Source organism: Myotis myotis, unplaced genomic scaffold (assembly GCF_014108235.1).
Source record: "Myotis myotis isolate mMyoMyo1 unplaced genomic scaffold, mMyoMyo1.p scaffold_m19_p_3, whole genome shotgun sequence".
Lineage (NCBI taxonomy): Eukaryota > Metazoa > Chordata > Mammalia > Chiroptera > Vespertilionidae > Myotis > Myotis myotis.
Genome location: NW_023416335.1, coordinates 30,438,037 through 31,591,469, shown reverse-complemented (window position 1 = coordinate 31,591,469; position 1,153,433 = coordinate 30,438,037). Strand labels below are relative to the sequence as shown.

The 1,153,433-nt window shown below is 38.5% G+C and overlaps 5 protein-coding genes and 2 pseudogenes across 6 annotated transcripts; 5 read left to right on the top strand and 2 right to left on the bottom strand.

The window, feature by feature from the left end:
• Positions 1–293,288: 293,288 nt before the first annotated feature.
• On the bottom strand, positions 293,289–898,649 carry FAM155A (family with sequence similarity 155 member A). Of its 2 annotated transcripts, XM_036301037.1 has the most exons (4): positions 897,055–898,649; positions 332,564–332,735; positions 298,035–298,080; positions 295,475–295,584 (listed from the first exon to the last, which is right to left on the bottom strand). In XM_036301037.1, exons 1-3 carry the CDS (start codon positions 897,976–897,978, stop codon positions 298,058–298,060), a joined length of 1,119 nt encoding a protein of 372 aa, XP_036156930.1. In that variant the 5' UTR covers positions 897,979–898,649; the 3' UTR covers positions 295,475–295,584; positions 298,035–298,057. The 2 variants fall into 2 exon arrangements, with proteins under 2 accessions (XP_036156929.1, XP_036156930.1); XM_036301036.1 differs by lacking the exon at positions 298,035–298,080 and having other exon boundaries at positions 293,289–295,584.
• Positions 898,650–969,107: 70,458 nt separating this feature from the next.
• On the top strand, positions 969,108–970,068 carry LOC118650836 (methylosome subunit pICln-like). The gene has a single exon (XM_036299269.1). The coding sequence runs from the start codon at positions 969,154–969,156 to the stop codon at positions 969,865–969,867; it is 714 nt and encodes a 237-aa protein (XP_036155162.1). The 5' UTR covers positions 969,108–969,153; the 3' UTR covers positions 969,868–970,068.
• A 26,751-nt stretch (positions 970,069–996,819) lies between these two features.
• LOC118651649 (60S ribosomal protein L12) lies at positions 996,820–997,464 on the top strand. Its single transcript, XM_036301040.1, has one exon. The coding sequence runs from the start codon at positions 996,912–996,914 to the stop codon at positions 997,407–997,409; it is 498 nt and encodes a 165-aa protein (XP_036156933.1). The 5' UTR covers positions 996,820–996,911; the 3' UTR covers positions 997,410–997,464.
• Positions 997,465–998,618: 1,154 nt separating this feature from the next.
• LOC118652365 lies at positions 998,619–998,763 on the top strand (annotated as a pseudogene).
• A 104,637-nt stretch (positions 998,764–1,103,400) lies between these two features.
• On the bottom strand, positions 1,103,401–1,110,931 carry LIG4 (DNA ligase 4). The gene is made up of 2 exons (XM_036299962.1): positions 1,110,697–1,110,931; positions 1,103,401–1,107,248 (listed from the first exon to the last, which is right to left on the bottom strand). The coding sequence occupies exon 2, from the start codon at positions 1,107,217–1,107,219 to the stop codon at positions 1,104,484–1,104,486; it is 2,736 nt and encodes a 911-aa protein (XP_036155855.1). The 5' UTR covers positions 1,107,220–1,107,248; positions 1,110,697–1,110,931; the 3' UTR covers positions 1,103,401–1,104,483.
• Positions 1,110,932–1,115,367: 4,436 nt separating this feature from the next.
• On the top strand, positions 1,115,368–1,142,002 carry ABHD13 (abhydrolase domain containing 13). Its single transcript, XM_036298302.1, has 2 exons — positions 1,115,368–1,115,632; positions 1,138,719–1,142,002. Exon 2 carries the CDS (start codon positions 1,138,739–1,138,741, stop codon positions 1,139,750–1,139,752), a length of 1,014 nt encoding a protein of 337 aa, XP_036154195.1. The 5' UTR covers positions 1,115,368–1,115,632; positions 1,138,719–1,138,738; the 3' UTR covers positions 1,139,753–1,142,002.
• On the top strand, positions 1,125,067–1,129,283 carry LOC118650195 (annotated as a pseudogene).
• Positions 1,142,003–1,153,433: the final 11,431 nt, after the last annotated feature.

Here is a 1,153,433-nt window from a genome sequence, read left to right as displayed (position 1 = left end):
GCAAAGAGATGTGAGTGCCCATGGATCCTGTGTGTCTGTCCTCTGAAGCTGCCCTGTCCTGTCCCAGCTTGCCTTGGGACCATTCATTCCTCTAACAACACTTGTCTGTCACCTATAGTTGTTTTCTATTCTGCAAGTAAACGCTTTTATATTTTAGGGCAGGTTTTCATAGTGTGTAAGAGTCAGGTAACTTCCCCATTCACCACCTGTGACGTGGATTCCCTAAGCTTCAGTTTCCTCATCTGCAAAATGAGGGCAATACTAGATAACATTTGTTTATCATCTATTATGTGCCTCCTACTATTCCAAGTGCCTTTGTAGTAAGTTATTTAGTACTCATAACAACTCTGTGAGGTCCGCACAATTTTTATCCTCATTTTACAATCAGGAAATGGAGGCATACAGAGGTAAGTGACTTGCCTATGTCTCAACAGCTAATAATGGCGGAGTCAGGATTAAAACTTGGCACTGATGGCTTCAAAGTCCAAAATCTTAACCACGGTGCTGCTGTGTCTCTTTGGCAGGACAAACAGCAGCCACCTTAGAGAACTGATGTGAAGATCACATGAAATGCTACATGCAAAATACTGTACTCAGTGAGCATTCAATAAACCTTAGCTTCCTAACAGGAAAGCACAGTCCCTTTGCTCATGAGTCTTCTTTCCATAAGGAATACAGATGCTCAGCGTCACTCCCTACACGGGGCACAAGTGACAGGAGAGAAAGAGGTACAGGAGGCTGGGACCATGTAACAGGCTCCCCAGGCGGATCTGGGGGTTAGCAAAGGCTTCCTAGGGGACCCGGGACTTGATTTGTATCTGCTATTATTAGAGAAAATGAAGCCAAAATTAAAAGGCCAGTTGTTGAAGGTCTTATTTATATTCTAAGCAAGTTATGCTAAGTATGCTAACTAAGGATTCATTTTTATATTTTAATCTATTTTGTTTAGTTTGACATTGTTGTTACCTAGAAACTTTTGAGTAATCTTGAGAAACTTGAGTGTATGACATTACAAATTATCTTTAAAAAAAGAGTTAAACAATAACGACTCAGAATTAAACAAAACGTACACACCAGAAATGCACTGCTTTATAAGTTGTGTTCATTTCAACTTAATTAATGTAAAGATGATACCCTAGAAAATGAAAATAGTTTAAATAAAATCAAATATGACCTCACTAATGGAATTCAAAGAAATCTTTTACAAACATATTTACGTTTCTAATGCACTTATATGTAAAAAATGATGTTCCTTTGAAAAAAACGGTGTCCTATCTGCTTTCAAACTCATTTTATTAAACCATAGAAATAAAAAAAATAGTAAATACATTTTCAAATAGCATTTACACTTTATCATAATTTTTATATTACCTCTTTAGGTGAACATATCATTTTTAAAGTTGTATGTAAGTTTATTACTCTTTTGTAAGAAGGTAGTTTTCATATTCCATAATATGTCCCCATATTTACATTTCAAATTTGGAAAGGGAAATGAAAATTGCCATTAAGATAAATCTTTCTCTTAGGAGCAGGAGAGATAACATGAAAATACTTTGTTGGGTTCAGGACAATCCTGAGTTAACGTTCTGGCAGTAACACTCTCCCCTTCACCACCTGCCATTCTCTGAAAGGCTGTGATGTTACTTTTTTGGGGGTCTACTTTGTTTTCAGATTTTCCCATTCATTCAAACGTGAAGCACAGTGTAATTGCTGACAGTTTATACAATGGAACCTCAGATCTAATCCTTGGGGATTTACATATAAACTTAATGATGTGTTTTAAAATATGCTATTGAATTCAAAGAATATAGTTAGTTCTCAAAAATATTAATTTGATTTTAATATCTCCCTCCCCCAGGTTATGGTGGGTTTCTTACCTTGGGAATATCCTATGTGAATTTAATTCACTCATATCTTGAAAAGTTTGCACATTCAGCTTTGTGAGGCAAAAATTTTGCAAATATATGCAAATCAGAACCATACTCTTAAATTAAACCCTTTGGACGCAATCTCATTTATCTGACTTTGTATGTCAGATAAAATAATGCACATTATGCAATTTTTAAATAAATGATTGTTTAAAAGCACTTTATTTAAGCAATCAATCAAATGTGCTTTATCTTTTAACCTTTGGAACAGTAAAATGAAATGGCATTTCTTCTCTGCCTTGCAAAATAATATTATGGTAGCATCTGTTGAAGATACCGTTTGGCTCTCAGAGACTTTTTGGTCTTGGGTCAAAACCTGTGTCTTCTTAAATAGGTGTATTGTTCTACTTCTTTTACTTTGTTGTTTGAGAAGAAAAAGAAGATCTTGACATCATTTATTCTGGAAACAAGTACCCAAGTGTATTTAACAAGAAAAATCAAGGATGTAGCTTCTGCCCCACTGGTTTGAAAAATCCAATAGCTTCTTTGCAAACAGAGGCATTCATTGGGTACAACTGGATCAAAAAGTAACAAGTTTTGTCTCAGTCTTTAGGCTAAAACCTCCCCCAGGCTCTTCCAGATTAACTCTGTTGTGCCTGGATTAACCTCTCAGAGCCCTAGTATTGTTTCTCTTCATTACATTTATCCCCGTGTCTGCCATTGTCTTTGCTTTTCATTAGAGGGAATAAACAGAACAAGGTTTAGGCCATGATAAGCTCCTCCAGCTTGGAGTACCTCTTTGAGCTTCATATTTGACACTTGTTTCCCCTTTCAATGTAAACATTCATTTTGAATCCAATAACCTTGCCATAGAAATCGTTAACGTGAAGTGCTGAGCAGAATGTGTGAGCAAATACCAGTGAAGTCTCATTAGTTTTACAGAACCTAAAGCCAGGGATGACAGTTTTGCAACTGAATTAATGGTCCGTTGACCCATTTTGTTGTAAACAAATTGGAACGTGTATTAGCATATGAGAACCATATCCGTTTTAATACGATGAATTTAAAAGAAGTACAGTATGTCCCTGGAGCCTGTCAACAGACAGTTATTCATAATACACTCTCTTTCTTTATTTTATACCAAATCTTTTAAACAGATTGGAATATTACATGCATTTAACATAAATTTGTTGGCAGGGCACTGGATTGAAAGAAACAAAGTAAGCATAACTTTTTGCTGGCTGTGGATAGAAATAATTTTATTCTGACCTCCAGTTATTGTTTCAGTTAAGACAGCTATTCCTGACCTTGTCCCAAAGGAAATTTGACATTGATTAGAAAGGCCAGGAGCATAAGCTTCCGAACTAAATCCTGGGGAGGGACGAGAGCGATGTTATTTTTTTTTACAAATGGCATTACAAAGAATGAATACTGGGATCATTCGATGATGTCATAATTTGATTTACTAGCTGACCAGCCCACCAATCAATGACTGGTTAAGATCCAAGAGAGCCTCATTGGGCTCATCATGTAAGCCTTGCTCTTACATAAGTTTAGAACACCACTCCCCAAGATTAGTCACCCTGTCATGTGCAAGTAAAAATATTTACAAAACTGGAATCTTGAGATCATGGATTATCTCTGGTTTTCCATTATTTATAAGTTTTCTATTCCATCCTTCTGATAACAATGCAGAGAACCCAGGGTTCTTACCTCATCTCTGAAAACGATTTTAAAATGCAAATCTATAGTTACTGCCAAAGGTAAATGGTCAGGAGGCTTTGGGAGAAAGGAAGACAGTTCTTACTATTATTTATATTAATGGACAATCCAAAAGGAAAGAGATACTCTATGTTCTTTTCCCCAATATTCAGAATAAATCTATATGTGATTTTGACTCTGCTACTTTTTCCTTTTTTATTTTCTTTTCAGAAAAGACATTCAGTGGTTGGGGCTACATAATTTGGGGGAGGGGAGGAGCAGTGCTTTTGGTTCAAAAATTATTAAAGTTTTCAGGACGACCACAGCAGAACAGTGACCAAGCTCAGGGCCATTCTAGGTGTGGGGCCTGTGGTGCAACCCAATCAGGGGCTCATCATGCCAGTCCGAGTTGGGGCAACATCTTCACGTTTTCCAAAGGCATTTGCATTAGGGACTGAGGAATGCCTGGATCTTACCTCAAATCCCAGGGACCCCTACGTAGGAGGCTCCCGAGGGAGTTGCAGGCAGAAGTGACTGGGAGAAAAATAAAAATCAACATACCATTATTGGTTGGGCTTGTGCACAAAGTCTGCAGAGCACTTTGGTAAACAGGACTGGTGAATGTTGTCTAATTCAAAGTCATAATCTCCTCTTTACTGCACTAAACCCAAACCCAGTTTTGGAATCTCAGTATACTCAGTATACTCCCCCAAGGCTAATTTATTTAGAGAGCAGAGGCAATGAAAGAATCCAAGCCCAATCAATAGAACAGGGGGATAGACAAAGCATGGCTTTCAGCATGGGAGGAAACCATAGTTCAGTGAATCATTTTGGCCAAAAAAAAAAAAAAAGTAAGAGAAAGTAAAAAAAAAATGGACACCGCATTTATGAGCATGTTTGGATGTATAGCAATCCCACTCATGATGCAGTTGGTTATGGAGCATGACCAAATGGATTTGCTAATCCTTCTATACAGGGATGGATGGGGTAGGATGGGGCAGAGCATAGAAAAGGACATGGTCCCTCCTTCTCTGTTGAATGTAGCAAGAAAAAAAATGGAGAAAAATAGTAATTTCTATTAAGCATTTTTCCAATTAAAGACAACTACTATGAAAATTGCAGATGTTCTCTGAAGAAAATATAAAAAATAATTAAAAGCAAAAGGCAATGATAGTACAGAAGAAAAACCAAATTAAATCTCCCATTGCCTCATAAATCCAATAAGTGATGCTAATGTTTTGAGGTGTATCTATTCTTACATTTTCCATGTATTTCTGACAATACATGTACATTAATAAAAATTGGCATTATGCCATATGTAGCCTGCCCCTTTTGCTTAATTTATCACATCTTTCTATGCCAACGAGTATTTCTCTACATGGGTGTTTAAAATAAATACCTAGTGTTCTTTCATAGGTATTTCCTTATATTATTTCTTTTCTGAATATTTATGCTGTTGATCAACTTCAGCTTTTACAAAGGACTTGATATGAATGTCCTTGTCTGTACAACTTTCTAACATTTCTGGTTATTGACACAGATTATATTGCCAAAAATAAAATTACTTCATCAGAGAGTGTGCATATTTTAAAGACTTTTCCTACATAGTGAATGGCATGGTAATTTGCGATTCCACCAGCAGAGTTAGCAAACTCTGTTTGGGCCGGAGCTAGGCATGGTCACTTTTTTTCAATTTTTGCCAGTCTATTAGTTGACAATCTTATCTTTTCATTATAATTGCATTTTTTAAAATTCTTAGTGAGATTGTTCTCCTCCCCCAATTCTTAATTAGACAGTATGCACAAAATATAAATCACTCTTTTATTTAAAAAATTAACTTGATTATCATGATGCCTACATTTAAAATAAACATTTAATTCACCGAGTTTCTGAAATAAGTTAACAAAATATTTTTATTTCAGGATGTTCAGCTGTGTATGTCAATTTAATTTTTTAAAGAATACATCAGAACTTTGATTATAAAAACATATATTTTAAAAACTATAAAAGATAAATAAAGGTATGGTAGCAGACTGAATTGAAATTGAGAGTTTACTTTGGGTGAAAGAATAACATGAAAATCTGGAAAGTAAGTCAAGCCTAATCAATGTCAAAAATATATATTGAGTACATATGCAAGTAAGTAGGTTAGGCGATATAAAAAAAAGTTAATCAAATTAGGAATCTCTGCATATCTACAAAAAGTCAATTAAATCTAAATTACAGATAGTAAACTAAAGTGAATCTATAGTCTACCAATAATTACACTTAATGCCAATTTCTCTGTCACAACATTATTTAAGCTCAAGGGCAGAGTGATTCAATAGCCATGCAGTAGAACTATACCACGGCTCTTCTCATCAGTCTTGTTCTATCATGACCTTGAAGAGGAATTCTTTCTTTCCTCTTGAAGTGGTATTGCATTACTACATGTCACTTTTTTAAAATTTCTCATCTAATTTTTAGAATCTTTCGAAAGGTTGATGCATGGAAATTATCGGTGCATGTTCAAGTTAAGACCGACCCTTCCTTTTATGAAGCAAAACGCTTTGAGGAGATAGAATCAGATGGCAGAGGTGTGTCTTTGCCTTTCATGAAGCTTTGCTGAGATACCACCTTCAGCACACACGACCTCTTAAACAAGATCCAGTAATACATGTTTCCTCTGAGCATGAGCTTTTACAGTCTGGAAGATGTAAGGGCTCAAGATTTCCTGCTCTCATTATTATAGATCGGATATTTACAAAGACACTGTCATGTGAACCCTGAATCCAAAACAGAAGAAACAAAGTAAGAGAGGACGTCCCTAGGTGAGGCATGTGGACAAACGTTCATGGAAAGTCAGGCTCTACCTCTGAAACAAAGGTCGGCTGCTATCACTATTTGTATTTATTACTGAGCATGTGCACTATTCAATAAATGTTGCTTTCATGAGCATAGTCATTGGCTAACTAAGATCCAAACAGGAAGGAAATTATTTTTTGGTACTGTGGGACAAAAATATTTTAAGCAACATGTCCTGGAAATATGCTCTTTTTTAAATCCTCACCTGAGGATATTATTCCATTGATTTTTAGAGAACAGAAGAGAGAGGGAAAGACAGAGAGAAATATCGATGTGAGAGAAACACATCTATTGGTCGCCTCCTGCACAAGCCCCAACCAGGGCCTGGGCCACAGAGGAGTCTGCAGCCAAGGTACGCACGCGCCCTTGACTGGAATCAAACCCAGGACCCTCCGGTCAGTAGGCCGACACGACACTCTGTCCACTGATCCAAACTGGCTAGGGCATGGGCATATGCTTTTTAACAGGCGTGTGTGTGTGTGTGTGTGTGTGTGTGTGTGTGTGTGGTATTAGGGCTATTTGGGGCATTACATTACATTGATAGACATAAAATATGTTGAATGATTGAAAAATTAGGACATGCTTTTCTCAGCAGGACACTTAGAGAAGCAGGAAGGATGTAGGTGTGCAAAGAAGAGTCTGAACAGTTTGGTTTCCTTGTGATCCACAGAAGGATTTAGAGTAAAACTCTGTGGTTTATGCAGAGAATAAGTTCGGAAGTCATGTTGCAAAGAGTGTGGGGTGTGAGAAGAAAACACACTGAAACAGCATTCCTGAGAACGTTTTGCCATTGGCTACCCTGTCATCTCTTTCTTCAGTATGATATGCAGACTAAATTTTAAAAAAGTTTGTGAGTATATATTGTTTTCCTTTCCCTCAGCTCAGCATTGCTTCATAGGAGAAAATCTTAAAGGAATGAAGGGAGGAGAGACAACATAATCTTTGTGTGATTTTAGGTTGATTACCCCTAGTCTTACAAACCCTGGAACATTTTCCATTTCTCTTTGGAAATGTTAATATCTCTGGCTGGCATGTCAAAACGTGGTAGAAAGAACAGTTTGACCTAATCAGTCTCATTTTGCACAATAAAGAAATCTCAAAGGAGAATGTTTAATTTATTACCTTTGTGAAGAACAAAGTTCTGAATTATAGATTATAATTATTTTTATGTGATTTCTTTCTGAAGGTTTTCAAGGTCAATTTGGTTGGTGACTCTTTATCCAGAAAAAATGTGAAAGTAAATCTAAGGCATTTCTACTAAATTACTGAATATAGAGCATTGTAGCTTAGACAGTTATACAGAGAATGTTACAGTATAGAGATTTCAAATATATATTATTTTTTGATTATAGATACATGCATAAACAGCACATATGCTTCTGAGTTGTGATTATGAGGAATTACAGCCCAGTGTTCATAATGCAAGGGTGATGCTCAGAAAGACCCTTGAGTGGTGGGTCTAAAGGTCAAGGTTGAAATTGGACTACACCAGTCTGGCTGCACAAAGTAATCACATAGCTTGTGACGATCAAATATATATATCCAGTCCCCCAAGTTTGAAACTACCTAAGCTAAACAAGTAACGAACACATTTCTACACTAGTTATGGCTAAAATAAAAATAACTTAATCTGGAAGTGAGCATTAAATGTCCCTTAAAAATATATGTAGCTCTGTCATCCTCTCTCTCTCTCTGTCTCTCTCTGTCTCTCTCTCTCCCCCCGTCTCTCTCTATCTCTATCTCTATCTATCTATGCCAAGACCTATCACCTAGCACATATATGTGTAGAAAGGAACATTAACATACATCTCTGTCCTTTCTATGAATGTGTATATAAGATATCTACATGCATAGGCACATACCTATATGTTTATGTAAATCCATATCTAGAAAGGGATATCTAGGAGATTTTAATTGTTGTCAAGGATGACATGACCACTGTATACATTGTTCCAGCTCAAACATCTGTTGCTTTTGGATGTCTACAACTAAGGACAACCTCTCTACAACAACCTCCCATATAGGAAAAGAGAAAATCTATGAATGGGAATATATAGATATAAATATGGATACGTATACTTCTTTCTCCCATTTCATCCTGAAACCTGAAGAAGAGAGGGAAATAATTACATCAGAAAAACATATCTGGGAGAGTCCTTCCTAAGAGATTTAAGAATAAAAAATGAAGTCAGTATTCGTTAGTAAGTATATCATGTCCTATTAAAAAAAAATCCTCCACACACAGAAGAATTGGAAAGGTCAAAAAGTGCACGCTGTACATTTGGGGATGAGGCGGTACATTTGAGTTGACCTAAGTGTGACCTCAGAAATAGATTGTATCTGGGTGTGAACTCAGCTCCACCAACTTACTGACCTTGGGCAATTCCCCTATTCTGTCTATGACTCAGTTCCCCCTCTATAAAATGTGAAGTATTAAATGGTTCATAGAATGGGCTGAAAGAGTGTCTGGTATACAGTAAGTACTCAATAAAAGTTAGCTTCTATTGATATGGAGGAGAGAGAACTGAACGGTGCTTGGTGATACCATTGCTCCTTCCCCAAGTTCTGTATTGAATGGGGGAAAGTTTGCCTGAGAAAGTTTAGTTTACATTTTTTGGAATTCCCCAAATTCTTTTTCTCCCAGTTTTTCTCATGACAACATGAGATCTAAAATTCTTTGACTGTAGGCCAGATCACTTATTTTAGAAAGCATAAAAATACCTGGAAACATATTATATACATTCTTTATTTAACCCAACCCTGACCTTCAGTCTTGTTTCTGTGGCTAGTACTGCTGTTCTGGCTTAGTAAAAAGGCTGGCTATGGGCGGGCTCACCTTATGGGCCATGAAATCATTCACTCACCAATTCTAATCTCTCTCCCTTATTAGTCAGACAGATTTGGGCAAGTAACTTAATCCTTACATCTCAATTTTATCATTACCATAGGGGAACATAGTATTTACCTCATAAAATTATTAGGAGAATTCTTCTACTGCTAGTAGAAAACTATTTAACAGAGTGCCTAAAAAGTGTTTCATAAAAGTTAGTCATTATTGAATGTAAGATTAGAAAATATTTATTTTCATTTCTCTACATTCAATATTAAACCATGATACTGATATTATTGACCTATGGAGTATTCATTAATAACCAGAAATCATAGTTGTCACTTACACTTGGCATCCTAAAGGAGAGGTACTTTACAATTTGTTATCTTTAAGTGTTTTGTATTTTCTTGTGACACCATATTCAGCTTATTTTTTCATTGTATCTTTGCAGTTAGTTTCACACTGCAACGGTAACTCTCTTTGAAAGAAACACCCTTCAAGGTTAAGGACTATGTCTATATCTTCTGTAATCCTAGAGAATCTATCTGGGGCCTGAGACTGCAGACGATTGCTTTATTTTATTTACTAAAGGAATTAGATAATTAGGTTGTATATTTGAATGGACCGTACCCAATGGTTTACTATCACAGCTGTGCAGAGGTTATGTTAAATTCCAAAGAAACATATATTTTTAGGGTTTAGTTAACTGCAACATATAATGACCTTCACCAGAACAGCTTTGATTATCTAAAGAACTCTTAGGAGATATATAACATTGTATAGGTAGATTATTCCTATCTTCTATATTTCTGTTGCTTTTACCTGCAGATCATTAAGCAGAAATAGCTCTTGTTTCAGACCTATGTAAATCTTTCAGTGGGAAGCTAAGGCAGTCTGGTATAAAATGTTACACTACTATATTTAATGCTTTTACCTTCTAGGGTATAAGTGAGAAATAAATTATTTGGGGAAATCTAATCAATGATTCTATAAAAATTAATTGCAAAACACTGGGCTCATTTAACTTTTGTTCCATAAAAATGGTCAATGAAGAAATATATAGTTAGTGCTAGTGCAGGATAAAACTGTCAATAATTGTCAGGCAGTATATAATACTATTTCAAAGAACAAAAGGAAACTTGCTTCAGTTTACTGTTATAAAAAACATACAAGTGTGAAATTATTTTGCATAATGATAACTTGAATATTAATTTTTGCTATACATCTTTTGTACATTTCCCCCCAATACTTTATTGTGAAAATATTCATATACATCCATATACTCACCCACCTGGATTCTAGCATTAACATGTAACTAAAGTTTCTTTATCACATGTCTACTCATATATTCACCAATTAATAATACCTGGTTTTGATACATTTCAAGTAAATTGCAGATATTACAATTAAGCATACATGTCACGAATTAGAACTTAATGTTTATTTATATTATCTTGATGCAAAATTCACATAAGATAGAATGCACAAATTATAAGTGTACGTTCTCTGAATTTTGGCAAATACTTTACACCTGTATCACTCAATGTCCTATCAAGGTATAGAACATCACCATCACCTCAAAACTTTCCCTCATGCCTCTTCCTGGTCAGTCCTCATTCTACTTTCCTGAGGCAAGCGCTCTTATTATTTTCTTCCACCACAGATAATATTTTTCCTCATCTAGAATTTCATATCAATCCAGTACATACTATTGTTTCATAAATTGTATAATGCATTTGGCATACATGAATGTGGTTGCCTATGTCAGTAGTTTATTCCTTTTTATTGTTCAGTAGCATTCCATCGTGTGGATACACCACAGGTTGCTCACCTGCTCTCTTGCTGATGGTTAATCTATCTGGGCTGTTTCCAGTTTGGTGCTACCATGAATAAAGCTGTTATAAACATTTGGTACCAGTCTTTTAGTGAACATATATATTTTGGTAAATCCCTAAGAATAAGCTTGCAGGATCACACTGTAGGTGAATATCTAGTTTTTCTTTTTCTCCATAAGCACTCTACATACAATAAAATATTTATTTCTCAAAATACAATTTATGAGGGGGGTACCATCATTATATAAAGTAATATGCAACCACAGACACGTTATGGACACACAGATAATATGTGATAAAACCAAAGTTTGAACTCAGTAATTTAGTTCCAAAATTCATGCTTCCAGCATGAATGGAAAATAAATTTGGAGATATATTCAGGAGGCAGATCATTAAAAGCCTTGTAGTCAGGGGTAGGGGGTTGGGGGCGAGAATGAAAACAGAGAAGGGATTAGGAGGTACAAATTATCACTGATAAAAACAGTCATGGGGATGTAAAGTACAGCATAGGCAGTATATCAATAATATTGTAATAATTAACTGTGGTGTTAGATGGGTGCTAGACTAATTGTTGTGATCACTTCTTAAGTTATATAAGTGTCTAACCACTATGTTGTACACCTGAAACTAAAATAATATTGCATATCAACTGTAATGGAAAAATAAAAAATAATGTAATAAATAAATCCTAATATATAAAAACCCTGGATCCGTCACATCCACAATGAGCAGAGTCTCGACCTAACGCCCAGGCTGTGTGCGCAGCAGGCTCTGGTGGGTGGGGACTTGTGGCAGTGGAGATGGGGACGGGGGGAGGTGGGGCCGGCACTCACACTCACTCACAGCCGCACACACCCACAGACACACACAGTGCCCACCAGCTCACAGCCTTTTCTCCCTTTCTTTCCCTCCCTCCCAGCTCACTCTTGGAGCCTCTCTCAGAATGAGGAAACAAACAGACTGGGTCTGACGAGGCCTAGATGGAAGGGAGGGCCTGCAGAGGGTGGAGCAGCCCCCACTGGCTCAGCCCCTTCCCAGCTTGGAAAGAGGAAGAGGGACTCAGGGAGGCAGGGAGGCTTGGAGGACTGCTGAGAAAAACAAAGAGAGACAGAGACTGGGTGAGATCAGGCCGGCAGGGGAGGGCAGTTAGGGGTGATCAGACAGGCAGAGGCAGTTGGGGGTGAGATCAGGCCAGCAGGAGAGAGCAGTTAGGGGTGATCAGGCAGGCAGAGAGGTTAGGGGCAATCAGGCAGGCAGGCAGGCGAGTGGTTAGGAGCTAGCAGTCCCAGATTATGAGAGGGATGTCTGACTGCCAGTTTAGACCCAATCCCCTGCAGCATCGGGCCTAAACTGGCAGTCGGACATCCCCCAAGGGGTCCCTGATTGGAGAGGGTGCAGGCTGGGCTGAGGGAACCCTCCCACCCCCATACACAAATTTCGTGTACCGGGCCACCAGTAAATAAATAAAAGCCTTGTGAACTAGTTTAAGTGATTTAGGTTTTATCTTAGGTGAAGAGCCTCCTAAGTTATTTGTTTCTCTGTTTGCTATTAATGGTTTTAAAACAATGGAGTGATATACTCATGTCTGTGCTTCAGAAAGATGGCCACATTCCCAGTTGTGCAGGGAGGTGCAGAAAACATGAAGTTTAGTCGAGTTTTAATTATGATATCTTCATTCATAAAGTATTTTTTGAGCACCTACTCTGTGCAAGAATGTACTTCAAGAACTGGGAATCCGGCCCTGAACAGCAACACAATCCCTCATAGAGCTTACATTTTAGTGGATAGAGAAAAATGATAAGCAAACAAAAAATATAGTCGGCCAGGTGGTAGCGAATACTGGAGAAAATAGCACAGGCTAAGAGAGAAAGGAGGTCTTCAGGGAGCAGGAGCAGTTATGATGTATTGAGTGACTCAGGAAAGCCTCTAATCAGACAGATGAATGCAAGACCTGAGGTGTGAGGGAGCCAGTTATGTAGATGTGCAGAGAGACTGTTTCATTCAAAGGAAAGAGCATGTGCAAAGGTCCAGAGTGGGAGAATGTGCTTGGGATATTGAAGGAACAGACAGGAAGAGAGGGTAGGAGATGAAGTCCCTCCCAAATGTGACCATTAAAACACAAACATATTCATTCTAGAATAGCTGCTGCGAACATCAGTGGATGCTGTTTACAGTTTTATTCTATTTCATGGCTACCGACGGGGAGACTAAGAAAAGATGCCTGGATATTTATATTTGTTTGAACTTGGCTTTTTTCTCTCTTGGTGTTGTTGAGCTTAAATGAGGGTAGGAGTAAGAGAAAGTTTATCACTTGTGAAATATTTGTGTAAAATGACTTTTCTATCATTTTAAGTACATCCTCAGTCCTTTGCTTTTTTTCTGAGAACATCTTGCATGTCTAGTGGTCTTTTCGGGTCCTCTGCTGCTGTCTCTAACAAGAAGCTCTTCAGTATTTGCATGGACTTTGTCTGCGGTAACCCTGGAAAGGACTTTCTGGGAGAAATGATCTGGACGGTATTTATGAAGTCTGAATTTCAACAATTCACTCAAAGACATTGCAGTTCATCCTGTAATCTACCTTCAAGAACATTTCTCAGAAGATGATAGGGTCCCGAATAGGACTGTCATGGCCAATGAAACATACCTGCGATGTCTCTGGAAGGCACGGAAAGGAGGTGTCGGTGCTTCCCCTGATGGTGCCAGACACCCGAATAGCATTAATCGTGTCCTCAAGGTAAGACAACTGCCCTCGCTTTCATTCATATTGTCCTCCAAGGAGAGAGCTTGATTTTTTTCTTAGTGTCTATTTCTCTGTTATAATCAAATTATTTTTTCCTAAGTACCCACATACATACATTCCTCTATTTCAAAGCTGATATTTGATTTTATCATATGACATTGCCATTTTTGCATTAATATATTCAGTTTTGCAATAATATGTTCAAATTACTTCATTCTCCACCCCTCACCCCCTTCTCTACATTCTGCCTTTTCTATTGAAGTAAACATTAGGCACTATCTCTCTTTTGTGAGCTGCTTTCACAATCTAGTAAAATCTAAAATGACTCTGTAGCTGATCTCCGTAGCCCAGGCATGGAGGATGCCTTCTAAAATTTGGTTTACCAATGTAAGTATCAAATATATATTTTAAAATATATTTTATTGATTTTTTTTTTACAGAGAGGAAGGGAGAGGGATAGAGAGTTAGAAACATCAATGAAAGAGAAACATCGATCCGCTGCCTTGTGCACACTCCCTACTGGGGATGTGCCTGCAACCAAAGTACATGCTCTTGACTGGAATCAAACCTGGGACCCTTCAAGCCACAGGCCAATGCTCTATCCACTGAGCCAAACCGGTTAGGTTAGGGCACCAACTATATTTTTAATAAGTCATGTATCTTACACTGTGCCACCCAGAAGTAGAAAGACCTTTCTGGGAGAAATTCTAGAGTCCAGATTTGATAGGCTAATCTCACTTGTCTCTGGTTTGATCAAGATGACCCAACTATCGAGTGGATTTAAAAAGGGACACATTCAGAGAGCAAACAGTGCTATTGCTCTTCTTTTGGACTGAAAATATGTGCAACACATCTTCTATAATAACTGTTTTCTCCGATTAGTGGATCTACAGAAAATTTCCAGCGTCAACCTGTTTTCACTCATTTTATTTTGCGTTTTCCCTGGGCTCCCTCCCTCCCTTACTCTCACAGCCACCTTTCCTCTGGAAGTGATCGCTTGAAACGCCACCGTCTGTGTTTGTCAGTGAGAGAACCCATGTGAGGCGTGCAGAGGCCAAGTCCGGGAAGCTCAGATGCTAGCTGCCTGGACACATTCCAGATTGTAGGACGCAGGAAAGAGAGAATGAAGTGACAGGTTACAGGTGGTGTAGAGACAGAGCTCAGTGGCTGGTTGGTGTTTTTCTTCCTCTCTCTTCTGGAAGGCAGTGGATCGCCCCCAAGAAATTAGCCAAATGCCTTGCAGAAGACAGTCTAAAAAGGTTGACGTAATCCCCATAGAGACAGCTCTATCAAAGGTAAGGAAAGGGTCCCCTAAGATGGATCAGAGGAAGCAGCCAGAGGCTCCTACAGCACAGGTGTGTCTCCTTTTGTTCTTTTAGGAAATCCTCTCTAGGAGGAAGAAAGATCCTATATTTTTAAAGGTTCCTTTTGTTCCACTAATCAACATAGAGTGGAAGCCAGAAAAAAATGTATGCTTTAATATTCCTTCATGCTCTTGGCCTATTTTCTCCCTGTTTGTCGGCTCATTTTTCAACAGACACGATTTTCCTGCCATAGAACTCTTAACTCACACTTATGTGCCAGAGCACAAAAATGCAGGCTTATGAAGTGGCAAAGGGATTGATTTAAAAAATCTAAATTTTTATCTTTCTGGAGACGTAATAGTTTAAATGTAACCCATGGTAATATCTATTCTAAAAACTCTTTTGCTACCAACACAGTTGACTAGAACTTGCTGTAGTGAATGCAGAGAGGAATTTTTTTTATTACCTTTTAAACACTACATGAACAATCTGTATATAAATTCAATTAAAAAAAACCAATGGCCATGTTTAAAAATAAGGATGATTTATTATTATGATTTCCCTGTTTTATTTCTAGATTTTGCATTTTATTTCCCAATCTACATTCTGACCACTGTGTATTAAAACAGTAATTAAAAAAAATAAATGAGTAGTGCTCCAATTTCACATCTTTTTAGTAATCAATAGAGGCTATGTGTCATAGCCTGTGTTTGGCTACATTCTTTAAACTGGTCTTTTCTTTTTCTTTTTCTTTTTCTAAGGTGGTAGCCTGCTTTCCAGACTGATCTGCTGCTGTTCCCTTCATTCATCTGCTCATTTGAGCTGCATTGCCTGTCACCTCAGAGCCCTTCATATCTCCTCCCACATCCCAGCCATTAATCATTCAGCAACAAATACCCTGGGAACACTGGTTGAAAAATGAGTTAGAGTCTGGAGTTTCCTGCTTCATGTTTTAATTGAACTTCAGTAAAACTACTTATGGACCACTTTCTGATCATTTTATTTTTTTGGGGAAAAGTAAACCTATCATAAAAATAAATACGAAAGGGCAACGTTCAAAGGAGGAGGTTATTTGTCTACCTTTCATGGGCTGTCAGAATCTGAGACAGCACTGCTGCAAGGAGGATGGTCCAGGTCTTTGCTCTACCCCACGCTGGGTGTGAGAGGGCTGGCCCTTCTGGAAGACTGGGAGAACTTTCTCTGCCCAGGTCCTGATCCTGGAGAAAAATGAGAATCAAAGGAGAAAATGAGGAAACCTGTTTTTGTTTTTCTGAGATATTTTGTTGTTGTTGTTAATCCTCCACCCCCAGGATATTTTTCCATTGATTTTTTTTTTTTTTTTTTAGAGAGAGAGAGAGAGAATGGAAGGGAGGGGGAGAGACAGAGAGAAAGAAACATCCATGTGAGAGAGTCACATTGATTGGTAGGCTCCCGGGGAACTAGCCTGCAACCCAACCGAAGTATGTGCCTTGACCAGAACCTGTGACCCTTCAGTCCATGGGCTGACCTTCTATCTACGGAGCCAAATCAGCGAGGGCTTTTCTGACATATTTTTGTCTAATAGGGTATGTTAACCATCTTTCAATCTTTTGGAAGGGCAATGACTCTAAAGGGATTCTCTGCTCTTGTTTTGGAATGTGAAGCCATGATTACTTTCTTCTTTACTTTCTATGTGTGGATTTAAAGAATGAGCCACGATTCTTTGTCATTGTTATAATTTAATGGGAGGATTTAAAGAGTTCTCATACTTGCATTTCCAAATATCTTTCTTCATTTTGTTTTAATCAAATCTATTCTACCTTTTGTTTATATTTTATTCTCAGATATTAATATACTAACTTCTCACAGCTAGTCTGGGAGATATTAATTTGCTTCTAAGATCACTAAATGTTCACATATAATAAAATGTTCACATATATTAAAATGGGGGGAAAAACAGTCAATAATAGTTCATGAAACATGGACCTGATTGTGTCATTTCTGTTCTCAAAAATCTGCCACTGTTGCCCTTTGCCTTCAACAGAGCCCAGGTTGGTTAGTCAAGGGTTCGGACCTTCTCCTAAGACCACCCAAATGTAGTCTCAACCTAACGCAGACCTCATCCTCTCTACCTGCATCATCCACTTTACATCCTGGTCCCATGGGTCCTTGGGCTCTTCTGGACACACCTTGTGCTTGCAGCTACATCCAATGCTTTTGCTCATTTGTTTCCTTCACCAAGATTGTCTTTCTTCTTTGAAGCAGCATTTTATTTATCATCCAACATTGAGGTTTCTGAGAAGTGTTCTGATGCTATTGGTTAGAATAAATATTTCCCCACTTCAGGCCTTCACAGCACTTTATTAGTTTCTCTGTTTTGAATATGATGATAATTAGCTTTGTATTACAGACAGCTGCACATACTTCTGCTTCCTCCATGAGATTTTAAACTCCTTGAAGACCACACTCAATGTTTACAGAATTAAAATAGCTATTACTTATTAAACGTGTTTGCATATTGCCCTATGAGTAGATGTTTGCCAATATTTGTATTTATTGTAAATATTATATAAAATATTTATGAGCTCTAACTTTTTTTCTACATCATACAAAAAGAAAGAACCTATCAAATTACCCAGTAACACACCATGACTGTATCAAAAAGAAATACTGCATATTAACAAGAATATGTATGAAGACACATTGCAAATTAAACACAATAGTTAAACTAATTGGTTTTGCATAGAGAACTTAAGTATTAACCCCCCAAAAACATATCTACATCTCCTTCTTCTCCAAACATGGGAATAATTTTATTTCATGAGCTTTCACGAACCATTTTCTTGGCTTCACAGGTCAGAATTCTTTCTTTTCCACAACATCCTCTTGGTTACACAGGTGGGTCTTGTTCAGTGTAGGAGTGGATTACACAAGGACATGGAAACCGGGCGGTGGGGATCTCTGTGGGCCATCTTGGAAGCTGGCTACCACATACCACAGTGAGGTAACAAGTGGTTGTTATTAATTCCACTAAGTTCTGGGGTAATTTATTATACAACAATACATAACTAGCATACAAACAGTCCAAAGTGGAATATTTCAGTTATTCCTCATGGTTCCAAATGAAGGGTGTTAGTGCTGCCTGCCCTGAAGTACAGGAGCTATCATGGCCCAGAAAGGCACCCACTTGCTCCTGTAGTTGGAGAGGTGTCCTAGCATCCGGGAATCTCTGGAATCAGCTGATATCCTCACAGCTGGTGCCAGAACATACATCTTGGCAATTTATTAGCCAGATTAAATTATCCATTTTCTAATTTTAAGTCAGATTTTACAGTTTTAATTCAGTTTCTATCTTAGGTGCTAAAACCTTTGTATTCCTTCTACATATGCCTTTAGAACAAGCTTTTTACTCTATGCTTTTTCAGATATAAAAGATACTGGGTTTGTTTCTTATCCAGGCTTTTTTTTTTTTTTCTTTCTTTTCTTTTTTTTTTTTTCAGAACACAATAATGTAAATCAGTCTCCCCAGACTGAAGCATAGAAATAGAGAAGATCAGGGAAGTACAGCATGCTGTTTCCAACCAGGTGAAAAATTCATCTAAAATGACAGAAATCCTGGGTAATTATGAATCTCTGAGGACTCATGTGTCACAGCAAACTAGCTGATTGGTGTGTGCAATTGAGCTATAGCTTAATATCAATACTTACACTCCCCTTTGAATTGAAAATGAGGCAATTAAAAGTTACTAAATTCCTGTTTTGAATTGCTTCTTGTCCCTTTGGGTGTGCCATAGCCCAGTTTTGTGGCTCTTATTTTGAGAAGCCCTGTCTTGCAAATCTGAAAGTTCGTAGACTCTATTTTGAATGGCCTTCATTCCACAAATAGGCTTTACTTTATTATTTTCTACTCCCTCTGGGGATGTCTTGACAAAAATAGCAAGACCCAAAGACTTCCTGAAGGCTAATCTTTTTCTGGGTCATATGATTTTCAGTTTTCATCGGGAGAAGGTTTTCTGATAACAACAGGTTTGCCTGGCAGTGAACTGGAGAAAATCCTGTTGCTTTAGCATTAACAATGAGTGGAATTTCAGTGCAGCATGGTTATTTGCTTAACACAATAGAAATTGGTACAGACTGGACTTGCAAGTGTCAAATAGATTGTGTGGGAAAATCTATATTTGTGCAACTGAGTCTACAAACACTTCTGAATGCAAAAACGCTGACAAAACTGTAGCAAATAATTTGGCCAACTTCAATTCATATCCACAGATTATACTGGATTAAAAATATACCTCCGAAGAAATGTTTAAATATTGAAAACAGCAAGGATCTGCAAACTTGGGGGTGGTGGGGAAGAAGAATCAGTGAAATGAAACATTAGAAACACAAAACAGTATGCAATTAATACCTGTCTCAGAGGCAGGTTGGTATAGGGCAGTGGTTCTCAAACTTCCTAATGTCGTGACCCTTTAATACAGTTCCTCATGTTGTGGTCTCCCCCAACCATAACATTATTTTTGTTGCTACTTATAACTGTAATTTTGCTACTGTAAACAATATGCAATTATATATGTGTTTTCCAATGGTCTTAGGCGACCCCTGTGAAAGGGTCGTTCAACCCCCAGAGGGGTCGCAACCCACAGGTTGAGAACCATTGGTATAGGGCAGTGGTCGGCAAACCGCGGCTCGCGAGCCACATGCGGCTCTTTGGCCCCTTGAGTGTAGCTCTTCCACAAAATACCACGTGCGGGCGTGCACGTACAGCGCGATTGAAACTTCGTGCCCATGCGCAGAAGTCGGTTTTCAGAAAGGAGATAGACGAAACAAGTATACAAGATGAGTGTGGATGGGAGAGTTAGAAGGGGTCGACCTCAGCGAATGTACCTCAATCAGATTGAGGACGTTTTTAGCAAAGGCCAGTTTAGGAGTACCCTAATTAAGTTAATAACAATGTACCTACCTATATAGTTTAAGTTTAAAAAATTTGGCTCTCAAAAGAAATTTCAATCGTTGTACTGTTGATATTTGGCTCTGTTGGCTAATGAGTTTGCCGACCACTGGTATAGGGGGAAATCACAAAAGAACAAATTATCATAGAAGATACTGAAGTCATCAAGTCCACTACTCACCCACATCATGAAGTGTAAAACAAACAGCAATCATATTACAGGGAGATGCTCTATCTTCTGATATGTTTTGGCTCTTATTGGGTAAACAGTTTTCAAGTGGATATGAATTTACTTGAACTTGGTGTGTCTGAGTTTATGGGCCAGGCACAGCTTTTTAGATGTGACTTGAATAAGTCACTGCCTTACATCATGCAGGTTTCTGGTCCAGAAAGCCTTATGAGGTTACCGGGTCAAGAGCAAGTCCTGGACTAGGAGTCAGGAAGCAGAAGTTCTGAGCTGTATGAAGAATTTGAAACAGGTCAGTTTAATACTACAAGTCTCGATTTCCTATTGACAAAATCCAAGTTTCAGTTCTTCAGCGGTCTGCTCCACAACATTGTTGAGAAACTATCAAATGTATTTATAAATACGCACACTCACACACACGTGTGCACACTCAGTCTCACATACACTCACATGTGCACGTGCACACACAAAAGCACTTTGGAGTCATTTTCTTTTTACTACTTCAATCAATGAAGGGAAACTTTATGGGGTCCCAAAGCCATGGGGCTTGGGCAGGTGGCCACCCTGCAAAGGAAGGAGTCAGTGAGGGGACTACACACTGTAGATGATCAAAAGAAAAACAAACATAATAAATTCTAATACTTAATAAATTTAATAGGTTAAGTACTATTATTGTCCTCATTATTCAAAAGACCTCACTGATGTCATTATGTTCAATGATGTAACTTTCCCTCAGGCAAGCAGAAAGAAAGGATTGGATCCTAGGTTTTGGGATTCTAAATCACAGGCTAAATTCTAAAACATGGGGAAAGGAGAAAGAGAGGGGTAGTAGATTCCACAATCTGAGGTGTGATGATCTCTTTAACTCCTAAGCATATATATAATTTTTTTACTAGAATTCCTGGGAGACACTTGGTAATGAGCAACGCAAAGATGAGTCTACTGTGCACACTAAATATTCTCATTATTTAAAACCATAATCCACATGCATTCTGTGTACTTGAGTTCTTGTCTTGAATAAAAACCAGTCAGTGAAAATGAAGCTTAAGATTTAGGTGCAGTAATTTGGGGGGGGGGCAATTAATATTTTGTTTCATTGCCAGAGATCTCACAAATACATATCACTGGTCATAAAAGGAATAAAAAGAAAGTTGGAACAGCACCAATTCTTCAGTACAGCTTTAAAAAAAAGGGTTTCTCAAACTTGGAACTATTGACATTTTGGGCAGGATGGTTCTTTGTGGTGGGCTGGCCAGTGCATTGCAGGATGTTTAGAGCATCCCTGGTCTCTGCCCATGAGATGCCAGCAATAAACAGCGTTCTTCTCTCAGTTGTGACAACCAAGAAATGTCTTCAGACATTGCTGCATGTTCCCAGGCATACTAAATTGCTTCCATTTGAAAATCATTGCTCTGGAAACTTCTCACAAAATAAAACATGGATTTCTAGTAACTTAGGGAATATTTTGGCAGAGCCCATATTGTGTATGCAGACTCTGTCTACTATTAGTAGACAGCCAATAGGATGTTAAATTATTTTTAAAGCACTTTTCAGAATTTTATATGCTTCAAATAGTAATGTGTTTTTGAAATTGATAAGACTGTTGCTTTCTTATAAATACACTATTTTGTTTTAATCAATAAGCAAGGCTATCTACTAATTCTGTTACTCTCTTTTTAATTCTACCTGTTTTATTCCAAATAAGGTTCTGAAAATAGTGTAATCAAAACATAAAGTAATACTATATAAAGTCAAATTCTATATTAATACTATATTAAAATGCAATAGCTATTTTTTTCTTCAAACTTCATGCATTTGAGATTTTTTAATTACCATGCTACCAAGATGATTAAAAAATAGATTTTGAGTCTCCATACACCTTCAACAACAGAAATATATCTACTGCAGGCATATATATGTGATGGTTGATTTCATATGTCAACTTGACTAGACCAATGGAGGTCCAGATAGCTGGTTAAACATTATTTCTGTGTGTGTCTGTGAGGTTTCCCAGAAAAGATTAGCATTTGAATGGGTGGACTGAGTCCAGCAGAATGCCCTCTCCAATGTGAGTGGGCACCATCCAATCCACTGAGGGACAGGATAGAACACAAAGGTGGAGGAAGATTAGATTCATTCTCTGCCTGTTTATCCAGGCATTAATCTCCTGTCCTCAGCGTTACTGGTTCTCAGACCTTCAGACCTAGGCTGGAATCCTACATCTCAAGGCTCCTAGGGCTTGGAACTATATAGCATTGGTTTTCCTGGGTCTCCAGATTTCAGATGGCAGATGGTGGGCCTTCTCAGCATCCATAATTGCACAAGCCAATACCATATAATAAATCTCTTAACATGTAAATTTTGTGAGCATGTATCTATATCTATATGTATATACTAGAGGCCCAGTGCACAATATTCATGCACTGGGAGGGGGGGGTCCCTCAGCCCAGCCTGCCCCATCTCACAGTCCGGGAAACCTCAAAGGATGTCCTACTGACGGCTTAGGCCCGTTCCACAGTGAGTGGGCTTAAGCTGCAGTCTGGCCTCCCTCTGAGGGAGGCGACCAGGCTGATCAGGGGAAGGCGCCACCTCCATCACCCTGCTGCTGCCACTGCCGGCTGCTGCAGCTGCCACTGTGTTTTCATCAACATGGACTCCAGTCCCTTCACCACAAAAAAATGACAACTTCCTTTAGGCATTTTCAAGATATCTCTTTCATAGGATATGACATTTCTTTCTTTTTTTTCTTATCCTCACCTGTGGATATTTTTCCATTGATTTTTGGAGAGCATGGAAGAGAAAGGGAAATACAGAGAGAAACATCAACGTGAGAGGCACACTTCGATTGGTTGCCTCCTGCATGAGCCCTGACCTGGGCCTTGGTCAGGGAGGAGCCTGCAACCTAGGTACATGCCCTTGATCAGAATCGAACCAGGACTCTGTGGTCTGCAGGCCGAGGCTCTATCCACTGAGCCAAACCGGCTAGGGCAGGATATGACATTTCTTAGCCCCTCCAGCAGCGGACCTTCATTTTTTCCTCCAGGAGTGAGGTGGAAAAATCCTAGATCACCTTCTTGGATTCTTATTACCCAAGCAAGTGGCATACTGCAAGCTTAGTCAATGAGTGGCCAGAAAAGATGTTTCCTCTGCAGCTCCCGAGTAGAGGCAGGACTGCTGGCATTCCGTGGCTGTGGGGCTGCTGGGGGCTGGGACCCTCTGTGGGTTTGTGTCTCCACTCTGGCCTCCAGCAACCCAGCATTGTGGCCACAGGGCTGCTGGGGGCTGGGCCCCTCTGTGAGTCTGTGTCTCTGCTTCGACTCCCCCCCCCCCCCCATGTGTTGTTCTCTCCACCCCGGGCCAGGTATGGGCTACCCTGTCTGCTGTTCTCTCAGGCTCTGGGCCCATGCCTGGCCCCTCCTTCTGAGCTGGTCATGACCTTTACAGGGTCCCAGCCCAATTTGCATATTACCTCTTTTATATATGTATGTAAATGTATAGAGATATGTAAATATATATGCATATATATGTAAAGGTATATGTGAGCTATATGAATGTATGTAATCTCTCTCTCTCTCTCTCTCTCTCTCTCTCTCTCTCTCTATATATATATATATATATATATATCTTATCAATTCTGCTTCTGGGAGAATATAGTATGACTAACACAGTTGAATATTTTTCCCCCAAAATTTATGTCCACTTTGAACTTCAAAATGTGATGTTATTTGAAAGTAGGGTTTTGAAGATGTAATTGAATTAAGAATCTGAAGATGAGATCATCCTGGATTAAGGGTGGATCCTAAATTTACTGACTGGTGTCCTTATAAGAAGAAGAGAAGCTGTCTAGCCGGCATGGCTCAGTGGTTGAGCATCGACCTATGAGCCAGGAGGTCATGGTTTGATTCCTAGTGAGGGCATATGCCTTGTCAGGGCATATGCAGCATGGTTATTTGCTTAACACAATAGAAATTGGTACAGACTGGACTTGCAAGTGTCAAATAGATTGTGTGGGAAAATCTATATTCGTGTAACTGAGTCAACAAACAGGCTTCATCCCCAGTGGGGTGTACAGGAGGCAGCCATCAATGATTCTCTCTCATCATTGATGTTTCTATCTCTCTTTGTCTTTCCCTTACTCTCTGAAATCAATAAAAATATATTTTTGTGAAGAAGAAGAAGAAGAAGAAGAAGAAGAAGAAGAAGAAGAAGAAGAAGAAGGAGAAGGAGAAGGAGAAGGAGAAGGAGAAGGAGAAGGAGAAGGAGAAGGAGAAGGAGAAGGAGAAGGAGAAGGAGAAGGAGAAGGAGAAGGAGAAGGAGAAGGAGAAGGAGAAGAAGAAGAAGAAGAAGAAGAAGGAGAAGAAGGGATACAGACATGGGAACAGAGTCATGTGAGGATGGAAACAAATATTGGAGTGATTTATCTATAGCCAAGGAAGGCAAAGAATTGCCCACAGCCACTAGATGCTAGAGAGACACATGGGCTAAATTCTCTCTCAGAGCCTCCAGAAGGAACCATCCCTGTGGACACCTGATTTCACATTTCTGGCTTCCTAAACTGTGAAGGAATACATTTCTTTTAAGCCACCCACTTTGTGGTAAATTGTTACAGCAGCTCTAGGAAACTAATATAGTATGTACACATTGGTATGAGTCATTGTCTGAGGGCTGTCATAACAGAATACCGTGGACGGGTGGCTTATAAACAACATTGATTTACTTCCCACGGTTCTTGAGGCTGTGTAGTTGAAGACATGCACTTGGAGCCCTGTATTGTAGAGTAGAGGGAAGACTTGCCAAACAAAAGTAGCCAGTGTCTAATAAAGAAGACCTGAAAATGCCGAAACCGGTTTGGCTCAGTGGATAGAGCGTTGGCCTGCGGACTGAAGGGTCCCGGGTTCGATTCCGGTTAAGGGCATGTACCTGGGTTGCAGGCACATCCCCAGTAGGAGATGTGCAGGAGGCAGCTGACCGATGTTTCTCTCTCATCGATGTTTCTAACTCTCTATCTCTCTCCCTTCCTCTCTCTGTAAAAAATCAGTAAAATATATTTTTAAAAAAAAGAAGACCTGAAAATAAAGAAGGAAGGACTGTAAACAGGGCTCAGAGCAGTTGGACTCAGAGTCGATGATGAGACAGCAGAGTCTAGCACAAAACTCAGGGTCTTTGGGGTTCAGTAGAGTTGAATTCAGATCCTCTTTCTGCATCTTCTTTGCTCTGGGCAGCTGATGTCAAATCATTAAGCTTTGGGTTTCACATCTATTGAAAAGTATACTCTCTGGGTTTCTTGTTGGAGTGGCACATAATGGCTACTCACATTGGAAGGGGCAAGGACGTTTGGGATAGTTCCTGCTGGGTTATCCCTCTATTTTGTAAGTGAGGAAATAAACCGGAAAAACAATTGTCATGAAATATGGTGGCAATCTTTTCAACCATCTCTTTAAATCAACTGTTTAAAAGGCCCAGATGCCTGAGGTGTGATAAGCTTTCTTCTAGTAATGCCAAGCTGACTTTGCATGAGAAAGAACATTTCTGAGTGCTGGCCAGTTTGCTAAGTGGGTGGAGCATTGGCCTGCAGACTGTAGGGTCACAGGTTTGATTCCCAGTCAAGGGCATGTACCTCAGTTGCAGGTTCCCCTACCCAGGTAGGGGCATGTACAGGAGCCAACCAATTGATGTGTCTCTCACATCTATGTTTCTCTCTTTCTCTCTCTCTCTCTCTCTCTCTCTCTCTCTCTCTCTCTCTCTCTCCCTTCCTTCATCCATCCTTTCTCCCTTCCACTTTCTCTAGAAATCAATGAGAAAAAAAAAATGCTTGGGTGAGGATTAAAAACTTAAAAAAGAAAGAAGAAGAAAAGAAAAAAATGTCATGAAAAACTCAGCTAGCTGTCTCTCTTATGAAGAAATCAGTTTTGATTAAGAGAATTGAGAGGAAAACATCACAAATTTTTAATTTATAAAGTAATACATTCCCTTTTAAATTATTTGTGATCTTTAGAAAATTTAATGTGTTTATTCCTTTGACAATTGGCAGTAAACGCTAGTTAAAGTGGTATAATTTGAAATGATAATGTATGGCTGTATTCTGCTCTCCAGAAATTAAAGAAACTTCCAAAAGAAAAAAAAAGAAAAGCAAAATAAGTAAATGGTCTTTTATTGCCCGGTTCCCTTTTAATATTGAAAAGAGCTTAGCAGAATCAACGTAATTTTCTGAGGTGTGTATGTATTGATTTTTAAAGCTTAGACTACAATGGATCTACAGAAAACCCAGCAACTTGTATAACATGACACCTATAGCGCAAACATCAAAATAGGTTGGGTCAAATTAGATTAACTTGTATCGCCCAACTCTTTTGTCAATAAAAATACATCCCCAAACCTGTGTTATATAGTAAAAAAAAAAATAAGATCAAGCAATTTTAATGTTGTAGAGATGAAAATGTTTTCAAACAAGAGGCTCTGTGTATCTTTGAAAAGAGCTTTAACCAAAAAGAAAACCCAAACACCCAATTGCTTATTTTCGGTACAAAGTTTATTTTTGAATAGCAAACTTGTCTTGAATACCAAAGCAGGGTCTGTCAGGAATGCTGCTGAAATTCACAAGGGGGAACCTAAGCGTAGTCCTGTCTTCTTTCTCCCTATTGATAAAAAAAAATACCATGCTCTTAATTAGCTTATTTTTGGCACACAAAGAACACTTGCTCGTTTCTTTTCTTTTTCATTCCGTTAGTTAGTTGACAGGACCTCCAGGTAAAAGAAATGATTTTAATAAAAATATATTCCCTCACGCCGTGTGGAGTGGAAGGTAGCTGAGCAGGAATAAAGAGCAGGGAATAAAGATGTTAGTGCTGGCTCCTCTGAGACATATACGACGTTCACGTTAATCTATCTGATCGTTCCTGAATTGCTGAATGCGGCTCTTTTCTCTCCAAGGCACAAAAGGGGAGCTTAATATATTTATATATCTACATACGCAGAATATATAGCCTGTATTTGCTTTCTTTTTTTACCGCTCTCTGTTTCTGCCTTTCTTCTCACTGTGAGCTGAAAAATGGAAGCAATTTGCTGGAGCCCTTCCTAAAGTTCTCCTCCCCGGCATCCAGAGTTTTATAATTGCTGTGATATTTCACCCATGCCAGCTGAGATGACTGAAAACTGTTAGTGGGCTATAGTGGGGGTGCCAGTATGCTGATATGTCACGGGCAGTAACCTACAAATCTCTGTGTCTCATTTCTCCTCTCACACAGGGAAGCTACTCCTGCGGTCATGCAGGGGTTCCTGGGTTTGGTTACATGATTCCCTATTTCTTCTGAGTCGTAAGACATTAGTGGTCATCGTTGAAATCACTCTTGAGACAAAGGGAGTATCTTGGGTAATAACACTTTATCTCCTCTACTGCTCCATGAAGATACCCAGATCTTGTTATAAAAATTAAGGGTCCAAATATCCATCAACTTTTAGGACAACAGGTTGATCTGTGGTTTTTAAAAAATGTTGTAGTTAAAGCGTCATCATTGTGTGAGCAATGTCTGACTTGGGGGTTAGATCTTAATTTCACAGTCTTTCTCAGGCTAGCCTAGATCCATGGTCCTTCAACAGCCTCCCCTACATGCCTTTGCCCAAGACAAATTTATCTTCTGACTTCCAGATGAATGATTCCCTTCACTGCATTTTACTTCATAGATAATTCATTGTCCCATTGTTACTCTACTATATGTCAATATATTTAACCATAAAAGATTGATCGGAATTTACAGTGTTTATCACATAAACACGGGAGTCAAAGGCAACAGAGCAAGGTCATGTGCATTTATCAGCCCCTAACCTCAATCATTCCCCAAATTTCCCTTTTCTGGCTCCTGGGATTTAGTTATACTTTGTGTCTCTAGGACTCAAAACAGTTCTGGATGTATTCGTCCATGATTGCATGTTGCATAGTCTTTGTTCAAATAACGATGAACTGACAGTAACTATAAAAACATGAAGCCCCAGGTTCACCTGCACTTTCAAGTCCTTTGCACTAATTCAGTGACAGATAGTTTCATTCAGTCATCCTGTCCATGACAGGCACCTTATTGGCATAAAAAAGACAAGGCAGAGATGAATAAGATATGGTTCCTGCTTCAAGGAGCCCAGAATCTGAGAGAGGACAAGTAAGTACAATCCCTGGGCGGCTAGCTTGTTGGATAGCAAGTTCCTCTGTTCTGCTAGGAGCTGCTCAGGTCCCGCTGGCTCCAGGGCGCACAGTGCTCCCCTACGGTGTGTGTTGTGTACCCCCAGCTTCGTCCCTTTTTGGTCTCTGATCTGCCGGCTGCATGCTCAGGGCTCATGTGTTAGTGGACATCCTGACAGAATAGACCTTAATGAAATGAGGACATTTCTTCCTGCTTCAATGTGTGGGAGCCTCCATCTGGGGCAATGAAGTGTGGTCATCCATACAACCAGCCAAAAGACCAAGAGGACAGCTTACACAGGCAAGTGCCCTACAGGAAAAACCTATGCATTATTGCACTTCAAACTATGCTTGGATGTGTAATAAATGCATTATAACTCTAATAAGATTTAACAGACCATATACACTTATTTGATCTTTTTAGCATTAAAATGTCAGTTCTTTGATATTTTATTAATCTGATTGGGATTAAAAAGATATGCTCATATTCATAAACAAAGATATGTATATTGTATATCATACATTATTTCATTTACTTAAGTTTTCTCTTTAAATAGATACAAAGTGGTTTTCATTCACATTGGGTTTTTACAATAATATGTTCTATGTATTTGTTTTTAATTTAGTTTTACAGGTGAAGCTTAGCTTTAGGATGAGCTTTTATACCTACCTTTTTATTTCTCACGTTCCAGTTAATAAAGCAGAGAGCATTTCCAAAATGAAGCTCAAAGATTATCCATGACTTATGTAATAAAGTGGGACACATTTACGAGTGTTGATCATGTTGATAGATTTCAGTAGGTAATCAAATGTGCCTTAAAGTAAAACGAATCTAATTCCAAGCTTGCTTTGTACACTTCCTGGCTGTGTGGTCTGAGGTTTTTCACTAACCTGATTTTCAGTTTTGTTATTCCTATGGGAGTATGGCTACTTCATAGATTTATTGGGAGGATTAAATTAGATACAAACAAAACGCATGCAGAAGCAACGTAGTACATGGCATATGTTTTTGGAGACAGGCAACTCAATAGCATATTAAAACCAGCAGAGAGACAGGGCAAACACCATTTGAAAGCTTTTGTCGAGAGCTGTCTGAAGCATTAGATCTTTCTAGGGCGACACCCTAGCAGAGTACTGAGCACACATTGCACAGACTGCAGTTTCTTCAGATCCAGCAATTTCCCAACTTAATTGTTTAAAATTTCTGTAGCACTCCTTTATTGAGAGAAAAGGCTCTACTTAGGAAAGAAGGTAGAAGGAGAAAGAAACAAAGAAGGAACATGGGGAGATAAAGACAGTGATTGATATTATAAGATAAATAACAAACATATAAAGGTAAATCAGATGTTTAAAGAAGATAAAGAAAATATGATAATTCTATGAATTTACTGAGTGCAACATTTGACGTAAAGCCACCTACAGCCACAGGAACAAGAAAAATTAAATATCGTACAGCTTGCCATATCAGAAGAAAAGACACCTTACATAATGAATTATTATAAAGCTAGGACTATATACACACCACCCCAGGGATTTCAGCCTCTGTGCTGGCTGTTTGTCCTCCAGGCAGGTATAAACACTAATCATTCCCAAGGCTCAGTTCAAAACCCCTGTGAGGTCCAGACTTCTGTTCACTAAATTTCTCCTCCCTGACGTCCTATAGTGCTCCTTTAAACTATGTTTGCCTGCACTTGAATGTAACCTTGGACTGTCCCACTATTGTTTTATTTGTGTAAACTCTCTTTTCATCACCTGCATTGAACTAGGGGCTCCATAAAACATTGATGGTTACAGATCATGAATCTGTGGAACTAGTAGATCTGATATTGAACATTGGCTCTGCCAAAAAAAAAACTACCTGTGAGAGTTGGGGAACTTTACTTAAGCTCATTTATAAATTGGTGTTGGGGATGCCTACATAGTAGGGCTACAGTGAGTAGAGATGCTATAGGTGGCGACCAATCCATCTGCCACATAGTAGGCAAAGTTAATTATTGAAAGATAGAATGAAGTAATGAGTGCATGAATAAAAAAAAATAGCAGCAGATAAAAACAAGGACTTAATAAATGGTGACTCTTATTATTGTTGGTTACCGGAAACTTTCTATTCTTTGGCCCAGGAGGAAGAACAGATGATACAGGAAGGACCATCACCCCTAGAATTTTCCTTAGACCTAACTATCAAACATATTTGACCTGAAAACACACATTTATCTGAGGAGTAATGTGTGAATTCATCATATGGAATTCTTTGCAAATCTATAACTAATTCTATACCACAACATACAGGGTGACTTTCACTATGACGCCTAAACAAGGTCAGGGGCAGCATGACAGAGTGCTTTGAAAAGAAGGAGGAAATGGAGAAGAGATTAATTTGATTCAAAATGCAATCTATACTGGGTGATGAACTGAAAGAGATAGACATTAGAAATGGACAATGTTATAATGGAGAGATTCTTTGGCAAATATCACACTATTATAGTTTTAATTTTTATCTCTATTTTTTCCTTCTAGCAACATCTATATTAAGAGAAAATTACTGCCAAACTTATCTGATTGATTAAAAAAATAGAATTGATAATTGAAGTGTATAGCATTTTCAAGGCTTTAATTTATTTCCAGATTTTTCTTCTGAAAGATTACATATCCACAGAATGGTGTCTGGTTTTTCCACATGCGTGTCAACACTGGATACTGTTATATTTACTAAACTACTGGGTTTAAAAGAAGATACTTTATTGTTCTATTTTGTATTCTCTTGACTATTAGTAGGTTGAGCATTAAAACAAAACATATTTATGGTCATTTGAATTCCTTTACAATTTACCATTTTGGTTCTTCAACATTATTCAATTGTGGTGATTATTTATATTTTAATATTTTTAAAAACACTTTTTATACATTAAAACTATCAAGCCTCTATCTGTTTTGCAAAAATATTCCTGTTTGTTGTCATTTTTGTGGTTTGTATTGACAGTTTCTAACAACTTTATTTTTGCCCCACAGGAGTTTTTATTTATTTATTTTTTGTAAAATTATGTATGTAGGCCTTCTATTCATGGCTCCCTCTCATTAAAATGACAAAAGCTCCTGCACCAAAAGATTTTATAGGAGATATTCTGGGTTTTGTTGCCAAAAACATCCAGCTTTCTGTGCCTTGCTTGCCCTGCCTTGTTTTAACTCCTGGGATGCTCCACACTGATTGAGCCCCTTTCTTTTTAATCACGGATGCCCCATATCTGTCAGAAATTCTTCAAAATCTCATGAACCTATACTCTGCTTTCAGGGTGTTGCAATTTTTTTTTTCTTTCTTGTTTTTCTGTGTCTTCAGTCCTTGTCATGGGATTTGGGGAAAGATTTGAACCTTACCACAGGCTCAGCTCATCATTTGACAAACAAAGGCCAGTCCTCTTTAAATGATAGTTGTTAAGATAATGCTTATTGACTAGAAAAATAGACACATAAAGGAACTGTAGATTTTATGTGCTCCAAAAGAATTACATAAATTCTTTTCTTTCCATTTTTAGTTTCAAAATGGCTTAATGAGGCCTTACAAATCTGTACTCCCCTTTAAAAATAAAACACAAACTTAATAAACAAACACTGAGAAGATGAGGTCAATATTACAGGTTTTCAGTTGGCAAACATCAGCTTTCATTTAGTACTTAAAATAATAGTTGCTTTTTCATAAAGTATGCTAGTTCCCTGTCCTATTCTATTCCTAATAAAAGTAGTTAACTGCCTACCAAAATGCTACTGTCATGTGCTTTCAATATTAATGGGCTTAACCACTCTGCAGCTCAAAGTCAGAGGGTTTATAGGCTAAGCTAAGCAATTTCTGCTTTTATTTTCCTTGCAAATATGATTATGTCATACCCTGCTTCACCCTTCAGTGGCCTCCTATTGCTCTTACTTGGCCTGTGAGAGCCGTGATGAGGTGGTAACAACCTACTTTTTCCAGCTTTCAAAGCTCCCAACCCACTGGTCTTCTTTCAGTTCTCCTGACTCCTTCTGCCTCAGAAATTTTTTTAAATATATTTTTTATTGATTTTAGAAAGGAAAGGAGAGGGAGAGAGAGATAGAAACATCAATGATGAGAGCAAGTCACTCATCGGTTGCCTCCTGCATGCCCCACACTGGAGACTAAGCTCACAACCCAAGCATGTGCCCCGACTGGAATCGAACCTATGACAATCTTGTTCATAGGTCGACGCTCAACCACTGAACCACGCCGGCAGGGCCTGCTTCAGAATCTTAAGCATGCGTTTCCCTACATGTGAAATGTTTTTCTCCTCGATGTTGTACTTCATCTAGACAACTCCTATGCTTCCTTTACTTCTTAAAAGATTTTTCTCAGGGACCTCTTTTAGGGAAACCTTGCCCAATGCTCCCAGGCTACGTCAGATAGTTCATTACTCACCATCATGCATTTGCCTTTTTTCCTCCATAGCATTTATCAGAGATGTGAAGGAAGAATGACTTGAATACCAGCATATGAGCTCCAAGACAGGAGAAAACATTTGATACAGTAGTCCCCCCTCTTATCTGCGGCTTTGTTTTCTGTGGTTTTAGTTACCAGAAACTAACCAAAATCCAAAAATAGTAAATGAAAAATTACAGAAATGAACAATTTGTAAGTTTTAAATCACATGCTGCTCTGAGTAGCATGATAAAAATCTTCTGTGGTCCCACACCATCCCCCCAGAACATGAATCATCCCTTAGTTCAGAGTATCTACCCTGTATATGAGCACCCTCCCATCAGTCACGTAGTAGCTATCTAGGTTATCAGGTCAACTGTTGTGTTCAAGTAACCCTTATTTTATGTAATAATGGCCCCAAAGCTTGGCAATTTAAACATATCAAAGAGAAGCCGTAAAGTGTTCCTTTTAAGTGAAAAGGTATGTATGTATAGTAAAAAAATCGTGAATATATAAGGTTAGATACCATCTACAGTTTCAGACATTCACTGGGGTCTTCGAATATATCCTCTATGCTATTGTTTTCTCCATGGAGATACCGTCACTTCAATATGATTATCATATTTAATTTTTTTCAATTTATAACTTCTTTAGAAAACCTCCAAACCTATAGATGGCATGTCTGGGTCCTCCTGCTAGAATTCCTCTTATCTGTGTCCAATGGCATTTCTCTCTGTGTAAATATGAACAGTTCACAATGTAAGTCAGAAAAAAAACACAAGTTTCAATACCATTTTAAGTGGGCCTCTATAAAATATTGACTGGTCATGTGGATCAACTCCACACAAATGAGCTCTCTTCATGCATTATCTTCTTTATGTTTGCAAAAGTATTAAATGTATCAATATAAGGCATGTTATGAAATCTTCCCACCTAGTTTCATTCTCTGTCTCCTTTTTTAAAATATATTTTTATTGATTTCAGAAAAGGGAGAGGGAGAGAGATATAGAAACATCAATGATGATAGAGAATCATTGATCAGCTGCCTCCTACATATCCCCGCTGGGGATTAAGCCCACAACCTGAGCATGTGCCCTGACTGGGAATTGAACCATGACCTCCTGGTTCATAAGTCAATGGTTAACCACTGAGCAACACCAGCTGGACCTCTGTCTCCTTTTTAAGAATAGGATGACATGGTTATTGTAATGGTAATTCAGTGGTGTGCTAGAGTCTGTTCTTACATGCTCAAGAGGCTGTTGGTAGCTCAATATCCACCACGGTAGGAACAGCTCACCATGACAATAGGCAAGTGCTCCAACTCAGGGCTTTGCTAAACTCCCTCTGGAGAGCCAGATATTAAGTTTTACCAGCACTCCATTGAATGATATAGGAAAAGCTTTCCCTCTTCAGATGTTTATATGCTTTTTCATACTATATTCTCAAAAAGCCACATCAGTACCTGCATAGTTTCTTTGCCCCAAATTATGCTGTTTTAGGTAAGTTTGCATCTTAACTGTGTCTTTCCATTTCTGGTGACCTGGGAACCTAAATTATTTTTTGAATATGTATCTTTAATACCTCCAAAGGATCATTATTATCCTGGTCATTATTAAAAGTGAGTAAAGAACTCTGGGGGAAGCTTCAGAAGATCCTTGGAGCTACCTGGTCCTGATATCTCCCAGATGTGTGGAGCAGCTAACCACTTTGTACCCTAGTGTCCCCTTCAGTAAAATGAAGATAACATTCTGTATCTTCTTGGACTTTGCAAGGATGAAAGGCAATTAGGGAAGTCAACTGACTCTGGAAAATTCCACCAAGAGGTTAAATACAAAGTGGAGGAGGGCAGAGGACCTCTCCTGTGTGTGGAAAAGTGGCTATCCTTTGGCCTGAGCACATCAATATATATAAAAGCCCAGCGACCAGAACAATAATAGTGGAACAACCAGAACAACCAGAATGACTGATGGCTATGATGTGTACTGTGGCAGCCAACCAGTCTGATCTGAGCCCTGATTGCCCCCCCTCCCAGAAGCCCCTCCCTGATTGGCCCCCAACACCCCTATTGGGGGTGGGGCCAGCCAACCAACTTCCTACAGCCCCTCCTGGGTTGACCAGACCCCACCCATGCATGAATTCGTGTGTCGGGCCTCTAGTATGTTCATAAAGGTCTAGGTATTAGTGTGGCAAGTGGTTGATCAGAGATAGGGTCAGAAGATGCTGGTGCCTGGAAACCCTAGTTGGCTGCACTGTTCTCCAGAAATAGCTCATAGAAGAGTGATTTGCTGGTCACAGTTGTCGGCAAGAGACACTCCAGTTGAATCCAATGTCAGCATCTTGGTTGGAAGGAAAGTGCTTATACCTTTCTGCCTTGGGGAGTGTGTTTGGTGTATTGCCTTCACTTAGGTTACAGATTGGTTTTCCATAGCTCTACAAACCTGTTTGGTAAGTAAACCCTTTGATTCCTTGGCCACAAATGACAGAAATAAAGTCATCATAAAATTTTTAGTGTGCATTTCATAAAATACATGTGTGATTATCTACCTAGAACAATGACGTGAGCATTTGAGGCAATGGAGTGTGTAACATATTTTTTGAGGAGAAAAATATTATCTATGTATCCATTTTTGTTTATAATTTCTTTTCAGCATAATCTAAATCCATCAGGCTCTACTTTAACTTTCTAGTTCACTTAAAAATAAACTAAGGTGTCATCAACTCAATCAGTGGCCCCAAAATTTGCTATTCCAATGGTTTGGTGATTCCCATTCTCCTCCTCTTGCTATTAGATAAGTAAAGGCCACACTTATTCAAATGCAGGTGGACAGATTTATACATATTAGCTTCTGGACATCACCATAATTAAGACAAGATCTGCATGTCTGTGCAATTTGAGCACAGAAAACCCTGACAGTATCAGTTCTTTTTTTAGTAAAAAGAATGGATTAGACACATTCATACTAAAACTAAATATCAATATATAGCTCTGTCTGGGTAGCTATGAGCATTTTCCCATGCACCAAGGATGGAGTTCAACCTCCGGTTGGGGCACATACAAGAATCAACCAATAAGTGCATGGCTAAGGGCACATACCCAGGTTTTGGGTTTGATCAGGGCATGTGAGCCTGAGGCAACAATCTATGTTTCTCACATCGATATTTATCTCTCTCCCTCTCCCTTCCTCTCTCTCTAGAATCAATGAAAAACATATCCTCGGGTAAAGATTAAAACAAAAAGCAAAGCACATCAATGTACAAATAAACAAAGTGTTTTGGTAAAATATGAGCCATCCAAGCTTCAGTTCCATTTGAACTCATTATACTTTTTCAAGTGAGAGAAAGGGGTCCATTTAATATTGGGGTATTTTTCACTTCAATGCCCGGAAGAAGTGTTTAACAGAAACACAGAAATACCAGGAGAAAAGCTTCTATATCTCATCAATCTTCTAGCCCAGGATCTCCAGCCAACACTGAAGTGTAAGGTTTGCTCTATTTCACAGCAGCAAAGCTTTCAGTACAGAAGGAATTTAAGAAATTATCTTTATCCTCTTTATTACAGATACATACAGACACACATGCACACACATACATACATTGTCACAGAGAAGACCAGAGTGGAGTTTGAACAGGTAAAACAAGAATTCCCTAGCTTTGGTACATTATTATGTACAAGATTTCCTGCCACATTCTGCAGCTCTGGAAGGGTTAGAATGTCTGCAGAAGATTCCAAGAAATGTGTAAACTTGACATCTTTTATTTGTTCTCTGCCTTCAAACTTCCCATCCCTTGTGGGTCTCCCTCCATCACTAATCAGAACAAGGGCTCCTTTTGGCCCTGCAATCTTCCTATTACGAGCTCACCAATTAAAAGTGAAAAATTGTGCTTCAACTGTGAAAAGGTTCCAGCTTCTAAAGAAGGTAAACGGAATAAAAAACCTCCTTTGTTCTTTTTCTTTTCTCTGGGAAAGCTACCTTTAAGGGTCACACGGATACAGCATGCAATTATTCCAGAACGTTTTGCTTTGATATTTTTAATTCATTTTAATCTTCTTTCTATTATGAAAGCTATACTTCTTTTTAAGACTTTCAAACTACCAGCTTAATTTTTATATTGATTCATTCTGGGACAAAACAAAATTTTGTATAAACTGAATGGAAAATGACGCTTTTGTGGTGAAGAATCTGTGCTTGCATATAATTATAATGCATGGAAATGTTCCTTTCTAATTAAACATTGAAATGAGGAGGAAGTATAAATAGAAATTTTAAGAAGCAACTGAGCACGACATAGTTCACCCATCCCAAGATGAAGGTCCTCATCAGTTCTTATTTGTCACTCTACCCAAAGCTGACGTGATTGTCTGTGGTTTCTAAAATGTGTGTGAACATTTTAGGGGGACATTTTTCAGTGCATATGATGATTACTAAATTAGCAATATTCTTCACTTACACAGACTTATCAAGGAGGTGCTTCAAAGTGCTTTATTATCTAATTAAACCTCACAACATGTTGCAATTTTATTAATACATAAATGAGACACAGTGAAGTTGAACATCTGACTTTATTGTGTAAGGCAGAAAAAGGGATGAGAATAGAAATCTGAGTTTGGAAATAGAACACATTTTAGCTCCTGGACCATCCAGACTGCTACAGTTTTAAGGAACGTACATTTATGTTTATCAGAAAATGTAGGCGAAATGTAGAATTCTCTTTACTTAGAGATCCTCAGTTTCCATATTTATAAAATAAAAAATAATAGCCTTATCTTATGGAGTCATTTTGTAGGTTATGTACGATGAGACCTTATTTTTTTTCCTGTCTTTTTCTTCTGCTTTTACTTTTATTTCCAACCACATCTTAATGAGCCAGGGAGATTGCTATTCTGCCTCTGGTTTTTTGGAATAATTTTTGCTTTGTTCTAGAAGAGACTGTAAACTTTTTAAATTTGTCTTTATTTCAAAGGTATTCAGTATGTACAGCGCTGTTAGAAGGTATGTGATCCCAGTATGCATGTCATGCTCATCCTTTGATCTGCTATAGAACTTAATATGCAGTCATGCATGTAGAGAGTGTGGAATAGATATTTACTGAAAGAAACAAAAAGTGTTTCTGGGCTGTGGAAGAATATGTGACACCCCAAACAGGACTATTATTCACTATACCTCACATTGGACATGGCTAAGAATCAGTCAAATGGTAATATCGGAATAGATGCCAAGAACCTACATAACACTTCAAAGTCCAGAAAACTTGTATGTATGTATGTATGTATGTATGTATGTATATGAATTGGGTGTATGTATCAATTATCCACTGTTGTTTAATAAAATCTCAGTGGTTGAAAAAATAATAATCTACAAGCCAGCTAGGCAGTTCTTTTGGGCTGAACTGGGCTCTCTTGCACTGTTGAGGGTTGGCTGGCTGTAGGCTTGTTCACAATCAGTAGGCCAGGGAATGTGGGCTCTTGTTTGCCTGGTCTCTCAGCCTCTAACGGGTTCATCCAGGATTGGTTGAGATAGAGCGCAGAAGCATGCATGGCCTCTCAACACTGGCACATCACTTCGCCAAAGCAACAAGAGGGGCCCAGATGAGAGATAGAGAAATATTTCAATACTGATGGGAGGTGAGGGACCTGGATGCATGGGGATCATTCGTTAATCAATGCAATCACTCTGCCACCAAATGACTGTTCAATTGGCATTTTAACTTTGTGCAGAGAGGACTATGTATCCAATGGGGAAGATGACTAAACATCTAAACCTAAGTAAATAAAACCATAAGGCTAACAGAAAAAAAGAGAATATTATCTTTATAAACTGAGATGAAGAAGGCCTTAAGAAAGAGACAAATATTAGAATTTATACTGGAAGATAGAGTTGTTACAGGGAAAATTCAAGCTTCTATTAAAAATGTATGGTAGGATAAAAAAAGTTATATGATCCATTTAAAATTGGTAAAAACTGGAAATTATATCCACAAATTAACATCTTTTATTTAAAGAATTCCTACAAATCAATTTCTTTGAAAGACTACCGACATTATAGAAAAAAATTTAAGGAATATGCAGAGGACAATATGTTGAAAAGAAACAAATTGCCAGTTAATGCATGAAAAGAGAAATGATATTTAAAACAATAATGAGACTCAAAATTTGTAATCATTGTATTATTGAAATTTCAACATTGCCAAAGGTTGCAGGATAGTCATTCATGGACTATTGGAGGAAGTGTAAATTGAAACAGATTTTTTATCTATAAAGCACATTGGTACAAGACTATTACTTTATTAATAACTGGGATATTATAATTTATTAAATCTTATTCTTGCATTAACCTTTGTTTGTTTGCTTACCCTTTATATCATTTCTAAATGCTACTTTCCAGATGATAAAGTAAAAGAAGATTAAGTTTTTTCCAGAATGGTGATGGTAAGTTGTGCCTTTAGGTTATGCACCTGCTCTTAGAGACTTTTATTGACTTGTGAAAGGTACTTGAACTTTTTAGACTCACTATTTTCATGTGTAAAATGAAAAATTTCACCATCTTTCCCTTTTAAAAGTTTAAGATGAGTTTATTTGCCCAAATCAATGAATTTTTATTATCTTCTGGGCCAGGTTGTTGTTTATTAATAGTGGATGGCCATATAGTGATCCAAAAGTAGATGGAAAAAAATAATACATCCTTTTAATAATGGATTTTTTTTTAGAAATATTTCAGACACAGTATCTGGTAATTAGCAGGTTGACTACTTGTTTTATTGATTGATTACCTCACTTAATTCTCACTAGAGTTAGGTTTCATAGACCCAGTGTTTTATATGAGATAACTGAATCTCAGAAGCTAAACACCTAGAAAATGGTAGGATTCGCACTGGGACCCTCCTTCTCCACGATTGGTGCTTGTAGCCATATTCAAACTGAATTCAAACATTGAGCTCTTGCCTTGCTTTCACCTGCACCTGGTGATATACATAGGAATTCAGAACTATATTTTCAAACAATATCCATATTTTAATGAAATTTAGTTCAATAAAATTTTTGCACTAACCTTTAAAAATCCAGTGACGATGTTGAAATATTTTACAATGCCGTCTTGAATTTAGAAAACCACATACAAGTCTTGGAGAGCATTTTCAAATGGTTAAGCAAAAGAGATTCTAGTATAAGAGTCAGGTAAACTTTCCTTAGTTGCTTAGAGCAAACTATTAAAATAAAAATGCAGAGGAAAAATTATTTTTCCATAATTCATATAAATATCTACACTAATAAAAGACAAAGATGCTAATTGACTGTACCTTTGCTATGCCCCCAAGCCACGCCCACCAGCCAATCAGAGTGACTATAAGCAAATTAACCCAACCAAGATGGCGGCCGGCAGCCACAGAGCTGGAGCAAGCAGGAGGCTTGGTTACCCGGGTGGTGGAGGAAGCCAAGCTTCCCACCTGCCCTGAGCCGGCTCTGGCCTCTGCTCATGGCAACAAAGTTTCAATTATAGAAGATAAATAAATCCCAGATACCTGCTTCCAGCCAGCCTCCACTGGGAGCTTGGGTGCCTGGGGACCGTGGCCATCCTGCAAACAGCCATCAGCCACTCACCCAGGCTGGCCAGGCACCCCAGCAGGACCCCCCCCCACCCTGAAGGGGGTGTGGTCAGCCTGAAAATGGCCCTCAGCCCCTCACCCAGGCTGGCCAGGCACTCCAGGGGGAACCCCTACCCTGAAGGGGCTGTGGCCAGCCTGCAAACAGCCATCAGCCCCTCATCCAGTCTGGCCAGGCACTCCTATATAATAAAAGGGTAATATGCAAATTGACCCTAACAGCAGAATGACTGGGAATGACTGGTCACTATGACACACACTGACCACAAGAGGGCAGATGCTCAATGCAGGAGCTTCCCCCTGGTGGTCAGTGCACTCCCACAGGGGGAGCTCTGCTCAGCCATAAGCCAGGCTGATGGCTGCCAGTACAGCGGTGGTGGTGGGAGCCTCTCCAGCCTCCTCAGCAGCGTTAAGGATGTCCAACTGAAGCTTAGGCCTGCTCCCCGCTGGCAAGTGGACATCCCCCGAGGGATCCTGGGCTGCCAAAGGAATGTCCGACTGCCAGCTTAGGCCCAATCCCCCAGGGAGCTGGCCTAAGCCAGCAGGTGGTCATCCCCTGAGGGGTCCCAGACTGCGAGAGGGCACAGGCCGGTCTGAGGGACCCTCCCAAGTGCACAAATTTTTGTACACTGGGCCTCTATTCAATATATATAAAAGCCTAAGTGACCGTCCAACCATTTACTAGGTAGCTATGACACACAATGACCATCAGGGGGCAGATGCACCAACCAGTAGAGGAGGGAGCCCGAATCCTCATGGAATTGGTAGTGTTAGGTTGCTGCTGCGGCACTGTTGGCCTTGAATCTGCTTCACCCAAACCCCGGACCCATCAGGGGATGTCGGAGGCCCAGTGCCAGTGTACCAGTGGAATCCCTGGCCTGGCCTGTGCCCTCTTGCAATTTGGGACCCCTCAGGGGATGTCGGAGAGCTGGTTTCGGCCGATTCCCACAGACCAGGCTGAGGGACCCCACTGGTGCATGAATCCGTGCACTGGGCCTCATATATTTAAATGATTATTTGAAATGGCATAAAACAACCTAATCCTTAAATGATAATACAACTAATTCTGGCACGTTATCGAATTCAAAACCATATTTCTTGCATGGTTCAGAGTAAGTCAGAATTCATTACAGTTGTTGCTTCTTTGCTGATGTTCTAGGATGTAAGGATTCTCCAGAGGTCTCTGTATCAGGTAGTTCCATCATGTTCCCCACCAAACTGAGGCCAGAAACCTTTAACAGTAAGAGGGATCTCAAGTTGCTATATCCCTTTCTCAAAGCATAAATTATTATAGGACTTCCTTCTGTTAATATTTCAAGTACATGAATGACAAGAGGACAGAAAGTTGCACGGACCTTTGTTTTCCCTTTGAGATATTCTTGCTTCCTTTTCTTTGGAGCTATAGTTGGAAGAAACACTGGGGACTTTTAAGTTTTAAATCCACTGAGTAGTATTAGGTTCACTTAATGATTTTTAAAATACCGGATTACACTTCGCTTCTTTGTTTTGTGATTACTCTGAAGGCTCAGATCTGCTACAGTCACAAATAATATAGTTATTTATTTTCCAAAGCTCAGTGTAGTAGGATATCAAAGTCATTTTAGAATTATCCAAACAAATATGCTTTTGGAGATTTCCAGACTAGGAGGGCTGAAATGTTTTCATTAGGAGGAAGGAATTCATTCATCCCTAAATCTGTTTCTAGGTTGTAAAAAAAAAATTCTGATCATTTGCATAAATAACCACTAAAGAAATGTAAATGACAAAGGGGGATTTCATTATCATAAACCTCTCAACTACCTGAAGGGCTTGGCAGGAAGACAGATCTGGTTTCAAGTATCTTCTTACCTTTACAAGACAATCATCTTAGGCATTTCTGGAGAGAGAAAGAATCCTACCATGTTTCTTGGCAACAGTTCCTCCCATATTAACTACCTGGATCCTCAAATTAAAATGCAATTGAAAGGCTCCTCTTGACTATTTGTGTATTAAATCTCTATCTGAAAAATCCTCCTGTGTTTCATCGGGCATGTGGGAATTAGGTTGCGCTGAGAACATTTCCTGAATTACTTCTGCACAATCAATGATTACAGCAGGACCAGGCTCATCAGAAAGCTCTCTCTGTAGTAGAGTACATTTTGCAAATCACCAGCACACAGATTTTAATTTGCTCACATCATGAAAAAGGAAACTGGTGTGTATTTAAAAGGGAGGATGTCGGATCCATGGTGGCAGCACTGACTGATGCAGAACATCAGCCCCAGAAGGTTGAAAACGAGAAGGCATTCCCTTTCAGCTCCGTGTATACAGGCTCAAGGTGTTTAGCAAATACAGAATTTGCAAAGGGTAAGATTGTGCAGCTGATTAGTGTGCTAGGATTTCACCCTTGGGCTCTGCCACAAGGCCTGCTCAGGTTTCAAGGGCTGGAGGTCTGGGCTTCACAGGCCTGCTTCAGGAGATTAGTTCATGTTAGTTCATTTTAGAAAGGATCCTGGTCATTCTCAACTCAATAGCTTGTGTGTGTGTGTGTGTGTGTGTGTGTGTAGGCATGAGGATGTGAAGACGGTACATATGTTATTGCATTTACCTCCAGAATCAAGTTTCTTTCTCCTATAAATTTCCAAGAATTTCACTCCCTGCCTCCCCCCCACACCACACACATCACACACACACACTACCACCACCACCATGATCCTTCTTCTCCATTGTTTTCATTGGTTTGCTCAATTCCTGCACTAGTTTCCTAAAGGCAGGTTGCTGATTTGATTGCCTTTCATTCCATCTACTTCCTTTTCTCCTGCCTTCGCTTCAATCTAAACAACCGCACCCATAACTTGTAGGAAACAATAAGGCACATTCATTCTGGCTACAGCAGAGAGAGTGTATTGCCCCCCATTAGAAAAGAAGTGAAGAAATACTGAAGTGAACTGCTCCAAAAATCAGATGTTTCTAAGCCAGTGTGCGAGAGGAAGAAGCTTTCCTCTACCTTCTTAGGTTCTTTTGGCTGGTCTAATAATTAAATCACCACCAGGAAGATTTTCAAGGACAAATAAGCTAATTTAATACATATGCATGAGAACCCCATATACATGTGAGACTGAGAAATCTCACACACATGAGAGGTTCAAAGACAGAAGGGGAAATGAAGTGTATATGACATTCTTAACTAAGGATGAGGTAAGCTGCCTCGGGGCTTCAGAGGGAAGGAAGGTCATGGCAGGATGATAAGAAGAGCAGATGTTCAGTAATTAGTAGTTTGCCCTGCTATATAGATAGGTTAAAAAGTTATATCTGCTGATAACTCTTATTATAGGCAAGGCCCCTAATTTAAATTCTTTAAGGGAGAGGTAAAACTTTCTCCTGAGCTTGCAGGGTCTTGATTGTCTTTAGCTCAAAATAATTCACATGCCAAAGTGGCACGTTTTGGGGAGGCCAGTTCTAAACCCCTGCACCAGGAGACTACTCAGCTCTGTTTTTTTTGGAAAAATTCTCATTTAATCGCATTGTTTCTGATATTTCATAAATGTTCATCTTGTTTTCTTCACTGTGTGAGGTGACTAAGGTGGGACAGTTTTATAGTTTTAAATGGAACACTTGGTGCCTTTTATATGAGAAAATGTTAAGGTAGATGGCATTTAATTTTCTATTCCATAAATCTATAAAAATAAGCAGTGATATGTAATACAATTATAGAGAATTACAGAATTCTAACAACATCTATTATTTATCTGACAGAATGGTAATAAAATAATAGATGACATTTCTTGGTTCTCAATATGTGACATTGTGCTAAGCTGTTTACATATGTTATTAAATTCTTCAATCAACACCATGATGTAGGTGTGGTTATTGCCAATATTTTACAAAATAAAAAAAAGGGCCTAAAGAATTTTAACAATTCCCCCAAAATCTCATAGTTAGTAAGTGGTGGAGCTGGTCTGGTCTTTTTGATGTCTATCCATCATTTGATGGTAACATATTGCCTAACAGTGGCAAAAGTAAAGTAATAGTAGAAGCAAAGACTGTGTACCTAGAAAGTAGTCCAGATATTTATAACTCTTAAAAACTGGTGTGGGATAACTTAGGAGGAGGTGAGGTGATATTAAGCAGAGGTATAGAAATGGTTTGAGATCATGTTATTAGGAAACATTCCTAAAAAGCTATGCACTGATGTAAGTCAGTGCGTTTCCTCTCTGATTCTCCACTGTGGTAGTCTAAGGTCCAATTGGGGAGAGAGACACTTAATGATGAACAGACTGCTATGCTGTTAGTGCTTTGACCCTGTGGAAGACAATGGGGCTTGGCATTGACTCAGTGACATCTCTGGACACAGCGTAGGCTGGGACAAGCACTTCTAATATCTTCCTTCAGCAGCCAGGCCTCCATCTTTTACTCTGTTGAGACCAAGTGGCCTAAATCAACCTGGGCAGGTCAGGTTTCTTGGGTGTCTATTTAATTAATTAAATTATTTATCTGCACCCTATGTTTACCTGCATCTACTGCCCTTACTTTTCTTTCAAGGCACATCGGCTGGGTAATTCAGTTTAGTAAAATTAACAAGACTGAGAGTTATACACATGTGAGATTGAACCCTGATTCAACCCATTAATAGTTGTCCAGTAGTGAACAAATTTTTCTAATTTCTTTGAGTCATCAACTAGTAAGTATGGCTAAATTATTAAGAGACCTCATTAGATAATGTATGCAAATTATGAGGACTCAAATTTTTTCATCTCTTTGAGCCTCTGTTTCCTCAACTAATATATGGGGGTAAGCTACTATAAGTGAAAACTCAATTAGATAAGATGCCTGGCAAATAGATGGTACTCAATAAATACCATTCATTATCCCCCTCACATGCCCTGCTCCATATCATTATTGCTGTAGCTTATTTTGTCTTGTCAGGAAAATTTGTCAAAGACTTGGAAATGGGGAAGAAGTATTACTGGGTACCCTTTCAGTTGAGTACTGGTCATTGTGTAGTGCAGTTGAACTGTTCACGGAAATGTTTTGTATCTTCCTGTCCCATATGGTAGCCACATGTGGCTAATGCTATGGTATTAAACAGTGTAGGTCTAGCCAACTCCCTGGGAGCATATTTTATAGGCACTTGAACCTTTTTAAATAATTATTTAGGGGAGAGAATTAAGTTGTAGAAAACTGATATTAAGCCAAATTATTCTTGTCCATAGCAAAACAAATAAATTTTGTCCAATACACATAATTGATTTCTGCCTTACATTAAGATAACCCAAAACATTGCATTTTATTTCCTTACTAGAGGCCCAATGCACAAAATTTGTGCAAGGGGCTTGGCCCTCGCAGCCCTGGCTTCATCCAGAAGGTCGTCCAAACGGTTGTTCTGCTGTTAGGTCTAATTAGCATATTAGCACTTTATTATATGGGATTGAATATTAATCACCTTGGCATCAATTTGTACATTCATATTAGAATTGTCTATATCTATGTCTAATCTTTAAATTATTTTTGAACTTATTTTAACAACTTACTGGTTCCCTTTTTTATTGAGTTAAATAAAATCTTCATTTAAGTTTATTTTATTTTTACATAAAAGAGATGACTTTACCTTGAAAAATTAAGTATCCTCACTCATTTATTTCCCAATAATGCTTATACTACAGAGCAATTAAATGGGAATATGGGGTTTATTTTTCAATGTAACCAGTATTTGTGGTTGCTTATATTACTGTATTTTTTACTTGAGGGTAGGAGTTGTAGGAAATTACTTAATGTGAATAATGCAGGGTTGAGATATAATGTTGGGAGGGGGAAACAAAAATAATGAATTCTGAGCTTGGTGTATGATTTAGCCATTTCTCCCACTTTTAGAAACTTGCCTTCACAGATTAGCGATTGTAGGCCTTTAGCTACCATGTCACTGCTCATTCTGTTGGTTTATATTTCATTGCCATAAGAAAGGAACAACTTGTGTCTTTAGTTTGCTCATATCAGCAGAAACTTGAGAGCATTATTAGATAGCAAGGCACAGCACCTGGAAGCACAGGAAATATCGGCCCATGATGAGAGGAGGAGATAAAATGCTTATCACCAGGCTCAGTTTATTCTTCTTCGGCCTTCTGTTTCTAGGCCAGTTGTACAAATAAATATAAGTGCAGTTGCACTTCACTAAAAAAATTAGAAACATTTCTGCAGATCAAGAGAAAACACGAGTTGAATTATGTCAGGAGAGTTCTGAAAGCAAAGAGAAAGTTTGAGGAGTGCTAAGGGCTTTTAAAAATAACGGACATAACATGTACACTACTCGAGTTTTATGTATCAGGCAAGGCATGAGGAACTATAACCCTTATCACCCTCCACCTGGAATAATTTTGTGAATGAAAAGTAGTAACCCCTGGGCTCTCAAATAGTGATTAAGGTGGAGAAAGTACTGGCTTTATGTTTATCGAAAAAGACTGATACTCCTTAAAATGTCACAAAAAGCTTGTGAATAGAAATAGGTGAATTTCATTCACAGTTAGTTAAAATCTGCTGTAACACACAAGTCCATGAAAAGTTACTCTAGAATTTTCTACCACCTGTTACTATGACCACTGTAATGCTCCTCCATAGCAGAGCTAATTAAAACAGAGCTTCTTGAGTATACAAAAAAACAAAGGAGGCAAGAAAAAATAAAGAGGCATAGGAGCATAACAGAATGTCGCCTAATTATTAAAGAAATCACTATAATAAAATGCTGGGAAAGGGGAAAGATTTCACAAAAGAATGTTGAATGGAAAGGTAGGCTACGGTTTCATTGATTGATATTTTACAGATATCAGGGCAACTAAAGATGCAAAACTGATATATTTCTATGGATTAAAAATCAGAAGAAAACATAAAAAGGGTTATTTCTTTCAACTTACATTTTTTCTTTGATTATCTACTAAACTTGATTGAACAGTGCATTATTTATATTTGCAAACAAAGTGAAAAATGTGAAAAACGAGAGGGGAGGAAAGATGAAAAGAAGCCACTAGGAGAATAAGGGAGACAAAGTGAAAAGATGAAAGCTTAAATTAGAAACCAAAGTCAGAGGATGAACAGAAAGGAGGCCCCAGACTGGAGGAGCTGCCTTCCTTTGAAGGCTGAAGCACTCCGGCTTCTGTGTGACCAGGGTGTGTCCCCCCTATTTCCCTTCACCGCGCACTTTAACCGCCTGCTTGCCTGACCAGAATGCCATGCCTGTCCCTTAGACTTTCTGTGTTTTTGTTTTCTCCCTCCCAGCAGCAGTGGCGACACAAAATCCGTTTGCTTCTTGCAGGGAAAGGGAGTTAGCGTTCCTTAGGCAACCTTTGTCTTAGTAAATTAAACTGTCTAAGCAGACACATGGAGCGGTGGGCCCTGCTGGAGCGCTGTTAAGAGGCCCAGGCATCAAAGGCACGGGAGCAAGGGGAGGAGCTGCAAAGGCCAGGGCTTTCATTCTTTTATGGTGAAGAAGTTTCAGGAAAACGGCCGCATTCTCTCTGCAGTTGGATAGCAAAGATCTCCCTTATGACGTTTTCAAACACAACGAGGGGGAAAAAGTGTTAGACAAAATTAAGTCAAAAGGGAGACGTTTGTTGCATTTTCACTTTAGGAGGCAGAAGCCAGAGATAAACACACCCTGAAGATTTTAGATGACAGTAGAATGTTAGTGATCTACTCCAAGCAGACAGATTCATATTTATGTGGGGGCAACAGATTTTAGCTCCTTCCAGAACACTTGGAAAGAATGACAAATTACTTATACAATAGTTGATAATGTAGTATTTACGGTTCCTCAATACAACTCTCATTTTACTGATTCAGATTCGCCTTAGCAGAGCTAGTTCTTAACTGTTTTATGCTTCTTTAGGGCAGTAGTCAAAACTCTAATCTCCCTAACCCTTGCAGTTTGCATGGAAGTGTTTTGCAAGTTGTAGATGCTGATTGGGACACCATGTAATGCAAAGATGTCTTTGAAGTCAGAAAAACCTCAGCTCCAAGCTCAGCCTCTCACCAGTTTATGACCTTGAGTGAGCTACCCTCTCTAAGCCTCAGTTTCTTCACCTGTAAACAGGACATTTAGTAGGATTCAGCAAGTTGAAGCACAGAGTGGGATGTATAACCCATAGCAGGCGTGTAATAGTTGGGAGTTATCCTGTGCAGGCATTTTAACAGTAGTGTATTCAAAGTGAAACTCTTCCATGACATTTTGTAGATCAGATCTTAATGATCATGTATCAGATACATGTATCTATAATCTGGTATCAATGAGTACAGTGGAATAGAATATGATTAGGCTCTATTAGTAAAAAAATATATAGTTTTCTTGAACCTACATAGGAAAAAAAAGTATTTGACAAAGATATTGAGAGCCCAAACTTAAAGAAGTCAGGGCTAAGTAATTAACATGAGTTATATCATTTAATCCTCATATTAATTTCAGGAGAAAAAGTGCCACTACTTTCTCAGTTTGTCAACAAGAAACTGAGTTAATGAGATAAATTGCCCAAAGTGACACATCACTGAGAAAGTGGAGAGATTCTGGAATTAGGACTTCAACTGTCTGAGTGTAGATTCCAAGATTTCATAAGTAACAGACTTTCTGGAATTGTGCAGGGAAGAGAGATCACATAGGTACATTAATCATGCACAGCTCAAAGCTTACCAGTAGAAATGGAGAAATAATGTTCTATGAGTTTTCATTCATGCAGTACTCTGAATTAGTGGATTACAGCATGTAAGGATGGCACCCTCCAATATGAAGAAAAGGGGTTGGGAAGGAGTGGGAAAGAGGATTAGTCAACATTTAAAGTAGAAAGGGGAGTGACCAGGAGGCCAACTTTGGCAGTGAGTGTAGCAATGCACCAGGATAACAGGTTAGGCAGTATAATAAAGGGGCTTTGTGCCAAGTTGTGGGAAGAGTACAGGAAAACCACAGCGGTAATATAGACCCTCAAGAAATAGAGAAGTGGAGCCCTAGCTGGTTTGGCTTAGTGGATAGTGAGTCAGCCTGCAGACTGAAGGGTCCCATGCTTGATTCCCTGTCAGGGACATGCCCAGGTTGCAGGCTCAATTCCAAGTAGGGGACATGCAGAAGGCAGCCAATCAATGATTCTCTCTCATCATTGATGTTTCTCTCTCTCTCTCTCTCTCCCTCTCTCCTCCTCTCTGAAATCAATTATATATATACCTAGAGGCCCAGTGCACAAAAACTTGTGCACTGGAGGGGGGATCCCTCAGCCTGGCCTGTGCCCTCTCACAGTCTGGGACCCCTCGGGGGATGACTGCCTACTGGCTTAGGCCTGCTCCCCGGGGGATTGGGCCTAAGCTGGCAATCAGACATCCCTCTGGCAGCCCGGGAGCCCTCAGGGGATGTCCACTTGCCAGCAGGGAGCAGGCCTAAGCTGCAGTCTGACATCCTTAGTGCTGCTGGGGTGCCACTGGGGTGCCTGGTTAGCCTGGGTGAGGGGCTGATGGCTGTTTGCAGCTGGTCACACCCCTTCAGGTGAGGGTCCCCACTGGGGTTCCTGGCCAGCCTGGGTGACTGAGGGGCTGATGGCTGTTTGCAGGCTGGTCAAGCCCTCCCCCACAGTGGGGACCCTCACCCCATGGAGGTTTGGCCAGCCTGAGTGAGGGGCTGATGGCTGTTTTCAGGCTGGCCACACTCCCTTTAGGGTGGGTGGGGGTCCCCACTGGGGTGCCTGGAGAGTCTGGGTGAGGGGCTGAGGGCCATTTTCAGGCTGGCTAAGCCTCCCCGGCGATGGAAGCTCCCAGCCTCTCCTTTTTTTCTTTTTTTCTTTTTTCTGGGATTTATTTACTTTCTATAATTGAAACTTTGTAGCCTGGAGTGGAGCTCAGAGCTGGCCAGGGCTTGGCTTCCTCCATTGCCAGGGGCAACCCAAGGCTCCAGCTCCGTGGGCGTGGCTGGCTGAAAGCAGGTATCTGAGGTTTATTTACCTTCTATAATTCAAACTTTGTTGCTTTGAGTGGAGCTGTGGCAGATGAGAAGCTTGGCTTCCTCCATCATTGAGGCAACCAAGCCTCCCGCTTGCTCCAGCTCCATGGCTGCCAGCCGCCATCTTGGTTGGGTTAATTTGCATATAGTCACTCTATTGGCTGGTGGGTGTGGCTTAAGGCATAGCGAAGGTATGGTCAATTTGCATGTTTATCTTTTATTAGTGTAGATTATATATATGTATATATATATATACACAAATATATATATATAATTGTATATATATATAATTGTATATATATATATATATATATATATATATATATATATACACAGAGAGAGAGAGAGAGAGAGAGAGAGAAGTAGAAACAGTGCTCTGTGGAGAGGGCACTTTGACAGGAACAGGGGCCATCATTAAGGAAGGCGAGGTGAGAATGCAGGGAGGGAGCTGGGCAGGAGGTGCTCTGGCATCACTCTCTTCCTTTCCTTTAATCTGCCTGTACTCCATATAGGCAGAACCCAACTAGAAACAAGGAGTCCACTGAGATAATGCACACAGATCAGGCTCCAGATGGAACAAAGGGAAGATACCCAGGCACAAGTCATGGAAGGTTTCATACAGGTTGTCAAGGAGTTGGGAATCTTATTCTAATTTTAGTATATGTGATGCCGAAGCAAGCACAGGGGAATCTTATTCTATAGGTGATTGGCTCATCACCACTGTAGCCTTATGGCAAATCTAGCCGGGATCCTCTGTGATCACACAACTTGCTTCTCTGGCTCCGAATCAGTGGACTGTGATTTTGAAGAAGATGAAATTAAGGAAGGCCAAGCTGGAGGGGTAATGAGGATGTTAATGCAATATTAACAGGCTGAGAGCCTGAACTAGAGAAGTATTGATGGAGAAATAGAGGATGACTTTGACAAATATTTGGTGGTGAAATACAGAGATTGAAGGAGAGAAGTCAAGGATGAGTCTATGTTTATTTCTTCAGAGTATGAGTAGTTGTACCACAAAATGAGATAAAGATTACAGGCTTATAAGGAAATTAAGTGATGAATATAATCAATTTAATAAATTTAAGTTTGTTAAATATGATTATAAGAGTCTTATACCAATTTAAAGTCATCTTGATTTTAATTAACATCAAGACTCATAATTGTTCATTTCCACTTCAAGATTATTCATGATCTGGTTTTTTTCTTTCTCACTAGTATGGCATCTAAAATATAGACTTCGAAGCATATTGAAAGTATCATACATATTTCCATCTCATGCTTTTTTGTCTTTTCCCCCTAACAACCCATATCCCATTTTATTAATGGTTGGAGAGTAACTCAAATTTAATTACAAAGGTTTGGCTATAGGTAATCTTAATTAAATCACAAAATAATATATATTTGAATTTATTATAAATATTATCCAAATAATTTTTAAAGATTAATAGTACTCCTGGATTTTCCTTCTTTCTAGAACTGTTATTATGAGTGGCCTTAGGCAAGCTACTCCTTACACAGTTTCAATAATACATAACCCCTTGCAGTGTTAGAAATGAGTTTTCACAAAACACTCCCTTCCTATAGGCAAAATAGAAATAATAATACTTTGCAAAATTGAGGTCACAGGTATTAATTATTTTATGTTCTGAGCAGGGATGCAGCAGACATTTGTTTCTGGACAGGATGTTAGCTTGTTGCAGTGCTTTGTTCTCCCGTGTAATTATAGATCACTTAAAAAGCATATTTAAAATCTGACTTTATGTTTAAATCTTCCAAATAACATGTTCAAAGGATAACAATTTAATTATGGAAACATGGTTTCCTTTATTATATTCTCTCATATAAGTAGTGGATTCTAAGTACCTTAAATTCGTGTATGAATGCAATGCAACTATGTGCCTTTATTCCTGCTTTGTTCTACTTATCACTTGTGACTTTGTCAGTTAATGTAATAAGATTTTATTTGCAAGTCTTTCTTCTTCTTCTTTTTTTTGGAACTAAGTTGTTCATTTCAGTGCCAACATTAAGGGGCCAGCAAGTTAGGTTAACTGAAAGTACTGGGTTATTTTAATAGATACAAATAACCCAATACTTTCAGTTAACCTAACTTGCTGGTTATAAACAGTTTAGAATATTTATTAGCTGATTTACCTAATGTTACTTTAAAAAGTAATTAAAATCCTTACTAATTTGTACCATTTGTGCACAATCAGTTTCTTAACAGAGCAATGCTTTACTACAGAAAGGGAGATACTTAAAATAAAAAATACCTTGATAGATGCAAGGAGCAGCTTGCTCTAAACTCAGCCACGATTGTCAGAGTGTGGGACCTAGTGGTGGCTTAGCCTTTGGAGGGGCACCGTCCACCTTCTCCTGGGATTGCCTTCTTGACACAAGTATTGCTCTGGGACTTAGAAAAATGTTCTGAAATGTGTTGACTCCCTCACTTCTGGCAAGAAATCCTTTAATTGGATGTTTACTTCAATTACCCCAAATAGAACTTAACATATTCTTGCTGGTTTTAGGGTCCGTAAGCCCTTCTTAGGGCCTGGCAAAATCCTTCCTAAAAGCTCTTACTTCCTGTCCTGTCTTATCTTGTCCCTCAGTAACACAGTGGGGGGAGACAACATGGAGTCACAGCATCCCATGAACTTGCAAAACAGAATTTTCCCCTAACCAGCAACGTTGTACATAGTTACTCCGCTAATATCCCATCCTTTAATTTTGCTGCAGGTAGTTGAGGAGTAAGACTTTTACCTCATGGCTTTTGGGTACGGCCATCAGAAAGGAAAGGCAACCACATCTTGAATGGTTAACATACGATCCAGATATTTTTCTGGCAAACAGTGTTGTACATAAGAAAATCAAGAAGATAATAATAATTTCCTCATCACCGTGATTCAGAGAGTGCAGCCTAGACATCTGAGGCATATTCCTGGCCAGTGGATTTGACTCACAGTTTATAGCTATTTCCTCTGGTTAGGCTACAGTGTGTGATTACAAATGAGTTAGAACATAAGGAGTTCTAAGCTCTAGACAATTCTGTCTGTTGTGTGGGGGCGTGATCTACAAAGATATAATTAAAATTACTTTTAAAGAACTATATGAAGGGGGAAAAAAAAAAACAAACACCAAAAAAAGGATTGAAAGAGCCACAAGCTTTAAACACATTGTTGAGAGGGTTTAGCAGGAAACAGATTTACTAAAATAGCCCTCATGCAATCTTGCCTTCCTGGAAATGGATCGGCTTAACCGTGATTTTTACTAATAGCTAATTTAAAAGGGATTTCAGTAAACTGATTATGATTTCTGTTAGGAACTGTATGTTTGTGTCCCCCCGAAATGCATATGCTGAGGCCCTATCTCCAAATGTGATGGTATTTATAGGTAAGAGCTTTGGGAAGCAATAAGGTTTAGATGAGGTCATGAGGGTGGAGCTTCCATGATGGGATTAGTGCCCTTATAAGAGGAGGAGAGACATCAGAGCATGCTCTTGCTCTCCCTCTCTCTCTCCCCCTCCCTCTCTCCCTTCTCTCTCTACCATAGGAGCACTCTGCCAATTAGGAGGAGCATCCTCACCAAGAACCAAATTTGCTGGCACCTTAATCTTGGACTTCCAGCCTCCAGAACTGTGAGAAATAATTGTTGTTTATGTCACCTGGTCTCTCACTTGTTACAGCAGTCTGAGCTGACTTAAGAAATCCCAAACTTCATGGTTATTAAGCTAGATCTGATGAATGAAGTTGAGGTCAGACCTGTCCTACATAGCCTTCTTGTACTGTGATATAGTTTATTTAAGCATCAAGCAGCAACAATAGCTGAAGATCAAGCATCCCTCCTTTTATAAGTTCACAGTTTGAGCAGCAATGGGAACATATTACTATGGGAGTTCAGCTGATTGCTTTGGCCATGCCTTCATCATCATTTGGGTTTGAAGGAAGTGAAAAAGTAGAGAAAAGGTGAAGTTTGATATGCACAGCTAGCTTCTTAATTACTCAGGTCAATTGAGTTTTGCAGGAATGCGCTGTATATCCTTGCATTTTGATTTTATTGTGAAGTAATTAAGAAGGAAAGGAAAGATCTAAAGCAGCAAAGAGAAGAGGGCTATGAATTAGGGAACCGTGATGAGCCAACCAGACACAACAGTAGACGCTCTGTGTCCAAAGAAAGAAGCCCTAACTGCTGCCTCTGGAATCCTTTCCTCCCCAGCCATCAAACCAGCAGCCTGGGAGAGACAGAGCTAATTGGCTGAACTTTCCACATCCACCCCGGCACTCGCCTCTACCTCCCTCTGGGCTCCCTAATAAGCCTGTGTGAAGTCCTTCCATTTAAGAGATGCCAAAATTCCTTATCAAAGCTTGGTCTGCCCCTCCTTTTTTTTTTTTTTTAGCATTGAAATATTAAGCCTGATTTTGCTGGCGACTCTCTTGAAAGGACCAGAGAACTGTGGAAGAACATTCTGGACTTGGAAAAGCCGTGCTGAGCGTGGTTTATGGGATTCTTGGGACCAAGCAGTTCCTCTTGGTGGAGGAATGGGGTGAGGAAGGAAGCACTTGGCTCTGGTTACAGGATCATCTCTTTACTGTCTCTAAAAGCCAGTTGAAAACAACCAGAGGAGGCTTCCAATCATGCTGCTTTAATTCCAGGCTGTTTTTAATTTTAGGAGAATGAAAATTCTTTATTTGGTCATTTCCTTTCTTGCTCAAGGTTTGTGCTTTTACAAGGTTTTCCTTCTTATCAGCTTGGCCACCACTGCAGCTATTGTAACTCAAATGTCGACAAAGGTTAAAAAAAAATTAAAAAATCCCTGAACCCCTCCAAAACAAAACCAGAAAAACAAATATAAAAAAAAATTTTTTTGGCATGATGCCTTCAAAAGGGTGCAGTTTGCTAACAAAGAGACAAGAAGTCTCAGGAGACTGAAATGGAAGGAGTCCACTTTAATCTTTTTGGAAAATAAATAATTTGAAGATAACCCAACATATTTTCAAAGGAATGACAAAACCTTGAGGTCCTTGAGTTATTTCCTCACAACTCTTTAAACCTTCTGCTTCAAATATTTTAAAATGCATTTCTTAGCCATCTACCAAAATGTCACAAAGTGACATTGGCAAGTGTGGACGTGGATTTACATTGCAGCATATATACAATATCTATGACCATATCTTACAGTCTCTGTTATAGGTCAGGGTGTAACAAGAACTGAAACAAGTTCAAGAAAAAGCTTGGTTGATATCCAGGTTGCCTTTTCTAGGAAAAACAATTTATTTGGGAGACTCATTATCTTTGCCTAATGTTAATTTTTTAATATTTTATCATGAGTCAGAAACTTGGCTGGGCTCTATCAATATAAAAATGAATAGGACAAAGCATCTGCCGTTAGAGTCTGTAGAGGAGAGACCAGTAAACAGGATGACCAGGGATGCCTAAGCTGGAAGATAGGGACCACAAGGTGACCACTGTATCTGAACATGGAGAAATCATTTATACGGCTGGCACATGGAGTAGTAGGTTTGGTCTTGTCTGGTGAGTTGCTCAAAGAAAAGGATATAAAACATATGGAGAGACCTGGCTGGTGTGGCTCAGTGGTTGAGCATCGACCTATGAACCAGGTGATCATGGTTCAATTCCTGGTCAGAGCACATGCCAGGTTTGTGGGCTCCACCCCAAGTGGGGAGTAGGAGATGTGCAGGAAACAGCCAATCAATGATTCTCTCTTCACTGATATTTCCATCTCTCTCTCTCTCTCCCTTCCTTTCTCTGAAATCAATAAAAACTTATTAAAAAAAAAAAAATATATATATACACACACACACACACACACACACTGAGTGTAGGATTATTATGACCACCTGATGTTTGTAGGCAAATTAGCTATAATTTCACGCTGAGGTTGCTAGAGGGCCAGACCATTATAAATAAGGAAGCAGATTGTTTACCACAACAGTAGAAGTGATTTTTTTCTGAAGATATGGCCACTCAGGAGATATATATAAATATATATATATATATATATATATATATATATATATATATATATTAAAAGAGAAACATATAAATTGACCATCCCTCCACTACACTCACCAGTTAATCAGGAGGAGTGGGTATGCCAATTAACCCGACAAAGATGGCAGGTTAATTTGCATACACAGGTGCGGGGCAGAGAGCAGGGTGGGAGAGCCAGTGGCTTGGGGGGATGTGGCTCCCTCAGTTGTTCCTAGCAACATGGGGAGCACCAGGAATTCTGGGAATAGTAGTTCTAGTGGCAACCCCAGGACCTGAAGTGGAAGCTCAGAGCACAGGGAGCACCAGGAATGCTAGTAATCGTGGTTCTGGTGGAAGACAGATCTCCTAGAGCCTAGACACTAGAGCAAAGTGAACCTGGAGCAAGTTACTGTTGTAGTGGGGGATGGAGGGAAAGCAAAGGTGAGAGACGTAAGTAAAATCAGAGTGTCTAGGAAAAATTAAAGGGAAGATATCCTACAACTTCCAGGAAATCTCCACCAATGAAGCAAAGAAAAAAAAATGCCTCTATTGTTCTGTGAGCAACAAACCAAACTGAGTTGGGGTCTCAGACAATTCGCTCATGTGATTGCAAAGACAGACAGAAACTCCTGGATTGGAGAGGGCTCCCCTGAGGGCTCCCATATTGGAGAGGGTGCAGGTCGGGCTGAGGGACCCCCACCCCACCCCACCCCCAGTTCATGAATGGCAGGCACTGGGCCTCTAGTATATATATACACTAAATGCCTGGCACACGAAATTTGTGCGTGGGTACAGTCCCTAGGCCTAGCCTGTGATCAGGGCCATCTTCCCCAGCTGCAGGCAGCTGGCTCCACCCTCCGCCACCCGGGGTTCCCAGTTTGCCATCAGGCGATCAGAGCCTGATGGCCAGGCGGGAGGGACTGAGAGGTTGGCCGGTCCCACCTGCTCGTGGCCCCATCCCCTCTGCAGGTTGCCTTCTTTGTGGGGGGCGACTGGCAGGGTGGGGGCCTTGGCCTGGCACCACCCACATCCCCTGCCACCCACCCCTGGGCCCCAATCACCATCAGGAGATGGGAGCCTGCCAGCCAGGGAAAGGGACCAAGAAGTGGTCAGTGCACCTCATAGTGACTGATCGAGCGGTCATTCTGGTCATAACCGATTTGGCTCAGTGGATAGAGCATTGGCCTGTGAACTGAAAGGTCCCAGGTTCGATTCCAGTCAAGGGCATGTACCTTGGTTGCGGGCACATCCCCAGTAGGAGGTGTGCAGGAGGCGGCTGATCGATGTTTCTCTCTCATCGATGTTTCTAACTCTCTATCCCTCTCCCTTCCTCTCTGTAAAAAATCAATAAAATATATATTAAAAAAAAAAGAAGTGAAAAGCAATAAAAGGTAAGAGACATACAGTATAAGGAGGACAAGAGATATTTGAGGTTTATTTTAAAGGGTTAAAAGCAGCCAAACTTGGTAAATAATTAGTAAGGGAACAAAAGCGGAGGAAAAGTCTGAGACATCATTAGTCGTTGCTTATCTTTACTTAACCCTGACCTATGCATTCCACTTCGGTTGTTTCACTAAACGCACATTGGAAATATCTGTAGTGCTCATTTTCCAAATGAGGAAATTGAGGCTCCCAAAGAGGTGATATTGCTTGTCCAAGGTCACTGAAATTGTAAAGGTTGGTCCAAGAGTGAGATCCAGGTTTATGCTTAAATCCCTGGGCAAATCCTGGTACCATGGATTGAAACAGAGAATAATAATCACAAGAGAATATGGCATTTACTGGGAGGTTCTTATGTGTCAGGCAGTATTGTAGGCCCTTTTCAGAAATTAACTGGCTCCACCCACAGATAACTCTCTGACAGTGCTATTATCTCTCCCATTTTAAAGATGAAAAAACTAAGGCCCAAAGAGGCTAGGTAATGTGACCAAGGTCACACAGCTTGCGAAGTAGAAGAGTCAGGATTTGAACCCGGCAATCTGGCTCTACAACCCATGCTTTTAAAAATTTCATTATGTTAGAAGTTTGCAAATGTGGTTAAAGCAACTGCCCATATCCAAAGAAAAATGTCCTCAGAGACTTAGATTTATTGGTTGGAACTCAGAATAGCCATCAAGTCTAGGGATGTAGATTTGGAAGTGAATGCCTTATAGCTGAAATTTAACATCTTGGAAGCATATGGGATCACCTATAGATGACCATATTATAGTGATGGAATGATCATATTCCTGATTACTGGGCACCTTAATCTCCCCAGCTGGCAGAGCACTATTTAAATACATGTTCCACAGCATGAAACACTGTCCACCACTCTTTTCTCTCAGAGTTGTCACTGTCACCACTGATATATTAATCTCATATACATGAACATTTTTTTTTAACATGTAAAGATGTGTTGTAATTGAGAACCTTGTCAATGCATTTATTTTGTCACAGGTTTTCTATTTTGTCTACCTCTCAGTTTTTCTGTGGATGGAACAGTCATAGTATTTAGCTCTCTCTGAAGCTGTGGTATTTCTCGGTGTTTCAATCAGAGTGAAACGAAGATCTGAGGCAATTACTTACATAATTAAGAGAAAAATATCATTTGATATAGAGCAATAGTGGAGGGAAGAGTAATTATTTTTAATGCTGAATTATCTCCCAAGTTGTCTCAATTCTCCAGTCTGTGTGACTATGCCTATAGAAGCAATATAATTATTATGAACAAAATTTAACTACTTTCTGGCATGCTACAGTGGAAATGGAAGCCATGTACATTCTTTCCAAAAGTCAGTTTCTTTTCAGAAGGGGGAAATTCAAGAATATGTTGAAAATAGCAAAAATACTATCAGAGGATGTTTCTGAAGCTTAAAGGTAAACATTTGCTAGTCGTTGGGTTCTCCATGAGTGTGTCTAAACAATGTCACAATAATGACTTAGGAAGTTATGCATCCAGTAAAGTAGTTATTTAGTTTGTGGGAAATTACATCTGGAAAATCAACTGAATCCCATTCTGTTTTCTTTCTCTTGTGGGAGAATTTACATTGTTTTTAATGTGTAGAAACATTCTAAATAAAAGTGAGAATCTCAAAATTTGATGTAGGTTCCCAGGGTATACTAAAATGGCCCCCATAAGCCCTTATTGTACTTGGTTTACCGCATGTAATGTTTATAGCCACTGGTCAGGATCGATATTATTCTCATTATGAAGAAGAGACACCAGGCTTCTGAATGGTGAGATGACTTTCTCAAGGCCATGCCTCCCTCAGAGGCACAGACAAGATTTTAAGCAAAGTCTTCCATGAGAAAGCCAACTTTCTTACTATATCAGATACTTGTAGGTTTTGGGTTTTTATTTACAAGTTTGATTATATCTTTGTGACCAGAAATATGCCAAACTTAACTCTTGTTTATGTCAATTATCCTATGATAAAATTGGTTTCCATATGCATTGTTTTGCTTAAGATTGCAGTTTCCAAGAACCTACTGACAAAATTAAGTGAGGATTTACTGTACTCAGGTCATGGTGAGATGTCTATAATAAAAAAAGAAAGACCATTTTTTTTGGGGGGGGGGGTTCTGTCATTTAATCAGAAAATTCAGCAATCCCCTTCTGAAGCAGGCTACTGCTACTTAAAGAGAAATAGATTCCTAGTATGGTAGCACACATCAAGTGACACATCTGTGACACACACCTGTGACAGAGGGAGAACCAACCTTCAGGACTTCTGAGGTCATTGGTCAACCTGTATTCAGATGACCTATTTCTTTGAAGTTTGTTTAACCATCATCTGCAACAGGTGTCCATAGGTTTAAACCTATGGTGATACTTCTTGATTTTTTTCTTTCTGCCATTGAAAAGACATTGAACTTGTATCAAATTCAGCTGCTTTGATTCAGTAAGCCATAACAGTTAAAAATAAAGATGTCAGAAGGCTTTGGGATGGTATGTATGTTTCTGAAAAAAGGAACAGTCGGTATAGGTTGATGAATAAGATCTAAGTTGTCCAGCTACAGAAACAGCAAAGTGCTGGTTGATTCCTCAGACATATTTGTGATATTTAAAAAATGCAATAAAAACTGTGTATTGAAAAATAAAAAGAAAGACTCTTAAAGAAACAAAAAAGATGTATCTCAACTAAGCAAACTCAGCCTTAAACCAAGCTCAGTTTAAGCCTAGAATTGGTATCATGAAATGACACCAATGAGAGTAGCACGATTGATAATATACAGTGGGGCCTTGACTTACGAGTGTCCCGACTAACGAGTTTTTTGAGATATGAGCCATCTCTCGGCCGATTTTTTGCTTTGAGTTGTGAGCTAAAATTCGGGTTGCGAGCCAGCTTCAGATACTCCACCGCTAGTTGGCGCAGCGAATGTCACAGTGAACGCCATAACGTCAGCCCAGCATCACGTGTCTCACTCGTTCACTTTATGATTTGACATAGGAGTAATTTGAGTTACAAGCTCCGTCACAGAACGAATTAAACTCGTAAGTCAAGGCCCCACTGTACACAGAAACCTTTCAATCAATGTATTCATGGTTCAGTATGTAGAAATCAAAGTATGGCATATTATGATGATTACTGTTTACTATTTCTTCCACACTCTGCCATGTGTGAAAAAATCACGGAAGGAAAAATATAAACATCTCTGGCAATAATATCCATGTTATTGTTGAAGACTTTGTTCTGATTGAGAAAAACAAATTGTTTTCCAAATTCAATTACCTATTTAAAAGTTGCTTTATTTTCTGCTTAACAAAGTCCTCAGTGCCTGAACTGTGATCCCTTTTGATTCTTACTTTTGAGTTCTTTTCATCATGAGTTCTTGCTTGACTCTAGGATAGCTTAGTCAGCTATTCTCTCACAGATTTGTGCATATACAAGTCACAATTGTGCAGGAGCAGACATTTGTTCATGTCTATTCCTTGATAGGAAAATGTATAATAAATCAGCATTCAGGAAAAAAAATTTAAAGCCTGATTTTTCTGATTTTGTGATAATGACTTTTACGCAGAGCAGATTTGGAATAGACAATGCTGATTTTAGTGCCGGGTCAGGAAAATGAATACAAACAGAAGCCAAGTCTCCTCCAAGACTCTGTAAACCAAAATTAATTTTAGACTGTAATAAAGAATAGGAAAACATTTATTTAAGCAAAAGGAGTTTCAGCCCAGCAGACAGAGATTCAGGTAACAACCTAACTTGTGTTCCACTGAGACAAAGGGATGTGTGCTTTTTATAGCGAAAGTTTCCAATGTTATGCAGATGAGGTTTCCAAATTGTGCCATTCTGATTGGTCGGTACAGATTCAAGAGAGGATACAATTCCTGTAATTCTGATTGAACCCGGCAGGTCGCAGACTTGGGAGAAAAATAAAACCAGGGTTTTCCTGCAGTGGTTGACTCAGATAATGTAGGACAAACAAGTAGGGCACAGTGAGGGAAACTGAGAGCTCAGTCTGAGGTTCTTCCTGGTGTTCAGAATACATAAGGAGCCCCTGTCAGCAAATGGCTACGAAACTCATTATTTGTAAAATTAATCATGGATTAATTAATCATGGATTAATATGGATGGGAGTCCATATTAGCAGACAAATTCATTCTCAGTTCATATCAAGCGAATCTTTCTTCTTTGGGCCCACACTCTCATGCCCTGACTTGTCTGAAGTGCCAGGAGCTCTAGGTTTTCATAATATAAAATGCAATGGGGATGGAAATAGAGCCACAGGTTGACTCCACCTGGGCCACTGCATCCACATTTGCTTGAATGTGTGCACACAAGTAATTTCATACATCCACTGTTGTTTTTCCTGCTGAAACTGTATTATAAAATATGCCAGAAAAAAAATCTCATTATTGTGTTGGTACTCAAATCAAAACTATTTAGGCTTTGCCATATCTGGAGTCTGATGAGTGTATTTTAAGATCATATAAATAATCCCAAGGTTTCCAAGAATAAGTACTGGAAACTACTCAGCAAACCCAGCTATTTTAATTCTCATCCATCTACACTTTCTATTTCTAAAATCATGCTCTCCCCTCTCCCCCCCGCTATTTCTTATTAAAGATGGCATTACTCTTTTGTAGGTTCACATGGATAAAATGCTATGCCTTTTATTTTAAAAAGTTTATTACTTTGTAAATGAAGAAAATAGCATGATTGTTGCTAGCATATACTAATTTAGGCTATATTGAAGTTAAAGCTAAAACCTTGGCCCAAATCCTGAAGACCATTAGCAAACACAAACAAGCGGTGGCTTATGTGTATTTGTATTCAATCCAGTGCTAGTTGTCTGTTTACAAAATATACTTGGTTCCTTAAGACACTTCCTGGAGCCCTTGCATTGGTGTTGGGTTTCTTAACCAGCACATACAATGCCCTGGAATTTAAAAAGTCCTGGATTATCCAGTCAGCCAAGCAAAAGGCTAGGAGTGAAAACAAAGTAGAAAGAAAAAGGATCCTTTTCAACCAGGGTCCTTTGGTTGTCTGTGCCCAAAACTTCCCTGAAGGACTGCTAGATGCATCTCATTATTTGGAGAGGCCAAAGGTCACATTCTTAGTTTTTAAGGCAATACAAATAACAGTTGGTTATTGAAGACATGTCCCTCTGGTTTCAAAACTAACTTCTCCTTTTTTTTTTCAAATGGTGTGCAGTAAACTGGGCTGTGCCCACAGGACAGGCCTGGGATAGGACCTACTTGATGTCTTCAATGGCTTCTCTCAGACTTTTTTCACCAGGTGGAAATCAATTGATAAAGCTGAACTCTTATGGTTCAAGGCAGCAATAGGGTCATATTGTTAATTAGTGATAGGAAGATAATGAGCAGAAAAATTAAGGACACAAAATGTGTAGCAGTGATTATCTTTGGGAAGCAGGACTACTGGGGGGACATAGATCAGAGAAATATATATAAATAAACCTTTAAGTACCTGTTTTTTGTTTGTTCTTATTATTAAAGACATTATATATGTTATTTTAATTAAAACAACACTTGAAGTTAAACAATTTGGTTTGGTTTCTAAAATTTTTTCCGTATAACTCATTCCATTTTTAAATGCAATATAATATTTACCCATAACATAAATGTCCAGATCAAAGTATTTTCCCCATTAATAAATGTTTAGTATCTGGGCCCCAGAGTGGGAATGAAAAGGTCGAAAGTACTTTGTTATAATAGCAAAACGATAGCTGGATGAAGGAGAAAAGGGAGTCTGTGATAAGAAACAAAGAAAAACACTGAGCTTTCTAAGTTTGATTTTTTAAAATTTTACTACTATAGAAAGAATTCAGAACACAGCTTAATAGAGTTATTGGTATATGCTTTCCCCCTACTTTTATTGTCTCTTTTGAGCATTGTAACATTCTTTGGCTGCACCTATGTCATATTATAAACCTGGTTAAGAGTACACACTGGAAGACAAACGAACTTGGGTTTACACACTGACTCTTCCCACTCAAATCTGTAAGCTCATTCCCCTACAGCACATCACACAATAGCACCTATCTGACAATGCTGTCATAAAAATTAAATCGATGATCTATTTAAAGGGCTTAGCACATAATAAGCATGCAATACATGGTTCAATATTGATAAAAGCAAATCATTTAATTTTGATGTTTCACAGGCATAGAACAAGTATAGAAAGCACACGTGGCATTATTATAACGTGAGTCAGGCACATTTTTATATATTGCCCAGTGTCAAGGAGGATAACATTTTATCACTGCTGAACGGACACAGTACTCACAAATTCCATGCCCATATCAATAGTTGAAACCTACTCCTGCAAAATGGTTTAGTGATGGATGTTAGTTTCTCTCCAAGTAACATCATCAAAGAGTTTTCTCCCGCATTCTAGTTTTACAGGGATGATTTTATTTTCTCACAAAATTGAGCATTCTTGGTCATTGTCCAAATAAGTGCCTAGTAAATCATTTAGAAATTATGTCCCTAAGGACGAAAAATTCCAAAAATTAGCACTCAAGGGAAGATCATTTTCTCTCTGACTTACTTTTTATATTCCAGTTTCATAGGAAATAGCCCCATGTTCCCTGTGGCCAGAGAGAAAGCAGGGGAAGAAAAGCCATTTCTCTTGGATCCTCTATTTGAACTGGTTCAAGACTTAGCTGTCCTCTTTTCCACCTCAGGCAAAGCAACATGCAATTTCAAATGTGTTCTCTGCAGAGAAGAGGCCCAGGACGAGGTAGGTCTGCAGCTACAGTGACACACACTGTGACACACACACATACACACACACACACATACATACACACGCTTATAACGATAATAAAGTACATGCATATTGGTACTCAACTTTGAGATGAGAAGTCTAATTTTGGCATTTTCTGACTTTGCCTTTACGCTTTTTCATGATAGAAATTTTATGTATTTATTTATTAGAAGAAGAAAGCAAATAGAAAAATCAGGGGAAAGAACAGTGGGCTATCACTTGAGGAAATGGAGATCAACCACACATTTCTTTTGTTTTGTTTTAAGTGCAGAAACATTTATTCCCAATAAGCCTATAGTGAAAACTCAATTGTATCTTTACCTGTTTACTTGTCAATAGTGCTTTAAGAATCTGAATACCAGTAACAGAAAATAACTTTCACACCTGCAAACAGAAAATATTACTATTCTCCAAACCTGATTATCTGTCAGGATGTGTTCAAGAGCATTCCTGTAGCACTGGTCTCCTAGGCCCTCTTTCTACTGCATCTCCTGTCTTCACCCTTGCATGGTTCCCACTCCCTCAGACTGGCGGGCTCTCCTTAGCTCCCACTACACCAATCCTCACACCTGGATCACTGTCCCCATTCACACCCTGGTTTGTTTTTGTTTTTTGTGCGTGCGTGTGTGTGTGTGTGTGTGTGTGTGTGTGTGTGTGTGTGTGAGGGGCCAGGGGGAGAAGAATAAAGAGTGACCACAATAAGCTTTAATTTCACTCTTAACAGGGGTAGCTACATCATTTGTGGGGATCCAATGTAAACTAAAAATTCAAGGTCCCAGTGGGAGTGTTAGGTTTTCCACTGCAAGATTATATCACATCTACATAGGTACCAGTCACACGGTCAGCTATACCAAGCTACCTGAGAAATGAGGGGCACTTGCAGTCCGGGTGGGCATATGCCACACCTCCTGAGAGCGAGCTCATGCTTCTTTTCCTTTACAAGTGCTTGAGTTGAAAGGCTGAGAGCAATTATAGTGTCTCCTCTGTGTCCCTACCTTGAAACTAAGACTGGTGAGGAGGCATTTGGAGCCCTGGCACAACCAAGATTTATGTTATCACAAGAATTTATTATGAGTATCCAGACTTAAGGGGGCATACGTAGAACAGAACTAAGAGGCAAGGAAAAGGATGTGGCGGGGGGCAGAGAAAACTGATTTGTATGGAGCTAAAGGAGTGAGACTGTGGTGAAATGCCAACCTGGCAGCACACATGGTGGTCAATGATGTTGAGAAGGCGGCCAGCAAACTTAGCCTTCACATATATTTGTATGTGGTTAGATTCTCCTATACATAGACCCTCTGCTTGGGGAGGATTGGTTCCTTAGAGGAAATGGACTGGACTACTGAGGGCCCCAGAGAATGACTTAGTACTCCTCAGTTGTCTTTGACCCAACTGCTCTTCTAGGAGTTTCTGCAGTTTCCCTCTGCCATCCTCAACTGCTTCTCCGCATTTTTTGATAAACCTTTCAGGACAGCTTGTCCCACTTAAGTGTGTAAAGAGCACAGACCCCGTTCTTTCCTCCAAAGCTAACATAGGCAATCATGAGTAATAGATTTAACTGAAAATCTTGAAATAATAGTAGAGGATTAAAACATAAAACAGTTAACTCCTCCTAAGTCCAGTATCACTGTCCTTGAAATATGTAGGTTATAGGCATGTGCGGGGACTCTTATATATGCCAAATGTTTTCTTAGTCATAGATTACTTATCTACTATATTTCTGAGGACACATTTTTTTCTGAGGTTGGTCCCTTATTTCTAAATCCTTTAATATCCCATTTAACTTTTCAAGTGTTAGACTTGAAAACTTCAATCACATGGTGCCTTGTTGTGTGAAGAAGATTCCTCTTCAATCCAGGACAGATAAGCTTTGATGACAGTAGGCTTTACTGCAGGAGGGAAGTCATGGACAGAGGAAGGCAGGACGCCTGCCAACTTCTGCAACCAGGGATTTGTAGGAAAAAGAAGAACCCGAGAGGAGAATGAAGAGATCAGAATTGTGTCTCAAAGCTCTCCTCTTTCAAGATGTCAGCTCAGAGAGGCACATGGGTTCAGTGGTTCTCAACCTTCTGGCCCTTTAAATACAGTTCCTCATGTTGTGACCCAACCATAAAATAATTTTCATTGCTACTTCATAACTGTAATGTTGCTACTGTTATGAATCATAATGTAAATATCTGATATGCAGGATGGTCTTAGGCGACCCCTGTGAAAGGGTCGTTTGACTGCCAAAGGGGTCGTGACCCACAGGTTGAGAATCGCTGGGTTAGCTGATTAAGAAAGAACTAAATAGAAAAGGGCCTTCTGTTTCCTTCCTGTTTGGGACTCAGAAATCATTTGTACATTGTCTTCTTGGCACCAATGTAGAGGGCATCCACATCAGAGTAAACTGATGCTGCAGAAAGTGACTCTATTAGATTACTAGGGCTGCTGTAACAAAGTACCACAAACACATGCCCTAAAACAATAGACATTTATTGTTTCACTGTTCTGAAGTCAAGAAGTCTGAAATAAAGGTATTTGCAGGACCATGTCTTATCTCACACCTATAAGGGTTCATCTTTCCTTGCCTCTTCTAGATTCTGGTGTTTGCCAATAATCTTCAATGTTTGTTGGCTTATAGATATGTCACTCTAATCTCTGCCTTCATTATCACTTAGCCTTCTCTGTGTCTCCTTTTTTTATGAAAACACTAGTCATATTTAACTAAGGGTCCATTGTATGACTTCATTTTAGTTGAATTAGTTATATCTTCAACAACCCTGTTTTCAAGTGAGGCCTCATTCTGAGATACTGGGGATTAGCAATTGAACATATTTCTTTTGAAGGGATCAGTGGGGGCACAATTCAACCCATGGCAGAGGTCTTGAAATTGAGATTTGCTTTGTGGAATAAAAAAACACCAAAAATTCCCTCATGGGGGACTTGGAAGATAGCTGAAATCTGCCAAGGGCCATCTATGATAAGAAATGAGATCCCTCTCCGGCTAAGACTGTGTAAGGACTTCTTGACAAGAGATGATTGAAAAACAGCATCATTGGTGACACCAGTGAGAACCGTGGTAAGATTCTGTGACTCAGGGAAGACAAAGACTCTGGCAGTGAGGGAGACCAGCTATCATGCTAAACCACAGAAGCCTTGAATGCCAGATGCACTTGGACATCACTCTGGAGACCAGAGGACGCCAATCCCAAGGGCCCTGACTCTCAATCCTTTTCCAAAAAGTTGTAAATGTTCAGCCTTCTCTTTTCTATTTACCCAAATGCCACTAAGAAAACTAAGGGGCTTTGAGGTTTGTAAGGGACTGTTTCAATTATTCTTGGCATTGTATTCAAGATTACCTCATAGAGTTTTCCACTGCAAGGTTACACCACATCTACATAGGTACCAGTCACATGGTCAACTGTGCTAACCTACATGAGAGTGTGAGGGGCACTTGCAGTCCAGGTGGGCATATGCCACACCTCCTGAGAGTGAACTCATGCTTCTTTTCCTTTACAAGTGCTTGAGTTGAAAGGCTGAGAGCCGTTATAGTGTCTCCTCTGTGTCCCTACCCTGAAACTCAGACTGGTGAGGAGGCATTTGGAGCCCTGGCACAACCAAGATTTATGTTATCACAAGAATTTATTATGAGTATCCAGACTTAAAGGGGCATAAGTAGAACAGAACTAAGAGGCAAAGAAAAGGATGGAAGCTAGAGAAGAATGATCTGTATGGAACTGAAGGAGTGAGACTGTGGTGAAATGCTAACCAGACAGCAGGCATGGTGGTCAATGATGTTGAGAAGGGGGCCAGCAAACTTAGCCTTCATGTGCATTTGTATGTGGTTAGATGCTCCTATTACATAGACCCTCTGCTTGGGGAGGGTTGGTTCCTTAGAGGAACTGGACTGGACCACACTTCATAATAATACATATTCTGTGCACTGAGAACCAAGAAATTTAAAATGTTCCAAGGAAGTTACAATAGAAGAGCTAATAACTGCTGTTGGCTATCAATGGAGGAAATCTAATCCGATAGATTGAATCACAATTCATTAATGTTCTTCAAGTTTATTATATTCATTTCATTAGAATTATTTTCAAATGCATCATAAATGGACTGAGACTTACTTATAAGCTGAAATTAAAAGGTTTAAATCGCCCTACATTCTTAGGCATAATCTCAGAAATTTTATCCTGGAAAAAAAAACAAACGTAAAAACCTACAAGTGTCTTTAAATTGAGAATTGAAACAGAAAGCATTTTGTATTCTTAAATATAGCATGTTCTGCCACGTGTACTTCCTGGGTAGAGTTCGTCTCTACACACATTGTTATGGAAATACTTCTCTTCCCTCACATCTTATTCTTAGTGATGTTCTTTTTGTTCAAACATTTAAATTTGAGCTAGGTTGGGGAAGAAGAGAATTATTATTTCTGACAAATGTTATCTGGAAACAATATTTTTCCCCAAGTGTATGTAGGGAGTAAATTTATTTTTATAAAAGGGACAAAGGTACAACTAGGCTCTGTGATAAGAATATTTAAATTTTTTTCACATCCATTGTAGTTTGTTATTTAAATTTACTTATTCCTCCTAATATCCTAGAGAGATTAGGAGTATTTCTTTGCACCAGAGGAAATACCCACAGATGATTCACATCTGGATTTTAAACTGTTTGCCATAGAGTAATCCTGGGGCCTTTAGGTTACAGTATTACCCAGGATGCTTATTAAAAATTCAGATTCCTTGTCTCCTAATGGGATCTACATAGTCAGGACCTCTGGAATAGAACCAGAAAACATGTATTAAAAACAAACAAACAAAAAACAACCTCCCCTCTCCTTGCTCCCATGGACAAACACATTCTAATGCTGGGGTTGGCAATCATTTTCTGAACAGGACTAGATAGTAATTATTTTAGGCTGTGTGGACCACACTTTCTCTGCTCCAACTACTCAATTCTATCACTGTAGATGAAAAACAGTTTATAGACACTATATAAATCACTGTGCATGGCTGCAGTCCTATAAAACTTTATTCATGTACATTGAAATTTGAATTCCATCAATATATCACATCACAAATTATTGTTCCTTTTTTGCCTTTAAAAAAACAATTTAAAAATATAATGCTGTTCTTAGCTCTGGTAGTGGTCCAGAATTGTTCCCTAAACTGCAATTTGCTGACCCTTAAAGTTTGAAGACATAATAATAGAAAATGATATTATAATGATAGGCATTTATAAATATTTGTCCAGAGCACAAGATAGTATGGTTTCCATTACTTCAAAGAAAAAGCACACTGGTTCTTGCTATTTAGTCATGCTACAATTTTACTGAAAGGTTTATAATTTCTACTAATAATCTTTACATGTTCAATTCTTACAGCTATAATAAATGAATACTAATATTTCCTCAACTTCTTCATCAGGCAGATTAAAATAAGTGTCTACATCTCACATCTTAAACCTGCTTTAGGCCAAAAATTAACAGAAAATGAGGCACTCTGTGATGATAAAATGATTTCTGGACAGATGATCTGGATTAATACATCCTCTGGATGGTCAGAGGAACATTAGTGAGGAAGCATTATTCCATACCAACAGTGTTTTCCCCTCATTTGCTTGCAAATCCTTTCTGCTCCTACAGCTTCAAAAGGCTATAGCAAACCATCATTTTCATATGGATTCATGTGTAACAGGACGCCAATGAAATATTAATTTGTACTGTTTCCCTGTGTTTTCCCCACCTCCCCTGAAAAAAACCTTCTTATTTCTATTAGAGACTGAAGTAGAAGTCACCTGTGTGCACCTTAATCCTGGTCTAATATTCTAAAACCTCTGTTTTCTGAGAAGAGGATGTTGGTCTGTTCCAGAAGGTAGGAGAAAGGAGAACCTGCCCTTGCACGCAGAAGAAACCAAAGCAAAGGAAGATGAGAGGTTTGCAGGACAGGAAGGGTGAGTTTACCTGGACCAGCATCTCTTCTCCCTTGTAGGATGCAGGAAAAGGGGAAGACCTAGAAGAGAGTGGACATAGTGGGCATCTCAAGAGGATGATTATACCCAAGCCTCGGCCAAAATCCCAGAACCCAAGCTTGGCTCCAAAACAGTAGCCAAGGAATCCTGTTGTGTTGGGCAATGAGCGCATCCTTTGTGACCACGTTGGACAGATGACCAGAGGGCCCTCTTAGAAGGTTTGAACTCTACCAGCCCTTGTAATTTCACATGAATCTGGGAGCAGAGCGGTAATGATAGCGCATCACCACCTTAGTGAATGACATCAGGAATAGATTTAATAAGATAGAAATAAAATTGTTTTTTTCTCAACAAGCATTTGTTTACCAATTGAGTACAATTTAGATTTAGATTACCTATTTTCTTTTAACAATTATTTTTACAGAAGTTATATTGATATCATTAATTTCACATCAGCAATAACAGAAATTTAGCAATTAATATTCAATTGCGATTAGAGTGAATTACTTTAATTATTGAAGAAAAATAGTGTTTAGGCAGCAAGCCTTAGTAATGTGAAAAACTCAGAATAAGAAACAGATTCTTATCAGATTCTTATATTTCAATGACTCTGCATACTACTATGAGGCACAACTGATAAAAGGAAAAATAAGTAGCTGACAGTTTAGTAGGGATGATGATCTCTCTGCAATGAAGCTAGTATATAGATTCCTGTACAGTTCAAGCACCAGTGAAGCTGAATGAATGGTAAATTATTTAAAAAGCAATTAGACCACAGCAATTTTTTTAAAAATTTTGTTTCATTAAATTGGCAATTGCCCTACCACACAGGTGAATGTTTGACTTTGGGGAAATTAAACTTGACTAATAGAGATTGGTAAGGGCCGTGTTGAGTTTGTTCGTAAAATAGATAATGGTGCTAATTGAATTATTCCTGAGTATTCTCTACAGAGCATACCTTGGAAATCTTTACAACTTCTGAATTATAAGGCCATAAGGAATTCAGCAATGTTTCCATATGAATTTATATTTTCTTAATTGTTACATCATGTGAATAGGTTTATGGATATATGGGCAAGGCAGGTGAGTGTTCAGTCGGTAGACAATGGATTAGAGATGTGGGTGACAGGGTCCCTTCAGTAATCCAACAAGCCCCCAAATTCCAGGCTTGGCTCCCCTCTTACTATCGACATGATCATTACCACATAAACAAGTCCTTTAACTTGTTAGGTCTTCAAATTTTTCATCTGTAAAAAAAGGCTAAGGGTTTTAACTGCATCACTGGTTTCCAAGCCTGGCTAATTAGGATTGCCCAAGCAGCTTTTAAAAAACATGGGTTCTTGTCCTGGTTGGTGTGCTTCAGTTGGTTGGGTGTCATCCTGTGCACCAAAGGGTTGCAGGTTCGAGTCCCAGTCAGGACACATGTCCAGGTTGCGGCCTGGCCCCCAGTTGAGGGTGTGCAAGAGGTAGCCAATCGATATTTCACTCTTATATCAATGCTTCTCTCTCCCTTCCTCTCTCTAAAAATCAATACAAAATCTTTTAAAAATAAATAAAATAAAATAAAATAAAATAAAATAAAAGCATGGATTCACTGTCTGACTCCCTAATATTCTTATTGAGCTCTGACCACTATTTTCAGCTGCTGAGAGATGCTCTCTAAGCCTCAAAGTGTCCCACCTGACTGGAGAGTCTTTGTTTGCCTGGGACTTTGGCCACTGGACAATCTAACATTGTGATACATGATGGGGGCTATGGTGGGTACAGTATTAATTTCAACCTTTGTAGAAGCTGGAGACAAAAACTCCAGCCCAAACTTTCAAATGGAGCTGGCGAATGTAAGTCAGCCATGCAGGCAGTATGTGATTGAGCCCTTGAAAAAAACCTTGGACCCCAAAGGTCTGGGTGAGCTTTCCTGGTGGGCAATGATACTCTGCACATCAACCACCCTAGATGCCAGCCAGTAAAGCACCTTGATCCCACCTTACCTGTCTCTTCCTCTGGCTGACCATGTGAATAAGAGCCTTCCACGAAGTCTGTGAATATCTCTAGTGAATTATTAGACCTAAGAGTGGATATAGAGACCCTCAAATTTATAGCCCCCTGGTCTAAAGTGAAGGTGGTCCCTGAACTTGTGAGTGATGTCTGAAATGAGTGCAGTCTAATGGGGACTGTTTTCGTTGACTTTTCAGTTTTGCCTAATTGATTGCATTCAGTTTATTGGAAAGGAGCTGGGAACAGTCAAAAACAAAAATTTGATGGGTACTGCTGGGCTATATTATAGCTAAGAGTTCTTTCAAAATCTAAGCTTTATTGCTTTATATATTTTGTCTATATGGCTTAGGTTTTTGTTTTTTATTTGGACCTCAAATGCAGACAGCTGCATGATTCATGTTCCTTAATTCATGGAACATTATCATTCTTGGTTTTGGTGTAATTCTCTATTTCATTGATTTATTCTCATGTCTATATTATTTCTTTCCATCTTGCTCCTTTGAGTTTATTATCTTGCTCTTTTTTCAACTGCTTAAGTGGAATGCTTAGCTCATTTATTTTCCAACTTTCTTGTTCACCAAATAATTCATCTTAAGCTACATGGTGTTTTAGCTGCACTGCACACTTTTTGACATGCAGTATTTTATTGTTCAGTTAAATATTCCATATTTTGCCATGTAATTTACTCTGGAACTCAAAAGTCCTTTAGTAATAATTTATTTAGTTTCCAGATATATGGAATATTTTGTTCTTCTTTTGTTGTTTATCTCAGATTTTACTAAACTGGAAAGTAAGAGATCTTGGGTCATTGTTGCCTAAATTTATTATTTCATTAGAAAAGGCAAAATGGTAATTTTATAATTCAGTCATTCCTTCTGATTTAATAGCTGAAGTTCCTCCATAAAGAACTATCCCTCAGCAGCCATTTTCTTACCCTGAAAAAGAGTTGGTAAAAGAAATTCAGAGTGAGTGTTTGATTTACTTGCTTTTATCAGTTTTTAGAATCATGGGCTCGTGTCTTAGCAACCTCCAAACGTGACCAATGTGTGTACTTTAGTATCAACAACCCATGAGCTATTATATGCTTAAAGTGTTTCCATTTATTTTCATTTTTTTTTAATGCTCAGATTTCCCCTTCTAAGGCCAACAGAAGTACCTTTAGGTGATTTCCTGTGTGGTTTTAATAGGACCCTGTTAATCTTTGATAACTTCCTTACTTTCTGGCATTCTGGCGTAACAAGAAGTTAATGCCAGAAAGATTTCATTCATAAACTTTTTACCCCAGACCTGGTATCAGCTTTATCGCTATGTGTCCAGGTCCCTATTAATGGGAACTGGTTTTGGAGACCACAGATTAGTGCTAGCAGTGCCAATAAGTTCATTGATTCTAGTCTGCAAAATACGTATAGCTTTTAAAGCAAAATACATCATAAAGTTGTCCTAGCATTTCCAATTAAAATTTAATACTATCAAATTTTAACTTACAAATTTTATTTGCTCAAAAATTTTACTTCTTTCCTTCCCCCATAGGTAACTTTATTATTTATCCTTATAGTGTTTCTTTTGAAAAAAACAATTATATTGCCCTCCCTCATATTTACTCAGGAGTTTGAGTAAATTAACCACTGTCTCCAGTTTGTGTCTTTCATAACCTAGAGATCCATACTATATAGAGTTTCTCTTTAGTGCTTTTAAAAAATATATATTTTTTATTGATTTCAGAGAGGAAGGGAGAGGGAAAGAGAGACAGAAACATCAATGATGAGAGAGAATCATTGGTTGATTTCTTCCTGCATTCCCCGCATTGGGGATTGAGCCCAAAACCTGGGCATGTGCCCTTGACTGGAATCAAACCCAGGACCCTTCAGTCCAAGGCCAATGTTCTATCCACTGAGCCATACTAGCTAGGGCTCTTCAGTGCTTTTTATAGCTAACTGTATATATTCCATCCTGTGGAAGTATCAAAATTTTTCAACCAGTCTCTTGTTGATGGTCATTTGGGTTGTTTCTAATCTTTTGTTATTACATCTGTGTTTTATTAAAATAGAACAATATTTTCTTTTGTTTTAAAAAGTACACATTTTATTTATATGCTTATGGTTAGTATCCTTAATTTTTTAAAGACTTATAATTATTTATATTTTCTTCATTAATTTTTAAACTTATCAATATCTATATTTTCATCCTTAAATAAAATAAAACAGAACCAAACACCCCTAGAAAACAATCAAACACTACACCCTAACCTGTTTTTTTCCTCATTTTATTATTATAAATAAATGCTGAAAGGGTACCCTGTGCAAATTTCTTTTTGCATTTTTGTCAGTGTATCTTTTGAGATAGATTTTACAAAGTAGGACTGCTGGATGTGGAACTTTTCTCTATATAGCCAAATTCCTCCCCACAAGTGTTGAGTGATTTTGTATTCCCACCAGTAAAGTATGAGCATGCATATTTCCCGATGGTCTCACCAACAGAATAACCTGTCAAATATTTGGATTTTTTACTGGGCTTATAAATAATGAACAGAATCTCAAAGAAGTTTAATATACTTTCATTTCCCTATGAGCACGACTAACTTTTTTGAATTATCTCGTTCTCCTTATAATTTTGTTAGTTGTTTCCTTATGCATTGTGAGGCAATATTGTTGTCAATAAATGTTTATAATAATAAAATACTAAGTTCTATTGTTATTTTATTATATAATGTTAGCTATAACATTTTTACCTTGCATTTTTCTTTTGTGCAATCATAAAACCACTATCTTGGCATTCTTTTGGCTTTACATTTGTCTGGTATATCTTTCTCAATCCCTTGATTTACAAACTTCCTGGATCCCCCTTTTTGTTTGTTTGTTTGTTTGTTTGTTTATCTGTTGTTTTTTGATCTTTATTATTGAAAGTATTACAAATGTCCCTCTTTTATTTTTCCTCATTTGTCTCCTCTACCCCTCCCCCCCTTCCCCAAGGCCTTCACCACTCTATTGTCTGTGTCCATGGGTTATGCATATATGTATATATATATATGTTCTTTGGTTAACCTCTTCCCTCACCCCTACCTTCCCTCTGAGACATGTTAGTCTCTTCCATGCTTCTATGTCTCTGGATCTATTTTGTTCATCAGTTTGTTTTGTTCATAAACTGTCTCTTGTAGACAACATATTGCTCAATCTGTTTCATTTGAAAATACAAGTCTGAAAATGTCTTGATCACTGAGAATGTGATAATTTACACATATCCATGAGTCTTAGAGTCAGTTTTATTATGCCATTATTTTATATGTTTTAAACCATATTTTAAAATGTTTCTCCTTTTCTATTTAAAAAACAATAAATTAATATTTTTTGGTTTAAAAATTACAGGTTTTATTTTTATGCATATGGTGAGTACCCCTGATTTTTAAAGGCTTATCATTATTTACATTTTCTTCATTAATTTTAAAACATCAATATCTATGTCTTCATTCCTACACCACACAGAACCAAACACAATTTTTAAAAAAGAAAATACCTAGCCTTTTTCTAATTTTATCCCCAAACTCACCTTTTCCATGAAGTTGGTTTTTGCCTTTTCTCTAAACAACAAACAATAATAAGTTACTAACTCACCTGTAATTATATGAAATCTATTTCATAGAACCTAAATTTATTTTTCTTCATTTCTGAGCTGTTTCCTTTAAGAGGGTTTACCTAATAAAACTTCTGTGGCTGTATGATTGAGAATATAATTAAGTGAAAAAATCTAGTTTCAATGTTATTATCAACACTGAAAATACTGACTCCATCGTCTTCTAGCATATTGCATTGCTGATGAAAAGTTTGATATCTACCAGATCCTTATTCCATGGGACATGATCTATTTTTGTGTTTGTTTTCCTTCTAGAAGCTTTTAACTTGATGGGCAGCAATAATCTGCCCTGAGTTATGACTCAAAGAAAATATTCCAAAGAAAATACTCTCCATCAATGTATCCCCATTCATGCTCCTGGCTCACTTTGGTCCAGGGCCACCATTTTCCCACATACCTTAAGAAATAATCACCTTCTCTCTTCCCAGGACTGTCAAATGCCTCTAATGTCAGTTCCTCATATCCATCAACTTACTCTCACTTCTCTGGATCTCCATAGTTGGGTACTGGGGAGAGAGCAGACAGCCCCCGTTAGTTTGTCATTTTGACAGGAACTGGAACAGCCCCAATTTAAACCTGAAGCAAATAGTGTATTTTGTGTAGTTGGCTTTACATAACTTCCAAGTTATATTTTGTTGTTTTTAATGCTATTATTTAATCTTTCAAAATCCAAAACCCTATATCTATTTCCTAGATACATGATAATTATATATTTATAACATAGATGATCAGGTCTTTGTTGTTGTTATTAAATACATTTTCATCAATTTGGCTGTTTTCTTTATCATTATGCTAGATAACAAGCTACATTCAGTATACTAAACCTGACTTCAAAAAATTATGATTTTGGTCATGTGATCTGGATATATATTTTTGATGTCATCAATAAGCAAAGGAAAACCTTTTAGTGGTTTTGGTGAAAGGAGAATTTATTCCCTCTCCATCCAGATCAGAATGATTCTCCATGGAGCTATGCATGCATTCCCAAATATTTCCTCCAGGCAAGCCTATGGCTGGAACATTATGCTCCATAATTTTTTAAGTGATGACAGAGCTAGATGTTTCATAAACTAAAGGCCCAAAGAGAGAATCTGCTCTGAAATCCAGCATGGAGTGGAAAATGTTTGAAGCCACTGATCTTCTACCTTCTCCGCCATATGTAGGGACTATAGATGTGAGAGAAAAGCAGCAAGTCTATTCTTATACATAAATTATTGGGGGTAATTGCTAGTTTTTGAAATTTTGATTTAGATGCCCTTTATTTTGAACTCTCTTATACTTTCTATCCATCTGGTCAGCTCTAATTGGAAAGATAACTTTGACTACAGAGAACCTAAGATAAGAGAGAGAATGCTATGACAAATGGAACCATGGTACCTGAGAGAGAAAAGTAGTAAATGTCTTGAGAATACTAAAATCAAAACATCCATTTGAGAACAGATGGAAAATTCAGTCATTAGGATAAGGGTGTATATGAAGCAGCCTGGCTGAAATGGGGAGTCCAAACTTGGTCTACAAAAATAAAGCAAAAAATTTAAATCTATTAAATTTCATACCTTTCTATTTGTGTGTGTGTGTGTGTGTGTCTGTGTGCACATGTATTACCAAGACTTTCATATAATCTTGGCTTTTCTTACTAAATCAGGTTGTGTTGATAAAACGAATCATAGGAAGACTGAGGGGCTAGGAAACTAACCCAGAAGCATCCTGCATGGTCAGCACACACAGTCCATAATCAAACACTCTCCAGAACTAATCCACAACAGGAACAATTTGTATGTGGAACCCCAAGAGCTCATTACAGAGTGTATCCAGTTTCCAAAATAAGTGTACGCCCCCAAGAGGAATGTTTCACTACTTTAATATCAAAATATTACCAGTATTTAACAGATAATAAATAATCAAAGCAATTGATTTCATTGTTTATAAATAATTTCAAGTGTAGAAAAATACATACTAGCTGTAGAAATTTAGAAAAATAATTCCCTTTTACCCAGAGATAAATAATTTATGATTTGTGGGCATTTTTCCCAATATTTTTTCCTCTATAGTTTATAAATCAGATTATATGTATGAAAATCTCTATCCTGTTTTTATTAATTATATATAATTTTCCCTTTGCACTAATTGCTTTATAAAATAATTTTCAAAACTACAGAATATTCCACTTTATGAATGTATTATAATTTACTTTTCCTGATCCTTTTTTTTTTTTAAATATATTTTATTGATTTTTTACAGAGAGGAAGGGAGAGAGATAGAGAGTTAGAAACATCGATGAGAGAGAAACATCGATCAGCTGCCTCCTGCCCTTCTCCCACTGGGGATGTGCCCGCAACCCAGGTACATGTCCTTGACCGGAATCGAACCTGGGACCTTTCAGTCCGCAGGCCGACGCTCTATCCACTGAGCCAAACCGGTTTTGGCCTGATGCTTTTTAATTTTGAGACATTATTGTTTGGGGAGTTTCAGCTAGGAATGGAGTTTGAAGGCATAATTAATTTAACTGGTTTTTGATATATCATTTAAAATATTTTGTTTGTCACTTCTTAAAAGGATGTTAACATATGGCATTTACCAAGATATCAAAAGCTGCTCAGGAGAGATGGAGAAGATAATTAATATAACCAGGTGAAATTACTTTAATTATTTATTCGACATTAAACTAAACTATAGTTTCATTTATTTAAAAATTTTTCAGTATTCTTAAGGCTTGTCAGGAGATAAGCCTTATATTTTGCTTTGCTAGGGTGTGTGTGTATGTGTGTCTGTGTGTTCATGAGTGATATTTATGTAATGGATGGAGGGAATAACACCTTAAGAATAGAAGGTGTTGGGAACCCTTTTTTATCCACACCCAATAGGCCAAGCATGTCAAACTTGCAGCCCACAAGGAATATTTTTGTGGCCCAGCCAATATAACAGTATGTAAGAAACATTTTAATAAAAAATTCATAACTTAATTTTTACAATGTCCTATCCTATATATAAAAAGCCTGTGGTCAAGACGCCCTCACACCATAATGACTGATCACCAGGAGGCTGCGTGCGTGGTGAGGCATGCATGGGTTGGCGGGGACTTGATGCTGCATCCCCATGGGTGCCGGGGGAAACTTGATGCTGCATCCCTGTGGGAGGAGGGAGCAGGATACCCGCACCCTGGACCCAGACAGCAGGGCAGCCCCATCCCTCACAGAATCGGCTGTTGGTCAGCTTGCTGTCAGCGGCCTGACAGCCAGGAACCCCATTCACCAGCACCCAGGACCCAGACAGCAGGGCAACAGGAGCCCCATCCCTCGCAGAATTGGCTGTATCAATGTTGTTTTTATATCATGTTTTTGTTGTTTTTATATTATATGTTTGTTGTTGTTATATCATGTTGTTATTGTTTATTTATTAATAAATTTATATATTACTTTCATATACATTTTTCTAATTTTCTTTTATCTCTGACACTTCTATTATAGAGAAAGGGCAAATAGTGATATTAAAATATTTCTTCTAATTAATTCCCTCTCAATGTGCACAAATTCATGAACCGGGCCACTAGTTATACATAATTATTAATAATGAACTACAACGTTCGCTAATGACTGATTACTATAATCATGTTGCATTCATTTCCCTTACTTGCCTTATGCGCAGGTGCACCATTTCTCTCCACTAATACCAGCAGTGAATATTTTAGCAGCTGATTGCCATGTTATTAGTCTTGGACTGACTTGTTTGGTGTGTGCAACAGGAAATATTTCACTTTCATGGAACAAGAAAAATAGGTTTATTTGCATTATGCTTATTAATTTATGCAGATATTCATGTCTGGTAAGTTAATGTTCAAGAAAAAATATTAATTAATTTTTATTAAAATGTTCTATTATTTTATGTTAACAATTATTTATTTCAGCCCTTTGTATTCAGCATGTCTCTATCGAAATAAACCTACATTTCAATGAAAATTGAAGCTTTTGTTTGTTTGCGGCCCACATAAACTTAAACCTTGTTTATTTGGCCTGGGTTAGTCTTTGAGTTTGACATGCTTGCCTTAGGCTGTTTCTAAAACTTTACTTTAAGCCAATGTACTGAAGCCTTTATTTTTAGGACCAATGATTTATTGTGTTTAGAATTTTATTTGAAATCCAATTAAAAAGTCTTTGAAAACTCATCTATCTTGAGTAGTGATATCTTTCAAAATCAATGACAGATTATATTACCTACAATGGTAGCAAAATTAAACAATTGTTTTCCTTAAAGTGTTATGGGTACAAAATAAATCTAAATATTTTAGAATACATTCTTCTACCCATGGAAGTCCAATAACCCATATCATGTTTCCTGAAAAATACAGTATTTCAGTCAGAGTTCAACCAGAGAAGCAGAACCAATAGGAGGGTGAGAGAAAGAAAAAGAGAGAGAAAGAGAGAGTAGGAAAGAGGAGGAGCAGACAGAAATAGAGATAGAGAATAGATAGATATTTCCTTTTATTGCAAGAATTGGCTTACACCATTGTGGGCTGGCTAAGCAAACCTAAAGTCCACAGGGTAAAAGCCAGGAAGGGAAGATGATAGCAGACAGTTACCCCCACAAGTCTGGATTAAATCATGGAGTTTTCAGGCTCAGTGAACCCTTAAACCCTCTTTTAAAGGGATCACCTGGTAAGGTCAAGTCCATCTAGCATAATCTCCCTTTTGATTAATTAAGAGCCAACTGATTAGGGATTCTAATCACATCCACAAAATCCCTAGATTTGAGTTTGATTGAATGACTGAGGACTATAGTTTTGCCTAGCTAAGTAGCCACATCAAAAGAACTTGTATGCATATATGCTAACCCATGGACACAGACAATAGGGTGGTGAAGGCCTGGGGCAGAGGGGGTGGGGGCGGGGGTAGGCTAGAAGAGGTAAATGGGGGGAAAAAGGAGACATATGCAATACTTTCAACAATAAAGATTTATATCACAAAAAGCCATCATGAAGTAAGATGAATTTTTCAAGTCTGGTTTTAATGCTGATTGTAAAAAGTTTAATAACCTTGGTTTTAATTTTTTTTATCATTTTAGCAGAAGGAGTTAATAAAGATGGGCAGCATGATTACTATCAATTCATTAGACCTGTTTGTTAGTTTGTTGGGTTTTTGTGCTATGCATAGTTAGAAAAACACTAATTTTGTATACTTTTGCTCCATTTGCTATTGACTTCCACAGTTCTTCTTTAAGCTCTTAGCCACCATTTGCATTAACATTAATTTTTAATACAATTATGGCTAATATTATCCTCTGAATGCTTTTATATAATAATAGCTTTGCATTTACACAATACTGCTTTTCCAAAGAGCTGTGAGTGCTTTGTCGACAGTGAGCCAGATTTCTTCCCCTGCGTAAGCTGTTCTCCACCTACCCCGAGAGAAATATTAACACTTTACAACAGGACCTCGATTTGTACTTGTAGCAGAAATAGAATAATCGGTGTTCCTATAGCATTAAGATACTTCTCCAATAGGTCTTAGGAGGATTATTGTGTTCTAAGCACTTCACAAAAACCTCATATGGAATAAGTTATTTGTTATAGTTATTAACATAGAACATTGGACATTGAGGAAGTATTTTTGAATGATGGATAAACTGTAGCTAGAACAAAACATTTTTCAAGACAATGAGGTTTTCTACTTCTTTTAAGAAAGAAGCAGATGGAGTTTGATTAAGGTAGCAGTCTTATTATATACACAGGAGAGAATTTTCATAACCAGGAAGAGAAATATTCTTAGCTGTAAAGATTAGAAAAAACTAAATGCTTTCTCTTTGGCTTGAAAAAATAAGAACTATCTATTGTGTTCACATTAAGACTACAATTGATATGTCCCAAGGAACAATATCATCCCATTAAGCAATAAGGCAAGCTGGTGCTATTGTAGACAAAACACTCGGGTGGGTGGTCATGAAATCTCTTGCTGGTTTTGTTCCTAAATAGCTATGTAGTTTGAGCAAATCACTTAACTTCTCTGTTTCTTCACGTATATAGTTAGAGAATTGGTCTAATGACATTTCGCAACCATTTTGGATCTAAAACTCTAGATAAGAGCAAACCTGTTGACTCTAGCCAAAATTACCCAGAAAAAGGGTATGAATATTCCCATTTAGTATTAGAAATGCTTCACATTTTTTATCCTTAAATGCCAAATATTTTCTCTACTTTATGGGGGCAAAGACATAGAGCATAAAACAACACCAATTGACATATTTAATGTTTGTTCTAGAAAACAGGCTTCACATATTTTAATATATTTTAAGACTTGGTAAATTTATTTTTTTAATTTTCATCTTAATTCCAAGTCTAAATCAGCCACTCAATTACATTTAAAAAATTGTAATCTCAAGGTAATCTTTTGGATTATCTAGGATGTTAAATTTTCTTAAACATTACAGGTACTTTAATATCAAATATACTGGTTGTTATTCCCAAACTTAACACAAAAGTCTTCTTACTATAAATCTGATTTATGTCATCAATAAACTGAACTCTAAAACTTTCTAGGTTATTTATAGCCACCTCTTCATTCTTTATGGAAATAATTTTCTATTCCAAGTAAATTGGATTACATCATTAAAAGGCTGAGCTTTGTGTATTCAGAGATTTTGGCTGGAGTATGTGAGATCTAAGAGTGGTAGATATCCAGGGCAATTTTTCTCAAAACTATGGGAGGCAGATTGGGCTTTCTTTTATAGTCTCTTGGTCAAACTGGGATCCCAGTCCAAAACCTACAAGTGGGATGGATATCACTTTGATTTGAATTTGCAACTTCCTTGGTTATCAGCTCTGATTTAAGCCTGAAACCATGACCCAGCTATTTGACCCACAGTTTGGAATCAAGCAATGATTAATAGTGAACAGCATTTACTGTTTAGTATTCTGAATTTTCCTCAAATTCATTTTATAGCTACTTAAAAGTTATTGAATTTGATTCTGCCCAACTCATGTGTATCTAGCTATGGCATAGCCACAATCGCTTAATCCATACTGATGACAGTACAGATTTTGACTTTCAAAAATACTATATCATTTGAGCTTTGCCCTTTTGGGTGTGGAGGGTGGGGAGGACAAGTGTATTAATATTATTACCAATTTTATTATTATTATTATCCTTAACCTATTTTGTTGAGTTTAAAGGCTATCCCTAGAAACTAATATAGTAGCTATTAGGTACATGATGGGTCTTGCTAACCTTTTATTAAATGGATAACTATTAGCTCTGGAATTTAATATTTAATATAATATCAGCATTGCATAATAAATAGTTATACTTCTTTGTTTCTATAACTCAAAAATACCTGCTCCAGGATCCCTCCAACCTGGTAGAAATGTGAATTCTAATCACAATGATTCCAGCAGCAAATGTGAGTCCTGAAGCTCCAGTGAGCAGCTGGGCAAGCCCCTGAGGCTGTATCTGTCAGGGTCACATTCCCTGGCTTCTACCCTACAGGTTGGGCCTCTACTTTGCAGTGCTGAGGTATCGGGCTATGAACACTGTTCCAGACAGGCTTGGGAGGTATTGCTGCACTCTCTGGCCCTCACTTCAAACCTAAACCCATTCTCCCAAAGTGTGGGCACTTGGCAGGTCTGAGGAAGCTGTATTTAAACATCCTACTTCCCTGACCTCCAGCCTTCCCAGGAATCTAGGATCTTCCAAACAGCCTGGGTTGGGGAGGCATTTGAATTCCCGGAAACTTCAGTTTTGTCCCTAAAAATCACACACACATGCACAGGCACACATACACATGTACATACAAAGACCTTGCTAACTTTTTGGGATGGGAAGCTATAATAGTTACAGAATAAAGAATGAGCATGAGTTAGTAAGTCAACAAATTACCTGGAATTATTATTATAAAAATATTTTAAACTCAGTGATGTATATTTTATAAAGTGCTTCCAAGTAGTACAATGTTTAACCTTCATAGTACTTTGTAAAATTAAGTAATAATTACACTTATTTTGCAAACGAAAAACCCTACTCAAAAAAGTGCTTGTCTTCCAAGTCCCACAGATGTGTGTGCGTGTGCATGTGTGTTATGTGTTCTCAATGGTGTTACCCGTTAGAATGATCAGGGAAGCCATTCAGTGATGCCCATGTCCAGGGCTCATCTTAGATGAATTAAATCAAAGTGTCTGGAGGTGGCCTAGCATTATTATTTGTTTTTAGAGTTTCCCAGATGATTCTAATATGCAAGCGGGGATGAGTGTAAGAACCAAACATAAAATACAGGTTTTCTGATTTCAAATGACAGGTGTTGTTTTGTTTTTAATATAGTTTTATTGATTTATGAGAGGGAGAGAGAGGGAGGGAGAGAGAGAGATAGAAACATCAATGATGAAAGAGAATCATTAATCGGCTGTCTGCACACCCCCTACTAGGGATCATGCTTGCAAACCGGCCATGTGCCCTGACCAGGAATCTAACGGTGACTTCCTGGTTCATAAGTCAATGCTCAACCACTGAGCCACATCAGCCCAGTCAAATTACATGTTTTTAATGTTGTGTCACAGTAATCATTTGAATATGGCTAGTGAGGATGTCAATTCTTGCTTTCTTTGTAAAATAGAGGGGATATAGTTTCCTCAGGCATTTCTCAGAGCACTCAGCCATCCAGGGAGAGAATCTGTAAGAAATAGTTTGAAAGGTGGGGAGTGCTCCTCAAAGTCCTTCAGATCTTTTTCAATTGACCAGTTGCATAACGTAAACATTCCAATGGTGTGAAGTCATTAAGTCTAGGAAATTTAGAGTCCTTGGGGCATAAACATTGCTCACTAAATTCCAGCGTTTGGAATAGTTGTGGGGTAAGAAGTAGAAAACCCCAGATGACGACAATTAGAAGCAGTAGCACTTTTGTGGATGGAATTGGCAAGAATGTCCTACGAGGGTGATGAATAATGTTCTGATGACAGTAGGATTTGGGGTTTTCCTCTGCTATGGGGCTTCTTTGTCATTATCAGACATCAGTCCCATCCTTTGTTCCACTAGCATCTATTTTGTATATGGAGAGGGACAAGAAGAAAAAAAAAAGCTATGACTTCTTGCTATGCTCTGGCTGCATCATTTACAATGCAAATGCGTAGGGGAGCCTGAGATCCATTGTCCCCAAGCTGAGCAAGCAGGTAGTGGGGATAGCCTCCACTTTAGGACTCTCAGCTTCTCATTAGGGTGATGCTGATTTCCCTCTGTCAGTCAGCTGGGAAAATATACTTAGAGATGTAGTTGATGGGTGAACTGTTTTTGTTATTGTTGTTTTAGTTCAAATAAATTGAATTAAAAAATAGAAATGCAGTTGAACTCATTTGAAATGTATCTGCTTTAATGAGTAAATGATGGGAATCTTATTTACCCAAGAGGTAGGTCAGATGATTAGGTGAAAAATAGAATAAAGAATAAATTACCTGGAATTTAAATCCTTTTTAGGTTTGGTTTTAGAAACTTATGTTCTGTGTAATATGATATAGTCCTTTTCTCTGAGTAAGTAAAACTTAAAGATTATAAGAGAGTTAATAAGACAAGGCATTGCTTGGAAAATAAAGATTTGATCAGGAAAGAGGGGAAAACATGGAGAGAAATGTCTTAAAAAGAAAAAACAAACAAACAAAAAAGAGGCAGTGAGTACAGAAAATCCCCGGAGGCAGTCAGGTGTGGAGGGGTCTTCTAGATAAAAAGCAGAGTGGTTTCTTGTTACCTTAATTGCTTCCTGCCTGGTTGGGTCCCCAGTAGAGAGTGGAGCCAAGAGATCAGAGGAAAGAGAAAACACATTCTAGAATGATAAGGACAAGTCCACTGAGAGACCTCCCATTTAATTAGCACAGGTGGCCTCAATTGCTGAACGGATCTAGGGTGGGTGATGTGGAAACCTTGACAGATGTAAGGAGCTGCAATGGCCTGAGATAACAAGTTGGGTCTCATGCCCCATGGCTCAGGTTCCGAAAATGCATGTGAGTACGGGAAGGGATAGGACTCTAAAATCCAACTTCACACCTGGTTAGGGGAGACGCTTTCTAAGGAAGGATAGGAAAAACCCCAATGATTACAGGAAGCTAGAGTAGGCAAAGGATGAAAAGTTAACATTTACTTAAGCATTTAGAAGTAGTCTTTCACTGCATTTTGTGCAGTGTTCTTTGATTGTGAGTCTATTTAATGATCATGCTAGGTATGAAAGATTGATGAGTAAAGATCTGTACTAGTTTATTTCTTTATCACTCACTAGTTAAAAGCTTGGTTGTCAGGCCCCTTCCATGAAGGCAGCATCTACTATGATCCTCTAGGGAAAGCTTGTCCTTTGATGAGGGGACATTTACTCTCGAGAGCCAAAACCACTACCTTAGCTATGAATGTGGCTGTTACAAGTGTCCTTTTACAGGGCGAAACAGCCATTTAGAGAAGATGGCCTTATTCATTCAACCAATAATTGAGTCTACTGTGTGCCAGGCACTTGCTGAGAACTGACGATCAAGAGATACAGGACACCCTGCAGGTCGGAACCCCAGGTAGAGGCACAATAAGTTGCTACCATGTGGTGTGGAAAGGGTTTGTGGTCCAGACTGAGACATAAGGTGGAAGTTATGGGAACAGGTATGGCGGCTTTCCTCAGCAAAGAAAATTTATTTACAGACTTTCAGATTAATTTACAGTGTCACAGATTTTCAGGAGAAACATTCTCTCAAGTACATGTGATTTAAAGAGGGTGGGTTTTAGAGCCTCTCTGGGGCTAAGACTGATAGGGGTCTGAGCTTCAGGGAGAATTCCAGGTCTGTAACAGAGACATTAGATTCTAATAAAGAGGGAATGCGAGACTGCAGGTGAAGCAGTTAGCATATAGGGAATAATTAATAGTTTGTAGCTCTTATAACAATATCAGAGAAACGCAGAAACACTTCTTATGTCCAGGCTTCCCCATCCCCAGCTGGTGAGGTAGCTCATGTTAGTCTTGCTTCTGTTCAGTCGGCCAGCGACATTGCCACCAGAATGATCCTTCAAAACACAGCGCTCCCTCTGGTGCGTCCCTTCACTGACTCCATTGCCTGGAGACAGAGTCCTTCTTCCCTGCCTGACACACAAGCTTGCCATGACCTCCTACGGGGACCTGCTTTTTCCATTTTATCTTCTCCTTCCCTCCTGCCTCTTTGAACTTTCTCCTCCACCAAGACACCAAGACAAAACACCATGCAGGGCCCTGATCACAGTGTGTCTGCCACTCCATGGCCCTCTTCCTTTGCCTTTCTCCTGTTAAAATGTCTCATATTCCTGTAAACTGTTTTTAAAATACCAAGCATTTATGGAAATTAAATGGCCATAACCCTTACACGATAACATGTGAATACTCTGCATCTAACACACACAATTGCTTACATATTATAAAATAATTTGATGTTTTCATGGTCCTTTTCCCTGTCTCTACTGCAGACTCAGTGTCTCGTATTTGCCTTTATGTCTCCAATTCCCAGCCCAGTGCCTGGCATTAGTTGGTCTTCACTAATGTTTATTGAAGGGAATTTAATGGTAGGCTGTCTGTCTGTCTGTCTCTCTCTCTCTCTCTCTGCATTTATATTTGATGTCCCCCAAAATTTATACACACTTTAACAGCTGAAAGCTCAGTTTTGAAAATGAAATGTATTTTCATAAACACTGCCTTTATAATTATTTAAAGTGCATGTATAAAGTTTTTGGGAAACCCTAAAGACAGATTTTTTTTTTTGCTGATTTGGTTTAATGTGTATTTACAAATTCTTGTTTCCCTCAAGATCAAAAGATAAGCTTCTAACAATGGCTACAATTTGTTGTTAGCATTGCTGATAACTATAAATCTTGTTTCAGGCCCTTTATCTCCATTATTGCATAACTTAGAATTGATTTGCTATGCATCATAATTTGAGTCTGGCTCTTCTCTGTGTCCTTGCATTGTCTGCGGTGACCTATGCGCATCTCGAACACAGTGTTGTCATTCTTCTCTTTCTCTGGTCCCACTGAACCCCTCTGTGCCCTTTGACACCTCTGACCATTAGCTTTAATTGCACCGCATCTTTCTTATGATTTGCTCTATATTGTTTTGAGTTCCCCTGTCTCCATTGTCATCTGGTGTCCCTTGATGATATATTCTGGAACCAATTTAGCGTGTCTGGAATATGCATCTATTCGTCAGAACAACCTGTGCTCATCCCCTACCCTGTCACACTAATGGCACTTGGGGATATTTATGGGTCTTTGCAAATACCACAATGGCTCCTGCTGCATCTAATGATTGTTTTTCTGGTACTAATGTTTGGGCGTTTGCTAATTTCCTTAAGCATAATGCTGATAAAATAGAGCTATTATAGAAGAGTCCTCTCCACAGAAATACCTTTTAGCTCCTTCATCCTGCATAGTTTCCCGAGCCTTTTTTTTTTCAGACTTGCTAATCTTTGCATCACCTTTGACTTTGAGTTTCCTTGTAATGTATTTGCTACAAATGGTTGTTTTCCTGATTATCTTTCTGTCACTGTCTTAAATTTAAATCACTGATACTCTTTGATTTAATCCCAAATAAAATGAAAACACCATGGGTATACATTATTAAGTATCATATCCACAAATAAAAGGTGGATTGATATACTGATCATTACCTTTGACTTTTCCATTTATTCTCTGCTGCCATTAAAGTCAATAATATACTTTCTGCTCTCAGTTTAATAGTCAGTTCCACACTTCTCTTAAATACCCATATTTTGATGTCATCCCTTTCATTTTACTTGGATAATTTGAATTACTGATTTCTTCAATTGACTTTCTAGGTTTCTAGCTGAGCCTTTTCTTATGTCCCTTTCCTCCATGATTATTTTACTTTGTCTTATATTATTAGAAAACTAGGGGCCCAGTTTTCTGGGGGTGGTTGTCCCTCAGCCCAGCCTGCCCCCTCTCACATACTGGGAGCCCTCAGGGGATGTCCTACTGTCGGCTTAGGCCCCCTCCCTGCTACCCTCCTTGGGGAACAGGCCTAAGCCACAGTCTGGCCTCCCTTTGTGGGAGGTGACTGGGCTGATCAGGGGAAGGCACCAGCCACTGCCAGTCACCGCAGCCACCAAGGTGTTTTCATCAGCACGGACTCCAGTCCCTTTACCATGAAAAAGTGACAACTTTATTTAGGCATTTTCAAGATGTATCTTTATAGGATATGACATTTCTTTATTATTTTTTTTATCTTCACCTGAGGATATGTTTCCATTGATTTTTAGAGAATGTGGAAGAGAAAGGAAAAGACAGAGAGAAACATCAAAGTGAGAGGAACACTTTGATTGGTTGCCTCCTGCATAGGCGCTGACCTGGGCCCCAGCCAGGGAAGAGCCTGCAATCTAGGTACATGCTCTTGGTCGGAATTGAACGCAGACCCTGTGGTAGGCAGGCCGAGGCATTATCTACTAAGCCAAACCGGCTAGGGCAGGATATGATATTTCTTAGCCCCTCCAGCAGCAGACCTTCATTTTTTTTCTCCAGGAGTGAGGTGGAAAAACCCTACATCACCTTCTTGGATTCTTATTACCCAAGTTACTAAGAATATTACCAGTGGCATACAGGAAGCTTAGCCAATGAGCTGTCAGAAAAGGTGTTTCCTCTGTAGTTCACACCGATCCCCACTCGGCCCCTGCCCAGGCCTAAGGCCTTAGGCCGGGCATTAGGCCTGGGCAGGGGACCCCCAGCCCTGTGTGATCGGAGGCTCCGCCCCTGCCCAGGCCTCAGGCTTCTAGCCGGGGTGATCGCCGGCTCTGCCTCCCCAGGTGGCCTCTGGCCCTGCCCACCCCGCCTCCCCAGTCCCTGATCTGTGGCCTGGATCCCACGGGTGGCTTCTGGCTCTGCCCACCCCACCTGCAGTATGCAAATTTAACGGCCATCTTTGTTGGCCGTTTGCATACTCTTCTGATTGGCTGGTGGGTGTAGCGAAGGTATGGTCAATTAGCATCTTTGTCTTTTATTAGTCTAGATATCATAAATTAACATTTCCAAAATTTGGGAGTTGTGCCAATTCAGAGCATTATAGGTGAAAGTATGACTTTCCCCAGCACCCTCATCCCCCCGTGACTTAAAGACATGCCAAGCCCAGGGTCCACCCAAATCAGTCTGTTGCAACCAAAACCCACTGCACTTCTCTTCCTTGTCTTCATTGGTCAGTGCCTTAAGGAAGCTCTAGTCATTTTCTCCCCTTAGTAGTTGCCATGTCCTTTGTGCCCTGGTTTCCAACTTCTCTCCACCTCCCAAAGCTTTCTTTAATGCACCTGCCTTGTGTCCTCAATTGTTTTCTCCTGTTCTCTCCAGCTTTTTGCGTTATTACCTGGTTCTCACCTGGGACCATAACCTCCCCAGTAGTCCACAAATAGTTTTTGTGTATTTTCTCACACATCATGTACTTCAGACACAGAGCAAAGCATTGGTGTTTTCCTGGCTCCCCATTGCTGCTATCATATCACAACTTCTTCACTTCTCCAACTTTAAGAACAAAATCAAGCAACAACAACAAACCCTATTTTAAAGCACAAAACCTTTCACCCAAATCACCATCTCTTCCTCCCTATTGATACAATCTACTTTCTAACCTCAAAATTATCATAGGCTTTGCAAGTGATCTAGAGTCTTTCCCCCAAGGCCTAATCAGTGTGGGTAACTTCTGTATCTGTGGGCACTTATCCATCCTTGACTCTCTCACCTCTGTCAACCTTCACCCTACTTGTCACTTGCAGGTCACACTGGCAAAGCTTGCTATAAAACATAACTGTAAACACCTCTTAAGTCATTAAAATAGTGATTTTGGACCACAAATTTTCTCTCTCTCTTGTGCTAAGTTGTTAAATTATTTCCACCATAACATTTCTCATGCCTGGCTGAAACTTCTATCCATTGACCTTTCTATTTTTTTCGCCATCAGCCTTCTCCCTCACTTCTCTGATAATCCAGCTTACATTTAATGATACATCTTTCTAGAAATCCTTGTCAACACCTAAAGCCCTCTTGCCTTTTTTTTTTCTTTTTAATTCCAACTGCTCTGACAAAAACCAGAGCTTAAAAGGGCCCAATTATCTCTTTCTTCTCCGTAAGCTGTAGAGTGCTTCTAGAGAAAGCCACACATATCAGGGGAGAGTGGGTGTACTTTAAATTCATGATCGGTAACCTGCAATGCTGCTTGGCAATCCTACTAGATTCCTTTAGTCAACTATTACTCCACTTTGCACAAGAGAATGTTTTCAATGTCTTTCCAGTTTCCATAAATATCTGAGCACATTTGGTCTATACTCCTGGCCAATGACCTCATGTAGTACTTCACAAAGGAAAAACTAGCAATCAGATGGAGATGCTATCATCTTCTGGAAAACATACAAACAACCTTACCTTCAGTGCTGTTCACTCTATCTCCCCTTCCTCCTGACATACTAAGGCAATCTGCCCATTTATCCTCTGAACTCTACACTCTTTTTCTCTGGAGAATCTCTTTTTCTCTGGGATGATTTTCACTGACTTTTAAAAATATTCCCACTGTACAGAAATAATCAGTTAAAAATCAGCCCTCACTGGTTTTGCTCCGTGGTTACAGCACCGGCCCATGCACCGAAAGTTCGAAGGTTCAATTACTGGTCAAGGACACCTACCTGGGTTGCAGGTTAGATCCTTGCCCCAATGGGTGAGGCACCCAATCTCTCTCACCTCAATGTCTCTTCTCTCTTTCTCCCCTACCTTCCTCCCCTTCCACTCTCTCTAAAAATCAATGGAAAAGATATCCTCAAGTGAGCATTAACAAAAAAAATCTATGTAGATGTCATCCACTTTAGATGGGCAATAGAACATAGCAGTTAAGGGCATTAAAATCTAGAGTCATATTTCTGGGGCTGATGTCCAGTCTTGCCACACATTAGCTTTGGGACTTTGTCAAGTCAATTAAAGTGTTTATGCTCCAGTTCATCTCTAAACTATGGATGATATTCATTTATTTGTAAGGCATAACTAACCATGTACACAAGATAATTAAGAAGTATTTGACATATAATAAGCTTTATATATAAGTATTTGCTATTATTATTATTTTGTTTTTTAATTGGACCACTATTCACTTTACAAGGTTTTTTTTTCCTGGTCCTGAAGTCTATAATTGCATGCCTTTCCCTCAAGGGTCCAAGCCGGACCATTTCCTTTCTAGATCTGATCTACACTTGTCCTACTCTCATCCTGGGACTTGACTTTAGCTTCTTTTGATTTGGATTCACTGTTTTCTGAACTACAGTTTATCCTTTTGTGTTTCTTTTCCACATCAGCCTTTGCTGGTTTATATTTGCAACCATTTTCAGAACAGGGTCTATGAGAGATAAAGTTTATGGATTTCTGAATGTTTGAAAAAAGTGCTTTTACATTTGGTTTATAATTAGAGTCCCGAATAATTTCCCATTAGGTTTCACAGGCATTTCTCCACTGTCTCCTTTTTCGCCAGTGTTGCTGATAAGGTATTTGATAACAGTTTCACTCTTGTTCTTATGAGCCTTACCGACACATTTAAGACTTTCAACTTTACTGTTGTGAAACCTTTGCATGAGGCTATAGTGCAGTGTAAATTTTTTTTTTGCATCTATTTTGCTTTATACTCATTGGATTCTTTTGATCTGAAGGCAGGTGACTTCTTGTGAATTGGAGAATTCTTTTCCTATTATATCTTTATAAACCCTTGTCCATTATTTTCCTTTCTCAGTTTTTGAGGTATATTATTTCAACACGATGGCACCTGGATTTGTGCTCTATGCTGCATATATTCTTTTATATTTACCGTTTCTGTTATATTGTTCCACATTCCAGAAGATTTCCCAGATTTAATTCTCCCTTTTATTTTTTTTTCAATTTCATCAATGGTATAAAATTTCCCTCCTGTCCTCATTGTAATTTTTTCCCTTAGGATTCACTTTCTACTTTAGAAATAGAATGCTTTCTCAAACCTCTCTAATTTTATCAATGAGAAGTTTTCTTTTATGGTCTCTTTATTCTCTGAATTGTGTCTTTCTTTCTGGGATCAGTTTTTCTGTTTTGTTTTTCCTCCACTGTCTTGTTTAAGGAAGTTTCTCCTTAACAGTTGGCTCCTTCTTAAAACGGAAAGACTGGGGAGCAGGGTGGGATTTTCTGGGCTGCCCACCTCCACATACACACCTTCAGGCTTTGCCTTTTGTGAGGTGGACTAACTGGGATCCCCTTAAAGGTGGCAGTAGCCCCTTTGTTTCCTCTTTAGCATAAATGGGCAGAGAGCCTGCTGAGAGCCCAAGCTTCTCCGGCCACCAGAAAGACAATGTCAGAACAAGTAGAGCTTTCCTCTGGACTGCTGGACCCACATTGTGTTTCTGATAATGCATCCCTATTGTTGTTATGCTGATAATGCATCCCTATTGTTGTTATACTGATAATGCATCCCTATTGTTGTTATACTGATAATGCATCCCTAGTGACCTATGCATGGAAGATCTTCAGTGAAAGAACAACTTACATGGTCCCCTCCCTGTGAGCCGTACTGTTTCTGCTCATTCTTTTCTGTTACTGCCAATTCTCTATTGTTCCACAGCCTCTAGGTGCAGAAGCACGGAATGGCTCTGCCTTCCCCGGGGCCCCTACACAGAGGACTGTATTCTGGGCCGTGTTCCCTCATTTTTGTTTCATATGTCCAGCTTGGCTTTCTGTTTTCTAGTAACTCATTGATAACATATATCTCATCATGATTTCCTCTCTCTTTTTTTCTTTTCATTTCCCCATTTTTTGTTAACTGATGACTACATTTAATTTTTTTAAATTTATTTTTCAATTACAGTTGGTACACAATATTACATTAGTTTCAGGGGGAACAACACAGTGATGAAGCATATAAATACCTTATTAAGTAATCACCCTGGTAGGTCTAGTAACCATCTGACACCATGAGTCTCTTTTTTCCTTCATGGGTATGGGTTTATTTCTTTTTATACTTCTGATGACTTCTGCAACATGGAAAGTGATCCATGAGCTTATTTCTGCCCATTTGAACTTGAGGCTCTCATAACTAGTTATAAATTGACGAATGAATAATTACTTTCTTGAGGAGTTATTAAGCACAAGGCTTGAGACTTTTTTCTGCATCATCATATTAATTTATCATAATGATAGTAAGAATCTCCATCTTACAAATGAGGAAATTGAGATTCAAAGAAGTCTATTAGTTGCCTGCATTTGGACAGCTCATAAAAGGAAGAGCCAGTATTTGAACTCAGACCTTCTGATTTTAAGCTGTGTGTGTTTTTATTTATGCTGTTACTAAAAGCAAACTAGCCATCATGGACTTTGAGGAAGGCTGGAGATAGTGGATGAAAGATGGAAACTTTGAACATAATAATCACTTGTGTAAGATACAGTGCCTGGGTCTTTTCTTACAGTGGGTGAGCAAACATCAACTCTAAGCCTGTCCTTGGGGATTTACATTAATAGGGAATATGACTTGATAGTCAGAAATAAGGACAGTATTTTGAGGATCAAAAATATTTACAGATAATTAGGATCCAAAATGGTTACAGCAGGCAAAACTAGAAAAATCAAACCTAACCACAGTAAAGTTTGATAAGTTTAGGATTATCAGATTTTGTAAATAAAAATAAAGGAGAACAAGTTAAATCTGAATTTCAGGTGGAAAATAAATACTTTTTTAGTATAAGTATGGCCCTAAGAAATTATTTATTGTTTATCTGAAATTCAAATTCAGCTGGGCTTCCTGTGTTTTATTTGGCAACGCTACATAGGGATAAATGCATTTTCATGAATGTCAGCTTTAAAACGTAGTTATACAATAGCAGGATGGGGGACTCTGATAGGGGTTTGTGTGAGAAAACTTATTGTTTAGGTTCATTGTAATAGTAATTTGAGTTGATAGTGTGGTTTAAAAAAAAAAAAAAGAACCAGATTTTTAAAAAAAATATCCCCTAAGGCAATGTTTCTCGATATATAGGCCGAGGAATACCTCTTCATAAAACCTGGGTTTTTACTTGTTACTTTTTAATGCAGCTTTCTGGGACCCTAGAACCTTTAATTCCTCAGGAGGGCTTAGAGGGTTTAGAGTTTTTTAATAAGTTCCCTAGGTAAGTCTTGGACACACAAACATTAAAGAACTACTGAGAAAGAAAGGCGAGACATCCCCCCAGGTGCTGGCCGGGCCACACCCAACAGACAGTGATCATTTTCTAATGACACATTTTCTGGACATACATCCTGAGAAATGAGGCTGGGATGCTGCAGGGTTTGGCTAGGATGCTCTATGCAAAAATGACAGAGAAGCCAGCATTTGTTTGGCTTAGAGAATTTCTAAGAGTACATGAGAACTATATTTGAATACAGTGCAGAGCAATGTTTCGATTTTTTCCACAATGTGTGCTCAGAAGTTGGGGTTAGGATAAATGAATAGAAATTATGAGCAAAGTTGGGTTATATATGAGGAGGAATTGTCTTACGATTAGACTCTTTACAAAAGGAATGAACCTCCCTTCCAGGTAGTGAGTTCTTTGTCACTGGGGTGTTTTGAAAACGAATGAAATCCTGCCAGGGATCCTGTTGATGGGATTCCTCAGAGGCTGGATGTAAGGTCAATTCTCTGACCAGGGCCAGACACGTCCTAAGGCTCCTGCCTGTAAAAAACTCAGACTCAACATTGAGAAGCAGCATAATTCACTGAGATGGATGAAAATAATTATGTTTAAATTTTTGAACATTGAAATAACCAGGCCTATGAACTTTGTTCAGAGTAGAAAATGTTGGTAGTGATATAATGATTTGCAAAATCACGTTGGATACACTTAGATGCAAATTTAGGCTCTTCATTTTGTAGATAAAGAGCAGAAATGTTATATTCTCAACAGAGGACTTTTTTTTTTTTTCCTAAGGTAGGGTCTGTTTATGGAGTAAACTATAGGATTACCCTTTTCAAAGTAAAATGTTTCTGCTAAGACTGAGTCAGGTTCAACTGAGGTGCGGACAGTGGGATGTAGGAGCTGTTAAGATTCTCTGTTACCCTTGGAAATCATGTGATCCTTAATTAGCTTTTAAAACTATTCTTTCCTTTATAATTCAACATGAATAATCCAGATGACAACACATATTTCTTTAACAATATGCATTATTACATTTATTATTTTTTCTAATTTGAAATATTTGAAAATTCTGGGTATATTTCATCTCTCAGTACAAATCAGTGTGCCATCCGGCAAATTCATGTCCAGTATGTAAAGAGAAAAGTTCTACATTCTCTTGGGAGAGGAAGGAAACACCTTTGAGTTAAGCACTCACAGCTCATGCCGATTTCAGTGGGAGATGCTGCTGCTTAGGAACTAATATTTTTCTTTTCTTTTCTTTTCATTATACAATGAATTTTAAAAAGTGAACCCACTCATTACTCAAATTACCAAGGTCTTACTCACCCGAGTGAGGTTGATTGACTGGAGTTCTGGGAGTTACGCAACGGCTGGGCTGACTTTTCGTTCAGACCCTGCATAGTGTGCGTAGATTATTTTAATAACCAGTCTTTGCCTTTGTTCTTTGCTTTTCTAAGGAAAAAACAAAACATAAAAAAAAAGGTGAGCAGTAAATGAGATATGTGAATAGGGGAGTAAGCAGCTAGGGAGGTGCTGGGGTTAGGTCACAGAAGAACTATGAGAAGTCAGTGCCCAGTAGACCACTACGATTATGAATTCAATTCCATACGAATATGAAGGGGAAAGGGGCGTGGTGATGGTGATTGTGATGGGGGTGGAGATAGGTCGAAGGAAGGGTGGGCTGGTGTGGGAGGGGAACCCGGGAAAATGTGGCCTGGGACACACTGGAGGAGGAGAGACAGGAGGGCCAACGCCTGCGTTCCAAAGGAAAGCATTCTATTTTTAAGGTCAATGACTCTATTAAAAGATGGACAAGCCCCAGAGGACCAAATTCGAGATTCCGCCTGGGGATTGGGGTTTTCCTTCGAATCTTTTCCTCCCACTCAGCAGAGTCTAGTGATTTCAGACACGGAATGGAGATGTGAAAGCTAAGACCTGGAAAAGGAAGAAAGCGGAGAGATGAGGGAGAAGGCCGCACCAGGGGGAGAGCAGGTGTTACACCCTCCGGCAGGGGCAGAGATGTCAAGTCAGGCCCGCAGCTCTGCTGGGGAATGCAGCCGGCCTCTGGCAGCGGCCTGGCTCATGCTTGTTAACGTTTACTGAAAGCACCGTGGGTTCTCTTCAGAACATAGGAGTGGACATTTTTGCTGCTCAGTGGGATCGAATCTAAATGAAACAAAAAGCTCAGATGAAGGCAATTACTATTTTTGGCCCATTTAGAGACAAAATGGAGTCAGGAGTGTGAAGGGTAGGGTTCCTGAGGAACATCACCGAAACCCAGCGGATTTTCCAGGAAGCCATGGAGTCCTCCCACTGCATCCTAACAGTTATTGTTTGTGCCAGAATTTTTATTTCTTTGGCCAGAGATTGCTTTATGTAAAACGATAATTTTTCTTTTCTTTCTTGGTCTGGTAGAACTAATGGGATTTGTCTTTCAAATAAACAGACTATTTCTACTGTTATATATTGCCCTCTACTGGCTACTTCACTGGTGTTTAACCAGCTACTGAACTGAATGTTTAAGGACGAGTTTGGATTAGTTTAAACAAATAAATAAATTTGACTTTATTTTCCTGCAGAAGCCTAACACAACTACAACTACAACAACAAAAAAAACACCCAAACAAACAAAAACTAGGTGGCTACTACATTTGAAATAATAAATTGATGAAAGTTATTGCTTAGCCTTTGTATAGCATCCTAAAAATACAGTGGACACTTTATCTTAGAGCAGCGGTTCTCAACCTGTGGGTCACCACCCCTTTAGGGGTCGAACGACCCTTTCACAGGGGTCGCCTACAACCATCGGAAAACACATATATAATTACATATTGTTTTTGTGATTAATCACTATGCTTTAATTATGTTCAATTTGTAACAATGAAAATACATCCTGCATATCAGATATTTATAACAGTAGCAAAATTACAGTTATGAAGTAGCAACGAAAATAATTTTATGGTTGGGGATCACCACAACATGAGGAACTGTATTAAAGGGTCGAGGCATTAGGAAGGTTGAGAACCACTGTGTTAGAGTAAAATGGTTCTCTGGTATTATCTTTCTGCTTTAATGTGCTTAAGAGTGTTCTTAAGAGACTCAAAATTCTTGGGTTAATTCTGCTTATTAGAAATTAAATCATATAACTTTCCAAAAATATTAGACTCTAAGAGCAAACCTTTGTTATATAAAGAAAGCATCTAAGTCCAAAATCAAAGGGACGTATCTTTGAAGCCCGAACAAGACTTGCAAGGCAAAGGAAATATAGCTTCTAAACATTGGCTAATGCAGAATTGCTCACTAACAACACTCACCAGATCATTTCATGCTTTGTAACAACTTAGAACAAATGTTCATGAACTCCGTTGCAGATTTCTGCTTCATTGTCAAAGGAACTGTGATGGAGTGAAAGTTAGTTGCAGAGCCTGGGTAAGAATTAATTGTCTCAAAGTCCTCAGCTATCGCTTTGTCTACTGAATAACACTCTAACTTTAATAGGAATTAGGAGAAAGAATTTGGTGTGTCAAACACTTTATTGCAAAGCCAAGGCTCAGTGGTGAATTCTAATTAAAGTCATTTTATTATTTAGAAAAAAAACCTTCAAATTTTTAAACTGTAAAAAGGGAAGCTACTATGGCATGGCAATGCATCGATCATTGTTTATTTAGCTGAAGTCTATTGTAGAGTTAGTTATGTTCTGTTATTTATAATTATTTGGGGGTTTGGAGGAGTCTCACTTTCCCTTGGGTTCTTGAAATTAAATAGCTGAGCTGCACGCACCTCCATTCCGTTCTGGTTGAGTAAACTTCTTCAGTGTATTGGGGTGTCACACCACTTCCTGGATGAACAGTTGGTTGCTGAGAGCAGGTTTATTTAAAGCAAGAAACTCGCTTAAATTGGTCATGCTGTCGAGGGGGTTATTAATGCACCGTGAGCAACGACTATACATGCATGGGGACGTTTAAAAAAGAACCTCTGGTTCTCTGGTGATGTAGGTCCTAAGGAAGCCTCTTTTGTACACCGAAGACTCTATGTTCATTTTATTATACACAGTCTTAATTTGAGTCTGAAAAAAAGGAGCTCCAGGGCAGACATAAAATTAACTTCTCTTTCAGTGCCCTAACCTCTTGGTTTTAATTTATTCACTTGTCAATCCCGTGAATGCCTCATGAACTCCAGCCATTGATTTCCGTGGCCAATGCTATTTTTCCTGTTTATTATAATATATTGTCCCATTGTTGCCGGCCGTTTGCACTCAGTTAAATTTCCCACACAGCGGACAGGAAGCGGCTCCATGGCATCAGACTTCCTTGGATTGATTTTCACAGAGGCAGGGAGGGACCAGCGGCTTCTGGGCTCTTTGTGCGGAGCCTGCCCCGGGCCCCAGTAAACCTCCCTCCGGACACTTCCTTCCAGGCACCCAACACAGACAGCAGCCGAGGGACCCTCCCAGGCAGTCCCACGCAGCCCCTGGGAAAAGTTCCCCTTATCAGCGCTGAATCTGCATATTATGTCATTTCTTTATACTTACCATGTTTATTGTCTTTCCAGCCGGCTCTGTGGGAATGTTCTTTCCAAGGGCAACAATGGGGAACCACAGAACAAACCTGGTGAAATCCCTCAGCCCTGGAGCGGCAGGCCGTCCAGTGGCTTCGTAATTAAAAAACAAAACACTCGGCTCCAACACAAATGATGTTTTTACACTTTCTGGCTACTGAATGATTTACTAATAAGAAGCTTGATCACCAGTGCATTCTCCACCACCCTGAATGTAGGTTATAAAAAATACTGAGAACTCATTTAAGATGAATCAGAAGGCCTAAAAAGCTCTTTTTAAAAAAAGTCAACGTTTATGTTACTATTTTGAGTTTCACCAAACACTCTCTTAAGCTCTTCTAAGCAAAGTCAGCATATTCCCCAATGAGTTAGGGTTTAAGACACACCTGCCCTACATAAACTCAGCCCGCAGTTCGAAATACTTTTAAGTTCAGCAAGCTGTCTTAGAAAACACATACGGGCGTTGTGTTTTAGAAAAGTATGTCAGCACCAGTGTTGGTTTGCTTCCATGTGTACCGTCTAACTCAAAAGTTTTTTGTTGTTTTTTTTTCCTTTTTGTAAATTTGCCTTTTCAGGATTGCTTTATTGGGACATAGAACGCACAATGTAACAGATAACTTATTAAAAATCAGGTGCTGTCCTTGGAAAAATGATTATTAATTTACACTCTGAAATCATGTTCCCCCAAGGAGCTCATTATCAATTCGAAAGCCTCCCGCAGTAAGTAGTTGACAGATGAAGCCAGTCCCTCAACCACAGCCGCAAGCCCATGGAGGCATTGAGGTGTGAAAGACACTTTGGGCTTTTGGGTTCTTTTCTTTTTCTTCAGCTTAGAAGATTTCAGAGGTCACAGAGAGAAAGATGTAAATTTATGGAGACTTTACCAAGGGAACTCAGTCAGACTTGTCAAAAGAGATGAATCTATGGGGCGAAACTCAATTTCTATTTCAGAGTTGTAACTGCACAGTGTGAGTCATTTCCCCCTGGGAAAATTGATGACTGATTTATAGACCTAATGAGTGAATTAATGATTTTGGTCAGTTAAAAACTAAATTCTGTTCTTTTGCATCAACAATAGGCAGTGCTCATGGTGTTTGAGTTTCATTAAATCATTTCAAATGTTTAAACTTAGTGGAATTAGCCAAAGCACAAATAGGGACTCAGACCAGAAAGTAACAGACATACACATTTCTATTTTACTGGTTTGGAAACTGAAATCCACAGATATCATGTATTCAATTAAACCTTATTTATATATCTGGAACAAGTCATTTGGAACTCATCTTTTTGCTATCCCAAATTGTTCAGTTATACTGTTCTCTCTCTCTCTCTTTTTTTTTTTCTGGTGGGGGTTGGGGTGGGGGAGAATTATTTTATAGTGAATATGAGGAATAAAAAATGAGATACCTTCAAGGATATGAGAGAAAGGAGACCATTGGGTCAAGGAAGACACCACAAGGAGAACCAATTTTAAGTGTATGGAGAGGAGAGATGGGGGGGGGGGGGGGGATGTAGAATCATAAGAGAATAGTGTCATAGAAATTGTTTCAGTGACTCCTTGTATAATCTTGACTCAGGGAGAGAGTACATGGAACAATGTGTCTTTAAGCGAAACTTCATCAGGAATTGATAAACTGGCTAGAGGAATGTGGGGGTATGGGGCCTGATCTATTATATTCTGCACAGACAATTTATATCAATTGAACAGTAAGAAGGAACTCCAAAGGTAGGGATGTTCTTCATTCTGTGTCTGTTGGTCTAGCCTTGAGAATTTTTTGCATGCTTGTTCTTCGTACTGTTTTGTTAAAGTATAGAGGACACCCCCCTGTCAGGGCCTCAGAAAACACAAAAAGGTTGCAATGCCATCACAGCATTGTGAGTAACCTCAAAAATGAAAGAGGGAGGCTGGTGGCCTCATGAAGGGAGAGCATTCATTAGGCCTATGTTACGGAGATTGACTGTGGATAAATTTCTTGAGTTGCTTTTTCCCCCATCTAAATTATGAATTAGTTCAAGGACAGCTATATCATCAGCAAAAGGCAGAGAAAACTGTAAACGTATAAGTATTTCCATGGAATTGGCTAAAAAACAAATGAACACAACTTTTCTGTTTGAGATCTCTCTTTGCAGCTTTAGAGTCCATCCATCACTGCCTTAATTAAAAACAAACAAACTAATACATGTGTACTTTGGAAAGGAGAAGGGGCTCCCCCTTGATATTTGGCCAAGGGAGCTTCTAAAATACTGAGTGATCAGAGAGATCCAGGAAGATAAAGGCTGAAAAGTGTCTTGGAGCTCTGGCGAGAAAGACATCTTTGCTACCCTTTGCCAGAGTCATTTCTGTGGAGTCCTGGAGGCAGAGAGCAGATGGCAGTTGGTAGCAAAATGCACAGGAGGTGAGGACGGGGAAGAAGGGAATGAATGTATCACTTTTATCATTCTCAAGAAACTTGGTTGAGAAGAAAAAGAAAGCTAAAAGGGTGGGAGCTAGTAAACGATGTGGAGTCAAAGAGATCTTATTTTTTATAATTTTGGGAAATAAATGAGGATGCTTAGAAGTTGAGAGGAGAGAGAGAGAGAGAAGCACTTTTCTCACTTTTTGATTTTTAATCAACACAATCACCAACCCTCTGTGCCTGCTCTATTTCCAGGCCAGATATCTCATCCGAGTTCTAAATGGTACAACCACAGGATGTCCCTTCCTGAAGCTATGGGTCCTTGGTCCTCAGTCACTGTACAAAGGAGATAATTGGACTTGATGAATTTTAGGGGATTTTTTTTGGACTTGTGCCCTCTTGACTTCTTCATTGCAATTGCCCTCTAATTTCTCGCCCTCCCAATCTGCATATGTTGCCAGTGCAATTTTTTTAAACACATTTAATTCCCTTCATTTAAAATTATTTAATAGCTCTTCATCAACTGCATTTGGATCAACTCCAAGATCCTTAGCTTGGAAGATGAGACAAGGCATATCATACAAGAGTCTTTATGAAGCTGGTCATCCCCTTTCTTTATAGATATCTAATTTCTGGTCATGCCAACTTATCGCTCATTAAGCACATTGTATGGGCCCCGGAGAGTGTCAACATAGGTCAAATTTCTCATTTGCTACTTATAAGTTTTGTAAACTTAGACAAGTTACTTTATATTTCTTCCAGTTTTCGTATCTGTAAAGTGGGGTAAATAGTGTTTACCTTAATGGATTGTTGAGAGGATTAAATAAAGAAATATTTAAAATCCTTAGAATAGGGTCTATTTCAGAATAAATGTTCAAGTTTTAGTTATAATTATTACATATCTCCACACTTTTTTTCTTGGTGACTGTTTTATGTTTTCCCACATTTCTACCAGGGAAACATTCCTCTCTTTTTAAGATTCAGTCTAAATGCTAACTCTTCGATCAAGCTCTCCCAAATGTCTTCAAGCAGTTAGCCTGGTCCATACTTGCTTTCTATGTTCTCCTTTTCTACCTTGTTTTCTATTTATTTTCCTATGAACATAGAACTCCAGGACAGTCCTTTGCAGCCATAGAATTATCTATTTTCATGCCTGTCTTCTCAGGCATATTATAAAACCTTCACAGGAGCAAAGGTCAAGTTGTACTCACTACTGTATTCTGTAAAAAATGTTATCTTCTCATTACACTTAATATAATACAAGCAAGTGGCCCAGTGCATGAATTCATGCACCTTGTAAGGAACTGTAGGCCAAGGTGGGCACAGGGGTGGGTCTTGGTGCATCCTCCGTGCCTCAACCCAGCCCCTCCTGCCACAGCCCCCATCCCCTGTCTGCAGGCAACCCCGCTCCTGCTGCTGCCACTCCCACATGCTGATGGCACTGGTCCTGCTTGCACCTGCTGACAGCGCAGAGCAATTGGGGCCAGCACCAGCAGCGGGTGCAAGCGGGGTTGGTGCCCTCAGCAGGTGCAAGCAGCAGCTGCTGCCTCAATTGCCCCTCAGGAGCAGGGGGAAGTGGAGAAGCCCTCAGTGGTGATCTGGGCTGGAAACCGCTGCTCTCACCCGCTTATAGTGCTGAGAGATTGGGACTGGTGCCAGGCACCAGCAGTGGGTGCGAGTGGTGGCTCCAGCGTTGGCAGTGGGTGGGAGCAGTGGCTATGGCACCGGCAACAAGTTGCGAGTGGGGCTGTTGCCAGCAGTGGGTACAAGAGGTAGCTGCTGGCCCTGATCGCTCCTCAGGAGCAGGGGCAGTGGAGAAGCTCTGAGGGGCTATCGGGGCTGTCACCAGGCACCGGCAGTGGGTGTGAGCAGCAGCTCTGGTGCCAGCAGTGGGTGCGAGCGGGGCCGGCACTGGCAGCAGGTGCAAGTGCCGGGGGGGACTGTGGCATGTAGGTGCAAAGAATTTTCAGTAACAACCAAAGGCTTGCTCCAATGACAGCGAACGGCACCCCACCTTGGTCTGGTGCCCCCACTCACCTGTTCCACCATCCCACCACAGCCAATGCCTGCCATGTTCCTCACACTCCCCCTGGTGGTCAGCACACGTCATAGCGACTGGTTGTTTGGTTGTTCTGCCATTCGGTCTATTTGCATATTAGGGTTTTATATATACAGATAATATCCTTCCATGGTTAATGTAGCCTTGTTCCAGATAGTGTTATCTAGACAAATAAAATATCAGACCAAATGGTCGAGCCTTAATTTGGGGGGCCTAAAAATACCAATGGCAGAATTGTTATACTATGTGATGAAACCAAAACCAAACTAAAAATGTGGTGAATCCTAAAGACCAATAGCTTAATTGTTAAAAGAAAAATAATTTGGCACTGTGTTGGGTATTTGTTAAAAATTTAAGAATTAAGGTTATAATTAGGAGTTTCTAACTCTGAATGTATAAGGTAGAGAGATTGAAGTAGTCAGCCCTTCATGCTAACTTGCTATAATTTATATGACAGTGATTTCATAAACCTGTCACTTTTTTTAAAATCCTCATCTAAGGATATGTTTTTGTTTTTGTTTTTATTTTAGAGAGAGAGAGGAAGGGAAAGAGAAACACAGAGAAAGAGAGAAACATTGATTGGGTGTCTCCCATAAGCACCCTGACTGGGGAGAGAATGTGCAATCTACTCATGTCTCCTGAGCGGGAATTGAACCCACTGCCTTTTGGTGTATGGGACAATGCTCCAACCACCTGAGCCATTGAACCATAACCTGTCACCTTTCAAACAAGCTGATTTGACTGTCATTTCTATCCAAATATTCAGATGTTGCCATCCTATTTCCTTCACCCTGAATATTAAGATCTCACAGTCACTATTTGGTGTTTAAGAGAGATGTAGAGCAAATGGTTAATAATGCACAGCCAACATGATGAACCCCTAGAGGAGTGTATTAGACACAATCAGGCTATTTGCAGCTTAAGGGTATTTTTCATACTAATTAGACTTTGTGAGGTGACAAATAATCAGCATTAGACTTTAAGAATTTAAACTAAAACTAAAAACTAGAAATCAGATTGCTCTTATTTGAAAACTAGAGGTCCAGTGCATGAAATTCGTGCATGGGGGTGGTTTGTCCCTCAGCCTGGCCTGCACCGTCTCCAATCCGGGACCCCTCCAGGGATGTCCGACTGCCAGTTTAGGCCCGATCCCAGTCGGACATCCCTCTCGCAATCCAGGACCGCTCGCTCCTAACCGCTCATCTGCCTACCTGCTTGATCGTCCCTAACCACTCTGCCTGCCTGATCGTCCCTATCTGCTCTCCCTTGCCGGCCTGATCGCTCCTAACCACCCCTGCCTCAGCTCCCGCCACCATGACTTTGCCTAGAAGGACATCCAGAAGGATGTTCAGAAGACATCTGGTCTAATTAGCATATTACCCTTTATTAGTATAGATACTATCATTATTATTTTACCTAAGTAATGCGTTTTGAAAAACAACATTTAGTCCTAATGGGAAACCTAATTATTTTTATGGTTTATTAGGTTATCTGTCACACTGTTATCCACAATGTATTAGTAATATTTCCTCTCTTAACTATAATATATTTTCTCTCAAATATAATCTTTTCAAGTACTGTAGTAAGTAAAATCTTGGGCTTTGTCACAAACAATACACTAATTTCAAACGTGTGTCCATGGTGCATGACTCTGGGACCCAGCTCTACCTAAGGGCCCAGGGAAATAATCAGTTTCATGGAGCACTTACAGCATGAAAATGAGAAGGCTGTCATTAGCACTGAATTCATCAGACAATGAATGCGCCACCCTAGCATGTCACCTGATCTAAATGATACCTATGGAAACCACTACTCATAGGAATATTCTGTATGGACAAAACTTTTTTTCACCTTAGTTAAGTCCAGTGTGTCTCTGTTCAAAACCCTTTCTCTGCTGTGTCTTCTGTTTGTTGTATGTAAAGGCCAGACAAATTTCCTTTTTGAGAAGCTATGAAATACATTTGTAGCCTCCAGTTACCATGAACAAGTTTCTTCATTCACAGCATATGTTCTATAAATTTGAATTAGAAATTGGACTAGTCATAAATGTAATTGCTTATTTATTAGTGTTTATATACATGTAAGTAAGTGAAAATATGAGTTTATATAAGTGCACATTTTGCCCAGCAAGATTATATATCCATCCATATGTCCCTCCCTCTATCTTCATTTTTAATCCTTATTTGCTCAGGCCATCCATAGTCAAAGTAATAAGAAAAAATGTGAGGCTTACTGTGTCAGGCTCTGAATTCCACCCAGAAAATATTTGGCCCCTTTCCTTACTTAATATTTTACTCTCTTATTTTTCCTACAAGACGTTTTACTGTGGAGATCATACTTTATTCTGCCACCTGGGGTCTCAATGTAACTTGCTTTACTTTCAGATATTTCAAGCCCAGAAAGGAATCTTGCCATTGCATTCCCGCCCTATCTTTTTTTTTTCTTTGTACTCCTTCTCCCTTTTTTCATTGGCAAGAGGGGAAAGCTTTTCTCCCAACATATTTTACATTACAGTATAGATTATCAAATCACTACATGGTTAACATGGTCCTTCTAATGTTTGTCGCAAGTCCTTTTCTTACAATCCACAGATTTCCTAAAGAACTTAGAAAAAATTCTCATGGGATTGAATAAAAAGAGTTAGAGTACAACCAGCATGTGTTTTTATAACACACAGAATCAATATGCAAGGAGGGTCCAGCCATCTCAAATATCTCCTGTCTCATTATCCACGTGGGAGCAGTCCGTATGTCCATATAACCTTCCTTCTCTTGTCTTCTGTAGAGTTTTATGAAAGTTTTGTTCTACTCTCAGTTTATTAGACTAGAGTTTTAAACTTCCATAGTTCTGGGATATGTCACCTTCAGAAAGTCTTCTCTGCTTGTCTCAGGAAGTCATACAAATAAGACTCTGGCAACATTTTCATGGGTAATTCATACCAGCAGCCTTTATACTTGAACTTATCATCATTTCTTTATCATCAGGGTAATTATACTGAGGCAGGTAGAAACTTCCAAATCACATAGTAAATACAATGCTGAATTTTATAAAGGAATAATTTAATAGCACTATAAAAATGTGAAATAATACCTTGGGAGGGATTAACAGGTTTGAGGAAATGGATGTGATGAGATAAAGCATTTTTTCTTCAATGGTCATGTCTATTCCAAATTTCTGACATATAGTCATATAGTTACCTCTTCAAAATGGGCCATTGTATTAGGAAGTGAATCAGGGAGGGGCACCATATTAGAAAACTGAGAGGAATAAGAAAGTGTGCACTCTATGGCCACAACTATAATTACATCTATGAAAACAGGGAGGAAGGAAAAATGGAATAGAAAAGGTCAATGAGGTAGTAGGGACATATTTCTAGCAAAATAAGGGATATCAGTCAATTTTACATTTACGATGGAGCTAGTTTGTCTCATGAGATGGTACTTTGTTCAGTTTTGATTCAAAAAATACTACCCAGCTTCAATCTAGAAGCTTCATTCCCACCAGAAGGGTTAGTCTTCCTATTGAGAAAAATAAGTTTCCACTTCACAGTTGATAAGAGTCTCTGCTTCTTGCTGTGAGACTGAGGGGAGAAAGTGGGAATATCTTGTTGACCCTCTTTCATGCTGCACAGCCAGGAAGGGTTGGGAAAGGAAGTCCTATCACGATGCTATTCTTCAATCTCATCACAAGATCGTTTATTTTCCAGCACACACAGTAAGACACAGGCCTGCACTTAACTATTTAACCAGCCAAGGCTAACGCGATTAGGCTCATCTTTTTTTTGACGTCCTGGAAGAGATGGTTGGATGGATGTCAGCTGCCCTGTGGTGATGGAAATGTAGTTCCAGCTGACTGCAGATGTTTTTACAGTTGTCTCTTCTTAGTTTGAAACTCTCCAAACAAATAAAGATTGGCCTTGCAGCTTTTATTTTTAATTTATCCTCAGATGAGAAAACATGTTAGTTGGTTCTGTTTAATGCACTCTACTGATTAATGTATTTCCTTAATTCGATTTAAGCACTTTAAAAGAACATTATTACAATGCAATACCTATTTCTAAAGATTTCTTCTTTTCCATTACTTTCTGAGTCTTTAAATTTGCTTTTAAATCTCTTCACTGCCTAACTGATTAGTTTCCTTAAAGAATACTCTCTTTTTTACCATAATTTCCTCCTTTTTCCCCTTGGAAGTGACTGAGGGAGTGAAGAGTACTTGAGATAATGTGAAGATATTAGCTACATAAAATGAGAAAATAGGAGCTGAGCTATGAATTTAGAAAAGAATTTGTGACACATGGATATATGCCAAAAAGAGACCATCAGAGGAAGCCAGGTAATTAAAATGCTAAGTTACATTTTCCCCTCTGCTATTGGTTTAAGAGAACTTTTCCTCTCATGAAGGGAAATTGCTGCCAATAGCTATTTATTAGCTGAGAAGTGATTTCTTTCCTGCATCAGGTCTAAGACTGAGCCAACTATTTACTGAATACATGAATAAGTGGGGGAAAGGAACAGGGGGGAGAGAGAGAGAGAGAGAGAGAGAGAGAGAGAGAGAGAGAGAGAGAGAGAGAGACTCTTGCATTGATTTGATCATTAGCAGAAACAATCTATTGAAGTTTGCAAAAATTATTTCTACATCACTTTTTTGCCAGTAGGATTGACTGCAATTCCTTGATGCATTTAAGAGAACCTGTTTTTCCTCCAGTTGAGCAATTCGGAGATAAATGAAGATAAAGATGATGCAGCTATTAATCCCAGACCATCCATGAAAGAAGCCAAAGAATAAATGCAAAGGAAACTGTGACTAACCTTGACTGGATAAATCAAATGATGGAGAAAAACCCTGGGGATCCTGCAAACATGGCTCTAACTATGTGCTGCTCTCCTTGGCAGTACTGGGGCAAATCTATCTCAGGGAAATTATTATTCATGGCCATTCATTTGTTTAATTTCTTTATCTAATGATCATTTGATATTGGTTCCACAATCATCATGGGGTCAGATGTCATGAGTTTTGATGACTTATTTGACTTTTGTGAATCTAGCAAGAAACATTCGGAATCTTAATAATGTACATATAATTCCACTTAAAGGAGGCAAGCTGAATCTATGACACCAATGACAGGACAATCAAGACAGTTTATAAACCCTTAATTCGTTCTTAAATTAAAATTTCATGATTTTGATAGCAATTTCGTGGCATTTTTCCCAATAGATAGATTCTTCACATTCACATTTTTAGCACTGCTTCCCAGAACAATGAAGGGGAGCAATTCAGCTATCAACTCATGTTTTATATATTTTTAAAAGGTCTCTACTTTTATTTTAATCTTTCAGAAACTTTTCCTCCTCCTCAAGGAATCTTGAAAATTATTATATTGAATAAGAAAGATCATTTTCCCCTAAAGTCTCAAGTAGAAATTGGCAGAATGCCCTTTCTCATCAGTTAGAAAAGATGTTACTTAAGTAATTGAGTCAGTCTCATTCTTCATCGGTCTAGCAGTTATCTATATTCATGCAGCCTCTTTTTTCTTAGCCTTTGTGAAAACCTCTTTATACAGTTTCATTTCACTTCCATCTTTCCTGCTAATCTTGAATCAAGGAAAAGTGAAATCTTCTCCTGAGTTTTTTGTTTTTTTTTTTTAAAGCAAATTAAGAACACTGGACTATTGATCTTTCCAAACGTCGAATATTGTCCTAATCACGTTGATAAGCCCTTTATGACTGGAGCTATGGGAAGCAACCTCACTTAACTTCTCATCATAAATAGCTTCCTGTTTCCAATTCCAAAAGACTCCTACCTGGACTACTTTTAGACATCCCATCCTAATAAAGACTCAATCTGCATATAGGAAACTTTCCCACATAAATGATTACTTTCCCAATTTTCTTTTGAAAAAATTCCAAATTGTTCCCTTGATTCTGTGAAAATGTGGGCATTTGGTTCACCTTTCAGTCATCTCCTTGATTCTGGGAAGTTCCTAGGGAATAGGAATTATAAAACTAAGGCCTGAACTGTCCTCCTCTTTGTAGGAACTTGAGTTCTTATGGGTCAGTCAACCTGATGTGAAGAAAGGAAAATGGCTTAAGGTGAATTTTAATGGGAGGAACCTCACCGCCCTGAAGGGTAAGGGCAAAAAGCTTTAGGTACACAGACATCTGACAGGAGGTATTAGTTGAAGTGGAAAGTGAGAGGGGATGAAGTGGAAAATTAAGCGTAAAAATAAAAGGAATGTATGATCAAATTTTTATATTCTGAGAAGCTCTAAATATAGCTTAAAGAGTGTTTTAAAGCCACATGGGCCATGCCAGTATATGACTGGGTACTGGAGCAAGGCCTGGCTGGTTATCATAGCTGAAACCTTCCCATGGAAATTTTAATGATCTGTTAAGATAACAAAAATATTTTATTTTGTATAGACATAAGATAGAAAGAATGCGTGTTCTGAAAAAAACACAACAAAAGTATTTCTCTGTGGAAATACTGTGGAAAGTTAATTTACCAATAGTACATTTCTAGAGCATTCAGAGAGATTCAAGTAGGGAGAAAGTTTACTTTTGCCTCAACCTTCAAGCTAATTTAAAACTTAAAATAACGCTATGCTTTATTGATTTCTTTTAGCATAATGATCATGCTTTATGTGTGTCCTAAGACTTCCAGGCCTCACTCACACTCAGCAATGGGACACAACTTCTACATACTAGATACATGCTACCCTCTTCTATATCCTTAATTTTTATCTTTCCTTTCATGATGGCTAATTTTATGTGTCAAAAATTTTATGTGCCACTATGCCCAGCTATGTGGTTGAACATTATTCTGGATGTTTCCATCAGGGTGTTTTTGAGTGAGATTAAGCATTTAAACCAATGGATATTACTCTCCATAATGTGGGTGGACCTCATCCAATCTGTTGAAGAAGTGAAAAGACTGACCTCCCTCAAGCCAGAGGATAGGGGAAGTCTTTTCAGCAGACATACTCCCCCACTTCTCCCCACCAAAAATAGAAAAGTACAGAGAAACAACAGAGGCCCTTATCCTATATAATAAAAGCCTAATATGCAAATTGACTGAATGGCAAAACAACCAGTTGCTATGATGCACATTGACCATCAGGGGCAGGCGCTTGAAGCAGGAGCTACTCCCTGGTGGTCAGTGCGTTCCCACAGGGGGAGCACAGCTCAGCCAGAAGCCCTGAGCCGGCAGTGCTAAGGATGTCCGACTGATGGCTTAGGCCTGCTCCCCAGCAGTAGGACATCCCCCGAGGACTCCCGAACTGCGAGAGGGTGCATGGCGGGCTGAGAGCCCCCTTCTCCCAAGTGCATGAATTTCATGCACCAGGCATCTAGTTGTATAGAAGATTTAAAAGCCTTTATACTCATTATCTTTTTAAAAGAACTTAAAAGTAGCATTAGAAAATAGATTAAGACATTAGAACCAAAAAGTATTACTAGGAATAGAGAGGTATGGAGCTCTGCCCTTGTATTTTACCTCAAAATATAAGGAAAGCAGGAAGGGAAAAGAGGCTGGGAGTCCTCAGAAGGGACCCCTCTATCATGACCAACAGCAAGAAGGTGAGCAGAATTTCAAGGAGGCAGAAATCTTGAATGAAACTCTTTAAATCTCTCTTACAGACAAGGTTTGGAATAATAACCTTCAAGTTCATTTCAGTGTTTGAATTTCAGGGTAGTTCTCTTTCAGTATCCAAATGCAATCTCAGCTTCCACCTATGTCAAGGCCCATTTAGTATTAGCTTTAAATTATTTTATTGAGTAAAGTAATTTGCTTATGTTTTGAAAAATCTCTTTACTCATTATTGTTAACATAAATAGTATTTGATGTAGAATAAAACTTAAAATTGGTTAAGGTGGAAAACTGCCTTTTTTTGTTAATCCTTACCTGAGGATATTTGTTCCATTGATTTTTAGAGAAAGTAGAAGTAGAAAGAGAGAGAGAGAGGTGAGAGAGACAAATCTGTTGGCTGCATGAATCCCCACTGGAGCAGGGGATCAAACCTGCAACCTAAGCACATACCCTTGACCAGGAATGGAACCCGAGACCACCCTTCAGTGCATGGGCTGACACTCTACCACTGAGTCACATCAGCCAGGATGGAAAACTGCCTTTTTAATTAGTATAACAGTAAACACTTTCTGCATTCTGAGATGTGAGCAGGAACTTGCTTGGGGTGCTCACCCTTTATTCTGTGAGGAGACTCTTAGTGAGCTTTGGAATCCAGAAGATGTGAAACATGGACCTACTCAGAGGTACTGGGGGGATTTGCTTTAGACAAATACTCTAAGTGTTCTCTTTTTAAAAATATAAATTGTCTTGCAGTTCTTACCTCCTGCATTTAGAGGAATGCTATATTTCTTACAAATGGAGATGGGTCCTACTCTTTTAAAAATTGTTGTTTGTCCTAGGGATAAGGTAGGGGTGTGTGTGTGTGTGTGTGTGTGTGTGTATAAGGTAGGTGTGTGTGTGTGGGTGTGTGTGTGTGTATAAGGTTGGTGTGTGTGTGTGTGTGTGTATAAGGTAGGTGTGTGTGTGTGTATATAAGGTAGGTGTGTGTGTGTGTGTGTGTGTGTGTGTGTGTATAAGGTAGGTGTGTGTGTGTGTGTGGATAAGGTAGGTGTGTGTGTGTGTGTGTGTGTGTGTGTGTGTGTGTACTCATGCAGGTGTACGTGTACTTTCTGTGTAGGAGATAATTAGAGAAGTTGAGGAGAGTCACTGAACAACAGCAAGAAAGAGTGAGGAGGCCATTCTTTACCTCTGGCCACAAAGGAGACAAAGTACTAAAAGCTCTCTGGCCACCCTGCTGGATACCTACATGGCCTCTCTGCTGTCCCACCATCCCTCCCGGAAGCCTGCCTCAGGGCCCTTGCATGTGCTGTGCTTTCGTCTTGAAACACTCATCTTCTAATTAGCTTTATGTAAACCCCCTACATGCTCAGAGGCCTTTGCTTAATTATATGTTCTTAGTGAGTCCTTCCCTGAAAGACCCCATTTAAAACTGTAAGCCCTCCTGAATACCTATTCTCTTTTCTTGCTTTATTTTAGTTATTAACTCAATATTTTACTTATATGTTGTTAATACACTATGCTCCAAAAAGTATACATTCTATGAGGGCACACGGTTTTGATCTTTTAAAATGTATTACTATGCCCTAATGTCTAGCTTTTTTGCCTAGCATTACTACGTGTGTAAATAATTTTGAGCCAAAATCATGTTCCCACATTCTTGTTAAGAACTGCACACAGGTAAGAAAAACTTTAAGCTAGAATGCTAGAAGAAATAAAACTTATCTGCATTACAGCGTGTGTGTTATAAAAGAGATTTATAGGGATGTTCTGTATATTCTTGACAAAGAACAGAATGTCATAAGAAAATTGAAATTCTGTAGATTGGAATGTTCCATCCTAGATCAGATCTGGAGAATTTCTTTTATCGAATATGGATATTTGGGAAGGCTAAAGCTGGGTGGGCTGTGTATGCCAATGGTTCCTGCATCCTTAGACTCAGGGATAGGCAATCCTTGTTTTGGTGATGGTATAGAAACACTTAGGGAAGCTTCGGTTACTCTTAAATGGCAATAAATGCCAGAAAAGTGATCAACTATGACCCCCTCAAGCAAAACAATCCACAGAAGTGTCATTTCATACTGTGTATAGTGTATTTCAAAGTAAAAAAAGATATAGTTTGGTTCACTTTTTATACAAATATAAGAAGTACCATTGCACTCTTATGAAATAGCCAATATTAGAAATATGTTATATATTCTGTAATTGGGGGAGGAAAGGATGTGGACAAAGAACAAAATAAATGGGAAGGGAGGGGAGAAATCAAGTAAAAGGCCCTCTAGGGGAGCCCATTCACCCGCTCACTATTCTGACCTCTGTGTCTCTTAACTGCCACCACAGCTTCCTATGGGAGATCGCATATTTATGACCCACTATCAACCTAAATTCCAGACCCTTATGGTGACACATAATCACATTAGAAGATCATTTTGTGCTTTTAAATAAGTCACAAGACAATCGGGTGGAGAAGGCCTGGGAGGGGCGAGTGTTGGGTAGAGGGGGTCAGTGGGGTAAAAACGACAAAGGGGACATCTGTAATTCTTTCAATAATAAAGATAAATTTAAATAATAATAATAATAATAATAATAAACAATAATAATGTCAAAAGAAATTCAGCAGGCCCAAGCAGGACTCACCATCTTCTCCATCTAAAAGTGCTATATTTCTCCTTTCTTATGTCACCTCAAGGTGATGTTTTATACTTCCCTTTACATTAATTTAATTGTCAGATCTTGTTGAACTTGCTATTAAACTCTATTTTTTAAACTTCAATTTTATACTCTCTCTACTACTAGGACTTGATAATTTCATTGGGCCTATTGCAACTATCTCTTTGCTTCCAGTCTCTCTTTCCAACTGGGTTCTACTATAAGAATTACTTTTTCTGCCCAAAGTTCTCAATCTTTCATGTGCTGTGGCTTTCCCATACACAACACACTCACATGGACGTAGCCAGATATTCACCCTCCCGCCCCACAACTGTACGCAGAAATAAAACAAATACAGCACTGCTGCTTTTTGGGGTGTGATAGTCATTAAAATATTTTAAAACCATGAAAGTAATGCAATCAGCTATTTGAAGATTTAAAAAATATCATTTAACTGGAAAAATAAATAAATTAGCAATTTTGATTTTAAACATTTTTATTTTTATATGAAATAATTCAAACATACCAAAAATCAATGAAAATAACATAACAGAAATCCATGTATGGACCACCCAGATTTAACAGCTGTTAACATTTTGCTATGCTGGCTTCAGAGTTCTCTTCTTTGTTTTAAAGAAAAAAAAATAACTGAAGCTGGGCGTCCATCCATACCCCTTCCCTGCCTTTCTAGAGGCTGAAGGTTTGTGTATCATTCTGCATATGTTTGTATCCTATGTGTGTTTATACTGATAAGCAATTTATTTTATTGTTTTTTAAATTGTTATTTAAATTGTATCACAAAATATTTACCCTTTTGCACCTGACATTTTATTGTCAACATATGTGCTGATACATGTTGATATAGTTCATTTAATAAATCTTCGTATGGGATTCCAGTATTTGAACAAACTCATTTATTTATATATTCCCCTCCAGAGGGACAGTGATGTCCCAGTTTTATCGTTATTTCACTGTTAGAAACAAATTCCTTGTGAATATCCTTGTGCACATGTGGCTGACTTCACATCTCGAGCACAGAGACAGGGTTACGTAAAAGTGGAGCTCCTACATTTCAGTAATACCCCTCTTTAGCGTTACTAGGAGCTTTGGAGCTTTGGAGATGGCTCTAACAGGAGGCATGTCAAGACATTTGTGTGAACAGAAATATTACATGATAAGAAAAAGAGACAGAGTATAAGGGTAATATCAGATAAAACATTTACCTCACTGCTTCCTTCTTTGATGGGCTATGAGAGATGCTGTTTCTGGAGATGGCCAGGGAGATGATGCAGGGAATTATTCTAAAGGAGGCAAGAGGAACTCTGGGAAGGGAGAGCATCTGTGAGAGGATAGCAGCAAAGAGAAATCACAGAGAATTGAAGAGTGACAGTTTAAGTGGCTGTCTCAGGAGAGAACTAATGAGTAGTGACAGTTACATTGTGGCAAATAGGAAAGGACGGTAAGAACATGGGACAAGGAATAGTTGGTTGTCCCTCAGGTCCTGAAGGAATTCCTTTATAGAGGTTGATGACTCACAGGCAACTTTATCTGATGTGAACAAGCCCAGAAACCAAGGAGAATGTGGTCAGAGAGAGTGAAGGCACATGCCCTCATCAGCATTTGTGAGTGCCAGTCACTGTGAAGACAAAGACAAGGGACATAGTTCTAGCCCCGCAATTTTCAGCCTTTTGCATCCCATGACACATATAAACTAATTACTAAAATTCTGCTGCACACCAAAATATGTGGGTTGTTTTTTTTTGCCAATCTGACAAAAAATAGGAATAATTTCAATTAATTTACAATGAAAGTAATGATAGTAATTATCTACTCTTTTTGCTCCAAAGTGACTTCTAAAATATCAGGTGCCTGTACTTGTATATAAGAATTTCTGATACCAAGAATTGACCAATCAAACGCAAACTTGTTATGCGATGTGACCAATAAGATGAGACTCTATTATATGGCCTTTATATTTATGGTACAAGACAAAGCATTTTCATTAGACAGCTATTGTTGTGTTGGCTTTTGTATTTTTCTATTTGAAAATCTAAGGGAAAAGAGATTAGTGCCCTGACTAAATAATCAGGTATTGCATGTTTTAAAAATTCTTGAGGCACATGGGTTGAAAATCACTGTTCTAGCTTGTCGAGGAGCTGAGTTTGTTGTGGGGTCTTGGAGGTAAACAGGAAGTGAACAACACTACAGAAATATGTAAGCACAACATTGTGGGCGTGTGTACAAGGGACTTTGACTTCCCCTGGCTTTCACCAGGAATGCTTCATAGAAGACATGAGGTTGGTGAGCCTTGATGGATGGTGAAGGCTGATAATGGTGTTAGAGCCAAAGGCATTCCAGGAGGTTGGACACATCGGTTTTTAGGTATTTGGGTGAACTGAAGGGAGACACCTGAATGCTACGGTTATACAATGGCAAGGCCCTTGAATATCGGGCTGCAGGTATTAGGTAAGTCTTCTGGTCTTGAGCCTTTGAGAGAGAACCAAATGGTCCACTCTGAAGTAGTCAGACAGGAGTTAGAGGTGTATGAGGTCCTGGCTTCTTGATTAGGACAGTGTTCTGTTCTTTAGATAGCGGGACCTACAGGATGGTTCTGTGGGTGGTCACTGAAAAACTCATCAGGACTGATCTTAACAGAGAAGAAGGGTTCCACCTCAACAAAGTCTATAAAACAGTGTTATAAACAGTGTCCTACTGACAAATGCCTGGCCATCCATGTAGTTCATTTAGGTTGGTGTGTGTATATTTCAATTAGCAAAACCAATATAATTTTCATGTTAACTCACTATTATTATGTGTCCCCTTGTCATCCTCTGAGAATGTCAAAGGACAGAGTGTTAGGAAAATGGTGGAAGGAAAAGCTGAGCTGAACTTTTGTCCATCAGGCTATTAACCTTCGTGTGTTTTTTAAATATAGTTATTTCATTATCTCTAACATGCGGAAAACCTTTCATTATGTATTATTGTAAAGTGACATGTAGAAGATGTGAATTTTGATGAAAAGTGCCCCCTTGATAGATAAAAGAGGGTGCCAATCAGACCTAGAGAAATAAGGTGTGAAGGATCACCCCCGTTCCTCTGTCAGTCCATTTTAACTGTGTTCTGTGATGGAGTGATAGGGCTGTAGATAAGGGGAAACAAATAGGCAATCTGTGTGGACTTAAGGCTTTTGATCACAGATAGCACCTAGCAACTGATTCTGCACTGACCTTAGAAGTAAACAATACCGGACCAGAATTGCTTGATAGTTTAATAAATGATCTATTAAAATGAGGAGTTTGAAAAGCCAATGGTCGTATTAACATGACCATTAATACTAAAATAGATATGTTTGCTTTAAGTGTTTTAGAAGGGAAGAGGATACTTGAAAAAGGCCCCTGAAGAATTAGAAAGCTTGTATCACAAAACAAAGACATTTAAAGAGATATTTTTATGGTCATAGATTTACTGGTCTTATATTTCTTATGTATGAACCATATTCATAACTTCGAATCTTTCTATGTGCCCTATATCAAATTTTCTCAGACTATTTGTGGTGAGAAGCCAGATTTGCAAATTTTCAACTCATGGCGAAACCTTGTATTTGTAAAATACGAAAGAAGTAAAGTACTAGAAATATTTTTTTAAAGTATATAAAATACAAGCCTCACTTTTTTATTGCTGGATTTGAAGACATAAAATCACGCTTTCAACGTGTTCTAAACATTTCTAAATGGTTACTTTCAATTTTAGTACCTGTCTAGTCAAAGACAGGTAGTGGTTTTGGACTGGCACCTTAGAACTGACAAGCATGGTTTATATGTACAAACTCTCTGAGCTGGGAGGCCTTCAGTCCAACGCTGTCATGTTCACGGAGGCTCTGCCAGGCAAGAACAACATGCTGTTTCCTGGGGAAGCCGTCACAATGAGTAAAACCCACTTCCCATCCCTGAGGGCTCACAGTCTGATGCTGAATTCCTGCTGAATCAGGTGCAGGTAACTTCAACCCTCCGTAATGTGGTTGGAAGCCTTTTTAGTTCCATAATTACTTTTAAAGTTAAATAACAAATCTGACCACTTAAAAATGCTTTTGTCCCCCAAATCTGTTTCTATAATGATTATTTTATTGAATAATTATCCACATGCATTCCAGTTCAAATCTTAGATCTTTTAAATATATTTGTATTTATACTTAGAAATACCACTGTCGTCCTTTCATTGTAGATTTCTTTTCTTGATATTCAGCAAGCAAAAAAAATATATATCCTGGTACCTTCTCCTTTGCTGCTAAACTTTACTGTGTTTATTATTTCAATGTTATTTTGAATTCTAATACTATTGCTAAAAGTGATAATTATATCTCTTAGATTATTATTGGTTTGTTGAATAAGTGTATACTTTATTATCTATGTTGCAAAGTTAAAAATATTAAATCATACCAGATCACAAGTGGGGTGCTTACAAAATCACATTTTATTAAGTTATAAAATGGAAATGTAATTATTCATTGATTAATATTTCATTGAAACACCACAATTATGTCTGTGCCCATGTGCCTTTGTTATGACCTCCAGTCCTAGTTCATATTGACTCAGATTACATGGAAATGTGATAGGAGACAATAAAACTTTATTAGTGAAGAAAGATGATGCCATATCAGCCCTCTAATTTACCAGGCCATCATCATAGGAAGAAATTATAAAACTTTGACAACATTTTGCTTCACAACGGTATGTGAATTATTATCTAGCTCTATGTGCTTTCCTCAGAGCTTGCAAATTGATTTTTGGATGATTTGTTCTGGTTTTTCCAGGTAAGAAAAATAAGCTGACGCTTGTAGTTCCAGGATCATTGCTCATCCCATTTTTAAATATAGACACTGCATTTGCCCTTTTTAAGTCCTCCAGCGCTTCGCCAGTGTCCTCCTCGAATTCTTAAAATAATATCTGGTTACCTGATGAATATTTCAGCCAAGTCTTCTGACATATTAATCTTCTAGTTGCATGCATTTAAACAAATCTATTCTTTCAAAATGCTTCTTTTTTTAGTAGAATAACACAAGAAGACAACTAATAGGATAAAGATTGAAAAACATTTACTTATAGGAGCCTATTTGGCTCCGATAAGAGAAGAGAACACCAACCAAGTTGTGACAGGCAAGTTCCACTAAGGCTATTTTTATTCTTTCTTACATAAACACTACATCATACTCAAATAGTGGCATCCCAATTTCACGCTCACTCCCATGATGAATGCAAAAAATGAACAGCACTTGTCACTCCTGCCAAAATTTCAACCAGAATTGCAAATACATGTGACCCATAGAGAAGACCAGGCCCTGGGCAAGAATTGGCTCAGCCCACCAGGACTAGAACTGACAAGTAGGGGCTACTGAAAGGGACCATGGGATCTGTAAGGGCAGAGACTGTGTTTCTGCAAGAGCCCCAGAACATTTAATCAGTGGTGAATGAGCAATTGCATGGTATGGGAAGTCAGTTCTGCTTGGGGTTGGCTCAGGTGACCCTCAGGCCTTACCTTACCCTCTGGGAGGTGTAGATTCTTTCCAACTTTTGTTATGAGGCTCTCAGATGTTCTGCCTTGAAATCAACTCTGTGTTCAGACTCACTGTGAAGATGGAATTCAGTATAGAGCTCTTTTTAGATTTTCATGAACCCCTGAACCTCTCCCATTCTTCCTAATGAAGGGCTTGGACCTTCAGTGAGGCCTGGGAATCTACATGAAACTTCAAGGTGATTTGCAACCACAGGGCCTTCAGATTCATATATATCCTATCTAATAAAGAGGGAATATGCAAATTGACCCTCACACCATCGCAAAGATGGTAGCACCCACAGCCAATAAGGAGGGAATATGCTAATTTACTGCCACACCCTCAAAGATGGCGGTGCCCATAACCACAAGATGGCAGTGTCCAGTCCCCTGAGCCCCACCTGGGCAGCAGGCATGCAGCAAGGCCGGGCCCACCCCCAGGTGGGCCCAGCCACCCCAAGTGCCTGCCTCAGGAGACTCCAAGTCCCTTCAGCCCTTCAGCTGCCCAGGGCCAGCCTGAGGTGCAGAGCCACCAAGGCTCAGGAAACCAGGACCAGCCGAGGCTTGCGCTGCTGGCAGTGGCAGCAGCAGAGGAGTGATGGAGCATTGTCTTCCCCTAATTGCTGGCTTGCCTCCCACCCCTGAGGACTCCCAGATTATGAAAGGGGGCAGCCTGGCCTGAGAGACCCCCCTCCAGTGCATGAATTTCCATGCACTGGGCCTCTAATATATATATATATATTTATATATTAGTGTTTTCTGGCACTATTCCTGAAAAATAGATGCTGAACTAGTCATCTGGCAAGCTCAGTTTATAGGTTAATTCACTTATAAAATATTTAAGAAAAGAATATCTGTTTCCTGAAGCATATAGACATCTACATACATAAATCTGGCTACTTGGAGCAGATTTATGTATGCAACTTCCTCCCAACTCTACATTTCTGGGAGAAATAGAATGCATGTTTTCTAGGCTTTCCAAACCATCTGGAGTTGAGGGGATGGGGAAGCAACATTTACTGAATGAAGTTCCAAATCTTTCTGTTGAAGCCAACCTTTTCTACCCCCACACCCCATTTTTGTAGCAAGAGCAATAGGTAGAGGAGAGGTATAACATATGTCATTAAGTTTAAATACCAAACAGTACTTCTATCATGTTCCTTCTGCCCTAATGAGCACATTATTGATAATCTATTTCTATTAAAATATGAAAAGAGCACTTATCACATAGGGATGCATCAATTATACCCAAGTTCCTAGTGATCAATGAGCAGATAGTCACATATTTAGCATACTTGGAGACAGTTCTAAATGGCTTAGTAGTTTGAGAGAGTTAGGTAACTATGGTTAATATGCTTTTGTCTTCATGTATTTACAGGTTTAAAACTCCTTCTATTAGAGGAAATGAGCAAGTATATTTGGCAACACCAAGTATTTTAAATTTCATTTGGCCCTACATGAAAAACAAATGTTTCTGTTTTCTCATTACTGATGGCCATTCCTGTGTTTAATTTGGGGCAATACTGATTAAAATATATAGGCATTTTTGGTTAAACGTATTATATATGAAAATCCTGCAATTACAACTCTGTAGCATTTTTATTAAGAGTTTAGTTGTAGTTTAAGGAATCTACAGGCACTAGTTTTGTACCATCGAGGAAATTTAAATCTTCCACTAAAAAAACACACAAAGAAATGGAAGAGTAGAGATAAAGGTAAAAGAAGGGAGAGAGAGAGAGAGAGAGAGAGAGAGAGAAAGAGAGAGAGGAGGCTTGTTTCATCTTACACGTAATTGCTTTGAAAAGAAATGGGCACTTGGCATGCCCTGAACTGAAGGTGACCTGGCAGGGCCAATAGTAAGCAGCATTCTGTTTTGTAATTGAATGACCCTCACATACTTCTATCAAGGTGTCTGAGGCAGTTTTCCTCTTTCATACAAATCGCATGGTGACCTTTGCTCCCCAGTGGTTTAAATCACATTCTTAAGGGATTAAACTGTTATGACAAAAGAGGAATGTTTAGATACTATGCTTTGCAGCTCAAAATTTGTCAGATTAGAAACTGTGTATTTTATAATCTTCAGATCAAAGCAGTTCTCCATCAAAGCTTTATGTCTACTACAATATTTTCCCAACCTTTGTTGAACCTGAATTGTTTTGGATTATCTCACATCGGGTTCACTGAGTATGCCTAGACTAATGTGGAGGGCAAAGCTTTCTTCCAAATATTTTAAACATTTCACGTGTGCAGGGCTTGGGCACTAAGCACCGGGTTTTCGTTTACGGAGTGGTACAGCCTGCCTTGACAGTCTTTTTAACTCTAGTTTTATATGAGATGCTTTTTGAGATTAGTATGACAGATAAAACCCTATAGGGCAACCATTTATCTTCCATTAAGAACCATGCTCACTTTCTTTAACCGGCTGACCGAAGTGCTCTGTAAAGAGGCCTTTTTATAGAGTTTTTACATCTCGATGGCCTAGGTATCATTACCCTGTTGGAAAAAGAACAGTTCAATTTTCTCAGAAGAATGGTTCGTCAGAGCAGAGCAGTTTGTCTTTATCCATCTCTAAATCCAGCAATCATGTTTCTCAAACAGGCACAAAGCAATGATCATTCAAAGTTCAAATTGCCAATTAATTTAGATTCTGTTCTCTGAATTCCTTTTTTATTGTACTTCCATAATCCAGTATGACATGCATTAGGTCAGCTTGATGGTATTTTTGTATGTTACAGGAGAAAAATCATTGCAATCTTTCCTTAATGGAAGATGTTTTAAAAATCATATCCACTGATGGATAAAATGTTTTTAGAGAAAACCAAAATTAAGATTAAGTGCTTGAAAAAAAACACCTTTTTTTGATATAACGAAAAAGAATGCAAGGATGTAGCATGTGACAATATAATTCAACTGCATTTATTTCTGCACTTACGATATCTTTCACTCATATATCATAAGCTATCATGTACATTGTCGAAGAGGCAAATAACTTATACTAGAAAAGGAGACCATATAGGTACATGAATGCTTGTTTTCCCTCAGACCATTGCCTTTATTGTAACATGCTGGTATATTTTTCAAATGAGTTCATGAGGACCAGTTTTGATAAAACGTCATCCTGTTTAATTCATTGTGTTACTCATAGAATTACCTTCATCACATGAAACCCACAGGAGGACTTGCTTTCTGCTTTTAGTATTTGGAAGAGTTGTGAGATATTTTTAGCACCTGCTTTTTTTATAACTTAAAAACACTGTAGCTCCAAATCTGATCATTTCTTCCTCTCTTTCTGATACTAAAACACTTTAATCCAGGCTTGCTATTTAATTCCAGCAAGGTGCAGAGGAACCTGTGGCCTCATTGTGAATCTAACTTTACTCCAGTTTCGCTTTTATCTTTCAACCTTTCATGCTACCTTTAGATTATTTTTATTACCTATATTAACTTTATTTTGTTATAGTGTATGCATTAACCTACTCTTGGGAACCAGGAAATGATAAATAAAAAATAGAGTTTATATTTGTGTGTGTGTATAATTATGTGAAGGAAAGGAAAAAATTGAAAATGGCTAGACACATGGACATGATTTGAGTGTGCAGTTGTATTGGTCTAGAGTGGAGTCCAAGAGTCTCTTATTTTAGTGGGAGATGTACGTCAACGTTTGCCTGGCCAGACTCTTCCAACATGTCTGGGGACGTTGCCTTCACTCCAAACTAGTCAGTTGGGCAGCAATAAATCTTCTCATGCAAAAGTGTCTACTCTCATGAAAGAAGTTTCATGGAATTAGATATATACACTTCCTGTTTTTGAGGATCCAGTGCTTTGGAGAGAGAGAGAGAGAGAGAGAGAGAGAGAGAGAGAGAGAGAGAGAGAGAGAGACTCAATACATAAGAAAAAGTTTCTATCGATACAAATGCCATTATGTGAATATACAGATAATTATTTGTAGTGTTACATGTGTATCTTTATACCTACATGAAAATGAGCTACTGGGGTGGGGTGGTGGAGGAAAAAGGAACTGGGAAATTCTAGGTAAAACTCTTGGAATCCTAACTTAGGGTTTAAGGAGAATATGGGAAGCACTCAATAGGATAGGATATTTGTCATGCCTGGATGACATAGCTAGATTTAGCATACCTGGATTTTCTCCAAGTTAGGATCATTACAAGTTTAAGTTGATTCAGTTTAGGAAATTTTTTAAAAATAAAAAAAAAATGGAAGAGATGTTTAAAATTATAGAATGCAGGAAATAACCATTTATTAATTTGAAACATAATACCTATAATTACTATTTATTGAGTAGTATTTTGTCTTGCTTTCCATTTTATAGCCATTATTACATATAATCCTATGACTATCCTGAGATGTACACATTCATATTTCCTACTTATAGATTAAACATACACCCAGGCACACTTACGTATGGTCATTCAGCAAATAATGACAAAACAAGACTTGAACAAGTCTATCTGATTACAAAAACTGTCTTCTTAACCACTCAGTGATATAGTCATAGGTTTTTTATGTTGATTTCTATAAATAAACACCACTTTGTTTCATCTTTATTAAAATTTGCCTATTCTGGCTATTTCCATAAATTAATCATATAACATGTGGTCTTTAATGACTTACTTCTTTCATTCAGCATAAGCGTTATCCTATAACACAAAAAATAAATATAAGCATTATTATTATCACTAGTAGTCCTGCGCATGAATCTGTGCGCCAGTAGTTTGCTTATAGCTTGCTGCTGCCCTCCAGTAGCTCTCCACATGCTGCTCCGCCCTCCTATAGCTCCCTCCACCCCTCCTGTCCCCTCCCCCCATAGCTTGCTTCCCTGCCCCCTCCTGTAGCTCCTCACTGCCTGCTTGTAGCGCTTGTAGCTCCCTGCCCCACCCTCCTGCTGATCCATGATCCGGTTGTTATGCAGTCATTACACTTCACAGCGTAACGACAATTTGCATATTACATCTTTATTATATAGGATTACGTTTATGCACATTGCATCTATTTCTGCCCCATTCCCAATCACTTTGCCTGTGATACATAATACAAAAAATAGTATTTTTAAAAGTATTTTAATATTTCAGTGCTCAAGGTGTGCTCTGTGAACCATCAGCATTGTCAATATCTCCTGGGAGCTTTAAACATGCAGAATCTCAGTCCAGACCCCAGATTGAACACATTGTGACAAGATCTCCAGGTGATTCTTATATTTGAGGAGCAAGATTTTGACAGTACAGATGTTAATAATACCTAACATTCCCCCGAATGGCTTTTGTCCTCATCCACACTAAAACCCAAATGACTTTCTCTGGCTTATTTCTCCCCCTTTTCTACAGACAGCCTATGAGAAAGGTCATTGCTCATATTCTTCCTTTTGTTTTAATATAAATTTTCATTTCCATATTCTTACTGTAGAGCTCATCTTACTTGCTACCTTCTCTTCCACTGGACACTATGCCTTCCTCACTTGAATACCCTGGGCATAAAGTCTCATATATTTATGATCGCTAACAGGCTGCAAGATACCAGAGCATTTTCTTCTTCTTTGTAATTTTTGCCATACCGGGGACATTTGCCTGCCCAGAGTGGCGGCTTGAAAGCAGGTTTAGTGAATTGAAGGGAACCAGAGTTTTCAGGAATGTAAATTTGGTTCTAGGAATGCTCAGGCCCACTGTCTTCTAGACTCAGATTTCCTCCTCATAGAAACATTGCTATTCCTCTTGTACATATATCTCTTTCTTGATACACAGGCATATCAACTTTAAGAAGAAAGAAGCTCAGTCCAATTGAACCATTTTCCTTCCAATTTCTTATAAAAGCTGTGATGAGTTGATTTTACATCTTAATTTCATAGCATTTCATGCTACATTTTGCAACTTGAGATTCAATTTTCTGCTCAGTCTTCATATTCAAACTATTTTCTCTTGAACAAAAATAAAATGGCTCACCATTCAAAATGTACTTAGCCATGTAAAATAGAAGAATTAAGGCATGTGAGCATTTTTAGTCAAATTATCACAGTAGCCTGTGAACATTGGTTACAAAAATAGAACTACAAGAAAACCTAAAGAAACCCTATGTCATCAAAGAAATGCAATGTGTGCTTTTCAGTTCAATGTACCAAGAAATAGCAATTTACATAATCTGAACATTTCAACTGAAGAACTTCTTAAACATGAATCAAACATTAGAGTTAATATGGAATGATTTCATTTTTTATGATTCTCTATAAAACTTTTTATATTAGTTTTATTTGTTCAGTGGAAGCATTTTTAGGTCTAACAAATGTTTGCAATACTGAAGCATTTATTTAATAAAATAAATCAAGTTCTTTTGCTTTAATGTTACCTACAAAAGCATGTCTTGACTTGTTGGGCCACAAAAAAAATACTAATAAATTGATTTGTCATATAGATGAAATATTTGGACACGAAGAAACTAGTTGTAAGAAACAAATATAACTTGAGTTTTCTAGAATACTTTCTCCTCCTCTGCTTTAGAAGAGCAATATATTCAGAATGAAGGGAATTTGGGGAACTCTCCTTGAGGTTAGCTGGAATACTGGTAAGTTTTTAAAACAATGTTGAGCTCTTCATACTTGACTAGCACAAAGATAATTATTTGTCACAGCTGTTTCTGCTTTGGGGAATGATAGAATTAGGAAATTGTATTTTCAAACAGATACAGTTTATTACTTTCCTTGTTATTTTAAGCAAAAGTCAGCGTATAACTAAACGGAAGTGTTTGGTTTTCTTTCTTTTTTCTTCTGAGTGAAATTAATAGGTTTATGTACAGTAGCCACCATTCTATGTCGTAAACTTTTCAAGCTTCACAATAAGATTAACCCAAACTCCTCTTAACGCAAATGCATCAGCACCTGGTTAGCTTATTTGAGGCCTTGATAATTGACTCATCTGTCCTATTAACCAAGTTTCATTATGTACTCACATTCTTAAAGGCACTGGGCCAGATAAGATTTGCAACATTTTTATTAGAACTGGGTTTCTGCTGGAGAAATTTACAAATTGTGGGAGAACAATTTTCTAATTCATGCAGGTACCTACTGGTCAAAGTTAAATACCATACCCTTTGGGTTTAGCTCAAGAGTGTGTATTAGTTATAGAGTCAAATAGTGTCTGGATTAATGTTTGTAATACTAGGCTTTAGGAAAAATGTTCATGGTGTGTGAATTACTCATCCTTCAGTATGTTTGTCATCAGGATCTTGTAAGTAAGCTTCCATGACACCATTTTCTTAAAACTTTCTGTATTGGCAGCTAATATTTTTATGGAATAGCTCATATGGACATTGTGTACTTAGGGTAAGGAACTACAACATCATCTAGATGACTATAAACTTATTTAAATGTTGACAGATATGGTATTTATAGAATATATTTAAACATATATATTATAAATATATTATAAATATAGTATATATATATATTATAAATATAAACACATCTGTATTTGTCTTTTTTATATATTACTAGAGGTCCAGTGCACAAAATTCTTGCAAGGGTAGGGTCCCTAGGCCTGGCCGGTGATCAGGGCCAATGGGGCCTTCCCTTTCGGCTGCTGGCCAGGGCCTTCCTTTGTTCCACACCACACCCTGGTGGTCAGCGCACATCATAGTGAGCTATTGAACTCCTGGTCTCCTGGTTGAACTCCTGTGGGGACAATTTGCATATTAGCCTTTTATATGTACAGATGCCTCTTTAAAAATTATAAATATTTAGTTAAACATTTAGTCAACTCTCTTTGAATAAAGATATGTTATATTGGAAAGGATGACAATTACATCATATATGAACTACTTATTGTATCCATTTAGAATCTAAGAGAGAAAACTCAAAAAGGATCAAGATTAATGACATCAAAGCTAACTTATACTCATTGGTTTATTTATAAAAACAAATAAAATATATGCTCATTTAATCAAAAGCCTTAGACCAAGACAAAACTTATAGTAAATAAAATATTTAAAAAATCATTGATACCAGCTAGATGATAGCTTTTTGTTATCAGGTAATATAACTCTAATTTAATTTCATTAGAATACATGAAATATATACATTGAGCCCATGAATGTCTGATTCCCTGTTAGTGTAATTAAGATAACATGGAATCCAACTAAACTCTCCCAAAGTGAAATGTGCTGAAGCGTAGAACTATAGTTCATAGATCATTCAACACTTTAGAAGGACTTTGTTACAACCTCTCTTGGTTTACATCTTGGGTCCAGACTTCTGTGTGAAAAGCAAAAGCATTATATCCCACACTTCACCGGCAGCCTCCAAATGTTCATTACCTGATATTACTTAGGAACCATTACCAAGCATTGTTTAGATAAGGTGGCTCTGTTATCTGCAAAATTGACCTTCCAATGGAGTTGCTTTGATTAAATGGCTTTAGGTTGTACTCAATAAATATCTTGGTGCCAAGGACACTATCTTAGACCAACTCTTCAATGAAGGGCTATACAAAATAAGATGTCAAATCCTTACTTTCTCTTTGCCCCTCCTCCTTCCCCATGTCTATATCCTCATTATTTAATTAAGAGAGGATGCAAGTTCTCTAAATCTATCATAAAAAACAAACAACCAAAACCCAAACCAACACCAATCAAAACCTAGTTTCTTGAGTTTAGAAGTGTTCTCTGGTTGATTTTATATGTGAAGGGAAGTAAAAACAGTCCCCTACACAGTGGATCTCAAATGAGAACCTGCATCAGAATTGGAGGGTGGGGTGGGTGTTGGTGAAACACGGATTGCTGGCCCCACCCCAGAATTTCTGATTCAGTGTTTCCGGGGGACCTGAGAGTATGCATTTCTAACAATGTGCGGGTGACACATGCTGTGATCCCAGGCCACAGGTGGGCACCTCTGCTCTAGATAACGGCTGCTTCTAAGTGCCGCTTGGAAAGAGTTTTGTCATGTTTTAAAAGCAGCAGTGCTTTCTAAAAGGAAGGGTTTTTCCATTTGCTATTCCAGAGAGGAATCACATAAATGCTGTTCATGTATTTTGTTTGTTTTTGTGATGCTGTTCTGGGTTGCCAGAGAAGTGACGGAACACCCAGTGAAATTTGACTTTAAGATAAACAGCAAAAAGCTTTTCAATATAAGCATATCACATGGGTAAATTTGCTAACTTTGGAAACCCTACATTGAGTCATGAAAAGTTAGTTCATAGATTATTTGTTCTGCCCCAAAGTGTAATCTTTTCCTTTAAGCAAATTATCATTTTAACGGAAAAATATGTAGTGTCTATGACTATGTTAAAGCTTCTAAGATTTCTGAAAGTGTAAATAAAATTTGAGGTAATTTTGTATTTTAAATAATGTTGCAAATTTGAGATGATCACTTTTAGTTAATTATGAGGTCAATTTTAATCATAAAATGCCTTTAAAAGTGGTTCATCCTCCCCCCCCCCCCCCCCCCGCAACCTCCCTGCCCAGCTGGCATGCCTCAGTGGTTGAGAGTCAACCTATGAACCACAGGTCACGGTTCGATTCCCAGTCACGGCACATGCCCTTGTTATAGGCTAGATCCCCAGTGTTGGGAGTGCAGGAGGCAGCCAATCAATGATTCTTTCTTATCATTGATGTTTCTATCTCTCTCTCTCTCTTTCCCTTCCTCTCTGAAATCAATAAAAAATATATTTTTTAAAAATGGTCCCCCCCAAATTAAGGCAAGTGCTACAGTATTAAATGAACAAACTGACTTAGCTTTGCTTGAAGGGGTTTGGAACATGATGCAGCTTTATAGAACAAGAAAATCAATGGCAACTGTGGAGACTTGGAGATGTGTTTAGCTGTAATCCCTCGTCACTTCAGGACTTTGAGGAAGCCAATGGTCTCCATTTTCTAACTTGTAAAGAGGATTGCCAGGGATCAAGGCTGAACATTTGGTAAATATTAGACTTCAGAAACTCCATGTTGAATTGGGGCTCCTTGATCACAGTCGAGCTGATGGATGACAATCCAAGTTACAAAGGTGTTGCCCATGTGGATTTCAAATGATGATTGAATAGAGGACCCTGTTTCATACATTGATGCATAACTTCTAATAACATTGGTTGGCATTTCAGGAGTTAACCAGCATCAGATCTATGATTTCTTAAATGTATCAAAATTCTACAGCAAAGCTCATGTTTTCATCTTCCCTCCCATGCAAAAGAACCTTTCTAGCAGTCTGAAATTGATTGCAGTGCAGTTTGGCATGCTCCCATGTGCTTCTTATTCATTGGAAAGGGAATGAGTTATTATCAGAAACCCAGTCGTGGCCATCACTAGTGAGATTGTATTAATATATTTAATGCAATATCACTCCTTTAATTGTATGACAGGGCAAAGATGAGAGTCCCCTTGGCAGATATAGAGCTCAGGGTATGTTATCTTTCTTTTGGCACAAAAGCTAATAATTGAGCTAATATCTATTACTTTAAAAATATGTTTTCTAACTTTCCCCTCTGTAGTGCTTGAGGATTATGTAGCTTTTATTTTTCCAGAGTACAAATTTGAGTTGCTCCAAGGTTGAGAAGTATTTTCCATGAAGGGCTATGTAAACTAGCTAACTAACGAATGATATAAATAAATACAATAACGTTGCCTTTGATATTTTGGTACTTATACACAAGAGAAAGCTTTTAGGAGATTATTCCTTTTAAAAAAATAAGCCAGCTTTCCAGTATTTCTTAGTAATCATACTCTAGACTACAATTTTCAAGAAAAAAAAGCCTCAAGCTTTTTGGATTGAAAGCTAATGTGAGTGTTGTTTTGGAACATCCCGATTGAAGGAACTTTGCCATAGTTTTGATATAAATGAGTCAACATTTGCCAAGCTGCTCAAAGTAACACCTCAGCTAAACAAGTGTCCCTGTGTCTTTAAAAAAATTCTTGCAAGAAAACAACTCATTTATTTCTTTGGTTAAAAAAAAAAAAAAAAAAAAAAAAAAAAAAAAAGAGTTTTTATTGCCAACCCACAATAAAAAAGGCTTGCAGGAAAATGCCTGGTACTTAAGAAGTCAATGTATTTCTTCCCTTTACCCTGAGTTCACTGCAGTTTGGTTTCTTACCACTGCCATCCCCCTCAAGGCATCACTCACTTCCATGTTGCAAATCCAGTGGCCATTTCTGACCCCTTGTGTTACTTTTCCCTCAGTAGCATTTGTTAGAGATGATACCCTGCCTTGAGACATTTTCTTGTCTTGGTTTTCAGGATGCATTATTGCCTCCGTTTCCTCCCGACGTCCCAGCTTCTCCTCCTCAGGCTCCTCTGAAAATTTCTCTTTCTCTCTTACTCTCTCTCTCTCTCTCTCTCTCTCTCTCTCTCTCTCTCTCTCACCACTACAAGGTTCAGACCTTGTGCTCTTCTTCCTGGTCATGCCCTGGGTGATCTTATCCAGACTAAAGACTAACTATCATATAGAGCAGGGGTTCTCAATCTGTGGGTCGTGACCCCTTTGGGGGTCGAACGACCCTTTCACAGGGGTCGCCTAAGACCATCGGAAAACACATATATAATTACATATTGTTTTTGTGATTAATCACTATGTTTAATTATGTTCAATTTGTAACAATGAAAATACATCCTGCATATCAGGTATTTACATTATGATTCATAACAGTAGCAAAATTACAGTTATGAAGTAGCAACAAAAATAATTTTATAGTTGGGGGTCACCACAACATGAGGAACTGTATTAAAGGGTTGCGGCATTAGGAAGGTTGAGAACCACTGATATAGAGGTTGTTTGCCAGACTTATCTCTCTAATCCAGACTTCTCCCTCCAGACTCAAGTGTCCAACTAGATTTTATTTTTCAAATATATTTTTATTGATTTCAGATAGGAAGGGAGAGGGCGAGAGAGATAGAAGCATCAATGATGAGAGAGAATCCTTGATTGGCTGCCTCTTGTACCCCCACCCACTGGGGATTAAGCCTACAACCCAGGTATGTGCCCTGACCAGGAATCAAACCATGACCTCCTGGTTCATAAGTCGCACTCAACCACTGAGCCACACTGGCCAGGCCAACTTTTTGACATTCCTACTTAACTTCCATACTGCAAATAGGTAGTTAAGTCCAAAACCTCCTGATGTATTTTGATATTTGATCCCACTGCCAACCCAACTTTTAGGTAATGAACTCTCTTCTTTTAGTTGCTCAGGCCAAATACCAGTGTCATCCTTGACTACCCATTTTCTCTGTTCTTATTCCTTAGGCCATCCTATCTAAAATGTCATCTCAATCCCCATCATGTTATTTCATATTCACTTTTACTCCTTAGCATTTAGGAGTGGCTAAATATCATTCAATTACTTTCCATCTTATTGCTGCCCTCTCTCCAGTCAAATAAAGTTCTATCAGAGCAGAGATTTTTGTCTGTTTTGAACACTGCCATCTCACTAGACGAGGGGCAGTGCCTGATACAGAGTGGTTGCCAAATAAATGTTTGTTTAAAAAATGAATGAATGAACATAAATGATATTAAAGATAGCCTTTATTAAATTTAGGTGAAATTCGCATAGTTAAATTCATAGACAAATTCCAGTGAAGAAGCAAAATCCTCTCTTTTAACCACAGATATTGTGGTGGAAGAAAAGAATTGTTAGAGCTGGGATGGATGGAGAAAACAGTCATAATAATCATAGTATGAAAGACTTTGATTAGAGAATCTTTTCAATTAATACTCCACCCAGGAATTATTCTGTCTTTGCCCAAGTCAGAGAATTCTATAAAATATCTCTCTCTCTCTCTCTCTCTCTCTCTCTCTCTCTCTCTCTCTCACACACACACACACACACACACACACACACACACACACACATTTTAATCCTTACCCTAAGATATACTTTCTATTGATTTTAGAGAGAGAAGAAGGGAGAGGGAGGGAGAGAGAGAGAGAAACACTGATGTGAGAGAGAAACACTGACCTGCCACTTTCTGTATGTGCCCTGACCAGGTATGGAACCTGAAATTTGGATATGTGCCCAGAAGGAGAATCAAACTTGAGACCCTTTGGGTACACTAGAGGATGCTTCATCCAACTGAGTCACACTGGCCAAGGCTCTCTCACATATTTTTCATCATCTTTTTACAACAAATATTTTTTTTGAAGAGCATTAATATTAGGGAAGGTTGTTTTTTTTTCCCCTCTGGCACGTAAAGAATATGTGAAATAGCAATTAGGAAGCGAAAGTGCTGAAATGACAAAAATCCAGTAGGCGAAATCAATAATTTGAAGACAACTTTGAGATGGAAAACAGACTGAGTGCCATCTGCAATTAACACATCCACCCTGGCTAAGGAATTTGGCCAACTCACAGACTACTGAGAACTAATAGTGAATCAAAATGGGAGGAAAGACATTCTTAAAACTGTGGATTTCATTAGTGGCTGCTCATTTCTTATTTCTTGTTTCACGTATATTTATTCTTTAGTAATACTGCTTAATATGCTTCATCATAGTGTTCCAGTAATCGCAACTTTCTTGTAATATATGATACTCAGTTCAAAGAGCACTTAAGGTATTTTTAAAGAGGGACTCTTGGATTGAGAGATGTTTGCAATGAGTTTGGTAAATAGTGATTAGTTTTAGTAAGCACTAGGAATTTGTTTTTCAAAGTAAGTAAGTTTAAGTTTGGAAAGAAAGCATGTGTGAAAGGCTCTGTCAGCATCTCATAATTCCCTTTTGCCTGGGAGATTATTTGGGTGTCTCTTCTACTTATTTTCCCAAGGTCTCCTACATATAAAGCTTATTTCTATGACCACTATTCTTGAGCAAGAGCATGGCAAGTTATTCCTGGGTCCTGGCAGTAGAGACATAGATGTCACCAAAACACATCTTTAGGGAGGGCGCATTGTGCCTGTGAAGGCAGGGGATTAATTGATGGTCTATGATAATCTTCAAATCCTTCAAGGTCGTAGGAATAATACAATCTGGTCCAATTGCCTATATACATTTGACCATTATATGAGAAACAATATCTTAAGCGAAATAACTCAATTTTTAAAATCTTTCTTTGGGAATATCCATGAGTCTCTTCTTATCACTAAAATAATAAGACAAGCCTATTTCTTCCAATGTTTTAATGAATTTACTTAGCCATGAGGCATAACTAGAATAACTCACTTTAACCCATCTTTCTACCTTCTTTATTCTGCTTCATCTAAGTCTGTCTAGTCTGAAAGACTTAATGGAAGTTTCTCTCCTCACTCATCCCCACCCCGCCACCAAAGCTTTACTTCAATCAATAGGTTCTTTGAGCATTGAAAGCATTTTGCTCTGAAATGATCATAGTAGACTCTGCTCCTTAAAATTGATTTTTCTTTTCCTTCTCTGTCTTATGCCCCACCCTCACCATCCCTACCCTGCCTTATTGCCTTCTACACTACTATACGCACATATGTAGTTAACATATGGGTTTAGTTGAGTATTTGTGAGGTATGTTGTTGCTATTGCTGCTGCCAATAGAAAGGAAGAAATAAAAAGGAAAAAAAATGTGGTGGCTTCACAAAGTTCACAGATAAATTTTCCTGTTGAAATTGTTTTAAATTAATGTCTGACACTACACTGGGTATCATTTTGAACATGGCTATGACTTCTGAAGAAAATAAATCACTGAATCAGACAGTGTTTATTAGCCAATGTGCTGTTATTTCCTAAAGCACTGCTTTCACTTGTGATAAAATTGGCAGCCAGGGGAGATAAAGAGAGTGTCTGAACATGTTTTATCCATGGGTCCTAGATGAATTGCAGAAATACAGTGTGTATTACATGAAAAATTCTGTTCCTTAATTTCACCTTGATGTTTTAGAAAAATATTCTTTAAAAATATTCATTAACTTGCCTCCAACTCTGTTTAATGAAAACTTTCACAGTTAAGATATTAAGAGGGAAATCAGCATTTATTCATTTACTCTTTTTCAACAACTAGCTCCTGATGTTTGCAAATTACCTATTTGTTTCTTATCTGTTTTTCATTTCAGGTTCTATAATAATTATGCCACTGGTAGCACTGCCTTCACCACAGGCATGGGCAGCATATATAACTTTTATGATAGCTTCTTGCTGTACTTGGGGAAAGATAAAGGGGCCTGTCAAATCTCAAGAAACTGAGAGCTAATGAAACACAATATACCATTGGAATCTCGTTGAGTTCTCTAGTAATGGCAGATCTCCCCACATTGCCTTCTGTTTTTCTCAGCGGAACTTGCTCAAGACTCAATGATTTTTGGGTTTTTTTTCCCATGCATGTTGAGTTTGGGAGCTTAAATGGTATATATCTCAGAAAACAATTATAGGGAGCAAAAGAGAGGATTTCTTGTTGGCCTGTGCCTTTCTGGGAAAGGCACTATGTCCATGTAACCCCATGTTTACCTCTTTTCTCCTGCCCAGAAGCCAAGGAGTCAGTTCATCTACCAGCCCTGGCAGCACCCCAGCCCTGTCCCTGAGAATCTTGCAAACATCCCATTTTCTAGTCAACTGTTTTCCTCTCCACCTCATAGAACGGCCAGGGTCAGCAAGGCAGAAGGGCCAGTATTCCATGAGGAATGATTTGGGGCTGCAGTGAGAAAGGGTATGAGGTAAGTTTCTGGGTAGGTTGGGGTGGGGTCCCACGGTAGACCATTTTCTCTTCCGGTGTCACATTCAGAGTTAGATAACAAATCATCCTTCAATAGAAAAATGTGGATTCAAAACATTAAAAAAAAAGTGTACAGACAAGATGCGGTCATCTCCATAGAGAAAATACAAAATGTTGTCTCATATTTTTAAAAAGCGGTGTGACCTGTGCACTTTGGAAGGGAATGGGCTGAGGACTCCCCTGGAAGCCTTTGCCACACACCCTTTCCCTGCATCACGAGCTTTCCAGATAGGATTGACTCTCCTAATACCTCCAGCCTTTCAAAACAGGCAGGTTCCTTTCTGGATTTCATTTCACATTCTGAGCTTTTTTAAAAAACTATTACTGTGAATACTATTTTGTGCTTTTTAAAAATTTTTTTGTTGCCAGAAACAAGCTACCGAGTCAAGTGATCTCCTCATGTTGGGACTTTATGTCTACAAGTGAGGTGAATTTCCTGGCCACCTGTCTACATGGGCTGAGCCGGGTGCTGGTGGTACTCGGGCAGCACTGTGAATGCCCACACGTCCCCCTGCCCTCGACTCAAATTTCTCCTTTCATGCACTACTCGCAGGTTGCTGCAGGGAGTGCTTCTACCATCTCTTAACCTTATTCAAAGGGAATCTCAGGGGCACAACCATGTGTGTGTAACGTGGATGAAGCCTGCTCGTTGTTGTTGTTTAGCTTAAGCTAAAAGGGCTTGGAAGGAAAATTGGTGAACAACAACATTTCCCTGCTTTCTCTTGCATAACAGCTGGGAGGAATCAGTTCATTCCACAAGCCCAGGCTGCTGCTGGCCAGCTGGCAGGGAACACAAGCAGAGCAAGGGTGCCAGATACTTAACAGCTGTATTACTGTGCATCCATCTGTACCACACGCCATATGCCAAACCCCAAAGTAGGTGGGGAGGGGATCCCTTTAAAAAGAGATTTTCAAAGCCACAGAGAAAAAGCATTTTCTCCTTTAGTGTACCTGCTTTGATCTCATATTCTCATGCTTTTTTCCCCCTTCCTCACCCAATCTGGAGGCCCCACCTCCTTTCGAGTTGATGCAAAATAGTAAGGAGCAGTGTACTTGGTCAGCTTCAGGAAGTCATTTTTCAGGTAATTTGTAAAGAAACCTAATACCTGTGTGTATTTAAAAAGAAAGAATCATGTAATCATGTAATTTGGGGGGAAAACAATCTCTCATTGATGTTTAAAAATCATTATTTATGTCTTAACATTTCATCATAATGCCACATATCGAACTTTGAAAAGGACAGAGTTTAATGAAACTCTAGTACCTTTAGGAAAGATTCCAAGATGTTCTCTACCTCAGTCAGTTTAGCAGTTCAAAATGGACAGCCCAGGAACACCATATCCCAACAAGACACTCTGATCCCGTTCTTTCCTTTCCAAGGTCATGGAAGATCATGAGAATTGACCTGTGGGACAGTCTAACCAGATATTCTATTTCATAAAAGGAGATGCCCATCTAAGTAAATGTGAATTCTAGAATGAGGACTGTTTAGAGTAGTCAGTCACTTACCGAAATTATTTCCTGCTGGAAATGGGAAGAAAATATTTTCCCACTCTTCTGTGGACATCTCAAAATGCAGATGGCAAGCAGCCAGTAGACAGGAGAATGTGAAGGGACTCCCAGTGGTCACTCAGGGAGGGCAGAGCCACCCTCTGACTCACAGCTCAGCTGCCCTTGTAGCTGCTGGTGAGTCTTTTATGAACATAGTGGCCTTTCTGTTCACTTTTTTAGTGCAGTTCTCATTGCATTAGGCAACAGGAAGAGCTAAATCTTCATCACTTTTCCTCTTTCATCTACTTTTTAAAAAAATATATTTTATTGATTTTTTACAGAGAGGAAGGAAGAGAGATAGAGAGTTAGAAACATTGATGAGAGAGAAACATCGATCAGCCGCCTCCTGCACACCTCCTACTGGGGATGTGCCCGCAACCATGATACATGCCCTTGACTGGAATTGAACCTGGGACCTTTCAGTCCGCAGGCCGATGCTCTATCCACTGAGCCAAACCGGTTAGGGCTCATCTACTTTTTACTTTGATTTCTGAGTGTTCAATTACTAAGAGCAACATTTCATAATTACATATTTCTTTACTGTTTAAAAAGTGCCTATTCATAAAATACTTTGTTTAAAGAGGAGATCAGTGAGGGGACTGTGATGTCCTTTGGAAAAATGACACATGTTGGATGGAACTGACTGGTCCTGTTTGCTGACATTTTTATATTACCCTAACTATAAGGCAGGGAGCCACATGGCATAGGCTTTGCATGGAATGGCTTTCAAAAAAAGGAGCTCAGCTGCCAAGCAGCAAATAAAAAGTAATTCTAATTTTTACCTTCATTTTTCAAGTAACACTGAAGGGAATTCATTTCCTAACTTTTAGCAACACTTCTCAAGAAATTCTTTTCTCCACTTCCAATTGTTAACTTATCATCCTCCAGATGCGAATCGTAAAGTATGTAGGTTGGCAGGACTACTAGTATTTGTTGGTATCATAGGATTATTGATATAATGTTTTTATAGATGTGTATGTACATATATATATATGCAGATATAAGATCACTCAGAGTGTATACATACAATATGCATACATATTCACTAGATATACTCATATATAATACACATGAATATATAAGGATACATGCATATATGCACATCTGCAAACAATAGAATATATATGCTTCAATTTAAGCATAGATATGGATACAAAAAAAGACTGGAAATAATCTTAGCAACACATATTTATTATTTATCTTAAGATGGTAGACTTATAGATAATTTAATTTCTATTTATTCTCCAAAAAGTCTACAATGGAGATGCTAAAAATATGCCCCAAATAACATTATTGCATATGGCAAAGACAGAGTTTTTGCTAGTCATGAGATGCCAGAACATAGAAAATCCATAAGAATCTATCAATATAGGTATCCATAACCCTAGGAAAGGTTTATGGCATGTACACTGTGTGGCTTAAACAACCAAAATTGATTTTCTCAAATTTCCTGGAGACTGGAAGTAGGAGATTTGAGGTTCCAGCACAGGCAGGTTCTGGTGTGAGCTCTCCTCCTGGCTTATAGACAGCTGTCTTATTGCTGTGTCCTCACAATAGGAGAGAGAGAAGGAGAGAGGGGGAAATGAGAGAGAGAGAGAGAGAGAGAGAGAGAGAGAGAGAGAGAGAGAGAGATCTGGACTCTATCCTCTGACTTCACTGAACCTTAGTTGCCTCTCTAAGACCCCATCTCCAAATACATGGGGGTTAGGTCTTCACATATGAATTTACAGGGGACACAAATGTTCAGTCCATAGCAAAGGGCATCTGTAGTTCAATTTCAGTAAGTGTTCCAGGCTTATAAGTGGCTTGGTGGGAGAGTTTTAGGCACACACAGCTTTGTATCCATCTGTCCTCGACACAGAGGTGGCTGCATTACAATGGCCACATGACCCATGCACAGGTAGCACAAATGCCCTTTTGCAGTTTCCTGAGGCAAAAGATAATATTATTCTAAAATGGCCAAACCCCCTTCAGCCCAACATGCTATTTTCAATTTAGTGCAGATGATAGGAAAAAGAGGCATACACAGAAATTAAAAGAAAAACAAATGCAAAGCAGATGTCAGGAAATACTTTGCTCCCCAGAGGAGGAAAAAAATAGATGAGAAGAATATTTAAACAAGGCAGTTTACCGAGCTAAGAAAACGGGATCATCATTTAAAAATAGAGACTGGGAGCTGGGCTGTGAGTGAGGTAGGTAGATGCTAAATTTAGAGTGAGAAACGTGACCTTCCATGGATGAAAATGAGCCCAGTGTGAGTTAGTCCTGCCGGTGCCACCCCACCCCATTGCCTTTGTCTCTCCTTGGGGGCTTGAAAAGGTGTATTCGAGTTGTGTTTATGAGACAGGAAATAATGTTTTAGCAGGAAATAAATCTGCCCCTGCAGACATAGTTGGCTGTGTATTTCATTAAGTTGGGAGCCTGTTGTGCCCCTTTGCACCTTAGTTCCCACTTTTGATTCCATCACAGTGACAGAGTTTTCCAGACGAAGGTCTCATAGCTGGTTTCCTAAACGACTCCAGGTCAGGTTTACAGACCAAAATTTCCTGAGTGATCATCACCGGGTAAAGTGCTCATTCAGCCCAGTGGTTAACACACTCTCTCGTTTCAAGGCTGAGAGAAGTATGGGTTGAGAAGCGGAGGGGAAGCTTTGGACCCCAACATTTTCAGTTTATTTTATAAATGTGAGGCCCAGAAGCCCAAAATACATTAAGCTCCTCAGACGCGTCATTGTGAGTTCCTTCATCTCTGCATGAAATCACTCCTCAAACTGGCTCAAGAAATAAGGCTGCTTAAAGAATGATGTATACATAGAGTGAAACTTTAGAAATAGAAGGTTTTCATAAATTCTGTGTGAAATTAAAGAAAACACACAACGAAATGTAGTCCCTATTGTCCGAATGTTCACAGCACTGTGGACAGTCAATAGAGTGCTTGTGGTCCTGTAAAGTGGTAAGCCCTGGCATTTCCTACAAAAAGCTGTTTCTTCATTGACATGTTCCCAGTGCTGAGCAGGAGACATGGTATGTAGCAAATGCTCTGTGCTTCATGCCAAAGGAATAAATATAAATATTTCATGCTTTTATTCTATCTATCTATCTATCTATCTATCTATCTATCTATCTATCTATCTATCTCTGTTTCTTTCTTTAAATCCTCACCCAAGGATATGTTTATTGACTTGAGAGAGAGAGAGAGAGAGATCCATTGTCTCCCATACGCGCCCACCAGGGATCAACCCCAAAACCTAGATATGTGCCCTGACCAGGAATTGAACACAGTATACAGGACGATGCTCCAATCCACTGAACTGCACCGGCCAGGGCTATTTTACACGTTTAATCTGTGTTCAGATTACTTCTGCTTTTCCTTTGGTTTTCATGTAGCACACTATTGTTTGATACAACTGACATCAGTTTAAACATCTCTTCTGGAAGCTTCAGGTTCCCTTTCCACCGCTCCCACCCCACAAAGAATTTGTTGTTCCCTCCTCTGAGTTCTCATAAACCTTTGTGCCGGAAGCCGGTCCTTCCTTGCTGCTTGACACAGTCGCTGCAGGGAAGAAATATCTGCACAGCATATGTTTCAAGGGACCTGGCGTATATGGCATACTGTTCTTAATATGTTTGCTCCCCTTCTTGGTGCAATGTGTTTTAACCAAGGTCACCTCTCTGAGAAAGGTTGTTTCCCCAGGTGGGGATTTTTCCCTGAAGTTAGGGAGGGGATAAAACCCCTTAACTAAGTGCCAGGCTGGTAGTTAATCACTTTAACTATGGTCAATCACGATTAAGCTACATAGTCTTTACTCCCTAGAATGGAGATAAGAAATGCCCTAACCTTTGGAATAGAAATTGATAGGATTAAAATCAACTGGTATAAATACAGATGTAACAAGACAATAAAACACAGAACCTGGCTGGAGATCCTGGCTAGAACCTGGCTGGAGAAAGTGGCTAGGCTGCTGATCAACTGTATGCTGCCTCCGTGTCATTCCTTCTTCACCAACTCCATCCACACCTTTGGGAACCCCTGGACCTGCTGGGGTTGGTCCCCAACACCTTTCGGCATGCTATTTTTATAGTAGCTATAATATTCTATTGTGATGGTGTGTCTATTTGTCTTGCTTGCTCAAAAAAGTTTTTAACAGCTATTACTCCTTGAATTCAGGAGAATTTGTAATTGTGTTGCTTATCTTTAAAACCTAGCACATCTCTTAGCATAGAATTATTAGCCAATAAAAGTGTACCGAACTGAAACAATCTGGCAGATTAGCTTAGTTTGAGTTCAGCCACTAAGAGAACCTGGTAAAAGGCCCTGAGTGCAGGTGGTCTCTTTGGAAGATGATTCCAGGAGTAAGGGCATGAGGGAATGAAGTAGGGAAGGAGAAACACCAATAAAGGGTGAATTATTGAACTGGTTTATCACTGAGAGCAATTGGAGTTCAAGTCCTCTTTAGACTCTCTGAGAAACTGGATGGCATGTAGCTCAGAACTCTCCTATGCAGGAAGAAAGGCTGGAATGTCTATCTACTCATCTCTCTACCCATTCATAATGGTTATCCTGAAATAGTACTGTACCACTGCCCAGGCTGGGGCGAGCTTCCATACTTTGGAAAGCCCAAAGACAAAAAAGCTGAGTGTCATACAGGGCCGGCTGGGGTAGGAAGCTGTCAGCAAAGAGCCGTCTGTCCATCCAGATGCAGTTGAAACCAGAGTTGAACAGAGGCGGTGTGGTGGGTACAGTGGTGTCTAATTAATCCTCAGTAAGTACTTGTTGAATGGACTGAAGACTGACTGAAGAATGAATGAGAACCTTGGAGAACGTTGTGAGTGGATGAACGAATCACATTCAGCTAATAGCCTATGAACATTGAGGGACACATTTCCTGGATCTCTTCCTCCCACCAGGTTGATAGTAACCTCTTCAGAGGGTCATAGCTTAAAAAATTGCAGACGTAGGAGCACATTTACAACTGCATATGCAAGCATTCTAGATATAGGAAGAAATAATAAAAAATTTTCCCACCGCCTCAAAGAATTAAAAAGATCATGCTTCTTCGCCCCCTCCCCTCCCCAGGCCTTTATTAGCTCCTGCATCCATAAGCAAATGATTTCTAGGGCTTCATGTTAAGTTGTGAAAGCAATATAATTGTGTCACTATAGTATCTCTGAAAACTCTTAGATGTGTATTTACTGATCTTAATCGTATCCTCTCTTGGACCAGAGAGCTCATTTTACAGGAAGGAAACATCTGAGACAGAAATGAAAGGATTCACAGTTAGTGGTGATAATAGAAACAAATATCTCAATTTACAACTTCAACACTATCTACCAAATTCAGCAGAAGTACTGAGTCAAGCAATCAAATCCTTTTATATAAGACAAACTGAAGGAACTTCTTGAGAAGGATCAATGAAAATTGTCACAATAATGGGACCACCTAAAAAAACCTGATGAGGCCCCTTTGTGGTAGGTTTATCTCAGAAAATTTTATTTATAGAATATTTTTGTCCTCAGATTGTGTTTGGCTTTGGAGTAAGAGGAAACTTGGTATTTTATGTGGTAGAGAAATAACCTGTTTTAGAATGTAAAGGTTGGGATTCTGCAAAAGAGCAAGGGTGGTATTTAAACAAAAGGGAATGCCAAAGATTTAGTAAGTTGTGTGTTTTTGAGAGAAATGTTGACTTGTACTTGTTAGCCATCTCCAGATTGAATCAGAAACAAATAAAAAGTTACATTTTAACATCATACCCTGAAATTATTTCATTCAGTAAGGACCCACTAACTCGATGGCACTGAGCCACTTTGAGATCACAAGGGAATTAAACCTAATGCTTGAGATATAAATGAATAAGAAAGCCCTGTTTATGCAAAAGTTGACTCTAGAAATAAGGCATGCAAGTGCTAGGAGATAATTCTGAAATTTCTTATTGAGGGTTTCTTCACAAGTCACTTGAATTAGAACAGCTTTATTGATGGGAAACTTCAATTCTGTCCAGTCACACTCTCAGTGATGACCTTCTCATGGATAGACCCAAGCTGTACAAATAATGGTGTACTAGTAACAAAGATTAAAGCTATTTAGAAAAGATAAATTCTGTGGTATTAGAGCAGAATAGTTAATAATTTATTTGGTTAGAAACACATTCTTCATATCTACAGAAGCCAAGTTGTGTAAGCCAAGGGGCTTGATATTCATGAGCAGAAGTTTGCAAAGGAGTAGTGAGTCACCCATATGCATATGAAGCCTGAATACAAAGTGCAATTATGGTTCATTTTCCACTGGAGGCTAAGGAGACCCATCCGTCTCAACTTTTACATCCTGATCTTAAATGGGCAAGAGAGAAGAAAAAAGCGTATTATTAGTTTAAGGAATCACAACCCTCAGGATTAGAAGAAGCATCAATATTCAAGTTTAATGTTCATGGAAAATTTAAGGTTTTCTATAATACCCTTATCAATGGTCTTAAGGCATATGCTTGAGTTTCATCATTACTGATTGAAGCATCTCAAACCTCCAAAGACAATTTATTTTGAATTGAAATAAAAGATTTCTCTGATCATTTACAAGTTGGTGAGCCTTTCCCAATACATACCTAGATATTCTTAAAATGTAGTCTCAGGATATTCCAACAATGATCTTAAAATACAGACAATTAAATCCATCATGTAATAAATTATGCAACTCAATTCAGCTGAAGATCACATTGGCTTCGGTTTGGCAGTCAGTATCAAAACACTGTTGATTTATAAAAAGCTTAATCTACCTATGACCTCACCAGGCTCTTTTATGTCTAGTAGCACTGGGACATGAATTCTCAATTGCCTCCTTGTAGGAGTTTTGAAAATAGAAGGCTGTCTAATAATTTTGAATCCCGTGAGTCATTTTTTCAGATTTTAGGCAGAATCTATGGCTTGTGTATATCTCACTGTCCTGGCACACCAAGATTATATGAAATGTGATGTGGGCCTACATCCTTTCCTTGCTGTGGTTGATTTTATAACAAGCAGCATTTATTCAGAGCAGTAGTTCTCAACTGTGGAATGATTTCCCCAACTCCCCCATGGAGACATTTGGCAATGTCCAAAGATATTTTTGGTTGCCAAAACTGGGAGGGGGTGCAACTGGAATCTAGAGGATAGAGGCCAGGGATACTGTAAACAGTCTGCAATGCACAGGACAGCCTCCCACAACAAAGGACTATCCAAAATGTCAATGATGGTGAGTTGAAAACCCCTGTTTTTAACCATTATTATCATCAACAATATCAATTAAGTGCTCTTCTGTGTGCATTGCTGTACATAAGAGTTGGGATTTGGATATTTTTCTCAGGTATTTATGGTCTGAAGCACACTGATCAGTGGAGTGTGGAGTGTATTGAGGAAAAAACACAATAGGAAATACAAACATATTTATCCCTGTATTTCACACTGAAGTGTTTAAAATGAAGAGCTAAGAGACTGTCAGAAGTTCTTTAAGTTAGATTCCCAGTTAAACCCACACAAGCAAATTTATGAACCCAGATGTGACTCTCAAGTGCTGGTTTCCAGGATGTGGACTATAGATACTATGACTGAAATTATTCAAGTTGATTCAAGCCATAATCCTTTTAGTTGGGTAACACTAATTGCAATTTCAGAGAGAGAAAGCTTTGCTTAAAACTCTACTGCATCTTTTTTTAAATATAAATTTACCAATGAATTCTCAAATTTCATATTGTATGACTTTTCTATTGGCCTCAATATGCCTTGGGCCTTAGGTAGCCCCTATAGTAGTGTATGATTTTTATGGAAAAATTTTTTCAACATAGGAATCAATTATCCCAATGAATTTATAAAGTAGCTTGATGTACTTTTATCTTTTCTGGGTGAAATACATTTTGATTGTAATGTTTTTCTTTCAAATTTAAAATTTTGATACATTCACTAATATCTGACCTGACCTTTTCTAAAAGCATTACCTCCCACAGATTTCCATAACAATCTATATCGTTATTTTTATCCTTGGCATTCCTACATTATATTAGAGTGAGTGTATGAAATGTGTTGAGGTCTTGGACATTGTGCTGCTCATCCTCCACCCTCTAATTTGTCTACTAGTAGTTCTCACCTCTCATATAAGTCTACACGATTCAATATTAGTTCAGTTAAAAATACGAATACTCAATATTTATAGGTTTTTTTTCTTACAGGAAATATTGAGCAAAATTGAGTCCCAGAGCAAGAAGTTCCTTTAGTCAGTGCAATTACTTGCTCATACATGAAATCACAACCACTAACATTTATTGAGCATGTATGATGTGCTAGGTGCTATTCCAAGTGCTTTATAGGGAACAGTTTACTCAATTCTCATGACACTGAAGGGGGTAGGTACCAACATTATTCCAATTTCAGAATTCATGGATGTAATAAATAACTTGCCCATATAATAGGGGATAGACACTGAACTCAGCACTAAGACTATAAATGAAACAATGCAATCTTTAGTCCTATCCTTAAGGCATATATAGCTTACAAATAAACAAACAGGGAATATAGTGCACTATGATAGTAAGCATCAATAGAGGTTGTGAAAGATGCTATAAAGAGGCATAACTAACTCAGAATTAATCACAGTTTACTGGGAATCTGAGCCTTGAGGATAAGGAAGAGCTCATGAGGAGGGGCTGTGCATCAGAGGGAATGACCTGGAGTGTCTAGGTATGTAAAGAGGTCAGCATGGCTGCAACACACAAAATAAGGCAAGAATGCTGGGAGATGAGGCTGGAGAGGTGGCAGGAACCAGACTTTACTGGCCTCATTAGACAAGTTAAGTAGTTTGCATTTTACTCTAAGACCAATGGGAGCCATTGTAAGGGTTTTGTTTGTTTTTTCCATTGTAGGGTTTTAAGCAGAAGAATGGCATGATCAGATTTGCATTGAAAAATGATCCTATTGCAACATGGAGAATGTACTAAAAGAAAGAAATACTAGGACCAGAGAGAACAATTTGGAAGAGTTGCAGGAATACTGGTGGGAGGTGATAATGAACATTAGGGCAGATGAACACTTTCAGTGTCCAAGTGGACATGGGGATAAAAGAAAAGCTCAGAAAATTTAGGTGGTATAATTGATGGGGATTTGATTAGAAAAGAAACTTGCTCAAGATCTTCATAGATGGTGGTGCCTGTCATCAAAGTTTGGGATCAAGAGAAAAGAAAGGGGATGAGCTTATTTAGGGACATTGGAGTTAGACTTACTGGCAGATATTCAAGTGACAAGCTCCACTAGTTAGAGGAAATTTAAAGCTGAAGTCATAAGGAGATTCAGCAAAGGAGAATGGTGTTAATGGTGGAAAAGACAATTATGCTGAACCATTGATGGGAAAGGGTCGGTAGAGTTGGAGATGCTGAACAATCAATAAAAGTGCCAGAAATTACACCGACAATTACACCAACTGTTAAGCATATCTTTGTTATATATAAGATAGTGTAAATTTACTTCTATTCAGTTAACTCTTTTAAAATTATCAAATTAAAAATGCAGTATATGTTTTAGATATTTAAAAAAGGAAGGAATGGAATCCAGATCACAGGAGGAGTCCTGGTTCAGAGGAGATTTTAACTTCTAATGTAACAAAATGAAAAACTAAAAATGGGTTCAGAGGCCAATAAGTTTACGGCTTTTTCCTTGGTTGTTGAAAGTATTCATGTCTTCCTTAATAGCATCATTTCCTGTTTGGAAGATTGTAAAGTCATCTGTTGAGAGTTCAAAACTAATTATACTGGAAAATATATTTGAGTAATAGAGAAGAATGTAAGAGATAGCGTTTGAACTTGAAAAGCCTTCCATTTCTATTAAAAATTTAAGTAAAAGCCAAAAGGCATTTGATAAAGTAAAAAAAAAAAAGATAGTATTTTAAAGAATCAGTCTACATGATAATCAAAACTTAAGAATAGTGTGAGGTGATGAGGAAGCAGAGATGTGAATGAATTCAAGAGAATCCGCAGTGTGCATGTGGTGATTGGAAAAGGAGACAGATTGCTGAATTGATTCCTCGGGGTCTGATTTAAGCAAATGCCTCAATGGAAGTGCCATTCACTAGGTTTTAAGGAGGGGGTTGGGAGTTCAGATTTGGACACATCAAGCTTGAGAAACCTGTGACATAAGCAAAATGTTCCAATTATATAGTTGGGTCTAGAACTCAGAAGACAGGTCTGGGTGGAAAGTAGGTCAGGGAGTCTGAATAAGTCATGGGGTTAAACCCGGTCATGCCTTTAAAGTGCACCAACTGAGGAAATTACACCAGCAAAGGATAAAGAAATATGTGAAAATTCAGGAGGATGGGGAAACACAGACACGAAGAGAGCAGGTGGCTCCAAGGGCTAGTCATCAACCATGTTGTATGTGGGGAGTGGTCCACAGGACTGTAACTGTCACATGTCCATGGGACAGGCTTGCATGGATATGCCATCGCAGTTAGGAATAGGGAAACAAATTCAACAGCAGTGACTGAGCTTGGAGCACTGCAAGGAGAGACTAAAGTATGCGCAGTGAGGGTATAGCATCGAAGTCAGCAGTTAACCAGTCTCTCCTTTGTTGGTGTGAGATGTGTGAGTGGACAATGGGAAGGGAAGGCTGACACTGAATGAAAATGGATCCCAACCATGCCATCTACATTTTCTTGACTGTGACCTATATCAGAGGTGTGCAAAACACTGTATAGCTAATGATCATGCTTCAGCTTGTGTAACTTGCATGGCACCCCATTCAAGGCACTGCAAGGGCCCTAGCAATGTGATATTCATCATTTTGTATTTTTTTTATTAAGGAAAGTATAAAAATTTGTTAAGTTTCAGGCTATGCAAACCTGATATATCCCCTTATGTTTATCATTACTTGTGTGAAAGAAATTGATGGATACATTTGTTTACATTTAAAGAAACTGTTACTAGTAAATATACCTTTGTTATATATAATACAGTGTAAATTTAGTTCTATTCAATTAACTCTTTTAAAATGTCAAATTAAAAAAAAAAGCAGCATATGTTTTAGATAATAAGAACTGCCAGATAAATACAACTGTCCTATAATGTCACTCTCATGGTGTCAAGATTGTGTAAATAAAGTAATAACATTCATCCAATTTTCAGGAGAGGAATGTGTCTATTTTTTGCTATTACTGTTATTTAGCCTAACACAATCAATATGTTTGGATTGTGACTACTGCAGTTTTAAATACAAATTTCCAAAATTAAAGCTGCCCTGGGTTGGCAGCAAAACATTGGAGGATAAAGGTGTGAAATACTTCATTTAAGAACGCACTTGGAAGTTAATGCTTAGAGTTGCATGCTCACATATCAGAATTCATGGTGAAAATTAAGAATGAATGTCAAGTTTTGTTTGGTAGAAACAATTAATACACATTCCAAGCAGCAATGCAGAATGTGAAGAATGTTCATTTTATGGTTTATTTCAGGAGAACACTCTAAAGATTGGTAAACTAACCACCTTTTGTTTGACATTTGCAGGAAGGATGTTGGATGAAATCGCTTTCTTTGGCCTTCTTGCTTTGCTTATGAGGCTTTATTTGGGCATACTTTTCTGTCCTATAGGAGCAGATGTACCAGCAAGAGTAAACAAAACTCACTCCTCTCAATGTCTGGACTGCATGCTCTGAGGTCAGAATGCAGCCCTTCTAAACTCCACACACAGCACAGCAAACACTGGGCAGACACAGTGGAGTGGGCCTTTAGATATGATGCTTAGCGGTGAGATAAGAAAAGTATCTTAGTCAATTTAGGCTCTTTGTTGTAACAAAAGGCCATAGATTGGGAGGGGCTTAAACAGCAGACAATTATTTCTCATAATTCCAGCAGCCGGAAGTCTGAGACCATGGTGCCAGCGTGGCTGGGTTCTGATGAGGGTCTTCTTCCAGGTTTGTAGATAGCGACCCCCTCACTGTGTGTTCACCTGGTGGAGAGAAAGATCTTGGGTCTATCTTCCTCTTCTTCCAAGGGCACTACTCCCATCACAGGGGCCCCACCCTCATGACCTCATCTAAACATAATTACTTCACCATCTCTTATTGCTATCATTTTGGGGGTTAGGTCTTCAGTATATGGATTGGGGCAGGGGAAACCAAAAGCAAGAATGGAAGGCACTCCTGAACTTGGGACTATCTGTTCATCCATGGCATCACTCCGTTTTGATTTAAAAATAATTCTATTAGTTTAATTTCCATTTTTCTCTCTCCAGTTTTCTTTCTTTGCTTTCTCCTTCTTTCCCTACTCCCTATCTCCCCCCTTATTCCTTTATTACCTCCCTTTTCCTTTTTTCTTTCTTTCTGAAACAACTTTGTAAAGTTAAACTGCTGCTGGCATCATCAATTTGCAATTAATGGACTAAAAGCTGTTTGGTTTTTGTTTTTCCAGAGGTCAAACCCATTAAAGGCAAATGGGCTTTACGCATCCCTTCATTCAACCTTAGCTTAATTTGTAAGTTTCTATTCTTCATTTAGAAAAGCCCTATATGCAGGACATTGAATCTGAATTAAATAATTATTTCCTATTAAAAGATGAAAGTTTAAGGAATAAAATAATTAAGCATCTTAAATTAAAAAAAGAGTGTATATAATATTTTAAATAGTGTTGCTTTAGATATTTAATAGAACAAACCAGAGGCTACATGAGACGTAGGCGATAATAGTTACTGTAACACTAATAATTTAACTCTCCAAAATTAAAGTTTTAGTTACACTCTTAAAAAAATTGATCATCAAATTCAGAAGCACACATTTTTTCTAGAAGCACACATTTCTTTATGCAAGTTCAATATTGGTTAAAAAGTAGACCATTAATTAAATGCTTGGCCACTTATAGAACAGAAAAAGAGGCATTTAAAATCATTTACTATAGATTAGCACAGAAAGTATGATATGACATCTCACCCTTTAGATTCTCATGTTCTTGGCAGGTATCTTCCATTTTTCTCAGTTGTTGATATTAATGGAACAGCTCTTTATTATAATATGGTATGTCATGAAATTTCAGGGCCACCCTTCCTAACTTATCTACACTAATAAAGGACAAAGATGCAAATTGACTGTACCTTTGCTACACCTTAAGCCACACCCACTAGCCAATCAGAGCGACTGTATGCAAATTAACCCAACCAAGATGGCGGCCGGCAGCCATGGAGATGGAGCAAGCAGGAGGCTTGGTTGCCCCAATGATGGAGGAAGCCAAACTTCCCAGCTGGCTGCTGCCTCCTCTCAAGGCAACAAAGTTTCAAGTATAGAAGGTAAATAAACCCCAGATACCTGCTTCCAGTCACCATGGCCACGGAGCTGGAGCTAATAAGAAAAAAACAAAAAAAGAAAAGGCTGGGAGCTTCAGTTGCCGGGGGACTTGGTCAGTCTGAAAACAGCCATCAGCCCCTCACCCAGGCTGGCCAGGCACCCAGTGAGGACCCCCACCCTGAAGAGGGTGTGGGCAGCCTGAAAACAGCCATTATCCCCTCACCCAGGCTGGCCAGGCACCCCAGTGAGGACCCCCACCCTGAAGAGGGTTTGGGCAGTCTGAAAACGGCCCTCAGCCCCTCACCCAGGCTGGCCAAACCCCATGGCATGAGGGTCCCCACTGGGGGGCTTGGCCAGCCTGCAAACACCCATCAGCCCCTCACCCAGGCTGGCCAGGCACTCCAGAGGGACCCCCACCCTGATCCAGGACACCCTTCAGGGCAAACCAGTCAGCCCCCACCTGTGCACTAGGCCTCTATTCTATATGATAAAAGAGTAATATGCAAATTGACCCTAACAGCAGAATGACTGGGAATGACTGGTCACTATGACACACACTGACCACCAGAGAGCAGATGCTCAATGCAGAAGCTGCCCCCTGGTGGTCAGTGCGCTCCCACAGGGGAAGCTCTGCTCAGCCACAAGCCAGGCTGATGGCTGCCAGTACAGCGGTGGCAGCGGGAGCCTCTCCTGCCTCCTCAGCAGCACTAAGGATGTATGACTGCAGCTTAGGTCTGCTCCCTGCTGGTAAGTGGACATCCCCCAAGGGCTGCCGGGATGCCAGAGGGATGTCTGACTGCAAGCTTGGGCCCAATCCCCCAGGGAGCGGGCCTAAGCCAGCAGGTGGACATCCTCCGAGGAGTCCCAGACTGCAAGAGAGCATAGGCCGGGCTGAGGGACCCCCCTGAGTGCACAAATTTTTGTGCACTGGCCTCTAGTCTTGCCATAATTTGAAATACTGGAATCAGAACTGATACTTAAGATATTCTTAGGTGTGGGTGGAGTGGAATGGATAATTTATTTTTCTCATTTAAAGTCATTCTTCTTTCTCTTTCTTCAGTTTAGGATAACTGGATATATAAGAGTTTGAAGGGGCATTTTGATGAGACTGGTGGGAACTCTTCTAATTTCTTTGGCATCATAGAATTCCCTTAGACTTCTTTGCCTAAATAGCTTACCTTTATGTATCTACCCATCTTTGTTACCCAACTTTTTTAGTCTCTTCTATGCCATGCTAAAAAGAAAACAACCAACATAAAATACAATAGTTAACACTGACAACATTAGGTTCTTTGAAGAAGTAAAGCTCTTAACTGTCAGTTTATAAAGCAGTCTTATTTTATAGGTGTGTGTGAGACTCTCTCCTAATATAAAGGCATAATTATTAAGCGGAATTAACAAATAATTCTGAAAAACTGAATCACTAAATCAAATCAACTAGGCAACAAAACAGTTATATTTCTGACCACCCACCCCCTTTTAAGATCTGCCTCTTCTACAGTCCTCCCATTCCAATTAATGACAACTTATTTTCAATTGCTTCAGTCAAACATCCTGGAGTCATCTTTATGTCTCTATTTGTCTCACACTACATTGGCAGATCCTGTGAACTGTACTTTCAAAGTATGCAGGTACCTGATCACTCTTCATCACCTCCATTCATACTACTCTGGTCCCAGCCACCATGACCACCTGCTGGACATCCTGATAGACTCCTGGCTCTAGGCCTGGCTTTCACCCTTGCCCCCTGGAATGCACACTCTATAGATGAGACAGATGATGATGATAATGTCTATTATCCAGACAGATCAAGTATCCTCAGCACAATCCTCTGAGATTCCCCATACCAATTAAAGTTAAAGCCAGATCCTCAAAAATAGTCTGCCTCTTCAAGCTCTGGTGCCAATTCCTCCACATTCCTGACCCCTCTCCTCCTCATCTGGCTCTTGCTCACTCCTCTCCAGCTATGCCGGCCCCCTTGCTGTTCTCCCAACACTCCCCGCATGTTCCCAGCTCAGGGTCTTTGCACTTGTTCTTTTCACCTAGGATGTTCCTTCCTCATCTACCAGTAGCACTGGCTACCTCACTTCTTGCTGGTTGGTTGTTATTCAAATATCACTTTAGTGATCCCACCCCTGGCACCCTATTTAAAATGTTCAATCCTCATAAAACACACTATATACATATATAATAAATATTATGTATTTATTCTGTTGTCTATGACCCCTCTCCACTATCATAGAATGTAAATTCTATGAAGGCAGAAATTTGTGTGTGTTTTATGTAGGGTTCTACTGTCAGTGCAGAGAACAATGCCTGGCACATATATGGAACCCCCAAATATTGACAAATTGAATGATTTATTACAAATAGCTCTAAATTCCATTCTCAAAGACTTTTATGATGTTATTTTCCATTCCCCACAGCATGGCTCTGTTCATTTGACTTAAGGTCTCCTGCACCTGGCATACCCTCTCACCCATCTTTGCTGGTCCCACTCAGTGCAGCTGCTCCTTCTCCATCAAGCTTTCTAGATGACATCTGCTGGAAGTTCTTTCCCTCTTCCCAAAACTTATTGATACCATGTTGTGCCTTGTGTCTTGCATATTTATGTATCTTAGCTTACACATATATGAAAATCCTCCAAAGCCAAGACATATCTTTCCCAGTCCCTGGTGTATATTGTTATTACTATTTGCTCAATAAATATTTGTTGACTGACTAAACCAAGACATAAATAAAGGGGAAAACAAAATAATGAAAAAATGCTGTGCTCCTTAGCCAATAGGAAGAGTGTGGAAAATCTGGAAAGAATTTACATATGGGTGTATTAGAAATATCCTGAATACACATTGATGGATTAGGCTGCTGATACTTTTTAATCATACACATCTTGGGTTCTTTTTCATCTGATTGAACTTCTTTTGGAAAAGATTATTTATTGAAAACTTATAATATCAAAGCTTAGAGTCACATTTTAAAGATGAAACTTCCTTTTTCCCCCTGCTCCAACAATGATTCTTTTTGGAAGTTAACATTTTTATGACTTTTTATGTTATTATCTCTAATTTAAGTAAATTAAACTTGAAGAAATTTTCAAAACAAAGCTAAAACCATTGTCATATAGTTCTGAAAGGAAATATTTGTTTTTACCTACTAATTCAGATGCTTGTTACAAATTTTAGTTTAAATGTAATTTGATAAAAGTAAGTTATATAACCCGTAATTAGACTACTTCAAAAAATGAAATAATATTTAAGCTATTACAACAGCAAAGTTTTTGTTATTCAGTAAAAATTACTATGCAAATTCCACCTGGGCAAACTCATAGTTCTTTTTTTAAGGTTATGTATATTAGAGATTGTGTAAATGTATAATGTTTTTATTAGGTGTGTGTGTATCTATGTGTGTTTACACAAAAAATATTTGTTTAAATTATAAAATTATATGTAATCAGTCTATGTTTAAAAAAATAAGAATGAGCTCTCACCTAGAAATCAAGACATTGGGTCTTATATAATAACTTCTTTGTATCTGCAACTATTTATTGAATGTCTATTTTGTACTAAGTGTTTTGCATATATACCTCATTAATCTTCCCAACACATGTGTAAAACAAATACTACTATCCTATTTGGAAGATTAGGAAACCAAGGCATAAAGAAAATAAATGATGATAATGATAATAAACATCGGCACCAAGACCACTCAACTGGTAAAAATGCCCATGTGACTCTAATGCCCATGTTCTGAAACGCTGGCAAAAAGATTCAACTGTCATTCACCATCTCTGGGGTCTGCAGGAAGTCACGTGACAACTACAGTAGGAATGGTCCCTCCTGGACTTATGCAGTAGAGCTGCCATGCTCTATGGTTCCTCATACCTTTACTTGTAAGTTGGGACAGTTATAGCTGTTCTGTGTTCTCACAGTTGGGTTGTGGTAGAATTTTCACACAATTCAATAAAGGACACCAGTGCCAAAGGCAGCGATATGGTTGTATTTTTAAAGAAAGACATACATAGAGTATTAAAAACACATGCCAGTATTCCAATTTGAATTATTAACTATCATTTAATATAGTTATTCATTATTAGTAACACAAATACTATTATCCTCAGCTCAAACAAGACTTTTCTGAATACCATCTCCTCTCTATTTATTATATTACTTATGTACCTTAGCATTTTCCTTCTTAGAGTGTTTGCTAATTTGAGGAATGGAACTACCTATTTTTTACCATTCCAAGTGTTCTCAGGATGCTCATTTCTAATTTGCATCTATGCTATTTATTTCCAGGACTGGAATAGATTGATCTCCAACTTTTCCTTGATTTATCTTTTCAGAATTTACTTAATTCCTTCCATTTTCACGTTGACCAACAATAAAAAAAAATAAAGTCATCCAATGGCCTCGTTTCTGATCCACACTGTAGCCCTGGTACTTCGGATTCTTGGCTAAGTGCATACAGGTTAAGAAATAAATCTTTAAGTCATTTACTATTACTGTTCCTGCTTTTACAAAACATAATAAAATTGTTATTTACAATAGAGGATTTAACTCTGCATTTCCACTGACAAAGATAATGAGTAAGATTTCACTTTCATAAATCAATAATTTTTAACTATTTTAAATGCAATATATGGAATTTTTAAACTTTGGAAACAGCCTTACACACGGCTGCTTTGAAGAATTCCTGTTGAAAAATGAATACTTTAGATCTACGTAGGATGGTATCTGCTCTGTAGCCACCTGGTGTGGAGGGAAGAGTTCAACTTCTGAAATTTGTTCCTAGCTTTCCTCTCCAGCTCACCCACGAGGAAGGGTAGGGGGCTCCAGAGTGCTGTGTGGGCTCAGCTCTAGATGGTGGGGAGCCAGGTGCTTTCCCAGCTGTGACACAGCTGCATGAGCTTTCAGCCTCTGCTAATGAGGGAGCTTAAGCCATCTTGAAGTAATCATCATTTTACCTTCTTGGAAGAAGCTCCGCAGCTGAATTTACACTTGACCTTGGACCAAGTCCTTCTTAAAGGCTCTCATGCATGGACAGAGATGGGGTATGCTCAAACAAAATTGCGGTGATGATGCTAATCTTCCTCTGTTACACACAATGTGAAAGGATGTGCCTTGTCAAGGTCTGTACAAAACCAAGAATGGAAAGCAGCAGCCAGTCTGACATTGTAGTCTCTATTTCTTCATAATGAGTTTAGAATTGCCCATGGAGCCTTACATATTTCAATTCATGAATGCTGTAGCCACTTACTGAAATTTTAATTTAGCCATGACATCTTTGTTTTGGGTAGCATCCACCTCTGAGCACCATTCAGCACTTCCGTGACAACTCTGGGTTTATTCAGGATAAAAGTGACCTAACACCTGTTTCCTACGTCACAGGTCTGTGTCAGCTTAATTGGAGAGTAGTTAATAAGTTATGAGAAGGAATCTACCCATTTATAGTTTTAATGGCCTTTTTATCATATCCCCACAAACTATAAAGCAATAAAACATAATAAAGTCATTCTAATCTTTTAAAAATAATTTTAGAAATGGTAGAATTCACCAGCCAACTATGTCTGAAAACTTTGGTAAAGAACAAAATGTAATATCCTTATCTTGACTTCTTTCAATTCATTTTTTCAATGCATACCTCGTCCATGAAAGTATGTAACTTGCCGAAGGAATTCCATTGTCATTAGAACACTGACTTCAGGGGATGTCCCTATAAATCAACTGCAGTGAAGACGGATTTTTGCATTCTGAATCATGGAATGCTCTGTACAGAAGTAACTGTATCAGAACACTAATTCCTGTGGCCAATAAATATTTATTTATGTCTTTTCTACAAAAGAGCAAAAAGTAGATATTAATAAAGTCAAACAAATATAGCCATTCCAGTTAGTTAACTTAAGGCCAAAATTTAAGTCTGTTCTATGTGTTTGATACATGTACATTGGCAAAAATATGTACTGCATCATACCAAAAAGCTAGGGAAATAGATTTCTCAATTCAAATGATAGTACCGAGTAGAATTCTATAATTAGCAACACATGAAGTCAGATATAGAAAGAATCAAACCAGGCATAAGAATTCAAAAGAAGTATTTCGGCTTTAGATTTGACAAAGGACACCAAACGCAATTATATGTATTTTAAAAAGTATATGCTTTCAGCAAACAAGGGCACACATACACTCAAATATTCACAAATGTGCACACATACACCTCTGCACACACATAAACACACATATACACACAGCATAGTTATAGACTAACATATGTTAGTATTAAATTAACTCTTGGTCAATAATAAATTGCAAACTCTATTTGTTCCTCTGAATTGCTGGTATTTTTTTGTTTCACAGAACCAAGCATGTGCTCAACACATATTAGGGGCTCACAATGTTTGTTAACTTAATTGAATTGGATGAGTTCAGGACTATGTGCAGACGCCTTGGTTTATGGAAAACCATTTAAATTGGCGGTAGTAAACTGAACTCAGTCGAAAACTTTCAGTGTCAAATTCTCTCCCATAGTATGTGCAACACTTACATAGACTCGGGGACAGTGAGCAGAATATTCTAAACTTGTTCAAGTGTGCCAACTGGTGGCTCCTAAAGTTACAACTTTAAAAAACAAACATACATGACTATGTTTGAATGCCTTTGTGTGTTCATATTTTCTCAGCTTTTCTGACACAGTATCAGCTTTTCTAATAAGTTTCCAATTCACAAAGGAAACAACGCCGAGCCTTCTGGAAGTGGGTGGAATTGTTAGCGATCCTCACAACTAAAGGAGAGTGCACCGTGTTACTGAACCTGGGGAAAAGTTAGGAGAAAAGGAGACGCTAAAACAATTCTTAGATTTTGTTGTGTGACTTTTCCAAATTTGACTACATTGTCACATAAGGACCTTTATAGGCCCTCTGGTACCCTTTCAATTCTTTTTTTTTTTTTTTTTTTTTTTTTTTTTTTTTGCATTGAGGAATAAACCGACTATGAAGAGGGCTTCTATTTTTTGCTCTTTGGGTTAAACTGGCAGAAGAAAGGGGTCTCTCTTTTCTTGAAGTGTAACACGAGCTGCCTGGAGACACGTATTGTGCAACCTGTGGCATCGAAGCGCTCCTTCTCAGCAGGATGTGGAAGCATGATGTCCCCTTAAGCAAGACCTTCCAAAGTGCCTGCTCTAAGGTAAATAATGTTTTCATATCTTCAGATAGAACACCCACATTCCTGAAAGCTTTCTTGGGCGAGGTTAAGGTCAGCACAAAGAACCAAAATAAAACAGCAAACCAGATAAGATTATCACATAACAGACAAAAGAGCTACTCAGTGGTGATGATCTATCTCTGTGAAAATGTTCGGTCAACAAGTGAGCCATAAAAGGAATAGGGGGAGAGGGGGCGCATAGTTTATTGGTATCATGGAAACAAAATATTGATCAGAGAGGTAATTCCACTTGATAATCTTCAACACTGGCCAACTAACTGCTGACTGATTTAAAGAATATAACAGGTAATTGTTTAATGATTGCTGTGGTGTGAAAAAGATATCACCATTTCGGTATATAGTACCCTGAAGTATATGGAGAATTATGAATTGGTAATTCAAAATGATCTTATGGCTGATGGATAATTCTCTTTTAAGATAGATACCTTTATCAGGAAAATATTTAGGTCTTTCTCTGCCTTATGAAACTGAAAAAAGAGATGGACAGGAAGAGCAAAAGTAAACTATTTACACATATACAAGTGTCATATACAGTTAGGTTAAGCAGATTCATAGGCTTTTTCCTCAAGTTTGTTTTTACCACAAAGTATAAGGAATTGTAACCGGAGAGTAGCTTCCAGGTACTATGTATTTTCTTGCAGGTGGGACATTTTCTGAAAAGGGAGTCTTTTTTAAGTCTAGGGGAAAAGGAAGAGACCATGGTGAAGTAAATGCCTTTTCTCTGGGGACCAATCTTACAGTCTGCCTTCTTGGATAATATGAGCAAGGGAAAGCATGTTAATAAAAATGAATATCATTGTGATTTTCAGTTTGCTCCTTAGAATAAAGAAAATCAGCAATGCTATTTGGATTGTGACCAAGAGGGTCACTTTCCCCACCATTATATGATTCGTCTGGTTTCAGAACCTCTTTGGTATGTACCAGACACCAAAAATACCTAAAGAAAGCCTCCTCCACTCTGCGTGTCTCTAACCCACTGGCGGTTTGTTTTACGTCCGTAATTTCTGCAGAGCTGCCAATTCGATGATAAAAAAAGAAAAAGTGAAAAGAGTTTGTTTTGCTCCTTTGGTTTAAATTAACATCTGCCATCTTCCTGACCTGAATTCTGACAACACAATTGCTATGAAATATTGGTTTAAACTTAAAACCAGAAATCCTGAGTGCAGCTTTCTGCCAAATAGGTGCTAGTTAGAACCAGCTGCCTGAAGCGGAACTGCTGAATGCTTCAAGGTTGCCTATGATCTGAGCGGGTCTCAGGCAGAGCCTTTTCAAAGGAGAAACTGCCAGCTCCGATATTTCTCCAGGATGGATTAAGATTTATCTATAACCCAATCGATGTGTTATTTCTCTTCTTGTTTAATTTATCACTGTGTAAATCCAAAACTTAAGCAGAAATAATAAATTATAGCTATATTTAGTAACTTTAAGCAATTATCTTAGGACTTAGGTGGTGGTGGGAAGGTGTGTGTGTGTGTGTGTGTGTGTGTGTGTGTGTGTGTGTGAAGGGTGTGAAAGGAAAGAGATGGAGTATCAATAAATCTGCAAAGAATAGTCATGGAACATATGTTTTGGAAAGGGGCCTTAATTGTGGGTGTATAATGGAAATTACAAGTGAAAACAGGCTCAGATCACACCTCTACATACCTTTTCTGTGTGCAACAGGTGACCCTGGATTATCAAAAACAATCAAAAGTTTAACTAATAGAAAAAATTCTCTGTGGGTAGAATTGGCCATAGTCATCTCATTAAGCACACAGTTCTATTTTCAATATAATTAGTCATCTAATTACTCATCCAAAATTAAGTTAGTGCATTCATATGCCTAATTAATTATAACTTCATTCCAAGTACCCTGTTAGTAATGCTTTTGTTCTCTGTTCTGACAAATCAAATTACTGAGGGACAGATTTGATTTGGAAATTGGCTTAGGTTGAGTCTCATCATAAACATATTAAAATATTAATGAATAAAACAGTGAGAGTATTAATTTCCATAATAAAGGTAACCCCTGAAATGTTAAGTATTTCCAAGGAACGTTGGTTTAAACATTAAAGCCACAAATCCCCTAGAGTTTCAGATTGAACGCTGAGATTAAAAGGGCAAGATCTGAGTTCAAATACCTCCATTATTGGTGATGAAGTCCTCTGCATACAAGACTGAAATTAGCATGTAGCACACTGGGGGTGTGGAAGGCTGTCTGGTTTCTTATGATCAATGCAGACTGTTCTCTGTTGTTTGTCCATTGCCCCTGGCTCACCAGGTAAAATTACTCTAAAAGGTAATCTAAAGGCCATATGATAATCTACCACTTTAGGGGACTGATTATGCACTAGTCCTACTTTAAGGGTTTTGGATGTTGACTCATTGAATCCTCACAACCAGCCTTTGGAGTAGGCACTATTGTTAGCCTCATTTTATAGAAGGGGAAACTGAGGCACAGAGAGGTAGAGCCCTTGCCTGAAGCCACCAGAGGGAACTAATAAACACTTTTCTTAGAAAATCAACCTTATACAATGGATCATAAGTTTTGTGTGGGAAGCATCACAGAAATAAAACACTTCTGAATACGAAGATTTATTATAAATATATTAATAAGGATTTGCTCTTTTTATTTTGGTGGCCACATTGGTGATTTTCGTTCACATCCAGGCATGGCAATGAAAAAGGAGTTAGACAAATGCCCACTGTCTGCCTCAAAGTCTAAGTGTTACTCCTGGGACAGTGTATGAGAACATAACCTTACCTTTTTCAAAACTATAAAGAGGAATTCTTGAGTCCCTGCTGCTTGGAAATAATCTGAATTCTAAAAGGGAATGAGAAGATTAAATGAAGAAGCAAGTACTGGTTATATTCAGCAATTTCTCTGAGAGAGGCAGGAGTGATGGGACATGCTTTGAGATTTCTTACCTAATATCTCTTGCTGTCCTGACACGTTTTCACAACTCCTGAAATACTGGGGGTGCTTTCAGTTGGCCTAGGGTTGGCCTTGAATTACCACTTCCTCCTTAACTTTATAATCTCATGATGTCTCTGATATTAGCCAAGGCCACCCAAAAGTTTGTATACAAGAGTTCCCTGCTTCCTGACCATGTTGAGAAGAAGGCAAACATCTAAAATATCCTTATTTCCCAGCTGGTGGATCATTGTGGGGTTATTAATAAAAGGTAGCCTGATCCCGTATCCCGAGAACTATAGGAGGCCTGAGTGTTGCTTATAAGTTTGTTCCCAATTAGCAATGTAACTTAAGTGAGGTACTCAGTTTCTCTGCACCTCCATTCCTCTTTTGTTTGATGAAAGAATTGATCATTTCAGGTCTAAATAGAATATGAATGACCCAACAAAAATGCTTTAAGTTGAATGGCTTTATACACTAAATAGTAATAAAAGTAGAAATGATACAAACCATAATATTAATTATAAATAATAATAGTGAATAACAGGAATTGCTGTAGGACACTAAGTGGAACGACTGTTTTGATCACATGAAACGACTTATAAGTGCTGTTTTGATGTGTGATATAACAGTAGAGCACACAGCCGTTCTCCCCCGTGGTGCAAAACTAGGGGGTTACAGGCATTCCCTGGATGCTTCATGCCCAAGAGGAGACCCTGGCACGAATCGGAGCCACTTCACTTCTAGCTATACTGTAAACTATGTTTTTAAAAAATCTACTTTTTCAAAAACGGGGCCACTGGCTCACCTTTGTATTAGAGTTACAAAAGGAACAATTTAAGTTCCGCAAGGGAAAGAGGCGGAGCAAGGGAACCCAATTACCCAGCTGCAGCTGGAGGAATATCGGTCCGCACACGCAGCCTCAGAACAATGGGCATTGTAATGAATTACCTTCTTCATGAAAGCCCTCTGTTCCTATCCCCTGGTTTGCTATTTTCTCCTAAGGTTGCCATCCCGTCTGAGCTATAAAGAAATGATGCATGGTTTCCTTTCCTCACTTCCACCTCTTGAATTCGCTACAAACATTAAACCATTCATTTTCATTTTTCTCAAGGGTTTTCTTGACTTAATGAATGTTTTTCTGAGAAGAAAAGAATGAAGATGAAGTATATACAGGGGCTAGAGAAAAATCTTAAAAGGGGATGAAAATGTGAAACAATCAAGGTGAGGGGAGAGAGCAACAGCCAAGAGGATGAGAAAATTAAAAGGGAGAGAAAGGGGCCCGGCAAGACGCAGGATGGCGTGCTCATCGCTCTTCATTTGCTGGTTTCCGCATCCCTCGCTTCGCCCCTTTCCCTCCCACGCCTCCTCTGCTTCTGAGCGTGCCCTTCGGAACGCCACTGTACTCGAAAGGCTTGCTTTTCCTCCCAGATCCTCTGCGGATGATGAAATAATCTAAGGCTTAGGCATAATTTCTCCGTGCTGTTCAAAAGCATTCTCTTGAAGGGAGCTTTCCACTTTTTTCGTTTCGCCCATTAACGTGTGTATTATGTGCTTTCACTCCTTATTATTTTGTCACCATTTTGTTAAGTGTCCAGGATCTACATTTGAACGAAGAGTCTTTAATTATCAAATTAACACAATTTCAGGGCTGATATGTTCAATTTATCACCACTGGACTTCTAATTTGTTTTTATTAACTGTCTCGTTTCTGCTCCTTTTCTCTAATCATTCAAAGAAGCGAATAATGCCCTTGCTTCAACTCATGAATGCTTCCCATAAATATCCAGAAAGTAAGGGTCGCTAAAGAGTGCCTGTTCTTGCAACAAAGCCTTTCCTTGTGGTTTTTCGTTATTAATTTCTTACCTATGACTGACATGTATTTATTCACAGGTTAAGAGCTTCAGTTCAGCTGGAAATCTAAAAAATTTTCATAGCTTTTTCTACAATTAATTGCTTGAACTTGGTAGTTTCATGTACAAAAAAGAAAGGAACTTTGCGTTAATGAAAAGGGGCATCTTCAATTCTAGCTGACATTAAACTATAAAAAGAAGAAAGATAAGGGGTTATTTTTTTTCAAAGTTGTCAAACAGAAATGATAGAAGTGAAGGGGTAATGGCTGAATAAAAGAAAGTAATTATAAGACCCAGAATAATTGATTTCTTAAATTCTCTGCAGAACTGATTCATTGTGAAGTGCTTTGCACAGTTTCTATCATGGGTTATTGGCCCGAACACATTTGTTCCTCCAACTGGAATGGCAGTGTTCCTCCTGTGAAGTTCAGTGCTGCCTCTGAGCAGATTCAGAAGCAAAGTGACTGTAATAATCCCCAAGCTCAGAAATTCATCTCCATGATGGCACACGGGCTGAGGTGAGCTCCCTGCACAGCCTTGCTGACAAGCATCAGTTTAAAAACCAGCTTTATTGAAGTATAATTTACATACCATAAAAGTCACAATTTTAATTAAGAATTCAATGAATTTTAGTAAATTTACAGTTATGAAAACATTACCAGAACCCAGATTTAGAACAATTTCATCATTCCACAAAGATCCCCTGCACTTTGCACAGTCAAACCTTTTTTTCACCTCGTAGACCCAGGCATCACTGATCTGTCTTATACATACATCTGCATTTAGGGACACTTTATATAAATGGAATTATACAATATGTGGTCTTTTGAATCTGATTCCCCTCAATTAGCATAGTGTTTTTGAGGTTCAGCCACATGTAGCAAGCATCATTTTATTAACCTCCGTTTAATTGTTGCAGCATTCTTCCAATATGTTTTGGTAAAATTTCGGTTCCTCTTATAATCACTTTTGCTGAAGTCTGTTATGTTGTGAGGTAAAGTTCACTGGTTAGAAAGATGAACAAATTTTAAATTATGTTAAGGTGGAAGAATATTTTCTAAATTATCAAAAGAATACTACCCAGAGTGAGATGTGAGAACAAGTACAAGAATGAGTTATATGTACATATACAATATTTAGAAAGAAGAAACAACAGCATTTAGTGACAAAATATTGGCTAAAAACAGCTACTTTAAATAGAGGCATAAGGGAAATGCCTGTGAAAAATACTTGGGCTGAAATACTTGTGTATCTAAATGTGAAAAAAAAAATTAGAAATGGGAATATGGAATTTGGAGAGTGAAAAGGTAATATCCAAAAAAGATTAATTAATAGGAAATAAAATGAATGCAAAGTATTTATTGAGTATCCATCATCCTATATAATAAAAGCCTACTATGCTAAGTGTCTGGTCATCCAGTCGGTCACCTGTTCAACCAATCATGCTAATGATATGCTAAGGACACTCAACTGCTCACTATGACATGCACTGACCACCAGGGGGCAGATGCTCCGACCTGTAGGTTAGCTTGCTGCTGGGTCCGAGGATTGGGACTGAGTGAGATGAGCCGGACATGCCCTGAAGCCCTCCAGCAGTCCCTCGCTGGCTGGCCATCTTCCTACACCCCTCCCCAGCCCTGACTGTGCACCGGTGGGGTCCCTCTGACTGTCCTGCACTCTCTCGCAATCTGGAACCCCTCAGGGGATGTTGGAGAGCTGGTTTTGGCCCGATCCCACAGGCCAGCCCTAGGGACCCCACTGGTGCACTGGGCCTCTAATATTAGATATTAGGTAAATGTACAAAGTTGTGTTTTTTTTTCCTGAAAGTATACACCAAATATACAAAATTTCTATATGAGGAAAATTAGTGCCCTCTCACTAAATGTGATCTTTAGAATGAAGAGTAAATTCAGTAGAAGTCATTTGCAGGAAGGAGAGAAAAAAACCTGTGAAGATATTGTGTTGTTGATGTTTTTCTTAAGACATTTTTTTCAATATAGTATAATTATTTTAATTTTAAAATAAAATTTCCGGCAGCGTATTTTTTAAGTATGTTTTTTTATTGAGTTCAGAGAGAGGCAAGATGAGGGAAAAAGAGATAGAAACATCGGTGATGAGAGAGAATTATTGATCCGCTGCCTCTTGCATACCCCCTACTGGGGACTGAGCCCCAACCCAGGCAGGTGCTCTGACCAGGCATCAAACTGTGACCTCCTGGTTTATGAGTCTACACTCAACCACTGAACCAAGCCAACTGAGCTCAGCAGTGTTTTTTTTAAAAGTATCATTTTATGGTTATTAACTTTGAAAGTGTTTCTTCTTTGTAGATGATGATGATTTTTTAAAACAAAGTATCCATTTACTGAGTGAGGGGTTTGACCACTCAAAATTATAGAATGATGTTATTTTTTTTTTTTTTTTTTTTACAAATTTAGGATTGTTTCTGGGGAGAAATCCTAACACAAATTTAGTAGAAAGACATCTACAATCTTCAAATGTATACACAGGATATTGGGACTTTCCAGTCAAATAAGTTGGGGATTGAGCCAGTGATAGATGAGCCATATGGGAGCCCAAGACAAAAGGGAAAATATGTGCCTTTATTTTATTTTTTAAAATCAACTTTATTTTTTAAATGTTTTAGAATAACAGAAAAACTTAAAAGAAAGTTCCTATGTACCCCCTCATCCAGTTTCCTCTGTTATAAATATATTCATTAGTATGGCATTTTTGTTCCAATAAATGAACCAATATTAATATATTGTTATTAACTGAAGTCCATAGCTTATGTAGATTTGCCTTGGTTTTTACCTAATGTCCTTCTATTCCAGGTTCCCATCCAGAAGGCCACAGTACACTTAACCACCATGTGTCTTTAGGCTCCTGGTGGCTACTTTCTTAGACTTGTTTTTGATATCCTTGACAATTTTGAGAAGGAAAGATCAGACATTTTGTAGGATGCCCTATAGGACATAAATCAGTTTTATATTTAACTGACCCATATCTCATTCTAATATTCTGCATTTTAAAATGCATTTTCTGAGGCTATATCCAAATTTCTCTTCCTCTACTATTCTTGGATCCAATTTTACTATATTCCTGGTTCCCTCACTAATTAAAGAGTTCAACAAAATCCTTGAACACCTTCATTCTTTATGAGGTCACGGATTTTGAAAGTGATACGTTGACACTGAAATATGAAGAACCTCTTGTGCAGAGGGCTGTGGGGAAGCCATGGGATAAGCTTCCCTTTCAGCTCTTTACCTTCACCTGGAGACAATCAAGCAAAGGTAAGGATGCAACCTAAACTTCACTGTTGTTTAGGAAGGAAGCAAAGGAAGCTGGCTTTTCTTCAGAAACCAGTGCAAGGACAAGGGCGGGCTCTGCAGAGCATAACTCTGACATCTCAGTCTATATGTTCCTCTGTTATATCACATTTACAGCTTCCCTCAAGTTCATGTCTATGTTTCTTGACTGGCAGACACTCAAGAGGGAAGTTTTTAAGAATGGGACCCAATGGGACCTTTCTTTCCCTATCCAAAGCAGGTCTATACTCAGAAACACATGAGTCAGGGGCTTATGTGCTTTTGTGTGAAGAGAGAAGTGCAATATAACCCATGGTGGGCTCAGAGATGCAATCACTTACAACATTAGCCACTTGCACATGCAATTAACTTACTATTCATTCAAAAAGTGTTTGTGAGTTCTTTCTTTCTTTCTATTTCTTTTAATGTATTTTTATTGGTTTCAGAGAAGGGAGAGGGAGAGAGAGATAGAAACATCAATGATGAGAGAGAATCATTGATTGGCTGCTTCCTGCATACCACCTACTAGGGATTGAGTCCACAACCTGGGCATGATCCCTGACTGGGAACTGAACCATGATCTCCTGGTTCATAGGTTGATGCTCAACCACTGAGCCATGTTGGCCAGGATGTGAATGCTTTCTTAATGTCAGGTGTCAGTCTAGGTTTTGGGGTTTCAAGGCAGATATAGGTGAAGGAGTAAACAATTAAATAGACAATTAAAATACAGTAGAGCCTTGGCCAGGTGGTTCAGTTGGTTGGAGCATTGTCCTATACACCAAAAATTTGTGGGTTTGATTCCAGGTCAGGGCCCATTTGGAAGGCAACCATTTGATGTTTCTCACATTCATCCCTTTCCCTCTCTCTCCCCCTTTCTCTCTCTCTCTCTAAAATCAATAAAAACATACGGGGGAAAGATCAACCAAAGGACGTGTATGCATGCATATAAGCATAACCAATGGACACAGACACCAGGGGGATGAGGGCATGAGCAGGGGAGGAGGTTCGGGGGGGTATAAGGACACATATGTAATACCTTAATCAATAAAGAAAATTTAACAAAAAGCATATCCTCCAGTGAAATTTTTTTAAAAAATTCAGTAGAATCTCGAGGGTATTGAGGACATTAGGTGGGGAGGGTCCTTAACCACATTCTGTGGGAGATGACAAATGGAATGACCCCTCCGGATGAATAAAAAAGATGGAAAAAATACTGAAAGTAGTTTGAGACAAAATGAAAAGCACATGCAAAAAGCACAAATGGAGAGAGGACTTGGCGTATTTTTGGTGATAGGGAAGTCAGGTGTGGGAGAGGCATATTTCAGAGAGTCTGGTGAGAAAGAAACAGACATCAGATCATAAAGTGCCTTTAAAAACAGCTTTAAAAAGCTTTGTTTTGATATTTCCTTAATACTACTTTTAACTAGACTTTAGCTAATGTAAGGAAGTACTTTAGGGTGCTTTAATCTGAAAGAAAGAGAAAACTTTTTTTGCTTTTACCTTTCCCCCTCTTTCATGAACTTCAGACTTTGATTGTAAACATAGATATGAACTTGACCCTCATGGTTGGGCAACATAATCCACACACCTAAAATAAGCTATGTGATTATAGAATCAGATATTAATCAAGTCATAAATTATTTTGCATGGGAAGTAAGCCAGCAATTGAGATTATAATGCATTGAGTAGGGGAGAGACTTGAGATGGGCAGAAATGATGGGCAGCACATTTAATGGCTGAAGAGAAGGGAAGGGTGTAATTAGGGAAGAGGTTTTAGAACTTGTATTTAATAACTTTTAAAAAGCAATTTAAAACACTTTAATATTTTAAAAAGCAAATACTTTTTTGTTTCTAAGCAACGGGAAGGAGTCACTATAAACATATATACCACATATATTAAGGTACACCATGTAAATATTAAAGAAAGAGCATTACTTTTAAATATCTCTCCCCACCAAAACAACCCTCTACCAGTGCCTCAGGGCATTTTAAAATATATTTAAATTTACAAATATTTGCAATGCAAACTTTTTCAGGAACAAATCTACTTTAAAGAAATGTTTGTGTCAGAGGGCAACTTACCTCATGTAAAATTATAAATTTGCATCTCTAAATGTGTTAGTTTTATGACATCATTTTGCAGACTATATTTAGCATCGTTCTTTATCTTTTTAAATTATTTTAGGTTTTTTAAAAAATTGGGACATATAGTTTTTTACCAGTGAGAAGGATTAACTGCAATTGATTTCTTTGAATACTCTTTAGTTGTTAGGTAATAACTGAGCCTTTTCTCAATATAACCCCCCTAGGCCTATTAATTACAAGATTTCTTCTATTCTACACACATTGAGGATAAATAACCTCTTTACCAGGGCTGCCTCCACCTGCCCAGCAGGCATTGTAAGTGAAGTGAAGTGAAGAAGACAGTTTAGGTTTCCCTTAATTAATTCCCTAATCTACTGCTGTTTGTGTTAAGAAAAGTCACTCACAAACTAGCTACAGAAAAGAAAAATTATTCAGTAAGAAATTTCAGTGAATTTAAGAACTGAGCTATCTACTGCAAAGACCCAAGACCATCTTTATTCAAGAATTACAGATTTCTTTAGAGTCCATCTGTTATCTGCATATCTCAGCTATCTTGGCAGTATATTGTCGAAGGTTATGGAGGCAAATCATTTCTAATTGTATTTTACAAGTAATCATTTCCATGCAAACATAATGCATGATATGAAATTTCCAAACTATATTGTGTTTTTTATAGAAGCAGGATGAATTCTATCTATTGATCAACTAATCAATACATATATAAAATATCGATATGTATTTATATATTAGTATATGTAATATATATATATATATATATATATATATATTTACACATATATATATATGGAGACAGAGATGAACAGTAAGGAACACTGGACAGTCTATCCAAAAATTTGCAATAGCGTTGGTGGTATAGTGGTAAGCATAGCTGCCTTCCAAAAATTTGCAATAAAGCTAAGAAAAAATGGACTTTGAACTTTAAAAAGTGCTAATTGATAAGGAAGAAAATCCCAAGATATTTTTTTCTCATAAAAGAAATCATAGGTCAGAACAAGTGAGAACTAGGACCCTAGTCTCCTCAGCTTCGGGGAAGAAATAATAATAATAGAGCTTATCTTAAAGATGGACTAAGTTTTCAAGAGTGAAGAAAAGAAAGTTCTTCTCTGCTTAAGGGTCAAAGAAAGAGATTTGAAGCAAAGCAAATAAATAAAAAGCCCCAGTATAGAGGGTAAAGGAGTTCATGCTCACTGCTAGAGGCAAGAGGAAACATTCGAAAGTCTTGTGGAAGGATGTGGCTTAGATGAACGTGTCTGGCAGAGTGTGCAGATGCACTGAAGTATGGAAAGGCTTATTTTAGCTACGACTTCTCTTTAGGGCTTGAACTATGTGATGGAAGTGCAAGGTGAAAAGAAGGTTGAGCTGATAGAAGCACAGCAGAGGAAAACAATGAGGAAGATGTGGTTTTGATACCATTGCAATTAACTAGTTATTAAGAACAGAAAAGGAGCAAAGGGAAGGCCAAATATCATAACAGGTCACTTGGGCAGCTTCAGCAGGAAGCTAAAGCTTTACACTCCCCAGGGAGCCACTGGTCTATTCCCTTCTGATTACTGGGGGAAGGGACTGGACAAGGAGGAGAATAGACACATGCCAGTAAAGTAAGGGTGACATTGAGAAGGTACTTGTTTATCAGTCACACCCCCGAACAAATCATTGGCCAGCGTGGATGTGGTCACTGCAAAGGCACAAAATTCAGGAAATTTAATTCCTTAAATGAAGGAGTTTGCTCTCTTGTGCTCTTGGCTCTTGGCATGTTGCACTTGACTCCTGGATTGTGGGGTTCCCTCGGCCCTACTTCCTGGCATTCGCCCCCACACAATGGACTATGGACTGTAACTAGCCTAATGCTGAACTGGACCCGGCTGCAACATGAAACAGTAACTCTGGACACTGGCTTTGCTTCTAGCTCTACTGAAACCCCAGCTACACTTCTATGACTAGAATGGGACTTTAGAAACCCAGGAATGTAATTCCACACAAATAAAAATCACTCATCCACCTGTGGGATTCTCAGAAAATTATTTTTCTTGAGATATCACAATGATACCTCATCCAGTGGGGAAGATGATGCCTCAATTTCACCAATAACAGTCTGAGGAGTCTGAAAGTATGGGTTGTTGACCTCTGTGTGTCTTAGTGCTAACACAAGGCCTGACACCGTGTAGAAAGTAAGGAGGTGTGGGATGAATGAATGGAAGAATGAAATTGAAAGTAACACCAATGTTTTGACCTTAGGCAACTGTAAAAGAGAATTCTCTCATTCAGAAGCTGGTTTGGCGGCAAAGTAATAATTTAAACATGCTGAGTTAGAAGTGAGGGCATTCTACCCAAGAGAAAATATTCAGCAAACAATGCGAGTGAAGAGAGAATTTGGGGCTGTAGAGAAAAGATTTGGTAATCTTTTGTATAAAGACAATAGGTGAAGTCTTGAGATTGGATGATATATTTAATGAAGAGAGAACAGAAAGCACAGATTCAGATTAAATTTAATGCAACTACCATTTTAGTTTATACTACACACCAGGATTTACATGATCTCATGTAATCATCAATATAATCTCGTGAGATAGGCTTTAAAACCTCAGACCCAGTGGAGGAGGAACCTGGGCACGAGAAAGATAGTGTGGCCTGTTGAGGATCTAGGACAGTACAACCACGTACAGTTTTCCATCTCTTTGGGCATAGCCGTCTCAGAGCAGAGGCCCAAGGGGTAGATATCAGAAACTGAACACAAAGTGGACAACTGTCATTGAGAATCTCCATATAGTTAGTTGGTTTGGCCAGTTTTGAATTCAAAAGCAAGTAAAAATCAGGCCATGCTTTATTTCTGTTCTTACTGCCTGTTCTTTTCCCTGTTAATTTTCCTGTTCTGGTAGGAACTTTCTGTGTATTTTTAGTCACTAGTTTAGATATCTCATATTTCAGTTCAAACATGAGTCATTAAAATGACTTATAAGGTAAAATGTAAATCTTTCCCCAGCAAGAGGTCTATTTAAACATTTTTTTGTGTGTGAAAATAATTAAGGGCTATTCATGCTTCTGGATTTCTCTCTTCCAATGTGCACTTTTATATCACTACTAAAGGCCTGGTGCACGAAATTCGTGCACTGGGGGTAGGGATCCCTCAGCCCAGCCTGCCCCCTCTCACAGTCTGGGAGCCCTCAGTGGATGTCCTACCCTGGGGAGTGGGCCTAAGCCACAGTCTGACAACAGAGGCTCGGAGCAGGCGCCGTGTGTGTGTGTGTGTGTGTGTGTGTGTGTGTGTGTGTGTGTCCCCTCTGGGGGCCTGCCCCTAGCCGCATCGGAGACTCAAGCAGGCACCAAGTGTGTGTGTGTGTGTGTGTGTGTGTGTGTGTGTGTGTGTGTGTGTCCCCACTGGGGGCCTGCCCCCAGCCTCATCGGAGGCTCGGAGCAGGCACCCCGTATGTGTGTGTTTGTGTGCGTGTCTCCTGGGGGTCTTCCCCCAGCTGCATCGGAGGCTCGGAGCAGGCACCCCATGTGTGTGTGTGTCCACTGGGGGCCTGCCTCCAGCCACACTGCAGAGGCTTGGAGCAGGCGCCCCTCTGTGTTGATCTCTCAGGCTCCTGGCCGCACCTGCGTGTTGTTCTCTCCCTTGAGCAGCCAGGATGGGCGGGAAGCTTGGCTTCCTCCATCACCAGGGGCAACCCAAGCCTCCAGCTCTGTGGCTGCTTGGCTTCTCCACTGCAGCCCCAGCGAGGCTTGGTTTCTCCGCTGCAGCCTCAGCAGAGAAGCCAAGCCTCTTCAGTCTTCAGTCTTCAGTCTTCGGTCTTCACTCGGGCCAGAGCCTTCAGTCTTCGCTCCATGACTGTGTATGCAAATTAACCGCCATCTTTGTTGGGTTAATTTGCATACTCATCTGATTGGCTGGTGGGCATAGCAGAGTGACACCAATTTACATGTTTCTCTTTTATTAGTCTAGATTAGCAAATGGTATCAGATTCATAAAAATCTTCTCCAGCTATCCACATATGCACTGAATTTCACTTAAAGTTATCTATACATTAGCTTTCTTAAGTCTTATACTCACTACTATTGCTTGACAATGAAAAAATGAAATAAGTCCTAGTCCAAGTGTATAGTAGTATATGCACTAAGCTTAGCAGAACGAATTTGATATAAGATTGCATCTCACATGCACAGAGTGCTACTAAGAAGAATCTCTAATGGTCTTTCTAAAGAGGCGAGAGCCTGAAATCAGGGTGGAGAGAATGGTTTGGAGGCAGCCTTGACTAGTTCAGGAAAGGGAATAATTTAAGTTCAAATCAACTTTCTGCCCAATAGTACAGCTACTGGGCCTACCTACTTATTTTTCTATCAAGTAGAATTTAAGTATCACTACAACATTTTTAATAATAGTTGATTAAACTGAGATATCAGTTTAACTCAGATGGGGACACTGAGACCTAGATAATAGGTCGATTTTTTGAAATAATTACTTCATAATTCTTCCCACATCTCTCTTTGTCCTTGATTATAAACATACTTATGACAGAATCCTATATTTCATCTTTGAATCTCCAGTTGCCAAGCATAGAACCTGACAGATAGTAAGGGCTACAAAATATTTGTGGAATAGAAGCATGAATGAGTCAAAAATCATGGTAAAGTAAGTTAGAAGAATGTTAAGCTAGATTACATTTAAGTCTTATTTACTGGTCTCTTCTCTTAACCCAATGTAGAGACATAGATGTGAAACATCCATCAGTTGATTCGCATACCCCAACCTGGAATGGAACCCATAATTTAGGATCAAAGAAGTGGAGGGACACTGACATGTTTGGAGAGAAATGGGAATACATACAATAATGAAAGAGTAACATTTATTTAAAGCACAGAGCACAACTCTGCAAGAGACATTCTGTGAGATGCCAACCGATAAAGCCAAAGTGATCATCTCCAGGGCTTTTATCTTATAAAACTCAGGAGTAATGATTAAGACCACAGTGCTTGCAATCGCACTGCTGAGCTTCAGATCTTGGCTCTACCACTTTTACACTCTGTACAACCTTGGGAAAAGATTTAACTTCTTTGTCTCAGTTACCTGATCTGTAAAATGGGGATAGCAGTAGCACCTACCTCTTTGGATTGTTGCCATAATACAGTGCATTTGGAACAGATCCTGGCACACGGTAATTGCTTAATAAATTTTAGCTGTTGCTATGTTAGAGGAAATACATTTTATGGCCTAAGACAATACTAGGTATTATATAAAATTCAGTTTGCTAATTTAAGCTCTACATAAACTTAAGCAGCTTTGTGTCAAGTTTTCACTATAGATCCTATTGTAGATTCTGTTTTTATAAGGAAGTACCAGGCACAACTCTAGTTTTTAGCTGCAGGATTTTTTGAAATCATGAATGCATCCATTAAATTCTTCACCCAGGGCAAATTTGCTCCAAAACTACTTTTCCATATTACTTCCCTGATGTGCTGGAAGCTCCTATCCCATTTATATTATCACGGTCTTGGACACAATAGGAACATAAATGTTTAGAGAATTGATCTAACCTACTGATTTAAAAGGCCTTTATAAGGGTAAATTTCAAGACTTCCTTTTTTTTTTTTTGGTCTAGCTAGGTCTTTTCCACCACCCCAACCGCTCCCCACTGGAGGCATACTGTATGAAAGAGACATAGAAAATATTCAATATAAGATAGAGAGACAATTATTTAGGAATCCTGTTTATAGAAATGCAAGTTAAAATTTACTTTGTGCCTGGCCTGTGTTGCTCAGTGGTTGAGTCATGGGTTTGATTTCCAGTTGGGGCACATGTCCAGGTTGCTGGCTTGATCCTCAGTGGCAGGTGTGCAGGAGGCACCCTATCAATGATTCTCATTGATGTTTCTATCCCTCTCTCCCTCTCCTTTACCCTCTCAGAAATCAACAAAAACACATTACAAAAATTTTAAAATATTTACTTTGTAATAAGCCTTGTAAAGAAAGAAGTAATCACGTGGACCTTGAAGAATTCTAAATGCTTTATTGGGAAGCAGCTATGTAGTTATTTATTCTTAATCCCCTAAGTGTGCTTGTAAATTGAAAACCAAGTGAGGCATTTGTTAATAGTTAATAATAATTAGAGATTTAATGAGAGTCACTATGGTTCTCTCCATGTATTAGGTTACAAGACTTTAATTGTAAATAAAGTGTTTAACTTGTGGTTAAAGTAAAAAAAAAAAAAAATAAAGTCTTATTTACCAAAAAAAGTCTCATTTACCTGTTTCCATCCCCAAATTTACCTCTTATCCTAAGACAAAGCTCACAGATCCTAGGGTTCTTCTTATCTCTTCATCACCCTTCCCAACACACACACAAAACCACACACACAAAGTTGACAGATAAAATTTATTCACAGATAAAACATGTCTGAAATTTGACTGAATTGATCAACTAGATTAAATAAGTTAGGGAAAATAAAATCATGTCATGAAGAAACAGCAGAGTTTACCCTGCAGACTATAATTTTACTCTTAGCATGTTGGAGCAGGGGGTGACAGTCAAAACAGTGTTCCTCAAACTGTGACTAATACCCATCAATGCTTTAAAAAAATCTGTTTATGGGGTTGGAGTGGACTTTAAAAATTTAATAGAATAGAAGAACAGTGAAGAAGTGAAGGGAGAAAATCCATGAAACTGTGGATACACATATATGTACAGTGACTATGTCCTGATCACATGGGTACTTGTTAAAAAGGTTTGAAAACACAGATGTAGAAGAATGCTAAAATAAATTACACTTTTAGAGTTAGAAGATGTAATTTTTTCTAGGCTTAGAGAAAAGGAACAAGAGTTTCCTGCCTAATCATCTTTGGCAGACCATAACTAAGCTCTGACAAGGTATTAGCAGGCCAGTTTTGTGAAATCATCGATGTGGTGTGACTGCGGGCATAGCCTCACTATAGAAAAAGCACTGCCTTTTGTGTGGCGGTATTTTTTATAGTGTGAAACATCACCGGTTGCGGGGAAGGTCAGACTAATTCAGTTCTGTAACAGGAAAGCCTGTTCAAGAGCACATAAAAAGAAAAGCATGCTCATCACTTTCTCACCCCTTGGCTCCCAGCTGACCGGGAAAGGCTGAACGCATCTGTTAAGTGCTTCACAGAATAACTTGGAAGCACGTGTGAGGAGCACACTTATTATTTGAATGCAAATCATGGCTCGAATGGCTTAACAAGAATTTATTGACCTTCACTGAAAAAAAATTACCCTTTGCTTTCTTAAAAGACCAATTTTCACATAGTTTACTATTAAATATGCTATGTCCATATTTCATTTATGATTTTGTTACTTATGTTAATAATATTTAGTTAGCTACTGTATCCATGTGTTCATTCATTCATTCATTCACTGTCATTGAATTTTGACAGTGTTCCAGGTTATGGGCTAAATGACAGGGAAAAAGAAGACATAATAAAAAAAAATTATATGCATCTATGCATAGCCCATGGACACAGACAATAGACAGGTGAAGGCGTGGGGTGGGATGGGAGATGGGTGGAGGGAAGCAAAGGGGGGGAAATAAAGGACATCTATAATACTTTCAACAATAAAATACATTTTTAAAAAATCATTTAATCTCATAAAAAAGATATGGGTTCTACCTTTAGGAAGGTTGCAGTTTAGTGGGGGAGAAAGACAAGTAAATGAACCTGTGTGACGGGTTCTTGATAGGATGCTCTGGAAATATTGAAGGGAAACATTAAAATCAGACCAATTGTAAGGAGAGCTACCTAGAAATGGTAATACTTCCGTTGAAAATTAAAGGATAAAGATGTTCTAGCCATGTGATGAAGGGGATAATTGATGGGGTCTAAGGTGGTGGAGTGGCTGAGGGAAGACCAGAAGGGTCAGACCATTTGGATTATACCCCAAACAACAAGTAGCCCCACACCACACTATTCCAGTAGACTGTCAACTGGTTTCCATGACTTCAGTTTCTTTCCCTCTGGTTTATCCTGCACTCTACAATCAATTTAAGATTCCCAAACTTTTGTTCTAATCTTGTCATTTCCCTCAGTGAAGAAAGATAAATATTATTCTAACAGCTAAAGTCCTTTCTGAAAGGCCGCATGTCTCTTCCTAACCTTGTCTTTTATTTTCATATGAATTATATTTAACTAGAGGCCCGGTGCACAAAAATTTGTGCACTCGGGGGGGGGGAGGGGGGTCCCTCAGCCCAGCCTGTGCCCTCTCGCAGTCTGGGACCCCTCAGGAGATAACAACCTGCTGGCTTAGGCCTGCTCCCGGGTGGCAGAGGGCAGGCCCAATCCCTAGGTGCAGCCCCTGGTCGGGCTCAGAGCAGGGCCGATTGGGGAGTTGGGGCGCCGCCCCCTGTCATGCACAGAGCAGGGCAGATTGGGAGGTTGTGATGTCACCCTCAGTCACGCTCAGGGTAGGGCCGATTGGGGGGTTGGGGCACAGCCCCCTGTTACACTCAAGGCAGGGTCGATGGGGAGGTTGTGGCGCCACCCCCTGTCATGCACAGAGCAGGGCCAATCAGGGGGTTGGGGTGCTGTCCCTTGTCACGCACAGAGCAGGGCCCATCAGGGGGTTGGGGCGCCGCCACTCTCACACTCAGGGTAGGGCCGATGGGGAGGTTATGGCTCTACCCTGTCACACACAGAGCAGGGCCCGTGGCGGTGGGGAGGGTGTTGGGGCGCCGCACCCTGTGACACACAGAGCAGGGCTGATCAGGGGGTTGGGGCGCCTTCCCCTGTCACAAACAGAGCAGGGTGGATAGGGAGGTTGTGGCCCCGACCCCTGTCACACACAGAGCTACAGGGCGATCAGGGGGTTTGGGCTCTGCCCCCTGTCATGCTGATGCCGGTGCCGGGAGGCCTCTCGGCTCCGCTGATCCCAGTGCTGGGAGGCATATTACCCTTTTACTATATAGGGTAGAGGCCTGGTGCATGGGTGGGTGCCGGCTGGTTTGCCCTGAAGGGTGTCCTGGATCAGGGTGGGGGTCCCCACTGGGGTGCCTGGACAGCCTGGGTGAGGGGATAATGGCTGTTTGCAGCTGGTCACACACCCTTCAGGGTGGGGGTCCCCACTGGGGTGCCTAGCCAGTCTGGGTGAGGGGCTGAAGGCTATTTTCAGGCTGGGGGTGACTGAAGCTCCCAACCGCTCCTTTTTTTCTTTTTTATTCTGGGCCAGTTTTAGCTTTGAGGCTTGGCTCCAGCTCTTAGGCCTCCGCTGCTGAAAGTAGGTTTCTGGCCTTTGCTTACAATATTGCGATCCTGCTGGCTGAAGCCCGGCGGACTAAAGCAGGTTTCTGGGGTTTTGTTTAGCTTCTATATTTGTTACATAGTTGCTTAGGGTTGCAGCTCAGAGGCCTGCAGCGGTAGGCGGGGAACGTTGGAGTCCTCCATCACTGAAGCAAGCAAGCCTCATGTTAGTTTCAAGCTGCCTGGCTGCCGGCCTCCATCTTGGCTGGAAGTTAATTTGCATATTGCCCTGATTAGCCAATGGGAAGGGTAGCGGTCATACGCCAATTACCATGTTTCTCTTTTATTAGATAGGATTATATTCATCATTGAAACCCGTTCATTGACTGCCCATTCAGCTGTTATTTCCTTATTTCCAAATATTTATCTCAAAATCTTCATCAGAGAAAGCAGTGATTATTAAACATGTATCTATACCCAATCCATAGTTCCATCCCTCTTATTTCAGGAGAAAAAATATTTTCTTCTTGACCTTTACTATATGTGTTATCTCTCTGCATTTTACTAGGTGATTTCATCCATATGTGTAACTTCAATTACTACACAATGACTGATGACTCTAAAAGCAATGTCTAGCTAAGATTCATCACCAAAGATACCAAACTGCATTCATTTGCAGCTGCCCACCAGATACACCACCTAATTCTAAGAAACATGACTGAAACGAGAATCAGTCCTTCTTTTCAGCTTAAAGAAAATAGTTTGAATTAATGAAAATAGATTCATCAGCTGTTATTCATGCAATAATAAATGGTAATCAATGCCTGTTGAGCCCTGAGATCCAGGATGTGTTAAATGCCGCCTCCTCTTTCATATACTCCTCATGACCACTCTACGCGGAGGTACGGTGGCTATCCTAATTTTATAGATAATTAGTTTTGGAGAGGCTAAGTTACAATTTCCTCAAGGCCATTTTCTTCATATTTGGCAGAATTCAGTCACAAACACGGTTCTAATTATTGTCCAAAATCCTTATTTTTAGACATCTCACTATACTGCTCTCAAATATAAAAACCCCTTTTAAGCATTCTGCAGTGATCTGTGTTCATCTCATTAATACTCCTGTGGGTAAATATGTTGTTCATCCTCCTATTTTGCCAAGTAGAAACTAGAACACAAGGAACATGAGGAGGGGCTTTCAAATCAAGTGTGTTCACAGAATGAACGGCAGATTTGGGAAGCAAATTTAGATTTAGGAATGCCCCTCACAGAGCATAATGAAACAGAGCACAGGCTATGAAAGTGAAATTTTAAAAATGTGAGTCTAACTTCTTAAATATTGTGAATTTTTAAAAAAATTAAAGACTGTCTAGAATTCAGATATAAAATATTTACTTGATAGAATATAATTTTTCTAAGCTCATATAGAAAAGCTAGTAATTCTCAAAATCACTAATTAAGAGAGCTTGCCTTTATCTTTTCTAAATATATTCTTATTGATTTCAGAGAGGAAGGGAGAAGGAGAGAGAGATAGAAACATCAATGATGAGAGGGAATCATTGACTGGCTGCCTCCTGCACTGGGGATCGAGCCCTCAACCCAGGCATGTCCCCTTGACTGGAATCGAATCTGGAACCCTTCAGTCCGTAGGCCAACATTCTATCTGGCTAGGGCAGTGCCTTTCTCTTTTCAGCATTATCTTTAAATGAGCATCCTTAAGAACTATTCTCTTTTAGGACATTATGAAACTACAACTGTTTCATGATCTGTTATCTGTGCTGACAAAATGAAATATTACTGCACAATTTCTCTCTTATTCCCTAAAATGAGAGCTAACTGCTAAGACAGCTCCCACGAATAGGCTGATAATATGGGATTCAAATGACAGAAAGAGCAAAGACAACACATCAAATGCCTTTTACAAATTTAAGCAAAGAAAGATAATTTTGTTCCTGAATAATCATAAGGTCATAGAAAGAAACAATATTCAGTTGGTTGCTTACGGTCAATATAAAAATCAAGGTTTTTATTCGGTGGCTACATATCTATATCCTGATCCTATGAACTTTCTCACAGGGTCACAGAGGAAAAAATGTTGTTGACAAATCAAAAAAAGAAAGTCCCTACAGAACTAATGCTAAATGACAAAATAAACAGGAAGGAGTTAAAATGATAAATGTTAATGTTGAATAAATCTCTCCCAGTGATGGATGTTAAAGTCATTTATGGAAAAGTTTCTAGTTATTTTCAAAGGCCAAAAAAAAAAAGTGATATAGTTTCTCACAATTTCCCCTCAGAAGTAAGTGACAGACTTAAGAAATACATATAATAGCTAAATATAAGCTTTTATCAGCATTTTCTTTTTGTCCCCAAAGAAAATATATTAAAATTCCCTAAATTATACTCCTCACTTATTGTTTCCAGAGCACTTCAGACAAGTTCTGATTGATCCTTCTCTGCTTGTGTTTTTTTAATCCTCACCCAAGTATATGGTTTTTTAAAGTTGATGAGAGAGAGAGAGAGAGAGAGAGAGATCCATATGAGAGAGAAACATAGATGGGTCTCCTCCCTGACATGCCCAGCTGGGGTTCCTATGCTTGTTTCTTCATTTCAGCAAGCATCTTGTCACTGGTGCTGCAGTCAACATTGTAGGTTTGGACTGAGAGTCTCTGGTGACTTCTACTCTTGTTTGAGTATTTAATCTGCCACAGGCTATGGCCTAAGAACTAATGCAACCAGCTTCTGCTGCCCGAGGAATGACACCTGGCAAAAAGCTACACATCTAATAGGTTCTCATTGTAATAATTTTCAATACAGCTTAGTAAGTAACTTTCTGGTTATGTCCACATTATGTAACCAAATTATCCTTCAATAAGATGTTTTGTGCTTTTTGACTCTCATTTTAAAGTTATGTCTGCCTATTTTGATTTTTTTTTTTTTTTGGAAATTTAAAAAATTGTTTTCAATTACAGTTTACATTCAGTATTATTTTGTATTAGTTTCAGGTGTGCAGCATAGTGGTTAGACAATCTAAAACACATTTCAAATCGATAACATGGCATGGCATACAGCACAAATTGAAATGTGTTTTCAGAAGAGGTGACAAAATATTCCTTAAAAGCTATTCTTGAGTCTGTTGTTGAACATAATGGATTTAGATACTGATTAATAAATGAAAAGTCCAATTGTTCTGTCTGATGTAGTTTGAGACCTAGAACTGAAAAAAAATATTGTAAAAGCTGTTACAGCAGGAACTCAGTGAGGTAACACTGGATTTCTAAAACATCAGGACATCAAAATGAATATAAAATGTAAGCATTCAAATTCTTAACACAGATTCCGTTTTTTCTTTTTAAAAACGTCTTTAGCTCTGGCCAGGTGGCTCAGTTGGTTGGAGCATCCTCCTGTACAACAAAAGGGGGTGGGTTCAAATCCAGGTCAGGGCACATATCCAGTTTTTAGGATCAATTCCTAATCAGGGTGCATGTGAGAGGTGGCAGATTGATGATTTTCTCTCACATCTCTCTGTCTCTCTCTCTCTCTGTCTCTTTCTCTGTCTCTATTCTCGCCTGCCCCACCCCCTTCCTCTCTTTATCTAAAATCAATGGAAACATACTTGGGTGAGGAAATAAATAAATAAATAAATAAATAAATAAATAAATAAATAAATACCTTTAATAACTTATTATGACTTCATATCCAAAATGTCAGCCATAATGCTGATATGCTTTTGAAACCCCAATGCTTATATTTTGAAAACAATTACTTACTCAATAGTTATGGTCTTTAGAAAAAATATGAGCCCTCACATATAAAAAAATTATACCATCAATACACATTAAGGCTAGTAATTATTACTTTTTAAAAATCTGATTCATTTGGGAAGCTGATTAATGTTGATGAACCTGTGCTTAGAAAGATTCTCCTTTGATAATCTTTAGTTTTTAAGTCAAGTTCCATTGATTTATCAGCAGTTCAAACAATTATCTCTCAATTTCTTGGAAAAGCAGTAGTGGTTCTGCAAATCAGCCATTGCTCTTACTAGCCACGGAGAGCTATCCACTGAGCAGTCTCCCTTTCACTGCCTCAGAGAAAATGAAACTGACTCAGTTCTAGAGGTATCTCTTTGAAACCTGCATGACAACATTGCAACAAAAGATAATCCTAAAATATGGAGTATATAGTCAATTTATAGCCAAGAAAGATGAATTCATTTGAGTTCAAACTAGCTATGCCATTAGTTACTGGTGCTGCTGATAGCTGGATTTATCCAGATTTGGTTCATCCAAGAAAAATGGTGACTAGCACTTACCAAGAACTAGGTATGTTATAGGTGCTTTATACATACCACCTAGAATTTCCAACACATTCTAACTAGTTGGCATTATACCTATTTCTCAGATGAGGAGATAGGGTCAGAAAGGTCTAAGTAACTTGCTCAAAATCACAGTAACTTTTTGAGGTAGGATTCAATCCCAAGGTTGTATTTTTATAGAGGCCAATCTCAGAAATAGTCCTGATAACTTGGAAATACTTGAGAAATGGCTAGGTAGTTATATTAGGCAGGGTTTTCCTCAGAAACAGAGCCAATAGAGAGTATATATACTGGGGTGGGCAAAAGTACATTTACAATTGTTTGTATGGAAAAAGACATGCAGGCTATAATGACTACAATAGCTTTATTAACTCAAAAGAATGTCACAATGCAACTGTGAAGCTATTTTGGCCCACCCCTGTATATATGCTCTCTCTCCATAATCTCTTTCTATATACATTTACATGTACATCTACATCTACATCCATATCTATAGAGATAGAGATGCAGATACAGATATAGTCATATAGATATAGATGCCTGTATATAGATCTACATATAGAGATAAACATATTCATGTCTAGAGAGAGAGAGAAAAAAAGAAATGTAAAGGAATTGACTTACAAAATTATGGGGGCTGGCAAAAACAAACTCTACAGAGCAGGCAGGCAAGCTGGAGACCCAGGAATGAGTTGATGCTACAATTATAGTCTGAAGACAATCTGGAGGTAGAATTCCCTCTTCCTCAGGGGATCTCAGTCTTTTCATTCCTTCAACATTAGAGAGTAATCTGCTTTACTCGAAGGCCACTGATTTAAATGTTAATCTTATCTAAAAAATACCTTCACTGCAACATTTTCACAGTAACAGTAACAGACTAGTGTTTGACCAAAATCTTGGTACCAAAACCTAGCTAAATTGACACATTAAATTAACCAGTACAATGATCATTAGACAGAAATGTAGTAAGATTTCAAGAATCTGATGCGTGATTGACAGTGTTGGGGTCTTCGTGAGGTTCTGTGATATTATTATTCTACATGTGAGGCAAAAATGCAGGTTTTATGGATGATTACAATAGAGCCAGGAGATATGTCCTTAAGGAGTTCAACATCAAGTAAGAGAATCCCCAGCAATACAAAGAAGCTCATTAAAGGTGAAGTTCATGAAGTGGCCTTTAGATTTCTTATAAATAGATTATGAACACTTGCCAATGATTTTTGGTCTTGAACTCTTTCCTGAACCATAGTGGCTGGCCAGTTTTCAGGATAAGGAAGCAGAGATCAGAAAGGTCAATGCCATAAGTCAACATGACGGAGGCTAAACTGAGATGTATTATCTAACTCCCAGTTTCTTTCCTGCTGTCTTGGTTTCTGCCTCTGCTTTATCTTTTCAATGCAGTTAACTGAGTGATTCTGGGCATGAAATCAAAATTTGTGTATAAGTCTGCCTCGGACATAGTCTAGTGGAGTTGCAGAGCTACTTAAATATTCTTGACCAAATTGTTTTGGTCTGTGTGTGTTCATTGTACACTCAGTTTCAGGAGAGCACAGGCAGGGTAGTAAGGAAGGAAGACCTTGCTTAACAGGAGGTGAACTGCACTGACTCTGGTGTGACAGATGTTGCAGTCAGATGATCTCTATTAAGTCCATGATCTAACCTTGACCTGTGATGATCCCATTGAAGAAGGCCTTTTGCTTGTTGTCTGGGACTCACTGATGAAACCTACATCTAAAGTAACAGAGTTCAAGTGCAGAGTCAATTTACGTCAAATCGTATCCCTGCCTGCTCCAAAATTATTCCTCCAAGAACTCCCAGTGATGGTTGGAAAATAAACAATCCTCTTTTATTTCCAACCAAATTTATTGTGCCACCTGGTTTATAGTCTCCTCATCTTGCTAAAGGTCCCAAATCATGACCAGAAGAACAGCAACAAATTTTTATTACCAAGGCTTTTTATAAACAATTTTAATTTCCTTTTAAAATAAGTGAGCCATTAATAATCAAGCCTGTCTTCTGAATAATAAATCAGCTCCCAGCACATTAGAGTGTCTAATGTAAAGATAAGATTTTAAAAACCAAGTTACTTAAAAAACTGAACAGAAACTTCACACCTGAAGATCATCTTAGAAATGTGCAAAATGCAGACACATTTTTAACAAATATAGAAATAACATCCACACATTGGAAATAGAAACCGAGAAACATGAAATCTTACGAAATAGCAATAAACTTCTGAGATGAAAAAAAATTAAATGCCCCCCCCAAAAAAACCAGAACGGTGACTTTTAATCATTCTAATGCTGAGATGGCAAGACATTTGCTATCTTTTCTAACACATTAATTTTTATATGAAGACATTTCAAAAGTCACTCGACTGAAAATATTAAATTTAAAACATTAAAGATTTTTCTTAGGAGGGAGGCTTTGCTTTTGCAAAACTTAGAATGATGAGATTTAATCACATTATATTCATTCCATTGCCCCATCTCACACTTGCCAACCTCCAACTTTTGAAGAATTTTCCCTCATGGCAATTATAAGTATCACGAACTTTATAGTAGCAAGAAAGAAATAAGTAGGAAGCAATAGAGGGTCAAGTATTAAACTGGTCAACATGCTAGTAGGTTGAAGTGTTTGACTGCGGCAGATGCGTAGGTGAAGAAAGGACATGCGGGCAGCCTGGGGGATATCATGGGAAATGAAAAATTTTCATGAAGGAAATCAAAAGTGCAATGGATTCAACTGGCATATATTGATAGAGTAGCAAACGTCCTATTTAATTAGGCTTTCAGTAAATAACAAGTGAAAAATGCTTTTTTTTAATTTTTCAAAATTTTTATCTGTATTCTATGGTTTATTAATGTTAACCTAAGAATGAACACTATAGCCTGGTCAGCATGGCTCAGTGGTTGAGCATCAACCTATGAATCAGAAGCTCAGGGTTCAATTCCTGGTCAGGGCACATACCCAGGTTGTGGGCTCGATCCCCAGTGGGGGTGTGCAGGAGGCAGCCAATCAATGATTCTCTCTCATCATTGATGTTTCTCTCTCTCTCTCTCTCCCTCTCCCTTCCTCTCTGAAATAAATAAAAAATGTATTTTTTTTTTTAAAAGAATGAACACTATAGTCACTCAGATAAAATTTAAGGAAAAACAAAGTAATTTTCAGGACTTCTTTTTTAGAAAAAATATATTTATTGATTCTTTTACAGAGTGGAAGGGAGAGGGATAGAGAGTTAGAAACATCGATGAGAGAGAAACATTGATCAGCCACTTCCTGCACAACCCCTACTGGGGATGTGCCCTCAACCAAGGTAATGCCCTTGACTGAAATCAAACTTGGGACCCTTCAGTCCGCAGGCCGACACTCTATTCACTGAGCCAAACCGGTTAGGGCAAGGGCTTCTAATGATTACTTTAGCCATCAACTTGAAAAATCCAAGCAGTCCGCAAGTCCAAATCTCTTTTATTACCCAAATCTCTTTTATCGTGCTGACTTTTCATTCCCATTGTCCTTGCCAAAGTTCATGCAAGGCTGGTCCACTGCACCCCTCCAGGGGGCAGCATTGGTATGTGCTCCAGTGAATGCAGCTTCCCATGGAGACCCTCGAGGGAGTCCCAGGAGCAGTGCTGGGGCCCTGATCCTCATCGTTACCATTCCTTCCTGGGGCTCTTGCTACTTTTCAATCTGGTCACCTTCTTTCTGGCTTTTTTCCATTTAAATCTACTGTCTAAACTGACACAATAATTCTCTTTCCAAAATGCAACTCTGACTGTTCTAAGTCCTCATGTTACTCATTCCTTCCCTTCTTTATTTATTTATCAAAAACCTATCCAATTCCCATATACTCATACTTTTTATAAAAAACGACTGTATTGCGCACAATAACATTTTGAACATGCCATAGCTTTTGTACTTCATCTCAACAAATACTTGCTCATTATATGTAGGAACCTTGGCAGACTCAGGAACGCCCAGAGCCTTCTTGACAGGACTGTCCCCATCTCTGCCGACTCCCAGCTGCTCCCCACCTTGTACATTATGTGACAGCATTTCAGAAGGGTCTGCAGCTATTTCCTGTAACCTGTGAGGCTGTTCTCTGACTCAGCTTTAGCAAGTGCTCTTGCTTCTGCTGAAGTGTCTTTTCTCTGTCTTTTCATTCTTCAAGACTGATGAGAGAGTCTGCAATGTCAAGCTGCAAGGGGCAGGGGTTTTTGTTGTTCCCTGAGGTAGTCCAAGCACCTAGAACGATGCCCTGCACATAACAAGCACTCAATAAATATTTGTTGAATAAGTGAATGAACACATAAATGAAGGCCCATTCCATACTACTTCCTCTGTGAAACAATGGACGTTTCTTACACACTCCAACAGCGAAAAGGGGTGATGTTGGGGAGGCTCCAGGGGATTCTAGGGGCTTCCCAGACCAGAGTGAGCGGAACCACTGCCAGGAACTTTCCCAGGAAGGCTTTCCTGAGGACTGAATCGAGCAAGAAGGAGGAAGTGGTAAGCATTAGGAAATGGGGTTCTGGAAAGTTTGTGCGTCGGTTTTCAGATGTACCAATCACGGAACAATTTTCACTTCTACTGTGCTCACTTGATCTTACCCATCTATGACTACACTTCTGACGAATCACACGAAACATGAGTATCCTCTGTAAGTAGGATGTACACATGCACAATGAAATGGAAACAGGAGGAGGGCATAAAACGAGAACAATGTCAGGAAAGGCTAAAATCTATGACAAATGAAGTCCATGAAAAATGCTAGACAAAAAAAATAGAGTCTTTTTTTTTTTTGTTTGAAGCTACAAGAACAAAAAAGGCATAGGCTTTTGGGAAATATGATGTAATGATGGCCAAAGGCAAAACTGTGCAACTTTCATTTCACTTTAATGTCTTCAACTGAGAAAGGTCCCAAACTATAAAGGGTAGGAATATTTAAAACAACATCAGTTAAATCAATTTAAAGTGTTACGTATATGAAAATTATAAGTGAATATGTTAAATAAATTGTGTAGTCTCAGAAAAACTTTAAGGGTTTTTTGTTGTTGTTATTGTGGGGTGTTTTTTTTTGTGTGTGTGTGTGTTTTTTTTGGCTTGTTTGATTTTGATTGAAGAATAGCATACATTGCAAATCTTCTGGAATGTTCAGAAACTATAGACTATTAGCCAAAATATACAATAAACTCTTCTCAGTGGATTGTCTGTGAGTATTTAGAAAAGAAAGTGATGATAGTGGGTTTACAAAAAACATGTTGTGCCAGATGAGACCCATTTAAAATTTTTCATTAGGATTATTAGGCACATGTTTCATATATACCTGATGCACTTGATGGTTACTCTTGCATCCGCATGCCTGTGATATAGAAATGTCGAAGGAACAGAAGATATTTGGGATTATCAGACTCACATCATTGGGATTCCCTCTGCTGTTTAATTCTCTGAGGCCACTATGGAGTTCTGAAGTTAACATGCCCATGTCCTTAGATCTGTTTTTCTCACCATGCTTATTAGTAACTAAAACAAAGGCAAGAAACACAGGCAAATCTACTTTATGTGGGCACATATATTTGAGGGGTATTTACTGTACTGTAGTGCACACACTGTGATGTCTATAACTTATTTTGGATTAACTGGGACATTAAATAAAGGCATGTTTGGGGAGTTATATCCAATTAACCATGCTAGTTGACACATAATATTTATGATTGTTGAAAACACTTCCATTATTCTATTGCTATTTAGGTATTGATAAGATTTTTTTAATATTATGACACTTCGTGGACTACATTAAGATCTGCAGATGTGAGGCCATCTTTATGGCCATTACAATCACGACTAGCATCACTAAACCTTTGAACACCTCTCTCTGTGGGCGAAGCTCTTCTGGACACTGTGTAAATTCGTTTGCCCAATCCTGCTGTCTAGGTTTGTCTCGTGCTACAGCAAAGCTTTGGTAGGGATAGCATGGAGGGGAAGCTGACAAATATAGAAACAACATTCGAATATTGCAGGAATTAGAAAGAAAAATATTTTTAGGGTTTACTGTCTATTAGTGGAACACATGTTGCAGGACTCAGAAAGGAGGCACAATAGGGGTAGTAGGCTTAGGAGAAATGAGCCAGGTAATAGTCATCAAATATAAAAGGAAAAACAATTGACTCTGCTTCTCAGAAAGACAAGGATGTGATTTTGAAGTGAACTCTCAGCAGATTGGAAAGCACATATCTTGAAATGGGAACCCGGTTCTGGAATCACCTCCCAGGTGATTGTTAACGGAGAACATTATGCAATATCATGCTTAAAAATACTCACCTAATTGGTAAAGCATTTTGTGGTTTTGAAAGTGCCTCCACATACGCTACCGATTTAATATTCACAATAACCATATGAAGGATTATTCTAAATCTGTTTTACAGAAGAGGAAATGAATGCAGGGAAGTTTGAGGGCTTTTATGTGAACTAAGACCAAGCCACTCCCATGGTGACATCAGGGCCGAGGCCCAGGCATGGCAGGCAGATCTGGCCACACTCTCCAATCCATGCTTATCCACCAACAAACTGCATTCTTGGCAAAGCACCCGACCTCCCAAAGCACCAAGCTCCTTCTTTCTAAAAAGATAGGGTGGAGGAGCCAAACATGCCTACAGCAAAGTCACCCAATAATTTTGTATAAAATATTACGCTTATTTATCAAATTATTCCTGTTTATTTCTTTATTATTGTAAATACTGAGTCCAGACAAATAATATACAGGTTACAGCTGTTTTTAAAATTATGTTTATTTTGCCCTAACCGGTTTGGCTCAGTGGATTGAGCGTCAGCCTGTGGACTGAAAGGTCCCAGGTTCGATTCCGGTCAAGGGTGTACCTTGGTTGCGGCACATCCCCAGTAGGAGGTGTGCAGGAGGCAGCTGGTTGATGTTTCTCTCTCATCGATGTTTCTAACTCTCTATCCTTCTCCCTTCCTCTCTGTAAAAAAATTGATAAAATATATATTTTTTAAATTATGTTTATTTCAAAGGTTTAGCTTATTCGTTTTAGTACTAAAAGTTAGTAATTCTGAAATACCATAGTATCATAGAAGACATAAAGTAGCATACTTACTCATTTGTCTTCATTTTTCCTACCTGAACCCAATCTAAGGGCTATTTCCTAAAAAGGTTTTAAGAGAAATCCCTGGTAGCTTGTTGACTTTTGGGCTCAATTTTACATGACCTTCCTCTTGAAAGTTCTGACCCACATCTTAATTTCCAAATCAAAAAAGGTGGTTGTTTCAATAGATGATGTCTCTCTCACATTTTTTTCCCCTCTTTACAAATCTTCTAGTGCAGTTCTAGAAAAAAACTATTATAGACTGTTCACTGTTATCAAAAGCAGCAAATCCATCCCTAGACAGTTCAAAAAGAGGCAACATCTATAGGTACAACTTTAAAATACACATAGAAACAACACGATTTTAACTTTCCATTCTTGGCATATAATACTTTTATATTAGCAAAGAGAAGGGCTATGAAAACTTTTGAAGGAGGTCAGCAGTTACGTTCCATACTCTCACTTGATTTGCCCTAACTGAAGGGCATTTTCAACACAATGTGAACAGTTTTAAGCAAATTCTTAGAGATGCTTCAGTTCTCTGGTTTCAATGTGTGGTGAGTGGACACATATGTTAATGAAGTGTGTTTACTACCCGAGTTGATGCTGAAATGAAACCACTGGCTACCCTTCCATGTTCATTTCTACCTATGCTGTTGGTACACCAAATTGATTTTCATTTTCATCTTTTATATGCATAGATATCTTCTTTTGCTCTCACCCTCTATTCTTCTACCCTAAGGAAACAATTCACCATGACCTTGCATTGCATGCTCAGCCCTAGTCTTCCATCTGGAATACACCTCTGCTCCCAATCGCACCTAATGCTTCAGGAAATCTTCCATCTAATGAACCATTCCCTCAGTTCCTAATCTCAAAATTTCACATTTTGTTAGCTGATACTCTAAGGAAAAATAATTAAAAGCATTATCTTTCTATATCAGTGGTGGTGAACCTATGACACGCATGTCAGAAGTGACACGTGAACTCATTTTTTTGGTTGACTTTTTCTTTGTTAAATGGCATTTAAATATATAAAATAAATATCAAAAATATAAGTCTTTATTTTACTATGGTTGCAAATATCAAAAAATTTCTATATGTGACACGGCACCAGAGTTAAGTTAGGGTTTTTCAAAATGCTGACACACGGAGCTCAAAAGGTCCCCCATCACTGCTCTATATATAAAAGCCTAATATGCAAAGTGTCCCCTCTGGAGTTCGACCTGGAGTTCAATTGCTCGCTATGACATGCACTGACCACCAGGGGGCAGCGAGGAATGAAGGAAGGCCCCAGCAGGCATCCAGCAGCTGGGGAAGGGAGGCCCTGGCTGGCAGCCAGCAGCAGCTAGGGACCCTACCCATGCATGAATTTCATGCACTGGGCCTCTAGTTTTACATATAATGACTTAGGGCTCTGAAAGGGACAGATGGCTCCCTCAAAGGGTTTCATTGAGGCGAGTTTAATAAAGCCCCTTTTGGCAGAAGATGAGACAGGCTTAAGAGAACCTGTGAAGGAGATGAAGCTATGAGGTGCTGAGTACCATGGGAAGGTGCTAAAGGTATGAACCGTATTTCTGGGACCTCGATGGAAATGGTAAATAATTCAGCCACTATGGGAACTAAAACTATGGAGGACGCTCTGATTAGATCAAACCCACAAGGAGGCAGAGGACCAGTGAGCCCCATGGGTTTGCAGGTCAGTCTCCTGAGACATAGAGTAGCGCAGGAAGGAGTAAAGAATGATCTTGGGATGGGGGGACAGCGGAGAATAAACAGCACCTACCTAAAGGAAGGAATACTGGAGACTGAATGCTTTGACCCAAATAATTTTTTCCCCTAAAAATGGAGTTTCAGGCTTGAAAAAGACCCCTCACTCTAGGACAACACTTCCTAGGAACAGGCTGAATTGATCCCAAAGTTTGAATAAAGCCCTTGAATATGTACAAATATAAATATAGTAATAACTAATTTCTTTAATTATTTAATTCATACAGTAATCTTAATTCCCACTGGAAATCCTAAAAAGATAAAGTGATTCAAGTTGATGCTGAGATTTGACCATCATAAATTGTAAGAAGCACCAATGTGTTCCTGACAATAGCTAAGGGAGATCATAAAACATAATTTTTAAGGGCAATGCAGTCATACTGTAAAAGCCATGAAATCACAAACTGTGAAGTGTTTGGGTTTCCTCTCCCCCTCCCCAAATCAAATTCTACAGATTGTTGGGTTTTGAGCTAAGTGAAAGAGAAAATACCACACAATTGAGTTTCTCTTCTATGACTTTTCTTTAATTTTTTAATTTTAATGAAACAATCTTTTCTTTGAGAAAGTTGCAAATATAGATCATAAAAACATTTTGTCCCCTGAACTATTTGAGAGCATGCTGCCAATAAGATGCCCCATTGCTCCCTCATACTTTAGCTTGTATTTCCTATAAACAAAGGCACCCCTCTATAGTCACAATGCAGACATCAAAATGAAGAAAATATTATCATGCTGCACCACTATCCAGTCCTCAGACCCAACTCAAGTTCCTTCCAATTGCTCAAAAATTGTTCTTGTGGAGCAAAATATTTCATTTCAGAATCGCCCAAGCATTTAGTTTTTATGATCTTTCAGCTCATTGACTCTGGAAGGTTCCCCAGTCCTTCCTTGACTTTCAAGATCTTGAAAGTTTTGAAGATTACAGATCATTTATTTTGTAGAACATTCCTCATGATTGTTAGCTGATACTCTTAAAAAAATGGGCTTGCCTGAGGTTTCCTCATGATTGAATTCAGGTTATATGTATTTGGCAAGAATAGCTCAGAGCACGTTGTATTCTATGAAACTCCTCTGCCCAGAAAAGTCATTTTCCCTTTGACAATTGATAGTTATTGTGTGTGCGTATATCAGGGAGGGGGGTGAGATTATATGAAAATCTTATTCCTCATCAAACTATCAGTGTATTCATCCTATATAATAAAAGCCTAATATGCTAAGTGTCCAGTCGTTAGGTCATCCGTTCAACCAATCAAAGTGTAATATGCTAATGATATGCTAAGGCTGCTCAAGCGCTTGCTATGATGTTCACTGACCACCAGGAGGCAGATAGTCAACTGTTTGACATGTTGCTATGATGTGCACTGACCAGGGCAGACACTCCAACTGGTAGGTTAGCTTGCTGCTGGGGTCCAGCCTATTGGGGCTGAGCGAGAGGGGCTGGACATGCCCTGGAGCCCTCCTGTGGTTCCCCCCGCCCCCGGCTGGTCAACCTCCCGCATCCCTCCTTAGCCCCAATTGTGCACTGGTGGGGTCCCTCGGCCTGGCCTGTGCCCTCTCACAATCCAGGACCCCTCGGGGGATATTGGAGAGCTGGTTCTGGCCCGATCCTGCAAGCATAAAAGGCTAATATGCAAATCGACCGAACTGCAAAATGACTGGTCGCTATGATGCACACTGACCACCAGGGGGAAGATGCTCAATGCAGGAGCTGCCCCCTGGTGGTCAGTGCACTCCCATAGGGGGAGCACTGCTCAGTCAGAAGTCTGGCTCATGGCTGGTGAGCACAGTAGCAGTGGCAGGAGCCTCTTCCACCTCTGTGGCAGAGCTGGTCCATGCTTGCTGTTTCAAGGGACCTGGCATATATGGCATACTGTTCTTAATATGTTTGCTCACCTTCTTGGCACTATGTGTTTTAACCAAGGACTCTGAGAAAGGTTGTTTCCCCAGGTAGGGATTTTCCCCTGAAGTTAGGGAGGGAATAAAACCTCTTAACTAAGTGCCAGGCGGGTAATTAATCACTTTAACTATGAACAATCATGCTTAAGCTACATAATCTTTACTCCCTGGAATGGAGATAAGAAACGCCCTAACCTTTGGAATAGAGATTGATAGGATTGGAATCAACTGGTATAAATACAGATGTAAGAAGACAGAACTTAGAACACAGAAATTAGAAGACAGAACCAAGAAGACAGAACCTACACAGAACCTAGAGACAGAAGAACTTTGCTGGAGAGAACATGGCAAAAGATCCTGGACAGAAACTGGCAACAGAACCTAGAGACAGAACCTAGCGAGAGAACATGGCAAAAGATCCTGGACTGAACCTGACTAGAGAAATTGGCAAGAGAACCTGACTAGAACCTGGTGACTGAACCTGGCTGGAGAACCTGGACAGAACCTGGCTGGAGAACCTGGCTGGAGAACCTGGAGAACCTAGCAAGAGAACATGGACACAGAACCTGGCTGGAGATCCTAACCAGAACTTCGCTGGAGATCCTGACCAGAACTTGGCTAGAGATCCTGGCTAGGCTGCTGATCAACTGAACGCTGTCTCCGTGTCATTCCTTCTTCGCCGACTCTGTCCACACCTTTGGGGACCCCTGGACCCGCTGGGGTTGGACCCCAGCAGCTAAGGATGCCCAAGAGGGCTCAGGCCGGGCTGAGGACCCCTATCTGCGTGCACGAATTTCATGCACCAGGCCTCTAGTATATACATGATACAGTATGAACTCATAGATTTCCTTTTATTCAATGGGTAAGAATCAGTTATCATTATTTTTCCATTGATTTTTAGAGAGCGAGGGAAGAAGGGAGAGATGGAGGGAGGGAGGGAGGGAGAGAGAGAGAGAGAGAGAGAGAGAGAGAGAGAGAGAGAGACATTGATGTGAGAGAGACACATTGATTGATTGCCTCCCACATGCACCCGACTGGGCAGGGATTGAATCTGCAACCCAGGTATTTGCTCTTGACTGGGAATCATTTAAGCACTAGGCAACACCAGCCAGGGCTATTATTATTATTTTAATGCCCAAATTGTCCCATATGTGGCCACTGGGAGCCTCTTTAAGATGACTTTTGTGTCATTCTGATATGTTCCCACAATTTTTTAAGGGCATGTCTTCACTTTCTGGCACAAGATGTTAGAGGCTCTCACTGTGTACTCTCCTTGCCCTGGTCTTGGAATCAAGCATTTCTTCCAGAAGCTCTGGCTCCATATACAGAAGAATAGTATTGGAAGCCAAGACCTGGGGACAAGTTGTGCTGGTTGTTTCTGTGGAGTCACTAATCTTAGTCCCTTGTTAGTGGACAGAAGTAGGTAAGTAAAGTAAGAAAGATATGAGATCATTTCCTCACTATTGGGAGAAGAAAAATATAACTGTATATATACATTTGCATCTAAATCATTTCATATCATTTTCTTTATATTAAAAATGATGCTTTTACCTTTATATCTCATCCCTAATGCAACTGCACAGCAGTCTTTCTAGTTTTCCTTTTTTTCATATTTGTAATTCTTCTCTTCTAACAGTGAGGAACTGATCTTATGAAACCTTTATTTACTTATATATTAATTCCCCTTTCTGTAGCTAGTCTTCTGTTGTCAACATCCCTTCTCCACTCAGGCTGTGACACTCCTGCTAGGCCAACTGACACACGGAAGTCCTCCTCACATTGCCTGAGCTTCCACACTCACCCTGGACTTCCTTATTTCCTCAGGTGAATGCTATCCTGTCTCCCCATGGTCTCAGGTCCCTGCACTGCGCTGCTCTCCTACCAGGTACCCTCGCCGTGTTTGAGTTCCTGTGAGAGGCTGGCCCCTCCACCCCATTATGTGGGTTACCCTCCTCACAATCAAATAGCAGAGAGGTAAAGGGTTGATGCGTTGGACTATTGCATATAAACTGTTCTTAGGGCCATTGCTTTATGCTGGATGATAATCATATTGAAAATAATTGCATATAACTTTGAACCAAAAAGACCCATCACAAAAATCTCCAGGTTAGTAATGGTACTAGAAGCTGTTTTTATCTATTGAATAATTGCATTGAAAAGTGAATTTTTATCTTTTAGTTTTTACATCTGCATGATGGGAATATTATTCCATAACAATGGTACAGTCGTGGGGCTATTTATTCCCACTATCTTACATACAAAAATCAACCACTGTGAAATACAAATATTTTACAGGGAATCTTATATTATTATATTCAAAGAAGATTTTTAGGTACAATTTTAATTGCAAAAGAATCTTTTTCTCTTTTTAAATAATTTCCACACATAAATTGTATGCATTCACTTTCACCCATGTTTGTAGCTTTGTGTTGAATGCTACATCTAATGATTCATCCTCAAATGTCTGGATTTTGGAAATACTTTCACCCAAAATTTCCACTTGCTGCGACAGCATTCTTTGTCTCTGATCTCAGTCAAATGCCACTTAAATAATATTGCCAGAAATTTTTAAAAGTAGCATTTTTATTTTGTTTCTCTGCCCATTATTCTAAAATCTCCTGCCTTTAAGGATAAAATTTTAGGGAAAATCCTTTGGCCCCAATCAGAAGACACATTTTTCATTGTTACCTATTTTGGAGGAAGGGGAGAAACTTCCATGCCACCCATCATTCTGACCTGCACCGGTACCTGCGAGATCAGTTCAATAGGAGGACTGAGTAGATACATTTAGCAATGTTCCCATTGTGATGGTAACCTTTGGGAGATAATGGTCTGTGTTTTTTTAAAAACAGACAATTAAACTAGATTGATTACAAATGTGGTTATAGTGTTTTTGACCACAGCCTGGAACATATTTTATTATCCTTTCCTTATATTTTATGGCCAATACATCTAAACAAAAATCCGTCTCCAGCCAGTATTTTCCATCAGGTGGAAATGGAGAGGAACCATTGCCAGGCTGCTGGCAAGAGAAGGTTCTTCAGGTCAGCACACCTGAGCTTCCAGCTTCATTGTTCAGGCAGGGAATCACCCAATTTCCCTGCATTGCATATTTTCTCTTCTTTAAACTATACATTTTAAGTGTACTTTTATAAATGGCTACCGTACAAACTGACAAAGGCCTTGGGGAAAGTTAATGTTTTGCTATTATTAACTTATCAAGCAACCACAATCCCAAGGCATTCTTTCAGGCAATAAACCATATTCCTTTTGCTGTTGACTCGCCCTTTATTTTTATGGCCCATTAACCAGTGCTGAATTAAAATCGAATTTGTATAAATGATATAATGCTCATATAAATAGTCTTGCAATCTAGCTAGTCATCTGAATATTCAGTGTATTGCAATGCCCAGATAAGTTTATGAATCAAACACAAGCATAGATTTTAAATCACTGATGGTCAAAAACATTCTTATTTTAAAACCGATAGCCAAAAATGGGAGTGAAAAGATGTTAAAAAGTGCAAAAGAAGATATATTTGGCACAAACTTTAGATAATGTTTCATAACACAACAAAGTAGGAATTTGCGGCTGCATGAAAACTGTGCTCTGTGTTGGCAAAAGTAAAGATTATGACTTCGTGCTTTGTTTATGTAATTGTGGCACTTCATACTGACATTGAAGGTTTATGTACTAATTTTTCCACTTCTCAGTACTGATACCATCAAGATATACTAAAGATTTTCTGTGTGCATCCACTCACTATCTTAAAAAAACACACACACAAAATAACTAAACAGAATTTTTAAATGGAAAAATTTCTGTGATTCTAATGAGATGTTTGGAGTTCTCTGAAGCACTAATTATAATAATTGGATTCTCATTCTCTTCCTCAAGTAATAAGCAGTTCTTATTTTTGAGAGGAGAATTTAACTCCTTTATTTCCTCTTGAATAAAGGAGGTGAGCCTCTCAGCTCCTATAGGGCTTTCCACAGAGACCCCCTCTGGCCTGGCCCAGCTCGGCCATGTGACAGAAGGGTGGGAAATGTCACTTGAGGTTCATGTAATCAATTAGCAAAGTCATCAGGAAGTAGAGAGTTTTCTCAGAGTCCATTGCTACAGTACTGTGATGCATCCTACTCCCAAATATTTCTCTCACATTGCATAAAATGTGTCATTTCACTGTGTGCTGCTGCAAGGAATTTTGCCAAGCAGACATCTATTCAGCTGATATGCTATGCTTTGAAAATAAGAGGAGGTCGTGTGATAGAAAGATAGGGGCTTGGAGTCGAATGAACTTGGCCTCAATCCAGACTCCACCATATAATGTACAGGCTCACTGAACTCTTCTGTAAAAGGGAGGTGATGGTACCTATCATTGGGTTTATGGTAGCAATTAAATGAGGTAATACATGAAATGCAAGGTGATGCTTGGACATCCCAGATGTCCAAGACCTAGATTACTATTAATAAAATAAAAACGAATATGAACAGCTTCAGGTATTGAAATCTTCAGTTGGATTAATGTAATCTTTTGCTCTTTTCTGGGCTTCTAGTGTAATTAATCCAGCTGGGGACATATGGGAGGAGCAATGCCTCTCAGTACTCTCAGACCCATCGCCCCCTTTTAAAACTATAAATAGCTTTGCAATGCTCCGTTTATTATCTTGAAATGGAATCACAGGTCATATAACCTAAAATTAGATACTTAAATTTTTTAAATGCCCTTATTATAAACAGAATCAAAAGTAAAGTAACAAAATAAAGTAATTCACATTTTAGAGAGTAAAGGCTTGACTCAGGAACACTACTGTAAAAAGTGAAATGGACCCTCACCCCTTTGTGTAGACTCTCCATGAATACAGTTGATACAAATTCAGACTGACTAAGATGTTTCATGATGGCGATGTCAATACCTTGAACAACATCATGGGATTTGCTTGTGACTAATTTTTGGAAATTACAAGGGGAAAATAAGTTCTTCCCTCAATTTATACGCAACTGTATTGTTGGAAAAGACTATTTATATTAAAATTTTCCCCAAAATAATCTTCATTCACAATTTGTTTTTAGGGACAAATAATTATCAACTAGTTTTTGTTCTCTACATGAATGTCTTGTGGGAGCTGGGAAGACACGAGGGAGTTGGGACTGTTCTTCCTTGTTCAGGGCTATTGGTGCTTTGCAAGAGGTAGCCTCCCAGGTTCCTATTTGCTAAATTCTCGTAGAGAAGTTATTCACTGGCGGCCAAAATACCAGTTACACTACTTTTAAAACCTCCCCTTAGGTCAGTTCTCTCGAGAGGAAGGCCTTGCTTTAGAATAGCAGGCTCTGTAGAGAGGCCAGTGTAACTATCAGGGACAGGCCAGCAGGTAGTCCCCAGACACCTGTGGGCAGGGAAAAGCATTGAGGGAAGATGCTGACAAGGAAAACGACATAAAAGGAAGCTATCTGAGTGTGAAGAACTGGCCCAGGAGCAGAGGCTATTCTAGAAGAGGCATTATAACTAGGAATAAACAACTACCCATGCATGTGCTGAAGAACACAGAGTCATCTTAAATATTCAAGGGACGACAGTTTTGTGGTGAAGTTACTGTTTCCACATTGAGCAAAGTTAAGATTAAGAGACTGAACTTAAAGTCACTGAGGAGATTACTTGATGGTTAAATATTGACAAAGATGGAAGAGGTGGTGAGTTCTTTGTCCTTGTCATGGTCAAACATGGCCTAGGGTTACACTTAGGGTTTGTGGAGGAAGCTCATATGTCATGGCAAGTTGGTATTTTATTTTTTGTTAACCCTCATGGGAGATAGATAGGGAGAGAGAGAGAGAGAGAGAGAGAGAGAGAGAGAGAGAGAGAGAGAGAGAGAGAGAGACATCAATGTGAGACACATCAATTGGTTGCTTCCTGCACAGACCCCAACTGGGACTGGAGATCGAACCTGCAACCCAGGTACATACCCTTGACTAGGAATCAAACCTGAGGCCCTTTAGTGTGCAGGCTGATGCTCTAACTGCTGAGAAACACTGGCCAGGGTGCAAGTTGGTATGTTAAATACTTGGCCTTTAGCATCCTTCCAAAACCTGGGAACTTTTTATTTTGTAAGACAAAGTTTCAAGAATTATTAAGCTATAGAACTAATTGCGGTACTGGCTATAAGAAGCAAATTTCAATAAAGATGGGAGAGCTTATGGTAGCTCTGGGTGAATAAAGGAGGGAAATATTTGTGGAGGACTTGGGAGGATATTCAGGATTGGGAGAATGCTCTGAAGAAATCTGCAGAGGAGGGGAAAAAATCATCACACATTCAGAGATCAATTTGACTAAAGCTAAGCTTCATGTAGAATTGTAATAAAAACTGGGCTCAGTGAATTACAGTGTGATACAGTTGATGGGAGAAGAGATTTCTGTCAATTGAGAAATACTGTACAAGTATCAAATATTATTTTATTTTCACCAAGAGCCTTAAATCAGCAAGTGAAATATGAGGAAGTCTTGCAGGAGATAATGCCCAAGTCCAAGGTCAGCCAAGCATGTCCCAGTAGAAACAGTGAACTAAGAAAGCTATTTAATTTTCTGGGAAATAGGCAGTTATGCAAGTAGTTGGCATCAAGGGAAAGGACTCAGGCCCCCCCAGACAGACTACTAAAAGCAAGGGAACACCTAAGTCCCAAAGAAATGATATATCTTCAGCAGGTGACCAAGATGTAAACTTAGATCTGGCACCACATACAAAGGATCCCAAGAAACAGGTTAAAAGCTCAGTGAATAGAACTAAAATATAAGGTCAGAGTGGCATCAATAAAGAGGCTCCCTTGCTTTTGAAACTCTAAAGTACTACACGATGTTCCTTAAACTTTTATCTTGACTGGAAAGGGTGGCCTCAGCGCTTAGAGTTGAACTGGAGGTGGAAATTGTTTCTAGCCATGAGGATTGGAAAATAAGGGGGGAGAAAGACACCCAGAACAGCAGATATATTTAAAATTGTATGTCTACTCTGATCCATTGTTAGCTGCTGCCTGGAGCATATACTGAGAAGATTGGAGATGTTACTACTCAGCAGGGGAAAATGCCATAATCAAGTGATGGTGTCGTCCATGGGCATGGGACAGAGGTCAATACATGCATTGCATGTTCATCATTCCTTCACAGGAAATTCCAAATTAGTGATAAGGTTCTGGAATGAATCAGAGTCAGAGTGTGGCAGGTCGCAATTACCAGATTGAAGGATCATGATTTTGTGTGAGAGCTAAGGGATGTCACTGGAAGGTCATGGTCAACAGAGATGTGCACTTCTGGTGTTAGCTTAGGTTAACTGGACAGGTTTGCAGAAATGATAGGTTCATCAGGATAGCTACTATTCTTCAACATCTGTGTTTGTCGTTCTCAGCTTCTCTCTAGTGTGAGAAATGGGATTCTGTGCCCCCATGTTAAATTTTCTGTGCAGTGAATTGTAAAAGCAATTGCCAATAAGAATTATTTCATGTACACATAATCCCCTGTGCAGCATGCTGCAAATTTATTCATGATCTTCTCCAGCTAATATGAGGCAACTCAGCTGCAGTGCTAAAAATGACAGGATGATTTATATATGAAACTGAAATTCACATTAAAATTCTTCTACTTGATCTTCTGCTCTGGAATTTGAAGGGATGTTTAAAAAATAACCTTTCCAAAGGTAAGATGAACAGGTAGGAGATTAGCATCATTGCTCATCTACGGTAGAATTTGTGCTGCTTGCGAATATGTGGAATAAAGATACTGAAGAAGTGACACAAAACTGATGTATATACTAAGTAAAACTATAATTTTAATCTGAAAATTGAAAAATATATATCCTACTGAAAACCCATTTTATTGATAAAGAAAATGAGACCTAGAGAACTGTAGGGTCTCACCAAATTTGTATAACAGAGACAGACAGGTGACTTGATTTAAACCTGCCATGTGCAAAGCCCTGACATTTGAATTTTTATCTCAAAGTACCTTTAGTATCCTCCAGTATCCAAGATTAAAAATCTCTATTTTTTTAACCACACTCACTCCCTATGTCAGTGATGACGAACCTATGATGCGTGTCAGAGGTGACATGCGAACTCATTATTTTGGTTGACTTTTCTTTGTTAAATGGCATTTAAATATATAAAATAAATATCACAAATATAAGTCTTTGTTTTACTATGGTTGCAAATATCAAAAAATTTCTATATGTGACACAGCATCAGAGTTAAGTTAGGGTTTTTCAAAATGCTGACACGCCGAGCTCAAAAGGTTCGCCATCACTGCCCTATGCCCTCCTCCCCAACTCCTTGCTACCTTATTGTCAGGTGCCAATATCTGCCTGCTCTTCTGCTCACCTAACTTTTGCATTTGCCTCTTCCTTTTTTTCCCATTTACTCATGGATTTCTCAAACGGACCTCTGTAGGAACATCTTCATTACCTCGGTGGTCTTTATATTTTTTCTTCTTTCTCATATTCCACAAACTACCATCCATTTTAGGTTTCTACACCGTGTTTTATACCATCTTCCCCAGAATCAAAGGCTTCAATGACATCCATTTCCTACTGAGTCAGGTCCACCATTTTTATAGCTTCAGAATGAAGGATGAGATTCTACAACCTAGCCCCAAGTCCTGGCCCACTTCCACAGAAAAATCACTCCTGTTATGCCCCATGTCATATTTTATGTAGAGATAGATATAAATATGTATGCTTAGCATTATATATTACATAAAGGTAATACATTTTGCGTATGTATACATACATATGTGTGTCACCTTATAACCTTGTACACATATATTAAATTTCACTTCGCTGAACTCCGCAGAGGTTTGGTACTCAGAGAGCACCTCTCACCTGCTTCTTCTGGGCTTGCTTGCTGGCTGCTTCGTCACACAGGCTCTGGCATGTAGTGAGTAACTGAAACTCCCCTCCCAATGTATTTGTCCCACCAATTCCTTATACAAGCATTTCCATTCCACTGCATTAGTCTGGTCTCTGCCCTAGGAATAAGTACTGTAGTGGCCCCATCTACTCACTCCTCCCCATCATTCTCTCTTCCTCCCATCACTGCCATCCAGACTGCATTCTCTTCTACCATTTCAGTTCCTACCCATTCTACTCAAATGCCATTTTTTTCTTTATTCAGCCTGTCTTGATTATTCAATTGGAAGGGTGTTTTTTTTTTTTTTCTTCAGATGTCCTATCACTTAAGAATTACAATACAAGGCACTTAACAGTCAGCACCCTAAATGCCTTGTATTGCAATTATTTGTTTGCATGTTTTATATCCTTGTGGATAATAAGGGCTGTTTTACCAATGTTTGCTTCATAGAGTAGTTAGTGCCAAAAGAGAGAACAAGTATGAAATGCTAGTTCAAGATGGACCACTAACACATTCCTTAACATTAATAATAACAAAAATGGAACTGACAGTAAAAAGGAAAGGGATTATTAGCAAACTAAAACCTTGAGGAATTTCTGAAAAGTAGAACCACTTGCAGATAGGTATAGACTAGTGGGCATTTCAGAACTCCATAGAAAGAGAAAGATTCTAAACCATCTTTTTAAAAAAGCAACACGTGTTAAACAAACACTAGACTTTGCATTAGCAAAATCTAATGTTTGACATCAAATGGAGCAATAACAATATGAGAGAAATTGCATTAGCAGTTAAAAAAAAAGCAATAAAAAATTCAAAAGGATATCTGAGGAAGAAGAGGATATGAGTTTTAAGAAAGGTGGCACTGACTTATGACCAGGAAGAAAAGATAAATCTCACAGCAGCTCCTTTACTGCTGGCAAAGAAATAATCCTTCCAGAACGTTAAGTCTGAGGGCTACACGAAATGGTCTTCATGCAGAAAATAGACAGTGTCATACAAAAGGAGTGATATCTTTACTGACAGAAAGAAAGGCAATTACAAAGTGAGGTTAAGAAAACAAGATGAAATGAAACCATGGTCCCCAAATGAAATATTGACATTGTTTTTTAGCAGTTGATGAAGTTTTTAAATAACAAAATCAAACAAATATTACTAAGGTGATTCATAGGAAAAAGGAAGGCTGACTGATATTTTCAATTCAGGTATAATCAGAAGCCATAATTACTTTACCATGATTTTCTTTTCTAGTCAGTGAGTTATCACTTTTTATATAAAGACCAGCTTTCTAACGTTTTTGAAAAAAAATTAAACTTTATAGGAATCTAAGAATGTGTACACATCATTGAGAGAAACTTTTTAAGTTCATCAAGTTCTTCGTTATTTTTATGTCCAATAAACTTGAGTAAAACTAAATATAATATTTTAATGGATTATTTAAGTTCCTTTTTATTATTTTTATTTTTAAAAATTTTCAATTACAGTTGACATTCAATATTATTTTATATTAGTTTCAGTGGTTAAACATTTATATAATTTACACAGTGATCCCCTGATATGACTAGTACCCACCTGGCACCATATATAGTTACTACAATATTATTGACTACATCCCCTCTGCTGTGCTTCATATGCCCATGATTATTTTGTAACTGCCAATTTGTACTACTTAATTCTTTCACCTTTTTCATCCCGTTCCCTCAACCCCCTCCCATCTGGCATCCATTACTTTGTTATTTGCATATGAATCTGTTTTGTTTGTTCATCTATTTTGTTCTTTAGATTCCACGTGAATGAAATCAGATGGTGTTTGTCTTTCCCAGTCGAACTTTATTTCACTTAGCACAATATACTCTTCAGGTCCATCCATGTTGTCACAAATGGTAAATTTTATTCTTTTTTGTGGCCAAGTTATATTCCAATTGTATATATGTACCACTTCTTCTTTACTCAATTGTGTATAGATGGGCACTTGAGTTGCTTTAATATCTTGGTTATTCTAAATAATGCTGCAGCCCTAGCCAGTTTGGCTCAGTGGATAGAGCATTTTGGCCTGAGGACTGAAGGGTTCTGGGTTCCATTCCAGTCAAGGGCAAATATCTGGGTTGCAGGCTCCTCCCTGGCCCAGGCTATGGTCAGTACACTTGCAGGAGGTAATCAATTGATGTGTTTTTCTCACATCGATGTTTCTCTCCTTCTTTCCCTCTCTCTTCCACTGGCTCTAAAAATCAATGGAAAAATATCCTCAGGTGAGGATTAAAAATAATAAATAAATAAACAAACAAATAAATAAAGCTGCAATGAACATAGGGGTGCGTATGTCTTCTTATATTAGTGCTTTGGATTTCTTCAGATAAATACTCAGAAATAGAATTGCTGAGTCATAAAGTATTAAATATAATATTTTAGTTTAAATAGTAACAGTGGTTTTCTCATGATTATTCTATTCTCTACTTTTCCAAACTTTATAGTAAAAGCCTGTACTATTTTTAAAACAAAAATATATTGTATCATTTATAGTAAATAATTGTATTAAAAGTATAAAATAAATATCTTGAATGCTTTCATTTAGAGTATTGTAACCCAATACCAGAGCGTGCTCAAACTTAAAGAGACATGAAGTAGTGTTTCAGTCTATTGTGCTTTTATTCTTTCACTTTTTAAAATATATTTTATTGATTTTTTACAGAGAGGAAGGGAGAGGGATAGAGAGCTAGAAACATCAATCAGCTGCCTCCTGCACACCTCCTACTGGGGATGTGCCCGCAACCAAGGTACATGCCCTTGACAGGAATCGAACCTGGGACCTTTCAGTCCACAGGCCGACGCTCTATCCACTGAGGCAAACCGGTTAGGACTATTCTTTCACTTTTTAATTTAAAAAGTCAAATAGCCTATTTACTTTGAACTTAGAGTTTTATTACTTCTGATTAATTTAATTAGTATCAATGTTTAATTCAAAATTTATTTTTATTTGAAGAAAAAAATTGAATTTCAAAATTTTAAATAAAATTTATCAAGATTTGATAAGAAAAATTTAATTGATGGAATGGGAAGACAGGATAAAGAATTCCTGATTGAATTTCATTATGTCCACAAATAAACGGAGTTTAAAAATTGGGGATTGCAAATTGACTCGTTAGGTATAAAAAAGATGCTACCACCCACTTGCCCTGGACTCTAGTTCTAGAAATGATTACTGTCTTGGGTTCCATATCAAGTTCTAATTTAATTTAGGTACTCTGAACGCATCCCACCGTTTAAAGGTTATGAGATGGCTCTTTAAGTTAGGTAACTCAGCATAATAAGCCCTCTTGAATAAATCTTGGAATAACACAGGACACCTGTACAAGGCTTCTGGGGAAGTCTAATGTTATTGAACATGTCATTACTTAACAAGTATCCAAGTGCACTTTATATATACTTAGACCAAAATGTTCTCCCTCAGTGATTTGCTTGTCTACATGAGGCTCCCAAAAACGGAGATAGTATTGAAGCTGTTTATGCCTTCATTTTCAAACTAAACAAGACAGATGTTTTCCTATGCATGATCCCCCAGGGGCTAATCTCTATGACATTAGCAGATCTCTGTGTGTAGATTTACTATTGTTCTACCCTTGCAAATATGCATTGAATAATTGATTGATTGATTTATAAACTTACTAGAGGCCCGGTTCATGAACTCGTGCATGGATGGGGTCCTTCGGCCTGGCTGGTGATCAGGGCTGAACGGGGCAACTCGCCCAGTCCCAATCGGGGCCGAAGGAGGTTGGCAGGCTGTGGGGAGGGCCTGGGAGAGGGAGGGGCTGCAGAAGGTTAGCCAGCCACAGAAGGTTGGCTGTGGGAGCACACTGACCACCAGGGGGCAGCTCCTGGGTTGAGCATCTGCCCCCGGTGGTCAGTGTGCGTCCTAGCGACTGGTCGACCGGTCATTCCGGTAATGGTCGTTTAGGCTTTTATATATATAGATTTACTTATTTTTTCCATTCAAGTTTCCAGTAGAGATGTAAGACAAAATGACTTCTAATGCATGCCTTGACCCCACTTCTCTCACCTTTCTTTGCAGAATGTATTCTAGGGCTCCAATCCAGGCTGAAGTGGCTAGTGAGTGGCATGCTGGGTTGCCTGTTTAAACACCCTGACTCTGTGTGATGTGGCTGCAGTCTGTTTGTTTATTCCCCAGTCCATATGGCCCATTGACAGCAGAAAGCAACTTTGCTCATCATTACAGTTGGGGTGCTGACAGATGACAGATGTCAGTAAGAGATGGCTCTCTCACACATGGCCAACCAATCACTAGGCACTCCACAACAGTGGGGACAAGATTCCAGCCAGCAGATGGCTTGGCCTGTCTTGACTAGGCCGTAATTAATCATTTTGGCTAGAAACCTTCTTTGTAGGTTTCCCTTAAGAAGTTGTCACTCAGTCCCATATGCCCTGATTTTCTCTAGCTCCAAACATTCTTTCACACTGTTATTAAGGCACTTGACAGTTCACACAAGTACACTTCCACAGATTCAGGTCAAACAAACTCCAAAAAAGCTAATGATGAAACCAAAAATGGTTACTACATCACAAAGAAACAAATAAGGGATAGGTGCTTTACGAATGCTTTAGGAAAAGATTCATTGCTTCTTTTAAAAAGTGCATGTTCTAAGAGGCACATATGCTTTCTTACAGCTTCTCCCTCTTCCTACTACTGTGTCTGTCTCAAGAAGATTGTTCTTTTTTCAACTGGGATTCTCCATCTGATTATTTGTGTAAAAAAAGTCCCATGTCTTTTGGCTAAAGCCATGTATTACAGTCTCACTGCAGAATGGCCTGTGATTGGAAAGAACTTCATTAGTTGGAAAGGAAGCAGTGGTATCCAGAGAGGCACTCCTCATCTGATGGCTTCATCCAGACCCTGGATTCTCTGCTCTCTGTTTTTTTCTGTTACACTGAATTCTTATTCTGAGAGATTTTATGTTTCACAAATATAAAAAGCATTTTAAAATCCATTATATGTACCTAATGGAGAAATACAATACATAATTTAAAAGGCTATACAGTATGTTGACATAAAAATGTGAAAAGTTCTACTTAAGAGTAAAGTCCTATTTATTTTGTTCTTGTCTACTACTAAGGAAATAACTTTCCCCAAGATAAATGGTAAAAAAATAAATAAATAAAAAAATAAAAATCATGTTGAACAGAGGTTTTCCAAAGGGAAAGAAAAATATCTTTTCAAAAGTCTGAATATCTTTGTCTCAGTGAGTGCGCTAGAAAAAAATTTTTAAAATAAACTCATATCCATGACTTATTGAAGGAAACCCTGCCACATATTAAGTTATGGTGGGCAGCATGTTGCTTTCATCAATCCCTGTGTTTTATGTAACTTAAATTTAATTTAAGTACTTGTTTCTTTAAAAAATATTAGCCCTAACCAGTTTGACTGGATAGAGCGTTGGCCTGCAAACCGAGGAGTCCCTTGTTTGATTCAGGTCAAGAGCATGTACCTCCATTGCAGGCTCCTCCCCGGCCTGGGCCCTGGTCAGGGCGTGTGCAGAAGGCAACCAATCAATGTATTTCTCTCACATTGATATTTCCCTCTGTCTTTCCCTCTCCCACTCTCCCTAAAAATCAATGGAAAAATATCTTGGGGTGAAGATTTAAAAAAATTAAATGTACAGGACCATGGTCCATGGAAATACATCTCGGAAACTGTACCACAATGTTATTACCACCAGTTGGCGACATTCCTCATATCTGGGGACACCACAGTCCATTGATCACTAACAGGATGACACATCATAGGCGTGTGGGGCAAAGGTGTGTAGTGAGGAGGTCTCCATCCATGGATCAGGACAGGATGAGGAGACATATACCTTCCCAAATCTACATCCTATGAAGCCAGCTATCAGGGCTTGTTAATCGTGCAGCATTGGTACAGTTGCCTATCATAGTTCCTTCAGAGTTGCCCTCATTCATAATATTAAAGTTTACTCAAGAGCTCTAACCTTTAGGCTTGTGTTAGAAGCCTTTGGGAGTGTATGCAACTTGCTTTAGTAATGATCTATGTAGTCCACATATTTGTAATCCACACATATGTAAAACAAGTTATTAGATATTGTATTGAAAATAGTGTATAATAATTTGTGCTCTTAATTTTACCTTTAAAGGTTTTTAACAAAATTACAATTTCTAACAGTTCATAGAATTAGCTTGTCAGAATGAGACTACACATAAATAATTAATTTCTAGAAGCTGATATTTTATGAAAGCTATTATAACTCTAAATCTGTAGCTATTGGCTATTGTGAGGTAATGAAGCCAGAAAAACAAGATCAAATCTAGGCTTGGTAATCTTTTAGCTTTTAGTCTTACTGAGAATATGACCTTCTAAGTTTGGGTTCTCTAAGGAAACAAGCATCTGAGTGTAAGCAATCTATTAGAATGTTCTTTCTCCAAGGGCAGGTGAAGCAGTGCAGAGACGGGCGAAGCTGGGCAAAGGTGAGATTTCAGGTGAAGATCTGGACTCCATGGGATTCCGCAGGGGCTCTGGAGAGGATGTCCAGGCTCAGTCCAAGTTCTAGATGTTTCTACTTCCACGCTAGGCATTGGCCTGGAGCTGCTGCTGCTGCTGGTGGTGGTGATCGAGGGGATTTCTGGCTCTTGACCAGTTGGGCAGTGAACCACGTGGCCAAATCAGTCTCTGAAGGTGGCTGATGTGAGCCATTAGTGGGCAGTTCACAGAAGTTGGGGGAAGGACAGAACTGGAGAAGGACAGATACTATGTTACCTGCAGAGGGCTTGGCGAGCACAAACTCTGCCTGCTGTGCTGACCTTGGCAAAATTACACTCTCAGAGACCATATTCCTAACCTGTAAGAAAAAATGTGTCTGTGTAGGTGGGGTTACATAAAAAGACAACACTATTGGGGGGTTAAATGATATAATACTATCAATAAACAGCTCTTACTTTCTCATCAGGCTTCTTAAAGTAAACTGCCTTTCTTTTTGTTTTTCTTTTTTTAAAATATATATATTTATTGATTTCAGAGAGGAAGGGAGAGGGAGAGAGATAGAAATATCAATGATGAGAGAGAATCATTGATTGGCTGCTCACACTAGGAATCTAGCCAGCAACCCAGGAATGTGCCCTGACCAGGAGTCAAACCATGACCTCCTGGTTCATCGGTCGGCACTCAACCATTGAGCCACACCGGCTGGGCAATAAACTGCTTTTCTATATCATTCCCAGCTTAGAAATACTCAGTATTCCTTGTTTCCCATAGAAAGCACCTTATCCTGGCATTAGAGGTTATTTACCAAAGTGAATCCAACACTTTTGCCAGCTACTCCTTAGAGCAAACTATTTAACTTGAAGTTGTGGGAACCCACAAAGTCCACGACCCCCTCTGAAATAGTGTGGGAAATACAGATTGCATCTTTTTCTAGAAAAAGAGCACATCACTTGGAGAGAGAGGATGGTGTTGCGCCCAAGTTCCAGGTCACCCATTCTCACTGACTGACCTTTAAGTCATTTGCATGTCAGTTTTGTCATCAGGTAAATGGAGATTTTGACCAGGAGACCTCATGAGTTGTGAGGGTTAAATTAGTTAGTAAAAAGCACTTATATGAAAAATAATGCACGGCACATTGAAATTATGTGTGTTACTGTGTATATTCCTACTAGTATTGTTAGTAGGGTTACTATTATCATGATCATATCATTACAGGCTTAAAGGAGTCTGTGTTCAAAAACTGTTGAGAACCATGCTGCTGAGTAACAGCAATGCTGGTTTGCAGTCTTGCGCTCTGAAAGCCGTTACACATATTCCTGCATCTGTGCTTTTGCTCATGTGCTAACTTCCTCTGAAGTATCCTCTCCTAACACACTTGAGGCAACTCCTTCATCTACCCACCTGTCATTGATGTTTCTCTCTCTCTCTCTCTCTCTCTCTCTCTCTCTCTCTCTCTCTCTCTCTCCCCCCCCTCCCTTTTTATCTGAAATCAATAAAACTATATTTTTAAAAAAATTAAGCAGGGTAGAAGGCTAGTCCTTGCTTATATGACCCAATGTTCTACTCAGCAGCAGTCTCAGAGAACCAGTAAATCCTAAGCATACCGAGTAGACACTCAAATACTCTGTGTTCAATGCATCATTTTAATGTAGCTTATTCCTCTTGCCAAAGTAAAAAACTAAGAATGAGTTAGTCCCTTAAGAAGACACATGGATGTTATGGGTGCCTCATAGAATGCCTGGAACATACTAGGTGCTCAATAATTACTGAGGAGGTAAAATAATTAGTAGTAAGGCTTTACTTAAGTTACTGTGTTTGGAGTATCAATATTGATGGATTTTATGGCATCTTTACTTATTAAAATATATTATGTAAAGGAGGAAAAATACCATTTCCATCACAGTCACGGGGAATTTGAAGTGTTAAAACAGAACCAGAAGTAAGAGATAGATTTTTCAACACGCTGCCATGTTTGAAGTAGCAAAGTGTCACTAACTATAGCAAGCTATTGCATGACACTAAAATAACTGTTGCTGTGGGGCTGCTTAATGATACCTCGTTAGTGATAGAAGATAATGACATGATAAGGGCAAGATTCATTGACCTTTCAAAGGCTTTTGATTTACTAAATGACACTGTTGGATAAGCTAATTAAATTTGGCTTTTCTCCTGCAGTGATGGCTAGGTTCTGATCTCATTTGATTAGTAAGAAAAATCAGGCACTGTTTTAAGGCTATCAGCCTGATTTATTACTATTCCTATCTGATGGTGCCTTAGGGCTCAATAACCAATTGACTTTATTTATTTTAAAATTATCTTTCTGATGCTAGAGATAAGCCAAGAATTCACTTATAGAGCAATGATAATACCACTTCAAATAATGTTTCCCTCAGTGTCCCAGAACTTAATATATTTTTCCATCAGAGTCACTACATTTGCCAACAAGGAAGATTCTGAACAATAAACTTACTGGTGGTGAAAACATTACTTGGTGACAAATTCCCCTGATACAGATGGAAACAAGCAAATCTGAATCTAAGAAAAGCAGAAAGACAAAGAGTTTGATATAATTTAGTTAGTCAGCAAGTCTATCTAATTATCAGTTTCGAGGTAATTTGCTTCAGGTCCATGCAGCTCTATTTCAATGATAAGAGCTTGGTATTTTTCTCAATAAATACTGGTTTGGTCTGCTACACCAAATCCTACATTGAACTACAGACTCCTCTATAATGGGGGAAAATAACTACATTTATTTTCTAGACTGAGGCATATATTTAAAATGTTTGACACCTACAAAAGCTCAGAATTATATTCTTTGTTTAATTTGAATTATATTCTTCATTGACTAGACTAGAGTTAAATGTAAAGGATGTAAAGCAATCTTGTTTTTAACTAAAATGAATTTAGTTTTTAGAACTTGAAAGTTCAGATTTATTTCTCTTAGACGTTCAAAGACACACCTGTAAATAGTCATTCAAAACATGGGAGCTGAACTCTAAGGGTGAAATAAATCACATTTCATAGCTAGAATTTATAGGAGAATGATAAATTGGGCTTCTGGCCTCTCTATTGTATAATAAAGAACAGCACAGAGTTAAAATCCTATTAGCAACATACACCTACCATATTGCCTCCACAGACATTCTACTCTTAGGCATTTAACCAAGAGAAATGAAAGCATATTTTCATAAACAAGTATTCATAGGATATTTATTTGTAGTAGCCAAAAACTGAAAGCTACTTCAATGTCCATGAATGGTTACAAAAAATTTTGGCACATATATACTATGCTACACAATTCAGCAATAGAAAGACCAATTATGGATACATGCAATGATACTGATGAATCTCAAGTGAATTAGAATGAATGAAAGAAGTCAGACAATAAAAGAATACATATGGTATTATTTCTTTTGTATAAAGTTCCTAAAAATCCAAACTCATATAATGACAAAAAGCAGATCAAGTGTTTACCTGGGGCTTGGGTGGGATGGGGCCAGTGGGGGATTGGGATATATGGTAGTCATTGTTCTCTAGACCAATGATTTTCAACTGGTGTGCCACAGCAGACATTCTGGCATGTAGTAAAAGATTTTAAAACGTGCAATACCTGATTATTTAGTCAGGGGCACTGACCTCTTTTCCCTTAGATTGTCAAATAAAGAAAAAATGACAATAGCCAATACAATAGTCATCCAGTGAGAATAAATCAGATGATACCTATTATTTTTGTCAGATCAACAAAAAAATATATATTTTTGGTGAGCTGCAGAATTTTAGTAAGTAGTTTATATATGCCATGATAGGAAAAAGGTTGAAAATCACTGCTCTAGAGAAAATGAACCCACAGCATATATAGAGATAAAGATAGAGAGATAGATTTATTTTAAGGAATTATCTCACATGATTGTGGAGATACAAGTCTAAAATCTGTAGGGTAGAGCCCTCTGCTGGCAGCATTTTTATCACTAAAAGGGTATTAGACTTTTCTCTTCATGCCTTCAACTGACTGGATGAGGCCCGCCCACATTATAGTGGGCAATCTGCTTTACTCAATGTCTGCTGATTTAAATATCACTCATCCAATAAAACACCTTCACAGAAATATCCAGAATAATGTTTGACCAAATATCAGGGCACCAGGGCCCCCAGACAGGTTGATACATAGTATTAACCATCATAAGAAGTGACAGAGGGAAGATTACAAAAGATCAAGCAGGAAATTGGAGGTTATGAATATGCTGATTCTCCTGATTGTAGCGATCGTGTCATGACTGTATACATAGTGACATTTTATCAATCTTTACACTTTACATATGCACAGTTGATAGTACGTTGATTAAATTTCAATAAAGTTGTTAAAAAACAAAACAAAAACAGACTCAATCTTAAAAAGATAGCAGCTGAGTTGGCTGTTCCGAGCTAGGGAGGGAGAGGCCTCCAAGGCCTCACCCATGTGCCTTAAATGACTTCTTTTAAAAATGTCCACAAACAATGAAATGGAATTTTTCATATGAGAATAAACTATGCACAATAATAATAGTCTATAGGTTTTAGTTTTTTAAAAATTGCATACAGAGAAAAATGGGTCTGAGATAAACAGTATGTTTGACACTCATCTGGGAGCATTGAAGACGGCAGATTTCTAGTATAACTATTTTCTTTAGATAAAGTGGTTTTTAAAAAGAGCCCATTCTGTGGTATGTGGTTTTCGGATGCTATGAAATGGATGAGGGCATGTCATACTCTGGCACATAAATTCATGTTGACAGGGGCATTGCATACCAATGGATGGCGACTTCTGGCAAGATAATTAACTCCTAAATGGAATGCATCGTTTGTCTTTTCCTTTCTCCCCCAACCTGCTCCCACCCCCAACTGGTAATTGGTAGATAATTATTTTAGTAGCAAAACAAACCTTTAAAATTATACACTCTTTCTTGTGGAAAAATATGAATTAAATTTATTTCATGGTTGTAAATGCTAATGAGAATCTGAGACATGTGTTAAATGAAAGTCTAAATGGTCAGTGAATATTATTTAGGCCCACTAGGCTCAAGGCCTTCAAAAAGAATGATGAGTCATTCTTGATAGTAAAGGGAAGCTTTAAAATAATAACCAAGTTGAACTTTTAACAAGTGTTGTTTTAAAGAGTTTTCTAGTCTTATAGTTCAGCATTTGAAGTTGATATGACTCCCTGATCTGTAGGATAGGTGAAGTGCTTCTTATGGTTGCCTCTTTCATTGATCTTCACCTTATATAATTGATTCACTGAGTTGACCTGGGTGAAAATGTCTCTCATAATTTGCCTGGCTCAGCAGAATTAAATGGGGAGCTTTTCAGAAGTCATGCAGACTCAGAATCCTCCCCAACACAGTGTCTCAGGAAGCACTGACAATTAATTGTATGGTTACAAGGGAACTGAAATAAATTTATTATCATCAGTGCAAGTGGCTACTACAAATGTCGAAAGATCAACTCTGAAGACATCCTATATAATAAAAGGGTAATATGCAAATAGACCAACGGCAGAACAACCGATCAACCAATCAAAGCGTTATATGCTAATGGTATGCTAAGGCTGCTCAACCACTCTCTGTGACATGCACTGACCACCAGCGGGCAGATGCTCCAACCAGTATGTTAGCTTGCTGCTGGGGTCCAGCCTATCTGGACTGAGCGAGATGGGCCGGACATGCCCTGGAGCCCTCCTGCGGTCCCTCCCCGACCCAATTGTGCACTGGTGGGATCCCTCAGCCTGGCCTGTGCCCTCTCACAATCCAGAACCCCTCAGGGGATGTTAGAGAGCCGGTTTCAGCCTGATCTCGTAGGCCTCTCCCCTTGGGAGAGTGCTAGTTGCAGGGCTAATGGCTGGAGAGCACTGCTGCTGTATCACGAGCCCCTCCTGATCGGGACTGATTGGGCAGGACTGTTTGGGCGTGAGCCCGTGGCAGGCACAGTGGGACCAGGATGAGCGGGAGTGGCAGGTAGGAGCTGCAGGCGGCATTGGACTGCAGGTTTCGCCTGATCCCTACAGGCCACCCAGCGAGACCCCACCTGTGCATGAATTTGTGCACTGGGCCTCTAGTATAGTATAATCACACTTAAAACATATAATTATACCCCAATACTTATTATACATCTGCCAACCACACTCCTTTCTTAGCCTACGGGTATAGAAAGAATCGACTCTACCCATGTCCAGAAAGCTGAGGTTGGAGGTGAGAGGACTGATTATGGGAGAACATTCTCCTTTTTCTGAGTGGGAAACAAGTTTAGTTAGCTTGTGCCTTCACTCAAGGTGTCTGGTTCCAGGAGACAATGCACTAGGCTGTGGTTCCTCATTAGTATTCTCCCTGGGATGGTAGAGCCACTCTCATCAATATCCCAAAGGGGATAGCCACTTGTGAATATTAAATACCTTTGTAGTTGTTGTATAATTTATATTTTTTCATAACACTCCTATAAAAAATTAAGGAGTGGCCAACATTATTACTCCCATTTTATGTGCAGAGGGGCAGAGCCAGAAGGAAGTGAAACGACTTGGTGAGGTTCAAGCTGGCTTAGGCAGAGGGAGAGCAATGCATTGCCTTTTATTGTTGCAAATTAGATTATTTCTCCTGGGAAGTGGGTGGACTCTGCCACCCGCCACTTTGTAGTTTCTTATTACATAAGAAAACCAATGCTTTTCCCATAAATATTTGTCTTCCCTTTTCTAACATGATAAGAGGACTGAGAGGAAATGGAATCCAGGCACTTTTTTTTCTTGATGCAAACCATGTATCAACCACTATTTCTCCAGCAACACTAATAACCTTAGAAGGGTTGGAACTATCTTTTAAATACAGGCATTAAGTATTCTGTGAATTCCAAGGGAAACCATAGCCATTGGGGAGGGGAGGGCATCTGCTTTATGTTCATTTATTTTTGCATCACTGTAGGACAAAGGGATACTTTCTAAAATGCTTGTCTGATTTCCCCAAATTAAACCTGTGTTTTTGAGCAAGCTTTTCCACTTTCACCCTGTATGTGTCTCTTGTGATCACTTCATATCCAGCCAGGAGAAAACAACTTCAGTAATTGCCGACTTAATTGGCAAGCATGGATCTCCAGGCTGCACTTACATGTCTTGTCATGTCAGGTTGCTAGACAATTCTCAGCCGCTCCAGAATCACGTTATTCCCAAGACGGGCACTTGTGCATGCCTTTCATTTTCCAATCACTGTGTTAAACCTCATACTCCACTCCTGCTGGTTTTAACCACCTAGACTGGGAGGTGGGGGTAGACTGACACCTGCAGCCTCTTAGCCATGTCACAAGGAGGCTTGTGTGTGTGTGTGTGTGTGTGTGTGTGTGTGTGTGTGTGTGTGTGTTTGCAAATCCTATTCATGAAATTTACCCACTGGTGGGTCTGAGCTAGCAAAGGGTGAAGTGTCCCTCGGGGGTCTGTCTCCACAGTACACAGGCCCCAGGGTGTTATGGCAGAGGAACGCAGGCTTAGGATTTTTCAGCAGGCTGAGGATGAAATTGCTTATTGAAACTGGAAATAAAAATAATGAAACCACAAGATCACAGAAACCCAAGGATTTTAGAGTTGAAAGGGACCGTAGAGAACATTTAACTTAATCCTCTCCTCTGGGATAAAATGTGGGTCTAAGTCCCAGTGAGGTTAAAAGATTTTAAGGAGGATAATTTTGTGTTTCTCTTTACTTTCTTCCTCAAGGGCTTTCAATATTTTTTGTTTGTTTTGTCTGTTCTTTGAGAGTCAACTCTTAATTACACTTGATATTGGGGTGGGAGAGGCAGCTAAGATGAAGATGATTTACATCTTTATTTTTGGATTTTACACATGAATAAATGATATCTGAGAAATTCACGGTGTTATCTAATTAATCTATAGCCCTAAGATCATCCTAATGATAGAATGTGAACTCATTGGAAGTGGTCCAGATTTCTGATTTTGATCACTGTCCATATTTAGGTCCAACCTTCTCTCTTTCCATTCCTCTGTACCCCCAACATAACATAAACCATGAGGGATCAAAGTTGATTGTCTCCCTAAACCCTCTGAAATAACCATATATGTGCTCACTTAAAAAATCAGATAATTATATATTCTCACCTAAAGTAGGCCTCATTTATCAATGCAGAAGTTGAAAATATCAATAAAAATTCCAAAAATCTTGGGGCTTTTCTTGTTTCTGTTCTTGGTTCAGCATCTATTTCTACATTATTTACCATACTTTTGGAGTCATACTAGTAGACCTTTTGGGCATGATCCCTCAACCAGAAAAATAACATACACTTGTACAGAATTCTGTTTATAACTTCTAGGAAATATAAATATATTGGGTCAAGAACCACTATTTGAAATCAAATCCATATTTTTAGAGTTAGTTAATAGCTGAACTTGTGCTGAGAGTCAAGCTGAACCAATGGTAAGTCAACTGATGTTAAGAAGAGACATGGTAGGATTTTTATCTAGGACTAAGGACTGAACTCAGTGAAAGCCATTAGCCAGACCACAAATATTTGTAATACCTGAGACTTCTTGCAAATGGACATAGTGGAGACTCATCAATGAAGAATTTTGAGAAATTTAAGGATAAAAACCTTAATGGTAAATACACATAAAAATAAATACAAATAAGATGAAAAGTCAATGAAATGTTTTAATAAATGTTATTATATCCATAGTTCCAAAAGTATGGGGTGCAGATGTGGTTAACATAAAAAGAGTTTTCTAAAACAACTTTTCATCAAAGGTGAGCCAAAGGTCACAATAATGTAATTCATGTAGAATGTATATATTTCAAGAAGAGCAGAATTATGTGATGAAGTTGCAATGCACACAGAGTTAAGGAAAATAAACATAGTGCACTGGACCTTGAAGATTCTTAAGTTTACACTTTGCAGAAATTCCAGAAACAGTTTAGAGGTAAGATCTTGAAGAAGAGAATCCATCAGTTTGATGAATTTCAGGAGTTATAGAAAATGGAGAGAAGTCACATGTTATTGAAAGACACATATCCTTTAGTAATTATACAACGCAAGGACAAACTGCAAGTTATCAATTTAAAGAGCCATAATGTAATGCAATTATTTATTGAATATTTACTATTTGAGGGACTGCATGGGATAAGACAAGATAGGAAGAGAGGACAGTGACCCCAGTAAAGTCTAAATTATTATTTCTATAATCAAAGATATTATTGAGAAGAATAATTTACATAAAACTGTTAACACTAGGCAGATTCGAGTATTGGCACAAGAAGCAATTTTAAAAATAGGGCAAGAAATATGAAGGAGGAAAGAGATCAATGAAGACATATTTTGTAAGGGATGTTCTGGAAAAGCTGGGAATTAAGTGGATTGGGGGGTTTGGAGAGAATTTGGAGGAGGGGGAGAGTCGGGAAGAAGGGCCTGTTGTCTTTAGTTTTACCTCATGCTGCAGGAAAATAGTTCCCTGCACTTCAACTTGAGGGTGGAAGAAAATATTCTAATCTGTTACCAGTCACTGAGCAGCAGCACTGAGGAACTGAGGGACTCATAGCCCTTCTGAGGAGATAACTTTAAACGGAGAGCAGCCTGCCCCCCGCCCCGCCCGCCATGTTCCTCTTCAAGGCTGCATGGAACGGAATATTGCAAACCCAAGGTGCGCCTGACATTTTGTAACAGGTGTGACCCATTAACTCAGTGAAACTGTTAGCCAACCGGGCCGTTGGGTGTCATGTAGACAAACAACAGAGTAGAGTGGCCAGACCTGTCGTTCATGGCAAGCTATTATTTTGAAGACATGTAATTACGGATCTCACTTCTTATTGCAGGCTTTGGGGCATCTATTTTAATGAGAGTAGGGAGTGAGGTGCTCTGGGGGGCGGAGGGAGAGATAATGCTCTCCTCAAGGGAAAAGGATTGCCTTCTCCAGCGGAAATTATTGCATGGTAATTTCCAAGGGAGGGGACTCGAAGAAAGAAAAGGTTATTTATTTCATTTCGGGGGTGGGGAGGGGAGATTTATAAGGTGAGTGGTTTATAAGATGTATCCCAGAGTACACTCTGCTGGATTTACCTAAACAGTGTCGAACAGATAAATGCCCTTGGTTAGTGAGGTGATTTATCTCAATTCTTTCAAGTGTGAAATGCCTTGTTATTTATATGATCTAGACTTGCAAAAACTGTGTATTATTGGTTCAGATTCTCCAGGGCATAAGGTCCCTGTCACCAGGGATGCCAGAGCAGAGTTTTATGTTTGTTTGCTTTTGTTTTTACTTTTTAAAAACCTATTTACTTTTTAGAAACATAGTAAATACTTTTTTAATATCATTTAAAATTCATATGTTTATAAGCTCAACAACAACAACAAAATCAATGATAATATTGAGTATGCCTTTCTAGCTACTCAGTCACTGGAGAATTCAAAATGCCCTATTCGTCAATTGGACCCTTCTTACCCCAATTTATAAAAGTCTCTGAAGAGTTGGAGAGAATTTAATGGCCACAACCTTGGGAATATATTTTTATTCTCTATTTTTTGTGCCCTTTCTCTTAGCTGCGCACTTTCAGATATGTCTTCTTAAGTTATAAATACCACTTAGATATGGGAATGAGCAAATAAAAAGGAAGTAACATAAATAGGCACTTATGTACTCAAAATATAAATAGCTAACTGAAACCATATCCATTTTTGCTTTTTTTCCCCTTCAAGAATTGGTTATAGAAGTCTTTGCATGGGAGTCTAAACTCTGTTGATAATGTGAATTCAGACACATCTACGTAAGTATGAAGGGCCAGAGCCTACTTGCCTTATCAGAAGCTTCTCGCCAAAGTGAAGAGGAGGTTGATGAGCAGGGCCCATGAGCAGGGCGTTGTGGTTAGAAAAAAGGAGGGAAGTAGGGAGGGCCCTGGCCATTGTGGCTCAGTTGGTTGGAAGTTGTCCCATGAATCAAAAGGTTGCTGGTTGATTCTCCGTCAGGGCACATGCCTGGGTTGCCAGTTTGATCCCCAGTTAGGGGCATGCAGGAGGCAGCCCATTGATGTTCTGCTCTCACATTGATGTTTCCCTTTCTCTCTTCCTTCTCTCCCCTCAAATCAGTATTTTTTAAATAAAAGCAGAGAGGTTATTTTAAGGAACTATATGTCATTAGATTGATTTCCTACCTAGGACCTTTGGACCCACACCAGCATCCTAGGGTGAGAAAGACATTTTAGAGAGCGAGTAAAGAGAAAAGATGTGCATGTGTAAAATCTCTGAAAGATACCACAGCACGGAGAAGCACTGGCTTTTTCCCTGTGGACAAAATGGAGCAGAACTGAAAGATGGTACCTCCATCGTCACAATCCCCCACCACCATCATCACAATCCCCATCACTCATAAGGAGTTGGCTGCACACGGTGGTACAGAGGAGAGCATGGGGGCGGTGGGGGGGGGGGGGGGCAGTACAGTCAGCACCAGCAGCAGAAGGCTGAACCTCCAGCCTGTTTCTGGAATTTGGCCACAGAGATGAAGCTGCCACCAAAGACCCAGGTGATTTTCATGGCGAGGAGAAACCCCACCATGGTGGCGGGGGGCACCTCATGTGACACCATAATAAACCCCAAGTCTCTGTAAATTTCAAGAGTGTCTTAGGAAATTTGACAATCTATTAACTCTCTACTGGGGGGACTGAGCCAAAGATCCTGTTATTGTTATCACAGGAAAACCTGGGACACTCACCAGGACTCTTGGCGGGGGACGGGGCGAGGTGGGGGCAGGGGGAGGATGTTTCTCATGTCTCTAATTTCCACTGAATAATAAACCATTTTGGTTTGTTCAGATCTACTAGGCATAAGACCCCCCCAAGGTTTGAATCCCCTAGCCATCTGGCTTTGGTCAGGTTATTTCAGCTTTCTGAACCCATTGTTTTTCATCTATAGAGATGCATAAAGTCACTATCTCACCAGTTGCTTGTGGATTAAATGAGATGTAAGGTACTTTCATAACCAAGTTGGTGGAGCTGGAGGGTCCTTTTCTACATGTTGCACTGACTACAAAATTGGACCCTTGGCTTGGCCAGCATTTCTGTGTTGATGACGTCCATGTTGACCTCTCTGGGTTCCAAACTCAATCCTGAGGTCTTGGCTTGTATACCCAGCTGTTAACACAGCCATTTGAGAAATGGCAGCATCAGAGAAGAGTTGGGATTAACTGAGCTCTCCCCTCACCAATGCCATCTGCTACTGCAGAAGTTACTCACTCTGCCTCAGCTTCCTGCTTATTAATTGGGATTATAACAATACCTACCTCTGCTGTGTTAAGAAGATTACATGAGTTGATATATGTAAAATGCTTAAACATGTGTGGTCCATAATAAGTAGAGTAATTCCTCACTCAACATTGTTGATAGGTGCTGTGACTTTAAGTGAAATGAGGTATAACAAAACCAGTGTTAAAATAGGCTAATTGATAGAAATAATAGTTACGCTCTTAGGGCATCTCATCGAATATAATGAAATGATATTGGACAAAAAGATGTTATTCAAGGATCTGTTATACTTAGTACACGTTAGATCTTATTATCACCACTGAATTTCTAAGAGTCATCTTTCAAACATTGAAACAGCTCTGGGAATCCTGTCATGTCCAAGGTCACTCATTCCATCAGTCATTCAATGAGTATTTATAGAGTACTGCGCAGTTCCACTCTGGGAATATGGATTTCTGTTCTCACAAAGCTGATATTCTAGAGCGCGGCTCACAGCAAACACGTGATGAAATCTGGGTCTGCCCCATTCTCATCCGTAGCCCCACCAGCTAGGATCTGCCACGTGGCTAATTCTCCCACCTCATTTCACACACAGCTGCTTTTCCTCACACTGCGGCCACACGGTTCTTAGAAAAGAGCATGCAGAGAATACTATAATCATAGCTGTGGTGGGGAATTATAATGAAAATCCAGGAACAGGTACAAACTTCTGATTTTAATTTTTAGGGTCATTGAGAATGGTCTCTCTATGGTCCTTGTCCTTTCTGTTCTCTAATGATTTTGCTTTCTCTAGGCTTGCTTTCCTGGGTATCTTTATAACACTCTCACCCCCTGCCTAGTACTTAATAAATTAAACAGTTTCCTTTCAATTAAAAGAGAATAATCTTTCAAATGCTCGTGAGAGAATGAATTGCTAAAAGTTTTTGCATGAATATTTAGCCATATGAGTTATGATAATTAAGACTACTTGTACATATGAATCCAGAAATTCCAAAGGAAATAATCAGGGATGTGAAAATTTGCATATGCGGATAGATATTCATCAGTGTTGTTTCCATTAGCAAAAATCTGAAAAACAACTAACTATATAACAATAAGATTAAATCATTTAAGGTGCATGTACAATGTGTGAGGGAAGTTTATATAATGACATAAAAGATATGGTATTAGGCAAAAGAAAAAGGTTTTAAGACTGAGTGGGTTGTATGGTTCCATTAAAAATATTTATCTACCCCTAGAGGCAGGCTGGCAGGATACACACCAAAATGTAAAACACATGGGTTAAGCTATGAAGCTGGGATAGTTTTCTTATTTATATATTCTAAAATAATAAGTATGCATCAAGTTTTTAATGAGAGAATAATTAAGTAAAATCATAAAATGAAATGAATCAAAGAGAAAATGGAAATAATCAATGGTGTGGCTGAGAGGACACAAGGGAGAAGAGGTTCTAGGTCATTTGATTAAAAATAATATTTTAGGTGTAGGGAAGAAATGCTCCTATTGTATTCTGCATTTAAACCCATCACAGGACTTACATCTCTGTTCTTTATTGATTAAGGTATTACATATTTCTCCTTTTCCCCTCATGCCCCACCCCCAGCACATGCCCTCACCCTGCTAGTGTCTGTGTCCATTGGTTATGCTTATATGCATGCATACAAGTCCTTTGGTTGATCTCTACCCCCTCCCCCCACCCTCTCCTCCTTCCTTCTGAGGTTTGACAATCTGTTCAAGGCTTCTCTGTCTCTGGATCTATTTTTTAAAATCTATTTTTGTTCATCAGTTTATGTTGTTCATTATATTCCACAAATGAATGAGATCATGTGATATTTATCTTTCTCCGACTGGCTTATTCACTTAGTATAATGCTCTCCCAGTTCCATCCATGCTGTTGTGAATGGTAGGAGTTCCTTCTTTTTTACTGCAGCATAGTATTTCATTGTGTAGAAGTATCACAATTTTTTAATCCACTCATCTGCTGAAGGGCGCTTAGGCTGTTTCCTAATCTTAGCTGTGGTAAATTGTGCTTCTATGAACATAGGGGTGCATATATCCTTTCTGATTGGTTTTTCTGGTTTCTTGGGATATATTCCTAGAAGTGGGATCACAGGGTCAAATGGGAGTTCCATTTTTAATTTTTTGAGGAAACTCCATACTGTCTTCCATAGTGGCTGCACCAGTCTGCATTCCCACCAGCAGTGCACGAGGGCTCCTTTTTCTCTGCATCCTCGCCAGCACTTGTCCTTTGTTCATTTGTTGAAGATAGCCAGTCTGACAGGTATGAGATGGTACCGCATTGTTGTTTTGATTTGCATCTCTCAGATGATTAGTGACTTTGAGCATGTTTTCATGTCTCTTGGCCTTCTGTATGTCCTCTTTCAAAAAGTGTCTACTGTATTTAGATCCTTTGCCCATTTTTTTTATTGGGTTGTTTATCTTCCTTTTGTTAAGTTGTATGAGTTCCCTATAAATTTTGGAGATTAAACTCTTATTGGAGATAACATTGGCAAATATGTTCTCCCATGCAGTGAGCTTTCTTGTTGTTTTGTTGATGGTTTCTTTTGCTGTGCAGAAGCTTTTTTTTTTTTTTGGTCTGAAAATGCCTTTATTTCTCTTCTTTGAAGGATAACTTACTGAGTATAGAATTCTAATTGACAGTCCTTTTCTTTCAGTACTTTGAAGATATCCCATTGTCTTCTGGCTTCCACCTTTTTCTGTTGAATGAGCTCTTGGGTCTTACTGTTGATTCTTTGGAGGTAGTCTGGTTTTCCTAGGACTACTTTTAAGGTTTTTTTATTTTATTTTATATTTTTAGACATTTTGTATGCTATGTCCAGTTGTAATTTGTTTGTTTAACTGTTTTTTTTTTCCTTTATTGATTAAGGTATTACAAATGTGTCCTTATTCCCCCATTGTCCCCCCATCCCCCCAAAAAGCTTTTTATTTTGATGTAGTCCCATTTGTTTATTTTTGCCTTAGTTTCCATTGCCCTAGGAGCTGTGCCAGTAAAGATATTGCTCAGACATATGTCTGATATTTTGCTGCCTGTGGATTCCTCTAGTATTTTTATGGTTTCCCGTCTTATGTTTAAGTCCTTTATCCATTTTGAGTTTATTTTTTGTATGGTGTAATTTGGTGGTCTAGTTTCATTTTTCTGCATATGTCTGTCCAATTTTCTCAACACCATTTATTGAAGAGACTGTCTTGACCATTGTATGCTCTTGCCTCCTTTGTCAAATATTAATTGAGCATAGTGGCTTGGATTGATTTCTGGGTTCTCTGTTCTGTTCCATTGGCCTATATGTCTGTTATTGTGCCAGTACCAGGCAGTTTTGAGAACAGTGGCTTTGTAATACAGCTTGATATCTGGTATTGAGATCCCTCCTACTTTGTTCTTCTTTCTCAGGATTGCTACGGTTATTTGGGGTCCTTTTTTATACCATATGAATTTTTGGAGAGTTTGTTCTAGGTCTGTGAAATATGATGTTGGTCTTTTAATGGGGAGTGCATTGACTCTATAGATTGCTTCGGGTAGTATGGACATTTTAATGACGTTGATTGTACAATCCATGAACACGGTATGTTCTTCCATTTGTTAATGTCTTCCTCTATTTTTTTTTTCAACATCCTGCAGTTTTCCGAGTAGAGGTCTTTTACCTCCTTAGTTAAGTTTATTTTTAGGTATCTTAATTTTTTGTTGCAATGGCAAATGGGATTGTTTTTTTAATCTCTCTCTGTGTAAGTTCACTATTTGTGTATAAAAATTCCATAGATTTCTGGGTGTTAATTTTGTGTACTGCTACATTGCTGAATTCATTTATTGTCTAATAATTTTTTGATGGAGTCTTCAGAGTTTTCTATGTACAGTATCATGTCATCTGTGAATAATGACAGTTTTGGTTCTTCTTTTCTAATTTGGACTCCTTTTATTTCTTCTTCTTGTTTAATCACTATGGCTAGCACTTCCAGTACTATGTCAAACAGGAGTGGTGAGAGTGAGCATCCCTGTCTTGTTCCTGTTCTTAGGTGAAATGGTTTTAGTTTTGCCCATTTGCATCATATATTTTTTTTTTTAATTTTTATTGCTTAAAGTATTACAAAGGGTATTACATATGTGTCCATTTTATCCCCCCGCCCTAGACAGTCCCCTAGCCTCCCCTATCCCCCAATGTCTTATGTCCACTGGTTATGCTTATATGCATGCATACAAGTCCTTTGGTTGATCTCTTACCCCCCTACCTCCTGCCCCGCAACCCTCCCCGGCCTTCCTGCTGCAGTTTGACAATCTGTTTGAGGCAGCTCTGCCTCTGTATCTATTATTGTTCAAAAGTTTATAATGGTCTCTATTATCCATGAATGAGTGAGATCATGTGGTATTTTTCCTTCATTGACTGGCTTATTTCACTTAGCATAATGCTCTCCAGTTCCATCCATGACGTTGCAAATGGTAAGAGTTCCTTCCTTTTTAGAGCAGCATAGTATTCCATCGTGTAGATGTACCACAGTTTTCTAATCCATTCATCTACTGATGGGCACTTAGGCTGTTTCCAGATCTTAGCTATGGTGAATTGTGCTGCTATGAACATAGGGGTGCATATATCCTTTCTGATTGGTGTTTCTGGTTTCTTGGGATATATTCCTAGAAGTGGGATCACAGGGTCAAATGGGAGTTCCATTTTCAGTTTTTTAAGGAAACTCCATACTGTCTTCCATAGTGGCTGCACCAGTCTGCATTCCCACCAGCAGTGCACAAGTGTTCCTTTTTCTCCACATCCTCTCCAGCACTTGTTGTTTGTTGATTTGTTGATGATAGCCAGTCTGACAGGTGTGAGATGGTACCTCATTGTTGTTTTGATTTGCATCTCTCGGATGATTAGTGACTTTGAGCATGTTTTCATATGTCTCTTGGCTTTCTGAATGTCCTCTTTTGAAAGGTGTCTATTTAGGTCCTTTGCCCATTTTTTGATTGGATTGTTTATCTTCCTTTTGTTAAGTTGTATGAGTTCCCTATAAATTTTGGAGATTAGGCCCTTATCAGATATGACATTGGCAAATACGTTTTCCCACACAGTGGGTTTTCTCGTTGTTTTGTTGATGGTTTCTTTTGCTGTGCAGAAGCTTTTTATTTTGATGTAGTCCCATTTGTTCATTTTCTCTTTCGTTTCAAGTGCCCTAGGAGCTGTATCAGTGAAGAAATTGCTTCGGCATATGTCTGAGATTTTGTTGCCTTTGGATTCTTCTAGAATTTTTATGGTTTCCTGTCGTACATTTAAGTCCTTTATCCATTTTGAGTTTATTTTTGTGTATGGTGTAAGTTGGTGGTCTAGTTTCATTTTCTTGCATATATCTGTCCAATTTTCCCAGCACCATTTATTGAAGAGACTATCTTGGCTCCATTGTATGTTCTTGCCTCCTTTGTCAAATATTAATTGAGCATATTGGTTCGGGCCGATTTCTGGGCTCTCTATTCTATTCCATTGATCTATATGCCTATTCTTGTGCCAGTACCAGGCAGTTTTGAGAACAGTGGCTTTGTAATACATCTTGATATCTGGTATTGAGATCCCACCTACTTTGGTCTTTTTCAGGATTGCTGCAGCTATTCGGGGTCTTTTTTTATTCCAGATGAATTTTTGGAGAGTTCGTTCTAGATCTCTGAAGTATGCCATTGGTATTTTAATGGGAAGTGCATTGAATTTATAGATTGCTTTGGGTAGTATGGACATTTTAATGATGTTGATTCTACCAATCCATGAACACGGTATGTTCTTCCATCTGTTTATGTCTTCCTCTATATCATTTTTCAACGTCCTGTAGTTTTCTGAGTAGAGGTCTTTTACCTCTTTAGTTAAGTTTATTCCTAGGTAGCTTAATTTTTTTGGTGCGATGGTAAACGGGATTGTTTTTATAATCTCTCTTTCTGAAAGTTCACTATTGGTGTATAGAAATGCCTCGGATTTCTTGGGGTTAATTTTGTATCCTGCTACATTGCCAAATTCATGTATTAAGTCCAGTAGCTTTTTGATGGAGTCTCTAGGGTTTTGTATGTATAATATCATGTCGTCTGCAAATAAGGACAGTTTTACTTCCTCTTTTCCAATTTGGATGCCTTTTATTTCTTCTTCTTGCCGAATTGCAATGGCTAACACTTCCAGTACTATGTTGAAGAGGAGTGGTGAGAGGGGGCATCCCTGTCTTGTTCCTGTTCTTAGGGGGAATGGTGTTAGTTTTTGTCCATTGAGTATGATGTTGGCTGTGGGCCTGTCATATATGGCTTTTATTATGTTGAGGTATGATCCTTCTACTCCCACCTTGCTGAGAGCTTTTATCAAAAATGGGTGTTGAATTTTGTCAAATGCTTTTTCTGCATCAATTGATATGACCATGTGGTTTTTTTCTTTCAATTTGTTTATGTGATGTATCACGTTTATTGATTTGCGGATATTGTACCATCCTTGCATCCCTGGGATAAATCCTACTTGGTCATGGTGTATGATCTTTCTGATGTACTGCTGGATCCGATTTGCTAAGATTTTGTTGAGGATTTTGGCATCTATGTTCATGAGGGATATTGGCCTGTAATTCTCTTTCATTGTGTTGTCTTTACCTGGTTTTGGTATTAGGGTGATGCTGGCTTCATAGAATGAGCTTGGAAGTGTTCCTTCCTCTTGAATTTTTTGTAGTAGTCTGAGGAGCATAGGTTTCAGTTCTTCCTTGAATGTTTGGTAAAACTCCCCTGTGAAGCCGTCTGGTCCTGGGCTTTTGTTTGCTGGAAGCTTTTTGATGACTGCTTCAATTTCTTCCATAGTTATTGGCCTGTTGAGATTTTTAGATTCTTCCTGATTGAGTTTTGGAATGTTGTATTTTTCTAGGAATTTGTCCATTTCCTCCAGGTTGTCTAGTTTGTTGGAGTAGAGCTGTCCATAGTATTTTTTAACAATCATTTGTATTTCTGTGGGGTCTGTTGTTATTTCGCCTCTATCGTTTCTGATTTTGTTTATTTGGGTCCTCTCTCTTTGCTTCTTGGTGAGTCTGGCTAGAGGTTTGTCAATCTTGTTTATCCTTTCAAAGAACCAGCTCTTGGTTTCATTGATTTTCTGTATTGTTTTTTTGGTCTCTATGTCATTTATTTCTGCTCTAATCTTTATTATCTCCTTCCTTCTGCTCACTCTGGGGTTTTCTTGTTGCTCTCTTTCTAATTCTTTGAGTTGTAGAGTTAGATGATTTACTACCATTTTTTCTTGTTTTTTGAGATAGGCCTGTAGAGCTATAAACTTCCCTCTCAGGACTGCTTTCATTGTGTCCCATAGGTTTTGGATTGTTGTGTTTTCATTGTCATTAGTTTCCAGGATGTTTCGAATTTCTTCTTTGATTTCATTGGTAACCCAATCAATATTTAATAGCATGCTATTCAGCTTCCAGGTGTTTGAGTATTTTGGGTTGTTTTTATTGTAGTTTATTTCTAATATTATGCCATCGTGGTCTGCGAAGACGCTTTTTATGATTTCAATCTTCTTGAATTTGGGGATACTTTGCTTGTGACCCAATATATGGTCTATTTTTGAATATGTCCTATGAGCATTTGAGTAGAATGTATATTCCCTGGCTTTCGGGTGAAGTGTTCTGAAGATGTCTATTAAGTCCATCTGATCTAGTGAATCATTTAGGATTGCTGTATCTTTGCTGATTATTTGTCTAGAAGACTTATCCAGTGCTGTCAGTGGTGTATTAAAGTCCCCTACAATGATTGTATTGTTGTCGATCTCTCCTTTGATATCCTCCAGGAGTTTTTTTATGAATTTGGGTGCTCCTGCATTGGGTGCATATATGTTTACCAGGGTTATATCTTCTTGTTGTATTGATCCCTTTAGTATTATGAAGTGGCCTTCCTTATCTCTTGTTATGGCCTTCACTTAGAGGTCTATTTTGTCCGATATAAGTATTGCTACCCCAGCTTTCTTTTCCTTTCCATTTGCCTGAAAGATATTTTTCCATCCTTTCACTTTCAGTCTGTGTGAGTCCCTTCTAATGAGGTGGGTTTCTTGTAGACAGCAGATGTATGGGTCATGTTTTTTTATCCATTCAGCCACTCGATGTCTTTTGTTTGGAGCATTTAGTCCGTTTACGTTTAAAGTTATTATTGAAAGGTACTTGTTTGTAGGCATTTCTGTTTTTGTGTGGCTGTTTTCTTTCTGAGCTTTTTATTTCTTATTTTTATACCAGTCCCTTTAGCATTCCTTGCATTGCTGGCTTGGTGGTGATAAACTCCCTTAGCCTTTTTTTGTCTGTGAAGCTTCTTATTTCCCCTTCAAGTTTGAATGATAGCCTTGCTGGATAGAGTATTCTTGGATTCAGTCCTTTGCTTTGCATCACTTTGTAAATTTCCGTCCATTCTTTTCTGGCCTGATGTGTTTCTGTTGAGAAATCATTTGACAATCTAATGGGAGATCCCTTGTATGTAACTTTCCGTCTCTCTCTTGCAGCCTGTAAGATTCTCTCTTTGTCCTGAACATTTGCCATGGTAATTATGATGTGTCTTGGTGTGGGTCTTTTTGGGTTCACCTTGTTTGGGACTCTCTGGGCTTGTGTGACTTTTTTCTTCCCCACCTCAGGGAAGTTTTCTGATATTATTTCTTCTAATAGGTTTTCTAATCCTTGTTCATCCTTCTGTTGTTCTGGTACCCCTATTATTCGTATGTTGTTTCGTTTCATGTTGTCCCAAAGCTCCCTTAGGCTCTCCTCCTGTCTTTTCATTTTTTCTCCAATTGCAGTACGTTTTGGGTGTGTTTTGCTTCCTTGTCTTCTAAATCACTAATTCGGTCCTCCGCTTCTCCTAGTCTACTGTTGATACTTTCAATGGAGTTTTTCATTGCAGCTATATCACTCTTCATTTCTTCTTGGGTCTTACTTAAGTTGTTGATTTTTTCATCTGTTTCTTCTAGCTTCTTGGAGAGGTTGTCGATTTTTTCCTCCATCCGGTTTATGCACTCTAGGACCCTTATTCTGAATTCTTTTTCTGTCATGTTGCATGCCTCTGTATTACTTAGCTGCTTTTCTGGAGAGTCCTCCTTCTCTTTCCTTTGGGGGTTTCTTTGTCTACCCATGTTTGATCTCGCTGACATATCTAGACGTTGAGTAGTTCAGTGGCTGCTCCCTTGGTGGCAGTGACTCCTTGGTCTGTGGTTGCTCTTCGGGCGGTTGCGGTAGCAGCTGCTCTTCAGTTGGCAGCAGCTCCTCTGGTGGGTGCTGTTCACAGCTGTGGTGGCTCTTCTGGCTGGTGGAGCAAGGTTTCACGTACAGCTGCTGTTCCTCAGCAGAGGGTGTGGTGCTCAGGAGGTTGCTGTTGCTTGGATCTGCTGCGTTGATTTAAAGGCACAAAATACAACACAACAAGGCACCACGTACCAGGCACTATACACAAATATATTCACGATATGAATAACCCCAAATAAAGGTGACCACCTGAATTAAGAGAATTAGGGGATAAGGAAGAAGGAAGAGAAAAAGAGAAAAGAGAAAAAAGAAAAGAAAATTAGGGACCAAAAAAAGGAGTGCAAAAATGAAATTGGGAAAAAGGAGGGGGGAAAATAAAAGCGAGAAAAGAAAAGAAAAGAAAAAAAAAGAGCGAAAAGAGAGGATGAAGTGGAAGAGGGGAAGAGACTTTTTTATATGAGGAGAATACTCCTATAGAACAGCCATTAATCCCAACAAATTCCAGCAACAGCTCCCTGGAGATGAATGCAAACTAGAAACAACCAATAATATAACCATGAAAATAGAATGGAGAACACTAATCCCAAAATAAAATAAAGAGAAAATAAAATGGCACTTTAAAAAAAAAATGGTAAAATGGTAGCAGTAATAATACTGGTTAAAAATAAGAAGGTAGTAATTAAAAGGGTAAAATCAGGTGATGGAAAAAAGAAGAAAAAAAAAAGAAAAAAAAGAAGAAGAAAAGAAAAAAAAGAAAAAAAAAGAGAAAAAAAAATTGGTTTCTTAGTTAAAAGGTGAAAAAAGAAAAAAAAAATATTGCAGTAGTGAAGGTCCTTCGGTTCTTCTATTCTTCAGTGTGGCTCGCCTTAGACCTGCCAGGTATTCAGGAGAGTGTTGAGTTTCCCTGCGATACACTGTTCCTCTGTGTTGTAAACCACAGTCCTTATTTTAAAGCAAGCCGCATTTGTTTCCCAGACTGCCTTATTTTGTGTTTAGCAAAGAGTCAGTTTGTGGGTCAGCCTCTGGGTGGCAGTGTTCTGGGGTTGGCCTCTGAGGCTACAGGGCCTCTCTGTCCAGTGGAAGTTCACTGCCCAGAGCTGGCTGCATAAGAGTTACCAGTGCTGTGTTGTTGCTGGGATTGAAAATCCCTCTATAGGCCAGACCCTGTTCCATCATATATTTTTTAAAATACATTTTTATTTATTTCAGAGAAGAAGGGAGAAGGAGAGATAGAAACATCAATGATGAGAGACAATCATTGATCGTCTGCCTCCTGCATGCCCCCTACTGGAGATTGAACCCACAATCCCGGCATGTGCCCTTGGCTGGAATCAAACCCTGGACCCTTCAGTCCACCTATTTGCAGATTGATTTAAGACTGAGCTTCTGCTGATAAAAATTTAGGTTAAATGTTGGTGTGCATTAGCCTATTAACAACATCTAGTATGTATTGAACTTTGGGCTAATATACATTTTCTACCATCAGGAAGGTTAATGATTACCTCATGCATAGCCTATGAGCTGCCTTTTAGTACTTATGTATAATCCTCATGTAGATAACCTCTGAGATGTCCAGAGGCCTAATTATCTACCACTGCCACATAACAAATGGCCACAAATTTAGCACTTCAAGCAGCACACACTTATTTTTTGTAGTATGGAGAAGGTTTCTTCTTCCCCATCTCTAGTTCTCACCAGGGGGAGAATCATGAGCCTGTCTCATCTGAGGCGCCAGGTCCTTGTCCAAGTTCACCAGTTGACAGAATTTGGTTATTTGTGGTCATAGGACTGTGGTCCTCAGCTCCTAGCGGCTTCCTGCCATTCTCTACCACATGGCCCTCACCACACTGGTAGGGCCTCACCTTCTTCAAGGCCAGGAGGAGGCTGATGGCTGCTGCTTTCAGTCTCTCTGACTTCAGACTCTCACCTCTAGATTCTCTTTTGAAGTGCTTACCTGATTAGGTCAGGCACATTCACAGTACTCTCTCTTTTGATTAAAGTCAACATATTCGGGGACTTGATAATATGTGCAAATCTCTTCTCTTTATAATAAAATGTAATATAATAACATCAGAGTGATATTTCATTATATTCACAGGTCTAGCCCATGCTCAAAGGAATCAGAATACATATGGTGTGTACACGAGGGGGCAGGAATCTTGGAGCCATCTTAGAAGAGAGATGACATCCTGTGTTCCATTTAAGAAGTAAAACTATTGCACACATCTGTGAAATGGACGTTATAATTCCTTAACTCATGTGAGTGCTTTCAGGATTAGATGGCATAAAGCAAGCACTTATCAAAGCATTTAGCAGCATGGCCATGCACTAGTATGACTTATTGAAAACAAAAACACTGAACCTACTGAGGGGTTAGTATTGCTTCATATTCCTGCTGCACCAAAACTTAATATAGTCAAGGTCACAATGGTACCCTGCCTTGACCTGTTCCCTTCTCAGGACTGCCCAAATATATGGATGCCTATTTGGGGATCAGAAGGTGGCACAGCATTTCTGCAGCCCACAAATAGCACTCCAGTCTGTATTGCTGTGGGGAAACTTTAAGCAAGTTCTGGGGTTGGAGTGGGGCACCCAGAAGTCACACACCAAATATTTAACAACCAGTAAGGTACAAGACATTTCTAATAAAAACACAGACCAGTCTGATATCTGGAGCTGGATCTAGAAGGCTCTCTGTAGGGCCAGGCATGAACTCTTCAGTTACTGGATAGTGATGAGGTTCCATAATTGAGGCCTTATGAGCAGTTGCTATTTGCCAAGTATGGAGATGTTTGGATATTTTATCAATTGGTAGGCAACAAGTGCATCCTAGCTGTGGACGGGTCCTGTTTGTAGTTTAATATGTACTTCTCAAGAAGATTCCCAGGAGAGGTAGTCCGTGAATGCTAGAAAAAAAACTGTCAGATCTCGGGGGAAAGGATTTTTTGTGCAAAGGAATTGATCTGGTCCAGGTCTTTACGGTGGGGAAGGAGAAAGACTTTCGGAGGATAAAAGGGTTGTTCCGGAGTTCAGCCAGCTCTCCTCCCGTGCCTTGTTCTTTTTTTTAGGAAAACCTCTACCATCTGCTGGGTGCGTCAGTTACATTGCTGCAGAGCGCTGGCTGGCACTGCCCTGGCATACAAGAAGCCATGGGACACTGGCTTTATTGATTAGAGTGCTTGCCCAATGGAACTATTTGCTTCCATTCATAATTCATGGACATCCTTGCTAAATAAATACTGGGGTATTCACTCATTCCAAGCAATTATCTAAAAGAAGTTACATCTATCACAAGAGTTCATAAACAGGGAGGCTCAAGTATAAAAATTTCTAATTAAAGGAAGCCCTACTTTTAATAGCATATGCCCCCATTCTCATGCGTATGCAATAAATACTTACCAGTACTGGAAATAACACTCCAGTTGGGATGATACATTAGAATGCAGCCACGGGCCCTCTCCCATGGAGTATGGGTATTATAGTGGAACATTCATAAAGCTTTCTTCACCGTTTGACAATGAACAGTAGAAGCTCTGAGTGTCCACACTGAGGCATCTGCATTCTCCTATTGGCACCAGGATTCAGATAGAACATGCCCAGGGCGCTGGCAGTAATGCCTGCGGGCCTCAGCCCTCTTGTCTCTACATTACAGCTGAATTCAAGAGGCCGTGAGCTGCTCACACCACTTGGACACCCAGCAGTCACACTGGCCTGTGTTCAACATTCAGTGAAAGCCAGGCCAGGTTGGAAATCAGGACCCACACATGTTCCAGGATATCAGAGATCAGAGGGTCTCTGCAGGAGGTTGCCTCATTCCAGCTTTCAAAGCCTCGAAGGAAACCTTAGCACCAGCACGTCCCTCTTCCATTCCTCTGTGTTTGAATAGCAAATCATTAGGGCTTCCTCAGGTCTATGTCAGCCCATGAGTTCAATAAATTATGCATGGAAACAGGCGGTTTCTTGCTGCCCTTACCCTCCCACGTGATTACAGCAGCCAGCTCAAGTGAAGTTGGTGCCTTTTCCGGTGTTGTAACAAAATCCTCCTGTTGACTTTAATGTAGAGACTGGGGAGACTATTCAAATGAATTCTTTCTTTGGCTCAACCTCTTTCCCAGCTTTTACCCCTATAGGAAATGGTGTTCTTCTCCTCAAACATATTATTGATAATGGTCCTGGGTTATACATAAATATTTATGCCACAGTCAGTCCTGGAAACTTTTTAAAAATAAAAAACTGAGCTTCTCATATAAATGTTGTCACCTGGCTCCCCCATTTGTTTGTTGATTGAGATAACACACATAATTAAGTCCCAATGTCCTAGAGGGCCCATTATGACTCCTGTAGCCTCACATTTTACCAAACATGAATAGAAATGGGAAAGATTATAAATTAAACATTCCATTTTTTAAAAGGAGAACAAAAGATCAGTGTGGACTTTTATTTTTAAGATTTCACAGAACCATAAAACTAAAAGCAAATTAGCTTCTGTTTCTTACGCTGAGTCCAAAATCATTTTGGGCATTTTAGGGCCAAATCTTTGAGTGGCATGGAATGATGACTACTTTAGAAGCTTGTAAAAATAAATATTGATAATAATGATTTGAAAAGGCAGAACCGTTCTAATTAAATTGTGTAAAGTTATTTTCAAAATAGAAGTTGACATGTAAGCACCAGGTGACATCATTACTCTTCCATTACTGGCTCATATTTGAAGGTATTTGTCTTTTTGTTTTCTCATCTTGAACAGTGAAATAAGATTATCTGTTACCACCTGGTTATAATGATTAATGAAGGAACATTTGCTTGGCATTTGGAATTTTGTATATAAGGTTCATTCTAACTATTGAGCAGTCTTATGTATTTTAGTTATTTAGTATAATGTAGATTTAAAACTATCACATCTTGGAATTTTTTCAACAATCACACCCTACAGTCTATTGTGAGTCACAATTAATATTATTTAAGAACTGATTAGTACATCTTTTCTGATGCATTGCATTGTGTAGAACAGCAGTGTTGCGTGTCTAAATGACAAAATAGCAATTCTCTGTTGTAAACATGAAGTATTATATAATTATTCTTCATCCTGAAAGCAGCTATCATACTCTCAGAAGGTTTTGTTCTATAAAAAAATAGCAAATCGAGCCTGTGTGAGGTCTCTGTCAGTTTTCAAATTTTCAAAGGGCACTTTCCAAAGAAAGAAATGTAATATTCCTATTCAAAATTTCCCCTCAGAAATGTATATTTTTGAGAAAACATGTTGTTTAGATTTCAAAAGATGGTTATTGCTTTGTGATGAGTCACTACTAAGTGCCAATTGCCTGCATAGCATGATTCAAAGTAATGTAAGCAAAATAAAATAATTGTAATGATAACATCTTGAACTTACATTTATTCTGAAGAAAATATACTGAGTCATATAACCTCATTTAGTTGTAAAATCTCTGAAAGTTGGTGGGATGTTGTATTCCAAAATTCAGCAATACAAAGAAATTCACAGGTATTTCACAAGCTATGTAATTCACAAGTTGACAATAAGTTGAAGGTAGATTCCCACTTCCTATCCCCTATTAAATTAGTTTCCATCAATAATTGTCTACAAAATATTGGGTTGGAAAAAAGTGATAGGTTTCTACAAAGCTGCTTTCTTTCTTTCCTTCATTTGTTTCCTGCCTTCGACAAACACTAATAGCAGCCATTTATTCACTTATTTATGGAACTCCTATTGCATGTTGTACATTGTATGGTGCTAGGTGCTGAGGATATGGCAGTAAATCAAAGAGAAAACATTTCTAGTGCATCATTGAGCTGTTATTATAGTGGGTGTAGAGAGAGAATGAACTCTCCCTTCTCTTTGTGTGTGCATATGCATATTTAGAGTATATTAAATGTTGTTAACCATTGAAAAAATATTAAGCAAGAAGAAGGGCCAAAGGTGGAAATAATAATGGTATAAATTTAAATTTTTTTTCAATAACATGACCGGCAACTGCTGGGAGGACAATATTGCATTAGGCAGCTACCTGGCTGGGTTATCACATTAGGCAACTACTATACCAGAGCCAGCCACTGTCTGGAGAGGCAGCTACAGGGGCTGGACCATGTTGTTACAGGCATCTACACCACCATTCCGTGATAGGTAATAATAATAAGTGGGGAAATACAATATGGTCTCGGATGGAAAAAAAGAGTAATGAAACAGGGGATTCGTGGAGAGACTCCCTAAGACAATGTAGCCAGGCACTGAGCTCAGCACAGGGATAAAGATGAAAAGTTACACAGCCCGTTTTTGCGCAGAGGGACAAGGGGCAATGTGGAAGAAGTGTAAGAGGATGATTGGTGTGCTAGCAGGTACCTATATCAGACTTTGAATTTGCTTTCTGAAAACTAGTTCAACTCTTTCCCTTTTACTTTCCTTTCCTAAAATGTCTGGGAAGGTAACATTCTTAATATTTGAGCCTTCAGTGTAGCCAGGGTTAGTCAGCTGGCCCAGTTCTGACCAGCAAGAGGCAAACAGAAATCCCTGGAGAAGACATCCCTTTTCAACGAGGAGGGCAAATCTTGTAGGACAAAGTCCACTACTTTCTCCCTCCTACTTCCTGGGGTATTTATGCGATGCCTGGAAGTTGCAGAGGCCTCCTCATGTTCCTGAATATGAAAGCTGAGGACCTGGAAGAAGACAGAGGAAGGATGCTGTGTCCCTGTGACACCATGTGTAGCTGTCCACACTGGACAACAGATTCTGTTCCTTTCATAAAAGAAAAATAAACTCTTTGCTAGTAAAGTGTGAGAAGCCACCACTTGCCAATACTGTCAGGAGTCTGCACCAAGGACCTCAGAGGGCAGATGGACCTTGGGCGTTAGCAGGCTGATGCTAAGCACCAATTGTTCCTGTTGAGATAGTGGTGGCTCAAGGCAATTCCCTAGCCTGATAATCTTTTTACTGTTTACCAGACTTTACCTTTGGTAAGCCTGTATGCATGGCTAAAGGGCAAATGTGTATTCCAGTAAATAAAGGGCGGACCAGGCCAGAAGTCGGTGTGTCTCTTTAAGAAAGAGGCTCCACCTGGCCCCCAATGCCTTCTAAATTCTTATCTCTTGTATAGCATTTCCATTTCTGCATCGGCCCCTCCTTAAGATCTTGAACCCCGCTGCAAAGGTTGTGGCAAAGAAGGATTTTCATTTCAAGGCCAGCAAGTTTTATTAATAACTAGTGGCCCAGTGCTAGGATTCGTGCACATTGAAAGGAAATTAATTAGAAGAAAGATCCCTGGGGTAATTATGTTACTGCAAAACATTACATGTCAAAATGGTATATATAATATAGCATTATAAAATTAAAACACGTGCGATTGGCACCAGTGAGAGCTTTATATGTATTGTGCATGCATGAGTCAACGTTTATTTTTAAATTGCCAGTGTGCATCATATGTACCGGCCAGTTGGTTGTTCAGACGGTCAGACAGACGGATGGACAGACGGTCGGTCACGTAGTCTTTTATATATATAGATGGCCTAAACCTGCGGTTCTCAACCTGTGGGTCGTGACCCCTTTGGGGGTTGAACGACCCTTTCACAGGGGTTCACCTAAGACCATCGGAAAAACACATATATAATTACATATTGTTTTTGTGATTAATCACTATGCTTTAATTATGTTCAATTTGTAACAATGACATTGAGGGTGACCACAACATGAGGAACTGTATTAAAGGGTCACGGCATTAGGAAGGTTGAGAACCACTGGCCTAAACTAATAGGGGTCTGTTCTTTTGTAGCAGAAGCCTTAAGAAGGATCTGCACCATTTGGATAGGGGGATTAGGAGAAGGCAGTCTTTTTTCCAGAGAGAATGACCTTGTGGCTGGGCCTTGAAAATTATTAGAGACTTTTCTAGGTGGCAAACTAGGGAGTGTGATGAAACTGATGTCACCAATGGTATCACTCTAAAGGAGAGTGCTTTTTGGAAGAAAGTGAAACTTACTGGGGAGCCCAAAGAACTTTTGTTTATGTGGGTTACAACTATGAATATTTATAAGATTGTACTTAAAAAGGGAAAATTTGTTAATATATTCACTTATTAATTCTTTAAAGAGTAACAATAATGAAATCATTATATGTTAAGATAAACAACATATATGGGTGAAAACAACCATATTTTCCAACACATAAAAATGTGAGAATCGTGACATTAAAGACATTTTGCAAATCTCTTTAATGTGTAGCTTAATGAAAGACAGCTGGGTTCGCATATCTGCTTTTGTATTCAAGCTATTGTGATCTATTGTTTTGGCTTAAGTAGAGGGAGGGAAATCTGGCCTCACACAGATACAAGGTTTTAGAAGAGAGGAGTACTGTAATAGTCTTTTCAGAAAGTTCTCAATGTTCTTCTTTAGCACTTAAGCACAATTCAACACAGGTTGTTTTGGAAAGGTCAGGTGAACGTGGTGCCTGAAATCACATGGTGCACTCCCCATGTGCTATTACTTTAAAAGTCATTGGCCTAGCTTGCACTTTGGTTAGATATTTTACTGGTGCATAATTTGGGAAATTATGTAGGTAACACATATGCATATGCAATATTTTAACAATCATATTTGTCATTGTCACCACTGATCTAATCAGAAAACTTTAATTTTTAGAAAACTAAAGTTCATAATGGCAAATACTGTGTCCAAAGTTCTAATTTGCCCTAAACTCACATTTGGCAACAAATACTGTCAATTGTGTGTGTGTGTGTGTGTGAGAGAGAGAGATGATGAACTCACTTTATTCATTCTGGGGAAAATATTTGCCAGATACCCACATCTAAATAGCCATAGTTTGTCTGTCAGCTGTTCTTTCAAGTAAAAATATTGTTTCATGAAAAAACACTAGCTATTAGTTCAGCTCACAACTCAGTATCATTAGTATTTTTCCTCGATCATCCTGTTTTGATTTTCAGCAAAAGTACTTCATGCATACTTCTCATTCCATCACTCAGAATAATAAAAGTACCTACTTAAGGGTCAAGTTTTAATTTAAAAAAATGAATGTGCAATCAAGAACATATTTAAATAAAATTAGCCTTTCAAAAAATTTCCATGCCTGTTGTGCTAAAAAAAAAATGTATTTGTGGTAGGCATTTAGACAGACCTGAGCAGAGCAAAGACAATGGGCCAGGTACAGAGGTCACCAGGGCAGAAAGCCCCAGGTGTCTAGCAAAAGACAATATAAGGTGGGACCTGCTCCCCAGGGTGAGTTTTCCTCCCCTAGCATTATGCTGGTCATGAGGTTTGAACCCCCTGACCTTTCTTCCCTAGAGAGAACTTCTAGGCCTCAGTTGTATTTTAGCTCCAAGCCCAGAAAAGCAGCAAAACCAGACAAGCAACACCATGCCTGACCTCAGGATCAGCTGCATTGAATAATGACCCCCTGCCCTAGTGCCAACCAATGAGTGGAGACCACAATCCTAAAAGAACACGCCTGGAAAGCTGCTGAATATTCTATTGAGATCTTCTCCTGGGACCTCCCCTAAAACCTCCATCCTTAAAACCATTAGGACAGAGAACTCAGTAGGTTCTTCCTCCCAGAAGCATGAGCTCACCTTTCCCCTCCTTCTTTCCCTCCCCCTCCCCTCAGGCACCTCACCTGTACCTTTCTCACTTCTAAGCTCCAAGGGCCCTTTCTTTTTGTCTCTAGAACTAGTTTCCAAAGCCCGTTTTTTTCTACAAATTATTTCTTCCACCTCTGTGATTTTATAAATAAACTAGAGGCCCAGTGCACGAAATTCTTGCATGGGTAGAGTCCCTAGGCCTGGCTGGCAATAAGGGCTGATCAGGGCATCCCGGCTGCCAGCCAGGGCCTTCCTTCATTCCGTGCTGCCCCCTGGTGGTCAGCACACGTCATAGTGAACAATCAAATTCAGGTCTTCTGGTAGAATTACTGAGGGGACACTTTGCATATTAGCTATATATATATATATATATTCTCTTATAGTTTGGTCTTGGCTTTTAATTCTTTCTTAGCCAAAACTCAAGTACAAAGGTTGCTGAACACAGGTCTGGTCTGACCTCCCGGTCTGACACCTGGTGCCATTCCAGCAGCTGCCAACAAACTGACTACTTGATCAGCAATATCATTATCCTTGCTTTAATATCAAGAGGGAAAATGTTAATACAGCATAGAAGGTAAGTAATACCTTAGTATAATTTTAAGAGTAGTTGATCTTGACACCGGAAAAGGTCTCCAGGATCCCCAGGGGCCTGCAACCATATTCTGAGAAAGGCTGCTATAGAACTGTAGTTTTCAAAGATTAGTTTGCATCAAAATCACTTACAGGGCTTATTAAAATGCAAATTGTTGGGCCCCACCACAAGGATTTCTAGAAATTCCCAGGTGCTGCTGCTGATGATGATCTGGAGACCACAGTTTGAGAACCACTGCTGTAGAAGAAAGTAAACTCAGTTCTTTAATATTGGAAGGTAAGATCCATATATGTGCAATTATAAGCATGTTCTACATCCTTATAGCATTGCATTTTGCACAAAATTGACATTATGTCAATAATTCGGCAATCAAAATAAGTTTTTTTAGTGTTGTTGCTATTGGAATATCTTTCAGACTAGCAACTTGGAAGAAGATAGGTATTATAGATATACATGGACATGTCATGAGGGTACCTGATGTACCACTTCTCATCAAGGTTCTCATGAGTTAAGATCATGTATATTATTCAAGAACAACATAGCTTTCGGGGCCTATTTCCTGAAATGTTTCTGAAATCAGCAATTAGGCAACTGCCTGGTTATATCTATATGACCCATAAAAGAACTGCCTTTAAGGACATGCTGCTTTTGTGCAAAGCTCAGAACTCTCTCAATGTCCTCAGTTTCCAGTAGAAATGAATGAGTCTGAGATCTTATTTTACCTGTCAAGGAAATCTTGCTGAAATAAAGAAGGCTGCTTATCAGAGTTTCAGGACTGGCCTTCAAGGTTACTATGTCTAAGTAACTTTAAGGTCCCTTCAAGTTAAAAAAAAATAAGTTTGATGGCTGAGGAATGGTACAGTAGACAAGCTCTCATTTCAAATATCAAAATAACTCAAAATGTCCACACTATAATTACTTTTGTCAAGCTATATATTTTAGAGTCATTGAGTTCAGGAAAGGATGGTTAAAAGACATGAAAAATTGAACACGTATTTTTCTTTTTGCAATGATGAAGTAACATTGCATTTCTCAGTACTCTGCTGTTAGCTGGTTTTTAAAAATTTATTGGCACGATATCCCAGTCAGCCCCAACATCACTCAAATTTTTTAAATATTTATTTTATGCTAAGGAAAACAGCAAGAAAGTGAGATATAGTAATAATTAAGTTCATGAATGAATATCAAAAGAAGCAATTTTCAGGTGTCTAGTATCAAATGTGTCACTTTTATTTCACTTATAAACAATATTTCTAGATATTTAACATATTTTCTTTCTCATAGATATAATTTATATTAGAATAGCACAAATACATTTTTTACCCATTTTGGTTAGATTTTAAGACATTCATTACACACTTTAGAATTACAGAAAGATTTAAGTATAACATTTTGTATGCTGTCAAGGAAGAAGGAAGATGAAATCCTGGTAAGAAAAGATGCTAAATCACACAATTTGCTGTAGTGGGGGAATAATTCTTAGGAAAGAATAACGTTCAAGTTCTTAGGATCAATGAAGGTTTTATTTGTCTAAAATTATCACCACCAGCATTGACTTTCAGAAAGTCACAGAACTGGAATAGGTCATGGTAGCTACTCTTATCTGTTTTCAAAAACAAAGGACTAAGACACTTTAAAAAGTGTATTATTTATTCTACTGCCACATTCAATGCAACATTCACTAGTTGGTGACATTGATGTAATCCACTCACCTTCAGTAGATTTATGGTTTGTGTGTCTTTCAAATTAAAGTTTGTAGGAAACTCTAAACCATCAGCATTCCCTCAGTTTTCGATAGCATAACTGAGGTTTTGCAAGCAGACAAAATTCCACTTTCCCCCCAAATGGGCCACTTATAATATGGAGAGGGTAATCAGAATGCGTAGGGCCTCTCAGCATCATTTTGCTGTAGTTTTGTGGTAGGTGGCGGGAACGACCCAAGGTGTCTGACCAGTGGGGTCAGATTGGACCTGAGTTCAGCAACCTCGGTACTTGAGTTCTGGCTAGGAAAGAACTCAAATCCAAGACTCAAACTCCTAAGGAAGATTTATTTGGGCAAGCAAAGAGAAAGTACAACGGAAGAGAAATTTTGAGAGTGGCTCAAAGAGGTGCCCTGGGGAGTAAGCTAGGATTCCTTCTAACCTCTCAGAGTATGTGTGTGTGTGTGGGGGGGGGGGGGGGGGGGAGGGAAAGGGGTGGGGGTAGGACTGACTTTAACTGCTTTCCTCTTCAAACTGATCTATCAGGATTTGTCCAGTCATCTTCTGTCCTTGTATGGAAGTTAGATGGGGCTTTCCTCCAGCCCTCTTGTTCTCTAGAAAGGTGGGGATCTACCAGATGGTTTTAACCATGTGCCAGGGGAGGTAAGGTCAGGAGAATGCAACATGCATGACCAGAGGCATTCTAGGATGGAGAGGGATTCTACGGGGTGAGGTCCTGATTAACAATACTTATCTTCAATACTTGCTCTACCAGCTTTTTTCCCATTGTTAGGTGTACGGGACATTCTGTCCTGGTGAACTTCTGTAACTGGCCCATGGTCCTTGCTCTGCTCCTGTCTAACTACCTACCACAGCTTCACCATATAGACCTAGCCTGCTGCATTTAGGATGCCCACACTGTCTTTGTTCACCTGAAAGGCAGCCCACTAAGGGACATGTGGAGATTTCTAATAAAGTAGAAAAAACATTGAAATATCCCCAAATATCTGCTTACTGACAGAAGCCGTAAACCAGAAAGAATGAAACTAGGTGCACCTCTTTACCTCTTCTTTAACTGCTGTTTTTCTTTCCAAGACTTGACTTTTGGCAAGATGCTGAATGCTAGGGCCACCGAATAATTGCTTGGTGGTGGTGGTTTCTCTGAATTGGCTTGGTATTCCTCCTCTATCTTTTAGAACAGTGCTTTTCAACCCATGTGCTGCAAGAATTTTTAAGACATGCAATCCCTGACTATGTAGTCAGGTGCACTGACCTCTTTTTCCTTCGATTGTCAAATAAAAAGAGATGACAACATCCAACACAACAATAGCAGCCCAGTGTGAGTAAGTCAAAATTATACCTATTTTCCTGTCAGATCAGCAAAAAACATATTGTTTGGTGTGCCAAAGAATTTGAGTAATTAGTTTTTGTGTGCCATGAGATGGAAAATGTTGAAAATCACTGTTCTAGGAGATTGCTTTCAGAGCATGTGGTTGTAGAAAAGAAAAAAACACACAAATGTTTTCAAGAGGAAAATGAGAACCCTTGGATTCAGAGTGCGATGTGAAGAGATACTCCATTGCCAGGATCCGGTCCATCCTTGCTGTTTCAAGGAACCTGGCATATATGGCATACTGTTCTTAATATGTTTGCTCACCTTCTTGGCACTATGTGTTTTAACCAAGGTCACCTCTCTAAGAAAGGTTGTTTCCCCAGGTAGGGATTTTCCCCTGAAGTTAGGGAGGGAATAAAACCCCTTAACTAAGTGCCAGGCGGGTAATTAATCACTTTAACTACGAACAATCATGCTTAAGCTACATAATCTTTACTCCCTGGAATGGAGATAAGAAACGCCCTAACCTTTGGAATAGAGATTGATAGGATTGGAATCAACTGGTATAAATACAGATGTAACAAGACAACAGGACCCAGAACCTAGACACAGAACCTAGACACAGAACCTACACAGAACCTAGAGACAAAACCTAGCAAGAGAACATGGCAAAAGATCCTGGACAGAAACTGGCCACAGAACCTAGAGACAGAACCTGGATAGAACATGGCAAGAGAACCTGACTAGAAACTGGTGACAGAACCTGGCTGGAGAACCTAGCAAGAGAACATGGACACAGAACTTGGCTGGAGATTGTGGCTAGAGATCCTGGCAAGGCTGCTGATCAACTGATCACTGCCTCCGTATCATTCCTTCTTCGCCGACTCCGCCCACACCTTTGGGGACCCCTGGACTTGCTGGGGTTGGACCCCAGCACTCCATGACTGTCAATGGCTGATCCCCAACTTCTCAGAAGTTTGCACTCCATGCTTATCACAAGTATAAGGGAAGAAGTGCTCAATGATTCAAAGAATCAATTTCATAAAGAATTTTAAGTTATTTAATGTGTAAGGAACAGAAATTATTTTTTGAACAATAGTGTATTTCAATGTGTTTTAGAAAATTTACTCAAACTAGTTAACTCTATGAGGGAAAAAAAAAGTGAATAAGACTTGACACGGAGCATTGGGTACACCAAAAATATATTAATATCTTCAGGAGTCACTTTTTATTTGACTATGTTAACAATTATCTGTTAAGTTGCCTAAAGCTTACTACTGAGCTAGATGTTACACAGAGCATGAGTCAGCAGAGATAATGGCATTATCTGATTTGAGTTCAATGAATAATGATTTATAGCAATATAATCCTAGAAATTACAAGTAAATCAAATCCTTCTTAAATAATCTAGTGAAAGTTAACTTATAGGGAGGGAGAGTCGACATCATGTTCAGTGAAAATCAGAAAAGCAGAAGATGGAAATCTAATGCTATAATGATCGTTTGTGGGTTTTCTGAGATATAATTAAGGTATTGACCATATGAAAAGGGTCAGTATCAACCAAAGAAGGTAAATGTGCAGAGAGTTCAGCAAAGCAAAAGTCAGAAAACACAAAATTATAGTATGCATTTAAAGAGAGATACCTGATCACCTGAGCAGTGTGCTCAATTTCAAAACCTAGAGAGCTCACTAAGTTTTTACATTATCTGGGGAAATTACTTATTAACATTATTGAACTCTCGCTCTGATTTCTATCTGTCCTTGGCTTCCCTGAAAACTGCATGGTAAAACTGTAAATTCTACATAGCACTTTCAAGTACTTTGATCTCTGTAAAACATACTTCTCCCTTTTCATATTATAACTTGAAATGCTGGTTTATACATTGATCTATTATAAGTTGTCAGTGTAAATTAATCCTCCAAACTTCTACATGTCAACGTATATGACAAAAAATCAACCTTCTAGACATGTAATCTGAGAGTCCAACCCTTTTACACAGCGATCCCACTAAATCCTTTGCAACCAGTGAAGTCTTAAACTAATAGACAGCCAATAACTGTCCTCTTTGTCCTAACAACATCAGCACTTACATTTTTGCTCTGAAGCCATTATTACCAACACCGAATTACATATCTGCACCATATAATTTCTGGATCCCAGGATTAACAATAAAGTTGAATGTGCATACTACCTGGGATTAGAATGCCGTTTGTACATCCACATTTCCTGGAGTAGGACTTGGGGTTTTGCACATTTTCTAGAAACCTATGTCATTGCAAAGACAGGTAAGTCTTTTCTGTAGTCCCATTCCATAGAGAGCTGAGGAAATCATGCACCTGGAAAGGTAATCCCAGGAACTGTGAAGTGTGGCTGGCTCTCCAAGCCTTTGGACAAGTCTCCTGAAGTGGTCACTGGTATCACAGTCGCCATAAGTCACTCTGCTGTCATCTGTCTTATGTAGTTTGTGGTAAGTGGTCACCCCTACACATCTACAGAATTAATGGCTGAATATGTTGCTGCCACTACAGCGGCAGGGATACCTGTTTTGTTCCATTCCAGGAAGCCGCTGTTTATAGCCTACCAACTGGGTGCTCCTAATGCTCCTTTTGGAGTTAACACTTCGTGAGTTAGGTAGTTTGTCAGATTAAGGGAAACACATTGCTCAGAGATCATTGAAGGACCCAGAGGCATTTAAAGACTAGTATGGATGGGCCTATGAGATTTTCTCAGGGAATGACAAACAGGTTTCAACTCCCAGGCCATTTCTAAATGATTGATCATAGCTACCAACCCAATAGTTGATGCCATGTATTGCTTTTTTAAAAGTCTGAAATTCTGTCTAGACTCAGTGGTAGAAAGTACCCTGTTAATTCATCATGTCAGCCGTGTGTGTAAAAGCCACTTCTTAAAATATCTCCCATATGTAGGCCACTCCTAATCTTCTCCAGACCTCTTACTTAATAATTGGGGAGATTGAGATTTAAAGAAAAAAATTGCCTGTATTATCATTTACTTCTTCACAATGAATCATCCTAGGAAGAAAAAAGAGTCATTGATGCCCTAAATATGGGGACAGGGGAGCTTTCATTATCTTCTTCACTACAAAAAATAAAAGCATCACTCCTTACAGGGAATTCTGCTGGATCTGGAAGTCCAGCGTCTCTGTTTTAGATATTCTGTCATTATAAAGACCTGGATCTGAGTTTTAAGGAATATTTAGGAGAAGAAAGATTTTATGCCTCATAAATTTCTATCATGTTGAATTCAGGCCTTACAAATTGTTAAAATTGCATTGGCAAGAGAGAATGTGTGATGAGGAAATTAGGAACAATTTTTGAAAAACTTTGAAGGAGTGTTTAGTACTTGATGGAGGGCTTTGAATGCTGGAAGATTTTAGAATCACTTATATAGACCAGGATTTCTCAACCTTGACAATATTGACATTTGGGGCCAGGTAATTCTTCATAGTGGTAGGCTACCCTGACATTGTAGGATGTTTAGCAGCATCCCTGGTCTCTATTCACTAAATGCAAGAAGCACCCCCTGCCCAAATTTTCAAAACCAAAAAATGTGTCCAGACATCACCACATGTCTCTTGGGGAACAAAAACATCTCAACAGTGAGACAACCTCTGATCTAACTAAATAGGTAGCTAGAAGCCTCTGGGAATTATTACAAAAGGAAGCACATGATGAGGGCTTTAAGGAAGATTAACCTGTCATTATAGCAGGATGGATGTTTTATTTAAACTTTATAACCTACCTATTTATATGATATTTTAGAGTATTTAAAATGGGTGGTTTAAAAGGAATTTAGTGATGGAAGAAATGTCTTTTAGGAAACAATTTTATTTAATTTTTTCTTTATTCAAAAAATATTTATTGACCAACCAATATGCTCTAAACATGAGAATAGGAGGGTGATTGGAGGTGTGGTTTCTGGACATACAGATCTTAGTCTACAGGGGCGGGAAATTAAATTGCAGTGTAGCAGTAGTTCTTAAGAATTGGCAGAATTTGATGTACCTGGAGGGCTTGGTCATCCATATAGCTGGGTCCCACTCCCAAAGCTGCCAACTCAGGAGGTCTTGGGTGAAGCCAGAGAATTTGCCTTCTGACAATTCACAGGTAACAATACTGCCCAAGGAACCACACTTTGAGAATGACAGCAATAGAGCGTGCTAGGATGAGGTAATGGCCAGTAGCAATGGAAACTCACCTGGAAGCCACCCTTAAGAATGTCTGGGGTTAAGCTAGGGTAATGGGGTCAGGTAAACCTTGAGGCCAAAGAAAGATGATTCCAGACACAGGCCTAAAAGCGAGAGCCAACGAGGCCCGTAAAAAGTTAAGTTTTTTAACAGAAAGTTGTTACTAAAACTTGTGACATTGTGTCAGTGTTAGTCATAGAATGGACTTTCAGCTCAGCAAATGGAGAGCGGTGTTTTGTGGCCCTGAAAACAAATAAAGAAATATTAGGAAGAAACTTTTGTCATGATATTGATCACACTAAATTTATTTGCATGCCTTTCCACCTAGACTGAGCATGGAGGTTAGACCAGGTGTATTCTGCCAGTCCCCAGGCCAATGCCTGGCACAATGTATCTATCCTCTTGCCTGAGACATTGACCACATTTTTTTAATTTACATTTTTGTTTTCTAGTCTCTATATCCAATGTTTTTATCTTCAGGTTGTGACTTTGAAAATACTAACAAAGTCGTGATTTCCTCAATATCTACTAATACCTATTTCCATTATTTCCACTTTTCCATTGTTGTAGGAATCTTGCTCACAGGGTGCTTTTTTGTATAAACTAAAAAGGATGCCAAAAAATAGTAGATATATTGAGCTAAATATTAAACATGGAGTCTTCACAATTGACTTCAGTGATTATCTTGCCCAATATCTTCCATACGACAACTGACAAACAGCCTGCTAATGTTCAATAATTTAACTCAGAGCACACAACTAGGTATGGGAAGACTTGCGAGATGAATCCAGGTCTTCTTAAGCACAATAAATTGTTCCTACCTCTCTTTGTCAATTAGGTCATATTAGGCAATAAAATTGTGTATTATTTGATAAGATGTGTTAATTGCTACTGGCAACTAACTCCTAAAAATATTCTGCAGTTTCCAAGCCGGGTTTGATATGTTCTAAAAGGAGTTGTCCTCTACCCACCTGTATTAAGCCCCCTGGCATGTGCACTAAGATGTGTACATGTAGGCATGAAAAGAAGTCCCACTGCCCCTGGCAAAGACAAATCACAGACTCCATTCTCTGAAATGTCTGCTTCCTGGGGAACAGAAAGGATGCTTTAAGGATGGTGGAATTTAGTATTCTGTTCCCACCTTAGGCACACAACCTTCATCAACTTCGTTCTGATGAGAATGTAGAGCTTCTGAAAGCTCCCTTAAATTGTTCTTCATTCCAAATATTATATAACTGCCTTGCAGTTCTCCAAAAGGTTAATTTTGTAATAGTTTTGTTGTTAAAAATGTTCCTTTAAATGATTGCAGTTAAGAATATCTCAAACTGTCAAGATAATAATAGCACTTTGTATTTATCAAGTTTTTCTTCACCTGGGATCTCAGTGTTTTCCAATGCACCCCTCAGGACCCGCAGAACCACCTAGCTAAACGAAAGGGAATCCTTTCCCCCTACCAGAAAGTGCCTTCTTAGTTTGAAAGTGAAGCATTTTTGTTAAATCTGTCATGGCCTTTTTTCATGTGAATATTGAAATCTGATATTTGGAAATTGGATAGGTTGCTTTGATCTACTCTTGAAATTCAATCATTGAAACATTTCTCCTTGTATCTCTGATTATCTTGTTCTCCCAATTATTATGCAAATTTCTTAAAATGCACTCACTGTAGATGAATCTTATTAAAAAATGTCCCATTGATGTGTTGGAAAGCAATGTGGTTTTAAAGGGGTGGAAAAGGCGTGGAGAGAACAAAGTCCTTTTCCAGCTCTTCGCTTCATTAAACACTCTGAAGGGGCTATCTAAAGGGCAAAGCCTTGAATGGTTAGGTTATCACAACGAAACCCGCGGCCCCGAGGAACCTACTTCAGCAAAGAGACCTCTTGGTGCCTGTGTGTAGTAGATGATATAAAAGAACAAAAGCTCCAGCTCATTCGTGAAAGCAGAGTTTAGCATGCACTTAAAGCATAACAGAATCGAGGATAACGTTTATTCCAGAGTTACTGCAGACATAGGAAGACAGTCCCTTCCAATTGGGGGAGACTGATTTTGAGGGCAGGAGCATCACGGTAATTAGTCAATGCACACATCATGATCATGAAGGAGATCTGGATGATACGCACAGATACAGATAAGGATAAGGGATACGGTGGGGCCTTTGAATAAGCAGCATGTGTTTTATTCTTTGGCTATATCTATTTTTTTTTATATTTTATTGATTTTTTACAGAGAGGAAGGGAGAGAGATAGAGAGTTAGAAACATCGATGAGAGAGAAACATCGATCAGCTGCCTCCTGCACATCTCCTACTGGGGATATGCCCACAACCCAGGTACATGCCCTTGACCGGAATCGAACCTGGGACCTTTCAGTCCGCAGGCTGACGCTCTATCCACTGAGCCAAACCGGTTTTGGCTATATCTTTTTATTAATAAAATAAATTGTAAGGTGACCAAAGACAGAATAGTATTTATTAATAATAAATCCTGCTCCGAAAATACATTTTGATAAGTATCATGAGCTTTTAGACTTCTACTGTTCCAAGCATGCAGTAAAGGAGATAAGAAGAGATCTTTATTGCTCACCCTTGCAGGTAGACATCGGGCTAGTTCTTTGCCAAGTTAACATAACTCATAAAACCTTTTGATCTTTTTTCAGCAAGACAGAAAGAAAATGAATTACAAATATTTATGTGGAGTTTAAAATGTCCCAGGCAGCATGGTTGTAAAAGATGGAGACCCACATAATAAATAGCAAACTGCTGGGAATGTTTTGAATGCAAAGGCTTGATACCCATCTCAGCATTGTCCAATTTCTATAGCAATCGAAATTCATGCTGGGAAAGTGGTTTAAATACATAAATAATGTTTTTGTTTTATAGTTGTGGGGAAGTTACCCTGTCCTTTATATTTATTATCAATTTAATAAATAATTAAAAGTTTTCAATAGTTCTTTAGAATGTTTCTTTTTGTTTCTATATATAGATTTGAATTTTGCATGAGCATTAACAACAACAACAAATAAAAGCCTAATTTTACTTGGTTTATTGAATCAGATTCTAATATCTGTTGCCCTTTGATTTCAATCCCTTCAATTTGATAAGCATTACCAAGTACCAATTATGGCCCAGGAGCAGGGACAATGAAGACCACAGCTTTGCGTATGTGCCAGCAAAGCCGTGGAGGCCATTTACCCGATGTGCTATTCCATACATAACCCTATACTGTATACTTTATGAATCAATAAAAAAGTTACAATTTTTAATTATAAACCTGTCTTTTCTATCAAAATTACTTCTTGTGTGAATTTCGGGACACCCTATACAATAATCAGTTTCATTATTAACAGATCCTTTGAATTAATGTGTATCATGGGAGGGCACGTAGGAGCTAGCCCGTTGCTAGACTCCAAGTCTTTTCTCAATGATACTTGTCTGGAAAAATAAAGTTGTTTCAGAGTCTTATTCCCACATATAAATCTTCAAACATAAAACCTTTCTATTTTACTTTTGTGGGGGAAAAATATTGAGAAAATAGATGATACAAGGATTTAAATAAAAGAAAATAAGCAAATGTTATTGGTTTGCTTACTATTAAGAAACAACAACATTCACACAGCAAAAGCATTCTACTTAGTGTGAAGCACTTCAGTGCGCCCACCTGAGCACACCCAATTCTCTTTTATTCTTAAAGTCCTCCTGATGCCTTTGTATTGCTCCCACTTCAGATTCTCTATATATAGTTGAGAGTAAATTGAACTGAAATGGAATTCTTAGTAGGCATAATTTTCTCTACCTTTATAAAGAAGAATTCTAGGCCAGAATCTGATGAACTGATCTCATTGCTTCTGCAACAGTTAGATAAGCTGAGAACTGATTCATTCAATACTAGAATAGACTCAGAGCTAGAGAAACGTGAGCCTTAGCCTCTATCAAATGCAGTTACTCCGTTTACATATATTTCCGTTTTCTTTAAGTCAAAATACGATTTATATAAAACATCATTTTCAATCTCATATTGTACTAATCCTTAGGAGGTCCTGGCTATAATGGTTGTTTAAAGTCCCGTTATTGATCCAAATGTCTGTCACAGGTTTTGTTTTGTTTTACTCACATTTCTGAAACTGACTTGATCTCAATTGATAAGTGTAAAGTACTTATCAAATAAAATACTTATCTAATCCTCTGTAAACTCAGAAATCTGGCTGAGCTAGGGCTCTTCCTGGTCTTATTTGTTTCTCCTAAGGTCTACCATATTGGTCACCTTTTTAATATCAGTAATTCCATATAGAATGGACTGGGGGAAAGGTAGAAATTATGTTGAAGGCCTGGGCAAAAATTTAATGAGACAATTTGGGATGAGGCAATTTATCAGCACAATGCCTGACAGAGTTGTTTGCTGATCAAAACTAGCTGGGTGCATTGCCATTCTGGAGTGTCACTTAGCTTGCAACTTCTTGCATCTCATAGGGCAGGGATCATTATTTGATCCCCTTTCCTCTTCTGTGTGTCATTGTAAAACCAATCAAACAAAGTATTAGCTTTAGTTCACCATACTCAATGCCATTAAAAAAATTCAATCAATCAATCAAACAATCTTGTCTTAAGAAGTTCCCATAGACTTATCACAACATAAATTCCCAGGAAAACTAAATTTGAAATGAAGAAAGGTAGAAAGCATCCATTAGATTACTTTCACAGGCTCTTGGCCTTTCGCCTCCTCCCTGCCCACCTCCCCACCCCCCCGCCCCCCCACACACACTAGGCTCAGCATCTGAATATTATTCATTCCACCCTGTTTCTTTAAGACCAAAGGCATGTGGAATACTATTTATTTCACAGCTTCATTGCAATGCATTTAATTCATTAATAAAATGGCAGTAAAATTGACACCAAATTTATGTTGCCAGGCTGAGACTGTGTCTGAGAGGTTTATAGTTTTGTGCCAGTCAAATGAAATACGATGTTTGACAACATCCTTTTTGTGATATATGACACTTAGAGTTGCTACTGAACAGTTCATCCTCACTAAAATATTATTTATATTGTATTCTTCATCATTGAGATAAAACCATGAAACAAATCCCCCTCACTATAGATCTAGATCCTTCACCTTATTAATGATCTTTGATGGCTGAGAAGAGTAACTGCTAATAACCACTCTATGCCAATTATACTATAGTAATAAATAAGTATCTCCTAAGGTTATGTACATGGTTATTTTCTCCACACTTGAAATTGTATGAGGATAAATGTAGGGAAACACAGAGATGGGATTTCTGGTACTTACATGCAGACAATTGGATGACCCTATCAAAGGAAGCATGCTATTTAAATAACACAAAATCTGCAGAGCCTTTTACTACCTACTTGAATATGTTTGAGTGTCCTACAACCTACCTTTCTTCCCACTGCTGTGGAGCCATATTCAGGCTGTTGCCAAAATTCCTTTACTTAGCCACTTAACTTACTATGTCCAAAACATCTGTGCCTTTATCCTAGCTGCCCCTGTACCTGTGAGAGCTTCCATAGGGTCATTGCTTAATGAATTTCTGCTCAATTCCAAGGAAACATTTCTTCTTCTTTGAAGCCTTTCCTACATCCTGTAAACAAAATTGAGCACTCCTTCTTGTGAACCCCTGTAGTGATGTATGTATCTTAGCACATTCAGTAATGTTTGTTTACATGCCTCATTCCTCAAAAGCACACATTTCTCAAGTTAATCTCTGTGATCATAGCATCTAGCAGAATGTCTCAAACTAGGCACTCAACAGGCAGTTTGATATATGAATGAATGAATGAATGAATGAATGAATGAATGAATGAAGTGGAATCTAATGATTGCAAAATATGTTAAAGGAAGGTATTTGTGTTAATTTCTAAGATTGTTGCTGGGCTTTAACTCTTTAAATGTGTGCTAGCTATTTGGTTGCTGCTGGCCACCTAATATAGCTATAGTTCTCAATTAGGGAGGGTGCTCATTTATGATTCCGTGTTTGTTTTCTCTCTTCCCCATAAAAGGGAGCTTCTTGAGGTTAGAGCTTTTGAGTTTGGCTTCTCTGTATTTCCAGCCTACGCTGTACATGGTGCTCAAGAGAACTAATGCCATCATCTTTGCCAGTAACACCTGCAGGTAATGGCCTTTATATAGTCTCTTGAAAAATATGGATTGCTTTGGTGACTTGTACTATAAAAGTCATGACAATTAGAAAACACTTGGAACTACTCAGAAAATGGTATTATTCTGATGCTCAATCTAAAAATTTTAATTTGTGAACTATTTTGCCACAAATCAACAAATAGTTTGAAAGATTTCACTTTAAATCTCCTGAATGTTTGATACACTTGATTATATATTTGGGTATCATATAGACATGGCCGAATTCTAATTTTAAGCTTACAAACTTCCGGTAAAGTTTAAACACTCTTTTACATCTGAGAGGATAATACTGGGGATGTTTAGTCAATGAAGTGAATATACTAAAAACAAAATCATTATTTTTACTTTGTTAGGAGATGTAAACAACCTGGACTTCTTTTGTAACATTCATGGTAATTTAATTTTTGGACCGAGGAAATGTGAAAGTTTTAGAAATAAAGCTAATTTTTGAAAACACACACTAAAATGGACCGTTGTGGCGACACCATAGGATGTCTGTCCTTTAAAAAAGGCTAAATGTCGTTTCATCTGGGATAAGTTCCACCCAGCTAGAGATGCTCTTCAGCCTGCAGGTCCATTCCTCATTGGGCAAGGTCTAAAGTGAGTCTCCCTCATGACTGCTCTTCCTGGAGCCTGAGCAGAGCCCTGCACACTACACTCCCTGCTCATCAAGTGATAGTCTCGCCCCTCTACTCCACTGTGTTTGTTTAGTCTGGGGCTGAGTGTTTGTCTCGGTTTCCTGTCTTGCACCATTATTCCCTTCTGAGAATGAAATTCTGCCCTGGATTCCAGCTGACTTGGGTTTGCTGGCCAAGCCCTTCTCCTCAGGGACTGGATTGTTGCCCATCTCCCCAGCCACTCGCTGCTTCAAACCACAACGTTGTGTCTGGAGAAAGGATCTTGTTGAAGTATGATTGTGTCTTGTTCATTGTTGTCTTCCCCATGCCTAGCATTTCATCCACTACAGAGAATATGACTATCAGGTAAATGAGGAAAAGAATGAATTAAGCCTCCCCAAACCCTTAATTAAGGACCCTACTTCCAGTGTATACTTCTCTTTACAATCACCTTTCTCAGAAGAGTCATCTTTGCTAACTCCCTGTTTCCCATTGCAAAGGTACTAAATCTCCTGGAAATCTTACAATTAAGATTCCTCCTATGATGCCCGTCTAACAAATCAGTCTTTTCATATATAAGAGGAAACACAGACTAAAATTTATTTTGTGCCATAACTTGGGAAATTGTTATTTGGACTGTTGTTCACTCACCTTGGGCCCGCCTTCTATGCCACTGACCCTGACCCTGTTTGGTTTATTCATATTTTCTAACCATTACAGCCTTTCAGTTTAGGGACCACAGACAATTATTCTTGGATCTGAATTTGCCTCAAATGAGGATGAGGCAAACCAGAGTTTCCACAATAGTTTTTAAGCTTTATAGGGCTTTTTAAAGAAGTGGATACTTCTCCCATGCAAAGAGAAGCAGAGAAGAGAGTGTGTAGAAAAAAACTGAGAACTTTGTGTTAACCTTTGTAAAATCAATCTTATCATCTGAAATATAAATATTGTAAAGTTTATCTTGAAAGTTTTGGGGCTGATATTTAATAAAGTATTGAGCAAAATTGCTGTGACATGTTATTCAGATTAGGCTAATGGTATCAAAACTCTACCAAGGAGTCTAAAACATGCATTCATCTTATTACAAATTATATGAAATATGGGATCCAAAATATTTTTATTAAAAAAAACCTTAAAAATGGTGTGTGTAGTGTAAAATGATATTAGACCAATTGGAATAATTTTTACCAGTAATTTTCCAAGACTAGAATTTTAATTTAAGTGCTACACAATTAGGAAAAATAATTCACAGTGGTCTTCTATTCCTTTTGATTTAATCATATGGTAGGATCCTTTTTATTTCTTATTAATTTTAAAAAAGTACTTTTCTTTATACAATAGTAATACAATTATTTAACATTTAAAATTTGTTCTGCTTTCTTCCTCTTTAGCATAAAAATACCTAGAATGAAAACAACATTCACACCTGGTTGACTAGACATATACTTAAGCTCTTGTTCTTGCTGGTATATTCCTTCACATGAGGAAATGGACCATTTCATGGCTTCAACTTGACCCTTTTATTTGTCACATGGACAAGAAGTTGTGGTTGATGTAGGCCAGGATATAATAAAGTGTTTACCACCATAGTTCATAAAACTGAAATCTGCATCCTGAGGGGTTTAGGAGATGTGAGGGGAAGAGAACGAATGTTTGAGAGGCTAATGCATGCCAGGTACTGCACCACTCTGTACATAAATCAGTCTCATTTCCATTTTTATCCCAATCCTGAAGATGGATAATTTCCTCACTTTACAAATGACAGACTTAAATCTCAAAGAGACTAAATAACTATAACAAGATTACCGAAGTAGCCAGGAAGTATCAGAGTAAAGAGTTGAACCCAGGCCTATCTGTTGCTACATCCAATTTGTGTCTACAGCATTATGCTGCTACTGTTTCTTCCCCAGCTACTCAGTTCTTAGTCACACAGTGTAATCCCAACATTTCTGCTCACACTTCTTCACTGAAGCAGCCTTCTCCAAGGGCACCAGCGCCCCACAAACTCCAGACCCGTGGGTCTCCTGTCAGCTTTTGTTTCTGTGATGGCTGAGTAGCCTGGCATCCTATTGACTAGACTGTTTCTTCTTCCAACGCCTCTGTTTTTAGCAACTAACAAACTATTTTCTATTTTATTATCTTCTTGTTTCTTGGGCCACCCCTTTGTGACTTCCACATTCTCTGTTCCCTACAGTGGGCATGTTCCAGGACCTAACACTGAAATTTGTTCTTTTTCCTTTCAGTTTCTCCCTTGACAATTCAACCTCATAGAATCAGTCATCAAATTTGTGTAGATAACTCCATGTCATCAACTTGTAATATATTCACTTCAGAATATCTCGTTGGATGTCCTCTTCTTATGTCTGCTGTTTGTTTTAATTAGCTGGTTTGATTTTCTGAAATTTTTGAATTTTGTCTCATTATATATGACATACACTTTTAATTTTGCTGAAGACTCCACCACTCTATTATTTATATTTAACAGTTATGTCAACTGGTAGACACTGAAGACAGTTAAGTTTGTGATGTATCAAAAATCAACTTTGCAAATGTCAACTCATCTAGTGTAGGGGTCAGCAAACTCCTGTCCATGGGCTAAATCTGGCATGCTGCCTGCTTTTATAAATAATGTTTTTATGGAACTTATCCATGACTATCTGTTTTCTTATTGCTTATGGCTACTTTTGTGCTATAACAACAGAATTAAGTAGTTCTAACAGAGACAATATGGCCATAAACAATATTTACTATCTGGCCTTTTACAGAAAAAGTTTGCCAATCCCAAATCTTACTCCTATTCCAAATTTCTTTATTTTGAGTGATAGCACTAATGTTCTTGCTGTAACTCAGTTAAAAGCTACATGTCATCATGATTCTTTCACTTCTTCCATTTCTAATCACAGGACATTCCATACATTTATTTCTTTTAAAAGTCTCTCACACCCTATTTTCCTCTCTTCTCATACTCATTCCACTAGTTCACATTAAAATTATCCTTCAACTAATTTCCCCACTTTTACATTTTCGCCCTCTTGCTCATCATATGATGCACTTCTTAATTTTCCTAACTCCACAGTTCCTTCAGAGCTTCTAAGGAGTCACTCATTAGATCATGTCACAGATTCACCTTATTAGTAATCTTTCATCACAAAGAGCTTCAGTGATCACCAGTCCACACATGGCTTAACAGCTAACACATGAATTAAGTAAGGTCATTAAAGGATAAATAGCCTAAAATTATATATCCTGGCCACAGCAGAAAGTATCTTGGCTATTAATACAAATCTCTATTTATTGATTGATTTTTATTATTTAGCCTCTCATACACAGCTGTCTGACCTCAGTGGAGTCTCTAAAGATCTCCTATTACTGTCCTAAATGAACCTATAGTTCTGGAAAATACTTCTACTTCCCATCTTTACATTTTAATTTTAGTCTTTGTTCCTGAATACTGCCCCCTCTCTCTACTTTGCATTATTCAATAGGCCACCTCAAAACCTTTTCCTCTATGAATCTTTTATGAGTTGTTGTACTTTCTCATGTTCTCTTCTGAGATTTATTGTTTGTAGCGATATTATAAACACAATTGACTCATTGTTATTTTTATTTTGCCAAATGTTTTATGTGTCTTTCTAAGTGTATTATAACCCTAACTTCTCTGGGTAGGAGCTCCGTTGTTAGGAATGAGGTGGAATGAGTTGTGGGACATGCCAGAACCTAGGAGCACGATGCACTGGTGGGATACGGAGGAAGAAGCCAGGCCTAAAGGGACTGAGGGTGGGGAACAGCAAAGCTCCCCATGAGAGCATGCCCTTGGCGAGGGTGACCAGAAGTCCACTCCAGTTTCCTTCGGGGAGGTGCTTGTCCACACAGCTTCAGTTTTGGATGAGAGCTTAGCCACAGACACTGCATATGCAGACTATCCAGGTCAGCAGAACACCTTGCTTTAGGAGGCAGTTCAAGTTCAAACATAGAAAGTGGAGCTGATAAGATATGGATATGATGGCAGGACATTAACTCTGGGGGCTTGGGTCATGTAAGACCTTAATCCCAACAAGAAAAAAGAATACTGGACTGGAAACAGAACCCAAAATCTATTTACAAAGACCAATCCACTGTGGCAAGGATGTGGAGAGTCTTATGATTTTGTGAGCACATGGGTTGTTAGTCCTCCTGGAACTGCTAGTCCCTATGGGCTGGTGGTCTGAGAAGATCGATGCATAAGCTATGCTGGTCCGTTTGGGCTTGTGAATCAATGGGGCTGAACCTATTTGTTGGAGCTGAGAAACTTAACTGATACGAGGGTCTGGGAAATATAGGGACTAATGTCCTTCTGTGAAGCCTCTTTTGATCCCAAGCACTGATCACTGTATTTTACTTATATTAGCCTCTCAACACATTTGCTGCTGCTACTGAAGAGAATCACAAGTCATCTTGTGTTTACTTAATGCTCTCACAGCAGAGCAATGGCATGGAGGGCAAGGAGGTAGAGGGGGAACGGAGACGAAGCCACAGATAAAGATGGCTGTGAAATGTCAGTCCCTTAAAACTGCTTACATTAGGGTGAGTATGTATGGCAGAGATGCAGCTCTTCATTATTCGGCAAAGGCAGACATCGGTGACAGTAAACATGAAAGAAAGGAAGAGAATAAAGGGCATGGGAAGAAGACAGTATAAGATTGTCCAAGGTCTGAAACTATTATTCATTCATCTCCAGAACAGACCTGGCCCTACCATGGTGGATCCCTAGGAATATGATGATTGATTGATGGAAAGAGAAAACAGTTTGTTTGTTTGTTTGTTTGTTTGTTTGTTTGTTTGTTTGTTTGTTTTAAGGGGGAGAAAGTATATTCAGAAGGAGGTGTGGCATGGAAATTGACCACAATGCTGAAAAAATGCTTGCTCAATTTGAGAAAAGTGTGCCTACCTCTCCAAGCCCATGACATCTATTTAGATAGGCAAATGACATCACTGGGAAAGGCTAGATGCCCTGATTATAGCCACCCACCAAGTCCTAGGTGGATCCAATAACATGTTTCATCTTATTTTGACTCCTGGCCACTTAACAGTCTTTCTTATGAGAGAAGCAAATGAAACAGATCAGAAAAAACAAACAAACAAACAAAACCAGAAAGAGATAAAAATAAAACACATAGCATCTTTTACTTAAAGAAACAGGTAGCTTTCATGGTGGCTTCTGCTTATCTAAGTAATACGCTAACAGTTAAGGTGAGAAAGAAAAAGTCCTGCTTGGTTTAGAATCCTATTTTAAAGTAATTTTAAGGTCTGTTAATGTTGAGATTCCACTGGCATTTTGGGGACAAAATGGAGCCTGTCTTCAGCCCCATGGCATCTCCTGCTAGTCCTCTCACTCTGAAAGCCGATCCCAAATACAACTCACAAAGAGTGTTTATTTAAACGATATTCTTTTGTAACAAACTGGGATTTATTCTTAGAGCTGCTGATTGAACGCTTTAATTTACAAACGGGTTTCCCAAAGCTTCGTAAAGCCACCAGATGCAAAGAAGAGAGGCCGCATCCCTGTGCTCAGCCTGTTTAATGCAGGCAATATTGTAAACAGCGCTCTGGGGGAAGGTTTCAGAAGTGCATTTAATTGCATTTTCCACTTCTCGTAACAGCGAGGGATTAAGCTGAGATGGAATGTAATGGAACCTGCTCCGTCCCATCACCTCAAGGGGAGAGAGGAGAGGAATGCACAATGGTGCGCCTGTCGGGAAGAAATGCCATCATCTCTGTATGAATAAGTTCATGAAGGATTCAGAGCAAGTGTGTAGATTTATATTGTACGTTTCCAGCTGGTCAGTCTGCAAGGACAAACATCCAAAGGTAACTCCCATGTATTCAAAGTGACTTTTGTCTCCTGTAATGGAATCTTGGTTTCAGAAATAAATTCTAATATGTATTGTATGTGTGGCACCATATAAATCATTTACATCCTATTGGTCCAGACAATAGATAACCAGGAATATGTGGACTGGAGAAGCAGCTGAGTCCCATGTGCTGACCTTTCTATTTCTTTGGGCAGCTGTAATGCCAGAAGGCAAACAAAAAAACTCTGCTGTGTAATCAACGGGGAGTTAGGGGTTAGTTTGCAACCTGCCACTGAGTCACATCCTCTTGGTACCGCACTTAAGAGGTCATTTTCATAGGTTCTGCTTAGTCCTTTACAGGGCATGTCGAATGGAGATACTTCATATTCTCATATGTAGTCTCATAAAGTCTGGCTGGGCTTCCTTGCCCTAACTTGTTTGGCTCAGTGGATAGAGCATTAGCCTGTGGACTCGAGGGTCCCAGGTTCGATTCCAGTCGAGGGCATGTACCTTGGGTGCAGGCACATCACAATGGGGGGTGTGCAGGAGGCAGCTGATCGATGTTTCTCTCTCATCAATGTTTCTAACTCTCTATCCCTCTCCCTACCTCTCTGTAAAAAATCAAAAAATATATATTTTTTAAAAAGTCTGGGCTTCCTCAATAGATTAGAACTTAGGTAGCTTTTTCTCAAAATGGGGTTTGCCCTCGACCATCTGTGTCAGGATCAATTGGAAGATTATTAGAAGGGGAAATGATCCATCTCCAAACCTTGTGAATTAAAACCTGAATTTTTTCCCGGGTGATTGATTATTCTACACACTAAATTTGAGAGCTGGTGTCCTACAAGAATATTCAAAGGTCCTATTTGGTCTATTCATTGGTTCTTACGGGAGAGTTAGAAATTGTTTCAACAAGCATTGGCAAGTCGTTCCAAAATGGCAGAAACTAAAATTTGCTGGTGAAGTTTGAAGAACATCAGAACTTTCATGATTTCTCCCCACAATTTGTCACAGGTGTCAGTTCCTGTCAAACAGTGAACACCTCAGTCATGTTTGAAACACATACCGCCTCCCTCTCTAAAGCCAAACCTGCACCCAGTGTGCTTAGGGCAGCTCGCTGCAGCAACCCTCTCCAACTCTCAGTGGCCTCGCACCATGCACGCTCGATTATTTGTTCTTCCTGCCATTGGTCAGAGACCAGGGCTTCTTCCATATGGTGGCTCCACTGGCCCTGAGGCTTAGAGTTCACCGTGGAGGTGCTCTGCTTCCAACTGGCAGAAGAGGGAGGAAAGAAAGAGTAGACAGAAGCTTGTAAGGGCCAGGCCCTGAAGTGCTAAGTATCAGTTAAGCTCAGATTTCACGGAGCAGAAACCTGTTCCCTGGCTATGCATCCCCTGCCACTGCTCCTGAGGCTGATTGTCTCCCTGTATTGCTGAATGGGAAGATAATAGCTGCCTGGACATTTTAATTTAATCATTAAATGAGATACTATATGCCAAGTGCCCAGAATGGTGGGTGACATACAATAGGTACTTAATGCAAGTGAAACCCTCCCTCTTTGACTCTTATAACACTTAGCAATAGTTTTTTGAAACTAATTCCATTAATTTTTTGGTTTATAGGTAATCTGCTAACTTTTTCTACGCAGCAGGAAATTAATTTTATATTCCTAGTACACAGGCAAAACGCTTAGTGAAACTTCGGAGGTGAAGGCTCAGGCTGAAAATCTCGCATCTGCTATTTACCAGCTGTTTCATATATTTGCCTCAATCTTTACACCTTTACACTAGAGATAGTAACAGTCCTTACTTCTCAGGGCACTATGAGAATTAGCAAACACAAATACTTAACAGAGTGTCTGGGAAATCATCTATAATAATAAAAGTGTAATATGCTAATTAGACTGGACATCCTTCCAGACGACCTTCCGGACAAAGTCGGGGCTGCAAGGGAAGCCTGGTCCTGGGTGCCTGCCAGCGGCTGGAGGGAAGCCTGGGTCCTGGGTGCCAGAGAAAAACCAGTGCCAGCAGCCGGGAGAAGGAAGGCCTACTCTTGCATGAATTTCGTGCATTGGGCCTCTAGTAGACAATGAATGTTAGTTACCCTAAGTCTTAACTCCACTGAAAGGTTGACAAGGGAATGTCTGAGGCAGAAAAGGCTGGGAAGAACCAGCACAATTCAATGCAACCATTCTGTTCTGAAAAAGCTTCTGTGAAATAACTTGGTAGATTTTAGTAGTATATTAAACAATTAACTAGGAAATTTATAAGTGTTCAGGGGGATAAACAAAATGACAGTTTAAATTTTATTGGCAAGACTGTAAGTGTTCCCAGTAAAACCATATACGCTCCCATTTAATTTTTTTAAATAAAAAGATTTTACATTCATTGTCTTAGATTACAAAATTTAACTCTCAGTTAGGACTTAACAAATCTGGAATTCTTACATGTTGAAGTGGAGGTGGAAATGGTGGGGGTGGGAAGTTTCCGAAATGTACATAATGAGTGGGTGGTAGACAAAATATATCCAATCTAGTCTCTGGGAAACTGTAGTTTTTATTCTTCAGTTAGAGCTAAAATCTAAATGCCAGTTAATATTGCATTTAAAACATCAGAAAAATATATATAGAACATAGTTGTCAAAAAATTGCTGCACTGTAATATCAGTAATTATTAATACTTCAAAATCTTTATGAACTTGTTTAAGCCTGGTTAATAAGAAAACCTTCTCTCTCTTTACTCTTTACAAAATTAAGCATTAACCAGGCAATTCTAGTAACAATATGTTGTGATCATACTGTGGACTTTCAGTCCAACACAGACAATTCTTTCATAGCTATATATGCACAACCCTAGATGTGAGGAAAATCAATTCGCTCAGTGATACAGTGAAATGCTTTGGAAGTTGGGCTTAGGTAACAATTACCTATTTGCTTTGCCACCACCAACTTTGACCTCTAATTCTCAAGGAGGAACAAAAAAATTAAGTTAATAGTTAAACAATTACTTTATTAATTTATATTTGAAAAGATCTTAGGTAGGTGGTCTTTTAAAATGGCAGATTGACTATCCTTTCCCTAAGAGAGTTGCCATGCTCCTGCATCCTTGCTATGAAAGAGATAGGGAGTCCTCAAAGATCCACAGTACAATTAAAGGACAAAAGACACATCAATGACCCCTTATTACACCTCTTAAAATTATGAAAATTGCCCAGCTGGTGTCTCAGTTGCTTGTAGTGTCATCCTGTAGACCATAAAGTTATAGGTTTGATTCCTGGTGGTGGGGACATGTATGGAGGCAACTGATCTCTCTCTCTCTCTCTCTCTCTCTCTCTCTCTCTCTCTCTCTCTCTCTCCTTTTTTTTCCCCTCTAAAATCAGTAAGCATATCCTCAGGTGAGGATTTAAAAAAAGAATATAAAAATTGGCCAAATCTTAAATTCCCAGTCAGCTCAGAAGACTGCCAACTACCACTTAATCATAAACCAATTGTGTAAGGTAATTGTATTTATTTTAAAACAACCTGTATAAGACCAGGTATAATTGGCTCAATGATGAAGAATGTGAACAGTAGTTTTGAAAACTAGTGTGGTGACTTCCAGAGCTTTATAAGTTCAACGTGAAAAACTGACATAGCTTTTTGAGACCTGATTTTCTCATTAATAAAGTTCCTACAGTGATTGATAACAAGGTAGAACTGAATGTATTGGAAGAGATATTGTACCCCAAATCTTTATTTTTTTCACATTACAAAGATGATATAATAATTGTAATTAATAGTTATTTGCCACTTAATATATTCCAAGGGCTTTTCTAAGCATTTTATAAGCACTTGCCCACTAAACCTCATAATAACTCTATCAGATTAGTGTTGTGATTATCTTCATTTACAAATGAAGCAGCAAAAGGAAAGGGAGGTTGAGTACCTACCTCAGGTCTATTTGAACAGTTTGATGTCATAGCCCATACTCTCTATCATTATACCAGGCTAGAAGCCTGGTGCACAAATACATGCACCAGTGTGGTCCTTTGGCCTGACCTGAGGGGGTTGGGCCAAAACCAGCTCTCCGACATCCCTGAGGGATCCTGGATTGTGAGAGGGTGCAGGCCAGGCCAAGGGGCCCCACCAGTGCATAATTGGGGCCAGGGAGGGCTCCAGGGCATTGTCTGGCCCATCTCACCCAGTCCTGCCCAATCAGCCAGACCCCAGCAGCAAGCTAACCTACCAGTCAGAGTGTCTGCCCCCTGGTGGTAAGTGCACATCATAGCAACTGGTCAAATGGTCGAACAAATGGTCAGACACTTAGCATATTAGGCTTTTATTACATAGGATACAGTACAGGAGCTATTTCCGGAGTACACATACTGTGCTAGGCATTGATTTAGGATGCAAAGACAACAGAATAAACAAGAGACACAAATGCCTGTCCTTTGGAAAGACATTTTGGTGATATTGCAAATCATAAAAATAAGTAACATTTATTGAACATTTGCTATGTGCTAGTGCTATGATAATCTTATATAATTTAGAAACTATTCTTATAATGTAGGTAATATTTTTATTCCATTTTATGAGTAAGGAAAGGGTTATTTCTCAGCTGAAAGCATTTTATATAAATACTAGAGGCCCAGTGCACGAAATTTGTGCACAGGAGAGGGTGTGTGTGTGTGTGTGTGTGTGTGTGTGTGTGTCCCTCAGCCCAGCCTGCACCCTCTTTAATCTGGGACCCCTCAAGGGATGTCTGACTTCCCGTATAGGCTCGTTCAGGCCTAAACGGGCAGTCAGACATCCCTCTCACAATCCAGGACTGCTGGCTCCCAACCGCTCACCTGCCTGCATGATTGCCCCTAACTGCTTCTGCCTGCCAGCCTGATCACCCGCTAACCACTGCCCTGCCAGCCCGAGTGATGCCTAACTGCTCCCCTGACGGCCTGAATGCCCCTAACTGCCCTCCCCTGCTGGCCTGGTCACCCCTAACTGTCCTCCCCTGCAGGTCTGGTTGCCCCTAAGTGCCCTACCCTGCAGGCCTGGTTCCCTCCAACTGCCCTCCCCTGCCAGCCTGATGTGCCACAACTGCCCTCCCCTGCTGGCCATCTTGTGTCCACATGGGGGCAGCCATCTTGTGGGTTGGAGTGATGGTCAATTTCCATATTATTCTTTTATTAGACAGGATACAGAGCAACAGTAGTAAGAGTGGTAAAAGAAAAACATTTTTATCTGCATTTTTTAACTAAATTGGGGGAATAAAATCAATTGCAATATTGGTTTGGATCAAGCTTGGGTTCTGCTGACTTTTTAGTTTTCCTTCAACTAAGTCTAGGCTGATTTACTAGTTACTAAACATTTTGTCTGATAAACACAATATTTGCTTTCCATTTGTAATTGTCCAACCAAATTGGTATGGGATGTGTCAGGCTTTGTTCCCAGGCCAACTTTATTGGTTAGGCTTCCTCATATGATCACTAATTCTCATACTTGACTTCGAAGGGTTGTTGTGACTATTAAATGGAATAGCCTACTTAAACCTTTACCTGGAGACCTGGCATGTATCAGGTACTTACTACGTTACATAGTGGCTGCCAAATAGCCACCAGGAGGGTGTCTAAAAGGCCATTTGGAAAGTGCTGTAGGGGTCTGGCCTGTGCCCCAAATTGATGGACACAGGGACTAAAATAAAACTACTGAATACCCTCAAAGACAGTGGGATCTCAAGATGGGAAACACAATAGGCACTGACAAACACAGAGAAGTAACTTTAGGAAACAAACTGAGTGGGGGGTCAAGTGGCACAGAAGAGATGAGATGAAGAGCGGCTCCACTCCTGTGCCCCCGACAGGAGGCAGTTGGCAAAAGGCAAGTCTGGTGTTTCTCCCTCACAATGAGGAGCTCTCTGGTATTGAAAATAGATGTGCACATTTCAGGGAAAGGGGACTATACAGCAGAGCTGCGGGGAATTTGAAAATGGGTTGGACATTTAGATGGGGTTCAGCATGAGGAGACTTTAATTTGCTGTTTAGCATCTTCATTCAACTTCTGATGACACTGACTCATCTGAGAAAATGAGATAAAGAGTAACATAGTCTACACTTTCCTTGGTTATAACATACACTTACCTGTGAAATTCCGAACCCAGCCGAGTGTTCAGAACTATGGGCCAGTTTAAAGTGTGAAAAGAAAAGGGAAAGCCCACTGATTATCTCTTTAAACATTGGCTCTAGAATGGCACCAAAGTAGAATTTGGGGCATGAGGAAGGCACTAGGGGGTCCACAGAGGCAGCAAGCAAAGTATACATAGTGTTGCTCTAAAGTGGTTCACTTTATATCATTCTGGATTAGCAAACTCATTTTGAAGACCACTTGAGCAAACTTCAAAATTACTTCAGTCTTTATGTTTGTTTATGCCCTGTTTGGAGCTCACAAGAATTTCATTTCTCATGGAAATCATTATTTCATTCAGTGGTTCTAATTGTTATAAAACCCATATCTGTGTTGACTTGAAATCTACTTGAATTTGACTTGAACTAAGTAAGGGTGTTGGTGGCCAAATGGATCAGAGCGCCTCAAACTCATTGCCTACTTGAGAATTTAGTTTTCTTAGAATCATAAAACTGTAAGGAAAGTATCTACTTTTCAGAACAACAAACAAACAAAACAACAAAAAACACTTAAATTTATTGTTTTGTTGGTTTATTTTATTTAAGTAAATGTAAGTGTCTGGTGAGAAATTCAGAAGGTACAAAAAACACAGTAATTTAATTTGAAGTGATTTAAATTATTGGGATAATAAATCACATGTTTGAATTAAACTACAATGCACAGAATTTAATCCATGAAGGATATTGGTAGCTATTCTTTGTCTCTCCTATGATATCTTATTAATTTAAAGATGAAAAGTAAAACTAAGAAACAAGCACTTTCAGAACATACAATTATAATTTTACATGTAATTAGAACTAACAATTTCTTTTCATTTATAGAATATACTCCAATGACCTTTGAGGCTGGTGGCATGATAGGACATTAGCTTATAATTATGCTTTGATTTGCAATGAAAAATTGAAATGACTCTTTCTGTCAAATCTAATAACAGAATGTTAAAATATGAAGCATTATTGCCCTCCTCTGGTACATTTTGATATAACATTTCTAGAAAGGATTTTAACAAAATGACAATTTAAAAATCATTTTACACACTAGAAATGAGCATTTTTCCTTATGAATTTATACGTAATCTATTTTAAAATAATTATTTTATGTGATTTTTTAAAAATTAAAAGTGGTGTATAAATCTTTTGAAATCCAGATATAAATTAATGAGCCAGAAAATGTAGGAAAAATAATAATGGCGCTGTTAATATCATGCATTCATAAGACATTTTCAAAGAGCACTTAATACATGTTTTCTCATTTAGTCTCACATTATCCCCAGGAGAAAGCAAATCATTACATTTTATTTGTTCAACTTCCTACGTCTGTTGTTTCAGTTTATAACTGATTTTTCAAATGCAAGTGGTGACATCCAATTTGCATGCTTTTGTGATTCAGTTATGCATTTCATCCTACAATACCAGCAAAAGACAGTGCCTAAATATGTGTAAATAAATGATAAGGTCTCTAGGAATGATACTGATCCCCACCCAGAACCAAAGGGACAGCTACACATTTTCCAATGAAATCTAATCTGGTGAGGGATTTCCACCATTCCATCTGGTCTTTAAAATGAAAATCTTAGATCAAAAGGTGAGATAAGGCATCGTTTATATTTAATCATAATTTTTGATCCACTTAAGCATTGACCCCCCTGCTCCAAATAAGATTTTATTTCTTATTTTCGTATCCAGAAGAGAAAAATACATTTATCCTTTGCTTAAGGACCCGAGGGATTACAGAATGATGGCTACACTCTGGTTTCTATCTGTGGTTGCACGAAAGAAAATACAGATGGGAACTATTTGCTTTGTATTTGTGTAAGAAATTTTCAGGGTCTTGTTTATGTTTATTTTATTTTCTTCTGTCTTCTGAAAAACTTCACATTTTTAGGGTCTGCAATGATGCTTGCAGAAGGATATTCCTGCCTGCACATTTGGGCCATTTCATTAATAATACTTCCCAGAGTTCAGCTGAGTAGTGCAGAGACCAAATCTTAAGGCCTTATCCTAATTGTACTGCTAAATAAAAACCAATTGCTTTTTATGTGTCTGAGTTTATAAAGCCCTAGAGTGTTCTCATGTTAAAGTGTTTCATAGCAAGTTTGTTTTAGGACTTAATAACAGAAGTCTAGGGTGAAAATCAAAGTGGACTGTCTTTTACCTCATGGTAGCCCATAGCAACCAACATTCTGTTACTCACCCACAGTGAGCTCCCAAAGGAGGTTTTCATCCACTGATTCAGGAAACCCAGAACTATGTGGTGAAATCCCATTGTGAACTAGTCACTCCGTTGGCAGAGTATATACTGGAGTGAGCCCAATAGATGTGGCTTTACCTTTAAACACCCCAGTTGTGGAAATAGTTATATAGCAGATCAAGAGACAAATTTATGACTGGAATAAGCACCTGGAGGAGAAGAAAAGAGGATTCCTGTTGAGAGAGAATAACAGGGAATTATCAAGAGATCATGAAGGCCTCTGCGGGTCTGGTGCTGGATTTTATCACATCTCAGATGCCCTGATTATAAGGTACATTGATATTATATGCTCCACTAAAAAAAAGGTTGCTAATTAAGCTATAACCCAAAGCTCCCCTTTAATTAGAATCTCTATTTATACTTATCAGAAGATATTATTCTAGACATATTTTGTCAAAGGTTTTTTTAATTATATATAACCTTTGGGTGAACATAAAAAGGAAAGTATGAGCAAAATAAGTTAAGGTAAATCTAAAAATTTCTCGTGTGCAGAGTTCTTTTGGGAGTGAGTGGAATAAGAAGCAGCAGAAAGACCTGGTAGAGAAAATGTTGAGACGTCTGGCTGTCAGGGGAGCAGAGAAAAAGGGCCATAGTTGTAGGCAGACACGTAGATAAGAGATGTGTTGGGAGGAAAATTGGGGATGTTGATGAGAATAATCCGCAGAGTGCAAAGTGGAAAGAGCAATCCCTCTATCTGCACTCAAGTCACTGTCTCCTCCTGACATCTGAGTGCAGTAATCCACAGAGTGCAAAGTGGAGGAGCAGATCCTGAAGAAGGTACAGGGGGATGTGACCTTGGACTCATGTGTGCCTTGTTCTCTGATAGGAGACGGGTTGCTCCTTTCTTTGAAAGGGCAGGAAGAAGTGGGAGCTGGTTCAGGTGGGGTTTTAGACTTGAGATGAAAAGATCACAGGGTTTCAGTCTGAAGTTTCCTGGTCTCTCAATTGAACATGAAGCAAACTCATCAGAGGATTTGTGGAAAGGAGGTTATTAGAGATTTGTGAATTGAAAGAAGTTATCAAAAAATTTTTGCAAATGGGCAAAAAATGTATCTCAGCGGAAAACTTATCAGGTTGTTGGACAGTGTTGCAGGATCATTGGAGACTATTTGCATGCTGGAGAGATCTAGCAACTACTGTATTTCCTATATGGGGCAGGTCAGAGATGTATATGTTTGAATTTTTTCCTGCATTAAGGTTTTCCCAGCAAAGATATTAAGATAAACATCAAGGGAGTCAGATTAATTGCAAGGAAATAATTGCCACACTTTCAGAGCACTTACTGTATGCTAAGCTTTGTTTTAGAACAATCTGCATAAATTTACCTATTCAGCACTTGCAATGATACTGTGAGGTAGGTATTATTATGACTGGCACCCCCATTTTATAGGTGAGGAAACTAAGATACAAGGAGGTTAAATAACACGTGTAAGGGCACAACCAGTAAGAGGCAGAGCCAGGGATCAAAACAGGGTAGTAAGCATCGGAGGCTGTGTTGGCAACCCCTGTGTGACCGTTCTTCCAAATGCAATGCTTAATCTTGTGATTTTAAAGGAATACAGTCATAAGTAAAAAAAAAAAAAAAAAAAGAGGAGTCTAATGGACGGGAAAACATTGTCCAGTCAGTAAATTAGAGGATTTGATAAGATCCTATTGGGTTTAGATTTTTCACTTATGTGTGACCTGAACATATGAAAAGAATATAGCACAAAAAGAGAAGATAATCAGATTTGTGCCTTTTTAAAAAGTCCTGGTGCCACTATGGATAAGGGATTGAGGACAAACAAGACTGGAGCACAGAGGTCCTATAGAAGACTCTTCTAACAATTTACTAGAAACGTTAGTGTCAAACTAGGGGAGTGTGGGAATGAAAAACAGATAAGAGACACACTTAAGTGGTAGAATCAGCAGGACTCTAGGTTTGATTGGAACAAAGAAGGAGTCAGTGAAGAGTCTCAACTTTTTGAATAATGTAACTGGAGGTTGGAACCATCAATCAGGATAGACACGGAGAACCTTAGGTAAGAATATGTTTTCAACTGTGGACATTTTGATTTTGAGAAACTAAAAGGATATCTCAAAACAGAACGTTTGTTGGGATTTGGTGGTTACATGAATATGAGGCACAATGGAGAAATCCAGGTTGGATTTAAATAAGACTAAATGTTACCAGCTTGCTGTTTATAACTGAAGTCATGGAGAGGCTGTGCTCACCCAGGGACACAGTGACAGAGGGGAGGGATTAGGACGGAAATATGAGGTGGGCTGAGGAGATGGAAGAATCAGGAAAGAAGGAGGGGGACTGAGTAAGAAAGGCCAGAGAGCAATTAGAAGGATCCGAAGTCATGGAAGCAATGAGAGGAAACAGATCAAGAAGCTGAGAGTGAACAAGAGCTGCAGAAGGTCAAGAAAGATAAAGCTAAAAGTGTCCACTGACTTTATTGACCAGGAAATCATTGATGGCCTCAATGAGAGGCCTCACACTGAAGCAAAGGGGTAGATGGTAGATTTTAGGGGTTAACAAAGGACAGGAAGGTGAAGAGGCAGAGATAGCAAGTATAAACAAGTCTTTGACAAAGTCAAAGTGGAGGAAAAAGCTGTAGCTGGTGGGGTCAAGTGTTTATTTTAAGATGGAGGATAAAGAATGTTTAAGTAGTGCTTACAAGAATCTAATTGGAGGCCAGGGGGAAGCTAAAGATACAGAAAAAGTTATTAGGAGAGAGAAGTCCCTGGAGATGTCAAGAGGAGACAGTGACTTGAGTACAGATAGAGGGAACTCCCATGGCCAGTATGTGACATATGTGTTTGAGTACAAGTGGATGGTCACAGTAAGTGACAGAAAGTGGAAATCTCTTCTGTGATAGCTTGTCTTTTCTCTGAGAACTGGAAGACAATGTCATTTGCTGAAATTCAGTGGGTACTGGGAAAGTCAATGGTCTGAGAAGGGAAAGGACTATTTGAAATAACCACTGCAGAGAACAGGAGAGAGCAAGCGTCGTTAGCACAGTAGGAGTGTTTGCTGTCATGGTCAGACATTCTGTATTTGTAGGGGAACCACGCAGCCTTATTGTACATTTTTTCTGCAGGTGCTCTCAGCATCCTGGGTAAAATGTGGGGGAACATTCATTATGGATGGGGTTGTGACTGGGAAGTGTAATGGAGAGAATCTGAGTTAAGGGTGTAGACAACACATAAATCATAATGGTTAATGTGACGGGTCATGGAATTTAAACTGGGTAAGGAAGGTAATGAGTTCAAGGTGGGCCTGACACGGATGTGCCTGGACTTGAAGTCCCTCCCTGAGGGCAGGTCCCACTGAAGTGAAAAAACATGTGTAACTGGTATGCCAAAAGAAAAAAAAAGTGCTTAACAGTTGAAAAATTTGATCACAAATTTAACTTTCTGCTTCCCAATCTCTGTTCATTTTAAAGAGTATAATATTTTCCTGCCCCTGGGTGAAAACTCTTGCATGCCCCTGTTTGTTTGTTTTTTCTAACCCATAGGTAATAGAGAATCCTATAGCCACTCCATAATCTAAACACAGCTTTAAAGTGTTTAAAACCATCATTCTTCGTTGATAATCACAATGCTAAATTCGAAGGGGGTTCTATCTTTTTCTTGCCACCAGCTGCAACATGCTTCAGGATGCAATACTGCTGAGGGCTGAAGGGTCTTCTTTTCTCCTCTCTACTGCCCTCCAATTTTTCTCCTGTCACACCACAGAACTTTTCTTCCTCACTCCATGAATATCCTTCATTGGTACTTAATCCATTTATTGTATCTACTGAACGCAAATGTACATTATTTTGATATTTGTACACTTATCAAAGTGCATTTTTTTTCTTTATTAAGGTCTATGTAGACGTAGAATGTGTGGCAGAATAATTTATTCAAATGGTAAAAAGGTTAATCTCTTATACTTTCCCTTTTTCTTTCATTTCAGGCTGATGGCCCAAGCTTTGCAATGCACTTTCTCAAGAAAAACAAGAGTAACTTGAATTCAACAGATTTTCTGTGTTCTGTAGGAAAACTTAGCTTTTGTCGGGATTAATCTACCTGGGGAAGGGAAGAGGAAGAAAGATTTTGAACATAAAGACAGAGCGAAGGAAGAAGCTAGGAGACAGATGAGGCTCATAGCCAGAGTCTCACAAGGCAACAAGGGATCCAGAATCCAGACTCTTGTGTTCCCAGCCTGTATTAGTTTCCTGTAGCTGCTGTAACAAAGAACCATAAGTGGGCTTACTCATAACTAGGGTCAAATATTCTCCCGAAGTCTGAATATTTTCCTTTCTCTATTCTAACAACTACAAAAGGGCCAAGGAGAAAGATTTATAAAATATGATATTCATTGTGGCTATGTTAGAGGAAACTTTCTCAAAGACACCTTACATTCATCTAAGAAGAACGGTGTCTGTGAACAGGGTTGATTCTGTCAACTTGGGGTGATGACATAAATTCCCATTGCAGGGATTCATATCAGGTTTTGAGAGACTTGGGAGTTAAACAAATCAATTAATACCTTAGTACACTGCCCATCTATTTAATTCTTAGGCTGAATATGACCCATTAACCACCTCCACTGGTGTCTTTGGAACAAAACACTGAATGACACTACACTCCTGCTTCCCATTTCTATAATTTCACCCTTTGTGTCTAGCATTTAAAAACTTCCACATGGCCTCTGTCTCTCAGAGCTTATCACTTCTACTGAAATCAAGATGCCCATTTCAGAGGATGCACCACTCACTCTTCTCCCAGTGATGTTACCCAAGAGCTTTCTAACATTTCCCTTAGCTGTGCAATTTCTAACATTTTAGCAAATGATTGTCTTCTGACATAGTAAAGGAGTAGGTGAACTATTTGCATATAATAATCTACCCCAACATTGCCAATTCCCCTAAGCCTTTTGATTCCTTTCTCTATATGATGTCAGTTCTGGAATTTCAGCCACATTAAATTCAGTACATCATTCAATCTATGCTGCAGTCACGAAAGCAGCCGTGGGCAAACTACGGCCCGCGGGCCGGGCCCGTTTGAAATGAATAAAACTAAAAAAAAAAAAAAAAAGACCGTACCCTTTTGTGTAATGATGTTTACTTTGAATTTATATTAGTTCACACAAACACTCCATCCATGCTTTTGTTCCGGCCCTCCGGTCCAGTTTAAGAACCCATTGTTGCCCTCGAGTCAAAAAGTTTGCCCACCCCTGCACCAAAGCAAACTGCTTCATCCATGTCAGCTGCTTAAACTAACACATTAAATTTAGACTCTCAGGAAAGTATACCCCAAACAATAAATTTAGTCTGACGCAACATTATAGTGGTCTTATTGGCCTAACAATCTTAAATTTCATTCCCACACATATATGCTACTTTTCTGCCAATATAAATTGGCACAATGTAGCAATGATTTGTGTGTACAAGTTGTGTCTTCCAAAATAAAACTTTATAATATTCCCATTCAAAATATGCTGGAAGAAGATTGCATTTTCGAGTCTGCAGGAAAAAGTGTTGGTGGTAACCCCTTGTAATAGAACTGTCTCAGATGAAATTTCACACCAGCTTTACGTAATCAGAGTCCTCTCTCAGACAGGGAAGAGGGGTACATCTGCAGGCAAGAGGTGGCTCAACAGAGTTTGGCATTCAAGATTCTTATGTTCATCTTACTCCAAAATCTCTGGGTCCCACTCCTTTCTAATCCTTTCCCTAGCCTCATTTAAGAAATTTGGCAATGGTGTGAATTCAACTTGCTTCATAAGTATGCAAGCTGAATAATTTCATATTTGGTTGGAGTGTTTAGCTAACCTACTCTGTGGCTATCAGAAACAAGTCATTTTTAAAGCCACTAGTTCTTTGACTGTAAATTGAGTTGGAAGCTTATAGCCCTGTCATAACCTTTTCTTTCTTTATGATCTTTGTAGTCAGAAATAGAAATTCCAGCCCATAGTACTTGTGCTCATCACAGATGCATACATATTGTGACATTCAGATGCAACACGTACTTTATATACCAATACCTTTCTTTTCACCAACACATCATCCCAAACAACCATAGGTAAAAATGTCACTTGGTAAATTAATACACACAAGTTGCGTTTAATAAATACATTTGGGATCTTCTAACTTCAAATGTTAACCAGATTTCTTTACTGCAAAAGTTCTTGCCCGGTCATTGTGGTTGAGCAATTGACCCATGAGCCAAGAAGTCGCTGATTTGGTTCTTTGTCAGGGCACATGCCCAGGTTGTGGGCTCAGTCCCTCGTTGGAGATGGGCAGGAGGCAGCCAATCAATGTGTCTCTCTCATCCATGTTTCTATCTTTCTATCCCTCTCCCTCTCTCTCTCTAAAATCAATGAAAATACATCTTTTTAAAAAGTAAATTGCAATGTATATAAAGAGTCTTTTCCCCCAGACAATCTCATTGAAGTAGTGAGTGTTCCTCCGGACATACTTACAAAATACTATGCTGCCCTGACTGGTTTGGCTCAGTGGATAGAGCGTCAGCCTGCGGACTGAAGGGTCCTGGGTTCGATTCCGGTCAAGGGCATGCACCTTGGTTGTGGGCACATCCCCAGTAGGGTGTGTGCAGGAGGCAGCTGATCGATGTTTCTCTCTCACTGATGTTTCTAACTCTCTATCTCTCTCCCTTCCTCTCTGTAAAAAATCAATAAAATATATTTTAAAAAATACTATGTTAAATCTTAGTGTCTTGGCTTGTCCCTTTCAATGTACCTGAATTACCTGGATTAAATTCTTGCGATTTTCCTGTATTATTTTTCTATTGCTGTGTAACGTTTGATCATAAACTTAACTTCTTTAAAAGATCCACATGAATTTTTCTCAGTTTCTGTAGGCCAGGAGTCCATCAATGCCTTAGCTAGGTTTACTCTTAGGTTCTCAAATGCTCTCAATTGAGTCTCTCAGAACTTCAGCATCATCGGAGACTTTGCATAACTCAGTTCCTTGGGATTGTAAGATTGGTGGCTTCTTTGTTTTGTTAGTAAGTTTGCTTGTGTTTTGCTAACTGCTAGTCAAAGGCCACCCTCAGCTCCTAGAGACTACCTTCAGGTCCTTGCCATGTGGGCTTCCCAACATACACTACCCTCAACCTGGAGCTTGACTCTTCAAAGCCAGCATGGGAGGATGTCACTGCCATCTTACAAGACACAATTATGTAGTTACATGTACATAAACACCTAGATCCATCACCTTTCCCTATTCAAGGAAGGGAAGCAAGTTACAGAACCCCTCCTGCCCCCATATATATTCAAGGGAGAAGATGATCCAAACCAGTGAAAAAGGAAACAGGATCACATATGGCTGTCTTAAGAGTATTCCTGACACACTTTCTTTTTTTTGAATGGTGTTTTGTTTCTCACTTAGGGGGACATGGTTAGGTTTATTTATATATTCCATGGGCCAGATTGCCAGGTTCTGTTACTTGGTCCCTTTAAAGAAGAATACAATGAAATGTTACTCTATCATAGCCAACTCAGCAGACTAGGTTTTCTTAGCTTTGCTTGATGCTATGTCCCATTATATCTCTCTACTGTCAAGAGAGTCCATGATTCAGCTTCAGATGCATAACGACCCTAGGAAGGCATGGAAACCAGGACATGAGTTAAGAATTGGGACATGGAGAGGCCATGGGGAAATTTAGGCCACATGAAATGTTGTGGTGCTCAGTAGGAGGAATTCTCCATTGGAATTCAGACGACTTCCCTTTGTGGCCAAGCTCATGCCCTTTGCATGTGACAAATATTGGCAGCTATCAATAGTTTGCTTTAAAAAAATTTCCTGGGATCTGCTCTGAAACACTATTACATACAGAGCATTTTAAAACTTCAAGAAAAGCTTCTCTCGAGCTGTTTTATGTGACATTTCCTTGCCATAATTTGTTAGTGTACAGGAAGTACTATTTTTAATATTAAGCGGTTAAAATTGTTCAGATGAATCAGGTACCCAAACTCCATGGAGTACAGACCAAAGCCAACCCAAACCACTTGGGGTTACCCATGCTTTTTCAACACCTCTGCTTCCTTTCCCCCATTAGCATGGATAACTAACAGTTGATTGTAATTTCAAAGCAGCATTGGTATGAAAAAATAACTGCTGAACTCATAATATTCCATAGTGATTATGGCGTTCCCTATTTTGAAAATATCCTCTTAACTAATTTGCTTTTTTTTTTTCTTTCCAAGATGTGTCCCCTCCAATTTGAGAAACCTGGAACAAAGTGGTCTATTTGGCTGAATCTAGTATTTGTTTTGGCTCATAATCCCATCACATAGCGGTACAATTGACTTTACATTTAAGAGTAGAAAAATCGCTGTGCCAACATTTGCTAATAACGCTATCTCTATTCAGCCTGGGGAGCTAATTATTCTGCAGGTAAAACAAGAAACATAAAGAGATGATTATTATTTTTTGTAAATTTGTTTTTTTAACTATAACTATTTTTAAAGAAAGTCTTAAATTTTTGTAAAAAGAATTGGTTATGATCCAAAAGTTTACATTAAAGTTGTTGAATATTTAATGCATTTCCCCATAAATGAAATGATATGAATTGCAATTAGATTTCTAACATAACAACAGCAACCACTTATTTACAGCCTCCTGCCTACCTCATCAATTTTTCATTGTTTCACTTGTTCCCTAAATTTCTGTGTTTTATCTCTTCTGTAGGTCAGCAAACTTTTTCCATAAAGATGCAGATACTACATACTTTAGGCTTGGTCAACCATCCATCTAGGTTGCAAACACTCAAAGCTGACATTTTAATGTGGAAGCAGTCACAGACAATACATAAAGAGTATGTATAAAAAAAACTTTATGGAAACTAAAATTTGAATTTCATATAGAAAAATAGTTTTTATGAAGAACCAAAAATTTAGTTTCTAGTATTTGTCAGCTTTTAGGTTAGGTAAAATGTGTGTGTGTGTGTGTGTGTGTGTGTGTGTGTGTGTGTGTGTGTGTGTTATACTTTTTATTGTTTTCAGAGAGGAAGGGAGAGGGAGAGAGAGAAAGAGAAACATCAATGATTAGAGAGAATCATTGATCGGCTGCCTCCTGTATGCCCTGTACTGAGGATCGAGCTGGCAACTCGGGCAGGTGCCCTTGACCAGAATCCAACCCTTCAGTCCGCAGGCTGACGCTCTGTCCACTGAGCCAAACCAGTTAGGGCTAGGTGAAATATCATTCATATCACAGAAACAACTCACTTAATAGCTTGAGTGAGTTGTTCACTTTCCAGCTCATGATTTGCTGATGTTTTGGATTCAGACTCTAAAGTAAGTCTCTATGATTTCACAATATCCTTACAATGTTTAATTTTTATGAAATATTTTTTAAGTTGTAATTTGCTATAGTAATGCTTAAATTTTGGTATTATTTCCTGTTTGTTATTTGAGACTACTAGTAGCAATGCCAATTTGTGTATATTATAACAACTTCATTTTTAAAAAATAACACTTCATTATCTAACAACTCATTATGTAGCTCAGAAGACATGAGGTTCAACTGTAGCCAAATATTAATGGTCATAATATGAGTTTCAGAGTATAGTCCTTAAAAATGGGCCATAATATTAGGTAATATTCTCTTCAGTTTTGGCTGATAAGATAAACATATTTATAGGATAATCATATTTATGTATAAAGCAGTCACCCCATGACTCAGAATGATATTGACTTATTTTGTTAGTGAATATGAACACCTGTTCTTTTGCATGGCCTAACCATACTAAGTATATGATATTGAATATTTGAATAGTTAACTGATCAAGTCAGTATTAAATTACATTGCTAATGAGAGCTAGTGTGCAGATATTATTCCTATATAAGAACAATGGTTCTTTGTTGAATTCTAATCTATAGTTAGGTCTATAGATTAAGTCTCAGAGGCCAATCAGACAATTCACAAATTTGCACAGGAGAACGAGAGAGGAAATAGTGCAAACCCAAATTCTTTTACAAGAAAATTAAACCAAGTGTTTGATCCACTTATAGTCATCAGTGTTGATGCTGCAGGCAAATACCATTATTTGTTATGGGTTGAACTGTGTATCCCAAAAAGATATGTTGACATTTCAGCCCCAGGACCTATGAATAGTACCTTACTTGGCAATTGGGTCTTTGCAGATATACTCGGGTTCAGAAGGGGTCATGAGGATGGACCCTAATCCAAAAGTAGAGGAGAGACACAGGGAGAACCCCAGGTGAAGATGCAGAGACACAAGGGAGGAAGATGACCATGCGAAGAAAGAGGCAACAATTGGAGGTATGCAGCCATAGGCCAAGGAACTCCTGGGGCTACCAGAAGCTCGAAGAGGCAAGGAAGTAACCTCCCTTAGCAGTTTCAGGGGGAGTATGGCCCTGTCCACACCTTGATTTTGGACTTCTAGCCTCCTGAACTGTGAAAAAATACACATCTCTTGTTTTAAACCATCCAGTCTGTGGTACTTTGTTTCGGCAGCCCTAGGAAACTAACGCAGATTTATTTGTGTGAGAAATTTTGGTGCGAGGGTAGAGGTGGAGGGGATTTCCACTCCTGGAAAATAATCATCAAAATTATGGAATGAAATAGTTCAGTTATTCTTTCTTGTCTGAAGTTTGAACTGAACACACTATTTGGGGATCATACAGCACCATCTTCTGGGCATCTGTCTTAATTGCTCAATTTACTGAACAGATTCTTTCCTTGCTTGTAATAAAAAAACAAAAAAACAGCAACGCAAAACAAAAACAAAACAACAACAACAAAAACCCAAAAAACTTATCGAGCACTTATTATTATTAATGTCTTATTCTTGAGACTATGTCTATACATCCAAATAACTACAATACAAAGCAAAAAAACTTACAAGCACCACAATCTAGGGTAAAAATGGAAGGATCGATTAGAATTCTTATTTTAAAAATTAATCCCATGCATATTATTTTACTTTGAAAAGTATTGAAACAAATTAAAATGTTAAGCTTATTTTCAAGTCAACATAGTATTTAATCCAAATAATTTCAGATTCATTTGCATCTCTAGGAAATTCTGTTTTAAAAATTTATAAATTTTTATATACACATGTTCATGATATATATAATATGTAAATATAATATATATATATATATATATATATATATAATGTACCATAATTAGTGCCACTATTTGCCAAAGAAATAATATAAATCGGTGTTTATAGTTAGAAAGTCTATTTATACCTTGTGAAATTGCATAGGAAATAAAAAAGTAGTATACATAAATATTTAAATGCTCTTTACACAGATTTAATATAATCTGGCTACTTTACTCATTAAACATAAATCATACATGTATATCCACATAAATTAATGATTATTCCTTTTTGTTTATTTGGTCTTTTTTTAGAGGTTCAAATAAGGACATATTAATAAATATTAATCTATCCAGCCATTATTTACATAGGTTGAAAAAAATTGTTGGTATAGTTGCCCTTCATTTTTGATGTCTTTGGAGAATTTGGGTGAATATGGTATTCATTAACATGGTAAAAACCCTTATAATTTTTATTTCATGTTCTGCTATCTCAACACACATAAAAATCTCATGAGAATGTAACTCAATTTATAAATTGTACATTTGTATTGACTATCTCAGTAGAACTTCAAATTTTGAGGGGGGGGAATCAATTAAAAAAATAAAAGAGATTAAATTACCTTGGGTATGTTGACATCCACTTGTTAGACTTTACATAGGAAAGGAGCTGGAAATCGTATGCTGAATTACTACAAAGCATTCAACAACTTTCACTGTCAGGACCCATAGATTTTTCAGCTATGTTCATGAAAGACATACTTATTTTTATAGAAGGGTAATGCTGGTGTCATAAAGTGAGTTGGGGTATATTCCCTCCTATTACATTTTCTGAGAGAGTTTTTATTGGATTGTGTTTTTTCTTTAAATGTTTGCTAGATTCACTAATGAAGCCATCTTGTAGTGGAGCTTCCTTTTTTTGAAGGTTTGGACTGTGAATTCAATTTTCATTAATACATACAGAGCTATTTGAGTGACCTATTTTTTCTTGAATGAACTTTTGTAGTTTGTGAGATCTTTGAGAGAACTTTAAAATTTTATCTAACTTGAAATTATTGGTAGAAAGTTGTTTGTAATATTATCATAGTATCCTTTCGATGTCTGTAGCATCTGTAGTAATAACCTGTTATTTCTTATATTGGTGATGTGTGTTCTCTCTTTCTCGAGATGAGTCTAACTCTAGGGCATTGTCAACATTGATCATTTCAAAAAGCAAGCTTTTGACTTTGCTGCTTTTCTCTATTTTTATTTTACAATTTTGTTGATTTCGGTCTGTGTCAGTTTGGGTTGATATAACAGACTATTATGGAATGAGTGGCTTAAACAAAAAACACTTATTTCTCACAGTTCTGGAGACTGGGAAATGCAAGATCCAGGTGACAGCAAATTCAATGTCTATTCAGGGCCCTGTTTCTAGTTTACAGATGGCTACCTTCATGGCAGGGAGAAAGATGGGCTCCCGCATGTCCCTTCTTATAAGGCACTGACTCCATCATGGATGTTTGGCTTTCATGGCCTAATTACCTTTCAAAAGCTCCATCTCCAAAAACCATCACATGGGGGATTAATGTTTCAACATAGGAATTTTGGGGGGACACAAACATTTAGTTCATAGCAATACCTTCTCTTATATTATTATTTATTTCATCTAACTGAAGTTGAGTACAATGCATACTTCATCTCTTATCAATTGGTTAAACCCACTACCAGTAACCTGCTCTTATATATTATTTTGAAATATAGTGCCATTTGCAACCACATGGATGGACCTTGAGAACATTATGCTGAGTGAAATAAGTCAGTCAGAAAACACTAAGAACTGTATGATTTCACTCATAGGTGGGATATAAAACTGAAGCTCATGAACACAAATAGCAGTGTGGTAATTACCAGAGGGAAATAAGTGGGGGAAGAAAGGGGCTCTAATATAAGGTGACAGGAGGAGATTTGACTTTGGGTGGTGGGCACATGGTACAATATACTGATCTTGTAACATAGAAACCCACACCTGAAACCTATAAGTTCAGGTTGGCCAATGTCACCCTAATCAATTTAATAAATATATAAAAAATAAAACTCGCCCTAACCGGTTTGGCTCAGTGGATAGAGCGTCAGCCTGTGGACTGAAAGGTCCCAGGTTCGATTCCGGCCAAGGGCATGTACCTTGGTTGCGGGCACATCCCCATTAGGGAGTGTGCAGGAGGCAGCTGGTCGATGTTTCTCTCTCATCGATGTTTCTAACTCTCTATCCCTCTCTCTTCTTCTCTGTAAAAAATCAATAAAAATATATAAAAAAATAAAATAAAACTCAATACATGTTTAAAAATTATATATCTTACTATATTTAGTTCTTAAAATCTATGAAAATACAAAGTAGAGGGTCACAGGAAATCTAGATTTTTTGCAAGTAGATTTTTATAAAATTATAGAAATTTTTCTGAGCATCCCAGAAAGTGTCGATTCTATGGAGAATTTCCAACCTCCTTTATGATTATTGATCCTGAGCTGTATGTAATGTTGGGTTTATAATGAGACATTCCTTAAATTTACATTTTTTTTATAATATTACTTATGTTCTCTCTTTTCATATATTTCCCTGAGAAACAGTAATTTTTCTATCAATTTTGAGAGAATGAGTCCCAACCACAAAAATTATTGGACACAAAGAAAATGTCATTACTCAAGAGCAACAAAGGACTATAAAGGATTATAAAACCAATTCTCTTTAAACCATAGGACATAACTTCCACCAAGTATAACCTTCTCAAAATAGAATATAAAACCTCTTTTTCATCTTGACTATCACCCTGAATACCATGGTGGTTTATTTCAATTCATGTCAACTGATATTCTCAGAAATGCCATAGCTGTGTGATATGATCATACTTATTCAATATTGAACCCAAACTTTTTTAAAAAATGTATTTTTATTGATTTAAGAGAGGTAGTGAGAGGGAGAAAGAGATAGAAACATCAATGATGTGAAAGAATCATTGATCAGCTGTCTCCGGCACGACCCCTATTGGGGATTGAGCCTACTACATGGGCATGTGCCCTGACTGAGAATCGGACCATGATCTCCTGGTTCATAGGTTGATGCTCAACCAAAGAGCTGCACTGGTCGGGTTGAACCCAAACTTTTATTCTAAGAGGTTTGGTAACTATAAATCTGTGGATAGAACACTTTATAAAATCATTAACCTTGAGGACAAAAAAAGCAAGAATGGAAAAATAGGAACTCCTTTCACCACCTAATTTTACTGCATTTCTGTTATATTTTTGCCAATTAAAAATGCAATTTCTTTCTATTATGTAAGGCTAAAATTGAATTTTAAATAATTTTATTTATTCTGGCTTCTACCCAGATTCAGGCAAGCAGGATTATATTAAATTTTCTGTAAGGGGGAGAAAAAGGGCCGGGCCTTAGAAAAATCTCACTTATGTCTAAACAAAGGAGTTCTCTACTTGTATGAACTTGCCTCTTCTCGCTGCAGCCCTGAGGCTCTCTCCAGTTCTCTGTGCCCTGCACAAAGACCCCTTTGGCCCCTGTGCCTTTGCTCATGGCCACAATTTCTGTCTGTCCTTTGCTTGCTAAACTCCTATTTGATTATTAAGATGTCACTTTATCTGTGAAACTTGAACACCTGCCAATCAGAGTTGATCACACTCTCTCTGAGTCTTGCAGCTCCTCCAAAAATTTAGGATTAAAAATGGTTTTTATGCAGGTTTGTCGAAAGAACAAGAAATGAATTATTAGAAGTGTCTGACCCTGACAGATGCTTAAAGAAAAGTGACGTCTTTCTTTAGCCTTCTTTGTTCTAACCAACATGGCCCCGGCATTACTCATTTCCCACCAGAGGTCTTATTTTCCACAGCTTTAATCACTGTCATGTTTAGAAGTTGATGTACCCTTCATCTGCACTGATACAGACACCTAGGGTGTGGCAGAGGACAAGACTGAAAAGCCTGGGCCTTTGAATTAACCTCAGGAGAAGTACCCACAGGATGTTAAAGGGAGCAACAAGTAAACATCTGCTGTGCTAAGCTGTTGACATTTTGTTATCTTCTCTTCCGAGCAGCAAGTGCTGTCCTAACTAAAGAATATATCATGCTGCTTTGACGCAGTTCCCCAGGATGCTGCTCATATTTCTAAAGGTGCACAGGTTGTCCATGGTCCCAATTCTGTTCTTCCTGGTTTCTTGATTTGATGAATGGCCACACTGGAAAACTAAGGTTCCCTTTTATGTATTTTTTTTTTCCTTTCCTTGTCTTTATCACTCATATTCAGAAAGATTTCAAGCCCCGTTAATTTTACATCGTAATATTGCTCAAATTCACCCCTTTTCTCTGTCTCATTTGCTGCTGCATTTATTCAGATTCTCATTATTTCTCACCAATATGGCAGGCCTTTAGTGCCTTCCTTCCTTCAGCGTGTGCTCTATACTGCTGCCCAGGGAAAAATTTTAAATGCATAAAGTTCATTATGCAGTATTATTTTTTTTAAAAGTCTAATGTCTTTATTTAACTTTGAGGGTCAAATCCAAACTTCTAGGCTGGGTTAGGGGACCAGCCTCCTCTCTCTGCAGCCCTGAGGCTCTCGGTGATTCTCTGTGCCCTGCACGAAGATCCCTTTGACTTCTGTGTCTTTGCACATGGCCACGATTTCTGTCTTTGCTTGCAGAAGTCCTATGTGATTAAGATGTCACTTTAGCTGTGAAACGTTAACTCCTGCCAATCAGAGTTAAATGCTTCCAGAGTACACTAAGTTTCCCATGCTCTTGACTTATCTCTCTGCATTATAGTGGTATGTCCACAGTGATCTAGGAATTTCTGAAAGACCAGAAATACTTCTTTTGGATATTCCTCCTAAGTCTAGCTTAGTTCCACTGATATGGAGGTTTCTCAGTAAATTTTTTTTCCAATTCCTATTATAAAAGCCTAATATGTGAATTGTCCCCTCAACCAGGAGTTTGACAGGGCGTTAGACCAGGGGGCACGGCCGGCCGGCCAACCACAGGAAGGGAGGTCCCAGACAACAGTCAGCAGATGCCAGGGACCCTACCCATGCATGAATTTTGTGCACTGGGCCTCTAGTAAATGAATTAAACTCATAAATTTGAGCAGTTTATCCATCTCATATAAACTAATAATGGAAATGTGAGATATACATACTCTTCTCAAATGAAAAGCATTAGGGCTTGATTTTAAGCTTCAGGGTTTTTTTTCCCCTCCTATTTTCTGGAAACTTCAATAAAATAAAACAGAAGAAGTCTATATAATGATACCTTTGACTACCATAAGACACATTTTTATTACGCAGAAATTTTATTGGTATTCATCCTGTGATGGAAAAGAGAAACGCCATTCTGCTCCCCCACCTTTTGTTCTGAGTTGAGCTTGATTGCAGCTTCCGCATGATGCTCCCTCCTCTCCAGGGAAGAGCTTCAGCGATCAGGGTGCACGCTGCCTAGAAGATGGAGTGTTGCGGGTGGAGTGTTGCAGGGTGCAGGCCGCCTAAGATATGAAGTGTTGTGGGTGGCGTGTTGCCTTCCCACATGATGAACGCTGAGCGTACCAGGGACGTTGTGACAGGGATACAAATCATATTGTACCCAAGCGTCATCTTTTTCTCTCTACTGTCACAGAAAAATAAATTTTCACTTTATACTCACCTTTAAGAGAGGCTTAGGGATAACTAGATTAATTGATTGGCCAACTTCACAGGGAAAAGAAGGAGGAAACTGATGTTTATCTGTTCTATGAATGAATTCCCATGCTGATTTGACATGGTAAATATATATTTTGCAGGATTTAACTATTTGTAATTGCACAGGTATATAAAATTCAAGATAGGTTAAAGAATGCATTTTCTTTAGCCTTATGTCTTTCAAAACATGTCTGCACATTTAAAGCAATAGTGCTATGATTGTATAATTTTCAAAGTATTCAGACAAATACAAAATCAGTAGTTTTGTGGGGTGTTTTGGGAGAATTAGGGACTTATGAAGATGCTATTACTCCATAAAAATAAAAAAAAATCAACAATTCTTTAATAATATATGTTCAATAAAATTGTATTTCTATGGAGGTTAATTTTTCATTTCAGTGGAAATGCATGACTTTTTAAATATGAAATTTTGAAAGTAATATGTGTAAATACAAACTTCTAACTCTACAAAGCCAGTCATAATTTGAATCATTAAATTTATTCTTATGAGAGTATTCACAATCTGTTTTCCTATGTCATTTAGAAAAGAGTATTTCCTTGTGAGTCATTGTAATAGTACTGCATCAAAAATTTTTTTCTAGAAAATTAAAGGGTTGTGACTGCCCAGTTAAACTTATTCTAATAATGCAACATTTTACCACTATTAATACTATTTTTCTGATATCATCATTTAATTCTCTTTCATTTCATGGAAAAGTCTACATGGTTAAACAACAACACTGACCCTAGTGTAGCTCATTTCAAATGATCCTGAAGTTGAGATTTAGAAAGCTATAAAAAGACAGCTTCTGAAAACCCATAGGAACTAAATAAAAAGGTATGCTACCTTAAGGGGAAAGAAAAGCTGCAATAAAAAGAAAACTGCCAAACTTTACACTCTAATTTTTATAAAAATACCTGAAAACATTTTACATGTTTTATTTCTTTTTCATAATGCTGTGCATTTTGCATATTCAAAAACTTATTTCACTGTATCATATTTCAGAAAAAGGAAATTGTCTTAAATCAAAATGCTTTGGCTCAACACGATGTTTGTATACAGGGGTAACAAATGTTTCTCCAAGATTTTCATCAAATCTGAATCACTATTAAAGGCTTAGAAACTAACTTTGTTTCTATGAGATTTCATTTGCTTATAACTTTTGCATGCCCTTTAGGTAAAGGAGAAGGAAAAATAGATATATGATTTCTGGTGTTTTTTGTTTGTTTGTTTGTTTGTTTTTTTAATATATTTTTTATTGATTAAGATATTACATATGTGTCCTTGTCCCCACGTTACCCTCTACCGGCCCCCCCCCCACCCCCCGCTCATGCCCTCAACCCCCCGTTGTCTGTGTCCATTGGTGAGGCCTATATGCTTGCATGTAAGTCCTTTGGATGATCTTTCCCCCTTACCCCCACCCTCCCCTAACTTCCCTCCAAGGCCCAACAGTCCAATCAATGCCTCTCCGTCTCTGGATCAGTCCTTGTTCATCAGTTTATGTTGTTCATTATATTCCACAAATGAGTGAGATCATGTGGTATTTATCCGCTCTCCAGTTCCATCCATGCTGTGGCAAATGGTAAGAGTTCCTTTTTCTTCTTCCTCTTCTTAAAGAATACCTTTCAGCATTTCATATAATGCTGGTTTGGTGGTGATGAACTCCTTTAGCTTTTTCTTATCTGTGAAGCTCTTTATCTGACCTTCTATTCTGAATGATAGCTTTGCTGGATAAAGCAATCTTGGTTGCAGGTTCTTGCTATTCATCACTTTGAATATTTCTTGCCACTCTCTTCTGGCCTGCATGGTTTCTGTTGAGAAATCAGCTGACAGTCGTATGGGTACTCCCTTGTAGGTAACTGACTGTCTTTCTCTTGCTGCTTTTAAGATTCTCTCTTTGTCTTTTGCTCTTGGCATTTTAATTATGATGTGTCTTGGTGTGGTCCTCTTTGGATTCCTTTTGTTTGGGGTTCTCTGCACTTCCTGGACTTGTAAGTCTATTTCTTTCACCAGGTAGGGGAAGTTTTCTGTCATTATTTCTTCAAATTATTTCTTTCAATATCTTGCCGTCTCTCTTCTTCTGGTACCCCTATAATTCTGATGTTGGTACGCTTGAAGTTGTCCCAGAGGCTCCTTACACTATCTTCATATTTTTGGAATCTCTTTTCTTTTTTCTATTTTTGTTTCTTTGTATTTCAAATCTTTGACTTGGTTCTTGGGATCCTCTTGTCTGCTGTTGGATCTCTGTAAATTATTCTTTATTTCAGTCAGTGTATGCTTAATTTCTAGTTGGTCCTTTTTCATGTCCTCCAGGGTCTCACTATACTTATTGAGGGACTCACTAAATTTATCGGCGGTTTCCATAAAATTCTTGAAAAACCTTATAACCGTGGTTTTGAACTCTATATCCAGTCGTTTGCTTGCCTCCATTTCTGCCATTTGTGACCTGTTTCTTTGTCTCCGCATTTTGGCTGCTTCCCTGTGTTGATAGAGTGGCTTTGTGTGCTAGGTGTCCTGTAGGGCCCAGTGTCTCAGCCTCCCCAGTTACCTGAGGTGGACACTCTTGATGCACCCCCTTGTGGGCTTTGTGCACAGTCTTGTTGTAGTTATGCCTTGGTTGTTGTAGGATCACTGGGAGGAATTGACCTCCAGGCCAATTGGCAGTGAGAATCAGCTGTGTCTGCAGTGGGAGAACTTCTGTGCTGGAGACACCCTTCTGGGGCAAGACTTGCTTCAGTGGGGCTTTGGTGCTCACTGAGACTGCACCCTGAGTGTGTCCCTTATGGATCTGAGGAGTTGTGATCTGGATGGTCCCCCTCTGACCCCTGGGTACAGTGGCTCTTGGATCTAAGGAGGTGCTAATATAGCCTCTGCCTGAGGTTACACAGCATGAGCTATGAAGAGAACTGCAGATTCCCCTTCCTTTTTTGGAGTTTGGAGGTGCCCAATATGAGGCCCAGCTGTGAAGCAATGCAAGCCGTTGTGGGGCCTTGGGCCTTCTCTTGGAAGTTCTGGGTCTGTCTGGCTCAGCTGCAGTTAGGTAATTATCAGGTTGCAAAGGGCCGGGGCATTCATATGCAAAAGCCTCTGCCGCAGCCCAGCCTGGGTGGGGCGGGGTCTCAAGGAATCAAAGGGCGGAGCAAGCAGCTATGGCGGATCCTTAGCCCTGCCCTAAGGAGTCGCGTGCTTCAGTGTCCCGGTAACGGCTGCAAGCACCTCTGAGGGAAAGCCGCCCTCAAGTTCGCCCGCTGCCAGACAGTCCAGTTTCTCCCCGTATGAGTCCTGGGTCCCCAGAGACTTCCCGGAACCGGAGTTCAGAGCTGTCGGGAGCTTGTGACTCCCTCCGGATTCAAAAAGACAGCCGCGTCCTCAGGTGCCAGCCCCTTTCCGCACGCGGGAGCCCCCGTACCTCTGCACTTTACTTCCGCAGCTCCTCTGGCTCTCAGTGTGCTTTTCTTTCCTTTTAGTTGTAGAATTTACACTCAGCCAGCCTTCCTGTAGTTCTGGATGATGTCCGTTTTGTGTTTTTGTTGTATTTTTCAATTGTTGTGGGAGGCAGCAATTTCCCGGTGTTTATCTATGCCACCATCTTAGTTTCTCTCTTGTTTTGTTTTTCATATACAGTTTGTGAGAGAGTAAATTGATTCATTATTCTGGATCTTATCTAAGTTCATCATCATTTTGGATCTCATCCAGATTCATGATTTTAAATATAATGTGTATGCCCAAGGTAGATGAATAATTTTGTTCTCATTTTTTACTTCCCTCTGTATCCATACCATTTGCCCTTTCTTCCACAAGAAGTATAGTGAAACTTCTAACTTTGGAGTTGGCCTTGTTATTTGGTTTAGCCAATGGGATGATATTAGGCACATGCTTGAACAATGGGCTTACTCTCTTATATCTCTGCTATCATAAGAAGAGGGTAGCTGCTGTCCTTTGGTGTTTCTAAATAGTGAAATCCTTGTAGAGTTCCTTAGCAATAGCCATGATTATATCACCAACTCATCACCTGCTGTAACTAGAAACATCATGAAGGTAGATGTTGTGTTTGTGAGCCAAGATGGCAGAAGGACTAATCCAAGTGATTAAAGTTGCCTTCGTGCCTTAACAGTGGTACACTGGTCTTTTTGACAGAATAATAAAGTTGGCAGAAACTACTACCTCAACTGTGCTGTTCCATTTTTTCATAACCACATGTAAATGTAGCTGAGAATAATAAATTAAGACACAAAAGAGAAAGAAGTTAAAACACTTAAACTATTACAATTAGATAGGTAATATTTTGGAAGCCCAACCAGCAAAATGATCAAAACTAATATACATATTTGCATAAGAAAGTTTGTCTAGTTATATTTTGAGAAAAAACAATTGGATCAGAAACATAATGATAGTGAGAAAAAGAGAAAATTAATCTAAAATGAGTAACCTAGCCATCCAAAGAAACAAGACATTGATGAACTTTAGCGGGGGCTTCTATAGCTTTTTAATTTTTAAGTATTAATATTTTAATGATTTTATAATTTATAATTTAAGAAATAAAGCATTTCTCTAGCTACTAGCATACTATATAATTGTGTAATGAAATTTGCTTTTTCTTGCATCATTCTTAGTCTCTCAGAATTGTGTGATATTAGTATTTTTGTTTCATGTTTCTATTCACATAAAAAATTTAGATTTGAGTGAATTCATAAAAAGAATTTAAAAATTATATGTTTATAGTCTTGTCTCTATTTTTAATATATCACATTATCAAGAAAACTAAGAAAAATGGGAAATATGGCTCATTAAATTTTGGTGCAAACATGAAGATGCTTACCATGGAATGGAAATAAAAGTCATATGGAGGAAAAGGAAGAAAAATAAAGAGAGAACGTAAAAGGGGAATAATAATCTTCAATTCAAACTTTTTCTAATGTGTACATAGAACTTTAACTTTTGCCTTACTTTTTTCTTCCTGTATGTTATCTATAGTGCAGTGAAATAATCATAATGAACATAATGAACATGAGAAATCAACATAGTTGAAATGTTCTTTTCAAAACAAATGACCCTCTAGTTAGATAGCACTCAGACAATTGGAATCTTGGAGCAGCCAGTGTTGCAGTGAGCTGGCAGTTTTAGGAGGAACACTCCCTGTTTCTATATCCACAGATCAATAGCCTATATTCATAGACCAATGTCCATAATCTGGCTTTCAACTAAAGTTGTAAAAGTGAAAGCATTTGAAGATGTTAGTTATAGACAGAAATATGTAGTGGGCTAAATATAATCCAACTAGAAGCCTGGTGCACAAAATTTCGTGCTGGGGGGGGGGGGTTAGGGGGAGGGTAAGGGGTGTCCCCCAGCCTGGCTTGGGCTCTCTCACAGTCCAAGACCCCTTGGGGGATAACCAACTGCCTGCTTAGGCCCACTCCTCGGGGGGAGTGGGTGTAAGCCAGCAGTCACACAACCCTCTTGCACTCTGGGACCCCTCGTTCCTATATCTCCTCAGCTTTGAGCCTGGCTTCTGGCTAAGCGGCGCTCCCCCTGTGGGAGTGCACTGACCACCAGGGGACAGCTCCTGTGTTGAGCGCCTGCTCCTTGGTGGTCAATGCACATCATAGTGACTAGTCGTTCTGCCGTTCAGTCAATTTGCATATTAGGGTTTTATTATATAGCATGTGAATGGATTAAGCAGGGATCTTGATTAACATTTCTCATTTCACTCATTCTTATCTCTCTTTCCATTTTTAAGAAATAATGCATTTCTCTAGCTACCAGCATCTCACCCTTTGGGTGAGAGGTGGATGGAATGGGAAGAGAGATAAGAATGAGTAAAATGAGTAATGTTAATCAAGATCCCAGATTAATTCATTTACTTTGACTTTATCAAAACTTCTCAGTTTTCTCCTAAAATTTTTCAGTGTGATTTTATATCATGAAAATGAGAGTATTATTTACAGACAAGATGTCAGTTCATTTATATATGTATATATATACTGAAAAAGGTTCAATATATTGTAGGCTTGGTTTTCTTTTTCTTTTTCTTTTCTTGCTTAAGGAATCCAGGCATCAAAGATTTACACTTAAAAAAAAAAAAAATCCATGGGTACTTAAAAAACCTTTTGAGATTGTATCCTTATTTCCACTACTACTTCAGATCAAGTTACACTTGTGCATGATATGACCTCTCAATTGTTATGGCCTTCTTTACCTTTTGCTTTTAGTCAACAGGTTTGTTTGATTTTGCGGGGGGGGGGGGGGGGGGGAGGAGGGGTGGGATATAAAGAAACAAACCCTGTTTATAGAGCACATTAAATTCTATAACTTATGCAAACTCTTTCAAATTGTGACCAAAAACTCATTGATGATCAGTTTGCTAAATTAAAGATGGGAAGTGTTTCTAAAAGAATTAAGAGATAAATCAATGCAATTCAGCAACTCTGAAAGACTTCCAGGAGCAGTCTCTATAAACAAGCAGATAGACTCACTTCATGAATAGTATCATCATAATAAACTATTGCTGAGGACCCATTATATCCAGAAACATTTATTTTATTTATTTCATTTAAGCCCCAAATCATCCCATGAGATATTTTCACTTCATGAGGTGTCTTGTTCCAATATATAATTGACCTCCTTGGGTCACATGATCAAGGGTGCCAAAGATGGTACCCAAACCATGTCTTTACCCATAAGATCCCATGCTTCTTATCTATGTTAAAAAAAAAAAAAGAAATTAAAACCCCTTAAGCCAACCACTTCTTTGCTAGGTGCTTCATCAAGGTGTTCCCATTGGCCCCCCTTCACCTTTACTTCCAAAATATTGAATAGTGCCACAGAATGAAATGTGTGCAAAGGTGTCTGTCCAAAGATATTGGATAGCTTCTTTTGTAAGTTATAATTTTTAATTAAAACTTAGTGATATCATAAGTATGTGAGAGTTTGGAGAAAGTAAATTCTACTCCCAAAGTATGTTTGGAACCCAAAAATCTTACTGTGATCCAGAGCCAGATTTTGAAATTTGCAAATAGATGTGGTTTGAGTTCCACCTTTGTGTTGCCTACTTGTGTGGCCCTGGATAAAACAGCGAGATCAATTATTTTTAACTTTAATCTGCATGTTGTGTCATGTGAACATAGCCTTGAAGTATCTTCAAACCAAAGAACATCTTTCATGTCTTAAGTTTTATTCTAAGGCAGAGAATATTATCATTATTTAGAGTATTTCTAGAATTTGAAGCAGTTAGGTCATTCCTGTAAATGTCATGGAGATAGGGCTTTAAGTGTCACTCTGTTTCCTTCCTTCCTCTTACTTAAAACTTTGTCATTCACCATCACCAACTATCTTCATGCCATATTCAATATTTAATATGCATCATAAATTTTTGGAAGAGGGACAAGATTCTGGCAATTTCAAAATTATTAATCCTTCCTTAATGGAGACAGTTTGAGAGTCTGTTTTCCACACTAAAGACAAAGATTTTGACTGAGCATGCTGCTCAAACTTTAGCAAAAAATAGAAATCATTCATCATAATGTTATAAGTGTATTGTTATGGGTTGAATAATTTTGTGGTTAAAGCTTTACTTATAAGCAATGTATATATATATATATATATATATATATATATATATATATATACTCATGTGACATATGAATCTGCAATGTGAAACCCACAGATACCAATGGTCTACTGTAATTCCACTTATGTTATTTGACATTTGACTTTTCAGTATCAATATATTCCACACTCTGGAATTTTTCTAGTGTAGAGAAAAAGTCAATCATGAACTTGGGAAAATCTGTTCTATACACTTGTGGAAAAAATATTTTCTTAGTTTTTAACTTGCTTTCAAAAATAGTTGTTTTAATATCATAATTCATTATCCAGTATTCAATGATTATCCACTAAGAGAAAAATGGATCAAGATGGTGGTTACAAAGGTGCAGGGTCTTATTTTTTTTCCTGTCAGGATTAATGTGTGCACAACATCAAGCATATGTCAAATAGAAAAAGGACTGCAAGGATCAGTAGGTGTAGTGAGATTAGCATTTTCAATGGCTGTTCTTGACTTTGTAAAGGAGTCATTGCCTATCTGGATCCTTTACCTGACCCCAGGAAAAGCTCCTTCAGTTCAGTGTGTCAGTGGAAATAAAGGGGAGTGGTCACACACGTTTGCTAATAAATACTAGGCACTGATATCATTCTCACATAAGAAGATACATGTGCATGGCAAGGAAAAATCCTACAGACTATTCCAACCTTAACTGACTTGTGGGAGAGAAAGAAGTCACGCCCCTTCTTTCCTTACATCCATTCTTCACCCAAGTTAGAGTTTACTTACAATCAATACTGCATTGTTTCTCTCAGTTCTTGACATTTTCTTTTGGATGACTTAACTCTCGTATAAAGTAGTGGTGGTTTTTGTTATCCCTCTTTTGGCTGCCATTCTCCCCAAACTAAAGCTAAGTGGAATCTTCCAGGCCTCTTCTATTGGAAAAGAACTTGAACCAGTTGCAAAAGATACTATGGGAAAGCAAAACCCTACTTGTTAAGGAATACAGCTTTTCATTGTTTTGCCCAGTGTCTTGTTGGTGGGACTTGTATTAATGTTGATGGGTCATTTTTTCTTAAAAAAAAAAAAAAGATAGAACTGCCTCTGGCATGAACAGAAGCATAAGGGGCACTGAGAAACTATGGAGTGGCTTTTGCACAGCAGAGGTAGACAAAGGTCATAACAAACTTTTCCTGGGCCCTATGACTCAAAGTCCTGAAGATATCAGTTGAATAAGAGCTCACTGACTAAGTTCTTCCTCATGAGTCATCCCTCACGCCCTCACCCTCCATTCATTGACCCCCTTACTTTTCTCATTCCCTAGCTCCACTAAATCTACATTCCATCACTAGTCAGGCTTTTAAAAATGCTCATTTCTGTAAGTGTTTAAAATTTGCAACAATTCAAAGCCCATCCCCAGCCATGTCCCACCCACGTGTCCCTAGAAATAACACATTTCTGTAAATCAAAACTACTGTCTATGTGTGTGCACACGTGAATGTGTTTGCATTTGTATGAAAAGGACATTTTTTTAAAAAGGAACAAAAAGCAGAGAATTTTGCATTTTGGTGGTGTTTTGTTTTGTTTTGTTTTTTTGTATTTGCGCAGACCATTTTAGGATTTGCAGTCTCAACAAAACACTATTAAAACAAAGAATCTAGTAAAATATTTGTGCATGTTCTGCTAAACAATTCTAGCAATTTTATTAAGCAATACCTTTATTATTTTTGAATATTCTTAACAGACTGGAACAAAACATTTTTTTATTCAAAACAAAATATGCATACTGTACGCATGTCGCAGGGTTAAGTATGATGCAGAGATTAAAGTTTGTTTGAACAAAAACAAATGCCTGGGGGAATTTCATAGCTATAAAGTCAATAACTAAATTTTGTTCGCTAAGAGGACCTTTTCTATGGTTTTCCTTCATCTCCCAGCTACACAGCAAACATATCTGAAGTGCACTTCCCAAGTGTAGTTAGAGAATAGGAAGGAATGTAAAGTATTTTTTTTAATTATTTGTTTTGTTTGTTTGGTTTTTTAAAAACAGCCCTTATTAACTCTTCCTTCCACTGATTCTACTGTAAACTCATAAAAGCCTTTTTTTTATATAAAGCAAATTCATAGACATTCAGCAGGTGAAATGTTCCCACAAAAAGAAAAAAGTACAAACAGAGCAATCAGATTTCTCCTCTTTTCTTCAACTACCTAGAGCATGTTAGAGTGATACAGTTTTTGCACTTGAATGAAAATGGCTAACCTATTCTTTTTTTAAAAAAAAGTTATTTTTTTGTGATAATGCAGAATTGCATACACTTTATACCTGGAATAATTTAAAACCATATGTTGGGGAAATACTGGAGTAAAATTGTGTATATTCTGTATACTGCAGGTGTTTGAGCATCTCTACTATCTCCTTTGTCAACAACAAAGGAGGCAAAAGAAATCCAGATGTGTGTTCTTGGCCTCTTTGTCCCCATTACAAGGGCCAAAATGGGCTCCCAGGTTACTGCAACAGAACTGAAGTCACAGTGAAAGTCCACCTTCCGAAGGACTCTCTGCCTCTTCTCACCCTGATGCGAGGTGGCCACTCGGAGCCACCTGATCAGTGAGAAAGGACCGGGGCCTTGGGGAACGGGAGTGGGAGCAAAATAGTTCATGGTAATTTTCTTTGCTTTTATTTTGTTTTCAACATAAAAATGTGTTCAACTGTCTGATTCCACCTATCATGGGGAACACTTGTTTGTTCAGCTAACCCCCTTGTCTGCTCCGTTGTGGGTTTGTGCAACAGCGGCTCAGAGGCCCACCAGAGCGTGCACGCCCATTCACCATGGCCACACAGACAGAAGCAAGCGGATGTTGTCTGCTGAGGGGAGAGAGGAGGGCCAGGGGAGGAAAGGCCGGGGAGGGTGCAGGTTTCCAAGGCAGGAGGGAGAGTTAGGAAATTCTTTTTAATTTTTTTTCTTTTTTTTGTCTTTTTTTCTTTTTTATGATTTTTTTGTTTGTTTATTTTTTGCTATACCACAAAGTCATAGCAATCATTCCTCTAATAGAAACTGACAGGACATAGAGACAGAACTATCTGATGAACATACACAATGACTAGAAATATATATATATATATTAGAGAGAGAAAGACAGTGAAAAGACTTAGTTTACCTCTGAGAAAGCATCCCCCAAAATAAATCCTGTATTAACAAGTGCAAAAAACAAACAAACGAAATCAACCCAAACCAAAACCAAAGCAAATTAAACGTCCAAACATTAAAACACAGTGTATAAAATGGTGTGAGAAATAGAAGTCACTTGGCAGCCTTTCAGTCAATAAAAAGCTGTGTTTGTGTCCTTGTTTGGATTCAGGCCCATCTTTTTCAATGTTACCCTACAGGCCCTGCAAGAAGTGATTGGAGGGTAAAAGCACCCAGTCCCTGCGACATCTGACCAGTTGCGCTTTCATGGTGGGCCAGGGCTGCTCTGGTGACACTTTGTGGTGACACTCTGTCCTTCCACTGTTACTCCTCATTGGCTGAGCTTTCTTCCAGTGTGTTGATGCCTCCAAAGCTCAGTGCCGTGGTGTTCTGTGCTGCTGAGGCTGTGAGCACTGTATGTAAGAGAATCAGTACCAGAACACACAGTTTGAGTCTGCTGTTGCACAGTCTTGTTGCTGAGGAAACTGTGAGCGACGTCCTGTGACAGGAGCCACTGTTGTCCACCATTCCTTTGGATGGGTTGTTTTTTTGCTCCTGTCTCCTGACGTCACAGCATTCTGGTTCATCATTGGTTAGAAAGGTCTCGTAGAGCCCTGCAGGATGAAGACAGTGGACGGTTAACAGGAAAGGAAGACGTGGGAAGGAGCTCATAGTAGAGAAAAGCTGTTACGTCAGTGTTCTGATCCACAAAAATCATACAAGCAATGCAACATTTTTGTAAAGGGAAGGAAGGTCAAGACAGTCTGGATAAATGGCCAACCATTCTCTCAAACCAGCACTTTTAAGTTCCTCATTGTGTTCTTTGTATATTCCTGGTGGTCATACCATGAAAGTTCTGGGTTGTGATGAATATAGAATGAAAGATGTTATTAGATCAAAATCAGAACCTGAGGTTCTGGATCAACTTGGTGACCAGGGACATGCAACCATCCTTTTTCTTTAACAGGAACATGACTCATTAATGCAATTCCTAAAGTAACATCAACTAGTTGTGCTAAATGAAATAAGTAACCAATCAAAATATCATAGCTATAGGAACCATGTTTCCTAATTGCTTCCTCTCTTAAACCTCACTATATCTTCTATCCCCCTGTCTTGGGGGGCAGATAGAGAATGGCATAACTATCTACACATCCAATGGATGACCATTTCCTTTTGATTTATTTTCTAAATGTTTCTTTTATTCTTCCATATGCTATTCTATTGATGACTGCCTAATGGGACCAGTTGAGGGTTAAATGAAATAAATATTATAAATGTATCTTTTATTTGGACCACTACAGGAGGACACTCTCCGATCTTGATTTTCTCCACTTCTAAAAACTATCCTCCCTCAGCATTGCCTTTCAGTGAATACCTGTCCATCTCACACCCTCACTCTCGCACTATTTCTCTCTTGTTTATTCCCTCCTGGAGAGCTTCTTCTCTTGCTCCCTTCCCCTTTTCCTTCTTCTTTTAAAATTACACATTGTTCTTATTTTACAGTTGATACATGGGTAGTTCTGAAACTTTCAAAGTGGTGAAAAGAGTAGAACAATTGGTGCCCTAGTCAGTGGCTCAGTTGGTTGGAGCAGCATTCTATACATTAGAAAATGGTTGTGTGTTTGACTCCTGGTCAGGGCACACCTAGGTTGTGGGTTCCATCCCCAGGTAGGGTGCCTACGGGAGGCAACTGATAAATGTTTCTCTCACGTCAATGTTTCTCTCTCTAAAATCAATAAAACATAACCTCAGGTGAGGATTAAAAAAAGAAAGAATAAAATAACTGGCTACTCATTACCTTTCAACATTGTTTCTTGCTATATTATAGATATGGCATGTTTTATGTAGTTGCAGAAGCCATTTTTTCACTGGACTGAAACATTGTCTCAAACTGATAGAATGAAGTTTCTACACAAATTTTATTATATTACACTCAAGCTTGAAAAACTGAAAAATAAGGATACAACAATTGGAAGGATTAAATTAGATTTTGAATGTAAAGTTCTTGGCTCAGTGCCTATCACATAAATATGCTTTAAAAATTGGCTACCATCCTATATAATAAAGAGATAATATGCAAATTGACTGTCATGCCCTCACACAAGATGGCAGCCCCATGTGGGCACAAGATGGCCAGCAGGGGAGGGAAGTTGGGGCGATTAGGCCTGCAGGGGAGGGCAGTTGTGGGGGACCAGGCCTCCAGGGAGGACATTTGGGGGCGACCGGGCCGGCAGGGGAGGGCAGTTGGGGGCAATCGGGCCAGCTGGGGAGCAGTTAGGCATTGATCAGGATGGCAGGGGAGGGGTTAGGAGGTGATCAGGCAGGCAGGCAGGCGAGTAGTTGGGAGCCAGTAGTCCCAGGTTGTAAGAGGGATGTCAACTGCTGGTTTAGGCCCAATCCCTGTGGGATAGGCAGTCGGACGTCTCCCGAGGGGTCCCAGATTAGAGAGGGTGTAGGCTGGTCTGAGGGACACCCACCCCCCCTAGTGCACGAATTTCATGCATCGGGCCTCTAGTTAATAATAATAGCAATTAATAGTGTCTCGTGACGCCACATAAATAATAAACCTAAAATATCCCTTCCTCTCTCTCCAGACTCATCGCTCACTGTTCCAGCTATCCTGAACTCCTCCCGGTTCTTTTCAGAACATGTGGTACTTTCACTCAAATCTGTATCATTGTCCAAGCTGCTGGTATATTCTCCATCAACTCATATACCTATTCTCATTTTTTTCTTCAAGTTCAGCTCACAGGAAATTCCCTGTGTGAAACCTGCACACACATGCCTGGGCTGTGAATGCATTTTGTGTAACTTCAATAGAGCAATTATTATTAGTTCTTTTACTCTCAATTGCTCATTTTCATGTCAATTTCCTTACTCATCTGTCAACTTAAAAGCAAGAACTATATATTTTCAGCTTTGCGTTCCCAATGGGTTGCAGAAGACCTGAGCAAAACAGATACTCGATGAGCATTTATTATATGAATAAACTCAATATATACACTGCAATCTTCAGTTTCTTTGAAATAAATGACCAATATATCCTTATAATGATGCTTACAATATTCATTTCTTCTTAGGCATTCAAAGGTAAACTTCACCTTCGCCTAGATAGAATATGGAAAAAAAACTGAATTAATGAGGTCTGCAGCTGCGACATTTTCATTGTATGATATTTTCTTATATCATATAACTACTGGTAAGACTAATCATTTATTGAAGTATAAGTTTTCCAAAATTATATTCTATACAGAAAAGAGTTTACAGTTAAGATGATAAGAATAGAAATCTAAAGGTCATTTAGATCAATGTTTTAGAATGTTCATAGTCAGAAAATGTTTAATAATGTCACCCCAATAAGAAGGTCTTCCAAGTTAGCTCAATAGCTAGATTGCTGATTTACAATTATCAGTAAAGTCATTTCAGAAAAGATAAAGATGTTCAAACAAATATATGTATTCCTCTTTTTGACTGACAAAGTGAATACTCTATTTCCCCTGTGCATCTTGTAATTTGAATTTTTATTCAGAGTTATACATGCATGTATTTTAACAACCAAATAATTCCATAAGACTTCTTACAAAATAATAAAAAAAAAATCCCCCCATCCTGAATTCTATCTTCTTAGAGGCAACTGCCACTCTTTTAGCGTTTCTGTATTTAACACCATATTGTAAATAGCCTACTTTGTGCTTTTCTTGAGTTTTCATTTTGTATGTGAGAATAAAACATTCATTCTCCTGTTTCCTCCAGCTTATATGATCCCCACCATACTGCCACCATCCCCATTCCACCTTGGTAGTAAGTTCAGTGTTCATTCTTTGCTTTATTAGGATGTTGTAAAAACAATGTTAATTTAGCCAAGTAGTAAACTTTAGTTTCCCATTATTAAACCAATGTTTTCCTAGAGTTAATTTCTTACAGTTTTCTATGTACTTATTAATTCAATCCCAAATATTTTTACCAGTTATTTCAATTGAGTCAGATGTTCTATCAGTTTTATCTTCCTGAAGAAATATATCCTGGAGCCTACCATCTGGACTGGTTGTTTTTTTATGCCTGGTACATAGCTACCAGCCTGAAAACCCTAATGAAGCATCATTTTGGGATGCTTGCTACCTCTCTCCTCTGGACTCCCTATTTTCTGTATCCTCTGCCTCCTTTTTCAATTTGGTGGACCATGTCATCTAGTATCTTCATATGGAAAAGCTCATGGGAGTAAATTTCTAAGATGCCATTTGCCTAAAACTGTGTTTATTTTGCTTCATATTTAGTTGATTGTTTGGCTGAGTATGGGATTCTGATTTAGAAAATTGTATCCTTCATATGTACTTGAGCATCACTCCCACATTAAGTTGTTGGACCTCTGGGACCTGTCCTTTAATTTTCTTATCTCATCTCTCCTATTTGATATCACTTCATCCCTTGCTCTGTATTCTAGAGGATTTGGTGAGCTTTATCCTGTAATAATTGAGTTTTTCTCTCTTTTTTTCCTACCACATTTTAATTTCCACGAGCACTTTTATGTATTCTCAATGTTAGGTTTTATTTTTTAAGCATTCGCATTTCATAGTTGCAATCTATTCTTTTATTGCTCTAAGATATTTGCAGCTATTTTATTTCCTCTCTGCATAGGCTCTGTTTTCTCCAAATCACGTTGTTGTTGTTTTGTTGTTGTTTGTCTCTTATTTTTTTACATGGGAAGTCTGCACATTCTAGATTGTCTGCTTACATGAAAAAGTATTGGGATCTCGGCACCTAAAGAGGATTGTGAGCTGTGAGCTACACTGTAGGATGACCTGCCTCAACTGTTTTGATGGAGAGATTTTTTAAATGATTTCCTTAGGTTGTTTGGGTTACCCAGGAAATATCCAATATCTGCTCAGGAGTGCGAAAGCTGGGGAGCCAGTTTCCTGAGAGATAGATGGGAGAAGGCACTGGGATGGGGTAGGGGCTGGGGGAGAATCTCAACCTTTGGTGTGTATGCTGCACTCACTTCATCCTCATTTTGGGCCCCTACCTTAACTCCTCCTGGGGTCACACAGGACAATAATGTTTGCAGTCATCTCTGAAAATATAGGTCCCATCCCACACACAAATATTCCAAGTCTTTTCTCTAAGGTGAGGAAGGGGGAATTGCTAGGTTGGAGAGGTGGACACGGGCTATGGAGATGTTACAGCTTCTTAAACATATTTTGTTGCCTCCTCCAAACATCTTCCACTGTCAATTCTTGTGCCTGGAGGGAGTCTGGGAATTACAGATGTGCAGTCTATAAATCTGGTTGACGCTTGGTTTCCTCTCTGCTGCTTCCTGCCCTCAGCAAATCCTTGAGCATGCATCTATGTTCTTTCTTGTGTCTAAGAGGTTTTTGGTTACTGTCTCCTTATCTATTCTTCTATTCTTTTGGATTTATGCCTCAAAACAATTTCTTTTCTTTAGGGTTTGCCTAGAAAATGGTACTGCTTTTTTCTCTATATCATTCCGCTCTGTCTTGAACTCTGACAGATGTCTGCTTCTCTGTTAGATACATTTATGAATAAACAGGACATACAGCCTGCCAAGTCCAGTGTTTCTTGCTCTATGTGATGGACGGTGGGGTGCATCACCCAGAGGTTCCCCAGGACATGGCCACTAACCCTTCCATCTGGGAATGCTGTAGGCAATTAGATCCCGCCTCAGTGTCTCCCCAGAAACCACCCGTGGATGAGCCTTACCTAAAGTTTCTGGGACCCTGGGCAGCTGCCTTTGAGAATCAGGGAATCTGTGAAGGCCAACCCAGTCTCAGACCTTTTCCCTCTTCTGAAACCTCCTTCCCTGACTTCCTCACAGAACAGTATAGTTCCCAGTGGCCACCCCAGTAAACCATTTGCACACAGACGTGCTTCCCAGGGAAGCCTACCTATAGTGGCTAACTCTTCTCATCACTCAAAGGAACTATAAGAACATATTGCCAAATGAAAATAATTTCTTAAACTATAATCACATTGCACAAATATCTAACTGATTAGGGTTCGAAAAGAAAAGCACATTTTCAGCTCATGAAATGTTCTGATATAGTATTTTGCTTACAAGATGTTCTATTTGCAATATATAATGAATCATTACCTGCTATTTGTCATTGAATAAGAATAATTATAGAAATTATTGATCAATCTTATAATACCAACCTCGTGGAGTTTTTTTGAGGATTAAATAATACATATAATTTATTTAGAATAGTACCTGGAGGATAGTAAAATATCACATAATATTTTAATTATTCCCATTATAAATTAGGAAGGTGGTTAAAATACATATAATTAAATTTCTTTTGCTGATTTTAATTACTCTAACCCACTCACAGAAACACCTTATTTTTCACCACTCAACACAATTACTCTATTCTACTATAGTCATTATAAATATAAGGTAAGCACAAGGAAGTCAAATATTTTCAGGAAATCCTTAGAATAAACACATGATATTATTTAAATATAATCCTTCACTAGTCCAGCAATTTACCTTTTATCATCTTTAAATCCAAGGAGTTAGGACACTAATTTTTCAAATATTTGAACTAGTAACATACTTGAATATATTTTTGAATCCAAAAGTTTAGAAAACAGTAAAGTAAAAAGAGGAGGGAAATCACTCCAAATGTGAATTTGTTAGGATTAAAAAAAAAAAAAGAAAGAATTGGAATTTATTTTCACCATTTAAAAGGATAATACAAACATACATATACACATGCATACCATTTGCATATGATATATAGATTTTGAATTATTGTTTTTTTTTTTATATGGGGACAAACTGTAATCTAGTTTCATCCTTTTGCAAGTGCCTTTCCAGTTTTCCCTGCACCATTTATTGAAGAGGCATTATTTTTTCCACTGTATATTTTGGCTCCTTTGTGAAAATGTATTTGCACATATATACTTGGTTTTATTTCTGGGCTCTCAATTCTGTTTCATTGGTCTGTGTGTCTGTTTTTCTGCCAATACCTTGTTGTTTTGATTGTCGTGGTTCTGTAGTATAATTTGAAATCAGGTAGAGTGGTAACTTGGGCTTCTTTTTTCTCAGGATTGTTTTGTCCATTTGGGATCTTTTGTGGTTCCACAAAAAATCTGATGATTTTTTTGTTCTATTAAAAACGACATTGGGACTTTGATGGGGATTGCATAAAATCTGTATATTGCTTTCAATACTATGGCCATTTTAACTATGTTGGTTCTTCCAATCCATAAATATGAGATATCATTCCATTTTGTGGTGTATTTTTCCATCTCTTTTAATATTGCTTTGTCATTTTCAGTACATAGGCCCTTCATTTTTTTTGTTAAGCTTATTCCTAGGTATTTTATTCTTTCTGTTGCCACTGAAAAATGAATTTTTTATTTCTTTTTCTCAAGTTTTATTGTTTTAGTCTTTATTGATCTCTTTATATTTTTCTGTCTATCATGTTCTACATCTATGAGTTTCACAATGATTGAAAAGGAGATTTTAATCAATTTACATTTATTTTGGATTTGTAGTGGTTGGTCTTGCTTTCAGCAGATAATAACATTTCCAAACGTTTAAAAAAGTTTATCATTTCCTTTGTTTTCCATCATATACTGTGTGAGCATATTTAGATTCATATTTTCATAATTTGTTAAATGTATGTTATTAATTTTATTAGAATTTATATTTTTAAAAATTACATCCATTTGAACCTATATGTACCTAATTATCAGGATTATTGATAAGGAAATTAAAAATGTACTTCCTTTAACTCCTTATCCCACAACCTCTTTTGGCTATCATCAGATGTCTTATGCTTATTTACTAGAGGCCTGGTGCATGAAATTCGTGCATGGGGGCGGGGGGTCCCCTCAGTCCAGCCTGCATCCTCTCCAATCTGGGACTGCTGGCTCCCAACCACTCGCCTGTCTGCCTGCCTGATTGCCCCTAACTGCTTCTGCCTGCCAGCCTGATCACCTCCTAACTACTCCCCTGCCAGCCTGATGGATGCCTAACTGTCCTCCTCTGCAGGCCTGGTCATCCCCAAATGCCCTCCCCTTCTGGCCCAGTCACCCCTAACTGCCCTCCCTTTGCCAGCCTGGTCACCCCTAACTGCCATCCCTTGCCAGCCTGGTCACCCCTAACTGCCCTCCCCTGCTGGCCTGGTTGCCCCCAACTGCCCTCCCTTGCCTGCCTGGTCGCACCTAACTGCCCTCCCATGCTGGCCCAATTGCCCCTAACTGCCTTCCCCTGCTGGCCTGGTCACCTTCAACTGCTCTTCCTTGCTGGCTCAGTTACCCCTAACTACCCTCCCCTACCAGCCTGTTCACCCCCAACTGCCCTCCCCTGCAGGCCTGGTCCCTCCCAACTGCCCTCCCCTGCAGGCCTGTTCACCCCCAACTGCCCTCCTCTGTAGACCTGGCCCCTCCCAACTGCCCTCCCCTGCAGGCCTGTTCACCCCCAACTGCCCTCCCCTGCAGGCCTGGTCCCTCCCAACAGCCCTCCCCTGCCAGCCATCTTGTGTCCACATGGGGGCAGCCATCTTGTGTGTGTGGGTGATGGTCAATTTGCATATTACTCTTTTATTAGATAGGATTGTCAAATTACTATCATTTTATGTCTTCCAGTGATTATTAAAAATATTTGCATATTGTTTTATACTTAACTCAGGGATTATTTAGTTGCAATTAACAGAAACCCACTGGAGCTAAGTTATGTGAAAAACAATAAAAAACAGGTGGTGGGAAGAATATTAGAAAAATTCCAGCCTATTTATTGAAATACAAGACCAACAGCATGCCAGGTAATTAAAGAACAGCATTATAGAATAACAAGGAATTGGGTGTGCTTCACCTGAGTGGCAAACATAGCACTAATTAATAGCACATAGTAATCAATCTGTTGCCTGCTGCACACCCCCCAGCCCCTTGCAGGCACATCTTTGCTGCTTTTTCATGTACATGTGCATATATGACTTCATTGCTTTTCTCTCTTGGTCAGGACTGCTGGGTTCCAATGACACACTTCTAGGGAAGCAGATCTACTTGATTTATTTTTCTTGTCCAACCAGATGCCCTCGAGAGAGATTCCCATATAGCAAACAAAACTGCAAATATTTCTCTTTGAAAGAAAAGTGTGACCTCAGTATTTTTCTTTCAAGTCAAATGTGATATTTTCCCGCTTGCAACTTGCAGGATATTTTCTTCATTTTCAAAATTTAAGAATGTTTTCAATTTGATATAATTTCCTTAATTTTGGCAGAATGAGGAGAACCACCTTTGTCTGTCAATAAGAGATATTTCCTTATATATCTTTGATTCTTCCTTTCTTCAGTTTCATGTTTTGTATGTTTTCAATTTACCACATCCCCTGTCATCATTTTTATATTTTTTGTCTCCACCTTGAACTTTGCCTTTGCATTCTTCAAGTTTATCTGCCACTTTGCTTTTTCCAACTTCTCTATGGTTGATATTGTACATGTATACAGATTTGCAGTTTTTGTTTTCCTGAAATATTTTATTTAATCGAAATCCATTATGTTTTCCTACCTCCCAGCCAAATTCCCATTTATTCTTCTCTCCATGTTTTAAAAGGTCCTCATATACTGAATTTTACTGAGAGGATATGATGATAAATTTATCCTTGTAGTAACTTTTTTCAAGTGTATGCTATTTTGCCTCTCAAACTCTGTCTCCCTTTTTATATGTAGAGTATATTTTCTTAGGTTCCATGTTTCATTTATGTGTGTTAAAGGCTGAATCAAGTCCCCCAAAAGGATTGTTAAAAACCTGAGTCCTAGTACCACAGAAGGTGACCTTATTTGGAAATAGTCTTAAATGACTTAATCAAGTTAAGTTGAGGTAATTTTGGGGCCATAATCCAATATGACCTTTGGATTTTTCTGTTTTTGCTTCTTGTTTGTTTGTTTTTATGTTGGGAATGATTACCTTCATAGTTCTAAACAACATATTCATGCAACAATTTCTTATTCCAGTGATTTTTAGATCATAGCTAATTATTCTCAACTGAAATAGCTGAGTAAATTCATGTCACTAGAATTCTGTTTTACCCTATTAATCCCCAAAGTTGGCCAGTTATTGCTTTTGTTCTAAAACCACATTTACATTTTCCTGGGATTTTTTTGTTGTTGTTGTTCTACATGTTAAATTTAAAAATTGAAAGTAAAAAAAAATTAAAGTCCTTAGAGTTAATTTAATCCCATTTAATTACAATGTTATTCAAAGTATTTTAAATACAGGCATGGGGAAAAGTAGGTTTACAGCTGTTTGTATGGAAAATAAAACACTGGTTAATAAGTAACAACACAAGAATAGAAACTGTTTCACATACTCACAACCAAAAACCTACTTTTACCCACCCCTGTATTAGGCAAAATAGATGATGACTTTTTATACTTACCAGTTCATAAAATTTATGAAAATGTTGGTAGCTTTATATTTGAATTGTCTTCTATTTTTCAAGTAATCAGAAAAAATATGATACTTTCATCCTTATATCACTAACTTATCCAGTTTATAATTATACCAGTCCAATGTTGTAATATGAACTGATTACTTTTGTTGCACAGATATCCTAATATATAAAAAGCCAGGGGCCGTCGTGACCTAAACTGGATGGACGACCAAACAGCAGGCTGCTGGCAGGAGGGAGCTCCCGCCAGGCCCCGACCTGGGCCCCGGCCAGGGCGCGGTGGAACTCTGGGTCTCACACAATCAGGGGCGTGGCCAGCCTTCAAACTGGACCCTGATAGGAGGGAGGAGGGAGCCCCATTCCTCACAGAATCAGCCATTGGACAGCTTGCTGTCAGCAGTCTGCCAGCCAGGAATCCCATTCACCTGCACCCAGGACCCTGACAGGAGGAAGGAGGGAACCCCATTCCTTGCAGAAGGAGAGGTTGTTCTGATTCCAAGAATTGATTTGTCCCTATCTGACACTGGCTTCCCATTTAAATTAATTTGAAGATAGTTTCCCGTGATGCCAGCATTTGCGATGACTGTTAATAAATCACAAGAACAAACTCTAAACAGAGTAGGAATATTCCTGCCTGAACCCGTTTTCGCACATGGTCAGTTATATGTTGCTTTCTCTCAAGTTCGAAGAGCGTGTGACGTTAAAGTTAAAGTTGTAAATACTTCATCACAAGGGAAATTAGTCAAGCACTCTGAAAATGTTTTCACTCTTAATGTGGTATACAGGGAGATATTAGAATAAGCATAATCAATTTATCAGTCATTGTTTGTATCAGTGTTGTTTTTACATCATGTTTTTGTTGTTTTTATAGCATGTCTTTGTTGTTGTTATATCTTGTGTTTATTAATAAATTTATATATTATTTTCATATACATTTTACTAATTTTCTTTCATCTCTGACACTTCTATTATAGAGAAAGGGCAAATAGCAATATTAAAATATTCTAATTAAATTTTCATAAAATTTATGAAAATGTTGGTAGCTTTATATTTGAATTGTGCATGAATTTCATGCACTGGGCCACTAGTTATCTTATAATTTATTGTTACTGTATCATCAACATGAAGACTATATTATCCTCTTTCAGTTACTTTTTTGTTCTATAGTAAAAGTTCAGTTTTTTCAGATGTGATATATGGAAGGTAAACTTTCAAAGTATATATATTTAATTTCAACAAACTTTATTCTGTTTGAAAGATATTTCTCCTCCACATCACATCCTACATTCATAATCTTTTTCTTCTAAAAACGTTGGCAACACAACTTCACTGTGGCTTAGTATTCAGTGTTGTGTGTGAAATTCCTATTGATGTTGTAAGAAATTACTACAAATTTAGCAGCTTAAAACAACATGAAATTATTTAATCACCTTTCTGTATACCAAAAGTTAGAAGGGTTGACTGGTTTCTCTGCTCTGTGTTCAGAAGCCCAAAATCAATATTGGCAGGGCTGAGTTCTTTTCTAGAGCTTATAAGGAAGATTTGCTTCAAAGCTCAGTTTGTTAGCAGAATTTGGTTCTCTGTGTGTATAGGACTGAGGTTCCAATTCCCTTGCATGCTGTCGGCTGGGTTTGTTCTCAACTTCTAGAACTCGTCTGTCCCCACTCCTTAGATATGGGCCCTTTCTCTACCTTCAAAGGCCGCAATGACACATGGAATCTTCCTCATTCTTCCAGTCTCTCCAAACTCTCCTTCTGCCATATCTTTCCTGTCTCTTATATGGCATCTCTCTGATTAACTCGTCTGCATTCTGTGTTTTTCAGGGCCCATACATTTAGATTGGGCCAAGGTAGATAATCCAAGATAATTTCCCCATCTCGAGGTCTATAATCTTAATCATATCTACAAAGCCCCTTTTGCTATGTAATACATTCACCTGTTCTGGGGATTAGGCTAGGGCAGTGATGGCGAACCTATGACACTCGAACTCATTTTTTTGGTTGATTTTTCTTTGTCAAATGGCATTTAAACATATAAAATAAATATCAAAAATATGTCTTTGTTTTACTATGGTTGCAAACATCAAAAAATTTCTATATGTGACACGGCACCAGAGTTAAGTTAGGGTTTTTCAAAATGCTGACACACCAAGCTCAAAAGGTTCACCATCACTGGGCTAGGGCCATCTTTTGAAGGGGGCATTATTCAGTCCCTCTGGCCCCCAAAGATTCACATTCATGCCACATGCCACATGCAAAACACATTCACCATATCCAATGTTCCCAAAGTCTTCCTCCAATGCAGCATCAACTCAAAGTGCAGAAATCTCTAAATCTCATCAGTTTTAAATCCCCCCCAAATCTCATGATCTAAATCATCTAAATTAGGCATGGATGTGATCTGGGCATAATCCATCCAGGGATAAAATTTCTTTCCATCTGTGAAACTAGAAAGCAAGTTATGTTCCCACCATACAGTGGTGAGACAGGTGTAAACTAATAATTACAGATATTCTGCTTCAAAAAGGGAGAAAAATGGAAGAAAAAATGGGCCCAAATCAAATTTGAAATCCACCTGCACTAACCACTAGGTTTCCAGACCTGGGAAAAATTTTCTGTGGTTCTCAGCTCCGCCCTCTGGGCTCCAAGCTTTGCCCCCTCTGATTTACCCTTCTTCTTCTTTTTTTTTTTTTTTTTTTTTTTTTTTTTTTATGAACAGTAGTATATGTTTGCAGCTGAGTAGTTTCATCAACATGTTTCTTGACAGATCATTTGGGAGGAAGACGTCCAATAGCCAGCATTTCTTCATTTCACCCCGTCTCTGTCCCTTTCCGTCCAGGCTGGCAGTATTGTTGCTGGTCTAAAATTCTCAACAACTTTGTGAGAGTCTTATCTATGTCACAGGGATTCACTCCATTAGATAAGAAGCTCCTCCACGGATCTTTCCTAGACAACAGTTTCTCTATTTTTGGCTGTTGCTCAGATGGCTGAGGGGACCTTTAATCTCCTCAGAAGCCTTTTGTATAATTGAACACGCTGACCTTGCAAGCTTTCAGAGGCGTCAGAATGGTCGTAAGCCACACCCTCGAGTGTTTTGTTTTGTTTTCTCTGGAACGAGCCTTCCTGGCAGCAATGTTTTAAATCTCTCGCTCTCTTGGTACACTAAATTTTCCAAATCATCAAATCATGGATCCTTATTGTTTCAGTTTTCTGAATTTATCTTTCTCTTTTTGTGTTTTAGTCTAGGCAATAAGAAGAAACCAGGTAACACCTTAAACATTTCGCTGGGAAATCCCCTCAGCTTATAGAGCCAACTTCACCACTGAACCACTTCTGCTTTCCATGTAACTGCAGGACACAATCCTGCTAAGCTTTCTCATACTATATGTCATGTTTCCAATTTCTATGAACACATTTCTCATTTCTTTCTGAGCCCTTAGCCACAGCCTCTGGCATCCTATGCAAGGCAATCTGGGCTTTTTCTATCATCCCTCTCAAAATTCTTCCAGCTTCCCCCTACTGCCTACTAGCACAGCACTTCTATATTTCTAGACAATTGTTATAGCGCACTCAACTTCTAGTACCAAAATCTATATCCATTTTCTTTAGCTGCTGTAAAAAATTGTCACAGACACAGTGGCTTAAAATGGCACCCATTAATTATCTCATAGTTCTGTAGGTCAGAAGCCTGGGTTGGTTCAATTGGTTTCTCTGCTGTGTCCTGAGGCTGAAATGAGGGTATTGGCTTTGATTATTAAAGCTGATAATGAATAACAGCATACAGTTTCATGTGACTGTGGAAGTGAGATTTCTGTTTTCTTGCTGGCTGTTAACCGGAGATTCTTAGAGGCTACCTGAATTCCCTGGCTCATGGCCCTTTTCTCCATCTTAAAATCTTAAAATCTAGCAACAGTGAGAGAATTCTTCCCATGATTCTATTTCTCGGATCTGCTTCATCTTTGTGGCCAACCCTTCTGTGTTCTGTGATTATACGGGGTCCACTTGGATGACCCAGGATAACCTCCCTGTTTAAGGTAAGCTGATTCATAAATTAGTCCCATGTGCAAAGTCCCCTTTGCCATGTAATGTAGCAGATTTATGAGGCATAAATGAGGCATAACATCAAGGGAGAGCGTGGGGGTCAAAATCCTGCCTACCTCAGTGATGTTCATATTCTCCTCATTTCATGAGGGCTTAAGTTTTTTATCCTCTATGAAACCTCTTTGAATACTCCATATATCTGTTGTACTCTAAAATTTCAAAAAGATATGTCTATACGTAGCTTCTTTTGCTAGACCCTTCCAATCTGAAACCATGGTTTTCCTCCACGTTGGAGAAATTCCTTCAAGGAATGCTTTGATAATTTATCATTTCCTCCACTTCCACCTTTGTTTTCCTTTTTTGTTTTTTCCCTATCAGGTTTACAGGCAGTGGACACTGATCCTTCTACAGAACATTTTACACTCTTGTCACCTTCAATTTCAAGTTTGACCAGGAGGCAAAATTCTTCTTAGAATGAGTGCATGCAGCTTAATTAGACAAATTGCAGCTCCTTCCCTCTGACTCTCAAAAGTATTAAGGCTCGCTCACATCCATCTCAATAGCTCATTCAATGTCTTTAGAAAGCAGATCATGATATTTGTGGGCAAACACCACCATTACATATACAGGAATGGGGATGACCATATTTCTGCCAATAATCTTCTTTCATCCTCTGGGAATTTCTGGTGTTTTCATTCTGCTTCTCTCTGAACTCTCCATAAACAAAACCAAGATCATCAAAGGATCCTATTGGAAGAACAGTTCCCACCTCTGTTGAGGTCTGTTTTAGAGCCTGCTCTGAAGGCTCTCCCAATTCTGGCAGTATTCTAAATGGTGTATCTACCTTTTCATATATATATAATTTTAAGTCTGTTTTAATAACATCTCATTTTCTAGGTTTCATTACCTCTTGAATGTATCTTATTTTGTAGTTTTTATTTCAATTTCCATAGGTTTAGAGACAGTTCAGAAGTAAAATTTTGGCTTCAGCTTGCCGATTTGATCTAGAAGTCACACTCATACTCAGTATCAAGACAATTTTTCTCTTGCTGTAAATTATTAGTGTTGCAGAAACAGTTTTTGAAATTAGTGTTTCAACTTTAATATTTTTTTTCATTTTATATTTGCTACAATAGTGATTTCACATAATTATAACTTAGGATTTATTTAGAAATAACTTACAGAAATACAAAATTAGCACTGGCATCCAAATTGTGTTCACTATTTTTTAAAGGTAAAGATAATAAAATAGTGATCTCTAGAGAATTTGCTAATTTTCTAGAGTTATTTTATGATTGAGCTGGTAAAACAATATAAAATTAGAGGTCAAGTGAACAAAAAAAACAACTAGAAAACAATTTCCAAATCATAGTGACCATCTGCAAAAAGAATTAGGCTTATGAATGTTTATATATTTATAGAGTATTATTTTTAAGCAAGGGAAAATTTTAAGTAATTAATGTATATATTTTAAAGGATTCATTTTTTCTTAGGGGTGTAGGAGCAGGTATATCAGATATGTATGATGAATAAAGTCTGGCATTACTTTTACATCTAACTAATATTAATAACATTATATTGTTTTTCTTCTAGTTGACATTGTTGAGAGTAAGGATCATTTATTCACTCCATGCAGGCTGCTTATCTCCAAAAGAACATAAGTATTTGCTTAATGAGGGGAAGGAACCAAGGAATAATGCATCCATTAACACCTCGAGTTATAAGAGAATGTTTCGATTGAATACATTAGATAACAAAGCAAATCAATTTAACCTAATGGTAAACTATAAGTACACATATCACAGAGAAAAGTGACACAGACGCTCAAGAACAGGCCATACAAATAAATACGTGGCTGCATAAAGGCTGAATGCTAACTATACATTATATAGACTATAGATTGCTCTAAAAACTGAAAATGATACTAATTAAACTTAAAATCAAAGGCCCACATGAAAATGGCAGAGATATTCTACAGAGAGTTCACTCATTCTTTAAAACCTACGCTAAGTTGATTAATACATTGGGCATTTGAAATATCTTGAAGCTAAGCAGAGAATTTCCTCAACAAAGGGTCCTAAAGTTTTCCAGGATTTTACTGGAACAAAGACTGTCTGCAGCCAGAGAAAATACAGTTTAAACAGCAAACTAGCAAATTCTGTTAAATATCATATTTCACATTGTTGTTTTCCCCTAAATGCTTACAGTGTTTTTTTTTTATTATGAAAAATGTATTGTAAGAAACTAGAAAACAGTTAACGAACAAAGAAAATATACACTCACCAAATATATCATTTAATTTTCCCTAATGAATCCTTTAGTGGTTGCCTTCATGAAGACTTTATAGGGTGGTGTGGAGGAAAGCCATACAGATTACTGGAAGAGAGGTTAGGCACTGGAGTGCAGCTGTGTGCATCTGCACCAAGCATCAAAACAATGCAAGATTCAAGCACTGGGTACTGGTGTACAGAAAGACTCATCCTTCTTCCTGTTCTGATAAGCTACCACGTACCAGGAGCTCCAAGTGGATCTGGTGAAAGTTACATGCAAAAGGAATAAAAAAAGCTCAACTCCTTCTCTTCCATCACTAGGAACAAAGTGTTGTTACAAGATGCTTTCACTTTTCCGGTTGGATTCCTCTCATAAGCAGGAATAGTATTTAAAGGAATTTCACAAAGTACATTCAAGAATTCACAGAAATTTGTGAAAGCGTGTCATATGAATCTATATTACAGGAGGATGTGAAAAAATTGGATCTCTCTCCTGGGATGTTTCTGCCACTTCCTGTTGAGCCATATAGTGAGTTCAGCATCATCGCTTAAGAAGCCATGTAAGAAAACTATGTTCCTTGTTAAGAACAGTACCTATTATGTTCTATTTCTCTTTATTTTTGTTATTTTTCTCTGGAAATGGCTCAGTGGGGTTCACATATCATAAATCAGTGTCATTGGTTAGTATATATCCCAGTCTTTTTTTAAATTAAGAAATTCTTGGTAACTATGAGTCTGTAAAGGAAATATCCTTGAAAACAGGAAACTGTGTAAATAATTCTGTGGCTGCAGTATCTCAAACCATGAGTTGTGATTGAAGAGACAGTTTTGCTAATGCTTTGATCCATCAATGTATTTAGAGTACAAACAACATTTCCTGCTTTTCTTTCTAAAGAGAAAACCAGACTTTCCGTGTAATCACAGAATACATACAAAATTATCCCAACGTCTGTGTATACTCATGCATATGTAGACACATGTTAATGGCTTCAAGGCATGTAAACACCTCATAAATAGACCCTGACTTCAGAAATATGCTTTCTTTTCAATGAGTTAAGGGAAAATCATTTTCCTAATTTGATGCACCAGTTTTTGAAACACTAAATGGGAACAAAAACAGTTGTGATTTGAATCAAAATGTTTTTACTCAAAACAAATGCCAGAACTTCAGTTGGCAATACACTGACTCTAATGAAAAGAAAAATATTCTATAACAGTTTTTGAACCAGATAAGAAAGTCAGTCTTAATATTTTAAAGTCAATATTAAATCTAACAAAGAGAATATTAACTAGAATGATTAGCCACCTTTATTTGTCAGATTTGAATTGAACTGATTTCCAGTAGTTTCGACATTTGAAGTAGGACATTCAAGTGAAAATAAAGTAATATAAAAAAAAAGAAATTAGAAAAAACATTGGAAGCAATGACATTAATGGCAGGCAGGTAGATGTTTGAGGGATGGAATGTAGGTCCATTTGAAGAATATATCACTCATTAGAATGCATACTTCCATTACAAACAAAGTTGTATCTTATAGTCACACATATTTTCCACAGAGTGAGATTCTGGCACATCAGTTGCCAAAGGAAATATCTCAGGCAGCAGCATATTAATTGTTTATTCTCCTAGTTTTAAGACCAAGCAGAGGGGCATAATTATGATTCGCTTCATCCAATGGCACCTTAAGCTATTTCTATGTGTTTCTTCCTGACTGTTGCTCTCTGGTATCATTGGTTTACATGTGACTTGGAAAAAACAAGACTCAAGTATTCACACAATGAAAGGAGTCTAACAATGGTTGCTAATTTGTCAAAGAATAAGTTTAAAGTGATAGAGATACAATACAAGGAAATTAGTCTCTCTTTTTTTTTTTTTGACAAATAACAGAATTTAACATTCAGTTACAACTCTCATTTGAGTGACCTAGAATCTGTTCTTTATAATGACAAATATGGTCATTCCTTCAATACTTTAGATCTCTACTGTCTTCCACTGATTACATTTATATGTGTGTGTATTTAGCAATACCTATTAAACTGAGAAAATATGTATGAAGAATAATAAAAGAATTTTTTATATTTGTCTCCCAGAGGCAATAAAATCAATATAAAGCAATGTGTTGAATGAGAAGTTGGGCTCCTTGGTCCCCTCCACTTGACATTTACAGTGTTTGATATGTCAACCATTCTACTCCATGTAAGTAAAACTGCATTCTTTAAAATTCTGTTTCCTACAATAAACAAAGATGCTGGGAAAGGAAAATGCTCATGGGTAATGACAAAGAGAGAAAGAAAGGAAGGAAGAAAAGATTATGTATTAAATTAAGAATTAGCCCTAGCTGGTTTGGCTCAGTGGATAGAGTATCAGCCTGTGGACTGAATGTTCTCAGGTTTGACTCTGGTCAAGGGCACATGCCTGGTTATGGGCTTGATCCCCAGTAGTGGGTGTGCAAAAGGCAGCCGATCAATGATTCTATCTCATCATTGATGTTTCTACCTCTCTCTCCTTTTCCCTTCCTCTCTGAAATCAATAAAAACATATTTTTTAAAAGATTTAAAAATTAAACAATAAGAGGCAAATAAAAGAGGAATAAAAGGACCAATGTAAAAGAGCTCTAATACTATAGTACTTAAAGAATTGAAAAAATAAGGATGTGTAATATTTTACTTATAAGAAAGAGAAATATTCATTATAGCCTTGGCCAGGTGGCTCAGTTGGTTGGAGCATCATTCCATACACCAAAAAGTTGCAGGTTTGATTCTGGTTCAGGGCATATAAGTGGGTTGTGGTTTCATTTCTTGGTCTGGGAGTGTAGGGGAGGCAATTGGTCAATGTTTCTCTTCTTCTCTCTCTCTCTCTCTCTCTCTCTCTCTCTCTCTCTCTCTCTCTCTCTCTCTCCCCCTAAAAATCAATAAGCATATCCTGGGGTGAAGATTAAAAAAGAGAGAGAGAGAAATACTCATTATAATACCCTGTGTCCACAAAGGAATGAGAAATGAGTGGTGTAATACACTGTTGGGGAGAATCTCTGTTGTTATAAACTTTCTGAGTTTTGGACAATAAATATCAAAAGCCTAAAGGTTTTATGTGGCCTTTTATCTTCTAAGTCCAATCCATGAGTTTAAGGAAATAAATCAGAAGTGAATGTAAATAAAGATGCATATATAATCATACATTTTTATATAGCAAAAATATAAATGAAAAATTTTACAAATAGTAAGACACGTAATTTACATTATACTTATTTGCTGTATTATTATAAAAACATTAAATTGTTCTATAGATGCATATTTAATAATCTGAAGTACTACTCATGGTATAAAATGATTTCTCCTTGGTAGTAGATTGTGGTTTTTCTTATTATTTTATTTGTGCTTATATGCACATACTAAATGTTTTAAAAATGATTAAGTGTATATTTACCAATATAAAATTACAATAAATATTACTTTGCAGAAAGCATGCTGTGGGTTTTTACTGTATTTGACCAAAATGGTTAGATTGTTAAAGACATGCATCTTTTCTTTAACTATTGAGTGGCATAGGAACAGTAAGCCCAATATTTAAGATGAGACTGCTTTGAGCTGTCACCGGGCATTTACCAGCAGAGTCCTGCTGGGAAATTCACTTGGGCTTCCTTGGTCTCCTTGGAGACAGGGGCAGTAGTCTAGTGGGTAGCTGTTATTAGTTTAGGGGACATCTATTGTCCTTTTTAGGAACAGCACCCAGATTTTATTTGGGAGAATAGTCCTCCCCCACTTGTTGGATGCAGTGCAGGTGGGGCTGGTGTAGCAGCTCCACACGCAGAAGGGCCCTGACTGACTGACTGACCAGGACATTCCATTCCCCTCCTACAGGGATTGCTCAAGACTGTGCAGCTGTAAGGCAAGACTTCCATGAAAATTATTGGGAATGAGGTGATCTCTTCCTGCTGCAGTTTCTAAACTGAGAGGTTATATATATTTAGCTGCTAGTAAAATCAACTAACAAAGGGAGAAGTAGAGCTCAGAGGAGAAAAAGAGCTAAAGCTAGAACTAGAAAGAGATATAGTTCAATATCTATAGCTAATATTCTCATGTATTCCTACCTGTCAATATATCTACATATGTCAACATATCTATCTATCTATCTATCTATCTATCTATCTATCTATCTATCTATCATCTATCTATCATCTATCTATCATCTATCTATCATCTTTCTATCCCTAATGAATAATATATCCTGATAATTATCTCTGGACACTTCAATTACTGTATATGAACCAATGAATTCTCTTTTGCTTAAGTCAGTTTTAGTTAGGTTTCTTCCATTTGCAAGAGACATCACCAATTCATCCACTCTCCTCACAGAGACACTGTGAAGATTTAATGAGATCATGTAACTTAAGTGCTTGGTTGAATGTCTTGTGCATACTAATCACTCACAATTACTAGCCAGTAATAATGCTGGGAGTAGTTATAATAATAATAGTCATGACATATATACACAGCAAGTAGTCTGGAGGCTATTAAATCTTCATCATGGAGTTTATCTTTGTTTAGAAAATAATCTGTTTAAACCTGGGAAAACATACTTTCTCTGTATTCCATTTTCACCCCTGTAGATTTCTGATAATAACAACACTCTCCATACTTACATCCCAGAAAATGTATAAAGATATAGTAATTTATGTCCTTCCTCCTCTATATTTGTCACTTGACATGCAATGCCTCCAGCCCAGCATTTACTTATTTCTGCAGATTAACATGTGTTTCTTAGGTTATCAACCACATTGGTTAATCTTGTGTCAACCACCACAATCTAGCACAATGCCTCACACATAATAGATATTGTAGGCAAAGTGACAGGCCCCAAGATGTCCACATTCTCATCCCCAGAGCCTGTGAATATCTTGTATCATGACAAACAAGAATTAAGGATGCAGATGGAAATAAGGTTGCTTATTAGCTGAACTTATAATAAGATAACTTTGGATTTTGGAAATGGGACTAATCTAGTCACATGAGCTTTTAAAAAGGGAAGAAGAAGGCCAAATCCTGGGTAAGAGAGATGTGATGAGCAAACGACTTGTTCCTCTACTGCTGACTTTGAACATGGGGGAAGACAACCACAAGCCAAGGAATGTATGTGGCTTCCAGAAGCTGGGGATATCCTTGGTGGACAGCAAGGAAACAAGGTCCTTGGAATTTGAAAGCTATCCACAAATTTCATAAAACTATTAGGCTGCATACCATTCTAATACCACAAGAGTAGACTAGAAATGATTCTGCCCACAATCTGGATGACCAGGAACCAGATCCTCTCCTGGAGCCTCCAGAAGGGACACAGCTGGTGGGCACTTTGATATCAGCCCATTGATATCCATGTCCCACCTATGGCCTACAGAACTGTGAGTAATGCATTTGTGTTGTTTTAAGCCACTAAGTGTGTGGCAATTTATTCAGGCAGCAATAGAAAACTAATGCAAGGGGTCTTCAGCAACTTTTTTGTTGAATGTGAGTAGACATGCAAGAGAAAATACTTAGGAGAAAGAATACAGAACATAAATTTTAAATACATCCTCCATCTGTATTCTTAGACTTTTCTCTGTAGTATAGAGGCATTTTATAATGAAATCAGGAAGAATTTACAACCCTCTAGAGTCAAGCTTGAGAAATGAAAAAGTCACAAGAGGAGGTGGGCTACTCCAGTTACAAAAAAAATCTTGTGAAGAGTACAGAAGACCAATAAGCTAGGTCAGAAGTCTGATGTATGTTGGCTTCTACTGCTGGCCTTCATGTGAACTTGGTGAAGCTACCTAATTTCTCTAATCTTTAGTTTTCTTATGTATTAGATGTAATCGTTAAGTATCCTGTTGGAAAAATATGAGTCAAGAAAGCCCCGCCTGCTACTTCATTCCTACAGACAGTTTTTAAGTGGTCACCATATCTATCATCCCCAATGAACCAGGCCAAGAGATCCCAATTCTCCTTAGCAGTCCAGGCCCAATAGTCCATGGAGCCAACGTGAAGCCCACTGAAGAGAGCTGGATAACAATGTGTGCCCTTTCGGCTCTAAAACTCCCTGACTTTACATATGGAGTTTCTCCTCATTATATGCTCACATTTGCTTCTTTTAGTGCTCATTGATGGAGCTCATGATGTTTAATAAATCTGATGTTTTTATCGATAAAAGTTTCTCCATGTTTTTAAAAGTTATCTCTTTGTGGAAAAACAGTAATAGAAATGAACAGAGAAATAAAGCATTCTTTTATAAGGATTAAAACTTGGAATTTGAAAGCTATCCACATATTTCATAAAACTATTAGGCTGTATCTCCTCCTAATACCACAAGAGTAGGCTAGAAATGATTAAGATAAACACATTCCCAAATAAAAGACAATTTATCTGGATATAGCTTTTTTGGCTTGATTTTTTTGAAAACCTCTTTCTCTCCCTTCAATAGACTTGATTTTTTTAGAGCAGTTTTAAGTTCACAGCAATATTGAGCAGAAAGTACAAAGAGTGGTTAGATTTTCCCAAATAAAAATTCACTAACTGAAGTTTCCTGAGATGAAGGGTTTTCTGGCTCAGTTTTAAAATCTTCTAATTATTAAACCATGAAAACTTGGATACAGTGCACAAAACAGCATTGCAAATTGATTGTGGTTCTAAATGTCTTCAGAAGGAGAGTCATCAAATTAACAAAAATAATTTTATTTTATAATTTAAAATGATCTGTATGGGTTAATGCTCTCTTCTTCATTATTATTATACATAATTATTATCCTGTCTAAATCCTCTTGGCTGAGCTCTCTTGTTGCCCTTATAATTCCTTTTTATTGCTCCCTCTCCTCTAATCCTCTAAAACTTTTGAAGTATGGGAAATTTGTCTTCATAGAAGAGTTAGACATTATTCTATTCTTGAACACACAAATAGAATATATTTAGTCCAAAATTGTTAGGCATTGCTAAGAGCTGCTGTAACAAAGTACAACAGACTGGGTGGTTTAAACAACAGAAATTTATGATATTATGGTCTGGAGGCTGGAAGTCCAAGATCAGGGCATTGGTGAGGTTGGTTCATGCACAGCCATTTTTTTTTCCCTGTGTCTCTTCACATTATCTTCCCTCTGTGTGGGCCTGCATGCCCAAATTTCCCCTTCTTATAAATATATTGTTGGAGGATAAATTGTGTGCCCTAAAATTGATATATTGAGCCCTAGCCGGTTTGGCTCAGTGGATAGAGCGTTGGCCTGTGGACTGAAGGGTCCTGGGTTCTATTATGGCCAAGGGCACATGCCTGGGTTGCTGGCTCGATCCCCATTGGGGGGTGTGCAGGAGACAGCCAATCAGTGATTCTCTGTCATCATTAATGTTTCTATTTCTCTCTCCTTCTCCCTTCCTCTCTGAAATCAATAAAGAAATATATTTTTTAAAAATTGATATATTGAAGCCCTAACTTCCTTAAAGTACCTCAGAATGTGACCATATTTAGAGAGAGGGCCTTTAAAGAAATGGTTAAGTTAAAATGAGGTATTTAGGGTAGATCCTCATGCGATCTGATTGGTGTCCATATAAACGGAGGGAAAACGAGGTCTTTAGAGTGGACCTGGTCCAATCTGATTGGTGCCCACATAGAAAGACGAAATTTGGGCAAACATGTAGATACCAGAGGCACACACACAAAGGGAAGACCATGTGAGACACAGCAAGAAGGAGGCACAGGAGAGAAACCTGCAGATAAATAACTCTACCAACACTTTAATCTTGGTCTTCGGGCCTCCAGAACTGGGAGACAGTAATTTATGTTGTTTAAACCACCCAACCCATGGTATCTTGTCATGGCAGCCTAGCAAATCAATATATACATTAATCAGTATTGGATTGGGACCCACCCTAATGACCTCATTTTAACTTAATTGCCTCCATAAAGACCCAATTTTCAAATTAGATTACATTCTGAGTACTGGGGGTTAGGATGTCAGCGTATGAATTTGGGGGATAGGGATCACACTCGACCCATGACACTCAATTTGGGATACCCATTTAAAATGTAAATTCCAGAGAAACTAAGATGGCGGCATAGGTAAACACTGGGAAATTGGCGCCTCACACAACAATTGAAAATTACCGCAAAGGACAGAGCAAACATCATCCAGAACAACAGAAAGGCTGGCTGAGTGTAAATTCTACAACTAGAAGGAAAGAAAAGCACGCTGAGAGCCAGAGGAGCTGCAGAGGTGAAGTGCAGAGGTACAAGTGCAGAGGTACGGCGGCTCGCGCGCTCGAGGAAAGGGGGTGGCACCTGAGGACGCGGCTGTCTTTTTGAATCACAAGCTCCCGACTGCTCTGAACTCCGGTTCCGGGAAGTCTCTGGGGACCCAGGACTCATACGGGGAGAAGCTGGTCTGTCCCGCAGCGGGCAAACTTGAAGGCGGCTTTCCCTCAGAGGTGCTTGCAGCAATTAGCGGGTCACTGAGACCCGCGACTCCGGGCGGAGAATCAGCCATAGCTCCTTGATCCGCCCTTTGATTCCCTGAGACCCCGCCCCACCCAGGCTGTGGCAGAGGCTTTTGCATGTGAATGTACCTAACTGCAGCCTAGCCAGGCAGACCCAGAACTTCCAAGAGAAGGCCCAAGGCCCCGCAGCGGCTTGCATTGCTTCACAGCTGAGCCTCTTCGTGGCTCCTGCTGTGTGGCCTCAGGCAGAGGCTGAATTAGCACCTCCTTAGATCCAGGAGCCACTGTACCCAGTGGTCAGAGGGGGACCATCCAGATTGCAACTCCTCAGATCCATAAGGGACACACTCAGGGAGCAGACTCAGTGAGCACCAAAGCCCCACTGAAGCAAGTCTTGCCCCAGAAGGGTGTCTTCAGCACAGAAGTTCTCCCACTTTAGACACAGCTGATTCTCACAGCCAATTGGCCTGGAGGTCAATTCCTCCCAGTGATCCTACAACAACCAAGGCACCAAGAGTGCACCAAGAGTGTCCACCTCAGGTAACTGGGGAGGCTGAGCTACTGGGCCCTACAGGACACCTGGCGCGCAGGGCCACTCTATCAACACAGGGAAGCTGCCAAAATGCGGAGACAAAGAAACAGGCCACAAATGGCAGAAATGGAGGAAAGCAAACGATTGGATATAGAGTTCAAGGCCACGTTTATAAGGTTTTTCAAGAATTTTATGGAAACCGCCGATAAATTTAATGAATCCCTCAATAAGTATAGTGAGACCATGGAGGACATGAAAAAGGACCAACTAGAAATTAAGCATACACTGACTGAAATAAAGAATAATTTACAGAGATCCAGCAGCAGACAAGAGGATCCCAAGAATCAAGTCAAAGATTTGAAATACAAAGAAACAAAAAATACCCAACCGAAAAAGAAAAAAGAAAAGAGATTCCAAAAATATGAAGATAGTGTAAGGAGCCTCTGGGACAACTTCAAGCGTACCAACATCAGAATTATAGGGGTACCAGAAGGAGAGAGAGGGCAAGATATTGAAAACCTTTTTGAAGAAATAATGACAGAAAACTTCCCCTTCCTGGTGAAAGAAATGGACTTACAAGTCCAGGAAGTGCAGAGAACCCCAAACACAAGGAATCCAAAGAGGACCACACCAAGACACATCATAATTAAAATGCCAAGAGCAAAAGATAAAGAGAGAATCTTAAAAGCAGCAAGAGAAAGACAGTCAGTTACCTACAAGGGAGTACCCATACGACTGTCAGCTGATTTCTCAACAGAAACCATGCAGGCCAGAAGAGAGTGGCAAGAAATATTCAAAGTGATGAATAGCAAGAACCTGCAACCAAGATTACTTTATCCAGCAAAGCTATCATTCAGAATAGAAGGTCAGATAAAGAGCTTCACGGATAAGAAAAAGCTAAAGGAGTTCATCACCACCAAACCAGCATTATATGAAATGCTGAAAGGTATTCTTTAAGAAGAGGAAGAAGAAAAAGGAACTCTTACCATTTGCCACAGCATGGATGGAACTGGAGAGCGGATAAATACCACATGATCTCACTCATTTGTGGAATATAATGAACAACATAAACTGATGAACAAGGACTGATCCAGAGACGGAAAGGCATTGATTGGACTGTCGGGACTTGGAGGGAAGGTAGGGGAGGGTGGGGGTAAGGGGGAAAGATCATCCAAAGGACTTATATGCAAGCATATAGGCCTAATCAATGGACATGGACAACGGGGGGGTGAGGGCATGAGTGGGGGGGGGGAGTTAGAGGGTAACGTGGGGACAAGGACACATATGTAATATCTTAATCAATAAAAAATATATTAAAAAAAATAAATAAAATAAAATGTAAATTCCATAAGGTAAGATATCACATCATTTATTGGGCTTTTTTGTAAGTCCCAGCATTCCAGGTGAGCAAGCAAGGCACAGAAGGATGGTCTGACCTTGATTCAACACGAGTCAATATAATTCATGTGACAGGAGGATGGAATGTGAGGGACAAATGGCTTTAAAATGCAATATTGATATTCTTATTGACTCCAAAGGGGAGACGTTTTGCTACAGTGCATCTAACTGTCAACCTTTTTTTTTTTTTTTTTTGCGTGAATACTAATATCTCTGGCTGATGGAATCAGGCAGAAAGCACCTGTTGGCCCTGCAGGGCATCACCTGCACCCTGCCTTCCCGGACTTCTCCGCCTCCTTGGAGGGCCGCTTCTCACTTATAACAAGGACCGCCACAGATTCATTTGGGCTGTCACCCATGAATTAATTCATTCCATATTTGTTTATTGAGCACTATGTGTCAGACACTTCTGTGGGCACTGAGGATGCAGCCATCAACTGCAGAGAGCTCACCCTAATCCAACTCCCTGTGAGATGGAGGACACTGGCCAGCTGCCTTGTAAGTAAGTGCTGTGCAGCACAGTAGGTGCTAAGCAGCTGGAAGCACTGGATGCTGTGTCTTATATGCTCCCAGCCCAGAGCTGGGGCATCCGGGAAGGCTTCCTAATGGAATGCCAGGTGCTGAAGGATTCGCCAGGTGAAGACTTGAGGGAGGAGCATGTGCCAGGCAGAGGGAACTAACACATTGGCTGGCATTTGAAGTGCTGGATTCCAAAAGGGAAATGGTGAGGCTGGTGGGGGATGGTGGAGCAACAAGGGGCAGATCCAGCCTCATGAAGGAGCTTAGGGACCCTCCTGAGGACATTAGGACTTTGAGAGAAGGACGCTCTTCGTGCCCAGAATGGGCTGCATGGCAAATATCTTCCAGCTAGTCCACTTCCACTTCTTGATATCCTGTTTATCCTCCAGAAAACATCATGAGTATAGGAAATAACCTCTGCCGAACTGAATTTAATAACTGAAGATAAGAAATCACCAAAACAGCCATCAGTTAGGAACTGATTAAATTGTGATAAGTCTCCAACTAATAACTGCCTGCTGGAGAGGGGAAAGAGTTGGCTTAATTTTCACTCTTTAGTATCTTTCAAATTCTGTGACATGTGCATGTATTGCCAAATTAGATTACAAAAGATTTTCAAAAATAAGTAAATCCAATTTATTTATTTCAAGGGTATTAATACCAGTTACTTAAGTTCCAGTGATATTGGTGTGTCATATGACGTAGCTCCTATTCATGGAGGTGGCAACTCTATTTCCAAACTAAAAAATCGAAAAGCAGGGAAGGTGAGAGGGAGTTAGGGGCACAGTTAAAATAAATGCTCAAGTAGTGAAAAGGTCTATCAAACATATTGGAAGGTATTACATGCAAGAGAAAAGACAGCTATTAAGAACTATATTGGCTTTGTATCCAGTTCCTAAATACTGGCTTTTAAAATACAATATTGTTGGTAGAAATGTTGATTTATTGCCTTATATGCACATATATCAGACTTTAGAAGAGATCAGAGATAACAGCCTTTGGCTCTTCATAGTTCAAAACGAGACTCTATATTTTTACATGATCTCCGTAAGAAGAATCCATGATGCAATAAGAAACAGATCCTATCTCAGAACAATTATTTCCCTTGTGGTTGGAGTTACTTTCATTTCCCTTGCAGTGTTTCCAAAGTTGGAAGGAGGGAGTTGGACTTCCTGGGGCTTTCCAAGCCCACATACACAAAGAAAGGCTGACTCATGACAAATGCTCCCAGTCAGCCCCAATAAAGCTTTTCCCCCTCTGATAGTGACACGTTGGGCAAAGGAGGGGCTGACAGTGCAGTTACCAGGACCCTGCCTTAACAGGAGGAATCAGAGCCTGTGGTGAAGCCAGCGTGCTCAGACTCCCTGCCTGATTTGATCATCCTTTTGACAGCACAAATTGGTCGCTGAAGGGATAATGTATCACATTTGGAAGGTAATGCAACCCAAAAGGTAATAAAGGCATAAAAATGTTGTCTTAAAATAGCATCCTAGAAGTTTCATATAACCGGGCTTTGTAATTCCAAGCTTTCATTTGGGGAGGTTACTCATTTATTCCATCTATGCTGCTCTTCTTAAATTGGATTCCCTCCTGTTTTTCTTGTGTGTGTTTTTTTTTAACTGCCTTTATTAATTTTAAAGCCACACTTAAAAACTGATTTTCAGCCCAGTGGGTGTGGCTCAGTGAGTGAGTGCTGACCTATGAACCAGGAGGTCACAGTTCAATTCCAGGTCAGGACACATACCAGGGTTGTAGGCTTGATCCCCAGTGTGGGGCATGCAGGAGGCAGCTGATCAATAATTCTCTCTCATCATTGATGTTTCTATCTCTCCCTCTCCCTTCCTCTCTGAAATCAATAAAAAATACATAAAAAAATCACACACACAAAAAACTGATTTTCAATTTTTAAATCTCAAATATTTCCTGTTATAATTACCTACAGTACTTGTGAAATTCAACTGCATTGATTATCCTATATAATAAAGAGGTAATACGCAAATTAAACCTCACACCCTCACAAGATGGCTGCCTACAACCAGGCTGGCAGGGAGGTTAGTGAGGGACGATCAAATGACTGAACGAGCAGGCTGCATGGGGTGACCAGGCCAGCAGGGGGGACAGTTGGGGGCAACCAGGCCAGCAGGGGGGCAGTTGGAGGTGATTAGGCTGGCGGGGGGGGGGGGCAGTGAGAGGCAAATAGGCTGGCGGGGGGGGGGTCTGTTGGGGGCAACCAGGCCAGCAGGGGGGGCAGTTAGGGGTGACCAGGCCTGTAGAGGGAGGCAGTTGGGGCAACCTGGCTGACAGCGGGGGGGAGTTAGGGGTGACCAGGTTGGCAAGGGGGGGCAGTTAGGGGCAACCAGGCAGGCAGGCAGGTAAGCAATTAGAAGCCTGTGGTCCAGGATTGTGAGAGGAATGTCCGACTGCTGGTTTAGACATGAATTTCGTGCACTGGGCCTCTAGTATATAAATTATTATGTGTGCTTACATATAAATTAACTATATGTGATATAGTATATATGGCTGTATGTCTCCAAAGCACAAAGAGAATACTGTAGAATATGAAAATGATTTCTAAAGAAATTTCAAAAATTATTTTGAACAGTGACTGCATTACAGGTATAAAAACTGAGTTTCTAAATTTTACTAATTTGAAGAGAACTGTACACGGAAGATGTGCTAATATTCTTCCTGTAAAAAGCAGACATTATGATTATCTGATAAATTAGAAATGACGAGTACCAACAACAATCTCTTTGGGTAATTTCAAGCCAAACCATCAAAAAATACCACATAAATTATTTGCCCACGGGACACAAACATACATTTATAGCTGAACACAAGTTAGAAGGTCATTTAAATTCACAGATATTATTTACAGGAACATTTAGAAACTGTGGTGCTTTGTCCTTACCTTCACGCTAATATGTTTGCAAGTATGCAATCTTAACGACTTATTCACTGAGCTGACTGAAAAATTTAGCCAGCTAAGCACATTTTCCAGACAATAGTGAGCCAGACAGTTCTTCTTTCTTTAACCAGAAAAAGATGTTCTAGGTAGAAAATACTTGTCACTTTCATTTTCAGTGTGATGTCCTGACCCCAGGCCATGGTGTTAAACTGTTGAAAACAGCCTTGCACAGACTGCAGGCTATGGGTCGATAATGTTCACCAACTGATGGACTTTCTCCAGCTGTTCTGCAGTCTGGAAACATTTGCTTACAGGTTAATTTCAGGATGGACTGACTGGTCATTTCCTGTTCCACTGGTGATTCAAAACACTGGACTAATAGCCAGGAAATGGGGATCTATTAACAGGTTGTGGGTGGGGACCGGGCTCTGTTTAATCCTACATAAAAGCAACATCAGACTAGATGACCTGCACTTTGGGCTTGTTCTGAAATTGACTCACTCTATGACCCTGTGAGATAATTGCCGTGTCCAAAGCAGTTCAAAAGAGCTACAAGGTGGGGATCAATGCTTCACAGAAGTGATTAATTGTAGAAAAAGTAGGTAAATGTCTTTATTGAGTAAGATTTCACCTGTTCTTGGAAATCCTTCTTTGCCTAATTTATCCTTCTTAAATTGACATTCCAGAATGAGAGCTCTTCCTTTGGCTTATTTCAACTGCTATCAGGCCACTTGGAAGCACTTCTGAGTCTTACTGGGCAAGTAGAGTTCTGGGGAACCTATGCAATAATGTAATGACGTAATGGCGTAATGACGTCATGATGTGTGGCTCATCCCTGCCCTTGCTCTAGAGAAGATCTCTAAATTTTGATTCAATTTCCACCTAAGCATAGACTAACCAACTCATGATCCAGGTGCCCTGCATTGCTCCTCTGTTCCGGTAGCATTCAGTAGTTCTGGCTGGAGCTAAGGGTGTTGTCATTCATTCCTAGACAGTTCACTGGGGATGTGCTTCACACAAAGTTCAGTGTCGCTTCTGTGGCAAGTTACCAGGCAATTGTGGGCCCATGTTATTAGGATCCTCCTTAGACGGCATCAAAGAGGACAGCTTCCTTCTCAGTCTACCTCTGTGCTCACTTTCCTGGTGACAGGTCAGGAAATGGCCGCAGGCTCAGACCTTCATGGCCCCATGGAACAAAGAGCAAGCTCACCAAACATTTTTTCAGAGCTGAACCCACTCCAGGCCATGCAACTGCCCCGGGCAGGTTGTCTCAACTCTCCCTAGTCTAATCCCTTTCATTTCTCCTCTAGGTTGGGTATAGAGATGAAAGGAGGAAGGACAACTTGAATTATGTTAAGATTTCCCCCAAGGTTTGTCCAAGTGAACAGGCTTGGAAGGGTATGGTCCACATTATCAGCAACCCTGGAGGTAGGTAAGTCCGACATCTGCTATTACTTGTGAACAACCACATATTCTTCCTGGCTCTGCAGCAAAGATCATTCAGGATGACTTAAAGCCAGATGGCTTCCTACCACAACACAGGCAAGCATGGCGTCTGCATTCTCCCCTGGAGCTACGGCACTCCGTCCTTCCACGAGCACCGCCTGCTGGACCAGAGAAACTCACATTGCACTGAGGGTTCTGCTCCCAACAACCTAGAGGACTGAGTATTCCAGAGGCTCAGCACTGTTAGCCACTTGTAGAGACAAGGAAATGAAACCCGACTGGGTGTGACTTCTCCAAAATTCATAGCTATTGGCAGCGTTCAGACAACTTAATTTGTTCCCCAGAGCTCTTCTCCTGCGTTATGTCCCTGCACCAAGGCAAACTTGAGCTGTTGGGAATGCATTCGCAGATGGAATCAGGAAAGACAATCTTGAGTATGAATGGGCTGAAATCAGGTCTAAATATATGAAGTTGAATAAACCTCAGTATTTTAATGGGTGAAGATGTCCCAAACACTTGAAATTACTACATTCTACTTTTTAAAATAACCTCTTTTAATATCTCTTTATTTTATTCTGATCATACTATCTCCCTTCGCATTTTTCTTTTGGATTAAAATTTTAATTTATTTATGAAAGTATTTTGTATGACTTCAAATTGTACTATAGCTAAAGTGTCATTTCAGCAAATGACACTTCAGTTACAGCACACATACCTTTTTTCAGAACACCCCTCATTTCAGAAAATAATAAAACATAGTCACACACTGAGGAAACACAGAGATTAAAAATAGCATAGATGTACAAATTTAAATCTACAGGTAGCAGTTTTTTCTATTAAAATACCCCTTTAATGAGAAAATCTTTTACGCTATCTTTTAAAATTATTTATCATGACTCCCTAGTGATGGATTCTGGAAATGTTCTTTCATAGTCGTGAACTCTCTCATGTTAATTATTCGACATCAAACATTAAAATCTTCCTTTTTAATCTGATCAATATGCATGTCAAATTATTTTCTCTTTTTTTTTTTCTCAAAGGATTACTTATTTCTCTTGCCTATAGGCAATAATCTCCTTAGGGTCCTCTGCAGTAGCGCATATTGAGCCACCAGGGGGCGTGCGTCCTCCAGCACATCATTACCAGGCCTGTCAGTAAAATACAGCCCACAGTATTTTCCCAAGATGCAGAAACATAACCTTATTCTTGTCACAGCTAAAAAAATGAAATGCCGAATTTACATAAAATTATCAAAATATGTTTTATCTCAATTTTCAGTAACCCCCAGCAGACCAACTTTTACTCTTTCAATAATTTTTCTATGAAAAATATAGCAGCAAATCATGCCAATTCCATTGTACCTATCAATCAAATGGTAATTTTCATAATGTGTGTTACCATAGCACCCACAGCCTGTGATATTCTGCCACTTCTGTTTTCTTAACGTTGGGGTCCTATTGCAGGTAAGCAATCAAGGATTCCTCCAGGGGACTGGAGAACAAGGAAAGGAGTGTGTAAAGGGGAACCCGAATAATCACCTCAGTGATGGGTTGACAACACAGAATCCACCGACGACTCCACCCCCTCACTTTAAAGATAAGGAACCAAGTTTTTAAACTAGGAGTGCATTATGCGAACTGAGTTTGCGAACACAGCCCACCTTGGAAAACTTCAGCTCAATAATGACTGACAGTAAGTGACAGTTTCCCCCTGACAGCGCCTCAGAGTTCCTCCCTAATTAATTCCTAAAACACTCCTTCAGCAATGTGTCAGCTTTATTCTTTAAAAGAAAATCCAAGAGAGATCGCAGGCAAAGCGTCTTTCCTTTTTCTCTTAAAACGAGAGCAGAGTTAAACATACAAAAAGGGGCCCTTCTTATCATCTAGGCTTGTAGGTAGAACATTTGGTCATGACCTTCTGTAACATCCTCAGTCAAAGGCATTGTATAGCAATAGCCATGCATTCTCAGGTACTTCAGTTTTTTCCATTCGTTGTGGACTGACAGGATCATAGACACATGAAGTAGCCGATGATCAAAACATAAACACTTAAAATGTTCAAGTTTAGGGTGTGGGTAAGTTATGTAAGCATTGTAAAGAAAAGATGTACTAAATATTGAATCCGATAACTGTTACCAAAATTATAACCAACTCCGGATTATTTAAAGAAACTTTGTCTGCTCTGAATCTTCTAATTGGCTCACTGATTCCAAGGGTTGCGATGCACTTTTCCTGTGTATGATAAGATCCCTAAGCATCAATATATGTCTAGTAAAAGCCGATAGGAGCGGAAGAACTGGGCGCCCTGTAATTCCACATCTCTAAAAGGCTGCAGGTAGAGGCCTCTAAGAAAAGTCATCACCACACCACTAGTTTGTCATCTTGGAGAAGTGCCTTGAGCAAAACTGACCCTCACTTGGACAAAATCTGGCAACAAGCCGTATGGAGTTATATGCTTACTGAATGCTTTCTTGAGGTAGATTCTTAGAGGAGATCGTTATCCTTCTGGAAGCTGTGAATTGGATGCATTTCCAGCACATGATAGGAAAATCAGTATAATTAAACATGTTGAATTTGAAAGAAACTATTATTTCAACTCTTGGTGATCAATGATTATATTTTTTATCATATAGAATGGAAATAACACCATTTATTAATTCTTTAAAGGAGGGATTGTTGGAGGCAAGATTAAGACCAACCTATTTGGTGAATTCCTTTTAATAGAATGTGATTAATGACTGTCTATACCTTTTTGCAACGAGAAAGAAGTCCGACATCTGCTATTACTTGTGAACATGAAAATTTGCTATGAGCCTACCATCCCAGGTGGCTTTAGATTGTGTGCAGCCAACTGGGAAACTAGGAAAAAATACTCTTATTTCTCTACTATATTTGGTATAATATTCCTGAGTACAGAAGACATTTCATTCAAAATGCATAAAGTCATCTGAGATGACTCACAATCACTCCAAACTCATCTAAAAGGCGAGTTATCTGGATCTTCGTATCCATCTGTAAAACTGGTGGGATAATGTTTGGGAACAAATATAAAAGCCTCACTAGTTTCCCTAGAAATGTGACCAGTCACTTGGCTTCATAGGTTTAGCCAGTGGTCTCTGGGAACGTTCTCTGGGAAACTTCTTCCCAGACAGGGCCTATTCTGGGTCCTGTTTGGGGGACTCTCACCCTGAGACCTAAGGCTGAAAGTGATGGTTGCTAGTTATCAAAATACAGTGGGGCCTTGACTTACGAGTGTCCCGACTAACGAGTTTTTCGAGATACAAGTTGCGAGCTAAAATTCAGGTTACGAGCCAGCTTCAGATACCCCACCGCTAGCTGGCGCAGCGAAGGTCACAGTGAACGCCACAACATCAGCCCAGCATCACGTGTCTCAAATTGATTTGACATACGAGTAATTTGAATTACGAGCTCTGTCACGGAATGAATTAAACTCGTAAGTCAAGGCCCCACTGTACATTTTTGAGAAGTTTAGTAACAAAAGGAACATGAGCCCAACTGACTGCAGTGGAAGAAGAGTTAGAGTCTGACATATTCAGTGAGGAGATGCTCCCTGAGAGCTTTTCATGTCAATGGCATTTCCTTCTGGACCCAATGACAAACCTCTTTTCCTGTCTTGGAAAAAAGATGGGATGTAGCTATGGCTAGGAAAGGTGATTTTACAAAATCCAAAAACAATTAAAATATAAGGTGGACTTTCTGCTCATGTTGTGCAGAAAGAGATTAACTCTCTCTCTGGCTTCCTGGTGTCCTTGAAAGCACACAAGGAAAGGCAGTGAACATTCAAACCTGCATTTCAGATTCACACAAACAGACAAAAGATCAGGAAACAGGAGATGACAAAGCCTTCATTTGTAGCCTTACCCTATTTTGAGAACCTGGTGAAAGCTCCTGGCCTTCACTAGGAAAAAATCTATTTGCACGTGAATAAGCAAACCTACAACCTTTACATAAAATTCCATGAGTTTCTCCAAAGTCCTAAAATTATCATTGAATTGAAGGCCTTAACTTAATGAGCCTTTATTGAAATTTTTATGGGAAAAGTCAAATGAATTCACACCCTGTGCCTAGTGAATTTTGGCTCAGATTCAAAGAAAGAAGATACTAATATCCTTCTTCCCTCCCTCCCTCCCTCCTTCCCCTTTCTCTCTCTCTCTCTCTCTCTCTCTCTCTCTCTCTCTCTCTCTCTCTCTCTCTTTCTGTCTCCCCACCCTCCTTGCTTTCCCTTTGTCTTCCATCAGAGAGGAGCTGCATGAAAGATGATCTCAGTGTCAAATCAGTAGAACAACAATTTTGGCAAATCATTTTACATTTCACAAATCACTTTCTCATGTACAATAGCTATGGCCTATTGACAACATACCTTGCGTTTCTCCCTTATCTGTAATTTTTATAGCAAACATGCATCAAGACTGTTATTATTACTAATTTTCTAAAGAGGAGATGGTGGCTCAGAGAGAGTGCACAGCAGAAATAGGTCAAAAGTGCATGTCTCCTAAACTTTCCTCACATGCTCTTCCCACAACATGGGGTGGCATAAGAAATACTCATCCAGTGTTTAAGCAGGTTCTTACTAGAGAACTTGGGTGAACTATTTTTTGATGGCTTATCACTTAGCACGGTTAATAGATAGGCACATAAATATTGATATAGAAATAACTTATCATGTTGAGCATTTCAATTTTTTGCTCTGTCTTAGAGGGGTTACATAAAGTCTGGTGTAAAAAGAGGGATTTCATGTTTCTCGATACCTATGATAGTGTGTTTTATTCCTAAAACTTGAAAACGAAGCAAGCTGCAATCTAACTATCTAGTTACAAGGATGATACCCAGCACCGTCTTACTAAGAGGACCCAGGGCAAAGCTCTACAGGTCACACACCAGGCAGGCTGTCTTGTTCTCCCCTGTCCCTCACCACTGATTTCAGAAAACAGCTATTACGCTTATCCTTGGCATCTTATTCTGTCTACGTTATGCAATTCTTATAAAGTATCCAGAAATCAAATGCTGATATAGGTGTTTCCCCCAGTCTGAATCATTTGCTTAAAGAAGTAAACACTGGTCATGGGAAATATAAGATAAAATTATATCTGGCCATTATTGTGTGGCTCTGATACACACACACACACACACACACAGACACACGGATAACTGAGGTGGACACTGCTGTATGTTCTTGATATTTATTTAAGGTAACACTTCTCAGAAAACAGACTTGGGATATAGACTTGTTATCAGTTTGAAGAAACATGATTTTATTAGCCTTATCACGTCAGCTGTTCTTAGGTAATATAAAGGCAATGTAGGCAGAACCCAACCTAGTCTAAATGAAATTGAAGCATATCTAATGATTGCTGACACTTTGCCCTCAGAATTATCCTTTGACAAAGCTAATGGTTGTGGTTACAGGTAGACTGTAGATGAATGTGGCCTCTCCAAACCAAGGCCCTTCAGGGCTTCTGTGAAGGAAGCGTGGAAAACTACCAGCCATATCTTCAAGGTTACATCAGTGGAAAGAAGCAACAAAGCAAACCAACATTACGTAAGGAAGCAAAACCACCAGGAGAGGCTGGGCACAAAAGCCTGCCACGCGCGCTGTACCTGTACAGATGAAACTGGAGAGTCCCCCGTAGATGACTTCATCATTGTCGGGCAATATAAACGGACACCTCGTCTGAACCTCCAAACAGTATTGCTTGCAAGGAATTGTCTTTCTGCAGTTTAACTGTGAGACTTCAAAGTACTGGGAACACAGCCAGGCTTTGTAGACAATCTGGAAAAATAGAGAGAGAGAAGAGAAGAATCAAAAATAGGGAGGAATGACAACAGTCTGCCTCTAATGAAGAACATGCTGTGGTTTAAGTGGACCGTAAGAAAACTCTCATTTCGAACCAACATATTTACCCAATATCAGCTGCAAGTGATAAAAACGTAGCAACACAAGTCTGCAATAGAGCGAAACAGTATTTGCTTAACCCCTTAAGAGAACACAAAAGTAATATGACGTTGGATGTGATGTAACTCATTTGAAAAACAGTGGAGGTGAGTAGGACCTGAAGTTTTCCAAATCCAGTGATATAGAAAGTGAAGGAAATCACGGGCAGTGCCCATACATGGTTATTTACTGCAGTGTGCCTGGTGACTCTGCTCTCCCAGCATGCATTCCCCCGGCTATGTTTCTAAGGGACACTAGATGGCGCTGAGTCCTCGACGACGGCCCCGCAGATCCAGAAGCACAGAACTAGTAGCAGAGAATATTTACATTTATGACTCACACCAAATGCATTAAATATCTCATCCTCCGAAAGCCCAGAAACACCCAGCCTAGGTCAGCCACAGCATGCTGTGATGCTGCAGGAAGGAAACTCATCAGAACCACAAATTGGACCTTTGAGATACTGTGTGATCCACATGAACATTTCTTCTTATTTATTTAATTTCATAAAATGTGAAATGATTATGGCTTCATTTATCTCTTTGTTTTTGTTGGTATTTAGGAAAATAGATGTTGAAAAAAATGTATTTTTCTAATATAAGGAAGTAAGCTGAACATAAACTCAAATAAAATAATGGCAAAAGTAACCATCTACAGCAGAGATCTCGGTGATTCGGGGATTTCCCAGACTCTTGGCACCAGTGGCTTCTGTGTACCTGTTTCTAGGGTTAATAATATTCCGGTGAGATTTCTGTCAGTTATGTACACCAGACAAGTGAATGTTTTACAGTTTAATGCACACTAATGGATTATAAATACTTGAAAATAACAGCAAGAATGATAGCTAGTATTTAGCAATTTTATACTCTGCTCTAAGAAAGTTATATACATTTTTCCACATGCAATTCTCAGTACACACACAGAAGGTAACTATTAGTCACATTTTTCATACAAATAATAATTAGTAATGGAAGTAAACAGAAGATTCAGAATTCAAACCCATATTCTGTAGGATTCCAAATTCTGCACTATTCATAATTATGTTTAATTAGGAATGGTTTTTCAAGAGAATTTAAGAAATCACAAGAGATTGATCTTGCAGATTAATCTAAAATCAGCACTGAATTGCATGTACCCAGTCAGTGTCCCTTGGTCTAAGAAAGATTGTATTCAATTTTTATTTATAATTTTTTATTGATTTGATCAAAATAAAGCTTTATTATTTGATCAAAGGATTCTCAGTGGCGATAAAATGGGATGTGTATGAATTCAGCTATAACTAATTTTATTTGCTGTTGCCATTGGTTCATAATCACCATATAACCTGATGGAAACATATACAGTAATCAGTATTTTAATAGGTCTTCTGAACAGATCTTACCATAAAAATACGCAGTGGAAACTGCATTAGAAATAATACTACTGTAGCTGAGGAAGCCCCTAAGATTTCTTACATTTCAACTGGGAAGTGGGGTGGAGTGTGTGGGTGAGGGACATGAGGTGGCTGTGCTGTGGTGCCATGCCCGCAGAGAGAGGCTAACACCATCAGCCTCAGGATAGAGGGGGAAAAAATGCCATGGTTTCCTAACTGTAGTTTGGGGAAGTTGGAGATATTTTTTCAAAATACCATTAGTATTTGTTCAATATGACATAATATGGAATGTGATAGATGACATTTACGATACAAACTGAGCTGTCATCCAAGAATGGTAGGTGTCTGTTTTGCGAGCCCTGGTTTAGACTTCCTTTTTTAGGTACTAGAGGAAGTTGACTATGTTTATGCATACAGTGCTAGCAACAGTGCAATTCCATTACAAAGAAAGCTTACATTCTGCTCATTTGGATTCTAAAGATTAGAGTCATCTCTTTTCTCTTAGGGAATGGCCCTGTGTAATTCCAGAAAATTACATGTACGTATTTTTTATGGGCCAGACTGCTCTCCATTTGTTCTCCCAGTTCAATTTTGCAAAATTGTTCTAATTAAAATGGCTTATGACTATGAAGTCACCCGTAAACTCTATCTTAAGAAACAATGTCTCCTCTCTCATAGGTGATGGGGTATCTCATATCGAAGTCTCTCGGAATATATGCACATCCTCTTTTTATTCAGTCTCCTTAGCATTGTCTGATGGGAAGAGATCCATTTTTATTCTGGATCTTTAAATGCTATGTCAGCTATATTTCCTTTGCAGATTTTTGGCTTAAACAAGTCATCAAATCAGTTTTTATAAATGTCATGTTGTAGTCATAAAGAAAGCGATATGATTTGCAGAGCCACCAGCAGAATTCTGGATCTCCCATAGCAACCTCTCTGGCCAGGTTTCATTACATTATCAATTCTTTTGATCCAAATCCTAGACTTTTGAAATGCAATAGAATATTCCTCATTTGAGTCTTAAATATTTTCTAAAAGTTTAATTCCAGGGATGCAATATGTCTGAAAGCAACCAGGGAAAACTTTGTGGACAGAAAAGGAAAAGTGAGGTGCTCATTGTTGCTTCAATGGCTGAGGGAATTGTTGCTGTGTGCTGATGTCGATAGCTTTCAAATGTGAAATCAGACGATAAAGACAAGAGACAAAATAGACAGGTGAATATTGGTATGAAGAAGAGCTTTCTTGCCAGTGGTACAAAAATGAAATGGGCTGACTTGTGAGGTCCTGAGTTCTCTATAACTGGAAAAAGTCTAATAGAGTTTAGAAAACTCTTTTCAATATGCTGTGAAGAAGACTCGTGTTAGGAGGGTGAGAGAACTAAATGGTTCTGATATAATTTCTAATGCCCTTTTGCAAGAAGTTTGAGAGAGGGAGGCTGAGAAAATGTTTTGAATTGGCAGAAAGCTAAAGAAACAAAATAATTAAAAGTACTAAGGAATTTTCAAATTAAAAACAAACATGGTAAGAAGCAAATATAGTAGTCTTAATTCATAAGAACTCTAAACTAACAAAGAAGGTCAGAAGTCTGTTTTATAACGGTTTAGCCTTATCCTATAGTGAGTACATTAGGCACTCGCTTTCTAGGTGTCACTGAATGGTGTAAATGATTATAAGATGCTTAACAATTATTTTGGAAAGGAACAAAAATGTGTATAAAGTAATGGGCAAACGACATCCACCCACACCCCTCATTAAGGGTTTGTACCATGTTCTACCTGTAGAAGTAGTTATGTTTGCCAGGGCACTTCAAATGTACCATTCACCCACACTCTCACCTCTGTGCTTGGAAATGACTATGGACTATATAAAAAATGTGCTTGGAGAGCTGTCCATCTTTCAGTAATAGAGACTATTCTTCAGTTACAGTTAAGGAAAGGAACAGACTAAATTGTAAAAATGGCCTAACTGAGAACATTAATTTTACTTAAGACTTGGGTAACAATTTTCCCTTTTCTCTCAAAGCATTTTATCATTTGTTATTTTTCTTCATAAAATCCTTGAGATGGGTTTGATAAATATTTTAGGAGAGAAAAAAAAAAAAAACAGTCACAGAGAGATTACAGTAGCAAACAAACAGAATCCAGTGTATGAGCCCTATTGTCACTGGGAACTCTTGTGACTAGGGCTCCTCTGAGAGGATATAGGAAGTGCTGACTGTAGAAAAAAGTCTGGGCCTCTGAAGTCACCGAGGCATGATGTCCCGGAGTGCGAAGGCCCTAGAGACTGCCCACCCGAGTCTCATGTCACAGTGGGAATTGGGAGCTGGAAGGACTAGGAGTGACGGCCCCCCCCACATCCCTGACACACAGGCCACTGTTTTAACAATGCACCACGGCGTTTGGAAGGTACCATCTGAGTATTACCCATTCCTAACATATCCTTTTTTAAATTTTTTATTCCTGCAAGTCACTTCATTTCAGGCTGCTCTTTGGAAACTTTCCCTGGCAATTATGCACAGTGGGCTGCAATGCGCCACCACCCCCACTTGGCCCTGGGGCTGTATTCCCTGGGTGACAAAGGCCTGCTGGAAGATATGGGTGAGGAGAGCAGAGCTCGAGGAGAGGAGGGGTAATCCAAGGGCCCTGTGGTCTCCTGACTTCATTTCCAGACTTTTGATGAAGACTTTTTGTTTGTTTGTTTGTTTGTTTTTTAAAGATAATTTTCAGGGTTCAGCAAAGTTTTGGTTGTAATGGCCCAAACATGGTTAAGTTGAAAATTTCGGGAGATAGACAGAAGGAGGGTTCTTTGCCTGCCTCTGACTAAGGGAAGTGATGTTAAATGGTGGGGCTGGCTCTGGAAGGGAATGCTTTAGGTGGATATAGGATGAACCTGAAATAGTCACCATTTTGTTCATTAGAAGTTTCCCAGTGCCCTGAATCATCATGGTTGCAAGAATTACCCTTATAAGTGGCCTTCACTATATTCTGTGTCAGGTTCTCGTGACCTCCCTTGGCTCTGGACGTTCCATATGACTGAGGTTAATGCTGTGGATAGCCTTTCACAAAATGCCTAAGATTGATATTTTTCCAATAGAGGCTCAGGTTCTCATTTCTTTTAAATATATTGCCTCCCTCCTCAGCATTTATATCTTTGGCTTAGAGCTAGGTAGAATATTTATGTTTCAAATATATGTTAGCCTACTGACAAAAATCATGTTGGTTACAAATTTTTATTATTAAGAAAAATGGCAGGTAGGGAAAATGGCTGTCATCATCACATTAGAAGGTTGAATTCCCCTTTTCCCCCAAGTATTGGTAAAGGCTGACTCCTTTTACATTTATAATATGTGTTGATACATTTTATGAGATCCTTTTCTGTCAACTCTAATGTGTGAGTGGCCTGAGTTTTGAGTGCGTGGGTGAAATAATTGGTTATGTAAGCAGTAGTCTGCTATAGCAACTGCCTCCGGCTAAGGCTTTTTGATGCATAACACATGTTACAATTATAAGTGGAGGTGAAAGTCAAAATAAATTCTCACATTCATACATCTGAATGTCTTCTTTCTTCTATATGTGTCAGTGTCTGGTTAAAGCACATTGCACCCAGAAATTGGAAATACTAATGTATTCTAAGACAAAAGCAAGAAAATAAAATTCCTGTCTAAGGATGTGCTAAGTCACCTGTGGAAGGATATTAAGGGATGAACAGTATTCTGAGAACCAGGCTCCTTGATCCACCAAAGACTTACGATGCCAGCACACCTTGTCCTCCAGGGCTATGTCTTGGCTTCATTTCCTAAATAAAATGCAAATGTCTTCCTATTTTCTGTTGATGACCCACTTTTTGGGTCCTGTTATAACACTTGGTCTATTCTCCTGAACTTTGGAACTCCCCTATATTCTTGGAGCCACCCTACATTTTCAAGTCCTCCTAAACCATTCTCAATACCGTGGTATAGCCCTAAGCCTCCATCTATATAGGAGAGGGGATTGGTCTGTAAAGAGTAAAGGCCAAACAGGCCCACCAGCTAGTAAGATGTGGCCTCCTGTAGGTCTACAGACACATGATAGTAAAGATGACACAAAACAACTCTACTGAGCTCTCTTGAATAGGGAAACTGGAGAAATTTATCAGTATGTTTCCAGCGCTATCCAACTAATACAAAGCCAGCTTAGCTTCTTCTTTCTCTCTTTGCCTCATTAATATACATCTTGTATTTTATGTGCTTAATGCCTTCTTTGTTTCATCTCCCTTTCTCTCCTCATATCACTATGAGCTGGAGTTAGCCTGAACTGTTTGTTTCACAGAAACTGTTCTTTCTATGCCACCAGGTCTCTCTAATGATAAGCCCAGCTGCTACAATTGGTTATTTTCTTATTTGGCCTCTTGGGAGCATTGAACACTGTTGATGAAACTCCTTCTTGAAATGGTAGTACCTCTGATTATGGAATGCCATTTATCCTGGTTTTCCTCTTACTTTTCAGCCATTCATCTCTGTCTTCATTTGTAGCTATTGTCATTTGTTTGTTTCCTCTGCTATTACCCAAAATGTTGATATTCCTTAGGCTTCTGTTTTAAACTTTCTTCTACACATTCTTTCAGGGCAATCATCTACTCTCATGATTCAACTGTCATCTTTGATATTGTGAAGCCTAAATCTTTACTTTGAATTCTTATCATCTCTCTCTCTCTCTCTCTCTCTCTCTCTCTCTCTCTCTCTCTCTCATCTGACCTATCTGTAAACTATCTCCCAGATATCTCTCTTTAACAGCTTTCTCATCTCAGTCTCTACATGTCCAGAGCAGAGTTCAGCATCTTCTCTTCAGGAGGAAGCAAGATGCAATAAATCTGGGAATCATCCTTGATATCTCCTCCTGCCCCCTTCCATAAATATTTCATCACCAGGTCCTATGAATGAACATACCTCTGCAGTATCTTTAATATCTGTTCAAATCTCTTGATTTCTATTGACATTCTGTCATAATTCCAGCCATTATCATTGCTCATCTAGATGACTTCATGGATGTATCCATGGACCCATCTTGATGTCTTCAGTCATGAAACCCTCCTTCATGTTATTCCCTAAACTGCCATTGGTGTGATATTTGTAAAATTAACTTGATATGTCACTACTTCACTTAAATCACTCAGGATCTCGCCACACAGTCATGAAAAATTCAAACTCCTTAACCAACTCAGAGCTTTGTGACCTTGCCCTTCCTAGCACAGCAGCCTCATCTCTCTCCACTCCCACCTGACACTGTGCTCTCTGGCCACGTAGAGGGAAGCACAGGATCGCTAAATGTGCCATGCACCCATGCTCTTCTCTCCACCTCCTTCACAAATCCCTCAGCCTTGTTGATTCCTGGTGTGACCTCATCTGTAAGCCTTCCTTGACAAGCACCATGCTCAAGACCCTGAAATTGACTCTTCCTATGGACTTACACTAAGTGCAACGCTCCTTCACCTGCCTCCCCCTTCCAGGTGCCCCAAAACGGGTCTTGTGCACTTTTGTGTCCCCAGCACCCTGGGTGTACCTGGGAGAAATACGTCTTCCATGGGATTGTCCTTTGAAATTTGTACGATGACCTTCTGGCTTGCACAGCACTGTCTTGTGATTTGGTTAGTGTGAGCCAATCCACCTGGCTCTGAGATCCTGCACAGAGTAGAGACTCAAACTATGAACCTTGAAAAGCTTCCAAGATCTTAGGTGCTATGATTTTTTTTTTTTTAATGATCAGCTAACTTGCATTAGAGGCCAAATAAATCCTTTAGAATTTTTATTTTTTATTTAGAAATAAAAAACTTTATAACCTACTTCATGAATTGAACCTCTCTTTACAAATGGATATCATGGCTTAGGTCCTGAGACATAATAGGGGTTTGGTTGCAAGCAGAGAAAATTTTCTGCAAAGAGGAGACAAAGTGTGCTTTAAAACACAGAGCTTCAGAGGACAGAATTTATTCTGAATTTGTTATTTGAAATGAACAAATTTCTTGGGCTGAGATTATGGCAAAAGGTGTCTGGCAGACAGATCACACTAACTCATACCTTGCCCAAAGAATTCTATTGTATATTCAGAAATGTAAATGTTAAAAATAATAGTAATAGGTGAATTAAGGTCACAGTTAGTAAATGACCATTTCTTTTGGTGTCAAGAAAGATGTGTTTTTAATGAGCGGCCTTCACTGGGTTATCATGTTAAGGGCAAAGGTGGAGGAGCTCCGTTAGTGGGCATAGGAAGAGAAGGGAAGTCTTCCATGGAGACCACCTCTGAGTGTGGGCCACGGGTGGACATAACTGCTGTGTCTCAATAGCTTTTCCTAAAGTAGAAAAAGGACAGGAATAAATGAAAGCTCCTTTTGTAGACAATCAGCCAATCAATACTTTTAAATGCAGCAGTATTACATGTCACATGGTCCTCTAAACACGTTACGTGTTTAACCTGGCCTGTGTCAACTATCACACAAGTTCCAGTGATCCTATTATAATTTATAGCTTTTAAAAGGTAGCATGTGAAGACGTCAATATAAATTCACTTTTGAGCTCCATACCTTAAGCAAGTTGAGAATGTTGAAAAGGATTTAAAAGGTAGGAAATCAGCGAAGAAAGAGAAGTGAGAGTCTGTAGATGAGCAATCTGAAACTAGTATTAAGCATATGAAGGAATAGTATATTCACCAAGGAAATGAGAAGAATGAATATATGAGGCTTTCCTTATTTTGTAGTATTCATACAGAGATCCTGGACCACTTAATTAATAAATAAATGAGTATTGTAATCCATAATCTAGAATAGATTTAGAAAATGCCAATGCATTCAGTAGAACTATAATAAGAATCAGTAAATTCACTAAAAACTGGAGATGTATTCATTTTCTCATAAAACTAAATAGAATTGGACTTACTATATATGTTTCACTTCATAAACACAAAAAGGTCTAAAGAAAGTTAATTCATAGTTTTGTCATAAAATACCAAGTAAAATATGGAAAAAATGAAATAAAGTAAAATCAGTTACCTAACAATCCAATAATTTTATATAGCCATATGCCTTATAGAACTAGAATATAAAATGCTTTGGGTATATATCTAAATTTTCTACTTCTTTGCAATACTTTCAGGGAATTTCTATACTAATAATGCATAATAGCAACCCTACTTTACCAATATCAGATTTGCAAGAGTTGTCAATTGAAACAATAACAATCTATTTTTGCTCAAAGAAGATGTTGCCGCCCCTTGGTTGAGTAGGCTCTTTGCATTCTTTATTTTTCCCATGGAGGTGAGTATTTCTGATTTTGTCATCATGGAGTCAATGCTCAACAGCTAGTGGCTAATACAATGCTATCATTACAGTTTTCTGCTTTATCCTAATATGTCCTGCTTGCAAAGAGCAGGAACAGGATACGGTGATAGCAAACCAGCACCTTAGGAAGGCAGCAGTAGGGCAGGGCACATGGCTCTGGAAACGTGCTATTTATTTAAATTTGGTCTGTGTTGACTGTCAGGAAAGTGCCGGCGATTCTATTAGAATTTGTAGCTTTAAAAAGTCACCGAGTGAACACTTCAAAATTCTATTTAGAATACAGAGCTATCGCCTGTTATCATGAAACAGAAGAAGCTAATTGATTTCTATGAACATTGGCTTCAAAGATATCATTCAATCTATCTGTTAATCCAAAATTATTTATTAAGAGCCAGCCCTGGGCCTGACAGTAGATAAGTACTCTTGAGAGCAGGAATGGAGGGCAAGTTAAAAATTTCATTATAAGATATTTTTCCTGGCATCAGAAATAGTATCTTCAAATTAAAGGAGACAAGGTGAGATGAGCTCAGAGGTGTGTTACTGTCGGGGCACTTCAGCTTGGAGAAAGCAGAAAGCAGTGCTGACTGAGGGTGGAGGCGGTTTCTGGAGAAGAGAAGAGAGCAGTCCTTGAAAAAGAGTGACATGGCATGTCAAAGAGAGGACTGGAGTGGAGGTTAGTGTGCCTGTGATACAGGGAAGAGAAGAGGGAAGGGCAAAAAGTGGGAGAAAGTCAGGGAAGAAGGAAGCAGATAATTCAATATCTACTCTACTCATTCTTTCCACTAGGTATCTTCAATGCATCATCCATGTGAGGTGACTGTGACTATTCCTATTTTACAGAGATGAAAACTAAGACTCAGGGAATTCCAGCAGAGCCAGGCTAATTCAGGTCACTTTACCTGAATGTGGTTTATCGCTCACCATAGACAGTCTAGCGCAGTGATGGCGAACCTATGACACACGTGTCAGAGGTGACACGCGAACTCATTTTTTTGGTTGATTTTTCTTTGTTAAATGGCATTTAAATATATAAAATAAATATCAAAAATATAAATCTTTGTTTTATTATGGTTGCAAATATCAAAAAATTTCTATATGTGACACAGCACCAGAGTTAAGTTAGGGTTTTTCAAAATGCTGACACGCCGAGCTCAAAAGGTTCGCCATCACTGGTCTAGTGTCAACCAACACTAGCTCCTGATAGTTTACATGGAGTTGTTACTGGGTTGCAAGAAGTATCTCTTTTAGGAATAAGCTGCATAATTTATTTCATTTCTCAATAAGATGTTTCAGCAACTGCTATGTCTTTGACACTATAGTGAAATATTTTAAATTCAGCAAAGGATCACAACGTTTGTGATCTTATTAACACGTGCTTAAAACTCCAAGCATCAGTGACAGGAGTAATACTATTGTTAATGTGAAAAGAACCAGAATTATGTCTGAAAAAAATGCCTAACACTAGAACTAACAGTCATCTCTCTAATTAGGAAGTGCCTATTTTTAGCCTAGGCCTGTTTTTAGTTTAGGTTTTTAGTCTAGGTCTCTCTCTCTCTCTCTCTCTCTCTCTCTCTCTCTCCCCCCCTCCCCTCCCCTCCTTTTCCCTCTCTGCCTCTCCTCTCCACTTCTCCTCTTTTTCTCTTTCTCCTTTAGTTTGACTGATTATTTCTCACATAAACATTTATTCAACTATTAAATTATACAGAACTGACACTTAGTTGTATATATCTTCTAGGCTGTACTTGCTAAATAATTTTCACTCCATCCATTTAACATTTTAGCATATTTCCCTTATGTCAAGACTTCTTTAACTTTTGAACAGTAATAGATACAGAGGCAGAGCTGCCTCGAACAGATTGTCAAAATGCAGTGGGAAGGCCGGGGAAAGTTGTGGGGCAGGAGGGAGGGGTATAAGAGATCAACCGAAGGACTTGTATGCATGCATATATGCATAACCAATGGACATGGGACGCTGGGGGGTGGGGGAGGCCAGGGGACAGTCAAGGGCGGGGGAAAAAAAAAAGACACATATGTAATACCCTTTGTAATACTTTAAGCAATAATAAAAAAAAAAGACTTCTTTAAAAGCATACACATGGATTATTATTTCATATGTGCATTTTAAAATATACACAAAACATAAGTAATTACAAAGAGTAGGATAAATAATAACTGTAGACAGAATTTTAATATTTTCTTGTCATACTCCAATGGATCATCCTGGGTGTGCATACCCCATTTATGAGAAGCCTGAGAAGTTAAAAATAAATTGTAAACTTCTTAAGAGCTGAAAATATGTGTAAATTGTGAATTTGTGTTGCACAGACATTGAAAACTGAGCATTTGTTTGAATTATGCAAGCACATTTTATTAATTTTATCTAATCAACTAGACAAAAATCAGAATAAGGGTAAAAACCTGGTATATCTTTATAATTAATACTCCACCAGTGGGAGGATCTGGCCTCTGGAAGGACTCAGTTATTATTTCTTGCACAAATGAATAAGTGTGAATATATACAAGCTTAGGGTGAATATAAATGGCCACAGCCAGTGAAGTAGGCTTTTGCAAACCCCTCCTGTTCTATTTAGTTGGATTATTTTCTTGACCAATTTATTATTATTACTATTTTATTTTTTAAAATCTAGAAACTAAGGGCATCCATATACTTTGATGAATTTTTTTTTAAAGGCAAGCAATAGAGGTTGCGCTAATAAGTACAATTTTGGATAAGCCATAACAGTGTTGACTTTTACTAGCAATGACAGTATTAAAGCTACTCTTTCTTTGTTCTGGTTAGTATGACTTAGCAGGTAAAATTTAAATATGTAACTGCTAATACTAAATTTATAGGCATCTTGTGAAACTAAAGAAAATTAAAATCATTTGTTGAATTCAATCAAGATACATTGTTGAAATTCTGGTCAAGATGATGGCATAGGTAAACACAGCACTCAGATCCTCCCACAACGATATAAAAAATGCAATTAAACTACAGAACAACCATCGTTCAGAACCACCTGAAATCTAGCTGAATGGAAGTCCTACAGCTACGGATATATAGAAGAAGCCACACTGAGACTGGTAGGAGGGGTGGAGACACAGAATGGGCTCCCATGTGTGGCAGATGAGAATCAAGAGGGGTTGAGTGGGGGGCATGGGGGGTAATGTGGGGATAAGGGCACATATGTAATAACTTAATCAATAAAAATATTTTAAAAATTCAAGAGGGATATCTTGGCTGTGGAGGTTCTAATTGTGGAGTGAGGGGTCTCAAAACTATATCAGACACCCAAGCTCAGGGTTTCAGTATCAGGAAGACAAGTCCCCGGGACTTCTGGCTGTAAAAACCAGCAGGGATTGTGTCTGAGTGAGGCAGAGGACTACTGGAGTCCTAGGCAGTTTATCTTAAAAGATCCACGCAGACTTATTCACACTCACTCCATCTGAGCTCCAGTGCTGGCGAGGCAGGTTGAAAGGTACCAGGGGCATATGAGTAGGAACTTAATTGTCTGGCATCAGGATGAGAGTTGGGGTCTGGTCAGCTTTCTGCCAGACAAAAGTGCTGTCAGAGTCCATCGTTCCTTTTCTGAGACCTCCCCACAGAGCCAGCAGAGGACACCATGTCTGAGTCTCCATCAACTGGGCTCACACTGCTTGCCCTGCCCTGGTGATTCCCTGAGACCTTGCCTCACCCAATTTGCAAGCCCATCCAAGCCTTTTCAGTGATTTTTTTTCCATACAACTGGCCTCTCTTGCCCTATGCTTCAGACTTTTCTAACATCCCTCAAACAAGCAGCATCTGGCCTCGTCAACCCCCTACCTCTTGCTAAGTGGCCCCATGCCCTGGCAATAGCAGCAGCTCACCTTGGTTCACAGCATGGCCTCTCCCAGGCATCTCCCAGCCCAATACCAATAGCGGGCATCTGGTTATTGCTTTGTAGGTCTTGCTGGGTGTCCACAGGCAGGTGGCTGACTTTGCACCAAGCAAGAGGTTCCAGAGATATTGCACCCGGTACACAGCTTCAGACCATACCAGGTTACATCCCTACCACCTTCACAAGTGATACATTCAAGGGGTGGACTCGGTGAGCACCAAAGCCCCACTGAAGCAAGTCCTGCTTCATGGATTTACTCCTGTGCAGCTAATCCTCCACTGTAGTTACAACTGGTCCTTGCAGCCAATTGGCCTGGGCAGGGGGCGGGGGGGTTAATCCCTCCCAGTGACACCAAAAGCTGTCTAGGCTCAACTACAACAGGGCACACAGCCCACACAAAAGCACATGTGGAGCTCCCAGCTCAGGTGACTGGGGAGGCTGTTCCACTGGGCTTTACAGGACACCTGCTGCACCAGGCCACTCTACCAAGTCCAGGAGACTTAGCAGGTCTATCTAATTCACAGAAACAGACATAGGGAAGCAGCCAAAATGCAGAAACAAAGAAATAGTTCCCAAATAAAAGAACAGCAGAAGTATCCAGAAAAAAAAAACCAAATGAAATGGAGGCAAGCAATCTACCAGATACAGAGTTCAAAACAAGTGTTATACGGATGCTCAAGGAACTTAGTGATAACTTCAACAGCATGAAAAAGGACATAAGAAGCATAAAAAAGATCCAGTCGGGAATGAAGAATACAGTAACTTAAATAAAATAAATTACAGGGGATCGACAGTGGGGTAGATGACACCAAGAATCATATCAGCGATTTGGAATATAAGGAAGCAAAAAACACCCAATCAGAACAGCAAAAAGATGACTTTAAAAAAACCCAAAATAAGAAGGTAGTGTAAGGAGCCTCTGGGACAACTTCAAGCTTACCAGCACTCACATTATGGAGATGCTGGAAGGAAAAGAGAGAGAGCCAGAAATTGAAAACCTATTTGAAAAAATGACAGAAAACTTCACTAACCTGGTGAAGGAAATAGAATACAGGTCCAAGAAATGCAGAGAGTCCCAAACAAGATGAACCCAAAGAGATTTTGTTTTTATATATTGTTCAGGATGAAGAGGACAGTATCTAGTTTGGCACTTAGAATAAAACCTGACAGAAAGTGCATAACTGTACTAAATATGTTAACATTAAATTAAGAAAGCACTTCTTTAGGTCATTAAGTAAAACATATCAGAACATTTGGATATTTAATGTTAATAATTTTCTATGTTGATAATGCATGTTTATAGGCATAATTAAAACATAAATCATTGCATATACAAATGATCCTTCCATTTTTAAATATCAGATCAGTATTAGCAGTCCAAAACAATGTTGATTGGTAAAACACAGTCCAAAACAATGCTGATTGGTTAAATGTAAGGTTTGTATCCATGGTAATGCCTTAAAATTTAAAACTAACAATTTGCTACCATATAGTGTGTTTTGCTGTCCTGACTGCCATAGTCTCTGAAATAAGCACCTTAATAAATTATTTTTTTTGCTCAATTTAAAATAATAAGGTTTAATTATTATTTTAAACCAACAGCAATAAGGAACTTTTGTGGTTTAGTACTGATTGTGAAAAAAGAAATGTGTTTTTAATACACAAACTCCAAATTAAGTTTGGGTTTAAAAACCAAAAAGACATTAGCTATTAAAAGTTTACCACTATGTCAATAGAAGAGAATCCGTAAATGATAAAGTGATATTCTATATGATTTCTCACTGAAAAACTGCAACATAAAAAATAAATGAAAATAAAACAAACAGCACTTTCACATCAAAATGGGAAGATGTAGGTAACATTGACCAATCTCTCGGGGGGGTGAGGGAGAGGCAATCAAGTGTTTAAATGGAATGGAATTAAAAGGACCTCTTTTGAAACCCAAATAACCAAGTGAAGTTATCATAGAGAGACTGCAGGCACAAATCAAAGAACCATCATTTCCTCCATACTCTCACTACAGACACACACACACACACACACACACACACACACTCACACTTTCTTTACAGTTGGTCAAATCCCATTATCATATAAAGGAAAAAACACCTCCTGCCTGTTCCGCTCACACTGGAACTGAGCTATGTCGTATGAGTTAAAAATAAAAACACCTTACTACTTTCCAGATTTATGATTATTCCTCATAGCTTTTTTTTTTTTTTTTTCTGGATAGAACTGTGACTTCGATAGTCTTTACAGAAGTTAGTCCCCTTGATAAAGGTTGTTTTCTTGAAGGTCAGTGAGCTGAAAGGAGAATGAATGACCATGGCAAGCAGCTGGGTTTAAACACACACGGCTGCAGAAGTAACAGAGCAGCCAAAGCACAGACTGGAGGGAAAACTCTGGGTGAGAGAGATCAGAAAGGGGTACTATTTGTATGATATCAAGTAAAAAGATAAAAAAATCTTGGCAAAAATACAGTTTGGATTTATTCTTTAGAATTTAAGATGCACTCCATTATTTGAAATCAGTTTCAGCCACAAAATGTCTTTTATATTTCTATTACAAGGGTAAAACAATGTTAGTTACATGTCATTGGAATGTGTAAACCTTTAGAATGGAAATGGTTTCTTTTAAAATGAAAAACATTTCTCAATAACCTATTTCTTGCACAGAGTACACATGTAAGAGGTCATTCAAAAAGGTAAATAACAAAACAAGATCCTGGTGTTAAATTTCATAAAGCTACAGTCTAAGGGATTTTAACCTCAGTTTCCTGACTGTTCTTCATCACTAGCAATCTGAAGCATTATAATAACGATTACAGAAAATAGGTGATTTAAGATCTTACAAATGCAACATTTTGAGCGAAGCAAAAGACAACCACTAATACTTACACAACACTTACTAGTGTGGATAAAATTATCACATTAGTAGCTAATTTGATTCTATAAGGTAGATAGTAGTATTTCTTCTTTTTTATGGATGTGAAAAATGAGGCCCAGAAACTTTAAATCCCTAACCAAGCTAAGCTGAGGAGGCAGAATTTAAAACCCAGGCTATCTGCTTTCTGATCCCATACATTTTAGATTCGTGAAAGTATGTAGTCCACTTTTTTCACTATATATGTTGTATGTAGATATTCTTGAGTTATATTATTTCAGAAGATTTATTTAGGCCAAATAGATTAAAAGTGTTGAGCAACTCAAGACACCATTGGAACAGCATAGAAAATTCTTTGAGGTTGTGCTCTCTTCCTATTTAACTCAAAGCTCCAATCCCTCTCTACACATCTTTCATTTTATAAAACATAGGTGTTGTATACATCTTCACAGACTTTAACTGTGTAAAAATTTTCCCAATAATTTTTGTGAAGAAAGAGTATGACCGTCTTCAGTTACCCTCAGGCAAGCATTACAAATGCCTCTAAATCCTGCAGTTCTGACTGGTTGTGAACCATATGATATCTGTTTATTGGTTGCCTTGATTTCTCCTTTGAAAATGAAATGGAGGTGTTAAAACACTTTATCACCCACTAGACTCTTCATAAGGACAACACTTTGATATTCTAGAGAGTCTACCACGTCTGGCTCTGTGCCTTGATGTACGAAGAGCTGTTGAATGGGTTGATTATTGCCAGCTGCTAAAGATGTTCAAGACACAAGGTGTGTCAAACTCCTTCTAAGGAAAATAGTTGGTAAACACCATGTGTGTCGAGGGCCTTTAAACATCAAAACAGTGATTAAAAATAAATTCAAACCTTCTGATCAAATAGTCTTGGTAATTACTTTAAGTTAAAATTCTAGCAAACTGCTTTTCTGAAATATCTTCTCCATTAAGTAATCCAAGATTGCATAATACCGGTGATTTTCATGTCTTGATAGACAAGAAAGTAGGTATGGCTAAAAACAATCAAAATCCTCTTGATACATGCCAGTTTTACATGATGAAATTGACAATAAAATGGAAAAGAGTACATAATGGTGGCATAAGAGTCCTTCAAGTGAGAAAGATCCCTGAGAAGCCATTTATTACTGGTAATGTGTTAAAGAAGTGCATTTCTTTGCACTTAGCTTATTTATTTGTCTTTTAGTTAGTGAAAATGGAAGATAAAAATGACCATATATATGTGAAGAAAAATAAAATTAAGTCTAATAAGACTTTGCTAATGGTAGGTGTTGGCAAAGACCCGCATTTCAAAATGTGAATTCTTTATGTGCAACACATAGTGTTAGAACTAATAAATTGCCTTTCATTAACTTACTCATTTCACCAACATTTACTAAGTTTCTATCATGTGAAGAGCACCTGCCAGATACATTGGTAAAACAAGTGGTACCAATATTGATCTCCATCCATTTTGGAGTTAATTTACATAAAGTGATATCAATGCAGGTTAATCTCAAAGAAGGTTAATAGCAGCTACAATCTATCACAGTAGTCACCCTTATCTGCAGTTGCACTTTCCAGGGTTTCAGTTACCCGTGGTCAACTAAGGCCCCAAAATATTAAATGGGAAATTTCAGAAATAAACAATTCATAAGTTTTAAATCTCACACTATCCTTCTCCATCCTACCCCAGATGTGAATTGTCCCTTTGTCCAGTGGACCCATGCTATATGCACTCCCTGTCCATCGTCACTCAGTAGCCATCCAGTTATCAGATAGATTGTCATGGCTTGTGTTCAAGTAACCCTTATTTTACTTAACAATGCTAGATTCACATAACTTTTATTATAATACTAGAGGCCCTCTGCAGGAAATTTGTGCATCGGTGGGGGAGGGTCCCCTCAGCACACTCTGCACCCTCTCCAATCCAGGACCCCTCAGGGGATGTCCCACTGCCAGTTTAGGCCCGATGCCAGGGATAGGGCCTAAACCAGTAGTCAGACATCCCTCTCACAATCCTGGACTGCTGGTTCCTAACTGCTCACCTGCCTGCCTGCCTGATTGACCCTAACTGCCTCTGCCTGCCAGCCTGATTGCCCCCAATGGCCCCTCCTCACCGGTCTGGTTGCCCCCAACTTCACCCCAGGCCAGCCTGGTCACCACACGCAGCCTGCTGCTTGGTCTTATGGTCACCCCCTCACTAAACCCCCTGCTGGCCTGGTCGCCTCACACAGCCTGTTCAGTTGTCCGTTCGGTTGCGATGGTCACTTAGGCTTTTATATAGATAGATATTGTTCTATTTTATTATGCTAATAGAGGCCAGGTGCATGAAATTCTTGCACAGGTAGGGTTCTTCAGAATGGCCTACAGAGATCAGCCTGAGCTCGCACCCCCAGCCTCGCAGCCCCACCTGGCACCCTGACTTGGCCTGGCACTGCCAACTTGCCAGTCCCGCCCCCCACTGCCATCAGCAGTTGCCATCTCCAGGGTGATCGGTGTGGCGATCAGGGCCCCTGCTTGCACACGCCTTGGCATGGTGCCGCCCGTTCACCTGCTCCACCATCCTGCTGTGGTCCCACTCTTGTCAGGGCCTGTCAGGGACTGCAGTGTTTCCAATGCCGCCCTCTGCCAACGCTGCATCACAGATACCCTCCATGTTCCATGCCACCCCCTGGTCATCAATGCACGTCATAGCAAGTAGTCGAACTCCCAGTAGCTCTAACTCCCACCTGAGGGGACAATTTGCATATTAGGCTTTTATTATATAGGATTGTTTATCTTTTACTGTGAATAATTTATAAATTAAGCTTTCTCATAGATATAAATGTATAGGGAAAATCATAGTATATGTAGGGTTTGTTATTATCTGTGGTTTCAGGCATCAATTGGGTGTCTTGGAACATATCCGTCACAGATAAGTGGGGGAACTACTACATATCTTTACCACGCCCATCAGCCAATCAGAGCAACTATATGCAAATTAACCCAACCAAGATGGTGGTTGGCAGCCACGGAGCTGGAGCAAGCAGGAGGCTTGGTTGCCCCAATGATGGAGGAAGCCAACAAAGTTTTAATTATAGAAGGTAAATAAATCCCAGATACTGACTTCCAGCTGCCATGGCCATGGAGCTGGAGCAAGCAGGAGGCTTGGTTGCCCCAATGATGGAGGAAGCCAAGCTTCCCAGCTGGCTGCTACCTCCTCTCAAGGCAACAAAGTTTCAATTATAGAAGGTAAATAAACCCCAGACACCTGCTTCTAGTCGCCATGGCTGGAACAAATAAAAAAAAAAATCACAAGGAAAGGCTGGGAGCTTCGGTCGCCGGGGGGCTTGGTCAGTCTGAAAACAGCCATCAGCCCTTCACCCAGGCTGGCCAGACACACCAGTGGGGACCTCCACCCTGAAGGGGGTGTGAGCAGCCTGAAAACGGCCCACAGCCCCTCACCCAAGCTGGCCAGGCACCCCAGTGAGACCCCCACCCTGATCCAGGACACCCTTCAGGGCAAACCAGTTGGCCCCCGCCCATGCACCAGGCCTCTATTCTATATAATAAAAGGGTAATATGCAAATTGACCCTAACAGCAGAAAGACTGGGAATGACTGGTCACTATGACACACACTGACCACCAGGAGGCAGCTCTGCTCAGCCACAAGCCAGGCTGATGGCTGCCAGCACAGTGGTGGTAGTGGGAGCCTCTCCTGCCTCCTCAGCAGCACTAAGGATGTCCAACTGCAGCTTAGGACTGCTCCCTGCTGGCAAGTGGATATCCCCCGAGGGCTGCTGGGCTGCCAGAGGGATGTCTGACTGCCAGCTTGGGCCTGATCCCCCAGGGAGCGGGCCTAAGCCAGCAGGTGGACATCCTCCGAGGGGTCCCAGACTGCAAGAGGGCATAGGCCAGGCTGAGGGACCCCCCTGAGTGCACAAATTTTTGTGCACCGGGCCTCTAGTATATAATAAAAGGTAATGTGCTATTATGGAATTATAAGCATACCTCCTATCATTTTACAGAAATGGTCTCCTTATTGCCAAGATGACAATCTAATTCATTGAAATCAGGCCATCAAACATGTCTTTTATCATCCTACATATCAAAGAGGTAGAAGGGTAAAAATAATTGTTAGGAAAGAAGGGAAATAAGAAAAAGCAGGCAAGAAATGCTGCTTTTTCCATCATCACAGGGAAAAGCAGCCTAAAAGTTAAAGGTATACCTCTCTTTGGGGGAGCGGGCTGGGGAGTGCTATGACATAAACCACTTACGCTCTGTTGTCACATTTATTTCAAATAGATGCCAAAAACGTTCAGTCCTTTTGAGATGCTGATATTGTTCTTTGGAACGACATCAAACACAGAGAATAATATACAATTTGAAGGGTTTTGGAGATTCTTGGTTGATGATGCTTCTGCTTGTCAGCATGAAAAACCCTCCATTTCAATGATTAAGATTCTCTTTCCAGCTTCACAGATGCTATGTCATGTGAATGTTTTATAGTATTTTCCAATATTGGTTTGCCTTTACCTCCCAGCATAATACTCTTTGGACCAGAGCACACTCAGTTAAAATATGAACCATATTTTAGATGCATGTACTCAGCTATTGTGAAGCAATAGTAAACTTAGATGAGCATATTCATTTTGGATTTCATTTAAAATTTTTAATAAGGAAATATATCATGGGAAATACATGATAATCTAAAATCAATACCAATCATGATGATGGGGGCCAAGGGCTGCTGGAGAAAGGCATTCCCTCTCTGAGGACAGGGTATTTTCATTATGTCAGCCCCGCGATAATAAAGAGAGTGTCAGGATCATTTCTCATGCCGGGGGACGGCAACACCTGCAGCATAATTAGGCACTCAGAATCTGTTTGTATTTCAAAAGTGCTTTATATAACTGTTATTATGCATCAAGGGATGCTTCTGGCTCAGCCGCTTTTTCACAGCATAGTTCAAGAGAGCAGGTCAAGGAGTTCACAGGAGATGCAGAGAGCGTGAGAAATCTGGAGGAAAGCTTGTTTACCGAGAGAGCAAGCAAAGCTTCCACGGGAAACGCAGTGATTTGGACCCATGAACGTTTATAGTTTCATTCTTGGTGCTAAATCAATTCCCCTCTCTGCACCCTGACTCTGGGAGCAGAGATCATTAAGAACACATTTAAGTGCTTAATTGGGTTTTGAAGGAGGTTTCTCCATTAACATTAATTAAAGTCTCCCTGGACTCAAGAAAGCTCATTTGGCAGGTAGGGGTTTTCCAGGTTTGCTTATCTTCCTATTGCTGCCTCAGCAAAACTCTTTTTCTTGCCACAGATTTCAGACTAGGCTTCAAGTATAGGCAAGAAAACAAAACAAAAACACAAAAAAACACCCCGTTTCATTCTGTGATGGAAGATTTGCACATTGCAGAGAAGTCCTTCTCCATGGGATTTTGCCCTTGAGAAGGAAGATAATTAGAATTATGGTGAAATAATATGTTAGTTGCTGCTAAATGCCAGCAGTTAACTTGTCGTGGAGATGCAGCCTTTATGGATAGAAACCCTTTTGAATTAAAATTATTATCTCATGAGTATATTCATTTTATTAGGTTGAGCCATATGAAATTCCTGATCTTCGACCATTTTCATCCATAAAAAAATGGCAATTTTGTATGATTCAATCAAATACACAAGAAACTCTAGATTTTATACAAGAATAAAAAATATACTCACAAAATTTAGGAAGACCTTATTTTTTCTCCATCTCTATACACCCTTGAATTTCCAAAGAATATCTATATCTGGGCATGTGGACTAGAAGTACAAAATGTCAGCCACTTTATTTCTGGTTGTCTTTGGGGTGAAAAAGCCTTTAAGCCTTTTTTTTTGTTAAACGTATTGTCATTATTGCATTTATTTCAATATGTTCATGCATCTAGTCTTTGATATTTTTTCTTTGCCCTTCAATATGTAAGGAACAGTGGAAATCAAATAGGAAAATTAAAAACATCAAGATAATATTTATTGCGTGCCTAGTAGGTATTGTGAGGAATACAAAGATGACATGATGAGGAAAAATGGAAGCGAACCACCAAAAGACCTAGATAAGAAGAAATAAAAGAGAAAAGCAGTCAGACAGGCTACGCAGTAGAGAAAGTGAACCATTGAGGGTACCTTGGATATTAAAAACCCAGTAATAGCAGTGGTGGTTCTAGGTTCAAGAGTTTGCAATTTACCAAAGGAAAGTTAAGGAGCATGCATTTTGAAATGGAAAATTGGCCAATATAGTTTTTGTAAAAATATTTGCCCAGGTTAAGGTAAAGAAGAATGAATATGAGATCTAAGACAGTCCACATGACAAAAAAATCTTATCAAATAAGAGAGAAACATGGTAATTAGCCATACCTCTGCTACCCTTCCCATTGGGTAATCAGGGCGATATGCAAATTAACTGCCAGCTAAGATGGTGGCCGGCAGCCAGGCAGCTTGAAGCGAACATGAGGCTTGCTTGCTTCAGTGACGGAGGACTCCAACGTTCCCTGCCTGCCGCTGCCGGCCTCTGAGCTTGCAGTTTGAAACATTGTTACAAATATAGAAGCTAAACAAAACCCCAGAAACCTGCTTTCAGCTAGCTGGGATCTCAGAGCTGGACTTGAAATAGTGTTTCGATTATAGAACTCAAACAAACTAGATACCTGCTTTCAGCAGCCAAGGCCTCAGAGCTGGAGCCAAGACTCAGAGCTAAAGCTGGCCCAGAATAAAAAAAGAAAAAGAAAAAAAGGAGCGGTTGGGAGCTTCAGTCATCCGCCACCCTGAAAACAGCCATCATCCCCTCATCCAGGCTGGCCAGGCACCCCAGTGGGGACCCCAACACTGATCCAGGACACCCTTCAGGGCAAACCAGCCAGCCCCCACCCATGCACCAGGCCTCTATCCTATATAGTAAAAGGGTAATATGCCTCCCAGCACCAGGATCAGCGGAGCCATGAGGCCTCCCGGCACTGGGATCAGCAGAGCCGCGAGGCCTCCTGGAACTGGGATCAGCGTGACAGAGGGCAGCGCCCAAACCCCCTGATCGCTCTGCGGCTCTCTGTGTGACAGGGGGCGGGGCCACAACCTCCCTATCGGCCCTGCTCTGTTCATGACAGGGGAAGGCGCCCCAACCCCCTGATCGGCCCTGCTCTGTGCCTGATAGGGGGGAGCTCCCCAACCCCCTGATGGGCCCTGCTCTGTGTGTGACAGGGTGCAGCCCCCAAACCCCCCATGGGCCCTGCTCTGTGTGTGACAGGGTAGAGCCATAACCTCCCCATTGGCCCTGCCCTGAGTGTGACAGTGGCGGCGCCCCAACCCTCTGTTCCGCACTGCTCTGTGTGTGACAGGGGCGGTGCCCCAACTCCCCTATCAGCCCTACTCTGTGAGTGACAGGGGGGAGCTCCTCAACCCCCTGATGGGCCCTGCTCTGTGCGTGACAGGGGGGAGCTCCCCAACCCCCTGATCGACCCTGCTCTGTGTGTGACAGGGTATGGAGACCCAACCCCCCTGATGGGCCCTGCTCTGTGAGTGACAGGGGGCAGCGCCCCAACCCCCTGATTGGCCCTGCTCTGTGCGTGACAGGAGGTGGCGCCACAACCTCCCCATCGACCCTGCCTTGAGTGTGACAGGGGGCGGTGCCCCAACCCCCCAATGGCCCTACCCTGAGCGTGACTGAGGGCGGCATTGCAACCTCCCGATCCGCCCTACTCTGTGCATGACAGGGGGCAGCATCCCAACTCCGCAATCAGCCCTGCTCTGAGCCCGACCAGGGCCTGCACCTAGGGATTGGGCCTGCCCTCTGCCACCTGGGAGCAGGCCTAAGCCAGCAGGTCGTTATCTCCTGAGGGGTCCCAGACTGTGAGAGGGCACAGGCCGGGCTGAGGGCCACCCCCTCCCCCCAAGTGCACAAATTTTTGTGCACCGGGCCTCTAGTCTTTATATAAAAACCTTCACATTTTTCAGTTCTTTGCATATTCTGGTGTCAAATATCTTGTACAATATTAATGATTTTAAACATTACAAAGGTATAATTTATTGGAGAGTAAAGTTTCCCAGGTCGTGGCTTAATGGTTTGTATGATCAGTATTTTCTTTCTTTCTCCCTGTGCTGTGAATAATTATACATATTGGAAGTTACATTAATTTTAGACTAAAAAAAATCTGCCTTTAAATAGAGAAGTTTCACATAAAATTGGTGCCCCATATTTTTTATCTCTTTGCTTCTCATCATTGTTATCAACCAGCTACATTTTGGTCTTACAGGTCGCTCTTTTTTATGACCTTCTGGCTACAAAACACAAATATAGTAGTTTTTGAGTTGTGCAAAAAGTTATTTTTCCTCTAGAGAGAGCTGTTAATTGTGTGTGTGTGTGCGTGTGTGTGTGTGTGTATGCGTGAATCTGTGATTTTGAGAACCAATCCTGATTTGTGCATTTAAAAGCATAACCCAGAACCATATGAGATGGCATCAAGGTAAAGGGAGGAAGAACTAAAAATATTAATACCTTTAAAAAATATTTTAAATTGTCTTCTTAACTGATGACTGCAGACGGCATCTCTGGCAGCAGACAAGTTTTGATGTTTCCTCTCATGTGAAAGCAGTCTAACATTTTAAATCTATTTCTTTTTATTTCCTAATAATAGAGTTCAAAATGGGTGGGCGTTAATAAGTATGTCGAGACAACTGTGAAAGTGAAGGCACTTAATATTAAGCAAGCTTGATCTAGCACTCTGATCTAAATTTAAGCATTTGCAAATAACGTCTGGAAAGAATGAAGAGTCTTATAAATCATGGCCATTTCCTCCTTTGCAGTCACCATTTACGTAAGCACTTGGAAATAAAGCCAAGGCCATTAGTTGGGTAAGGGCATGCCCTTTTATTCCTACCATAGTGCCTGGCATTGACTTGAGAGGACGAACAAGTGGCAAGTTCAAAATAAGGGAAACAATGGAGCTAATCAGTAAGGCTATCTGATAATGGAAAAAAGACAGTCTCAGATCGCAATCATCTTGGTAGCTAGATATCACCTTCCATGTAATGGAGAGTACTAGAGATCTGAAATATGGGAGAAGAGGGAAACAATGACGCAACTTACAAACTCCTTTTATTTCTAGGATTCTATGCTATTTCACCTCGCAGGAGAAACAGATCTAGAAATCAATCAAATACATCATTCTGTCCACAATGGATCTTGCCCAATGCTTGAGAGAGAGTCACAGAGGGACTCTTCTTCACAGTACCTACCCACTTGATAAGCTCACGTCGCTAGATGTATACTTAAAATTCAGGCAACTGCATTGTTTTAATAATGTTTCTCACTTCATCAGAGATCTAGGCTGAGATGACAAAGGCATTTGCTCGGGCTGGACACAGAGTCCTCAGAGACAGAGAGCTAAAGCCCCAGTGCAAAAGGATTTTGTGCATAGCTCCTGGAAAACCAGTAACACAGGCAATCAAGAGAGCCTACATTTTTTGAGCACTTACTCTTTTTCTAGTTATTGTTCTACTTTATACGCCGTGACTCATGTTTATCCTCTAAATCATGCCATGCAGTAGGTGCTACTGGATCCCCATCTTTACAGATAAAGAAACGGAGTCTCCCAGAAGTTAAGTAACTTGCCTAGGACCACCCAGGTAGTTGGTGTTGGAACAAGACTTTGAACGGAAACAGACTAACTTCAGAACCCATGTTCTCTGCTCTGATAGACTGCTTGCATTTTAGAGAGTGTTTTAAGTTAAAAGGGACACTCTTTTGGTTCTGTGCCATTAAGAATTGGCATAAAATAACTAAAATAGTTAAGTTGAAAAGGGATCTGCTTTGATTCTGAATTTTAAACAAGAGCAAATATAAAGACAGACTCCTCTCGGTGTTACATTGTGAAACCTCACATCGGGAAGATGAGGTAGGCCGGGAAGGAACCTGGAAACAGGCACAGAGGGAAGGTGAAACACAATGACAAAGGCAGGACGCAATGAAAAGACCATGCAGGAGACTCTCATAGTCACCTACGGGTATTGGCAGCATCTTTTTCTAGTGAGAAAAGATGACAAGTTAAAATAGAAGACTTGGAGTTCGCTACATCTGAAAACAACAAGCCATTTAGAAGAAGGTATAAAGGTGCGGAATTCACATTCCACAGTGTGAGCCCACTAATCCTCCCTCCATTTAGACTTCATGAAGCCTTGAATTAAAGGACCTTGGTGGGCATTGAAATAGATATCTGAGTGGAATACATCCCCAACAGACAACTGCAGCCAAACTTTGGGGGCATGAAAAAGGACAAAAATACCCATAAGTGGTTTGCTTCCAGAGTTCCGAAGGCGTATTTCTGTCTGGCTCTGCTCCGTGTTACATAAGCAGATCTTAGGCAGGAAGAGCTGAGCAACAATCGATACTTGCTAAATTGAATTTAGTGCCTGAACAACTACATGCACCACACAAGGCCACATGCAAAGAAAGAGAGAAAAGCGGGGGGGGGGGGGGGGGGGAGCTTAAAATAACACACATACAACTGTATTATTCCTAATATATATCGTCAAATAATAAAATGAAGAATAATTTTATCCCTTATATTTAAAAATATTTTATTTTATTATTGAAATGTAATTATAGAATCATACTGTTCATTTCCGAATCTATATTTTGCATCCACCCATTGACCGAAGGAAAGAATAATTTCTTCTGTCTGTCTTTTCTTTGTCTAAATATTATGTCATTTAAAAACGCATACTTTTCTAATGCCAAGGGGAAATTAACTGTATAGGTATTTCAAAATGCAACAATGAGTAAAATAATCATAATTAAAGCGTATAATTCATAAAATATTCACAAGACAACTAACAAACCACTTTTAAAAGTTCTTATTCATTCTCAAATTAAATGAAAAAAGATACCATGATTAAGAATCTACAGTCTATTTGTAAAATGGCCAAGAATAAGAGTTCTAGATGATATAATACTATTATCTTGTTGTACCACATGAGCTTATTCTATTACTACATTCCTTTTATTACATTATTTGAATTATCACATTACTGTACAAATTACATGACAAATAGAATAGCAATAGAAATAAAGAAGTATACTGCTGAAAAGTCTTTAATTTTCCAGGGGTATGGACTAAGTATTAATTCCAGTATTCAAAGTCTCAAATGAAAAAGTACACATTAGGGCCAATGTTATATTTTACATGGATCCAGCACACTTAACTGGGGATTTTGTATGCTCCATTTTTAGAAATATATATATTTAATTGATTTAACAGAGAGGAAGGAAAATGGATAGAGAGTTAGAAACAGCGATCAGCTGCTTCCTGCACACCTCCTACCGGAGACTGAGCCCACAACCAAGTTAAATGCCCTTGAGCAGAATCAAGTCCGAGGCCCTTCAGTCTATCCACTGAGCCCAACCAGTTAGGGCTGTATGCTCCATATTTAAAGACTGGTAAATTGGCGTGCTCTCCCAAATGCTCTCTATCTTTCCTCCATGTATTATTAAATTAAACAAATTTGAAATCAAAGGGAAAAGCAGACTCCCCGAGCTTTGGTGAGCCCCTCTCACTAAGGGAACCTGGGGAATGTTGCCTGTGTCTTCAGGCACAAGACAGAGCCACCTGCACAGCAGAGTCCGTGCCAAGGGCGACCTGATTACCCTTTCACACGGGGGAGTGTCCTTGAGGTGGCAACATTTTGAGTTTTCTGCTTAATGAGGATGCTGCTTTTATAAACATCAAAGACAGGCTGGACAGCCAGGCTGGCAAGGCAGACAGAGGGTTTCCGTCAGCCAGCCCTGTGCTGGGCAGCGGCTTGGGTCATGTGGGAAAGTAGCAGAGTATTCTCTTCCAAGATCATCCGTTCTCCTTCACCTAGGGCTATTTGGCCTTGCTGAGAGCAACTGCAAGTGACTTCCCCCAGTCCTTACTACTGTATCTAGGCACAAGCTCATAAAAAAGAAAGAAAGAAAGAAAGAAGAAGAAGACATTAAGTTAATTTTTAACTCATTTGCTTTAAATTTTAAAACGCCTTCCAACATGGTTATTCCTAAGAAATGGTCTATGACATATCTATTTTGGGTAATTACAGTTTGACTGATTGACACCCAGAATCCCTTCCTCAGACTTCAGACAGACTTGACATGATAATCCTCATACTCTGCTTTCTTGAATGCTAATGAGCCACAGTGCAGCTCCCAAGTCCCCCCATCCCCCTCCCTGCCTCTACACTTCCTTCATCCTAATGATTTTCATATCAAATGAATCCCCGCATATCCTTCCCCTGACTGTGGAAACCTGAAAATCTCCGTAACATTCATGTTTTATTTTTCACATTCTTTGTATAATTCTGTCTTCAATGACTTTAATTGACTAATGCACCATGATAGCACTAATAATTTTACAACCTATTAGAAATCTCACTAGAAATCAATAAAACAAGTAGTATTATAAAAATACAATGCCTTCCTATTGTTCAAATAACCCCTGAAAGTAGTTAGTTACTATATATTTATGAATAATTCCACCCTACTAAAATGTTGTGCTACCTAAACAGTAACATAAAAATAATACAAGTTTGTGAACAGAATTTTAAAAAACCCACATATATTGTGTACAATGCAAAATAATTTGTTTTTGTTTCAAAGAATACCATTTTCAAGAACATGATAAATCACTTGTTTTTCAAAGGATTATGACAGGATTATATGAAATGAAAGGTAGCAGCTGATATTATTCTAGTCAGTTCAATTAATACTTAGTGTAGGTTTACTACATGAAAGGCATTAGTTAATATTATTATCTTCCAAGTGCTTCTTCACTTGTAAGTACTATCATGACAACTGATGCCATTTACAGAGAAAACACTCCAAAAGAAAAGGACGTCTCATATATAAATGTAAATGCTTGCTATCTCCTAACAGTGCTGGAGAGCAATTTGCAGCAGGTGCCCGTGTCTGCTGCCTCTTTCTCCTCTGACCCCAGCCCCAGTGCCATCTGCTGAAGAAGGCAGGAAAGGTGGGAAGACTGACATCTCCACAGCCCGCCACTGTGGGGCTCTCTGCTTCGTGCTGGAGTTTGTACCAGGTCACAGCATTCTGTCTGGTCTTGGACATGCTGTCTACAAGCAGACACAGAGAAAGGGTCTGGTATGGAAATAAAGGTCCAGCGAAGTATCAGAACTCCTCAGGTTGACAAAGCCGGCAGCCTCTATAGAACGTTTAAAATGGTCCCGGGTAGCTGTATTCAGTCAGAAGCCAGTCTCTTCTGATAACGTGCAAGGCTGTTGTCAAGAGAGAGGAGAAGGAAAGCCTGGCTGCTTTCCCTGGAACAGCCCAGAGATAGCAGAACTATAAACTCCCAGGTTAGGAGAGCTCCCAGGACTCTATCTTCATCGTAAAATGGAACACAGATACAGAGTGGTGTGTTCTCAATGCCACACATCAGATTAGTGACACATAAAAACGGTAAGTCTCATCTCTCCATTTCGTAGCTAAATTATATTTGACCAGTATAATTATATTCCTGGTACCTGGTATACATTATACATACTATATGTCCCCCTTTTTTATTTTCCTGTCCTCAATTATTTTATGTGATGTTATAATAAACACACACATTTATCCATTATAAATAATTTAGATGAGCTAGTTAATCAAAAAATGGGAATGTTTATTCCAAAAGAAAGGTTGAAGATAGGTATGAAGAAAGTTAAGCACTCAGTAGTGAGTTCTAAAACACATTTAGAATATAAGTATGTAAAACATTAGGATTTTAAGTATGAAGAAAACATAAAAATATTTAGAAATACTCAGTGCCCTAACTTTGTTATAATAATCTCAATTATGTCCTCTAAATCATATCTATATGATTCTGGTGTTGCTGGCTACACATCACTCATGGCTTTCTACCTGTATCTCTGAGTCCTCACATGGCACTTGCCTGTTCTGTAAAGATACTGGTCATATTGGATTAAGACCCACTCTTTTATCTATAAAGACCTATTTCCAAATAAGGCCACGTTCACAACTACAGTAGGTGTAAACCTACTTCCCACCCTGTAGATAGGCACTTACTAAATGCATTCTCTAAAGGCATGAACTCCTGTAAATCTAACAATCCCACAATTATTATTGTTATCCCCATTTTATAGCTTAAGAAACTGAGATTGAGATAAAGAAAGTAACCTGTCCAAGGTCATATACATAGTGCGAAGCACAGCTGGTCTAGAACTCAGGAGGTCAGGCCCTCTTAAGCATGATATACCATACAGCCTCTTTTTATGAGGAAGGTGAAATAAAACAATGCATGGAAAACACCCAGAAATGGACCTGGACCCATTACCAGGTTATATAACTGTTTATCCAAATATTTTAAACAATTATGACACTTGCTTAATGCCTATTTTTTCTGTTTTACTATCAACTTCACTAAGTTATATCCCCCTACTATGTAGCACATAGTAGGAAGTAATTATTGCATGAATGAATGGAAGTTTCATTAACTTGAAATTGTTCTTTTAATTTATTGTTTGATTTCCACCAACCACAGGCATTATTATTATTATTATTATTATTATTTGTGAAGAAACTACTTGTATTGGTTCAATAGGGATACCATAACAAAGGACCACAGACTGGGTATACAACAGAAACTTATTTTCTCACAATTCTAGAGACTAGAAGTCCAAGGTTAAGGTGTCAGCAGGCTTAGTCTCATCTGAGGCCTCTCTTTTTGGTTTACAGTTGGCCCTCTTTAGCTTATGTCCTCACATGGTCTTCCTTCTACCCCATCTGTGTTCTAATTCTCTATCTCATAAGGACACCAATCATAATAGATTAGGGCCTACCCTATTGGCCTCCTTTTCATTTAATCACCATTTTGAAGGCCCTATTTCCAAATATAGTCACATTCTGAGGTACTAGGAGTCAGGGTTTTAACCCAAATATAAACTCGGGGGAGATACAATTCACCCCCTTACAGCATTGTCACAATTAACCCTCCATTTTGACCTAGAGTGACTTCTAAGGTATATTTTTTAGAAACAGAAATTAACTTTCTTAACAGATTTGCCTTAAGAGAGCTCTCAAATTAACAAACTTAGAAATCTCCAGACTCCTTTGGCTTTCATGATGCCTTCCACATGGTTGTCTTCTCATGACCATTTCCCATCAGGTATTTTTCTTCCTGCTTCATAAGCACTTACTTTCCAAAGGCCTATGTTACTGTTCTTTCCCTCCGTGGCTCCAGGGGAAATGCATATATTTGTGTGTGTTGATGGGTCCCAGGTTTATATTTTAAACCCAGTCTCTCTCCTGAGCTCTAACAGTGTGTCCAACCACACATTAGCTTTTTTTACCCCAAATGACCTGGTAAACTCATCTACTTCCTCCCAAAACTATGCTCTAATAGTGTCTTACAATAAATGGCACTAACTTATGTAAGCTAAAAATCTGATGCTTGTTATGGGTTGACTTGTGTTGCCCCAAAACACATGTTGAAGTTCTAAGTACTTGTGAATGTGACCTTTTATTGGAAACAGGGTCTTTGTGGATAAAATCAAGTTAAGATGAAATCACTGGAGTGTATCCTAATTCAATATGACCAGTGTCCTTATAAGAACAGCAAGTGCCACTTGAGGACACAGAGATGCAGGGAGAAGGCCATGAGTGATTTGCAGCCAGTGACACTAGAAGATAGGAGAGAGGCATAGAAGATTCCCCTAGAGCCCTCAAAACAGCATGACTATGTCAACACCTTGATTTTGGACTTCAGTCTCCTAACGGGTGAAAGCATAAATTCCTGTTGTTTTTTAAACCACCCAGTATGTGGAACTTTGTTACAACAGCATTAGGAAATGGGTGCAATACTCAATCTAAAATTCCTTTCCTTTTCTTTTATTTTCCACATTCAATCACGTTTTTCCTGTGTTTTTTTTCTGCAAATTCCCTAAACCATCTTCCTGTTTCCATTCGTATACCATTATCCCAGTTCAGGCCTTCATTATTTCTCTTTCGGAATGTTACATGTTATTTTTCTCTTTCTATAATCTTGTTCCATTATAACTCCTCCTTCACACAACTGCTAAAATGCACTAAAACAATCCTGTATAAGGCTCCACCTTTTTAAAAATCATGTATTGTTCTGTAGCTTATCTTCAGCTACATGATAAAATCCAAGTGTTTTGGAATGACTTATAAGGCCCATTGATTGCTGGTTTTCATGGAATCCATTGCCTGCCCTGCAATTTACAAGAATAGCAAAATTGCTTGATATTCTGCCTACACAAAAACCAATTGTCCACAACTCCTATTTTGTAGGGAGCAGCTAAAGGGTTAAGCCTCAGACTGACCTGTTGGCAAAGCCACAAATAAGTCCCAGCTTAGAGGGCACAGTCCTCTTAGCATAAGACCTCCTTATGACCTCCCTAGATCTTATCTGGGTAGCTAATGGGCTGTGGGAGGTGCAGCAAGTGCTGCCAAAACAAGTGAAACTCACAAGAACACTGTAACTATGGTGACCACTACCTTGTTTACCTCTGGCTATAAAATAAAGGCTTGCCCTCTGGATCCCTCTCTGTGACCTCTGCCAGCCATAGGAGATCCACCCAGACCCAGGTAATTTTCTTTGTCTTTTCTTTAATCCTTCACCACCCTCATCAGGCTCACCAAACCCTTAGCTGTGCTGGCCTGGCACATTATTTAGTGTTGCTTGTGTACCATCTGTCTGGAAGCCCCTTTTTGATTTACTGGACCAATACCTATTCATCATCCCAGATTTAGCTCATAAAGACACCTTGATTTTGCCTACACCTAGCCACATGTGCTCCCACAGCATTTAAATGGAAATAACTCTTCTGGTTGTACACCCCGTGGGTTGAGAACTCTTTTAGGGCAGAAGCCATCCTCAACCAGCAGAGTGCCTTCTGAGCTGGAGGTGCTCAATGAAACTGTGCTTACCTGAACAGCTTTCTTACTTGCAAATATACTAGCCATTCATTTTAGAAAAAAGCCATGGCACCCATACCTTTCATCTAATTCAGAGAGGAAGATGGAGGTTTTAAGAGTTAAATGACTTTTTTAGGCTATGTGGTTGATAAGGCGTGATTTCAAATCCTAGATGTATCATTCTGTGCCTTGCTGGCTCTACATTTTATGATTATGACCCCTTGCAACAAATCATATCTACCGAACAGGTAGGGCCCCTCTTGTACATGTTTAGTTCCATCCTGGAAAAGGAGCCTTATTTTACACTGTTATCTATACTTTTTGTAACCGTCTAGATTAGAGGTAATAAATTTGTTCATTATGTTTATATGCCTTCTATGGAAGATTTTAGATACACACACACACACACACACACACACACACACACACACACACACACACAGAGTATATTGAATACTTCCAGTCTGTACGCCATTGTTTTGTTTTCCATTTGTTGCTATGCTCTTGTTAGGATTTTGACAGATTTGGTCTCTGTGGTGTAAAATAATTCTATTGTTATCCCATCTGCCCCTTGTTATTTTTTCCCAATATTTTCAAGGTAGCACACTTCACTTTCTAGAATTACAAGTTCTTCCCAGAGGTATCTTGTTATGAGGGGTCTGCAATCCTTCTGTCTCCCCTGTATGGATTTTCAGTTTACTGTTTCCACCCTCCCTTTATTTTCTTTTTACGTTGACTGTGTCACAGTCGTCTACCTCTAGGTTATAGTCATTGAAAAACTGCATTCAGGATTGTAATCCTGCTTTTGTCACCTTTTACTTTTGTATTTCATCTGTCTTTAACTACCTTCAATGTTTCCTCTGTCATTCATCTGATTTGTCTTTCCTTTTTTGTTTCCAGCATTGTCGTTTCCCTTTCTTCCCTAATTATAGTGCTAGTTTTATCCCGCAGTTCTCTTGGCTCCTGGTCAATTAAGTTTAAGGGAGCAACTCTTTTTTTTTTTCATGTGGACCTTAAAGTCATCAGGAGTGTTATCTACATTATATTTCGGCACTCTCTTCTCTTGGTGGTTCTCTCCTTCAGATTTGCTCTCATGTTTGATATTAACAGTTCATTGTCAGTACCACAGTCTGCTCCTGGTCTTGTTTTGACAAAGAGAATACAGCTTTTCCATATCCTGCTTCCAGTCATATAGTCTATTTGATTTCTGTATTGGCTTTCTGGTGATGCACATGTATACAGTCAACTCTTTGGTTGTTAGATGCATGTGTTTGTGATGGACAAGTTGTTGGCTTCACAGAAATCCATGAGCCAATCTTTTGCTTCATTCCTGATGTCCAAATTCTCCAAGGACATTTGGCTCTGTTTTATTTCCTGCTTTTGCATTCCAATCACCTATAATTGCTAGCATGTCTTGTTTTGGTGTCTGATCAATTTCTTCTTAGATATTTATGTAAAACCTTTCAACTTTATCTTTTTCAGCCTCTGTAGCATAGACTTGAATGATGGTTATGTTAATGTTTTCCTAGAAGTCAGACCTTGTATGATATCACCAAACTGCCTGTGCTACATCTTGCCTCAATATTAAAGCCACTCTGCTTTTTCTGAGTTTGTCATTTCCAGAGTAGAATACTTTGTAGTTGCCTGACAAGAAACATCCCACCTCAATTATTTTAGTTCAATAACACCAAGCACTTTAACTGTTAGATGTTCCATTTCTTGCTCTACAGTCTCCAGTGTACCTTTGTTCATGCTTGTGTTCCATGTTCCAATTATATATGAGGTATAGCATCATCCTTTCCTTTCACGTGTGTGCACATCGGGCATCAAATGCCCTTCCAGCTTTGGTCAAGTTGCATTATTGACAACCATGCTCTGCATACTTGTTTTCTGCTCTGCCCCCAGAACAATTTGAATGCTGTCTGACCTGGGATTCACATCTTTCAGCACTATCTCATTTTTAATTTTAGATGATTTCATCATAGGGTTTTCAAAGTCAAATGAAAAGAATAAAAAAGAGAATAAAATTTAGCAGAGGCCATCATTGTTTTGTTTTTTTTTTTGCTGTAGTGTGTGGGTCCAAACCACATGTTCTTGAGCCTGTGGTGTCTTGAGATATTCTATAGCTGAATAAAATGTGCCATCAGCAGAGCTAAAAGCACAGTTATCATAAACGATATTAATTCTCAATGTCTTTAATATCGGAAGTGAAGGCCAGCTGGACTGAAAAGTGCCATTGTTGTCCTGGCTGATCACTACCCAGTTAAAGCATCTCCAATGATTTGAGGTAAAATAACAAAGGGAGGTGGAATGCTTGATATCTATTCAAAATAATTGCCTGACATTCTAATAAATATAGTGAAGTCTACTTGATAAGGACATGAGTTCTTTTAGTCGCTCGTTAACCATAATCACGAGCATATATCTGAGCCCCTCTGTGCCTCAGCTTCTTTCCATGTGTGAAAATGGGCTATGAGTGATACTCAGGTCATTAGCTGTTGTGAGGATGTAATGACTAATAGAAGAAAAGTCATTGAAAGTGGTTGGCATACAATAGGTATTTTTTTGATGTTGTTTGGAAAGCTTACACAGATCCATGCTCTGCTACTGTATGCATGATCCAGTAAGTATTTAATTATTCTAACACAGTTTGTCTGCAGAATGGGAATGTATTTCACAGGTTTCACTGAGATTGGTAATATGAAAATCACAAATGTGAAGTGCAATCAAACAGTGATTAGCAGAGAGTTGGCAAAAAGCAGTTCCCTTCTTTTTCCCAGAAGGTTCAGCACATGTAACTTTTCCCAAGGTCTTGAAAGAGGCAGTAAAGCGTATCAAAAAAAGTACCTTGGCTGGTACATGGGGGAGGGCCTGCTGACTCTGCAAGATCTTCAGAAATCTTATTTTCCAATTAGCACTGCTCTTGCTGTTGAAACGTCTCCAATTTCTTAAACCCTTGGATGAACAGAACACTTAGTCACTCACCCCTACTTATATTTCCAGCTCAGAAAAAGTACGTAAAGATACCTTCAAAGAGGGTCTTGTGCGACCAGGGAATGATCCTGATCAAAGACTTTCTGGCTCTAAGCCTGGAATTGGCTTTTCTGCCTCTCCCTTCTCCACATATTCCTACAAGCAGCTCCCTGTCCTCACTGTGGTGGTGACAGAAACTGTGGAGGGCAAGGAGGACCCCTGCTGAGGAGGTCCTTCCATCTTCCTCTTCCATGACCTGCTCCAGGTGAGCGCCCAGCAAGAGCTGTCAGGCTCTGACAGCAAGGAGGAATGAAAGAGAAATATGGAAGAACAGCTAGACATGCTGGGCACAGGAGCTTTCTTTTAATTCTTTTACAGAATAAAGTAACATGTTGTATTTTGCCATTGGTAAATTACTTTTCTTTCATAATATTTGAACAAATTGTGGATAATGTGTTTTGAATGAATTAACATTTATTTTAATTAATTGATCGACATTAATTAACACAGAATTCATAAATAATTTAAATGTATGGCTGTGTGTGCACATTATTTATGTCTCTCTGTTTATGTAAAGATCGATTTTGCAGTATGGCATATGGAAATAATACCACAGTGAAAAGACAGGGTTTACAGAATCTGCTACTCTATTAATATAAGTAGGTTATATAAAATCCCTGGGTCTTCCCATATAGCAATTGAATTTGGCCCTAGCCAATATGTCTCAGTTGGTTGTCATTGTGTGCACCAAAAAGTTGCTGGTTTGATTTCTAGTCAGGGCATATCATATGCCCAGATTGTGAGTTCAATCCCTGGTTGGGGCATCTACACGAGGCAACCGATTGATGTTTCTCTCTCATATCAACATCTCTCTCTAACTCTCCCTCTCTCTCTACTATTGATAAAAAAAACCACTAAAAGTAAATTGAATTTCTTGGAAAGATAATCTTTCAACTATCTTTCAACTTCTTCTTTGTTAGCAAAAACACTAATATTCTTACCTGGCATCAATCATACCTCTGAAGAATCTCTAGAATACTTCTAAGTTGTCCCTTCCCTCCCTAAGCCAAGCTACCCTCTGTTTTAGCCACCCAATTACATTCTGGCTCCAACACAATCCATCTTCACACAGTGGGCAGGGAGTGTAACCCAAACTCCATCACTCCCTGATCCCAAGCCTTTGTTGCCCTCTCATTGCACTGGGAAATAATTATACTAAATATTTCATGCCTAAGATTTTGTCTGATCTGACCACTGTCCAGCTTTCTGACATTTTCTTAAGAGTCTGCTACTTTGTAGTTATTTCATATCTTCAAACAGGTTCATCTTATGAATTTTATATGCTGGAATGCCACTTGCCCTGGCCCTCTTCTCTTTCTTTTTCTTCTTTTTTTCTGATTTCAGTAAATGCCACATCCTCAGAGAGAACTCCCACCATTCAATTGATTTGAATTTGGCCCCAATTCTCAATCCCATTGTTCCCTGTTGTAGTGGTTTTCTCTATGGAACTTATCACCATGTGTACAGTTATGTCTTCCTGTACTTGATTACCGTGTGTCTCCATCCAAATCCCAAGCCTTCCAGAACCGCATGGGTCTCATTTGTTGCCCAGCATTGAACAATATGATTGGAATGTGGTAGAAATTCACTAAGCATTTTAAAAGCAATGAATGGACAAAAAGTGAGCTGTACATCTGTGTGGAGAAAGATCTAGAGAAGGGCCTTCAGATATTTAATACTACTGTCCCTTTCAGTATCCTTATTTGTTTTAAAGCTTTATTTTTATTCCTTTTACCCACAGTATTTGATGAACAATGCTGTCTGTACATGTAAGCAGGGCTGACAGTCAAGCATCAGTAAACTGAAAAATACCCTCTGTTGTGGCTCCAGGAGGCAGCTGGAAATGAGAGAAAGAGGCGCGATATCCCCATTTGACTTCCATGCTGTGCGTTCTGTGAGGCATTAAGTTCTGCTAAAAACTGCTGTGTGGTTGAAGGGTATTTCCCATTTGTCCCCTTCCCTTCCTCCCTAATCCAATCACTGAGGAAAAATACTGCATAAAGCCATGCCAAGGCTTCTGAAGTCACAAATGTCAGGTTGGCCTCCTGAACTATAAGAAAGTTGACTTTTGTATTGAACTCATCAATTAAAAGCCTTTTCAAGGACTTTAAAACAATTTGTACCACCATTTTGTGTCAAAATTTGCTATAATTTTCCCTCAGCAGGAGTCATTTCAAATCCTGCGACAAATTATTCCATTGTTTATATTGACTCTGTGCAATAACACTGTAACAAACAGACAAACAAACAAAAACCTGAGCCAGAACAATGATGTTGATAAAATAAATACTAATTGCTGTGGTGATTTTGGTTGGGAAAAGATGTTTATTGCACTTTCTGGTCATCAAAGAAGTATACTATCAATATAGTATTGAAAGGAATTTTAGGGATAAAATAGGCAGGCTTAGGGAGTCTTAGGAATAAAGAGAGTCCATGGGGGAGGAATGCATAGGTGAGGGCTGGGAGTTGCCAGAAGGCATACATTCACAGAGAATAGAAAGTTGCCACCGGATAAGGGGAGAGGACGGTATACATTCACAGAAATAAGGAAATGTGACAGAGTATCCGGGGAGAAAGGAAATATACTATCACAGAGGGTAAAGGTTGACAAATGCTGGAAAACGGGAAACATATGTTCACAGGAGATAGAAGAATGTTACAAGATAAGAGGGAGGGAAAGATGGGATACCATGTGGGTTTTGGGCTTTGAAGCTGATATTCTGCAAAAAGAGTGACCAATTAGAAAAGCACAGAGTCATAACATAGGGAAGGGTCCAATTAGAAAAGAGCATGAAGAGACAAAGAACTACAACCTTTACAAATCTTAAAGGGGCTTAGTGGGTAACCCCCTTGGGAACTCCTTCCCTGTGTAGGAGTCTTTATTTGCTTCCGGTAAATTTCTACCATTTTACTAACAGGTCCTTTTAATCTGTGAATTTTATTCTTCAAACTTTGTGAGATAAGAACCCCTAAGGGGGAGATCTGCTCCCTGCAGCCCACTTGTCAGTATGCATTGTCTCTGTAGTTGTGTATTCATGCCACTATTTATTATTTAAATGCTATCTGAGCTTTATCATAGTGATTTAGCATCTTTTGAGATTAGATTCCCTTTCTTTCTAAAAGAAAAGGGAAAGTGAATATGAATGTCAGTCTTAAGAAGAAGACTGATTTGTTTCCCTTCGTGTGTAGATGTGTTTATTCCTCTGGCATGGATTCTTCATATCAATGGTCAAATACTTCCAGTGTTTTGGGGACATACATGATCTGGTCCTTACACATTTTTTAGCTTAATTTCTCATTTCTCCTTTCATTTGGTCTGAGCAGTCCTATTTTAGTAGTCCTCGTGGAGAAAAATAATATACTTATTCCTGCCTCATAGTGTTGTGATGAAAAAGTTCAATCTTTGCTTACCAATTTTGTTTAGTTTCAGTAGCTGCTAAGTTATCATCTGATCCTGATAATCAGCAGATAGCAAACAGATAAGTCTGTCTTTCTTACTATTTATTTAAACTAAGAATCAATGGCCTCACCAAGGGCCGTTTGCACTTCATAGTGTGTTAGCTGAACAAAAATATGATTATTTTGCAATTTATCACTAACTTTAATTTATAAAGCAGCTTAACTAATTATTATAAGATTATTAACTAATTATTAACTAATTTGGAGATACCAGCGTCAAAGAGATATGTTGAATATGGCAGCATGGGATAACGTTGCTCTTCATTATGGCTTTGTGACATTAAAAGTCTATTTCTAAAATTGGAGTCATAGTAACAAGCATCTGTTAAATGAAAAATAGCTATTTTTTTTCACCTGAGTTTCTTATATAAAGAAAAACATGGTTTTCATGTTGATTCGTAGCAAGTCGTGAATTGGTTGAAATTTTAAAATTTACTTTTCAGTGTTTTTAGTATAGAGTGAAATCAAATTAAGGTTTTATTTCATTAAGTTTTTTTAAAGTTACACACAAGAAATTATTGTGTCCTGGATCATATTTACACATCCTGTAACTAATAGAGCCACATCTCACCAAGAAATAACTGATTTCTAAGACAATACATTTATAATAGCTTCGTTTTATCTTATCCTTCTGTGAAATAAGTCCTAAGAAAGTAATTTTAACCACTTTATGTACTGATGACTTGTATATTATTTTTCCTGATTTTCTCTTTTGTATCTTTTTACCTAGAAATGTTTGCTGTAAGAGAGAGGCTCAAATCTCGTCAAATGGGAAGGAAAAAAAAAGTAATATTTTGATATTTTTTCCAAAATAATTTTCTCTCAAAAATTTTAAAGTAAGGGAATTATTTCTGGGACATTCAGCCCAAAGCAAGTTTCTGCCTCCCATTAGGGATTTTGTCTCATCAATAAAGATGACTCCCAAATCCATACCTCTAGGACTAAAACCACTTTTTTTGTGAGGTTTAACCCCACATTCTGAATGAAGCATAGGCATTTCCTCTGGGAGGAGCGAATATCACCTCAAACTTGAGCTCAGCACATCTAAAATCAAATCCACCGCCTTCCTTCTCAAACCAGCATTTCCTTCCCTCTGGCTCTGCTAATTTTGCTGGTACCTAGAGTGACCTCCCTCACTCCAGCCACATGCCTCATCTCATTCTGCACAAACAGCAATAGCCTGCTTCTCTGAAACCAAGAGCATTTTGTACACTCTTTGTCGTTGCTTTTTAAAAATTAATTGGACATGCTTCAAGCCTTATTAAATATTTTACTTGCAGGTGTAAGTATTCTTACAACAAAGACAAAAATCATCTTTTTCATACTGGAAGGTCCAGTTCTATCCCAGCATATCTCAGTCCATTATCTTAAAACTGTTTCTTTTACATTATACATTAAGTTGTGATTTTATTATATTTAACATTTTTTTTTAAGAGAACAAAGCAGGCAGAGTTAGAATCCTGCTTCAATATCAAAACTAAAGCTTGAAATCCTATTAGAAAATGTAGGATGTTTTTTATCCTTTCATCTCCTTTGCTTTCTCTTTCAAAAATCAAATTTTTTTTCCTTAAAATACCTGTTCTGTTTTTCAGAACATGGTGAGAAGTGACAGAACTCTCATGGAGTAAAATGTATGGCTTTCAAAAAGATTGTTCAAATGTATTTATATATGTTGATCCCTCATGAGTATCTGCTGAAGATTATAGTATCTGATAAAAGCAACAACAACAAAAACATTTCTCCATTCAGGATGGTTTTGGCAGAGGGTTTTTGAGACAGAAAATATGAAACCCAAACAAGACTAAAAAAATGTGGTTATATTTGCTCTGGAAGAAAATGCTACTTTAGAGACTATTCTTAATGATGTTACCAAACATCCAAACATCATGCTTATGCTGGGAGGTAGGAAAGAAGAAAGTTTCACCTTCCAGTGGCATTTCCCAAAATTATAATAAACAACTAATGAAATAACTTTCTGGATTAAAAGAACATTTCTATGTCAGTTGTTGCACAGATTTATGAAAGTTTCCACTGGATTACTTTCATTTAAGAATTTTAGTGTTTCCATTACAAAAGTTATTTGCAAGGATTTTCTTCTCATCTGTAAAAATTTACTCAGAGTTGCAAATGAACATTTCCTAGCCAGGGAATAAATTCTTCTTACTCAATTTAATTTTTAATAAGTTTGGCCTTTTATCTCCTTGAATTAACATGAAGGAGGAAAAGGAAACCGTTGGAAATGCTACAGGGAATCTAGATTAATGCTACCAATAACCTGTTGTTTGAAACACATAATAGCAAAATATTGTAAGGCATTCCTAAACCTGTGGTTTCTTCTTCTTTGATATTGACAGGGAAAATTTTAGGAATAAAGAATGATGATTTTATTTATTTTTCAAAATTTATCTAGTGCCATCTATTGAAATAAAATACCTGTCATGATAATGACAGACAAAATCTATTTACTTCTTTTATCTTAACAGACAAGGATAATCAATGTTCTTCATGAATTTGATTTGCATAAGCACTCAAAGCAAATAAGAAAAAAGGAATATGATTTGCTTATTTTTAAATAAATTCTGATATAAAGCAACTTTTAGAAATCCTTTGTGAAAAGATGCTTAATGGAAAATAAATGAAAGAACTGCCTCAGATTTTAGGAACAAAAATAATATTATACACTAAGATCGCAAGTTAAATGTATGATAGGATCACATATACTTGACAGAGCACTCCACCACTCAAGGGAGACCTGGGAATATCTGTTATTTTGATTGAAATGGAATTTAATGAATTTGATGTAGAAAACAAACAGTAACAATGATGAAATCAGGTTAGAATCAAGAAGTGAAAGCATGAATCTTAAGAAATGACTGTGGGATTTTGAATTTGCTGAGCCAGAAACAAATAACAAAACCGTCCATTGGCTCAGTCTGCCTGACTTCTGTGATAGAAACGTGCTGGATATGAATCAGTGTGCCACTGAGCAGGTCACACCTGGGCATTCTGTTCCAGTCTAGCACATCACTATAGCTTAGTGACAGGTGTAAAGGAATAGAAAAGATCTCAGACCATTATCAAGCATCTCAGGGAAAATTCAAATTGACAGGAAAGCTTTAAGCACTTCAGATGAAAACGCCCCCTACCAAGTATATTAACATTATTAACACTACCACCACTTTGCTGTTACAACAGTGAGTGGGTGAAGAAAATTGTTTAGAAAGGTAAAGATAAAAAAGGGGCATAAAGACAGAAGAATGTGAGCTCTTCACAAGGGAATGGGACTGCCACAAAGCAAAAGAACATGAATTAGAAGGGGGGGCGGGGCGAGGGGAAGACGCAAGTATTCAGCAAAATCTGGAACGAAATTTTATGCAAAAGCTTTTACTGTACAATAAATGCCCAGGTGCTCTCTTTAGCAAGAATGCTACACTTAGCATTCAGGAAACAACCTATCATTTACTGCTGAGGTCTTGCTAGTTTAGTTATCCAACGGACTATGGCTTACTCTGAGGTTTTGTAGACAACCACTGAAAATAATCCATTCACTGACTTAAATTCTTGCAAAAATTTGGCAAGTCAAGACTTTCAAAATTCCCTGTAACCAAAGGAAAAGCTAACAGTAAAACTGAAGCTAATAAAATCTAACTTTTCTATTTTTTTTTTTTTTTTTTTGGAGCTACACTTTCCAACATGGTAGCCACCACCACATGTGGTTTTTTAAATTAAATTTGAATTAATTCAAAATAAAATAAAATTTACAGTCCAGTTTTTCAGTTGGACTAGTCACATTTCGAGTTCTTGATAGCCGCATTGGGACAGCATTGATATAGAACATCTCCCATCCTTGCAGGAAGTTCTAATGGACAAGTATTGGTCTAGAGTTTACTAGAACATGTTTATAATATGAGAACTTTGTACAGAGTAATGTACAGTCTTTTATCTTCACAATATAGAGTGCAGAACTAAGCAGTTTCTAAGTGACAAATTGATAGATTTGGATAACTACATTCTAACAAATACAAAAAAAATTTAAAACTTTTTCTGGAAGACTGATTTAAGAAGACAAATATATAACACAGAAATGTGATTTGTTTACATGACATGCAAACATATGTTTTCCAAGCAAATCATGAATTTTTATTTATTTACTTGAGGTCTGGTGCACAAAATTCGTGCACAGGTAGGGTCCCTAGGCCTGCCCAGCAATCCGGGCCAATCTGCAGGGCTACCAGCAGGGTGATAGGGGGGCCATCACTCACACTCCCCTTGCTGGCCTGGCGCTGGCTGCTCGCCGGCCCTGCCTCCCACCACTACTGCTGGTTGGGGCCTGCGAGCTGGGGCAGCTCCTGCGTTGAGCATCTGCCCCCTGGTGTTCAGTGCTTGTCAGAGCAACCAGTCGTTCTGAGGTCGTTCCTCTGTCCGGTCAATTCGCATATTAGGGTTTTATATGGATAGATTTAATTTTTTATTTTTTTAAATATATTTTATTGATTTTTTACAGAGAGGAAGGGAAAAGGATAGAGAGTTCGAAACATTGATGAGAGAGAAACATCAATCAGCTGCCTCCTTCACACTCCCAACTGGGGATGTGCCCACAACCAAGGTACATGCCCTTGACTGGAATCGAACCTGGGACCCTTCAGTCCACAGGCTTATGCTCTATCCACTGAGCCAAACCGGTTAGGTCTAGATAGATTTATTTTTATATTTTTATTATTTTAGAAAGGGAGAGAAAGATAGAAACATCAATGATGAGAGAGAATCAGGCTGCCCTGACTGGAAATCAAAGCATGACTTCCTGGTTCATAGGTCGATGCTCAACCACTGAGCTATGCCGGCTGGGCGAAAATATGTATTTTTAAAACAACAATGGAATGTTTCAAGTTGATCATGTTAAAAAAAAATCTCAGAAAATTTCCTAATTCCAGAATTTGCATCCTTCCACCTAGTCTTCCATGTATTCAGAGTATGATGTCTGCTATATTTAACACAAAAATATTTAATATTTGTACAAAATGCCAGAAAACTACTCAGATGCTATCAAAGCAAATTTATCTTTTGAGATTTTGATGACAAAGATATGATGGGAGATAGTTTTATATTCAGTCACAGAACAACAGTAAGATATTGTGATAATTTATGGCAAGGAAATCTAGCTTAAATAGTTAATTAAGAATCTTATTTTCTCATTGAGAAATATAGCTAGAGGAACACACACACACACACACACAGACACAAAATATTATTTTAAAACCATCACATCCCAAATGGACTATAAAATTCAGACAAATAAAATTGCACAAGAAGGATGCTAGGAAACTGAGCCAACTCCAATTAATGCTTTCATTCTAATGGAAACACCAACTTTGGAGAGCCAAAAGATATTTAGTGACTGTAGGCTAGGTAGTTTTGTAGAAAATGTAGTCAGATACTTATGACACAACCTGAAGAGTAGCCAAACTCCTTAAACAGCTATTCACGTATACCAGTAAATGCTTTGTTCTTACTTATAAGATTCAAAAGGGGCAAACTATATCGATTTTGATTATAGATATAGGCACATGGCCAGAACCGGAATGTTAATATGCCACAGATAAATGAGACTCTTATTTTGTATTTTACTCGTTTTCCTCTTTCCCTTTTTTTTTCTCATTTCCCCCTTCTCTCTCTACTTCTCTTCTTTCCTTCACTCCTTCCCTCCTTCCCTCCCTCCCTCCCTCCTTCCTTCCATCATCTACATTTAAAAAAATATATATGTATATACATATGCACATATACATACATATATAAACATATACATATATACACATATACATACATATATATATAAAATCATGTTGTCCTTTAGTTTTTGTCTAAAAATTGTTGTTTTTTAAAAGTTTTGCTTTTGGAATTACATGTGTTAATCTTATGTTTGCTTTTTCATATGGGCAAACAAAATGCAGATCAATTAATCACTTTATAAACACACACCTGGTTTTCAGGGGCATTCCCTCAGTTATAAATCACTGGTTCTCAACCCTGGTTGCTCATTAGCATCACTCGGGGAAGTTTTAATATAGAACATGATCTGTCTCCTAATCAGAACAATTATAATAGATCCTGTAAAGATTAACTATAGCACTGATTATTATTTTTTTCAAGCCCCTTGGTTAATATTACTGTGCAGCTAAGGTTGAGGAGTATGGATGAGATAAATTCTTTACTATTACTGGGACCCTAAGTTAGAATTAGGTGCAATTCTGGTTATACATCATAAAAAATAATCGATTTATTTAAGAGACATCATAACACAGAGGAAAAGTATATTTACATAACTGAAATGATCTAAACTCTATTTACTTTTATTAACCAAAAAAGATATTTAGTGTATTCATATCACACACAAAAAAGAATTTAAAATATAAGCCTCAGCAATAGTAAAAAGAATTTCAAAATACTTAAACAAACAAACAAACAAAAAACTATGGAGCCAGACAAGGGAATGCCAAAAGAACAGGATGATCATGACTTATATGTTGTTATTATCTTTAAATTTAATTTTCCCCATTTTGTACAGTAGTAACATTAGACTCAGTAGGTGTGATAGAAATAATTTCACTAGTATCTTTGTGCTATAATTTTCAGAGAGGATAGGAAAATGCAAAATACCATTTTTCACTAGTTTGGGCACATTGTGCAGCTGAACTTGTTCTCCAACAAATGTCTGCATTTTAACTTCATATGTCACCGTCATAATTAGCGAGTTAATATTAATAACAGGACGAGAACAAAGGGGAGGCCAGGCATTATAAGCATAGGTAACTGGGCAGCTTCACCAGAAAACTGTAACTTCATGTCCCACAGAGAACCACTGGTCTGTTCCCTGCAAATCACTGGGGGAAGGGATCCAACAAGGGGGATGATGGGCACATGTACAGTGAGGTCGGGATGACATGACATAAGGAAGGTACTTACTTGCCTGTCAGTATAGCCTGGGAAACAAAGATAATTGGCTAAGGGAGTGGAGCCATTGCAAGGGCAGGAAATCCTGAAGTCATAATTGGTTAAGCTCCTAGTTATAAGCCCAAGACAAAGGAGTTCTTGTTCTCTCATTCTTGCTTGCCTGCTCTTGCACTCCTGTTTCTCGCCTACTCTGTGACCCGCACTCACCCATCGTGTCCCTCCATAGCCATGTGGCCTTAAGCAGCTGCATGGCTCAGGGCCATGTGGGCCCCACACACAATGGACTGCAGTTAGAACACAAGCTAAGCTAGCCAGACACTGGACTGGACTGCGCTTTAGTATGGAGCAGAAACTCTGGGCAGTGACTTTAATCCTGGCTCTATGGAAGACCTTTTCCATGGTGAGATGAGGGAGATGGGACCTTGGAGGGGATTCCCTTATGTTACTTCATCAGCAAAGCTTTCCATGATGCCTCATCCTCCTGTCAGTGCCTCAGGAGATTCTTGTTCCCAGGGCATCCCAAGAGCCCCACTTCCACCAGTAACAGATGGGGACGCAAGAGGACACCCCACTGATAAAACATATAGTACATTCAGAAAGCAGCAAACCCAGAAAGTCCAAGAAAGTTCTATCTCTGGGTGATCAGAAAAAAATCACGGAATTAGAACAATAAAATAAGACACTGATCTCCATTATGCCTCAGTTTAAAAAGATACACATTTTGTAAAAGCGGAACAGAACATTTTGCTTCTGCAGACTTGCAACCTTCCCCAAATATGCTAAGTGCTCTCATTAGAGATCAGCACAGCCAATGGGCAGTGACCTCAGGACCACTCTGGAGTAAGAGATTACAGACTTTGATGTGTCTTCAAAAACAAGAACACTGTAAACTGCAGATGCCGGGGTCCAACCCCAGAAGGTCCAGGGGTCCCCAAAGGTGTGGACGGAGTCGGCGAAGAAGGAATGACACAGAGGCAGCGTTCAGGTGATCATCATAGCTGCGTTCTCTTGTCAGGGTCTCCAGCCAAGTTCTGTTCAGGATCTCTAGTGAAGTTCTGGTTCGGATCTCCACCCAGGTTCTGTAGCCATGTTCTCTTGCTAGGTTCTCCAGCCAGGTTCTCCAGGTTCTCCAGCCAGGTTCAGTCACCAGGTTCTAGTCAGGTTCTCTTGCCATGTTCTATAGTCAGGTTCAGTCCAGGATCTTTTGCCATGTTCTCTCGCTAGGTTCTGTCTCTAGGTTCTGTTGCCAGTTTCTGTCCAGGATCTTTTGCCATGTTCTCTCCAGCGAAGTTCTTCTGTCTCTAGGTTCTGTGTAGGTTCTGTCTTCTTTGGTTCTGTCTTCTAAGTTCTGTCTTCTAAGTTCTGTGTGTAGGTTCTGTCTTCTGTTGTCTTGTTACATCTGTATTTATACCAGTTGACTCCAATCCTATCAATCTCTATTCCAAAGGTTAGGGCGTTTCTTATCTCCATTCCAGGGAGTAAAGATTATGTAGCTTAAGCATGATTGTTCCTAGTTAAAGTGATTAATTACCCGCCTGGCACTTAGTTAAGAGGTTTTATTCCCTCCCTAACCTCAGGGGAAAATCCCTACCTGGGGAAACAACCTTTCTCAGAGACCTTGGTTAATACACATAGTGCCAAGAAGGTGAACAAACATATTAAGAACAGTATGCCATATATGCCAGGTCCCTTGAAACAGCAAGCATGGACCGGCTCCCGGCATGCAGATAGGAGAGCCATGGAATTTAATTATAGTAAAGCCAAAGATGGGGTAATGGAAGCAATGTAAGATAAAATGTGTTGGGGGGATATATCAATTTATTTGTATTCGCTACTAAGAGGGACTTTCTCTACTCCCATATGTTTGGGAGTTATATAGTTGAATTTTGAGAGAACAAAGATTGTGTGAGTCCATTAAAGAATGGTGTTTTGAATGTGTCAGATTTGGTTTCCTGTACTTGTATTATTGTGTGATTTTCTAAAACCAGTACATACAATTTTTAAATTAATTCATATTTGCTAAGACCTTTGAAATAATGCATTTTGTTCTCTTTTGGTGGCAATTCCTTTTCCCCTGGCTTGATGTTTTTCTTATCTACTTTCAGAATTCTTTATTCCCATTTATCAAGTGAAAGCTTTGTTTTGGGAGCCCTGAAGCATGTCTGCTTAGCAACAGGTTAGACACCCAGCAGGTTGTTTCTAAATCCATTTGCTAATAAATTAAAAGAGACACTAAGTGACTGACGGCTGGTGCTCCTTCGATGGCAGGCAGACCTGGGAGTGTTCTCAGAGGCACAGGTCTCCTCAGGATGCCATGCACAGCAGCAGGGAGACAGTCTACTCCCTTCAGCAAGTTCCTGGATTCCAGCCTGAGCTGGCAGGATGTCGCTTCATCCTCCCCCTTTTCAACTGAGTTTGTGTTCTCAGCATCTCTAATGCTTGTTTACATGATGTAATCAGGTCATATTCTAAAATACTAATTCTAAACTGGCTTATGAAACACCAACTCCTTAGCACAGCTCTCACCTATTCCTGTAACCTAATCTCCTGTCATTATCTTGATTACCTCTCTCCAGTCACACAGGTCCTTCGGCACATTCCTGACTCGACACCTTTGGTGCATCAACTCCCTTCCCCTCATCATTCTCTGTCCCAAATCTCCATATGTCAGTCAATTTTTGCTTAAATGATAGCTCTTCAGAAGAGCCTTCCCTCACAGTGCCCCACGCTGTGTCTATATCTTTCCTGGCTTATACACCTGCCTTCATATTATATTCTTGTGTTTACTTGTTTATTGTGTGTCTTCCCCATAAAAATATATACTTTGTGGTGACAAAGATTTTTTTTCTATTCACCACTGTATTCCCAGTACCTCAAATAATACCTGCATACCACAGATGTTTAATCAGTACATATTAAATGTGTTTACTTAAACTGTAAGCACCCAGGAGCTTGGTAAGAATAAGATGAGTTAACAGTCACTGAATGCCAAGTGTACACACTTCATGTGTTCCAACTATTTAATGTCCACAATAGTTTCTTGAGGGAGAGGTTGTTCTCATTTTCATTTTATGAAATAGAGATGGAACACATTAGTCTGTCAAGGGAACACAGATGGAGGTGAACGAATTTGGAATTTGAACTCAGGTCATTCCGTTAAAAGCTCACACTTTTAGCCTTACCCTATACCAAAAGGCATCACATGAGAAATAAGACTTACGCTGAGTGCTGAGTAGTAAGTAGAAATTAGACCTGGAGCTGGAGGAGAGTTGTGTATATTACAAGACAGGGATGGGGATAAATGGAGGGCAGAAAGGTAGTGGAAAAGGCTTAGCGAAAGTTTCTAACACTGTAGTCTAAAACATTACCAAAATAGGGAACTGTTTTATCTGTAGCCACCACTACCATTTGTAAAAGACTAGTCCTAAAGTAAATAAGGCACCAAGTGATATGATATAACCTGCAGAGGAGAAATTTTCTTTTAGATTATAGTCATCGCTACCAGAACTTTTATTTTTCTCATTACTGATTTCAATCTCCCCAATGTAACTAGAATTTTGAGAAAATCATATTTGTCTTGTATAATTTAACTATGCTATTGTTATTAGCATATTGGTTTATAACCTTCAAATATCCAGTTTAAGTACATTAACTCAAGGAAAATACACACAGTAGTAGTTATTAAATATAATTGGACCTATGGAAATCCATATTTACTTAATCTTTTCAAAATTAGTTTATTTTGTTTCTTAAAAGATATATGATTGCCAAGCTCAGGACACATTCAATTTATCTTAATTTTCTCATCACGGACATTTCACAAATAGCCTTTAGAACCTCTACTCCACAGGAAGAAGAAGTAGCAGTGCTTGGGAAACATCTGCCTGTTTCATTCATAGAGCTGCAATTCCTATTTTATTTTATTTTATTTTATTTTATTTTATTTTATTTTATTTTTTAAATATATTCCATTGATTTTCCATAGAGAGGAAGGGAGAGGGACAGAGAGTCAGAAACATTGATGAGAGAGAAACATCGATCCTCTGCCTCCTGCATACCCCCCCCACTGGGGATATGCCCACAACTAAGGTACGTGCCCCTGACTGGAATCAAACCTGGGACCCTTCAGTCCGCAGGCTGACGCTCTATCCACTGAGCCAAACCGGCTACGGCTGCGATTCCTATTTTAAAGCAGGAAAAAATGGACAAATCTCTCAAAGGCTGCATATTCTGTCCCTAAATGGTGGCGTACTAGCAGAAAACACAATGAACTCTTTCATCCTTTTCTACATTTTTGCTGTTTTATTGATTGAATGTTTTTTTTGTTCTTCATTCTTACAAAAAAGATCTTTCATTTTTCTGTTCATTCCTTTATGTTTTACTATTTTCTAGTGAAGTAACATTTAAGTCAGAGTGTGGGTTGGTATTCGACTCCTCTGTAGCAACAATGTGTACTACACAACATAAGGATTAAATGTATAGATGGCTCCTCACTCTCCGAGTAACAGAGTAATATTCACAGCCTTATTGAGTCATGGGCTGACATCCTTGGAAAGGCAGGAATAATTAACTCTATTTTATAGATACACAAATTTAACTGCTATTTAAAGATAGTGGGAGACCTAATAAAAAATCTACAGCAAGTAACATTTTTCAAGTTCTTAATATACGTCAAGCACATGCATTATATACAATGTCTTATGCTTACTACAAATCCAGAAATGCTGTTATTGCTATTATCACCATTTTATAATTTAAAGCGACATGGGCCATTTCTTTTTTTCTGCACTTCTAGTAAGTGACAGATCCGAGGTTTAAACTTAATTGGTCTCTGAAGCCATCTCTTTAATCACTTTTTTTACTGTTCAAATAAAGAGCTAAAATCTTGTCAACTGATCAGTACATTTTCTGGCCACCTAATATAGGAAGGTATTATCAATATCTTAAGAAATTTGAGAAATCAGATATTGGCACAGGCAATAATGACCAACATCACTTGACAGTGTATGCTTAGTGCCAAAATATGCTTATTAGACGATAGGTATATTCAAGTGGTCTATGGACCCAGTTTGTGCCAGCTTGGGAAAGCCCAATGTTAAATTTTTAGGAATTTTGCAAACTAGTTATCAAAATAGATATTATTAAAAATTAAATTATATAACTTTACAATTAACTAAATTTTGGGAAAAATACTCAAAATGCATCACTTCTTAATTGTTTTACAACATTTTACTCTTATTATTACCTGTGTTCTTGAGGTTATTTACATTGAGTGTATTTGGATGGTGAAAATGCTGCTAATGGAGGGCTACTGTATGTCTCTTCTCAGCTCCACATTCAGGGATGTCACATTGATAGCTTGAGATCGTCCACATGTAAGTATTTACACCACAGAAATAGGCAAACAATATAAATTACAGCTGGCCTGATTTATTGTTTTGTTGATTGGCTAGTCTTAAGAACATGATGGAGAAAATGTTAATAAATCATATAAAGCTTAAAAGTGCTTCATGCATAATTGTCACATTGTGAATAGCATAGAATTAAGAAATATTTTTCTAGGGTTCAAAAGCCACCATCCAAACCAGCAAAGAAGTTGCTCTCACATCACCGCATGACAGATGAGTGAAGTTTTAATTTATGTCATCACTGTATCACTTTCTTCTTACTAGTTAATCTGACCAAAAATATCAACCAACATTCATGTTGGGATTATAATAATTTGTCAGTTATAACCAAAGTTTGCCTGCACATACAAAAGTGTGCAGATATCAGCAGAATATTCTGTAAGCATCATTTGGCTATATAGAATTTATAACAAAGAGTAGTGTATATATTTTTTGTAAATTATGTGTGTGCTCCACATCCACTATATCAGTAAAATGTATAATAAGCTTAGTGTACATATGCCTATCATACACCTTTGCATCTGCTGTTGACCAGTTACCAGTATGGCAGCAAGTAAGACAGTCATGATCTCAGCTCTCATGGAGCATAGAATTGTTCACCTTATGACAGGAAATTGAAAATACTTGATGCATCTGACATATACTTAAAATATCAGTGTGTAAAAGAGCTATCATGAATACTCATGAGAATTGACAATTATTCTTTCCAATTTTTTTTCTTGATTTAGATTTAATCTCTTACAGGCTCTAGCAGAAATCACTGGGATAGTTATAAAGAGCCCAGAGCATCACGGAAATGGGTTTTTCTCTTTGATCTTGAGAAATGGCAAGAGGGAACTCTCCATCTGTGAAGAAGCCAGTGACCTATTTCCCACTACTTGATGCCCTGAGGTGTCCAGAGGCATGGGCAGCCATCTCCGCAGACAGAGCCTTTGCAGCGGAGACACATGACTTGCATCAAGACTGACTTGGGCTGGGGCTGGGGCTGGCGAGGGAGGTTGGGGGGTGTTGCAGGGCTATTGAGAATGGATGAGGGATAAAGAGCAGCACTGTGAAGAGCTCCTGAACCCTCTCTATGGCCTCTGCAAGTCTTTTTCCTACCAGGACTGAAATAGAAGGGAGAATGTGGCTCTAAATGTTGGAGACATTTAGCAAGTCACAGAGCTCCTTTTCAAAGGGAAATATACTTCTACAGCAATCAATAAACAGTGAAGAATATATATATATGTGTGTAAATAACTTCAGTGTAGCTCATAGAGTAGTTTTTAAAAAGATGATTTGTTTCCCATACAAATATGTTTGTGAAACAACCTGGCATATTTGGTAATAGCAAAAGACTGCAAAGAAAGTTTGGTTCTTAAGTAAAACGTATAGAAATTAAATAATAACATAATAAATGTGAGCATTATTTTTTATTTTAGGATTTTTAAAAATTGTATTTATTCATTCATTTATCCTCCCTGAAGATATTTTTCCATTGATTTTTTTAGAGAGGGAGGGAGAGAGAAGAGAGAAACATTGATGTGAGAGAGACACATCTATTGGTTGCCTCCCACGTGTGCCCTGACTGGGCTAGGATTAATTAAACCTGGAACCCAGGTCCATGCCCCTGACTGGGAATGGAACCCACAATCTTTCAGTCTGCGGCCAATGCTCTAACCATGGAGCACCAGCCAGTGCTTTTTATTTTAATTTTAGTTTGCTTAATAAGTACTTTAGGCATAACAAACATTGTTCCTGTTTGTTTTGCTTTTAATAGTGCAGACGCCCACACCACTGCCTCCCCAAATATTTAAAATCCATAAAACAAAATGTTTTATGTTGCTATGTTTCATTCTTCTAACAACAGAGAGTCAATATACAGCCTAGAGTCAAATGATCATAATTAGCTTGATAGATGGGTCAAATCTAAAATGGTGAAATGTAATTCAGATAAATTCAAAGTCCTTACCCAAGTCTGAAACCCAACTGAGTAAGTACTTGAGGTGTGATTTATCTGCAGCTAATTGCATAAGTTTGATATGACCCATCAGGATGATATGGACGGCAATATGCCAGTTTGATCTAGGAGTTCTTGGAGAAGGGCACATTACCAGATATCAGTATATATTTATTTTGCACTAGCGATACCACACAAAGAGTGTTATGTTCAATTTTTTTGCTATATTGACAAAGTGAAAAGCTGCCACAAGCAGGAGGACCAGAATGACAAATGGTCTATAAAAATAAATACATATATTTATGACTAGCTTACAGAATGAAGAATGTTTTCATGGGCAGAGACAGAAAGAAGTATAAGCTGCTTTTCAATATTTGAAGGACATTCATGGTGAATCAGGACGTGTGGCTCCACAATACAAAATTTAAATGACCAGGTGCTACTTTCAGAGTTACTTTTTAAAAATATATTTTTTTATTGATTTGAGAGGAAGGGAGAGGGAGAGATAGATAGAAACATCAGTGATGAGAGAGAATCATTGATCGACTGCCTCCTGCACGTTCCACACTGGGGATAGAGCCCGCAACCCCGGCATATGCCCTACCCAGGAATTGAACCAAGACCTCCTAGTTCATAGGTTGACACTCAACCACTGAGCCACTCCAGTCAGACTCATAGAGTTAACTTTTAGCTTAAAAGTGAAAGGAGAGCCCTAGCTGGTTTGGCTCGGTGTATAGAGCGTCCGCCTGTGGACTGAAGGGTCCCAGGTTCGATTCTGGTCAAGGGCACATGCCCGGGTAGTGGGCTCAATCCCCAGTGGGGGGGCGTGCAGGAGGCAGCCTATCAATGATTCTCTCTCATCATTGATGTTTCTAGCTCTCTCTCTCCCTCTTCCTTTCTCTCTGAAATCAATAAAAATATAAAACAAAACAAAACAAAAGTGAAAGGAGAACTCATGGGAAAGCTCTCTGAAGTAGAAAGGGTTGCTACATTTGGCTCTGAGCTCTCCAGCTTTAAAAGGATTTAGGCAGAAACTACATAATCATTTTTGTAGAGGCAGTTAGAGCCTCAAGACTTGGAATAGAAAGCATTTAGTCTCTTTCCAAATATTAAGTCTGAAATTTTGTAAAATCCCACTCACATGTCAAGACACAGAGATCATCAAAGCAAGGAAATTGGGTCCAAACCCAGGTTGTGCAAAAGTTGAGGTCAGGAAGCCACAAAAAGAAATTTGCACAACAAATAACAACAAAAATAAAAAGTCGGAGAAGGCAAAGAAACAAATGTTGTCAGATATTATAAGTCACTGTTGAGAACCTGAGCTAGAAGGTCCAAGGACATAAGAAGAGGGAATCCAGAATTAAAGGAAGCAACAAGAAGTCCCTGAGCCAACACATATGGAGGTAATAGACAAGGAAATGTCAGATAATACAGAGAATGAGGTGTGAGCCATTGGATTAAGTTAACTTCAGAGACTGAACTACCTCTAGAATTCCAGTCACTTGAGTAAAATAAATCCCTTCTTAACAAAAAGGTAGTAAATACATCAGAGGAAAAATATCTCAGTTTAAAATTAGAAATTTCACAGTTTTATAGGCATAATATATTTCCTTTAACAAAAACCCCCCCCAAAAAACCTTAATTTCTACAAAATATCAAGGCATTGAAATCTACCTAGGCCACATGTATCTTTCCAAAGCAGTTCTGGGGTCATTTGTCCACAGCTAGATCATTCACTTCTGAAACCTAGATTAATGCTCCTGAGAGTTCAACATTATATCTCACTTAACTCATTTTATACTCAGTGTGGCAGACTTTGCATTTTATAAGATAATTTTCAAGTAAAACAAAAAGTAATATTTGTTTATTTCAATGCACTTTTAATGTGACTTAACAAAGCATATTTATTAATTTAGTTGTTATTTCCTAATGTGCTCACACACTAGCACTCACATTAAGGAATAAATAAATGAAGTGAGCAATCTTCTACCTATTATTATAACAAATATAGCCTTCACGAGGAACATATGAAAGATAGCATATTTCTTTTAGATAACGCTTACACTGTACATCAAACCAACACAACAGTCCTTTCCATGGGATCTATTTGCCCCAAAGAATGCAAATACTTCCAAAAGGCATTTGACATAGGCACAGAAAACAACTACTACCCTGGAAAAACAGATTCTTTCACATGCTGAAATTTTACATTACAATTTGAATAACTACTGTTTACAAAAGTACTAGAGGCCCGGTGCATGGATTAGTGCACCAGTGGGGTCACTCAGCTCAGCCTGCAGGGATTGGGCCAAAACCGGCTCTCCAACATTCCTTGAGGGGTCCTGGATTGCAAGAGGGCAGTTCTTGGGTGACACACCCCAGAATCGGGCTCTCTCCTCTCTGGTTCCAGGTGCTTCACCTGAGAACCACAGCTGCCAAGTTACCACAGCCACAGCCGGCAGCTCCTGCGTTGAGCGTCTGCCCCCTGGTGGTCACTGAGCATCATAGCTACCAGTCGGACGGTTGGATGGCCACTGAGGCTTTTATGTATATAGATATCACTTAGGCCACCTGACTGGATGAATGCTCCTGACTCTGAAATATTTCCAATATTATCAGGAAAAAATATACCAAGGGACTCTACTAATTTGCATAACTTTGGGCTCACTCCCTCACTCTTGGGCAAGATCACTTCATTGTACATGGGTGACCTCAAGACACTGTGAAAATAAAAATGATAAGTTACTTGACAACATCTTCCATAATTGTACTGTCTGCATGTGGTGCCCAGTGTATGAGTATTTGGGCAAGATAAAGAGAATTACAAACTTGATGCTCATATGGGGAAGATGCAAGACTCCTCCATCAAATGTTTAATAGCAGGAGCAATGAACTTAAATGGTTAGCAAAAGTGTAGAAAGACCAGGGAGGAGTAGGGTTACTAACCATCCTGGTTTGCCAGGATCTTTAGCAAAGTCCCACATCTGAAAGAAACAGTCCTGGCAGGCCAGGTTGGTTGGTCACCCTCAGAGGACTCTTAATCTAGAAGCTAAACTCTATATTTTATGAGTAGAAATACAGACTCCCCAAACCCCCCAAAATGACAATAATTGCATACACACACATACATACATAACCATATGTGTGTACATATACAGTTGACATGAAAAATGGATGGTTTAGAGGCACTAACCTCTTGCAGTAAAAAAATCCACGTATAGTGTTTGACTCCCCCCAAACTTAACTACTCATGGAGGATTGGTTCTAGGACCTCCAACAGATACCAAAGTCCACAGATACCAAGGTCCACCAAATCCCTTACATATAATGGCGTAGAACAAGCATGTCAAACTGAAAGTCTAACGCAGGCCAAAAAAACAAGGTTTAAGTGTATGTGGGCTGCAAAAAAACAAAAGCTTCAATTTTCATAGAAATGTAGGTTTAATTTTGATAGAGACTTGCTGATTACAAAGGGCTGAAATAAATGAGTAATCGTTAACATAAAATAATAGGACATTTTAATAAAAATTAATATTTTTCTTTAACATTCACTTACCAGACACTGAATAACTGCACAAATTAATAAGCATAATGCAAATAAACCCATTTTTCCTGTCCTCCAAAAGTGAAATATTTCCTGTTGCACACACCAAACAAGTCAGTACAAGACTAATGACGTGGCAATAGCCTGCTAAAACATTCGCTGCTAGTATTAGTGGAGAGAAATGGTGCGCCTGCGGGTAAGGCGCGTAAGGGAAATGAATGCAACACTATTATAGTAATCAGTCATTAGCGAATGTTGTGGTTTATTATTAATAATTATGTATAACAGGATATTGTAAAAATTAAGTCATGAAATTTTTATTCATTAAAATGTTTCTTACTTACATTATATTGGCTGAGCCGCAAAAATATTCGTTGTGGGCAGCATGCGGCCCATGGGCCATGAGTTTGACATGCTTGGTGTAGAACAATCCATACAGTTAGCCCTCAGATTCCCATCACAGATCAAATGTGATCTGTTGAATCTGCAGATGGGAAACTCTTGAATATGGAGGGCCAAATGTATTTATTGAAAAAAATCTGAGTAGTTCAAACCTGTGTTTTTAAGTCAACTGTATACTTATTTATACACACACAGACACACACACATATGTATCAATGGACTCACATATGTGTCTATGACTCTCTGCTTGATTATTACAAATCCATCTTGACTTCATTGTAGTTCCTGAGTATGCAGACTACCAAATATTTTCATGGCTGCTGTAATCCATTTATTTGTTAATGGTCCATAGAATCTATTTTATTATATCTTCCTACTGTGAAAATTATTCTAGGCCTTTATTTGGATTGGAACCAAGTGGTCAGGGCTTATAACTTCCTTTTATACCTAATTGGTATTCACAGCCAATTCACAGCAATAGCTGACACAAATTCTTTGGCTGAGTTAGGGATGTGGTTGACCATTCTTTGGAAAATGGTGTCCAGATTTTAAGTTGATTAATATAAAGAGTATTTTTGGCAGATTCAGATACAAAATTGATTTGAGAGAAAATGTGCATTTACTTTTGTTTTTCTCCATTCATTATATTCAAATTCCAAAATGCAAGGAACATGCTGTTGTTTTTATGTTATAATCTTTATTTTCTATAATGCTTAATGGACATTTTTTTCAGTTGTGGTAAATTAATATTAAGTTTTTTATCAACTGTTGCCAAAAAAAATGATTTATAATCATTAGTTTATATACACAAATGACTTGTTTCTCATCTCATTTTTAAAAAAATATATTTTATTAATTTTTTTACAGAGAGAAAGGGAGAGGGATAGAGAGTTAGAAACATTGATGAGAGAGAAACATCGATCAGCTGCCTCCTGCACACCTCCTACTAGGGATGTGCCTGCAACCAAGGTACATGCCCTTGACCAGAATCGAACCTGGGACCTTTCAGTCCACAGGCCAACGCTCTATCCACTGAGCCAAACCGGTTAGGGCTCATCTCATTTTAAAGATTGAATTCATTTAATGGGTTTATTTTAGAAACCCGTTAGGAAAAGCATATGGGTCTTTGACTAAATTGAAATAATCACTAAATTTTGTTTTTAAATGAGTTGGCCAATTTAGATACATCTAAGGGTTTATCTTGCACAGGGGAGGCAATTTACTAGGTTAAGAGAGGGGGAAATACTTGATTATTTTGCTCTTGGTCATCACTACCTGTACTGCTATTTAAAGCTTTATATACTCCATCATCCATTGGACCAATGTACCTTTATTCGTTAATTACAAAAATAGTACAGGATGCCACCTTCAGTCTAAAATATTTTTGGAAATATGAAAGTATATATATGATTTTTAAAAAGGAATAAAAATATCCTTTGCAGCAAACTCTACCCCAACCCAACATCAATTCCCACACCCTGCTCTAAAAGAAACAACTGTGACTACTTTGATGATTATTTTTTCCATTGTTTTTCTATGCATTTATATTTATATGTATCTGTGTGGCTGCTGAAATATTTTGCGATTATAATTTTAAATATATCTATAATAATAAAAGCATAGTATGCTAATTAGACTGGATGTCCTTCAGGACAAAGCTAGGGCTGCAGCCATGGCTGCGAGGGAGGGATCCAGGCAGCCGCTGCGGCTGCAAAGGCCTACTCTTGCATGAATTTCGTGCATCGGGCCTCTAGTAAATAGAATAACATTATATGTTACTATTCTATTATTCAATTTGATTTTTTTCATTAATGCTGTCTTATATATTAATGTGATTATATAATGTTCATTTTAATGGCTATATGTGTGCATTGCACTTTAATTAACCATATCCTGATCTCTGGGCACGTGAGTACTTTCGAATCTTACACTCTTTCAAACACTGTTGCACGAAATAGGCTTGCACATATACTTTTATGTACAAGAAGTACTTTTACAAGAACAATTTCTTAGAGATTACCTAGCAGGTGAGAAGACATTTTACCTTTTGAGAAGTGTTGTCAAACATACCTTGTAAGAAGAGCTACATGTCATCCACTTTTTTATTTTGACAATTGCTTGATTTAATAAAGTGTCTTATCTGGCTATAATATACTTTTTCTGATTATAGTAAGATGAAATATCTTTTGTTTTGACAAATTATTTTTCCCATGAACTGCCTATACTTTTCCAAACTTTCTATTGAGTTGCTTGTTTCTCCCTCATTGATTTGTTAAATTTATTTCTATATTTTCTCATCTAGACACAATACTAAATTTGGTTATTATTAATACTAGAGACCTGGTGCATGAATTCGTACACCGGTGGGGTCCCTTGGCCTGGCCTGTGCCCTCTCGCAATCCGGGACCCCTTGGGGGATGTCAGACGGCTGGTTTCGGCTCGATCTCCACAGGCCAGGCAAAGGGACACCACCGGTGCACAAATCCGTATACCTGGCCACTAATATGCATATAAGATCTTTGATTAATCTCTTCCCACCCTTCTCCATCCCTCTTCCCCCTTCCCTCTGAGATTTATCAGTCTGTTCCATGTTTCAATGCCTGTGAGTTGAGCGTCTGCTCCCTGGTGGCCAGTGCATGTCATAGCTACTGGTCAAATGGTTGAACAGTCAGATGGTGGCTTAGGTTTTATATATATAGGTTAATATATGACTGGATTCTCCTTAGTTCATTGAGTGTTTTAGAACATTAATTCAACTTTCAAATGTCAAAAACATTTTTAAGCATTGATTTTAAGGAGTGCCAGGGAAGTTATGTTTTCTAAAATGAAACAATTACTTTGGTTTATGAATATGATTATTTTTTCCATGTAATTAATATCTGAGAAATCTTGTCCTTTTTTCACAAGAAAATGGTATCAGCATAGACTAAATAATATGACTATTTCTGAAGTATATCTTAATAAAGAAATCAGCAGTGTAACTTCAGTGTCAGGAATTATAAAAATATAGAAGAAAATATTTGGGTTTTCTCTAAGGTGTTGAGAGATCATTATCTCAGGTTCTCTCTGATTTATCTTCTTCCTGGAAGTAATGTCAAATGTTATAATCTATTTCCAGAAAGTGAGACAAAGAAAGGTCAAATGGCCTTGAAAAACAATCCAGCAAATATAGTTTCAGTGACCCATGCAAGGTAACCTATAAATTCTCTACACAAGCTAAATTGCAGTATAAATTTTCCTTTTTCCATTCAAGGTACTCTTTCCTATCACACTGACAGATTTTTAGCCACCTGGTTAGTCCCAGGGTGACTTTGTCATGGGTATAAACACTCAGGCAAGTTTTGTGATTTTTAAAGTTTAACTGAAAAACTGTCACTATTATTTGTGCTCCTAAAATTAAATAAATTATCCCTGTGAAGGACACAAGGTTGTTCATTTCAAGTTAACACAGTGCTTTGCGTCCACAGATTCTGGCAAATATATGGCTACCTCTATTGCTGATTAACAAGATTCACACCGTGGACAAACATCTGTTTTCTTTGTTGGCATTGATTTCTTCTCACTCAGCTTATTACTCCCATTGCCCTAAGTTTCCCACCTGGTGTGTGGCCTTCATCTGCAGGAAAATTCGATACCTGTGATTTAATATACCTATTTTTAAACTATGAATACAGAAGTATAGTATGATGGGAAAAACACATCACAAACATTGACCAAAATCACAGCACATCAGAATGTAGTTTCTAACTATTCTAAAAAAAAAAAAAAAAAAAGGATAAAAGATCATGAAACATGATTATGTTCAAAATCAGCTATGCGAGTCATTAACAAAATGCCCTTTTATTGCCCAATGCTAGCACTTTGTTTTGTTTTTCCATTGGGTTAGATTGTAGCATCATGGTTAAACTGAACAGCGTGGCCCTGAAAAACTCATGGCCACAACACTGAGCGCCTTCATTTCTGACATGGTGTGTGCAGCACAGCCCAGCTGGTAGTGAGCGACCCAGAGCCAAACCAAGTCCTCTTCCTGCACCATGATGTTTACAGAGCAAGTGCTGCTTCAAGCCTGGGCCAGTCCTAGAATCGAGGTTTCCCCGAAATCACTTGTTTTCCGGCCAAGGCTCTTTCCACCATATTGTATTGTATTCCCTGTTAGGATCCATCAGTCAGTCAATAAATACTTATTGATCACCTATTTTGTACCAAGCAACATGACAGAAGCTGAAAATAAAGGTCGACATAGAGTTTAGTCTAGCTGAGACTGTAGCTTAGATACCAAATAAAAGTTAACCATTAAGATACAGCCATGCAAAGTGATGCCAGAAGCACAAATTGATAAATGAGGGAAGAAAAAGGGAAACTGCAGATCAGATGAGTGGCTGCAAGGGATTCAGGAGGGGTAGGTGGGAGGTGGGAATGGCTATAAAAGTCATAGGAGGGATTTTTGTAGATCAGATTGTATTTTGTCTATGGTTGTGCATACTCAAGCTCACAACTAACCAAATTATATACAAATAAACACACACATGCTCACACAAATAAATATAAGTAAACCTGGAAAACATGAATAGGATTGATTGATTGACTGATTGTATCATTATTAATATCCTGGTGGTGATATTGGACTATAGTGTTGTAAGATAATACCCAAAGGTACATGGAATCTCTCTGTAGAATTACTTCAACAACTGCAAGTGAACCTACAATGATCTCATTTATAAGTTCAATAAAAATGGGAGGGAACGGTTTACTAATATAGACTGGTGAATCAGACAATCTTCTTAAAGAAGTCATGTTTAAACTAAGACCAGAAGATGAGTTAGGTGGATAAGGAGAAGTGGGAGTTAGGGGGATGGTGTTTCAGAAAAAAAAAAAGTAGCATATTCAAAGGCCTTGAGCCAGGAAAGCCTGACTAGTTGTAGACACTAAGAAAAGATTAGTCTGGTTAAAGCACAGAGAGCAAGAAAGGGTGTCTCAATGTGAGTCTCAAGAGTGAGCAAGAAGTCAGATTTTGGGGGACATTGAAGTCATAATAAGTATTCTTCTTGCTTTGTTTTTTACTTTTTTCCAAGGGTAATCTGTTTTAAGGAGAAGAGTAATATGATTAGATGAGTGTTTTTCTATTATCACTCTGGCTGTGGAGTGCAGATTGAATTAGAAATGGGGAAATAGTGAGTGGGAAGAGAGTACTTGAGAAGCTATAGCAATAATGAAAAAAATACAAGTACCAAGCAAACTGACGTCAATATGGATGGAGAAAATAGATGGACTCGGGCTTTATTTAGGAAGTAAAGAAATGGACTGGGTAATTGATTAGATAAATCTATGTCATTTAGTAAAGCCAGAAACACCTGGAAAAAGGCTGGGGTCAAGGGGTTAGATAGTAAGATCGATTTTTGGAAAGGATGCCCATAGTATTTTAAATGGGTCTGCATGTAAGTTTGATTTAATTTTTTATTTCTGTAAGTAAATTCCTGTGTAGCAAATCATTCCATAGTTCTTAGAGTCATGTTTTGAAACATAAAAATTGAGGGTCCTTTTTTTTTTAAAAAAAAAATATATATATATATGTAGTGCTTTAAGGAGATAATAGCACATCAATCATAGATGCAACACAAATACGTCAACAGTAGAGGCTCAGTGCACAAAAATATGTGCACTCGGAGGGGGGGGGGGTCCTTAGCCTGGCCTGTGCCTTCTCACAGTCTGGGACCCCTCGGAGAATGTCCACCTGCTGGCTTAGGCCCGCTCCTTGGGGGAGCAGGCCTAAGCTGGCAGACAGACATCCCTCTGGCAGCCCAGGAGCCCTTGGGGGATGTCCATTTGCCAGCGGGGAGCAGGCCTAAGCTGCAGTCGGACATCCTTAGCGCTGCTGAGGAGGCAGGAGAGGCTCCCGCCACCACCACTGTGCTGGCAGCCATCAGCCTGGCTTGTGGCTGAGCAGAGCTCCCCCTGTGGGAGTGCACTGACCACCAGGGGGCATCTCCTGCATTGAGCGTTTGCCCCCTGGTGGTCAGTGTGTGTCATACTGACTAGTCATTCCCAGTCGTTCTGCTGTTAGGGTCAATTTGCATATTACCCTTTTATTATATAAGATAATATAACATTCATATACACACATATATATAATATATATGTACCCAAATAAATGCACATAAAATTAATATGTTTGCTGACCAATGAGCAGAGCCCAGAAATTCCCCCCAAAAGAAGAAATTCTTTGTCAGTGTTTTGGATGGATATGTGTTCAGTCACATTTGAAGATTCCCTCCAAGCATGCCAAACTTGCTGCAAGGCATGCAGCCCGCTGGCCACGAGTTTGACATGCTTGCCCTACACAATTCTGTACACATTTTAACAACTGTAAGGAAGTTAGTTTGTTTAATAATTCTTGTCTTGTATAATATAGCTCATGCAATGATGTTGAAGGCTCATCAGGAAGCTATAAATCAGTATTAGAGTAGATTTTTACCAGTCCTTCAAGAGTTTTACCCATTTAATAGACTATCAAAACCATTAAAAGCCATTGAGAAAACTTTCAAGCAAGGAAAAAAAATTCTATAAATCACAGGTTGCTTTGAAATGCCAACATGTTTATAGTACTATTAAAATTAAGAAAAGCTGAAGTTGTGAGTTCCTAAACTAAGGAAATCCTGTTATAGCCAATAAAGAAAGAATGTTATCATTTCAGAGATGAATATTAACACTGACATAAAATAACTAAGTAATACACACTGATTATAGCTACGATATAGAAATAAGAATAAAGGAGGCATATGTGTGTGTGTATATATATATATATATATATATATATATATATATATGCTTTTATCAGTGAGAAAATATATGGCACAAGCATGCTTTAACACAGCATGTAAAGTTCATGATATCATGTCATGTTTTCTCAATAAGCTTTGGATTGTTTTCACAGACCACTGTCTATAACTATTTTATTAATATTATTCTCAAAATTAACTTTCCTTAAATGATGGCCAAGCATTATCAGAAACCATGCCAAGAATCAGATCATCACAAGAACCTACCCCAGAAGAGGTTCTTAGAACATGTTTTCCTTATTGCTGTTCTTGATGATTGAATGGCCATTTTTAATAGAATCACCTATAGCATATGTAACAGAGAGGTAGATGGATGAGAGAAATATTATATACCAGACACTACACAGAACTTAGGAGCCATATTTACATTGTGAGAAATGTGTCTGTACACAAAGTGGGTTGAAAACATATTAGTACAATGAGAGACAGAGAAATACTGCATTCTGCATTTTACAGAACTAATTGATATGCAATCATCCGAAATGGAATACTGTATTGAAAAGGACATTCAGCATCCCATGAAACAAATGTGGCAAAATGAAAGCAGCAGCAATCTCTGTCAACAATACTTACTAGTATAGCCATAGCCAGAAAATAGTCTTAAGCTTTTACAACACAACACAGCACAACACAGAGTTATTCTGGCCTATCACAATTCCTTCAGACAGCAGTGCTTCAGCGAGCTGACTTTGCAAACACACAACAGTGTCACTTAAACACAACTACCCAGATAGTCTGAAGTATCTGAAAATAATTGAGCCACAAAGACAGCCTTGGTTTAGTAAGGTTGTGACATTCTAGAGGGGCTTTTCATTTTTCTTTTCACTAATTGATTTGGTAGATAACAAAATGAAAATTTCTGTCTCACCAGGATTTTAAAAGTATAGTCATCTCTTAATTCTTCTAAACAAATTATATCCAAAGTTTTGACCAATTTTCAATATATTATACCATGGAACAGAAAGTGCTTACTTATTTGGCTGGTGTTAATTTAACTTTGTTATATATTAGGCACCAGATGTTTTCTTAACTGAGTGTGGTGTTAATAAATTGTACTTGGGCATTCTGAATAACAGCTTCACTTTAGGATTTCGTAGAATCAGTGTGTAAAACATGTGCCTTTTCTAAAAACTTGTTTTTCTTGTAAATGGGAAATACATCCCAACTGTACATTAACTAACAATTAAATTTAATTATGATGGACTCAGTATTGATTTGAAATATGCGTGGCCACTTGCAGCCAGAGCTATTATATTGTTTGGTAAGCTTCTGGCCATATTGCATCCCTTTGATTTTACCAAACCATTTATTGAGTAAGCAGTGTTTCTTTTGAATAATATTTATGAATTTGTCAAACACAGACACATATTAGGAGTATCTCTGTATGTTGTTCATTGCTTCAGCTGCATCTCTTTTCCTCAGTCATAAAATATTTCTAAAACATCTATAATGAAATTAACCTTAAGACAGACATTAAATAATCACCATACTCATATACATGATATCATAAAATTTTAACTGGGTACATTTCTTCCAGCTCAAAGATCATATTCCCTGTCATTTCTTGCAGCTTGATATACCACAGATTTAAGGTATTCCCAATGAGATATAGTCAGGAAAGTGGAAATGTCCTCATAGGAATAAGGTGTGCCTTCTTTGACTTCACCTTCATCCAGATGCTTTGCAGGTGGATATAACAGCTGGACTGAGCCATCTGGGAACATGCCCATCATGGAAAGCCACATGTGGGGGAGCCGTGGTCTCTGATAGCATAAAGTCCCAATTGCTGTGCCCACTTTATTGAACTGAGAGTCATAAACTCCTATTTTGCTCAATGCACTATGGAATAGGTCTTTTTAACTTGCAGCCAACCAAAATTCGAATTAATAGAACAGCAGTACCTGCTAACACTGATGTACTGAAAACATTGAGTGTAAATAACTTTGTAAATAAATGTAATATCCTTATTTTCAATAGATTTAAAATGTCTTTTATTTATGCAGCTCAAGTTATTAGATTTACTGTGAAATTTGGATCAATACATCATTCATACAGCACCACACAAAATTAAAATTACATTGAACACTGTTCTCTGTCTCCATATTTTTACTCACTAGACAAGACAAAAAACAAAACAAAAAAAACCACTGACACATTTATCTGTCCATCCAGGGCAGATAAATCTAGGCAAATAAATCTAGGAAAGATTTATTCCCACACTATACAAATATAAACTTTTGAAACTGACCATATAATGAAAAATTATGTAAAATTTAACTGAAATTAACATGCAATACCATTAGGATCAAAACTTAACTTGGTTAGAGGAGAGCTGCAAATATTGAGTTGGGACACCATATTTTCTGTCTTTTGGGGTGCAGATTGACAGAAGAAACAAAAATACTGTAAAGAACCAAAAATTATGAAAAAGAATGGCAAACAGATTTCCTGTGGAAAGAACCTCATTTTAGCTGGGATACTTAGTACAGTGCAGGTTGGCCTCCCTGCCAGAGAACTGGGCAATTCCCAAAGCAAGATGCTGAGCAGGCATCCATGTAGCCTCCCCGGATCAGAGAGGTGCAGTGGAGTGCAGAATTAAGAAGACCCTCAACTGCAAATTTGTATCGGTGTGGAGCCCTGCATTTTGCTAGGGAGAGGAATTACCATGCTAATAGTTTCTCAAGGAGTCTATGATATTAAAAAAGTTAAAAAGGACCTGAATCTTCATAGGGTGAGTGCTCTATTTTACTTATTTTTTCCTACTTTCATACAAAATTTTGTACTGGTGAATTTGCATTTTTACATAGATGCCCACACAGACTGTATCTGCCCTTGCTTCTGCACCTGGTGATTATGCAAATGAGTGAAGATATGCTACATTTCACACACTTAGGTAACAACAGAGCTATTTTCTTCTGTGGAACGTCTAGCAACCAGTGTATTGCAAATGATTTGGTAATACCAATACAATGGAAGCATACAGTGTGGCAAAACAGAACAAACTAGATTTACAGCAACATTTTCAGAAGACATTACTTCAACTTCAAAATATGTTCCACCCATTCTCTTGGTTACGGAAAGCAAGTAAAGCTTTTAGAGTGTGGAAGTAGCATGATGCTGATAATATTTCAGAAAGATGGATACTGACTGGCATGTGGAGTTGCGCTGAGCATGTAAGAGAACATTGGCAGGAGATCAATTTGAAGGCTATGGTAGTGGAACAGGTAGAACTGATAAAGACCTTATCTGGCTGGAATTTAAAAATGAGGAGAGAGGAGGGAAGAATTTGAGATATGTTGCAAAGAATGGCATAACAGTACTTAGTGATGGTTAGATATAAAGGGAGACAATTCAAAAATGTTGCTTTCCTGATGAACCCGTGTTTTTGATGGATTGGAGGGATCCTATGTATAAACTATGCACAGTTTCAAATGTTGTAGAAAAAACTTTTTTTTTTTTTTTTTGCTTTGACGTGGCTAGTTCCAACAAACCCTCTCCAAGCATCATTCTACTAATTTCTGATTGCCACAGTTTTCTGAAAGAGATGGATTATTTTAAAAATTAAAAGTTCAAAAGTATCTCTGTATTTTTGCAAACATTACTCCAAAGGGGATATGAAAGTCATATCTCAGAAGTTGTATTTCAATCAAGTGTTTAAATTTAAATTTTATATCTCTCCCATCTCCAAAGTAAGAAACCATGTTTTATCCTAAAGAAATAGGCCCATTAAAAACTAGATAATGTATTGCTGCAGAATAAATTACCCTGTTGGGGGTCCAATTAGCAAACACCATACAACTTTAAGAGTTAGATAATAGGTATTATTCTTAACTTTGCCTCATTTTTTTCTCTCAGGAAAGGAATCATGATATATTCATTTCTACTCTAGGCACATTCCTCTAAAAACTCAACTACCCAGAAAGAAAATGTCTATTCCTCCTCTAAGTCCAAACTTAGCTGTTATAAGTTACCTACAGCCAGGAAGAGCCATTATCAGTATCTAAATTTAGTTCTTGGCTGCCAGGTTCTCATTAGCATTGCGCTGAAAAAAGGCTACTTGAAATCACTCATCCTACTATAAAAATTGGCTTTTAAAGCCAGTCATTAAAAGATGTAAATATGTTTCCTATTTCTGGCTCTTTCCTCCATATCTGCAGCTTCTACTTTGCCACCTTCCCGTTCCACATTATCCACCAATTCCTAGCATTCCTTCTGCTCACCTGCTATTTCACAAAGCATCAGTGAGAAAGTTTATGGAATTGATTTTTAACTGTAACATCAAACTAAAGTTACTTTAAAATAAAATAGTGAGAGTTTAACTAATGAAATTGATGTCACGGGCACTATAGGTGTTTTACATATTCTGTCCCATACCAACGTCATTGAACCCTCCCATGCGGCCTTTTTATTAAATGTAGTTTGTCCCATTTACAGTGTAAAGCTTTTACTATATATTATTATTCTCCCTATGCCTTTGACATTGCTGAACTTTCCGTGTTATACAAAGTTTCCCTTTCCACATTGCAGCAAGGTTACTGGAGAAAGTCAGGTAATAACACTGATTAAATTCAAGGTAAATGAATGTCATTTGCTCTCAACTGTCCATCTGCCTATTTGTTTTTTGCAGGACTTCTTTTTTTTTTCTTCTTTTTTTTTTTCAAATCATCTGCCCTCTCTTAACCCCCACAATTTCTACATTGAACTCTGACTGGACTGAGATAAAGGCCATCATAATTTGAGCTTTCTGAATTTTCCTCAAAACACTCATCTACTCTTTATTTCCCCCAGACACATGAAGAAATAGCTTCCCCTTTCTTCAATTCTCTCTAATAAAATCATCCAGAGATGCTCTTGAAATCTCCTCTTCCCAGGCTTGGACCATCAATTATCTCATTATGTCTTTGTCTTTAATCTTTCCATCCCCACCTACCCAACTCTGCCTACATAATACTTCTTTGTTCTAAAAATCTTACCTTCAATTCTGCATCTTTGCAACAAACAGTCTTATCTCTTTCCTCTTTTTTTTTCTTATCATCACTCCCCACAATCTCTACTTGCTACTTTCATTTCCTCTCCACTTGATCAATAATGACTTGCAACTACTGCTTCCCAAGGCCAGCAGTTACTTTGTAAAGGCCAACTAAGATGGCATTTTCTCAATTCTTTCTCTTCTGTCTTCTACAGTACCTAAACTAGTTTATCCACCTACACTTTTTGCATTCTCCAGACGGACTGCCTTGTTACATGATCAATACTGCACTTTGTGCCTCTGAATCTTGGAGTTCTCCCACTGAAAATTTCCAACTGTTCCATTTCCCTCTTTACCATGTAAAGATCAAATGCTTTTATTTGATGAAAACGATCCCTCACTAACTGTGAAATTTCAAGTCTCAGTTTTACTCTCTTAAAAAACTTCAATTATGTTATGAATTAGTAGTATAAATGCTGCATCTCTCTTACTTATATAGTGAACTGCATGAGGGCCAGTAAGCTATATATCAACATTATGTTGCATCAACATTATGATAATTGAGGTCCCATCAAACATCCAAGAGTATCCCATGTTTAACCACAAAGAAGTTGCTGATTGACTGAATGATAAATGCAAAGACTTGTTAATTGATTAACTTCCAAAATATAATCACATGATGTACAAACAGAAAGTAACCTATAATTTAAATGCCTTTATTGCTTGAAAGCAAACTATTCTTAAGATAAAATTTGTTCAAACAAAGTTGCACGTCTTATTTTAATGTAAACTGAAGAATCTTAAGAGACTTATTCTCTAAATTGTCACCTTTAGGCAAATTGTGGTTAGTCAGCTCAAACTAAAGGTCAAACATTAATAATAATAATAAAAGAGTAATTTGTAGTCTGTCTTTTGTACCACTTGTTTATGGAAACTATGAGAATATGAACTTGTGTGCCAAACTGGAATGTTTCACAATCAGAAACTATGTCTCTAGTTTTTCTAAGCAACTAAGAGAATGCTTGTGATCAAAATGGAATATTGCAGCCCTTTGCATTAACAGTTTGTTATAACAGAGCTTTATATTTGCTTAATTAATTTAACATTTTCTATTAAATGTTTTATGATGCATGTCCATCTTTTTATATCCCTGTATAATGTAAATACAAAGATCTATATGTAAGGATTGTACCCTTACAAATATTCATTAGTTAACATTTTAATTTATTCCAAAATTACCTATTGAGTACCTGCTGCATGCAAAATACTTCAGGTGTTTTGGAAATATAAAAATAAATTAGACAAAAATCCTGCTCTTAAGGGACTCTCAATATAATAGAGAATACAAGAAAGATACACAAATAGCTCTGATTAAGGGTTGAGAGTGATATGTCCCACAAGAGCATTACAGATGAAATGCCATGGGAGGTCTTGAAATAATGAGGTTCTTTTCACAGCAGGAAGGAACAAGAAAGGCATCATAGAAATGTGGAATTTGAACTGATCCTTTAACAATTGGTATAATTTGGACATGCGGGGAGAATATTTCAATTAAAGGAAACAAAATGAAAAGAAGCAAAGAGGTCATTTCAGAGTGTCTAGGTTCCTAGTTATGGTAGAAACAGAACACAGATACAGGGAAAGAATTACCAAAAGTGGTAGCAATTAAACACTTGAGTGGTGATGAGGTATCTCTTTTTGGCCTATGAAGGCAGTGGGTCCACAGTCCTGACTTCCTTGAACCTGACCCAGGAGGCTTTCAGTCTGTACTGACTGTTTTGCCCACTGAGCAGATGCACCTCAGTGAAAGAAGAGGGAAGAATTAGGAGTGCAGACTCTCTTTCTCAGCTGTAACCTTATTTAGTGTAATATAAATCTCACACTGCTGATTTGAGCAACTCCGTCTCAACTCCCATTTATCATCATTAACACTAATATTCCATCCCAGACAAAGCCTTTTGAGGTCAGGCTTAAGTCATATGGCAAACAATGGAATGAATAATCACCAATGCCATCAGCTTCTGTGCTAGGTGCTTTAACTGAAATATATAATGCTTTCACTTAAGTAAGGCCTGGGTTAAGGTTATAACAGAGAGAATGGACAGAGAGGATAAGGGAGAGATAGAATTGGTGAACTTGTTGCCTCATCAAATAGGTGGTGTGGTAGCCAGTTCCAAGTTTGCCCCTAGTGATTCTGGCCTCTTGGTGGGATTAGTGGCCTTATAATAAGAGAAACCATAGAGCATTATCTCTTTTTTCACTCTCCGGATAATTAAAGAAGAGATTTTATTAGCCTCAGAGAGAAGGAACCATCTACAAGCCAAGAGAACTGTTTTTACACCTTGATACTGGATTTACAGCCTCCAAAATTGCCAGAAATAAATTTAAGCTACTCAGTCTATGGTATTTTGTTATGGCATCCCAGTTAACTAATATAGTAATCCAATAGAAATTGTGGAGCTGAAAAGTACAATAACTGAAATAAAGGAAATATTAGATAGCTTCAAATGCAGATTAGAGGAGACAGAAGAAATACCAGCAAATCTGAAGATCAAACAATTGAAAGTATCCAGTATGAAGAGTGGAAAGAAAAAAGTGAAGAAAAGTGGACAAAATCCTAAGGAATTTATGGAAACTATCAAATTAACCAATGTGTAAATGATGGGAGTCTCTGAGAGAAAAGAGAAAAACAAATGAAAGAAAAAAAACACTTCCTAAATTTGTTGACATTAAATAAATGCATGAATTCAAGAACGTCAAAGAATTCCAAGTAGGATAAATGCAAAGAGATCCACATTGTGACACTTTGCAATCAAAGTGTTGAAAGCCAAAGAAAAATAGAGAATCTTATACATTACTGACAGGAATATAAAATGGTTCAGTTGCTGTGCAAAACAGTTTGGAAGTTCCTCTAAAATGTAAACATATAATTACTATATGATACCACAATAAAACAACGAAACAGGTACTCCAAATATATGATATATGTATGCATACATTCATAGTACTATTGACAATAGCAAAATCACTGTATATATATATCCTATATAATAAAAGCCCAATATGCAAATTGTCCCCTCCAGTTGTTGTTCGACCAGAGACCAGGAGTTCAACCGCTCAGTATGATGTGTGCTGGCCACCAGGGGGTGGTGTAGAATGAAGGAAGGCCCTGGCTGGCAGCTGGCAGCCAGAAAAGGGAGGCCCCAGCCAGCAGCCAGCAACTGGGGAAGGGAGGCCCTGACTGGCAGTGGAGGGAAGGTCCCAGCTGGCAACCAGAAGACCCCGATTGGCCCTGATTGCTGGCCAGGCCAAGGGACCCTACCTGTGCACGAATTTTGTGCACTGGGCCTCTAGTGTGTATATATATTTATATTTATATAAAAACCATGGGTAGTGTTCATCACATACAGACAAACAGCGACTGAGCAGAAGGAAGTCAGTCCTACAGGGGTTGTCTTGGCAACAGCTGCGCCCTCCCCCAAGCTATTTCCCAGAGCTGTTTCCTGTAAGGGCGGAGTTTGAGGCAGGAACTTGCCCTGGGAGCGTGGAGGCAGAGTGCCGTGCCAGCACGGGTGAACCTGAGTGGGGCGGCTGAAAGGCTTAGAAAAGACATACAAGAGAATGAAAGCCGGGTCTCGGTGGGATGCTGCTTCTCTGAGAGACAGCGACCATACCCACAGCCATGCCTTTAGTTTATAGCAGATGCTACGAGGCAAAGTAAGGGTGTGACCAAGATGTTTACAAACATTCTCCTGGCTTTCAATCCTACTCAACTATATGCACCTGAACTCTATCAAGCCCACATCACTCAGGCACGTGGGCCACATGTTCGGACCATAGGTTCAAGCTTACAACTATACCTGTTGGCTATAATTGTGCTGGGAGGGTGCTGCCCTCCAAGCTGGGCCTTGCATGTGGCAATGAGAGGACTGTGCCCTCTTATCAGTCCAGGGCTTGAACCTGTCCAAAACACTGTAGCGGCTCCCCACAATAAAGTCTTAATTCTGTTTCTTTGTTACTAATGTTGTGGCCCCACCCCATAACAAAGAAACAAAGGAAAATGTCCCCATCGAATTTCTGAATAGTATTACTCCTTCGGGAATGCCGTATCATAAATTAAAATTGGCCCTAACCAGTTTGGCTCAGTGGATAGAGCGTCAGCCTGCGGACTCAAGGGTCCCAGGTTCGATTCTGGTCAAGGGCATGTACCTTGGTTGCGGGCACATCCCCGGTGGGGAGTGTGCAGGAGGCAGCTGGTCGATGTTTCTCTCTCATTGATGTTTCTAACTCTCTATCCCTTTCCCTCCCTCTCTCTAAAAAACCAATAAAATATATTAAAAAAATAAATTAAAATTGAAAGTGGGTGCAATCATCATGCTATTGGGAAATCTCAATAGTAAATGGGGTCTTTGTAATGGTACCAGATATATTATCAAAAGATTACAAACTAACATTATCGAAACTGAAGTATTAACAGGATCTGCAAGGGAGAGGCTGTTCTGATTCCAAGAATTAATTTGTCCCCATCTGACACTGGCCTCCCATTTAAATTGATTCGATGACGGTTTCCCGTGATGCCAGCATTTGTGATGACTATTAATAAATCACAAGGACAAACTCTAGACAGAGTAGGCATGTTCCTACCTGAACCCATTTTTGCACATGGTCAGTTATATGTTGCTTTCTCTCGAGTTTGAAGAGCATGTGATGTTACAGTTAAAGTTCTAAGTAATTCATCACAAATTAGTCAAGCACTCTAAAAGTGTTTTCACTCTTAATGTGGTGTACAGGAAGATATTAGAATAAGTTTAATCACTTTATCAGACATTGTTTGCATCACTGTTGTTTTTATATCATGTTTTTGTTGTTTTCATATCATGTTTTTGTCATTTTTATATCATGCCTTTGTTGTTGTTATATCCTTTTGTTACTGTTTATTTATTAATAAATTTATATATTATTTTCATATACATTTTACTAATTTCCTTTCATCTCTCACACTTCAATTATAGAGAAAGGGCAAATAGCACTATTAAAATATCTCTGCTAATTAATTTCCTTTTATTAAAAAATATATTTTATTGATTTTTTACAGAGAGGAAGGGAGAGGGATAAAGAGTTAGAAAAATCAATGAGAGAGAAACATCGATCAGCTGCCTCCTGCACACTCCCCGCTGGGGATGTGCCCGCAACCAAGGTACATGCCCTTGACCAGAATTGAACCTGGGACTCTTGAGTCTGCAGGCCGATGCTCTATTCACTGAGCCAAACCGGTTAGGGCAATTAATTCCCTTTTAATGTGCACGAATTTCGTGCACTGGGCTACTAGTATATTAGTGTGTGTGTGTATCTATATATCACAATTTATTTATGCAAATATGTATACAATGGAATATTACTCAGTCATGAAAAGAATAAAGTACTATTACATGTTACAGCATAAGTGAACTTTGAAAACATGCTAAGGGAAAGAAGTGGACACATAAGATTGAATACTGTATGATTCCATTTATACAAAATACCCACAATAGGCACATCCATAGAGACAGAACTTGGACTGATGATTCCCAGGGTCTAGGGGGGAGGAAATCAGGGAAATTTTGATTAATGTGAGGGGTGTTACTTTGGAATGATGAAACTATTTTAGAACTAGATAGAGGTGGTGTTTGTACAGCATTGTAAATACGCTAAATGTCAATGAATTGTTCGATTTAAATTGGTTAATTTTATGTTATGTGAATTTTACTTCAATTAATTATTTTTAAAATAGATATAGACTCATGAGCCATATTTCCAGAAAGGAATGCAATATTACCTTACTGCAGAATTGATAAGAGCTGTTAGTGACTGAATACATATGGTAACTATAGTCTTCACTCCATCTCTACTACCATGCCTCAACATACACTCTTTGGAGAACTGTTCTGGTACAGATAGATTCAGTCTTTGTCATTGAAACTTTACAGCAAACACAATACCATATAGTAATCAATCGGGTCCCCTTTATTTATGAGTGTGTTTTAGAAAGGTCAGACTTTCTCTTTCTGCAGTGACATACCCAAATCATAGATAATGTAAGCTGGTGTGTTACTACAATTCTTGATTGCTGTCTTAAAAGTGTGGGTTGTTTTTATTTTGTTTGATCCTCTGATACCCTTAACAGGTCAGATAAGCAGTAAGCAATTCAGATTTCTTCCAGAATTCACAGAGCTTTTTCAGAAGAGAGGCTTATTACATTACATGGAATTCTGATTACCAAAGATGAGAATTGTATCCTAAATGATCTGAAATTTGCTTAAAGTTTGAGGCCATTATTAATGAATTTAAGATCCTGTGTGTTTCTGGGTCTGTATTTTCACTGTGACATACAGACACTTCAAAAGACTTGATCTTTGCCTTTTAGGTCTTTCTCTATTAATAAAGGATAACAAAATACCAAATATAAAATTTTAATAACTAACTCTATGCTTTTATCATAAAGTCCTGTTTAGTCAAAATTCACAGCTGTTTTTTAAAAGATTTGAAACCATATTTAATAGCAGACCAGCTTTATGTCTTGGTAGAAAATATAGAAAATATTCTTTTATGTGTAGATAAAGAAAACGGTTGCATAGGTTATACACTCTTATCCCTAGTACAAGTTCTCTGTTAGCTACATTTTAGAGTTAAAATAACAACAAACCCACCAAAATAGGACAAACCGCTCAAAAAATTCAAAAATATTATAAAGACTATGCGAAAGAAGGTATGCCCTCATTCTCTTTAACAGTGTCTCATTTACTATTAAAAAATAAATTACGTTTATCTTTATCCAACCTCCATTGCCTCAAGGCACATTGCACTTCTTATTCCGTGTGCTTCAAATATTTTCTTCATTCTCTCTTTATTGAGGTTCGATCACTGAGACTATATTATATACTTATGTGCTTGCTGTTTATCTACCCACTAAAATATATGCATGTATCAAAGTATCAAAGTTTGTCCTGTTCACTGCTGAATCCTCATCACTTAGTACCTGGCATAAAATAAATACTCAATAATTACTCACTGAAATAGTTGTTAAATGAGTTCTCTTAGATATCTTATTTTCTGTTCTTTTTTTGTTTTATAATGTAAGTAATACATTATAGAGGTATACCATGGCATTATATATATATATATATATATATATATATATATATATATTTCAACATACATATATTTTATGTACATATTTATATTATACAACATACTATATATATACACTAATATATACATATATGTATATATACACATATATGTGTATATATATATACATATATATATTAGGATATGACATACTATATATTGTATGCACACATAGACACACAGACACTTACTGGGGAGAAGTCTTCAAAACTGTTTACTGATCGTTTGGAGACCATTGAACTAGAAGATAATCAGATCCAAATTTTCTGATCCTTCCAGGGAGTGTAGACATCTGAGTGTACACAATCAAATCCATCATCTCCGTTTACAGTCATCCAGCTGAGAGCCCTTTGTGGCTAAAACAAGCTATTTCCTGGATGAATTCATCACCAACACTGTACCAGAATAGCTTGGAATATAGATGTTTCAATGACTAAAGGATTGTTAAAAAATATGGTCATCCCTGTGAGTCAAAAAATGCAAATGAGTCAGTATTGAAGAATAAATGAATTTAAAGACAAGCCATTTCCTAGGACCAGCAGTCACAGTAAAGACCTTGTTCAAATGTGGGCAAGTGTTCACTATGAGTTTGTCCGGGAACTTTCAGGAGAACAAGGATATCAGGTAACAGGATGTTGACATTTCCATCTTCTGATAGGAAATGGCAGAATTGTCCTATATTTGGAGTACACTTGGACTTCAATAGACTTCACTGGCAGAATTCCTTTGCCAAGCTTTAGAAATTCTAAGTATCCCCTATCTCAGAAACCTCCCAACCTTGCCTTTCTTTCAAGAGGAAACTAAAATACTTTTTGCTACAAATTATGGTGGATGATTTCATGTCAGAAAACTTTTTTTTAGTGATGTAAATAACCAGTATAATTCCCTCAACCCTTAAAAAATGATAAAAGAAAAATGTATTGCTTGTATCAGTATTTTTTAAATGAAATTACTTCATATTAAGTAATTAATTGTTATTGAGGCATGCCTCTATGTGCCACATATGTACATCTATATATATAAAAGCCTAATATGCAAAGTGTCCCCTCAGGAGTTCGACCAACCAGGAGTTTGATCATGCACTATGATGTGCACTGACCACCAGGCAGTAGCTCAGAACAAAGGAAGGCCCTGGCTGGCAGCCAGCAGCCAGGGAACGGAGGCCCTGGCCAGCAGCCGCTAGGGACCCTACCCATGCACGAATTTTGTGCACTGAGCCTCTAGTGTACTATATGTATACATGTATACATAGATATCTTTATGTTCATATTGTCTATAGTTTTTTATAGGCTGGCATAAATTTCTGAGTTTATCTTCTAATTTCCAAGTAATTGAGTAAAGGAAATATAGTGCCATGTTTAACAGACACATTTGGAAACAGTGATTAATCAAAGGTATAGTATGTCCTATAGATCTCACTTGAGATTGTGAAGAAAATTCCAGGAAACAAAAGCTTTTGCTTGCTCCTAGTTGGCTAAAGCTTGCCCTTAATGAACTACACTGTACTTTTATCATCGTCTCTCCTTAGGCACTCTATACTAATGTGACATATTTTGAAATTTGGTGATCCTTAATAACTACTTCAAATATATAGTCATGTATGTAAAACATTCTTCCCTAACGTATATATTTATTCTGGAAGCTATTTCACTACCCATTAGCTATGTTGTATGAACAACAATGACAAATTATGCCCTGATTTAGTGTGTTCTAGTTCATGATCTCAATCACTAAGTGATAATAAGAAATAAAAGTTCTCCCTTATTTGGTCTTTATTGATAAAGGATAACCTGAAATTATCTCCAAACCAAAGATTTAAACTTACTCATTGCCAGAAGCCGGTCCATCCTTGCTGCTTGACACAGTCGCTGCAGGAAAAAAAAACATCTGCACAGCATATGTTTCAAGGGACCTGGCGTATATGGCATACTGTTCTTAATATGTTTGCTCCCCTTAGCGCTACGTGTTTTAACCAAGGTCACCTCTCCAAGGTTGTTTCTCCAGGTAGGGATTTTTCCCTGAAGTTCGGGAGGGGATAAAACCCCTTAACTAAGTGCCAGGCGGGTAGTTAATCACTTTAACTACAAACAATCACGCTTAAGCTACGCAATCTTTACTCCCTGGAATGGAGATAAGAAATGCCCTAACCTTTGCAATAGAAATTGACAGGATTTAAATCAACTGGTATAAATACAGATGTAACAAGACAATAAACACCAGAACTTGGCTGGAGATCCTGGCTAGAGATCCTGGCTAGGCTGCTGATGAACTGAACGCTGTCTCCGTGTCATTCCTTCTTCGCCGACTCTGTCCACACCTTTGGGGACCCCTGGACCTGCTGGGGTTGGACCCCAACAACTCATCTCTGGATCAGTATCCAGAAAGTATTTTTAAAGAAAAGTAACAAAAATATTTTTCAAATAAATATTTTATCTGAAAATATTTCATATATTTTACTTGAACTATTAGTACATATCCTAAATCGATTTAATTTTCAAACAGTCATGAAGCATTTAAACTTCTTACATTCAATAAGTAAGAATACTTACTTTGCTCAGTGGATAGAGTGTCAGCCTGTGGACTGAAAGGTCCCAGGTTCAATTATGGTCAAGGGCACATGTCTGGGTTGCAGGCTTGATCCCCAGTGGGGAGCATGCAGGAGGCAGCCCATCAATGATTCTCTCTCATCACTGATGTTTCTATCTCTTTCTCCCTCTCCCTTCCTCTCTGAAATCAATAAAAAAATATATTTAAAAACAAAAGAACACAGAAATATATAAATAAATATATAAATGAAACCTAATATCTCACCATAGCTAGTTATTCTGCACCTATTAGAGTATAATTCTTTGAAAAGTGTGCATCAGCTTTATTATTTTTTAGAATTTGCCCTGAAAACAGAAAATGCTATATATGGTTTATTCCACCATAAACTCAAGGCCTTCACTATTTACAGCTGTCATCTCCCTACTTCTCACTTACTGAAATTTGACCTCCATCCTAGCAGCCAGCAAAAGACTTCTGGAAGAAAAAAACACAATTTATGCATATAGTGGTAACTGATACTGAGTCATTCTCACAGAGGGCCCAATTGGTATTCCCTTGGAACCTTGTGAAAAATGCAAATTCCTTGGCCTGGTGCACAGAATTGCTGGAGAGGAGCCCAGCAACATGCATTTTGTAAGAAGTACTCAAGGTTATTAAGAGAAACAGGCTTCAGGGAAACAAATCTCAACAAATCCAGAAACTACAAAGCATCTAGTTGGAAAGGCAATTTTATTTAAAGACTTGGACAACAAAGCCTTATTATTTTATATGTAAACAACACAGATATTTTATGCATAAGAAATTAAGCATACATTTTTAAAAAAATGCACAGATCTAAAATGTTCAGTTTGAAGGATTGTTTTTTAATCCTCATCTGAGGATTTTTTTTTTTTAATCCTCATCCCAGGATTATTTTTCAATTGATTTTTAGAGGGAGGGAAAGACAGAGAGAGACATTGATGTGAGAGAAACACATTGATTGGTTGCCTCCTGCACGATCCCTGACCAGGGCCCAGGCCAAGAAGGAGCCTACAACCGTGGTAAGTGCCCTTGACAGGAATTGAACCTGGGACCCTTCGGTTGGCAGGCCAACACTCTATCCATTGAGCCAAAACAGCCAGGGCAAAGCATACATTTAAAACAAACAAACAAACAAAAATAAGAGGATTTAAGCTCCTCTGCTACCACTTTAGTTACATGCCTGATGCTGCGAGGCTTTCTTTCACTGTGAAGTAAACTTTGCAGGTAGGGTTGAAAAGCAGTGTCTGCAGATGGCTACTAATTGTGTGGCTGTCCAATTAATCCAAGAAATTGCTACTGCCAACCTCACCCTTTTTGGGACCATCCAGTCACAGAACATAGGGGAGAAATCAGCAAAGGAAAAAAGTCATTCAACTAGGAAAACTAGTTGAATCCCAGGCACTGTTTCTTCCTGTCCACATTCATTATTTTATTTAACCCTTATAATCTCAGAAGGGTAGTGTTCTTTTTTCCATGCATAATAGTGAAACTGAACCTTACCCTACATAACTTGTTCATGGTCACATAATTACAAAATATCAGATCTAACATTCAAACTCAGATCTCTACCATGAACTAGCTATGAAACTTTGGAGAAACTACTTAATGATAACAGTAACAACAGGAAAAATAGCAGCTAACATTTATTGAAAAATTCATTCATTTCACAAATATTTATTTGTGCCTGACAGGTGCTGGATACTCTTCTGTGTCTTAACTCATATAATCCACAACAATGCCATCCAGGTGGTGCTATTACTCATGCCCATCTTAAAGATGTGGAAAGTGAGGCAACAAGAAGTCACGAAATCTAAGGTCAGAAAGCTGGGAAGAGACAGAGCTGAGCATTCCATCTGCCATGCCCAAGTTCCTAAGCATTTCTGTATACTGCTTCTCAGTGTACCAAGCTTCTTTTAAGTTAAGGGTGTGAGTATAATACTAGGCTTGCAGGCTAATGTGAGGATTAAAAGGGGACAATGCACCATTTCCTAAGAAGAGTACTCAGAGCAGGCCTTTTTCTTCGCTTCTGGAATGTGAGAGCCTTGATGGTTGCCATCCCCTGCACTGCATTTCTTCCAATGACATCTCAGATTCTCCCACCTCTTGGAAGCAGTGGCTCAGGTACCATCCCTGCTCAGCATCCTTCCTCACAATACAACCCACCATCTTTTTCACCCTCAGTAAGATTCAACTGGGGTTCCTTCTCAATGCTGTCATAGTTCTGGGGCTCTCTATTCTTTAAAGCCACTCCCAAATTATTAAAACAGGAGGGAGAGCAGGGGGAAGAGAGGAGAAGAGGAAGGAAGGAGAGCAGGGGGAAAAGAAGGGAGAGGGGAAGAGAGGAGGATAGAGAGGGAGGAGGGGGAAGAGAAGATGACAGGGCAGTAGGAGAGCAAGAAGCAGGAAGACTACTGATTAGCTTCAAACTAGAAGTATCGAATTACTATGATGTTGAACTAAACTATTGATTTTTTAAAATCATATTTTATTATTTTATTTTAGAACTAAACCCTATGGGCATAAAATTTACCTTCATCTGTCAAAAACTGATTATTTAAAGAAACGCTATTTTAAAAGTTTCTCAAAAGCACTCATAGAAACTACTATCTCAGTTCTCTTGCAAGTTGATATTTTGAACTGTCCATGCAAATTCTGAAACAATTTCTGACTGAATTCATTTAACCTTCAAGAGTTTAAAGAACTTAAAAAAAGCAAAATACAAGAAACATTCAAAACATTTTTTTAAAAAGCCCATTGCCAATTAGGCTTAATTTCCAATTTTATGTGCATTTCCTTATCTAATTTAATAAGAAAAATTAATGAAAACGAGAATTTGCACAGTACTATCGAATTAATAGCAGTGCCCCAAACTGTATTTCCTCTGCCCAAAGCAAACACTGCCAATGAATAATTGTATTGCATCCAACTGAATTTTCAGTTGTAATCATCCATTATAATGTTTATTTTTTAAATTTTCTGTAAATGTATCAGAAGAATAATGAGAATATACGCTAACTAACACTAATAAAAATCAATTACATTTGTTTCTAGCGTATTTCTGTGAGGTTGGCTTTAAGGAAGATCTAGTTAATATTCATCAGTGAAACAAAAATCCTATGAAAGTATAAGCAGCCTACAGGATGACTAGGAGGGAGCTAGCACAGAGATGAAGGAAGCTTTAGTTGCTAACTTGGGAGCAAGCATTGTCCCCCCCACCCCCCACCCCCACACGCACACAAAATAAAATAAGTCATTTCATTAAAGCTCTTACTTCACCTTGTTAGTTTTAGCTACACTGAAAAACTTATTTTTTAATTTCAATTAATTTTAATTTTTTTCTTTTTTGTTGAATTTGTTGGGGTGACATTTGTTAACAGAATTATATATGTTTCAAGTATACAATTCTATAATTCATCATCTGTATATTGTATTGTGTGTTCCCCATCCCAAGTCAAGTTCCTCACATCACCATTTATCCTCTTCTACCTGTGCCCAGTCCCCTTTCCCTCTAGCAATCACCATACTGTTGTCTGTGTCTATTAGGTGTTTTTGTGTGTGGTATTGTGTTTTCTTTTTCTGCTTAATCCATTCATCTTTTTCACCCAGCCTCCCAATCTCCCTCCCCTCTAACAACTGTCTGTGTGTTTTTCACTGAGGAACTTTTTAAGAGAAAGCATCTGGCTTTACATTGACAAGCAGTGGGTATCAGCTGACCCTAGATTTCATTCTTTTAACACATATTTTGCAAGGAGCGACTCATCAGTCAATCTTCTAGGTCACAGCAGTGTACTAATGTCAAAATCCTTATGGACGAGACAGAAAATTACCAGGTACGAAGTGAATAAAAATATAACCTTGGAGAGTGGCAAGAGCTGATTAAAACGAGGTAATGTGATTTAAAGTGTTTGCAGATTAGGTTCTAAGGAAGAATGATGCCCTGAGAGCCACAGCTCTGCTCCAGCCAATGTCAAGGTGGAGCCACTCACACAGATAACTGGGAGCAGATGTCATCTTAAAACCCAGGCAAAGGTGTCTGGAAAACGCAGAAAATTAATGCCACATTATTAATCACCACTCAGACCCACATAGACCACAGTACATATCTTTTTCATTGATTAATAGAGCTATAATAGAAAATACAAATGACATTCATGTTGAGTATCCCTCACCCTCTCAGTCTGCATAAGGAGCCTCTTCTATGGGACTTTATTATGACTCTCCATCTGAGCTATATTTTAGCTGTTGATTCCCACCTCCCGTCCCTCCTCCCCCCCACACACACTCCCACCTTTCTCACTAAATGAAAAGTAGTGTGGGGGAAAAAGTTACGCCTGAATTGTATTTACCTTCAGAGGACATAGGTACACAAAAGAAAGGTGCTCCCTGGATGTTTTAGTGACTACTTTGATAATGAAAACAATTTTTTTTTCTCAAATTACCAGCGAAATCATTGAGATCTTATACAATTCATCTACCTATCTGAGTCTCACCTCTCTCTCTCTCTCTCTCTCTCTCTCTCTCTCTCTCTCTCTCTCCCTCCCGCCCTCCCTCCCTCAAATCAGCTGTATCCATGAAATAACTTCTATGTCTAAGAGAGGAGGAGAGGATATCTGACCTTCGTATATTAAAAGGAAAGGGCACCTTTATCTTTATATTTTACACAAGAAGGCAGCCAGTTTTTTCCAAAGGGCTAGATTTTGAAAAATGTAACTCATAAGAAGAAAGGGAGAAAAATCAAAGGATATTGGAACTTCTGGAGGAAGATAATGACTATCAGAATAACATATGAAAAACTTGAAAGCAGGTGTAACCTGGTAGATATAATTCAAACTTGAGTAAAACTCACTTACTGCATAATTTCATACTTTAATAATATAGCTTATTTTTATGTTTTAACAATCAGTTTTGAAGTTATTTAACAGATGGTAACATGGAGCAGTCTTAATGAATTAATGCTGAATAGATTATAGCCACATGGATCTGAACCGTGCATACATTAAAAGCAAAATGAGAAACAGGGCACATTTATAAATATCTCCATGAATCAACACAAGTCAAATAATGTTATCCAATTCTCTGAGGAATTCTTGAACAATTAGAGGGAGCACTTATTACTGTAGAAGCCACTGGCCATCCACTCAAGTTATGTCGGGTAAGGTTCAGTTTCACTCAAAATATGTCTCAAACTGTAGCCAAAATTTTTCTATATTATACACTGATGTCTGGGCAAATTTAATAGATTAGGTTTGGATTACAATGAGTTACTAAACACACACACACACACACAGGCATTTTTTTATTTATTTTTCCTTCCAACAAACTTTAGTCTTATATATTTTTAAATGTATCAGGTTAAACTATTATAAAATGGAATGGCAGCATTCAGAGTTTGGGACTTCCCTGTATTCTTCTCCTTTTTTATACATATTGCTGTATATTATTATTATATGTGTGTTGTAAATTACTATATACATAGTAATTTTATAATCTATAAAATTTAACAGAGGCTGCTAGGTTTACTTATCCATCCTAATTCCTAAATTTAATGTTGTGGACAGTGGTCTTGCTGCTCCCTTGCTGTTCAACATCCATCCATGCATTTGGTCATGTGTTTATTCATAAATTCATTGAGCAAAACAGAGGACCACTGTGATGTGAAAAATTAAAAAGTGAAAAATTAAAAAATATATATAAGGCAATGCTTCCAATCTAGTTAGATATATAAAACAAAGGTAAAAATTACTGAAATATGACATAGTCAGTAGCATCAATAGCAATCTCCACACACAGCCCCAAATAAGCACTATAAAACACTTTTGCTGTGGATTTACCTCTGATATTACATATTATATGAATTTGAAAGGGTCACTTACTTCTCATCTTCATTTTCCTCATCTGAAAATTAGAATACTATATGATATTATGTTTATATGAAATTATCATTATATACTTATCTATACTAATGAAAGGGTAATATGTGAATTAGAATGGGTCAACCGGCCATCTTTTGGATGTCCAGCTTCCTCCCGGACAAGGCCATGGTGGTGGGGGCTGAGGCAGAAGTAGTTAGGGATGATCAGGCTGGCAGGGGAGGGCAGTTGGGGGTGAGATCAGGCCGGCAGGGGAGGGCAGTTAGGGGTGATCAGGCAGGCAGAGGCAGTTAAGGGGCAATCAGGCAGGCAGGCAGAGAGGTTAGGGGTGATCAGGCAGGCAGAGGCAGTTAAGGGGCAATCAGGCAGGCAGGCAGAGAGGTTAGGGGTGATCAGGCAGGCAGAGGCAGTTAAGGGGAAATTAGGCAGGCAGGCAGGTGAGCAGTTAGGAGCCAGCAGTCCCAGATTGTGAGAGGAATGTCCGACTGCGGGTTTAGGCCCAATCCCTGTGCACGAATTTCATGCCCCGGGCCACTAGTTCTATATAACTACTTAGAATGAAGTTATTTCCTATAAGTTATTGAATAGCACTTTTGTTCTCTAGCTCATTCTTAGAATAACTTTTTTTGGTGACAATTCTTATAGTCTATATTTAATTATTCTAACATACTTTGCACAATAAAAATAAAGGATAAATATAACAACAAAAGGGAACATGGGGCTTCACATTCTATTAGCCTTGGACTAGCTCATAAAAAAGATAACCCTATAAGCAAGAAGAACTGAAAAAGCTAGGGTGAAAATCTATTTGCATTATTAGAGAGTTACCAAAGATGTGTGAACCCACAATCTTAAAAAGATGGGTGACACAGAGGTGGACTTTATATTTAAAAGTTTCTTTCTTGTCCATTTTTGCTTGAAGCATTTGCTGACATAAACTGTGGTGTATCAGGGATAAATAATTGACCATACTTGACAAAAGTTGTGCTTTGGGCCAGATTTGGGCTGCAGACTCTTGTGATCTAGAACCTCAAATAATCTTCTTTCTTTTTCTTCATGAATTAAACATGCATAATATTCTCTACATTCTTGACTCCTTTCTTTTGGTAGTTGTTGTTCATTTTGTTATAGCCATCAAGTGGATATTGAAGTAAGACTTCATTGTGGTTTTGATTCCCCTATTTCCTTAATGATGTATGATAAGCATTTTTTTCATTGGACATTTATATATTTTCTTTGGAGAAATGTCTAAAGAAGTCTCTTGCCCATTTTTGTTTGTCTTTTTGTTGTTGTGTTATAGAAGATTATTTTTTATATTTTGTGGATAGTAAATTCCTATAATAAAATTCAGACAAAAATAGCTTGACCAGATCAAAACAACAAAAATCAAGAGAGAAAACTCATCAAACTACACATCTGGGTTTTCTGCATTTTTCTGCATATATATTATAGCTCAACTAAAAATAAATAGGTTAATACATTTAAAATTTTCACATATTTGTGCCTTAAGTGTGGATTTATCTTGATTTCCCATTTTCTTCCTATTTGAGATGCTTGTTATTACAGATATAGAATAAAAAATATCTGAATTGTTTAAACCAAATTTCTCAAGTTTCTAAAAGCCATGAAACTCTTGGATTTGGCATCATTCTCTCTCTTAGCTAATACAAACATGAAGTAATGTAGTTTCTTTTTCTAAAATTTGTTTTTTGCTACACAATTACATAACCCATTACTACACTAATTATTTCTTGATGTTCAAAATTCATGAAGTATTAGCTGTTCTCTTCAATAATTATTTTTCCTCCCAAACAATTGAATTTGGAAAAAGGAAACTAAAAAATAGAATACATATTATCTTTTAGCAGATTGAGATTTTTTTCCAGGAGATATTCAGATATTTAAATAGTCTAAGTCTGTATTTTAGTAACTATATCTTAATGTATTTCTTTATTTTAATTTTCATGATCAGAATCCTTTTGAAAAATAAATCAAAACAAAATTTCTTCCACTGGGTTTAGTTTCACCCAAGATTTACAAAAAACTAGAAATATATTCACAATTTCTTATGACCATGTCATTTTTTACCATATAATTATATTCTATATGATTCAGAAGAGAGAGAAATGAGTGATTATAAATTTAAAAATCATGGTTAACATTGCAGATACATACTCAGAGGAGCATCACTCTTCTCATGTTAGACATGGTATTTTCATATTTGGCCACACTTATTTGTTTTTACTAGTATAACTGATTCCTCAATATTGAGTTTGAGGTACTAATGAACATTAAACTGTGACTTTGAGAGATAGAGTTGTGGAAAGAGATGAATTTACTGAGACTATACAGAGAGCACAGTAATGACAGTGCCTTAAATTTGCATTGTATTCTTATAAAATATATATTTTTATATATTTCAGAGAGGAAGGGAAAGGGAGAGAAAGATGGACATCGATGATGAGAGAGAATCACCGATCGGCTGCCTCCTGCATGCCCCCCACTACAGACCTATCCAGCAACCTGGGCATATGCCCTGACCTGGAATTGAATCATGACCTCCTGGTTCATAGGTCCACTGAGACACACCATCTGAATTGCAATGCATTTTAAAGAAATTTAAGCATTCAGAGGGTTGGACCACTCTAAATGTTTAAAATGTGGGTCCAAGACTAGAATTTTTAATTTCTCATTCTTTGTCTACTGCTCCTTAAGAACCTTGAAAAATTATACTTCAGACTAGGAGGGAAATCCAATTAAAGGAGACTGAGCGGAGTGAGAGAGGAGAGCCACGCCATGCTGGTGTGCCAAGGGGACCCAGTGCCAATGAGATGGTGGTGATAAGAATGTCAGTTGCTGCAGAGAGGTCAGGTCTTGGTCAACTTGCACCCCTATGCAAATATTATCTCATATTTATCACTGTTGTTATTATTCCATGAATGCACTAAAGACCATTAGGTAATTATGAACACAGGCTAACTCCTGGAAAATAAATGCAGAAGTCTTCCAAGGTCTTATTGGAGCTCTTTTCTGAATACAAAATAATAGGAACGCAAATGAGATCCTTCATGCACAGTGATGATAAGCTATTTAAAGAAATGCAGCCAGTAGTTTCAAAACAAACAGTCTATTGAACAAAATCAACACTCCCACTCAACTCTATGCCCACTCTTCCAAGTCATGGTCTATGCCAGTGGTTCCCAACATGGGGCACACACCCCACAGGGGTGCAATTTGATTTTTTAAGGGGACAATTTGGAGAATGAGTTAATAACAGCGAGTTTTGGGCATTTCTTATGGTTCTAGGGGCCTCATATACAGTATTTAATATATATTGTGACATATTTATGCATTTAAGTTCTCTATTATATGTTTTGAAACTTTATTTGCTATTTTTCATGTCATATTATTTTTTTAAACAATTTCTTAGTGATTTCTTCCTCAGTACTTCAACTGTTCTTTTGTTCTTTTATGTTTCTCTTTTATGGATGCCATGTTCTTTGGAAGCTTATTTAGACCAAACTTTTTAAGCTTCCTCCATGTGAACAGGAGTTCACTTTTTGAATAATAAGAATTATATGTCACAGGGGGAGCATCAGGATTTTAGAGATGCTTAGGTGCAGCATGGCCATAAAAAGGTTGGGGACCACTGGTCTATGCTCGTCGATTAGCTGGTCATAAGTCAACAAATCATACTATTTCCCATTGCCAAGTGAAAAATACTTATTCTGTCTCTACAATGTGATCAGGACTTTGCTTTAGAGATCAAAAGGAGGCATAAGAATTTATTTTCTTTGCTGTCTTTAGGTTATTTGTATTAAAAACAACAACTTAATAACTCAAAAAATCTCATATTTATCTGTTCCTTATCTGGGAAGTACTTCAAAGTATCAGTTATTTTAGCGTAAACATAAAATTTTAAAGGGGGTTGCTTATAGGCTAATGGGATTTCTAATACACATGGCATAATAATATTCACATCCTTCATTTATTAATCCAAGTGTTAACTTTATTTATTTGGGTTAACTTTAAAAACATCAAAGTTTTTTAAACTTATCTCCTTCACATGCTTTATTTTTTTTAAATATATTTTATTGATTTTTTACAGAGAGGAAGGGAAATGGATAGAGAGTTAGAAACATCAAGGAGAGAGAAACATAGATCAGCTGCCTCCTGCACACTCCCCACTGGGGATGTGCCTGCAACCAAGGTACATGCCCTTGACTGGAATCGAACCTGGGACCCTTGAGTCTGCAGGCCGACGCTCTATCTGCTGAGCCAAACTGGTTAGGGCTCCTTCACATGCTTTAGATGTCATGAGAGGATAAGTTTGTATCCATGGGAAATTATAACTCCGACATAGTGAGGCTGGCAGAAAGGAGCCTGGATCCTTAATGACATCGCTGACTTGCCAAACCAACCATATGTCCCATTGAATATCACACAGCCATGAAAAGGAATGGAAAACTGATAGTTGGAGAAACATTGAATACCTTATAGACTTTGTTGAGCAAAAGAAGCCATGCACAAAAGAATGTATACTGCATGTTTCCTTATAGCTGAAATTTTAGCGAAAGCCAAAATAATCAAATACCTGGAACAGTGGCTGCCTTGGCAGGTTGGGAACTGACTGGTAGGTAATAAGAAGGAAACAGTTTTGGAAGAGAAAATGGTTCATGCTGTGAAAAGACGTAGATTACACATGTATATCCATTTGTCAAAATTGTACTGCTGAGGTGTATGCATTTCAATGTCTGTAATTTTTACCTTAAAATGTGTGGGAGTTTGAGAGGGGGTGGAAGTGTTAATGAAATAAGAATGGCAGAACTGTTGAAGTTAGATGACATGTATGTGGGGATTCATTAGTTCCTTTTCCTTTGTACATGTTTACTGTTTTCCGAAATTATAAATTTTTAAAATTACAAATTAAAAGATAAAAGTATTTATATAAATAAAAAATAAATTTAAAAATTATCCCAAAGTAATTATTCATTGTATCTAAAAATGTTTTTTTCTGATTAGCTTCTTTAAAAATAAAGAATGGCTCTTAGATGAACCAAATATAAACAAACAAACAAACGAGCGAACAAAAAAATCTAGGTTTTGATCTCTCACATTGACATAAGATCAACATTGCATCATGGGCGTAGCACTGAACCACTCAGGTGCTCTCCAATTCCCATGTGTAGCAGACATGCATACTTGTGGGTAATATAGCAGCGGTGGAATCAAAGTCAGAGTTCACTACCATGTTTCACACTCACGTTTATGTATGATTTTGGCCAATGATTTTGTTATCATTTAGTATTAATGGAGATTAGTTTCAATTATGAAATCTGGAATTTCAATGATTTGCAAACACAACATTGAATGGATAATCATTTACAATTTGGGGGACTAAAAGAACAGGTTCTGATCCAGATCTGCCACAAAAAAAAAGCAACCACCACCATCACTACCACAAGGACAAACATTTTATTTTCAATCAAGAAGTGACTGGAAAAACCATCTTACCTAATATTTTTACCATAAGAATGAGGAGCAACTTTTATTTTAAAAACATCCCATCTTTACAATGTTATCACCAGAAAGTCCTGCCATGACATTTTTTCCTGAATAATTTTTCCATATTTATGTCTATTTCCTCCTAGATATATGCGACCACTCCCCTGTGAAAGCCCTGCTACATGTGTGGGTCTTAGTCACTTTAATTGACAGGATGCACACCTGTGATGAGGTGTGGTACCTCAGACCACTTGTTCTCAGCTTTTACTCCATTAGAATCACCAGGGGAGCTAAGAACTCCCAGTGCCCAAGCTGCACCCTATTAAATCAGAGTCCCTGGGGTTGGATAAACTCCCAGATTATCTCAATATGCAGCCAAGTTGGAGAACCAGCAGCTTAGAGCTTCTGTTGTGCTGTGTTGCCTTTCCCCTTACTAACAACCCATCTAATGGCTGAGAAAATATTCCTCAATTGCTTTTATCTAGTTTTTTCTCCAGCGCCTTCTCTCTATAAACCATCAAAATAGTAAATTTCATTTATATAATTTTATCTTTAATATAACAATAACAAATATTACTACGACTGCTATACTTAATTGTCTCTAAATCACTTCTAATGGTATTTTATTGATACTCATACCTGAGTCACCCAGGTAGCACACCGCCTGTGCTCACCCATGTAACCACCCCAAGGTGGCCATTACCACCCCCACATTATAGATGAGAAGACTCAAAGTCAAAGACTGCATGTGATTTCCCCAAACTCTAGGAACTATAAATAGCGGTGACTGAACATGGGTCTCCATGGGATTGATAGGCCTATTTAATATGTGATGTCTTACAAATCACTCCTGCTCCAGCAGCCTTCTTTGTTCCACTTATAAGAAATATGTGCAGTGGTTTTTAATATAGCCTGTCTCCAACTCCTCTCTTTACTCTCTCTCTTCTGCAAAATAAAACAAAAGTTTATATTTGGCATTACTTCCCATAAATTACAGAGGCGAATGCTAACCTACAGCATATAACTTTTCAATATTTAACCAGAGTACTTGCAATAAATATGCATGCTGAAACAAGATAACAGACCTCCTCAACTGCTTTTAAATCAAATCCACGTTTATCTTTATCCCTACAAAAAGTTATAAAGCTAAATACATAAATTCTATCATGGTATTGGGGAAACCAGCACTCTCAGGTATTGCGGATGTTAGAGCTGTAAACTGACATACTCTTTAGGAAAGCAGTTTGCCATACATATTAGGGAATTTTTAATGCTCATACCTTTGATCCAGTAACTCTACTTTGAAAGTCTCTCCTAGGAAATCTATCTTAAATGTGAAAATATTTATTAACCAACATATTTATAATAAAATCACTTATATCAGCAAAAAAAAGTGGCATGCCAGCACAGGGATGACCCCATAGGCTATTCTTTTTTCAACCCAATACCCATATACTCTTTCTTCTCCTGACATTAGCTACCAGCCTCTTCAGACTTGAATTCTGTCCATTTTTAAAATTCCTATAAATTTTTGAGATGCTTAATTTATTTGACTTCTAATTCAATTAAAGGCATTGTAGGCTTCAGACCAAATGTGTCTTGTTTGCATGTGTATCTCCTTTTTTTGGTGGGGATGAACAAATATTTTAATGTTTCTTTTTAAATTGATTTTTTTAGAGAGAGAGGAAGGGAGAGGGATAGAAAGATAGAAACACTGATGAGAGAAACACTGATCAGCTGCTTCCTGCACACCCCTACTTGGGATCAAACCTGCAACCTGGGCATGTACCCTGACCTGGAACCAAACCAGTAACCTCTTGGTTCATGGGTTGATGCTCAACCTCTGAGCCATTCCTGCAGGGCTTTGTGTCTATCTTTTATAAGAGCAACATTCCAATAGAAATGTGTCTCTTAATTTATATGTTTTAACTAACCAGGGAGTTCATTAATGGTATGGACATTGTCTCATTCATTTTCATATTTGCTGAAACTTTGTAGTTTCATCAAAATGCTGATGTGTGAATAAACAATACCATGATGAGCAAACGGAACTTGCTTTTGTTTGATGAAATGCTTTCTCTGTGTACACAAAAGGTTAGAAACAACAGACATAAACATAGTGGTTTCCAGAACAATGTCATCCAGCCCTTCTACTTTTCATCTCAGATTCAGCGGCATCCGGAGTTCTTGACCACTTGAATTGCACCCAGAAATATTCCTGCTTCTAAATACCAAAGAGCATGATCACTATCATTTTTTGTTCCTCAAAATTCTATGAGAAATCTCAAGTCAAATATGACTCAGATATTGACAAGAAAAGGCAGAGTTTATTTGAATCAGGAAAGCAAGAGCTGACATTTAATAAACTGGCATCAACCTGATAAGAGATCAACACACAAGTCTATAGCAAGGTGCCCAAAAGGTAAATCTGGAGAACATATTCAATTATGAGGCAATGTTGGTTAGACTTAACATGGAGGTTGGTGCTTGGTAGAAAGAATTTGTGTGATCAATCCCAATTCTGAGTCTCAGTTAACATTTTGCTCAGGAGGCATTGAGTGTCATATAGTTGGAACATATAGCACATTGCTTTTGGATTTGTAATGGATTTGGTTATCATGTGGTTCAAATTTCAGCCTTACATTCATTGTTGTATAGAAATCCTCTTTTACAATTATACTCATTCCCTGAGTTCTACAGTAGAGAAGTCTTCTCTTAAGTAAAGGCTTACCGCCATTGTATTTCTTCAATTGAAGAGCAGGGTACCCTGGCAGATGATATTAAACATCCCAGATGTCAGTTCTATACGGCATTTTGATTCATGAGGTGCCAGCAAGTTGGGATGCAAAAGCAGGGCTAGGTTTTTTGTGGGATTTTGGTTTTTTGTATGTGTTTGTGTTTGTTTGCTTTTAATATCTTGGTACTTCAGGTTTAAAAATGTGATTTCTACTAAAATATTGAAAAAGGAAATACATTTTTGTTGCCTCTCAGCAGTGATGTTTCTTTATGTGAAAATATCACCATGAATTTCATTTAATCAAATATAAAGGAGAAAGGTAGCTCTCCTAACATGAAAAGAAAGCTGAAGGACAACACAAACCTGATTTTCTTTTTATATTGAATTATGTAAATATATCAACCACCTTATCATAAAATACAATGAGATTATCTGTGATTATTAAAGACCATATACTGTTGAAAAGACTAGTGTGAAATTAGAAAACGTGGCCCAATGGAATAAAAAAAATAAGGTATCAATCTGATAAGAAAACAACTCAGAGCCAGCCAAATATCCTGAATGGCATTATAACACATCCCCCTGCCTCCCCTATGGAATAAGATAGTTCTTCAGCTGTTCCCATCTCCACTATCAGTACAGTTTATATTATTTTTTCTTGAAGGTATCTTATCTATAGTCCCAGTGAAAAAAAGAGCAGTGAAGAAGTCTAGTTCAGGAAGCTAGTTCCTGTTACCTTCCAGCATGCTTCTTTTAAAGATAAACATGTTTACCATCCAAGTTTAAACTATAATTGAAAGTGTATGTCAATTTCAAAAGAGTCATCAGAAAAGCAAAAGGGTTAATGTTACCTATTTAATCTGAAAACTATCAGATCTTAAAACATATATCTTATCATCTACAAATAATTTTCTAATTAATAAAACATCTATTTATTTGGTACTTATTAGGCTTACTAGCTTAGAAGTGAACACTGTAGCACATTGTTAAAAAAAGAGTTTTCTTACGACTGAAACTATATGTAATTGTTCATTAAGTCATACAATAATCTCAGAGCAAAGTCAACACAATCCAGTTTCCTAAAAACAGCTCAATAAAACCCTAAACAGAATTAAATGGCAGACTTCTCGTTTTAAGATGACAAAATTCAGACATTTTAAAACTTGCTTTCTGCACTTAGAAGTCATAAATATAAAATTAAGGAGAATCAGAGCAGAAACAAAATTTTTATGAAACTCAGGGACATGTAAAACCCAGAATTGCAATTTATTTTTAAAAAATTATGAAAGCAAACAGAGAAGTGGTTAGCACAGAAAACTGCAATAATTCCAAAATTCCCACCACCAAGGAGAGATTAGGCACTAAGCTTTTTAAGAGTCTCACTTCTAACCACACAAACACAACAATTAAATTGCACAAAATAGTTGAGAAAGTTCCTTACTTACCATTGAAACCAAAACAAGCCTAAAGAGAAAATATGGAAAAACTGTCATAATACATAGTGTGAAATTAGAAAACAGGGCAGAAGAAAATGCTGACATTACAACTATTGTTATTTTTCACAGAAATAAGAGAAGAAAAGCTGCATTCATGACATACAAACTAAGTACTAAGAGAAAAAAAAACTAGAGAAGAAAACAGACCTCTTGAAAATGTAAATTATTATAGTTGGAATTAAATAAATATAAAATTTGAAAGATAAAATGAGGAAATCTTTGTTAGGAAGTAACAAAGAAAACACAAAAGAAGGGAATTAGGAAAATGGCCAAGTGGAGGATCAAGAACAGGCATAAATAAGTAATCAATGAAAACATTCCAAAATATAGAATGTAGATAATAAGGGACAGGATTTATTAAAATAAAGCAATATAAATGTATTTTCCAGGACTTAAGGCATGTGTCTCCAGATTGAAAAGACTAATTGTGCCCTGGGTGGGTAGCATTGTTGGTTAGAGCATTATACCAATACTAGAGACCTGGTGCACAAAATTTGTGCACAAGTGGGGCCCCTGACCTGGCCAGCGATCAGGGCTGATCAGGGCCTGCCAGCCAGGGGGAGGGACTGTGGGAGGTTGGCCAGCCGGGGGAGGTTGGCTGTGGGAGCGCCCTTTGGTGGTCAGTATGCATCATAGCTTAGACTTTTATGTATATAGATGCCAAGATTACAGGTTTGATTCCTGTTGGGTACATACAAGAAGCAACCAATGAATGCATGAATAAGTGTACTAACAAATTAATGTTTCTTGCTTTCTCTCTAAAATCAATAAAATAAAATTTAAAAAAAGACTAATCATAACCATGACCTCAATTAACTTAAAGAGAACTTGGACAATGAAAAAAAAAAGGCAAAACAGCAATTCACTACGTATAATTTACTAAGTTTGGCCATCTTCTAAATAACTCTCAAATCTACTCATTTTCTCTTGAGCCTCACTCCCATTACCCCAATAAGGGCCATCATCATTCCTTTCCTAGAACACTTTGATTGCCTTCAAATTAGCTTTTGGTCTCCAGCTGGCCTCCTGGAATCTACTTTCCACCAGATAGTCTGAATAATCCTCTACAAATGCAAGTCCTTTCATCTCCTCATTGCCTCAGGATAGTGTACTATTTCCTTAAAAAGACTCTGCATGATGTGCCCCGATTTAGCCCTTTTTGCTTTATTTTTGCACCACTCTCTAAACTCCATTTATCTCCTCTGAGTTCTAGTAGACAGTTAGACAGGCATGAGCAAAGTAGGAATGACAGGCCTGGTATGGAATGTCACCGTGGTGGGAAGTCTTGGGTGCCTAGCAAAAGAGAATTATAAGATGGGACATCACCCACAGGGTGACCTTTCCTTCCCCAGCATATTGCTGGTCATGCGATTCAGACCCTTCCCTGACATTTCCTCCCCTGGCATGTCACTAGTCATGCCAAGAAGAACAAAGGGGTCAGAGAATAGCTTCATATGACACCCATACAAGCCCTTGCTTGACCACTCCTTTCAGCATTAAGCCCTCTGGATAATGAGGTTCTAATCCACATAAAATAATCTTAGGAATAAAGCTTTGGGTCTGTTGACCACAGAGGCAGAGTTTGGGTCAAACTAGAGACAACTTCTAGGCCTCAGTTGTGTTTCAGCTCCAGGCCCAGAAAGGCAGCGAGGCTGGGGGGTCAGGGTGGGGGGAGGGCAACACCGTGGCTGACATTCGGACCAGCTTTGATGACTAATGACCTTCTGCCCTGGAACCAACCAATCCAATGGAGAACAGGACCTTGAAAGGATACACCTAGAAAGTTACACAATGAAAAATGCTTCATTAATACTTAAAATATTAGCTGAATTAAGAAACAAACACCTGGCCAGTGTTGCTCAGTGGTTGAGGACCTATTGAACCAGGAGGTCACAGATAGATTCCCGGGAAGGACACAAGCCTGGGTTACATGCTCAATCCCCAGTGTGGGGCACTGCAGGAGGCAACCGATCAATGATTCTCATCATTGATGTTTCTATCTCTCTCCCTCTCCCTCTTTGAAATAAAAAACAACTATACATATATTTTTAAAAAGAAACAAGCAAATGAAAAAGAGCTCATAAAATTCAAATAATGGAATCAAAGCAAAATAATCGCCAACTGGTAGAATAAGATAACTAGTCTGAAAATACTTTGTGTTGTTCCTTCATTTTTCCATAATAATGTCAACTCAAACATTTTTGGTTATCCTGTGGATTGCCACACATTCTTCAACAAGTAATTGGATGCTTTCATAAGAATTTCTTGCCCTCACCTTAAGTCCAACTAGAAAAAAATGAAAAATGTGACCTTTTCCTTCAGACTGGCTCTTTTCTCTGTACCATTTTTGTGTATCATAACAGAAAATGTGAAAGAATTCAGGAATTCTTTTCTGTTGTTTGTGTAGACACTTAGTAATACATTTTTCATGTTTTCTTACAAATATCTCTCAGATTCACCCAGCTTCACGAACTGCAGTGTTAGCTATGTGACTGCTTCACATACATGAACGTTACTGACAAATTCACAGTTTCTCATTGAGAATTTTTTGTACTTACGAGTTACTGTATCCCTGCTGCATGGAAGCTTCTCTGTCTAAATTAAAAAGCCTTCAATAATCTTACTTTGACTGCCTTGTCTTGGTTGCTTACTTTGTCATATAAAAGCCTAAGTGGCTGGTCGACCGAACGACCGAAGGACCAGTCGACCGGTTGCTATGATGTGCACTGACCACCAGGGAGCAGACGCTCAATGCAGGTGCTGCCCCCTGATGGTCAGTGCACTCCCACAGTGGGAACACCACTCAGCTAACCAATGGGTGCCAGATGCTGGGCTCATGGCTGGTGAGTGCCGCTGCAGTGGCACAAGCCTCTTCTGATTGGTACTGACTGGGCACGAGCCAGCGGCAGGTGCAGTGGGGCCGGGATGAGCGGGAGCAGCATGGTGTCAGGCCTGGGCTCAGGCTCCTCCCCAGTGCCTCCTGCTTCAAGCACTACTAAATCCCCCGAGGGGTCCAGGATTGTGAGAGGGCGTAGGCCAGGCTGAGGGAACCCACTGGTGCACGAACCCGTGCACCAGGCCTCTAGTCTGAAATAAAACATTACAGGCAATTTCATAATGGCATTGAGTAAATGCAATGTTCACTGTTCTTTGTTTCTTTTTTCCCCCCAGATTTACTGCTGAAGTGTTTTCTATCTTTGAAATTAAATTCTAGCAGATCTTCCAAACTCACCAACCATTACCTATGAAAACTTAAAGCTCTTTTCCACAGACAGCTTCAGTCTCTATTTATGTTTAGTGGACTTTAAAAAAATCTACAGCATATTTCTTTGCTTGAAATTTTTACTTTTGGCTTCCTCTTCCCAAAGTAGTAAAAATGATCATATTCTTTACCCAGTAAAAATAATAGATGAAGTTAAACTTTAAAGAGTCTTAAAATAACACTTAAATATTTCATTAAGCCATCATTGTAACTATCACAACACAGAACAAGTGGAAAGTACTGAAACATCTATAAAAGTAAACACTTTAGTTTTAATTTTATCTTTAGTAATGTAAAAGAAAGATATTTTCTAGAAAGAGAAAAACAGGTTGCTCCTTTGTAGATACGAAACGTCTCTAACATTATTGTAGAAACATTAGTAGCCAACACTTTAACTCTGATTTTGCAATCAGAATAATTCTTAGGGTTATGTTTAATTTTTAAAATAAACTATGATGAAATTTATTCAGCAAAATAAAAGATTATTTGAAAGTACAGTATGGTTGTTTTCAGGTAAGCTAATAGTCAAGATAATAACTATTTTCTTTTCTTTTTCTTTTTTTTTTATTGATTTTTTACAGAGAGGAAGGGAGAGAGACAGAGAGTCAGAAACATCGATGAGAGAGAAACATCGATCAGCCGCCTCCTGCACATCTCCCACTGGGGATGTGCCCGCAACCCAGGTACATGCCCTTGACCGGAATCGAACCTGGGACCCTTCAATCCGCAGGCCGACGCTCTATCCACTGAGCCAAACCGGTTTCGGCAAGATAATAACTATTTTCTTGATTTAGTAAGCTGGTGTATAATATTCATTGAGACAGGAACACTTGCCTATTTAAATATAGCAGTTCCTCAAATAATGAGTTTCATTCAACATCATGTTGAAGTTTGCACATTCTCCCTAGCCTGTGTGGGTTTCCTCTACGTACTCTGGTTTCCTCCCACATCCCGAAGATGTGCATGTTAGGTGAGGTGAATGGATGTGTCTGAATTGTCCCAGTCTGAGTCAGTAGGGGGCTAGGTGTGAGTGTGCCCTGGAATGGAAGGGCATCCTGTCAGGATGGGTCCTGCCTTGCGCCCTAAGCTGCCTAGATAGGCTCTGGATACCCTTGACCCTGAACTGGAATAAGCAGGTTTATTACTTGTTTTTATTAATCTTTCTAAATTTATTTCAATGTTTAACATTTTAAGTTTTTTAAAGTCTTTATTTAGAAGTTCAGTGATGTTTCTATGACCAGAAATATGTTGTAGTAAAGTAATTCTTGTTTACCATGATAAAACATACACACACACACACACACACACACACACACACATATTCCTACATAGATGAAGCAGCATAGTAAAGGGAACTTAACTTTCTAAATCATCCTGTCCTAAGAGCTTAAAAAGATGTTAGAGGACAGATACAAGATATTGATCAATATGTGAAAAAGGAAGTGCCACAAGATAAGGCTGGACAAACTGGCAGACAGACTATTCATGAGTGGGCTCATAAAAAATAAATAGATAAGGGAGGGGGTTTAGATGTTAAAACAATGAGTCACAAAATATTAAAGTGATAAATATTGAACAGAATGCTATGGTGATTCCATTTATATATTGGGAGATCACTGCCAGAAACATAAAGGAAGGTTTCAAGGTAAAGAACAAAGATGGGAAGATTAAGATGATGCCAAGGCCACAATATGGCTACATGGGTGAAAAGAGCTACCACTAATCTGGTATTGGAAATGCAGGAGAAGCTCGATTGAAAGGTGAGACCCAGACACCAACTTAGAGTTTAAATCTGAAATATATGTGATACATACACTTGAGACATTTAGCAGGAGCTTAGAGAAAAGGACTCTGGTTACAAACATCCAGCCTTGATGGATATCGACTGTACATGAAACTACAGGCATCTAAGTGATTTCCTAAAAAAAGGGGATCCCATGACTTCTGGTTTGTCCTGTGTAATGTTATGCATATAGATTTCTCTAGAAAACCAGGTGGAGGAGGGCAATGCGGGGGAGAGGGGAAGAGAAGGGAACATCTGTGATACTTTACACAATAAAGATTTTAAAAAGATCCTATATAATAAAGAGGTAATATGCAAATTAACCCTCACATCCTCACAAGATGGCTGCCTATGACCAGGCCAGCAGGGGGGTTAGTGAGGGACAACCAAACAACTGAACAGCAGGCTGTGTGGGGCGACCAGGCCAGCAGGGGGGTTAGTGAGCGACAACCAAATAACTGAACAGCAGGCTGTGTGGGGCGACCAGGCCAGCAGGGGCGTTAGTGAGGGACAACCAAATAACTGAACAGCAGGCTGCGTGCGGTGACCAGTCTGGCGGGGGGGGGGGGTGGGGGCATGAGGAGCGACCAGGCCAGCGGGGCGGGGGGGGGGGCAGTAGGGGCAACCAGACTGGCAGAGGGGGGAAGTTGGGGGCGACCTGCCAGCAGCAGGGGGCAGTTAGGGCCAACCAGGTCAGCACACAGAGGCAGTGAGGGGTGATCAGGCCAGCGGGGGGGTGGGGCAGTTAGAGGCAACCAGGCAGGCAGGCGAACAATTAGGAGCCAGTGGTCTAGGATTGTGAGAGGGATGTCCGACTGCCGGTTTAGGCCCAATCCCAGGCCTAAACCGGCATTCAGACATCCCCTGGGGGGTCTCGGATTGGAGAGGGTGCAGGCTGAGCTGAGGGGACCACCCCCTGTGCATAAATTTTGTGCACTGGGCCTCTAGTTTATTCATAAAACAGCATACTATTAAGGTAAAAAGAAAAAGAGAAAAACATCCCTTCTGTAATCTTTCCTTTGGTACTTTTTTCCTTAGGTCTTCTCACTCCAGAAAAACAAAACCACCTTTTCTTGATCCACCCTGCTGCTAGTCAGTGAAACCTCTCTTCCAGACCTTTAAGGCACCTTCCTACTTCCCCATATTGACTCCTTAGTTGCACAGAATGAAGTCAAGGAGCTGAAACAGAGTTAGATTGATAGCCATGCAGAGTCTGGAAGGGATAATAAAATAGCAGTACAGGGGAACAAATCTGGAAACAATCAGGGATTATTTCTACAAGCCTTCCATTATTGATAGGTAATTATTTAATACTGCAAGAATCAAAGTTTCTTTCAGTAAGGAACTGAGGCTTAATGAACATTTACTGAGTTCTTTATCCTGGGCAAATGATCAGTGACAGGACAAGTCTACTCATGTCGCCTCAGTTGATTGCAAGTCTTTATCTTATGCTGATAGGATAGATTGTAAGATCTCTGATATTCCTCCTGGCTGTGAATCTCTATGAATAATTAATGATGACATAGTCTCAAAAAGAGCTACTGCATTTTTAAGAATCTTATGTCCTATCAATATTTATAAAAATAGTTTTTTTGTGACCTTGTAAGTCAAAGATGTTCAAAACATGGAGAAGTTTACAATATTATTCCACACTGTATTTTAAAATAAATACCAAAACTTAGAATGGGTGAAGCAAATCTAGAAGACACATTCAAGTGGATGACAAGTATTTTTATTTTCGCTGGTAATATATTCATTTTACTTTTCCCATCAATATTAAACATTTTAATTAGGGGCCTTTAAATTTGAAAAGTGTAGTTTCCGAGATAAATTAATGAGTGGAAGGGAACAGGCGGGCTAAAAGAACAGAACAAGCGATTTTATTTTTCTGAATATTGAGACTAAAATATGAGAACATTGCCAGTGATTGATAATGAGCATTAATCATTTTCCCTGTAATTTGTGCAATTTTCACTTGTAGAAGAACATCTCGAACTTCACTGGAAATATTAAATTTTCTTTGTGAATTGAAGAAAAAGCTACACTTAGCAAGTTTCTTCCAAGTGTTTAATTCCTAATTTCAGGAATAATTAGTGAGATGACTTTCTGAGGATCAGGACTTGCGTCAACTTTTTCTCTCTGGAAAAGCAGCCCATTTGGTTTTTAGGCAACTCTGAGTGGTAAAAAGGTTGTGCTCCTCTGGAAATGAACTCTGGTTTTCAGTAATTTCTGTGGGTTGTTCCTGGGCCTGCATCTAGAAGTACATAGACTTTGTCTATGATTTCTTTAAAGCCACCCTTTCAGGTCTTTCTACAGACTTTCTACCGGTTAACACTTTTCTGATTTTAATATTTTCAATATCCCTGACTTCTAAAGCCTAAAATATATATTTCTGACATAGTCAATTCAGATGAAGTAGGATTTTAATCTCCTTTTCTGTATTAATGGAGCCTAATGCCTTATTATTATTATCTTTTAGTAGCCACACCACCCACCCTTTTCGTTTATACTGAATATAGAGTTTTTGTTAAACCACCCATCTTTGTCTCTGCGCAGATTTTATTTGAACCTAGTCACCACCTCCATATTGACCCCTAGAATGATCATTGTTTCAATTGGTTGGCCATGCTATTGCCACCTTCCTTTGTTTAAAGCCTGTAGTACTTTCTCTTCTCAGACTGGTATTTTCTTCTTCACATTCTCCAGAAACAACTTCAAACAGCTATCATCTCACTATGATACCTATGAATAAACCTATTTATCTATATCTCATCTAAAAGGCTGTCATAAGACATTTTGTTAAATACTTCAATGAAAACATTAAAGAATCCCTAGAAAATAAATAATCTTTGGCCTGAGATTAGATTTAACTGATTTTGGATTCTTATGATGACTTCTTGTTTTTCAAGCAAACACAAGCCAGTCACTGGATATGAGAAAGCAACTATGGATCTATTATGCTACCTGTTACCTAATTCCTTTTTGTCTTCCTTTGAAGTTTAGAAAAAAAATATTGTCTGAAATTTTCTGGTGCCTCCCAGATAATCCCTGGTTTCTGCATGAATGCCAAGCTTTATTTTACCACCACTGATTTCACTTGCTCTTTTCCAATAAAATTCAAATGAGCTGTTTCTCTGTTTTTCAGGGGCCTTGTATTTTCATGAAGAAAGTTTTGTCCAATACACCAGGCAAGCAAGGACACAGTGTTGCTGTTCTGCCATTGCTCCCTTTCCAGGCTTCCAGGAGCAGGATTTAGATCTATCTCCCAACAAAATTGCAAGTGCCTTCATGCTACACAACTTCTGATTAGCTTTAAAATAGTTCAATTAAAGAATATTATACCTATAAATTCCCAGGATCCACTAAGCAGCTTTAAAAGCTCCACTCTCATTTTAGAACACTTAACAATCTTGCTCTATTTGAGGTTCTAGTCTTCAGATCACCATTTAAAAATTTTTGAGAAAATTCATCCCATTGTTCCAAATATTCAGCATTATATCCCTTTTGCTCTTTTCTGGGGGGTGAGAGGAGCAGGGTATTCGGGATTTTTTTATTAGCCTCTGAGTTAGTTTCTGAGTTTGCCTTTCCCAATTATTTCTCTACTTTGTCTTTGAAGATATCACTTTAAAACATAAATTTAGCCCTGGCCAATGTGGCTTCGCTGGTTGGGCGCCATCCTGTGCACTGAAAGGTAGCTTGTTTGATTCCCAGGTAGAGGCACATACTTGGGTTGATCATTCCATCCCCAGTAGGGGGCGTGTTGGAGGCAGCTTATTGACGTTTCCCTCGCACATCAATATTTCTCTCTCTCTCTACGTTCCTCTTCCTCTCTCTCTAAAAAATTTATAAAAAATCTTTTAGAAAAGTGAGAAAAAAATATGAGAAAGGGAAAAATAAGAAAAAGGAACAAAAGGTAAAGAAATGGTTAAAAAGAAGAGAAAACAAGCTAACTAGTCCAAGTCCAACAGGTCACCACAAATCAGCTTCCTGAGCTATAAAGCACAAAAACCTCAGCCTAGCCAGGGCCTTACATGGGGACAGTTTGTACTTCCATCACAATGGCACCTTATGGGATCAGAGCAAGAAATGGACCAATCATGGCTGGTAATAAATCACGGTGTTTTCTCACCTGTGGTTTAAGACCCTTTTACTCTGGGGGAAAAAGGTCCCCAAAGAGTTTTTTGTTTGTTTGTTTGATTATGTGTGATATTACAGATTGATATTTATGCTATTAGCAATAAAAATCTGTAAAACAAAAAAGAGAAAAAGAAAAATCTGGCTTATTCTCATGCTCCAGGTCTCAGTTCAAATATCACCTGCTTAGCCCTAATCAGTCTGGCTCAGTGGCTAGAGCATTGGCCTATGGACCAAAGGATCCCTGGTTCAATTTCAGTCAAATGCAGGTACCTCGGTTGCAGGCTCCTCTCTGGTCCAGGCCCTGGTCAGGCCACATGCAGGAGGCAACCAATCGATATGTTTCTCTCACATCAATATTTCTCTCTGTCTTTCCCTCTCTCTCCCATTTTCTCTAAAAATCAATGGAAAAATATCCTCAGGTGAGGATTTTAAAAAATTAATTTATTAAAAAATATTTGCCAAAACCGGTTTGGCTCAGTGGATGGAGCGTCGGCCTGCGGACTGAAGGGTCCTAGGTTCGATTCTGGTCAAGGGCATGTACCTGGGTTGCGGGCACATCCCCAGTGGGAGATGTGCAGGAGGCGGCTGATCGATGTTTCTCTCTCATCGATGTTTCTGGCTCTCTATCTCTCTCCCTTCCTCTCTGTAAAAAATCAATAAAATATATTAAAAAAAAAAGAAAAAAAATATTTATTACCTGCTTAGAGAGGGCCTCCCTGATGCATCCACTGCTACCTAGCTCACCCAGCTCATTATGTTTGTCAGCTTCATACCACTGACTACTGTGTATATGATTCTTGTTTACTGTCTGTCCTTCCCATAAAGGTAGGAGCATATGACTGTAGTGTTCCCTATGTCTAGTACAGTGAGTAGCAACAAAATAAGTGTTTAATAAATATTTGTAGGCTGCATTAAAAGAAGAGTTTTGAGAACAAAAGAAGATATGGCCAACTAGTTATTTAATCAAAATGATTCATAAAAAATCTTAAAAAAAATAGTCATGTTCTAGCAGGGATAGACCTTGAGAATATCATGCTAAGTGAAATAAGCCAGAAAGAAAAAGCTAAAAATCATATGATTTCACTCATATATGGAATATAAAACCAAAACTCATAGATACAGACAACAGTATGGTGATTACCAGAGGGAAGGGGTTGGGGAGAAAGGAAAGGGTAAAGTGGACCAAATATATGTTGACAGACAGAAGATGATTTAACTGTGGGTGGTGGGCACACAATGCAATATACAGATCATGTATCATAGAAATGTGCACTTGAAACCTATATGATCTTATTAACCAATGCCACCCCAATAAATTTAATTAAAAAAATTAAAACACACACACACCAGTCATGTTCTATCCTCACTCAGATCTTGAGATAAGATAGGAGAGAAAAAGGCTGAATTCTGGGATTCCAGATGTGGGTGCTTGGTGAGGCTGAGGAAAGGCCAACTGGTAGGAGCCTTGCTATTAAAGAAGACTGTTCCTTCCGCCAGTGGTACTTGCCAAGGGATGCAGTGAATGTGAATCTGCAATGAGGCTGCAAGGTATTTGCACACTTCGGCAATCCATTTCCAGATTAGACAAAGGACTTATCAGGTGAACTTGAGTAGGTCACTTAGGTAGATTTCTGTTACTTAAATGGACCACCCCTATGGGGAGAAATAATGATGAGGCTTGTTAATTTACATTTGTAAAAATACTTTGAAATCTCTGGATAAAAGAATTTCTGTAGAGGTACAAAGGGTGAAGTTAACATGTTGGGTCAAATTTTACTCTTTTATGAAGATAGAAAGGGAATAGGCAGCCTAAGGACATTTACAAGGAGCCTCTGGCATATTATATATAACTAGAGGCCCGACGCATGAAATTCGTGCACGGATATGGTCCCTAGGCCTGGCCTGTGATCTGGACCATCTTCCCCAGCTGCCCGCAGCTGGCTTCGCCCCCTGTTACCACCCACACCCGTTCATCATCAGGTGATCAGTGCCTGACGGCCGGGGGAAGGGACCAAGAGGTCAGCCTTTCCTGCCTGCTCACTGGCCCCGCCCCCACCTCAGGTGGCCATCAGGCGATCGGAGTTTGTTGGCCAGGGAAAGGGACCAAGAGGTGGTCAGTGCACCTCATAGTGACTGGCCCAGTGGTCGTTCTGCCATTAGGGTCAATTTGCATATTACCCTTTTATTATATAGGATAAAGGCCTGGTGCAGGGTGGGGGCTGGTTGGGGGGCTGGCTGGGAGCTGCCCTGAAAGGGGCCCTGGATCAAGGTTGGAGTCCCCACTGGGGGGTGGGGCTGGCCAGGGCAAGGGGCCCTGGGGTTTGCAGGCTGGCCACGCCCCCGGCTTTGTCAGGAAGGATGTCCGGAATATGTCTGGTCTATTGGGTCTAATTAGCATATTACCCTTTTATTAGTATAGATTTTTAATTTTAAATTTGAACTTACACTGAAAGACAAGTAGGATGTACATGTCCTTTATATATTGTATAAATGTTTTTACCAGTAGGAGACACAAAGGTGGCTTTAAAGAAGGTTCGTTTTTATTATTGTTCCAACATTTTGATAAATATTTCCCAGGATTGGCTATTATTTCTCTAATTCATAGTATCTTATAGTTCAAATCAAAGTTTATCTCAAAATGACTACATTTTAAAACATTTTGCTTTTTATCCATGAAAAGCTTTTTAAAACTCATATTAACCTTTTTTCCCCTTTAGGTTTAATCTACTTACCTACATTCACTAGATACAATTTCAAATTTGCATTTCTGTGTCAATTTTAAAGTGATTCACCTTGTAGTGAATTTACTGGTAACAAATTAAAGTATTATATTTTTAAAATGCAAAGAAGCAAACAAACAAAAAATGTTTTAAACAGTATTCAGGGCATCTGTGCATATTTAGAGGCACATTTCTATAAGAAGTTTCCTAAATTCTAAGGAAGAATCTTATGCTCAATGATAACATTGCATAAAGGTGTAAGTGTTGGTTAAAGCAGTCCACTTTTTCACCATATTTATGGATTAGCTCTTGGTATATTGCATATGAGTTTGGGGTGTGTGTGTGTGTGTGTGTGTGTGTGTGTGGTAGAGATAGAGAGTATGCAATAGATATATGTGTAATCTCATGAAACAGAGCCAAATTCTCTTGAATTCTTTTCCATTTTTCAATAATTTTAAAGAAATTGTTATTCACCGCAGAAGTGAAGCTAAATGTATTGATACAGAACAGCTATGCAAAAATAAATACTGTCTACTCAACATATATTATTAAATGCTACATAGACAGTTTTTCAACTATGATATTAACAAAACCTGGAAGAGCCAATTTGCTCACTCTGACAATCTTAAATGATTTATGTTTATTGCCACAAAATGAATTTGCTGAAGCAATTGAATCAATTCTAAAGATGACTATTGCAATCACTCCATCCTGCCAAAGATAGTCTCTTCAATCAAATACTATCTTGAAATTGTCAGTGGCTTCTTTATAGATATAGAAATACTCTGTTAACAATATGATTTATTTTCCATGTTCTAACATTTTCATGGTACTTAACGAGTACTATAAAATGTGAAAAGTATATGTGCATATTATTATACAAAATGGCATAATATAACCTATAATAATAAAAGGGTTATATGCTAATTAGACCAGATGTCATTCCAGACAAAGCTGGGGCTAGAGCGAAGCCTGGGTCCCGGGTGCCAGAGGGAAGCTGGTGCCAGCAGCCAGGGGAAGGGAGGCCTACTCTTGCACAAATTTCATGCATCAGGCCTCTAGTACAATATAAATTAAAATAAAATAAGTCAAAGGCTTTAATATAATGGCAAAGAGTATAATGCATAATAATGAGATACCTTTTGAGGTGTTTATGTTTTTTTCCCCCTAAATTCCTTCACTTTTATTTTTTAGTTAATCCTCTGGAAAATCCTGTGAGACATATTTTACAGTCCTGATTTGACTAATGAAAAGAAATTCATGGACAATAATAACTTGTTCATAATCTGTCAGTTTCAGAACTAAGAGCAAAAAATATCTTTAAAGTAAATTTCCGTTGACTTCTAACATTTTATTCTATAGTAACTGCTAGATTAAGAAAATAATCCTATTTGTTATCTGATCATTTCACTAGCATAAAGTCATCAGAAAAGAAAAATACGCACATTTCAAACAATATTTTTTAAATTTGTGGTAGTAGAAATACTACCTGAAAGGCCTGGTCTGCTGACTCATAAGAGGGGCGGTGTTGGATCCTGTTCTGTGTTCAACTCAAAGCTCTGTCGAACTATACTCATTTCAAGAGAAATCATTTTATAAAACAAATGCAATATGGATGAGATCATCATGTCTGAACTATTCTATAATGGGTAATATTCTAATAGGTTGTCATTCATATACTTTAATACATTCTTTCCTATTATTGGGCTTTGGTATAATTACCACTTAATCAAATGTCACTGAGTGTCCTGGATATAGTAATATATCAAGCTTGTGAATAATTTCAGGTTGATGAAACATGATAATAGCAATACTTTTCAAAACTTTCACTGACTCGAACCACCAAGCTTCAAAGGTATGTCACTGTGGGTGACCGTCTCACTTTCTCTACTCCTGAGGTATCATCAGAGATTGCAATGCCAGCCCACAAATGGCTAATAATACCTTCTTGGTAATTAGTTTCAACAACCATCAGATATTAGTGGTGTGATGATTAATTTTACATGACCAGGTACAGGTTACTAGGTACATATCTTTGCCCCTGTCATTCCATCTTGGTAGTTTCCACCCAATTACAGGCTATCTTAGCCTAATGTAATTTTCTCTTTTGTAATAACCCTTCTCTTTCTTTCAATTCCACGTGCATGCGCGCGCGCGCACACACACACACACACACACACACACACACACACACTTTGGTTCAGCTCTCACTGTTACAGTCTCTCATAGGAACTTGTAATTCCCCACCCTAGACTTGTCACACTCTACTCCCAGTGCCTGTCATACTTTAAAAGTTTAAGTTGAACTTTTCTTGAAGTTTGTACACACTATTTTTTTTATAATTATCTAATTTATTTCAACTTAAACTCAAGAATCCAACCTGATATCAGAAGCCTTCACATAGAGCATTTTCCTTCTGTCAATTACAGTGCACTTTAAAGGAAGGGACTTTACACAACCTGTAGTTTCTCTAATCTCCCCTTTTAGGTCCACAAATACACAAGTGTTTACAGGAACAAAGCATATTTCTAAATGAACAGCATAATGCCTCCTAAATCATTTTATCCACATTCTGGGAAAACAATTTTCCCATTTCATTCTTTAAAGGAAGAAAATGGAGGAATACACTTGCCATCCACAGCCTAAGCCTGTGCATGCACAGTAGGGAATAAATGGGAGGCACTGAGGCTTACTGGGCTCATCCACACAGTGGTGTCTTAGCCATCAGACATTTACCACTTTCGCAGTATCCCAAGGAATTGCAATTCCAGTGCTAATCAAAAGGACTTTCAGGGACAGTTTAAGCCAATATATCTACAAAAATATTAACTAGGTTTTAAATTAGAGATTTTTAACTAGCATGACATTTAACATATTAGCTTTTAAAAATGAGATAGAGTTTCTCAATAAGACTAGATTATCAGGATCACGAGATATATAATATTCAAGACTAAAAGTGCACCATAAATACTAAGTATCCTTAAAATATTGTTTTAAATATCAGGTTTTCTTAGGAACTAAAAATGTGCCTTATGAAATTTAGAAAAGCACAATGTCAAAACAAAATCTTAGTAGACATTAAAGTTGGCTTTGATAAAAGAGATTGAGTTTTCAATGCAAGGAAGTTTGCAACATTTTCCTGGAAATCCATTTAGCGATTTAATAACCAAATGATGTGGAAAGGAGCCTTCACCTTAGTAAACGAAGTCTGTTGTCAAGAATCCAGGAAACATCATGTCTTGACCTAGGTAAGTGTTTTCCAAAAAATGTAGCTTTCAAATATTTAATAGTTACCTTCCTAAGAAAATCTAGCTTGACTCTTTAATTTACTTTTTGAGAAAAAGAAGTTGTCCCCACAGGTTTTATTGCCTAACTTCACCTTTTAACACTTTAGATGATTTCTTTCCTCTCCCCTTTTATTTTGGGTCTATTGTAGACTAAATGTTTGTGTCCCTCCTCTCCCATTCATATGTTGAAACCTTAACTTCCAAAGTTATAGTATTAGGAGGTGGGGCCTTTGGGAGTGATTAGATTAGGTCACAAGGGTGGGGTCCTCATGATGGGATTAGTGCCCTTATAACAGAGAGTTTTCTTTCCCTCTTCCCCTGACATGTGAGGGTAAAGCAAGAAGACAGTTGTCTGAAATCTGGAAGAGAGTCCTCACTAGAATTCAAACACATAAATACCCTGATCAAAGACTTCCAGCCTCCAGAACTGTAAGGAACAAATGTCTGCTGTTTAAGCTACCCATTCTGTAGTGTGTTTTTTTTCTTCTTTTTGTTTTATAGCAGCCTAAACTGATTAAGACAAGGTCCTAGGACTTGGAGAAGTGCAGTTTGGACATGAGACATTTGCTTTTTGCTTGAGAGGCATCAGCATCCTTGATTCTGATGAACTCAAAGACAAGAAGCTCATTGAGAAGTGTCCAGGTACTTTTGCCCAGCCTAGAGACTTTTGGTCTCTAGCCTCAGGGTTTCGAGAGGGAAGAGTGAGGGAAGCTTGAGGTTGGCTGCATTGAATACTACATTGAGCAAAATCCTAGTCAGGCATTTCAAGGCAGTAGCTCTTGTCAAAACTATAGTATATCTGACTTAAATATGCATCACAAACCCAGTAGACTTGCAGCCCCAGAAGTAAGGAGGAGATCTGGTTATTCTGGCTCTGATGATGAAGAATGTGAGACTTTGTCTACTTGATGGCAAAGGGGAAAAGATGCTGACAAATACATAAGACATATGACTCCATGATGCCTGATATTCACTATCTATTAATGTCAATATAGTATTTTAATTTTGATCTATATATTTGTTATTATGATGAAATAGATGAAATTTAAGACAATAGCACCCTGAATTAAACTAGTTCTCCTTTAATTTAAAAAATACATGGAGGTTATTATGACAGGGATAGTTTATATTTATAACCCCAAATGATAAAGGGAAAAAAACAGTGCCGCATATTCTGGGGTTTAAGTATATTTGTTTTCACCCTCTTCTCTCAACTGATCTCTCAAATCCAGAATTACAGCATGAGGGTTTTTCATAGATGCAGGTTCTGTGAAATTTTTCAAGCCATGGGGCTGTGTCACCATGGTTACACAGGGATACTGGATAAATGTGCTTCCAGCAATAATTGTTTCATATTTGTGTACTAACATCTGAACTGCATCTTTCAATTTCAAATGTGATCAGTCTAAACTCAAACTCTGTCATGAAGAACACCATAGAATGTTCCAAAGAAGAATAAATATGAAGACTTATGATAACATAATTCTTTAAAATACATGAAAATAATTATATCAACTTACCCCCTTGTACCATAACCTTTTCTGCATCAACATCTGTACATTCTCTAATTATATAATGAATCTTTTCAATGCCTGACTATAACCTGTATCATGAAATAGAGAAATGTAAGATGGTCCAGAACTTATATAAAATATGTAATAATTACAATGATATAGAATAGGGTGGTAAGAGACCTATAGATACTAACAGTTTTAAATGTTTACTTTTTCTAAAGTGTTTGAAATCAATTTTTGTTTTATAATATTGAACAAAAATGTCTATATATTAATTTTATTTTGTTAGCATTTAGAGGAATTTTGAGCCTGACTTTTTTTCTTATATCTTTCTCAGTAAACTAATATTTTGAAGATATAGAACAATTGTTCAATTTTTTGTGAAGACTGAAGAACAATTGGCTCACAACTAATAAAAATGACATAAGATATAAGGACAAAGTTCTGTGGCATCATGAATGTTTACCAGGTGCACCTCATCACATTTTCCCCAGATGACATGAACCAGAGAAGAAAACCAGTTTCAAGACTTCATTTCACAACTTGGAAAACCAAGGCCCCCCAAATTCAAGTAACTTATAGAAGTTTATATAATGAAGTAGTAGCAGAGTCAGTATTAAAATCTTGTTCTCCTGACAGATATCCCAGGCTCTTTCTATACTTTATTGTAATATTATAGTAACTTTTAGATAACTATTCATTAGAACATGATGCGATTTTTATATAATATGTACAACTTTCAATTAGTAGAGGATATTATTGTGCATATTTGAAATACTCAGAAAGGGTCAGGCATTTAGAAAAGAAAGTCAAAGTGCATATACATTTTTTCATAAGACATTCAATTTTGTACATTGTGAATTTTGACTCTCAGGGATGAGGGAAATGTTTCAAAGGATATAAAAATAGCCAATGAGAAAATAGGGATAAGACTCATTAAGCATCCTATTTCTATTCTTTATTTCAAAAAATTATTTGTAAAATATTTCCTTTCCAAAGGAAAATGACAGTAAATTTAAATTAAATTCCAATAAAAGAGTAATTTCTAGATATGGATATTAATCTTTAGAACCTGGAATTGTGCCCTTTGCAAATAACCACATTCTGTATATAAACCAATCTGCTTTTGAATACATAGATTTTGTTAAAATAACAATAAACAGCCTACTTTGAAAAAAATTCATTAGTTCTATAACAACACTGGAATGACCCTTCCTGCCCTGTATAAATTATGTACTTAGCAGAAGGAACAAAAACACATTTAACCACAGTGCCACCTGGCACACAGATAGAGAATTTAAACATGGGAGAGAATTAAATCAAAACTGTTTAAACAGTGAAAAAGATATTCTGCAGAGGAGCAACGGGAGTAGAATAACACAACCAGAGGGCACCCCTTTCACCTACCTCAACAGATGGCCTTTCTCAGAGCTACATGGAGGAGCAAAGGGAGCCCTTTTCATCACTAGAGGTGCAGGGTCAGATTACCAGAATACAACGCTGATGTTTCCCCTCATGATCAAACCAAGGAACAGCTAAATTCGCCTATTTCTATGAAAGCCCACTGCTGGAACTAAATTCCTATCAGTATTCAAAAACGATTTTAAAATAGTAAAAGAGTAATACAATTCTACACCTGATAAAATTTTAAAATAAATTGTAAAATATTTACAGTGAATTTGTCACTCATGGCAGTTATGTCCTATTAAGACGCCACAAATACTGAATTGGTGAAGACTGTGCCATTGGTCCTGGGCGAACACAGGGCTGGGTTCCTACGAGCTTCCGCGCAGAACGTTTTCATTAACCAATCAATGCACACATTTGTTTTATGTGTGTTTCTGTTTAAAGGCGGCTTATTTAATATATATCGTTGATTCAATAACTGTGAACTCATGACCAACAGCACTGTAACTTGTGGCTGAATGACTCTTCTCTAACAGATGCATTTTTCCCATGTGGCACGTCACAGCCTTCTAATGCTCCCAGGAACACTAGACAGCACTTTAGCATTATGCTTGGGAGGCATTTTAAACAGCAAAATCCCCAACAAAGACTATTTAAAAATGTAAAAAACATGGTACTGCATAGATCACAAAAAGAGCTGAAACAAGAAGCAGAGCATTGCCTTGGGTGACCTCAGCTGGGAATGTGCCCCTTGGGCAATTCCAGTTTTTCATTGCTTTTAGCATGTCCCTGAATGACCATGGAAGTACCCTCATATGGATTGCTGGGGGAATGTTACAAATAAATTTTAAAGAGTAGTTGAGTTTGAAAATACAGTATCAATGAAGAACTATGAGGCAGAACTTAAAAAGCGACATCAAATATTCAAATACTTGAGATCTTCTAAATAGGTTGCTCGATAATCAGTGTGCTAGAATGCAGAGCAAGTGAACTCAACATGGAACCAATGAGCTGTTCCTCCCTTCTTTCCCGAGGAGCACAGTGAATGCTTCCAATCTGTAGAAGGCATTGCTTCTGATGGTTGCTTTGGGTTGTATTTTCCTTGTTATTCAAAAACTTATTGTAATTTGCAAGTTTCAGAATTCCTCACTGATGAATAATTGTGAGAAAAGGGTGTATCTTTATTTTTGTGTATTTATTGTCTTCTGAATTCCCCTTAAACAAAAGGAATGAATTCGTTCATTCATGTCAGTGTTTCATTCATGAAGCTATGTTTATAAGTTAAGAAATGCTTCAGCAAATTTAAAAAATCCACATTGTAAAGGAAGCTGAACATTAATTAAATATTCTTGTTATATCTTAATTCATGTGATGGCAGATCAAATTTAAGAAAATCAATATTCAACAAATCTTTATCTAACATAGTACTGATATTTTAAGGTTTGCATAGAGGGCTATCATTATTCCCTAGGCAGATTTTCCCCAAATAGAAACCCCAGAATATGAATATTTTGAAAAAATGTTTTATTGAAGAATCTGATCATCTGATTTGATTGTTCAGTTAAGAACATGTGACCCATCAGGTCAACAAGCAAGCTTCAGCTCCTCAGCTTGACCCTCACTCGTGTATTCAGAGACTTTTCCAATGTCTCCCTCATAGGCACCCTGCCAAGTGAGCTCTGATTCTGTAGAATGTTTCTTTAAATCTTCTTTGGTTACACATTCTTCCAGAAAGCTCTGTCACCTCCTTAGTGAAAAATTTCAGAAATTCACCAGAGGCAAGATGTTTTATAATCTTGAAAAATGAAAGCAGGGGAAAAAGTTGTATTTAGAATTTGCAATTCGTACTAGAAATGGAGCTTTTCTAGGGCTCCACTTAGGGCTCTGGTTTTATTTTGTGTGTGTGTGTGTGTGTGTGTGTGTGTGTGTGTGTGTGTGTTAAGCTTCTTAAATGGCTCTTTACATAAATTGAAAGCAATTACCTTCCTATTTTGGGGAAATAATGAAGTATCTAAATACAGGAATGAGGAACAAAATGTGAGGTTTGTTTACTAAGGTGTTGAGCCTATCGGTTTTGTGATGTTTTGTTTTCCTGGGAGAAACAAAAGCAATATTCTAGGCACAGGCAGAATTGTGATGGAGCCTTATATTACTGCTTATTATTGGTGGTGGTGTTTTTGTTATTTTGTTTTTGGGATTTTGAGAGTTGCTGTCAAAGAAAAGGAAAAGGTGGGGAAATCTAAAGGGCTCACATTCCCAAGTCTTTGCAAATCTCCTCAGTGGCACAGTCAGGCTGAGGTTTAGATGAGTGGATTTGGAGAGAACACTGTCCCCACCCTGCCTGTCTCAAAGCCAGCACAAACGTGATGGTGGTGGTGGTGGTGGGGGGGGGGGGGGGGGGCGGAATGTGGGTTGCTGGGAGCCAAAAAGACTATCTTCCACTAAAGAGAGAAAATAAGTTGGAACTAAGTAACTTCCATCTGAAATCTCCTGGAAATTAAAATTGGTGGCTTTGGCTAGATGAGAACATTAAATTCCCCAGGACTTTTCATTAAATGATACCTGACAGTTGGACAGTTACTAAAACAACAGCTCCTGAATATAGAGCATTACATACACTGCAAATAAAACTGACCAAGTATGCATGCATATAGGCCTAACCAATGGACACAGACAACAGGGGGGTGAGGGCATGAGTTAGGGGTTCAGGGGGGTAATGGGGGGATAAGGACACATATGTAATACCTTAATCAACAAAGAAATTTAAAAAAACCTGACCAAGTATTTTGCAGCTATAAGCAGTCTTCACCAGGCCTCAGAAAGTGCTCGGGGAAGCACATGGAAAACCTCCAATTAAATCTCACAGAGCAATGACCTTTTCCTTTCTTTCATCTGCAATTAAACATCTCCTTTTAATTTTCAGCCACTTTAAAAGTAATTTTAAAATCCCAACCATGAGGCATGCTTGTGACATCTTCATGGCCACCTCAAAACCAGTAGTTATTGAGAAGTAGATTTTTTTACACCTCCAACCAACTATATTTTACTTAATTAATAAAGATATAAATTCCAAATTTTAACTATTTCTTTTTTTCAGTTGTTTTAATTGCATCTTTCAGTTTAAAAAATGCATTTTTAAAAAATTAAATTAGTAAATTAGTGTTGTATAGCAGAGAACTGCAGAAAAGATGGGTGTTTTGGGAGTGGTGAAGAATTTTTTTGTAGTCTTCCTCTTTCTTGTAAAATTAGTATCTTATTAGTATTTAAAATCGACTAATAAATTAATGAGCTGGAAAATTATATCCTAGAGCCTTCACAGTAGAAACAAAAATAACTGAATTATTATATATTTAATTTGTGGGTTGCTACTCATGCAACAGACACACACTTGCTGAAATCATATAGAGGAGAACTCAATCTGTTTTCTAACATTGTCAGGAAGACAAGTTGTAACCACTCATCACACACTATGAACCTACAAGGTTTCATTTTTTTTTCTGTGTTAATGTACATGAATGGTAATCCCATGCAGCCTGAAACTGTGAGTGAAGCCCATTATCTGTAGCAGTAGTTGTTTTATCTTCTCTTATTATGAAACAACCCTGAAAATAATCTATTGATGAACAGCTTTACATTTCCCCCCAACAGTCTAATTCAGGCAAGACTCTTCTGAATGGAAAACAATAAATTCAGGTTTATCATTTAGCTTGATTTGAGGAGTCTCCAAATCATTTTTCCCTATTATTCTATTTTGCAGAGACAATAGGATCCAGACAGAAAATTAAGAACACCATTGAAGTGTCTGTTTCTAACCAATATTAATGCATTCATGCATAATGATCAATAACAGGAAAAGTGACCAGCGTTATTCTTCTTTTGTCTTAGACAGGAGGTTGTCCTGAGAAGAAAGTATTTATGTTTGTCAGCTATAAAAATAAGTTAGAAGAAAAGGGCCTATTCTGGGCATGATACCTATCATGGTGTGGACAATACCTTGGAAAATACAAGTATCTGGGTGGTTAGAGAGAAAGCCTAGGACCGATCCTTTAAAATGCCAGGTATTGATGTACCTATCTTGGACATCAGTGAAATATGGAAATCATAATTCTATTATTTTTTTAATTTTACTGATAGTGTGATTGCTTTGCAGCAGACAAAACTTACTGTATCAATATTTACACACTAAAATCCAGTGCTATATCTGTATGGCTTTCAAATGTAACCTCTTTCTTTTTACTTTATTGTGTATCTTTGAATTCTTGAGAGAATTGAGAGGAATTTTGGGGTATCTCACTTAGAGATGCTAAAGTCTGTTGATGTGTATAATGTATTTCCTGAGAAATTAGTACTGAGAAAGACGAGGAGAGAAATACTTTGTCTTTGCATCATGCCTGCTATGCTACTCCATCTCTCAATGCCATGTCCTTTTTCTCTTTTTGTCCTGAGTAGGCCCTGTGAGGTCATTGTCACTGCAATTTCCTCTATGAAATAGTCAAAATAAAAGAGCAGAAATACTTGTATAGAGAAAAAAGTTAAAGAAAGTATCCAGGGATTCGGAATTGCAGATGCAACATAGTGCGATATGGTTGAAGACTTTGGGATCCGAGGAACTGAATATCCCTCTGGACTCTGCCACTTAATGGTTTGATTTTGAATGAATTGCTTAATATCTCTAAATCTCAATTGTCTTATGAGCACAATGAAAAATAATACCATAGAAGATTGCTGAGAAAATTAAAAATAAATATACGTGCTGTATAAAAATAAATATACATCATGCACATAGTAACAATGTAAAATTTTGTAACAGTTATGACATTCTGGGACAATCTGACATTCATCACTGATTGAAAACCTAATATGTATAGAGTGTCATATTTTTATCCATTAAAAGATGCATGTATGTCCACATTTTAACATCTCTGATATAGGAGGTTTCTTAGCTAAAAACAACTTCTTAAATTCTATGAAATAAAGTATTTTATATAGTTATAGAATAATGAAAAAAAAAATCTTTGCTAAATTTGAGCTCTTACTATGTGCTGAGCACTAAGCTCTTTGTATTGATTATTTGGCCTAATTCTTTTTTTAAAAAAATATATTTTATTGATTTTTTACAGAGAGGAAGGGAGAGAGATAGAGAGTTTAGAGAAACATCGATCAGCTGCCTCCTGCACATCTCCTACTGGGGATGTGCCCGCAACCCAGGTACATGCCCTTGACCGGAATCAAACCTGGGACCTTTCAGTCCGCAGGCCGACGCTCTATCCACTGAGCCAAACCGGTTTCGGCTGGCCTAATTCTAACAACCCTCATGGCGTAGAGTTCCTTTCTATAAGAGGTTAAGTTCTTTTTTTGGTACTGATGAGAGAGAGAGAGAGAGAGAGAGAGAGAGAGAGAGAGAGAGAGAAGGAAGGAAGGAAGGAAGGAAGGAAGGAAGGAAGGAAGGAAGGAAGGAAGGAAGGAAGGAAGGAAGGAAGGAAAGGAAACTCTGATCAATTGTCTCCTGCTCCACACCGCAACCAGGGATCAAACCCATAACCTGGGTATGTGCCCTGACCAGGAATCAAACCCACCATCTCCTGGTGCACGGGGAGATGCTCCAAACAACTGAGCCACACTGGCCAGGGCAAGTCCATTTAAATAGTTGGCACTTAGGGAAGGAGTTAGAATAGGAGATCCAGTACTAGTTCAGGAAGGAAGACAGAACTGAGTTGCTAATTAAGAAAATATTTAACCTTTTACCTTTCTTACCAGTAAAAGAACATAAATATATATTCACAATAAAAGTCATCATATTTAGTAGTGAAGGAACTCAGTCTATAGCTGGGTTACCCACCTTGGATTACTTGCTTTATTACTTACTACATGTATGACCTTGGCCACTGACCTATCCTTGTGAGTCAATTTTCCCATCTGTAAAATGGAGCTAATAATTGATCAACATACCCGGAGTATGTTCTGAGAAATTGATAAGTTAATATTTATAAAGCTCCTAGAAAAGTTCCTGTCATCTACTAAGCACTAGTTAAGATTAGCTATCATCTAATACAACTGTGAAGTTTAAAGGAAACTTTGTTTAGAAATATCTGCTGCTATGCAGTGAGGAGCCTTTTTACCCTGTGTCTTTCCTAAAGATGCATATATAAAACAGACTATAAACAGAGCCCTATCTTAAATTTAAACTATAACTTTAAAATTTACATTTTATTTTCCATCTATTTTTTTCTTACTATTTTGGTTTATTTTGTTGACTTAGAGATTTATGTATTGTGTTTATTTAAAATGTGAGAGCATTTTAAATAAAATCCCAGCAGGCACTTAGGGCAAAGACGCTAGTCTATCAAATAATCATATTTACATCCGTTGACAGTGCCTCTCAAGTTTAATGAGCATGCAAGTTGCTTGGAGGTTTTGTTAAAAGAATAGATTCTTATCCTCTTGTTCAGTGTGTGTGTGTGTGTGCGTGTGTGTGTGTGTGTGCATACACACACTTATAGATTCATATGAACATACACACATTTCCTAATATGTTCCACTATAATTTTTCTCTTAAAAAAACCACTTCCCGCCCTAACTGGTTTGGGTCAGTGGATTGAGCGTTGGCCTGCGGACTGAAGGGTCCCAGGTTTGATTCCGGTCAAGGGCATGTACCTTGGTTGCAGGCACATTCCCAGTAGAGGATGTGCAGGAGGCAGCTGATCTATGTTTCTCTCTCATCGATGTGTCTGACTCTCTATCCCTCTCCCTTCCTCTCTGTAAAAAAAAAAAATCCATAAATATATTTTTTAAAAAATACTTTCCTTTTTAATTCTTTTACTGTATTTCCTATTCTTGGATAGTTCTTCTTGCTGTTTGAGGCTAGAAAACATTAAAACACAGTTCTTGATTTACCATGGAAAAAGTCCTGAGAGAAAGTCACCCCTGACCTCTCTATTTCAAAGACATCAGAACTTCCTCAGAGATCTGGCTCAGGTTAGCCATTACCATGCCAATATGGTACTCCCTCTTACATTTGTGTCTTGTCATATGCATTCCTTTAAATGCTTCCTTTTGGAAATTTTATTTAGTTAGAAACTAAAATGTGAAAGGAAGAGAGCATTTGTGGGAAAGTAGGAATTACTTTGTACTTCACTGAAAGCAGAATACAAATAGACTCATTATGTTTGAAGGGTACCAAGGGCCAAGCGGCCACATACAACTTAGCTGTCTCCTTTTCCTTTCTACTGTGGCCATGGGAAGTCTACTGGTGGTCCATTTTCAGTTTCAGTGCTATAATATTACTTTCTTTTTAAAAAATTCTATTGATTGATGTTAGAGAAAAAGAGAGAAACACGGATTCGTTGTTCCACTTATTCATCCATCCATTGGTTGATTCTTGTTATGTGCCCTGACGGGGGATCGAACCTGCAACTTTAGCCTATCAGGACGATGCTCTAACCAACTGAGCTACCTGGCCAGGGCTTAATATTTTCTTTGTATTTCTGATTGATTTCCTTATGAATTCAACTTAAACAGAACATGTTATTTTAAACAAATAGTGTCGGCCTCATGCTGACTGCGATGGGGCAGCTCCTGAACCATCACATTTACGTGGACAAGTCACCAGATCACAGTCCTGCAGCTCAGGAAAGGAACTTTAGAGACATGTTTTTGCTCTGCAGAATGCCAGTAGATTTTATAGGATAAAAGTTAGTTGAAAAGATTCAGAAAAAGTAGAGTTCAGTTACTATCCAATTTTCCTGTCTCCTGATTCTTTTTTTCCTAGAACACCCACATACCCTTTCTGTCAACATGCTGGATAACAGCAGTGATTTCTGAGACTTGATGCTAAGGATAACAAGGCCTAGACTACAGCAATAATAAAAACTGAACAAGTTTGGGACCCGATAAGACACTTCCCAGGAGCCTGCCTTTGTATAAACTGTTAAATATTTGGAGCAGGGTTCCTATATAGAAGGGTGCCTTTCTCTGTGGGTGTACTCGATAATGTATGACACAATGGAGTGATATGAGAAACACAGTTAGCTTATGAAAACTGACCTAAATACATATATGATAGATAGATAGATGATAGATAGATAGATAGATAGATAGATAGATAGATAGATAGATAGATAGATAGATAGGGGAAACAAGCCACCACTTAAGTTTATATATTACATATTAGCTCTATAATCCTCACCACAATCCATGGGTACTATTATTTCCCTCATTTTGTACTCTCTCTATATAGAGAGTGCAAAGACAAAATCACGGCAAGAAGACACCCATATGACAATGTAAGCAGAGACTGGAGTGATGCAACTTCAAGCCAGTAAGTGCCAATGGTTACAAGCAACCAACACAAGTAAGGACAGATTCTTCCTCTGAGCCCCTGAGAAGGAACCAATCCTGCTTTGATACTTTTGGCTCCTGCACTATTGAGAGTGTACATCTGTGTTGTTTTAAGCCCCAGTTGTGATTCTTTATTGCAGCAGCCCTAGGAAACTAATACGCCACCCGTGAGGCAGGTGTAATTCTCTCTTCCACAGACGAAACTAGGGCATGGAGAGGGAGGCGACCTTTGCAAGGACCCACAAGTGCTGAGGGAAAGAGCTGGAACTCAGATGCTTCTGAGTCCATGCTTTGGACAACTCTGCTTTGCTGCTTACATGAATGATGCACGGTGAAGTATTTTTGTCTTAAGATTGTGAATTTTGTCATTTTTCAAGTAAAGTTTTGTTTTCCTGTTAAGATCTGGCTGAAAGCCATCTTCAGACATTGCTATAGATAGATACTTGTAAGTCCTTCTCTTCACAGTTCAAAATTTTTGCTGAGAATGCACCATCCAGAAAAAATAGCTCCCCTTGGAGCAGGCTGGGCTGACAGGGCATGATTCTACACAAGAAGAATTTGTCCACAGGAATTAATTGCTCACTTTGAAAGATGGTCTTCCCCCAGCCACTGCTCTTGATGTCTCAATTTTATGAAGCTATTACAGCCCAGTTTCTATGAAGCCTTTTATTGGAATGTGCCATTCTATACTTTTCAAATTCTTGTTTGTTGTTTAACTATAAAGTATTAACTTAGATTTTTCTCATGGGACTGTGGGTAATAAATCCATCTCCTTAACTGCTAGCACATATATGAGGGTTGTATTTTATTGTGGTTAAAAAACACATAACATAATTTATTTTTATAAGGACACCAGCATTATTAGACTTAGGACCCACGCTTCTCCTGTGTGACTTTATCTTAATTTGATTATATCTACAAAGACCTTATTTCCAAAAAGGTCACATTCACAGGTTCCAGGGGTTAGGACTTCAAAATATCTCTTTGGGGCGATACAATTCAACCCATAATGAATGGTTGTAAAGATTAAATGAGTACTGACATTTATAAAAGGCATAGGCAAAGATGTTGCCATAGAAGCATACTATGTGTTTGCTAAATAAAACATAAATGGCATGCAGCACTTTGGGCTTTACAACTGAAAAGGAAATGGAAAGGGCTCTTCTTATTTTTGCAATAATCTTTAAATGCTTGTGAAGAAACAAACTGTACTGAAAGGAAGTTGTCAAAAATTGGTATATTGGGGCATATACCAAATGTCTAACGTTGATACTTTTTCTCAGAAATTGTTAATCTTTAGAAAGGTTTTTTAATTTTTGCATTGTCATCACAGATTTAGGACTGTGATAAATTGAGAAGCAATGCATCCAACTCCATTTTCAGGATTATGTACTTTGGGAGAACTGCTTATTTTTCTTTCTGATGAGAATGTGGGGAGGCAAAATTGCAATTTTACCAATGGGGTCTTTCAAACTATACTTATATTACGAACTCAGGATTAGGTCAATTGTTTTCTTAAATTCCTTTTAATTAGGGGCACACAATTTTTTTAAAAAACCAGGGAGGAAAAAAAAAAAGGTAAATTTAATCCACCCTGGATCTCATTCATTTTTATACTAATGCAGTAATCCTATATAATAAAAGTCTAATATGCAAATTGTCCCCTCGGGCAGTCATTCAACTGGGGGACCCAGAGTTTGACTGCTCACTGTGATGTGTGCTGAACACCAGGGGGTGGTGTGGAACATGGTGGGCATCTGCGATGTGCTGGGACCTCTCGCTGGCTACCGGGGGGCAGGAGTGATGGGACGGAGGTACAGTGAGAATGTGGGGTGTCCGCCGAGCTCACTCTTACTCCCCCAGCTACCCTCCCCTGAGACACCAGGGCTTGCATGCTGGGGAAGCCCTTGCGCTCAGGTGCCAGGCATCTGCGAGGAGCCTGCCCCACACCTATGCAGTCTCTTCTGGGTGAGCGGGGCCACAGCCACTGGGATCGCAGGGGCTGGTCGGGCTCCCTGTTGATTTGTGCAGGAGCTGGTCTGCGAGGCCGGCCGGGAGAGAGCGTGCTGTCTGCCTGGCTTCTTGTGGTGCCGCTGGGTGGCCCAGATGCCCACAATGCACCCCAGTCCGCGGCATCCGGCTGTGCTCACCGCATCTCCGCGTGGGGACTGGGCCAGCATGACTCAGGCGGAGGGGGATGTGTGGGGGCCCAGGGGCCCAGGTGCTGCCCAGGGCCCAGAGGTCAGTTGGGACCTGCCCTCCCATGCCAGATGCTCATGCTTCAATCGCAGGCAGGCCTAGGGAACACACCCATGCACGAATTTCATGCATTGGGCCTCTAGTAAAGTATAATTTTCACATTTGTTTATGAAGGAAGGAGATTACAAAAGCCATAATATGAACCTCAGAATGAACACCTTTCTTTAGTTTTACCAGACTTGTACCCACGGAGCCTCTACTGATGGCTGGCTGTGGCTCTGCCTTGACCTACCTGCGTGTGGAGTCACCCCTCATCACTTCCTGCTGGCCTAGGGGACCACCAACCATCGAATGCCCTTTCCTTTCTATAGCTCATTCTACCTGAGAAATCAAGCATCGCTTGGCACCTGAAATTTCAAATGGACACAAAATCTGAACTCTGGATCCCCAGGTGAGCAAACACACATTTTGAGTTGAGAAGGTACACAAAATAGTCCATGTAATTATTATGAGCCTATGCCAAGCTCCACTTACGCAGCTACAACACAATCTACTTTAAAATTCTATCACCTTCTTCTTCACTGGCAGACGATCTAGCCAAGTCAAATAATGATGAGCATAAAATGCCTGACCCTGAAGTGAAGAGTCTGTCCTTATTTCTGGGCTCCTGGTTAATAATACAGAGTGCAAATAGAAAAGTCTGCGTATGAGTCAAACGAAAACAAAGCGACTTTGTAATTATCAACCATATCTCAGTAAGTGGCTGCTAATAACAATGTATACAACTTAAACTTCAGTGTCTGCTGAGCATGTTACAAGGATGGGAATGAATTGTTGGTTGTCCATGAAGTGTTCCAAGCTTTTAAGATGCATGGTCATTATGACGCAAATGCTGCAGAGAGTACACTCCCCAAACCAGCAGTTACTCCACATGGGGCTGGATTTGGTCTTGTTTGTTTGTACCTCACAGCATAAGGAGGAAAAGCATCGCCACCCTTCTGATTCTAAAAAGTGTCAACGCCACTGACATTCTTCCTGAGATACCATTTTAGAGTATTGCAGTTATTCTATTGATTAAACTTAATTATCTAAAAACATTTCTCAATTGTTTTTACACTGTCTGGAACCAGCTTTGAATGTTGCTTATTGCGTTTAACTTCTTGAGAAAACATAAAAGAGATTCTCAATATTTCATTGAATGATTTGTCATTTTCAGAAGAAAATTAATTACTTGTGCAATTTATGGATCAAATAAGTTAATTTAATACATATAAATTATGAATTATCAGACTTTTTAAAGAAGCATTTCATTGACATTAAAGGGTAAGTTTACTCAGGAGCAACTTTAACCCTTCAACAGGTATCAAGAAATGTGTCCACTTATTTCATTTGCTGACAACTCTTATATTTTAGAGGAAGCAGACATTTATTATTTTAATGATTTTTTTTAAAAATATATGTGGGCTGATGTTTTTGGGTCATTTAAACACATATGGATAAAAATCAATGAAATCTGCTACAATACACCCTTCATTTCTTACTCATTTCCATTTACTTCTTATTAAACCCCTCTGTGTTTCAGATGATAACTCTTCCTTTGTGAGCAGTAGAGACAAAGATGCCTGGATGAGACCCCAACCCTTCTTTAAGAGTGTTTTTGCTTTTCCTTGCCAAATGAGATAGCAAAAAAATAGTTCACACTTGACTAGATTTGTAACTCAAACCTATCCGTATGTCATCTTAAGGGACAAAGAGTAATTAAGCACAATGAGTTTTGAAACAGAAGAGAAAAGAACAGGAAGAGGGGAGTGAATTAAGTTACAAGGTGTTTCAAGTAAGGCTATGTATGGGAATCAGCCTCTTTTATCAGTTTGAGACATATTGGTCTTGGCAACCGTAATTTTGGCAAAATTATATATATATATATATATATATATATATATATATATATATATATATATATATATAATTATATATAGGCATATACATATCATTTTGCCAAATATATATATTTCATATTTTTCTGAAGGAGATGTGCAAAAAATGCTGACTAGAATTTGAAAAAATTAAAGATTTTAATTTAATTAGGGCACCTGTTTCTTAGGCAAGGTATGTGAGTGCATTTAATCATTAAGGTTTCTGGCACCTAATAAATTCAATGAAAATCTAGGATTGGTGGCTACACACCCTCTATCTAACTAAAGGCCCCTATACTGTGACAAATTACTGTCTTTCAGAAAGCCCTTGATATGGGGTTCTGGATACTCACCCTTTAATAAACATAAGTGGATGCAGTACTCCTAACACAGGTGCAGTTAGCATAGCTCAAAACCTCAGATACGTCATAGATTTTCAGCAAAGCTCTAAATACATAACTATATTTTAGTACTGATTCATGTTTTCAACTTACTAGGTGTTCCCAAAGATAATCTTTATTAGATATTTTAGGCAGAGGAAGATTTAATGAAAATATAAAGTCTATTATACTATGGGGATGTTCAGTTAATTAAACTTTCAAAATGTCAAGGGTGTACAACAAAACAGGAATTTAGGGCTCTCCTAACTTAAATTCTTATAAATTATTATATATCTATTAAGGGACCTTAAGTTGTCTGAAAAGCAAAATTACAATTTGGGTCATCTTTATTACTTCAAAATTAACATAATTTATCCTTTTTTTCTAGTGTGCATTTGTTCTGTAGCCTGCTGACATCTCCTCTCTTTCCCTATCCTCAATGGTTAGAACTCAGGATCAGGAAAGATGATATAAATAATAAGATCATGCAAATCATTCCACTGGGGCAAAGCTTTAGAAATAAAATGATTTCCTGTAATAACTGGCATCTATGTTTTTTAAAAGTTCATGATCAATAAAAAATAAATAAAACTCTTGTTAAAATAAATTTCTCTTGTTAGCAACACTGGATAGGAAGATATTCTGTGGTCAAATCAATACGGGCCAACAAATTAGATTGTCAAATTTCCATGAGAAATTTTATTTTATCTTCAAACAACAGTTTAGAAAACATATGTCAGACCTGGCTGGGTAGCTCAGTTGGTTAGAGTGTCAACCTGATATGCCAAAGTTGTGGGTTCCATCTCTGGTCAGGACACATACAAGAGCAACCAATGAATGCAAAAATAAGTGGAACAACAAATTGATGTCTCTCTCTCTCTCTCTCTCTCTCTCTCTCTCTCTCTCTCTTTCCCTCTCTCAAATTAATATATAAAAATTGGGGGGAAATGATGCCAACCAAGCAAATTTCATTGATTCTGCTTTACTTGAGCCTTTTCTACGTTACAATCCTACTGTTTAAACAAATGTTTGGTGAATCATAGTGCCCTATTCATAAATATACAGTGAGAGACAGGGAGATGAATCAAACATAAAGAAGCATGAAACCTAATGGAGAAATAAGATATGTACAAGAATAACTATAATACAATGTAGAAACTATACACACACACACACACACACACACACACACACACACACACACACATATATATATATATATATATATATCCTATCTAATAAAAGAGAAACATGGTAATTAGCATACGTCCGCTACCCTTCCCATTGGCTAATCAGGGCAATATGCAAATTAACTGCTAGCCAAGATGGCGGCCGGCAGCCAGGCAGCTTGAAGCTAACATGAGGCTTGCTTGCTTCAATGACAGAGGACTCCAACGTTCCCTGCCTGCCGTTGCCGGCGTCTGAGCTTGCAGTTTGAGACATGGTAACAAATATAGAAGCTAAACAAAACCCCAGAAACCTGCTTTCAGCCCACCAGGATCTCAGAGCTGGAGTTGATACAGAGTTTCGATTATAGAACCTAAACAAACCAGATACCTGCTTTCAGCAGCAGAGGCCTCAGAGCTGGAGTCAGAGCTAAAGCTGGCCCAGAATAAAAAAAAAAAAAAGGAGCAGTTGGGAGCTTCAGTCACCCACCAGCCTGAAAACAGCCCTCAGCCCCTCACCCAGACTGGCCAGGCACCCCAGTGGGGACCCCCACCCTGAAGGGTGTTTGACCAGCTGCAAACAGCCATCATCCCCTCACCCAGGCTGACCAGGCCCCCCAGTGGGGACCCCCACCCTAACCAGGACACCCTTCAGGGCAAACCAGCCGGCCCCCACCCGTGCACCAGGCATCTATCCTATATAGTAAAAGGGTAATATTTCTCCCAGCACCAGGATTAGCGGAGCCGAGAGGCCTCCTGGCACCAGGATCAGCATGACAGGGGGCAGCGCCCAAACCCCCTGATCGCCCTGCGGCTCTGTGTGTTACAGGGGGCGGGGCCACAACCTCCCTATCCACCCTGCTCTGTTCCTGACAGGGGAAGGTGCCCCAACCCCCTGATCAGCCCTGCTCTGTGCCTGATAGGGGGGAGCTCCCCAACCCCCTGATCACCCTGCGGCTCTGTGTGTGACAGGGTGAGGCGCCCCAACCCCCGCCCCCCCATGGGCCCTGCTCTGTGGGTGATAGAGGGAGGCGCCCCAACCCCCTGATCTGCCCTGCTCTGTGTGTGACAGGGGGCGGTGCCCCAACCCCTCAATCGGCCCTACCCTGAGCGTGACTGAGGGTGGCATCACAACCTCCCGATCTGCCCTGCTCTGTGCATGACAGGGGGCGGCACCCCAACTCCCCAATCGGCCGTGCTCTGAGCCCGACCAGGGGCTGCACCTAGGGATTGGGCCTGCCCTCTGCCACCTGGGAGCAGGCCTAAGCCAGCAGGTCATTATCTCCCGAGGGGTCCCAGACTGCGAGAGGGCACAGGCCGGGCTGAGGGACCCCCCCCCCCCCCCGAGTGCACAAAATTGAAAGACCAAGGGAAATGTCACAAAAGAAGTAGCTTTGAAGAATTTGCACAGGTGAATGAAGACGAGAGGCATTTCAAGGGGAGAGGCCCTGTTATTTTCCCCACAGTACTGCATTCACTCTGACAAAAACTAAGTGTTACCACCAAAGGGCTGAGACATAATCTGAAAATAATAATGGGGAATAATTCCATGTTTTTCTTGCAGAGCAATGTAGTAACATATGAGTATAAAATTAGAGAACTTAGTTTAATGGGTTATTTCTTAAGAAGCTTTCAAATAAACAACACAGATCACTGATGTATTAGGGGTCCCTGTGGGCTCTCCATGGGCTGTTATCTGCATGGACAGTATCACTGAGTTTAATTGGATATAGTATTCAGCAGGCTATTTGGGCTTACACAAAAACATGCATTTGTAATAAGAAAGAAAAAAAAATAAATTTAACTTTAAATAACATAATTATATAATCACAGTGAACAAAAATAGATGAATTATATATATAATGCATGTGAATATAAATGTATACATATAAATGTTTCTGTATATATATACATATACACATGTGTTTTCCTATCCACCTAGTTTTTATACTTCATATTATAGCATTAAATTTATTAACAATGCAATAGTATTATGTATGTATATATATGTATGCTATAGTTATATTACTATGATTATATATTATATATAAAATAGAATATCGTCATTATAATATATAATATATATACAATAGTTGTTATGAGTGCAGGCTCTGGAGTAGAAACTAGGATTTGATTCCTGGCTTCATTGTTTGTAGGCTATGTTACCTTTAGAAAATTATCTAACTTTTCTGAGTCTTAGTTTCCTCAACTGCCAAAAGAGGAGAATAATGGTAATTATCACACAAATCATTTGAGTTTAGTGAGATAAAGATGAGAAGCACTTTGCAGAGCATGGATTTAATAAGTGCTAGGAATCAGGATATCCCCCCAGATATGAACCCAGTTATAGCTTACATAGTCAACTCAACCACATTCTAAGAAATATAGAAAGCTAATTAGACTCGAGGACTAGGTCTCCTTGTTTAAGGAGTCCTGAAGAAGAAACTCCCAGAGCATGTCTTTTTTAAATATCCAAAGAAACACAGTGTCTGAAATTAAGAACACAATGTCTTCTGCCATCACCAGGAGAATAAACCATATGTGGGGCCCCTGCACCATTGAACACACTCTGTTATGCAAGAGAATTTAGTTAACATCCCCGAAGGGGGATTTATGCTCATGTACAAGCTTGAAAACCATGACAACATACATAATTGAAATGTTGATTTTGAGGAGTACTGTGTTTCTTTCTATTTACACACAGGTTTTTATTTGGAACCTGGTGAAAAGACAAAGCAGCATGGAAAGAATACTCATATTGCAGCTCAAAATTTTATCAGCATTTCAACCACAAGAGCACACAGCTCTAAAAGTTCTTAAAATTAACTTTGTGTTAATACCTGGTTTTAAAAGCTGCTTCATGTCCTGTTGGAGACCCTGAACAATTTTGCCTAGTCTCACTTTAATTTTACCTTCTCTGTTCTAGCCAGACTAAAATCCCTTAAAATATGCTCTGAACAATCCCTTCCCTGAAATTGTGTTCACTGTTCTCTCATTGTTCAAGTCTCTTCTCTCTACTCTCAAAATGATTCCTATTTTTCTTTCTCAGGCCCCTCTTTCTTACAGGGATTTCTCTCTGGATACTCTAACCCACAGTGAACATCCTCATCTTAACATAATTAAACTATTCCATTGATTTGCAGCATAATTATACTGTTCCATTGATTTGCTGTGTGTTGCTAATTGATGTATTTTGTGATTGCCCTGTCTCTTTTACTAGACTTCAAAGATCTGAATTAGTACAGACTTTGCCTTCCTATACTTCAGTGTTAAAAATGGAAGAATGTGTTATCTAGTTAGATTTATAACTGACTAGATTTTTTATAACAAAAAAGAGTTATTGATTAACTGCTGTAATGTCATTTCATAAAATACACAGAATATCCCTTTAAAAATGGCCAATTTAATAAATATTAACAAAGCATTGAATGCCATGTTGATAAAAATTATGAAGTTCTACTTTCTAAAATGTTCATTCCCTCCCCTCCCCTCCCGTCCCCTTCCCTTCCCTTCCCTTTTTTCTCCCTTCCTTCCATTTTTCCTCAATGGCAACATATCTCCACTTTAGGACCCAAATAAAAAATGTTGCTGCCCCTAAAAATGTGGCATTTTAAACACTTTTTAGTGCATCACAATCAAAGTGCTCTTTAGGGCTCCAATTGTTAGTCTCCCATCTGGATGGAGCCTGTGTTTCCAGATAACAGTGGCAGAAGGAGACTATGCCACCACCTATGATCATAATTTGTGCATCTGCACTTTAATGAATAAATTAGCATGCCACATCAGTTCTGCTCCACTGTCATGATAAAACTTGCATTTGTATAACCTGTAATCATTTTCACTATGGGCACACGGGAGAAATTGATTTTTAAAGTTGACAACCACACATGTGGTTATGCTATTGCATAGATGTGAGAATTTGCAAATGACTTGTAGCAACATGCAAGAGACCAGTTAAAATTAAATGCATGACAATAAAAATAATTACTCTGATGGTATCTGGCTGCTATGCCACTAATAGACAATAAAAGTAGGCACTTGTATGCATTCACAAGTCAACAAATTGCATTGGAAATAGTAAATCAGAGCTGAAAGAAATTTATGTAATATTGCTAGTTATTTTTGACTCCATAGTGTATTAGAATTCAAACTTGATTTGAATTGTAACACAATTGCCACTAAACTATGGTTCTCAGATCCCCAAAGAATTCAGGCCCCAAACTGTTTTTCCTCCTCACTTCTATATCAGAAACCTGTTGGAATCAATCAAATCCATTTGGAGCTAAACTGCTAATGAGATATCTCACCCTTTTTACATTGCTGGAGGCTTAGTTATTTGTTGTTTTTTTTTTACCAACTTCAGCTAATCTTTTTTTATTATGAAATTTTTACCCATATAGAAAAAGAATAATAAATGAATCCTCACATACCATCATTAAGCTTCATCTCATAGCAGGTTATAATTGATCTATATCCTCAGCCACTTTTTCATACTGTACATTATTGTGAAGTAAATATCAAACATTATATTAACATATTTTATTTTAAAAAATACTTAAAATATATTTTTAAGATTTAACCTCAGTATCATTAATTATCAACCAAATTTTAAAATAATGCCTTAATGTAAATAAATTTTTCGTATTATTCCCTAATTTGTAATAGTTTGTTCAAATCAGAATGGCTACCATTAACAAATCAACAAATGACAAGTGCTGCCAAAGATGTGGAGAAAAGGGAACCCAAAGACATTGTTGGTGGGAATGCAGATTGGCACAGCAACTATGGAAAACAGTATGGGGTTTCCTCAAAAAATTAAAAATGGAACTGCCATTTGACCCAGTGATCCCACTTCTAGGAATATATCCCCAAAAGCCAGACACACCAATCAGAAAGAATATATGCATTCTTGTGTTCTTAACAGCATTATTTACAATAGCTAATATCTGGAAACAGCCCAAGTTCCCATCAGTAGATGAATGGATTAAAAAACTGTGGTACATTTATACAATGGAATACTATGCAGCAGTAAAAAAGATACTGCTGATAGCATGGAGGGACCTGGATTTTATTATGCTAAGTGAAATAAGCCAGTCAAAGAAAGACAGGTTTCACACGATCTCACTAATATGCGGAGTCTAATGAACAAAATAAACTTATGAACAAAAAAGATCCAGAGACATAGTAGCATGCAACAGACTGATATATTTCAGAGGAAAGGGCGGGGGTGGGGGAGTGGGAAGAGATTAACCAATGAATGTATATGCATATATGCATTGCCCATGGGACCGACAATAGTGCAGGGAAGGCCTGGGCAGGGGGAAGGAGTGGGGTAGAGGGTGTCAGTGGGAAGAAAAGGGAACATCTGTAATACTTTCAACAATAAAGATAAATTGAAACTAGGTTTTAAAAAAGTCAACATTTTCTTTCTATTTCATCTAAATGTAGTGAGGATCTAAACACGAAGTGGAAACATGGTTGGACACAAGCAGAGGTCACAAGTTCATCAACACTTGTTTCTAATAGCCTGACAGGCTCACCCAGGACAATGTGGTGTTGACAGTGAGACAAAGAGATGATACTTTTCATCATTCAGATCTACGGCTATTTTTTGTGAAAGCTTACTTTTTCTCCCTATCTTGCCTCAAAAAGAGACAAGTTGAATGTTTACTTGAAAACACTCACCATATATCATGATGGACTTGCTGTTGTAAAAGTGGTCAGACCAGCCCTACCCGGTTTGGCTCGGTGGATAGAGCATCAGCCTGCAGACTGAAGGGTCCTGGGTTCGATTCTGGTCAAGGGCACATACCTCAGTTGCAGGCTCCCAGCCATAGTTGGGGGCATGCAAGAGGTAACCAATCGATGTGTCTCTCTCACATTGGTGTTTCTCTCTAAAAATCAATGGAAAATATCCTCAGGTGAGGATTAAAAAATAAATGAAAAAATAAAAGTGGTCAGACGAAGTTTGAAAAGGCACAGAAAAACATAGCTGCAAACAAATTATTCACTCTAAGCTAGGAGTATGTTAGCAGGTGTTAGGGCAAACGTGAGATGACAGTTTGCTGCTTTCCATTTGCCAAAGGACCGTCATTATTTTCCAAAGTTCCACATTATTCTCTCCGAGCTCTCATTGTTCTAACGTTTTCGTCTGGCACCTGTACAAAGGAACTTCAAACCACAGGCATACAGCTCTCACTTCAATCGTCTTCCTCTACTTTTCAGCTTTCCCTCTAGAGTTTTGGACCTGAGGGAATGTGACAAAAAGTGGAGAAGCCGAAATAAACGATAGATGCGTGGATGCCACACTTAGGGCCCTTTTCTGTTCTGATGGTGCTTATTGATGCCAGGGCTGCAATCAAGTTGCTGGAAAGGTTGCCTTCCTCCTGCAGAGGCATTTTGATTAACAGAGAGAATGAAATCTAGCCTCATTTGTGCATAGCCCAAGTCAGACAGTAAACGGGCTTGTTTAAATCCAAACATCACTAATTTAATAGCTCTCCTGAGCTACAGCCTCTTCGAATTACCAAATTACCCCTCAAACTATGCAGTTATATATTTTTCTCCACTCTGGCTCATTATTCAGCATTACCAGTAACCCCCAACCCCTTTCCCGAGACCAGTGATGGCGAACCTTTTGAGCTCGGCGTGTCAGCATTTTGAAAAACCCTAACTTAACTCTGGTGCCGTGTCACATATAGAAATTTTTTGATATTTGCAACCATAGTAAAACAAAGACTTATATTTTTGATATTTATTTTATATATTTAAATGTCATTTAACAAAGAAAAATCAACCAAAAAAAATGAGTTCGCGTGTCACCTCTGACACATGTGTCATAGGTTCGCCATCACTGCCCTAGACTATCTCTGAGCTCCCTACATATCAAGCACCTTGCTATTTGGTTACAGTGTCATAAAACTGGACAGTCAATTAGCAAGCAACAATGAGATTATAAAACCTACTGCGGCTCTGTTCTACATTTCCCTGTGTGCTGAATGCATTAAAACAAGTTACACAACAAATACAGATATCACCCTAAAGCACACGGAGACACATAGAGTGATACTCATTCACAGGTTATTTTGATAGAATCAACAAAGTCATTCTTAGCATGCGCAGATGCTCAATCCAGAAAGAGAGCTGGTGTAACAGCTTCACTCAGGAAGACCTTCTCTATGACTAATGGTTTCTATAAAATCTGGATTTGCGTACATGGGAAGTGTGAAGCAGAAAATGTGCTATGATTTTAATGCACACAATACGTTAGGTTATACACAAGGGTTGATCTCTCCTTAAGAGGGGGAATTATTTCAAATACCTAAACTTGAAGGAGAAATTATAATTATTGGACTTTCTGTTCTATTCCCCTTCTGTCCCCTTTTGGTCTCTGCCCGATATTAAGTTCCCTAATGCAAAACAAAGCCTGCCCTGAGGTTGCAATCACAAAAAGGTCTGCACATGTGGGATGAGTAAGTTAATATGAATGTACAAAGTTCTCAGGCCAACTTATTTTTGAGGCAAGCGGTTCTTATGGTAGCCATTATTTTCCCTTTATTTTATTTCTCCAATGACACATTGTCAATACAGATAATGTGGACCATACCTTTAACTCTTTCAAATGACTTCTGCTTTGGAAGAAAAATTAAGCTGTGGCATAAAGAAATGCAAAATAACAGTGGCTTAAGCAATGCAGAAGTTTATATCTCTGCCAGTGAATCACAGCCCTTTCTCTCTCCCCTGTGGATCTGTTGCCCTCAATATACGGTTTCCACATCAAGGCATCACATCCATACTGAAGCCTCTAGAAAGGAAGAAATGGCAGAAACAAGGACCTCCCTTTCAGATACTTCCTGGATGTTCTGTAAATCTCTTTTATCTACAGCTCACTGGCAAGGGCTTTGTTACATGGGAAGTGAGGTCTTTATTCTGAGTGCCTAGGGGCATGGCTAACCTCTGTGGGGAGAGAGGAAGGAATGCTGGAGACAATTAGTGTCATACTCAAAAGAGTAAAAGTGAAAAGGCAAGAGATAGAAACTGAAAGTTAAGACAAACAAGGCAAAAGGGGCTAAATATATGATGGTGAAAGGTGATTAGACTTTGGGTGGTGAGCACACAATATAATATGCAAATGCTAATCTCAGGGGGAAGGGGAGTGGGTAGGAAGTGATTAACCTAAGAATTTATATGCATACTAGTGGCCCAGTGCACATTGAAAGGAAATTAATTAGAAGAAATATTTTAATATTGCTACTCGCCCTTTCTCTATAATAGAAGTGTCAGAGATGAAAGAAAATTAGTAAAATGTACATGAAAATAATATATAAATAGATTAATAAAAAACAATAACATGATATAACAATGAATATTTTCCATGACTTTTTTACTGTCAGAATCTTCGTTTATCATTATTTTTTTTTAAAATGTGCCAGGCATTCTGGAAAATTTATATCATTTGGACAAACTTTGCCTTTGCTACAACATCGAGTAAATTTTCCATCAGATGGTTTTTCATTGGAGAAATTTAGGGATAGGCAAAATTGACATGTAACAGTCATTCCACCACAACTGTGTTCGATAATTGCATCCTTATTTACCTCATTTTCATTTTCGCTATGAAGGCAGTTCCTACCAGTAGTGGTAGTACTTGTCAATGACTGTTCTTCAGAGATATTCTGTCGATGACATTGCTTTCTTTCAGCTTCAGAGGTATGTTGTGGCAATAGTTGGTCTTCAGACATATTCTGTCAACAATTTTGGCTTCAAAATGTCAACAAAAATGGGACGTCATTAGTCGGTACCCACAGCCACCTTTTGTGGGCTAGGTTGGGCTAGGCTGTGGGCTGCATTTTGTGCCATGGCAGCTTTGGCTGTGATTTGGTGGACTGTCACTCTGGGGTGATGGTGGGGCCTGTGTCCCACTTGGGGGAAGCCAAATGTTGCTTTGTCAGCGCCAGGTCTGTGGTGCCATTTCTCTGTGTGCTCCTGGTGGCTCTGCGTTAAGCATCTGCCCCCTGGTGGTCAGTGCACTTCATAGCGACCATTTGGACAGTGGGAAGGACACTTAGCATATTAGCCTTTTATATATATAGATATGCATAACCCCTGGACATAAATAATAGTGCAGTGAAGGCCTGGGGAAAGGGTGGAGAGGAGGGGTTCAATGGGGGGGAAAAAGGGGCATCTGTAATACATTCAACAACAGAGATAATAAAAAAAATAATAAAAAAGAATTGTACACTTCAAATTTATATAACATATTAACCAATGTCATCACAATAAATTTAATTTAATAAAAAAATTAAGTTTAGGCAAGAAAAGAAACATTACAACTAAGCTACATGATTTTACATTTAGAAATTAATTTTAAAAACACTGGGAGTAACCCCTTACCACACACTCCATCTTCCTCATAAAAATGCAATTCAGGAATAAATCATGATAATAAAAGACTGAGCCATGGATCGCTCTCCGCACATCACAGGCCTGTGCCCCATCAGTTGATGCTGATTAAGGGTACACAGGTTGCTCAGCCCTGAATTAGACTGACCTGAATATTTTTCCAGAATTCACACTGTCCTGAAGTCTTATTTCAGGTGGAGAAGTTGAAGGACAAAGTCTTGTCCTCATTTCCTGTCTATATATATTGAGTATGAATTTCCTATTTGATTAGCATCTCTTCTGGCTGGCGGAAGAAAACCAAACTTGAAGAGGAATTAATTACAACTGTGGTCTGAATTTTGCTCCACCTAAAGGGCTCATAAAGCTTGTGGCTTCATTAGGAGACTCAATGGCCCACGGACAAGCTATCTAGCACATTTCCCTAACATTACATCCTTATCATGGTCAGGAGTTTACCTACAGAGACACACATTCTCACATCCAGATTCACATCTCCTTGTGCAAAATAATGAAATACTAAAGTATTTCATTTTTATATTCAAAACTATCATGAGAGGCAAAGAGAGGAAATATCATTATCTAGTGATAAACTACTAGGCAAACATTAGGATAGGCTAAAAAATTGCTCAAAACAGGACTGGGCTTAAAGATCTCAAGTAGACTATGTCACTGTTAACAAAAGATGCATATATATATATATATATATATATATATATATATATATAATCTTTGTTTTAAAGGGGATGTCTTTCTAAAGATGTTATCTTTTATTTCAATGCAACCATTATACTGAGTACTTGGTTCCCTATATAAAGTGCTAAATTATTGAGCATTTAATTTTATGTATATAAAACATGTGGTTCTGTGTATTAGAGGAATATTCATAAACAGACATAGTTGGTTTTTTATGCTTCATTTTAATTCTTAGAAAAACTCATGAGTCCTTGCATCTAGGTCCCTAGGGACATTTTCCTATACTTAGAGTTGTAATACAAATATAGTGGCTTCACTCCCAAAGTCCAGATACTGTTCTTCATTATATGACATACAGTACCCTTTGTATTAGTTTCCTGTGGCTGCTGTAACAAAGTACCACAAACTTGGTTGCTTAAAAACAACTGTCACAGTTCTGGAGGCAAGAAGTCTAAAACTGAGGTGTTGGTAGGGCCACTATTCCTCCAAAGGCTCTAGGAGAGATTCTGTTATCTGCCTCTTTTGGTGGTTGAAGGCAATCCTAGGCATTCAATGGCTTGTGGTCACTTCACCTGTTTTCACATGGCCTTCTGTGTCTTCTCTTCTGTGTATGTGTCTCCTATAAGGGCACTTGTGATTGGATTTAGGGCTCATCCAGGTAATCTAGAATGATTTCTTTATCTCAAGTTCCTTGGTTATATTTAATCAGGTCCTTTTAACAAATAAGATAATATTAACAGGTTTCAGGGATTAGGGCATGAATATATTTTTAGAGGGGAAGGGCACTGTTTGTCCCATGACACTCTTTATGGTGTTTCTCTTGGGGGCATATTTTAACTTCATTTCCTGCAATGTCCCCCAATGCATTACATCCTGACCTATTGGCTTACCCTTCTCAAATAGTGTCACTTTTTCACATGGCTTCATACATTTGCACGTTCTATTCCCTCTGCATGAAATGTAGTTCTCTTTCTTGTCAGACTTGTGACCTCCTGCTTTTCATCTGCCCCAAATTCCCAATGATTGCCTCCATGTGCTTTCTTCAAGGGGACATTTGGTGCTCTTCCTCAGAACTACCCTGCCACTTAAGGCACAACTATATTAGAGTGCTTAACATGATGCATTCTAACATATTTTTAAACAAATTCCCTCATCTGACTGTGGTTCGTCCACCACAGAATGCCAAGATTCGTCTTTGTATTTGTGTTTCAATATCTGGAATATGATAGTTTTTCCTAGGTGCTCCATAATATTTTTCAAAAACCTTTTCTTATTATAATGACATTTAGATTATTTATATAAGCATGACAAAAAAAAATTAGAATTGCCTGTAACTCTACCATTAGTATATAAAACACAAGAAACATTTAATTGGTGTATATATTTCCAATACTGATATATTTTTCATTGTGTGTATATATACTAGTAGGCACTAAAATAAAATTCTTTTGTACACATGTTGTCCTGCTGAAACATAGTATATACTTGAGAGGTATTTACTGGATGGATTAATGAATTGATGAAAAAAAACTACCTTCTAAAGAGAACTAATATAGTCACAGAATAAAAGGTTTGGAAAAGTCATTAATTTGGCCTAAATATGAGACTCTGCTTAGGTTTCTCTAGTTACTTTTAAGATTTTATGAAAAAGAGTTTAACTATATCCAAATTTATACAGTTTTTTGGAATAGAAGTAGAAGAAATTCTTCTGGATAGTGGATATTATGAAACTGGTTTATTCTTGAAAGTATCTCTTCTTTATGATATTCTAAGATAACAGAGGCCTGGTACATGGGATTCGTGCACCGGTGGGGGGCGTAGTCTGCGGGGATCGGCCCGCTGTGAGAACACCCCTCATCCTGGTCAGCTGAGTGGTTGCCCTCTGAGTGGTTGCTCCCTGGTCTGGTATCTTCCTATGGAGCTGGACCACTCACTCGCCTCTCCAGGGGACCCGGTTGGGGCTGGGCCCAGGGACAACAGCACTGAGAGGGGGCAGAGTAGGCCTCAGTCCTATGGCAGCCATAACCTGCCTCCCAGCCTCCAGGGTCAGCTCTGCAAGTCGAGCGGCAGCACTGTGGAATAGGCGGCAGGGAGTGAGGAGGAGGAACCTGGGGTGAGGGGGTGACAATTGCAGCCTGGGTTCCTACCCGTAGGCCCAGGGTTCACAGTGGGAGCAGCTGCTCATCCCGGTCAGCTGAGCTGCACCCCCACTGTGGTAGCACACTGACCACCAGGGGGAAGCTCCTACGTTGAGTGTCTGCCCCTGGTGGTCAGTGCGCATCATAGCGACTGGTCGACTGGTTGTTCTGGTCATTCCGTATTCAGTCGCTGGGCTTTTGTTATATAGAATAATAAAAGATAGTTGGTATTTTTATCTCCACACTCTTAACTATGGTGCCTTTCCAAAGATGGTCTTGGGATAAATATGCGAAGATAATTCATCTTACTAAAATGTCTCTTTCATTTATTTATTAGACTAAAGGAGGAGAGGAAATAAGCAAACTATCATGGCTTTCTTTTTTTGGGGGGGGGAGGGGTGTTAATTCTTAACAGAGGATATTTTCCTATTGATTTTTTGAGAGAGGAAGAGAGACACAGAGAGAGAAACATCAATGTGAGGGAGATACATCTATTGGTTGCCTCCCACACAGGCCCCAATGAGGGCCCGGTATGGAGCCTGTAACTGATGTATGTGCCCTTGACCAGAATCGAATTGGGATCCTTCAGTCCACAGGCTTATGCTCTATCCACTGAGCCAAACTGGCTAGGGCATGACTTTTATTTTATTTATATATTTATTTGTTAATCCTCACCCCAGGTTATTTTTCCATTGATTTTTTAGAGAAAGTGGAAGACATAGGGAAAGACAGAGAGAAACGTCAATGTGAGAGAAGCACATGAATTGGTTGCTTCCTGCATGTGCCCTGACCACGGCCTGAGCCTGGGAACAGCCTGCAACCAAGGTAAGTACCCTTGACCGGAATTGAACTTGGGACCCTTTGGTCCACAGGCCAATGCTCTATCCACTGAGCCAAACTGGCTAGGGCACTTTTATTTTTTATGAATTAAAATTAACAGGAATTGCCCCGAAGGAGAAAAAGTGATCATGGAAATCTTGTAAATAGAATACCATTCTTCTGAAACATACAATTTTACTTTCAAAAGTTAAATCTCTATTAACTGGAGGCACAGAAAGCGCAAGTCTGTGAACTTCACAGAGAATAAAAATGAAACTTCAGTTTCATTTTCTGCCTTCCAAATTGTAGTTTGGGGAAAGGTTAGCTTTCCTGCGACTACCTGTCTGGGAGTGATCACTGAGGAATCCATACCTGGTGTGGATTCCATACCTGGTGTGGTGAAAAATAAATTATTTCAGATGAACATGCAGTGAGGTGAATCAGCATTGCTGGAAGGCATATATCCCCACAATAATTTGTTTCTGGCTTCACTCTGGAAGAAACTCGATATTCTGGAGTTTCTAAGAAGTCTAACACCTTCTTGCAAGGATCTGTCTATTACCTTGGGTTCTCAAAATGAGTAAACTCGAAGACTACAAAGTCCAAATCAGTAGATGGTGGACCACTGGTGAGCCAAAGTCTATCCTTAGTGGTCACAATGGACTCAGATCAACGTAGACTTTAACCAATCAGATTTAGGTTGTTCTTGAATAGATCTAAAAGTGATTTCATGTAAAGAAAACATAAAGGCTTTATAAGTTTTAATTTTTCACCTATTTAACAACTTCCTCCTCAGGCACCACTCCATGCAGTGTATTGGAAAGCAGAACAGCACTTGGTGTTGAGAGAGCCTGATTTGAGTAAGTCCTTATTCTCTGAGCCTGAGTTTCCTCCACGGGAAACCTAGGTGAAAGTTCTGAAACAAGAGTTTTAAGACACCATCACAGGAAGACCCCCCAAATGTAAAACAGCAAAGGTGGTACTTTATTAGAATAAGCATATGTCGTGATATTGATTGTCCTTAAGTCTTTAATTCTGAGAAAGTCCATTTAGCCAGAGCAAAGATGTCTTTTTGAAATTAGCATTTATGATCGAGGGTTTTGTTTTTATACAGGTCTTACTATCAGTTTACATTCTTGTGATCATATTTACCCTGTGAAATTGTGATAAAAAATTAGTAATTAGCCTTCCAATTCAGGATATCTTTAACCAGGCAGAAATGGTGGAAGTTAAAGACTTGCAGCACTGGTCAAAAGATAAATGGCATCTGATGTGTGAAAACTGTATTAAGTTTCAGAAGTATTTAAACATAGCCTTTGAAATAGAAATTTAATCCAACTTTCCCAGACGTTCCCCGTCCATTTCCTACAGAGTTTGAAAATAACCTGTCAACATGACCTCTAAGAGCTCTTCCAGTCTGGAAATTCTGTGACTGTGTGCTAGTATTTATTCTCCAAGCTCCAAAGGGGCCTGTTGAGTGAACTCCTGTTTCAACTCGGCAAAGCTCAGGGAAGTCTCAGCTGCAAATGCAACAAGAGTAGGCGAGATGCTGGAAAAATAAATTATTTCAGATGAACTCAAGTCTCTCTTTCTTTCATCTTTCAGGCTCATATAATCCCTTCTAATGCTAAGGTTTTAACAATGTGCATGTGATTTAAAGGCTGCGAAATCTCCTTTCGATCAGATCCTTCCCTGACAGTGCCACCATGCCTGCGATTTCTATTTCTGACCCTTCCTTCGGGGTAAGATACATGATGCCTCTGTTGAAACAATAGTAACTTGACAGGGACATGTGACATGGCAGCCATGAACACCTCCGGCAAACTTAAATATAACTTGTAATTTGCATAACCACATCATTTTATTCTCATATGCCACAACTATTCATTGAAAGTTATATTACTTATCTCTAAGCTAATTTCTGCCATCTAGGAATTTGAAATTTAGCAGAGAAGAAATATTTAGTGACATTACAACACTAAAATAAATCATACAACACGTATCATTAAAGGCAAAAAACATGAACGAAAACAAAAGCTCTGACAGGTGCAGTAATTAATTAGGGAAGATCTTCGATTAGGTGAGATTCTGGAAAACAGCTTGTGGGCATATATCAGTGCTTCAATGTGCCCTACAGAGTGCTAATCTGTGATCAGATTTGTTCGGAAAGATGCAAGAGTGCATCACTGTGGTGTTTAGATACCCAAGGCCACAAGAAACTCTGAAGAAAATCTGCTCCATGCTGTTTCCCTCCGCGTTTCTCAAACAGGAATAATTACTAATAGAATTTGCTCACTCTCTGTAATATTTACAACTTAAGTATCAAATATATCTGGATTGGATCCTAATTCCTCCACTGTTAGCCTCTGTTAGCTCCATGAGTTCATTTCATTTCTCTGAGCCCCAATTTCTTTACCTGTAAACTGGAGATAACAAGGCATACCCTGATTTCTTAAGGATTCGCTCCTGTAACTTCTGAGTTACATAACCATTACATGAATAATAAGAATGCATTTATATCAGGCATATAGAACAGCTAATGGAGGGCAAGGTTCTTGCTAGGAGCTCAACACATGTGGGTTCCCCTTTCCTTTGCCTTTTATTCTTTATTAAAGAGGAATAAGACCTACCAAGAAAGTGACTTTTTAAGGATCACACCTGAAATGCAGACCTGAAACTAGTACCCAGCACTTTTGGTGGCTGGCTCTGGGTTCTTGGGAAAGAGAGCACAGTCGATTTTACTTTGAGGAACAGGTGATGGGGACCTTGGGCAGGGAAGTAGATCCCAGCACAGACTGAAGTCCAAAATGGAATATAGCTATGCCAATAAGTTTAAATTCCAATTTTAAGGGCCATTATTTATGAGACAGTTTAGTGCAGTGGTTCCTAAACATTTTTTGGCCACACCCCACCTAAGCATCTCTAAAATCCTGATGCCCCCAGTGACATATAATTCTTATTATTCAAAAATTGAACTTCTATTCATGTGGAAGAAGCCTAAAAGGCCATTAACTTGGTTCAAACAAGTTACCATGAAAGAGAAAAATAAAAGAATGAGAGTTGAATTACTGAGGAAGAATTTGTTAAAAAAAATAATATGAAGTGATATGAAAAAATAGCAAATGAAGTTTCAAAACATATAATAGAGAACTGAAATGCATAAATATGTCACAATATAGATTTATATACTATATATGCGGCCCCTAGAACTGTAAGAAATGCAAAAAATTCATTGTTAATAACTCATTCCCGAATTGTCCCCCTTAAAAATCAAATTGGTCCCCTCTGGGGCACGTCCCCACATTGGGAACCATGGGTTTAGTGACTCAACCAAGATTCCAGTGAGCGCTGGGATCCCAACCCCCTACTCACTTTGGATTATACTCAAGCTCCTATAGCTACTGAAACATGGATCCCCAACCAAGTCATACTCACTGTCCAGTAGCTTTCCTAAACCAGACCAAATCAAAAAGGCTGTTCAAATTTCCAGAGACAACTCATCTAACTGTGAAAGATACTCCTCATATCAGGCCTTTTAAAGCATCAGGCCTTTTAAACCTGCTCTTTGAAACAGCCACAAGAGGGCAACACTATCATCTTCTTAAATATTTTTCAAACAGGAGATTTAGTCTGATTCACCATGTAAAATTCGTACTTTCAATTTGTTATCAGTCAAAACAATCTATTTTATTTATATAAGTTTTCATTCATTTAAAATATTTATGAAAAATAGATTGTAGATGATCAATAGTTTTAACATCATACTTAATATTCCTTAAAAGGAAACATTGTTCTTCCTTTCACCACCTAAAAAAACGACATTTAGGATGTTTTCTTCTCAAGGAAAAGTATTAATATTAAAACATTGACCTTTCCAGCGTTTTTTTGAATAGCATGCTTCCCATGTTATTTCTGAAACTGTTATCTTCCCATGATCACATCAAGTTTCCTCAACGTATGTCTGCTGGAATTGCCCCTCCATGGAAATATACATTGTGTGGAACAATTCACTGTAAAGAACATGGGACTATTTCAGGGAGAATTCAGCCACTCTAATCCAGCACATGACTGCATCAGACCATCTTCACTGGGCTAGTTTTCAATCCAATAAGAGATTAAAAAGTAGACTGCCTATCAAATTCTGGAATATAATTTATTTTTTAATGTTTTGGATTTTATATTACAGGCTCAGCAGTATTTAAAAATGACAATTTAAATATCATTAAGCAGCTTTCACTTGAGAAAAGTATGTTGTAATCATCATAGAATAGCTTGAGGAAATACTGAGCAAGACACTACAATTTACCTGATCATTTGGACAGAGAAGCTGGAGGCTCTGACCTAATCTCACAAGGGCAATGTAAACAGAAGAAGAGAATTCATTGTCTAAAGTTTTTTTGTGTGATTTTTTTCTCTGAGGTCATTTGACTGACAACTCATTTTGATAGGACGAGAAATGTTCTCTTGAGTATTTTTACATAAGCTTGGCAAAGACATACAATTTTGTAAGTTAAAATGATGTGCTCCATGTAAAGGTGGAATTTAAAAAATTCAACTTCATATAGCTTCTAATTACATAAATGACTCAATTATGTATTCTCAGGTTCTACAGGAAAAAAGTATGTGCGTAAATCCAATTTCATTAATTTTGATAGAATAAATATAGCACATTTTGAATTGTAATAATTATGACTCTAGGAATAAAAATGAATAAATGGGAAGAGTTGTGATATCACATGTATGTATTTGTATGTGTACATGTTTAGCTTTCAAGTATGTAGTTTCAAAAATACATTTTTATGTGAAAGTTACACTTGCTATTTTCTGCCTGACCAAGCCAACGAAGACAAATTGGACATTCTTTTAGTGCATCTTATGTTCTCATAGAGTGACTCTGGGAAATGCTTGTTCACATTTCACAAAAATATCATTACTTATGAAAATGCGTATGAAAGAAGAGAAAGCATTATGTCTTGGAAATATCTATCATGTAGATAATTAGAAAGTAACTCATCTTTGTATTTTGACCAATTTCAGTGCTTAACAGCTTCATGTTGTACATTTTGCATCATCAATTGACAAAATATTACAGAACAAGAGTAATAAGTGAATTACTGAAAGCTTCCATTTAGAATTTTTAATAATTTAATATTTTAATACTTTAAATAATATAAGAACTCATAAAGAAAAGAAAGACTAGAACAAAGAAGTAGCTCCAAGTTTTAGAAAAGGATCAACACAGATCACTACTCTCTTATCCTGATAAACATTCACAATAAAAACAAACAAAATTCTAGAGAAAGTTTAGAAAGGATATACCAACCAAACTAGGTTAGGGAGTAGAACTGGGAAGGTGGGAAATGGTGTGATAGCTGAGCTTAAGATGACCCCAATGATAGTCACACGCTTCTGGGCACGCCCCGCTACACACACACACACACACACACACACACACACACACACACAATAACTTTCATTTTTCTTTTCTAAATATTTCCTCCTTTCATTTTAGATAATTAGCATGTATTCATGTAAGCATCACAAAAGCAGCTACTTTGCCTATCTTATTTACCTCTGTACCCCCATGCTTGGAAAAGTCTCTGACACATAATAAGCTTTTAATAAATGTTTGTTAAATAAACTCAGTGAGTAATCATTTTCAATTAAAAGTCTGCAGCTGGTGATACATGAAAATGACCGGAAGACCCTGAAAATATAATCGAACATGTTCTCTCTTCAGGGAGTTGCTGGACAATGTAATGTAACAGAGTCTGTAAATTGTGTTCAATATCTCAGAAATACTTTAGCTCTGATCTACATAATAAGGTGCGCTATATAAATACACCAAATGTTTTAAAACACAGAAAAAGACAGCCCATTTGCCAATGATAAAGCTGTAATGCATACCTGCCACGGCAGGAAAGGATGATGAAAATTTACCTACTTTTTCACATACGGTCTACAAAAGTGAAGACAATTGCAGAACCAAGAAGACTGATTGCACTGCAAATACATGGTCACTGGCCTCAGCCAGGTTCCCCAAGTGCTCAGCGATTGTTCTGTGTTTCTCTTGTCAACTCCCCGCCACCCCACCCCCTGCCTGGTTCAGCACAATGATGGCTGTGAAGCCTCCTTTACCCTCCCAGCCACTTAACACCAGCTGATCTCCCTGTCCTCCCTCCCAGTCTATTAGGTGATGTTGCCTCCTATTCAGCAAAGAAGACAGAAACTATGTAAGGCAACTCATTCACCCTCTAGTAAGCTCACTTGCTGTCCTACTCTTCTGATAAGAAAGCAGCCCTGCCTGGCACAATATCCATCCTCTTCCTATCTTCTTAGGACCTGGGCTGGACCTGTTACCAGTCGCCAGGTGTGTCCTTCCTCCTAATAGAAGGATTAGATGAACCCTGGAGCCAGGGATGAATGGGGACTTGTTGGATTCAAATATGACAAGGAGACAGCTCTGTGTCTGGCACGTGGGAGAGGTTCAGTCACCACCTTTTCCTCTGAGTCACAATGTCCCTCAGCCCTGTGCCTGCACCCCAAAAGGGAAGTGGTGGAGAAACTGAAGTCATGCACTTCACGTCTTCACTTCACACGGTTGTCAGCAGTGGGTTATAGAAATAAAAGGAATTTCAGAGGTTCACAAAGAAGAGAAAGGAGACAGAAAGAAACTGGGAGAAAGCCAACATCTTTTCCCAGATTCAAGGCCTGGGCCATGCCCTTAATTCTGTTATTTCTCAAATTTGTATGACAAAGCATAAAATGACCTGAGAGATAGGCATCAATTTATTTTCAAAATAATCTTGATAATAAATCACTTCTGACTCTAAATTTAAGTGAGGACTGAATGCATCTACTGGACACAATCTATTTATGCCAATATTCATTTCCCAAAACAACCTTTTCTTCTTTCTCCTCTCTGCCTTAGCTTTAATCAGATACGATTTATTTGCTTAAAAGCCATCCCCTCACTCTTTCGGCTTCTCTTTTGTGGCCTCAGAGTCTAAACAGAGTTGCAATTTAAAATGTAACAGACAATAAGTTATGAGTGCCCAGGAGTTTTCTGAAAGTTCAAAGTTCTAACACTTTCTGTTACATTCTCTACAATGCTAGGGAAAACCGTCCAATAAGAACGATTTTCTCCAAAGAGTAAATAAGAGGTTCTTACAAATTTGAATAATGCCAAGAACTGCTGGATTTCGATACTTGAGATATGCTGTATATGAGCAGTGAATGGTGGTTGTTACCTTGCAATGGCTCCTTCCCAGGCTAATAATTTTTAAATCTATAAATATATGTAGACATATTTTAATATGGTCAATTTTGATTGGTAACTACACCATCAGATTAAACATGCAAAGATATACCTCTCCAAGTGCTTTTAAACATTGCGAAAATCCATTTCTATGCTTATTCTGAGAAGAAACTTTCTCTGAAGATTGTTTAACTTTTTTCTGGCCATAAACACTCTGAGAAATTAGCACAAATTCTGGCTCAATGTGCTAAGAATATTTAGCTGAGTATTTAAAAACACGGAATTTCATTTGACTTATTGACAGTGCTCTCATTGAAAAACATAGCTAAAAAAATATACACGTATATACAATTAACCCTGCAGGAAATCCTAGGTAATACTTTCCAAAATTTTTAATATTATGTTGAAACATAAGATATACAGGCATTTACCCCCCACTCCCCTTTTTTTAAAAATAGCAGTTGTCTAATAGAAAAACAAACGGTATGCTGATTATCATGAAACACAGGAAAGTCAGGGCTTAATATATTAAATGAAAAATAAAATTAAGAACACATTAATTTAGGATGCTTTTATTCTTTGTAGCATTTTGACCAAAGTAATGATCACCATGTGGATTGATAAGTCTCTGCTAACACAACTCCTTATTGTATCTTGAAAAAGTAATTATTGTGCTAGGTGATTCATAGGGCCTCTTCCTACAAAATTATTTTATCTTTATAGACCACCTTGCATGTTACCAATTATTTTAAATAGGTTTGGAAGGTTCTATTTCTTATGTAGCTCAAAAAAGAACTTTATGTTCTGTTCAGTGATAACCCAGAAATAACCATTGTAGTAGGCTGTTAATTAATTATAGCTTCTCTTATTACCAAGGAACATGGCCCAAAACAAATCACAGTGACTTCAAATGTCCTAGTCCCAACCTAGGCCTGATTTGGTTCTTGCTATAGTAACTCTCCATTGGTTTCTCAAAATGGTCTAAAATTTCTGTGTTTCCATAAAGCCAAAATGATAATTTACGAATATGATGTTTCCCCACTCTGTTTCAGAGTTCATGGGAGAAGTTCAAGTCTGAGAAGCACTTTGGGGAAAAGTAAAGGGTGTAAAACAGAGGGTGTGAAGCTTGGTACCCACACTGGGGTCACCAGGAAACTTCTACCCTTCATAGGAGTGTTCCCACCACCAGCTCAGCCTTGCCATCTGCCAATCATTTTCATTAAGAATTCTCTTTCCTTTCCACGACCCCTCATCCAAGAAAACTTGTCTGATTCACTGCACTTCAGCCAGAGTCCTTTATTCAAACTAAGTAAGCTTCAGACAGATGATATGCTTTCAGACATGTCATAGAATACAATTCTATTTCTAGGGAAATGATCACCTGACTAGATCATACGAGGTTTACACTCAAGGCTAAGATAGAAGTCTCTTAAATCAATAGGACACGGACATGCCAAAACTCCAAGACAGAGGTGAATAAATGCTCTAGTCCAAAGACCCACACTCCCTTGTAAATTCATTATGAATACCTTTTAAGTTTCAAGAAAACAAAGTTACACACATGCCAAGATTTTTTTAATGGCAGATTGGCATTTTTTTCCTTATGACACTGAGAAAGTAATATAATCTTTTGTAGTTATATCAGTACATGCAGTACTCATTTATATCATCATTTACAGTCATTAATTGAATATACCAACTATAATAAAAATTTTAAAAAGCATTCATATTTTGAATGTTTTCACTTTTGCAATTTAAATAAACACAGCCAAAGGAATTCCAAATTTCCCAGCCTTCGCCAAGTTTTTGCATACTTGAAAACTGTTTCCTTTATGGTTCTATTTTTCTTAAACATACACACACACACACACACACACACACACACACACCCCTCTGGTTATTTTTTTCTGTGACAATGATTACAAAAATAAAATATAAAACTAGTAAAACAAATCATCTTAAGGGGGGAATCTTATATGAGGATGGAGTACTTCATGGTATTAACCAAAGAAATGCAAAACTTGGGTACATATTTGCGTGGCAAGGAGACATACAAATATTAATCTGAGGCAGTGCTGAGACTTCAACTAGCTGTGCCATTCTGATCTCCTCCTCCCTTGAAGTTTCCCTCACGCCTCTTTCAGCACAGGAGACAGGTTGTTATTTAGTTGGAGTATTTTCTAAAAACAGACAAAGAAAACAGAGAATATTCTATCTCTGAATGAAAAAGAAAGGATTTTGTCAAAAGATGGAGATTAAAAAGTGGATATGTTTTAGTAGTAGTGGTTTGCTTTCATTTCCTGTATATTGTGTTTTTAAGTTTTTAATTAAAGAGAAGAGTGAAACCTGAAAAAGAAAAAAAGATGAAGAAAGAAAAAAGGGAATCCCAGTCCTTTCTGCCTCTCCAAAACTAAGTTCTAAGTGGAAGGGCTGGGCATGATAGATATTGGGACCCATAAATAGTTCATGGGATATGTAAGAGGAAGGGCCCATCATAGGCTATTTCCCAGACAAGTTACTGCTGCTAAAACCTGATCCAGCAGGCACAAGAGTAAGGTCACTGTTCTCTTCCTAGATCTTTCGTTCTTTTTGGTGTCTGTGCTCTACTCTGCATCAGTATCCAATAGCTACCCCTGGTGGACAAGTACCTTTAGATCCCCATCCTTGAACTCCTCCCCAATCTCCATTGTCACTTACTATTGGAATTGCACTCCCAACTTCACCTCCACTACCCACTGCTGGCTGTTGTTCCTCCCCTAACATCTTCCCTCTCAGAAAATGGCAACCATCACTCACCCTGTTGTGTAGGCAAAAACCCAAAAAAACAAATAAAAATTTAAAAAACCCACACACACCAAAAACAAAAGGAAATGAACAAACAAAAAAACACATAGGAGTCATCTGGGCTTTCTTTATTTTCTTCTATCTCTCACCTAATCTATTAAATGATTTTGGCTTCTCACAATGATCCTGCTCTAGCCATTATCATCTCTTACTGAGCTTTTGTAATAGTCTCCTCACCAAATTCCCTGTGTCCACTCTATTCCATCAGGAGTATTTTCTTCTCAAAGCAGCCTGAATGACCTGCCCCAAACCTACATTAATCAGTTCATGTTATACTCCGTTCTAATACCCTCCAGTGGCTTGCTCTGCATTCAGAGTTAAATGCAAGCTCCTCAGAATGATTACAAGGTCCTAGTAGTCTAGACCAGCCGTGGGCAAACTACGGCCCGCGGGCCAGATTCGGCCCGTTTGAAATGAATAAAACTAAAAAAAAAAAAAAAAAACCGTACCTTTTTATGTAATGATGTTTACTTTGAATTTATATTAGTTCACGCAAACACTCCATCCATGCTTTTTTCCGGCCCTCCGGTCCAGTTTAAGAACCCATTGTGGCCCTCGAGTCAAAAAGTTTGCCCACCCCTGGGCTAGACCCTTCCTGATTCTTCAAAGTCGTTTCCAATTTCTCTCTGCCATGTTCATTCCCCTGTAGCCACCTTGGCCTTTCTGTTGGTTCTAAATCACACCAACTCATTTCCTCCTTTCTCAAGACCATTGCACTTGTCTTTCTTACCACCTACAATTATTTTTACAGTTTCATCCTTTTAAAAATATTTTAACTGGTTTTAGAGAGGGAGGATAGGGATAGAGAGATAGAAACATGAATGAAAGAGAATCATTGATCAGTTTCCTCCTGCACACCCTCTATTGGGGACTGAGACTGCAACTCAGGCATGTGTCCTAACCTGGAATAGAACCGTGACCTCCTGGTTCATAGGTCCATGCTCAACCACCGAGCAACACTGGCTGGGCTACATTTTCATCTTTATGCAAAGGTCATTTCTTTAAAAGGCATTCTTGGATAACTGTACTTAAAATGGCCTGCCCCTCTTCACAACTAACTTTTCACCCTACTTTATTTATTTCATAGCTCTTATTACGTTTTGAAATTGCATTAGATATTTATTTAATTATTAATTTCCAGCTCTTTTATTGGAATATTAGATCTATAAGGGCAGGAACCTTATCTGTTCTCCAAGTGTATTCACAGAGTCTAGAACAGTGCCTGGAATAAAGTAGGAATGCCACAAATAGCTGTTCTACAAATGAATAAAAATAAAATAACAGTATAGTGTCTCTAGGCACATGTGGGGGCCTCTGATTCTCCTCCCTCTAACCCCATGAGAAACAATTTCTATCTGGCCAATTGCTATCTATAACAGGAAAATAAATTGAATGATCATACAAATAGCTAATCTTAACTCAGAGTCTATCTGAATCATTAGAGGTTAAAAGAAGTGGAACTCACTCAAATGAATTACACAATTGAAATTTTCCAATAATTTGAGAAAATTAATTTAATGAATAAAACTGTAACTTAACAATTGTTTTTATGAGAATTTTCTTGGCTAAAAAATTAGTGAATCTGTGTTAGTTATGAAATAATAATACCCAATTTTACTTCACACCACTAAAACATTCACTTAACAATATTAATATTGTCACTTCCTATAATTTGCAATTAATGATTTATAATCTTGGGTTCTTAAAATCATTACCTAATGATATAAATATGAGCTATTCATTAGGCATGCTAGATAAACTCAGAATTATTGTTATACCTGGGTGACTCTATAAGATTTTATAGCTACATGTTCCCAGGGAAAGGAAGAGGCTTATGGACTTGAAATGTGCTATTTACTAAAAATGATTTTCAAATTTATAACATTTAAAGTGCATAAGTGTGAAGCCATTTTACAATGATGACCCAATTGTTATATACATGATATGTTTATTGTGATATGTACATAGCATGTACATGATATGTACACAGCATGATAATGTATGGTGGTAGATAAATTTTACCTTTAAGCCATCATATATGTTTGAATAGTTGTATTAACAACCCAGTACTAAAAGGGATCTGGCCAAATATTCTTTTTCTACTAGTCCATTTGGGTTGCTTTAATAGAATACCATAGTCTAGATGACTTATAAACAACAGAAGTTGATTTCTTAAAGTTCTGGAGGCTGGGAAGTATGAGATCAAGGTACAGGAAAATCTGGTGTCCCTGCCCCTTGCTGGTTTATAGTCTTTTCCTGTGTCCTTACAGGCCAGAAGGGATCAGAAAGCTTGCTGGGATCTCTTTTATGTAAGTACTAGAGGCCTGGTGCAAGAAATTCATGCACTCGGAGGGGGTGGGGGGTAGGTCCCTAAGCTCAGCCTGTGCCATCTCACAGTTCAGGAGCCCTCGGGGGATGTCCAAACCAGCAGTCGGACATCCTTGGTGCCACCACCACTGCACTCGCCAGCCGTGAGCCCAGCTCAGGGCTTCTTGCTGAGTGGCGCTCCCCTGTGGGAGCACACTGACCACCAGGGGGCAGCTTCTGCATTGAGTGTCTGCCCCCTCATAGTCAGTGTGCATCATAGCAACCAGTCATTCTGCCATTCAGTCAATTTGCATATTAGCCTTTTATTATATAGGATTAATCCCATTCACTAGAGCTCCACCCTCATGATCTACGCACATCCGAAGGCTCCATTTCCCAAAACCATCAACTTGGAGGTTAAATTTCAACAGATGAATTTTGAGGATACACATTAAGTCTACAGCACTTATTAATATTCTGGAATCATATAACCCTATCTTCTTTCATGTGTTTTACTTCTTAATTTTTTTCACTTTTTATTTTGAAATAATTTTAGACTTATAGAAGAGTTTCAAATAAATAGTACATGGAATTCCTGTATATCCTTCACCTAGGCTCTCTTAAAGTTAACATATTATGTAATCATGGTATAATGACCAGAACTAAGAAATTAAAATCAATATAACACTCGCTCTTAATTAAAGAACAATCCTTTTCCCCCTCAAATGTCCTTTTTATGTCAGGAATGAATTCAAGATTCCACATTGCCTTAGTCGTCCTGCCTCCTTAGGGTCCACCAATCTGTGACCATTCCCCTCTTTCCTTGTCTTCATGTCCTTGACAATTTGGGAGAGTAATGGTCAGTTGTTTTGCAGAATTTCCCTCAGTTTGACAGTGGGCACTAAGAAGAGTGTCATCTGATATTGAGTTCAATATTTTACCCCCACCCCCTGAACTCTGCTGCTCTTACATGATGCATCAGCTCTTGGCTAGTTGGCCTCTGTTATCTCTGCTTTAGTACGTAAACATAAGTGTGAAACAGACAGCAGAGAGCTCGGACAGTGTGAAGTGATTACAAGATACCCAGAGATCACAGCCCCAAAGCTCCTAGCTGCAGCCACCAAGGAGAGGAGAAATGTAATATTAGGATTGATATATAGAAATCTAAGTTTTTAGCAATATCCTAAATGTTTAAGTACTACAACTTATTAGTTGGGTACATTTTGAAAATTTCATAACCTCATTACACTAAGGATATGTGTGTGTGTGTGTCTGTGTGTGTGTGTGTGTGTGTGTGTGTGTGTGAATATAGGAATATATATATATATATATATATATTATATTTTTATTGATTTCAGAGAGGAAGGGAGAGGGAGAGAGAGATAGAAACATCAATGATGAGAGAATCATTGACCGGCTGCCTCATGCATGTCCCACACTGGGGATCAAGCCTGCAACCTGGGCATGTGCCCTGACCAAGAATCAAACCATGACCTCCTGCTTCATAGGTTGATGCAAATAAATCTACCACAGAAATAAGCCACTCTTCTTGGGGTATTATATGATTCCTGCTATTTAACATACAACTTTAGTATTAAAGTAGCAAAATAATTTTGTGACCCTTTTCTTCTGAAAATGGTCTTTGCTTTTATTCACCTACAATTGAGCTAGTCAAATTTAACCTATTAATATTTAACTATTATATGATTTCACCTCATTTGCAAACAAACACTCCATCTGCTGGTGTTCTACTAAAGTGGTTATAATTTAACATACTAATTCAATGTACATAAATATCAGTCTCTTTGCTTTTAACATGTAAAATTAATTTACATTTTATCTTTTTTTAAAAAACTATCCTAAAGCAATCAACTTTGAAGTTGAATGCTCCAAAGCTCTACATGTTTAAAAAATTATCTTTTTCTCTGTGGGTAATAACTGACGTTTATCCCCTTGTTATGCTTAAAAATATTTGGGGTGCTAAAATATTTCGGGATATTTTACTGTGACCTCCTGCTTCATAGGTTGACACTCAACCACTGAGCCACACCAGATGGACTCTTGGTTCATTTTTAATGCACTCTCTTAGTACAAGTAGGTATTATTTGCCTTATCAATTAACATTGAATGCAACTTAAAAATTAAAACACTTTATAAAAGCAGTATATTTACACTTCGCATGTCCATGTTCCTCTACAGAAGACTGGATTTGGCTTCTCACTTTACTTTTTAGAAAGTCTGGAAATTTAGTACCAGAGCTATTATTAATAATTATTATATTTTTGAGAAAGCAAGTCATTCCTGTGAATTTCTATTTGAAGTGGGGAGAATTTGTTTTTTCTCTATAATTTATATTTTTATAGTGACTAAAGTAAAATATTTCTCCCAAATTTTAAGTGAATCAATTATAATCTAAATAAGTGAAACCAAGCAAGGCATATATTTTAGTTGCACAGATAATATATGAATCTTTGTTTGTGAGCTTCCTCTATTGGTTTTTTCCAATTAACTTCTCTCCCTCTGAAGGTAATTATATTAAATGCAAAACAAGCTGAATCAGGCCGATGAAAGAAAAGGTTAGGTAACACCAACTTCATCTATATGATTACAAATAAAAACACACACACAAATAAGCTGATAAAGATTCCATATGGAAAATATGTTAATTTTGCTTTCAAAGGCTTGATGTAACAAGTAGTTCACTTCCTAATGATTATGCCTTTAGAACTGGAAGTCTTTGGAATTGGGAGTCAGACTCCCTGGGCTTGAATCTCAGTTCTACATTCTGCTGTGGGACTTCAGGCATGCAAATTAGTACCTGTAAGTCTGTTTCTCCATCTGCAGAACGCAGATGATAATATCCATACCTATTTTATATAGTTATAAATATTAAATTACCTAATGGAAGCAAAGAGGTTCACATAGTCCTGGCACATATTAAGGGATAATTAAATGTTAGCTATTATTCCCATTTTTATTATCTCAAAAAAATCTCTAAAATTAACAAAAAAGCCCTTTTTTTCATGTTCAGTTGGAAAAAATTTCCACCTCCTGTTTTTTCTGTCTAAATAAGAAATTCCTTTATTAAACTCAAAAGCATGTCTATAATGAGGAGAAGTAAAGCCAACGTTCTTAAGTTCTTGGAAATTAATTGCACTGAGAATATCTTAAAGTAACAGGTTTATATGCCATGTGGAGGACAAGATTTTATTTTATTTAATAGTTTGCAAATTGTATATGCCAATCTTTAGCACATAGTGTTAAAGGAACAAATTCCTTATTTCCATATTCTAGTTCCATTTATAGAAAGTGCTATTTCATAGTATATTTTAACATTTTGTTCTCACGCATTAATGATATTTAAGTTGAGCAGAAAGGACCTTTCTTAGTTCAATCCAGATACAGAATTAGGAAGAAATAGTACCTATTAGAATATGAATAGTCCATCCGGTCACAACTGTAAAATTAAAACAATATGTTCCAACATGGAGCCCTGAAATGGATGAAACTGCCTTACATTCTAAAACCAGACACTTGCCAATTTTAGTATTAAAAGAGAGAACAACTTTCACCTTTAAATGACATAAAAATCACACTTTTTATAAATGCTACTGAACATGAGATGATGGTTTCTTTATATGTTCAATCTTCTCAGTGAGAATTGGCTTATTAAGCTTGGTATTGAGGCCAGCTGATAAATTACAATTCAAAGATAGAAATATTCATTCAAAATACCCTTTCTTTAAAAATTAATGTAATTTTTAGATTAATTACAAAAAAAGTGTGTAAAGGCAATGTTTATAGACAAAAGCCTCTTGGGTTGGCTCTAAGTCAAATGGATATACCTTGAATAATGTTCAGCCACTTCTGTTCTAAGAGTGAAAAAATTGTGTGAGTGATATTTCTTCTTAATTTGTAAGCAATGTGCACTCTCTCTCCTAACTAGGCTTTTCTACAACTGTTCCCACTACTTGGAAAGTCTCTCCATATAGCCTCTTTGTCTTAGTCCATTTGGGTTTTTATACCAATGTACCATAGACTGGGTGGTTTATAAACAACAGAAACTTATTTCTCACAGTTCTGGAGGATGCAAGTTCAAGATCAAGTGCCAGCATAATCTGATTGTGGTGAGGGGAGGGTCCTCTTCCTGGTTGCAGAAGGCTGACTTCTCACTGTAACCTCCCAGGGCCGAAGGGGGCAGGAGATTTTAAGAGGCCCCTGTTATAAGGCCACTAGTCCCATCATCAGGGCTCCACTCTCCTGATGTTCTCACATTGGGGGGTTAGGATTTCAACATCCGAATTTTGGGGGAGACACAAACCTTCAACCCATAATACTCTTCTAACTAGTCATTCTCTATAATGCCACATGGGATTGTCACCTGCTTTGGAAATATTTTCCTGGATTCCTAAGTCCAAATAACTCTTGATTTTGAGATAAGAGCTTCGGTCCTTATTTCACAATATTTAACTGCATGATCCTTTACAATTAAGAATTCTAGAAAATGAGGAAAATGGCTTGATGGCCTCAAATTTTTAATATTCTAATGAAATTATGACTCTATTGTAAATAGGGGCACAGATTTTTTCCTTGGCCAATCCCTAAAGTTATCTGAGCTATTCCACCTGTTCTCACCTGTACTCAGGTATCACTCAAGTTTTTATGCAGAGAGCTTAGAGGTCAAAGGAAAATAATATAAGATGATGGGTATTCCAGAGAAGTGATAAAGACAAAGTTATCTCTTAAGTAAAAGTGACACGTTAAAAAGAGAGCTGCACACAGGTTTTTCATATAGTAATTGGCACCACAGATTAAAGATTGATACATTTTCTCAGTCTAGAAATACTTCACTTTACGTATTAGACTAGAGGCCTGTTGCACGAAGAGATTCGTGCAATAGGCCTTCCTTTCCCCTAACTGCTGGCACCGATTTTCCTCCGGCACCTGGGACCCAGGCCTTCCCTCTGTCTGGGCTCTGCCAGAGCTGGCTCCGGGGCCGTGAGGCTTTCGCTGCTCCGCCGGCCTCGGGGCCTTTGCTGCTCCAGCCCCCAGGCTGTCAGACTTTGCTCCACTGCTTGGAGCCTACGTATGCAAATTAACCACCATCTTTGTTGGCAGTTAATTTGTATATCGCTCTGATTAGCCAATGGTGGGCTTAGCGAAGGTACAGTCAATTTAAATCTTTGTCTATTATGAGGTAAGATTCCATTCCTTCCGCTCCCCGCACACCCGCAAAAAAAAAAAAATGAACACACACACACACACACAAAACCACCTTTAGTGTCAGCATCCTTAGCTACTTCAAACAAGTAATACAATGATAGACACATCCTGGGAGAGAGAATAAAACTAGTTGATAAAGGGCATTTCAGGCATTTAAAATGTCTTAGAGATTTGGACAAATCTGACAGAAATTAAGTTATTTTCTGGAAGTGATCCAAATGTGAACTTTTGAAACTCAGAGGCATTTCAGAAATCTATATTACTGCTTGTCTGAATTGATTTGTCTAGTTGTGTGACCAGAGGTGGGATGATGTTAGACAGAGAGTTTCTGTCCCTGGTTCCACCCCCATCAGGAAACACTGAGCAGCAGGTCCCTTCACTGCTTCACAAAGCTGCAGTCTCCAGAACAAGACATGACTTATCTTCACACCTGTAATGGGTTAGTGTCAGCCCCACTGATTGGGGTTCACTGCTTGCCTGTCTACTGCTGTCTTGTTCAATTGAAAGCACACTGCTAGATTAAAAGGAAAATTTCTGGGATCGCACATAAGATCTACTCAGTGTCAGGAAATCTGAATCCCCCTGAATGGGATACAATTTCAAAGATAGATAAATCCTGATCCGAGATGAGGTTTATATATCTTGTGTCATGAGAGGTTATGCTTTCCCCAAAACTGTCAGCTGAACTGTAGATTCAGATTGTGTACAGGACAAATGGTTTCACATTTTCAAGTCTATGAAGTTGACAATTGGATGAGCAAAGCCCACATTATGCATAAAACTGGCTGAAATTCATAGGTATTTATTTGCACTTTTTTAAAAAGCTAAGTCATTCTTCAGCCTGATTAATGCATAAGTCTTGGTGCCCCTAACTCTTGGTAGAGGTGTTGTCATGGGTCTTCTCATCAAAGTGTGCCTCTCTTTTGTTTTTTTCTCTTGCTCTCTTCATTTGCACTCATTTAGAAAGCATGTGTTGCACATCCATTGTGTACCTTTCCCTGAAGACTTTCTCTTGCTGTCTCCTTCCTTCTGCTAATGCCCGTAGCATTGTTAGCAGCACCAGCCTCTGTCTTCACCTACCCCCTTTCCTCTAGCCACTGAGTCTTAGAAATAAGAGTGATGATCTTTGGTCTAGTAATTAAAGAATAGGAGGTATAATATAATGTTCCCAAATTTCTCTTATAGTGCTTAATCATTTATAATATTCACTGTTTGAATTTGACAGAAATAGATTTTTTTCAACTCTGATCTCATGCAACAGAAAAAAAGTCATATTTTATTACCCAGAATACTTTATGTCTATTGACCAAGCTATTTTACCAAGATAGAAAAGCATAAAGGCTCTGTACTAAAGTCTCTATTCTCAAATACTTGGAAATCTGTAAAATTGCAGAGGACTAAGCTGCTATGCCCACACATAAATTTGCACACTATTCTTATACAGATGTCTGCCCTAACACTACCTGTGTTCAAGTATTTAAGAAATTGGAAAGAATGAGACCGTAATCACTTCATCTATATATAAAAGCCTAAGTGACCATTATGACCAAACGACTGGAATGACCGGTCGACCAGTCGCTATGACATGCACTGACCACCAGGGGGCAGACGCTCAATGCAGGAGCTGCCCCTGGTGGTCAGTGCGCTCCCACAGCCAATCTGCGGCCAGCCAACCACCATGGTCCCTCCCCCCGGCTGGCTTCCTTGCTGCGTTCTATTGAAAGTCAGCCCTTGACGCAAGGGTTTGTCTTGCTCCCCTTCTATCCCTTCCCAGGGGGCCGCCTGCCCACTGCGGTGGTGGCAGTGCGAGGGAAGGAGGAGGGCAGGAGGCGGGAAACCATACGGTGGCGGGGTGCCCACAGCAGTGGCAGCATTCAACATCCGTTCCTTCTGCGCCCGGCCCTGCAACCATCGCCTCCTCTCCAGACCCCACCAGGGCCTTTGGACCCTGGGCTGGGACAGGGAACCAGAGGTGGGTGGCAGTGGGCACAACCCTTTTTCCAGGGGGGCTGAGGGCCAACTCCCTCCTCGGGGCCTGTGACCAACCTCCTGGGGTCCTCCTCCATTTCTCCCCGCCACCGGCAGGCTCTGATTGGCCCAGACCCCATCAGCCTGCCTGGATAGGCCCGGCCCTGATTGGCCCTGATCGCCGGCCAGGCTTACACACCCCACCCATGCATGAATTCGTGCACTGGGCCTCTAGTAATAAATAAGACCTAGGTGTCATGCAAACAAATCAGGTGTAGTTTGCAATGTTAGGGAGAAACTCTCGCCCTGGGTAGAGAAAGTGCAGGTTTTACAATGAAATGTTTTTAAATTCAGTCTCTTCATCAAGTAAAATGGATGACGAGGGAACGGGGCCTGCTCCTCTACCCCTCTGTCATACTGCACATCACATGCTGCGGAGGAAAGAAAGAGGTCCAGCATCAGAACCCATCAATTGCTAGAGTCAGGGAATCCATGGTGCCAGCATAGCAAGATCATCCCAATTCACAAGAGCAGACATCTCGAGAACTGTGCAGCAAGAAATGCAGGTTCCCCTTGCCCACCCACCTGGCAGCACCTCCGGCTTCTTTGCACTACACCCTTTGTCTGTTCTGCTGCTCTACAGGATTGAAAGCAACCTCTAGGTTGCTGTCTCCTGTACAAGCCCCTTGCTGAACACTCATGAATCCCTTTTTCTGTCATATTCTGATATTCTACAGGATGGATATCACACAGAGACAATCGCATCATGTATCAATTTTTCTTCACTATTTCTAGAAATGGCTGGACTCCAAGAATAAAGGAGACATGTGTTTCTATGTCTGTATGTGTGTGTGGTCTACAGTCTCGATTAAAAGGTAGCATCTATTATCTTGGGCCTTGGAAGAATTAAAAGTGAAATATTTCCATATTAACATCCTATTATACAAAGATGGCAATAAGGATTCTAGCCAGAGAGGGCAGACAAACAGTTCATGGAGGAGTTATGGTCCTGGGGAGGGGGGTTGGGGAGATGGAAGGCAGTACTTAGGGGGACAAATAATGGCTCATTTCAGGAACTGAAAGAATGTCAGTGTGCAGCTGAGTATAGCAAAGTCCAGAGGAAGAAAAGAAGGAAGAAATGAAGAGGGGGAGGGGGGAAGAAAGCACATAGTAAAATTGTTATTCATGTTAAGTTAACAATTCATTAAAGAGATTTAAAGTTACTCTGATATTTTAGTTAGCATAAAGAGTTATATGGGAATGCAAAGGATCCCTTAACTTTGATTTATATCTATGCTGCTTAAAAAAATTCTAGATTTTTCAGTATGAGTCATTTTGTTAAGGAGAAAGAAGAGGAGGTGTCAGAGGAGGAAGAGAAGGAGATGAAGTTCCTGATTTAACTATTTGGCTTCATGGCAATTTACCCAGATTTTATAAACTTTTCAAACTTATCAATACTTGCTGGAAGCAGTGGGCCTGTAAAGGTCTTTGCCATGAAGCTGGAACAATTAATTGCTACGTGACACAAAGCAAATGTCGGCCCTTTGTAGGAATCCTTTTCCTTCTGGGGAAGGAGATGCTATGTAATTTTCAATAACTTTCTGGCCTAATGGGCCCATGACTTCCTCTGGGAGAGAAAGAACAGAGATGATTAAATAAAATAGCTTAAAAATAGGGATTATGTTTATATCAGCCAGCAAAAAGTTAGTGATGATTAAATTAAGAATATAATTCTCTGCCAGGCATCTTAAAATATTCAACAATGGAATTCAGCCCAAATGACTTGGGAGGTTTGGGGTTTTTAGTTTTTCAATGTAAAACCTTATCTGTACATACTATGTGAATTTTAATTCAAAGTTGATAGAAATGGGAAAAAAACTGACTTAACAAAATATGCCTCCATTAGAATTTTATGTATCACAGATGACAAAGAAATGAAGAAGAGGCACTTTCTAAGATATATAAATAAAAACAATAAAAAGTAAAATGCTACATAATAAATGTAGAGATTGATAGATGACAAAAGAGCATTAAAATGTCTAGGAAGTGAGTCATTGCAGCCAGGCCTAGAAAAAACCTGGTACTAAAGTAACATACAAATAACTTCACACCCAAGATGCTTTACAGAATTATACTAAGCCCTTTAATAAGTTGCAACACCGTTTTCCTTATTAGCTGTCAATTTAATATTACTATTTTTAATATATTTTTATTGATTTCAGAGAGAAAGGGAGAGGGAGAGAGAGGTAGAAACATCAATAATAAGAGAGAATCATTGATTGGCTTCCTCTTGCATGCCCCACACTGGGGATCTAACCTACAACCTGGGATGTACCCTGACCATGAATTGAACTGTGACTTTCTGGTTCATAGTTGGATGCTAAAGGTGATACAAAAATATAAGGTATAGATCCCCCCACCCACTAAAGAAATTAATAGGCTGCTGAGGAGCAGCTACATGAGAAATGAGAATGTTAGTGTTTTCAAACACCAACTTTTACATGACAAGAAAACTAATCTAATTAGTCAAGTTGATTGCCTTTGAGCTCATAGCAGCAGTCAGTTGAAAAGACATTGAAAAAAACTGAGATAATCTTATCTGCCACACTAACAGAGTAGATTCCACTGGGTACACTTTCACCCTCTGTGGTGGTGATTGAGTTGACTGATGACCATGTTCACTTGGTCAGCCCTGGAGTGACACTAGGAAGACAAGACCTTAGCAACACTGAAGTCAATAGCAGCCTCACTGAAGGACATAGACTGAAGGTCACAGTAAACCTCCCAGTAACTACTCAGAGCTTTCTTGGGAGGTGCACGTAAGTCCGCACCTCCTCCTACTTCCCTTTGAGGTCCAAGGACTACAGGTCTGAGATTTATCACCATGAACCCACAGGCATGTCTTTGAGATTTATCCCTTTTTATGATGCGTCTGTTGGACGGCAAGTTTGTAGTTTTCTCTGAAACTGTATTAGCTTGCTAGGGATGTCATAAGGAAGTACTCGAGAGGGTGGCTTAAATTACAGAAATTTAATGTCTCACAGTTCTGGAGCCTAGAAATCGAGTTGGTTTCTTCTGTGGCCTCTCTCCCAGGTATGTGGATGGTCACCCTCTCTCTGTGTCTTCACATGGTCTTTCCTCTGTGTCTGTTCCCAAATTTCCTCTTCTTACAAGAACACAATGAGCAGATTGGATCAGGACCCACCCTAATGACCTCATTTTAATTTAATTACCTCCTTAAAGAGCCTATCTCCAAATGCAGTCACATTCTGAGGTATTTGGGGGTTAATACTGTTTTAGTGAGCTCAGTTTCCATAAAAAATACTTCAGAATGGGTGGCTTAAACAATAGAAATTGATTTGCTTATAGTTCTGGAGACTAAAAGCCCAAGATCAAGGTGCCAGTCCATTTGGTGTCTGGTAAGAACTCTCTCTTTAGGTTGTAAATGCTGTCTTCCTGTGCCCTCACATGGCATATATAGCAAGTAGCTCTTCCTTTTCTTAAAAGTTCACCAGCCCTATCAGATTAGGTCTCCATTCTTTTGACCTCATATAACCTTTGTCATCTCAGAGGTCATAGCTCCAAATATAGTCATATTGAGAGTTAGGGCTTCAATACATGAATTTTGGGGTACACAATTTCATCCATAGCAGACTTGACCATACAAGTTGGTGGGGTGCACAGTTTAACCCATAATGGCAATATTCTGTTATTAAAAGAACCCTCCTATGGCCATTTCTACCTTTGGTTTTGGAGGAGTGCAAGAAAAAACACTCAGGGAAGCTCCCCAAAATTGGTGCTCCAGTAGGTACAGATGTGCTACCAAGAATAGCATGTACAAGGTTGATGTTTTTTGTTGTTGTTTTTCAAGAAGGAGACATTTCAATATCCCATTCCAATGCTTAAAGCATTTAAGAAGACTGAGATTCTGTGACTGTCCATCAGGAAAGAATGACAGAAAATGACCATTATGGCAATAAACAGACTGCAAGGTGTCATAGAGACAAGCTTCACAGGTAAGGCTAGGTAATAATAACATTGGGCACTCATGGAAACATTCTTAAAAAATCCCATCACTAACACTTAATGAGATTTTTAGAATAAAATGCTCTAGTGCCATCCTTCTTTTAAGTTACACATCAGAAGAGTTAGTACAGGTCTCTTACACTATGGTGGAGAAGCGGTTCTCATCAGAGTGTATCCTGCTTAAAAAGAGAGAGAGAGAGAGAGAGAGAGAGAGAGAGAGAGAGAGAGAGAGAGAGAGAGAGAGAGAGAAATGACTTACAGAAAATTATAAAGTAAGATATAAGTATTAATTGATTGATATTAATCAGACTGTGTGTGTGTGAGTCTGTGACCACATAAATATAGATAAAATCACTTAAGATAATGGCAGAGACTAAAGCAGTGGTTCTTAACCTTCCTAATGCCGCTACCCTTTAATACAGTTCCTCATGTTGTGGTGAACCCCAACCATAAAATTATTTTCGTTGCTACTTCATAACTGTAATTTTGCTACTGTTATAAATCATAATGTAAATATCTGATATGCTATATGTGTTTTCCAATGGTCTTGACCCACAGGTTGAAAACCACTGGTCACTAAAGGAAGCAATGTTACCCCAGGGGCATATTTAAAGGATAGAACACTACCCTTTGTGTAAGTTCTGACACATGGGACTACAGGTCAAGGTTCTTGTTTGCCTCACACACAACACACATCTGTTGGCCGACTCTAAACACTGGGCCAGTCATCCCAGAAGGAAAATTACTTTAGGACTGTCCTGGGGACCACTCCCAAACTCTGCTTCTCCAGAGTCCATCCACAGGCGCCCACTTCTGGTGCTAACGCCACACAATGTCCATAGCTGATTGCTTTCTTCCTGACCCTTATTTTTCTATTCTCTATCCTGACAGTTGATGAGAGGAGGAAAACTTAATTAGAGATGATCCTAGGCCAGTGATAGTGGACCTTTTAAGCTCGGCGTGTCAGCATTTTGAAAAACCCTAACTTAACTCTGGTGCCGTGTCACATATAGAAATTTTTTGATATTTGCAACCATAGTAAAACAAAGACTTATATTTTTGATATTTATTTTATATATTTAAATGCCATTTAACAAAGAAAAATCAACCAAAAAAATGAGTTCGCTTGTCACCTCTGACACGCGTGTCATAGGTTCGCCATCACTGTCCTAGGCCCTCCCTTTGTTCTGTGTATTCCTGATATTAACACATTTCGTACCGCATAGAAATCTCTAAGACATACGCCAGGGACTGCACATTTTTGGGCAAACTGCACGTTATTTAAATCATCATAATGCGCTTTAGGTGTTGTTTTTCAATAATTATAACATTTTTATTTACAAAAACAATTAAACAATTAAAGTTCCTAGTACTTTTTTAACGTATGGTACTGCGTAAAACATTTTCCTCTATGAAGAGGGACCAAACAAAATTTACAAAGTATCTAGATTCGCTCCTTTTTCCATGGGCGTGAAAAACGAGAACACTCGTGAGCGGTCCTTAACAGATGGCGCGCGAAACACGAGACAACTCCTGAGCGGTACGAAAGGTGTTAAGGTATGAGGAATGACAAACAACCTTGATGAGAACTTGGGAACGCTTTGCAAACTCATTGCACTGACCCTGTATGTCTAACTTAGACTGGTATGCATGTTAATTACTAATTACATGGACAAGTCAACAGCAAAAATAATTCCCAGGCACGCCTATGTCATTAGAATCAATCACCCAGGGTTCTAATCTCATTGTATATAAGCTATTCTCCAGCCTGCCTGAGTTTCAGTCTGTACTTAAACAATACTTTGTATTTACAATTGGCTTCCAACACTTGGATTTTCAGAGCTCCTTTGAGCTCCAAAGACAGAGGCTTAGACTCATCACTTTGCCTCATATTTGTCAAGTAGAATAGCCTATTACAGTTTCCAACTTTAGGCCTTGGAACCTAATCTCTGGCTGGAATCTATTAGTGGTCATGGAAAAGGGGGGTATCAAAAAGTTACTTTGGTGTTTAATATTAATATCTTCCTATATATAGACAATTCCAACATCCTAAAAATAACCTAGGGATTGGCATATAAGGCTTATGATATAAATGATGGCCGTCAGGAAAAGCGGTTAAAATTGGAGTGGCTAAAAGACACTGTTACATAATTGATCCTGTTATAGATGAATTTGACTGGTATTTATTCATTCTCCTCCACCAGCTTGACAAGGTTCTAGAAGTACAGAAATAATGGGCAATTCATGTTTCACCTTGCTTGTGGTCTTCAACAAAAGAATTTGGTATTTTTTCTCTAAACTCCATGGTTAAGGTTACAATTCTCACCTTTAAATATCCGTTTTGAAGGAACGAGGGTGCATCTCCTTGTAGAATGATACCTTTTTACATATTTTCTTATTACTTCAGCTATCCAAATCAATGACCACAGAAGCTTAAAATTGGTAAGATTCAGATTTCTTCTGGTTATCCAATGGATTCAGAGAAGAGAGATTTCATCCTCAACTCAGAAAAAAACAAACATGGAATTTTAAATGTTGGCAGTGTGAGAAATTTGAAAGCAAAAACAAATTTGAAAGCATAAACAAACAGCCAAAAAATCCCAAGTAATAGAGAATATATGAACAATGTGAATTCTAATGTTTAATAACATGCATATCATCTAATGGATTTTTAAAAAAATATATTTTTATTGATTTCAAAGAGGAAAGGAGAGGGAGAGAGCAATAGAAACATCAATGATGAGAAAGAATCATTGATTGGCTACCATCTGCATACCCCAAACTGGGGAAAGAGCCCGCAATCTGGGCATGTGCTCTGGCTGGGAATCAAATTGTGACCTCCTGGTTCATAGGTCGACACTGAACCACTGAGCCATGTCAGCCATGCTAATGGATACTTCTTGAAACTAAGTGGAAGCATTTTGAAATGGTGATTCTTACTGTATTGTGTGTGTGTGGAATAAATATATATTATAGCTAGTTTTTCTTCATTGGGAATCTATTCACGTTTCTCTATTACTTTCCATGGTACAAATTATGTCCAAATATGTTATTGATGATATGCTAATTTGACATGTTAATACAGATTAAATACTTTGATACCTACAAGTGTCTTGATCACTGATATGTCCCTGAGCACATAGTTGAGAACATACAGATGTGTGAGTGCATGAATGTGTGTGTTCAAATAAATGAGCATTTACTTTGGCATATACGACAGAACACCCACATTATAGTGAAACTAGAGGCCCAGTACATGAAAAATGCACTGGTGTCCCTCAGCCTGGCCTGCCCCCTCTCACAGTCCAGGAGCCCTCAGGGTTGGGAGGTGACTTGGCGATCAGGGGAAGGTGATGCCCCATCACACCTCTGCTGCTGCCACTGCCACTGCCAGGAGCACAAGCCTCAGCAGGCCCTGGTTACCTGAGCCTGACGTGTCCCTAGCCAGCTGGGCAGCCACCATCCGAGTCTTGCCTGTGCCTCGGGCCGGCCCTGGGCGGCTGGGGACCTAGGGGACTCTGGAGGCAGCTGTGCGGGGCGGGCCTGGCCTTGCCACGTCTGCTGCCCTGGTGGGATTGAGGGGGCTGGGTGCCGCCATCTTGTGGCTGTGGGCATTGCCATCTTTGAGGGCAGGGCAGTCAATTAGCATATTCCCTCCTTATTGGCTGTGGGTGCCACCATATTTTTGACGGTGTGAGGGTCAATTAGCATATTCCCTCTTTATTAAATAGGATGTTCAACATTCATGATTATCCAGCCTGCACTGTACTTCCCTAAAGTAAATAACTCAAAATCAAAACAAAACACACATATGCACAAAATGCTTAAGAGAAAAGAAATTTGTCCAGATGGTGAATGAGAAAGGTTCTCCTCACCTATCTGCTCAGCCCCAGTGCTTCTCAAAAATGCCTTGGTTCTGGTTGTGTCATCATGATAATGTATCCTCACTGTGTCCTTTACCTACAGAACCCTGGTTAATCCAAAGTCCCTGGCTTCTCACTTAGTAGAAGAACTCAGATCTTCACATTCCACTAATGCCCTCAGAGTTTCAAGTAATGGGGAAATCTTGAGATGCATTACCAAGAGGACAAAACCTTGGAATGCCCTAAACCCGAGCTTTGCTTTTTATTAGAATGTTGATGTAACTTCTTTGATTCTTTTTTCATGAACATATGATAAAAATGACCAAACAAAAACAAATTTGAAAGCACAAAAGAACATTAAGTTAACAAATAATTATATCATTTTGTGTAGCTATTGCTGCATAGGTGAATTATTTATATTAAATGATGTCAACTAAAGTTATTGCATAATGATACTTTTAAAATCATAATGTTTCATTTAAAAGAATTTTACAGACCATAATGTACAATAAAAATGACACTAGAATTTAAATTTTGCTAATTGTGGGTAATGACATTCACTTAATACCACATTTATTTTATATCTGTACCTCAGGATTGCATACTATGCCTCATACATGTTAATTGTTTAATAAGTGATTCACAAATCATCTAATTTTCTAGCTTTTCAAACATAATTAGGCATATTAACATATATGAGTTTAGCTTATTATCAATTAGTTATGCAAATTGAAGTATGGATTATTCTACATAAAGCTAAGTATTTTTTAATAGTGCACAATACCTCTAATTTCACTATACCTCTCTTTAATTTTTCTAAAATGTTATCACCTTTCTGAATTGTCCTATCTTAGAACTCTAGTAAAAATATAACATACATTTAAATCTGCTTTTATTAACTGGCCTTAAAACAATCAATTTTACTTTTTATCCTTAGAAATGTCTTACAGTCTTTTGTATTGACATAGTTTATAAAAACAAACCTTGATATATTACTGGACTCACAAGTAAATGACTGGGCCAATTTTGATAAGACCCCATGTAGATACTCCTTCCCCAGTGAAATTATTTAGATACCTGATTAACTCAATCCCCCTGAGATGGGCTACAAGAACTCTTCAGAGGAAATAAAGTCTTAATTATATGTATATTCTGATTAGGCCAACATGTAAATCCTGGTTGAATACAGAAAACCTAAGGTTAAACCTGGGAAGCTAAAAGAATTTCATTTTCCTGTTCAGTAGTTCACTAATGACTATGCAGTCTCTTTTAAAATAATATTTGAAATATCTCTATCACAACAAATACTGCAGATAAATTAAAGCAAATTATTTATTTTGTCAACTGCTTTTTGTATGACAGGCTTTTCTCTAGAGTTGCTCATTTCCATGTCAAAGGGAAAATATTATGCATCACTAAAATAAACAGAGCATTTTAAAAGTATCATCACTCAACTGAAAGAATTGTCACTTTTAAAAACAATGTCGAGCTTCTATTCCTGTTGTAATAATTGCCAATCAGTTCCACTGGCACTTGACTGGAGGTAAATGATTGCACAATACCTTTAGGACAGGGTAAAGGCATAACCTCATCCACATTGAACAGCTTGGAGTGATCAGGGACTCTACACAAACAATTTGACTTTTAATTAATTTTTAATTAATTTAATTTCTCATTTATTCATTTTAGCATTTCTTATAAAAAGGCATTTTAATCTCCATACTGTTGAAGGAAGACTCTCAGATAACTTCCAGTGATCCCCACTGTCCTAGTATTCATATCCATGGGTAATCATCTCCACCTGAATGGGGGCTGGCCTACAGAGCTGATGGGATGTCCCTTCCATGCCAACATATCCTAAGGCAGCAATTTCACCCGTACTAACACACTCACTCCTTTGCTGGCTCTGCTGAGGCAAGCAACCCAGCTGGAGAGGCCCCTGTAGTCTGGAACTGAGCAAGGCCTGCAACCAGTAGGGAACTGAGATGCTTAGTTCAACAACCGTCAGAACCTGAATCCTCCCAACAACCACAGGAGCTTGGAAATAGATCCTTCTACAGTCAAGGCTTCAGATGAGGCCCTAGCCCTGCCTGGCACTTTGAATGCAGTCCTGGAGGTACTCAGAACACAGAAGCCAGCTAAGCTGTGCCTGGCCGTCTGATCCATTAATAACGTGAGAAAATAAGGGAGTGTTGTTTTAAGGCACTAAATTGTCTTAATTTGTTGAACAGGAATAGACAACTAATACAATACCTGACAATATACCCTGGTTTTATTTGGATTATATAACTTATTGATGGCTTGCTCATAAATATTTCAACTACAGTTATCATGTTACAACCACATTTTCATTGAAAGACACAAAAGGTAAAGACTTTGCAGGCAAACAGAGCTGAATGTAAAATCTGTGTGTTTATGCAAAGAATTTAAATTCTTGTGGCTTCAGGTTTCTCACCTCTAAAAGGGGTGATATTATTCTTACTTCAGAGAGAAAATTTTAGGAAGTATATGAAGTTACTCTGTGTTCACTAAACAGGTTATATAAAATCATCACTATTAAAATTCTAAAAAATATAATCCGTGAATTTTAAGATATTTTCCTTATTTCTGGCCACTCTGCCATTCTGCCATATGATTCATTATTTTCAGCACAACCTATTGCCCTAAATGTTAATCCCTAGCAGTTTCTGTTTATTTGGTCTTTAACATGCATAATGCTACATTTTAAATGTGCTCTGAAGATGAAAAAGAATGCCTTTTTCATATCGTATATGGCATGCCCAATGTAATACTTAAGCAAGTTGCTAAGTCAATCCTGCAAAGCAGTAAAAAGAATGCTCACTGGCTTTAATAAATGCTAAGCACTGAAGGCAAGTTCTTCATGAGGAAATCCAATATTTTCCCCCCAAAAGATCAAAGAAAAGCAATGACTCACCGCTTTTAGAACATTATAGAGGGCGGAGTAAAATTAGGTTTACAGTTGTGAATATGAAAAACACAGAGTTTATTTGTGTATTATATTTATTAATTATTGTATTATTTTCCATATGAACAACTGTAAACCTACTTTTGGCACACCCTGTATTTACGATTGAAATTATATGCTTTTAAAGTTATTTTTTACTTTTTTTATCTGAACTAACAGAATCTTATATTTACTTTATATTAAAGGTGGTCAGATGATGGTTTTGATCTGTAAAAAAAAGAATAAAGGGGAAGAATTACTTTTGCACCATAATCTTTTGATTTCGGTAACATAAAACTGAGGCTATACATTCATCAGTGTGAACAGTTGTTTTTATCTGGATTTTATCGGGGTGCAATAAATAAAATATTGAAAACTATAAAAGTTTGTTCCCAGATATTTCTACAAGACACAAACATGAAAGTATATCATTGTCATAATAAAAGTAACCTTAAATTCCACCCAACAGAAATGCTTGGAGCTGAGCATTGAATTACTTTAGGCTGTGTTTTGAAATGTGCAAGAAATACATTTCCTTTAATAGCAAAGTTACATTTAAACTATTAAGACCCTAGGGATGGTTTGAACAAAGTCTTGTGAACAAGGGATTGATGGAAAGTAACGTGAAACTCAAAGAAACGTAGACATTTAAGGAAGGTTGTGGATTTTCCTTTGTTGCAGGGCTCATGGCATTTATTTATTCTGGGAATGCTTTGTTGCAATCCTCCCCACAGGCAGAATGTAAAATATAAAATCTGAGGTAGACTTGCAATCAAGAAGTTATTCTTCATTTAGACATTCAGGTGTTTAGCTCTTACTTTAGGCCAAGTGCTGTGCTAAGCACTGCAGATGGAGCATGGAAAGCAGCGCTGGCCCATCCTTCATTGTGTTTCTCTGCAGCCAGGAAGTCAGATATTGGACAAGTGACAACATGGAAAATGAGCATCATCAAAAGGAGCAGAAAATATTAGGGGATGGGAAAAAAAGAAAGAACAGCTACATTTACTGAGCACTTACAATGAGCTATGCGCACACAGCCCCACTTGCCCCTTCAGGTACCACACTGCTGCACTAACGTGGGGAGGGCATCAGGGGTAACTGCCCAGAAGAAGTCACTTTAAAAGGATGAGAACAGCTGGGCAGTTAATGGGACTGAAATAGAGGGCCATTCCAGGAAGAGAAGACAGCATGAGAGAAGGTCCAGGCAAAACACAATAGAATGCCAGCGAGAAGTTCATTTGAAACACCTCTGCAGACGCAGAGGAAGAAGGGTGTGGGGAGGGAGGTGGGGGGTGTACACATGCTGGGGAGGATGGTGGTGTGGAAAAGGGAGCAGCTGGAGTTAAGACCAAGTGGGTTTTCAAAGGTCTTCCTCTCTTTTCTGTTTTTTTTCCTAAGAACCACGGGAAGCTGCTGACATCATCTGATGTGTATTTTAAAAACCTGACAATCCACAAATTATTAGGATCTGTTCAACTCACAATTTCCCAGCTAAATGAGCTGTGACTCTGACAGGGACAGAAATACCATAAGCTTCAGATTTCCACACAATTAAATGATAGCTTCCCAGTCAAAAGTCAGTTTTCTCTGAAATAACAGCAATAACAACAGTGGCTAACACTTATTAAAGATTAATTTATACCAAACACCTTGATGAATATGGCCCAGAAATCATCCATTTAATCTTTAGCACAATGCTATGGAAGAGATACTATTATTATTTTCAGTTAATGGATAAAAACTTGAATATTACTGATATTTTAAAAAACTTGCCCAGATTGAAAAAGATTAGTAAATGATCATCCTGTTTTGATATGCATGGCATCTGCTGCCTCCAGGGAAGCCATTGCTTTGATCATTCCATATTATAATGTTGACTTGTTGCTGCCATTATTATTAAACTCATAGACTGCCAAATATACTATCTTCACCAGCAGCATGCATTTTCATAAAGGAGAATAGCAGCATATTGCTTGCTATGTTTGTGTCCCCTGCAGCAAGTCACAGTTTCATAATTGCTGAGTTCATATTGCATTTAATGTGTTTTGCATATCACTGTCACATAATGTTATGTCTGCAACATAGCATAAGACAATTATCCAGTCAGATGCTGCCTTGAGAATATTTGCAGAACTATAATATCAAGAGAATGCAATCATCCATTAACACATTAACCAATGCAGCACAATGTTATGACTCTAGTTACGGCTTTACCACAAGAGAGCTTCTGGCATAATGAAATCATCGTAAAAAGGAAAAATGGATTTTATACTATATGAACAAGTGGAGTCTTCATTTTTAACAGTAAAAGAAATATGCTTGTACAAAGGTGTTTTCTAGCAAAAACACCCATTTTGCTCTGGCCCGGTGGCTCAGTTGGTTGGAGCGTAGTGCTGGACACCAAAAATGTTGAGGGTTCATTTCCAGGTCAGGACACATGCCTAGGTTGCAGGTTCGATCCCATGTGAGAGGCAAGTAAGGGAGGCAACCAATCAATCTTTCTCTCATATTCATATCTCTCAGCCTCTCTCTCTCTTCCTTCCTCTCTCTCTCTAAAAATCAATAAACATATCCTCAGGTGAGAATTAAACACACACACATACACACACACAGACACACGACAAAGAACACCCATTTTTCTCATTAGGGAAATATTATGAGAAGAATTTCTCATCGTGTGATATATGAAAGCCATGTAGATTTTTATAAGCTTAACCTGGATTTTTTAAATGTATTAATAGTAGTCTTTTTGCCAAAAGGAGGAACCAGTTACGGAAGAATACAATGTAAATAAAGAATAATCCCTTTTCTATCTGCCAAGCTGAAAGAAAGGCTTTAGATTTTATGGGAAATATTTAACATTCATTATTGTTCAATGTATGCAATAATATCATATTTGAGCAAGTGGCTCTAAATAAATAAACTTGAAAGGAATGTTTAATTACCACATAATTCTAAGAGCATGTTATTTGCAATGATATGAAGGTTAAGTAATAACAGTCTTAAGTTATATTTTGAGTACAAGAAACATAATTTTTACATTTAAATCTCATCCATTTAAAGCATCTGCATATTATAGCCAAATAATAAGAGGAAACTGGCAAAAGCAAACTTTATTAACCTTCTTAAATAATCTCTGTACATTTTTTTAGATTATATACGTTTAAAATAGGATAGGTATAATTAAATCGTGGATCCTAGTTAATTGAAGTAAAATTACATAAGTAAAAAGAAAAATAACTCATCTGTTTATTGCTTATTTTTCTCCTTTTGTGAATCATCTCTGTATTTTACTCAGTTTTCTACTTTGAAGCTATTTTTTTACATCGCATTGATCACATATTAAGAGTATATATAAAGAATAGAAAGACTTTGTCATATATATTGCAAAAACTTCTCAGGTTTTTATTCAACCTTCAGTCAACCTTCATTTTGTCATACAGAATTATCTTTAATAATGTTTTAAAATTTTTATGTAGTCATAATTATATATATATATATATATATATATATATATATATATATATATATATATATATATGCGCCCAAGTGACCGAATGACCGATCAACCGGTCGCTATGACACACACTGACCACCCAGGGGCAGATGCTCAACACAGGAGCTGCCACTGGGTGGTCAGGGTGCTCTCACAGGCAACCTCTATAGCCAGTCAATCTCCCACAGTCCCTCCCCCCGGCTGGCCAACCTCCCATGGTAAACTCCCGCTGGCTGGCCAGCCCTGATCGGCCCTGATTGCAACTAGGAGAGATGGCCCCAATCAGCCTGATTGCTGGCCAGGCTGAGGGACCCTACCTGTGCACAAATTTGTGCACCGGGTCTCTAGTATTAAATTAATTTCCTATTATTTGAAAAGCCTTACCTTACTGAAGATTATTTTTAAAAAAACCTTACATGTATATTTACTGTATTTTATGCCACTTTTAAACATTAACATTAATTTCATAGAAAGTGGGAAGTATAATCCAGTTTTCTTCCTTCCATCCTTTTTTCATTCCCCCTTTCTCCCTCTTTCTTTGAATTTTATTTCAAACAGCTATGCCATCATCCCAACTGTATTTATTATTAAGCAATTGATATTTCTTTCTTTATTTGTAATTCCACTAATAACATGGTTCTTTATTATGAGCTCTCCATTCTGTTCCATGACCTGCCTGCCTGTTCCCTGTGCCAATATCACTATCACTCTAGATGGCTTGCTAAAGACAACACTGCCAAGAGCCAACTCCCTGAAAGATACATTTGCTAAAGGTCCAATTCACTTAATTGACCAATTTACTAAAACTGTATTTCTCAGATAGGGGGCCTAAGAGAGCTCTGTGGATCCATGACCCAGGCACTGGGTCTATAGAAGATCCTTTTCAGCTTTCTTTTCTCAAACTCCTCTCCTCTCTGCTCTTAAACCTGCCTGCTTCCTGGTTTAACGTTTATTGATAATAAAAGTATTTTCTTTCTCTGCAACCTTTGTGGAAAGGTTTTCTGGTTTGGGAGTTTTTGCTGTTAGTTATATTTCCCCAATACATGCCACTGAATCAATTCCTTCCTCCAACCTTTACTCTTCTGATCATTTTCTAATATTTATTCAGACATACAATTCAGAGTTATTTTCTGGAGTAAAAAATTAAAAGGACTTGTAGATTCAGATTGAGTTTAAATTTAATATAAGTATTAGACTTAAGATTAATGTTTTTGTAGCATTGGAATTAATATCAAGAAGGTAATTTTTTTTTTTTTTTTGCATTTTCCCCTTTTCTTTGCCCCAATAGTCTATAGGTTTCCTTTAATAGATTCTGGTATTCTTGTTAAATGTATACCTATACATTTTATGAGTAACTGATTTTGTTTTGTTTTGAAAATATTTTTATTGATTTCAGAGAGGAAGTGAGAGGGAGTGAGAGATAGAAATATCAATGATGAGAGAGAATCATTGATCAGCTGCCTCCTGCACGCCCCCTACTGGGGATCAAAACCCAGGCATGTACCCTGACCAGGAATCAAACACTTGACCTCCAGGTTCATAGGTCAATGCTCAACTACTAAGCCATCCTGGCTGGCTGATTTTTATTCTTTTAATTTTATTTTTTTAATTTTTTAATTAAATCTTTATTGTTCAGATTATTACAGTTGTTCCTCTTTTTTCCCCCTCATAGCTCTCCTCCACCCAGTTCCCACCCCACCCTCTACCCTTACCCCTACCACTGTCCTCATCCATAGGTGTACGATTTTTGTCCAGTCTCTTCCTGCGCCCTCACACCCCTTTCCCCTCAAGAAGTGTCAGTCCACTCCCTTTCCATGCCCCTGGTTCTATTATATTCACCAGTTTACTCCGTTCATCAGATTTTTTATTCACTTGATTTTTAGATTCATTGTTGATAGATATGTATTTGCTGTTCATAATTTTTATCTTTACCTTTTTCTTCTTCCTCTTCTTAAAGAATACCTTTCAGCATTTCATATAATGCTGGTCTGGTGGTGATGAACTCCTTTAGCTTTTTCTTATCTGTGAAGCTCTTTATCTGACCTTCAATTTTGAATGATAGCTTTGCTGGATAAAGTAATCTTGGTTGTAGGTTCTCGGCATTCATCACGTTGAATATTTCTTGCCACTCTCTTCTGGTTTGCATGGTTTCTGTTGAGAAATCAGCTGACAGTCGTATGGGTACTCCCTTGTAGGTAACTGACTGTCTTTCTCTTGCTGCTTTTAAGATTCTCTCTTTGTCTTTTGCTCTTGGCATTTTAATTATGATGTGTCTTGGGGTGGTCCTCTTTGGATTCCTTTTGTTTGGGGTTCTCTGCGCTTCCTGGACTTGTAAGTCTATTTCTTTCACCAGGTAGGGGAAGTTTTCTGTCATTATTTCTTCAAATAGGTTTTCAATATCTTGCCGTCTCTCTTCTTCTGGTACCCCTATAATTCTGATGTTGGTACGCTTGAAGTTGTCCTAAAGGCTCCTTACACTATCTTCATATTTTTGGATTCTTTTTTCTTTTTGCTTTTCCGGTTGGGTATTTTTTGTTTCTTCATATTTCAAATCTTTGACTTGATTCTTGGGATCCTCTTGTCTGCTGTTGGATCTCTGTATATTATTCTTTATTTCAGTCAGTGTATGCTTAATTTCTAGTTGGTCTTTTTTCATATCCTCCAGGGTCTCACTAAATTTATCGGCGGTTTCCATAAAATTCTTGAAAAACCTTATAACCGTGGTTTTGAACTCTATATCCAGTTGTTTGCTTTCCTCCATTTCTGTCATTTGTGACCTGTTTCTTTGTCTTCGCATTTTTTATGCTTCCCTGTGTTTATAGAGTGGCTTAGTGTGCTAGGTGTCCTATAGGGCCCAGTGACTCAGCCTCCCCAATTACCTGAGGTGGACACTCTTGGTGAACCCTTTGTGGGCTTTGCGCACAGTCTTGTTTTAGTCTTGTTGTAGTTAAGCCTTGGTTGTTGTAGTTATCACTGGGAGGAATTGTCCTCCAGGCCAATTGGCTTTGAGAATTAGCTGTGTCTACAGTGGGAGAACTTCTGTGCTGAAGATACCCTTCTGGGGCAAGACTTGCTTCAGTGGGGCTTTGGTGCTCACTGAATCTGCCCCCTGAGTGTGTCCCTTATGGATCTGAGGAGTTGTAATCTGGATGGTCCCACTCTGAGCACTGGGTACACTGGCTCTTGGATCTAAGGAGGTGCTAATTTAGCCTCTGCCTGAGGCTACCCAGCAGGAGCTATGAAGAGACCTGCAGATTCCCCTTGCTTTTTGGGGGGTTTGGAGGTGCCCAGATGAGGCCCAGCTGTGAAGCAATGCAAGCTGCTGTGGGGCCTTGGGCCTTCTCTTGGAAGTGCTGGGTTTGTCTGGCCCAGCTGCAATTTGTTAGGTAATTTTAAGATTGCAAAGGGCCAGGGCATTCATATGCAAAAGTTTCTGCCACAGGCTAGGTGGGATGGGGTCTCAGAATCAACAGGGTGGAGCAAGCAGCTATGGCTGATCCTCAGCCCTGCCCTAAGGGGCCCCGCATCTCAGTGTCCCAGTAATTGCTGCAAGCACCTCTGAGGGAAAGCCGCCCTCAACTTCCGAGTTCTGCCTGCTGCCAGACAGTCCAGTTTCTTCCTGTATGAGTCCTGGGTCCCCAGGGACTTCCCGGAACTGGAAGTTCAGAGCAGTCGGGAGCTTGTGATTCCCTCCCGATTCAAAAAGACAGCCGTGTCCTCAGGTGTCAGGCCTTTCCGTGCGCTCGAGCCTCCGTACCTCTGCACTTTACTTCTGCAGCTCCTCTGAGTCTCAGTGTGCTTTTCTCTTTCCTTCTAGTTGTAGAATTTCCACTCAGCCAGCCTTCCTGTAGTTCTGGATGATGTCCGTTTTATCTTTTCATTGTATTTTTGAAGTTGTTGTGGAAGGCAGCACTTTCTGGTGTTTACTTATGCTGCCATCTTGGTTTTTCCTGATTTTGTTTTTAAATTAAATTTGTAGGACATTTTTCTCAGTAACTGAGATCTATAAAATACTATATATTTAATATCTAAATATAAAAATATATATTTTTAAATTTTATGTTTATTTTTATAACATATTGGTAAACTGAGACAAAAAGTGAACTGATTTTACTACATATTTGGATATAGAAAATATATCTATGAAATTCTCTCTCCTTATTACATATCCTACCTTCATAAACAGCTCTCTTCATTCTTTTTTTTATTATGAGAGTGAAGGACCAGTGAATTAAAGGAGCAAAAGGATTATTCAAAGAATATATTAACCCTGAGAAGTAAAATTTTATTGGATTTTACATCCACTTCTAAACATCCAACATCATAAGGAAAGTAATGAGGACCAAAATGAGAGACTTTTTTCTGTGCACAAAACAGTCTCTTCTGCTTGGAAACAACAGTACATACTGTACTACCTAGATTGAAACAGATTTAGGATTAGTGGTGGGCGAAAACTGGCAAGTTTTCCTTCGTATGAATCTTGCTGACAACATAGCAGATTTCATTATTCTGAAGAGGAAAAAAAGGCCTTGAAACTTTCTGAAGCAATCGAAAAATGATATTTATGACATTTCACCCAAATTAATTATTGTTGCTGTAACAGGCAGTTCACTTTGAATATGTGGAAAATTAAATTGCTTGATCACATCCTGTAGTATTATGGTTTAGCTTTCCTCTAACTGTAAATGCAGAAAAAATTAGTTATTCAATTTTGCATTTTACTTTTCATTTAAAATCATTTGTAAGATTTTTTTGATAGACATACCCAAATTATGTATTCCAATGCAACCTGGCACCTAAGTAGGTTTTCCTATTCCTAACTACACTGAGAAGTCCTATTTTCTTTTTCTTTTTTAAAATATATTTTATTGATTTTTTACTTTTTATTGCCAGTATCTGTTTCTAGCTGAGAATAATTAATTTTGTTGGAGCTCATGTATCTCTGTTGAGAAGTTACAGCTGTAAAATGAGAGCATAGAGGCAATCATCTAAAAGTGATGATAGCCACATGTATGGCTTTCATTTCAGAAATGATATTGTCTCCTTAGGGTTTCTAATGGAATCCATTCAATACATAGGAAAAGTCAGCCACACACCACACAGGCACATATGGATATATTTGCATTTTTTATGGGCCTTATTTATCTAGGAACCATTTTATAACATCCTACTTGGTGGTTTTGTGTGTGTGTGTGTGTGTGTGTGTGTGTGTGTGTGTGTGTGTATTTCTGCATTTCTCTAGGCATTCCATTCAGTATCCCCCTGTTGTTGTTTATTATTTTTATTTTAGGGGTTTCCTTAACTACTTCTCTAAACAACAACAACAACAAAAAGGTAATAAAGGGAAGTTGTAACTGTTTTTCATTTCATCAACATACAACACTGAAGTGGCTTTAAACATGGAAGGAGCACTGGCTGGGTAGCTCACCTGGTTGGAGCATTATCCCAATACACCAAGGTTTCAGGTTCCATCCCAGGTCAGGGCACATACAAGAGGCAGCCAATGAGTGAGTGGATGAGTAGAACAACAAATTGATGTTCTCTTTCTTTCTCTAAAGTCAATAGATCAAAATTTAAAAAATAAAAACATGGAAGGAAATACCACTTTTATACCAAAATACCCAATTTTCAGCAATGCATACTTAATTGAAGCAAGGAAAGGGAAACAATTTCACCCAGCTCCATGACCTGTGCTGTAATCTTACACAGTTCTCTTGAGCTCTGATGATCTTTAAACTTCCTAATCACAGATTTGTGCTGCATTTTCTTTGGTGTTCCCCTTTCATTTGTATCCCGAAAATGATCGAAAAGGAGAATTTTAACTACCTGTTACTTTCCAGATAGCCATAATTGTACATTTGCTTACTGGGGATATGCTGTGCTATTTAGGGATGTAAAATGCCTACTTAATAAAAGAGGGCATTGCAATTCTGATTCAGAAAGCAATTAATTATAAATGAAAGAGAAAGCAAAGTGTGCCAAATACATCTTATTTCATTCTATAAACATAATAAGCCAGAAAGATAGACATGACGGTAATTATGCCCTGTTGTTATAGTGCTACTCCCTTGAGCTCTATTACCCTGAGAGATGTCACACATGCAGAAGGGTGGACTCCATGATGCCGCGTCAGCAGACGTGGAGAGAGAGCTGAGAAGCTATGTCAGGAGCATCACCACAAGCTTCCATATTCATTCTGCATTCTCCCTTTTCTGTAAACATTGAAAGAATAGTGCTGGGTGGCATAAAAGGTCACTGTGTTGCTGGTTTTCAGCCCAATCTTCACCAAAGCACTAATAGACAACTTTGGAGAAAGGCAAACTGACAATATTGAGGATTTAGAAACAGAACAACACGATTTGTGTTTTCTGAACGGGGCAGTCAAAAAGGCATGAAATTCCCCCTAGGCATTCTATTTCTTGGGAGGTAATGGCTCCTTCCATGTCACTTTTAGAAACTTATCCCTGAAATGCATTCCATGTAATTTATAGATCGCTTCTTAAGGGAAGTAGTGCTGTTCACATTCATCATCACAGTTACAGTCATGTTTATGAAAACATTTATCAAATTGCTCTCTATACATGTCTAGCTAGGTGTCATACCAGAATATTAAACTCATTATCCTCATTATTAGGCGTTTACTATTCAATACTGATGAGACTGATATCAAGATATACTCTGTATTGTATTTAAGCCTTAGGATCTCAACTGTTGACATGCATTTTACCTTAGTACATGAATACAAGGAAGAAGAGCTTAAACATCAAACTACCCACTAACCATATTTTATTTTAAACTAGGGAAGTATTCCATGACACCTTAATAAAGCTTAAAAACTCCTGCATGAATAATAATAATCACATTCAATACATTAATGGGCCTTCTAGGGTAAATTGTTCAAATGCCTGCTTTATATTGTCTTTAATACATTATGATGGCAAGTTGAGTATAATAGTCTGAGAAGCCCACTCTCCCAATTGCCCAGCTGCCCACTTCCTAATCTCTAGAACCTCTAATATATATAAATTCATGCACTTGTGGGGAGGGGGGAGTCCCTCAGCCCAGCCTGCACCCTCTCACAGTCCAGGAGTCCTCAGGAGATGTCCAACTGGCAGCTGAACATCCTTAGCGCTGCCACAGAGGTGGAAGAGGCTCCCACCGCCCCTGCGCTCACCAGCTGTGAGCCTGGCTTCTGGCTGAGTGGCCCTCCCATGTGGGAGCGCACTGACCACCAGGGGGCAGCTCCTGCATTGAGTGTCTGCCTCCTCGTGGTCAGTGCACGTCATAGCTATCAGTTGTTCCAATATTTGGTCAATTTGCATATTAGCCTTTTATTATATAGGATATATATGTATGTGTGTGTATATATGCATATATATACACACACATTTATGTACTAGTATAGTAGTATATATACAAAATACATGTATACACTTGTATAATTATATTTATATGAACACTTTGAATAATTATAAAAGAAGTGTTTATTAAAATACGTTTCATATTCATTTAACAGCTATCAGCTGATAAATTGTGTACACCTATACATCTTTTGGAACACTGTGTGTGTGTGTGTCTGTGTGTGTGTGTGTGTGTATACAACATAGCAAAGGAAACGTGGCAAACAGGAGTAAATTAGGAACCTGAGATGGAGAAGTTATTCTGGACTATGTGGTTGACCCAACATAATCACAAGAGTCCTTATAAGGCAAAGACAGAGGCAGGTGTTAGAGGAAGATGTGACTATGGAAGCTGAGGTCAGAGTGATGTGATTTCTGCCTGGAGACCAGGAGCCAAGGAATGCGGAGAGGGAAGGAAATCAATACTTCCCTTGGACCTCCAAAAGAAATGCAATCCTGTTGACATGTTGATTTTAGCTCAGGGAAGGCAATTTTGGTCTTTTGGCCTCCAGAACTGTACGATGAGAGTTGTGTTGTTTTAAGCCACTAAATTAGAGATCATTTGTTCCAGCAGTGATAGGAAACTAATACAGTGATAATGCACTCAGAAATACATCAGCTGTGTTCATATGTGGATATGAACATGTCCACTCCTGCCTTGGGAGACAGCAATATACTGATGCATTTCTTTTCACTATTCACTTGAAAAGGGAAAGTCAATTTGGAATTAATAATATAGTTATTTGAGAGTGGATTCTAAATAGCAAAGCTCAGGAGAAGTAGGACAGATACACAGAGGCAGATAATTTGGAGTATAAGTTCCTAAGTCTAAAAAGTTCAAGATGCAGTTAGTGGAACAATGAGTCAGAAGCAGGAAAGTGACTCTGTGTAGAGGTGCTTGTCAGTTCATGTTCCGCAATCCAGGTGTTGCACTGGTCATTTTCCGTAGACTATTCCATGTTCACTGGTAGGAAAACCAGCACTCCGAAAGAGAAGCCTTTTTCACACACAGCAAATATTATTTCAAAAAGAGGACAAACAACTTGAAGAAAATACATTTTTCCTTATTTTCTTCTCAAATGACAGAAAGGGAAAAAATGAGAGAAAATGTACAAATAATTCCTGCATTAAGCTTTCCTGGTTTACCTCACTGCTACTTTTGATTACAAATCCTGTAATATTCTCATATTGAATATTTTCAGCTCATATGAAATCCAAAATAAATCTTGGAGACCTAGTAACATTTCTAGCTTTGAAATTGCTCTGGGAAGGCAAGAAGTTATTATTATGAATTTAGTTAAGACATGTGGACAATCCTGGTGTATCTGCCAAAAGCTTTAGAATAATTTCATATGCTGAATATAATTCTTCAAATTAATATGTTTTTACCTCAAAGCAATATTGTATTATATGCTTTAGACGATTTGTTTAAGTAGTCACTAGAACAATTATTTTTACTTTTAGAATGACTCTCAATTTGGGTTTGTCTAATGTTTCATCATGATTAAATTCAGAGTATGCCTTTTTTGGGGCAACAATACCACAGAAATGGTGCAATGCCCCGCTCTTCACATCATATCAGGAGATGCAGGATGCTGACATGTCTCATTACTGGTGATGTTCACTTTGATTACATGGTTAATGTGATATCTGTCAGGTTTCTCCATTGTACAGTTATTATTTTCTCTTTTGCAATTAATAAATATCTTATGAAACTATGCAAAATTCTGTTTTCTCATTATACTGTAAGCTACTTAATTTAGCATCCACTGATGCTAATTGTCTGAAATAATTATTACTGGGTTTGCTAAATGGCAATTTTCAATTTCAATCATCCCTTCTGTATGTATTAACTATAATTTTACTGTAATGAAGACACAGCCAATAAAATCCCTGTATGATGTCCTGGGCAGGGCTGGGGATACTGGAATTTCTACTTCCAAATATAGTAGACAGATGTATACATCCTTCTGCTGTTATAAACCATGAGGACAGCACACATAAGAACAGACGATAGAAGATGATAAAGATGGAGGACAGGAAAGAAAAAGAGAAGAGGAGTAAGATGGAGAGCAGCAGCAATGCTTAGAAAATGAACAAATTCCAATTTTCTACTTGAAAATCCTGGCTAACTTCAAACAAGCACTGGAAAGCTATTTGGGACTTATCATCTGGTCCATGCAGTATCATTGGTCCTATTTATTTACCATCCCTCAATCTATCCACCTCCTTTCCATCAACTTCCTATGAACCTTTCTTAATGCTTCAGATACAAACTATTAGCACAGATTAACTTTTCTGTCTTTTACTACATGTAAACAAATGAAAAAATCTTCCCTTAGAGGGAAAAACAAATTTGAAAACACTGCTTTCCCCTGAATTGAGACACCCCCCTCCCACAGGCTTATATTGCTGGGCTATTAGTATTCACCCATCTCCACCCCCACTAAATAAGCAGTAGGCTGGTGGCCTTTTCTCTCTTGTCTAACAGATGCTTTTCATTGTAGGTAATAACAGCTCACATGTATCTGGTGCTCACCATATGCTCACTATATGGATACTCTCATGGCTGTACACACAGTATTTCATTTAAACCTCCCAACCACAGTACGAGACAGGGACATACTGCTCCTGCTATAAAGACAAGGATGGCAAGGCAAAAATAAATCTCTCATTATTCATGAGAGTCAAAGCAACCTGACTCCACAAAACTCAGCTCTGTACACTGTCCATACCACTTCCCTGTTGAGAATGCCAACCAGGGGGAAACAATCCCTGTAGGTTTCAAGTATTATCATTAAATATTTAAGAACAATTTTATACATAACAAAAGAATGTTAAAAATATCATAAAAGGGATAAAAAGTATTGTCTCACATCTTCTTTTCTGCTCATCAAAACAGCACTTAACTGTTTATTGAGCAGTATTCAATAACAGACTCTGTGCAAGCACTGAATATTCATATCCAACTATTGAAGGGTTACTAAGATTATCTTCACTTTGCAGATATGCTGTGTCATAGATATATTTATGTTGTCAAGCCAGGACTTGGTTCCAGACTTACTTATTCTAAATTTTGTTTATAATCATTTTGTGACACTGAGTAATACGAATTTTCTTTAAAGGTTTATCAGGGTTAACAGAAACAAAGGATTAATATGTTAGAGAGGGAGATACTTGATCTTCACTGATTCCAGAACCAGAATTGGACTACCTCAGTAACCATGGAGCCAACATAAATACGCCTATGCCTCCAGAAGCTCAGGGCAAACTTCTTTTATTTGACAATTTCCCGAGGCTACCAATCCTAGATGAATGAGTATACATCATGTAATTTAGCAAGTTACTTTTAAAGAACATCAAATTATTAACCCAACAGAGTTATTTATATCTGTCAGCATTTATCTAGATCTTGAGAAATAGTGTTTCTACTTCTAATGGAATTCTTTAACTGCTTCACATTTCAATTTCTTTGAATGCTTGTGCTCTTATCAGATCTCATTCAGTACTAGCTACACATCATATGAACTGGTACAGCTGACTTCTTGGAGAACCCTCCAAAGTAATCTGAGATTCCTTCCTCCATCTGGAAATAAGCTGTTTTCTCATGTATACAAAAGCAGTTCTGACATGCCAGGTGCCAGTAGACTGCTGTTGAGTACCGTTAACAGAATACTATTTTAATTTAAGGAATTATCAATGACTCTATAAAAGCCAATTTATCTCATCCCACTTGAACAAAATAGTTGGGTAAAGAATCAATGTCATTGTTGGGGAGAAATTTTTTTTATTTAATATGTTTTTTATTGATTCTCTACAGAGAGGAAGGGAGAGAGACAGGGAGTCAGAAACATCGATGAGAGAGAAACATTGATCAGCCGCCTCCTGCACATCCCCCATTGGGGATGTGCCCGCAACCCAGGTACATGCCCCTGACCGGAATCGAACCTGGGACCTTTTAGTCCGCAGGCCGATGCTCTATCTACTGAGCCAAACCGGTTTCGGCGCGGGAAGAAATTTTAAAACATTTCAGATTTTACTTGGAAATGTCACATTGATAATATGCTATTGTTCTGTTCAATTCCTATTGATCTCAATTTCTGTGACTTTTGTTCAAGTTCACTTGATTTTTCAAGGAATTTTAAGATTTCCCAAGTAATTAGTTATTAGCAGGTCACTAAAATGTTCATTTACAAGTGCTTTGGTATTCTACATGAAGAAATGAGACTGGTGGCTATACATCTCTCAATTCTTTAGTATTTTCTTATGAATGGGACACAAAAAAACACATCCTTTGACTTGTCAGTTACTAAGTTCCTCATTCTTCCTGTTCAGTGAGAAAGGAATACCTGCTCTCAGAAACTTGCCCTGTTAGACAAACCAAACCTTCTCTAGAAAATCAAAGTTTTATTTTGCTCCTAATTTTCCCTACTGGCAACAGTAAGGAATTTGATTAGATCAAGGTCCAAATTGCCAGCCAAAATAAACTTAAAGAATGTTTTTATCAAAGGCATTTACTTTAAAGCAACACTGGTTGAAGCAATAAGCCCAACCACAAATCAAATGTGGGTGAAGATTTAGGTACATTCTTCCTGTTGGTCAGTAATTTGACATAAATTTCAAAAGAGAAAAATCTCATCAGTGAATCAAGCTTAAAATATAATAAAAGCATTTACAAAATATCATAGAGAATGCATATACTTAACATCTCTCTATATAAAAGCCTAAGCAACCTTTACAATGGAATGACCAGAATGACCAGAACAACTGGTTGCTATGATATACACTGACCACTAGGTGGCAGATGATCAAAGCAGAAGCTGCCCCCAGTCCTCAAGCCCCAATCGCTGATGGGGCCTGCAGGCCAACCTACTGGTCCCTCCCACTGACCGGCAGGCCCCGATCGCCTGATTGGGGCCAGGCCACCAGGCTGGGCTGGGGAACTGGGGGTGAGTGGTGGCCAATGTGGCCCCTTTCCCAGGGGGGCTGAGGGCCGGCTCCCTCCTTGGGGCTGGCAGCCAACCTCCTGGGTCCCTCCCCTATCCCTTCCTCCACCTAGCAGGCCCTGATCGGCCGACTGCCCACTAGCCACACTGGTAGTTGGCCTCTCCCCCTTGGCTGACAGGGCCTGCCAGACAACCTCCAGGTCCCTCCTCCTAGCTGGCAGGTCCCAATCACCTGATCAGGGCTGGGCCCCAGGTTGGGACAGGGAACTGGGAGTGGGTGGTGGTGGATGCGAGTGGTGAGGGAAGGAGGAGGCGGGAAGACGGGAAACTTGATTGGCCCTGATTACCAGCCAGGCCTAGGGACCCCCAACCATGCATGGATTTTGTGCACCAGGCCTCTAACAAGTAGTATAAAAGGAAAATAAAAGAGAATGGCAAAGTTAGGAGTAAGTTATTAGAAAAAGTTTGACTTCCTACTAACTCAGATTTTTATTTATTTATTACTTGTGAAAATAGCATATTGAATAGCTCTGTACCAGAAAATGTTAGGTATTTTCCGACTAAATTGCTCGCTCAATCCTGTCACCACTCAGCCTACTCTTCTTCTTGGAAGAGGCATGCTCTGCGGTAAGCTCCAAGAGAACAGGAATTGTTGAAAAAATGAATAAATGTGCTTCAGCATTTTAGCAATCTACAGACAGAACAGATACCTGAATCTTCACCTGACCAACATTAGGGCCTATGGGATGTTCACCACTTTTGAAGCTCAAGCTCCTCCACCATCTTTGTATTTTTTCTTGTGTGTGTGTTTTTTTTTTGTTAATCCTCATCTGAGAATATTTTTTCCCATTGATTTTTAGAGAGGGTAGAAGGCAGGGAGGGAGGGCAAAGGAGATTAAGAGAACAAGAGAGAGACAGATTGATGTGAAAGAGACACATCTATTGCTTGTCTCCCACACAGGAGATAAAACCTGCAACCCAGGTATGTGCCCTCAACCAAGTATCAAACCCACAACCCTTAGGTGAGCAGGCCTATGCTCTATACACTGAGCAACACTGACCAGTGTTCCTCCACCATCTTTGAAATGCCTTAAGTGTGTTTGGGATAATTTTTTTCCCATATTTTTTGCAGTGAATCATTGAATATACATGAGGAACACGTAAAAGGTCCAATCACATTTGCTCTTGAGAGAAATGAGAGTTTGGCTGTTATAACTGCCTCTCTACAACAAGGTTCTATCCTTGAAGTGATAATGCAGCTTTAGAATTTCCACATTTTTCCAACCAAATAAGCCTTCAAACACATATACCAGTGGTTTTCATCAGACTGCTTCTAGAATCATGGTTTCTATTTCTTTACCCCTCAGCAGCTTGCTTCTTGGAAAAGCTTGCTCAATGATATCATGCAACTTTGAGTCATAAAATAATTCAGATTTTAGGCTCTTGATATAATGGAATAAAATGTAATACAATCATTAAAACTAAGCATTATAAAGACTATAAAGTAAGATATTTCTTGTATTATGTGAAATAATCACCTAAATTATATAACCTAAATAATGTTAACCACTTACTTCAACTATTATACTAGTATATTCTAAGTTTACATGTAAAATAAATTAATAAGCAAAACTAAAACTTTTCAATGTCAGGATTTTGTGTTAATAGGTAATTTTTTATAATTTAAAAACTAAGGATATTGATATTTAAAATAGGTACCCAAAATTGAGGTAATGTAAAATTATCATTAAATAATTATTTTGTATATTTCATTCACACTATATACACTATATTCTCATTGTTTTTTTTTTTTTTTTTTTAGAAAAACCTTATATCTTACAATACTTGTGGGTTTTGTTCACTTTTTTTATACTCTTACTGCATTTTCTCCAAAATATTTTTAGCTCCAGACTGCAACAAGGAGAATTTTTAAAAAGCAGTCTGACATAATTTGGTAAGGGATTATCATAGTCATTTTTGACTGTTTGGGGAATTATGTTTTTACCAAGAGATATACTACCTGAAGTATAAAAATACACATTTCTTTGAATTTCACTTCTTAAAAGATAAAATTCTTAAGGAACAGGATGAATATTCATGAAACTAGAGCTGAGTTGTCATCTTTAGATAATAAGTTCTTAAATAATACTTCAAATGAGTCACGTCTGGATGGAAAGAAAGAAGAAAGATGACGGTAGCAAAAAGAGACGGAAAGGGGAGATTTGAAGAAAGTTTGGTGACATCCTTGCTCTCTTTAATTAAATAAATAAAGCAAAACGCCTGCCTTGTGCTTCCTCTTGGGCATGCTCAAAGCTGGAGCAATTAGACACAGGGAACAGAGTTTCCTTCTCAGATCCAATTATGAGCTTCCTCTTTGGAGTGGCCTCAAAAGGTTTGCTCATAACCTGGCTGAGAGCTCTGTTCCAGGAATACCAATTCTCCATCTAAACACTATTAAAGATGGGGAAGAAGATAAAGCTCTCTCTAAAGTTCAGTATCCAAAAGGAAAATGGACTTCAAGTCAACAAGCATGTATTTAGTTGGAAATATTCCATTAGTTTTATAGGACAAAGAACCTCGCTTAGGGAGAAAAACATCCAGCTATCTAAAGCAGAATAAAGTAATTGACGAAGCAGAGTTACTGGGGAAGAAAGAGATGAAATTGGTTGGAAATATTTCTTTGAAGAGGGGGTGCATGAGCTGATCTCTGGCGTATGGTAGAGTACTAATAAGTACAGCTGACTCTAGCTAAGATACAGCACTCCCCATGAGCTGGGCCCTTGTCTATTCTTTCATATCTATTAACTCAGGCTAATTCTTGTTACAGCCCAATGAGGTTAATGAGAGTATTATCTCATTTTACAGATGAGGAAACTGAGGTTCAGAAGTTATAAGTAATTTAGTGGAGATCACAACACACCTTCTATAAACGACCTAACCATAATCAGAACTCTGACAATATGAACCCATCTGGGATTTTCACCACTACTCTACGCTGCCTACCGTTCTGGAAATCAGGAAATGTGGGTTACTGGCAGCTTCATGTCAAAACAATTTCTAGATCTCATTGTTATCACCTAAAATTTGAGAGGTATTTGAGACTGGATTACTTTTATGCTCTTTCCAGTTCTAAAAATCTGAGAACAGAGCCTTCCAGAATCAGGAAAAAGCCCAAGAAAAAGGTGCTGAACAGCAACGTAATGGGAACTATGAGAATAGGGAGTGACACAGTGGTATGTTGTTAAATTTTAGATTCTCAAAGTTCGAAGCAAATATTTTTTAAAAACATCCTTACTTCTATCTATTCAATCTTTAATGCTTTTAAGGAAGTTTCAAGCTAAATATTTCATTGGTAATTGTTCATGGTGCTCACTTGGTATCTTATTTTAACAAACTATGTGCTTTTTGCAACATAACATCAATTCTGCTAATAACAATCCTATAACCTTTTCACTATTTAAATAACTCTCCATACAAGGGTATAAGGAAATCATTAGACATTCAAAGATAAATTCTTCAGCATGGTTATTGAGTGCTTAATGTGAACCAGGTGTTTTATAGGGTTTTAATCATATAGCTTAGTCTTTGAAATGCTTGTAGTCTGGATTGTTCAGATATTTAAAACAAAGGGATTATAAAGTAGTCAACATGTTGTTCATGTGTGTATGATGCTTACTTGCTAAGTATACATTAATAACATTTCTAGGTAGAGTACCAATTGCTAAAATGAAGGAGAATGCAGAGGCCACCTAGTGCTATCCTAACATTCTGTTTAGATAACATGGCAAAATCACTGTGGAGTGATAGTAATATTGGGTTGTTGCCAAATGGAGAACCACATTCACTAGTGTTCCTAAACTAGCTAATGTCAAAAAAGAGAAGAGTCTACAGTGAAGTGCATTGTGTTCATCCCTTCTCCTCTTCTTATGCAATATTGTTATCAATGACTTAAGGCTCCTTACTAATTTGCAGTGCTTACAAGCTGCTAAGAACAATAGATATAAAGATAGAATCACAATTTAAAGCAATCAAATTTTGGAGAAACGTAGAACTAAAATACCTGAGTTAAATTTAACAGGGGTAAGTGTAAAAATCCTAAATTCAATCTATCAAATACACATGTACAGTTTTGAAGGCATTGTTAAAACAACTTGATGTCCAACTTGAGGGATTTCCTATATTCCAGCTAAATAAGAACAACACTTGATAAAGCTGTTAAACAAACACATAAAGTATTAGATTGCTTAACTTTCCTATATAAAAGCTGAGTGGTCACATTTGGATTTAGGTGTTCAGTTTTGAGCCCTAATATTGAGACATCAATTTCTACAGAATACATTCACAGCAGGGCAAATCAAATTACAGATTTTGGAATATATGTGTTCATTCATTTGTCCACACATTCAAATATACTTATAGCAAAGCTATTACCATGCGACCCAGCAACCCTTCTTCTGGGTATCTACCTGAAAAAAATGGAAAATATTTATTCACAAAGACATATGTACCCCTATGTTTTTTTTTGTTTGTTTGTTTGTTTTATTGCTTAAAGTATTACAAAGGGTATTACATATGTGTCCATTTTATCCCCCCGCCCTAGACAGTCCCCTAGCCTCCCCTATGTACCCCTATGTTTATTGCAACATTATTCACAGAGGCCTAGACATGGAAACAACTAAGTGTCCTTCAGTAGATGATTGGATGAAGATGTGGTACATATATACAATGGAATACTGCTCAACCATAAGAAGTTGAAATACTGCCATTTGTGATAACATGGATGGGTCTTGAGAATATCATGCTAAGCAAAATAAGTCAGACAGAAAAAGTCAAGAACCATAAGATTTCTCTCATATGTGAGATATAAAACTGAAAGCAACAAATGAACAAACAAGAAAAACAAACAAAAACTCAGAGACAAGACAACAGTATGGTGGTTACCAAAGTGAAGGGGAGTGGGAAGGTAGAAAAGGGGTCAAATATATGGTTATGGGAGATTTGACTTTAGGTGGTAGGCACACAATGCAATATACAGATGATGTATCACAGAATTACATACTTGACACACATAGTTTTATTAGCCAATGTCATCCCAATAAATTTAATTTTAAAAAGTTGATCGGGTAACAAGAACAAAAAAGTTATCACATGATATGACATTGGAATATCATGACATTGATCAAGACAGATGATTCAAATAACCAGAACTGGACATAAAAAGGTTATGGAGCTAACGGATGCTTAAGTTCCTAATCAAACACAGTTCTGTCTGACTCCAAAGCACATCATTTAGTCACTCTACTACTTTGCTCTTCATAATGTGGTCCTCTTCATGTTGGCCAAGTGAATTTCCCTCCTAATCACACTCCTCGTTGTCCAGCACGAGGATCAATGGGCTTCCAGATGTGCTTGAAGAGGTCCCCGTTGATGTCTGATGTGTAAGTTTAGCCATAAACAGTGCCTCCCAAAACACACACATGCACACACTGTTCCAGGTTAGACAATAAATAATTTGATCACTTTGACTAGCACCGTGATGCCACTAGGTTTCTATGCATAACTAAAACTGTTTGGACTTTTTGCTGCTAATAGGCAAAAATATTAAGTAGGCTCGTGTGGTAGAACCTTGGCTCAGCTTCTAAGAGTGCAATGAATACATAGTCATGCCCTTAGTAGGCACAGCAGTGACTATCTCAAGGCCATGTTATGTACCCCAAAATATGTATGCCTCTATACATGCAGTTTCATTCCCTGTAATTCCCCAACCACCTGTTCTGTCTACAAGATTTCCTTAACTCAGGTTCAGTGAGAAAATTGAGCCCCCAGGCTCTAAGACAACCATATGCATTTAGGAGAGCAGCAGTTGAATCCTGAAGGATCTAAAAAACAGTAGTTACCAAAATAATTTTTCATGTTCTATAGTTCAAATGAGGAACCTCATTCTGAATTTCTTGGTTACATGACATTTTCAGCATTATATTCTCTATTGTCACAAAGTTCAGGGCTTCTCTATCTTGACTATATGCTAACAGCCGTGGGCAAACTACGGCCCGCGGGCCGGATCCGGCCAGTTTGAAATGAATAAAACTAAAAAAAAAAAAAAAAAGGCCGTACCCTTTTATGTAATGATGTTTACTGTGAATTTATATTAGTTCACACAAACACTCCATCCATGCTTTTGTTCCGGCCCTCCGGTCCCATTTAAGAACCCATTGTGGCCCTCGAGTCAAAAAGTTTGCCCACCCCTGTGCTAGAAGGAGCTTGAGGAGCTTGAAAATAATAATGATGTTCAAGTTACATCGTAAAAATCAATCTTTCTGGAGAGGGGGGCCAGGCATTAGCAGGTGTTAAAAGCTGTCCAAGTGATACCATTGTAATAACCTGATTATTATTTAACAGGGAAGGAGGGAAAGGGGAGACAAAGTAATAAAGGCATGCCATTTATACAGCCTTGGAAAAAGCTGCCTTTAAAACTTTCCCAGTTTGTTCTCCACTGATTGATGGAAGAAGGGACTAGACAAAGGCAGTTTAGACTCATGCCTAGTAAGGTCTGAGTGAGGTGGGAGGGTGCCTACCTGATCACCCATCAATCACACCTAAAATCAAGTCAGTGGCCAAGATGGGTGTGGCCACTGCAAGTGTGAGAAACCTGAATATTTAAACTTCCAAACAATGGAATATCTCTCTCTCTCCCTCTCTCTCTCTCTCTCTCTCTCTCTCTCTCTCTCTCTCTCTCTCACACACACACACACACACACACACACACACACACACTCACACACACACACACACCACACACACACCACAACATATATCTGCCGGGCCCTCTTGGGACTCCTATTGCAGGAGCACATTCCCCTGTAGCCACATGGCTCATGGCCATGTGGGGCTCCACACATGGGCTAACTGACGTTAATTAGCTGCAACATGGAATGGAAGCTCTGGACACTGGCCTTGTTTCTGGCTCTTTTGACCTCCCAGCTGCCCCTCTTTCAGGACTGGCTTGAGGGAAATGGGACATTGGAAACTGAGGAATGTAACTCCATGCCAATAAAATCTTTTACCACCTCTCATCCTCACATGGGGGCTTCTGAAAATTCTTATTTCAGTGGCACCCCAAGAACCCCACAAACAATGGAAGGTTCCCACTGATGTACCCTTCCAGTAGCACAAGGATATTTCAATATGCAGTCACGGTTGAGAACTGCTTCTGTGAATAAACAAATGTGTGGGGAAGCCAGTTGTCAGAGGCACCCAATCTTATACCACTAAATAGATGGGCATGCACCCAAAATTCCCTGTCTATGCAAATTCAAACCTTCAACAAGATTCTTCAACTTCCTTTGGGTCTTACGTGCTCATGGTCACCTCTGCCCCCAGGCTCTGTCATCTACTGAGCTGTTTTCAGTTTTTCCTTGGGATATCAATGATTTGCCCATTCGAATAAATTCAGATTATGATTGGTTCTAATTATTATTTTTGGCAATGGAGGAGAAATGTATATTTATGGATGCAAATACCTAATGATCACAAATTAGATATTCATCTCCTAAAATATTCTCACCAGGATGCTGCATCTCATCCCATGGAGCCCTCAAGTTTACACCTTCTTACACCCCCCTAACTCCCTCACTCACCTCTTGGTCTTTCATTTCTATCTCAAGATAAAGTCATGCTTGACCTTACAGAGAAATCTTGCCACAAGTAGACAGCCATTTCCTAATGCTTACCTTCACTTTTAAGCAAATTATGGAGATATTGTCTCAGAAAAAGACTGACCCTATGAAGAATTCTGGTACTAGTAGTTAATATAATAAAATGCACCCTTTTTATAATTACTAAATAAATGAAAAAATAATAAATTTATTTTTAAAATATATTTTATTGATTTTTTACAGAGAGGAAGGGAGAGGGTTAGAGAATTAGAAACATCGATGAGAGAGAAACATCGATCAGCTGCCTCCTGCACACCTCCTACTAGGGATGTGCCTGCAACCAAGGTACATGCCCTTGACCGGAATCGAACCTTTCAGTCCACAGGCAGACGCTTTATCCACTGAGCCAAACCGGTTAGGGCAAGAATAAATTTATTTTATTATCATGCAATATACTAACTTGAGGCTAGAAAAATGACCAGTTTTTTACATAATATATAACACATAATAATAAAAAAGACCAGATGCTAATAATATTCTGAGGTTAGATTAACTATTTCTTCTGCAAATACAATTATCGTTAATTGTCTGATTCACATCTTCTTAACTGGTCACAGACTGTGTTTTGAGGGTAATTTGCCTGTTCTATCCCAAATTAGTCTGCTGCTAGTGTTACACATTATGGAAAGAAGATTTAAAGAGGTAATTAGTTCTCTTTCTTCCTGGAAGAACACTTCCCATTTCTTCAGTTAAAAATGGTTCATTTCATGTCAAGATAGAAGCACTATGATCACTGATTATGTACCATCAAAAATTCTTAGAGGAGTAAAAGGGAAAGATTTCCCTAGAGATCATTTTCCATTTACTGTATAAGGTTAAATAGACTCCCAGATGCTCTGCTGAAATAGACACATCTCAAGAAACACACAAGCAGAAGATGCGCCAGCTGACGTGAGATAAACACTGGGGAGCTGGCGGAGCTCTATGCATGCCAGGAGGACATGTGAGCTCATGGCCAACTAGCCTTGTCCACTTAAAACTAGAAAATAGGAGCAAATTAGTTGTCTGTTGAATGAGGATGGGCTGAAACATCAAGAAAATGTCAAGGGAGAACCAGGAGCCTGATATCCCTGCCCTACTAAAATTAAAGTAAATTGATCAATTGCATATCCAATTTTATTTTATTTTATTTATTTTTAATATATATTTTTATTGATTTCAGGGAGTAAGGAAGAGGGAGAGAGATAGAAACATCAGTGATGAAAGAGAATCATGAATCGGCTTCCTCCTGCACACCCCAAACCGGGGATCGAGCCAGCAACCTGGGCATGTGCCCTGATCAGGAATTGAGCCCTAACCTCCTGGTTCATAGGTCAACGCTCAATCACTGAGCCACGCCAGCTGGGCTGCATCTCCAAATTTAGAATTTCAGAACTATATAGCCATTTTCTGAATAAGAGATCTGTTGTTGTTTTTTAAATATATTTTTTATTGATTTCTGAGAGGAAGTGAGAGTTATAGATAGAAACATCAATGATGAGAGAATCATTGATTGGCTGCCTCCTGCATGCCCTGCACTGGGGATTGAGCCGCAACCTGGGCATGTGTCCTGACGGAATTGAACCACGACCTCCTGGTTCATAGGTCTATGTTCAACCACTGAGCCATACCAGCCAGGCAAGAGGTCTGGTTTTAATGTCAGATTATCCCATTCTATATTGCATTTGAAGGTTACTTTATTATCATGCAAAGATAACTTAGAGTAGTCAATGAATGCCATGGTTTTGATTTGTATATGAAATTAGAAGCTTTATACCAATTTACTGTAGGATGATTTTTTTTAAAAATATATTTTATTGATTTTTTACAGAGAGAAAGGGAGAGAGATAGAGAGCTAGAAACATCGATCAGCCGCCTCCTGCACATCCCCCACTGGGGATGTGCGCGCAACCCAGGTACATGCCCTTGACCGGAATCGAACCCGGGACCCCTCAGTCCGCAGGCCGACGCTCTATCCACTAAGCCAAACCGGTTTTGGCTGTAGGATGATTTTTCATTACCACTTAAAGTTAATGTGCATTTTACTCCTTTCTCAGTAGGTAAAGAGAAATATAATTTCTCAACCTATTTGTAAAGACCCATCATCGTATGCCGGGGTCCAACCCCAGCGGGTCCAGGGGTCCCCAAAGGTGTGGACAGAGTCGGCAAAGAAGGAATGACACGGAGACAGCGTTCAGTTGATCAGCAGCCTAGCCAGGATCTCCAGCGAGGATCTCCAGCCAAGTTCTGGTCTGGATCTCCAGAGAGGTTCTGCCTCAGATCTCCAGCCAGGTTCTGTGTCCATGTTCTCTTGCTAGGTTCTCCAGGTTCTCCAGCCAGGTTCTGTAGCCATGTTCCCTCGCTAGGTTCTCCAGCCAGGTTCTGTCCAGGTTCTCCAGCCAGGTTCAGTCACCAGGTTCTAGTCAGGTTCTCTTGCCAATTTCTGTAGTCAGGTTCAGTCCAGGATCTTTTGCCATGTTCTCTCCAGCGAAGTTCTTCTGTCTGTAGGTTCTGTGTAGGTTCTGTCTTCTTAGTTCTGTGTTCTAAGCTCTGTATTCTAAGTTCTGTGTTCTAACTTCTGTGTTCTAAGTTCTGTGTTCTAAGTTCTGTCTCTTGCTGTCTTATTACATCTGTATTTATACCAGTTGATTCAATCCTATCAATCTCTATTACAAAGGTTAGGGCGTTTCTTATCTCCATTCCAGGGAGTAAAGATTATATAGCTTAAGCATGATTGTTCATAGTTAAAGTGATTAATTACCCGCCTGGCACTTAGTTAAGAGGTTTTATTCCCTCCCTAACTTCAGGGGAAAATCCCTACCTGGGGAAACAACCTTTCTCAGAGACCTTGGTTAAAACACATAGTGCCAAGAAGGTGAGCAAACATATTAAGAACAGTATGCCATATATGCCAGGTCCCTTGAAACAGCAAGCATGGACCGGCTCCCGGCAATCGTAAAGATGATAAAATTCACACTAATCAGATTTGTAAAGAATTCTGCATAATTCATATGAGGCTATTTGGTTAGATTTTTCTTTCTGCTCATTATGCCAACCCAGCCCTCCTGCAACTTTCTGTGAGTTAGTTCTGGAATCCCAAAATGTTACACATTTCCAAAAATAAACAATAATAAAACTCACAGATATAGTACAATTTGCATCACTAGACCTAACTCCTAGGAGTACAGCTACTCAGGAAGGCAGCATTCAGTGTTTGAGAACACAGAGTTGGAGTCAGACAACCTTACTTTATATTATAGCTCTGCCACTTCCTAGCAATGACTTCCAGCAACTAGAATATCCTCTCTAAGATACATTTTTCCTGTTTTGTGAATATGGAGAATATTACATATCAAAGAATCCTTGTAGGGATTTGATAGGATAGCAGAGGGCCCAAAATGTAGGGAGTGCTCAGTCAATGTAATTACTTTCATCAAGCTTCACAGGAAGACACATAGAGAGAAGCATAACCACACCGCACACTCATACCCATTTTTTTCTGTGGCATCAAACTTATCTCCAAGCCGCCCTCAAAATGGTGACAGTCATCAAATAACCAGAGATTTCTAGAGACATTGGGTATATTTCAAAGATCTTTTTCTTTATAAGGCTCTTCCTTCAGTTTCATGAAGAAATTAGCAAGATTTGTGGGGGTAACTTTGACAACCCATTACCATTTATAAATATATGGACAAAAAGCCCCAAAACTAAAGATTCCAGCCACTTGAGAACAACAAAATGGACACATCTCCCTAATCCTGCCTCTAAAACATCATTAAGCTGCTCTGTGGATTTCTGAAAATTTTTCCCACCTGCAGGAGAGTTGAGAAAATATTAAAAATATAATAACCTTAGAGATTGATTAGAGAGAGATAAAAACAAAACAAAAGTCAAGTTAGCTCGAAATGATGTTAGCAGACCCATTTAGGTGTTTTATTAAATTAATAAAAGCATGCCACAGTTTTACTCATTTTTCTAAGTGACCAATCTAAGAGTTCCTTAAATCTCTCCTGCATGATTACATAGGGATACAAAGGTTTATTTCCCATTCATAAAATGGTTACATCTTTTGTTAACTTTCTGACAAATACAGCAATTTTAACACAGCTAATAACCCAGCCATTGTTTACCTAAGGAAAACTCCAAAGTACATGAGCTTTTACTCTATTCAAACAAGAGATGATATAGTGTTGCTGAAGATGAAAAATAATTCAGTGAAATGGGTAACAAGCTGATGTCTGCACTATGGGAGCCTTTGATAAATAGTCACACCTTCACAATGTAATTGAAGAAAGAGAGTGAGAAGGAATGAGAACAAGAGTGGGGGGTAGTGAAGAGAGCAGAGAGAAAGGGAGAGGGAGAGAATGAAAAAGAGAAAGACACACACACACACACACACACACACACACACACACACACACACAGATTATACCGTATAAACAGCACAAGAATCTGATGGGAGAATGGCCCTTTCTTTTCTGAGAGCTTTGATTATTGAGAGTACAGGGCACTATCGTTCCCAGGAAGACCTACCACAGCCTCCCTATTCGACCTAAGCAGAGTTTCCTCACTGAGATCCCTACCAGCAGTTTGTGCTGTAGAACTCAGCCCAACACATCAGAGTCACTGGAGTTTTTATCACAACAAAACTGGGTCAGAGGTTCACCTCATTAGGAGGATCATCTTCCTAAAATCAAACTACATCAAAACTTTATCTTAGACAGAAAGGTATACCAATGATAACAGTAAACAACGGAACTACCAGTAGTTCTACTGCTGAAGCATATGTGTGAAGGAGGGGTAAACACTGGGACACCAAGCAGGAAATCAAGCATTTGTTTAATCTGCATATTTATTGCAATTTATTTTTTATTTATGAGGAAGATAGCACAGAATCTTGCTTGAAAATGAATTTTAGTGAGTTAACGAAATTCAATAAATTTAAAATCTAGGTATTGAAGCCAATTTCTGCCATTATACTAAACTTGTTCTATAATCCATGAACTCTGTTGTTGTTTAGAGACCTCCTTCAGACACAACTTCATCTCAGTCTCAGACAAGCTTTTCAGTTATAATTTTCAGTTATAATAAAATAAACAACTGCCGTTGTCTGCAACCAAGTCACCAAATTGTAACATGTCATCTGACTTCAGATAGATGTTACCTAAAAGGTCCCTTGCCAACACCCAAATCAATGTTTTAAACATTGTGTAGGAGAGTCTGTTATGACTTCCTTCAAGTACTTAGTTTTGTATAATTTTCCATTTTAACCAAATCCCAGGAAACTCATTCTATTAAAAAATATGAGTCTGTTGCTCCTTGGATCATTTCTGTCAGAGATAGAAATTTTGATATCTGACAATATTGATGTGTTTCATTATCAATTCAATCATCAGAAGATGAGATAGTCAGAGGAGACATAATTTTCCTGAAGTAAATAAGTCATTTATTATGAAATTGTTCTTCTGTACAATTAGGTTAGATCTAGAAAGAAATTTAACCTGAGGTAAATTAAGGAAATGTATAGATCACTGCAGTTTATGCATAACCAGATAACCACAGAAGAGGAGATCCAAGAGGTTTCTAGATCAACATCCTCTGATTATAGAGGAGGTTTCAGAAGTATATTTTGAAGCTCTAAAAGTGTTGACTAATTTCTATCTTTATATGTTTTTGCATTAAAACTCTACCCTTATTCAATACCAGTGGAGTACCCTAGCTATTCCAGATTTAGCTTGAAGTAAGCTGAGTGAATCTTTGTTACAAGTTTCATTCTAAATAATTGTATAAATTAAACAAGAGAGTCAAATCTTTTCCTGGTTATGCCTTTGATCCTATCTATAAGTTATTCATTTTTCTTCAAAATGTGCTGATCTTCTTAAGAGAATTCTTTGGGGTAATTTGGAAATATTTATTTATTTTCTTTAGAGCAATCAAAATACAGCTAATATTTTAAAAGCATAAATGACTTTAAATTTTCAAATATAAATATTTAAGTTATTTCCCTTATAACATATTCCTAAAACAAATCATCACTTTTATTAATCAGTTTTTTCCTCTTGATATATCAGTTTAATTTTTTTTTAATGTTATAGAAACAAGTCCAACACTGGAATGAGTGAGACTGTGGTTGGAATTGGGCAGCAATTGGAGTTAGTAGTTTGGAGTCAGAAAAGTAAGTGGTGTCATGGAAAGGAATAAAGAATTTTTAAAACTATTATTTCTAAGACACATTTTACAATTTCATTATGTAATCCTTACAACATCACTAGATGAGGTAGATTTTATCCTCATTGTACCAGTGAGGAAACGGAGACCCCCACATTTTTTTATAAGTAATATATCCAATCTCACATAGGACATCCTGTAATAAGACTTGCATGAATACTAATCCCTTTCTCTACATAGTATTTATGGCCTTTCTCAAAAAATGGGAATTCAATTAAACAGAAAGGACTGGTGATTTGGCAGATGAGCTGGATAATCATGCCTTGAAGATCAGAAAACACAGGCTGGTTTAAAGAGTAGTGAGTTGAGGCCCTGGGAACTGAACCCAGTACAGGAACCTCAGAAGTCAGGTGTTCTAGACAGACACCATGGACTAGAAACAATTAAATCCCACAGACCACCAAGTATGAGCCTGCCTTTTGATGAAATCAGATGTACTGGCTTGATATAAAGAGGGAGGACACTCCATAACCATGGAATGCCACTCCATGAGAATGAGGCAGAAAGAATCTTATCTTTCGTAATGTCCAGACTTGAGGTGAAGGTGAAGGAGAACGACTCAGTAGAGAATTTAAGGGAATTGAGATCAGTTCTGGATTGGTTGCTGCTGCTGAGTCAGAACTGGGAGGGGCAGGATTGACTAGGGACTGGGTGACACCATGGAGCGAGGACAGCTCCATAGTTGTGTACACCAGCAATAGAAGAAAAGAGTCACGTGGACATGTTCAACAGTTGTATACACCAGTAATGGATGAAAAGAGCCAAGTGGGTACGGGGCTTTATTGATGGGAAAGTACGGGTTGTTATGGCAACCTTTAGCCACTGCCAAGACCTTGGGAGTCACAGCATTTTCTGCTCACTTTGCAACTTGATCTGAGTCTGTATTCTCAGCTGCATTCCCTATAGGCCTGCTTTATTTCCTTTCCTTTCCAGTCCAGGAGCTGATTTCCATGAGTTGCAGATGATGGGTTAGACCATAACTCAGGCTTGGATTTTAGCTTTTTAGGTCTACAAATTCTGTTTTAGATTCCATTAGTAAATATTGATGATTACAACCAAAATGCTGATTTAATATTTTATCATCCTACATAATAAAACTCTAATATGCAAATCAACCAAACAGTGGAAGGACCAGCGAATGACCGGTCGCTATGACGTGCACTGACCACCAGGGGGCAGACGCTAAATGCAGGAGCTGCCCCCTGGTGGGCAGTGCGCTCCCACAGGTGGAGCGCTGCTCAGCCAGAAGCTGGGCTCACAGCTGGCAAGCACAGCAGCAGTGGCGGGAGCCTCTCCCACCTCTGCTGCAGGCAGGCGGTAAGAAGCCAGGGGTCCTGGGCTGCGAGAGCCCCAGACTGCGAGAGGAATGTCTGACTGCCAGCTTAGCGGACATCCCTCGAGGGGTCCCAGACTGAGAGAGGGCACAGGCCGGGCTGAGGGACCCACCCCCTCAGTGCAAAAATTTCATGCACCGAGCCTCTAGTTAGAAATAAAGTTATTCATAAATTGGACATGACTTCTGCAGGCAGAACTATATGGTAAGGTTTATCATAATTAGAATCTTGCATTTGTGAATGTAGAATGAATAAAGTCGTATGCAAGGATGAGGATATTTATGGCACCAGGTGACATAGTCTGGTGAGTTCATCTTAGCCTAGGCAGAGCACAGACGGTGGATCAGATTGCCTGTTTTGAAATTTTGGCTCCACTACTGTGTGACCTTGAATACCTTACTTAACTTCTCTCAGATTTCTCACATGTGAAGTAGGTATGATAATCTACTTCATAGGGTTATCAGGAGGATTCAATAAAATAGGTGTAGTATCTAGTACAAAATCTGGTATAGAAATATATTGGTTGTTCTTATTCTCATTACTAGTGATATTACTATAGATTTACAATTCTGATCAGCTTCTGTCTTGGCTTATTCTGATGGATACTTCCAGTGTGTGTGTGTGTGTGTGTGTGTGTGTGTGTGTGTGTGTGTGTGTGTGTTCTCATGTGATTCTCATTTTACTAAGTTTTCTGGCTCACCAATCTTTCTTCTAATTAACAATTTAACTTTAAGAATATTTCAATTTGGTAAAAGTGTTATAAAGTCTTATTGGCCTGGAAGACTTTTTTAGAGGCAGTTTTGAAACTCTCTGCTCTAATTATATGCTTATGTTCTCTATAGTTTACCTATTACTGGGGAGCTATGTTTTCAGGTTCTCAGGAAAAGTGATAATGGGCTGGTCTGAGTAATTTGGGGACAGTTCTTGGTTTGAGGAAACCCATCTTTTCATCTACTTAACACTTTTTGGTGTTTAAAATTATTGTTCTTTATACAGTTTCATTTACATCTAAATCATCAGGTCTGATTTACATCTGTTTTAATTGTTGGGCTTCAGTTTAAGATTTATTTATAGGAAAAACTCAACCAATCAGACATTCAAAAACTAGTGATCAAAAACATGTTTCTGTGATATACATGTATGTATATGGAAATGTTGTTGTATGTGAGGTTCTGCCTAAATAAGAATTGGGTAAATGCTTTCTGTGTTCGAGGTTTGTTCTATATTTATCTGGCTTGAGGAAGTTTCATCTGCATTGGGCGATTCTAAAACCTAAAAGGCACACTTTCTTTAATTGTACAGCAGTAAAACTATCAGCCAGGCTAGGAGTCAGGAGACCTGGGTTTAAGTCCCTATTCATTCACTAACTAGAAGTAGAAATTGAACCAGTTCATTCAACCACAGTTTCTTTATCTGCATTAAGAAAAAAAAAATGGATTAGAAAATTGGCTCAGGGCATTGTTTCTCAACCTTGTTGAATATAAAAAAAGCTTTTTACAGTAAAAAATAATAAATTACTTGAATGATTATAATTGTAGTTTTCAAGAAATACTGATTGAGAAATATGTAATAAAAAAGCTATTTTGAGCTTAAAAAATAAATAAAAGCTAAAGGGCACAAAACATCAGTAACAAAGTTTTAATGTATCCTTCCTTGTCTCTTATACGAATTGCTAACACGAACAATGTCATACAAGAATGAGAGAAGTGCATCTTGACTCAGCAAATGGGGAAACCAGTGTAGGGTTGGGGCCCAATCCTTAGGAAAGATACAAATGTCCCTGTGAGTCAATTTTTGCTACTCTAAGAGCCATGGTTGCAGCCTGTACAAGAACCAAAGGTCAGCTGCTATAGCACAAGGCACATTTAATTTGAAAATTTGAAAGCAGAAATGAAGAGAGCAGAAATATATATGTTAAGTAATTTTTTCCATTTCTCTCAGCAGTATAGAGTCCTCACCCATGATATCCATTCTATCTCCTATTTTTTTTTATTTTTGAGAACTAGAAGAAATCAATGGTCAAATCCTGTTGATATTGCCAACATAGAAACCTTCCTCCTTCCCTCATCACCTTTCTCCTCCTGCGACCCCAAGCATTTTTTAAAAATATATATGTTTTTATTGATTTTTTACAGAGAGGAAGAGAGAGGGATAGAGAGTTAGAAACAACGATGGGAGAGAAACATTGAACAGTTGCCTCCTGCACACCTCCCACTGGGGATGTGCCCGCAACCAAGGTACATGCCCCTGACCGGAATCGAACCTGGGACCCTCCAGTCTGCAGGCCAATGCTCTATCCACTGAGCCAAACTGGTTAGGGGCCAACCATTTCTTAACCATAAGATCCCCGAGGCCACCTAATAATCTCACTCCAACTTTTTATTTTGAAATTAAGGCATCAATACATGTTCACCTAAGCAGTAATCTTTCCCAAATCTACGTTAGTTCATGATACTCAACTGTGTATCAATGTGGGATAATCTTAGACTCTCACAAGCATTGGTTCTTATCAGTGCAGCTTACTAGCTATATGGCAACTCTAAAACTCAGTTTTCTCACCTATAAAGGAAGGATCATACCCAATCCCCAGGTGGTTATGAGGACTAGATGTTACAATAAATGTGTTTGCCATGCAGATATTTAATAAAAACCCAATAAACTTCATTTACATTCTAGAAAAATGGCAAGTAAAAACAACCAATTTGGTAAATAGGATGTCAAACAACATATTTTATTTCACATTATGTGAAAATGTTTTAATGGCTGTCAACTGAGAGGTCATTTTATTTAAAAAAGACAATTTCATATTCTGTAATTTTTCTGACTAGGGAATAAGTAGAGTCCAAAGAACATTATCCATCTAGTGTCAAAGCCCACAGCTACTAAGTTCTTCTAGCCACAGAGCCTGCAGCATCAGGACCTGACAAGTGCAGCCATTGTTCATATGCCGTGGGCTCCCTGCATTTGACCTTGCCTTGCTGCACTTGAGATGTTGGTATGCTTCTGTTACAGCCAGCAGCATTTAAAAGACTTATTATAAATCTTTTAGTTTTGAGGAACTATAGACTGCTCTTTGAAATATGGGGCGATTTTGACCCTCTGCCTTCTGCTTACCTCCTGCCAGTCCCCCTCGGCTTGAAATTGCTCCCTACCTTTCTCATACAGTATTTATTAGCCCATCTCCTAACCCCCAGTCAGCCTTCCTATTTTTCCCTGAGTTCTACGGTTACTTTGTGTCTTGGCCCCACCTTACACATCACCAGCTCCATCTTGTCATGTGGCCATGTATCTGTCAACCAATGTCCATTCACTATGTGACAACAATTGGAACTAAGTTGATAAAAAAAATATCATGTAGATATATTAAAGAAGAAATGTGAATTTTTAACAGTGTTCTCTTTCCAGTAATTTAACCTAAGGAAAAATACCAGTTTCAGGAATTCTAGTCACATTACCTGGAAGTTAGAAGAGACAATTTTTGACAATTGGCATCTTGGATCATTTTACTCTACCTCAGCATAGATTTGGCATTGTCTATGGAAGTGGTGAAATAGAATACTTATATAATATTTACATGGGAGAATGTGTCCAAGATGGATCATGTAGTAGATTGATGGTCATACCCATGTGCACACATTTGCATTTTCTTTATGTCCTTTCATGTGCATTACAGATTCATTCAATCACTGTAGGAACATACAATGAGTTGTTTTAGGTGACAAGGAATTTAAGACTCTATAATGGACTCTCATGTGTGTATATAAAATGCCCTGGAATTGCTTTTGGATATTAAGTGTCTAAAAGTGCCACAGTGGACTTCCATGTTAGAGTCCCAAATAAATATTATCATGTCCTACTTGTGGTTCACATAAGCATTGTGATAGGAGCTGCAGGGCTGTTCCTGGCTGTCCTCTGAATTTCGCCTAACTATCTGCGGAGCAGAACTGTACCCTCAGAACATCACAGGGGTAGTGGCAGGATCCGGAGGATGGGTTGGGCAGCAGGTGAAACTGGAACAAGAACTGGTTGGGAAATTTCCTTATTGTCTAAATTAGGGAAGAAAGCCTGACCTAGATTATTGACAATGAAGTATAAAGAACAAAATGGATGAGAAAGGAAGCGGTAACATTGTCAAGGGTGTATTAAAGGGCGAAAGAGATAAAGGAATTTAAAGTGACTGAGGAGTTTCAAGCAAGAAGATGAGTAACATATAACAAAGACACTTTAAAAAAAAGTCTAGGAAGGTAATGCTCAAGCAGGTTTGCAGAAGTAGAAAAAAGAAACTTGATTTTCAACCTGTTGTCAGGTGCTGGGGGAACATGAGGTCAGGATATCAATCTGGCTGTGCAGCTCAGAAGAGAGATGAGTTCTAGAAATGTAGGTTAACGAGAAAAGCTGTGTGTAATAATAATAATAGCCAACATCTATACAGCTCTTACTATGTGTCAGAGCCTATTCTCAATCCTTTATACATAGTAACTACTCTTATCATTACAACAATCTATGTGGTAGATCTCATTATATTCCAAATTTTACATACACATAAACAGAGGCACACAGAGGCTAGATGCCTTGCCTAGAATTGCACAGCTAGTAAGCAGGCAGAGAAGATTGCTTCCTATGGCTACTCTCTCATTCACTATGGTACCTTGGCCACTTTGGCACCAAGAGTTTTCTTCAGAATGTTTGTCCAGGAGGAGGTGGGGTTGAGAGAGTGATTGCAGGGTGACGTAAATAAAGTAAGAGATTAAAAGATGACATAAAATGGCATACTTCCTCCCATTTGCCCTCACTGGACTCCAAGCCCAGTTGCTGCATTCTAGTTAGCAACATTCTAAATAGGATCTACATCTAAGGCTTCATTCTCAGGTGCAACATGATAGATGATATTATTAAGAAGACAGTATACCGGAAGATAAATCTTTAAGAACACCTACATTTTTTAGGACTGGTGAGAGCAAAGCAAATGAGAAAGACAGAGGAGGAATAATTAGAAAGGATGTGAAGAAAAAAAAGACAGGGCTAATCACAAAGCCCAGAGACTGAGAAAACCCAGGAGGAAAAGGGGACTCTGACCAGTGTTTGCGAGAGAAGAAAGGGGGCGGGGGATGTGGTGAGGACCAATAAGAGAACTGCACATAGGCATTTGAAAGATTTGATTTATACCCAGATTTTAATAGAGCCCTTTCTTCAGTGATTCAGAAAACCCAACTTCAAGGGCATGAAATACAGGAGTAAGATGAGATGAAGGAAGCATTCAGTTTAAACTGCTTCCCAGAGCAATCTGGGGTGTGGGGTTGATGAAGTGACACAGTATTTTTAACGCAGGGAGAGGGGAATAGAAGTCAAAAAGGCCATATGTAAGGCATCGTAGAGATGCCATAGGTCAATTCCTCAGGCTCTGTGGCCTGAATTGGCTTAAAATTGATAATTGAAGCGGGACTAGGCACTGCCGAGGAACCCCATTTGTTGCCAGTCTCATTAGGCATCACTAATAGTTATAAACAGATAATTTGCAAGAAGATGAAAGAATCCAAATTCATGTTGCCAATACTAAATATTTAACTAATGGAAAATATAGGCTTTGAATTGACTGTGAAAACCTCAAGCGATGAGCTAAATTTTAACTACTTTGTGCCCCGGAGAAGATGTTTCAATTCCTGGCTGTACCAGATGGGGTGTGAGTCACAGCACAGGAAATGACACTGGATTTCACATTATTTTGCTTACACAAAGGATGTGGACCTTCTGAAACCAGTTGCCCTGTAGATGAAATAAAAACCCAAAGGGAGGCAATTAGGACAACCGTGCTCCGCTGAGCCGATGGTGAGCAAGGAATGCAGGCTGTGTCCCAGCTCTGTGGCAGAACGCCAGAGATGGCAGGATCCTGCCAGCGCCAACAGGTGGGAATGTCTGTCTTCTTCTTCTGCCGGATGCAGAGGCCAGATGTGAGGACCCCTGCGTGAGGTTTATATAACCCTGCAGACTCATCGGTCTGGGGAGCAGGTCTGGGACAGCGGTGAGATAATGAGGTTCTCCCGATCGCCCCTGCTAATGGTCATACTGTGGGTGTCTAAAGATTTCTTCTTTTGAAGCACAGAGGCTGGATTAGGTGAATTTAAAGATTTATAATATCATATTGTGTCTTGATCACTGAGGGGCTGTAATCCTCAGAACCAACAGCACTTATTAAGCCGAGAGAGAGAGAGAGAGAGAGAGAGAGAGAGAGAGAGAGAGAGAGAGAGAGAGAGAGAGAGATAGCGCTATGTGGGCTTTACAAAATGACAGGAAATAGTGTCATTTTAAAAATAGGTGCGACAAGGAGCATATTTGATATATGCTCAGGATATTTTAGCCCATTTTCTCTTTCCTCCAGCATTTTTTTTTGTTTGTTTGTTTATTTTTTATTTTTTATATTTTTTATTAAGATATTACATATGTGTCCTTGTCCCCACGTTACCCTCTACCCCCCACCCCCCCCACCCCCGCTCATGCCCTCACCCCCCCGTTGTCCATGTCCATTGGTTAGGCCTATATGCTTGCATATAAGTCCTTTGGTTGATCTTTCCCCCTTACCCCCACCCTCCCCTACCTTCCCTCCAAGTCCCGACAGTCCAATCAATGCCTCTCCGTCTCTGGATCAGTCCTTGTTCATCAGCTTATGTTGTTCATTATATTCCACAAATGAGTGAGATCCTGTGGTATTTATCCGCTCTCAAGTTCCATCCATGCTGTGGCAAATGGTAAGAGTTCCTTTTTCTTCTTCCTCTTCTTAAAGAATACCTTTCAGCATTTCATATAATGCTGGTCTGGTGGTGATGAACTCCTTTAGCTTTTTCTTATCCGTGAAGCTCTTTATCTGACCTTCTATTCTGAATGATAGCTTTGCTGGATAAAGTAATCTTGGTTGCAGGTTCTTGCTATTCATCACTTTGAATATTTCTTGCCAGTCTCTTCTGGCCTGCATGGTTTCTGTTGAGAAATCAGCTGACAGTCGTATGGGTACTCCCTTGTAGGTAACTGACTGTCTTTCTCTTGCTGCTTTTAAGATTCTCTCTTTATCTTTTGCTCTTGGCATTTTAATTATGATGTGTCTTGGTGTGGTCCTCCTTGGATTCCTTTTGTTTGGGGTTCTCTGCGCTTCCTGGACTTGTAAGTCCATTTCTTTCACCAGGTAGGGGAAGTTTTCTGTCATTATTTCTTCAAAAAGGTTTTCAATATCTTGCCCTCTCTCTCCTTCTGGTACCCCTATAATTCTGATGTTGGTACGCTTGAAGTTGTCCCAGAGGTTCCTTACACTATCTTCATATTTTTGGAATCTCTTTTCTTTTTTCTTTTTCGGTTGGGTATTTTTTGTTTCTTTGTATTTCAAATCTTTGACTTGATTCTTGGGATCCTCTTGTCTGCTGCTGGATCTCTGTAAATTATTCTTTATTTCAGTCAGTGTATGCTTAATTTCTAGTTGGTCCTTTTTCATGTCCTCCATGGTCTCCCTATACTTATTGAGGGATTCATTAAATTTATCGGCGGTTTCCATAAAATTCTTGAAAAACCTTATAACCGTGGCCTTAAACTCTATATCCAATCGTTTGCTTTCCTCCATTTCTGCCATTTGTGACCTGTTTCTTTGTCTCCGCATTTTGGCAGCTTCCCTGTGTTGATAGAGTGGCCCTGTGTGCCAGGTGTCCTGTAGGGCCCAGTAGCTCAGCCTCCCCAGTTACCTGGGGTGGACACTCTTGGTGCACTCTTGGTGCCTTGGTTGTTGTAGAATCACTGGGAGGAATTGACCTCCAGGCCAATTGGCTGTGAGAATCAGCTGTGTCTAAAGTGGGAGAACTTCTGTGCTGAAGACACCCTTCTGGGGCAAGACTTGCTTCAGTGGGGCTTTGGTGCTCACTGAGTCTGCTCCCTGAGTGCGTCCCTTATGGATCTGAGGAGTTGCAGTCTGGATGGACCCCCTCTGACCACTGGGTACAGTGGCTCCTGGATCTAAGGAGGTGCTAATTCAGCCTCTGCCTGAGGCCACACAGCAGGAGCCACGAAGAGGCTCAGCTGTGAAGCAATGCAAGCCGCTGCGGGGCCTTGGGCCTTCTCTTGGAAGTTCCAGGTCTGCCTGGTTCGGCTGCAGTTAGGTACATTCACATGCAAAAGCCTCTGCCGCAGCCTGGGTGGGGCGGGGTCTCAGGGAGTCAAAGGGCGGAGAAAGCAGCCATGGCCGATTCTCCGCCCGGAGTCGCGCGTCTCAGTGTTCCGGTAATGGCTGCAAGCACCTCTGAGGGAAAGCCGCCCTCAAGTTCGCTCGCTGCCGGACAGACCAGCTTCTCCCAGTGTGAGACCTGGGTCCCCAGAGACTTCCCGGAACCGGAGTTCAGAGCCGTCGGGAGTTTGCGATTCAAAAAGACAGCCGCGTCCTCAGGCGCCACCCCCTTTCCTCGCGCACCGCCGTACCTCTGCACTTCACCTCCGCAGCGCCTCTGGCTCTCAGCGTGCTTTTCTTTCCTTCTAGTTGTGGAATTTACACTCAGCCAGCCTTCCTGTTGTTCTGGATGATGTTTGCTCAGTCCTTTGGGGTAATTTTCAATTGTTGTGTGAGGCAATAATTTCCCGGTGTTTACCTATGCCGCCATCTTAGTTGCTCCCCCTCCAGCATTTTTATTCACTGTCATCCTCCCTGTTTTTCTCACGCTGCTTTACACCTGAACAGACCTCTCTTACATAGAAAAATCATTTCTCTATTGACACAATTGATCTCCCTAGTTTCTGATCACTTTCTTTCTTAAATAAGTTGTGCAGGATTCCTTCTAATTTTCCTTTATCTTTATATTCCCCATTACTTAAATGGAATCCTAATGCTCAACAAATATAGTGTCAAAGTTCAAAAGTAAACTTACTTGTACAACAGAGTGGACAGTCTTCAGCTTTCATTTGGTGTGCTAATTGCAGAGACAGGATACGAATTTCACCCATCCTGCTTGCTTGCTTGTTTTCTACTTTATTGGTTTCCCTGATTCATTCATTCTCTCTCTCTCTCTCTCTCTCTCTCTCTCTCTCTCTCTCTCTCTCCTTCCTCTATCCCCTGCTAATATAAAAGAGGGGCATGAAAACTATACATATCAGCTACAGTCCAACAAAAGTTAAATCAGGTGCCTGCTACCTGCTGCCTGACATGGAACTCAGGGGACCAGAGAGACAAAGCAGACCATGAAGATCCTCCAGACCAAGAAAATTCCTGCAAAGATTGAGTAATAGCTACTCACCTGTACCTTATCGTTACCCATACCATAAAAGAAAAACACAAGCCCCAAAAATATACTTTGTAAGAGTTAAAGTTAATCCCAACATTTTTCTGCTCTGCATTTCCCCGTATCCACAATGTTCTAGAGAAACTACAAACTGATATTAGCTCAATCTCTAGAGATGGTTGGGTCTCCCTTCCTTCTCTTGTGAAGAAAGCCTGCATAGATAGAGTGGCGTTTCCTGCTTTACCTCCCTGCTCAATAAAACCTGCTTTTCCGCTTTTGCTTCTTGTTTGGATTATGGCTTGAATTCTTAAGCAAAGCCAAGAGCCCTCTCATCTTGGGACTTGAATCTCCACTGGACCTCACCCCCTCCAGCATCATGGCCATATCTATCTTTCTATCATGCATAAATGCATTTGATTTCATTGACCTCCTTGCTGCCTTCTCCTCTTCCTTCTCCCATGTTTCCTGACTCAGCTCTTTGCTCCTTGCCCAGGACTCCTCATTAGTCTCTTTTTCACACCTATTTCTCATGTTCTAGAATTCAGTGGTCGGCAAACTCATTAGTCAACAGAGCCAAATATCAACAGTACAACGATTGAAATTTCTTTTGAGAACCAATTTTTTTCAACTTAAACTATATAGGTAGGTACATTGTTATTAACTTAATTAGGGTACTCCTAAGGCTTAGGAAGAGCTACACTCAAGGGGCCAAAGAGCCGCATGTGGCTCGCGAGCCGCAGTTTGCCGACCACGGCTCTAGATTCATGGTGTTCCGTGAGGTCTGAAAGGTGTGCGACCTCTGGCTTAAGGAAACGTTTGGAGCAGCGGTCGCTCACCAGTGGTTAGCGACCTGACGGAGCACTGGTGGTCCATCAGGTCGGCAAGGTTGGCGACCTCTGCTCTAGAAGGTAGAACAGCAGTGGCCCACAGGCCACATTGGTCTTCAATTGCACTTGTTTGGCCTGCCAAGCTTCACGTCACACCAGGGCATGATGTTTGAATGGGGAGGTTTTTTACATTGACTTCTACTGAAAACTTGGAAAGCCTGGAAATATATCTACCTCCCAACCAGCTGCACAGCATTTTGCTGGATGGAACCTGATCTCCACGGCTCACTCCAGAACTCCCTCCTGGAGGCTGTCTACCATTCAGACCACTTTCCTGGGCCCACAGACCCTTCCTCGTGACCACTGTTGTTATTGTTGTTAGCCAGGAGTTAAATCTTTTTGTCAGTAACCGAATGAAAGATACTCATGCATTACCTGTGATATGTTAGGTCTAGCTAGTGAAAAATTTTAGTAAATCAAACTAAAGTGAAATGGAAATGTTTTTAATAATCCATTTTTGTTTATCCAGAAATATAACTTACTGTCTCTTAGTTATATATTAAGTGCTTAAATGTTAATGTTTATTAAGAATCATAAATAAAGTGAGACACCTCAAAAATCCTATACCGGAACAACTATTGCCTTATTTTTAAAAAATAGACCTATTTTTAGAAGAGTTTTAGGTTTACAACAAAATTGAGTGGGAAGTACAGAGGTTTCCCACATACCCTCTGAGCCCACACATGCATAGCCTCCACCTTATCAATATTCCCCACCGGGCGATGCATTTGTTACAACTGATGAACCTTCATTGCCACATCATAATCATATTTACACTAGGGTTCACTCTTGGTGTTACACACTCTTGGGGTTTCTACAAATGTATAATGGCATCTGTCCACTATTATGGTATCACACAGAATAGTTTCAACCGTAAAAAGCCTCTGTACTCCACCTGTGCATCTCTCCCTCCCTTCTAGCCCCTAGCAACCACTGATCCTTTCTTTCTCCATAGTTTTGGCTTTCCCAGAATATCACAAAGTCAGAATCACACAGTCTTTTCAGAGTGACTTCTTCAACTAATAATACGTATTTAAGATCTCTCCCTGTCTTTTCATAGCTTCATAGCTTATTTCTTTTTAGCTCTGAATAATGCTCAATTGCCTGGATGTTTAATTACCCACTCAACCACTGAAGGACATCTTGGTTGCTTCCAAGTTTTGGCAATTATAAGTAAAGTTTCTATAAACATCCGCACATAGCTTTTTGAGTAGACAAAGTTTTCATCTCATTTGGGTAAATACCTAAGAGCACAACTACTGGAATGGCTCACCTTGTTTCTTCAGTGCTCTCTTTTTGAAGGCAGGATTGTTGAAAGGCATGACACTGGGTTAGGGAACCTGTGGGTAACTTCTTCATTGCCACAGGCAGGAAAAAAAAAGCCATGTCAAAGGGTGAAAGGGCAGTCTGGAATTGAAATTTGTGGAGTTAGGGCTCTCTCTCACCTAACACCACAGTCCCTGTTTACTGTAAAAACTAAAACAAACATTATATTTTCCAGCTAAGGTGAAACACATAACAGTGAAAGCAATGGTGAACATTTTAGAACACAGAATCACCCAGATTTATGTCACCTATGACATTTATCATTACTTTTTCAGAATTTATTTATTATCTAAATAATCTAACCACTTAAGAAATCATTACTTCGGGCCAATAGGAATCACCTAAATAAATCATACAACATACAACATCTACATGGAACTCTCTTCCTAGCCCAGTCAGTTTAATAAAATATTTAGGGATTCCAAACAATATTTCCTGGCTCTTCATCAGACTCTCCTTACCTAGTGTACAAATGGGGAAACTCTACCTACCATTTGTGATTTCACAGTAGGAGGGTTTTGTTTGTTTGCTTTTTCCACTGATTATATACAATGTCTTGTGAGATTTGATCATCTATCACAGTCTCAGATTTCTTATCAGTTTTATTTCAGCAAGATGAAACAAAACATCTCTGTACTCAGAAGTTGTTACTTCTTACATAGATGACATGTGAGAAGTCTCCTTTCATGCTGATATTTTAAAAAAATGATATTAAAATCACGATAAGTTCTAGGAAAAGATATTATCTCATTAAAAAGATAAGATCTGAGAGATATAAATCTTCTCCAAAAATGTCATAAAATAAGATTATATAGGTTCCCTACCCCATTGAGAAGCTGTATAAATTAATGTCTTTATTTAATCCAGGAGTTTAAATGTTAAGCTTTACATGGCATCATGTGAGAGCATAGGGCCACTATCAGAAAGAAGGAGACATGTAGAAAAGTCAGTGCTCAAATCACTAGAACAGCCGTGGGCAAACTACGGCCCGAGGGCCGGACCCGCCCGTTTGAAATGAATAAAACTAAAAAAAAAAAGACCGTACCCTTTTATGTAATGATGTTTACTTTGAATTTATATTAGTTCACACAAACACTCCATCCATGCTTTTGTTCCGGCCCTCCGGTCCAGTTTAAGAACCCATTGTGGCCCTCGAGTCAAAAAGTTTGCCCACCCCTGCACTAGAATGAGTGTTTTCATACTTAGTTTTTCCACTAAAGTTGAATAAATCCTGCTTTAATGATAAAGAAGTTTATATCCCAACAATTTGATGGTATGATTTAAAGTAAAACCTCTCCATGAGGCAATGACACATTTAAGATATCCAACGATTAGCTTCAGGAGGGACATTCAAAACATTTTATCTAAATGCCTAATTTTACTGGTGAAAAGCTAAAACCTGCAATGGTTTACCCAGGGTCACCCCATTAAACAGTTATGACCCAGACCAAAACAAGGACTCCTCACTGGGCCTGTGAGATATACCGCATATAACCTCAGGAGAGAGTCAAAGAACTTGGAGGGTTCTTAGGTTACATGAATATTGTCATTGACTTAAATCATGAGATACTGTGTTAATCTGCAAACACATGCTGAGCCCAGGAATGTGTGGCAGGCAGGAGAGAAGCAGACAGGGATTCTATTCTTTAACTTGAATAATTACTAGAATAAAACTTTGTGGTTTAGACTCAGAGAATATTCCATTTGTCTTCCTGGTAACTACATCTTTCTAGGCTAAGGTAAAATAAAAAGATGTGCATGTTTTTGAACACTCTGCAATTTATTTATTGCTCAAAGCTAAATGGCCAATTGAGGATAATAAGAAGAGATGTGAACAGAAATCTAAACCAGTCTTTTAGAACAAATGCCATAACATTTATTTGGGTTAAGAAAGCCAAACAAGTAAACACTTTGAAAGCATGTTTCTATGGCTTTATTTTTAAATTTATTTTTAGCAACTTTGTTCACATTTATTTTTCCACTAGTGCAACATCGAACTATAGTACTCTTAAGAGACATTCCCAAATGCAAACAGAAATGTTGTTGACACCTAGTCTATTTTTTTTTTGTTAATTATTTTTTATGTTTAACTGAACAATACTCTGCAGCACTATGGTAATCTCTCATGCTCTATCTCTTTACTTTTACAGCTTGCAAAAATTACAGCAGCAGGAAGAGAATTATACAGGGGAAACGTTCTGCATTTATGCATTTGTCCATTTATTTTTTTGTTCAAAGCATCTTCTTAATGCCGATTTCATGCTAGACACAATATTAGGAAAACAAAGAAAAAGTATATCCTGTGTCAGAAGATAAATAAGTGACCAGTCGCCTGGCCGGTGTTGCTCAGTGGTTGAAGTCATGGTTCGATTGCCCCTCAGGGCACATGCCTGGGTTATAAGCTTGATCCCTAGGAGGCATCCAGTCAATAATTCTCTCTCATCATTGATGTTTCTCTTTCTCCCTCCCTTTCCCTTCCTCTCTGAAGTCAATAAAATACATTTAAAAAATTAAGAATCTATTTTTAAAAGCAATTTAGATACAATAACAAAGGCATGATCCAGGAAGAAAAAACTAAGTTGGATTTTATTAACATTAAAAACTTCTGCTCGCTGCAGACACTGTTAAGAGAATCATCAGACAAGCCACAGACTGGAAGGAAATATTTCCAAAACACATATCTGAAAAAGGTATCCAAAGAACTCATAAAACTCAACAAAAGAAACAAGGAACCCAATTTAAAAAATGGGCAAAGCTCTGAACAGACACTTTACCAAAGAAAATATACAGATGAAATAAGCATAAATTCTTTCTACAGATATCCTTTCACCATAAATTGATAAAAAGGTTTTAAAGTAAATATATAAAAATAAGTATTTTTGTTAACATGCAATGAGAAAAGCTGTTCTAAACCTAAACATAAAAGAAGACACAATAAAGCAAGAGATTGATAAACTGTACTGCATAAATGTAAAAACAACAAACATTTTTCATCAGAGATCCTATGAAATTGTATATTTTTATGGTACACTGCACTTATTTTCACTGACAGAGTTCAAGGACTAGTCTCACTCCAACCGGCCCCCTATGAAAGCTATGAAAGCAGAGCTCTGCCGAAGAGCAAGTACAAGTCCCTTGTGTGTCAGACTGTCCTTTCAAGGCTTCAGATTTTCACATTTTTTATGACATTTTTTCTGTGCCTGTGAACTGAAGTCTTGTATTTTGGAACCAAACCAAATGTTTAATTAAAAAGTGAAATGAATATTCCTTTATATCTCACTTCTTTCATCTCAACCCCAAGGAGGCAAGAGTGGGAGGTGACAAGATGATAAATTAAAAAGCCCAGACATCCCGAGATTCACAGCCTCCACGTTTGTCCCCAGGAAGTGCAGCTATGCATCCCCCTAGCCAGACTCTGCACCAGAGGGACCTTAGATGGGAGTGCAGCAACCAGGGTTATTGACACTTTACATAACATCCAATTATTTTTCTAATTTAAACACATCTCAAAACTCAGAGATTTGGCACCTACCTCTAATATTATTAACAACTGATATTCAGAGTATTATTCTGTGTAAGGAGTAGGTGGGCTCGGTTCCAATATATTTACTTTTTTCCTAGTCTGTTTGTTCTATAGAAAATGTTCCTGGGCATCAAATTCAATTTCTATAGAATGTGCATGGAATTATATGGTGAAGCAAAGCACTGATCTATTCTGTACCTTACAAATCTCACAATAGATTTTGATATGAGGGTGGCACATAATATAGGTCTACAACTTTACACATATTATAGTTATATCTGGTATTCTATACACCAGACTGTGTTATAATGATAATAAAAATTTGCCATAACTTTTCTTTTTTAAAAAAAATATATTTTTATTGATTTCAGAGAGGAAGAGAGAGGGAAAGAGAGATAGAAACATCAATGATGAGCCCTAACCGGTTTGGCTCAGTGGATAGAGCGTCGGCCTGTGGACTGAAGGGTCCCGGGTTCGATTCCGGTCAAGGGCATGTACCTTGGTTTCGGGCACATCCCCAGTAGGGGGTGTGCAGGAGGCAGCTGATTGATGTTGCTCTCTCATCAATGTTTCTAGCTCTCTGTCCCTCCTCCTTCCTCCCTGTATAAAAATCAATAAAATAAAATAAAAAAAGAAACATCAATGATGAGAGAGAATCATTGATTGGCTGCCTCCTGCATGCCCCCTAATGGGAATCAAGCCCACAACCCAGGCATGTGCCCTTGACCAGAATGGAATCTGGGACCCTTCAGTCCACAGGCTGATGCTTTATCCACTGAGCCAAACCAGTTAGGGTAGTCATAGCTTTTCTTAATGTAATTTTGCTTTTGTCCCAACTCATATTTCTCAGGCAAAATTATTCTACAAATTATTTTTCTTCTGAAAATTCTTTACAGACTATACCAAATTTAGCCTTTATATGCAAGAACAACTTTGACTAATGGTACTATAATCTAATCATGGGTATTAGAAGGTTTTCTTCAGCATAATCCTATTTTATAAAAAGGACTCAGTTGGCATATCAGAGCACATCTTTTAATATTTGATGTGGAACTTAAAAACCACCTAATAAAATATAGAGTATAAAATCAGAGCATACTGCCCTGATTTTAACTGACCACCTAAAGAACATTTTTTGGGGGGTGGGGGAAGGTCCATATTACAAAAACCTGAAGGCAAAATAAAGCTCAAAGCTATGGATTAGGCCCCAAAGCCTAAGATTTATCAACTTTTTTAAAAAGTTGAAATAATTTATATTCTTTGTAAGAGATTAGATCTAATAAAATTATTTTTTTGAGAAACTTATAGCCTCTCTAAAATCAATAAGAAACATATCCTTGGGTGAGGGAGGGGGGAAGGTTAGTCTCATTCATATCTTTGGGCAGTCAGTTACTATTTAGACATTTCCCTTGGCTTTGTAAACACTGGATTTGACCCTCACATTTCCACATTTCCAGTATTTCTGCTGAATTGAAGTTGAACCCTTCCAAGGAATATTTTCTCTGTTTACCCAAACACTCTGTCATTTTATATACTCCAAGTTAAAGGAAAGATCAATGTTGAGTTTCTTTGCTTTATAACTGTAATTGCAAGCTACCAAAATCTTTGAAAGGCTCTCTGATAATCCAAAGAAATATGAATGCAAAATTTGAAGTGTGAACAAATATAAAGTTTATATTTAAGCTGGTTCCCTAAAATAAAAGGAAATGTAAAATAAACTTGTGTCTTAATTATTATTATTTATTATGAACCTATAAATAAATAATGGATATTGCACATATGTAAAGAATGTTAGGTCATGTTAGCAGCTTCAGAAATGCATTTATGTATTTTTACACACACTCAAGAAATATTGAGTTGAAAATGGTAAGTACTGAGAATGTAGAAGAATGAGGCATGTGGAATGATTGTAATAAAACATGGAGTGCAATGAAGGGTTCCTTCAGCAGGTCTTAGTAGTACAAGTCCTGTACATCCCAAAAAAGGCCTGTCTCAGGAGGATGGCCCTTAACTGGCTCCTGGGGTATAACTTCTCAGCCCTTAGAGGATCCTGCCTGATCACAGTGTTTGGTTAGCCCTTAAGCTCTGTCCCACAGATGTCAGTAGTTTGACCAGACAGTTTATGTTTACATGTAACTTACAGTAAGTGCCTTTTTTTTTTTTTTACCAGAAAATATGTACTTTGATTTAGCCAAACTCACTGAGGTCTTACTTCCACAGATATAGCCAGTTTTTTGTTTTTATGTTTATTTATAAATGAGATTAAAATATATTATATTTTTAAAAATCATAGTGATGAAAAATATCTTCTAAGTTCCTCCTCTTCCACAAGATATTTTACTTTCTAGTGCATTTGTTATTTTCCAATCTGAGCTAAACATAAAGTCTTTGAATATGTCATTTGAGTTAAGCCACTCTTATCTAAACCTTGCTGATAAAGCTAGGGGATGCTCAAAGACAAACCCATGGGTATCTAGGTACAATATTTGAAATGGGTACCATCCAGAAAAATGGAACAAAAGTTCTCATTAGAGAACTCAGGTGGGGCACTAGATTTTTAGAGAGGACGCTAGAGGAGCTGAAACTGAGAGGCAAACAAAGTAATAGGTCATAACTCCATGGAACTTACATTCAAATTCAGCTATCACTCATTGAATATATGGGGAAGCTACTTCTCTGTAGGGTGCCACATATAATATTGTGTTTTCACACAGAAGGTTTTAATTACCATAAAATGATCAAATGCCTGATGCTCTCGACAATGGGTTCATTGGAGAGTCTTAGGATAATAAGAATTTACTTTTCAATGTAAATTTACTCTAAAGATGCCCTAAAGAGAAAAGTAATAAACTAATAAAAATAAGGATAATTATAACTTAATTTTATTTTAGAAGCTACTAAAGAAATTCTCAGAGAAATCACTGTCTCTCTCAGCTCAATGAAATGGACAGAATTAAATCAGAAAGTAACATAGCTTGAGGGAGAAATTGTTTCCTCACAGAGCTCTTTATGAAGAGTTCTTCAATCTGCATAATGTGGAAACTCACACATAGGGAAACTCATACCAACAGCCTTCACCCAACACAAAAATACAATTTTTCCTATAAATCGCTGGGACAGGATGCCTCTGGAGACACATTTATTGAGAAGATTCTAGGTCTGCAGACAACCACATTCTTTTGGGAAATGAATCAGTACTGAGTTTACACATTGAGTTTATGACAGAAATATATATTTCAAAAATGAAAGCTTCTAGGATTAATGTCATTACTTTTAGGAGTGGCACAGAGTTACAAACAACATCCGATGCTTGCAGGCCACTTTATGTCTGATTTGACATTTTATGGACACAAATTACCTGCCATGTTCTCTGAACTTTGAAATATAAACCACTTATCAAAGACAGTGATTACAAAATGAGATATTTTGGTTTGGAAGCTGTATAGTATAAAGATCTATGATACACAGGTTTAGAATTTCTAATTTCCATCACCAACTATCTGACTATTTCAGAATATATTTTTCTCATGAATAACATGTATGTTAAGTTAAATTACATTTTGTTTGCAAAACTATATAATCTGTTTTTGAAATATAGTGAGAATATTAAATTAAATCTAATTTTAATATATTGCAAGCAAAGTGAAGATCATTCTAAGAGTTAGAACTCTAACGTATTTCTTTGATATTTAGAGAGTATCAAGCCATCCAAAACACTCTTTCATATAGCAGTGAATAAAGTATAGCTAACGTTTGATCATTTTATTAATTCTGTTTATAGGTACACCTCGATTTAGGCAAGTGGAGTTGGGAGGTCTGCATTTAATCTCATCAGGCTATGATGACAGATTTATGTTGGAATTCCTAAATGAATTCACCTGGTAGAAATTCTCTGGCAGCAGAGACAACCACAGAGACCCTCTGCAGGGTCAATTAACACAAGTGTTCCTCTAATGAGCCAAGAGGTATTTAGAAACTCAGGTATCAATTAATTTTTAAGTCAACAAACAATTTAGGAGAGTAGTCTTTTTGAATGGACAGTAATTCTTTTCAAAATATAAGTCATGATAATGTGACCTTAAAAATATTTCTATGTGGTAGTTAGAGATTTACTAACAACATTTGTAGTCAGGGAAACTGAATCAAGGAACAAATCCAAGTAAAATGACAGGCAGTGGGCAGATAACCAAGGTAGTAAGTGCAAAAACCAATCCCAAGGATGTTGCTAAGGCAGAATTCTTTGAAAGGACCAATCTGGAACTAACAAGCTTCCTCTCCCTCTTCCTCTCCCATAGCATGCTAGGTTCTTAGGTTGATGGCAGGAAATAGGCTCCCTATGCCCACATGGCCATAAACCATGGACTATTAGATTTTAATTAGCTTGGATACTAAACTACTGTAACATGGAAAGGAAGCTCTGGACACTGGCCTGTTCCTGAAACTCTAGTTGCACCTTTTCCAGGACTGGCTTCTCTCGATAAACTTCGGTTCCACTAACTGTTTTTGACTGAGACTTCATCAATTTTGGGAGACAACGAATTTGGGCCTCAATACCCCACATTTCAGTTTCATTAGGACTTTGGTGGTTAAAATTGCTAAATAGTTACTTTCTAGACAGAATTAAAGTGTTAGATGAGGTTTTAAGTGAGATATCGTCCAAAAATAGGGAAATGAAGTAACTAATACTTCCTTTTTAATTATACTCATCATTCATTAATATCCTGATCCTCAAAGAGAATGTTATGCTTCTACAGTCTTAGTCTATTGAAAAACATTGAGACACATGAAATGTATTTGAAACCTGCTGGTAACTTTTAAAAGTCAAAGTGGATTATTTTTCAAGAACCTTGGAGGCAATTAATATTGTGGAAAGAATAAATAATTTCTTTATAATCATGCACAATTATCTCCATTCAACTTCTCTTTCTCCTCCTTTTTTTTTTTCTTCCCCTTTCTCTTTCTTTAAATTTCCTTCATGAAAAGTTTTGCAACACTAAGTATGAGTTTGAAGCTCAGGAACATGAGCAATTTAAAGAATTTCTGTCTTGATACAGGGCAGAGAAAATTTTTTTCAAAGTGTTTGATTTTCATAAAGAATCAAATACACTAATCAGTGTAGGGGATTATTTTACTTATAACCAAACTTCAAAGCTAAATTGAGCTATTGAAAGCTAGCTTCTTTTAGCAGAATTTCTCCTGGCATTTTTCCACTTTACAGTGGAGGACAATGGGGCTCAGTGAGGCTAGGTAGATGGGCCAGGAACACATTGCTTGTGAGTACAGGAGCTGAACTTGAAACCAGGTATGGTGACTTCACAGACCCTCTTTTAATAACAACACTAATTTTGTCCCTGTGGAGGTAAAGCTTACTCATTAGCTAAATAATTCATTTGATAAGTCACTCATTTGGTACATCAATTATTAGCTAAATCATTCTAGCATATCTGCCTTGCAGTATTTTCACTCAAATTTGTTCTTCAGTAAAATTCCAAAATGTTATATCATGTGTCTTTGGGGTCTTTATAGCATAGTTAAATCTCTTTATACTAAAGGCCTACTGTGTTTTGTATTCTGGTCCAAAATGAAGTATTTTAGAACTTCATTAGGGATTATATGAGATAAAGTAAATTCTACAGCCCTAAGTATTCACTAAAAATGGGATTGCTATTAAATCTAATTTTAAACAGAATATACTGATGATGGCATTCTTATATCTTCTGGTTAATATATCTTCTAATTCTACTATAATCTTTATAAACATTAGAAAGTAAAACAAACAAGGGGGGGAAGCTTTGATCATTTGATACTGAAGAACCCCTTGATGTTACTGAAGATCAATATCTAAATATGTTAGTTCTTTTGACCATCAGAAAAGTTCTGTAGCACCATCTGATTCTTTGAGGCTGGAAATTTTTCTTATACTGATTACAATTAAACTTATCTGACAAACATACAACTACTGAATTGATTGCTAAGAATTTGAGTTACATGTTAGAGAGTAATTGCATTATTATTCTATTGAGACTAAGAAAAAGCTACTGAAGAAAAGTGTTCATTCCATGCATAGTTGAATGGATTTTATAGCATGAAACTTCTCTCCAAGAATGAAAATTGGCCATACCAAAAATTCCTAATAAATGAAAGACTATCTTGAAATGGTTTGTTACATATAAATCTTTGTCACAATGATTTAATAGTCTTAAAGTATTTCTTTCATACTGTCCTTTCAAACTCTAACAGAACAGAATCAAATAAACAATAAAAACGTAGTGATATTTTCTTCTCTATTAAAAATAGGTTATTGTCATATAAAAGCAATCATACTGAACTAACCATTGTTTATGTTATTTCTCTCTAAAACACCTAAACAGATATACTAAATTTGACTTTTAATTAAATTAAAATAATCTATTAAGCATCTATTAGATAAAAGATAGCAGTCTAGGAGAAAAAAGACATATTGCCTTCAGTCTAAGAGCTTTCAGTGAAGCAGTATGAGTGAAAATCCAAGGAAAGGATGTGCAAAGTGCTATTGAGGCGGCGGGGAGGTGTTAAAAGAAGGACTAGATGGGTGTAATTAACAGCATAAGCAACACTTCTTGGCAAAGGTGATGTTTGATAGGGGCCCTGGAGGGTCAGGAGACAGAAAGGGACCCTATGCTTCATAACATTGTGATTTTAAGTGGTCCTCCCTAATCAAGTAATTAAAGTACCATGAGTTTTCATGGAAGTAGAGGATGTTGAGTCAGGCCATGCAGAAAGTATTCAATTATCCTAAATTCTGCCATCTGCATAGAATGGATGATTCCAGTGTGGTGAATTGTACGTGTCAGCTTGGGCAGGCTATTATGCCCAGATATTTGGTCAAACATCATTCTAGATGTTGTTATGAAGGCATTTGTTACATGACATTAATCTTTGAATTAGTAGCCTTTGGGCAAAGGAGATGACTCTCTGTAATGTGGGTTTATCAAATTTGTTGAATGTCTTAAGAGAAAAAGGCTGGGTACTCCAAGGAAGAGGAATTCTACCTGCAGACTGTGTTTGGACTCAAGATTGCAACATCAACACTTCCATGGCCTCCAGCAAATTCTGTACTTGCCCCACAATTGTATGAGCTAATTTCTTAAAATTAATCTCTTGCTCTTTCTATTTGTCTATCTATCCATCTACACACACACACACACACACACACACACACACAATTAATTCTCTTTTTCTAGAGAACCCTGATTACTACACCCAGGAACCCTAATGAAGAAGTTATTTTTTAATAAAATAAGTTTTATGATATCCTTTTATGATTGTAGCAGGGTACTTAAATATACTGAGCATTGGAATAAGAAAAAGGGAATGGATAAAGACAGAGAAACGGAATTGAGTTTTTTAAGTAAAGTGGGCACCCACATTTTGCAGAACGTATGAGAAATAAGTCTTTTAAATAGAATAATTAAGAAAAATAAACTTTAAATGAACTTTCAACAAGACCTTAGGAAGTGATCTACAATAATTGTCCTTGGAAAACAGAGATGTATTTTGGTCAAGACCAACGTGGGGAATGGATAGTAGTCCTACATGGAAGATTAACTGTGAGACTTAGACTTGAAGAGGAAGAATATGAACAAAATAAGTCCCAAAGCACTTTCCTAGCTACAGTGTTAAAGTTCATTGTGACTAGTAATTTGAAAATGTAAACTGCCATCTCCTTTTACCCCTTCCCAATTAATATTTTGTCATTCTCCTGACGTCAGTGCCACATAAATCTCCCAGAGAGGCCTTCCCCAATTCATGCTAAGGGTAACACCTAGGAAATGCCATCCCCTAGTAAATAGGTATGGAATGTCATGGATTTAAATTTATTAGTGAAATTATCAATTGGTGGCTACCTCCCAAATAGTGTGTGAGCTCCCCGGTACAATATCGCACATTCATTGCGTCTCATTTTATTCACCTCACCTCATAGTGCCTAGCAAGCATAATCAATATCTATCAAGTAATGAATGAATGCATGCATATTGTATAATCAGCATAATGAATGCTTTAGCTAATCTAGATAAAATTCCACATTCAAAATTTCTTTGATTCTAAGACAACTTTACCCATCGTGTCATAACATTTTTGAAATGTAGTCATGTAATAAAATCAATAACTTGTCATATTTTAATTATCTTTGTTTTTTCTTACTCTTATAATTGGCAGTATATTGGATTTGAAGAAATGCAAAGTATATTTGGTCTTCATTTAATCAGATTTTCTCCTGTAACATATAGAGATATGATTTATTAAGGCAACTAAAGCAGTAATTTTTCAGAGTATTTCTTACTTTTTTTATCTACAGACACAAATATTGGACTTCATAGGAATCACTAGATAAAATAGATCAGATCATTTTAGAACTGTAAACCATGCCATTTTTGTTGAATGAACTTTGAACAAATTATTATTACACTAGAGGCCCAGTACATGAATTCATGCACCAGTGAGGTCCCGCAGGCTCTCCAACATCCTCTGACAGACTCTGGATTGTGAGAGGGTGCAGGCCCGGCCGAGGGACCCCACCAGAACATAAATGGGGTCAGGGAGGGATGCGGGATGTTGGCCTGCCAGGGAGGGACTGCGGGAGAGCTCCAGGATGTGTCCAGCCCAGCCGTGGGCAAACTATGGCCCACGGGCCGGATCCGGCCCATTTGAAATGAATAAAACTAAAAAAAAAAAAAAAGACCGTACCCTTTTATGTAATGATGTTTACTTTGAATTTATATTAGTTCACACAAACACTCCATCCATGCTTTTGTTCCGGCCCTCCGGTCCAGTTTAAGAACCCATTGTGGCCCTCGAGTCAAAATGTTTGCCCACCCCTGGTCCAGCCCATCTTGCTCAGTCCCCATCAGCCAGACCCCAGCAGCCAGCTAACCTACTGGTCAGAGTGTCTGCCCACTGGTGGTCAGTGTACGTCATAGCGACTGGTTGACTGGTTGACTGGTTGACTGTCTGCCCCCTGGTGGTCAGTGCAAGTCATAGCAATTGGTTGAGCAGCCTTAGCATATCACTAGCATATTATGCTTTGATTGGTTGAATGGCGACTAGAAAACCGGACACTTAGCATATTAATTAGGCTTTTATTATATAGAATTAGATCAGAATGAGATTACACAGAAAAGAATTGGAGCTTCAACTTGGAACCTAATTTTTAAACTCTCACACTTGTGACATTACAACACTATAAGTAATTATAAAGGACAGCAATTTAATAACTAGAAATGTTTTGCATAAATAATATAGCTAGAAACCTTTAGAGTTAAAAAGGTTTTTAAAAGAATGTACACATACATATTCTCACACACATGTATATATAAAATCTTAAGAGTCTCACAAGAATATATATTACTGCTATTATTACTGTTATTATTGTTATTATTGTGGTAATCTCTTTTCTCACATTTTTAGGTTAAATGTTTTATCTACAGTCTCACACCAAGTAAATGGAAAACTCAACATTAAATGAAAATTTCCAAACTCTAAAATCTCATTTTTTTTTCCCCTAACCACTACAGCATGTTGAAGAATGCCAAAAAGACATGAGAAATTCGTCATGCATTATAGTTCACAGACACTAGATAAATAATTGAAACAAATATGTGTACAATATGCTTATATATTATAGTACTTCTAGAAAAAATGAAGTATCTGCTTTTTCCTATATATTCTATATTCACTATTGAATTGAGCTCATCTCATGTCCATTTGTGACTCTCTTGCTTTATAAACACTTTCTGGAAAATTACTTTGGGGAACAGTCATATTTTCAATCACAGGAACACATTAGATGTCTGAAAGTTAAATTATTCTTTAGTACTTCAAAATCCCCATAAGACCTTGGCAAGGAGAACCGTTGGTTTGGCAGGGGGAGAGTAGATGCTTTGGACTGAGAAGGACTTTCTTGTCTTTTCCCTTTTCCCTTATCAAGGTTAAATGAAGAACAAGCAAAGCTCTGCAAGGGCTTTCTAATGCCCATTTAAGGATTTCCCATGCCAGACAATAGATATTTGTTGAGTGAATGCGCCTTTAATAAATGTTTCTAATCCATTCATAGCTCTCCTTAACATCCTGCATGCAATGCAGCATGCTTCAGTAGCAGGCAGGAAAAGATGGAGAGAGCATCTTCTATTGACATTCATCAGAAGATGTCTATACAAAGTTCTCAAAGGTAGAAGAAGGGTGTGATGAAGTCCTAAGAGCAGCTTTCTTAAGAGCAGTAGAAGACAATCATTATATTTCAAATCAGAACTCTATGGACATATAAACAGAGATAGTCTTTAGAGAAACTGGAATTCACAGCCATAATAATTCATCTTTAGTTTGAAAGTGTCTCAGAGAGCTCAGAGGAATCACCTTGCAGAGTATTTGTCTTAGGGTGTTTCCAATGATCAAAGCACCTGACTAGTGGGGCATGATGGAATATCAAATTCTGCTTCTGTTTATACCCTCACAGGACTTGCTGACCTCATAAACACTCACATACGTCTTAAAAAGCATCTTATTTTTCAGCAAATCTCCTAAATGTGCAGCTATGGTGTAAGTGTTATTGAGTAGGTTTTCATGGGTAATTGCCACTTTCCCAAAAAATGAAGGCTTTGCCAGTTGTACTGTGTGTGTCTGTGTTCTTTTTGGAGATGAAAGCAGTGCAGTTCACTGCTGCCTCTTTCAGTGGTTGTCCATGAGTAAAAATTAATTAGACCCTTTACTTGCCCTTCTGCTGGAGCTTCAGCAAGCTCACTACTTGGATTCCATTAGTTCCTTTTGCATTTCCCAGCATTCTAAAGCTCCAGACATCTGCAATAACATCAGCCCTCTTCTTTTATAAAGGCTGACCCACCAGTGCAAAGCAGTTTATTGAAGGGCAAACACACTGCTTTTTAAACAAGTAGTCTACTTTCCTCTCTCTTACCTGTATATATTTCCTGCATCTCATTTACACTCAGACATTCACAGACAAAATTGGTAAAAAGGTGATGGGTTTGAGAAGTACATATTGGTAGTTACAAAACAGTCATGGGACTGTAAAGCACAGCAAAGGAAATAGTCAATGACATTGTAATAACTATTCATGGTGCCAGGTGGGTTCTGAAACTCTCAGAGAAAACACTTTGTAAAGTATATGATGTTTTAACCTCTATGCTGTACACCTGAAACTAATGCAAAAATAATATTGAACATTAACTGTACTTGAAAAAAATTAAACTTTTATAAAAGACAAAATTGTAAATACTTTAGAGACTGAACTGCCTGAAATCAGGCAGAGGTTCAGTCTCAGACACTTCTGTATTCCTGGTACCCAGTAGACCAACACGTATGCAAAGAATTTTCAGCAACTATTCACTGAGTGCACAAATGAATAATTGCTTTAATCGTAATATCAATGCACCTGTACACAACTCCTATAAGCCATTTCATATGATGTTTACCTAAAATTTAACTGAAGTGAAAAAATATTAACATACATTCAGGATCTTTGGGTATGGGGCCTTTTCTCAGTTCCCAGAACACCATGCTCTCTTGCAAAATATGTGGGGGAGCTTTGCAAAATAAATTATCTCACCCTGCCTCCTCATCACCTCTTATAGTTATTTCAAGATAATTGAATCCTTAAGGGAAGATGTTCAAATCCCTAGACCATAACAGGATTCTCTGCTATATGCTCTCATAGCACTTAAAACAGTATAGTCACCCATAAATTTGTGAAATCATTGCCTGTCCTATGTATATCTCCTCCTTTACACCCACCCAACCAAATCCCACAGCGCCAATGTTTTTAATTCAAGCTTATCTCAGAATTTATCATCGTGTCAGGCATAAAGTTGAGTGCACAAAATATTTATCATTGTGAAAAGGCCAAAACACATATGCAGAGTGACCCTCTGCCCCCATGGATTGAAAGGAGCTCAATTTATTGGACAAATAAGCCTTTTCTTTAAGCTTTGATCTGATGTACTAGTTAGTAGACTTAACTAATAATTAGAAATTGATATGAGAAAATGTTTAGTTTTTAGTTGTTAAAACACAGATTAAAGATAATAGGAATATAGAGTAATTACTGGGGGCAAGATTATAGGAAGAGCCCTCAGTAGAAGAATGCAGACACAAGAATCTAGGAGGAAGCAGCATTTTTATGAAGCAATGATCAAAATTTTCCCATTTCCTGGATTCCCATATCTCTGAGACTAGGGGGCAAGCTGGACTCATAGAAGAGAGAAGCCAACTCCTTTCTGTGTTTTGAGATGTTTCCTGGCTTGGTGTTAGCAAGTCTGGCCTCTTACAATGTACCTGGGAAGAGCTCCCCAAAGGTCAGTCAGTAAGGGAAATCCAGGCACAGAAGGTAAACACAAGAGTTTCTTATTGGCTTTCTCATGTCCTCTGTCCAATCTGAATTTTCAAATGCAGTAACCCTGTCTGTGTGGGTCCTGCTCTGTCCCCAAGGCTCACCATGAAGACTATTCTCAACAGCATTTGATTAGTCTGAAATCACCCTTGGATGAAGAGTATCATCTACTACCTACCATCACCCCCCCATATACTCCCTAATATGTATGTTGCAATTCAAAAAAAAGGACTTACTATTTAATGCATAGACTTTCAATTCTAAATGATGATAATGGAGAATCATCTGGGAATACTAAAAAGTGAACAAACCACTTGTAATTTTCACAGACAATTCCATAGACTTGGAAAGTAAGTTTCCAGACATCTGGGTATGTCTGGACAGTGAAAATATTGCTGATAAGGTCCCTACAAATAAACAGGGGCCTCTATGAAAAAGTAGGGGATTATGACCAACAGTAAGGAAACTTTGCATACTAAAGGAACAATTTTATTAGTTCAGCACGCATTTAAGCCATGTGGTGGAACCACGGTGTTAGAAATGTATATCCACTTGATGCTAAACTCTGTATAACATTTTATTATTTCCCCACAAAATGTCTCATTTTTAAAAAGTTACCATTATCAATATCAGTATCACCCTCTTGGGGTTTTCTCTTCACATTTATTATGTAGAAACATATCGCAGCATAACAAAACGGTAATATAAGGTACTTGAGAGACTAGTAAAAGTGTTTAATCAATTCAAAGAACTCCTAGTTATTCTGGAAAGAAACCTGAAAGTGTTGACAAGACACTAACGTGTCCAGAAACAAGGACACCCACACCCTTACCCCAACTTACTGTTTTACCTCAGCAAAATTAAGCCAAGTATCTTACAGACTCAACTTAAAAAGGCAGCACACTTCTCTACCTCAAAGTCATATGTAACAAATGCCTACAGGTCTGAAAAGACAGTGGGTTACAGCTGAAGATGTCTGTTTTAAGAAGAAATAAAAACCAAACTTGGGGAAGAGAAAATGCCCTGAGTTGATGCATTGCCAGTGGACCACCCAATCGAAGGGGAACTAACCGTGAGGACATTTTGTGGAGTGGAGGCGGCAAATGGCGAGTTGTAATTCACATTTATACAGGCATGAAGAATTTCTGTCTCTCTCTGGAGGGTCACATACAAATGACTTTGTCAGTTGTAAGTGACAGATGTTGCAAGAAATCCCTCTAGGTGAATGACTTGAGGTCTGAGAAAGAAAAGGGAAAAGTGGAATGATGTCTGCAGAGAAGCCACGGTTTCCAAAGGAGGATAGAATGCTGCATGTAGAGTTGATACAGGGTCCAGGTTGTCCTGCCAAGACAGCAGGAGGGAGATGAGGACCAGCCACCTGGAGCTGAGTCCACTAAAGGAGGGTCCTTGATCCAGGTACCAAAAGATACCATGTGAGTTAGGTTGGCCCTATCCTCTACCCCTGCAAAGATTAAGGATGCGACTGTAGAAGGCAGAAACAATAACTGGAATGTGCAAATCATCAAAATAACCACATGAGAAACCATTGCTAATACATTCATTTGTCTCTAGTTTATCCCATATTTAACATCCTCACTTACTCTCACCCCCTACACTCACTCTCACTCTCTCTCTCTCTCTCTCTCTCTCTCTCTCTTTTAGAACACTCAATAATTTATGTTTTAGTAAACATGAAACAGTATGAAAATTGTGGTGCACATTTGATTCATTCTCATAAAGATTACTGTAGAAAGGAAAAAAAGAGAAAAAAGCAGAAGACAAAGATAAAATGTGCTAAAGAAAGGGTAGGATAGGTTATTTTAAATGATAATAATTATAATAATTACTAGTAGCCCTGTGCACGAATCCATGCACGAGTAGCTCGCTGCCACTTGCCTCAGCTGGCCACCCAGCCCACCACAGCTGGTAGCTTGCTGCCACGCCCACCCTCTTGTAGCTCTCCCTGCTCCTAGCTTGCTGCCCCGCTCTCCTATAGCTCTCAGCCACTTGTAGATCGGTCGTGACATTACGGTGCCCTGGCTAATTTGCATACTCCTCTATTATTATGTAAGATTATTGCCATTATTTGTATACTGATCAATGATGTCTAAGAATGTATACCATTTAAGGCACTCTGGCAGGCTGCAAATGTATTTTTGCCTTTTTTTCACTGGTCTGTTTTAAACTTACCCTGACACAGAGGATTGATGGCACCAGAAACAATACCAGACTGATGGCTTAAAAAGTCAATTACCTAGTCTTGCCTCCTCAGGTTTTCTTGTGCCTTCTCTTGCACCACTGCCCCCTTAAATGTCTCCTTCTATAAAACCTCACTTCATGGGTCACCTCCTCAAAGAAGGCTTCACTGGCTCCCCAATGGCTTGTTATATTCGCACCTGTAACTCTACAACTGCAATTCTACAGAATTTTTATAATTGGCTGTTTATTTGTCTCTCTCCTACTTTCCTATCAGTTCCTCACTGTTTGCAAGTAGGGTGTTTTCTTAGATACCAAAGGAATAAAGTGTGTTGAAAAAGATTAACTTGTAAGATTTGGCTAATGGATGTACGTCACAAATAAGCAACAAAAGCTATTTCTGCAGTTATTTAGATTCAAAACCGGTTCAATCAAAACTCCAAGGGGTGGGGGGAAATACACAATTTTATTTTCTTTAAGGATAATACATCTCTAACCAAGAAAAGACAGCTGTTGAAATGAATTCACAATGATATTCATATGTAGAATAATTATGAAAAATTGAGCAATCTATTATAAAAACTGATGAATTAGAATTTATCACAGAAATTGTATGTATTAGAATCTAATATGTATCCCAAAAAACTAGAAACATCAATCAGAAAGGATATATGCACCCCTATGTTCATAGTGGCACAATTTACCATAGCTAAGATTTGGAAACAGCCTAAGTGCCCATCATCAGATGAGTGGATTAAAAAACTGTGGTACATCTACACAATGGAATATTACACTGCTGTAAAAAAGAAAGCGCTCTTACCATTAGCAACAGCATGGATGGAACTGGAGAGCATTATGCTAAGTGAAATAAGCCAGTCAGAGAAAGATAAATATCACATGATCTCACTCATTTGTGGAATATAACAAACAACATAAACTGATGAACAAAAAACAGATCCAGAGACAGAGAAGCATCGATCAGACCATCAAACCTCAGAGGGAAAGTAGGAGAGGGTGGGGGGTAAAGTGGAGAGCTCAACCAAAGGACTTGTATTCATGCATATAGGCCTAACCAGTGGACACAGACACCAAGGGGGTAAGGGAATGAGTGTGGGGGTGCAATGGGGCAATAAGGACACATATGTAATACCTTAATCAATAAAGATATATATATATATATATATATATATATATATATATATATATATATATATATATCTCAGTGGTAAAAAGTTTCTCCTGAGCTGAAGCTCAATGCTGTTGGACAAATAAAAATGGCAGGGAATGGCCAGAAAAGGCATTCTCTGGGAAAATCTGCACAGAGAAAATAATCCCAGAAAGAAATGATGCAAAGTAAAATTGATTTTGAGTCTTTTACCAACACTAGTATTAGAAATAGGTAAGTTGGACTCTTTAGGTCTACTGCTACCTTAGAGTATTTGAATTGGGTGGAATTTGTTTGGATGCAAGTGCATCACCTTGTTTTTACTGAAGGAACTGGTACTTTATTCCACCTGCACAAATATTGACTGCAGCAAAATGCACAGTAAGGAATGTCTGGAAATATAAGTTTTTCAAGGGGTTAGGGATAAACAACACATGAAAATAAAACAAAAATATTAGAGGAAACTGTGGACTATGCAGAAGATTTATTGTTGGTTCCATCAGCATTTAATTACTTGGCTTGTCTATAAACAAGTCTAATAATTGTGGTTCTAAAAATTGATATGACTTGAGATTTAATTTTTTAAATACTAACAAAAAGAGGTAAATGTGACTCATAATCAAAAGAGTATTAATACAGAACCAGCATTTACCCCTTGCCATGGTTGAAGTGATGGGAGAAAGTGACCTCAAGAATCTAGATAGATAAAATAATCTGATTTTGACAGTAGAGACTATGAGTAGGGTAGCTAGGTTCAACAGGTAGGTAGGCACAGGGTCAGTGGTATTTTTACTCTCTCCCTGTAAAGAACAGCCTCTTGACTTTCTTTCTAAAGGGGGAAATACAAGAATGAAAGAACACACCCAGAATTTCCACTAAGCACAGAGACCTAACCTCTGCGTAGCCACCATGCCCACTTTCTCTATAACTAAAACCACATTTACTTTTTTCAATTCCTGTAAAATAGTATACTTCTCACCTCTGGGTTTCTGTACATGTGCTTCCTGATGCCTAAATTGCACTCTCTGGTCTAAGTAGCTCCTTTCTGCAGATACCAGCTCAGTTGTCTTCTTTCCAGATACGATTTCCTTGATCTCCCTGACCAGATCAATTGCCTCTTATCACATTCTCACAAAACTATGAATTTCGTCCCTGCAACACTATTTCAGCTGGGATGTTTAGCGTTCTGTGCATAGTTCTTTGAATAATACTTGCATCCCCATAGTGGACTGTAAGCTTTATGAGGAGAAAAACCAGATCTTAACTTTGAACTTCCCTGACAAGTACAGAAGCTCAAATTTGTTCTAATCTTCAAATTGAATTAACTTTAAAAAAACTTCATCTCTATTCCTAAAGCCAGCTGCTTTTTGCAGTAGAGTCAACATTTCTTTCTTTATGCAAAAATTTTTTTCTTAAAAAAAGAAAAAAGGAACAAAGACCGCATTAAGGACCCTTAGAAGGAAAGGAACCATAGACAACATTTTGAGGTAGGGAGATTTGTTTATCATATTACCATATCCCCTTGTAGAGGTCTGGATGATTTTCTCAATTCATATCATAAACCAGGCCATCAAAGAGCTTCTGCGATCTCATGCTTCATTCTCTGGCGACCTCATATACAATAAGGGTGAACAACTAGGAATCCTCATATTTTTATCTTTTTGTAATATTTGCATTTTAGCAGAGAAAAAATAGTGAAGCTAAAATAACAAACATTTATTTGTGGTATTTCAACTGTTAGTGTACCTTTTCACCCGCCAAATAGTCAAAATATACAAATTGTTAGGTTGACCAAGCCAAGCTTACTGCTCTACCTGGGCAGCCCCAAATCCTAGGAAATACCTCCAGGATGCGAAGCTCAAAAAGTCAACCTTTGTCATTGAGTAATGTTGGCTGAGGGAAAGTATAGAACTCCAATGTCAGCCACCAAAACAGGCGCTGAAAGCAGTGTTCTTTTAAGTTTCAAATGTGTATGGTGTCAATGATTCAGCATCCATGGTCGCTGTTGCTGAATTTCCACCAGCAACTGATGTCGGCAACCATGTCTGTAGTATGCAGTGTTGGAACATCCATAGCTGCACTCCTAATGATGCAACTTAAGTATATGGTTATCATGAGTCTTCACAGTCTCATGATTTTCAATGGCTTAACCATTGTGCACTGTAACAAAATAATGTTAGTTTACCTATAATATGATTAATATTGTGACCACATTTCCTAACAGTCCACATAGTGAAAACAAGAATGATTACTCCCAAGGCAACATGACCCAGACATTACTGAAAAAAGAAAGCTAAATAACAGTGTTATTTTAATGCAAGATGAAAGAACACATAAAACTGGATCATGGATGCCCAGCCAGCATGGGTCAGTGATTGAGCATCAACCTATGAACCCCAGGAGGTCATGGTTCAATTCCCAGTCAAGGCACATGCCTGGATTGCTGACTCAGTCTCCAGCAAAGGAGGCAGCTGATCAATGACTCTCTCATCAGTGATGTTTCTATTTCTCTCTTCTTCTTTCTTTCTCTCTGAAATTTATATATATAGATAGAGATAGATATATACCTATATATCTATCTCTATCTATCTATCTATCTATCTATCTATCTATCTATCTATCTATTTAAAAAAAACTGGATCATGGAGGTAAATAAACAAAAGAGAGCATATTTCACAATAGAATTTGCTTTGGGCATGATGGAGAATGGGACTTGCAAGCGCATATGAAGACTGAATCTCCCAAGTCAGCGTAAGACAAACATGTAGTTCTAAGTCATTCAAAAGATTATGTCTCTCCCCCGTCCCACCCCAAACACAAATACTCAGTGAAACATAGCAGCTACTGAATTGTTTAGTGTGTACTTCATAAATTAACACACAGTATCACAGAGCAAAAACAAACATTAACCTATCATTCAAACCCATGTTACCATACCATTCTTCTCTTGATGGCTCAATGAAACCAAGTCAAGTAACATTTCCTGAATCAGAGGTTGCAACTGAAATGTTCTATTGGTGAACAAAGGGAGAATTTTGACAACAGATGTGTTGACTCTACAACATAAAACTGATTTTGTCAGATTTTACTAACAAGCATGCTTTCTATAATAATATATCAGTTGATGTGTCCAAACACAGCAATAAAAATATTAAAAAGTCTTCCTAGCTCTTAAATATTTTGCTCTAAATATTTGAGTTTTACACTGTCATCTTGATTTCTATGAAAATTTTAATGAAAGCACAGAAAACACAAAAATTGTTGGTTCTTGATACCTTATCTAAATGGAACTAGACTTTGCTTATGTATCTGCATATGTGGCAGAAAGCACAAATACAAATTTTGGTAAATTCCAGTCACACTTATAAACTCTACACTCCTACCCTTACCAAGCCACAATAAATTACCTTCCAAATAAATGCCCTGTATGCCTCGTATACAACAATGCGAAATGGGGTTTGATTTGCCTCCCTGTGACTGTGAGGCTTTCATCATAAAGAGTTTTGGTCAGTTTTCAGTTGCCTCAAAACATACAAAAGCACTTAATGAGATTTTTTAAAATGCAGAGTTATAGAAGGAGATAGCACCTACAGACAAGATGGTTATTATTGTTCTCAGCCATAGAAAAAGATGTTAAAATGTTGACCTGATGTACAATTATACTTTCAAAGTGTGGGGGGAAATTAGTTCACTAATTTAGAAGCACACTGAGGATGAGAATGGAGAAAAAGAATACAATAAAACAAAAATACATATGCTGCTCCTCCAAAACAAATGATCTTTGAGGAGGCCAGAAATCACCTAGGAAGGGATAAACTGACTATGCCTGAGTTGTTCAACACTATGAGTAAGCTATGACAAAAACTCAACAGCAAGGAAAAAAACAAACAAAAACGAAACAAGTGAAACAACACACAGCAACCAAAACGAAAACACCTCATTTTTTTTGAAATGGGATTACTTAAAACTTTTTGAAAAAACATTACCAGAAAAGGACAAAAAAATTTAAGATCTTTCTCAATTATTTACTAATATTGTAACTTATTTGGAAACCAACTTTGATTCCACAAGTTCAAATTACCTTTTGCTTTAAAAACATGTTCCCCAAGAAAGAGAAGGTTCTCTTATGAATACATCCAATGTCCTTTAGAGCATTTAAAATGCCAGGCATTTTAGTCACAGATAGCTGGTATGATGAATGTACAGACACAAAGGACCTAATTGAAAAACATCTGGTCTACCAACACAAGCCTATAGGTGCAAAGTGGATGTTCATTTTTAGAAATTGATCCTACAAGTCTAAAACCTGCTGTTGTTAGAAAGTAAACAGCCTAAGTGCCCATCAGCAGATGAGTGGATTAAAAAACTGTGGTACATCTACACAATGGAATACTACGCTGCTGTAAAAAAGAAAGTGCTCTTGCCATTCGCAACAGCATGGATGGACAAGGAGAGCATTATGTTAAGTGAAATAAATCAGTCAGAGAAAGATAAATATCACATGATCTCACCCATTTGTGGAATATAATGAACAACATAAACTGATGAACAAAAATAGATACAGAGACAGAGAAGCATGGAACAGACTGTCAAATCTCAGAGGGAAGGCCAAGGGAGAGGGGGTGGTAAGAGATCAACCAAGGGACTTGTTATGCATGCATATAAGCCTAACCAATGGACATAGACCCTAGGGGGGTGAGGGAATGTGCTGTGGGGTGGGGGTGGCCGGGGAGAGGTCAATGGGGTAAAAGGAGACATATGTAATACTTTAAACAATAAAGAATTTTTTTAAAAAAATAAAATGCTAAGTATCCCATGCTCGAATGCCTTTGTGGAAAGAATATTCAGCTTGATGCCATCACAGAGGACTGACACATGAGGAATAAGTGTCACGCAGGTCTGGAAAGAGCAGGACTGTGAGTCCAAATACAATTTATGTTTGACTGTATTCAATTTTACCACCACACAAAAGAAGGATGTCCCCAAGGCTGCAGGAAGTCCAGAAAAGTGCTGGATAGGGAAACAAAAAGTGAAAATACCCTAGTGTACTATGGACCAGAAAGCAATGAGTTTGTATGATTTTTATTAAATATAAACAATATCTAATTAGTCCTATTTTTATTTACTTTCCTTTATAAAATCCTCACATTTATGAATGTTAAGAGTAATAATATATAGCCTAATATAGCCTACAAATTTTAAACATCCACTAGTTTAACAAAAGTTAAAATGAATTACTGTTGTAGGAGCAGAAAGAAATGTTATAAAAATATTGTAATCTATTTATCATACATATTTGATTGATTATTCTTACTATTTAATTACTATTAATTGACACTGCTAAATAGTCCTATTTTTATTTAAAGAATAGCATTTATATAACAGAGAAGTGAATAATACAAAATAACATCTCACTCCAAGAAAATATCAATATTTTACAATTTTGTTAAAGCAACAACACATGTGTAGAATCACTGATGATATAGAATGCTGTTTTGTTTCTGTCTTATCTGGTATAGCTGTATCCTAAGTGGTCTCCCTACCCAAGTGGCCACTCTGATCAGCAGGGTCACCTGCTGTTCTCAGGGCAAGTCACTCCTTCAACATGATGCACACCTTTTTTCTAGATGATTTAAAATCCATATCCAATGCTAGTCTATCAATAAAAGCCTTTGGAATCAAAGCACTTAAAATTAATAACTCTTATTTTCTCCACAGCACTTTGCATATAGCTTATAATAATTGATTGATATTATAGATATTTGTGTGCATGCAAATCTTCCTCATCAAATGTAGACATTCCAAGATCAGATACTTGGCTTCAAGTATCTTCACAGCCCCTCTCCTAGGTCCAGTCCTTTAACTAATGAGGATTAAATGTCTTTGTTGCATTTGACAATAGAAAGAAACAACTAAATCACAAATCAGCTGGTCTACAACATGCATGAAGATATAGTCAATAATTATAAATTTTATCTGTTTCCTGATCCCAGCATCATTGCCTTTGTAAGAACAGAATACTGTTTTATGAAGTACAACCAGCTTGTTTGAGTGCCTTCCCCAAGTTCTGCCTGTTATTCCAAAAAATTAATAAGATTTAATATTTTATTTTATTAGTTTGATGTTAGAGTGATGGGATATGTATTTCTTAATTAAAGAGATATCACATAAAACAATCCTGGCCTGAGAATCTATGTTTAAACACCAAAGAAGAATGAAGAAAGTTATAGCTGATGATGGACTTATTCTATATTTAAAGAGGGGCTGAGAAAATATTAATGACATGGCAAAGGAGCCAAGAAGATAAAATATGTCAGGCTGTAGAAAGCTCAAAGAAAAATTCCTATTGTTGAATGCATGACAGGATAACTACGAAAGGATTTGATGGTCTTAGGAGAGAGCTGTGGGAGAACAGAAAACTCACGTTGGAGAAATAAGAAAGCCCTGGAGAGGCCTGCTTCCTGATGGTTGTTAAAAATGGCTGCAGGTTTCGTAAGTCAACTGAATCGGGGCAGTGATTTCAGAAGTAAGCAAGTTTTTTGCAAAAAAAGATATGGGAAGATGATGACTAGTGATCAAAGGGTAAGATTTACTGCTGCAATTTTAAAAAGAGAAAATGGTGGGAAGAAGACATGAGAACCATGAGGAATTAAGTGATTTCAGACCCAGGAGATGCCTTGAAAATGAGACTATCTCAATTATAAAGGGAAAGAAAATGAATGAGTACACACAGAATATGAAAAAAAATAAACATAAATTTGTTTGTTATTCTTGTTGCTTTTAGAATTTTAACAAGTACAAGTTTCTTCAACCAGAAAAATAAAAACACCAGTCCTGATGATTGTCACACAGCAAGAGGCTAGAAGAGATTCTTTTAGGTTAATTAAAAATATCATTGGGAGAATAGTTAGAAGCAGTTTTCATTAAGAACAATTGAATGAGAATAAATATATGGAGAAAGAGTAATGGTAATGAATTTTTAAAATGTTATTAGGGTTCCATCATAAAAGCATACAAACACACACACATACACCTGTGATGCAGCCCTAATAACAACTATACTTCAGCAAAGTGACAAGATCAACAAACATGTGAATAAAACTGAGATTATGCCTCATTTTTAATTAAATTAATTATTTTAGTCAATAAATGGATGCCAGAAGGAAAAGCACCTCATATACAGTCACTTAACAAATTTATTAATAGAGACTACATGAAGAGCAATTTTTCAAATACTAAAAGGATTTCTCCTAAACATTTTGAGAATTATAGATGCACAGAATTCACAAACTATTAGAGTTCAATCACTATTTCATATCCACTGGTTACACACAATAAAGTATTTTAAGTCCCTTTATCTCAGAAGCAATGGTAATCCTACCTTTTAGTTGGAAATTCTAGGTTACATGCCACATGCATGACCTTGATTAAGTCACCATTTGATACCATCTTAATAATGTGTTATTTTTATAGTATAATTCTGAAAATTGAGGACAGTGAAAAGAAGACTAAGATTAGAGGCCAAAGAAAAAAATAAAACAATTATTTCCTTATGCTTTTGGTTTGCCTTTCCTGCTATCCCTAATTTGACATATTATTTTCTAATTATTCTCTATTTCTTTTATATGCAATATTTTTTATTTTCCTTGAGCTATAAGTGACTTTAGGACTTTTATTTGCATTATATACACATTGTCTAGTTTAATTTTTATTTATGTTTTATATAATATGATGATAGATAACTCTCGTTTCTCTGAGACAACTCATTATATTTAAAACTCATCTTAAGATTCCATTGAAAAAGGTCAGATATAAAAATAGAATCAAAATTATATATACTATCAAAACAGATCACACATGATTTATAGATCACCTGTATCAATTACAATGCATGAGGTTAAAAGTTTCAATTGAGCTTGTTAGCAAGAGTATGGGAAGGCTTGACAGTCTAACACGGGGTGGGCAACCTTTCTGTGAGTGTGTGCCAAAACCAGCAAAATCTCTGACTCAAAATTCTTCTGCGTGCCAATCCTAATTATTTGAGAACATGTTACGCCTACTTGGTATCTCTTAAGGTGTACGTATGTGAAGAACCTTGAAGAAATAATAAAATTCATTTGAGCGACAAAAACACAGTACATGATGATGAAAAATACATTTATTTTTTTAATGTATACATGTACACTGATAATCCGACAGAAAACTTTATGACTCCATTAGATATTATCAGTGGGACTTTTGCTGCTGCATCGCTGATGACAGAGATTTTACAACAGGTTTATATTTCGTGACCTTCAGAGATATGCACGAGCTACTACTTTCATCCGTCAGGCTACTCCTATTACAAGACTTAAAATTCATCACTGAGAACAAAGATTCACAAGCGTATGTGGATGAAAACATGGAGAGTAATGCTGTTGCAAAGTTTTTTAAACAGAAAAAATTTTCTGGAATGGCATTCCAAGGCCTCAATAGTTCATTTTCGACACTATAGAGATTGCTTTCCCCTCTCTCGTCAATCCATGTCTATGGTCTTTAAGATAACTTGTTATGTAAAATTATTTGTTTATCTAAGATGCACCTACACTGAATTTATCTGAAAAATAAAAAAGTCAATATTAAGAAAAAACTTGTAAATGGAAGATTATAAGAGAGGGTTTCACGTGCCAGCAAAACTTACTGGCGTGCCATGTTTGGCACGCGTGCCAGGGGTTGCCCACCTAATATATGTTATACTCTAACATATATTAATTAGGAATACAGAAAAATACCACACCGTTTTGTTTTTCTGGCTATAAAAATATGTCTTAAGATATCACTTTACGTTCAACATCACTTTGCTAACACTGGTAGGAGGGACTAGGAGGGAGGAAGAGGGAGGGAGGGAGGGAGGGGGGAGAGAGAGAGAGAGAGAGAGAGAGAGAGAGAGAGAGAGAGAGAGAGAGAGAAACATTGATCAGTTGATCAATTGCCTCCCAGGGATCAAACCCACGACCTAGGTATGTTCCCTAACTGAGAATGGAACCCTCAACCTTTTGATATATGGGATGACACTCCTACCAACTGAGCCAATCGGCCAGGGTAGATTTTCTCATACAATTTTAAGTATAGGTCTGTTAATTGTTTAAGGTGGCCACTAATGGGAACAGCATTCTACTTTCTGTTGAATGTGGTAGGTTAAAAAGGGTAAATGAAATAGTGATTTAATAAAAAATAAGAGAGAAGAAATTTTTTTACATCCTTTCATCTTATGAAGTATATAACTTTAGGCATTCCTTTTAATGTGAATAAGAATTTTTGATGTATAACAGGAACAACTAACCATTTATCCAACTGAAAAGATGAAACTTTTAAAGGCCATTTCATTGCTTTTCACATGAACAAATGCAAAAAAAAGTTTTAGTTCAGAGCTTTCTTTTGGAGGAATCCCCTCGAATTACAAATGACTGAATAAATCTCTTGTCATTTGCAGACTATACCTAGTATTTAATATCCTAGAAGAAGACAGATTATTTCTGTTAGCAGAACAATCTGTTTCTACTACTGAGTGCCTGCTTCATAAGGTCACGTATGCAAAGAATGCATAATCTTGAATGATAAATAAGGCTTCCCTCATTTTTAATACTGTGGAGATTCTTGTGAAAATATAAATATGGGAAGAGCCTTTGAGACTGCTTCAGTGTGAAAATTAGAAAAATACAATTAATATCAATTTTTGGTTTTCAGAAAAGACCTTTACGAGATGTTTGAGCATTCCAGCGGAGCTCCCCTCATCCCTCCAGCAGCCCATTCTTTATTAAGCACAGTGTAACCCCCATATCGTTTTCTGAGTTAAATCCCTTGGGACACTTTTATTTAAAGCCATACATATTGTATAGCTCAGATGTTATTATCTAAGATAATAAAACAAATGAGAAATTCAATGGCCCTGATGAGAACCCATCTTAATGGGAATTCACCTGATTACATCACTACCAGTCCCCTCCCAAAGGCCCAGAGCTCCTTATCTCACACCTGAGACTTAGGGTATACCCCTCCTTTATTTCCTTTTAAAAAAAAATTATTGATTTCAGAGAGGAAGGGAGAGGAAACATCAATGATGAGAGAAAATCATTAATGGGCTGCTTCCTATATACCCCTAACTGGGGATCCAGCTGGCAACCTGGGCATGTGTCCTGACCAGGAATTGAACCATGACCTCCTGATTCACTGGTTGATGCTCAACCGTGGAGCCATGCTGGCTGGGCTATTCCTCATTTTAAAATCTATCTGTTAGATATTATGCTTCTTATAACCATTTAAACAATAAACTCTAAAATGTTGAAAATGTTTGCTGACAATGAGATAAAATGAAAGTAGATAGATGGTTAAGTTTAGCCCTTTCCTTTTATATTTGTGCTTTCTGATATTTGACTTCCTAAAAGCTTTCAGAAAGTGTAGCTAAATTAATGTTGATATTGTTATTTAATGTGAATTTGTTTGTTTTAAAAAACGATTTATAAAAGTGAAGATATAGCTCGCTCATTTATTTGTGAAAATAACCATTTAAGGGTTGACTGAATACAGCCCCTTGCTCTGAAGGTGCATCCAGCCCCAGGGGATGCCCGTGGGTTAGTTGATTTCAGTGTGGAGAATATTGTTGCAGGCTCAGAGCCCTCAGGCTGAATTCTACCAGCACACTGGTAAGGTCAGACCTCAAGTTCAAAACACAAAATTGCATATAATGTCTTTAGCTGAAGGAAACCCTCTCTCAGCCTCTTCCAGAGGGAGCCTTCCAGCCAGGCCAGCTCTTCCATTTAACTTTGCTCTGTAGTCCACCCTTAGAGGCATTAAAAATTGTGGACTTTAACAGAAGGCAGATGTAATAAGAAAGAATAGAACAACTTTTTAATAGACCCTCCAGTAGCTATTATTGTTCATTGTAAATTTTTTAAAAGACAACTAATTTTTTAATCAAAATGCCCCAATTATATCACTATTCAGTTTCACATTGCTTAATAGGTTTAAAATTGTTTATAACCTAAAGTGCAAAGTTCTTGATACTAATAGTGAACGCCTCTCCAAAATCTGACCTCAGCATGGCTTTTATTTTATTTTATACTATGCACTAACATCATCCCCAACACTCATATTTTCCTTGAGTACAGCATATCTTTTCACTTGGACCATTCTCCCTGTTTTGCCTTTAGTTACTATCATTACATCTGGCACCATTCTAACTGTCCCAAAAAAGAGATTATATTGGGTAAAGTCACTTTGAGTTCTCAGGCCTAGTCATTCCCTCCTTACACATCTGTTTACTCAACAAATATTTAGTGAATGTTACATATGCTAGGACCCGGCTTTCAGCCGTGGAAATACAGTGTCGAACAAAGCAGACAAAGGTTCCTGCTTCAGAGAGTTTATGCACTAGGCAGAGGAAACAGACAATGCATAGATAAACCTATATGTATTTGGTGTATCTGTAGGAAGCTCTAAGGACTATGCAAGGAATTACATGGTACGGGCATAGAGAGTGACTGGAACTCAGAAAGAGCTCTACACAGGTGACAGGAGGGGAGCAGAAGAAAACTTGGGGTGAAGTCAGTGCCACCTGAATATGTAGATGAATGTTACAAGCAGACAGTACAGCAAGATCAAAAACAGTGCAGAGAAAATAAAGCATTTGTGAGAAATGTTGTGGGCTTTGGTGAAGCACAACTACAATGAGTCATGGGAGGCAGCCTTCAGGGCCCATGCAAAGAAAAATGGATTTTGTTCCAAGTGTGAAGGAAAGGTGAGGAGGGTTGAACAAGAAATGGCATGATCTAACCCATTTTTCAAAAGCATCCTTCCATGTGCTAGATAGGAGGCTCTCAGAAGGAACAGGGAGCTCAGAGATGACTTCTGGCCATGGTCCAGGTAGAGGTGAAAGCAGCTGGGAGAAAACGAGGAGCTGGGCAATGTCTGGTGTATGTGGAAGGTAGGATGCCAGACTGGCTAATGGACTAGACTGGATATGAGGAGGAAAAGAAAGAGTTAGTCAAATATGACGTTCATGTGCGAAACATGACAACTAGGAATGGAGAAGAATCAAAGAATACTGGCAGAAGAGTGAGTTTGGTGGGCAGCAGAGAGTAAGACTACTATTGGGTATGTATGATGCATCCAAATGGTGATTGCCAACGGAAATTTTTATTAAATCATTAAATGTGTGAAAATCTTGAATTTCCAGAGCTGGGCATATAAAATTGGGATTTATTAGATTTGATACATCCATATTACTGTGAGAAATTTTTAGTCTTAGTATCTTAATTACATATGGAAGATTTGTTTACTTGCCATAAAATAAAAAGTTATTGAAGAGAGAACATTATCTTCTGAGTGGTTTTCATATAATTGCAATCTGATAGTTAAGTTCAATGGCTATTGGCTACACTAATGAAAATAACATTTCAAATGTAAGTGGTTTGACACATTGTGAATTTTGTTCATAAAACCAATTCTGAAATCTTTCAAGCTTGTTAGATGTTTTATATTGACATTATTTATTAACAGTTATGATATACAAAATCTTACCATGACAATTTTCAAATATGAAGGTACATTTTGTTATTATTATGTTAATTTATGATATCACAATAGGTGGGAAATTAAAGATTCCGTTTAGGCCAGAAAGGCCCTTAAAAAACATTAATTTAAGGACCATGAAGTCAAATTTAATTATTTCTCCCTGAAGTCAAACCATTCCATATCTATTCCTACTTGTTTACTGCAATAACATTTAAAACAATACACTAGATTTTATCTCAATATAAAAAGGCCATATAGAACAAGCCCACAGCTAGCATCATATTCATTAGTAAAAAACTGAAAGCTTTTCCTCTAAGATCAGGAGCAATATAAAGATACCCAGATAAGTTCTGGAGATCTATACAACACAGTGCTTATAGCTAACTATACTTTATTATATATTTAAAATTTGCTAAGAGGGTAAATATTATGTTAAGTGTTCTTAACACACACACACACACACACACACATACCAAATAATAATAATCTATAATAATTAAAGCATAATATGCTAATTAGACCAGACGACCTTCCAGACAAAGCTGGGGCTGAGAGGGAAGCCTGGGTCCTGGGTGCTTGAGGGAAGACTGGATCCCGGATGCCAGAGGGAAGCCGTGCTGGCAGCTAGGGGAAAGAAGGCCTACTCTTGCATGAATTTCGTGCATTGGACCTCTAGTTTTAATAATAATAGGTTGAGAGGGAACTTTGGGAGATGATGGATATGTCTATGGCCTTGATGGATCTGTAAGCTGTATCTATTAAATATGTACAGATTTTATACATAACAATCATGCTTCAATTGAATTGATTTTAAAATATACTAGATTTAAAAATAAAATAGCATTAAACAGCGTTATTAAGATATAATTCACATACAATACAGTGCACCCATTTATTCACCGATTTAATGATTTCGTACAATCACAGGATTGTGCAACAACCACCACAATCTAATTTTAGAATATGCTTGCCACCCCCAAAAGAAAACCTGTAACTGTTAGCAGTCAACCATGCCAACTCAAGGTAACCACTATTCTACTTTTTTGTTTTTCCATATTTCCTATTTTGGAAATCTCATATAAATGGAATAACAAAATATGTACACTGTTATGAGAACTTCATTATTTTGTACTGAACAAAATGTAATTCTATGTTTAACCACCTTTTATCCATTAATCATTTGATGAACAAATGGGTTGTTTTCCCTTTTGTGGTATTCAGAACAAAACTGCTATGAGCATTCATGTACTAGTACAATATTTTGAGTGGATATATGTTTCCATTTTTCTAGAGTATATAACTAAGAGTATAATTGTGGGTAATAGTAGCTTTCTAAAAATCTATTTTAAACTATTATACAATTCAAAAACTTGAATTTGTCAAAAAACATAATTTTTATTGGTAAACTATAAAAGAAAAAATTCTGACTCAATATTGATAATTTCTAATTGACTTGGGAGTTCTCTCATGGAGCACATACAAAATCCATGTAATCCTCATTCAACATTGAATGGATACACATGAAAATACTAAGTCATTTCCCAAGGAGGAAATCATTATTCGGATTGCAATAGAACTTCATAAATAGAATTTTATGTTAAGCTGACCTAGTTTAAGCATTATATTAGGGATTTCCTAGTCAGCGGGTTTTGAGGTAATTGCAGATTTTTAACTATGAAAATGGCAACAAAATGTAACAAGAAGCTAGGTTTTTCTTCAAATTTACTTGCCTTCATTAACTTAGAATGTAGGACATTTGTTTGTAAGTGGCCCCAAAGGATATACATGTATTTTATATGCTGGCATTTTTAAGTGACTGAAGAAAAAAAAAAGAGTTACATGAGACAAAAAGCAATTGAGGCAACCAAGGGTTAACAAACCTGCTTATGCGTGTTTAAAAGTCCAAGTCACCTTTTTTATTTATTTTTTTAATTTTAAAGTTGTCTCAATATGTCCTAGTTTTCCATCCTCCAGAAAGAAAGGAAGAGCAGAAACAGTGAAGTTCCTGGTAGCTCTCAGGCAGCCCCTTGACCTAGTGTGGTGAAGTTGCTTGGAAATCAGGAGTTTTAGTTCTAGGTTTCTAAAACTGTTTTACCTTCTTGATATTGAGATTCCTTCAACCCATAAAAGCTATATTTTCAAAAGAGTAGGGAATCACTAGCACTCATGGTTGCATGGATATTTAAAGAGCCAAATGAAAAGTTTAAGTTAAAAAAAGCGGGGGGTGGGGGGGCTGTGTTAAGTTAAAAAAAAAGTTTAAGTTAAAAGAAAATAAAAAGGCTGTCAGTAGACCAAATATTGCTCAGTTAACTGGGTGCTCCCAGAATGGGATGGGTGGACTGCTTTCTCTCACCCGCATATTCTTGCTGGCCCACTCTCCTCTGAATTCAACCTGCATAAAAACAGACTAGGCTCATTAATTAGAAAAAATAGTAATACATTATACTGGACCATCCTTTATAAAAATTTATCTATCATGATGTCTGAAAATTGGAAATATTTGTAGGAATATCTAGCTCTTAATATAAGTATGAAAAGAACTATTCATGATTGTTGTTTTATAATGTTCAAGGTGGTAAACATTTGTGGAAATTCTGCTTGAGTCATAAAATCTTAAAAACACTGATTCAATCTTTGTCTTAGTACAAATATTTGGATTTCTCAGGTTAGTCATAAGTGCTTTCATAAAATAAGTAACATAAGAAGTTTACTAATATATTATATTAACATATTTATATATAGATATATTAATTGAATTAATATTACATGGTACTATGTTATATAGTTGATTATACTAACTATATGTGACATATATTGGGTCAATATATGGTTATTGTAATCACTGATGATTAGTACTAGTGAAAATAAGGAAATTTGATAGCAAAATGAGAGCCGGACTCCTTGCCTGGTAGAAGCATTATAACTAAACAGGTGTGACTCTTGAGCAAGTCACTTAATCTCCCTTAAACTTCGCATTTTCATCTGTAATACAAAGAGGGATAAATTAACTTTCAAATGTGGACAATAAAATGCAGTTATATGGAATCTGACTTCACCATCATCTTTCAGACGCATTCTGATTTTTTTTTTTTCTTGAGCAGGTTGCTGAAAAGCAACACCAAAAATAAACTTCTGAAGGGAAAGCCCAGCTGTGCATTATCACAGGTTTCAATTACACATAGACAACCCCCACACCATAACTGATACAGAATCAGAAAGAAATAGCCAACCAAATCACCCTCATAAATGGAAAGCAAAGCTAAACAAATCTTTTACTTGTTAAAAAGCAAATAAACAAGCAAGCAAGAAAATAAGACACTCTGCATGCTTACTGGGTTTAAAATTAGGATTTCAGGAATTTTTGTCTTTTGTTAGAGTGCATTAACATGAAAATAAGTCTAACATCAGAAAAATGATTATTTGTAAATTATATTTGAAAGCTCCAACAGTTAATAATGCAGCTAAAATTCTGAGATATATAAATACGTTTATGTTAAAAATAAAAATTATACGTATACAATTTTTATTATTTATCAGATTCTGTTTCTAACAGAAATTTGTAGAAAATATACAAATTTAGCCTGTCGCAGAACTGATTTGTCAGATTATACTCTTAGTGTATATACTTATATTTAGTAGCATTATGTGTATAATTTATATTGTGTCTTACAATATTGTACATATAGGCACACATAGTCATACACAAACATACCAGACACTTTTAGGAATCTTATTACACATTTATCAGATTCAATTAACTGTTGTACTTTTTACTATTTTAGTGCTTTAACTCCAGGAAACTAAATAATGATTAAGAAGCAAATTGTAATACTTTTTGTAATACTTTAAGCAATAAAAAAAAGAAGCAAATTAATAATTAGGTAATTGTTGACTAAGTTTACTATAACCGAAGTCTCACGACAAAGATTACAGTAGGAAAGAATTTTTGAGAAACAAATTTAATATTGACATATGGGGATTAGAAAATGGAGAATTGCAATGTTGGAATATTCATGCTTCAAAGACACAATAGTTGTCAGGCTGTCCTTGAAACCTATGAACTTTGCACAATGTCATTTACACGTTGTTACTTCCTTTTTTTCCAAAATTTCAACATTTCTGTTAGATGTACATTAATCTCATCGTTGCAATTTATCAGAAAGTAATGCATTAAGAAGTAAATTAGCAATAATAACCATTAGCCACTTCAAAAGTTTTCCTTATAACCATTAAGTAAAACTTGATTTAAATGTACTCTCCATTGAAATTCTTTAAAAAAATTATTTAACTAAAATTTAAGCTTGCTATTGTTGTCCCTTAATAAAATTTACATCCTGCATAATACCTAATCAAAGTTTAACTATGTTTGTGATTTTGACAGTGTTGTTTACATGATAACATTCAGTTTCACTGATGTTTTCACACCTAACGCCCATGCCCTCCTCTTATTAACTCGAAGAGCATCAGCAATTAAACCTGTCTTATATAATTTTATTAGCTAATGTCATCCTAATAAATTCAATAAAAAGAAGCATTAAAAAAAAAACCTGTCTTGCACCATGATTCTCAAGGGCACTGCACAATAAAGGTTGTGAGCAGAATAGAAGAGGAATGTTTTCCCATTTGAGCCTACAACAGACTATTTTGTTTCATTGCTTTTCAATGAAATATCAAGGAAAATCAAAGACAGAATCACAACAGAGGTCGATCATGCTCTGTGTCCTGGAGATTTCCAAAATAACACTGAAATAAAAATAACCTTCCTCAAGTGCTTAATATTTTTCAGACACTATATTAAATACTCAAAAACCTGTTTAATTTAATACTAACTGTAATCCTGCACATTAATATCATCATGCCCAATTTATAAATGGCAAAATAGGTGAGAAACAGAAGTCATCTCTGGCATCCTAGAATTTGCCCATCACTCACAGCCAGGCCTTGGCATTCTGCTGGTGAACACAAAACTATCTGACAGATCATCAACAACAGATAAGGCCACTCTGTGACCATGACAGATGAAGGGCACTCGGTAATTCTGTCTGAACGCAGACAAAATATGGCCACTGTGCAAACCACAGATGGTCAAATACCCCCCTATCCTAACACAAGTGACTGTCTCACTCTGGTTTTCCTTTCTCCTAGGTAAACTTTATTAGTGCCTCGTGATTCCCCATGGTGTCTTCTCCCCCCCTACAATAACAGATATTCCAGCTTGTTTAACTATAGGTATGTTTCTGGTGATATTCAATGCCTCTAATGATGGTGGGCATTGACATAGTAAAACTCAGGAAGTTTGTTTTTTTAATTTTTAAAAATTTAAGGTAATATTGCTTAATAACATTATATGGCCCTAACTGGTTTGGCTCAGCAGATAGAGCATTGGCCTGCGGACTGAAGGGTCCCAGGTTTGATTCTGGTCAAGGGCATGTACCTTGGTGCAGACACATCCCCAGTGGGGGGGTGTGCAGGAGGCAGCAGATCAATATTCCTCTCATCGATGTTTCTAACTATCCCTCTCCCTCTCCCTTCCTCTCTGTAAAAAAATGAATAAAATATATTTTTAAAAAATAACATTATATGAATTTCAGATGTATATATATTATCTCTCTATATAAAAAGCCAGCAACCAGAATGTGGCAATGACTGGAACAACTGCTCACTATGATGCCCAATGCAGCCAGCAAACCAGCCTGATCTGGGGTGGGGCTGGCCAGCCAACCTCCCGTGACCCCTCTCCCAGGCTGGCCCTGCTCCCAATTGGCCTCTCACACCCCATCAAGAGTGGGGCAAGTGGCCAACACCCCGTGTGGCTCCTCCCCCAGGTCCCTGCCCCTGATTGGCCTCCAACCCCAATCAGGGGCAGGGCCCGCCAGCCAATAGCCCATGGACCCTCCCCCTGGCCCTGATTGGGCCCCAATCGGGGCCGGGCAAGCCAGACCCCACCTGTGCATAAATTCATGCACTGGGCCTCTAGTATTTTGATATTTGTATACACTATTGTGTGCTCACCTTTACTTACCATACATAACCCACTTTACACAACTTGTCCTTACCTCACTCCTTTTCCCTCTAGTAACCACCATTCTGTAGTCTATATCTATAAATTTCTTAGTTTATTTGATGCTTTTTTTTGTTTATATTCCAGATATGAGTGAAATCACTTTAAGTGTCTTCATCAGATGATAAATCTTTTAATGAACAGAAGCAGATTTTAAACTCTTTTTTTTAACTTTCTTTTATTTTTCAGGTGTTAAACTCTTGTCTTCTATTATCTGCATTTTGTTGTGCCTACATCATTGCAGCCCAAGTTAATTTTATATAACTTACAACATATGGCATGCTGTTGGAGTCATGAGAATCTCAAATATAGATTTACAGACAACTGAAGGACACACACAAAAATCACATAGAAAGGGTGGGAGGAGTTGGCAAATAAAATTCATCCAACAATGTGCAGAGGCGGGAATGAGTAAGAAATGTTAAAATAATGCCAAAAATGTCCAAATTCTGACAAACTCCAACAAAAGGATGAATTAACAAGTCTATGACAGTGAGCACAGTCTATGTGCCTTACATGGATTAACATGTTTCTCATAATATCACCACAAGTCAGATTTTATTTGGATTTTACAAATGGAGAAATTAAGGTACCAAGTAAACACCTTGGCAAATGGTTTATGCAGCTGGTAAATGACCAAGCCAGGATGCACATTTTAGAACTATAGACAAAATAATTGCACATGTACTTACAAGATTTGTTAACTTCGTTCCACAAATTGGAAATTGGATAAAATGACAGTCATTTTAAAAGTATTGCAGAAACAGTCATTCATCTCTACCTGATCTACTGCCTTCATGTTGAATAGTTTTCTGAGTACCTAAAAGTAATTACCCAAAGCACATTTCCTTCACATTCCAAATATCTGAGAGGCAGTCATCTCCTTGATGACTTTCCTGAAAGTCAAACGCCAAATCACACAAACATCCCTACAATGTTAGTACTTGTTGTTCTCATATCCTCTGGGGTTACTTATCTGAACCACATACTGCATTGCTTTCCAAAATAATCTTTAGAAAAAGCTTGTTTACTTCAATATCTAAAGCTTACCACTGTAGGAACATACCCCTGAGGAGTAAATATTAGGCCTATATTAAATGTCTTTGATTTGTAAATATCATTTGGTGACCTATTATAATAGGCATCAAAACATCTTTGCTTGAGTTTATTTCAAGCCAACATGTCTTCCCATAACAGCAATTTCAAAATAAGTATTTAAGATAACACAGCATGGTATAAAGGACTCCATAAGGACTCAAATATAAGACAACACCAACTTTTTTGAGGAATAATGTTTAGGTGAAGTCAAGCTTTCCTTGATATTTGGGTATACAAGGTAGTTGCTGATTACTACACACCATCTACCACTTTTCGAGGTGCTCTGTGGAAAACTAATTTATGAAAGTATTAATTTGGTTAAGATAAAAACTAAGTCATTTTGGTCTACTTTTTTATTCTGAAAAAAAATTCAGAACTATAAAAAAAGTTGCCTACATGATATTTGGGGTGTTCTTAGGCTATGAGTCTCTGGAATTCTCTCATTTCATGCCCTTTGAGAAATACATGTATTTCTCTGCCTTAGAGGAGGTTTGCATTGTGGGGAAACAAGCAGCAGTTGTGTGAGACCAGAGCAGCCTGGTTTTTTTCCTCTGATATCTGAACTAATTAAAAGGTTATTGCTATTATAATGGAGGAGAGAAGTGCCTTTGAATGATGATGGTAGGAAGTAAAGGTATTGCCTGAAGCCTAGGTAAATGGTGGAGATGCATGGATACCAAAGATCCCAGGTACTTTTCCTCACATTGCCCCAGTGTCCTCCTGTAGGTGGTAGGTTAGCTGGGGAACGACTAAAGGTCCATCAAGAGATGCTAAACCAGAAAGAGAATTGGCCCCAAGGCAGTTGGAAGACCCAGAACATCAGTTTTATGTGCCACAATTCAATAGACAATGGCTTTTTTAGTGACTATTGGACCTATAGTTTGAGAAGCTGCTTCTATATTTTTGTTCAGCATAAAAACCTTGAGTTCTTTGAATGACCTCAGGGTTGGGGAACCCCTGGCCAGCTGTAAAGTTGAAGATGAAACTTATGGCTCAGGTTTGATTTAAATAAATGTAAGCTAACTTTTCTTTCATACAAGAGTTGTTTCAGAAAGATTTACACCTTTCGTGTGGCAGTGTGGAATAAAGTAGTATACATTATTTTTATTTACTGAATACTACCTTTCTTTGTTCAGAGAGCTCTCAGAGATTTGCTCAAGGTCACAGACCAAGTGAATGGTTAAACCTATACTTGAACATGGGGGCTGTCTGATCTAAAGCCCCAAATCTCCCCACGGGCTGTTCACTGCATCTGACTGAATCATTGGATAGGTAACAAGATTAGAGAAGTAGTCAGACTAAGGAATTGTAGTGCACTGGTAGGCAATGGACAGTGTGGTCAGATATGACCTTTATTTATGAAACAGCTATTTATCATGTAATTCTTATAATAAATAGGAATAGACCCTGTTCTCAAAGAGCTCCATAAGCAGGTTACTTCGCTCCTCTGAGCAACAGTTTGTTCATTTACAGAATGTGAGAAATAGGTGTACCCTCTGAAAGGAAGTTTTGAGGATAAAAGGCATGCCTTTTCAAAAGTGCACTGCAATTGTTATAGAAACTGCTCCAAAATGATGGTATGATCTGTACAAACAGTTGAATGGTACTTGGTACCTGAACCTTTGTGTTGACATTAAGAATAAGAAGGTTAGGGTGAGAGATGGTTTGGTAGAAAGAGAGAAAGATTAAAGATCATATTTTTTTTTCTTAAAAATTCAGGCTTATAGTATATTGAGTATTAAATATCAGTATACTGAATGTTTACCATGCAAAGCTCTTTGCATCTGTTAAGCCATGGTAGCCTTATAACAACCTTCCATGGTAGGAATTGCCATCATTCCCTTGAAACAGGAAAGGAAACATTCTTAGTAAACCAGAGAGAATTGTCTCAAATCAGACAGTTTCATAATAAATGCTAGGTTTGAAAACCAGTTATTTCCTGTCCATGAATAGAGCCCATATTCATATTCAGAACTAACAATAACCAGGTACTGATCACAGATAAGTATGCTGTAGCACAACCCTTTAAATTGTGAGTTTGAGATATTTATTCCACGTTCTCCTCATCACCTTCACAGCCCTTGGACAGCATGCTGCCCACTTCCCAGGCCCTGGGATAGCTCCTTTGTCAAACTCATTTCTGGAGTTGAATTGAAATGGAAATGACACTATTTTCCCACTGGGTTAAGACAGATTTAAGGAAGAAGGAATAATTTCTGGTCTTAGTGGAAAACAGGAAGCACCATTGATCCAGAACAGAGGTGAGGGAAGTCCAGCCTGTGGGCCTTTTAAGGCCTCCAAAATCATTTGGTTGGCCCTGCCAAGACATTAGGGGTGAATTAATTAAATATTTGACCAAAGATAGCAAGCTACTTTTTAAGTTGACAATTTTGAATGATGTTATAAATACTATATCCAAATAGCCAGTGGCAGAAAAAAGGTTCCCGCCACCAGTATTGACTACGGTGTGAAAGGAACTGAGAAGCCCTCCAAAAGTGAAGGATGAACTAATTTGTTCTGAGCAAAATGGAACTTGGGAAGAGTGGGACACATATCCAGGACAGCCTACTTGTGCTTCTGTAAACATTTATTCTGTGAGTTGAAGCAATTGGGCATGACCTCCATGGTCTGAAGAAGAAAAAGGCTGACACTTGATCCACAAGAAATAAAAAGTTCCCATCCAGCTTTCTAAAATGACAGAAGGCAAAGATGACAATGAGCAGAGTCTGTGTTTGAGGTCTATAAGTGGAGAGAAAAACTCCAGCAGATTTTAGAACAATATGAGCTAATCCAGGAATGTGGCAGAAAACAGTGTGTGAAAGAAGAGAGTAGGTTATTTTCTTGCTGTTCCATCACCATTAAAAACACCATTTAAAAAAAATAACCATTTTGTTAAGTGTAGAGGAACTGTCTTTAAACACAAGCACATGCCACAATATAAACAAAGGGATTTTATTTAATTTTATAACTAAGTTAGGTTCTCTCAGTTTTATTAATATACACTTCTTTCACAACTTATTGTGAATCCTCCAACTATGTGTAAAATACTAAATATAATTTAAATAATCTTGTAGTGGCTAGCAATCTCGTTTAGAGAAAAAAAAAAAGACTTTTCCATGGTGGTGGCTACTCTTTCATGGTCTCCCATTATTTAAAAAATAATGAATTTAGCAAGTAGAAATGATCAGCACAGTCCCATTCCCATTTTTTAAATGCACACCACACAGGACTCGTTTTAATAAATATTAGGACATTCCTGTCAAACTACAGCAGGAAGGCCAAGGAGGGTGGGGGGGCAGGAGGGGGAGTGGTAAGAGATCAACCAAAGGACTTGTATGCATGCATATAAGCATAACCAATGGACATAAGACACTGGGGGGTAGGGGAGGCCAGGGGATTGTCAAGGGCGGGGGGAAAAGAAAAGGAGACATATGTAATATTCTTTGTAATGCTTTAAGCAATAAAAAAAAAAAGAAATACTAGGAATTTGGTAAAAAAAAAATATTAGGACATTCAATGATATTTTCCAAAATAAATATTTAAATTTGTGTTTTGTCAATTTACAAAAACAGACATGGTCTTTGATAGACATCAGATTCCAAAGCTTCTAAATTTCAGTATTCTGAATTTATAATGTGGCTCTGGAGAACTTTGGCCAATAAGAATCATTAGGTAACTTGAGGCCCGGTGCATGAAATTTGTGCACAGTGGCGGCGGGGGAGGGGATTCCTCAGCCTGGCCTGAATCCTCTAGCAATCCGGGACCCCTCAGGTGACGTTGGGTGTAAACTGGCAACCGGACATCCCTCTCACAATCTGGGACGCTGCATGCACCAGTGACCATATAGGTGAAAGGCATCTTGCTGTTGTATGAGCAGCTACATTTTTTTCCCCCTGATTATAAAAAGTAGTACATAACATGATCCTCTGAGGCAGTAGTACCATTTTCCCCATCTTATGGGTGGAAAAACTGAAGCAGAGAGAAGTTAAGTAATTGGCTTTGTCACACAGTTGTAAGTGTCAGAATCAGGGCTGACCACAATATATGCAAGCCAGAGTCCATGCATGTCATCACTGCATCATCCTATTTTTCACTGTTAGAGTAGCCTTGCCAGGTTTTAATTTTTAAATCTAAGAGATTGTTCCCAGTATATAGGGTAGGGTCCCTAGGCCTGGCTGGCGATCAGGGCCATCTGTGGGGTGACTGATGGGCAAGGCAATCGGGGGTCCCTGCTGGCACCCACCTTCATTGGCGGCTTGGTGCCATCCACTGGCCGGGCCCACCTCCCGATTACCACCGCCAGTCACCTCCCTCTCGGGGGCAGATGCTCAATGCAGGAGCTGCCCCCTGGTTGTCAGTGTGCGTCATAGCGACTGGTCATTCCACTGTTTAGTCAATTTGCATATTAGGGTTTTATTATATAGGATTGCTTATAATGTTTGTTCATAACCAATCATAAGTTACAGATAAAGTATAATTATTATTCATATTGGTCTCCAATAAGAATTTTTGTATTTGAGATTCTCAAAAAGAGATGAAAACTTCTTTGGGCACTTAATTCCAATTTCTTGTAGTTTACAAAGGCATAAATCACTTCTAATTCTGCACCATCCTGAAATCTATCTGGAAGAACTTGGACAGAGACAAAGAGCCTGATTCTCCTTTCCATCCCTCTTTTCACAATCATTTGTCTTCCACTTAATACACACACAAAAAGGGCATATCTCTTACACATCCTGAATCTTACTGTGTGCCAATCTCCAGGGATAGATACAGCCTTACAGAGAACAAGAGAAAAAAAAACACAATTAGAGATACTGGTATAGGTGAAGAGAATGCAATCCTCCTCTGATTGCATCACAAATCCTTTTAAAATTCAAGGTGAAAATAATAGATTTATCAGCCAGCAACAGATCATCCTCATCTTAGACTACCTCTTAAGGCCAGTGTCTCTTCACTCTAGCCTAGTTCTCTCTTTTTAAAATATTTATTTATTGATTTTAGACAGAGAGGAAGGAAAAAGAGAGAGAGAGAGAAACACCTATTTGTTGTTCCACTTATTTATGCATTCATTGGTTGATTTTTGTATGTTCTCTGGTCTGGGATCAAACCAGCAACCTTGGCGTATTGGGACAATGCTCTAACAAACTGAGCTACCTCGGCAGGGCTAGCCTAGTTCTCTTATCTTCTCTCTCTACTTCTACCCTTTAAAGGATTTACCTATTTTTAAGGCTTCAGTGATAATTGTTTATCTTTGATCTTTTAAAATATTTATTTACTTATTTACAGAATTTTATTTGGTGTTCTTTAGAGCACCTACTAGGTTTAGTTTTACATAAACTTTCACTTTCGGTTCACATCTGCTTGTTGAGAGAGCCCTGAATGCTGCTCATTTCACTAGAAGATTTTCAAAAGAAGTTCTGGAAAGATGACAAGTTGTAAAAAATTAGGAATATGGAGTCATAAGCTTAGCATGTCAAAAACGGAATGCATCATTTGTTTCCCCATCTCAAACTATGGTTTGGTAACACTGATCACAGAGAAGTGAGTAAGTTGAATGAAGTGGGGGCGGGGGGTGTGGAGATCAGAAGGAAAAAAAAGGGGGCGGAGAAAAGCCAATGACATTATTCTTAGAATTATCCAGGCAGTGGAACTGAGCAGGAATTATGAAGAAGGGATGGAATTTAGAGCTGTAATTCTCAACATTTGTTATTGTTGTGGATCATTCACAGGTGGCAAAACACTGCTGTCAGTTATAGCCTTCAATGCGCAGAATGATTCACAAGAGGCACAGGTGAGCAGTTCACAGATATTTCTGAATCTGCATTGCAAAAGTGCCGCTGCGGAGTTTTTATATACTAGTACAGATCCTTCCCCAATCTTTCTGGACAATCATGTTGCAGAGGCAGCCCCAGGTGTCAAGACTTGTCAATGGTGTGAAAGCTAGAGCCGAATAGATTGCATTCTTAGGGTCATTGCTTTTAGCTTTCAAGTCTGTATCAGGAGGATGGGTGGTTCCTCTCAATGGAAATAAGGCAAATCAGAACAATGAATACTTTTAAGATAAAGCTAAATTATTTTTTAAAATTTGTTCCTAAAATGAAAGCAGATTTTTTCTGATTATAAAAATAATTAAGCTAAGAAAAATCAATATTAAAACTATTCAATAATAACCTCAGTTATAACCTCATAGTTTCATTTATTAATATAATGTGGGTGTATTTTATATCAGAACATGTAATGATGTACAGAAGTGCATTGCATGAAACTGCCTTACATTATTTAGACAGTTCCCAACTGATGCATATGACATTATTTTCAATTTATTTACTTTAAATGATGTTGAGCCTTGATGATACACATGTGTTTTATTCCAAAAGTGGTACTTCTGGGTGAAAGGGCATGCAATAGAAATGTTAGATACCTTTTAATAACTTGCATAACAAAATTTCTCATAGTTTTAAATTTCATCAATAATACAGAGAATTTCTATTCCAACCCTCAGCAATGATGGGATTTTTTTTTTTAAAAAAAATATAGAAAGTTTAATATCTTGTCAGAAAAGTCAATCAGAGAAGCTGCAATTGACTAGAACTGAATGCCTGGAGTTCAGTAAGGAGACCAAAGCTAATATAAGTCTGGAAGCTACTTCCACGATTATTTGTTAGAAGAAGCCAAAACAGTTAATGTAATTTTTCAAAGAACAAAAGTGTGTAAGGGGAAAGAATTTATAAATCCAAATTTCTTTTAAAAATGTCTACATTTGAAGGGTGAGAAAAAGGAGATCTATAAAAAAAGTTAGAATGGGAGATCAGCAATGTAGCAGGAAAATAACAAGAGGGCAGCAAAGTAACTGAAAATAAGGGAGGGCAGTATAACAGAAGGCAAGGTAGAGAGTTGTGTTATTTTTTTAAAGACTATAACATAAAAATAATTAGCACTCAAAGCCTCAAAGCACTTCGCAGGCTAATCATAAGAATTTCAGAATACCCTTGGTATGGAGAGAGTCACTCAATAGGAAAACTTGGATAAAATGAAATAAGATGGATGGCTTAAGAGTTTACTCAACTTTGGCAGTTTCAGGAACTGAAAACCTTATGTTAAGGGAGGAAATGTTGACTCTCTTATAAATTACTGTATATATAATATTTACAGATTCTCAGTTTCAGATGATTTCCAGAGCCATAGTTCAGCAGCTGCAGTTTAAAAGCTGTGAATTTAAACATTTCAGTATAACAGCTGAGGAACTTGTTCTCGGAAAACAGAAACCCCAGGAGACACAGAGAGTTGCCAAGCGCCGAAAGTTCAACCCACCATTTCTGACTTCATTTTCCACATGGGGCTTTGGAGAGCTTAACCTACAGTTGAGTCAGCGAATCTTGAACATTTCAAGAGGTTACTAGTATGTGAATCCCCCTTGGAGAAGAGTTTTAAATTTTAAATTAATGTAAAATAGATTTGTGTGTGTGTACAGTTCTATGAATTTTAACATGTGCACATTTCTGTAACATCCACCATAATCAGATTACAGAATAGTCTCATCAATCCCCAGACTCCCTTTGTACTGTATTCCTTTAAAGTCACACAACCCCCTTACTCCTAGCCTCCAGCAAGAGCTACTTTGCTTTTGATCTGCATAGAGCTTTTGCTTTTCCAGAATGTAATATCAATGGAATCATATAGTATGTAACCTTCTGAGATCATTATGAATAGAGTCTCAATAAACATTTATGTACAAACTGTTTGAATATAGGTTTATATATTTGCCTGCATAAATACCCACAATTAGTTCAAAAGAAAGGAATGAGATTCTGGGGTCATGTAGTAAGTAAATATTTAATTTTATAAAAAATGAACAAGGTGTTTTCCAGAGTGTCTCTACCATTTTATACTTTTACAAGATTTTGCTTCATCGATGTATAAGAGCTCCAGATGCTCTGCATCCTCACTGGCAGGTCTTGATATTCTCTCTCTCTCTCTCTCTCTCTCTCTCATATATTTATATATAAAGACTATATATGTGTGTATGTATATTTAATGTTAGTTATAATAATAGGTTGTGGTATTTTATGTGGTTTTAGTTTGCATTTCTGTAATGGCTAATAAGTTTTAACATCTTGTCATGTCTTTAAGTACAATCCATATGTCTTCTTTGGCAACCTGTCTTTCCATGTTTTCTTCCCAATTTTTAATTGAATCATTTGCTTTTTATACTATTGGCTTTAAGTGTTCTTTGTATACTTTCTATAAAAGTTCCACTTTGCAAATATTACCCCTCTACCCAGTTTGTAGTTTCTTTTCACTCTTCAACTTTTATTCACAAAGCAAAGGCTTTCTTTATTAAAATCGTTCCTTTTTATCATGTTAATTTTCATTTAAATTTCCCTCTAAAGGAACTTTTTCTGTGACCCATGTTTCTTCTTGAGCATCTATGTGTTTAGATAAACTGAAGTATGATGTTAGGACAAGTTGGCCTTTTAGCTAAAAGAGTGGCTCTGAGCTCAGCCCTCCTGTGAGTATTCATCTACTAAAAGCTTTTCCTGGCAGCAACTAACATTCTGTTTACTGACACCCTTATCTCTTAACTCTGTTTCAATTGATTGTTTTATGTTATCTGCTTATCGCCTAGCAGAGAAAATGGAGAGTCCTTGCACAGAGTGGTTATTTGTGTGAATAATTTAATATTCATAATTCATCTCATGCATTATTTTCCAAGGCAATATGGCAAGTCTGACAATTTTTGAGCACTGGAGTTGCATTCTAACTACAAATAAGTTTATTGTAGTAGGATGAACAGTAAAAAAAATATTGTTTAGCAAGGGGAGTCTAAAAGTGTGATAGGAATTGTTATGTTATCACTATACTTGATATGATTTAAAGGTCAAAACAAACGGAAATCTGAAATTGCAGGTGTGGGATGAACCCTATGAAGAAATGTAGCTCTGCCTCTGTGTCTAGAGAGCATTGAACTCAAGACATTCAAAATCAACAGAAATCTATCCAACTTTTATATTTCTGCTGCTCAGAAACAAAAGGGAGTCAAGAAAACACTTTCAGACACAAGACAGCTTGGGAGGTGTTTGTCTATTAAGTGACAAGATGAAATTAAATTGAGAACAAGTTTAGCCTAACCTAGTTATGACCCAATTGATCTGCAGGAGATCCACCGAGACTCTTGAAGAACAGCACTTAAAAATGAGGACAGGCAGGATATGTCTAAGCCACATACTTGCAGTGTGTCTTTTGGAGTTTTCTAATTAACCCCAGTGAAATTTCAAACATGATTTTTCTATTGCCTTAAGTGGTAAGAATAAAAAAGTGTCAGGTAGGACAATGATGTACTGATCTTTACTTGGGGAATTGCAGCTGCTGACCCATTGTCACGGGGAATCACTTTGAAGTGTAGAAAGATGGACAGATTTGTGCTAATACACCTCCATGCTCAACTTGGTTCCTTTGTGATAAATTGTTAACATTTGCAAACAGTTCAGAGGGCATCTGTGGGAACATGAACAGGGAAAATTTGATGATCAAAAACAAAACAAAACAAAACAAAAAAACATATTCTGAGAACTCACAGAGATATGTTCCATTTTAGAAGAATAAATCTTTAATTTTCAGTTATTTGAAATACGCACACATATGCATGTTTTTTCTGATTGATAATAAACTATAGAATTTTTTGCCACAATTTGAAAAACTCTGGGAAGTTTAAGCTTGTCTTGATTTTTCTCCTTTAAAAAATAAGATTTATTATATTTTGAAAGTATTTAGTTTACTACACATTAATATAAACATAATTGATCCCTTAAAATGAATGTGGTCATTACTAATATAATTGAAAGACCATCCACTAGTTAAAAAATGCAAGTGGATATGAATATAACTAGTTCTAAATGGCAAATTATGTGAGGAAGATAGCTTAAAAATATTCTCCCTAATTTAATTAATCTAGACAATAATACATAATCTGCAGGTTTGTAATAGCAATTAAAAACATGATCATGTTTGACTAATTAGAATAGTTTTCACAGTGGGGCCAATTTGCTCATCTACATAATAAAGTATACAGAAATTTTACATTTATGTCACATTAAAAATAAGTAAAACTATATACTCTACTTAAGAAAATGTATATAGATATAGTCTAAAATGTGACATATCTGTTTTTTAATCCACTCATCTGCTGATCAGCACTTAGGCTGTTTCCAAATCTTAGCTATGGTAAATTATGCTGCTATGAACATAGGGGTACATATATCCTTTCTGATTGGTGTTTCTGGTTTCTTGGGATATATTCCTAGAAGTGGGATCACTGGGTCAAATGGGAATTCCATTTAGTTTTTTGAGGAAACTCCATACTGTTCTCCACAGTGGCTGCACCCAGTCTGCATTCCCACCAGCAGTGCAGGAGGGTTCCTTTTTTTCACATACTTGCCAGCACTTGTTGATGATAGCCATTCTGACAGGTGTGAGATGGTACCTCATTGTTGTTTTGATTTGCATCTCTCGGATGATTAGTGACTTTGAGCATGTTTTCATATATCTCTTGGCCTTCCTTATGTCCTCTTTTGAAAAGTATCTATTTAGGTTCATTGCCCATTTTTTTATTCAGTTGCTTATGTTTCTTTTGTTAAATTATACGAGTTCCCTGTAAATGTTGGAGATTAAACCCTTATCAGTGATAACATTGGCAAATATGTACTCCCATGCAGTGGGCTTTCTTATTGTTTTCTTTTACTGTGCAGAAGCTTTTTATTTTGATGTAGTCCCATTTGTTTATTTTCTCCTTAGTTTCCATTGCCCTAGGAGCTGTATTGGTAAAAATATTGCTTCGGCATATGTCTGAGATTTTGCTGCCTGTGGATTCCTCTAATATTTTCATGTGTTCCCATCTTATATTTAAGTCCTTCATCCATTTTGAGTTTATTTTTGTGTATGGTGTAAGGTGGTGTTTAGTTTCATTTTTTTTTTGCATGTATCTGTCCAATGTTCCCAACACCATTTATTAAAGAAACTATCTTGACTCCATTGTATGTTCTTGCCTTCTTTATCAAATATTAACTGAGCATAGTATTAGAGAATTCCAAAGGAAGAGTCAAGGGCAACCAGGTGTGAGGGTATGCTTTCATTACACTTTATCCTCACACTCACCTAGGCCAGATGGGCCTGTACCAATGAAAGGTTCTTGGGATTTTTTTTTTTTTCTGCAAAGAAAATTTTATTTTATATATCACTAGCCATGTGTGGTTGTCATTAGTTATTATGTAAGTGCTGCCTGGTGCCATTATCCAAGTGGCATGATCATTTTATGTCCACAATTCACTTTGTATTTACAGAGTTCTCATGATTTACCTAAGTACATCTATCAGTGAAGGTTTAATATTGACATGCAATCTAGCATCCATAATATCTGATGTTTTGCAGATAGCAATGTGGTAGAGATGTATTTTTAATCACCTTTTCATTTGAGTTGCCTTATGTAAAAAATAAATCAACAGATGTTCTAAGTCTCTAAAAAAAAAAAAGTGACATATCAGTTACTTATAATCTTTAGTGGAATCATAGCTTTTATAATTAAAATTGTCTAATTAAACAGGGATTCACTACCTGAGTCCCTGAAACCTTTCTTTCTTTTTATCCTATGTAATTATTGAACTCAGATGAGTGTCTGGCCCTGTGCAAAAATTACTCCCAATTTTTATTGCAATTTTTAGTTAAGAAATTTTATTCTTTTTTAATGTTTTTTATTGATTTCAGACAGAAAGGGAGAGGGAGAGAGGTAGAAGTATCAATGATGAGAGAGAATCATTGATCAGCTGCCTCCTCATGCCCTTACTTGGGATCAAGTCCATAACCAGGGCATGTACCATCATCTGGAATGGACCCATGACCTCCTGGTTCATAGGTCGATGCTCAACAACTGAGCCACACTGGTCGGGCTAGTGAAGAAATTTTAGTTGTGTGAAATCTCTTAAACAGATAGAACTCTGGTCCTGGTTAGGTAGCTCAGTTGGTTAGAGCGTTGTCCCAATACACCAAAATTGTGCGTTTGTTCTCTGATCAGGACACACAAAGAATCAACCAATGAATGTACAAATAAGTGGCATAACAAATCCATGTTTCTCTCTCTCTCTCACTCTCTCTCTCTCTCTCTCTCTCTCTCTCTCTCTCTCTCTCTCTTTCTCTCTCTCCCTCTCTCTCTCTCTCTCCCCCCCTCCCTCTTCCTTTCTCTCTAAAATCAATTAATAATAGATAGAACTCTGTTCTCTGTACTCATAAATAAATCTCTGCTGAACATTCTTATTAAGAAATACTTGTCTTGCATCTGAAATATTATATTAAGGTACATTCTTGTAAGAGGAATTACTGAATCAAAAATTGATGTATATATACATAATTTTTTAATATGGCCCCCTAGGAAGACATTTTTGTTAAAGTTTACATTAATCATTTCTATTTTCTTCTGTTATGATTTCCCTGTTCATATGTATTTTTTCCATTTTTCTATTGTCATGTTCACCTTGGTTTGAATATATATATATATGTATGTATATATATATATATATATATATATTCTCATTTACATTGTAATTTTATGGTGGTTTTGGACATGACAAAATTTTGTGTTTTATAAACACTTGATATTCTCCTTTGATGTTTTTCATTACAGTTATGCTTACAAAGTTCTCTGTCATTTTGCAATTTAATATTTGTTTTCTAGGGGATTAAGGCATATTTTTTTCATAATTCAGTCTTTAATACAGCTGATTTAGTATACTGATCAAACATTGTTTTTTCTCTCGGTTAGCTAGTTGTCCAAGAAGCATTTGTTGAAAATGCTTTATTTCCTAACTAATTTAAAAGCCACTAAACCTTTTTAAGTGCTTGGGTCTGCATAAAATTTCTTATAGTCAACCAGGTACACAATGAAAGCAAAATAGGATAAATTCAACAGAAGTAGAATCTGAAAAACTACAGGTTTTCAAGAACACATTTTTAATTTAAAACTTCATCAGGTCTCTTGAAATATGATGAATTTCCCCAAATATGAGATAGATTCCTATTCAAGTATGTCTTAAAGAATCCATTAAGAATTTTCAATTATTTTTATTTTCTATAGACAAGCTATCATCATGAACTATTTTGTTACATATTTTCTTAGTGAGTAAAAACCCTTGTACCAATGTCACCCCAAAAAACCTCAATAACAAATAATAAATAAACAAACAACTAACAGCAAAAGCAAACCACTGTTAATATTTTCTCTTGGTTACAATGTTTTTCCAGCAAGTGCTTATTCTAGTGATATGTGCATTCTCATCAGTAAACATGAGTTTTGTCATATTAAATATTGAGAGTTTGGGTTCTATAAAACATCAGATTTTTGTATGATACAGTTCAAATTCACACTTCAGAAACTACTAGAAAGCTAATCAAATATGCACTACATGAAGTTTTATGTACCCATATTTTTATGAGTTATCAAAAATGTTTGATTATCATATAATTACAGCATAGATTTTCCATCTCATATGCCTCATCTACTTATTTGATTAGCCTTGGATTTTAAAAACCCTCAAGAACTTTAACTTAGAGAAAATATAAATCTCTAAAACGACAGTAGTTTATAAATTAATTTAGAAATATAATCATAGTTTTGTGCTGGTTTCTTTAAAATAAAAAATTACAATTATATTGACCAAAGACGAAATGTTGGCCCCTAGATAGGCCTCATAATTTACTTTAGCTTTAGTGGCAAAACTACTAGAAAAACAACATAAAAACAATACCTATAAAATATTAAAAATTATATGAAAGCCAATTAACTATAAATACTAAGCTGAAACTTAACATTTTAGATACTGGATTGCTTTGACAAAAATTCAATTATTTGTTGCCTGTCCTTTGAATTAAAATTTTAAATCATTTTACCCAGACATATATATTCCCACTAAAATATACAGTTGTAACCATAACGTTTTTTCTGTTTTTTTTTTTCTTTCCTCACCCGAGAATATTTTTCCTAAGACTTTTTAGAGAGAGTGGAAAGGGGGGAAGGAGGGAGACAGAGAGAGAGAAGTCAGAGAGACATTCATGTGAGGGAGACACATCTATCGGTTGCCTCCAGGGCTGGGGATCGAACTCGCAATCCAGGTACATGCCCTTCCTTCACCAGGAATCGAACCCATGACCCTTCCATGTGTGGGCCTAGCACTCTAACCACTGTACACCACTGGCCAGGGCTGTAACTATAACTTTTAAAGAGACTCAGCTTTGTCAATCTCTTTTCTTTTCCTTTCTATATTTTTATTGTTTGTAAAGTGACAGAAATCTTTATAGACATTCACACATTTGAAATGCACAAGGTGCATTTATGATTATAGCAGTTTCTTAAATGCATGTTCAGATATATTTTTGAATTAGAATCTGAAATAGTATTAGAAAAGCTTTTCTGTGAAATATAAAACAAAACAAGCTCACCAACTAAAACACCCCCATCCTCCCAAATCCTGCCTGTGTTGCACGGGGCTCTATGGTACCTGGAAGGGGACAGTCAGAGATCATGACTTCAGTTAAGGACTTAATAAGAGCTTAATACCTCTAAGGGAGAGTCTTCATATGTCATTGGATAAAAAGAGGTAAAATCAGGTCTTCAAACTGTCTGATAACCTAATGAGTTAATTTTATTGGACAGGGAGAGGAGAAGGAATGCAGAGGCCTAATGTTGAATGGAGAACCAAGGGACTAAATACGCTACTAGACAAAGGGCTGCAAGAAGGTATCCTTTGCACAATGGAGAGAGAATGAAAGGGTTGGGGGGATAGAATGTGAGAAGGAAATCTCAAGTAATGGTTCTGAAAGTGTGGCCCTTGGACCAGCGTTCTTGTAAGCTTGGAAACTTGGGAGAAATATATGTTCTCAGGCCCTTCCCAGGCCTACAATGTCAGAAGCTCTGTGGAGGGGCCCAGGCATCTGTGTTTTTACAAGCCCTTCTGATGGTTTTGATGCACACTCAATTTTGAGAACCACAAATGTGTTCACTTCAGAATTTCTGCCTCATCTTCTGATTATTTACCTCAGGGCCTTCAGACATCCAAATGAGCTTTTTATACAAGTACTCTGCATGTAATTAGCTAACCCAATTTGGAAGCTAACTTGAACATGTATTCCCCTTCCACATGTGATCTGTGTCATAGCTGAGATGTGACATTTGATTATTCTCTGACTTCATTATTATAACTTGTTTACTTAGTGACTGGGGCACATTTTTCATCATGCCACTTGAGCATTTTAATGGAACTGGCATTCATTTAACATCTGATTTCTACAATATCTGGGGATTATTTACCACTCTGCCATCTCAACAGTATTTTATATACTCATGTTTAAGAAGGTATTATTGCTGTCCTACATCAGAATGACCAGCTTAAGAGTGCCCAGGACCAGCCAGCCAATGTGAATGGATGTGAGAGTTACAAATATGTGTTGGGACTACAACTGACTCACAAGCTGTCTGCTTTCCACATCTGAATGACTTATCTTCCGATTACTACACAGACTTTCTTTTTGTAGTATATTTCTTTCATTTGGCTCTTTTAAATGTTCTAAATTACATAGCGTACATATATGTTCCTAACTGTAGATGCTATGATTTTGTATCTACATCATAAATGGTGAAGCTGAGACTCACACCCAGTTATCTGATTCCAAAGCAGATATTCTTATTTACCGTGAGGCATTGGCCTTGCCTTATATTACCGAGATATATAAACTTACAAAGTCTAGGTTTTTTAAGTTTTTATTGATAGCATAATTTTAAGAATAGTTGTAGTTAATGAACAGTTTTTTAGAATACCTCTTAAAACATCAACAAATAAGGAAGACAAAAACAGATAGCCACCAGCTTTTGTTAGCCCAATGAGAATTAAAGTGCTCTTAAGTTATGGAGTAATAATCATCTGCAAGGCAATTTCTAAAATCATTATGATGTTGTAGGCAACTCCCAGCAGAATAACACTGCTAAGTCATTCCTTGCCACAATTAAGGAATGCTCTTCAGACATTAATGTAGGTGTGAATGGCATTCTCCTTAAGTATAGCAGAGAGTGGATTTTACATGGACTTCTGGTCTTACCCTAAGGCTCTAACCCACTGAAAAGGAATATAATTCCAAATCCTTCAGCCTTTACTAAAGCTAGAAACGAACATATAAAAAGTATTGTTAAATTTGATAAACCTAAAAAGATTGCCTCTGAGTTCTCATTTGACTGCTTTATGTACTACATAAATAACATCTATCATGATCAAAAAATAATATCATGTGTTCTAAAGTTGCATTCTTAAATAAATATATTATATTTGTGTATATATGCTGACCAAAAGGTAGAACATGTCTTTTAGAAAAGTGAACAATTTGCTTTTGTAAAGCAGGATTAGTTAAAAGCTTGTTGTCAGTTTCCACAGTAGGGGCTGGCCACTGAATTTTCAAATGTCGAATTCATTAGGGGTAAAAATCACTTAATCTTCCTTATACCCACAACAATTTATATAAATTAAAGTTGTCCTATTTTCAAACTCCTGACAACATAGCAACATTAATGTCAGAAGATGTACCTACGAGGTGACATATACAACATATACCAAAAATATTTTGAAATATACTCAAACAATAAAAATCTAAGCTTTTTACAGGCTTAACTACATGAACTAATTTGATAATAATAAGGTGTTTATTACCTTAAAAATAATAATAAGATAGGAGATTCTGATTAACAATCCATGTATGACATTCTTTTTATACCTAACATCAAATTATACTATAGAGCTACAATAATTAAAACAGCATGGTATTGGCAGAAAAACAAACACACAAAGATAAATGGAACAGAACTGAGAGTCCAGAAATAAAATCACATGTATATGAACAAATAATTTTTGACAAAGGAGCCAAAAACACAAAATGGAGAAAAGGAAGGCTCTTCAATAAATGTTGGGGGGAAACTTGGAAAGCCACATGCAAAATAATGTAACTGGGTTTCAGTTTGCCCACATGTACAAAAATTAATTCAAAATGGATCAAAGACCTACATAAAAGGTCTGAAACAATAAACCACATAGAAGAAAACACAGGTACTAAATTTATGGACCTTGGTTCTAGAAAACATTTTACAAATTTGACCCCAAAGACAAGGGAAGTAAAGACAAAAATAAATGAATGGGACTATATCAAACTAAAAAGTTTCTGCACAGCAGAAGAAACCAACAACAAAACATAAAGGCAACCAACCAAATAGGAGATAACATTTGAAACAGCTCTTACAAGGGGTTGATATGCAAAATATAAAAAGAACTCATACAACCCAACACCAAAAAACAAACAAACAATCCAAATAAAAATTTAGCAGAGGACCTGAACAGGCACTTCTACCAAGAAGAAATACAAACAGCCAACAGATATAGGAAAAGATGCTCAACTTCACCAGCTATTAGGGAAATGTAAATCAAAACTCCAATGAGATACCACCTAATGGCTGTTAGAATGGCTATTATCAACAAGACAGGTAATAGCAAGTGTTGGAGAAGGTGTCCAGAAAAAGGAACTCTCATTCACTGCTGGTAGGAATGTAAATTGGCACAGTCACTATGGAAAATAGTATAGTAATTCCTCAAAATATCAAGAATAGAGTTTCCATATGAACCAAGAATCTCTCTTCTGGGTATCTACCTGAAAAACTCAAAAACATTTATTTGCAATGATATGTGCACCCTTATGTTCATTGTAGTCTTATTCATGGTTGCCAAGACATGGAGACAACCAAAGTGTCCTTCACTAGAGTACTGGATAAAAAAATATGTCGGCTACTGAGCATAAGAAAGGATAAAATACTGCCATTTGGGACAACATGAATGGATCTTGATAATACTATGCATGCTAAGCGAAATAAGTCAATTAGAAAATGCTAAGAATCATATGATTTCACTCATATGTGGGATATAAAACTGAAACTCATAGACACAGACAACAGCATGCTGGTTGCCAGAAGAAAGGGGTAGGGGAATTGTAAAGGGTAAAAGAGCCAAAAATATGGTGCAGGAAGATGATTTGACTTTGGTGGGCACACAATGTAATATACAAATCATGTATCATAGAAATTTACACTTGAAGCCTCTGTAATGTTATTAACCAATGCCACAGCAATAAATTTAATTTAAAAAAAGACAATTTCAATAACACCCCGTTAGGATTTCCACCTGTTAAATTAACTTTATAGACTCCTAGAGGATTTCTTAATTAGACTTGTTATTAAGGAGAATATTAAATGAATTAAAAACAACGCTGACAACTACTTGTAATAAACAAAAATTAAAAGCAAAATTTATGCTTCCTACTTTTCTCCACCCAATTCAAAGCTTTTAATAATCTTTCAAATGTATTGTAATTAATTATTCAATTGTCATAGAATAGAAAGCTAGGATTATTATAGGCATTTTTGAAGAAGGCCCTGTCATTTCAAAGATGAGGCTGGTTACTGGAGTGCTGTTCCAGCCTGCTTTTGAAGAGGCTGTTATAGCTCAGATGGTATTTGTGATAGAACTCTCTTATGGCTTCAGGGTATTAATGTAGAATGTGTGCATCTGCAGAAGTATCCTTTCTCCTCCTTCACTGTCTAGATCAAAAGAAGCATTTAAGCCGAAGAAAAGAATAGTTTTAATTCTAAACTCAAGACTTCTAAATGACCAATCACTTGGAATTTAGAGAGAGAGAATAAGATTTATGTCCCCTGTGGACCACACTACACCCCAGCACTTAAATTATACATAGCTTAAATCTCCACTATGCACTTCATTTTTTATTTCAGAAGTATGTGTACATAATTTTAAGCAATAGATGTGAACGTTACAGATAAAAGACTAGGTAGAACAAAGGCAATCTTATTAAATGAGTGGCTTGACAGTAAAGAGTTCTTCAGATGGGTTGTATCTCTAAATTTCAGCCAACCGCCTTTACTAGTAGTAACATGACAGCCTTCCAATATAAGTATGGAACAAAAGATAAATAAAGGGAACTTTTTAAATGTTTTTCCAGGATGAAGAGAAGCAGTAAACTCTACTATATTTGTTCACCTAACCTCTATCTCTGGATGACTGTTTTGCCTCAATGACATTTGAAGGCAGCTCAAAGAACTAACTTAAGTGTGTCACCACCCTGCTGTGTTACTTATATTTTAGCAAGAAATCATAAGGCTCCTTCAATAAATATGAATAGAGACACTCCAGAAAAGTATAAAATAAATTTCTACATACCATGTGCTTTTTAATACTTAGCTCATATTTACTTTTGAATGAAGAAGCAGGAAAAAATATTTGAATTAATGTGAAGCCAGAGTTCAGAGGTTGCCTTATGTCACCAAGCCTGCCATTCACCAAACTTTTCGGGCCTAAGCAGCATAAACCAGCATGAACTCAGTTTCTCTTCCCATGAGCATGAGAAGAAAGTCTTACCTATAACCTTTATGACTGCAGTGAATGGAATTTTGCCAACATGGGGATGAAACACTCCTGCATTAGTAGCTGGTATATTCAAAACGCAAAGAGCCTGACTTTTTAGAAAATTCTTCATATTGGTTTATTAATTTTATGCAGCTAAAATGCAAATATTTACTTGAGTGCAATTACAGATATTAGTGGATACACAGCTATACCATGACTGAGATATACAGAGTCCAGAGAGGTCCATTCGTTCAACAAAATGCACTGTGGGATATTATTTCTCGCTGCACTGTCTGCTCCCCCAAAACTCCCATTTTATTATGAGAATCAGGCAAAGCAAGAGTTAAATTATAGTGTAGTAAATACTATGGTTTAGGGAAAAGTAGATGCTTTTCCCCACACATATATGGGCACATGATCTGCTCTCAGAGGGTCAACCTACAGAGGAGATTATGTCTTATCTGTGTTTTGAAAGATAAACAAAGGTAAGTTAAGCAAAGAAACTGAGGGGTGAAGGGAATTATTCAGTCTTGGGCAAAAGACATAACCAACACCTACTCTGTGACAAGGGTTAAGGATACTGTGGGGAGCAGAGACTTGGTATTTACCTTTGTGTGTCTCCAGTGTCCATGTTACATTAAGTTAGTTACTTATAGTAATTAAACATAGTAAAAATGAGCAAAACAAACTGGTAGATATTAAGAGCTTGAGCTCTGGAATCTGATATTAGAGCTTGAATCCTAGATCATGCACTCAATAGATGTGAGTTCTTGGACAAGTTATTTAGCCTTGCAGTCATATAAAGGTTGAATATGAAAAGTGCATGCAGAATAGTTGGAGTTTTATCTGACAGGCAGTATTGAATAAATGTTGTACTGCAAACACAAGCACACCCTTCCATGGGAGCACATGATAGGGCTACCGGCCCCATTTAAAAGAATCAGAGGAAGTGACATTCAACTGAGACCTGGGACATATGAACAGAGGTGTACATGTGGGGGCTGTGAAAGAAAGGAGAGAGCAAGAAGGAGATTTGAGATGAAGGAGAGTTTTCCTTGATTTCTTTGATAAAAATCTTGCTATTAAGATTTGAAGTCTTGAGCAAGAGTTAAAATCACCAAGGTTAAAAATAAGATGAATGAACCCAATTAATAAATGTGCAAATGATCTGAATAGATATTGCTCCAAGGAATATATACAAATGGCCAATAAATACATAAAAAAGATGGATGGCATTATTAGTCACCAGGGAAATGCAAATCAAATAAATAATGAGATACCACTTCACACACCATGGTAATGACTAAAATTGAGAAGTCAGATAATAACTATTGGTGAGGATGGGGAGAAATCAGAACATGCACAGTTGGTTGGGATTGTAAAATGACACAGCTACTTTGGAAAATAGTTTGGCAGTTCCTCAATTGTTTAAACACAGAGTTCCACATGAGCTAGCAATTCTTCTCCTGGTTATATACGCCAAATAATTTAAAACCTGTGCAAACAAAAACTTGTACACAAATATTCATAGCAACACTATTTATAATACCTGAAAGGTGAAAACAAAGCCCATCAAAAGATGAATGAAAAAAAATGCCCTTTATCTATATTATGAAACATTATTCAATGATGAAAAGGAATATGGTGCTGACAAATACAATAATATGAGTGAACCTTGAAAACATTATGCTAAGTAAAAGAAGCCAGTCACAAAAGAGCACATCCTTTATGATTCAGTTTTCTAAAATATTTAGAACAGACTAATCTATAGACACAGAAAGTAACTGAGTACTGCTCAGGGGTGGGGGCTGGTTGGAAATGGTGGCACAAAGGGTTAGTAACTAAAGGGTACAGCTTTCTCTTTATGTTGATAAAAATTTTCTAAAATTAACTATGGTGATGACTGCACATATCAATGGACACCCTAAATAACATTGAATTGTACACTTTAAATGGGTGAATTGTATAGTATGTGAATTATATCTCTATAAATCTGTTTTCTTTAATAAATAAATTATATTTGCCCAATAGTATTTACTTTAAAAAACACACATAAGTATTAATATTTTCACTCTATTTAATATATTTAGTTTACATGTAGTTTAGTATGAAGTCAAAGGCAAGAGATGTTCAATATACCATGTATGAAAATAAAAGTAAAGCAAAATATAATTATTCTGTACATATTGTTGCTATAGGGCTTTTCAAAGGATTAAAAATAAAAGTTAAATTATTAACTTCAAATTTTTATTAGATATTATGCTAAAGTATTATCCACTTAGACTATTAAGTGATGCTATCATTTATCATTTTAATTTATGTTTTTTTGTTTTTTTTTTTATAAAATATATTTTATTGATTTTTTACAGAGAGGAAGGGAGAGAGATAGAGAGTTAGAAACATCGATGAGAGAGAAACATCGATCAGCTGCCTCCTGCACATCCCCCACTGGGGAAGTGCCCGCAACCCAGGTACATGCCCTTGACCGGAATCGAACCTGGGACCTTTCAGTCCGCAGGCCGACACTCTATCCACTGAGCCAAACCGGTTTCGGCTTAATTTATGTTTTGAAACCATTAGAAGCCATGGCATTCAGATAGTTTATATCCCTTGATAATTTATATAAACTTTCTTAACCCCATTATCTATTTAACCCCTTTTCTCCTCACAATTTGTAGTGATCACTGTTCTAGCCATTACCTTGGTAAACATTATTGTTAAGTTTCTCATCTCTATTTTCCAAAGAACCATAACTCACCCAGTTTTGCTATCAGTTGAAATTACCCCACATGTACTCTGATCAAAACATATTTAACAGACTTGCTGAAGTGAAGCTATTGTCTTTTGGAAAAGTGAATTACACACTAAAAATATATTTAATTATTGTGCAGCTATAGCATTGACATTTAACATGGTTATTACTAAGCTTATTTACTTTGCAACACATAACATTGTTATTTTTCAGGACAAATTCTGTTCTTAAATTAAAAATAAAATTGTTCCTGTAACAGATACCAAACTGAATAAATGTAACTCAAGGTATCTTTAGCATTAAAATGTGAAACAAATGTTTCATGATATGTTATGATTTGATTTCAGCTAACTTTATTTAAAACATCAACAACCAAAAAACAAAAATCACATATCATGAATTCAAGTCTAATAACTAAGGTGTTAGACAGGCCTACTTTGGGGGAAATGACCCAAGTATGCTCATGGCTTTATACATGAAAAGGCAGATATAATTCAGTCAATCATCAGAGATCATCATTTACAGGGTATCTTCCTAAAGAAAGATTTTTTATGGCGAATTTTAGTTCTCAACCTTAATAGCACTTCAGAGTTGCAAATAAAACTAGAATGAAAATAGTGGAACTACATTGGAAACCCAAAATAGCAAACTATCTATGAATGATAAAAATATATTAATTGTCAATAGATATGGCCAAGGATGCGTTTTTGTAAATCTAACAGTAAGTGGTATTTCCAGTTAGGAAAAAAACTTTTTTTAAAAGTCAAAATAAATCCAAAATATCTTGAAACCCAAATATATCAGAATGTACCCTTCTGCTACAATTAGTCAGACAATCGAAGTATGCAGATATAATAGCAAGCTAATGCAGAACAAGTTAAATTATGAAAAATCATTCTAAGAGAACTAATAATAATTTGCTAACATAAAGGCAGTGGGCTAATGCATGCTTTTAGATTAGTGACCTCTGTGGCATCAAAAGAGAATAACATTTTGACTTTACCAAATCCTTAGTTAAAAAGTTTCATCATTCATGATATTATTTTAATATGCGCTATATTCCCAGTTCACAGACGTCCTTACTTCAAATGAGTCTAGCTATAATTGATAACAGATGTCTTAACTATCCCAAATGAAGAAAAACAACAATCTTTCCCCACTACAATAAACAAAACTGTCCCAAAGGCAAAATAGAAGCATGAGCAATTTCCAAAGTCAGAATTCCAGTCTGTTTTAATCGATTTTACTGCTAAACTTAGTTTAACAATATGTATTTTGGTCAAACAGGCCACAATGCCAACATCTGCACTTACCATCAATGGCCACTACATAACCTCTGCCTCAATAATCACCTCTGTGTGGAAGCTTTTTCCTCTCAAATTCAGGGAACCTATTAATGACACCTGCCTTGGGGAGAAAGAAATGAAGAATATTTTTCACATGAGGTGAAGAGAAGAGATTAATTCATAGAAATTTTGAGGATCAACCATGCACCAACCATTGTATAAAGAGCTGGATGGAGTTGGAGGTGAAAAAATTCATGCCACAGTCCACTGTAGAAGACAAACTTGAAACAACTAACAATCACACAATACATGTACAATCACAGATTGTACTGGATGCTCTAAGTGAAAAGTTCAGGTTGCTATATGCTATGGGTTGAAGTGTGTCTCCCTCAAAATTATCTTGAAGTCCTTTCCTCCTAGTACCTTAAGTGTAACCTTATTTGGAAATAGGGTCTTTGCACATGCAGTAAAGGTGAGATGAAGTCATTAGGGTAGACTCTAATCCAATATGGTTGGTATCCTGGTAATCTAATCTAATATAAGAGAAATATGCAAATTGACCATAACTTCGCCATGCCCCAAGCCACGCCCACCGGCCAATCAGAGCGACTATATGCAAATTAACCCAACCGAGATGGTGGCCAGCAGCCACGGAGTTGGAGCAAGCAGGAGGCTTGGTTTCCCTGGCGATGGAGGAAGCCAAGCTTCCCACCTGTGCTGGCCGGCTGTGGCCTCCGCTGAAAGCAACAAAGTTTCAATTATAGAAGATAAATAAATCCCAGATACCTGCTTCCAGCCAGCCTCCACTGGGAACTTGGGTGGCTGGGGCTGTGGCCAGCCTGTAAACAGCCATCAGCCCCTCACCCAGGCTGGCCAGGTACCCCAGGGGGCCCCCACCCTGATCCAGGACACCCTTCAGGGCAAACCAGCCAGCCCCCACCCATGCAGCAGGCCTCTATCCTATATAATAAAACGGTAATATGCAAATTGACCCTAACAGAGAATGACTGGGAATGACTGGTCACTATGACACACACTGACTACCAGGGAGCAGACGCTCAATACAGGAGCTGCCGCCTGGTGGTCAGTGCGTTCCCACAGGGGGAACTCTGCTTAGCCACAAGCCAGGCTAATGGCTGCCAGCACAGCGGTGATGGCAGGACCCTCTCCCGCCTCCTCAGCAGCACTAAGGATGTCCGACTGCAGCTTAGGTCTGGTCCCCGTTGGCAAGTGGACATCCCCCAAGGGCTCCTGGGCTTCCAGAGTGATGTCTGACTGCCAGCTTAGGCCCGAGCCTTCGGGGAGTGGGCCTAAGCCAGTAGGTGGACATCCCCCAAGGGGTCCCAGACTGCGAGAGGGCACAGGCCGGGCTGAGGGACACCCCCCCCTCGAGTGCACAAATTTTTGTGCATCAGGCCTCTAGTAAGACAATAACTGCAGAAGCCAATTTGCATGGAGGGAAGAAGATGTGAAGAGACATGAGGAGAATGCTCTGTGATGACAGATGAAGAGATAGAAATGATGCATCTACAAGCCAAGTAATGCCAAGAATTGCCAGCAACACTGGAAGCAAAGAGAGAAGCAAGGAGCAGATTTTCCCCTGGAGCCTTCAGAGAGAATATGGCCCTGCCAATACCATGATTTCTGACTTCTACCCTCCAGAAGTAGAGAATAAATTTCTGCTGTTTTAAATAATCCCGTTTGTGGTATTTTATTTCAGCAGCAGCAGGAAACTAATACACTATGAAAGAGGATAGCAGAAATGCCTGAGCTTATCACAAGAGGGAGTTAGGAGGCCAGGAAAGAGTTCCCTGAAGAAGTGAAGTTGGAGTTTGAGATCTGAAGGATGAGCAGGGTCAACTAATTGAGTAAAGGATAAATAGGGTGTATTTCCAGGCAGGGACTAGCATGGTGTGAAGGCCTAAGGAAGCAAGATGTCTAATGCATTCCTACTGCAAAGAGGACTATGCCTGGAGACAATGGAGTCAGCATGGGTAATGAGGTAGGAAGGGCAGGATCGTAAAGGCCTCATGGACCTAATGGGAAAGAAACCCATTATCACACATCTAAGCAGGAGACAGATTCAACACACAACTCTCTCCTTTGATTTCTAATACCCTGGAATAGATCATAGGGACATACAAGTATCCCTAATAACTAGTTTTTCCTCCAATAATATGGCTTCTTTCCAATAGCAAACATCTTTCTAGAGAAAAAAAAAAAATAACACTGCTTTTTTTGCAGGCAAATAAAAACAGGAGTGTCTTTGACTAGGTGTTCATGGTCTCCAGGTCAAGGGCCTGAGAATATCTTTATCTTTCTCCAGAGTTCCCCTGGAAAAGTCTGACGCTGCTGGGCCTTCCTCCTTCCTGAGGAGTTACAGCCAACAACCCAGTAATACTTGTAATCTCCCACTTGGCCTCTGGTGTCCTGGGGCCCCTGTGCCTGCAAAGGCCATTGTGATTTATCCGTTCTGCTGCTCTGCAGGCAGGCCTATGAAAAGAGGAAAAGTGCCACTTGAACTTATTGCTCTTAACAGATACCTACTGTGTTTGTCCACAAGGCAAAAGGAATCAAATAGAAAGCACAAACATACTGTGCTATGGTTTTTTTAGTCTCTCCTACCACAGGTTTGCCCAGAAAATCTCTTACATATTTCTTCTTAATTGACACCATGGGTGATAAGTGTCCAGAGTATAACAGCCCAAATTATTTCATTTTAAACTAGGTTCAGCTCTCCTAAATACTGCATTAATTTGTAGATTCATGTTGTACACTGACCTTTTTATTTGCACTTCCAGGGGCAAAAGAGCTCTAGCTGTAACCTGAAGCCCTGCAAATACAAATCAATAATACTTCACTGTGAGGCAAGTTTACTTTGTTGTTTCTTTCTTTCTCTTTCTGTTGGCTAGCTTTCTACACACTAGTCTTGCTGTAATTAAGTAAAACTCTTAAGACCAATATTAAGTAAATTAAAAAAAAACAGATAAAATCCCACTGATATAGAATATATATAAAAATCTATTTTAGTAAAGAGTAAAAATGTTGTCAGATATATTACTACCACTATAAGAAAAAATAGAAATGTGATATCCAAGATAAATGTATAATATATATATATGTATATATATATACATATATATATATATATATTATACATACATAAAATGGCATATGTAGGAATACACAATTATATATACCTATAACTATACCTATTTATATTGCTTTATATACCCAAGTAGCATTTTCTGCAGCACTCAGTGTAATTGGGTAACTAATATCATATTTGCCATGTTATTGAAGAGGGAGGAAGTTTGTTTAGAATAATCTATTCTATTGTATAGGGAGGAAACATGGTAAAAAGGATTTGCATAAAAAAGCTGGCAAGCAGGATTTTCTAATTCCAACTCCAAAATTAGCTGTGTGAGAGTTACTAAATCACTTAATCTTTCTTATCACCTTAGGCTCCTCATTGGCAGGTGGGGATAATAATACCTGCCTCATAGTTTTGTAAAGAAAATTAAATGATAATGTATTTATAGAGCTCCTTGCTCAGTGCCTGACACTTGGAGAATCTCCAATAAATGGCAGTTATTAATAATAGTCATATTTTATTAACAGAATTACATTGTAAGTCATACTTTAATGGCATTAGAAAAGTAACTCAGATGTATAATACTATGGTTTTTAATATATTTATGACAAGTGGAGGGGAAAGGTGTTGAAGGGGTTGTGTTTTCCCTAAAGAGAAATGTTCTATTGAAACGGAAATCCAGAAAAGCTGAATTCTGGTATGGGATCCCAGTTCCTTTCATTTTATAATTCTGACTAGAATGAAATAAATTTCAACTATTTTGGAATTTAAGACAGCCTGCAGTAAATACCACCCATAGTTACCAAGTTAATTTGTTAGCAGTTGTTGAATAACATCATAGTTAAGGATTATTGTGTGTTTACCTTTGGCCGGGTACTATAAAAAGTACTTTACATAGATTCACTTAATTAAACCACACTATAGCTCTCTAAGGTGGCAGGTATCATTATCCCCAGTTTACAGATGAGGTCACTGAGACATGACTTGCCAGTGTGACACAGAGAGCAAATGGCAGAGCCAGGTTTAAAGTGAGGCTAGTGGCTCCAGAGCCTATGTTTCTGACTTACATACACTATCCACCCCCCTGATCATCCCAAGTGTTCAACACTGGGGCCCACGTGAGAGCAATTTCATCTAAGGCTAACAGAGTTTAACGGAGTGGTAAATGCATACTTGTATTAAATTGAAATTATTGATTTAGCCTAAAGCCATTAGTAAAACAGAAACAAAAATTTAAAAATCTAGATAGAAGAGCTGTGTCTGCAAGACTACCTGCAGCAGGACAGAAGACAAGTGATGATAGACTATAAGCGTCCTATTAGGAAAGAAGAAACAGTAGATGGCCCATCCTGACCATTGTGAGCACTGTCTAGAAACCCTGCCCCCATCTCAGTGACTGACATAATGCTTCTTCCTCCTCCACCATCCACAGTCCCTTACTGGTGTCTTCTAACACTCCTCCAGCTTCTCTGTACCCCACATTTGTTCCTCTTTTAGTTCCATAACACACGAGCAGTGCCACTAAGTGTGCTGTACGACTAATGATGCTTGTGAGACTCAAAAAGCGCCTAGTTATTAAATTAAATTAAATTCATGCACTGGGCAAATCATGCATTAACAAACTACTTTATATCAGGAAAACATACAATTTGATAGAATCTCTTCCTTTGCAGGAAGAATTTAGTGATTTTAAAGCCTTTTACAGGAATCATGAAGCTACAGACATTAACTGGGCTCATTTGTGCATATTGCTATCTCATAAACAGAGGATTTTGGCAACATCTCTTACAGGTACCACAAAACTCCCCCAGGTCAGTCTTTCTAAGTTTCAGCCGTTCTCTGCTGTCAAACATTAAAGAGACTGTAACATGTACATCTGTATTGATTCTGGTTGCCCTACACAAGGAAAGCATATACGAAAAAGATGGATGATTATGTTACAGTTTTGCATTAAGCAGTTCAAGTTTTCATATCGCACTTTAATGTTAGGGTATTTAGAATGTTTATAGAGTTATATCACATGTTTGGGATTTTAAAGACATATGCTTTGCCAGTGATTTACTTCCACTATATAATAGCAAAATATTAGTGCACACTAATATTAAATAGAGCGTAAAACGTATAAGCCATTGGATAAAAACTATGAATTGTTCTCTAGTAAATCAATGAATTAAAACTAAATATTTAGTAGTCCTCATTTAATTGTAAAATGTTGAGAGTCTCATTTCTCATAAATAAAACAGATGGATTTCCAACCACATCGATATGTAGTAAATGGGAAGCAACACAGACCAAGTGAAAGGACAGAAATGGTTCTGAGAGAAAACTCTATCCAATGTTTAAACAAAAGATGTGTTTCATGACCTCTAAAAGCTAGGGCCTCATTACAAAATCTTTGTATAAAACTGTTTTAAACGTAAAAAAAACCCATTGTAACTAATGTACTTTACTTTTCATAATAACAACATTTCAGTTAGTAGGCCTAGGGCAATTATCAATAATCATATCCTGTGACATGCCCACAGCACCCTAACCCTAACCCGCTATTTTTGATGGTAGGTGTGTTGGGAGTTGCACTGTACTTAGACTGTAACTACATTTTTAAGCAAATATTTATGCAATATTTATTAGGATCCAGGAATTATAAGAGACCCTGTACATGCATATTCTAATCTTTGTAACAATCATGCCAGTGGCTGGGCGATGTGGAAAGCACCTGCAACCAGGCAGGGTCTCCTGATGTATGGCAGCGAGTCTGAGTGCAATTCTGAGCCCATGCCAGGGAGGCTGTGGCAGAAGGTGCAGCTAGTGGAAGGTGCGGGCTTCTCTTTGCAGGAAGCTCTATATTCAGTTTTCTGTAGATTAACTGAGAGGATAGAACTATGTCTGTTCTTCTGTCGGGTTCTGTGGTCTTATCCAGAGATCCTGGGAAAAAGACTTGGGGATGGATTTTGTGAGTCCTGAGTCAGATGGCTTGTGGCTTCAAAGAGGTGGTGAAGAAAGCCACAGCAGAGCTGAGCATTCCTGCCCTGAAGGTCAAGTGCCTCCAGCCAAGAGAGGCCCGAGGGAAAGCAGTGCAATTAGTCACTAGAAACCTTTGCAGGCTGGGGACACAGAGGGGCCTGCCCCTTGGCAGAGATGACACCCCTCAGGCAGTGCCCCGTGGCAGTGGCAGTGAGGCCCAGGAACACTCCCAGGGAGCAGTAGCGAGATGTGAGAGCCTGTGGGGAGTTGTCAAAGTAGACCGCGCTCCCCCATCACATTGGACACATTATTTGCACATGTTTTGACTTCAGAGTTTCTTCCTTTCTAATAGCTTCTGGTAGTGGCTCACCATTCACACCCACTGCCCTTGGTTTTGCATTGTGTCTGTGTAATTCTCCTTCTCCAGCTGCCATTGAGGCATAAAGATAAATATTGCCATTCCTTCAGTGGAGGGAAGGTCTTTCCCTCTGCAAAATGCACAATCAGGCTGGCTCATGGGGAAGGGACGCCAGCATGCTGAGGGAGGACTGTGGAGATTGCCCATGTAGGGAGGAACTGACATGTAGGTGGGAGAAACGCCAAGGAGCTGGCTAACTCTGCAGTGAGCCCTGCAAGTACTGGACCCAACAACAGCGCAGAAAAGGCTGTGAGCCCAAACTACCCAGGGAGGCCGCCACTGAAAGATGTCTGCGCTCCCCTAAATATCTCCGGTGAAGAAGATTAGGTTGTGCTGTAAAACAATCATTCTCGCTTGAGCAATTATTGCAGCTCTCTAATTATTCCAGTTGGCAGCAACCACAATAATCCAATCCATCATTTAACAGGCTGTTTAATTATATTGTGATTCACAACCCCTAACCATTAGAATAGGACTCTGGAACAGGATAATACAAATTTCTTCATGCAAGTTATCATTCCAAGTTCTTAGTGAGAGGAGAAAATATTCAATGGTAGTAAAACAAATTTGGGAAGCTCTCTAGAAAACCAAATTCACTTTGAATAACAATCACTAACTTTTCTCTGCTTATTCAAATTGCCTTCATTTTTTTTAGTGCATCATTCATCAGGTAGCAAAATATATTATCAAATGCAATTGATATAGATCTTTTTCTTTGTGTTTGTTTTATTGTGCAAAAATCATGTAACATGAGGTCTACTATTTTTTAAATCTAACAATTTTTTAAAAATATGTTTATGTTGATTTTTAGAGAGAGTGGAAGGTAGAGGGATAGAGAGAAACAGAAACATCCATGAGAGAAACATCATCTATTGGATGACTCCTGCATGCCCCCTACTGGGGATTGAGCCAGAAATCTGGACATGTGCCCTGACCAGGAACCGAACTGGTGAACTCTTGGTTCATGAGTCAATGCTCAACCACTGACCCAAATTGGCCAGCTTAACAAATTTAAGTGTACACACAGCATTGTTAACTATGGGCACGATGTTGTGCAACAGATCTCTGGAACTTAAACATCTTGCGTGACAGAAATTTTATAACCATTGAACAACTCCCTATATCCCCAAACCCTGGCAAACACCATTCTACTTTCTGCTTCAATGGGATTGACCACTTTGATACCTCATACAAGTGGTGAGATTATGCAGATTATTTGTCCTCTTGTGATTGGCTTATTTCCCTTCCAATAATGTCCTCAGAGTTCATCTGCAGTGTAGCATATGTCAGGATTTCCTTCCTTTTTAAGGGTAAATATATATACCAATTTTCTTTATCCATTTATCTGTCAATGGACACTAAGTTTGCTTAAGTATTTTGGCTATCGTGAATAATGCTTCAGTGAACATGGGAGTGCAGATATCACTAAGATCTTGATTTTAATTCCTATGAATATATACCCAGAAATTGGATTGCTGGATGGTATGGTAGTTCTACTTTTAATTTTTTGAAGAATTTCTATATTATTTTCCATAGTGGCTATATTGCTTTACATTCCCACCAATAATTATCCATGTCTCTTTTAATGACTGAGTAAAAATTATATATGTTGAGAATATTGTTGAAATCAAAAGAAATGTTTCAATGTTACCTAAAATAATCTAATTTGGGAATATTAAAAAATAACTTTTTTACACAAATTATTATTGAATATTCTCAAACTCTAAATCAATAAACTTTTTTTAAAGATTAGTCTAAGAGTACGTTATATCTTCAAAAAAGTAGGATTCATTCTTCTCTTGAAGGTTATTCTGGTTTTATATTTAAGTTTTGCTTAAATATAAACAAAACTTAAATATAAAACCAGAGAGAAGGATGAGCAGGAGAGATAAGGAATACTCTGCTAACACACAGAAGATAAGCAAATACAGTCAATACTATACTGTTTGCATGATGCAAGTTCCCAGCCTCTGACATGCCAGATGTATCGGTTAGGGTATAACAGTTTACCTCCCCAAGATAGGGAAATGGTTTAATCAGATTTTAAAACATTGCAAATAAAGTAATATCTGTTCTTTAATCTATTTTTATGGCCAGAAGCTTACTTTTTAAAAAATATATATATTTTTATTGATTTCAGAGAGGAAGGAAGAGAAAGAGAGAGAAATATCAGTGATGAGAATCATCGATCGGCTGCCTCCTGCACGCCCCCTTACTGGGGATCGAGTCCACAACCCAGGCATGTGCCCTTGACCAGAATCGAACCTGGGGCCCTTCAGTCCACAGGCCAACATTCTATTCACTGAGCCAAACCAGCTAGGGCAAGAAGCTTACTTCTTAATAAGAATACTGTTTGGTTTTTTAAAAGAACATTGATACATGCATTCACTTTCTCATTCTTTCACCTAAATTGAGTGCTGAATATGCCTTGGACCTCTTCTAAACAGGGGCTACCGCTGCAAACACAACAATCACATGAATAAGCACAGTCTGTACAAAGTTTTTATTTAACTCCTCCAGAGATGCACTGGAGAGTGTAGGGATAATTTCACATAGCCAACTCAAATTCAAGATAAGGTGGAAACTTTGGGAAGACTATGTGAGAAGAGTGGTGGTGAAGATTTCCATGCTGCTGATAGAAGAGGAAGAGCCTGCCTGCTATTTGCCAGTTATATCTCATCCTAATAACCCCACTCTGGACAATAAACAATTGCCTAACATTTCCCCACTTCAAGCTTAACCAGGAATATTTTAATTCCTTTAATCATGAGACCTTTTAATGTCTTTAATTCTGACAAAGGACCTTAATAGGTTGTTAGCTTAATTTACTTAAATTTTTATTTGGCACCTTACTTTGATTACATTTAATTGTACATTATTGTTTACTCATTTTAGCAATTTATTAAATTAAATTATTTTTAATAGCAAAGAGAACTTATTGAAATTAGGCTAGTTGGCCAGATACTCTTTGTACCAAAATGTGACCATGCACGATGCCATTCCTCCCAGTAGGTAAAGCCACAAAGATCATGCTGGTGTGCTCGGACTGAGCTACTACTGCCCTTGTTCAAATGGTTCCTATGACCTGGACATCAACCATTAGTAGAGATTAACCACTTCACAAATAAATTCAATAGAACTGAAAAATTTAAGAATTTGCCAAAGGGCATGCTTACTACTAAATTGTCACTAATTTCAGAAGACATAGAAGTTATCACTACAATCAACAGTTGTATAAATCTTTCTTTCATTTTGAATATGAAAGAAATTTACTTGGAGTTGGGGTTATTGCCAATAGAGTTAGTAGGACTTGGGACACTTCAAATTCAAAAATGTATGGGCTTTGAGTCTAACTGTGATTCTCTTCATTCATCATCATCACCATCATCATGCCCTAAATTGCAGGCCATATCTTTCTACCTGCCTCTTTTTCCCTACACTTGAATTCATATATCTTCCATGAGTTAAAGGAAATAAGGAACAGAAAGGTTTAATACAGCTCTTAACATATAGTGAATTCTCAATAAGGCTATTTTCTATTAGCAATAGTAATATTATTATTATTATCTATGGACACTGAGATTTGATTCAGCTTCAAACATTAGAGGTTCAATCATACTTTTTCTAATTTTCTTATAAATCTTTTCTATAGACTGTGGACCATATAAGTTGACAGAGTTCCTAATTTTAAAGCAACAGAAATGGGTTTGGGCTGATTATAGCATAAAATAAATGTTTCTGAAATTGCCTAAAACTCTTGAGGAACAGAATCCTGAAATGGGATGCAATATGGCCCAAATCATATCTAAATAGTGCCCAAATGCATGACACAACTAACAGAATACTCCTGACACCATAAGGGATTCTAGACACTGTGTTGCCTGCCCAAATGATGGGGCCCTTCCTGGCTCTAATGTCACAGCTGCCCTGGAAAATAGATGATGTTATTCTTCCTTTAATTATTTTGATTTCTCAGAAATGCAGCCATTTTTGAGATGGAAGAAAACACATTTTGTAGAACAGAACATTTAGGCACAGAAAATTTGGGTGTTTTTCATAAGAAACAAAATCTTTGGATCCCAAATTCAATTTCAATATGCTTTCTACCATATCACACTGCAAGAAAATGCAAATAAAAACCAAACAACTGAAACACCTACACTTAATGAATAGAAAAGAGGCTCCAGAGTAACTCTAATTTCCTTTATTAAAAAAATAATTTTATCAAAAGTACCTGCTGTCAACATTGAATCTGTGGATTCATGATTGTGTGGGATGTGTCTTTGTCACAATGGTCATTCAGATTGGAAAGGCGCTGCACTCAGAAGGACTGTAGAGATAAAACAGAACCCATACCCAAACTATATCAGAATGGATACACTCAGGCCACTGGCCCAATAATTCTTCAGCTTCTCCTGAGAATCTTCCAATAAAAAAAGTATTGAAATTTTATGAGGAAGGAAAAATTAATCACTTTCAAATATAGTAGAAAATTTGTGATAGGTCTGTGAATAAAACTTGGGTCTCTTCTTTCCTAGAGGAGCATTCCAATATACTAACTGTAACTGAATATAGCATTCTACATATCGCAAAAGAAAATACTAATATGACCACATAAACAAAATACTAAGAACAAGTGTGGCTGTTTATGCTTATTTTCACAGTAAGAGCATAACCAACTCATTCCCTACTCTTGACATTGGTTAAAATATGGCTTGAACTGGAATTTGATTTTGGAAGGTGGAGATATCCTATGTGAAAGAGGCATCCCAAACTGCAGAAACAAATACAGAGAAGCAGAGAGGATAAATTGTCTTCAAGGAATAGTCTGTGTAGTTGAAGAAAGGGTGATACAAAAGGCTTTGGTGAGTGACCCCCAGAACTTGCATAGTATGAATGGGACCAGACAGAGAGAACAGTTTATTTTAGCTAAGGAATAATTCTTTGATTGCTTAAGGATTTCACCTCAGAAAAACAAAACAGATGCCCTAGCCGGTTTTGCTCAGTGGATGGAGCGTCCACCTGCAGACAGAAGGGTCTGGGGCCCAATTCCTGTCAAAGGCACATACCAAAGTTGCAGGCTCCTCCCTGGCCCGGGCCTTGGTGGGGGCTCGTGCAGGAGGCAACCAGTTGATGTGTTTCTCTCACATCGATATTTCTTTCTGTTTTTCCCTCTCTTCCACCTTCTCTAAAAATCAATGGATAAATACTCTTGGGTTAGGATTAAAAAAACAAACAGACAGATGAAGGTACCTGAAAAAGGTAAAAAGAGTACAATAAAAAGTAAAAATAAATGAAGAAACAGTGGGGACAGGAAATTATGTACAGGAGAAATCAGATGAAATCAAGAGAAAAGTAAATATCCAGAAATATACCATTTGTTTTTATTTGAGTTTCCTAGATCCAAAATCAGGATGAAAACCTTATCAGAATTGGAAATCATAGTGTCTGTAGAGGTGATATACACTGTCTATATGCATTGTTAAGTTGTTCAGGGGAGGAATGGCTACCCATGAAGATGGAGACTCTCTATTTAGGGGGTGTAAAGATCATGCAAAGAACCATATATTCAGTATTAGATCTATGCAAAAAAGAACAGAATCTATAGGCCTGCTAGTTGTATCATTTGTCAATGTTCACTAATGATAACATTTTAAATTAAAAACTAAAATTAACATAAATGCTTTTATATAAAGGAGAAAGAATAATAATAATTTGAAATAAATAAATATTGGTGAGAGAAAAGGGGAGACACTGCTGGGATGGAATCGTGGTGATGGATATGGAATTGGCTGAGGAAGGCTTGAAGTCAGATCATTCCAAGGTTTCTCTCTGTAACAATGAGATCCCATTAAGCAACACCAGCGACATGACCTCCTTTCTTGGAATTGTGGCAAGTAGAGAATGGAGGAAACGAGTTGGTTTGGACATGTTCAGTTTGAAAAGCCAAAAGAATTTTCAAGCAGTCTTAATCAAATCTGTGGGCTTTTGGACCATGCTTTTGAAAATTGGCAAAGGAATGTACTGGAAAGGATAATAAAAACAACACAAAACAAAGCAAAACAAAACAAAACTCCAGGGAGGAAAGGAGAAGAGAAGGGGCCTGTTGCAGGGTAGACAAAGTGGGTCTGGAGGGGTATTAGGGGGAAGATTTAGGGATCTGGAAAAAGGAAAGAGAAACCTCTGAAGAGAGCTAATACTCAAGCTAATACTGTCTAATGACTTTTTCCAAGGACACTGCAAACAAAAAAGCAAAATAGATATGACATGACACTCTGTATTATGTGAAAAGGCCTTCGCTCCAAGATTAAATATATTTAATATTTTCTTTCAGTACTTTTTTACTGTTTAATTTAGTCTTTAAATGTATTTTTGAATATGATATACACTAGGGTTAGCATTTATATTTTAAATGAAGAGGAATTTCCCAAAATTGCGTGATTATTAATTAGCACATTCTTTCTGCTTATCCTATCTCATAATAGAGAAACATGGTAATTAACCGTAACTTCACTACCCTTCCCATTGGCTAATCAACAAGATATGCAAATTAACTGCCAGCCAAGATGGCGGTCGGCAGCCAGGCAGCTGAAGCGAACAGGAGGCTTGCTTGCTCCAGTGATGGAGGAAGCCAAGTTCCCCGCCTGCTGCTGCCGTCCTCTGAGCTTGCACTCTAAGAAACAACGTTGCAATTATAGAACCTAAACAAACCCCAGAAACCTGCTTTCAGCTGTCAGAGCTGGAGCGAGCAGGACCTCAACAGTGTTACAATTATAGAACCCAAACAAACCCAGATACCTGCTTTCAGCAGCCGAGGTCTCAGAGCTGGAGCCGAGCCTCAGAGCTAAAGCCGGCTTTCAGCTCCAGTGACAGCCATAGACAGTAAATAAATCCCAGAATAAAAAAAAAAGAAAAAAAGGAGAGGTTGGGAGCTTCAGTCACCCGCCTGCCTGAAAACGGCCCTCAGCCCCTCACCCAGACTGGCCAGGCACCCCAGTGGGGACCCCCACCCTGAAGGGTGTGTGACCAGCCTCAAACAGCCATCATCCCCTCATCCAGGCTGGCCAGGCACCCAAGCGGGACCCCCACCCTGATCCGGGACACCCTTCAGGTCCCCACCAGTGCACCAGGCCTCTATCCTATTAGTAAAAGGTTAATATGCAAACTGACCCTAACAGTAGAAAGACTGGGAATGACTGGTCACTATGACACACACTGACCACCAGGGGGCAGACTCTCAATGCAGGAGCTGCCCTCTGGTGGTCAGGTCACTCTCACATGGGAGGAGCTCTGCTCAGCCAAAGCCAGGCTGACGGCTGCCAGTACAGCGGTGGTGGTGGGAGCCTCTCCTGCCTCCTCAGCAGTGCTAAGGATGTCCGACTGCAGTTTAGGCCTGCTCCCCGCTGGCAAGTGGACATTCCCCGAGGGCTGCTGGGCTGCCAGAGGGATGTCTGATTGCCATCTTAGGGCCAATCCCCCGGGGAGTGGGCCTAAGCCAGCAGGTGGTCATCCTCTGAGGGGTCCCAGACTGCGAGAGGGCACAGGCCGGGTTGAGGGATCCCCCCTCCCCACCAAGTGCACAAATTTTTGTGCACCAGGCCTCTAGTCTTACATAATGAAAGTGTAATATGCTAAGTGTCTGACATATTGGTTGACCTTTTGGTTGACTGCTCGACCAGTTGCTATGACTCACACTAACCACCGAGGGCAGATGCTCCAACTGGTAGGTTCACTTGCAGCTGGGGTCTGGACAAATAGGACTAGTGAGATGGTCAGACACGCCCTGGAGCCCTCCTGTGGTCCCTCCCTGGCTGCCCCGATCACCCTGATTGGGGTCCCTCCCCAGCCGGCCGGCCCCTATTGGCCCCAATCAGGACTGGGCAAGATGGCCCAATTGGCCCTGATTGGCCCTGGTCACTGACCAGGCTGAGGGACCTCACCCATGCATGAATTCGTGCACCAGGCCTCTAGTGTCTTCATAATATAGTAAATTCACACACACACACACACACACACACACACACACACACACACGCCTGCACTCTGTGCTCTCTGTAATCTACTGTTGCTCAGCAACTCCAATCATTTTAAAATGTTCATATCTTTATATTTGGTAAGGCATAAAAACAACATTCTTAACAATACAATTTGAAAGTCTTCACTGCAAACATATGTATACAGTATAAATTCCCATTACAGTTGAAAGCATGTAGTTAATTACTTGTTCTCAAAATACCTTTTTGAGGTTTATTTCCTAACACCACCCACCACTAAACACACATTTTGAGAATAGCATTTTATTTTTTTAATACTTTATGTAAGTTCATTATTTTGTGTCATTACATAGGTGCTCTGAGTGTTGAATGGCCTTGCCAGTTTTTTTTTCCTGCATCATTTAAGAGCAATAAACTCATTTATGTTGTTGTTTTTCCCTAAGAACAAGGATCTTCTCTTATACTAGAGGCCCAGCACACGAAATCATGTGCGGGTAGGGTCCCTAGGCCTAGCCTGCGATCAGGGCCATCTTCTGCCCACTCACCAGTCCCCAGTCTTGCCCCATCACCGCCACTCACCCTGGTTTCTCATGGTTACCTGTTTGCCATCTGGCAATTGGAGCCTGCAGGGCAGGAAAGGGACCAAGAGGTCTGCCTTCCACCCACTCGCCAGTCCCAAGGCCCAACCTGCTGCCACCCTGGTTTCCCAGTGGTTCCCCATTCACCATCCAGAGATCAATCGGAGCCTGTGGGCCAGGGGAGGGACCAAGAAGTCTGCCTCTGCCCGCTCACCAGTCCCCAGTCCCGTCCCCCCATCAACCACCCCAGTTTCCCGTGGTTCCCTGTTTGCCATCTGGAGAGGGATTGGAGCCTGCAGTCTGGGGGGAGGGGCCAAGAGGTCTGCCTTCTGCCTGCTTGCCAGTCCCTAGTCCCACCCCTCCACCACCCACCTTGGCTCCCCTTTCGCCATCCTGAGATCGATTGGAGCCTGCAGGCTGGGGGAAGGGACCAAGAGGTGTGCCTTCTGCCCACTCGCCAGTCCCCAGTCCCACCCCATCGCCAACCATCGTGGTTCTCTGTTCGCCATCTAGCGATCAATGGGAGCCTGCGGGCCGGGGGGAAGGACCAAGAGGTCTGCCTTCCACTCGATAACCAGTCCCCATTCCCACCCCACTACCACCCACCCCAGTTCCCCATTTGCCATCCAGCGATCAGAGCCTGCAGGCCTGGGGGAGGGACTAAGAGGTGGTCAATGCACCTCATAATGACTGGTCAAGCAGTCGCTCTGGTAGTTACATTGTTATGGTCGCTGGGCTTTTATTATATAGGATATTAATAACACAGCTCTTAGAGTTACTTAATGTCATAGTGATACCATAGTTTCATCTAATATTCATCCCATGTTGCAATTTTGACAAACAAAATGATGGACTTTATTTATAACATGTCCCTGCTCTGAGACAGAATTCAGCCTAGGATTACATACTATATTTAGTTGCCATGTTTCTTAAGTCTCCTTTTAATGATATTGATATTTTAAGACCAAAGGCAAATTATTTTATAGAATGTTTCTTTGTCTGATGTAGCATCACCAGAATAATATATAACTGTGATTCTCGGGGTATCAACTATGAAGACACTCAATGTCTGTCTACTGTCCCTGTTGATGTTAATCTTAAATTCTCGGTCAAGAGGTGTCTACTATTTTCACTTCACTTACCACTTTTCCCTTGAACTAATAAGCTATCTGTAGGGATAAATTTGGAGAACATATAAATACTCTGCTTCCTGACAAATTTTAATTTTTGAATTCCTCCCTATTACTTTTTAAGATTACCATCTTTGTGGAGACAATTTTCACCAGTCCCAGAGCACAGCTAATTGCTTTTCCTTCTGTGCTTCCAGCAGAGCCTGTGCATGCCCGTCTACATTACCCTTTGTAAGTTCCTGGGTACATAGTTGTCTGCTCCCTTTATCAACTTTTCAAAGGCAGGGGCAGCACTTATTTCTCAGCTTGTGAATTAGTTACACTATTATTAAGAAACTTATATTTTATTGAAAGAAACCCTCCAAGGTTTTCCATGTTACAGTATAAAATAAGATGCAAAATGGAGGGCCATTTTATAATTCCTTGAATTTAAGCCTATTTAATAAAGTCTAATAATTGCCTAATAGACCGTCCTATATAATAAAAGCCTAATATGCAAATCAACCAAACAGCGGGACAACCAGTCAGCAGGGAAATGGGGCTGGCAAGCGGTGGCACCAGGCCAGACAAGGCAGGTGCCAGTGGGCAGAGGGAGGGGCCGGCAATCGGGGGACAGTTATTGGGGGGTGGCGGTGACCAACGGTGGCAGAGGGGTAATCAGGGGGTGTGGCCAGCTGCTCACAGACTGCTCCCCTCGCAGGCCTAAGCCGTCAGACATCCCTTGAGGGCTCCTGGTTTGTGAGAGGGCGTAGGTTGGGCTGAGGGACACCCCCTGAGTGCATGAATTTTCATGCACTTGGCCTCTAGTCAGATAATAAAAAAGAGATTTTGCTATTTTGGCTTTACCTTGAGATCTTGAAAATAAATTTAAAAAAAGTTGCCTTCTACCTCTGGGCTCACTGCATTGCATGACTTGAACACATGGATACACTTTCTCAGAACAGTATGAAACCTCTGAAACTAGTATATCTTGGCATACATTTAACTTTCATTGTCATTCTGCAACACATGCTATTTTGAATAAGTCTTATGCTAGCATCTGTGCAGCTTTATTTCTAAAAGAAATGATAGTCAGAAGCTGTATGTGTAATTTGTGTATTCCATCCTGATCTGCCACTCCGTTCCTCACTGCATGACTATTCTGGAAGCTGGGAGACTGTAAACTTGGAGCTGTTGAGTTGCACAGATTCCACCCCTGCTGTGCCTCTTCTGCTCTGTAAGCGACCCACAGCAGCTGCAGCATGGGCTCTGTGAAGATATCTGAGATAAATACAAACGTTTCCAGTTTATTTTGTTCTGAGAAAACTGGTTAAGTGCTAGGCATCTAGTGGTCTTTAAAATCATAATCTCCTTTGTAGAGTCTCCAGGTATTAGCCTACAAATGTGAAGCTCAGAATCTTAATGCCATTTATTTCCAAAGAGAGGTTCTTTTTTAAAAAAATACATATATATTTTATTGATTGTTTTTACGAAGAGGAAGGGAGAGGGATAGTTAGAAACATCAATGAGAGAGAAACATCGATCAGCTGCCTCCTGCATACCTCCAACTGGGGATGTGCCCGCAACCAAGGTACTTGCCCTTGACCAGAATCAAACCTGAGAACTTTCAGTCCACAGACCGATGCTCTATCCATTGAGCCAAACCGGTTAGGGCCAAAGAGACATTCTTGACCTTCCATGGCACTCCAGGCTAAAGGAGGCTAAGTTGGTCTCTTCCCTGAAGGGGAATTGTGCAGTGACCTGATGGAACAGGAGTGGGCGGTGTGAATTCTCTTTATCATTTTAAAAAGTTTTACCTCCCAGCCAACTAGAGCCCACCCATTTCCCCTGTCTAGTTTCCTTTCTGTTCCACCTCATAACTGCTGATTCCGACTTCTGAAATTTTGGAGTTAGTTCTATGGAGAATTCAGATGGGCTGGCATTTGGGACTCAGATTTTTTGAAAGTCTTCTTCAAACAAACAAGTTAATGTGAGTGAAATGTGTTTAATTAGTTTTTATAGGTGTTTATTGAAATCTGATTTTAAAAAAGCATTAACTGAACAAGAGGTTAGTTTAAGGCACGTTTCCAGGATTTGAGCAGTAAAAACACTGAATGCAACACAGTCCTTGCCTGGAGTGGGATAGTGGACTGAGGAAGAGGACAACAGTACGTGAACTTCAGCTGCTGATTAAAATCACAAGCCCCCAAATCAACAATTGGCCAGATCTGTAAGCTTAAGGACAGGCCAGACAGCACCGATCACTTTTGACAAAGATAATCAGTGGTGAGGATGCCTGCTCCTGAAAGAGCAGGTAGAGGGCCATCAAAATCAGAGCTGGTTAAAAAAGTAGCATCTCAGGACCAACCCAGAACTGGGAATCAGAACCTGCATTGAAGCACGTTTCTTAGGTGATTTGAATATATCCATGTTTGAGAAGCAATGCCCGTATTTTATGTACCCACATATGCCCATATTTTAAATGCCCACATTTAAAATGGTGACATCAACCTGCAAAGCTGATTTCACAGGAGGAAAAGGCACTTTATACTACAACATAATATTTATTTATTCCTATAAAGCCCAGTGTCCCTTAGCTCTGCCCCTTGGCTGAAAGTCTCTGAAGACAGTGCAGCTAAATAACCCTGTGCAGTTGCAAGGGAATCAAAGGAAAACATTACCATTCCGGTCACTGGCAGCAGCACCAGCTGTTATGTAATTTTGTTATAAAGCTATTTCCTGCTACTGGAGGGTTTGAAATAACATTTACTTGTATAATTCTAATTCTATTTAGTTTATCCATCCGGGGCCAAATAAAAAGCATAAATTAATCCACTATGAATATGTCAGGCAGATAACCATTTTAAAATATGAGAGAATTAAATGTTATTTACAAATACTTGATAACCTTACCTTTCCAAAGATCTCTAAACATCTATCATATGTCTCATATTTGACCCATTATTGTTCATCAAGACAATATTTTCTAATTTCCCCGTTCTTAGCATGATTTGGAATATATGGATGTACTGGGAAAGAAGGAGCTACCGAAAGAAAGGAGATAATGCCCCACCCTCAAGGGGGGGATGAGGCCTCCTCTATTTCTGTACCTCAAAGGCTCATCTCTCAAATTTAAATATGCAACTAATCCATTGTAAAGGCTTATTAGCTCCAACATTCGATAATTCTAATTTATTTTTGACAAGGGACTCACACAGACTGAAAGTGAAGGGATGAAAAAATATCTTTCAGGCAAATGGAAAATTAAAAAAAGCTGGGGTAAGGAATACTTATATCTGATAAAATAGACCTCAAAGTGAAGGCCATAACAAGAGATAAGGAAGGCTACTTCATAATACTAAAGAGATCGATACAACAAGAGGATATAACTCTGGTAAACATATATGCACCCAATGCAGGAGCACCCAAATACATAAAAAAAACTTCTGGAAGATATCAAGGGAGAGATTGACAACAATACAATCATAGTAGGGTACTTTAATAGCCCACTGATATCACTGGATAAATCCTCTAGACAAAAAGATCAGCAATGAAACAGCAATCCTAAATGAAATAGAATAAAATAGAACCAAGAAAAAGATACAGGTGAATCATGGTGACCTGAAATATGGGCAGGAGAGAGGTAAAGGTAGGAACAAAGGATGATGAATAAATGTGGAAATGTAGGAAAACAAAGGGTAATAACTGAGGGAAAACTAGCATACTACAAGGGGAAATGAAAATCAAAGACAAGAAGCCAATATAAAGTGAAAACAAATAGTGTCAAACAAGAAGAAGACATAAAAATCCCAAGATTACCAGAAGAAACAGAATAATGGCCCAATATAACAGGAAATAATACAACTTAACAAAGGAAGACAAACAAGACAATCGAAAAATGGGCAAGGCCTAAAGAGAGACTTATCCAAAGTGGACATACAGATGGCCAAGAGACATATGAAAACATGCTACAAGTCACTAATCATCAGAGAGATGCAAACTAAAATGGCAATGAGGTATCACCTTGCACCTGTCAGAATGGCTACCATCAACAAATCAACAAATGACAAGTGCTGGTGAGGATGTGGAGAAAAGGAACCCTCGTGCACTGCTGGTGGAATGCAGATTGGTGCAGGCTCTGTGGAAAACCGTATGGAGTTTCTTCAAAAAATTAAATATGGAACTGCCATTTGACCCAGTAATCCCACTTCTAGGAATATATCCTAAGAAATACAAAACACCAATCAGAAAGAATGTATGTACCACTATGTTCATAGCAGCACAATTTACAATTGCTAAGATATGAAAACAGCCCAAGTGCTGATCAGTAGATGAGTGGATAAAAAAGCTGTGGTATATTTACACAGTGGGATACTATGTAGCTATATAAAAAAAAGGATCTCTTACTCTGTGAGATGCACGGAGGGACCTGGAGAGTATTAAGCTAAGTGAAATAAGCCAGTCAGATAAAGATAACTATCACATGATCTCACTCATATGTGGAATCTAATTAAAAAAATAAACTAATGAACAAAATAGATTCAGAATCATAGAAACATGGAACAGACTGAGGAATCTCAGAGGAAAGATGGATGGAGGGGTGGGGAGGGGAGAGATTAACTGGGGAATCTACATTCATATATGCTAACCCCTTGACACAGACGATAGTGTGGTAAAGGCTGGGAGGGGCAGGCACAGAGTGGAGGGGGTTACTGGGGGAAAAAGGGGTGAATATCTGTAATACTTTCAACAATAACAATACATTTAAAAAGAAATTATTGAAACAAAGGAACTCTAGAAATGTGGTAAAATATGCCAAGAAGGAAGTAAAGATCAAATAAAAACAGAACTCTAGTTAAAAGGACTAGAGAAGAGGCACGAGGATATTTTGAAAAGAAAGCATTCTTGCAAGTTGGGCCTAAATTTGAAAGAATCTGTGACTCAAGCAAATAATTATTCCCCATAGACTTTGATTTCCTCATTTGTAAAACAAAATAGTTATCATGATGCTAAATAATATGCATGTGTGTGCATGCATGTGTGTACATATGTATGCATTGTGTGTATGTGTATATATCAGGATTGGGATATGTCCTATTTTCTCCCCTTTTTTGAAGTGTGAAATACCTTCATTTATTTGTTTTTTAAATTTTCAATTACAGTTGACAAACAATATTATATTAGTTTCAGGTGTACAACATAGTGATTAGACATTTATATAACTTATGAACTCTCTGGACACTGGCTTTGCTTCTAGCTCTGCTGAATTCCCAGCTGCACCTCTTCCAGAACTGAATTTGCAACCTGAGGGATGTAATTCCATGCAAGTACAGTTTTCTACCATATCACATCTTCCTGTGAGGGCCTCCGGAAATGTGGCACCCTAAGAACCCCACTTCTATTAGCAAAGAAAAAGGAAAAAAAAAATCCATGCAATTCTCTGATAATATAACACCCATTCTTCTCTCTTATTTTTCATACTTTATAACTTCTTAAGGCTTCTATGTCTTCCAAAATGAGTATAGTTGGACTTTTCTCCTGAATCTGATTGTTCTTGAAATTGATGAGCCTATAATACTTTGCCCAGGCAGAATTTTGAATTTCCCTATAATATTTTGCAATTGATTTCACTAGCGACTTCTAGTAGTAACTTCTTACAGGAAACATTTTCAAATATTTAAATTACTTTCTAAGATAGAAACAATATTTCTCAATCTCAAAAGTTAACTAATCTCTTAACATATAACTAAGGCCTAACTTTTCAGTAAAATATAATTTTTCTCTTTTTCTAGATAAAGGAAACAAATACATTGGAACATACATAAATTATAATTTACTTTGATATAGGCTTTCTTATTGAGAGGCAATTGTTATAGGAAGAATTTCTAAGTGATAGGAAATTTTTTCTCAGCAACATTGAGCTAAGAAGATATTCTTTTCTCACCTAAAGTCAAGAATTCCTATAAAAGCATCCATCCTATTCATCACAATAGAGGATCTTATGAGAGGCATTTCATAAAAGACATTCACAAGTTTACAGGCAAGAAAGCGTTTTGCAGAAGGCTTGAGCAGAGCATGTTCAATTAGAAATGAGGTGTACTTGCAGCATTTCACACACTCTGCAAATTTGTGCAATAACAAATATGAACATAAATACGCTCCATTCCAGAAACAGAGGTGAGGAAGTCTGTAGTCACAGCCAAGCCTTTCTGAACTTTCACGACCATACTGAGAGCAATTTCTGAGGTGAAAGGCCTCTAGAGTTTAAGCTGAGATGAGATAGTCAAAGTCCCCCAGTGCTGTTGGGGTCTATTCTTATCTGGCAAAGTGTAAAGGAAGAGAAATAACTGACCTGGGTAATCAGAACATCTACAGTGCTTAGCTCATAGTGGTGTCTGAGACAGGAACTTTTTGCCCCCAATATACTCTTCTTCTTTTTGTCAATGTCCTCAGCTGAAAGACTACTGTTCCCAGTCAAGTCACTCTGGCATCTAAGTGTGGGAATGCGAATAAGTTCTGATAACTAGGGTACAGAAATAACTTGTAGGTAAAGTCTAGGAAGGCTACTCAGAGAGCATTTAGTGAGTCTTTGTTGTTTCATGTTGCCTGAAATGTGGATAGGATGACTTGAGCTTCCATATCCATTAGATGATGTTGAGGATAGAAGTTACTTGTTAGGACCATAAAGATAGAAGAACATCCTATCTAATAATAGACAAACAGGGTAATTGACCGTACCTTCCCTATGCCTCCCATTGGCTAATCAGTGTGATATGCAAATTAACCACCAACAAAGATGGCGGTTAATTTGCATATGTAGGCTCCAAGCAGCGGAGTGAAGGCTGAAGGTGAGCCAGAGCCGCGAAGATGGAAGGCAGCTCTGGCTGGGCCGTGAAGACGGAGGACGGGAAGGCGGCTCTGGCCGGAGTGAAGGCCTGGGTCCTGGGTGCCGAAGGAAAACCAGTGCCAGCAGCCAGGAGAAGGGAAGGCCTATTGCACGAATCTCTTCGTGTAACAGGCCTCTAGTAAATATATAAGTCACTTAGGTCCCTGATATAATAGCTCTTAACAGTCTATCTCTGGACTCCTACTGCATTAAAGAGAAACAAATTTTGGTCCTGTGTAAGCCAGTGTTATTTTGGAGTTCCATTTTATGCATCAACACATGATCCTAAATGATACAGTGCTCAGAGATTTGATCAACTAGACAGATATAATTAGCAAACCGAGTCTTTTCCACTGCCCCATCATCTCTGTTCTCTCATCCTACATATACCATTTTCTTCTATCACTTATCATCCCCTGACATGGTATCTTTATCATTTATTGTTTGTTTGTTGTCTCTTTCTTCCCTCCTCGCCACAACTAGAATACAAATTCCATGAGATGAGGCTCTTTCTTGAGGACTGGTCTATTCCAGCACCTACAAAACCAAGCACTCAATAAATATTTGTTGAATATGAGAGTAAATTTCAAAATACAATGAATCACTCCTTTTCTATAATTGATCTGTGCTATGAATATACAAAGACTTTTGAGACCAAGACTATATTCCTAAATTAGAATCACTTACTGGAGATCATGCTTTGCTGTTTCATAAGAAGTGAGATTCATAGATAAAACTTAGTGACTAGTTGGTAGCTGATCAAAGTCTCATAATGTAAAAGGCTCAATGGCCCTGTTATTCTGCAGGCCTGTACTTGATTCTATAGCTTAAAACTCCTATAGGACACACTGACTCTTCAATCTGCATGAACAGTCCTGCTTAGGCAAAGATGTTACTTTGAATTATAAATAGAAACTGGCACTCCAAGTAGAAGAGAAGGCTGGAGAAAAAAGCCAGTAAATGACCTACAGTTAAGTACTGGAGAAGTTCTTGACAACTCAGGTGGTAGAGTAACCAAAAGTTAGCCTTCCAATACATTTGAAGTATTTTGCACATATAATTTATGAATACTATCCTCAGCTAACAAAACACATGGTGCATGGCATAACATTTTTCTTGGGACTGAGAAAGGGGATCAAACCCTTTTTACTTATAATGAGTAAGGGAAAACTTGAGACCTAAGTGGGCAAGGCTGTGACAAAGCTATTTTCTACTAGCAATAGAAAATTATTAGGAAATAGAAAGTGATTTGCCATAGATTGGAACCATGGGATTTTGCTGATTTTTTTGGATTAACAAAATTTAGTAGAGCCTAGGGAATAATAGAACAAAATCTTTGATTCAAAGTGACTTCAAGGTCATCTGGTGGAATACATTAATTTATTTCGCATTTGAAAAGATTGAGGAGCAAAGAGATGGAGGGAGGAATTCATTGTCAATCAGCTTAGTCCAAGATGATTCACCTTTTTCTGGCACCATCTCAGAAGCTCCATTATATCTACTATGTAAGTAAGTTCAACATGGATTCCCTAAGGCTCCACCCGGATTCCTCCAAACTACCAGGAGAACAAAATCTCCTCAAAATGCTAAGGCCAAAGAACAGCAAGGGTCCATGAGCATGGCTGACATGCTGGGAAATGGCAAGAAGTGGTTTATATTTCTTGATATAAAGGATCTGCTGTTATCATCCATATTATTCCATTTTCCCTATATGAACTATTTCTTCTGCCCCCTTTTGGTCACTTTTCTTTCTTTCCTGGTTAAAGATGGACACTTGACTGTCACTTTCATCCACTTGTGGTGGAACAATATTTGCAAAAATGTCAGATTTTTCAGTGTTAACAAAATCATAGCATTTAAGGTGATCTTGTTTTCCTTCAGTAATATAAGCTTTAGACTCTGAACTCCAGCTCAAGATTGACATGGAACATAGTTTAGGTATAAAATAGAGTACCTGCATGCATATTTGGGAAGGGGTATATATGTGTGTGTGTGTGTGTGTGTGTGTCTGTTTGTGTGTGTCTGTGTGTGTGTAAAAGTTTAACACATTTAGTGCCTATTTCCTGATCAAGAGTAAGGGCATAAATAAAACAGTGACAGGATCAGACCTGATTAATTTCTCTGTTCTACAAGAATCAGGAAATGAGAGTACAATCTACTGTCCTATTCAACTTTTAATTTAATGATGAAAGGGAATCTCTCTGACAGGTCTTATTGTAGATAACGATTCAGCGCCTATTAGACCAGATTTAAATGCACTAAAAAGTTCATTTCGGATAATAACTGTAGAATTAGTAATTTATACATATTCATTAACAACCTTTTCGGGTCTAAAATTCCCAAGAGTAAAATAATTATTACCCCAAAGGGGAGAAAATTTTTCTTTCTCTATTCTCCTGAGAATTGTTTGCTTGGACTAAGTTTGAAGCCTTTTGTGTGTTAGAAACTCTAACAGGTGAGGAGGGGACAAAGGCAAAAAAGTCATGATACCTACTCAACAAGGACTTGCTAGTCTAGTGAAAGAGGCTGTTGTAAAAAGACAATTAGAACACAATGTGATATGCTATAGTAAGACTATGTACAAGTTCATGCATATGGGTCACCTATATAAAGGTCTACGTTTTTACAAGTTAGAGCCTCAAGCCAAAAACTAGTCTAATGTTTGACTTTTCCCCTTTCTCCCATCTTCTACATCTAATCCATTAGCAAGTACCGTTACTTTTATTGCATTCCTTCTTAATTTCTATCAATGTGATCAAAGTCATTTGTATATCTTGTCTGAATGACTACCATAACCTAAAATTGGTCGTTAAGCTTCCATGCTGTAAACCTTATAATCCATATCCTGTCAGATTTCTATTTGGATATTCATTTTCCTAATCAATATCTATTAAGTATTTTATTTTAGAATACCATGCTCCAATATGTCCTCTCTTTGCACCCTTAACACTTTTGCCTGGTTCCTACCCAAGAGATTTTCCATCTGTTCATTCATTGTGTATAATGCTCTGCCACCATTCTGTGTATAGCTGGGGCCTTCCTATCATTCATGTCTCATCTCTAATGACACCTATCTGGGAGGTCTGCCCTGGCCGATTGTTCCAAAGCAGCACTGCCCTAGATGCTCTTCATTACATGCTACTCAAATTATATCGTTTTTTATTTGTTCCATTTTTATGTGTCTTCCTTTAAGAATATGTTTGATGACAGAAGGAACTTTTTCTGTTTCTTCATTCTGTAACTGTGCCTACCACATAGAAGGAAATCAATTAATGTTGCCCTAATACATAAAACTGTAAGCATATATTCTTTCTGAGTTTGGAGAAAGAAGCTGAAAACTCTGGGGAGTCATGTTTAATGCACAGATTTTTACCTCTTTCTGAATCACAACTAAATACTTTAACAGCAGAGGGAAAGGGTGCCAGCTTCTGCCCAATGAGGATGAGGCTTGGTGGAGATTCAGAAGCCAAAGAAAAACCAGCAGAAAAATAAAAGGAAAGAGAAAGTCACTGTAACAATAGAAGAAAAACTGTTCCTCACTGTGCCCACCTGAACAGCACTCAAGAGGCACTGAATGAGACAGAGACCAGAGAAAAATGGTCAAAATACGGTAAACCCAGGTAAGGGCTAAGTAAGTAAAAGGCTCTGGCAGTAAAAACGAAGACTTGGAAATTATTTTTTTCAAGAAAATAGAGTTATTTCTGTTTTGTTTGCATTGTTTGTTCCTTGGAGGCATTTCGATTAGGCTACAGCAAGCTAACCACTGATTCAGAACAGCATTTGTCAAAGGCTGAGCAAATGCTGTATTATTGTTTCTTCTTGGTATTACTTGAACTGGAACATGTGCTCTTTTTTCATATATAAAAAGTAACCCCATTTTGGGCCAAAGAGAAGAGAGCAGAATTAACAGAGCAAAGCTCTGTAACTTGGTGTACTATAACTTGTTTCTGACCTAAACCTTTAGTATTTCCTACTTAGCATTTATCTTAATTACTATATATTTAATGTAAAAGTTTAACATAATGTCTACTTATTCCATCTAGAGTAAAGCAACCAGAAGATAGTAATGCACTTTTGAAATCAATGGTCTTGCTAATTTAATAAAAACTAACACATAAGATCTGTGTAGTACAAGAAAATTGTATAAGGAGAGGTAACTGAATTATGAATAAAAGTAAACAGATAGTTCTAGTTGTATGTGGAGCAAAGTTTAATGAGACACAATGAAAGTATATTCCAATAATCTCTAGATAATAGATGTAACCTTGCAAGTACATTCTTGAGCCCTGTTGACTCTTCCTTTACAAGCAAATTGCATTTTCTACTCCCACACCAATTCAGACACTCAGTAATTCACATTAAATAGTATCCTACTTTCTGTGATTATTTTCCCCATCATCTTATATAAATCCATAATAATGATAACTGTTCTTGCTCCTAACAATTCCATCCCCTGGTGATTATTTCCTCATCAGATCCCATTGGGAACTTACTCCTCATATGATTCATTTGCTATATATTTATAGGCTTTCTTCCACCAATTTTTACATTTTATTCTACATTGCCATTGATGTCTCCTATGTCATTGGGTGCTTAACACACAACTCTGGACATGGTGTAAATCATTAGTATTACATACAAAATATTAAATAAGTAATGGAAAAGAAAATTTTTATTGATTGAATGGTGTCTTAAAATTAATATAGCATGAACACCAAAGAAATTGATTCATTTTTCAGAATAATAATGTATACGTATTTTTGCAAGAATCACTTTTGTGATGTATTTTTCAATCTATGTCTTAAGAAATTAATACATTTTCAAGTAATTTTATTAACATGTTTTATATCACGAAATAAGAAATTTTTTCCTAAAATAATTTACTTCAGATCAATTATAAATTATAAAGTTTAAATTGATCAAACTTTCATGACCTTAGTATTCATATAATAAATATTTTCTGTCTATTGGTGTGTGGCCCAGGATAATAAAATATAGTAAGAGTGATCCATTAAAATGAACGCAAGATTAATATGCATCACATACATAAGAAAAGTAGACATATATCAGAGTTATTTAAGAGTTTTAATAGAAACTATGACTTGAAATGTCAGATAGTCTGAAGCTACCACTTATAAGCAAAACACTTACAAAGCAGGATGATTGAAAATATTTTAATGCATGGCTGTTTAAGAAAATAAGCTATTTTCTTCTAAATCTTGGCTGTGAAGAACTCATTGTTTTCTGCATTCATTTATCAGTACATACCTGCAGGTTAACATCATAAATTCAGCCTCAAAGCAGCAGTGATCAATATGTCAAGAACAACAGTTAGAAGAGGCCTTTAAATTATTGCTTCCTGAGGGAATGTCAAGTATCAAAATGGTTCTCATTTTTTATCACTGAAGTAAATAATATTAAACAAAACAGAAATATTAACTGAACTGCCACATGCTTTTAGTTGGTTTGTCCTTTCATTTATGATAAATGAACAGGTTCATTTCTGATAGCAGGTGGGTCTCACTCTCATTTTGGTAGCTGGTCAGATGGAAAGTCTCTGTGACAGGCATTGCTCCATTTGAAGCCTACAGACTGGGTGGTTCTCACATTCCTCCTGCTTTGCTGATTCTTTATCCTAGTTCATTGTGTTTTCAATATTATTATTAGTAGTAGTAGTTATAGTATAGTTATCATTAGTACTTAATATCAGGCTACCATTCTGAGATGCCTATTAGGTACTTTACAGTGCTGGCTTCCTCAAATAATTAAAAATAATTTATCCTCACAGTAGCCTTGGAAGCGACTTTTACTTCATTTTGAAGATGATTAACAGAGACCCAGAAAGATAAAGTTATTGACTGTAAGCACAAAGGTAGAATGTGATAAAATTGCAATTCAGACTCATTCTGATTTCAGAGTCTTAACTTTCCTATTATATTAGGCATTAATCTCCCTGAAAAACATTATTTTTAATAATCAATTGTTTAAACAAATCAAATAGAGAATCTCTTCCGTTCTTTCACCTGAACATCAATACAAATAAATTTGGAAAGTTCTAGATGGATATTTTAGCTAATGAGACAAACCAATCATGACTGGCCTGGTAAAGATGAACAAACAAGAAGTATCTGGTAAACCCAACAGCTTAGAGAGGTAAAGAAAAACCCAACTGCAAGAGACATGAGGTTTTACCTCTTAGATAAGGCCAAGAATTTTATTTCAGGAGCAAAGAAATTACTGTCAGTTGTCTAAAGAAGATTACAAAAGGCAAAGACAAAACTTCTGAATTTTCTTTTCTTACAGGAAAAAAAAAAAAAGTATTGGACAAGATTCCACAGATGATGCTTTAGCCCAGCATCTATTCATTTCGGCAGAGCATTCTGTATAGTTGTTCCACTATAGGAAATTACCAATCATTTATCATCACCTACTTCCTGCTGGTTGGGGCCTCACAACCCAGCTGACAGCCTCTACCATCTGTTCTTGGATCACAGTCAGGAACAATAAATATTTCAGAACAACAAAGTAATGCTCTTGATGTTTACCCCCCGCCCCCATTACCACATACCAACATCATAAACACACTGTATAGTATTTCATTAATTCAATCGCTAGTTTCACAACATTTTTTCTATTGGGGAAAAGTATCAATTCTCTGAAATTTCACACAAAGTCTGTATTTAATTACTGTTGGCCATATGTTTAGCACTGAAACATTTGTATAGGACAGAGATAGAATTCAAAGTTAGTACTCTAAAGACAGCAATTTTCAACATTTTTCATCTTATGACACATATCATAAACTAATTACAAAATCTGCAGCACACCAAAATAATTTTTTGCTGATCTGACAAAAAAAGATATAATTTTGATTTATTCACACCTATTGTTGTGTTGGTTGTTGTCACTTTTTATTTGATAATCTAAGGGAAAAGAAGTCAGTGCCCCTGACTAAACAGTCAGGTACTACATGTTTTAAGAAGTTTTGCAGTACATCAGTGTGCCTCTTGGGGTACACAGGTTGAAAATCACTACTGTAAGACATCTACTGTGAAAACTTAAGCTCAAGCTCTGGAAGAATGCTTGTCACCTCAGCAGGTGACAAAATGTTGTCAAGCAATAAATCATTTTACACTTACTGAGTATAGAAGGCTGTGTATGAAAGAAAGAAAGGACAAGAAAGGAATAGTCAAGGGGATGTAAAGTACAGCATGGGAAATATAGTTAATATAGTCTATGTATGGTGTCAGATTGGTGTGAGATTTATCAGGATAATCACTTATTAAGTTATGTAATGTCTAATCCCTGGGGTGTACCCCTGAAACTAATATAATAATGTATGTCAACTGTAATTGAAAAAATGATTTAAAAAAAGAAGGAAGTTCAAGGCACCTGGTGATATTGTGTTATTCTGAGAAAAGAGCTAGTGCTAATTAGCAAGCTCCATGGAGTCTTAACCTCAGTTTCCTCATTTATAAAGTGGCTCCATAACCATCTTACCTACTATACAGAGTGGTAATGAAGAGAGTAAAGCACTAAAAGATGTAGTTTTACTATCCATTAATAAAGAGAATCCCAGTGGTCCATGTGGCTTGAACACGTATGCATCTAAAGTTTGAGTGTCAGAGGGAACTTCACTTTCCAGTGGCTTCAAACACTGAAAGCAATCGCTCCAACATGTTCCTAGAATACCAGTGTGGTATGGGTCCATTTCAAATCATTTTACTGGTTATTTAAATTAAAAAATTGAATTTATCTATCCATGGGATGTAAGTTATTTAACTTGTGTTTAGGATTATACTTTCAGAAAGCAATCATTCAGAGATCATGCCTTTAGTCACAGTTCTCCTAACCTGATTTTTTCTAGGGATAAGTTTTTCAAATGCATTTGAACAAACAGTGTTTCATTACCAAAATGCTACCACTGTTGCATTCTACTATTTTCAACAATCTACCTTGATTACCTTTGGCTTCTAAGATTTATGCATATAGAAAAACATGGGTAATAACGAAACAGAAAGAACTAACGAGTCCTGGTAAAAAGAGAAACATTACACTTCTTATATTTGCCACGAATCATCTATTATCCTAAGATACTTTTACAAAACCATGAATTAACGGTAGAATGGATACATCTCATGAAACTCGCCACTTGAAAGAGAAGTCTTAAACATGTCACTGGTTTGGGGACCTGTGCTCAGGAGTATCTGCTTCTTGCTCCTAATCCATAGCTACCCCCAACATGTTATATAGTGTGTGGATAATTGAAGCTCCTGAAAGTTAACATGCTTCCCCCGTGATTTTGAGGTTCAGGAGAACAAGAGAAGTGTGATGGAGACACGGACATTCAGCAAGATGGATAAATATTTCTAACTATGACTTGCAGGGATTGATGTGCTTTTCTCAGCTGCGTGTGGATGTTTTGGAAGCAAAGGTGTCAAACACAACACAGTGCAAAGGTCAGGAATCACTCTCTTAGGAAGATAAGTTTACTAACTTACAAAATATTCATACTTCTGATCTGTATCTTTCAGGGTAACCTGTTCCTATTTCAATTGTGTTTTGTTTTTTAATCATTTATCTGTAAAGAAAATAAAATTTCAAATGTCACTATCATTTTTGACAAGGTAATTGTTACCAAAAGTTCAATGTGATTATTGCATCTGGCAGAAGAGGGATAAGAAGAAATGAGAGAGTAAGAATGGATAAAAGCAGTTTTATACGTGGATCTGAAAAAGTAATGTACTCCCATCTGATATGAAGGGAAAGGGACTGTCACGGTGATAAAAAGTAAATAAAATTACTGTCTGAGATTCAGATTTTGTCACAGCTTTGCCTAAAAATGAATGGGAGGTATGTGTAGAGCTGCTAGCCATTAGCACTATTGTGCTTGATTTTACTTTCAACTGGGCTGGTGTTGAGTGAAATAGACATGGTACTTAAGGATTTCTGTCAGTACAGATGCTCTTGCTTTAATAAGAGTCTTCTTCCTAGAGACTTATTTAATTACTAGAGGCCCAGTGCATGGATTCGTGCACCAGTGGGGTCCCTCAGCCTGGCCTGTGGGGATCGGGCCGAAACCGGCTCTCCAACATCCTCCGAGGGGTCCCGGATTGTGAAAGGGCACAGGCCAGGCCAAGGGACCCCACAGGTGCACGATCGGGGCCAGGGAGGGACCATGGGAGGGTTCCAGGGTGTGCCCAGCCTATCTCACTGATCAGCCCGAACCCCAGCAGCAAGCTAACCTACCGGTCGGAGTGTCTGCCACTGGTGGTCAGTGCACATCATAGTGACTGGTTGAACGGTCGAAAGAATGGTCGGACACTTAGCATATTAGGCTTTTATTATATTGGAAGCTACCATAGTCCACCCATCAAGGGCTATTGCTACAATGCCCACATGAAGTGGGCACTTCATAAGCAACCTTTATTTTCATGGTGATATCATCCAAGGGCTTTAAGAAGTGGAGTACCAGTGGTTGGCTACTATTGACACACACATAATTTGGCTGAGAATAAAGGTCCAAAGAGGCTTAACAGAATTTAATTTATCAAATAAGTTAATGGCCCATATCACTGCAGGCAATTTGGAGTCTCTGACTAGATGCAATTTGACATAGGATAGTAACAGGATCTGGAAAGAGTGATTTGAGAAGCATGGCCATGACAGCCTTAGATGTCTGGAGGCCATAAGGAAAGCCCTTGATAACTGAACCAATTAAGCACATCTGAAAAAACAAGATGAGCCCTAATTGGGCATGAAAAAGGGACCCAAGATATGATGGTTTGGGCACAAATGGAAGAAAGAGTGGAGTCATTAAAGGACCACTTTGCTCATTACATTGTTTTGATGAAGGCCATTTGGTATTTATAAATCTGTTATTTGTGAATGGAAAAGGGAAAAAAACATAAGTATATTTCCCTTGAACAATTTCTGGCATGTAGTCTTAGGATTTTTAATTTCTACATCTGCATAATTTTGGCTGTCACAGAAAAAGAAATGCCCTTTAATTTTTTTATTCTGAATGGGGTATACTTGGCACCATGTTGATGACATTTTGCATGTGTATAAAACTGAATCAATCATATTTTCCAAGAGTAATGAAAAAAAGAGAAAGAGAGCCAAATCTTTAAATGCATTCAGAGCATGTAACCCTCCATAAATGGCAATATCATAACTTGGTGTCATTTGAAAAAAATTGATTAAGCATTTAAAAATGCTAAAATTATCCACTTAATCAAAGGCCAAGGTTCATTTCTGTCCAAAATAATTTAATTACAATCAATTTCAATTGAAAATTTGTCTAAAATATTCAGGACAGAAAATAGCAAACTGGTTACTGCCAAGATATTTTGGACCAGTATTTTTGCTTATTGGTTTTCTAATATTCATGTGGTAGTGTATAATGTGGTAGCATATAATTAATTATCAAGAAGTCAAGAATCAAATGTTAATTTGTGAATTATCCAAATTGTTGTTTATCTGTAAGTTTTCCTTTTCCTGCCTTTCCACATTTTGATAAATACTGGTTCACTAGCAGTGGTGAGAAAAATCAAGATGAAGTCAAATTTACATGTACTACATATATTTCTCAGTATTCAACTTTTGGTGACTTTTCTTGGTTACAAGAGAAGCCAAAAGCAAATTCCAACTGTCTGAACTTTGGTTGTTTTTTTTTTTTTTTTTTAATAAATGTCAATTAAAATACTTTCTATTGTAATAAATTCATTTAAGGAAATAATTCCTGAACATTGTGTACTTTTACAAGTGCATTAAATAAATGGCATATTTAGTTAGGTTAAAATTTTGTTTTAAAAATTTGCTTTAAAAGTCAAGCAATTATCAATGGATTGGGGGTAAATGACCTCTCTAAAATTTTCTTTTTCCTGTGAGATAGAGAATAACTTGTATTTAACCCTAAAAATTAAATTGACATTATTATCCCTTAGTTTTATAACATCTAATATAAACTTCTCTAAATTCTGTGTAATTAGGCTGCAATTGTGAAATAAAACATTAAAGTACAATATTTCCAAAACAACAATTCATGTATAATTAGATACTGATTAAGAAAGTAGATTATCTAGTAAACTAGTTTCTGCTTTGATTGCCTGAGTTTTGAAAATTCCCCGGAGGCAGTGATCACATGCTGTGATTGGGCTAGCAATATTTACTAAAACTTGTACCATCAGTCAGGATGGCCAAACCAATTTCAATCTAGACTAGCTGGATCATTGACATCACAGCTGAAAGCAGGTAGAGGGAGGCAAATAGGCACTTCTATTTCTATAGGCTAACATTTAGTTTTTACTTGAATGGAATTAATTGTGCTTTCTATTTTTGATTACTGTTGGCATAAAAGACACTAGAGATGCATCAAGATTGTAATTACAAAAGCTGTTAAGCACTGTTTTGACAAATATTATCAAAAAAAATACTAACCATTATATAGATAGGAAATATCTGATATTTGTAATGTAAAGATATATGAAAATATACAAAAAATTTAAATGGTAACATTTCCACAGCAATTAAAACATCAACATCTGGCTTTTAAGATGAGAAATCTATTTGTAAGCTTTCTTCTTTTAAGGGGCAGAAATGACTTCATTAACCTCTTGATTTCTAAAATACCTCAGAGTTGTTTACGAAAAACAATGTCATGTATGATCTTCAGGATAAATATTGTACTGCATGACCTTTAATCGCTTAAATATCATGTATCAAATTGTCTGTTCATTGGCTGAAACAAAATAAAGTTTCTTGAACTATAGACTATTAATTGTTAAATGAATAAACCATGCTTATATTATTTAAAAGAACAAAAAATATTTTTCTGATTTACAACACACAACACAAATATTTTGTATATTTGGTGACATCAAATAAATATTTTGAAGAAAGAAAAAGTTTTTATTTGAAATAGGTGGAGTCACCCCGCTGGTGTGGCTCAGTGGTTGAGCATCGATCCATGAAACAGGAGGTCAGGGTTTGATTCCTGGTCAGGGGATAGGGCACTGGGTTGCAGGCTCGATCCTCAATGGGGGCCTTGCAGGAGGCAGCCAATCAATGATTCTCTCTCATCATTGATGTTTCTGTCCCTTTCCCTTCCTCTCTCTGAAATAAATAAAAACAATATTAAAATAAATAATTAAATAAATAAATAATCTATATAGAACGAAGTAATATGCAAATTGTCTGGTACACCATAACATCACGACCGCTCAGGAGGATGCTGTGCGTGCAGGTGGGCGGGAGGGGACTGCATGCGAAGTGAGGCAAGCCATGGATGCCATGGCGGCCTGAGCAGGCCCAGAGTGGAGACAGGGGGGCCTGCCCAAGCCACCGCGCGCCAGCAGTCATGCCTCTGCACATGAGCTGCAGAGGAAACACCTTTTTGACCACTGATTAGCTAAGTTCCTGGCATGCCACTCACAGTGTTATTGGTAACTTGGGTAATAAGAATCCAAGAAGGTAATCTAGGGTTTTTACACCTCTCTCCTGGAGGAAAAATGAAGGTCTGCTGCTGGAGGAGATAAGAAATGTCATGTACTGCCCTAGCTGGTTTTGCTCAGTGGATAGAGCCTAGGCCTGTGGACTGCAGGGTCTGGGTTCAATTCTGATCAAGGGCATGTACCTAGGTTGCAGGCTCCTCCCTGACTGGGGCCCAGGTCAGGGCTCATGCAGGAAGCAACCAATCCCTGTGTCCCTTTCACATTGATGTTTCTCTCTGTCTTTCCCTCTTTGATCCACACTCCCTAAAAATCAATGGAAAAATATCCTCAGGTGAGGATAAAAAAAAAAAGAAAGAAAGAAAGAAATGTCATATCGTATGGAAGAGACATCTTGAAAATGCCTAAAGAAAGTTGTCATTTTTTTGTGGTGAAGGGACTGGAGTCTGTGTTGATGAAAACACCTTGGTGGCTATGGCAGCCAGCAGTGTCAACAGCAGCAGGGTGATGGGGGTGATGCCTTCCCCTGATCAGCCCGGTTGCCTCCTGCAGAGGGAGGCCAGACTGTGGCTTAGGCCCGCTCCCCACGGGGAACAGGCCTAAGGTGTCAGTAGGACATCCCCTGAGGGTTCCTGGACTATGAGAGGGGGCAGGCTGGACTGAGGGACTCCCTTCCCAGTGCACGAATTTCATGCACCGGGCCTCTAGTAAAGTAAAATAAAATAGGTAGAGTCCTTCCCAGAAGTTAGGAACAAGCCTCAACCATCCCTAATACCTTTCTTTTACCATTTAGACATCTGTCAGTGGTGAATTTCTGTCTTTCGGTAGAATTTCATAGACAATATTTTAAATTGGCATATGAGTACTGATTTAGGCTATGTTTGTCTTATCACATTGATTATGTAAATGAACACATTGCTTTCTTCATGTGCAGTTTTGTAAATTTCCTGCTCCATCACAGTCCCCAACCTTTCACTGCTATGTTCTGTAATAGGCTTTTACCATACAGACACTTGGAAACCCTGGTATATTACCTTGAGTTGACTAATAAACTATGATATTATAGGGATTGTGTGACTATTATCTAACCTTAAAATTATCAAACTGTTATAAACTCTATTGTAGAGTTTATAAAGACTCTGACAAAACTTGACAGAAATAATGTATAAATGTGAAACTGAGAGGCAGCTAAGAGGAAACAGACAAACCAGTGGGCCAAATGCCTAATCCTATCTAATAAAAGAGTAATATGCAAACTAACCATCACTCCATCACTCCATCACAAAGATGGCAATGGCCACGAAGCTGGAGCAAGCAGGAGGCCTAGATTGCCCCAGCGATGGAGGAAGCCAAGCTTCCCACCTACCCTGGCCGGCACTGGACTCCGCTCAAGGCTACAAAGTTTCAATTATAGAAGATAAATAAATCCCAGGGAAAAAAAGGAAAAACAGAAAAAAGGAGAGGCTGGGGCTTGGGTCGCCAGGGGGCATGGCCAGCTTGAAAATGGCCATTAGCCCCTCACCCAGGCTGGCCAGGCACCCCAGTAGGGAACCCCACTCTGAAGGGGGTGTGGTCAGCCTGCAAATAGCCATCAGCCCCTCACCCAGGCTGGCCACACCCCCATGTGGTGAGGGTCCCCACTGGGGGGCTTGACCAGCCTGCAAACAGCCATCAGCCCCTCACCCAGGCTGGCCAGGCACCCCAGTGGGGACCCTCACCCTGAAAGGGGTGTGGACAGCCTGAAAACGGCACTCAGCCCCTCACTCAGGCTCGCCAGGCACCACAGGGGACCCCCACCCTGATCCGGGACACCCTTCAGGGCAAACCAGCCGGCCCCCACCCATGCACTAGGCCTCTATCCTATATAATAAAAGGATAATATGTAAATTGACCCTAACAGCAGAAGGACTGGGAATGACTGGTCACTATGACACACACTGACCACCAAGGTGCAGATGCTCAATGCAGGAGCTGCCTCCTGGTGGTCAGTGTGCTCCCACAGGGGGAGCTCTGCTCAGCCACAAGCCAGGCTGATGGCTGCCAGCACAGCGGTGGTGGCGGGAGCCTCTCCTGCCTCCTCAGCAGCGCTAAGGATGTCCAACTGCAGCTTAGGACTGCTCCCTGCTGGCAAGTGGACATCCCCCAAGGGCTGCCGGGCTGCCAGAGTGATGTCTGACTGCCAGCTTAGGCCCAATCCCCCGGGGAGCAGGCCTAAGCCAGCAGTGGACATCCCCCGAGGGGTCCCAGACTTCGAGAAGGCACAGGCTGGGCTGAGGGTCCCCCCCAAGTGCACAAATTTTTGTGCACCAGGCCTCTGGTTAACTAATAAGAATGAAAATAACAACAGATCCCACCAGGGGAACTCAATATTTCCGTGGTTCTCCAGCATTTTTATATAACCAAAATATATTTACACTAGAGGCCTGCTGCATACATTTGTGCACTGGGGGTGGAGGGGTGTCCCTCAGCCCGGCCTGCGCCCTCTCGCAGACTGGGACCCCTCAGGGGATGTCTGCCTGCTGACTTAGCTGGCAGTCAGACATCCCTCTCACAGTCCGGGGCTCTTGCAGTCCAGGACCGAATTTCGCTCCTTACCACCTGCCTGCAGCAGAGGTGGGAGAGGCTCCCAGCACTGCCGCTGTGCTCGCCAGCTGTGAGCCCAGCTTCTGGCTGAGCGGTGCTCCACCTGTGAGAGCACACTGACCACCAGGGGGCAGCTCCTGAGTTGAGCGTCTGCCCCCTGGTGGTCAGTGCATCGTCATAGTGACTGATCATAATGGTCACTAAGGCTTTTATATATAAAGATAGACATTCTAATAAAGTTATACTTTGCACAGAATATGTAAAGGAACTGGGTAAGAAGAATTGTATATGAAGTGGGGTATGGATGGAAATATTCCAGAGACCTCTTCTTTCTCAGAGCTTGGGTAAATGACATATGAGTAACAATTTTCATTTGAGTGACCAAGTTTAAAACCAATCATTTGTGGCTTTAATACAATCCATCTCTCTCCTTCTGCTTCCAGCCCCTCCCCCCCTTCTTTTTCTTTGTGTGTCCCTGTGTTTTTTCCTAAATTAATCAGTTTGGCATATTACGAAAGAATCTTACTTTTACTGCCATTAAAGTAATCCTAAAAATTCTATCTATTAGAGTTTAATATATGAGAGCAGAAATGAAAATCATAACCAAAGTAATTACATATATTCATATGTTTATATTTAAAGCACAAAAACACAATAATAGTTGAGAGATTCAACATTCAACTATGACAATTATCTCTATAACTTGCAAAATAAAAATACAATTAATAGTGTTGTTTTCCCTTTTAAAGAATGTGTTGAAATGGTGCTTTCCCAATAATAACTCTGTTAAAAGTTAGAAAATCTTGGCAAAAATAAAAAGTAGGCATTGAACTTTTTGTAGGCTTTCAGAGCACTAGCTTATCATATTTTACAACTATATAATTTCAAATGTTAGATATTCCAGAAACTAATTAACCTGTGATCATTTTAAAACTTACACACACACACACACACACACACACACACACACACACACGATTTAGAAACCATTCCAGGCACGTGAGCCACCAAGATCACCACTCATGATCCTAAGGTGTTTTAGTGTCATAGTAAAGAGAACAGAACTCCTTCAGCTTTTATATAGAAAACTGCAATGTAGTCATTTTAAAATCAGCACATTGCTAATAACCAGGGCAAAATGTTTCCTTGTAATTGGAGTACTTTGAATCTAGGACATAATGAGAACATAATGTGGCCCTAAGAAAAATTATTCTTGTACAAAACATTCTAAACAATAAGAACAAATCCAGGTCATCTCTCCTCTGTTGTTCACAATCTTCAGTATATTAAAAATTTTAGAAGGCAGTGTCTCAGATTTTTTATTGAATGCATTAGAAATGGCCATGGCAGAGAGTGCTGAGGAAAGTTTCCTAAACTGCCTGCCTGGATAGTTATGCTTTCCATAGCTCACCACCTTCACTAACTCATGACAACCCAAAATAGTTGGTAATAAATAAGTGTAGTACCATGGTCTATTATATTTTTATGTAAGAAAAATAGATGTATTTCCAATGCATGCTTTCTAATTGCCAGGTCTACCAGATGATATTTCTTACGAAGTTGAATGCAAAACTCTGGTTAACATGTGCAGTCTGAGATAGCTATTGCATTCGTCATCCCTGACCATGAGTGATGTGTGACAAAAAATGCAGAACAATTCCAAAAAAGTGAAAACATAAGTCTTGAAGAACCTGACATATTTGAACACAGAGTAAGAAAGCCCTACTCTACAGATGATCAGGTGACCTGCCTGCCTCCTTTTTCTGAAATCTTCTACTTATTAATTGTATAGTGCACCATCTGGATTTTCTGCTAATTTTTGGATATTTCTGTGGCTTCAGTTTACATATTTGGTTACTAGCTACTGAGATGACAAATAAAAAGAATAATGTTAAAGACTGTAATAAAAAGAGTAATGTTAAAGACTGTAGCATGAAAATTGCTAAAAGGCAGCCTATGCATATATGTATGTGTTGTGGTGTGCTATGGTGTGGTATTGTGAGAGAGAGAGAGAGAGAGAGAGAGAGAGAGAGAGAGAGAGAGAGAGAGAGAGAGAGATCAGGTTCTGAAAGCAATAAGAGAAGAAATCTTCATGGAGGAGGAGTAATTTAAGAGAGAAAACATCTAGATAAATATAAGATCGCAGATGTCTTGCAATATTAAGGTCTCTGTCAATCTCACATCTGGATAATAACCATGCTATGCCAAATCCTCTGAAGAAATTTAAGTGCCTCCTCATAGGAAAAGGCAATATTCTTTATGTTCAATGTTATACTTATCTCAGGGAAAGACATTGTGCCTGTCCTTTTAAGAGGCTGAACGTTCTGAAGTTATCACCTGTTAGTTAAAGTAACAGGAATGATTTGTTCTTCTAGGTATGTGACTCTATTGCCCTGTTTCAATCTGGCATTTGCTTGTGATATTTTGATCTATATTTAAATTGAGATAAATGCAAATGATATTTTGCATATATTGAGGGGGCTACTTTTCATATTTGCTCTCTGAGATTGTCAGAAGTGCTCTTTTAGATAAAGTGAACAGATTCTTAAGATTATCTTTGAAAAAGTCTACCTATTATGAAAGATACTAAACAAAAAGTAGCATGTAATAGCTTTAATGCCTTGTGACTTGCACGTGTGCGCGGACACACACACACACACACACACACACACACACGCACACACATATTTACAAATACACGTGGCATTCCTGCACAAGTAGACAAGGTGAATTAAGGCAAATATGGTTTAAATTATGCTTTTGGTACAAGATTTAGGAAACTTCTACAGTAAATTCTCCTATCTAGAATCCCACCCCCCACACCATTTATTCCAAAACTTTCACAGAATAAAAACAGTGAAAATACTTTAATTTTAGTTTGTACATTTAAAGTCCAGCTGAGATTATCAATCTCATACCCAAGAAAATGCTTTCTTTCCAGGGCTTTTGTTCTTATAAAAAATAGAGGTAACACAAAAGGTACTGAATGGTGCCAATGGCTTACTTCTAGGAAAAAAACACATCACAAAAGCTAACAAAAGAAAAAGAGTCAAATTTAGGTAGTTCAATACAATGGCAAATGAGAGCAGAAATGTATCCTGAGCCTGGCCTGCATGGCTCAGTGGTTGAGCATCAACACATGAACCAGTAAGTTACGGTTCTATTCCCAATGTGGAGCATGCAGGAGACAGCCAATCAATGATTCTCTCTTATCATTGATGTTTCTTTCTCTCTCTGTCCCCCTTCCTTCCTCTCTGAAATCAATAAAAATGTAAGTAAAAAATTACAGTTAAAAAATGTATCCTAAGACTGAAAAATATGTCTGAATTTTTTAAATAAAAAGAGCTTTTGATGTTCATTGTAAAAAATAGACATAATTATTTTTAAAAGTCAACCAATATAGTAAAAAATAAAAAAGTAAAATATATCCAGAATCCAATGTCCAATCACCTAGACCAGTGGTTCTCAACCTTCCTAATGCCGCGACCCTTTAACACAGTTCCTCATGTTGTGGTGACCCCCAACCATAAAATTATTTTCGTTGCTACTTCATAACTGTAATTTTGCTACTGTTATGAATCGTAATGTAAATATCTGATATGCAGGATGTATTTTCATTGTTACAAATTGAACATAATTAAAGCACAGTGATTAATCACAAAAACAATATGTAATTATATATGTGTTTTCCGATGGTCTTAGGATACCCCTGTGAAAGGGTCATTCGACCCCCAAAGGGGTCACGACCCATAGGTTGAGAACCGCTGACCTAGATGGTGATACTAATGTGTTCATATAATGTTTTATGGACAAACACACAATAATTCATTGATGTGCAATTTCCTTTTTACTTATTTTTATGTTATGTGCACAAATAACTCTCTGATCTCTACCTTCATCTTTAAAAGAATTTTCTATTGTCTTTCTGATTAATCCTCTTATCTGCCAATCTCTAAATATTAAGTCTCCCAAGGCTCAGTCCTCAAAAGTATATTCTCACGTTTTAGGTAATCACAGCCAGTCCCACAACTTTAAATCAATTTAAAGACAGAAGTTTCCGAACTGTATACTTTTAGTCCTGAGCATTCCCCTTGAACGCCAGCTTCATATATACAATTGCCCAGACAACATCATTTCCTGGATGACAAAATAAATAAATAAATAAATTAATTAATTAATTAATCCTTCTTATATCCAGAATGTTCCTTGCTCAATCTTGTCTATAGCGGAGTGTGGTTAAATCTGGCGGAGGGCCTTAAATGCTCTCACAGTCATTTGGTCTGGCCCTGGCAAGGCATTTTGGGTGAGTTAATTAAAAGTTTGACCAAATATAGCAGAGTAATTTTTAAGTTGATAATTTTGCTTTGCCTTCAAATGATGTTATAAACATCCCAATGGCCCTTGGGAAAAAAAAGGTTCCCCACCCTGGAAGCAAAACAGAAATTCTTCTATTCCACTTTCTCTGTTCAGAAATTGCAAACACTGACTCCTCTGACATACATGCACTGGAATGTATTTGCTGGCCCTTCTACATAGGATCTTCTTCCCCACACTACTGCAGAGTTTACTCCCTCCTTAACTCAGGTTTCAAATCAGTCTCACAGTATAGAAAGGCTCTGCTTGACCATCCTGAGAGAGCAGCCTTCCTTTCCAGTATCATTGCTTGCTCACTGTAGCTTATTTTCCTTCTAACTTTTGATCTGACATAATTTGTCTTCCCTGATTGCAAAGCCAAGTGGTATTTAGTACTTTCTGTTTGGTTTTGGCTGCTCTTTCCTCAAAGACTAGAAGAGTAAATAATGCAAAATAATTAATTTTCAAATTAAGTAATCAAATCATTTTATGTTCTTTATGATATACAGTATGATTTTATCAGTTTATTTTCCTGATAAATGTTTGTGTTGGATATATATTTTCACATCAAAAAAGTTTCAAAGAGGAGCAACTAAGATGGCGGCATAGGTAAACACCGGGAAATTATCGCCTCACACAACAATTGAAAATTACCGCAAAGGACTGAGCAAACATCATCCAGAACAACTGGAAGGCTGGCTGAGTGTAAATTCCACAACTAGAAGGAAAGAAAAGCACGCTGAGAGCCAGAGGCGCTGCGGAGGTGAAGTGCAGAGGTACGGCGGCGCGCGCGCGCGAGGAAAGGGGGGAGCACCTGAGGACGCGGCTGACTTTTTGAGTCACAAGCTCCTGACTGCTCTGAACTCCCGGTTCCGGGAAGTCTCTGGGGACCCAGGACTCATACGGGGAGAGGCTGGTCTGTCCGGCAGCGAGCGAACTTGAGGGCAGCTTTCCCTCAGAGGTGCTTGCAGCCGTTATGGGAACACTGAGACGCGCGACTCCGGGCGGAGAATCGGCCATGGCTGCTTTCTCCGCCCTCTGACTCCCTGAGACCCCGCCCCACCCAGGCTGCGGCAGAGGCTTTTGCATGTGAATGTACCTAACTGCAGCCGAACCAGGCAGACCTGGAACTTCCAAGAGAAGGCCCAAGGCCCCGCAGCGGCTTGCATTGCTTCACAGCTGAGCCTCTTCGTGGCTCCTGCTGTGTGGCCTCAGGCAGAGGCTGAATTAGCACCTCCTTAGATCCAGGAGCCACTGTACCCAGTGGTCAGAGGGGGTCCATCCAGACTGCAACTCCTCAGATCCATAAGGGACGCACTCAGGGAGCAGACTCAGTGAGCACCAAAGCCCCACTGAAGCAAGTCTTGCCCCAGAAGGGTGTCTTCAGCACAGAAGTTCTCCCACTTTAGACACAGCTGATTCTCACAGCCAATTGGCCTGGAGGTCAATTCCTCCCAGTGATTCTACAACAACCAAGGCACCAAGAGTGCACCAAGAGTGTCCACCCCAGGTAACTGGGGAGGCTGAGCTACTGGGCCCTACAGGACACCTGGCGCACAGGGCCACTCTATCAACACAGGGAAGCTGCCAAAATGCGGAGACAAAGAAACAGGTCACAAATGGCAGAAATGGAGGAAAGCAAACGATTGGATATAGAGTTTAAGGCCACGGTTATAAGGTTTTTCAAGAATTTTATGGAAACCGCCGATAAATTTAATGAATCCCTCAATAAGTATAGGGAGACCATGGAGGACATGAAAAAGGACCAACTAGAAATTAAGCATACACTGACTGAAATAAAGAATAATTTACAGAGATCCAGCAGCAGAAAAGAGGATCCCAAGAATCAAGTCAAAGATTTGAAATACAAAGAAACAAAAAATACCCAACCGAAAAAGAAAAAAGAAAAGAGATTCCAAAAATATGAAGATAGTGTAAGGAACCTCTGGGACAACTTCAAGCGTACCAACATCAGAATTATAGGGGTACCAGAAGGAGAGAGAGGGCAAGATATTGAAAACCTTTTTGAAGAAATAATGACAGAAAACTTCCCCTACATGGTGAAAGAAATGGACTTACAAGTCCAGGAAGCGCAGAGAACCCCAAACAAAAGGAATCCAAGGAGGACCACACCAAGACACATCATAATTAAAATGCCAAGAGCAAAAGATAAAGAGAGAATCTTAAAAGCAGCAAGAGAAAGACAGTCAGTTACCTACAAGGGAGTACCCATACGACTGTCAGCTGATTTCTCAACAGAAACCATGCAGGCCAGAAGAGACTGGCAAGAAATATTCAAAGTGATGAATAGCAAGAACCTGCAACCAAGATTACTTTATCCAGCAAAGCTATCATTCAGAATAGAAGGTCAGATAAAGAGCTTCACGGATAAGAAAAAGCTAAAGGAGTTCATCACCACCAAACCAGCATTATATGAAATGCTGAAAGGTATTCTTTAAGAAGAGGAAGAAGAAAAAGGAACTCTTACCATTTGCCACAGCATGGATGGAACTTGAGAGCGGATAAATACCACAGGATCTCACTCATTTGTGGAATATAATGAACAACATAAGCTGATGAACAAGGACTGATCCAGAGACGGAGAGGCATTGATTGGACTGTCGGGACTTGGAGGGAAGGTAGGGGAGGGTAGGGGGAAGGGGGAAAGATCAACCAAAGGACTTGTATGCAGGCATATGGGCCTAATCAATGGACATGGACAACGGGGGGGTGAGGGCATGAGCGGGGGTGGGGGGGTGGGGGGTAGAGGGTAACGTGGGGACAAGGACACATATATAATATCTTAATCAATAAAAAAAAAAAAAAGTTTCAAAGAACATTGTTAGGCTTGATTCTGAGCATGTGTGAGACAGCATCTCTTGCTCATACCTAGACATCACTGTATTAGATTGTGGTGTATCTGGTATCATATTTTTTTAAGTATATTTTATTGATTTCAGAGAGGAACGAAGAGGGGGAGAGAGATAGAAACATCAACGATGAGAGAGAATCATTGATAGGCTACCTCCTGCACTCCTCTACTGGAGATTGAGCCTGCAACCGAGGCATGTGTCCTGACCAGGAATTGAACCGTGACTTCCTGGTTCATAGGTTGTCGCTCAAACACTGAGCCACTCCAGCTGGGCGACTGATGTCATATTTTTAAAATAATGTCAAATATCCCCCGAAAGTACAAAATTTTATACCTCCTTCAGCAATCTGACTTCCCATTTTTCCACATCCCAGCCAATACTTGTCACTGCCAGACATTTACAATTTTGTAAATATGATGAGTATATACTACCCTGTTATTACTTATTTTTAAATTAATTTAAAAATTAAGAAGGTTGAGCATTTTCTGTGCTCTTGTGTTTGTTTTTTCCTATCCAGTCTTTGCATGTCAATTTTAACCAGTAAAATGAGATAAGAAGCTAACAAATGCTACTTATTAAAAATAACTCTAACAAAGAAATATGGCTTGGTGTCTTTATCCAAATAAGCTGAATAGTGCAAGGTAGGGTAATTATATCTATACTAGGAGCCCAGTCCACAAAATTCGTGCACAGGTAGGGTCCCTAGGCCTGGCTGGCAATCAGGGCCAATCAGGCCTTCTTTCCTCTGGCTGCTGGCTACCGGCTGCTGGCCAGGGTCTTCCTTCATTCCACACCGCCCCCTGGTGGTCAGCGCATGTCATAGTGAGCAGTGGAACTCCCAGTTGGTCGAACTCCTGAGGGGACAATCTGCATATTAGCCTTTTATTGTATAGGATACCTGCAGGCAGGTTAAGCCCTTGGATAATTAGGTAGATTATAAAAATATCTAATTTTATATAAGTCAGAAAATTTAAATATCTTCAAAGATTTTCCCATTATAGAGCCTAACTCCAACATAATACTTTACTATTATTCAAATGAGATAATCATATCTTATGATATATAATAACAAAAATTGTAGACCAGTGTCTCAGTGGCTTATCACTTGATGGGTAATCATAACAAATCAAATTCTCATCTTTGGTTAAGAAGCTGTAGGAAACTCACCTCTCTAGGAAATATTATAGATAAGAAAATCACCATGAAATTCAAGGCTGAAGATTATGTTACAATGACATTTATAAGAAAGGTACCCAGCAATCAAATTTAAGTTTTTCTACATAATGTGATGTTAGTCTCATATACAACACCCATGGATATGCAACAGATAACAAGCAAGGGAAGGCAATGTTAACTTTTCAATGCCTATCAGGTTATTAATATTTTACAGATAGAATGACTTTCCCTTCCTGAATGCTCACTATGTGCCAGACTCTATGATAAGCACTTTAAATGCAGTCTCTCTTTTTAAAAAGTATACTCCAAAGTAGATACAGTATTGTTTCTGTTTATGGATGAGAAAACTGAGGTTTCATAATTTGCAGAAAGTGGAGTTATTTACAGTTGTCTCTAGAGATAGACTATAAGCTGCTTTGCCCTGCTACCCTCTAAAGAACATTTTAAAGAAAGTGTTAGTCAAAGAATGACTTTCATTTGTGAAAAGGTCTTAATTTCATATAGTCACATCTAAAGGCATCCTGTGTTTTCCTTAAATCAAAATTCTAAGAACTTGATGTGCTTTTCTTCTAGCAAAACACTTTAATGTTCACGGCATTAAGTATGTAACACATCTTCCTGCTCCCTTTCCAACTTAACTGGGCATCATAGCCAACTGTTCCTAAAAGAAGTAAAGACATTCTTCAACCTCCCTGTTAACTTATTCAGGACTCAGCTGTGAAGATTTGTAACAGATTCAAGGATAACCTCATTATAAGGCTTATTCCTTAACTGTATGTTATCATGCTTTTGTTTTTGATATTTCCAACCATTTTAGCTTTTGCTATGGGCACTTTTTATTATGGGTGTCATAAAAAATAATGTGTTAAGAAAATAGGACTCTTACTACGAAGGGAAGAATACTAACTTGGTCTTTCTTGAAAATTTCCATACCTGTGCATATGACACCGCAATGTTGTACAAGCTAGAAAAGATATCTTATGCTCACATTTGTGTGTTTCTAGAGAGCTAGGTAGGGGATGTTGCTGACTAAGCAAATTGGATGGAATTATTGCTGCTGGGAAATAGCCTGTCCACACTGTTGAAGAAAATACTCATCGAAATATTTTTAGCAGACAACTTGTCCCATGCTGAGAAGCTAATGTCTCACCTCTTAAGTACCAGCTAATTCCTTCCAAAAACACATGTAGACCCAGCCAGGCGGTATCGTTCAAATCATAATCCATGATGGGACACAACCTGGGGATGTTTGGATTTCACTACTCAACAGTCAAATCTTCAACAGATTTCCTGACATACCCTAAAGAACATCATTCTCCATTCATATCTATACTGCAGACAAAATGCCCAATTTGAGAAAAACATGATTTCTACTGTTTAAACTCACAAGCACATTAAAAAGCCCCTAAATAAGCATTTTACAAACCTTGCCACACTTACAACAAATGGCCTAAATGTTCACAATGACCAAAATTAAGCAGTCGGTGGGGATCAACTACACCCCAAGGAAACAGTCTCTATCTTCCTGTCAATTTTGTATTTCTTCACATCTTTTGAGAAGAAACATTTAAAGTTTATTTAGTGATACCTAAAAACAAAATACAAGTTAAAATGGTTCACTTATTAACCCAAATCTTGTTTCCAAGCTGAATAGTTGGTTGGTTGGTTCCATATTTTCTTAGCTAAGATCTTTCTCTGAGTAGTGATTTAGATTCCTTTAAAATGAATTTTATCTGTCCTGCCAAGTATAAAAAATTATTAGGCATGATTTGTTCTTATTTCACAGCAATCTAACTTGGCTCAGTTAAAAAAGGATCGTAGTTGAACTGTGCTCTGCCTCAGTCCATTTGTAACTGAAGGTAATTCCCTACTCTGCTACTAATTAGTCTTACATTTTGTCTACAGCTACTGGGGCATTTCTAGAAAACACTCATGGTCTCCGTTTATAATCCCAGCTCTGCCATGCCATTTTACAGCTCCACGGTCCATGGAATTTATAACGCCTACTTTGTAAAGACCTAATCTGTAAAGTGGACACACAGACGCAGACTGCAAAGAACTGTTGTGAGTATGAAGCAAATGAATCTCAAGTGCCTGTCACAGCGCAGCTGCTCAATAAGAGTGTTGTGATAGTTAATTCCTGCACTAGAAAAATATAAATGTTTTGGAAAATTAATATCTATTTTTAAAATAAAAGGTCTAAAGTTCTAAAACACACACACATGCTTCAGTTTAAAGTGGGCACCTGCTTTTTAGAAACTGATTTCTTCAAGCATACCTGCCAATTGGCCTGTTCTTTGTGAGAAATCATCTCACTTAGTAATAACCCAAAAGCGATTTGCGAGTTTTAGCTCAAGTGCTAAACTTTTTGATGTCATATATGGTGTAATCAATTGTTTTTTAAATCTCTCTTTCAAAGCCATCGATTTCCTTCTTTTTTTGATGAAAAATGTTAAAACTAAAAAGAAAATACAAATTTGGTTTTGAAACAGAATTTGGGGAAGCCTTCTGAAAACCTACCTGAATTCATATAACCAGATGCTTACTCTTTCTTCCTTTAGTCTAAAGCAAATGTCAGTAAGCTGCTATTTCATCACTCCTTTGTAGAACAAATGCCAGACAAGCTGACATATGAGAAGATGTACAGTGCTCTGGGTCATCAGGAATAGTGAGAGAAGCAAAAGGACAAGCCAGTGCCTTGCTGCCAAGAGCTCCCCACCACAGCGACTGAGCATGGCCAGCAAAAACAATTCCAAAAGCGCTTGGCTGTATTCACGTCTTCCTGGACTGCAATTAAACTGGATTTGCAGTCAGGTGCCACCCGCAGATAAAAATACAGAAATAAAACATCAAGGTATGGAAAAGTGAAAACTCTTCTACAGCCATTATTGTTTTTATATGTATAGCATCCAACTTAATCATTTTTTAAAATTATCTTAATATAGAAATGACACCCCTTATATACAAAATAAGATTTCTCCAGTACCTATAAAGAAGTGCACACTTAGCAAGGAAAAGTCATGACCAGTACATTCAATTTGTCATGGGATTTAATAATCCAAATAAAAATATTACGCATTTTATATCTAAAATCTTGCTTCTTTACATTTGAACCTATTTATGTCCCTCTGAATTTTTTTAAAGGTCCTTCTAAATTTAACCATGAAAAAAATTAAAGACCAGGCTTCCATTTGAAGAAGCAATCCAGGTATTCTCTATGATATGGAGCTCTTTTTGAAATGCCTGATAACGAATCACTTATTTTACAATCCATTGCTTGCATTGGACTATCTTACCAGAGAACCATTAGTTACAGTCATTCTGCAAAAGGATTCTATAGTTTTCCTGTTTGTATCCATAAGAAACAACATAATTGCTCCCATGACAAGTTGTTTGAATAGCAACTCAGCAGAAGCTGAATGAACATTTTGGTTATATTTACCTGTATGAGAGATAAGGAAAAAACAATATCCAAGCAATAGTCAAACCATCACTACAGTGGGTGGTAATTGGCCTGTCAAAAAGAGTTCCAAAAAAGAGGAGCCACAAAGAAAGCACATGGGGACCTTCCTGAGTGAGAGAAGGCAAAAAATAAGGAAAGTGCCACCAATTGATTAAAAAATAAGGCAAAGCAGGAAAACCTGGTAGATAAAACAGCACGAGAATGACGAATGGAAAGAAGTTCACTGAAAAAGCAAAACTATGGGGGGAGGGGGGCGGGGAGATAGTTACTTGTTTTAGGTGTTCTTCTATTGCTCTCATTTTTCCCTTTTCCCTTTCGTTTTTCTCTTTAGCATTCCCACAGTTAGCTGGATCCTGGTGTTTTTATGCTCTCCCATTGCCTGTAACTTGAACCTGTGAATAACGTACAAGATTTTTGTGATGACCTTCCCTTGCCAAAATTTTGCTGTATCTCATTCTTAGAAGTGCTTGGTGCAGGTAACTAAACTAAACTGATGAATAAATTTTGTTCATTTATGCATTCATTCATTCATTCATTCATTCAACACATTTTGGGGGGGATATTCCACAGTGATTATGGCAAGCATGATCCTTGTTCTCATCAAGAAAGTAATTAAAAAGAACACAAATATATTAAAAGCTACTTATAGTTGTGAAAAGTGCTACAGAGCATATAAACAGGGTGCTGAGATAGGAAATACAGAAGGGTCTAAAGTAAAACAATCAGGAAAAGCCTCTTTGAAGAAAGATTTCAGCTAAGATCAGATGAAGCCAGAAGAAACCAGACATTCACAGTGTGGGCCAAACATTATCTGAGAAGGCATAGGGGCTGGAGTATTGTGGGCCACTGGGTCATGGGGGGTGATTGGGCCATGTGTTGTCATAAGTGTTTTTGTCATAAGAGTCTTTCCTCTGAAAGCCCCTTGAGTTTTAAATGGAAGTGTGACATATTCTAACTTATACGTTAAAAAAGATCATTTGGCCATTATGTGGAAAATGAATTGGAGTCCAGACAAGTGTGAAAGATGAGAGACCACTCTGAATGCCTCTGGAGTTCTCCAAGTGAGAGATAAGATGGTGGGAGGCCCAGGACGCTGGCAGTAGGGAGAGAGGAGTGGCTGGATTTGAGATTCATTTTGCAGGACTGGCTGGTGGACTTCACAGGTGTCAAAGTTATGGGGAATACGTGTGAAGATTAGAGTGTATGGGTTGGGAAGGAAACACCATTGGCAGTTTGGACATGGGCTAAGATGTGGCAACTATAGCAAAGGCTTACTGATTTCTTTCTAAATACTTGTTACATCTGTCCCTTCCTCTTTGTCCCTAGTATTGAATAGCAATTTATCTAGAAGATGCTCTTCATCTGATTCCTGGAAGGACTCCAAGAGTGGTACTCCATCATTGAGTATCTTCTTAGTTCACATCAAAACGATGCTCCTAATGAAATATGGTAATCAATGGGGATTTTGGAAGGAATGTTGATTTATGACAGAAAACTTAACCTGGGTTGCCTCAAAAGGCAAAATCTTTTGCACATTGCACTTTTATTTATTAGATCATGACCAAATATACAACATTTTAGTACATTCAAATTTGTAAAGATAAAAAAAATATTCTAATGAATATTAGAATTCCAATCCAATGAATTCCAGTATTATAGAAAATCACAGATGGTTTGACCTGGGCACCCAAGGATCATTGAGTCCTGCCATCTGACTTATGTGAATGAGTGACTCGCTAAGTGGCTTCCCTCAAGGTAAACAGCTCGCTAATGGCAGAACTGGGACAAGAATGAAGTTCTTATTCTTAGTGCATATCATGTAGACTTCTACTGTAACCATGATAAAATTTAACCACAATAACAGTAGCCAAAATTATTTTTTTCCAGAGGCGGCCAATATAAAAATTTCAGAGTCTCTAGTGCCTGGGGGACATTCTGTTTTCCTGTTAATGTCCGTATATAAATAGAGGGTTGGAAAGACACAGGTATTCTTCTTTCTATGTGTTCATTATTAAGTAATCTGGCACACATAAGCTGAACACTTTTTTTTCCTGGCATTTTCCAGTTGGCTTTTCAAGGCTTTTAAAAGTGAATAATCCCTAATTGTGATGTTTGAAATCTGTTCCAAAAAACCTTCCAGAACAACAACAAAAAAGTCACCAATCCTTAGCCAAGAAGCTTATCATTGAAGTCCAAAGTACACATTGGTCCCACAATTTGATGGTGAGCCAGAAAAGGGATTTCAAATGCATGGTGATGATTTAATCAACTGGGAAATACCCTTGATATTCAAAGCTATCTATCAATACCTGAGCCACAAAGAGCCACCAGACACTAATAGAGATAGTCTATGTAGGGAGTAATGTGCTATTGTTTGAATGAGACAGGATCATCTCTAATTGTAATTCTGGAAATTCTAAGAGGAACAGAAAAGGCTCCAGGCTTGCAATCCTATAACTGAATGTTTACAAATCTTGAACAGGATTCTTTTCCAGGTAGACCCTTTATCTGCCACATTTCTCACCTTTATAAATCACAGGATGTCTTCCACATCCACGTATTCCCTGGTAGATGGGCAGAGGTTTCTGATACTGTTGCACAAAATGGCTTTGTCACAGTAGTTAGAACCAGGTACAGGTGATTCTTTTCTGTCTCCGCTCTTTGGCCAATTGAAGGTATATAAAGAGACAACTGATGTCTATATTTTGTACCTGATAACACCAAACTAACAAATATTACCAAATAGGTCGGTTCCTAAACATTGAATGTAATTTCTACTCAAGCATATTTTTCCTTTGATATTCCATTCCCATAGGACTACAGAGTAGAGAAATTTTGAACTTTCTGTGCAGGGAAGGCATGATGGGCATTTGCCTATTCTAAATCAAAGCTTCCCCTTGGCCAATCAGTCACCATTCTTGTGTTTCAAAGTTTTCTAAAATGTCTTTGATTTTTCTGAGGAGAAAATTTAGTCCTCAGTACTGGAAGTAATCTTGTCTATCCCAGGCTCATCCTCTCTCTCCTATCTATCATCTCTTCATCTCTCTCTAACATCAGTAGAAGGGACTCATGCCATTCACCCCTTCATAGCTTGCATAGTACCCAGCTTACCGAGGGCTTAAATACAATGTACCCCTCACTGAGAGTCCCAAAGAACATCATTCTGCCAAGTAAAATGTAATTAAGATCAGACCAAATCATGATCTTGAAGGTTTTGCAGCAGACCCATGCTATCATGGAAGGCATGTGGTGTTCTAGTTGATCTTGATATCTGGCTGTCTGAACTGTCCCTGCAATTTCATGAAATTCTTGTCCTAAATTACAGTGTTCACACATCAGTCCACTATGAGGTAGTTTGCATATTTCAAGGTCAGTAAGAATATGTTCTTTTTTTTATTTCTTATTTGATAGATATTATTTATCTAGTTTTATTAATATTCTTAAGGTTAAAATGATTATAGAAACATGAAAGTATATATCTTTACTTAGTGACAATGCTGAACTTTCTAATCTCTACTAAGAAGCTGTGAACCATGAGAAACAAGACAGTGTAAGAATCCTGGTTAGTGAACTTTTAAACTAAATTAGACATAAAATTAGAGGGAGAATTGCTGAGTCATCAGAAGCACGGGCCTACCAGAGGATAATCATGTTTTCTATGTCTGCTGTCCCCATTCTGTGCCACTGCTAGCAGGCTCTCACTTTCAAATGGTTGCATTGTTTTTCCTTTCTTATAGTTGTTAGGACATTAATTTCTGCTTTGGGAATTCTTGCTCCTCAAGAACATTACACATTAAAAACCCAGACATTCCTGCCCTAACCAGTTTGGCTCAGTGGATAGAGCGTCGCTCTGCGGACTGAAGGGTCCCAGGTTCAATTCCGGTCAAGGGCATGTACCTTGGTTGCGGGCACATCCCCAGTAGGAGGTGTGCAGGAGGCAGCTGGTCGATGTTTCTCTCTCATCGATGTTTCTGTCTATCCCTCTCCCTTCTTCTCTGTAAAAAATCAATCAATAGGAACCTTGGGAAAAAAAAACAACCAAAAAAAAAAAAAAAAAAAACAACCCAGACATTCCTGAATGTAATGTATTGCTGGGGTCCAGCCCCAGCAGGTCCAGGGGTTCCCCATAGGTGAGGACGGAGTCGGCGAAGAAGGAAGGACACGGAGACAGCGTTCAGTTGATCAGCAGCCTAGCCAGGATCTCTAGCCAGGATCTCCAGCCAAGTTCTGGTCTGGATCTCTAGAGAGGTTCTGCTTTGGATCTCCAGCCAGGTTCTGTGTCCATGTTCTCTTGCTAGGTTCTCCAGGTTCTCCAGCCAGGTTCTGTAGCCATGTTCTCTTGCTAGGTTCTCCAGGTTCTTCAGCCAGGTTCTGTAGCCATGTTCTCTTGCTAGGTTCTCCAGGTTCTCCAGCCAGGTTCTGTAGCCATGTTCTCTTGCTAGGTTCTCCAGCCAGGTTCTGTAGCCATGTTCCCTCGCTAGGTTCTCCAGCCAGGTTCTGTCCAGGTTCTCCATCCAGGTTTAGTCACCAGGTTCTAGTCAGGTTCTCTTGCCATGTTCTATCCAGATTCTGTAGCCAGGTTCTGTCTCTAGGATCTTCATCTAAGTTCAGTGTCCTGTTGTCTTGTTACATCTGTATTTATATCAGTTGATTCCAATCCTATCAATCTTTATTCCAAAGGTTAGGGCGTTTCTTATCTCCATTACAGGGAGTAAAGATTATGTAGCTTAAGCGTGATTGTTCGTAGTTAAAGTGATTAATTACCCGCCTGGCACTTAGTTAAGAGGTTTTATTCCCTCCCTAACTTCAGGGGAAAATCCCTACCTGGGGAAACAACCTTTCTTGGAGAGGTGACCTTGGTTAAAACACAGCGCCAAGAAGGTGAGCAAACATATTACGAACCATATGCCATATATGCCAGGTCCCTTGAAACAGCAAGGATGGACCGGCTCCCGGCAATGTATGGCAATTTAACCTGTCACCCCTACTCACATACTGAACACTCAAAATCCAGGAGAAAAACTGAGGCACGTTAATCCACTGAGGCTGCCTATAATGAAGGCCTCGACCAGGCTCTGACCTCCTAAGCAGAAACCATGCTGAAGTCCAATCCCTGGGGTTCTGATCCAAGTGTTATCCTGAAGAACTGAGTCCCCTAAGCCTCTGTCTCCCTCTTTGCTCCAAGAATCAGTTCTGTCATGTGTAACTAGGAATAAGATCGCCTTCTGCCCAGAAGATGATGCTGTGATTCATGGAATGATATCTGAAATATGCCCATGAGAGAATTTGTCCAAGAATAGGACTCGATTCCACTGATCCTCTGTCTCTGATGAATTTCTCCTGCTTACCTCAGAGTAAGCTACAGAAAAGAGAAAAAATATACTATATAAAACTCTAGGGTTGCTTTAGCCTCAAGAATTCAAAAATGAATCTGACCAGGTGGAATATCAATGATTAGTCAATGAACACCTCCCTATACACCAGCAAAAATCATTCTATTTTTGATCCAATTAAGGTTAACTTATTAGTTTTTATTTTTGTCAACTCAGGTTAACGTATTACTTTTTATTTTTGCCTCCTTTAAGACAGTGTACCTACAAGGAATGGTTTTCAGAAACTAGCCATAGCAGTGAAATGGAGAGTGATTGATGCCACCTCCAGTGGTTTTCTATGAAAATGAGAAAAACACACTGATATGAGACCATGTATATGCTAAAATTAGACTCACTGCATCATGCAAAATTGTAGAGATCATAAAATAAACCTGAATTGACCAGAAAAATGTACAGTATGCCAAAAGACAAAAACTGTGTGATAATACTTATACGTGGAAGCAAAATAGAAATAGAAAATAGAATGGTGGTTGCCAGGGTGGGAGAAATAGAGAGATGTTTGTCAAAGGGTACAAACTCCCAGTTATAAGAGAGATGTTCTGAGGATCTAATGTACATAGGGATTATAGTTAATAATATCTATATATATAAAAGGCTAATATGTTAAGTGTCCCTCCCACCGTCTGACTAGTCACTATGATGTGCACTGACAACCAGGGGGCAGACACTCAACACAGGAACTGTTGTGACGGCACACTTGCCATTTACAGAGAAACGGCCACACAGACCTGATGCCAACAAAGCAATACTCAAGCTACCCCAAATGGGACATAAGCCCCACAAGCACCCCATAGCAACAGCCCACCAAATCACAGCTGACACTGCTGAGACCCCATGGCACAAAATGAGGCTCAGTGGCTGTAGGCACCAAGTAATGACACCACATAGCAATGCCAGGCTTCCTCTCCCTAGCAACAACTAGCCTCCTTGGAGTTTCTTTAGACCAGTAACACAACTTGCTTTACAGCCAGGTGGAAACCTTTTACACTGTAACCAAATGTCTGTAAAGGGTTTTCCCATGCCACATCTCATTTGATCCTCACAGAAGTCCTAGAGTAGGTAGATAGGAGAATCAGTGGAATCTTATTTTCTTTTCATTAGCAGGAAAACGAAGATTTACAAAGCTTAGAAAATTGACCCAACTGAAAAGAAGTAATAAATAGTGGACCTTGAAAATGACTTCAGGTTTTCTCACTGCAAAGAATACAGTCAAACACTGCTGCAGTTAAATATTTTACCCTTTGTTCTCCCTGTGTGATCTAAATAATAATCTGTTTTGTGTTGATATTTACTACTGTGTTGCTGACAGCTACCTGAAAGATAAGTTGGGGTGCTTCACTGGGCTGGGAAAAGTTTAGCTAAATCAGAAAGCAGGTCTAACTAAGCAAACTTATCCTATCTAATAAAAGAGAAACATGGTAATTGGCGTACGACTGCTACCCTTCCCATTGGCTAATCAGGGCAATATGCAAATTAACTGCCAGCCAAGATGGTGGCCGGCAGCCAGGCAGCTTGAAACTAAAATGAGGATTGCTTGCTTCAGTGACGGAGGAAACCAACGGTTCCCCGCCTGGCGCTGCAGGCCTCTGAGCTGCAACTCTAAGCAACTATGTAACAAATATAGAAGCTAAACAAAACCCCAGAAACCTGCTTTAGTCCGCAGGGCTTCAGCCAGCAGGATCGCAACATTGTAAGCAAAGGCCAGAAAACTACTTTCAGCAGCAGAGGCCTAAGAGCTGGAGCCAAGCCTCAAAGCTAAAGCTGGCCCAGAATAAAAAAAGAAAAAAAGAAAAAAAGGAGCGGTTGTGAGCTTCAGTCACCCCCAGCCTGAAAACAGTCCTCAGGCCCTCACTCAGACTGGCCAGGCAACCCGGTGGGGACCCCCACCCTGATCCAGGACACCCTTCAGGGAAAACCAGCCGGCACCCACCCGTGCACCAGGCCTCTACCCTACATAGTAAAAGGGTAATATGCCTCCCAGCACCGAGATCAGCGGAGCCACGAGGCCTCCCGGCACCAGGATCAGCGTGACAGGGGGCAGCGCCCCAATCCCCTGATCGTCCTGCGCTCTGTGTGTGACAGGGGGCAGGGCCACAACTTCCCTATCCACCCTGCTCTGTTCCTGACAGGGGAAGGTGCCCCAACCCCCTGATCAGCCCTGCTCTGTGCCTGATGCGGGGAGCTCCCCAACCCCCTGATCGCCCTGCTGCTCTGTGTGTGACAGGGTGCGGCACACCAACCCCCTGATCAGCCCTGCTCTGTGTGTGACAGGGTGTGGTGCCCAAACCCCCCCAACCCCATGGACCCTGCTCTGTGTGTGACGGGGTAGAGAGATAAACTCCCCATTGGCCCTGCCCTGAGTGTGACAGTGGCGGCACCCCAACTCCCTGATTGGCCCTGCTCTGTGGGTGATAGAGGGCGGCGCCCCAACCCCCTGATCAGCCCTGCTCTGTGTGTGACAGGGTGTGGCGCCAAACCCCCCCACCCCCACGGGCCCTGCTCTGTGTGTGACATGGTAGAGATATAACTTCCCCATCGGCCCTGCCCTGAGTGTGACAGTGGCGGTGCCCCAACCCCCTGATTGGCCCTGCTCTGTGGGTGACAGAGGGCGGCGCCCCAACCCCCTGATCCACCCTGCCCTGAGTGTGACAGAGGGCGGAGCCCCAACTTCCCTATCGGCCCTACTCTGTGACAGGGGGGAGCTCCTCAACCCCCTGTTTGACCCTGTTCTGTGCGTGACAGGGTTCGGAGCCCCAACCCCCCTGATGGGCCCTGTTCTGTTCGTGACAGGGGGCAGTGCCCCAACCCCCTGATTGGCCCTGCTCTGTGCATGACAGGGTACGGAGCCCCAACTCCCCTGATGGGCCCTGCTCTGTGCGTGACGGGGTGGCGCCGCAACCTCCCCATCAACCCTGCCTTGAGTGTGACAGGGGGCGGTGCCCCAACCCCCCAACCAGCCCTACCCTGAGCGTGACTGAGGGTGGCATCACAACCTCCCAATCTGCCCTGCTCTGTGCATGACAGGGGGCAGTGCCCCAACTCCCCAATCGGCCCTACCCTGAGCGTGACTGAGGGTGGCATCACAACCTCCCAATCCGCCCTGCTCTGTGCATGACAGGGGGCAGCGCCCCAACTCCCCAATCGGCCCTGCTCTGAGCCTGACCAGGGGCTGCACCTAGGGATTGGGCCTGCCCTCTGCCACCCGGGAGCAGGCCTAAGCCAGAAGGTCGTTACCTCCCGAGGGGTCCCAGACTGTGAGAGGGCACAGGCCGGACTGAGGGACCCCCCTCCCCCGCCCCGGAGTGCACAAATTTTTGTGCACCGGGCCTCTACTCTATATATAAAGCTCTTGCTAAAGCCAATTGCATGCATGTGTTTCCATCTGTCATTGTCGATTGTGAATTTAGTTGACACTTTTATTATAGAGAAAGGGCGAACAGCGATATTAAAATATTTCATCTAATTAATTTCCTTTCAATGTGCATGAATCCGTGCACTGGGCCACTAGTTATTTATACTAGAGGCCTGGTGCATGAAATTTGTGCATGGGGGGATGTCCGTCAGCCTGGCCTGCACTCTCTCCAATCTGGGACCCCTGCTGGCAGTCTGACATCCCTCTTGCAATCTGGGACCACTGGCTCCTAGCTGCTCACCTGCCTGCCTGCCTGATCACCCCTAACCACTCTGCCTGCCTTCCTGATGCCTTCAACTGCTCCCCTGCCGGCCTGATCATCCTAACTGCTTTCTCCTGCTGGCCTGATCCCCCTAACTGCTCTCCCCTGCCAGCCTGAAGCCCCTAACTGCTCTCCCCTGCAGGCCTGATCACCCCTAACCGCCTCTGCCTTGGCCCCGCCACCATGGCTTTGTCCGGAAGGATGTCCAGAAGATGTCTAGTCTAATTAGCATACTACCCTTTTATTAGTATGGATACTTGAACATTGCTAGGATAATATATGTTAAATGTTCTTCCCTTGAAAAAGAAATGGTAATTATGATGGAGATGTTAGCTAACATTATGGTGGTAATTATTTTGCAATAGTTAAGTGTATCACATCAACACATTATAAACCTTACATGTACACAATATTATGTCAGTTGTATCTCAATAGAGATGGGAAAAATTTGAATACATTATTTTTAAGTGAAACACACACACACGCACACACACAACACAGAACCTCTGTAGTAGGTTGCCACTGCTGCCAGGACAGGCTTCTAAGCATGCAATGAGTCTGCTCCAAGGTTGATCAGGTGACTTGATGCCGGGGTCCAACCCCAGCAGGTCCAGGGGTTCCCAAAGGTGTAGATGGAGTCGGCGAAGAAGGAAGGACACGGAGACAGTGTTCAGTTGATCAGCAGCCTAGCCAGGATCTCCAGCCAGGATCTCCAGCCAAGTTCTGGTCTGGATCTCCAGAGAGGTTCTGCTTCGGACCTCCAGCCAGGTTCTGTAGCCAAGTTCCCTCGCTAGGTTCTCCAGCCAGGTTCTGTCCAGGTTCTCCAGCCAGGTTCAGTCACTAGGTTCTAGTCAGGTTCTCTTGCCAGTTTCTGTAGTCAGGTTCAGTCCAGGATCTTTTGCCATGTTCTCTCCAGCGAAGTTCTTCTGTCTCTAGAGAACGTTCTGTGTAGGTTCTGTGCCTAGGTTCTTTCTCTCCTGGTTCTGTCTTCTTACATCTGTATTTATACCAGTTGATTCCAATCCTATCAATCTCTATTTCAAAGGTTAGGGCGTTTCTTATCTCCATTCCAGGGAGTAAAGATTATGTAGCTTAAGCATGATTGTTCGTAGTTAAAGTGATTAATTACCCACCTGGCACTTAGTTAAGAGGTTTTATTCCCTCCCTAACTTCAGGGGAAAATCCCTACCTGGGGAAACAACCTTTCTCAGAGACCTTGGTTAAAACACATAGTGCCAAGAAGGTGAGCAAACATATTAAGAACAGTATGCCATATATGCCAGGTCCCTTGAAACAGCAAGGATGGACCAGCTCCCGGCAAATTCCCCCTTTTTTATTTTTTAAAAGCAGGCATTAAAAAGAAAAACCCCAAATGCTCTCTTGTATCGATTTTAAGAGTAGGATTGGCGCTTTCCACTATTACCTGAGTCCTGATATATCACCCCAGGGAGAGCTTGCCAATCCTGCACTTTCCCGGGGTGGAAAGGCTGCAGTGGGGTTAAGGATAAGGCTCCTTGGGCCTACCTTCACCCATGCCTTTACATTTACCTTTCCTTCCTCAGAAAAGCATGGACATGCTTCTTGTATAAAACGTTCTGTCTGACTGGGAGTAACCTTAATTCCTCTGCTAGCAAGCATATGTGTTAAAAGATCAATACAGAGTCTTATTTCTTTAGACTCAGTATGGCACATCTTCTTAATCTAAAGATCAATACAGAGTCTTCTTTCTTTGGACTCAGTATGGTACATCTTCTCAATCTAAGAATCAATAGAGTCTTCTTTCTTTGGACTCAGTATGGAACATCTTCTCAATCTAAATTCTGTACTATCCACCTTCTTACCCTACTTATCCTCTATAGGGGGGTCTGCAGTACCCTGGTGGAGTCCTATCCGTCCCGAGTGTGGGGTTCTCAACTGGGGGGGGCTTACCAAGGGGAATCCTGTTTCAGGAGTTCCCAAAGGTGTGGACAGAGTTGGCGAAGACTATCCACCCTCTTCCTACGGTGGAGTCCTATCTGTCCCGAGTGTGGGGCACTTACCTAGGGGTCCCTGTTCGGGTGCCAGATGCCGGGGTCCAACCCCAGCGGGTCCAGGGGTTCCCAAAGGTGTAGACGGAGTCGGCGAAGAAGGAAGGACACGGAGACAATGTTCAGTTGATCAGCAGCCTAGCCAGGATCTCCAGCCAGGATCTCCAGCCAAGTTCTGGTCTGGATCTCCAGAGAGGTTCTGCTTCGGACCTCCAGCCAGGTTCTGTAGCCAAGTTCCCTCGCTAGGTTCTCCAGCCAGGTTCTGTCCAGGTTCTCCAGCCAGGTTCAGTCACTAGGTTCTAGTCAGGTTCTCTTGCCAGTTTCTGTAGTCAGGTTCAGTCCAGGATCTTTTGCCATGTTCTCTCCAGCGAAGTTCTTCTGTCTCTAGAGAACGTTCTGTGTAGGTTCTGTGCCTAGGTTCTTTCTCTCCTGGTTCTGTCTTCTTACATCTGTATTTATACCAGTTGATTCCAATCCTATCAATCTCTATTTCAAAGGTTAGGGCGTTTCTTATCTCCATTCCAGGGAGTAAAGATTATGTAGCTTAAGCATGATTGTTCGTAGTTAAAGTGATTAATTACCCACCTGGCACATAGTTAAGAGGTTTTATTCCCTCCCTAACTTCAGGGGAAAATCCCTACCTGGGGAAACAACCTTTCTCAGAGACCTTGGTTAAAACACATAGTGCCAAGAAGGTGAGCAAACATATTAAGAACAGTATGCCATATATGCCAGGTCCCTTGAAACAGCAAGGATGGACCGGCTCCCGACAACTTGAGTCACCAGGACCTGTAGCTTCCTCATGAGAGTGCACAGATACCATAAATTATGAGAGAGAGAGAGAGAGAGAGAGAGAGAGAGAGAGAGAGAGAGAGAGAGAGAGAGAGACAACTCTGCATTATCTAGGATTAGTCTTTCAAGTTCCTATTAACATAAGTGAGAGAGTTTATAAATCTTTGCTCTAATATCTCATATCATGGCTTCTTTTCTAGGCTATATTCAAAGAAACACATATATAGTAATATTTTTTATATGCATTTAGGAAAATATTTTTATACACAATCACATGTTTAGGTTGAAGGTCTATATTACTCAGAAAGAAAACATTTTCAAGGGTAAATAAATCAGAAAATAATTTAATTCCCCTTGAGCCATATCTCTAAAGTTACTATTGGAAATGTTTTGAATGCTTAAGAATATCAAATGCAAAAATATTCCAGTCTTAAATGAAACATAAGTAAATGTAGTATCTGCACCATTGTTTTTTTCTGTTCTATGCACAGTTTGAGTCAACTACACAAAACCTCTACAAAAATGCAGAGCTAAGGCAAGCTTCCCATGGAGTAAAAAGAATGAGGTGGGGTTATTCTCTGTGTTCCCAAACATCTCTTGAGAATTCCAAAACAAAGTAAATGATCATAAATATCCAATTAAGCTAATAAAATGACTACATATAGAAGGCAATAATAATTAGGAAAGACTTTTTGGATTAGATAATAATCAATAAATAGAAAAAAGGAAATTGGTTTGAGACAAAAGACAAGAAAGTATTTAGAAAGAGAGAAAATGACACGCAAAAGCATTTTAAGGGAAGACAATAAATGAAAACATATATAGGAATGTGACTACCATGTCAACAGATAGACTTGGTTGACTGAAGCATAACTACCATCCAGTTGTATAACCAAATAACCAAATATCATCAATTCCATTTGCATAGTACTTTAATATCTGTAAAATATTTTTAACATTATAGGATTAACTCCTTGATAAAAAATAACTCAGGGATAGAGGAATAAGCATCCTCATTTTACAAACCAAGAAATAAAGATTCAGAAATGCTGGTAAATTATCTAAAGATATAAGAAAGTGACAGAGGTAGTATGAAAATTTCATCCTATTTATTATCTAATGCTCTTGTACTAAGCCATTGTGTGGCTTACAAAATGTAAGAACATATTATATGTGGCTATTGGCAAACAAAGATTGGGAAAAAATATAGGAGACAATTATTAAAGCTCTGAAAATATAAATTATTTGCTATAACTCTTGTCTCCCATAATATACTAGAGATTCTTAGTAAAAATTCTTAAGATAGTAGGCACTCCTTAATCTGTAGTTCTGGGGGGGGGGGGGGGGTGGAGAATATACAGAATGTCATCGGTGTAATATTTTCTACAGGCAAGTTATGATTTAATCTGAAATAATTTTAAGGAGGTATAAACCTTGTCTTTTTTAAAGTGAATTTATTATTTTGAATAAAAATTTATTCACTATCACTTAGAGAGCAAAATAATTCAATAAATTATAGAATAAAATTATTGCTCTTATTCTGATATCTGTTATCTCCAATCTTCACACCCACCACTTCTCACCTCATAGTGTGTATCCCTTCAGACTGTTTCATACACACAAACACAGACAGACATATACACAAACATGCACATACACATTTTAACTTCCCTCTTTATTACACAAAAGGTAGCATACTAGATACATCATCACGCACTGTTTTAAAATTAACCTATCCTGAGATATTTTATAATCAATACGATCAATGTCCTTTTTTAAAAATAGCTGCAGAGTATGTCAATAGTGGATGTTTATAGATGGGTGCTCAGGTTCTTCCTAGTTTTTTTTGTAAAAATTTAAATAGTGAATTGTAGATCAGACATAGTTAAATTGTAAAGTTAAAATTACCCCTATCTGGGATCTTTGACCTTTGGCTCCCAACCCTCCCTCAATTTCTCTTTTCATCACCATGCTCTTTGCTGGTATTACCACTATCCTTTTATCTAAAAAATATTTTATTGATTTCAGAGAAGAAGGGAGAGGGAGAGAGACAGAGTTAGAAACATCAATGATGAGAGACAATCATTGATGAGCTGCCTCCTGCATGCCCCCAACTGGAATCAAACACAGGACCCTTCAGTCCGCAGGCCGATGCTCTATCCAATCAGCCAAACCAGCTAGGGCGCCACTATACTTCTTGACCTCTCAGTAAAGGAGGAGGTGAGAGGGAGGCAGGATGAGAAAAGGATTCTCAAGTACCACAGTTTTAAGGTAAATGTTAGGTTATATTTTCAGGCCACAGTTAAAACAACACACTCAATTTCAGTAAACCATAGACTTTACAAATCTCTATTTTTTTTTTTAATATATATTTTATTGATTTTTCATAGAGAGGAAGGGAGAGAGATAGAGAGAGTTAGAAACATCGATGAGAGAGAAACATCGATCAGCTGCCTCCTGCACATCCCCCACGGGGATGTGCCCGCAACCCCGGTACATGCCCTTGACCGGAATCGAACCCGGGACCTCTCAGTCCGCAGGCTGACGCTCTATCCACTGAGCCAAACCGGTCTCGGCCAAATCTCTATTTTTAACATGTAGGTTCTTCTGCATAATCCCTGGCTTTCCCATCATGCATTAATCATATATGCATATGATTTCATTTGCCTGTTAGGATCCAGAGCCATTTATGCTGAAGAATTACCAACAATTATGGAGCAGGCACAGAACTCCCACGTTGAGTATCACTTTTTCTTGCCTTTGAAGATAAATTTCCAGTAGGATCTGATCATTTGTTCCTAACCTATCTCTACTTGCAGCTGTATGACATCCAGAATTTAGATTCATCTTAACCCAGAAGCAATGTAACTTGGAAAAAAACAAAACATGGTTCAAATGTTTTTGATAAAAAGGCCTGAAAGGAGAGCATCTTAATGATTCAGAAAAGATGTCGACTCCCACATTTAGCAGAAAAGGCACACAGATATGAATCATCAACTCCTAATAATTAGCCACATCTTAATTGATTTAACAATTTATTTAAGTAAAAGTTATTATTTAAAGTTTTGTCTAACAGAACATGTTAAAACATGTCTTATGGATATTGCACACCATCATTTCCCCTCTTTCCTTCCCACAAGTCAGTGCTGCATTGAATGTGAGGCATCGGTTGTCTATACACAATGTTTTTTTCTAAGAATTCAAAGTTTATAAATGACAGGCTGAAAAAAAGATGACTAGTACTCTCTTGCTCCATTTAAACCCAATGTTCATTTCCTCTTCATCATTCCCTAATACGGTCTTTCATCTGTCGTCCACGCCAGGGGAATATTATCCTTTCCAAGAAAGTATATTTCTGGAATAAATGTGCTTTCTAGTCTGAGCTCCAGCACCAACAAAACCTGTTGAAAGAGAAAATTCATTCCTACCTGACATCAAATAACTATTTTGACTGATTATTTTCTCTGAACTGACAGGTTGTTTTTGCAATGTAGACACGAATGTAGTCAATCTAGTGCGTAAATGACACATGAGGGGTTCCATATTCAAAGCAGAAAAATTGTACAGTGGTTCAATAGACACTCAGTATTTACTTGGTTCAATAACTACTATTGTAAAAGTATCCACTATGTAGATTGTAAAAGGCTTTTTAAAAACTTGTTGATCTTATGCAGTATGTGAAATTGGAAAATAATGGCAATGGACATTTAGAAGATTTCAGTAATAACTAATGAGATAAAAGATATGTCAAAAATACACTGTGCTCCCACTTTTACAAATCTATCACAATCACCGACACTGTAAAGGAGTTATATGCAATGGTGCTCCTAAATTATTATTTGTAACTAAAAAGTGGAAACAATAAAAATCTCTACAACAAGAAAGTGGTTAAATAAATGAGGCACATTCTATTTCTCATTCTCTGACACATACTCCAAGGATGAATTCCAAAAGTTGAGTCAATTTCAGAGCGACATAGAGTTTCTCATGTATCCCCCCAAAGATCCTACATGGAACAATTCTAAAAGTTGAGTCAATTTCAAGATAGTGTGGCACACACAAAAAAAGGAATCAAAAGTTAGAGAAGGTGATTTTTGCTCCCTGTTTAAATATTTTTAATTCGTTATTGTTTGTCCTGGGATATGGGAATTAGAGAGTAGTCTCCAAAAACTTACTAAAGAAAATGAGTACTTTGTGAACTTAAGCACCTCACCAGCTTGATTCCTAATTGATTAGACCCTGTATTATGAAAATGAACAGATTTCTTGAGGCTTTTTCTCCTTCTGATTATTCTGAGAAAAGCCTATAATGGAGCCCATGACTTAACAGAAAATCACATTCCTTTCAGTGATAATTGCCATGGGTCTTTCAATAGGTGCCAGTGACACTCAAATGAAGTTGTTTCTTTTGCATTTATATTTTCTCTACATGAAAACTGCCTGAATGTCAGCAACCAGGACACACTCTTTCTTCCCTAGAAGCCTAGGTCTGCAATTGCCTAACTTACATTGCTTATGTTGTTCATTATATTCCACAAATGAGTAAGATCCTGTGGTATTTATCCGCTCTCAAGTTCCATCCATGCTGTGGCAAATGGTAAGAGTTCCTTTTTCTTCTTCCTCTTCTTAAAGAATACCTTTCAGCATTTCATATAATGCTGGTTTGGTGGTGATGAACTCCTTTAGCTTTTTCTTATCCGTGAAGCTCTTTATCTGACCTTCTATTCTGAATGATAGCTTTGCTGGATAAAGTAATCTTGGTTGCAGCCGACTACGTCTGGAGCCTAACTTACATTTTAAAACCTACACACAAGGGTTAAAGAAAAATGCCACTTAGAAATCAGCTTGGAACAAAGAAGCAAATAAAATTTCGCGATTGAGAAAGAACTGTAACTATGGGCTTGTAGGGGTTCAGAACAAGTCTGTCCAGAATGTGCCACTTTGGCATGTGGTTTATTGAAGCTGAAGACAACTGAAGCCCCAAAGATTCAGGAAGAGCTTTTACCTCCCCGATCTGATTGAAAGGATTTAGATAGCCAGCCTGGCCCAGGAAGAGATGTCACACCAGAGAAAACTACAAAGAGTAAGAGCAAGGTGTAGTAGACGGGGAGAAACTTAGCAAAGTATTTTTTTGTTTGAAATCTTTTCTGTATCTCGCTATCTCTGCATGGCATGACAAACCTTTGTTTTCCCATCTTCCTATAGATGGTTTTCCTCCTCTTAGATGTCCCAGACTCCTAACTCCTTCTTTCTTGGCTCAGAAGAGCATGAAAGCCTCAATTACCTATCTGTGGGTTTCATATTCTTATGGAGCCCATGTATGTATGAAATTAAATTGGATTTTCTCCTGTGAATCTGTCTCAGGTCAATTTAATTAGACCAGTCAAAAAAGAACCTAGGTAGGTAGAAGATAAAATTTTCCTCCTCAACAGACTCTTCCCACTTTGCATTATCATGTTTTCTTTCCACCTTTCATTATTATTTTTGATTCTCAGCTTCGTTCTAACAACATCATGTTTTCCAGGGGAAGCATGCATTCCATATGAATGAATACCTTCCACAGATTGGCTTAATTTTCCTTAAACTTGTGATTAGTTATCATCTAGGATTTTTTCTGAAACCCAGCTCATGTGGAAAATAGGAATGTAATTGTAAAGGTTTTTATCTGCATTGAAAGTAGAAAAGTAAAATATATATAACCAATGAGTATAATTCTTTCATTTCTCAGTAATATCTATATGGAATGTATAAATGTTATGAGGGTAAAACGATTCACTCATATTTCTGAAAATGTACAAGCTGTCACACAAATCAGATTTATATTGCTTCAGCCATATAATTGATCATTTATGCTTGTTTGTGTGTTTTGAATAAACCCTCATGAAGGTCTACTACCCTTGTAATAGACACTTGACATCTTCCCAAAGCAAGGCATTTCATTTAAAAAGACAGCCAAGAGCGTGCTCTGATCATTTGATGTTATAAATCAACAGACAGTCTGCTTCACTTGCATTTTTGCAGTGCATTGTAGCTGATTTAAGGCAAAGCCCAAAGCCCTTTCCATGAAATGGACATTATACATCCCAAGCCCCAATTTTCTTTCACTAGGCTACCCCTTTATAGCATTATTCTTTTCAAGCAGAATGTCCAGTGAGTATATTAATTGATCTCTTGCTGTTTTGTGGACCACAGTTAAAAACTGAGGCCACTGGCAAAATTGTTAGAGTTAACACATTCCATTCGAGGCAGCCTAGGCTTTACTTCACCTACTTTTGTGTCACACAAATGTCTGAGAAGTGCTTTACCATTTTAACATTTCATAAAATATGTTTCACATTATTAAAAGGTGTATTGATCCAATATACTCACAACTATATAGCAAATGGAATACATAATTAGCTTAAAGAAGTTTGCTCAATCATTTTGCATATGAAAATGTAACATCGTTCTTCAATTGCTTGAGGTAATTCTTTTTTAAAAAAATATACTTTTATTGATTTCAGAGAGGAAGAGAGAAGGAGAGAGCGTTAGAAACATCAATGATGAGAGAGAATCACTGATTGGTTGCCTCCTGTACGCCCTCCACTGGGGATCGAGCCCGCAACCCAGGCATGTGCCCTTGGGGGACCCTTCAGTCTGCAGGCTGACGCTCTATCCACTGAGCCAAGCCAGCTAGGACTTCAAATGCTTGAGGTAATTCTTAATGTCTTTTAAAATAAGAGACTAGCAGAGTTTTAAGTAATATCTTGAACATTTTTTCAGTCACAATTATTTTGTCTTATTCAAGAAAGCAGCCATTGTCTAAAGTGATACTGCCAATTTGTAGAAATGTTACTTAAGAAAAACTAAACAAACAAAGCCTGACTAGTTTTTATATGGAATGCCAAATGGCATTCATGTTTAAAAATTATTATTGATATTTTACTACAAAATATTGTATTAAACACTTGGGCAGTTTTCAATGATCAGGACACTGAGACATCAAAGTGCTACTATGCAAACATATTTAACCTGGGGTTAAGAAGTGAGATTGCTGTGCTCTTTCTCTGTAATTTTTTCCAATTAAAGTTCATATGTCTTAGGACATTACTCTTACTTTTACCTGTTATTATAAGTAACAGTTGTATTTATAGTCTGCTCTCTACTAAGCATTTACTTGAGAGATTTAGTATTTTCTACTCTCTTTTCTATCTCTCATGAACCCCACATGGAGCTGAATTAAATTCCTTAAGTCTAATGTGCACTAAAGAATAAATGTTTCTAGATAGCCCAGCTGGTGTAACTCAGTAGTTGAACATCAACCTATGAATCAGGAGGCCACAGTTCCATTCCTGATCAGGGAACTTGCCCAGGATTTGGGCTTGATCCCCAGTGGGGGCGTTCAGGAGGCAGCTGATCAGTGATTCACTCTCATCATTGATGTTTCTCTCTCTCTCTCTCTCTCTCTCTCTCTCTCTCTCTCTCTCTCTCTCTCTCTCTCCCCTTCCTCCCTGAAGTCAATAAAAATATTTTTTAAAAAATGTTTCTAGATATATAATCAAAGGCTGAGTCAACTTTATGAAATTCTCATTCTTTCATCAATAGTCAGAAGTGACTTGTTTACTTGACCTTTTACTCTAGGATACTATTTTTTTTTTTGAAAACAAAAATGATATAATTAATTGTCATCATTAATATATCATTCTACTCTCACCCATTATACATATATTTATTCAGATCAACATAAAAATATTTTGTAGGGAGCACGGGACTTGGTTGGAAAGTCTGTAAAGAGGATTCTCCGAAAGGCCAGGCGCCTCTGGGGGGAACCTTGCTGAAGGTGGTAGCCCCTACCTTGACTTTTCCAAACAAGTCCCATGCTTCCCACAATATTTAAAATAAGTTTTTATAATTATATGTAAGGGATTTATAATATTGTGCTCTAAATCATGAAATCATTTCACTGAAAATTGTGCTTGAGGTTTTTTGTTTGTTTGTTTTTTGTTTTGTTTTGTTTTTTTACCAGTAAGAACATTTGTTTCTTTTATTACGATTAATATACTGCAGTCCCAAAATGTGCTTGAGGTTTTGGGCAATTATGTAATCCATTTAAAATACCCCTTTTGATTCACGTATCTACATCAGGCTTCAATTCTCACTTTCCTCTTGAGTTTCACATCCATATTTTTTTAAATATATTTTTTTATTAATTTCAGAGAGGAAGGGAGAGGGAAAGAGAGAGATAGAAACATCAATGATGAGAGAGAATCATTGATTAGCTGCCTCCTGCATACCCCCTGCTGGGGGTCGAGCCAGCAACCCAGGCATGTGCCCTTGACTGGAATCGAACCCGGGACCCTTTGGTCTGCAGGCCAATGCTCTATCCACTGAGCCGAATCAGCCAGGGCCATATTTCTTTTTTTTTTTTTTATTGTCTACTGGATATCATCTCTTGCCTAACAGACATGTTTTGCCAAATCAGCATTCCTCCTCATTCTCCCAGTTGCTCTGTCTCTCCATCTTGATTGATAATGACATCATTCATCATGTTACTAAGCTACAAACATTGAAATCATTCTCAATAACTGTTTTCCTACTGTATTCATTTTCACCTGATCACCAACTTCTATAACTTCTATTTCAGAAAGAGAGATAGATGATAGAGAGATAGAGAGATAGATATTTTAGAAAAGGTATATTGACTAGTGGAAGTGAGAAACAAAGATACTAGTTAGGAAGCTGTTAAAGTAATCCAGAAAGTAACGTTGTGATTTTTCTTGAAAAATATATGAGAATGAATACATGTACACACCGCCATGCACTAAATAGATTATATATGTATATATGTATCTATGACCTATATTTGTACATATCTATTTATCAATGCCTTTGATGAGTGCCCTTTCCTAATTGAGTTAAGCCATTTTCTTACATAAGATATTCTTTAAGTTTGTTATGCTGTCTGTCCATTCTACCCTCTTTCCATCCCCCATACCTTTTAGTTAATTGCACAACCTCAGGCAGTCATCCTGGTTCATTCATCACCTATACTCTATACATCACTCTGTACATCATGAATTCTCTGACTTTAGGGCCTTTTCTTTAGATCATTTTTTTCTTCCTAAATTCCTTCAACATCCAGATATGAGTGGGGAAAAATCTCAAATATCATCCTCTGACCCCAAAATAGCATTAAGATGCAGTCCTTTCTCAGAGTACTAGAAAGCCATCAGTGCACAAAATTACTGTATCATTTTCATCCACTAGAGCCCCTAAAGGTAGGGATACTGTTTTTATCATCTCTCTACCTGCTGTCCCCGTCATAGAGTAAGCTCTCAATGAATAATTAGGACAAAATTTATTTTTTGTTCTACTTATTAATAGCTAGTTTAGATTTCACTTTGCATATACAGGTATTACCTAAGTCTGGCATAAAAAGGGACAGAAAAGAGTTCTGAGATATGGTTTCTAAAACATGGATGGTTAGTTATGTTATGACATATTTTTAAAATTCCTATCTATGAGGTGATTGATCAATTAAGAGACAGAAAAGATGAGGATTCATGCTCATCCAACAGGAAGCTGAGGCAATTACCTTGGTAACTCAACTCAACACTCCCAGCTTTTGAATCTATAGACCTGAATGTTTAAAATGGCTTACTTTTTATGCTGTACTTTCAAATATTCTTTAATAAGTATGTCATAATAAAATCTGCCACACTTAGTACATACTTTGTGTTCTCCTGTGTTGGGTGTTTATGCTTGCCTGCTCCCCACTCGTTCCATTTAGGTCTTGCTTCGTTATTTTACAAATGTGGACCAGAATCTGAACATATAATATTTTCATAATGGAAACAGCATCACTAAAGTGAGAAATGTACTGTCTTTTAAGAAAGTAACTGAATAATCATCATAATGTTGATTTTTAGTTAGTTCAAATATGAGAAAATTACTTTCGCTATTTGGCAAACCTAACAGAAACAATGCCACTGAGGTAGCCAGACAACCAGCATTTAGACTGGAGGCCATCTTCAGAGTCCTCTCTTCCAGGAGGTGGGCTTTGAGCAAGCAGAATGCACAGCGGGACTCAAGCCTACAGGTCACTCCATGGGAGGACTGCACTGACTTCAGTGAAGACTTTCAAGGATCTGGAGTAACAAATGATTTGTTTTCTTTATGATAAGGCCCCACATATTATTGCTGACATCAAATCAAGAGACAACTTATCTTATCTGACTCAGATTATACAAAGACAAACATATTTTAAAAATTCCACATGAGCTCCCTTTTATTTTTCAAAGGCAATGCAAGAAAACATCAGTTCAGTCACATAACATCCTCACCTCTCTTTCTCATGTTTCCTCTTTGTCCCCTTCAATTTTCCATTTAAAGGTTTAGAAAAGATGGAACTACTCCCTCAGAAATGAGAATGACCCATGTCTTAGTTCTCCACATTTCATGTGATGGGTACAAAATTTTAAATTGATATATTGTATTAATAACAATAAAAGATAGCTATCATTTGCATAAATGTGCGGTTACCAAGACAGCTTTGCAAATGCTATTTAATTTAAACTGAGTCTAATGTACCACACTGGGGTATGATCACTGTCAGTGACAGGGTGGTACACATTTTCAATGCTCTGGTGACTAATGTTATATCTCTCTTCGTATTTATCTTGTATCTCTGAATCTTTTTCCATGCCTCTATGTATTTATCTGTCTCCATCTAGCCATTCACCTGCATCTGTGTATACATGTGTGTGCGTGCACACACACACACACACACACACACGCGCGCACAATTGACTGGTTTATCTCCATCTTTACCTTGTGTTATTCACACCTCTGTATGGCCCTTCTAGATTCTGTCCCTGAGGGAGGAAGTATAAGTGAAGGGGTGCTGGAAAGTCTAGCCTTGGCTAATATCTGCAGAAGATCCTTTTCTGAGTCTTCTCCACTATCTTCTGTCATCATCTCTTCCCTTCCCTACGAACCTACTTTCCTAATAACACTTAAACTTATGTAATTTTTCACACGTGGGCATACTCCAAGATCATTGATCCTCTCTTACTTTTTCTTTGTCGTCTTCTTTTTTTTTAAATTCTCACCTGAGGACATGCTTTTCATTAATTTTTAGAGAGAAAGGAAGGGAGAGGGAAACAGAGAGAAGCATCAAATGGTTGTCTCCAGTATGCACCCTTACTGGGGACTGAACCTGTAACCTGGGTATGTGCCCTGACCGGGAATTGAACCCGTGACCCTTTGGTGCATGGAATAATGTTCCAAGCAACTGAGCTACACAGGCCAGGGCTTTGTCTCCATATGTTTGTTTAATTTATGTTTATTGTTGAAAGTATTATAGATGTCCCGCTTTTCCCCCATTGACCCCCAGTAACCCGCACGCCCAAGCCTTCACTGCACAATTGTTTGTGTCTTTTAATGACATCTTCTACACCAAGTCTTCAACTGCCTCTCCAGGCTGATGTCATTTGCCCCTAATTTCCTCACCAAACCCAATAATAGAGGGTGAAAAAATTTTCACTCTTAGCTGCTTCCATCCAGAAGTCTTAAAGGCTAAATTTGATATCAATTTATATTTACTTTAAGACATACTGAGCATAAACCTTATATTCAAAATAAATAAGGACACATGGAATATGATTATTATATCATCTTCTCTCTATAGAAAAATGAAAATAAAGGCAAAAACTTTTGACAAGCCTCATGAAAAAACATGAAAGTGCAGGTGTGTAAGACACCATTGACAGATTTCAATTAGTGCAACTCTTTTTAAAATTAGCACCTGTCTTTAGTGAGAACTGGCATGCAGAATAAGGTAAGCATGTATATTTAGAAAGGGAAATCTGGTGATTCTAAAATCATAACTTATTTTTAAAAATGGGGGTGGAGGTGAATAGGCTTTACTTATAAAGCAAAGATGTTTGAATAGCGTATTCTGATGTACAGACTTGTATAGTTTGACATAAAGGCAGACAATTTTCAAAGTTAGTGACATTTCAAAAATAAATGTTTAGAGACTTCCATGTACATAAAACACACATATAAAATATAGATATAAGGAATTATGAAAACAATAATGTCAAATGTAAAAAAAAATAGGTCAGGACACTTACGAACTCATAAGATCTATGCTGACACTCAACAAATCACATAACCCTTTACTCTTCAGTAATCATATCTAGAATATGAATGGTGGAAACAGGTAATTTCTGAGGTTATTTCAAGTTCCTTCATTCTATCACAATGCATTATTTTATAACTCATCATTGTGAAATGATCATTCTATATTGTTAATGCTGAAACATTGGCTTGTCACTAACATTATTTCATCCAATCCATTCGTTCCCTCCTGTGAAAAGAAATACAGGAAATCTCATTTAAAAGGAGGTCAGGAAACCCTGAAGGGGGACCTCTCACACACTTCTTGCATCCTACATAACTAATTGTTTTGACAAGGGAAGACATTTTCCCCCCATAAGAATTTTATCTCCTGCTTTGAATAAAAAGAAGGAAAATCCCTCTCTGTGCCAGCAACAACACACTAACGACCAATTACAACCAATGAGAAAACACCACAACCTAAAACTCTTCTTCTCCAATAAACTTTTGTTCAAAACAACCCTCCCCAATTTCCTCCTAAAACTTAATGAAAGCTAACCTTCCTTGTCTCTTAGGACTTGTTTATGTCTCACCATAGCTTGCTTATTCCAAATTGCAATTCTCTATTTACAAATAAACTAATTTTGCTAGTAAAATAGCTGGGTTTTGCTTTTGAATTTGACACTCCCCTGATTTTTGTGATACTTTATGACCTAAATCTCATAAATGTCACATTTCTACCTTGTTAAGCTTCTTTTCTTATATTTTTCTTCCTCCTTAAACATTGAATAATATAAAAACAAATCCAGAAAATTTGCCCAAAGTTTTATAACTATATCTTTATCTAAAGTTATAGCTATGTCCATATCTATAACTATATCTATCTAGATATAATGCTCAGATAATTATATGAGTTTTAACAATATATTTTAAAAATCAAGATGTACTAAGTACTAGCTCTTTATGAAATTATGTAGAATTACAGGACTGACTCCAAACAAGGGACTATGATTGGTTAATTAACAAACATTTACTATTTATTCAAGGTATTTTTAGTAAATAACCTCTGGGAAGATGGTTAAGGATGGCAGAGAGACAATGAGTAACTAAAATGTTGATTTACTTTCCCTTTGCTTATACATATTTATATCTCACCTGGGAAAATGTCATTAATACATGTGAACAAATCAGAGAACAATTTTTTCTCTAAAACATGTGGTGTTGCATCAGAAGTTTAGAGAGAGAAGAAAACTGTAGAGCTTGGAGTGATATAGAAGATTTATTTTTGGAAGTGGGACTTCAGCTAAATTGTGAAAGATTTAGATAAACAAAGAAGAAAAAATAAAACACAGAGGTGGAAAAATGAAAAGAGACCCAAAGACAGTAGTTCCTTCCTTCCTCTCTCTTCTATCCATCCTTCCTTCCTCCCTCCCTTTCTTCCTTGGCGAGAGAAGGATGGTAAAAAATCACAGGGAAATCAAAGTGAAAAATCTTGAGAGAATCAAGAAAGTCAATGATTCACATTAAGGCAGAAGACAGACCAAAGGATGATATTCAGTGTCTTACAGTATCTATCAAATGCTACTGCAGCAGTGAAGGGAAAAATGTTAATGATGGACCTGAGGTAGAGCAAGACAGTTATAGTTAACTATAAAAAGCACTGTTTCAGGAACATGCTGGGAACAAGCCCTATAAGCAGTGTAAGGTTATGGTTATCCAAATAAAGAAAAGAGTATTGTTTGTAAATTAACTTTTATTCTCTACTAGAGGCCCGGTGCACAAATTCATGCATGGGTAGGGTCCAGCTAGCCCACCCTGATCAGTCCTGATAGGGCTGGACTGGCCAGGGGCAGGGGCTGTGGGCAGTTGGCGGGCCAGCCCCAATCCTGATCAGGGTAGGGGGGTGATTGGGGACAGGGCCATGGGTGGTTGGCCGGTTGGCCCCGCCCCCTGGTCGAACTCCCAGTTGAACTCCTGGTCTAGGGGACAATTTGCATATTAGCCTTTTAGTATATAGAATTTTATATTTATCCAAATTACAATTATTAATTCATACAAACAATAATTAAAATGTTTGACTAAATATGAGTATATGAACATCTTAACAACTAGAATCCCTTTCACAAAGTGTGGGGCTGTTGACTTTCACACATCTGCAACCTCGATTTCCTTCATATCTTGATGATTACCATTTGAGTCTAATGCAAGTCTCTCTTTTTTTAATACTTTTATTTATTTTTTACAGAGAGGAATGGACAGAGATAGAGAGTTAGAAACATCGATGAGAGAGAAACATCGAACAGCTGCCTCCTGCACACCTCCTACTGGGGATGTGCCCGCAACCGAGGTATATGCCCTTGACCGGAATCGAACCTGGGAACTTTTTTGTTCGCAGGCTGATGCTCTATCCACCGAGCCAAACTGGTTTTGGCATAATGCAAGTCTCTTAAAGCATCCTCTGCCTTCCGTCCACTACTTGCTGGCTGCTTATCCTTGGACAATTTGATTAGCCATACTAAATTTTAATTCATCCATCCTTAAAATGGGAATGGCAATAACTTTAATAAACTGGTGCATTTGTTTGAATTGAATATAACAGTGCTTAGAGAAGACTTAACCCTGTGAATGCCACATGATTATTACCTAATGTTAATTGTAATTATTAGTAGCAGCCCAAATCAAAGAAAAACTTATTAATTAAACAGTTAAATGATTGGCTTGAATAGGAGATAAAAGCTTATCTTAAAATTTACAAATAGACTTGTGCTCCCCCTCTACCATACTCAGTTATTAAACCTGTTTTCCTCAGTCTGACTAAGAGATGTTCAGGAAGAAAAACCACACAAATGAGATGTAAATGAAGACATTTTTGTAAGGTATGGAAGGGAAAATAAGTGGGAGACTCTACAGGTTTGAAAAATGAACACCCTAATGAGTGCAGTTTGAGTCTGCACCAAAGGAGGGATAAAGCAGAAGGTCAATTGAGTTCCTCTTCCATGTCTGAGAAGCACAAACTGTCACTACATCAAAGAGTTGAATTACTTAATACATTAAGCAGCATAAGTTGATCCAAAAATCATAGCTGACAAATAAGAAATAAACTGAAATAAAACATGTATGAATTTAAAAGTTTTAAAACAAACAATTGTTTGAAATGGTCTGGTGCCAATTCTATAGAACTTGAAAGATAAAACCAAAACATTGCTTCACTGCATGTTATTTAAAAGATTGAATTGTGGATCTGTTTCTTCATCAGTTTATGTTGTTTATTATGTTCCAAAAATGAGATCATGTGATATCTATCTTTCTCTGACTGGCTTATTTCACTTAGCATAAGGCTCTCCAGTTCCATCCCTGCTGTTGCAAATGGTAAGAAGTCTTCTTTTTTACAGCAGCACAGTATTCCATTGTGTAGATGTACCACAGTTTTTTAATCCACTCATCTGTTGATAGAAACTTAGGCTGTTTCCCAATCTTAGCTATGGTGAATTGTGCTGCTATGAACATAGGGGTGCGTATATCTTTTCTGATTGTTGTTTTACACAGAATCATTGATCAGAACTTCAAACCTCAGAGGGAAGGTAGGGAAGGGTGGGGGTAAGGAGGAGAGATCAACCAAAGGACTTGTATGCATGCATATATAAGCTTAACCAATGGACACAGACAACAGGGAGGTGAGGGCATGAGTGGGGGGAAATGGGGGGATAAGGATGCATATGTAATACCTTAATCAATAAAGAAATTAAAAGTCAAAAAAATAAAATAAAATAAAAAATAAAAGATTGAATTGTGGTTACTCAATATATAGATTTGTTAAAAAGACTGACAATACATTTAATTATTTTCAGGAAAAATAGTAAAGGGTAAACCCTTTTCTTTATTTCTAACTCTAACAGAATAAAATGCCTTCATGACTCAGTGATAGTTTAGTATGTGTGCACTTTTTATCATGCATCATTTTGTTTTGTGTTTTGAAATAATGGTGGCTTTTTTATTACTCTTAAATAATTTTGTACGGTAAGGGGAAATATGTTTTAAAATATAAAATTATAGCAGTCTTTGAAACAGTCTTCATTTTATAATTCACTTAATTAGTAGTCTCTGTGTGTCTTTTGTTCAATATTCGTTATTTTCAGTATTTCTTAATACTTTCCGGTATTCACAATTCCCACTGTTTCTCATAAATATATAATATACTGGTATAAGGTAAGGTTGATTCTGATTTTGTTGTATTCTCATGAGAATTCCCTCATTCTCATTCATTCATCAAATGTTTACTGAATGCTTACTATGTGCAAAACTGTTTAAAGGGCTGGAGATGCCACAGTGAGAGAGTCAGAAGTGGTCCCTGCTTTAATGAGTCTAAAACCTGGAATAGGGCAGAGGAAGACGAGGGTGCTAGATAATAATAAAATGAAATCATCATAGAATAAGACAATTTCAGAGAATAGCAAAAGCATTAAATGAAAGAAAAGAGCGAAATAAAGTAAGGGAATTTCTATGGCATAGTCAGGAAACCAGTCTGAAGAGCTACTGCTAGACCCTATATGAGAAGACAGTCACTTGAAGACTTTGAAGGAGAGCTCTCCAGTCAGAGGGAATGGGCAAGGACCCTGGGGCATGATGGAGACTGATTTGATAGAAGCACTGCAGAAGCTGGTGAGACTGCAGAAGCATGAGCTATAGGGAAAGAGATCAGTGATGAAATTACACATTTAAGAGAGAGAGGTCAAACCCCACAGTGACTAGGGACAACCATTGGCTAACATCCTGCTTCTATATACACACATGACATGTGAAATGCTTTTCATTACCAGGAGCTCAGTGAGCAGTTGCTAATTGATTATTGTTAGAATAGCTGATTGATTACAGTGCATACATAGTAAAAACAAATTGTTCTCCTGAGAGAAATAATGAAAAAGATAGCTGTCCTATGGAAGAGATAATTTACCTAATATAAGCTATTTATTTTGCTGGAGGCCAAGTGGATTACTTCTAATCCATCCTCTATGGCAGCTAGACTGACTAACAAGACAAGTCTGATCTTCCATAGAACACAGCATGACTGCCTGGATCTGGAACACAAGACCTTGCACGATCTGACCCTTGCCTACTTCTTCAAATGTATTTATCAACAAGGTCACCTTCCTTTCTCTTCCAATGGTGCAGAAAAATAAATGTATAGTTCCGCAGACACTACATGTCATCTCTGCATTTGCTCATCGTATTTCCTCTATCTGGAGTGTCCTTATCCTATTCCTCCAATGCATGCTTTAAAAAAATTAGCTTAGGCAACAATTCATCTAAGAAACTGCCCAGCCTGTACTAATTGCCTCCCTTCCCTCCCACTCCTCACCATATACTCATTGTAGCCTGTGCATATTTTTAAACACTATTGTTTGTTTAGGAATGTTGGTTCCCTTCACCAGATCACAGACTTCCTCAAGATACAGGTTTTGAGCATATACTAGTACTAGTATGTCTTTATATCCCTAGCACCTAGGAACAAATTTTAGAGTAGGTATTCATATAATAGTTAAAAGTAGATGAACTATCTTGACTCAGGTCATAGGTTATCTACTCTTTGATATCATGTCTCATATCCCAAGTGGAAATAAACATGCTCAGCTTCATAACCTCGTTGTACTCATGGTATCCTTTTATTTTCATACATGTAGTACCCTATAAAGATGAGTGGGGCTATGCTCTACGTATGTTGGTATTCCCAATACCTGAGAAAGATAGTTGGTACTTAATGTTTGATGAATATATAAATATTTGAGCAGTATCAGTCAACTTATTTTATGCTGTTTTCAACCAATCTTTATAACCAAACATCATATAAGCAAATACATGATAAGATAATGAAAAATCTTATATTCAAAGGATTAAATCATTTAATAGTTTAAATATTCATGGTTTACCTTGTATTATTATTATGGCATTGCTTTCATGAATGCAAAGGAAATTATTTAAAATTATAATCAGAAGATTATTCTGCCAAAGAAGAAAAAAACAAGTTTATACAATATTGAAGATTATAAACAAATTCTATGTCTTAACCACTAAGTATCACAGAATTAGAAAGAGAAACAAAATAAAAATTATAAGCTGCCCTAGATAATGTAGCCTACAGGTAAACTGATGACAACATGGCTTGTTTATGCAGTTGTGCAAATAAATTTAGGATTTAAAAACAAAGCATGGAATTTTAGAATATAATTTAAAATGAGATAGATATTCCTGGATAGGTCAGCTTATTGGATTTTATTCATTTGAATATGATACTTTTGATAAAGTATTTTTTATGATAGAATTTTTTATGATAAAGTAAGAGTGCATTAAACTATTTTAGCCAGCTTTCCTGGCAGCATTCTCATTACCTTTAATTTCACATCAGTTTTCTTTATGAGATTTGGGATTTATAAATATGAAACTGAAACAGCAATTTTTGGACCAGGTATTGTTCAGAGTTCACTTTGATACATCACTTCATGGAACAATTTTCGGCAAGAAAAATGTATTTATGAAAATACTTCTAAAAGAAATTTTCCCTCCACAGGTTTCATTTTCATAAATATTTTATAAGAATAATGCTTCAGTGAAAGAAATGCATTTGGCATACGTGTTACACCATTCTGGGTGAGGCCTAATAACAACAATAATGAAAGATCCTCCAAAAAGCTAACATTAATTATGCTACCTCTGGATCTTGAGATCAATATAAGGCCCTGTGTTAAGATGAGAATGATTAAAAGGAGTAACAACCTATCTTTAAAGACTCAGCACTATAGTTGGGGGAAAGAAATATAGAATAGGGGATAAAATATTAGTGAGAGCCATGTTAGTAAATGGCTAAAATATACCACTATATCTAAGGTACTATTCTCAACTATTTGATTTAAAATCATTTAATCATTTAACCCTGTCAACATCTATGGAGGTGAAATCTTTATTATCCCTGTTTTGTATATGCAGAAATGGATGCCCGGGATTGCACAACAGAAAGTGGCAGAGCTATATTAATTATTGTCCACTATATCAGCACCTATAAAAATGATGCAGGAATAAAGGAAAACTGTATTGGAAGTTCCTCAAAGGTAGGGACCATGGGTATATAATATTTTTACTTCTGCAAATTATATACCATAGTGCTAAGAATATAATAAGTGTGTAATTATTTAATTAGTTCATAACAACAAATCTCATGCATAAGTTGAGGTATCCCCAGCTACTTTGGCATGAACATACTGGTACTTCTTTAGGGAAATCTGGTCATATAATTTCCCCCTCTTGCATGAGAACAAAGTGAACCAAATGAAGGTGAAGTATGGGTTTTATAAATCTCTCTTTTGTTCTTCATATAACTTTTACCTGCACTTGTAGTCTGCCTTTGGTGAGGTTTCAACAAAAGCTGAGAATCCACTGCAGTGGTAAGATAAAAATGGTCAGGTGAAATTGAAAAAGATATTGCTGCTCCTTTTCTTAGCATACATACATTCACTCCCCTACTTTTTCAGCAATGATGCTATTTTGTCAGTATGTCTCTATGAAGAATATGTAAGCACATATACTCATTTATAATTTGCTTATGATTGGGACTTTCAAAATCTGTTGCTTAAATTGATCAGTTATCTGAGTTAATTATCATGTGATCGCAGATAGCTAACCCACAAAGGGGACTTTCTTTCCAAGATGCAGAAATAGTTCATGGAGGCTAAAGGCGGTAAATGCGGCTGAATCTCAAAAGACAGGAACCAAAACCCAGAGCACCAAGATCCCCTCAATTCTTATTGAGTTTGGCTTCATTTTTCAATCTCTGTGCAGACTGATGCTTCTATTTCTCAAATGTCAGAAAATAGCCACAGTCCAGATTGACTTTGCTCTCCATTCAGTGTTAGGCAATCACCAGAGTGGCACAGCCCCAATTTGACAAGCTCCTGGATGACAGTACTTCATCAGACATTACATACTGGACTTGGCTGGGGTCGAACTTAGCAGGGCTAAGGGGGATAAACAATCTAGGGCAGGTTTACAACTGGTTCTCTCCACACAGTGCTCCACACACAGTCTGTATGTTACAACCACCTAGGGGACATTATAAACCTCAATACCCAGTTCTTACAGTACACGAGTGCAATCCAAATACCGTGGGTGTGGGATTCGGCATCAGTAGCTGTAATGGCTTCCCAGGTGATCCCAGTGTGCAACCAAGTATGAAAAACACAGTGCTGAGACCAATGGGAGTCCTGAGACCAGCAGCACCAACATTACCTAGCATCTTGTTAGAAATGCAGAAACCCCTCAGAACTATTGGATCAGTATCTTTAAAGCATCCCCAGGTGATATTTATGCACAGTGAAAGCTGAGAAGCTTTACTGACACATATCCTGCTTTACACACATATCAGGACTGGTAGGAATTGAAGGCCATAACTCACGGAGTTATAGTTACACTAAAAGTAAATGTCTCACTTGTTTATTTCTCTGTGATTCAGTTACTCAAGCTAAAACATCAGCCTTGTTTGCACAATAAAAAATTATCTGCTTTAAAGTCAGCATTTATCAGCACATATTTATGAAGTCAATGCTGTGTGTCTGGCACTGTATCAGACATGGTAGATTTTCAGTTTCCAATAAATAAAATATCTATTTTATATGCCCAGGAAATAAGATAGTGACCATGATGCACATTGCATGTTGTTGAGCTGAAATTCACCTATTTTTTCCACCACATATTTACCTACAAATATTAGCATTCATCTCCTGAAAATATGAATGAGATTTGTCCTAGATAAACCCATTTTTATTTGTATCTGAAATGTGTACACTTCCTGTGGAAGGACGTACCAGTGCATTAAGGAGGAATTTGTTGGTAAATAGATCACCAAGACCAAGTAAGAAGATGCTGCTGCAAAGGGGACATGAGATAGTTGAAGATATACGAGTCAGTGCCTAACAGGTAACACAGCTATACCATGTCATTTATCACTAACGGATGCCGTGGTTCCTCATTCTCATTATATTTTAGTTATTTAACTCAGAAGCCTTTACCGGTACTTAAATATAGCTATGTGTTCTGCTTTTGAATTACAGGTGCCTCAGGAAAAGGAGCTTATGTGGAGAACTTTCATTGGAGTTTCTGTCTTGTCACAATGTCACATGTATGAGAATCAAAGCATGTAGAATCAGAGAGTATATCTCAAAGCATAAGTCAGCAGATGGCAAAATAGCACGGCAGACTATTGGATCAAGAATACTATTATGTCACTAAGTTTTGCAGTTTGTTCTCTGCTCAGGCATTCAGTCAAAGGGATGGGAGGGGCTGCATTCACCTACCTAACCTTGAGCCTTGGCATGGGTGTGGTCTGCCATAAAGAAGGGGTTACCTGTTTCAATTCCCATGAAGGTGTTTTATGGACTGGTGCCAATCCTCAAAAAACAGTCCCATCTCTCTATATAAGAGCCCAAGTAACTGGACAACCGGCTGGTAGGTATGACACACACTGACCACCAGGGAGCAGATGCTCAACACAGAAGCTGTCAAGTGACAGCAACTTTGCAGAGTGTCCTCTTTCATTCCAGGACCCCTCAGAGCAGCGGTTCTCAACCTGTGGGTTGCAACCCCTTTAGGGGTTGAACGACCCATTCACAGGGGTCACCTAAGACCATCAGAAAACACATATATAATACATATTGTTTTTGTGATTAATCACTATGCTTTAATTATGTTCAATTTGTAATAATGAAATTGGGGGTCACCACAACATGAGGAACTGTATTAAAGGGTCACGACATTAGAAAGGTTGAGAACCACTGCCTCAGAGGATGTTGGACTGCCAGTTTCGGCCCGATCCCCTCAAGCCAGGCCAAGGGACTCCACCTGCCTAAGGGACCCCACTCACTCCACAGATGCCCTTCGAGCACCGGTGCCACCCCAGGTGCGGCTGGCCAGAGAGGGACCTTGGGAGGTTGACTCCAGAGCGTGTCCGACCTATCTCGCCCAGTCCTGCCCTGCCAGTCACCTTCTAATTAATTTCCTTTCAATGTGCACAAATCCGTGCACCGGGCCTCTAGTTAAATATAATATACAAAACATGAACAATAAATGTTTCTACTCAGGTGATATTTCCAGGGGTAGGATGGCCAACTGAATGGTACTAGAGATGAAAGCTTTATTTGGTTTTATTCATTTTAATTAATGAATTGGCATAACTAAAAGATAAAAGTAGTATTAGCATAACTAAAAAAAAGGCAGAAAGGAGGGTTAACACACCAACAAGTTGTGGTTTAATAAACTATTCCCATTCAAAAATGAATATGATATAGTTACTCATAGTTATGTTTTCAAAGAATATGTAAGTTATAAGAAAGGCTTCCAATGAAATGAGATAAGAAAAACTTGGGATATAGAAATTCATATATATATATATATATATATATATATATATATATATATATATACACACACACATACATATAGTGTGGGGGGGGGAGGGAGAATGGAAGGAAGAGAATAGAATTTAAAATATGGTGACTATACTTGTATACTTGAAATGTGCTAAGAAACTAGATCTTAAGTGTTCTCACCACACAGGCAAAAGAGTTAAAACTATGTGAGGTAATAGATATGTTAATTAGCGTGATTGTGGTAATCATTTCACAGTGCATATGTATATCAAACCATCAGGTTGTACACCTTTAATATATTCAATCTATATATGTCAATTATACCTCAATAAATCTGAGAAAAATTAGAAAAGGTTATTTGAGGAAATAACCAATCAATAAAGGCAGACAGAAAAATGAGTAATTTTATTTTATTGTCTACGATTTTCTTTATTTTCAAGTCTCAAAATTTAATATACTATCTTTTATGATAAGAAAAAAATACATTTGCAATTCTACAAGGAAAGAGGGTTTTTGAACCATATGGAAAGTAGTATTGTGCCTGATGCCACAAAATCTTTGAATTATAACTAAATCCTATTGTTACCTTCCCTGCTCACTCAGCAACCCTGAGCCTTCTGATAATTCACTTCTTGTGTAGCCTGGGTTGGGGGGGCGGGAGGGAGCCAAGCTGTAGAGGCAGCTGGGGGCCCCTGGCCCGCCTGGCAGCTGGATTTTGCATTGAGAAAGAGAGAGAAGTCTATAGTCAGGAGATGGAAACTACTCCTGCCACTGAATTCCAGATGACCTTTTAATGACAGGTTCCACAACTGTATACTAGCTTCTGCTAATCCATAGAGTGCTGCTACATACTCAGAGCTGCGCTTCTACTATTTTCCTAATAGCCCATCAGGTTTCATTTTATTTCCCTCTGTTTATATGCTTAGAAACCAAAGTAAAAAATTTTTGTCAAATGCTAAATGTCCAATAAATGTCAGACCCTGAACTTGAAACCATGTCTAATTAACTTTAAAGCATGTGTCTTTTCCATTCAACCACCCTACATGGAGCTTACTGAAGGAATTCTTCTCAATTACTTTAGCACCATAGACCATGAAAAAAAAAAGTGTATGAAAAGATATTTAGTATTTAGAGTATCGATATGTTTTTACTTAGGTTGCCCTGAGTACCTTAATTAGTGAGTAACTCAAAACGCAATTAGGCTAATTTAGTGCCTCTCCTCCTTTTGGGTTCCTCTTTCCTGGGTCTCATGGCAAAATGCAATGCCAAGTTCGTCTCCTAAGCTGCAAGAGGTGGCAGAAAGCACTAGTGCTTTCTCTGCCTCTCAGTGGCTGCCCTCACCTAAGTTCTCAGCCACTTGCCCTGCATCAGTGGTCAGCAGATAACCCCTACCTGAAAACAGAATGTGTTGGCCCTTCTAGTTGTGACTGCTTCGGCAGCTGTCTGGTACTCTCAAACACTTTTTATAAATGTGATCTGACTTTTCTACTTGTTCTCCATAAGAGCATTGGTCAACTACAAGCTAATCTATCACAACTGGAGGAGAATTTTATAAAGGGAAAACATTCTCTCCCTTGTTCTCTTCCACACATACTCCCTGGATAACTGTCAGCTATTTGGGATAAAACAAAGAAACAGAAAAGATGTAGATGGGTAGGAACATTCCCACATTCTAAAATAATAGCAAGAGTATTTTCCTAACATCATGGTCTCTCCCACCATAGAGAAGCTACTCCCGTAAAATAAATTCTTTGGCCCTAACCGGTTTGGCTCATCGGCCTGCGGACTGAAGGGTCCCAGGTTAGATTCCGGTCAAGAGCATGTACCTTGGTTGTGGACACATCCCCAGTAGGGGGTGTGCGGTAGACAGCAGATCAATGTTTCTCTCTCATCGATGTTTCTAACTCGCTATTCTTCTCCCTCCCCCCACCTGTAAAAAAAATCAAAAAAATATATTTTAAAAAAATAAAAATAAAAAATAAATAAATTCTTTGAAGGTCATCTTTATCTCTCTTTCCTATGGCTTTCATCTTGTACTTTATTCTCCACAGTTAAAATGCCCAGTGATTTGTTGATCAGATGACCTAGATTATTCCTTAGACTTAATTACTGAGTAATTTTTGCCTTTTATGTGAATTATTTCTCTATTAACGTATATTTGATTTCCAATAAAAATTAAGTAATACTACATATAAATCAATTTGATGAGATTACTACATTTAGCTTTATTTAACCATGGCATAAGTATAATATAAATCTTTTTACATTAGCAGCTATCTTTGAGCGTTTGTCAGTAAAATTTTAATGTTCATTCATGAATTCATTAGGGTGCATCTTAATGGCCTCAGTGGTTAAAAAAAAAAAAGTATATTAACTTTATTCTTCTAAAACCAATTATAAGGATTTATATAATCTCTATAAAGATTTGGCAATATTACTAATAAAAATGTAAATGGACTCAAATGTTGATCAAGTAATTTCATTTATAGAAATTTACTCTGCAAATATATTTGTTCATGTGGACAAAGATGTATATACTAGAATGATTATTATAACTTTTTTATAAGTCAAAAGTTTGGAAATATCTTAACACATGTTAACTTGAACTGGTAAAATTATGTTAAACATATTCAGTGATTCAGTGTGAAGATTGAGATAATTTGATATGTGATAATATAAACAATCATTAAAACATATTAGTAAATGAAGACAAATAAAAGGAACGGAATGAGGTGCCACCCAGAAAAGTATATAAAAAACTGAACAAATCTCTGCCAACCAGCTTCCAAGTTGAAAGAGACAGACTAACTTTTTATTATGTGTTCTTCAATACTATTTTGTGTAGCATGTTTCCGTTTTAATAAAAATGCTCTACTCAATTATAATAAAACACATGCAACACTAGTTCATTCCTTTTAAAGTGTTGCATAGTGTTCTATGACATTTTTAAAATTCTTATAGATTGCTTCTACAAAAGCAGAATCACAGTCTTAACACACCCCTTATGAAAGCCTTAATAACTTAATAATGTGAGTGAGATACTATTTAAAACAAACTACGTTTTATTACAGCAGAAACATGGGCTTCAGGGTCAGAAGTCCACTAGTGATAATCATATCTGCCCTGAGCAACTCACTGCTGACTCTGAATTAAATTAGTCAGAAATAAGTTAGAGAGAAAATATATAAAAATCACATTGCTTTAGCACATCTACACAATGGAATACTATGCTGCTGTAAAAAGGAAGGAACTCCTATCATTTGCAACAGCATGGATGGAGCTGGAGAGCATTATGCTAAGTAAAATAAGTAAGTCAGAGATAGATATCACATGATCTCACTCATTTTTGGAATATAATGAACAATGTAAACTGATGAACAAAAACAGATGTAGAGACAGAGAAGCATCGATCAAATGCTCAAAACTCAGTGGGAAAGCAGGGGAGGGTGGGGGTGAGGGGGAAAGATCAACCAAAGGACTTGTATGCATGCATATAAGCATAAGTGATGGATGTGGACAACAGTGGGTGAGGGTGACAGCAGGATTGGGGGTATGAGGGGACATTGGGGGATAAGGACACATCTGTAATATCTTATTCAATAAAGGGGGAAAAATGCAAAAAAATCACATTGCTTTAAATATGACCTAGGAATATTTATATTATAGAGAGGTAGTTAGTGTTATAGAATGTAGTGGCATTAAATATTACATTTTCCAAATTTTAAACTTCATCACAACTTAAAATGGAAAAATGTTATTTTAAAACTTATCTATGAATTATTTTCAAAAAGCTTAGCAACTTAAAAAGACCTACTGTGAAATTTACTTCATGTTTATAAAATACAATAACTTATTTCCTAAAGTATGTGCATTATGTCAAGCTATTGATAATAAAATAATTAGCATTGTTTTTAAGAAATTAATAGACTACTGTTTAGAGCAATTTTAGGTTTACTGAATACTTGGTAGAATACTTGGTAGAGTCCCATGCCTCTCCCTCCAAAGTATCCCTTATTGTTAAAATATTGCCTTAGTATATTTGTTGCAATTGATAAACCAACATGCTACTTTATGGTTAAAGTGTGACATTTACATTAAGGTTCACTGTTTATTGCCTGGGTTTTTATAAATGTTTAATGACATGTATCCACCTTTACAGTATCATACAGAATAATTTCACTGCCCTAAGCAACTCCTGTGCTCCGCCTACAAAACAACAAGAACAACAATAAACCTTGGCAACCACTGATCTTTTTCCTGTCTCCATAATATGGCCTTTTCCCGAATGCTATATGGTTGGAATCAGAGAGTGTGCAGCCTTTTCAGTCCTGTTTCTTTCAATTAGCAATAGGTAATTAATGCTATTCCATGTCTTTTTGTGGCTTGATAGCTCATTTCTTTTTAGCACTAAATAATATCCCATTGTATGGATGACCCAAGTTTGCTTATCCATTGCCCTATTGTAGGACATTTGAGTTGCTTCCAAGTTTTGGCAATTACGAATATGTCTACTTACTATAAACATTCCTGTGCCGGTTTTTGTGTGGGTATATTTTCAATATATTTAGATAAACACCAAGGAGATTGATTTCTAAATCATATGGTTGATGCATGTTTAGTTTTGTAAAACTGTTCATTGTCTTCCAAAGTAGCTGTGCCAGTTTGCATCCCTACCAGCAATGAATGAGAGCTCCCGTTTTTCACATCCTTGCCAGCGTTTGTTGTTGTCAGTGTTTGGATTTTTAGCCATTCTAAGGGGTATATAGAGGTATCTTGTTTTATTTTATGATTCTCTAATGACATATAATGTTGAACATCTTTTCAAATGCCCATTTGCCCTCTGAATATCTTTGCTGAGAAGCCTGCTCAGATGTTTTTGTCCATTCTTTGATTAGGCTGTTTGTTGACTTAGAATTCTTTATATATTTTCAATACAAGTCTTTTATAGTTATGTATTTTGTAAATATTTACCTATCCCAGTCTATGGCTTCTTTTTTCTTTCTCTAAACAGCACTGTTTTAAAATGTTAAAAAATCATATTAAAAACTTATGCTATGGATTAATTTGTTGCTTTCCTTTCCATCACACTACATGGAAACTTTCCATTTTTATTGTTTACGTAGATATTCAGATTCTCATACAGGGACTTGGATTTCTTGAATCTTGAGATTAAATCAAGAAACACAGATATACAGTGTTGTGTTGTGTTTACACCAAAAACATTCTTAAAAATTACTCTTTGGTGTTTTATGTTATACAATAAAATTTCCATAACTAGTTTTTTTAGAGTACTGACGGTGCGATAATTGTGTGTTTTGTCCCCAAAGTTATATTTTTATTTAAAATGATTAAATCAGATGTTTCCTTTGCCAAGCATTAACATTTGAGTCCTGGGTTATAGTGTTATTTCCTACACATTACTTTCCCCATGAGGCATATTTATTGAATAACGTGCATATTTACCTTTATTCAATTCGCTTTAAGTGCAAATAAGATTTTTCACATAAGAAGTTGATCAGCCACAGGGAAAAAATATCCTGGAGAATTATTGAAAAAAAAAAAGGCATGCTATGTTAGATAGTAGTTAAAAGGAAAGCTATAATATAGCTGAGATAGCACAAAAGATTCAACTTTTGTAAAACAGACTTTTTAGTAAAATTTGTATTTTGTGGTTTGCTATGTCCTGGAGTCCAAACTAAGAAGATGATCCTCAACACAATGGTACAGACACAGGTCAGGTCCTAGCTCCTAAAAATCACCTCGTCATTTAAAAATGTAATTCTACGTTGTGAGTTACTTTGTTCATTAAAGTTCGGAATTTAAAAGAAGAACAATAGATTAAAAAGCATATTTGGTAATGTGATCTAAATTTTTTTTAAATCTATTTTATAGATTTTTTACAGAGAGGAAGAGAGAGGAATAGAGAGTTAGAACCATCAATGAGAGAGAAACATTGATCAGCTGCCTCTTGTACACCCCCTATTGGAGATGTACCTGCAACCAAGGTACATGCCCTTGACCGGAATCGAACCTGGGACCTTTCAGTCTGCAGGCCGACGCTCTATCTCCTGAGCCAAACCGGTTAGGGCTTGATCTAAATTTTAAAAAGATTACATTTGCTCTGCTGACTCCTCCATTTTTATTTTATTTTTTAAAGAAAGCTTCCCTTAACCATTTAAAAATTATTTATTGTTTAAAAATATATGTACATATACAGTATTACATATGTCTTCTTTTTTCCTCATTGACCTATCCCCAGCCACCCCACCCCTAGCACATGCCTTTACCCCCTAGTGTCTGTGTCCATTGATTATGCTTATATGCATGCATACAAGTCCTTTGGTTGATCTCTAACCTCCCCCTCTCTCCCCTGACTTCCCTCTGAAGTCTGATGGTCTGTTTGATGCTCCTCTGTCTCTGGATCTATATTTGTACATCAGTTTATGTTGTTCATTATATTCCACAAATGAGTGAGATCATGTGATATTTATCTTTCTCCAACTGGCTTATTTTGCTTAGCATAATGCTGAACTTATACACTTTTCAAAAGTAGACATATAGAAGGCCAAGAGACATATGAAAACATACTAATCATCTGAGAGACACAAATCAAAATGACAATGAAATACCATCTCACACCTGTCAGAATGGCTATCATCAACAAATAGACAAATGACAAGTGCTGGCAAGGATGTGGAGAAAAAGGAAACCCCGTGCACTGCTGGTGGGAATGCAGACTGTTGCAGCCACTGTGGAGAACACTATGGAGTTTCCTCAAAGAACTGAAAATGGAACTCCCATTTGACCTAGTAATCCCACTTCTAGGAATATATCCCAAGAAATCAGAAACACCAATCAGAAAGGACATATGCACCCCTATGTTCAGAAGAATTTAACCCCTATGTTCATAGCAGCACAATTTACAATAGCTAAGATTTTACAACAACCTAAATGCCCATCAGCAGATGAGTGGGTTAAAAACTGTGGTACATCTACACAATGGAATACTATGCTGCTGTAAGAAAGTAATTCTTACCATTCACAACAGCATGGATGGACATGAAGAGCATTATGATCCCTCCATATTTAAAATGAGTTCTTTAAAAATTGGTTAGTAAGTCTACATTGGAGGAGTTTGTGCTACATAGGGCACATCTTGCATGATTATTAATAATACACTCTTTATCTGGTAACATGAAACAGATACAGATGCCTCCCAAGTTTATAATGACATATGCAAAGGAGATCACTCCAGTTTCTAGAGTTAGCAAATTCTCCCATGGGAAAGGACCAACTGTCTGGCAGTCAAGAACTGGCCCTGTGGGAGAGTGCAATGAGTTTACACCACGTAGCGGTAGCAGTTGAGAGTCTCCTCTAACATAATCAAAAGATTCTTGGCAAATACTGAATTTGAATAGTAATATCTGCTTATGGAATTAACTCAAATCCATTACCTTATTTGATCCTAAAAACTTATGAGAGAGGAGGGAAATGAGTTATTAATCCTATTTTATATGTGGCAACAGAGTAAGGGACTTGCCCAGGGTCACATAATACACTAGATGTGGGTCCTATCATTCTCAATCTTTATTTGCACAAAGCAATAATTGGAAAGCAATGGAGACAGATCATGTCAGGGATGCTTTAAAACATTTCACTATTGTAACTCTTCAATGCCAAAATGATGAGTCATCTATATCATTTTTTCTATTATCTCACTTGGATGAGTATCTCAGATTTCATAAATATTTTGATGTCTTAAAGCAGGGATTTTCAGCTAGTGTGACACAACAGATACACAGTGTGCCACAAGAATTTTTAAAACATCTTTTCCCTTAGATTGTCAAATAAAAAAATGACAGCAGCAAACAGAACAATAGCCATTCAGTGTGAATAAATCAAAATTATACCTATTTTTTGTCAGATTGGGGAAAATATATATATTTTTTGGTGTGCTACAGAATTTTAGTAATTAATTTATGTGTGCCATGAGATGAAAAATGTTGATAATTGCTATCTTAGAGACTTGATTGATTTCTGTGTGTGCACTGGCGGGGGTGAGGGATCTTCCTAAAACAGGCAAAACTTACATATTAAAATATTGAAATTGTACCTGCAATAACAATAATGAAAAACTTGATGGACATAGTATTAAACCTAACTCTAAAAACAAGCCCAGCCGGCGTAGCTCAGTGGTTGAGCATCGACCTATGGACCAGGTGGTCATGGTTTGATTCCTGGTCAGGGCACATGCCTGAGTTGCTGGCTCGTTCCCCAGTGGGGGGCATGCAGGAAGTGGCTGATCAATGATTCTCTCTCATCATTGATGTTTCTATCTCTCTTTCCCTCTCCCTTCCTCTCTGAAATCAATAAAATATTTGAAAAAAAATACCATGCTCAATGGAGCAGCATGAAATGGAGAAGACAGTTCAGCTTGCTCAGGGAAGAAAACACAAGTCCTACCCACACCTCTATCTTCCAGCACTTTTAACAGTCTCTGAACACAGCTGAAGCCTCAGCTTACTATAAGAACTTCATAAAGAATTGTCTCACAGTGCTGTGTTTTCAATACTATACACTTGGAGATGACTAATTTTCAAGTACTAAGATTTAGTTTAATTGAAGTAAGATTCGGGGTAGAATGAATGAAGGCAAGGAAGGTAGAAGGATCCAACTTTCCATAGATATTCAAACAGGGCTATCAGCATTGCCCTGTGAGTACATCAAACCTAATTTTAATCATGGAAGTGTTCCATTTTAATGAGTGAGAGATTATAAATAAGAAAAAGATGAGATTTAAAAACATACATTTATAGATATATGTATGATCAACTCTATAAATAGAGTTTATTACACTTTTTTGAAATACAGTATGCAGAACACTAAAATACTGTATTTTCTTTTTACTTATTTTCAGTCTGGGAAATCCAGTGGTCAAATCAAGCTGTTACTTGAGTTGAAAGCATTTTGCCACCTGATGCTATTGAACAGATAAGAATAAAAATATGACAAATTAATAAGAAACAAGGTATCAAATAGAAAAATAATGGTCTTATTTTTTCATATAGTTAAAATGATAAATACATTTGGGATTTTTAAACTCTCCTCATCAAGCATATGTGAGTGTAGGGAACCTAATGCTCACAAAGACATTTTCCCCCCTTTTGTCATTTTTAAAGTGTTGAAATTCTGAGGTCATAGCCCTTGGAACATTCCAGGAGTATTATTCTGCTTCCATTTTTTCTGCCTATCCTAACCTTGATAAATGTATCATCCTTGAATTGTCAATAAAGGACCTTACTCTTGGAATAAATTTACCGATTATTCCTTTTTTACAATAAGGAAAACACCAATGATTAGAAGCACTATACCATTTAGTGCCTCAGGTCATCACCCTCAATTTATCCACAGCTTGTGCTATATCCACTAAGTTCACTTTCCTTTTTCTCCATGACTTCTGCAAACTATGTTTTAACAGAGATAAATGCAGGTTGAAGGAAACTTTATTCTCTAAAGAGTGCGGATTGGGAATAACAGTGACATTCCACTGCCCCCTACTTGTCAGGAGATAAAACTTCAAAGCAAAAGCATTTTTTTTTGGGGGGGGGGGGGGGGGGGAGGAAACCTTTCTGATAGTAGCATTTCTAGCTTTGAGATTTAACTTCACCTCTACAGTAGGCCCCCACGACATTATTCAACAGAATCAGTGTATTGCATCTCTTTGTATTGTAGAAGCTCAAAAATAAATAATTAGAATGGGTAAAGAATTTTTTGGCCATTTTTATGGTTGTATGTTCCCATCTGACTCTTAGATATCATTGTTAATGTGGAAATTTTAAGTAAAGAGGAAGAAAAAAATTTCAACTATGACGATTTCATAGTGAGAAAATGAACATTAAAATATAGTAGTCAACCTTGGTAACCCTTTACTTTATTCTAGAGAAAAAAACACCTTAAGTCTTGTCAGGAAAACCTTAAAGCTCAGTTTCTTATGCTGGTGAAAACTTCTCCATAACATTTTTCTTCATACTTAGATATTCCTTTACTGTGATTTTTTCAACATTGTTAATGATTACTTTGTATGATATAATATAAAAATGCCGCATGAAATTCAATATCTTTAAAACAAAGGCCTTTCCTTTTAAAAAAAAAAATGGCATCCGAAAATTTCATTTACCCTTAATAATAATAAAACACACTCTATTATTTAGGAGAAAATAGGTTAATATACAACACTAAGGATTTATTGAGTGGTATGTGTAGCCTTCACTAGCCTCAATTTCATCATCACCATCTAAACACCTAATACTCGCAGCCAATATATTTTCATCAGACAACCAATCACATGAATTATAAGAAGTTAGAAGAAATCAGAGTAATTTATCTTTTTAAAATTTTTATCAGTTTCATTTTGTAATTTTTTCTCCTGAAGCTAATGTAAAACATTATGTGTCTATATACCTGATTTTGCTAAATAAGAAAAAAGAAAAATTCAGTACTTCTTTTAGTTTAATCCTGGCACCATATAATTTTGATAACTTTTGTCTCTCTAATTTTCAGCTACTATCTCTCTGAAAATCAGACTTCCAGGTGAAATAAGTAATTTTTTAATGTAGAGAAAACTTTGCATTTATTTCAAAGCACGCTTGGCATAGGCTTGATGTTCATTTATTCTGTGTTATTTGTGTATACATGTGTGGAAGTCTGACGTGTGGTAGGGATCAAAGTGGAAAGACAATGAATGGTACAGGTTATGAAAAATAAATGCAATATTCATCTCTGTAAATACTTCAACAAAGATTCAGTAGTTAAATTACTGAAAAGCAATCTCTAACCTCAAATGCTATAAAAAAGATATGCTACCAAAGGGAATAAGATAGATGTAATAAAATGAAAATAAGAACAAAGAAGATTGGTGAAAGCAAATACCTTTTAGTGTGAATAAAATGTCACTGTTTGGTCAAGGCTAATTTTTATAATATTATAAAGGAAAAATCAGGTATTTACTATGATTTAAACATAACTTGCAAAAGTCATAGCACTAAATTCAATATAGAAGCACACTCAGTAACATAAAAAAGAAAGAGCCCTAAAACATTAAGTAAAGTATGTTCTTATTGCACTTATTACATTCCTCCATCAGAATGTCTTAATGTCCACCATTAACTTTTTTTGAAACATAGTAATTTGAAAATCCAGGGAATTTTGCATAAGCCTTTTAATTAAACGAAGCTTACTTAGATATGCTGTGCAATTTGAGTATCTACTCAGAGTACTGATGTTATTCCAAAATAGCATCTCATCTGCACAGTATCTTAGATTACACAAATAAAATTTATTTAAATTGCAAAATTATTGCATATATATATATATATATATATATGTATATAGCAACCTATAGTTTTCTATTTTCCTTTCCACTTTTTCCACAAACATGAGCAGGATGCTAGTGGCAATGTGATATTTGGAGACACATAGATGTTGGAGTTAGTAAATACATTTTTAAAAAAATAACTATTGCTATACATAAACAATAATATTTATTATTATTTTGTGATGACTATTTATATATAATATGTATTCACTCTTTTAAGAAAATATTAAAATTTAAACAGATATCAGTAGATACACTTTAGCTAACAGAAATTAAGAACCCTAAAATATCTTCCCTTTTCGATTTTATAATATACCTATTGCTTATATTATTCAACTTAAACTTTTCCATATGCTATCAAATTAAGGACAGGCGTGCATACACATATTCCCTAAGCATGAAGCAAAAGAAGACAGTCAACATTGCGAAGGTTTCGTCTACCATAGCACATATTGTTCTTTATGTTATTGCTTATTTAATGATTTACTTTGCCAGTAGACAAACCAGTGGTGAGGGAAAGACTATATCCACTACTAAATAATGTATTCCCAACTCCTAGAATAGCAATTGCACACAGCCAAGCCTCAATCACCATTTTTGAAAGGATGCATGAATAGATCAAATAAGTCAGATATATGGGGGAAAGGATAAATTAGGGAGTTTGCATTATAGAAAATGAATTTTTGATCACAAAAAAAATGTCATGGATTTAAGTAGCAAATGTCTGCTGTAAGATTAACAGAGTATTATTTAAGAACATGGCATTTCAAGAAAAATAATCTATACTGTTTTATTTTATCACATTTAAATTAAATGTATAAATTTTGTTTATTGAATTGTTAGCCTATTAGGTAACTCATAAACCATCTTTTCCACATATTTTTTATAGGGGGAGAAGCTAATTGTGAATTACCCAATTGGGAAGCCTGTTCAAACAGAAAATTAAGTGAATTAGGTTATAGGAGAAATTATCTACTTAATTTTACATTGAGGCATCATTTATTTTAGTCCCTAGTCATCTAACACTAATAAATGTAACCACACCATTTTTGTTCTTAGCATAAAGTAATTTTCTTTTTTTGTTGTTACATATTAAGGTGTAGAAATGTTGGAATCTATTGACTAAATCATTAGCTTCATTTGTTACTTCCAATGCTTTTTGAGCTTTTCATATAGATAGACCATCCTCAAGTAAAATATATTCTCTCTACTCTACCCATAGTACACATAGGAACAGGAATCAATTAAAAATAACCTCCAAAATCTAGATTCCTAGAGACCGCCACAATTGCTCAACTGGAAACAATAATCGCATTGAGGGATTTTCAAGGTCAAACTTACTCGCCTTTTATTACCCACTACTCACATGCATGCTCATACACATTGAGGAGGGAAATTGTAAATAAAAAATAAAATTCAAGCAAGTGAAAATATGAGTGCCATTTTAATGTGAGCCCAAATCCTCCATGCTGTGGCATCTGAAAGTAAGGAAGATCAGAAAGTGAGAGTCTCTTTCCCCCTCAGGATACTGGATATACTGTGACTGGCCTGCAGACAGCAGCTAACTAGTTGAGTCACCTGTCTGTGGAAGCAGGAAGGGCAGTCCCAGGACAAGACAGCCCGGAAAATAATGTAATTCCACCCACCTGAAGTTCTGTAGGTCACACCTGATAGGTATCCTGTGCCTAGACTCTATGCCTATGTATTTCAAAGTGTGAAAAGAAACTGAAGATCATGGACTGACAAATACCAGGGTCTGCACAGTGACCAATAAGCAGTCCCTTTAGACAAGGAGAGGTGCTTAGGGATCCCAAATGAACAAGAAAAATCAATCCCTAGGTGACAAAGGTGGGGATGGAACAATATATCAGCACGGTCCTCAGAAATTTCTTATTTCATTCATAACTCAGAAAGCAGCATACTACCCTTTCTCAACTCAAAGTAAAAAATGAGCATACAACATTAGTCTGGAAACGAAATAGCATCTCTCTCCTCTTTCTCTTTCTCCTTTTCTCATTATTTTGCAGTTTCATTATGATGTATCTAGGTGTGAATATCTTTTTTGCTTACCATTGTTGGGATTTGATGAGCCTACTGAATATGAAGATTGGTGGGTTTTACTGATTCTGCAAAATTCTCACCTATCTTTGAATTTTGTCTCCTGCCAATAATCTCCTCTCTGTTGAGCAATTTTCATTATCTTATGCAAGGGCCTTATCTGCCCACTATCCATGCTTCTTGATCTCTTTTTCACATTCTTCATCTCTTTGTTTGCTTTTCAATCTTTATGACGCTCTGTCATCTTCCTTAATAGTATCTACTATTTTTAGGTCATGTCATGCATCAAAACCTTGTTCCTCCCATTGTACTTCACATTAAATACTAAACTTATATCTTAACCTCTAAACAAAAAGGACTGGCCCCTTTACCTCAATCACTAGGATTTTTCAAAAACCTACTGTCTTTTTCAAACCCTAATTCTTATCACTTAAGACTATTTTATTTCTGAAAAATCAAATTCAAAATTCTCATCCTGCCCCCAGCAGTCCTTCAACCTCATGGAAGCTTCCTTACCTCACCCACATTTATCATTTCGTACCACTATTATTAAAACAATCTGCCTTACCTAAGTAAGTCCTCATTTCTGGTCCCTCTCCCTTACTACTACTAGAAGTATATCTCAGTAACCAAAATGTGATTGTCATTCCCTCCTCAAATTGTTTATTCAAAAAACAATTACTTGCCCTGGCTGGTGTTGCTCAATTGGTTGAATGCCATTCCCTACACCAAGAGGCCAGCATTTCTACTTCTGGTCAGGACACATGTCAGGGTTGCAGGCTTCATACCTAATAGGGGGGGCATGGCATGCAGGAGGCAGTTGATATTTATTTTTCTCTCATAAATGTTTCTCTCCCTTCCTTTCTCTCTAAAACCAATAAAAACACATTTTAAAATAAATTTAAAAAAACAATTACTTCATCATTAAATGAAAGGAGGTCCTTAACAGTCTAAAACTGGACTACATCTCCAGCTCTTCTTGTCCATGTGCTCCATAATGCTCCAGGTGTGGCAACTAAACTTTGTAGGTTATCAGCATTCACCATTATTTTTTCCGATTTCTCTATATCCTTTCATATTAAGTATTCTATTTGGGATAGCCTCCTCAACTAACCACGTCAGCATGCACATACATGTGTGCATGTGCACCTACATGCATACACACACACACACACACACACACACACACACACACACACTTTTCCTCCTAATTAAAACTATTCATCATTTAAGAATTCACTGTTGTGCTACTGGAAAGCCAACCACACCTCCCAGGTTGAACCAAGAGTCAGTTCTTTTGTAGGGTTTTATAAAAATGCTAGAGGCCCAATGTACATATTCGTGCATGGGTGGGGTCCCTCGGCCTGGCCAGTGATCGGGGCCCATCCGGGCCATCTTGCCCAGTCCCGATCAGGGCCGGTACCATGGAATTTTGGCTGTGGGAGCAAACTGATCACCAGGGGGCAGCTCCTGTGTTGAGCGTCTGCCCCCTGGTGGTCAGTGCACGTCATAGAGACTGGTCATAATGGTCACTTAGGCTTTATATATATAGATTTTTTATTGATTTTAGAGAGGAAGAGAGAGGGAAAGAGAGAAAGAAACATCAATGATGAGAGAGAATCATTGACTAGCTGCCTCCTGCATGCCCTACACTGGGGATCCTGCAACCCAGGCATGTGCCCTGATCAGGAATTGAACTGTGACCTCCTGGTTCATAGGTCGATGCTAAACCGCTGAGCCACACTGGCCAGGCAAGAGTCAATTCTTTGTGTTGCATACCATCCCATTTATACCGCTACCATATAATTTGCATGTAATCTATTGTATTTATCTTTTCCCCAGCTAGACTGCTGGTTCCTTATCAAAAGTGTCTTTTATCTTCCTGTCTTTAATACCCTGTGGAGTGTCTGTTGGCATTAAAAACGAAGTCAAATGAATGAATACCTTAAAAGATCATCCTTCTTATCCCTCAAACTAGCAACATTTAATTTATTCTTAGAAACCCTCTCTGTCGCCTCTCTCCTATAGCACTTACTCTTCAATTTTATCTGTAAAGTATATATTTTTGTTAGCTTGAGAAAGCAGGTTTAGAATTTGTTTTTACTTTTGGATCTGTATTCATGACATATTTAAGGAATGATGCCCAACAACCAAATTGCAGCCATGCCTTTTGCAACAGACCTGTTAAACTAGGACTATAGATAACTAAATATGAAATGCATGATGAAGAAGCTTTCTAACAAATAAAAGCAGTAGTTATCCAATACCTTAAATAAGGCATGCCACATAACTCAAGATTTAATTCAATTAGCATTACATAAATGCTCTGTGAAAACTGAATTACCTCCCATCTCACAGTTTGAGATAACATCCTGTCATCCATCATCACTAGGAAAATCATGGGTTCCCCAGGCCAAGTCACATTGAGGTAATTATGCTTAGCTAATAAGAAATGTCAAGGAATAAATATATTCTACATTAATTTTATACATAATTTAGGTCTGATACTTAAACTTGTTAAAGTCTTATCCAGAAGGAAAAAAAAATAATTTTCTCAATCCTTCAACCTAATCAATAATTTTATGATTTTGGATATTTCTATGGCTATAATCTTTTTTAAAAACTGTATGAAGAAATGATTAGTATTTACATTTGTTCCAAGTGGGCTAAATGCAAGAATCCCCTTTAGGTAGAAAAGGCATGGCTGTGGGGTTACAGAACAAAACTTCTATCATTTCATTAAAATCTAATCCTTCCTCCTGGTATTTTAGGGCATGGAAGTCTTCTGACTCATGTTTTCTCTCCTCTCCTACATTGGCAACCACTCTTTTCATTTTCTTTATGTCCCGTGGTCTTGTCATGATAGCCTGGCCAGGGTTGTTGATGAACATGCTGAAAGTAACCATAGTTGCAAGTTATACCAGAAAACATACATATGGTATCCTGGACACTAAATTTGACCAGTTGGCAGTGAAAATACTTCCAGGATATGTCTCTGTGACAGACTAGAAGAACAAATAAAGTGAATCATTTACTAAACCTCCATATTTATTTTACTTAAAAAAAAATTGCTTACACTATTACAGATGTCCTAATGTTCCCCCACCTTTGCCTACCTCCACCTCCACCTCTCTCCCCTCCCTCTAACCCAGCGGTTCTCAACCTGTGGGTCGCGAACAATGAAAATACATCCTGCATATCAGATATTTGCATTACGATTCATAACAGTAGCAACGTTACAGTTATGAAGTAGCAACGAAAATAATTTTATGGTTGGGGGTCAGCACAACATGAGGAACTGTATTAAAGGGTCGCAGCATTAGGAAGGTTGAGAACCACTGCTGGGCCAATACCACACCGTTTTCTGTGTCTATGAGTTGGTTCTACATATATGTTCTTTGGCTAATCCCCTCACCTTCTTTCATCTAGTAACCCCTCCCCTCTCCCCTCTGACAGCTGTCAGTCTGTTCCATGTATCCTTGCCTCTGTTTCTGTTTTGTTTCCTTTTTTCATTAGATTCCACATATAAGTGAGATAATATAATATTTGTCTTTCTCTGATTGATTTACTTCACTTAGAATAATAATCTCCATGTCCATCATGCTGTCCCAAAAGGTAAGAGCTCCTTTTTATGGTTGTATAGTATTCCAATGTGTAACAAAACCTTTTTATTCACTCATTTACTGATGGGGACTTGGGCTGTTTCCAGATCTACTGCTATGAACAAAGGGGTGCATATATTGTTTTGAATTGGTGTTTTGGGATCCTTAAGACATATTCCCAGAAGTGGGATCACTGGGTCAAAAGACAGTGCCATTGTAATTTTTTGAGGAACCTCCATACTGTTTTCCACAGTGGCTGCACCAGTCTACATTCCCACAACAGGGTTCCCTTTTCTCCACAGCCCTGCTAGACCTTGTTGTTTGTTGATTATTCTGGCAGGTATGAGGCAATATTTCATTGTTGTTTTAATTTTCATCTCTCTGATGATTAGTGACATTGAACATTTTTTCCATATGTATATTGGTTATCTGTATGTCCTCTTTGGAAAAGGGTCTATTCAAGCCCTTTGCCCATTTTTTAATTGGATTGTTTATCTTCCTAGTGTTGAGTTGTGTAAGTTCTTTACATATTTTTGGAATTAACACCTGATTAGATGTCTCATTGGCAAATATGTTTTCCCACAGAGTGGGCTCCCTTTTCATTTTGTTGATGGTTTCTTTTGCTGTGAAGAAGCTTTTTAGTTTGATGTAGTTCCATTTGTTTATTTTTTCCTTTATTTCCCTTGCCCTAAGATATATTGGCAGCCTCCATATTTTATTTAGCAAATTTTTTAAATTATTGAAAGCATAAGTAGTATTTTAATATGAAACTCAACAATCATTTTTAAAACACCATAGGAAATATATGAGAATAATCTTTTTCAAAAATTGGGTTTGATTTTAGCCATCATAATATTATTTCCTACAAATGTATTTCATGAAGTTCTCAATCACCATGTCCATTAAAATAATTTGAAAATAGAATTAATGTCAATTCTTTTTCATCAAATTCTGTGATTTTAAAGATTCTAATAGTGTAAATTATTAAGAAATTATGTAAAATATTAGTATGCAATATTTTTTTAAGAAATAAAAGAAAATCTGCATTTATGAACATATTCTAATTAAATGATAATGAATACTATTATTAGTTATAAAAAGGCAATCTCAATTTTCAGGGGCTCAATGACTACATATAAAATTGAAAGCAGATTTAGTTCAACTAAACTAAGTCTGTGAATTTTTAGAGTAAGTATATTTTAAATTTTAGAAATTAAAATTAAATTAGTCATGTACAATTAATTCAGAATTCAATTTCATTTTTTAAATTTTGGTTATTTTTACATTATTCACTTTAATATGCCTAAATATGAAAGTTTAAATAATTAATTCATCTAAATTAACAAGATATATATTCCTCTCCCACTTACTGTGACACTAAGTATTCAGTTTGAGTGAATCCCTGTCACTAAAAAACAAATTATGCTGGTTTTATATAGGAATCATCTCAGTCTCAGAGTAATAAGCCCTTAGACTAAAATGTATTGTGGCTTTTCATACTTGAACAAGAATATCCAACTGTGTTTGGAGATGATAAATTTAGTGATTTCTTTGTATACCTGAGCACATAAAATTCATTCATCAGTTCCTTAAGAAACATATTTTTCTTTCTCTGTACAAATGTATGATGTGAAATTCTTTTATCCTAAAGCCAAAAATGACCTTCAAAAGGTATGTAGTAGATACCACCACTGCAGGAAAACACGCAATTAAGCTATCTTCAGCAAATGAGAACTTAGGTGATCTTTAATGATCTTTAAAGCAGAAAACTCTAGAAAACCTAACTATCAAGATAGTAGTCTCCTTTTTAAATGTAGAACTTGACACCTTATACCACAGTTTAACTACAGTTACACATGTTCAATTTTCAGTATTATTACCTTGGGAAACACATTATATTTTGTTTCAAATATTTAGAAAAAAAGTTACAATACCTTATTATAGAAATCAAAGAGATTTAAATATATATAATCCATTGTGTAAGGCATTCAGTCAGCCTTATGCCCTCATCTTTTTATAAAAAACAACACTATTCTTGACAATGGCATCAATAACCTTCTCATTATCAAATTTAATAATAAATTCTCTATTATCTTACTAGGAGCTCTCAACATTTGCACAACTGAACCTTCCTTTCCGTAAACATTTTCTTCATTTGGACTCTCAGACACCACACTGTACAGCACTCCTATTCTTCTCCATTTCTGGTTTCTTCTCAACTCCCAAACTTCTTCCTGTTGTAGTGGTCCAGGGTTCTATCCTTGGACCTCTTCTTTCTCTACATTCATTCTTTTCTGACCCACCCAATCCCATCACTTTAAATGTCCTCTGTATGCTGATTACTCCCAATACTTATCTCTAACTCAGAAATCTCTGCTGAAGCCTAAACCCATATATTAACTGCCTACTTCATGTCTAATATACATCTCAGAAAGGCACATCCATGACTGAGTCCTGACCTGAAAAGTCTTATTTGTTGAAGTTAGAAGGGAGTTCATTCTTCCAGTTTTCAGACTTCCATTCTTCTCCTTTCTCTCACACCTATCCCATCTATCCACATATCTGCTATGTTCTTCCTACATTCCAACTATACTCACAACCCAACCACTTCTCATCCCATCGCCAACTTCTCTGAGCACCTCTCTTGTCTCAATTGGGTCATCACATTAGCCTAACTAATCTTCTCTTGCACACTTGCCAACCTCCTCAAAGTCTACTGTCATCACAGTAATCAATATAAATCAGCTCACAGCCCCCTTCTGAACAAAACCCTCAGTTGTTTCTCAATTCATTCAGAGAAAAAGCCGACACCATAATGATCATCTGCAAGGCCTTAGCTGATCTGTATTCCACAACACTTCCCAACGCCAAATCTATGAACTTCTCTCCTGTTACTCTTCTTCACTGAACCAACTTCTTCCCTTCTCCACGAATCTCTAATTCATGTCTGATATTATACGCTTTACTACAAATACAAACACAAGAAAATGGTTCCCCTGAATATATGAGATGTGGCATCCACAGCCCTTAATTTTCTGCACTGTATTCTTTTATTTCATTTGAATTTTTTTCTATTATAGCTGCTACTCAATATTATTTTATATTAGTTTCAGGTGTACAGCATAGTGGTTAGGTAATTATATAACTTACAAAGTGATTGCCCTGGTAATTCAAGTGCCCACCTGGCACCATACATTAGGAATCTACACTATATTCTTTTAATCCAGTGTGATTTTCTGCATTCATCTTTATTTAATTTGACCCTAGCAACTTTTTCTATAAGCACTTCTGCAGTTTCCCAAGGGTATCTTGAATTTGAAGTCTATCTGCCCAAGCGATTTGTCCCCCTTCTTCACACCACGAATTGACACTTTGGTTTCACCAAGTGGAACAACAGCAGACAAGTGAAACAGGAAGTGAAAAGAGACATCTGTACTCCAAGTTATGCCCCCATACATAACACTGATTTTATACACATATAAAAAGGGAATGTTTACAATAAGCAACCAGTGAGACTTATCATTGTGTTTACTCCAAGACCAGGAAGGATATTTCTAAAGAGAGATAACTGAAGACATATGCTATTACTATTATGATAGAGAAAGGAATTTTAGAGACAAAACAGGTCTGGTTTGGGGAGTCTTAGAGATAAAGAAGGCCCATGGGAGAAGAATGCATAGATGGGGGTTTGAAGACACCAAAATGCTTATCTTACTTGTACAGAGGATAGAGAAATGCCACAAGAAAATAGAGGGGGGGCAGGGGGTTCAGGCAGATGGAAACATTTCTGGCCTGGGCAATTAAAACAACCATAAACCAAGGACAGAGGTATCTCTGGCCTGAGCGGCTGGGAGATCAAAAGCAACTTCAACCAGAAAGATAAGGGGGAGAGAAGGAGGGGAGCCACCATATGGGCTTTGAGCTTAGAATCTGATACTATGAAGCACAGCAACCAATGAGGAAAGCACAGGGTTCCTAAATTAAGAAAGGTCCAATTAGAAAGTGTCAGGTTCAAACAAAGAACTACAACATATATAAACTAGAGACAAAGGGACACAAGACAGATTTTTCATTTTTAAATTTTTGGATTTAGATTTTTTTCAAGAGAGAGAGAGAGAAAGAACAGACTTCCCATTTGGGGGCCACTTCTCATGGGGTGCCCTGTGGGGGAACCCCTGCTCAGATGGAGTTTGTATATGCTTCCAATAAACTTCTACACTCTTATTAAAGATATCTATTAATCCACAAATTTATTTTTCATCTTTGTCGGACAAGAACCCACAAGAAGAAGTCTGCCTCCGAGCCCCACATTTCAATAGTTCTTTGTCTTGAGCAAAGCTTTTGTTTTTCACTATATGGGCAGGATAAATATTGTAACTGACATGTTTCCATATCAGCTTTGGCTGCAATGAATCTTGAAAGACAAATTTGTGGATCATTTCTAGCAAGCATAAAGTAATTCATGGCTTCTAATTCTTCAGAAAATAAATTTCCCTCTCCCTTTTCCAACTCTGAGAACTAAGTGTAACCTACAGCGTAGTACCGTACTGTTACTGGTGGAAACTGTGCTCTCCTACATTATTTTAATACTTATTTGTATTGTAGCTCACCTTAACATGTTGTCTGTGTTTTAAAATCTCCCTAAATAATTTTTAATATGGAGAATACATAAAGAAAAATATGGGGTAGGAGGTGCAGAGGAGCATGGATTGCTATGAGGTGGAGACCCAACTTCCAACTTCCCTAGGAAACTCCCCCACCCCCAAAGCTACTTAGTTCTGTGTATCTGATACCTAGGTAACTAAATCGAGCTTTGTTGGTTTGTTTCCATGGTTGCAACATTCAGGAGGAATAATTACATTTGGTGGGGGTTCCTGAGTTAATGACAGCAATTATTCCTCTCTCCCACACTTTAGGGCTCACACGACTGACACTGGAATCAGAAGCAACTCTGTCTGCGACATCTGAGTTGTGCTCATGGAGAGTCCAGGCCTCTCTGCCCTTTGAGACTCCATGCATGAAATACTTTATTATAAATCTAACAGCTTTTCATTTATAATTTGGCCATGGCTCATCACCTACCTCAGTGGAATAGTATGGAATTTAATGAGATTGAGTCTAGAGGATACTATGAGCTTCTTAGAAGACAGACATCCAATAAATAGTGCTCTAAATACTAGAATGATCTCCAGAGTTTTCACTTTCAGATAACAACTTTTAAAAATATAAAAGTAAAAGCTCAAACAGCTTCAAAATTAGAAATACTAAACCATACTCTAAAATCCTTGTTTTTACACTTTTCATTATTTATAAATCAAAATACTCTTTTGGAAAACTTACCTATATGGCATTGATGTTAAGTTTGTATTTTTCTTAAGTTTGTAATTGTATATTCATTTACACAATCAATAAACACTTTGTGAGATCCTGTTATATATGAGCACTCCCCTAAACCTGAGGTCCAGGAGAAAGAAAGGAGAAAGACCTGACTCTGGTTTTCAGAAGATGCTCCGGATAATAGGAAATGTCAGTGATAGTTTTGTTTATGCATAGTTTTTGCACTTTAATTTGCATTTACTTACTAATTTTGGGGTACTAATCAGTAAGATTAGTCACTCTTGAAAAGACTGTGCAGAAAATGCTTAAAAATTATAAAGTGTCAGATTTTGAATGCTACACTAAAACTGCTTTAGATATTTTTACCTGAGTCCAAACTTCCATCCAAATAAATACAGAGACATATGACGGGAGAGTAGGGCATTAATGGAGCAAACAAATCCAATAATTCAATACCAGGTGAGTGAGTTGCAGGAGCTGCTGAAAGTATCAGATTCCCTGAAAGAGCACAGAGCTGCCACGTGAACAATCAAACATCTGTAATTTACAACAGATTTACAAGCAGAGCTTGTGTGAGCTCATCACAAAGGTTTATCAACACAACTATGTTTTTTAGAGGTGAACTGCACAGTGGCATATTTGTGGCCCTCATTTCAACAGAGTTTTCTGCTAACGTTGGTGCACTCAATGTAGGATCCAAAGCTACAAGAGCAATTATTGGTTCTTTTTTGGAGAAAAGCTGGTGAGGAAAAGCAGAAGTGTTTTGGGATATAATGCAAGTGAGAACAAATACAAGGACAATCCTGGAGAGCCTTTTCAGCATCCATCCTCCCACCTGCTGGCTCTGCGCGGCTTTATTATTCTCTCTAGGTCATGAAATTGTGCGGATAATGAGGCTTCAAATTCTCAGTGATGAAAGCTTGACTCAAATAATGTTTGGAATTATTTGGTCTCATTCTATGATTTTTAATGATTTCGAGAAAATAGTTGCTTTTAAATCCTCCTTTAGGAAATGAATCATTTGGACTTCACCAGATGTTGGTGCACCACTGTGATAAGTTTATGCTACCAGTTTAGAGTCACTTATTAAAATTAGTCATCAAGTTTAGTAAATCTAAGACCATCTGAAGATAATTAGCTGGTGTGCATTAAGGTGAATCCATGATATAGAAGGATGGGCTGAGACAGACAAAAACAATACAAATTTAAATAAAATTTTAAACTGTACCTAAAGAAAACATGGTCTTGGTGACTAGTCAAGTAGTCATACTCTTAAAAATATTCTCCTACACACACTCACAAGAACATAGGAAGAGCCGTCTCTCATTTATCCTGACATTTTCAAGATAACTATGAGTGAACATGAGATAACGACTTAAGTTCTCTAAGAAAGATGGATGGGGCTGCAAGTCAACCTGTTTGAGGCTGTTTTATCATCTAAAACAGGGCAATGATTTCTTTCCTGTGGGGCTCTTTATATATTAAATGACCTAATGTACATAAAATGCCTAGTATTGCTTCTGCCACAAAATAGGAGCTTCTAATGGTGACTAGTTATATAACCTTGCTGTTTTGTTATTCTTTGAGGGATATAGCTATTTCCTAGTCACTAAGACCATTCTCTCTTTAGGTGTGTTTCAGAATTGTATTTAAATTCACCATGTTGATGTCTGTCTCAGTTCATCATTCTAGATAATAGATTTACGTTGTACAACCCAGCTAATCATCTTCAGATGGTCTTAGATTTATTAAGAAAAATCCACAAAAGTAAACAACCAATGACCAATAATGACATGAAAAATGTGACCAACCTCTTCAATAATCAAAGAATAGAAGTTATTATGATGCAATATTTCCTGTACAGGAGATAGTCATATACCTAGAAGGATATGCACCAAAATATTAAATAGTATTTATTACTTTGTGATGGGAAATGTTTTGTGCTTTTCTTATAGTTTTCTGAACTTTAATTTTTGAAAAAATCGGTAAAACTACATTGAAGATATGGACCTCATAGGTTTCTAAGAATTCAAATCAAATCAACCCTGTGAAACCCCAAACCTGGCACCTGGCAGAGTAGACATTCAAACAATGTGAGATAGTCTCCCTCTCTCCCTTATGCTCCAGTCTCCACTGGCCATGTATGCATCAAAGAACAATCTTGAGACTGCTATCCAGCTGTGAATATTCAATAAATACTAGTACATCATCTAGGCCTTTCTCCAATATGTCCAGAAGGGGATCATGAGACCTTCCCAGATAGTTGCTAAAATTGAGGAAGATTTATTAACATAGTTATTATGTTTTCAATCTAAAAATGCTGTTTACATATTTGTCCAGCCCTTTACCTCTTAGAAAATAACATGACATGCTTTATCCTAAAAGTTGGGACTCCAGTTCAGGGATTATATTCAGCATAGGGAATGGCATGGAATAGGTACTTAGTATAGATTAGAGATTATTTTTAATACCATTTTGTCAAAAAGAAAACAGATAAGCAGAGAGAGGATACAGGTCAAGAAGAGAGCCAAGGTTGCCCTGCTGGGACACTTGCTTAAATGTGAATTAGAAATTATTGCCTTTTAAAAATCTATGATACTTTAAAAAATATGTTTCTATTGATTTTTTAGAGAGGAATGGAGAGAGATAGAGAGATAGAAACATCGATGAGAGAGAAATATACCAACTGGCTACCTCCTGCACACCCCTTACTGGGGAACCAGCCCGTAACCCAGGCATTTGCTCTGACTGGAAATTGAACCAGTGACCTCTTGGTTCATGGACTAATGTTCAACCACTGAGCCACACCAGCTAGGAAATCTATGGTTCTTTCATATCATCCTCTGTCTCATTACTTCAAAAATCTCTACTTTTCTTTTGTATATCCATTGCCCATGATGTCAGAACTGTAGTTGCATCAATACTTGCACTCCTTCTTCATAAACTCACTAGCTAAACCCTGGTGAGCTCAGGCTGATTTAAAATTATCCATTGAAAACATTTTCCAAGGTCATCATCGACCTGCTAATGGTAGACTGCTCTCCTCCCAATGCTTGCTCACAATGTCTGACATCTCCCAACACCTCATCATCCCCTTTCCTCTCTCTGCCCCTCACCCCCCGCTTTTCATTCACAAGGTCCTCTTGTGTGCCTTCATGTGGGGATCTCTTTATTTCACAAATCGAGATTGTCACTTCTAATCCAATAATGCTAATAGCAGCTACATATCCAGACTTGACCTCAAAGATGACTGGCATCTACCCCCAAAATGTCATTAATGCTTCCTACTCCTTTTCCATCAGTGCTGCTGCATATTTGGCCTTTTCTCGAATCTGCTAGAGACTTCAACAGTATCATTATTAGGCTTCATTTTCCCTCTTCACCTTCTCCTCTCTTTCTTCTCCTTCTCTGTTGTTACTTAACATTCAGACAACGTGAGGGAAATTTCTCCGGGAAATTTTTTAACAAAATTAGTAGGAAAAAATATATAAAAATAGCCCATTTCACCTGGACCCTCTTGTAGCCAGAGGTGGGACTTGTCCCTAGAACCTATCCTATTCCATCCTCTAGAAGCCAGAGGGGTAAATCACAGAAGTATAGTGATTCTGCTGAGCCTAACCACGCTATGCAGATCCTTTCCTCTCAGGATCAAGATTTAGAATCCCTCTGCCAAGCTGGGGAAAGGGATCTGTGGGCACAAGATCCCAGTGTTTATCAACTAAAATAAAAATATATATATATATTGAAGGAGAAAATGAGATGGCAGCCACAGCAGAAGTCATTTAGGTGTACCTACTGGTGCTAATCCATGTGCAGAGGTAGGAAGCCTGGGGATAACATGTGCTCTCCTCACATAGGGGGCCAGTACCATAAAATGGGCAGCAGCTATTAAATGTCATCCAAAGTGTATCTACAGGGACAAAAGGCAACACCAATCCATCACTTAATTTTCACTTTTAGTTGCAACATGGAGCTCAGTGTCTAATCTGGTTTCCTGGCATCGAATGCTCTTCAGTCCTGGTGTGACCCATGGAAAGATTCAAAAACAAAGAACAAGAGCCAAAAACCTGCACAGAGTCATTGCCTCCACTCACTGCTATATCACCGCCCTGCAATGCAATCTGAACATGATCTACAAACAGAAGAGGGCAGGCCACTTTCCTTTTCCAAAATCTGCATTATGGCAAATTCTCTTTTTATAACCACCTTCTATGATGCAAATATACCAGTCCCATTTTCCATTTCACCCTAGACCACATATTATTACTTATATTGTCCTTTCATAACTAGAAGCTTCTGTTCACACTGTTTCCTTTTAATTCTATCCTTTGTTTCCAATTTATTTCTTTTAGAATAATCAGCACTTATTCATGCATTCTTATTTTTTCCCAAATTGCATTAATTTGGTGCCGTCTACATATCATGCAATGTGGTGGACCTGTGCTTCCCTCCTCAAGGGCTAAAGCTGGAGACTGGAGAGAGACTGATAAACAAAACAATTACAATTCTACCATATGTCTTACAATGCATGTGTAAACAAGTAAGTCAGAGGCCAGAAGGGACAATGAAAAACTTTGCTCTAAATATAGTAAGACCATAAAACGAAATTTTCCAAAGTATAGGAGACTGAAGGGCTTTCGGGATTTAGGGTCCAGGTTTAGCTCATGGTAGCTGGAAGAGAAGGTCAAGTGATGGAAGAGAATGTTGTCCAAGCAACAGTTTACCTTGCTACCTTCCCTCCCTCCCTCCCCAGCTACTCAAAAAGAAGATGTGAGTGGAAGCTTGGAGCTCAATTCTGAGGACTATGTTTAACCAGTCTGAGAAGTTGAGCACAAGGTAACCTGGCTGTGTGACGAATTTCGTGTCAAAGTGCCGAGGCCGGTCCTGATGGAGGCTGGGTACAGGTCCTCTGCAGTATCTGGGCAAGAGAGACACACACCCGCCCCAGCCAAAGGGCTGGGGAAATTGGGGCTGGAGAGACATTTTTGCTCTTTCTTAATATCACCTTTCACCTCAAATCTTCCCTTCCAGAAGAAAACTGACATTCGATGCACTATCTCCATGGCAATGCGCTTCTCCTTCTGCTCTGATGTTGGTCCCTGCACATTATAGCTCTCCCCACTGGAGGAGAGGTTCCTCCGTCCCCAAGCCCCTATAGCGCCTGTTCATAGACAGCACCATCACCCTACAGACACTTGTTGAATAAAAGTAATCAGAGTTGTTCTCATGGCTTTTTTATGGGGAAAATATATTCTTTTCAGGTATGTATAAAAATTCTAAACTCATCTTGCATTATTACACCTCTTTCATCCTTTGTTTCCTTCTCGGGGAACCTAGAAATATGAAAGTGTATCATTTAATTATACTAGTGGCCCAGTGCATGGATTCGTGCACATTGAAAGGAAATTAATTAGAAGAAAGATTCATGCAGTAATTACGTTACTTCAAAAAATTACATGTCAAAATAGTATATATAATATAGTATAAAATTAAAACACGCATGTGATTGGTGCCAGCAAGAGCTTCATATGTACCGGCTGGCCGGTTGGTTGGATGGATGGACGGTCACTTAACCTTTTACATATATAAAGTCCTAAAATAAGTGTTGACTACAGCATTCTGACCAAGCCAAGAAATACTTTCAAAGTTAAACTAACACTAAAAAATTTTTTCTCAAACTGAAGAAACGGTTCCCACAATATTAGTAATCACATTATATCTGTATATGCAAAATCCTTACCTTCATTCTCCCTCAAAAGCTAACCCTAGATAACAAGTGATCTAACCAAATAATCAGTTCATCCAGAGAGTGTAATGTGTTTAAGGACAGGGTCTCTATTCTGAGCAAATGGTTTATGTCCAGGCTAGAGACAATGCATGGCACTGTGTAATTCATGCACACATGCTAGTAGCCCACACAGAAGTTCCATGTCACCATCAATTATGCAACCCAGAGACCATTAGAAAGACAAACTCCCTGACAGCAAGGCCTATGACCTGGGAAATGGCACTACCAACTTCCCAGAGGGACAAGGACATCCTTAGGACTCCCTTTCTGGAAACAACACAGTGGGGCAGAGAATGTCTCACTGAGCCAGACCTCTTATCTGTGTTATTTTATGGCCACAAATCTACCTTACAGAAGAATTTGAGTTAGCTATCTGTCCAGTATCCGAATTCTTATTAGTAAAAATATAATCATTCACTACATAGCAAATAGAAAGGGTCATCTTGATCTACCTATGGTCATTGGTGTAAATCCTTTTAGGGAAAAGAAACAAAAAAATAATGTAGGTTTTAAAGCTAAAATAATGCAATGTTCAATATTACATTAGGAAATGTTTTTAAAAGAAACTGCAAGTACATAAAAAAAAAATGCCCTTGATGACTTTAGAACAATCAGTTGGTTTGCAAAAATAAAATACATCAATTGTTATTATTTGGGCATTTAATGTTAATTAAATTCTAGACTGGCATTGTCTGAACAATACAAACATTTCTTAATTAATATTTTGTATCATTACATGGTTTATTTGTTGTCACAGGGGCATTAGATATAATGAGTCTACTGTATAAAAAAAAATCTCTCGTTTTTATAGCTCTTTTACTGTTCTATTACCATCCTTTTAAATATTAGTATTTTCCCAGGATTCAAGTTTCTATTTCCATTGTATGTCATTCTTTCCACACCCCTGGATCATCACACCTACTTTCATGCCTTCATAAATCAACTGTACTTTAATTTCTCCTAACTACCTACTACCAGGCCTTACCTCTCCCAGTCTCTTCTCATCTCTCACCTTATTTCTTTCACCACCTCACTCAGAAGGTAGAGATATGAGCAGTTCCAGGTTTTTAACCTGGAATGAGCATCTTATTCTCCACAATAGATAATTCCTATTGATTAAACAAAATAATATGGTATATCTTTTGAGCCCTTGTTTTTGTGGCAAACACAACCATGCTCTCATTTAATCCTCACCAATCCAAGCAAGTAGGTTCTATGCCCTTCTTACAAAGAAGATGGGATTCAGAGATTTAAGCTGTTTCCCAAGAATGGAGGGGCAAGTGAGGACCACAACCCAGGCTGAGTATCCACACTGTCTGCACTGGTGACCACCTTGATGAATCTAACACAGGTGCTCTTCTCAGGAAAGCCCTCCCTGGCCCCACTAGGAATGTCAAGGTCGCTTCTGTGGATGTAATTTCAAATTGTATTGTGTATTTCTCTCTACCACCCCCTCCTGCACACAATATCACACAAATAGAACATCAGGCCCTTGTCTTTGATAGTCACGATTCAGCTCATTGAGCTGAACATATTCTGAAAGTTTATTTGTTGCTGTATATTTAATATCAAAATAGTTCAATCAGATGAATATGCCAAGCAATTTGCTCATGACAAACACAGGACTTAGTTCATTAAAACTGTTGCAACATTGCCTGGAAGATGTGTGCAGTATCTTGTCCTTGCATTGTTTCATGTTAGTTACTATGACAAGGAAACAAGTATTACCAAAGGTCACTTTTATGAAGCCAATTTCAGATGAAGCCAGGAATGTCATTCATATACAGGGGTTTAAAAACTTTCTTCACCCCTTCTTGCCACTAATTGCAGGCAGCCTGGTATAGAGGAAAGTTGGGACTTTTCTTCTCAGAATGGGGAACTCTCTATCAGATTTTTAGATCTAATGAGAAACTTTTAGCTGCAGGTAGAACTTCAGAGCCTTCAGTGCACCATCCCAAAGTCACCAAGGCCTTCATGGAATGTCACCTACTGACACAGGTGCCCAGGTTTTTTCCTTCCCGCTCTGGAAAATGTAATCAAATAAAATAAATCCATACTGAAGTCAAATGACCATTCTGGACCTTACAACCTTCCAAGTATATGTGCATTAAAAATATGACTTTTCCAACCCACAGAGGCATAGAGACTGAGCAGGAACCAGTGTCTAGAGATGGGCAGTTTTCTGGAAATTCTTGCTTGAAGAATCAACCTTTGGATAGTCTTAGATATTTAACTTCAGAAGAGTGGAAAGAAAAATCCAGGGCATGCTTACTTTGAGCATAATAGACAAGACAAAAATATGTGGGATATTAGAAAAATGTAAAAAGATCAGGGCTGACCAGGTGGACTGGGCTTGCTTACAGGGCTGTGATGCCATGTTTAAGACCCCGCTTTCTGTTGTGTCCTCAAGATGTAGTTACAACAGCATTTTTAAATGAGGGGAGTTATATGATTATCTCTTAGAAACACGATTTCAGCTACAATTTAGAGCAGGGATGGGGAATGTCTGGGCCTTGCCAATGCATTAGGGGAGAGTTAATTAAATGTCTGACAAAATATAGCAGGGCAGTCAGTTTTTAAGCTGATAATTTTGTATGGCCCATGAATGATGTTAATAATATCCAAATGGCCCTTGGCAGAAAAAAGGTTCCCCACCATTTAGAGGAACTTAAAGGGAAAAGATTTATATTTGAATATACATCAAAAATAGATACATATATATTATACTAATATAGATGCCAAATGTGTGTGTGTGTATATATATATACACATATATACACACATATATATATATATCACAGACAAATGTGCAATATATACATAAAATTTTTATAAGACTATAAAGTTATTAGACTTTTAAATCATGTAAATCAACTTAATAAAGCAAAAAATGGTTGAGAGGAATAAAATATCAGAAAAATTTTAAATTCCTATGGAATTTAAATATCTAGTTCTTAAAATCTAAAGATGATAAGACACTGCCTGAATTTGGGGGTCCGAATCACATATGACTAAAGTAAACTGCATATCTGATGCCCAGAATGTACAAACTGGTATAAACATTATAGAGGAAAATACAATTTTTATCAAGATTCTTTAAAGGGTTAAATATCACTTTTGTAATTCCTCTCCTAAAAATGTGATACAGAAAATAATCAGAATTGGATACAAAGATGCATAATCAATCATGTTAACTTAAAAGGGTATTATTTATAGGATTTAAAAATGAAAATGAAAATGAAATTCATTGTTTGACAACAGGGGAACAGTAAAATATTTCATAGCAAATTCATATAAAGGAATATTATATAGAAAAAACTATTTCTTAAAGAAAAAGATATAACAAATTGTTAAGTGAAAAATGCAAGTCACAAAACAACAATATTATGATCTAAACTAGAGGCCCAGTACACAAATTTGTGCAGGGGTGGGGTCCGGCCAGCCCGGCCCCAATCGGGGTGGACTGGGACCAACGGGCCTGTCGGGAGGAGGAGATAGCAGGAGGCTGGCTGCGGGGTGGGGCCACGGACAATTGGCAGGCACTGCCCCTGATTGGGGAGGGGGGACATTGGCAATGGGGCGGGTCATGGTGAGGGGCTGTGGCGGTGGGCCAGCTGACCTTGCCCCCAAATGGAGTTGGGGAGCCTATTGGGGGTCAATGGCTGGGCGAGGGGCCATGGGAGGTTGGCCAGCCAGCCCCATCCCAATTGGTGTGGAGGGGGGCCAATCGGGGGCAGAGCTGGCTGGTGGAAGGAGCCATCGGCCGATCGGGGTGGTGGAGGCCCACTGGGGATGAGAACGGCCAGGGGGAGGAGCTGCAGGAGGTTGGCCAGCTGGCCCGGCCCCCTATTGGGGTAGGGGGGACGATCAGGGGCAGGGCTAGCTGTGAGGGAGGGGCTGTGGGCTGATCAAGGGTGGGGCCAGCCAGGGAGAAGTGCTGTGGGGTGGTTGGCCAGCTGCCCCACCCTTGATCGGGGTGGGAGAGTCTGATCAGGAGTGGGGTAGGCTGTGGGGCAGGGCCTCGGGAGGTTGGCCAGCTGGCCCAACCCTGTGATCAGGGGTTCCCTGGCTGCAGTGGGTGTCAAAGCAACCAATGTTCAGTCATTATGACGTTCTAGTCACTGGCTTTTTATATATATAGGTATTGCTTAAAAGGCTTTTAATCATATTATTAACTTACTGATTTTAATCACATTATTCAGTCAACACATCCAGCTCTGATTATATGGTAAAGAATGAAAATGTGAGATAATGGAAGCAGATACAATCAAGCAAACAAAACAAAACAGTAGAGACCTTTGATTCAGATGCCTTACAGAGGTTTAAGCTGAATTTTCTAGAACATTTCTCATACCTGTGTTTAGAGAGACCACTTCTCATTTTTTAAACCTTTTAGGTGTGCTTCCACCACAGGAAATTGTGGAAAATGTCTATACACAGCAACGGTCTGACTATATTTTCAGTAGAATCCTGACTTTTGGGATTTCTTAATAACCATGACAAACAATTACAGAAGTCACAGTCCCTTTTGTGCGTGTGTGTCAAGATGAAAAATATTCCTAGGTAGACTGTTTTTGAAGCCAGTGACCTTTTTTGAAGCACTTGCACAGCCAAGGGTTTACACATTCAGTTTACACTTTAAACAGCTTTCTCTTTCCTGCCAAAGAACTTGATGCGCCAGAGGACATTCTTAATGCTGGGGATTAACTGTGTGCCCAGAGGTCAGCTGATGGGAAGGTGGGAAGGTGTGGTGAGTACAGGGGATAGAGAGGAGATGTGGGGAGAAAATCTCCAGATCTCCAATTCAACAATATTCTAGAATGATCCGTTCACTTTAGATAAATGTTTCCATGGCTCCTGAGAAGTGTCCAGGGAAGTTTCCTAAAATAGCACCCTGTCCTAGACTGTCCTCCACAAAGCCAAATCTCTGTGACTGCAAGCAGGTCACCATCCTCTTTGTACATTGGCTTCATCTGTTGTACCTCACAAGGCAATTCGTAAAGTATTTGGCAAATAATTGGTGTTTGATACATGATTGTTCCTTTACTGGGAATATCTTTAATGATGATTGTGTGCTGTAGTTTTCACTCACACACCATGTATGTGACTTTAATCTCTGGGCCCATACATTTTATATATTCTATGATAGTCTCAACTTCCTATAGGTTTAAAAAAATGTTCAAAAAGGGTAATTTATTAGGTCAATAACTTAATAGGTGGTTTTTATCTTAGTTTTTCACATAAATAAATTTATAGTAGAAAGATATACCATTTCAGACTATTTTCTTAAGTTTTATTGGAAACTAAAGTCATCTTTAACTACAAATAATCCTAGGATACAACCCTAATGTTTTTTATTTTCTTTATTAATTCCCTTTTAGGTATACCTAATGCTTAGCATATAATAACTGCTCAATAAGTATTTGTTGAAGGAATAAAAGTCTGTGCTCTGCTGAGGGATAGAACCTGGGACTGGGTAGGAGAAGGGGCAGTGACAGGCATTGTGCAGCTAACTTTCACCCTTATTTTAATGTGTTATGAAGGTGCAAGTTGGTTAGGATTATAGAATGTAACTTTTGAGAGCCAATGACCCCAATGGGTGGAGGGTGGCAGAAGGCCATGAAGGGGCATCTGTGTCCTGACAGAATGTGTGTACCCACCTCTTCAGAGACTCTCACAGTCCTTCCTTGATTATATCACCACAGCATTCCATGGCCCCAGGAACCACATGGCTCTGTACCCTCAACTGTCCTAGTTTCACCTGGTTTCAGCGAATTTTTATAACACCAAAGAACCTCTCACTGGAAACAATGAATCTTCACAATGAAGCCACACCCAGCTGACTGTGAGTGGAATTTGCAGAGCACCTCAATGTAACTAAGAATTAGATTTCTTAAGCAAAGCCTGAATACTCTGAACTAGGGTGTATTTGAAGCTGGTGACTATATTCAGTTCCATTTCTGAGAAGCAGGAACACATTGTTCTCTACTCTGCTTTGCTTCCTTACTTTGAGGAGGAAGCGTAATTCCCTCACTTAGGGGGATGTGGTACATCTGAATGTGTCTCCCCAGCAGCCATTGGGATGTATGTATGTATTATGAAATTGACCATACTGACTTCAAAAGAAATTTATCTTCAAGTCTAATATATGAATGAGATAAAAGGGATACTGATTTGGTTGAGCCTGGGACTGGGGACAGGCTGTCATATCTAACCCACTGCTCCCTAAAAGGCCCTGGGTTACATTCAGGAACCCTATGTTTCCAGGAAAAAAAGTTTGGAAAAATTAATCACTATTTTACACAACCTCTGTGCCCAGTTATTCTCTAAAACTGGTTATCGAATACCATTCTGAAGAAAGGAAGGAGAGCCAGGTTGGCCTCTGCAGTGAGCAGGGTAGGCTGAGCCAGAGGAGATGCAGGAACAAATTGTCCATAACCCCACAGGCTGGTGCAATCTTGTGACACTTAATGTTGCCATCTGGACCCTGCACTACACTGTGGTGCCTATGAGAGGTCACCCCCTCCAGGGAGCCCAAAGTGCTGCAAATCCCCCACTCTTCTTCTGTTCTCGGACCTGAACCTGCTTGTTCCAGAAGCCTTGACTATTTATAGATACAGGTGCATCTATAAAGCAGCAAGAAAGGAGTAGAAATGATACTGTGGCCTGATCCAGTTCTCTCCAGGACCACCAAGAGAGCTCCCAAGTTCCCTGCCATCATCACTGTCTTGGAGTATGTGCATCCTGGACTGTTGTTAAAACCCTACTATCATGGAGCACCCCAAAGACTGCCTGGGCATTTCACAGACAGACATGGCTAAACAATGATCTGAAACCAACTGAAAAAAAAAAGTCAATTTCAGAATATATTATAGGGTTTGCCAATGCTCATCCCAAACTTTCAAAAACTCCATATAAACTCAGATTTGACTGACATCTAACAAGCCTCTGTCAAGTGCTAGCCTTGCACAACCACTTCTACATGTGTGCGTTTATTCTTTAACCCCCTAGCAATTCTGTGATGGAGATAATGTTACTGTCTCCATGTTGAAGCTAAAAGGGAAGACAGTAGTAAAATGTATTTTAAGCCCTAGCTGGTTTGGCTCAGTGGATAGAGCATCGGCCTGTGACTGAAGGGTCCTGGGTTCGATTCCAGTCAGGGGCACATGCCTGGGTTGTGGGCCTGATCCCCAGTAGAGGGCATGCAGGAGGCAGCTGATCGGTGATTCTCTCTCATCATTGATGTTTCTATCTCTCCCTCTCCCTTCCTCACTGAAATCAATAAAAATATATTTAAATTTTTTTTAATTTAAAAAATGTATTTTAAGAAGCAAAACAACAGCTAGCAACTGTGATGTCCTTCCTCTACAGGATGGGACTCCCACCTGCCTCCTTGACCCATCTTACATCTGTATAAGGTTTGAATGTTTATAAAATACACCTACTTCTTTGGTCTCCATGATCATTTTATGAGGTAGGTTTTATTTTCCCCTTTTTCTGTCATCCCTTCAGTTTACCTGTTCCATGATCATGCAAACTTCCCTGTGTTAAAGATAGTTTTAAAAATTTTTAGGGAAAATCATTTAACTAATTTTGTATTCTCAGAATAGAAAATGTTACTAGACTTCAAGTAATTATGCATTTGATAATGATAATTATGAATACTCAATGACTTTTTCAAAAGATTGAGAAATTACAAAAGATATTCTACAGAGAAGAATGATAAAAAATACATAACTCTTTTTTCCTTTACTTTTATTTCAAATCACTATTGCTATCTCTATTGGGAGCAAATGTTTGTTTGTATCTCAAAGTCCTAATGCTTGGGACTTTGATATGCAGATAAATAAGAAACTAATAATACTATATTTAAAGATGTAACCCTTGCTTGTTCAGTCTCTATCCCATGGCCCAGATCTTCCTGTCACCCCTGTCCTCCACATTACCCCACATGCTATTTAAGGCCCATATTTATGCTACTTAACTCCAAGAACTAATTTCTTGAAGTTACCAACTATTTCATTTGTTTGGCTTCACACTTATAATAAATTATAAAGAGCTAAGGTTCAACTTAGCTTCATACAAAGTCCCTGAATCTCCCCTTAATATCATAAGAAACTATGTATTTTGATTTTAGATAATTGGTCACAAAATGCAGTGAGGAATTAATAATATATGTTCTTCTTAGAAAAGTATGATAATTTTATCTACTTAAAACTTATTGTTTGGGTAGAGCCACACTACCCAATACTATAAGCACTAGTAACATGTAGCTATTTTATATTTGCAGATAAAATACTTGGTATAAGCAAGTCACATGAAATATTTGGGAAATAGTTATATGGAAACGTATTTGTTGTTTGTCTGTTGTTTGAGCTGCATGTTCTATAATTTTTATCTGCTAAAGCTGACCATCCTAGGCTATTAAAATTAAAACTATTTAAAATTAAGTATAACTGGAAATTCCAATTGTTAACTGCACTAGCCATATGCCAAGTGCTCAATAACCCTAAGCAGCACTTGGTTCTGTAGGCCTTGGACAGTGCCAAGATTGTGGAGAGGTTTACCGGAGAGCACTGGGAAGAAGACCTGCAATCCCCAAACCAATTAGTAAGTAAGAAACTTTAAAAATAACAACCTCCTTCTAAGACCTCTGATGCAGCATTTAACATTTTAAAATAAAATATAATATACTAATATGACAATTCCAGACACTGCTACTAACAATAACAGCTGACAATTTTGAATTGCTTTTTATGTGGCAGATGCTCTGTTAAATGTATTCTCATATCATTTTGAATAAAATCTAGTGATACAGGCACAGCTACAGTAACAGCGCATCTCAAGTCTGTGGAACTGGCTTGCAGCAGTTCCTTCACTTCCTCAAGGCTATTCAGATCTGAAGCAGTGGCATCACAGCCTAGGTCAGGGGTGGGCAAACTTTTTGACTCGAGGGCCACAATGGGTTCTTAAACTGGACCGGAGGGCCGGAACAAAAGCATGGATGGAGGGTTTGTGTGAACTAATATAAATTCAAAGTAAACATCATTACATAAGAGGGTATGGTCTTTTTTTTTTTTTTTTTAGTTTTATTCATTTCAAACGGGCTGGATCTGGCCCGCGGGCCGTAGTTTGCCCACGGCTGGCCTAGGTCCTAACACCAGACTCCTGTCTACAACCAATCCTCTCTTCTCACCTACATTGTGGAGAGTTTACCTTTCACAAGGACATAAGGTAGGATTTTACCCCAAATATCCTTGAGCTTAACATTAGTAAATTTACATTAAATGCTATTTCTGTTAACTTAGATGAGTGGTAGGTAATCCCAGATTTACCATATATGTATAAGTATGCAAAGCCTTAGATATCCATAGCAAAGCTCTAGTCAATAGTTTTTAGAGTTTAAAAGGAAAAATGAAAATAACAATTCTAAGGGGCTATTCAAATAAAATATAACCAGATGTTTGTTTTCTGTCTAAGATTTTACAGGGAAAAACCCAGCGGCGGAGTCAAAGGCAGCATTTCTCTATGCTGCTCACTGCACAGCTCTTGCCTAGGCAGCCCCAGGGCCAAAGGCCATGGACCTGCAACCCAAGAACTGGGAGGAATCTGCTCAGAGAATTCCGAGGTCAGAGGCCAAGGTTGGCAGAATGTGTGTGGCTCCTGGATCTGGTGACATAACTACATTACCTAATGAAAATGTCACCAAAGTGAGGCAGACAAGAATCTCTAAATTGAGGTCATAGGTGAGGATGATGGTAATAGGAGAAGCAGGAAGGCACCTTTTAAATGAAGTAGAAGGACATAATGACACAGAACTAAAAGACCCAGCCGGAAAAGCCTAGACTTTGTTCTGTCATTGGACTGAGCAGGAAGGTTGATCAGACAGCTTGCTTCCCTGGGGATAATTTCTCTCTAGTCCTGTTGAAAACATCCAGAGAGAAGTCACCCTGCCAAGATTCACAGTGATGTGGGACACCTGCCTGTGCTCTCCAGGAGGCAGACTTTCAATTCACAACCCCACCTCCAACCCCAGTCATGCTGTCTCACCTCTTCCCTCTTATCTCTTATCCTTGATCTGCCCTTGCTCTCCAGCTATCTTGCCTTCTCTTTCTCCTTTCTCTTCCTTCCTCTGTCTTACTCAGTACTACTACTTTTTATGGAGACATCTCTTTTTTTATAACTGATATAAAACAATTCAAGTTTCTTTGTTTTAAGGTCCCAGTAAATATAGAATCACACTGGAGTTGAATTTTGCAGCAATTTCCTAATAAGTGAAATGGAAACTACCTTGGTCCAAGGCAAGCTGCAGCGGCTGCAAGGGCTGAGCCCCTTGCACGAATTTCGTGCATCGGGCCTCTAGTATATATATTAAGAAAAAAAAGGAAGACTTACTCTCCCAAGTTTACAGATAAAGAATGTGAGCATAGGGGAGTTTAAGAAATTATTTCAGAGGTAAAAACAAAGAAAAAACTGAACTGAGATTCAAATTCAGTTTTGCTGTGGTTCCAAGTCCATGCTTGGTCCTTTCTATAATGCTTGAAGGGTTAATGCAATCAAAGAGTCAAATGAGAATGCTCACAATACAAGCAAAGATGTACAGTCCTTCACCAAGAGGGAAAGGATGCAAATCAGGACCTTCATATTCTTAACATGCAGTTCACAGGTTCAACAGCATTTAAAAGTTTCCAGGACTTGATTTCCCTGGGGAGCATCCAATGTAGGACATTCGGAATGACAGTTTTTAAGTGTGTTTTTCTGATAAGCTAAAGTGGTTTTTGCATTGTCTCCTGGGGAATTAGTGATTTAATCTAAAGAAAATATTCAAAATTAAAGATGTTTTGATTAAGTGGAACAGATAAACTGTTTACACTGAGTGTTCTCGTCTTACAACTTCAAAGAAGAATAGATTAGTGGTGTGGGGGGTGGGGGTGGAGGGGGTGAGGGGACTGTTTTGCACCAGTCCATTACATATGGTCAGCACAAACAGTTTGAGGGAGGATGGGTGACTGATACTATTCAGAATAGCCCCTCAACCCAAGAACCAAATGCTGCCTTTGAAAGGAGAAGAAACAATAAGAGGTAGAAATTTAACCATTCGTGCTATAAAAACTTGTGAAGAGTTTCTACCAGTCATGAAGAAGTCCCACAAACAAGATGATGGTAAGAATATAGATCATGCATGTACCCTTGCAGAGATTTGGAAAATCCATTCAGTTTTATGGAAATCTGAGCCAAGAATTCATTCTCTGTTAGGAGTTAAATTGTGTTCCCTCAAAAATTCATGTGGTGCAGTCCTAACCGCAAGTACCTAAAAAAAATGTACCCATTTGTGAAAACAGGGTCATTGCAAATGCAATTAATCAAGTTAAGATGAGATAATTAGGGTGGGCCCTTAATCTAACCTGACTGATGTCCTTCTAGAAAGGGGAAATTTGGGCACAAATGCATACACAGGGAGAATGCCATGGAAAGATAAAAGCAAAGATTGGGATGATGCAGCAGAAGCCAGGGAATGCCAAAGATTGTCAGAAACCTCTGGAAACTGGGGGAGAAGCCTGGAACCAATTCTAGCTCACAGCCCCCAGAAGGACCAAACCTGCCCACACCCTGAAGGACTGCTAGGCTCCAGAATTATGACAGTTTCTGCTGTTAAGTTTCCCAGTTTGTGGCATCTTGTTTGTGGCTGCCCTAGCGAACTAATAAAGCATCCCAGGAATCATTTCTCAACCTTCTTTTTTTCTATATAAAGTGCATCAGATCATAAAGGCATGACCCACACACACTTTGCATTTGAGGTCAGAACCAAAGTAACATGAAGAGCTCATCTTCTGTCTAGCCTGAATCAGAGTTCCATTTTTCTTAATAGCATGTTTTGTTTTGTTTTTTTCACAGGCAAACAATGCAGTAACAAATTAACAATGGAATATTGAAAAGGTAAGTATCTAAAATCCATGTATACTGTACTATATATTCTCAAATATTGCATATGAATGGTATGCTTTGTTAGATGATTTGTGATATATTCTACAAATGTGAAAAAATAAAAATGGTATATGTATGAAGCAAACATAGTCAAAGAGAGTGAACCATATTTGGTTAAAGTCTATTTCTGTTAAAAACATTTAACCACAATACCCTCACCCCTCCATTATTTTGTGGATAAAATGAGGACAGAACAATGGCGTATCTATTTATTTTATCTTTACCTACAAGCATAGTTTTTAGCACATAATACATATATAATGTTTTTCAAGTCTGCAAAGCAAACAAATGAAGCAAAATAAAAACTTATGAACAATTGAGCACTACAATATTAGGCAGAATTTTTTACATAAAAAGATACAAGTAGAGACGTTGAGGTTTATAGGTAATTCATATTATTTTAAATCATTCAACTGGTAGTTTTGACATATAGAAAGATAAAAGATAGATAAAAAGCTTAATTACAAAATAAGATGCAATTTTCAATACACTTCCTAATTCAACAAGCTTTTGTTGAATAAATTAGTGCCATTTATGGTGGGAAATATGCTGTACATTTGCTCTTCTACATGTGACTTTTAGTGCAAGCCTTTATTAGTCATCCTTGAATTTGCGAGACTTAACACAGTAGAAGGCACCAGAGTGGTGCTGGTAAAAGTTATGCTACGTATAACTTACATTTCAAAACTTCCAACACCTTGCAAATGTTAATTATGGTGAACATCCATTTGATAATGGGTGGTTCAAAATCTGATTTCCATTTCACAGCTAAGAACTTCACAAAAATGGAGAGCAGAAGGAACACTGACAAAGAGGGAAATATAATGGACTGGGGAGTCAGACACATTCAATTAAAGTACCAGCTCTACTGCCTACTTAGTACTAAGTATATGTGGGTAAAGTAGTTCACATCTCCAGGACTTCAAGCGTGTGTGTGTGTGTGTGTGTGTGTGTGTGCGCGCGCACGTAGTTTTGTATGTATATGATTATATGTGTGTACATAAAATGTGTGTATATGCATATATAATGTTATTTCTGTTATATATATGCATACTTATGTGTGTATGTGTGTGTGTGTGTGTATATATATATATATATATATATATATATATATATATATATCATATGTAACCAAAATATCAGAATTAATAATATATCATAGAAATGTTTGGGAATTTAAATTATATGATTACATAAAATACCCATAGTGTTTGTTATACAAAATGCTCAATAAATAGTAGCTATTACTTAATTTTTCTAATTTACATGGTATTTATATTGGGAATTACTTCTATACTTTGGTTTTAATTTCATAATTGACCTGGATCTTGTATTTTATATATTGTGTTTCTGCCTGTATACTACTTTTACTTCTCCACATTTTCATGTACATTCTTTCTCTATCTTATATTTCCCCTCCACATTAGCTTTTTATTTTCTTTCTTTCCATGAACATGAAGTTAATATGTATAATGATCAATAATAAAGGATAAAGAATTTGGTATATTGAGGCAATTTTGGTGAGTTTTAGAGGATGTATAATAATAATGATTACATAGAAGGTAAGTTACCTGACTAAAGCTACATATTAAGGCTATGGAAATTAAAATTGGGAATATATACTAATTTATCCAGAACCTAATACTTCAATAGAATGACTATCTCTAGGACAAATATTTATAAAGAGCCTTCTGGTATGTTTTATCTCAGGCTACAAAATAATTCTTAATAGCACTGGGTTTGTTAGGAATAGCTTATGTGAAGACACTAATTTCTTGTTTAAATGAAAAACTGAAGTAGCATTTGAAATGAAAACCTGTTTTCCTTGTATTTCATTCCTTAACACTTTGTGATTTGCACCATTTAAGCCTTCTCTTAACAAACAACTCTACTCTTCTCTATTTTTCTCATAGTAGCAGATTCAAAATCTCAAAATATAAAAACATGTGGGAAAAGTCCTCTCCATTCTGATTCCATCCACCCATTTTCCTAGTTTCCAGTGTGTAATACATATGTAAACCAACTGTATATATATAAAATTTCCATCCTTTTGATACAAATAGTGTCAACAGCATACAGACTGTTGTGCATTTTATTGTTTTGTTTTGTTTCTTTGTTTTCTTTTTTTGCTATGACTATATTCATTACCATTAGTGCGGGCTATCCATTGTGTGGAGAGGAATTTTTTAACTTTATTTTTGACACTATTACAGCTGTCCCCATCCTTCCCCTTTGCCCACCTCCACCCAGCCCCCCAACCCCCAGCAATCACCACACTATTATCTAATCTATGGGTTATGCATATATGTCCTTTGGCTAATTGCTTCACCTTCTTTCATCCAGTTTCCCCAACACCTCAGACAGCAGTCAATCTGTTCCAAGTATGCATGCCTCTGTTTCTATTTTACTTGTCTTTCTTAACAATTTCATTTGGAAATCTCTACAAGTCAATTCATAAAGACCATCCTCATTCTTTTTTTAAATAGCAATTAATTACTAGTCCATTATATAAATGTATCAATAATTTATTTAATCAGTCTCCTGATGATAGAATTTTAGGTGGTTTCCTATTTTTTCCTTATTACAAAAATAGTGATGTAATGAATATTCTTGGACATATATAATTTCTCAAATGTGTTCATATGTCCAAATTGTTGGACACTATATAAATTCATAAGATACTGCCAAATTACCCTCCAAAAAGGTTGTGCTAATTTACACATCCAACAGCAATTACGACCTACTCTCCATTCCTCTACTTCCTATCTTGCCCTCCCTGGTTCAGCCAGGGAAAATTCTCTAAATGCCCACCATAGTACCAACTAGCATCACTTTTCTGTTTGTCAGAGGTTGTTTCCTGTAACCACAGCTGTCTCCTACCTACTCCCAGTAAATCGGTACAATACCCCAAATATATATTCACAGGATATACTCCCTACTAAATGTTAACTTATTTGCTTTATGATTAAAATTTTTCCAAAAATATTAAAAATTGTAAAATACCATTCTCTGAGCTCAAGACCACAAGTTGTCTGCCCTCATCCATAGTGATTACAATTTTTGGTTATACAAAGGAGTCTGCAGAATGAGGACTACATTTCGCAGCCCTCTTTATAGATTTGGTCTGGCCTTGAGACTAATGAGGTATGAGCCAACTGTAGCCAACTTCTGGGGCTTGGCTGCAAAGGGAGGATATGCCTGTCCTTTTCCTTCCCGCTCACTGCAATATTAACACAGTGATGGTGAACATCTAGGGCCATGAGTATTTTGAATGGCAGAGCAACAAGGCAGAGCAAGCCTAGGATCCTCATAACCTCATGGAGCAGTGCTGCCTTAATAGTTTGGAATTTGATAACAGACATAAAAAATAATTCTATTTTGTTTAAGGAGTCTGCCATTTCAAGTCTCTGTAATTCATAACTGAGCATATATTATAGTGAATATTCCTTCTTAAACATATGCAGAGCCAACCAATGTTTCATTCAATTAGGAAGTCAAGAATTATGATAAATATTTTATGGAAGTAATGTTAATGTGACCTTTCAGGTTTGGGGTATTACTGATGTTTGTCTTGCTGAGCCAGTAATAATTGAAACCCCCTTGAATGAATCTGTCACTATACTCAGGACCAAAAAAAGAAGCTACTTGGAGGAAGTGCATTGCTGTGGATTGGATTGTTTTGACGGAGGGGAGGGAAATCACTACAGAGTCCTGAACCTTGATTAGGGGATGGGTGTTCCACAGTATGAAACAATTATTCTGAATTTCTCTGAATATTTTCTGTTCAAATCATTTCTAAACAGGCAACTGAAAGGTCATGGTCCTCTCCAGCCACAGTCATGCTAAGCAAGAACTCTCATGAACATGTATCTTGTCCTGTTGCAAGGGGAGGAAAAACAGGATGAGAGCACATTAGGAAAAATAATTGTTTTCTTATTAAAATAGGTGGCAAAGTATGCTCATTACAATGGGCTCCCTTGGATAGAAATTGGTGGGTTCCTAAAACTATGCAGCCACCTGAAACAAACAGATAAGGAAATCACAACTGACTATGAACTATAATTAAAGGCACACAGTGACCAACTCAACTAGTCAAATGTTTGTTTGAAAGCAAAGCACACTGCACTCTTTACTGAAGCAGAAAAAGAGCTAAGTATATTCATATGTATATGGAATTGTTGATGACACTGTTAATGGTGGAGTTTTGGATTCAGGAAGAAACGATTTAAATTACGGCACTTTCACTTACTATCTGAATGACATTAGCAAACGAACTCAATTTTCTTGACTTTTAGTTTCACTCTATGAAAGTAATGATGTGAGTAGCAGCTACTATAATTAATGCAGGCAACAGAAATTTTAAAATGTCATTTTCTATACAAAGCTTATTATGACAAGTGTCCCCTATCCATCTCTTCTGACTCACCAGGCTTGCTTCTCAGAAACAACCACTATTACCTGTTTTAGTTGTTTCTTTTAGTAGTTAAAGTTATACTTCTAAAAAAAAATGGCTATTAAATATTAATTCTTAAATTATACATTTTAGAAATTTTCTACTCATTTTCCATTATGGTGGATAGATATTCTGCAGTCTCAAGCAATATTTTAGTTAAATTATTAATTAGCTTATATATTATATAACTATTTACATATTGTTCCCTTCTGGACCCAAACATTATAATATGTATGTATTTTTTACACAAAGTTTGCTTTTCTTAGAGTTAAAAAATGATTTGTATCTCTTCACTTGCTTATTTTTTTTACATATCCATTGTGAAAATTTCCCAAAGATACCTATAAAAGCTTTATCGATATAATCCACTTATTTTCAATTTCACCAGATAACCTATCAATTCTATTTTCTTTCATGTTCTTTTATCTGGAATCCTTCATGCTAGAGCTTTTCTAGTCCTATCCCATAGGGGGCATTTCTTTCCTCTCTTCTCTATTAAATCTCCTGTTTCCTAGATCTCATGCTTTTCCTTCTCACGATTTACTCCATTATTTGGATCGAGCATGGCCTCTCTAGCTTTCTGACAAATATTGAAAGGAAGGTAAAAAAAATTTTTTTAGAATTTTACATGCTCAAAAATGTCTTTATTTTTCTCTCTTATTGATAGTTTGGGCTGGCTATATCATTAAGGAAAAATATTTTTTTTTTCTTTCAGAAATTGAAAGGCATTGATTGTTCTGTCTTCTAGCTTCCAATATGGCTCTTAAGATATTTCATTAAATTGGATGCATTTGCATGAGACCTTTTCCTTTTTTAGACATTGTTGGTTCTTAATTTTATGTTTGGCAGCCTGAAATAGTATGATTGTGTGCCTTAACTAGTGTACCATTATTCTGTTTGCATGTTTTTTTTTATCTGAAGATCTATGCTCTCTGATTATGGAATATATTAAAGAAATACTTCTTTCTTTAATAATATCCTATTTATTTCCCTTTGTTGTCCCTTTCAGGATTCAAAATAGTGATATATGAAAATTCTTGAATTATCTTATCTCATTTACTAATATTTTCTATCCCTTTCCTTTTCAATGTACTTTTTGGGAAAATACCTTCAACGTTAGATTAGAATTCATCTGTCAATTATTTTTAGCGCTTATATTTCTAATTTCCAAGAGCTATTTTTCCGTGCTGACAATGTATTTTACATACGCTCCTGCTCTTATCTCAGAATGCAAGTACATTTATCCTGAGCCAGCTGTACTTGTTGTGGGCTCCCAGATTCGAGTGTCACTGTCTTTTCTTTGGGATTATGAGGTTACCCCAAGGCCAATTTCATTTTCTCCAGCATTGGGAAATATTACATGGCTGCAGGCATTCTCAGGGAAAATGTTAAGAAGACGGGAACCACACCATTCAGTACAGAATATGGTACACTCATTGTGCTTTTATTTATAAACTTTACTCTAGAATTGAGATGCCCTGAACCTTAACTTCTCTGGCTCATTTACTATAGAGACTAAACAGAGAGGAAAAGGAAACAGAGGAGAGAGAATGCTCCCTGGCTGTTTATGTCTGTATCTGTGGGGCTAATGAATGTGCAAACAGACTTTCAACCACTCCTCCTATTATCAGCCTCAAGTATGGCCTATATAATTCAAGGAAATTGGTTCTTCCATGTTCTGACCTCCTTGTCTGTGTTATGTGCCCAGCTTTAAAAGACATTCTCTCATTTAAAGTTTATATCAATTATCTGAAACAGGTGCACATATTACTTCCCTTTTTAGACAAGAAAAAAAAGGTATTCCCAAGGCCAAGACAATATAAAATGTTGGTGGCAAGACCCAAACCCAGCTTTGTCCAACTAGGAAGTTTATGCTTTTATCTGCTATGTGGATAATACTACCTCCCTCACAAAGATATCATGATGGGCATCCTATGTATGTTGTGGACATTGCTGCTAGATTTTTTGTTACTGTTTTTGTTGTTGTTAATCCTCACCTGAGGATATTTTTTCCATTGATTTTTAGGGAGAGAGAGAGGGGAAGAGACAGAAAGAGAGAAACATGGATGTCAGAAAGACACATCGCTTGGTTGCCTCCTGCACATACCCTGACCAGGGATGGGGATCGACCCTGTGACCAAGGTAGGTGCCCTTGTCCAGGAATTGGACCTGAACCCTTCAGTCCACGGGCCTATGCTCTCTATCTTCTGAGCCAACCGGCTAGGTCATTGTTTTGTCTCTAAAAGAAACCTGAATTTAAATAAATCCAAACCCACCACACTAAGCTCAGGAGGGTGCTTGTGAGATGGGCGTGCAACACAGGAGAATGCACTCACTTTTGCAATATTGGCAGATTATGTAGCCTAAGGCAGTCAGTTGCAGAAAGTTCATGTGCCAAGTCTACAAAATGATAGCAGTGTGTGTATGTATACACATATACACATGTATACTAGGTACATGTGTGTATATATACACATTTATTTACATTTGAAATCCAAATTGGATCATGTTGCATAAGTATAAAACCTCGCAGAGTCTGGCACTGAACAAGAGAAGTGGTATCAAACAGAAGCAAAACACTGACTTAGAAAGAAAAACAAAGTGAGAAAGTAATATAATTGTCCGTATAATTTACTCCAAAGGCAAGGCTCTACCATTAAAGAAAAAAATGGTTGAATTAGCTACCAACCTCTGCTGAGGACAGATAGAAACAACAATGCCTTTCAGCATAAGAAAACAAACAGATGCTTTAGTGAGAAATTTTGTACAAAATTTGCGAGGCATTTAGTATTATTATTATTATTATTATTATTTCCACTGAGGCCTTTTATTTTTTTTGCGGTTGCTTAATTTATTTATTTGGTCATAGATTTGCAGTGGGGAGACAGGAGGTGGCTAGTTATCACTCCAGCTGACACATACTGCGGATACATAAGGGAGGGAGGGAAAAGATGGGGGAGCTGTTTAGTGCTGCAGTGGCTGAAACACTGAGGAGCTGTCAGGAGCTTAACTCAGCAGGGAGTCTGAGTTTTAACTCCAGTGACACCAATGACTATAACAGACATATGGATAAATGACAAATTATTCAGTTTAAGGGCACAGGCTTAACATCCTGCTAAACTGCAGAGAAAGAGAAAGCCAGAGGTCTGCAGTATTCTGAGACAACAGGACTCAGTGTTTAGTGGCAATTAAATGCCTAAAAAAACAAACAAACAAACAAAACGCTTTCTGCCTACACTCTACACAGTAGGGAAAGTCAAATTATAAGCCAGCAATGTGGCCAGAACTCTGCTCACTTCCAGATATTATAAATTTCCTCTTTCATCCTATATTTCTTTTTCTATAAATACATGATGTGCAAGGACAGGAGGACCTGCTAGACAGATTGTATTGACAGTTACTTCATTAAGCTTAATAAGGTTTCCTACTATACTTAGATTCCTCACATGCATTCTTTTGAAGCAGATGAATTTTATCTTGAAAATATTCTGTTGTCATATTTTTTTTTTATGCCTACTGCCCCTCGAAGAGCTTTCCTTAATGCAAATTTGTACTTAGTATTTAATGCAGTCTATTTTATTTGGCAACTTGAAAGCAGGATTAGTCCTAAGCAAAACAGCATCATCCAGAAAAACAAGAATGGATTTTTTTTAAAGGAGAGAACATAACTCCAGTCACCACTCACAGGGGGCTGGTTCAATGACTAGATATACTGCGGGTCTTCAATTCTTTCACTTTAAACTTCCCATCTTCTAACCTAGAACATCAACAAGAAATGTTTCTCCCTTACTAGTTTTAATTTAATTAGTAGTTAGTGCAACTGCTTAATTTTTTAACATACATGGGAAGATAATTCTATCCTGCAGTTTTTAAATTAAGTGCATCATAGGAGTACTCTGTCACTTGGACAGTCAGGTAAGCTGAAGTGAGCCTCATCATCTGGCAACATTTCATTTCCTTGCTTTCTTGAGTCGTAAAAATGATGCATCTGATATCAGTGATAAAAAATGTAACTAGATTTTATGTATAATAGGGCTTTTTCCTCATTTGTGGTTGCTTCATTTCAAAATCCCCTTTCAACATTTGAGACATTCTCTACCTTTTCAGCCAGAACTGACTCTCACTACCAAATTGAAAATTCCAGACACTCACTTTCCCTTCTGCTACACAGCAAAGACACAGGCATAGGACTCTGGCTCTGCCAACCACAAGCACTCACTCCCCACTCTAAACAGGAAGCTAATGACGCAAAGAGAGAAGAAATGCACAGAACAGGTTCTGGTGAGGGTTTGCAACAGCCACAGTGTTCACTGTCCTACGGATGGTAATGGTGACATTTTTATCTGGCTAGATTTGGGGGGTGGATTGTATTGTCCATTGCTATATACCCTTCCAGGAGGGTTAGCAGGCTTTCCTAGAGTTTCCCTTAGCTACTCAATAGATTTAAATGCAATTTACTTTATGTTTAAATTAGACTTATAATTGGCTGATGTCTGTTGCTTGCCAATAAGAACTCTTATTCATACTCTAGTTTTACTGTTTGCTCTAATTTTCAGCTTGGGAACTTCTAGAGCAAGAAGACACAATGATCCCTGATTTTGGAAGTGCATGTTATTCTAATACAAATAATTATAACCTCCCCCAAATTGTATTCTGGATGGCAGCAAAGAAAAGATGAATAGAGCCCATTAGCTGCCATCTAGAAAATGCTCATAGCAATTTTTATATCAAGAAAATGATGGGGACCTTTAAAAGTCATAATAACATTTGCTTCTAGGTAGAAATATATTGCTTTCATTTTTCTCCATTATGTCTGTAAGCAAGATATTCTTACTGGGGGAAAGGAGCAATTCTTGTTTGAGACTACAACTATCCCTTAAAGTCACTCTCTTTTGGCTGAAAGTCTATTTCAGTTACTTCCACCTGATCTCCTGAAAAGGTCTCTATCCCTGACATCTGCACAGTCAAGAGCACTGCTATACCAGACATCATGTGAACTGTTGAAAGAAAGCAAAGACAACTAAGTCACAGTCTTTGTCTTCAAGGGTAGGCGTAGTATTAAATAACATTAATAAAAGACATGCTTTAATTATCTCAAAGAGGTAACTGCCAAGTGTCTTTCAGGTTATCAGGTGAGATGTGCTCTGCAGTGAGAATGGGGATGATTTATGACATTCTCTGTTAGGTCTCTGGATCAGAGTCTGAAATGCTTCATCTCTGAATGCATGCCAACCAGGCAGCTAGCTGACCACAAATGTGCTTCTTGTGTGTAACTTATACTGGAAAAAAGATCTAGGTTGCAAATGTGTCACTGTAGTTTCTGAGAAAATGTCTCCAATAGAGTAAAATCCTTTTGAAAATTTCTGGTTTATTCATCAGTCTCCTGTGAAATTGGTTTTCAATAGTCAGCAGCGAGAAATGGATCAATAGTTTTAACATGCATACGGAGTTTAGAAACTCTTCTGGGCCATTTCACCTTTTAAGCAGCTAAGAATAAACACTCAAGAACTCTTCCCTACACCATTTAAAATAGTTACAACATATGATGATCCCAATCAAGTACTGGTGGTTCACAATGGCACATTTCATCACATTCCAGGCTTATTCCATAGCACTCAGTCCCAAATACAGAACATTTCTAATAGGAATTTTATGAGATGTCAAATATGGTTAAAAAGGACTGGATTGAAGTAACAGCACCTGTGTCCTCATCACAGACATACCAAACCTCTAGATATCCATTCCCTGTTCTGAGAGTTGACAACAATTGCTCATTATATAATTGACAAAAATTTAAATCCTCTAGATGGGCTCATTCTTGATAAACGTTCTTATTTGATTATCATCATCATTATCTTTTGACCATTATCACCATCATCGCCACCACCACCATTGTTATATTTTAGCATTTACATTTAATCAAAGACAGGGATTTTCAAAACCCAAAAGGAATCCCCTGGAGACCAAAAGTTCTAAATTAGGGTTCTTTCAATTAATTATTCAAAATATTTTTTAATCTCGTAAGCAATGAAAAATTATGGCTCTGCCCTCAAAGGAACTTACATACAGTGCTATCCAAGAGAACTTTGTGCAATAATGGAAATGTCGTATATCGGAACTGTCCAATACAGAAGCCACTACACACATGCAGTTCTTGTGTGCTTGAAATGTGGCTAGCAGGACTGAGAAAAGGAATTTTTACTTACTTTAATTCTAATTAATTTGAATTTCATTTTAAATAGCAAAACATGGATACTGGCTGTTGTACGGCACAAGGTAGGTTTGGTGCACTATTGTTAAGAATGTAACTTTAGAGAGGGTCAAGAATATTTTTCATTATATTACTTTTCCACTCTTTCAACATTTGTTATTTAGTATAAAAACAATATGGCTATTTTATAAATTTTATTTTCATGATGAAACAAAATGTTATTATCAGAAATAGAGAGTGAGTTATTTCTTATTAATTCTATTTTGTTATATATATATATATATGTATATATATATACATATATATGAAACATTTATAACTGCATAGACAGTCTTCATTATTAATTTGATGTCTGCTTTTGTGATGGTAGCTTCATTGAGATTCAGTAATTTCATCAAATTTGGCTGACATAGGCATCCAATAGCAAAATGGGTAAGACATCAGTTATCCCAAGATGTTTGCAGACAACCATATCTCATTCTTTTGATATACATTTAAGATTTATAGCATCAATGTGGTTCTGTAAAAACCAGCATGGATACTTCCCTCTGACTTATGCCTGATATAAAAGCTTATATTAATTATTACATTTCCATGGGTCTTATTTGCTTGGAAATAATTAAATCTTCCTGTTAGTAATTCTTGTATTAAAGACCACCTCAAGTAACACTTATTTATTCTTTTTCTTTAATGCCTCTAAATAATGGGATTTCTCCTTCTCCTGAAATTTTCAGGAATTTACTACTCACACCTATATTTTATAGCAGTTATATTTACCTCATTTCCAGACTACATTAAAAGCAACTTGAGAGAAAAGGCTGTGCCTTGCACAGCATCATATTACCTGCAGGAACTAAAAGAATGCCCTTCCCTCAGTATATATTACAGAAGTATTTATGGAATTGAATTTTGTATTGCATTCTCACACTACACCAAACTTACAATTTTTCTTTTATAGTGTTCCCTTTAACCTAGCATAAAGTATATGTATTCAGGAAGAAAAAAGCAGTCGGTTGTATAAGTACCCAGGAAAATGTTCATGAATATGTTATCAAAGCTTTTCTTTTCATCCTGGGGATATCTGTGTTCCATGAGGGTTTGTAGGGCAACTTTTGTAAAAAGAAGAAATATCTTATTAATCTATGACAAACCCCAGGTTGTTCAGCAAGAATTTCAAACAGCATTCTCAAGAGTACTTCTAAATACTACTACTAATTATTACAACACAGGGATGGGTAAAAAGTAGGTTTACAGTTGTAATACAGATAAATAATACAATAATTAATAAATAATACAAGAATAAACTGTTTCACGTACTCACAACTGTAATCCTACTTTTGCCCACCCCTGTGTAATTCTCCATACTGTATGTCACATCTCTGTGACTTATTTTATAATTGGAAGTTTGTACTTCTTTATCCCCTTTCCCTTTTCAACCCACCTCCCCACCCTGCTCCCACGTAAGCTACCTGATTCTATTCAGATGCAGGTTTTTTGGAAGCCTCCTTCAGAGGTACCTCCATCAGGAGCACACAGTATCTGGCTGGCTTTCTTTTTTACAAACTTTCAACCATTGATGATCACTGCCTAGACCCAGTAATTCATTAAAAGCTATAAAATGATCATATTATAATTTTCCCATTTCTTCTTTTAATAGTTGAAATAATCAATTACTTGGTTATCTATTATTTATATAGAAATGGTTTGATTAATGCTGATTTCCTTTCATTTACCAGTTTTCAAAATAATGAGTAGATTCTCTAGTATCCTCTAATAGTGCCCAAAGACTGCTGTTATTTTGGTCACAGTTTTTCACAATTTGATTTGTCAACTCTTTGACAATTAGATATAATTAACTTTTTTCCTTTTTTATTTTGCTTTCAGTATTAGATACTGCTTTATCTTTTAATTTTATTTTTATAATTCTCCTATAAAAGGGTAATATGCAAATAGACCTAACAGCAGAACAACCAATCAAAGTGTAATATGCTAATGATATGCTAAGGCTGCTCAACCACTCGCTATGACATGTACTGACCACCAGAGGGCAGACAGTCGACCAGTCACTATGATGTGAACTGATCACCAGGGGGCAGATGCTCCGACTGGTAGGTTAGCTTGCTGCTGGGGTCTGGCCAATTGGGACTGAGCGAGATGGGCTGGACATGCCATGGAGCCCTCCCTGGGCCAATTGTGCACCAGTGGAGTCCCTCAGACTGTCCTGCACCCTCTCGCAATCCGGGACCCCTCAGGGGATGTCGGAGAGATGTTTTCAGCCTGATCCGATCCCACTGGCCACTCCCCTTGGGAGGGCGCCAGATGCACGGCACCAGATGCAGGGCTCATGGCTGGCGAGTGCTGCTGAGGCAACACAAGTCTCTCCCAATATGGACTGTTTGGGTGCAAGCCCATGGCAGGCACAGTGGGGCCAGGATGAGCAGGAGCAGCAGGTAGGAGCTGCAGGAGGTGTTGGACTGTGGGTTTCAGCCCAATCCCTGCAGGCCACCCAGAGGGACCCCACCCATGCATGAATTCATGCACCCAGCTTCTAATATAAAGTAATAGATGGTTCCTTCAATCTACAAAACAAGGTATATTCAAAGAAGTCTATCTTTTATTTCTGTTCTTTCCAATCAGTTTCTTCCCTTTGGTAGAGCATGAGGTTCTTAATAAAAAGATAATGATATGAGACAATTTAGATTATTTTTATAGCAAGAGAACCAGATTTTTATATGGACTACCTAAAGTCATGCAAAAGTACCCAGCCAGAATACACAAATAAGACCCTAATTATATCAATCCCTTCATGTCAAAAAACAAAAAAGTCCTTTGAACTTTCACCTTAATTAAATAATCTTAGTCTATACATAATATATCTTTTAATCTTACAATGCACACATGCTACAAATTATGCTTCAATTTGATAATAGGATCTAAAAAATATGCTCAAATCAGTGACTCTTATTAAATTCAGATGTTACATTGGCATTTGGAGAACTTTCGATACCTATAATTCTTTCTTTTATGGCTCTCCCTTGGAAGAGATATTAAGCAATGACATTCCCAAAAATAATTTAAAAACAAACAAACAGAAAGAATGAACCCTAAACAAACAAATGGAAATAACAGCAATAAAACAGAGACTAGGGCAACACCCAGACTAAAAAATATGTTAGATGTAAGCCATAAACGCAAACTAAGTTCAGAGGTCCTGGATTAAGCTGAGATCCAGGATGACTGAGGCTTTGAGAGCCATAGAAATTAATTTTGAAGGTTCTGTTCCAAGATTTGATTAACAATTAGAAAAGATAATGCAGAGTGATACAGATGTCAAGAAGCAGAAATGCAAACTACAAAGCCCCTTCCACAGCCCCAGGCCCCAGCTTTGTTTGGAGGAGAATGAATCTTGCCAGATGGAGGACTGCTATACTTGTAATTTTACTGTGGCATGTCCTAGAAGGATAAAAAAAAAAAAAAAAATGAAAGCACTGAAAATGTCACGCAGTGTGAAAGGCTTGCATGAAAAGGTCCAGAGCAGTCTTTCAGCAGACAGATTACAAAAGCTTTTCAAATTGTTTCCTCAAAACAGCTGCAGTGGTTTGATTCCTTAAATTCAAAAGCTTTCCTCTTGTGTGCTATCAAAGATGGAAGCTGACTTGCTAACCCACTAACCAAACACTGTGTCCCGAGGTCCACCCAGGCTTCACTTCCATCTGGAGATGGACCTGGCCAGTGTGTTATCCTGGCGCTGCGGTGTGAGCCCTTGTCTCCCGAGCAAGTCATTAAGAGCTACAGTGTCCCTGCAGGTGCAGCAAGGCCCTCCTGACCCAAATCTGTTGGTCAGACCGTGGCCACATGAGGGACAGCCAGTGCCAGGCAGCATCTAATGTTACCAAGAATGGCAGTCTTAAATTTATTTTCTAATTGAATTATATTCTTCTAATTTCTCTGTTTCTTCAGAAAGCAGAGCATTTCAAATATTGATTGTCCTTTGAGGGAAATGAGTGCCATAAATGGATTTTACTATGAGAGCACGACAATATAACTGATCATTGTTCCTTTCTTAATTCATGACATGATATTTTCCTTTTTTAAGGACTCTGATACAGTTTTCTACTGAACATAATCATATAAACTTATAATGACAAATGTGGTGTTTATTGCTTGCATACTGCATGTTAGTCATGTGCTGAGTGCATTAATAAATGTACACATATAATGTTTACCATGGGATTGTATGGTAGAAACTGTTATTATCTACATCCTATATATAAGGCGACAGAGGGCTAAAGGGATTAACTACATCATCTGAAATCACACAAGTAGATTTAAGAGTGGGTTGTATGAACTGGTATAACAATCAATGCGCTATCATAATCTTACCCCAGTTTGGCAGCTTAGTCCTGAATACTTAGCAAATAACATAGTATGGAAGCAAGAGCATAATAAAATGGAGAGTTTAAACGGCCAGTATATACATTATGTATATTCTATACTTATCAGAAATTTTTCTGCATCAGCATTTTTAAAGAAAGGGTCAAAGGACTGCATGACCCAATACCTCAACCCTTCCTAATGTATAAGTTGAGTCTTGCATGGTAAGAAACAAGATCATTGAATTTAAAGAAAACAAGAATTGCCTAATGGGCAGTATACTGTGTAGATAAAAGGAGGGAAGTGTTTTTAATAATTAAGTGATATGAATGAAAATCAAGATGGAGAGAGACAGGAGAGGATACAGGAACAGATCTCATATTTGACTCTGGAAGCCCTAGACAAGGGCCCTACCTAAGCATTTACTACCAGTGGGGCCTGGCACAAGTTACTTCAACTCTATGGATTTACGTTGACTTCATATAAGGAACAGATTATCACTAAAGCCTTTTGCAGCTTTTAATTTGGTGATTATAAATTTTAATGTGAAGAATCCATTTCATGGCCAATATTGCATTTCTCATTGATCATGAGATATGATGATTAAAACAAACATAAAAAGTTTGGGATTGCCGAAACCGGTTTGGCTCAGTGGATAGAGCGTCGGCCTGCGGACTGAAAGGCCCCAGGTTCAATTCCGGTCAAGGGCATGTACCTGGGTTGCGGGCACATCCCCAGTGGGGGATGTGCAGGAGGTGGCTGGTCGATGTTTCTCTCTCATCGATGTTTCTGACTCTCTATCTCTCTCCCTTCCTCTCTGTAAAAAATCAATAAAATATATTTTAAAAAAAAAAGTTTGGAATCAACAAATTCCAAATCTTTCTTTACAACCTTCTCCTAGCTTCTTCACATGATGGCAGCAGACACCCTGAAATTGCCCTCAATTATTTTTTCCTCACAATTTGGGCAGTTAATTAATCTGAACAGATCATCTACCAATTTTGTGTATTCATTTTTTCTGCTTTGATATTCTGAGTTTGCTTCCTATGAATTTATATAGATGTATCTGTTTTACTTCTAACCTTAAATTCCAAGAATCCAGGGCAACATTCTATGCCTACGGTTTTGGCACCTGAAAGAGTTTCATATCACAAAATGTCTCAAAAATTAACCAGGTTCTTCTACCAAAAGAAGAGCTGCTGCAAGCAAGGTAAGTATAGAAACTGATAGGGTTTTGAAACATCTTTATAGATTAGGAGAGTCACATTGTTGCACAGGGCTCCTCCTACTTGGTGTTTGTTTTGAGACTCAGTGATGAGCTGCGTGTGGCATGACCTCTGCATGGTCATGTACAGGAGACTACCATGGGCTATGATGCAAGAGGAAAGAGTGAGTGCTTCAGCAGAGATAGTTTGCAAAGCACTGCTCTATATAGCATGCAATTCTGGCATAGAAGCCCCGAGTGTCTTCTGCTCACCACTGCGGTTGTCCACAGTTTGTTTAATTAGCAGTGAATGACTTTGACATTTTTAAATGAAAACAAAAGCTCAAAAAGTTGAGATGCAGGGCTTTCTGAAAGTGAAGAATCAGTACCAAAAAATAAAATAAAATAAATGGATGTGTAAAGAATATGTCATGCTAGATTTGGTTTTTTGTTGTTTTTTTCTGACTTTGCTTTACCAAAGTTTGTCAAGTTCAATGCATGGAACACAGCTAATTTGGGGAAGCTACAGGCTGATGGTACCTGTAAAAATAAGGTGTCCATCTCTCAGGCAGTAATTCAAACCCATTTATGTCAAACCCTTCAGGCAACATTAGTATCCAAGTTCAGTCTATCAATGCTTCCATCAAGACCATTCAGATGTTCTCAAAGGCATCAGACACATTTACACTTCTTCGCCGGAGTTATTACCAAGGATAAGAGAGTGCTGAAAGGTTCAAAATTCACCCACTGGAGTCCTTGCATTTGGAAAAGAAAACTTTCAATCACTCCAAACAGTGCTCCCTGATTTCAGCCAGGTGGAAAATTCACCCAGGGGGAAAAGTCACAGCATATTATATTTCACTGCACTGTACTTTCCTCCTCCCTCCTCACTGCAAAGGCTTTATCAATGTTCAAGGCTGAGTACAGGAGCGAGAACAGCTTGATTGCTTTTTCCTCCTGATCTCATTCTCAGTACATCCAGGTCACAGCTCGATATGGAACAAGAACTCCGCACTTAAGGTAGAGACAAATTATTTGAAAAATCCACTTTCTCTTCACTTACTGTGTAGTCAGGGGACATGTTTTGAAATCTTTACAGGACATTATGCTGGAAATGCCTCCTTCCCCGAAGTGGATATGCAGTGGCCAGCTTAGCTGGGCACAGGAAAGGTGACTGTATTTGAACACAGATTTGTTTCCAGGTGAAATTTCTTGAAAGGCTAATAAGACCTCACATGGGTCATATGCCTCATCAGAAAGTATGATGAATGTTAAGTTTCATAGGAAGAAAGTTCATATAGTGGTGGGTACGAGTGGAGTTGTAAAGAGAAACTCACAAATTTTGATTACTTGTTTTAATGGGAAAGTGGGTTTTGGAAAGGGAAGAAGGCTCAGGCTTACCATTGAACTTGGGCCCTGGCTGGTGTGCTCAGTAGTTAGAATGTTGGCCCGTCCACCACTAGGTCATTGGTTTGATTCCCCATCAAGGGCACATACCTCAGTTGCAAGTTGGATCTTGGGCCTCAGTCAGGGCCTGGGAGGGAGGCAACCAATGCATGTCTCTCCCTCCCTTCCTCCCTCTCCCTTCCTCTTTGACTCTCCCTCTCTCGCCTTCTTCCCCTTCCATCCCACCTTTCCACTCTCTTAAAAAAAAAGGAAAAATATCCTTGTGTGAGGATTAACAACAACAAAAATAATAATCTGTTCCAACTGCTTATCTGTGCTGGAACCTGCTACAGCATCCTCAGCAGTGGTCCTCAAAGCTCACTCACGTGGCTCACATCGGTGCACCCTTCTGGTTGAGCTCAGTTCTTCCTCTGTGTGCCAACAAGAATTTCTTGTACCCTCCACTCATTAATTATAGGTGTATCCACTGGGACTACACATCAACAGAATTCCTCTTCTAACTGACAACTATATAGATACTTGAATCAGTCAGTCATGCTCTCCAGAGTCAATCCAAGATATTCATAATTTACAAAATGCCCCAGTACAGTATGTGCACCAAAAATACAAGCATTACTTTGGAACTTATAGAAATGAAAATCTCACGTCTCACCATAAACCTACTGAGTCAGAAACTCTGAGCTGGAAGCCAGCAAACACTTGTTTAATGAACTCTGGGTATTGTGATGCACACTGAGGTTTGAGAACTGAGCTAGAAAATTCTTAAAAGGAAGGAGAAGAGAAACTAGGAAACCTGTGAGGTGTGAAATCAGGAGGGAGCAGATTATGCTCGCCAAAGTAGCTGGGGGATGTTGTCCAGTACCCAGAGCACTGTGGTGATAAGCAAGAAGTGGCAAGGAGGAGTAGACTGAACCAGACAGACAAGGACTGATTCTCAACAAGAAAGTAAGATTTTATCTTCTGCCTTTTTCATCTTTCAAATTGCTGAAACAAGGGGAGGGTGAAGTGATACCCTCCATGCCTTCATCTTCTTTTTCTCTAAATCTGAAATCGTGATTGCTTGTGTCTGCATTAAATGAGACAAATTACATATGATGCTAACCCCTAGTAGGTACTCAGAAAATGGCATTATCATGATATCATTTCAGGTTACTAGTTTTCCTTTTGTTCTTCTTCAAAAACATTTTGAGAGAGCTATTATTTCTATTTCCTCATACCTACTCTCTGTAACTACTTAAAATCTGATGACTGTCTACAGATGTTACCAATAACCTCTTAGTTTTCAAATTATCAGAGTTCCTCGAATTTTCCAAAATTTAATCCTGTTGAGCCCTTTCTTCTCTGTGAAATACTCTCATAGCTATTTCAACACAGATTTGTCCTGTTTGCCCACTACTTCCAAAATTGTCCTTGTAAATATGTCTAGAGTCTCTTTTTTACTGTCTCCCATAAATGTAAATATTCACCATACTTTCCTAACTCCCTCTTTTTCTATGATAATGATCATGCTTATCACTTGGAACATTCACTGCTTTTTAAAAATTATTTCCAAAATGTATTTATTCTATTCTGATCATTTTTTCTCAGCTCCAAATCTGCACTTTTACTGGCCTACTGGACATCTGCACTAGGTGTTCCAGAAAATACACACACAATAACGTAATTAAAATCTAGCTCCTCATCTTCTCTCACCTCCAACTAAATTCTCGATTTTTGTGCCTGAAAGATTCATTGCTGGTAATAGAATGTTTTCTTGGGGTTCAGGGTTGAAAGGCCATAGTCATATTTTACTCTTTATTTCTCCATTTCCAAAAATTTACTCATATGCTTCTGCCACATTCAGCCCTTTATCACCTCCAACCCAGACTAATAAAATGTTGTTGTGTTGTTTTTTTTTTTGGGGGGGGGCATGTTCTGGGGCCTCTCTTACCCAAATTCATTGCAAATATGGCTGCATGACTTCTCTCCTGCTCCCCACTGATCTATTCACTCCCTTCATTCAGGTCTCTTTGTTTGGAATGCATTCCCTATCCCCACGGACTATGCCCCCACTCCAAACTCATCCCACCTTTGTGGCTTCTCTCATTTGTCACCAACTCCATGGATCCCTTCCTGCTTACTTTCAGCTGGACATACTTTTTATCCCATAGCACACTGATGCCCTCCACCCTATAAGCTAGCCACTCACTGGGCCTGCACATGGTTTATCTGCATTATTCAATCTCCTTGAAGACAATTGCGCTCTGCTCAATTTTGTAGCAGCCACAACTCCAAGCATCATACTTATAAGTCTTAAGAGTCCAGCAATGCCTGTTGAATTGAATTTTTAAGTTCTGCATTTGACCACCTAAAAGATTGTAGCAGCAAATTAGCCAAATCAAATGATGGAAGAAATCTGTCTGGGGAACCAGAGGGTTTGTTATTTTCTCCAGCAGTACCCATCTGCCTGCGCTGCAGTTCTAGAGCACAATCATGCTGGGCTGAGGGTACTGATTCCGCCCCACTCCTGGATAAACACAGGTTGAAACAGATCTGTTTACACCAGAGGTTACATACATGCTTCTTCTTTTTTTCATACAGGGAGACTACCTACTGCAGCTCCGTTTGTCTATAAGGAAATCTGAACTGAACTCTGAGATAAATCAATTCATATCTATATAAATGGTAGTACTCCTCATGGTAATTTCATCATGTGTATAATGTGAATGTTTACCTTGTATTAGTTTAAAACCAGTTTGCCATTGAATTTCAACATATCTATAATAATAAAAGCATAATATGCAAATCGACTGAATGATCAAACAGCAGAATGACCGTCCTGATGACCATCCAGAAGACCACGCTATGACATGCACTGGCGCCAGGCCAGCCAAGGCGGGTACGATGCGATTGGTCAGGGGGGCCCTGCCATCGCCCCACAATCACCCCCACAGAGGGAGGCCCAGGCCACCCGCTGCGGGGTGATCAATGGGTGAGGGGGGCTCTGCAATCGATCGTCCCAAAGAGGGAGGCCCCGGCTACCTGGCTGGCAGAACTGCAGCAGGTGGGCGGGGCTTCCCTCTGCGAGGTGAGGGATCGCAGGGCTCCTGGACTGCAAGAAGGCACAGGCTGGGCTGCGAGACCACACCCCAAGTGCACAAATTTCGTGCACCGGGCCTCTAGTATGTGTATATATACATATATATATATATATATATATATATATATATATATATATATATGTATATATGTATATATACACATATGCATATAGCAATTATCCTAACTTTCATTTCAGCAAGGACAGGATTGTAAATGCTCTGGATATCATGCACCAAATTGTAGGAAATAAAGTTAACAAGAGAAAATAATGTAGCTTCTGAGGGGACACTGTAAATGAAGTCAACTAAGGTGACTTGGCTGCCGCTTCTATTTCTGCCTGCCCTCTGGTCCCTCATTTTCTTCTAGCAGCACCCACGACTGAAGGCTAACACAGCCCTCTACCGTCCAGAGGTCCTGCCAGGACTTGGGCAGTGCAGCAAAAACAAACTGTTGCACATTTAGAGAAGACAGCAGTGCAGGCAGGTAGAGTCCATGCCTACAAGATTTGTCATTTTCAATGCTACATGGCATTTCAAATAGAGCAGGTTTAATATTTCAAGTTCTTTGTGTTCCTGAAAAAAATATGCAGAATACAGTTCTTTCTAGTGAGATGCAAATTCATCTTTCTCTCTGCATACAAATGGTAGAAACCATGGCCTAGTCCCTCCCTGCATGGCCCTGTGCTGCAGGAAATTACAGTAGGTTCACCCACTTCTGAGCTCTGCCCACAATGTCCAATGAGGGCTTCTCTGGCAGAATATAAGCACCTAAATCCTGGGGAATGATGGGCTCCAGGGATAACCTCAATCTGCATTTTTGCTTCTCATTATATTAATCTTACTGCCTAGTGTAGTGGCAAACAGAATATATAATATCCTCCCTGGTCTCCCCTGGGAGAGAGGAAACCTCCGAGGGAGAGCCGTTCTGGAGACTGTGGATCTCTCATACACATCCTGCCGTCGTTTCATGAATATTTTTAAACTTTCTCGAACTACATATGCATCCATTAAGCTTCTGCCATGCTCTGCTTATCCACACGCTCTAGCGAATGATAAATTACAGAAGTCATCAGTGAGTGCTTTTTATTTCAGTCTTTGAGTTTAAGGCCATTATAAAGTCAAAATGAAACATTCAGCAGGTTAAGAAATAAATACATTCTGGTGAAATTATATGTACACCATGACCTAAACAGACAGACAGACAGACAGACAGACAGACAGACAGAGAAAGGAAGGGAGAAAGATGAGGGGGAGGGAGAAAGAGAAAGAGAACATTAAAGAATTATTAGCCCGGCTGGGGTGCCCCAGTGGTTGAGGGTGGAGGTTGCTGGTTTTATTCCCAGTCAGAGCACATGCTCAGATACAGGCTTGATCCCCCGTAGGGTGCGTACAAGAGGCGCCCCACTCATGTGCTCTCATGGATTTCTACCTCTCTATCCTCTCTTCCCCTCTCTCTAATACCAATAAAAACATATTTTGGGGGGAAAAAGAATTCATTACATGGTTTTATAAAATGAATGTGATGCCCATATCCTTTCTATATTCAGAGAGCCTAGACCAGCCGTGGGCAAACTATGGCCCGGGGGCCGGATCCGGCCCGTTTGAAATGAATAAAACTAAAAAAAAAAAAAAAAAACCGTACCCTTTTATGTAATGATGTTTACTTTGAATTTATATTAGTTCACACAAACACTCCATCCATGCTTTTGTTCCGGCCCTCCGGTCCAGTTTAAGAACCCATTGTGGCCCTCGAGTCAAAAAGTTTGCCCACCCCTGGCCTAGACTGACAAAAACAAAGAAAGAGGCTCTGAAACTGGAAGATTTAGTGGTTCATGTAGTAGAAACTGAGGCATAAGCTCAGCCACATCCTTTCTTGTCTGGCTGCCTGACTTGAATGTTCCAAAACCAAAGGGGCAGAAGTAGTGCCATTAGATTCAAGAGTGATTTCCTGTGGTGCCTTCCTACAGTTCCCCTTACAACACTGCTACTTCCCTTCTTCAAATGTCTGCCTGTAGCTCTAGCAGCCGAGTGAGGGAGGAAGGCTTTGCGTTCAGACAGACCTGAGATCAAGCCCAGGTATACCTAGCCCTATCCACCGAGCAGGTCACTAAACCTCCCTAAAACGTAAGTAAGAAAATCCCATTTTAAGGGTTGCTGTGACAATCTCAGATATTAAATTTAAGCTTCCAGCCCAGCTCTGAGCGTATGTTTGATGCAAACCCTAAAGGATGGCTATTATACTAGTCACACAAGTTAGGATTTCCAATGCATTTATTTGTCACAGATTTTCAATATTTTAAAAACCTTACAAGCAATCTAGTTAGAAGCCACACCCAAAGCTGGAATTCCTTGCACAATAATCCTGATTAATTATTGCATTCATTCATAAAATTGAACCCATTTGTTGAGTTCAATTATGACGATAACAAATATGAAGTGATTCCTGGGTTACTCCTTTATGAATGCCCCAATTCACATGGCCAGGTTTTGTGATCTCTGACTATGCATCTTTTGTCCTGCAATTACTGTTGCTAGATATTTAGGTATCTTCCAGACCCTTAAAACTCACAGTCTAGTGTACTAGTTCAAAAAATTCATTTTCATAATATATACAATGAATATACACATATATAATATATAAAATTAAGTTTCTTAGGCTTGACCTTAAAGCTGGAATGACTATAGCTGAAAAATTCTGAAAGATGGAAACACAAAGCTTAATAGATCCTTTGTATCAGCTCTGTGCAAGGGGTTTTCTTGGCAGCTGTGAGGGAGGCACAAGAACACCCTCCCTGTTCTATGCAACTAATATCCAATGACCTGCTGTGAAACCCTTCTGAGTGTGGATCATATATAAATCAAAACAAATGATATCCTGGAGGCAGGATAAAAGATACGATCAACTTAAACCTCCAAGAAAAACAATTTTGAATTGTAACAAGTACTGTTTCTTCTTGGAGTTTTATATAACAGCAAGAGAACTTACACACTTTCAAAACTCCTCAGATGATGTTGTTTAAAATAAAACTCCTCCCAACTATGCCAGTGTCATATCCCTCATTACCTGTAGCAACATTCAACTACTTCTTCTTTATCGTATACTATACCTTTGACACTGATATTATCTCTTAATGAGTTTCTGTTTTTTATCTTCCTCTTTAGCCCCCAAAGTTCAGTCTGGTAATCTCTTATACTTGGTTTAAAACAATCTTTAAATAGTGTGTGCTTTCATTCATTCAGCAAATAGTTATTGAATGCCTAATATGTAACAGGTAGAAGACACAGTCTGTCCTCATTGAACTGCGTATATAAGAATAAAGGGTTACATGAGCATATTTACAATAACATAAACTAGACTGGGTTGATCAACCTTTGAGCATGCCAGGTCTTAATGCCCAATAAAAGATGGACTGAACATGTAAACATATGAGGCAGGAAATGCACTTCCTTGAGTTATTGAATGAACAATAGACATAAAGGGCACAATTTTGATGTGGGAAATGGAAAACTGTAGAATTTTCTCTAGAAATGCCAGTCAGCATTATAGAATGGATGTAAACTGAAAGTGAAATATCCCTAATGGAAGCATAGAAGAAAATCACATCCAAAGGTTAAAGATTCATATTGCTATCCATTAAGCATGGTGCCTGCTACATTTTGAATCCTGCAAAATATTTCAACTCTCTTACTCCCCAAAAAGAAAAAGGCTTTTAGCTATCAAGCCTGAGATCTCAACTGTGAAGAACATTTCTAAATTCAAGTATCCATCTATAATCAAATTGTTGGGTTCTGTCATGAAATGCCTCTCCAACTGTCTCCACCCAACAGCTTTTGCAAATGATCAGAAAGAGCTAACTGATTGATTAATTAATAAAAAAAGTAATAAGCATCATTTGTTTTGGAAGTAAAATTTTACGATTCAGGACAATCTTCCTTTATCAAAGTGCTTTCTCCCCAAATTTTGATAGGGAAATTTCTACTTTGTAAGGAATTGGGTAAACCCTAACTACCCTAAACACTGGAAAATTATAGAATTACTTCCTATTTTTTAGGCTAGAGGTAGGCCTAATCAGATTCAGAAGCCATACACTTACAAAAATATTATTTCAAAAAGAGAATGACATTTCTAGTGGCATACCACCTAAAGCAATAGATTGTCTGGCCTGTGTTATTCTTCTGATAATCTAAACTTAGGACTCTACAATGAAGATGTATAATTCTTAGCTCCATACCAATGACTCATTAAATGCAAAACCAAAAAAATTCCTCTCGATTAATCAGTGTTCCTACTGAATTATAATGTCCATTAAACAAAAAAGATATATGCAATGATGCTAAAGCTACCTTGTCTCTCTCTTCCCACCTCCACAAAGTTCATTTTAGATTGTGTAATGTCAATATATTTCTGATATAATGCATGGCTTAGTCATTAGAGAAAGAAGCAATTAAAATTTTATTCATATATTAAAGTTTGATGTTACATATTCAAAGCAGAGTAAAATCTCTCTTATAATGCAGGCTAGACCATTATGTACATAATCATGTTGCAGGTAACTTGATTCAGTTCCCATAGTTATATGCTACAGGCATCCTGCGTGAATTTGGGGGATGGAGAGGACTTGGTCTTATTTTACTTTTTTTAAACAAGTCCTGATTTGGTATAGTTAAATTATAGAAAGTATAATGGTACACATAAGGCTTCATATATTTTTAAAACTAAAACCACGGACAATAATTATATCTAAAAATTATATCTAAAATTATATCTTACTTTATATCAAAGTAAACTACCTTCCATAAAATCAACTCATATTAAAAATTCATCTATTTGTTGCTTGGGAATAATTAAATTATCAATTCATTGAAGTCTTACTTTTTAATATACGTAAGACTTAAATACACTGCCTTTGATGTCCCTTATCGCTGACTGTAAAAACACGTCTATGAGGTGGAGTCAATAGCCACATTGGACGATGACCTGTTAGAGAATAGGTGTGTCCATCTGTCCAGAAATGACATAGTCTTGCTCCTATCTGTTTAATTCCTGTGGAAGTGAAGAGTTCTTCACTGGTATAGAACTACCCTGGTATTAACCCTTTTCAGACAACTTTTGCAAAATAACACTCAATTAATGATCAAAAAAGAGATGTGGATGAGACAGCAGTGGGAAAACAAGAATAGATGGTACCAAAGACATATAATGTCTACTTTATAGGGTTTTCTTGAACAAATCTAGGGAAGATTACAAGTCTAGAGATGATTTGAAAATTAAATTTTACACATATCAACTCTGAAGTCTGCAGAGATACACTGGCCCATTGGAGTTCAGTGCAAAACTTTTTAAAATTTAAATTAAATAATTAGTACTTATTTATATAATTAAATAAAATTTTACTAATTAAAATTACTAGAGTCAAATATGTATTACATATTCTATATGTTAAAATAATGTTTATGAGATATGATATATATGATACATGGCTGTAGTTTATAAACATTAATACAAATACATATTATATGTAAAAATATACATATAATATACCATACTTATATATGTGTGTGTGTGTGTGTGTGTGTGTGTGTGTGTGTAATGTCCCTTCATAATTTCTTATGGATTGTCCAAAAGTTGAGTTTTTACTTCTACAATAAATTCATGTTTTAGTTATATAGTTCCCACAAATGCAGGGAGGGTAAATACTTTCAAATTTCAAAATCAATAGGGCTAAATGTAATTTTTTAAAATGGTCCCTTGAGGCTCACTGCAAACAGAGTAGACTTGTGGAGAAGTAACGGGAAAAAATGGTCCAACATAGCTAAGAAGGTTGTTAAGCTAGCAGAGTGAAACTGAAAAGAATGTCAATTATGTAATTTCAGGAGAAAAATTCCTCCTGAAGCAATTAAGCATTAAGTGGGATTAGTTTAGTGGCTGATTTATTGAATTATTTATAAAACAACTCCAACTATCCAACTGGGCTTCACAGAAGGTTTTTAAAGTGGATCCACATCTAACTTGTGATTTTCCTTTGGTTTCCCTCAGCAAACTCCAATTTTATTGTGCTTCAGAAAAGCAAAGATATTTGTTATCTGAACTAGAAATCTGTGTTCTTTTTAATATTCTATCTTTGATACATGTTTTCTAGTAGCAACTTTACTATTTTATCTAACTTTAATATGAAAATCTGTATGAAGACTCAAGAAATTCATATATGCTGTATTTATTAATATTCTTTATATGCCCATTAGAATTTTATATTGATAAAGATGTATTCAAAGTTAAATGCTAACCTAAATAACTGAAGTTGAAAAATAAGAGATTCTTTTTTCATAGGAAAATAGATGTTTGCAAATTAATTTGCAAAAACATATTATTATTTACAAAGAAAACACAGAAAATTAAAGAGGAAAGGGTGAGATTTGTTACATGTATCTCTTTTTAGGAGAAATCCAAGACTATTTTGGACCCCCAATTTCCAAAGAGTTCTGCCTTGATTTTCTTTTCTAAGAGATATTATTGTCTTAGCTGTTATTATCTTCTTGGCATTTTATGCTTTTATCAATTATTTATTTTTATTTTTCCAAGTTTGGGATTCATGACTACCTGATGGTAAAACTATACATCTCTAAAATTTCAGCATGGCAGAACAGAAAATTGTCAAAAGAAATACACACACACATGAGACTGTTCGTAATAGTAAAGAAAATGGCATTTGTTGAGGCACAGACTTGAGGCCAGTGAGTTTTTTACTAAAATGACATACAGAGGCACAACTTGCCATGAAAAAAAAAAGTGATAATATACATAAACAAAATAATCTTGTAAAATATTTACCTGAAGAGATAAAAACTATTACCAGTAGATGCATTATTTATCTCTAGTTGACTTTGCATGGGTTGCTCCAAAAATTTACCATGAAAAATTATTCTGGATCTTGTGGCACTTTCATGAGTGATCTAGAGGCTGAGGGTTTCAGAACTTTGGGGAGAAAGAGGGCATTTACTCTCTGGGCCACCAACTACACACTGAATTTGACTGAGTTTGTAAATTAGAGCCCAACATACAAATGCATCAGTTTTGTATTGCGATGATCAAAGAAAATTTTTAAATTTCTGAATAGGTGTTAAAAAAAAATAATACAAAGAAGAATATGTGATAGAAACTGTATATTGACTGCAAACACTAAGGCCTAAAACATTTACAATCCTGCCCTTTACAAAAAAGGCTGCCAATCCCTGAACTATGCCATTATCTTAAATCTCTTTTTGTGTCTCATCCTTAACAAATGCTACTTATGATACGTTACATTGTTACTGAGGAATAAAATAAATGAGGAAATGTAATGTAATGAGGAAATGTGATGCTCTTAAGATGTTAGGTATTAATTTATTTTCAGTTTTGTAAATGAGTTTAAAATAAATCAAACTGCTAGAATTGTGCAACTCCCTTTGGCCAAGTATAGTGGATGGACCTCGGGGTATATGCCTAGAACTGACTCAATCAAGTGCAAGTATTTACTGACTTTCTACTCCATGCAGCGTAGTCAAATTTCCTAGATCTATAAAACTCTTGGTCAATCTAACAAAAGACATTTCTATTGATTATCAGTAATGTGATCTCTATAGTACCTATTTTGTAAGTCTGCTACTAAAATTGGTACAGGAAAGATCAAACATCTGTCTTCTGGGAAAAATGCAAGAGCACATTTATAAAATAGGCTTCTACTGATACACACAAATTTGCAGTCAAGAATCTTCTTATTATTTTTCTTTAAGTGATTTCTCTTCACAAAACTCAGAACAAATGGGTTACTGAAAATTTTGCTGATACACAAATACTTTACACACATTTTGCATATCACAGGGATTCAGGGTCAACCAACACTCTCCTATGTAATAACTGAGCCATATCCTCCATAACATGAAAATTAAACAGGACTCTGGTTCCTAAATTTGTTTTATTTATTTATTTATTTTTTTGTGACTGACATTAGCTGCTGAGTTGGGTATGTTTTTATTTTGTTTTTTGTGTTTTTAACTTTAGCCATGACATGAAGTCAATTTGGGACTTAAATCAGATTTAGTATTTTCCCAGCATTTCTCTGCTCATTGAGTTAATTCACTGGTTGGAGTGGAAATGAGTTTCTAATAATTCCTAGTGTTCTGATCTAATACTTATATTTCTTAAAAACATTCAGTATAACCTTGGATTAATATATATTTCAGAAACAATTTTTAAAATGTCATGTGGAAATCATTTGCAATATATTTTTCAATAAAAGTGCCACATTTCTTTAATGTTTTGGGGTACAAAATTATATATATATGAAAGCCTAAGTGACCATTACGACGGAACAACCAGAACAACAGTCTCTATGATGTGCACCGACCACCAGGGGGCAGACGCTCAACGCAGGAGCTACCCCCAGCCTGCAGGCTCCAATCACCGATGGGGCCCACCAGCCAACTCCCAGTCCTGCCCCCTAGCCGGCAGGCCCTGATCACCTGATCGGGGCTAGGCCCCTGGACTGGGATGGGGAACCAGGGGTGGGTGGCAGCAGATGTGACCCCTTTCCCAGGGGGACCGAAGGTCAGCTCCCTCCTTGGGGCCTGCAGCTAATCTCCCTGGTCCCTCCGCTGTTCTCCCCCCACCCCCCGCCAGCAGGCCCCAATTGGCCCCCTGCCCGCCTGCCATGTGGCGGTTGGCCCCTCCCCCTGGCCACCAGGCCCGATCACCCATTTGGGGTCTGCCAGCCAACTTTCCAGTCCCTCCCCCTGGCCAGCAGGTCCCAATCACCTGATCAGGGCCAAGCCCTGGGCTGGAACAGGGAACCGGGAGTGGGTGGCAGCAGACATGGGTCGGGAGGGAAGTTGGAGTGGGGGAGGTGAGGAGGGGGTCAGGTGAGGAGGTGGGGAGGCAGGGAACCTGATCATCCCTGATTGCCAGCCAGGCCTAGGGACCCCACCCATGCACGAATTTCATGCACCAGTCCTCTAGCATTAAATAAAATCGGATGACCATCTCAGATGGCTTGCCGCCATCTATTTACTTTTTATTATAAATCAGCAATTAAGTAATATAATCTAAACTGGGTGCCAGTGATACTGTAGGAGCCAAGCAACATTCCTCTGGGTAGGCTAACATGAACTCAAATGGTTAGTGTCAGAGTCTATGAACAATTAGAGACACTGTAGCATATAAAAACTGAATTACCTGTGGGTTTTCAGCCTCGGAGCAGTGATGAAGTGCTTAGTACCACATACCACCTGTATGTTAATAGATAACCATCCAAGAGCAGGACCTGCATGTCAAACATGTTAGGAGAGCATGAGAGCTATCCCTACAGTATAAATTACTAAATGAGCATTATTAGAAATTTTCTTGATATTATTTTTACTGAAGTCTTTCTTAGGAAGTTAGCATGCTGACTAGCTTTCCAAAAGACACATTGTGGAAGGAATTTTTGCACCAAGGGGTAGAAGGCATCCTGTATCTTTGTAGGAGGTGATTTGAATTATATCCCTCCATACTGTAAGAAAAATTTATCCTAAATTAAATCAACAAGAATAGCATGATTCACTCTCAACAACAGCCTTTATAGCATATGTCAATTCTCAATATAATGTAACACTTTGAGGGTAATAGTTGAGAAAAGTGTACGTGGGGATCCACATATTAATTTATGCAATACTAAATTTAAAGATTCCTTAAAACCTTTGGCTCTTTCTTCCTTTGCCCTATATAATTTTCCATAGGGCTATTTGTTACTGAAGAAATCTTTATGAAAAGGAAAAACAAACAAAGGAACATGGGGATTAGGAATTGACTGCTTGAACTGACATATTCCTCATAGGTTATCTTCTCACATCTTATTCCTCCTTTTTTTAGTGATTCTTGACTCTTAGCTAGCTGAGAACAATTTCGTTTATCCTTCTACACAAATCTTTTCTGGATTGTTTTAACTTGATTTTGTATACTGTATAAATATGAATACATATAATGGTAGGCAAAGGAGGTTTACAGCTGTGGGAATGCAAAACACAGAATTTATTCTTATATTATTATTTATTATTGTATTATTTTATATATAAACAACTGTAAACTTACTTTTGCCCCACTCTGCATACTAGTAGTATACCCACAGCAAATATGTATATATTATATACATCATATGTATAAATACGTACACATAGATGTCTTGTACTGATTTCAATTCCATTTGATTTTATGTCTGTACTGTGTGCAGTGCACACCGTAAGTTTTTCATTTGCTGGAGGGCTTTGAACGCTGTGGGCACTTGAAAAGATTTATTAACTACCTAAAAGTCAAACCATCCAGAGGCTCGGCCAGCTTCACAGGAAGTCATGTTGAACTGGGTTTAGAATTGGCATCCCTGCCTCCTTTCCTTCTGTGTGAGAGCAAGGACGATGCACCAACTGCTACTGAATAGGTCTACTCTGCCCTCACTGCCTCAGCAGACTGCCACGTGATTCTCCACCCACGTATCTAGGACATACCTTCAATAAAAGTGCAAGCAGCTCCACTTAAGTATTATACAGGACTAGAGAAGGAGGAGAATCTTTGCCTCCTGGTACTCATTTATGCTAAACTATTTTTCTCAATAGTGAGGTTTGTGGCTTTCCCTCACCTTTTGCCAGACATTTGTTGTCATGATAAACAGATATGCAAAGTAATGTGTAAGTCTATTACAGAAAACAGGTAAACTAACCACTGACTCCTCCCTTCATCTTTCCTCCTTCCTCCATAAAGATGTACACAGGCAAGGAGTGAGTACACCATTGCTTCAAAATACATTGTGGTAACTTAATGGAATAATATAGAAAACCATGAAGTGAGGCAGCACCCTGCAGAACCGGAAGGGCTCCTGGATCAAAAGCACCTTCACTCAAATTCTCTAGAAACATTGGGCATTTCTGTGGGTTCATAAATTATTCCATTGACATAAAAAATGCCTGGCAGATCAATCCAATAGTCATTCATGCCTTATGTCTCATTTTAAAAATTAAACCACCATCTAGTCCCCAAATGCCTAAATGACCCAGAAGGTGCAGAAGCAGGTTGCACACCACTTTACCATCATCCATCTCCCAGAACACACTTATGTTTTACTGCAGATGTTCCTGTATCACTGTATTCAAGAGAGTAAATTTATACTATAACAACTTTGAAGGCTTCTGTTTATTCAGAATGGCTTAAATCTTATTTTGTTTTCTTGTTGAATTTCCAAGACAAGGACAGAATTTTGGTCACATGGAAGATTTCAATAAATTACACTGTATATTTTAGTATACCTAGTTGTATCTTTAAGTATTAAAATTACACAAATAGACAGTGATGCATCTTAGCTCTACTACTTTTTTTTAAAAAAAAGCAAAGGCATATGTTAGTGTCAACCTAAAATAGGGATATATCTGTATTAGATTCAAACCAAGAAAAGCAGTTTTACTAATTCCTAATCCATAATGTAAAGAGATCAATGACAAAAACTAGAAATATTATTACATAAAAGCCACCAGAGTAATTAGTAAAGCTTAATTTACAAACATAATTACTTTTAGATCTCATGTGACATCTAAAGTTGTTTCTAGGATACACATAGCTATATCTACCTCCCAGAAGAAGAAGACAAAGGAATAGAAGATGTATACAGAGGAGTTTGGTCTTGCCACACTTTACTTAATTATGCTAGTAGTACCAGCCAATGATGACTCCTACAATATAAATTTGAAAAAGGTCATAGTTAGAGAACATCTATGATGTTGCACTGTGAGGCAAGAGAAAACTCATGGATCTTTTCTGTGCTTTAAAATGAATTACAATGGAATTAAGGAAGGAGCCAATAGCTAGATATAGGACAGTGAAAAATATATTTTATTTTCTGCTGTCAAACCACTGGTCATATAAATCCTTATAATTCTTTAAACTGTATTGCATAGTAACATCTGTGGCCTAATGAAAACAAGCTTTGGAATCAGAAAGATGCAGTTTTAGCTCTTCCTGCCAAAAGATTGGTGACTTGGATAAGATACTACCTATAACATGGATGACAATACTTATCACATAAGAATATTAATAGGATGAAATAAAGTAAGATATATAATGTGTTCACGTTACTAATAATGATGGCAACAACTACAACTCACAGTACTCTCACTGTATGCTAGTGGTTTGTATAACATTATATTACATTAGATTCTCCAAAGTGAATTTCCTTCTGTTTCCCCTCCTCCAACTACACTCCAGGAACTATTAGCGACCAAAGGGTAGACATTATTCCCAATCCCCTTCTTTAGGGGAAGTGAAAGAGTAGCTGACTGGTGAACTAAACCCCATCTGGGTATCTGTGGGATCAAAAGCTATCAGTCCTGGGAGCAAAAACTACAGATGCAGGTGGGAGAGCCTGCCTGCCCATCATGAAACCAATTTTCCACCAGGAAATCTGGTGAGCTGACAGCTCAGAAACATGGATAAAGACTTGATCCAGTAGCATGAATCCCCGATGAAAAATTGTAACTGAGGCCACCTATCCTCATCAGACTCCCACTGAGAAAGAGGATTATAATAACCCAATTTGATTTTATTAAATTTTAGTTCCGCATATATCTAAACCTATGCAATAAAGGCATACCAAAGCCAATATGTCTTTGTGGCAGACTAAGTAATGGGCATTTCTAGATAACAAATGATCAGGAATATTACATGCTTGGATGAATAAAATAATTTGCAGAGAATGGCCAAATGTTTTCAGCTGACATGAGTGTTGGCAGCTTGCCTTTTCTCCTGACTAGCCCACTTTAGTCAGGAAGACATTATGAAATCAGAAAGCTCACCTCTCCAAATTCCCCATCTGAAGACACACATGTTTAATTTTTCTTTACTCTTCAATTAAGTTGGGAGAGGGGTAAGTGGCAAAGTAGGAAAGAAATAATGGATTACCTGCACTGCCTCAAATAGACCCCTTTAGAAGCCATGATCATGAAATAATATTTTAACTAGAATATCTAATCTTATTAGTAAAAGTAGATAGTATACAAAGAGTTGAGGCTTTCTAGATTTGAATTCACATAATGAACAGATTATTGTCAAAAGAAGACAGGCTTCTCTTCCAGCAGCCTCTTAACAGCAAACTGTTCAAGGTATGAGGATAATGTAGAAACACAATAAGCCCTGGAGTCTGAAAACTGCATCATTGCAGCAAATAGGTAATGTGTATTCTTGAACTCCTAGTCCTTTTTAATGGTTTTAAGTCCTTTTTAAGTCATTTTTATGTTCATTTCTTTTTTTAATATATTTTATTGATTTCAGAGAGGAAGGGAGAGGGAGAAATAGAAACATCAATGATGAGAGAGAATCATTGATCGGCTGCCTCCTGCATGACCCACACTGGGGATTGAGCCCACAATCAGGGCATGTGCCCTGACCAGGAATCAAACCATGACCTCCTGGGTAATAGGTAGGCATTCAACCACTGAGCCATGCTGGCTGGGTTGTTAATGTTATTTTCCCTACTAGACTATAAAGAACCTGAGGGCGGAAACAATCCCAGCATACTGACAATAGCCCTGTGCTGTCCGCTTATATGATGTGAGTTATAACCCAATAGGATATAAAAGGACAAACATGATATTTTATGGCTTCTCTGACAATTACACCAAGACACACACACACACACATCTAATAAGCTATATCTAAACAGTTGCCCTCTGTTGTGAGAAAAATTTGGAGACTTTCATTAGTGGAGCAGCAGCTGTGGCAGCAGCATTTGTTAGATCATGTAACGTTTCCCTGTTGGAGTTCACTTGTTGAATTGTTCATGCAGGTTGATTACACCCCTGCTACTGCTGCTGTCAGTAGGCTTCCCTGAAAATAAGATGCTGAAATTCACAGGCGTGAATAAATCTGCAGAAATAAACAGCAAACCTACTCGCTCCTTTACACTTAGTTATGAATCTCTTTAAAATGCACCTACTTTATTTCTCTAAAGAACTCCCAGGTATAGAGCATAGCCCCAAGTTCAACTTGGATGTTAGATTACCATTCAAAAGTTAGGGGTTTTAAATTATCTTTTCTTTTCTTTTTTTTTTTTTCAGCTCAATCCTAGTCATTTAATTTACTGCTTTTAGTTTAAAATTTATGAATAATCCAGAGTGAATCAGACTGGTAGCTAATTTCAAGCATGAAGAGACACTGATAAATGAGAAAAATAAAGGCTAAGAGGTGCCCAAGTAGAGGCCAGCAACACCCTTCTCCACAATGTAAAACAAAACAAAAGCCACTCCTCCAAATTAATATCTTCCTACACTAATTTGGCAGGGGATTCCCAAGCAGTGAAGAAATACTAATGGCCTGCCAGCCACCAGGGCAGCTCTGCATTTCTAATTACACATATTTCCATAAATTACAGCATGTTTTATCTGTTCAACTAGTTTGGAAGCCAGCTGAGAATCACATCAACTTTTTTGAGCTCTGAGCTCTTCCTTTATTCTAAACATTAAAAGACTATTATTAAATCTTTATAAACAACATGGTTAATAGCTGAATAAGAGTATGTCATACAGAAGCATAAGTAACCTCTTCATTAGCCATTATGTAATTTCCAGATTTCATGATTATTACAGTATTAATGATGTCATAAACCCACTTCTCAGAAGTTTGTTGTTGTTGCTTCTATAGCTAACAATAAATGAAATTCTTAGGTCAAAAATGATGAATATTTATAAGTTTACTGAGCCAAATTATTTTTGAAATAGTAGGCTTTATTGACATTCCAGTGCAATGCAGAATTCCCATTCACTGAATCCTAAATAGTATCAGAGATTTTCATTTTAAAACTAATTATTTTTTAAACTATTGATGGGGAAAATTGGAAGATTGCTATTTTCAAAATCTATACATCTTCAATAATGATAGGTATCCCTTTTCTGTGTTTACTGCCATTTACATTTCCTATATTACAATCACTATTTTTTCTTAAACCTAAAAATATTTGCTGGTTTCTGGGACTAGGAGTCAAAATCAAACACTAAATGTTATTTAGTTTTGCTGTAAAATCCTGAAAATGACTTCGAGGAGCTGAAAGAACTACAGTAGAAAAGAAAATCCTAATTATTTGTAGACTTCTTTCATTTGCATGAGGATATCGGTTATCTGATGTATATGAGAAGTGTGCTCTGGATAAGAGGTCATCATTTTCTCCTCTGATTGGCTTTTATCCATTTTATAAACTCAAGACCTTTATGGACATTTGACCAATTGCACAGTAACTATTTGTCTTACATCATTTCTAATCATGGGCACACACTTTGCCCAATCTCCCTACTTCTATACATTTCCTTATTTACAAACTTTTTTCATCCTTCTAACAATCAACTTGTGTCAAATAATTAGTAACTTGAGTATACACAAGGAAACAACAAGACCACTTTACTCATTAACAACAGATGGTTAAGAGCTTGCCCCTATAACTTTAGAATGGGTAAATTAAAAAGGCAGTTAGAAGTGAAGTAAAATCATTTCAAAAGAACTGTGTACAATTTTCGAGGAGAAAACTAAAGCTACATTTTGCACTCAAAAACCATGTTTGCTCAAAAATCTGACTGCAGGGGTTTTCTAATCATACATTGGACAAACGCTCACCTGCTGATACTGACCCCACTGAATCATCAGGAACATATGGTGACAAATATATATCTAATGTATTATTGGATTAATGCCATACTGACTGTACAAGGTAAACTCTGTTATTCATTAGGACCCAAAGGGACTGAACTCCAACATGCATGCAAATCAATATGACTTAATATATGCTTTGCACAATTTATATTCCAGAAATAATATTTTCATAATTCCCAGGTAAATAATAATATCTGAGAATATAGAAAATTATGCACTTTCCCATTAGAAATAAAAACTGCAGAATGAAGCAGAATGAGAATATCCTGTTAAGAATAAAAACAAAACCATAGAATAGAATCAAGACAGACACAAGCCATGAGGTATCTGTTGATAATACTATATCTGCCCTCTTTATATTGGAGATTATAGAATGGAGGTTTCAAATTATTATTTTTGGTTTGGGAGAAATAGAAACAGTCAGTTGACCCTTGAATAGCCTGGGTTTGAACTGCATGGGTCCACTTACATAGATTTTTTTTTTCATTAAATACCTGAACTGCTTTTGATCTGCAGTTGGGAGTCTGGGATAAGGAGGGTGGAGTATATGCAATGATATAGGCCATTCTGTATAGGATACTTGAACATCCACAAATTTTGGTATCAAAGCGGGGGCCTGGAACCAACTTAATTTTGGAGGAGTCAAAACTTATACGCAGATTTTTCACTGCACAGGGGGTCTGTGTTCCCAAATCCCCACATGTTCAAGGGTCAACAACTTACATTCTTCATAGTGTGCATAATTCTTAGCATGGTGCCATTCATTCATTTGCTCATACGTTTAAAACTGTCTATCTGGTGTCTGTTAGATGCCAGGTTCTGTGCTAGGGATTGTGGATATATACACAAACAAGGTAGATATCAGTGCTGCTCTCACAGAGTTTACACATGTGAGAAAGAATCAGGAAACAAGGAAGGAAGTAAACAGGGAGATAGCTTCCATGCACACTGCTTAAGGAACACCTGAAAGCAACATTTTGTTTGCCCCCAGCTTGGTTAAAGAAGCAAAAACTACACCAAGAGCATTTCTTAAAAATCCAGGGAGTACTGCTTTAGGATGGAGAAAGGTGCTGGTGAACATGATTAAATATATAAGTATTAAATTTATAAGTAAATTTATGTACATATGTGTATATATATATATATATATCCTCTTGTTTGCTTAAAGCACTTTTTCAATTATAATATAATGCTTTAGTTATATGATTTCAATAAAATTTCCTCTCAAAAAGACTGTATAAAAGCAGTTAAAATAGGTGCTCAATATCTGTTTCTTATTAATAATGAAAAGACATTTATCTTTTTTTCTTTATTGTATCAACAAAACAATGCTTAAATTAATAATAAACTGATCTTTCCTTGATCAATTTATGCTTTTGAAAATATTTTTCCTAAGAAAGGTTAAATTATTTTTCAATGTGTAATTACTATTTAAGATTTTCCTGTGAAACAGATAGAAATATTCTTTGTCATATTTGTTATTTGGGAAACCAATAGAGAAAAATCACAATACTCAGTGGAATTCTAGAATCCAATGAGCACCAGAATCTAATACAAATAATAATCTTAGAATTGAATGTCAACTATACCATTGGTAAGTCCATATACAGGGTATCCCTAAAACACTTATACATACTTTAACAGCTGATGGCTTAGTTTTGAAATGAAATTTATTTTTTTATTTTATTTTTTATTGCTTAAATATTACAAAGAGTATTACATATGTCTCCTTTTTTTCCCCCTTGACCTTCCCCCGGCCTCCCCTACGCCCCAGTGTCTTGTGTCCATTGGTTATGCTTATATGCATGCCTACAAGTCCTTCAGTTGATCTCTTAACCCGTCCCCCCAACCCTCCCCGGCCGTCCCGCTGTAGTTTGACAGTCTGTTAGATGCTACTCTGCCTCTGTATCTATTTTTGTTCATCAGTTTATAATGGTCTTTATTATCAATAAATGAGTGAGATCATGTGGTATTTTTCTTTAATTGACTGGCTTATTTCACTTAGCATAATGCTCTCCAGTTCCATCCACGCTGTTACAAATGGTAAGAATTCCTTCTTTTTTTACAGCAGCATAGTATTCCATTGTGTAGATGTACCACATTTTTCTAATCCATTCATCTGCTGATGGGCACTTAGGCTGTTTCCAAATCTTAGCTATGGTAAATTGTGCTGCTATGAACATAGCGATGCATATATCCTTTCTGATTGGTGTTTCTGGTTTCTTGGGATATATTCCTAGAAGTGGGATCACAGGGACAAATGGGAGTTTCATTTTTAACTTTTTGAGGAAACTCCATACTGTCTTCCATAGTGGATGAACCAGTCTGCATTCCCACCAGCAGTGCATGAGTATTCCTTTTTCTCCACATCCTCTCCAGCACTTGTCGTTTGTTGATTTGTTGATGATAGCCAGTCTGACAGGTGTGAGATGGTACCTCATTGTTGTTTTGATTTGCATCTCTCGGATGATTAGTGACTTTGAGCATGTTTTCATATGTCTCTTGGCTTTCTGAATGTCCTCCTTTATAAAGTGTCTATTTAGGTCCTTTGCCCATTTTTTTTGATTGGATTGTTTAGCTTCCTTTTGTTAAGTTTTATGAGTTCCCTATAAATGTTGGAGATTAAACCCTTATTGATGATAACATTGGCAAATATGTTCTCCCATGCAGTGGGCTTTCTTGTTGTTTTGTTGATGGTTTCTTTTGCTGTGCAGAAACTTTTTATTTTGATGTAGTCCCATTTGTTTATTTTCTCTTTAGTTTCAAGTGCCTTAGGAGCTGTATCGGTGAAGAAATTGCTTCGGCATATGTCTGAGACTTTGTTGCCTTTGGATTCTTCTAGTATTTTTATGGTTTCCTGTCTTACATTTAAGTCATTTATCCATTTTGAGTTTATTTTTGTGTATGGTGTAAGTTGGTGGTCTAGTTTCATTTTTTTGCATGTATCTGTCCAATTTTCCCAACACCATTTATTGAAGAGACTGCCTTGACTCCATTGTATGTTCTTGCCTCCTTTATCAAATATTAATTGAGCATATTGGTTTGGGTCGATTTCTGGGTTCTCTATTCTATTCCATTGATCAATATGTCTGTTCTTGTGCCAGAAGCAGGCAGCTTTGAGTACAGTGGCTTTGTAGTACAGCTTGATATCTGGTATTGAGATCCCACCTACTTTGTTCTTCTTTCTCAGGATCGCTGCAGCTATTCAGGGTCTTTTTTTATTTCAGATGAATTTTTGGAGAGTTCGTTCTAGGTCTGTGAAATATGCCATTGGTATTTTAATGGGGAGTGCGTTGAACTTACTGATTGCTTTGGGTAGTATCGACATTTTAATGATGTTGATTCTACCAATCCATGAACATGGTATGTTCTTCCATCTGTTTATGTCTTCTTCTATCTCTTTTTTCAATGTCCTGTAGTTTCCTGAGTAGAAGTCTTTCACCTCTTTAGTTAAGTTTATTCCTAGGTATCTAGTTTTTTTTTGGTGTGGTGGTAAATGGGATTGCTTTTTTAGTCTCTCTTTCTGTAAGTTCACTATTGGTGTATAGAAATGCCATAGATTTCTTGGCGTTAATTTTGTATCCTACTACATTGCCGAATTCATTTATTAAGTCTAATAGTTTTTTGATGGAGTCTTTAGGGTTTTTTATGTACAATATCATGTCACCTGCGAATAAGAACAGTTTTACTTCTTCTTTTCCAATTTGGATGCCTTTTATTTCTTCTTCTTGTCTAATCCTAATGGCTAATACTTCCAGTACTATGTCAAACAGGAGTGATGAGAGTAGGCATCCCTGTCTTGTTCCTATTCTTAGGAAAAACGGTTTTAGTTTTTGCCCATTGAGTATGAGGTTGGCTGTGGATTTGTCATATATGGCTTTTATTATGTTGAGGTATGATCCTTCTATTCCCACCTTGCTGAGAGTTTTTATCAAAAATGGGTGTTGGATTTTGTCAAATGCGTTTTCTGCATCAATTGATATGACTATGTGGTTTTTTTCTCTCAATTTGTTTATGTGATGTATCATGTTTATTGATTTGCGGATATTGTACCATCCTTGCATCCCTGGGATAAATCCTACTTGGTCATGGTGTATGATCTTTCTGAAGTACTGATGGATCAGATTTGCTAGGATTTTGTTGAGGATTTTGGCATCTATGTTCATGAGGGATATTGGCCTGTAATTCTCTTTCATTGTATTGTCTGTATCTGGTTTTGGTATTAGGGTGATGCTGGCTTCATAGAATGAGCTTGGAAGTGTTCCTTCCTCTTGAATTTTTTGGAATAGTAAGAGGAGGATAGGTTTTAGTTCTTCCTTGAATGTTTGGTAAAACTCCCCTGGCCCCAGGCTTTTGTTTGCTGGAAGCTTTTATTTATTTTAATAAACAAGGCCTTTGTAATTATTCAAAGTGTGTGTATATTTTTGCTGACACCCTATATATTGTCACAAATGTATTATCTTAATATCAGTTTGATTTTGCTGCATTATAACTAACAAAACACCACTCATATCAGACAGGAGAAACAATGTTATGCCTAGCATATAGTAGAAACACATTAAATGTGTATTGAATGAATGAATGAACATCATGGACACTGCCACTCTACCTCTTGAACTTAATGAAAATTGAAGATGTTCTCCATTATTTTCATCTCCAGCCACACACCCTCATCTCTAAGCCACAGAAATAGTTTACTTTCTCTTATCTCTATTCTAAAGGATACTCTTTACCCCTCACTCTGAAGAGTCCAGTGTGAGTTTGCTTTTCTGATCCCCCCAAAAAACTGGCAGGAATTGGTACTATATTCTATCCATGTAGCAAACTATTCTTGGATCAGTGATGCATGCAAATGTTGACTATTTATAAAATTATCATCTAGGCAAAGTGAGTACATTCACTAATATCTGGGAGTTTCTAGCAATTTGATTCATGGAAAAATAGATGAAACTGATATTCAAACAATTTTAGCTTTATAATTATATGTATTGATTTTATTATACTTTGACATGAATATGAAAGATTAATAGTGAATAATGACCCAATGATGGATGCTATGTAATTTCAAACACTCAGTATAAATTAGATTGAATTGATTTCTAAGTGCAGTTGACTACTGAACAACATGGGGACTAGGAGCACCAACCCCACAGTTAAAAATCTAGTATAACTTTTGACTCACCTGACACTTAAGTTGTCACTGAGTATCTGCACGGGATTGGTTCCAGAAACTCCCTGAAATACCAAATCCTGCAGATATTCAAATTCCGTATCCTAATATGAAAATCAACTGAACAGCAGATCTACTGGTCACTATGATGCTCACGGACCACCAGGGGCCAGATGCTCAATGCAGGAGCTGCCCCCTGGTGGTCAGTGCACTCCCACAGGGGGAGCACCAGTCAGCCAGAAGCTCGGCTCATGGCTGGTGAGCACAGCAGTGGTAGCATGAGCCTCTCCTGCCTCTGCAGCAGCGCTAAGGATCTTTCTGGGGATGTCCGACTCCCAGCTTAGGTCTGCTCCTTGGCGGACATCCCCCAAGGGGGTCCCGGACTGTGAGAGGGCACAAACTGGGCTGAGGGAACCCCCTCCCCCCCGTGCATGAATGTTGTGCACCGGACCTCTAGTAGTATATAAAATGGCACATATCAATGCATACAGTTGGTCCTTTGTATCTGCAAATTCTCAACTTTAGATATAAAACAGAACAGGTATTTATTGGTGGGGGGTGGGGGAATCCACATTTAAGTGGGCTGATGCAGTTCATACCCTTGTTATTCAAGGATCACTGTACTGATAAATCCACAAGGTTTTGCCTTGGAGGCATAGGGTGGACATAGTCAGCCCTACCCATACAAGTTTCCTTCAGCACACTCAATTTCCAGGCCCATCATGCTTGTTTTCTCTGGTTGCTAGATTGGCTCAATCTGAGCTGGTGAGGCTTGGAGGATTAACTTTATCTGAGTATGATCCTCAACTAGTACCAAAGGGGATTTAGTAAATAAACACCCCAGCTTCGTCCTCCCTAGCAGGGACAAACAATAAGGTCTTACAGATTCCCATAGAACTGAATCTCAGTATCTCAGAGTATTAACACAACTTAAAGGGTGCCAATGTATTCTTCATGTGGGTGCCAGAAGGAAAAAAGAGAAAGCAAATATTGAAAAACTTGTGTGAGAAAATAATAATGAACACTTTCCTTACCTGGTAAAGAAATAGACCTGCAAATTCAGAAAGCACAGAGTCCCAAACAAGGTGAAACCAAAGAGGCTCACATCAAGACACATCATAATTAAAATGCAAAAGGTTAAAGACAAAGGGGGATTTTAAAAGAAACAAGAGAAAAGCAGTTATATACAAGGGAGCTTCCATAAGACTGTCAGCTGATTTCTCAACAGAAATTTTGAAGGTCAGTGTGATTGGCAAGAAATATTCAAAGTGATGAAAAGCAAGGACCTACAACCAAGATTACTCTATCCAGCAAAGGTAGCATTTCAAATCAATGGACAAATAAAGAGCTTCCCAGATAAGAAAAAGCTAAAAGAATTCATCATCTCCAAACCAGTATTACAAGAAATATTAAAGGGTCTTCTTTAAGAAGAAAAGAAGAAAAAGCTAAAAGATATGAATAATAAAATAGCAATAATACATATCTATCAACAGTTACTTTAAATGATGAACTTGCCATCTTCAACAACATAGATCTAGAGGGTAATGTGCTGAGTGAAATAAGTTAGACAGAAATGCCATATGATTTCATTTGGAAACCTAAAAAACAAAATAAACAAATGAGCAGAACAAAAGCAGATTCATAGATACAGAGAACAATTTGATAGTTACCAGATGGGAGAGGGGTTGGGGAGGGGTGAAAGGGATGAGGGGATTAAGAAGTACAAATTGATAGTTACAGTAGTCATAGGATGTAAAGGACAGCAAAAACAATATAGCCAATAATATTATAATAACTATGTATGGTGTCAGATGGATACTAGATTTATCGGGGTGGTCACTTAGTAAGTTATATAATTTCTAATCATTAGTCTGTATTGTATGTCAACTGCAATAGAAAAAAATATAAAAATAAGTTTTTAGAAAGAAATATTACCTATTTAACAAACCCACACACACCCACATACAAAGACAAATTCAAGTTTCTAAGAATACAAATCTTAAGATCAAATTCTAGGCTGAGAAGAATTTAGCAAGAAGTATGTTTATTTGTATATTTCTTTCCTCTCACAATGCCTGGCACATGGTGGCCCTCTATACTCCTGAATAAATGATTCCATTGTACAGCCTTTTTTATTCTATTTCATTTCTACTAATAATCAGCTGCAACAAGTAAGTTGGATCCATTATCAACTTCAATAAAAGTCTCTTAACAAACACAACAATAACAGTATTCCAATCCATCTTGGGAAAGGTTTTCAGCATGAAGTACTTAGAGTCAAAGGAATACAAACATTGGCTTTTCATTGTGACTAAAACACAAATAAAACAGAAACAAGATAACACATGATTTTATTCTTTTTCAAAATAATTTCTGAAGCAAGGTTTTCTTCCCACCTATAGAAAGTTACACAGAATAAGACAAAAGGTAATGATGAAAGTTTTCCTTACCTGGTAAAAGAAATAGAGCTACAAATTCAGGAAGCACAGAGAATCCCAAACGAAAGACGTATCATAATTAAAATGTAAAAGGTTAAAGACAGGAAAGGTTACTATATCGTGTCATATACTAGCTGTGTGTATTAGCCAAACTGCTGATGCTCACTAGCACTCAGTTTCAATAAATGTTCATGAGAATGTTGGATTAGATCATTATAAAAGTCTCTTAAAGTTCTAAAATCCTACCTAAACTGCTATTGCTCCTGAGCCAACATAGATCCAATCCTAATTCTCACTTCATTTTTATTTCATAAAGGGTTTCACATAGATAACCAATAAAAAATAATAAAATATTTATCATGACCTGTGTCTATTCTTTCTGATTCAAAACACCTTCAGATCAGGGAATTCCTGTTTTCAAACACAGCATTGATATTTATTATTTATTATAGCCAGCAAGGCAGAACAATAACTCGGATCTGAGCTCACTTCACGGTGCCTAATAAATATTGATGCCTCAATGTGTGTCTAAAGGAAATAGATAACCTGTTGGAAAAGAAAATCAAATTTCCTTTCAAGACATTATGGGAAACATTTAGTTACAGAACTTGATTTTTCACTGTTTAGCACTTTGTTCTGGCATAGACTTTTAGAGATCAATTGCTTTTTAATTCATCCATGACTGCAAATTAGCAGTTATTCTCTACTTACTTAGAAAGTTTATTATAAAAAACTGTATTCTTGAGGAGAACCAAGATGGCGGCATAGGTTAACGCCGGAGTTTGCTGCCTTGAACAACTACTTCAAAAGTGAAACTAAAAAACGGAACGGGCATCACCCAGAACCACAGGAACGCTGGCTGAGTGGAAGTCCTACAACTAGGAGGAAAGAGAAACGCATACGGACACTCAGAGGAGGCGCAGTGCTGAAGTCAAATTCTGAGGTGCGGAGTGTGCGGAGCGGGCTGGCGGCGGAGGGCGCGGTTGGAGTTTTCAATCGGGAGGGAGTCGCAGACTCTGAGCTCCAGATACAGGCGAGTCTTTAGGGACCCAGACTCAAACGGGAAAAGCGGGGCTGTCTGGCTTTGGTCAGAGTGAGTGCAGCTTTCTCTCCGAGCTTTGCAGCAGGTGCTGGGACTCAGAGAGGCAGAGCACCTGGGGACAGGACTGAGAGCCGCCATAACTGCTCTCTCCGGCCCACCCTGTTGATCCTGTGCGACCCGCCCTGCCCAAGCCCTGCACAGAGGCATTTGCCGGATAGCCTCAGGCAAAGGCTAGATTAGCACCTCCCTAGAGGACAGAAGTTCTCTCACTACCGACACAGCTGATTCTCATAGCCACTTGGCCTGGAGGTCAAACCCTCCCTGGTATTAGCTACAACAATCAAGGTTTAACTATAAGACTGCGAACAAAGACCACTAGGGGGTGTACCAAGGAAGCATAACAAAATGCAGAGACAAAGAAACAGGACAAAATTGTCAATGGAAGATATAGAGTTCAGAACCACACTTTTAGGGTCTCTCAAGAACTCTTTAGAAGCCGCCGATAAACTTAATGAGATCTACAAGAAAACTAATGAGACCCTCGATGTTATATTGGGGAACCAACTAGAAATTAAGCATACACGGACTGAAATAACGAATATTATACAGACTCCCGACAGCAGACCAGAGGAGTGCAAGAATCAAGTCAATGATTTGAAATGCAAGGAAGCAAAAAACGCCCAACCGGAAAAGCAAAATGAAAAAAGAATCCAAAAATGCGAGGATAGTGTAAGGAGCCTCTGGGACAGCTTCAAGCGTACCAACATCAGAATTATAGGGGTGCCAGAAGATGAGAGAGAGAAAGATATTGAAAACCTATTTGAAGAAATAATGACAGAAAACTTCCCCCACCTGGTGAAAGAAATGGACTTACAGGTCCAAGAAGCGCGGAGAACCCCAAACAAAAGGAATCCAAAGAGGACCACACCAAGACACATCATAATTAAAATGCCAAGAGCAAAAGACAAAGAGAGAATCTTAAAAACAGCAAGAGAAAGAAACTCAGTTACCTACAAGGGAATACCCATACGACTGTCAGCTGATTTCTCAACAGAAACTTTGCAGGCCAGAAGGGAGTGGCAAGAAATATTCAAAGTGATGAATACCAAGAACCTACAACCAAGATTACTTTATCCAGCAAAGCTATCATTCAGAATTGAAGGTCAGATAAAGAGCTTCACAGATAAGGAAAAGCTAAAGGAGTTCATCACCACCAAACCAGGATTATATGAAATGCTGAAAGGTATCCTTTAAGAAGAGGAAGAGGAAGAAAAAGGTAAAGATACAAATTATGAACAACAAATATGCATCTATCAACAAGTGAATCTAAGAATCAAGTGAATAAATAATCTGATGAACAGAATGAACTGGTGATTATAATAGAATCAGGACATAGAAAGGGAATGGACTGACTATTCTTGGGGGGGAAAGGGGTGTGGGAGATGCGGGAAGAGCCTGGACAAAAATCGTGCACCTATGGATGAGGACAGTGGGTGGGGAGTGAGGGTGGAGGGTGGGGCGGGAACTAGGAGGAGGGGAGTTATGGGGGGGGGGGGGAAGAGGAACAAATGTAATAATCTGAACAATAAAGATTTAATTAAAAAAAACAAAACTGTATTCTTAATTACTATTTCTACCCTACTGCCTCATGAATCATTGTGTGATATGAAATCTTGAAAATTAAAAGTTGTTGGGACTTAGTTTATGTATGGTTTTGTAGATGATTTTTTAAAATTAATGAACAACATATAATTTTTAAATTAAATATTTTTTCTTGATTTTTCTCTACAAGTCTTACTGAATCAGACTTTTCCACTAGGTTGTGTCAATCTTCCTTATATTTGCTTATTATTCACTTCCTTGACATAACTAAAAAATGTTAAAATCTCTCATTATGACAGTACAGTTCTGTAGTTCTATCAATTTTGCAGTGTAATCTTTTTTGTTAATTGCATACAGTTCTAGAATTATTAAATCTTTCTGGTGAATTACAGTAAACTCAAATGGGAAGAAGAAATTTGTTAAACATATTCTTTCTGAAGTGTAAAGGAATCCCCACTTAAACTTCCCAAGGCCATTTAACATTTTGAATCAAATGGTTCAATAAATAAATTTTCTATTTAATAATCTCAATAAACTTCATACTTTTAAATGGCTTTAAAAATTGAGAATAAAATATTTTTATGCAAAGCAGTTTCCTGGACTACCTGAATTTCACCAGAATTTTGATCTCAAAGAAAGCTGGCTTCAGGGTCACACAACTTGCCTCTATCTAAACCAATATAGCTCCAAATTCAATCCACTCTATTGAAGGGGTAGGGAACCTTTTTTCTGGGTAAGGCCATTTGGATATTTATAACATCATTCTCAGGTCATATGAAATTATCAACTTAAAAATTAGCCTGCTATATCTGATCAATCTGTAATTAACTAACTCCTAATGCCTTGGCAGGGCCAGACCAAATGATATTGTAGACCTTCTGAGGCCTGTGGATTGGATGTTCCTCACCCCTGCTCTATTGCCTCAAACACCTAGCTCAATACATCTTTTTCTCCAATGGGCTTACACTTCTGCAAGATGGCCCAATTCTGGTGTAAATCTAATATCTGAATGGCAGTCTTGGGAACTAGTGGAGTGTCTTATATGCCCATATTCTATAATTCACAGTAGTTATGTAGTTCACTTTTTTTAGATACAGATAACTAAAATTTTGCCATGTAATAGTGGCCTCTTTTTTATTAAAACAACCTTTCAGAATATAATTGTGTTGCTTCAAGAAAAGTTGGGACTTTATTTTTTAATCTAAAGATCGCAGTTAAAATGTATACATAACTTTGTACTGAGACGGTAAAACGTTTTCAAGAGTTTTAAAGCCTTAAGCTAAAATGTTTCATTATTAATTTAATTATTATTTCTTGCATACAATCAGTGGTGCATTTCATAGAATGATGTTATGTCTCACCAAATACTTTCCCTATTGTTATTATTGAGGAACATCTTAAGTGAACCAGTTATCAATTGAAAGAAGCCATGTTGTTTCTGTAAGTAATGGTTTCGATTTTAACAAAATGATGAAGTTGAATCTCAACTACAATAATTTAACTGCTCTTCGTTGGAATGGTGAAAACACTCCTAGTTTTCCTATTCTTTTCAGGGATCAATTGTTATGTTAAGTGTTAAATCACACTGAAAAGAGAGAAAAACATGAGAAAATGAAAGGCAAGATTTTATTATGTAATGTTCCATCTGCTTTTTCAGTAGATATTATATGTATTAACTTAAAATATATAAAAATATTCCACATAAGATATCTTGTTTAACATAAGCAAAAAGGGGATTTCACAAAATAACAAATGAACAAGTCTTTAAACTATACCACCATTGGCTATTTTTGCTAAATAGGTGACAATTACTTACTAATACAGTTATTCTCTGTGAGGTCAGATTATTAAATTTCATTCATGTGCATTCCTGCTGAATCTCCAGTGTCCATAGCACAGTTTCTTTTTTAAAAAAATATATTTTATTGATTTTAGAGAGGAAGGGAGAGGGAGAGAAAGATAGAAACATCAATGATTAGAGAGAATCATTGATTGGCTGCATCTTGCACGCCCCCTACTAGGGATGAGCCCACAACCCAGGCATGTGCCCTTGGCCAGAATCAAACCTGGGACCCTTCAGTCCACAGGCTGACACTGTATCCATTGAGCTAAACCAGCTAGGGTCCATAGCACAGTTTCTTGCATATAAAGGCTCTCAATAAATATTTGTGAACTGACCTGAATATTAATTAATACTCATTAGTCATGAATAACTGTAATGAGAGCATTGAAAGTCTTTCTGATATTTAACTTAATGTCTTAAATATTTAATTGAAGCTAGTGATAAAAATTAGAAATAATTTAGCATGTGAAAATATGTGCTAAACACTGGGTAGGTGTTTCACACACAAGGTTTGATTTACATACGGTATTTGTTCTTTTATCTACAAACAATGAGTCTGAGGAGGGAACGAATGAGTGAAGCTATGTAAGGAATCTAAAGTTATATACACTGGGTAAGGATTTTACACACAAGGTTTGATTTACATATGGTATTTGTTCTTTATCCACAAAGAATGAGTCTGAGGATGAGGGAAAGAATGAGTGAAGCTATGTAAGGAATCTAAAGTTATAAAGCTGGCCCTAGCAAGTTTGTTCAGTGATTAGAGCATCGGCCTGAGGACTGTTGGGTTGCAGGCTTGATTCCTGCACTTCGGCATTTCTCTCTCTGTCTTTCCTCCTCCCTGCCACTCACTCTCTCTAAAAATCAATGGAAAAAATGTCCTCGGGTGAGGATTAAGAACAACAAAAAGTTAGATAGCAGGAAAATGTCATTTATCCATAGGGAAAGTGTCAAATAACATTATATGTATATGTATGTAATATGCATGTGGAATGCTATATGAGGCACTGAGATTTGTGACATTAGAATAAAAGATGAGCAAAATAATGACCTGCATAACTGTTATTATACTTCCCAACATCTGATCATTTGGCCCATAGCATACTATTTTTGAGAGATGCTCATTACAAAGTCAATTGGGAAATGCTTTATGGTATAATGATTATTATATATGGCAAATGGCGTATTAAACCCTAAGAAATCTTTTTAACATTGTCAACATATTTTTGGAAATCTGTTTTAAGATTACTTTATCTTAATAAATTTAAAATGAAAGAATCTGCAATGATGTAGAAAATGTTAAGTTTTGTGGGAACTTCCTACCAAGTTCACCTCTATGTAGAGAGCTATCACTCCCTCTATCTGAACTGCCAGAGCTGTACTGTATAAATATAATGTAAACCACCTAGGTGGCCACATTAAAAACCATACAAAATACACAAGTGAAATTCATTTTAATAATACATTTTGTTTCACATATCTAAAATCTTATCATTTCATCATGTAATTAAACTAAAAGTTATTCCTGCAAATTCTACTCCCCTTTTTCCATTTGATATCTTCAAAATCTTGTATTTTATATATGCAGTATATCTTAGATGCTAACATTTCAAAGGTCAACTACAGTTCTATCAAAACAAAGATATGCTTAATGTAAATTTATTTTACACTGTATCCGTTTTGAAAGTTGAATTGATTAAAATTAAATAAACTTGCATAAAAGCAATCCTTCCATCTCACTGACTCCATTTTAAGTGCTGGATGCCAATATGTGGCCAAGGGCTGCCACATTGGAGAGCACAGGCTTAGAGCCTCACCACATTATCTGCCCAAAAATAGAGTCAGCTCATGACAATGACATCATCCATCAAGACTAGAAAATGCAACAAGACCTTCAAGCTTTCCAACATGAGGATCTATCTAGGTCTTTCATAAAGTAACCACGAGAATCTAATTTCTCAAGTAAGAGAAAACTATTTAGCCAATATTTAACTCACACTAAATTTAGCCACATCACTTTTTTAAAAATCTCATCATAAATTTAAACAATTTGAAATTTTATATCTGGATGTGTTTTAGAATGAAAATAGATAACATGAATCACTACTTTTATGAAAAGAAAAAAAAAAATAAAATGATTCTTTGGAGCAAATACCTACCCACCACAATATTATTTTCTATTTAATTAACATAAAGAAAACAAAGCTAGGTACTTATGCATAACCCCTGGACACAGGCAGTAGAGTGGTGAAGGGGTGGAGGATAGGTGGGGGTGGGTTCAGAAAAAAAAGAAAGGAAAAACAAAGATAAGCAATAAACCAAACTCACAAACAGTGATGTTATTAGTAACAGGTAAAATACTTTACCTGTAGATATTAGCTTTCCACTAAAATAATAATTATATTTTACTCAGTTATTTGACAATTCCAGTAGAGAATCACAGATCCTAAGTGATTTTTTTTTCAAATGTTACCATGGAAATCCACTACACTAAAATGTTATAAAATATAAAAAATATGAAAATAAGCTTCTTTATTTTTAATTTAGGAAGCTGAATGGTGTTACATTTTTAATAACTGATTAATTTTATATCTTTCCATCAAACAGGACAGCCAAAAAAGCAACATAGAAAACCTCCAGTAAAGACTATATCCTAGAGTGCATAGGTGACAGTCTAACAGGTGGAAACTTTAATTTGGTAGCCTCTTGAGTGAGTGATAAAACAGAGCAGAGATTGATTTATCTCTGTGAGCTACAACGCTGAGTGGAATGTGCTATTAAGCATTCTAAAGCAGCAACTTCATTTCCTCCAGGGCAAAGCATACTTAGAAAGGAAAGCTGCTTTACCATAAATTAATCTATTTTGTAGACTTAGGAGGTTTCAGCTGGATGGCATGTCTTAACCTTTCTGGAGTGTGTAGATTATTGTAAGGCTCATAGTAAAAAAGCAGAGTATGATCCAATAATATTTCACATTGGTTTGTTCAACTTACAGGGAAAAGAAGTTCATTTGTGTTTATGGAGGCCTTCTTTCAGGTTAAATATAATGGGAAACTGACCTTGAAGAAAATCTCTGTTTTTGTAAAACACTGGAGAAAATTACTTAGATAAAAAAAAATAGTAAAAATAATAGCTATGCAGTCCCCAACAACTTGTCCTTGGATTAAACACAAAACATTTACTAGATTGACTATTTTTCTTTAAAATAATACATTTAGATTTATCAATTACAAAGTATGATCAACTCATCTCATACATGCATAGTTTACTGAAATAAAATAAATACAGTTGACTTATGAACAATGCTTGAGTTAGGGGTGCCAACTCCCCCACATAGTCAAAAAACTATTTATAACTTTTGATTCCTCCAAAACTTAACTAGACCTCTTCAGTATCCTCAGAGGATTGGTTCCAGGATTCTCATGGATACCAAATCCAAGGGTGCACAAGTCCCTTCCATAAAATGGCGTGGGATGATGCATACAGCTGTCCCTCTCCATTCACAGATTCCTAAGCATGGATCAAAAATACTGTTTTCAATCCACAGTTGATTGAATCCATGGATGTAAAACCTGAGGATATGGAAGTCTGATATTTATTGAAAAAAATCTATGCATAAAGGAACCCAGGCAGTTCAAACCTGTGTTTTTCAAGCATCAACAGTAATTATTCTTTAAAAGAGACCTAATTAAATTTTACTGACTTTTCTACTGTATATATCACCTCCTGAATGGTATTGAATATGTACAAATTCAAACCCTGTTAAGGAACTGCTCTATAATATAGCTGTATCACCAATGGTAAATCATGATGAGAAATATAATGCAGAAATTCAAAGATATTATATTCTACAAATGGCTGCCCACTCCAAAACAAACTTAAACAAATCCCAAACTTAATCAATGATATATTATTTACTATAAGCACATTATTCATATATAAAATATTTCTATGTCCTATATAATGCCATTTATTATTTAAATTATTATCAAATAAAATTCATTTAATCAAGGCACTTTAAATTTTTGCAAAGAATAAAAATATAAATTTTAAATTTTGCAAAGTATATTCACTTTTATTCTTTACCAATATCAAATTTTTATTTTATTTTTTCAACCTTCAAAAAGCACTAATACGTAGAAAAGACTCAATCACTGTTATCTGATACACAATAAAACATTTCCAATTAAATTTAATAAAGAGGTGTCAGAAGTTTTGACTGCATGTGCAATGCTATATCCATTTCACAAATTATACAGCACTATATACTTCCTTTCTTCTATAATAGATTACCAACCTATTAATCTTCTAATTATTTTTCAACACTGTGTTAGCCACTAGTTAGACTTTCTTTGGTCATAACATAACATTATGGTTTATTATAATACGAAAGCAGACTTTTATGAGATTCCCATTTGCTTTTTACAGTCAACCAGTTTATGTTGTAAATTCCTCTGAAGATATTTCTTAATCTTAACACTCTGTTCATCGATAAGTCATCACATTTTAAATAAATAGTCAACACAAGAAGAAAACTGCTTTTTTTCTGTAATGCTCCTTTTAGCCCTAGGTCTTTCTTTAGCAATCTGCCTTTGCTTTGGATATTTGTCTTATTATCCAAGAACTTTGCTAGTATCTTGACACATTTATAACTTCTTTAAGTCATTACTTTTCTAAGTAGTTTTAGCCATTTTACTTGTTTTTAAATGGTTTATACATAATGCTCTTTCATTCATTTTGCAAGAGGGCGCAACCCATTCAGATTTTCTGAAATTACCAATGAATTTTAGCCCATGACTAAATTCCTGGCCCTAAATTAGTTGTTAAAGTTTTTAGCAACAAAACAATACATCTTATTTCTTGTTGTAGTTTTAATTTGAACAACTTTACAAAATGATAAAAACAATTCAGCCATTCCTCAAAAATGTTGAACAGATAGAAAAATACAAAGCTGTGTTTTCAAAACTTTAAAATTCATAGTTTTATGGTCAATTGATCTTCAACAAAGATGTCAAGGATATACAATGGGAAAAGGACAGTCTCTTTAATAAGTGGCTTTCTACATAGAGAAGAATTAAATAGGACTCATCTCACTCCATATACAAAATCAACTCAAAATGGATTCAAGATTTAAATGTAAAACCTGAAACAATAAAACTACTAGGAAAAAACAACAACAGGGAAAATCTTCTTGACATCAGTCTAGGCAATGACTTTTTAGATGTGATTCCAAAAGCATAAGCAACAAAACAAAAATAATCAAATGCTATAGCATCAAATTAAAATACTTCTGCATAGCAAAAAAATAAAAGAGTGATGAGACAATATTTGCAAACTATATATCTTACAAGGGATTAATATCCAAAATTTATAATGAACTTAACTCAATAGCAAGAAAACAACCCAATTAAAATGGGCAAAGGACACTAGAAGACATTTCTCAAAAGACATACAAATAGCCACCAGATGTGTGAAAAGGTACTCAACATTAATAATTATCAGGGAAATGCAAATCAACGCCACAATGAGATATCGCCTCATACCTGTTAGGATGGCTATTATGGAAAACACAAAGCTAACAAATGTTGGAGACAAAAGGAAACCTTCATGCACTATTGGTGAAAATGTAACTACATCCATTATGAAAAACAGTACGGAGAGTCCTCAAAAAATTAAAAATAGAACTAGATATGAATCAGCAACCCCACTTTTGTATAGATATCCAAAGGAAACAAAATCAGTATCTCAAGGAAATATTTATATGCCCATTACCACCACAGTACTATTCATAATAGCCAAGATATGAAAGCAATCTAAATATATGTCCATCAATAGATGAATGGATGAAGAAGATAAATATACAATGGAATATTATTCGTCCACAAGACAGAAGGAAATCCTGCTATTTGAGACAACACAGATGTCTGCTAAGTTAAATAGGTCAGCCAGAAAAAGGGAAATACTATATGATCTCATTTATATGTAACTAGAGGCCTGGTGCATGAAATTTGTGTGTGTGTGTGTGTGGTGGGGGGGGGGTCCCTCAGCCCAGTCTTCACCCTTTCCAATCCATGACTCTTCAGGGGGTGTCCGACTGCCATTTTAGGCTCCATCTGAGTTGGGGCCTAAACTGGCAGTCGGACATCTCTCTCGCAATCCGGGACCTCTGGCTCCTAACCACTCGCCTGACTGCCTACCTAATTGCCCCTAACCACTCTACCTGCCTGCCTGATTACCCCTAACTGCCTCTGCTTGCCGGCCTCATTGCCACCTAACTGGTCCCCTTTAGGCCTGGTCGTCCCCTAACTGCCCCTCTGCCAGCCTGGCCGCACCCTAACTGCCCCACTGCCGGCCTGGCTGCCCCCTAACTACTCCCCTGCCAGCTTGGCCACCCCCTAACTTCCCCTCTGCTGGCCTGGCCGCCCCCTAACTGCCCCCCTTCTGGCCTGGGAACCCCCTAACTGCCCCCCTTCTGGTCTGGTCACTCTCTAATTGCCCCCGCCAGCCTGGTCACCCCCTAACTGTCCAGAAGAAAGTTGGACACCCGGAAGATGTTCAGTTGACCCAGTCTAATTAACATAGTACCCTTTTATTAGTATATATTTGTTTTAAAAAGTCAAACTCATAGAAGCAAAGAGTAAAACAGTGTTTGTGAGGGGTTAGGGCAGGTGGTGTGGGAATGAGGAGATGTTGGCCAAAGGATAAAAATGTGCACCTATATAGGATGAATGTCTAGGTGACTAAAGTACAGGCATGAAAAGTCTACTTAATAATACTGTACTGAACACTGGAAATATACTTAGAGAATAGATTCCAGATATACTCATCACACACCAAAAAATTGTTACTGTGAAATATATTAATGTAGTAATCATTTCACTATAAATATATAAAATCATGTTGTAAGCCATAAATATATATAATTTCTGTTTTAAAAAATTCATTATAAAAATGTTAAACAGATGATGAAATACAAAACTATGTTTTACAAAAGTTCAACCTGGCAGAATATTTTTAAAGCACATGAAATTAATTCAATGTATTGTCCTGCTCATGTTTTTGACAGCTTGAAGACACTAAAAAATACATTTTATAGAGATACATCAGCATTATTTTTAACCTCAGAACAGAATGCAATACTGGCCCCAAACCAACAAGATATACAGTTGAACAAAGATGAATACAAAATGTTGCTTTTAGGCTCAAAAGTTTATTGAATAAATAAAGATGTGGAGTAACAGGTATAAGACAATACTTAAGAGTCCAAGATGAGCAAACAGAATATTAACACTGACAAAAATATCAACTGCACTTATACCTGGAGTATGCCCAAACAGGAGAAGTACCTTTGAAGGTAGGGTGTTCAATTCTGATCTGACATTTAAAAATACATATATTGACAAAATAGAGATCACACAGATGAATGCTTTCAAAATATTGATCTGCTGACCATAAATAGATTTTCTCCAGTCTTTGTAAAAAACAAAAAAAGTGGAAAGATAGAGACTATACTTACTATGCATAGTATTGCTATATACGATAAAATTAAGTTGTTGTCAAAGAGGTATTGTTTTAGTCTGTGATTATTTTTCCCTATATTTAAATGAAATTTATATTTTTACTTACACAATAAAAGTGAGATTAAATATATGATAGTGATTTTTTAAATCTAATTATTTGACAAGCCTTTGATGTGATTTGAATTTATTGGTCCATTAGATACAAAAGTCTTAGAACTAGTCTAAAAAAGGGAAACCGGACATAAAGGAAATATTAGAGATGGTGGCATAGGTAAACACCGGAGATTGCTGCCTCGCACAACCACTTCAAAAATACAGCTAAGAGACCGAACGGACAACATCCAGAACCACAGGAAGGCTGGCTGAGTGGAAATTCTACAACTAGAAGGAAAGAGAAAAGCATACCGAGACTCAGAGGAGGTGTGGTGCAGGAGTAAAATACAAAGGTGCAGAGGTGCATGCGGAGAGGGCTGGCGGCTGAGGTCACGATTGTCTTTTTCAGTTGGGAAGGAGCCTCAGGCTCTGAGCTCCAGTTCCAGGTGAGTCTATGGGGAACCAGACTCATACGGGAGAAACGGGACTGTCTGGCATCGGTCGGAACTCAAGGGCAGTTTTCTCTCGGAGGTACTTGAAGCGATTGCTGGGACACTGAGGAGCCGGGCCTCTGAGGACAGGACTGAGAGCAGCCATACTGCTCGCTCTGCCTGCCCTGTTGATCCCCTGGGGCTCCACCCCACCCAAGCAGTGCATGGAGGCTTTTGCATATGAAAGGCCGGCCCTTTGTAATCTGAAAATTACTTAACAAACTGCAGCTGCCCAAGGCCCCAGGGCAACTTGCATTGCTTTACAGCTGGCTTCTGCAGGGTAGCCTCAGACAGAGGCTAGCTTAGCACCTCCTTATATCCAAGAGCCAGTGTACCCAGTGGTCAGAGTGGGACCATCCAATTATAACTCCACACTCAGGGACACACTCAGGGGGCAGACTCAGTGAGCACCAAAGCCCCACTGAAGCAAGTCATGCTCCATAAGGGTGTCTTCAGCACAGAAGTTCTCCCACCGTAGACACAGCTGATTCTCACAGCCAATTGACCTGGAGGTCAAATCCTCCCAGTGTTACCTACAACAATCAAGGCTTAACTACAACAAGACTGTGCACAAAGCCCACAAGGGGGTGCACCAAGAGTGTCTACCTCAGGTAATTGGGGAGGCTGAGCCACCAGGCCCTAGAGGACACTTAGCACAGAAAACCACTGTATCAACACAGGGAAGCATAAAAAATGCCAAGACAAAGAAACAGGACAGAAATGGAGGAAAGCAAACTACTGGATATAGAGTTCAAAACCACACTTTTAAGGTTTTTCAAAAACTTTCTAGAAACCGCCAATAAATGTAGTGAGATCCTCAAGAAATCTAATGAGACCCTCGAAGTTGTGATAAAGGACCAACTAGAAATTAAGCATACACTGACTGAAATAAAGAATATTATACATACTCCCCACAGCAGACCAGAGGATCGCAAGAATCAAGTCAAAGATTTGAAATACGAAGAAGCAAAAAACACCCAACCGGAAAAGCAAAATGAAAAAAGAATCCAAAAATACGAAGATAGTGTAAGGAGCCCCTGGGACAGCTTCAAGCGTACCAACATCAGAATTATAGGGGTGCCAGAAGATGAGAGAGAGAAAGATATTGAAAACCTATTTGAAGAAATTATGACAGAAAACTTCCCCTACCTGGTGAAAGAAATAGACTTACAAGTCCAGGAAGAGCAGAGAACCCCAAACAAAAGGAATCCAAAGACGACCACACCAAGACACATCATAATTAAAATGCCAAGAGCAAAAGACAAAGAGAGAATCTTAAAAGCAGCAAGAGAAAGAAACTCAGTTACCTACAAGGGAATACCCATAGGACTGTCAGTGGATTTCTCAACAGAAACTTTGCAGGCCAGAAGGGAGTGGCAAGAAATATTCAAAGTGATGAATACCAAGAACCTACAACCAAGATTACTTTATCCAGCAAAGCTATCATTTAGAATTGAAGGTCAGATAAAGAGCTTCACAGATAAGAAAAAGCTAAAGGAGTTCATCACCACCAAACCAGTATTATATGAAATGCTGAAAGGTATCCTTTAAGAAGAGGAAGAAGAAGAAATGGTAAAGATACAAATTATGAACAACAAATACACATCTATCAACAAGTGAATCTAAAAATCAAGTGAATAAATAATCTGATGAACAGAAAAAAAATAAAATAAAATAAAAAATAAAAAAGGGAAACCGGAGTAGTTTAAAAATTTTACACACACATACACACAGAGATATATAAAGACATAGTGTGTGTATGTGTGTGTATTTATAAATTCATATATATATATATATATACATATATATACATATATATATACATATATATATATGTATATATATATATATATAATTTACATATAGCACATTTGAGAATCTAAGTATTTAACTAAGAAAAGTACCAAACGTCTAAGCAGAAGGAAAGAATGTGCTCCCAATTTCTTAATTTGGGGTCAAGGATGGACAAACAAGTAGAACAATGAATGGTTTTCCTTTGATTTCTAATCAACTGAAGATAAAAAGAACTTACCAAAGCTGTCTTGAAAATGTCAGTGAAGAAGCCTGTCAAAAAGTGAATTTAAACAAACCTTAATGGAAATGAGAAATGAGATAAAAGGAATTTCTGTCCTTTACGTGAAAGTTAGAAAAGATGGCTCATAATGAGGTTTTCATTCTGAGACCGTGATTTTTTAGTTAACTACTAGAGGCCCAGTGGACGGATTCATGCACCAGTGGGGTCCCTCAGCCTGGCCTGGGGGTATCGGGCCAAAACCGACTCTCTGACATCCCCCGAGGAGTCCCAGATTACAAGAGGGCATTTCTCGGGTGCCGCGCCCTGGAATCGGGCTCCCTCCTCTCTGGTTCCAGGTGTGTCACCCGAAAACCACTGCTGTTAAGTCACCGCAGCTCGGCAGTTCCTGCTTTGAGCGTGTGCCCCCTTTTGGTCAGTGTGCATAATAGTTCCTGGCTGGATGGATGGTGGCTTGGGCTTTATATAGAGAGAGAGACTTTAAGAAGTATTTTTTCACATTTGTCTTCTAAATTCACCTGAGTATTTTCAGCTACCAATATTAACAAGAATAATGCACTTACAGACCTCATCTGTTACAAAGGTGAGAAGGATACATATTGCAAAGTAGTGGCAAGTACAGTTCTCTTCAATTTTTGATAGTAGTACTTTTTATCTTTTTTTATTTTTTTTTCCTGGGATTATTTTCAATTTCTCTCCACACCTCATCATTTGTTATTTTATTTTTGCTCATACTGTAATTTCCAGTTAAAATGTTCTTGCCTTTTTCTACATGTTGGAGTGCCACAAATCTTTCAAGATTCAATTAAACATTATTTCATCAAAAATGTCTTTTTGACTACCCCATCCAAAAGTAATCAGGCGGTCTTTTGTGGCATTTCATACTGAAGTGATTTCTGTTCAATTTATTTTGTATACTAGATTAAAAATGCCCAGGCAGCAGAATATTCTCTACTTATCTATGTAACTGCTAAGGCTCCAATAATGAACTTAGGTTGATAGTCAAAACTGTGAGAGCTGCTCAGAATTAATTCTAAATATGCCTGAGTATGTGTATGTACGGGAAAGTTACAGGGTACTGTCGACTTAGAATAGTTCCCAAGTTTTAGCTGGTATATTTGTTTCAGAGCATAAAATCTTGAGCATTATAACCAGGAGTTGTTACTTAAGGAACAATAGAAATCATATCCAACAAATTCATCTGGCCAAAATTTTATTTTATATACAATTCTATGAAAATCCTATAGATTTCTACATGAAATACAGTTGTGACAACTAAGAATAAATGGATCACTAATGAGAAAGAACCTGCTTCCATTGATAATTTGGCTTATCATATACAAAATGTCTAATGAAATCTTGTTTTTTAAGTTACTAACAATACTATGTTAATGTTTCCTTCTAATATTTCATTTGTGTGGCTCCCAAGTAAAATCTCTACCTTCCAGCTAGAAGCTAGAAGAGAAGACCTTTTTTATGAAAAACATTATTTTTTTCCCCCAGGGGCCCTAACTTTTCAAAATTAGTGGCAGTGCTTCAAAACAAAATACTGATTCACGTCTACAGAGAGTGAACACTTCACAGAGATGAAGAACAGCACATGAACTTCAATGTGCATAAACAACATCGAATTGAGCTTCTTGTTAAAACTGAAGTTTGACTTAGTTGTTTAGGGTGGCACCTGAAATCTGCATTTTCAGTAAGACTAGTATTTGAATCATTCATAACTAAACATTAAATCGTTCATTGTCAATGCATATAAAACATAAGTACAAATTCATGATGGAGGCCCCACATTGCAACATAAACTAAAATAAATTTTAGCCTAAGCAGGTCTGACACAGCTTTTGTATCCTCACAACTGTCATTATAAAAATTTTATCCTTTATTCAATATTCATGCTTAACTGTATTGAACACCTCCAGGGATTTGTCGCCATTTAAATTATTCCTTGTGGCTCATAAACCGTGAATATCAATTTTCACAAGTACATCATGGGTCAGGGGCAATCCTAAAAGGGTGAAGGAAAAGAAGGTTTGTGAGCAGTGAAAGAAACAATTAATCCCAGAAAGAAGACCCACATTTCCTCTTTCACACAATAACCTAGGGCAGAAGACTCACTGCATTGTGAAATTAATTGTTTGTTCACATACAAAGGTTTAAAGATCTGATTTTGTTGTAATGACATTAGATATATTTGTCACGCAAATCTTCATAATTAGTCTCATAAATTCTTTGATGCGTTGTCATGAGTTTTAGTTAATAAATTCATATTATAGGCTACAAATTGACATGTACATCTTAACTTCCAGTTGTCCCTCATTAAAAATATTCAAAGATATTTTGTAAAGGAAAAAATTATGTGCAGATGTGACTATGGACTAAAGACAAACTAACACAAAATCCTTGCCCTCCATAAGCTTTGAGGTGTTTCAAGACATGGTCCATAACTTTAAACAAGGAACAAGGCTGCTGTGAGGCAGTGTGTGCTGGTGTGGAGGAGTGAGAGATAAATACAGGAAAGTACTATGAAACCTGCAACATCCAGTTCATAACGTGAGGTCACCTCTACTCTAGCAGTAAGGAAGACATTCCATGTTGGGAAGAAGGGTGGGAGATTGATGGGGAGGGTGGGCATAACTTACAGGGCTTCATTTGAGGGAAATGAGGAGGAACATTAGGAGCACAACTTCACATTCCTGCTAACATTAGCCTTGGTTTTTGTTCTTTCAACATATACTATTGAAAGAGATTAACTAAAGAACTTACATGCATATATCATAACCCATGGACACAGACAATGGTGTGGTGAAGACCTGGGGAGGGGGTGGGACTGGGGCAGAGAGGGCCAACAGGGGGAAAAATGGGGGACATCTGTAATAATTTCAAAAATAAAGATAAATTCTAAAAAAAGTCTATCTGAACAATAAGGACATAGGGATCTGTAAAAATGTAGGCCCTACTTTTGAAAAATTTTAATTTTATCTAACAAATAGAATGGAGTCATTGTGGATACAAGGAGTTGTGCATATCACTATTCCCAAAGTATCGCTTTCAATGTTTTGAAAAAGGTGAATAGATGTTTACACACACACATATTTCCCTTATGTAATTGATTAAATGTTGGCTGTGTCATTGAAGGATTGACAGGGTCTAAGACCTAAATATAAATTGTTAGGAGTGTTATTTATTGATCAGTAAAATTGAGCATCTGTCAAATGAATCACTTGACTATTTTTTTTTCAAACTGGATGCTTGAATGATTTAATCAATTTGAAAAATTTTGTAAATCATCTTAAGTTTTGGATGTCATTCTTAATAATAATGGCACATGAATAACCTCTTATTTTGAACACTGAGTAGCATTGTTTGGTTGGGGACTGACAAGCCTGATATATTATTTATCTCTTTATTTGGCTATTTTATTTATACATTCAATTAACAATGGTGTTTCCCCATCATCACTCTAAAAAAATGACAAAAGGAAGTAGCATCAAATTCCAGCCCCTCTTTTGTGTTATTTAGGCAACGCAAGCAAAACAACTAACTGAGAAATGGGTTAAAAAGGTCAAAAGTACTCCAACAGGATTTTCATTTCAAGTGGGCCTTCTATCTGTGTCATTCCTTCCTACACTACGATTAATGAATTGGTGTGGGTTTTATACTGACAAAACTGTAAGTTTCCAGAATAAATAATTTCCCAATGATGTATGGACATCACCTTTTCATAAGTCCAAACTATCAAAGCTATTAAACAATTCAGTTATTTTAAGTTTTATATAAAAGCACATTCACTTTCTCATTGCCAACTCATTTATTACATCAATACAAAGCAGGTTATCTTTGCCATACTTTTGGCTTTTCCCAAAATGCATGCTTAAAATAATTTCTTATGCATAATGAAAACAATTTTTAGGTATGGAATTCTTTTATTCAGGGTCTCAATACAGATTTCCAAAGAACCACAAAACCCAAAACTCAACATCCAGATGTCCAAATTGCAAGACTCTATGAAGTCACAGTAAATTATCTAGTCTGAAAAAAAGGTGAAGATGACCGATATACAAATGATAGGTTCCCCATTAGTTGCCTGGTGGAGAGCAGTGGTATGAAAGGTACTTGTAGGTTTTGTAATAGGCTGTCCTCTTGTGGAGGAGTCAATGGGTTAAGAAGAAAAGGCAAACACCAAGAATACCCCTTTATCTTGGTAGAAATGTGTAGAGGAAATGGGTTCATGTGTGCCTCTGATTTCTTGCACATGAATCTGGTTCTTATGAGTTCAACTAACCCAAGTTCCTGGTTTAACTGCTGCCTGCCAGATTAGGTACTAATCTCAGTCCTTCAGCTTTCACAGAATCCATCAGCCTGCATTCCACCTGTGTTTTTATCCACCCTACCTGCTCATATCTCTACTTATCCTCTTGGTTTGGAAGATTAATTAGCTACCTTCAAATGGCATTTTTGTTTGTTTGTTTATTTGTGTGTTTTGTGGTGTGTGTTTTTGTGGGGTGCTTTGGCCCCTCTCTTTGGGACATAATTGTTTGGAAATGCTGATCTCTTGCCAGAGGGTCTGTCATTCTTTCCAGAATATTTTTCCTCAATCCTATCGGCCCTTTCCTTCAGCTGTGTTCTGCTGGGAATGAGGAATCTATCCAGATACCACTATGCTGTTTATTTTTATGTGAAACCAGAGCAAGTCACAATAATAGCTTCTTTGTTATATCCAACATAATAGTCTATAATTCTGCTAAAATGCCAAATTATTTCCCATACAAATCAACAACTATTCATGACTAAAATAGAAATATAATATGAATACAATCAACACAAAATTATCTGTAAAACACTAATATAATTTTTGTAAACTTGGGAGGTAATTTTCATACCTTTTAAACATGACAAGTAGAGAAAACATTTGATTTTCACACAAATATGTAAGCAAAATATTCATCTTGTAGTAGCTCTGTTTATAATTCCTATCTATAAAATTAAAGCCCATCACCATCTTCCATGCAATGAAAAGGAAGGGTCAATATGAGGTTGTATTTTCAACAGACACAATTAATTCTATATTTTCTTGCTTTACTAAAACAAAGTAACACAACAGATAGCTCAACACAGATTGTGCAACATTGGCAAATCCTTCTATAGTCTGATTTGGTTGACTGTTGTTACTATTTTGGGTTAAAATGTCACCCCCTTATCCCCAAAATATGTTTAATTTCTAATCCCAAGTACCTCAAAACATGAGCTTATTTGGAAATAGGGTCATTGCAAATGTAATGTCATGATGAGCTCGTTCTAGAGTAGGGTTAGTCCCTGATCCAGCATGACCATCACAGATGGCCATGTAAAGACACAGACCCACAGGGGGAATGCCACGTGCAGGCAGAGGATTGGAGTGATGGATCAATCTGCAAGGCAAAGAACAGACAGCACTACCAGAGCTGGAAGAGAGACTGAACAGACTATTCAGAGTCCTCAGAAAGAATCACCTCTGCACACAACTTGATTTGGGACTTCTACTCTTCAGGACTGTGAAAGAATACATACACTCTGTTGTTTTAAGCTACCCACCTTGTGATACTTTGTTACAGCAGCATTAGGAGACTACTATATTATTTAATACAGTTAATAAAGGAGGTTCAACAGGGAAACATATAGTTCAGTCACAGAAGCAAACCACAAGTATGTCAGGATTTTCAGCCTTTACCCCAAATCTAATCCTATCTAATACAAGAATAATATGCAAATTGACCATCACTCCAACACACAAAATGGCCAGCAGGGGAGGGCAGTTGTGGGCGATCAGGCCAGCAGGGGAGGGCGGTTGTGGGGGACCAGGCCTGCAGAGGAGGATAGTTTGGGAGGACCAGCCCTGCAGGGGAGGGCAGTTGGGGGCAACCAGGCCTGCAGGGGAGGGCAGTTAGGGGTGACCAGTCCAGCAGGGGAGGGCAGTTAGGGGCAATTGGGCCAGCAGGGGAGGGCAGTTAGGGGGACCAGGCTGGCAAGGGAAGGAAGTTAGGGGTGAGTGGGCCAGCAGGGAAGGGCAGTTGGGGGGGACAAGGCCTGCAGGGGAGGGCAGGTGGGGGGACCAGGCCTGCACGGAAGGGCAGTTGGGGGGGACTAGGCTGGCAAGGGAGGGCAGTTAGGGGTGACTGGGCCAGCAGGGTAGGGCAGTTGGGGCAACCAGGCCTGCAGGAAGGACAGTTAGGGGAGACCATGCTGGCAGGGGGTGCAGTTAGGGGCAATCGGGCTGGCAGGGGAGAAGTAAGGTGTCGATCAGGCTGGCAGGGGAGTGGTTAGGGGGTGATCAGGCTGGCAGGCAGAAGCAGTTAGGGCAAGCAGGCAGGCAGGCAGGTGAGCAGTTGGGAGCCAGCAGTCCTGGATTGTGAGAGGGCAGATGGACATCCCTCAAGGGGTTCCAGATTGGAGAGGGTGCAGGCTGAGCTGAGGGACACCCCCCTGCACAAATTTCGTGCACCAGGCCTCTAGTATAATAATAGAGGAATATGCAAATTAGCTGTGATGCTGTAAAGTCACAACTGATCTACAAGTAGCAGAGAGCTACAGGAGGACAGGGCAGCGAGCTAAGAGCAGGGAGAGCTACAGGAGGGCGGAGCAGCAAGCTACAAGAGGTGGAGAGCTACAGGAAAGCAGGGCAGTGAGCCAAGAGCAGGGAGAGCTACAGGAGGGCAGGGCAGCGAGCTAAGAGCAGGGAGAGCTACAGGAAGGCAGGACAGCAAGCTACAAGTGGCAGAGAGCTACCAGCGGCAGTGGGCAGGGTGGCCAGCTGAGGCAAGTGACAGCAAGCTACTCGCGCACAGATTCGTGCACAGGGCTACTAGTACACATATAAGTATACATATGCTTACATATAAATATGTGTGTATATAGTCACTGCCTAAAGGTAAATTGTTGGGGAGCACGTGAGACTTGATTGGAAAGTTTGTAAGGGGGACATTGTGAGAAAAGGGAAGTGTGCGGCTGCCTGCCTAGTTTACCAGAATTTGGACTTAGGGATGACAGGTGCCCCTAATTATTCCTTGACCTTTCCAAACAGGTCTGTGCACATGAAGACCCCCAGGTGTTTACTGGTATCCTTATGCCTAATCTTTGGATGCCCTTGCCTTGAGGACAATGCAAACACATGTGTCCTCCCAAGATTGCTCACCCTACTGATTGTATCTAAAAGATAAACTTTATCTCAAACTGCTATTACAATAAAAGGCTAATGAGGCAGGCAATCGAGGCTGCTTGGTCCCTTGAGCCAGGCAACCCCTTAGCCCTTTCTTTCACAGTGAAACTGTGTCAGAGTTATCTGTTCATCTGTCGTTCAGGGGCTGCTGGTCAGCCCTAGCAGTAAATCTCTTTTTTTCCAATTACATACATTTGATATTTACACATATATGTGTGCATAACAAACTGAACTATAGTAGCCCTGAGGAGGAGGAAAAACTAGTCCTCTGGAGATCGAGAAAGGAATATTTGCCCTGGCTGGTTATCTTAGTGGTTAGAGTGTCAGCCTGCAGACCAAAGGGTCACAGGTTCAATTCCCGGTCAAGGGCACGTACCTGGGTTGCAGGTTCGATTCCTGGCCCCAGTCTGGGGCTCTGGCGGGAGGCAACCAATACATGCGTCTCTGTCACATAGATGTTTCTTTTTCTCTCCCCCTCCCTTCCACTCTTTCTAAAAATCAGTAGAAAAGAAATATCCTCAGGTGAGATAGAAAGAAGAATGGAAGAAAGGAAGGAAGGAAGGAAGGAAGGAAGGAATTTTCAAGTCAGTGAGATGCTTGTTGGGCAAGAGAATAGAAAGGGTGAACAAATGAAAGAAGAATGTGCATAAAGGAAGGGCACTTTACCTCTTGGTTGGTCCTGGATAGTCCCAGTTTATGCCTGTTGTATGAACTTGTGAAATTTCCCCCTCCATTCTCAAAAATGTTCTGGTTTCATAATGAATTATATTTTTACAGAACAAATTATCTAAAAATACAATTTCCAGTAATTCTTTGTACCCTAACTATTCTTATCTTCGGCAAGTGACTTTATAAAATGTGAAGTGTGATGTCCTAGTCTTTCTCTCAAGGTCAGCTATAAAATAAAAATGACATGAAAAAGGTGAACATGCTTTCAAAGTTATAAATATGGTTCAAACGCCAGACATTTTTATCACAATTGAAGCAAAATATTAGCACTCCAGCTACAGGATACTGTTTTCTTCTTAAATCTTTGTCTTCTTTTACAGATTATACCAATTGTAACTTGTATTTTTTGTGGCCATTGCAATATGCTCCTGACCTAATTATTTTGCACTAGTAATTGCCTGTGATTTGCTCCAATTAAGGAAGAAGAGAGAGAAGAAAGGAGCTAATATTTACTGAAAGCCTACATCGTTATAAGCACTAAGCCAGGTACCTGACATATATTATGACAGTAATTATTGTCATTTATTAGATTTTCACTATATACTAAGAAGCTTGCATAGATTAGAACATTTAATGCTCATCATTAAATGGTTATAATAATCATTATAAATAAGGAAGTGGGGTCCAACACATCAAGTAATATATCTCTGTATATGACATCAGTTTCAAAATGCCTGATTCCAGGGACAGTTCTATTCTTTTGAGCTATGTGAACTTGGACAAATCACTTAACATCTCTGTGCTATTTACTCATCTGCACAATAGTCATTATCATAAATCTACCACATGAGGTATAAGGAACATTCATTTAATATATAGGCTGAAAAATCCCTAGTACATAATAAGTGCTCTGTAAATGTCAGTGATGGCAGCATGCTACCCCTGTCATTACTGCTATAATTATTATTATTGTAAACAGCATTATTATTATGTATCCAAGGGCACACAACCAATAAATGTAAAGTTCAAATTTAGGTGTTTTGAGCACTGACCCATTTAGTCAAACAACAGCTATTTATTTAGTGTGTCCTATGGTGCCAGTAATAAATGAGATCAACCTTTATAGTATATATAAAATCTATAAATATGCCTATATCTATGTATCTAAGTATGTATGTATTTATCTATCACAGTGACAGAGAAAGAGGCAGAAAGGCCTAGAGACCTTAACTTCAAAGTCTAGTACAGAATTCTGATGAAGGGACTTTGTCTCATCTAGGTGACAGTAATGTAAGAAAAATAAAGAGAAAATCAAGTACATTTAACTTCTTACAACCAGCACCCCAAAATTACGGTGATTGTGCCAAAATGGCCATTCTGTGTTGTCAAACCCTTTAGAGAGTTATATTTGACTATTAATTTTCCAGCCATTGGACTGAAAGAACTAGTACAGATTATAAAATGACTATAACTCAAAAGTAGTTAATGCATGGAGGACATCTAGTCCCTGCTTTTCAAGACTGGATGCTCTTATTGATGTAGCTAGTGATTTTAGTTTCAAAGGGCTCTATCAGAAAAAAAAAAAAGTAAAGCTAATTATTATGATAGCTGGAAGTACAGGGTGGGGCAAAGTAAGTTTACAGCTATGAGTACACTAAACACAGTTAGCTTTTGTATTATTAATTATTGTTTTACTAATATTTTCCATACTAACCACTATAAACCCACTTTTGTCCCACCCTCTACAAGAGCACATAGTAGGTGTACATCTCCCAATCTAGGAGTCTTATAAGTTTATATCTAAAAGTTAAGTTGGAAGTTAACCATATAAGGGGTGGGGGGACAATTGTCCCAACCAATGGAAACAATGTGGAAGTGAGAATATGAATGGGGAAAGGAAAGACTGTGTGTGTGCCTGCAGAGCACGTTTCAAGATGAGTTAGAGAAAAATCAAACAGCATGGGCAGGAGCCATATCACGAAAGTCTTACAGAGTGGTGATTGCCAGAGGCTGGGGGACAGAGGGAAGGAGAAGTTGTCTAATGGGCACACAGTTTCAATGTAGAAGGATTTTTTAAAAAGTTCTGTAGATCTGTTGTGCAACAATGTGAATATACTTGACACTACTGAACTGTACACTTAAAAATGGCTAAGAAGGTAAATTTTACCACAATTAAAAATAAAACACTTATTTCTGAAGAGTCTTTTACATTTTCTTAAAGATACAATTATATCTGAAGGTCAATAAGAAACTACTGCAAGGTGTATTTTTAATAAATTTATTGAGGTGACATGGGTTAATAAAATTATGTAGGTTTCAGATGTACAATTCTATAATACATCATCTGTATATTGCATTGTGTGTTCACTACACCAAGTCAGGTCTCTTTCCATCACAAGGTTTTTAGAAAGGAAATTGAGGCAAGAAAAGTAATTACAGATTTTTCCAACACACTGGATATCAGCCTTTGCAGATACTGCAAAGAATAACAATGAGCACACATGTTTTGATACTTTTTCTGGCATCCAATAAATCATTGAAACCATTTTCATATATTTTGTAAAATCTTTGAAATATTAACACAACAGAAATGGAAAACTGTGAAAATCAATATTCTATACAAATAAGAGATATCCAGTTAAACTGCTCTTAACCTCCTCCTCCTCCTCCCCCAAGAATCAGTCACCAATTAGACCTCAATGGATAAAAATAACAATTCCAGTAAATTAAGTATCACTAGATGCCATCCTCTATACAATGTCCACTTATAGCCTTAAACCATTATTTAGTTGTACTGTTATTATTTCCTCCACACTAAATCACTGGTTCTCACATAATGTACTTTCAGAACACCTGAGATCTATACTGAAGTTTTCCATACTGAAATTATGTTGGGGAGCACAAGAGACTTGGTGGAAAGTTGTAAGAAGGACATTCTGAGAAAAGGGAAGTGTGTGGAAGGCCGCCTGCCCTGTTTATCGGAATCCTGACTTAGGGAGACTTAGGGAAGTGTAGAAGGCGGTGCCCCTAATTATTCCTTGACCTTTCAAATAAGTCTGTGTGCATATGCAGACCCTGGGGTGTTTACTGGAATCCTTATGCTTAATCCGTGGATGCCCCTGCCTAGAAGACAGTGTAAACACATGTGTCCTCCCAAGATTACTCACCCTACTGATTGTATCTAAAGATAAAAATTCCAATAAAGGCCTAAGGAGGCAGGCAATAGAGGCTGCTCTGGCCACTAGAGCTGGGCAAGCCCCTTAGCCCCCTCTCTTTCACAGTCAAACTGTGTCTGAGTAATCTGTTCATCCGTAGTTCAAGGGCTGCTGGTCAGGCCCACAAAATTAAAAGAAGAAAAAAAAAAAGCAGGCCTTTCCAATTCATTAAGAAGAAAAACAGTAGATAAGATTGCTTCCATTTTAAATGTCCTTCATAAATATTTCTTAAAGCTCTGGGACCTGTTTCTACTTGTCAAACACCATTTATAAAAGAGCATCAAACAGATATTGCTAGAAAATAAAGAAAACATTTTTTAAAAACTTAGAAACTGATTTTTGTCATTGACATGTGTACTTATGATTACAGTGGTATTACCAGGATTTATAATAAACACATTCTACTAGTAAAATACTTACTATTTTGTATCATCGAAGTAATGAGGTATCCAGCCATCTGAATGAGTTTTCCCAGCACAGGCCAAAGGTGTACCTCACTCCATCATCAGCGGCCCGTCCCTCTGGCACCCTACCCTAAGTGTGATATCTACCACCTTCTTCCTCCTGTTTGGCAGTATATATTTAATTGGTATCATAATCTTGGCAGTTTGTTCTTCATCTTTTCAGTTTGGTCTTCACGTCTTTCTATTCCATGAACTCTGGGAAAGCCTGTCAGGAAGCTTACGATGAAGTACCATAATAACATCAAGAAAATTTTCCCACTATGGTGACACCTTTGTTTTATTTCCCACTTCTCTCAGCTGAAATGGAAATATTATGGAAATGGGCATGTTATGAGAGGAGCTAGATGGCAAAAATACTGCAAAATCATGAGGCTAAGCTTTATTATATATATACTAGAGGCCTGGTGCACAAAATTTGTGCATGGGGGAAGGGGGTGTCCCTCAGCCTGGCCTGCACCCTCTCACAATCCAGGAACCCTCGGGGGATGTACGACTGTTGGTTTAGGCCCAATCCGATGGGACCGCTGGCTCCTAAATGCTCGCATGCCTGTCTAATCACCCCTAACCACTTGCCTGCCTGTCTGCCTGCCTGATTGTCCCCAACCACTTGCCTGCCTGCCTGATTGCCCCTAACCACCTCTGCCTGCCTGCCTGATCACCCTTAACCACTCTGCCTGCCTGATTACCCTTAACCACTCTGCCTGCCTGTCTGATGCCCCTAACTGCTCACCTGCCTGCCTGATGCCCCTAAATGCTTGCCTGCCTGACTGCCTAATCACCCCTAACCACCTCTGCCTCTGCCCCTGCCGCCGCACTTGGTCTGGAATGACATCCGGAATGATGACTGGACAGTCATTTGGCAGTCCAGTCTAATTAGCATATTATGCTTTTATTATTATAGACTAGAGGTCCGATGCACGGATTCATGCACCATGGGGTCCCTCGGCCTGGCCTGTGGGGATCAGGCCAAAACTGGCTCTCTGACATCCCCCAAGGGGTCCCGGATTGTGAGAGGGTGCAAGTCAGGCCCAGGGACCCCACTGGTGCATGACTGGGGCCATGGAGGGACCATGGGAGAGCTCCAGGGCGTGTCTGGCCAGTCTCGCCCAGTCCCAATCAGCTGGACCCCAGCAGCAAGCTAACCTACCCATCAGAGTTTCTTCCCCCTGGTGGTCAGTGAACATTATAGCAACTGGTCGAATGGTCAAACAGGCGGACACTTAGCATATTAGGCTTTTATTATATAGGATTATTGTGTGTGTGTGTGTAGTCTATAAATATGCCTATATCTATGTCTATCCATCCATCCATCTATCATCTATTTATCATCTATCCATCTACCTACCTACCTATCTGAGAGAGAGAGAGAGAGAGAGAGAGAGAGAGAGAGAGAGAGAGAGAGAGAGAACAAAAAGATCTAGAGTCCTTGACATGAATGTCTGGTATAGAATTCTAATGAAGGGACTTGTTCTCATCTAGGTGACAGTTATGTAAGAAAGAAAAATCAAGTACATTTCACTTCTTATAACAAGCTTCTAAAAATTACTGTTTATATAAAAATGGGCTATTCTGTGTTGTCAAGTGTAAAGCATAATAACTAATACTGAGAAATCTCTTCTATCACAAGAATATTCATCAAATGACCAAGATCTGTAAAATCAATGGAAACAGTGCAAAATACTCAGCTCAGTGATGGATTAGGTAAGGACATACTTTAGTAAAGTTTACAATTCCTCAAGCTAAATATTCTGTGTTGAGATCAACTGTATATTTTCAAGTCAAGCCCTTTGAAGAGCTAAGTTTGTATTGAAAGAATACCAATTATAAAGTCATTTATCTTACCACTCGGGACTAGTTTATTCATGGAGGACATCTAGTCCCTGCTTTAAGTCAGTACAAATTACTGCATCCTTCATAACTCTCTAAAACAAGAGCTACTCTTCACCCACTGAGCGATATCTAGTAGACATATTTGCAACTTCTCTAAATGAGAGTTACGACTGAATGAAAAGAAAATATGTTTCTAGGATTAGAATACCACAGAAATCCCCACCACCACATGCACTGAAATATCACAACTTCATTTTTCAGCTTTGTTGTGCTAATTGCAATTTACAGATTTTTCCTTGCTCCACAAATGTTCCACAAGCCATAAATACCCATTTCCAAAGAGCTGGGTATCACCAGAATCTGTTCTGAATAAACCCAGTCCAATGGGGTTTCTAAATTTCTCCTAAAAACATCTATCTAACAACAAAATTCCAAGGATCAGTATATCAGGTTGATGTGGATTGGACAGTATAGTTTGTTATATAAATAATAGCACACTAAAGTGTCTGTCATCTTATCTTGATTAGTTATTAGAGCTTAGCATAGAAATGCACAAACCCATTTACATAATAATTAGTTGCAATTACATGTGTATGTATATAAATGTGCATGTCTGTGTGTATATATATACACAGACAAAGTAACACTAAGGATAGATTTTTAAAATAAAAATGGGTTTAATAATGCAGACAGATTTAAAACATAAATTGAATGGTCTCTCATGAGACCATTAATAAATAGAATTCCTGCCCACTCACTCTTTATATTCATAATAAATGAAAAATAGAGGCCTTGATTGTATCACTTATAAAACCTGGTTTTAATGAATAGTCCTGAAATATCACTTTAGTTTATTTAAACCTACTAAGGTATTAATATTTAAACTAATAAACATTACTTAGATTTGCAAGCATTAAAAAGAATGAAATATTTAGAGAATACATATTATTAAACCTTCATAAATATTAGAGAAACATGTTTATGACAAATCACATCCTTTAGGGGTCTAACCAACAAGCTGATTTAAATTCCTCTTTCTAGGTCACATTACTGTCCTTTTAAAAAACAGAGATATGCTTTATCCCTGGCCAGGTAGCTCAATTGGTTAGAGCATCGTCCTGAGATGCCAAGGTGGGCTCAATCTCCATTCACGTTGCACACATGAAGCATCAATGAATGCATCAATAAGTGAAACAACAAATTAATGACTCTCTCTCTCTCTCTCTCTCTCTCTCTCTCTCTCTCTCTCTCTCTCTCTCTCTCTCTTTGTTGTTTTTCTTAGCTCATTGTAAAAATAAAAAAAAGAGAAAGAAGAGAATGACCATCCATAATAGCTTCATCAGAGGCTACCACTGCTTACATTTGATGATTATCCTTCATGTTGAGTTAGGAGGTGAGTGTAATTGGATATTAGGAGGTGCTGTAATTGGATATGTGATATAGGTGCAGCTATAATGAGCCTTTCTGCAGTCCCCATTCCCTTTCTACTGGAGGCGACTGTGGCTAATGGCCACCTGAGCACCTTAGATTTACTGAGGGCAGTGTTAGAAAGATGAATCTGCATCATCCCTAGTGACCAAGTCAATAAAAGAGGCATCTTTCATACGACGCAAACAATGACTTAGCAGATGTGTTAGAAATGCTGCTTTACAAATGAGTAAGTCTTAGGTAACAATGTGCTAACCAAACATTTCCTTTTGAAATAAAGTGAAAATCAGACAAAGAAAATGCATGCTCAGGTCATTAAAAATTAATTTTCTTTAAAGTGAAATTTTATTACAAAACAAAAATGCAGGCCTATTAGCATTAATAATGATAGGAGAAATATGCATTGAAATCTCAGTTAATTTGCTGTCTCAGCTACTATTTGGATTAATATGTTTAATCAATACATATTTAAATAGATGGGTTGAGTGTCAAACACTATTTTTTTTTATTGATTTCAGAGAAGAAGGGAGAGAGAAAGAGATAGAAACATCAATGATGAGAGAGAATCAATCGGCTGCCTCCTGCACAACCCCTACTATGGGTCGAGCTTGCAACCCAGATATGTGCCCTTGAACAGAATTGAACCCAGGACCCTTTAGTCCGCAGGCCAATGCTCTATCCACTGAGCCAAACCAGCTAGGACAACACTGTCTTTTATATGAAAGGATATATATGAAAGGATATACATCTATATATGGAAAACAAAAGAAAAGTCTTTCATAATATGAAGATATTGATACCTTTGTGATAATTATTATTATTTTAATTCTCACCCAAAGATATGTGTACTGATTTTCAGAGAGAAGGCTAGAGAGGAAGAGAGAGAAAGAGAAAGAGAGAGAGAGAGAATCATTGATGTCAGAAAGAAATATTGATCAGTTGCCTCCTGAATGCTACCTGACCAGGGATCAAATTCACAACCTAGGTATGTGCCCTGACCTGAATTGAAACGCAAGGTATTGATGTGCAGGATGATATTCCAACCAACTGAGCCACCAGTTAAAGCAACATTCAAAGAGTGCTGATTCAACTTAAAATATAAGGCCAATTTTACTAAAATAAATGTTATGTAACAAAATAAATTGCAAATTAACATATAGTTATTTCATGTAATCACTTAGAAACAGTTCATTTAAAGGCGGAGAAAGGGATTTGTGCCCCATTCTTTGTTGTAATAGCATCTGGTCTATAAAAATAATCAATTAAAAGCAAATAAGTATAAGCAAATTAATTTTTATTTTCATATTACAGAAAAGGCCCCAAACTGACTCAGTGTTATTTTATTTTATTTTATTTTATATTATGGCTAAAGGAAGCAGAAAACTGACAACAGAAAGAATTAGAAATGTGGGGGGAGGGGAACAAAAGAGTAAGAGAGTCCGGGGGAAATGCAACAGAAAAGGAGAAAAATAGAGATAAAGAAAGATTCACATGGAGAAAATGATAAAGAAGTACCTCATGGTGTGTTTTTCTCAGAAATGAAATGAATATTATGGGTGCAGAAACAGATACAAAAAATAACAAAATGGACTTCCACACCGTGTAACCTTTATGGTAGTTTTTCTAAAGTTAAAGACACAATGTGATTGGATGAGTAAATATGGCTTGGCATTTCCTGTTACTTAACTCCATGGCCGAATGAAATGCAGTCAAGGGCCCAGGATTCCCTCTCCCTGCCATCCATCCAAGTATAATTGGGCAGCAGAGGCGGAGTCTAGCCCTGCATTGTTGTTTTGTAGCAATAACTGGTTATTAAATGCTATTCCAGTGTCCTTAAACCCTCTATAACGCCTTACAAGATTTAGTTTCATGGTCCACATCTAGAATATTACAGAAGATCACATATCTACATATAAATTAAGGGACAAGTGCATTCCTTCTGAGAACTATCCTAGAATTGCATTAGTACCTTCAAGTTAGGGAGAATATCAACTGTATTGTGTGCTTTCATGTAAAACAGTGTGAGTTATATGGGTGCTGCTAAAGGTCATTTCATGCAAATCATGTCAATACATACATTCATTTGTATGCATGTAGGTATAACTCCGTAATTGCCATTTATAATAGAATTTGTATGTTTACATATGATAGCATGTCCTGCTGTAGCAAATACTTTAAGGCATTGGTAAATCTTTATAGAGTGTTTTCTCATTTTCATGCTTCTATATAAGGAGGTATTTTTAAAGAGTGGGGAGGCATGCATAATGAGAGAGACACTGGGCTTCAATTTCTGACATAGACTTCAAAGTACCAGGGTTTCACAAGTAAATAATACAGACTCTCTTACCCAATGATCCTTCTATCCCTTTCAAGACATTATCAAATTATGTGTCTTAAAAGTGCAGGGTTTACCAACAGCCTGCCTGAAAGTTGCCTTGTGTAATTAGGAGGATATGTTAATGGCCTGGGTGAAATCTCAATGGGAGCATTGTAAAACTTCTTTTGATGGCTCTGTTCTCTCTGACTTTGACTAGTCAATTAAATCTTTAATGACCTAACCTTTAATTTTTCTCCTCCCTGTTTAAAGAACTTGTTGATTTCCTTTTTCACTGTATCTTCTTTGCTTCTGAAAATTCTTTGGCTGCATTCTTGGTTTTGCCCTAAATTTCACTTGACTTTTAGCAGTCCTTGCAGTCATTTGTCTTCTTCCTTGTGAAGACTAAGGGATCTTGGGTAAGCACCTTACTAAAAATCATTTGATGTGTATACTTTCTTTGCAAAAGGACAAGAAACAATTTCATTTGACAATGTACTTCTAAAACATCTAATATTGTATCTTGCAATTTAGATTTGCATTGCATTAGTGATTAAAGTTCAAATGTCTGGTTGACCCGGTCTAATTAGCATATTACCCTTTTATTATTATAGATATTTTCAAACCCCAAATTTTAGATTGGTTTGAGAACATATCCTATCTAATAATAGACAAACATGGTAATTGACCGTACCTTCGCTATGCCTCCTATTGGCTAATCAGAGAGATAGGCAAATTAACCGCCAACAAAGATGGCGGTTAGTTTGCATACGTAGGTGTGAAGCGGCAAAGTGAAGACTGAAGGCGGCTCCGGACGGAGCAGCGAAAGCTTGAAGGTGGCTCCGACCAGAGCGGAGGCCTGGGTCCCGGGTGCTGGAGGAAAACCGGTGCCAGCAGCCAGGGGAAGGGAAGGCCTATTGCATGAATCTTTTCGTGCAACAGGCCTCTAGTTTTTATATAAAGTTGTTTTAGTATATTATAAATACTTGGATTTTGAAGAAACATGTAAATATATTTTAGAAGGTTTATAATTATAATTAATATATAACATATACAATAGCTATCAAGTATATTGGAGGCCATTACACACACACACACACACACACACACACAGAAATGGCAGGCTCAAAATGGGATCATATTATAAGCCCACCAAGACTTGATACCTAATTTAATTGCATTGCATCCACCCCCAGGAAAGCAGTCTTAACTGCTCAGTCTGGAATTTTCTGGTTAGCACCTATGAGGTAATTACACCATAGGCATTTCCATCCCCCAAAGGAAGATGAGATAATCCTCCTAAAATTGATCCCTTTCTCTCCCAAAAGGTTATGACCCTGACTGAAACAATGATATTTTGTTTGTATGCTTATTTGTTTGTAACTTCCTTGTGCAACCTCTAAAATCATTTCCCTTTCTGTCGCCTTTAGGAGCCCCTTTCTACTTGCTAGAAGAGATGCTGCTCAATTCATGAATTGTTCAATAAAGTCAGTAGGTCTTTAAAAGATACTTCATTGCATTTTTGTTAGTAAACAACATATATATAACATATTACTATATATTAGAAAGCACTGTGAATGAATATTGTGGTAGGTGGACTATTTGGCTGATCTATTTATGCATTCTGGAGTTTCCTCTCTAATAAAGAGGGGATATGCTAATTGACTGCCACACCCTTACAATATGGCGACACCCACAGTCACAAGATGGCGGCACCCAGTCCCCTCAGCCCCACCTCATCCAGCCTCAGTCCCACAGTCCCCTCAGCCCCGCCTCACCCAGTCCCCACAGCATCCGCCTCATCCAGTCTTAGTCTCCCAGGCCTCTCAGCCCTGCAGGAGAAGGCAGTTGGGGGCGATAGGGATGGCAGGGGAGGGCAGTTGGAAGTGATCGGGCCAGCAGGGGAGGGCAGTTGGTGACGATCATGCCATCAGGGGAGCAGTTAGGCATCAATCAGGCTGGCAAGGGAGTGGTTAGGGGGCAATCAGGCAGGCAGGCCAGCAGTTAGAAGCCAACAGTCCCGGATTGTGAGAGTGATGTCTGACTGCCGGTTTAGGCCCAATCCAGGCAGTCCAACATCCCCCTAGGGGCCCCAGATTGGAGAGGCTGCAGGCTGGGCTGAGGAATACCCCCCTGCCATGCATGACTTTCATGCACTGGGCCTCTAGTATGGAATAATTATCACAAGTAATATAGTCAGTATGTCCCCATTTTTCCTAGCACAAATAATATAGTCAGTATGTCCCCATAGTTTTGAGATAAATTCAATCTGAAACATAATTTCAGTGAGACCTTGGAGGTGTCACATAAAATGTTAATGTGAAAAAAATTCCTTATTAACAATGTAGGAAATACATCAGCAAAGGACAAATTAATCTGAAATTTGCAATATCATTTAAATAGCCTTTCCCAAAATATATTCAATGACAAAAGACATTCTGTGGTGAAATAGTCATGTGCTTTCCGATTAAATCTCGATTATTGGGGCATGATCTTGGATACTGACCTATTACAATAAAATCTCTGAGAACATGGGCCCTGTATGAGAGAAACACCTGATAACAACCTCTGAAAGCAGTGTTCTTTCCATTAAATACTCTTCTAAAAAATGTGACATTTGAAAATTATATACAAAATCGCTACCATTTGTGATTGCTCTTAGTTAAAAAATATTTAAATTTATAGAATAGAAAATTTCAGGATATACTTTATTACCTATTTCATTAAAAAAGTTTTCTTACATCTTGCCGAAACTGGTTTGGCTCAGTGGATAGAGCGTCGGCCTGCGGACTGGAAGGTCCCAGGTTCGATTCCGGTCAAGGGCATGTACCTGGGTTGCGGGCACATCCCCAGTGGGAGATGTGCAGGAGGCAGCTGATCGATGTTTCTCACTCATCGATGTTTCTAACTCCCTATCTCTCTCCCTTCCTCTCTGTAAAAAATCAATAAAATATATTTTTTTAAAAAAAAGTTTTCTTACATCTTTATTGAATGAACATTAAATGAGTATCTAAAATGTACATTGCAGATAGACCTAAAAAATTTAGAATGAATAAGTCACAGTTCATATTTTAAAGAGCTCAATTTCATCCAAAGATAAAACAAAAGTACTAGTTCTTAATTAAAGTTAACAGTATATTGGCCATATGTCTACAAAAGCTATTTAACTTGTGATATATATTTTATTCACATCTTTGACACAGCCGGCTTGTTCATATTCCTGATGGTTTATTTTCAATTTCCTCATCAAAAACAGGAGCTAGAACAAAGATAGCACCAGAAAATGTGAAACTATCTTGATATGCATCATAAATCATAGTTCAGCATTATAAATCATATTCATATAATAAGCTAGCTTAAAAATAAAGTTGAATGTGGCCTAATATCTTTGTTTAAAGCTACTATATGGCTATATCTTGAAGTTAATAGCAAAATAATTATGTTATTAGTTTATCATGGGGATAACTAAGAATTGTATTTTAATATTTCAGGGACTTGATGTTTTTTTACAGATATATTTTCTTGACTTTTTATTCTTGTCCTAACTATACCCCTCCATTTCTCAACAAATTTTCTGAAAAAAAAAAAAAATTAACCTTCAAAAATTTATCTTGTATTTAATAAAAGCATGTTTGTGTTTTAAGCTCTGTCTTTTCCTTATCAGTTAAAAATAAAATGTGTCACTATTTTGTACTAGGTTAAAATCAACTAGATTCTAAAGATTATTTTATGTTTTCAGTCCAGCTAAAACATTTTTCCCCTTAAATGACCAATTCCAAGTACTTTAAACAATTCATTATTAAATTAATTACTTAATGAAGTCATCCTGTTATGCTTGCATTCATCAACCATTAAATGAGTGTCTACTATGCTACAATAGTGAGCTTGAATATTCTTCCTCTTAATGAATGCAAAATGAGCAGTAATTCATTTCCATCATTTATTTCTCTTGACATTTCTAATGTATTTAAGAAGTAATTATGATTCAATTTATATGTGTGTATTTATGTGCACACTTGTGTTATAGAGCTCCAATTTTGTATGTTATGCCATTCATTTTGTTGAATGGTTTGCAAATATTAGCGAAAGCTCTTGTCCTTACTGGGGACTCTCATCAGACCCACTCTACTTTTAAATATGCTAGGAAAATAAAGTCCACATGCAATCACCACTGAATTCCAAAAGAAACTTCAACATTTCATTTGATTCCCCTAAGAAACTACAGCCACCAATTTTACAGTCAGAAATTCTATGTTCCTTTTTTAAAATCCTGACTAGATTAACTATTTTGGCCAAATAACAACCTTTCTCAGCCTAAATTTTTCATCAGTGAAATAAAGTTAAAAATACTTCTGACTTAACACTCAGTATATCATTTTGGTTTCCACATGCTCTATTATTTACTAATTCATCCAACAGATATTTGTCAAGTTCCTCTTATATGTAAGCCTTTGCTGCTAGGCAGGTTGGCTGGAGTTTTAGGAAAACAGTTCTTGCCTTTGCCCGCATGGAATCTATAGGAATGGATCACTATAAAAATAGCCATGCTCTGCTGGAGTTAAAGTTTTTCTCCAAGGAACAGCCAGAAATCACAATTTTTATAGACATTTCTTCCTCTTTTCAGTGTCAAGAGGAATATTTGTTATGACATAATATCTCTCTATATGTATATAGCTAGTACAATACATCTCAGAGGCTCTATCATACTACGGTTATTGATATAAATTCCCCTGTCTCCCCATTGACTTGCCAATTTCATTTGGGTGAGAAACACAAAGCTCTACTCTAAGCTAGGCAATATTTTAAGCTCTCACACATGTTATTTCATTTATTCTTTACAACAATATGATAAAGTATCATACCCAACATTTCAAATACAAGGGAACTGAAATTTGGAGAGGTTGAATCAGGCCTCTGGGATTAGCTAGGAAATGACAGCTAGGCTGCCATAACAAGTTGGCTCTTATGCACCTGGCCTATGATATAGCCCAATAGTGATATCCTATTAACACTGACATAGTAAATTATCCTAAAAGCAGTTGCCCTTGATTTTCTCACATGTCAACTATACAACTTGTTAGCCTTGTCAGCCAAAGAGAAGAAAGAAGAGTCATGGTTCATCAGCTATAGCTTCATGAAGCCATCAGGGGAGGAAAAAACATTAGCAAGTTGATCTAAATCTGGATCAAAGTCCTTTTTTGTTATTATTATTATTATTACTATTATTATTATTATCCACATTAGAAATATTGAACTTGAGAAACCCAGCAGGGTGGGAAGCAATATAAGAAAGTGATGAGTTGTCTCAGTTCTAAAGTCAGACAACCTGGGTTCAAATCCCATCTCCATCACTCACCAGCTAAGTGACATTGGATAATAGTCTTATCCTCTCTGTTCCTCAATTTCCTCATCTGTAAAAAGAGGCTAGTGATTGAACCTATATCACAGGGTTGTAGTGCAGATTAAATGAGAAACTGTACATAAACTGTTCTGACATATGGTAAGCTTTCAGTAATAATAGCATTATAGTCATTAACACATGAAGAATAGGGCATGGGTATATACTAGCATTACGTTGTAATGAGCACTATCACTAAACAATAGACTCATGAGCTCTTAGACTGCATTATCTCTTAACTTAGTAATTCATTTATTACATTATTTTCACAAGCATTTATTGGGTACCTACTGTGTGCCAAGAAACATGACAGAACTTATGAATACAAAACTGACTTGGAAACAGTTCCCTGAAAGATGCGACAGATTTTAGAATGAACAAAAATGTAAACAAAAACTTGAAATACCCTTGAAATGTACTTTGATGTTAAAAAAAAACATAGAAATTGTCTCAATTCAGTGATGGCCTAATAAAAAATAGCTAATGTCTGCTAATGCCTTCTTATGTCAGGTAATTTGTCTGACATGTGGTGTCTGACATGATTGTCACAGCATCCTCATGAGGAAAACATTATTATTGTCCCCATTTTAAGGTAAGAAAATTAAGGTTAAGAGAACATTTAATATTTGCCATATACATGTAACTAACAATTGAAGCAGCCACAAGTTTGCCTCATGAGCTCCATCGCTCTCTGGGGAAAAGCTGCAGTGAAAGAAAGACACACCACCAATGCCTTTCTAGGACAGAAATCTAATTTGATATAAGTTATAGGAAAGGAAGCACAAGAGAGAGGTTTTAAAATTTGGAGAAAATAAACTTTGAATGGTTCTTAACATTATATATATTTTATGGAATGTATATGTTTAATAAATTTAGAAACTATTCTTACAAAATGTTCCCAGAAAATGTTCTCCCTTGAGACTGTTAATGACATGCTTACTTTCTGTCTTGTTTAAATTGTCTAACTTATTTGCTTACAAATTATTTAATAGATTTAAATGGCACATTTTATGCCTTAAAGAACTGACTCCAAATGCCCAGAAGAAGGACACCCGAGCAAATGAAAGAACTTGTTGAAAAACACCCAGGGCTTTTTTAGGGTGACTGCATATTTAATAGGAGTGCACAGAGAGGCTTGGCTGCAAAAATGCCCCTTCAAACTTGGGCTGCATGAACAGAAACACAGGATTCAGAACAAAGGAAATAGCTGTCTCCTTTATTTCCTGGTGTGTGGAATGTATTTAGAACATCATGTTTAAATCTGGGCACCACCTTTTAAGAAGAAACTTAATTAGGGTGTGCTCAGAGGAGGAAAATCAGGACAGTGGAAAGTTAAAGTGATACCCTGTGAGGAGTGATTAAAGGAACTGGGAATATTGTACCTGTTGGACTGAATACCTAAAGAGGGAGGTGTACCACTGTAAAATTCACATGTTAAAATTATGATTGTAGAAGAGGAATGGAAACTGGAGCAGCTTTTGATGAATATTGATGTTTGATGAAGGCAGATTTCAGGACAGGGTTAAGATGGGAATGTGACATTTTAGTGGAGGGGTGAGTTGCCTATTTCTATAAGGATTTAAGTATAAATTTTCTGTAGGAGATGGAGATGAAGGCCACAAACCCTAAAGTCCCTTCCAACTTGCTGAATCCTCTTTCTTCTCTTCCCTCTCATTTGCCAGAATCAGCAAGGGCTCTGTGCAGCATCCTGTATCTCAGGAATTTTATTTATTTACTAGGGGCCCAGTGCACAAAGATTTGTGCACAGGAGGGGGTTTTGGGGGGGGTCCCTCAGCCCCAACCTGCAACCTCTCCAATCTGGGAGCCCCCAGGGGAGCCCTCTCCAATCCGGGAGTTTCTGTCTGTCTTTACAATCATATGAGCGAATTGTCTGAGACCCCAACCCAGTTTGGTTTGTTGCTCACAGAATAATAGAGGCATTTTTTTTCTTTGCTTCATTGGTGGAGATTTCCTGGAAGTTTTAGGATATCTTCCCTTTAATTTTTCCTAGACACTCTGATTTTACTTACGTCTCTCACCTTTGCTTTCCCTCCATCCCCCACTACAACAGTAACTTGCTCCAGGTTCACTTTGCTCTCGTGCAGCGGTTCTCAACCTGTGGGTTGCGACCCCTTTGGTGGTCGAACGACCACTGGCTCCTAACCACTCACCTGCCTGCCAGCCTGATCACCCCTAACTGCCTCTGCCTGCTGGCCTGATCACCCCCCCACCATCCTGGTTGTCCCCAACTGCACCCCCAGCCAGCCTGGTCACCCCACGCAGCCTGCTGCTCAATCGTTTGGTCGCCCCTCACTAAAGCCCCTGCCGGCCTGGTTGCCCCATGGAGCCTGCTGCTCAGTCGTTTGGTCACCCTTCACTAACCCCTCTGCCAGCCTGGTCACCCCACGCAGCCTGTTCGATCATCCGTTCAGTGGAATGGTCGCTTAGGCTTTTATATAGATTTTAACTTTTAGTCAAGTTTCTTCTCTTATTTAAAGTTTTTGCTTACATCCAACATCTACCACAATTTTTCCCTACCATATAAAGAAGTTCTGACTCCATTAAATTTCAACTACCTTATCCATAGTATGAGAATGATAAAAATGATAGTTATTATCAGAAGTATTGAAAGTATCAAATAAGCTAATGCAATTGAATAAAAGTTCTATGCAAAGTGCTTTGCAATAATAGTTATTACTATGTAACCATTTTAATGGTCCTAAACTAACATGAAAATCCTTTGGCAGAAAGATATACTGTGCTAATAGAATGAAAGAGTTAATATTAAAAATGTCCATATTACCCCAAGCCATCTCTAGATTCAATGCAACCCGTACCAAAATTCGAATGCCATTTTTTCACAGAAATAGAACAAATGCAATCCTACATTTGTATAAAACCACAAAAGATCTCAAATAGCCAAAGCATGCCTGAGAAATGTCAAGCTTGAGGCATCACCTGAATTCCTGAATTCTAACTATCTTGAAAAGTTATAATAATCAAAACAGTATGGCACTGGCATAAAACAAAACACATAGATCAGTGGAAAAGAATTAAAAGCCCAGAAATAAATTCATATATATATATATATCAGAAGTATATATATATATATATATATATATATATATATATATATATACTTTTATATAAAGAGATTATCTCTCAACAAAGCTAGCTTAAAAAAACACGCAAACTTTTGTAATGCTTTCAAAAGAAAAAATAGAAAGTTAGCTTTTGGAGAATGGAGACCAAGGTTTTAGTCATATTTATGTTTCTAACAATTATACTGTTCCTCTAACAGTGTACTGTCCCTCACAATTTAGATGCTTACTTATGGAATTAATAAATACCTGCTAAGTATTTTATCAGTTGCACAAAGTAGAAGATAGCAGAAATGTCAAATATTTATCAAATCTATGATGGCTTTGTAGTTCACTTTTTACTTGTAATAATACTACAAATCTCTGCTCATGCAAGGGGGAAAATAACCAAAATAATCTATATAAATAGTATTATTCAAAAGATCTAATTTTTTTGACCAGCTCTACATTCAATGACTTTCCCCCAAATTAATCAGTCTAAAGCAAAACAAGGTGCTATATGAAAGACCGTATATCTACTTGGAGAAGAGGCTGTATCACACATGGCTTAAGAGATTTTAGAGATTTAAATCAACATCCAAGTGAAGAAACAGCCTGGGTAATTTGTTGACTTTCTAAAATCTGACCTAGAGTTTGGATCTGCACAAAACTTTTATCAGCTCATCCCAACCCTTCACATGTAAACTCTGTTCTTTTTCTAACGCCAGGTGCTACTTGAGTCTATCTACATCTGTTTATCCCTCACTAATAATATTACGTGTTTGAACTGTTTTTAAGAGGGTGATGTTTTCGGTCAGATCACTTAAAATGTATCAGCAACTCCCATTAGTTGATAGAGGCACACATTTTCCAGACAACCAGACCATGTCAGAAGCAAAACCCATCTTCAGCTCTTCTTTAGAGCACTTCATCTGGGAATACAATTTTGAGTTAGATGCCTCTATTTTATGCCTCTAAAAGCTCTATTGTTTTATTTTAATTATTTATTTAATTGAATGTTGCCTGCATTTACTGTAATTATTATGTGGATTGTAAGTACATACGTTTTAATGATTATAATATCCTCATTGCCTACAGCTCAGTAACAGCTGTTGAATGAATAAGTGTACCAACTGACTATTCTATAGTCAATATTTCTGATTATTTTTTACACAAAACTGACTTATGAGTTAAACTGTGTTATTGTTTTTTTTACTTTTTCTAACTCCATAGTATGTGTTTAAAATAGTAAAGAGCCAAAACCGGTTTGGCTCAGTGGATAGAGCGTCGGCCTGCGGACTGAAAGGTCCCAGGTTTGATTCCGGCAAGGGCATGTACCTGGGTTGCGGGCACATCCCCAGTGGGGAATGTGCAGGAGGCGACTGATCGATGTTTCTCTCTCATCGATGTTTCTGACTCTCTATCTCTCTCCCTTCTTCTCTGTAAAAAATCAATAAAATATATATATATATATATATATATATATATATATATATAATAGTAAAGAAAGCCAAGTTACAATTCTGTAGGCCAATTTTATAGGAAAATCATATGAAAACCTTTTCACTGTTAGAGGTGAACTCACTCCCTTTCCTATGCAGCACAACAGAGCTGAGCTCCTAGGAGGCCAGAAAGTCCTGTCTGGGTTACAGAAAAACCAATTCCATGCTACTGCTCCCTTCGATCAAGGTAAACTCCCTTCCCAAAAGTCGTAAGCATGTATCAGCAGCTGCAGATAGTGTATGAGATATCAGGAAATTTACATACTTAGGGCCTACATATATTTGTTTGTTTTAGATAAATAGGTCACCATGAAGACATGGCCTAAATAACTATTGCCCTGAATGATGAGTCTCAAATAGAAATTGTGTTTTGAGCAACCAAAACAGGAGGAGGAGATAGAGAAAGTGCACGCTGCTAGTAGGCACTGAAGCAACAACTGTCCTGTGCTGTTATACGAAAGCATGCACAATACCAGAATAGCTGCTTCTATGTCTTAGTTCAGGAAGAGTTTTCCTAGTTGTCATTGACTCTTTTTCTTCCTTTATATAGAATGGAAATGAACATAGCAGAAGTGTCAAATATTGTCTAAAAGTGTCACAGATGAACCAGTTCAAGGCCTTCTTTAATCAATATTTAAACTGAAATTGACACTGAGATACAAAGAAGTGCCAGTGCCCCTGGGCAGACTTGCAAATGGTTGTACTCTGATGACACTGGTTTCCAAGACATGCAGCAACGAAGAATACTTTTCCTGGATGTAATTCTAGAGACTATAGTATCTCAGCATCTGACAGAACACAGATGGCACTCAAATTAAAATAATGTGAGAAAACTTTATTTATGAAAGGACAATTGTGGGCAAGATGTAATAATACCATAAGGGGTAGTGTAAAAGCCAGAGAATAGCTAGTTTCTCCACAACCAACACCCCAAAAGACAAGGAGAGAGAAAGAAAAAATAAGGGAAAGTTCTAGAGGGGTTTCTTTTGGAAGATCGAGGCCACTTGAGGACCCAACCAGGATAATCAACATCATAGGAATGGAACCATGGAATAAATACCCTAACCACAGCCTCCTTCCTTCCTCTCATTTTTTCCTGAGGGAACCGCTTACCTTATCCAAATTGTCAGGAGCCTCACTGAGATAAAGCTTAGAGTAGATATCATGGGTCCACCTCCCACAGCAGAGTGAATAAAATGGTAGAGAGTGGATGTGTTGGGACAAATTGATGTCTGGTGTATCGGCCATCTCTATTTGAGAGATAAGAACACAGAACTCCAGAGAGGTTAATAAGCCTACTTAGGAGAGAGACATCCTGAAACCTTAACATAATATTTTACACAATTATTCTGTCTCCCATTCTATGCTTATTATTTATCTGCACTTAAAATCTACTATTAAACTATTATGTAATCTAATATTATTTCTTTATTATTATATTAAACTGTTGTCGCTATTTATTCCTGAGGATTAAAAAACTGTTTTAAGTAATTCGTTCATCTAGTCATAATAGAAAATATTTTTATGCTGATGAGAAATCCATACATATGCATGCAACCAATTATTTTGACCATTCTAAAATTCCAGTTTTAAATTTGTATAATAATAGCTGCATATGGCAGAAAATATCATCACAATATTATGGATGGGAATGTCTCTGTATGTGGGTTTATTCACAGAAACAAACCTCATTAAAGGCCCAAAGGCATTGAAAATTCACATGAATTGACTCCCTAATATGCCTTTTTTTCTCTTTATGATTCAGTTTGTGTTTAATTTTACCCCAAAAAATGACACCAGACATATATTATGTGGCTGACGTTAGAAGAATTAAAAGCTATTGCCAGTGTTTATACGGCTTCTTATGAGTTTTAGGGACTGGGACTCAGAGCTAACCTGACTCTAGCTATCTTCCTGTAAGTAGTGTATCATTTATTCTAGTAAGTTAGTATATAAAATAAAGTATTTGCAAAGTTGTTTCTTTAGAAATAGATTAATGCCAATCTGAACCCTCTTGCAAACTAATATACATTATGTAGCTCATGGATTAGGTAATAAAAACACTCTTTTCTTACACTCTATAGTTTGACTTAAGTTTTTAATGTGTATCTGCTAATCAAATCTTTCCATATGACATAATTCATTATTTTAGACCATGGTGGTTCCATCCATTACTGTGACTCATGAAACTTTAATTCATTGATATCTCCAGATTATATAGGTGTCTACCAATCAGCTGTGCTCTCTAATTATCCCATGGACATCTCAAAGCTATTATTTCCATGAATCTACTTCTCTACTTGTTTACTTTGCCCAGTGCAATCACTATTTAAACAGTGGTGTAAATCTGAACTTTGAATGCCATTCTTAGCACTTAAATCTTCTCTGCCCTCCACATGTGAATCCTGTTAATTCTACCTTTTTACTTTTCTGTTTTCCTCCATCCCATCATCACTGTCTTCGCTGACCTTCATTGCTTCTCAGCTGGATCATTGCAAAAGTCTCCTAATTATGATCTCAGGTAATTTTGGCCTTATCAATCTATTGCCCATACTTGGGCCTGAAGGCCAGTGCTTAACTGCCAACTTAATCATGAAGTTTTCCATTTTTAATCCTTCTACTTGGGCCATTCATGACCACATCGCTCTCTCTCTGTTTGCCCTCCACTGGTGACTATAGGGTGAGTCTTATAGAAAGAAGGTACTTCTCTGAATGTGTTATAACCATTATCTTTCTTCCCAAAATATCCTCCTCTTCTTTCTATACATGGCAACCTCTTCCACATTCACTCTAGTTCTGTCCTCTTACATCGAGCCTTCTGTGACTGCCCGGGCTGTGTCCATTGTTCCCTCCATACGATTCCACATACTTGGAGTACAGTTCCATATGGAAACAGTTCTTACTCAGCCCTGGTCCACTGGGCAATATCACCTACCACCAGGCAAACTCCAGAGAACAGGGGCTTATCTGCTTATCTTAGTGACCACAGCTCGTAATTTAGTGACTGGGACATATCTGCCAATCAATGAATGCAGTTTCATTTCCTGTTTCTTTTTTTCTTTTTTCTTTTTCCTCTAAGGGGAGTCTTTTGTCAAGCTGATGAAGAGGGATAGTTGGAATTTTTTGTAAATAAAAATGCAGCCCTGCCTGGCATGCTCAGTGGTTAGAGCATTGGTCCTAGCAAGGAACCCATGGTGGGTTTGATTCCCAACCAAGGGCACATACCTGGGTTGCAGGTTTGATCTCCAGCCATGGTCAGGATGCATCCAATTGATGTGTCCCTTCCCTCCTCTCCCCTCCCCTCCCCTCCCCTCCCCTCCTCTCCTTTCCCTCCCTCTCTCTCCCTCTCCCTCTCCCTCTCCCTTCTCCCATCAATCCCTTCCACTCTCTCTAAAAAAATCAATGGAAAAAATATCCTCGGATAAGGATAACAAAATAAAATGCAGAAATATATGATTAATTATTTAAAATGCTGGCCTGGAGGTTGATCATAACAAAAAGCAAGCATGTGTAGCCTAGTTAGATTAATGAAACCTTATTAGATTAAAGAGAAACCTGAGTGTCTGCCACGAATGATATTCTAACTGGAGAGAGGAAACTGTCAGGGGTGACAAAAGGAGGCCCTGGTCCAACTTAACTGCTCCCTTGGGTTGTCAATAAAGTAGATCAAAGCCTCATCTGAACTGAACCAAAAGTAGAAATAAAACTTAGGAAACAGTGAAATAAAAGGAAAAAAGTGTGTGTGTGTGTGTGTGTGTGTGTGTGTGTGTGTGTGTGTGTTTACATTGTACAATGTCAGTGGAAATTTATACTGTCAACCCTAGACTGAGTATGATATAAGAATTGTTCTATCCTATAAGTTGATAATAAATTTAAAGTTAGTCAATGTCATCTCAACATATCTATCAAATAAAATAGCTCTACCCAATATCATGTAATATGCTATCCCGAATATTTTACTATTTAATCTATTTCTGTAATTTTCTCAAAGTATGTTGACATGTAGCAAGTAATAACCCATCCTGCTTTTATTAAGAAGTTAGTTTATGTCAAAATTTTAGTATTAGTATTTTTAAATCTCATCTTCAAAGTTTCTGCCACTAATGAGTCACAAGTTTGAGTCAGGCTTAGTTATTCTGAGTCAATTTCTACTGTAATTTTAGGTTATAAAGTCTCTCCCACCTACATAACCTATAATGAATTCTGTTATCCAGACACAAATAAACCCACTTCGGCTTAATTACTTTCTTTAGTCTTTAAATTGGCAATGAATCATTACAGATTTTTTCTTAATTTAAGTCTTTAAAATTTGCTGGAAATCGTCTGGAAAAAAAAAAAGATGAACTTCAATATGAAATTCATTAACTCATCCTATTCATTCTTAATTTTAAGCATAGTGACTAATAATTAAAACATTCCAAATAGGTGAGAGAATATTCACTGTTTTTAAATATAGGATGTTCAAAAAAATGGGCACACACACTGTTAATAATTATAAAGGCAGAGTTTATTAAAATACGTTTGATTTTCAAAATTGAGCTATCAGCTGAAAAGTATATACACATTTTTTTAGGGGGACACCCATATATCAGGAAAAAGAGTTAGATATCTTCTTTAAGTAAGTTTTTCCCACAGCCATTTTATATTTAACCAACAGCCAATTTATCGTTAACCTAAATCCATGCACTGAAGCATACCCCTTATTTCTAGTTCTATGCCCCTTGAAATGAAGAACAAGCCTGTCACCCTTTCATTCAATCTGAAAGCTTATGCTTATGTTACTCTTTTGGCCTCCCCACCCCTCAATCTAAACCATGGTTGTTTTCCTGTGAACTTGTAACCTCTCTCCTATTGAATAATTTCTGTCTGTCTTTTCCCAGTTCTATTTTAACTGTTAGACTCCTGAACTGGATAGAGATGCACAGGATCTCATAATGCTGATTATAATGGGAAAGTCTTTGTCCTCTAATCAGAGTAGCATGGAGTTGTGTGTTTTTTATTGCTAAATGTTAAGTGCTTAAAACAAAATATGCCAATATATTATAAAAACATTTTTTTTCACAAATTTCTTCATCCAACAACAACAAAATTCCTACTAAAATTTGACATGTGTTGCCAGTTTCCAAGTATTCTTTCAATCTACATAATTGGGGGCGGGGACTAACTATCCCTATTGTCTACCTATGGGACATTGGGAGTAATGGGGGACTCCATTACAAAATAATTGTAAGAATTTAAAATACTATAAGGCAAACTTCTACCACAAAGAAAGCACTGAATAATTATTTTACTTATGCTCTTTGAGTTATACTTTGAATGTTTGTACAATATATTCATGCCTAAAGCTATGTTTAAACCAAGTAATTGGTTTAAGTCCTTAAACAATAGAGAAAAAAATATCTGTCTGAACAAGTTCTTTTAGCATTGAAGAGACAAAAAATATATCTTTGGATTAATTTATTCCCAGTAGTCTTACTGACTGAGAGTATAACAATGAAAAGAAAAGAGGCAAACTGAACATTCACATTAATTTCACAAGGTGTTTATTTGCATACAAAAATAATTGAGAATAAAAGAACATGCATCAGGCAAAAATTATCTAAGGTAGTGTGAGTGTTCTGCATTTGCAATTTTTATTCAGAACTCGGGGATAATTACAAACCATGCCTGTGCTTCTGGACAAGATAGTCTACAGTCAAGTAATATTTAGGTCAATCTAATTTACTCATTCTCAGGTTTAAAAAAAAATCAGTATACATTTTGTGAAAGAGGGAAACGAAACCCCACTGATCTAGAGAAGAGAAAAGCTTCAACAAGGCTCATCATATCTACTAGTAGTTCGGCATCCTTTTGTAGAAGCCATGGATCAACAAATCCAGTCTCCCAAAAGGACTAGCCCATCCCTCTCTAGTCTAAGGTTTTCCTCTAGTGCCACATATCCTCCTCTACCTTTCAGCAGGTTTAAAATGCTGGAAGAAAGGGCCTTTATGTTTTTCTGTATGAAGCCATCCTCATACAATCCATGTTCATAAGGTAGAAGGCTCTCTTTTATGATTTCAACAAATCACATTGTACACATAATAATATTATGGTTCATATAGCGCTTGCAATTAGTTAACCCCAAAAATCATAAGTCAGTAATGAGTGAGAATTTAGCATACATTTACAATATTCCATTGATTGTAACATCCTCTAATTAAAGGACATTTCTCTTCTCTAACTTGTCAATGACACCTCTCTAACTAGAGAATAATGGAAAATTCCTTGGCAGAAAATATAAACCTCGGACACATGCATTCTCTTCCTTCATGATGGTTCACCAAACGTCCTACATTCTTTTCCTATTGTGTGCACATAAAAAGTATTAACAGGCCAAAAGAATTTTTATTTAACAAGTAAGAGCAATTTCTAAATTGCTCTTGAAGCAATTTAAAGAGCATATCCGTTTTTTCTTAACTTGGGATATAGCAGACGCTACAGAAGTCCTTCAAAAACAAGGCATATCACTGCACTTTGGAAAACAATATTCTTGACCACAGAGACAAGTGGATGTCTAAGAAAGTATATCAGTTTCCCCATGATTTATGCTTTCTGCTTTTACCCTTATGAATATGGGATGCCATAGCACCTGTCCATTCACTAACAATTAGTGAAGATCAGCAATTGTTGACGGCAGTCAGTTTTAGCTTTGTGTGTTTTCTTGTCCTTTGGATGCAAAATTGTATTTAAGAGGTCACACTAATAAAATAAGACCCACATTAAATATATGTTGCAAGTTGAATATGCTAACTTCTTGTCTCTAGAGATTATGGTATTTCCATTCAGAATTGAGATACCACTATTATTTAAATTAATAACACAATTTTCCTAACAGAAAAACATAAATTTCTGAAACTATAGCTTCAAAATTCTACAGTAGTCTTTTGAGAGAATACCATTATCAGTATTATCAGTTTCTTCCTTCTCTTATTTTTCCTTTTTCCCTTCATTTCTTTCATTTATGTCCTTCCTGTCTTTTCTTTTAAATTTTGAAATATACTCAAGAAACAGATGAGCCAAGTGATAGTGCAGCTTAAATTATTAAAAGAAATATATCCAAAGTGGAAATTCTTTTACTTTGTAGTGCTTTTATGGTTCCATTTTAAGTATTTCTAAAAAGAGTTTGCAATGCAAGATAAAATGATATCTCTTTTCCAAGCTAAGTCTTTCTGGCTAATCCTACTTTGAGTGCAGCCCATAGTCCATAAAGTTATGGCAATAAAGACAAACAATGTGCCCTAAATTGTTGTGGAACAAAATACAATGTTTTAGCCCTAGCCGGTTTAGCTCAGTGGATAGAGCGTCGGCCTGCGGACTCAAGCGTCCCAGGTTCGATTCCAGCCAAGGGCATGTACCTTGGCTGTGGGCACATCCCCAGTGGGGAGTGTACAGGAGGCAGCTGATCGATGTTCTCTCATCGATGTTTCTAACTCTCTATCCCTCTCCCTTCCTTCTGTAAAAAATCAATAAAATGTATTTTTTTAAAAAAAAATACAATGTTTTACAAATCACTAATAATAGTAAAAACATAAATTGTGGCCTTTTGAGCATTTATCTATGGCAAGGACTTTCTGTTGTCTCTTTTAAGCTCACAGTGACTCTCCCATAACTAGTCTCATTTACAGAAAAAGCCAGCTGCAAAAAAGCCATATGTATTTAAAATCCCGCAACCAGAAAATGGCAAAATTTAGAACCCCGCATTCTTCCTTATCCCTAAAGTCTATGTTCCTTGCCATGGTATCTACACTTTCTACTTCATGCATAATCCTCACAAACCACATCATGGAAGCCTTGTAAACATGATCATTACCTTAGACGTTTATACAATTATCAAAACACCTTCTGTTGGGGTATGAAAGCATGCACTGCAAAATCATTAGCCAATTAGAGTAAGCCGCCACCAGCATCCTCTTATTATGTCCTACTTACAGCCTCTATCATGGGTTGGCTCGGCAGAGGATCCTGTTTGGTGCTGATATGAATGGGGCATGCTTCTAAATGAGGTAATGTATGCACAGTGCTCAACACAGTGCCAGAGCCATGCTATACACTCTGTAAATACGGGTTTTCCTAAACCTACTTTTCGCCTGCCTTTCCCTGGCATATGCAAAAAGGGGGATGATGGAAACGATGTAAAGAGTTTATCGACTTTTCTACAACCCAACCACTATCTCTGGTAAAGGCTGGAAGTTTGGACTCACTATTTACTCTGATAATTAACAGAACTTGTGGGCTTGTTTTGCTAATAGTAATAAATCTTAGGGTAGAAGGATCTATAGATTGATTCTTAGGTACTTTGGAAATCAGAATTAATGGACATTAATATGTTTTATGCAAAAGAGCATCAAGAGAATGCTGAAACTCTGAAAACTATTATGATTGGGTCAGCACATACAAGCAAAACAGCAAGGATGAGGTCCAAATGTTGCTCAGATTCTCTTTACTCGATACAACAAGGAGAAACAACAATAGGTAAGTAACTTCTGTAATCTTAGTTACATTTTTTTAAACTACTTATTAGAGATAGGAGAAAGCAAGGAAAATTTCAGATGTCAGAAAAAATAAAAATATCAGAAGAGAGGAAATGAAAGGGAGAAAGGACGAAGAGAAAGGGAGAATATGGGGGGAGAGGGGGAGAAAGAAATGCTTAACAATTGTTTTTGAAGAGCCAAACTATACCTAACTCTTCTTTTGAAATCCCCACACTTGAAGAGCATACTATTTGTTGGTTGATTGAAGTATAGAAATAAGAAAGAGAGAGAAAAAAAGATTTTTTAAAGGTAGTAGAGTCTAAAGTTTTCTCTTAGGTATCACTCAGAGTTACATATTGCCTGAATTTTGTGGGCAAGAAAATTAATGCTCGAGTGATTTAGAAGGTTTCAGATACTTAACTTTCAAATTTGAAAATTTGTAAAAAATTATTTTGAATTCGTGTGTGTGTATTTTTTCAGAAGCTCTCTCATGGCTTGAATTTATGCAATTAAATAAAAAGTAGTCAAAGTAATTTCTAAATTACAAATGAAATAACATTCAACTCTTCCTCTCAGCATCACTTGGATTGAGTTAAAATATTGTTTCTTTTCTAAAATAATAAACTATATGTACTTGAAGCAAAATCTTGATGGTTGCTCTAGATTACAGGGGTGGGCAAACTTTTTGACTCGAGGGCCACAATGGGTTCTTAAACTGGACCGGAGGGCCGGAACAAAAGCATGGATGGAGTGTTTGTGTGAACTAATATAAATTCAAAGTAAACATCATTACATAAAAGGGTCCGGTCTTTAATTTTTTAGTTTTATTCATTTCAAACGGGCCAGATGGGCCGTAGTTTGCCCACGGCTGCTTTAGAATTATCTTTGATCCAACAGTAGAACATCAGTGATATCAACAAACTATCTTATACCAACTCCAGTTCCTCCATCTTATTTCAAGGATACTGGGTTGCATAATTTATCTTGTTACAGGTTCTATAAATTTTGTCAGTAAACTATTTAAATGTCCTTCAATAATGCACGTTCTCATTTGCTTTGACTAGTCCTGTAGTCTTTTCTACAGATTAATACAAATTTCAAAGGTATACTACATGACATAATGTTAAGGTATTTGTTAAAAAGCCTTTCAAACTATAACAGTATCACAAAAATCTAGTGATTCTTGATGACTACATGTAATTATTTCATTAAACTATTCCCCACTGCCTCCATAGCTAATTTTCTTTCTTAGGTACCCAGGCATACAAAACATAGCAGTAAGACACCTCCCAGGTGTTACAGATGAGTACATTAACTGGTATACTAGGATGATGTCAATTTGTTTAAAAATATTTCCAAGAAATGTTTTGAATAGATGGGCAGTTATAAGAGGGCTGGGTGCAATTATAATGCAGTCACAGGTAATACTCTGGTACTATCCTTCTCTTACATATTGGAAATGCCAAGGAAATCCAGTATAAAGTAGTAATTATAAGAAAGATGATTCTGGCTGGACCTTGGCAGCTGTCAATAGAAAATAAAATTCAGTACATTCCATTCCTTACAAGGTCTTCTAGAAACTGACTGCAGAAAATTAAAATCCTGTCAGGGGCCAACTAACTATGTGCCTTATATTGCTGACATAATATTCAGTGAATGTGAACAGATTTTAATTTCATGTCCTAATTACCACTGATAGAGAGCAACTTTGAAAATGGTTTACAAGGATGAACCAAGTCTATTCAGTCAGCTCTATAAAATTGGCTGTGAATAAATGCATAAACTTAGCCCTCCTATTTGCCTGGGTTTTTTTCTCTTTCTTCATCCCACACCCTTCATTATGCTGGCTGAATAAAATGATTGTGAATTACTAGCACTCTCTGCCTTTTGCACATTTCATTAGCTGAAGTCTGTATCAGTAGTTTGAGGAGCCATCTTGTTTGCCCATATTTTTAGGTGGGAATATGATGTAGGAATTCTTTTAAATGGAAATTTGCATGAACTATGTCTTATACAAACACCTCAATAGGAAAAACTCTTCACTGGAAATACGTTTAGCTCTATTATCAAGATGTTTCTCTCATAGATAAAGAAAAGATTTATATAAAAGATTGATCATTTGCTTGATAGAGCAAAAGTAACAAAACTTAGTGGAAAGTTGGGTTCAAATGAAGAGTTATTTAATGAGGAATAAACTCAATTGCACTAGATATTCAAGCCTCCATCAGTACCCTTCACATAGAAATGGAAAGATCTCTTACATGGAGTAAGAGAAAAAGCTGAATGGAAGAAAAAACAATTCAGTGTCATTCAATCATGCATTCAGTTCTTTAAAAATATTTACTAAGCCCTTGCGCATTGGGCTGTACTATGGAATAATCCTAGCAGACATGAAAAAAATGGACCATATCCTCTCAAATTAGAAAAAGGCATAAGAATTGTGCCTATTATTTGAAATAAGCAAATGAACGGATCATAAAACCAGAGGGGACTGGATTTGATTTGCAAATTACATTTATATGAATTCAAGGAAAAATTATAACTTAGTGACATCAAATATCTAAACTTAACATTTTTAAAATTGACACTATTTAGTCAATATTTCTCTTAGAATCCTAATTATTTCTAGTAAATATTAATGAGAGCTTGTTCAAAGTTCAAAAGTAAGTAACAACTTTATGAAGTCAAATATGATTGTGTGCCTTATATATTTAATCATAATTATTTTGCTTCAAATTAAATTTCAAGGACTTAAGGAATTAAGTACAATGACATGCAAGAGCAAATGTTATATCATAATTTATGTTCCATAAACATAGCATAATTTAAATCACTGAGTATATCACTGTCTTGATGGGTAACCCCAGACACTTGGCATCAAATCATCCTTGAGTCAGGCAGCTAACAACAGTAATTGAAATATGTTTAGAGAAGTGTAATTATTCTTGGTTTATGTTTTTATGAGCTCAATCATCTCACATTTGAGATAGCAGTAACTACATCAGAGTGTAAGTAAATTCTATAGGTCATTGAGCCATATTTTAAAGATTTCTAAGAGCATATTTTTATATACTATACCCAGTCCTCTTACATGTACATATATCACCATCAATTTCCCCCTCAAGTAAGTCAACTTTACCAGTGTCATCAGCACTGCCACTTTCACCAAGCTTCTCTTTGCAGTGTTTCACTTGCATGCTTTCGGCCATAGGTATGGATAATGTTTTAGGATATGCAACATCTACTCCTTAATGATTATGAAATAAACTCACTTATTCTCCACCCCTCATAGGGGGCTTTTTTATTCTTACACAGGGAAGGGAGATGGGAGAAGCTCTAATAGACTGCAGAGTCTATCCACTTTCTAACCCCCCTTTTTTTTTCTTTCATTAATCCTCACCTGAGGATATTTTTTTCCATTGATTTTCAGAGAATGGGAGAGTGAGAGGAAGAGAAACATCACTGTGAGAGAAACACATCGATTGGTGGCCTCCTGCAGGAGGGGAGTGAACCTGCAACCCAGCCATGTGCCCTTGACTGGGAATGGAACTAGCAACCCTTTGGTGCACAGGCTGACACTCTAACCACTGAGCCAAAGGGCCTGACCCTTTCTTTATTTCCATGTAGGAAAATAAATTTCATGGTTGCAAAATTTCTAAATTATACTCCATGAGTAAATACACAATTAGTGGAGAAATGGCATACTTTATTTAATCCTATGTACACTTAATCCTTAAGATTAGTGAACACAAGATTCAATTTATATACAAATAAAGCATTTTCAATAGTCTTGGAAGTCTTAGATAAGCATTTTGTAAGTATATTCTCAATGTATTCTCAAAGTCCTAACAGACTTTCTGTTTAACTAATGCCTGTGGCTTCTTCTGGCCCAGGTCCCGAAGTAGACAGGGCTGCTGATCATAAAACCATAGGAAAAGTTTTATGCACCAAATTAAAGGATCAGTCCAAGCACCTACAGGTTTTAAGAAATAAAGTGAAAACATACTGATTGCTTTTTTTCTGATATTCAATGTTATGAATAGATTTTATAGAATTATAGAGCAAAAAACATGGAGAAATATTCAGAAACCTCGCCTGTTCTGTAACAGTTTCAGACTGCAAGTATTTTGAACTAAGCATACAAACCTCAAAGTGACCTGGAGAGAAAAGGAGAGTGCACGCATTTGTTCAGAGATGACCTAGTTTCTACACTAAATATTCCACTGTGCTCCAGGTTCTGTTACTAACAGCTTTAAAATTCCCTACACCCTCAGGCGTTTCCTTAATGCAGTCTCTGATGATGTGGGTTCACACTGACCTTTTTATGTGGGGGAGGATGAAATAGAATATATTGTGTTTTATCAGTTATAGAAATAGTAAAACATTGAAATGTTAAAACATTCTAGATCAAATTAAAGATATTATCTCAGAAGAGACTGTAAAATGGAATGAATCTTGAGGCACACAAATTATTTTTAAAGTCAGTTATATATTGTGTCCCTCTCCATATCATTTCATAAAATTTCAAATAGTAACAATATATAACTTTATGATTTTTATAAAGTGTCAGATTATTCATTTATCATTAAAGATGCTGTAAAATGTGGCATCTTGTCAGAAAAGCAAAAACATTAGTATACCAAGTAGATGAGAAAATCTGAAATTTATTTTTGGGAATATTTCTTACAAAAGTCAACTTTTTAACCTCTTACCTACCATTATTATATTTTATAACTAAACTAAACTATCTGTATTTTACTTTGGGTATATCTCCAAATAGCAACAATTAACTAAAAACAAAGACTTTTCAATAACCTCTTGATTCCAATCCCAAACAAATTAAGTGCAAGAAATCAATAACACATATTTAAATACTCCTGACTCGTACATGTTATGTTTTCTTTCTTTCTTTTTTTCACATTCTTACAAATTATATTATTCGGCTAGGAGACACCCTATAATTCCTTTTCAAAGTTAAAACTATTTTTGGTAAATTCCTCTTACTTCCTATCTAATTCAAAGAAATATGCATTTAAAACTCAGATTATCGAGCCAGTAGAATACCTAATACTGACATGTACTTGCAAAAGAACATAGCAGTGTATTTATTTTTTTATTATTATTAATCCCCTCATGACTTCTTTGTATATCGAGTGATAAAACATTCAATGTGTAAGTAAGATATTATTGATGCGAGGGCCTGTTTACTCAGCTTCATGAAACACTTTGTATTATGACAAAATATTATCCTCAACATCTAATGTATACTATGTGCATCTGAAATACAAACTATCACAATGCAATACATTATGATACATTATTGAATAACCTTACTGTTCCTGGCCAATTCTGCAAAGGCTGATAAAATCAAATAAGTAAAAACAAAAAACTTAACACTTCAAATAAATGGTCTATGAACATCTAAAATGCCACACAAAGAAATGAAAATTTCCAAAACTGATGAGCATTGATTTTCTCCAAAAGAAAAAATGATTCAGAGCCAGTACACTGTTTCCACCAAGCAGCACTCGCAGATTTTATATTGTTCTTTCTACACTGCATTACCTACATATTTTGATAAAAGAGGAAATGTACCAATGATAATTGAACTCACAAGATTCCAATGTGGTTCTTTCTACAAACTATAATTTATGCAGAATGCAAATTTTTTCTAGTAAATTCTAGACCTTCCTCATTAACAGGCTGTCTAATTAGAGAAGTTACTTTTTTCCTCTTTAGGCCTCATTTAGTTTATTTATCAAAGGGGGCCACAATGATCACCTAATTTGCAAGGGTATTATAGGACCCAATGCTTTTGCAGCCTAGATATAGACCCCACAGGGAATACCTTATAAGGATTAACACATAAATGATTCCACCAAACAATATTTACAATATAATGCTTATAATACTTATTTAGATTTTTCCATATTAAAGGAAGCTCTCCCCATCCAGTTTTTTGTTTTTTTCCTGGAAAATACAAACTTCTCTTAGTTTTTGGAAATTTCTTCCAAGATTATCCCTACTTTTGGCTTGTTTAAGTGTGTCTTTCTCTTTCTCCTGACTTCCTGTATAACAGCATTGCGTTAGCTTTAACAGGCCTCCTTGCTATTAACATCAGCCATGAACAAAGATTTAGAGAAACACAGATGATGCACAAGGAGAAAAAAAAGTTTAGCTGATAGAGGAATTGATCTTTCCCATTTCCATGTCACTTCTAGTTGTGACAGAATTCCCATTATACAGATAAAAAATACTCTTTGGATAGATTATTGAGAAAAATGTAGAAAACTGTTTAGTAAAAGAAAAGGCATTTTGGAATGTAATTTCCTGAAATCTCTCAAAATGTATTTCCTAGTTTCTACTCACAATATAAAACATAACTGGGAATAAGGTCAAAAAAAATCTGAAAAGGCAAGTCCAAATCAAAGTACTTTGTACCCAGATTGTCCAATTTGGGACTGACTCCCAGAGCAGGAAAGAGGTGACTAATCGGTCTGTGAAATGGTAAGTCTAATTTCATTGATTAACATCAAGAACAGGGCTAAAAATCCTTCTTTTCCAAAATCATGGATCATGCAAAATTTGCTGTAAAAGACCAGTGAGAAACAATCTACTACTGGAGGAATCTCTCCCCTGACAACAATGCAGCCTTGATGTCAAAATAAGATGCAGAAGAGCCTCAAATTGGGAGCTTTTGGAGTCAACATTCCACAATTTTTTAATCACATATATTGCAAAGAAACAGAACTCTAATCTCAAATCCACTTCTTAATACTACTGTTAATTAGACCATGATTTTCCTAACAGAATAGAAAATGATGTTTTTATCTAGAAATGGGCAAGACCACATAAATAATTTTTTTTCTGAAGCCACACATCTCTTCTTGTGCATTAACTGCTTTCTTTCCAAAGTTACCTCTGCCCCTCTCAGCTCCCCGACCTCCTGCAAAATTACCGAGGTCAGCAATGGACTCTGCCTCATGACAATATGCCTTTTGAAGTCACTCCCCCTGGCTTTACTGACAACATTCTTGCATTTACTCAGGAAAAATTCAAACCCTAAAAAAGTCTCCTCGGCTTCTAACTGAGTCACCCAAAGCTCATATGGGGTGTCCTCCCCTTTCTACAGCAAATGAAGAGTTAACCCTGTCCTTGGTGGTCTTTGGCTGGTGGACTTTACCTTCTTAAAAATAAACCTCAATTTTTCAAAGACTTGCTTTTGCTGTAGTCACCTGTCTCATACTGGATCTGAATACCACCCCTACTGATATCCTCACATTGAATTTCTCAAGCAGGACTTTCACTCCCCAAATGTAAAAACCCCACGTTCGTGCCACTGGACCTCAGCCTCTGTCCACCTGTACAATTCTCTAGGACACAGAATTCATATTAATGTAAATGTCTTCCAAATTTCTCAGTTATGCCTTAATTTTTTCTTTCATCCTTATTTATCATCTCCATTCTGTCTTAAGGAAGAAAGCCTTCGATTCCTTTTTTAGGTAAATAGCTTTCTTGTATTTTTAGTCTTCTCCTGTCCATCATTTTCCCTCACATCTTACTGGCCCTCCCCTTGTTAAGCATGTTCACGTTTCCTCCATCTCATAGGTCCATGACATATTATGACTCCATCTAATCCTCTTACTTGCTAAGGTTTTCTAGAAAGCAATTTACATTTATTACCTCCACTTTACCATTTTCTCTGTCCTAAATGTGCTCAAACTGGTTTCTTTTCTTTTTCTCCATTTCTGCAGAAATGACTTTCCCCAAGATCAACACCCACCTCCCAATAGTGAAACCATAGTCTGCACATGATTCAGTATGTCCACAGCATTTGACACTTTTGACCAATCCTGGAATCATATCTCTCTTTGTTCTTTTATGATGATTCAGTATTGCTTTTCCTTCTCTGTCAATGATAATTCATCTCACAGTCTCTTCATTATTCATTCTATGCTCAGCCATACTAAAGATAATCTCTCCTAGATCACTAACATCATTTCCATTCTTTCCATGCTTTATATATTCACTAGAGGCCTGGTACACGAATTCGTGCATAGGTGGGGTCCCTTGGCCTGGCCAGCAATCAGGGCCAATTGGGGCGACAGGGCAGAGGGACCATGGGAGGTTGGCTGTGGGAGCGCACTGACCACCCAGCCGGAACGGGTGAAGGATGGCAGAGGTTGGCTGGCTGCAGGAAGTTGGCTGTGGGAGCACACTGAACACCAGGGAACAGCTCCTGCATTGAGTGTCTGCCCCTGGTGGTCAGTGTGTTGTCATAGTGACTGGTCACAACAGTTACTTAGGCTTTTATATATATAGACTAGAGGCCCAGTGCATGAAATTCATGCACAGAGGGGGGGTTCCCTTAGCCCATCCTGCACCCACTCCAACTGGGGACCCCTCAGGGGAAGTCTGACCGCCAGTTTAGGCCCAATCCCTATGGGACACCCCTCTCACAAACTGTGACCACTGGCTCCTAACCATTCATCTGCCTGCCTGCCTGATCGCCCCTAACTGCCTCTGCCTACCTGCCTGAGCACACCTAACCTCTCTGCCTGCCTGCCTGATCACCCCTAACTGTCCTCCCCTGACTGCCTGATTTCGCCCCTAACTGCTCTCCCCTGCCAGCCTGATTGCCCCTAACTGCCTCTGCCTGCCTGATCACCCTAACTGCCTTCCTCTGCCAGCCTGATCTCACTCCCAACTGCCCTCCCCTGCAGGACAATTTGGTTCTGATTGGTCAGTTTCTATGCCAGTCAGTGTCAAAAGCTCTGCCTCCTAGGCAGCCATTGGCTCCTCACATTTGACCCAGATTTGGTTCTGATTAGTCAGTTTCTATGCCAGTCAGCATCTCTGGGACTATCAACGGGGCCTGATCAAAAAGGCAGGGCTGATCAGCAACTCTGGTGGAGGCCTGGAGAGAAATGGAGGTGCAGCTGTTGTCCAGGCCGGGAGAGAAAGAGAGGCAAATTCTGATCAACGGCTGCCACAGAGGCTATGGATCAGACCCTGCCTCTCTCTCTGCAGGCCTCTCTCCGGGCCTGATCCACAGCACCCTAGGCAGTCAGTGCTGGGTCGGGGCACCCACAGTGGCCCCAGTCAGTGCTGGGTCACCATGGCAACCCAGCACTGACTTCTGGTCTGGTCAGCCTTCGTTCATAATGACCCTGGCTCTTTATTATATAGATTCCTATAATTTAATTTAATCACCTCTGTGTAGATGATACCCAAGTCCATATTTTGTCATCATCTCTACTGAATTGCATATTCACTTTTCAATAGCTTCTTGTACATTTATGCATGGCTGTCTTGTTAATATCTCAAGTTGCAGAGAGATTAAACAAATTTATAATTTTTCAAAAACAACAACTTTTTCAATCATTAACCAGCTCATTGCTATGACCATTCTTTTCATAATTTGAGTGGAACTCTTATGATGGTCTAAGATTTCTTTCTCTTCTATATTCATTGCTCTTTCAGGCACCAATTCCTGTCAATTCTTAGTTTGAAATCTCTCCCATCAGCTTTTTTGTTTTGCATCTGAATATTGTTCTGCAATGTGTATCTTCAGTGTCTCTCCATTCTATCTACAATGCAACCAGATTAACTTCTATATAGTTCTCCATATATAGCCTTTCTGTGTAACCATATATTATCCACATATAATGTATGTGTAATATAACACATAAATCGATGAGCAAATACATTCTGCGATGCACGGTGACACATTACACCTTTTACTTTATTAAAATCCTCCTTATGAAATGCAGGCCTTCTATTAGATGAGCTTTTCAGACTGTCCATTTTCTTAAACCAATGCATACTGCTCCAGTGAACATGACCTAAGCTTCAGGCCCACTAGAAAATTAATTGCTACTGAAACATTGTGTGCAATTTTACACTTGCTTTTACTCATTCTGCTTCCTCAAGAGGAATACTATTTCCCTTATGTCCACTTAAAAAATTCTACTAACCCATCTAACACCAATATAAATGTGACAGTTCCTATATCAGTAATAATTGTCCCTTTCACTTTGATTACAGAGCTTTTATTCTCTGTTACACTTTTTATATTTAATGTTGATTGACCTCTATGTATTCCCTTTATTAAATTATTTCACAGTAAACAGGAACTGCATCTTATTAAACTTTTTAGCTTCCTAAGGTCTAAAATACGCTTTTTCCTCATCTTTACACCTCACACTATTTTCACTGAAAAATTCATCATAAAAATTGAAAATTTTCTCTATTAAACATTTTCATAAGGCATAAGAAATTGATTTTAAGACAGGAAAAATATTTTCATTTTGAATACTATATAGTGTTTAATATTTAAATATAACTATTAATAGCCAGATTTTACAACTGATTAAATCTTAAATCCCAGAAAAGAATAAAATTTCACTCATTTCAGCTAGCTATATATTAATAAAAAGCCTGCATGTACAACAGATGTTATAATATCCAGTACAAATGCAGTTTTATTTTCATTAACATTAAGTAAATATAACTACAAACTGAATTTTTCCAGCATAAGCACTGTTAACCTACTTTAAATAATTAAATATTTCTATTATAACAGTGTTTGCTTACTTTCCAGTGAACACCAAGAAGCTATCTGGAGATGGTTTGTCCATTTAGAATAATGAAGAAGACCACAGGAAATGGGTTCACTTGACTAAGGTATAGCAAATATGCGACACTGGCTAGGTCTGACAAACCATGTGATTTTTAATCATGCCAATGAAACAGCATTTCTAATAAGGGCTACAAAGTTGGTGTTATAATATTAATATTCAAACATCTACTTATGTTTATTTATCATACATGGATCCATCTAGAACTTTATACAACACAGTTAATATTTGACATGTAAAACTTCTCAAGATCGTATATAATTAATATATATTTTCCAAGCCAAAATTTCTGTTTTCAAGGAGTATGATATTATGTAAATGTCTAAATAATGCTACATTATTTCTGTCCATAATATTATGAGATTTTAGAAAGCTTGGCCTTATTGGGATAAGATTAACATGTTTCTTCATAAATAATCATTTTTGCACAGGCATGAGCAAATTTTCATAAACTGTGATTTGTAAGCTTTGAATAAATATGTTTATTTGTATGTGTCATTTGTCCACAGAAAATTAGCACAATGAACAAAGAAACCAAAGCTATAATTAAGTTGATAAAAAATGATTATTATATTTTGAAAAAGCATTATAGGTCTTAAAAGTGGCTGATTTAGAAACAAGCTTACTATCTAAATAAATAATGCATGAAACATATGAACATACCTAGAAAAAACCAGTATTTTTAATTCTTCCTATAATAACATCATTTTGAAAAGCTCATAATATATATTTTGGGAAACTCAAATTTGTTTTAATGTTTTTGCTTGTGTGATTTTACAGTTTCTTATAAAGTTGGCTATAAAAGGCAAATTTTGTTATATATTACTAGAGGCCCGGTGTATGAATTCATGCACCAGTGGGGTCCCTCGGCCTGGCCTGTGGGATCAGGCCGAAACCTGCTCTCTGACATCCCCCAAGGGGTCCCAGATTTCAAGAGGGCGCAGGCCAGGTCAAGGGACCCCAACAGTGCAGGATTGAGGTCAGGGAAGGATGCGGAAGGTTGGGCAGCCGGGGAGGGACTGTGGGAGGGCTCAAGGGTATGTCCAGCCCATCTCATTCAGTCCCGATAGGCTGGATCCCAGCAGCAAGCTAACCTACCAGTCAGACCATCTGCCCCCTGGTGGTCAGTGCACATCATAGCGAGCGGTTGAGCAGCCTTAGCATATAATTAGCATATTATGCTTTGATTGGTTGAACAGACGACCAGATGACCAGACACTTAGCATATTAGGCTTTTATTATATAGGATTAGAGGCCCAGTGCATGAAATCCATGCATGGGGGGGGGGGGTCCAGCCTGCACACTCACCAATGCAGGACCCCTTGGGGGATGTCCGACTGCTGTTTTAGGCCCTATCCCTGTGGGCAGTCGGACATCCCTCTCACAATCCGGGACCGCTGGCTCTTAACTGCTCGCCTGCCTGCCTGCCTGATTGCCCCTAACCACCTCTACCTGCTGGCCTGATGCCCCTAACAGCTCCCCTACCAGCCTGATCGCCCCTAACTGCCTCTGCCTGTCAGCCTGATCGCCCCTAACTGCCCTCCCCTGCCAGCCTGATCGCCTCCTAACTGCCCTTCCCTGCCAGCCTGATTGCCCTCTAACTGTCCCCCCTGTCAGCCTCATCGCCCCCTAATTGCTCTCCCCTGCCAGCTTGATCACCCCTAACTGCCTCTGCTTGGCCCCTGACACCGTGGCTTTGTCCAGAAGGACATCCGGAAGATATCTGGAAGTTGTCCGGTCTAATTAGCATATTACCTTTTTATTAGTATAAGATTATCACATATAATACATATTTTATTTATTTGTTTATGTCTTAATCTATTGTTGTATAAACAACTTAAATGCTCATCAATGGGTGGACGGATGATAAATATGTGATATATTTATACTATGGAACATTATTGGGCAATGAAAATGAATGTAGTATTGACACAAACTGCAACATGATGGACTTTGAAAACATACCATGCTAAGTGAAGCACTGCACTCACAAAATACTACATCTTGCAGGATTTCCTTTATATAAAATTTCGAAATAGGCAAGTCTGTAGAGATTGCAGATTAGTAGTTGACTAGGGCTGAAGGTAGTAAGGAGAAATCGGGAGTGCCTGCTAATATATACAGCATTTCTTTTGGGAGTGAGGACTATATTCTAAAACTTACTGTGATGATGGTTATACCACATTGTAAATATAGTATTCACCACTGAAGGTACATTTTAAAAGGGTAAATTGTATGATATGTGAAATTTTTACTGACAACAAAGCATATGTGATTGTTAATATGACAAGGCTTGTTGACCTTTGTAATGTTAAATAAAAATAGTTTAAATTAAATAAATAGAATTATGTTAAATCATATTTTTATTAAGAGTGTGTCCACCTAATTCACCGAATTAATGTTCTTTCTACCTAATACATAAGTAGCCAGGACCTTTTAAAAGCAAAAAAAATATGGGTCAGCAAATACAATGAGTGGCATTTCCAGTCTCATTTTTATTATATCACCTCTTTTTCCTTCTGTTATACTATGAAATTATCTTTGGGGAACTTAATATCAATATTTTTATAATTTTGTAATTTCTTTAGGACTTAACTATTCTTAGGTTGGATGGAGAAAGAGAATCAGATAGCTTTATCTGAATTCCAAAAACCAATAAATTAAAATGTAAATATATGCCTAAAATGTATATAAATAGGTGCATAAATATTAAGGTACTAGTACATACAAGATCATTTAAAAGACATCTCAGGACTAAAAATAAAATAAAATAAACTTATCATTTAATATATTGTTTTGGAATGCACTGGGATTTGTGCAAAATGACACATTAGAGATGAAAACAACAATGTATAACAACTGTGGAATCTTTATAAATGTTATTTAGAATGATGTTTCTAAAACTATTTGTAGACAAACAAAAATCTGTGATGTTAAAAGTACAAACATACAACTTAACAAAAGGAAGATAAACAATCCAATCAAAAAATGGGCAAAGGACCTAAATAGACACCTTTCAAAAGAGGACATTCAGAAAGCCAAGAGACATATGAAAACATGCTCAAAGTCACTAATCATCCGAGAGATGCAAATCAAAACAGCAATAAGGTACCATCTCACACCTGTCAGACTGGCTATCATCAACAAATCAACAAACGACAAGTGCTGGAGAGGATGTGGAGAAAAAGGAGCACTTGTGCACTGCTGGTGGGAATGCAGACTGGTGCAGCCACTATGGAAGACAGTATGGAGTTTCCTCAAAAAACTGAAAATGGAACTCCCATTTGACCCTGTGATCCCACTTCTAGGAATATATCCCAAGAAACCAGAAACACCAGTCAGAAAGGATATATGCACCCCTATGTTCATAGCAGCACAATTCACCATAGCTAAGATCTGGAAACAGCCTAAGTGCCCATCTGTAGATGAATGGATTAGAAAAATGTGGTACAGCTACATGATGGAATACTATGCTGCTGTAAAAAAGAAGGAACTCTTACCATTTGCAACAGCATGGATGGAGCTGGAGAGCATTATGCTAAGTGAAATAAGCCAGTCAATGAAGGAAAAATACCACATGATCTTACTCATTCATGGATAATAGAGACCATTATAAACTTTTGAACAATAATAGATACAGAGGCAGAGCTCCCTCAAACAGATTGTCAAACTGCAGCAGGAAGGCCGGGGAGGGTTGGGGGGCTGGAGGGAGGGGAGTAAGAGATCAACCGAAGGACTTGTATGCATGCATATAAGCATAACCAATGGACATAAGACACTGGGGGGTAGGGGAGGCCAGGGGATTGTCAAGGGCGGGGGGGGGGGGGGGGGAAGGACACATATGTAATACCCTTTGTAATACTTTCAGCAATAAAAAATAAAAGTCATAGAAAAAAACTAAAAAAAAAAAAAAGTACAAACCGGTTAATGACACCCAACCATAGCTATTTAAAAAACATACAATGATCTCTTCAAAAATGTTCTTAAAACATTCACCATCAGGATTATAGGGATTTTTATCCCTATAAATTTCTTCTATCTACTCTCCCAGTTCTGTCCTATTAAAGAAGCCTTTTTTTCTTTATATGGTAATTCACCCACCTGTGCCATTCCTCCTAATTTTTAAATTTGTTTTCAATCTCTCACCAATTATAGAGGACATCCCATCAGTCTACAGTCATTCCCAAGTCTCCTAACAACTAAAGGACTTCTCTCAGTCCTTTATCACCACTGTGCTTCTATTCTACACTGTCCCTCTTGATATCAATGACAAACTTTTTGGAAGGGCACTATCTTTGTGATTCCTACTCCTTCTCAAAAAGAACCCCACATAATTAAGCATTGTTTGTAGTATAGCAGCACACACAGACTTTAAGATTTCTATATCCACCCATTCATTCATCTATTTATCCATCCATCTGAAAAATATTTGTTGATTATCAGATGCTCATTTAAGTAGTATGAAAATAAGGATATATGAATCAAATATTTACTTTAAAGAAGTTGTTTGGTGGTAGAGACAGACAAGCAAATAAAAGAGCAATTCCTATACTCCTTGAATTCTCCTTATAAGTCATGTGGTGATCAGTGCTATCTTTTTATAAATCTATTTTCTCTAATATATGATGGTCTAAGAAACATCAATAAGCATTCCCTGGTCAGAGTCAGGGGTGCATTAATTTCCTGGGGTAAATACGGGAAGAAATAAGCATGCTTTTGTTCAAATGGACACATTGTGGGATAGTGATCTAGAAGAAGGGACATGAAAATGGGGAGAGAAAGCAAAGCACTTTGAGCTTGCATGTCAAGTAATCTTAGTTTGGGATTACCTGTTCCCATGGGTTGCTGGGAATAGCAAGCACTCAGTATATTTTGGCTTTGTGAATGAGGACCCTGGCAACATTGAGGTATGAAGGGTACAGGCACAGCTTTTCCTGCTGGAAGTGGGTGTGTGGATCACGGGTCCCAGTCACAGAGAGTCCCTCATCAGGAAGCATAGATTAGTTAGTGCTGAACTGGAGATTGTAGAGTTAGAGTTGCCATATCTTCCACTTGAGATTAGGATTGATCCTGGAAATTCAATTGAGCAAGTCTGAGACTTCTGTGAGACTTTTAGTGTAAGGGTAAAAACATTCAGCTATGTTCTTGCAGGAAGAGCCTGCTGAGGAACTGTAATGATAACTTGCCTCCTGAAAGTCAAAATCAATTACTTTCCTTCTGTTTTCTTTACACAGGGCACACTCTCATTCATGCATACTCCCACTTCACCTAGTTCGTTTTATAACACTGACAATAATTTCATGGTTTATTGCTCTGTCTCCTGAGCACAGATAGTAGATTCTCAATAAATATCTATTGAATAAATAGATAAATGATTTGTAATCACTTCATTGGCTAAGTCTCCATTTCCCACTAAAGTATAACTATAAGTATATGAGATAAGGGACCATATCTACTTTGTTCACTCTGAATTTCCAGTGTTAACCCAGTGACTGTGACAAATAGAACAGGCACCCAATAAAAACCTTTAAACATGAATGATTCTATAAGTAGTTATAATTCTTCAGTCCTGCCTCAACAGTGTTTCTTGCATTTTTTCCCAAGCTTGGGATATCATCATCTTTTCCATGTACTGCTTGTGTTTATGTCCCTTCACAACTTATAAATATTAATCACTTCCCATTGACCACTTAGTAAGATTTAGACTTAAATTATTTTATGGGGATATTACTTGTTTTCTGGCACTACATTCCCATGAAATGAATTCAAAGTCTCCACTTGAAGAGGTATTCTGTACTCAATACCTCTCTCTCTCCCCCTCTCTCTCTCTCTCTTTGTTCTTCCTTTACCCTCCTTCTCTCAAACATATTTCATAATCTGTATCTTCTTGTGATCCTTGCCACCTCTATTTCGTAGTGTTTCTGATTTGCAGTATTTGTTTATATAGTTGCCTAAACTGGTTCTAGCTTATTTTCAGTTTCATTAGCAACAGTAGATTCATTCGCAGGAAATCTAGAATTTTTCTAAATCCTTGCAATGCAGATTACAGAACTACTCAGATTTCAGAGTCAATGCTTTCCATTTCCTCGCCTTGCCCTGTTTCACAGAACCCAACTTGGTAGAACCCTATGCTCCCTTTTTGTCTGAAAAGATATGCAAACATCTATGTTCTTGCTCATACACTTCTTGGGAGTAGATTCATTATCTCACATATCATTTGCATCATCTATGCCATACAGTGTTTTGCACAACATAAGAGTTCAATAAATACATATTTCATGAATGATGGATGGGTTAATGTTTTGTGAATGCAAGACTTTCTATTCTACCAAAGAAGTTTTATAGTCAACTGGACTCATTGTTAACTATATATTTTCATGCGTATGAATGAGTCTAATGGCCTGAATCACACTCACATTTTTAAAATTGAATGCACACACAGATCTGACATTTACTTTGAATGGATTATCCCACACAAGCAGGCTAAAATTGCCCTCAGCCTTTTTACCTGCAGCTCCCTATCTGCCTTGTCAAGGTGTTGACACACAAACATATTTTTTCAAAACTTGGCAGGCAGAAGCTTATGGCAGTTATAGAGTCTGAAAGCCTAAATGACAATTTCCAAATGAATGTTGGGAGAGTTCATCTATTTCCCCTTATCTACTATATAAATCTTTCTCTTCCTGCTTAAGGCTTCACATTTTAATAGAAAATGCATGTTTCCCAGCACTAACTACATTGATATTTCTGTCACAGTACTTGCTGCTTACAGAGATTTTCCACTTCTAGTCTGTAGCTTAATAACCACAGAAGACACTGATTTGGCAAAATATGACATTATTTCATGATGTAGTTCATAATCAATGTTAGAAGCCTGGCAGCAAAACACCCCTGCCATATATTTATTCCAGGTACTGGAAAAATTATCCTGTGTTACTTGCACTCTCATGTACATGGATAAGATGCATACTATTTATTTTGTACACTCCCTCCCCATAGCATTTCTTCAAAAAATAGGAATATGAAATACAAACTACAATCATATGTACATGTGCATCACTGCCTACTTCCTTTAATGTAAAATATGTCTCTGGAACTAAGAACAAATGTGTAAGGACTAAAAATATCTCTGTGCCTAAGTATGACTTTTTTTATTTGTTTACTTGTTAACATAATTTATGAACTTTTAGTTTATTATAGGAATATTTATAAGGAAGAGAATTTTCTTCACAATTTGCTGATGGATTACACCCTACTATTCAACTACTGATTGGTTTAAAACTTATTTACATTTTTATTAACGTTGGTTAATGATATGACTTTATTTGGGTTTCACCAGTTACCCAATTAGTGTGTTCTTCCTGTTCCAGGATAAAAGCTAATCTAACCTACCACATTGCATTTAGTTCTCATGTCTCCCCAGTCTCCTCTGGTCTGTGACAGTTTCTCAATATGTCTTCATCTTTTTGACCTTGGCAGTCTGAAGAGTACTGGCCAGGTACCTAGAAGAATGCCCTCAAGCAAGATTTGTCTATATATTTTTTTCAAGATTAGACTGGGGTTGTAAGCTTTGGAAAGAATACCACAGAGAATAAATGCCTCATCACATCATATCAGAGGGTGCATGATATAAACCTGTCATCACCGCATCATCTACGTTTAGATTTATGCCTGTGATATTTAACTACAGGGATAATTACTAATGTTCAGTGCTAATAAATGCACAATAGTAAACAATTGAGCAAAGGATAAGTATTTACGGAAGCCTTTCATGACCTTCCAGAGACCATTCTGCGCTCTTCTTCTATGTAACTTTACATATCCTCCTATATAATAAAAGGGTAATATGCAAGTAGACCAAACAGCAGAACAACTGAACAACCAATCAAAGTGTAATATGCTAATAATATGCTACGGCTGCTCAACACCTCGCTATGATGTGCACTGACCACCAGGGGGCAGACAGTCGACTGGTGGACCAGTCGCTATGACAGTGCACTGACCACCAGGGGGCAAATGCTGGGACCTGCAGGTTAGCTTGCTGCTGCAGTCCGGCTGATCAGGACAGAGCCAGATGGGCCGGACACGCCTTAGAGCCCTCCCACGGTCCCTCCCAATCGTGCACCAGTGGGGTCCCTCAGCCTGGCCTGTGCTCTCTCACAATCCGAGATCCCTTGGGAAATGTTGGAGAGCCAGTTACATACAGCTGGATCCCGCAGGCCACTCCCCTTGGGAGGGCGCCAGATGCAGGGCTCATGGCTGGAGAGCGCTGCTGCTGCAGCACAAGCCTGTCCTGATCCATTGGGTCTGATTGGGCAGGAGCCCCCAGCGGGGCCAGGATGAGCGGGAGAAGCAGGTAGGAGCTGCAGGAGGTGTTGGACTGTGGGTTTCAGCCCGATCCCTGCAGGCCACCCAGAGGGACCCTAGTGCTTATATAATAAGCATATAGATTTTAAAGTGATAAAACCTTAAGTTAAATGTTGGTTATGTTCCTTACTAGCTGTGTGATATGGGACAACTTATTTAACCACCCTGTTCTCAGAGCTCTCATCTATAAACTAGGAATAATAATAATGCTTGTTTCATAAGGTGACTGTGAGGAATCAGTGAGTTAATGCATGTAAATGGTTTCTTGTATGGCTGGTATCTAGGAAATGCTGCTAGTATGGGATAATTGTTGCTCTTATTATTATCCCCCATCAGGCTACATGCTCCTTAAAGGCAAGAATGACTTCTATTTTCTCGCCTTGGTACATAACTGGCTGTCAATAAATGTTTATAGTATAAAGAAATGACTATTTCTATTATTATATTTAGTTCATATTAAAATAATTAAACATAATTGTGTTTTTCCACTAAATTGTCTGGCTGATAATAGTAGGGAGCATATCAAAGTCATCTGCTTTGACTCTTGTACCTAACAGTGCCAAATATATAGTAAATATTTATCTTATGGAGTGAATGACCAACTTAGGAAATAAATGAAAATAAAGTGTAAACAGATTAATTGCTTTACACCCATTTTCCCCCCATAATTTCCTTAACTACTTGCCTCTGGGTGACTCCATTGGATTGAAAAGGCTACAATGGAATTCATTCTCCATTAATACAAAGCCTAGGGAAACATTCCTCAGATTTGAGAACACAAGTAAGATAAAGGGAAGAATAGAAACCCATGGGTCTGATATTCTACACAGGAAATTCTGACCTACACTAGTCCAGATTAAAGGATTAAAATAATTTATTCAAATACAAGGTTGCTTGTCTCTCAGCTCCATTTTCTATGTACTGATTCCTCCATTCTTCATACATAAATGTACGGAAATCACAGAGTTGAAGGAGAGGAAGTCACAACCATAACTGCAGTTCATTTCTGATGAGAGTCCTGAGAAGTGTGAGTGCACATGCTTTCTGGCATATGTATATCGGGCCTTTCCATCGTTATGTAGTCATGATCGCACTTACTGTGCAACACTGCCCTTATGAATTGCAGTTTGCCACTTCATTGGCTGGTGTCAGAAATGTGAAAGTAGGAGATAAAGTAATAAATTGCTTTCCACCTCTCCTGAATATTAGGACATGAGCCCAAACAACAAATTGAGCAGTTATGCTATTGTTGTTATTTATTTTCTTGTTTTTTAGATTCCAATAGTATTTTGGATATTTACAAAGGAAAGGCAATATTGAGAATAATAAACTCATCATTCTCAGAAGTAAAATGCAATTGGCAGTTTCTAGGGAATAAGGGATATATTTCTGGGCAGGGCAGGGCAGAGTTAGGATTTCTGGCCTATGTTACTAACTAGCTTTGTTGTTTTGTGATAAGTAACCTAGAATCTACCTTATGATATTCCCTCAGTTATAAAATAATGATATTGGTTTGTGGATGATCACCAATAATTAAGAGGCTTTATAAGTATGATTTCTGATCTATACATAATTTATGGTCTCTAACCTAATCTAAAAGAAGCATGCTATTTAATCATTGAAATGCCAGTTTTTAAATATCAATTGCCATATGACACTTTAAAAAATGTTGATGCTCCTTAATTTAAAAAAATTGAGATGCCCTGACCAGTTTGGCTCAGTGGATAGAGTGTCGGCCTGAGGACTGAAGGGTCCCAGGTTCGATTCTGGCCAAGGGCATGTGCCTTGGTTGTGGGCACATCCCCAGTGGGAGGTGTGCAAAAGGCAGCTGATCGATGTTTCTCTCTCATCGATGTTTCCGGCTCTCTGTCCCTCTCTCTTCCTCTCTGTGGAATGTCAATGAAATGTACTTTTTAAAAAAACTGACATACATTATCTTTCATCAGAATTCTCTTTCCTTCATTTGAACTCTTACCTCAACCCATAATTAGGCCTTAATCCTTATGTACTATGTTAAAAATACAACTTGCAAAGAGCATTAACTCCTGAAAATATTTAATAATCAAAGCCAAAAAGATAATTAAAAGTAAATAAATTCACATACTTGTAGAAAATAACTGACTTCACATTTCCCTCATGTAAGCAGCTCTTCACCCTTGCAAAACTATAAAAAGATAATCCATAACCTTTTTAAAGGAGCACTTACCATTCCATCAAAGTCCAATGATGCATCTGTATTTTGACTGCATGTAGCATAACCTATTAGTGCTTTTCTGGAGCCTGGAGTAGAAAATTTTAGATTGAGAAAATGAGAGACAAAGAGAAAGAGAGAGTGAGCAAGCAAGCTGTGGTTCATTTGAAGTCCTTGAAAAGTGGCCTTTCTGAACCAGTCCATTCCTATGTAGGTGCCAGATTGCTCCTGTGTGCATGTGTTTATGCGTGCATATGTGTGTGTGCATACATATGTAGCTCTTACCATATTTCAAAGTCACTCAACCAACAACACAACCTAAGAGGGCGTGCCTCAGGGAATGCCAGCAGATGAAAAGCTGTCAACCACAGCATGAGGACCATGCACAATAGAGAAAGCAAGAATAATATTTGCATGCTTAAAACAGAAGAGCATGCCCTAGAAAGAGCAGAAAAAAAGCATCATCTAAAATAGATGCCAAGGGGACTCCGGGCTGAAAGTGTAAAGCAGAAAAAAACAGAGAAGACAGCTTGTAAACACTTTTCTGTGAGGGTAGGAAAATCCTTTTATCATTCCAACTGGTAAAGAGACTACAGTCAGCTCACAGAGAAGAGGACCTTTTCCTCTAGACATGAAATCACCTTTGAATTCAGAAATATTCCAATTAAAACTCTCATCTATCTTAATATATATGTGACCTTGAGTAAACACTCTTCACTCTCCCAGCCTCAGCTGCAGGAACCCAGGAACAACATTTGTCAGAGACATAGAGCTTGCTGCAGAATCATTGAACACACGTATTCTTAGGAAATAAACCCAGTGTCTTCCCACAAGGGTTCCTGATCCTAAGGAAGCATTAGAATCAACCGCCAAAACACACTTTCACAGGCCAGCTAACATTATGCCATCTCTAGGCCAATTTATTCCATTTGCTTTTAATTAACTACTGTCCAACATTTTTTGTGTGTTTTTATGGTTATTTGCTGCTATAATCTTTGTCTGTGTTGTAGTCCATTCAGGATGCTATAAAAACTACCATAGATTGTCTTATAAAACAACAGAAATTTATTGCTCACAGTTCTGAAGGCTGGTAGGTCTGGTGAGAGCTTGCTTCCTGGTTCACACGACATTAGGGCCAAAAGAGCTTTCTGGGGTCTCTTTTATAAGGTTATTAATATCATAGTAACCTCTCAAAGGCCCCACCCACCTTTCAATATAATCACCTTTGGGGATTAGGTTTTAACATATGAATTTTGGAGAAACACAAACATTCAGTTTATGACACCCTGAATAAATAGTCTGGTCTTATTCAACAAAAAAATGTTGTATTTATAAATACTCTGCTTTATTTTCCACAAACACAAAAATACATAAATAAAATGTTTCTTTCTTTGTCTGTATAGTAATTAATTGAAAATTACTATAATTAATTATTACAGCTTTAAAAATTTAAACTGCAGAAAGAAGAACAAAGTTGGAGGTATCACACCAACTGATTTCAAACCATACTACAAAGCTATAGTAATCAAAACAGGTTGGTGCTGGCTCTAGCCAGTTTGGCTCAGTGGATAGAGCATTGGTCTGTGGACCTAAAGTCCAGTAAAGGGTACATGCCAGGGTTATGGTCTCGATCCCCAGTAGCAGGCCTGCAGAAGGCAGCCAATCTCTATCATCATTGATGTTTCTATCTCTCTCTCTCCCTCCTTCTCTTAAATCAATAAAAATATATATCTTTTTAAAAACAGGTTGGTACTTGTACAAAAACAGACACATTGATCAATAGAACAGAATAAAGAGCCCAGGAAAAAAACCACGGTTATTGGTCAATTGACCTATGACAAAGGAGTTAAGAATATACAATGAGTTAAAGACAAACTTTTCAATAAATGGTGTTGGGAAAACTGGACAGATACATGCAAAAAACAACAACAACAAAAATCAAAGCTATACAACTTTCTTACACCATACACAAAAATAAACTCAAGGTTGGGGGGCAGGAGGGAGTGGGGTAAGAGATCAACCGAAGGACTTGTATGCATGCATATAAGCATAACCAATGGACATAAGACACTGGGGGGTAGGGGAGGACGGGGGATTGTCAAGGGCGGGGGGAAAAAAAGGACACATATGTAATACCCTTTGTAATACTTTAAGCAATAAAACTTAAAAAATAAAAATAAAAAAATAAACTCAAAATGGATTAAAGACTTAAATATAAGACCTGAAACCATAAAGCTGTCAGAAGAAAACAGATGCAATAAATTATTTAACATCAGCCTTAGCAATAGTTTTTGGATGTGACTCCTAGGGCAAAGACAACAAAAGAAAAAAAAATGGGACCCCATTAATTAAGCTAAAAAGCACAGCAAAGGAACCCATCAACAAAAGGAAAAGGCAACCTACAACCTACTGACTGGGAGAAAATATTTTCAAGTGATATCTTCTTATATAATAAAAGGCTAATATGCAAATAGACCAAACGTTGGAACAAACGGACAACCGGACACTATGACATGCCCCCACCAGGGGGCGCGCGTGGAACATGGTGGGCATTGGACGTGGCGGGATGGTGGAGCAGGTGAGTTGGGGTGCCAGACCAAGGCGGGAGGCCAGTCGCTGTCATCGGAGTGAGCCTCTGGTCGTTACTGAAAATTCTTTGCCTCCGCACACCATGGTCCTGCTGGCACTTGCACTTGCTGCTGGTGCCAGCCCTGCTCACACCTGCTGCCAGTGACGGAGCCGCTGCTTGCACCCTCTGCCAATGCCTGACTCTGTCCCAATGGCCCCTGAGGGCTTCTCCATCTCTCCCTGCTCCTGAGAGGTGATCGGGGCAGCAGCCACCACTCACACCTGCTGCTGGCGCTGGCCCCAATCACTCCACCCAGTCAGCGGGTGCAAGTGGGGCCAGAGCTATCTGTGCGTGAGAGTGGCGGCAGTGGGAGCGGGGCTGCTGGCAGACAGGGAACCAGGGGCCGCAGTGGGAGAGGCTGGGCAAGAACGTGGAGGATGGCCCAAGACCCGGCCCCTGTGCCCAGTGCAGCCTCACAGCCCACAGTTCCATTCAAGGTGCAAGAATTCATGCACTGGGCCCCTAGTATTCAATAAGGGGTTAATATTCAAAATATATATAAAGAATTCATACAATTCAATATAAAAAATAAACAACCTGATTTTAAAATGTGCAGAAGACCTGACAGACATTTCTCCAAAGAGGATATAGAGATGGCAAACAAACACATAAAAAGATAGATGCTCAATATCAGTACCAACTAGAAAAATGCAGATCAAAACTAGATGTCAGAATGGCTATTGTCAAAAAAGATAACAAAGAATAAGTGTTGCATAGTATATGGAGAAAAAAGAACCCTTGTGTAGTGTTGGTGAGATTGTAAACTAGTGCAGCCACTATGGAAAACAGTATGAAGATTCCTCAAAAAATTAAAAACAGAATTACCATATTACTCAGCAATCCCACTTTGGGGTATTTAAAAAAATCAAAAACTCTAATTTGAAAAGATACATGTACTGCTATATTCATTGCAGCATTATTTGCAATAGCCAAGATATGGAAGCAATTTAAATGTCCAGTGATATACAAATAGAGAGGATGTGGTAGATAGATGGATGGATGGATAGATAGATAGATAGATAGATAGATAGATAGATAGATAGATAGATAGATGATAGAATGGAATATTACTCAGCCATAAAAAGAGTGAAATTTTACCATTTGCAACAACATGGATAGATCTAGCAGTGGTGGGAAAACCTTTTGACTCGAGGGCCACAATGGGTTCTTAAACTGGACCGGAGGGCCGGAACAAAAGCATGGATGGAGTGTTTGTGTGAACTAATATAAATTCAAAGTAAACATCATTACATAAAAGGGTACAGTCTTTTTTTTCAATAGTTTTATTCATTTCAAACAGGCCGGATCCGGCCCACAGGCCGTAGTTTGCCCACGGCTGATCTAGAGGGTATTATACTAAGTAAAGTAGTCAGATAGAGAAAGAAAAATAACATATGATTTCACTTATATGTGGATTCTAAAAAAACAAAGTAAGGAAAAAACAAAAATGAATTCATAGATACCGAGAACAAATTGATTGGTTGCCAGATGAAAGCAGGTGAGGGATGGGTGAAAGAAGTTAAGGGGACTAAAAAGTACAAACTTCCAGTTATTAAGTTAGTCATGGGGGTATCAATAATATGTAATAGCTCTCTGAAATTTATATTGCCAGATGGATACTAGACATCGTGGTAATCATTTCGTAAGGTACATAAATGTCTAATCACTATGTTGTACACTTGCAATTAATATAATACAGAATGTCAACTACAATAAAAAAAATAAATAAATGTAGCCCAGTCAGTGCGGCTCAGTGGCTGAGCATCGACCTATGAACCAGGAGGTCATGGTTCAATTCCCGGTCAGGGCACATGCCTGGGTTTCAGGCTATATCCCCAGTAAGGGGTGTACAGGAGGCAGCCAATCAATGATTCTCTGTCATCATTGATGTTTTTCTCTCTCTTTCTCTCCCTCTCCCTTCCTCTATGAAATCAATAAAAATATTTTTTCGAAAAATTTTAAAAAATCGAACTTGAGTAAATTTTGGAAAGGGCCATTAAAAATACATATTTTAGCACAAAAAAGATAAATTCTAGGAATATCCATGTAGGTAGATTTGTTAGTATTTGAACAAAACTGCAGCAGATGAGAAGAGGAAATATTTTGTCCCTCAATGAGAGTCTCCTTGCTGCCATTTAGCTTGCCACGCCAATGTGTATTCATAGTGCTAGGCACTGAGCAGATGATAGAGATTTTTACAGTGTCCCAGCAAATCAAAGGGATCTGTGAATTGGATTCCACATGATTTCTCATTTGGGTAATTTTCAGCTTCGTTTTAAAATGCTGATAGCACTTGTATTAAACTACACAATCTTATCTTCTTCCTTTTATAAAAGGCTTTTATGAGTAATTAGAGTTAAGGTTCCCCTTAAGTATGGTTTGCATTTCAAATTTTGTTATTAATATATGGCCCTTATTCATGTCGTGTGTGGTTCTAATCTTCAGTCATTGTAGTGAGCATAGGAAGTAAAAAGACCTCTGGTCAGGTTCTGGGTAGTAACTGTATCCATACATCAGAGCGGGACAAACATTTTTCTATAACTCATCGCATTTTATTTTATGAAGTCAAATTATTCAGAAAGTAAAGTAATTTTTGAAAGTTGAATCACAGAGATCTTTTTTCCCCAAAGAGAAGAATACCATGAGGAAATTCAGAATACATAGTGACTCACATTAAATTCAATCAGAACACACACACTTGTGAACATGTGAGCATATAAAATCTCCCCTAACAACAAACATGATTTCCATTTCTGGTGCATTCCCATCCAATATCTCTTTTCAGAGATGATTTATTTCTGCTTAGAGAAGCAGATAAAAGAATAATGACTTAACAATTAGTCACCTATTCAAAACCTAAGACTGATGTAAATTCATATTTCACTTCATAACTAGCAACTCAATATATATTGACTAGGGATGCAGCTTCATACCAGTTTGGAGGGATAGCATCAATTTCACCATTTCAGTTATGTGTGTATCATTACTTGGACAAAGACATTTCTCTAAGTAGTTATATTATGTTTGGTTTGGTTTTTTTCCTGGCCCAAAGTTCAATACAATCTGTACCCACTGTCTCAACTTAGAAGAGTTTTCAAAGCAGGTTGGAGTATGAAGATGACCACTCTTTGTTTTGTAGGTAAGACTTGTTGAACAAATAAACGAAACTGCAGAGGCAAATCTGAGAATGCAAGGTATATATACAATCAAGATTTTTCTATTATTAATTATGCCATTATTATTTATTCAAAGCAAAGAGATCTTTGGGGGATCTCAGGATGACATGGGAGTGAAATAAAAATACCTATCCCTACATCCAGCTTTCTTTTTTTTTTTTTTTTTTTTTTTTTTTTTTTTTTAAATATACTTTATTGATTTTTTACAGAGGGGAATGGAGAGGGAGAGAGATAGAGAGCTAGAAACATCGATGCGAGAGAAACATTAATCAGCTGCCTCCTGCACACCCCCTACTGGGGATGTGCCCGCAACCAAGGTACATGCCCTTGACCGGAATCGAACCTGGGACCCTTCAGTCCGCAGGCCGACGCTCTATCCACTGAGCCAAACCGGTTTCGGCCATCCAGCTTTCTTATTTGCGCCACACTATAGCTAAGAAACAATCTGCTTCTAATAGCCTTGGTTAGTCAAAGCCCGGGGCTCGATAAAGTACACCACATTTACCACAGAAATCACATGCATATTTCACAAATTTGCTAGACCAAAAACAGAGAGGTGAACCTGACATTTTAATGTTGATATAATATGTACCCACAATAGAAACGAAATAAGTTTAGAATTCAAGTCATTTGTTTTCTTTCAGCTATTGCATAAAACCAGGCCTTCAGAGGCTTTCAGACAAAAGCATTGAAATTTAGGGGATCATGTTATCAACAGAACCTCCTTTTTGCATTTTGACATTATAATACAATTTAAGATAAAAATATTTTTAGTGTCACTGTTGAGAATGATATGAAGTCATGGTAAGGCTTAGTTTAGCAAGGAGGAATAACATGATAGTTTGACTACCTATACCACCCAGAGGACTCCATTTATATAATTCCAAGAATGCCATCACTATCCTTGGGAACCCTCACCTAATAAGTAAGAAAACTACATTGACACCACTTTGATCCAACTGTCCATGGCCCATTTTTCTTTTTACTTCATCTTGTATATTCAAAGCAATCTGATTCAGCGTGTGGTCTAAAAATTGATAAGATGAATAGTTTAGATTGTGCAAACCAAAATATCTATCTTTCCAAACTAAAACTCTGTACCCATTAATTAAAAAGCCCCCATTCCACCTTCCCTCTAGCTGCCAGCAACCACCATTCTTTCTGTCTCTATGAATTTGACATTTTTGACCTTAGGCAGACAGATGTGTTTTTAATACAAATGAGTATTATATATATATACACAATTTTATATCACGCCCCCTACTGGGGATAGAGCTCACAACACAGGAATGTGCCATGACCAAGAATATAACTGTGACCTCCAGGTTCATGGGAGGACACTCAACCAACCGAGCCCTACCGGCGAGGCCAAAAAATTTTAGGAGGATAGATATCATGTTGTGTTCTTACCATAATAAATAGAAGATTATGGCCCCCTAGCTATCTAATCCCCCATAATGCTTCCCATGAAAAGATACTATTTCATGACACCATTATACTTTCTTCTCGTAACATTTTAATTTTCAGTATTTTGCATAGTTAAGATAACCTTTTACTTTTAATAATACCATTTATTAATATATGTATTAACTCTGGCAACTTTGAGGAATAAATTTCAAACATAATATTAAATTAGACCATTTTGTTTTGTATATGAGCCGGAGGACATGAGGTTGATTTTTTTACATTTTTAAATAACCATAAAGCACTGATGTCAAGGGGAGCGGGGGGGAGGGGGGAATGCAATGAATCATCCCCTACTTATCAGCCAAGCTGTGAGATGGTAGTCATCAGGGTACTGGCCCAACAAGGGTGGCAATTAATGCTGCACTAACTGAGTAAACAATTAATGGGTATAATTAAAGAGATTCTGAATCTTATGTCTAAATGGTACCCCAGACAGCTGGATCATTTGCCTGGAGAAAAGCTACTCTCCAATTTTTGTTAAGAAAAACTGAATCATTTTTCATTCTTGTATACCCTATTTGGATGATAAAGATAACTCTCTCAGAAACATATACATTATGATATTTCAACTCTGCTAAGGTATAGTATGCAATTTAATTTTGAAATTCTGTCAAAACATTACTCATCTGTAAAGCTACTTCCCTTATTGTGGGATTATAATATCCTGTATAACAAATCACTCAGAAAGGTTTCTAAAAAAAATGAAATAAGAAAGGCAGGTTAAATATAGGGAGAAGAAAGATGGCGGCGGTATAGGCAGATGCGTCCCAGGTCGTGTCCCTGAGCAAATGGAGCAAGCAGCTGAAACTAGTAACATCCACCCCGAATTGGCGAAATTCCTCAGCTGGCGAGACGGTTTGCAGCCGGGAAGAGCAGAACTCCCCTGGAAAGGTGGTCACCTTTATTTGGGGTTATTAATATCGTGAATATATTTGTGTATAGTGCCTGGTACGTGGTGCCTTGTTGTGTTGTATTTTGTGCCTTTAAATCAACACAGCAGATCCAAGCAACAGCAACCTCCTGAGCACCACACCCTCTGCTGAGGAACAGCAGCTGTACGTGAAACCTCGCCCCACCAGCCAGAAGAGCCACCATAGCTGTGAACAGCACCCACCAGAGAAGTTGCTGCCAACTGAAGAGCAGCTGCTACCGCAACCGCCCGAAGAGCAACCGCAGACCAAGGAGTCACTGCCACCAAGGGAGCAGCCACTGAACGACTCAACGTCTAGGTATGTCAGTGAGATCAAACATGGGTAGACAAAGAAACCCCCAAAGGAAAGAGAAGGAGGACTCTCCAGAAAAGCAGCTAAGTAATACAGAGGCATGCAACATGACAGAAAAAGAATTCAGAATAAGGGTCCTAGAGTGCATAAACCGGATGGAGGAAAAAATCGACAACCTCAGCAAGAAACTAGAAGAAACAGATGAAAAAATCAACAACTTAAGTAAGACCCAAGTAGAAATGAAGAGTGATATAGCTGCAATGAAAAACTCCATTGAAAGTATCAACAGTAGACTAGGAGAAGCGGAGGACCGAATTAGTGATTTAGAAGACAAGGAAGCAAAACACACCCAAAACGTACTGCAATTGGAGAAAAAAATGAAAAGACAGGAGGAGAGCCTAAGGGAGCTTTGGGACAACATGAAACGAAACAACATACGAATAATAGGGGTACCAGAACAACAGAAGGATGAACAAGGATTAGAAAACCTATTAGAAGAAATAATATCAGAAAACTTCCCTGAGGTGGGGAAGAAAAAAGTCACACAAGCCCAGAGAGTCCCAAACAAGGTAAACCCAAAAAGACCCACACCAAGACACATCATAATTACCATGGCAAATGTTCAGGACAAAGAGAGAATCTTACAGGCTGCAAGAGAGAGACGGAAAGTTACATACATGGGATCTCCCATTAGATTGTCAAATGATCTCTCAACAGAAACACATCAGGCCAGAAAAGAATGGACGGAAATTTACAAAGTGATGCAAAGCAAAGGACTGAATCCAAGAATACTCTATCCAGCAAGGCTATCATTCAAACTTGAAGGGGAAATAAGAAGCTTCACAGACAAAAAGGCTAAGGGAGTTTATCACCACCAAGCCAGCAATGCAAGGAATGCTAAAGGGACTGGTATAAAAATAAGAAATAAAAAGCTCAGAAAGAAAACAGCCACACAAAAACAGAAATGCCTACAAACAAGTACCTTTCAATAATAACTTTAAACGTAAACGGACTAAATGCTCCAAACAAAAGACATCGAGTGGCTGAATGGATAAAAAAACATGACCCATACATCTGCTGTCTACAAGAAACCCACCTCATTAGAAGGGACTCACACAGACTGAAAGTGAAAGGATGGAAAAATATCTTTCAGGCAAATGGAAAGGAAAAGAAAGCTGGGGTAGCAATACTTATATCGGACAAAATAGACCTCAAAGTGAAGGCCATAACAAGAGATAAGGAAGGCCACTTCATAATACTAAAGGGATCAATACAACAAGAAGATATAATCCTGGTAAACATATATGCACCCAATGCAGGAGCACCCAAATTCATAAAAAAACTCCTGGAAGATATCAAAGGAGACATCGACAACAATACAATCATAGTAGGGGACTTTAATACACCACTGACAGCACTGGATAAGTCCTCTAGACAAATAATCAGCAAAGATACAGCAATCCTAAATGACTCACTAGATCAGATGGACTTAATAGACATCTTCAGAACACTTCACCTGAAAGCCAGGGAATATACATTCTACTCAAATGCTCATAGGACATATTCAAAAATAGACCATATATTGGGTCACAAGCAAAGTATCCCCAAATTCAAGAAAATTGAAATCATAAAAAGCGTCTTCGCAGACCACGATGGCATAATATTAGAAATAAACTACAATAAAAACAACCCAAAATACTCAAACACCTGGAAGCTGAATAGCATGCTATTAAATATTGATTGGGTTACCAATGAAATCAAAGAAGAAATTCGAAACATCCTGGAAACTAATGACAATGAAAACACAACAATCCAAAACCTATGGGACACAATGAAAGCAGTCCTGAGAGGGAAGTTTATAGCTCTACAGGCCTATCTCAACAAACAAGAAAAAATGGTAGTAAATCATCTAACTCTACAACTCAAAGAATTAGAAAGAGAGCAACAAGAAAACCCCAGAGTGAGCAGAAGGAAGGAGATAATAAAGATTAGAGCAGAAATAAATGACATAGAGACCAAAAAAACAATACAGAAAATCAATGAAACCAAGAGCTGGTTCTTTGAAAGGATAAACAAGATTGACAAACCTCTAGCCAGACTCACCAAGAAGCAAAGAGAGAGGACCCAAATAAACAAAATCAGAAACGATAGAGGCGAAATAACAACAGACCCCACAGAAATACAAATGATTGTTAAAAAATACTATGGACAGCTCTACTCCAACAAACTAGACAACCTGGAGGAAATGGACAAATTCCTAGAAAAATACAACATTCCAAAACTCAATCAGGAAGAATCTAAAAATCTCAACAGGCCAATAACTATGGAAGAAATTGAAGCAGTCATCAAAAAGCTTCCAGCAAACAAAAGCCCAGGACCAGACGGCTTCACAGGGGAGTTTTACCAAACATTCAAGGAAGAACTAAAACCTATCCTCCTCAGACTACTACAAAAAATTCAAGAGGAAGGAACACTTCCAAGCTCATTCTATGAAGCCAGCATCACCCTAATACCAAAACCAGGTAAAGACAACACAATGAAAGAGAATTACAGGCCAATATCCCTCATGAACATAGATGCCAAAATCCTCAACAAAATCTTAGCAAATCGGATCCAGCAGTACATCAGAAAGATCATACACCATGACCAAGTAGGATTTATCTCAGGGATGCAAGGATGGTACAATATCCGCAAATCAATAAACGTGATATATCACATAAACAAATTGAAAGAAAAAAACCACATGGTCATATCAATTGATGCAGAAAAAGCATTCGACAAAATTCAACACCCATTTTTGATAAAAACTCTCAGCAAGGTGGGAGTAGAAGGATCATACCTCAACATAATAAAAGCCATATATGACAGGCCCACAGCCAACATCATACTCAATGGACAAAAACTAACACCATTTCCCCTAAGAACAGGAACAAGACAGGGATGCCCCCTCTCACCACTCCTGTTCAACATAGTACTGGAAGTGTTAGCCATTGCAATTCGGCAAGAAGAAGAAATAAAAGGCATCCAAATTGGAAAAGAGGAAGTAAAACTGTCCTTATTTGCAGACGACATGATATTATACATACAAAACCCTAGAGACTCCATCAAAAAGCTACTGGACTTAATACATGAATTTGGCAATGTAGCAGGATACAAAATTAACCCCAAGAAATCCGAGGCATTTCTATACACCAATAGTGAACTTTCAGAAAGAGAGATTATAAAAACAATCCCGTTTACCATCGCACCAAAAAAATTAAGCTACCTAGGAATAAACTTAACTAAAGAGGTAAAAGACCTCTACTCAGAAAACTACAGGACGTTGAAAAAAGATATAGAGGAAGACATAAACAGATGGAAGAACATACCGTGTTCATGGATTGGTAGAATCAACATCATTAAAATGTGCATACTACCCAAAGCAATCTATAAATTCAACGCACTTCCCATTAAAATACCAACGGCATACTTCAGAGATCTAGAACGAACTCTCCAAAAATTCATCTGGAATTAAAAAAGACCTCGAATAGCTGCAGCAATCCTGAAAAAGACCAAAGTAGGTGGGATCTCAATACCAGATATCAAGATGTATTACAAAGCCACTGTTCTCAAAACTGCCTGGTACTGGCACAAGAATAGGCATATAGATCAATGGAATAGAATAGAGAGCCCAGAAATCGGCCTGAACCAATATGCTCAATTAATATTTGACAAAGGAGGCAAGAACATACAATGGAGCCAAGATAGTCTCTTCAATAAATGGTGCTGGGAAAATTGGACAGATATATGCAAGAAAATGAAACTAGACCACCAACTTACACCATACACAAAAATAAACTCAAAATGGATAAAGGACTTAAATGTACGACAGGAAACCATAAAAATTCTAGAAGAATCCAAAGGCAACAAAATCTCAGACATATGCCGAAGCAATTTCTTCACTGATACAGCTCCTAGGGCACTTGAAACGAAAGAGAAAATGAACAAATGGGACTACATCAAAATAAAAAGCTTCTGCACAGCAAAAGAAACCATCAACAAAACAACGAGAAAACCCACTGTGTGGGAAAACATATTTGCCAATGTCATATCTGATAAGGGCCTAATCTCCAAAATTTATAGGGAACTCATACAACTCAACAAAAGGAAGATAAACAATCCAATCAAAAAATGGGCAAAGGACCTAAATAGACACCTTTCAAAAGAGGACATTCAGAAAGCCAAGAGACATATGAAAACATGCTCAAAGTCACTAATCATCCGAGAGATGCAAATCAAAACAACAATGAGGTACCATCTCACACCTGTCAGACTGGCTATCATCAACAAATCAACAAACGACAAGTGCTGGAGAGGATGTGGAGAAAAAGGAACACTTGTGCACTGCTGGTGGGAATGCAGACTGGTGCAGCCACTATGGAAGACAGTATGGAGTTTCCTTAAAAAACTGAAAATGGAACTCCCATTTGACCCTGTGATCCCACTTCTAGGAATATATCCCAAGAAACCAGAAACACCAGTCAGAAAGGATATATGCACCCCTATGTTCATAGCAGCACAATTCACCATAGCTAAGATCTGGAAACAGCCTAAGTGCCCATCAGTAGATGAATGGATCAGAAAACTGTGGTACATCTACACGATGGAATACTATGCTGCTCTAAAAAGGAAGGAACTCTTACCATTTGCAACGTCATGGATGGAACTGGAGAGCATTATGCTAAGTGAAATAAGCCAGTCAATGAAGGAAAAATACCACATGATCTCACTCATTCATGGATAATAGAGACCATTATAAACTTTTGAACAATAATAGATACAGAGGCAGAGCTGCCTCAAACAGATTGTCAAACTGCAGCAGGAAGGCCGGGGAGGATTGCGGGGCAGGAGGTAGGGGGGTAAGAGATCAACTAAAGGACTTGTATGCATGCATAGAAGCATAACCAGTGGACATAAGACATTGGGGGATAGGGGAGGCTAGGGGACTGTCTAGGGCGGGGGGATAAAATGGACACATATGTAATACCCTTTGTAATACTTTAAGCAATTAAAAAATAAATAAATAAATAAATAAACAAACAAAAAAAAGAAAGGCAAACTAATTCCGGGTTTAATATGACAGCAAATGGCACCCTGGCAGAAAGGGAAGAGAATTTCCATAGATACACTATATATGATAGCCTTCAACACAGCGGTGATACCTAAGTTAGCACTTTCCTTTTTCTGCTGTTTCATTCTTACATGAAAACATATGATCATATATCATCCATAATGTCTGCTGTCTGCTTTTGGGTCAATTACTAGTTAATTACTTATGTTTTCCTTCAATGTAGTATGAAATTACAAGATGGTTGTCCAGATATAATGTCAAGTTAAAATGAAGGTCATGGAAACACATAAGAGTACAAGTTCACATATAAAATGGCACATAGAAATAGTTTTCTATTCTTGGGTACACAAAAAATTAAAAGCCTTCACATGTTTATACATATGTCATCAGTATATTTTCTCCCTCAAAGGTGGAAAGGCAGACTGACTTCACATTTCTCCTCCGAACTTCCTGCACTGTGAAAGCTGATACAAATGAGCATATTTTACCTTAAAGAAAAAAGGCCATATTATCCACCCATTCATGCCTCCCAAAGTCAGGAGGAATAAACCCTAACTTTGGGACTGTCTCTTCCTTCAGCTGAATCTTCCCTGAGAAAGAAGAAACTGGGGACTTTTATGACACTGATTTTGAAGCAATGGAAAGCACAAAACTACACAGTGAGCCATTCAAGCTAACTTAAAAGCAGGAACAAGTTCAATAGGCCAAACAGTGAGAAGTTATCTTGGTCTTAAAGGCATTTTGTAAGTATATAAACAATCTGTGGATAAAATAGGTGAAATGACAATATTGACTCACCCATGCTTACTCTCTATAAGGCTGTGTTGCTTCACACTATTATTTTTATCATTAAAACAAAAATTCAAACACAGGCAGTGACAAAGAGAGCCAGCCTAACTTTAAGAACAATTCAGAAGCAATTTTATGCAAATTTCAGAAAATATTTTGCTTTCAAAACTGCCTTGCGTTATTTGTGTTTCATACAAGAAGCACTTACAAGGGTATAATATACCTTGAAATAAAGGTAGTTGAACATTAACATTTATATACTGTTATTTTTTTTTGTTAAATATACCAGTTAGGATACCATCAAGAATGAGAAGTTTCTGAGAAACATTAACCCATTGGATCATGAGATGGAATATTTTAAATTTCAAAATATAATGGTTTTAATTAGAAAAATGGTAGCATCATAACATAAAAATAAGAAAATCAGAATTCCGTAATATTCTGTGTTAAGTATTACTCTATATTTGAAGGGTATTTAACTGCATTTTTTCCAGCGATGGAAGTCCTGACCTAGCTTCAGAACACCTTTAAATCCCCACTAGACAAGTGACCCCAGGGCTAGTTGCCCTACTTTTGTTGTTGAAACAATTTATGTGAAAAGCTTTGTAAATGGAAAGCACCCTAGAAATGTTACTAACATTGGGAGATGTTATTCACAACCCTTTTTATAAACTCATCAATCTCAAAGAGCATCTACGAGAGATAAACGCAGGGGGCTGGTACTGAGACAGGGTAAGAGGAAGAGCAGCAGTCTCAAAGTTGCCAGTTCTGAATGAAGTGTGTTGGTGCAAAGGCAATTGTTTGTAGCAATAAAGAGCTTAGTCCTCCCCCTGTCAAATGCACCTCCACAAGTTTCTTCAGGCATCTACCTTTCTGAAGGGTTTGCTGTGAGTTCTGTATGCACAGAGGCTGTTGCATATAATGGGTCCTGAAGTTAGCGGGAAGATGCTGAGGATGCAGAGAGATGCCAAAGCTTGAATGCTACAGATGACCTGAAACAGGCTGGGGAGCATTCCAGGCTCTGAATGCCTCACCAGTTACATAGACTTTCCCTTGAGTCACAAGATATATGCTTTCACCTACTAGATATAGTGCCAACCAGTTTCAGAAAAGACATTTAGTGAAAATGAAAAATGTAAATGATATTTTTGCAAAGAAGGATAGCTTGAAAACCTCAAAGATCATTTCACTGTGGTTCCTCTGTGAAAAACCAGTCATAAGTAACTTACAAGGGAGTCTCCATCATTAGATTATCCAGATTTAAAAAAAAAAAAACACATAGGTCCAAAAACTAATGTTAGACACTTTATTCTTCAGAAATGTGCTGTGGTTTGGGATTCATATTAGGCAATCAGAATGTGAATAGGCGTGGCTACGGCTTCCGTTTAGATTGAACTTCCAAATGCTGGAAGCTGAACATGAGAACCACTCATGAAAGGGTGGGGTTCTGAAGAGCTTGTCTTTGACCATTTTTCCACATCTGCCAGGGAATCATGCCATCAAGCATGAGAGCAGCCAAAAAACCAGCATCCATCAGCATCATCTGAGAGTTTGTGAGAAATACACACTCAGACCCTACCCCATGAACAAATCAAAATCTGCATTTTAACAGGGTCCCCAGGAGATTTGCATATAGGATACAGTGACAAGCACCATCACAAAGTACTTTTTCCTAAAGCAGTAGAGTAAAATGTCAATGAATGTTTTTGTGAGTCCTTTTCAACTCTGGTATTTATTTATTTTTGTAATGCTTATACCTTACATACCACCCTATATTTGGAAATCATTTTGTTTTTCCTATTCAAAGGAGACTCAGGGACACATTTCTTAAAGACATTTCAAGTTGTGTTGCACATAAAAGCTAACTGATGGGAAGCATGCTTGCATGAATATGCATCTAGCTATATCATAGATTAGAAAGATCTTAGCAGAAACAATGAAGACAGCAGAATGTAAAAAGTGCTTTAGCGGTCTTTTTTATTCAGGCTATGATTTAAATTCTTGCCAAATACACCACCTCTCTAGTCCCTCCCCCATCCTTGTGATCTCGCTTAGCTTAAAAAAATACGTGCTGTTAGAGGTTCCAGTTATTCCTGAGCAGGTGAGAGGGTAACACGGAGCTCTTTAATCACTGGTCTGCAAGGAGTTTGGGGATGCTTTATAACATATTAAAGTCATAATATGAAAGTCATACATGAAAGCATATTCTATCGCATTTTATTGGTAATTATTACGTTATAGCCAGTGAAGAATTAAGCTTACAGAAAGAGAGCACAGCAGATGGCTCCCCACACCAATCTGCAGGTACTTTATCTTTAGCTACGAAATTCAGATTCCAGCTCTGTGTTTGAGTCTGGGTCTTACCCTCCCAAAGAGCAAGGATTCATAATTGCCTTCTCCACCACCCCAAAATAAGTTAATAACTGCCATCCTCATGGGAGAAAAATACCTGACTTGTAGTAAGACTGTGAGTAAAATGTTGATATTTAGTTGGCCTAACTAGTTTAGTGCTTTGAACAATCTGTATGCCATGAAGATGAAAACAATCTTCCCGTTCTTGTTCTAGTCACCATGTGTAAGAGCTTATCTGTTATTTAAGTGGTGATCTAACAAATTCACTTTATCTTCCAGGTTCTAATCTCTTAACCTACTTAAATCCCAGTTTCCTCATCTAATATGCTTCCACTTCCAATTTAAAATGTTTGTGATTTTATAAATGGATACTCTACAAATGCACATATGCTATGAATGTCCTATGGTCTTGCCATAGATAAAAGAGATCTACAATTGATCCTATAAATATCCTAAAATCTAAATATAAAGAAATTAAAATAAATGAGCACAGATGATGAAATCTTTAGCAATGTCACCATTTTTTTAAGTCACTTATTCACACATGCTTCATCTAACAGTAAATCCCAAATAATAATGGTTTCAAGCTGGTAGTTTAATGCTCACTTTGAAAAGGAGAAAGTTTAGCTCTAGGTAATGCACATCGGTTTAGTGGTTCCAAATACTCATCAGGTCCCCTGGCTAAATTGCACTATCCTTGGGATACAGACTTCCCTCATCAAGGTTTCAAGATGCCTGCTGGAGCTGGAGAACATCACACTTGCATTCCAGGTTGCAAAATGGAGAGATACCAAAAAAAGTATTGCCTTTTCCCTTCAACATAACCCCTCTGAAGAACAGCCCTGAAGTACCGCATACATTTTATTGGCTAGTACTTGGTCATGTGGCCCTACAAACTGCATGAGTTCAGGATATCAGGATTCTATCAAGAAACAGTAAAGAGAGAATAACTACTCTGTAATTCAAGATCCTACCCAACCTTATAGTTCAATTTAAAATGTACTCACTAAACAAAATCTTTTCTAATCCCTTTGTTGAACTTGACCTTTTCCTACTGATTCACAACATCCTGATAGTTTTAAGCAATTATGTTTCTCCCATTGAATGATATGCTATTTGGTGGCAGAAATCATCAGTGCATTTATCTACCCAGGGATTCAACAAACAAGAATGGAATGATGTCCCCCCCATATTTTTCATATAGAAAAAATAAATATTTTTAAATTCTGCAACTACATGTAAGCAAGTTTCAAATAATAAAATTTTAACAGCACTTAAGGCTTTACAATCCAATAGGGATTGTAGTAATCTGGGCATGTCTGTGCCTCCACCTGTTCTGCCAAAACTACTGTCCAAGGAGCTGGCCATGGAGCAAAAGCCCTGGCTCTATCCACCTTCAAGTGCCATTTCAAAGGGGAAAGAGCTGTTCAGAGACCACCATTTAGCACAACTGATGCCATTACAGGAATGTTTTCATTTAAGTAGAAACAATAGTAATAAAATGCTTACGGGGAAAATAACAGGAAATCCCCAGCATTCAAATAACCTATAAAAGCATCTTAGGTCATAGATGTTCTCTCTTGTTCTAGTCCTTGGTTCTTCTCTGTGAGAATGACTCGGGGCTTTTATTGACCACACAAAACAAAAATGCAAAAGACAAGCCGTAATTTCTGCTAAACTTATTTTTTTAAAGCTCAAACTAGAAAACATGAAAATGTTTTCATTTTAGTTGTTGTTTAACTTTGCTTTGTTTTATTTTGTTTTTGCAAACCACATTTCACAAAGACTGCTTCACACTGCCATGGGGAAAGCTATTGTTTGAATCAGTGCTGGGAGAAAAGTCGATTGCATACTTTACTTGTTTTACTTTTTATAATATTTCCTCCATGCTGAAATCTCAAATATTTTTGCAAAAGAATGCTTTTCACAAAACATATGTAAAAATGTGCATCTATTCTTAATTTTCTATCATTTTAAAACACATGTAGATAAAATATTAATGAACTAGACGCCTGGTGCATGAAATTCATGCACTCGGGGGTGGGAGGTCCCCTCAGCCCGGCCTGCACCCTCTCATAGTCCGGGAACCATCAGACATCCTTATTGCTGCTGCGGAGGCAGGAGAGACTCCCTCCACGGCTGCTGTGCTCACCAGCCGTGAGCCTGGCTTCTGGCTGAGTGTTGCTCCCCCTGTGGGAGCACACTGACCACCAGGAGGCAGCTCCTACATTGAGACCAGTCATTCCTACGTAGGGCTGAAATCAGCTCTCCAACATCCCCCGAGGGGTCCCAGATTGCAAGAGGGTTCAGGCCAGGCCAAGGGAACCCACCAGTGGATGATCGGGGGCTGGGGAAGGAAGCTGGAGGTTAGCCAGCTGGGAAGGGACCACAGGAGGGCTCCAGAGCGTGTCCGGCCCGTCTTGCTCAGTCCCAATCAGCCGGACCCCAGCAGCAAGCTAACCTACCGGTCGGAGTGTCTGCCCCCTGGTGGTCAGGGCAAGTCATATTAACTGGTCGACTGGTCAACTGTCTGCCCCCTAGTGGTCAGTGCACATCATAGCAAGCGGTTGTGTGGCCTTAGCATATCATTAGCATATTATGCTTTGATTGGTTGAATGGCCAACAAGATGACTGGACACATAGCATATTAGGCTTTTATTATATAGGATAGTTTTATATTAAGAATGCAAATGTTTTTCTTTCTACTTATATTTATAAAATCTTTCTTATCTATAAAGGTGAAATATATTCTTTTCATATACACATAATTATTGAACTATTGAAATATTCTGATCTCATTTTGAAACATTTTAGACAATTTGACTATATACAGTAAGGTAAGATAAATAATAAAAAATCATTTTTCTTAAAATACCTGATATATCATTAAAGTAAACATGATCCAAAATTCAAAAACTCATAAATATCATAATTTTTTAAAAAATATTAAAAGCGATATAGTCCAGCCAAAACCGGTTTGGCTCAGTGGATAGAGCATCGGCCTTCGGACTGAAAGGTCCCAGGTTTGATTCCGGTCAAGGGCATATATCTGGGTTGCGGGCATATCCCCAGTAGGAGATGTGCAGGAGGCAGCTGATCGATGTTTCTCTCTCATCGATGTTTCTGACTCTCTCTCTCCCTTCCTCTCTGTAAAAAATCAATAAAATATATTAAAAAAAAAAGTGATATAGTCCATTATTGTGTGCAAATGAGGTAAGCCTAGTTTAATATAAGAAAATCAAAATTAGGAAGATCAAATTACTTGTGCAGGGTCACAAAGAAATAGTGTCTACTATAGATATTTGGTATATGTCCTTTTAAAAATTCACCAAGTGGTGACAATTATTATGATGCAAATATTATAATTTCTTTCCAAATCAAATGTGTATATTAAAAGTATATTACATATAAAGGTTAAAGGTAGACATTTGTACATTTCCCAAGAAAGAATAATATTTATTTAAATTCTCTTTAGTTTTGTTTGATTTATTTTAGTATCTCAAATTATACTGGACATAAGTCCCTCACCGATGTCTCTTAAAAAAAGAGTTTCATGACTAAATAAATTCAGAGATTCACAAAGCACAGAGATATATGGAAAACTCTAAGTATACCTACTATAAAAGTATAATTAACATTTTTAAAGCTATCAAATCGCAGATATACTTGAGCACAAAATTCTTTATCTTTCAATATCTCTTAACCTCCTATGTAATTAGTCATTCCCCAGAACACTCTTTGGAAAAATTTGACAGTGATTTAATATAATCTTGGCAAGTCTTTAGGAAAAGGACATCTGCCAGTGTGATATTTATTCCCAGCTTTTAATTTAGATATCACTAGGACACTCCCCCAACACCCCAATGAGCTTTTGTGTGTTCTCTCCAATAAAAGAATCATCCAGATATTCTTGGACAAGCTAAGGATGTGCCATGTGCATTGTATCCAGGCCACTGATACTTACCTAGGTAGTAGAAATAAATTTAGCATTTAATGACGTTTAGCAGACCATCAATGGTAACTGATGGCAGCCTGCTTTCTTTTACATGCCAAGTATATTTTATTTGTCTAACAAATACTTCTATGGCATTAAAAATGTGTAATGTGACTGCCATTATTCTAAGTGCTTTACTAATCTAGACTTATATAATCTTTATAACAACTCCAGGAATTAGGCTGCTATAAACAACCCCTTCTTACAGCTAAAGAAACTGAGTCAGAGAAGTTAAGCAAACGACCAACAGTTAGAGTATTTCAAAATTGCAGAAATATGATAGCAAACTATACTACAGGGCCATAGTAATTAGAACAGCATGATACTGGCATAAAAATATACATATAAATCAATGGAACAGAGTGGAAAACCCAGAGCTGAGCCCACCTCTATATGGTCAATTGTATTTAACAGTGAAGGCAAGAACATACAATGGGTAAAGACTGTCTATTCAATAAATGTTGAGAAAACTGGTTGGATGCATGCAAAGAAGTGAGGCTATACATCATACACAAGAATAATCTCAAAACAGACTAAAGACTTAAATGTAAAACTCAAAACCATAAAATTTCTGGAAGAAAACAATGGCAGTAAAATTTCTGACATTTCTTTTAGCAATATTTTTTCTGATATACGTCATCAAGCAAGGGAAACAAAAGGAAAAATAAACAAATGGACTATATCAAACCAAAATTGTTTGCACAAGCAAAGGAAATCATCAACAAATCAAAAAGACAAGCTACTGGACAGAAAAGGGTATTCACCAATAATATGTCTGATAAGGGGTTGATATCCAAAATTTACAAACAACTCATACAACTCGGCACCAAAAAAAATAAAAATAAATAAGCCAATTAAAAAGTGAGCAGAGGACCTGAAAAAACACTTCCCCAAAGAGGACATACAATAGTCAACAGACATAGGAAAAGATGCTCAATATCACTAATCATCAGAGAGATGCAAATTAAAACCACAATGAGGTATCACTTCACACCTATCAAAATGGCTATCATCAATAAATGAACAAACAAGGAGTATTGGTGAGAATGTGGAGAAAAGGAAATTCTCACACACTGTTAGTAGGAATGCAGATTTGTGCAGCCCTATGGAGGGTCCTCAAAAAATTAAAAATGGAACTTTCTTACGAACCAGCAATTCTACTTCTAAGTATATATCTGAAGAAACCCAAACCACTATTTAAAAAGAATATATGCACCTCTATGTTCATTGCACATTATGCACAATAGTCAAGATATGGAACCCAAGTGTCCACCAATAGACAAGTGGATAAAAAAATGGTGGTACAGCCCAGTTTTGCACAGTGGTTAGAGCATTGGCCCTTGGATCAAAGGGTTATGGGTACAATTCCCAGTCAAGTGTGTTTACCTCGGTTATAGCTCAACCCCCAGCCCCAGTCAAGTCATGCATAGGAGGCAACCAATTTATGTGTGTGTGTCTCTCTCTCTACCCCCGCTCCCATTCTTTCTTAAAAAAAAATCAATGTAAAAAAAATATCCTCTTGTGAGGATTTTTTTAAAAAAGTGGTATATATATATATGCCAAGGAATATTACTCACCCATAAAATATAATAAAATCTTACCATTTGTGACAGCATGGATGGACCTAATGTATATTATGCAAAGTAAAATAAGTCAGAGAAATACCAATACCATATGACTTCACTTATATATGAAATCTAAAGAATATAATAAATAAACTAAATTGAAACAGACTCATAGTCACAGAGAACAAGCTGATGGTTGCCAAAGGGGCAGGGGGGTGGGGAACTGGGTGAAAAAGATAAAGGAATTTATTAAAATTACAAATTGGTAGCTACAACATAGTCATAGGGATGTAGGTACAGCATAGGGAATCCTATATAATAAAAGACTAATATGCAAATCAACCGAACAGCGGAACAACTGGTCGCTATGACGCGCACTGACCACCAAGGGCAGACGCTCAATGCAGGAGCTGCCCCCTGGTGGTCAGTGGGCTTCCATAGTGGGAGCACCACTCAGCCAGGCTCATGGCTGGTGAGCGCAGCAGTGGTTGGTGTGAGCCTCTCCCACCTCCACAGCAGCACTAAGAATGTCTGGCTCCCCGCAGGCCTAAGCCATCAGTCAGATATCCCCAAGGGCTCCCGGACTGCGAGAGGGCACAGGCTGGGCTGAGGGCCCCCTCAAGTGCACGAATTTCATGCACCGGGCCTCTAGTAGTTAATAATATTAAAATTACTATGCATGGTGTCAGGTGTATATTGGAAATATCAGGGGGAAACACCTTGTAAAGTATATGATTATCTGACCACTACGCTGTACACCTGAAACTAATACAAAATAATACTGAATTTAAAACTGTAATCTAAAAATAAAATTTAAAAATAAAATTGCTGACACAATATTTGAATCTAGACATCTAACCATGAAGGTCAGGCATCACTTAGAGAATTATCCCTATGATCTGTTGCTCTACCAAAAGAGATGTTGTCAAATGACATGAGCTCCTCAAAGCTTACCTTACTGATGATGAAGTTTTCTACTCATGGTGTGCAGCACAATCACATAATTGTGGATCTTATAATATTGATCTTAAAAGTATTGGTACAAACTTATTCAGCTTTATCAAAGAACTGACAATCACTTGAGAGCTTCTTGAACTGAAGATTATATATTCTGATTTTCATATGAATAAAAATAATTAGTAAGGGTTGGTGGTATTAAAAGTTAATTTTAATTACTCCTCACTTTATTAATTACTGAGTACAGGGTATATACAAGTTACCCTAGGATTTCTATAGAGACATAAAAAGCCATTCAATAAACAGGTATATATAAAAGTGCTACTATTCTCTAGAATTGTTCTGTTCAATATTTTGGCTAGCCACATGTGGATATTTACATTAAATTGTAAACTAATTAAATTTAGATAAAACTAAAGATTCAGTTCCTCAGTTTCACTAGTCATATTGTAAATGCTCAATAGACACATGTAGGGTAATGGCTACTGTATTGCTCAGCATTTCTATCATTGAAGGTTCTATTGAGCAGAACTGCACTTGAGTCACCTCAGGTAAAATAAGATTAAGCACCTGTAACATCCTCTGCAAAATAAACAACCAGGTAACCTCATATAACTAAAAAAAATCTTGTTGTTTGTCACATAACATTTGAAAGACTATTTTACATTTAAGATAAAAGTATAATAATACTTTAAGATTATAAAAGTGGCAATTTTATAAAATTATTTAAATTCTGAAACTTTATACGAAATGAAAGCTTTGATATTTTTACAACTTCTACTTGATTTTTAAATGCCTGAATAAGTATACAGATGCATGTAATTTTCTAATTTTGTAACCGTTATTCTGAGCCTCATTTGATGGATTTCACTCTCCTTTTCTCCCATTATTGCTCTAAATTGTATTAGACATCTCCTCCATATATAAAATTAAAACTATACAAACAGTAAGCTGCGGACAGGACTGCTCATGGAAAGTTTGGAGTAGATGAAAATAGAAACCATCTAGGCCAAAGCCTAGATGGATAGGTAAGGACTGATGGCTATATTTCTTGTACAAGTCACACTTTAAGTCCCACATTAACCCACTTATATAGAAGTATAGGGAGTATAAATAATTTCTGTGCTGATATGCCTAAAGATAGAAAGGTAGCAAACCCACAGGTGAGTGGATTTGTTTCCATATACCTTTCTTGTATCTACAGAAGGCATACAAGAAATCAACTGTTTTGACAACCTATTTATATTTTCACATTGCTCAACTTCTACTACTAGGAGTGAAAGCTACTTTAATCTAAGTACAAGTCAAAAGGTCTCACTAGGTATCATGGTCTGGCCCAGGAATTTATCAGACTCATGATTCCTTATCTGTCAGATTTCTACATTATAAATAAAGCACCTTATGTTCAATGATCTTAAAATACTTCAAACCATTATAGCAAACCTTAAATTAAAAATGAAAAAATACCAGATACATTATGGTCTTCTAAATTATTGTCATGACAAATGAACAATTGCTCAGTCTAAATCTGACTACTGGGGAGATTCCTCGTCTAAAATGAGGACTTTTATCCAAACAACTCAATAGAGCCTAACAAATTTTATTTAATCAAATGAGGCTTCTGACATTGAGATATTGCTAAATTATGATAATAATTAACATTTCAAATAATGGAGAGAATAAGTCATATGTCAAAGTCAAGTAAGATGTATTTCTTAAACATCATGCCAAAAAATTGTATCCTATCCCATATGCTAAATGTGTAGAATATTTTTAAATGAACTAGTCCAAAACAAAATGCCCAGCAGGCTGAAGTTGAGAAGTAAAGCTCAGTAACTTTTAAAACAGATTCTGAACTATGGCTCTCATAGCATACTGAATTTACTTTCTTCATTACTATGTGCATGTTTCTCTGTTTATTTAATTCACTTTTGATAGATCACGCATTACATATAAACTTCCTAATGAGTCTGATAAAAAATAGTATCCTTGAATATATGACTTAAAATTCAAAGGTACTGGATGGATTTAAGAAATGAAAACTGGTTTTATGAAAGGTAACTTTACACCAAAAGCAAACTGAATGGATTTATAAAAGATACAGTATAAATAACTTCAAGCAAACAAGTATCTTTGCAGTAGACAACCAATAAGCATGACTGAATTTTAAGAAAAAAATATGGCTGAATTTAGGAAGACTGTGTCTGTTTTGTGCTTTTGTAATGCTCTTTTTACTTTATTTTTAATTAAAATATCCCAGTCTCTTTTGTTTGACAACAAAAATTAAATAGGAAGCATCTGTTAGATACTAATATTTATGACTGGAAATAAGTAAGTACAAAGTGTTGAGCAGCAAGTTGTAACTCACTACTAATTAAATATAGATTGAAAGAAAATCTAGAAAATCAATAACTATATGAGAGAAACTTATGAAATGACCAGAAGAAAGCTGATAATAAGAAGCATGAATTTAAACCGAAAGCCAAGTCACTATGTCAGGTTGGTTATTTTTTGTTTGTTTTTTCAGGATGTTAGTAAAAATTTGAAAATTCACTATTATGTAGGTCACTCTTAAAATATATTTCAATGGGGATTTAAAAAAACAAAATGTTTTGCCTCTGGATTCAATCTTATTAAAAGAAAATTCAATAATAACTATAACTGAATTCAATATTCAACAGTTCTTACTGCAGACTAGTTCTTCATACTTTTTTGCATTAAAATATCTTCAGACCTTTAATAAAGCTAGTCATAATACAGTAATTATATGAATCATGCTTTGATTTGAAAAAATCCAACAACTACTTATAATTTGACAATGGAATGAATATAGTTTGAAATGAAGAGATGGGTTTGTTTAACTTCTTTTTCCCTAATTCAAATAAGATTTTCACATTGTTATTCAGCATGACTTCATCTAAAAACCATGCAGAAAAAGATCATAGCTGAATTGTGCCTGATTTCCTCAAGAATATAGCCTAAAGTTAAGTGTTTCTGGGAGTCACCACAGATTTGGCTACTCAGCTTAATACCATTTTTTATGTTTATGGAATTAAAACTAGATTTTCTCCAAATGAATACTATCTATTAAAAAATATTTAGTGAACAATTATGTTCTAAGTGTAAGGCAAGAATAAATAATGAGTCTTGGAGTTAATTTTATATAGCACATTAATTCTAAGCCACTAATTATGCATAGGGAAAAATAAAAACATACACATAGTTTAATATTCATTTCAGAATGTCCAGGAAGATGAATACATTAATAGCAAAAGGGTAAATCCAGAAACATTTTTTAACTCTTAATTTTGTACTAGATGATGATAATCATGATCATGATCATGACCCAAGTCCAGATGCAGGATTGCTAATTCCATTTTTTCTGTTAAATACCAAGATGATGCTATCAAGTAGAATATGCTTAGAATCATTTTTCAAATCGTAATGATACATTGCAGTGATCCATTTCTTCTTCTTTATTGTCAAATTTTTTTTGTTGTTGACAGTATTACAGATGTCTCCCAACCCTCTCCCATTTCTACTTCTTTAAACAATTGGAAGGTCTAGTCTGTGCTGTGGAATAGAATTACCTGATGACAAAGAATAGGTGGAAATTGAGGTAGGCAGCAGACTTTTGTCTTACCCTGTTTGCTTAACACACTAATATAACTTACTACTTCTTCATGCAAAACCATGACAGCTCCTCAATGAGTATAAATTTATAAACAGAACATTATCTCCAATAATTGGGTTTTTAATACTAAGCAAGTACTTTAATAAAGATCATGGGCTAGAGATAAAAGGTGTATATAGTTCCTGGAGAATATCTGGTGTTCTGGGATTGGTGGGGGGTAAAATTCTTCTAGTGGGGTCAAAATAGTTGAAGAAATAGAGTTTCCATATCTCTGTTAATAAAGGCAATTGCTCTAGCATGCCTTCATGTTTATTTCAAATCCCACTGCTGAAACCTTTAATCTGAATTTAGCATTATGGGCAGCATCCCAGACAAATGAGATTATATATGGATGACTAAATAGGCCTATGTGATTACTGCATTGGTCTAAATAAGTCAATCTTATTATAAGAATTATAAGTCACCATTTAGAAACTACAGGTTCTAAAGATTCAATAATTTACCCTAAAATGCATTTTAAAAAACAGACTGCATTTGTCTAAAGCAATTATGAGCTATGTATCATTCCATAATTAGAGTACATTTTTAAAGTTTTAAAAAATATTTCAAGGTAAACTATAAAATTTAATTTCATACAGAAACAATTTTGGAAGAAATGAGAAGGCTGGAAAATGAGCATTTCCAATTTCTTTGATTAATATTCTCTTTTCCTCATGCAGTATCATACCTAATAAATTGTTTACTTACCTATGTTCCCACAATAAAAAGCATTTGTATTTAACAGTTCTGATGTTCTTCTACTGGTATTTTTAAATATTTATCAAATATTTCTTGATTTAGTCAAACATAAAACAAAAATAAACACGTATTTTGTCTGAGACAATTAAAAATATGTGAAATTGTCTCCAATTATCTAAAGAATAATGTTCTTGAGGGATACTTAAAAGGAACGGGTATGTAAATAATCTCTAAGGTAGCTCCATGATTCCCCTTTCTGGTCTTTACATCCTTGTATAGCCTCCTCTCCTTGAGGGTGGTCAGGACTTGCTTCCAAAGCAGAACAGAGTAAAAGTGAGGGGCATCATTTTCATGATGTCATAATATAAGATTAGAACATTTGTCTTGTTGAGAAACCTTCTCCCTTGCTGGCTTTAAAGAAGGAAGCTGCCAGGTTGTGAGCTACTCCAGAGAGGGCCACATGGCAAAGAAGCAAGGACATTTTCCGGCCAATGGGCAGCAAGTATTTGAGGTCCTCAGTTCCACAGTCTGCAAGGCACAAATTCCACCAATACCACATCAGCTTGGAATCTGATGTTTCCCTAGTAGAGTTTGAGATGAGACCCTAGCCTGGCCCACACCTTTACTATAACCTTGCTGAAGACATATCAAAGCCACAACCAGCCTTCTGACCCACATATAATTGTGCTATACTATCCCTGCATTGTTTTAAATCTCTAAGTTTGTACTAAGCAATAGATAATGAATACAATGGAATTTCTACATGTTTTTCTTTGCAAAGCAAGAAAATAAACTAAAGCTGCTTCACTTTGATCTAAACTTCAAAAACAAGTCAAATGTAATCTTACCCCGCTTTTGAAATAACCCATGAAAAATAGTGACTACTCGCCCTAACCGGTTTGGCTCAGTGGATAGAGCGTCGGACTCAAGGGTCCCAGGCTCGATTCCGGTCAGGGGCGTGTGCGTTGGTTGTGGGCACATGCCCCAGTAGGGAGTGTGCAGAAGGCAGCTGATCGATGTTTCTCTCTCATCGATGTTTCTGATTCTCTGTTCCTCTCCCTTCCTCTCTGTAAAAAATCAATAAAATATATTTTAAAAAAAGAAAAGAAAAATAGTGACTACTCTGTTGAATAAAAAGTCTAGAAAAATCACTCAGAAAACTGGTTGGCATTTTCCTTCATGATGATCATTCACTTCTTTGTATTCTCCCCAGCAGTTAGGTAATGTTGCTTGCTCCTGACTGTATCAAACCAGTTTCTTTTGTGACTTCTCTAAATATTAGTTTTTAATTCTTCTCAAAATATTTCAGGTGAACTGAATATGCAATTTGTGCAAATGCTGTTTACAATGTGCTAGTAGGTATATTTTCAAAGAACTGGTGTTTTTACTTTGTGTGTGAAAGTGTAACTACTTTCTCCTAAAGATCAGTAGAACTGGGTAGCTAAGACAGAATAGCATGATAATTGCCCACTTGAAAATGCTCGGTATAAATTCAAAGTAAAGGATTCAATTTCAAGAGGACTAATTCACTATGGTTTCTTAATTTAAAATTAAATTAAAAATATGAGGATTTCAACTGAATATCCCAGCTAATGAAGCCTTAAAATCACTTTTAAAATTTTCAGCAGAAATATGATGTTGCTTTAATTGTTTGAGCAGTTACATTGATTTACATCATATTTGCCACAAATGGCACATATTGTAACATATTAGTATAATCCAATGAAAGAAGTAAGAAAATTGTCTCTCCTAAACTCCCAGAGCAGTGTGCTATCTCTTCCATGGCACTGTGTATATGCAACCTCAAATGGTATATTTTCAGTTATATTGCACACAGCCTGTTCATAGGCATAGTCTCTTACCATCATATCTCATACTTCCTCAGATGATAAATTGTGCACAAGAGTCGATACATGAATATTTGCTGTAAATGAATTAAAATGACTGGCAGGGTGAAATGTGATAATAACAGCTTCAAGAAACTACTTACCAACATTACTAACCAGAGAGGAAAATAATTCAATAAAACATATGAGGCCACATAGGTTTCCTGTATTTTCAATAGTTTTATTCAGTGGGACTTCTCACATAAGAAAGAAGCATTCTACAAACTATTACTGAATACTATCCTAGTTAAGTATCTATAATAATAAAAGCATAATATGTTAATTAGACCAGACGTCCGGAAGGACGGCCTTCCAGATGAAGACATGGCTGCCCAGGTCCCGAGTGCCTGCTGGCAGCCAGGGGGAAGCCTGAGACCCAGGTGCAGGAGGGAAGCCCGGGATCCGGGTGCCAGAGGGAAGCTGGTGCTGGCAGCCAGGGGAAGGAAGGCCTACTCTTGCATGAATTTTTGTGCATCGGGCCTCTAGTTGCTACATAATACATTACCCCAAAATAATTTAAATCAACAACCATTTTATTACAGTCTAGAATTCTGTGTATTGGTTAAGTCAGATATTATATAATGGGGGTAGTTCTTCTTCCCCAAAAAAGTATCTACTGTTTTGAGAAGATTTAAAGGGTTCAGGATCACTTAAATGGGTAGACTCATCTGGAAGAGTCAATCACATACCTGGCACCAGTCAGGTCAAAGGCTGGGCTCGACTGACACTGTCTACAAGAAAGTCTGCCCTTGGCCTCTTTATGTGACTTGGGCTTCCTTACAGTATGGTGTTCCTGGTTTAACTGAACATTTTACTTGACAGCTCAAGATTCAAGAATACATATGCCAGCAAATTGCATGGCCTATTATCACCTACTAGAGGCCCAGTGCACAAAATTTGTGCACTTTGTGGGGGTGGTTCCCCAGCCTAGCCTGTGCCCTCTCAGAGTGAAGGAGCCCTGCAATCAATCTCCCCAAAGAGGTAGGCCCTGCCCACCCATCCAGGACTCCTCAATGGAGTGCCCCAAAGAGGTAGGCCAGGACCCACCGGGACCTGCTTCTACACCATGCAAGCAGTATCAAATTCCCTCCCACCCATGCACACCTTGCCACACACGCAGCCCCACCCACCCGCTGTGCATGCAGCCTCCTGGTGAAGGCGTGAGGGTGTGACGACCACATAGGCTTTTATTAGTATAGATCAGTGATGGTGAACCTTTTGAGCTCGTGTGTCAGCATTTTGAAAAACCCTAACTTAATTCTGGTGCCGTGTCACATATAGAAATTTTTTTATATATGCAACCATAGTAAAACAAAGACTTACATTTTTTATATTTATTTTATATATTTAAATGCCATTTAACAAAGAAAAATCAACCAAAAAAATGAGTTCGCGTGTCACCTCTGACACGCATGTCATAGGCTCGCCATCACTGGTATAGATCTTAGTAGTCACAGAGCATCACATATACCCTAATCTTTTGAATGAAGCAGTCACACACATGTCCAGATTCAAAGGGAGGGCATGCTTGCACTTCTCAGTAGGAGGAATGTCAAAGAATCTGCTTCCATGTTTTATAACCATCACAAGCTCATTACCTAATTTTCTTTCTTTTCTTCTTTACAAATATTAGACAAGAATAACCAAGACAGATCTCCTGGCTATAACAGTATTATCAAAATCCAACAGAAGAAACAACTAGACTAGTATATATACAGGGTAGAATAAAAGTAGGCTTATAGTTGTTAATATAAAAAATAATACAATAATCCTATATAATAAAAGCCCAACGACCTAAACAGCAGAATGTCCAGAACGACCAGAGACCAGAACCACTGTGGCCCCTCACCCCAGCTGGCCCCGCCCCCCAGGGAGGACCCCCACCCCAATCAGGGCATAGACAGCCTACAAACCACCCGTGTCCCCTCGCCCCGGCCAGCTCTGCCCCCCAGCGGGACCCACACCCCAATCGGGGGCATGGATAGCCTGCAAACCCCCCCGTGGCCTCTCACCCCTGTGGGCCCCGCCCCCCCAGCGGTGATACACACTCTGATCAGGGGTATGGCCAGCCTACAAACAGCCTGCAGCCCCTCGGCCCAGCTGGCCCCGCCCCCCAGCAGGACCACCACCCTGATCCCAGGCCCCCATCAGGGCAGGCCGGCAGGCCCCCACACATGCACCAGGCCTCTATCCTATATAATAAAAGGGTAATATGCAAATTTACCCTAATGGTGGAATGATCAGATGACTGCTTGACCAGTCACTATGAGGCACACTGACCACCTCTCGGTCCCTTTCCCTGGCCAGCAGGCTCCAAACACACTATGGTGAACAGGGAACCAGGGTGGGTGGTGGGGGACGCAGGTGGTGCCAGGCCAAAGCCCCCATCCCACCAGTCATCCCACACACAAAGGGCAACCTGTAGTGGGGGCTGGGCCAGGTGGGAATGGCCGTCAGGCTCTGATCGCCCGATGGTGAATGGGAAAGCGGGGGTAGGTGGCAGTGGGAACGGGGCCAGCTGCAGGCAGCCAGGGAAGATGGCTCTGACCACAGGCCAGGCCTAGGGACCATAACCACACACAAATTTCATGCACCAGACCTCTAGTTAATAAATAATAATGCAAGAATAAACTGTGTTTTGATTACTCACAACTGTAAACCTACTTTTACCCCCCCCCCCCCGGAATATACAAATTTCATTTTATAGATGTATCATGTAAACTGGCCACATGTTCCTAGACAATGACATCAAACTAATATTTTCAGTGATTTCTTATTTTCTTCCTTTTCAATAATCAGTAATCTCTGACAGCTAGGATTGCTTCTATACCATAGCAATCTGATAGAAAATGAATATATAATAGTTGTTAAAAGCTTTAGTTAGGAAACCTGTGCCCTAGGCCTTTGTTCACTTATCTACAAAATGGGGATAATTACCAGACATACTTCATAGGGTTAAATTAATAGTCTGGTACCAACACTAGGTTCTAATTGTTAACTATCATTATCTTAACAGAGAAGAAAATAGCCCTCCAGCTTTGGGCATAACTTTGCTGGATATCCATGAATAAAATTAAAGTTGATAAGAAAATTTATCTAAATCACTTAAATTTATAAAGACAGAGATACAGATTTATATCAATTCTTTTTCCTATACTAGGATTGTTTACTAAGGTCAAACTTTCTTCAAGTGAACAAAGAGTCAAAATACTGATTTGTATGAGTAACAGATTTTCCACAAAAGGATTCAGCTTCTTCCTTGTTTCGTCACTAACACTCTAGTTCATTCCACAATATAATATAAAACATTTGTCTGTGAGTTATTTGAATTTTAGAAACCATTTAAACTGTCCTGGTTGATTTCTCAGATGATATAATGATTTTGCTGCTCTGAACATCCTAGCTAGTTACCAGAATAGTAAAGAAAAAAATATATCTATACTTTGTATTCCAATGGTTAGATTAATCGAAAAGTTTCTATCATGCTGTCGAATAGTTTATCTTGCTTTTTCCTGTAAAGTGGAAACTTGCTTCAATCTCTTCTAGATTTTATTATCATAATAAAGTTATGGTAGCTTTCCAGTTTCTTAAAATTCATCAACTAATCAGAAGAAGCAAACAATGATATATTTTTCTAAAGACTTCTAAATTTGGAAAATGATACTGGCTTAAAGAAATGCTTATCGGGAAAGGTTCAGTGATGAATAGCTATATCTTTCTTTAAGTGGCCAGATTAAGAAAACACATATCCCCACCACAAGCTATGGCATAATTGCACTGCTGTTTATCACTTTTCATACCCATAATTACCCATAAAGAAGTATGTACAAATAAAATACTGTTTATGTTTCCATATAAAAAGATCTGATGTTCAGCAACAAAGATATCAAACAACATATTTTATAACATTGATATTTTGTAATTATGTTATTCAGAGCCCACTGTAGTTTAAGAGGGAAACAATGAACTTTCATAAACAAGTTAGAGTTGAAAGTGAAGCACTATCCTGATGCCAAGGCTCTGAGCAAAATCCAATTTTTTCTTATAGGTTGAAAGCATGACCATTTGAAAAGGAAATTTGTTACCAAGATTTTTTTTTTTCTTTCAGTAACAGATTACAAGCACAACAGCTTTTGGATCAAAAGATTTATTTATGTGTCTTTTAATCTTACTCTCATTAACATGCATCTTGAAAAAGAAAACATTATTCTGGGCTCTCCCTCATATTCCCATGCTTTAACAAGCATCCTGCTCATATATAAATTTTTTTCGTATTTTTCATGTCCATATATGAGTCACACATGATGAAAGGTCTAATTATTTATTCTTTTTTTAACTAGGTTCACTGTGGGATATCTTATACCTCAGTGACTAAATAACTATTGTCATATAATAATAGTGCTCAAGTAGGTTATCTAAGAACAGTTTCCACTAAAAATCTATTTTTTGAAAGTAATATTCATTTGTCTCTATAGTATGTTTTTATCCTATACTAGAGGCCTGTTGCACGAAATTCGTGCGGGGGGGGGGGGGGGTGTCCCTCAGCCCAGCCTGCACCTTCTCCAATCTGGGATCCCTCTCACAATCCAGGAATGCTGTCTCTCAACTGCTCGCCTGCCTGCCTGCCTGATTACCCCTAACCACTTCTGCCTGCCATCCTGATCAGCCCCTAACCACTCCCCTGCCAGCCTGATTGACGCCTAACTGCTCCCCTGCAGGCCCGATTGCCCCTAACTGCCCTCCCCTGCAGGCCAGGTTGCCCCTAACTGCCCTCCCCTGCAGGCCTGGTCACCCCCAACTGCCCTCCCCTGCTGGCCTGGTCACCCCTAACTTCCCTCCCCTGCCAGCCTGGTTGCCCCTAACTGCCCTCCCCTGCAGGCCTGGTCACCCCTAACTTCCCTCCCCTGCAAGCCTGGGTCCCCCCCCGAACTGTCCTCCCCTGCAGGCCTAATTGCCCACAACTGTCCTCCCTTGCTGGCCATCTTGTGGTGGCCATCTTGTGTCCACATGGAGGCAGCCATCTTGTGTGTTGGGGTGATGGTCAATTTGCATATTACCTCTTTATTATATAGGATAGTACATAAAAATATGCATTCCCAGAGGAAATTATTACAAATTAAGTTATTCAAGTATTCTTTATATAGCAACCTTTAATGCATCTGGATTGCAATTATCATATCCTTTGCAAATAATCACTGTGACAATTCTGAGAAAATACATGATTCTCTTCAGTGCTAATACTTCTTTGGCCCATCTGGTTCAAGTCTCATTCCACAACAAACAGTGGCAGCCATTACTTGGAGAAGTCAGAGGAACTTGGATGAAATAGCCCCATAGGAAATTCTCTTTAATAATTTGTCATATAGATTGTTATGATATTTAACAAAAAAAAAACAGTAAGAACAGGCTCAGAGCCATACAAAATACCCAGAATGGACACAGCATTAAATGAACAAGAGTAAATTATTATAATCAGTCAAAGGTAGGAAATGGAAACTCTCAAATATTGTGTGTTTTCCATGCTCTGTTTGCAGCATCAGTTCAGCTATTCAGCCATTTAATCTTTTCCATTTATTTCAACTATTAGGCTATTAAAATACATTATTATATTTGGGTGAAATATGATTTTTCCCCTAAACATATCTATCATGAGTTAACTTTCTACTTCATCAACTCTAGCCTTGACTTGGAGGGAAAAAGGAAATTGTTGAGAGCTGAATCGTGCATTTCACCACATTATTTTAGTACTATTATATAATCAAGTTGTTAAAAATGCAAATTTTCACTGCTTAGCTTTTGCATTTATCTGTTTATAGGGACTAATGTGAGAATATTAAACATCCATCCAATTAAAGTAATACTGGACAGCATAGTATTCCATTATGTAAATGTGCCACAGCTTTTTAATCCACTCATCTACTACTGATGGGCACTTGGGCTGTTTTCAGATCTTGGCTATTGTAAATAATGCTGCTATGAAAATAGGGGTGCATTTATTCTTTCGAATTGGTATTTCAGGATTCTTAGGATATATTCCCAGAAGCGGGATCACTGGGTCAAAAGAAAGTTCCTTTCTTTGAGGAAACTCCATGCTGTTTTTTACAGTGGCTGCACCAGTCTTATCCCTATCCTTACCAGCACTTGTTTGTTGATTTATTGATTATAGCCATTCTGATAGGTGTGAGAGATATTGCATTGTGATTTCATTTTGCATCTCTCTGATGATTAGTGGCATTGAAAATTTTATCATATGCCTTTTGGCTATGTGTATGTCCTCTGTGGAGAAATGTTTATTCAGTTCCTTTGACCATTTTTTTTCCATTGTTTTGTGTGTTTTTTTTGTCTTCCTGGTGTTGAGTTGTATAAGTTCGTTATATATAGACATTAACCCCATTATCAGATGTACCATTGGCAAATATATTCTTCCACACAGTGGTCTCCTTTTCATTTTGTTAGTTTCTTTTACTATGCAAAAGCTTTTCAGTTTGACATAGTACCATTTACTTTTTCCCTTTGTTTCCCTTGCTACAAGAGATGTCAGAGGTGGGCAAGGAGGAGAAAGGACATCTGTAATAGTGTCAACAACAAAAATAAAGTTTAAAAAAACTTGATATTGGAGAAGTGAGCACTACTTCCTTAATAGGCTGCACCATATTTCAGACAAAGACAATTAGCCAATAAATAAATAAACAAATAAATAAATAAATAAATAAATAAATAAATAATAACAAGACAGTGTTTCAATTCTTTGCAAATTTATATTTGTCTCAATTATAGTTGCTTATTGCTCTTAATTTTCTTCTCTGTGTGGACACAGCCAAAACGGGAGTTAGAAAAAGCCGATAGACATTCAAGAGCAGTGGAAGTTAATGACAGTGAACTCTCTAGCCAACACGTTGTGGTGCTGCCCGTCTTGACAGCATGACTAGGGTAACGCCTGACCTCCCTTTGTGGAGGTTAAGCATTACTCCTGCATTAGGGCCTTTATGAAATAATTGAGGAATATAAAAAATTAATCCCCCATAGCCTTAAGAAAACATTTTAGATGATTATAAAGTTAAATTTCTTAATATCATATATAAAATGTAAAACTAATAATTTGAGAATTATAAATATCAATTAATGTTATTAAATTTACCCATATTTTGACATCATTTGAAAATGAGAGATTTGTTTGTCAAAGACAAAATATACAACTTTAAAAAGAAGAATTTACATATTCTTAGTATGTTTACTTTTGTCAAAAACAAATAGCTTCTTTGACTCTTTGTAGGTAAAATGCATATGTAGGGTGGACAAAAGTAGGTTTACAGTTGTTTGTATGGAAAATAATAGAATAATTAATAAATAATAAACAAGAATAAACTCTGTGTTTCGCATACTCACAACTGTAAACTTACTTTTGCCACACCCTGCACATGTTTCGCTTATTCCTAAGAACAAAAATATCAAAATAACTAAAGATTGGATCAATTATTTTAAAACTGCTTGAAAGCCAATTAGTTGAATGGAAAAATCAAATCCATAGCTATGCAGCTGACAATTATGACAACTGAAAAACCAAATAATTTATATACATCAATGAAGCCAAACAAAGCCAACAAGAACTTTGTTCACTCAGATTTAAATCCCCTCCTCTTTACTTGAATTTTCACTTAAATTGAATAGAAATGAAGTTTAAAAAAGTCTAAACTGAAATAATATGAAATGATTTACTTTTTATAAGTGATTTCCATAATTTCAATATATTTTTATAAATTTCATGGTACAAATAGAATATATGAAACTTGTCAAACTTGCCTAACTTCCACAAAGCAGATCAGACATAGATTCTATTGATAGCAAGATCATTTGCATTTCTATGTGGTCTTTTCATTTCCCACTATTTCACATGGACTTTGACATGAAGTCATTGCCTCAGGAAGCACAGGTGCCCCACCACTTCTTGCCTAATGGCCCATAACAGCAAGTCCAGCTTTCACTATGGGAAAGGAAAAATCATGTTTTTAAACAGCTTTTATCTAGGATCATTGTGATTCTTGAGGGTAAGTATATCATCGATGTCTTTTTTGAAATGCCTCAGTGGAAACTAAGTGGAAAATCTCTGTCAGGTTGTTGATCTATGCTAGGACAGCTTTGATTAGAAACCAATTATTGGGTCAGGAGGACAAATTTGTCAAGGTATTCTACCAGCTCAGTTTCTAAACAGATAAGAGAGTACAGTCTTGCTGCCTTGCACTGTGAAGTGACTCTCTCTTCTCAGAGTACCTTGAATTGAGGGAACCACTACTTGCCAGCTACCTTTTATTACACATTGTTCTGTTCCTTCTCTCAGGGACTCCTTAGACCGGATATAAGTATCCCCATTTTACAGGAATTGATGGAAAAACTATTTGAAACTAGACCTTTCTAACTTTTCAGGCAAGGCTCATTCTTTATACCAAAATATTACAACAAGAAAAAAAATTTGGACGAAGTTTATATTCCCAACGAACTTTATATTCACTCCTGTCATCCACCCACATTCTCTCCCCTAAAAACAAAAGAAAACACAAACACTAGACATGAACAATTATTTGTGACAGAGTGGAAAATATATTATAGTTAAGTCAAGCCCACGAAATTAAGAGCCAGATATTACTGGGTTTGAATTCAGGTTATGCCACACTTACCTGTGACCACCTGGGCACATTCCTTAACTTTTAGCCTTAGTCAGTCACCCCATATGTTGAAGAAAGCTAATCTTGCCTATAATATTGGATTCTTGTGGAGAATGAATAAGAGAAACATGCTGAAGTTATCAATATAGGACTTTTTTATTATAAAAATGTATTAGATGGGTACAATTCCATGAGAGCATGGCATTTTCACAATGATAATATCCCCAAAGAACTGGATGTGGGAATGAATTGATATATGTGAAAGAAGTGCTGTGAAACCAATGGAGAAAGGTCATATGCACCATGTCTTTCCCAGTCTGACCATGTTGTTGAGTCCTGCTTTGCTCAAAATAATTATTTGAGATTTTATAATAGTGATTGGTGTGTTTATTATAGGAAGAATATCTATTTTTAATATTAGTAATAACAAAAATTTACTATAAATTACTCTAATTCAGTTCCTATCTATCTTCAGGGTAAGCTCATGTAGTTGATTCATTCTTTTTCAAAATTATTCAAACTGATAACAATAGGAATTAGACAAGTAATTTAAAGTGTTCAAGACTTTACTTTTTAAAACCAAAGTGCTATTACTAAGAGCAAGGTGTTATTTCTTTGATGGAATTGGCAATAAGTACCATTTCACAATGCAAAGTTATCATTTCTGGATGCCTCATGAGATGTCAAAGGATGTTGGATGGAATATTTAAAATCATCTGGTCAACTTGCAACACATAGGCAAGATGCCTTCGGCAGATAGCTCCCAACCCATTTGCACATCTCCATAGCAAAGGGCTCTGAAGTTCTCAGGCAACCAACATTTTCCACTGTATCCTTTAATAAAACACTCTTCCCTGTATAGAGTACAGATATTCCTAAAACACCTACATACAGCCCCTTTCTCACCCCTACAGCCATAGGAAGTACTGAATAGTAAGACTCCACTCACACATACGATTCATATCGTTAAAGAACCTTACTGTGACTCCCTGTGTCTTCTCTTTCTCACAGCAATCATGCTCCCATGCATGGAGTACAGCTTAGAGTCTACCCAACTCAGACTTCTGTATATTGGCACCTACTAAGTTTTCTTTGTCTGCCAGCTCTCGTTCAAGGCAATCTTTGACCCCACTTCTTCTCCCTCCCCAATCAATAAAAATACTAAGTATAGCAGAGTGGGTAAATGTGGGCGGAGCAGAAAATGACCAGGACAACAAAATACAAAGTTAAGTAGCTAGAATGCAGGACAAAGGGCTCCACCTTTTAATATAGAATTTGGGGCACATGACTCTGCGATGACTAACAAACTATATAACACACAACTTTCCTCAAGATTATTTTTACCCATCAGTTCCTAGGATATGGAAGATCATTACAATGATTTTTTCACTTAAACCTCTGAGAGGTTTGTGAACAAAAGTTCTCAAGCCAGTTTAGACTAATTTAAGAGTATCTACTCAGTTTAAAACCCAGCACATGTCCATTTTAATCTGAAATAACAAAGAAAATATTCAAGCACTAGGAATAAAACATTTTCACTCCAGCTGAACTTTTTTTTTTCATTTTATTCCAGTGTTGGTCAATAATTTAGAGAAACGGATGAATGTAGGTGTAATGAAGCAGACAATTTTACCATGCAAAATGCAAAGTCTGTTTATAACCTTTTGTAAATGAGTGTTATTTACCAGAAAATTTATGAGATCTCAAGTGAAGACTATATTAATTTTACTGATGTTTCCCATGGCTTTTTCTCCATGGGTTTTAATGAATTGCTACAATTTATTGCGCATCATCAAGCCATAGCTTAAGTACTTTTATATGCCAAGGAATCTCAATTTCTCCCCCCATAAACATCCTGTGAAAGGGATACTAGAATCCTTATTTTAAGTAACTTGGACATGTCATATAAATAATAAATGGTGATTAATGTTGGGAGTTAAACCCAATCTATGCTCAACTATTCCTTTAACCATACTTCTTTAGTAGGGTAACAATTAATTTCTACTTTTAAAGTATTAGTAATATCTGTACTAGTAATAGATGGGAGCTAGAAATAGATGGGAGCCCATCACCCCTTCTTTGGAATACAGAGCCATCGTTAATTTTTCTGAGTCTGATACTTTCAAATTTATACTCTCATCTGGGTTCTAGATTAAAAGCTACAAATATTCTAAAGTTTATTTCACCATAAAATATTTATTTCTTTAAACTCACATCTTCCCACCTACTCCATTTTTCTTTTCTTTTCACTGCCTAATTAATGAAGAGTAGTTTGGACTAGTCCTTATTACCTCAACTTCAACACATTCCTTAATTCATCACAATTTGACATTTTTTCTTATCATTCTATTGAAACTACTCTTGTAAAGTCAACAAATATAACGGACAAATTCAATGGCCTATTTCTAGGCTTCATCCTACATGTTCTTTTACAAATCCTTCCCTATGCCTTTCAAATCATTGCATTCTCATGATTCTCATCTTTGCCTCTGTCTCTACTTCTCCCTCTCCCTCCACTCTTTTGTTCTCTCTCTCTCTCTCCTTTCCTCTTCCTCCTCCTCCTCCTCCTCTCCCCTCCCCCCCTTATTTTCATTCTCATTCTTATTGTTTCTTCTCAATATCTTTCCCTGGTACCTTTTCTACACAAACCCTTAAGTGTTGTTCTTTCTTAAGATTCATCTTTGGTATTCTCTCCATATAATATTTTTGTGAAGTTATCTAATCTCTATCCGTACTTCTTCAATGAAACCAACAGGTAGATAGTAAACTTCACACCTAAACTCCCTTCTCATGTGGTATCTGCTACTATCTACTGGACATCCTGATATCATTATCTCCAAAAATGAACTTCTTGTTTCTTTGACCACTCTCAATCCCAACTTGTTATTCCTCCTATATTGCCTCTCTCATTAAATGGTATCAAAATTCACAGCTTAACCTTTTATAAAGCTTGAATCATATCCCTCCTCTACATAGTAATTTGTAAATTTGAACTCAGAAAAGTCTCCTAATCTTCTTATGTTTCTTCTTGTGTTACTTTTATAACTCCTGCAGTAATTTAGAATGTTCTGCCCAACATGGTAGCCAATAGCCACTTGGGGCTATTTAAACATAAATTAATTAAGATTAAATATAATTTAAAATTCAGTTCTTAACTCACCCTAACCACATTTCAAGTGCTCAATTGCCACATATTGCTAGTGGCTAGTATATTGGAAAGAGTGGATCACCATGGAAAGTTCTGTTGGAGAGTGCTGATTTGGAGTCACCCTATAACTCCCAAGGAAGAGAGCCAATTCTGAATGGGTCTCCCTGGCATAAGTTCACCCTATTCCAACCTATGATCACATAGCTGTCAGAGCTCATTTTTGAGAAAAACAAATCATCCCAGGTGATTCCTTGATTAAAATTCCTCTCTGATATTTTATCATGTAAGGAATGAAATTCAAAGGCCTTAGAACAGGATACATGATCCTTCACAATTGAGCACTAACATTTTCCCAGAGGTATTTCCAACAGCTCTTGAAACATACCTTACTCAGTGTTATGGATGGATTTGTATCCCCCAAATTCATATGTTGAAACCCAGACCCCCCAGTGTGACTGTGTTTGAAGACAGGGCCTAAAAGGAGCTAATAAAAATTAGATAAAAATTAAAATGCCTAAGTATTACAGATGCTAGATAATACAGAGACATTCTTAACTAATACACTCAAACATCTTTTAATGCAATAAGTTAAAAATAGGACATTGATTAAAAATCATAAAGTGGATGTATCTTATTTAACTTGTAAATTCAGCACAAGAACAATCACAGGCATCCTAAGTTTACTTCCTCGCACTAAAATTTTATATGCATCATTTTACCTGCTCAATTCTAGCCCTAGGTGTTCTGATGAATTTATTCATTTTCATATCTTCTCCTTAAGCCTTTGAAATGATGAACCTGGAATTTCTGACCATTCATCCCAGCTGTCCAGGACTCCTAAATTTCTGTCATCTTGGCTTTTTTATCACCTGTAAAATGTTTTTAATGATAAATTAAAATAAAAAGAAATAAATATGGTAAGATTCCTAACAGTTGTTAAATCTATGTTACAGGTATATGTAGGTATTATATTAATCTCCTCATTCTTTGGTATGTTTGTAATACTAATAATGAAAGAGAAAAAGAATACACATTCAAGCAATAGTGTACTTTATCTTTAACACTGCCATCAGTTTGACCTTGGAATAGTAAACTTATGTCCTCACTTTACTCATCTGTAAAATCTATGAGAATACCTCATAAAGAGGACTTGAAGAAGAAATGAATTAGACTAGTTTCTGACTTCTAAAGCATGTTAGCTTATTATTGAAGCTTGTTTTAATACTTAAATTTCTGAGTGATTCAAATAATTTTCTGCAAGAGCTAATGCATTGTCATGATATCCCATTTACCTCTTAGTTTGATTTTCTTTCAAATAAACAAAATCACTAATAGTTCAGTAAGAAATAGACTGGTCATTTTTTATGGGAGTAGAGATACAGAGAAAAAAGATTTCTCAACTTTGGATTTCTCATGGGATTCAGCCCCTGAATATGCATCTTCGACATGCCAGGAGAGGACACAGCAAGATGATAGCAAGAAAGCACACAGAGGAAGGAAGGTGAAGAATTCTGTTTTAACGACAGCCCATTTTCCTTCTTGTGCAAGGTGGAGAAGCTGATAAACAAAATCCCCAAGCATTTCCATAGACATGATTATTGCATTCACCTATCACGCATGTGTGGCTATCCTACTGCTACTGCGAAAATCAACAACAGTATTTAAACGGATAATAAACATCTATTTTTTGCAGGATTTTTCTTGCCATCTGTGGTATCTTCTACAGCATTTTGTTTATAAATGACTGAATGCAGAAACAGACTACAGGGGTGGGGGGAAGATAAGTAACTGTTACCTTTTAACACTTCACACAGCCAAGGATTAAATGTTTTCATGCATTCCAGTACAACACATAGTACAAATCATTAACTATTCATTAGCAAAAAAAGACAATGTTATTTCTCTTATTTCCAGTAGTACGAAATAAGAATAAATTAGAACATTTCATGAGGAAATTTCATTATTTAGATTGCAATAATACTGAATTTATTATTAAGTAAAACTTAGCTTTAGTGTTTCACAACATCTTGTAATATAAAATGTTAAAAAATAAAAAGACGGATATTACAATCCCTTCAGAACAGAGCAACCAGATAATTTTAAAACTAATTCCAAAATTTAAGGTTAGTAATAATCTGTGATTACCTAGCAGTTTATGTCTTCAAAAAACTACATAAATGTTATCTAGTTATTTCAGTATTACAAAAAGAAGTAAAAAATAAAACATCACAATAAAGAAATAAAAATAATTAGTAGCTTCCGAAGTTTACAAAGTGAATAGATTTTTTAAAAAAAGAATAAATCTGGCCAGCTGGTGTGGCTCAGTGGTTGAGCATTGGACCATGAACCAGGAGGTCACAGTTGATTCCTGGTCTGGGCACATGCTCCGGTTATGGGCTCAATCCTCAGGGGAGGGAAGCATGTAGAAGGCAGCTGATAAATGTTTCTCTCTCATGGATGTTTCTATCTCTCTATCCCTTTCCCCCCCCTCTATAAAATCAAGAAAATACATATATTTTTTAAAAAGAATAAATCTGATTCATGTAAAATACTATGAAGAGCCAACATGTGTGTGTTTTTCTTAAAATAAACCATATACTTTAGAAAAAGTTTCAGCAATTTATATAGCCTAAAATTTGAGACAGAAATAAGGCCAGGTTCCTCTAATCAAATAGCTGAGCAGTCTTACAGACAATCATTCCATTTCTTTGTTTCATGTGCTCAGCCCATTATTGAACACCAGCATAATGACTCAGTTTGGGCTAAAAGACAGAATATTGACAGCCAATAGGCCCACCCTTACACACTTCAAACTCTGGTCTTCTGTGCATCCACCACCTTCTCTCCATGTTCTCTTCTAGAGCATCCCTTAACCCTTTCACCCAGTCAAGTCACTTCTCATCTATTTCCTTAGCCCAACTCACAACATATTTGCTCCCTGACCTATTGCCTTTACCACTTTAAAAAATATATGTCTGAGTTCCATTCTCATCAGTTTAACAAATTAGATTATACTGAGGCACAGGAGCCAAAAGGTCTTATCACATTAGTTGTCAATGTCAACTAGAAGAGTTGTTCTCAACCTTGGCCATACATCATCAGGGAAAGTGGAAGATCCCAAGCTCATGACACAAGCCAGGTGAATGAAATCAGTATCTCAGAGCTGGGGACATTTTCAAAGATTCCCCAGGATAGTCAAAGGATCACTCATCTATGGTATCAATTCACTGATATTGAAGAAACATCTTTGCAATGTAAATCAATATAAAGTAAAAAGCAAAATGTTTATGCCTAGTCAATGTGAGGTCAACATTGACAATAAAAATTTAAAAGGAAACGGGATTGAAATTAAAGCAATAGGTCAAATAATTCAAATTAAAATATTATTTTATTTGAAATAGTTATATGTATACTTGTTCTTGTGTACTCAATCTAGCATGAAAAACTTAATGGATTATAATTTATATGTGGGGGGGCATGAGACTAGGAGCATTATTGATTTCCTTTGCTTCATACTTTAATTCACCTTGCACATGCAGACACTGACATCATACAATTAAAACAATTAAAACCAATGTGTAATAGCATTTATTAAAAGTTTGAGCCCTATATAGTTACTAATTTGACACAGTTACAAGTTCAAAGTAAAAACAATCATTCTTTAGTCTATAAAAACAATAGGCACCTAATATTAAGATAAAATTTTGGTTGTTTTCCTATAAAAATAAAATACAATTCATAAAATTAGTGGTCATATATAAAACAAAAAATAGGAAAAACAAAAATCAGGGTCATAAAACTTGTTATGATAATGGTTTTGACCTAAAAATGGCCTTAATAATGGTTAAAATGATTATCTGCATGGTTAGACTATTTGACTTTGTAGAAAAGCAATTCAGCAATAAAGAGAAGATTTGAAAATAATCAAGTGATAGGATACAAAAAATATCTATTTGCATATGCATTCCACATTCCTGGACAATGTCACACTTTTTACAACATCACTTAATCAACAGCAAAACAATATTTTTTAATAAAAATAATTGTTAGATATTTGATTTGATTTTAAATATATTCTTTCAAGAATGTAGAGCGCATGACGCCAAAATGAATTAAGAACTTAAGAAAGGTTCAAACTGTACATTATGTAATCCAAATTATATGTGCTCAAACTGGTTAATGTTTGTGAGCGGTTTCTGCAAACAATACAGAAGGCCTCAGGTATCACAATTATTATATATGCCTTACATTGGCAGAGCATCCTTTCGGCCAGTATCTGTTAAATTAAGAATAAGCAATAGAATCTGCTTTAACATGAGATTATAAAAATATGGATGCATATGTTCTTGAGAGTATGAAGATTAGTATCTATTATGAGAAAACTAAAATACAGATGATGCAATATCTATGTTATAATCTAATCTCAAATCTGCTTTCACTGATCATCTGGCTTAAGTTAAGGTATAGTACTAGTAAGGACATAAAGCTATCAATAACAAAAGTTTACCAGTAACAGAGTAATTTGTATTCCTTAAATATCCCAATTTAATAATATATATCTTCACATATGCTTAGGAGCTAAAGAACAAGAGAAAATATTTATTTAACTTTAAAAAAACAAGCATTTTAATAATATACATATGTAATTTTGTAGCTTAGAATACTGCATATTTAAATATTAGCAACCAACTTGAAGATTATTACAGCTTTGTTACTCTTATTATATATTAAAGATCATTTTGAAAAACAATGAAAACTACAGAGAATTACTGTCATCATTTTTGCTACTTATGTAAGATAGCAGCTTGAATGTTCTTTATTTTTCCATAAATTGCCTCCCAGATAAATGTGCATATTTACTCTTTTAAAATTAAGCCAGCTATTTCTCAGAATATTAAAAAATATTCTTGGGTACAAATGATTTTTATTATGTGTTCAATACAAATGTTCACTAAAATAAATTCGAGCTGCATTTAATCTCCAATTACTATGGACTCAAGGCACTATGATTGTATTAGATCAATATTAAGCTTTGTTTGCTTTCTCAGCATAAGGCGTTAAAAGCCCTTCAAAACAAGTTAAATTAAATGTAATCAATTCTATTTTATATATGGAATGTGGTTTTTTGGTAAATGGAGGAGAATGTACAATTAGAAGGTAATATGTCCTTAAGTTTTAAATTTTAGAAATTACTGCATTAATAATTTAATTATATTTCTCCTAAAATATAAACTTGTATATAAATTGTATAACTAATAAGACTAAGTATATTCTATCTATACTTACAAATATATTTATACACTATTAAATTATATCTTTCATGAATATATTACCAATTCAAGAAATATAATGCATTTGCTTTTAACATAGCCTTGGGCTTTGTGGCTATCTTAAAATATGGAAAATTTTTCATAGAATGTATATCTTGAGCAAAGTCCTTGATGACAGTCACAATTTCATAATTATAGTTATATTTGAAATGAGTAAAACTGTTTAGAAAGAAACTCAGGCACATTATTCAAAGTTTACAAGTAGCATTTTAAGGCATGTAATATAATTTGTATGTGGATGTCTTTGTGGCTTTTTCAGAATCATAAGAAATTATATATTAAATTAAGAAAATAACCAATCAATTTGTAAGTTATCAACCAGGAACACTTGAAACTTAAATGTGGAACTCTAATTTTTAAAAACAATTATTATGGAAAAAAAATGTTTCAAATGGACAAAAAAACAAAAATCACACAACCAAGAAAACAGCTACAAGATATCACAAGTAATAAATCATGTGTGTGGTGATGAGAAACTCAAATGGCTGTGCTTACTTTTCAATGTGAAGAAGAAATGTTCTTAAGAATTTAAGACTTTTATAATGTGCTTTTGTATATACAGTTAACAATTACCACTTTATATAAAAGCACAATCCAGAAGTAGTTCATGAAATTACAAATTAATTTCACCTACATTATACCTTACAACTTTGATGACAAATATAAAGTTGAGAAATGTTTCAGGTCAAGAGGAAAATATACTTATTTATATTTAAATTGGATATTTGAGCAAAGATGTATTTGAAAAGCTTATTTGAAAATATGCTGCAGTCTATTAACAATGACTATCTTTTAAATACTGAACCTATGCAAGTTGGAATTGATAGAAATTTCTATGAGAATTACATTAAGAAAAGCAAGCAAATTTATATTATTACAAGATACCACTTTTAAACATAAATAATATACTGAAATGCTTATAACCTTTTTATGAGTAGCAAAATTAGCAGACACACCATTTTCCTTATTTTTATAATTCCAATGAAACATATCTGGTCATAATAAATAACTATGTAATAAGTTATTAACAGCTGCCATTAAGAATAAGTTTAATCCCCAGGCATTAGTTATAGTGATATGGTTAAGAAAAGTATGTAGGAAAATTTAAATCCATTTATCTTGTGAAGTGGCATTCTAAATTAATATTGTAAACTCAATATTAGTCTTTCCAAAGAAGATCTGTTTCTGATCTTAAAAAACATTGAAAAGCAAGTTTAGTCTGACTTTAGTTTAATTGTCAAAAGCACAATTAATCAATCCAAAGTAAGGTACAGCCCTTGAACTATGTTCATTTTAAATAGATTCCTTAGACCAGTTCTCATGTCATAGAATCACAATGCATTTTTTATCAATATTGCCCTTGATTGCACTTGTCCAGTACAAAGCAAGTGAAGCAGAAGAGGGACAATTTTTCTTTTCCTGTGTGGTGTTGAGGGAGTAGTGAAGAGAAAGGAAAGGAGAGAGTGTAGTATATTATTCCTTTTTAAAAGCAATACCATTTTATTGTGTTATTTAATAAATTAGCCTTGGAACAAAACATTAAGGCTTACTAATATTCTGTCATCATTTCTTCCCTACTAAAATGTCACTTACTGCAGTATCTTCATCATCAACAGAGCTCTTGGGGAATCTCATTTCAGCACCACGGACAGTGACACCTCTACTAGGAAGTGCACCACCCATGCCATTGGCCATTTCTTAAGAAACTTGCATACACTTCTTTTTTGTCAATCAGCAAGGATTACAGCCCTTACTATATTAAACAGAAATAGACTGAATATGATACACATTATTAAGGAGTTTAGTATTTTTTATCCCTAGCACCATGCATTTGCCATTTAATATTTTTGGAGAACATGCTGAAAATACAAGCTAATTACATAAGGTATCTGATAAAACCTAAAACTAATTATTGATAACCAGATAGTTAATTGAAACTTTCCACTCATATTGAGTCTGAGGTCAATAATTATTCAAATTTCTAAGAGAAAACAGAAAATGTATTGTGATTTCAGTATGCTTAGGTAGGCCTCCAGACTTTCCAAACAACCAGAACTATCTCTGTAAAACAGGTAAAACGTGTTTTGCTTCTTCCTACATAAACACCTACGAACACTTTCTCTTTACCTTCTGGTCAACCAACTTAATGACGTCACTCTCTGAAAATTCACGTGTGCAGGTCCATAAGCCAAATCACACGTGCCTGTCTCTGACTCCTCTGATTTGGGCTAGGATCATTAGTATGCAGTCCCATCATGTCTTCTTAACAAGCCATATTCAAATTCCATTTTTTAAATAAGGTAACAGAGTTTGAACCAATCGCTTATCTGTAAGAGGTAATTTAAGCCCTAGCTTTATTATCTCAGAAAACCAGGGTGTTCCCTGATTTTTCAGGGATTCCCGGAATGAAGGCACCAGTCTACCACTAATCCACGAGGTATTCCCAACTCAAGCACCAAGTCAAGCTCTTATAACCACAATAACGACGACTGAAGTAACAAAACCAGAGCCACAAAAAAAATAAAAAAAACTTTTAAAACTCTAGAAAGCATTCCAACAAAATAAAACAGATGGAAAAGCGCAAGAAGGGCAGAAGATAAAGAAAATCCACTGATCCTACCTTACAGTCCTCAGGACAGGATTTCACCGAGTACTCCTGCGATTGTAAATATTTATGGAGCACACTTTCAAACTCTTCGTACTTCTCCTGAGCGTGGTGGTCGTAGTCTTGGTAAGCCTCAATGCATTGCCTGCAGGTGGTCATTTCGCCGCCCTCCTTGAGCACCACATCCAGACTACAGTTCAAAGTGTTGGGACTTGACAACCCCGAGAACAACTCCCAAAGTGTGTAGGAATTACAAAACGAAAGGTAAAAATCCGACAAGTTCCAGAGTGGAGTTGGATGTGTCCCTCTCACCTGCTGCTCCTCCCCCCTGGCCGCCACCCCCTGACTCCAGTTCCTGGCGCACACCGCGTCCGCGCTCTCCACGGTAAAGCACTGGCCCGAGGAGGCGCCTTGGGGGTAACAAGTCTCCAGGCGCCACACGGGTTTGGCAGAGTTTCCTAGAAAAAGAGCCTTGCTCCGGTTGTTTTTGCCCCCGCTGCCCTTGCCGCCGCCACGGCCGTCGCCCGGGGAGGGGGGGAGGGTGGGGGATGAGGAGGCGGAGAGCAGTCTGAGTGCCTGGGCAGCGGGCGAGGACTCCCCCATGCTCGCCAGGAGCGCGGGCCAGGAGGGCTCCTGCTGCCGCGTCCGCTGCTGTTGCTGCTGCTGCTGCCTCTGCCGCTGTTGTTGCTGCCGCTGCTGCTGATGCTGTTGCTGATGTTGATGCTGCTCCTTGTCCCGGGTCCGGGTCAGCTTGGCTTCGGCGCAGAACCACAAGTGATCAGAGAGCAGGACTGTGAAAAACAAGAGAGATGCCAGAGACAGTCGCCATTTCTGAGCCCTCTCTGAATCGATGAACGGTTTCTCGTTCTCCCGGGGTGCTGCCAACCAGATTTTTAAGCCGTCGTCATACTGCCGACACATCCAAGCACCCCTGGTCATATTTTGGGAACGCACAGCCCGGGCCGACTCCACCGTGAGGGCTCCTGTGCCGGTGTCACCACAATATGCATTGACTTAAAGGGTTTAATTTCCTTATCCCCTCCTCCCGTTTCTTCTCTCTCTCTTCCTCTCCCTTTCCCCCTCTCCCTCTCTCTCCCTCTCTTTTTTTCTCTCTCTCTTTTTGCCTACATAAATATTACTAGGCTTTGGAGGAAGATCTGACTTGCTTCCGACCTAATCATCAGCCGACCCCATCCTCTGTAGAGTAGGAAACAATAGTGGAGAGAGAGAGAAAGAGAGAGAGAGAGAGAGGGAGAGAGAGAGAGAGAGGCAGTCGGAGGTGGCTGGGCTGGTGGCCGGTGGCGAGCTGAGTGCAGGAGGTGATGGTGGAGGTGGCGGGGTGGCTCTGCGCTGCTCTTCTCACCCAGGCATTGTCAGCGCGCGGGTCCCCATGGTCCTACTGAGGACGGCCCGCTCTTCCCAGTCAGGGGCATGCCGCGTCTTCGCTGCCCGCAGACAGCGACCAGTGCGCCTCCCCAGTGGCTCTCCTCCTCCTTCCCCTTCGCTTCTCCTCCTCTTCCTCCTCCTTCCTTTCCTTCTCCTTTCTCTCCTCCTCCTCCTGCTCCTACTTCTCGCAGTCTCTCCCCGAGTCCGGAGCCTGGGCAGCCACCGCAGACAGGGCTCTCCCTCCCCCCCACCCCCCACCCCGCGCTCGAACTGCTGCTGCCGCCGCTGCTGTTGCAGGTCTGCCCGAGGGCGCCTCCGCCACCGGGCTCCGACTGCTGACGCCGCCTCCCCCGGACCTTGGGGCCGAATCGCCTGGGCTGGGCCTCCCAAGAGCCACAGTCATCTTCAGTCCCCAGCTAAGTTGCCGCCATCTTCGTCCTGGAGAAACACTTTTTTGGGGGGGAGCGCTGGCTTTTGCGTCATCTCCTCCCGCGCAGAGATCTCTCCATCCTGGCGCATTGGCACCGCTTCGGCCGGGCGGCGGAGGAGGGCGAGGACGCACGGGGCCGGGGGAGGGGATGGTGCGGCTGTGCCACTGGCCCCGCCTGGGCTTCTGAGCTCCAGTGCTTGCTCCTTCCTTTCCGTCCCCTGTCCTCACCTTTTGGCTTTTTCTTTCTGTTAGCGCTGACAAAAGTCAGAATGCAGATGCATGGCTGAGGATGCTAGCTCATTTCTTCCGCGTCTCCCGCTGCCTCTCTGCCTCTGGAAAAAGTCCGAGTTGCAAGCGGTCGGTTCCAGATTTCTCATGGGGAGAGGGTCAGGGTAGTGCTCTCTTAACTAAGTGATGACAGACTTCAAAGGAAAGGTTGGGAGGTGGGGGGTGGGGAAGTAAACACGAACAGGCTAGAGGAGAGAGGAGGTGACATCTGGTTTCTTTGTATGGACCTCGGGATCCCTAAAACAAACTAGAGATCAACAACTACCAGTGAGTTACATTTTGTCAAGTGAGTTTAGTGCTTTATATGGAACGGATGGTGTGCATGTACAACTATATATGCCGCTGTATATGTTACAGCGACGTATTTCATATTCGAAAGTACAGGTTAGAAATGGCCTCATATAGTCAGAAAAAATACAGTAAAACCTGGGATATCAGGGGTCACCGCCTAGCCCTCGGCTTGGATTTCAACGTCTTGATTTCGGAGGATTCCTCCTCGGATCTGGAGCATGAAAAGCTTCCTTAACCCCATTCCCCACCGAGTTAGGCTTTGCTGTCGCCCAAGACTTCCGCAGCAGTTGGCCATCGGCTGCCTGGGTGGCAGCCGCTGAGTCCAAGCCTCTGGTGCCCCTTAGCGTTGGTTCTTGGAGTTCCAAGAGAGCAACAGACGCTCTGGGAAAGGGGTCCCACGCTCCCAGCTCATGCAGGTTGATGCTCTGAGCAAACATTAGTCTGGCTTTATCTGGGCACCCTGCCCACTCTATCCCTCACTCCCACCGGAGCTGTGGGAGCAGGAGGCTGCGCCTGTGCCTGGATCCTCTGCACCGCCTTGTCCAGAGTCCTCTCTGTTGTTGATGATCAAGGAAAGCCGTTTGTTCTATCTCGTACTCACCGTATCCCGTCCCTGCTTTCTAATGACTCTCATACTCCCTTGGGTGCACATTCACATGGGCAGTATTAGGGTGCCAGTGTTCTAAGTAAGTATATTGAGATACCAAAGGAATGGATCATGATATTCATTTTCTAGAGACGCTATGGGTGTTGGGATGCCTGAGAAATGAGAATTTTTAAAATGTCAACATGCAAAATGTAATGGGCAGGATTCAACCAACTAGTTCTGTCCTCAGCATAATAAGGTGTATACTATATTTTACCCAGGTAAATTCTAAGTTCCTAAAAACTATATGCAGTGAAGATTAAAGCGTGGTGCAGTTGACCATTGATTGATCTGTCAGGTAATGTCTTAGAAAGAACATTTGTGTACCTATATCATTCTGACTCTTTGGATTTCATTGTGCTGCTTTTTTTTAACTACATAAAAGATCCCAACATTTACAGATAAGCTGTCTATGACAAGTTCATCCTTACATTAAAGCATCTTTAAGTAAGCAAAAATTGAGGTTTTGCTGAAATTTTTTAAAAAAATATTTTCAGTACGTAAGCTGAGGAGATAGTCTTTCAATTTTTTTTCTTTTTCTTAATTTTATTGTTGAAAGTATTACAGATGTCCCCTTCTTCCCCCCAATGAGCCACTCTACTCTGGCCCTGCTCCCTCTCCAGGCCTTCACCACCCTACTGTCTGTGTCCATGGGTTATACATATATGCATATAAGTTCTTTGTTTAGTCTCTTCCCGCCCCCCTCTTCATTCTAAAATATCTCAGTTTGTTGCATGCTTCAGTGTCTCTGGATCTATTTTGTTCATCAGTTTATTTTGTTCATTAGATTCCACGTATGAGTGAGATTATGTGATACTTGTCTTTCTCTGACTGGCTTATTTCACTTAGGATAATACTATCCACGTCTTTCCATGCTGCCTCAAAAGGTTTTGATTAAATTATTTTGACACTGAGTAAAATACTCTTTTCTCAAACAGTGATGTGGATAAAGATATCCTTTGAAGAAAATCTATTAAAATTTTGGAAAACATTGTTTTTTTCTTCTACCCTCTTCTTGTGATTACTCTTTTCTTAAATTTAAAACTTCAACTTCTTCAACCAAATCAGATTTATATACAACATAAAGTCTGCTTGCAGACATAAGTGAGTATAAGGTCTGGCATTTTCCATTGTATAAATAAATACATGTAGAAGATAATATCAAAAGTCTGCATTTCTACTTTGTAGATTTTGCAGTACATAAAAATGAGCATATTGTATTTTAAATCCTAAAATTATTCTTTCTCCCTTTTGTTTTTAACCTGTTGGACCTTTGTTATAAAGTATAGATGAAATGTAATAACCCAAAGCCTTTCTTCTTATAAACTCAGGGTGGGAACTCTTTTAATCTTAAAAAACATTATTAAGGAATTTTTCTTATCTCTGTTACCTATCTTTCTATCTTTAGCTCTATCTAGATTGTTATTTAATATCTACATTACAGGGTTTAATTTCATACTTATTTCTCTTATCTGCCCCTTCATTTTTCTTCACCCTGTTTCTTTCTCATTTAAAGATGCTGCCTGGACAGGTTTGTATTTCTCTTGATCTCTCCTGCATAAGACAGAAAGCTCAGAAAAATTCTTAGCTAGGGAAGTCTACAAGATATCCCTGAGCTGGGATTCTCACACAGAAAGCTCCTAGGCAGTCTAGAGTGATTATATCAGAAAGCAGACTGGGAATGGGGAAAATAAAGAAATGAACAATATATAACACAAAGATGATCTTAGGACAGGTAGAATTTTAATATAAAAAGGAAAAATTAACCAGAATACTTCTGTTAGCCCAAAGGGAGAAAGGTGAGCAAAGTAACTGAATACCTAAATAAGTGGCCACTTCCTACGTGTGCACCACCCCCACCATCTCCCAGCCTGGCTTCCTTTGCATGCCATGCACCTCCAGCCCAGGCAATAAAATTTTCAGCTCAAGTCAAACCTGTTCCTATTCACAGTGATGAATAAGTTCCTCTTCCAAGAATAAAAAGTAGCAAAAGTTCTGCTGAAATGAACTATCACATTTGTTCTTAAAATATATATTCTTTCTCCCAAGTCCAGTTTTTTACTAACACCCTTCCCCAACCCCACTACTTCAAGTTTTTACTCTTCTTCACATTCCATGACCACTAGTCTAGAGTTGTGCTCGCTGTTGAGTGCTGTTGCTATTGGCAGATAGATTCATTATGACCCCCAGGGGGTGGTTTAAAGCTAAAAACCACCAGAGCTACTGATATCAAGCTAATTACAATTTCCCTTGACAGTGTTTCTCAGTATTGCCTCTATTGACATTTGGGGTCGATACTTCTTTGTTGTGGATGGCTGTCCTATACTTTGTATGAGGTTCAGCAGCCTCCCTAGCCTCAACTCACAAGACACCAGTAACACAATGCCTTCTCCCCAGTTTTGACAACCAAAACTGTCACCAAGTATTGCCAAATGTCCTCTGGAAGCAAACTTTCTCCCAAGTAAGAACCACTGCTTTAGAAACATCTCAAAGTAGCAGTGGTTACCTAATTCATATCTGCGTGGGAGTCCTGGCATCAGAAATAAAGCTATGCCTTTTTCTTTAATACACTGTATTTATAATCTAAGAAATCTTCACCTAGAATCATCACCTCATCATATAGTATGTCATAGAATAATTTTTAAAGACTATAAAATTTTGAAATTCCCTTAACCTCTCTTGCCTATACAAAGTTAAGGGGATAACCGACAATTATCATTTAAATCTGATTAATGTTGGAATTTTTCTCCATAACTCAGACTAATTTATTAACCAGATTGCTTGTATTTAAAAAAAAAATACTTCTTATTGATTTTTAGAGAGAGAGGAAGAGAAAGGGAGAGAGTGAAACATCTGTTGGCTGCCTCTGTATGTCCTCTACTGAGGATCAAGCGCAAAACCAGGGCATGTGCCCTGATCAGGAATTTAACCTGCAACCTTTTAATGGATGATGCCCAAACAAGTGATTCACACCAGCTAGGGCTGTTTGTACTTTTTATGTGGACCCTCAAATATAATATATCATAAACTAAACTAAATATATACATCTTCTCATGTATATGTAAATCTAGAAGTTCTGTATGACATTGTAGAAAATTACAAAAAAACAAATAAGCAATTTAAAAAGTCATAAATAATTCCAACATCCAGATATAGTCACTATTTCTTTTTTGTAGTATCTCTCTAACATTTACGTTATATTATAAATCCCCATTTTGTAACATTTGGGATTCACATAGGAAGGATGATATATCCATGTTCATTAAATAATAATGCAAGTTTTCCTTTACTACTGCTTTATTAATGTTAATCAGGCACACAAAATCTAATGGTGTATCAGAACATTATACCTCTTTCTTCAAGCATGTGATTAAATCAGAAAGAGGACTGGGAATGGGGAAAATAAAGAAATGAACAATATATAAAATTAAAGATCCATTCCTCTCAACCAAGGTGAAGAACAAAACTGAGCTATTACTTTTATCTTATATTAGTATGCATATCTAGTCAAATTATATCTCACAAAATATTGCAATTATGTTTAGCAAAAAGCTGATATATTGCATTAAAACAATAGTGTTTCACATGATTTTTTAAATAATTAGGATAATAATACTCTCTATAATAGACTATATTTAAGTATTAGTTTTAAAGTAATCTGGACCTTGCCTTCTTCTAATAGTTCCCATGAGTCAGTATGCTTTAAAATGAGACAGATTTAAGGGTGCAGGCCCTCTGAAAGCAAATTGTCAATGACAACCAATCCCAAGTCTGCTTTCTCTCTTTTGATTCTAGAATGAACATGGGAAGACTGAGATGAAAGAGCATGCCTTGACTCTTGAAGCTTAATTAAGGGAAAGAGATAATTAGGCCAGCAACCGTAATGCAATGAAAAATACTCAACAGTTAGCAATTCAGGAAACTTCAGATGAGGAGGGAGAGTTCTCATCTAATTTTGAGAGGGACCAGATAATAAGGTACTAAGCAATGAGTAACATTAGGAAGAATCCTTGAAGAAGACCACCAATTTTCAAGGACTCTGATGCTTGGAGGAGCCCAAGGCATGGAGGGCCTATGGGTGAGTGGGCTGTGCAGGAGTGTGTGTGTTGGGGAAGGGGGGTACATGGGGAATCTACAAAAAGAAAATAGAGAGAAAGGCTAGGGTCCACATAAATGATATCACATAGTAAGTGAAGGTTCTGCTGAAGGTGGTTGGGATCCTTCGAGGAAATTTAGACATTGGTTAAAAATTCCATTTTCATTAACATCAGTGCTCACTAAAATCAAAATGGGACATATGTCCGAAAAAGGTGTTAACCAGGGTAGTAAATGTTAATTCTTGTTAGCTTATCCATTCAAATGTAGCACAGTGGGGGAAAAGAGCAAATAGTTTGGCTGGGAGGTAGGTTCATTTATCAGAAAAAGCAGGTTGTGGAGTCTAGAAACTCCTACGTAGGTTTTACCTAACAGTGTGACTAATGGCATACAGAAGTTTAATAGCACAGGCACATTTCAGGAGGGTGCTGAATCATACACAGTTGCAAATACATTGTGTTGAGGGATATGGCAACAGACTGATTTTTAATGCATTAGAATGTAGATAGGGTTTTTTACTGTTTTTATATTATATAAATAATAAAATGTTTGTTGTGTTTTTAAATATTGACTCTTATCCCCTAGATTTAACATCTGCCAAATAATTTTACCACCGAAAAGTCAAACTGAGAATATCTATTTTTGCTAGCAAAAAACACTACTTGAATATAACCACTCCCTAAATCAGGGGTCATCAAACTTTTTAAACAGGGGGCCAGTTCACTGTCCCTCAGACCGTTGGAGGGCCGGACTATAGTTTAAAAAAAAACTATGAACAAATTCCTATGCACACTGCACATATCTTATTTTGAAGTAAAAAAACAAAATGGGAACAAATACAATATTTGTATTTGCATGTGGCCCACGGGCCGTAGTTTGAGGACCCCTACCCTAAATCAAATGTATGTAATCCTGAGATATTTTTTTTCACTTTGAATGTCTTCTGGATGAAAAAAGGGCACATCTTCGTTGTTCTTATACACTGTTTATGTATCACATGTAAGTGAAACTAGATTATGTTCTTATATACCTATTGATCTAGAAAGGAATTTGTGCATTTAGAATTCACAGAAAATATGAAAATTCTTGATCAGAATATATTTTTAAAAACAAATTAAGCATAAAGAGCTTATTAAGAATAGACTATAAATAAGATTAAACCTTTAGGTTTTTAAGCCCTTATAGTTTGCCAATATAAACCTTTCTTTAAAAACAGAAACAGATTCTATCACTACCAATTACCTGAGGGCGCTGATTAATTACCCACAATGATAAATGTACCAGAGTCTCTCTGCAACCTCGATTGGCCTTGACTTGACTGGGTTGATTGGTCAGAACTAAAACTTGCTCTCTATCTGTGTACTTGCAATGTGCTCTAACTCAGTCGTTTCCAAATGTTGGTGGGCAGAAAATCAAGTGGAAATTTAGCAAACTTGGCCCCTCTCCAGAGACCTGCTTCAATGGGACTAGGATGAGATCTGAGGAAACTGTAGTCATAAGATGTTCCTCTTGGTAACTTTGTATAATCAATAAATCCTTCTATTCGCCATGATAACCCTGCTGGATAGAGTGGCCAGCAATAGTCAAAGGAGGGCACAGTCTTAAATTCTAAACCAGTATCAAGATTTATTTGTGCCCTAACCGATTTGGCTTAGTGGATAGAGCTTTGGCCTGTGGACTGAAGGGTCCCGGGTTCGATTCCAGACAAGGGCACATGCCTAGGTTGCGGGCTCAATCCTCAGTAGGGGGTGTGGAGAAGGCAGCGGATCAATGGTTCTCTCTCATCATTGATGTGTTTTTTTGTTGTTTGTTTTGTTTTGTTTTTTAAAATATATTCTATTAATTTTTTACAGAGAGGAAGCGAGAGGGACAGAGAGCCAGAAACATCAATGAGAGAGAAACATCTATCAGCTGCCTCCCACACACCCCCCACTGGGGATGTGCCCGCAACCAAGGCACATGCCCCCGACCACAACCGAACCCGGGACTCTTCAGTCCACAGGCTGGTGCTCCATCCACCAAGCAAACCTGCTAGGGCTCATCATTGATGTTTTAATCTCTCTCTCCCTCTCCATTCCTCTCTGAAATCAATAAAAATATGCTTTAAAAAAAAGATTCATTTGTGGGATAATGTAGCCTTAAATATTATTTGTGATTGAGAGTTAGCACATATGGAGTTAGTTCATGAACACTTTCCATAGAATGCGAATATAGTACACCACAAATCACATTAAAAATCTACATGATCATCATCATAGAAATTAGTATTTTCCATATAATGTTCTGTGTATGTGTGTAAACACACACACAGTTTTGCAAGTAAAAAAGTGACAAAGAAATCATATTTCCTTCAAGATATACAGAGCAAGTTCCCTGAGGAGAAATGAACAGAAGTAATTGAGAAATATAAGGACTTAAACAGTAGGAAAAATCTGCCTGTATCTAAATAGGAAGATGATTATTATAAAAATGGAAATTCTCCCTAAATTAATTTAAATATAATTGAAAACAAGATGAGATTATTTTTCCTGAAAGAAATGATCCCTCATAAAAGAGGGAGCCACTTTATGTTCTAATCCTTATAAAATCTCTCATATTATATGGGGGGGGGGCTCTATATTTTATTTCAACTTCTTTTGAGGAATTTTGAAATAAAATAATAGTATTCCCTAAAATAATTTCCACCAACGTTAGTTTTAGATACTTACAGAGTTTACCTAATGAAGCTGTTACTGTAAAAAAATAATTTTTTATTATTATTTCAGAAAGAGGAAGGGAAAGGAAGAGAAGGATAGAAACATCAATGATGAGAGAGACTCACTGATCAACTGCCTCCAGCATGCCCCCTACTGGGAATCAAACCCAAAACCCTGGCATTGTACCCTGACAGGGAATTGAACCATGACTTTCTGGTTCAGGGGTCTATGCTCAACCATGAGCCACACCGGCCAAGCAAAATTAATATTTTTTAAAGAAGGTATATTTAGTAATTATTTATGGGGTAATTATTCCACCATAGCAAGTATTAGCTGTAATTTAAATAAGGATTTTGCTAATAGAAACCTTTCTTTAAAGATAAAAGCCAATATTAGCACCATAAGATACCTGAGGGCTCTGATTAAATACCTACAATGGTAAATGTACCAGAGTCTGCCCTCGACTGACCTTGACTGCGTTGATTGGGCAGAACTAGGACTTGCTCAATAGCAAGATTTCTTTTTGTTTTTATTGTTTTATTGCTTAAAGTATTACAAAGGGTATTACATATGTGTCCTTTTAAGATTTCACAATAGCAAGTATTAGACGTCATTTTAAATAAGGATCATAGTGGAACACAATGTAATAAATGTTCATGTGGCAGTTGTTAAGAATATATTTTCAATTTTTTCAGGAGTATTTTTTGTTTCTTTAGAAAGAAAAGAATAGTTATACAAGTGGATTCTCTGATGTGGTGCAAAAGCTCTCACTCACATCATCATAGAACTATCCATGTGTTGGAGAGAAAGTGAAGTTGATGATGAAAGTGGCTCTTGTGGTGAGGAAGGCTCTGATATCAAATACACAGTTTGAAGATTTTAAATACTATTGCTTCCTGGCATGTGAGAATATAAAAAGTTGTTTCAAAATTAATATATGATTTCATGTGATAATTCAATAAGTTATAAATAGACACTTGCTATTTAATTTCATTTTCATCCTTAAAATTGGCAAGTACAAACTTAAAGAAGCCTTTCTGGGATAAGTTTCTGATTCATTAAGAGGGATGGTCTTTATCTCCTCAGGCAAGAGAAAAAAATAAACAAATGGACTACATTAAGCTAAAAAGATTTTACACATTTTACACAGCAAAGGAAACCATCAACAAAATGAAAACACAACCCACTGAATGGGAGAATATATTCACCAATGATACATCTAATAAGGGCTTAATATTCAAAGATATTATAAAGAACTTATAAAACTCAACACCAAAAAAAAACAAACAATCCAATAAAAAATGGGCAAAGGATCTGAATAGACACTTCTCCATAGAGGACACCCAGATAGCCAACAGACATATAAAAAGATGGTCAATTTCACCAGTCATCAGAGAAATGCAAATTAAAATCACAATGAGATGCCACCTTACACTTGTCATAACAAGTGTTTCCTAGGATATGGAAAAAAGGGAACACTCATGCACTATTGATGGGAAGGCAGATTGGTCCAGCCACTGTGGAAAGCAGTATGGAGTTACTTCAAAAAATTAAAAATGGAACTGCCTTATGACCTAGCAATTTCACTTCTGGGAATTTATCCTAAGAAACCCAAAACATTAATTTGAAAGAATATATGCCCCTTATGTTCATTGCAGTATTATTTACAATAGCCAAGATCTGGAAGCAGCACAAGTACCCATCAGTAGATGAGTGGATAAAAAAGCTGTGGTACATTTACACAATGGAATACCACTTGGCTATTAAAATAAGGACATTTTACCCTTTGCGACAGCATGGATATACCTATGCGAAGGGAAATAAGCCAGTCAGAAAAAGACAACAAGTACCATATGATTTCACTCAAATGTGGAATCTAATGAACAAAATGAACTAACAAGCAAAATAGATACAGATTCATAGAGAGCAGGCTGACAGCTGTCAGGGGTGGGGCTGGGTAGGGATGGTGGAGGGATTTAGCAAAAAGGAAAAAAAACCTCATGGGCAGGGATAACAGTGTGGTGATTGCTGGGGAGAAGTGGGTGGGAGGAGGTGGTAGAGGATATGAGGGATAAAAGGTGATGGATGGAGACTTGACGTGGGTGAACACACAATATAGTGTTCAAGTGATGTGTTATAGAATTGTGCAAATGAAACCTATATAATTTTGTTAACCAGTGTCACCCCAATAAAAAATAAAGAAAATATAAAGTAAAATAGAAGGGATGGTCTTAAGACATATTATATTTGGGTTTGCCTTATATTTAGGCACAAATATAGTTTGTTTAATAGAATTTCAATAAAACGTGAATTTTTTGTAGAACCTCAAAAGTTATGAAGACTGTCTGGAATCATGAATAGATACTAGAATGAAGCCTTCCCAAATGTGTGCCTGCAACACTTTGCAGTTGTCATAGGAACATCTGTCTCACTTTCAACTGACTTTCATGGTGCTCCATCACTGGACTCAACAGGAAAGCACACCAGGCAGGAGATATAAATGGTGACATATTCATTCCATGAACATTTGATTCAGCCTCTGCCCCTCCATCTCTCCACAGCACTCAGAAAATCTCCAGCCAGAATATGGGTGAAGCCAGAGGGACAGATCCCAGAGTGCCACACCTGGGCAGTTATTTCCAGATATTATAATGCTGGTGCTTGTTTCCACAGTACCAGCCAAAGATATATCTGTGACACTAGCTACAGATTTAATCATAAATTAGTATCAGACACATGCACAGAAGAGTAGGCTTGATATATTTCTCTCACTAGTTCTCAGACTTTCAAATCAATAGTGGTAGTAGCGACAGAGATCAGGTTCTCCTGGGAGGGCTCTCTTCTTGGCTTGCAAGAAGATGGTAGCTTTTTCACTCTGTAATCCTATGTCAAGATAGAGGAAGCAAACTCTAGTGTCTCTTGATATAAGGGCATTAATCTCATTGTGAGGACCCCACCCTCATGACCTCAAATCACACCAATTACTTGCCAAAGGCCCCATCTCCTAATACCACCACATTGGTGGGTAAGGCTTCAACATATACATTTGGGGATGACACAATTCTGTCCATAGAAACTTGTATATTTCAGTTTACATTTATAAAAAATATTTTAAAATCCAATAAACACTGAATAGTGGTTATCTCTGAGGGGCAGGGTTAAAAGGCAAAATAAAAACTACTTTGAATTATTTAATTAGAATTCAAGGGTATCAAGTGATGTGATCACTTTGGCAGCACATTTTTTGAATATCCAAAATTTTCTTTATGGAAAAATAAAGAAATCATTTAGGATAGTGAAAGGAAAAACAATGATGGCATATTCCATAAAACTAGATGACAAAGAGTGTCCAAAGGCCCTAAGAAATGTTTGGGTTAAGCCAAACCAGTACAGATAAGTATATGTGGAGTAGGAATGGTAGGATGTGTGGGAATGCGCAACCTACAAGTCCTGCAGAAACCAATGTATTTCCAACCTCTAATGCCCCCAAAGAAAAGATGAAACTTTGAGTTTGAAAGCCTGAGAAGGCAAAGAGCCACAGACACACCTGAAGCCCTCAAAGCCTCCAAGTTGCTGGCAAGCTCAAAAATTCTGAAGGCAGGGCTTCAAACACTGGCATGACAGTCAATCCCTGTGAGCCTCAGAAATACGTCAAATACTCTCCTTCAGGTGAGGAGAGGTTTGTTCGGAGGAACAGCTGGAGAGACAGGATGCAAACTGAGCAGAGAAGGAACACTGGGGATGAGAGTGAGAGAATGTTCCAAAGACCCAAAGGAGAGATGTCCCAGAGAAGCAGGTCCAAGAAGTAGTGGGAAGCAAGAGAATAACAGGCTTAGAGCCTGACCCTGCACAGAAAGGCCCCTGAGCCCTGGAGCTGGGGCTTCGAGTAAGAGGGGAAAAAACTCATCCTGAGAGAAACCTGATTTAGAAAGACCAAGGAAGTTCTACCTAACAGAGGTGAGGCCATGTTCTGCATCCTTCAGGAAAACAACAGAGGCAAAGCCTACAAGTCAGCAGGGAAATGGAGAAAGCTTCCCTAGCCAACCTTGTCTCATCATCTCATACAATGGAAGGCCCAAAGGGAATATATTCTAATCCATTAAAGTCACCAGAGAATGACAAGGAGAAACATAAGAAATAAACCTATTAACATTTTGACAGATAGCGAAAACACACCAGAAACATGTAGGCACAAAGTGGATGGAACTATGGTCTAATATTTTATATTCATCTAGAAGAATTTTAAAAAATCAAAGCTTTGAAATAACCAATCAAAACTGTCAAAGTTGAGAAATGGTATGGCTAAACCAAACCTACAACATATGACTGAATTCTTTTATAAACAGGTTTTCAAAACATTGGTCCCAATTTATTTAAAAGTGGTTGGAAATCTTTTAATCCAAGTATTCAGTGAATAGAGTGCTAAGAAACTTAAGCTTTTGAATAACTAGTGGACAGCAATTATTGCAAATAGACCTTACAAGCAAAAAGACATTGAAAATTATCCTGACAAAATCCAGGGAGGAAGTGAACAAATCAAACACTGAGAGCTCAGATGGTGTAGAGAATTTAATTTTGAACTTCTATAAGTGTGACTTGGAGTATCTTGGATTGTGAGAAGAATTTTTGATGAAGTTCCTATTTTAATTGGATAAATTTATGTTCTGAATGGTACAAAATGAAACAGAGAAGGCCTATGATTTCTTCCAGCATATAAATTAGGTGAAACATTTAAAAGAATCATAAATAGAATAGACTGCATTAAAGTAATTTTTTTTTATAAATGTTTTTCAAAGAAAGATGATTTGAGTGAGGACTAAAAGATAGTACCCACAAAATATGTTGGTAAAATAACTACACATTTAATATTTATTTATTAAAGAGACAAGAAAATCCTCTACTAAGCAGAATTTGCTCAGAGATTACTAGGTAACTAAAAACCGAAAAGGAGTATTATCTCAAAAATATTTGGGTTTCCAGAGAAAGCCAATCAAAGATCTCAACAAACATAAAATTATTAACCATAAATTTAAAATTTTGAGATTTCAGTAATTTTTATAACAAATTATATATCATAAGATCATACTGAAAAACAAACTTTATTTCTGAAAAATACCAATGACAGAAACAAACAGATGTAGGTAAGAAATCCTATATAATATTAGTAAAAGGCTAATATGCAAATTGTCCCCTCCACTGGGAGTTTGACCAGGAGGCGGGGCCGGCTGCCCAACCTCCCATGTCCCCTGCCCCCTCCCCATCCTCCTCCCACTGGCCTGCCGGCCTGATCTGCCAAATAGGGGCTGGCAGGCCGGACCCCACCCATGCACAAATTCGTGCACCAGGCCTCTAGTGGTTTTATAATGTGACCAAGATTTTAATTTTACTTATTTTACTATACTTTAATGTTGAAAATGAAAGAAGATTTTAAAGATCTGCTTTAATGTGTATAATATTGCTATAGACTGAAGATCTGTGTCCTCCTAAAATTCATATGTTGAAACTTAATCCCCAAGGTAATGTGATAGGAGACCCAAGAAGAGAAGAGTGCTGCTAAAAATGAAAAATGTGTTCAGGAGACCATCGCAATTTTTGAATCAGAACTGGACAAAATAAAACCTATATCTGTAAGTGACTTTTATTTGAGCTAGTAAGTAGACTCTTTACTTAGAAGAGTTTGAGTTGATTTTTCTGTCCCTTGCATCTAAAAGATCTGATGTTCCATAGGTCATCAAAATGTGACACCCCACAATTTTCCAATATACACACCTAACTATCTCTCACACTTGCATGTGGTACACAATTAATTAAAATGCAAATAGTTTATATTTGAAATGCAAGGAGCAAATTGGGTCTTCACCCCAATTGTTTTCCCTTAAACATCATCCATCCCTTTAACACTGGTTTCAAGTTACTGTTATCACCCATGTTAGCTAGCCTCATCATACACTGCCATTATCTTCCCCTACTTTGCCACCTTGAAGCATAGCATACAAAAGCCTCATATATTTAGTAAAGATTTTGACGTTGCACTTCAGTTTAAATCTATCTTCATAGGTCACCATGTTTGTGACTGCAAGTTAATTAACTCAAGTTAATTGAAATAGAATGTCCTCATCTATAAAACTAGTGTTCATAACAGTATTTGTTCATAAAGTTGTGCAGACTAAATAAAATATATGTAGGAACTTGTAGTAAAGTGCTTAAAAGTGCCTATTCTGGGCCAGTCAGTGTGTGCTCTCACCAGGACTATGTCTCTACTAGCCACGAGACATTGGGCAGATTGGTGCTTCAATGTTTTCATCTATAAAATTTGGATAATAATAGCAGCATTTTCACAGTTTTGCTGCAAGATTTAGACAAAAATAGTGCTTAGAAAAGGCTTACTCCTTAACAATTGCCCAGGAATTATTTACTTTTATTATTAGAGAGTGATACTTTGAAAGTACCTGTAACATATAATAAATGTTGAATGTTAACTATTAATTAAACAACGTAACTACTATCAAGAATGAAAGACTGGATATCACTACCAATTCTACTGTCATTAGAGAATAATATGAAATAGTATGGCCCTGGCCCATTTGGCTCAGTGGAGAGAGCGTTGGCCTGCGGACTGAAGGGTCCTGGGTTCAATTCTGGTCAAGGGCACATGCCCGGATTGTGGGCTCAATCCCCAGTGGGGTGCGTGCAGCAGGCAGCCAATCAATGATTCTCTCTCATCATTGAAGTTTCTCTCGCTGTCCCGCTCCCTTCCTCTTTAAAAGCAATAAAAATATATTTCAAAAGATATTATGGATGATGTTATAATAAGTCTGACAACTTAGATTAAATTGACAAATCCCTCGGAATATAAAACATACCCAAACTAATACGATAAGAAATAGAAAGTCTGATTAGCTTCCTATCTGTTGAATACATTTAATTCACAATGAGACAATTTTCTACAAAGAAAACTCTAGTTCTGATGGTTTCACTGTTGAATTCTACCACACATTTAAGACAAGAATACTTCCAATATTTCAAAATAATTTTTTATAGTAGAGGGGAGGAACCTGATGCCCTCATTTTATAAGACTAAAATAATTATTACCAAAACCTGACAATAATAGTACAAGTAAAACAAAACAGAGCTGCAGACCAAAATCCCTCAAAAACATACAATATTAGAAAATCAAGCAATATACCTCAAGTATAATCTATTATGACTAAGTAGGCTTATCCCTGAATTGTAAGGTTCATTTAACAACTGAAAATCAATAAATGTAATTCAGCATGTTAAGAGAATGAAGGATAAAAAGCATAGAAATATTTCAGTAAGTTCAGAAAAAGCATTTGACAAAATTCAATACCCATTCATGGTAAAGACTCTCAGTAAATTATTACATAAGGGAATCTCCTCAACGTGATTCAAGGTATGTAGTAGACTGAAAGGTGACCCCTCAACAATATTTGCATTTTTAGTCCCCATAAACTGTAAATGTCACCTTATCCAGAAAACGAGTCTTTGCAGATATAATTTCAGTTAATAAAAGATCAACCTGGATTAAATTCATTATCTCACAGTTGAGATGCTGAAAATGGGTCCAAATTTCCAAGGAGCAATGTCATTGTAAGAGACAAAAAAAGAGAAACTATTACACACAGATGAGGAGGAGGCAATACAACCATGGGACAGGGATTGGAGTGATGCAGCCACAGCCAGCAAATGCCTGGAGCCACCAGAAGCAGGAAGTCGCAAAGAACAGAATCTACCCTTCCAGAAGGAGCATGACACTGCCTAAACCTTGATTTCAGGCTTGTGGCATCCTGATTGTGAGATAATTTTCTGTTGTTTAAGCCACCCAGTTTGTGGTGATATATTAACGCAGCCATAGGAAACTAATGCTAAGCATTTATGAAGATCCTACAACTAGCATCAGAGTTAATAGAGAAGTTTTGGACACTTTACCTCTAAGATAAAGTACAATGAGAAGTTACCTGAAATTACTACTGCTATTCAGCATTTTAACTGGAAATTGTAACCAGTGCAATAATGCAACAAAGTAAATGGCAAGAATAATTAGAACTATTTTTACATGCATACAACATAATTATGTAGAAAACTCAATAATTCAAAAAAAATTGGAAATGAAAAGTAAATTCAGCAAGCTTATAGGATGCAAGGTCATTATAAAGCATGCAATTGTATTTCTATATACTAGCAGCAAATAATTGGTAAATAAATATATCAACAATGTTTCATAGATTTTTAAGTGTACAAAAGGTCTATTCCTTTTTATTTAAGGAATGAAAATAAATAGTTTATATGTTAACTCGCTTGGTTTCATTTTTCTTTTTTTTTTCTTTTCTTTAATTAAACCTTTTGTTCAGATTATTACAGTTGTTCCTCTTTTTTCCCCCCATAGCTCCCCTCCACCCGGTTCCCACCCCACACCATGCCCTTACCCCCCCACCGCACTGTCCTCAGCCATAGGTGTATGATTTTTGTCCAGTCTCTTCCTGCACCCCCCACACCCCTTCCCCCCAGCCCCAAAGAATAGTCAGTCCACTCCCTTTCTATGCCCCTGCTTCTATTATATTCATCAGTTTATTTTGTTCATCAGATTATTTATTCACTTGACTTTTAGATTCACTTGTTGATAGGTGTGTATTTGTTGTTCATAATTTGTATCTTTATCTCTTTCTTCTTCTTCCTCTTCTTAAAGGATACCTTTCAGCATTTCATACAATACTGGTTTGGTGGTGATGAAATCCTTTAGCTTTTTCTTGTCTGTGAAGCTCTTTATCTGACCTTCAATTCTAAATGATAGCTTTGCTGGGTAGAGTAATCTTGGTTGTAGGTTCTTGCTATTCATCATTTTGAATATTTCTTGCCACTCTCTTCTGGCCTGCATGGTTTCTGTTTGAGAAATCAGCTGACAGTCGTATGGGTACTCCCTTGTAGGTAACTGACTTTTTTTCTCTTGCTGCTTTTAAGATTCTCTCTTTGTCTTTTGCTCTTGGCATTTTAACTATGATGTGTCTTGGTGTGGTCCTCTTTGGATTCCTTTCGTTTGGGGTTCTTTGCGCTTCCTGGACTTGTAAATCTATTTCTTTCACCAGGTAGGGGAAGTTTTCTGTCATTATTTCTTCAAATAGGTTTCAATATCTTGCTCTTTCTCTTCTTCTGGCACCCCAATAATTCAGATGTTGGTGCGCTTGAAGTTGTCCCAGAGGCTCCTTACACTGTCTTCATATTTTTGGATTTTTTTTCTTTTTGTTTTTCCGGTTGGGTGTTTTTTGCTTCTTCGTATTTCAAATCTTTGACTTGATTCTTGCAGTCCTCTAGTCTGCTGTTGGAACTCTGTATAATATGCTTTATTTCAGTCAGTGTATGCTTAATTTCTAGTTGGTCTCACTAGATTTCTTGAGGGTCTCACTAAGTTTAGCGGTGGTTTCTAGAAAATTCTTGAAAAACCTTAAAAGTGTGGTTTTGAACTTTATAGCCCGTAGTTTGCTTTCCTCCATTTCTGTCATTTGTGACCTGTTTCTTTGTCTCCACATTTTTTATGCTTCCCTGTGTTGATTGAGTGGCTTTCTGTGCTAGGTGTCCTATAGGGCCCAGTGGCTCAGCCTCCCCAATTACCTGAGGTAGACACTCTTGGTGCACCTCTTTGTGGGTTTTGTGCACAGTCTTGTTGTAGTTAAGCCTTGATTGTTGTAGGTATCACTGGGAGGAATTGACCTCCAAACCAATTGGCTGTGGGAATCAGCTGTGTCTAAGGTGGGAGAACTTCTGTGCTGGAGACACCCTTATGGGGCAAGACTTGCTTCAGTGGGGCTTTGGTGCTCATTGAGTCTGCCCCCTCAGTGTGTCCCTTATGGATCTGAGGAGTTGTAATCTGGATGGTTCCACTCTGACCACTGGGTACACTGGCTCTTGGATTTCTAAGGAGGGTGCTAATTTAGCCTCTTCCTGAGGCTACCCAGCAGGAGCTATGGAGAGATCTGCAGATTACTCTTCTTTGTTTGTGGTTTGGAGGTGCCCAGATGAGGCCCAGCTATGAAGCAGTGCAAGCTGCTGTGGGGCCTTGGGCCTTTCTTTGGAAGTTCTGGGTCTCTCTGACCCAGCTGCAGTTTGTTAGGTAATTTTCAGATTGCCAAGAGCCAGGCCTTTCATATGCAAAAGCCTCTGTGCACAGCTTGGGTGGGGCGGGGTCTCAGGGGATCAACAGGGCAGAGCAAGCAGCTATGGCTGCTCCTCAGTCCTACCCTAAGAGGCCCCGCATCTCAGTGTCCTGGTAATCACTGCAAGCACCTCTGAGAGAAAGCCACCCTCGAGTTCCGACCGATGCCAGCCCAGAGACTCGCCCGGAACTGGAGTTCAGAGCAGTTGGGAGCTTGAGACTCCCTCCTGATTGAAAAAGACAACCGTGTCCTCAGTTGCCAGCCCTTTCCACGTGCGCCTCTGTACCTCTGCACTTTACTTCCGCACCTCCTCTGAGTCTCAGTGTGCTTTTCTCTTTCCTTCTAGTTGTAGAATTTCCACTCAGCCAGCGTTCCTGTGGTTCTGAATGATCAGGTCTATTCCTTTTGTTAAATTTATTCCTGAGCAGTTGATATATATGTTCATAGACAAGAAGATTCAAAGTTATTAAGATTTCAGATATATCTATAGATTTGAGGCAATCCCAATGAAAATCTCCATGATTTTTTAAAAAATATACTGAGTATTAATTCTAAATTTAAAAAGGAATTGAAAAGCATCTAGAATAGCCAAAAATAGATGGAAAATCTATTTGAGGGGTTTACATACCTGATTTTGAATCTTACTATAAAGCTAAAGTAATCAAAGAGAGTGTGGTATTAGGGAAAGGATTAAGCAGCAGATCCAGAGAACAAAGATTTCAAAGTGGAAAAGAACATATTTTCAACAAATAGCACTGAAACAACAAAATAGAGAATGGATAGATAGGAGGATGAATAAACAAATTATGCCATATTTATTTAGCAAAATGCTTCTTGCCAATAAGATGAAACTACTTATATAGTCAACATGGATGAATCTAAAAAACATTGTACTGACCCATACACAAAGAGTACACACAAAGTTATTCCATTTATATAAATTTAACAACCATTTCCAACTAATCTATGGTTATAGGAATAAAAACAGTGCTTATCTACGGAGGGTAAAAATTTACTAAAGGGGTGAAAATGGAAAGTCTTCGTCTGATGTAAATGATTTATATCATGACTGAAGATAGAATGGTGTATTATATGTCAAAATTTATCAAATTTTATAATTTTTTAAAAGCCACATGAAGGTAGTCAAATGGGAAAAATGGGAAATAGACATATTTTTTAAAAATGGCAAATACTCAACTGGAGCATAAGGAAAATGTACCCACTGAATAACATGACAGAGAAGTTTGGCTTCCTGCAATAAAGTAGTAGATGGTTTTAGGAGAGTCCTCCTATTGGACTTATCCCAAAATATATATTTTACAAAGGAAAAATGTACAATAAGTGAGGGTGGTATTTTGGTGTCATTTTCCCCCATCAAAATATTGCTAATTTAAAATCTGCAATTGGAGACTTAGTTAAGTCAAAAATGACAAATGACAGACTAAAATGTTGAGCAGAGCTTTAAGTCATTGCACAGAATTTAAGAGACAAAAAATCAGATGCAGTATAGGAAAAGAATCTTTTCATAAGACTCCCTAAGTTAGCCCAGGTGGCATGGCTCAGTGGTTGAGAGTCGACCTATGAATCAAGAGTTCACAGTTCAATTTGAGTTCACAGTTTGATTTGAGTTCACGGTTCAACTCCTGGTTGGGGTTGTGGACAGCCAATCAATGTTTCTGTCTCATCATTGATGTTTCTATCTCTCTCTCCCTTCTTCTCTGAAATCAATAAAAAAAATTTTTTTTTGAAAAAGATTCCCTAGGTTAGTTCTTTTTTACTTATAGGATTTATTCCATTGTTACTGAAGACTTTTAGGAGTACATTCAAATGGGCTCAAGCCTGCCTTTTTGTACTAGTTCCCTACATCTGAAACAAATCATTGATCTCCTCCCAGAATCTGGAGCAGGGCAAGCAGAGAGCCTTCCATTACCTCCAGGATTTCCACTGGGGCTGAGTCACATCTGTCTTAACCCCAACTTCTGGATCCCAAGCTGAAACATTGAATCTTGTTTTCTACCATTCAATGCTGCCTCCTACTCTTGTTTCTCCTGAATTAGCCTTAATAATTACAAGAATTTCAGGATATTCTTTAATCTTTCATGGAACTTTTTTTTTTTTTTTTAGTGGGGAGGTGTGGGGGAAGGTTTATTCAAAAGAGGGAGAATTTGCTCCCACAAGTTTTATCTAACCAGGACTATTTTCTAAACTCCGCAATACAGCAAAGGTATATTTTGCAGTTTTTGCTATAGAAGAAAATAAATGTCAAAATTCTAGGAACTCTCCATATCACTCCCTACCTAGTTCAAGTGCTCTGTGCATCAGCTTAGAAACAGAAGAATTGGAGGTTGTCTGGACAAATACAATTCTTAATGCCAGGCCTTGCAAACTTTCCATTTGTATCAGTCACTTCTCCTGTCTAAGGCCTGTCATTTTTCTGAAATTTCAGTGATATATTGTAACACCAACTCAAAATTCTCCACTTCTGTTCCTGGTACTGTATTTCCTACAAATATTTCTAGATACAGGTAACATTAGTTGTTCAGAATTGTGCTTGAAAGCCAATCCCACAACAGCTAACCAGCCTCGAGGGTCTCCTGAGTGAAGGAAAGGGACTTTCATCACACTACATGCACCTTCCACAGACATATGTATTTCCCATGTTTAAACAACTCCAATTTCTTGATAAAAGTTTTCACTTTCAAAGCTTGGCTACACTCCAATTTCCACATTTTCCTATCGCCATATAACTTCTTGGCCTTTCTCTAGTAAGCTCATACAGGACTCCAGGGTCTGACTCTCCACCTGAAACACTAAATCTTAAAATGTACAAGTCACAAAAGTTCCAATTAAGATCTCAGATAAGTTTTAACAAAGCTTCCATCTATGCTCTATGCTGGACTAAAACCGTAAAAAGTAAAGGTGTCTGTTTGCTTTGCTCTCTCAGGTGCCTGCCTCACCTTGTTATCTTTCTAAAAAAATTTTGAAGAAAATGTGGTTCATTGAGGAACCACACTCCATATAGAGCCCCAAAATAAACAGTAATAATCCCAGCCATATATGACACTCTCTTCCTGAATTTTTACTGCTCTCATATAATCTTCAAACATTACCCTCTCTTGCTAGAGTGTTCTCAACTGCAAATAAAAATGGTTTCTCTCAAGCACTATGGGTGGTTGTATAAATTTAAAGAACATTTCTGGAGACCAGTTTGGTGATATAGGTCAAAATGTACAATGAGTACTAGATGTGATTCAAATAGTCTTTTCCATGAAATAATCTAAAGAAAATATTACTAGATGAAGACAAAGTCATGTGTAAGAATGCTCCTTGCAATTTTTAAAATAATAGTAGCAAGTAAAGAAAGGTATAATCTAATTATCTAAATGAGACTGGTTGTGTACATTATGATGTGTACATACACAACAATCAATTTTGATCTATCTATTGCTGTGCACTCAAGGTTTATAGTCCTTGTGATCCTGTGTAAAAGATATTTTTCATTTTGGATACCCAGAATCCAGGCTCCTTTCTATTAATATCCTGGATACTTTGAGAAGGTAATGGCTGCCTTCCTGTATGGCAGTGGTTCTCAACCTTCTGGCCCTTTAAATACAGTTCCTCATGTTGTGACCCAACTATAAAATTATTTCCATTGCTACTTCATAACTGTAATGTTGCTACTGTTATGAATCGTAATGTGAATATCTGATATGCAGAATGGTCTTAGGCGACCCCTGTGAAAGGGTCGTTCCACCGCCAAAAGGGTCGCAACCCACAGGTAGAGAACCGCTTCTCTATGGGAATCAAAGAGGCTTGATTCTCACTTTCCCAAAGGCATAATCAAGAAGCACACATAAGGCAGTCTTGGCAAGTTAAGTACAGTCTCATGGGATTTTGAAATTTGGGCATAAGCCTCTTGGGTAGAAATTTGCAGCAACATTTTTTTTTCTTGCCACAGAACATGACATTGTCCTGCACTTCCTGGTAATAACTGCTGCCAGATATTCACAGTCCTTATCTCCCATTCCTGGATGTCTACATCCCCTTAAATGCATTTTTTAAAATGAATGCACAGATTAGATGATCAAACAAACATATTTAATTGAAAAACAACTGACACATTTTTATTTTACTTTGTCTATTCATTTCCTGAAAACTTTTTCTGGATGAGTCTAGTTTAATATATGTTCCTAATTCTTTTGTTTTATTGCAAACTGATACCTGTTCATTGAAATGCCAATTATATTTTGCTCTATAAAAAGTCATTTCATGCATTTTTTTTCCTGCTGGAGGCATAAATAAAGATATTCCCTTGTCTGACATACTTCCATGATATACCAAAGTTTTCTATATCCAACTTTACTAAGTTTGTACATTTTTTTGCCACAAATCCTGAAGGAACAGCAGTATTCCTCCAAAGTAACTGACTACATGTTTCAATATTTTTGTAATGTACATGTTTCTGTTATATTGTGCAAACCACTTGTTTCCAATTCAGAAAAGCACCTCTAAATGAAAGTTAGTGAGAATGCTACTTGATGAAAAACTACATTTGTTTTAGTGTATATATTCTCTGAAAAGCAAATAATTCATAGTATTCCACAGTGAACTTATTATCATGTATGTAGCAGTGAGGTTCTTTTCACTTCCTTTCTCTCTCCCTCTATTTTATCCTGTTCCTTTGTGTCCATTCCTACAACAAGTGATATCTCACTCATTAATAGGGATGGTGTTACAGCAGGACAGAAAGAGGCATAAGCCTTTTGGGTAGAAATATGCAGTAACATCTATGAACCAATGAATTAGAAACATATTCTACCAGGTCTCCACACATACCCTGGCCCCAGATTTTTGCAATGTGTATAACTATATAGTTATTGGGACATAGCCATATAGGAGAAAAAATTAAGGGTACTCTTGTCTGAGCAGAATAAAAGCTTTGAACTAAATATTAAGGTTACTGTTTGTTTTTGGTGTTTTTAATTTTTTTAATAAATCTTTATTGTTCAGATTATTACAGATGTTCCTCTTTTTCCACCCCATAGCTCCCCTCCACCCCGTTCCCACCCCACACCATGCCCTTAACACCTGCCACTGTCCTCATCCATAGGTGTAAGATTTTTGTCCAATTTCTTCCCACACCCCTCACACCCCCTTACCCCTGAGAATTGTCAGTCCACTCCCTTCTATGCCTTTGCTTCTATTATATTCACCAGTTTATTCTGTTCATCAGATTTTTTATTGACTTCATTTTTAGATTCACTTGTTGATAGATATGTATTTGTTGTCACTTTGTTGTTCAGAATTTTTATCTTTACCTTTTTCTTCTTCTTCCTCTTCTTAAAGAATACCCTTCAGCATTTCATATAATCTTGGTTTGGTGGAGATGAACTCCTTTAGCTTTTTCTTGTCTGTGAAGCTCTTCATCTGACCTTCAATTCTAAATGATAGCTTTGCTGGGTAGAGTAATCTTGGGTGTAGGTTCTTGCTATTCATCACTTTGAATATTTCTTGCCACTCCCTTCTGGCCTGCATAGTTTCTGTTGAGAAATCAGCTCACAGTCATATGGGTACTCCCTTGTTTTTCTCTTGTTGCTTTTAAGATTCTCTCTTTGTTTTTTGTCCTTGGCATTTTAATTATGATGAGTCTTGGTGTGGTCCTCTTTGGATTCCTCTTATTTGGGGTTTTCTTCGCTTCCTGGACTTGTAAGTCTATTTCTTTCACCAGGTAGGGGAAGTTTTCTGTCATTATTTATTTTAATAGGTTTTCAATATCTTGCTCTCTCTCTTCTTCTGGCACCCCCAGTTCGGATGTTGGTACGTTTGAAGTTGTCCCAGAGGCTCCTTACACTATCTTCATATTTTTGGATTCTTTTTTCTTTTTGTTTTTCTGGATGGGTGTTTTCTGCTTCCTCATATTTCAAATCTTTGATTTGATTCTTGGGATCCTCTAGTCTACTGTTGGATTTCTGTATATTATTCTTTATTTCAGACAGTGTATGTTTAATTTCTGACTGGTCCTTTTCCATTTTTTTGGCATTCTCATTAAGATCCTTGAAGGTCTCACTAAGTTCCTTAGAGGTCTCACTAAGTTTCTCAAAGGTTTGTAGAATATTCTTGAGTAACCTTGTAACTGTGGTTTTGAACTCTATATCCAGTAGTTTGCTTTCCTCCATTTCTTTCATTTGTGACATGTTTCTTTGTCTCCGCATTTTGGCTGCTTCCCTGTGTTAACAGAGTGGCTTTGTGTGGTAGATGTCCTATGGGCCCAGTGGCTCAGCCACCTCAATCACCTGAGGTGGACACTCTTGGTGCACCCCTTTGTGGGCTGGGTGCACAGTAGTTAAGCCTTGATTGCTGTTGGTATCCCTGGGAGGAATTGACCTCCAGGCCAATTGGCTCTGAGGACCCACTGTGTCTGTAGTGGAAGAACTGCTGTGCTGGAGACACCCTTATAGGGCAGGACTTGTTTCAGTGGGGCTTTGGTGCTCACTGAGTCTGCCTCTTGAGTGTGTCACTTATGGATGTGAGGATTTGAAATCTGGTATCTGACCACTGGGTACACTGGCTTCCGGGTCTCCAAGGAGGTGCAAAGTCAGCCACTGCCTGAGTCCACCCAGCAGGAGCTACAGCAAGATCTGCAGATTTCTCCTCTTTGTTTGGGGTTTGGAAGTTTTGGAGCTCCCTGACCCAGCTGTAGTTTGTTAGGTTAGGCTATGAAAGGACAGGCAATTCATATGCAAAAGCCACTGCACACAGCTTGAGTGGGTTGTAAATTGGGTGGGGCGGGGTCTCAGGGAATCACCAGGGTGGAGTAAATAGTGATGGCTGTCAGTCAGCTGTCTCCACGTCTCCAGGTCTCCGTGTCCCTGAGTCCAGCGCCCCCACAGTAACAATGATCCCTGCGGGCAACTCTGCGAGAAAGCCATCCTCGCTTTCCGACCCAATGCCAGACAGTCCAGGTTCTCCCTGTAGGCGTCTGGGTCCCCAGAGTCTCACCAGAAATGAGTTCAGAGCAGTCAGGAGCTTGAATCTCCCTTCCAATTGAAAAAAACAGTGCACCCAGTTGCCAGCCCATTTCGTGCGCCTCCATACCTCTGCTCTTGGCCTCCACACCTCCTACTCAGTCTCAATGCATTTTTTTCTTTCCTTCTAGTTGTAGAACTTCCACTCAGCTAGCTTTCCCATGGTTCTGGATGATAGCCATTTTGTCTTTTAGTTATAGTTTTGGCGTGGTTGTGGGGGGCAGTACGTATAAGTCTATACCTTTTGCCGCCATCCTGGTTCTCTAAATATTAAGTTTAATAATATAAACAATTTGTCTTTTGCACAAATTAAATGCTGAAATTTTTATCTTCTCTACATGTTCAATAACTGATCAAGACACAGGAGTGTCCTGACAGCTAAGAAAAGCTGTTCTGAAATGACAGAATACCTGATGCTCTTTTAGTAAAACATCTGCTTCAATTGTTATGTTCTGCTTTTCTTACTGAAATTTTCCAATCAAAACGCCTCATGGTTAGCTCTTAATGACAAACATATAAATAAATTAGGGTCTTGTCTACACACATACATACTTGTTTAAGAGGGTTTTACTTTTAACTTAGGTTAAAAAAGCTGAAACATATTTCATTGTCAGAACTCTGAATCGATGACTTGATCAAACTCAGTTTTGAACTGTTCTTATATCATGTCTATATAATAAATAAGATCAATTACTGAGTCAGAAAGAACAACTGATGCACTAGAACAGTGGTTCTCAACCATCCTAATGCCGCGACCCTTTAATACAGTTCCTCATGTTGTGGTGACCCCCAACCATAAAATTATTTTCATTGCTGCTTCATAACTGTAATTTTGCTACTGTTGTGAATCATAATGTAAATATCTGATATGCAGGATGTATTTTCAGGGGTTGCGACCCACAGGTTGAGAACTGCTGCACTAGAAAATGGTGAAGCATCTACAATAACAAAAGTGTAATATGCTAATTAGACCAGACATCCTTCCAGACAAAGCCAGGGCTGTAAGGGAAGCCGGTACCGGCAGCCAGGAGAAGAAAGATCTACTCTTGCACAAATTTTATGCATTGGGCCTCTGGTTAGTAAATGATAGGAAAATCTTTTACAGCCACTGAGTAATCCAAATAACTGAGTAAGTGGAACTTAAAACAAAGTTATAATGACAGGGCTTATTAAAAAGCATGTTGATCAATGGGGGAAATAGGGAGACATCTGTAATACTTTAAAATAAAGATAATTTTTTAACGCATGTTGATAACTACAACTACTGAAATAGAAGGCAGAATATATTGGAATCTATTTTAATTAGTTGATTACTTATGTAATGGGACATGGGGATACATATTATTTAATGAATTAATTAAATAATTATGGAATAGAACACTGTGTCAATTTTATTCAGTTAATTAATGTTTGAATGTCTGCTTTAGGCAAGTAACTGTACTTTTCCTGGATAGCAAAAGTTTAATATGATTTTATACTTAATGTCAAGAAGCTTCCACCCTAGTAATGAATACAAACATATAAATAACAATAAATGTTTATATATCCACAATATCTAAAGAGTTCTTCAAAATCAATAGGGGATAAAAAGGGATGTGATGGCAAAACATATGGGCAAATTTAAATGATCTTAAAAGATGAAGTTTAACTACTAGTTACTAGTAAAGATAAAATTCATTAGTAAACAAGAAAATAAAACATTAAAAGAAAAGAGTAGAAGAAATTGGCCCTTAATTAATTTGGCAGAATTTTAAAAGAATGAGATATGTAGTGGTGAAGAGGGTAGGGGTTTGATAAAGTAGCATTCACAAAATTTTGAAGCATTTATTGATAATACTTATTTGTAAATATAATCTGGCAATATTTGTAACTAGCAAAATTAATATTTCTTGAGTCAATAATTTCAATCCTAAGAACTTACCAAAACAAACAATCACACAAAGGTGTAAGATAAATATATATTTTATATGTGCAAGGTTGTTCATTCTATTATTATATGAAGTTGTAATGATCAACAATGAAGATAATTTGGAAACATTTTGGTAATGTCATAATATGACATACTGTTCGACCATTGGAAATAATGAAGCCATTATATGAACTAATTTAGAGAGCTATCCACTTCAGAAGATAATGGGGAATGTTCATAGTTAAAGATAAAGGAAAAAACAAACTACAAAATAAAAATAGTAATTGCATTCATGTGAAATGTCCTTGCTCCCATTGAAAGAAGAAAACACACTGTGTAAAATAAAAGCATGCTTCTCTTTAATACAATTGAAAAGCAATGGATGCAAAAAAAATCTAAATTAAATAAATTCTGGAGAGGATAAGCCCTTCAGTGGGCAAAGAGAGACAATTGCTGGTAGATGTGGGCCAGTTGCCCAAAGTAGGTATGGGTAAGTAGGAGATGACTGCTGAAACTGGGGAAACCTTTCTAGAAAAGGAGAATCCAGCCACGCTTTCATTAATGTTGTTTGGAAAATCTGGTTGGTAACTGAAAGAGCATTAAGCACACACAAAAAAATGAGTATCTTTAACTTGATAGTTATCCTCCACTAGAATTCTGCTAAGTTAACTGAGGGAAAGTAGAGCTAGAAAACAGAGAACCAGTGGAGTTAAACTTAGCACTAAGCTTAACATAACTAAAGCTACTAACAAACACTCAGTTCCAGGTAATACATGAAAGATCAGAGAGAACAGTCCCTCTGTCAATGCAAGGAGTTGAGGGTTGGGGAAAAGGGCAATAATGCTTCCTACTATTTCATTTGAAACCAGATATAAAGTAAAAACATTTAAATGTGCAGCTGTCCAACATCAGCTCAGTTTGGCTCATGGTGTTAGCCATTTCACTGAGGCTCCTGTTTCCAGGGGAGAAAAATCAAAACAAAACAAAATGATCTATTTCAGTCTCTGCTGAATCTTTATACAAAATGCCTAGCATACTATAATGATTAGAGACATGCAAATATACAGGGAATGAACAACATAAACTAATGAACAAAATAGATCCAGAGACATAGAAGCATCAAACAGACTGTCAAACCTCAGAGGGAAATCAGGGGAGGGGGAAAAGGTGGGGTAAAAGATCAACCAAAGGACTTATATCCATGCATTGAGCATGACCAATGGACATAGACAATAGGGAGGTGGAGGAATGTGCTGGAGAGGCAGGGGTGGAAGCAGACAGAGAGAGGTCAAGCGGGGGAGGAAAGGGAGACATATGTAAAACTTTCAACAATAAAGAATTTAAAAAAAAATAGCCAACAGGGTCAAAACAAAGAATGTCCTAGAACTTGGAATTAGGAAGCAAGAAGTGAAGAATAAGGTAAACTCATTAATGACTAAATAACTAAATGAAAGAACTAATGGAGAGAAGGATTATTAATTTAAAGGAAAAGATGGTCAGGATATATGAATACATGGGGATTTCAGCAAACAAAGCCTCAAAACTAAAACTCATAGACAATGGAGAACTAAAAAATATAAAATAAAGTATTTACTGGGTAACATTAACAACATACTTGAGATAGAATAAGAAGTGATCAGTGAACATAAAGAATGTAAATAGTAAACATTTAAATTTTAAAAACATTAAAATGAAGAAAAGAACATAAACATAATATTAGACACCTTTAAGAAATCAAATAAACTTACCATTTATAAAATTGGATTTCCAGAAGGAAAGGAGAGAAAGAATAAAACAGAAAAAGACCAGAAAAGATACAGGGCAAAGTTTATAAGATATGGGGCAAACTGATTAAAAAAAAAAAAAATCAACCCACAAACTTAAGAAGTTCTGTAAACCCCAAGAAAGATAAATACATTGAAAATAACATCTCTGGAGAGAAACCAAGATGGCGGCATAGGTTAACGCCGGCGATTCCTGCCTCGAACAACCACTTCAAAAAACAACTAAAGACGGAACGGACATCATCCAGAACCATGGGAAGGCTGGCTGAGTAGAAATTCTACAACTAGGAGGAAAGAGAATATCATACCCAGACTCAGAGGAGGCGCAGTGCTGAAGTGAAATACTCAGGTGTGGAGTGCGCGCGAGCGGGCTGGCGGCGGAGGGCACGGTTGTTGTTTTCAATCGGGAGGGAGTTTCAGACTCTGAGCTCCAGATCCGGGCGAGTCTCTAGGGACCCAGACTCAAACGGGAGAAGGGGGACTGTCTGGCTTGGGTCGGAACTCGAAGGCAGCTTTCTCTCTGAGGTTTGCAGCAGTTGCTGGGACTCTGTGAGGCAGAGCCCCTAGGGACAGAACTGAGAGCAGCCATAACTGCTCGCTCCAGCCCGCCCTGTAGATCCCCTGGGACCCGCCCCGCCCAAGCCCTGCACAGAGCCATTTGCCAGATAGCCTCAGGCAAAGGCTAGATTAGCACCGCCCTTGAGATCCAGCACAGAAGCTCTCCCACTGCAGACACAGCGGACTCTCATAGCCAGTTAGCCTGGAGGCCAAATCACCCACGGTATTGCCATCAACAATCAAGGCTTAACTACAACAAGACTGCGCACAAAGACCACTAGGGGGTGTACCAAGAAAGCATAAAAAATGCGGAGACAAAGAAACAGGACAAAACTGTCAATGGAGGATATTGAGTTCAGAACCACACATTTAAGGTCTCTTAAGAACTGTCTAGAAGCTGCTGATAAATGTAGTGAGATCCTCAAGAAAACTAATGAGACCCTCGATGTTATGATAAAGAACCAACTAGAAATTAAGCATATACCGACTGAAATAACAAATACTATACAGACTCCCAACAGCAGACCAGAGGAGCGCAAGAATCAAGGCAAAGATTTGAAATGCGAAGAAGCAAAAAACACCCAACCGGAAAAGCAAAATGAAAAAAGAATTCGAAAATAAGAAGATAGTGTAAGGAGCCTCTGGGACAGCTTCAAGCGTACCAACACCAGAAGATGAGAGAGAGCAAGATATTGAAAACCTATTTGAAGAAATAATGACAGAAAACTTCCCCTACCTGGTGAAAGAAATAGACTTACAGGTCCAGGAAGCGCAGAGAACCCCAAACAAAAGGAATCCAAAGAGGACCACACCAAGACACATCATAATTAAAATGCCAAGAGCAAAAGATAAAGAGAGAATCTTAAAAACAGCAAGAGAAAGAAACTCAGTTACCTACAACGGAATACCCATACGACTGTCAGCTGATTTCTCAACAGAAACTTTGCAGGCCAGAAGGGAGTGGCAAGAAATATTCAAAGTGATGAATACCAAGAACCTACAACCAAGATTACTTTATCCAGCAAAGCTATCATTCAGAATTGAAGGTCAGATAAAGAGCTTCACAGATAAGGAAAAGCTAAAGGAGTTCATCACCACCAAACCAGGATTATATGAAATGCTGAAAGGTATCCTTTAAGAAGAGGAAGAAGAAGAAAAAGGTAAAGATACAAATTATGAACAACAAACATGCATCTATCAACAAGTGAATCTAAGAATCAAGTGAATAAATAATCTGGTGATCATAATAGAATCAGGGACATAGAAAGGGAATGGACTGACTATTCTTGGGGGGGAAAGGGTTGTGGGAGATGCGGGAAGAGACTGGACAAAAATTGTGCACCTATGGATGAGGACAGTGGGTGGGGAGTGAGGGAGGAGGGTGGGGCGGGAACTGGGAGGAGGGGAGTTATGGGGGGAAAAAAGAGGAACAAATGTAATAATCTGAACAATAAAGATTTAATTAAAAAAAAGAAAAAAAAAGAAAATAACATCTCTGTATATCACAGTCAAATGCTAAACTATAAAAACAAAGACAACAATCTTAAAAGCAACAGAAGAAAAGCACTTTTCACATGCATGGGAAGTGCAATAAGACAGATAGCTGCTGTCTCATCAGAAACAATGGAAACACAAAGTTAATGAATGACATCTTTAAACTGTTGAAACTAAAAATTACACAAACATCTATTTGCAGTAAAACAGCTTTAAAAGATGGAGACTAAATATAAAAGTTTGCAGGGAGATCTGAGTTTCTGTCTGATAATATTTCCTTTTAGCCTGAAAAACTTTCCTTAGCATTTCTTAAGGTAGGGCCAAGTGTCAACAAATTTTCTTTGTATTTATCTGAAAAACTCTTCATTTTACCTTCATTATTTAAAGCAAAGCTTATAAATTATACTTTATAGAATATGGACAAATTTTAACTACCTGATCAAATAAATATTGACAAATGTATATACCCACATTATTCAAGATTCAGAAGATTTCTATCATTCCACAGAGTTCTTTGCATCTCTTTGAATTTAATACCAGACTAATTCCTACCCAAACAGTTTCTGATCTATATCATTATATATTAATTTCACTGTTCTATAACTTCATATAAGCAAAACATAAAGTATGTACTCTTTTGTTTCAAGCTTCTTTCATGTCACAGGATGTTTTTGAGTTTCATCAATGTTTGTAAACCAACTTGTCGTTACTTTTTATTGATAAGTACTAGAGGCCTGGTGCATGAAATTCGTGCACTTGGGGGGTCCCTCAGCCCAGCCTGCACCCTCTTTCTGGGAGCCCTCGAGGGATGTCAGTCGGACATCCTTAATGCTGCCACAGAGGCGGGAGAGGCTACTACCACTGCCACTGCACTCGCCAGCTGTTAGCCCAGCTTCTGGCTGAGCGGTGCTCCACCTGTGGGAGCGTACTGACCAGCAGGCAGCAGCTCCTGCCTTGAGCATCTGCCCCCTGATGGTTAGTACACATCATAGCAACTGGTAGTTCCGCCGTTGGGCTGAAACCGGCTCTCCGACATCCATCGAGGGGTCCCACATTGTGAGAGGGTGCAGGCCAGGCCAAGGGACCCCACTGGTGCATGATTGGGGCCCGGGAAAGACATGGGAGGTTGGCCAGCCAGGGAGGGACTACGGGAGGGCTCCAGGGCATGTCCGGCCCATCTCGCTCAGTCCCAATCAGCTGGACCCCAGCAGCAAACTAACCTACCAGTCGGAGTATCTGCCCCATGATGGCCAGTGCACATCATAGCAACTGATTGACTAATCGACTGTCTGCCCCATGGTGGTCAGTGCACATCATAGCAAGCAGTTGAGTGGCCTTAGCATATCATTAGCATATTACACTTTGATTGATTGAATGGATGACCAGACAATAGGACACTTAGCATATTAGGCTTTTATTATATAGGATTATTCTATTTTATAAGTATACTAGAGGCCCGATGCACAAAATTCGTTTAAGAATAGGCCAGCACCGGCTTCCCTCTGGCACCCATGATCCGGGCTTCCCTTCAGCCGCAGGCACCGGGTACCCGCGCTTCCCTCTGGCCGCCGGCGGGCACCCAGGATCCAGGCTTCCCTCGCAGCCCTGGCTTTGTCCAGAATGTTGCCCAGAAGGTCATCCAGAAGGATGTCTGGAAGGATGTCCAGTCTAATTAGCATATTATGCTTTTATTATTATAGATCATAAAGTATGTATTCATTCACTTGTGGAAGGACATTTAGATTATTTCCATTTTGGTACTATTATGAATAAAATGGCATGTGTATATAAATCTTTTTGGACATTTGGACAAAAAAAAGGGCTACATGCTAACCTGACAAGCTCAGGGGAGGCCTGCATGGCAGTCTTGCAAACTCAAAGACCTAATGTAACCACAAAGGGTGGTCTGAAATTAAAACTTTAACCAAAAGCAGTTTATAGTGGGTAGTCATGTCCTAGGCCAGTTTTTTCCCTGACAAAGGTTAATCTTTACCTTAACTGAGCCTACTGTCTTTTTGCATCTATAATAATATATCAGTGAAATCTCAGGGTAACTTGTAACTTCCCTTTGTCTGGACCTCTCAGAGTACAACCAAATGCACCTGGGTGCCAGAACTGAAACCATAAATTCCTTAATTGTTACTGTTATCAGGTTAATAGTTGACTTTTTCTTATTTTCTTTTTTCTTATTTTTAGGTGAAGAAACTAAGCTCCTGCAAATTTATTAATTTCCCTGCATCAAATAGGAGATAATAAGTTCTGGAGGACTGATTGGAAACCTACCTAGTTCCTCTGTCCCCATAAAAGTTTATCTTCTCACAACAATCAAATTTTAAGCCAATTCTTGAAATAAAGTACAATTTTTAACTTTAGATATATTCAAAACTGAATCTGCAAAGAGGAGAAAATGGGTGACCCTTCCGCCTGGTCTTCATGCACCATTACATGCTTCTCTGCATGTCTGAGAGGAGGGGATAATGCTCACGTTTAAACTTCACTGCATTAAAGGATGATGCCTGTTAGTTTATTTCATATTAGCATTCATTTTCTAGATTGTATTGACTAGAAATATTGCTTCCACTCCACTCACCATGGCAACAAGACAGCTGAAGATTCTTACAGCTTGTCTGGTAAAGAAAAATACTTGAAAATACCCTTTGATGCTAAAATCGGTTTTGTTTTTACACTACCACAAGAAGCAACTGATGATGAGGGATATCACCATACATTTCAGATGGATTCACCTAGCAGGAGCACTGAAGGGTCTATAAGAAAGTAAAGGAAGGTGGGAAGGAAGGGCTATCTCATGTTCATAAACTTGAACACACATTTATACACACATATGCTCCCATGAACCATCCTTCATTTATATCATTACACACACTTCGTTGTAGGATATTTCCTGTTTGTTTGGCTGTCTCCTCCAATTAAACTATAATTTCAAAAACAAACAAACAAACAAACAACAAAAAAACTATAATTTCCTGGAGCACAGAGACCACTCTTATTTCACCCTTGAACCTCCATCATTCTTTTAAAGTATGTGTTGGATAAAAGAATAAAATAAGATTTTTATAAAAGAATAAAAAACATAGAAAATAAAGACTAGTTAACTTAAAACAACTTCAGAATTCCTAGCATGAAAGGCATTGCAAGAATACTCTTTTTCTTGAATGCATCATTTGTGGCAAAACATGTTATTCAGGCTATTTTCCTCTTTCTCTCAAGATAGGAGACAAAGCCCTTTGTCAAAGGGTATTTGCTCAAGGCATTAATAGCTGATTGAGTTAAACTAGATATATTTGGAAAGGTAAATGTAAAGGCCTCACCAAATAAGTTAGGTAATGGCTTATAAAGCCTCATTGAAATTATTTTATTTATTTATGTATGTACGTATTTATTTATTTCTAATTGTTAGTTCTCATTTATGTATATAACTGAGATTTGATTACATATACTGAAAAAAATGGCTAAGTTGCAGCTCTGTATTAAAACAGTTTGCTTTGTTTCCTGTGCCGGAGAAAGTTTCCTGAGAGCTTAGTTTTCAGGACCTGGTAACCACATGGGTAGTTCTCTGTTCTTGCCTTCTAGTCATCAACAAACAATGGCTTCCATATGGGAGAGGTGTATCAGTGGTGTGCTGTCAAACTGATAACACAATGTCACTGAACACAGAGTTGAGAAAAAATGCGCATAGTACACCATGGTGTAGTGGTTATATATAATAGATATAAACAATCTTGAATAAAATAATAGTAAAATAATTCATAAGTGAGTAAATGGGTATTTATTTTGTTTTAATATGATTTAAGTATGAGTTTATATCATTTGATTTGTAATAAAGGTTGTGTTAAAACTTTAACAATCATCTGTCATGAGTGGGTGGGAGCCTACTCCAGCACATCACTGGATATTGGCTCTGTAGTTCTGCCTCAGATTATAATGAGCCAGGGGTATGTTAGCTGATTCCTTAACATGGCAACCTCCTGGCCTAAGCAAGCAGGTATGCAGTCTTCCCCTCCTTATACAACCAAGGCACAGACACACAGCAACGAGGGTTACTGAGAAGAAGTAGAGGTAGAGAAGTCACATCGTGCAATATTTTTATATTCCCTCACCATTCTGCAGAAGCAGCTTGTATTGGGCATAGCTGGTCACACCAAGGAAGTGCACAGGAAAAGGATCCAATCCTGGGAATTAATCTGTGCATTAAAGAGAAATGGGAGCAAAAAGCATGCGGTCTACTATATAATGATTGGAGCTTCCAGTTGAAGAAACAACCTTGTTTAAAAATAAGTGTTTCTGGAGCTGTTCTTCAATTGAATCAACTCATACATGCAGAGTCAGATTCTAAAGCACTACTGAAAGGAGGAAACAGCCTCTAGAGCAGCGGTTCTCAACCTGTGTGTCGCGACCCCTTTGGGGGTCAAACGACCCTTTCACAGGGGTTGCCTAAGACCATCGGAAAACACATATATAATTACATATTGTTTTTGTGATTAATCACTATGCTTTCATTATGTTCAATTTGTAACAATGAAAATACATCCTGCACATCAGATATTTACATTACGATTCATAACAGTAGCAAAATTACAGTTATGAAATAGCAACGAAAATAATTTTATGGTTGGGGGTCACCACAACATGAGGAACTGTGTTAAAGGGTCGCGGCATTAGGAAGGTTGAGAACCACTGCTCTAGAGCATTTTGAAGTCACCCCATACTAACTTAGGAGATTCCCCAGGTAAAGCATCTGGCTGCTATTCATTTGATCCTAGCCCAGAAATCCTGTTCTTTTAGAGCAGTGGTTCGCAACCTTCCTAATGCCGCGACCCTTTAACACAGTTCCTCATGTTGTGGTGACCCCCAATTTCATTGTTCCAAATTGAACATAATGAAAGCATAGTGATTAATCACAAAAACAATATGTAATTATATATGTGTTTTCTGATGTCTTAGGCGACCCCTGGGAAAGGGTCGTTCGACCCTCAAAGGGGTCGCGACCCACAGGTTGAGAACCGCTGATTTATAGAATTCACAGGAGATTTTCTGCCTCTCATTAGCAACTCTTTAATTTATTTGATACTTTTTTTAAAAAATATATATTTTATTGATTTTTTACAGAGAGGAAAGGAGAGAGAGAGTTAGAAACATCGATGGGAGAGAAACATTGATCAGCCGCCTCCTGCACATCTCCCACTGGGGATGTGCCCGCAACCCAGGTACATGCCCTTGACCGGAATCGAACCTGGGACCCCTCAGTCCGCAGGCCGACGCTCTATCCACTGAGCCAAACCGGTTTCGGCTTATTTGATACTTTTGATAAGGTTTTGAATGCAAGATTTAGAATGACCAGAATCATATGTTAGGGAAGAAAAAAGGCTTTTTCATCAAAATTCCTTACATTTCTACACTAGAAAATATTAATAAATAATCCAAATATTTTACCTGTACTGATTTCATAGCTCTCTGCTGGTGAAAATATCTGGGATGAAAACATCTTAAACCAAATGTCTTTAAAGTATTCAATCTCTAGATAGTAGATATGTCATTCTCTCATATGTCATCATTCAGTCGTATTGCATTTTGATAAAATAATACTGTCTTTCATTTCTTCTCTTTGGAATGGTTTGATGTTTTCTTTGTCAATTATTGTGACTATTTAAGGATGAATGGTCATTTTGTTGACAAGAGTCAATAGTAGATAAGGTACAAGTAAGTCAACTAGTGTTAAACTACCTATAATGTAGAGATCCATAAGCACTATATTGGCAGGTAAGCAAAATGTCAGCATTATTTTTACAGAGAAGGTAAATATTTTGTCCTAAAATTCCTCAGTGAACAAAACAAAGCTGCAGGGGACTGATGATATGAGAATGAATGAGTCACTGTAGAACTTCTTGAATTTTAAGAATTTCTGGTAAGTCCAATTTAGTATATCAGGCTTTAGAAATCCTACTTGTAGTCAAATCTAAATCCATGCCAAGAGAACATCTCACCTGGGCCAGGTGTGCTTCATCAATCACTGAGATATCTGTGTAATTTATCACTTTGGAGCAATAATGCCCTCAGACCTGAAGAAGTCCTCATCCATCACGTACAGACTCAGGTTGTACAATCTGGCCTGAGGCAATTTATAAATTTAGTGTCTGAGAACCAAGACAAGGAACAATTTTCCAGATAGCTACAGGAGTCATGTTTAAAATGCCTTCAATAATCTGTAGTTTCCTTGAGCTTGGGCATATGGTCATTTAATTTTTAAAAAGCATTTCTGTTGTCAAGATGCAGAATTCATTATATCAAGTAGATCTTTACACTTATCAAATTATCTAGGTCCACATACTGTTCATGCTTTGTTTTTTCCACTTGCTATAAAATACAGTTGTTATTCCATGTAATTCAATAATTAATTTAATGATTTTATAATAATCTATTAAATAGGCCTAATTTATTTAAGTGGCCCACTATTGTTGGACCTTCAGACCGAGTCCTACTCTTATACATTAAGAACAATTGGTCTACAACTTTTAAGATTGCACAGGTTTTCTAGTAAAATTTTTAGCATAAACCCAATATGTCACTATATATTTATAAATTATATACAATTCCAGATATTTATTTTTAATTTACAAAGACAATTTCAATTTTTTCCCCAAAAATTGTGTAAAGACCTTAAATGGAAATTTTTTTAAAAACCCACTTACTGTGTAAAATGGCTGCAGAAAAAATTCTGTGTTTCCTTTGCAGTCTACTTTGATGCTTTGCTAGTATGATTATGAAGTAGCCTTCACTTGAGAAAGTTCCACTCTTCTATAGGCATAACTCTTCTGGGGTTTCTGCCTAATGCCTCAGTGAACTATTGAGAATTCTCTGATTGGTCTGGCCCAAATTTGAATGTGTTTTTACCTTGCATGAAATTGGGAAGTGCTCAGCTTACCATCCCTTGGTTTTTATTTTGTTTTGTTTTGTTTTTTGTTTTTGTGTTTGTTTTTTTACTGAGCCTTTTTAATGTCTGCCATTTACATGCATGGCCTAGTACTCAGCAATGCCCCCAGGATATTCCTGTACCAATCTCTAGCACTCTTTCACTCTGAAACTTCCTAATGGAGTTCTTTCCCACAAGGACCAGTCCCCTCAGGCTCTCTAACTTCCTATCTCCTTCTCCTCAATCCAGTGAGAATGCTGGGCATTGTCTCCATGTCCCCACCTATGCTCTTGGTTCAGAAATTGCCTCCAGACAAAAAGCTGGATAATAATCATAGAACTCACCTTATTTGTTTGCTTTTCATCAAAGATCACAGTCAGAAGTTACTTGCTATCAGTGTCTAAAAACAGTGGTTTAATATATGTTTCCTGTTTTTCAAATTAGTTATGACAGTAGGTTAAGTCTAGTCCTTTCCACTCCAACATGGCTTGGGGCAAATTTCTATACAGTTAAATTTAGCTAAGAACATAAAAGTCATTGGGTGCATTTTTTTGCTTGCATGTTATCTGTTTTTTATCTTTCGACCTTTATTTGATGCCATTTCCTTTTGCTTAGAGGATTTATTTAGTCAATTCCTTCAAAATGATACCTGGATTGGATGGTACACCTACTAAGCACTTGTACATCTGATTATATCATTCTTTTGCCCTCACAAATTATTGCTACTTGGGTGTGTACATAATCTTGGATGGCAGTTTTGTAACTGAAAAATCCTATATAATAAAAGGAGGAATGGCTATTTGCTATGATGCGCACTGACCCCCAGGGCGCAGACACTCAACGCAGGAGCTGCCCCCTGGTAGTCAGTGCACTCCCACAGTGGGCGCCACTCAGCCAGAAGCCAGGCTCACCAGCAGGCTCATGGCTGGTGAGCGCAGCAGTGGTGGCAGGAGCCTCTCCCACCTCTGAGGCAGCACTAAGGAGCAGCAAGCCTGGCTTCTGGCTGATCAGAAGCTTTTCCCATTGGGCGGGGGGCCTCTCCCTATGGGGCCCCCTTTGGGGACATCCCTGCCCAGATGGCGTTTGTATCTGCTTTCAATAAACTTCTACATTTTTTATTAAAGAAACCTTTTTGTCCAAGAGTTAAATTCTTCAAAGTTCATGAGGACAAGAATCCACAGGAAGAAAAGTCTGCACATGTCCTGGGGTGAGAACGAAAATAAATAAATATAGGCTATAAAAACACAATTAACTGTGTTTTTAATATCTCATGCTTCTCACTTTCAGTTTATGTCTTTTCTTTCTTTCTTTTTTTTTTTTTTTTTTAGTTACCAATGTCCTGCCTATTTTCAAAATAGGGAAGAATTAGATAATTAAGTTATTTACTTAACCTCATTTTTACTTGCATGTGAAATGTCCACTTTAATGATTTTACCTAATCTTTAATGGTAGAATGAATTTTTTTTTAAATGTTACTACATGAAGATGATGAAGATAGATCATTTCGGGAGGAACAAAAGTCCCTTCATGGCTGAGGTCATACTAGCAAACATGTTTGTAAATCATTTAGTGATGGGGTCAGGATGGGTATCATGAAACTTAACTGCACTTTTCTCTTTACTTCCTTCTTTTCCTCCATGTATATAACCCAGAGGGTTTCATAGTTCCACATACATTAATGGGGTGTTCTCTCACCAAACCTTTGAACCCATCTTGCTGTGAGTCCCCCCATTCCCCTCCTGCAGAGTACAGTTTCAATCCTAGGCCCACTATCTCCCTGGAAAGAGGAAAAGAAAAAGCGTATCAGCTGCTGGTCAAAGATGCCTGAGTTAGTGGGCAGCCTCCAGGAGAGAGCAGCCCATTGGCTACAGCTGGCATACACTATACCCAAGGCCACGCCCATTCCTCAGAGGTTGGCTCCAAAGGCAATTACAAAGGCCTGTCCATTTGGTCCATCTCATTAAGGACCATTCTATTTTCTAAAGCCTGATTTCCTGTGTATTGCGGTTTGGGTTTCCTGAAAAGCATAATCTGTGAGAGTGTTTAGTATGAACGATGTTTATTAACATGCCCTTAGGACCAAAACCTGTGAAAAAAACGGAAAAGATAGAATAAAAAAAAGCTAAACACCTTGAGCATTTGTCCCTGTCTATGTATGTCTGCATATGCCTGGAGATGGAATAGTTTCTACTCAAAGTCTTAACAGAAAAATAAATGTACAAAAAACCCAACGAGACTTGTAATGCTAAAGTGATAATATTTCCACATCTACATAACATTCTGGGGTTGCTGAAATGTATTGGACTTCTGTTGTAGCCTTCATGATGTGTTCAGGGGAACCTCTATCCTAAGACATCCTATATAATAAAAGGCTAACATGCAAATTGTCCCCTTGGGAGTTCAACGGACCAGTTCAACCACTCGCTATAATGTGTGCTGACCACCAGGGGGCAGCACGGAATGAAGGAAGGCCCTGGCCAGTAGCTGGGGGTAAGGAAGGCCCTGATCAGCCCTGATCGCTGGCCAGGCCTAGGGACCCTACCTGTGCATTAATTTCATGCACCAGGCCTCTAGTCTATACTAATAAAAGACTAATATGCAAATTGGTCATGACACCCTCACAGTCACGACCAGATATGCTAATTAGTCATGACCAGTATACAAATTGACTATCACTCCAACACAATAAGAGAGGGATATGCTAAATATCCATGATATGCTAATTAGTCACAGCCAGTATGCAAATTGGCCATCACTCCAACACACCAGATGGCCGCCCCCATGTAGCCACAAGATGGCTACCACAAGATGGCCTGCAGGAGAGGGCAGTTTTGGGAGATCAAGCCAGCAGGGAGGGCAGTTAGGGGTGACCGGGCCGGCAGAGGAGGGCAGTTGGGGGCAACCAGTCCTGCAGGGGAGGGCAGTTGGAGGGGAGGTCAGGCCGGCAGGGGAGGGCAGTTGGGGGCGATCAGGTGCGCAGGGGAACAGTTAGGTGTCGATCAGGTTGGCAGAGGAGTGGTTAGGGGGTGATCAGGCTGGCAGGCAGAAGTGGTTAGAGGCAATCAGTCAGGCAGGCAAGCAAGTGGTTGGGAGCCAGCAGTCCTGGATTGTGAGAGGGATGTCCAGGGATTGGGCCTAAATGGGCAGTCGGACATCCCTCAAGGGGTCCCAGATTGGACAGGGTACAGGCTGGGCTGAGGGACACCACCCCCAGTGCACAAATTTCATGCACTGGGCCTCTAGTCATTGTATAATTATGATTGAGGATGCCTACTGTACACTTGCTTGCTGTCTGCCCCTGTCCTTAGAATATTAGGTTTGTGAGGTCAGGGACATTTTCTGGTGTTCCAGCATCTAAAAGAGTTTGTGTCACATAAAATTGTTAACAATTAATTGTTAACAATTGTTGAATGAATTACCAAGTTGGTTTTTATATGACAATGTGAATAAGAGCTATGCATGTGTTATACGTAATTGTTATTGCTTGGTGTTCATTTTTCATGGCTGTCTGCTCACAGTTTAAACAAATTAGGCAGCAAATTGCCCTGAGACATTTTTGTTGCACAATTTTTGCCAGAATGGTGAACCTTTAAAATTTAGGGTCATGTCTGCAGAAGCTATTAAACTAAGTGCCAAAAAATGTTAAATTCAGTTTCTTGATACTGGAGCATTGGCCAAAAAAAAAAAAAAAAAAAAAAAAATAGATCAAAGACTGGGCAATGCTTTCCATGTATAGTCTCCCCTTAGCCATGGGGGATATGTTCCAAGACTATCAGTAGATGCCTTAAATTGTGGATAGTACTGAGCCCAATATACACTATGTTTCTTCTATACATGCATAGCTATGGTAAAGTTTAACTTATCAATTAGACACAGTAAAATATTATCAACAATAACTAATAATATAATAGAAGAAATAACAATAAAGTACAAAAAAACTTACGTGAATGTGATATTATTAAGTAAAATAAGGGCTACGTGTTTACAAGCACTGCAATACCATCACAGTCAATTTGATAACCTAGATGACTAAGTGACTAACAGGAGGGGAGCATATGCAGTGTGGATACCCTGGACAACAGGATGATTCATACCCAGGGTGGGGCAGAGCAGGAAGGTGTGAGATTTCATCATGCTACTCAAAACTGCACACAACATGGACAACAGTGTGGTGATTGCTGGAGAGGGGGGAGGTGGAAGAGGGCATAGAGGAGATAAATTGTGATGGAAAAAAATAAAATTCATGAATTGTATATTTCTGGAATTTTCCATTTAATATTTTCAGACTGTGGTTGACCAAGGGTAACTGAAACCAAGGAAAGCAAAACCAGAGATACAGAGGAACTTACTGCCCTTACACTGTGGTACACACTCACACACACACAACATTGCCCATCTTTTCCTTTATTGCAAGTTAGCATTCACATACCAACATAGTTCATTTTGATCATGAGCCCTATTAAGAGACACAATATTAAGTTCAGCAGAAGTCATGTCAGGCTTTTTCCAACAGCTTTGTAGGAAAGCAGAAAGAATCATTTGGGGCTAGTTTATGTTCTTCCTGTTAATATTTTTCTAATCACAAAGACAATCATTGTTCATTAGAAAAAAGCATAAAAGCATGAAAAAAGTAATTGTTTCTCTTATTCCTACTAATAAAAGGGAAGCATTTTTATGGTCATTTATACATGTGTGTGCCATCACACATATGTCATCAGGTCTGGACTTCTCTGTGGCATTTAAAGGCTAAAAAGTGACACTTTAAATTTATGTAACCAAGCCAAATGTGCCTTCAGAGCTCTCTCCTTGATGCTGAACAGAAATGTAGCTTTTAGGGTTCAAGTCCTTTGTCAGCAGTACCACAGTCCAAAAAGCCTGGAAGATTGCTGGCTTCTGGTCACTGTCATGGTCTTCTTAATGCTAGGATGCTATCCTAAGGCTGTGAAATAAGTTTGAGGGTGAACACCTACTCTAGAAATGCAACATCCTTTGAGCCAAATTTGTCCACCTGAGAACTTCATTCCATTCTAGGATCTTTTCAATTTATTCCCATACTCATTCTTAATTACATTTTATTTTTGCACCTAGTTTTCAAGCAAATTCCTGTAAGAGCAAATTTTGAACTATTTTATCTGAGCTTCCAGGACAATGTTATCTTTCTCTTATTCAATAATATACTTTTACAAATCTCCTATTGAAGTTACCCACCTGGTTACTCTTAGAACAAAATATCTTCCCTTACCAAATGCAAGCCTGTTGACCTCAGGCCATATCTTAGGTCTCTCAATGGGTGGCAAATGCTGTGTAGTGTTCCTAAATGATTTCCCTATTTCTGGAGGATTTTATCTAGTGCCATTTTGCTACTAGATCATCTCCGCCCTCAATTGTCTGAGTGTCTAACAGGCTGAATGAATGGCAGACCGACATCTTATTACTACTGTCGTAAGACAGAAATAGTTACTGGAGAAGAGAGCGTCTGAGCATTACCAACCTAACTTCCCCTTCTCATCCATCAGTCACTGAAAAAGGAATGTCAGAGACACGAAGTCAGTGGGCTGGATGTTTCTGAGAATGATGAAGCACCAGGGACTCCCACACCCATGCCAAGAGCTAGAGGGAGATTGATAGATTTGCCAACAGCCTGTGAGAAGTGCATAAGGCCACGGAAACTGTGGGCTTGATGGTTTGTGGAGAAAAGTTCAGAGCAGAATGAAGGAGGCCAGGACCAGGGAGGGGACAGAGCGTGAAGGAGAGAGGTTTCTGGTGTGCTCTTTTCTCTCCGCAATGTAGCTGGACCAAGGCCGCTGCCCGCACCATCTCAGTGCGGCACGCAGAGTGGAGGGAAGGCATCGATCGGATCAAATTAACCGCACACATTTCAGCATTATCTCCTCCCTCAGGCCCCCTCCACACCTCCAAGGCAAGATGATTACAACGAGGAAGATCACCTTTGAAAAATAGCAGTGAAGAACAGAAGTGCAATATTATAATTGCCAAAGAATTACTGTTTTGAGACACGCCCCCCAACCCCTAAATCCATCACAAAGAGCATAAGGTAGTCATAAGCATTGTGCAAAACCCTTTGCAGCACTCATGGCCAGCAAACTCACCGGGCGAACCTGAGAGGTATTTTATTTAATTTAATATGTTTTTATTGATTTTTGAGAGGAAGAGAGAGGAAGATAAAGCTAGAAACATCAATGATGAGAGAGAATCATTGATTGGCTGCCTCCTGCACGCCCGCTACTGAGGATCAAGCCTGCAGCCCAGGCATGTGCCCTTGACCAGAATCGAACCTGGGACTTTTCGATCCTCAGGCCAACGCTCTATCCATTTAGCCAAACCGGCTAGGGCCTGAGAGGCCTTTTAAGGGCACAGTTGTACCCAGTTAGGTCAACATGGGTTCGCGCATCCTCACTCAGCACCTCCTGCTCCTCCCCCTCCCCACCCCCTTCTCCTCCCCGGGAGGACCTCCAGGTGTGGTCTCCAACCCCATCCGGAGTTCTCACCGACCTGTGCGCAGACCTCAATCCGGTGAACTGGGGGAGGTTTTCTTCCATGAGGCCTTGATTGCTGCTCCCCTGAACGTCCACCGACAGGGAGGATGGAGGCCTAGGGACCTCAGACGCCAGGTCTCCAGCCACGGAGACGTCCCCTTGTGGACCCAGGAAATCACTGGACGCTATTGCAGGTCTGCAGGTGGCTCCGGCCAGTTCTGCCTCTTCCCTTCGGAAACACTGGGCGTGGCCGTGGGCGAACGAACGGACGGAGGGCACCGAACGGACGGAGGGCACCGCTTCCTGCGCCTCCCGCTTCTGCAGGAAACAGCCTCCCCAGCTTTCCCGCCAAGTCCGTCCTTCGGGAACGGTGCCGTGTTGCATTATGGGAGCCACGTGACCCGAGGGCCCTGGACGGCAGAGGTTCTGGCTGGGAACACGATTTCTCACCGAGAGAGGGGCTCCGCGCGGTGAGTCCGGTTCCAGGAAAGAGCGGAGCCTCAAAGGGCGGCCAGAGCCCGGCAGCAGGCCGCTCTGCCAAGGGCGGAAGGCGTGGTGGGCGCATGCGCGGCAGAAACCTCGTGTAGCTCTGCGGGCTCCGGGAGGGTGGGTGCTGTGGCTGCTGTGGCTGCTGTGGCTGCTGTGGCTGCTGTGGCTGCTGTGGCTGCTGTGGCTGCTGTGGCTGCCGAGGGCCTCCTGACGCTGCGGCCCGGCAGGGCGTCTCTTGATTGGTGGCTTTGAAGCTGTTGTGAAACTGTTTGTTGACGCAGTGCTCATGGCCGGCATCACTGTGTCGGAGGGGCCTGTGACTCAGGACATGGGCGCTGCGTCTGCCCCTGCTCCCCCTCCGTCACTTGGGGTTGCGGCAGAGGAAATCCCCCGAGTGGAACAATGTCAGTGTTAACCCTTTCCCCACAAGCGGGCCTGAGTAGGCTTGAGAAGGGAAATGGCCGCAGGACCTGCGCCGGGAAGACATGATGCTGCTGCCCCGGGATGAGGATGACCCCGGGCAGAGCTCGCGGGGGGGAGAGCTTCCAGGGGCTCCTTTGAGATGCAGGCCACGGCGTTCCCAGGACCCGGCCCCAGCGTTTCCAGGATCCGGCCCCAGAACCTGGTGTCAGCTCAGAGGTAGCCCTGCGGGTGCTGTCTCCAGTCAGCCCGGTTCCGGGAAAGGCCTGCGGGGGCCCCTGTCCCTCTAGCCCCAGTCTTGACAGGTCTTCCTAGGAAGGACCTCAAAAAATGCAGGTTCGGGAGGGTTTCGGTTTCTCCTAGCCGCGGGTCAAGGCCTTTTAGTTGTTTCTATTATATGTTAAAATAGTACACAAGTACCATCACCTTGGAGAAGACTCCACCACCTGAACAGCGCACTTGTGGTGCCAGCCTGTAGAGTCTGCTCCTGTAACCACTGGTTTGTTTTAGGTCCTTTGCCTTTTCCGGTGGCATATACATGGGATGCCATGTTGCCTTGTGAGTCCTGTTTGTAAACTTTGATGCCGCATTTGTAAAAGTGAGTAATTTACAAACCTTGCAGTGTTTCTTTGATTTTAAAAATTTTGACACTGCCCAGTACAGGAGCATATATTATGCCTTCCAAACAGAGATTCCACTGTTATGAGCTATATAAATCTGAGTAAGACCCATGGCTTAGCTTTCTTAATTTGAATAACCGGGGGGATTATGAGAGCAAGGGAATCAAATGAGATACTAATAGTTACAAAATCACATAATCTTATATCACTGAGAAAACATAAATTGATACTGAATTGGCCCAGCTATATAAAACAAAGATAAACAGAATCACTTATACCAGGCAAAGTAAAATTAATAGAACACATAATTGAAGAATTTAAATTAGCCTTATTAAGAATTCTCAGAGATAAGGAAATATAAACAGTTATAATGAGAGTCAGTATTGAATTCATTTGTTTTATTATCAATTAATAATTAGTATGGAGACATAACTAAACAGATTGGAGAAGTATATTTAGCTAAAGACAAATCTATGAACTCAAAGTTCAGATTGTGATACATTTCTGAAAGGTGTCAGGAAGCGATAAATAAGGAGAGAGTGCAAAAGAAAAGTTTAGGAATATTGAGAACAGAAAAAATACAACTACATCAATATAAACAGAGTGCTCAAGGACAGAAACAAATTTTTAAAAGAATATTAGAATTTCCAAGAATATGAGAAAAATATTAGCAGATTGAAAAGCTTCAGAGTACTCAAAGGATCATATCTAGGAACACTTTTGTGAAATTTAAGCAAATTAAAGAAAAAAGCATGTCTCATAACCTCTAGAGAGGAAAGAAATATGTACAGAAAACCAATTCCAACCAGATCTACCTCAAATTTTGCATAACCAGTGGACATAAGACATTGGGGGATAGGGGAGGCTAGGGGACTGTCTAGGGCGGGGGGGATAAAATGGACACATATGTAATACCCTTTGTAATACTTTAAGCAATAAAAAAAAAAATAAAATAAAATAAAAAATAAAAGCAATTTTGATGGAAGAAAAAAGTACTATATTATTTTCAGACATATAAGAATTTTAATACTGTAGTTTTATATTCAACTCAATTATCACTGGATCAATCATTAAAATAAAGAATTTTTCAGCCTTTGAAAGCATCAGATGGTTTACCAGACCAAGATCTATTTATATACACTCTTGGGGAAAGTGTTGGAGTAAGAAGAAAGCAGTATCATGGAGGATGTAGGAGCTGATGGAACTAATGGTTTTATATAACTTAGTAAAATTTAATGTTTTCTCACAAAACAAAATACAAGTAACAAAAGTATATTTTTAACTTAGATCTAAAATTCTATATGTTTTTATTAAACATTTCCTGAGGGAGAGAGGTGAAGAATTAATACAGTACCAAACCATTTTTTTATTAATTCACGCCGGATGATATTTTTTCCATTGACTTTTAGGGACAGTGGAAGGGAGGGGAATAGAGAGAGAGAAACATTGATGTGAGAAAGACACATCATTTGGTTGCCCCCTGAACATGCCATGAACATGGCCGAGAATTAGCCTGCAACCCAGGTACATGCACTTGACCAGAATCGAACCCATGACCCTTCAGTCCAAGGGCCAACACTCAATCCATTGAGCAAAACCAGCTAACAATTTGCTGACAAAAAAGAAAATTTAAAACACATATTATTCATATTTATCATAATAGTATAAATCTACAAGGAAATAGGAAGAAATGGTTATTACCAAATTAAGAAGAAAGATTCTGTTGTGAGGGAGGAATTGGGAACAAGATTGGGAGTGGCCCACATGCCATTCCAAAGTACTACTATATTACCTTAGAGAGGCATTGATTCATGGGGTTCATTTTATTATTATTTAACTTTACATATTTCCCAACAATATATTTTACAACCTATTTTTGAAATCAAATATTTATTATAATTTCTGAATTTCCCCTGCTTAGTGGGCATCAGCATAGACATTTTTATAAATAACAAACTACATGCTACTGCAGGGGTGGGGAACATCCAGCCCGAGGGCCCTATAAGCCTGCCCGCAAAATCCTTGGATCTGGCCCTACTGAGGCATTAAGGGTGGGTTAATGAAATGTTTGACCAAACATAGCAGTTTAATTTTTACATTAATTTTGTATGGCCCTCGAATGAAGTTATAAATATCCAAATGGCCCTTGGCAGAAAAAAGGTTCCCTACCCCTGTGCTAAAGAATAATTTTCATCAATGCCAATAACCAAAAACTTGCATGAGTGGAGTTGCATTGTCTTTCAATTCTAAGAAATCTTGCAATTCTTTAATCTATGATGGGTTTGACAAGTTTGCACCATGCTTTTCAGTGTTTCAAATGCACTAACAAAAAATTATTTAAAGTTGTCCAAGGAGTGCTTGGATAATGTGATAATGCTTGTAAACGGAGGCACACACTTATTTTGGAAACCAAAGTACACACAATAAAATACTGAGTGGTGGAATATAACAAACATTTTTTTGTTTGATTTCTCTTTGAGCTTTTAAAGAGCACTGTGCAATCTAATGTATTCTTAGCTAAAAATACTGTTTCATATATTAGAAAGTTGTTTTATTTTAGAATGATTTTCATTTTTAGTTAATGCTATTGTCATTCATTTATTATATATATACATATATGTGTGCGTATATATGTATATATATATACATATATATATACATATATATCAAATCCCCCACAATATCCCATGCATGTGCTAAGTACTTCACATATGTCATTTTAATACAATCTTAAAAACAGATATGGGACAGATGTGGTAACATAAAACTCCTTGTTCACTATAAGCTGTTTTAAATACTTTTAATGAATGACTTGTGGTTAAAAATTAGTGAATAAGTTAGAAATTGACCAAAATGTATCCAATGAATAAGCATCAAAACTGGCATTTCAGCCCGCTGTTCTTTATATGAATTTCACCTTAATCTCCAGTTTGGAATATGAATTTTTAGAGCATACTACTGCTATTTGTTTGTTTCTCCTATTTGTATTCAGACTCCTGTATGCCTTGGAAGTTTAGTTTAAATGAATGAAGGTATTATTAACCTACTGTAAGATTCCAAGTATTGTCATTCTTTGTGGTTAGATACAGATAATTGAATCAGGGACACATTTGTATCAACAAACACATGGAATGTTTGGGAATGGTGGCTGAGTGTCTGAGGAAGAAATTCATGATAATCTGATAACAGCATTTTAAAAATTACATTTGAGATGGAGATTTAACTAACAGCCTAGATTTTTAGCTGATATATAAAAATTGTTTCAGTAATATTTTGGCTTTTACTACACAGCACATTAGTGAATCACTGGGGAGAATTTTCACGACAAGTATTGAGGGAATATGAAGGCAAACTGCCTACCTCCATTTATGCCAAAGATACTCGATGTTAAAAATGCAAATAGATACACTCCTTTCTCTGCATGCTTAACACTATGCAAATACAAACTTAGGCCCAATATAATATGCAATGTAAAAGTAAATAAGCAAGTACACTCTCGACATATTTTGTGATTCAGTTGTACAAGACTTTCTGTTTACAAAGGAATTTCAAAGTGCTGGTCTTCATGTTTATACTCTGCTTACAAGATATCTGTGTTGGAAGCTTTTTTTCCCCCCCCTGGTGTGATTTATGCAAAATTCACATAGATTGCTGATCTAAAATAAATGTAAGTATTTTTGAGAGCCTGCATGAATCTGGGTGATCTTTCATTATGGAAAGAGCAGCAGCCAGCAGTGCAGGCTAATTAATGTTTGATATATACTAAAGGAAGGAAAGATAATCAAGAAATTAAATTTAATAAGTGATGTATGATATTAGCACATGTTGAATTATAATGAATATTCACTGTTATTCTGGTTGCTTTTATTATTTTCTAAACCATATTATTTCAGAAAGCCATTGCTTTGGCTGTTAAAAATATCTTTTTTAGAATATACAATGCTTACATAAAAAGTATGTATACCAAAATAGTACAGTTTTCATTATGTATGCATGAAAACATGGGTGTATACAGAAAATAATGTTCTAGAGAGAGACATATTCAATTCAGAAGCAAGGCATTAGCATTTTTCTAAAATGTGGTATCTCAAAAAACCAATATTATATATTATATATAATGTATTTCAGATATAATTTGTATTTCACAATTGAATCATAATTGAATAGTTGGACTAATTATGACTCAGTATTTTTCTGGCATGCACCAAGGCCTCTGAAAAATATTAAAACTATTAGGAAAATGCAACCAGAGAAGAAAAGAACTGTGTTTGAGGCACATCATTTGACAGGGGCCAGAGTGCCTCATTCACACCTCTCTAATGTGTCTTCCGTAGTTTTCAGAGTTCTTTTTCTAACATGAAATTGCAATTATGTTTCTGTCCTTTACATTTTTTTCAGTGCGTCATTGTTCTCTACAGGATAAAACAAAATTTCCTTTTTAGAACATATCATGGTCTAGTTAAGTTATGCACTTATTTTCTACTCCCTCAGCAGTTGGTATTTGTTTGTTTGGTTTTTTATTTTCTCTTAATGTTATATTTTTGTTTTCTACTCGTAATCTGTTTTGGAGGTTATCACCTCTATATGATTTTGCAATAATTGCATTCATTTTATATGCTTAGAAGGATATTGGCATTACCCTCTGCTCTGCCCTGCCCTAGAGGGAGGCATGTGAAATCAAATACCGTAAGTCAGAGTATACCATACATTTAGAAAATGTAATTGGTTGGGAAAAAAGATAATGACCAAAAATGAGCCAATTTACCTCCTACCCAGAACTTTTACTATAACATTAGGAAAACAGCAATGACAACAATAAACATTCTCATCCTCTAGGTAAGTTAAAATGATAGATGCAAATTGTCAGCTTTGGTTGCTCTTTGTCAGCTCACGGAGAATGAAGCCAACACAGAGAAAAGAAGACACAAGGGATGGAAACAAAAGGAGAGTCCAGATAATGTGATTTGAATCCCTGGATAACACTATTGCCGAAACCACATTCTTTTTTATTTATATGAGTACAAATAGCCCTTTATTTCCCCCTAAATTCAGTTGAGACAAGTTTCCACCTTTGTAACTGATGGTCATTACTAATACATCCTCCCATCTGCACCTCAAGCAATATCCGGCCATATTGGGCTCTTATGCTTTCCAAAACAATTCATGTCATTTTCACTTTTCCATGGCTTGGCACAAATCCCATCTTCTAAAACTCTCCCATAGCTTGTGAGTAGTTAACCATGTCTCCACATTTCACTCCTAAATAAAATTTTTCCTCTACTGTCAAGATTTCTCTGACTCCATCACAAATTTAGTTCATTCTTTTCCTACTTTCCTGCACAAATGACATAATTTGTATCCAATGGAAATGTCCTTTTTTATGTTTTCATAGTACTTATCATGGAAGTTAAAGACATAAATGTTAAAGCAAATCATGACAGTGTCTGGTACTTTGTAGGTATTATTTATATACCGGATAAATAAAGAAATTTGTGGTCTCAATTTAGGGGTCAGAAATCTGAAATCAGGTTGTCATCAGGGTTATGCTTCCTCTGAAAACTTAGGGAAGAATCCTTTCTTGCATCTTTCTAACTTCTCGTGGTTTTCTGGCAATCTAGGCAGCTGTAGCACTTCAATCTCTGCCTTGTCACTTAGCATTTTCTCTGTGTGCCTGTGTCTCCATATGGCCATCTTCCTCTCTTATAAGACACCAGTGATAATAGTTATGGGCGCACCATAAAGAACTCATCTTAACTAGATTACATCTTTACAAATAAAACCAGTTATGTTCTCTTCAACACACAATTATCTATGAAAAATATGCACATATGCACCTTGAAATGAAAGAACTCTTCCCCTATATCCAAATTTTCATCTCTGTTTGAAAATGAGACCAATAAAACAGGTTTTCTAAAATAATGTCTTATTAGAAATGGGCATTCTTCCCTTTTTAGCACCTTTCAATCTATTAAATCTATTATGTAACATTCAGCTAAAAATAGGAGGAATAATGGAGTGAAAAACCAGCTATTTATGAAGCTTTGTTATGTTTAGAGGGCTAATACCAACCCTAATCCTAAAGTCAGTTTTAGAATATAAACCAGGTTTTGCACTTGGTCATCAGTTCAACAGTATCTCACTAGAAGAAAAATATGCATCACTACTTAATCATTGCCAGGTATGATTCAGAAATATTAATTATTGGAAGCATTGTTCATTGTTTATGACTATTAATATAATATACATTACTAGGAAGTCCTGATTGCATCTAATGCTGCTTATGTAAAAGAAGCAAAACACCCATATTGTAGCTAGTATTAAAGCATCAGAATAAATATAAAGGGTAATTTAAATGAGCTATATAGGGTTTGATTAGTGAATTAAGGTAAATCAATTCTTATGCACACATGTGGATGGCTAGGTTATAGCCTATAAGCTATTCCTCTTATAGGGGTTACTTTTTCCTTTCTGTAAAGGTTGGCTATTTACTGGCAAGTGAACTCAGAGGACCAGATGGCCAAAGCCATACGAGATCATTAAACATTTCCTGTTAAGATTTTGGACAACAATTAACAGGAGCCCAGCAGGAATTTCCCACTGTTGACCCCTAAAGGGTGGCTAATCAGCAGCATATGTGTTTATTTATACCAGCAGGCCCTTTTAATTAACAGCTCTGATGTGTGTACTTTTTGGAAGTTAGTACAGTATATTAGGAAACAGTTCTGATAAGACCCAGTTATAAATATAAGTCATATTAAAATTGAAGGCTAAAGACAATAAAATGTCAAGAAGTCTAGTCCTGGTACAGATGAACCAAATAGTTACAGGTTCCCCCCAGAAAAATGTCATTTGGTTAGTGCCAAGGATTGCCCAGGGTTGGTCACTCTCCCACCTTGATCTGGTCAAGTTTACATCGTCTGTGATCATAGGACTACCCTCATATTTGGACTGTTTCTTCATATACTAAATCCATAATATTCTTCTCCCTGCATCTTGCAAGTAGATCCTTTTATCAACAGTGATGCAGATATCATTGCTTGTATACAGTGGGCTTCATGATATATGCACAATGTACTGTAGGCAGTAGAGTATTGATATGACAGCTATATTCTTTTTATTTTTTTATTTTTAAAATATGTTTCTGTTTCAGAGAGAGGAAGGGAGAGGGAGAGATAGAAACATCAATGATGAGAGAGAATCATTAATTGGCTGCCTCCTGCATGCCCTCTACTGGGGATCAAGCCAGAAGCCTGGGCATGTGCCCTGACTGGGAATCAAACTATGACCTCCTGGTTCATGGGTCAATGCTCAACCACTGAGCAACACTGGCCAGGATTTATTTTATTTTTCAATTAAATTTATTGGGGTGACATTGGTTAATAAGGTCATATAATTTTCAAGTCTACATTTCTATGATACATGATCTGTATGTTGCATTGTGTGACCACTGCCCAAAGTCAGACCACTTTCTGTCCAAAAGAAGGACTTGGTATAATTAATGTCCTTTCCATGATTGGGAAAATTACATGAATCCTATAAAATGCTTCCTTGAGAAATAATATAAGCAATAGGAGGGGAGCAGTCATACACCATAATAGCGATATAAGAAATATACATTGTTAGTTGGAGTGTTAATGTAACTGATGAGATCTAGATTTTGAATTGCATTTGAGAAAGTCACTAATTTTACTTAAAATGAATGAACACTAAGACAATGCCATGACTTTTTGAACAGATATATCCTGTTAACTCATCTGCTGTTACATACCTTACATTTTATGGAGACTAAACTGAACAAATTATATTTTAAAGGAACAGACATGAAGACTGATACCATAATATATGTATGGTGACCATGTCTCACATCACAACAGAGGACTCTAAAATCTTATGAGGCTCATTAAAATGATACTTGCATTAAAGAATGATGATGAAACTTCATCTTGTAGTCTGTGATTACATTTTAAAATTCATTGCCTTAAATTTTTATAGATAGAGTAATATTGTTTTGCTTGGATAATGAAGCAGTAAATTCTAGTCAAACAGTAAACTAATGAAAGTTATAACACTATTTTATATATTACAATAAACCAGTTTATATCATAGAATAAGAGGCTTTAAATAATGTTAGTAATTTTAGCAATAATCTAATCAAATTTATTTAACATTTCTGGGGCTTCAGATTCTTTATTTTAATATACTAACTTAAGCAAAAACTTTCAACAAACTTTGGTAGAGGGGAAATTGGAATCCAGGTCTTATGACCTGTTCAGTACATTTTCAGCCCCAATATAGTATGCCCTAAATATTGGGTGATCCATTAATTGTTTGGGACCTAGGAATTTGGTGAGTCAAATATCATTTTTCATTATAAACTTTACTAGAGGCCTGGTGCACTAATTCATACAAGGGTGGGGTCTGCAGGGATCCGGCCGAAACCCACAGTCCAATGCCACCTGCAGCTCCTACCTGCCGCTCCCACTCATCCCAGCCCCACTGTGCCTGCCACAGGCTCACACCCAATCAGTCCTGATTGGGAGAGGCTCACACTGCTGCAGCAGCGCTCACCAGCCTTGAGCCCTGCCTCTGGCGCCCTCCCAAGGGGAGAGGCCTGTGGGATCAGGCTGAAAACTACTCTTCGACATCCCCCCAAGGGATTCCTGATTGCGAGAGGGTGTAGGCCAGACTGAAGGACCCCACTGGTGCATGGTCGGGCCAGGGAAGGACCACGTGAGGGCTACAGGGCGTGCCCAGCCCATCTCAGTTCCATTCGGCTGGACCCCAGCAGCAAGCTAACCTACCCTTCAGAGCATCTGCCCTTTGGTGGTCAGTGCACGTCATAGCGACTGTTTTACCAGTTGACTGTCTGCCCCCTGGTGGTCAGTGCATGTCATAGCGAGCAGTTGAGCAGCTTTAGCATATTATTAGCTTATTATGCTTTGGCTTTGATTGGTTGTTCGGTTCTGCATTTCAATATATTTGCATATTACCCTTTTATTATATAGGATGGAAAAATAATCCCTATGCTAGTGATGGGATACCTGAAATAATCTCATATAGAAAATATATATCCACACCCTGGCTGGTGTGGCTCAGTTGGCTGTGCATGGTCCTGTGCACCAAGAAGTTGCCAGTTTGATTCCCAGTCAAGGGCACATGCCCAGGTTTCAGGCTTGATCTCTGATAGGGAGGCTTACAGGAGGCAGCCAGTCGATATTTCTCTCTCTCTCCCTCTCCCTCTTTCTCTAAAAATCAATAAACTATTCTTTTTTTAAAAAAAAAAGAAAGAAAGAAAGAAATAAAGAAAGAAAGAAAGAAAGAAAGAAAGAAAGAAAGAAATACATAGCCAAAGACTCTCAATACATAAAGATGTGAACCCTAAGAAAAAAGATACCTACTAATAAGGGCTTCTGGTACCTAACTGGGCTCAAATTTTTAAAAACAGGCCTCTCACAAAAACTGCACTTGAGGGAGAAGCCAGTCTTGAACTACCTGCCTCTGTACTGAACTGCCTGCCTGCAATGTATTTCTGCCATCTGAGCCAGCCCTTATAAAGGAATTTGGAATCCTGTTTCAATCAGTAGGACTGAGGCTTACTTACCCCATCCAATCAGAGCTGCACAGCTCTGACCAACCAGAGCAGCTCTATTCCGACTAATCAGGACAGTGCCTTTTGGACCAATCAAACTAAAGATTTGGAGTCCTATTTGCATAATGACAGACTAATCAGGGACCAGGCACTAGAAATTCTGTCCATATAAGTCAGCTCCTCCCTGGCTCTAGGAGGAAACTTTCCCTTTCCACGGAAGACTGTATCTCACTGGTGGACAGATGCAGCTTAAAGCAGATCAGCAAGGAGCAGAGCAGATCTGGAAGGAGCAGAAGAGAGCTGTCTAACCAGAGAGGGGCCTGGCCCCAGAGCTGCCTCACAGCCTTGCTAAGTCACAATTGAGCTGTTTTGCACTGACTAAAATTTCCTTCTTCACTGTACCCAAACTGTGGATTTCTACTGGCATTGAATTGGGGCCAACAACCATCAGTAGACAAAGACAATGTATATTTTTAGAAAAAAAAAAAATTTTCATGAAGTATAATTTTAAGTGGAAGGAAAACTTTGCCAAATTGATTCTGAACATATTTTCCTTACAATTAACCCTGTATGCATATTTAAATATATTTATTTAGAAATGGACATGTTCTTTGTAGAATATAACTTTTTTTTACTAATTTTTATTTCTTACTACCATGTGTGTTAGAACTTTTAAAGACAAACACTGTAGTGGCAAAGATAAATGCACACATGAAAATTGGGAAAATACATTCCGGTAGGCTTATTAGAATTCATTCCTCCATATTCAGAAGGAATTTGCTGAACCAATGTTAGAGATAAGTGTGAGATGATGTAACTTTTAAAAATTGTACCATTTGTTATTAATTTTAAAGACCAGAGTCACACTGAAGTGACTTCAGTGGATGGAATTTATCTTAAGATCACATGAAGAATAAATAGTGGGTAGAAATCACATTATAGAGATACAAACAATCCTCAAACAGAATTTCTCCAGATGCAATTCATGTGTGCCCATGATGGGAGAAAGATGTCTTTCACCTCAGCAAAAGTTGTCTCCTGCTTGCAACACAAGTCCTGCCATACTGTTGAGCCCATTACTCTCTATCTGTATTTGTTTTTATTAGCCCTAGTCTTCTGGCAACTACCAAGTGTTTCTATTTCCTCCAAATTGAAATTGTCTTTGTGGGAATGAACCTTTGATTGGAACTACCAGTCTCTATCAAGTATTAAGTACCTCATCGAGCACATATTCCCTGTGGTAGCTAGTAGAGAAATGATTAGCTTATAGCTGTTGTGTTTGCTTAGGTGGTTATCTTTCATGCAGCCATCTGTGCCCAGGTTCATGTGAAACAAAGCATAGTAACATCTAGGAAGAGGGTTATATTGCAGATTGTAGCATTTGAAAGAAAAGTGATGAAACTTTTAGGAACTAGTCTTAAATTGCTAACACTAGAATCCACTTCGTGCTATCTATCATCTTCATCACCATAATTAAACTTTGATGAAGATGATTACTTTTCAATTCAAATCCTGAAGAATTTTTAAGGCATACTAACATACTACTAATAAAAACACCCTTTAAGCAAATTTTATCTACTGAATTGAAGTACTGTTTGGGAAATTGATGGTAATTTCTCCTGATTCATGATTAACATTGGGGCTGGATTACACTTTCCATTTTGTTTCCTTAGTAATGAATGTGCTAGCACAAAGGATGTACCAGGTCTAAGAATGAAATTTTCTGGGGTCACACCTGCTCCCATTACTAGAGTCAGTTTTTGCAGTCTTAAATTACAACTTTCACAATTTTTCCTACATGAAGCAAGCAGAACTTTATAGGGGCTATACCATATAGGACAGTTTGACTCTCTTTTTTTTTTTGTCTTAGTCACAGAATGAATGGCACTATAATCAGCCTTTCTGTTGATTTTTGCTTATCTAGGCTTCAGTGATTGCTATATGGCTATTAATCACAGAATCATTCAAGCTAATATGATAACAGCTATTTTGCTGATGGCCGCTCTTTTTAGCCTGCTTTGCTTAAAAGCATTGCCAAGATGAAGAAAGTATTGCTAAAGTATACCTTTTTCTAATAGAATTTTGTTAGACAAAAATGTGTTCCAACTGTACACAAAATAAGCAGAAAACTGAAGTCATTATTTAGATAAAGACAAAGCAATGCAATGTTGTCACCAAATGATTGAAATACCACTAGAGTAGATTTAAAACTGTCCAAAACATCCATTACTTTATTCACACCCTATGAAATACTTTATGGTTTTCTTCATTATGTGATGTCTGAATGCTGCCCAAATTAAATCTGCTAGTGACATCAGCATATTTGGATTTACAAGGGACTTTACTCAGAATTTAAAAAATATAATCATTAAAAACATACACTAAATTATTCTAATTTGTAAGCATACATATTACATTTCTTAAATCTTAGAAAATTCAAGCTATGTTTTAAAATCTGGAAGAGAATAAAATTACAATTTTCTACAATTAACTTATGATCAAGTTAGAGGTTTTAATTAATATTTTAAAATTTTAAATTTGGAATGTAATTCATTCTGATTGCTCTAAGTGGGAAATATTTTAGAAATATTATGTGTAGATTAATGTAAATAAAATCACTAAAGAATAAGTCACTTATGAGATAAATTGTGCCCCCACCCAAAAAAACACACCAATATACTTCAAAATGTGACCTTATTTGGAAATAAGGTCTTTCAGATATAATTAATCCCATTAAGATGAAGGTAACTGGAGTACAGTGGGCCCCTAATTCAGTTCACCATGTCCTTTATATGAAGCCAGTGGTGTGAAGTTGGATGATTAGAATGATGCATCTACAAGCCAAGGAATGTCAAAGACTGCCCCCAAACCAACCACCAGGGATCAGGAAGAGAAAAGAAAGGACCCTCCCCTTCAGGCTTCAGAGAAAGCATGGCCGGGTTGACACCTTGAATGTAAACTTCTAACTCCTGGAATTGTTTCACAGTACATTTCTGTTGTGCTAAGCCATTCAGTCTTTGGTGCTTTGTTACAGCACCCCTAGGAAACTAATACAGGCTTCTTCATAAATGTTTAGTAACACCTACCAAGTTGAAAATGCCTGGATATTTCTCTCAGTCTTAGCAACATATTATTGATGACTTACCACTTCTTATTAATGCCCTGCTAAATAAAATATAAACCATCATATTATTGATGATTTAACACTGTTTATTAATGCCCTATTATTTATAACTCAGCATTAAAAGTCTTTGGGTTCAGGTTGAGAGGCCAAGTTATAAGCCCTTTTCTAACAGGTTTTCTGAAAAGGTAAGTTGTCTTGAATTTTAAGTCTTTTAATGAGGCCCATCATTTAGGATAGAAACAAGTCTTGAAAATAAGCACATTGTTATTGACAGTGAAAAGCTAAAATGAAAATAAAAGAGTGCAGTGACCTGAATCGTAAAGGCAAGATATCTTACTGAAGGAGATAACTTCTGAGGCAAGTTTAAAGCCTGACCAGCATGGCTCAGTGGTTGAGCATCAACCTATGAACCAGGAGGTCACAGTTCAATTCCCAGTCAGGGCACATGCCTGGGTTGCAGGATTAATTCCCAGTGGAAGTTGTACAGGAGGCAGCCAGTTAATGATTCTCTCTCATCATTAATGTGTCTATCTCTCTCCCTCTCCTTTCCTCTCTGAAATCAATATAATCAATGAATATACATATATTTTTAAAAGAATGAATGTAGTTATTCCATGAACAAGAGCATTCCTGAGGGATGGTAGTGGGCATAAGAAAAGATAATATGAAAGTTTCAATATTCATCCAACTGACTTTATGCTTCAGTCCCACGCTCTGTGCTACTCAAGGTTTCAGTCTAGGTTTCAATTTATTTCCAGATTTCACCCTTTGTAACATTGAACAAGCTGTAAGTGAATTTAAAAGGGACATATTAATCAAGTCAATGTTTCTCAAATTGCAAGTTTCTGGAAAAAGAAATGAAAAGGAATTGCAAACATTAGGGCACTTGGTTGGTTGGTAGCAGTAGAACAGATTCTTCTTTAATATTAGCAAATATATAACACACACCTTCCCATAACTTCCCTTCCCTGTGTGACCACACCCATCATCCTAGCATTGCTTCCCCAATGTTGAGACATTGCAAATCAATCAAAACTCGTTTTCCTACTTACAAAGGGCCAGCTATGAATCCTCATCTCAGCACTGAGGCATCTTCTACCAGTTAATCAGGGTTGGGGTGTGTGTGCGTGTGTGTGTGTGTGTGTGTGTGTGTGTGTGTGTGTGTGTGTGTTAGTAAGTGGAAATCTACAACTAAATTCCTCCAGAAGGGGTGAAAGAGATGGAGTGGGTAAGCACTTCATGGTGTAGCAAATGAAAAAGATAATAGTTTCACATGTAGCTGAGAGAAAATAAAATTTTTGCTTTCTAGAAAACAAACTCATATGCTTTATTCATTAACAAAAATCTTTTGATAGCCTTTATGTAATTCAACAGCAGCTAATTCATTAGCAGATGACACCAGCTTGCTTTCACAAGTACATTTAATATAGCATAATTTAAGGATTTTTGTTTCAAACTAAGTACCATTTATCCTGTCTGGCACCTCTCCTTCCTCTTTTCTATCACAAAGTGATAGAAGCAGCCCCCAGCAATGAGACCTCTGGACAGCTGTTCTTCCCTTCCCGCTCGGGAAAGTCACTGGCAGTGTGTCACTCGCGGGAGCTCCCTGGCAAAACAGATGTGTTGGGTGCATCCCACAGTCTGACCTGTTCTAAGCCTTCTAATAAGAAACTAGTCACTATATTGTAATATCTGTGAAGAATTAAGTAAATGAACAAAATGATGATTCTGAGTTGCATGAATTCTTTCTGCTACTTGAGTAGAACCACCGAAAGGTGCACACATTTTTATCTCTAACTTTAAGTATACAGAGAGGAAACATTTCAATTATAAGGACAATTAAAGTAGACTAATATGGTAAAGTGACACACTTCTTCAGATACTGTTTTCCTCATGCAATATTGGTTAACTAATTTTCTGGGCCCAGTGTAAAATAAAAAGGTGGGGTCCATGACTAAAAAATCATTGAAAATTAATGCAACAGCAGAGCATTAAACCAAGTATGGGCCTTTTGAACATAGGCCTGTGTGACTGGCAGGTCCTGTATCCAAGAAGCCCGCTCTGTTTTCATGGTTTGATTTGCCATATTCTGTGTGCTTCATCACTATTGAATCTAGTATTTGCATTTTCCAATGATCTTTTCTCTTTTTACCTTATGACAGATAAACTCTTTTCCCTTTTTTCATAGTTTTACTTGGAAGTGAGAAAAATAAATGTTTAATACAGTCTTGAACTTATTTACTACTGGTAGATTACCAGATTCTTACTAGAAGAACAATATCTAAAATAAATTCATAATTCCTTGAGTTAAAAGAAAAGCCATAAGTGACTTGAAAATTAATTATCATAATGTTAGGTATATTTCATATATAGTAATTTAAATTTATTAAATAGTAGCTCAAAAATAACCTTAAATGACTTAATTTTTCATGTTTTCTTTTCATTGATTTACTATTCTGATGTCAGTATCTCTGAAGAGAGAAACAATCTCCTCAGTTATTAAAAATACTAAAAACAAAAGATGTAGAATTTTACAAATGAAATGTGTTTTATTATATCAGCTTTGTACTGATTGATATGCAATTATGGGCTCCATTACTATTGGATGCTAGATATCCAATCACACCGATTTGTTGCATGCACAACCTATTTACTTTGATTTCTTTATTGAGATATGGAATGATTACAGACATGTGCCACATAAACACATTTTGGTCAGTGATCACTGCATGTACAATACTTGTCCCATAAGATTATAATGGAGCTGAAAAATTCCTGCTGGTTAATGAGGTCTAGCATCAGGTCTTACTCTTGTTTGTGGTGATACTGGTGTAAACAAACCTACTTTACTGTCAATTGTATAAAAATATAGGACATCCTATCTAATAAAGAGGGAATATGCAAATTGACCATCACACCATAACAAGATGGCTGCAGCCACAGTGGAGGCAGGGATTCCGTAACAAGAGATGGCTGCATCCAAAGTGGAGGCCAAGTTCCCTTAACGAGCAATCAGCAGGGACCTGAGGCTGCATGGCGCTGGGCCAGGCAGGACACCTGAGGCTGCGCCCCCCACCTGGTGGGGCTTGACAGGAGGCCTCAGGCCGCACCTCCTGCCCCAGTGTCAGGCCAGGGAACCTCAGGCCATGCCCCCACTCTGGCAGGGCTTGACGGGAGACCTCAGGCCGCACACCCCGCCTTACTGCCAGGCCAGGGGACCTGAGGCCACACTCCCTGCCATGCGGGGCTTGACAGGAGACCTCAGGTCGTGACTCCCACCCACGGGGCTTGACGGGGGACCTCAGGCTGTGCCCCTCACCCGTGTGGCTTGACAGGGGACCTCAGGCTGCGACCCCCGGAGCCAGGCCGGGGGACCTCAGGTCGCGCCCCCCACCCCAGTGCCAGACCAGGCGACCTGAGGCCTGGCCCCCACCTGGCAGGGCTTGATGGAGGTGGGGCTGGTCACATCTGGATCTAGCCCAATGGGGGTGGGGCTGGCGGGGTCTGGGTCTTGCATGATTTCGAGGCACACGTGGGTGGGCGGAGACTTGACTCTGGTTTCTGTAGCATGCCCCAGACTCTGACAGGAGGAAGATTTTTATATACATTTTACTAATTTTCTCTCATCTCTGACACTTCTATTATAGAGAAAGGGCAAATAGCAATATTAAAATATTTCCTCTAATTAATTCCCTTTTAATGTGCATGAATTTCATGCACTGGGTCACTAGTCTATAATAATAAAAGGGTAATATACTAATTAGACCAGATGTCTTCCAGACATCCTTCCTGACAAAGCCGGGCTGGAGGGAAGCCAGCCTGCAGGCAGGGTGAGGGACGCCAGCTGTGGTCCCGGGTGCCTTCAGGTGGCCCGAGGGAAACTGGCAGGATCCTGGGTGCCAGAGGGAAGCTGGTGCTAGAGGAAGCCGGTGCCAGCAGCCGGAGGAAAGAAGTCCTACTCTTGCATGAATTTTCGTTCATCGGGCCTCTAGTGCTATCCTATCTAATAAAAGAGAAACATGGTAATTGGCGCACGACTGCTACCCTTCCCATTGGCTAATCAGCGAGATATGCAAATTAACTGCCAGCCAAGATGGCGGCCGGCAGCCAGGCAGCTTAAACTGAACATGAGGCTTGCTTGCTTCAGTGACGGAGGAAACCAACGTTCCCCACCTGCCTTGCCGGCCTCTGAGCTTGCAGTTTAAGAAACATAATAACAAATATAGAGGCTAAACAAATCCCCAGAAACCAGCTTTCAGCCGGCCGGGATCTCAGAGCTGGAGTTGATACAGAGTTTCGATTATAGAACCGAAACAAACCAGATACCTGTTTTCAGCAGCTGAGGCCTCAGAGCTGGAGCCTCAGAGCTAAAGCTGGCCCAGAATAAAAAAACAAAAAAAAGAAAAAAAGGAGCAATTGGGAGCTTCCGTCACCCGCTTGCCTGAAAACAGCCTTCAGCCCCTCACCCAGACTGGCCAGGCACCCCAGTGGGGACCCCCACCCTGAAGGGTGTGTGACCAGCTGCAAGCAGCCATCATCCCCTCATCCAGGCTGGCCAGGCACCCAAGTGGGGACCCCCACCCTGATCCAGGACACCCTTCAGGGCAAACCAGCCAGCCCCCACCCATGCATCAGGCCTCTATTCTATATAGTAAAAGGGTAATATGCCTCCCAGCACCGGGATCAGCGGAGCCGCGAGGCCTCCCGGCTGGATCCTCAGTGTGACAGGGGGCAGTGCCCAAACCCCCTGATCGCCCTGCAGCTCTGTGTGTGACAGGGGGCGGAGCCACAACCTCCCTATCTGCCCTGCTCTGTTTGTGACGGGAAGGCACCCCAACCCCCTGATTGGCCCTGCTCTGTGCCTGATACGGGGGAGCTCCCAACCCCCTGATTGCCCTGCAGCTCTGTGTGTGACAGGGTGTGGCACCCCAAACCCCTGATCAGCCCTGCTCTGTGTGTGAAGGGGTAGAGCCATAACCTCCCCATCGGCCCTGCCCTGACTGTGACAGTGGCGGTGCCCCAACCCCCTGATCCACCCTACTCTGTGAGTGACAGGGGGGAGCTCCCCAACCCCCTCATTGACCCTGCTCTGTGCATGACAGGGTACAGAGCCCCAACCCCCCTGATGGGCCCTGCTCTGTGCATGACGGGGCAGCGCCCCAACCCCCGGATTGGCCCTGCTCTGTGTGTGACGGGGTGGCGCTGCAACCTCCCTATCGACCCAGCCTTGAGTGTGACAGGGGGCGGTGCCCCAACCCCCCAATCGGCCCTACCCTGAGCGTGACTGAGGGTGGCATCACAACCTCCCAATCCGCCCTGCTCTGTGCATGACAGGGGGTGGCGCCCCAACTCCCCAATCGGCCCTGCTCTGAGCCCGACCAGGGGCTGCACCTAGGGATTAGGCCTGCCCTCTGCCACCCGGGAGCAGGCCTAAGCCAGCAGGTCGTTATCTCCCGAGGAGTCCCAGACTGTGAGAGGGCACAGGCCAGGCTGAAGGACCCCCCCACCCCCAGTGCACAAATTTTTGTGCACCGGGCCTCTAGTCTATAGTAAGAAAACGGTAATATGCTAATTAGGCTAGACGTCTTTGGGATGTCCTTCGGACAAAGCCACAGTGGCAGGGCTGAGGCAGAGGTGGTTAGGGGCAATCAGGTTGGCAGGAGAGAGCAGTTAGAGCAATCAGGCCAGCAGGAGAGAGCAGTTAGGGGGATCAGGCCGGCAGGGGAGAGGCAGTCAGGAGTGATCAGGCAGGCAAGCAGAGTGGTTAGGGGTGATCAGGCAGACAGTCAGGTGAGCAGTTAGGAACCAGCGGTCCCGGATTGCGAGACTGATGTCCGGCAGTTGGACATCCCCCGAGGGGTCCCAGATTGGAGAGGGTGCAGGCTGGGCTGAGCGACCCACCTCCCATGCATGAATTTCATGCAACAGGCCTCTAGTATATAATACTTGATGATAATAATAAATGACTATTTTACTGGTTTATTTATTCCACTGTACTTTTTATCATTGTTTTAGAGTATATTCTTTCTACTTATAAAAAAGGTTGCTGTAAAACATTATGACCTGTTGCTCTGGCAGCAGCCTCATACATCTCCTGTTTATCCTATCTCTTGATTGCATCATTTTCTCTTATACTTGATTTAATCTCACGTGGTTTTGTTCATCATGGCCTCTACAAAACCCACTTTAATGTTGTCAGTAAGAGGCCACATCAAGTGATTGACCTGGAAATGAAAGTAAAACGTGATTAAGAATGAGGAAGGTGGATAATCAGTGATGGTTATTGCGATCCACTCAGGCATGTCCAATTCTACTATAGCTACAATCTTGAAGGACAAGAACAAAGTGATGGAAGCTGCTAAAGCATCTGCTTTGATGAGGTGATGAGAGTAACAGAATTCAAGATGGATCTATATCACACATAAAGAAACTTCTAATGACCTGGATTAAAGATCAGACACCAAAGTGTAGTCCTCTCAACACCATGACAATCACGGCCAAAGCAGAAAGTTTGTTTGTGATCTTAAAAGAAAAGGCTGGACTATAATGTTGAATTTCTGCTAGCTCTGGATAATATGAATAATGATTCAAAAATCATTACTTTTTACATAATGTGAAAGTGAGTGGTGAGTCTGAGAGTGTTGATGTGAATGCAGCAAAAGAATTTTTGAAAACTCTCGATGTGCTGATTGTACAGGAAGATTACTTGCCAGAAGAGATATTCAATCTGAATGAAAACCCCCTCTTCTGGAAATGGATGCCTGAAAGGACTTTCATCCATAAGGCAGCCAAGTCAATGCCAGGTTTCAAAGCTTTTAATAACAGTCTTACTTGGGGGCAGTATTAGAAGCTAAAAATTGAAACCCTTTGTGATTTGGCACAATAATAACTTCAGGGCCTTTAAACATATCAGCAAATGCACACTGCTAGTGTACTACAGGGGAAGTAAGAAGTCATGGATGACCCAGCTCCTCTTCCAAAATGCCTTCCATTGATTGCTAAGCCAGTGAAATGGGGAAGCACTGTTTGGAGAATAACATACCTCTCAAGATTTGGCTTATTGTTGGTAATGCTCCCAGACATCTTCCTTTTATTGGTCATCTTCATCCCAGTATCAAAGTGTGTTTCTTCCTCCAAACACCAACTCATAGATCAAACCTATGGATAATGGAGTTATAGAAACTTTTAAGGCTTATTGCCTGAGGAGGTCCATTGCCAGGGTACAGCTGCAACTGAGAAAGACACCAAGAGGACACTGATGCAATTCTAAAAGTAGTACAACCTCTATGACTGCATCAAGACTATTGCAGGAGCTTGAGGTGATGTCACCAAGGAATATCTGAATGGCATCTGTGCATTTTTTGGTTACTTTGTCTTCTCTCTGAGTTATAAAATGTTCGTTGTAAATTCTGGCTATAAGTCCTTTATCGTAAAAATGTTTTGCAAATATTCTATCCTGGTCTGTTTCTTATCTTCTCATTTTCTTAATGGTGATGATGTTTAATGACTTAATTTTTTAGGGCAGTTTTAGGTTCGCAGCAAATTTGAGAATAAGATTTATCAAGAAACTAGAAACACCAATTAGAAAGGATATATGCACCCCTATGTTCATAGCAGCACAATTCACCATAGCTAAGATTTGGAAACAGCCTAAGTGCCCATCAGTAGATGTGTGGATTAAAAAACTATAGTACATCTACACAATGGAATACTATGCTGTGGTAAAAAATGAGTTCTTACCATTTGCAACAGCATGGATGGAACTGGAAAGCATTATGCTAAGTGAAATAAGCAGAGAAAGATAAATATCACATGATCTCACTCATTTATGGAATATAATGAACAACATAAACTGATGAACAAAAACAGATCCAGAGACAGAGAAACATTGATCAAACTTCAGAGGGAAAGTAGGGGAGGGTGGGGGTAAGGGGGAGAGATCAACCAAAGGACTTATATGCAAGCATATAGGCCTAACCAATGGTCACAGACAACAGAGGGGTGAGGGCATGAGTGGGGGGATGGGGGGGTAATGTGGGGATAAGGACAAATGTGTAATAACTTAATAAAGAAATTAAAAAATAAAGATATCCTATATTACTTCTACTCCCACACATTAACATCATCCACCAATGTGGTATATATTTTACATTTGATGCACCTATATTGGCGTATCATAATCACCCTAAGTCCATAGTTTATGTCAGGGTTCACTCTTGGTGTTATATATTCTATGAGTTTGGGCCAATATATAAGAGATATATTCACCATTGTAGCACCACACAGACTGTTTTCATTTTCCAGATTATCTCCCATGCTCTGCTTATTTATCCCTTCCTTCCTCTTAGCCCCTCTGGCAACCACTAATCTTTTTCTGTCCCCATAGCTTTGTCTTTTCTAGAATGGCTTCTTTCACTTAGTAATATAATTGTAATCATATAATATGTGGCCTTTTCAGACCGGCTTCTTTCACTCATTAATATGAACTTAAGGTTCCTTAATATCTTTTCATGGCTTGATACTTCATTTCTTTTTAGTGCTGAATAATATTGCATTGTCTGGATATATCTCAGGTTATTTAGACACTCACCCATTGAAGGACATCTTGGTTATTTCCAAATTTTGACAACTATGAATAAAGCTATTATAAATATCTGTGTGCAGGCTTTTGTGTGCACATAAATTTTCAAATACTTTGGGTAAACACCAAGGGGTGTGATTGCTGGATCATATGGTAAGAATATGTTTATTTTTGTAAGAAACCACCAAACTGTCTTTGAAAGCAGCTGTACCATTTTGCCTTCCCTTTACAGTGTTTGGTATAGTCAGTGTTCTGGATTTTGGACATTCTAATAGGTATGTATTAATGGTGATATTTGAAATGAAAATTCTGCATTTTGAATTTTGGTGAGGTCCAAGTTATTTCTTTTTTCTTTTATGAACTATGTTTTTAGTGTCATAACTAAGTAATATTTGCCTCACCCAAGGTCTCAATAACTTTTTCCTATTTTTTCCTCCTGTTTCATTGTTTTAGTTATATCATTTAGGTCTATGATCCATTTTGAGTTAATTTTGTGAGTGGAATGAAGAATAGTTATAAGTTCATCTTTTTGCATATGGATATTCAGTTTTTCCTGCACCATTTGTTGAACAGACTGTCTCCCCCCCACCACCCCCCAGTAAATATTCTTGGCACCTTTGTCAAAAAACAAACTAACTATAAGTATAATTATTTTTTTCTGAATTCTCAATCCTGTTTCATTGGTACATGTGTCTGTATTTACTATCTTGATACCTGGAGCTTTATATTAAATTCTGAAATAGGTTCATGAAAGTCCTCAACATTTTTACAAATTGTTTTGGCTAGTCTATCTGTTTTGAAAATTCATGTACATTTTCTAATTAACTTGTTAATTTCTGCAACAAAAAATACTGTAATTTTGATAGTGATTAAATCAAAACCACAGATCAATTTGGGGAATACTGTCTTCTTAATATTATTGACTATTTCAATCCATGAGCATGGAATGTATCTCCATCTGTTTATATTTTAATTTCTCTCAACAAAGTTTTGTAATTTTTACTTTGTAACTCTTCACTTATGCTTATTAAATTTATTCGTAAGTATTATTTTTAATGCTAGTGTGAATGGACCTTTATTCTCAATTTCATTTTTGGATTTCTCATTGCTTATAAGCATGTATGAAACCTGAAACAATGGTGAACAAAAATCCTGGCTACATATATGGAGAAGAGGAGGAAACACTCAAAGAGAAAAAAAATAGCATTTTTAATATCCAAATGAACTTATGTAATATACATATATGTTTTTAAAATAAAAACCTTGTATTTCTCTCTTCTTGGGGGGGGGAGCAATATATACTCATTGGTTATAATATAAGAGTTACTGGAATTTGAAATATCAAGGAGTTCAGCCACACCTGTGTCAACCTCAGTTCTCTGGCCCATCTCCTCTACCTATACAGCCAAGACTGTGGTATTCACTGGTTTCCAGATTCCTTTCTTGCCATCCTTTCTGCAAAGTTTTTTTTTTAACAAGCTAAAGAGCTTAGTGGTGAAATACATGGGTTCTGGATTCAATCCTAGTTCAACACACCAGTAGTGAGACCCTCACCGTTAAAGGAGGTTGTTTTTGCCTTTAGAGCTCCACCAGTCCAGTCATCTACAGATACATGAAATGTGTGTTTTTTACTAATTTCATACAACCCTAAGCTGAAAATGTTGTCTCTATTTTGGAAAAAAATATATGTATATTCATTTCTGTTATTTAGTCCAAGTTGAATTCTGTAACCATGGATAAAGATAATTTTATCACAGTGGTTTGTGATCCTTATATAGTCCAAAAAAATTAACTCAAAAACTAAACTGATACAAAGCTTTTAAATATCATAGATAATGTCTCTTGTAGAATAAAAGAAGATCTATGTAATAATTTAGAACATTGGTCCTCGATTTTGAATTTAGAGAGAGGATTTAGTGGGTTTATACCAAAAATTCTCCAGACTTTGCAATAACAGAGTAATTGCTAGTTATTTCTTATAGGCAGTTTCATATGTTTAGTGCCTTAAAATTATTTTAGAACCCACATGACAACAATTCATCAAGGACAAAATGTCCTCACACCACTTAAAGCAAAATGAGGGCTTAGTTTATTCAGAGGGCGTAAAATTGTTAAATGAAGTGCTTTAAAGTAAATGTTATTTACTGACATAAATCTTGACTTTCAGTTCTCAGAGGCTGAATGGTGAACATTTATGTCCTGGTTCTGCATAATAAATAGGAAGCAGAACTTAGTTAATAAAATAAAATAAAAACGTGCTCACTGGTAATAAACAACCATATTCCTTGTAAAATGCCTGTCAGGACCAGCCATTTTTGCTGAAATAAACAATCTAATTTTGCCATTTGTGAAGTGGCTTTCATTCTGTAGCTCATGAGTTAAAAGCTGTTATTAAGCTTGCCCTGAAAACCCTCATACCTATCTTTTTACATTTGCTGGCTTTAACTGTTGATGTGCGTAGCAGTAATTCAAAGAGGCCAGAATTGGTGTTTCACTACTTAGTTCTTCAGAACAGATATGTGATCATTTTTAAACAAATCTCTCCAATGGAAACTGAGATCCATATGGTATGAAAATAATTTAATGATTAATAGTATACACAACACAAGTGAAGAAGAGAATATAAATATCTTCTAAGTTAATGCAGCATCAAGAACAAAGTAGTACTCACGCTGGTTTGGCTCAATGGATAAAGCTTTGGCCTGTGGACTGAAGGGTCCCAGGTTCAATTCCAGCCAAGGGCACATGCCTGGGTTGTGAGCTCTATCCCCATTAGGGGGCATGCAGGAGGCAGCGGATCAATGATTCTCTCTCACCATTGATATTTCTCTCTCTCTCCCTCTCTGAAATCAATAAAAACGAAAATAAATTTTTAAAAAAGTAGCTATTGAACATGGGGAGGACATACTTGGCAACCAAAATTAGGTTTTTCAGGGGCAGAAAGGAGGGGAAAGCTATAGGAAATTTACTTCTCATAACCTTATAAAAAATAATCACAGGGATATAAAGTACAGCATAGGGAATATAGTCAATAGTATAAAGCTCGCTGCGCTTCAGCTCCCTCTCGGTCTGCATCTTGGCCCTCACTACCGCCATGAGCTTCCTCAAGAGTTTCCCGCCACCCGGGCCGGCTGAGGGGCTCCGGCAGCAGCAGCCCGATACCGAGGCGGTGCTGAACGGGAAGGGCCTGGGCACCAGCACTCTTTACATCGCTGAGAGCCGCCTGTCTTGGTTAGATGGCTCTGGATTGGGATTCTCACTGGAATACCCCACCATTAGTTTGCATGCAGTGTCCAGGGACCTAAATGCCTATCCACGAGAGCATTTATATGTTATGGTGAATGCCAAATTTGAAGAAGAATCAAAAGAATCTGTTACTGATGAAGAAGAGGAAGACAGTGATGATGATGTTGAACCTATTGCTGAATTTAGATTTGTGCCTAGTGATAAATCAGCTTTGGAGGCAATGTTCACTGCAATATGTGAATGCCAGGTTTTGCATCCAGATCCTGAGGATGAAGATTCAGATGATTACGATGGAGAAGAATATGATGTGGAAGCACATGAACAAGGGCAGGGGGACATCCCTACATTTTACACCTATGAAGAAGGATTATCCCACTTAATGGCTGAAGGCCAGGCCACATTGGAGAGATTAGAAGGAATGCTTTCTCAGTCTGTGAGCAGCCAGTATAACATGGCTGGGGTCCGGACAGAAGATTCAATAAGAGATTATGAAGATGGGATGGAGGTAGACACTACACCCACAGTTGCTGGACAGTGTGAGGATGCAGATGTTGATCACTGAAAATGATTTTATGTTGCTTTGGGATTCTGCTCATAACTGTGGGAGAGAACTTGGTGCCTTTTCCTCTGTGGAGTGGGTGTTGATGAAAATATTTTTCCTTCTCCAAAACTTCCTGAACCAGTTCTTTCTTGAGACAGACTGTATGAGACAACAAGTTGTCACCAGCAGAAGAAACTATGACCTTTATTAACCAAGGTGAATTTACTTAACCAAGAGGGTATTTGTAGTTTATCTTTTATCCCCAAATTTTCTGTGTCTAGGTACCTTCTGAGTAGGCCTATAATTCCTGCCTTCAGTGTATGTATCTTCCGTAACCTAGCAGGGGTATGTGGTGAAAATGCACGGGCACTTAGGGGATGGAAGAGAGGCTGAATCTAAGATAGACCCTTTAGGGCCTAAGGACACCCTTACCCTTAAAAAAGAAAGACTGAGATCTCAGGTGAATCAGGCCTCTGCTCGTTCTCCACAGGGGTAAGGATCGTTTTACTACTGGGGCCCAGCTTAATTCATTCAGGCATCTCTAGGGAGCCTTTTTAGAAACATCCCAGCCACACATACTAACACGAGTGCTGCTTCTGACTAGCTTTGCTCCTTTCACCGTGTTTCCCCAGTCTGTTCTGTTATAGCTTCTTAGGTTATGTTCCATCCTTGAATTTGTAGCCTCTTCATTCAGTTTCTGTAGCAGAACACATGAAATTGGGATGAAGTCCTCAAAGTACTCCACATGATAATCGTTTTGTCTTTGTAATAGCTTAACAAATAAATCTAGGTTTTCTATGTTCAAAAAAAATAGTATTTTAATACTTATGTATGGTGTCAGCTGGGTATTAGACTTATTGGGGTGATTACTTTGTAAGTTATGTAAATATCTAATCACTAAATGTTGAATACCTGAAATGAATATAATGTTATGTATCAACTGCAATTGAAAAAAAATTTAAAAACAAACTTGGATGTAGAAGGCTGTAAATCACCCCTACCCCTACCTCCCACCCACCCCCCCAAATATAACAAAGCTAGGCTTTTTGAAAATATGACCTAAGATAACTTCCTTATTTCAAGTTTCTATGAAAGAAGGTTACAATTCCCAAGTGCCTTATCACTCTACATCCTTGGTTTTCTGAAAGAGATGTGAAGGGTCCCCAGAGCTGGCCTCATGGGTATGTGACATGGACAATCACACAGGACCCTGTACTCATAGAACCCCATGTGTAGTATAATGCCCTGCTGTTGTCATATTAAAATTTCTAATACTTTTTTAACAAAGAGCCCACATTTTATTTTGCACTGGGTCTTACAAATCTTATAGACAATCCTAGGTGCGCTATTTTTGTTGAAAGTTTTAGATAAAATCCTATGAATAGCTATGTGATTTGGAGAAATAGCATTAACTTTTTGTAGGAATAAGATTAGATGAGAGTGAGCCTAATGCAATAAAGTATTTTAATATAGCAAGGCTTAAGTGAGGTAGACAGCTTTATTTCAGAAGATGTAAGAGAATGAAATGAACTTATTGGAGGAAAAATAACAATAAAATAATTAAAATGAAAAAATAGTCTAAAAAGAGATTTTCAAACCAATTTCTTTACATATAGTAAATAAACATCCTAAATGTTAGCATAATAGAATTAATAAACACATTAAGCGAATAATAAAACTGGCTAAATTGGAGTGAATCCAAGAATGCAAGACTTTTTTAAATTAACAAATGTATTACTATAATTCATCACATTCATGTATCTAAAATGAAAAATAAAAGATCTGCATTAATATTGGAATAGCATTTTAAGATTCAAAATCTGTTCTTGGTAAAAATGTGTAATGATACAATTGAAATAGACAGATAGGTTTTAATACAATAAAAAACAAAAGCAACATTATCAAATTCAGTTAGGAATACTAAACACATCAGGAAAAGACTAAATGTGTACTATTTAACATTGGCACAGTACTATTTAACATCATCTGTTCATTTGCAATCTGAGGCTTTGTATTTAAGTAAAACATTGAAAGTTTCTTCTTTTTGTTTTATTTAAATTGGGTTGTTTATATTTCCTGTCATTCCTGCAATCATTTTAGGAAATTATATTTTTCCAATAAGTATTTCACCCATATTAAAACATATTAGTAACAGATTAAGAAATTATTCTATTATGATTCTCTTAAATTATTCCTTTTGCCATTCTTTTTACCTCTTTTTACATTCTTTTTCAAAATTTGAGTTTTTTACATATTTTCTTAGATAGAAATTTATGTTTGTGTATTAATTTTTGAAAAACTCAACTTTTAGATTAATTTATTATTTTTCTAAATCTCTATTTTCTAGCTCATTAACTTTTGTCTTTATGCATTCTTATATTCTGACCTCCTTTGCTTTATTTTATTGCTCATTCTCTAATCAACATAGCAAATCAATATAGATTCTTTAACCATCCTTTGATGTTGAAAATACTTTTATCTTTCTACTACTTTAGAAGGACCTGCTGAAGCAGCCTTATCTAGTCTGTAAAAATGTTCACTACAGAACATCTCACTGCTCTACTGGGTCCTTTTTATTTTTGGAGGTAACATATAGCATTTAGGGTGTTGGTCTGATCTGTTGGCTATGTATCCCATTATTTTGCTATTATAAGTGAGGCACAGAACAAGAGAAGCTCTACATCAGGCCTAGCCTGGTGACTTCTCTGATATTTGGGTCTTAAAAACCCCCAGTATTCAATGACTAGTAGCCCTGGGAACGAATCCATGCACCAGTAGGTTGCTGCCGCCCTCCTGTAGCTCTCTGCCCACTGCCCCGCTCTCCTGTAGCTCTCTGCCCAATGCCCTGCCTTCCTGTAGCTCCCCTAACCCCTTCTCCTTCTCCCCCCTCATAGCTTGTTGCCCTGCCCCCTCCTGTAGCTCTCTGCAGCCCGCTTGTACCTCACTGGCCCACCCTCCTGCTGATCCGTGATCTGGTTGTGACACGCTTGATTGTTACACCTCAGGGCATAACAGCTAATTAGCATATTCCTCTCTTATTATATAGGATAACAGAAATGTGTATGGCAAATGAACTTGCCTCTAGCAAACTTCAACAGGATCATACCAGCACAGACCGTTAAATGTTTGGAGAAAAATTATCACCTATTGAGCATATACCTTATACTCCTTTAAGGGAACTGTTTCTGGCTTACTCCTAAGATCTAGTAGAGCTTGAATGCATGTCTTATCTAGTAGACATTGAATGCAAATCATTTCCCATCCTGAACTGTTGATATCTAACCCCGACGCCATAAGGCTGAATGTGCTCAACAGCAATCCATGATTACTAGTTGGGTTAAAACTCTCATGTTCAAATTTGAGGAGTAATAACAGGTAATAACAGCTTTAGTATTATATTGAAATCACAAATTCTCTTTCCTGTCCAGAAATTATTGTACTGTGGCAAGATGTGAGAATGGTGCTTTCTTATGAGCCACCGAGGGCTCTGAGGGGAGTCCCTTCACCCTCACCTTCCTTCCACACTATGTTTTGACATCTACAGAAAACAATTATACTGAAAAAGGCAAAAATAATTCCAGCCTGTCACCAATGGCCAGATGTTAAGATAACTGTTCAGTATAAATATCAGTTATTCTAAGATAAAGAAAAGTATTGATGCTTAAAAATTGAATAATAAATGTAAATACCTTATATATTTAATGTTTAAATATCCTTTTCTCAAGGGAAACAGCCCTGGCCAGCCTGGGTGGGGGGCTGAGGGCTGTTAGCAGGCTGGCCACACCCCCTTCAGTGTGGGGGTCCCCACTTGGGTGCCTGGCCAGCCTGGGTGAGGGGCTAATGGCCGTGTTCAGGCTGGCCACACCCCCTTCAGGATGGGGGGTCCTGCTGGTGTGCTTGCCCAGCCTTGGTGAGGGGCTACGGGCTGTTTGCAGGCTGGCCAAGGCCTCCAGTGGGGACCCTCACCCCATGAGGGTGTGGCCAGCCTGGGTGAGGAGCTGATGGCTGTTTGCAGGATGGCCACATCCCCTTCAGGTGGGGGTCCCCGCTGCTTTCCCTGGCCAGCCTGGCTGAGGGGCTGAGGGCTCTTTGCAGGCTGGCCACACCCCCTTCAGGGTGGGGTCCCCGCTGGGGTGCCTGGCAGCCTGGGTGAGTGGCTGATGGCTGTTTGCCGGCTGGCCACGGCCTCAGGCATCCCAGGCTCCCAGACCCTCCTTGAGCAGAGGCCACAGCAGCTGGAAGCAGGTATCTGGGATTTATTTATCTTCTATAATTGAATCTTTGTAGCCTTGAGCAGAGCCCACAGCCGGCCAGGGCAGGCGGGAAGCTTGGCTTCCTCCATCACCAGGGGCAACCCAAGCCTCCTCCTGTTCACTCCAGTTCTGTGGCTGCCGCCATCTTTGTTGGGTTTATTTGCATACTCGCTCCTGATTGGCTTGTGGGTGTGGCTTGTGGGTGTAGCAGAGGTACGGTCAATTTGCATGTTTCTCTTTTATTAGATAAGACATGCTTAGATGTTATAAGTAAGTCCTAGTTTTCATTTTTAAATAAATAAATAAATAAATACTATGCTATGAGACATCCAGTGCATGTCAGTTTATTTGGTTATGTATCCCATTTGAAGAATCAGAAAATTCATTTTTTCTATCTATATTGCACCTATCTAGATTTACTAAACTTTGTACTTGATTCTCTCCTCTTTCTAATGATTCCCATGTGCCCTCAATCATTTTTCTCCCTAGTCCTGAATTTGTTCTCAGGAATGAATAAATGATATTCATCTAGTTTGTCAATTTTAACCACTTTTCTATATAATTATGTGAGATATTTTAAAGCAAATATGAAGTAAAAGTTGATTTCTGGCAGTTAGGAATGGCCATTTTATGCATTTGTTCACTTATCCAATGAAGAGATAAGCAAGATAGGTAATGTTTAACAGTTTGAACTTGAAAAGTGGAGTTGAAATCCTGGTGTTATAGGTAACTTATTTGACCATGGGAAAGTTAACTTCTCTAAATTGAGTTGTCTCATTTGAAAAATTACACAGGGTGTGGGTAGCTATGCAATAAAAGATGCTTATGTTTCTGCACAGTTAAAGCTTTCTAAGTAAATTTTACTGATACGTGGATCAGAGCTAAAAGCAAACCTCAGGAAATCAGTTTGGTACTGAATAAACTGAGAACTTCAGAGTCTTACTAACTCTGGAGTCACACACACTGACATTCTGGGTAGGTGGGGTTGGGGTGGGAAGGCCCAGTATCATGGGGACTCCAGGTTTATCATTTCTCTCGGGTTTATTTACATCTGAAGAGTTGTAGTAAGACATTTTAAGGCAGACTTAGTATGAAGAGGAGAGGGAGACAGTGATTTCTTTTCTCATTCTAGTCCGTTCACATTTATTTTCCTCTGCTCCTTGCTTACAATACAGACTTTGTATATGTAGGACATTTGCCCTGGCTTTTGCCACCATGGTTCAGGGATAAGAACAAGGAGACACAGAGGAGCCACATTGTGGGTTGCTATGTGAAGTAAGAAATCTCTATGATCTAAAACCCTTCTGGTTGCATTTAGGACAGAATTAATAAAGAATATTAAAAACAATTATTTATGCAAATAGTAAGTATTTTGATACATGAAAATACTTTTCACAGTATCTAATAACTACTAAGTCCTCAATTATTTTTAGCCATAATTGTAACCTGCTTCGTTTTAGCTCCTATGAGTGAAAAGCAATCTTTTAGGTACTCCTTCATGGTATCTCCCATTGGAAATAGAGAAATTAGTAGGGTTATTAAAAGTTGGCTGCATCTATTGTATAATTCCAAAACAAAGCATACATGAAGAATTATAATAACAAAAAAAAGTCTGCATTTCCTTGTTCTGGAGAGTTGTCTCTGTACACTTATTTACACGAGTTGAGGCTGTAGCATGGGTCATTTAATTGCTAATTTTAATATTTAGGCATATAGGAACCTTGATGCCAAATTAACATTTTCAAATCTTCATGTTAAAAGTGTTTCTATGACTTACAGGTGGGGCTCACAGTTTGAGCATCGACCTATGAACTAGGAAGTCATGGGTTTGATTCCCAGTCAGGGAACATGTATAGGTTGCAGGCTCGATCCTCAGTGGGGGGCGTGTAGGAGGCAGCTGATCAATGATTCTTTCTCATCATTGATGTTTCTATCTCTCCCTCTCCCTTCCTCTCTGAAATCAATAAATATATATATATATATATATATATATATATATATATATATATATTTAGAAGTATTCTATCAATAACCTAATATATATATATATTTAGAAGTATTTCTATCAATAACCTAATCCAGGAATAATAGTACTGTCATTTTCTTAGGATATAGTCAAACCATTAAAATACAAAAGGAAAATTAGGGACACAAGTGCACAGCTGTTGTTTAAACAGAGCAAGAAATCACATTAGCAATCAGGATATTTTAAGATCTAAAAATGGTTCCAAGATAAATTTAAACACTTCTTTAAAGACTCCATGCCTTTGAAAGTGATAAAAGATAACAAACAAATGAAGAATTAAAAGAACATGGAGTCTGAATATAGACAATCAAAAGGACACACAGAAAAATATCAATTTTCATTTGTAAATAAAATATTCAATCCAATGATGACTTAAGCATATAAAATGATAAAACTCAGTCCATAGTTCTACAAATAAAGTTCTAAATGTAATCTTTCTCATTGGGAATTAACATTTTTTTACCCCTAAAGATTGAATCTACACTGATGGTAGGGTGGTACCGTATTCGAGCACAAGACATATTGATGTCATATGGCCAGTTTGCATCTGTTGAGCTATCCATTGACCTCTTTTAGTCTTTGGTCATTTATCATTCAGCTTTGCCTGTAGGATCTTAGAAGACCTGTGACCCTTTCTGAGTCACAGAGGAGATTCAGAGCAGAGGGGAATGATTTACTATTTCCATGCCATACTGCAACCCAGGAATTCTATCAACCTCCCTATGACTAACTTAGTTCTATTTTAGAACCATGAAAATTACTGTTTCTCTTATGCCCCTGAGATGGGGAGGAATGTTGTAGGATTGCTTCAGGTTCATCCTTCTTCCAGTTTCTACATGGCTGATCTTTCATCACTCTGTCTTTTTTTTTTTTTTTCCAGAGAGGAAGGGAGAGGGAGAGAGAGAAACACCAATGATGTGAGAGAATCTTTGACTGGCTGCCTCCTGCATGACCCCTACTGGGGATCAAGCCCACAACCAGGGCAGATGCCCTGACGGGAAATCGAACCATGACCTTCTGGTTCATAGATCAATGCTCAACCACCGAGCCACACCAGCCGGGCTCATTAATTACTCTGTCTTCAACTCATTTCTTGGAGAGTTGTTCAAAGGAAATTTCTGAGGTAATGGAATATGCTGTATTTGCATTACTAATACAATCGCCCTACATTCATGTGGCTATTGAGCACTTGAAATGTGGCTAGTGCAACAGTGAAACTGATTTTTATTTCATTTTAGACGTTGTAAATGTAAATAGCCACATGCAGTTAATGGATAACATATTATACATTGTGGGGTCAGATAACAAAAATAATTTAGAGCAAGAGTCTGTAATGGCTTAGATAGACTATAAAGTGAATAGTTAATTCATGAAGGTCAGAGTAGAAGAACAGAGATTTTTAAAAACAAAAACAAACAATAAAATGGACTAGGTCACCTGAGATACATAGGTGCATATATACAAAGTATAAAATCAGTAGATTACTTCCACTTAACGAATAAAATAAAATAAAATAAAATAAAAACCTTAAGCCAAGCTCTAAAGTTGGAGAAGAGGTAGGTCCTGGGAGTTTAATAAATTCAATTTCTCAAAAACATGTTCATATACATATTATCTATTTGGTGGTGGTGTTTTTTTAGCTCCTTTGGTTGATTGCCTTTAAAAATGTTTAGTCCCAAAATAACTTAAATAAATTCTTTGGACTTTTTTTTTGTTTTGACGTTCTTGTTTTGCAGCTGCTGAGTGTTGAATTGTCTCATGCAGCTGATGGTGTCTAAACTGCATGTCATATATGGCATTGCGTAACTAAACTTTGTTAACTATTCTGCTAAAACATTAAATTTACAAGAGGTAATAACGCAAATGCAAAAGAGAAACCACTTATAAGTATGACAGAAAAAAATCTGGGTTTCAGAAGTAGAATTCATTTTAAATACTTTGCTTTCCTACAAAGAACATACAAATGTCAGATCAGCTACTTTTAAATCTTGATTCTTGGTTTGAAAAATATAGACCATTCATCTATAGGTGTTGAATGTTTATATGTTAATTTAACCTATCAGAAAGGTGTATGATTTAAAATTTCTTTTATTCGTCATTTACATATAAAAATAGAACATGAAAACTCAAATTATCAAAATCCAGAAATTTCATGGAAACATATTTTAGGCAGGCTTTTCATAAATCTAAAAGCCTTGATAAAAGCAAGAAAATTCCATTTTCTGCTGATTTTGAGAAATTATAACATTCAGTAGATGTAGTCTAAACTGTGTTTTTTTTAAAGTGGTGCCATTTTTCTATATTCACTGTCTACCTACTGGCAGCCTATCAGGCATCAGAGACTCTTTATGTATTGAGGATTCTGTAACGGACACAAAGGTATTGGTTTTTACTCCCAAAGAAATCACTTTTGTATTATTTTAAAAACAAAACTGGAATTGAATAGGTAATTCATGCTACTTACAAACTACCTATAAAACCTACTTGCAGACTTTACCTAGTAAAACATTTGCTAGTTTGCATTAGTGTGACAGCAACCTCAAGAATGTATGTGTGTGTGTATATATATATATATATAGATATATATATATATCTTAGTTAACAGTGTGTACAAGAACACAAATAATTACAAATGCTTATTAAAATGTTCCCTGAAGAGATCTTTGGAACTTCTGATAGTCCATCAAAATCACAAAAGTTTTAATTGTTTCATTTTCTCAAATAATTCAAACACAAAACATTTTCAGATTTTCATGATTTCTGTTTCTAACGTTCTAAAAATAAAACTTGCTTTTACTCTATCTTTGTTCAAGTAATAGGCATGCCTGCTAATCAAGTGTTTCTAGCTTTGGAGGGAGCAATCAGTGACCAGTTTGTCTGAAATGAAATGAGAAAAGAGAAAAAAAACTAATGTAGCTGGAACATAAAGGTTCAAAAAAATAGCAATCAAATATGACCTTTCTGAAGACTAATGCTATAAACAATTTTGAAAATGTACTATGCAGAAGATATATAACCAAGAACTGGTAAAAATGCCAGCTGCCCTTTTTTACTTAAATACATCATCATATGAACTATGCATATTCATTATGTTGATTGAAAGCCAGGTAACATTAGTGACTTATTTTTCTTGGAAAATTAAACATTATTACCTAAAACTCTATGCTGAGTAACTAAAATATACACATCCTTTATTTTTCAGCAAATTCTATGATGAACCAGAAGTCTTTATATTCTCCCCAATATTGAGAGATTCACACCAAAACATAAACTATACAATTGTTGGCAAAAAAAGAAAGAAAGAAAACTGGAATTTTTGTTGTTATGTAAGGAGGTTGACATTCCTAAGTCACTGGTAGACTAGCTAAGTAATGTAACCTTAAAAACAGTAATTTCGCCAAAGCCGGTTTGGCTCAGTGGATGGAGCGTAGGCTTGCGGACTGAAGGGTCCCGGGTTCGATTCCGGTCAAGGGCATGTGCCTGGGTTGCGGGCACATCTCCAGTGGGAGATGTGCAGGAGGCGGCTGATCGATGTTTCTCTCTCATCGATGTTTCTAACTCTCTATCTCTCTCCCTTCCTCTCTGTAAAAAATCAATAAAATATATTTAAAAAAAAAAAACAACAATAATTTCCTTGGTTAAATTAATATTAATATATTATTTTGTACATATTAAATACACAGAAAGCAAAATTATAATCCTCAAAATTATTCATAATTCTATCCTCTTATTAGTTTTTAAATTGATATAGACTACACCTTTTTAAAATTGGGATTCAACTTTACCTAAGATAGGAAGCCTTATTTTTGTTCCAGATTTTTAGTGCCAAATTGCTTTCTAAAATAATTACGCCTATGTACATTCTTCATAACTATTGTTATATTCTGAGGTAAAAATAAACCTCTCTTATTACAAATTTAGATCTTGTTCAACTTTAGAAACATTTAAAAGTACATATAAACAAAATATAGAAAATTTTTAAGAACATTATTCCATTGCAATGGTCATTGTTAATACCCTGATATATCTACTTCAAGGCATGGGAGAAATTTTTGCTGAGAGGGAGGATCTTGGAGTCAACCCATTGGAGTACAAATTCTGGCTTCATTTTAACAGCCATGGTACCAACTTGTGTTATCACCGATAAGGGTTTAATCTCCATCATTTACAGGGAGCTCATACAACTTAACAAGAGGAAGATAAACAACCTAATCAAAAAATGGGCAACAGACCTAAATAGATACTTTTTGAAAGAAGACAGAAGAAAAACCAAAAGACATATGAAAACATTTCAAAGTCACTGATCATCCGAGAGATGCAAATCAAAACAACAATGCGGTACCATCTCACACCTGTCAAAAGTAAGCAATTTTAAGGAAAATATATTTTCCAAATTTGAAACTGCTTTGAGATTTCCAGATTATCTAGTTTATTCTCTTTCTTTCAGAGGCAGCCTTTTAGAATTCCACCTTCAACATGACAATAAGTGTATTCTGGTAAAAGCACAAGATTATCTTAAGTTAGTTCATTGCTTAAGTAGGTGACTAGCCATGGGGCTGCCGGCAGCTTGTTTTCTTTCATATGTTTTTTGCACCCTCCGCAGGTCCCAGCTGCCACTACTAGTATTTGTTGCCTGACATGCTTCTCCCTTTGCACACAGGTGGTCCCCAAGTGCCCATGTGTGAGCAGATGGTGGGCAGTTGGATGGCACCGATGTTCTCTCTCTCTGTTTTCTGGAAATGATAGTTTGAAGTTGTTTGCCATTTTCCTCTTAAGCTCTTTTCACAGCTGTAGACAAACACTTCGCTTCATTCCCCTTCACCCCTGCTAGAATCTGTCATGAAAATGTAGAGAACTGACAGAATTTCAGTGTTGTGAAACCACAGTGCGTGTTGCCACTTCCTCCTGCAGGGCTCCTGCCCCGTGATTTAACAGACCTGCTCTGACATGGTGTGAACCTGGCAAGGAGAGGCTATTGCTCCCTGAAAAGCTGTTGATTTTCTCCTAACAGAGCTCAAACGTGTTATACAAAGTCAAAAACAAACACCTTCTTCCTTAGAACCCAATATATTTATTACCATGCTATACATTTATATGCAAATTCAAGTCACTGTCCTGACCTAATATTTGAAAAGTGGTGCAATTGTTACTAAAAGCACCTGTCTGTGTATTTTGATGAAGGAGGATGAAGCTCAGTTTACAGTGTATACATACATTTTGAACTAAATTTCAAAAATGTAACCAAAACACAGATGGAGCTTCTTAATATCAATTAGTTTATAAACTAATAGCTTAATATTCTATGTAATCTGAGCTAAAATATTCCCATTCTAAATGCTATATAATACAACGTATTCTAATCATCATTCTATACCTTGCGTTATACTGAAGGAATTATTAGTGCTATTTCTATGCATATTACTAAATCACAACAGTACATACCTTGAGACACAAAAAAGCAGGACATAATTATGCAAAATAAAATGACTATTTTAATATTCATAAAATACTAAGGCATGTCACAAGCAATATTTCTGAATATTTTATGTTAATACAATGTCTGCTTATACCTTGCCACATCATAATTTTAAATATTTAATTTTATATTAGACTAGAGGCCCAGTGCACCAATTCATGCACGGGTCGGGTCCCTCAGCCTGGCCAGGGATTGAGGCTGATTGGGGCCGTCTCACCCAGTCCTGATCAGGGCCAATGGGGGCCAGCTGGCCGGGGAGGGACCACCGGAGGGCACCAGGGCATGTCTGGCCCTCTTGCCCAGTCCTGAACTGCCGGACCCCAGCAGCAAGCTAACCTACTGGTCGGAGCATCTGCCCCCGGTGGTCAGTGTGCATCAGCTACTGGCCTAGTGGTCAACCAAATGGTGGACCGATGGGTCAGACACTTAGCATATTATGCTTTTATTATATAGGATAAGTGAAATATTTCTTCATGGCATATTACATAGAAGAAAGTATTCAATAAAAGTACTAAGATCTAAAAGAATTATTTTTCTGAAATGGTCAAACTAACTTTAAAGTCATAGGTTTCGATAATAATAGTAATTATCCTGCCTAAACATACATTTGATTGTCAGTATAGAAAATGTTCAAATTAAATGTTTTCTGGTATGTTTTTATTTGAGTGGACATCCAATTTAAAAGGACATGGCTTTAATATGAGGTTTTCTGGATTTCAAAGACATTTTTTCAAAAATCGTTATAAAAATAGCATTAGTGTCCTTAATAACAATAGATTATTTAACAAACATTCTTGTACCTGAGTCTTGGTGCAGTTTTTCTCCCATCTCTTTCAAATATTTACATCAAATTGAACACATGAACCAAAAGGAAAATGAAGCATTTCAGTTTTTATTCAATTTCTCTATAAAAGAGAATTATGGTATGTACTTACTGCTGGGAAATATTTAAATCTTCTCCTCTCATTGCAGCCAAGCTCACCATCTTCCCAGGGACCAGGGACAGCAACTACTCCTGACACATCCACAGTTATGTCTCAAACCTCAAAAACTCCTCTACTTTCTAAAATCACTACCTACACCTCAGGTTAGCTGTTTTACCTTCTTTTGTATATTCTGTCTCTAGACTCCTACCTTGTTCTTCCACACTTGTACAGAGAGCTTTTACCCATATAAGCTTGAGAAGAGGGAGGGATATAAGAATTTTTAAATCTTATTTGTATGTTTTCTGTAATATGAACATATTCATAGTTTGCATCTTCATAGTATTTCCTTTTCACCCACTCATCAGACATCCAGGCATGAATGCACCTCTAACAACCACTTCTTGAATTAGGAAACAACACTTCCAAATTAAATTGATTGATATTTTACCACAGCAATTTAACTTGGGATGGTATTGACCCCAAAGGGCATTTGGAAATCTTTGTGTCCATTTGTTTTGTTTTGTCCTGTGTTTGTTTTGTTTTACTAGCAACAATGACTCTGGAACACAGTTTGCATTTAGTGGCTTCACAGATGCAAAAAAACATTGCCCCACCACACCCCTTTAAGAGACAATGAGTTAGAACACCAAGCATTTCATCCTTTGGAACATTTTACCACAGGACTGGAAAGGATTGGAGAAGGCATTTGGTTCTTTACTTTGCATCTGAATAAGGATAAACACAACCTTACAAAATCACAATGCCCAGAAAGAAAACTTTAAGAGGATTGGAATTTCAGAATTCCTTTCAAGAATGGAGAGCAGGAGTATCTGAGAGGATAGAAAAAAAAAATGATACCAGCTGGCTACCACATGGGCTGGGAAGTTTCTCAGGAGGATCAGTAAAAAGATTTATACCTCACTTCCAACCTGGTTATCCTGGATGGGGCCTCCTGCAGCTACATCTCTATCTCATTCAAGTTTTTAAAAATAGTCTCTCCAAGAGCTACATTGACTTCCATGTTCATTGCGGCAGTATTCACATATTCACAACACCCAAGATGAAGAACCAACCTAAGTTTCTGCCCACAGATGGGTGGGTCAAGAAGATGAGATATGTCTATGTACAATGGAATGTTATTCAGACAAGAAGGAAATCCTCCCATTCGCCACAACATGGATAAACCTAAGGACATTATGCTAAAAGAAAAAAATGCTGAGTGATATCACTTTTTGTGGAATCTAAAAAAAAAAAATGTTGAATTCAAAGAGACAGAGAGTAGAATGGTAGTTACCAGGGCCTGGAGGTGAAGCATATAGGGAGATGCTGGTCAAAGGGTACAAGCCTTCAAGTCATCCAATGAGTAACCTCTGGGCATCTAATAGAAGGCCTGGTGACTATAGTATTTGCTAATACTAGAAATTTGCTGAGAACAGATCTTAAGCATTCTTACTACAATAAATATAAAGGTAATTATGTGGAGTGAATTAACCCAATTAACATGATTGTGATAGTCATTTCACAAAGTATAAGTATATTCAATCATCACATCATACACTGTAAATATATACAATTTTATTTGTCAACTAGAGGCCCAGTGCACCAATTCATGCACTGGTGGGGTCCCTCAGCCTGGCTGCGAAGATGGGGCTGAGGAAGGGAACTTCGGAGGGCTCCAGGGCGTGTCCACCCTGTCTTACCCAGTCTGATTGACCGGACCCCAGCAGCAAGCTAACCTACCAGTGGGAGCATCTGCCCCCTGGTGGTCAGTGTACATCATAGCGACTGGTCAAATGATGGAACCAATGGGTCAGACACTTAGCATATTAGGCTTTTATTATATAGGATTGTACCTCAATAAAGCAGGAAAGCAAGATAAATCTGAACTCTGTCTGATCCTCTGATCTAATGAGGTGCATTTTATCTAATACTACTAAACAACTCTCTCCTTCTTCCCAGAGGAAAAGACAAAGAAAAGACTGCACCTATGAGACTACTTCATTGCCCAATAGAAGACTGTGTCTGATACAAATAACATGGCATGCTGAGGACTTGAATGAACCCTCATCCTGAAAAGAAAGTGGAATTTATCAGTTCAAAAAACTAGGCAAGCATGGGGAAAACTTGGTGAACCAGAGGTAAATTGAACACAGAATCTGATTTTGCTCTAAAAACATTTGCCAAAACGGGAGGGGGTGGGGTGGAGGGGATGCACAGTTGCACAGTGTACTGGAGTCAAATTAACCCTGGGGCAGATTAGGTGAAGCATATAATAGGAGATTCTCCTCCCATAAATTGGGACCCCCAAAGGGCTACTTCCTCGGAGTAAACATAAACAGAAATTGCTATTTCTCACACCACCCCTCGCTAGCCCAGGAGTGCAAGGGAAATCACCTGTCTGGAACTGTACAGAGGTGAAAAATTGCCTGTCTGAATATAAAAAGACAAGGTGTTTTCCTGTGAGTTGGCATTCCAGAGCCATACTGAGTAGAGCCTAGAATGCTATTGGGAGGGAACTTGGCTGCCACATCTCTCAGTTGCATGGCAGACACAAATGAAGACCCTCCCTAAAAAAATGCCTTCTCATTCCTGGCCCCCAAATAGTCCCACAAACAAATGTCAAGAAAAGTATGCAACCCAGACACAAAAATAACTAAGCACAAGGCAAAGAGACTCCATCCATAAGCAAAGCCTTGTGATTTAATGGGGAAAAATTAAATAAACAAGACACTTGATTTGTCAAAGGTAGACTATCTAATAGCTATGGTTTTATGTATTATGAGCTAAAACATAGCTTGAAAATATATGGACAAAGAAACTATAAAGAATTAACAAGCAGATTTTGAAAATATTCACAAAATTTCCTGTTGAAATAAAAAATATATATAGTAACTAAAATTTAAAACACAAAGGATGGGTTTAGTTGCAAGTTGGATACATTGAAGAATCAGGCTCTCCACCTGCCTGCCATTTCTTGCTCTCTCTTTATGTACTTCATTACCCCATCAACCCTTTCACTACCATACAGGCTGACAGAGCTCCTGTGCAAAAAGGAGACGGCAGGAAACTGACTATGGAGATGGTCAGAAGCAGGAAATGGGTTGAGAAAGAAGAGGAGGGAGAGAGAGTGAGAGGAGACATGAACACATGGAGATGACATGAATAATGGCCTAGAAAGAAAAAAAAAGGAGGCGGAGAAACTAAGATGGCGGCATAGGTAAACACCGGGAAATTGTCGCCTCACACAACAATTGAAAATTACCACAAAGGACTGAGCAAACATCATCCAGAACAACAGAAAGGCTGGCTGAGTGTAAATTCTACAACTAGAAGGAAAGAAAAGCACGCTGAGAGCCAGAGGCGCTGCGGAGGTGAAGTGCAGAGGTATGGCGGCTCGCGCGTGCGAGGAAAGGGGGTGGCACCTGAGGACGCGGCTGTCTTTTTGAATCACAAGCTCCCAACTGCTCTGAACTCCGGTTCCGGGAAGTCTCTGGGGACCCAGGACACATACGGGGAGAAGCTGGTCTGTCAGGCAGCAGGCGAACTTGAAGGCGGCTTTCCTTCAGAGGTGCTTGCAGCAATTAGCGGGTCACTGAGACCCGCGACTCCGGGCGGAGAATCAGCCATAGCTCCTTGATCCGCCCTTGGATTCCCTGAGACCCCGCCCCACCCAGGCTGCGGCAGAGGCTTTTGCATGTGAATGTACCTAACTGCAGCCGAGCCAGGCAGACCCGGAACTTTCAAGAGAAGGCCCAAGGCCCCGCAGCGGCTTGCATTGCTTCACAGCTGAGCCTCTTCGTGGCTCCTGCTGTGTGGCCTCAGGCAGAGGCTGAATTAGCACCTCCTTAGATCCAGGAGCCACTGTACCCAGTGGTCAGAGGGGGACCATCCAGACTGCAACTCCTCAGATCCATAAGGGACACACTCAGGGAGCAGACTCAGTGAGCACCAAAGCCCCACTGAAGCAAGTCTTGCCCCAGAAGGGTGTCTTCAGCACAGAAGTTCTCCCACTTTAGACACAGCTGATTCTCACAGCCAATTGGCCTGGAGGTCAATTCCTCCCAGTGATTCTACAACAACCAAGGCACCAAGAGTGCACCGAGAGTGTCCACCCCAGGTAACTGGGGAGGCTGAGCTACTGGGCCCTACAGGACACCTGGTGCGCAGGGCCACTCTATCAACACAGGGAAGCTGCCAAAATGCGGAGACAAAGAAACAGGTCACAAATGGCAGAAATGGAGGAAAGCAAACGATTGGATATAGAGTTCAAGGCCACGTTTATAAGGTTTTTCAAGAATTTTATGGAAACCGCCGATAAATTTAATGAATCCCTCAATAAGTATAGTGAGACCATGGAGGACATGAAAAAGGACCAACTAGAAATTAAGCATACACTGACTGAAATAAAGAATAATTTACAGAGATCCAGCAGCAGACAAGAGGATCCCAAGAATCAAGTCAAAGATTTGAAATACAAAGAAACAAAAAATACCCAACCGAAAAAGAAAAAAGAAAAGAGATTCCAAAAATATGAAGATAGTGTAAGGAACCTCTGGGACAACTTCAAGCGTACCAACATCAGAATTATAGGGGTACCAGAAGGAGAGAGAGGGCAAGATATTGAAAACCTTTTTGAAGAAATAATGACAGAAAACTTCCCCTACCTGGTGAAAGAAATGGACTTACAAGTCCAGGAAGCGCAGAGAACCCCAAACAAAAGGAATCCAAAGAGGACCACACCAAGACACATCATAATTAAAATGCCAAGAGCAAAAGATAAAGAGAGAATCTTAAAAGCAGCAAGAGAAAGACAGTCAGTTACCTACAAGGGAGTACCCATACGACTGTCAGCTGATTTCTCAACAGAAACCATGCAGGCCAGAAGAGAGTGGCAAGAAATATTCAAAGTGATGAATAGCAAGAACCTGCAACCAAGATTACTTTATCCAGCAAAGCTATCATTCAGAATTGAAGGTCAGATAAAGAGCTTCACGGATAAGAAAAAGCTAAAGGAGTTCATCACCACCAAACCAGCATTATATGAAATGCTGAAAGGTATTCTTTAAGAAGAGGAAGAAGAAAAAGGAACTCTTACCATTTGCCACAGCATGGATGGAACTGGAGAGCAGATAAATACCACATGATCTCACTCATTTGTGGAATATAATGAACAACATAAGCTGATGAACAAGGACTGATCCAGAGACAGAGAGGCATTGATTGGACTGTCGGGACTTGGAGGGAAGGTAGGGGAGGGTGGGGGTAAGGGGGAAAGATCAACCAAAGGACTTATATGCAAGCATATAGGCCTAATCAATGGACATGGACAACGGGGGGGTGAGGGCATGAGCGGGGGGGGGGGGTAGAGGGTAACATGGGGACAAGGACATATATGTAATATCTTAATAAAAAATATATTAAAAAAAAAAAAGAAAAAAAAAAAAGGAAAGAAAAATTAGGGAAGATAAGTAGGCCACCAGGAGGAAAAACTGAATTATAGAAAAAAAGCTCAAAAAATCACAACTGCTCGTGTCTTTTTCTAATATTCTCAACATGTTCATCTTTGAATAGAAAATTCTGCCCATCAAGGAAACACCACTCCAATAACACACAAAATCAACCACAATTAAAACACCATGCAGAGAATTTGCAATAGGGGGAGGGAAAGAATCTAAATTTCTAAATGTGTTACTACTCCAGGGATGCCATCACAAAATACTGACTGGGTGACTTAAAACAACAGGAAGTTATAGTCTCACATTCTGGAGAATAAAAAATATAGAAGTAACTGCATTACATGGAAAAGATATATGATGCTTTGATTTGGCTTGACCCAGGCTCATCCTGATGTATTTGAAATAAAAATATTACATAGAAATTGTACAGCAATTTTTAAGTTAGCATCATCAAGCTCTGATAATCAGTAGATATGGTTATCCAAATAGCTACTTCACACATTCCTAAAGAATACTCTTCTTACATAACTTTTACTAGCATTTGTACCTCTTTGTGGCAATCCATCAAGGAGCCCTGGGTAGGTGGGCGGCACCTACCTCTTTGGGGAGATCGATCACGGGGCTCCCACACTGTGAGAGGGCACAGGCCAGGCTGCGGGACCCACCCCCAAGTGCACAAATTTCATGCACCAAGCCTCTAGTCCTATCTAATAATAGACAAACATGATAATTAACCATACCTCCAACACGCTTCCCATTGGCTAGTCAGGGCGATATGCAAATTAACTACCAACCAAGTTGGCGGCCGGCAGCCAGGCAGCTCAAGGGAACAGGAGGCTTGCTTGCTCCAGTGAAGGAGGAAGCCAAGGTTCCCCACCTGCCGCTGCTGGGCTCTGAGCTTGCACTCTAAGAAACAATGTTGCAATTATAGAAGCTAAACAGAAGCCTGCTTTCAGCCATCAGAGCTGGAGCTGCAACAGTGTTTCAATTATAGAAGCCAAACAAACCCAGAGGCCTACTTTCAACAGCCGAGGTCTCAGAGCTGGAGCTGAGCCTCAGAGCTAAAGCCGGCTCTCAGCTCCAGTCACAGCCACAGAAGGTAAATAAATCCCAGAATAAAAAAAAAAAGAAAAAAAGGAGAGGTTGGGCACTTCAGTCACCTGCCAGCCTGAAAACGGCCCTCAGCCCCTCACCCAGACTGGCCAGGCACCCGAATGGGGGACCCCCACCCTGAAGGGGTTGTGACCAGCTGCAAACAGCCATCAGCCCCTCACCCAGACTGGCCAGGCACCTCAATGGGGGACCCCCACCCTGAAGGGGGTGTGACCAGCTGCAAACAGCCATCAGCCCCTCATCCAGGCTGGCCAGGCACCCAAGCGGGACCCCCACCCTGATCCGGGACACTCTTCAGGGCAAACCAGCCAGCCCCCACCCGTGCACCAGGCCTCTATCCTATATAGTAACAGGGTAATATGAAAAATGACCCTAACAGCAGAAAGACTGGGAATGACTGGTCACTATGACACACACTGACCACCAGGGGGCAGACCCTCAATGCAGGAGCTGCCCTCTGGTGGTCAGGGCGCTCTCACATGGGAGGAGCTCTGCTCAGCCACAAGCCAGGCTGATGGCTGCCAGTACAGCGGTGGTGGTGGGAGCCTCTCCTGCCTCCTCAGCAGCCCTAAGGATGTCTGACTGCAGCTTAAGCCTGCTCCCAGCTGGCAAATGGACATCCCCTGAGGGCTGCCGGGCTGCCAGAGGGATGTCTGATTGCCATCTTAGGCCCAATCCCCCGGGGAGCGGGCCTAAGCCAGCAGGTGGTCACCCCCTGAGGGGTCCCAGACTGCAAGAGGGCACAGGCCAGGCTGAGGGCCCCTCTCCCCCGCAAGTGCACAAATTTTTGTGCACCGGGCCTCTAGTCCTATCTAATAAAAGAGAAACATGGTAATTAGCGTACGACTGCTACCCTTCCCATTGGCTAATCAGGGCGATATGCAAATTAACTGCCAGCCAAGATGGCGGACAGCAGCCAGGCAGCTTCAAGCTAACATGGGGCTTGCTTGCTTCAGTGACGGAGGACTCCAACATTCCCCGCCTGCCGCTGCCGGCCTCTGAGCTTGCAGTTTGAAACATTGTAACAAATATAGAAGCTAAACAAAACCCCAGAAACCTGCTTTCAGCATGCCGGGATCTCAGAGCTGGAGTTATACATTGTTTCAATTATAGAACCCAAAAAAACCAGATACCTGCTTTCAGCAGCTGAGGCCTCAGAGCTGGAGCCAGAGCTAAAGCTGGCCCAGAGTAAAAAGAAAAAAAGGAGCAGTTGGGTAATATGCCTCCCAGCACCGGGATCAGGGTGACAGGGGGCAGCGCCCAAACCCCCTAATGGCCCTGCGGCTCTGTGTGTGACAGGGGGTGGGGCCACAACCTCCCTATCTGCCCTGCTCTGTTCGTGACAGGGGAAGTCGCCCCAACCTCCTGATCAGCCCTGCTCTGTGCCTGATACGGGGGAGCTCCCCAACCCCCTGATCACCCTGCGGCTCTGTGTGTGACAGGGTGCGGCACCCCAACCCCCCTCCCTCCCCACGGGCCCTGCCCTGTGTGTGAGAGTGGTGGTGCCCCAACCCCCTGATCGGCCCTGCTCTGTGGGTGATAGAGGGCGGCGCCCCAACACCCCCACCCCATGGGCCCTGCTCTGTGTGTGATGGGGTAGAGCCATAACCTCCCCATTGGCCCTGCCCTGCGTGTGACAGTGGCGGTGCCCCAACCCCCTGATCCGCCCTGCTCTGTGTGTGACAGGGGGCGGTGCCCCAACTCCCCTATCGGCCCTACTCTGTGAGTGACACCGGGGAGCTCCTCAACCCCCTGATGGGCCCTGCTCTGTGCGTGACAGGGGGGAGCTTCCCAACCCCCCTGATGGGCCATGCTCTGTGTGTGACAGGGGGCAGCGCCCCAACCCCCTGATTGGCCCTGCTCTGTGCATGACAGAGGGTAGCGCCGCAACCTCCCCATCGACCCTGCCTTGAGTGTGACAGGGGACGGTGCCCCAACCCCCCAATCGGCCCTAACCTGAGCGTGACTGAGGGTGGCATCGCAACCTCCCAATCCGCCCTGCTCTGTGCATGATAGGGGCGGCACCCCAACTCCCCAGTCAGCCCTGCTCTGAGCCCAACCAGAGGCTGAACCTAGGGATTGGGCCTGCCTTCTGCCACCCGGGAGCAGGCCTAAGCCAGCAGGTCGTTATCTCCCGAGGGGTCCCAGACTGCGAGAGGGCACAGGCCGGGCTGAGGGGCCCTCTCCCCCCCACCACTTCCCTCCCAAGTGCACAAATTTTTGTGCACCGGGCCTCCAGTATATAATAAAAGCCTAAGTGACTGTTACAGCAGAATGACCAGAACGACTGATCGCTATGATGCGCACTGACCACAGGCCAGGCCGATGGACCCCCACCCATGCACAAATTTGTGCACCAGGCCTATAGTATATATATAAATAATTAAACCCTTCAAGGATGCAAGCCATCTATACAAACATGCCACCCATACATATTCTTTATTTCCTGTTTATCTGGCATACAAACCATTTCTCCATTATTTCAGGGATTTTTGTCAGTATGAATTCTCCCAAACTGCACCTCAATTCTATCCTGTTGTAGTTACAAAAACATAAAAACTGTACAATTCATTCTTTTCTAACATTTTCATATCATTCTTATGTCTAAAAGTATCTTGCTGGGTTAGTGAGGGACGACCAAATGAACAGCAGGCTGTGTGGGGTGACCAGGCCACCATGGGGGCCGTGAGGGGCAACCAGGCCAGCGGGGGGGGGGGCAGTTGGGGGTGACCAGGCTGGCGGGGGGGTGGGGGCAGTTACGTGCAAACAGGCCGGCGGGAGCGGGGGGCAGTTAGGGGCAACCAGGCCAGCAGGGGGGGTAGTTGGGGGCAACCAGGCCAGCAGTGGGGTAGTTGGGGGCAATTAGGCTGGCAGGGGGATCAATGTGGGCGACTAAGGTGGCGGGGGGCAGTTGGTGGCAACCAGGTCAGCAGAGTGGGCAGTTAGGGGCAATCAGGCTGGCACGCAGAAGCAGTGAGGGGCGATCAGGCTGGCGGGAGCGGGGGGCAGTCAGGAGTGACCAGGCAGGCAGGCAGGTGAGCAATTAGGAGCCAGTGGTCCAGGATTGTGAGAGGGATGTCCGACTGCCGATTTGGGCCTAAACCGGACATCCCCCAAGGGATTGGATTGGGTGCAGGGTGCAGGCTAGGCTGAGGGGAACCCCCGCCCCCCCCATGAACTAATTTCATGCACTGGGTCTCCCTCTAGTTTTCTTATAATAAGCTTTGAAAGTACTACTATACCTATAATTAGGTCTAGTACAAGTAATCAAGAAACATTTTCTTATAATAAACTTTGAAAGTACCATATTTCAGAAAGTACGTTTCAGAGAATAAGAAGTGTTGGTTTGTGAATAACATAAGAAGTGTGTCAAAGATGGACTAAATCACAGAAACCAGCTGACCTGACTAGAGTATTGTGTTTTCCCCCAGAAAATCTTAGTGAAAATACCAAGTCCCTTTGCATGTTTTCTAATGTTGAAACCAAAGATTACAAGACTTTTTATTAGCAGCCAATTTTAGAGCATGTCAGTTTAAATAGATTTGACTTTACATAAGACGCCCAACACTTATGCTGAATTTTTACCTTTTTCTTCCTTTCTTGTAACACAATTAAAAAGAAAAAAATACTCATACACACAGATAACAGTATGGTGATTACCAGAGGGAAATGGGGCTGGGAGGAGGTGTAAGAGGATAAAGGGGGGATAAATGGTGATGGAACGTGACTTGATTTGGGATGGGGAACACACAATACAACATACAGATGATGTATTCTAGAATTGTATACCTGAAATCTATATAATTTTATTAACCGATGCCACCCCAATAAATTCATAAACAAACAAAGCCTCTTGTTTTCTTCACAGTGATCAGAAAATGAAATACTATTTGGTGTGCCAGCTGTAACCATGGAGTTCCTAGCATGTCTCTACAAGACTCTTGGGAATTCTACAGAAATTTGGAAACAATGCATGCTCGCAAAGTCATTACAGGGAAGAAAACAGATGGTTCTTTGGCTTGAATTTGTGCAGGCAATATTATGTGTTCAGTACAAGTTCAATTAAATAAAAATTACAATAGGATTTTAACTAAGAAATAACTGTCCAGACATTTTCTATTTTAGAAAAAGTAATTCTGGCTTTTATTTCACTTTCCCTTAGTCCTCTCCCTGGTGAGTATATTTGGCATATTTCCATCTTAAGATACCACAACTTGAAAATAATTTATATTGTTCTGTCATGTTTTGAACTCTTATTGTCTTTGATGTGGGAAAGCAACATTACTTGGTGATAAGAAGTTTGTACACTGGGGTAGGCAAGTTGTGTTCAAGTCCTTGAAAAATTAATCAATTTGTGCCTCAGTTTTCTTATGGTTCTGCATAGGGGATAATAACACCATTTATTTCATAAATCCTTTGTGAGAAGATAGTATTTGGAAAATAGTTCTGGAACCTAGGAAACAATCAAATTTCCATGTCTCTATAAATTGCTATGGGTTTGGACATACAGGCAAAGAGCTATGCCATATATTTACTAGGTTTATTCTTCCTCAATATGGTTTTGAATAAATAGAATACGTGTATAAACCCATCTATCTAAATTGTTCCCTTGAATGATTCTTTACTCTGAGACCCAGTGTCTTGAATGTAACTAAAAACAAATGTCTCCAAGGAAAATGTGGGGTGATAATGAAGTGAATTTTTTATAAATGAGCTACTTAAGATTTCTGCACACTTTCTAGACGCACTGGGACTTGGGTATATGTTTTGCCTCCCATAGTGCCATTATTTAGAGAAATAAAAATCATACATAATAACTTGTTAATTGTGAATAAGGTGATGTTTCCATGTAATTATATGTTTTGTCCTATGTTCATACAGTATTATCGATGATAAGCTTTGTGAGTGTATGTTAGAAATTAGAGGTTAAGCGACTTGCTATATCAAAAAATTGACTATAAAACCAGAATAACAGTAAGAAAGAGTTACTTTTCCCTATTTTTAATACACAAACTATAACAGAGAATCATCCTGAAAAGCTAGATCCCATAGACCAGGAGACTAAAATTGCCATGTCCATAACTGGCTACTTAGAAGGATAAAGGAGATTATCCATGTTACTTTCTTTTTATTTTATTTTATTAGTGCTGCTTTCAAGGGAAGCTCTTTGCAGGTCTTTTTCCGCATTGATTTTAGAGACAAGCTTTTTTTAGCAGCACACACACAGACCCACACACACACATATGCACATGCACATACGCACACACACACAAACCAGGTCAAAAAAGCCTTTTCAATTATCTGCAGTAATTACAGTGGGACTTCTGTACTTCATGTTTCCATTTTCTGAAGAACAGGGAGGATTTGGAAGAGCTGGTGAGTGAAAAGCACATTAATTTTATATAGTGCCTCAAGACTGCTCAACCTGAAGCCTGTTTCCAGAGATTGATTTCCTCTTTTGTACTTACTCTTTTTGAAATGGAAACATGCAATCATGAATTCTAGTTCCAATATAGCAAAGTAAGTTCCATTGCAAGATTTTGCTGAAATGGTTAAGCCACAAATACCATTTTTTTTAAAAAAAGTTTTATTAAAGTATAGTTGACACACAATATTATATTAGTTTCAGGTGTACAGCATATTGATTTGACATTTATATACCTTATGATGTGATTATCCCAATAAGTCTAGTAACCATCTGTCACTGTGCAAAGTTATTACAGGTTTATTGACTATATTCCCTGTGCTGTACACTACATTCTGTGGCTTATTGATTTTATAACTGGAAGTTGTGCTTCTTATTCCCCTTAACTTTTCACCCATCCTTCCCTCTCACCTCTGGAACCATCAGTTTGTACCCTGTATCTATAAGTCTATTTCTGTTTTGTTCTGTTTGTTCCTTTGTTTTGTTTCATTTAGATTTCACATATAAATAAAATCATACAGTATTTATCGTTCTTTGTCTGACTTTTTTTTTGCTTAGCATAATACCCTCTAGGTCCCTCCATGTTATGTCAATATTTTATTTTTTATTGCTGAGTGAGATATATATATATATATATATATATATATATATATATATATATATATATAAATTTTCTTTATCCATTCATCTATCAATGGACATTTAGGTTGGCCCCAAACACCTTTTAACCATTATCATGCCTACCAGAATTCTAGGTAAAATTTCAAAAAATTATTTAATGGGCATACTCACAGCTCCCTCACACTGTTCCATGTACATGAGAAGCAGAATAATACAAAGAATTTATGTTGCACAGAAACAGGAAAAAAAAAGGAGTCTGTATTTTCCTTATGAGGTAGTCCATAATTGAACTCTAGTATACATTGAACTCTATACATTTTTAGTAATGTTTCTAAAACTCATTGCTATTCTGAAATTAGCTTTAAACTTCTGACCATAAAATACGCCGTAATAACTAATTCTTACTTGCATGCAAAATATCATGGAATATAGATAATAATCATTGCATCGTATACTTCTCCATAATTACAATGCTTCCCAGTTTTCAATATGACAGAAAAAGACATTTCTTGGAATAGCTTATATCTGAACCATTAAATTAAATTATGTTATTAAAAGTGTGTAAAACTAACTATTCAGAGACATGTCTCTGTCTTTTATGCTAGTCCACTCTTTACCTCTAGCATTTGGTCAGTTACCATTTTTAAGTCTTCTTACCAGTTTATGGCTCCAACAGGTTCTACTCTAGCTAAGCTTGATCTTAGCTCTGATTCTCTGTTTTTGCCTATTTGTCTAGATTTTGAGGTGGCCATTCTCACTCTGACCTCAGTTCTCTAATGGGCCCAAGAAAAGTCATTGTTTTATTTTAACTTTTTAAAAAATATATTCTTATTGATTTCAGAGAGGAAGGGAGAGGGAGAGAGAGGTATAAACATCAATGATGAGAGAGAATCATTGATTGGCTGCCTCCTGCATGCCCCCAACTGGGGATCAAGCCCACAACCCAGGCATGTGCCCTTGACAGGAATCAAACCCAGGACCCTTCAGTCCACAGGCTCTGAAGGGTCCTGGGTTTGATGCTCTATCCCAGAGGTTCTCAACCTGTGGGTCGCTACCCCTTTAGGGGTCAAACGACCCTTTCACAGGGGATGCCTAAGACCATCGGAAAACACATATATAATTACATATTGTTTTTGTGATTAATTACTATGCTTTAATTATATTCAATTTGTAACAATGAAATTGGGAGTCACCGCAACATGAGGAACTGTATTAAAGGGTCGCGGCATTAGGAAAGTTGAGAACCACTGCTCTACCCACTGAGCCCAACTAGCTAGGACTCTTTTAACTTTTTATTATAAGAACAGGATTTCCAAGATCTTTACATGAAGAGCTGAAACAAGAAATCCTACAACAATGCTTTCATATTTAAATATTCGTGTAATGCACCACATTAAGAGAACAATGAAGATAATTACCTAAAGATGCAGAAAGAGCACTGAACAAAAGTAAACAACCTTTTCTAATAAAGCATTGTTAAAAATACCCTCAGCAAACTACAAATTAAATGGAATTTCCTAAATCTGATTAAAAGTATATACAAAAACCTACAACTAAAGTGCAATATGGAATATTAAGCATATTTTTCATAAGGTCAAGTATAAGGTAAGAATGTCCACTCTAGCTACTGCCATTCAACAATCTATTGTGAGTTAAATATTTTTAAAATAATTATTTCTGGCTTTCGGCTTTCGGCTCGGAGGAGGCTCAGGTGCAACTTTCTTCGGTCGTCCCGAATCCGGGTTCATCCGACACCAGCTGCCTCCGCCATGCCGCCGAAGTTCGACCCCAACGAAATCAAAGTCGTCTACCTGCGGTGCACCGGCGGGGAAGTGGGCGCCACGTCTGCCCTGGCCCCCAAGATCGGCCCCCTGGGCCTGTCTCCAAAAAAGGTTGGTGATGACATCGCCAAAGCAACCGGTGATTGGAAGGGTCTGAGGATTACAGTGAAACTGACCATTCAGAACAGACAGGCCCAGATCGAAGTAGTGCCTTCTGCCTCTGCCCTGATCATCAAAGCCCTCAAAGAACCGCCAAGAGACAGAAAGAAGCAAAAAAACATTAAGCACAGTGGGAATATCACTTTTGATGAGATTGTCAGCATTGCCCGACAGATGCGTCACCGATCTTTAGCTAGAGAACTCTCTGGAACCATTAAAGAGATCTTGGGGACTGCCCAATCTGTGGGGTGCAATGTTGATGGTCGCCACCCTCATGACATCATAGACGATATCAACAGTGGTGCAGTGGAATGTCCGGCTAGTTAAGAACTACAAAGGAAAATGTTTCAATTAAAGATCATTTGACAAGCAAAAAAAAAAATAAAAAAAAAAATAATTATTTCTGAAGTGAATTTTTTATGTTAATATTTAAATATCAACCACACTTGAATAGAAATACTATTGCTTTTAGGTTTTTTACCATGCTTAATCCTTCTCAGGTGAAAATATTCTATATAATAAAAGCCTAATATGCTAAGTGTCCAGTCAATTGGTTGGCCCTTCAACCAATCAAAGCATAATATGCTAATGATCTGCTAAGGCTGCTCAACCACTCGCTATGACATGCACTGACAATAAGGGGGTAGACTCTCTGACCCGCATGTTAGCTTGCTGCCAGGGTCCGGCCGATCTAGACTGAGCTAGACTTGCCAGACACACCCTGGAGCCCTCCCACGTCCCTCTGCAGCTGGCCAACCTCCCGCATCCCTCTCCAGCCCCTATCATGCATTGGTGGGGGTCCCTTGGCCTGGCCTGTGCCCTCTCACAATCCAGGACTCCTTGGGGGATGTCAGAGAGCCATTTTCAGCCTGATCCTGCAGGCTAAGCCGAGGGACCCCACTGGTGCACAAATTCATGCACTGGGCCTCTAGTTTTTAATGTTCACTCTATCTCCTAAGAGAGATCTCTTGTCTCTAGGATATATGATTATATTTCCTCTTCTTCGCTTATATAAATTGACATTTGGCCAACTGATCTCTCCATATAAAATTTTTCTAAGCTTCTCTCTCTTTTTTTACTTTCACTTCAATATCCCATTATTGACAAGAACAAAATCTGAATAAAGGGAAATATCTTTAAAGTAAACTATCCAGTTGGGGAAACATGTGCCTCATAAAATCTATATTATAATGACTATATGAATCTTAGACTTATATTAAGAATACATAATTTTTTTATTAAATAATTCACATATTTTATGAACATTTTGTTTTCCTTGAGACATCTTTGTTTCAATTTACATTTACTCATGTCAATTGAAAACATTTCCTAACCCTGCCCCCCCCAAAAAAAATCCATGTTCTTTGATTTTTAATTAAAGACCACTGATCTACCGTTAGATAAAGATAATATACTAATGAAATGATTAAACATTCTTAAATTAAGTTTTTTCTATTTTTTTCAGAATTCAAAATAAAAATTTATTGTTTTATGAGTCAGTATGAAAGTTTCACCATTTAAAAATTACATAAAATAACCCCCTGGAAATGGGCAAGGAGACACCTGATTGGTGATGTTGCTCTTATATCAGATAGGGGCAAAGCAGATGTACAGTCCTTAGTTCATCTTAGCTTGATGCCTGTGTTGGTGGCCAGAACTGTTTCATGCCTGAGGCACATAAAAAATAAAATAAAATAAAAATTACATAAAATAAAACTGAAAACATATTAAATACTAGAGGCCCAGTGCATGAATTCATGCACAGGTGGGGTCCAGCCAGCCTACCCCGATCAGGGCCAATCAAGCCAGACCCACCAGGAGGAGGGGCTGCAGGTGATTGGTGGGCCAGCCCCGCCACCTGTTCAAACTCCCAGTTGAAACCCTGGTCAAATTCCTGGTCGAGGGGACAATTGGCATATTAGCCTTTTATTATATAGGATAGAGTTGACAAAAAGGGTGCATCTTATATTTACCAGTATACTAAGATTATAAAATTTAGATGCTTTAGAAAAAACCACAATGGAAGAAAGGAGATTAATATGATACAGAGATATATATAACATGAAACAGTTGTATATAAGCCTAGTAAAAGGGAATAACAACTATGAAGAAAACTAGAAGTTTAAATATATAATATTATTATCTAAATTGATAAGAAATGCTAATATAACTTCAGAAGATTAATTTGTAAAATTCATGAGGATACAACTTACATAAATAGAAAAATAAACATGTATATGGAAAAACATGTTTGTTAAAAGAGCTAAGCAAGGGTACATTTTGTTAATAAGAGATGTAGATTATAACTGATTTGAAGTAAACTTTTGGCATATTGACAAGGCATTTAAAAATGGTAGTGACTCAGATGGTCTCAAATTTTGCTAAAAAATGGTATAAGGTCATTCTGATAATTAAAAATGTTAGGACCATACTCATTAAGAGATATAATTTACATGCTGTTTAGTAACCCCATAGCCTCTAATTAATTCAAAAGAAGTATTATTAAATATGAAAAATGCATAAAAGCAGAAAGATTTTATAGCATTTTAACATAATTAAAAATCAGGACAAAATGACTATTTAATAATGTGAAAATTATTTATATTCAGTAAGATGGTATTTAAAATGATAATTGAAAAGTTACGATGGTTAAGAAAATATAATCCTAATATATAAAGAGCCAGGGTCCATCACGACCTAAACGACTGGACAGACAACCGAACAGCAGGCTACGAGGGCGGGAGTCAGTCCTGGGTCCCAGCCCAGCGAAGGCGAGAGTCAGTCAGTCCTGGGTTCGTCCTGGGCCCCGACAGTGGCGGCGGCGGGACTCAGTCCTGGGCCCATCACCAGTTAGACAGCATCTCAGGGTGGGACCATCACCTCAGCCAGAACTCAAGATGGTCACCTGCCAAAACCGGTTTGGCTCAGTGGATAGAGCATCGGCCTGCGGACTGAAAGGTCCCAGGTTCGATTCCGGTCAAGGGCATGTACCTGGGTTGCGGGCATATCCCCAGTAGGAGATGTGCAGGAGGCAGCTGATTGATGTTTCTCTCTCATCAATGTTTCTAACTCTCTATCTCTCTCCCTTCCTCTCTGTAAAAAATCAATAAAATATATTAAAAAAATAAATAAATAAAAGATGGTCACCTGGCCTGGCTTGGCCCCTCCTCAGAGGCAGCCCCTTTCCTCCATGTACACTGCAGAGGACACACAGGGATGCCTAAGACACTGGAGCCATAGTGCCCCATCCCTACCCTCCTCCCCTGGCCTCCTTCACCTGTGGCCCCCACAGAAGGGTATGTATGAGAGCCCTTCCCCTGCTACCTCTCACCACTGTCTCTGGCCATCCCTCAGCACACAGGCATATCCGATTTCAAACTTCCCTACTCACTTCCTCTCACCCCCTTCCAGGGCCTCTGCTCTGGATGGGGCCTTTGGAATCCAGGGCTCTGGGGTTTTACAACAGAGCTGGGGTGGGAAAGGATAAACAAAGATGTCTGATATGGCCACCCACCTCTGCCTCATCTTGACCAGTTAGTTCAGCCTCAGAATGTGGCACTCAGAGGGGATACTTACTCCCCAGCAATGGCTCTAGGGCAGGGGTGGACAAACTTTTGACTCGAGGGCCACAATGGGTTCTTAAACTGGACCGGAGGGCCGGAACAAAAGCATGGATGGAGTGTTTGTGTGAACTAATATAAATTCAAAGTAAACATCTACACTAATAAAAGAGAAACATGGTAATTGGCGTACGACCGCTACCCTTTTCATTGGCTAATCAGCGAGATATGCAAATTAACTGTCAGCCAAGATGGCGGCCGGCAGCCAAGCAGCTTGAAACTAACATGAGGCTTGGTTGCCTCAGTGACGGAGGACTCCAACGTTCCCCGCCTGCAGCTGCAGGCCTCTGAGCTGGCAGTTTAAGAAACATTGTAACAAATACTGCCCGACTTCAGCCAGCAGATTCGCAACATTGTAAGCAAAGGCCAGAAACCTACTTTCAGCCGCGGAGGCCTAAGAGCTGGAGCCAAGCCTCAGAGCTAAAGCTGGCCCAGAATAAAAAAAGAAAAAAAGGAGCAGTTGGGAGCTTCAGTCACCCCCAGCCTGAAAACAGCCCTCAGCCCCTCATCCAGACTGGCCAGGCACCCCAGTGGGGACCCCCACCCTGAAGGGTGTGTGACCAGCTGCAAACAGCCATCATCCCCTCACCCAGGCTGGCCAGGCACCCCAGTGGGGACCCCCACCCTGATCCAGGACACCCTTCAGGGCAAACCAGCCGGCCCCACCAGTGCACCAGGCCTCTATTCTAGATAGTAAAAGGGTAATATGCCTCCCAGCACCGGGATCAGCGGAGCCGCGAGGCCTCCCGGCACCGGCACCGGGATCAGTGTGACAGGGGGCAGCGCCCAAACCCCCTGATGGCCCTGCGGCTCTGTGTGTGACAGGGGGTGGGGCCACAACCTCCCTATCCGCCCTGCTCTGTTCGTGACAGGGGAAGGTGCCCCAACCCCCTGATCAGCCCTGCTCTGTGCCTGATAGGGGGGAGCTCCCCAACCCCCTCCCCCCCCCCACGGGCCCTGCTCTGTGTGTGACGGGGTAGAGCCATAACCTCCCCATTGGCCCTGCCCTGAGTGTGAGAGTGGTGGTGCCCCAACCCCCGATTGGCCCTGCTCTGTGCGTGACCGAGGGTGGCGCCGCAACCTCCCCATCGACCCTGCCTTGAGTGTGACAGGGGGACGGTGCCCCAACCCCCCAATCGGCCCTACCCTGAGCGTGACTTAGGGTGGCATCACAACCTCCCGATCGCCCTGCTCTGTGCATGACAGGGGGCCGCGCCCCAACTCCCCAATCGGCCCTGCTCTGAGCCTGACCAGGGGCTGCACCTAGGGATTGGGCCTGCCCTCTGCCACCCGGGAGCAGGCCTAAGCCAGCAGGTCGTTATCTCCTGAGGGGTCCCAGACTGCGAGAGGGCACAGGCCGGGCTGAGGGATCCCCCTTCCCCCCCGAGTGCACAAATTTTTGTGCACCTGGCCTCTAGTCATTACATAAAAAGGAACCGTCTTTTTTTTCTTTTAGTTTTATTCATTTCAAATGGGCGGGATCTGGCCCGTGGGCCGTAGTTTGCCCACGGCTGCTCTAGGGCCTCGGCCCAGTGCCACCCTCCTCTCCTCATTGGCCCTCCCCATAGCTGGTGCTTGCTGCAGCTCTGTGTGCCTTACTTAACCAACCCCTTCTTTCCCTGTTCCTACAAAGGAGGCTGCATCTTTGTATGTTATATTCATATAAACTTTGTAACATTTTGGAAAAAAGAAAGATGACCAAGGGAATGCTGCAGTCAACAGAGTCCAGCTCAGGAGAACAGAGAAAAGGGAGAATTCCATAAGTTGGCTGATGCCAAGATATTTCTGAGTGACTGCCCGGCATGTGACAGTTGTGTGACCACAGAGGAAGGAGTCCAAGTTTCTCAGCAGAACACCGTGTTCTGAACCTTTGCTTTGGTTTTCAGAATTCCCTGCTCCCCATCTGTCGGCTCCCTCCCTCTAAGGGACACTGTGGTCATCACATGGGTGCACCTGGAATATTGTATCTTGAGAGGATTGCCCCAATGTACGCATCCTTTTATCTGAAGATGGAAAAATCCCCTAGAATAAGAATGTATAACAGACTACTGTCCTTTAGGCTTAAAAAAACAAACAAACCCGGAAGTGTCCTGCGAAGAGCTGAGACTTGGTTCTGTCCACGCACCTCAGAGAGATTGGATGAGGAAATGGCCCGGTTTGGCCCTGACTTTACCCACTTATGTTACTTGTGAAGGTGTCTTTGTGAATAAACTGCCACCTTTTGGAATAGGGGCCATACGAAAGTCTGAATTCCCAACTTTTCTTGAAACAGATCTATGTTCTGCAGCTGTGGCCACTGTCCTGAGACCAGGTCCTGTCGACCAGGTCCCCTTGCTGGGAATCAGGGGGCACTGGAGTGGAGCCCCCCACTGGTGCCCTTTTACATTCAGGGATTGAGCTGAAGTCACTTTGGGGGAGGCCTGGCAAGGGTGACAGGTGTCACAGATGGAAGGATGGAGAATGGAGAGGCAGACACCCTGCTCAGTCCCTCCCTGGGTGGGGTCAGGCAGATGAAGGCAGGCCAGCCCGCCCCACAATTGGGTGAGATAGCAGCCTCTGTGTCCACCTCTCACTCCGTGGGCCCGGCCACTCCCCTCAGCTCTGGGAAGCCCTCTGCGTTCCACGACAACATGCTCTGCCCTCACATGCTGCTCGCCCTAAATGAGAAAGAAGAGAGCAGTTGGCCCACAGACAACTACACAGGAAGATAGGGCTCGTGGCTGGCGAGCGCAGTGGCAGTGCTGGGAGCCCCTCCTGCCTCCATGGCAGCACTAAGGAGCAGCAAGCAGGCAGGTGGTAAGGAGTGCGGAGTCCCGGACTGCAAGAGGAATTTTCAACTGTCTGCCTCAGGTGGGCATCCCCTGAGGGGTCCCGGGCTGTGAGAGGGTGCAGGCCGGCCTGGGGGACTCCTCCAGTGCATGAGTTTTATGCACCAGGCCTCTAGTCATGATATAACAATAGGCAAAATGTTTATATAAGACCAAGTCAATAAAAAAAGATCCTATTTGGCCCTAAATTAAAAATATATCAGCAATGTTTGTATAAGAATGATCAAATTATTAGTAACTTTTTTCTTAATTTTCTCTCATATCAAAATTATAATAGTCATAATAAAAACTATAAAGGCAAAACAAAATTAAGATACCATTAATACATGTGTAAGTCAAAACAGAGATAATATATGTAAGAGTGATATTTAAATTAGCACAAATCACCACTACTTAATAATGCTTTAAATATAACTATTCAGCAATAAGACTAAATAACATGAGAAAAACAATTTAATTACCAAGACCTTTAGAGAGGGTTGGGGTGGGGGGGACGGGAGGGAGAATCTTCTTTCTTTTCCTGTAAACTTGTGAATTTTATTCCTAATGTTCCCATGTGAACTTATTTTTGTAAATGTGCTAAATAAATTCAGAGTTAAAGTAAACCATCTCAGTCTTGGCTTTAAAGAAAAACAGAATTTCCCATCACTGATCTCTCTAGTAGTACAGACATTCTACTAATGTCTCCTCACTGAACCCAATACAGCAGAAAAAGAGAGAGAAGAAGGGAGGGCAGAAGGAGAGAATATTGATTGATTGGTTTATTACATTTTTAAATATCTTCAGAGGAGTGTCTCCATAGTTCTCTAAAGTATTAAATATACCCATAGTTTTGATGCTTATGTGTATATTTAATTCTATATTCATTCATAAGCACTTATGCCATTCAATACTAGCAAATGTTTCACTATTTCCAAGCTACAGTGAAGGTTTTATTATTTAAACAATTTGTGGAATTTTATGATACTTGTTTTTTATGCTGTGTGTGTGTTTCTTTAGAATATAAACTAAATGATAGGCATTTTGCTTTTTTTTTTTTTTTTGCAAACTTTTTATAGTGCCTTCTTAAGATAGTTCTATATGTAAAATTTGGATGCAGAAAAACACATGATTAAAAAAATAACCCAATAGCAATTCCAGTTGTGCTCAGGATTATACAGAAGAACCCTGAAAGCTCACTTCCTTTGTTAAAAGAGCTAAGCAAGAATCCATTCTTACCTGTAAACTGGCTTCAGTTTGATTCCAGGGAAGCTCTGGGACATGACTTGCTCTTCAGTGTTAACCTATTAGCAATCTAGCCTTCAGACCCTCTCCCTCTTTTAGTTGTTGAGTAGCTGGTTGCCTGAGAGAGGACTTGAGGGCAGAACGCTCTGGGCAAGATGAATCCCCTTATAATGAATAGTGTTGTACGTGGCAATTTGTAGACTCTGAATAAAAATTTTTTAAATGTTATAAACTATGTGCCTGAATATTCCACAGTTTTACTCATGTTCAACATAGTCTGAACTGAATTCATTTTTCTTCTCAAAGCCTGTTTCTATACCCACTTATCCCATCTTAATCTTATTATTATCTTCTCAGACACTGGAGCAAGAGATTTCTAAGTCAAATTTATTTCTTACTTGCCTTTATTCACTCATAAATAATTCATTAATTCTACAAATATTGCTGCTAGGAACTAAAATAAGCGCTGGTGACACGGAGTCAAATAAAACACAGCCTCTGCTTTCAAAGATAATTGTATCTAGTGGGAAAGGGAGACAAGTAAATCATGATTCAAAGAACAATGTGCAAAGGGCAATGGCAGGACAAAGAAGGGGCATTAGGCGAGAGGCCAAGAGAGGTAGGAAAGTCTTCACAGAGAAGGGATCCTTAATCAGAATTTGGAAGAATGAATGGGAGGGAGCTACAGGAGATGGGGTGAAGGGCAGAGGAAATGGTATATGCCAAGGCGGGGAGGGTTCACTGGTGACAGCAAGCAGCACAAAACGGCCAGTGGCCAGCGTGGAAATCAAAGGTCAAGGGGTGGGAGTCAAGCTAGAGAGGCAGAGAGGGCCAGCACTGTCTTCCAAATGCCAGACACCCCTTAGGGCCCAGGGCCCAGGGAGGAGGAGCTAAATACACACTGTCTTGCGGGAAGGGCATTTTTGTCTTAATCCTTGAAAGCTCTAGAGAGTAGCTGAGAGATTTCATGCAAGGTTTAACATTCTGTGTGTGTGTGTGTGTGTGTGTGTGTGTGCATGCTCACTATTATATCAAATTTTTGATATGGTTTACATATGGTTTTCAGCAATTGTCTTGTGGCTGAACTAGTTCAAAATGGAAATACAGTATTATCTAATGTATTCTGGGCACTGAAGACCCAGGAGCAAATAGGAACCAGTGCCTACTCTGGAGAACTCACAATCCATAAGTAATCAAACATGTACAATATAGTGTGGTAAATAATCGTGTGAAGATATGGGCAAGCTGCTACAAGAGTGCAGAAAAAGGCTAACTGACTCAAACTTAACTCTCCACTGGGCTTTGTTGGATCCTAGTGACCAGGCTTCTTTATCTAAGTACCCACAGACAGCCTTTAGATAAGTTATTCAAGAACCTTCTGCAGAATTGAGGACCATTTGTCTGTGGATGGTAAATTCTCTTTTGACTTCTTAGTTCCTATTAAAACTTGTTTTTTATTAAAACATTCTAAATTTAACAAAATGTTTGCAGATGTCAGTGAAAAGTTATATTTTAGTGCTTGCTAGTTGAAAAGGCATATAATGATAAAACTATACTCTTAAATATTTTAAATAAGTACTTTTTACTATAGTTAGAGTAGCATCTATAACTATTTGGAAAAATGTGGGGCTGTACCTGTGGGTTTGTATTTGCATGTGTTATGGGTGTGTATGAAAGACATATTTGCAAGAATTATTTAAAATCAATGCTAATGGGGCTGCCTCTGTGATTAAGGGAAAGAAAAAGTTGACAATGACTTCTAAACATAAAGGAGGAATGTAATTCAATGAGGGATAAAAAAACAGTAAAATGGATAAGCACATTCAAATTTCCCCCAATAATTTGATGATACATGATCTAATAAATACTACTGAGTGCCAGATACTGGGCAGAGAGGTTTTCTCATTCATTATCTCATTTTATTAATAGAGCAAAAAGGCAGAAAAATAATACAAGAAAAACAAGCACTGCTTTCAAATATGTAAAAAATATATTACATGGTAGAATGAGTGGTAGGGATTATAGGGAGCCAGATTTTAGTTCCAAAAACTGTTATTTATTTATTTATTTATTTTATTTTATTTTTAAATATATTTTATTGATTTTTTACAGAGAGGAAGGGAGAGAGATAGAGAGCTAGAAACATCGATGAGAGAGAAACATCGATCAGCTGCCTCCTGCACATCTCCCACTGGGGATATGCCCGCAACCCAGGTACATGCCCTTGACCGGAATCGAACCTGGGGCCCTTCAGTCCTCAGGCCAACGCTCTATCCACTGAGCCAAACCGGTGTTGGCCAAAAACTGTTATTTAATAATGTGACAGATAAAACAATAAAGCCATACCAAAACAATTGACAAAATATCTATAAGCATAATTATTACAACAATTTCCAACAAAGGTTTTAAGTCTTACATCTGATTTTGAAAGCATATAAACATATATTTTATTGAGGAAATATATTGATATATAAAATAAAATAATTTTGAGACACATAATATACAAATTATATTATGTATATTTTATGTTATACATATATAATATAATAGTATTATACATAATATGGAAATATAACAAGAATATAATGTGAAAAGATACAGTAAATCAGGAGCAGGGTTCGCCATTGATATTTTTATAAAAATCCATGAGTAAGTTTAATGTGCATCAGTAATTGAGAATATCTGACTTGGAAGATGTTAGATTTAAATTAAATAAGTAAGGTTATGGCCAAGTAAGAATTTTAAATAATAACTAATCATATAACTGATAACATGCTAGAATGTCACCTAATATCATAAGGTAAAGCACCAACAGGATTCTGATAAGTAGAAACCTATTAGGAACAGTGAGGGTATTGATAAATATCTGGGCACTTCCTATAAAATATATAATTTCTGAAATATTTATAGTAATAACATTTTTTCTGTACAAGGCTCAGTATATCTTCTGATTTGACAAGTCTTCCCATGCAATTATAATAATAATCTATTAAATAAACCTAATTAATTCTAGCACTTCTCTTTTTATAATATGAAAGGATAAATCTTGTGATTATCAAGGACCCTTCTAAGAAACTCAAGCTACTTTTAGGTGTAAAAGATATCCTGAAAATTATATTATAACTAGAGGCCCAGTTCACGAATTTGTACATGGATGGGGTCCCTTGGCCTGGCTGGCGATCAGGGCCATCTCGCCCAGTCCCAATTGGGGCCGATCGGAGCTGGCCAGTGGTGGGGAGGGACCGTGGGAGGTTGGCCAGCCGGCTGGGGTGGAGGGGACTGCAGGAGGTTGGCCTATTGCAGGAGGTTGGCTGTGGGAGTGCACTGACCACCAGGGGGCAACTCCTGCATTGAGCATCTTCCCCCTGTTGGTCAGTGCACATCATAACGACTGGCCGACTGGTCAGTCTGTTGATCGGTCGTAACGGTCGCTTAGGCTTTTATATATATAGATTTTTCTATATTTAACATTCAATTTGGGGATGCAAAAGTCAAAATAAATGTTATAGGAAATTTTTACATTTGATTAAGACAGGACCATGGGTGCCTATAAGGAAACATCCAGTAATCTACTTAATCAAAATGACAATAAAACATTTAAAAATAAACCCAGCCTTGCCAGGGCAGGGTGGCACAGTTGGTTGAGCATCCTCCCATGCATCAACAGTACCCAGTCTGATTACTGGTTGTACCCCAGTTGTGGGCTCAGTCCCCAGTAGGGGGCATGCAGGAGGCAGCTGATCAATGTTTCTCATCTATGTTTCTCTCTCTCTCTCTCCCTTCCTCTCTCTCTCTCTCAAAAAAAAAAAAAAAAAAAAAAAAGAAAAAAAAAAAAAAAAAAAAAAAAAAAAAAGATAACCCAACCATTTCATCAATAATAAGAAGGTATCTCAGAGGTGTACAGAAGGGAGAAAGAATGCTAGTTAGTCATATGCTATGACAAGAAAAAAGCATGACAAACTGAAAGTTAATGACTTTTTTGAGCCCATCAGAGAAGAAATAAACAGGACCTAAATGTTTGCTTAGGAGCAGACACATCTGGGTGCAATATAATCTGCTAGGAAATTTAACTGGAACATTAAAAGCTGACTGTGGGCTACTGTGAGAGTGTAATGCTCCTAGGGGCAGAGTGGGGGAGTGGGCACTGACCTAGAGAGATTCTCCCACTCCTATGGGCCTTTGTTCCAGGACACCCACTAAGCTCACTCTAGGAAAATCAGAAAGAATCCTCTCCTCTCCTACCCCACCCCACTGAGAAAATCAACCCAGAACCTTCCCTTCTCTCTCCACTAGAGAAAAAGAAGACTGAATCTGCAGGGGAGCGCACTGGTGACACTCTGTTGTAATGGAAGAGGGAACAGAGCCAAGCACTGAGAATCAGCACAGACTTGTTCCTCTTAACATCCCTAAATAGGAAAAAGCTCATCTGCAGAAGAGGGGTACACAACCAGAACAGGAGGACGCTGCAGGGGGTGGAGAAGAAGGGGCAGGGCAGAAGTGCTACAACTGTAGGAAGGGCAGGGAATCTTGTGAGGGCCGCACACCCCAGACTCAGGTTCCCAGGTCTTCTCAAAGTGTGCAATCTAATCAGAATACATTAATGAACCCACCCACCCCCCTCTGCCTCCAACCTCATAGCCATGCTAGCATGCCTCCTATTAAAAATTAGGGAAACAGCTGGAGAACTGCAGAAGGAAAACTCCCTCAAGGGAGAAACACAAGCTGAAGGCATACCACACACAGGGGAGATAAGAACAAGATATCACTAGAGGAATGGAAGTCTGTAGAGTTAACAACAAATTTTAACTCCAGTAACTAGAGCAACAACAAACATTACATCCAGCTCAAATCCCGACTAGATGAAAACAAACCCCATACTAAAGGCATGGCAGAAGGAAAATAATAAATACTTCCTCAGTATCTACTGTCATATCCAATATGTCCAGCTTTTAACACAAAATTACCAGGCATACCAAAAGGCAAGAAAAATGCAGTCTAAAGAATTAACCATTATGACCAAAACAGTTATGAAATATATGCTGAGCTATTAAATGGGGAATATAAAAATAATTCTGGTTACTATGTTAAAGGTTATAAGTAGGGAAAGTAGATAACATGCAAGGTCGATCAGAAGTTAATTTCAGCAGAGACAATCTCTAACAGCCCAATGAAAACAATATAAATAAAAACAATAGTTGAATGAAAACATTAGCAATGAAAAACATAATCACAGAAAATGCACAGGTCTGTCTCATCAGTAGACATGACACATGAAGAACGTGATAAAAAGTCAGAAGCTTAGATCTAAACACAGAAGTAAAGAGTGTTGGAAATGAAACAAATGAAGGGAAAAACGTTTATCATATTTTAATGGCTTTAACAGATAAATTATTGTTAAGGACTAGTATTATAGTATTAACAATGTATTGTGTGATTATAGCATATGTAAAACTAAAATGTATGACAAAATTGGCCCCCGGGATGGGAGGGAGAAATGAGGAGTATACTGCTGTGAATTTCTCACACTATGCCTGATGTAGTATAGTACTTAAAGGTGGCCTTAGAGTATTTAAAATTATATTTTGTAAACCCTAGCACACAATCTTCTCCTTAGTTAGAGTGATAGAGTGCACATGCTTTTCTCTATCCTATGGACTAGTACTTTATTTGCATATGACTTATCTCACAATAAAATTACTATCAAGAAAGAGAAGACAGTCTCAATTCACAAACAGTTATAGCCCAAGCGCCATCTAACTAAACTATATTTTTGTTCCATCAGATTAACTGATGTTCATAGTTCTAGTCCGGGTTCTGTAACAAACATACCGTAGACTGAGTAGCTTATAAACAACATAAATGTATTTCTTACTGTTCTGGAAGCTGAAGGTGCCAGCAGAGTCAGTGTCTGGTGGAGGCCAATTTTTGGTCCGTAGATGACCATCTTCTCGCTGTACTTTCATGCTGCAGAAGGAGTGAGGGATTCTCTGGGGTTTCTTTGATGAGGGCACTAATCCCATTCATGAAAATTTCACCCTAATGATCTGATTAACTCCCAAAGACGCCCACCTCTAAATACTATCACATTAGGGGTTAGACTTCAACATCTGAATTTTGGGTGGGAAACAGACATTTATTCTATAACACATTTTTGCAAAATATACACAATCTACAATTTCTTTCCCCTACATTGCTTTATTAGCCAGTATGCCTCTCCTTAAATACACTGATTTAATAGACTCTGAAATTACTAATTAATGCTAATCATTTTTTCTAAAAATCCTTTTTTTTTTCTTAATCAATACTACCTAACAATATTAGCTACCCTTTACTGAGTCTCCTTCCCTGAGGTGTCCAGATGCTTGCCCTCAGGTCTCCCATAAGAAAGCCTGCTGAGGGGAGCCTCACGGACTGTCAGCTCCAGCCATTGACCCTTTGAGTCTGCACCAGGTTTGTGCTGAGACCATACTTTCTCTGGGTTGCTACCAGTTAATGAATGAACATGGCAGAGGTATCAGAGCCATTCCTACCTGATATAAACCCCTCCAATGGGTAACCTTTGCTGGAAGCCCTCCATTGACCTGGGAAGCTGTGATCTTTTAGTCTCCCTACCCGATCCATTCTTTCTCTCTTTCTATGGTGGTCTGATAGAACTCATAATCTGAAGACTTCCCTGCTTGTTTGCCTGTTTCTGACCCAACCCCCTTTATTTGTCCCAACATTTCCCTTAATAAATTTTTTGCACACCTAATTCCATCATGGCATCTGCTCTTTAGAGAACCATGACAAACCATCCATGTGTTAAGCATTCAACATTTATTAAGGCTAACCTTTACAAGTAAATATTGCTATCACCATTTTACAGTGATAAAATGTACTTCTAGGTAATTTGAATTTGTTTTTGCTTGGCTCCAAATTTCATACTCTTTCTACTACTCCACAACACAATCTCTATTGATAAGCAAGGTCCTTTGCAAATGGCTCAAATGATGCTTGAATAGTTAATCATATTTTTAGGCAAATAGTTGCCATATATATTTGTGTATCTTCTAAATGAAGTTCTATACCAAATCTAGTTTGATTGATTATGTAAGTATGATCTGTCTCAGGTTTGATTAATTGTATCTGCAATTTGATAAAAGCTTTTAGAATCACAAAAAGATGAGCAATTCCATAAAGCACAAGTATGATCTCTACATACTCATAAAATATATTTAAATTCCTGCTCTACCACTTCTTAGACATTTTCAACTTTTCTAATAGGCCAAAAATATTAAGACATTTTGGTACCTAAGCAAAATGGAGATACTTGTAAAAATAACCTGAAGGCCCTTGTAATCCAAAAACTTGAAATTTCAGAGTTAGGGAGCAAAATAAATCTATAAATGTAAGTTATGATTTAGAAGTGACATTTTTATACCTGGATTCACTGTGCAAGAACAGAGCAGACTTTTCCATCCTATAAAATCTGTCAAATTTCTTATAAGAGGAACAGCAGTGCCCTTGCCTCCAAATATAACTGAGGGTGGAATTGAAAAGTGCCAAACCCTCCACCACTGATTACTCTTAACAAATTAGCAGGCCAAGCTTTTCAAGTGTCAGGCATAGAATGCATGTTTAACTGGTTCTTTTATAAATGACAGACTGTGCTCTGTTTGAAATAAAATAATTTGAAAGCCATTATTAATAAGAACTCTGCTTAAGAATGCTAATAACTTCTAGAAAAACATCTTGAGCTACTGTCCAAAGACCAGCACAATAAAAATTCATATTGTCCTGACCAGATGCTTAGTTGGATAGAACATTATCCTATACACTAAAATGGTTTCAGGTTTGATTCCCCGTCAGGGCACTTACTTAGGTTGCAGGTTGGATACCCCATTGAGGCGTGTAGGTTAAGCAACCAATCGATTTTCTTTCCCTCTCTCTCCCTCCCTTCTTCTTCTTCTTCTTCTTCTTCTTCTTCTTCTTCTTCTTCTTCTTCTTCTTCTTCTTCTCTCTCTCTCTCTCTCTCTCTCTCTCTCTCTCTCTCTCTCTCTCTCTTTCTTCCTCTCAAACCAAATAACATATCCTCAGATAAGGATTAAGAAAAATTAATATTTTAGCATCTTACTCAAGAAAAGAAAATGTACCACTGTATAGTAATCTATATATATAAAAATCTCGTGGCTCTAAAACCGTAACGACCAAAGACTGGTGCGAGAGGGCGGGGCCGCGAGCACAGCAAAGCTGCGTGGGTCGGTGAGGCCATGTGATTTCGTGTGCTGGGCGTCTAGCAGTAACATAAGATTTGTGTTAAGCCCAAATTTTAAAACTCTTGACTAAAATGGGAAAGAAAAATCAAAGTGGGATTAACAATATGATGGCTCAGGAGGAATAGTAATTGACGGGTTGAATGACTCAAACCATAGAAATAATCGACTTTTAATTTGTATATAGAGCAAACATTATCATTATTTCGATATAATAAAAAAAATAATAAGTCTCTCCTATTCAAAAAGATTACTGACTCACTATTAACTAGTACAATTATTAACTACTAAAATTTTCATGATCTTACTGACCAAGTATAAGCCATGTTGTTGTGCCTTGCAACACTACTTCTTCATTATCATCACCATCATGATCACCATCATCATAGCCATGACCATCATAGTTCTGAACCTATGAGATATAATGTAATTTGTCCAGTTGAGAGTCACAGCCATTTTAGTTGTTCCAATAGGCAATTTTTCAATAGGCCTCCAAACATAGTATTCTTTCTTCTACCAAAAGTAACAAAATAGAACAGAATATGAGAGGTGATCCATTAGTAGGAAATATACAATGAAGAATTTAGGAGTAAAAGGTGTATTATGTCTGCAACTTATTCAGAAATGGCTGAGAAAAAAAATAAAACCATTGTAATGTTAATATTGGGGGATTCAGAGTAAAGGGTATTCAGCAAGTCGTTGTACTATTTTTATTTATTTATTTACTAGAGGCCCAGTGCATGGATTCGTGCATTGATGGGATCCCTCAGCCTGGCCTGCAGGGATCAGTGACCTCCACACCACCACAGCCCTGCCTTACCCGCCAGCTTGTTGGGCTCCAGCCCACTCTCTGCATCGATCCCACACAACACAAAGTAGTGCATGAAGCAATGCTCCCACTGTGGGAGTGCACTGACCACCAAGGGGCAGCTCCTGCATTGAGCATCTTCCCCCTGGTGGTCTGTGTACATCATAGCTACTGGCCAGTTGGCCAGTTGTCTGGTCTTCTGGTCTGGTCATCCAGTTGCTTAGGCTTTTATATATATATTTGTTTTATTAATCGTCACCTGAGGATATTTTTTTCCATTGATTTTTAGAGAAAGTGGAAGGGAGGGGAAGAGACAGAAAGAAAAACATCAATGTGAGAAAGACACATTGACTGGTTGCCTCCTGCATGTGCCCTGACCAGCACTGCAGATTGAGCCTGCAACCAAGGTATGTGCTCTTGACTAGAATTGAACCTGTGACCCTTCAGTCTGAAGGATGACATGCTATTCACTGAACCATACTGGCTAGGGCTCTTTGTACCATTATTATAAACTAGTGTCCTGCCATGCACATTGAAAATAAATTAATTAGAAGTTGGTAGGCAGGGCGGGACTGGGCGAGATGAGCCAGACATACCCTGGAGCCAACCTCCTGTGATCCCTCCCTGGCCGGCCACACCTGGGCCATGACTTGAAGGATGTCCGCAGAGTGAACGGGGTCCCTCCGGCAGGGGGGTGATCCCTCGGCCTGGCCTGCGTGGATTGACTGAAACTGGCTCTCCAACATCTCCCAAGGGGTCCTGGATTGCAAGAGGGTGGTTCTTGGGTCACGCACCCCAGAATTGGGCTCCCTCCTCTCTGGTTCTGGGGTGTGTCACCCGTTGCTGCCAAGTCACCACAGCTCAGTAGCTCCTGTTGAGCATCTGCCCCCTGGTGGTCATTGCACATCACAGCTACCGGTTGGATGGTCAGACGGTCTCTTAGCTTTTTATATATATAGATTTTCTCTAAGTTTTTAATTATATACAAATTTATACACAGTTTATAAATATTGGAATGGTTGACAACTTTTATTAAGTCTATAGCCAATAATAAGTTTTCCCTGATAATTAAGAAGGTGCCTCTAATTCTGAATGACCTTGCCTCTGTAATAATAGGAATATTGTTTCTCACTGTATAAAAATGCAAGAAATATGCAAGCATGAAGAGATACTATGTCTATGAAAGATTTCTGAATTATCAACATTTTTGGTTATTGCAATCTTTGTTTTAATTAACAACAGCATCTGTAATAAGAAAGACATCACTTTACTGTGCATTAATATGTCAATAATTGTAAGTAGAAAGAAAAGAGAACCAATTATGTGTTAGATATCTGCTAGGCTTTGTGCTAGGTATTTTAGAAAATCCTATATGTAATCCTTCTAAGAACTCCTCTGAGATATCTGTTACAAGATCCATTTTATAGATGAGAACATTGAGTGCTAGAGTAATAGCAGGCATTAAAAAGTGAGGGGTGGGGAAGGAGACATATGTAATACTCTTTAATACTTTAAGCAATAAAACAAAATTAAAAAAATAAACTTGAAAAAAAATTCTGTAAAAAAAAAAAGTGAAGCAGGAAAAAAAAAGTGAAGCAGGTTTTAAGCACAGTTGTGTTTTTCCTCCAGTTCAGAGCACAAGACAGTATTAATATTACAATGTGTTTAGAAAAAGAAGTGTATATTTTATTGAGCCTGGAAATATGGTTGCAATTATGCACTGATGCATATTTCTCCTTGGTAATTTGAACAATAGGATCATCTGCATAAAATAATAGTCTGTTGCTTTAATCCTAACCCTTTTTTCTGTATTATTTATCAGTGACTGTTCCAGTACTTAAAAACAAATCTATATAATGAAAGCCTAAGTGACTGTTACGGCAGAACAACCAGAACGACCGGTTGCTATGATGCGCACTGACCACCAAGGGGCAGACGCTCAACACAGGTGCTACCCCCTGGTGGTCAGTGTGCTCCCACAAGGGAGCGCCGCTCAGCCAGAAGCTGGGCTAATGGCTGGCGAGTGCAGTGGCAGTGGTGGAAACCTCTCCCACCTCCGCTGCAGTGCTAAGGAGCAGCAAGCAGGTGGGCAGTAAGGAGCAAGGGGTCCAAGATTGCAAGAGGGCACAGGCCGGGCTGATAGACATCCCACCTCAGTACACAAATTTCATGCACCAGGCCTCTAGTACTTTTATAATTGCCAGGTGTAATTGCCTATGTGAGGATCATATACGTGTGTGTGAAAGGTTTACATTGTTCGTATGAAAAATAATACAATAATTAATAATAATAATACAAGAATAAACTGTTTCATGTACTCACAATTGTAAACCTACTTTTGCCCCACCCTGTATGTGTGTGTGTGTGTGTGTGTGTGTGTGTGTGTGTGTGTGTGTGTATATATATTTAATTGGTGTAAAAAGTGCATAATATAAATTCACCCTCTGAACTATTCCAAGGTAATATTTTGGATCCTTATATTTTTACATTTATTCTTTGTGTCTAACACTATATGTCTAACACTATGAAAACAATTTGAAATAAATCAAAGCATCAATAACAGGCCTGATGTGTTTTTGTCCCATAATCTTTAATTAGGAAGACATTTAAATCCTTTAAATGATTATAATCTTTAATTGGGAAAGCATTTAAATCCTTTAAATGATTATTAAAGGCTTTTCACTCATCATAGAAATGCAGTGAAGCCCAGTTGCTTTCACTGTAGGGACTATAAGACCCTATGAATGAGGAGCTGTGCTTCCTGACTACTCAATTTCTGAGTTGATACTGAGCATCCCCTACAATGGGAGTCAAGTGAAGTTGTAAGGCCAGATTTATATGGAAATTCTTGCAATACTGAAAAGCTCTTCAGGGTTGTCTTTAAACAATGGGTAGAATATATATGCAATACATGATGTCGGTCTGCCTTAGAGCATATGTCTCAAAGCACCCACTTCTTAGAGCGTATGTCTCAGAGCAGAAGCTATTTATTGTTCACATTTGTATGATGCAGCTAATGCCATGCCCGTGCAAAGTGACCATTTGTGTTTGTAGTCTTGTAGGCAAAGACAAAAAGACACATCCAAAAAATATTCTGTTAAGCATCTTTTCCTTACTCTAAAATCTCTAATCATAACAGAGTCTTAATGAAGCCCTGAGGATCCACTGATTCACCATAAATATCACCCAAAGTCAATGAGCTGTAAATTCTGCCCAATAATGGTCCTGGATAGGAGGAACAAGGGTTTGTGACGAGGACTAATTATGGCAAAGGGCATCGTGTTTGACAAATGATTTGTTGCAAACCTATGGCAGAATAAGCCAGAGGAAATTGCTGCCGTGTAGCTCATCAGCCAGGGTTCATCAATTGGCGTGGGTTAATTCAGTTTCCTGACATCTAGTTCTTTCAAGAGGTTATTTTTGACATTGGGCAGCTTTGTTCTACACTTTATCAGATCTCTAACAAGGTTGTTCATCATCTATTATTTAATGTTTCTAAAATGAAAAAAAAAAAAAAAACACTTAACCACTCCTGAAGTGAAAAATAAGCTTGTATTCCCATTGTCTTATATTTTGATTATTACAGTCATCCCTTTGAAGATATTTTGCCTTTTCCCCTGCTTTTAAATGTTTTGAAAATATAAAATTTCATTTTTGTGCCCTTATATTTATTGTATTCCTTCATTTTGATTTTTTTTCCTTTTTTTGTTAATCCTCACCCAAAGATATTTTTCAATTGATTTTTTAGAGAGAATGGAAGGGAGAGGGTGAGATACATTGATGTGAGAGAGACATCAGTTGGTTGCCTCCTGCATGCACCCCGACCAGGGCCAGGGAACCTGGAACCAAGGTACGTGCCTTTGACCAGAATCAAACCCGGGACCCTTCCATCGGCAGGCTGATGCTCTATTCCCTGAGCCAAACCAACTAGAGCTGTATTCTTTTATTTTAAAACAAGATTCTATTGGTTTGAAACTGAGGAAAGTTGTTATTTTTTTGTTTACATAACATTCCTGCAATTCATTGTGCTTTTATAAAATGGTTCTCCTTCTTGTTAATGTTATTAACTATACCTTTATGCATTCTTGCAAAAAGGGAGCTAACAAATATAAGTGCCATGTGGATGTTAGGTAGTGATGGTATGAATGGATGACCACTTCTAAGAGTGGGAGGAGTCATATAGATTTCTTTTTTTAGTATATTAATCAGCATTGTAAAGTATTATTCAATTTCTTTTAATGACCCAGTGATTCCACTTCTGGGAATAGATCCAAAGGAATACAAAACACAAATTTGAAAAAAATATATGCACCCCTATGTTCATTGCAGCATTATTTACTCATATAAGAGGCAAGATATGGAAACAACTAAAGTACCCATCAGCAGATGAGTGGATAAGAAGTGTTGGTACCTATATAAAATGGAATATTACTCAGCCATAAAAAAAGAATGAAATCAAAAGAACAACAAAAAAAATGAAACAAACCATGGATACAGAGAACAGATGATGGTTATCAGAAGGGGAGAGAGTTTGGAGGACTGCATGCAAAAAGTGAAGGGATTAAGAAGTACAAAATGGTCGTCACCGGGATATAAAGTACAACATAGGGTATATGGTCGATGATATTGTAATAACTATGTGTGGTGCTAGGTGGGTACTTGCAATGTCGTGGGAATCACTTTGTAAAGCATAGGATTATCTACCCACTGTGCTGCATACCTGAAACTAATGTAAAATAATATTGAATATCAACTGTAATTGAAAAATAATTTTTTAAAACCCAAAAAAGAAAACCGAAAACACTTGATATACAGAATTAGATACAAAATATAAGGTAGGGCTAGTGTTCACATCATAACCAGGCAACAGGTGTACATAGAAATCTATGATCCAAATTTATAACAAACTAATTTAAGAAGAGAAAGGTGCACAAAACTGAAGAGGTAAAAGTGTATATCAAGGTTTGGAGCTACTGTGGTTAGCTGCTCTTATTTACTATGTTAGGACTTCTTTAGTTTCAGGTGATATAAACCCAAGGCAAATTAGCTCACTCAAAATAAAGTCAATGTATGGGCATGCAGCTGGGAAGTCCTAGAGCTCTGCTGTGTCCAGAGGTTACAATAATCTCCTTCTCTAGCAGGCTGCCTTCATGAGCTAACCAAGATTGAGGCAGGAAGTTCCTGCTTGTGTCATTCTCCTGGCTAACAAGCCCAGGGAAATCAAAAGCTCATCACTCCTGATTGTTCCAGCAGATGACTTTGGAGGATTCTGATCAGGCCCTCTTGGGTCAAATGCTGATCTATTTAATAATTACGGTACACCAGGTGGATAGAGGACTTTTGTGAACAGTTTCAAGTTATGCCCAACTTTGGTGCAAGACAAGGAGAGGAGTCAGAACTATTTAATCCCCATGAAGTGAGTCCTACACAAGAAGGCTTGGTTTGCAACCTGAAAGGGCCTGGTGTTGGCTGAAGATAGAACCTGTGGTCTCCCTGATATCTGTAGTCACCACCGGCCACTACAACCTCATCTCTGTGAGGACTGCTGGAGCACGCAGCCTTTCACATAGATCCTGGAAGAGGAATAGTGACCATCAAGAATGGGCAAATACGTTGAGTGCGCAGGCCCCCTTTTTTTTTTTTTTTTAATCTTCCTGATCCTAATCTCTTCTCCTGTTCTCAATTTATATGACCTCTGATTCTGTTTATCAATCTCTGTCATTCTGATGCCAGCCTTACAATCTGATCTTACTTATCTCTTTTTAGGGCCTGAGCAAGAATGGCCAGAGATCCTTGCATGCACATGTTTTGACAGCTTATTCCATTGTTTATTGTTTTTAATATTTTTATCTGTTAACTAGAGGCCCGGTGCACAAAAATTTGTGCACTCAGGGGGCAGGGAGGGTCCCTCAGCCCAGCCTGTGCCCTCTCGCAGTCTGGGACCCCTCAGGGGATGACCACCTGCTGGCTTAAGCCCACTCCCCGGGGGATTGGACCTAAGATGGCAATCAGACATCCCTCTGGCAGCCCGGCAGCCCTCGGGGGATGTCCACTTGCCAGCGGGGAGCAGGCGTAAACTGCAGTCGGACATCCTTAGGGCTGCTGAGGAGGCAGGAGAGGCTCCCACCACCACCACTGTACTGGCAGCCATCAGCCTGGCTTGTGGCTGAGCAGAGTTCCTCTCATGTGAGAGCGCCCAGAACACCAGAGGGCAGCTCCTGCATTGAGGGTCTGCCCCCTGGTGGTCAATGTGTGTCATAGTGACCAGTGATTCCCAGTTCTGCTGTTAGGGTCAGTTTGCATATTACCCTGTTACTATATAGGATAGAGGCCTGGTGCACGGGTGGGAGCCGGATGGTTTGCCCTGAAGGGTGTCCCGGATCAGGGTGGGGGTCCCCACTGGAGTGCTTGGCCAGCCTGGATGAGGGGCTGATGGCTGTTTTTAGGCTGCCCGCACCCCCTTCAGGGTGGGGGTCCCCACTGGGGTGCCTGTGTAGTCTGGATAAGGGGCTGAGGGCTGTTTTCAGGCTGGCGGATGACTGAAGCTCCCAGCCTCTCCTTTTTTTCTTTTTTTTTTTCATTCTGGGATTTATTTACTTTCTATGGCTATCACTGGAACTGAGAGCCGGCTTTAGCTCTGAGGCCTGCTCCAGCTTGAGGCCTCGGCTGCTGAAAGCAGGTATCTGGGCTTTGTTTAGCTTCTATAATTGAAACACTGTTGCCATCACTGCCGCTCTAAGCTCCGAGGCCAGCTGGCTGAAAGCAGGTTTCTGGGGTTTGTTTAGCTTCTATAATTGCAACATTGTTTCTTAGACTGCAGCTCAGAGGCTGGCAGTGGCAGGTGGGGAATCTTGGCTTCCTCCATCACTGAAGCAAGCAAGCCTCCTGTTCGCTTCAGCGGCCTGGCTGCCGGCCGCCATCTTGGTTGGCAGTTAATTTGCATATCACCCTGATTAGCCAATGGGAAGCATTTGGGGGTATGGTCAAGTTGCATGTTTCTCTTTTATTAGATAGGATAGCACCACTTGAGACAAGTGTCCTATCCTAAATCACCGAACCCCTATACAGTTACGTGCTCTTGTCTGTAAAACAGATATGACAGCTTTTAACTGAAGTAGTGGAGTGCTTCCTAGTTAGACCCCCTAATAGAAAAAGTTTACCCAGTATTCAAAGATCCAGGTTTCTCCTCTGATTTTCAACATTTTAGTGTTTGTATACAAAAGCCTTTCTTCTGAATGATTTGAATCTGCCCTACAGAATTTAATATCCCCCTTGGTTTAGAGAAAGCAATATTCTCCAGTTTTATCTTCCTGGGTGCTAGCTCTGGGCCCAGGGTTGGCACTCTGGAGAAAGGGTGTCAGGTATGACCTTCCATAGCCTGGTGACAGAACACTCAATAATCCTCTTAATGGCATATCTGCTTTCCTTAGAAGAATAATAAAATCAACAGTGGCAGCTTTTATCATTTTTGTGATTCCTAATGGTAACCTAAAGCATTGTTAATGTTTCCCAGAGTAACACTCCATTGAAATCTTCTCAGTGAGATGAAACCTTGGAAATATATCTTTGCTCCTGGATCTAGTTCAGTTCAGAGGCAGTGTGGTGCAATGAGCAGCAAACCCAGCAGAATGTCTGGGTGAACGTGCAGGGAGCTGGGGTGTAGGTAGATCATCTTTAGGATACTCTCTGGAAATAAAATTTGTGAATTAATAGAACTAGACTGCATCTTTGAAGGAAAATGTATCCTAGTTAATACAATTTGATAACATATGAAAATAAAACAAAAATGAGAAAGAGGCAATGATTGTACAAGTTTGAGACTCTTACTATCAAGGGAGGAGAAGGATTGACTGGGAAGATGGGGAGCCCTGTGGGCCAGCATCAAGGATTGAGGTCCAAGGGATGGTAAAAAGTATGCATTGGGCCAGCATCCTTTTGGGGTTGGGTACCTGCCTGTTGTAGGCCTTCTGGGAGGCTGTCAGTGCTGCATCATCGCATGGAGACTTTTCATGGCTTTAGTTCACCACCCCCACTGGGAAGAAAAATCTAGAGACAGTGATGTAGGAATTCCATGGATTTCACTTTGCTCCCACACTGACACTCCAGGTATGCTTCTGAAATTCATTTCCTAATTTTCATAGACTTGAACTCAAACAACAACAACAACAACAACACACACACACACAGCTGTTTCTTTTTTGGAGTTTGTGCATAATAGAGACTAAGATTTCAGAGTGGCTTGCTCAGAACAGTGCCTGACAGAAAGCCAATGCTTTTTTGCTGTTGTTATTGTGAATATGATTGTTGACATTATGGATAATGTGGCAAATGAGAGAAATTCATAATTGGAAATTAAACATAGTAACCTACATTTGTATAAGTGATGCATTATTTCATGATGCATTATGTTGCTAGAGACCAGCTTATTTTATGGAGGCTATATTTAGAAATATAATACGTTTAAAGAGAAACGGTCTATGTAATCCATGATTTCAAATATGTCAATAAAATGTGCTTTTTAATTACACTTTTATTTTGTGAAGAATTGTATAAGGACTCCAAAAAATGTATACACACTTTTTTTCTGATAGCTTAATTGATGTTTCGTTGTTTTTGTTTTTCAGATTTAACCAATTGGAATTAATAACTATTCAAAGTGTGTATTTGTAAGCTAAACTTTTTATAAAATAAAGAAATACTTCAAATTAAATTTTCTTCCTGTGAGAATGAAATAAAAATTCTTAGAATAGCCCTGGTCAGGTAGCTCAATTATTTAGAACGTTGTCCCAGTACACCAAGATTGCAGATTTGATCCCCTGTCAGGGCACATACAAGAATGAACTGAGTAAAAACCTGTTTCCACCAGATGGTAAATAATGAGTCTGTGACTAGTATTTAAACTGTTTGACACAGTGCAAAGAGCATTTTCAATGTTTTCATAAGTGACTTTTAATGTGCTATTATTGCTTCCCTTTCTTTTCCCATTCTAGCAACCTGTTGCCTGATTATTTTCACTCTTGGAAAAATTATTCATTAAATGAAATACCAAAAAGCATGGGGTCTGAAGCCTGGGTGGAGACAAGAGTGTTGGTCTTTTTGAAAGCTTTCAGTGATTCTAATGTGAAGCCAGTGGTAAGAACTATCACTTTTGCTATTGCCAGCAGCGTGAAAATTCTCCCCAGCCTTAGCTGCTTCTGGATCTCTACACAAAACTCAGATTCCTGATGAGAGGATCTTTTTGCATTAGCATGGGCAATGTCTCCACATGAGGTCAGAGTTCCACTGACTGCATTCAGGTTGGGAGAGACTGTTTCCCAAAGAAAGGGATGCAGGACAGATCGGAGCCCAGGAGGCCACTGCAGTATCCAGTAATAACTAGAGGGCAGCATTTGGGGATTCTCTAAGGGAACATCAAAGGATGATGGAAAGGTTCTACAGCTTGTCTTGACTCATGGTCACTCAAGACAAAACTACCTGAATGCTTAAGATCGGTGCATTTTATTACATATAAATTTTAAATAAATAAATAAACTACTTTATAGAAACTTTGGTGACTCAAACTGTCTGCAATAGTAAGGTGTAATTTATTAGCAGTCTTTCAATCCTGTTCTGTATCATAATCTACCATTCAATAAAATGAAAGAGGAAACTCAGGAGGAAAAAACACACAGTAGTTTGTTTCTTTTGACATTTTTTATTTCTAAATGCGAGTTAGTAGATCAAAGATTAAGAATCCCACACATACACACATGCACTTATAAATGAAATGATGTGTCTGCAATATGTAGGTAATCACTTCCATTCTTTTCATTCACTGTTAAGTGGATTTACTGTTGCTAGTGCTTTATAAAATTGGCTTCAATATTAATATGGTTAGAATATATAGATCCTCTTTTAAAATTCTAGTCTCCTGTATATCATTTAAAAATTGTTCCTTAGAATAGCATTATAATACCCATTCGCAGTTGAGAAAACAAAGTGAGTAACATTTTAATTGGCTTAATAAAAAAGGAACTCAAAAGGTTTTGTCCTGCTGTAATTTATATTTCTATAAATATAATGTTCAAGAAATTTATACATATCATTACCTCCTGTTTTGAATAAAAAAGCAAGGTATTGGAGAACAGACCAAAAAGCCTAAATTTGTATATTTTCCTTGATTTCCTTTATAAAAAAGAGTCCTATGTAGTGTGTGTTCTGAGTAACTCTTAGAAATCCAAATGTTTATGTGTGCAGCATAATTTTTATATTTGAAGTCAACCACACATATACCCACATTTCTATACATATGTCTATATGTTTTCTAATCTCTAAGCAAAAAAATTATTTATATGATAAACTAATTTATATACTCTTTTTATCCACTAATATTTATTAAGCAACTGCTGTGAGTTGAGCACTGTTTGAATATATAAAGAAACCATAACCTTATAGAAATCCTACTTTTGAAACTCTATTACTTGTTTTGAGAAACAGGTGGGGAAAAAAATCTCTAAGCCAAAAACTTAGTAATAAAACTTGTGAGGGAAATGGTGAAAAGGACTTGGAAGAAAGATACTGGAGAGATAACTCATGAGTAATGACAATCCTAGATAGTGGAGGGAAAGGCCAAATAATATTGAAAATTAGTCAGAGGTGAAAAAACAGCTGGGATCGGTAATTTAAAAGGCATTCCCAAAGCCTGGGACAGTTTTTTGACAGGTCTAGGTCTCATTCCAATAATAAAGAAAATACAGTGTAACTTTGTGATAGGTCAAGTTAAATAAAAGGATAAAAATGGAATCCAGTTATTGATGAAAAAGCCTGATAGATAGGTCACAGTGGAACAATATTCTAAAATTTGGAGAGACCAGGACTGGAACCAAGAATACTGTGGCAAGACAAGATAGCAACCATCTGCTCAGAAAAAAATAAAGATAGTCTTGGAATTTCAAAGATTAGGAGGCATTCTGGCCTGAGCTGGTCTTGGCTTGTTGGCTCTGAGCTCATGCCCTCTCCTTCGCTAGAGCCTGTGTCCTCAAACCAAGCTTCCCAGGCCCCTTCGCCAGCTGGCTTCTGAATAGCTTCTAATAATAGGAGACCCTGACAAGAGGTTGGCAAGTTGGAGAAAAGAGAAACCGAGATAATTCTTCTTCCTCCTCTCTGCTTCAGGCATCCTTGGCTCACACTATCTCTTCTATGGTTCCAAGTCCCATCGCAATTCTGGCAATACTGCCTCATCCCTTATCCCTCCAGCCCTAATTGAAATAGCTGTTTCTTGCTATTGTTAATCAGTGGGCTGCCTCATCTCTAGTTTCTTGTGATTGGCCTTTCACTACTGAACTGCCTCACCTGGACTCTATTTCATTGACAAGACCCTGATACATTGTCTGCATTTGCGATCTACCAATATCCTAAGTATTCTGAGAAATAACTGTGGAAACAGAGCAGTTATCTCAGGGAACACTAAGAGGGAGAAAGAGTGGAAGAATCCATTTAAATTCATATAACAGTGGATTTTGCAATACATTGTTAAACACTAATGGGTGAGGATTTGAAAAATTATCTTTTTGTAAAGCTCCTTAAAATAAAAGAGATGTATAATAAGGGTGAGTTTAATAATATTCCGGAAATAAATAATTGTAGACTCTCTTAGAGAAAGGAGAAGACGAGAAAATTCCAACTATTCTTAAGATTTCATCTTGGAACTGGGGGTTGATGGCAAGTAAACGTGGGGGGACATGCAAAAATTATTTAACATTGGTATGTTCTCATAAAATAGGAGAAGGTTTGGAAAGCATCCTGGAACTTCCAACTTCACAGGAAAAAAAGAAAAAATTTATCCAACCATGAAAATTTTTAAAAGTCACAAAAGAAGAGAAAATAACACCATAAAATAATTATTAAGTATAAGGGCAACTTAAAGATTTAGACTAACTTTATCACTTAGGATACAAAATGTCAGTGGGTTAAATGTCATCTCACATACAATAAATGTGAGACTCTATTATAAACAAAAATAGCTATTATTACAAAACAAGGTGACAGAAAAAGGTTTAAAGTTAAGCGGATGTCAAAGGCACACAGAACAAATGAAAATGAAAAGAAAGCCCCCAATGTAATGTTCACATCAAATCATACACAACTCAGGCTGAAAGCATTAAATGGGGCAAAAGTGAGCTACTACATGTGATTTTAAAGTGTGTGGTTTTCAAAAAAAATAAACCTTTATGCCTCAACCACCATAGCATCTGTACACACACATACACACACACACACACACATATGCACACACGTGTAGAAGAGGCAGTAAAGCAGAGATTTTATAACATTGTTGTTGCAGGCCTGACTCTTTGCCAAAGCTTCTGATGGAGGAAACAGAATAGCATCAAACAGCATCGTTAGGCTTGTAGAATCAGGCAGCAGCTGTACTAATAAAGGAGATGGCTTTCTAAGCTGAGGGATGAGAGTAATAAAACAGATTTCTCTTTGTCTCTTGTCTCTGCAAACTTATTAAGTGAACATCACATTTGCATCAATGTTACAAGACCCCTGAGAGTCACTGCTTGCTGCTGGAGTGCCAAGCAGCTCTCCATGCTCATGTCGGGGAGCAGATCTTCAAGGAGTGTTCCCTTGCCTGCAGTAGTGGTCTTAGATTAGAGCAGATGGTATCTAAGGTCTCTTCTAGTTCTGTTATTCCAACACATTGAAAAATTTCTACCAGGTAGTTACTATTCATAAAGTATATGGCAGTGTATTCTCAGATTTGTATAATGCACAGTCTCCTTTCATAGGGAATAAAAATTTTCTGGAAATTTGATTATATAGTGACTTAAATCTGTACAACCTGGTATAAATTCTTACTCTTAATAGTCCTATCCATCTATAAAATCAAAAGAAAGTATACAATAAGTGAAAACAAAACTATAAAAGTAAATTTTTTAAAAATCAAAAATATTCAACTAGATTATTTTGTTGAAATCAAATTACAAATGATTACTTTAATAATAAAAAATATTTATTTAATAATAAGGATTTTCCCTATGTCTATGTTTTATTATTTATTTCCATGTTGACTTAAATATACTATATTATAGAAAATGTCTACTTGCTTTGATACATTTTATAAAATATACATTTTATAAAATATTAATAAGACTTGACTACTTGAGCTAGTAAGGCTTTTCACTTTAATGAAGCAGCCATAGACGTTCTCTTATATTGATTTTAATTAGAATTCAATAGTCAATTCTGTACTATTGTCTACATGAAAATGAAGTTTTCGTTGCTGCATTACCAAATTCTGCACTTGGCTGTTACATACTATAATCACCACCACTATCAGGAACATAAAGAGTCTTCATTGACAATGATTTGTTGACAAATACATCTGCTCACAATATGAAGGTGGTAATGTATGATGGCAGAGGTTGTTTTCAACTTACCCAGCCTCTGTGTTATTGCAAACCCCTCATTCTCACAGTGTACCACAAATGTTTACATACGGTCTTTACCTGCAGTAAAGTTAAGCACAAAGATAGTTATTTGGGTAGAAATTAAGAGCTAGGAACCCGTTACAGGCAGTAATGCATTATCCACAATATGCTTATATTAAATGTGTAATTAAATGTAAAGTCAAAACACAATATGAAAAACTTCAAAGCTTCTAAGAATGTTTCCTGGGCTAGTAGGAAATTTTAGATCAGTTTAAGAAATATGGATTTTTCTCTTCATCAGAGCGTCTCTGTCTCCTTTCATAGGGTGCATTCTGTGCACCAAAAGATTGCCAGTTCAGTTCCCAGTCAGGACACATACCTGGGTTGTGGGTTCCATCTCTGGTTCAGGCACTAATGGAAGGTAACCAATCAATGTTTCTCTCTCGCTCGCTCTCTTTCTTTATCTCTCCCTCTCTCTAAGCATGTCCTCTGGTAAGGATTAAATATACATATGGATTTTGAGCATAATAACTAATAAAAATATCAAGATCCTTTTAATTGAATACTCAGAATGCATTTTTTAACTGAGAAGTTTGAAGCTAGGAAACTAATGGAAGAAGCTAAATACTTTATCAAGGTTATAAATAATCCTGTTATCTGTTGCCACACCAATTTTCTTACAGAAAATATAACCTGTAGAAGATAAATCTAAATTTTCAACTAGTGGTTTCCAAAATTGATCTGGATGAGAAATAGCATAAATATGTACAAACATCAGATATTCTCTCAGATTTTTGCTTTACTTGGCTTATTTATCTACTCAGCTGCTTTGAAGCAGGCAGGAGAAAATAACTTCTTTCATTTCCACCTTTCCTCAGTGAGCAATGGTGACGTTAATGAGCAAAACGTTTTCAAAGAGAAAAGAACAAGAAGGAGACAGAGGCAGGGAAAACGAACTAACTGGCTAACCTGCTCCCCTGCACAGAGATCTGGCTGTCCCTCTAAAATAATAAGAACATGAATTATTTTTTAAAGCTATGCATTTCTGGTATTTTGGAAAAGATCAATGTTTGTCAGCAAGATACTTGTACAATTTGAAAGGAAATTTTCAAGTGCATCATCCTTTCAATAAAAAATAGATAACAATGTTAATGGACAAATGATCGGGGTTCAACTTGAGGGCATTCCTGTTAAAACAGTCACTGTTTTCCATGTGACAACTAAAAAGATTTATACCTAGAAGCTTTGAGATCACTTTACTATACTTTATGGTGGGGGAGAGTAAGTAAACCTTTTAACTTACAGTGTTTTTAATTAAATTTATTGGAGTGACATTGGTTAAGAAGATCATTTCAAGTGCACATTTCTATGATACATGATCTGTATATTGCATTGTGTGCCCACCGCCCAAAGTCAAATCATCTTCCATCACCATATATTAGACACTGCCCCCCACACACACACACACATACCAGTATTTTTAATTTAGAGTTACTTGATGCTTGTTTTTTAAGGCAAAATTCTGCAATTGTATCTGAAGTCAAATAGTTGATTATTGAAGCAGGAAGGAACATTAGACACAGGCTAACCTTATCTCTTTATATCAGAACTAAGCCTGACTCAGGGAATATAGCTTATTTGTAAGGGGATGGTAAATTTCATTAGATGAAATTTGGGTTAGGGTGTTAGTTCCATGATTAATTGTTGCATGGACAGAATTAAAGGTATTCACCTTCCTAAACCTCATTATCCTTATTCATAAAATATGGATGATAGTATCTATCAAATATAAGGTTGCCAGGAAGGTTGGGTCATATATGAGCATAAAGTAAACTGAATATGAAAAGTGACTAATAAATGGCACCTATAATTATTAACGCTTGAAATCACAAGATTAATGACTACTCTATGATAGCATATGCCACAGAGAACATATGTTCTTCAGGCCATTACCCTCCATCTAACACTAACCAGCACTCACTATTGCAGAAAGAACTCTGAATTAACAAGATGCCTTGTCTCGACTTTGATATCAATTCTACACATGATTTGGGATGTATCACTGTAACTTCTCTGAACCTTGTTTCTCACACTACCATAAGGCAATCTTTTGTATCCTTTAAATGCTTTTCTAGAGGTAAAATTATATCATTATCTACTTTCATCTGAGTTACTAGCCTCTGAAAGATATGTTGACTGCTCATAGCTTTTACACAAGGTAAGTGAAGAGATTGCTCTTGAGTTGACACAATGCTATAGCCACTAACGGAAAAATGACTGAATCTTGCCTTTTCCACTCTCTACACATTTTCTGTTACTCTGTAGCAATCAAAAACAAAAAATTAATGTGTGATGGTCATGATGAAGTAAGATGACTGGCCCTTTGGGTGACTCCAATTTGAAAAGGTAAACATACACTTAGGAAGAAAACTAATTTCACTCAACACTAAGCATAGCTTTTGGTGGATATTCAGTGCTATGCATGCTTAGTATATGACTAAAAGAAAAAGATAGAATGGTAACTGTTTTTAAGATGGATAAGACTCATATATTAAGGAGACAGTCAGTGACAAGTAAATACTTTCTGTCTTTCTGTCCTGTGCTATATTTCATTTACAGACACATTGCTCTTTCATTTTATAGTCTCAGTCACCATTAAGTACTCACACATTCCATTACTCAGGCAGGTATAGGCTATATGGATATATACCAAGTCAAATATCCCCTCCCCCTACAAAAAAAAGAATGAAAACTCAAGTGGTAAGAAATCACTTTTTTCTAAAACCTTTTGGAATCTTTCAACTTGTCTTTGAACTTAAGTTAGGTCATGAGTTTAGACAATTTTTCCACCTGAAATGCTAGTCCTTCTCATCTCTGATCATATATACAAGAAGGAAAAACTGAATATATCATAATCAGGTTTGGGGGAAGATTCAGGGCTCCACCACATACCAGCCTGACACAAACCTGTGAGAATATTTCATCATTTCTGCAATTTCATATTTGACTGCTCACCAACTCCCTGTGATTCAGTGAGTCTGTCCTTCCTATTATACACCATCTTTTGGCTGTAAAAATGTCTTCCCTTATCTCTGAATACATATGCTCTTCCAAGCAACAGTACATGTATGTATGCTGCCCCATTTGTCAGAAATGCTCCATCACTTTTCTGTATTTGGAAAATTTCTACCCACATTTAAAAAGCTATGCAGATTGTTCCATTCTTTCTTCTGCTCCCTCACACATATGCTGAGACCATCCAGTGAAGCCCTTACAAATGTATGTTGTAAGGCATTGTCTTTCATTGTCTTTCTAACCTAACTGGGCATGAGTCTTTAAAGGCTCAATGTATTATTTATTTTTGTATCAATGGTAATTTTGGTTGAATCAAATGGATTGAAAGATTCAGAGTTTCTCTACACTTCTAAGAGCAAGTGTTCCAACAGCAGGAGACTTTAAAAGGGAAAATGACTCAAGAGTGATGGTAGGCTCTCATTATGAAATTGTGAAGCTATATTGATATAAGACCTTGCTAAGAAAAAAAAAGTCATTACCTATTTTAAGAAGCAGATGTAGTTGTACAGGCTATTCTCTAATGAATTAAGATATCAATGGGTGTGTATACAAAACAGAAAATAACTAGGGGCAGAGAAAAGATGAGAGCTCAGAAGTAAGGTGATTCACTCGGGGGCACTGAACTATCCATGGAGCTTTGTTCTTCCATGGGGAAGCAAAATGGGAAGAAAGATCGTAATGCCTACCAGACCACAGCAGATGTTTCCTGAGACAGTATCACCATCAAAGGAGGCAGATTGAAGGGATGAGGTGTACCAATCAGACGGGTAAAACCTTCCTAGCTTCATGTACTCCCAGTGGTCTTAATTGGGTCCTTGTCAGGGTCTGAAGTACAGGTCACTTGGAGAAGGAGAATAGCAGAGAATAGATAGATTATTAGAGCTACAACCAAATGAGTTAGTGGGAGCCTCATCTCCAGCAAGGTATAATAATGCAAATTAGGGTTGAGGACATCAGTTATTAGACTGAGAAATTATAGTCTGGGATACTGAAGCTATTGGGTGTTTACAGATATAGGGGAGTAGAAAACAGAGGACTAGGAACAAGAGACTTTAAAAGGGAAAATTACTCAAGAATGATGCTAGGCTCCTTAGGCAGTGAGATTGTCTCCTCTCAAAGATGAAAGTGGTGATTCAAATGTATGATTGGCTGTTTTAGCTAGATCTTCTAGCAGAGTGAGGTCAGGGAAGATAAAAACAGAATACAAGGTCAACAATGAAACATGGCTACTTTTAGCTATTTAATTCTAATCTTTATTAACAAGAGTAAATGAATAGAAACGTATTATTAAGAGTAAAATAGGTAATCAACACTATATTTGCACTGCCAACTGCACACCAAGAATGTCATGTTATGTTCTCAGCATGCATGTTAAAATGGAAAAAGATGCATGAACATACTGAATGGATTAATAGTCAGAATTCAAGATAACCTCAAACTATGATATGTAAATGCAAGGTTATTTTTAGTCAGAAAGGAGAAAATATGAATCATTATAGCACTACCTAAATGTAGAAGTGAACTAAATCGAGAATGCATGAAGTTGAAGAGAATTTATAGTCTATCTAAATACAAAGACCTTTTCACTTTTCTTCAGTAGTAGAGTTGCCCAAACAAAAATAAAATGATCTGTTAAATGTATACTTTATGAAACATGCTCATTGGTGAAATATTTTGTTCAGTATAAGTAAGAAAGAGATTAAAATTATTAACTCAGTGATATATCTATCTTTCAAAATCAATTCTTTTATTAAAAACAATTAAAATTTTCCCCTAGTTGTCCTAGATCTTAGGATTTCTTACCTTTTTTTCACTACTATAAATATTACTTTTTTAAACTTATATATTCAAAGAGCTGTTACTGGTGAGTGGGAACAAAACTGGTTTTCACACATTGATGTAATATCCAGCCACACTGAATATAGATAGATAGATAGATAGATAGATAGATAGATAGATAGATAGATAGATAGATATAGATAGATAGATATAGATATAGATATAGATATAGATATAGATATAGATATAGATATAGATATAGATATAGATATAGATATAGATATAGATAGATAGATATTCAAACCAGGTTAGATATGCATGCTAATTTTAACTTTTTAAAAGAGTAAAAAGAAATACAAAATACACTATGAACATTTACCTATAAAACTCCAAGATGTTACTAAAAATAAACCTCTTAAACTTTAACTTAGAACTTGTCCACAAAAGTTTTTCTAAAATCCTAGAATATTATTTAAGACATGCTGCTTAGGGACTTAGGAGTATCAAACACTGAAAGGAGTATGTCTGTTGAAATTATGAATGTGTAAAATTTAGGAGCCTTTATAACTGTGCTGTTATATTTGTTTGTTTGTTTTCCCTGCCTCTTTCTTTGAGGTTGCCAGTGAAATCTTTACAAATGAAGAGCACTTTGTGTTTCTTTTCTCAGGCATCAATAAGCATTGGGAATATAGGGATCCATTTCACACCAGGCATGGAGAAGATTCAAAAACAACAAAGACGAAATGAAAGGTGCTGGCTTTTAAAGGAGGCAGAGTGGCAGAGTTTCCCTGAGTCGGCTGGGAGGAAGACAGGAAAAATATGGGGAGACCATTTGCAGAATTCTTTTCAGGCTCTTTCTTCTCTGCTTGGAGTCTAGGAGAGGGAGAAACCCATTCCAGCACCACCTTGCACAATTTAACAACTTGACTAACACCCTTGTGGGAACCAAGTCACTGAATCCTGCCACACTTCACCCAGATTGCATAAAAAATAAACCCGCTTAATGCTAAGGGGCAATGCCCTTACATTTCCCTGAAGTCCACTGTCTGATGTGGAGGACTGGGAAGCACAGTCCTCATTGCCCGAGGAGGCCCTTGGTTTGAGGGAAGGTTGATCTTCCCAAGGTTTAATTAAGTATTTCACGGTGACATTCCCATTTTCATCTTTGCACCAGGCTTTCCTGACAGTGCTCTGGATTAGATATTTGCTCAGAAACCAATTTTTAATTTTAGCGTTGTTTGGCATCTGGAAAGCTGGGAGCCTTCCAAACTAGCAAGTCACGATTTATTTCTGTTGAAAGTCCTTCCTTTACGTTTTCCTGTCCTCTCACATTTTATAATAGCCAGCAGGAGTAACCACGGAACACTTGCAACAACACCCTGGCCGGAAATCTCCTCAGCTAAATCACCAAGTAAATTAGGTACATTTTCTACCTTCTACATTTGCACAGGTAGCAGTGCTGCCTGCCCCTTGTAGCTCTAAATTAACAAGCCCACACGCTGTCATTTCAAATCATAGCTCCATTCATCGCATACAAGAGAGGTTTTAGCCTCTAAAACAGCACATTAAATTTTCGGTACTATCTCATCCGCCAGGATCTCAATTCTCAATTCATACTGCCATTTTTCCATCAATGGCAATACGGAAGGAGGAGATGAGGATAGGGAAGGGAGGAGATGGTGGGAAGGAGGAGGTTGGGGAGCAGCAGACCAGGTAGATGGACAATAAGTGGAGGAAAATAATCATTAAAAAAACTCTATGCTTAGCATAATGTTTACTAGGGCCAGTTCAGACCTAGAATAAATACATGATTTTACTCATTAAGATCCTGTTTTGTGTCTCAGCTCCACATCTGGCATTATAACTATATGAGTTTAAGAACATCCATTTACTTCTCTGGGTCTCCAGTTTATCTTCAGAGGAATGAGGGCCTTTGATGTCACTTTGGTTCTAAAATCTTGAGCTTGTACTGCCATTGAAATACTTGTGCAAAGAAGAGGGTGAAACCGGAAAACCAATGGGCCTGGGCTGCTTGTCACTACTTGAGCCGATTCAGCAGAGACAGGGTTGAGCATTTATATGAGAATTTGTTCCAATAATGCTGGCAGTATGGAAGAGCAGCAGGTCATCCAGGAAAATCTGTTCTGCACACCCCCTCCTCACAAGCCAGCTGCTTATTTGGGGTACATGGACAAAAATTACATTGGGAAGTGGGTAAAGGGAATAAATATGGGTATGCAAAACTAAAAATGGGTTCTACAGGCATGGGGAAGTGGGCAAAAGGAATAAGAATGGGTGTAACTGTTACAGATTACAGGCAATGTGGGCTGGGGATTTGCAAAGGGCAGGGGGCATCCTGGACTCCATTGTTTCCTTTCTGCAAAAAGACTGTTAGTCCTTCCATGATAATAGGCAGCTCCCAGATGGGAAGGATGGGCTGAGTTTCCAGATGAGTTCCCGGGTCCTGCTTGCAACTCCCAGCCAGGTTAGAATGTGCATTCTTTAATCAGAACAAAACAATCTACGGTTAATAGGGCATGACTGATATTCTTATTTTATTATAACTACTGTTATCTAGTTCCCAATATTCTATTTCTGCCCCTAGCAACAAGAGCATGCATTCCTCCGCACCCTCAATGTCTGAGGGTGATTGCTGCCAGAGAACTGCTGCACAAATCACAAATGTGTCTCCTATGTTAACATGCAGGGAGCCACCAGGTACTGGTGCTGACACTGTTTTCCTTGTTTGTCCAAATAGAACTGTATCAACTTTGACTGTTCACTTTCACCTGCTACCAAGTAAATTTGAAGATCTAATTGGCTTTATTAAGCAACTCATGAGTCAGGCAGCATTCTATCTGGCAATTAGAAGGGACGCTCTGAAGGCTTGTACAAAATAGAAGGGTTTTATAGAAAGAAGGTGGAGCAAAGGAGCTATTAACAACAACTACAACAACAACAACAACAACAACAACAACAACAACAAAAAAGATTATTTTCAGCCCTGGCTGGTTTGGCTTATTGGCTAAAGGATCAGACTGCAGACTGAAGGGTCCCAGGTTCCATTCCAGTTAGGGGCACATGCCTGGGTTGCAGGCTCGATCCCCTATAGGGGGCGTGCAGGAGGCAGCCAATCAATGATTCTTTCTCAACATTGATGTTTCTCTCCTTCTCCCTTCCTCTCTGAAATCCATAAAAATATATTTTTTAAAAAGACTATATTTAGACCAGGACATCTTCTTTTGTGGGGAAGGGAACAGCAGGAACAGCAAAGGATTTTATCATGTTGATTACCTCTTCTTTCTATGGGGGGAATGGAAAGGGCCCTCGTGACAGATAATCTCATTGGTGTTGACCAGAAAAATCCACAGGATGATTAAAATTATATTTCTAAGAGAGTTGAAAAGTAATTAGGTCAGGTATTCAATCTAAGTTTGGTATCATGGACTCTTAGCACAGTGTTGCCATTTGGGATCTATGGTTTTCTCTTTAACATACCAGAATCAAATCTGCCTCCTTGTTGTCCCCTGCTGGTTGGTAACAGATTGCTCAGTATTGAACATATCTTCTAACACTTGGAAGACAAAAGGAAATTCTGTCCTACACCATGTGACACATATCCTACTAGAGTCTAACATCATTGAATATTTGTTGAAGAAGTAAAAAAAGAAAAGTGGTGAACGTAAGGCTGTATTATCAATACTGTTTTTATCTTTGCAGAGAAAGAAACATTGAAAATGTTGTAAATCAATGAAAACCATCCTGGGAAACCACAACAAAGGAAAGTCCATACAGCAAATTGCAGTATCTCAGAGATGGAAAGAAGAAAATAGATACTGAAGTAAGTTATCGTTACAGAAACCTCTTAAGTATTAAATACACATGCAAGGGATTATCTCTCAACTCATAAAAGCACTTTCCATTCAATTGGCATCTATGACAAATTTATTTATATCATTAGCTTTATCCTGAAATATCATATCTGTCCAAATAGATTTTTAAGTATCTTAAGGAAGTTTATTTTATATACTCAATCCATATGTGTCCCTTCAATTACTTTTAATAATTATAGTTCATGAATTACTATCTGATGTGTAGTGTAAAAGTCAAAAATAAATATCTAGGTTTCTAATTTCAAGAAGCTTACAGCCAATTGAAAGAGTGTTGTGTTAGTGTATAAAGTTATGTGTCACAGTAGTTTATCCATTGAACCTGGGTCCTGGGTGAATTATTGGCTTCTTGTTCAGTGGTTTCATCATCTATTAAAAAAAAAAAAAAAAAAAAAAAAAGGTCTTGCAATACATACCTCAAAGCTATGAAGATGAAAAGTATCTGTAAACGAAAATCTGGGATTCTACTGCCTGCCATGATGAAAACCAAACTCTTGAATCAGGTGCTGGTAAAAGTTTATTCGAGAGCAGGCATCTCAAGAAGGTGAGGGACTTTTCTCACTCCTCAAAAACCCACCTTAAAAGATCTCCGTGCAAACAGAGGTTTTTATAAGGAAGAAGGGGGAAATTAGAACAAAAAGGGGGAAGGGTGTGGGCAATCCACCTTTCCCAGGAGTAAAGAGAGGGTGTGATGGTGCTGAGGCAGTGTCCCTTCCCAAGGTTTTTCCTCCCCGTTTCAGCATTATCTCTCTCTCTTCAAATCTGCCGTTTTAGTGCGGACACCAGTGAATGATTCTTTATGGCTGGCTCAAGGCAGGCATTCTCTTCTCCCTTGGAACAGCCTTCTTTTAAACTGGGGGGTGGGGGTGGGGTGGAATGGCTAGACAAGAAAGAATAACACAGAATTTTATTTACTCACTCTTAAGATACCAGAAGGTCGGCTGCAGCCTTAAAACAGATAGAATGCATAGCTTTTTTTTATTGCTTAATTGGATTGCTGATTTGTGGTTACACAAAAACATATGATGTATCTACAATATATTTGGCAGTCAACAATCATGGGATTCCAGCTTGTCTTCCCTAAAAACATGAGAATTGCTTGTTTAACAAGCCTTTATATAACATACTCAGTGCCAGTAGATGTTATGAAAGCTTCATAAATATCAACTCATTTAATTATTACAACTACCCTCTGAAGAAAGCACTATCGCTACCCCATCTTTCTGAAGAGGACATTTAGGCCCAGCTACATTACCAAGTTGCAAAGCTGGGAATTAACACTGGTAAACCTGAGTTCAGCTTCTGTGTTCTGAACCACAGGTGTGCTACCTTGGTTTACAAAGCCAGGCATTTGTGAGAGGATAATCTCACAGCATAATCTGACTTCTGATGTGTAAGTGCACAATGAAAATTGATATTTGCATTTTTAATTTATGTTGAGACTGAACATTTTTCATTTACTTTGTATTGCACATCTCTAAATTTTCTTTTTCTACTAATTAAATAATCTATTGTTGACCTGCTGTAAATATTCTCCACTTACTAAAAGTAATAAATTTTGACTGTCAGAACTTGCAAATATATGTTTTCATTTAGACGTTCAACAAATACTTATCAAACGTTTAGTGATAAAGTAGAAGTATGTTTTGCCCTCTGAGGGATTAAAGTAAACCTAAAGGCACAGACATTTAAACAAATTCACATGTTAAAGGGACTATCGGTTTGATCCTTTGAATCTTCTTTTCTCTGTTTACTTCTGTGAAACATTACAATATACTTAACATCTAACTCCTTATTTATAAAATTAAGGTAACATTGCTACCTACCACATAGGGTTATATAGAGAACTCATTGAGTATGCCACATAAAGTGCCTAACAAAAAAACAGGTTATAATGAATTTTAACAATGATTAGGCAATGTTTACAAATAAATGTAAGACTCAAGTAAATAATAAAAGGACTATAAATAGAGGTATAAATAAGAATATGACATTAGTCAAATGGACTTGTGATTACTCACACTACAAGAAGTTTAATGAAAGATGTTCCATGAATGTTGGAGCTTGTAGGCTGAATCAACTTTTATCCACCAGAAATTTATGTGAGGAAAGAGATTCTAGGCTGAAGAAGGGCAAGAATGAGAAATAGTAATTTTAGTACCTGAAATATGGGCCATTTAAAAGGGAAGGAGGACAGAGCAAAACATCAAAATGTATTGTGATATTATATTAAGAAATAAAAATATATACATTTTATACTTATATTTATTGTACAAGTTGAAATATTAACCTCTGAGAAGTTGAGTTTTTCTGTTGGTGATTCTGTTCTTGTGAGTTTAAAACTGGCACATTCTTTAATAATCTTTTATAATTATAATTGTTTATTTGAAGAGAACCAGAGTGATAGAGGTATAACTTTAGGGAGATCAATACCTGAAGTCATTAAACCGGTTATTAAAATGTGTTGAAAGGAGTTTTAGGTATAAAACAGGCAGGTTTAGGGCGTTTTAGGAATAAAGAGGGTCCATGGGAAAGGAATGCATAGGTGAGGGCTTGGAGCTGCCAGAAGGATACATTCACAGAGAGAGAGAAAAAAAAGATGCCACAGGATAAGGGGAGAGGAAGACATCCATTCACAGAAGATAAGGAAAAGTCACAGGGTATGAGAGAAAGAGGAAAACAAATTTTCACAGGAGATAAGAGAAATGTTACAGGATAAGGGGGGTAGAAAGAGGAAGACACTCTGTGGGAGTTGGGCTCTGAAGCTGATAGTCTGCAAGAAGAGTGACCAATTAGAAGGGAGCACGAAGAGACAAAGAACTACAGCCTTTATAAACCTTAGCAAAAAAGAGCTTGGTGGGTTACCCCCTTTGAATTCCCTCCCTCTGTGGGAGTTTGTATTTGCTTCCAATAAATTTCCACCCTTTTCATCTACCACCTTTTGTCCATGGCTTCATTCTTCGAATCCATCTGGACAAGGACCTGGAAGAGAAATCGCCCTTGCATCCTGCTCAGGAAAACAACCTGAATCAGTGTCACTAGCTATGAGAACAATAAGACAGACAATATCAATGTCACCCCATGGGTATACCTCCCACCTGTTCTAATGAGCTCTGGGGAAGAATGAACATGCAAATACTTCAACAGCTACCTCTATGTCAAGGCCATAAACTCTCACAGTATTTGGTTCATTTCATTACCACTTTTAATAGAAAAGTGATAATATTTTGAACCGCTCAGGGTTAGGGTGTTAGAATTTTATTCTTATTTCCATGATGACCATTTTCAGAAGAGGCTCAGTGATTTGTCCGAAGTCATGCAGCTAGTAAGTGATAGAACTCAAACTTGTTTTGATTTTCTTCCCCACTACGTCACAATGCTTGAGTGTGTGCACATGTATATCCATGCACACACAGGCACCATGACTTAATAAGAATAAAGTAATTGATACAATAAACAAAGCTTTGGAGTTCAGTAACCACAGAGGTATGTACTAATACCATCAACTCATCCCAGATAATGAGTCAGGGATTATACTAATTCCTACTCCCCTCATTTCTCCTATACCCTCCCATCTTCAATTACTTAGTCTATAAACTGATTTCTTTTAGCCCAATTATAGCCCATAAGATTGTCTGTAATAGAGAAACATTTGAATTTTCTAAATTTCTGCAGAACATAACTCTCAAATATAAGAAAACTGCAATGATGACTTAGAAGGATCATAGGTTATAATGAATACAACTTGGTGAATACATTTTATTAGATTCATTGAAATAAAATATACCCACAATAAAAATTACCAACTTTATTTTTATTAAATTTATTAGGGTGACATTGGTTAGTAAGATTATATAGGTTTCAAGTGAACATTTCTATGATAACTATCTGTATATTGCATTGTGTGCCCAACACCCAAAGTCAAATAATCTTCCATCACCATATATTTGACCCAACCTCCTTCTCTCTGGTAACCACCGTACTGTTGTCTGTGTCTATGAGTTTTGTTTGTTTGCTTTCTTGTTTGTTCATTTGTTGCTTTCAGTTTTATATCCCACACGTAAGTGAAATCATATGGTTCTTAACTTTTTCTGTCTGACATATTTTGCTTAGCATGATAATTTCAAGGTCCATGCATGTTATCATAAATCTTCTTTATATAATCATCTAACAAAGGACACTTTGGTTGTTTCCATGTCTTGGTCACCATAAATAATGCTGCAGTGAACATAGGTGTGCATATATCTTTGTGAATAAATGTTTTCAAAATTTTTGGGGTAGATACCTAGAAGAGGGGTTGCTGGGTCATATGGTAATTCTATTCATAATTTTTTGAGGAACCTCCATGCTGTTTTCCATAGTGGCTTTACCTGTTTACATTCCGACCAGCAGTGAATGAGGGTTCCTTTTTCTCCACAACCTCTCCAACACTTGTTGTTACTTGTCTTGTTGATAATAGCCATGCTATCAGGTGTAAGGTGGTATCCTATATAATAAAAGGGTAATATGCAAATTGACCATCACTCCAACACACAAGATGGCCACCACAAGATGGCCGGTAGGGGAGGGCAGTTGTGGGCAATCAGGCCAGCAGGCGAGGGCAGTTGGAGGTGGCCAAGCTGGCAGGGGAGGGCAGTTAGGGGCAACTAAGCTGGCAGGGGAGGGCAGTTAGGGGCAATCGGGCTAGCAGGGAAGCAGTTAGACGTCGATCAGACTGGCAGGGGAGTGGTTAGGGGGTGATCAGGCTGGCAGGCAGAAGTGGTTAAGGGCAATCAGGCAGGCAGGTAGGCAGGCAAGCAGTTGAGAGCCAGCAGTCCTGGATTGTGAGAGGGATGTCCAACTGCCCTCCAGTCCCTAAATGGGCAGTCAGACATCCCTCGATGGGTCCAAGATTGGAGAGGGCTGAGGGACACACACACACCCCTGTGCATGAATTTCGTGCACTGGGCCTCTAGTTTTATTATCGTTTTGATTTTCATTTCCCTAATAGTCAGTAAAGTTGAGCATCTTTTCATATACCTGTTGACTGAAAATGACCAACTTTAAATGCACAACCTGATGAATTTTCCAAATGTATATAGTCATTTAACTACCACCATAATCATGATATTGAACTTTTCCTTCTCATCCAAAAATTCCTTCAGTCCCTTTTGAGGCCAATCCAGGCCACTGTTTTGCTTTCAGTCACTAGTTTTGCCTTTTCTAGAATGATATATGAATGGAATCATATGTCTGATCACATCAATGATATTTGAATGTTTATTAAATTTAGAACCCAGATGAGTGCAAATTCCTGAGGCTTATTTAATAGAATGGGTAACCTTATTGCACCAAGGAGCAATTTACCCAGCAATTATATCTTCTTTGTGAATATTTTCAATGTGCTATGTGAAATACAGCCTGGCTTTACATAGTAATTTTCCCGCAGCTCTGGAAGTTCGTGAGATAAAGGAATTCTAATGGTGACTAGAGTACATTGTTGGTTTTGACAAAATCTCACTTAAGCTTTTAATGATAATACAAATATTCACTATCCATGTTAATGCAAAGGAAATCAAAGGTGTTTATTTGGACAATTACAAAACTATTTTTGCTCTTGTTTGAGAAATCGTAGGAAAATTATATTACACAAATATCTATAGGGCTGTTCAAATTCTCTTACATACTGAAATTTTATCAATTATTGTTTAAATTTTTCCCATCCATGCCTCAAAAATCTTTGTTTTACAAAACATTTGATTTCATTTGCTGTATTTTTTATTTTTGTTTCTTATTCTTTATTCATAATGGAAATAACATTTTATGACATACTGCCTTGGGCTATGATCATAACCATGAAGACAGTCCTAACAGAGGCCAAGGAAACCAGAAGGGGGCATCTGAGTAAATGGACTGGAAGGGAACAGATTCAACTACAGCCTGCGTTTTCTCCCTGTCCGAACCCATTCCCTCCACAACTGAGGACAACCCAAAATCTCTCTATTCACTGCCCACAAACAGAAGATCTAAATTTCTGAGCCTAAACTTAGGTTAACCTTCTCTCAGTCACAGGAAAAGGAGGCTGAGGGGGTTAAATTAGAACCTCCTCAGGATGTGTCCAACTAATCAGCAGACAATCCAGAGTTAATGACATAAAACTGTTTCACTGTGGCTCTGAACTTAAGGCCCCCTTCCCCTTTTGAGTTTAAGACCTTGACATTCTCACCTTTATTATTCACATATTGCTTCAGTTCTTAATTTATTTATGCATCATACTAACCACTGGGAAGTCAGTCAATGTCGTAAGTGTTTCCCTCCACGTCCTGCGTGGTTCAGGGTTCAGGTCTGGAAGAGGAGCAGCACAACAAATGAACAAGAAAAGACACAAGATAATTTGGGAATATTGGGGGACCAGGCCAGTGAGTCCAACTCAAGAGGAAGGACTTCCACTGTGCTCAGGCCTCACCAAGCGTTTTATAGTGAGAGGTAAACAAGGTAGTGGTTACCAAAGTTACACTGTTCTTGTGAGTTTCACTTGTTTTTGTTCTTGTGAGTTCCACTTGTTTACACCATGGTTATACTTCCTGCACTTCCTCAGCCCATTAGCTTCCCAGATAAGATCTAGGGAGTGTTATAAGGTCAAGTCTAATTATGCTAAGAGGACTGTGCCCTCTAAGCTAGGACTTGTTTGTGACTTTGCCAGCAGATCAGTCCGAGGCTTAACCCTATCAGTTTCCCACAAGTCAAGATAACTACAAAACAGCATTCCTATCCTAATGGACCTCACAGGAAGACAAAACATTTTGCTAACTAGTGTTCTATAATAGTGACATGTATATACCTATGAATAAGAAGAATAGATTACTCATTTCCTCTGGGTGGGTCAAAGAATGCTCCAGGCCCTAGCTGGTTGGGCTCAATGAATAGAGCATCAGTCTGCAGATGGAAGGGTCCCAGGTTTGATTCCAGTCAAGGGCATATGCCTGGGTTGCAGGCTGGATCCCCAATAGGGGGTGTGCAGGAGGCAGCCGATCAGATTCTCTCTCATCTTTGATATCTCTCTCTCTCTCTCTCTCTCTCTCTCTCTCTCTCTCCTTTCCTCTTCCTCTCTGAAATAAAAATGTTAAAAAAAAGAATGCTCCAGATTAGATGTGACATTAAATTAATCATCACATTTGGGGAGGTAACTGAAATAAGTGCATTTTTTTTTATTATTCTGTTAACTCTGGTCCTGCTGAGGAAACTGGCTTGTGTGCCTTTTTTCTCAATAGTCCCTCCAGCTTCATTTTCATGAGCTTTCTCATCCTGAACCCCACAGTTTGCCAGTGATATCATTTCCTCTTGCTTTTATTCGCTAACGAGGTCGAGGTCTGTATTTGCATTGTCTATTCCATCTACCTAATGTTAACATCCTGCAGCGGAGGGTTCTCATTAAGGGCTATTCATGATTTGGCTACAATTTTTCTTCTCTCCTCCCCTCCCCCACAACTATCTTTTTAACACACAGTGTTATTAAGATACAACTGAATTGTGTCCCACTCTCTTATAGAACAGACTGGAAACTAAATTCACATGTGTCCCCAGATATTCTTAATTTCTAGGACAAGTTCTTAAAATAATCCAAAACTGGTCTAAGATGAACAGGAAAACAAGTAGAGCACCTAAAATAATAAATAAGGCAAAACAAGATTTTTGTTGACATATCATCATCACTGTGATCAAAAGGTTTTTGGAATGCTATTAGCATCTTTACATTACAACAAAGATATGGATATAAAACAATACAGATTTAAGAAAGCTACAAGCAAGGTTAGTAACTATGTTAGTAAAATAAGATTGCATAATCATGAAATATGTAAATAGTTGATACTAATATTTTAGGTGTGAATAGGTGTTTAGTGAATTTTAAGAATAAAAATTGTTGCGGTCCTCTATAAAAGGAAAATAGGTCAACTCTAGGCTGGTATGTAATGCACTAACTTGCTACACCCATTCCTAAAACCTAAACTATCAAATGCACAGGCTGGCTTGTGCCTTGAAGTCACTATCATTTTAGTTTGCCAACTAATTAGTGTTCTCTCCTCCAACCATGTATATATGCGATAAGGGGAAACTAACATTGACTGAGACTATCCTTCAATCTAGTGTTGTGCTCATCGAAACAAGATATCCTTTGAAATTCAAGTTAAATTGACTGAAAATCCATGTCAAGTCCCTAAGGAACTCTACCTGCCTTCCTAATGGGAAATAGAGGTGGGGTGGGTGGAGAGGACTATTAGAGTGTTTAAAAGCCTTCTCACTGTAATCCCTTGCGATAGACTTGGGAACTGGCCTCTCTTTTGGTCCAGTGTGGGGTTTAATCTGTGTCCTGGACAGGTGCTTTCCCACAAGATGAATCTCGTTTAGAAAATATATTTCTATTTTAAGGTCCTGTATTCTGGTGTCCATTCTTTGTGTTATAAACCTGGAATAGCAGTGTGGTGTTTTGCATTCTGAAGCAATGCTGGTGATTTGCTTCAATATCTAGCAGACTTTTCTGGAGTAAGAAATCAACTTCTTGTATGTTAATTAACCAATAATCAACTTCTTTTTTTCCCCCCCATAGAAAACGTTTTCTTTATTTCAAAACAGTAACCTCCTTATATTGGAGCACTGGCGAAAATTCAATACTGATACAAATGTAAGTTTCTTAGGAGGTTAGGAGGTCAAAATATGTGTGTCAGGTGAACTTTATGAATTTCTTTTAAGGGCAGAATTTTTAAAACATATAAAACAATTAGAAACAATGTACATCAACAGCATGTGTAAAACAAGCCCCAGTTCAGATTTAAGCTGAATAACCAAACCATGTAAATTGCCTCAACTAATATTTGCTAACATCTAAAACATGGCATATATTTTCAATAATTTAAAAGTTAGTTAGGGTGTATCTACTCTTCTCATCTACCATTCCCTAGAGGAAATACAACTTTTAAAATAATAAATCCCATTATGTACTCATGGTAAGAGATTCTGGCATTAACTACAGCTGAGTTCAACAGAAATAAAAAAAAAATCATGAAGATTTATTAAGTATTTAAAAATGATCACTTGTAGCAATTCATTAGAAGCCCTAGATGAGAAAGGCAGTTCTCCACTTTCTAATAACAGCTAAGGTTTATGTTGCATAATATAATTCAACAGAACAGCATTCTGACCAATGATGAACACATTATAAAACATGTTTTTGCCTATTCAGTGATCAACTGAGAAATAAACTAAACAATATTAGAATTACCTGTTTGTTTATCTGTCTCCTCCATTAAGTTATGAACTCTCCATTATCATTTCAGATTTTTGCAGCATGTGATTATATATTTCAAGGGGTAATCTTTGGGCTATTATATATCTCAATATACTTTTTTAAAAAGAATGTTACATTTTGTCTAGCGTTTAATTTGTGTCTCCAAAACTACTTGCATAGCTCCAATGGAAAATGGGTGCTTAATATATATTAGTAGACCTGACTTGAATAATGAGCTATGTTATAATAGGGTTGTATTATATCAATAATTAAAGTTTAGTCAAATCCTGTGACAAAGAGCAAGGCTTAATTCACCCTAGAAAGGGCACAAAGCTCTTGATAATGACAAGATTAAAGACCTATTAATATTTCAGGAAAAGTATGATCATTAACATTTATCTATTATGCCTGCTATTTTTAATGCTATGTCACTTTATGACTTAATATGTTAGCTATGTGAAATTCAATTTCCCACTTATTTGATGTTTATTTGTTGGATGCCTATTGGCTATAAATAAAAGCAACTTTGAAGTTTTGGGGACACATCATTCCTTCTCTGAAATAGTATAGTACTGTAGAGAAATTAAGTTAAACTACAAGGCGTCTATACATTAAACAAAATTTGTATGTAGCTCAGGGGAATAAAACTGAGTTAAGGAATGACACAGTACACTTGGCAAAAAATAGTCAAATAGGAAAAAATTATGTCTCTTAAAAAGAAATATCTAAAATAATTATAATCATGGATGAAATGATAAGTGAACTCATAGAAATAACAGATGTTCAAAATACGTTGAACCAAGTCATTAAAGCAGATGACCTATATGACAAAACATGTTTTCTTGATTTCTCACAACAGGATACTACCTGCTTTCTTGTAAGTGAATAAAATGTAATTTATAGACTTGAACATCCATTTGCAGAGAAACTGCTATGGTGAGAATATACTTTCATCAAGAATAGAGTGATAATTATATTATTAAGCAGGCACGAGATTGTTTTCACCCTTGGTATCTCTCACTCTATAATCTGCACTCACTTTGCTCTTCAATGACTCATATTTCTTCAAAGCTACCAATTGTCAAACCCCACACTCAAAAGAACACTTCAAATTAGATCTTACATAAGCTAATTGAGGGAAATACTGTCCAAAGGAAAAATATATTATTGAGCATTTAAGTTTATTAAAACCCCTCATCTGCTTGATTTCTCTTCTACAAGTGCATTTATTAAATTGCAGGGCCAAAAATATAAGGCCTTTGGGTAAATATTTGGTCATATGTTGGACCTCAGAAATAATTTTGCCTTTTACTTTTTTATTTCAGTATAGTCTTTATATGATACAAAGCATTCTTGGACAGTAGCATGTAATAAGTTCACTATACAATTAGTATTTGTAATTTCTAGCTCAAGAAAACAATCATTCTCAGATATCTATAACACATCATCAAGGTGGGCCCAGTTTTTGACACTTGCATATATTTTGGTAGGTCGGTGTGAAATATTACCATAATCAAGAGAAAGTCGTAGTGCCCAGCATGCTGGCTATAAATTGCTAATTTAGCAAAAGCCATTATCATTATCTCTCAAAGACTTCTCTGTGTGTGGCCCCGAGCTAGGTGCTCTATATCTGTCTTCCCAGACAAATTCCTTTATATAACTTCAGTACCAGCCCCACAGTTAGGTCCCCATATGGTTAAAGAGAAGCAGCACACGGTAGCCAAGTTAGCCAGGTCAGAATAGAATACATTGTAGAAAATGCATGGAATAAGCATGTAAGGGGCTGGGCAAAAGTAGGTTTACAGTTGTGAGAATGCGAAATAGAGTTTATTCTTGTATTATTACTTATGAATTATTGCATTGTTTTCCACAAGAACTACTGTAAACCTACTTTTGCCCACCCCTGTATATGGACAAACATGAAGCTAATTAAAACATTGATATATACATAAGCATTTCACATATGTCCAGTGAGTTAAATAATAAAACTAAAATATGAGATAGTAGGTATACTATATAAATCTTTTAGATGCATTCATGCTCATTTAATCTAACATTTCCCAATGATGCTTTGTTGATCAGTTTCTTCATGACATAACTCCACTCTTCCTTTACTTAATCTATTATCAATGTATCATACTAATTCAAAAGGAATTTCACTTGGTTTCCTAGAATTTACAAAGTTCTACTACTCAAATAAAAAAAGAATAGGATTTGGAGTCAGATGACCTGGATGAGAACACATCGTCTGTTGCTGTGTGAATCCTGGAATGTATATTCACATTCTCTGAGCTGCTCTTCCCTCATCTGTTACATTGACCTAATAATAATGTTTGTAGTGTTGTTGGAAAGATTCGGTGAAGTTACACCTGTAGAATTTCTCAGGACAGAAGTGGCTATTGTTACTACAGGCCATTTTAAAAGTCCAACTGTTAAAATAAAAGGCAATTATATTGTTGGTTTTGCACCCTGATGAGGCTTTGAGTGCTTTAGTCTAATTCCTGGAAAAGAAGAAAAAGTGTAAGGGCAGTGGCTATTCTATTCTCACCTTGGTGCCCCTGGCTGTTCCCTTCCAGGGGATGGTCTGTCTGCCCATTTACCTCCACCACCCCGTTATGTCCAAGTACATTGCATCCCTTTTCCTCACCACTCAGCTAGAGCTTTCTCTTAACGGTACTTACAATGAATTTTCTGACTCAATGGACTCACTGCTTCTAGATATGATCTTGAAACAGGCAAAAGTGGATAAATAGCAAGAAAGAGTCAAAATGAATATTCACCAAAAGATAAGTAATAAAACAAGAAATTTAATTATTGTAAATAAATCAGAAAGAACTTGGTGAGAAGAAAATCTTTGCGGGTTTTATACATACTTATTATAGGATGGTAGGGATATATCCATAACGAGAGTATACGTGCTATGCATATACACCATATGCATGTACAGTAGTTTCTGCTGGCTAAATTTCCCATTAAAATGAGATGTGTATGAATTTTTGAATAAGTGACTGATGTATAACTCCCCTTTTACCTCAGAAATTTATTAATCTATCCAAAGCATCAATAGGCAATTAAATCAGAGGTTTTCAAGTTTTTTAAAGATGTATTCAGAAAGAACTAAATCGTATTCAAATAATCATTCTGATAATTTTTGCAGAACAGAGCATATTATGGAAAAATATACTAGCTATTAAAATACAATTTTGAGTTAATAACATTTTTTTAAGGAACTAATTGCTATCCAAGAAAGGATTATGGTACTTTTGTTTTTGTTTAGAATAATCTCACCTCATATATATTTTCCTAAATGTATTTTTATTCTGAAGAGAATATTTTATCTGATAAAGTTACTTTTTAATGCCTAGAGTTTGTTTAGAAATTAAAAATAGCTGTCACAGATTCCATCTTGAAGAGTGTAGAGATGTTGCTGGCTAGAACTGTATTTGACTTTTCTCAATGGTATGGAAAGAGTGAAAAAAAGAAAATTCAGTTAGAACCATAAAGCCTGGCCTATTTAGCCAAAACCTAAAATAAATTCGATAGAGCTGAAATTAGTGATTACAGTGAAAATCATTTAGTATATCTAAAAATATATATTGTGAAGAGGAGGAGGGATATAGGAATGGAAGGTTCCAGTAAGATTTGGTCCACAGAGAAGGACCAATATGACACTAATGAAGCTCAAGTCTCCTTTTGCTTATGGCCCCTTCTGAGCCCTGAGAAAGGCCTTAAGCAATGTGTTCAGAAAGTGAGAAGCATTTCAATAATGAATGTAAGAACTTAGAACAATCCACCCCCCCCCCAAAAAAAAAAAGCCTTCTTGGATCCTCATTTCACATTCCATCAAAACAGATTCAGACAAATCCTAGACTCAACTAAACAAAACACTCAGCTATGGATCAAACTACAGAATAATTTGAAGAAATTTTGAGTGTTTAATAAATCAGATGGGGAAGATCCAGCAAACTTCAAAGTAATTAAAAAAGAAATACAAAAGGAGATTGACCTATTTGGCACAATAGGCTGATGTTTTCCATAGACTATACCAAGCCCATCACAAAGGCAGTTGACAATGAGATCATAGGGAACATCCATCGTCAGCTTCCTAGCATAGTTACCCATCCTTTGGCAACCACTGTGCATATGTACTTGGGGCAGGACTGAGCCAACCTTAGCTGTAGAGGTAAGGGAAGAGGGGCTGATTGCCTTAAACTAGTCAATGAAGCCCATTCCCTGGTCTTAAAGTTGGTTCAAGGAAAATCCAGTAGCCAAAGGAAAACAGTAAGACGTGAGAAGATATTTACTAAGGTCTTCCAGGAAAGAGAAGTTCCCTCTTCTTTCCACAGAAGGTGTTTGGGGAGATGCTCTCTCCTCTTCTGAACTATATGATGTGAGAATTGAGGTCTGGAACTCTTGAAGCCATTTTGCTGTTTCATGAAAAGTGACGAGAAGGGAGTGTGGTGGAGGATTGTGCAATCCCCGCACAGAGAGAATGAAATTAACATTAAGTGAGGCAGAGGGAAGAGTTTCGATGAATCATGCATGGTCTTGGGTGTGTTTTTTAAGTTATTACATAAATGCTCTCTTCATGCCAGATTTTTCAGTTCAAACCCAGCAAATTAACTTTGTTGTTTAAAACAGTCCAAGTTGGGTTTTGCATACTCACAACACAAGACATTCCAAATGATGCATTTTTAAATTTATATTTTCCAAGGCAAATTTTTGGATTTCAAGCAGGTTTTCCAAGTCATTCACAGACAGTCTCCAAAATACAAAAGTTCCCAGTAACACATCAGGAAGTAATTCCTCACTGTATAAATAATTCATGATGGGACTCCACTGAATATATCCACCCTAATGCTCTTAAGATGGAAACTGACTTATAAACAATTTATGTTCTTCTAACGTGAAAGGAATAGCCTTCAACTTTTTAGGATTTCACAGTTTGTAAAGCTGCTTTATGTGTATTATCTCATTCAGTCTAGGAAACCAAAAGAAGCTTATGTTGGCCAACATCCCAGGAATATGCTTTTAGAAAGAGTTGATGTCTATCTCAATCCATCTGACATTGATATTGATTCATTTTTTAGTTCTACATAATTGTGCAGGTGCCATAAACCCAGAATTACTGTAACGCACTACTCACATATTTATCATCTCATATGTCACAAAGCCAACCCACCACATTTTCTGGTTGATGGTCACTGGTTCAGTAGCCCTACTGCTGAGTGGGAAGCTCGTGGGCTTGTTGAGAGACAGACTGGGTTTGAAACTGCCCACATTTACTAAGTATAGAACGTTTGGAAAAGTGTCTTAAACACTTTGGGCCTCCAGTTTATCATGTGGAGGTGGGAATGATAAACATCCACATCACAGAGTTTTGAGCACAAAGCAAGATAATTCCTTTTATGTTCTTTTATTCTTCCTGTAACTTGTCTTAGCCCCTTCAATTCTTTTATAAAAATATGCAAATTTTCACCCTAGCCAGTTTGGCTCACTGGATAGAGCGTCGGCCTGGGGACTAAAGGGTCCCCGGTTCGATTCCGGTCAAGGGCATGTACCTTGGTTGCAGGCACATCCCCAGTAGGGAGTGTGCAGGAGGCAGCTGATTGATGCTTCTCTCTCATCGATGTTTATAACTCTCTATCCCTCTCCCTTCCTCTCTGTGGAAAATCAATAAAATATATTTTTTAAAAAAATATGCAAATTTTCAGACTTTTTCAATATGTGAGTTTGACCATTTCATTGCCATGCTTAAACTCTTCCAGCGATTATAGAATGAAGCCTGAACTTCATTTCAGGACTCCCAAGATTAGCCATAATCTGGCCCTGGAATGCCTTTTCACTTCCTGTCACTTGGCCACCCCTTAGAGCCCTGTGCTCCTGGGTGTAGATCTTGCGCTGAAGGTCCTAAATGTTCCCCTCAGCTTGACTAAACTTTATTAGGCTTGTTCCTACTCTAGGCCTTGACCTCTCCTTCCTTACAGCATTTACTTGAGAAAACGTCTAAATTCTTACTTAGCCTCTTTGTGATGTATGCAAGTCTTTTTAAAGCCTTTTTGCAAATTTTACAACTCAAACCTCTTTCTTAAAGACTTGGGAGCCATTTCTTTGAAGAGTAAGAATGCAAGTAGATAGAGCCCCCATCCCCCATCTCCCAGTTTCTGTTGAAGCATAGGAGCCTGACTTTGGTGGGTAATTGTTCCAAGTTATAAAACTACCTCCTGTTTGGGTGAAGCCAATTAGCAAACATAGATGGCCTCTGTTCTTCCTCTCACATAGTGCTTAAATAGCCTCCCACTCTATGTTTCAGCAGAGTTAAGTTCAGACAAAGGCTGAGCTTCTCTCCCTTATTGTGATAATCCTATCTAATAAAAGAGAAACATGGTAATTGGCATACAACCCCTACCCTTCCCATTGGCTAATCAGGGTGATATGCAAATTAACTGCCAGCCAAGATGGCGGCCGGCAGCAAGGCAGCTTAAACTGAACATGAGGCTTGCTTGCTTCAGTGACGGAGGACTGCAACGTTCCCCACCTGCCTTGCTGGCCTCTGAGCTTGTAGTTTAAGAAACATTGTAACAAATATAGAGGCTAAACAAAACCCCAGAAACCAGCTTTCAGCCGGCTGGGATCTCAGAGCTGGAGTTGATACAGAGTTTCGATTATAGAACCTAAACAAACCAGATACCTACTTTCAGCACCTGAGGCCTCAGAGCTGGAGCCAAGCCTCAGAGCTAAAGCTGGCCCAGAATTAAAAAAAAAAGAAAGAAAAAAAGGAGCAGTTGGGAGCTTCAGTCCCAGCCTGAAAACAGCCCTCAGCCCCTCACCCAGACTGGCCAGGCACCCCAGTGGGGACCCCCACACTGAAGGGTGTGTGACCAGCTGCAAACAGCCATCATCCCCTCATCTAGGCTGGCCAGGCACCCCAATGGGGACCCCCACCCTGATCCAGGACACCCTTCAGGGCAAACCAGCCAGCCCCCACCCATGCACGAGGCCTCTATTCTATATAGAAAAAGGGTAATATGCCTCCCAGCACTGGGATCAACGTGACAGGGGGCAGCGCCCAAACCCTCTGATCGCCCTGCGGCTCTGTGTGTGACAGGGGGCGGGGCCACAACCTCCCTATAGGCCCTGCTCTGTTAGTGACAGGAGAAGGCGCCCCAACCCTCTGATCGGCCCTGCTCTGTGCCTGATAGGGGGGAGCTCCCCAACCCCCTGATCGCCCTGCGGCTCTGTGTGTGACAGGGTGCGGCGCCCCAACCCTCCCACCCCACGGGCCCTGCTCTGTGTGTGACGGGGTAGAGCCATAACCTCCCCATCGGCCATGCCCTGAGTGTGAGAGTGGCGGTGCCCCAAACCCCTGATGGGCCCTGCTCTGTGCATGACAGGGGGCAGCGCCCCAACCCCGATTGGCCCTGCTCTGTGCGTGACAGGGGGTGGAGGCACAACCTCCCCATCGACCCTGCCTTGAGTGTGATGGGGGGCGGTGCCCCAACCCCCCAATCAGCCCTACCCTGATTGTGACTGAGGGTGGCATCGCAACCTCCGGATCTTCCCTGCTCTGTGCATGACAGGGGGCCGCGCCCCAACTCACCAATCGGCCCTGCTCTGAGCCCGACCAGAGGCTGCACCTAGGGATTGGGCCTGCCCTCTGCCACCCGGGAGCAGGCCTAAGCCAGCAGGTCGTTATCTCCCGAGGGGTCCCAGACTGCGAGATGGCACAGGCCAGGCTGAGGGACCCTCCCCTGCCCCCCCTGAGTGCACAAATTATTGTGCACCGGGCCTCTAGTCCTATATAATAAAACCCTAATATGCAAATCAACTGAATGGCAGAATGACTGGTCGCTATGACACACACTGACCACCAGGGGGCAGACGCTCAATGCAGGAGCTGCCCCCTGGTGGAGCCTCAGCCAGAAGCTCTGCTCACTGCTGGCAAGCGCAGCCGCAGTGGCAGGAGCCTTTCCCACCTCCGTGGCAGGTGGGACATCCCGCAAGGGGTCCTGGACTGGGAGAGGGTGCAGGCCGGGCTGAGGGACACACACACATTACCCCCCCCCCCCAGTGCACGAATGCCGTGCACTGGGCCTCTAGTCTTTTTTTTTTTAAATCTTTATTGTTCAGATTATTACATTTGTTCCTCTTTTTTCCCCCCATAACTCCCCTCCTCCCAGTTCCCGCCCACCCTCCGCCCTCACTCCCCACCCACTGTCCTCATCCATAGGTGCACGAGTTTTGTCCAGTCTCTTCCCGCATCTCCCACACCCCTTTCCCCCCCAAGAATAGTCAGTCCATTCCCTATCTATGTCCCTGATTCTATTCTAATCACCAGTTCATTCTGTTCATCAGATTATTTATTCACTTGATTCTTAGATTCACTTGTAGGTAGATGTATATTTGTTGTTCATAATTTGTATCTTTACCTTTCTCTTCTTCCTCTTCTTAAAGGATACCTTTCAGCATTTCATATAATACTGGTTTGGTGGTGATGAACTCCTTTAGCTTTTCCTTATCTGTGAAGCTCTTTATCTGACCTTCAATTCTAAATGATAGCTTTACTGGATAAAGTAATCTTGGTTGTAGGTTCTTGGTATTCATCACTTTGAATATTTCTTGCCACTCCCCTCTGGCCTGCAGAGTTTCTGTTGAGAAATCTGCTGACAGTCGTATGGGTATTCCCTTGTAGGTAACTGAGTTTCTTTCTCTTGCTGCTTTTAAGATTCTCTCTTTGTCTTTTGCTCTTGGCATTTTAATTATGATGTGTCTTGGTGTGATCCTCTTTGGATTCCTTTTGTTTGGGGTTCTTTGCGCTTCTTGGACCTGTAAGTCTATTTCTTTCACCAGGTGGGGGAAGTTTTCTGTCATTATTTCTTCAAATAGGTTTTCAATGTCTTGCTCTCTCTCATCTTCTGGCACCCCTAAAATTCTGATGTTGGTACGCTTGAAGCTGTCCCAGAGGCTCCTTACACTATCTTCGTATTTTCGGATTCTTTTTTCATTTTGCTTTTCCTGTTGGGTGTTTTTTGCTTCTTCGCATTTCAAATCTTTGACTTGATTCTTTCGCTCCTCTGGTCTGCTGTTGGGAGTCTATAATATTCTTTATTTCAGTCAGTGTATGCTTAATTTCTAGTTGGTTCTTTATCACAACATCGAGGGTCTCATTAGATTTCTTGAGGATCTCACTACATTTATCGGCAGTTTTTAGAAAATTATTGAAAGACCTTAAAAGTGTGGTTTTGAGCTCTATCTTCCATTTCTGACATTTGCGTCCTGTTTCTTTGTCTCTGCATATTTTTATGTTTTCTTGGTGCACCCCCTAGTTTTCTTTGTGCACAGTCTTGTTGTAGTTAACCCTTGATTGTTGTAGGTAATACTAGAGGGGATTTGACCTCCAGGCCAAGTGGCTGTGAGAATCAGCTGTGTTTACAGTGAGAGAATTTCTGTCCTCTAGGGAGGTGCTAATCTAGCGTTTGCCTGAGGCTATCCGGCAAATGGCTTTGTGCAGGGCTTGGGCGGGGCGTGTCCCAGGGGATCAACAGGGCGGGCCGAGCGAGCAGTTATGGCTGCTCTCAGTCCTGTCCCGGGGGCTCTGCCTCTCTGAGTCCCAGCAACCGCTGCAAACCTCAGAGAGAAAGCTGCCTTCGAGTTCCGACCGAAGCCAGACAGTCCCACTTCTCCCGTTTGAGTCTGGGTCCCTAGAGACTCGCCCAGATCTGGAGCTCAGAGTCTGAGGCTCCCTCCCGATTGAAACCAATAACCGAGCCCTCAGCCACCAGCCCTCTCTGCATGCACTCCGCACCTGAGTATTTCACTTCAGCACTGCGCCTCCTCTGAGTCTGGGTATGCTATTCTCTTTCCTCCTAGTTGTAGAAATTCCCCTCAGCCAGCTTTCCTGTGGTTCTGGATGATGTCCGTTCTGTCTTTTAGTTGTATTTTTCAAGTGGTTGTTCGAGGCAGCAATCTCCGGCATTAACCTATGCCGCCATCTTGGTTTTTCCCCCAGACCTCTAGTCTTAAATAAAGTCTCTCTTGCCTGCCTACCTTTACCTGATGCAACTTTTGCTTCAACATCCTCAAATTCATCATGTGGTTGTGCTCATGCTTATCTTAGCCCACCTTCTCTTACCAAAGAACAACATTCTCTCTCTCACCCACAGATGTTTATGCATTCTTATGTCAAAGAATTTGCCATGGGGTAATTTTGTGCTTGTTTCAACCTTCTACCCACTAGGACTAGGAGCCTCTTGAAGACAAGAAAGGGCTTTATTCCATTTTTTGTTTTTACAGGTTATCCCAGTATTAGGTCCTCAGTGTGCTCTCAACAAATGCTTGGTATCTATCGAGCAGAACAAACATCCTCCCATCACACCAAACAGACTTTTAGTCTCTTATTTTATTTAGCCTAAACAAGTCAATAAGAGTCCAAAAGGAAGTTAACTGTCAGAGGGTAAATCTCATAAATAAACCTGGAACACAATACTAGTATCGCTGCTCAGCAAAAATGATAAGAAAACTAAAACAATTTGCTTTTCCTCCAGAAAACAAACTGCCCTGTGCAAGGGCAGTGGTGGCAAAAACAAAGGTGATTACTTCTAAACCTTCAAAAATGCAGTTTCCTCCACATAAAATGGAACTTTCTCTTTGATATCTCCATATAGGTTAAGACCGTAACAGTTTTCCTTGGAATTTTTAAAACATAAATAAAGCAGACGTGGAAACATAATAATTATAAAAACAATATGAAGGGGGGTAAAGAATAGAAAATAAAGAATACTAAACACATGGGGCACTTATAGTTTTCTAGGAACTGTTCTTAGCCATTGCAATATGATCGTGGCACTAAGGGAATAAGCACAGAGAGGCTTGCAAACCTGCCTAGAGTCACTCAGCTCATGAGCATCACCCCAGATTCAGACCTGTCACCCTGACACCTGAGCCTGTGACCACACCCGCTGCATGATATTGAAGCAATATGCTCACTTATGGATACATTTAGAAATTGTAACTGAAATGACATTGTTAGTGGTAAACACTCTTGGATAGGCACTTACAACTTGTAATAAGCTTTATAGGAAATAATCATTGGTCTTGCACACACACAGCCCACAATGTTGGGAAAAGAACTGTGTAAAACTCCTTCCCATCTTAGCCTGCCCACCACACCTAGCCTGGAGAACATAGATTCTAAAAGAAAAAAAAAAGCAGAGTATACATAAAGTAAGTAAAAGTTATCACACTTGACTTTCATGCTCCCTAAAGTCTCTCAAAACTGAGTAAATATGGATACACTTTATTTTTTTATACAAAGCACCTGTAATTTTTAGCAAACGTGTTTTCAGATCAGCCAAAACAGAATATTTGTGCTCCAATTGAATATAGGTACATAGAATATTAATAGCAAAGAAAGTCAATTTTTTCCAAGAAAAGGGCAATTCTTCTTATACAGACTTCGTTCCAGTTGGAGAATGATTAAATCCTCAGAGGAAATGATTTTGTTTCTGTAGGGTGGCCTAGCATCTCGAATTGCTTGATATTAAATTACTCAGAGGTTCAATTGATCACTGTTTGTTAATGCACATTGAGCCAGCATGGGAAATTGGCAACTGAAAAGTAGTTTCCGAGAAAAAAAAAACAACAAAGATATTCATTTGGAGTTTATATAAGAAACCCCAGAAAAGCTCAACAAGAAAATAGTTAAATTAACTTCAATTTTACTATTTTTATTTTTTTTTTCAAAGATAAGAAAGAAGCTGAGATGAAAATAAATTAATGTTATGCTACTTTAGAGACTTCACATGGATATTAGCCATGGCCTTTCGAAGGAGCTTTGCTTTTATCTATTTTAGAATGAGAGTAGCTAAGAAGTTAAAAGCTACACCCAACCACTTAAAATTTTTGACTGGAAGCATGCACTAAGTCTAAGATCACATAACTAGATTTCGTATTACCTGAAATAGTTAAGTCTTTCTGAGTAGAAAGAAGTCAGTTAAATTTTCGGTAAATTATCCCCTAGACAATATACTTCTGGATAAATATAAAGAACTTTTACCATAGCTATACGTTAGAACGTGTTTTAAAATAATTTGAACTTTGGCAAGGCCCTTGGGCATCCCAATTTATTGCACTATGTGTTACATTCCTTTCTTAGTAATCATTCCCGAAATTACAACATACACACTTGAGTTGGTAAATCTAGTAAAATTGAGTACTTTTACTAATTCTCAGACCTTAGAACACTTCAACTCCATGTATTTCCTCTTTTTGTCATTTGTATAATTATTGTCTGTATTTTAATTTTACATATATTTTAAATTTCATGGATGCTACTACTATTATTTTGTATAATCAATATTCATTTAGATTTACTTATATATTTACTCAAGTCATTATTTCTTATTTTCTCCTTAACATATTTTTCTGTATGGAGTAATTTTTATATATGTGATCATTGTCCTTTTACCTAGTGAACTTATCTTAGCATTTTTTAAATAAAGTTTTATCAGCAACAAATGATCTCAATGTTAGTTTTTCTGAGAAATGCTGTTATTCTTTCTCCTCCTCTTTCTAATGTCAATTACATATGAAAAGACATTTTCATCATATTTTATGTATTTTTGTACTTTTCTGTATTTTATAACATTTTTATCTGGATATTTCTACTGACAGATCTTCGCTACAGCTGAATGTAATCTGCAATTAAAGCCATTTCATTAAGTTACTGTATTTTTCAACTGAAGATTTTCCTTGAATTCTTTTTTAAATCAAATTTATTGGGGTGACATTGGTTAATAAAATTATATGGGGTTCAAGTTTAAAATTCTATGATACATCATCTATATATTAGTTCTTTTTAGTGCACTCAACTTCTCCATGATGTCATCTATTTTCTGGAACCTACCAATAATAATTATTGAAAGACTGTGACCTTATTATTTGGATCACCTGTAGTTCTGCTTCTATTGTTTGCTTTTTTTCTTTTATCTGCTTCTTGACAGACCTGCTAAACATTGATTAAATGTTGGAAATCTATATATATAAAAGGCTAAGCGACCGTCCAACCATCCGACTGGTAGCTATGACGTGCAATGACCACCAGGGGCAGGCACTCAATGCAGGAGCTACCGAGCTGATGCACCCAGAACCAGAGAGGAGGGAGCCCGATTCCAGGGTATGTCACCCGAGAACCACCCTCTCGCAATCCGGGACCCCTCGGGGGATGTCAGAGAGCCGGTTTTGGCCCAATCCCCGCAGGCCATGCTGCGGGACCTCACCTGCCAGAGGGACCCCCACTCACTCTGCAGACAACCTTCGAGCCATAGTGGTGCCCAAGGTACAGCAGGCTGGGGAGGTTGGCTCCAGGGCATGTCCGACCCATCTTGCCCAGTCCCGCCCTGCCAGCCAACCTTCTAATTAATTTTCTTTCAGTGTGCATGGACCTGTGCACCGGGGCACTAGTTTAATATATAATTGCTGAGTGAACACTTAGCTTTTGACAAGCATTTGGAATAGAGAAAGATCTTCCAAACTCGATCTGGAATTGAGTTCTGCAGCGTATGCGTGTTTGTCCTCCACGTGGGTGTGATTCTGTTTTCTCTCTACTCCTGTGAGAGGTGGTTTTGAGGTGGGTTTTGGATTTCAGACTTTAAAAGTCATGTCAAGCCTAGCGGGTTTGGCTCAGCGGATAGAGCATCTGCCTGCGGACTGAAGAGTCCCAGGTTCGATTCCGGTCAAGGGCACATGCCCAGGTTGCGGGCTCGATCCCCAGTGGGGGGCATGTAGCTCATCCATGATTCTCTCTCATCATTGTTTCTCTCTCTCACTCTCCCTTCTTCTCTAAAATCAATAAAATATATATTTTTTAAAAAGCCATGGTTGAGTTCTGGTTTACATTTTTCTTAGGATGCAGCCCTTCAGGCATTCCAGCATCCCAACTAAGAGTCTGGGGTGTCCGATAAGGCACCTCTTCCTTGGCAACCCCAAAATACAAATTCATTTGTCTAGTGTGATGAAACTTAAAAAAAGCCCTGCTCACTCCTCAGTCTCTGAGGAGTTGGCGTCCCAAATCCTGAATGGTTTGTAGTCTGCATGTCAATTTTACTCTCGTGGTGCTATGTTGCAGATAATCTGCCAGGTGGCGCGGGAGATTAATCATCCAGGCTCTCAGAGGGCATTCAGAAAAGTAGCCTTTATTGCAGATGCACCAGTGCCTTGACTCGGGGGAGTCAACCTCCACGTCCTGAGTGATGAATATGGACAAAGCTTTCCCTTTACACCCTGTTTCTTTGTCCCCCAAATATGGATCAGGTTCTGGACTTTTCGTGGGCTTTGCAGCCCCCTGTGAGTTGGGATGGGGGAAGTGAGATTACACTCAGAGGCTTGGCCTGTCCAGCGCCAGCACTGCCAACGCCCTCTGGGGGTTGTATATGGTTCATGGTTTATGCTGGCCTCTGTAAAACGGGAGTGTTCCCGGAAACAGGTTCTGCAAGGCAGGACAGGCATCACAGGTAAAAATGGAGTTAATTATCGGCAAGCAAGAGTGAGCACCAGAATGCAGGTTATCAGCACAGATTCAGATAGCTAGGGCCCTCCCACCCCCAAAGTCTTATTTTCCCTTTCATGATGAGGAAAATAAAAAGCTCCGCACAGTCCCTGGTCTCTGCTCAGATTTCTCCGTGGTTCCCCAGCCCTTAGTTCAGATTACTTTAAATATCAGCAAATGACTCCGGGGAAGTGCAGCATGGAATGTCAGGCTCAACTCCAACTCCGTGATTTCTCTTCTCTCAGTGATCTTAAACCCTCCAATTTTGGCTGCCGTGGTGCTTTCTGATGTCTCTGAACAGTTTTTTGGAGTTAGGGAGGCAAGTGAAAAGGGTTGTTCTACTTGTTGCTTTTCTAATTTTGGGGGACAGAGGTGTATGTTGCTGGAATCTAGTCCACCATAGCTGGAAATGCACGTATTTGCTGCAATATTTTAAAGTTACTGTATCATTTTGTCTATAATTCAATAAGTCTTAGTAGCAAATATGTTATGTTTCCTTAATTTAACACAAATCTGCTATCATAAAAGTAATAACCATTATTTAATGTAATCTAATATCAAGCCTGTATTCAAAACTTCCCAAATGTCTAAAAAAATTTCTTGAATTTGCATGCAAATGAGGAACAAACATTGCGTTTTGTTGCTGTCTTATTTAATCTACTAGAGACCCGGTGTACAAAATTTGTGCACTCAGGGGGTCCCTCAGCCAGGCCTGCACCCTCTCTCAGTCCAGGAGCCCTAGGGGGATGTCCGACTGACAGCTGGCAGTCGGACATCCTTAGTGCTGCCAAGAAGGCGGGAGAGGCTCCCACCACCACCTCTGCACTCACCTCTGCCGTGAGTCTGGCTTCTGGCTGAGTGCCGCTCCCGCTGTGGGCGTGCACTGACCACCAGGGGCGGCTTCTGCATTGAGTGTCTGCCCCCTGGTGGTCAGTGCACATCATAACAACCGGTCATTTTGCATATTAGCCTTTCATCATATAGGATAATAACCTCCCCTCTATTTTAGGTCATTTTCACTTATAATAAAAATGTAGTTATTTTTTATGTAGAATTTCCCATATTCTCAATTTTGCTGAATGCATTCTTGTCATTTTACTTGTTCCTCTCATCCTTATGAATTCTGTAAATTGAAATTTGATATAGACGTTTGATTACGTGGAAAGAGTCCACATGCTAACCCGACAAACTCAGGGAAGGCCTGCATGGCAGTCTTGCAAACTCAGAGACCTAAAGTAACCACAAAGGATGATCTGAAATTAAAACTTTAACTAAAAGCAGTTATGGTGAATAGTCATGTCCCAGGCTGGTATTTTCCCTGACAAGGTCAAATTTTACCTTCACTGAGCCTATTGTCTTTTTGCATCTAAGATAACATACCTATGAAATGTCTAGGTAAATTGTAACTTCCCTTTCTCCAGACCCCTCAGGACACAACCAAGTGAGGCCTGGGTGCCAGCACAGAGGCCATAAATTCCTTCATTGTTATTGTTATCATGTTAATTGTTGAGTGTTAACTATCCTGCACCCACCTAAGTAAAAGAAGTATGTATCTATCATTTTACTTTTTATCCAATTCCCCCCTCCCTTTGCTTCCTCCCACCTCCCTAATCTCTCACCAATGGATTTCATGTAACCCACATACTCTCCTCTTTTGATTGTAATGTATAAAACAAAGTGAAAAACTTCCATTCTCTGGAGTATTATCCCAATCCCTTGAGATTCTGCTTCCCCTCAATTATTGACAGTTTGGTTCAAATAAACTCACAAAAATTCTTTATAGGTTTGAATGTTTTTACGTTAACAATTATATTCAAGTTTTTGACAAAAATACTTCAGAGTATTAAGATAATTTTTTATCCTACTCTTAATGATGTTGTATATTGATCAATAGGCCCAGGTGTTGTCAGCAAAAAAAAAATTTAATGAAAAATAATTTTGTCATAGACATATACTATATGGTAAATTTTATAACTCACATATAATCACTGTGGCTATCTTTAGGTGATATTGTGGGCATCTATTTTCTTCATTTTGTGTGGTGCTTTTACTTTTATTCATAATCACATTTTTATTCAGTTGTAAGGGACATAAATTCATGTCAGGATATTTATGTGCTGTTAGGGAAACTGTGCCTGTCCTGCAAGAACTCTCATGAGTAAAAAGATAAAATAAGACACCATTTAACAGGGAGAGTAATACAAATACCCACAAGTCTAACCCGGACACATAAACAAATTTAAAGCAGTGGTTCTCCAATGGGCGGTACTATCCTTAGTGAGTATTTCAGACTGAATGTTTGTGTCCCCTGCCAACTTTTTTTTAAATATATTTTATTAATTTCAGAGAGAAAGGGAGATGGAGAGAGAGATAGAAACATCAATAATGAGAGAGAATCATTGATCGGCTGCCTCCTGCAAGCCCCCCACTGGGGACCAAGCCTGCAACCCAGACATGTGCCCTTGACCGGAATCGAACCTGGGACTCTTCAGTCCACAGGCTGATGCTCTACCCACCAAGCCAAACCCGCTAGGGCCTCTGCAAACTTCTATGTCGAGGTCTTCACCCCAAATGTGATGGTAATAAGAGCTGGTATAGTTCATAGCTGGGTTCTCTGCCATTCTTCCTCCAAGATGCTGGTCTTCCTACCTCAGCCTCCTGGGCCAGAGGCTGTTCTCCATATTCAGACAGATCTCTCACGCATGGGGATGCTTCCATTTTCCTTACAGTCTGTGAATGAAAAGGTGCACCGCCTGATTTTAACAGGAACCTGCAGAGTATCCCTGAGCAGTCTTCATGTAAACTGGCTGATGCCACCTGGCTGTTTTCCTCATGGCCATATTTTGCAGCTGTTTAGTATTCTCTCCCTCGAATTAGAAAAAGGAGCTCTGCTTGATTTCAGTTTGGCCAGCCTCTGAGTTGCCCAAGGCTGCTAAGAAACCTGGGTGAGTGGTGCTTGGGTCCAGCCAAGGTCAACCAGGTGCAGCAGGATCCGCACCACTTCACCCTCTGCAATCAGTCACTGAGTCCCTACTGGGCGTAAAGTACTGTGTGAAGTATTAGTAGATAAGGTTGGGAGGGACTCAACGTTAAATAAAACGTGGCCCTCCTCTCAGAGGAATTTACAATCTAGCTCAGCGGTTCTCAACCTTTGGGGGTCGAACGACCCTTTCACAGGGGTCGCCTAAGACCATCGGAAAACACATATATAATTACATATTGTTTTTGTGATTAATCACTATGCTTTAATTATGTTCAGTTTGTAACAATGAAAATACATCCTGCATATCAGATATTTACATTACGATTTATAGCAGTAGCAAGATTACAGTTATGAAGTAGCAACGAAAATAATTTTACGGTTGGGGGTCACCACAACATGAGGAACTGTATTAAAGGGTCGCGGCATTAGAAAGGTTGAGAACCACTGGTCTAGCTGGAGAAATAAATGTAGAAAAATGCCAAGGGAAGGCTTTCTGTCACATTGATTTTGAAATGCAGGCTGCTATTTGTTCCAGCCACTCTGACACTCCTCCTTCCTCTCACATTTCTCTTACATTTTACATTCTGCCACTTCTTTGGTCAATATTTACACTAGCCCAATAATCATTACTGAAAAGGGCCCAGGAGGGAGGGGCTCTCCAGGCTTTAGAAAAGGAGGTCACCAAATATACAGAACAAAAGCGAGGGATGTATTCAGAGAAGAGCCCATACTCAAGGGTCAGAGTGAGGTTTGGGGGAGAGAGGACATTAGAAGATATGTGAGTGAAAATTAAGTAAAATCAGTAAACCAAAGGCTGTCTGTAAATCTGCTTATTCTTCCTCATGTTCACACCAAGAAAAAAGGATGGGTACAAAGCAAATATTCCGTAAGCTCTGCCCTCCTCCCCTGTCGTGGGGTTATGTAATCTAGTTACAGCACAGATCCAACTAGGCTGAAAAATCATCTCGGAATTGGATGCAGTTGGGGAAGCACAGAGACACAATAAAGATTGATTCCCTCAATAATGCTCCAGATCCATGCCTTCTCCGCAGCCCACGTTCTCCTTTGAGAATCTGTGTGCCCACACGCACTTCCCTTCTCTCCTCAGCCCTTGCATGCCACCTTTCTGTGCCTTACATCAGCCTGCCCTGATTTCCACCGTTTAACTCCTTGAAATCCGTTTCTCTCCTACTTGAGTGACTTCTAGTTTTATTCATTCATTAATTTATTATTTATTATTATTAATGAACTCCTTCATCACCTAGTAATTTCTCCACTGTTTAACTATTTTCTTTAGTTTTCAGGTCTCTTTTCTGAAAACTCATCATTTTTTCCCTAATACTTTTGATTTTATTCAGTTGTTACATTGACAACAATTAAGAGACATGATATTGTGGTTAAAAGACCGGGGAGTGCAGCCAGACTACCTGCTTTAAAATCCTACCTCCTCCACTTAGCAGCTGTGAAAATTTAGCTCTTGCTTCAGTTTTGTTGTTGGTAAAATGGGCACAATAATACCACCAGAAAGATTGCTGTGAGTATTAAATAAATGATACATATTGACTGCTCACAAGAGCGAAAAGCCGAGACTTAGTTCTTCAGTAAATTTTAGCTATTATTATTATTATTGACCTGGTATGATATGCTATCTCCGTACTGAAAAGTTATTTCAATTGTTAGCATACACGTTACTTTTAAATTAAAGAGAAGGAAGGGAACCCAGTCGCATTTTTTTCCTTTTTATTGAATTTATTGGGATGGTACTGGTTAACAAAATTATACAGATTTCACGTGTACAATTCCATAAAACATAATCTTTACACTGAATTGTGTGTTCACCACCCCAAGTCAAGTCTTCTTCCATCACCAAGTATCCCACCCATGCTCTCCTCTACCTCCCTCTCAGCAAGCACAACTGTTGTGCCTGTTCACATGAATTTTTCTCTATATTTCCCCTTTTTGCTCAATCCCTCTGCAAGCCAGAGAAAAACACTACAAATAACGAAAATTACAGGCCAGTCACATTCAATAGAGAGAACCTGCTGGTGGTGCTTAGATTTTTTTAGAGGCTCTTCTGAGCTTTTGAGATATTCTATGCTGCCACCTGCTGGATTGTTCCTATCGGGTGAGATTGTGATGAACTTTGCCATGTTGTTTGATATAATTTCACATTTACTTAAAATAGATTATTTAAAGCATGCATTCAACTAATACTTATCTGAGCAGTTGTTCTCAGTAGGTGACTCTAAGAATAACTGAATGTGATTTTAAAATGCCCTGAAAGACTGTGTATCTGCAAAAAAAAAAAAAAAAAAAAAAAGCCATTGTAGTTATGGGCATCCTCATATTTATGATAATGGTCATAAAGGCTCTCCGTTATGAAATACACACTTCCGGGACTATTGTAATGAAAAGCAGAATGTGAGATGTGACATTTAAAAGATTTTATTTGAAATTAAAATAAATTTAAATTATTGATATCACAGAACAATTTTTTACTTGTTATTTAGAAATACTTCAGTATAAAATGAAGAAAGTGATTAAATAAACATGAGACACTGAGATAAAAATCAATCATCTCTATTCAGGATGTTAAGTAAAAGATAAAATATATTTTTAAAAGACTTCTATCAGTTTCCACCAGTTGGCAGATTTTTGTTTCACAGAGTCTAGGGTTCTTTTAATGGGACCTATATCTTTGTTATGTGCTATGGCTAAACTTTGAGCCAAAGTAAGAGATAAATCCATATGGAAGCCCAGAAAATAATATGAGAGAATTTCATAAATAACGCTTAGAAAACATAATTGCTCATGGCTTAAATGTTCTTAACCCAAAAGAATCTTAGAGCAAATGAGATTTAAAGACAATAAAATACCTGTCCTTGGAAGGTCAAAGCTACCAAGTAATAGAGAAATGCTGGGACACATTTCTAAATATTAGTAATACTATTGAATTAGCACATATCCTTTAATAGCTAGGAAATCATTAAATGCTGGCTTCTCTGTCTACAAGGAACTCAGATTAGGGTTAAGGACCTAGGTTAGGAAATGTGACAGCTCTCTTCCTAGCTATTCTGCTGAAGAGGTCTGCTCATTTGAGTACACCTCTGCCCCACTCATGACCCTAAATCCTATGGGTATTGTACCACATTATCGTTAATATGTTTAGTGTCAAGGGCACAAGTGTAAGTCTTATGAGAGCTATAAAGCTCTTCTCAGAAAAATTTTCATATCCATCACACACACACACACACACACACACACTTGCCAGATCCCTGAATTTCTTTCTTGGACCCTTAAGTTTATAAAAAACTCCATGACCATATCATATGTAAGGTACTCTTCAACACTAATTCAAGTAGTAAAGTCTGGGCCATCATGATGGCTAATTGTATGTGTCAATGTGACTGAACTACAGGATGCCTGCTGGGGTCCAGCCCCAGCAGGTCCAGGGGTCCCCAAAGGTGTGGACGGAGTTGGCGAAGAAGGAAGGACACAGAGACAGCGTTCAGTTGATCAGCAGCCTAGCCAGGATCTCTAGCCAGGATCTCCAGCCAAGTTCTGGTCTGGATCTCCAGCGAAGTTCTGGCTAGGATCTCCAGTCAGGTTCTGTGTCCATGTTCCCTGGCTAGGTTCTCCATGTTCTCCAGCCAGGTTCTGTAGCCATGTTCCCTCGCTAGGTTCTTCAGCCAGGTTCTGTCCAGATTCTCCAGCCAGGTTCAGTCACCAGGTTCTAGTCAGGTTCTCTTGCCAATTTCTGTAGTCAGGTTCAGTCCAGGATCTTTTGCCATGTTCTCTCGCTAGGTTCTGTCTCTAGGTTCTGAGGCCAGTTTCTGTCCAGGATCTTTTGCCATGTTCTCTCCAGAGAAGTTCTTCTGTCTCTAGAGAACGTTCTGTGTAGGTTCTGTGCCTCCTGGTTCTATCTTCTTAGTTCTGTGTTCTAAGTTCTGTGTTCTAAGTTCTGTGTTCTAAGTTCTGTCTCTTTCTGTCTTGTTAAATCTCTATTTATACCAGTTGATTCAATCCTATCAACCTCTATTCCAAAGGTTAGGGCGTTTCTTATCTCCATTCCAGGGAGTAAAGATTATGTAGCTTAAGCATAATTGTTCATAGTTAAAGTGATTAATTACCCACCTGGCACTTAGTTAAGAGGTTTTATTCCCTCCCTAACTTCAGGGGAAAATCCCTACCTGGGGAAACAACCTTTCTCATAGACCTTGGTTAAAACACATAGTGCCAAGAAGGTGAGCAAACATATTAAGAACAGTATGCCATATATGCCAGGTCCCTTGAAACAGCAAGCATGGACCGGCTCCCGGCAGATGCCCAACTATTTGGTCATCCTGAGTGTTTCTGTATGAGATTAACATTTGAATCAGTAGACTGAATAAAGCAAATTACCCTCCTTAATGTGAGTGGGCCTCATTCAATCCATTTGAAGTTTAAATAGAACAAAAAGGCTCGGTAATAGGGAACTTCACTCTACCTGAGTGTTCTTAAGCTGGACATTGGTCTTCAACTTCCTTTGGATTTGGACTTGGACTTGGACTTGGATTGGAACTTATACCATCATCTCTCCTGGGTTGCTAGCTTGCTGACTTCAGAATATAGGACTTCTGAGCCTCCATAATCCTATATAATAAAAGCCTACTATGCAAATTGTTCCACCGGGAATTTGACTGCTCACTATGATGTGCACTGACCACCAGGGGGCGGCGTGGAACATGGTGGACGTCGGCAACACAGCACTGGCAGTGGGCAGCAGTAGAAGCGCTGCTGGTCCCGATGGGCCCTGACGAGAGCAGGACTGTGGCAGGATGGTGAAGCAGGTGAGCGGGTGGCACCAGGCCAAGGCAGTGTAAGCAGGGGCGTGGGGGGGCCAATCACCCTGCTGATCACCCCACAGATGGCAACCAGCAGTTGGGTTAGGGGGCGGGGCTGCCACCTGGCTCCCAGGCACTGAGGCAGCTGGGCGGGGGACCTGTCCCTGACTAATCACCGCACAGATGGCTACCAGTGGCCCACAGGCCCTGAGAGCCCAATCAGGGCCAGGCCCAGGATGTGACAGGGAACTGGGGTTGGGTGGTGCTGACCAACTTCCTGCGGCCCCCCAGCTGGGGGCGGGGAGGGGGGCTGTGACCTCTTGCTGGCTACCTGGGGGCGGGGGTGATGGGAACAGAGGTGCAGTGAGAATGTGGGGTGTCTGCCGAGCTCACTCCCCCTGCTACCCTCCCCCGGTATACCAGGGCTTGTGCATCAGGGAACCCTCCCCCCTCCCGCTCAGGCACTGGGCACCCACAAGGAGCCCACCCTGCACCCGCAGCACTGCCTCTTCCTGGTGAGCCAGGCTGCAGCCACTGGGACCACAGGGGCAGTCGGGCTACCTGTGGGTTCACACAGGAGCTAGTCTGCGAGGCTGGCCAGGAGGGAGCGCACTGTCTGCCCGGCTTCCCTGTGGCACCACTGAGCAGCTCAGAGGCCCATGCTACACCCTGGCCAGCGGCAGCTGGCCACGCTCACCGCATCTCCACATGGGGACTCAGGCGCCGTGACTCAGGCAGAGTGGGGTGTGCAGGGGCCTGGGGGGTCCAGGTGCTGCCCAGGGCCAAGACATTAGTTGGGACCTGCCCTTCCACGCCAGACACTCACTTCACACTCACCTCAGGCTTCGATCGCCAGCCAGGCCTAGGGACCGCACCCTGTGCAAGAGCTTTGTGCACCGGGCCTCTAGTAGTGTATATAATCTTTACAATAAAGCTCTCTTTAATATATCCAGAAGAACCCTGTAGTTAAGTATATAAGAGGAGGAGAATGCACAATTCTCTGGACTTGGGAAGCTGGAAGAATGACATGACGTAAAATGGTTGTGTATATTTCACTCTTTCTTTGTTCTCCAGATGCAGGTTTGCAATGGTAGGCACCCACACTGAAAGACCTTTCTTCTCAGGAACCCTGAGAACATCCACCCAAGGCATAGCAGGGAGTACCTGTGTCCATGCATGACAGTGGTGATTGAAGTACAGAAGACACACGTTTGTCAGAAGTAGGTCTGTCCCATTCATGGTTCTGGTATTTTTCTGAGTCATCAACTAATGGTTTGTCCTTCTGATCCTTCAAGAAGTGGCCCCAATTTACTCCTAACTTCCTGTTACTGAGTCCACAATGCACCCATATGTGTATGGCCCTTTGGTCTATTTCTAGACACAAAGTGAGAGCCTGATTCCAAAATTCTACCATATAAAAGCATTTTGCTTTTCTTGCATTTAGCCATTCAAGTTCAAGACCATGTTTATTCCTGGGTGACTTGGCTCATCATGAAGGAGCATGAACTGAGAGTCAAGGAATGCTAGGACAAGCAGGGGCTGCTCTTCTCAGTGGCCATTTATTGTGAGCATTCAGGAGGAACAGCTGACAAATGATTGCAAAATGTGGCCAAACTTATTTTAATAATTGGATCACCTTCAATGTATCAGCCACTTATATAGATTTGCATACATTTTAATTTAAAGCCTGACAACAACCCACAGAAAACAGAATTAAAGATGAGAAAACGGGGGCTCAGAGAGTATAATAACCTATTCAAAGTCAGACCAGTGATCTAAGTATGTGTGGCACCAACAGTCCCCCATATTATAGCCAACCTCATAACCGCATTGCTGAAACTTATGAGAATAGAATCAAGTTCTCCTCTTTTTATCCATTAATGTTTTAACTTCACCGCAGAATAGGTCTAATATTATTAGGCAACTAATTTGAATTTGTCAGAAGATATGTGTCTGTAAATAGGGTGATTTCTTCCAATAAATTGGATTGATTTGTTCTTTTGTCAGACACCATATCCTTGAGCCTGCTTCCCTGTTTTAGTACGTATTTTCAGGAAAACATCAGCTAAAATGCTAAATGACTTAATTTCTTTTTCTAACTTATTTGTGCTTATCATCAATGTTTTTAGAAACTACAATATTATAACTAATTTTTAGGTTTATAATTTCTGAATAATTTATGATTCCAATGATTTCATTAGTACAGGCTTCTGATTGTAAAGACGGTTCTCATTTCCTTATGGTATTCCTCACTATAGTCATTACCTCCTCATCCCCGAGACGAAAGAGCCCACATAAGGATCTCAGTGGCTAGTCTTCTGTCTTTTGCCATGATGGCTACACATCCAAAGAGAACCATAACTTCACATATTTATCTTTCCTGCCTCATGAAGTATAATCCATGAAAAGTGGTAGAACTTTAAAATTCAAATTAATGGACTTTGAGTATTATGCTAAACAAAAATAAGCCAGTCAGAGAAAAATAAGCATCACATGATCTCACTCATATGTGGAATCTAATGAAAAAAATAAACTGATGAATAAAGTAATTCCAGAGACATAGAAGCATGGAACAGACTGATGAATTTCAAAGGGAAGGTGAGGGTGGGGAATGATTAACCAGGGAACTTATATGGATATAAGACAATACATAGTGGTGAAGGCCTGGGAGGGGCTGGTGTGGGGTAGAGGGGGTCAATGTGGGTGAAAAAACACACAAAGAAACAAAGGGGACATCTGTAATACTTTTAACAATAAAGCAAAAATAAAATAAAACAAATTAATAAAGAATATTGTGAGATCCCCAGCGTCTTCATGCCTGCATGCTTGACATTGTATTGTTCTGAGGCCCTCTTGCCCTTAAAGTTTTGATTAAAAATAACAAGCTTCTAGTTGTTAACAAAACCTTCTTTGAATTGGTTACATGACCATTAATAGCACCACTTTTCCCAGACAGAAGACAAGAAGCAGAACAACTGATGGTTTTCTAGATCAGCCCTAACTTGGGGGTTATTACAGAGATGTTATTATGCTTTCTCAGGGGGTTAGCAAGCTTTGTGCTCTTGTACTGAATCATTCTCTAATCTCATCAAGAAATCACTCCTCCCTATTTTGGAACTCACAGTCCTTGGCAATGATAGCTTCACAATGTTACCTCATTTCCTACCTAAAAATAAATTGATCCCTTTTGCAAGCAAAGTCTCTAGACAAGAAATGTGATTTTTTTTTTAGATAATATCAAAACAAAACACTACAGTATTTACTGAAAGGGAGGACCTGCCTCAGATAAATGTGTGGATTAAGGGGCATCCATCTTTCTTATCCTCACTTTCACCTTTCCTGCCAAGTAATATCATTCACCTCTCCAATTCTTTCTCTCCATTTTAATAGAGAGCCTGCGCTGTGGTAATAAATATTCCCAAAAGCATAATGGCTCCACACAATAGAAGTTTATTTCTCAATAAAAACAAAACAAACAAACAAAAAACCACACACGAAAACAGTGCAAGATGGGCATTCCCAGGCATCTTTCCTCCTTGTGTTCATTCAGGACCCAGGCTCCTTTCATCGGTGGCTCCTCATGAGAGCGGGAGGGAAGAGGAAGTCTTGGTTCCACAATGCCACACACGATTTGTACTTACACTCTACTGGACAGTAAGTTGCAGAACCAAACGTTTATGCTGACGGGCTGGGAATTTAAACCCTAGGCAGGCAGTTCCCTCCCAGCGACAAAGGTCAGTTATGCATGGAGAATACAGACTGTGGTACTGCCAGCCATTCCTGCCACACTGTGCATGCTTCTCATTAAGGAAAACTCAACTTTAGAGGCTCATTTCTGGGAAGCTACAAATGACTCCTCAAAATCACTGCTTATCCTACCTAGCGGTGGTCTTGTTTTTTATCTGAAGTTTGAATATAAATTTCCAAGTGGAATTAGATTTACGACTAAGCAGGTAGAAAGGGGTAGTGATGAGAATGTCAGAAAACCTGAAATTCTCTAAAATAAGCAGCTGACTTCTAGTTATGTATCAAATCATCCTGGTTGAAATATTAGATCCTCAAAACTGTGTACGAATCATCCCAGATATCCACACGACAGCTTGAGCATGAGAGTGAACATGCTATTAAAACCTAACATCAGCCCTAACCGGTTTAGCTCAGTGGACAGAGCGTCAGCCTGCAGACTCAAGGGTCCCAGGTTCGATTCTGGTCAAGGGCATGTACCTTGGTTGCGGGCACATCCCCAATAGGGGGTATGCAGGAGGCAGCTGATCGATGTTTCTAGCTCTCTGTCCTTCACCCTTCCTCTCTGTAGAAAATCAATAAAATATATTAAAAAACAACAACAACAAAAAAAACCCTAACATCATTCCTGTATAAATAATTCCCTGGAATAGAATTGCTTTGTTCCTATATGAACAACTACCCTACTCACAATATAATATTAAAGCTTAGAATATCTATACAGACATTTCAGATACCAAAGAAAATACCTCTTTTATTATAGTTTTGGCCCAATTCTAATGAACATGTAATTCTCTGTGATGTAAGTGGGAGGTGAGTAGCCTTGTGAACCCTGACTGGTAAATGTGGCCCTTAGGGAACATTATCACCAGCCCCATGTGCAAACATCCTAGTGCAGGGCATCAAAAAACATTTTGCCCTATATTATAGTCCTCTCCTATATAATAAAAGCCTAATATGCAAATAGACTGAACGGCAAAATGACTGGTCACTATGACGTGCACTGACAACCAGGGGCCAGATGTTCAACACAGGAGCTGTCCCCAGCCTGCAGGCCCCAACCAGCGGCAGCAGTGGGGGGCGGGCCCAGCAACCGGGTGGCGCCAGGCCAGCCAAGGTGGGTGCCAGCGGGCCCCCCCCAATCGTCCCACCAGTCCCACAGATTGGTCCTGATCGCCGGCCAGGCCTACAGACCCTACCCATGCATGAATTTCATGTACTGGTCCTCTAGTATTATATAAAGAGCAAAAGAATAATGGTTTCATATGAAAACATTCACTTTTGAAGCTAAGAACAAACAGGAACACATTTCATTTGCTTTTGTGAAATTTTTACTTACTTTCACTTGTTGTGAAAAACCTCAGATGTGGTGATTGAATAGAAGTAAAATAATTTAAAACACTGAGTGTCCACAATTTGAATTTAGTATCTGTACATTATGAAACTTCATGATTAAGTACCCAAAAGTCAGGCAAACTTTGAAATTAAATGGGTATGAGAGCTTTTTTTGATTTTTATATAAATAACTACAAGCTCTAAGGCCCAGTAAATAGTCTAAAGAGAGCTATTCATTACACAAAAACATCTATGTGATACATTTTTCTGAAGAAAATTTTAGAATGTTCTTACATACTTGCAAAAGATCCTTAACATCGTATTTAAATCATACTTTAAAATATCCTATATAATAAAAGGCTAATATGCAAATTGACTGAATGGCAGAATGACTGGTTGCTATGATGTGCACTGACCACCAGGGGGAAGACAACGCAGGAGCTGCCCCCTGGTGGTCAGTGTACTCCCACAGGGGGAACACCGTTCAGCCAGAAGCAGGCTCATGGCTGGCGAGCGCAGCAGCAGTGGCGGGAGCCTCCCACCTCCGCAGCAGCGCTAAGGATGTCCAACTGCTGGCTTAGGAGGAGCGGGCCTAAGCCAGCAGTTGGACAGTCAGTCGGACATCCCCTGAGGGGTCCTGGACTGCGAGCGGGCGCAGGCCAGGCTGAGGGCCCCCGTGAGTGTACAGATTTTGTGCACCGGGCCTCTAGTTCAAAATAAAATGGTTCCTAATCATATGACGTTTTCACTCCACATATTCTGTGAGAAGGACAATTTTATTGGTACACAGATAATAATATAGAAACTCAGGCAGACATTGGAGTTTTCCCTTTTCCTATATCAGGGGTTAAAATGTGGCTGTGCATCAGAATAATTGGAGAATTTCTCAAACTATGGAGTCTAGGTCCTATGTCCAGAGTTCCTCTCTCAGTACGCTTTTTGTGGAGCTTAAGAATCTGCATTTTATTTAACTAGCATATCAGGTGATTGTGATAGAGCTGGGTCACAGGTTTTTTGATCACTGATAAGGATTTTGAAAGATTTAGAACAATGCTTTTCAAACTTTATTGTTCATGCAAATCACGTGCTTTAAAGGACTGTTGTGAATATCAAATAAGAACACATAGGACTTTGTACATTGTGAGGCTTAAACAATATTAGATATGATTGTTTCATTCAAAGCTTATGAAGAGCCCTGGCCAGAGTGCTCAGTTGGTTGGGTGTTGCCCTGTGCACCACAAGGTTTCTGGTTCGATTCCCAGTCAGGACACATGCCTGGGTATTGGGCTCCATTCCTGGTAGGGGGTGTGCAGGAGGCAACTGACCAATGTTTTGCTCTTGCATTGATGTTTCTCTGTCCCCCTCTCCCCCCTCTCTAAAACCAAATTTAAAAAGAGTTTTAAAAAACAGCTTATGAAGAGTTAGAAAAAAAATGTTCAACTATTGGAATAAAATTGAGAGAAAACTGAGTGTTACTGTATAGGGAAACTAGACACTATTTAAAAAACAGGTGATGCAGTACAACAAAGCTTCCAGCTCCTGGCGCATTTCCATTTTAATTCCTAAAAGACAAACAACAATCAGCCTTGAAACATATAACCCTGTCTTTACTCTTACTCCTTTTCAATGCATTCCCCACATAGAATATTCTAGTAAACCAGACTGAATCTACCACGCCCCATTTAAAATCCTTCATTGACTTGCCATTGCCCTTGGGGTGAAAGTGAAATTCTCAGCAGTATTTCTCCACCCCCATATCCCATCCCCATTAATCACCATTTCCTCCAGGGGCCCTTTTCCCAAGCCTAGGTTTCCCAATTCAAATACTTTCATCCTTTATTACTATTTCTTGCCTATATTTCCGTGTTCCCCCTAAGTCTGTAAGAACAATAAAGGCAAGCATTCTCATCATCTTGATCACTATTGAATCCCCAGCTGCCACACCATGCCTTGTACAAAGTTAGTGCTTAATAAGAATATGTGGTTTACACACACACACACACACACACACACACACTCAGGAATATTATTCAGCCATAAAAAAGAATAAAATATTGCCATTTGTGACAACATGGATGAACCATGAGGGCATTATTGCTGAATGAAATGTCTGACAGAGAAAGACAAATACCATATGATCTCACTTATATGTGGAGTCTAAAACAAACAAAAATGCCAGACTCATAGACACAGAGAACAGAGTGGTGGTTGCTAGAAGTGAGGAGTGGGGAAGGTTGAGAAGGGCAAAATGGATGAAGGGGGTCAAAAAGTACAAACTTCCAGTTATAAAATAAAGCAGTCATGGGGATATAATGTATAGCTTGGTGACTGTAGTTAATAACGCCGTATTGTATATCTGAAATATGCAATGGTGCCATTGCTGTCCTAGCTTTTAGCTGGACTCTGCTATTAGTCTGTGATCTTGCTCCAGGTTTCAAGGTTCTTATGATTTTGTGAGGCCGTGCCTCCTGTCAGTCAGACAGTCTCCCAATATTTATTGATCTTAGTGCCAGTCACCAGGCTGGCTGCTGGGGAAGTAGTACAAGGAGAGTAAGCTGCTCCCTGTTCCCACAGGACAGCACACGCTGTTCTCATGGAGTGTGGAGAGCTTTGCCGCTCTGCTGGTGGTGCCACTCAATGTGGCCTCTTTTCTTTTTGGGCAGTCCTCTCTCATAAAGAGTTTTGAGTGGCCTGGGACTGGGTGACCTCCCAGTGGGCCTACCATTCCCCCATAACTGAAAAATAAATTATATGCCAGGGTCCATCCAACTCCCTGTACCCTCCCTTGGGGCGAGTTTACTGCCTACCAGGAGACTGTGTGAGGCTCTGGGCTTTTATCTTTTGTTCTATTCAAGAGATTTAACTTTGGGGTGCAGCTGTTATTTCTGCTTGGTGTCCTCTTTTCCACTGAGTACATCAAATACTCACACAAAAGAAGATGTAGAAGCTCCTCGCTAAAATATATGTTGGTGCCTAGATATGAAGATGAAGCAATTATTCTAGTTCCTTCCTGACTAGGACTTCAAAGCCCGTGTCAGTATCAAAAGATGGACACGTGACCTCCACAGAGAAAATTAACTTAAGGCAGGGCTTCTAATAATTCTTCACCTATCAATTCTGACCTCACCCCCTGAAAGAGAAAGACAAATACCATATGATCTGAAATTGAATCAACAGAAACTCTCAAAGTTGCAATACACTTGTTTCCGAATAAAAGAAACAACATTTGGCAAACAGTAACATTTATTCATACTCTAATTACCTGCCAGTATTTGGGGAAAAAATCAAGAAAACAAAGAACATTTGCTCCTTATGACTAGTAGTTCATCTAGGAATGTATAATCTATATATATAAAAGCCTAAGCGACCAGAATGCCAGAATGACCGGAACGACCGGTCACTAGGATGTGCACTGACCACCAGAGGCAGACGCTCAATGCAGAAGCTGCCCCCGGGTGGTCAGTGCGCTCCCACAGCCAACCTCCCATGGCTGGCCAATGCCCCCCCAGCTGGCAGGCCCCAGCCAGCAGTCAGCAGGAAGGTCTTGACTGGCAGCCAGAAGGCCCTGATAGGCCTTGATCGCCCAGCCAGGCCTAGGGACCCCGCCTGTGCATGAATTTTGTGCACTGGGCCACTGGTAACCTAATAAAATACAAGGTGGGGTCTAAGCAATAAAGCTAAATGATTAAGTAGGCTAACAAGTATTAGATAAATTGTAGTGTATACTACTCAGTGAAGTTGGTGAACTGCAGTGTGATGAGAGAATATAAAATACTAAAGAGATGGGAAACAATTTAGAGAATGCGTGAGTTAGGAGTTGGAATAAAGAATGATAAAACTGTTTTCTGAACTACAAGTTCTATAACAGGCAATGTGTAGATGAAACGTGCTCACACATTCCTTCATGGTGTTGCAAAACTACAAAACTAGCAGGTATACTTTTAAACTGCTGACATTTTATGTCCTGAGCCAAGAGGACTATTGAGCAAGGCTAACATGTAACATTTTCTGGTCTATTGACCAGGCACATCTCTAAACCCTTGTGTTCTTCTTCCTCCCAAAAGCCCTTTAAGGAGAGTATTCCTAATACTCCTATTTCATGGGTGAGAAAGTTGAGTCAGAAAGAGGCTAAGCATTTCCCCCAAGGAACAAGTAGGACTTCATCCCATGTGTTCTGACTCCAGGACCCCAAATTTAAAGCATTTATTTGTACTTCTTTTTGAAAATTCTTTCCTGGTCTCTAAGAATGGATTAGATGACCCTCCCATGTGCTCTATTTCATCCATGTCTCTCCATATCCCTTTGTTGGCATGCCCTGATTTTGTCTTTTTATTCAGCAAATCTATGAACTCTTTGAGGCATGCACAATGTTTTATTGTTGTATCACTGTTACCTATCACATAACAGGCTCATAATTTGTATTTGCAGAATTATTGAGAGACAAACATACAAATTAGTATTAAAACATCAAGACCAAGAGAAGAAAATGCACTCTTGACCAGTAGGTGGCAGCAGTGAAAAGCTGGCAAAAGAATGACTCCTGGGACCTGATGAGGAACTCTTTGGTTGGGAGCATTCAGTTGGGCTACCAGTTTTGCCAGAGGAAGTCATCTTATTATATTAATAAATTTAGTTACTCTTCCCTAGATGCCTTTCAAATTTTCTGCACCCTTTTTCAGAAACTAGAACTTATTCTACTTGCAATATTTCTGTTGAATCTATTTTCCCACTAGCCTAACTTGTAAAGTATTTATTTTCAAGAAACTGATAAAAAGGGTTTATGTATTTTACTTATCTAATTAATCTATAATCCAAATACATACATGATACATGCTCCAATTTGAAAGTATACTTTCCTATTATTGAATATTTGTGGTTTGAAGAAATTCTGCCTATCACCACAACCAGATATTGGGGAAAGATAAAGTTATCCAAAACCATTATTATTGAACAAGGAAGAGGAAAATGAATGTGAACAATTTTCCCTTTAGATTTAACCACAGTCCAAACATCCTAGAAGAAGGTGCACTCTGCAATACAATTAAGAAAGAATGTTTCTCCCACACTTATTTATATAACCTCCCACTCCTTCTAATAAAACTAGTTGGACTAGTGCTTCTCAATGTTTATAGTGCATATGAAACACCCCGGGATCTTATTAAAATGCAGCTTCTGATGCAGGAGGCTTGGGGAGTGGCTGAGATCCTGCATTTCTAACAAGCTCCCAGGTGAGGCTCACGGTGCTAGACCACAATTTCAGCTGCAAGGATCTAGAGTACAATTACATCCAGCATTTTAAGGATGAGAATAACCTGTACCTGCGTATTAATAGGTATCTGGTGGCCACTGGTTGAATCTTACGGATATGAGTATTTCTTAATTTTATTCTGACTTACCTTAATACACTTAGCTGAGTATTATGTTGATATTTTTTTGTAAAAATAGTCATTTCCTGAGGTTAATATTATACCTTTTCCTAGATTAACCCAAAATATAATATTTTGGTTATCCGCTGTTGCATAACTATCCCAAAACCTCAGTGGCTTCAAACAATTTCATTCTATCTCACAATCTTATGGGCCAGAAATGGAGGCAGGCATTGCCTGAGGTCACCAGTGGTTTTCACCCTGCAGGTGGTCAGATATTGAGGGTCCAAGGCGTTTTGATTGATATGTCTGGTGCCTCCAGAGTGGTGGTGAGAAAGCTGAGCTTATCTGGACTCCTCTCCCATTCCATGGTTTCTGACCCTCTCTCGATGGGCAGGGAAACTGGGCATCTTGCCTGATGGTTCAGACTTCAACATCAGCCGGAAGCTGCCACCTTCTTAAAAGAGCGAGGCACGGAGCTGTCCTGGCATCACTTCCATCATATTCTATTAGTCAAAGCTATTACAGGCCAGCTCAGGTCCCAGGGAAGGAGGACTAGACCCTTCCTCTGGACAGGAGGAGGCTCAGTGTGGCCATCTTGAATCTCCCACAGTTAGCTAGTATCAGGGAACAAATCAGTGTTATTGAATCGGGGCATGTCTGTGTATCTGTTTGGAGGTGTAGAAAGAGCTGAAATATATTAATTTTTTTCTCAATAAAATTAGTCATATATTCAAACTAAATTTATTTGCATCTGGTTGCTTTACTTGACTATTGTACTCATAAGATGGAACACATTTAGATTTGTAAATATGTTTGTTAGTTTTGAGAAATGTATAATTTCTTTTTTGGTCTCAGTTTTCTTATTATTGAGAGTAAGAACTTACCTGATTGTTAAGCCTCCTTAAAACTCCATGATTCGAAAATATTTCATCTGTCATCTTATGTGTAATATACTTCTAGTTGCTTTTTTTAATACTTAATGTCTCAGAAGTATATGAATCTAAACAAAAAAGTATATGTGTGTACATACATATAATTACCTATTTATACCCTCTCTGCCTCATCTTTATTTCCAGCACGTTCTTCAAGAGCTTCTGCACAATTTAAGTACTGCTTATTTAAAGACTTACCATTTTAATTATAGGCATCCTCCCTCTTTGAAAATCCCTTAGATGTTTAGGGAAATCTTGCAGCGCATTCAAGCCCATATAATTTGTTTATATGACATAATTTTAAAGCTTAATTACATTTCTCAATACAAATTATTAACTATTTTAAATATTTTGACCTTTTCATATTTCCTATAAAACATCCTCTTGTAGCTATAATTTCCAAAAAGTTAGAGCATAAAAAATATCCACCCATATACTACCTCGAGCCCACTCTAATGATGGGTGACAGTGAATACTTGGATTGGCATTCAGACCTAGAATAGAAAGGAAAAAGGTTTACATCATTGCTGGGGTCCAACCCCAGCAGGTCCAGGGGTCTCCAAAGGTGTGGACGGAGTCGGCGAAGAAGGAATGACACAGAGACAGCATTCAGTTGATCAGCAGCCTAGCCAGGATCTCTAACTAGGTTCTCCAGCCAGGTTCTGTAGCCATGTTCCCTCGCTAGGTACTCCAGCCGGGTTCTGTCCAAGTTCTCCAGCCAGGTTCCGAAGTTCTGGTTAGGATCTCCAGCCAGGTTCTGTGTCCATGTTCTCTTGCTAGGATCTCCAGGTTCTCCAGCCAGGTTCTGTAGCCATGTTCCCTCTCTAGGTTCTCCAGCCAGGTTCTGTCCAGGTTCTCCAGCCAGGTTCAGTCACCAGGTTCTAGTCAGGTTCTCTTGCCAATTTCTATAGTCAGGTTCAGTCCAGGATCTTTTGCCATGTTCCCTCGCTAGGTTCTCCAGCCAGGTTCTGTCCAGGTTCTCCAGCCAGGTTCAGTCACCAGGTTCTAGTCAGGTTCTCTTGCCAATTTCTGTAGTCAGGTTCAGTCCAGGATCTTTTGCCATGTTCTCTCCAGCGAAGTTCTTCTGTCTCTAGGTTCTGTGTAGGTTCTGTCTTCTAAGTTCTGTGTTGTTACATCTGTATTTATACCAGTTGATTCCAATCCTATCAATCTCTATTCCAAAGGTTAGGGCATTTCTTATCTCCATTCCAGGGAGTAAAGATTATGTAGCTTAAGCATGATTGTTCGTAGTTACAGTGATTAATTACCCGCCTGGCACATAGTTAAGAGGTTTTATTCCCTCCCTAACTTCAGGGGAAAATCCCTACCTGGGGAAACAACCTTTCTCAGAGAGGAGACCTTGGTTAAAACACATAGTGCCAAGAAGGTGAGCAAACATATTAAGAACAGTATGCCATATATGCCGGGTCCCTTGAAACAGCAAGGATGGGCCGGCTTCCGGCACATCATCATAAAAAAATGACAAAAATTTCTAGTTGTTTAAGTACATATTGAATTTTTTTTCAAGGGAGAAGGAGAACTTATTTGTATCTCCAGACTCAAAAAGAAAAGGGCTGGGATTAGGAGAAATGAACATCTTCGGATGTGTTAAATGCAGGCAAGGAGTGGGGTATCAGTTGAGAATAAAATATACAACGAAATAGGAAAGTGTGGGGAGAGGATAGCTCCACACACGAGGAAAGAAGAAAATGGAGAACGAAGATTTGGGGCTGAGCAGCCAAGGTCAGCGACAGGCTGCAGGACCCTTACAGGAAATGCAGATGCTCAGGAAATGCACATGCTCACGAAAAGCAGGGACTGGAAGCTCCCACCAAGGTTTTCACACATTCCAGCTGCAGAAAGCATCATGCATTCCTGTTTAGCTGTAAGACTGACATATATGTAGGCTAATTCTTAAATATACATGGTTTTATCCCCAAATTGGGAAAGTACCTATTATGGCTAAATTGTGTCCCCACTCTTCCCCCAAAAATGTATAGGTTGAAGCCCTAACCCTTTGTACCTTAGGATTTGACTGTATTTGAGACAGGGCTAAAAAAAAAAAAAAGTTGATTTTGAGAAACTGCAGCATGATTTGAGTGTTGAAGAGGAGGCCATGGTGAAGGGGTGATGGGGATTGTTGAGAAATAGGGGGCTATTTTTCACAACCTGGAATTAATATTCTGTGGTTTCTCAGCCCCAAGACATTATTTTTTCTAGTGCAGGGAGTTGCTTTTCATTTGTTGTCCTTAATAAGTACAGCCTGTGAGCTAGATTTTTTTCATTTACATAGGAATGCTAAACTGGGCCTAGTCTTTAAGCTCATCCTCGAGGTTTCTCAGGGAGGACTGAAGAAACCAAGAATCATATGATTCAGTTACAATGTTTGACATATGTTGTTACCTTCATAATTTACAGTTCCTGTCACTTACACAAAGGACACCTGGGAATTTTTACTTCTTATCTTACTTTATTCTGTTATGTTGTATTATAAATATAAATTCAGCTCTTTATTTAAAGAAAGTAGGGGGAAAAATGTGTATGTAAGGCTCATTCTCATACTTTTCTACTCAATATTCTGGGCCCAACCATCCTTTTCACCTTAGACTTCACAGCAGGAAGGACTAGAGTTCAGGTCCATGGTACTCCAGTCTCCAGTCTCTATTTGGGGTCAGCAAGACCATCAATGAATTCGAACTAGATTATACCTAACAACTCCTGTTTCCCATTAGTGAAAATATGTGACATAAATGACGGAATCATTAGAAAAGAACGACATCTAAAAATTAAATTAGACAAGGGGGAGGGGGATGTACATATCTTATGAATCCCACTCAAAGAGAAAAGTAAGATATCTAATTTCAGTGTTCAATGTCTCACTTTCAAGTCCATACTAACTTCATTTTCCTGGAACAAAAGTCCCAGTACAAAGGACAGAAAAACTCAGAAAAATACACAAAAAATAAGGCACTCATAATTACTGCTCTTACAGGTAATTGATGTTCATAGTTCGATATATGATTTATAGGTTATATGTTTTTCTATGCATTTCAAATATGCTTTTTGCCCTAGCTGGTTTGGCTCAGTGGATAGAGTGTTGGCCTGTGGACTGAAGGGTCTGGGTTCGATTCCAGTCAAGGGCATATGCCTGGGTTGCAGGTTTGACTCCTAGTAGGGAGCTTGCAGTAGGCAGCCAATTGATGATTCTCCCTCATCATTGATGTTTCTTTCTCTTTCTCCCTCTCCCTTCCTCTCTGAAATCAATAAAAAATATATTTAAAAAATAAATTTAAATATGCTTTTTAAAGATTGTATACCATATATATAATTTTGCATACATTGCATGTCATTAAATCTTCTTCCTCAATAATTTAGTGATTCTAGCAACCATTATATGAAGTACTCTATTATACCTAACCATTTAGATATTTCCCAATTTTTTTCTATTGCAAACAATATTGTAATGCACATCCTTGCACATATGTCATCCATCAACATGGGGTGCCACTTTAAAGAGTGATGGTAGCCAATAACTAGATCATGAAAAATGTAACTTCTCACTCTGTTCAAATAAATAAATATGATTAAAATTATGCATATCATCACCACCTCTCCCATCAGGTACTAGACGGTAACTGATAATTAGCAACTGCTCCTACAGTGATCTCACTTACACTAATTAACAAAATCAAATAGGGTTGAAATTTATTGTCCTGTTCAGTGAATCATGAGTCTCACAGCTGCTGCTACCAAGGCCAGCATTAGTGCCTGATGTTAACAGATTGTATGAAAAAGCACTTTTCTGATTATGTTCTAACTAGAGTCCCGGTGCATGAATTTGTGCACCAGTGGGGTCCCTTGGCCTGGCCTGTGGGATCAGGCTGAAACTGGCTCTGTGACATCCCCCGAGGGGTCCCGGATTGTGAGAGGGCACAGGCCAGGCCAAGGGACCCCACCGGTGCACGATCGGGGTCAGGGGGGGATATGGGAGGTTGGCCAGCTGGAGAGGGACTGCGGGAGGGCTCCAGGGCATGTCCAGCCTGTCTTTATCTTTACAAATGTAAAGATAATTCCTTTATATTCAAATATTAAGTGAGAGGGGGAAAAAAAGCTTATTCAAAAATAAACACAAAGAAATTGTGCTGAACCATATCCCGTTAACATCACAATTAAGGTGTGTATAATAACCAAAGACAATTTGCAAATAACTGACTATATTATCTATTCACTAGAGAATTTGAGTAATAGATATGGAAAATATATGTCATGTTGCTTTTTAATTTTTAAAATTTTTTTATCCTAGTTTTCCAACAATTAGCTAATTGTTCATACTGATGCATTTATTACATTCTTTTCTGATGTACTTATTATATTCTTTTCTTGAGTGTTTATTAAAATAACTAGAGGCCCAGTGCACAAATTCATGCACCAGTGGGGGCCCTCGGTCTGGCCTGCGGGATCGGGCCAAAACTGGCTCTCTGACATCCCCTGAGGGGCCCCGGATTGCAAGAGGGTGCAGGCCAGGCCGAGGGACCCCACTGGTGCACAATCGGGGCCAGGGAGGGATGCAGGAGGTTGCCCAGCCGGGGAGGGACTATAGGAGGGCTCCAGGGCATGTCCGATTGGCTCATCTAGCTCAGTCCCGATTGGCCGGACCCCAGCAGCAAGCTAACCTACCGGTCAGAGGGTCTGCCCCCTGGTGGTCAGTGCACGTTATAGCAATTGGTCAACCAGTTGACTGTCTGTCCCCTGGTGGTCAGTGCATATCATAGCATATTACGCTTTGGTTGAACGGACGACCAGACACTTAGCATATTAGGTTTTTATAGGATGAACTTATTCTAAGGGACAATATCACAAAATACACATCACCAAAGTTCTCTACTGAAAAAAGTTTAAACTTATTTTATTTACATTGGGATTTCCTATACAAAAAAGGAAACTCCTTCAATTAAAGTCACTGTAAAGGAAAACTAGGATATTCTGGAAAACAACCATTTTGAGATATATTATTGATGAGGAAACTCTGTCTTCTCCAAGTTGTCCCACTGCTATTTTTGGTCAGAGAAAGATAACACTGCTGGATGGAAACTAAATCCATTTGGCAATTACTGTGCTATTTAATTTTCAACTTATCCATTTTGGACAACCAGATCTTGTCTGTATATCTATGTTTACCATTACAGCACCAATATCCAAGTATGTTCATTGTCAGTGCAGTGATAACAAGGAAAGAAAGCTGTGTGTCTCTGTTGTAATTAGACAAGATTCTTAGAATTAGCACTTATTCTTAAAAAGAAACACAAAATATAGTTTAAATTTAGCTTGTCCCTCATGCCAAACGTGAATGCCAGGTAAAGTGAAATCATTACAAAAATGTGCAAGAAAATAGTCAAGGCTTCTTGATCTAGGCTGTTTGAAATAAATGGCATCCTTAACTCCAACAAATATGTTTAAGATGGCATTGTTCATTGGGAAAAAGGAGACAAATGTAACACATTAATCAATAAAGAAAAAAAAGAAAAAGATGGCATTGTTCGTTAGAATTATTTTCACTAAACAAAAACATGTTTATTTTAAAATATTTTATTACTATGTACTAAATAATTAAATATATCATTGTTTTCAATGCCAAAATCAATATAAAAATGTTCCATTTTTTCCACCAGAAGGATGGTCACGGCACAGTCACTAGGCAAGGCAATGAAATGTCCTACATTCCTGAATGGCATCATGCATTAATATTGGAAACAGCTAAGGACTCTGGTGATTATACTTATTAGTGTGGACAGGTATTTTATTTGTTGGTTCTTCCTTGTTTTCAATAGATAATACATAAACATAGTATGAAATCTAGAAGGTACGAATGAGCGTAAAGACAAGAGAAAAAATCTCTTCCCCACCCCTGTTTACTTTTAGAGCCTCACTTGCCTTTTCCAGAAGAGAAGCTCCTGCGCAGGGTTGAAGAGATGTGATAGCCTGCATTAAGCTTGTCAGCACATATCTCCTTTTAAACAAACGCTAATGGCTAAAGACTACACAGTGTTCTGCAGCTTCCTTTACTTTTATTTTTTTAAATATATTTTTATTGATTTCATAGAGGAAGGGAGAGGAAGAGAGCGACAGAAACATCAATGATGAGAGAGAATCATTGATTGGCTGCCTCCTACACAGGGACAGAGCCCTCAATCCGGGTATGTGCCCTGACCACTAATCTAACCGTGACCTCCTGGTTCACAGGTCGATGCTCAACCACTGAGCCACATCGGCCTGGCATATGCAGCTTCCTTTATATAAAAAACAAAAACAAAAACAAAACACACAACAACATTAAAATGATATTCCCTAGCCTTTGTGGCTCAGAGGATAGAGCACTGGCCTGCGGACTGAAGGGTCCCGGGTTCGACTCTGGTCAAGGGCACATGCCCAGGTTGTGGGCTCAATCCCCAGTGGGGGGCATGCAGGAGGCAGCCAATCAATGAATCTCTCTAATCATTGATGTTTCTATCTCTCTCTCTCTCCCTCTCCCTTCCTCTATGAAATCAATAAAAATATATTTAAAAAAAGAAAATGATTGCTCTGTCCTAATAATTTCATGTTATCATGGACTGACATACTGTCATTTATTTAACTAAACATTTCTCAACATTTAAGCTATTTGTTCTCATTCACTATAGTATAATTTCACAGTATCTTTGGGATTATCTCCTTTTGTATATGTGTAACAGCATCTGTATGATAATTCCCTGGAAATTAAATAACTTGGCCAGAGTACAAATGCATTTAAAATTTGAATACATATTGCCATTTGCCCCCATAGAGAATCACTATATATATGATATAAATATAGATACTTGCATCAATAAAGCATGAGAATATATCTATTTTCTATAATTTTTATTAACACATATATCGTCAAAGGTTTGGTTTGCAAATTTGATAGCAAAACAAGAAATGCAACTTTAGTCTTTGTCTTGGGTGAGAATATCTTTTTAATAAATTTAATAGCCATTTGTTTTCTCTGACACATCTTTTTATGTTTTTGAACATTTTTATATACACTTGTATTTGTTATTTATTATCTAGTCAATAGCCTTTCTTACAAGAGCTCTTCATATAATAATGAAAATGTCATTTTTCTCTATTTCATTAAAAATATTTTTCTTACTGTGTCACTCCCTTTGAGTTATTTATGGTGTTTACTGCAAAGTATTTTTATAAATTTTATAAATTAAATTTAGCAATATTTTCTTTTCTGGTTTCTATTTTTGTTTTCATATTTAAAACACCACTCTTCTAAATTTGTATTATGTGTGTGGCTTTGTTTTCTTACTTTTCAATATCTGGTTTATCTGAAATATATTTGGTTTAAGCAATGAGACAGGGCTCCAAATTGACTGTTTTCTAGATGAGTATACAGTTACCTCCAAACTATTAAATAACCCATGTTTCCCCCATTGAACTGAAACATCACCTTTGTTAAACACTGAAGTTCATATATGAGTCCCATCAGAACTGGACAAAGTCAAACTCCACAGCTAGAACTTAGGCTTCAACAATGATAGCCAACCCAGATTCACTCCAGCATGTCACCAACAAATACTTTTCCCAGATCGATGCTGAGGTAAAGGTAAGACTGTCATATAACTCCCAAGGTCAGACTCTATGCCCTAAGAGAAAATTGTCACATTGTATATGATCAAGCACTATATTGAAATTTAAGGGCATTTATACTGTCAAAGAATAAATTATATTTATGGGACATGATATACACTTTATATCTAGAAAAAAAGCATACTGTACTCTACCCAGTGTCTTGGTTTCTTTAGGTTTTTCCAAATCATTTTATTATCTTCATTTTATCAAACAGTACAAATTACACAGGGACTCATGGGCCAGAGAAAAACAGTTTATAGGTATAAATAATAGAATTTTTTCCTATGAGTTATTTTTGTTTCCTCATAACAATGAAAGTTATATTAGGGATTCTACCACCCTCCCTTGCTATAGACAGGGGTTGGCAAAAGTAGGTTTATAGTTTTGAGTATTCAAAACACAGAGTTTATTCTTGTATTATTATTTATTTATTATTGTATTATTTTCTACATAAACAACTGTAAACCTGTTTTTGCCACACCCTGCATAGTGTGGCAAAATTGGAAGAAATTTACTTCAACTTAGCACACTCATCCCAAAGAAAAACTTATAATATCGATCTTAATGAGCCAATTTATATACAGTCATCTCCCTACTATCTAAAATTGGCCAAGGTCCCTGATGCCTATCTTTCTCATTATAAAAGTTGCAAGTTATCAAAAATAATTCAGTATCACTTAGGTCTTTGAGGCCTGACTGTGCTAGTGAGCAAATGTGGTCACAGCATAGGTCTTCCAGAGGTAATTAATAATAAATAGCATTTACATAGGGCTTTGCATCTTCAAAGGACTTTGCAAACACTAATTAACCCACATACTAACCCTTTTAAAGGAAGTAGGCAGGAATTAGCATTCATTTTATGAATGAAAAGCTAACTTGTTATAAAGCTATGATTATGCATGGTCTGAAGGAGTTGCTCACAAGTACTATAAAATCTTGTCCCATTACAGTTCAGATTATTCTAGAATAAGTTCTCCCAACCTAAGCACTATTGACATTTTGGTCTTGTGGAGGTCTTTTCATTATAGGATATTTAACAGTACACCTGACCTCTACCCACTCAGTGGAAGTCACACCACTTCAATCTTGACAATCAAAAAGTTTCCGGATGTTGCCAAACTCCTGGGAGGCAAAATTATCCCCAGTTATGAACATTGTCTATAAGAAAGGGCAAAAAAAGATTGATAATTCCTGTTACAAGATTTTGCCTTACAAATGCAGTTCTACACTCCAATTCACTTTCCATAATTATTATGTATCACAGAACCTTAGCAGCTATTATTTTTCCTTCCCACATTATGTACAAAAATAATAACAAATACAATGCAGTGTTCTAAGCATTGTCCTAATACACACACACACACACACACATACACACCCCCATCCCACCACACACACACACACACACATTTAGTCCTCAAAACGACCCTATAAAATAGGTGCCATTGTATCCCATTTTATACAAGAGGAGACTAAGGCACAGAAAAACTCCCCCAACTAAAGAAGTCTGGGTTCAAACACAGGCACTTTTGTTCCACAGTATGTACTCTTTTTTTCCATTTCATTGAATTTATTGTGGTGACATTGGCTAATAAAATGATATATTTTTCAGGTGTACAACTATATAATACATCACCTGTATATTAGATTGTGTGTTCACCACCCAAAGCCAAGCCTCCTTCCATTACCATTTAGACCCTCTATACCTTCTTCTACCTTCTCAACCCCCTTTTCCCTCTTGGAATCCCCATACTGTTGTCTGTGTCCATGAGTTTTTTCCCTTAGTCCCTTCACCTTTTTCACCCAGCTTCATGGCCCCTCTGACACCTATCAGTCTATTCTCTATCTATGAGTCTGCTTCTATGTTATTGATTAGTTTATTTTGTTCATTAGATTACACATAAGAGTGTAATCATATGGTACTTGTCTTTCTCTGACTGGCTTATTTCACTTAGCATAATGTTCTCCAGATCCATTCATCCATTACAAAGGTAAGATTTCATCCTTTTTTATGGCTGAGTAGTATTTCATTGTGTAAATGTACCACAGCTTTTTTAGCCACTCATCTAGCAATGGACACTTGGGCTGCTTCTAAATCTTGGTTATTATAAACAACTTTGCAAGGAACATAGGGGTGCATATATTCTTTTGAATTAGTGTTTCATACTCTTAACCACTGAGTTATACATGTGAGTGTATATATATTTTCCAAAAGAAAGTATTTTTAGCAGTGGACACTGTTAATTTCATTTGTCGGTATAATATCTCTAAAATACAACAATGATGCTATGGATAAGAAAAGGATAAAGTCTCAAAAAAGAAAGGAGCGCCGAAACCGGTTTGGCTCAGTGGATAGAGCGTCGGCCTGCGGACTGAAAGGTCCCGGGTTCGATTCCGGTCAAGGGCATGTACCTGGGTTGCGGGCACATCCCCAGTAGGAGATGTGCAGGAGGCAGCTGATCGATGTTTCTCTCTCATCAATGTTTCTGACTCTCTATCTCTCTCCCTTCCTCTCTGTAAGAAATCAATAAAATATATTTTAAAAAAAAGAAAGAAAGAAAGAAAGAAAGAAAGGAGTGCGGCAACTCTATGTAGTTATACTCCAAATATATTTATGAGTCACTCAACAAAATAAGACTCTGAAGCATCAAAGATTCACATAGCATTATTCAGATCCTCTGAGAACCCAAAAGATAATATCAGGTAAATAGATTATGAGGCAGAAAATTTTAAGGAACACAGAATTTCTAAATCCCTGGGTGGCAGGGAGAAGGAGAGTCATCATGATCCAGGAAATTGGAGCAGATCATATAATAAAAATGACACATGAACTGTGACTTTAAAGATGGATAGGATTTTAAATCTGAGGGTTATCATAGTAGGTGCTCAGAGAGGGTATTTCAGATAGACGAAACAGGATAGTCATGGAAGTAGAAAGGATGAAGTAAGTTAGTTTGGCTGGAACTAGGCAGAGAGAGATCAGATGAAAAATTAGTTTGATGTCAGGTTATAGATGTACTAGAGGCCCGGTGCACGAAATTCATGCACTGGTGGGGGGGAGGGGGAGTCCCCACAACCCGACCTATGCCCTCTTGCAGTCCAGGACCCCTCGGGGGATGTCCGCCTGCCGGCTTAAGCCCAGTCCCCCCTGGGGATCAGGCCTAAGCCGGCAGTCACACATCCCTCTTACAGTCCGGGACTCTTACAGTCTGGGACCCCTCACTCCTTACCACCTGCCAGCAGTGGAGCCATGAGCCTGGCTTCTGGCTGAGTGGCACTCCCCTTGTGGGAGCACACTGACCACCAGGGGGCAGATCCTTCATTGAGCTTCTCCCCCTGGTGGTCAGTGTGTGTCATAGTGACTGGTCATTCCGCCAGTCATTCTGCCGGTTGTTCTGCTGTTCGGCCAATTTGCATATTAGGGTTTTATTATATAGGATTACAATCAATTTGTATTTTTTCCAGTTGGCCTTACAGAGCAAATGAAGAAGTATTTCTTTAGAGTCTTTTATGCACTAAACACGGCTGAGCACTTTGACATGCATTACCTTATTTAATCATTGAAAGGTTTCAGAAAGAAGAGAGCATGATGAGATGTTATTAGTTATCAATTGCTATGTTTTCACCTCTAGGCTCAATTGGGAAAGCATCTGCTTCCCTGCTCTCAGGGTTATTGACAGAATTCATTTTCTTGCAGTTATAGGGTCCATGACAACTTACTTGCATGAAAGTTAGCAAGGATGGGGGGAGAGGAAGGGAAGAAAGAGGGAGAGAAGAGTACAGGAGGGAGGCGGAGAGGGAGGGCAGGAGAGGGAGCTGGAGAAGACACTCTGGGGCAAGTCAGCTAATAGGATGGAGACTTATACAATGTAATATAATCAGGGGAGTGCCATCCATCATCATTGTCATAGTCTATTAATAAGAAGCAAATCACAGGTCCTGCCTATATTGAAATGGAGGGGGTTCTACAAGGATGGTGGAGATCATGAGGACCTTAAATTTCACCACAGTTCATTTTCTAATCCTCAATGATATACCTCCCTTCCATATGCAAAATACATTTGCCTCCTCCCAATGGATAGAGTCCCATCAGCAAAGAACAAAACTCATCATCAGATGAGGTTCCTGGTATCAACTGTAAGTCCAGCTTTCCATCTATGGACCTGCAAAACTGAAGGCACAAATTATCTGACACCCAATATGCAATAGCCGAAGAGAGATAAAACAACAGTTGCAGACTTTCCTTTTCAGTGAAAGGTAGAAAGGGGTTTCTGACCATTAAAGTTCTGAAATCCAGCCAAGCACATGTTGAGAGTTCCTGGGTTCATTGTCAAAGCTTGGAAGTAATTCTCTGTGGCTTTTAACTCCAATCTCTGAACTCATGGTTCTGCCTTCTGAGTCATTCTTTTTTTCATAAAAGAAGGCATATGTTTGCAGCTCAGTGGTCTTCTGAGACTGCTTCCTGCCAATAGAATTTTGGTGGTTTTCCCTCAGTCTCTTTTCATTGTATACTCTCAGTCCAAGCTGGCAGTGTTTCTGCTGAAATAATTTTCTCAAGAATCTTATGTGTCTCCTGAGGATTTTAGTAGGGTTCTTTCCAATAGATAAAAATCACACAACAGATCTGTGCAAGATAAGACCTTCTCCTCTTTGACCTCCTGCTAAGATGGCCCGGAGACAAACAACATAGCTAACCTTTCTACAGGCCCTCTAATCTGAGTGAATCTCTTGAAAAGACACTTCGTGAAGTTCAATAATCTGTTGTTTATGTATTTCTGAGCAAAAGTTTGCACAATCATAAATTCAACTATTTCTAGATGCCACACATTTGAAGCAATTTCTTAATTTCAGCAGCTTTACTATCTGGAGAGGCTGAGACTTTTCAAAATCATCTAGTTGTGGTTTCTTTCTCTTTAATCGACAAAAACAGATTTTGTTTAATTCCTTTTGTATCTATACATATAAAGAGATAATATGCAAATTAGCTGGGATGCTATAACGCATCACACCCAGACCATTAGCATATTACCTTTTTATTAGCTCCTATCATCAGGTGGCTGCCTGCACACGCCTTGGGCATTGCTCTGGGGTGGAAGTGGGGAAGCAGAGAGGCGGAGCAGGGAAGCAGGGAGATGGGATGGGAGCGGGGAGGGGGGCGTGGGGAGGCAGGAGAAGGCGGGACCAGCCCAAGGCAACTCGAGGGTGGGTGGTGCCATGCGAATTTGCAAGCTGGGCTCCTAGTTTTACTATAAGTGGCAAGAAACCAGGTTGCATCTTTAATACTTTGTTTAGAAATATCTTTAGCTATACAACCAAGTTCATCACCTACAAATTCTTCTTTTTACATAATTGTAAGAGACAATTTCATTAAGCTTCTGCCACTATTTAACAGTGATACCTCTGGCTTCAATTTCCAAGAATATGTTCCTCGCTTCCTTTTGAGCCCCCTCACTGACTGCATCCTTGAAATGAGACTTCCACTAACAGTCTGCTTGGTGATTTCAGCTTTCTCCAATGTGCTTGTCAAATTTTTTCCAGACTCTGCACACTACCCATCCCAAAGCTACTGTTTAAAGTATATATTTTCTTTTTTATTTCAGAGAGGAAGGGAGAGGGAAAGAGAAATAGAAACCTCAATGACAGAAAATCACTGATCATCCACCCCCTGCAGGCCCCAGGTATGTGCCCTGACCAGAAATTGAACCATGACCTTTGGTTCATAGGTCGATGCTCAACCACTGAGTCATGCTGGCTGGGCCAAAGCTACTTCTTAGGTATTTGTGTAGCAGCACTCCACTCCTGGAACCAAAAATCTGTATTAGTTTTCTATTGCTACTTTCTCATCTGAAGGATACATTGGGGAACCATCACTTCCCCAATCTCATCGTTATTGCAGATATTCAGCTCCTCGAGGTTGTGGATCCATGGCCACTTTTTCAAAGGCATCAAGGGGGAGAGAGACTGTTTCATATGAGTCTCCAGACATAGTAGAATCAAGACAAGGCACACGTGTTCAGTCTGAACACCTGAGCAGAATGAGAATGGTTGTTTGATATCACTCAGGTTTGGATTAACTTACCCTGTAGCAATAGTCACTGGAACAATATTCCTAAATTCAATTTTTGTTTTTTAATAAGTAAATTCATTTTAATTTTCTTTAAATGAATAATGAAAGTAAACCATGATTATTTGGCAGGAATTTTAAAATAGCATACCATATCCAATTTGGGAACTTATTGTATATTAAAATACATGCTAAAATTAACTATTTCAGCATCAGGAATATATAAAAATACTTCCATTTCATGATTATTAGTTTTTGCAGATTATACTTAAAAATTTAGTGGATTATCATTTTAAATGGTTGGGCTTTTTTTTTTTTTTCTTGAAGTGATTAGAAAAAGAGAACAACTGAAGTTATTATTCATAAGCACTACTTTACAAATAAATACATTGTGGTTATAAATAGTGCTACATTACCAATAAATAAAGGGAAATTGTATATAATTGTCAGTATAGTTTATCTTTTGTTCAACATTGTTTGGGAATGGCTAGAACTTTGTAACTCAATATGATATACAGGAATTTGTGTCAGATGAATACAATTTATTAGTCTGGTGATAATCATATTGATATGTATGTGTAATATTACTTATATGTTCTTCATGATTTATTTTAGTTAATGTGCCTTATATTTTTATCTTTTAACTAAAGATATATTATAAGGAAAATGAATTTATATATGAGACTAAGAATAAAAACAATTCAAAACTGAATAAAGGCCCTAACCTCCACATCAGCAAGAGGTGTCCAGCTTAAGTGCTTGCTTAATTTTCACTTTACCTCTTTTCAAAGGCTTTCAAGCCCTGGCAGCCATTTCTCAGTGGTTAGAGAATCGGCCTACACACCAAAGAGTCTCAGGTTCGATTTCCAGTCAAGGGCATGTACCTGGGTTGCAGGTTCATTAACTGTCTTATTTATCAATTCATGTGAAAAGCCAAATACAGTGAAACAGTTAGTAACTTAAACATCTTTGTAAACTCTTGATAGTTAGTCCTCATATTATCAGTTGAAAACGATGATCTACCCTAAACCCAAACACGCTACAGATTGCCAGTTGTCACCTACGACTAAATTGCATGACTCACAGCACCCTCTTGCAGTTATGAACAATACCTAATTTCTGGAAGGAAGGAAGGAATTTAGAGAGTGAAGTGGAGGGAAAATATTACCACAATTACTCATACTTTTCTTTTGCAACAGTAACTCATGCCCTCACTTCCTCCCCCCAAAAAAGTCTTGCTCCAATAATTGTAAAAACCATTATTAGCATCATAAGGAAAAGAATGTACCTTACTTAAGTTACATAAAGCATGAAATTTAAGGAATGCATAGTACTGAATGGTATTTTTACCCTTAAATATTATGACATATATTTTGTAAGAATTTGAAGCCCTGCATTATTTGCTGAATTAGGTTTACTTTTTGTTTCCTGAAAGTATACCTAAAATCTAGCCAGCAGTAGCTGCCAGTTCCCTTCAGCACATAGAAAATTCTAAGAATTTTAAATCTCTAAGAAACAGTACTGCTATTCCTTACAACTATCAGGAGCTTTGGCAATTTTATAATCATTATTTTAAACTGAATAACAAAATTTCAACTGCCTGAGATTCTCAAGAAATTCGTGAGTTTGGATTAATTTATTTGTCTTATAACAAAAGTACACTAGCACTGTTATAAAGACAACACTACTCTTATTTTAGCAACAACCCCGTGCCAGGACTATGTTAAGGTTTGGCTTTGAATCACGATGCTGTGCTGACTTTGACAGAAGTTGGTGGAATTGCAGTGGCTGCTTCTGAATTTATACATGGAAATTTCTCAGTAAGAGGGGCTTAGAACAGGCAATTTGATAGGAAAGACATGTTTGTATTGTTGGAAGAATAGCAAGATGATTTCTCTTGAAGTACATTTGTTTAGCTGGTAGTTTGTGCATTTGTTTAGCTGGTAGTTTGAGGTTAGAGATTAAAAAAAAGGTCAACTCTATGAAAGATAGTTTTATTTACATAAGATGGAGAAATCTCATGTTCAAATCAAAAGACTGATGGAAAAGCCACTGCTGGGTCAAATGTCATGTTTCTCCTCTGTATCTTCCCACCAGCTGCCCACCAGTCCCATTTGCCAACCAAATCCTCATATTAGGTTAACTTCTCATCATCAGGATAAAGGCACACTAATAGATGGACTCTAGGCTCTTGGACATATCAGAGGTTATAACCTCCTACTTAGACAAAGTGCAGGAGGTTATGTGTCCTTTTAAAAGGTCAGATTTGGGATTAGAATGCAGATTTTATTGCCAAAATCAACACAATTTCCACTCTACCATGCTGCTCCTTTTTTTCTCTCTTCAGTTTTTCCACTTCTTTCTCTTTGCTTTGTTTCTCTTAACTTTCTCAACCCATCATCCCTTGCACATGTCTTTTCTCTTTTCTGCTCCTCAAATCTCCACTCTCCATGCTGTACTCATTGGACATTGAGGGATTTCATTGGTTCTACATAGCTCCCTCGAACCTCACTAACATTACCAGTGTGGAAGATTAGACTCAGGGAGAGCAGATAGAAAGCCACAGTAGTATTCCAGCTTATTAGCATCTGAATCGGGAGAGTGACAAAGACAGTCACAATGGTAGAGATAAAAGTAAAGATACACTCCTCATTCAATAAAAACAGCTAACATTTTTATAGGGCCTAACATATGCCAGGCTCTTTTTAAAATGTTTAACGTATTTTAACTCATTCAGTCCTCCTAATAACTGTCTGGGGAAAGTACCTCCATTTTACAAATGAAAGACTGGAGGACCTTGCCCACCTAGAGCAGAGATTCGCCCTAGCTGGTTTGGCTCAGTGGATAGAGCATCGGCCTGAGGACTGAGGGGTCCCAGGTTCGATTCTAGTCAACGGCATATACCTTGGTTGCGGCACATCCCCAGTGGGGAGTGTGCAGGAGGCAGCTGATCGATGTTTCTCTCTCATCCGATGTTTCTAACTCTCTATCCCTCTCCCTTCCTCTCTGTAAAAAAATCAATAAAATATGTTTTAAAGCAGAGATTCAAACCCAGGCAGTATTGCTTCAGAGATCTTGCTATTCAACAAACATGATAAAGGTAGAATCTTTGGGGATGCCCTGGATCTGTAGAGTCTATGGGTTTCATATTAAGAAACTGTGGCATTTCTATACTTGAAGCTGTAAGAGCCAATGAATCACTCAGACAAGAGAGGGTAACATGGAAAAGAAGGCTGAAAATAGAACACTGATCTTTAAAAAAAATTTGTCCGAGTTGATGAGTGGATAAAAAAGCTGGGGTATATTTACATCATGGAATACTATGCAGCTATAACAAAAGAAGGATCTTTTACCATTTGAGACAGCATGGAGGGACCTGGAGAGTATTATGCTAAGCAAAATAAGCCAGTCAGAGAAAAATAGGTATCACTTGATCTCACTCATATTTGGAATCTAATGAACAAAAACTCATGAGCAAAATAGATCCAGAGACATAGAAGCATGTAACAGACTGACGAATCTCAGAAGGAAGGCAGGAGCGGGGGGGGGGGGGGGGGGGGGGGGGCGGGGGCGCATGGAGAGTGATTACCTGGGGAACTTATATGCACATATGCATAGCCCACGGACACAGACAATGGTGGTGAAGGCCTGGGAGGGGATGGTGCGGGGTGGAAGGGGCCAATGGAGGGGGAAAGGGGGACATCTGTAATATTTTCTACAATAAAGATAAATTTTTAAAAATATTTAAAGGGAACAAGAGTAAAAGAAGAACTGTAGTCAACAATTATTTTTAATATTTAATTAATCTAAATATAATTTACACAGGATAAAATGTGCAAATCACAAGTTCAATAGGCTTTGACAAATATATATCTATATATCTGTGTGACCAACACATCAATCAAATTACTTATTTCCATAACTCCAGGAAGCTCCCTTTGCTCCTTTCCAGTCAACTCATCCCCTGCCCTGCCCCCGCCCCCGCCCATGTGGCGACTCTGTTCTGATTCCTATCTACATAGGCTAGTATCGTTTTTTCCTGAACTTCATATAAATGTAATCATACAATATGTATTACTGGATACTCTGAATAAAGTTTTGAACATTGTGGAACAAATCATTTTCTAAACATAGCTTTCCCCTTCCATTTTGTAGATCTCTAAGGATGGATTTGCTGAGTCACAGAGTAGGTATAGAACTTCATTTAAAAATTACTAGTTTTTCAGAGTGGCACCATTTCACACTCCCACTAATAATGTATGAAAGTTCTAGTTCCAAATTTTGTGCTGTATTTGTTAGATGTTAGTATTGAGGTTATGAAACCCTAAAAAAAAAAAAAAAGACTTAGGAAGATTTCCATGTTTTTTCTATGATCCAAAAAGTGTCAAATATCATATTAATTATCTGTTCCTTTAAAGCAGGGGTGGGAAACCTTTTTTCTGCCAAGGACTATTTGGATATTTACAACATCATTCGAGAGCCATACAAAATTATCAACTTAACAATTAGTTATATTTGGTCAAACATTTAATTAAGCATTGGCAGGGCCAGACCAAATGATTTCTTGGGCTGGATGTTCCCCACCCCTGTTTTAAAGGCAATCCTCCTATGACATCTCACCATGAATCACCAGCTTTCGTTTGGTTAACCTTGCTTACTAGGTGGTGTTCCCTTTGTTAATGTAAAAAAACCATTGAAACCTGTAAAGAATTTTTGTGAGTTTATTTGAGCCACACTGTCGACATATGCCAGGAAGCAGAACCTCAATGAATTGAGGTAATGCTCCGGAGAATGGTGGGTTACATCTGAATTTATACATTGCAATCAAAGGAAAGGGACATAGTTGGGATACATGAAATTCATTGGTGATAGATTAAGGAGGTAGGATAAAGCAAAGTGGGGAAACCTCTGGGATAGGGTAAAAAGTGAAATGATGGACATATGCTTGTTTTACATAGATGGATACAGGATAGTTTAACATAATTAACAGTTGACAATTAATTTGATAACAATAATAATGAGGGAATGTTCTGGTGCCATTTGTTGTGCCCTGAGGGGTCCAAAGAAAAGGGAAGTTACAAGTTACCCAGACATTTCACCTTTAAGTTATCTTAGAGGCAAAAAGACAAATGGGCTCCGTAAAGATCTAAGTTGATCTTTGTCAGGGAAAATACTGGCCTAGGACATGACTACCCACCATGACCTGTTCGTAGTTAAAGTTTAATTTCAGACCATCTTCTGTGGTTATTTTAGTCAGCAGTTCTCAACCTGTGGGTTGCGAACAATGAAAATACATCCTGCATATCAGATATTTACATTACGATTCATAACAGTAGCAAAATTACAGTTATGAAGTAGCAACGAAAATAATTTTATGGTTGGGGGTCACCACAACATGAGGAACTGTATTGAAGGGTCGCGGCATTAGGAAGGTTGAGAACCACTGTTAGGTCTTTGAGTTTGCACAACCGTCATGCAGGCCTTCCCTGAGTTTGTCAAGTTAGCATGTGGCCCCTTTCGTCCACACCTTCTTCGCTCAATATTCTAAGTACTTCTCTTCAGAAAATTATTATCTTTTCTTCTTGATGGAAACTATGTAAGTATTTGCGCTCCCTTAACAGAATCTCCAACAAGCTCTTAATATTTATGGGATGTAGAAATAGAGAGATCACTTTATTTTATTTTTTAAGAAAATTATATATGTAATTTTAAGATTGAAAAGCCAGGAAATGAAACTAGCATTTTAGACAATTCTCTTAAAATGCTGTATGTGGCCCAGGTGACAAGGCTCAGTGGTTAAGCGTGGACCTATGAACCAGGAGGTCAAGGTTTGATTCCTGGTCAGGGCACGGGCCTGGTTGGGGGCTCCATCCTCAGTGTGGGGTGTGTAGGAGGCAGCTGATCAATGATTCTCTCTCATCATTGATGTTTCTCTCTCTCTTCCTTCCGCTCTGAAATCAATAAAAATATATTTTAAAAATGCTGTATGTGAAAAAAAAATTAGTAAAGAAACACCGGCTTGTTTAAATGTGGAGGGAGACAGCATCTAAGAGGGAGAACCAGGAAACCAGAGAGAGGAGGAATTATTAAGTATTCTTCTTTCGCTCCTGCCCACTAAAATGTGAAACAAATGAAGGCAGGAATTTTTGCCCATTTTGTTTATTGCTGTTTGCTCAAATGCCAGAACAGTGCTTACAATTTACGAGACTCTCCTATTTGTGAACGATTACATTTTAAAAAGGCTAGTGGGGAGCTATGGACTGAGTGTCTGGGTCCCTCTGCAATTCATACGCTGAAGCCCTAATCCTCATGTGATGATATTTGGAGGTCTGGTCTTTGGGAAGTAATTATGTGTAGATGAGTTCATGAGGCCGTGGAGCCGCCCGTGATGGGAGTAGTGTCCTTATCAAATGAGACCAGAGCTCTCTCCCCGACAGGAAGATACAGTAGGAAGGAGGCCATCTGTAAACTAGGAAGAGGACACACACCAGAAGCCCACCTCGCTGGCACCCTGATCTTGGGCTTCTAGCTTCTAGAACTATGAGAAATAAATGTTTATTGTTTAAGCCAGCCGGTCAGTAGTATCTTTGTTATATCAGCTTGAATGAAGTCAGGGGGAAATCAAGAAATTAGCCTTGGCCCTAAAATACCTTGTTTAAAATTCTTCAGTACACTTTTTTTGAGTTCCAGACACCACCCATATTTTGTCGTGTGGCATTTAAAATCTATCCTGATCTATTTACCTATAACGCACCCCTCCACACACACCTAAATTTAAATACTTTACAAATATCCTCCCACACTTTTGTACTCTCCATGTTTTTACTTATAATCTGTCTTGCCCTGCCAGAAAAAACCCTCCATAGCACCATGACTGATGAAATTCCACATATCTTTCCAGAATCCACTCACTTATCAACCCCATGGGAGAGGCCTACGTAAGAGCAGCAGATAAAAGCTGGAGAGAGAGAGAAAAAAAAAAAAGCTGGAGAGCGCTTTCTATGTGCTGGTTGCTTTCCTTCTGTCAAACATTCTGAGTGACGCAGGCATTGTTTCTATTTGAAAGTTTAGAAACTAAAGTTTAGAGTTTGTGATTTGCTCAAAATGATACTTGGTTAGAACTGGGATTGAGGTCTAGGAAGACTTGACTCTAAAGCTTGCACTCTTTTTTTCTGTACAACATGGCTTTTGGGGCAATCCATTATTCCTTTAATTAGAATAACATTTATCTTTTGTATTCTAATTATATTTATCTTTCAGTACACTCTGAGTTCTTTGAGGGCAAAGCCTGCCTTATTCATTCTTTTACCCAAATGATTATCAAAGAGAGTAAGAACTTAATATACATTGGTTGAAAGTAAATGGTGGAGTTATTTATGGAATAGCTCTAGTGGTGAAAGAATTTCATATTAGATGTTTTAAAGCTAAACTCAAACTATTTCCCCCAAAATGAGGATTTCAAAGATTCAAACAGTCTTGTTAAATCCTATCCTAGGCAAGTACATGAGTAAGAATTACCTAATCCAGCCACCTGACTTTCCAAGAAGGTACCATGAGTCAGAAGACATGAATGAATTCTTTTGGGACAGTTCTAAGTCATCAGGGATGCAGAAGAGGGTGAAGGAGTTTTTGAATACTAATGGCTCATCCTACTTTGTGGCAAGAAACCATGGCCTTGGAAAATGAGAGCAAAGTAGGTTTTGCAGTCTAATCCAAGGGGTTTATTCTATAAATACTACAACAGTGCACAACACAAACCAAATGTCTTCATTTACAGAATTTACTGTCTAGGGCTGGGAAATACTTTTATAATAAAGTGGGGATGTGGATGAAGGAAAATATAAGAGATATCAATGATCTTGAAAGGAAAAGCAAACAAACCAGTGTGACTGCTGGGGATGTGTGGCAACTGGTAGGAAATTAAGGCAGAGAGCTAACAGATGATGTGGGACTGTGTCCAACAGATCGTGTTAAAGACTTCAGAGGCAATGAATGGTGAGGATTTAGTGGTTTTGACCATGTTAACATGATCTGATTTGCATCTTTAAACAAATTTTGTTCTGTTGCACAGATAGCAGTGGAGTAAGAGCACAAGGAGGAAGGCCCACTGTGAGGGTATGAGAATAGTCCAGTGAGTAATGGAGGAGGAAACAGAACTTGGCTGGAGATCCTGGCTAGGCTGCTGATCAACTGAACGCTGTCTCCGTGTCATTCCTTCTTCTCCGACTCCGTCCACACCTTTGGGGACCCCTGGACCTGCTGGGGTTGGACCCCGGCATCTTATCTCTAAGAGTGGTGAGAGGTTGTATTCTGAATGTATGTGGAAGCTCTATCCAAGATTTGCTATGCACTGTAAGTATGAGAACAAATGAAGAACCCCGGTTTTTGGCTTAAACAGCTGGGTGAATAGAATACAGCTTAGTGAGGAGGGAAACACTGAAAAAGATCATTAAGTTTGTTTGAGAAATCAAGACTTCTATAGGAATATTTGTAGATGAAATTATGTGACTACAATTACTTCAAAATAATCTAGTTCTGTAAATATAAAAAAAAGGTTAATCATTGCTAATTGTTGAGACAGGATGATATGCATGTCCAGGTTTATTATACTATTCTATCTTCTGCATTTACAATTGTTCAGTAATAATACTTATTAATATTTTAATAATAAATTTTTAAAAGAATGCTTATAAACACACATCAGACTTCGTATGGAGGTGTTAGATATACATGGAGTTCAGCAAAGAAATCAGGCTAAAAGTGACAGGAGTTATCAGCACATTTAAAGCCATGACATAGGATGAGAATGCCTACAGAGTGAATAAAAATAAATAGGTCCAGCACTAAGTAACTGAACTCTCCAACATTAGGAGATGAGAAAAATCTTGAAAGGCATTTTTGCCAGGATTTTGCAATATGTATTAAGTCACTAGAAAATATGTAACTTTGAATCAGTAATTCCATTTCTAGGAATGTATAAGAAATGAATAGGACTAGTGTACATAGACTATGTAAAAGATTTATTACAAATGCTCAATGGAAAAAGAGAAGGGAGGGAGGTGACATGGTAAAATAGCCTGAAAGTCAATCAATGGGCTGGCTTGATACAGTACGTTACATTCAATGGAATAGTGTCCAGCAATTAAGAATGGTGTAGGTATAGACCAGTGGTTCTCAATCTTTCTAATGCCGCGACCCTATAATACAGTTCCTCAGGTTGTGGTGACCCCAACCATAAAATTATTTTCATTGCTACTTCATAACTGTAATTTTGCTACTGTTATGAATCGCAATGTAAATATTTGATATGCAGGATGTATTTTCATTGTTACAAATTGAACATAATTAAAGCATAATGATTAATCACAAACACAGTATGTAATTATATATGTGTTTTCCTATGGTCTTAGGCAACCCTTGTGAAAGGGTCGTTCAACCCTCAAAGGGGTCACAACCCACAGGTTGGTGACCCACAGGTTGAGAACCACTGGTATAGACTCAAAATGTTTTGAGAAAAGCTGATCAATTAGAGCATTCTAGTTTGTTTTATACTTATTTACACTATAATGTTAATGTTTTGCACTAATCTTTCCATCAATAACCTAAAATAGTAAATGGTAAAATTATATAGCTTTTCCCCACTTCATTTATCTGTAGTTTGTAATTTTTCTCAGTAGATATTATAAAAAATATACAAGGTTAATCTATACTAAAAAAAGGGTAATATGCAAATTGGTAACAACACCCTCACAGTCACGACCAGATATGCTAATTATCATGACCAGTATGCAAATTGACCATCACTTCAACACAATAAGAGAGGGATATGCTAATTATCTCTGATATGCTGATTAGTCATGACCAGTATGCAAATTGACCATAACTCCAACACACAAGATGGCCACCACAAGATAGCCTGTAGGGGAGGGCAGTTAGGGGTGACCAAGGCAGCAGGGGAGGGCCGTTGGGGGCAAACAGGCCAGCAGGAGAGGGCAGTTGGGGGTGATCGGGCTGGCAGGGGAGGGCAGTTGGGGGTGACCAGGCCAGCAGGGGAGAGCAGTTGTTGGCAATCAGGCCAGCAGGGGAGGGCAGTTATGGGTGACCAGGCCTGCATGAGAGGGCAGTTTGGGGGTACCAGACCTGCAAGGGAGGGCAATTTGGGGGATACCCAGCCTGCAAAGGAGGGCAGTTTGGGGGCAACCGAGCCTGCAGGGGAGGGCAGTTGGGAGTAACCGGGCCGGCCGGCAGGGGAGGGCAGTTGGAGGCGGCCAGGCCGGCAGGGGAACAGTTAGGCATCGATCAGGCTGGCAGGGCAGTGGTTAGGGCAGCCGTGGGCAAACTGAATAAAACTAAAAAAAAAAAGACCGTACCCTTTTATGTAATGATGTTTACTTTGAATTTATATTAGTTCACACAAACACTCCATCCATGCTTTTGTTCCGGCCCTCCGGTCCAGTTTAAGAACCCATTGTGGCCCTCGAGCCAAAAAGTTTGCCCACCCCTGGGTTAGGGGGTGATCAGGCTGGCAGGCAGAAGCAGTTAGGGGCAATCAGGCAGGCAGGCAGGTGAGCGGTTGGGAGCCAGCAGTCCTGGATTGTGAGAGGGATCCCAGATTGGAGAGGGTGCAGGCTGGGCTGAGGAACACCCCCCCACCCCCCGTCACAAATTTCGTGCACCGGGCCTCAAGTTTTTAAATAAAACTCATTAAGGAATATAAAATACAAATGACCTTTAATAGGAACCTGACTTGAATTAATCAATATTTACATTGATACCATAACATGTGATTGAAATAACTATTATTACTTTAAAGTAAATATCCCATAAGAAATCATTTCAATAGTATATAAATATTTTATTTAAATTAAGAAATGTAATAAAATTACATACACTTGTCCCACTGTTTGGGTAACCTTTCTAATTATTTATAAATAACCTACACACCATTTCTCAGGTACCAAGTTCTAAGTATTTCAATAGTGTCAAAGTATATTTTTCGCAATATGTAAGCTATATTCCACAATCTGGCATGGTAATCCAGACACAATATATACAATGCACACTGACTTTAACTAACCTAAGGATAGTAAGTAATATTAAAAGTCAAGGCAATTTATTTCTCTGTAGTGAAAGTTACAACACACATGCCGTTTTGAGATGAACTATATCTAAAAAAAAATCACTGTGACTATCATTTATATTGATCTAATTAAGTTTTTAGAACATTGTCATTCCAATTCCCGTAATTTAGCTAATGATATCACTAGCAAGGTCTTATTCATGAGCTTGACCTTAACCTTAAAAAATAAACTTGTTTACAACATTTGATATTTTTCAAAATTCAGTATTTAGTTTAAAAGACTTATTTTTACAAGTCCAATTATAACAATTCTGCTTTTTCCTTATAATGCTTTTATTAGATAAAAACTATTATGACTTCAGAAAATCCTGTTTAGGTTAAAATTCTGACTCTAAAACTTTTTACATATATTTTATTAATATCTGAGTCAAACTTCTAGATGGTTATAGGGATATTACATAAAAATCTTTTTTTAAAGCTTTTTCCATCTTGATTATAAAAATCATCAACTACTATGTTGCTAAAATAATTTCTTCTTTCTTGGCCTCAGGCCACTGTCTTGTCTACTTCAAAAGTGAAAATTATTGTTTTCCTATATCTAATAATATTATTCAAGCATAGATATTAAGAGATAAAAATAAAATTTAGTTTAATATTTTATCATTATCACCTGTTAGGGGTTGGCCAAATAAGATTTCCTCACTAAAAAAACAAGCTTTAAACCAAATATTGATTTTCATCCTGTAACTCACATTTGTCTATTGAATCAATTACCCAACCTTCTTGCAGAATTTTAAACTTTCTCTTAAGAGTTCTTCGAAAAGCTTTAAAATCTGCAACACGACTATGATCCTCCCCAATGATTACATGAGACACTCCCTTAGCTAAACAAGAAACTACTTCTGCTCCATGAAATCGAAGCTCTAAGGCTGTAATAGCTAATCTTGTTCCCTCGATTTTGGTAGTCAAGTCATTAATAATAGTATACAAGTCCAAATAAATGGTGTGATTTCGAAACATATTCAGGGGAGAGCAGTTCCAGGAATATCGATACTCTAAATCAGCAATCACAGAGGCCATTTCTTTAGGAGTCTGTTCACTAGAATCTTTAATTCCTGAGAATACTTCCTTGAGTTGGTTCAAATCTGTATCAACAAAATAACTATCACCATAACAATCATATTCACGGGCAAAATGTTGTTTTGTTGATGGGCACATATGAATCATAAAGTGAGGCTGCCATGGCACACAGCTTTTGGTCTTAAAACATTCTAACAGCCACTCGGGCTTGACAACATCATGTTTATTTGAAGAAATTATATTTTTCACTCTTATGTTCTCAGACCCTGCAATAACACAGTATGTGTCTGGGCCTGGGTTTTGTACTATATAACCTCCAAATTCTGCAATTCTGTTCTCCAGGTCAGGCTTTGGATGGCCATTTATTCCACTCATAACACAAAACTCCACATCTTCAAATATATTGGAAACTTTGTTTACGTTAGAAAGGTTAGGTGCTTTTAAGTGCTCAATAATTCCAATAACTTTCTTAATTTTGGGGCGAGCTTTCTGCTTTTTTACTTGGGGTTCATCATCACCACCGACATAAAGGTGTTTAGACGCAAGCTTTCCAGATGCTTTCCCTCGAAGTTGTTCTAAGTCATCCAGAGTCATGCACTCATGCCACTCTTTGTCTTCTCTGATCTTTTCAATTCGTGGAAAACGCAAAGTGCAGCCAGTTTTATACATGTCGCTGGGAACAATCTCTGATGCTTTAATCTGAATGATGACAGAATTACAAGGCTCAATGTACACTTCTGGCTTCTCTGTTCCAAATAAAATGCTACTTGGTGGGGCTTTTTTATGAAAAGGCTTCCAGTGCTTGGCCAGTTTCAAACCCAGATCATACAGTTCTTTCATGGTGTAACCTGAGCCAATACGACAGAGAGTATGAAACACAGATGGTTTTTCACCAGAAGCATGCTTCTCTGCGACAGCACACAAAAAATGAGACATCATTCCACCCCGTGAACCTTTACCCCAATAGCCCCCGACGATTATGATGTCCAGTTCATCCATGAGGCCATTTACATACTCTGGTTTAATTTTTAACCATCCCTCACCTCTTTTGTCTGGCTTATAAATGGATAGAGGGTTTTTTATCATGATTCCCTCTTCTCTTTTATCTATTGCTTCATTCAGAGCCTCAATTACTTCTTTATTAGTATGAGCTTGTGTTTTTTCCACTATTTCTATTCTGCCTGGTACTGGTGTTAAAATACTACTAAGAATTTCGTATCTCTTTCTCAGGGTTTCATGTCCTAGCTTTTTATTATTGACCATTAATACATCAAAAACACAATAACAAGTCTGCAGATCAGAATCTTCTACCATTCTTTTAATATCAAACTTATTCCCCTTTTGCATAAAAGTTTGTGTATTAGGATTGTAGGCCATCATCTCACCATCAAGGATACAAATCTGTACATCTGTTCTGAATGCATTATGAATGAATGGTGTAAGAGAACCTTCGTGTGGAGAAGCACCAAACTGTTCTGTATATTTATAGCCATTTCGGGAGAAATATGCATATAGATCCCCATCTTTGTGCATTTGCATACGCTCGCCATCTAGCTTGGTTTCAATATAGAAACTCTGGTTTTTCATGTCCTTCTCAATTCGCCCAATATCTGCTATTGCAGCGAGCATTGGCTTAAAGGGAGAGAATAAAGTGATAGAGATATCACTGAGCCCTACTGAAGGGTCATGCAATTGCCTACAGACTTTTTCCAGATCTGTGGTGACATTATGCAACTCAGCAGCATCATTATGAAAAAGAGAAAATACAGTTTGCTGACTAAAACCTAGCTTTAAGTCCTTCACAATCATTCGTATTAGCCACTTTTGTTCAAGTGCTGAGCTCTGAGTTATTAGCTGAAGAAGACTCTTCTTTATTAGGTCCTTTCTTTTGGCAGAATTATTGGTGGCAATTGAGTCCAAAATGTCATTTACTTGCTGTATGGTTAGACTTCCTTTCTGTAAACATCTTGGTTTCAATACAAAGTATGCAATCATGGCAAAGTCTCCGGCATCTCCACGAGTTCCAGTAGGTGTCCTGTAATTTAAAAGTTTAAGAGCATCTTTTCCATCTTTAGGTAAATTGAGCAATTCAATATAAAGCTTAGCAAGCATTGTTTCTTTGATTCCATAGGCCATTCTCTCTCTTTCTAGCTGAGGAAGAATAAGTCTCATTGCAGGATAAAAAGAGTCTGTGACATCTTTCTGGTTCTTATGAAGGGCATCATGGAATTTTCTCCAAGAATCTAAAAATTCCCTGAAGTGTCTGATTTTATCTGCACGTCCTTTACTTCTCTGTATTCGTTCTAAAGTTGAACATAAATCTGCAAAAGGAACGTGAGATGCAACAGTTTGTGAAGTTTGTGAGGCAGCCATAGAAGCGATGGGTGAATCCTCTGGTTCAACTAATAAAACAGAAAGAGAGTAACTTTAAGTAAAAGATAAAATTCAACTAAATATTTAAGGTAAAGTCTTTAAAGAGAACACCTGGTTCATAATGTTTGCCAGGTGAAAATGGATCAATGCTATAACTGCTACAAATAATGTCTTTTCAATCTCTACATTTAATAACAACCAACTATTTTATCTTAATTCTATTTAGTATTTATTATCAAAAGTATCAGTAATCCCACTGTCTGTAATTTACAATACTAACTTTAATTATTTTAATTTTCTTACTCCCTAAATTACAGCTTCTATTGAAATTATTCCATTCCATATTTAGCACATAATGCAAAAGATGATTGCTAATAATGATAGTAACAAATAAGGCTCAATTCACTATATTTCTGAACTTCTTATCTCTCTCTCTCTGTCAGACACAGTATCAGAAGCAAACTTCTTAAAACAGATGTTTTCAAATAATCATTAGCTCACTGAATTAAAATTTGGTTTTGTAGGAAGTTTTTTTTCAAAAAAAAAAAAAAAGAAGAAAGAAAGAAAGAAAAAAGCAAGTAAGGAAGAAAGAAAGAAAAGGTATCTTCTTTCAGACAAACAAAGCCTATGGCTGTTTATTTCCACTCCTTCACTGCTAGCTATGCCTAATGACTCTGAAATTCAAAACCTAACTCAAAATACCCTCCCCATGAAATCCTCACTTGACCTGTCTCTTTTAGTTCTATATTTTAACATAGTTACTTACAGTTTTATAAATTTGATTTCATTAGTACACTTTTTTTGTTTATATTCCCTGCCAGTTAGACCCACCCACCCACCAATTCACTGACTACAAATGAACAAGGCACAGTGCTATGGGCAAATACAGTATAGAACTGCCTTAAGAAAGTGTACACCCTGTAAAGAAAAAGGGACAAATGGGAACTAATTATAAAATGCTAAGTGCTTTAACAAAAATAAAAACAACAGTGTGTAATGACACAGAGCTTTTCACTGAAGTAGCTTCTAAAGTTAGAAAGGGAATAACAGGTACCTTGTTGTGCTAAGGTCTAGAATATTTCCTAAAGCAGTCATGACAAGTGTGAAATCATTTTTCACATTTTTAATATCCATGCAAGTTCTATTAGAATCTATAAGGTATCAGAACCTATGGTTTAAACTATGTACCACTCACTTCTCAAACAGACTTTAAGTAAAAATGTGTGCTCCAGAAATACAGACTTCTGCTTTTATCTAGTGTTTCAGACACCTGCTGGCACATTCCAGATAGCCCAGAGAGCCCAGAACAGTGTCACACAGGGGATGGGATGAATTGCTATAGTACAGAGACCACAAAATCCCCCACTCCTGCGAGCAAAAGCCATCAAATACACTATGAGTACAAGGCTACATTATCCAGCACAAGAAATGAATGGCTAACTGCTGTACCACACTTACTAAACTGTCTGTCTCCAGAGATCAGAAATCATGTTACAATTTGTGCCACTAGCGATTGGCAAGACATAAGTCTGTTTGTTTAATGAATTACTAAATACCTACAGTTAAATTCCTGGGAAACCATACTAGGGAATGCCAGGAGAGAGAGAGAGAGAGAGAGAGAGAGAGAGAGAGAGAGAGAGAGGCAGGCACATGGCTGGAGGCACTCAGGTTAAAAATATTTAACAGCAGCCCTAACCGGTTTGGCCCAGTGGCTAGAGCATAAGGCCTGTAGACTGAAGGGTCCCAGGTTCGATTCTGGTCAAGGGCATGTACCTTGGTTGCGGGCACATCCCCAGAAGGGAGTGTGCAGGAGGCAGCTGATCGATGTTTCTCTCTCATTGATGTTTCTAACTCTCTATTCCTCTCCTTTCTTCTCTGTAAAAAATCAATAAAATATATTAAAAAAATATTCAACAGCTATGACTGCACTGGGAAAGATTCACAACAGCCATTTATTGGCCTCTAGGGAAAAACACACACACATTTTTCAGTCTATTCCTGACAAAGAAAATCCCAGTTCCACTGAGGTAGTTAGATCAAGAGATAAACCCATGAGACTATATTCTTTTATCTTTGAATATACTAACTGCTTCCCCTCACGGTGTCTCATTTGCATAACTGAATGCACCACCTGGTTATGTTAACTGTCCTACCTCTCAAAACATGCTCCCTCAAGCCAGAATATTTTGGTATATAATGTTATTTTTATAATTTAGATAATGTATGTTAAGATTAAGTATGTAAAAAATACTTTTTTAAATGTTCAAGTATTGGTATACAGTTTTCAGTGGGTCTGTTGATTCTCTGTGGTCTCAAAGTCAGTTTCCCTCAACAAGTTCCCAGGCAAAGACTCAAATTATTTTATACTAATCTTGAAATCTAGTTATAGATGAAGACACACAGGCATGTAAGACTGCTATATAGATAACAAGAATTCCAAAATCAGTATAAAATGAATAGACAAATATTTTTACTCATTTAAACTGTACGTTGACATAATGTTAGGATTTCCACTGCTTTTTACATGTGCTCTAATTTTATTTTCCAGATTCTGGGGTTACTTTAGCTTAAGTTTTCAATTTTTGAAAAAATAAATAAATAAAACAAATTTTGTGATTAGGGCTCAGGATCTGGAGTCCAATAAATGAATTCAACCTTGGACTCCAACACTTAATGGCTGTGTGATATGGGGCAACTACTTAGTTTCTCTAAGATTCAGTTTCCTGAAGTGTAAAATGGGGTCAATAACTGCAGAAATTAAGATGATGATGACATCAGATAATTCACTTAAGGTGCTTAACACAGTACCTAGCATTTGGTAAATCCCCGACCCAAGCAATATTTAAAATACAAGTATTAAAAATACTAAGCAGATAAGAAGGGGAACACTTGTCGACAATAAGCAAAGATTTCAAGAGAATGAATATAAAGTAACTAGTACACAATGACTCAATGGATGATCCAGTTGCTGCCTATGTAGTCCAGGAGACACAACAAAACACACTAGCAAGCTTGTGGCTACGGGGGATGACTCAATGCCATGCTATTGGAGAGAAAGTGGTACCATTCAGGTTCCTTCTGCAATCCTGGACAAGCGGGGCTGTTTCCCTATGAGACCACGGGTTCCCACGGCACTCGGTGACACGTGGGGAGCATCCCAGCGGAAAGAAATCAATGGGAAGAAAAAGCCAGAAGCCTGCGGGAGCGAGTAAGTTAATGAAAGTCCGAGGGTAAGAGGAGAAAAAGGTAATTCTCTCCAAGCCTAGGTCTCTCCTTCCATCTCCACCGACACGCGCCTGCCAGCTCACTGCGGCGGTCCACACCACTCCTCTGCCCCAACAAACCCTCCCGTGGATCGTGGACCCGCTGCCAACGCAGCGCGGTCAGCCCTGTGGTCCGCACTTCTCCCCTACGCATCCAGGGGGCGGCTGAACTGGAAAACTTTTTGCCCAGAAAGAAGAATAATGAATGTGTAACCTTTGCTGGACGCAAGATGGCCCCCTCCTGCTTTGGTCACTCTGGCCCAGGCTCTGCCGGCCCAGACTCCACCGCTGGCTCTCTCCGTGGACTGCGGGGTCCGCCCCACAAAACTCCTCTCTGACGCGAAGCCTCTGGGGCCGCCGCCAAACCTGACGCCGCAACTGAGAAGCCGGCTCGCCGGACGCTCCCGCGCAGGCTCAGTCGCCACCCGCAGCTGGGGAGGCCCTGGACTGGAAAGAAATGCTGCGCGCATGCGCGCTCGCACTGGTAGGCTGGGGAAAGCCATGACGTCATAGGAATGTTGGAAGCAGGCGGGGGACTCTGGGAAAGGGTACGGGGGATAGCACCCGCCTTGCAAGGCTGCGGAGAACCAGGGGTCCGTGGTAGCAGCGTGACTACACACACAGCTTCCAATAGCTCCCAACGCAGCGGGTGCTTTTTGCAAGAGGTTGACCCATAAGAGTTGTTTTCGTAGCTGTGGGAGACACAAGAACCCTTTGTGCATTTGTGCACTGGGTCCTTTCTGAGACCATGAAGCCCTTTCTCTGCTTGGCCTGCCCAGCGGAAAGTGACAGCCTCTCGGTTCTGTTCCTGTTTGCAAGCAGTGGCACCAGTACTCATCTGGCTGGTTGGCTTTGAAAGCATGGGTTGAAGAGGATATCACCCCTCCCAATCCCTCTGCTGTTACTTAAGTGGGAAAACTGGCGTTTGCAATAATAAACTGGCTAAGGCTGTCTGTCCTATTTGTTTTTCATGATGACACAACTTCCATGTGAGTTCTTGAGACAGGCTAGTAAGCCAGGCCAAGCAGAATAGGGAAACTGAGACAGAGTCCAACAAGCAGTATGCAGCCATTTAGTAAATCCTATCTTCCCTAAACCAGGCACATTTAAGAGTAAATGGTTTGCCCTTCGCCTCCCCATCCAGAGGATAAATAGCTTAAATCACTCTACACTGGGAAATAGCGGAAATCCAATTAGTGTCATATGCCATATCCAAGGGGATAGGAAGGGAATAAATCTCATTTTGGCACATCAACATAAAACTAATGAATATTCTGTTGAATCCTCCCCTAAGACTACCCCTAAACTCCAAGCCTTTAAAACTCTTCAAACCTAAGGTCTCAGCAATGCTCTCCCTCCTAGAAGCACCCCTCCCCTGTTCTTCCCCCACAGGCACCCATCTCCTAAATTCTAAGGGACCCCAGAGGGTTGCAATCAGGGCAGCAATGGGCAGTGGCAGTTCATCCTGGGCAAATCATCCTGTCCCCAAGGCCCCCTTTTCTCTGACTTCTTAGTGATCCGAAACAGCTCTGCCTAGGCTCATTTCGTCACCTAGTCCAGTGATGGTGAACCTTTTGAGCTCGGCATGTCAGCATTTTGAAAAACCCTAACTTAACTCTGGTGCCGTGTCACATACAGAATTTTTTTGATATTTGCAACCATAGTAAAACAAAGACTTATATTTTTGATATTCATTTTATATATTTAAATGCCATTTAAGAAAGAAAAATCAATCAAAAAAATGAGTTTGCGTGTCACCTCTGTCACACGTGTCATAGGTTCACCATCACTAGTCCCTCCTCTGTTATCCTAGGCCAGGGTGGGCAACCCCTGGCATGCGTGCCAAACATGGCACACCAGTAACTTGATGGCATGTGAAACCCTCTCATAATCTTCCATTTACAATTTTTTTCTTAATATCGACTTTTTTATTTTTCAGATAGATTCAATGTAGGTGCATCTTAGATAGATAAATAATTTTACATAATAAGTTATCTTAAAGACCATAGACATGGATTGACGAGAGAGGGGAAGAGCAATTTCAATAGTGTTGAAAACGAACTATTGAGGACTTGGAATGCCATTCCAGAAAATTTTTCCTGTTTAAAAAACTTTGCAACAGCGTTACTCTCCATGTTTTCATCCACATACGCTTGCGAATCTTTGTTCTCAGTGATGAATTTTGTTAAGTCTCGTAATAGGAGTAGCCTGAGGGATGAAAGTAGTAGCTCGTGCGTATCTCTGGAGGCCACAAAATATAAACCTGATGTAAAAATCTCTGTCATCAGTGATGCAGCAGCAAAAGTCCCACTGATAATATCAAACGGAGTCATAAAGTTTTCTGTCGGACTATCAGTGTACATGTATACATTAAAAAATAAATGTATGTTTCATCATCATATACTGTGTTTTTGTCGCTCAAATGTATTTTATTATTTCTTCAAGCTTCTTCACATATGTACACGTTAAGAGATATCAAGTAGGCGTAACATGTTCTCAAAAAATTAGGATTGGCACGAAGAAGAATTTTTGAGTCAGAGATTTTGCTGGTTTTGGTACGTACTCACAAAAAGGTTGCCCACCCTGTCCTAGGCCCTTCCTTGTTTCACTGTTCCCAGGTTTAATAAGCGTCCTCTAAAATTCACCTGTACACATGTTGTACAATTTGTCCTGCATGGAGTCAAGAACCCACACACTACTGGCCAGCCCTAAGCAGCTCTGCTAAGGGCCAGGTCCCCTATCTTGTAACATTCTTGTCTCTTAATACAGAAATAATACATAATTCATAATGACACATGATATATAACTTATAATACATATATAAACAGCTGCCCAGAAATCAACTATGGATTCTTCTAGTATCTGTTCAAGGATTCAAAATAAAGTTATTATCAAACCTTTATTGAGCACCTACTATGACATAATAAATGCCCTAGGTATACAGGATTGAGAAATGAAAACAAACCCAGTCCTTAGGTTTCAGTAGCTATTGATCTTTACTGACATTTTATTATTATTATTATTATTATTATTTTTTTTTTTTTAAATATATTTTATTGATTTTTTACAGAGAGGAAGGGAGGGAGATAGAGAGTTAGAAACATCAATGAGAGAGAAACATCGATCAGCTGCCTCCTGCACATTTCCCACTGGGGAAGTGCGCGCAACCCAGGTACATGCCCTTGACCGGAATCGAACCTGGGACCTTTCAGTCCGCAGGCCGACGCTCTATCCACTGAGCCAAACCGGTTCCGGCTGACATTTTATTATTTTTAGACTTTCTTATGGTTGGTTCAAAGAGAATCAAGGGTTTTTCATTAAGCATCTTATAGCTTTGCTGTGATTATTAGTTTATTTATGTAAGCAGTCTATCTTAGTGCCTAGCACTTTGGTGCTCAACAAAAGGAAGTTAATGTTAACATAAGAAACATTTGGGAGGGAGGGGTCAATTGGGGAAAAAGGAGACATAGGTAAAACTTTAGACAATCAAAAAAAAAAAGAAAGAAACATTCAAACCTGTAAAGAATTTTTGTGAGTTTATTTGAGCCAAACTGGACAATTGCCGGGAAGCAGAATCTAAACATATTGAGATAACGCTCTGGAAAATGGCAGTTTTTCATCTATTTTTATAAATTACCATCGAAGGAGGAGATGTAAGTAGGTTACATGAAATTCACTGGTGATGGAATAGGGAGGTGGGAGAAAGCAAAGCGGGGAAAACCTGAGTTTGGGTAAAAAGTAAAATGATAGACACACGCTTCTTTTATATAAGTGGTTACAGCATAGTTAGCAGTCAACAACTAACACAACAGTAACAATGAGGGAATTTGTAGTCTCAGCCCTGGTGCCCTGAGAGGTCAGGAAAAAAGAAGTTACAAGTTACCCTGACATTCCAAAGTTATGTTATCATAGATGCAAAAAAAACAAACAAAAAAAACCCCCACACACAATAGGCTCGTTTAAGATCAAAGTTGATCTTTGTCAGGGAAAATACTGGTGTAGGACATGACTACCCACCATAGACTGCTTTTTCATTTAAAAAGTTTTAATATCAGACCATCCTTTGTTGTTACTTTAGGTCTTTGAGCTTGCAAGACCGCTGCACAGGCCTTCCCTAAATTAGTGAGGTTAGCAGGTGGCCCCTTTTTGTCCACACTTTCATCAAGCTTTTTTTTTTTTTGACCTGGAGCTCTTGATCTGGTAGCAGATTAACAAATTCTGTAAATATAAAACAGTGTACACAGAATAGGGAATGGCCAAGTGACAGGGGACAGGCATCTGTAAATAAACAATCCAGTACAATTACGTGTCCAGGGGGGATGACGGTGAAGCTAATAAAGCTCTAGTTTCAGGGGCACAATTGTGGGGCCACTTCCAAGACCCTGAGAGTGGCCCTAGCAATGTTCCCTTGGTCATGTACTTTAGTAATTTGCAAAAATAAGATAATGTTGCATTCTTTTTCTTTAAAAGGGCTCCCTAATTCTCGCAAGGTTCAGGCCCCACAAAAATCTCAATCTGCCCGATGGTCCACTCGGACAGAAGTAGGAGAGGGCTGGGTTGGGAGAAAACAAAGAGAAAAGTAGTTATGGAAGCGGTTTGAAGTGCAGGAATTCACTCCTCTACTCCTAACAGCCCTCTAAGCCAGACACTTTCTTCTGAAAACGTGCTTTCAGCAGAGAGAGCTGGTGGGTTCCGAGCTCTCACCCCAGAGTCTTCGGGTTGGGGCGGGGAGGTCGCGAGACAGCCCTCTGCAGCGCAGTCAATCCCACGGGAAACTCGAAAATGCCTGCGGCCAGGCGCCGACGTATCTTGTCCGTCTCGGCCACCGTCTCAGGGACGCCCCGGGGCCTCGATTTCTACGCATGCGCATTCCACACTATTGGCAGAGAAGGAGGGAGCGAGGCGGAGAGCTGGTGATGTGGAAGCCGCCGGGAGTATTTGCTGGCGACACCGCGTGTGGGCCGGAAGTGGAGGAGTCGAGAGGGCCCCGCAGGACCTCCGGCTAGAGCTAGGCTAGACTGAGGCGACGGCGGCGGCCCCTCGCCGGGAGGAGGACGATGTGGAGCGACGGAAGCGGCGCGCGGGGACGCTGCTACGCGGCATCTGGTTGCGTGTCCGCGGCCGACTGCGCAACCCGCGAGCAGGTCTAAGTAAGTGCGGTGCGGATCCCGAGAGCCGCGGGGTCCGCTCATCCTAGGGAGGTCGCGGGGAGCGGGTTGGGGGGTGGGGCGGGGGAGCGGCTGGCGGGCGCCTCTTTGGCGCCCTGGCCCTGAGCTGCCTCCTCGGGAGAGCGGGGCTGCGCGCCCAGGCCTTGCGGCGCCCGCTCCCCGCCGCGGCGACGTCGGGAGGAGCCGAGTCCGCAGCGGCGGGTAGCGACCCAGATGGACCGCCCTTTGTGGAAACAGTACCTAGGCCCCCGGTGCCCTGCTGGGACGGTGCCTAAACGTGTCAGTGTCTTTCTAGTAACGTGTGCAAACCAATACATAGAAATCATCCCGTCCCACCCCCGCACACGGATGAAAAGTGACATAAAAACCCCAGCTTCGAGGTCTGAGGCTTGTAGTAGCCCGGACCCAGCCACGTCTCTAACAGGTTTACACCTTCGGGTTTCAGGGCAGGAAGTTTTGGGTGTTTAAGAAACAGTAGGAGATCCCCCCCCCTCCCCCCAATGCAATTGAAGTCAATTTTGCTGTCGATCCTTGTGAACAATTCTTCTCTGCAAGTCGCATTACTAGTATTATTACCCAAGGTCTCGTGACCAAGCACAAGTCCTTTATTCCACAGCTTTTGCATATGTTTACTATTACCTGAATGGAAATGCACCAGAGGATCTGGGCTTTGAAGTGTTGATGTTTGATTTTCATTGATCCTCTCCTAGATTCTTGGGCACAGATTAATACTTATTTGTCTACATGCTTCGGTCAATCACCCATCTTTTACTAAAAGGTTACATTTTATTCCACTAAACTAGAACATTTAGTCGTCCCAGAGTTCTGTCATAAATTATCCTACTTAAGGCATAGACTGCACAATTCAGTAATTGTTATAAGAGACTATGTGCCAGGCACTGCTACCTACTGAAAATTGAGAGTTGAACGAGACGAAGTCACGCTCATCAGGGAACTCAGAGTCTATGGAAAGCAAATGAGTTATCCTATAATAGTACGTGCCCCATTACTTTGTACCAAGTGCAGAATATGGCGTGATTGGCAAGAGGGAATACAGGTCCGGGGAAGACTTTCTGAAGCAGCTTCTACCTGCGCTGGGGTTTGGCAGTAAAATAAGGCATTGCTCCAATTACTTCCTGTGTGCACGTACTCAGTTAATCCAAGCCTAGGAGAACTTGTAGCGGTACTTCCTTTCACTGACTCTGCCCTGACAGTACCTTACGTTTTGCCTCTCAGAAGTAACTACATTTACGAATACTGTGCTTTACATTTGATCTCAGCCGTTTTGCACTTACCTGTTTCATCCCCTTAAACGCAGGAGAAAACATATTTGGAGAGGCAGAGTTGGCAAAAGCCACCTGGCTATTAACAGACCAAGCCCCAGGACACTCTCCACTGCACTACACTGCCTCCCATTAATAGTTAATTTGAAATGATGAAAGCCAGCCAGCCTGTGAACATCTACGAACAGATCTTGGCACACCACCTGCCTCCTCGGCCCATTTCACGCCCCTCGCCTTCTGAGGACTTACTAACCACGTTGTCCTGGGTAAACAGTATGGCTTGGTGCTGGGTACAGGACTCTTTAACCCAACACTCTCCTGTGATCTCCCCACTCTTGTCACTTATCTCAGGAAAATGTATTTCTATCTCTGTTTTTCATTAATTCAGAACTTATTTATTACTCAGAGGTTCTAAAATTTTTCTAATTCTTATTTAGTCACTTCAGGGATGCCTGAGGCCCTTCTATACTCATTTTAGAATACACCTAAAGAAGGTTCTAGTTCTTCTAATTTATTCTAATTAAGATTTTTCCCTGATAAGATAGGCTGCTGCTAAATTAGTACATTTTCAGTTACTGCTTCTTATAGGTGTTACTGGAATTATGAAGGTGTAGAATTTCCAGAACATGAACTGGGTTTCATGCATTTATGAGCTGGCCTGAGACACTTCTTCTGTAACATTGATTTCATAAGAAAATAAATTACAGGTTTCATCCATGCAGTTTATAGTAAAACATTAACAATGAACATTACCCCTTTGTAAGTAGGAAACTTCCTGCATTTCTTTGTCTTAATTCAAACATCTGTTTTGCATTGATAGCCTTGTAGATTTTCTTTCTTTTTTTTTTTTTTTTTTACCATTTTCTTCCTTATGGATATTTATAATCTTTGAATAAATTGGATTGGCTTCCTAAGTGACAATAATCTATCATCTTTTTTTTCTGTCAAGAGTTTACTGTATTTACTAAGTCTTCCATACTTCAAGTGAAGGAAAACGCACAAAAATACGATTATGTTGCGGCCCAGTATAATGGAAATATCTGCTCAAGCAGATTTAAATCCCAGTTTAAAATGCTGTCTGAACTGTTCAATTACTATCCAACATTTTCATAGGCAGTTATGTTCATTTGTCCCACAGGACTATTAATACACGCTTTTTCATTATTGATGGCATGTGGGTAACCATTAGGGAAATAGATGATTTATTCTGTGGTGTCTCCAGCACACCGACTGAGAGCAGCTATTTGTGTTTCCATTTCAGCTGTGCAGCTGGCATGGTTTCTTAACTGCCCCATGCTTAGCAGAAAAGGAGATGTACTCAGGCAGGAAGGCTGGATCTGAGTTCTGTATTACCTGAAATGTGATGAGAAGCTGTGAGTTCTCCCAGAGTACTTACGGAGCACCATGGCATACTCAGTCTTCCCCTGTAATGTCGATGTCAGCAGTGACACATGAATTTGCTTTCCACTTTGTACAGTTTTCACTTGAACCTACGCATTGTTCTGTCACTTGTAGGTATTTTTTAATGTATGAGCAATTTTTATTTTTAAACAAGATATTCCTAAAATTACTAATTTAAGATGGACTCTAAGGAGCTTTAAAAGTAATAGTTCACTAATGACTTAGGATATTTTTATTTATAATTGGTTAACCTTTAATCAAATGGTTCTTGGAAAATTCCCATATAAGTAAAATCTTTTGTAGTTTTCAAAGACCCTTTACTATTGGCAAAATCAGTAAATCAATATACACTGTGCAATACAATGTAAACTTTTGCAAATACAAGTAATTAGAATAATTAGCATTTACCTTTATTTGGCGAGACAGTTTTTATCTTCATTAAAATTAATTTTATCTGTAACTGAAAGAATAACATATTTGTCTGATTTACTTTGCTAATTATTGGGACTGTAATAATTAAAATGTACCATTGCAGTTTGAGTTTTAGTTCTTGATATATTTAAGTTGTTATTCTTTTTAATTTTATGTATAAAATGTTGCTGGGTAAAGTGATCTGAATAGATTACCAATGTCAGAGGGAGAGCAATAAAATCATTTGGCAAGGAGGAAGTTTAGGGTGGTTGTTACTCTAGACTTGGAATTAATCTTCAGTGTACTGTTTTGCCATCATTTACTTTTTATTGGAGAGAATAACCTAAGTTTTATTAATAAAGCACAGAACAAACACTGCTGAGTTCATGGAAACACATGACAGTTCCTTGTATACTTATTTCCTGGTTTTTCTTTCTCTCCTCTCATTAGTAACACACTCCTAAAACATACTATATATGCTGTTCTACATAAAGATTGTTTAGCCAAAGTTATATTCTATAATTTTAACTATAAAAATATGTTATTTTGATGATGGAGGTCTGGGAAGAAGACTAAAAATGTATGATGAATAAAGTATTTTACAAACTTCAATTGAAATATAAAATCACTACATCTTTGCACATCAGAGATTTCTAGAGACCTGTTTTTAATCTTGGGTGCATACTTAATGTCTCTCAGTAACTTTTCAATTACTATTAAAAATCACGTAACCAGGGGCACCAACCTTCCATTTGTAAAGATACTATTATTTATAATCTAATGCATATTTCTCCAACTTTACCTTTTATTTTTCTATGGCCTGTAAAATAGAATTTGTGAGATCTTAGGGGTTATTCAGATAACACCTTTTCCTTTTACAAATGTAGAAATTTAGATCAAAATGGGGCACCACATTTAACTGTGGACTTATGTAGTGATCTGAGAATGTAGGATGCAGCACTCACTGGATAAAAGCCTCACTCAGGGCCTAAACCAGGCTGAAAGGTACTCTCTAAAATTCTTATCTGTCTTATGTTTATGATCTTTGGAAACCTGAAGAATGTTAGGTGTTTTTACTAAAGATATTTATCTTCTAGTATCTCGCAAGCTTTAGTAACCTGTATATATATTAAATGAACAAAAGTTTTAGCATAGTACATCATTCTAAATTTGAAGGAGTTAGTCTCTAGGGGAAAAAAAGCAATAAGGGTACATAGATAGGCAGTATAGAAAAGTAGTTACCACTTTGTTCTCAGAAACCCTTTACATTTTCTAATCCTCTTTACATTTAAAAAAAAAATTGAGGATTCCAAAGAGTTTTTATATGTGTGGACTAAATATAGATATATTTATTGTATTAGAAATTAAAACTGGTAGGTTATAAAATTAAACTTTGCCATTTCAAAATTATAAAAGGCTAATATACAAATCTACTGAAGAGCAGAATGACCAGTTGCTATGACACGCACTGACCACCAGGGGGCAGACACTCAATGCAGGAGTTGCTCCCTGGTGGTCAGTGTGCTCCTACAGGGGAGTGCCACTCAGCCAGAAGTCAGACATCCTCTGAGGGCTCCCGGACTGTGAGAGGGTGCAGGCTGGGCTGAGGGACACCTCCCCCCCCCCCCCCCCAGTGCATGAATGTCGTGCACTGGGCCTCTAGTTTCAAAATAACAGTAAAAAAATATATTACATATTAACATAGTAGCATTTTTGGGGGCAAAACAATTGTCTTTAGAAAAAATAGCAAAGAATGTGGCATCGTTTTACATTTTTGTAAATATCTTTAATGTCTGCTTAATAGAAGACAGGCAGATTTTCATGTTTCATTCTCACACAGTAGGTTGTTTTAGATGAAATATATGGAAAAAATCAGGCCCACACATATTTATAGTTGTAAAAGGAGTATTTTTATAGTCTTTTAAGATAATCTAGATATATAAAAGGCTAAGTGACCGACTGTACATCTGTCTGACCTTCTGACCAACCAGCTGTTACATATGACGTGCACTGGCAGTTTAAAAATAAATAAATATTGACTCCTGCATGCGTGATACATATAAAGCTCTCCCTAGTGCCAATCATACACCTCTGTTTTGATCTGTCATTGTCGATCGTGAATTTGGTTGTTTTTGTTGACATTCTGAAGCTGTGTTGTTTTTATATCATGTTTTTGTTGTTTTTATATCATGTCTTTGTTGTTATATCATGTTATTGTTAATCAATTTATATATCATATTCATATGCATTTTACTAATTTTCTTTAATCTCTGACACTTCTGTTATATAGAAATGGCAAATAGCAATATTAAAATATGTCTTCCAATTAATTGCCTTTCAATGTGCAAGAATCCATGCACCAGGACACTATTGTGGATATTCTCTGATATTACGATACTACAATACTTAACAGGTGGTAGTTTCTTACAGGTCATTTACATTGTGGAATCTGAAACGCATATCAAAGAACTTTTTGTCTCTGTTACAATAAAATCTATTGTTTGTTTTTTGGTTTTTGTTTTTTTCTTTATTGATTAAGGTATTACATATATGCCCTTATCTCTCCATTCTCTCCCTCCCCTCTACCCCCCCCCCCCCACTCATGTCATTACCCCCCAGTGTCTGTGTCCATTGGTTAGGTTTATATGCATGCATACATGTCTTCTGATTGATCTCTCCCCCTTCTCCCCACCCTCCCCTGCCTTCCCTCTGAGGTTTGACGGTCTGATCAATGCTTCTCTGTCTCTGGATCTGTTTTTGTTCATCAGTTTATTGTTCATTATATTCCACAAATGAGTGAGATCATTTGATATTTATCTTTCTCTGACTGAGTTATTTTGCTTAGCATAATGCTCTCCAGTTCCATCCATGCTGTTGTAAATGCTAGGAGTTCCTTCCTTTTTACAGCAGCGTAGTATTCCATTGTGTAGACGTACCCAGTTTTCTAATCCACTTCATCTGCTGATGGGCACGTAGGCTGTTTCCAAATCTTAGCTATTGTAAATTGTGCTGCTATGAACATAGGGGTGCATATATTCTTTCTGATTGGTGTTTCTAGCTTCTTGGGATATATTCCTAGAAGTGGGATCACTGGGTCAAATGGGAGTTCCATTTTTAGCTTTTTGAGGAAACTTCTGGCACCCCTATAATTTGGATGTTGGTACGCTTGAAGCAGTCCCAGAGGCTCCTTACACTATCTTTGTATTTTTGGATTCTTTTTTCATTTTGCTTTTCTGGTTGGGTGTTTTTTGCTTCTTCATATTTCAAATCTTTGACTTGATTCTTGCAATCATCTAGTCTGCTCTTGGGAGTCTGTATAATAACTCCCCTCCACCCAGTTTCCACCCCACCCTCCGCCCTCACTCCCCACCCACTGTCCTCATCCATAGGTGCACGATTTTTGTCCAGTCTCTTCCCGCATCCCCCACACCCCTTTCCCCTGCAAGAATAGTCAGTCCACTCCCTTTCTATGTCCCTGATTCTATTATAATCACCAGTTCATACTGTTCATCAGATTATTCACTTGGTTTTCAGATTCACTTGTTGATAGATGTGTATTTGTTGTTCATAATTTGTATCTTTACCTTTTTCTTCTTCTTCCTCTTCTTAAAGGATACCTTTCAGCATTTTATCTAATCCTGGTTTGGTGGTGATGAACTCCTTTAGCTTTTTCTTATCTGTGAAGCTCTTTATCTGACCTTTAATTCTGAATGATAGCTTTGCTGGATAAAGTAATCTTGGTTGTAGGTTCTTGGTATTCATCACTTTGAATATTTCTTGCCACTCCCTTCTGGTCTGCAAAGTTTCTGTTGAGAAATCAGCTGACAGTCGTATGGGTACTCCCTTGTAGGTAACTGAGTTTCTTTCTCTTGCTACTTTTAAGATTCTCTCGTTGTCTTTTGCTCTTGGCATTTTAATTATGATGTGTCTTGGTGTGGTCCTCTTTGGATTCCTTTTGTTTGGGGTTCTCTGTGCTTCCTGGACTTGTAAGTCTATTTCTTTCACCAGGTAGGGGAAGTTTTCTGTCATTATTTCTTCAAATAGGTTTTCAATATCTTGTTCTCTCTCTTCTTCTGGCACCCCTATAATTTGGATGTTAGTATGCTTGAAGCTGTCCCAGAGGCTCCTTACACTATCTTAATATTTTCGGATTCTTTTTTCATTTTGCTTTTCTAGTTGTGTGTTTTTTGCTTCTTCGTATTTCAAATCTTTGACTTGATTCTTGCGATCATCTAGTCTGCTCTTGGGAGTCTGTATAATATTCTTTATTTCAGTCAGTGTATGCTTAATTTCTAGTTGGTCCTTTATCACAACCTTGAGAGTCTCATTAGATTTCTTGTAGGTCTCATTAAGTTTATCGGCAGTTTCTAGAAAATTCTTGAAAAACCTTAAAAGTGTGGTTTTGAACTCTATATCCAGCATTTTGCTTCCTCCATTTCTGTCATTTGTGTCCTTTTCTTTGTTTCCGCATTTTTTATGCTTCCGTGTGTTGATAAAGTGGTTTTCTGTGCTAAATGTCCTCTAGGGCCTAGTGGCTCAGCCTCCCCAATTACCTGAGGAGGACACTCTTGGTGCACCCCCTTGTGGTCTTTGTGCACAGTCTTGTTGTAGTTAAGCCTTGATTGTTGTTGGTATCACTGGGAGGAATTGACCTCCAGGCCAGTTGGCTGTGAGAATCAGCTGTATCTGCAGTGGAGAACTTATGTGCTGGAGACACCCCCCGGGGCAAGACTTGCTTCAATGGGGCTTTGGTGCTCACTGAGTCTGCCCCCTGAGTGTGTCCTTTATGGTTCCATGGAGCTGCAAACTGGATGGTCCCACTCTGACATCTTGGTACACTGGCTCCTGGATCTCTAGGGAGGTGCTAATATAGCCTCTGCCTGAGGCTATCCAGCAAAAGCCTCCCTGCAGGACTTGGGCGGGGTGGGTCCCATGGGATCAACGGAGCGGGGCTAGCAGTTATGGCTGCTCTCAGCGGCCCAGCTTCTCAGTGTCTCGGCAGTCCCTGCAAGCCCCTCTGAAAGAAAGCTGCCCTTGGGTTCCGACTGATGCTAGACAGTCCCGCTTCTCCTGTATGAGTCTGGGTCCCCAGAGACTTGCCCGGAACTGGAGCTCAGAGCCTGAGACTCCCTCCCAATTGAAAACGACAACTGCGCCCTCAGGCGCCAGCCCACTCTGTGTGCGCCTCTGTACCTTAGTATTTTACTTCTGCACTGTGCCTCCTCTGAGTCTCGGTATGCTTTTCTCTTTCCTTCTAGTTGTAGAATTTCCACTCAGCCAGCTTTCCTGTGGTTCTGGATGATGTCCGTTCGTCTTTTAGTTGTATTTTTGAAGTGGTTGTTCGAGGCAGCAAACTCCGGTGTTTACCTATGCTGCCATCTTGGGGTTTTTTTTCAGAGTCTTTTTTTACTCCAGATGAATTTTTGGAGAGTTTTTTCTAGGTTTGTGAAATATGCTATTGGTATTTTAATGGGGAGTGCATTGAATCTATAGATTGCTTTGGGTGATTTGGACATTTTAATGATGTTGATTCTATCAATCCATGAGCAACAGTATGTTCTTCTACCTGTTTATGTCTTCCTCTATCTCTTTTTTCAGTGTCCTGTAGTTTTCTGAGTACAGGTCTTTTACCTCCTTAGTTAAATTTATTCCTAGGTATCTTAATTTTTTTGGTGCAGCAGTAAATGGGATTTTTTGTTTGTTTTTTTAATCCATGCCTGATTTTGTGACACCATTCATCAGTCCTTTGGAAAATAATAATTTGCCATATTGAGCAGATCTTGCAAATGTTGACATGTTTAATAGGTTTTCAAAATCTCATCTATATATATAAAACATTTATATGCAAATAGACTGAACGGTGAAACAACCAAACAACTGGACAACCAGTCGCTATGATATGCACTAATCGTCAGGAGGCACACGCGAAACATGGCAGGTGTTGGCAACAGGCGGAATAGCGCGGAACATGGCGGGCATTGGCCGCAGTGGGATAGTGGAGCTGGTGAGCGGGGTGCCAGACCAAGGCGGGGCGCTAGTTGTTATCATGGGGGCGAGCCTCTGGTGGTTATTGAAAATTCTTTGCTCTCGCGTGCCATGGCCCCGCAGGGCACTCTCACCTACTGCCGCACCAGCCCCACTCGCATCCGCTGCCAGCGCTGGAGCCACTGCGTGCACCCACTGGCCGCACCCGGTGTCAGCCCCAATCGCTTGGCGCCATCAGCAATTGCGAGCAGCGGCTGCCAGCCCTGATCACCCCTCAGGGTTTCTCCACCTCCACCTGCTCCTGGGGGGTGATTGGGGCAGCAGCCACCACTTGCACACGCTGACGGTGCCAGCCCCGCTCGCACCCACTGCTGGCGCTGGCCCCACTCTCATCCACTGCTGGCACCGGAGCTGCCTCTCGCACCCTCCGCCGACGATAGCCCCACTCTCACCCACTGCTGGCACCGTAGCTGCTGCTCACATCCACTGATGGCACTGGCCCTGCTTGCACACACAGCTGCCAGTGTTCTGCGCCGGCCCTGATCGCTCAGTGCTGTCAGCGGGTGCAAGCGGCGGCTGCCAGCCCTGATCTCCCCTGAGGGCTTCTCCACTTCCCTCTGTTCCTGAGGGGTGATCGGGGCAGCAGCCACGGCTCGCATGCGCTGACGGTGCCAGCCCCGCTCTTACCCGCTGGTGGTGCTGGCCCCAATTGCTCTGCACTGTCTGTGGGTGCGAGTGGGGCTGGTGTCGTTAGCGTTTGGGAGTGGCAGCGGTGGGAGTGGGGCTGCCAGCAGAGAGGACCAAGGGCCACTGTGTGGGAGGGGCCGGGCATGGGCATGGAGGATGGGCCGAGACCCATCCCTGTGTCCACCGCAGCTTCGCAGCCCACAGTTCCTTTCAAATTCGTGCACTGGGCCCCTAGTTTGTTAATATGATGCTTTAATCACAAAAGTGTTTAAGTCATAGGAAGCTATTGGCAACTTCATTCATTTTCCAGAAAATGTCTACCTAACACTAGAGTTTGAGTAACCACTTGTTAATTGTCTTTTAAGTCAGAATGTTGCCACCTAAAAAAAGCAGCTAACTCAACTCACAACTCATATTTCATTACACAGCACCTAGTGCTTTATGTCAAACATTTGTTACACAAAGTGTTTAAAAGTTGTATACTCATTTTGTTGAAATATAATTAATAATTTTAACTACTTCTTCAATGACATTCTTAAATAAAACTGATTTCGCCATCCCATTTCCTGGAATTCATTGTGATAAAGAATACAAGGAGTGGCTTCTACATTTTGGTGCCAATACCATTCTTGCTAAGGCACCAGCAGTTTTACCTCCCACTGATTTTGCACCTTTAATGCAAATGTCAGACAATGGAAAAGCATCTTTGTAATTATAATATTGATTTCCAAGATCCCTTGAAAGGGCCTTGGTGACCCCAGGGCCTTGGAACCACCCTTTGAGAATCACTGGCATAGAAAGATCTCAGGTTTATAAAGTTCATTAATTCAGTTCAGCTGCTCTGATTTTCTCTACACTGTCCATGCCAAGTATTTATTTAGATTATGCTTGAATACGTCCAGTTCTTGTGAAAAATTGTGTTTAAATGAATAAAAATGAGTGTCATAGACAGCTGTTTGATAGAAAGTAAATGAAATCCTTAAAAAGTTTCCATACATTTTTACTGGGTTCCTATAAGTAATCAAGCATGATGGAATTTAAATATTACTAAACCTATATTGTAAAGGACACATGCTTAAGATTTTATTTTTATTTTCCTATATTTAAGGACAACTGTGGCCCCTTCTTTGATTTTCTTTGTGTTATCTGTAATTAAATAAGCTTGTTAGACACGTACAGTTCTATATGTCTATGTCTGGTTTCCTGAGTAGATCATGAGCTACTTAAGAACAAGAACTGTTTTTTATAATTTTGAAATAGTTTATAGTACCTAGGCACTATGATTCACATAGCAGGTAAACACACATATTTATAGCATTGTCTTTAATTTTTAAATAGTATGGAAAAGTGAAGTGGAATCTCATGAGGCTTGAAAGCCAACCCTGGGACCACTTCAGTGGTCCAGGCTGGGTTTGAGAATTCCTTGGGGACCTGTCTTTGTATTGTGAGAACTGGGTTTGAGAATTCCTCGGGGACCTGTCCTTGTATTGGGCATAACTTTGGTATTGATCTCTTTTATTTTTAAACTAGAGGCCTGGTGCATGAAATTCATGCGTGGGTGGGGTCCTTAGGCCTGGCCGGTGATCAGGGCAGGGTTGGAAGAGGAAGTGACGGTCGCCGGGCCAGGTGCAGAAGGAACAGACATCAGACGCCAATGCCACCATCGGCACCTGACCACCCCATGGTTCTCTGCCTCTCCACTCTTCCCCTCGCCACCGCGCCACCACTGGGGCCTGCCGGCCGGGGGGAAGGACAGGACCTGCTGGCCAGGGGGAGGGACCGCGGAGGTTTGCTGGCCAGGGGGAGGGGCCACGGGAGGTTGGCCGCCTTCTTCCCTCCTCTGTCCCTCGCTACCTGCCACATGGCAGGCCAATTGGAGCCTGCCAGCCACTGGAAGGGACAGGGTAGTGACCGTGGGAGGTTGTCCGCCGGACCCAAGGAGGGAACCGGCCCTTGGCCCCGTGGGAAAAGGGCCACGTCCGCCACCACCTACCCCTCGATTCCCCGTCCCAGCCCAGGGCCTGGCCAGGGGGAAGGACCGTGGGAGGTTTGCTGGCCGGGGGGAAGTTGGCTGTGGGAGTGCACTGACCACCAGGGGGCAGCTCCTGCATTGAGTGGTCAATGCATGTCACGACTGATTGTTCCAGTCGTTCCAGTAGCTTAGGCTTTTATATATATAGATCATCAGTCTATAGAATAGTTATTTAAATATTTTTTCTTAGAAATGAAACCAAGTATATATATGAGATGATTAAGATAAGTTGAGTGTGCCTAGCTCTCCCTTGACTTATTGCTCAGCTAACACTAGTCAACATGGTGGTTCTGAGAGCTTTACAGCTTTAAATTGTTTGTATTTTTAGTCTTAAATTGGGTGTTATATAGTCACAGTGGGATAATATTTAAAGTCAGGAAGCACATGGAGCATTAAATGTGAACTAAGTAAGTTAATGAGGACCATGAAATTCTTAAGAAGATCATTACTAAGACCAAAAGTTGGATGTTTATGTCCAAAAAAAGCAGAATTTCATCGAGCACTTCTCCCAGATTGTCAAGGTACTGACTGAGGATGACATGGGGCATCCAGATACAGAAGATGCTATTGCCCTGCTCAAGGAGGTCCTGGAGTACAATGTCATTGGAGGGAAGTACTAACGGGGAATGACTGTGCTGATAACATTTCAGGACCTGGTGGAACTAACAAAGCAGGATGCTGATAGTCTCCAACTGGCCATGACTGTGGGCTGGTGTGTGGAACTGCTCTAAGCTTTCTTCCTGGTGTCAGATGACATGGATTCATCCCTCACCTGATGGGGGCAGATCTGCTGGTATCAGAAGCCAGGTGTAGGTTTGGATGCCATCAATGATGCTATACTTCTGGAAGCATTTATCTCCTGACTGCTGAAGCTCTATTGTTGGGAGCATCCCTATTACCTGAACCTGATGGAACTCTTCCTGCAGAGTTCCTATCAGACTGAGGTTGAACAGACCCTGGACCTCATCATAGCCTCCCAGGGCAGCATGGATCTTGGCAGATTCACTGGAAAGAGGTACAAATCTATTGTCAAGTATAAGATAGCTTTGTACTTCTCTCTTCCTGTAGCTGCTGCCAGGTGTATGGCGGGCATTGATGGGGAGAAGGAACATGCCAATGCCAGGAAGATCCTGCTGGAGATAGGAGAACTCTGAGATTTAGGATGATTACTTTGACTTCTTTGGGGACTCCAATGTGATGGGCAAGATTGGCACTGACACCCAGGACAACAAATGCAGCTGGCTGGTGGTTCAGTGTCTGCAATGGGCCTCTCTGGAACAGTGCCAGATCCTGCAGGATAATTATGGGTAGAAAGGCTGAGAAGGTGGCCCAAGTAAAGGCACTCTATGACGAGCTGAATCTATAGGCTGTGTTCATGTAGTATGAGGAAGACAATTGCAGCCACCTTCTGGGTCTCATCAAGCAGTACTCTTTGCCTCTACCCCCAGCTATCTTTCTGAGGCTAGTACTCAAGATCTATAAGTGGATAAAGTGACTGCCAGGGTGGAGAGAGGCTCTCAATAAATTACAATAAATCTTCAAAAAATATATGTATTTGTTTACACATGCTTTTTTTCTAAAAAACATATAGTATGCAAAATGTTAGGTGAGGAAGAAGTGTGTAGTTTTGGATAATTTTGAGATGTTGATGAAGCATCAGGTACTCAAGGAACAGATAAATTGATGTAGATGGAGTAGACATAGACAATGGAAATACTTCATACACAAGTATGATAGTTGGAGCCATGATAAAGAATGAAATCACTGAGGAGAAAGAAGGTAAGTAGATAGGACCTTGGAAAATGCTTAAATTGAAGTAGGTCAGAGGGGAAAACACAGGAATTTGAATATACTGGAAGCTGAGAAAGAATTAATGTTTGGTGCCACTTAGAGGTATGGTGTTCCAGTGTGATTTGAGAAAAATACATTAGAATTATTAGCAAGTGAGGTTTGCTTTTTATGAGTGACTAGAGGCCCGGTGCACGAAATTCGTGCCAGGATCGGGCCTAAACTGGCAGTTGGACGTCCCTCTCAAAATCCTGGACTGCTGGCTCCTAATTGCTCACCTGCCTGCCTGTCTGGTCGCCCCTAACTGCCCACCCCCCTCTGCCAGCCTGGTTGCCCCCAACTGCCCTCCTCCGCTGGCCTAGTCACCCCTCACTCCCCCCCCCCCCCGCCCACCAGCCTAATTGCCCCCAACTGCCCACCTTGACGGTCTGGTCACTCCCAACTGCACCCCCCCCCCCCACACTGGCCTGGTCGCCCCTAACTGCCTCCCCTGCCCGCCTGGTTGCCCCTATCTGCCCCCCCCCCCCCCTGCTGGCCTGGTTGCCCCCAACTGCCCTCTGCCGGCCTGATTGCCCCTCACAGGCCCCCTGCTGGCCTGGTTGTCCCACGCAACCTGCTGTTTAGTCGTTTGGTCATCCCTCATTAACCCCCCTGCCGGCCTGGTCATAGGCAGCCATCTTGTGAAGGCGTGACGGCCAATTTGCATATTACCTCTTTATTATATAGGATCATTGTAAGAGCTACTACATCAGATTCTCATGATAATAAGTAGTTGAGTTACCAGGGATGGTTAAAGTTACAGACAGGTATTAGAGACATTTGACATGTGACAGCTGGTGTGGTAACATGGCAAAAGGCAGAAGTGAGAAATGGTAATAAGGCATTTATTTGAGATGTAGACATAAGGTTAAACACATAATCTACACTAATAAAAGAGAAACATGGTAATTGGTGTACGACTGCTACCCTTTTCATTGGCTAATCAGCGAGATATGCAAATTAACTGTCAGCCAAGATGGCGGCCGGCAGCCAGGCAGCTTGAAATAACATGAGGCTTGCTTGCCTCAGTGACGGAGGATCGTTGGAGGAAACCAACGTTCCCCGCCTGCGGCTGCAGGCCTCTGAGCGGGCAGTTTAAGAAACATTGTAACAAATACCGCCAGACTTCAGCCAGCAGATTCGCAACATTGTAAGCAAAGGCCAGAAACCTACTTTCAGCCGCGGAGGCCTAAGAGCTGGATCCAAGCCTCAAGGTAAAGCTGGCCCAGAATAAAAGAAAAAAGAAAAAAAGGAGTGGTTGGGAACTTCAGTCACTCCAAGCCTGAAAACAGCCCTCAGCCCCTCACCCAGACTGGCCAGGACTCCAGTGGGGACCCCCACCCTGATCCAGGACACCCTTCAGGGCAAACCAGCCGGCCCCACTCATGCACCAGGCCTCTACCCTATATAGTAAAAGGGTAATATGCCTCCCGGCACTGGGATCAGCGTGACGGGGCAGCGACCAAACCCCCTGATCGCCCTGCGGCTCTGTGTGTGACAGGGGGCGGGGCCCCAACCCCCTGAGCAACCCTGTTCTGTGCCTGATAGGGGGGAGCTCCCCCCACACCCCCCCACGAGCCCTGCTCTGTGTGTGATGGGGTAGAGCCATAACCTCCCCATCGGCCCTGCCCTGAGTGTGAGAGTGGCCGCGCCCCAACCCCCTGATCGGCCCTGCTCTGTGGGTGATAGAGGGCGGTGCCCCAACCCCCTGATGGGCCCTGTTCTGTGTGTGACGGGGGCAGCGCCCCAACCCCCTGATTGGCCCTGCTCTGTGCGTGACGGGGTGGCACCGCAACCTCCCCATCGACCCTGCCTTGAGTGTGACGGGACAGTGCCCCAACCCCCCAATTGGCCCTACCCTGAGCGTGACTGAGGGTGGCATCACAACCTCCCAATCTGCCCTGCTCTGTGCATGACGGGGCGGCGCCCCAACTCCCCAATCGGCCCTGCTCTGAGCCCGACCAGGGGCTGCACCTAGGTATTGGGCCTGCCCTCTGCCACCCGGGAGCAGGCCTAAGCCAGCAGGTCGTTATCTCCCAAGGGGTCCCAGACTGCGAGAGGGCACAGGCCGGGCTGAGGGACCCCCCTCCCTCCCGAGTGCACAAATTTTTGTGCACCGGGCCTCTAGTCTATATAATAAAAGGCTAATATGCAAATCAACCAAACAGAAGAACGACCGGTTGCTATGACATGCACTGACCACTAGGGGGCAGATACTGAATGCAGGAGCTGTCTCCTGGTGGTCAGTGTGCTTTCACAGGGGGAGCACCACTCAGCCAGAAGCCGTGCTCATGGCTGGCTAGCGCAGCAGCGGTGGTGGGAGCCTCTCCCGCCTCCACGGCAGCATTAAGGATGTCCGACTGATAGCTCCCAGACTGTAAGAGGGTACAGTCTGGGCTGAGGGACCTCCCCCCCACCCCCTGCCACGAGTGCAGGAATTTCATGCACTGGGCCTCTAGTCCTATATAATAAAAGGCTAATATGCAAATTGTCCCCTTGACCAGGAGTTCAACCGGAGTTCAATCAGGGGGCAGGGCCAGCCCACCAACCCCTCCCCCTCCCCCTGCCTGGCCTGCCCCCGATCGGGGTTGGCGGCCAGACCCCACCAGGCTTCTAGTAATGTTGAAGCATGAGAGATGAGAGTTTATTGGTTGACTACGATTCTCTTCTCCACAGATCTAATCCTTTTTCCCCCGTAAGGTACCCTTCTAAGTAGTATTAAGCTTGATTGAACTTTGAATATATGAAACTCAACATTCCTCTTGATTGTTTATGATGCTAAGATGATATCAGCAAATGCATTTCAGCATGGAAAAGAACCTGGCAAATAATCCATCTCTCCTGGCAACACATATTACAAATATTTTGCCCCAAAGGACATACTTTAGAGCAGCGGTTCTCAACCTGTGGGTCGCGACCCCTTTGGGGGTGGAACGACCCTTTCACAGGGCTCACCTAAGACCATCGGAAAACACATATATAATTACATATTGTTTTTGTGATTAATCACTATGCTTTAATTATGTTCAATTTGTAACAAAATACATCCTGCATATCAGATATTTACATTACAATTCATAACAATAGCAAAATTACAGTTATGAAGTAGCAACGAAAATAATTTTATGGTTGGGGGTCACCACAACATGAGGAATTGTATTGAAGGGTCGCGGCATTAGGAAGGTTGAGAACCACTGCTTTAGAGGGTAACTAATCACCTTGCGTTTTCTTCATGACCAGCAGCAGTGGTCTTGTGTTCAGCTGGGCATTCACACTCACAAAACCCAATGGACCATCCCTGGCACAAGCCTCTCTGCGTTGTTGAAAGAAATGAGATAGAAAACCCAGGAAATCAGCATCAGGTGTATTGTTCCTGAGTGACAGTATAGGCTAGTGGAAAGATGACACGTGGGTGGGTGCCTCCTGACTTGTTTTGTGCTCCACAAGACAATATCTTTTGTAACAGCACATGGGCATAGTGTCCGGGATTCAGCCGAGGGACAGGCCAGTTGCAGATTATGTACCATTCAGAAAAGCCCACTCTTTTTACTTCTCACTTGGCATGTGTAGCCCTGCTCCCTGTCTGCTCAATCCAGATTTAGCTCACCAATAGTGGTCAAGTTTAGCACACAAAATGTTGCTTAGAAACATAACTGATATCCTGCCTTTATGAGGTTTCCAGGGAAACCATGCTAGAAGGTTAGCCAGAGGTAATTTCTTTTATGGAGAGAAAAGGTTTTTGTTAACCCTTTACTCAATTTATTAGCAAAATAAATGGAAAACTTGCATAAAGCTTGCTGTAGAACCTATAGTGGACTGTATCAGAGACACTATTCATTTACATCAACTATCATAACATCTGGGATAGTTTCAGCAAATTTAGTAAATAAAAAATTCTTCCTGTATTAAGTTTGCTTGTTCTAGTTCCCTTATGATAAAGACCAGGGAGCAGAAATTATTGGCAATTGGATTATGTAAAAATAAGGCAGTCAGTGAGTGGAGGTCTCTTTCTACACCATTCGTGTTCCATAAACATATTAGAAAAGACAAGTAGACAATCCAGAGCAGTTTTTACTAACCTGCCCTTAAAATTGACTTCCACTAGATGTTCCTCAAAATGAATTGGCTTTTATTCTGACTCTCACCGTTTAACAATCCATTGTAAGATTATGTTTGTTTATCACAAAGTCATTTAGTTAAAGTGATGTTTCAGGAATGCTTTGTGGAAAACTGCAAGTTGAATATTTTCCCTAACCAATAATGGACTCAAATATGCAGTTTTTCTGATATCCACTCTTAAACATGTGCCCGGTGCTCAGAATACAGTTATGTTTTCTTAGAAGTGGAAAGAAATCTGGATTGAGCAGAAGTTTAATAATTCAGATATATTACTGGATTGTTTTTTAAAAAATTTTTACTCTTGAGTATATGTAAAATGTTATACTACCTAGTAGGGAATACAGTAGTGAAAAAGAGAAACATAGTTCCTGGTCTATTTAAATTCAATATTGTATGTTGAAATTAGAAACTAAAGAAGCTACTTAAAACAATTATTTTTCAGTTTGAATAATTGAAAATTTTAACTATATAGATTGTGTGTGTGTGTGTGTGTGTGTGTGTGTGGTTTGAATTTAAAAATATGCCTTGTCTAGATATTAGAAGTTTTGTATTTTATCTGGTGTTGCAATAGGTTTTTTAAGTCATGCTATACACTTTGTTTGATTTGAAAATTGAGTCAATTCACTCCTGGGATTATCTGGGTTATAGAAATGCTTTATCGTGTCCTTTTCAAATTTTCTGATTTTTTTTTTCTTATAGTTGTGTGGTAAATTCTGATTTTATGTTAACTTGAGCAGAACACAGTTAAGAATGCCAGAAATACTAGGTCATAAAAGCAAATAAAGTTAATAGATCTATAGCATTTATAAATGCTTTTTAAAATTTCATTTGATAATGTAGGCATTTTTAAGTTCTCATTCTATTGAAAAAAGAATTCAGACTGGAAATAAGTGATAAACCCAAGATTATTCTGCAGATAGGTATATGATAGCATAGACCAGGGGTGGGCAACCCCTGGCACGCGTGCCAAACATGGCACGCCAGTAACTTTTGCTGGCACACAAAACCCTCTCTTATAATCTTCCATTTACAATTTTTGTGAACATTTGAATGACTTAAATGTTAAATTACAAGGAACTGGCAAGACACTTGATGTTATGTTTGGTTACATAAAGGCTTTTGAAAAGCTTTAAGTCTTTAAGAGTGATGTGGATGGTGAGAGATTTAGATATTTCCCAAACCTCAAGAGGCACATCAAAGACCTCCCAAAAGATGTCAGAACAGACTGTCAAAGCCTTCAAAAGCTGTTTTTAAACATCATTGAGTCAACTATTGAGCAGTTCTTCTCAAGATTTGCGAAATTCAGAGAACTGGAAGAGACAGCAAAATTCATGAGGTTTCCAGACAATATGAAACTGGAGGAACTAAACTTACAAATGTTTTCATGGATAGACATGGCTGACATTGAAATGCAGTTGATTGAATTTCAGAGTAGCTCAATTTGGAAGCAGAAATTTATTGACCTTAGAGTTGACTTGGAAAACATTGAAAAAAAGCGATTAGAGACAGGAGTACCGGAGAGAAGTGTTGAAAACGAACTATTGAGGACTTGGAATGCCATTCCAGAAAATTTTTTCTGTTTAAAAACCTTTGCAACAGCGTTACTCTCCATGTTTTCATCCACATATGCTTGTGAATCTTTGTTCTCAGTGATGAATTTTGTTAAGTCTCATAATAGTAGCCTAACGGATGAAAGTAGTAGCTTGTGCATATCTCTGAAGGTCATCAGTAGTGCAGCAGCAAAAGTCCCACTGATAATATCAAACGGAGTCATAAAGTTTTCATTTGGACTATCAGTGTACATGCATACATTAAAAAATAAATGCATTTTTCATCATCATATACTGTGTTTTTGTTGCTCGAATGAATTTTATTTCTTCAAGGTTCTTCACATATATACATACACCTTAAGAGATATCAAGTAGGCATAACATGTTCTCAAAAAATTAGCGTTGGCACGCAAAAGAATTTTTGAGTCAGAGATTTTGCTGGTTTTGGCACGCATTCACAAAAAGGTTGCCCACCCCTGGCATAGCCTTTAAGACTGATGGAATTTTTGTGCCTTTTTCCCCTACTATGTTTGAGTTAACCATCTTTCTGATACTTCTCACAAATGATTGGCCTGATTATGAAAAAAAAGTAAAATTTTTCACTAAAGAAATATATTAAATAATTTATTTTTGAAATATTACAGTGCTCTAGTATATTTATATTTTATATCCCAAACCTTGTTAATCCTAATTATTACATAAAATTCTTTTATTTTGATGTATACAGTTAATGCCAGTGTGTTTTCATACTTGCCCAATACAACTTCTGTGTACATATGAAAAATCACTCAGATATTGCTTATAATTAAAAAAGTAAAATTAAACTAAGTAAACATTAGATTAAATGTTAAGTGACTAGATATGTTACTGAGAATTATCCACAACAACGAATGGATATAGAGAGTAGCCCTGTCTACTTTAAGCTATTGGTAAAATAACAGTCATAGATTGTGAAAGGCCTTTTTTTGTTGACCAGGAACAATGATTTAGTATTTACTGTAATTGGCTTACTCTTTTAGTCTGATTTTTAACTAGTTCTGACACCTAGTGGTCAGATATTGCTTCTATAGTTTTTAGGTTTGGGTTTTTGTTTACCTGACATACCTTGAGCAAAAGTATAGTGCTCATTGTAATAAAACTTTTTGCAACTGGGTGGCAGTATTGATTTCAGAGGAACTTCAGAAAAATACTGTGGGTTTATGTGCAGTCATTTGAACAAGAATTCAAATTTAAAATCTGTTTAACAAAATAGTAAATATGGTGAAATAATAGTGAAAAATTGAATCTATTAAGTCATCTAACTCATCTTTATAGCCATTCTAACTTTATTTTATATTTCTGTAGTGTTTAAACCTAACATGATGAATTAAAATGCCACATTTATTAGCTTATGGCTACAGTATAGTTTTAAAAATTAGTCTTTAACAATTATGTATCAAATGTAAGAGTGGCTTCTTTCTGATAGTTTTGTAGTAAAAGAATTTAATGTCTTTTAAAACTTGGTAAATATATAAGAAAAAGTGTAATGTGTCTTACCTCTTGCCATTTTAAGACAGCATACATACATATTTTATTTGATTAAAAAGTTGACTTTTGATAGCTTTTTTCTGTATTTTTATCAGTTGTATTTTTCAGCAATATTTTTAAAAAATTTGTCTCTAATAAGTCATTTTTTAATTTTTCTCTGGCTCACAAAGAGAATTTCTGTTTCTTTTAACTTATCCCCCTAGTATTTATTGCTTTATCAATACAAAATAGCAATCGGTATTGACTCACTGGTATGAAATTGCAATAAGGACTATATAAAAGATTTTACATATTTTGTTATATTAGTAATCTGAAATTTCTTTTTAATCATATGGGAAAGACAAAGTATTACTTATTTTTCCTGAAAATACAATATTAGAAACTAATGGTTAATTTAAATAAATTATTTTTAAGTTTAGCTGTGAAAACCTCCAGGTAGAGAGGAAAATATTTTATTTTTCTTGTTCTGATTTGTTTAATTATATTTTTTCCTACAATGTAAAAAGAATATTGACAATATTATGTCAGATTGGTCTTGATAGGTTAGAGTCTGTTAACTACCTCTTTAATCAGGTTTGCCCTCTAACTATCTCAGTAATGCTGTAGAATTCCAAAATCTGTTCTGTTTCTATGCACTAAATAAACTATCAGAAAGAGAAATAAAGAAATAAAGAAAACAATCCTATTTTTAATTCCATCAAAAAGAGTAAGATATCTAGGAATCAGTTTAACCAAGGAGGTGAAATACCAGTACACTGAAAACTGTAAGACATTAATGAAAGAAATTGAAGAAGATACAATTAAGTGAAAAGCTATTCCATGCTCATAGATTGGAAGAATTAATATTCTTAACATGTTTATACTACCCAAAGCAAACTACAGATTTAATACAATCTGTATCAAAATTCCAATGGCATTTTTCACAGAAATAGAATAAAATATCCTAAAGTTTCTATGGAACCACAAAAGACCCCAAGTAGCCAAAGCAATCTTTAGAAAGGAAAACAAAGTGGGAGGCATCACTCTCCCTGATTTCAAACTGTATTACAAAACTGTAGTAATCAAAACAGTATTGCATTGGCACATAAATCAGTGGAGCAGAATAGAGCCCAGAAATAAACCCACACATATATGGTCAATTAATTTACAACAAAGAATCCAGGGATATAATGGGAAAGGATGATATCAATAAATGGTGCTGGGAAAACTGGATCACTATCTTACCATGCACAAAAATTAACTCAAATTGGAGTAAAGACTTCAATGTAAGACCTGAAATCACCAAACTCCTAGAAAGAAAACTGGTAAGCTCCTTAATATAAGTTTTGGTAATGATTTTTTGGCTCTGACACTAAAAGCAAAGGCAACAAAAGCAAAAATAAACAAATGGGACTATATCAAATTTAAAAGCTTCTGAACAACAAAGGAAACCATTAACAAAATGAAAAGACAACCTTTGAAGGGGAGAGAATATTTGCAAATCATATATCTGATAAGGGTTTAAAATCCAAAATATATAAAGAACTCATATAAATCAGTAGCTAAAAAATAAAAGGGCAGAATGTCTGAATAAACATTTTTCCAAAGAAGATATACAGATGGCCAATAGGTACATGAAAACATTACTCATCAGGAAAATGCAAATCAAAACAGTGAGGTATCACCTCATACCTGTTAAAATGCTAGTATAAAAAAGACAAGAAATAACAAATATTAGTAAGGATGTGGAGAAAGGCAACCATTGTTCACTGTTGGTGGGATGTAAATTGGTACAGCCACCATGAAAACAGTATGGAGGTTCCTCAGAAAATTAAAAATAAAAAGATAATACGATCCAGCAATTCCACTTCTGGCTGTTTATCTGGAAAAAAAAAACGAAAATACAGCCAATCCACATATACTTATTCCTGTGCCTCCCTGTTCCTTCATATAAAAAATTGGGAACATGGCATCAACTTATTTTCTATCAAATCAAGGAGAATACATGAGTGAAAGTACCTGCCAGTAAATACTAGTAAGCACATTTCACAAAATGAATATAGTTTGATGACTGTGATAGCACTGGAGGGAGAAAGGAGACTGTTAACAGAAGGGACAGGGGAAATTAGAGCAACCATTTTTGTGGATGAACTGATGGAGGCTTCCAAGGATTCATCTAGTATCAAGATTTATATGTATCATGGATCTAACTTTAAAATAAGAGATGTGTTGGATTACTGATAATGTCTCTCTGTTTTTCTCTTTAGGATACTTGCAGAGAGCTACAATGGAAAAGTCCTGGATGCTGTGGAACTTTGTTGAAAGATGGCTAATAACCTTGGCCTCCTGGTCTTGGGCGCTCTGCCGTATTTCTCTCTTACCTTTAATAGTGACTTTTCATCTGTATGGAGGCATTATCTTACTTTTGTTAATATTCATATCAATAGCAGGTATTCTATATAAATTCCAGGATGTATTGCTCTATTTTCCAGAACAGCCATCTTCCTCACGCCTTTATGTTCCCATGCCCACTGGTATTCCACATGAAAACATTTTTATCAGAACCAAAGATGGAGTGCGTCTGAATCTTATTTTGGTAAGATATACTGGAGACAATTCACCCTATTCTCCAACCATAATTTATTTTCATGGGAATGCAGGCAACATAGGTCACAGGTTACCAAATGCATTGCTTATGTTGGTTAACCTCAAAGTTAATCTTTTGCTTGTTGATTATCGAGGATATGGAAAAAGTGATGGAGAAGCAAGTGAAGAAGGACTCTACTTAGATTCTGAAGCTGTGCTAGACTATGTGATGACTAGACCTGACCTTGACAAAACAAAAATTTTTCTTTTTGGTCGTTCCTTGGGAGGAGCAGTGGCTATTCATTTGGCTTCTGAAAATTCACATAGGATTTCAGCCATTATGGTGGAGAACACATTTTTAAGCATACCACATATGGCCAGGACTTTATTTTCATTCTTTCCAATGCGTTACCTTCCTTTATGGTGCTACAAAAATAAATTTTTGTCCTACAGAAAAATTTCTCAGTGCAGAATGCCTTCTCTTTTCATCTCTGGACTCTCTGACCAATTAATTCCACCAGTAATGATGAAGCAGCTTTATGAACTCTCCCCATCTCGGACTAAGAGATTAGCCATTTTTCCTGATGGAACTCATAATGACACATGGCAATGCCAGGGTTACTTCACTAGCCTTGAACAGTTCATCAAAGAAGTAATAAAGAGTCATTCTCCTGAAGAAATGGCAAAAACTTCATCTAATGTGACAATTATATAATGTTTTTTTATTGCACTGTATTTTAGTTTGTGCAGAATGATAAAGAATGTTCCTTTCTAGAAGTGTGTTCTATCTGTACTTGTCTGAAGAGTGACATTAAATGTTGAAAGGACTTTAGTGCTCTTTAAAGATGATCCAAATAGTTTTTTACATTTGAAAAACTATAATTGTTGGGATTATTTCATACATTTTCATCAAACCTTTCAATGTGTTTATGTGTCTGTATCTTTAGTTTAATATGCCAGTAGAATATATTCAAAAGTTTCTTGTTGCTAAAGTGGTACACTCTATCTGATACTTAAGGTTAATGTCTGGGTGTGGAAGGGGAGATACAGACGAGAAACCTTCGGATATTATTCCTTTAGTAAATATTGGGACAATCATGGTATATACAAGCTTAATTCTATAACTGCATTTTTCACCTTAAAATGCATGATGATATTTTATTTCTTGAATTATGCAATGCAATGTTTTTAATGTAAATAGCACTGGTCATATACCAATGTATATGGTAACCTGGGTTATATCTATTTTTATGTAAACTATTTTGGTTTTGGCAAGAAGTGAAATTGAGGCCTGTGTGCAGGTTGCTATTGAATTTTGCTCTGGCGTATGCTGAGATTCAGCTTTTTCTTACAAATAAATGGGACCCCCACTTTCCAACAAAAATGTACTGTGTTTTGTTAGGTACAGTCTGGATCATGGCATGCAAAAATAGAAATTTAGAATTTCACTGCAGCTTCAATGTGCATCTTTGAACTTTTTTACATTTGTAGTTTTGGTGGCAAAGAGAATTTTACTTTTTATCAATTTCATAAGTCTACAGGTAAACCACCAATGGCAGTCATAATGAAGATAACTTATTTAAGAATTAAAGTAGGAACTCTTATTACATAATTGTACATACTGTTTTACAGAAGTTCCCTCATTTGATTTTTAAGTCCCAGTATCTAGGTATATCTAACCCACTAAAGCCAAGGTGTCATTTATTGGACTTTCTGAAAATAAACACAACAAAAACAAAAAAGCTATGTTCTTTGGTTTAATATTTTAGTTATAAAATAGAACTGCAACAAAAGACAATTTTAGGAAGTATTATTTTCTACATGTAGGAATGTGGGGATGAAGGAATGCTACAGCTTTTTATCACAGAACATATTACCCCATTTAACTATTAAATGGCTATCAGTGGGAAGTAGTATTTAGTCATATAGAAATGTATGAAAAAATTTTTTAAAAAAACTCCTTAAAATTGCAGGATTTACCTTAAATATATATATATACATATATATAAGCTTTGAGACATAAGTGTACTAAGTTGTGTCAAGCAATCCTCAAAAATTAGATGTATTTGAGCTCTGTGCATTATGTCAGCTTTAAATGTAATATTTTGAATATTTAGGCTATATTTATTGGCTTTGTGCAAGCAGCTAGAACAGAAATAATGGGTCAATAGTTTTGACCTTAATTTAAAAACTCTTTCTATGGAGATAGGGCTAGAAATACTTTTGCCAAATAACATTCGTCTCATTCACTTTATGTCAATATTTAGAAAACAATAAATTACAGCAAATATGATGTTTTTCTATAAATTATTGTAAAAAAAGTCATGCTTTTAAAAACAAATTTGGTAATGCATATCATGGAAAGTGTATTTTGTATGTATAATTTCACGACAATTAAAGGATACTTTTCATCTTGTCAATCATTGCTATATAGAATGACTGTCTTAAATAGTAATGTACTAAAGGGAAAAAATTTAATACAACAAGATCTAGTGTACTTAGACATGAGCTTACATGGAAAACCTTAGACTCGTATCATTCTTTGAAGTTTATAAAGTACCTTCGTACGTTTTCATGTAATCATTTAATCTACTACACTATGAAGGAATTTATCAAATTTAGTTGTAAATATGCTGATGAAGCCTAAAAGCTTTTTCTTCATCAGTGTTTTGTTTTATGCTTTTTAAAATACTCCATGTTTATAAACAGTCTTTTTTTTTTTTTCAAGTCAGGACTTCAAAAGTTGTAAAGTACATGTATCCCATCCCTACCTTCATTCTCTTTGGGTTAAGGAGCCTTTCTTCCTGCAGCAAAGGGAAGAGGCTGTTTCTGGGGTTGTAGTACCTAATTTCTGTATTTGAGAATATTTCTTTAGATAGGGAGAAATAGAAAACAAAATCAGTTCTTCAAAACGTGTCTAATTTTTGGCCAAAGCATTTGGTGTTAATAAAATGTGAATTCTGAATGAGTCACTTCATTTTGGATTCATAGGTTTAGTGGGAATAGAGTGTGTCCGTCTTGTGTATTTCTGGCTCACTTATCCAAGAGCAGCTCTGGGAGTTTCTGAATGAATTTTAAATTATTAAGCTGTGGTAAATTTGGAAATATTTAAACATGGCAAGATATAATTTATTTAGATCAAAATCCATTGTTTTAAAAGGGATTATTGGGGAGAAATGGCAAAAGGGATATTGCAAAATATGGAAAAATAATTTGTAGAAGATAAAAGAATACTAATAGAAAGAGCAACACAGTGAAAGGTTGTGTGTTAAATGTAGATCTAGGAAATAACTGGTGAGATGGGTGAAAAGGAGACATAACAATGCAAAACAGTTCAATACCAGACATTTCTAACCAAGTGACTGGAGCGCCTAATACTGCCACTACCCTATATTTTTGCAAGCACTTTGATTATAAAGTAGATATTTTCATTACAATTTCGAATTTTTAAAAAATATATTTTTATTGATTTTCAGAGAGGAAGGTAGAGGGAGAGAGAGAGAAACAGCAATGATGAGCGGGAATCATTGATCGGCTGCCTCCTGCACACCCCACATGGGAGTGAGCCCGCAACCCCGGGCATGTGCCTTGACCGGGATTGATGCTCAACCACTGAGCCACCATGGCTGAGCTACAATTCTGAATTTTGTAGCTGAATAGGACAGCTTAAATTTACTTTTTCATGATAGGCTCTAGTCTAGACACATGATAATTACCAAAGTTCCAGCTTTGGTAATGTGTCACTGAATTAATTATGTTGTAATATATATATTTTTTAAAATATATTTTATTGATTTTTTACAGAGAGGAAGGGAGAGAGATAGAGAGTTAGAAACATCAATGAGAGAGAAACATCGATCAGCTGCCTCCTGCACATCCCCCACTGGGGAAGTGCCCGCAACCCAGGTACATGCCCTTGACCGGAATCGAACCCGGGACCCTTCAGTCCGCAGGCCGACGCTCTATCCACTGAGCCAAACCGGTTTCGGCGTAATATTTCTTAATGAGAATTCATACCACCTCATGCTTTCATATTCATTTCTTAAGTTTGAAAGATTTGGTTTGAGGTGGGAATAGATTTGTTGATGGAATTAAAGAGTGAAGGCCATATTCAATTTTATATGTTATTTTGCAAGCTCAGTTTAAGTGTAGAAGTGTAGTTTTTATTTAGTTCCTTGTTTTCTTGAGGTTAGGAGTAAATAGATAAACTTTTAAAAAAGATATCAAGAAGACACTTTTTAAATTAGGTCATGGTTGAGATATACTGAAATCCTTCACTAACCTCTTCCTCTCTGTTTCTCCTATTATGTTTGGCAACAATTATGGATTTTAAAAAAAATTTTAGAAATTAGATGCTTTTGATTATCCACTTAAATTTATGTATTTTCATATCACTCAGGTAAAGTTGAAAATGACAGAGCACAGACATTTATTTTTTAAATAATAGGATAGAAAAAGTATTCCTGTTTGTTTATATTACCATATATATGCCATCTTAGCTAATTAAAAATAATATATTCACTTGTGTTGGAAAAGAAATGCATTCATCCAAATAGTAGTCAACATGTTTTTACCAAATGGCATAAATATACTTCCATTTATATTTTGTATCTTAAAAATGTAGTTTAAAAGTAAGACGGTAAGAGACACTTTTTAAACAAAAAGTACCATATATTCATATGAAACGGAGGAGTGTGTATTAAGTTAGTTTATACTATTTTGTCAGTACAGCATATACTTAAAATTCAAGTTGCTTTCAACCTGCTCAAGATAAAATAATTTAATCCAATTTCATAATGTAAATCATTTTTGTTGCCATATTTTATTTGAAGAAGTAATAAAATTTTTAGCTCAAATTTGAATGTTATGTGCTAACCATGGCAAGCCAACATTTACATTTGTTTTTTACAATAAATTTCTTTTAAAATATACTTTCTATTTTTCTGTACTGACATGCAATAAATTTATACATTAAAAGTTTGATTAATGTCTTAAAATAGTTTGTATTCGGTTTTTAAAAATATTTTCTATTAACCTAAGTTATATGGTAGGGCATAAAGTTTTCTTAATGGTTAAATGAAATTCAGAATGTATACTGAAATTAATGAATTTTTATTATAATGATGGTGTGGATAGAAAATAGAAGTTTATGTTCTCTTTTCTCATTATCCTCTCGCATCCATTTAATTTAAGCTAATATTCATTATTTTCTACATAGGAGTCGCTGGTGAATGAATAGGCCCCAAAACATTTGCTTAATCTAGGAGGGAATAAATGTTCTTCGTTATGTGGCCTTCGGATTTCATCAAATGTCTTTTCATGAAATTCTTAGGTCTTCATCCCACCCTCACTCCCATTAGTATTGAGTTAAAGGCTTGGGAAGATTTGCAGAAGGCCTGATATTCTTTCAACGTTTAGGGGTTTGTACCTTGCTTTCTTTGTGTGTGGGTGTGTGTATCAGTCCTCTTTTTTTTTTTTCTTCTTAATCCCGTAACCTTTTTCACCCAGGCCAGCAACCCCCTCCCCACCCCTGCACCCGCACCCCTTCAGCTGTCAGCCTGTTCTCTATATAGAGTCTGTAGCTTCCTTTCTTAGCAAGAAACTGGTACGTGAATAGTGGCATGTTAGGAAGTGTATGACAAACTTTAAATAGCCCACCTGCAAATAGAAGTGAAGAATTCATTTCCTGGAGACCCTCTTTCCATGGGTAAATCTGGTGGGAAGTAGGAGCTCTCATGTACTTCCCTGAAAGATCACCAACCTAAATCCCAAGATGAAGCAGTTTGTAGAACTATTTCTTATTTTCAGAAGATAATTTCACATTCCTATTTCACTCCAATTGTTGCTTTACAATCTTACATCTTAAAGTTCACAAACAATTGGATCTGGTTAGAGAATATAACTCCTATCTTATTAAGGGAAGGGAGGGAAAATACTTTTTTTTTTTTTTTAATACCTGCAAGTGTAAGTCCCAAGTGTAGAATGTAATGTCAGCCCTCACAACAAACCTTTTGAGTAATTTTCAGTCCCATTTCATAATAAAACTAGAGGCCCACTGCATGAAGATTTGTGCAAGAGTAGGCCTTCTTTCCCCCGGCTGCCGGCACTGGCTTCCCTCTGGCACCCCGGACCCAGGCTGCTTCCCTCCTGCTGCCTGCAGGCACCCCAGACCTGGGCTGCTTTCCTCCAGCCCTAGCTTCATCAGGAAGGATGTCCAGAAGGATGTTGGTTTAATTAGCATATTATCCTTTTATTACTATAGAAGGCTCCAAGTGGTTCAGTAACATGCTCAAGATTACCCAGAATGGAGCCATAATTTGAATCTGTCTCTGGTTCTATATACACAGTGGCCAGATTATTATGATCACCTGACGTTTGTAGGCAAGGGAGGGCAGTTGGGGGCAACCAGGCTGGCAAGGGAGGATAGTTGGGGGCAACTGGGCTGGCAGGGGAGGGCAGTTGGGGGCGGCCAGAGCGGCAGGGGAGGGCAGTTGGGGGTGACCAGGGCAGCAGGGGAGGGCAGTTGGGAGCAATTGGGCCTGCAGGGGAGCAGTTAGGCATCGATCAGGCTGGCAGGGTGAGTCTTAGGGGGTGATCAGGCAGGCAGGCAGGCAGGTGAGCAGTTGGGAGCCAGCAGTCCCGGATTGTGAGAGGGATGTCCACATGTAGGAAAATGTAGGAATTTAGGATCAGGCCTAAACCGGCAATTGGACATCCCCCAAGGGGTCCCAGATTGGAGAGGGTGCAGGCTGGGCTGAGGGACATCCCCTTCCCCCAGTGCACACATTTTTTAGGCAAATTAGAGGTGGTCATAATAATCTGGCCACTCTGTACATTGTCTCAAACAGTTTGACAGTTCTTATTCATATGGTAATAGATTTAAGATGTTGAAATTGAATTAAAAGTAGACTAGTTCTTCAGGAACACTCCTAACAAGTGGACTATGAATAAAAATATTAGGAATATTACACAATCAACTAATTCTTTTCAGAGTAAATATATGTTCCTGTAGGAAAATCTGTAAGTTAATAGGACTTCTCTCGTACTCTTTCCTTAGCCTTTTATAGATAACCAAGTCTCAAAAAATCTGGGAGTCATCTTCCTCATAAAATGAAACATACTTTTGGAACTGATTTTGCTATTTCTTTTTCCAGTATGATTTATTTTCCCAACCTTTCTACTACTATCATGCCAGTCCCTGAAATTATTTTATAATAGCTAACATTTTTATTGAGTGCTTGTAATGTGCCAACTATTGTTCTGACTTCTTTTTGTCATTCTTGATAGCTGAATAGGCTGAACTGGTTTCTAACTTCACTGATCCCACTCCTTGATCTTTGTCCTGTTCTAATTTGCCAGAAAAACTTAACGCCTTTTCCTACTGAAGGGCATTTAGTAACTGCGTTTCTCATTAGATCAAAGTCAGACTTCTTGGTCGATAGGGTCCTTCACAAATTAAACTTGTTATAAAAGGTATCTACTTTTTCTCTTTTATGTATCAAACTCATTCCTCTTCTACTAGTATGTGTTTACGCATGCCCGGTGCTTTAACCTCTAAATCGAAGAGCCTCTCACCTCACTAGACTCCTGAGCCATGACCCAAATTCATGGTAGCTCCAGCAAGTTTCTCCCCTTTCTGAATACCTATTGCCTTCACTACATTTTGTTCTTTGATCTTTGACTATATTCTATTCAATTCCTTATTACACACTGTCTTATTTCCCTTTTGTGTGTCTTACTACTTCAGTAAACCAAGATCTGGCAGACTGTCAAGGTTCTCTTCTCCCACAGCACCTGACATGGTGCTAAGCACCTCATAGTGCTAAATATATTTTCTGTATAGAACAGGCTCACCAATTAAAGCCTTCATTCAAACATTTCCTTCTTTCAGAAGGAAAAAGGTGCACAAAGGCAATTACTGTAATATTTTGTATTTCTTGAAGTTGGAGACCTAGAATAACAACAAACTTGGAAGGGAAATTAAACACACACACAAAACCATTGATTAAAGTGGAAAGATCAGAAGTCACCCATGTGATGAAATTACTGTTCAGTATTAAAGGGGGAGGCGGGGGGCAATAATTATTCAGGACATATGCCACTTGGGGGATCTAAACCTTAGCATATCTCAATAGAGGAGCCTTGAACTCATACCTCTGAACCATGTCCAGCACGGCCAGGGGTGAACCTGAGGAAGGGTGGTGATGGATTAAAGAAAACAGACGAGAATACAGGTGGGGCCAGGTAGGATCACTGTGCCTGGATGAGGAAACAGTGACACAGCCTGTAAGCCCAAGCTTTATTTTATAGTCAGATCACACAAAGCAAAACAAGGGCAAGATGTTTACAATGTTCTTGTGAATTTCAAATCTGCTTCTTTCCTATTGTTGCCATTCTCTGAACTCTATCAAGCCTTTTTGGCAGCACTTGCTATACCCCCTGCAGCCCACATTCCTTAGCTACCTAGGACTGCAGGGCCAGACTATAAGGTCAAGCTTACAACCATAGCCTTTGGCTATAATTTGGCTATTATAAGCTGGGACTTGTATGTGGCTTTGCTACAAGTCAGTCTGAGGCTTGAACCTGTCCAAATGCTATAGCTGCTGTCCACATACCTCAAAGTGTATGTCCTGGGAATAAAGGTCATGAAAATGCCAACAAGTCACATTAACTTAAGTGCCTGTGACATCTCATTTGTTTAAAAATAACAAGGATAATGATTATATATATGTATATTGACATATATATATATTTAAAGGGACTCACAGGTACACAGGGAAAAAATATAATGAAGAAATAGAAATTGAGTCCTGGCCTGTGTTGCTCAGTGGTAGAGCATCAGCCCACACAGGAAAGGGTCATGGGTTTGATTCCCAGTAAAGAACACTTACCTGGTTTCCCAGCTTGGTAGTAGTGAATGTGGGAGACAACCAATTGATGTGCCCCTCTCACATCAATGTTTCTCTCCCCCTCTCTCTCCGTTCCACTCTAAAAAGCAATGGAAAAAATATACTCAGGTGAGGATTAAAAAAAAAAAGTTGGGACATAATCACTATCATCCATAGTATATGTCCCACAGCAAGGGGTTCTTTGGCCTTCCATTAATGTGCCCTTCTGACATTCTGGTTCTTCTTGTCTTACCCTACACCAGTTCAACTAATTATTGCTAAGCTAATGATCTCATCTGATCTCTGTGCTCTTTGCTTGACTTTTTTAAGAGTATTTTCACTTTTGTGTCTTTGCTCAGCTTAAGCTTAGTTTGTAAGTTACAGATATTACCTATATATTTAGAGTCAATTGATTGTTGACAAGACAATTCATTATTGAAAGGATGGTCTTTTCAACAAGTGGCATGTGTCAACTGAATATCCACATGCACATGAAAGAATTTGGATTCCTATATCACACAATATAAAAATTAGTACAAAATGGAGCAAAGACCTAGATGAAAGCATAGCTGCAAAACATAGCTTTATGACCTTGGAATAGGTAATGATTTCTTAGTTGTGATACCAAAAACACAAACGACAAAAGAAAAAATAAATTGTGCTTGCCAAAGTGTATTTTTAATTGTGCCTCAAAGAACACTATCAAGAAAATAAAAAGGCAACCTACAGTATGGTAAAAAATACTTGCAAATCACTTATCTAATAAGGATCTTATTTCTAGAATATAAAAAGAACACAATTCAACAATATAAAGACAGCCCAATTTAAAAATTGGCAAAGCCTAGCCAGTTTGGCTCAGTGGATAGAACATAGGCCTGAGGACCGAAGGGTAATGGGTTCAATTCAGTCAAGGACATGTACCTTGGTTGCAGGCTCCTCCCTGGCCTGGGCCCTGATCTGGGCGCATGCAGAAGGCAACCAATCGGTGTGTTTCACATCAATATTTCTCTCTGTCTTTCCCTCTCTCTCCCAATCTCTCTAAAAATCAATAGAAAAATATCCTCAGGTGAGAGTTAAAAAAAAAATGGGCAAAGAATTTGAAGAGACGTTCTTCAGAGAAGATATACAAGTGACCGATAAGCACATAGAGAAGACCTCAATGCCATTAGTAATAAGGGAAATGCAAATCAAAACTACATTGAGATATTCACACCACTAGGGTGCATATAATAAAACACATGGCCCAGCCGGTGTAGCTCAGTGGTTGAGCGTTGACCTATAAATCAGGAGGTCACAGTTCGATTCATGGTCAGGGCACATGCCCCAGTTTGCTGGCTTGATCCCCAGTGTAGGGCATGTAGGAGGTAGCCAATCAATGATTCTTTCTCATCATTGATATTTCTATCTATTTCTCCCTCTCCCTATCTGAAATCAATAAAAATATTTTTAAAAAATATGGGCAACAATAAGCATCAGTGAGGATGTGGAGAAATGTTGAACACATTGCTGGTGGGAATGTGAAATGGAGTAGCTACTTTGGAAAAAGTCTATCAGTTCTTAAAAATGTTTAAAATGGAGTTAGTATAAGGCCTCATTTTCTGAAACACTTTTATTAACCATCTTAACCTATAATCATGTTCTCAATATACACTTTAATTTATTGCTTCTCTGTTATGTACGATTTATTCATGAATTTAGCTCATCATCAACAATCCTCATAAGCATTGTATGACCACACATTTTTTTACTTAATGTCAATTCCTCTAGGTTGACAATAAAAATGGTGACAAAGTTAATTCTTACATTTTCTTTTTTTCCTTTGCTGGACACTTAGAGGTGGCAGAAACTAACATATTTATGATAAAGATAAAAGAGTAAGAAAAAGAGATGATGGTATTCACATTTAGAATTTCTGTTACTTTGCACTTTGTAGATTTGGGAATTATTACCACCCATTGGCCAAGAGCAGACCAAGACAGTTTATTATAGTACTAGAGGCCCAGTGCATGAGATTGGTGCATGGGAGGGGAGGTGTCCCCTCAGCCCAGCCTACACCCTCTTTAATCCGGGACCCCCAGGAATTGGGCCTAAACTGGCAGTCGGACATCTCTCTCACAATCCTGGACTGCTGGCTCCTAATCGTTCACTTGCCTGCCTGCCTGGTTGCCCCTAACTGCCCCTTCCCCCCCCAGCCAGCCTGGTTGCCTCTTACTGCCCCCTGCCTACCAGTCTGGTCACCCCCAACTACCCCCCCCCCCCCACCGCTGGCCTGGTCGCCCCTCATGGCCGCCCCGCTGGCCTGGTTGCCCCATGCAGCCTGATGTTCAGTTGTTTGGTCATCCCTCACTAACCCCCCCTGCTAGCCTGGTCGCCCCACGCAGCCTGCTTGTTCAGTCATTTAGTCGTTCCTCACTAACCCCCCTGCCGGCCTGGTTGTAGGCAACCATCTTGTGAGGGTTAATTTGCATATTACCTCTTTATTATATAGGACTAGAGGCCCGGTGCACAAAAATTTGTGCACTCGGGGGTAGTGGGTCCCTCAGCCCGGCCTGTGCCCTTTCGCAGTCTGGGACCCCTCAGGGGATGACCACCTGCTGGCTTAGGCCCGCTCCCTGGGGGATTGGGCCTAAGATGGCAATCAGACATCACTCTGGCAGCCTGGCAGCCCTCGGGGGTTGTCCACTTGCCGGCGGGGAGCAGGACTAAGCTGCAGTGGACATCCTTAGGGCTGCTGAGGGGTCAGGAGAGCCTCCCACCACCACCGCTGTACTGGCAGCCATCAGCCTGGCTTGTGGCTGAGCAGAGCTTCCCGCAGTGAGAGTGCACTGACCACCAGAGGGCAGCTCCTACATTGAGCGTCTGCCCCTGGTGGTCATTGTGTGTCATAGTGACCAGTCATTCACAGTCTTTCTGCTGTTAGGGTCAGTTTGCATATTACCCTTTTACTATATAGGATAGAGGCCTAGTGCATGGGAGGGGGCCGGCTGGTTTGCTCTGAAGGGTGTCCCGGATCAGAGTGGGGGTCCCCACTGGGGTGCCTGGCCAGCCTAGATGACGGGCTGATGGCCGTTTTCAGGCTGGCGGGTGACTGAAGCCTCCAGCCTCTTTTTTTCTTCTTTTTTTTTTCTTCTTGGATTTATTTACCTTCTCTGGCTGTCACTGGAGCTGAGAGCCAGCTCCAGCTCTGAGGCTGTGGCTGGCTGAAAGCAGATATCTGGGTTTTTTTAGATTCTATAATTGAAACTCTGTTACCATCACTGGCGCTCTAAGCTCAGCCCGATGCCGGCTGAAAGCAGGTTTCTGGAGTTTGTTTAGCTTCTATAATTGCAACATTGTTGCATCCGGAGCTCAGAGCTGGGCTGCGGCAGGTGGGGAACCTTGGCTTCCACCGTCACTGGAGTAATCAAGCCTCATGTTCGCTTCAGCTGCGTGGCTGCTGGCCGCCATCTTGGTAGTTAATTTGCATATCTCGCTGATTAGCCAATGGGAAAGGTAGCAAAGTTATGGTTAATTACCATGTTTCTCTATTATTAGATAGGATTGCCTCTGCTGTTACTGTATCAGCATAGAGGGAGAGGCTATTTACAATGCCCTTATTATTCTGTTTCATTGATTTCTCTATCTTCATTTCAATACCACCCTCTTACTTATTGAAGCTTTGCAGAAAGTTTTGCAACCATTTAATGTAAATCTGTAACATTTATTTATATATTTTTGCAACATTTTTTTTTCAAGATTTTTTTTGACTATCCTAATTCGTTGGATTTCCCTGCAAGTACCAAAACCAGAATGCTACTTTCTTGGAAAAGCCTAGAAATTAATGGACTATCAATCTGGGTTGAATTAATATCTTAAAAATATCTTGAGGCTTTCTTTAACTTCTCTCAACATTCTTTTTAACTTTCAGTTTATTTTCAAATATTATTATACCTCTTACATAAAATTTAAGAACTTTTATGTTATATTTATGTTTCCCCCTTCTTGCCTGTATGATATTTTTGTTATTTATTTTGCTTCTATATACTATGTTATTCTCACACCAAAAACTCATACACAGATGCATTAATATAAGAACAAATCATGGCCGAATAAAAAAGTTGCTCTTTTACACCAACTTAGTGTTATCATTTTACTTTTTAGAAAAAGGGTTGTTAAGTACATTGATAAAACACTGATGTGCCACCTCCAACAGTTACTTTCCTCAGAACTTGTAAATAGAAAAAACAGGGATTAATCTTTTATTCCTTTTGGAGTTACAAAATTTTTTATACATACACAGATGTTGAAATAATAATAAAATGGATAACCATTCATTTTTGGTTATTTAGATTCAGAATTTGCTTCTGTTTTTCTCCATATTTGCTTCACCTTTCTGTCAATTGCTTAGATCTATCATATATGTATTCTTTTTTTTTTTTTAATATATTTTATTGATTTTTTTACAGAGAGGAAGGGACAGGGATAGAGAGTTAGAAACATCGATGAGAGAGAAACATCAATCAGCTGCCTCCTGCACGCCCCCTACTGGCCTGCAACCAAGGTACATGCCCTTGACCGGAATCGAACCTGGGACCCCTCAGTCCGCAGGCTGACGCTCTATCCACTGAGCCAAACCGGTGCTGACTGTATTCTTTTTTTTGTTGAATAATTTCCAGTAGCTTGCAGGTATAGGATCACTTTACCTCTCAAGAAAAATGGCATGCTAAGGTTATGTAGGGATATCTCAGTTGCAGGAGGTTTCCCAAGAGGCATGAAGCTTAGACCTGCCTCTTTGGCTTGCCTCTCTTGAGGCCAGCCCCCCTCAAGTCTCAGCTCTTTCTAACCAGTCTTGAGGTGGCCTCCTTTGCCAGTTCTTGGTTAAAAATCTCCTCTTCAGATAATATTCATTTGGTAATTCAGGGTGACTGTTCCCCAATTTTTATTTCCAGTTCAGTTCAGAATAGATCTATCTACCTATTCTGCTGCCATCTTATACCTCTGCCATTTGATTTGACATGTTATCTTAGCTTAATTGTTAACTGATAAACAATAATGAAAATTTCACATGAATTTTGGGCACTGCATCATGATTGTTTTTGCTGAGTGTGGAAACATCACCATGGCTCTGGATTGTGCTTTATTTTTGAAACCATTTGAAACTCATTATTCACTTTCAAATATGTAAACAGCTGTAGCTGTGAGATAACAGATTATGCCTTTGCTTAAAATTCTGGGTATCACTCTCTCTCTCTCTTTTAACACTAGTAGGAGAACAAACAGGCTTATGTTTAACAGAGGAATAGACAAAAGTCAGCAAGTTCATTTTAAATTAAGTAAATTCAGGAGTAATTAACAATAAGTATAATTGATGAATTCTTACTAATCTGTGAGACATGTTTTATGACTTCCCACAATTATCTAATACAACTTTTATAAATTTTTGTATAATATTATATTTCTGTTGAGCAACAAGACTTGGTAATAAAACAATTTGCAAACAAGAAAGTAGATTTATATTTGAGTAGCACA

What these genes read in the sequence shown, in the direction of transcription:
- FAM155A (XM_036301036.1), bottom strand. Translation starts at nt 897,978, where the DNA reads ATGACCAGGGGTGCTTGGATGTGTCGGCAGTATGACGACGGCTTAAAA. An exon ending in CCTGTCCTGAGGACTGTAAG is followed by an intron (nt 332,736 to 897,054) that starts GTAGGATCAGTG and finishes CTATTTTTCCAG; the next exon opens with ATTGTCTACAAAGCCTGGCT. An exon ending in CTCCAGTTTCATCTGTACAG is followed by an intron (nt 295,585 to 332,563) that starts GTACAGCGCGCG and finishes TTCATCCTGCAG; the next exon opens with GGCTCTACGAGACCTTTCTA.
- LOC118650836 (XM_036299269.1), top strand. Translation starts at nt 969,154, where the DNA reads ATGAGCTTCCTCAAGAGTTTCCCGCCACCCGGGCCGGCTGAGGGGCTC.
- LOC118651649 (XM_036301040.1), top strand. Translation starts at nt 996,912, where the DNA reads ATGCCGCCGAAGTTCGACCCCAACGAAATCAAAGTCGTCTACCTGCGG.
- LIG4 (XM_036299962.1), bottom strand. Translation starts at nt 1,107,219, where the DNA reads ATGGCTGCCTCACAAACTTCACAAACTGTTGCATCTCACGTTCCTTTT.
- ABHD13 (XM_036298302.1), top strand. Translation starts at nt 1,138,739, where the DNA reads ATGGAAAAGTCCTGGATGCTGTGGAACTTTGTTGAAAGATGGCTAATA.